The 1110000-nt window shown below is 47.2% G+C and overlaps 7 protein-coding genes across 15 annotated transcripts in view; 4 read left to right on the top strand and 3 right to left on the bottom strand.

The window, feature by feature from the left end:
• The first annotated feature begins 211 nt into the window (after window positions 1-211).
• Window positions 212-36509, top strand: rabl2 (RAB, member of RAS oncogene family-like 2). 2 transcript variants are annotated; one of them, XM_068005262.1, is made up of 8 exons: window positions 212-2834; window positions 4973-5002; window positions 7087-7166; window positions 8299-8378; window positions 9745-9856; window positions 12090-12187; window positions 13381-13464; window positions 35484-36509. In XM_068005262.1, the coding sequence occupies exons 1-8, from the start codon at window positions 2728-2730 to the stop codon at window positions 35622-35624; spliced, it is 732 nt and encodes a 243-aa protein (XP_067861363.1). In that variant the 5' UTR covers window positions 212-2727; the 3' UTR covers window positions 35625-36509. The 2 variants fall into 2 exon arrangements, with proteins under 2 accessions (XP_067861363.1, XP_067861364.1); XM_068005263.1 differs by lacking the exon at window positions 35484-36509 and adding an exon at window positions 22417-26260 and having other exon boundaries at window positions 218-2834.
• Window positions 36510-165219: 128710 nt separating this feature from the next.
• On the top strand, window positions 165220-942572 carry shank3a (SH3 and multiple ankyrin repeat domains 3a). Of its 7 annotated transcripts, none has more exons than XR_010967116.1 (25): window positions 165220-165606; window positions 228935-228989; window positions 321302-321551; window positions 382584-382787; window positions 395541-395612; window positions 449655-449763; window positions 451896-452047; window positions 454354-454521; window positions 456110-456226; window positions 500267-500344; window positions 543449-543515; window positions 581574-581895; window positions 614397-614572; window positions 679247-679360; window positions 775681-775756; window positions 792231-792313; window positions 828172-828296; window positions 848949-849084; window positions 873524-873604; window positions 892447-892574; window positions 902385-902490; window positions 907118-909461; window positions 916589-916639; window positions 931512-931546; window positions 941245-941288. XR_010967116.1 is itself a non-coding variant. In XM_068005247.1 (25 exons), coding segments are annotated over exons 3-24 (4956 nt in total). In that variant the 5' UTR covers window positions 165220-165606; window positions 228935-228989; window positions 321302-321335; the 3' UTR covers window positions 931513-931546; window positions 941245-941292. The 7 variants fall into 7 exon arrangements, 6 of the variants coding, with proteins under 6 accessions (XP_067861348.1, XP_067861350.1, XP_067861349.1 ...); XM_068005247.1 differs by lacking the exon at window positions 916589-916639 and adding an exon at window positions 917056-917136 and having other exon boundaries at window positions 941245-941292; XM_068005249.1 differs by lacking the exon at window positions 916589-916639 and having other exon boundaries at window positions 941245-941350.
• Window positions 942573-990188: 47616 nt separating this feature from the next.
• arsa (arylsulfatase A) lies at window positions 990189-1000094 on the top strand. Its single transcript, XM_068005253.1, has 7 exons — window positions 990189-990472; window positions 992372-992831; window positions 994015-994184; window positions 995190-995314; window positions 996052-996179; window positions 997391-997493; window positions 998696-1000094. Exons 1-7 carry the CDS (start codon window positions 990240-990242, stop codon window positions 998992-998994), a joined length of 1518 nt encoding a protein of 505 aa, XP_067861354.1. The 5' UTR covers window positions 990189-990239; the 3' UTR covers window positions 998995-1000094.
• Window positions 1000095-1001717: 1623 nt separating this feature from the next.
• On the bottom strand, window positions 1001718-1025620 carry LOC137341800 (chymotrypsin-like elastase family member 2A). The gene is made up of 5 exons (XM_068005301.1): window positions 1025467-1025620; window positions 1015762-1015975; window positions 1008061-1008326; window positions 1002201-1002343; window positions 1001718-1002008 (listed from the first exon to the last, which is right to left on the bottom strand). Exons 1-5 carry the CDS (start codon window positions 1025618-1025620, stop codon window positions 1001718-1001720), a joined length of 1068 nt encoding a protein of 355 aa, XP_067861402.1.
• Window positions 1025621-1032078: 6458 nt separating this feature from the next.
• Window positions 1032079-1084681, bottom strand: zgc:77752 (uncharacterized protein LOC393862 homolog). Of its 2 annotated transcripts, XM_068005252.1 has the most exons (12): window positions 1084341-1084681; window positions 1082854-1082934; window positions 1081575-1081693; window positions 1076263-1076400; window positions 1072178-1072791; window positions 1071126-1071338; window positions 1066831-1066974; window positions 1062577-1062678; window positions 1061363-1061443; window positions 1060560-1060670; window positions 1058325-1058489; window positions 1032079-1032154 (listed from the first exon to the last, which is right to left on the bottom strand). In XM_068005252.1, exons 1-11 carry the CDS (start codon window positions 1084517-1084519, stop codon window positions 1058340-1058342), a joined length of 1932 nt encoding a protein of 643 aa, XP_067861353.1. In that variant the 5' UTR covers window positions 1084520-1084681; the 3' UTR covers window positions 1032079-1032154; window positions 1058325-1058339. The 2 variants fall into 2 exon arrangements, with proteins under 2 accessions (XP_067861353.1, XP_067861352.1); XM_068005251.1 differs by lacking the exon at window positions 1032079-1032154 and having other exon boundaries at window positions 1053146-1058489.
• Window positions 1084682-1106833: 22152 nt separating this feature from the next.
• LOC137341799 (basic proline-rich protein-like) lies at window positions 1106834-1109148 on the top strand. Its single transcript, XM_068005300.1, has 2 exons — window positions 1106834-1106918; window positions 1108247-1109148. The coding sequence occupies exons 1-2, from the start codon at window positions 1106834-1106836 to the stop codon at window positions 1109146-1109148; spliced, it is 987 nt and encodes a 328-aa protein (XP_067861401.1).
• Window positions 1109149-1109160: 12 nt separating this feature from the next.
• The window catches only part of impdh1b (IMP (inosine 5'-monophosphate) dehydrogenase 1b), a 33277-nt gene continuing 32437 nt past the window's right edge, over window positions 1109161-1110000 (bottom strand). Inside the window, 1 exon segment of the mRNA XM_068005299.1 lies at window positions 1109161-1109249. Within this exon segment, the coding sequence (XP_067861400.1) occupies window positions 1109161-1109249 (89 nt within the window).

The following is a 1110000-nucleotide window of genomic DNA, read 5'->3' as shown; positions in this document are numbered from 1 at the left end:
GGATAGGGAGCGAGGGATAGAGATATATATAGAGAGATAGAGATAGAGGGAGATAGTTAGAGAGAGGGGGATAAAGAGAGATAGAGAGAGGGGGACATTGAGAGGGGGATTGAGAGAGAGGGAGATAGAGATAGAGGTGATTAGAGAGAGATATATATAGAGGTTTAGAGGGAGATAGATAGAGATAGAGAGGGGGAGGTAGAGAGAGGGGGATAAAGAGGGATAGAGAGAGGGAGATAGAGGTGGACAGAGAGAGCGATAGAGGGATAGGGAGAGATAGGGATAGGGGGAGAGATAGATAGAGAGCGAGATGGAGAGAGAGAGATAGATAGAGGGAGGGATAGATGGAGAGGGAGTGATTGAGAGAGATAAAGCGAGGGAGAGAGAGAGAGGGATAGAGAGAGAAGGATAGAGGGAGTGAGAGAGAAGGATAGAGGGAGTGAGAGAGAGAGGGATATAGAGGGAGAGTTAGAAAGGGAGATATAGAGGGAGGGAGGGAGAGAGATAGATGGAGTGATAGAGGGATAAAGAGAGGGATAGAGGCAGAGAGAGGGAGGGAGAGATAGATAGGGAGCGGGAGAGATAGGCAGAGAGAGAGGGAGAGGAAGGGAGAGATAGAGAGGGAAGGGGAGATAGAGGAATAAAGAAAGGGAGAGATTGGGAGAGATTGAGGGGTAGTGACAGGGAGAGCGAGAGATAGATGGAGAGATACAGGGAGATAGTGAGATAAAGGGAGATAGAAAGCAATAAAGGGAGAGAAAGATAGAAATTAAGGGAGAGAGATAGTTAGGGAGGGATAAAGGGAGAGAGATAGAGAGATATACAAGGTGGGGAGATAGAGGGAGTGAAAAAGATACAGGGGGAGTGAAAAAGCTTACAGGTGCGATAGAGACACGTGGAGAGATAGAGGGAGAGATAGAGTGATACAGGGAGAGATAGAGATAAAGGGGGATAGAGGGAGAGATAGAGTGATACAGGGGAGAGATAGATGTACAGAGGGAGAGAGATGGCAGTATAGATATACGGGGGGAGAGGGAGAGGCATAGACAGAGGAGGGACAGCAATAGAGACAGGGGGAGCAGGTGAGACGACTGGACCTGGTACACGGGAAGAGACAGATCCCAATATAGATATAGAGGGGGAAGAGAGAGGGACTGCCTGGGCCTGACAACACGGGGAGCAAGATACACAGCCTGATATAAATATATGGGAGAGGGAGAGAGTCCGGGACAAAGCTTGATACACGGAGAGTGAGAGAGTCTAATACCGATAATGAGAAAAGGTGTTTTTTATATAAAGGAAGAGGGTCTGATTATATTCAGTGAGAAACCCAGAGACTGAAAGCGACAGAGGCTGGGAGACAGACAACAGAGAGAGGCTGAAACATATGTTTATATATGCAAGTAGGGAGACTAGGTAGAGACGCAGGGAAAGGGGGCGGTTATAGACAGGCAGATACAGCTGCAGAGAGAGGCTGAGACACAGGACACTGACCTGCTGTGCATTTTCTTTTTATTTATAGTTTTACTGGGATTGAGAGATTCCCGTATGAACAGGAAGCTAGACCTGTGGGACTGAGACGGGTAGGGAGATAAACAGAGACAGTGATAGATAGAGTGAGAGAGAGGCAGGAAGAGAGACAGACATACACAGAGATGGAACCAGTCAGACATAGGGAGAGCTAACAGCAATTAAGAGAGGCTGAAATATATAGAGGCAAAAAGAAAGACTGTGAGAGACAGATACACAAAATCAACAGCATTACACAGGAAGAAATATTGAGAGATAAAGAGCAGGAGCAGACTCAGAGAAATGTTGCTAACAGGGAGAAGAGGCAGAAACCCAGACACAGACTGCTGAGAAGCAGAGAATAGAACGGTGATAGAGATAGGGCCCTCAGAGAGAGTGACATGAGCCTGAGAGGGTATTGATTGAGAGCTAGTTATTGAGGGAGAGACTGAGACAAGGAGCAGAGCAGTGATAGAGCCAGTGGAGACACATACAGAGAAAAAGGCTGAGACATTGAGTGAGACAAGGAGTGAGGGAGACTCAACCTTAGAAAAGCAAAGAGACGGGGACCGAGGGAGAGAAACGAGGCTTGGATAAAGACAGAAATACCTGGGGAGGGACGGTTAGAGGGAGTGAGAGAATACACAGAAAATAGATTAGAAAAGGCAGGGACAGGCAGGCCAATAGAACTTAGTGTAAGAGACTGATAGAGGGGGAAGAGAGAGAGGGAATGGATCACAGATAGGGGAGTCTGAGATAAAGAGACTGAGTCAGGACATAGAGAGGGTCAAGAGGGGCAGAAAGAGTCAGGGGCCGGGGAAGATTTATCGAGCCTGATATTGTGAGAGAAATGGAGAGACGCATGGCGAGGACCTCAGCAATAAAGTAATTAGTATATTTTAGGAATAATACACTGGTGGTGAGTTTATACCGGGCAAAGAATGGGGAGCAGATTAGGTTTGTAAATATTACAGGAAAAGAGATGAGCAGCAAAGGGAGAGAGGAACTGAAGGAGAGGATGTAAGGGAAGAGAGTGAAGAATTAGCAGCAGTTGTGTGCAGATTAAATGGGCAGAGTCGGGTCAAGGCAGCAGTACTAGAGTGTGTGCCAAGCGCCTCTGGGAGGAGGAGGGGAGCTCGGAGAGCCAGCAATTTGTGACGCACTGACGGGAAACAGTCGAAGCCCATTGCCCGAGCCTGTGACCGGATCGACAGCAGTATGGCCACCGAGAGCAGCAGCCTGTCTGATCTGGACCAAGACAAGTACGACGGGGATGAGCAGGTCAAAATTATCTGTCTGGGAGACAGCGCCGTGGGGAAATCCAAGTGAGTAAAAGGGGGAAATGAAGTGAGGCGGATTACAACAAAAACCTGGGACCGTTTTCTCTTGCGGATTTGCTCCCCCCACCCTTTCCTCTCCCCAGGGGTCGAAGTGGGAGGGTGAGTACAAGGGGACTGGAACCTGGGAAGGTCTTGGCATGTGTGACACCATGTCACACTCTGGTGCGTGTGCCGCCGTGTCACGCTGTGGTCCGTGTCACGCTCTGGTGCGTGTGCCGCCGTGTCACGCTCTGGTGCGTGTGCCGCCGTGTCACGCTGTGGTCCGTGTGACGCCGTGTCACGCTCTGGTGCGTGTGCCGCCATGTCACGCTCAGGTCCGTGTGACACCGTGTCACGCTCTGGTGCATGTGCCGCCGTGTCACGCTCTGGTGCGTGTGACACCGTGTCACGCTCTGATACGTGTGACGTGGTGTCACGCTGTGGTCCGTGTGACACCGTGTCACGCTCTGGTGCGTGTGACGCCGTGTCACACTAAGCAAGCATTACACACCAGGGGAAGCCGATAAATTAAAAATAAGAACTGACAAAGTGACGGATCGAACTGTCCTGTAATGTCCTTGCAAGTCTCAAAATGTTTGACATGAAGGCTCAGTTCTACACAGGCTGGAGAGGGTGTCTCACTTACCTTGGGGAGGGACAGGTTGTTGCACAGTTGGAATTGATGATCTTGCTGGATGGGGAAGGGGGAGCAGGAGAAGAGAGGAAGGGGCCATAGGAGCAGGGGCCGCTGTATGGATGGCCTATGTCTTAGAACGAAGATGTCCAGGAGCTCCTGGCCCTTGGTGGGTGTTGGAGGGGAGGGTGGAGTGAGCTGGGGCAATCCTGGAGCTGCCCTGACCCAGCAGGATGATCCTGGAGTGATGGACGGTCTCGGCCGGAGAACGAGGCACGGTAATTTTTTTTTATTCGTTCATGGGATGTGGGCGTCGCTGGCACGGCCAGCATTAATACTCGATGTAATGGAGCTACGTCTGCCGATGTTTATCTAAACCACATGTGCACGAGCAGCTGGAGTTCACAGCCCTCTGTCATGAGGGAAGAAGGATGGGGAATGTTCTGGGGGAATGGCAGGGGTGGGAGATGGGGAGTAATTTGGAGTAATATCGGACCAGGGAGTTGAAGGTAGAGTGGGAGAAGAATTAAGGTCTTATCAAAGTTGAAGGAAGAGATAGGAGCAGGAGTTGGCCATTCGTCCCCTCGAGCCTGCTCAGCCATTTAATGAGATCATGGCTGATCTGATTTTTACCTCAACTCTACTTTCCCGCCCTTTCCCCATATCCTTTGACTCCCTTGCTGATCAAAAATTTGTCTAACTCAGCCTTGAATGTATTCAATGACTCAGCCTCCACAGCTTTTTGGGGTAAAGAATTCCAAAGATTCACGACCCTCTGGGAGAAGAAATTCCTCCTCATTTCCGTCTTAAATGGGCGACCCCTTATTCTGAGACTATGCCCCTTAGTTTTAGATTCCCCCATGAGGGGTAACATCCTCTCAGCATCTACCCTATTGAGTCCCCTCAGAATCTTGTATGTTTCAATAAGATCTCCTCTCATTCTTCGAAACTCCAGTGAGTATAGACCCAACCTGTTCAATCTTTTCTCATAAGACAACCCTCCCATACCCGGAATCAACCGAGTGAACCTTCTCTGAACTACCTCCAATGCGAGGAAGCAACAGTCGGGCTCACTCACTCTTCAAAGCCACTTCCCCCAGTGATGTCATCACTGTTCAAATTCGACGGGAACTCAGGCTAAAAATGAATGTTGCTGATCTTCGGGATTCCTGCCGGGCTGGGAGCTGCTCCCAAGGGGTGGCTCCCAGATGGCGAGAGTCCCTCTCTGTAAATGCTCTTTGTCAGGGGTCCCCAGTGAATGTGTTGTGGTTAATTCCTCCCCCCCCCCTCAGTGTCGCTAACAGACACAAGACCTCAGAGCAGCAAACCATGTGTGGGTCTAAAACAGGTCAGTTTGTTGATCTGTTGCAGGACCTCCCCTCCAGAGTGGGGTGAGAGGTCGGTACAGTGAGGAACTGCATGAACTGTGCTATTGATGATATGGGGGGACAGTCATCCCCTGGAGACCTGAAACCTGCACTAACGTGTTTTGGGTGATGTGTGTTTGCAGGTTGATGGAGAGGTTCCTGATGGACGGATAGTATCCTTTTTTAAAAATTCATTCTTGGGATGTGGGCGTCACTGGCGAGGCCGGCATTTATTGCCCATCCCTAATTGCCCTTGAGAAGGTGGTGGTGAGCCGCCTTCTTGAACCGCTGCAGTCCGTGTGGTGAAGGTTCTCCCACAGAGCTGTTAGGGAGGGAGTTCCAGGATTTTGACCCAGTGACTGAGCTCTGCACAGGGCAATGAGGTTACTGACCGAGGGACATGGGGCAAACCCCGATCGTCTGATGTCACCGGTTCCGATCGAGTGACGTCACCGGTTCCGATCGAGTGACGTCACAGGTTCCGATCGTGTGATGTCACGGGTTCCGATCGAGTGATGTCACCGGTTCCGATCGAGTGATGTCACGGGTTCCGATCGTGTGATGTCACAGGTTCCGATCTGTTTCGTTCCCTCACACTAACCAGATGAGGCGTGTTTTTATTTAATTTGCGTGCTCTCTCACTGAATCCTGAAGGGAGAAACACCCTATGATCAAAGTACCTTTGCTGTATATTGTGGGGGAAAATGTAAAAGTATTGCTTCATCCTAGAGCAGTGTTGTCCAATAGACATTAGTGTCTATCGCTGACTAGCCACAGGTGTTGCTATGGTGACACAGTTTTAGCCGCCTACACTAATTTTAGTGAAAACGCCCCACATACACTCACTCAATAGTTAAAATACTTCACATGTGGATATTTACTGAACAAACGTCTACCACCATTCAGTAACCAAGGAAATAAAGCACTCAATGATCAAACACTGTGCTGTTGGTCTCATCGTTTTACCAACAAATACAGGTTAAAGTTTCTATGCTTATGCTGTGAGAACGTGAGTATTGAGATCACAAGCTCAAGAACGGTAATTTATTACTCATTTTTTATTTACTTACTAATCATACAGGACCTGTAGTGTATTGGTTGTTACTGGACCAGAAATCCAGGGGCCTGGACTAATAATGCAGAGAACGTGAGTTTAAATCTCACCCTGATAGTTTGAGAATTTGAATTCAATTTTAAAAATCTGGAAATAAAGAGCTGGTCTCAGTAAAAGTGACCGTGAAGCTGTCGGATTGTCGTAAAAACCCAACTGGTTCAATAAGGTCCTTCAGGGAAGGAAACCTGCCGTCCTTACCCAGTCTGGGCCTATATGTGACTCCAGTCCCACATCAATGCGTTTGGCTCTTAACTTCCCTCTGAAGTGACCTAGTGAGTGAGCCCCTCAGTTGTATCAAAACCGTTACCACCACTTCAAGAAGGCCCACCACCAGCTTCTCAGGGGAATTAGGGACAGGCAATAAATACCAGCCTTGCCAGTGATGCCCACATCCAGAGAATTAATTTTAAAAAATAAATCCAACTAGCCACATCTGGATTCCCAATTAACCACGTGGCTAGTAGCTAATAGATTGGACAACACTTGCCCAGAGGATCTCCTGTGGTGATTCGCTCACAGGCTCTGTATGGTCTGAATCACCGTTGATGTGTAGCTGCTAGCCTGGCCTGTCCCTTTAAGGTCACTGCTCAGGTACCTGCTGTGGAGAGGCAAGGGTGGTCTAACAAGGCACGCCCAGGTACCTGCTGTGGGGGGGCAAGGGTGGTCTAACAAGGCACGCCCAGGTACCTGCTGTGGGGGGGCAAGGGTGGTCTAACAAGGCACGCCCAGGTACTTGTAGCCGTTCATGAACTCTTGAGGTCAATTAGGCCGTTTGTAACGTCAAAGGAACGCAGCATGAAATTCAAAATTGCTGGTAACACACAGCGGGTCAGGCAGTATCTGTGGAGGTAGGAAGGAAGGGTCAGTGATTCAGCTCGATGACCTTTCGATGCTGCCTGACCTGCTGAGTGTTTCCAGCATTTTCTGCTTCTATTTCAGATTTGCAGCAACTACAGTATTAAGCTTTTTGTTTCCAATGTGAAATTACTTTCTTTTTTTTTAAAGATTATTTTGCATCCATAACAAAAGTGTGACGTGGTGTATGCTGAACACACTAAATGCAAGACAGGTATATCATTTTATTTATTCCCCGGCATTGGGTTTTTTCTGTGTCAGTCTTTTATACCTTAACTCGGATTACAGCCGCCCCCAGCAGCTCTCCACGTACGCACTGACACTGTACAAGTACACCACCACTGTCAACAACAAGACCATTCTAGTGGGTAAGTGTTACCTTCTTCAGTTGTTCTTAGCCTTCACTGTGAATCGAAAGAAAGGGAGAGGGAGTCTCGTGTACAGAAAAATCTGCCACTAAAAGATGTGCTGGATTTGGTCAACTGGCCAAATTCTCAAGTCACCAACCTTTTCAGCCAAAGGATAGTCGGTAGAGCTGGGTCATTGAGGAGTGAAATCAGGAAGCACTTTCTCACACAAAGGGTAGTGGCAATCTGGAACTCTCTCCCTGAAAGGCTGTGGATGCTGGGGGTCAGTTGAAGTTGTCCAGATTGAGGTTGAGATTTTTGTTGGGTGAGGATATCGAGGGATATGGAGGAAGGCGGGTAAATGGAGTTGATGGAAAGATTAACCGTCATCGAATCGAATGGTGGAAAAGGAGAAAGACATGCATTTATATAGAGCCTTTCATGACCTCAGGACGTTCCTAAGCGCTTTACAGCCAATGAAATACTTTTGAAGTGTAGTCACTGTTGTAATGTAGGAAACACAGACAGTTTTCACACAGCGAGGTCCCACAAACAGCAATCAGATAAATGACCAGATAATCTGTTTGGTTGAGGGATAAATATTGACCAAGACACCGGGGAGAACTCCCCTGCTCTTCTTTGAGATAGTGCCGTGGGATCTTTTATGTCCCACCTGAGAGGAGCAGACGGGGTCTCAGTTTAATGTCTCATCTGAAAGACAGCACCTCTGACAGTGCAGCACACCCTCAGTACTGCACTGGAGTGTCAGTCTGGATTATGAGCTCATATCCCTGGAGTGGGACTTGAACTCACAACTTTCTGATTCAGAAGTGAGACTGAGACCCACTGAACCACGACTGGCACCTAAAGAGACAGAATGGCCAAACTGCTGTTCCTGTGGAAGGACATTTGATGCAAACAATTTCAGTGGGGTCGAGGCAATTAGATGTGCTTCTAGAGAGAGAGAAGGGATTGAGGGACTTTGGGGGAGCTTGGGAGGGATATGGTGAGAAGGAGGGTAGGTAAGGCTGAGGGATATCAAAATGAACTTGTTGGGCTGAATCCTCCTTTATTTTAGCATTCAGAATTTTAAAAAAGAATGACCTGAAATGGCAAGAGTTGAAGTTGAAACTGTGGCTGTTTCCTTTCACAGATTTCTGGGACACTGCCGGACAGGAGAGTTTTCAGAGTATGCACCCGTCCTATTACCACAAGGCACACGCCTGTATCATGGTGGGTGTTCACACGTTCTGCTTCAGTGTAAAAGGTCATTTCAAAAAACAGGATGTTTTGCTTTTAGTCAAAGTCTGACATGGTGAAACATGTCACCACGTTACTCTCCAAACCCACAGAGAACCCCACACAGCGAGAGAGTCTGTTTGCCTGATCTGAAGTAAACACTTGCTCTCTACAGGGACATAGAAAGCTTACAAAGCCCAGGGAGTTTAGGCACGGATTGGCGGAGCCAAAGCTTAGGGAGTCCCAAGTGTTCAGCTAGATAATAGTGTGCAGCCTACCAGCACAGAGTCCTGGCCACCCTCCCACCGCTCATCCAGCCAGGACCCACCGACGCATTGGTTTGCAGGGTTATGTGGAGCTGAGTGGGGGAGTATTTTAGTCCCCACCTACCACCTGTCAGTCACCAAGTATACCACACACCCACCTGCCCCAAATATCCAGTCTGCTACAGAGGTTGGCTGGGTTCAGTCCCGAGGAGATCCTACCTGGCTTTCACGAAATGGCTTCCCAGAGCCACTGACCCAATGCTCAGATTTTCTCAGGAGCTGGTCGACAGACATTAACTCTCAGCGAGGCAGCAGGACCTGTACAAGGCAGCCTGCAACAAGCCTGTCGCTTCGATGTTCTAAACACCCACATTCAGCGCTAAATGCCAGTTTTACTGCTCATCAGAGCTTTACTCTGTATCTAACCCGTGCTGTACCTGCCCTGGGAGTGTTTGATGGGACAGTGTAGAGTGAGCTTTACTCTATATCTAACCCATGCTGTACCTGTACCTGGGAGTGTTTGATGGGACAGTGTAGAGGGAGCTTTACTCTGTATCTAACCCATGCTGTACCTGTACCTGGGAGTGTTTGATGGGACAGTGTAGAGGGAGCTTTACTCTGTATCTAACCCGTGCTGTACCTGCCCTGGGAGTGTTTGATGGGACAGTGTAGAGGGAGCTTTACTCTGTATCTAACCCGTGCTGTACCTGCCCTGGGAGTGTTTGATGGGACAGTGTAGAGGGAGCTTTACTCTGTATCTAACCCTGTACCTGCCCTGGGATTGTTTGATGGGACAGTTTAGAGGGAGCTTTACTTAATATCTAACCCTGTACCTGCCCTGGGATTGTTCGATGGGACAGTTTAGAGGGAGCTTTACTTAATATCTAACCCTGTACCTGCCCTGGGATTGTTCGATGGGACAGTTTAGAGGGAGCTTTACTTAATATCTAACCCTGTACCTGCCCTGGGATTGTTTGATGGGACAGTTTAGAGGGAGCTTTACTTAATATCTAACCACTGCCAGCCAAGGCCCAGAGTTAACAGGACAGATACTGCTTTTTTGTTAAAAGAAAACTAATTTCCTTTTTAATTAGGTATTTGATGTCCAGAGGAAGATAACTTACAAAAACCTGAGTAGCTGGTACACGGAGCTGAGGGAGTCTCGGCCGGAGATCCCTTGTGTGGTCGTCGCTAACAAAATAGACGGTGAGTTCAAAGGTTATGCTTTTGGCAGAGTGCGACCGGAAGCCTGGTCCCCTTTTACCCGTAATCTCCAGCTGAAATTTGAACTGAGCGGTAAAGGAAATCACTGGTTAGGTGCTGATGGGGACGACCATTCAGCCAATCTTAATCTTCTCCATCCAGAGAGATCCCACAGTTCCCCCCCATCACAGTATCCAGCTGTTGCTTAAATGATTCCTGGGGTTTTCCTCCCCATTACTTTAAATGGAAGTCCATTCCATTGTTTCTGTGAAGAATTTCCTGAGCCTGTGCCCCCTTGTTTGGTCATGGTTTAATTTGAAGAAGTGTTTCTCATTTATCTTTCCTCTACCATCTACTGCCTTAAATCCCTCGTGTTGTAAGATTCCTTACATTTGTCAACCCCAAATGTAAGGAATCTTACAACACCAAGTTATAGTCCAACAATTTTATTTGAAATTCACAAGCTTTCGGAGATTATCCCCTTCGTCAGGTGAATGTTGTGGAAATTCACAATTCATTTCCACAACATTCACCTGAGGAAGGAGGAAGCCTCCAAAGCTTGTGAATTTGAAATAAAATTGTTGGACTATAACTTGGTGTTGTAAAATTGTTTACAATTGCCAACCCCAGTCCATCACCGGCATCTCCACATCATGGCTTAAATCCCTCGGTAAGACGCCCCCTCAGTTGCTTCTCCAGTATTTCCCCATAACTCAATCCTTTGACTCCAGGGTCACTGCAACATCTTCAGGCCATGGAGGCCTCCCTTGTGTCATGGCAACCAGCACTTGAGACAGAAGACTCTCCAAGTGCCAGCTTGGCTCAGTCAGTAGCACTGTCACCCCTGGGTCAGAAAGCTGTGGTTTCCAGCCCCGCTCCAGAGACTTGGGCCCATGATCTAAACTGACACTGAGGGAGTGCTGCATTGTCAGAAGCGCTGTCCTTTGGATAAGACATTACACCAAGACCCTATCTGCCTGTTCGGTGGCCCCGGGTGGATGCGTAAAGATCCCTATTGGAGGAAGAGCTTGGAGTTCTCCCGGTGTCCTGGGCCAACATTCCTCCCTCAACAAACATCACCAAAACTGGTCATTTGTCCACTTGTTTGTTGGATCTTGCTGTGCACAGGTTAGCTGCTGGCTTTTCCTACCGAGCAATAGTGCATGAAACCCAAAATCTTCATTGTATGTAAAGCACCTTTAGAAGTTTTGAAGAGGAATGAGAAAGAACGAGAAAATGCAGGTCTGTCCACTCTTTGCTCAAGAGTGGACCAGTTATCACGGTGTGCTCTTTATCAGATCTTCCAGTTACACTTTAAGCTTTCAGTAAAAAGCCCAGTTTATTATGACTCTATAACATTGTTATCCTGCTACCCAGGCCCTGCCCTTTCGAAAAGGTTTGTATAGAAACACTCACCTGTGCTCAGACCTACAGTCACTTGAGAAAGTGACCAATAGAAATGGACCTTTTCTGCTCGCCCTCCCCTGCCCTGATTGCTGACCTTTTCCCCTCCCTTAACTCAGGGTCACTGCCGACATCTGCCAGCTCCATGCCGGGCACTGACCCTCGACCCCCGACCCTGAAATAAAAACCTCCTTTCAGACTGAAAATCGTTCTTTTGCTCTTTCTTCGTCCTCCTCTCCCCCTGTCTCCCTCCCCACCCGTGTCCCTCCCCCCACCGGGTCCCTCCTCCTGTGTCCCATCCCCCCACCCCGTCCCAGGCTGTGCAGAGGAAAACTCCCTGCCCGTCCAGCCCAGCGAGGGCGGGAGGGTTTCAGCCTCTCATTTCTCCCTCTGAGGAAGTAGCTGACATCTGATCGCCTCCCCTGAGTAGACCCCCACTGGGTGACTTCCTCTGTGCCCACCGCGTCCCCCCTCCCGCTCCCCGCTTTCCGGAACAGCACAGCCTGCTGATCGTTGACAGTTTTGAGCTCTCCACTGTCTAGTTGTGTTTCACCTCGGTGATACGGTCATGCCAGGCTGAGGTCACTAGTGGCAGATTCAGGACCCTCCCTTCCAGCTGTGAGTCGAGCCTCACCTTACTGGTCCTGGGAGCCCCTCTTTGTTTCGCTGGGCAGGATTTATGGGTCCTGCTCTGTCTTGCTGGGGCTGTGACTGGTGGAATCAAGTGCCCAGTTGTTGGCCGTGCCTTGCCCAGGGGGAAAGGTGAGCTTGTAACAAGCACGGAGACTCGCCACACACCTGAGTGATCCTCTCTCTGCTCCCTGTCTTCCAGCCGATCTGAAAATCACACAGAAAAGCTTCAACTTCGCCAAGAAGCAAGGGCTGCCCTTTTATTTTGTGTCAGCGGCAGACGGGACCAATGTTGTGAAGGTAGGTGTTTGGGGGGGTTATGGGGGGAATCCATTGTTGTGTAAGTGAAGAGCTCTCGTACAGAGAGAGCCACTCTGTACACTCCCACCACAGAGAGAGCCGCACTGTACACTCCCACCACAGAGAGAGCCACACTGTACACTCCCACCACAGAGAGAGCCACTCTGTACACTCCCACCACAGAGAGAGCCGCACTGTACACTCCCACCACAGAGAGAGCCGCTCTGTACACTCCCACCACAGAGAGAGCCGCTCTGTACACTCCCACCACAGAGAGAGCCACTCTGTACACTCCCACCACAGAGAGAGCCGCACTGTACACTGCCACCACAGAGAGAGCCACTCTGTACACTCCCACCACAGAGAGAGCCACACTGTACACTCCCACCACAGAGAGAGCCGCACTGTACACTCCCACCACAGAGAGAGCCGCACTAATAACCCTCTGAGAAACATTCCTTCTCCTCTCCCCCACTCCCCTTTTTTTTTGCTTTGTACCAATCCTGGACTTATGCTCCCTCGTTACTGGTTTTCACCCCCAGCAAAAACTCTGTACCTGTAATATCATTCATATCCTGTCCCGCTCACCCATCACCCCAGTGCTCTCTGACCTAAATTGGTTCTCAGTCCCTCAACCCCTCAAATTTAAAATTCTCACCCTGTGGGTAAATCTCTCAGTGGCCTCACCTCTCTCTATTTCTGTAACCACCTCCAGCCCTACCACCCCCTTTGCCCCCAATCTCTCCACCTCTCCTCCCCCCTCCACCTCTCCTCCCCCCATCACCTCTCCTCCCCCCATCACCTCTCCTCCCCCCATCACCTCTCCTCCCCCCCTCCACCTCTCCTCCCCCCTCCACCTCTCCTCCCCCCTCCACCTCTCCTCCCCCCTCCACCTCTCCTCCCCCCCTCCACCTCTCCTCCCCCCCTCCACCTCTCCCCCTCCCCCTCTCCAACCCCCTCCCTCTCCCCTGCCCCTTTGACCAAGCTTTTGGCCCCCCCTCCTAATATCTCTTCCTTTGGTTTTGCGTCTCTGTAAGAAGAAGTGCCTTGCGATGTTTTTCTGTGTTAAAGGCACTATATAAATGCAAGTTCTTCCTTAAACGTGGAGACGGTTGTGGAGACAGTTGGACGCACCTGCTTCCTAAGTGATGGGCCATTCACCTATTTCTCTCTTTCCTGTCCTTTTTCTGCAGCTGTTTCGAGACACGATAAAGCTGGCAGTGTCGTACAAACAGAACAGCAGTGATTTCATGGACGAGGTGATGCGAGAGCTGGAGGTGAGTACTCACTCACTGCCTCACCAGCTGGGGAAAGGCCTGTTCACCGGGGGAACAGTGACTGCTCATTCCCCCTCCGCAATTCCCCCTCTGCAATTAGCCGGAGCAAAGCCAAGGCTTCGTGCCAGCTTCCCGAACATCTCTGCTCCCCTTCCGCAGGCGCTGGCTCTGGCTGGAGTACAGGGGTACAGGTTCGACAGGCCCCCTCACCCCCCAGTGCCTCAGTCATGGGGTGAATGTCGGCCAAGCTGTCTTCAGCTGACGCCCGATTTCCAATGGGAACCGCTGAGTAACGATCGGAAGTGGAAATAAAAAGAATCAAGCATTGCTGGAAATCTAAAATAAAGTACAGCTTAGTGAGCATCTGTGAGAGGGAGGAGGACAGGTTAACATGTGCGGAGTAGGCTCTTCATCACACCTGGATGATAGGGGAGTCCTTTAATGGAACTGAACAAAGAACAGGGGGGTGGGAGAGGAAGGCTTGTGGGTAGAATGGGTATTTGGAGAGAGGTGAGACTGGGGGTGACGGTGTTAAAAGGTGAAAGGAGGTGAAGAGAGTAAGATGGTGAGAAAGCACAGGGAGGAAAATGGAGGGGAGGGGGAACTGGGATTACTAGACACCTGGGAGGGGAGGAGACGAGAGTAGAGGGGAGGGGAGGGGAGGAGAGGAGAGTAGAGTAGAGGGGGAGTGGAGGAGAGTAGAGGGGAGTGGAGGGGAGGGGAGGAGAGTAGAGGGGAGGGGAGGAGAGTGGAGTAGAGTAGAGGAGAGTAGAGTGGAGGAGAGTAGAGTGGAGGAGAGTAGAGTGGAGGAGAGTAGAGTGGAGTGGAGTGGAGAGTAGAGTGGAGTGGAGAGTAGAGTGGAGAGTGGAGTGGAGGGGGGTGCAGAGTGGAGGGGGGTGCAGAGTGGAGGGGGGTGCAGAGTGGAGGGGGGTGCAGAGTGGAGGGGGGTGCAGAGTGGAGGGGGGTGCAGAGTGGAGGGGGGTGCAGAGTGGAGGGGGGTGCAGAGTGGAGGGGGGTGCAGAGTGGAGGGGGGTGCAGAGTGGAGGGGGGTGCAGAGTGGAGGGGGGTGCAGAGTGGAGGGGGGTGCAGAGTGGAGGGGGGTGCAGAGTGGAGGGGGGTGCAGAGTGGAGGGGGGTGCAGAGTGGAGGGGGGTGCAGAGTGGAGGGGGGTGCAGAGTGGAGGGGGGTGCAGAGTGGAGGGGGGTGCAGAGTGGAGGGGGGTGCAGAGTGGAGGGGGGTGCAGAGTGGAGGGGGGTGCAGAGTGGAGGGGGGTGCAGAGTGGAGGGGGGTGCAGAGTGGAGGGGGGTGCAGAGTGGAGGGGGGTGCAGAGTGGAGGGGGGTGCAGAGTGGAGGGGGGTGCAGAGTGGAGGGGGGTGCAGAGTGGAGGGGGGTGCAGAGTGGAGGGGGGTGCAGAGTGGAGGGGGGTGCAGAGTGGAGGGGGGTGCAGAGTGGAGGGGGGTGCAGAGTGGAGGGGGGTGCAGAGTGGAGGGGGGTGCAGAGTGGAGGGGGGTGCAGAGTGGAGGGGGGTGCAGAGTGGAGGGGGGTGCAGAGTGGAGGGGGGTGCAGAGTGGAGGGGGGTGCAGAGTGGAGGGGGGTGCAGAGTGGAGGGGGGTGCAGAGTGGAGGGGGGTGCAGAGTGGAGGGGGGTGCAGAGTGGAGGGGGGTGCAGAGTGGAGGGGGGTGCAGAGTGGAGGGGGGTGCAGAGTGGAGGGGGGTGCAGAGTGGAGGGGGGTGCAGAGTGGAGGGGGGTGCAGAGTGGAGGGGGGTGCAGAGTGGAGGGGGGTGCAGAGTGGAGGGGGGTGCAGAGTGGAGGGGGGTGCAGAGTGGAGGGGGGTGCAGAGTGGAGGGGGGTGCAGAGTGGAGGGGGGTGCAGAGTGGAGGGGGGTGCAGAGTGGAGGGGGGTGCAGAGTGGAGGGGGGTGCAGAGTGGAGGGGGGTGCAGAGTGGAGGGGGGTGCAGAGTGGAGGGGGGTGCAGAGTGGAGGGGGGTGCAGAGTGGAGGGGGGTGCAGAGTGGAGGGGGGTGCAGAGTGGAGGGGGGTGCAGAGTGGAGGGGGGTGCAGAGTGGAGGGGGGTGCAGAGTGGAGGGGGGTGCAGAGTGGAGGGGGGTGCAGAGTGGAGGGGGGTGCAGAGTGGAGGGGGGTGCAGAGTGGAGGGGGGTGCAGAGTGGAGGGGGGTGCAGAGTGGAGGGGGGTGCAGAGTGGAGGGGGGTGCAGAGTGGAGGGGGGTGCAGAGTGGAGGGGGGTGCAGAGTGGAGGGGGGTGCAGAGTGGAGGGGGGTGCAGAGTGGAGGGGGGTGCAGAGTGGAGGGGGGTGCAGAGTGGAGGGGGGTGCAGAGTGGAGGGGGGTGCAGAGTGGAGGGGGGTGCAGAGTGGAGGGGGGTGCAGAGTGGAGGGGGGTGCAGAGTGGAGGGGGGTGCAGAGTGGAGGGGGGTGCAGAGTGGAGGGGGGTGCAGAGTGGAGGGGGGTGCAGAGTGGAGGGGGGTGCAGAGTGGAGGGGGGTGCAGAGTGGAGGGGGGTGCAGAGTGGAGGGGGGTGCAGAGTGGAGGGGGGTGCAGAGTGGAGGGGGGTGCAGAGTGGAGGGGAGTGCAGAGTGGAGGGGAGTGCAGAGTGGAGGGGAGTGCAGAGTGGAGGGGAGTGCAGAGTGGAGGGGAGTGCAGAGTGGAGGGGAGTGCAGAGTGGAGGGGAGTGCAGAGTGGAGGGGAGTGCAGAGTGGAGGGGAGTGCAGAGTGGAGGGGAGTGCAGAGTGGAGGGGAGTGCAGAGTGGAGGGGAGTGCAGAGTGGAGGGGAGTGCAGAGTGGAGGGGAGTGCAGAGTGGAGGGGAGTGCAGAGTGGAGGGGAGTGCAGAGTGGAGGGGAGTGCAGAGTGGAGGGGAGTGCAGAGTGGAGGGGAGTGCAGAGTGGAGGGGAGTGCAGAGTGGAGGGGAGTGCAGAGTGGAGGGGAGTGCAGAGTGGAGGGGAGTGCAGAGTGGAGGGGAGTGCAGAGTGGAGGGGAGTGCAGAGTGGAGGGGAGTGCAGAGTGGAGGGGAGTGCAGAGTGGAGGGGAGTGCAGAGTGGAGGGGAGTGCAGAGTGGAGGGGAGTGCAGAGTGGAGGGGAGTGCAGAGTGGCGGAACCCAGTGCACTGACTGAGAACCCCTAGCTGTCAATGTACTGGCAAAGGGTGAACTGTCAGATACCCCGGGGACACCCAGTAGCCCCTACCTCTAAAGAATGGGAGAGAAAGCTAAGGTCTGAAGTGGCTCGTGTCCCTGTTCTGACCAGAGGGGAGAGTGGTCACTCTTCTTGAAACCTGCGTTGAGTAACAGTGTCAGAGGCCAAAGATGGAGAGGTATTATGTGGGAACTCTGGCTGACTTTCTCTAAGCCAAGGGCACCGAGGCCAGTGGTATCATCTCTACTGTTGCCCCAGCTAACTGGCACAGACCAGGGTCAACTCTGGGACCATCCCTGCCAGCTTGGCTCAGTATCACACCAGGAGTTGAATGAAGGCTTGAACTGGAGTCGGACAAATGATATCAAATCTGTGGTGATTCTTCCCGAGCCCCAAAGCTTTTGTGGCCCCCTCTAAATGGTATGATCCGCCTCCTACCCCCTCCTCTCCCTGGTGTGGTTTGACCCGAGTCTTGTTGGTATCTCTACATCCTGGGCCTTTAATGGTTCTGGGGCGATGGCGATCAGTTTTCTGGAGTGCACGGTATTCGCAGCGGAGGAGGGAGTGTGGGAGGGTTTAGTGCCAAGCCATGCTGACGGGTGGATCACCCAGTGAGATGCGAGTGGGGGACAGAGCTTGCTGCCTTTGGCCCATCGTGTTGGGGTCTGAGTCCTGCCCAGCTGCTAAATGTAAAGAAAGTTCCTATCTCCCAGTGCCTCGTCACTCCCTCCTGCCCCCCCCCCCCCCACACAGGTCACACTCTGTGGTCAGGGGGTGGGGGAGCTTTTCTGCAGCTGACGGCCACCCTCTCGTACCCCAGTCCACTCGCCATTTTTCATATACAGATCAAGAGAGTTATTCAACTATGGATGGCGGCACAGTGCAGCCTGATCCAATCACATTCTCACCTGGCATTCACAAACAAACGCTTCCCAGCAAAGCTCACCGGCTAGCGCTGGGGATCGGAAATCCTGGCGACTGACCCCTCCTCCCCCTCCACTCCCCCCCTCTCCCCCCCCCCCCCCCCCACTCAGGGCACTGAGGCCAAGTGTGGCAACAGTTGCTGCCCTGGCTGCGATCAGTGGACACAGCACAGGATGCCCTTTTTGCTCTGAAAGTTTGATGGAGGAAAGCGTGAAGTTTGAATTTACTAATCTCATTCACAAGGAGAGCGAATCTCATTCCCAGCTCGGTGAGGCACATAGCATGTGAAATTAACCTGCTCCCTGCAATTTCGGTTCCATCCCGTCTCCTATTCCAGCCGTGACAGGCCCTGCGTTGCTGGAGAAATTGTTAATTGGGTGGTTTCACACTGCGTAGGAGAGACTCATTGGTAAATGTGAGCCCGTTTGAAGGAGAATGTGTCCCTCCTGCCCTCCCCTGCATCCTCTGCCAATTCAAACACCTTTAAACAGGCCTATCTCCCTCTGCCTGTCTCTCTATCTGTTTATCTTTGTTTGTCTCTCTGTCCCTCTCTCTCTCTGTCCCTTTCTGTCTGTGTGTTTCACTCTCTCATATGTGCCTTTCTCTGGTTCTCTTTCTCAATTTCTTACGATCTGTTGCCCCCTGTGAGCCTTTGCCCCCTGTGAGCCTTTGCCCCCTGTGAGCCTTTGCCCCCTGTGAGCCTTTGCCCCTGTCTGCCTTTGCCCCCTGTCTGCCTTTGCCCCCTGTCTGCCTTTGCCCCCTGTCTGCCTTTGCCCCCGTCTCTCTCCCACCCACTCCCCATTGGTGCCAGTCTCTGGTTACCCACTGCTCTGGCATTTTCCATCACCATTTGGTTGCAGAACTAGTGCTCACCCAGTGGATGGCAGTGTTGTGCTGTAGTGCGAGGCCTTCTTTACCCAGCGTCCAGCTGCACAGCACAGGGAGGGGCTGTCTGAACAATCTGTGAATGCTGAGAGCCGTGGGCCGTGTGTGGTTAAACGCTGTGCCTTTCTCCAAGGTTCTCCCCACAGGCACCGGCCATTGTCCGATAGGTCATTCTCGACGTGGAAGGCATCTCAGCCAAGCCTGATCCAGCCACACTGAGAACTCCCCACGTATGTGCGGGGCAAGCACATATGTTTACTTACACGTTTATATGTGCACATGGGTATCTGTGTGTACACACGTATGTATGGGTACCTACATGTACACGTGTATATGTGCACGTGCGTGCCTATGTGTACACAGGCATGTAATATGTGCACAGACACACTCCCAGAATCACAATCACTGGAGCAAGATCCCTGGCTGAATTATTTTTTCCCTGCGACGACACCTTCCATCACTTTGCTGATGATTGAGAGTAGACTGATGGGGCGGTAATTGGCTGGATTGGATTTGTCCTGCTTTTTGTGAACAGGACATACCTGGGCAATTTTCCACATTGTTGGGTAGATGCCAGTGTTGTAGCTGTACTGGAACAGCTTGGCTAGAGGCGCGGCTAGTTCTGGAGCACAAGTCTTCAGCACTACAGCCGGGATGTTGTCAGGGCCCATAGCCTTTGCTGTATCCAGTGCACTCAGCCGTTTCTTGATATCACGTGGAGTGAATCGAATTGGCTGAAGACTGACTTCTGTGATGGTGGGGATATCGGGAGGAGGCCGAGATGGATCATCCACTCGGCACTTCTGGCTGAAGATGGTTGCAAACGCTTCAGCCTTGTCTTTTGCACTCATGTAGAGAAGATCAGTGTCGGGGCTGGAGGAGGTTACAGAGGATGTGTGGATCCCCGGGGGGGTGGGACAGGGAGCCAGTATGGACTCACAAGGAGGGCGACGGTTGAGAGGAACTGTACGTGGGACAGTAAACTGACAGTAAATCCACAGTAGCGGGAGTCTAGGAATGTGCTGGTGGGTTGCAGTTTGTGCTGGCTTAAAGCTAATACTTAGAGCTGGTCCCACGTGTTTGGACTCTGCATCTTTGTGTTAATACTGGAGCCCAGCAGTATTATAGCGCTCTCTCTCTGGCATGGAGTTAATAAGGAGGAGGGTGCCATAACATGTGTCACTTGGGTTCCGGGGGGTTTGGTGAGCATTGTGGTGCAACTACCATGGTGAGCATTGTGGTGCTACTACGATGGTGAGCATTGTGGTGCTACTACGATGGTGAGCATTGTGGTGCAACTACCATGGTGAGCATTGTGGTGCAACTACGATGGTGAGCATTGTGGTGCAACTACAATGGTGAGCATTGTGGTGCAACTACCATGGTGAGCATTGTGGTGCAACTACGATGGTGAGCATTGTGGTGCTACTACGATGGTGAGCATTGTGGTGGTACTACGATGGTGAGCATTGTGGTGCAACTACCATGGTGAGCATTGTGGTGCTACTACGATGGTGAACATTGTGGTGCAACTACCATGGTGAGCATTGTGGTGCTACTACCATGGTGAGCATTGTGGTGCTACTACGATGGTGAACATTGTGGTGCAACTACCATGGTGAGCATTGTGGTGCTACTACCATGGTGAGCATTGTGGTGCTACTACGATGGTGAGCATTGTGGTGCAACTACCATGGTGAGCATTGTGGTGCTACTATGATGGTGAGCATTGTGGTGCTACTATGATGGTGAGCATTGTGGTGCTACTATGATGGTGAGCATTGTGGTGCAACTACCATGGTGAGCATTGTGGTGCTACTACCATGGTGAGCATTGTGGTGCTACTACGATGGTGAGCATTGTGGTGCTTTTAGCCGCTCTCGATACCACCGTGAGCTGGGTTCTAGCCCTTCTCACCACCGTATAGATCAATGTGCAAATGATGGAACTTGTTTTCAGTCAGTTCCGAGAGCCACAATATCATTCCCGCTCCATTAAAAGACAATTTACTGACTCCAACCGCAAGAGACCTGCTGTTAAAAATTAATTAGTGGCAAGGCTTGGGTTTCATTTCATACTGCTCAAAGATTTGACTCTACTTAACATTAAATTGACTAAAATCTACACCTGCCGACAAACAACTCTTGTATTACTGAGCCTTAGGGGGTTTTCAGGGCGGGTCAGTTACAGCAGGAGCTGTTCAACATCTGAGCGGCCTCTGCCTCTCTAATTTGAGGCGTGTTATTCTCTTCTGTGTAACTATTCAGACTCCCTGTTTATTCAGGATAGGGGTTATTTACTGTATAACTGTACAGAGTCCCTGTTTATTCAGGGTAGGGGTTATTCACTGTATAACTGTACAGAGTCCCTGTTTATTCAGGGTAGGGGTTATTCACTGTATAACTGTACAGAGCCCCTGTTTATTCAGGGTAGGGGTTATTCACTGTGTAACTGTACAGAGTCCCTGTTTATTCAGGGTAGGGGTTATTCACTGTGTAACTGTACAGAGTCCCTGTTTATTCAGGGTAGGGGTTATTCACTGTGTAACTGTACAGAGTCCCTGTTTATTCAGGGTAAGGGTCACTCACTGTAACTGTACAGAGTCTCTGTTTATTCAGGGTAGGGGTTATTCACCATGTAGGATATAGAGATTTGTCCCAATGCTGTTCAGAGGGAAACATGGACTCCGAGCCACATTAGGAGTCATTAGTCAGGTGATCAGAAGCCTGGTCGAAGAAGTAAGTTTTGAAGGAGGAGAGAGAGGCAGAGAGGTTTATGAAGGGAATTTCAGAGCTTAGGGTTTAGTCAGCTGACGTCACAGCCACGTATGGTGGGGAAAAGGGAGTGGGGGGATGCACAAGAGTCCAGAGTCAAAGGAATAGAGTGTTCGGAGATGGTGTTATAGGGGATGGTGTTATAGGGGATGGTGTTATAGGGGATGGTGTTACAGGGGATGGTGTTATAGGGGATGGTGTTACAGGGGATGGTGTTATAGGGGATGGTGTTATAGGAGATGGTGTTACAGGGGATGGTGTTATAGGGGATGGTGTTATAGGGGATGGTGTTATAGGGGATGGTGTTATAGGGGATGGTGTTATAGGGGATGGTGTTACAGGGGATGGTGTTATAGGAGATGGTGTTATAGGGGATGGTGTTACAGGGGATGGTGTTACAGGGGATGGTGTTATAGGGGATGGTGTTATAGGGGATGGTGTTATAGGGGATGGTGTTATAGGGGATGGTGTTATAGGGGATGGTGTTATAGGGGATGGTGTTATAGGAGATGGTGTTATAGGGGATGGTGTTATAGGGGATGGTGTTATAGGGAATGGTGTTATAGGGGATGGTGTTATAGGGGATGGTGTTATAGGGGATGGTGTTATAGGGGATGGTGTTATAGGGGATGGTGTTATAGGGGATGGTGTTATAGGGCTGGAGGAGGTTACAGAGATGGGGAGGGCAGAGGACACGAAGGGATTTAAACACAAACATTAAAATTATAAATTTGATTTGTCAGGGGACTGGGAGCCAATGTAGGTGAGTGAGGACAGGGTTTATGGAGGGTGGAGTATGGGACCTTGGCCAGGAGAGCATGGAATGGTTCAGTCTGGATGGGACAAAGACATAGATGTAGCAGATTGGCTGAGGCAGGGGCAATATTACAGAGGTGGATGTAGACGGTCTTTGTGATGGGGTCAGACGCTCAGCTCAGGGTCATAGGTTGTCGAGGTTATGAACAGTCTGGTTCAGCTGGGGAGGGGGAGGGAATGGAATTGGTGGCAAAGTTCGAAGGTATGGGATGGGGGGGGGGTGAAGGTTATTGCATCCACCTTCCCAGTGTTTAACTGGAGGAAACTGTGGCTTATTGAAGATTGGATGTTGTATGAGCAGCGTGACCATATCGAGGTCGGCCAATGATGTACGTGTACCTAACACGCCAGGTGTTTATTATCCGACTTGCTCTCCTTGTTCTCCCCCCCCCCCCCCCCCCTCAAACCAGAATTTCGACCTGGAAGTGAAGGAGGACAACACTGCCAAGGATGACGACCAATCAAAAGACGAGAAATCCCAATCACCGTGACAATGTTTACAGAGGGGTGGAGCCTTGAAATAGGAGCAGGGACTCGGATGAACTCTGCTGTACAGGAAGACTCAGCTGTGACCTCTGACCTCTCAACTTAACTTTAACCCCCCCCCCCTGTACAGACTGAATAAGGAAGCTGCTTCGTGGCTTGTTTGATGTACGAGGGCCATGCTGGTTTGGATCGCAGGTTTGGGAGAGACTTTATTCACCCCTCCCGTCCCCTCTCCTGCCACTTGCTTGATCTGTTCACTTCTTTATAAATAGGGGAAGTGCAAAAAGGACAAGAATTGTTCAGCATTTTGGGGGCAGGGATACGATTGTGAACAATGCAATGTCTTGTACATAAATTTCAGAGCTAGGACGACAATTCTGCATATTTTCCCATCCTAGTGAGTGTGTAGCCCTGTTCCTCACACCCAGATCAGTGTGTCCCAATTGTGTATTGTTATAATGACCTTGGCCGTGCACTCGAAGAATTGATTGTGAATTGCCATCTGTCGTGTAGGCCCTCTCTGCAGGGCTTTTTATTTCTTTGTGGAGCTTCCCTCGCTCGTGCCCATGTTCACTCACTAAGCCTCGGTGCAGTGCAGGGCCATGTGGGTCCAGGATCTGTGAGACCACCCTGTGCAGGTGGGAAACACAAAGGGTTCTCCGGCTAACCAAGTGAGGAAGACCGTCACTGAGTGACACGGAGTGAGGTAGACCGTCACTGGGTGACACGGAGTGAGGAAGACCATCACTGGGTGACACGGAGTGAGGTAGACCATCACTGAGTGACACGGAGTGAGGAAGACCATCACTGGGTAACACGGAGTGAGGAAGACCGTCACTGGGTGACACGGAGTGAGGTAGACCATCACTGGGTGACACGGAGTGAGGAAGACCGTCACTGGGTGACACGGAGTGAGGTAGACCGTCACTGGGTGACACGGAGTGAGGAAGACCGTCACTGGGTGACACGGAGTGAGGAAGACCGTCACTGAGTGACACGGAGTGAGGTAGACCGTCACTGGGTGACACGGAGTGAGGAAGACCATCACTGGGTGACACGGAGTGAGGTAGACCATCACTGGGTGACACGGAGTGAGGAAGACCATCACTGGGTGACACGGAGTGAGGAAGACCGTCACTGGGTGACACGGAGTGAGGAAGACCGTCACTGAGTGACACGGAGTGAGGTAGACCGTCACTGGGTGACACGGAGTGAGGAAGACCATCACTGGGTGACACGGAGTGAGGAAGACCATCACTGAGTGACACGGAGTGAGGAAGACCATCACTGGGTGACACGGAGTGAGGAAGACCGTCACTGGGTGACACGGAGTGAGGAAGACCGTCACTGGGTGACACGGAGTGAGGAAGACCGTCACTGGGTGACACGGAGTGAGGAAGACCGTCACTGGGTGACACGGAGTGAGGTAGACCATCACTGGGTGACACGGAGTGAGGAAGACCATCACTGGGTGATACTGAGTGAGGAAGACCGTCACTGAGTGACACGGAGTGAGGAAGACCATCACTGGGTGATACTGAGTGAGGAAGACCGTCACTGAGTGACACGGAGTGAGGAAGACCGTCACTGGGTGACACGGAGTGAGGTAGACCATCACTGGGTGACACGGAGTGAGGAAGACCGTCACTGGGTGACACGGAGTGAGGTAGACCGTCACTGGGTGACACGGAGTGAGGAAGACCGTCACTGGGTGACACGGAGTGAGGAAGACCGTCACTGAGTGACACGGAGTGAGGTAGACCGTCACTGGGTGACACGGAGTGAGGAAGACCATCACTGGGTGACACGGAGTGAGGTAGACCATCACTGGGTGACACGGAGTGAGGAAGACCATCACTGGGTGACACGGAGTGAGGAAGACCGTCACTGGGTGACACGGAGTGAGGAAGACCGTCACTGAGTGACACGGAGTGAGGTAGACCGTCACTGGGTGACACGGAGTGAGGAAGACCATCACTGGGTGACACGGAGTGAGGAAGACCATCACTGAGTGACACGGAGTGAGGAAGACCATCACTGGGTGACACGGAGTGAGGAAGACCGTCACTGGGTGACACGGAGTGAGGAAGACCGTCACTGGGTGACACGGAGTGAGGAAGACCGTCACTGGGTGACACGGAGTGAGGAAGACCGTCACTGGGTGACACGGAGTGAGGTAGACCATCACTGGGTGACACGGAGTGAGGAAGACCATCACTGGGTGATACTGAGTGAGGAAGACCGTCACTGAGTGACACGGAGTGAGGAAGACCATCACTGGGTGATACTGAGTGAGGAAGACCGTCACTGAGTGACACGGAGTGAGGAAGACCGTCACTGGGTGATACTGAGTGAGGAAGACCATCACTGAGTGACACGGAGTGAGGAAGGCCGTCACTGAGTGACACGGAGTGAGGAAGACCGTCACTGGGTGATACTGAGTGAGGAAGACCATCACTGAGTGACACGGAGTGAGGAAGACCGTCACTGAGTGACACGGAGTGAGGTAGACCGTCACTGGGTGATACTGAGTGAGGTAGACCGTCACTGGGTGACACGGAGTGAGGAAGACCGTCACTGGGTGACACGGAGTGAGGAAGACCATCACTGGGTGACACGGAGTGAGGAAGACCGTCACTGAGTGACACGGAGTGAGGAAGACCGTCACTGAGTGACACGGAGTGAGGAAGACCGTCACTGGGTGACACGGAGTGAGGAAGACCATCACTGGGTGACACGGAGTGAGGAAGACCGTCACTGAGTGACACGGAGTGAGGAAGACCGTCACTGGGTGACACGGAGTGAGGAAGACCGTCACTGAGTGACACGGAGTGAGGAAGACCGTCACTGAGTGACACGGAGTGAGGTAGACCATCACTGGGTGACACGGAGTGAGGAAGACCGTCACTGGGTGACACGGAGTGAGGTAGACCGTCACTGGGTGACACGGAGTGAGGAAGACCGTCACTGGGTGACACGGAGTGAGGAAGACCGTCACTGAGTGACACGGAGTGAGGTAGACCGTCACTGGGTGACACGGAGTGAGGAAGACCGTCACTGGGTGACACGGAGTGAGGAAGACCGTCACTGGGTGACACGGAGTGAGGAAGACCGTCACTGGGTGACACGGAGTGAGGAAGACCGTCACTGGGTGACACGGAGTGAGGTAGACCGTCACTGGGTGACACGGAGTGAGGTAGACCGTCACTGGGTGATATTGAACCACTCAGGTCAGAAGGTCCCAGGCATTGATTTAGCTCATCTCTGCCAAGGCACCTGTCCAGGTGAGGTGTCCGGCCTCTATATCCTTGGACTATGAAGGGGAGAAGCAGCTGGCGTTCCTGCTCCCGATTACTGTTCAGTGTCTCCTGTTGGAAAGTCTGTGTGTGTGCGTCTGGATATCTGGTGAGGGCAGGATTAGCCTGGACTGACATCCTCTGTTCAGTGTGTAACCCGCCCACACTCCCTTTTTGGCCTCTTGGGCGTGGTACTGGGGGGGCGGGAGTCCTCGTCTGTGGAATCCGTACCCCAGCGAGAGTCAGCCGGCATCTTCACAAGGGCAGGGAAGGATCAAATAGCGGGTTCCACATTGTTCCTCTATTTATGTTTTTGTTTGATGGAGTTTGTATTGCTCATCTCTCCTTACTGTGAATCATCTCACTGTGGCATTAATTAAAAAATATCGATTGCTCCCTGGGGTTTATTCTGTGTGTAATCAAATCGTTTAGAAAGTGACGGCTCGTAGTGAGACCAAGCTGCTCGGCCCAGCGTCCATCTCGACGTGATCCCTGACCGCAGCTCGGCCCAGCGTCCATCTCGAGGTGATCCCTGACCGCAGCTCGGCCCAGCGTCCATCTCGAGATGATCCCTGACCGCAGCTCGGTCCAGGGTCCATCTTGAAATGATCCCTGACCACAGCTCAGTCCAGGGTCCATCTCGAAATGATCCCTGACCGCAGCTCGGCCCAGCGTCCATCTCGAGGTGATCCCTGACCGCTGCTCGGCCCAGCGTCCATCTCGAGGTGATCCCTGACCGCTGCTCGGCCCAGCGTCCATCTCGAAATGATCCCTGACCGCTGCTCGGCCCAGCGTCCATCTCGAAATGATCCCTGACCGCTGCTCGGCCCAGCGTCCATCTCGAAATGATCCCTGACCGCTGCTCGGCCCAGCGTCCATCTCGAAATGATCCCTGACCGCAACTCGGCCCAGCGTCCATCTCGAGGTGATCCCTGACCGCAGCTCGGCCCAGCGTCCATCTCGAAATGATCCCTGACCGCTGCTCGGCCCAGCGTCCATCTCGAAATGATCCCTGACCGCAACTCGGCCCAGCGTCCATCTCGAGGTGATCCCTGACCGCAGCTCGGCCCAGGGTCCATCTCGAGGTGATCCCTGACCACAGCTCGGCCCAGACAGCAGTGGGACTTGCTACAACTGACCTGCTCCCTTCCTCTAGCAAAGTGGAAAATCAGCAGGGGTCTCAATCCAGATAGTCCCACCTGGTCTGTGATGTTTCCTACAGTTGAATAGCCTACTGCACTCGCTGTCCAGGCTCACACCTGAACAATGGTCACTTGGGTGAGACGGTGGAGCCTCCCTGGAAGCTGCAAACTGTAATCCAGAAAAAGTCAGCACCTTCACGGGAGCAGAGAAGCAGCATTGTTTCAAGAGATCTTTTATCGTGCACTTCCTCCGACTGTCAGGCAGATCACAGACCAAGGGATTCAGACCCACCCTCAGGCTTCAATCATATCTTCAGTTGATGAGAGTGGAATGGCTGGTTTGCCTCTACATTGAAATTTGGGGAGGTGAAGAGGGACCGATGTTCTTTCCAAATGACCTGGTAAATGGTTTTAATGATTTATTTACGAGGTGACCTGGGTTTCAATCCAAGCCCAGGCAGGTCGAATGAAAGGCCCTTCTCTGCTTTTGGCTTTGAGTTCTATGTGAAATGATTTTGGACCCAATCTCAATCTAGTTTCCACTGGAGATCGATACACAACATGAAAGTGACCTTGATCCTACACTGAGCAGGAATTTCGTCCAGAGAATTTCACACTGGGGTGATAGGGAGCACTCTCCTCAGTGTGGATTGATGGGACAGTGTAGAGGGAGCTTTACTCTGTATCTAACCCTGTACCTGCCCTGGGAGTGTTTGATGGGACAGTGTAGAGGGAGCTTTACTCTGTATCTAACCCGTGCTGTACCTGCCCTGGGAGTGTTTGATGGGACAATATAGAGGGAATTTTAACCTGGCTGTAGCTGATGTCGGTGGGTTAGCAAAAGTAAAAATCTTCCATTTCCTGGTACAAGTGGCCTCTTTTAGCTGAGTGTAAAAATTCCCTCAAAAAAAGTTGCTGTTTCATAGTTCAGACCCTTCCTGATTAAGCTGCATCAACAGACCAGCGAGTGTAGGCACAACTGTCAAGGAGACCCTAAGATTAGGGACACGGCTCTCTATTCATGGTCTGATTAGCTTTGTCTTTCATTCCCGAAAGTGCATAGTTGAATGAATTAATCCAGTGTTCGAGGTTCACTCAGTTAGTCTTCAACCAGACAGCCGGGTAACCTGGCCTTCAGAAATCACACACCGGCAGTGGCTGGCGCAGACTCGATGGGCCGAATGGCCTCCTGTGTTGTAAATTTTCTATGATTCTATAAGCCTGGGTTTTCATTAATTAAAACTCACTTGTAAATGAATCCGTCCTGCATTGGTTTGAGTGGGCCCGTCCTGCATTTGGTTGAATGGGTCCGTCCTGCGTTTGGTGTGAGTGGACCCGTCCTGCGTTTGGTGTGAGTGGACCCGTCCTGCGTTTGGTGTGAGTGGACCCGTCCTGCGTTTGGTGTGAGTGGACCCGTCCTGCGTTTGGTGTGAGTGGACCCGTCCTGCGTTTGGTGTGAGTGGACCCGTCCTGCGTTTGGGGGTGGACCCGTCCTGCGTTTGGTGTGAGTGGACCCGTCCTGCGTTTGGTGTGAGTGGACCCGTCCTGTGTTTGGGGGTGGACCCGTCCTGCGTTTGGTGTGAGTGGACCCGTCCTGCGTTTGGTGTGAGTGGACCCGTCCTGCGTTTGGTGTGAGTGGACCCGTCCTGCGTTTGGTGTGAGTGGACCCGTCCTGCGTTTGGTGTGAGTGGACCCGTCCTGCGTTTGGTGTGAGTGGACCCGTCCTGCGTTTGGGGGTGGACTCGTCCTGTGTTTGGGGGCGGACCGGATATGCGTGTACCAGTGGGTTGCTGCGTTTTTACGAGTGGACTTGACTGTGTAGATGCTGATGGAGCCTTTCTGCATTCGCATTTTTGTACAGCTTTTCCTTAAAAGAAATACCCATTCCCTGCCCCCACTCCCCATCTGAGCCTCGCTCTCTGGTATTTGATTCAGACAAAGATCGCAGCTCTGACCCACTCTTTGACCTCATATCGATGCTCATGTGTAAATTATTTTTCTACTTAATATTGTTTCGAATGATTTCAGTCAGATGGTGCATCTTTGCCAGTGGCAATTGTGCCGAGTCAGTAAGTACCTTGCGTTGGGCAGTCTTCCAGAGAAATAAATCCCTGTTTAATGAAAGCTGCAGCTGAAATGTTGAGTGAATTTTCTGCATTTATTATTGAAATGAGAGGCTCTGCAAAGGAAAAGCATAAATTAGTCTGAACATCAACTGTTGTGTTTTGCTCAGGAAATTTCAAGAGGCCTATCAGTTCCACCCCCACTCTGCAACCCCCCCCCACCACCCCACCCCACTGCCTCCTAAAGCTGATTCTAAGGAAATGAAGCCATGAAACTAATTGGCTTCAGTCCTCCTTCAAATATCAGATCTACAGTAGATATTCTCTTGGATTCAGCATCAACAGTCACTCCCAGAAGTGGAACTCGCATTCCCTATGATCTGGGAACATGGGTACAGGAGGTGATTCAGCCCCTCGAGCCTGTTCTGCCATTCAGTTAGATCTTGGCTGATCCGTTTCTTAACTCCACCTACACGCCTTGCTTTCACATCCCTTAATCCCCTCACCTAACAAAAATCCATCAATCTCAGTTTGCAATTTTCAATTGACCCCCAGCCTCAACAGCTTTTTGGGTGGAGAGAGTTCCAGATTTCCACTCCCCTTTGTGTGAAGAAATGCTTCCTGACATCACCCCTGAACGGCCGAGCTCTAATGTGGGGAAATGGAAAATTATTCACTTTGGTAGGAAGAATAGAAAAACAGAATATTTTTTAAATGGTGAGAAACTATTAAATGTTGGTGTTTAGAGAGATTTGGGTGTCCTTGTACACAAGTACATAAAGTTAACACGCAGGTACAGCAAGCAATTAGGAAGGCAAATGGTATTTTGACCATTATTATGAGGGGTTTGGAGTACAAGAGTAAGGAAGCCTTACTGCAATTGTACAGGGCATTGATGAGACCACACCTGGAGTACCATGTATAATTTTGATCTCCTTATCTAAGGAAGGATATACTTGCCTTAGAGGCGGTGCAATGAAGGTTCACTAGATCGATTCCTGGGATGAGAGGGTTGTCCTAGGAGGAGAGATTTAGAGAATGGGCCTCTGTTCTCTGGAGTTTAGAAGAATGAGAGGTGATCTCATTGAAATATATAAGATTCTGAGGGGACTTGACAGGATAGATGCTGAGAGGCTGTTTCCGCTGGCTGGAGAGTCTAGAACTAGGGGACGTAAGGGGTCGGCCATTTAGGACTGAGATGAGAAATCTCTTCACTCAGAGGGTTGCGAATCTTTGGAATTCTCTACCCCAGAGGGCTGTGGATTTTTGGACTCTAGGGGAACCGAGGGATATGGGGTTCGGGCGGGAAAGTGGAGTTGAGGTCGAAAATCAGCCATGATCTGATTGAACGGCGGAGCAGGCTCGAGGGGCCGAATGGCCTACTCCTGCTCCTATTTCTTAAGTTAAGTTTATGCCCCCTTGTTCTAGACTCCCCCGCCAGAGGAAATAGTTTCTCTCTATCTACCCTATCAAATCATTTAACCATCTTAAACACCTCAATTAGATGACCCCTTAATCTGGGGAATTTGTTTAGCCAATATCTGTTAACCGTTGGTGTGACCAGTGGCTGTAACAGTAAGACCCCTATTGTGTACTGGATAGTGTGATGTTGCTTTTACCATCTTTGTTTAGCAGGCCGATTGAAACCATTCCAATGAGGCACGGCCAATCGCGGAGCAACAAACTGGTTTATTTTAGGTGAAATATGTCCATTCTCTTATCACTTTTCGTAAACTTCAAAATATTAAAGTACATGACTGATCCCACCATGGGCTAAACTCACTTATAAGTTAGCTGCCCCTATGCTAACTGGCACTTGTCTGAGAGAGTGAGACCTCTTTCCCCATCAGAATGTTCCAGAGAGAAACTGCCAACTGATGGAGTGACAAAGGCTGACCCTCTTTCTCGTCCTCTGTGTCAAGGATCTGCTTGCCGAGTCGTCAATCAAAGCTACCACTTTGAATGAGAACTCCCTCTCCCTTCGTGTGGAAGCTATGACAACTGCAGTGTTTAGCTAAGCCGTCTCCCTCTCCCTCTCCTTGAATGGAAACCATTCCTTCATAAAAGATGTGAACAGCTCCTAGAATGTGCTGGGTGACTCCCCGTTGTCTCAAAACTGATGTGGCAGGTGAGAGTACAGACCTTCGATGGATGATTAGTCTGGTATTCCAACTAACTGTCCTAAACAATGTCCCTAGATGATTTGTATGTTTGTAAATTAACCCTTTTGTAAGCTGAACCTAACTTTATATCAGTAACAATATAAATTAAACCAGAGTGTTAGGATACCAGTGCTTAGAGGGTTAAATTGTAAGGACAGGCTGGATTGTATTCTCGTAAGTTTAGAATGTAGGGTGACCTGATCCAGGAATTTGAAATGATTTAGGGTAGATACAGAGAAACTTTCCTCTGGTGGGGAATCCAGAAAATTCGAGCAAGGCCGTTTACAAGTGAAATCAGGAAGCACTTTTTCACACAAAGGGTAGTGGAAATCTGGAACTCTCTCCCCCAAGTGACTGTGGACGCTGGGGGTCAATTGAAATTCTCAAGACTGAGATCGATAGATTTTTACTAGGTCAGGGTATCGAGGGATATGGAGCAAAGACGGGAAAATGGAGTTGAGGCACAGATCAGCCATGATCTAATCGAGTGGTGGAAGAGGCTCAAGGGGCAGAATGGCCTCCTCCTGTTCCCATGAAAGAGAACTGTGGCTGATGTTAGAGAAACCTCTGGAAAAATTCCTCCCTGACTCAGTAAGGCAATCGAGCCAACTCAAAGACACCATGGTTTACCCAATGCTACATCACTGGATGAACTCAGCTTCCCCCTCCCCACCCTCTCACCATCTGTCCCAGTGCACACGGGACTGGATCCCCCTCCCCACCGTCTCACCATCTGTCCCAGTGCACACAGGACTGGATCCCCCTCCCCACCGTCTCATCATCTATCCCAGCACACGGGACTGGATCCCACTCCCCACCGTCTCACCATCTGTCCCAGTGCACACAGAACCGGATCCCCCTCCCCACCGTCTCACCATCTGTCCCAGCACACGGGACTGGATCCCCCTCCCCACCCTCTCACCATCTGTCCCAGCGCACGGGACTGGATCCCCCTCCCCACCGTCTCACCATCTGTCCCAGCACACGGGACTGGATCCCCCTCTCACCATCTGTCCCAGCACACGGGACTGGATCCCCCTCCCCACCGTCTTGCCATCTGTCCCAGCACACGGGACTGGATCCCCCTCCCCACCGTCTCACCATCTGTCCCAGCACACGGGACTGGATCCCCCTCCCCACCGTCTCACCATCTGTCCCAGCACACGGGACTGGATCCCTCTCCCCACCGTCTCACCATCTGTCCCAGCACACTGGACTGGATCCCCCTCCCCACCCTCTCACCATCTGTCCCAGCACACGGGACTGGATCCCTCTCCCCACCGTCTCACCATCTGTCCCAGCACACGGGACTGGATCCCCCTCCCCACCCTCTCACCATCTGTCCCAGCACACGGGACTGGATCCCCCTCCCCACCGTCTCACCATCTGTCCCAGCACACGGGACTGGATCCCACTCCCCACCGTCTCACCATCTGTCCCAGCGCACGGGACTGGATCCCCCTCCCCACCGTCTCTCCATCTGTCCCAGCACACGGGACTGGATCCCCCTCCCCACCGTCTCTCCATCTGTCCCAGCACACGGGACTGGATCCCACTCCCCACCCTCTCACCATCTGTCCCAGTGCACACGGGACTGGATCCCACTCCCCACCCTCTCACCATCTGTCCCAGTGCACACGGGACTGGATCCCACTCCCCACCCTCTCACCATCTGTCCCAGCACACACAGGACTGGATCCCCCTCCCCACCCTCTCACCATCTGTCCCAGCGCACGGGACTGGACAGGACCAGGAAAGACCATTTCTAACTGGACCACGCGGGGGGTCTCACTGTCAGGACCTCTACTTGATTCATTCCAACCCCTGTGGGAAGTAACTTGTCACAACGAAAAACGGCAAAAGATTAAACACTCTGAAATGTGACCTGGGCCTGAACTCAACCGAGTGACTCTCCCGGATCTCAGTCTGACAATACAAACTACATCAATGGTCATCGCCCAGTCCCTCACACAATACAAACTACATCAATGGTCACTGCCCAGTCCCTCACTCCGTACAAACTACATCAATGGTCATCGCCCAGTCCCTCACACAATACAAACTACATCAATGGTCATCGCCCAGTCCCTTACACAATACAAACTACATCAATGGTCACTGCCCAGTCCCTCACACAATACAAACTACATCAATGGTCATCGCCCAGTCCCTCACTCCGTACAAACTACATCAATGGTCATCGCCCAGTCCCTCACTCCGTACAAACTACATCAATGGTCATCGCCCAGTCCCTCACTCCGTACAAACTACATCAATGGTCATCGCCCAGTCCCTCACACAATACAAACTACATCAATGGTCATCGCCCAGTCCCTCACTCCGTACAAACTACATCAATGGTCATCGCCCAGTCCCTCACACAATACAAACTACATCAATGGTCACTGCCCAGTCCCTTACACAATACAAACTACATCAATGGTCACTGCCCAGTCCCTCACACAATACAAACTACATCAATGGTCATCGCCCAGTCCCTCACACAATACAAACTACATCAATGGTCATCGCCCAGTCCCTTACACAATACAAACTACATCAATGGTCACTGCCCAGTCCCTCACACAATACAAACTACATCAATGGTCATCGCCCAGTCCCTCACACAATACAAACTACATCAATGGTCATCGCCCAGTCCCTCACACAATACAAACTACATCAATGGTCATCGCCCAGTCCCTCACTCCGTACAAACTACATCAATGGTCATCGCCCAGTCCCACACAATACAAACTACATCAATGGTCATCGCCCAGTCCCTCACACAATACAAACTACATCAATGGTCACTGCCCAGTCCCTCACACAATACAAACTACATCAATGGTCATCGCCCAGTCCCTCACACAATACAAACTACATCAATGGTCATCGCCCAGTCCCTCACACAATACAAACTACATCAATGGTCATCGCCCAGTCCCTCACACAATACAAACTACATCAATGGTCATCGCCCAGTCCCTCACACAATACAAACTACATCAATGGTCACTGCCCAGTCCCTCACACAATACAAACTACATCAATGGTCATCGCCCAGTCCCTCACACAATACAAACTACATCAATGGTCATCGCCCAGTCCCTCACACAATACAAACTACATCAATGGTCATCGCCCAGTCCCTCACACAATACAAACTACATCAATGGTCATCGCCCAGTCCTTCACACAATACAAACTACATCAATGGTCACTGCCCAGTCCCTCACTCCGTACAAACTACATCAATGGTCATCGCCCAGTCCCTCACACAATACAAACTACATCAATGGTCATCGCCCAGTCCCTCACACAATACAAACTACATCAATGGTCACTGCCCAGTCCCTCACACAATACAAACTACATCAATGGTCATCGCCCAGTCCCTCACCATCCTTCAAGGCTCCCGGCCTATCCTGCTGTGCAGTTATTTCATTATTTGTACCTGTACTTTAACATATTGACCAGGAATCTTTTAACTGGATACACTTCCAGCTCCTTTTCAACAGGGGGTTTGTTGGTTTAGAACAAAATGTTTCACTGTTACAGAGTAAAATAGGTTTTTTGAAGTATTGTTTTAAGAAATGTAATGTCTGAATAATATTGATTCTTCTGCAACACTGGGTTCCCATTTCCTTTCCTCACCTGAAATGTTGGGATGTAGTTGAGGTTTAGTTGGGATGTAGTTGAGGTTTAGTTGGGGTTTAGTTGGGGTTTAGTTGGCATGAGGTTGGGGTTGAGTTGGGATTTAGTTGGGATGTAGTTGGGGTTTAGTTGGGATGAGGTTGTGATTTAGTTGGGATGTAGTTGAGGTTTAGTTGGGATGTAGTTGAGGTTTAGTTGGGATGTAGTTGAGGTTTAGTTGGGGTTTAGTTGGGATGAGGTTGGGGTTTAGTTGGGGTTGAGTTGGGATTTAGTTGGGATGTAGTTGAGGTTTAGTTGGGATGAGGTTGGGGTTTAGTTGGGGTTTAGTTGGGATGAGGTTGTGATTTAGTTGGGATGAGGTTGGGGTTGAGTTGGGGTTTAGTTGGGGTTTAGTTGGGGTTTAGTTGGGATGAGGTTGGGATGTAGTTGGGATGTAGTTGGGGTTTAGTTGGGATTTAGTTGGGGTTTAGTTGGGATGAGGTTGGGATTTAGTTGGGATGTAGTTGGGTTTTAGTTGGGATGTAGTTGGGGTTTAGTTGGGATGTAGTTGGGATTTAGTTGGGATTTAGTTGGGATGTAGTTGGGTTTTAGTTGGGACGCTGTAGGCTGCTCTCCTTTACCTCTCCTCTCCTGAAGGCAGGTGATGGCTCACTCTGACCATTGTTTTACAGCAACTATCCATCCCCCAGTACTTCAACAAACTGACCATTCTTCACGGTGTGAGGCTGGACGATGAGTGCCAGCTGCCTATTCGACTGTTTGGGGCATCACAGTCGAGTCCAATCTTGTCCTCAGCTGATGACCTTCTTTGAGCTGAAGACACTGGACATCAATCGGGAGCAGGAACCCTGGCTGATTTTACGCCTCCCCCTACCCCAGAATACTGAGGCCAAAGTAGAGCTGCTCCCAGCTGAGGCCAGCTAACTCGGAACAGGACTCAATACCTTACTGGGAATGAACTTACCAACTGGGCCAACGAGGGGAGTAAAGGGTTAATATCTAACCACTGAGCCCCCCCTCCCCCCACCCATAACCCCACCCACTCTGTGCTGTTACATCCACCACCTTGCCTGGGGCAAGTGCGCCAGCAAGACCGATGCTACAAGTCACCTTTAGCAGTGAGTGGGTTAAGAGGTGAATGTTTGCTTGGTTGAGATGTGGGGACAGGGCTCAGTGTGTTTACCTTGGGTGCATTCTGCTGTTAAGTCTGCCCTTGCTGAGATCTCACCATTGTGGGTTGGCCATTTTTTGTATAAAGATGTCTTCTAAATGCCAGGTTGGAATCTCAGTCTCCCGTATAAAAAAATCAACGAGAAAAGGCTATTTCCTGCTTTAAAATTCCATCCCTCTAGTTTCGAACACCCATTGCAGCATCGAGCTACACCCTGAATATCTGCAGTATCTCCTCTACTCCCCTGCCTGTCGGATTATTGTAAACATCTCTCTCTCTCTCTCTCTCTGAATAAAGACTTTCTTCCTGATATCTGTGTTAAATTCACTTTTCATGAATGTAAATTGATTTCCTCTCCTCCTACGCTCCTGCTTTCATTTGCTGTCATATTCTGTGTTACCATTTTCTATTCCGGTGATGTGGGCAGGATTTTTCTCGGAGGGTGTGGAGTTATCCAGACCTGAAAAACAGTCAAATAGGAATTTCACAATAAGGTTCAAGTAGAAACATTATTACTTCCATTAATCTAACAATTCAAATAAAGCAAATAAAAAGAAATAACAGTCTTGTTGGGACAAAAACTCTAAGCCTGCAGTCCAAGCTCTGGCCGATCAATAACTTTGCTACGATTCACTGTAATATCCCAGTGAACATTTAGAAGCCCAAACCCAACGAATGGCTTTTCACTGGTCCAATTGCGGAACTGACCATCTCTGGAAGAACATGTTGTTTCTGTGTTTCTATCGAGTGATCTGAGGCACGAACTTTCGAAAGTGGGTCCGACTTTAAGAAAAAGCTGAGACTGCGCTTATGGGAGTGGGTGTGTGAGTGTGGGTGTGTGCGGGTGTGTGTGTGGGTGTGTGTGGGGGTGGGTGTGGGTGTGTGGGGGTGGGTGTGTGTGCGTGTGTGGGTGTGTGGGTGTGTGCGGGTGGGGGTGGGTGTGTGCGGGTGTGTGTGTGGGTGTGGGTGTGTGCGGGTGTGTGCGTGTGTGGGTGTGTGCGTGTGGGGGTGTGTGTGCGTGTGCGTGTGTGTGTGTGTGTGCGTGTGTGGGTGTGTGTGGGGGTGTGTGTGTGTGTGGGTGTGTGTGCGGTTGTGTGTGGGTGTGTGTGCGGTTGTGTGTGTGCGGTTGTGGGTGTGTGTGTGTGTGCGGTTGTTTGTGTGGGGATGGGTGTGTGTGTGTGTGTGGGTGTGCATGTGTGGGTGTGCGTGTGTGGGTGTGTGTGCGGTTGTTTGTGGGTGTGTGCATGTGTGGGGGTGTGGGTGTGTGTGCGCGGGTGTGTGTGCGCGGGTGTGGGTGTGTGTGGGGGTGGGTGTTTGAGTGGGGAGTGTGTATGGGGTGTGTGTGTGGGTGTGTTGTGGGGGTGTCTGTGTGTGTGGGGGGATGTGTGGGTATATGTGTGGGTGTGTATGTGGGGGTGTTTGCAGGTGTGTGTATGTGTGTGTGTGTGCGGGTGTATGGGTATGTGTGTGTGTGCGGGTGTGTGTATGGGGGGGTTTGTGTGTGGGTGTGTGCGCGGGTGTGTGCAGTTGTGTGGGTGTCTGTGGGTGTGGGTGATTGTGTGTGTGTGGGGGTGTGTGTGCGGTTGTTTGTGTGTGTGGCGGTGTGTGTGATTGTGTGTGTGTGGGGGTTTGTGTGTGCGGTTGTGTGTGTGTGTGTGGAGGGTGTGTGTGTGTGGGTGCGGTTGTGTGTGTGTGTGGGTCTGTGTGCGGTTGTTTGTGTGTGGGTGTGCGGTTGTGTGTGTGTGTGGGTCTGTGTGCGGTTGTTTGTGTGTGTGTGTGTGTGTGCGGTTGTTTGTGTGCGGTTGCGTGTGTGTGGGTCTGTGTGCGGTTGTGTGTGTGTGTGTGTAACACTATTAGCATCACTGGACTGCTGTCCACAGTAACAGAGTTTGCTGACTCGGGTAAGTGGATGCTGTTGTACCTCCGCCTGTTAGAACCATCCTGAGCTCACACACTCCCCACAGACACTTGTTAATAAGCAATAAGAAAGATTCGACCTAATTACACACTGTGTCTGAGCTGAGGATCGGTGGGGTCCCTCTGCGGACTGAGCAGAGCAGCTGTCAGACCTGAATAGTGATTAAAATCCTGGGCTCGCTCCCCACTTATTGCCGCAGAGAGGATGTCTCACTGGCTGCATTGTGCAGGGAGACGCAGGGCTGTGGTGTGATGTCTGTATTGGTCGGCATTTGGGATTCTCACACTGTAGATTAGGTAATCTGCTAAAGAAATCTACATGTTAAACAGCTGCACAAATCAGTCCCTCCAACTCTCTGTCTTTCTGATTCTCTTTGTTTCTCTCTCTCTCTAGCTCTCTATCTCTATCTCTCTCTCTCTCTTTCCTCTCTATCTCTCCCTGTCTCTATCTCTGTCTCTGATGCTTTCTCTATCTTTCTGTTTCTCTCTATCTCTCTCTCTGTCGTTCTATCTCTGTTAAAACAACACAACCTGCATTTATATATCGCCTTTAACGTAGTAAAACGTCCCAAGGTGCTTCACAGGAGCGATTATCAAACAAAATTTGACACCGAGCCACAACAGGAGATATTAGGACAGGTGACCAAAAGTTTGGTCGCAGACGTAGGTTTTAAGTTTAATTTTAAAGGAGGAGAGAGGCGGAGAGGTTTAGGGAGGGAGTTCCAGAGCTTAGGGCCGTGGCAGCTGAAGACACGGCCGCCAAAGGTGGAGAGATTAAAATCGGGGATGCGCAAGAGGCCAGAATCGGAGGAATGCAGAGATTTCGGAGGGTTGTCGGGCTGGAGGAGGTTACAGAGATAGGGAGGGGCGAGGCCATGGAGGGATTTGAACACGAGGATGAGAATTTTAAATTTGAGGTGTTCCCGGACTGGGAGCCGATGTAGGTCAGTGAGCACAGGGGGTGATGGGTGAACGGGACTCGGTGTGAGTTAGGATACGGGGCCCGGGACTCAGGGAATTCACTCAACTGATGGAGTGAGTCTGAGTGACAGGGACTGAGGGAGTGAGTCCAAGTGACGGGGATTGAGGGAATGAATCTGAGTGACAGGGACTGTGGGTGTGAGTCTGAGTGACAGGGACTGTGGGAGTGAGTCTGAATGATGGGGACTGGGGGAGTGAGTCTTGAGTGACAGGGACTGAGGGAGTGAGTCTGAGTGATGGGGACTGGGGGAGCGAGTCTGAGTGACAGGGACTGAGGGAGTAAGTATGAGTTATAGGGACTGGGGGAGTGAGTCTGAGTGACAGGGAGTGAGTCTGAGTGACAGGGATCGAGGGAGTGAGTCTGAGTGACGGACAGGAGGAGTGAGTGAGTGACAGGGAGTGAGTCTGAGTGACAGGGATCGAGGGAGTGAGTCTGAGTGACAGGGATCGAGGGACTGAGTCTGAGTGACAGGGACTGAGGGAGTGAGTCTGACAGGGATCGAGGGAGTGAGTCTGAGTGACAGGGATCGAGGGACTAAGGGAATGAGTCTGAGTGACGGAGAGTTGTACTGAAGTAGAGAGTGAAGTTTTAGTTAAGAAGCTTCCTAAGGCAGTGTTTATCCAGGTGAGAGAGGATTAAGTACTTGTTATCTTTGGATCCAGTGTCGACTACAAAATGTTCAGGTCCTGTTGAATGTTTTACATTTCTATATCTTTCACAGTCGGTTTGTCCTGTTTAATTAGAGAATTTCCCTGTGGGTACAATATGTCAGTAATCCTCTCAATCATTCATTGAAGGATTAACAAGACCCTGGCTCTGACAATGACTATAAAGTGTTGTAAAACCTTCCCACTTTCACTTCCAGCTTTCAAGGACCATGAAAACTGGACCATGGAACAACAACTACAACAACCTGCATTTATATAGCGCCTTTAATGTAGTAAAACATCCCAAGGCACTTCACAGGAGCAATTATCAGACAATTTGACACTGAGCCAAATAAGGAGATATTAGGACAGGTGACCAAAAGCTTGGTCAAAGAGGTAGATTTTAAGGAGCGTCTTAAGGGTAGAGAGGCGGAGAGGTGGAGAGGTTCAGGGAGGGAATTCCAGAGCTTAGGACCTAGGCAGCTGAAGGCACGGCCGCCAATGGTGGGACAAAGGAAATCAGGGATCCCAACTGGGCCAATGCCTCGGATTTTATACTGGGAATTCAATGGGAAGAGTCAAAATGCCTGGATCTCTTCCATGCTCTTTATTTGGGCAAATGGAAATCTTGTGTCTTTCAATTCCTGGGAGAGAATGCTGCTTCTTGTCTCAAAATCCAACCGTCAGTTTGTACCAACCCCTTTTGATCAATGTGGGGGAATCCAGAATAAGAGAGGCACAATCTTCAAATTAGAGCCAGGCTGTTTAGGATTGAAATCAGGAAGCACTTTTTCACACAAAGAGCAGTGGGAATCTGGAACTCACCCCCCGGCCCCCGGCCCCCCGGCAAAAGGCTGTGGACACTGGGGGTTAAATGAAATTTTCAAGACTGAGAATGATAGATTTTTATTGGGTCAGGGTATCAAGGGATATGGAGCTAAGGGGGGTAAATGGGGTTGAGGTACAGATCAGCCATGATCTAATTGAATGGCGGAACAGGCTCGAGGGGTTGAATGGCCTCCTCCTGTTCCTCTGTTCCACTCTTCATAGTATCATTATATCATAGTAGCTACAGCACAGGAAGAGGCCATTCAGCCCATCGTGCCTGTGCTGGCTCTTTGAAAGAGCTATCCAATTAGTTAGATTCCCTTGCTCTTTCCCCATAGCCCTGTAAATTTTTTCCCTTCAAGTATTTATCCAATTCCCTTTTGAAAGTTATCATTGAATCTGCTTCCACCGCCCTTTCAGGGAGTGGTGAAATGGGCAGTTACAATTCACTGCTTAAAAAAATGTTTCCTCATGTCATCTCTGGCTCTTTTGCCGATCACTTTAAATCTGTGTCCACTGGTTACTGACCCTTCTGTCAAAACCGTTCATGATTTTGAACACCTCTATCAAATCTCCCCTCAACCTTCTCTGTTCGAAGGAGAACAATCCCAGCTTCTCCAGTCTCTCCACATAACTGAAGTCCCTCATCCCTGACACCATTCTAGTAAATCTCCTCTGCACCCTCTCTAAGGCCTTCACATCCTTCCTAAAGAGCGGTGACCAGGATTGGACACAATCCTCCAGCTGAGGCCTAACCAGTGATTTATAAAGGTTGAGCATAACTTCCTTGCTTTTGTACTATATGCCTCTATTAATAAAGCCCAGGATCCTGTATGGTTTTTAAACAGCCTTCTCAACTTGTCCTGTTACCTTCAAAGATTTATGTACATTCACCCCCGGGTCTTTCTGTTCCTGCACCCCCTTTAAAATTGGACCATTTAGTTTATTTTGCCTCTCCTCATTCTTCCTACCAAAATGTATCACTTCACACTTCTCTGCGTTAAATTTCATCTCCCATGTGTCTGCCCATTTCACCAGTCTGTCTCTGTCCTCTTGAAGTCTATCACTATCCTCCTCACTGTTCACTACACTTCCAAGTTTTGTGTCATCTGCAGATTTGGAAATTGTGCCCTGTACACCCAAATCCAAGTCATTAATATATATCAAGAAAAGCAGTGGTCCCAGCACCGACCCCTGGGGAACACCACTGTACACATCCCTCCAGTCCGAAAAACAACTGTCTACCACTACTCTCTGTTTCCTGTCACTTCGCCAATTCTGTATCCATGTTGCTACTGCCCCCTTTATTCCATGGGCTTCAATTTTGATGACAGGCCCATACTGCCTATTACCTTGAGCAGTGAGATGGGCCTGTAGCAATTCCTGTTGCTCATAGCCATTCCCCTCCTCCCAATTCTAAAGTTTCCACCTTCCGGAGCGGCCCCGGGGACAGAGAGGGCAACAAAGATGATTCCTGGTATCAGGAGTTTCCATTCTGGAGAAGTCGGGTTTGAGGAGATTTTGAGGTGACCTGATTGAAGTTTTCAGGGTTCCCTGATTGAGGAAGCTGATGTGGGCAGATTGTTCACTGTGTGGGAGTTAAATCCCAGCGGGTCACAAGGGGGAAAATGAGGGAAGGCAGAGGGACATTTATCACCCAAAGGGGAATCGACTTACATAATAACATGACATAGTGACACAATAATATTCTAGGCAGGAGATGATTGGTCCATCTAACCGTTGCTATGATCCTGGAGTGAACAGGCCAGTATCCCTTTCCCTAATATTAATTCAGCTTTAATTTTAAACTCTCTCTCCCAGTCCTTGAATCATACGCCCAGCAGAAGAACATTCTTAGATTCAAATTCTCCATCTGAAAATCTTAAAAGGCCCCCAGGGTTGGCCCCTCATCCTCCTTTTCTCCAGAGTCAAGTCCCAGGGTGGACAATTTTCATCATTATTCAGACATTAAGTTCAGTCTCAGCCTCATAAACTCCCCTACAATCCCACATTCCCTCCAATAATTCTATCCCCGCCCTGTAATAGAGACTAAAACTAAACATAGTACTCCTGAAGTCGCCTCACCCTTTCAGTGATAAGTCACACCCCTAGCCCATTCTCCTGACCATCTGCGGACAGTGACCTGACAGTTTTAATGAACTATGTACGAAAACCCCAAGATCTCGTTCCTGCTTCGTTACCTCAAACACATTGCCATTTAGTTTTTAATCCGCATTCTTGCTTCTTCTACCTAATCTCCATACTTCATGCTTACCTGAGTTGAAGTCCATCAACTGACAGTGTAAATGGGGTCAAGGGATAATTAGATGCATTTCTGTTGAGAGAAGGGATTGAGGGATACGGAGAGAAGGTGAGTAGGTGGGATTGAGGGATACGGAGAGAAGGTGAGTAGGTGGGGTTGAGGGATATGGGGAGAAGGTGTGTAGGTGGGATTGAGGGATATGGAGAGAAGGTGAGTAGGTGGGGTTGAGGAATATGGGGAGAAGGTGTGTAGGTGGGATTGAGGGATATGGGGAGAAGGTGGGTAGGTGGGATTGAGGGATATGGGGAGAAGGTGGGTAGGTGGGATTGAGGGATATGGAGAGAAGGTGTGTAGGTGGGATTGAGGGATATGGGGAGAAGGTGGGTAGGTGGGGTTGAGGGATATGGAGAGAAGGTGGGTAGGTGGGATTGAGGGATATGGAGAGAAGGTGAGTAGGTGGGGTTGAGGGATATGGAGAGAAGGTGGGTAGGTGGGATTGAGGGATATGGAGAGAAGGTGGGTAGGTGGGATTGAGGGATATGGGGAGAAGGTGGGTAGGTGGGATTGAGGGATATGGGGAGAAGGTGGGTAGGTGGGATTGAGGGATATGGAGAGAAGGTGTGTAGGTGGGATTGAGGGATATGGGGAGAAGGTGGGTAGGTGGGGTTGAGGGATATGGAGAGAAGGTGGGTAGGTGGGATTGAGGGATATGGAGAGAAGGTGGGTAGGTGGGATTGAGGGATATGGAGAGAAGGTGAGTAGGTGGGGTTGAGGGATATGGAGAGAAGGTGGGTAGGTGGGATTGAGGGATATGGAGAGAAGGTGGGTAGGTGGGATTGAGGGATATGGGGAGAAGGTGGGTAGGTGGGATTGAGGGATATGGTGAGAAGGTGTGTAGGTGGGATTGAGGGATATGGGGAGAAGGTGGGTAGGTGGGATTGAGGGATATGGAGAGAAGGTGTGTAGGTGGGATTGAGGGATATGGGGAGAAGGTGGGAAGGTGGGATTGAGGGATATGGAGAGAAGGTGTGTAGGTGGGATTGAGGGATATGGGGAGAAGGTGGGTAGGTGGGATTGAGGGATATGGAGAGAAGGTGGGTAGGGGGGATTGAGGGATATGGAGAGAAGGTGTGTAGGTGGGATTGAGGGATATGGGGAGAAGGTGGGTTGGTGGGATTGAGGGACATGGGGAGAAGATGTGTAGGTAGGATTGAGGGATATGGAGAGAAGGTGGGTAGGTGGGATTGAGGGATATGGAGAGAAGGTGGGTAGGTGGGAGTGAGGGATATGGAGAGAAGGTGGGTAGGTGGGAGTGCGGGATATGGAGAGAAGGTGGGTAGGTGGGATTGAGGGATATGGAGAGAAGATGACTAGGTGGGATTGAGGGATATGGAGAGAAGGTGGGTAGGTGGGATTGAGGGAGAGAAGGTGTGTAGGTGGGATTGGGGGATATGGGGAGAAGGTGGGTAGGTGGGATTGAGGGATATGGAGAGAAGGTGGGTAGGTGGGATTGAGGGATATGGAGAGAAGGTGTGTAGGTGGGATTGAGGGATATGGGGAGAAGGTGGGTTGGTGGGATTGAGGGACATGGGGAGAAGATGTGTAGGTAGGATTGAGGGATATGGAGAGAAGGTGGGTAGGTGGGATTGAGGGATATGGAGAGAAGGTGGGTAGGTGGGAGTGAGGGATATGGAGAGAAGGTGGGTAGGTGGGATTGAGGAATATGGAGAGAAGGTGGGTAGATGGGATTGAGGGATATGGAGAGAAGATGACTAGGTGGGATTGAGGGATATGGAGAGAAGGTGGGTAGGTGGGATTGAGGGATATGGAGAGAAGATGGGTAGGTGGGGTTAATCTGTGATAAAGGGGGTATGCTTGTTGGGCTAATGGCTTTTTTGACTTCCTACAAAAATGTTCTGTCCTCATAGACTTTGGTTTGCAAGTCGCTGGTTAATGAAATTGCCTGAGCCCATTCCCCACTAGATAGGATTCATTCAGCACAACCGGAACTGATAGACTTTCTAACCAAGGGTCTGTGGACCAGCACTATCGCTGCAGCCGACAGAACACTAAATGCATATCTTGCTCTTGGATACTGTTATTATATAAATAAACCACCCGAACCCCACGATTAGATTGCAGACAATATTCACAATACAGGCTGGGATTTAAGTAAGTTTTTTCTCCCATAGACCGTTAATAGCCTGTAAAGAACATTAATTACTGACTCTCCAACGGACTCCTCATTCCCTCTCCTGTTTTTTGATAAATCTTATCTGAAAGGTTTTTCCATCCCAAAAGATTCTGCTATTTTTTAAGTTTAATTGAATTGTCCTCTTCTGCTTCTGCTCATCTGCTGCTGACATTTCAAGTGAGTCCTTTCATTATTAAACAAGCCCAATGACCTTTTCAGGCTGCTGTTTTCAGGTTGTATTTGTGCGTTTGGAACTCTTTGTCCTTAACATTCACCGAAGGATTAATCACAACAGGTAGAGCGTTGGTTCTCAACCATTCAAATTAACTCTCTCTCCCTCGCTCTCTCTCTCTCTCCCTCTCTGTCTCTCTCCCTCTCTCTCTGTCTCCCTCCCTCGCTCTCTCTCTCTCTCCCTCTCTGTCTCTCTCCCTCTCTCTCTGTCTCCCTCCCTCTCTCTCTCTCCTTCTCTCTCTGTCTCTCTCCCTCTCTCTCCCTCCCTCTCTCCCTCTCTGTCTCTCTCTCTCCCCCTCCATCTCTCTCTCTCTCCCTCTCTCCATCTCTCTCTCTCTCTCTCTCCTTCTCTGTCTCTCTCCCTCCCTCTCACTCTCTCTCTCCGTCTCTCTCCCTCCCTCTCACTCTCTATCTCTCTCTCTCTCTCTCTCCTTCGTTGTCTCTCTCTTCTCTTGTCAAGAATTGTTTTAATACAGACCAACAAGATGGGATTATTTACCTGTGTTGGACCTTGGAAAGGTTGTGTCCAACATGTCCTCTTTCCTGTGGAGCATCTCTCCCCTGTTCACAGGAGGAACAGGCTATTAAATATCGCCAGGCCCCATCTTTAAAATTTGATTAGAAAGAACGGGCATTTCTCAAGCACCTTTCACACCCAGAGGACGTCCCAAAGCGTTTCACAGCCAATGAAGTTGTTTTTGAAGTGTAGTCTCTGTTGTAATGTAGGAAATGCAGCAGCCAATTTGCGCACAGCAAGATCCCACAAACAGCCATGTGATAAATGACCAGAAAATCTGTTTTTTAGTGATGTTCATTGAGGGTTGCAGTTTAATTTCTCATCCGAAAAATCAGCAAATGGATTTCAGGAATCTAATCGAGGGGTTCGGGGGGGTTGAAATATAGAATAACAGATACCCGGGAGTGAGTTACAGGCTGGAATCTAATCGAGGGGTTCGGGGGGTTTATATACAGAATAACAGATACCCGGGAGTGAGTTACAGGCTGGGATCTAATCGAGGGGTTCGGGTGGTTTATATATAGAATAACAGATACCCGGGAGTGAGTTACAGGCTGGAATCTAACCAAGGGGTTCGGGGGGTTTATATATAGAATAACAGATACCCGGGAGTGAGTTACAGACTGGGATCTAATCGAGGGGTTCGGGGGGGTTTGTATATAGAACAACAGATACCCGGGGGTGAGTTACAGGCTGGAATCTAATCGAGGGGTTCGGGGGGTTTATATATAGAATAACAGATACCTGGGAGTGAGTTACAGACTGGAATCTAATCGAGGGGTTCAGGGGGTGTATATATAGAATAACAGATCCCCAGGAGTGAGTTACAGACTGGAATCTAATCGAGAGGTTCAGGGGGTTTATATATAGAATAACAGATACCCAGGAGTGAGTTACAGACTGGGATCTAATCGAGGGGTTCGAGGGGTTTGTATATAGAATAACAGATACCCGGGAGTGAGTTACAGACTGGAATCTAATCGAGAGGTTCAGGGGGTTTATATATAGAATAACAGATACCCAGGAGTGAGTTACAGACTGGGATCTAATCGAGGGGTTCGAGGGGTTTGTATATAGAATAACAGATACCCGGGAGTGAGTTACAGACTGGAATCTAATCGAGGGGTTCGAGGGGTTTGTATATAGAATAACAGATACCCAGGAGTGAGTTACAGACTGGGATCTAATCGAGGGGTTCGAGGGGTTTGTATATAGAATAACAGATACCCGGGAGTGAGTTACAGACTGGAATCTAATCGAGGGGTTCGGGGGGTTTATATATAGAATAACAGATACCCGGGAGTGAGTTACAGGCTGGGATCAAGTCGAGGGGTTCAGGGAGTTTATATATAGAATAACAGATACCCGGGAGTGAGTTACAGACTTGGATCTAGTCGAGGGGTTCGAGGGGTTTGTATGTAGAATAACAGATACCCGGGAGTAAGTTACAGACTGGGATCTAATCGAGGGGTTCGGGGGGTATGTATATAGAATAACAGATACCCGGGAGTGAGTTACAGACTGGAATCTAATCAAGGGGTTCGGGGGGTTTATATACAGAATAACAGATACCCGGGAGTGAGTTACAGGCTGGGATCTAATCGAGGGGTTCAGGGGGTTTGTATATAGAATAACAGATACCCGGGCGTGAGTTACAGACTGGAATCTAATCGAGGGGTTCGGGGGGTTTATATATAGAATAACAGATACCCGGGAGTGAGTTACAGGCTGGGATCTAATCGAGGGGTTCGGGGGGTTTATATATAGAATAACAGATACCCGGGAGTGAGTTACAGACTGGGATCTAATCGAGGAGTTCGGGGGGTTTATATATAGAATAACAGATACCCGGGAGTGAGTTACAGACTGGGATCTAATCGAGGAGTTCGGGGGGTTTGTATATAGAATAACAGATACCCGGGAGTGAGTTACAGGCTGGGATCTAATCGAGGGGTTCGGGGGGTTTATATATAGAATAACAGATACCCGGGAGTGAGTTACAGACTGGGATCTAATCGAGGAGTTCGGGGGGTTTATATATAGAATAACAGATACCCGGGAGTGAGTTACAGACTGGGATCTAATCGGGGGGTTCATGGGGTTTATATATAGAATAACAGATACCCAGGAGTGAGTTACAGACTGGGATATAGTCGAGGGGTTCGAGGGGTTTGTATATAGAATAACAGATACCCGGGAGTGAGTTACAGACTGGAATCTAATCGAGGGGTTCGGGGGGTTTATATATAGAATAATAGATACCCGGGAGTGAGTTACAGACTGGGATATAGTCAAGGGGTTCAGGGGGTTGATATATAGAATAACAGATACCCAGGAATGAGTTACAGGCTGGGATCAAGTTGAGGGGTTCAGGGAGTTTATATATAGAATAACAGATACCCGGGAGTGAGTTACAGACTGGGATCTAGTCGAGGGGTTCGAGGGGTTTGTATGTAGAATAACAGATACCCGGGAGTGAGTTACAGACTGGGATCTAGTCGAGGGGTTCGGGGGGTATGTATATAGAATAACAGATACCCGGGAGTAAGTTACAGACTGGGATCTAATCGAGGGGTTCAGGGGGTTTATATATAGAATAACAGATCCCCAGGAGTGAGTTGCAGACTGGAATCTAATCGAGAGGTTCAGGGGGTTTATATATAGAATAACAGATCGCCAGGAGTGAGTTACAGACTGGAATCTAATCGAGAGGTTCAGGGGGTTTATATATAGAATAACAGATACCCAGGAGTGAGTTACAGACTGGGATCTAATCGAGGGGTTCGAGGGGTTTGTATATAGAATAACAGATACCCGGGAGTGAGTTACAGACTGGGATATAGTCGAGGGGTTCAGGGGGTTGATATATAGAATAACAGATACCCAGGAGTGAGTTACAGGCTTGGATCAATTCGAGGGGTTCAGGGAGTTTATATATAGAATAACAGATACCCGGGAGTAAGTTACAGACTGGGATCTAATCGAGGGGTTCGGGGGGTATGTATATAGAATAACAGATACCCGGGAGTGAGTTACAGACTGGGATCTAATCGAGGGGTTCGGGAGGTATGTATATAGAACAACAGATACCCGGGAGTGAGTTACACACTGGAATCTAATCGAGGGGTTCAGGGGGTTTATATATAGAATAACAGATACCCGGGCGTGAGTTACAGACTGGAATCTAATCGAGGGGTTCGGGGGGTTTATATATAGAATAACAGATACCCGGGAGTGAGTTACAGGCTGGGATCTAATCGAGGGGTTCGGGGGGTTCATATATAGAATAACAGATACCCGGGAGTGAGTTACAGACTGGGATCTAATCGAGGGGTTCTTGGGGTTTATATATAGAATAACAGATACCCGGGAGTGAGTTACAGACTGGAATCTAATCGAGCGGTTTGGGGGCTTTGTATATAGAATAACAGATACCCGGGCGTGAGTTACAGGCTGGGATCTAATCGAGGGTTTCATGGGGTTGAGATATAGAATAACAGATACCCGGGGGTGAGTTACAGGCTGGAATCTAATCGAGGGGTTCGGGGGGTTTACATATTGAATAACAGATACCCGGGAGTGAGTTACAGGCTGGGATCTAATCGAGGGTTTCATGGGGTTGAGATATAGAATAACAGATACCCGGGGGTGAGTTACAGGCTGGAATCTAATCGAGGGGTTCGGGGGGTTTCTATAGCGAATAACAGATACCCGGGAGTGAGTTACAGGCTGGGATCTAATCGAGGGGTTCGGGGGATTCAGATACAGAATAACGGATACCCGGGAGTGAGTTACAGGCTGGAATCTAATCGAGGGGTTCGGGGGGTTTGTATATCGAATAACAGATACCCGGGGGTGAGTTACATACTGGGATCTAATCGAGGGGTTCGGGAGGTTTATATATAGAACAACAGATCCCCAGGAGTGAGTTACAGACTGGAATCTAATCGAGGGGTTCGGGAGGTTTATATATAGAATAACAGATACCCAGGAGTGAGTTACAGGCTGGGATCTAATCGAGGGGTTCGAGGGGTTTGTATATAGAATAACAGATACCCGGGAGTGAGTTACAGACTGGGATCTAATCGAGGGGTTTGGGGGGTTTGTGTATAGAATAACAGATACCTGGGGGTGAGTTACAGACTGGGATCTAATCGAGGGGTTCAGGGGGTTTATATATAGAATAACAGATACCCAGGAGTGAGTTGCAGGCTGGAATCTAATCAAGGGGTTCGGGGGGTTTGTATATAGAATAACAGATACCCGGGGGTGAGTTACAGACTGGGATCTAATCGAGGGGATCGGGGGGTTTGTATATAGAATAACAGATACCCGGGAGTGAGTTACAGGCTGGGATCTAATCGAGGGATTTGGTGGCTTTTTATATGGAATAACAGATACCCGGGCGTGAGTTGCAGTCTGGAATCTCATCGAGCGGTTCGGGGGGTTGAGATATAGAATAACGGATACCCGGGAGTGAGTTACAGGCTGGAATCTAATCGAGGGGTTCGGGGGGTTTGTATATAGAATAACAGATACCCGGGGGTGAGTTACAGGCTGGAATCTAATCGAGGGGTTCGGGGGGTTTATATATAGAACAACAGATACCCGGGAGTGAGTTACAGGCTGGAATCTAATCGAGGGGTTCATGGGGTTGAGATACAGAATAACAGATACCCGGGGGTGAGTTACAGGCTGGGATCTAATCGAGGGGTTCGGGGGGTTTAGATATAGAATAACGGATACCCGGGGGTGAGTTACAGGCTGGAATCTAATCGAGGGGTTCGGGGGGTTTATATATAAAACAACAGATACCCGGGAGTGAGTTACAGGCTGGAATCTAATCGAGGGGTTCAATATATAGAATAACAGATCCCCAGGAGTGAGTTGCAGACTGGAATCTTATCGAGGGGATCGGGGGGTTTGTATATAGAATAACAGATACCCGGGAGTGAGTGACAGACTGGGATCTAATCGAGGGGATCGGGGGGTTTGTATATAGAATAACAGATACCCGGGAGTGAGTTACAGACTGGGATCTAATCGAGTGGTTCGGGGGGTTTGTATATAGAATAACAGATACCCGGGGGTGAGTTACAGGCTGGGATCTAATCGAGGGGATCGGGGGGTTTGTATGTAGAATAACAGATACCCGGGAGTGAGTTACAGACTGGGATATAGTCGAGGGGTTCGGGGGGTTTGTATATAGAATAACCGATACCCGGGAGTGAGTTACAGACTGGGATCTTATCGAGGGGTTCATGGGGGTTTATATATAGAATAACAGATACCCGGGAGTGAGTTACAGGCTGGGATCGAATCGAGGGGTTTGGGGGCTTTGGATATAGAATAACAGATACCCGGGCGTGAGTTACAGTCTGGAATCTCATCGAGCGGTTCGGGGGGTTTATATATAGAATAACAGATACCCGGGAGTGAGTTACAGGCTGGGATCTAATCGAGGGGTTCGGGGGGTTTGTATATAGAATAACAGATACCTGGGGGTGAGTTACAGACTGGGATCTAATCGAGGAGTTCGGGGGGTTTCGATATCGAATAACAGATACCCGGGAGTGAGTTACAGGCTGGGATCTAATCGAGGGGTTCAGGGGGTTTATATATAGAATAACAGATCCCCAGGAGTGAGTTGCAGACTGGAATCTAATCGAGAGGTTCAGGGGGTTTATATATAGAATAACAGATCGCCAGGAGTGAGTTACAGACTGGAATCTAATCGAGAGGTTCAGGGGGTTTATATATAGAATAACAGATACCCAGGAGTGAGTTACAGACTGGGATCTAATCGAGGGGTTCGAGGGGTTTGTATATAGAATAACAGATACCCGGGAGTGAGTTACAGACTGGGATATAGTCGAGGGGTTCAGGGGGTTGATATATAGAATAACAGATACCCAGGAGTGAGTTACAGGCTGGGATCAATTCGAGGGGTTCAGGGAGTTTATATATAGAATAACAGATACCCGGGAGTAAGTTACAGACTGGGATCTAATCGAGGGGTTCGGGGGGTATGTATATAGAATAACAGATACCCGGGAGTGAGTTACAGACTGGGATCTAATCGAGGGGTTCGGGAGGTATGTATATAGAACAACAGATACCCGGGAGTGAGTTACACACTGGAATCTAATCGAGGGGTTCAGGGGGTTTATATATAGAATAACAGATACCCGGGCGTGAGTTACAGACTGGAATCTAATCGAGGGGTTCGGGGGGTTTATATATAGAATAACAGATACCCGGGAGTGAGTTACAGGCTGGGATCTAATCGAGGGGTTCGGGGGGTTCATATATAGAATAACAGATACCCGGGAGTGAGTTACAGACTGGGATCTAATCGAGGGGTTCTTGGGGTTTATATATAGAATAACAGATACCCGGGAGTGAGTTACAGACTGGAATCTAATCGAGCGGTTTGGGGGCTTTGTATATAGAATAACAGATACCCGGGCGTGAGTTACAGGCTGGGATCTAATCGAGGGTTTCATGGGGTTGAGATATAGAATAACAGATACCCGGGGGTGAGTTACAGGCTGGAATCTAATCGAGGGGTTCGGGGGGTTTACATATTGAATAACAGATACCCGGGAGTGAGTTACAGGCTGGGATCTAATCGAGGGTTTCATGGGGTTGAGATATAGAATAACAGATACCCGGGGGTGAGTTACAGGCTGGAATCTAATCGAGGGGTTCGGGGGGTTTCTATAGCGAATAACAGATACCCGGGAGTGAGTTACAGGCTGGGATCTAATCGAGGGGTTCGGGGGATTCAGATACAGAATAACGGATACCCGGGAGTGAGTTACAGGCTGGAATCTAATCGAGGGGTTCGGGGGGTTTGTATATCGAATAACAGATACCCGGGGGTGAGTTACATACTGGGATCTAATCGAGGGGTTCGGGAGGTTTATATATAGAACAACAGATCCCCAGGAGTGAGTTACAGACTGGAATCTAATCGAGGGGTTCGGGAGGTTTATATATAGAATAACAGATACCCAGGAGTGAGTTACAGGCTGGGATCTAATCGAGGGGTTCGAGGGGTTTGTATATAGAATAACAGATACCCGGGAGTGAGTTACAGACTGGGATCTAATCGAGGGGTTTGGGGGGTTTGTGTATAGAATAACAGATACCTGGGGGTGAGTTACAGACTGGGATCTAATCGAGGGGTTCAGGGGGTTTATATATAGAATAACAGATACCCAGGAGTGAGTTGCAGGCTGGAATCTAATCAAGGGGTTCGGGGGGTTTGTATATAGAATAACAGATACCCGGGGGTGAGTTACAGACTGGGATCTAATCGAGGGGATCGGGGGGTTTGTATATAGAATAACAGATACCCGGGAGTGAGTTACAGGCTGGGATCTAATCGAGGGATTTGGTGGCTTTTTATATGGAATAACAGATACCCGGGCGTGAGTTGCAGTCTGGAATCTCATCGAGCGGTTCGGGGGGTTGAGATATAGAATAACGGATACCCGGGAGTGAGTTACAGGCTGGAATCTAATCGAGGGGTTCAATATATAGAATAACAGATCCCCAGGAGTGAGTTGCAGACTGGAATCTTATCGAGGGGATCGGGGGGTTTGTATATAGAATAACAGATACCCGGGAGTGAGTGACAGACTGGGATCTAATCGAGGGGATCGGGGGGTTTGTATATAGAATAACAGATACCCGGGAGTGAGTTACAGACTGGGATCTAATCGAGTGGTTCGGGGGGTTTGTGTATAGAATAACAGATACCCGGGGGTGAGTTACAGGCTGGGATCTAATCGAGGGGATCGGGGGGTTTGTATGTAGAATAACAGATACCCGGGAGTGAGTTACAGACTGGGATATAGTCGAGGGGTTCGGGGGGTTTGTATATAGAATAACCGATACCCGGGAGTGAGTTACAGACTGGGATCTTATCGAGGGGTTCATGGGGGTTTATATATAGAATAACAGATACCCGGGAGTGAGTTACAGGCTGGGATCTAATCGAGGGGTTTGGGGGCTTTGGATATAGAATAACAGATACCCGGGCGTGAGTTACAGTCTGGAATCTCATCGAGCGGTTCGGGGGGTTTATATATAGAATAACAGATACCCGGGAGTGAGTTACAGGCTGGGATCTAATCGAGGGGTTCGGGGGGTTTGTATATAGAATAACAGATACCTGGGGGTGAGTTACAGACTGGGATCTAATCGAGGAGTTCGGGGGGTTTCGATATCGAATAACAGATACCCGGGAGTGAGTTACAGGCTGGGATCTAATCGAGGGGTTCAGGGGGTTTATATATAGAATAACAGATACCCGGGAGTGAGTTACAGGCTGGAATCTAATCGAGGGGTTCGGGGGGTTTATATATAGAATAACAGATACCCGGGAGTGAGTTACAGACTGGGATATAGTCGAGGGGTTCGGGGGGTTTGTATATAGAATAACAGATACCCGGGAGTGAGTTACAGACTGGGATCTAATCGAGGGGTTCGGGGGGTTTATATATAGAATAACAGATACCCGGGAGTGAGTTACAGGCTGGGATCTAATCGAGGGGTTTGGGGGCTTTGTATATAGAATAACAGATACCCGGGCGTGAGATACAGTCTGGAATCTCATCGAGCGGTTCGGGGGGTTTATATATAGAAAAACAGATACCCGGGAGTGAGTTACAGGCTGGAATCTAATCGAGGGGTTCGGGGGGTTTGTATATAGAATAACAGATACCCGGGAGTGAGTTACAGACTGGAATCTAATCGAGGGGTTCGGGGGGTTTATATATAGAATAACGGATACCCGGGAGTGAGTTACAGGCTGGAATCTAATTGAGGGGTTCGGGGGGTTTGTATATAGAATAACAGATACCCGGGAGTGAGTTACAGACTGGGATATAGTCGAGGGGTTCGTATATAGAATAACAGATACCCGGGAGTGAGTTACAGACTGGGATCTAATCGAGGGGTTCATGGGGGTTTATATATCGAAAAACAGATACCCGGGAGTGAGTTACAGGCTGGGATCTAATCGAGGGGTTTGGGGGCTTTGTATATAGAATAACAGATACCCGGGCGTGAGTTACAGTCTGGAATCTCATCGAGCGGTTTGGGGGGTTTATATATCGAAAAACAGATACCCGGGAGTGAGTTACAGGCTGGGATCTAATCGAGGGGTTCGGGGGGTTTGTATATAGAATAATAGATACCCGGGGGTGAGTTACAGACTGGGATCTAATCGAGGAGTTCGGGGGGTTTCGATATCGAATAACGGATACCCGGGAGTGAGTTACAGGCTGGAATCTAATCGAGGGGTTCGGGGGGTTTATATATAGAATAACAGAAAACCGGGAGTGAGTTACAGGCTGGAATCTAATCGAGGGGTTCGGGGGGTTTGTATATAGAATAACAGATACCCGGGAGTGAGTTACAGACTGGAATCTAATCGAGGGGTTCGGGGGGTTTATATATAGAATAACAGATACCCGGGAGTGAGTTACAGGCTGGAATCTAATCGAGGGGTTCGGGGGGGTTTCTATATAGAATAACAGATACCCGGGAGTGAGTTACAGACTGGGATCTAATCGAGGGGTTCGGGGGGGTTTATATATGGAATATCAGATACCCGTGGGTGAGTTACAGACTGGGATCGAATCGAGGGGTTCGGGGGGGTTTGTTTCTAGAATAACAGATACCCTGGAGTCAGTTACAGACTGGAATCTAGTCGAGGGGTTCGGGGGGTTTATACATAGAATAACAGATACCCGGGGGTGAGTTTCAGACTGGGATCTGGTCGAGGGGTTCGGGGGGTTTGTATATCGAAGCCTTGTGCCGATGTGCTGAGGTTTCGATGTCACACTGGAAGGATGAATGTTCCCAGTCCCAGTGCGACCGGCCAGTGCTGAGGAACCTGATGGAAATGGGTCTGTCTGGCGGCTGGAGTTGATCTCGATGTTGCTGCAGTCTGTGTTGGACCTCTATGAGCAATATAAAAAGTGATTTAATAGGTTTGGAGAGTTTCCCTTGATATCGGTGTTTAATATTTCATTTTGAGTCGCGAAATGGCCACGACACAAAATGGACAACAACAACAACAACTTGCACCTTTAATGTGGTAAAACGTCCCAGGGTGCTTCACAGGAGAGATTATCAAACAAAATCTCACACCGAATCACTTAAGGAGATATAAGAAAAGGGACCAAAAAGCTTGGTCAAAGAGATAGGTTTCAAGGAACGTCTTAAAGGAGGGGAGAGATGTGGAGAGGTTTAGGGAGGGAATTCCAGAGCTTGGGGCCGAGGCAGCTGAAGGCACGGCCGCCAGTGGTGGAGCAATAAAAATCGGGGATGGGCAAGAGGCCAGAATTGGAGGAGCAGAGATCTCGGAGGGTTGTAGGGCTGGAGGAGGTTACAGAGATAGGGAGGGGTGAGGCCATGGAGCGATTTAAAAACAAGGATGAGAATTTTAAAATCGAGGCGTTCCCGGACTGGGAGCCGATGTCGGTCAGCGAGCACAGGGGGTGATGGGTGAACGGGACTTGGTGCGAGTTAGGATACGGGCAGCAGAGTTTTGGATGAGTTCAAGTTTATGGCGCGTGAAAGATGGGAGGCCGGCCAGGAGAGCATTGGAATAGTCGAGTTTAGAGGTAACAAAGGAATGGATGAGGGTTTCAGCAGCAGATGAGCTGAGGCAGGGGGCGGAGACGGGCAATGTTACGGAGGTGGAAGTAGGCGGTCTTGGTGACGGAGCGGATATGTGGCCGGAAGCTCATCTCAGGGTCAAATAGAACGTCAGGGTTGTGAACGGTCTGGTTCAGCCTCAGACAGTGACCAGGGAGAGGGATGGAGTTTGTGGCGAGGAATGAAGACAATAGCTTTTGTCTTCCCAATTCTTAGTTGGAGGAAATTTTTGCTCATCCAGTGCTGGATTTTGGATAAACAGTGTGACAAATGAGAGGCAGCGGAGGGGTCGAGGGAGGTGGTGGTGAGGTAGAGCTGGGGGTCGTTAGCGTACGTGTAGAACCCGATGTCGTGTTTTCGGACAATGTCGCTCAGAGGCAGCCTGTAGATGAGAAATATTACATTAGGGGATAGATTTTTACTTTGTGTGAAGTCAATGGTAATAAAATTCAGGAGCAATGTTAAACGAGCTGCTGACTTATTTTAACCCGTTTAACCTGTCGCACAAAGCCAGGATCGACCCCATACTGTTTCTCTGGAGGGAGATTGTGCAGCTGATAACACGTCGACTGGATTCATTTTAAATGGAAAATTGTCAATTCCAGCTTCTGCACATCCATCAATTGAAGATTGTGACAGCTGCTGTCAGATTTGGATCGCTCAAAGAGAAAACAAGGGCCAACTGCAACATATAAAACACCTTGATCTGCTTCTTGGGTTGTCCAAGCAGTTAATGATTAACCAACGGGAAGGCCTGAAAGGGAAGTTAAATGGAGGTGAACTGGAAACTAAATATCAGAGAAATAGAGCAACAGGGCGGGGAGGGGAGAGGGGGAAGGGGCCAGTCAGATGGAGCTGAGAGCCAGCAGATTGAGCTAAGGGCCACATTGTTGGGTAGATGCCAGTGTTGTAGCTGTACTGGAACAGCTTGGCTAGAGGTGTGGCTAGTTCTGGAGCACAAGTCTTCAGCACTACAGCTGGGATGTTGTCGGGGCCCAGGAGGTTTCCTTGCCCATGTTTGACCTGATGCCATGAGATTTCATGGCGTCCGGAGTCAATGTTGAGGACTCCCAGGGCCACTCCCTCCTGACTGTATATCACTGTACCGCCACCTCTGGTCGGTCTGTCCTGCCGGTGGGACAAGACATACCCAGGGATGGTGATGGAAGAGTCTGGGACATTGGCTGAAAGGTATGATTCTGTGAGTATGGCTATGTCAGGCTGTTGCTTGACTAGTCTGTGGGACAGCTCTCCCAATTTTGGCACAAGTCCCCAGATGTTAGTGAGGAGGACTTTGCAGGGTCGACTGGGCTTGGTTTGCCTTTGTCGTGTCTGGTGCCTAGTGGTCCGATGCCGGGTGGTCCGTCCGGTTTTATTCTTATTATGACTTTTTTTAGCGAGATTTTACAACTGAGTGACTTGCTAGGCCATTTCAGAGGGCGATTAAGAATCAACCACATTGCTGTGGGTCTGGAGTCACATATAGGCCAGACTGGGTAAGGACGGCAGGTTTCCTTCCCTAAAGGACATTAGTGAACCAGATGGGTTTTTACGACAATCCGGTAGTTTCATGGCCACCATTACTGATACTAGTATTTTAATTCCAGATTTTATTTAATTAACTGAATTTAAATTCCCCAGCTGCCGTGGCGGGATTTGAACTCATGACTCTGGATTATTAGTCCAGGCCTCTGGATCAAACCTCCAGGATTGCCTCCAGCCAGAGTTGGCAACGCTGTCTCTGTGTGGGGCTCAGTACCACAGTGGGTGAGTTATAGGAGGGCCTAAAATTACCTTTTAATTAGAAAAAGACACATGCTGAAGAAATTGTGGCGTAGACGGGGTAGGTTTGTTAGTGTCGACACACTTACAACAGCATCCCCTGATGGCCAGTGCTGATCCTGAGGCAAACAGAGCAGAAGGTTCCGGACTCGATCCCTGGTCTGTGCTGTGCTGTAGCTGATCACAGCTGGGGTGAATGACTGGACTCAATTTCACTGGGTTAGGGAGGGAAAGATATTGGTCAGGGTTCCCACTCCTGATCCCCGCCCAGTGACTCCTGGTGGCGTCTCAACACCTCGCTGGTACTTTTGACAAGTGCCCATTCTTCAGAACTCTGAACCAGGTGACCCCAGGTCTTGTGGGTTTAGGGTTAGAGATTAGAGTTAGGGTTAGGGGTTAGAATTAGGGGTTAGGGATTGGGGTTAGGGGTTAGGGTTAGGGGTTAGGGTTAGGTGGGGTTAGAGTTGGGGGTAGGGGTTAGGGTTAGGGATTAGAATTAGGGGTTAGGGATTGGGGTTAGGGTTAGGGGTTAGGGTTAGGGGTTAGGGGTTAGGGTTAGGGGTTAGGGGTTAGGGTTACCCCAAGGGCATGTTTCAGTCTGACAGTGTGAGGTGCAGGGAGCACATTGATTGTTTGAAGTGACGATAATGGCTATTTTATCAAATGGCACAGGCTCTGTCCCCTCTGCTATTAAAGCTGATGATCGATTGCTGACATTCAGAATGTGGCCAGCCTTTGCTCCTACACAATGGAATCCTTCCCTCGAATCTGATGTGAGGACGGAGTGAGAGCTTTGCTAATTATTCTCTGGTTGATAGGATTTGTTAGTCTATTAAAGTTCAGAATGAAGGCAGCCATGCATTGCTTGATACGGTCCACAGGTTAAGAGGTGCTGAGCCTGGCTCTGACATAGTTTGGTATTGATTGTACATACACTGCTGTTCAGACCCATCTCCATCACCCACAAGGTCTCGGTGAGGCTGCAAACTTGTAGGCTCGATCCAGTAGTTGCACTGAGTGAGTGCCTGTGCCCACACTGACCAAGAGGTCTGTGCTCACTTTGTGTTATTAGTCTGTTGCCTGACTCTAGACATGATGTGGAGATGCCGGTGATGGACTGGGGTGGACAAATGTAAGGAATCTTACAACACCAGGTTATAGTCCAACAAATTTATTTTAAAATCACAAGCTTTCGGAGATTATCTCCTTCGTCAGATGATTGAATGAAAAGGTTCTCAAATCACATATCTTATACGATGTTGGGACAGCATCACACCAATCAAAAGGTGTCGTTGTTATTCAAACAGGCCAGTCACGGAGAACAGCACGTCCCAGTACACTCGATATACATTGTGTCTTTTACACAGGCAGGCAGAAAGAAACTCAATATGGCAGAGAGAGAGAGAGAGAGAATTTTAAAAAACATATAAATTTTTTCCCCCTTTTTGCTGGTGGGGTTACGTGTAGCGTGACATGAACCCAAGATCCCGGTTGAGGCCGTCCTCATGGGTGCGGAACTTGGCTATCAACTTCTGCTCGACGATTTTGCGTTGTCGTGTGTCTCGAAAGCCGCCTTGGAGAACGCTTACCCGAAGATCGGTGGCTGAATGTCCTTGACTGCTAAAGTGTTCCCCGACTGGGAGGGAACCCTCCTGTTTGGCGATTGTTGCGCGGTGTCCGTTCATCCGTTGTCGCAGCGTCTGCATGGTCTCGCCAATGTACCATGCTCCGGGGCATCCTTTCCTGCAACGTATGAGGTAAACAACGTTGGCCGAGTCACAGGAGTATGAACCATGTACCTGGTGGGTGGTGTCCTCTCGTGTGATGGTGGTATCCGTGTCGATGATCTGGCATGTCTTGCAGAGGTTGCCGTGGCAGGGTTGTGTGGTGTCGTGGACGCTGTTCTCCTGAAAACTGGGTAACTTGCTGCGAACGATGGTTTGTTTGAGTGACTCTAGACAGTGAGAGATGTGAGTCTTTGTTCTTTTCTGTCACACTCAAGGTTCAAAATGTCGGCCAGTTGTGATAACCACAGTTACCCTCGTGGGCCAATGTAACCTGTGCTGAGAGACGGAGCCTCACTGAGGGCCATTTCCAGTCTGTGCTGAGTCAGGGCAGAGGTTGGGGTCCAGCAATTGGCCTCAATGGTGAGGGAGGGGGAATATCAGCTGACATTCTGGGTCCTGACTCCCGTTCGGCAAGTGCGCTGTTTGATATTAGGTGAAAGAACCTGCATTTACAGAGTGCCTTTCTCAGGACATCCCACAGCACTTCACAGCCAATGAGGTAATTTCTGAAGTGCAGTCACTGTTGTAATGTAGGAAACACAGCAGCCAAATTGCACACAGCAAGATCCCACAAACAGCAATGAGGTGATGACCAGATAACCCATTTTAATGATTTTGTTTGAGGGATAAATATTGGCCAGGACACTGGGGAGATCCCCCCTGCTCATCTTCAAAATAGTGCCATGGGATCTTTTACGCCCACCTGAGAGGGCAGACGGGGCCTCGGTTTAACATCTCATCTGAGAGTGCGGCACTCCCTCAGTACTGGCACTGGGAGTATCAGCCTGGATTATGGAGTCAAGTCTCTGGAGTGGGATTTGAACCCATGACTGTGAGGTGAGTGTGGAACCTCACCTCACAGTCATGGGTTCAAATCCCACTCCAGAGACTTGACTCCATAATCCACATCTGGAACCTAGTGATATTGAGTATTGAAGCCAGATGTGGTGTAAGAGCCAGAGGTGGCGGTATCGAGGGTCTGTACAGAAGTTTGAACACCTGAGTAACGAGAGGCGACTGAGGAAACTGGGAGCTCTCCTTCCCCCACACCTGGACACCCACCCAGTGACCCTTGCTGGAAAGTGTAGACCTCAGGGGAGGGGACGATCAATGTGACCGGCTCGGTGTGACAGGAAGGGGCCATTTGGATCAGCTGACACAGAAAGAATGGTGAGGTGGGTGAGGAACGGGGAGTGACCAATTCCACCAAACTCTGGCAAAGAGAAGTCTCGGGAGAGCAGTGGGAGTGAGGGAGTATCAGATCAAAGCCTTCCTGGGGATGTACTGTGAAAGGAAATTAGTCGCAGGAATTTAATGAACCCCCTCAGTGCAAAAGAAGAACCCTGCATGGCTGCAGTTAGCATTAAGTAACAGCTCCTGATGGAATTAATGAGAGATTCCTCACTGAACATGCAGACACTGCTGTGTGTTTCACTCCAGCTCCCTGCTTATTCTATCTCTTTGACATGTTGGTGTTTAATTTCACAGCTGATTGAGTTAAAATGGTTGTGTTATGCTGCGTAGAGCATTAGTGTCAGTGACTCTCGGCCTCATCATCCAGTGTGTGATTGAAACCCAGTTTCATCCAGTCGTGGGGGTGGGGGCGCAACACAGAATTTCTCGGTGGAGGCAATCAGATTCCAGCTGATCCACTGGTGAACTCCCCTGTTCCAGTATCAATAAGTGAATCATTGTGGACACCCATCTCCAGAAGATAAAGACAGCAGTGTTTGGCCACCATCAGGTCAGAGGGCAAGCTAACCTCCTATGAGGTCAACCTCCACTTCCCGGCCTGTAAGGTACCATTCCCCAAGAGCGAGAATCTCAGCGCTCCTTTATTCCCTGTTGAGTGACCACTTCAAGTGACTCTGCCTTGTGAAGTTATCCAAACTGGTCCATGATCCAGGTCCTCTTACCCAGAAACACCAAAACATCTCAGGATGTGGGCGTCGCTGGCGAGGCCGGCATTTATTGCCCATCCCTAATTGCCCTTGAGAAGGTGGTGGTGAGCCGCCTTCTTGAACCGCTGCAGTCCGTGTGGTGAAGGTTCTCCCACAGTGCTGTTAGGAAGGGAGTTCCAGGATTTTGACCCAGCGACGATGAAGGAACGGCGATATATTTCCAAGTCGGGATAGTGTGTGACTTGGAGGGGAACGTGCAGGTGGTGTTGTTCCCATGTGCCTGCTGCCCTTGTCCTTCCAGGTGGTAGAGGTTGCGGGTTTGGGAGGTGCTGTCAAAGAAGCCTGGGCGAGTTGCTGCAGTGCGTCCTGTGGATGGTACACACTGCAGCCACAGTGCACCGAAGGTAAACAGAGTGAATGTTTAGGGTGGTGGATGGGGTGCCAATCAAGCGGGCTGCTTTGTCCTGGATGGTTTCATGTTTCTTGAGTGTTGTTGGAGCTGCACTCATCCAGGCAAGTGGAGAGTATTCCATCACACTCCTGACTTGTGCCTTGTAGATGGTGGAAAGGCTTTGGAGAGTCAGGAGGTGAGTCACTCACCACAGAATACCCAGCCTCTGACCTGCTCTTGTAGCCACAGTATTTATGTGGCTGGTCCAGTTAAGTTTCTGGTCAATGGTGACCCCCAGGATGTTGATGGTGGGGGATTCAACTGATGGCTCAAGGGGAGATGGTTAGACTTTCTCTTGTTGGAGATAAGAACATAAGAAATAGGAGCAGGAGTAGGTCATACGGCCCCTCGAGCCTGCTCCACCATTCAATCGGATCATGGCTGATCTTCGACCTCAACTCCACTTTCCCGCCCGATCCCCATATCCCTCGGTTCCCCTAGAGATGGTCATTGCCTGGCACTTGTGTGGTGCGAATGCTTCTTGACCCTTATCAGCCCAAGCGGGCACGGACTGCTTCATTATCTGAGGAAATTTTAATGGAACTGAACACTGTGAAATGGGTTCCGCCAGGACCACTCGGCTCCAGACCTCATTACAGCCTTGGTCCAAACATGGACAAAAGAGCTGAATTCCAGAGGTGAGGTGAGAGTGACTGCCCTTGACATCAAGGCAGCATTTGACCGAGTGTGGCACCAAGGAGCCCTAGTAAAATTGAAGTCAATGGGAATCAGGGGGAAAACTCTCCAGTGGCTGGAGTCATACCTAGCACAAAGGAAGATGGTAGTGGTTGTTGGAGGCCAATCATCTCAGCCCAGGACATTGCTGCAGGAGTTCCTCAGGGCAGTGTCCTAGGCCCAACCATCTTCAGCTGCTTCATCAATGACCTTCCCTCCATCATAAGGTCAGAAATGGGGATGTTCGCTGATGACTGCACAGTGTTCAGTTCCATTCGCAACCCCTCAGATAATGAAGCAGTCCGAGCCTGCATGCAGCAAGACCTGGACAACATCCAGGCTTGGGCTCATAAGTGGCAAGTAACATTCGCGCCAGATAAGTGCCAGGCAATGACCATCTCCAACAAGAGAGAGTCTAACCACCTCCCCTTGACATTCAACGGCATTACCATCGCCGAATCCCCCACCATCAACATCCTGGGGGTCACCATTGACCAGAAACTTAACTGGACCAGCCATATAAATACTGTGGCTACGAGAGCAGGTCAGAGGCTGGGTATTCTGTGGCGAGTGACTCACCTCCTGACTCCCCAAAGCCTTTCCACCACCTACAAGGCACAAGTCAGGAGTGTGATGGAATACTCTCCACTTGCCTGGATGAGTGCAGCTCCAACAACACTCAAGAAGCTCGACACCATCCAAGATAAAGCAGCCCGCTTGATTGGCACCCCATCCACCACCCTAAACATTCACTCCCTTCACCACCGGCGCACTGTGGCTGCAGTGTGTACCATCCACAGGATGCACTGCAGCAACTCGCCAAGGCTTCTTCGACAGCACCTCCCAAACCCGCGACCTCTACAACCTAGAAGGACAAGAGCAGCAGGCGCATGGGAACAACACCACCTGCACGTTCCCCTCCAAGTCACACACCATCCCGACTTGGAAATATATCGCCGTTCCTTCATTGTCGCTGGGTCAAAATCCTGGAACTCCCTTCCTAACAGCACTGTGGGAGAACCGTCACCACACGGACTGCAGTGGTTCAAGAAGGCGGCTCACCACCACCTTCTCAAGGGCAATTAGGGATGGGCAATAAATGCCGGCCTCGCCAGCGACGCCCACATCCCGTGAACGAATAAAAAAAAAATCAGTGAACAGCTCCACTTCTGACCTTATGATGGAGGAAAGGTCATTGATGAAGCAGCTAAAAATAGTTGGGCCGAGGACACTGTCTCCAGTCTCCCTGTGCCGACCAGTTTTGTCTTTTAGCTTATACATTGTGACACTGAAACAAACACTAATATTACAGTAATAAATGTACTCGAACTTCAGGGACTGGTTTATCACTGGATATTAACCCTAAACAAACAATGAAGCCCCGATTTTAACCTAACCTGCCTGGTTCAGGCCGGATACCCATTTTATTCTCCATTGACTTTAGGTTAAAATCGGATCTTAATCTTAAATGTACTAAACTTCAGGGATAGATTTACTACTGGGTGATTAATACTGAACTACTGAATCAAACAGAGTTAAATGAACAGAAAATTAAACACATCTTTATCCCTTCCTTCTATTTTCTCTGATACATTCACGTGATCCTTAGAAGAGTCACCCTGTACACAAACACGGGCACACACAGAGAAAAACAAAAACACACACACACATACAGACACGCACATACACACACACAGAAACACAGACACATCACACACATACATACACACACACACACACACACACAAACACAGACACACACATACACACACACAAACACAGACACATCAGACACACACACACACAAACACAGACACACGCAAATACACACACAAATACACAACAGACTCAAATACACACAGACACACAAATACACACACAGACACAAATACACAACAGACAAACCATACACACAGAGTGTGTAACGGAAAAAACTGCATCAAACTGCTGCTGATTTTCCCATCAGTGTACAGGGAGCCCGGGAGTGATTGACAGTCTCTCAGTGTACAGGGAGCCCGGGAGTGATTGACAGTCACTCTGTGTACAGGGAGCCCGGGAGTGATTGACAGTCACTCTGTGTACAGGGAGCCCGGGAGTGATTGACAGTCTCTCTGTGTACAGGGAGCCCGGGAGTGATTGACAGTCACTCTGTGTACAGGGAGCCCGGGAGTGATTGACAGTCACTCTGTATACAGGGAGCCCGGGAGTGATTGACAGTCACTCTGTGTACAGGGAGCCCGGGAGTGATTGACAGTCACTTTGTGTACAGGGAGCCCGGGAGTGATTGACAGTCACTCTGTGTACAGGGAGCCCGGGAGTGATTGACAGTCACTCTGTGTTCAGGGAGCCCAGGAGTGATTGACAGTCTCTCAGTGTACAGGGAGCCCGGGAGTGATTGACAGTCTCTCAGTGTACAGGGAGCCCGGGAGTGATTGACAGTCTCTCTGTGTACAGGGAGCCCGGGAGTGATTGACAGTCTCTCTGTGTACAGGGAGCCCGGGAGTGATTGACAGTCTCTCTGTGTACAGGGAGCCCGGGAGTGATTGACAGTCTCTCTGTGTACAGGGACCCCGGGAGTGATTGACAGTCTCTCTGTGTACAGGGAGCCCGGGAGTGATTGACAGTCTCTCTGTGTGTACAGGGAGCCCGGGAGTGATTGACAGTCACTCTGTGTTCAGGGAGCCCGGGAGTGATTGACAGTCTCTCTGTGTGTACAGGGAGCCCGGGAGTGATTGACAGTCTCTCTGTGTACAGGGAGCCCGGGAGTGATTGACAGTCTCTCTGTGTACAGGGAGCCCGGGAGTGATTGACAGTCTCTCTGTGTACAGGGAGCCCGGGAGTGATTGACAGTCTCTCTGTGTACAGGGAGCCCGGGAGTGATTGACAGTCTCTCTGTGTACAGGGAGCCCGGGAGTGATTGACAGTCTCTCTGTGTACAGGGAGCCCGGGAGTGATTGACAGTCTCTCTGTGTACAGGGAGCCCGGGAGTGATTGACAGTCTCTCTGTGTACAGGGAGCCCGGGAGTGATTGACAATCTCTCTGTGTACAGGGAGCCCGGGAGTGATTGACAGTCACTCTGTGTACAGGGAGCCCGGGAGTGATTGACAGTCTCTCTGTGTACAGGGAGCCCGGGAGTGATTGACAATCTCTCTGTGTACAGGGAGCCCGGGAGTGATTGACAGTCTCTCTGTGTACAGGGAGCCCGGGAGTGATTGACAATCTCTCTGTGTACAGGGAGCCCGGGAGTGATTGACAGTCTCTCTGTGTACAGGGAGCCCGGGAGTGATTGACAATCTCTCTGTGTACAGGGAGCCCGGGAGTGATTGACAGTCTCTCTGTGTACAGGGAGCCCGGGAGTGATTGACAATCTCTCTGTGTACAGGGAGCCCGGGAGTGATTGACAATCTCTCTGTGTACAGGGAGCCCGGGAGTGATTGACAGTCTCTCTGTGTACAGGGAGCCCGGGAGTGATTGACAGTCACTCTGTGTACAGGGAGCCCGGGAGTGATTGACAATCTCTCTGACTGACTGACAGCAGCTATAGTATTAATCTGGCATTTATCCTAATCCTCCTTCAAATCGACTTCACGAGATCAGATTGCAAGCGTGTGGTCCACAGTGCTAGAATCAACGGCAACAAAACTACTCCTTGCAAAATCTTAATATTGATCTTTTTTTCCCTGAGGGAGCTCTTGACACATCTCTGTCTCCTGAACAAGCTGGTCTGTAACCAGCTGCTTTTAATCCTCTCCCCTGCTCTTTTCACGGTCCCAGTTCAGGCTTAGTCCAGTTCCACAGGCTGTCAGTGGTCCTCCCGTCCATCCCAGGAGTGGACAGATAGTGAGGGGGGGGAATCAGTGAGGCCGGTGTGGGGGTGGGGGAATCGGACATTCGGACCCTCAGCAGTGTGGTTGATCTCTAACTATCCCGTGGCTGCAGTGTGTACCATCCACAGGACACACTGCAGCAACTCGCCAAGGCTTCTTCGACAGCACCTCCCAAACCCGCGACCTCTACCACCTAGAAGGACAAGAGCAGCAGGAACATGGGAACAACACCACCTGCACGTTCCCCTCCAAGTCACACACCATCCCGACTTGGAAATATATCGCCGTTCCTTCATCGTCGCTGGGTCAAAATCCTGGAACTCCCTTCCTAACAGCACTGTGGGAGAACCTTCACCACACGGACTGCAGCGGTTCAAGAAGGCGGCTCACCACCACCTTCTCAAGGGCAATTAGGGATGGGCAATAAATGCCGGCCTCACCAGCGACGCCCACATCCCATGAACAAATTTTAAAAAAGCTCAATCGAAGTAGATTCTGTTTGGGACCCTCTCCCTGCTTAAATCCTCACACTCTAAATGCTAGGCTGTTGGCTGGATTTTCCTTCGCTATCCCACCCAAGATTGGGCCGTAAGACCCCCAAGGTCAATTTCTGTCCCTGCTTACCCCTTGCCAGGAAGCCCACTGATGCCCTCTCCCTGCCCTGCCACGTAAATGCCCGTGGAGGTCTGGGGGCTGAGGGTTGGGCCATTCCACTCTTTATTGCTGCTGTCTCTGGCAACTCAAGGGTCCTGCAAGAGAAGGTTGTGTGAGACTGATTTGTTAAGACCCTCTGTAGTTTTGGCTTGGAACTCTCCACAAAGACTCTTCCACAACAGAGTGCTTTTAATAAAGTCACAGGTTCAACAGTGAAACAGAGCGTTGAATAAAGGCCTGTAAACAAGCAATCTTCAATAGACCAAAAATAACAGATCGTAGGCCATTCAGCCCCTCGAGCCTGTTCCACCATTCAATTAGATCATGGCTGATATGTTTCTTAACTCCATTTACCCGCCTTGGTTCCCTGACCCTTAATACTCAATCTCAGTTTGACATTTTCAATTGACCCCCAGCCTCAACAGCTCTTTGGGGAGAGAGTTCCAGATTTCCACTCCCCTTTGTGCTTCCTGACATCACCCCTGAACGGCCAAGCTCTAATTTTAAGGTTCTGCCCCCTTGTTCTGGACTCCCCCCACCGGAGGAAGGAGTTTCTCTCTATCGACTCTTATCAAATCCTTTAATCATCTTAAACACCTCGATTAGATCACCCCTTAATCTTTTATATTCAAGGGTATACAGGCCTAGTCTGTGTAACCTGCCCTCAGAATTTAACCCTTTAGCCCCAGTATCATTCTGGTGAATCTGCGCTGCACCCCCTCCAAGGCCAATATCTCCTTCTTGAGGTGCGGTGCCCAGAACTGAACCCAGTCTCCAGATGTGTTCTGACCAGAGCTCTGAACAGCTGGAACATCACTTCCACCCCTTTATATTCCAGCCCCCTCGAGATAAAGGCCAACATTCTATTAGCCTTTTTAATTATTAATTCTATCTATCCAACAGCTTTTAGTGATTTCAGTACTTGGACCCCTAAATCTCTCGGCTCCTCCACAATTCCGAGCTTCTCACCATTTAGAAAATACTCTGATTTATCTTTCTTAGGTCCAAAGTCGATGACCTCACACTTTCCCAAATTGAACTCCATCTGCCACAGTTTTGCCCACTCAATTGATCTCTCAATGTCCCTTTGCAACTTTCTGCTCCCATCGACATTATTTACTGTGTCACCTAACTTAGTGACGTCAGCAACCTAGATCTACAGCCCTTTATTCCTTTATCCAAGTCAATTATAAATATAGTGAAAAGCTGAGGCCCAGTACAGATCCCTTGGGGACACCACTAGTCACATTCTGCCAATTTGAGTCTATTCCCATTATCCCTACTCTCTGTCTCCTACCTCCTAATCAATTCCCTCTCCAACCCAATAGGTTGCCTCCAATTCCATGCGCTCTCATTTTTGGCAACAGTCTCTTAAGTGGAACCTTCTGGAAGTCCATATAAATACTTTCCATCGACACTTCCTTATCTACCACGTTAGTTACCCCCTCAAAACATTCAACTAGATTTGTAAACATGACCTACCCTTTACAAATCCACGCTGGCTCGCTCTGATCAGCTCATATTTGTCCAAATGCTCAGTCACTCTGTCCCTAATGGATTCTAGTAACTTCCCCACAAGTGACATTAGACTAATCGGCCGATAGTTTCCTGGTTTATCTCTCTTACCCTTCTTAAACACTGGAGTAACATTGGCAATCATCCAATCCAAGGGGACAATTCCTGAATGGAGAGAGTTTTGGAAGATCATGACGAAAGCATGACAATTTCCTCCCGACTTCCTTTAATCCCCTGGGGTGAAAACCATCGGGTCCTGGAGATTTCTTCATCTTTAACCTCATTAGTTTCACCATCACCATTTTTTTACTTGTATTGAATCTGGTCAGTTCGTCCCCTGGATATAGTTTTAGTTTTCCTTGTATTTCCGATATTTTAACCTCATCCTCGACTGTGAAGACCGAAACAAAGTAACTATTTACTAAGTCTGCCATTTCCTGATTTGCAATTACAGTATCACCTGCGTCCGTCATTAAGGGGCCCACAATACTCTTCACCACCCTCATTCTCTTCATATATTTGTAAAAACCTTTCATGTTGTCCTTGATATCCTGTGAAATCTTTTCCCCGTATTCCCTTTCTGCAGCTCTTATCACTTTCTTTGTATCCCTTTGCTGTTCTTTATCTCTCTCCCAGTCTGTGGGATCTCTACTGTTCTTTGCCTTCGTATAAACTCTTTCTTTTAGTTTTATTCTGTCTCTCACTTCCCTTGTTGACCCAGATTGTTTAATTACACAAGTCGAGCTCTTGTCCTTTACGGGTATGTACAGGTCTTCTCTTCTACCAAATACTTTTCTGAACACTTCCCACTCTTCATCTGTACTTTTATCCGTTAATAGTTCTGCCCAGTCTGTGGTGGTCAATTTGTGCCTCAGCCTTACCTAAATTTAAACCCTTCTCCCTCTCAAAATCATTTTATGGTCACTGTTAGCTTGGTGTTCCCTTAGTGTTAGATTATTGACTAATTCAGGCTCATTACTCATTATTAAATCTAAGATGGCCTGTTTGGTTATTGGTTCAAGAACATATTGTTCCAGAAAACTGTCCCCAATACACTGAAGACCATAGGTTACTGATCTGGAGACACCAGTATTCTACTAACCTGGACCTACTAATCCTGCATGATCCTGGAGCTGCTCACCATTCCCTTTTTACACGCTGAGTTCCCAGGTGTGTGTGATCACTGCCCGGCCGTTACACGATTATACCAAGAGTGTTCAAAGCAACTCCATATAAGGCAAAACTAATGAGCAGGCTTATATGTATCTGCAGACCAGTTAATGAGATGTCTATCATTCTTTGCAGCATGTTATCACACGATACGTTCTTTCTGCAGCTGGTTGCTGTTGTACCGTGAGAATCTGTGGAGTCTCTGGGTCGGTCTTTAATTCTGCCGTATAATCCAGCGTTAATTCTACCTTTTAGCTCCATATTTCACCAGCAGTCCCCGGGGGAGTGACGCACAGTTCCATCCAACTCCTTCAGTGGAGGAAGTCGAGCCACTTGTGTCCTGCTCTTTCTCCATGCTGGCCCAGTGCACGTACTATTTTGGGCCCCAGTCTCGCTGAGGCTTATAAAAAAATCTTGGTAACACATTTGGGTATCTTCTGCCCCCTTTAAATCTCTGGCCCCACTTCAGGTAGTCCCACTGAAGCATCATCTGGATCCTCCTCTTCCTCATTGACGGGTTACCCTATGTGTGGCCTGGATTCCACCAGGAGCCTGCCCTACATCAGTGAGGAGCCCACACACAGGAGAATGGGGTGGGGTTTATTTCCCTGGATGTGGGCGTCACTGGCAAGACTGGCATTTATTGCCCGTCCCTAATTGCCCTTGAGAAGGTGGAGATATTTTTGCTCCCCCTTTCCTAGTTTACTTGCTTATTTCTCAATTAAATTATGTAAATAAAACAAAAAATGGTCTCCCCCAAATGCTCAAGGAGACTTGCTCTTCCTTTCCCCTCTCCTGAGCCCTCCCCTACTCCCGATGTCCTGTCCTCCCTCAACCAACACCATCAAGACAATCAACTGGCCATTCATCTCACAGTGCACTCCAAAAATACGGTACAGTAGTGTGGTGGTTATACGTGTAGTGGTGTACGGCACGGTGGTGTATGGTGTGATAGTGCAGTGTAGTGGTGTACGATATGGCGGTGTACGGTACAGTAGTGTAGTGGTGTAGTAGTGCAGTGTAATGGTGTACGGTATGATACGGTGGTGTAGTGTAGTGGCGTACGGTACGGTGCTGTATGCTGTGGTAGTGCAGTATAGTGGTGTAGTAGTGTACGGTACAGTGGTGTAGTGTAGTGGTGTATGGTACGGTGGTGTAGTGTAGTGGCGTACGGTACGGTGCTGTATGCTGTGGTAGTGCAGTATAGTGGTGTAGTGGTGTACGGTACAGTGGTGTAGTGTAGTGGTGTACGGTACAGTGGTGTAGTGTAGTGGTGTACGGTACAGTGGTGTAGTGGTGTACGGTACAGTGGTGTACGGTATGGTGATGTACGGTGTGGTGTAGTGGTGTACGGTACAGTAGTTAGTGGTGTAGTGTAGTGGTGTACGGTACAGTGGTGTACGGTATGGTGATGTACAGTGTAGTGTAGTGGTGTACGGTTCGGTGGTGTAGTGGTGTGGTGTAGTGGTGTACGGTACAGTAGTTAGTGGTGTAGTGTAGTGGCGTACGGTTCGGTGGTGTAATGGTTATGTTACTGGACTAATAATGCAGAGAATGTGAGTTCAAAACCTGTCATGGCAGTTTGAGAATTTGAATTCAGTTTAAGAAATCTGGGAATAAAAAGCCGGTCTCAGTAAAAGTGAGCATGAAGCTGTCGGATTGTCACAAACCTTACCCAGTCTGGGCCTATATGTGACTCCAGTCCCACACCCAACATGGTTGACTCTTAACTGCCCTCTGAAGTGGCCCAGCAAGTCCCACAGTTGTATCAAACTTAGGCAAACTAGGGATGGGCAATAAATACCGGCCTTGCCAGTGGCGCCCACATTCCGAGAATGAATGAGATAATGTGAGGTGTTTTGAAGATGTGGTCGGACGTTCTACAACTCTTCCTGTCTTTCTTTGATGAAGCTTGTTTGAGCTGTCAGGAGCCGGGTGTTGGCCATTCCTGGGATCTGAAGTCTAACTGGTTACTAAGTGACTGCTGCACCTATATTAATCGGTAGGTGATTAGGGAGTGATTAGAGAGACAGTGAGCCACAGACTGCCATTAAACAGCCTCCTACCATGGTTGTGATGATGTCATTCATCATGGTAATTGTGTGACATGCTTCACTTCCCAGCAAACTAATCCCTTGCTTCTCAAGGGATACGAGTCCCCAGAATAAACTGAATTAAAGCAACTACTGGACCACACAATTGGCTGCACTGTTACGATGGGGCAGAACTTGCACAGAGCAGTGAGGCACTGATCACCGCAGCTCCTGCCAATTAAATTAACGAATGTATTTACTGCGGGCTCTGTGGTGTTGACTTGCTTGGTTTTGAACTTTTAAAGAATTGTGCACAATTAACCCAGCCTCTGAGCAATGTAAGGTGATTCGCCAGGAACAGTCTGTGAGAATAGAAGACACGCCCACAAAATCTGTCAGCAAGAGAAGTCCCGCCCACAAGCGGGCAAGCAAAGTTCATTCCTTTAAAGTTAGTATTCTGGAAGTCATTGTAAACAAACATATTTTTAATTAAAAAGCAACAAAATAAATGCAGTCGGACCCAGGGGAGCGCAGTCCCACCCAGCTGGACGATGGAGGAGAGGTGTTGGAGGGGGATGGGGTGGTCGACCGTGTCAAAGGCTGCAGGCAGGTGGAGAGGGATGAGGAGGGAAAGTTTACCACGGTCACAGTCACAGAGGATGTCACTTGTGACTTTGATAAGGGCCGTTTCAGTCCTGTGGCAGGGACGGAATCCTGATTGGAGGGATTCAAACATGGAGATTTGGGAAAGACGGACATGGATTTGGGAGGTGACAAAACGATCAAGGACTTTGAAGAGGAAAGGGAGGTTGGAGACGGGGCGATAGTTGCAAGGACAGAGGGGTCGAGGGTGGTTCTCTTCAGGAGGGGGGTGATGGCAATAGTTTCGAAAGGGAGGGGGACAGTACCTGAGGCAAGGGAACCATTTAACCAATATTAGCTAACGTGGGGGCCAGGAAGGGAAGTTGGGCAGTTAGCAGTTCAGTGGGAATAGGGAGTACAGCGCAGGTTAAACGCAGAGTAAAACTCCCTCTACGCAATCCCATCAATCTGTCTCAGCCCTAATCTCGGATTGTCACAAGTCTGGCAGTTTCCAATTTCTCCCACCAGCCTCTTTGTACCAATTTAATGCCAATTATTGATGAATTACCGGCAGTTTGGGCCATGAGCCAATTCCCAATAGGAACCGAATCTCGGATAAATCAGTTCACCCATCCCTCTGCTTCACACCTCACTTTACACTGATGTCGAGCAGATACTTTGTTCTCCATTTAGTTCTCCCTTGGAGTCGGATCTGAGATCGGGACCCAGAAGTGAATGGATTTAGAAACTTGCAGTTCACAGTTTTTTGCCAAGGTTTGTCTCCTCCTCTCCTGAAGGTGTGGTAGGTTCTGGGTGGGGGCTTGTACCATGGGTGCCCTTCAGTACCCCATTCCTAGACAGTGAGTGTCAGTGGGCAATTGGACCGGGAGAGGCATCACGGCTGTGCTCAACTAACATCAGCACAAACTCTCTCTCTAGCAGGAGTCACTGGAGAGGTTGATCAGGAGTGGCTAATCGTTATTCCCCTCTTTAGCTCACGGTGCGGAGATCAATGATAGATTCCCTCCCCTACCACCACCCCAAAACCAACCAGGAATAGTTCCTGGGATCTTCCTGATCTGTCAGTTCACAGCTCACTATCGGGGGCGTCACCTATTGCAAGATGGTAAATCTCAAATCCCACATAGCCGATCGGAATCTCAGCCTGAGGATGTACATGTTATTTAAATTATACGCGTACTGTCCCATGGATTGCTCCATCAGTGCGACTGTAATTGGATTCTCACTTTAAATGATTGCAAAATCTAATTCCTGTCACCAGTCCGAAGGACATACATGAATTATTTCCAGCTTTGTCCGACTGTTGCAACCTGTCCGTGAACTTTGTCTTCTCATCCGAGGTGTCGCTATTTGTTTGTATCAGAGCGAGAGTCGAGAGTTTCTGAATTGTAACGTCAGCGGGAGAGAGAGAACAGGGAAAGGAGGCAGCACCAAACTCACCCCACCCCTTCACACTGTCAATCTCATCGCCTTCACACTGTCAATCTCATCGCCTCCCTCACTCCTCCTTACACCCTACAGCCTACACCGTACAGTCTACAGCCAATACCCTACACCCTACAGTCTATACCTTACAGTCTACAGTTTACACCTTATAATCTACAGGCTTTTAAAACCCAAGCTTAGCATCACCTAATCACCAAGTATTGATTTGCCTCATCTCCACTCCCTGCTCTTTTCCACATTGCTGGTGCCCTGTACTGTGGGCCCAGGCTCTGTACCTGGTGCCCTGTACTTTAGGCCCAGGCTCTGTACCTGGTGCCCTGTACTGTGGGCCCAGGCTCTGTACCTGGCGCCCTGTACTGTGGGCCCAGGCTCTGTACCTGGTGCCCTGTACTGTGGGCCCAGGCTCTGTACCTGGCGCCCTGTACTGTGGGCCCAGGCTCTGCACCTGCCGCCCTGTACTGTGGGCCCAGGCTCTGTACCTGCCGCCCTGTACTGTGGGCCCAGGCTCTGTACCTGGTGCCCTGTACTGTGGGCCGAGGCTCTATACCTGGCGCCCTGTACTGTGGGCCCAGGCTCTGTACCTGGCGCCCTGTACTGTGGGCCCAGGCTCTGTACCTGGTGCCCTGTACTGTGGGCCCAGGCTCTGTACCTGGTGCCCTGTACTGTGGGCCCAGGCTCTGTACCTGGCGCCCTGTACTGTGGGCCCAGGCTCTGTACCTGGCGCCCTGTACTGTGGGCCCAGGCTCTGTACCTGGAGCCCTGTACTGTGGGCCCAGGCTCTGTACCTGGCGCCCTGTACTGTGGGCCCAGGCTCTGTACCTGGCGCCCTGTACTGTGGGCCCAGGCTCTGTACCTGGCGCCCTGTACTGTGGGCCCAGGCTCTCTACCTGGCGCCCTGTACTGTGGGCCCAGGCTCTGTACCTGGCGCCCTGTACTGTGGGCCCAGGCTCTGTACCTGGAGCCCTGTACTGTGGGCCCAGGCTCTGTACCTGGAGCCCTGTACTGTGGGCCCAGGCTCTGTACCTGGCGCCCTGTACTGTGGGCCCAGGCTCTGTACCTGGAGCCCTGTACTGTGGGCCCAGGCTCTGTACCTGGCGCCCTGTACTTTAGGCCTTCATCCTTTGCCTAAGTTTCTCATTTAAAAAAACTTGATAGAGAAGCCACCAAGTAAACAGAATCGAACTACTCCCCTGTGGTGCTTGTGAGTGAGAAGTTCTGGAGAAAAATTGTGGCATCTGATTGGTGATGTTCCTTCCACCTCCAATCTCTGCTCCCTGCTCCAGTTATCGTCTCATTATTGACTGTACTACCAGTGTCAGTGCACCTCAGAACTCTCCTCTCTTGTTCCTCCTAAACTACAAACCCCCTCCCCACCCCGTCCTACACACTCTTGCTCTATCCTGCACCCTCACTGCGTTGGACTCAGGACCAAAGTTTGATTCTTGGAAGAGGTGGGAAAAAAAGAGAGGATTAAAAATAAGTGGAAAAAAAGCCCCCAAAAAGACCCAAGGCGTAACTTTGGGCCGTCGCACGCTCTTCCACACTATCGATGAGCTCAACGACAATTAGGGTTGGGTGATAAATGCTGGTGCCAGCGATGCCCACATCCCATGAATGAATAATAAAAAAATGAAACGACAGACACCTGATCCTCACATCGTGTTCTGTGGAGTACTGAACAGGTTGGGCGTTTGTGCACGGTCACAATGCCCTTGAGGTGTCAGAGGACTTAACTGAGACCCTCAGCTATTACTGAAAATCGTCGCTATTACTGAAACATGGCTGAAAGGGCAGGAACGGCAGCTGAACGTTCCTGGTTACAGAGTTTTCAGATCAGATAAAGAGGGGGATAAAAAAGGAGGGAGGGTCGTAATATTGGTTAAAGAAACAGTTACAGCTGTGAGGAGGGATGATATGTTAGAAGGACCATCAAATGAGTCCATATGGGTTGAACTGAAGATCAAAAAAGGGGCAATCACACTGCTGGGAGTGAACTATAGACCCCCAAACAGTCAGAGGGAGATAGATGGACAGGAAAATAGGCAAATTTCTGAGAAATGCAAAAACAATAGGGCAGTAATAGTAGGGGATCTCATCTACCCGAAAATTAATTGGGATACTATCAGTGTAAAAGATATAGAGGGCACAGATTTCTTAAATTGCATTCAGGCGAACTTTTTTAGCCAGTACATAGCAAGCCCAACAAGAGAGGGGGCAGTTCTGGATTTAGTTTTAGGGAATGATGCTGGGCGGATGGAAGGAGTATCAGTGGGAGAGCATTTTGGTGGTAGTGGTGGGAGTGATCATAATTTGGTTAGATTTAGCATGGAAAAGGACAAAGATAGAACAGGAGTAAAAGTTCTAAATTGGGGAAAGGCTAATTTTACTAAGCTAAAAAGTGATTTAGCAAAATTGGACTGGAAACAGCTACTTGAAGATAAATCAGTGTCAGAGCAGTGGGAGATAGTCAAGGGGGAGATAGTGAGAACATAAGAACATAAGAAATAAGAGCAGAAGTAGGCCATATGACCCCTCGAGCCTGCTCCGCCATTCAATGGCTGATCTTTGACCTCAACTCCACTTTCCTGCCCGAACCCCATTTCCCTTCATTCCCCTAGAGTCCAAAAATCTATCGATCCCAGCCTTGAATATACTCAACGACTGAGCATCCACAGCCCTCTGGGGTAGAGAATTCCAAAGATTCACAACCCTCTGAGTGAAGAAATTGCTCCTCATCTCAGTCTTAAATGGCCGACCCCTTATCCTGTGACTGTGCCCCCTTGTTCTAGACTCTCTGGCCAGGGGAAACAATCTCTCAGCATCTACCCTGTCAAGCCCTCTCAGAATCTTACATGTTGCAATGAGATCACCTCTCATTCTTCTAAACTCCAGAGAGTATAGGCCCATTCTACTCAATCTCTCCTCATAGGACAACCCTCTCATCCCAGGAATCAACCTAGTGAACCTTCGTTGTACTGCCTCCAAGGCAAGTATATCCTTCCTTAGATAAGGAGACCAAAACTGTATGCAGTACTCCAAGTGTAGTCTCACTAAAGCCCTGTACAACTGTAGTAAGATTTCCTTACTCTTGTACTCCAACCCCCTTGCAATAAAGGCCAATATGCCATTTGCCTTCCTAATTGCTTGCTGTACCTGCATGTTAACTTTTTGTGTTTCTTGTAGGAGGACACCCAAGTCTCTCTGGACACCAACACTTAATAGTTTCTCACCATTTAAAAAATATTCTGTTTTTCTATTCTTCCTACCAAAGTGAATAACCTCACATTTTCCACATTATACTCCATCTGCCACCTTCTTGCCCATTCACTTAACCTGTCTATATCACTTTGCAGAATTTTTATGTCCTCCTCACAGCTTAGGTGAGGGTTCAGAGCAAACATGTTCCCACAAAGAAAAAGGGCGGGACTCCCAAATCTACAGCCCCCGAATATCAAGGAGCACACAGGGTAAGATAAGGCAAAAAAGGGAAGCTTATGTCAGACACTGAGAGCTCAATACTGCAGAAAGCCTAGAGGGGTATAGAAAGTGCAGGGGTGAAATTAAGAAGGAAATTAGGAAAGCAAAGAGAGAGCATGAAAAAGTACTGGCAAGTAAAATTAAGGAAAACCCAAAAAGTTTTTATAAATACATAAAGAGCAAGAGGATAACTATGGAAACATTAGGGCCTATTAGAGACCAAAAAGGTAACCTATGTGTGGAGGTGGAGGATGTGGGTATGGTTCTTGATGAATACTTTGCGTCTGTCTTCACGAGAGAGGGGAACGATGCAGAGATTGTAGTTAAGGAGGAGGAGTGTGAAATATTGGATGGGATAAACATAGTGAGAGGGGAAATATTAAAAGGTTTAGCATTTTTGAAAGTAGATAAATCGCCAGGCCCGGATGAAATGTATCCCAGGCTGCTAAGAGAAGCAAGGGAGGAAATAGCGGAGGTTCTGACCATCATTTTCCAATCCTCTCAGGCTACAGGCGTGGTGCCGGAGGATTGGAGGACTGCTAACGTTCTACCGTTGTTTAAAATGGAGAAAGGGATAGACCGAGTAATTATAGGCCAGTCAGTCTAACCTTGATGGTGGGCAAATTAACGGAAAAAATTCTGAGGGACAGGATAAACCACCATTTAGAAAGGCACGGGTTAATCAAGGACAATCAGCAGATTTGTTAAGGGAAGGTCGTGTCTGACTAACTTGAATGAATATTTTGAGCAGGTAACAAGGAGGGTTGTTGAGGGTAACATGTTTGATGTAGTCTACATGGATTTTAGCCAGGCTTTTGACAAGGTCCCACATGGCAGACTGGTCAGAAAAGTAAAAGCCCATGGGATCCAAGGGAAAGTGGCAAATTGGATCCAAAATTGGCTCAGTGACAGGAAGCAAAGGGTAATGGTCGACGGGTGTTTTTGTGACTGGAAAGGCTGTTTCCAGTGGGGTTCCACAGGGTTCAGTACTGGGTCCCTTGCTTTTTGTGGTATATATTAATGATTTGGTGATTTGGACTTAAATGTAGGGGGCATGATCAAGAAGTTTGCAGATGATACAATAGTTGGCCGTGTGGTTGATAGTGAGGAGGAAAGCTGTAGACTGCAGGAAGATATCAATGGACTGGTCAGGTGGGCAGAAAAGTGGTAAATGGAATTCTGTCCGGAGAAGTGTGAGGTAATGCATTTGGGGAGGGCAAACAAGGCAAGAGAGTACACAATAAATGGGAGGATACTGAGAGGTGTAGAGGAACAGAGGGACCTTGGAGTGCATGTCCACAGATCCCTGAAAGTAGCAGGACAGGTAGATATGATGGTTAAGAAGGCATACGGGATACTTTCCTTCATTAGCTCAGGCATAGAATATAAGAGCAGGGAGGTTATGCTATAACTGTATAAAACTCTAGTTAGGCCACAGCTAGAGTACTGTGTACAGTTCTGGTCACCACATTAGAGGAAAGATGTGATTGTACTCAAGAGGGTGCAGAGGAGATTTACGAGGATGTTGCCAGGACTGGAGAATTTGAGCTATGAGGAAAGATTGGATAGGCTGGGGTTATTTTCTTTGGAACAAAGGAGGCCGAGGGGAGAATTAACTGAGGTGTATAAAATGATGAGGGGCCCAGATAGAGTGGATCGGGAGGACCTATTTCCCTCTGCAGAGAGGTCAAAAACCAGGGGGCAAAGATTTGAAGTAATTGGTGGAAGGATTAGAGGGGAGTTGAGGGGAAATTTTTTCACCCAGAGGGTGGTGGGGGTCTGGAACTCACTGCCTGGGAGGGTGGTAGAGGCAGAAACCCTCAACTCATTTGAAAAGTACCTGGATGTGCACCTGAAGTGCCGTAACCTACAGGGCTACGGACCAAGTGCTGGAAAGTAGGATTAGGCTGGATAGCTCTTATTTGGGTTGGCACGGACACAATGGGCCGAATGGCCTCCTCCTGTGCTGTAAGTTTCTATGATTTTATGATTCCTGAATCCCAAAAGTCTATTATGGTCACAAACATGCTCCCAAAAATATTGTTTGAAGTTTGCTCTCAAACCTCTATGGGGGGTTGGGTTTGGGATCAGTTTTAAGTCCTCCAGTGAACATTGTGCCCTTATTTACTGCAGCAAATGCCCATGACTCGATCTGGGTTGGGTATGGACCAAGGTAAGCAGGGCACTCACACTGTTACCATGGTGATAGCCCCCCACCGAAGACTGAGGTCATTAGGTCACACACCAATAACAACAACTTGCATTTATGAAGCTCCTTCAAGGGAGGAAAATTCACCCAGGAGCTTCACGGAAGCGATTATCAAACAAAAATTGACATCATAGCTGCGTAGTTACATCGAGTCTACAGCACAGAAACAGGCCATTCGGCCCATCTGGTCCATGCCGGTGTTTATGCTCCACATGAGCCTCCTCCCTCCCTACTTCATCTCACCCTATCAGCATATCCTTCTATTCGTTTCTCCCTCGTGTGTTTATCCAGCTTCCCCCTTAAATACACCGAACCACAAAAGGACAGGTGACCAAAAGCTTGGTCAAAGAGGTAGGTTGCAAGGAGTGTCTTAAAGGAGGAGAGAGAGGTGGAGAGACAGAGAGGTTTAGGGAGGGAATTCCCCAGCTTAGGACTCAAGACAGCTGAAGGCACGGCCTCCGGTGGTGGAGCGTTGAAAATTGGGGATGTACAAAAGGGCAGAATTGGACGAGTTCAGAGGTCTCGGAGGGTTGGAGGAGGTAACGGAGATAGAACCACAGAACCGCAGAAAAGATACAGCACAGAAGGGGCCATTCGGCCCATCGTGTCCGCGCCGGCTCAAAGAACAACCAGGTGCCCATTCTAATCCCACCTTCCAGCACCCGGTCCGTAGCCCTGCAGCTTACAGCACTTTAGGTGCAGGTCCAGGTACCTTTTAAAAGAGTTGAGGGTCCCTGCCTCTACCACCAATTCGAGCAGCGAATTCCATACACCCACCGCCCTCTGGATAAAAAAGTTTTCCTCATGTCCCCTCTAATCCTTCCGCCAATCAGCTTAAATCTATGTCCTCTAGTTCTTGAACTCTCCGCTAGGGGAGACAGGTACTTCCTGTCTACTCTATCTAGGCCCGTCATAATTTTGTACACCTCAATCAAGTCTCCCTTCAGCCTCCTCAGCTCCAAGGAAAACAACCCCAGCCTATCCAACCTCTCCTCGTAGCTGCAATTTTCAAGCCCTGGCAACATTCTTGTAAATCCTCTCTGCACTCTCTCCAGAGCAATTACGTGTGATGTGAACTTTAAATTCCGGTTGCCGAACCCGGAGCCAATGTCGGTCAGCGAGCGCAGGGGTGATGGGTGAACGGGACTTGGTGTGAGTTAGGATACGGGCAGCAGAGTTTTGGATGAGTTCAAACACTAATACATCAAGCCGGAACTTGCTCCATTTTGAAATCTTCTCCAGTGCTGCGCTCGGAGAGCGGCGCAGGCCACGCGCGCTCGGAGATCGGCTCAGGCCACCTGTGCTCGGAGATCAGCGCAGGCCACGCGCGCTCCGAGACCGGCTCAGGCCACGCGCGCTCCGAGACCGGCTCAGGCCACGCGCGCTCCGAGACCGGCTCAGGCCACGCGCGCTCCAAGACCGGCTCAGGCCACGCGCGCTCCGAGACCGGCTCAGGCCACGTGCGTGTGCATAGACTGTGGGAATGGAAGCCCCGCCCACAAGCAGGCAAGTAATACTCATTCATTTAAAATGACATTCGCTATGTTAGTCTAAATAAAAATTTAACATACCTTATTATTAAAAGGCAAGGAAATGATTTATAATGTACTGAAACATACAGAAATTAAAAGTTAAATAAAAATAACATTTTTGTTTCGTAATAACATTTTTTAATGATCAAAAAATATTAAAATAAGAATAATTAGACATTCCACATTTTGAAAAGTTAATTTTTTGTTATTTTGCAGGCATTATAAGTCACCGTGCTTTAAAAAGCAGTGCAGGGCCGATATTTTCAAGCACACCTTCTCGTGGTGTCGGTATCTTCGTTCCAGCTGGGCAGGTGGGGAAGTTGACGATTGTTTGGTGATTGTACCGATTGTAGTGTAGGTGGCCCTTTAATTTGTCAAAACGCCGATGAACCAATCGGAGCAAGTTTGTGATTTTGGGGTGTGCATTCGCCGGCAGTCGGAGAGGACGTCGTTGAGGAGCGGCGTCCCCACTGAGTAAGTTTTGCCCCATTATTTACTAAAAACAAGGCTGCAACTGTGGAGAGTCGCCAACTATCTCTATTATCCCATCATCATAGTGGCAGGTAAGTGATTGGAGCCACAAAATTAAACAATTAACCGTAACTTTTTAACTTCCTTGCTCGTTTTCTTCAGTTTTATCGATATTTAAAATAAAAACTGATTTTCTCCGAAATTACCCGGGTTTTTTGGGGTTCATTTTTTACAATTAAAAACGAAACATGGTATAAACCTGGGTTTTTAAATCAGCAAAACCCCTCCCCCCAACCCTGACTTTAATGACAATCTAACAACGCTCGGAGGAGAAATCTCGTCTGTGTCTCTTTAAAGATTCAAATAAAAAAAGAGAGAAAGAATGGGCAAGAAAGGAGAATGAAGCAAAGAGTGTCAAATATTTTATCTTTATTGAACATTGTATTAAATTTAATTGTGTGGTATAGTGTTAATATTCCAATAATAATTCCCCATCTGATGTTTGGGTAGATATATTGCTGTAATATTAGTGCTTGTTTCACAAAGTGTGATCTGGAAAATTTTTAAAAATTGGTGACCCAGGGAGATTGTCATTTCTCAGGATTTGCTGTGTTATTAATATGCTTATAAATAGGAAATTATAATCGCATCCATTTTATAACATCTATAATATATCTGTCAATAACATTTAGTAAACTCTGACAAACCTGGCATGCAAAGTTCTTCACCTTGAATCAGTGGGTGTGCATGAATGTAATAAATTCATTATCGGTTTACTGCCATCTGCAAATGTTTCATTCTACAAAAATCTTTGCATGTCTGAAGTCAATTCATATAAAAATTCCTTCATGTCTCCACAGTGGATACTTCCATATCCAAGGGGTGTCATAGAGTATGGGTGGAATTGAGGGTGTATGGGGTAGAGTATGAGGTGTGATTGAGGGTGTAAGGGATGGAGTATGGGTGGAATTGAGGGTGTAAGGGGTAGAGTATGAGGTGTGATTGAGGGTGTAAGGGATGGAGTATGGGTGGAATTGAGGGTGAAGGGGTAGAGTATGAGGTGTGATTGAGGGTGTAAGGGATGGAGTATGGGTGGAATTGAGGGTGAAGGGGTAGAGTATGAGGTGTGATTGAGGGTGTAAGGGATGGAGTATGGGTGGAATTGAGGGTGTATGGGGTAGAGTATGAGGTGTGATTGAGGGTGTAAGGGATGGAGTATGGGTGGAATTGAGGGTGAAGGGGTAGAGTATGAGGTGTGATTGAGGGTGTAAGGGATGGAGTATGGGTGGAATTGAGGGTGAAGGGGTAGAGTATGAGGTGTGATTGAGGGTGTAAGGGATGGAGTATGGGTGGAATTGAGGGTGAAGGGGTAGAGTATGAGGTGTGATTGAGGGTGTAAGGGATGGAGTATGGGTGGAATTGAGGGTGTATGGGGTAGAGTATGAGGTGTGATTGAGGGTGTAAGGGATGGAGTATGGGTGGAATTGAGGGTGAAGGGGTAGAGTATGAGGTGTGATTGAGGGTGTAAGGGATGGAGTATGGGTGGAATTGAGGGTGAAGGGGTAGAGTATGAGGTGTGATTGAGGGTGTAAGGGATGGAGTATGGGTGGAATTGAGGGTGAAGGGGTAGAGTATGAGGTGTGATTGAGGGTGTAAGGGATGGAGTATGGGTGGAATTGAGGGTGAAGGGGTAGAGTATGAGGTGTGATTGAGGGTGTAAGGGATGGAGTATGGGTGGAATTGAGGGTGAAGGGGTAGAGTATGAGGTGTGATTGAGGGTGTAAGGGATGGAGTATGGGTGGAATTGAGGGTGAAGGGGTAGAGTATGAGGTGTGATTGAAGGTGTAAGGGATGGGGTATGGGGTCAGATTGATGTTGTAAAAGGTATAGGCCCTGAATTTCCGCAGAGGTTCTCTGTTTGCACCAATTCTCTTGCGGTTGTACTGAGTCAGTAGGTCGTGGGTTTAAGCCCCAGTGTCAACACAAAATCCAGGCTGACATTTCAGTGAGGGAGCACTGCGCTGTCAGAGGTGCCGTCTTTCGGATGAGACGTTAGATCAGTCTGCCCTCTCAGGTGGACATAAAAGATTCCATGGCACTATTTCAAAGAAGAGCAGGGGAGTTCTCCCCGGTGTCCTGGTCAATATTTATTCCTCAACCAACATCAACTAAAACAGATCATCTGGTCATTTATCTATAGACCACCAATTAGTGGGAAGGATATGAGGAGCAAATTTGCAGAGAAATTACAGTGAGGTGCAAAAGCCATAGAGTAATGATAATGGGGGACTTCAACTATCCTAATATAGACTGGGTTAGTAATAGTGTAAGGGGCAAAGAGGGGGAGGAATTTTTGAAGTTTGTCCAGGAGCACTTTCTTGATCAGTAGGTTTCCGGCCCAATGAGGAAGGAGGCATTGCTGGATCTGGTTCTGGGGAATGAGGTGGAGCAAGTGTCAATGAGGGAGCATTTAGGGAACAGCGATCGTAGTATCATAACGTTTAGAATAGCTATGGAAAAGGACAAGGAGCAATCTACAGTAAAAATATTTAATTGGAGGAAGGCCAATTTCAGTGGGTTGAGAACGGATCTGGAATCAAAGATTGGCAGGTAAAATTGTAATGGAACAATGGGCGGCCTTTAAAGAGGAGAAGGTTCGGGTAGAGTCTCGGCACATTCCCACTGTTATAATTGGATAGCCAGGTAGTGAAGGATAGAATACTAGAACCTGGTCTTCAGTTGTTTCCAAACCTTTATTCACAGAGATTCCCCTCACACACACACCACGCCCTAGATAAGCTCTCCGAGAAAAAGGATACAGGAGAGTCCCCAATCAATACCCACCACCTGAATACAATTAACCCCAATTATTACAAATCATACAATTAACACCCACGAGGGGGAAAGGTAGGGCAACCAAAGCCAGAGCTCCCTGGATGACGAAAGAGATGGATAGAAATAGAGAGTAAGATGAAGCAGAAAAAGGGGGTGTACGAAAGATGTCAGGTTGATAAAACAAGTGAGAATCAGGCTGAATATAAAAAGTACAGAGGAGAAGTGAAAAAGGAAATAAGAGAGAAAAAGAGAGAGTATGAGAATGGCTGGTGGCTAACATAAAAGGGAATCCAAAAGTCTTCCCAAGGCATATAAATAGTTAATGGGTAGTAAGAGGAGGGGCGGGACCAATTAGGGATCAAAAAGGAGATCTACGCATGGAGGCAGAGGGCATGGCTGAGGTGCTAAAGGAGTACATTGCATCTGTCTTTACCAAGGAAGAAGATGCTGCCAGTCACAGTAAAAAGGGAGGTAGTTGAGATACTGGATGGGGTGAAAATTGATAAAGAGGAGGTACTAGAAAGGCGAGCTGTACTTAAAGTAGATAAGTCACCCGGTCCGGATGGGATGTATCGTAGGTTGCTGTGGGAAGTAAGGGTGGAAATTGCAGAGGTACTGGCCATAATCTTCCAAACATCCATAGATACGGGGGTGGTGCCAGAGGACTGGAGAATTGCAAATGTTACACCCTTGTTCAAAAAGGGGTGTAACGATAAACCCAGCAACTACAGGCCAATCAGTTTAACCTCAGTGGTGGGAAACTTTTAGAAACCATAATCTGGGATAGAATTAACAGTCACTTGGACAAGTGTGGATTGATTAGGGAAAGCTAACACGGATTTGTTAAAGGCAAGTTGTGTTTAACTAACTTGATAGAATTTTTTGATGAGATAACAGAGAGGGTTGATGAGGGCAATGCGGTTGATGTGGTGTATATGGACTTTCAAAAGGCGTTTGATAAAGTGCCGCCTAATAGGCTTGTCAGCAAAATTGAAGGCCATGGAATAAAGGGGGCAGTGGCAGCATGGATACGAAATTGGCTAAGTGACAGGAAACAGACAGTAGTGGTGAACGGTTGTTTTTCGGACTGGAGGGAGGTGTACAGTGGTGCTCCCCAGGGGTCGGTGCTGGGACCACTGCTTTTCTTGATATATATTAATGACTTGGACTTGGGTGCACAGGGCACAATTTCCAAATTTGCAGATGACACAAAACTTGAAAGCGTATTTAACAGTGAGGAAGATAGTGATAGACTTCAAGATGATATAGAGGATAAGAGGATATAGACAGGCTGGAGGAAAGGGCGGACACATGGCAGATGAAATTTAATGCAGAGAAGACCATAAGACCATAAGAGATAGGAGCAGGAGTAGGCCATTCGGCCCCTCGAGCCTGCTCCGCCATTCAATAAAGATCATGGCTGATCTGATTTTTACCTCAACTCTACTTTCCCGCTCTTTCCCCATATCTTTTGACTCCCTTGCTGATCAAAAATTTGTCTAACTCAGCCTTGAATGTATTCAATGACTCAGCCTCCACAGCTTTTTGGGGTAAAGAATTCCAAAGATTCACGACCCTCTGGGAGAAGAAATTCCTCCTCATTTCTGTTTTAAACGGGCAACCCCTTATTCTGAGACTATACCCCTTAGTTTTAGATTCCCCCATGAGGGGCAACATCCTCTCAGCATCTACCCTATCGAGTCCCCTCAGAATCTTGTATGTTTTAATAAGATCTCCTCTCATTCTTCTAAACTCCAACATGTATAAGAAGTGCGAAGTGATACATTTTGATAGGAAGAATGAGGAGAGGCAATATAAACTAAATGGTACAATTCTAATTCAGGAACAGAGAGACCTAGGGGTATATCTGCACAAATCTTTGAAGCTGGCAGGACAGGTTGAGAAAGTGGTTAAAAAAGCATATTTTGCTGGGATCCTGGGCTTTCTAAATAGAGACATAGAGTACAAAAGCAAGGAAGTTATGTTGAACCTTTATAAAACACTGGTTTATTGTGTTCAATTCTAGGCACTGCACTTTAGGAAGGATGTGAAGGCCTTCAGGAGGGTGCAGAAAAGATTTACTAGAATGGTGCCAGGGATGAGGGACTTTGGCTATGTGGAGAGACTGGAGAAGCTGGGATTGTTCTCCTTAGAACGGAGAAGGTTAAGGTGAGATTTGATAGAGGTGTTCAAAATCATGAAGTGTTCAGATATAGTAAATAAAGAGAAATTGTTTCCATTGGCAGAAGGGTCGAGAACCAGAGGACACAGATTTAAGGTGATTGACAAAACAACCAAAGGCGACATGAGGAAAAACATTTTTACGCAGCGAGTAGTTATGATCTGGAATGCACTGCCTGAAAGGAAGATGGAAGCAGATTCAATCGTGGCTTTCAAAAAGGAATTGAATAAATACTTGAAGGGAAAAAATTTGCAGGGCTACAGGGAAAGAGTGGGGTAATTGGACTAACTGGATTGTTCTTACAAAGAGCCAGCACGGGCTTCGTGGGCCGAATGGCCTCCTTCTGTGCTGCAACGATTCTATGATCCTATCTCATTGCTGTTTGTGGGGCCTTGCTGTGCACAAATTGGCAACTGCATTTCCTACATTAAAACAGTGATTACACTTCAAAAAAGTACTTCATTTGCTGTAAAGTGTCTTGGGCCATCTTGAGGTTGTGAAAGGCGCTATATAAATGCAAGACTTTCTTTTCTTTGTTTCAGGTGGAAGGGCCAGTGCAGATTTAAATCTCTAGCCAAAACTGAACTCAATTTGGATTTTTTTTCATTCATTCATGGGATGTGGGCATCACTGGCGAGGCCAGCATTTATTGCCCATCCCTAATTGCCCTTGACACGGTGGTGGTGAGCCATCTGCAGTCCGTGTGGTGAAAGTTCTCCCACAGTGCCGTTAGGAAGGGAGTTCCAGGATTTTGACCCAACGACGATGAAGGAACGGCGATATATTTCCAAGTTGGGATAGTGTGTGATTTGGAGGGGAACGTGCAGGTGATGTTGTTCTCATGTGCCTGCTGCCCTTGTCCTTCTAGGTGGGAGAGGTCGCGGGTTTGGAGGTGCTGTTGAAGAACATACGAACATACGAATTAAGAGCAGAAGTAGGCCATTCGGCCCGTCGAGCCTGCTCTGCCATTTGATAAGATCATGGCTGATCTGATTGCGACCTCAGCCCTACTTTCCTGTCTACCTACTATAACATTTGACTCCCTTGTTAATCAGGAATCGATCTAACTCAGCCTTAGAAATATTCAATGACCCTGCCTCCACCGCTCTCTGGGAAAGGGAGTTCCACAGAATCACGACCCTCTGCGAGAAAAAATTTCCCCTCATCTCCGTCGTAAATGGAAGACCCCTTATTATTAAACTGGCCCCTAGTTCTAGTCTCTCCGCAGGAGGAAACATCCTCTCAGCATCTACCCCTTCAAGACCCCTCAGGATCTGAAGAAGCCTTGGCGAGTTGCTGCAGCGCATCCTGTGGATGGTACACACTGTGCTGGTGGTGAAGGGAGTGAATGTTTAGGGTGGTGGATGGGGTGCCAATCAAGCGGGCTGCTTTGTCCTGGATGGTGTCGAGCTTCTTGAGTGTTGTTGAAGCTGCACTCATCCAGGCAAGTGGAGAGTATTCCATCACACTCCTGACTTGTGCCTTGTAGATGGTGGAAAGGCTTTGGGGAGTCAGGAGGTCAGAGGCTGGGTATTCTGCGGCGAGTGACTCACCTCCTGACTCCCCAAAGCCTTTCCACCATCTACAAGGCACAAGTCAGGAGTGTGATGGAATACTCTCCACTTGCCTGGATGAGTGCAGCTCCAACAACACTCAAGAAGCTCGACACCATCCAAGATAAAGCAGCCCGCTTGATTGGCACCCCATCCACCACCCTAAACATTCACTCCCTTTACCACCGGCGCACTGTGACTGCAGTGTGTACCATCCACAGGATGCACTGCAGCAACTCGCCAAGGCTTCTTCGACAGCACCTCCCAAACCCGCGACCTCTACAACCTAGAAGGACAAGGGCAGCAGGCGCATGGGAACAACACCACCTGCACGTTCCCCTCCAAGTCACACACCATCCCGACTTGGAAATATATCGCCGTTCCTTCATTGTCGCTGGGTCAAAATCCTGGAACTCCCTTCCTAACAGCACTGTGGGAGAACCGTCACCACACGGACTGCAGCGGTTCAAGAAGGCGGCTCACCACCACCTTCTCGAGGGCAATTAGGGATGGGCAATAAATGCCGGCCTTGCCAGCGACGCCCACATCCCGTGAACGAATAAAAAAAAAGGTGAGTCACTCACCACAGAATACCCAGCCTCTCACCTGCTCTTGTAGCCACAGTATTTATGTGGCTGGTCCAGTTAAGTTTCTGGTCAATGGTGACCCCCAGGATGTTGATGGTGGGGGATTCGGCGATGGTAATGCCGTTGAATGTCAAGGGGAGGTGGTTAGACACTCTCTTGTTGGAGATGGTCATTGCCTGGCACTTCTCTGGCGTGAATATTATTTGCCACTTATCAGTCCAAGCCTGGAAGTTGACCAGGTCTTGCTGCATGCGGGCATGGACTGCTTCATTATCTGAGGCGTTGCAAATGGAACTGAACACTGTGCAATCATCAGCGAACATCCCCATTTCTGATCTCATGATGGAGGGAAGGTCATTGATGAAGCAGCTGAAGATGGTTGGGCCTAGGACACTGCCCTGAGGAACTCCTGCAGCGAAGTCCTGAGGCAGAGATGATTGGCCTCCAACAACCACTACCATCTTCCTTTGTGCTAGGTATGACTCCAGCCACTGGAGAATTTTCCCCCTGATTCCCATTGACTTCAATTTTACTAGGGCTCCTTGGTGCCACACTCAGTCAAATGCTGCCTTGATGTCAAGGGCAGTCACTCTCACCTCACCTCTAGAATTCTGTTCTTTCATTTTTTAATGAGGTCTGGAGCTGAGTGGTCCTGGTGGAACCCAAACTGAGCATCGGTGAGCAGGTTATTGGTGAGTAAGTGCCGCTTGATAGCACTGTCGACGACACCTTCCATCACTTTGCTGATGATTGAGAGTAGACTGATGGGGCGGTAATTGGCCGGATTGGGTTTGTCCTGCTTTTTGTGGACAGGACTTACCTGGGCAATTTTCCACATTGTCGGGTAGATGCCAGTGTTGTAGCTGTACTGGAACAGTTTGGCTAGAGGCGCGGCTAGTTCTGGAGCACAAGTCTTCAGTACTACAGCCGGGATGTTGTCAGGGCCCATAGCCTTTGTTGTATCCAGTGCACTCAGCCGTTTCTTGATATCACGTGGAGTGAATTGAATTGGCTGAAGACTGGCTTCTGTGATGGTGGGGATATCGGGAGGAGGCCGAGATGGATCATCCACTCAGCACTTCTGGCTGAAGATGGTTGCAAATGTTTCAGCCTTGTCTTTTACACTCACGTGCTGGACTCCGCCATCATTGAGTAGGGGGATGTTTACAGAGCCTCCTCCTCCTGTTAGTTGTTTAATTGTCCACCACCATTCACGACTGGATGTGGCAGGACTGCAGAGCTTTGATCTGATTCGTTGGTTGTGGAATCGCCTAGCTCTGTCTACAGCATGTTGCTTCCGCTGTTTAGCATGCATGTAGTCCTGAGTTGTAGCTTCACCGGGTTGGCACCTCATTTTTAGGTATGCCTGGTGCTGCTCCTGGCATGCTCTTCTACACTCCTCATTGAACCAGGGTTGATCCCCTGGCTTGTTGGTAATGGTAGAGTGAGGAATATGCCGGGCCATGAGGTTACAGATTGTGCTGGAATACAATTCTGCTGCTGCTGATGACCCACAGCACCTGATGGATACCCAATTTTGAATCATATCCCATTTAGCACGGTGGTAGTGCCACACAACACGTTGGATGGTGTCCTCAGGGTTAAAACGGGACTTCGTCTCCACAAGGACTGTGCAATGGTCACTCCAACCAATACTGTCATAGACAGATGCATCTACGACAGGTAGATTGGTGAGGATGAGGTCAAGTAGTTTTTCCCCTCATGTTGGTTCGCTCACCACCTGCTGCAGGCCCAGTCTGGCAGCTATGTCCTTCAGGACTCGGCCAGCTCGGTCAGTAGTGGTGCTACCGAGCCACTCTTGGTGATGGACATTGAAGTCCCCCATCCAGAGTACATTCTGTGCCCTTGTTACCATCAGTGCTTCCTCCAAGTGGAGCTCAACACGGAGGAGGACTGATTCATCATCTGAGGGAGGGCAGTAGGTGGTAATCAGCAGGAGGTTTCCTTGTCCATGTTTGACCTGATGCCATGAGATTTCATGGGGTCCCAAGTCAATGTTGAGGACTGCCAGGGCCACTCCCTCCTGACTGTATATCACTGTACCGCCACCTCTGGTCAGTCAGGACATACCCAGGGATGTCCTGTCCCACCGGCAGGACATCCCTGGGTATGTCCTGCCGGTGGGACAGGACATACCCAGGGATGGTGATGGAAGAGTCTGGGACGTTGGCTGAAAGGTATGATTCTGTGAGTATGGCTATGTCAGGCTGTTGATTGACTAGTCTGTGGGACAGCTCTCCCAATTTTGGCACAAGTCGCCAGATGTTGGTGAGGAGGACTTTGCGGGGGTGACTGGGCTTGGTTTGGTTTGCCTTTGTCATGTCCAGTGGTCCGTCCGGTTTTATTCTTATTATGTCTTTTTGTAGCGGGATTGTACAACTGAGTGGCTTGCTAGGCCATTTCAGAGGGCAATTAGGAATCAAACACAGTGCTGTGGGTCTGGAGTTTCCTTCCCTAAAGGACATTCGTGAACCAGATGGGTTTTTACGACAATCCGGTAGTTTCATGGCCACCATTACTGATACTAGCTTTTTAATTCCAGATTTTTTAATGTTTAGCTGCATGGGGTAGGATTTGAACTCATGTTTCGGGATTTCTAGTGCAGTAACATCACTAGTACGCTACTGTACCCGTATTAAAATGAAGGAATCTCTATGGCTGGTGACTGCTGTGGGTTTCTTTCCCAGGACCTGCCAGGCTTGTGTTCAAGAAGCTCAGTTGCAGTTTTTTTCTGTGCATGAAAACGGTATTAAGAATCACCGTCATGGTCAATCACTCCTGGTCGTCACGTCCCATATTAATCTCCAACTCCAGTGGAATTTCCTGGTCAGGTGAGGGATTAGCGCTCACATACAAACCAGCAGCATTTCACACTCACAGTAAGCTTCTCCTGAGTCTATTTATTAAAACTGAAGCTTATTAACAGCTGATAACCCCTTTTGCCTTACAGTAAACAGAAGTATAGCTGGCAGTGAGAGTGAAATAGGATTACACAAGGACTGGGAATGAGAACTTTGAAAGGCAAGTTTAATACAGAGGATAGGACGCATTTTTTCCCCTTAATTTTATGTGCACATTAAGGTGAGGAGGCCAGTGTTTGGGAATGGGACACATTCCACTTCAGGAAAACAGTGTCAGCATCAAACACTCCCAGGGCAGGTACAGCACGGGTTAGACACAGAGTAAAGCTCCCTCTACACTGTCCCATCAAACACTCCCAGGGCAGGTACAGCACGGGTTAGATACAGAGTATAGCTCACTCTACACTGTCCCATCAAACACTCCCAGGGCAGGTACAGCACGGGTTAGATACAGAGTAAAGCTCCCTCTACACTGTCCCATCAGACACTCCCAGGGCAGGTACAGGGTTAGATACAGAGTAAAGCTCCCTCTACACTGTCCCATCAAACACTCCCAGGGCAGGTACAGGGTTAGATACAGAGTAAAGCTCCCTCTACACTGTCCCATCAAACGCTCCCAGGGCAGGTACAGCATGGGTTAGATACAGAGTGAAGCTCCCTCTACACTGTCCCATCAAACACTCCCAGGGCAGGTACAGCGCGGGTTAGATACAAATAAAGCTCCCTCTACACCGTCCCATCAAACGCTCCCAGGGCAGGTACAGCACGGGCTAGATACAGAGTAAAGCTCCCTCTACACTGTCCCATCAAACACTCCCAGGGCAGGTACAGCACGGGTTAGATACAGAGTAATGCACCCTCGACACTGTCCCATCAAATGCTCCCAGGGCAGGTACAGTACGGGTTAGATACAGAGTAAAGCTCCCTCTGCACTGTCCCATCAAACACTCCCAGGGCAGGTACAGCATGGGTTAGATACAGAGTAAAGCTCCCTCTACACTGTCCCATCAAACACTCCCAGGGCAGGTACAGCACGGGTTAGATACAGAGTAAAACTCCCTCTACACTGTCCCATCAAACACTCCCAGGGCAGGTACAGCACGGGTTAGATACAGAGTAAAGCTCCCTCTACACTGTCCCTCTTTCACTTGAACTCATGCATCCAGCAGACAGAGGAGATAGTCATCCCATCGGTCGGCAGGAATTGAACCCAAGTCTTGGAGATGAAAAGTCAGTGTCTGTCCCACCCAGCTCCCCCACAACTGCAGGCCGTCCTCTCCATCACAAGTTCCTGCACACATATCCCCCCCTCGCCCACTATCTTTATCCGGCTTGTCTGGTTCATTGGCTTCTAGTGTCTCAAACTCAAAAGGTCCCTATTGTGTTCAAATCCCTCCGTGCCTCACCCTACCTCATCTGAGCGACCTTCTCCAGCCAGATGCTGTACCTCAGCCCCTCTGACTCTGGTCTCATTGAACCCCCCTCCTCCCATTACCCCTTCTCTTCCCTACGGATGAGTGATGGTTCAGCCACTATAGCCGTGTCTAGCTCCTCTAAATCCTTCCATCTTGTCACTTCACTTCTTGGAATCAGAATCATCTTCAAAAGTCTTTCCTTTGATCGAGCTCCATCCCTAACATTTGGTGAGTCTTGCTGCACGTTACCTCGGCCCTCATAAGCATTCACAGATGTCTCTCTGTTCGTGTGGAGCACTGCATCAACATAAGTAATTCCCATTGTTGCACCAAATTGGCAGAGCTGGCTCCCAAAATCTCCTCCACATTCCCATATTTTCCTTTTATATCTACCTGAGAGGGCGGAGGGGACCAGGGTTCAGCATCTTACCAGAAAGACAGCCCCTCCACCAGCACTCCCTCAGTACCGCTCCTCCAACAGTGCAACGCTCCCTCACTACTGACCCTCCAACAGTGCAGCGCTCCCTCAGTACCGCTCCTCCAACAGTGCAACGCTCCCTCAGTACTGACCCTCCGACAGTGCAGCGCTCCCTCAGTACCGCTCCTCCAACAGTGCAACGCTCCCTCAGTACTGACCCTCCGACAGTGCAGCGCTCCCTCAGTACCGCTCCTCCAACAGTGCAACGCTCCCTCACTACTGACCCTCCGACAGTGCAGCACTCCCTCAGTACCGCTCCTCCAACATTGCAGTGCTCCCTCATTACTGACCCTCCGACAGTGCAGCGCTCCCTCAGTACTGACCCTCCGACAGTGCAGCGCTCCCTCAGTACTGACCCTCCAACAGTGCAGCACTCCCTCAGTACCGCTCCTCCCTCAGTACTGACCCTCCGACATTGCAGTGCTCCCTCAGTACTGACCCTCCGACAGTGCAGCGCTCCCTCAGTACTGACCCTCTGACAGTGCGGCGCTCCCTCAGTACTGACCCTTCGACAGTGCAGCACTCCCTCAGTACTGACCCTCCGACAGTGCGGCGCTCCCTCAGTACCGACCCTCCGACAGTGCAGCACTCCCTCAGTACTGACCCTCCGACAGTGTGGCGCTCCCTCAGTACCGACCCTCCGACAGTGCAGCACTCCCTCAGTACTGACCCTCCGACAGTGCGGCGCTCCCTCAGTACTGACCCTCCGACAGTGCAGCACTCCCTCAGTACTGACCCTCCGACAGTGCAGCACTCGCTCAGTACTGACCCTCCGACACTCGCTCAGTACTGCACTGGAGTTTTTACCTGGATTGTGGGCTCTGGAGTGGGGCTTGAACCCATGACCTCCTGACTCAGAGGTGAGAGTGTGACCTATTGAGCCAAACCTGACAAAAATAGACTCGGATCGGGAAAATGTATGTGCTGAGGAAGGGGGAGGGGGGTTTCTTGAAGTTTATTCAGGACCGTTTCTCAATCAATTAGTTGCTACTCCAACAAGGAAGGGACTGCTGGTTAACCTGATTCTATGAAATGAAACAGAACAAGTGGCCTTGGGAAAACAGTGGCTACAATCGAATTACATCACTGCAGGAACAGAAAAAGATAAAGAAAAGGGGACTTGACTGGAAGAAGCAAATTGCAGTGAGATAAAGGTGGGGTTGCTGTTAAGAGATGAAGAAGGGAACCTTGTAATGGAGACTGAGGGAATATGGGGCAAATCTCTGTCACCCCGGCCCCTGTCTCTCTGGGTTCCCCTCTGTGTCACTCTCTCTGACTGCGGCTGTGAGGTAAAGCACACTGTAAGAGACGGACCCTGCACAAATATGCAAAATGCATTGATAAAGAAAAACATGGCTAATGAGACTTGTAATGAGTTAAATTAGGAAAGTAATTAAAATCCAACAAAGCATGCAGGAGGTGTTTTAACTCAAACACAGAGCTGCCACTTCTCTCTGAGGCTGAAGGTAATGAGACTCCACTTTCAGAATACAAAGTAGAGCCTTGCACAATGGCACAAATCACACTTGGACTATTGAGAAGCAGCAATCCCTCGAGCACATTGATTCCAACTTTACTTTACGTTGGATTACATTGAATTATATAGAATTACATGGAATCAACCGGTCTATGCTGGTATTTATACTCCACACAAGCCTCCTCTCACTATAATTACCTCTCCCCACCCTGCTCCCATATCCCTCGATTCCTTTCTCCCTCATATATGCACCAAGCCTCCCATTAAATGCACCAATGGGATCTGCTTCAAGCACTCCATGTGGCAGCGAGTTCCACATTCTCACCACTCACTGTGTACAGAAATTTCTTCTAAATTCTGTATTTGATCCGTTAGTGACCATATTGATATTTAGGCCCCCTGGTTCTGGACTTCCCCACGAGTGGAAAGTTTCTTCACATCCACCCCATCGAACACCGTCATAATTTTAAAGACCTCGATCAGGTCTCCCCTTAACGTGCCCCCAGGGCACACCTGCTGCAGTTGGCGCAGGGCAGAGCATAGGTCACAAGATTCTGATGGTGAACCCTCCTTTAAATGGGGCCCCAATGCTGAGCATAAGAACATAAGAAATAGGAGCAGGAGTAGGCCATTCGGCCCCTCGAGCCTGCTCCGCCATTCAGTCAGATCACAGCTGATCTTCAATCTCAACTCCACTTTCCCATCCGATCCCCATATAAGAGTTTTCCTGAGATTCCCTCTTTAACACAGATCCTGATGGTGTGACTGCTTTTTAAGGGGGTCCTGCAGGTGGGACTCCCTCTATAAACGGGGTCCTGATGCTGCCCATGGGACTATGCAGGGGGGCTGGGGTGGGGGGGAGGGAAAGCAGCCAGAGTTTCTGCTCCTGATTTCTGTGTACTAACCCCTGCTGGGAAGATCACATATCAGGCAAGGGTCAACTTGGGCATTGCTGCGATGCCCATCAAGGTACAATATCCTGTCTGTCTGGGCTCACACGTGAAGAATGGTCAAGAGGGCCTGTCGGTGCCTGCGGTACCCGTACCCCAGTGAGAGTCAGTGTCTGTGGAACTGTACCCCAGTGAGAATCAGTGCCTGTGGAACTGTACCCCAGTGAGAGTCAGTCCCTGTGGAACTGTACCTCAGTGAGAGTCAGTGTCTGTGGGACTGTACCTCAGTGAGAGTCAGTGTCTGTGGGACTGTACCTCAGTAAAAGTCAGTGTCTGTGGGACTGTACCCCAGTGAGAGTCAGTGTCTATGGAACTGTACCCCAGTGAGAGTCAGTGTGTGTGGAACTGTACCCCAGTGAGAGTGAGTGCCTGTGGAACTGTACCTCAGTGAGAGTCAGTGTCTGTGGGACTGTACCTCAGTAAAAGTCAGTGTCTGTGGGACTGTACCCCAGTGAGAGTCAGTGTGTGTGGAACTGTACCCCAGTGAGAGTGAGTGCCTGTGGAACTGTACCCCAGTGAGAGTCAGTCCCTGTGGAATTGTACCCCAGTGAGAGTCAGTCCCTGTGGAACTGTACCCCAGTGAGAGTCAGTCCCTGTGGAATTGTACCCCAGTGAGAGTCAGTCCCTGTGGAACTGTACCCCAGTGAGAGTCAGTGTCTGTGGAACTGTACCCCAGTGAGAATCAGTGCCTGTGGTACCTGTACCCTAGTGAGAATCAGTGCCTGTGGTACCTGTACCCCAGTGACATTCAGTGTCTGTGGAATTGTACCCCAGTGAGAATCAGTGCCTGTGGAACTGTACCCCAGTGAGAGTCACTGTCTGTGGGACTGTACCCCAGTGAGAGTCAGTGTCTGTGGAACTGTACCCCAGTGAGAGTCAGTCCCTCTGGAACTGTACCCCAGTGAGAGTCAGTCCCTGTGGTACCTGCACCCCAGTGACATTCAGTGTGTGTGGAACTGTACCCCAGTGAGAATCAGTGCCTGTGGTACCTGCACCCCAGTGACATTCAGTGTGTGTGGAACTGTACCCCAGTGAGAATCAGTGCCTGTGGAACTGTACCCCAGTGAGAGTCACTGTCTGTGGGACTGTACCCCAGTGAGAGTCAGTCCCTGTGGAACTGTACCCCAGTGAGAGTCAGTCCCTGTGGAACAATACCCCAGAAAGAATCACGTCTTTGGAGAGAAAGGGGGAGAACTGTGAAAAAACGGGGTTCTCCTTTTTTAAAATTCGTTTATGGGATGTGGGCGTCGCTGGCAAGGCCAGCATTTATTGCCCATCCCTAATTGCCCTTGAGAAGCTGGTGGTGAGCCACCTTCTTGAACCGCTGCAGTCCGTGTGTTGAAGGTTCTCCCACAGTGCTGCTGGGAAGGGAGTTCCAGGATTTTGACCCAGCGACGATGGAGGAATGGCGATATATTTCCAAGTCGGGATGGTGTGTGACTTGGAGGGGAACGTGCAGGTGGTGTTGTTCCCATGTGCCTGCTGCTCTTGTCCTTCTAGGTGTTAGAGGTTGAGGGTTTGGGAGGTGCTGTCGAAGAAGCCTTGGTGAGTTGCTGCAGTGCATCCTGTGGATGGTCCACACTGCAGCCACAGTGCGCTGGTGGTGAAGGAAGTGAATGTTTAGGGTGGTGGATGGGGTGCCAATCAAGCGGGCTGCTTTGTCCTGGATGGTGTCGAGCTTCTTGAGTGTTGTCGGAGCTGCACTCATCCAGGCAAGTGGAGAGTATTCCATCACGCTCCTGTCTTGTGCCTTGTAGATGGTGGAAAGGCTTTGGGGAGTCATGAGGTGAGTCACTCGCCGCAGAATACCCAGCCTCTGACCTGCTTTTGTAGCCACCGTATTTATGTGGCTGGTCCAGTTAAGTTTCTGGTCAATGGTGACCCCCAGGATGTTGATGATGGGATATTTGGCAATGGTAATGCCGTTGAATGTCAAGGGGAGGTGGTTAGACTCTCTTGTTGGAGATGGTCATTGCCTGGCACTTGTCTGGCGCAAATGTTACTTGCCACTTATCAGCCCCAGCCTGGATGTTGTCCAGGTCTTGCTGCTTGCGGGCTCGGACTGCTTCATTATTTGAGGGGTTGCGAATGGAACTGAACACTGTGCAATCATCAGCGAACATCCCCATTTCTGACCTTATGATGGAGGGATGGTCATTGATGAAGCAACTGAAGATGGTTGGGCCTAGGACACTGCCCTGAGGAACTCCTGCAGCAATGTCCTGGGGCTGACATGATTGGCCTCCAACAACCACTACCATCTTCCTTTGTGCTAGGTATGACTCCAGCCACTGGAGAGTTTTTCCCCTGATTCCCATTGACTTCAATTTTACTCGGGCTCCTTGGTGCCACACTCAGTCAAATGCTGCCTTGATGTCAAGGGCAGTCACTCTCACCTCACCTCTGGAATTCAGCTCTTTTGTCCATGTTTGGACCAAGGCTGTATTGAGGTCTGGAGCCGAGTGGTCCTGACGGAATCCAAACTGAGCATCGGTGAGCAGGTTATCGGTGAGTAAGTGCCGCTTGATAGCACTGTCGACGACACCTTCCATCACTTTGCTGATGATTGAGAGTAGACTGATGGGGCGGTAATTGGCTGGATTGGATTTGTCCTGCTTTTTGTGGACAGGACATACCTGAGCAATTTTCCACATTGTTGGGTAGATGCCAGTGTTGTAGCTGTACTGGAACAGTTTGGCTAGAGGTGTGGCTAGTTCTGGAGCGCAAGTCTTCAGCACTCCAGTCGGGATGTTGTCAGGGCCCATAGCCTTTGCTGTATCCAGTGCACTCAGCCATTTTTTGATATCATGTGGAGTGTATCGAATTGGCTGAAGACTGGCTTCTGTGAAAGTGGGGATATCGGGAGGAGGCCGCGATGGATCATCCACTTGGCACTTCTGGCTGAAGATGGTTGCAGCCTTGTCTTTTGCATTCACATGCTGGACTCTGCCATCATTGAGGATGAGTATGTTTGCAGAGCCTCCTCCTCCCGTTAGTTGTTTTATTGTCAACCAGCATTCACGACTGGATGTGGCAGGACTGCAGAGCTTTGATCTGATCCGTTGGTTGTGGAATCGCTTAGCTTTGTCTATAGCATGTTGCTTCCACTGTTTAGCATGCATGTGGTCCTGAGTTGTAGCTTCACCAGATTGGCACCTCATTTTTAGGTACTCCTGGTGCTGCTCCTGACATGCTCTTCTACACTCCTCATTGGTGGCATTGTAAGCAGTGTAGATGAAAACATAAAATTACAAAGGGATTTTGATAGATTAGGTGAATGGGCAAAACTGTGGCAAATGGAATTCAATGTAGGCAAATGTGAGGTCATCCACTTTGGACCAAAAAAGGATAGAACAGGGTACTTTCTAAATGGTAAAAAGTTAAAAAACAGTGGATGTCCAAAGGGACTTAGGGGTTCAGGTACATAGATCATTGAAGTGTCATGAACAGGTGCAGAAAATAATCAATAAGGCTAATGGAATGCTGGTCTTTATATCTAGAGGACTGGAATACAAAGGGGCAGAAGTTATGCTGCAGCTATACAAAACCCTGGTTAGGCCGCACCTGGAGTACTGTGAGCAGTTCTGGGCACCGCACCTTCGGAAGGACATATTGGCCTTGGAGGGAGTGCAATGTAGGTTTACTAGAATGATACCCGGACTTCAAGGGTTAAGTTACGAGGAGAGATTACACATTTTGGGGTTGTAATCTCTCGAGTTTAGAAGGTTAAGGGGTGATCTGATCGAAGTTTATAAGATATTAAGGGGAACAGATAGGGTGGATAGAGAGAAACTATTTCCGCTGGTTGGGGATTCTAGGAGTAGGGGGCACAGTCTAAAAATTAGAGCCAGACCTTTCAGGAGCGAGATTAGAAAACATTTCTACACACAAAGGGTGGTAGAAGTTTGGAATTCTCTTCCGCAAACGGCAATTGATACTAGCTCAATTGCTAAATTTTAAATCTGAGATAGATAGCTTTTGCCAACCAAACGTATTAAGGGATATGGGCCAAAGGCAGGTATATGGAGTTAGATCACAGATCAGCCATGATCTTATCAAATGGCGGAGCAGGCACGAGGGGCTGAATGGCCTACTCCTGTTCCTATGTTCCTATGGGTGGGGTATGTTATACAGAATCATAGAATCAAAGAATCATAAGAATCATAGGCCAATCATGGCCCATCGAGTCCGTGCTGGCTCTATGCAAGAGCAATCCAGCTAGTCCCACACCCCCGCCCTATCCCCGTAGCTCTGCAATTTTTTTCCTTTCAAGTACTTATCCAGTTCCCTTTTGAAGGCCATGATTGAATCTGCCTCCACCACCCCCTCGGGCAGCGCATTCCAGATCCTAACCACTCACTGTGTAAAAAGATTTTTCCTCATGTCATCTTCGTTTCTTTTGCCAATCACCTTAAATCTATGCCCTCTGGTCCTTGACCCTTCCGCCAATGGGAACAGTTTCTCTCTATCTACTCTGTCTGGACCCTTCATAATTTTGAATACCTCATCAAATCTCCTCGCAACCTTCTCTGTTCTAAGGAGAACAACCCCAGCTTCTCCAGTCTATCCACGTAACTAAAGTCCCTCATCTCTGGAATCATTCTAGTAAATCTCTTCTGCACCCTTTCTAAAGCCTTCACAGCTTTCCAGATGTGGACGCAATACTCCAGTTGTGGCCGAACCAGTGTTTTATAAAGGTTCATCATGACTTCCATACTTTTGTACTCTATGCCTCTATTCATAAAGCCCAGGATCCCGTATGCTTTTTTAACCATTTTCTCAACCTGCCCTCCTACCTTCAATGATTTGTGCACATAAACCCCCAGATCTCTCTGTTTCTGTACCCCTTTTAGAGTTGCGCCCTCTAGTTTATATTGCTTCTCCTCGTTCTTCCTATCAAATGTATCACATCACATTTTTCTGCGTTAAATTTCATCTGCCATGTGTCCGCCCATTCCACCAGCCTGTCTATATCCTCTTGAAGTCTATCACTATCCTCCTCACTGTTCACTACCCTTCCAAGTTTTGTGTTATTTGCAAATTTTGAAATTGTGCCCTGTACACCCAAGTCCAAATCATTAATATATATTAAGAAAAGCAGTGGTCCCAGCATCAACCCCTGGGGAACACCACTGTACACCTCCCTCCAGTCCGAAAAACAACCGTTCACCACTACTCTCTGTTTCCTGTCCCTTAGCCAATTCTGTATCCATGTTGCTACTGCCCCCTTTATTCCATGGGCCACAATCTTGATGATGAGCCTACCGTGCGGCACTTTATCAAACGCCTTTTGAAAGTACTTATACACCACATCAACCGCATTGCCCTCATCTACCCTCTCTGTTACCTCATCAAAAAATTCGATCAGGTTAGTTAAACACGATTTGCCTTTAACAAATCCATGCTGGCTTTCTCTAATCAATCCACCCTCGTCCAAGTGACTGTTAATTCTGTCCCGGATTATCATTTCTAAAAGTTTCCCCACCACTAAGATTAAATTGATTGGCCTGTCGTTGCTGGGTTTATCCTTGCACCTTTTTTCGAACAAGGCTGTAACATTGCAACTCTCCAGTCGTCAGTAACCACCCCCGAATCTACGGATGAGGGTGGGGTGTGTTATACTGAGGGTGGGGTGTGTTATACGGAGGGTGGGGTGTTTTATACTGAGGGCGGGGTGTGTTATACTGAGGGTGGGGTGTGTTATGCTGAGGGTGGGCTGTGTTATGCTGAGGGTGGGGTGTGTTATGCTGAGGGTGGGGTGTGTTATACGGAGGGTGGGGTGTGTTATACGGAGGGTGGGGTGTTTTATACTGAGGGCGGGGTGTGTTATACTGAGGGTGGGGTGTGTTATGCTGAGGGTGGGCTGTGTTATGCTGAGGGTGGGGTGTGTTATGCTGAGGGTGGGGTGTGTTATACGGAGGGTGGGGTGTGTTATACGGAGGGTGGGGTGTGTTATACCGAGGGTGGGGTGTGTTATACAGAGGGTGGGGTGTGTTATACAGAGGGTGGGGTGTGTTATACCGAGGGTGGGGTGTGTTATACAGAGGGTGGGGTGTGTTATACAGAGGGTGGGGTGTGTTATACCGAGGGTGGGGTGTGTTATACAGAGGGTGGGGTGTGTTATATTGAGGGTGGGGTGTGTTATACAGAGGGTGGGGTGTGTTATACTGAGGGTTGGGTGTGTTATACTGAGGGTGGGGTGTGTTATGCTGAGGGTTGGGTGTGTTATGCTGAGGGTGGGGTGTGTTATACGGAGGGTGGGGTGTGTTATACTGAGGGTGGGGTGTGTTATGCTGAGGGTGGGGTGTGTTATACGGAGGGTGGGGTGTGTTATACTGAGGGTGGGGTGTGTTATACAGAGGGTGGGGTGTGTTATACTGAGGGTGGGGTGTGTTATACGGAGGGTGGGGTGTGTTATACTGAGGGTGAGGTGTGTTATAGAGAGGGTGGGGTGTGTTATACGGAGGGTGGGGTGTGTTATACAGAGGGTGGGGTGTGTTATACGGAGGGTGGGGTGTGTTATAGAGAGGGTGGGGTGTGTTATACTGAGGGTGGGGTGTGTTATACTGAGGGTGGGGTGTGTTATACGGAGGGTGAGGTGTGTTATACTGAGGGTGGGGTGTGTTATACTGAGGGTGGGGTGTGTTATACGGAGGGTGAGGTGTGTTATACTGAGGGTGGGGTGTGTTATACTGAGGGTGGGGTGTGTTATACTGAGGGTGGAGTGTGTTATACGGAGGGTGGGGTGTGTTATACTGAGGGTGGGGTGTGTTATACCGAGGGTGAGGTGTGTTATACTGAGGGTGGGGTGTGTTATACGGAGGGTGGGGTGTGTTATACCGAGGGTGGGGTGTGTTATACCGAGGGTGGGGTGTGTTATACCGAGGGTGGGGTGTGTTATACAGAGGGTGGGGTGTGTTATACTGAGGGTGGGGTGTGTTATACCGAGGGTGGGGTGTGTTATACCGAGGATGAGGCGTGTTATACCGAGGGTGGGGTGTGTTATACAGAGGGTGGGGTGTGTTATACCGAGGGTGGGGTGTGTTATACCGAGGGTGGGGTGTGTTATACTGAGGGTGGGTGTGTTATACTGAGGTGGGGGTGTGTTATACTGAGGGTGGGGTGTGTTATACTGAGGGTGGGGTGTGTTATACTGAGGTGGGGTGTGTTATACCGAGGGTGGGGTGTGTTATACCGAGGATGAGGTGTGTTATACCGAGGGTGGGTGTGTTATACCGAGGGTGGGGTGTGTTATACCGAGGGTGGGGTGTGTTATACTGAGGGTGGGTGTGTTATACTGAGGGTGGGTGTGTTATACCGAGGATGAGGTGTGTTATACCGAGGGTGGGGTGTGTTTAACCGAGGGTGGGGTGTGTTATACTGAGGGTGGGGTGTGTTATACTGAGGGTGGGGTGTGTTATACTGAGGGTGGGGTGTGTTATACTGAGGGTGGGTGTGTTATACCGAGGGTGGGGTGTGTTATACCGAGGGTGTGGTGTGTTATACCGAGGATGAGGTGTGTTATACCGAGGGTGGGGTGTGTTATACCGAGGGTGAGGTGTGTTATACCGAGGGTGGGGTGTGTTATACTGAGGGTGGGTGTGTTATACTGAGGTGGGGTGTGTTATACCGAGGGTGGGGTGTGTTATACCGAGGGTGGGGTGTGTTATACTGAGGGTGGGGTGTGTTATACCGAGGGTGGGGTGTGTTATACCGAAGGTGGGGTGTGTTATACCGAGGATGGGGTGTGTTATACCGAGGTGGGGTGTGTTATACTGAGGTGGGGTGTGTTATACTGAGGGTGGGGTGTGTTATACGGAGGGTGGGGTGTGTTATACCGAGGATGAGGTGTGTCATACCGAGGGTGGGTGTGTTATACTGAGGTGGGGTGTGTTATACCGAGGGTGGGGTGTGTTATACCGAGGGTGGGGTGTGTTATACCGAGGTGGGGTGTGTTATACCGAGGGTGGGGTGTGTTATACCGAGGGTGGGGTGTGTTATACCGAGGGTGGGGTGTGTTATACCGAGGGTGGGGTGTGTTATACAGAGGGTGGGGTGTGTTATACTGAGGTTGGGTGTGTTATACCGAGGGTGGGGTGTGTTATACCGAGGATGAGGTGTGTTATACCGAGGGTGGGGTGTGTTATACCGAGGGTGGGGTGTGTTATACCGAGGATGAGGTGTGTTATACCGAGGGTGGGGTGTGTTATACCGAGGGTGGGGTGTGTTATACAGAGGGTGGGGTGTGTTATACTGAGGGTGGGTGTGTTATACCGAGGGTGGGGTGTGTTATACCGAGGATGAGGTGTGTTATACCGAGGGTGGGGTGTGTTATACCGAGGGTGGGGTGTGTTATACAGAGGGTGGGGTGTGTTATACTGAGGGTGGGTGTGTTATACCGAGGGTGGGGTGTGTTATACCGAGGATGAGGTGTGTTATACCGAGGATGAGGTGTGTTATACCGAGGGTGGGGTGTGTTATACCGAGGGTGAGGTGTGTTATACCGAGGGTGGGGTGTGTTATACTGAGGGTGGGTGTGTTATACTGAGGGTGGGGTGTGTTATACCGAGGGTGGTGTGTGTTATATTGAGGGTGGGTGTGTTATACTGAGGGTGGGGTGTGTTATACTGAGGGTGGGTGTGTTATACTGAGGTGGGGTGTGTTATACTGAGGGTGGGGTGTGTTATACTGAGGGTGGGGTGTGTTATACTGAGGGTGGGGTGTGTTATACTGAGGGTGGGGTGTGTTATACTGAGAGTGGGGTGTGTTATACGGAGGGTAGGGTGTGTTATACTGAGGTGGGGTGTGTTATACTGAGGGTGGGTGTGTTATACTGAGGTGGGGTGTGTTATACTGAGGTGGGGTGTGTTATACTGAGGTGGGGTGTGTTATACTGAGGGTGGGTGTGTTATACTGAGGTGGGGTGTGTTATACCGAGGGTGGGGTGTGTTATACCGAGGGTGGGTGTGTATTACCGAGGGTGGGGTGTGTTATACCGAGGGTGGGGTGTGTTATACCGAGGATGAGGTGTGTTATACCGACGGTGGGTGTGTTATACCGAGGGTGGGTGTGTATTACCGAGGGTGGGGTGTGTTATACCGAGGGTGGGGTGTGTTATACCGAGGGTGGGGTGTGTTATACCGAGGGTGGGGTGTGTTATACCGAGGTGGGGTGTGTTATACCGAGGGTGGGGTGTGTTATACCGAGGGTGGGGTGTGTTATACCGAGGGTGGGGTGTGTTATACCGAGGGTGGGGTGTGTTATACTGAGGGTGGGTGTGTTATACCGAGGGTTGGTTGTGTTATACTGAGGGTGGGGTGTGTTATACCGAGGGTGGGTGTGTTATACCGAGGTGGGGTGTGTTATACTGAGGGTGGGGTGTGTTATACCGAGGATGAGGTGTGTTATACCGAGGGTGGGGTGTGTTATACCGAGGGTGGGGTGTGTTATACCGAGGATGAGGTGTGTTATACCGAGGGTGGGGTGTGTTATACCGAGGGTGGGGTGTGTTATACCGAGGGTGGGGTGTGTTATACCGAGGGTGGGGTGTGTTATACCGAGGGTGGGTGTGTTATACTGAGGGTGGGGTGTGTTATACCGAGGGTGGTGTGTGTTATATTGAGGGTGGGTGTGTTATACTGAGGGTGGGGTGTGTTATACCGAGGATGAGGTGTGTTATACCGAGGGTGGGGTGTGTTATACCGAGGATGAGGTGTGTTATACCGAGGGTGGGGTGTGTTATACCGAGGGTGAGGTGTGTTATACCGAGGGTGGGGTGTGTTATACCGAGGGTGGTGTGTGTTATATTGAGGGTGGGTGTGTTATACTGAGGGTGGGTGTGTTATACTGAGGGTGGGGTGTGTTATACCGAGGGTGGTGTGTGTTATATTGAGGGTGGGTGTGTTATACTGAGGGTGGGGTGTGTTATACTGAGGGTGGGTGTGTTATACTGAGGTGGGGTGTGTTTTTCTGAGGGTGGGGTGTGTTATACTGAGGGTGGGGTGTGTTATACTGAGGGTGGGGTGTGTTATACTGAGGGTGGGGTGTGTTATACTGAGGGTGGGGTGTGTTATACGGAGGGTAGGGTGTGTTATGCAGAGTATGTGGTGTGTTTTACTGAGAGTGGGGGTAAATTTGAGCCAGACTCACCCTGTGATGAATTGTGTTAACACTGATATCTGGATGAAGAGTGACAGTAACAGATGTTCGGTGTTGGAGCAGCTGTCTGACCAGGGAAGGGACACATCTGGAGTTACTGGAATAAAAAAACCCTTAAAAAAAGATAACACATTTAAAAGGGACAAGGATGCGCATACGTAGTTTGAAACGCCTGCTGGTTGAGGAGCTGGTTTGTTTATCCTGCCCGAGGGAGGGTCCATGTCTGAGCAGTGATCGAGTCTGAAGCTGGTCTGTCAGACGCAGCCTCAGCCTCCGGGTAAGTCAACATCCAGCAAATTGCAGACTAATAATACAATTAAAAACAAAGCTCCCCAGAGGCCACCTTTGAACTGCCTGTTACCATCTCAGGAGATTCTCCAGAATGAGCTGTTTCCTGGCCCAGCCCTGAGAATCGGCAGGGACCCACTCACCAGCCCTCCTGCTACTGCTCAGACACCAGTAATAAGACAGGATTTGCATTTATATGGCACCTTTCACATCCTTAAGACGCCCCAAAGCACTTTACAGCTAATGAAGCACTTTTGAAGTGTAGTCACTGTTGTAATGTAGGACACAGCAGCCAATTTGCACACAGCAAGATCCCACAAACAACAACCTGCTAATGACCAGATAAACTGTTATAGTGATATTAGTTGAGGGATAAATATTGGCCCAGACACTAGGGAAAACTTCACTATTCTTCTTTGAAATAGTGTCATGGGATCTTTTAAGTACATCTAAGCCTCAATTTATCATCTCATCAGAAAGATGGTACCTCCGACAGTGCAGCACTCCCCTAGTACAGCCCCCCAACAGTGCAGCGCTCCCTCAGTACTGACCCTCCGACAGTGCAGCACTCCCTCAGTACTGCTCCTCCGACAGTGCAGCACTCCCTCAGTACTGCCCCTCCGACAGTGCAGCACTCCCTCAGTACTGCCCCTCCGACAGTGCAGCACTCCCTCAGTACTGCCCCTCCGACAGTGCAGCACTCCCTCAGTACTGACCCTCCGACAGTGCAGCACTCCCTCAGTACTGACCCTCCGACAGTGCAGCACTCCCTCAGTACTGACCCTCCGACAGTGCAGCACTCCCTCAGTACTGCCCCTCCGACAGTGCAGCACTCCCTCAGTACTGACCCTCCGACAGTGCAGCACTCCCTCAGTACTGACCCTCCGACAGTGCGCTACTGGGAAAGTAAGCTGTGAGGAGGACAAAGATTCTGCAAAGGGATATAGACAGGATAAGTGAGTGGGCAAGAAGGTGGCAGATGGAGTATAATTTGGGGAAATGTGAGGTTATTCACTTTGGTAGGAAGAACAGAAAAACTGAATATTTTTTAAATGGTGAGAAATTATTAAATGTTGGTGTTCAGAGAGACTTGGGTGTTGCGCTCCCTCAGTACTGGCAATGGGAGTGTCGGCTTAGATTATGTGCAGGTTTGGGTGGTGTCTTTCCCCCTGTATCTCAGCAGGTAAAGCAAGCATGTACCATACAGAGCAGAAAGCCCGAGGTTTGATTCCTATGTTGAGTTAGTTAATCTCCTTCAGCGCATCACTCGGGATGTAACAGTTAGTTTCAATGGCCCTGGGCTGGGAAGCAGGTAAAGATCGCTCAGGATTCCTGCTCCAATTTGCTATCCTCCTTCTCCCACTGGACATGCATTGCCATAAGGCGAGGAGATCATCATGTTTGGCTTTGATGCCTTCCACGGTCCAATAGCGTTATGGAGGATATTGAAAAATAGCCCAGTGCTGATGGAACCCATTTCCCAGCAGGAGTCAACACCTTCAGAAGAAGAGGTCGGGAACCGCAGTATAGAGAGAGGATTGCTCCATTGTGGTGTGAATTATTCGAGCTGCTGTGAAACTCCGTAAATGAAGCACAACACGAATTCTAATCATCTCACAGGCATTTCAGATCTTGCAAACCAGGGATGGTGCAGGATGCTAGGATACAGCGAACACTGAGCATCAGAATTATTAGCAAGAGGGCATTTTTGATTAATCTCGACCCCACTTTTCCTCCCTATCCCTCAAGCTTACTTGCTTCCGTCTTCTCACCCAGTTACAGCACTGGTGTATATTCTCACACTGTTACAGCACTGGTGTATATTCTCACCCAGTTACAGCACTGGTGTATATTCTCACACTGTTACAGCACTGGTGCATATTCTCACCCTGTTATAGCACTGGTGTATATTCTCACCCAGTTACAGCACTGGCGTATATTCTCACACTGTTACAGCACTGGTGTATATTCTCACCCAGTTACAGCACTGGTGTGTATTCTCGCACTGTTACAGCACTGGTGTATATTCTCACACTGTTACAGCACTGGTGTATATTCTCACACTGTTACAGCAAAGGTGTATATTCTCACACTGTTACAGCACTGGTGCATATTCTCACCCAATTACAGCACTGGCGTATATTCTCACCCTGTTACAGCACCGGTGTATATTCTCACACTGTTACAGCACTAGTGTATATTCTCACCCTGTTACAGCACTGGCGTATATTCTCACCCTGTTACAGCACTGGTGTATATTCTCACACTGTTACAGCACTGGTGTATATTCTCACCCTGTTACAGCACTGGTGTATATTCTCACACTGTTACAGCACTAGTGTATATTCTCACCCTGTTACAGCACTGGTGTATGTTCTCACCCTGTTACAGCACTGGTGTATATTCTCACACTGTTACAGCACTGGTGTATATTCTCACACTGTTACAGCACTGGTGTATATTCTCACACTGTTACAGCACTGGTGTATATTCTCACACTGTTACAGCACTGGTGTATATTCTCACACTGTTACAGCACTGGTGTATATTCTCACACTGTTACAGCACTGGTGCATATTCTCACCCAATTACAGCACTGGCGTATATTCTCACCCTGTTACAGCACCGGTGTATATTCTCACACTGTTACAGCACTAGTGTATATTCTCACCCTGTTACAGCACTGGCGTATATTCTCACCCTGTTACAGCACTGGTGTATATTCTCACACTGTTACAGCACTGGTGTATATTCTCACCCTGTTACAGCACTGGTGTATATTCTCACACTGTTACAGCACTAGTGTATATTCTCACCCTGTTACAGCACTGGTGTATGTTCTCACCCTGTTACAGCACTGGTGTATATTCTCACACTGTTACAGCACTGGTGTATATTCTCACACTGTTACAGCACTGGTGTATATTCTCACACTGTTACAGCACTGGTGTATATTCTCACACTGTTACAGCACTGGTGTATATTCTCACACTGTTACAGCACTGGTGTATATTCTCACACTGTTACAGCACTGGTGTATATTCTCACACTGTTACAGCACTGGTGTATATTCTCACACTGTTATAGCAGTGGTGTATATTCTCACACTGTTACAGCACTGGTGTATATTCTCACACGGTTACAGCACTGGTGTATATTCCCACACTGTTACAGCACTGGTGTATATTCTCACCCAGTTACAGCACTGGTGTATATTCTCACACTGTTACAGCACTGGTGTATATTCTCACACTGTTACAGCACTGGTGTATATTCTCACACTGTTACAGCACTGGTGTATATTCTCACACCGTTACAGCACTTGCGTATATTCTCATAATGTTACAGCACTGGTGTATATTCTCACACCGTTACAGCACTGGTGTATATTCTCACGCCGTTACAGCACTGGTGTATATTCTCACACTGTTACAGCACTGGTGTATATTCTCACACTGTTACAGCACTGGTATATATTCTCACACTGTTACAGCACTGGTGTATATTCTCACACTGTTACAGCACTGGTGTATATTCCCACACTGTTAAAGCACTGGTGTATATTCTCACACTGTTACAGCAATGGTGTATATTCTCACACTGTTACTGCACTGGTGTATATTCTCACACTGTTACAGCACTGGTGTATATTCTCACACTGTTACAGCACTGGTGTATATTCTCACACTGTTACAGCACTGGTGTATATTCTCACCCAGTTACAGCACTGGTGTATATTCTCACACTGTTACAGCACTGGTGTATATTCTCACCCAGTTACAGCACTGGTGTGTATTCTCGCACTGTTACAGCACTGGTGTATATTCTCACACTGTTACAGCACTGGTGTATATTCTCACACTGTTACAGCAAAGGTGTATATTCTCACACTGTTACAGCACTGGTGTATATTCTCACACTGTTACAGCACTGGTGTATATTCTCACACTGTTACAGCACTGGCGTATATTCTCACACTGTTACAGCACTGGTGTATATTCTCACACTGTTACAGCACTGGTGTATATTCTCACACTGTTACAGCACTGGTGCATATTCTCACCCAATTACAGCACTGGTGTATATTCTCACACTGTTACAGCACTGGCGTATATTCTCACACTGTTACAGCACTGGTGTATATTCACACACTGTTACAGCACTGGTGTATATTCTCACCCTGTTACAGCACTGGCGTATATTCTCACCCTGTTACAGCACTGGTGTATATTCTCACACTGTTACAGCACTAGTGTATATTCTCACCCTGTTACAGCACTGGCGTATATTCTCACCCTGTTACAGCACTGGTGTATATTCTCACACTGTTACAGCACTGGTGTATATTCTCACCCTGTTACAGCACTGGTGTATATTCTCACACTGTTACAGCACTAGTGTATATTCTCACCCTGTTACAGCACTGGTGTATATTCTCACCCTGTTACAGCACTGGTGTATATTCTCACACTGTTACAGCACTGGTGTATATTCTCACCCAGTTACAGCACTGGTGTATATTCTCACACTGTTACAGCACTGGTGTATATTCTCACACTGTTACAGCACTGGTGTATATTCTCACTGTTACAGCACTGGTGTATATTCTCACACCGTTACGGCACTTGCATATATTCTCATAATGTTACAGCACTGGTGTATATTCTCACACCGTTACAGCACTGGTGTATATTCTCACGCCGTTACAGCACTGGTGTATATTCTCACACTGTTACAGCACTGGTGTATATTCTCACACTGTTACAGCACTGGTATATATTCTCACACTGTTACAGCACTGGTGTATATTCTCACACTGTTACAGCACTGGTGTATATTCCCACACTGTTAAAGCACTGGTGTATATTCTCACACTGTTACAGCAATGGTGTATATTCTCACACTGTTACAGCACTGGTGTATATTCTCACACTGTTACAGCACTGGTGTATATTCTCACACTGTTACAGCACTGGTGTATATTCTCACCCAGTTACAGCACTGGTGTATATTCTCACACTGTTACAGCACTGGTGTATATTCTCACCCAGTTACAGCACTGGTGTGTATTCTAGCACTGTTACAGCACTGGTGTATATTCTCACACTGTTACAGCACTGGTGTATATTCTCACACTGTTACAGCAAAGGTGTATATTCTCACACTGTTACAGCACTGGTGTATATTCTCACACTGTTACAGCACTGGTGTATATTCTCACACTGTTAAAGCACTGGCGTATATTCTCACACTGTTACAGCACTGGTGTATATTCTCACACTGTTACAGCACTGGTGTATATTCTCACACTGTTACAGCACTGGTGCATATTCTCACCCAATTACAGCACTGGTGTATATTCTCACACTGTTACAGCACTGGCGTATATTCTCATACTGTTACAGCACTGGTGTATATTCGCACACTGTTACAGCACTGGTGTATATTCTCACCCTGTTACAGCACTGGTGTATATTCTCACACTGTTACAGCACTAGTGTATATTCTCACCCTGTTACAGCACTGGCGTATATTCTCACCCTGTTACAGCACTGGTGTATATTCTCACACTGTTACAGCACTGGTGTATATTCTCACCCTGTTACAGCACTGGTGTATATTCTCACACTGTTACAGCACTAGTGTATATTCTCACCCTGTTACAGCACTGGTGTATATTCTCACCCTGTTACAGCACTGGTGTATATTCTCACCCAGTTACAGCACTGGTGTATATTCTCACACTGTTACAGCACTGGTGTATATTCTCACACTGTTACAGCACTGGTGTATATTCTCACACTGTTACAGCACTGGTGTATATTCTCACACTGTTACAGCACTGGTGTATATTCTCACACTGTTACAGCACTGGTGTATATTCTCACCCAGTTACAGCACTGGTGTATATTCTCACACTGTTATAGCAGTGGTGTATATTCTCACACTGTTACAGCACTGATGTATATTCTCACACGGTTACAGCACTGGTGTATATTCTCACACTGTTACAGCACTGGTGTATATTCTCACACTGTTACAGCACTGGTGTATATTCTCACACCGTTACAGCACTTGCGTATATTCTCATAATGTTACAGCACTGGTGTGTATTCTCACACTGTTCCAGCACTGTCTATTCTCACACTGTTACAACACTGTGTATATTCTCACTGTTACAGCACTGTCTATATTCTCACACTGTTACAGCACTGGTGTATATTCTCACACTGTTACAGCACTGTCTATATTCTCACACTGTTACAGCACTGGTGTATATTCTCATGCTGTTACAGCACTGGTGTATATTTTCGCACTGTTACAGGACTGTGTATTTTCTCACACTGTTTCAGTACTGGGTGTATTCTCACAATTACTGCACTGGTGTATTTTCTCACTTTTACAGTAGTGCGTATTTTCTCACTTTTACAGTGGTGTGTATTTCTCACACTGTTACAGTAGTGTGTATAATCTCACAATGTCATAGTACTGTGTATGTATATCCAGATGTATATCTGGGGCAATTCGTTTCCAGTGCAGGACAGTGACAATCGGTTTACGTATGTAGGACTCAATATTGGCAAAGAGTGGATTGGACAGTCTGCCATCTGTAAGGAATACTGTCACTGCATCTGTCTCTACCAAGGAAGAAGATGCTGCCAAAGTCACAGTTAAAGAGGAGGTAGTTGAGATACTGGAATGGCTAAAAATTGATAAAGAGGAGGTACTAGAAAGGCTGGTTGTACTTAAAGTAGATAAAGCACCCGGTCCGGATGGGATGCATCCTAGGTTGCTGAGGGGAGTAAGGGGGGGAAATTGCAGAGGTGCTGGACATAATCTTCCAAACATCCTTAGATACGGGGGTGGTGCCAGAGGACTGCAGAATTGCAAATGTTACACCCTTGTTCAAAAAGGATGTAAAGATAAACCCAGCAACGACAGGCCTTGTTAAAGGCAAATTGTGTTTAACTAACCTGATAGAGTTTTTTGATGAGGTAACAGAGTGTTGATGAGAGCAATGTGGTTGATGTGGTGTATATGGACTTTCAAAAGACGTTTGATAAAGTGCCGCATAATAGGTATGTCAGCAAAATTGAAGCCCATGGAAAAAAAAGGGCAGTGGCAGCATGGATCCGAAATTGGCTAAGTGACAGGAAACAGAGAGTAGTGGTGAACGGTTGTTTTTCGGACTGGAGGGAGGTGTACAGTGGTGTTCCCCAGGGGTCGGTGCTGGGACCACTGCTTTTCTTGATATATATTAATGACTTAGACTTGGGTGTACAGGGCACAATTTCAAAATTTGCAGAGGACACAAAACTTGGAAGTGTAGTGAACAGTGAGGAGGATAGTGATAGACTTCAAGAGGATATAGACAGGCTGGTAGAATGGGCGGACACATGGCAGATGAAATTTAACCCAGAGAAGCGCAAAGTGATACGTTTCGGTAGGAAGAATGAGGAGAGGTAATATAAACTAGAGGGGACAATTCTAAAGTGGTACAGGAACAAAGAGACTTGGGGATATATGTACACAAATCATTGAAGGTGGCAGGGCAGGTTGAGAAAGCGGTTAAAAAATCATACGGGATCCTTCCTGGGTTTTAGAAATAGAGGCATAGAGTACAAAAGCAAGGAAGTTATGATGAACCTTTATAAAACACTGGTTTGGCCTCAGCTGGAGGATTGTGTCCAATTCTAGCCGCCGCATTTTAGGAAGGATGTGAAGGCCTTAGAGAGGGTGCAGAAAAGATTTACTGGAATGGTGTCAGGGATGAGGGACTTCGGCTACGTGGAGAGACTGGAGAAGCTGGGATTGTTCTCCTTCGAGCAGAGAAGGTTGAGAGGGGATTTGATTGAAGTGTTCAAAATCATGAAGGGTTTAGAGAAAGTAAATAAAGAGAAACTGTTCCTATTGGCAGAAGGGTCAAGAACCAGAGGACACAGATTTAAGGTGATTGGCAAAAGAACCAAAGGCGACATGAGGAAAAACAATTTTACACAGCGAGTTGTTATGATCTGGAATGCACTGCCTGAAAGGACAGTGGAAGCAGATTCAATCGTGGCTTTCAAAAAGGAATTGGATAAATACTTGAAGGGAAAAAAAATCTGCAGGGCTACAGGGAAAGAGCGGGGGAGTGGGACTAACTGGATTGTTCTTACAAAGAATGGCCTCCTTCAGTGCTGTAACCATTCTATGATTTTATGATTCTAAAACGAAGTTTATGAAACTGCCAGGTATCAAAGCACAAAGTGTTGTATAATTGGCCCGTTACTGTGACCTGGAATTGGTGGTGTGGAGGGACCAGTCCGATCCAATGGATATTTGATACGTTCTCATTCTGTTGCTGTCTGTGTGTATCAGAGTGTTGTGAACCATGGCGTGTGTTTCAGTTCTGTTTACTAATCGAGCAGGGCCTTGCTGCTTCCTACCAATTCTTCCTCTTGTCCCTGTCATACGGCCCTCTCCCATATTATTCCTGTGTGCTGCTCACATTGTGCTTACTCAGCCAGGCCATGTCCAAGGCAATGAATGAGTGATTAAACAGCATTTCTCAACACACAACCGTACAGATACACACAACATATACACAGTGGAGATTCAAAAGAACATAACAAATAAGAGCAGGAGTAGGCCATACGGCCCCTCAGGCCTGCTCCGCCATTCAATAAGATCATGGCTGATTTTTAGCCTCAACTCCACTTTCCTGCCCGATCCCCATATCTTTTGATTCCCTTAAAGTCCAAAATTGTTTTGATCTCAGCCTTGAATATACTCAATGACTCAGCATCCACAGCCCTCTGGGTTAGAGAATTCCAAAGATTCACAACCCTCTGAGTGAAGAAATTCCTCCTCATATCAGTCCTCAAGGGCCAACCTATTATCCTCAGACTATGCCTCCTCGTTCTAGACTCTCCAGCCAGGGGAAACAGCCTCTCAGCATCTATCCTGTCAAGTCCTCTCAGAATCTTATATGTTTCAATAAGATCACCTCTCATTCTTCTAAATTCCAGAGAGTATAGGCCTATTGTACTCAATCTCTCCTCATAGGACAACCCTCTCATCCCAGGAATCAATCGAGTGAACCTTCGTTGCACCGCCTCCAAGGCAAATATATCCTTCCTTAGATAAGGAGACCAAAACTGTACACAGTACTCTAGGTGAGGTCTCACCAAAGCCCTGTACAAGTGCAGCAAAACTTCCTTACTCTTGTACTCCAACTCCCTTGCAATAAAGGCAACATACCATTTGCCTTCCTAATTGCTTGCTGTACCTGTATGTTAACTTTCTGTGTTTCATGTACAAGGACATCCAAATCCCTCGGAACACCAACTTTTAATAGTTTCTCACCATTTAAAAACATTCTGTTTTTCTATTCCTCCTGGCTCGAGGTGGCAGAGGAAGTCACCTGCACCACCAACATATCGCACCTGCATACAGTGCAGGAGGCGCTTCAATCACCTCAGTGGGTCAGCTGAATTGAGTACACTTACTCATTCCCCTACACTCCGTCTGCCACATCACCGCCCCCACCCCACATCTCCTTCTGCACTGCCAACACTACTCTATCATATCACTCCTCACACCCACTCAAAGCTCATCCTCATCTTACCTGTACTTACTCACCTCGCCAGTACTCATCCCGCCACTACCACTCAACCCAATCCTCATACAATCTCATGGCTCTATCTCATACTCACCCTCTCATGCATCTCTTTCTCGGTCAGCCACAGGGCATGCATCACATATGTGCAGTAGGAAGCGTAAGGCAAATGTGTCATGAACAAGGGTGTTTGAGGGTTTGTCATGGTTTTTACCTATATTTAATTTCTGATCAACTCACATAACATATTATATTGTCACCACTACTGCCACGTCTTTGCGAAATTTGTCTGGTTTGTGCAATAATGCCCTTTCCTGAGGATCACTATGAAGACCCACACCTGATGCCACCCATTGTGTCACTGCAGAGTGGGTGTAGGTGTATTTGCAGGGCTCTTTTGTGCAGACGACTGAGAGATGCCGGCGATGTCCCTTGTGGCACCCTGGAAGGATGCAGAGGAGAAGTTGTTGAGGGCAGTGGTGACTTTGACAGTGTCAGGCCTATAGTTTCCTGATTTCTCTCTCCCTTCTTTCTTGAATAGTGAGGTTACAGTTGCTACCTTCCAATCCGCTGGATCTGTTCTAGAATCTAGGGAATTTTGGAAGATCACAACCAATGCATCCACTATCTCTGCAGCCGCCTCTTTTAGAACCCTCGGATGAAGGCCATCACATCTCTGCAGCCTCACTCTTGTTAGACCCTTGGTTCCCCACTATTTCCAATATGTTTCTTGTGTCTTATACTGTGAAGACAGATACAAAATATTTGTTTAATGTCTCTGCCATTTCCTTATTCCCCATTATAATTTCTCCTGCCTGAGTCTCTGAGGGACCAACGTTTACTTTCGCTAATCTCTTCCTTTTTACATACTTGTAGAAGCTCTTACAATCTGGTTTTATATTTCTTGCTAGTTTACTCTCATTCTATTTTCTCCCTCTTCATCAATTTTTTGGTCGTCCTTTGCTGGTTTCTAAATCTCTCCCACTCCTCAGACTTACTACTCTTCTTGGCAAAATTATAAGCCTCTTCTTTTAATCTAATACTATCCTTAACTTCTTTAGTTAACCACGGATGGATAATTTTTCCGTGGGGTTTTTATTTCTCAATGGAATGTATGTTCATTGAGAATTATGAAATATTTCTTTAAATGTTCACCATTGCTTATCTACCATCATATCTTTTAATCTAATTTCTCAATCTGCCTTAGCCAACTCGCCCCTCATACCTATGTAATTGGCTTTGTTTAAATTTAAGACTCTAGTTTTGGTCTTAAGTACGTCACTCTCGAACTCAATGTGAAATTCTATCATATTATGATCACTCTTCCCCAGAGGATCCCTTACCATGAGATTACTAATTAACCCTGTCTCAATACACAAGACAAGATCTAAAATAGCCTGTTCCCTGGTTGGTTCCACGAAGTATTGTTCTAGGAAACTGTCTCAAAAACATTCCAAGAACTCGTTCTCGAAACTACTTTTGCCAGTTTGATTTGCCCAGAATATATGATGATTAAAGTCCCCCCACGATTATTGCATTACCTTTGTTACAAGCTCCTCTTATTTCTTGATTAACACTCTGTCCAACAGTAAAGCTACTGTTTAGGGGGCCTATAAACCACTCCCACCAGTGTTTTCTGCCCCTTGTTATTTCATATCTTCACCCAGACTGATTCTACTTTCTGATCTTTGGAGCCAAGATCCTTTCTCATCACTGTCCTTATCTCATCCTTTATTATCAGGACTAACCCCTCCCACCTTTTTCATTTTGTCTGTCTTTTCAAAAAGTCAAGTACCCTGGAATATTTAATTCCCAATCTTGGTCACCCTGCCACCATGTCTCTGTAATAGCTATCAGATCAAACCCATTTATCTCTATTTGTGTCACGAAATTGTCTATCTTGTTACAACTGCTTCGTGCATTCAGATAAAGCGCCTTTAATTTTAACTTTTCACTATTTTTCCCTGATGTGACCTCATTCGCTGATGCACTATTACCGTTAAACTCTGTGCCCCTTCCTGTCTCACTCTCTTTATCTTTACCCAAATCACTACACTGCTCTATGGCCTTGACTTTTCTCTTTAGATTTATAAATTTCCCCTCGCCTGACCCCTTCCCCCACTTTTTATTTTAAAGCCCTATCTACAGCCCTAGTTATTCGATTCTCCAGGATACCAGTCCCAGCCTGGTCTAAGTGGAGCCCATCCCAACGGAACAGCTCCCTCTTTCCCCAGTACTGATGCCAGTACCCCATGAATCGAACCCCCTGTCTCCCACACCACTCTTTGAGCCACACATTTAACTCTCTGATCTGTTTGTCCCTGTGCCAATTTGTGCGTGGCTCAGATAGTAATCCAGAGATTATTACCTTTGAGGTTCTGCTTATCAATTTGTACCTGAGCTCCTCAAACTCCCTCATTCCTGGTTCTATCTATGTCCTTGGTTCCTATGTGGACCATGACAACTGGATCCACCCCCGCATATATATTAGTCACTAATTTATACAAGGGAGATTCACTAATATATACAGAGCAGAGTCACTACCATATACACAGGAGGTTCACTAATATATGCACAGAGAGTCACTAATATATAAACTGAGATTCACTAATATATACACTGAGAGTCACTAATATATACACAGAGATTCACTAATATATACATTGGAGATTCACTAATATATACACTGATATTCACTAATATATACACTGAGAGTCACTAATATATACACTGAGATTCACTAATATATACATTGGAGAGTCACTAATAAATACACTGAGATTCACTAATATATACACTGGAGAGTCACTAATATATACACTGAGATTCACTAACATATACACTGAGATTCACTAATATATACACTGAGATTCACTAATATATACATGGGAGAGTCACTAATATATACACTGAGATTCACCAACATATACACTGGAGAGTCACTAACATATACACTGAGATTCACTAACATATACACAGAGAGTCACTAACATATACACTGAGATTCTCTAATATATACACAGAGAGTCACTAATATATACATGGGAGATTCACTAATATATACACTGAGATTCACTAACACATACACTGGAGAGTCACTAATATATACACTGGAGAGTCACTAATATATACATGGGAGAGTCACTAACATATACACTGAGATTCACTAACATATACACTGAGATTCACTAATTTATACATGGGAGTGTCACTAATATATACACTGAGATTCACTAACGTTTACACTGAGATTCACTAATATATACATGGGAGAGTCACTAATATATACACTGAGATTCACTAATATATACATGGGAGAGTCACTAATATATACACAGAGAGTCACTAATATATACACTAAGATTCAATAATATATACAGGGGAGATTCACTATTATATACACGGGAGATTCACTAATATATACACTAAGATTCAATAATATATACACTAAGATTCAATAATATATACAGGGGAGATTCACTATTATATACACGGGAGATTCACTAATATATACACTAACATTCAATAATATATACACTAAGATTCAATAATATATACAGGGGAGATTCACTATTATATACACGGGAGATTCACTAATATATACACTGAGATTCACTATTATATACACGGGAGATTCACTAATATATACACGGAGATTCACTAATATATACACTGAGATTCACTAATATATACACTGATATTCACCAATATATACACTGAGATTCACTAATGTATACACTGGAGAGTCAGTAATATATATATACTGAGATTCACTAATATATGCACGGGAGATTCACTAATATATACACGGGAGAGTCACGAATATATACACTGAGATTCACCAATATATACACTGAGATTCACTAATGTATACACTGGAGATTCACTAATGTATACACTAGGGATTCACTAATATATACACGGGAGATTCACTAATATATACACAGAGAGTCACTAATATATACACTGCGATTCACTAATGTATACACTGGAGATTCACTAATATACACTAAGATTCACTGATATATACACGGGAGATAAACTAATATATACACGGGAGATTCACTAATATATACACTGAGATTCACTAATATATACACTGGAGAGTCACTAATATATACACAGAGATTCACTAACGTTTACACTGAAATTCACTAATATATACACTACAGAGTTACTAATATATACACTGAGATTCACTAATATATACACTGGAGAGTTACTAATATATACACTGAGATTCACTAATATATACACTGAGATTCACTAATATATACACGGGAGATTCACTAATATATACACTAAGATTCACCAATATATACAGGGGAGATTCAGTATTATATACACGGGAGATTCACTAATATATACACTGAGATTCACTAATATATACATGGAGATTCACTAATATATTCACGGGAGAGTCACTAATATATACACTGAGATTCACTAATATAGACACTGAGGTTCACTAATGTATACACTGGAGAGTCACTAATATATACACTGAGATTTACTAATACATACAGAGATTCACTAATATATACACGGGAGGTTCACTAATATATACACAGAAATTCACTAATATATACGCTGAGATTCACTGATAAATACATGGGAGATTCACTAATATATACACTGAGATTCACTAACACATACACTGGAGAGTCACTAATATATACACTGAGATTTACTAATCCATACAGAGATTCACTAATATATACACGGGAGGTTCACTAATATATACACAGAAATTCACTAATATATACGCTGAGATTCACTGATAAATACACGGGAGGTTCACTAATATATACACAGAAATTCACTAATATATACACTGAGATTCACTGATAAATACATGGGAGATCCACTAATATATACACTGGGGAGTCACTAATATATACACGGGAGGTTCACTAATATATACACTGAGATTCACTAATATATACACAGGAGATTCACTGATATATACACTGAGATTCAATAATATATTCACGGGAGATTCACTAATATATTCACGGGAGATTCACTAATATATACACTGATATTCACTAATATAGACACTGAGGTTCACTAAAGTATACACTGGAGAGTCACTAATATATACACTGAGATTCACTAATATATACACGGGAGATTCACTAATATATACACTGAGATTCACTAATATATACACGGGATAATCACTAATATATACACTGATATTCACTAATATATACACTGAGATTCACTAATGTATACACTGGAGAGTCAGTAATATATACAGTGAGATTCACTAATATATACACTGAGATTCACTAATGTATACACTGGATATTCACTAATATATACACTGAGATTCACTAATGTATACACTGGAGAGTCAGTAATATATACACTGAGATTCACTAATATATACACTGAGATTCACTAATGTATACACTGGATATTCACTAATATATACACTGAGATTCACCAATATATACATGGGAGGTTCACTAATATATACACGGGAGATTCACTAATATACACACTGAGATTCACTAATATATACACGGGAGGTTCACTAATATATACACGGGAGATTCACTAATATATACACGGGAGATTCACTAATATAACACTGAGATTCACTAATATATACACTGAGATTCACTAATATATACTCAAGAGTTTGCATTATTTCTAACGTTGCTTCATCTAAGTATACACTTGATCTTGACACTCTGTGTTTGACACCAACAGAAGTTGACTAATTTTATAATTATTAGGACTGGACTCAGAGCAGGAGTGGGGAAAGGGGCAGGACTGTACGGAGCAGGAGTGGGGAAAGGGGCAGGACTGTATAGGGCAGGAGTGGGGAAAGGGGCAGGATTGTATGGGGTAGGAGTGGGGAAAGGGCAGGACTGTACGGGGCAGGAGTGGGGAAAGGGCAGGACTGTACGGGGCAGGAGTGGGGAAAGGGGCAGGACTGTATGGGGCAGGAGTGGGGAAAGGGGCAGGGCTGTACGGGGCAGGAGTGGGGAAAGGGGCAGGACTGTACGGGGCAGGAGTGAGGAAAGGGGCAGGGCTGTACGGGGCAGGAGTGGGGAAAGGGGCAGGACTGTACGGGGCAGGAGTGGGGAAAGGGGCAGGACTGTACGGGGCAGGAGTGGGGAAAGGTCAGGGCTGGGGGGTAAGGTGAATTGGGACAGGTGACAGAAGTAGATCAGGAGGTTGGATGGGGAGGGGGATTGGATGGAGCAGGGAATGGGATCACACATTGATTTTTGACAGTGATGAATATCCATCAAAAATATTAATACCTGATAATTACTCATGAATAACTAATGATTAAAACTAATAGCTAATGTCTGCATTACAAGACACAGCAGTAAAGAGATAAATGGATCCCTTTTAAAAACCAAACTTTTAGGAGTGCAATTCACAATTTAAATATTTCTAGAGAGCTTTCTCAGAAAACAAAGTGTCGGCTTTAAAACACCACAAGCGACGACCCCACATTACCCAGACAAGACTGCGGACCCCACCCTCGACAGAGCTGCACAGAGACTGCGTGAAGGAGCAGGCTGTCAGCACATACTGTTTATCAGTGGAAGGTGCCGGAAACTTGTCCAATCATGGATGTTGACTTTGTGAGTGCCCCAGAATTCACCGCAGCAAGAGAATTCTTGTCAGATGTGATCTTGAACTTTAGCACTGACATCCCATCGGGATTGTAGAATGGTTGTCACCAACTCTGGATGTCAAAAGATGAATTGGGTGGCCCTCGTTTGGACTCAAGGTCTCAACTTGAAGGGGCAAGAGTACTAACACCCATTAAAAAAAGACAAGTTAAATCAAGGGACTGCTAGCCAAAAGGTAACAGGCACAGATATCAAACCAGATTCAATCAGACGCTCACACGCTCGATCCCCAGGCTGATGATCTCAGCTGGGGGGGTTACAGTGACCTCCAGGTCAGGGAGGAGAAAATTCAGGGGATACCTACCTCTTATTACTGTCCAGTGACCCCTCGAGTGATGAGGTAAACACAGGTTTAGGTTCAACTGATGTTCCTCCCCTCGCTTGGTTGCCCTGCTGAACCTCACCCTCTAGGCTCACACATGGCCTTCTTGGGTGGGGTAATGGAGAGCGTCCGGTCCCTGTGGAACTGTACCCCAGTGAGAGTCAGTCCCTGTGGAACTGTACCCCGGTGAGAGTCAGTCCCTGTGGAACTGTACCCCAGTGAGAGTCAGTGCTTGTGGAACTGTACCCCAGTGAGAGTCAGTCCCTGTGGAACTGTACCCCAGTGAGAGTCAGTCCCTGTGGAACTGTACCCCGGTGAGAGTCAGTCCCTGTGGACCTGTACCCCAGTGAGAGTCAGTCCCTGTGGAACTGTACCCAGTGAGAGTCAGTGTCTGTGGAATTGTACCCCAGTGAGGGGCGCTAAATTGGGCCGTGTAGCGCCCGTTGTTTCAGCGCTACATGACCTCTCCGACATCCAAGATGGCATCTTGGATGCGCACGCACGTTTCCTGCGTGATATGCACCAGACGCCATCTTGGAATAGGAGTTTGCGCAGGCGCAGATAACGAACGCTGGAATCATGTAAAGTAGGGAGAAAATGGCTTCAATCAGTGTGCAATGCTGAATTAAAGTGATAGACACCATTTTGGGACTTAATGCTCAACTCAACGCACAGTCTTAACCCCAACCATCTGAATGTGTCTTAGAGTGCCTGGAGGACCCCCCACCGCTGCTATTTAAAGGGACCATGCAGGATTTACAGGTTAGTGGCTGGATTATTGCCTCTGGCTGTCGAGACATTTGTAACTGTTTTTGGAGGTCTCCCAGACTTCAATTCTAGGATACGGGGACATAGACTAACATTTAGAGCCAGGACATGCAGAAGCGAAGTTCGGAAATGCTTCTACACGCAAAGGGTGAGTGACATTTGGAACGTTCTTCTACAGGCGGCAGTTGATGCTAGCTCACTCATGAATGTTATATCTGAGATTGATAGATTTCTGTGAACCAAGCGTATTAAGGGATGTGGGGCTAAGGCGGGTATATGGAGTTAGGTCACAGGTCCACCATGATCTCATTGAATGGTGGAACAGGCTCAAGGGGCTAAATGCCACTGCCACTTCCTGCCTCCAGTTATGCGCCACCTTCTCCTGCAAGAAAGCGGGACCTGTGCCTGGGTGATGTGTCTGTCATGGTTGGATAGCTGCCAGTGTGTGTGGCCTGTGAGTTGTGGACGGGCAGTTTGAAACAGTGGTGATGCGTAAGGGTGAGAGGAAGCATCTGATTGGAAGAGTTGAGTACTGATGGAAAGATGTGGGTGATGGGGGGTGTAGCGCGTGGAGCAATGGATGCGGCTAGTGGAGCAGTTAGTAGGAGACGCCACTTGACAGTTGACCTCACTCACCTTGACCACTCATGTCAAAGCACTGAACTACTTCCTGCACTGTATCCATGTTCATGATGCTGTGCGCCTGGCATTGACTTCGTCCCCCGCTGCCTCCCACTGCCTTTTGAGTATATGTCTGGAGGGCCTCTTGCCCCCCCACCTCCCCGCGGGTATAGGATGTCCCTCCTTCTGTCCTCCTCTTGCACCCAATGTCTCCAATGCATCAGCAGAGAACCTTGGTGCATGCACTCTCGCAGGCCTGGCACCAACTCAGATCGACAGATTGGTGAGGTCTGGTGTGCAGATTGGAGGATGTGGGATTTAGTAGTGCACAACCTTTATTCAATGTTTTAACATAAGTCAGTGTGTAAACATACGGATGGGATCCGCATCTGTGTTTTACGTGTGCGATGTCTGATCTCTGTTCAGACTCCATGCAGACAGCAGACTGTTATTTTCATGAAATAACAGGTACCGGGCTACCTTTAAGAGATTTCTAAGAAATATCCTCCCTTTAAGAGATGGCGCTCCCTCTGGTGGTGGCAAGTGTGAATTGCATTGATTCCAGGACCAAGGGCTGGAAGGGAACGCCGATCGCAGGGAAGTGCTCCCTTGGGACCAAACTTGCGCCTTGCCTGCCCAGGGTCTGTCGGGGGCGGGGTGTTAGCGCATCGCGTTAACATCGCCCTAAACGGACCCTCAGCGAATTTTTCCCCCTTGATTTTTCCCCAATGATTTGGACTTGAATGTAGGGGGCATGATTAAGAAGTTTGCAGATGATACAAAAATTGGCCGTGTGGTTGATAGTGAGGAGGAAAGCTGTAGACTGCAGGAAGATATCAATGGACTGGTCAGGTGGGCAGAAAAGTGGCAAATGGAATTCAATCCAGAGAAGTGTGAGGTAATGCATTTGGGGAGGGCAAACAAGGCAAGGGAATACACAATAAATGGGAGGATACTGAGAAGTGTAGAGGAACAAAGGGACCTTGGAGTGCATGTCCACAGATCCCTGAAGGTAGCAGGACAGGTAGATAAGGTGGTTAAAAAGGCATATGGGATACTTTCCTTTATTAGCTGAGGAATAGAATATAAGAGCAGGGAGGTTATGCTAGAACTGTATAAAACACTAGTTAGGCCACAGCTTGAGTACTGTGTACAGTTCTGATCACCACATTACAGGAAAGATGTGATTGCACTAGAGAGGGTACAGAGGAGATTTACGAGGATGTTGCCAGGGCTGGAGAATTTTAGTTATGAGAAAAGATTGGATAGGCTGGGGTTGTTTTCTTTGAAACAGAGGAGGCTGAGGGGAGATTTAATTGAGGTGTATAAAGTTATGAGGGGCCTAGATAGAGTGGATAGGAAGGACCTATTTCCCTTCGCAGCGAGGTCAGTAACCAGGGGGCATAGATTTAAAGTGATTGGTAAAAGGATTAGAGAGGAGTTATGGGGAAATTTTTTCACCCAGAGGGTGGTGGGTGTCTGGAACTCACTGCCTGAAAGGGAGAGGCAGAAACCCTCAACTCATTTAAAAAGTACCTGGATGTGCACCTGAAGAGCCGTAACCTGCAGGGCTACGGACCAAGAAAGTGGGATTAAGCTGGATAGCTCTTTTTTGGTCGGCACGGACATGATAGGCCGAATGGCCTCCTTCTGTGTCGTAAATTTCTATGATTCTATAAAAAAAAAGCAATTTTGGATGGTCACATCTAAAGCTAACTCTCACACCCTTCCCATATTTAACAGGATGGAGAGGCTGTTTCCCATCCTGCAAGAGGTTAATGCATTCTGGGACAGATGTTCTTTACAATTAAAGTGTTCAACAAGTTACTGCCTAAAAGGAAGAGAAAAAGATCAGAATACATGAAGGAAAAGCAAGGGACAAGCAAGTATGAATCAGTGCCTCTGTTATCAGTTAATTTTAACTTGTCTCTGTGATTAATTAGTTCCTCTTACAAATAAGGTTGTGAAATGTGAAAAACTTTACATTAACAAGGGAGGGAACTTCAGGCCCAGAGCCTTCTTGCAGATTCACATGTGACTCCAGTTACCTCTGGATAACAATATTTGCCAGGAGAGTGTCCCACAGAGAGGAGAAGGGGAGTGAGGAGTCTCATCCACACTGTCTGGGAGAGAGAGTGAGAGAGTCCTACAGAGAGGAGAAGGGGAGTGAGGAGTCTACTGCACACTGTCTGAGAGAGAGAGAGAGAGAGTCCCACAGAGAGGAGCAGGGGAGTGAGGAGTCTCACCCACACTGTCTGAGAGAGAGAGAGAGAGGGTCCCAGAGAGAGGAGGAGGGGAGTGAGGAGTCTCGCGCACACTGTCTGAGAGAGAGTGTTCATTCTCAATGCATCAATGTTCAACTCCAAAGAAGAACAGTTTAATTTAGTCAGGATCCAGGATGTGGGGCAGTCAGGGAGGTTGAAAGCCCAGCAGTGTGCTTATTCTGATCTAATATTTCACAAAAATCATTCTCTCTCATCCTAATGACATGGGGGAATGTTGCTTTGCTTGGCTGTGGTGGATTTCTTGTTATATCAGATTTCCCAGTTTGGTTGTAAAAGGCATATCTCATCAAAGGAGTTTTCTGGTGAAAAATCCTTCTTGTACAAAGGGATAATCATCCCCTGCAAAACCTGGTCGTTTCCACAATCTTCAATTAGATTATTTTCCCTAAATCAAAACTAATCTTATTGATCAGGCTCCTCGCTGATATGAGACATTCATCGCCACACAAACATATGAACAATAAGAGACATGAAAAGACCCACTGGCCATCCAGCCTTTCCCGTACAGAAACTCCCCAACCAACCGGAAGCCATGTAATCTCCTGGGAGAGGTGATAAACCAGATAAAAACCCAGGCCAACTGGGGGAAAATCTGGAAAATTCCTCTCTGACTCCCTCCCCCTTCGGCGATCGAATCTGGACCAGGAGATCACTCTGGCCCTGATTAACAGTATGCGGTTCTTACTTCCTGTACAAGGTGATCTCTGCCCCAGCCAGAAACAGGTCCAGCTCTCTCTTGAAGGAATTCAGTGAATCAGCATCCCTGCACGAGCCGGCAGCCTGTTCCAGGGGCCCACTATTCTCTGGGGAAAGAACCACTTCCTGACATCTAATCTAGATCGGCCTTTATATAACGTGAGATTGTGACCTGAGCTCTTCCCCTGATCTATTCAGTTGAAATAATGTGCCCAAGCAAACAATCTAGACCCTCATTATTTTATAAACCGCAATCAAATCACCCTAAGTCTACGCTTCTCTAAAGTGTAGAATCCCAGCTCTTTTAGCCTATCTTGATAACTAAGATCCTTCAAACTGGGAATTAGTCTAGTCGCCCTCCTCTGCACCCTTTCCAAATCCTCAATATCACCCACCATGTGAGGAGACTAAAACTGGATACAGTATTCCAGCTGAGGCTTAACCTTTATTCTTCCTTCTTGGCTGATCGACACAAACTGAGTCTCGTCTTGTAGGAGGCAGCGTTGCTGGGCGAGGGATCCAATCGCAATGGAAATGGGGCCTCGGTGCTTCAACATCATCAGATAAGAAGATTTGGGTTTGTTTAGTGCCTTATCACACCTCTCCGATACACACGCACTCAACTACTCTTGAAGTGCACTGGCTGTTATTATGTAGGCAAAAGTGGCAGCCATTTTGTGCACAGCAAGATCCCACAAATAACAAGAAGATAAGCAACCTGTTAATCTGTGTGGTTTTTTTTTGTTGGTTTCAATGAGAGTGGAATAATGACACCAGGGAAATCCCCTACTTTTTGAATAATAAAATGGGTTCTTTTAACCACCTGAAACCAGCAAGGCACTGTTACATTCGGGCTTCTATCCTTAATACTTTTATGCAATGTTTACAGAAAAAAGGAATTCCACGAATAAGTTCTCCTGATCTGGAACCTGCACCCTAATACAGGCTGTGACCGGTTTTCCGTACCTGGGATTAACAATGAACCCCTAATCACGATTGGTCCACTACAAATTACATGGGATGCCCAGCACATCCTGAACTCTCTCACAACAGGTGGAAAATCCCACTTGGAAAAACAATGCCAACAGGCTACGACCAATTGGTCAGGTTTATTTACTGATAATTAATATACAGAATCTAACCTCGGTCTGTACCTGCCCTGGGAGTGTTTGATGGGACATTGTAGAGGGAGCTTTACTCTGTATCTAACCCTGCACCTGCCCTGGGAGTGTTCGATGGGACGGAGTAGAGGGAGCTTTCCTCTGTATCTAGCCCGTGCTGTACCTGCCCTGGGAGTGTTTGATGGGACAGTGTAGAGGGAGCTTTACTCTGTATCTAACCCTGTACCTGCCCTGGGAGTGTTCGATGGGACAGTGTAGAGGGAGCTTTACTCTGTATCTAACCCGTGCTGTACCTGCCCTGGGAGTGTTTGATGGGACAGTGTAGAGGGAGCTTTACTCTGTATCTAGCCCGTGCTGTACCTGCCCTGGGAGTGTTTGTTGGGACAGTGTAGAGGAAGCTTTACTCTGTATCTAAGCTCGGTTTGTAGAACTAACATCCTTCACCCTGATGAGTGACGATTAAAGAGATATTGTGAAGACTGATCCCTGCACTGTGCTGGTCACAGATATCCAATTAGATCCAGACCATTGATCCGTGGTCTTTGTTTTGTCTTATTGGGCCAATTTATCATCAAACTTACAACATCCTCCTTTATCCCAGAAGCTGTCACTTTTGTTACAATCAGTTTTGTTACCTCTCAGGTACAAACATTAAAAACGATTGAAGAGAGGTGGGAAGAGATTTTGGGATGCAGCGGAATATCCACTCGGAAACTGCTGGACGAAACTGGATGGAAAGCAGACAAAAAAAACTGGAAAAAGAAAATGGGAAGAGCCTAGGAATTGCTGTGTGCAATCCCAGCGGATGAAAGCTTCAGGGTAAATTCACTGATCCCACAGTGTGAGCGGGAAGTGTCCTCGAAAGGAGTGCAGGCAGGAGACTAGATACGACAGTGCTTGGTCCTATCTCTGACCCGTGCGCTCTCCCATCGTGGCTATCATTGGGAGCTCGGGATTGGTGAATTATCCTTTGATTTGACAGAGTGAATCATCTTCCCTAACGCAAGAGTTAGTGATTTCATCCGCTGGTTTCGCTGACAGGAATCTCTAGGTTAAGAACTTTCAGAGGTGTATCATAGAATCATAGAGTCATGCAGTACAAAAGGAAGCCATTCAGCCCATCGTGCCTGTGCCGGCTCTTTGAAAGAGCTATCCAATTAGCCCCATTCCCCTGCCCTTTCCCCTTGGCCCTCTAAACTATTCCCCTTCAAGTATTTATCCAATTCCCTTTTGAAAGTTATTATTGAATCTGCTTCCACCGCCCTTTCAGGCAGCGCATTCCAGATCATAACAACTCGCTGCGTAAAATAAATTCACCTCATCTCCCCCTTAGTTCTTTTGCTAATCACCTTAAATCTGTGTCCTCTGGTTATCGACCCTCCTGCCAGTGGAAACAATTTCTCCCTATTTACTCTATCAAAACCCCTCATGATTTTGATAATTTCCATCAAATTTCCCCTTAACCTTCTTGTTTTGGGATATATTTATAACAAAGTATTAAAAGAAAAAAATGAGGCCTTTTAAAGATAAGAGAGGTGAGGCAGTGGAGTAGAGGAAATGTAAATATTCTTTAATATCGGTTGCCGTTTTTTGGGGAAGGTATTTTCCCGTCTTGGTAGTTGGTCCAGAAGGAGATATGATCCAAACTCAAGGAAAACCCAAGATCAACATTGAAATGAACATTAAAAAGTGGAGTATTGGAACATTCATTGGAAAACAGGACCAGTTTTTTTTTTCATTTTGAAACTCAGGTCAAGGGTTAAAGCCCCAAGTAGCAGGACACAGAGTTGGAGAGAAACTGAGGGAAGTCGAAAACAGTGATCAGGTGATGCTGGGCTCGGGCTGTGAAATCCTGTAGGTTGTAATTCGAAGGGAGGGCTGAGGGAGGGGAGGAGTCCCACAGTTTGTGGGGAGACTGAGGGAGGGGAGGAGTCCCACAGTTTGTGGGGAGACTGAGGGAGGGGAGGAGTCCCACAGTTTGTGGGGAGACTGAGGGAGGGGAGGAGTCCCACAGTTTGTGGGGAGACTGAGGGAGGGGAGGAGTCCCACAGTTTGTGGGGAGACTGAGGGAGGGGAGGAGTCCCACAGTTTGTGGGGAAACTGAGGGAGGGGAGGAGTCCCACAGTTTGTGGGGAGACTGAGGGAGGGGAGGAGTCCCACAGTTTGTGGGGAGACTGAGGGAGGGGAGGAGTCCCACAGTTTGTGGGGAAACTGAGGGAGGGGAGGAGTCCCACAGTTTGTGGGGAGACTGAGGGAGGGGAGGAGTCCCACAGTTTTGAGATTCTGGGAAAGGATGCGTTAGGGTAGGGGTGTGGGCACCACTGGCAATGCCGGCATTTATTGCCCATCCCTAGTTGCCCTCAGAAGGTGGCGGTGGGCTTTCTTCTTGAACCACTGATAGGGGTTTGATATAACTGAGTGACTTGCTGGGCCACTACAGAGGGCAGTTAAGTGTTTCCTTCCCTAAAGGACATCAGTTAACCAGTTGGGTTTTTACGACAATCCGACAGCTTTGTGGTCACTTTTACTGATCCCAGCTTTTTATTTCCAGATTCTTTAAACAATTCAAATTCACAAACTACGGTGGTGGGATTTGAACTCATGTTCTCTGGATTATTAGTCCAGTAACATAATCCCCACAATACTGTTACCCCTAGTCTTGGGTGTAGATTTTAACTATCAGGCTCTCTCTCCCCTTTCAGATGCTCCTTAACCTCTTTGACCAAGCATTTGGTCACCTGTCCTAATATCCCCTCTTTGGCTCGGTGTCAATTTTTGTCTGATTACACTCCTGTGAAGCATTTTGGGATGTTTACTACATTAAAGGCGCTATATAAATGCAAGTAGTTGATCTTTTGAGGAGTGGGCCTGATTAGCATCAGGCTGGTGGCTGAGTGTGAATATCAGGTGTCCTGGGCTAGCTTGCTGACTCTGGACTGCCGCAATATCGGAAGAAGGTAGCTCGGGGGGGAGGGGTGCTCTCGGAGCAGCGGAGCCCCAGGCCGGTTTTGTGAAATTCGGAGGAGGGCTCCTGTCAGCTCCTCACCGGCTGGACTGCAGGCTGATACTGGGTGGAGCTTGGGGTGGCCCTTGGGGTGGCCCACACTCCGCCTGGTCCTCTCCTAAAATGGCAGTCGGGGTCCTATGTGCAATGTAGGATCCTGAAATGGGCCTACTGCCTGACTCAGAACATGGAAACATGACTATTAAGACTGGGCAAATACCATGAGATTCTCGTATGTACAGCACAGAAAGTGCAGCAATGAGTTCACAGGAAGTCCCTACCGTCCTCCATGCAGCATCCAATCGTTTCTTAAATAATTCCAGGGTGTGTGTCTCAACCACTTTCTACCCATGAGTCCATTCCAAGTGTCGGTCATTCTGTTTATGAAGAAGAACTTCCTGATATCGGTCCTAAAATCACCTTTTACTAGTATGAATCCATGACCTTGCCCTACTCCCACAATTTAGTTTACTGTAATTTTCCAGATTTGCACTTTCCATACCATTAACTATTTTACATATCTCTATCAGATAACCTCCCAGATTCCACTTTTCAAAGATGAAAAGTCCCAGTTTCTCCAGTCTTTCCTCATAACATTGACCCCTGTCACTAAAGATGAGCCTTGTGGCTCTTCTCTGTGATGCCTCTAGTGGTTGAATGTCTCTCCTGTGTCTCTGTGACCAGAACTGAATGCAGTACTCCAGGTGCTGTCTGACCAGAGCTCTATTCATGAGCACAGGGGGTTAAATTATGAGGCCAGGTTGCATAAACTTGGTTGGTATTCCCTTGAGTTTAGAAGATTGAGATGTGATATGATCAAGGTAATTAAAATGTTAAAAGGATTCAACAGGGTAGATACAGAGAAACTATTTTCTCTGGTGGGGGAATCCAGAATGAGGGGGCATAATCTTAAAATTCGGGCTAGGCCGTTCAGGAGTGAAATCAGGAAGCACTTTTTCACACAAAGGGGAGTGGAAATCTGGAACTCTCTCCCCCAGAAGGCTGTGGATGCTGGGGGTCAATTGGAGCTTTCAAGTCTGAGATCGACAGATTTTTGCTCGGTAAGGGCATCAAGGTGATGGAGCAAAGCCGGGTAAATAAAACTGAGATACAGATCGGCCATGATCTAATTGAATGGTGGAACAGGCTCGAGGGGCTGAATGGCCTCCTCCTGTTCCTATGACTTCCTCTGACTTGTACTCTACTGCTTTGGGTATGTAGTTGAACATTATATTGGTTTTGTTGATTGCTTTCCTGCGTTGGTTGGATTGTTGATTTGACTAAGGTTCCCAGGTTTCTGGAGTTGGCTGCAGCCAATGTTCTTCTCCAGCTCAATAGTGCTTGGATTCTGCTCTGGGTATTAATGTTAAGGAAAAAATAAATGTGAAGGAATGAGTGAGCAAGAAACATTCCAGACTTTACTTCTGTTTTTACCAATAATCTCAGTTTTACTCTGCGTTTGTATAAAAAGGGAACTTGCATTCCTGTTGCACCTTTTACTCCGTCTCGCCAAATCATTCACATTCAGTGGGGGTAATTTTAAGCTGACCCGCCCGGCGGGGAATAATGGGATGGGATCAGCCACCTGTTTACGCCCTGCTCCATTTTACTCTTCATTGACTTTAATGGAATGTAAAATTGGGCGGGTGTAAAACGGGAGCCTGATCCGATCCCCTCAGTGTCCCACCGGGCGGGTGTAAAACGGGAGCCTGATCCGATCCCCTCAGTGTCCCACCGGGCGGGTGTAAAACGGGAGCCTGATCCGATCCCCTCAGTGTCCCACCGGGCGGGTGTAAAACGGGAGCCTGATCCGATCCCCTCAGTGTCCCACCGGGCGGGTGTAAAACGGGCGCCTGATCCGATCCCCTCAGTGTCCCGCCGGGCGGGTTAGGTTAAAATGACCTAATTACTTTGAAGTACAATGTCATCAAATGCCATTTTAAGCACAGCATGCTCCCACCAAACAGGCAATGAGGTGAACAGCCAATTAAATGGGTGTAGAGAGAGCAAGGAAGAAGAGGGGAAAATGCTCAGTCATGACTTGTTAATGAACATTGCTTGTTCATGATGGTGAAAATCTTGGGAAAGAAGGAAGAACAGGGTGAAGGAAGGGAGTGAGGAAGGAAGGAGATAAGGAAGGATGGGAGTGAGGAAGGAAGGAGATAAGGAAGGGAGTGAGGAAGGAAGGAGATAAGGAAGGAAGGGAGTGAGGAAGGAAGGAGATAAGGAAGGATGGGAGTGAGGAAGGAAGGAGATAAGGAAGGGAGTGAGGAAGGAAGGAGATAAGGAAGGATGGGAGTGAGGAAGGAAGGAGATAAGGAAGGGAGTGAGGAAGGAAGGAGATAAGGAAGGAAGGGAGTGAGGAAGGAAGGAGATAAGGAAGGATGGGAGTGAGGAAGGAAGGAGATAAGGAAGGATGGGAGTGAGGAAGGAAGGAAATAAGGAAGGGAGTGAGGAAGGAAGGAGATAAGGAAGGAAGGGAGTGAGGAAGGAAGGAGATAAGGAAGGATGGGAGTGAGGAAGGAAGGAGATAAGGAAGGATGGGCGTGAGGAAGGAAGGAGATAAGGAAGGGAGTGAGGAAGGAAGGAGATAAGGAAGGAAGGGAGTGAGGAAGGAAGGAGATAAGGAAGGATGGGAGTGAGGAAGGAAGGAGATAAGGAAGGAAGGGAGTGAGGAAGGAAGGAGATAAGGAAGGATGGGAGTGAGGAAGGAAGGAGATAAGGAAGGATGGGAGTGAGGAAGGAAGGAGAAAAGGAAGGATGGGCGTGAGGAAGGAAGGAGATAAGGAAGGATGGGAGTGAGGAAGGAAGGAGATAAGGAAGGATGGGAGTGAGGAAGGAAGGAGATAAGGAAGGATGGGCGTGAGGAAGGAAGGAGATAAGGAAGGATGGGAGTGAGGAAGGAAGGAGATAAGGAAGGATGGGCGTGAGGAAGGAAGGAGATAAGGAAGGATGGGAGTGAGGAAGGAAGGAGATAAGGAAGGATGGGAGTGAGGAAGGAAGGAGATAAGGAAGGATGGGAGTGAGGAAGGAAGGAGAAAAGGAAGGATGGGCGTGAGGAAGGAAGGAGATAAGGAAGGATGGGAGTGAGGAAGGAAGGAGATAAGGAAGGATGGGCGTGAGGAAGGAAGGAGATAAGGAAGGGAGTGAGGAAGGAAGGAGATAAGGAAGGAAGGGAGTGAGGAAGGAAGGAGATAAGGAAGGATGGGAGTGAGGAAGGAAGGAGATAAGGAAGGATGGGAGTGAGGAAGGAAGGAGAAAAGGAAGGATTTTCATTTTTAATGTGCCTCTCACATCCTCAGATATCACAAACTATGGATTGCGGGTGAAGTCACTGTTAGGTTGGAAAGCATGACAGCCAATTTGAACACAACAAGATCCGTAAATGAGAAAGAAGGGCAGGATCAGGATAGCCAGAAAATCGGTCAGAGAGGGATTTAATAGGATGTGTGAATGAGGTGACGTCTGCCTCATTAACCCTCCTCCCATTGGCTACCCCAAGGACTGTCTGCCACTCCTGCAGAATCTTGTATTCATTTCCCAGAGCAGGCGTCCTATTTATCGCTCGATATAAATAACTGCAAAGTAACATCAAATTAAATAGAAAGTCAGATTAATTACCATTCAAAGTGTAATAAATCATAACCTGTCACTCATTCAGCACCGTTGATTAATTGTGATACATTACTTGAAAATCTGGCAGCGTAGAAGTCATTTTCCACAGACATTAAGGGCTAGAAACTCGTTGGCGCGCCCTGACCAGGAGGCCTGAAATTAGGCCTCGGGCCTCATTAATATTAATTGGGGCAAGCTGTCGTCTCCTGTCATGGCCCGTCTGCGCTCTCAGGTGAATGCAAAAAGATCCCACAGCATTATTTTGACGAAGGGCAGGAGAATTCTCCCTGGTGTCCTGGTCAATATTTATCCCTCAACCAACATCACAAGCACAATTGATTATCTGGTCATTATCACATTGCTGTTTGTGGGATCTTGCTGTGTGCAAATTGTCTGCTGTGTTTCCTACATTACAACAGTGACTACACTTCAAAAAGTATTTCATTGGCTGTAAAGCGCTTTGGGACGTCCTGAGGTTGTGAAAGGCGGGATATAGTTAGTTTCTTTCTTTTTGTGGATCCATTAAACGTTCCTGTTTTTTTGTGGTGAGGAATGTTGGTCACTGCAGGGGTGAAATTTATAATTCTGCTCTCCCGACCTAGTTTGTCACACGATGGGAATGTGTATTGGGAATTTGGGCCCTTGTCCTGCCTGAGTTCTCAGTCCGTGTGAACATCTGGCTGGGAAAGCCTTGTGCAGCGTGAATGAAACACACTGAACTCGGTGCCTGAATTCCCGATATGTGAAGAGCCAGCAATTCTTCCATAATCTTGGAAAGTTCTCAATACGACTGTTTTGGCATTAACCTACTTACAGCAAACATTGTCTCCGAATCTTAGTGTAACACAGTGTGTGACACCTTCAGGGTCTAAATAATGAGCTCTCTCTTCTCAGAATTTATCGTTCTCTAATCTTGGCAAGAATTACTCTTCTAGAATATGAACTGTTCCCTTTATCTGAAAGGTCCAATTCAGAGATTTAAAAAAATAATAGATAATGCTAGAAAGACAGACTTGTAGTTATATCGAAAGAAAACGTAATTTATCACATCTTATCACATCTCTCAGAAACAGCTCAAAGCACTTCAATGAATGAGTTTGCAATGCTGTGGTTGTTATATAAGCAAATGCAGGAGCCATTTTATGTACAGCAAGATCCCACAAACAGCAATGAGACGAATGAGCGTTTACACCGTTTTTCCAGGGTTTCCACGGATATCCCACCGAAGGTATGGTGGACTATCGGGAGAACCACCACAGAAATTCACCCCCCCCCATGTTAAAAACCCAAGCTTGGTGTCGCAATCATTACTTCTTGATTTACCTCCTCTTTTCTGTTACTCTTTCTACCTTTATTTGCATCCCTGCACGATGGGCCTCGGGCCTGCACCTGGACTTCTCAATAATAGAATCATAGAAAGTTACAGCACAGAAGGAGGCCATTCAGCCCATTGTGTCCTTGCAGGCTGAAAAAGAGTAACCCAGCTTACTCTCACTTTCCAGCACTTGGTCCGTAGCCCTGTGGGTTACGGCACTTCAGGTGCACATCCAGGTACTTTTTAAATGAGTTGAGGGTTTCTGCCTCTCCCACCCTCTCAGGCAGTGAGTTCCAGACCCCCACCACCCTCTGGGTAAAAACAATTCTCCTCAGCTCCCCTCTAATCCTTCTACCAATTACTTTAAATCTATGCCCCCTGATTATTGACCCCTCTGCTAAAGAAAATAGATCCTCCCTATCCACTTTATCTAGGCCCCTGATTATTCAATTAAATCGCCCCTCAGCCTCCTTTGTTCCAAAGAGGTAAAGGAGTTCCTTTTCAAAGGAATTCCTCGACTCAGCAATCCTTCTATTTGGTGGAAGTCCATTCCCCATATCGGAGGGAGGGAGGGTGCTGAGGGTTTAATTGCCGTGGCATAAAAATAGAGGGATTTCCATTGGGAAATCTATGTTCTCAATGCAAAACGGGACTTTGATCCGGGCTGAGTGAAACTAACAGCAGATAGCTCTTTCAAAGAGCCAGCACAGGCATGATGGGCCGAATGGCTCCACCGGTGCTGTACCTACTCTGATACTAGATACTATGAAGCCCTGGCTGAACCTCCAAAGTACCAATCTGCAGGCAAAGTCCCAGCAGATAAAATGGCCTCAGGCATAGTTCCAGCCACTCCCACCTCCACCTACACCGTGGCAGTGATTATTTGGGGCAGAATCTGGGGTAAATGGTGACTCTATTTACATCGGCAGATCAGTCTCCCGGAATGCCTTAAAGGGGGACTGGTGCTTTTTTTGGGAGGATAGTTCAGGTGCTGATTTTCTGTGGTGGATTTGATGCAGTAGCTTTTAAGGGAATCCATTTTTGATCTGTTACGGCCACAAATCTGCTCCGAACTTCGCACCGCCTTATTGTATGTGGATACTCACATGGCAAAGGATCCTTGGGTCAGGTACTGAGGATGGGCAGAACTCATGGAATCCTTTCCCAGCGAGGATCGGCACCTCCAGGACAGGAGAGGAGAAACTTGCGGGGAAAAATTCAGTCGCAAAGTCTACACTGGATCAGAAACAGTGAGAAGCTGACCTACACAGAGATTGTGACTGGGAGGTCAGTCAGTATTATCAGAGGCTGGAGCAGTACTGATATTCTGCCACCTGTTGCATTCTTAGGTTTTTAGTACTAGATATTTTCCTTGGGTTCGATGCCACAGACGACTCTTGCAAGTGAGCCCTGCATTCCTTATGATCTGGAGTGTGCCCTTACTGGCCAAGTATCCAGGTAGGTGTAGCGACCCCAGGGGTCAAATACCACGGTATTCTGGCTTGCAGGTTATATCAAGTGCCTTAATGTGGTTTCTCAATCTAGGTCAGCCAAAGAATTAGCAATGCAACAGACTGGTTTAAACTATAAACTCATACTTGTACTACATACAAACAGCAGATTTACAGTAATTACAGACTTTACTTTTCCTCTCCAAATATTGAAAGTCATAAAGGTGCTTCTCCTCCAGACTCCTTCCCTGATTGGTCCTACATGGCGGTTCGCTGACACAGAGGCCCTGGTTTGCTTTGATCCAGACTGACTGCTAACTGGGAGATGGTCGGCCTCAAATATACCAGTCAAAACTCTCTGAAGGTATATTGAGAAAAAAAAGGACATTAAAAAATGTATCTCTCAAAACTGCATCCGATGGTCAAGCATTCGCAGGATTCAAAATGTTGGGGAGAATTTCAACTCATGACCGACCATATTGCATCTGAAAAACAGGAGGCCAGCAGTGAAGAATTGTGGGAGTAGTCACCTTGAATGTTCCTTTGATATAACATTCAGGCAGGTCTATAAATGGGCGAGCAGCCTGCCCGCCTGAAACAGGCATAAGGTCGCTTAAATATGCAAATTGGGGCCCTTGGGCGGTTGTAGGAGCCCGATTGCTGAATTCAAGTACAAGTGGGCAGGGCTTGTGTCGGGCAGTCTCCACCCAGCTGTACCAGGCGGTGAGCGGCTTAACGACTGGTCCTTAAAGAGGACACTGGAGGCGGCTTGAAAAGCACCCAGGAGAAGTGGGAGTGCTCCTCCTGGACCCACAAACACACTCTGGGGCCTCTGCCAGCCTGTTTGCCCTCCCCCCCACCCCGGGATCGTTCCCCCCACCCCCCCGGGATCCTTCATCCCCCCCCCACCGGTATCCTTCCCCCCCCCCCCCCCCCTCACCAGACCCCACATGCTGGCCAATTACCCGTCCTCCCACAATCGGCGAGCCCGTAGCTCACCCTCGGCACTCAGTGGCGGTCCTGAGCCGAATGTGGTTTGGGCCTCATGCTGGCACGAGGTGGGCAGAGCGGGCCACAGCGCTGACTTGGGACTCGTTTCAGGCAGACATCAAATTTCTGGGCTGGTGTTTGCCCCGCACAACCGCGGCTGCCAATCAAATATCTACCTTAAAGGAGATCCACAGGACACTAGCTTTGAACTGAATGGCTTGACTCTCTAGCTGAGACAAAACTATCCTGTCCCACCTGAGGGCTACTGGGACCATCCAATTGTCACCTGTTTAGAGCAGCATTTCAGAAGGCACTGGGCCAGCCAATCAGCCATGGAATGACCAATTTCATCCACATTGATGATCCCACGGTCCGTCCATCTCGGCCCTGAGCTGATGGGTATTGATTGGGATTGGGTTGTTTTCTGTAACTGAATCTGTGTTTGTAGCCCCACAGATTCCGTGACCAGCCAGACAGCAGCCAATAACAGAATCCATCACAGGCAAAAATGGTTCATTTGTGTCAGGATGTCACCAACATCAGTCAGGTTATTTTATTTTTCCCACAAGGCCACCCTGCTGGCCGGCCTCTCTCAATCAGTTTGCCAACTTACTTTCCAATAGAGCTTGATTCTTCACAGAACTCAGTCTGACCCGGGGTCATTTCACGTCGAACCCTCGCAGGCAGGAGACTCTGATCCCCTCTTATAGAAAGTAGTCGCAGCTTCCTTTACGTCTTCAAAAGAAAGTTGGATTTTTCCATGGTTTTAAGTCCGGTTCAACCTTCAAATATTGGGATAAACGGGAATTAGTAGGAATGGTCCCTTTGATAACATGATTACTTTTGTGATCAGTGACATCTGGAAGGTTTTTAACATCTGTTCTCAATCATATTTTGTTTACTGACATCACAGAATTTTTCGGAAGACCCTCTCCAGTGTGCTCTTGACAGGTTTTGATATCTATTTTGGCAGACACACAAAGAAGCCCGAACTCTCTGAAGATTATCAGTCAAGGTGAGCAAAACCTTGTAAAAAATTCATTCTCCCCTAACAATTCTTTCTAAACCCTTTGAACCACTTCAGCAAGTGGACTGGTAAGAATTTAATTAAACACCCACACTCTCTCTCTCTCTGTCTCTCTCTCTGTCTCTGTCTCTCTCTCTCTTTGTCTCTGACTCTCTATCTCTCTCTTTGTCTCTGTCTCTCTTTCTCTGTCTCTTTGTCTGTCTCTCTCTCTCTTTGTCTCTGTCTCTCTTTCTCTGTCTCTTTGTCTCTCTCTTTCTTTGTCTCCGTCTCTCTCTCTGTCTCTATCTCTGTCTCTCTGTCTCTGTCTCTCTTTCTCTCTCTCTCTCACCTTCTGGCATTCTGATTCTCTGACACCCGCTGCTAGGTTACCCAGACTGCACCTTGCATGCTAAGTCCAGTTCTGGCCGCCAAGAAATGAGAGACTTTCAAGAGCTGGAGACGGTGAAGAGGAGAGTCATGAGACTGATCTTCAGGGTCAGGGGTCTGAGTTATGAGGAAATCATAGAAGCATGGAAAATAGGAGCAAGAGTAGGCCATTCGGCCCTTCGAGCCTGCTCCGCCATTCAAAATGATCATGGCTGATCATCTAACTCAGTACCCTGTTCCCGCTTTTTCCCCATATCCCTTGATCCCTTTAGCATTAAGAAATATATCTATCTCCTTCTTGAATATATTTAATGCCTTCTGTGGTAGAGAATTCCACAGGTTCACCACCCTCTGAGTGAAGAAATTTCTCCTCTGAAAGACTGAAGAGACTTGGGCTTTTCAACCGGGAATGGAGGCGTCTGAGAGGAGATCTTGTAGAGGGATACAAAATATAGAAAAAGTGAACCCAGAATATTACTTCAAATTAAACTGTGGAAGTAGAACTAGAGGACACAAACTAGTAAAAAGTAATTTATACATCCCCCACTCTCTTTGCTCCACCATTGGCGGCTGCGCCTTCAACCGTCTAGGCCCTATGCTCTGGAATTCCCTCCCTGAACCTCTCCGCCTTTCCGTCTCTCTTTACACATTTAAGACCTTCCTTAAAACCCATCTCTTTGAAGCTTTTGGTCACCTATCCTAATACGCAGCAGCCCTTTAACAGCGGCTGGTCCTAGATACCGCGCCCCTTCGCTTCCTGCGCTGTGCGTTGGGAGGGCTGCGATATTTCACGAATGAGCTGACTTGCCTCCATCATAGCCAAAAGAACAAACACCCACCGCCACATGATAGGACTATATTATCAGCCTCTATCGTCCTAGTGAATCTCTCGTGGCAATGCTCACATTTGGAGGTAACGTTAGTTTATAATGGGTTGTTATGTATTATCAAGGGCACTGAATAAATCAAATAGCGGTTTCATCAAACAGTGTCCTGGGACTTTTACTGTTGTTTTGGGGATCCAATTCCATAACTTTGTCCATTATTCCATCAAAAATGTATATCAGCAGCCTTGAAAATAATTGCTTGTTGGTTTGGTTCTGGATCAACCTTGGCTGGCTCATGGTCGATCCTCTACTCTTCCGCAGTGCTCTGTTTCCACTGGACAACCTCTAGCAACTGATACTCCGCCTCTTGAATGGCTGCTGCATCCACTCACTCTTTACAATTGTCTCCGACCTTGGACACCAGTTCGTTGATACTCAAAACTGACTTCACCCTGTTTACAAGTCAACTTCATCCCAGAACAGGACCTCAGAATTTAGCTTTGGGCTCTCTCATATCGTGTCCTCCCTGTCCTCTGATTCTGACCAGGATACGTCTCTCCTATTCTCTGCCATGTTTATATAGCCTGAAATTGCGTGCGCATTTTGGCCACCACTCCGGACCTGTGTTCATTACTCCTATCTCCCTCTCAGGCCCTTCTCTCCTGCCTCCTCCCATTCCTGTCACCCAGTTACAGAAATGGGTCTGGGGTCCATGAGCATTCAGGGAGGGGGAGGGTTATGGGTAATGCACTCCCTAATTTTTTTGGCCATGTGCGGAATGAATTTGGGTTTGTGCACTGATATAAAGGCTGTGTGTGCCACCGTAAAAAAATCATAACTTTGAATAGAACATCTTTTTAGAAAACATTATTCAGGGTAAATAACAAACAGAACAAATATACAAAATAATGGGATAATTGTAAAAGTGTAATGTTCTATTGGCTAATAAATTTATATAATTTATGAAATAGGTTTCTTAAGTTGCACTAGGATTGAGCAAACCAGTCTCGTTATGTTTTATTAAAAATTATCTGATGAGAACGATTCCAATCAGCTTTTTGTTGAATCAGCTTTAATGACTGATTCAAACAGAAATAAATCGTGTGCAATCAGAATTTTTAAATTGAGTCAGAAATACAAAATAGCTGTCAAATCAATCAGTGTGAATTTGGGGATAAGGAACAGTTTAATTAAAGCTCCCCCTGCCCCATTAAATCCTCAGCAGGGTTTAAAAAATATTGCATTCCAATTGTACGAGTTGCAGGTCTCATTAGTTCTGGCTGCCTCTGTGTAAGGCAGGGAGCAGTTTGGTCATGAAGAACCTGAACTGAGGGAGGCAACGGACAAAGATAAAAAGAGACAATCCTTGGGGCAACAGAGGGCTTTTGGACAGTGGTTGTATAAAACAATTTAAATCAACTTCATTGCTTCAATGTACCATTGTGATTGGAAAGTATATTTTAGCACAATTGTAGAAGGATCTTTAATAACAGTATTACACATGATCTGTCAGAATTACTTAAATTGTAAATATGAAATATGGAAACTGATAAACGATTATTACAATATGCCGGGTAATTTGGGTTCATTTGTAGTTTATTTCAGAAGCTAACGTCGAATAGGATGGTGACAAAAACTGTTAATTGCACTAATCGTAGACTCCCCCCCGACGTTATTTGCCTCCAATGCCTTAAATATGTTTGTCTTTAGACTAAAGTAACTGTTCTCCACAATTCGCACTAGAGGTGAAAAGCTTTAATTTAATCGAACGCATCTCCTCACTGAATCTTCACTGAATCCTCGTGTGCTGAAGTTTTCTGATTGGAAACTCAAATCAGTTATATCATGAAGGGATGGAAATGTATATGTATATATAAATAAATATATATAAACTTTTACACTATTTGTCAAATTAGTATGCATTTTTATATAATATATAGAAACCTTTACACGTTCTTTAATATATTTTATCCATATATACATTTATACTATTTGTCCAATGAATATATATATATATAAACTGTTACACTATCTGTGTGTGGAGACCGGTCTCCGAGCACACTGACCCACACCAGACGCCGAGATCCACAGGACAACACTCCTGTCCAACCGAACTTTAACTCCCGTCGTTGCTGCAAAGTGATTGGTAGCTGATGTCATCTCAGCAGCATTTCCACCAGAGAGCACAGGTCTGGTGCGAGGACGGAACGGTGACCCTGCACGGCACACAACAAACTGCTGCACGGCCGCGCACGCACACAGCTTAGAGGGAACAGTGGTTATGGCCTGTGTTAGTATTGAGGATGGGATCTGTAGGTGTGGATGCATTGGGAGAGAAATATGGGATTAGAGTGAGTGATTTGCTGGAAATGAGAGTGGGGGGTGGGGGTCCCAGGGTCTAGGAGCAGCAAAGGGTTTCTGCGAGCAGTGGGAGAGGTCTCAGGATCTGGGTTGTGGGAGTATTGGGGACAGGGTCCCAGGGACTGGGGAAAGGGACATTGAGTGGGGTGCATTGTCCTGCAGCATTTGGAGGGGGGGAATGTCTGGTAGCACAGAGGGGAGGGGGCCTAGGAAAATGTGGCCTCATCTCCCCCCCTACTCTGGCCCACTGATAGCCCATAGCCCAAGAAGCGACAGTAAGTCTGCAGCAGACAGTGGCCCTGGTATTACCAGGGAGGCAGGATGGCAGCAGTGGGGGCAACTGGGCGTGTGGGTAACCCGCCCAGTGAAATCGGTCCGTTCCCCACGCGATCGCAGGTAAATTGAAGGCACTTACCGTGGCTTCCGGGTTTCCCGTCCTCAACCTGCGCAGCGGGCGGACTGCGCACCCACATCACGGGTTTTCAGCTGGAGGAGCCCTATTTAAAGGGGCAGTCCTCCAATGCTGCTCCTGGAGCAAACACCCAAAATTACACAATGGAGCAGCCCAGGGGAAAGGCTGCTCCCAGATTTACCGATGCCTCACTCCAGGTCCTACTGGATGGGGTGAGGAAGAGGAGGGATATTTTCGACCCAGCGGACGGGACGAAGTGCCCTGCCTCTGCCACCAAGAAGGCCTGGCTCGAGGTGGCAGAGGAGGTCACCAGCAGCAGCAACATCTCCCACACCTGGATCCAGTGCAGGAAGCGCTTCAATTACCTAATTAGGTCAGCAAAAGTGAGTAACTTACTCATTCTCCTACACTCCGTCTTCCACATCACCGTCCCCACCCCAGAACTCCTTCTGCACTTCCAACACTACTCTATCACATCACTCCTCACACCCACTCAAACCTCATCCTCAACTTACCTGCACTTCCTCACCTCCCCATTACTCACCCCATCACTACCACTCAACCCAATCCTCATACAATGTCATGGCTCTGTCTCATACTCACCCTCTGATGCATCTCTTTCACGGTCAGCCTCACCCAAACCAATGCATTCAGCGGTTGGCCACGTCACCATCCCTCACTCACGCCTCTCTACTTTCTCCCCTTATAGGAGGAGAGCCCAGAATGCAGGGAGAGAGCGAAGACTGGAGGGGGTCCGCAACATCTGGTCGTCCTCACAGACGCGGAGTAGGAGGCTCTGGAACTGAGCCGCACCCTCGAGTGCCTGTCCGTCCGGGACACCGAGACAAACGTCTGGTGACAGAACTTTAACATTCAGCACTCACAATAGCAAATGATGTTAACATGCCTCGCCATCTTCAACACCTCAACATCTGTCATCATGCTTAATATTGCCTTCTGTTCTCTTACAGGGCCTTCAGCGACTGCCGTGACGGCGGAGGGCGATTCCTCAGAGGACCTGCCGGCCTCTGAGGGGGCACCGTCACATCTGAGCGAGCCATTCACCAGCGCAGATACTCACACCTCGGCAGGTCCCCGTCCTCAGTTAGTTGGGGTCGTACATGGTGAGTCACCACACACGTGAGCATGAGCAGACACTGGTGGCAGGGGCAGCTGTGGAGAGTCCGAGTCAGTGGGAGCACTCTTTTCCAGGCTCTGCTCAGCTGGACACAGATGCTGAACCCTGGGGGCCATCCTTTAAAACCAGAATGATCGAGGGGCAGCAGCGCATTTACGAGGTGCTGGAACAGGTGCCACGTGCACTCTCCACAATCGGGCAGAGGATGGAGGAGTCCAACTCCTGCATGAGTGGAATGGTGGCACAGGTACAGGAGGGAATCTCTGAGATAGTGTCACAGGGACGTGAGGGCATCTCTGAGATAGTGTCGTGGGTAAGTGCGGGAATGTCTGCGATGGAGGGAAGGCTAGCCTCCATGGAGCTTCAAGCACGGCTCACCATTGATTCCATTGAGGCCCTGACAACGGCCCTTCGGACTCAGGTGAGCAACATTCTGCCGCCTTAAACAGGCAGGCAGATACTCTGGTACTGGCCTTACAAGGCTTCACACATGTCCTCCAAACTGTCATCCAGCAGGGTGCTAGGAGTGATGTGGGCCTGACCCAGGAGAGGGATGATGGCAAAAGGGGACATGGAAGTGGGGACGCCACTCAAAGCGCCCCCACATCTCACCTGTTGCCCCCAACTCAGCCAGTACTCACAATGCTGCCTCCTCTCCGGGTGGCCGAGTCTGCCCCTGCACAGGTGCAGGTGGAGCAGTCTTTGGAGGGGCCCTCCCGGCCACCAAAACCAAGAAGGTGTAGGCCCAAAGCATCTAATCGGTCAACGCATGAACAAGAGCAACCTGCCACGACCTCTGCTGCAGCCACAGGGGATGCACCACGTTGGAGTACTCGTAAACGTAAGGCGAAGGTTTTGTGAGCACAAAGGGGATGCACAAGGGCGTTTGATGGTTTGTCACGTTTTTTATTTATAGAAACATAGAAATTAGGAGCAAGAGTAGGCCATTCAGCCCTTTGGGCCTGCTCCGCCATTCAAAATGATCATGGCTGATCATCTAACTCAGTATCCTGTTCCCGCTTTTTCCCCATATCCCTTGATCCCTTTAGCATTAAGAAATATATCTATCTCCTTCTTGAATACATCTAATGACTTGGCCTCCACTGCCTTCTGTGGTAGAGAATTCCACAGGTTCACCACCCTCTGAGTGAAGAAATTTCTCCTCATCTCGGTTCTAAATGGCATACCCCGTATCCTGAGACTGTGACCCCTGGTTCTGGACTCCCCAGCCATCGGGAACATCCTCCCTGCATCTAGTCTGTCTAGTCCTGTTAGAATTTTATATGTTTCGATGAGATCACCTCTCATTCTTCTAAACTCTAGTGAATATAGGCTTAGTCGACCTAATCTCTCCTCATATGTCAGTCCTGCCGTCCCAGAAATCAGTCTGGTAAACCTTCGTTGCACTCCCTCCATGGCAAGGACATGCTTCCTCAGATAAGGAGACCAAAACTGCACACAATACTCCAGATGTGGTCTCACCAAGGTCCTGTATAACTACAGTAAGACATCCCTGTTCCTGTACTCTATATTTGATTTTTGTTAATGGCACATTAAATATTATTATTGTCCCCACTACTGTCACTCTTGGCCATTCTTGACTGGCTTGTGTAATAAGTCCCTTTCATAAGGTTTACCATGAACACCTAAACTTGATGCCACCCATGGGGTCACCCTACAGTGGGTGTATGTGTAGTTGCACGACTATTTTGTGCAGGTGCCTGTGGTGCAGCACTGTGTTGTGGAGCTCCACGTGGCGGAGGTGGACATCGTGCCTGGCGAGGCTGGTGATGTTGTTCGTCCTCGGATGAAGTGATGAATGCAGTAATGGCGTTCGCCCCCATCCTGATGGTGTGAGTTTGAGGGGGTCCGCAAAGTAGGTAAATGCGTTTGCACAGCAGAGTTTAGGATATAAATTAAGAATTTTGAGTGGAAAGACAAAGGTGTTGCAGCCAAAACTTTGTCTGAAGTGACAGAGTGCCCTGCTGCAATCAATGAGGTTTTCCCCCCAACTGTCAAATAATCCTGTGCATCTCCCACTGGCTGCTGGCTGAAACACGTCTGCTCCAACAGGGAGTGTTTCCCACAGCACGGGAAACACGCTGAGGATCCTTCAAAATTGCACCCCTGCCAAAATCTCCACTCAATGAGGTCTGTCAAGTACCTCAAGTATTTGACTAACTATCTAAAGCAGCATCCCGCCAGCTTTAATTGCCGGTGAGAGTCCCCCATGCGGGAGCTGCGCGCACCGGGCTCCGAACCCGCTCCAGGATTCCGCCATTTTAGGAGACCCTCCCGCCCCCAACGCACCCGCTCGGCCATCTGAAAATCGGCCCCAGTGAGTCTGCAGCACACAGACAGTGAGACTGTAGCAGACAGACAGTGAGACTGTAGCAGACAGACAGTGAATATATAGCAGTGAGACTAGCAGACAGACAGTGAGATTGTAGCAAACAGTGAGACTGTAGCATAGAGAATGAGACTGTAGCAGACAGTGAGACTGTAGCACACAGAGAGTGAGTCTGCAGCACACAGACAGTGAGACTGTAGCAGATAGACTGTGAGACTGTAGCAAACAGACAGTGAATCTACATCAGGCAGTAAGACTGTAGCAGACAGACAGTGAGACTGCGGCAGACAGACAGCTTTGGGAGCTCCAACCTCTTGTTATGATCTGAACTTTCAGCTGCCAAATTTGAAGCATTTCCAAATCATTTGAATATTTAATTTGCTCTGTTTTCCATGTCTGAGCTCTGTGCTATGAAAGTAACAGATCCTTCAGCAGCACCTTGTACCAGAGGCAGCTCCAGGCTGTTAATGATATTGGCCTTTACTGAACTGGTGCAGCCTTCCCTGAGGGAGCAGAGTTCAATCTAATCTTCATTAGCCCTCCCTCTCCCTGTCTCTCTCTCTGTCTCCTTCCTGCTGCCAAGTCCACTGCCTCTCACTCTTTCAATCTTCAAGGGGCTGTCACTCATCAGCACTGAATGTGCTTTAAGTAGAGGTGCAGATAACTTCAATTCATCATCATTTACTATGATTGTTGGCCTGTTTGATAGGGTAGTTTAGTGATAACAACACCATAGTGAGTAAATTAAAAGATAATTGTTTTGTAGGAAACAAATGGAAGAAGAACTTTATGTTGTGTGAGGGATGGATGGATGTGAGGGGCTCATACATGGACATCACACTCTGAACTAGACATTCGCAACCTTGGCATCCTATTTGACTCTGAGATGAGCTTCCGACCACATATCAGCTCCATCACCAAGACGGCCTACTTCCACCTCCGTCGCATTGACAGTCTCCACCCCTGCCTCAGCTCATTGCTGCTGAAACCCACATTCAAGCTTTAGTTACCTGCAGACTCGACTATTCCAATGCTCTTCTGGCCGGTTTCCCATCTTCCACCCTCCATAAACTTGAGCTCATCCAAAAATCTGCTTCCCGTATCCAAACTTGCACCAAGTCCCGTTCACCCATCACCCCCTGTACTCGCTGACCTACATTGGCTCCCGGTCCGGGAACGCCTCGATTTTAAAACTCTCATCCTTGTTTTCAAATCCCTCCGTGGCCCTCGCCCCTCCCTATCTCTGTAACCTCCTCCAGTCCTACAACCCTCCGAGAATTCTCCATTCCTCCTACTCTGGCCTCTTTTGCATTCCTGATTTCCATCGCTCCACCATTGGCGGCCGAGCTTTTCAGCTGCATTGGACCAAAGCTCTGGAATTTCCTCCCTAAACCTCTCCGTCTCTCTCTCCTCCTTTAGCACGCTTCATAAAACCTACCTCTTTGACCAAGCTTTTGGTCACCTGTCCTAATATCTCCTTATGTGTCTCGGCGTTAACATTTGTTTGATAATAGCGCCTGTGAAGCGCCTTGGGACATTTTACTACGTTAAAGGCCCTATATAAATGCAAGTTGTCGTTGTTGAGACTCATCGCACGATCCCCTGCTCCAACTCATTCTTTCTCAGGACCTCAAAATTATGGATCTTCTCAGCTTCCTCAGTCTTCCCTCCAAAACCCAAACTTGGTGCAGCATCACCAATACTTCCTGCTATCGTTCCTCTTCTCTCCTTCCGTCTTCATCTTTGGTGGCAGACACTAAGCAGTAGTGAGAAAAGAGTAAGGTACGTTGGAGGATCTGGGTATTGGGGAGATCTTTGAAAGTAGGGTGGATGTAGCAAGGGGGAGGGGTTTAGGGAGAGAGATCGGCACAGTGGAGCCAAGATGGCTGAAGACTCATCCACTGAACATAGAGCAGGAATGAAAGGCCAGGGAATCAAATTGAAGATGTCACAGAATATCATCTGTGCGATCACAGGGTAATTTTACATCGGAACTAGCTCCCAATGCTAATAAAAGAAAGGAAGGAATCAAATTATTTTACAATTACCTTTCTATTAACTTCCACACAAAATTTTATCTGAGAATATTTAACAACTGAAACATATTAAAACAATGAAGGCTCATCAAAGTGAAGGATATTAGTGCGAAGGAAGATACAGAGTAAATCTCCCTCAACACTGTCCCATCAAACACTCCCAGGGCAGGTACAGGGTTAGATACAGAGTAAAGCTCCCTCTACACTGTCCCAACAAACACTCCCAGGGCAGGTACAGGGTTAGATACAGAGTGAAGCTCCCTCTACACTGTCCCATCAAACACTCCCAGGGTTAGATACAGAGTAAAGCTCCCTCTACACTGTCCCATCAAACACTCCCAGGGCATGGGTTAGATACAGAGTAAAGCTCCCTCTACACTGTCCCATCAAACACTCGCAGGGCAGGTACAGGGTTAGATACAGAGTAAAGCTCCCTCTACACTGTCCCATCAAACACTCCCAGTGCAGATACAGCACGGGTTAGATACAGAGTAAAGCTCCCTCTACACTGTCCCATCAAACACTCCCAGGGCATGTACAGTACGGGTTAGATACAGAGTAAAGCTCCCTCGACACTGTCCCATCAAACACTCCCAGGGCAGGTACAGCACGGGTTAGATACAGAGTAAAGCTCCCTCTGCACTGTCCCATCAAACACTCCCAGGGCATGTACAGTACGGGTTAGATACAGAGTAAAGCTCCCTCTACACTGTCCCATCAAACACTCCCAGGGCAGGTACAGCACGGGTTAGATATAGAGTAAAGCTCCCTCTACACTGTCTCATCAAATATTCCCAGGGCATGTACAGCACGGGTTAGATACAGAGTAAAGCTCCCTCTGCACTGTCCCATCAAACACTCCCAGGGCATGTACAGTACGGGTTAGATACAGAGTAAAGCTCCCTCTACACTGTCCCATCAAACACTCCCAGGGCAGGTACAGCACGGGTTAGATATAGAGTAAAGCCCCCTCTACACTGTCTCATCAAATATTCCCACTCTATCACACTGACTCCCTCACACACTGTCTCTCTTTCTCTCACACACACACTGTCCCTCGCACTCTGGGGAGTATTTTTTTTACTGAAATAACTCCTTGTCAGGTTGCTTTTGAAATCCGTGGCACTGGGGGCAAATAAATCGTGAGTTTGGTGATAAATTTGACAATTACAGTAACGAGAGGCAACTTCCCACCAGGGTCCAGGTGACATTGATGTGTGATGGCATCGCCGTTAGGGGAGGCTGTTGTCAGCTTCATCGACACAGAGAACATTGTGGTCGCACTGCCAACCTCAAATACCGTCCTTTCTGTATGAGCTCTTCTCAGTTAAGACATTGAGAAACCATAATAACCGAAACAGTGGATGATCCCCTGGATGTTTCCCGGGGTGTTGGTGGAGGGAGGGGTCCAGTCGGAGCGATGGGAAGGCACGGTCAGGCACTCTGGGTTTATTCCCAGTACTCTGCTGTGATAAACGGACTTCAGCTTTGCTTTTTGCAAGCAGAGTCAGCCCTGCAAAGTTTACAATTATATTCAGCTCCACTGTCTGCCAGGCGCGACTGACTGAGCGAAACATTGCACAGGTCAAGCCCAGACTCTGAGACGCTGCTCGGGGGTCATTCAACCGGAGAGGGAGCTTAAAACCACAACATGTAACACGGCACAGCAGAGCGGCATCCTTCCAACAAATACTGATGCTGGTTGACCATTTCCTTCACAAGAGTTTGCAGCACTCGAGTTCTCCAGGAAGCAGCTGGGATTTTCCGGGAAGACTCCCTGCAGATCTTCATTCAGGCAGGACAGTGCGAGGGGGCTTCGGAGAATGGACTGGCGTGAGTGAGAAGGGTCCCGGTAAGTCAGCCTAACTGCAGAGGGACAGGCTGGGAGTGGCCGCCTGAACCCCCGCCCCCCCCCCCAGCTCCTCTCACCGGGGCAGGGCAGTGAGATGCAACTGTGTGGTTGGCAGATTCGAAATCCCCAACTTTTCTGAAGTTGCCCCGTGGAGTGAGGGGTGGTTCTGAAGGGCGTGTGTTATTTAAAAACTCTTCACTCGCTGTCTGGTTGTTTTGCTGACTGTTAGTGACGGGATTGCTGTCTGTCCGGCGTTGTATCAAAACTGGACCAGGGCCCTGCTGAAGATCAAATGATGGGTGGTTCTTACTGAAAAGGGCGTCTCACCAGCAGGACCTCCTTTAAAGGGGGCGCATCGCCAGCAGGACCCACTTTAAAGGGGGCGTCTCGTCAGCAAGACCCCCTTTAAAGGGGGCGTCTCGCCAGCAGGACCCCCTTAAAGGGGACGTCTCGCCAGCAGGACCCCCTTTAAAGGGGGCGTCTCGCCAGCAGGACCCCCTTAAGGGCTGTTACCCTCCCATTTGGAATTCTACCCGGAACACACCTTTAAATCAATATCGATCAGTGTGTTTTTTTTATTAATTATAAGTGAAACCGCTGTTCAAACGCTACAAGGGTGCGATTTTGTAACCGAGGTAACTGGGCGGCTGATTGATGAAACGCCAATAACGAAAGTTGATGTTAAAATTAGGAAAGAGCAATAGGGGTCTGATCATTAACAAAGGGCCGAGGCCGGGAACAGCCGGCTGTCTGTCAGTAACTGTCCATGAGGCGATGGAGAGACCATACTTGGAGTATTGGGAGTAGGGAACAGATGTAAAGACATTGGGAAGGAATCAATAACGGGCAACAGGATGGAACTAGATCTTGACTGTATGAGATATGAAGGGAATCAATCTTCCCATTAGAGAAAGAGGGAATGTATTCCGCGGTTTTCTGGCAATTTTCTAGTACTTTTCCTCTCTTCAAGACAGGAAACGATATTGTGGGGGGAAGAGGGGCATTAGTGAAGGGAGTGTGGGGGGAAGAGGGGCATTAGTGAAGGGAGTGTGGGGGGAAGAGGGGCATTAGTGAAGGGAGTGTGGGGGGAAGAGGGGCATTAGTGAAGGGAGTGTGGGGGGAAGAGGGGCATTAGTGAAGGGAGTGTGGGGGGAAGAGGGGCATTAGTGAAGGGAGTGTGGGGGGAAGAGGGGCATTAGTGAAGGGAGTGTGGGGGGAAGAGGGGCATTAGTGAAGGGAGTGTGGGGGGAAGAGGGGCATTAGTGAAGGGAGTGTGGGGGGAAGAGGGGCATTAGTGAAGGGAGTGTGGGGGAAGAGGGGCATTAGTGAAGGGAGTGTGGGGGGAAGAGGGGCATTAGTGAAGGGAGTGTGGGGGAAGAGGGGCATTAGTGAAGGGAGTGTGAGGGGATTGGGAGGCATGATGGAATGAAACAAAATTGGTGAAATTGTGCAGGAGAATGCAGCTGGGCGAGCAGGATGGGCCAATAGGTGCCAGAGACAGTTGAATGTGGAGAAATATGAAGCAATACATTTCGGGTGAAAACGGAAAGGAAGGACTCCCTAAATGGTAAGATTATAAACAGAGAGGAGAGGCAGAGGGAATAGACTGGGTGGGATATTGAAGGGAATGGGGTATGATCAGGAGAGTGGGATTAGACTGGGTGGGATATCAAAGGGTGCGGGGAGTGAGGGGGAGAGTGGGATTAGACTGGGTGGGGTTTAGGAGTGTATGGGGAGTGAGAGGGAGATTGGGATTAGACAGGGTGGGGTTTAGAAGTGTATGGGGAGTGAGGGAGAGAGTGGGATTAGAGGGGGTGGGGTTTAGAAGTGTATGGGGAGTGAGGGAGAGAGTGGGATTAGACGGGGTGGGGTTTAGGAGTGTATGGGGAGTGAGGGGGAGAGTGGGATTAGACAGGGTGGGGTTTAGAAGTGTATGGGGAGTGAGGGGGAGAGTGGGATTAGACAGGGTGGGGTTTAGGAGTGTATGGGGAGTGAGGGGGAGAGTGGGATTAGACAGGGTGGGGTTTAGGAGTGTATGGGGAGTGAGGGGGAGAGTGGGATTAGACAGGGTGGGGTTTAGGAGTGTATGGGGAGTGAGGGGGAGAGTGGGATTAGACAGGGTGGGGTTTAGGAGTGTATGGGGAGTGAGGGGGAGAGTGGGATTAGACAGGGTGGGGTTTAGGAGTGTATGGGGAGTGAGGGGGAGAGTGGGATTAGACAGGGTGGGGTTTAGGAGTGTATGGGGAGTGAGGGGGAGAGTGGGATTAGACAGGGTGGGGTTTAGAAGTGTATGGTGAGGGGGAGAGTGGGATTAGACAGGGTGGGGTTTAGGAGTGTATGGGGAGTGAGGGGGAGAGTGGGATTAGACAGGGTGGGGTTTAGAAGTGTATGGGGAGTGAGGGGGAGAGTGGGATTAGACAGGGTGGGGTTTAGAAGTGTATGGGGAGTGAGGGGGAGAGTGGGATTAGACAGGGTGGGGTTTAGAAGTGTATGGGGAGTGAGGGGGAGAGTGGGATTAGACAGGGTGGGGTTTAGAAGTGTATGGGGAGTGAGGGAGAGAGTGGGATTAGACGGGGTGGGGTTTAGAAGTGTATGGGGAGTGAGGGGGAGAGTGGGATTAGACAGGGTGGGGTTTAGAAGTGTATGGGGAGTGAGGGGGAGAGTGGGATTAGACAGGGTGGGGTTTAGAAGTGTATGGGGAGTGAGGGAGAGAGTGGGATTAGACGGGGTGGGGTTTAGAAGTGTATGGGGAGTGAGGGGGAGAGTGGGATTAGACAGGGTGGGGTTTAGAAGTGTATGGGGAGTGAGAGGGAGATTGGGATTAGACGGGGTGGGGTTTAGAAGTGTATGGGGAGTGAGAGGGAGATTGGGATTAGACGGGGTGGGGTTTAGAAGTGTATGGGGAGTGAGGGGGAGAATGGGAATGGACCAGGTGGCTCATGGGGAGCAAAACATTGGCGTAGACTTTGAAGAGCGAACTGATCTGTTTCTGTACTGGAACATTCTATAGTTCGAGGTTAGAGTAGGGATTATGGGTCTGAGGGAGTGTAGGGAAGGAGTAACAGAGGGTGCGAGGACTTCAGACTGAACACACAGTGCTTGTACCCCTCTGTTCTTGGATCTGTAACCAGCAGTGTTTCCATTTTGCTGCTGTCTCTATCTGGGTCACAAGCAAAGAGCCATCATCCTCCAGGGAAAAGCTTCCTAAGGAGAGTATTAAGAGCAGATGTAAATCAGGTTGGACTAGGAACAAATGCAGGAAATAAATGAATGACCCTTAATTATCCCCAAATTCTGCTCCTGAGTGTGTGGCAGTAGCAGAATTGTTCAGCATTGGCAGTGGGCCAAGGTGCTGAATGTTGGTGCAGACAGACATCACTGTGTGTGAACAAGGCTGGGGAGTCCATCAAACATATTCAGAGATGCTTCAAATGAGGTTTTGTTCCAGCTCCAAACTGGCTTGGAGCTGTGCCTTTTAGTGTTCTGCATGGTCTCATTAATGGTCCTATATATCAAATATATTGGGAATGGGAGCCCATTGGGTGCCATCAGCTTGAAGAGGAGAGAGCTGGAATGTGTGAGAATTATCAAGAGAAGGCGAGAACGAGAGCATGAGAATGAGGGATAAAGTACATACTCAAGAGAAAGGACATGGGGAAGAGATAGGCCAATGAGAGAAGACAGGGAGAGAGGAAATGTGTGCAGGGAAGGAGAGGACAAAGGGGAGACATGGGGTGAGAGAGGGACAGGGAGAGCGTGTGGGACAGGGAGAGCGTGTGGGACAGGTTGAGAGTCTGAGGCGAATTTTTTTTTTACGTAGTGAGTTGTTATGATCTGGAATTCACTGCCTGAAAGGGAAGCAGATTCAATAGTAACTTTCAATTGGATATGTACTTGAAAAGGAAAACTTTGCAGGGCTATGGGGAAAGAGCAGGGGAGTAGGACTAATTGGATAGCTCTTTCAAAGAGCCAGCACAGGCACGATGGTTGAATGGCCTCCTTCTGTGCTGTAAGGTTTGATGATTCTACAATGACCATTGCACTTACAGAACAAGGTGCGAGTTGAGGTCTTCGCAATGCATTGTGAACATCAGGAATTGAAAAGAGTCAATACGAGGAGATTGAGGACCGACCTGCAGCTGGCACCTCCCCTTCTACTTCCCAGTCTCCCCACTGCCTCCCCAACGGAGGCTTGAGGTACCTCCCTCTCTGGCAGTTCTTCACCTCTGGGTGGGGGGACTTTCCACTTGAAGAAGATAAGCACTGAAGGGCCTCTACTTGCAACGCAACCCATGGGTGAGTAATATCCCTATCATGGGGCAGATAACGGGTGCAGGATAATGAGCCACTGCGTATTGCTACTTCCCTAGGCTGTGAGCGGAAGGGGAGGAAGGGGTTACTCCATATTGTGTGGTTCCTTGTGATCATTTCAAGTAAGTGGTCGAAAGTGTTCCTTACAAGGAGGGAAGGGCATTGGTTCAAGGTCAACTACCTACTCTTAGCTCGCCTACTGAGAACATTGATTTTCTTCTGTCAGTAGCTGTGTGGGGGTTTCTGGAGGTGACGCTCACTGCCATCTCCTTCACTGGGCCTAGGGCCATGCCTTTGGCTGACTCCTTCCTTCAGTGACAAATATCCACTGTTAATTGTATCATGTGATTTTTATCAATGAGTGTTAATTGTATTCAGGTGGAGTGTGTCAATTGGGGACTCTCGTATCCTTTTATATGAGAGCTTATCTAAGGTGTGGTGTGTGTGTAAGGGGGATCCCTGTGAATAAAGGCTTGGAAGCAACTGAAGACCAAGCTCCATTATTCTATCCTTCACCACTTGGCTATCCAATTTATAACATCCACTGGCTCATGTGGAGCATAAACACCAGCATGGACCTGTTGGGCCAAATGGCCTGTTTCTGTACTGTACATTCTATGTAATCCTATGAAATTATTTGGTTAAATCTCTACAGAAGAGTCCGAAAAGGATAAAAATAGATAATGAGGAGATACTTAAAAGATTGCTGCAGCAGTGTCAGATTTCCCTGTCCATCTACAGAGGGGAGCTTGAAGTAGTGGGCAATAGTACTGGGAGCTCACCCTCAGTATTAAAATTACACTGATTCAGGAAACTATGATAGAGTCAGAGTAGGGTCACACTGTGGGGCACAGGTTACAGTGACGAAACACTTCCTATATATATCGGCCATTCCTTCATTGTCACTGGGTCAAAATCCTGGCACTCCCCACCTAATTTAACAATGGGAGGCCTTCAAGATGGAGTTGGTTCGGGTACAGAATAGACACATCTGCATGAGGGGGAAAGGAAGGGCACCCAAAGCTAGAGCTCCCTGGATGACTAAAGATATAGAGATTAAAATGAAACAGAAACAGGAGGCTTATGACGAATGTAAGGTTCAGAATACAGTAGAGACCAGGCTGAATACAGAAAGTACAGAGAGGATCTAAAAAAGGGAATAAGAGGTGCAAAGAGAGAGTATGAGAATAAATTAGTGGCTAACATTAAAGGGAACCCAAAAGTCTTTTCTAAACATATAAATAGTAAAAAGGTTAGTCAAAGGAAATGAGGGACCAATTAGGGACAAAAAGGGAGATCTTCTTGTGGAGGCAGAGGGCATGGCTGAGGCACTAAATGAACACTTTGCATCCATCTTCACTAGAGAAGAGGATGCTCCCATTGTAGCAGTAAAGGAGGAGGTAGCGATATTGGATTTGATAAAAATAGATAAAGAGGAGGCACTTAAAAGATTGGCAGTATTCAAAGTAGAAAAGTCACCCGGTCCAGATGGGATGCATCTTCGGTTGCTGAGGGAAGTAAGGGTGGAAATTGTGGAGACTCTGGCCACAATCTTCCAATCCTCCTTAGATATGGGGAGTGGTGCCAGAGGACTGGAGAATTGCAAATGTTACACCCCTGTTCAAAAAAGGGGAGAGGGATAAACCCGGCAATTACAGGCCAGTCAGTCTAATGTCGGTGGTGGGGAAACTTTTAGACAATAATCTGGGACAAAATAAATTGGCACTTGGAAAAGTCTGGGCTAATAAATGAATGCCAGCATGGCTTTGTTAAAGGAAAATTGTGTTTGACTAACTTGATTAAGTTCTTTGATGAAGTAACGGAGAGAGTTGATGAGGGTACTGTGGTTGATGTGTATATGCATTTTCAAAAGGCATTTGATAAAGTACCACATAATAGACTTGTCAGCAAAATTAAAGCCCGTGGAATTAAAGGGACAGTGGCAGCCTGGATACAAAATTGGCTAAGGGACAGAAAGCCAAGAGAAGCGGTGAACGGTTGTTTTTCAGACTGGAGGGAAGTATACAGTGGTGTTCCCCAGGGATTAGTATTAGGACCACTGCTCTTTTTGATATATATTAATGACCTGGACTTCAAAGTTTGCAGATGACACAAAACTCGGAAATGTAGTAAACAATGTGGAGGATAGTAACAACTTCAGGAGGGCAGAGACAGACTGGTGAAATGGGCAGACACATGGGAGATGAAATTTAATGCAGAGAAGTGTGAAGTGATACATTTTGGAAGGAAGAATGAGGAGAGGCAATATAAACTAAATGGTCCAATTTTAAAGGGAGTGCAGGAACAGAGCGACCTGGGGCTGAATGTACACAAATCTTTGAAGGTGGCAGGACAAGTTGAGAAGGCTGTTAAAAAAGCATATGGGATCCTGGGCTTTATTAATAGAGGCATAGAGTACAAAAGCAAGGAAGTTACGCCAAACCTTTACAAATCACTGGTCAGGCCTCAGCTGGAGTATTGTGTTCAATTCTGGGCACAACACTTTAGGAAGGATGTCAAGGCCTAATAGAGGGTACAGAGGAGATTTACTAGAATGGTTCCATGGATGAGGGACTTCAGTTATGTGGAGAGACTGGAGAAGCTGGAGTTTTTCTCCTTACAACAGAGAAGGTTAAGGGAAGATTGGATAGAGGTGTTCAAGACCATGAATGGTTTTGATAGAGTAAATAAGGAGAAACTGTTTCCAGTGGCAGAAGATTCGATAACCAGAGGATACAGATTTAAGGTGATCGGCAAAAGAGCCAGAGGCAAGATGAGGAAACATTTTTTTACACAGCGAGTTGTGATGATCTGGAATTCACTGCCTGAAAGGGCGGTAGAAGCAGATTCAATAATAACTTTCAAAAGGGAATTGGATAAATACTTGAAGGGAAAAAATTTACAGGGCTCTGGGGAAAGAGGAGGGGAATGGGACTAAATGGATAGCTCTTTCAAAGAGCCAGCACAAGTAGGATGGGCTGAATGGCGTCCTCTTGTGCTGTACCTACTATGATAATAACAGCATCATGGGAGCACTTTCACTACACGGACTGCAGCGGTTCAAGAAGAACCACCACCTTCTCAAGGGCAACTAGAGATGGGCAATAAATGCCGGCCTTACCAACGCCGCCCATATCCCGAAGAATAAATATCAAAAAAGAACATCCCACAGAGGAATATCCATCAGAATGTCTCCTACTGTGATGGTGAGACATCTTCAGGTGAGATTTTCTGCTTCATATCAGGGACATTTTCCAGTCCTGGCCTGCGGAGAATTCGCCCTATTATTTCACCTCAGTACAATTGTTCCAGTTTGAACCACTGCTGTCCGGGCTGTGTGTTGCGGCATGTTGCTGGAGTCTTCAGTCTGACAGGCAGGCGCTGGGCGGCAGAGTGAAGAGAAGGGAGCTCTTGCTGTGAATTGGATGACAGCTCTCCCCGGGGCCCTCCCCCCGTTAATAGGGTTGCCAACCCTCCAGGATTGCCCTGGAGTCTCCAGGAAATAAAGATTAATCTTCTGGACATTGCTGTGAGCAAAAAAAACCCGGGGGATAAATCATAGCGGCTTTAAAAAAAATGGTGTGTTTTTTTGTTTTCTTTGAACACTTTCGTTTATTAGTTATAGAAATAATGAAGAGGGGAAAAGAGGCTGTTTGACCGGGCAGAGCGGTTGGAGGCCGGAGGTCACCTGATCAAACCTCCAAGAATACGTCCGTCCAGAGTTGGCAACCTTACCCGTCAAACACCATAGACTAAATAAAGCCAGCAAGCAATCTTGTCCTTTATTTTGTGGTCGCTATGGCAACGCGAGGATACAGAGAGAGAGAGAGAGAGAAACGAGGCCAGCCTTTGAGATTTATAAAAAAAACTCTTGTTCTTGTTTTTAGCCTTTTCAGATTGTGAGCTGCCATCGTCTGGCAGTCTGAGCCCATCAGTGTTTCCTGCTGTGTGATACCCATCCATTCAGCGCTCTGTGTAGAATGCAAAGCCCAAGGAGTCAGGCAGCGGCGGTGAAGTAAATATATCTGCAGATAATGTCAGGAGCCTTTTAAATTACTCCATGGCCGCTAAACATTACGCTGCATGGTATTAGTGGGCTGTATGAAATTAACAGAGGCTGATATTTAAAAGGGGTTACCCCACTGTTAAAAGGAATGGTGCACCAGTCCATTTAAGTGTGCTAATATCACACTGCATAATCTCTGGGTTTTTGGCACTTTAACAGGGTGAGTGTGGTGGTGCCCTGCACTGTGACCCATGGCCCTGTCCCTGGGGCCCTGCACTGTGACCCATGGCCCTGTCCCTGGGGCCCTGCACTGTGACCCATGGCCCTGTCCCTGGGGCCCTGCACTGTGACCCATGGCCCTGTCCCTGGGGCCCTGCACTGTGACCCATGGCCCTGTCCCTGGGGCCCTGCACTGTGACCCATGGCCCTGTCCCTGGGGCCCTGCACTGTGACCCTTGGCCCTGTCCCTGGGGCCCTGCACTGTGACCCTTGGCCCTGTCCCTGGGGCCCTGCACTGTGACCCTGAACTGTGAGAGAGAAAGAGAGTCAGAGAGAATGTGAGAAATGAAACAAGCAGCTTCGCAAAGCTGGCCATGTTCTTGGCCCGCAGCAGGCCCCAGTTGTCAAGCTCCCTGAGCTCATGCTGGTTAAGTTGGTTTTAAGTTGTGCCTGGAATGGGCCCTGTTCACACTGTCCCAGCACAGACCGAGCATTGTGTCGTGGTTCTGGCACCACTTCAGATCAGCCACTCCGAGTATTATCATTGGACAGTCAGCTGGTATCACTGATAAATATTCAATAACTTGCTTGCGAACCGTGCCTCTCTCACAACAAAGAGCAGCTTGTTTCTTTGTTGAATTCTTTCCCAGAGATTGCTGTCGTCCTCTCTACTGCTCAGCTCATAAGAAACTGTTGTCATCCGAGTACCTCACCCAAATGTCCATTCTTAATGTGTGAACTGACGCAGAGTATGTCAGCAGGATATTGAACTATGGGGGCCTCGCAGGGGAGCTCAATCTTTCCCTCATCCGATATCCACAAATGTTAGTGCTGAAGGTGCTGAGGCTCTCTCACTCTCTCTGTCACTCTCTCTGTCACTCACTCTCTCTCTGTCACTCACTCTGTCACTCACTCTCTCTCTGTCACTCACTCTGTCACCAGCCTGACTGAGATCAGATAGCTCAGCACAAACCAGGGATTGGACCTGAGACCTTCCTGGTCGATTAGCTCAGCTGTTCACTGCCTCAACCAGCTGAGCTATCAGGACAATATCATTCAATTGTAGTTTGTAATATTTTAATCTATAAGAAATAGTGAAATATAAGGACATGGCTTACACAAGCAAACATGGGGTGAAATTACTCAGAGTTGAATTGCAGATTGGAAGGCGCTTGTAAATTACAGGCTGCAGGTCATTGACAGACTGAAAGTGTGACAGTTGCAGAGAGAGTAACAGAGTGAGTGACAGAGTGAGTGACCGAGAGAGTGTGATGGAAAGAGAGAGGGTGTGACGGCGAGAGGGACAGGGAGAGAGAGAGAGAGAGAGTGCCAGAGGGAAACAGAGGGAATTACAAAGAGATAGAGAGAGAGAGAGCGCGACAGAGAGAAAGTGACAGAGAAAGAGAGTGACTGACAGAGAGACAGTCACTAGATTGGACACACAAGCTCTGCTGGGAGCCCAGTGTTTGCCCCACCCCTGACCCCGGGGTTATGACAGGATCCCTGTGGGGAGGGTGATGCCTTGTGATGCAGTGTTTTCATATATGGTGTGTGTGTGTGAAACCTGTGCTGCTGCCTTATCAATTGGACGGGGAATATTGACGGGTTAAAGGTTAACAGTCGTGCTGTTCTCGTTTACTGACCAACACTGAGGTGGTTTTCAGGAAAGGAGGGGTAACAGGAGGGGACCAAGGAGCCGACCATCCATTGGACGGGGCTTCATCAACCTGCGCTCACAGTGTGCTCGCAGGCAGTGCATGTTGGGAAATCGCAGGGTCACAGCCCGTGACGTCTGTGCGTTTCCCAAGATGCACCCTCTCGCGGGCGCCGCTCGCTGCAGGCAACGCTGGATGGTGGAGTCACTCGATCGTCACTTCACACGGACAGTGTTTCAGTGAAACCAGCTGTGTGTTTCCGATAAGGTGGATATTGAGTGAGAGCGTGCGATAGTGTCAGTGACAATCCTCTCTCACTCCTTTAGTGTTGATGCAGGATTTAATCTCTGCTTGACTCGGTTACTTTTCCAATTCATCCTTTGCTAAGCTGATAAAAGGGGAGGCTGTCCAATTGGTGTAGGATCTTTACCTGGCCTGTTACCAGTTTGGAGACCACATTTGTCATTGTCAAGCTTGTGTTCTCAAACAATACTAGGAGTATTTCTATTGATCCATCCTCCAGCAGAGGCCAAAAAAGTTAAAATGATCTTTTTTATGTACAGTAAACTTACTGTTACTCCCAGAAAGAGGAATGACTTCTTAGTGTGGATATTACAGCTGGTCTCATCACATCTCCTCACAGGTTGAGGGCTCTGAACTGGGCTCTACCTGGATCCGCTTGTGATAGGATAGTTGACACTCGTGTCTTGTACTTGCCATGAAGCTGTCCCACTGGAGAGGAACTAGACAATATATCCAGTCGGGTCAGGGTTCACGCAAGCTCCAATTCATGGCTTCCACTGCTTAAATTGGTAGAACTCAGAGAAGGGCCAATGCCCCAAAGTGCAGCACAAGAGGGAGGCAAGCAGGCGGGGGTCAATCAGCGGCTAGTGACCAGCTGATGCCGAGCTTGCGTTTCAAACGGCTTTTGATTGTAGGAAGACTGAGGGAGGTGAGAAGTTCCACACGTCTGAGAGGGAACGAGTTGGAGCAGGAGAGCGTGCGATGAGTCTAGATTTCAGCAGAGGGAGGAGGAAGAGTGGGTAGGACAGGGGATTTGGAGCTCAGGATGAACAAGAGAGGAGGGTTCAGAGGAACAAGAGGGCACATGCTCAAAATTAGAGCTGGGCCATTCAAATGTGAAATCAGGAAGCATTTTTTTCACACAAAGGGTAGTGGAAATCTAGGATTCTCTTCACCAAAAGGCTGTGGACGCTGGGGGTGAAATGAGATTGATAGATTTTTATTGGGTGAGGGTATCAAGGGATATGGAGCAAAGGAGGGTAAATGGAGTTGAGGTACAGATCAGCCATGATCTAATTGAATGATGGAACAAGCTCGAGGGGTTGAATGGCCTCTTCTTGTTCTGATGTAATGACAGCTAGTATGACCACCAGATAATGCATCTGTATAATAACAACATCTCTCTTGTGGGGGGGATATGTGGGGAGTTCCACTGAAGAGAGACGATCGACTATTGGATCACTGCAAGCTCACGAACAATGCAAAGTTCTCCGCTGGAGCTGCATTTGGGATCCCTCCATCTTCAGGACAGAAATTGCACCATCACCGAAATTACAGCACAGAAGGATCCCATTCGGCCATCGGCCCCGAGCCAATGAGCAGGAGAGGGCAGAAAGAAGATGGGGAGAAAAAAGGTCGGGCTTGGTAGAGGCTGTCATTTCATTATAAAGAACAAAACGCCAGCACAATCAATATTCATTTAGATGTTTTTCTGATGGAGCCATTAGCTGAGCCATAACCCATCAATCTGTGAAATTCACATCTCAACAGCCCAGTTCCACTGACTTCACCAGTGAGTTAAACAATCGATATAAGGCCAGCTTTTCAAATCGCAGTTAAACCCCTCAGAGTGTCTCACAACTATTTCAATTGACATCTCCTCAGAGCATCTTATTTACCTGTGATGTGAAATCGGTGCTGTTGCTCCAGTATTTTCCCCATCCCTCCTGAAGGTGCTGACTCATGCTGGGTTCACTCTCCCCATCCCTCCTGAAGGTGCTGACTCATGCTGGGTTCACTCTCCCCATCCCTCCTGAAGGTGCTGACTCATGCTGGGTTAACTATCCCCATCCCTCCTGAAGGTGCTGACTCATGCTGGGTTCACTCTCCCCATCCCCCCTGAAGGTGCTGACTCATGCTGGGTTCACTCTCCCCATCCCTCCTGAAGGTGCTGACTCATGCTGGGTTCACTCTCCCCATCCCTCCTGAAGGTGCTGACTCATGCTGGGTTCACTCTCCCCATCCCCCCTGAAGGTGCTGACTCATGCTGGGTTCACTCTCCCCACCCCCCCTGAAGGTGCTGACTCATGCTGGGTTCACTCTCCCCACCCCCCCTGAAGGTGCTGACTCATGCTGGGTTCACTCTCCCCATCCCTCCTGAAGGTGCTGACTCATGCTGGGTTCACTCTCCCCACCCCCCCTGAAGGTGCTGACTCATGCTGGGTTCACTCTCCCCATCCCTCCTGAAGGTGCTGACTCATGCTGGGTTCACTCTCCCCATCCCCCCTGAAGGTGCTGACTCATGCTGGGTTCACTCTCCCCATCCCTCCTGAAGGTGCTGACTCATGCTGGGTTCACTCTCCCCTCTAGGATGCAGGGAGGATGTTTCCCCTCACTGGGGGGTCCAGAACGAGGTGTCACAGTCTCAAGATACGGGGTAGGACATTTAAGGCTGAGATGAGGAGAAATTTCTTCACTCAGAGGGTGGTGAACCTGTGGAATTCTCTACCACAGAAGGCTGTGGAGGCCAAGTCACTGAATATATTTAAGAAGGAGATAGATAGATTTCTAGACACAAAAGACATCAAGGGGTATGGGGAGAGAGCGGGAATATGGTATTGAGATAGAGGATCAGCCATGATCATATTGAATGGCGGAGCAGGCTCAAAGGGCTGAATGGCCTACTCCTGCTCCTATTTTCTATGTTTCTCCTGAAGGGCTGAGGATATTACTGTATGTGTCGGGTTATAGGGGTCAGGATATTACAGTCTGAGCAGGGCTGTAATGGTCAGGATATTTCAATCCGAGCAGGGTTGTAGGGGTTGGCGGAGTATTGATGGGGGTTGGTGAGCCACCTTTCAGCCCCACCGTTTATTGGGGATGGGCACGGCACAGAAAGTGGAAGACTGAGAACTGAGGAAGGGAATAAAACACAAGTTAAAAAAGTATGGCCGGCCTCTCGGCCTCTGACAACCTGCTCTTTCCTTTCCTCAGACTGTGCTTCCTGTGGCCACTTCCCATCCACATTTTCTTTTTCTCTCCCAGATTTCCAAACAAGAGTCCGAGGGCCTGGCCAGTGCTTTGGCGGAGAAAGGGTTAACCCTTGTCTCCGAGGGACCTCTGAATGCTCCCGGCTCACTGGGGATCTGACCAGTTCTACAGGAGAGCTGGTTTCTTTCTATCCGAAGCACTGGGCTGATGTTACCCGTGGATTGTGAAGTCCGTGTAACCAGTAAACAATGTATTGTTATCTCGGAGCGTGCAGCTGCCAGGTATTCTACTCTGGGCCCACGCCGGCTTCCTGTGTCTTCACATGTCTCCATCCTGTGTTCCAGAGATTGGGAATCAGTGCATGCCTTAGCAAGGTGTTTCCTCCCTCACTGATTGATGTCACATCCTGACTTTTCTTTCCCTGCTGCGTTGGGCGATTTTACAGGGGAATAGTCGAGACAGTCAACGATCAGGCATCGAGAGAGTCTGTGTTGGAAGTCTATCTCTCTCTCGTTGTGACAGAGTTGCAGCTGGCAGGGTAGCACCAAACGGAGTACATGGACATTCTGAATAGAGAGGAGTGCGGACATCCTGTTGATTTGGAGTGAGTTCGGTCTCGCTGCCGCTGGAGTTGATTTTCACAAGGTGGGCTGCGTACTTGCGCAGAGTGAATTGCTGTCAGCCTGCCCCGTGAGCTTGGGGACCCTGTCGACAGTAAACGGAAACTATTGGTGCTTGGCAATCTCCAGCTCAGAGAACTTCCTCTGTGGCCGAGAGCCTAAGGTAAGCAAGAACTCCGGGACAGCTATCCTCTCGTACAAGATTGGCCATTTGATAAGGTTTCCGCAAGGAAGGCTGAAGCCCACCTGCAATGCCTGACTCACTCATTACTCTTGTCTTATGTGTTGGTCATGAATCTTTAGAGATCTATGCACTAGAATGTCCAGATCTCTTTCTTTCACCACTGGCTGTAGTTCTTGTCCCTGATGGGTGTACGTATGTTCAGCATTCACCCTGCCCACACGCAGAACACTGCATCTTTTTAAGTGAAACATCATTTGCCATTCAAGGGCCCAATCCTCCAGTGCATCAAAATCTGCCTGTAGTAGTCGAGCATCCTCTACGGTCCTCACTCTCGCACATATCTTGGTATCGTCCGCAAACTCGTAGATCAGCTGACCGTCTAACCAGCCTGAGAGTGGATGTAAAACTCCAACCTCTTCATCCTGCATCAAGGGGCAGGTTTCAGCATTTTGTGGCATGGTGGACTGGCTTATTGCCCCATAGAGAGGTATTCAGCCAAACTGAGTACCTATCTCCACTGGTGGGTGCCTGAGTAAGACATAGCAGCATCAGACAAATGGGCATCAGGATGCCAGTGCGGCCAATCTGTCCTTCAGATGAGACACTAAAGTCTTGGACTGTTTCAGTGGTTTGGGTGGATGTTAAAGATGTCATGTCATTACTTATAAAAGGGCAGGGAGTTCTCCTGGTATCCTGGCCAACATTCTACCTTCAACCAACATCAGCAAAAACAGATTACCCGGTCATTTTGCTGTTTGTAGGATCTAGCTGTGCGTAAAATGGCTGTTGAGTTTCCCTACATAACATCAGTCATCACACGTCAAAGTAATATCTTTATATCTCAAGTGCGTTGAGGTGTTTGTGAGAGAGACTCGATCAGGGCAAATGCTTAATGGGTCTTCACAGTGCCTTGAGGATCACAGTGAGGTGTAGAGCGGATTGGGGGGGAGGGAGAAAGAATCAGAACAGTTCCACACTAGGGTGTTCCCCCGGTAGTGAAGGAGTAGCCATCTTTCCACACTGCTGGAAAACCATGGGTACAAAGGGGAAATGAATCATTTCCTCTCCAGCGACAGCACAGAGCTCCAGATAGTCGAGCGTAAGAGGAGCAGAGGAGGGACTGGGTGGTGCAGGGTCAAACATTGTCCCTAACCTCTGGGACCTGAGATCATATACAGCACAGGCAGAGGCAATGAACAAATCCTCTCTCCCCTGACTGAGTGTCATCAAATCATCTGGTGGGGTGGGCTCTAAGCCAAAATACGCATAATTTATTGACAATTACAATTGGATAGGCTTCAGGATAGCTGGGATCGGATGTAGAATATTGTCACACTGATACAGAAGAGGTTGCTCCTCTCAGATTGAATTTGATGCTTATCGAGCTTCACTCTGTACCTGCCTTGGGAGTGTTTGATGGGATAGTGTAGAGGGAGCTTTACTCTGTATCTAACCCTGTACCTGCCCTGGGAGTGTTTGATGGGACAGTTTAGAGGGAGCTTTACTCTGTATCTAACCCGTGCTGTACCTGCCCTGGGTGTGTTTGGTGCTGACACTGGTGGCCTAGGCATCTCTCTTTGATGAGTACAAAATTCTCTGACTGATTTCTTCGTGTGGGATGTGGAGTGTCCTGTGGAGCCAGTACAATGAGGGAAATGACTTCCAAGATCTGAAGATTGTTTAAAGGATATTTTCAGTTCTTCAAATATCCTTGGATTTCTGTATTTTTGCCTGGCATATCTTCTGTCTCCGAGACTCCGAATACTGAGGTTAAGTGCTTCCCTTTGTGTTAGAGGAGTAGGAGATTATCACTTTCTGGAGAGAAAGAGATCAAACTGTCTAAACTGAATATGCACTGGACACTGACCTTTCACCTCCAGTATGGGTTCAAATCTAGCCCAGGCTGATAGGCAGGAGTCAGTTGTCTCACCTGTCCGTAAGAAAGAGTTTGCGACAGTCTGTATCCAGGTCCGGTCAACATAGACTCAAGTCGAGAAACTGCCCCAAATTCAGCACAAATCGGCACTAATGGTGTCAGTTTGACTTAAATTGGTTGCAGAAGCTCATGGGCTCAATCCCTCCATCCCAGGAATTGGCACTTAATCTAAGCTAACACTGCAGTGCAGTCTTGCAGGAGCAGTGCATTGTTGGATGTGACATTAAACCAAGACCGCATCTGCCTGTTCAGATGAAGAAGAGCAAGGGAGTTCGCCAGTCCAAAACCCCTCAGATTAACTCTTTGTAGGATCTGGCTGTGTTAAAATAGCTGCCACATTTGCCGACATAACAGCCGTCACTGCACTTCAAAGTAATTCAATGCAATTTGAAAAGAAAATGTTCTAAATGCTGTCAAAGATGCTTTTCTGGGACTGGGGCTCAGGCAAGTTGTGAGGGCAGAATAGAGAGAGCGTTCCGTGTTTCCAAGGTAGCGCCATGGAAACAGGGAAAAAAAGGTAGAAGCACGACACCCAGATCTCTCATTGCCGTAACTCTGACTGGTATTCAGCATAACTCCTTAACATTTCCATGGTAACTATGCAATGATTGCTAACAGCACACATTCCGAAGACGTTTGATGGTGCTAGTGGTATCAGTCTCTGACACCCCCTCCCCTCCCCCCCCCCCCCCCCCCCCACTGCCCCCCACAGTGCCAACGAGTCTCAGAGCCTGCGGTCTGAAGCAGGTAAGGAAGGAGTTAATATCAGAGGGAGAGAGTTCAACTCGTTCCCGATCATTGTCTGATTAAGGTGGGTGAGGATGAGCTTGCTGCTTCTGTAACGTAGCCCAGGGGCGAACAAGACAGCCTCCACACTACACCTAGAGTCCCTCCGCGATATCGGGACAGTACAATGACAACCTGAGGGGTCAGTATGGGTCAGTTATCGACAGAAAGGGTCAATGTGGGGCAGTGAGACGTCTGTACGTGGCCCTCGGAGGGTCTGTACGCGGCCCTCGGAGGGTCTGTACGCAGCACACAAAGGGTCTGTACGCAGCACTCGAAGGGTGTACACTGATCTCACTGGATCGTGATGGGAGCAGGGACCCTGGATGATCTTTTCTTCCCCCAGGTCAGGGGGCTGAGTCCGGTTGTTGCAGCCCAGATCTGGTTCTGGCTGAGATCTGATAACTGGCCTCAGATCGGGACGACCTGGAGAACGCTGGTGTTGGTTCAGTATCCCACTGGGAGATGGCTTCACCTACTGAACCTTTGGGGTGTCAGAGGCCTGTCTTTCTTAGTGCCTGAATGTGCCAGGACAGGAGAGTCCACATAAAGAAAAATATATCTATCTGTTTAATTCATCAATGTTAAACCATACCTATTCAGATAGAGACTGCAGTTGGACACATCTGCAGCACAAGGCTCAGGTCCATTAATGTCCTAAAGACCCGACCAGGATTGTCAAAACAGGAAGAGGAAACATTCTGATGTTAGAGGACTGGGAGTTCACTCAATGGGAATTGGCGCTGACTATTTCAGACTGGAAGCTCCTGTCACTGAACAAACTGAAGGGACTGGGAGCTGTTCTGTGTTGCACCTAGGACGATTCATGGCTTCTGTACACATGGGTCCTCTCTCTCTCTATTGGTGGTCTTTCTATACCAGGGTTCTCTCCTCACAGAGGGTCATTCTATACCACGGAGGACTCGATACAGGGGCTCCCTCTACGCAGTGGGCTCCCTCTACACAGTGGGCTCCCTCTACACAGTGTGTGCTTCCATGCAGACAGTTTCTCCATGTGTGGGCACTTTGTATAGGGGTCTCTATGCAGAGTCTCTCTATATAAGGGGGGAGGTCTGTCTGTACCGGGGGTCTCTCCAAAGAATATCTTGCTGTCCAGGGGGCAAGTCTACAGGGGGGGGGAATCTTTCTTTCTATACAGAGAGGGGGCTCTCCATACAGGGTGTTTCTCTATGTGGGTGTCACTGTGGGCAGTCTCTGTCTCTTTACAGGAGATCTCTCTATATGGGGGCATCTTTACACTGGGCTCTACACTGGGGTCCTTCTATACAGGGTATCTATACAAGTGGGGGGGGTGGAAAGAGTCTCTCAATAAGAGGGTCTCTCTATAAAATATATATACCTACCCCTCCTCCAGCTAGCAACCTGCATATTTTCCCAACCAGATTTCCTCCTCACACCGAAGACGCTAATTCTCCCTGGGGACGGGTTACACCGGCATAACTCTGTCTGGGTCACAGGTTCTTTCTGTGCTGACTCTCTGGGTCACGGGTTCTATGTGTGCTGACTCTCTCTGGGTCACGGGTTCTTTGTGAGCTGACTCTCTCTGAGTCATGGGTTCTGTGTGTGCTGACTCTCTCTCGGTCACGGGTTCTATGTGTGCTGACTCTCTCTGAGTCACGGGTTCTATGTGTGCTGACTCTCTCTGGGTCACGGGTTCTTTGTGTGCTGACTCTCTCTGGGTCACGGGTTCTATGTGTGCTGACTCTCTCTGGGTCACGGGTTCTATGTGTGCTGACTCTCTCTGAGTCACAGGTTCTATGTGTGCTGACTCTCTCTGAGTCACGGGTTCTATGTGTGCTGACTCTCTCTGGGTCACGGGTTCTTTGTGTGCTGACTCTCTCTGAGTCACGGGTTCTATGTGTGCTGACTCTCTCTGAGTCACGGGTTCTATGTGTGCTGACTCTCTCTGAGTCACGGGTTCTATGTGTGCTGACTCTCTCTGGGTCACGGGTTCTATGTGTGCTGACTCTCTCTGGGTCACGGGTTCTATGTGTGCTGACTCACTGGATCACAGATTCCACGTAAGAACATAAGAAATAGGAGCAGGAGTAGGCCATACAGCCCCTCGAGCCTGCTACGCCATTCAATAAGATCATGGCTGATCTTCGACCTCAACTCCACTTTCCCCCCCGATCCCCATATCCCTTGATTCCCTTAGACTCCAAAAATCTATCGATCTCAGCCTTGAATATAGTCAATGACTCAGCATCCACATCTGGGGTAGAGAATTCCAAAGATTCACAACCCTCTGAGTGAAGAAATTCCTCCTCATCTCAGTCTTAAATGGCCGACCCCTTATCCTGAGACTATGCCCCCTAGTTCTAGACTCTCTGGTCAGGGGAAACAGCCTCTCAGCATCTACCCTGTCAAGCCCCCTCAGAATCTTATATATTTCAATTAAATCACCTCTCATTCTTCTAAACTTCAGAGAGTATAGGCCCATTCTACTCAATCTCTCCTTATAGGATAACCCTCTCATCCCAGGAATCAATCTAGTGAACCTTTGTTGCACCTTCTCTAAGGTAAGTATATCCTTCCTTAGATAAGGAGACCAAAATTGTACGCAGTAGTCCAGGTGAGGTCTCACCAAAGCCCTGTACAATTGTAGCAAGACTTCCTTATTCTTGTACTCCAACCCTCTTGCAATAAAGGCCAACGTGCCATTTGCGGGTTCTATGTGTGCCGACTCTCTCTGAGTCACTGGTTCTGTGTGTGCCGACTCTCTGAGTCACGGGTTCTGTGTGTGCCGACTCTCTCTGGGTCACGGGTTCTATGTGTGCTGACTCTCTCTGGGTCACGGGTTCTATGTATGCTGACGCTCTCTGAATCACGGGTTCTGTGGGCGCTGACAGGGAACAATCCCTGCTCCCGAACCGATTGGCCTGAGGCCTGATCAATATCATTTTAACAAATCTGGCGAGCTGCTGCTATCTACAGTGATGCTGGCAGGGTCCTTCAGATAGGTCCTGTGGGGTGGGGGTAGGGCTGGGAAAGAGAGGAGGCGATCGGGATCTGGGGTGGGAGGGGGTTGGGGGGGAGGGATTGACAGAGGGCTGTGGAACCAGGAGGAGTGCTCCTGCTTACCCTCGTCTTTGGTGATTTCAAGCTCTCCCTTTTAGGACCGTTAGATTGGCCACGGTACAACTGGAAAAACTAGTTGGAGCTTGCGTGGGTGATCTCCGTCTAGTTCTTGTCCAATTTTGGAAAGTGGTCCAATTTCTAGCCCTGGGGGTAGAGTGTGAGTGTGCACATTGCACTCACCAGGCATTGGGACAGTGATTACACATTCTGTGTATGGAGAGTACATTTAACTCCCCCTCCCTTGCACTCACTGAGCTCAGGAAATTCTCCAAACCGCCTTCCCCCAATGATGTCATCAGCACTTAAAAGAAAAATATTCAAAATAACAAAGCCAGAAACAGACATGGGAATGAACAAATAACTGTAAGGATGATTTTCTTTGATATTTGGGAGGCGATAGGGTTGAGGTGAGCTCAGGCCTGGGTAGGGGATATTGTTCTCATTGTGCCCTGTGAGTTTATTTTAATCACAGCTCTTGTGAGTCAGGGAGAATCAGTTGTTAGTCATCCATTACTGTCGTATCCTGTTGAGTGGGGTTTGATGTACATACAGACAGCCTGTTCAGACTGCACACAAATCATTTGTGAGGAGATAGAGAGAGAAAGACAGAGGAGTCCAACCAGCTACCATGGGTCTCAGACCATGGCCAGCACTACCCAAACCCTCGTTGCACCTTCCCTGAATATTTACAGCTCTACAGGTATTCCATTCCATGGTTCATGTGTATTTATGTGTCTTTGCATTGTGGCTCTAAAGGTATTGGTAGACTGTGAGTCTGTACAGATGTTTGTGCGAGTGTGATAGTGCGTGTGTGTGAGAGTGTGCAAGTGAGTGAGTGTGTGTGTGCATTCCTGCTCTCAATTTCCTCCCCTCCTCTCCTGAATGTGCTGACAGACTTTGGGGTACAGGTCCCCTCCTCTCCTGAAAGTGCTGACTCACGTTGGGGTACGGGTTTTATAGATGCTGGCCGAACTCTGGTACTTCACACAGTGCCTGATCTTCATTGCAAGTCTTGCCTAACAATAATCGATCAATCTCAGTTTTGAAATTTTCAAACTGATCCCCAGCAACCACTGCTTTTTGGGGAGAAAGTTCTAGATTTCCATTACACTTTGTGTGAAAAAGTGCTGTTGATGTGAACACTTAAGGTGTTCCTATCAAATTAAAACTGAGGGAGGTGATCGATAGGTCCTTGCTGTTATATTGTAATGTAATACTGGGGAGGTGATCGATAGGTCCTTGCTGTTATATTGTAATGTAACACTGTAATACTGGGGAGGTGATCGATAGGTCCTGACTGTTGTATTGTAATGTAACACTGTAATACTGAGGGAGGTGATCGATAGGTCCTTGCTGTTATATTGTAATGTAATACTGGGGAGGTGATCGATAGGTCCTTGCTGTTATATTGTAATGTAATACTGGGGAGGTGATCGATAGGTCCTTGCTGTTATATTGTAATGTAATACTGGGGAGGTGATCGATAGGTCCTTGCTGTTATATTGTAATGTAATACTGTAATACCGGGGAGGTGATCGATAGGTCCTGACTGTTGTATTGTAATGTAACACTGTAATACTGTGGGAGGTGATCGATAGGTCCTTTCTGTTATATTGTAATGTAACACTGTAATACTGGGGAGGTGATCGATAGGTCCTTGCTGTTATATTGTAATGTAATACTGTAATACCGAGGAGGTGATCGATAGGTCCTGACTGTTGTATTGTAATGTAACACTGTAATACTGAGGGAGGTGATCGATAGGTCCTTGCTGTTATATTGTAATGTAATACTGAGGAGGTGATCGATAGGTCCTGACTGTTATATTGTAATGTAACACAGTAATACTGGGGAGGTGATCGACAGGTCCTAACTGTTATATTGTAATGTAACACCGTAATACTGAGGGAGATGATCGATAGGTCCTGAATGAGTGGGTTTTACACTGTAATATTAAAGGGGATTGACTGCCTGGTCCTCATTGCTTTATTATTAACATCACAGCCTCTTTACCAGTTATTTTGAGAAGAATTCCGTAACAGGTGGGTCCTGAAAGATCCTCACCATCAGAGGCTCGGGTTAGAGGCAGCCTCGTATAAGGTTCTTATCTGAACTAGTTTTCAGCTTTCACCCAAGATTGAATGAGTTTATTGAGGGGTAATTTGACGTCAATGGAAAGTAAATCGGGCGGCCGATCTGATTGTGTCAGTTTCCCACGGGGTGAGTGAGGTTAAAATTAACCCCAACTCTGTATACACTGAGCAGAAATGACCAGCGACTGCCACTAACAGTGCCATAGTCAAGTCCCTTCAAGCGAGGCCTCGTGGAATGCTGCCTTACTTTCACTATAGAAGGTGCACAGGGTGAGAGTATAGTTGAAGTGGCTCAAGTATTCCTTACAGTCCAGCCCTACGCCCCAGTGCCAGGAGAAATCCCCAAATATGCAGACTTCCGCTGGTGACCCTTGGCCTCAATGGATGGTACAATTAAGACAAGGAAGTGGACAGTGTGCAGCAACTAAAGGAAATCCCTCCATTCAGAGTTGAATGGCAAGACAGCAGATCGGGGAGGTGGCTTGATGGAACACCATGATGTCACCGGAGCAGAATGCGGTGATGTCACCAGAGGACCATGATGTCACTGGAAAAGAGCACTGTGATGTCACTGAAACACCATGATGTCACTGGAGCACCGTGATGTCACTGGAGCAGAACATCGTGATTACAAGGAGACAAAATGGATGTTCTTAGAAATGACAGATAGAGGCAGCCTAACAAGCACAGACGATCTGTCCCAACTAATATCCTTGAATAGATGAACAGTAATCTAAATGAAGGTGGGAGAAATCACTTCAATCCTGCCCTGTGCCCAAGGATGGTGGATTGCTTCCTGCGAACTAGTGAAGCTTGCGCCCCAGGAATCCCCAGCTGCTCACAAAAGCTCAAAAGGCAGCCAAAAAAAAGCACTAGAAACGGGGGTAACTGAGAGACCCCAACACAGCGGCTCTCTATCATTTAGAATTCTGGGGCAATTCAGAACATTCGTCCCCTTTAATTGATGATAATCTTCCATTCACTTTGACGTTCTATGGTTGCTGACTCTGTATCGAAGCTGGAAAAACAACCGAGCTTTAGGAGAAGGAGCTGGCTGGGGTTTGGGATTGAAACCACGAAGGAGGAGGAGGAGTCTGTGCACAGACCAAACTGGCAGTCACCACAATAACTGTGGTGAGGAGTCAGAACACTGCAGCAAGAGTACAGTGTGTATAGTACAGCGTGAGATGCACTCCTACAGGGCTTATGAATCATTCAACTCCTAGGCTCATTGTTGCTGCTGTCACAGGAAGCCCTGCTGCATTTAGATGGTTCCAAGAATCTTCTGGGGGTTAGACAGGGATCAAAGGCATTAGGGTGGAATATTTTAGAAACATAGTGAGATGGTAAAGGGTGGGCAGCAGAACTAAGTGTCTCATAGAGAGGGTAAAGCTCCCTCTACACTGTCCCATCAAACACTCCCAGGGCAGGTACAGCACGGGTTAGACACAGAGTAAAGTTCCCTCTACACTGTCCCATCAAACACTCCCAGGGCAGGTACAGCACGGATTAGATACAGAGTAAAGCTCCCTCTACACTGTCCCATCAAACACTCCAAGGGCAGGTACAGCACGGATTAGATACAGAGTAAAGCTCCCTCTACACTGTCCCATCAAACACTCCCAGGGCAGGTACAACACGGGTTAGATACAGAGTAAAGCTCCCTCTACACTAATGGGAAGCTAGATGAGAGAGTACATGAGAGAGAGAGAAAGGAATAGAAGGATATGCTGATAGGGTTAGATGAAGTAATCACCGGCATAGACCAGTTGGGCCGAATGGAAAATTAATTCAAGATATACCCAGATGTGTGGGGCTTTTTTGTTCAATTATTTCTCTACTCTCCTCAAGGCATTGACTTTCATTGGGGTGCAGTTCTGCACACTAGAATGGTACCTGGAATAAGGGACTTCAGTTATGTGGATAGACTGGAGAAGCTGGGGTTGTTCTCCTTAGAGCAAAGAAGGTTAAGGGAAGATTTGATAGAGGTGTTCAAAATCATGAAAGGTTTTGATAGAGTAGATAGAGAGAACCTTTCCACTGGCAGGAGGGCACAGATTTAAGATAATTGGCAAAAGAATCAGGGGGAGATGAAGAGAATTTTTTTTTACTCAGCAAGTTGTTATAATCTGGAATTCACTGCCTGAAAGGGTGGAGGATGCAGATTCAATAGTAACTTTCAAAAGGGAATTAGATATTTACTTGAAAAGGAAAAATTTGCAGGGCTATGGGGAAAGAGTAGGGGAATGGGACTAATTGGAAAGCTCTTTCAAAGATCCGGCACAGACACGATTACTGAATGGCCTCATTCTATGAAAATGTCCATTATTCATGTGTGAGCCCAAAAAAGTGAAGCTAGCTATTTGACCACGGGGGGCATCAGAGCTAAGCCCAATCACCGGTACCGTAAAATGAGGGTGCCTGGATAGTGATCTGGAGCATGAACCCGGAGCATTTTTTTCCCTCTCTCGAGCCCAGGGCTGAGATTATCATTTATTCCATCCGTCTGGCTTCGATCAACATGGCCCAGGGGTTGAAGCTGGGAGTTCGCTCCTCTGCATGGTGCAGGTTCCACGGCAGACACTGCCTCCAGGGACAGAGTCACTACAGGAAACAACAGCTAATTTGTTCTTTTTCAATATTCCCTCCTCGAAAAACCAGACTTACATTATATAAAAAACGAAAGAAATGGAACAGTATTGAGAAGGAAGTGAAGTTGGCTTTATTGCATTCCCTGATCACCTATGGTCCCCTGCTGTGATAAACTGTTTAAAACATCGATTGGTTTCCTATGTAAATTGGTGATTATGCACTGTGCAAAATTGCTGTAAAATATGGGCATGATTTAAAGATTTGGAATTAGTGAGTTGTATGATGGGATTGCTGTTAGAAAGCTCAGCTTTTACTGCACTTTTGGGAAACACAGTAGCAAATATCATGTCAGTGTGAGTCAACTGCAATATTAGCACAGGGCTGAAAAACTGGGAAATGAAACATTCAACTACACCTACAGTGTGTTGGGGAAATGGTCCCAAACTCATGTACTACAGAGTCAGCCCCCGATTGTAACTCGGACCGGGGATCGGGAGGCCCCAGGAGTTAAAATCAATATGTCCTGACGCTGACTCCCGCGGGAATGATGTCCGGCCAAGGCCCGTGCCTGAAACAGGTGTTAGCTCCTGTGCATATCCAAATAATGCCTGTTAGAGGTCCCCATTGCAAAATTGGATTACATTTGACTACGGTTGCTCCCCCGGCAACGCGAGCTGCCTCTCGGGCCGTGACCGGCTCCTGCGGCTCGCCGGCAATAAGTAAATCAGGCTGATGGACCAATTTCCCGTGGTCCTGCTGCCGGCCTCATTAGGTGCGTGTGTGCGTGCGCTGCACCGGGATTCGGGCATGATGCAAATTCTAGGCCACTGAGTTTAAAGTAATTAATTGTAATGCGACACGTACCTGTCTCTATAAGCAAAAAAAAAGGTTATATTTTAACACAGAACAGATGGAATAATTTGGGAAGTCTGTAACTCACTTGGTCAAGCAGCTCAGCCCTGCTTTGGGGCTGCTGTACTTGTGTGGTATTGCATTCACCCATCACCCCTGTGCTCACTAACCTACATTGGCTCCCCACTTCACCAATGCCTCGATTTTAAAATTCTCATCCTCATGTTGAAACCCCTCCATGGCCTCGCCCCTCCCTATCTCTGTAACCTCCCCCAGCCCTACAACCCTCCGGGATCTCTGCGCTCCTCCAATTCTTGCCTCCTGTGCACCCCCAATTTTAGCAGCCGTGCCTTCAGCTGCCTGGGCCCTGAGCTCTGGAATTCCCTCCCTAAACCTCTCCGCCTCTCTACCTCTCCCTCCTCCGTTAAGATGCTCCTTAAAACCTACTTCTTTGACCAAGCTTTTTGTCACCTGTCCTAATGTCTCCTTCTTTGGCTTGGTGTCATACTTTTGTCTGATAACGCTCCTGTGAAGTGCCTTGGGAGGTTTTACGATGTTAAAGGCGCTATATAAATGCAAATTGTTGTTGTTGAAGCTTGGCTCAGATGTACAGCATTTGTGGCACGTTCCTGCCTTGCTGAGATCTGAAGCTCTTCTTGGGCCTCATTCTTGGCAGTATATGTGAGTGGTTGAAGCCTGATGTAGGCCGGAGCTGCTTGTGAGCTCCAGGACCTCCAGACTGTAGGAGGAAGAAGTTTGAAGGATACGGTATGAGACGGAGCCAATAGATTTCATTTATTATCCTACTGGAGCAGTTAGTGTTATGTTGACTTCCCGCAGGAACAATCTTTCAAATGATGAAAAATAGAAACAATAAGTTTACACTCAGCTGAATTATAACTTATTGGCTGCCCTTACATCTCCTCCCAGGCAGGTTCAAAGAAGTCTGATTTTATAAGTCTATTAAACCTGAGGCTGTGCAGTTTTAGATGGGAGAAGCAGAATGTGAGAGATATAAATGGAGAATACTTTCCATCTGTAGTATGTTATCTATAGTATATTATTGTATATTATCTATGGTGTATTATCTGCAGTATATTATCTGTAGTTCTATGTACATTATCTGTAGTATATTATCTGTATAAAAGCCTGTACAGATGTCACATTTTGTTACCAATCCAAAGCATTTTTAAAATGAGTAATTCTCAAGTTGACAAACAGATTCCAATTTTCAACCAAACAACAATTAACCTCTAATTGACCTGAAGCTCTAATTACTTAACCATGGTTAATCTTTATGGCCTTAAAGGGACACAGCCCAAGTTAGCAGCAGAACAATACATGGTGCATCGCACGATTTAACACTCCAGTCCTGATAGAATATTCAACTTAAAATTAGCAATGCCACAGGAGATCAATATTACTGGTTGCTGTTTCTGCCGCATTACCAGGGTAAATGTCCCCTTGTTGAGTGCGCTATAATTTTCCCAGTTCAAAATCCGATGGGAAGGAGCATTTTCTTTTAAAGGTTGTGCAGAATGAATACGCGTACAAAAGCAAGAGGAGTATGCACATGGCTCATTTTCTTTCTCAAAATCTCCCTGGGAAACAGCCCTCCCCCCAAACCATCTGGTTCAAAATCAGATCTTTCCTCATTCTTCTCTTGGTTAATCTGTGGTGCACCTCTATCAACTGAAAAGGAAGTTACCATACAGGAAAATGGGGGAGAGGCAGAAAGAGAGAGAGACATAGTGACACAGTGAGAGCGAGAGAGATGGAGAGAGAGACACACAGTGAGAAAGAGACAATGAGAAAGAGAGACAGACATATAGTGAAAGAAAGATAGAGAGAGAGATACACAGGGAGAGACAGAGAGGAACACAGTGAGAAAGAGAAACATAGAGAGAGAAAAATGGAGAGAGACACAGTGAGAGAGAGATGGAGATGGAGAGAGAGAGAGAGAGAGAAAGAAAGCGATAAACAGAGATACACAAAGAAACAGAGCAAGCTAGACAGATGACGAGAGAGAGAATCATAGAATCTTACAGCACAGAAGAGAGGTGGTTTTAACATTGAACAATGGTATAAAATGGGTGATATCGAATTAACCACCCTGTCCGATTTTGCCATTCATTGACTTAAGGAAAATCGGGAGGGTGCAGAACGGGTGGGGTGCAGAACGGGTGGGGTGTAGAACGGGTGGGGTGTAGAACGGGTGGGGTGTAGAACGGGTGGGGTGTAGAACGGGTGGGGTGTAGAACGGGAGAGAGAAGAACGGGAGAGAGTAGAATGGGCGGGGTGAATAACGGGAGTGTTTATAATGGGTGGGGTGTGCAACGGGCGAGTGTACAACGGGCGAGTGTACAATGGTGGGGTGTATAACGGGAGAGCGTATAACGGGAGAGCGTATAACGGGAGAGCGTATAACGGGAGGGGTGCATAACGGGAGGGGTGTATAACGGCAGGGAGTATAACGGGAGGGAGTATAACGGGAGGGAGTATAACGGGAGAGGTGTATAACGGGAGGGGTGTATAACGGGAGGGGTGTATAACGGGAGAGAGTATAATGGGAGGGGTGTATAACGGGAGGGGTGTATAACAGGAGGGGTGTATAACGGGAGGGGTGTATAACGGGAGGGGTGTATAACGGGAGGGGTGTATAACGGGAGAGAGCATAACGGGAGAGAGCATAACGGGAGAGAGCATAACGGGAGAGAGCATAACGGGAGAGAGCATAACGGGAGAGAGCATAACGGGAGAGAGCATAACGGGAGAGAGCATAACGGGAGAGAGCATAACGGGAGAGAGCATAACGGGAGAGAGCATAACGGGAGAGAGCATAACGAGAGGGGTGTATAACGGGAGGGGTGTATAACGGGAGGGGTGTATAACGGGAGAGAGCATAACGGGAGAGAGCATAACGGGAGAGGTGCATAACGGGAGGGGTGTACAACGGGAGGGGTGTACAACGGGAGGGGTGTATAACGGGAGGGGTGCATAACGGGAGAGAGTATAACGGGAGAGTGTATAACGGGAGAGTGTATAACGGGAAAGAGCATAACGGGAGAGAGCATAACGGGAGAGAGCATAACGGGAGAGAGCATAACGGGAGAGAGCATAACGGGAGGGGTGTATAACGGGAGGGGTGTATAACGGGAGGGGTGTATAACGGGAGAGAGTATAACGGGAGAGAGTATAACGGGAGAGAGTATAACGGGAGGGGTGTAAAACGGAGGGGTGTATAACGGGAGAGTGTATAACGGGAGAGAGCATAACGGGAGAGAGCATAACGGGAGGGGTGCATAACGGGAGGGGTGTACAACAGGAGAGAGTATAACGGGAGGGGTGTACAACGGGAGGGGTGTATAACGGGAGGGGTGCATAACGGGAGAGAGAATAACGGGAGAGTGTATAACGGGAGAGTGTATAACGGGAAAGAGCATAACGGGAAAGAGCATAACGGGAGAGAGCATAACGGGAGAGAGCATAACGGGAGAGTGTATAACGGGAGGGGTGTATAACGGGAGGGGTGTATAACGGGAGGGGTGTATAACGGGAGAGAGTATAACGGGAGGGGTGTAAAACGGAGGGGTGTATAACGGGAGGGTGTATAACGGGAGAGGTGTATAACGGGAGAGAGCATAACGGGAGAGAGCATAACGGGAGAGAGCATAACGGGAGAGAGCATAACGGGAGAGAGCATAACGGGAGAGAGCATAACGGGAGAGTGTATAACGGGAGAGTGTATAACGGGAGGGGTGTATAACGGGAGGGGTGTATAACGGGAGAGAGCATAACGGGAGAGTGTATAACGGGAGAGTGCATAACGGGAGGGGTGTATAACGGGAGGGGTGTATAACGGGAGGGGTGTATAACGGGAGGGGTGTATAACGGGAGAGAGTATAACGGGAGAGAGTATAACGGGAGAGAGTATAACGGGAGAGAGTATAACGGGAGAGTGTATAACGGGAGGGGTGTATAACGGGAGGGGTGTATAACGGGAGAGAGCATAACGGGAGAGAGCATAACGGGAGAGAGCATAACGGGAGAGAGCATAACGGGAGAGAGCATAACGGGAGAGTGTATAACGGGAGAGTGTATAACGGGAGGGGTGTATAACGGGAGAGAGCATAACGGGAGGGGTGTATAACGGGAGGGGTGTATAACGGGAGGGGTGTATAACGGGAGAGAGTATAACGGGAGAGAGTATAACGGGAGAGAGTATAACGGGAGGGGTGTAAAACGGAGGGGTGTATAACGGGAGAGTGTATAACGGGAGAGAGCATAACGGGAGAGAGCATAACGGGAGGGGTGCATAACGGGAGGGGTGTACAACAGGAGAGAGTATAACGGGAGGGGTGTACAACGGGAGGGGTGTATAACGGGAGGGGTGCATAACGGGAGAGAGAATAACGGGAGAGTGTATAACGGGAGAGTGTATAACGGGAAAGAGCATAACGGGAAAGAGCATAACGGGAGAGAGCATAACGGGAGAGAGCATAACGGGAGAGTGTATAACGGGAGGGGTGTATAACGGGAGGGGTGTATAACGGGAGGGGTGTATAACGGGAGAGAGTATAACGGGAGGGGTGTAAAACGGAGGGGTGTATAACGGGAGGGTGTATAACGGGAGAGGTGTATAACGGGAGAGAGCATAACGGGAGAGAGCATAACGGGAGAGAGCATAACGGGAGAGAGCATAACGGGAGAGAGCATAACGGGAGAGAGCATAACGGGAGAGTGTATAACGGGAGAGTGTATAACGGGAGGGGTGTATAACGGGAGGGGTGTATAACGGGAGAGAGCATAACGGGAGAGTGTATAACGGGAGGGGTGTATAACGGGAGGGGTGTATAACGGGAGGGGTGTATAACGGGAGGGGTGTATAACGGGAGGGGTGTATAACGGGAGAGAGTATAACGGGAGAGAGTATAACGGGAGAGAGTATAACGGGAGAGAGTATAACGGGAGAGTGTATAACGGGAGGGGTGTATAACGGGAGGGGTGTATAACGGGAGAGAGCATAACGGGAGAGAGCATAACGGGAGAGAGCATAACGGGAGAGAGCATAACGGGAGAGAGCATAACGGGAGAGTGTATAACGGGAGAGTGTATAACGGGAGGGGTGTATAACGGGAGAGAGCATAACGGGAGAGAGCATAACGGGAGGGGTGTATAACGGGAGAGTGTATAACGGGAGAGTGTATAACGGGAGAGTGTATAACGGGAGAGAGTATAACGGGAGGGGTGTAAAACGGGAGGGGTGTAAAACGGGAGGGGTGTAAAACGGGAGGGGTGTATAACGGGAGAGAGTATAACGGGAGAGAGTATAACGGGAGAGAGTATAACGGGAGGGGTGTAAAACGGAGGGGTGCAAAACGGGAGAGAGTATAACGAGAGGGAAGTATAACGGGAGAGTGTATAACGGGAGGGGTGTAAAACGGGAGAGAGTATAACGGGAGGGGTGTATAACGGGAGAGAGTATAACGGGAGGGGTGTATAACGGGCGGGGTGTAAAACGGGAGAGAGTATAACGGGCGGGGTGTAAAACGGGAGAGAGTATAACGGGAGGGGTGTATAACGGGAGAGAGTATAACGGGAGAGAGTATAACGGGAGAGTGTATAACGGGAGAGTGTATAACGGGAGAGTGTATAACGGGAGAGAGTATAACGGGAGGGGAGTATAACGGGAGGGGAGTATAACGGGAGAGCGTATAACGGGAGAGGAGTATAACGGGAGGGGTGTATAACGGGAGAGGAGTATAACGGGAGGGGAGTATAACGGGAGGGGAGTATAACGGGAGGGGAGTATAACGGGAGGGGAGTATAACGGGAGAGAGTATAACGGGAGAGAGTATAACGGGAGGGGTGTAAAACGGAGGGGTGCAAAACGGGAGAGAGTATAACGAGAGGGAAGTATAACGGGAGAGTGTATAACGGGAGGGGTGTAAAACGGGAGAGAGTATAACGGGAGGGGTGTATAACGGGAGAGAGTATAACGGGAGAGAGTATAACGGGAGAGTGTATAACGGGAGAGTGTATAACGGGAGAGTGTATAACGGGAGAGAGTATAACGGGAGGGGAGTATAACGGGAGGGGAGTATAACGGGAGAGCGTATAACGGGAGAGGAGTATAACGGGAGGGGTGTATAACGGGAGAGGAGTATAACGGGAGGGGAGTATAACGGGAGGGGAGTATAACGGGAGGGGAGTATAACGGGAGGGGAGTATAACGGGAGAGAGTATAAGGGGAGAGAGTATAACGGGAGAGAGTATAAAACGGGAGAGAGTGTAACGGGAGAGAGTGTAACGGGAGGGAGTATAACGGGAGGGGTGTAAAACGGGACAGAGTATAACGGGAGGAGTGTAAAACGGGAGGGGTGTGTAACGGGAGGGGTGTATAACGGGAGGGGAGTATAACGGGAGGGGAGTATAACGGGAGAGAGTATAACGGGAGAGAGTATAACGGGAGGGGAGTATAACGGGAGGGGAGTATAACGGGAGGGGAGTATAATGGGAGGGGAGTATAACGGGAGAGTGTATAACGGGAGGGGAGTATAACGGGAGGGGAGTATAACGGGAGGGGAGTATAACGGGAGAGTGTATAACGGGAGGGAGTATAACGGGAGGGAGTATAACGGGAGAGTGTATAACGGGAGGGGAGTATAACGGGAGGGGAGTATAACGGGAGGGGAGTATAACGGGAGGGGAGTATAACGGGAGGGGAGTATAACGGGAGGAGAGTATAACGGGAGGGGAGTATAACGGGAGGGGAGTATAACGGGAGGGGAGTATAACGGGAGGGGAGTATGACGGGAGACTGTATAACGGGAGGGGAGTATAACGGGAGGGGAGTATAAAACGGGAGGGGAGTATAAAACGGGAGGGGAGTATAAAACGGGAGGGGAGTATAACGGGAGGGGAGTATAACGGGAGACTGTATAATGGGAGGGGAGTATGACGGGAGGGGAGTATGACGGGAGGGGAGTATGACGGGAGGGGAGTATGACGGGAGGGGAGTATGACGGGAGGGGAGTATGACGGGAGGGGAGTATGACGGGAGGGGAGTATGACGGGAGGGGAGTATGACGGGAGGGGAGTATGACGGGAGGGGAGTATAATGGGAGGGGAGTATAACGGGAGAGTGTATAACGGGAGAGTGTATAACGGGAGGGGAGTATAACGGGAGGGGAGTATAACGGGAGGGGAGTATAACGGGAGAGTGTATAACGGGAGGGAGTATAACGGGAGGGAGTATAACGGGAGAGTGTATAACGGGAGGGGAGTATAACGGGAGGGGAGTATAACGGGAGGGGAGTATAACGGGAGGGGAGTATAACGGGAGGGGAGTATAACGGGAGGGGAGTATAACGGGAGGGGAGTATGACGGGAGACTGTATAACGGGAGGGGAGTATAACGGGAGGGGAGTATAAAACGGGAGGGGAGTATAAAACGGGAGGGGAGTATAAAACGGGAGGGGAGTATAACGGGAGGGGAGTATAACGGGAGACTGTATAATGGGAGGGGAGTATGACGGGAGGGGAGTATGACGGGAGGGGAGTATGACGGGAGGGGAGTATGACGGGAGGGGAGTATGACGGGAGGGGAGTATGACGGGAGGGGAGTATGACGGGAGGGGAGTATGACGGGAGGGGAGTATAACGGGAGGGGAGTATGACGGGAGACTGTATAACGGGAGGGGAGTATAACGGGAGGGGAGTATAAAACGGGAGGGGAGTATAAAACGGGAGGGGACTATAACGGGAGGGGACTATAACGGGAGGGGTGTATAACGGCAGGGGTGTATAACGGCAGGGGTGTATAACGGGAGGGGAGTATAACGGGAGACTGTATAACGGGAGACTGTATAACGGGAGGGGAGTATAACGGGAGGGGAGTATAACGGGAGAGCGTATAACGGGAGACTGTATAACGGGAGGGGAGTATAACGGGAGGGGAGTATAACGGGAGAGCGTATAACGGGAGACTGTATAACGGGAGGGAGTATAACGGGAGAGCGTATAACGGGAGACTGTATAACGGGAGGGAGTATAACGGGAGAGCGTATAACGGGAGGGGAGTATAACGGGAGAGCGTATAACGGGAGAGCGTATAACGGGAGGGGAGTATAACGGGAGGGGAGTATAACGGGAGGGGAGTATGACGGGAGGGGTGTATGACGGGAGGGGTGTATGACGGGAGGGAGTATAACGGGAGGGGAGTATAACGGGAGAGCGTATAACGGGAGGGGAGTATAACGGGAGGGGAGTATAACGGGAGGGGAGTATAACGGGAGGGGAGTATAACGGGAGGGGTGTATAACGGGAGGGGTGTATGACGGGAGGGGTGTATGACGGGAGGGAGTATAACGGGAGGGGAGTATAACGGGAGGGGAGTATAACGGGAGGGGAGTATATAACGGGAGGGGAGTATAACGGGAGGGGTGTATAACGGGAGGGGTGCATAACGGGAGGGGAGTATAACGGGAGGGGCGTATAACGGGAGGGGCGTATAACGGGAGGGAGTATAACGGGAGGGGAGTATAACGGGAGACTGTTTAACGGGAGGGGAGTATAACGGGAGAGTGTATAACGGGAGGGGTGTGTAGTATAACGGGAGGGAGTATAACGGGAGGGGAGTATAACGGGAGGGGAGTATAACGGGAGAGCGTATAACGGGAGAGCGTATAACGGGAGACTGTATAACAGGAGGGAGTATAACGGGAGAGCGTATAACGGGAGGGGAGTATAACGGGAGGGGAGTATAACGGGAGACTGTATAACGGGAGGGAGTATAACGGGAGAGTGTATAACGGGAGGGGAGTATAACGGGAGGGGAGTATAACGGGAGGGGAGTATAACGGGAGAGCGTATAACGGGAGAGCGTATAACGGGAGGGAGTATAACGGGAGACTGTATAACGGGAGGGGAGTATAACAGGAGGGAGTATAACGGGAGAGCGTATAACGGGAGACTGTATAACGGGAGGGGAGTATAACGGGAGGGGAGTATAACGGGAGACTGTATAACGGGAGGGAGTATAACGGGAGAGTGTATAACGGGAGGGGTCTATAACGGGAGGGGTCTATAACGGGAGGGGAGTATAACGGGAGAGTGTATAACGGGAGGGGAGTATAACGGGAGGGGAGTATAACGGGAGGGGAGTATAACGGGAGAGCGTATAACGGGAGGGGTGTATAACGGGAGAGCGTATAACGGGAGAGCGTATAACGGGAGAGCGTATAACGGGAGACTGAAAACGGGAGGGAGTATAATGGGAGACTGTATAACGGGAGGGGAGTATAACGGGAGGGGAGTATAACGGGAGGGGAGTATAACGGGAGAGTGTATAACGGGAGGGGAGTATAACGGGAGGGGAGTATAACGGGAGGGGAGTATAACGGGAGGGGAGTATAACGGGAGAGTGTATAACGGGAGGGAGTATAACGGGAGGGAAGTATAACGGGAGGGGAGTATAACGGGAGGGGAGTATAACGGGAGGGGAGTATAACGGGAGAGCGTATAACGGGAGAGCGTATAACGGGAGGGAGTATAACGGGAGGGGAGTATAACGGGAGGGGAGTATAACGGGAGGGCGTATAACGGGAGGGGTGTTTCACGGGAGGGGTGTTTCACGGGAGACTGTTTAACGGGAGGGGAGTATAACGGGAGAGTGTATAACGGGAGACTGTATAACGGGAGGGAGTATAACGGGAGGGGTGTATAATGGGAGGGGTGTATAACGGGAGGGGTGTATAACGGGAGGGGTGTATAACGGGAGGGGTGTATAACGGGAGGGGTGTATGACGGGAGGGAGTATAACGGGAGACTGTATAACGGGAGGGAGTATAACGGGCGGGGTGTAAAACGGGAGAGAGTATAACGGGAGGGGTGTATAACAGGAGAGTGTATAACGGGAGAGAGTATAACGGGAGAGAGTATAACGGGAGAGTGTATAACGGGAGAGAGTATAACGGGAGAGTGTATAACGGGAGAGGAGTATAACGGGAGAGTGGATAACGGGAGGGGAGTATAACGGGAGGGGAGTATAACGGGAGAGAGTATAACGGGAGAGAGTAAAACGGGAGGGGAGTATAACGGGAGGGGAGGATAACGGGAGGGGAGTGTAACGGGAGGGGAGTGTAACGGGAGAGAGTATAACGGGAGGGGAGTATAACGGGAGAGAGTATAACGGGAGGGGAGTATAACGGGAGGGGAGTATAACGGGAGGGGAGTATAACGGGAGAGAGTATAACGGGAGGGGAGTATAACGGGAGGGGAGTATAACGGGAGGGGAGTATAACGGGAGAGAGTGTAACGGGAGGGAGTATAACGGGAGGGAGTATAACGGGAGAGTGTATAACGGGAGAGTGTATAACGGGAGAGCGTATAACGGGAGAGAGTATAACGGGAGGGGAGTATAACGGGAGGGGAGTATAACGGGAGGGGTGTATAACGGGAGGGGTGTATAACGGGAGGGGTGTATAACGGGAGAGAGTATAACGGGAGAGAGTATAACGGGAGAGAGTATAACGGGAGGGGAGTATAACGGGAGAGAGTATAACGGGAGGGGTGTATAACGGGAGAGAGTATAACGGGAGAGAGTATAACGGGAGAGAGTATAACGGGAGAGTGTATAACGGGAGGGGAGTATAACGGGAGGGGAGTATAACGGGAGGGGAGTATAACGGGAGGGGAGTATAACGGGAGGGTAGTATAACGGGAGAGAGTGTAACGGGAGGGAGTATAACGGGAGAGTGTATAACGGGAGGGGAGTATAACGGGAGGGGAGTATAACGGGAGGGGAGTATAACGGGAGGGGAGTATAACGGGAGAGTGTATGACGGGAGGGGAGTATAACGGGAGGGGAGTATAACGGGAGAGTGTATAACGGGAGAGTGTATAACGGGAGGGAGTATAACGGGAGAGTGTATAACGGGAGGGGAGTATAACGGGAGGGGAGTATAACGGGAGAGTGTATAACGGGAGGGGAGTATAACGGGAGGGGAGTATAACGGGAGGGGAGTATGACGGGAGACTGTATAACGGGAGGGGAGTATGACGGGAGACTGTATAACGGGAGGGGCGTATAACGGGAGGGGCGTATAACGGGAGGGGAGTATAACGGGAGGGGAGTATAACGGGAGGGGAGTATAAAACGGGAGGGGAGTATAAAACGGGAGGGGAGTATAACGGGAGACTGTATAACGGGAGGGGAGTATAACGGGAGAGCGTATAACGGGAGGGGAGTATAACGGGAGAGTGTATAACGGGAGGGGAGTATAACGGGAGGGGAGTATAACGGGAGGGGAGTATAACGGGAGGGGAGTATGACGGGAGACTGTATAACGGGAGGGGAGTATGACGGGAGACTGTATAACGGGAGGGGAGTATAACGGGAGAGTGTATAACGGGAGGGGAGTATAACGGGAGGGGAGTATAACGGGAGGGGAGTATAAAACGGGAGGGGAGTATAAAACGGGAGGGGAGTATAACGGGAGACTGTATAACGGGAGGGGAGTATAACGGGAGGGGAGTATAACGGGAGAGCGTATAACGGGAGAGCGTATAACGGGAGGGGAGTATAACGGGAGAGTGTATAACGGGAGAGTGTATAACGGGAGGGGAGTATAACGGGAGGGGAGTATAACGGGAGGGGAGTATAACGGGAGGGAGTATAACGGGAGGGAGTATAACGGGAGGGGTGTATAACGGGAGGGGTGTATAACGGGAGGGGTGTATAACGGGAGACTGTATAACGGGAGGGGACTATAACGGGAGGGGTGTATAACGGGAGGGGTGTATAACGGGAGGGGTGTATAACGGGAGGGGAGTATAACGGGAGAGCGTATAACGGGAGACTGTATAACGGGAGGGGAGTATAACGGGAGGGGAGTATAACGGGAGACTGTATAACGGGAGGGGAGTATAACGGGAGAGCGTATAACGGGAGACTGTATAACGGGAGGGAGTATAACGGGAGAGCGTATAACGGGAGAGCGTATAACGGGAGACTGTATAACGGGAGGGAGTATAACGGGAGAGCGTATAACGGGAGACTGTATAACGGGAGGGGAGTATAACGGGAGGGGAGTATAACGGGAGGGGAGTATGACGGGAGGGGAGTATGACGGGAGGGGAGTATGACGGGAGGGGAGTATGACGGGAGGGGAGTATGACGGGAGGGGTGTATGACGGGAGAGTGTATAACGGGAGGGGTGCATAGTATAACGGGAGGGGTGTATAACGGGAGGGAGTATAACGGGAGAGCGTATAACGGGAGGGGAGTATAACGGGAGGGGAGTATAACGGGAGAGGAGTATAACGGGAGGGGAGTATAACGGGAGGGGAGTATAACGGGAGAGCGTATAACGGGAGAGCGTATAACGGGAGGGGAGTATAACGGGAGGGGAGTATAACGGGAGGGGAGTATAACGGGAGGGAGTATAACGGGAGGGAGTATAACGGGAGAGCGTATAACGGGAGAGCGTATAACAGGAGGGAGTATAACGGGAGAGCGTATAACGGGAGGGGAGTATAACGGGAGGGGAGTATAACGGGAGGGGAGTATAACGGGAGGGGAGTATAACGGGAGACTGCATAACGGGAGGGGAGTATAACGGGAGAGTGTATAACGGGAGGGGTGTATAACGGGAGGGAGTATAACGGGAGGGGAGTATAACGGGAGAGCGGATAACGGGAGAGCGTATAACGGGAGAGTGTATAACGGGAGAGTGTATAACTGGAGGGGTGTATAACTGGAGGGGTGTATAACTGGAGGGGTGTATAACGGGAGGGGTGTATAACGGGAGGGGTGTATAACGGGAGGGGTGTATAACGGGAGGGGTGTACAACGGGAGAGGTGTAAAACGGGAGAGAGTATAACGGGGTAGAGTATAACGGGAGACTGTATAACGGGAGACTGTATAACGGGAGGGGAGTCTCACGGGAGACTGTATAACGGGAGGGAGTATAACGGGAGGGGAGTATAACGGGAGGGGAGTATAACGGGAGGGGAGTATGACGGGAGGGGAGTATGACGGGAGGGGAGTATAACGGGAGGGGAGTATGACGGGAGGGGTGTATGACGGGAGACTGTATAACGGGAGACTGTATAACGGGAGGGGAGGATAACGGGAGAGTGTATAACGGGAGGGGTGTATAGTATAACGGGAGGGGTGGAAACGGGAGGGGTGTATAACGGGAGGGAGTATAACTGGAGGGAGTATAACGGGAGAGCGTATAACGGGAGGGGAGTATAACGGGAGGGGAGTATAACGGGAGGGGAGTATAACGGGAGGGGAGTATAACGGGAGGGAGTATAACGGGAGAGTGTAAAACGGGAGGGGAGTTTTACGGGAGGGGAGTATAACGGGAGGGGAGTATAACGGGAGGGGAGTATAACGGGAGAGTGTATAACGGGAGGGGAGTATAACGGGAGGGGTGTATAACGGGAGGGGTGTATAACGGGAGGGGAGTATAACGGGAGAGCGTATAACGGGAGGGGAGTATAACGGGAGAGCGTATAACAGGAGAGCGTATAACGGGAGGGCGTATAACGGGAGGGAGTATAACGGGAGGGAGTATAACGGGAGAGCGTATAACGGGAGAGCGTATAACAGGAGGGAGTATAACGGGAGAGCGTATAACGGGAGACTGTATAACGGGAGAGCGTATAACAGGAGGGAGTATAACGGGAGGGGAGTATAACGGGAGAGTGTATAACGGGAGGGAGTATAACGGGAGGGAGTATAACGGGAGGGGAGTATAACGGGAGGGGAGTATGACGGGAGGGGAGTATGACGGGAGGGGTGTATGACGGGAGACTGTATAACGGGAGACTGTATAACGGGAGGGGAGGATAACGGGAGAGTGTATAACGGGAGGGGTGTATAACGGGAGGGAGTATAACGGGAGGGGAGTATAACGGGAGGGGAGTATAACGGGAGGGGAGTATAACGGGAGGGGAGTATAACGGGAGGGGAGTATAACGGGAGGGGAGTATAACGGGAGGGGAGTATAACGGGAGAGCGTATAACGGGAGACCGTATAACGGGAGGGGAGTATAACGGGAGGGGAGTATAACGGGAGGGGAGTATAACGGGAGAGCGTATAACGGGAGGGAGTATAACGGGAGGGAGTATAACGGGAGAGCGTATAACGGGAGAGCGTATAACAGGAGGGAGGAAAACTGGAGGGGAGTATAACGGGAGGGGAGTATAACGGGAGGGGAGTATAACGGGAGGGGAGTATGACGGGAGGGGAGTATAACGGGAGAGGAGTATAACGGGAGGGGAGTATAACGGGAGGGAGTATAACGGGAGGGAGTATAACGGGAGAGCGTATAACGGGAGAGCGTATAACAGGAGGGAGGAAAACTGGAGGGGAGTATAACGGGAGGGAGTATAACGGGAGGGGTGTATAACGGGAGGGAGTATAACGGGAGAGCGTATAACGGGAGGGGAGTATAACGGGAGGGGAGTATAACGGGAGAGGAGTATAACGGGAGGGGAGTATAACGGGAGGGGAGTATAACGGGAGGGGAGTATAACGGGAGAGCGTATAACGGGAGAGCGTATAACGGGAGGGGAGTATAACGGGAGGGGAGTATAACGGGAGACTGCATAACGGGAGGGGAGTATAACGGGAGAGTGTATAACGGGAGGGGTGTATAACGGGAGGGAGTATAACGGGAGGGGAGTATAACGGGAGAGCGGATAACGGGAGAGCGTATAACGGGAGAGCGTATAACGGGAGAGTGTATAACTGGAGGGGTGTATAACGGGAGGGGTGTATAACGGGAGGGGTGTATAACGGGAGGGGTGTATAACGGGAGGGGTGTATAACGGGAGGGGTGTATAACGGGAGGGGTGTACAACGGGAGAGGTGTAAAACGGGAGAGAGTATAACGGGGTAGAGTATAACGGGGTAGAGTATAACGGGGTAGAGTATAACGGGAGACTGTATAACGGGAGACTGTATAACGGGAGGGGAGTCTCACGGGAGACTGTATAACGGGAGGGAGTATAACGGGAGGGGAGTATAACGGGAGGGGAGTATAACGGGAGGGGAGTATGACGGGAGGGGAGTATGACGGGAGGGGAGTATAACGGGAGGGGAGTATGACGGGAGGGGTGTATGACGGGAGACTGTATAACGGGAGACTGTATAACGGGAGGGGAGGATAACGGGAGAGTGTATAACGGGAGGGGTGTATAGTATAACGGGAGGGGTGGAAACGGGAGGGGTGTATAACGGGAGGGAGTATAACGGGAGGGAGTATAACGGGAGAGCGTATAACGGGAGGGGAGTATAACGGGAGGGGAGTATAACGGGAGGGGAGTATAACGGGAGGGAGTATAACGGGAGAGTGTAAAACGGGAGGGGAGTTTTACGGGAGGGGAGTATAACGGGAGGGGAGTATAACGGGAGGGGAGTATAACGGGAGAGTGTATAACGGGAGGGGAGTATAACGGGAGGGGTGTATAACGGGAGGGGAGTATAACGGGAGAGCGTATAACGGGAGAGCGTATAACGGGAGACCGTATACCGGGAGGGGAGTATAACGGTAGAGCGTATAACAGGAGAGCGTATAACGGGAGGGCGTATAACGGGAGGGAGTATAACGGGAGGGAGTATAACGGGAGGGAGTATAACGGGAGGGAGTATAACGGGAGAGCGTATAACGGGAGAGCGTATAACAGGAGGGAGTATAACGGGAGAGCGTATAACGGGAGACTGTATAACGGGAGGGGAGTATAACGGGAGGGGAGTATAACGGGAGACTGTATAACGGGAGGGGAGTATAACGGGAGAGTGTATAACGGGAGGGAGTATAACGGGAGGGAGTATAACGGGAGGGGAGTATAACGGGAGGGGAGTATGACGGGAGGGGAGTATGACGGGAGGGGAGTATGACGGGAGGGGTGTATGACGGGAGACTGTATAACGGGAGACTGTATAACGGGAGGGGAGGATAACGGGAGAGTGTATAACGGGAGGGGTGTATAACGGGAGGGGTGTATAACGGGAGGGAGTATAACGGGAGGGAGTATAACGGGAGGGGAGTATAACGGGAGGGGAGTATAACGGGAGGGGAGTATAACGGGAGGGGAGTATAACGGGAGGGAGTATAACGGGAGGGGAGTATAACGGGAGGGGAGTATAACGGGAGGGGTGTATAACGGGAGGGGAGTATAACGGGAGAGCGTATAACGGGAGACCGTATAACGGGAGGGGAGTATAACGGGAGGGGAGTATAACGGGAGAGCGTATAACGGGAGACCGTATAACGGGAGGGGAGTACAACGGGAGGGGAGTATAACGGGAGAGCGTATAACGGGAGAGCGTATAACGGGAGAGCGTATAACGGGAGGGAGTATAACGGGAGGGAGTATAACGGGAGAGCGTATAACGGGAGAGCGTATAACAGGAGGGAGGAAAACTGGAGGGGAGTATAACGGGAGGGGAGTATAACGGGAGGGGAGTATAACGGGAGGGGAGTATAACGGGAGGGGAGTATAACGGGAGGGGTGTATAACGGGAGGGGTGTATAACGGGGTCGAGTATAACGGGAAGGGTGTAAAACGGGAAGGGTGTAAAACGGGAAGGGTGTAAAACGGGAAGGGTGTAAAACGGGAGAGAGTATAACGGGAGGGGTGTATAACGGGAGGGGTGTATAACGGGAGGGGTGTATAACGGGAGGGGAGTATAACGGGAGGGGTGTATAACGGGAGAGGAGTATAACGGGAGAGAGTATAACGGGAGGGGTGTATAACGGGAGGGGAGTATAACGGGAGGGGAGTATAACGGGAGAGAGTATAACGGGAGGGGTGTTTTACGGGAGGGGTGTATAACGGGAGGGGAGTATAACGGGAGAGAGTATAACGGGAGGGGAGTATAACGGGAGGGGAGTATGACGGGAGGGGTGTATGACGGGAGACTGTATAACGGGAGACTGTATAACGGGAGGGGAGGATAACGGGAGGGGAGGATAACGGGAGAGTGTATAACGGGAGGGGTGTATAACGGGAGGGGTGTATAACGGGAGGGGAGTATAACGGGAGGGGAGTATAACGGGAGGGGAGTATAACGGGAGGGAGTATAACGGGAGGGGAGTATAACGGGAGGGGAGTATAACGGGAGGGGAGTATAACGGGAGAGTGTATAACGGGAGGGGAGTATAACGGGAGGGGAGTATAACGGGAGGGGTGTATAACGGGAGGGGAGTATAACGGGAGAGCGTATAACGGGAGACCGTATAACGGGAGGGGAGTATAACGGGAGGGGAGTATAACGGGAGAGCGTATAACGGGAGAGCGTATAACGGGAGAGCGTATAACGGGAGGGAGTATAACGGGAGGGAGTATAACGGGAGAGCGTATAACGAGAGAGCGTATAACAGGAGGGAGGAAAACTGGAGGGGAGTATAACGGGAGGGGAGTATAACGGGAGGGGAGTATAACGGGAGGGGAGTATAACGGGAGGGGTGTATAACGGGAGGGGTGTATAACGGGAGAGAGTATAACGGGGTCGAGTATAACGGGAAGGGTGTAAAACGGGAAGGGTGTAAAACGGGAAGGGTGTAAAACGGGAAGGGTGTAAAACGGGAGAGAGTATAACGGGAGGGGTGTATAACGGGAGGGGTGTATAACGGGAGGGGAGTATAACGGGAGGGGTGTATAACGGGAGGGGAGTATAACGGGAGAGAGTATAACGGGAGAGAGTATAACGGGAGGGGTGTATAACGGGAGGGGAGTATAACGGGAGGGGAGTATAACGGGAGAGAGTATAACGGGAGGGGTGTATAACGGGAGGGGTGTATAACGGGAGGGGAGTATAACGGGAGAGAGTATAACGGGAGGGGAGTATAACGGGAGGGGAGTATAACGGGAGGGGAGTATAACGGGAGAGAGTATAACGGGAGAGAGTGTAACGGGAGGGGAGTATAACGGGAGGGTGTATAACGGGAGGGTGTATAACGGGAGAGTGTATAACGGGAGGGGAGTATAACGGGAGGGTGTATAACGGGAGGGGAGTATAACGGGAGGGTGTATAACGGGAGGGTGTATAACGGGAGAGTGTATAACGGGAGGGGAGTATATCGGGAGGGTGTATAACGGGAGAGTGTATAACGGGAGAGTGTATAACGGGAGAGTGTATAACGGGAGGGGAGTATAACGGGAGAGTGTATAACGGGAGAGAGTGTAACGGGAGGGGAGTATAACGGGAGGGGAGTATAACGGGAGGGGAGTATAACGGGAGAGAGTATAACGGGAGAGAGTGTAACGGGAGGGGAGTATAACGGGAGGGTGTATAACGGGAGGGTGTATAACGGGAGAGTGTATAACGGGAGGGGAGTATAACGGGAGGGTGTATAACGGGAGGGGAGTATAACGGGAGGGGAGTATAACGGGAGGGTGTATAACGGGAGGGTGTATAACGGGAGAGTGTATAACGGGAGGGGAGTATAACGGGAGGGTGTATAACGGGAGAGTGTATAACGGGAGAGTGTATAACGGGAGGGGAGTATAACGGGAGGGTGTATAACGGGAGGGGAGTATAACGGGAGGGGAGTATAACGGGAGGGTGTATAACGGGAGGGTGTATAACGGGAGAGTGTATAACGGGAGGGGAGTATAACGGGAGGGGAGTATAACGGGAGGGGAGTATAACGGGAGGGGAGTATAACGGGAGGGTGTATAACGGGAGGGGAGTATAACGGGAGGGGAGTATAACGGGAGGGGTGTATAACGGGAGAGAGTATAACGGGAGGGGAGTATAACGGGAGGGTGTATAACGGGAGGGGAGTATAACGGGAGGGGAGTATAACGGGAGGGGAGTATAACGGGAGAGAGTATAACGGGAGAGAGTGTAACGGGAGGGGAGTATAACGGGAGGGTGTATAACGGGAGGGTGTATAACGGGAGAGTGTATAACGGGAGGGGAGTATAACGGGAGGGTGTATAACGGGAGGGGAGTATAACGGGAGGGGAGTATAACGGGAGAGAGTATAACGGGAGAGAGTGTAACGGGAGGGGAGTATAACGGGAGGGTGTATAACGGGAGGGTGTATAACGGGAGAGTGTATAACGGGAGGGGAGTATAACGGGAGGGTGTATAACGGGAGGGGAGTATAACGGGAGGGGAGTATAACGGGAGGGTGTATAACGGGAGGGTGTATAACGGGAGAGTGTATAACGGGAGGGGAGTATAACGGGAGGGTGTATAACGGGAGAGTGTATAACGGGAGAGTGTATAACGGGAGGGGAGTATAACGGGAGGGTGTATAACGGGAGGGGAGTATAACGGGAGGGGAGTATAACGGGAGGGTGTATAACGGGAGGGTGTATAACGGGAGAGTGTATAACGGGAGGGGAGTATAACGGGAGGGTGTATAACGGGAGGGGAGTATAACGGGAGGGGAGTATAACGGGAGGGTGTATAACGGGAGGGTGTATAACGGGAGAGTGTATAACGGGAGGGGAGTATAACGGGAGGGTGTATAACGGGAGAGTGTATAACGGGAGAGTGTATAACGGGAGAGTGTATAACGGGAGGGTGTATAACGGGAGAGTGTATAACGGGAGGGGAGTATAACGGGAGGGTGTATAACGGGAGAGTGTATAACGGGAGAGTGTATAACGGGAGAGTGTATAACGGGAGGGGAGTATAACGGGAGAGAGTATAACGGGAGAGAGTGTAACGGGAGGGGAGTATAACGGGAGGGTGTATAACGGGAGGGTGTATAACGGGAGAGTGTATAACGGGAGGGGAGTATAACGGGAGGGTGTATAACGGGAGGGGAGTATAACGGGAGGGGAGTATAACGGGAGGGTGTATAACGGGAGGGTGTATAACGGGAGGGTGTATAACGGGAGAGTGTATAACGGGAGGGGAGTATAACGGGAGGGTGTATAACGGGAGAGTGTATAACGGGAGAGTGTATAACGGGAGGGGAGTATAACGGGAGAGTGTATAACGGGAGAGTGTGTAACGGGAGGGTGTATAACGGGAGGGGTGTTTAACGGGAGGGTGTATAACGGGAGGGTGTATAACGGAGGGGAGTATAACGGGAGAGAGTATAACGGGAGAGAGTATAACGGGAGAGCGTATAACGGGAGAGCGTATAACGGGAGGGGAGTATAACGGGAGAGCGTATAACGGGAGAGCGTATAACGGGAGAGCGTATAACGGGAGGGGAGTATAACGGGAGAGTGTATAACGGGAGGGGAGTATAACGGGAGGGAGTATAACGGGAGAGAGTATAACGGGAGGGAGTATAACGGGAGGGAGTATAACGGGAGGGGTGTATAACGGGAGGGGTGTATAACGGGAGACTGTATAACGGGAGGGGACTATAACGGGAGGGGTGTATAACGGGAGGGGAGTATAACGGGAGAGCGTATAACGGGAGACTGTATAACGGGAGGGAGTATAACGGGAGAGCGTATAACGGGAGAGCGTATAACGGGAGACTGTATAACGGGAGACTGTATAACGGGAGGGAGTATAACGGGAGAGCGTATAACGGGAGAGCGTATAACGGGAGAGCGTATAACGGGAGACTGTATAACGGGAGACTGTATAACGGGAGACTGTATAACGGGAGGGGAGTCTCACGGGAGACTGTATAACGGGAGGGGAGTATAACGGGAGGGGAGTATAACGGGAGGGGAGTATAACGGGAGGGGAGTATAACGGGAGGGGAGTATGACGGGAGGGGAGTATGACGGGAGGGGAGTATGACGGAAGGGGTGTATGACGGGAGACTGTATAACGGGAGACTGTATAACGGGAGGGGAGGATAACGGGAGAGTGTATAACGGGAGGGGTGTATCGTATAACGGGAGGGGTGTATAAAGGGAGGGGTGTATAACGGGAGGGGTGTATAACGGGAGGGGTGTATAACGGGAGACTGTATAACGGGAGGGGACTATAACGGGAGGGGTGTATAACGGGAGGGGAGTATAACGGGAGAGCGTATAACGGGAGACTGTATAACGGGAGGGAGTATAACGGGAGAGCGTATAACGGGAGACTGTATAACGGGAGACTGTATAACGGGAGACTGTATAACGGGAGGGAGTATAACGGGAGAGCGTATAACGGGAGACTGTATAACGGGAGACTGTATAACGGGAGACTGTATAACGGGAGGGGAGTCTCACGGGAGACTGTATAACGGGAGGGAGTATAACGGGAGAGCGTATAACGGGAGGGGAGTATAACGGGAGGGGAGTATGACGGGAGGGGAGTATGACGGGAGGGGAGTATGACGGGAGGGGAGTATGACGGGAGGGGAGTATGACGGAAGGGGTGTATGACGGGAGACTGTATAACGGGAGACTGTATAACGGGAGGGGAGGATAACGGGAGAGTGTATAACGGGAGGGGTGTATCGTATAACGGGAGGGGTGTATAAAGGGAGGGGTGTATAACGGGAGGGAGTATAACGGGAGGGAGTATAACGGGAGAGCGTATAACGGGAGGGGAGTATAACGGGAGAGTGTATAACGGGAGGGGAGTATAGCGGGAGGGGAGTATAACGGGAGGGGAGTATAACGGGAGAGTGTATAACGGGAGGGGAGTAAAACGGGAGGGGAGTATAACGGGAGGGGAGTATAACGGGAGGGGAGTATAACGGGAGGGGTGTATAACGGGAGGGGAGTATAACGGGAGAGTGTATAACGGGAGGGGAGTATAACGGGAGGGGAGTATAACGGGAGGGGTGTAGAACGGGAGAGCGTATAACGGGAGACTGTATAACGGGAGGGAGTATAACGGGAGGGAGTATAACGGGAGGGAGTATAACGGGAGAGCGTATAACGGGAGAGCGTATAACGGGAGAGCGTATAACAGGAGGGAGTATAACGGGAGAGCGTATAACGGGAGACTGTATAACGGGAGGGGAGTATAACGGGAGGGGAGTATAACGGGAGACTGTATAACGGGAGGGGAGTATAACGGGAGAGTGTATAACGGGAGGGGTGTATAACGGGAGGGAGTATAACGGGAGGGGAGTATAACGGGAGGGGAGTATAACGGGAGAGCGTATAACGGGAGACTGTATAACGGGAGACTGTATAACGGGAGGGGTGTATAACGGGAGAGTGTATAACGGGAGGGGAGTATAACGGGAGGGTGTATAACGGGAGAGTGTATAACGGGAGAGTGTATAACGGGAGAGTGTATAACGGGAGAGTGTATAACGGGAGGGGAGTATAACGGGAGAGTGTATAACGGGAGAGAGTGTAACGGGAGGGGAGTATAACGGGAGGGGAGTATAACGGGAGGGGAGTATAACGGGAGAGAGTATAACGGGAGAGAGTGTAACGGGAGGGGAGTATAACGGGAGGGTGTATAACGGGAGGGTGTATAACGGGAGAGTGTATAACGGGAGGGGAGTATAACGGGAGGGTGTATAACGGGAGGGGAGTATAACGGGAGGGGAGTATAACGGGAGGGTGTATAACGGGAGGGTGTATAACGGGAGAGTGTATAACGGGAGGGGAGTATAACGGGAGGGTGTATAACGGGAGAGTGTATAACGGGAGAGTGTATAACGGGAGGGGAGTATAACGGGAGGGTGTATAACGGGAGGGGAGTATAACGGGAGGGGAGTATAACGGGAGGGTGTATAACGGGAGGGTGTATAACGGGAGAGTGTATAACGGGAGGGGAGTATAACGGGAGGGTGTATAACGGGAGGGGAGTATAACGGGAGGGGAGTATAACGGGAGGGTGTATAACGGGAGGGGAGTATAACGGGAGGGGAGTATAACGGGAGGGGTGTATAACGGGAGAGAGTATAACGGGAGGGGAGTATAACGGGAGGGTGTATAACGGGAGGGGAGTATAACGGGAGGGGAGTATAACGGGAGGGGAGTATAACGGGAGAGAGTATAACGGGAGAGAGTGTAACGGGAGGGGAGTATAACGGGAGGGTGTATAACGGGAGGGTGTATAACGGGAGAGTGTATAACGGGAGGGGAGTATAACGGGAGGGTGTATAACGGGAGGGGAGTATAACGGGAGGGGAGTATAACGGGAGAGAGTATAACGGGAGAGAGTGTAACGGGAGGGGAGTATAACGGGAGGGTGTATAACGGGAGGGTGTATAACGGGAGAGTGTATAACGGGAGGGGAGTATAACGGGAGGGGAGTATAACGGGAGGGGAGTATAACGGGAGGGTGTATAACGGGAGGGTGTATAACGGGAGAGTGTATAACGGGAGGGGAGTATAACGGGAGGGTGTATAACGGGAGAGTGTATAACGGGAGAGTGTATAACGGGAGGGGAGTATAACGGGAGGGTGTATAACGGGAGGGGAGTATAACGGGAGGGGAGTATAACGGGAGGGTGTATAACGGGAGGGTGTATAACGGGAGAGTGTATAACGGGAGGGGAGTATAACGGGAGGGTGTATAACGGGAGGGGAGTATAACGGGAGGGGAGTATAATGGGAGGGTGTATAACGGGAGGGTGTATAACGGGAGAGTGTATAACGGGAGAGTGTATAACGGGAGAGTGTATAACGGGAGAGTGTATAACGGGAGGGGAGTATAACGGGAGAGAGTATAACGGGAGAGAGTGTAACGGGAGGGGAGTATAACGGGAGGGTGTATAACGGGAGGGTGTATAACGGGAGAGTGTATAACGGGAGGGGAGTATAACGGGAGGGTGTATAACGGGAGGGGAGTATAACGGGAGGGGAGTATAACGGGAGGGTGTATAACGGGAGGGTGTATAACGGGAGAGTGTATAACGGGAGGGGAGTATAACGGGAGGGGAGTATAACGGGAGAGCGTATAACGGGAGAGCGTATAACGGGAGAGCGTATAACGGGAGGGAGTATAACGGGAGGGAGTATAACGGGAGAGCGTATAACGAGAGAGCGTATAACAGGAGGGAGGAAAACTGGAGGGGAGTATAACGGGAGGGGAGTATAACGGGAGGGGAGTATAACGGGAGGGGAGTATAACGGGAGGGGTGTATAACGGGAGGGGTGTATAACGGGAGAGAGTATAACGGGGTCGAGTATAACGGGAAGGGTGTAAAACGGGAAGGGTGTAAAACGGGAAGGGTGTAAAACGGGAAGGGTGTAAAACGGGAGAGAGTATAACGGGAGGGGTGTATAACGGGAGGGGTGTATAACGGGAGGGGAGTATAACGGGAGGGGTGTATAACGGGAGGGGAGTATAACGGGAGAGAGTATAACGGGAGAGAGTATAACGGGAGGGGTGTATAACGGGAGGGGAGTATAACGGGAGGGGAGTATAACGGGAGAGAGTATAACGGGAGGGGTGTATAACGGGAGGGGTGTATAACGGGAGGGGAGTATAACGGGAGAGAGTATAACGGGAGGGGAGTATAACGGGAGGGGAGTATAACGGGAGGGGAGTATAACGGGAGAGAGTATAACGGGAGAGAGTGTAACGGGAGGGGAGTATAACGGGAGGGTGTATAACGGGAGGGTGTATAACGGGAGAGTGTATAACGGGAGGGGAGTATAACGGGAGGGTGTATAACGGGAGGGGAGTATAACGGGAGGGTGTATAACGGGAGGGTGTATAACGGGAGAGTGTATAACGGGAGGGGAGTATATCGGGAGGGTGTATAACGGGAGAGTGTATAACGGGAGAGTGTATAACGGGAGAGTGTATAACGGGAGGGGAGTATAACGGGAGAGTGTATAACGGGAGAGAGTGTAACGGGAGGGGAGTATAACGGGAGGGGAGTATAACGGGAGGGGAGTATAACGGGAGAGAGTATAACGGGAGAGAGTGTAACGGGAGGGGAGTATAACGGGAGGGTGTATAACGGGAGGGTGTATAACGGGAGAGTGTATAACGGGAGGGGAGTATAACGGGAGGGTGTATAACGGGAGGGGAGTATAACGGGAGGGGAGTATAACGGGAGGGTGTATAACGGGAGGGTGTATAACGGGAGAGTGTATAACGGGAGGGGAGTATAACGGGAGGGTGTATAACGGGAGAGTGTATAACGGGAGAGTGTATAACGGGAGGGGAGTATAACGGGAGGGTGTATAACGGGAGGGGAGTATAACGGGAGGGGAGTATAACGGGAGGGTGTATAACGGGAGGGTGTATAACGGGAGAGTGTATAACGGGAGGGGAGTATAACGGGAGGGGAGTATAACGGGAGGGGAGTATAACGGGAGGGGAGTATAACGGGAGGGTGTATAACGGGAGGGGAGTATAACGGGAGGGGAGTATAACGGGAGGGGTGTATAACGGGAGAGAGTATAACGGGAGGGGAGTATAACGGGAGGGTGTATAACGGGAGGGGAGTATAACGGGAGGGGAGTATAACGGGAGGGGAGTATAACGGGAGAGAGTATAACGGGAGAGAGTGTAACGGGAGGGGAGTATAACGGGAGGGTGTATAACGGGAGGGTGTATAACGGGAGAGTGTATAACGGGAGGGGAGTATAACGGGAGGGTGTATAACGGGAGGGGAGTATAACGGGAGGGGAGTATAACGGGAGAGAGTATAACGGGAGAGAGTGTAACGGGAGGGGAGTATAACGGGAGGGTGTATAACGGGAGGGTGTATAACGGGAGAGTGTATAACGGGAGGGGAGTATAACGGGAGGGTGTATAACGGGAGGGGAGTATAACGGGAGGGGAGTATAACGGGAGGGTGTATAACGGGAGGGTGTATAACGGGAGAGTGTATAACGGGAGGGGAGTATAACGGGAGGGTGTATAACGGGAGAGTGTATAACGGGAGAGTGTATAACGGGAGGGGAGTATAACGGGAGGGTGTATAACGGGAGGGGAGTATAACGGGAGGGGAGTATAACGGGAGGGTGTATAACGGGAGGGTGTATAACGGGAGAGTGTATAACGGGAGGGGAGTATAACGGGAGGGTGTATAACGGGAGGGGAGTATAACGGGAGGGGAGTATAACGGGAGGGTGTATAACGGGAGGGTGTATAACGGGAGAGTGTATAACGGGAGGGGAGTATAACGGGAGGGTGTATAACGGGAGAGTGTATAACGGGAGAGTGTATAACGGGAGAGTGTATAACGGGAGGGTGTATAACGGGAGAGTGTATAACGGGAGGGGAGTATAACGGGAGGGTGTATAACGGGAGAGTGTATAACGGGAGAGTGTATAACGGGAGAGTGTATAACGGGAGGGGAGTATAACGGGAGAGAGTATAACGGGAGAGAGTGTAACGGGAGGGGAGTATAACGGGAGGGTGTATAACGGGAGGGTGTATAACGGGAGAGTGTATAACGGGAGGGGAGTATAACGGGAGGGTGTATAACGGGAGGGGAGTATAACGGGAGGGGAGTATAACGGGAGGGTGTATAACGGGAGGGTGTATAACGGGAGGGTGTATAACGGGAGAGTGTATAACGGGAGGGGAGTATAACGGGAGGGTGTATAACGGGAGAGTGTATAACGGGAGAGTGTATAACGGGAGGGGAGTATAACGGGAGAGTGTATAACGGGAGAGTGTGTAACGGGAGGGTGTATAACGGGAGGGGTGTTTAACGGGAGGGTGTATAACGGGAGGGTGTATAACGGAGGGGAGTATAACGGGAGAGAGTATAACGGGAGAGAGTATAACGGGAGAGCGTATAACGGGAGAGCGTATAACGGGAGGGGAGTATAACGGGAGAGCGTATAACGGGAGAGCGTATAACGGGAGAGCGTATAACGGGAGGGGAGTATAACGGGAGAGTGTATAACGGGAGGGGAGTATAACGGGAGGGAGTATAACGGGAGAGAGTATAACGGGAGGGAGTATAACGGGAGGGAGTATAACGGGAGGGGTGTATAACGGGAGGGGTGTATAACGGGAGACTGTATAACGGGAGGGGACTATAACGGGAGGGGTGTATAACGGGAGGGGAGTATAACGGGAGAGCGTATAACGGGAGACTGTATAACGGGAGGGAGTATAACGGGAGAGCGTATAACGGGAGAGCGTATAACGGGAGACTGTATAACGGGAGACTGTATAACGGGAGGGAGTATAACGGGAGAGCGTATAACGGGAGAGCGTATAACGGGAGAGCGTATAACGGGAGACTGTATAACGGGAGACTGTATAACGGGAGACTGTATAACGGGAGGGGAGTCTCACGGGAGACTGTATAACGGGAGGGGAGTATAACGGGAGGGGAGTATAACGGGAGGGGAGTATAACGGGAGGGGAGTATAACGGGAGGGGAGTATGACGGGAGGGGAGTATGACGGGAGGGGAGTATGACGGAAGGGGTGTATGACGGGAGACTGTATAACGGGAGACTGTATAACGGGAGGGGAGGATAACGGGAGAGTGTATAACGGGAGGGGTGTATCGTATAACGGGAGGGGTGTATAAAGGGAGGGGTGTATAACGGGAGGGGTGTATAACGGGAGGGGTGTATAACGGGAGACTGTATAACGGGAGGGGACTATAACGGGAGGGGTGTATAACGGGAGGGGAGTATAACGGGAGAGCGTATAACGGGAGACTGTATAACGGGAGGGAGTATAACGGGAGAGCGTATAACGGGAGACTGTATAACGGGAGACTGTATAACGGGAGACTGTATAACGGGAGGGAGTATAACGGGAGAGCGTATAACGGGAGACTGTATAACGGGAGACTGTATAACGGGAGACTGTATAACGGGAGGGGAGTCTCACGGGAGACTGTATAACGGGAGGGAGTATAACGGGAGAGCGTATAACGGGAGGGGAGTATAACGGGAGGGGAGTATGACGGGAGGGGAGTATGACGGGAGGGGAGTATGACGGGAGGGGAGTATGACGGGAGGGGAGTATGACGGAAGGGGTGTATGACGGGAGACTGTATAACGGGAGACTGTATAACGGGAGGGGAGGATAACGGGAGAGTGTATAACGGGAGGGGTGTATCGTATAACGGGAGGGGTGTATAAAGGGAGGGGTGTATAACGGGAGGGAGTATAACGGGAGGGAGTATAACGGGAGAGCGTATAACGGGAGGGGAGTATAACGGGAGAGTGTATAACGGGAGGGGAGTATAGCGGGAGGGGAGTATAACGGGAGGGGAGTATAACGGGAGAGTGTATAACGGGAGGGGAGTAAAACGGGAGGGGAGTATAACGGGAGGGGAGTATAACGGGAGGGGAGTATAACGGGAGGGGTGTATAACGGGAGGGGAGTATAACGGGAGAGTGTATAACGGGAGGGGAGTATAACGGGAGGGGAGTATAACGGGAGGGGTGTAGAACGGGAGAGCGTATAACGGGAGACTGTATAACGGGAGGGAGTATAACGGGAGGGAGTATAACGGGAGGGAGTATAACGGGAGAGCGTATAACGGGAGAGCGTATAACGGGAGAGCGTATAACAGGAGGGAGTATAACGGGAGAGCGTATAACGGGAGACTGTATAACGGGAGGGGAGTATAACGGGAGGGGAGTATAACGGGAGACTGTATAACGGGAGGGGAGTATAACGGGAGAGTGTATAACGGGAGGGGTGTATAACGGGAGGGAGTATAACGGGAGGGGAGTATAACGGGAGGGGAGTATAACGGGAGAGCGTATAACGGGAGACTGTATAACGGGAGACTGTATAACGGGAGGGGTGTATAACGGGAGAGTGTATAACGGGAGGGGAGTATAACGGGAGGGTGTATAACGGGAGAGTGTATAACGGGAGAGTGTATAACGGGAGAGTGTATAACGGGAGAGTGTATAACGGGAGGGGAGTATAACGGGAGAGTGTATAACGGGAGAGAGTGTAACGGGAGGGGAGTATAACGGGAGGGGAGTATAACGGGAGGGGAGTATAACGGGAGAGAGTATAACGGGAGAGAGTGTAACGGGAGGGGAGTATAACGGGAGGGTGTATAACGGGAGGGTGTATAACGGGAGAGTGTATAACGGGAGGGGAGTATAACGGGAGGGTGTATAACGGGAGGGGAGTATAACGGGAGGGGAGTATAACGGGAGGGTGTATAACGGGAGGGTGTATAACGGGAGAGTGTATAACGGGAGGGGAGTATAACGGGAGGGTGTATAACGGGAGAGTGTATAACGGGAGAGTGTATAACGGGAGGGGAGTATAACGGGAGGGTGTATAACGGGAGGGGAGTATAACGGGAGGGGAGTATAACGGGAGGGTGTATAACGGGAGGGTGTATAACGGGAGAGTGTATAACGGGAGGGGAGTATAACGGGAGGGTGTATAACGGGAGGGGAGTATAACGGGAGGGGAGTATAACGGGAGGGTGTATAACGGGAGGGGAGTATAACGGGAGGGGAGTATAACGGGAGGGGTGTATAACGGGAGAGAGTATAACGGGAGGGGAGTATAACGGGAGGGTGTATAACGGGAGGGGAGTATAACGGGAGGGGAGTATAACGGGAGGGGAGTATAACGGGAGAGAGTATAACGGGAGAGAGTGTAACGGGAGGGGAGTATAACGGGAGGGTGTATAACGGGAGGGTGTATAACGGGAGAGTGTATAACGGGAGGGGAGTATAACGGGAGGGTGTATAACGGGAGGGGAGTATAACGGGAGGGGAGTATAACGGGAGAGAGTATAACGGGAGAGAGTGTAACGGGAGGGGAGTATAACGGGAGGGTGTATAACGGGAGGGTGTATAACGGGAGAGTGTATAACGGGAGGGGAGTATAACGGGAGGGGAGTATAACGGGAGGGGAGTATAACGGGAGGGTGTATAACGGGAGGGTGTATAACGGGAGAGTGTATAACGGGAGGGGAGTATAACGGGAGGGTGTATAACGGGAGAGTGTATAACGGGAGAGTGTATAACGGGAGGGGAGTATAACGGGAGGGTGTATAACGGGAGGGGAGTATAACGGGAGGGGAGTATAACGGGAGGGTGTATAACGGGAGGGTGTATAACGGGAGAGTGTATAACGGGAGGGGAGTATAACGGGAGGGTGTATAACGGGAGGGGAGTATAACGGGAGGGGAGTATAATGGGAGGGTGTATAACGGGAGGGTGTATAACGGGAGAGTGTATAACGGGAGAGTGTATAACGGGAGAGTGTATAACGGGAGAGTGTATAACGGGAGGGGAGTATAACGGGAGAGAGTATAACGGGAGAGAGTGTAACGGGAGGGGAGTATAACGGGAGGGTGTATAACGGGAGGGTGTATAACGGGAGAGTGTATAACGGGAGGGGAGTATAACGGGAGGGTGTATAACGGGAGGGGAGTATAACGGGAGGGGAGTATAACGGGAGGGTGTATAACGGGAGGGTGTATAACGGGAGAGTGTATAACGGGAGGGGAGTATAACGGGAGAGTGTATAACGGGAGAGTGTATAACGGGAGGGGAGTATAACGGGAGAGTGTATAACGGGAGAGTGTGTAACGGGAGGGTGTATAACGGGAGGGGTGTTTAACGGGAGGGTGTATAACGGGAGGGTGTATAACGGAGGGGAGTATAACGGAGGGGAGTATAACGGGAGAGAGTATAACGGGAGAGAGTATAACGGGAGAGAGTATAACGGGAGAGCGTATAACGGGAGAGCGTATAACGGGAGGGGAGTATAACGGGAGAGCGTATAACGGGAGAGCGTATAACGGGAGAGCGTATAACGGGAGGGGAGTATAACGGGAGAGTGTATAACGGGAGGGAGTATAACGGGAGGGAGTATAACGGGAGGGAGTATAACGGGAGGGAGTATAACGGGAGGGAGTATAACGGGAGGGAGTATAACGGGAGGGGTGTATAACGGGAGGGGTGTATAACGGGAGACTGTATAACGGGAGGGGACTATAACGGGAGGGGTGTATAACGGGAGGGGAGTATAACGGGAGAGCGTATAACGGGAGACTGTATAACGGGAGGGAGTATAACGGGAGAGCGTATAACGGGAGACTGTATAACGGGAGACTGTATAACGGGAGGGAGTATAACGGGAGAGCGTATAACGGGAGACTGTATAACGGGAGACTGTATAACGGGAGACTGTATAACGGGAGGGGAGTCTCACGGGAGACTGTATAACGGGAGGGGAGTATAACGGGAGGGGAGTATAACGGGAGGGGAGTATAACGGGAGGGGAGTATGACGGGAGGGGAGTATGACGGGAGGGGAGTATGACGGGAGGGGAGTATGACGGAAGGGGTGTATGACGGGAGACTGTATAACGGGAGACTGTATAACGGGAGGGGAGGATAACGGGAGAGTGTATAACGGGAGGGGTGTATCGTATAACGGGAGGGGTGTATAAAGGGAGGGGTGTATAACGGGAGGGGTGTATAACGGGAGGGGTGTATAACGGGAGACTGTATAACGGGAGGGGACTATAACGGGAGGGGTGTATAACGGGAGGGGAGTATAACGGGAGAGCGTATAACGGGAGACTGTATAACGGGAGGGAGTATAACGGGAGAGCGTATAACGGGAGACTGTATAACGGGAGACTGTATAACGGGAGACTGTATAACGGGAGGGAGTATAACGGGAGAGCGTATAACGGGAGACTGTATAACGGGAGACTGTGTAACGGGAGACTGTATAACGGGAGGGGAGTCTCACGGGAGACTGTATAACGGGAGGGAGTATAACGGGAGAGCGTATAACGGGAGGGGAGTATAACGGGAGGGGAGTATAACGGGAGGGGAGTATGACGGGAGGGGAGTATGACGGGAGGGGAGTATGACGGAAGGGGTGTATGACGGGAGACTGTATAACGGGAGACTGTATAACGGGAGGGGAGGATAACGGGAGAGTGTATAACGGGAGGGGTGTATCGTATAACGGGAGGGGTGTATAAAGGGAGGGGTGTATAACGGGAGGGAGTATAACGGGAGGGAGTATAACGGGAGAGCGTATAACGGGAGGGGAGTATAACGGGAGAGTGTATAACGGGAGGGGAGTATAACGGGAGGGGAGTATAACGGGAGGGGAGTATAACGGGAGAGTGTATAACGGGAGGGGAGTAAAACGGGAGGGGAGTATAACGGGAGGGGAGTATAACGGGAGGGGAGTATAACGGGAGGGGTGTATAACGGGAGGGGAGTATAACGGGAGAGTGTATAACGGGAGGGGAGTATAACGGGAGGGGAGTATAACGGGAGGGGTGTAGAACGGGAGAGCGTATAACGGGAGACTGTATAACGGGAGGGAGTATAACGGGAGGGAGTATAACGGGAGAGCGTATAACGGGAGAGCGTATAACGGGAGAGCGTATAACAGGAGGGAGTATAACGGGAGAGCGTATAACGGGAGACTGTATAACGGGAGGGGAGTATAATGGGAGGGGAGTATAACGGGAGACTGTATAACGGGAGGGGAGTATAACGGGAGAGTGTATAACGGGAGGGGTGTATAACGGGAGGGAGTATAACGGGAGGGAGTATAACGGGAGGGGAGTATAACGGGAGAGCGTATAACGGGAGACTGTATAACGGGAGGGGTGTATAACGGGAGAGGTGTAAAACGGGAGAGAGTATAACGGGGTAGAGTATAACGGGAAGGGTGTAAAACGGGAAGGGTGTAAAACGGGAAGGGTGTAAAACGGGAGGGGAGTATAACGGGAGAGAGTATAACGGGAGAGAGTATAACGGGAGAGAGTATAACGGGAGAGAGTATAACGGGAGCGGTGTATAACGGGAGGGGTGTATAACGGGAGGGGAGTATAACGGGTGAGAGTATAACGGGAGGGGAGTATAACGGGTGAGAGTATAACGGGAGGGGTGTTTAACGGGAGGGGTGTTTAACGGGAGGGTGTATAACGGAGGGGAGTATAACGGAGGGGAGTATAACGGGAGAGAGTATAACGGGAGCGGAGTATAACGGGAGCGGAGTATAACGGGAGAGAGTATAACGGGAGAGAGTATAACGGGAGGGTGTGTAACGGGAGGGGAGTATAACGGGAGAGAGTATAACGGGAGAGAGTATAACGGGAGGAGAGTATAACGGGAGGGGAGTATAACGGGAGGGGAGTATAACGGGAGAGAGTATAACGGGAGAGGTGTATAACGGGAGAGGTGTATAACGGGAGGGGTGTATAACGGGAGAGAGTATAACGGGAGGGGTGTATAACTGGAGGGGTGTATAACGGGAGGCGAGTATAACGGGAGGGGAGTATAACGGGAGGGGAGTATAACGGGAGAGTGTATAACGGGAGGGGAGTATAACGGGAGAGTGTATAACGGGAGGGGTGTATAACGGGAGGGGAGTATAACGGGAGAGTTTATAACGGGAGGGGAGTATAACGGGAGGGGAGTATAACGGGAGAGAGTATAACGGGAGAGAGTATAACGGGAGGGGAGTATAACGGGAGGGAGTATAACGGGAGGGGAGTATAACGGGAGAGAGTATAACGGGAGGGGAGTATAACGGGAGGGGAGTATAACGGGAGGGGAGTATAACGGGAGGGGAGTATAACGGGAGAGAGTATAACGGGAGGGGAGTATAACGGGAGAGTGTATAACGGGAGAGTGTATAACGGGAGGGGAGTATAACGGGAGGGGAGTATAACGGGAGGGGAGTATAACGGGAGGGGAGTATAACGGGAGAGTGTATAACGGGAGGGGAGTATAACGGGTGGGGAGTATAACGGGAGGGGAGTATAACGGGAGAGTTTATAACGGGGGGGGGGAGTATAACGGGAGGGGAGTATAACGGGAGGGGAGTATAACGGGAGAGTGTATAACGGGAGGGGAGTATAACGGGAGGGGAGTATAACGGGAGGGGAGTATAACGGGAGGGGAGTATAACGGGAGAGAGTATCACGGGAGGGGAGTATAACGGGAGAGTGTATAACGGGAGGGGAGTATAACGGGAGAGAGTATAACGGGAGGGGAGTATAACGGGAGGGGAGTATAACGGGAGAGTGTATAACGGGAGAGTGTATAACGGGAGAGAGTGTAACGGGAGGGGAGTATAACGGGAGGGGAGTATAACGGGAGAGGAGTATAACGGGAGAGTGTATAACGGGAGGGGAGTATAACGCGAGGGGAGTTTCACGGGTGGGGAGTATCACGGGAGGGGAGTATAACGGGAGAGTTTATAACGGGAGGGGAGTATAACGGGAGAGTGTATAACGGGAGAGAGTATAACGGGAGGGGAGTATAACGGGAGGGGAGTATAACGGGAGGGGAGTATAACGGGAGGGGAGTATAACGGGAGGGGAGTATAACGGGAGGGGAGTATAACGGGAGGGGAGTATAACGGGAGGGGAGTATAACGGGAGGGGAGTATAACGGGAGGGGAGTATAACGGGAGGGGAGTATAACGGGAGGGTGTATAACAGGCGGTTAATTCGATATCACCCATTTTACACCATTGTCCAATGTTAAAACTACCCTCAAGGAGCCCACTCGACCCATTGTGCCTTTGAAAGAGCTATCTGATTAGTCCCACTCCTCCACTCTTTCCCCGTAGCCCTGCAAATTTCTCCTTTTCAAGTATTTATCCAATTTCCTTTTGAAAGTTATTATTGAATCTACTTCCACCACCCTTTCAGGCAGCGCATTCCAGATCATAACAGTTCACTGCGTAAAAAAAAAAATCCTCTCATCTCCTTCAAGGTAAATCGTGTTTAACTAACCTCTTAGAATTTTTTGATGAGGTAACAGAGAGGGTAGATGAGGGCAATGCAGTTGATGTGGTGTATATGGACTTTCAAAAGGCGTTTGATAAAGTGCCGAATGGTCGGCTTTTTATCAAGATTGCGGCCCATGGAATAAAGGGGGCAGTAGCAACATGGATACAGAATTGGCTAAGGGATAGCAAACAGAGAGTAGTGGTGAACGGTTGTTTTTCAGACTGGAGGGATGTGTCTTGTGGTGTTCCCCAGGGGTCAGTGCTGGGACCACTGATTTTCTTGATGTATATTAATGACTTGGACTTGGGTGTAGAGGGCACAATTTCAAAATTTGCAGATGACACAAAACTTGGAAGGGTAGTAAACAGTGAGGAGGATAGAGATAGACTTCAAGAGGATATAGATAGGCTGGTGGAATGGGCGGACACATGGCAGATTAAATTTAACGCAGAAAAATGTGAAGTGATACATTTCAGTAGGAAGAACGAGGAGAGGCAAAATAAACTAAAGGGCACAATTCTAAAAGGGATACAGGAACAGAGAGATCTAGGGGTATATGTGCACAAATCGTTGAAGGTGGGAGGGCAGGTTGAGAAAGCATTTAAAAAAGCATACGGGATCCTGGGCTTTATAAATAGAGCATAGAGTACAAAAGCAAGGAAGTTGTGATGAACCTTTATAAAACACTGGTTCGGCCACAAGTGGAATATTGTGTCCAGTTCTGGGCACCGCACTTTAGGAAAGATGTGAAGGCCTTAGAGAGGGTGCAGAAGAGATTTATTGGAATGATTCCTCGGATGAGGGGCTTTAGATAGACTGGAGAAGCTGGGGTTGTTCTCCTTAGAACAGAGAAGGTTGCGAGGAGATTTGATAGAGGTATTTAAAATCATGAAAGGTCGAGACAGAGTAGATAGAGAGAAACTGTTCCCATTGGCAGAAGGGTCAAGAACCAGAGGGCATAGATTTAAGGTGATTGGCAAAAGAACCAAAGGTGACATGAGGAAAAACGTTTTTACACAGCGAGTGGTTAGGATCTGGAATGCGCTGCCCGAGGGGGTGGTGGAGGCAGATTCAATCATGGCCTTCAAAAGGGAACTGGATAAGTACTTGAAAGGAAAAAAATTGCAGGGCTACGGGGATAGGGTGGGGGAATAGGACTAGCTGGATTGCTCTTGCATGGAGCCGGCACAGACTCGATGGGCCGAATGGCCTCCTTCCGTGCTGTAACCTTTCTAGGATTCTATGGTTCCAGATGAAACCAACCATCTCAGAACCAGCATTACCTCTCGAGTGTATAATAGTGTGCAGGGCACAGTGTGAAGCAAGAGGAGACTGTTTATTAAGACACAAGAAAGGCTTTCATAGTGTTGAACACTTGACAGAATGGAATTGCCAAACAGACTGGGCATCATCCTACTGATTCAAATTGTCTCATCTGACATATTACGTACATCGACTCACTAATCCACAGAACACATCATATTCCAACTGTTTGGAAGACGCCTCCTTGTATTCAGTCATAAATTTATATCTTGGTTCAGTGCAGTCCGAGAGAGTGTGCTTCATGCGTACAGGGGTGTGCTTCACGCGTACAGGGGGGGGCTTCACTCGGTTGGTAGATGTTTTCACCTCTAAGCCAGAAGTTTGTGGGTTCAAACCTCCTTTCCAGAATCTGAACACTGTGGGGTAGAAATCCACTTTGGGCAGTGGCGCAAAATGTGCTGTATCTTACTCCCCATCCGATATTCAGGTCCACTGACTTCAACAGGACTGAGTATTAAGTGGGGCGTATAATATACAATACCACCCGTTCAGTGGTACTGCCCAAGATAAATTTCTACCCCATAATATAGACTATTCACTCCACTGCAGTACTGAGGGAGTTTCTGTACTGTTGGGGGTGACATCCTTTGGATGAGATTTTGAACTGAAGTTTTGTCCCTCTGTTCAAAGCAGTAATGGGGAAAGGGTGGGGTTGGTATTTGGGAAAGGTGAGATCAAATGGGCTGAAGGGCCTTCTACATCTGATCCGAATCTTTTGAACAAGTATTTAGTGTTTGGTATGATTTGGCTCAATGGTAGCACTCTCACCTCTGAGTCTAGAAGGTCATGGGCTCAAGCCCCACTCTAGAGACTTGAGCTCATAATCCAGACTGACATTTCAGTGCAGTACTGAGGGAGTACTGCACTGTCAGAGGAGCCGTCTTTCAGATGAGACATTAAACCGAGGCCCTGTCTCCTCTTCAGCTGGATGTTAAAGATCCCACGTCTGCTATTTCGAAGAAGAGTCGGGGTGACCTGGCCAATATTTATCCCTCAACCACCACCACCAAAAACAGATTATCTGGCCGTTATCTCATTGCTGTTTGTGGGATCTTGCTATGCGCAAATTGGCTGCTGCAATTCCCTACATTACAACGGTGACTACACTTCAGAAGTACTTCATTGGTTGTGAGATGCTCTGGGATGTTCTGAGGTTGTGAAAGTTGCTATATAAATTCAAGTCCTTTTTCTTTTATGATCTGTGGAGAAAGGGAGATGCAGTGTGGGATGTGAAAAGGAGAATGTATGAGGCTTGAGGGAAACATTGCTACCTGTTACTGAATAGAGAGAGTTATTTAACTGTGCTGATTTTTTAAATGGAGAACCTGAGGTGAAGGGTTAAGGCCCGCAGTGCAGATCACCACCAAGGCTGGAAGGAGTAGGAGAGAAGACCGGGTAATCAGGGAGTGGTGAACAGTTCATGTCAAGCTTTGGTTTTGAACCCCTGTAGATTGTAGGACGAAGGGAAGGCTGAGGGAGGTGAGGAGTGTGAGGTCCTGGGAACGAATGAGTCAGAGTAGGAGATGGTGTGATGGGTTTTGAATTTTAATACTGTGAGGAGTAGGAGGATAGGGAATTTTTAAAATTCATTCTCGGGATGTGGACATCGATGGCAACGACAGCATTTATTGCCATCCCTACTTACCCTGAGAAGGTGGTGGTGGGCCTTCTTCTCATCTGTGTGATGAAGGTGCCTCTATACAACTCTCAGATCTCTTTCCACTATTCTCATTCTTTGTAGCGGTTTTGACACAACAGAGTGTCTTGCTTGGCCATTTCAGCGGGCAGTTAAGAGTCAACTAAGTTGGTGTGGGACCAGGTAAGGACGGCAGGTTTCCTTCCCTAGGGAGAGAGAGGGGGGGAACAAGAAACAAGGAAAAAAATGAGAACAGTGAATAGAGAGAGAGCTGTGAGTTGTAAAGGGGCTGCTAACAGGCTTAGGGTCAAGTGGAGTATGGTAGTGTGATGGTTATGGTACTGGATTAGTAACCCTGCGGCCACGAGTTCAAATCTCACACTAGCAAGTTGTGAAATAAATTCAAGAAATCTGGCAATTTGTGGGCCTGTCAAAGCTGTTGGATTTTACCTAAAATCCAACTGGTTCACTAATGTTGTTCAGGTGAAGGACACCTGTCACCCTTCCCAGGTCTGACCTACATGTGACTTGAGGGTTAATGGCACAGATTCCAAGGGGAGTCATTTTCAACTTCACTTCCTGGGCAGTAACTTCGTGGGGCAGTTTCCCCAATCAGGCCTGAGTTAAAATGCCATCGGGGTCCGATTGACACCAGTGAGACCCCGATTAGCATATTTAAAGAAGGACCCCCCTCCCCCAGCGGGTGCCTTTGCTGCCTGCTCAGAAGGGTAGCTTAAAATCGGGTAAAATCGGGCACCATGGGATCCGGGCCTCTTTCCGGTTGTATGTCAGACAGGGCATTTTAACTGTCCAACTGCCTGGTTTCTCCCAGGTGGTTAGGGTTAAATTTCACTCCCTCCTCCCCTGGTCTTGGAAGCAGAATGTGCACTCACGTCACCAGAGCCCTCAGTGTGCTGAGAGGGACCAAGGTGCTCAAAATCTACTTTGCAAATTAACTTGCTGATTACCACCTGCAGATTTCGGGTGCTTACAACTAATGAATCTGCCCAGGATGCAGGATAACGAGACTGGAGGGAAAAGTCTGGGGGATAATAATGCAGGAGTTGCAAACACTGCAATCTGGAATCACTCTCCGCACAGGATAAGATGTTTCAGACTGAAAAACAGAGAGCTGCCGCACTTTATGTCATAAACAAAACCCAGAAATGAAACTATTACGATCAGATTTCTTCCTCTCTAAGTTTACTGCCATTCTGTATCACATTCAGTTTCCGTGACCTGAGCACTCGGTGCAAGTGACCTGCCCCGGGGAACTTTATTTCCCTCCAGTTTCCCCTCATACTCCTCTGCAAATCCCAACCAATGTGGGGGGAGCATTTCCATGATGTACAGACTGATTCCTGCTTCTGGCTCTTTTACTGTGCGTAACGATGAATATTCTGGAGTCTGTTCAATTCCTTTTGTCGGAATCAGGCCACTGTTTATACAGAAGTTTCAATTAAATGGGTGAGTAGAGACCATGATAGAGTGATATTAACAAACACACCTCTGAGTCCAACAAGGAAAGTCGGGGCCTCTGCTGCTTGGGCTCTCACAACACTCCCCACAATGGGCAAGCAGCTGACCTGTGGCATTTAATGAGGCGCAGCAGTTAAAATCTGCCTGACCACCGACTCAAACTCCATCCCGGAATGCCATCCACTCCCGCAGGGAGTTAAAATCGGCCCGTCTGCCCTCTCAGGTGGACGTAAAATATCCCACAACACTATTTTGTTGAAGAGCAGAGGAGTTCACCCTAGTGCCCTCGGTATTTATCCCTCAACCAACACCTAAAACAGATGATCTGGTCGTTATCACATTGCCGTTTGTGGGAGTTACGTTACAGCAGTGACTACACTTCAAAAGTATTTCATTGGCTGTGAAGCGCTTTGGGACATCCTGAGGTCATGAAAGGCGCTATATAAATGCAAGTCTTTCTTTCTTTCCTGTGCTAAGTAATGTAGCCCAGTGTCACTGATTTTGGGGGTTTGAGGGATGTCGTTGTCTGTGTTTGTTCTGTATTAATATTGTACTTTTAAAAACTTGGAGGAAAGACCATGGCCCAAGGTAAATCAGCAAGTGCTGGTTAAATGACGCCCAGGTTGGGCTTTAGTAGCTCGTTGATAGTCGGAGGAAGGGAAGGCTGAGGGAAGGGGAGGAGCTCCCCAGTCTTGGGGTTCTTGGACTGAGTCAGAGTAGGAGATGGTGCGATGAGTCTTGAATTCAACAAGTGAGGATGTGGGGAGGAGGGGTGGGTAGGACGGGGGATTTGAAGCTCAGGAGGAACAAGAGAGGAGAGTTCAGTTGGCCCAGATTAGAATCGATAAAATAGAGACAAGAACGGGCTTTGCAAGGTGTAAGGGTGCTGATAACACCATTGCTGTCACACCAGGTCAGTGGCTGGACTCGGCAGTGGTTGAGGTCACAAAGGTCCTGCAACATAACAGTGACACTGAGTAATCTCTACATTTTTTGCAATGACCTGATGCTAGAGACGCCACCAGGGAAAGGATCTCCAGCTGTCTGGCGTTGCCTGAAGCCTCATTAAAAGCCATTTAATTAAACCAAGAAAGTAAGCATTTGATACTCAGCCCTGGAAAATTCCATCATATCTCCCCTGCACCTCCCAGCTTTCAGCCATCTCATACCCCACAGTATGGAACTCAGTCCCTAAATCCTTCTGCCAACCTTTCACTCCTCCTTCAACAGTCTTCTCCAAATCTCTTCCTCATCCCTACCTTTGGTTACCTCTCCTGATTTCTTCTACTGCAGCTCACTTTTGTTCTGGTTTTAACTCCCACCGCCTGGCAGAAACCAAGCAGGGGGAAGTAGTTATAATGGAGCTGGGGACTTACACACTCTATTCCCATCTGGCTGGCTCTAATTTCAAGTTGCAGGTGGCAAGGACACCTGCCCCAAGCTGGAGGGGTCTCTTTTAAATATGCAGGTTGGGCTCCGATGACGTTCCCCCCTCCATAAACTTGAGCTCATTCAAAACTTTGCTGCCCGTATCCTAACTCGCACCAAGTCCCGTTCACCCATCACCCCTGTGCTTGCTGACCTGCATTGGTTCCCGGTCCGGCAACGCCCTAAGTTCTGGAATTCCCTCCCTAAATCTCTCTGCCTCTCTACCTCTCTCTCCTCCTTTAAGACGCTCCTTAAAATCTGCCTCTTTGACCAAGCTTTTGGTCACCTGTCCTAATATCTCCTCATGTGGCTCGGTGTCAAATTTTGTTTGATAATCACTCCTGTGAAACACCCTGGGAAGTTTTACTACGTTAAAGGCGCTATATAAATGCAAGTTGTTGTTGATGTTGTTGAGGCCTGAGCGGGGAGCAGGAGGTTTCCCCACCAGGCCAAACCTGCCGGGAACAGGAGCCAGGGCCAGAAGAAGATCAGTTTTTATTAACGTTTTTACAGGTTTTCTTTGTGGGCCTAGAGAAGCAAAATTGTTCCTCCAGGTCCCACAAGGAAACCTTGGGCCTTCCCTGCCCCGGGCTCACCCCATCCCCCAGACCAAGAGTCCCCTCTTGGAATACTTACCGTATGTGGATTTTAATGCCGGGCAGCCACTTCACACTGACCTCCCGTTCCTTTTGGCTGTGAAGTCTGCAACCAGTCGGTTAATGAGACCTGGTCTTTAAAATGGGCTGTGCTGCTCGCTTTGCCGCATTCCCGCCCGAAGTTAAAATCGAGCCCCCTGTTTTGCCTCTTTGAAGCACCTTGGGACATATTACCAGGTTCAAGTCACCTGTCGAATCCTCATCAATCAAGGTGGCAGCTGAAATGCTGCGACTGGCCTCTGGGCTGGGCGGGGGTGGGGGGAGCAGCCAGGATTCTCACTCCTGATTGCTGTCCAGTGAATCCATTCAGCAGAGGTACACCTGTGGATCGTAGGCGAGGTCAAGGGTCATGAGAAGATCAAAACGCTTGGACCGAGGAAAGGCCACTCGGCCCATCAGTCCGCCACCTTCCTCCGTTCATGCAGGACTTCCTCAGCCATGGCTCCGCGAAGATCTCCACCCTCTTCCCGACCCACGTGTCAATCGGACACCTTAAGTCAGATCTCGAACTTGCTGCCTAACGTCTGGGTCCGGCTCTTTTTGCTAAGGGTGTCGGTCGGCCCAGGTTTACTATTAGTTCATTGGTAATCTGCCCCACATAAGGGAGGTGAGAACAGGGCTTGGAAGTGCTGCCCTTCACCATCGAGCTTCTTGCCGACATTCGCTTTCTAGGCTCCACACAAAGATTGTCTGATGTATGGTAGCATGGAGAGGGGATGTGGAGCCTGTACCCTGGCTGGAGTCAGCCGTCTGGTCAGTGGCGGGGAAGGGGGTGGGGGTAGTGAGGCCAAACTGGGGGAAGCAGAAAAACAAAACTGAGAACGTTATCAGCTTGGCATCTGATGTACAAATGGTCATTGTATTGTGGCCCTGAGCGAAGTGGGTGTTTCTCTGATAGCTGTGTCAGGTGCAGACACAGTTCTTAAGCGTACACCGGCCCGTAAATCAGCCTGTGTGCCTTTCAGAGGTAACAAGCACAAGTGTGTTCAGTACCTGTGACAGGCACTTGTTTCCACAGGACTGACCTCCCCGACAAGAGCTCTGCCCTACTTTACTTTGGCTGAACACTTGCTAGAAATGTCTCCTGTCAGTCAGGGGTGAAGGGCGATGGAGTTATTCACCCTGTACGGGGCTAATGGGCCCAGGCCCAGCGTATGATTGGAGGGTCTCCATCTGGTGAGTAATGGCTCCGCCATGGATTAATAATTAATGGAGAACTTGAAGCCAGCTACTTCGTGAAGGATATTTACTGAGACTCGGGGCTTGAGAGCAGGGACTCCTCACTGTACGAGGACTGGCAGTGTAGACTGGTGATGGTGGAGAGCTGTCTCAGCTTCCTAGAACTGATACACTTTCCGACCTGCTATCACGTGTAGAGGTACTGTAAACATTGATAGTAACTCCCTGCTCTCCCCTCCAGTGATAAGGAGTGACGTGTGTGTTTGTACACGTGTGTGTGTGTTGGTCTCGGTAACTTAGATCAGTGCACAGTGTGTGTGAGTTGGTATCTGACCCGCGCGTGCTTATTTCAATTGCAAAATGTGCTAAAACCTGCTGTCTAGATACACCCAGGAAAAATAGCCACATGGCTGAGGTACAAGGGGACCCTCAGTCGTGTAATCTCAAACCCAGTAAGACTCAGAATCCTCACGAGAGGAAGGGAGAAATCTGGGAGGGGAGGAGGGAGCAACCCATTGGGAAGCGATTAGCATTTTGAAAGTGAGGTCCAATATTTTCTGCTGTACGAGTTCCCAATAATTTTTAGTGTGTGGGTATTGCCATTGCCAAGGGAAGGAGGGACAGAGCCGGACTCACTGAATCACAGTGATTGAGATGGATTGTATACAGAGAACCAGTAACCAGCTGAACTCACATCCTGTCTCACACAGAGAAGGGAGGTGGCTTTCAAAGGCACGCAGCCCGAGTAGACCCAGGAGGCCTCTCCAGGTCTGGTGTTGATGTCAGTAATTGTGTTGGGCACCGTCTCTGTGCCAGGATGGGAGGCGCTGGCACTGCGATATCGCATTTTAATAGATGCGAAGGGCGTTCACTACACAGCAATGTTTGGAATTGGAGTATGTTGAAGGGATGTTATTGATCAGTGTCCCTCTTACAGGAAGTCACATCAGGAGAACTTTTTCACACACTATCTGAAAAAAGGAGACCCTTAAGCTGACATCACTGAAATTTCCAAATTTATGTACAAGTATCTCTCTGAGGGACTGAGAGACTCCAGTCAGTGTACAGAAATCTCCCTGAGGGGATGAGAGATAGTGGCCAGTATACAGATATCTCCCTGAGGGGGTGGGAGATACCAGGCAGTGTATAGAAATCTCCCTGAGGGGATGAGAGACACCAGTCAGTGTACAGATATCTCCCTGAGGGACAGGGGACTGAGAGACACCAGTCAATATACAGATTTCTCCCTGAGGGACTGAGAGACACCAGTCAGTGTCCAGATTTCTTCCCGGGGGAATAAGAGATACCAGTCAGTGTACCGATGTCTCCCTGAGGAAGAGGGGACTGAGAGACACCAGTCAGCATTCAGACAGCTCTCTGTGGAAGAGGAGACTTAGAGACGCCAGTTGGTGCACAGATATATCCCTGAGGGACTGAGAGACACCAAGGAGAACAAGTGAGATTCCAATGTGACTCCCACTTAAAGCTTCCTGAAGGAGAGACTTTTTTAAAAAAATCATTCTTGGAATTTGGGCTACACTGGCAAGGCTGGTGTTTTATTGCCCATCCCTAGTTGCCCTGAGAAGGTGGTGGTGGGCCTTCTTCTTGAACCACTGGTAGCGGGTTTGATACAACTGAGTCGCTTTCTTGGCCACTTCAGAGTCAACCGTGTCTGTGTGGGACTGGAGTCACCTATAGGCCAGACTGGGTAAGGATGGCAGGTTTCCTTCCCTAAAGGACGTTAGTGAACCAGATGGGCTTTTATGACAATCTGACAGTTTTATGGTCACTTTTACTGATGTCAGCGTTTTTGTTTCTTGGTTTATTCAAATTCTAACTGCCGTGGTGGGATTTGAACTCACGTTCCCTGGTTTATTGGTCTAGGCCTCTGGATTACCAGTCCAGTACACAACCATTATACCGTAGTAAGACACAATGGCCAGTGTACAGGAAGCTCCCATTACCGTTTTCAGCTTTGTGACTCAATATAGAATCCACCATTTAATCATCTCCAATACCTGGGGTTGACTTACCCTCGGGGAGCAGCTGGCTGTAATGCTGTTACTCAGATGGGTATCTAGTGTCAGCTTGGATACAAATGGGAGGAAGTTTGACCTCGGTATAAACGTCACAGGGTGTCAGTGGTTGAGTTTCAGCTCAGCGTGTGCTTTATTATGAGGAGCAGGAGCACGACTCGAAGCGGGGGATGTAATTGTCTGAGGCCAAGTTAGTCCGTAACTGAAATACCCGTCACAGGAAGAACATTGATGCCCCGGAGGGGGTGTAAAATGGAGCATCCAATAGGACTCCAAGTCATGGGGATCAAGTTACATGCAAAGGTTAATGCAGTTTGGTTTGAGGCCATTTAGGAATGAGGCTTTGAAGAGGCTTAATAGGAGCTGTCAAAATGATAAAGGGGTTTGATAAACCATTTCCAGGTAAATTGTTCACTATGAAAGGTTCAAACACTGAGAGGCATCATTGAAACAATTGGAGTAAATGGAAAACTATGAAACACAAAAAGGTAATAGGCATGAGTGATACATTTAGAGATGCCCCACATAAACTGAGGGGACCTTACATACAGTGCAGGACTCTCCAAATTTAGTCTATGGAATTAGTTAGCAAAAAGGAAACTGACAATTCAATGTGTTTCTTCAGAGAGAAGGGATTGACGGATATGGGGAGACGGTGGGGAGAGATATGAGCAGAACGTGAGTAGGTGGGGACGAGGGATTTGATGAGAGGTGGGGGTAGGTGGTGTTGAGGGATATGGGGAGAAGATGGGCAGCTCTTTGAAAGAACTATCCAATCAGTCCCACTCCCCTGCTCTTTCCCCATAGCCCTGTAAATTTTTTCCCTACAAGTATTTATCCAATTCCCTTTTGAAAGTTATCATTGAATCTGCTTCCACCGCCCTTTCAGGCAGTGCATTCCAGATCATCACAACTCGCTGTGTAAAATAATATTTCCTCATGTCGCCTCTGGTTCTTTTGCCAATCACCTTAAATCTGTGTCCTCTGGTTACCGACCTTTCTGCCCATGGAAACAGTTTTTGCTTATTTACTCCATCAAAGCCGTTCATGATTTTGAACACCTCTATCAAGTCTGCTCTTAACCTTCTCTGCTGTAAGGAGGACAACCCCAGCTTCTCCAGTCTCTTCACATAACTGAAGTCCCTCATACCTCAACCTTCCTAAAGTGTGGTGCCCAGAATCTTTTTTTTATTCGTTCATGGGATGTGGGCGTCGCTGGCGAGGCCGGCATTTATTGCCCATCCCTAATTGCCCTTGAGAAGGTGGTGGTGAGCCGCCTTCTTGAACCGCTGCAGTCCATGTGGTGAAGGTTCTCCCACAGTGCTGTTAGGAAGGGAATTCCAGGATATTGACCCAGCGACAATGAAGGAATGGTGATATATTTCAAAGTCGGGATGGTGTGTGACGTGGAGGGGAACGTGCAAGTGGTGTTGTTCCCATGTTCCTGCTGCCCTTGTCCTTCTAGGGTAGAGGTCGCGGGTTTGGGAGGTGCTGTCGAAGAAGCCTTGGCGAGTTGCCGCAGTGCATCCTGTGGATGGTACACACTGCAGCCTCAGTACGCCGGTGGTGAAGGGAGTGAATGTTTAGGGTGGTGGATGCTTTGTCCTGGATGGTGTCGAGCTTCTTGAGTGTTGTTCGAGCTGCACACATCCAGGCAAGTGGAGAGTATTCCATCACACTCCTGACTTGTGCCTTGTAGATGGTGGAAAGGCTATGGGAGCCAGGAGGTGAGTCACTCGCTGCAGAATACCCAGCCTCTGACCTGCTCTTGTAGCCACAGTATTTATGTGGCTGGTCCAGTTAAGGTTCTGGTCAATGGTGACCCCCAGGATGTTGACTGTGGGAGATTCGGCGATGGTAATGCCGTTGAATGTCAAGGGGAGGTGGTTAGACTCTCTCTTGTTGGAGATGGTCATTGCCTGGCACTTGTCTGGATGTTGTCCAGGTCTTGCTGCATGCGGGCACGGACTGCTTCATTATCTGAGGGGTTGCGAATGGAACTGAACACTGTGCAATCATCAGCGAACATCCCCATTTCTGACCTTATGATGGAGGGAAGGTCACTGATGAAGCAGCTGAAGATGGTTGGGCCTTGGACACTGCCCTGAGGAACTCCTGTAGCAATGTCCTGGGGCTGAGATGATTGGCCTCCAACAACCACTACCATCTTCCTTTGTGCTAGGTATGACTCCAGCCACTGGAGAGTTTTCCCCCGGATTCCCATTGACTTCAATTTTACTAGGGCTCCTTGCTGCCACACTCAGTCAAATGCTGCCTTGATGTCAAGGGCAGTCACTCTCACCTCACCTCTGGAATTCAGCTCTTTTGTCCATGTTTGGACCAAGGCTGTAATGAGGTCTGGAGCCGAGTGGTCCTGGCGGAACCCAAACTGAGCATTGGTAATCAGCAGGAGGTTTCCTTGCCCATGTTTGACCTGATGCCATGAGATTTCATGGCGTCCGGAGTCAATGTTGAGGACTCCCAGGGCCACTCCCTCCTGACTGTATATCACTGTACCGCCACTCTGGTGGGTCTGTCCTGCCGGTGGGACAGGACATACCCAGGGATGGTGATGGAAGAGTCTGGGACGTTGGCTGAAAGGTATGATTCTGTGAGTATGGCTATGTCAGGCTGTCGCTTGACTAGTCTGTGGGACAGCTCTCCCAATTTTGGCACAAGTCCCCAGATGTTAGTGAGGAGGACTTTGCAGGGTCGACTGGGCTTGGTTTGCCTTTGTTGTGTCTCGTGCCTAGCGGTCTGATGCCGGGTGGTCCGTCCGGTTTTGTTCTTATTATGACTTTTTTTTTAAGCTAGATTGAACAACTGAGTGGCTTGCTAGGCCATTTCAGAGGGCAATTAGGAATCAACCACATTGCTGTGGGTCTGGAGTCACATATAGGCCAGACCGGGTAAGGATGGCAGGTTTCCTTCCCTGAAGGACATTCGTGAACCAGATGGGTTTTTACGACAATCTGGTAGTTTCATGGCCACCATTACTAAGACTAGTTTTTTTTTAAATTCCAGATTTTATTTAATTAATTGAATTTAAATTCCCCAACTGCGGGATTTGAACTCATGACACCATACTCCAGCTGAAGCCTAACCAGTGTTTTTACAAAGTGTTTGCCTCTATTTTTAAAGCCAATGATGCTGTATGCTTTTTTAACTGACATCTCAACTTTTCCTGCCACCTTCAAAGATTTGTGTACCAACACCCCCAGGTCTCTGTGATCCTGCACTCCGTTTAAAATTGTACCATTTAGTTTATATTGCCTCTCCTCATTTTTCTAACCAAAATGTATTACTTCGCACTTCTCTGTGTTAAATTTCATCTGCCTTGTGTCTGCCCATTTCACCAGTCTGTCTATGCTCTCCTAAAGTCTGTTACTATCCTCCACATTGTTTACTACATTTTCGAGTTTCGTGTCATCTGCAAACTTTGAAATTAAACCCTTTATACCCTAGTCCCAGTCATTAATATATATCAGAAAGAGCAACGGTCCTCATACTGACCCTGGGGAATACCACTGTACACTTCCCTCCAGTCTGAAAAATAACAGTTCACCACTACTCTCTGCTTTCTGACCCTTAGCCAATTTTGTAGCCAGGCTGCCACTGTCCCTTTAATTCTATGGGCTTTAATTTTGCTAACAAGTCTATTATGTGGTACTTTATCAAACGCCTTTTGAAAGTCCATATACACAACATCAACCACAGTACCCTCATCAACCCTCTCCGTTACTTCATCAAAGAACTCAATCAAGTTAGTCAAACACAATTTTCCTTTAACAAATCTGTGCTGACTTTCATTTATTAGCGCAGACTTTTCCACGTACCAATTAATTTTGTCCCGGATTATTATCTCTAGAAGTTTCCCCACCACTGACATTAGGCTGACTGGCCTGTACTTGCCGGGTTTATCCCTCTCCCATTTTTTGAACATCGGTGTAACATTTGCAATTCTCCAACCCTCTGGCACCACTCCCATATTGAAGGATGATTGGAAGATTGTGGCCAGAGCCTCCACAATTTTCACCCTTCTCTCAGTAACCTAGGACGCATCCCATCCGGTCCAGGTGACTTTTTTACTCTGAGTACTGCCAATCTTTTAAGTACCTCCTCTTTATCTATTTTTATCCTATCCAATATTGCTACTACCTCTTTCCTTACTGCTACATTGGCAGCATCCTCCTCTCTAGTGAAGACCGATGTGAAGTATTCATTTAATACCTCAGCCATACCCTCTACCTCCACAAAAAGATCTCCTTTTTGGTCCCTAATCGGCCCCACCCTTCCTTTGACTTCCTTTTTACTATTTATAAAAGACTTTTGGATTCCCTTTTATGTTAGCTGCTAATCTATTCTCATACTCTCCCTTTGCCCCTCTTGTTTCCTTTTTTAGATCTCCTCTGTGCTTTCTGTATTCAGCTTGGTTCTCTACTATATTATGAATCTTACATTTGTCATAAGCCTCCTTTTTCTGTTTCATTTTAATCTATATCTTTAGTCATCCAGGGAGCTCCAGCTTTGGATGCCCTTCCTTTCCCCCTCATGGAAATGAGTCTATTCTGTACCATCTCCTCCTTGAAGGCCTCCCATTGTTCAATTACTGTTTTTCCTAACAATTTCTGATTCCAATCCACCAGGGCAAGATCCCTTATTTACTCACTGAAATTAGCCTTCTCCAGTTAAATATTTTTATGCTTGATTGTTCCTTGTGTTTTTCCATAACTATTATAAACCTGATGATATTATGATCACTGTTCTTCAAATGCTCCCCCACTGAAACATGCTCCACTTGCCCCACTCCATCTCCCAGAACTAGATCCAGCACTGCTTCCTTCCTCATTGGGCTGGAAACACACTGATCAAGAAAGTTCTCTTGTGTACATTTCAGGAATTCCTCCCCCTCTTTGCCCTTTACACTGTTACTATCCCAGTTTATATTGGGATAATTGAAGTCCCCCATTATCACTACTCAATAGTTCCTGCATCTTTCTGTTATTTGCCTGCAACTCTATGACCTTCCCACTATTTGGTTGCCTATTGTAAACACCCACAACGTAATAACTCTTCTATCGTTCCTTAATTCTAACCAAATAGATTCTGTCTTTGACCCCTCAACTACATCATCCCTTTCCAGTGTCATAATAGTTTCTTTGATCAATAATGCCACCCCCCCTCCTTTCTTTCCTTCCCTATCTTTCCTGAATACCTTGTAGTCAGGAATATTACGTTCCCAATCCTCCCCTTCTTTGAGCCAGGTCTCTGTTATTGCCACTATATCATGGACCCATGTGGCGACTAGTGCCTGCAGCTCACCAGCCTTATTTACCACATTCCATGCATTTATGCACACGCACTCTAAACTCATCTTAGACTGCCTCGCATTTGCTCCCTGTCTGAACCCTCTTGTTTCTGAACTATTCTTTACTCTGGTGGTATTTGCCTCTCCCAATCCCAATCTTTATTCTGGTGCTATTTGCCTCTCCCAATCCTCTGTGAACCTTGTTTCTCCTCTCTAATGTTTCATTCTGCCAAATTAGTTTAAACCTTCCCCCACAGCGCTAGTTAACCTCCCCGCAAGAACACTGGTCCCAGCTCTGCTGAGGTGCAACCCATCCATCTTGAACAGATCCCTCCTGCCCCAGAACATAAGAAGTTAGGAAGCTGAACCAACCTATTCTTTGCTGAGATCTATGTATAGGACTTGGTCAGACCATTTCCATGCTGCAGCTTAGGGTATTGAACAGAAATTCCATAGAATACAAGGGGCCATCAACAATGGGGCAGAAAGAATGGGGGAATATTTTGGAGCTTTTCTTGAATCTCTTAGGGGACCACAGAGTGTTTATGTGGAAGTTTACCTCCAAAATGTACATGGGCTGTGGGAGGAGATTGAATGGGTGGGTAGCATCCATGATAGGGGAGAGTGTACATGGGCTGTGGGAGGAAATTAAATGGGTGGGTAGAGTCCATGATAGGGGAGAGTGTACATGGGCTGTGGGAGGAGATTGAATGGGTGGGTAGCATCCATGATAGGGGAGAGTGTACATGGGCTGTGGGAGGAGATTAAATGGGTGGGTAGAGTCCATGATAGGGGAGAGTGTACATGGGCTGTGGGAGGAGATTAAATGGGTGGGTAGAGTCCATGGACTGTGGGAGGAGGTTAAATGGGTGGGTAGAGTCCATGGGCTGTGGGAGGAGGTTAAATGGGTGGGTAGAGTCCATGGGCTGTGGGAGGAGGTTAAATGGGTGGGTAGAGTCCATGGGCTGTGGGAGGAGGTTAAATGGGTGGGTAGAGTCCATGGGCTGTGGGAGGAGGTTAAATGGGTGGGTAGAGTCCATGGGCTGTGGGAGGAGATTAAATGGGTGGGGTATCGTCAGAAAGATGAAAAATGAAATGAGTAACAAATGTACAATTTGTGATGGGACTTTCCTTAGAGCTCCATCCCTGTAACATCACTGGAAGTGCAGAGAAAACCTTGTTTTCGGGTTTCAGCGAAGTTAAGGCGATGGAGTGGGAGCATCTTCGAGGAAGTTCCTGACCCTGGTTACATATTTCTGGTAGACCTCCTTCCACTGAGCCCTTCATGTTGAATAACAATAAAAGGATCACAACTCCAAGTAGTGAGCTAACCCTTGATAAATGCCTTTTTTATTAAACAGTGTTTCTTTTCTTTTTAACTTTCTTAGCGCTGCAGGAGGCTTGTTCCAATCTGAACTATCTTTTGGAAGATTCAAATTGACGGTTTCTTCTCACAGATTTTCAAACTCACCATCAGATTCAAACAGAGCTGCTGATTTTGTTCTGTGGCGAAGAGTTAGCGGGACTACCTGGATTTTGAATATCTGGACCACTCAAATTTAAAACTGGATCAATCACATAACATTGTTTAAATTTGAATTATTTCTATCTCCAGCCTCTAACCAATGAAAATTGCAGCATTATATTGAAATAAGCTTGGTACAAGGGTTCGGACTGCAGCTGTATTTATTTTAAACTGTTTGTGTTTTGTGACTGGATTTAAACGAACAGCCACCAAACCAAAACTAGCTAGAAAAGGAATGGTCTGTTACAGCGGCAACAAAATCCACATTTACTGCACGGGGTGACAATGTACTCAGTCACATCTTTAAGGGTGAAGTAGTCACTTCAGTTACATCAGAACAGATCACCCCTCAATCTCCTATACTCAATTACAATTAACTCAGTGGTTCCCATGGCTCATATTGTCTCCTAATTCTGGTTCAACACAAAGACCTTCTCCACACTCATCCCAATGATTCCCTTCAGCAAGTGAAGAATATGGATCATTTATTTTCCCAATGAGGACAAGCTTCCTAGCTCAGTGATTTAGGACATGATAGAGCTCGACTCTTTCACCTTCTTTGAACCTTTCCACTGCTTCTTTTTGAAAGTAAGGCTAGCTTTGAATGTGTGTGTTGGTGATCAGAACTTCTTTCATGCACCTTATATAAAAGGAACCTCTGAGCACTTGACAAGGAGTGGAAAAGGGGGTTGTTGAAGAAAAGGCAAGAACAATTAGGTTGTAGAGCATAGGCAGTCAAAGTGAAGGGTTGATTTGACTGGAGCTGACTGTCATTGTGATTCCTTTACATAATTTAACCTCTCAATTATCTTTTAATTTCTAGGTTAAGGGACATCTGACCAAGAAGATCAATTTAACTTGTCACATGCTGTTGTAAGGTAAGAGCACAAGAGATTGATTCATTGGTTCTCTTGAGCCTGAGGTCGAGTTGACTGGTGACATGGGTCAAAGACTGGGACTAGCTGGGTTGAGTGATTGAATTTGATCTGCCTCCCACTTGATCAATGCTTGATTTCAGTTGATGTTCTGAAGGAGTTGGGGAGTCAGGACATTGGCGAAAACCTGTGAGCAGGGTAGGAATAGTGCATGCTGTGAGGAAGAGGGGCAGAAATAACTCATAAAATGGGGTTGGAGGAAACGTATCCCCAAATGCCTTCATACAAGGGATTTAAGGAGTGGCAGGATGTACATTTTATATATTTGCTGATTCCTGATTTCACCACAGTTCAGATGCTGATGGGTTCCAGCTCAGGGGCTGAAGCATTAGAGTCAACTGTATTCTGCCAAGCTTATGGTTTGATGTCTAGTTACAAAGAGCAATCAAAAAGGTTAATGGAATGTTGGTCTTTATCTCAAGGGGACTGGAATACAAAGGGGAGGAAGTTATGCTTCAGTTGTACAGAGCCTTGATTAAACCCCATCTGGATTACAGCATGCAGTTCTGGGCATCGCATCTCAGGAAGGATATACTGGCCTTGGAGGGGTTGCAGCGCAGATTCACCAGAATTATATCAGGGCTTAGAGAGTTAAGTTATGAGAACAAGTTGCATAAACTTGGCTTGTATTCCCTTGAGTATAGAAGATTGAGGGGTGATCTGATCGAGGTGTAAAAAGGATTCGATAGGATAGATACAGATAAACTATTTGCTCTGTTGGGGGAATCAAGAACAAAGGGAAATAATCTTTAAATGAGAGAGAGGCCATTCAGGAAGCACTTTTTCACACAGTAGAAATCTGGAACTCTCTCCCCAAAAGGCTGGGACAATTGGAGCTTTCAAAACTGAGATTGATATATTTTTATTAGGCAAGGGCATCGAGGGAAATGGAGAAAAGGTGGGAAAATAGAGTTGAGGTGCAGGTCAGCCATGATCTAACTGAATGGTGGGGCAGGCCCAAGGGGCTGAATGGCCTCTTCCTGTTCCTATATTCCGAGGCCTGGTGCAACCTATTTGTCTCTGTTCCATCAAACTGAAACAGGAACAGGAGTGGAGCTGGGTGAAAGGCCCTATTGGCAATTTTTCCTCTATGCCAATGGTCCTGTTGGATACAGTATGCTGGAGCTCCGAGTCTCCCATGAACACTGTAAGCACTGAGATTCTCAAACTGTGGAATGAATGGAGCAGACACAAACTTTTTCAAACAGCTCCTAGCAATAAACTGGTGTAATGTTTTAACGCACAGACCTTGAGTTAATGATGTTTCACCCATTTAAGGTCCAACTGAAACCTCTTCCTAAATTTCTAGGGTTTAACCTTTAAAGGAAGAGATGTAATTTGTGGAAGGAAGGGAGAGGTAATGTGATCTGAGACAGACAAAACCGGTGTCTGGGACGGTGGTGGGGGGTCCTGATATAAATACATTGAGTGGCACAGAGAGTAAAGAAGGCCCAAGACTGCCCTGGGGGGAGAGGGAGAGTCCCCCACATCATGCAAACACCCCAAGTGGGTATGTGTTGCTATTAATGTCAGGATTGTTGGTTATCTGGCTATGATTCAGCGGGGGTAAAATTCACCTTTGGGCGTTGGCGCAAAAGGAGCGATAGCGAGTTGGCTGCCCTTTACACGGGCTTCCAAGTAGCCTGAATTCTGTTTTTCATACGATGGAGCAAATAACCATTTCAGTTCATACAAAAAATTTTAAAACTAAACTTGGGAGAGTACAGTGTTCCTGATTCAGGAGATGTAACCAGCCAGGTTGGAAAAATAACACTAGTGGAGTGCTGCCTAAAAGTTAGGCGGAGTGCAAAAGGGGCAGCTGATTCGCTATTGCCTGCTCCGTGCTACTGCTCACGACAGATTTCAAACCCAGCATATCTGCACCTGAGAAGGTCGGGTTAAAGAACAGTAGCACCAACTTCTGGTACCATGAATGATTTATGTACTGTGAATGATTATGTACTTTGCATTACCAGGAGAAACACTCAACCTGATGTGTTAAATTGACTCTGTCTGAGCTGAGCATGGGGCTGGCTCGTGCTGCTGTCAATTTAGGAATATTTGCATGCTTTGCAGCAGTGAGGGGAAGATTTCCTCTGTGTCCGACGCTCTTAAGAAACCGGTTTACTATTTTGCTACAGTTACTTCATGAAGGATATTTCCTCCCACCCCCAAATGACCAAAGTTAAAGATACCTTGAATCTGAGCCTAGGATGATAAAACATCTCCACTATGATCGTACTGCTTGATTACATTGGACTTTATTTATATAGAATGTTAACACACCTCAGAATTATCTGAGTGCCTTAGATACAATGAAGTACTTTTAGGTGCAGTGATTGTTATGTAGGTGAATTTGGCAGCCAACTTGCACACAGCGAGATCCCATAAACAGTCATTAGATGACTGTGTTTTTGATGGTGTTGGGTGAGGGAGGAATGTTGGCCAGGACATCAAAGATTCTCCGCTGTTCTTCAACTCGTGCCATGGGACCTCTCACATCCACCTGAAGAGGTAGACAGGCCTCAGTTTACATCTCATTCAAAAGATGGAACCTCCAACAGTGCGGCACTCTATTAGAGTGTCAGCCTGGATGATGTGCTCAAGTCCTGGAGTGGAGCTTGATCCTTCAATCTTTTGACTCAGAGAGGAGTGTGCTACTTACTGAGCCAAGCTGATACTTAAATAAAAGCAAAACTTCTGGAAAGACACAGCAGGCCTATCGAGATTTATATACGGCCCCTTCTTTACGACTTGGATTCGCTGCTTTCATTTTCGATTTCCCACAGTTCACGGAATTCCCAAATATCACTGGGTAAAACTTCCTACTGATAACAGAAACTTCCTGTTGATGCCTCTTGTATTATTTCATCACCTCAGCTTTATAAAATGACTGCCCTGCTGTGAGTTGCTGTATATTTATTCTTTAGCTGGTGATGAGTCATCGGAAAAAGAGAGCAAGGAGCGATCGCAGCAAGAATGACTTCATACAAACATACGAAAATGACGGACAAGGAAAGACCAGTTAGTCCATCGGGCCTGTCCCATTCAGTCTGGTTGCAATTAAGCATCACGACTCCTAATGCTTCCCACCCACTCAGCAGCAGCAGCCGTGTCATCTCCTCGGAGAGGCAACAACAGGACAAAAACCCTAGGCCAATTCAGGGAAAAGGAATTCGGGGAATTCCTCTCTGACCCCCGAATGCGACCAGGAGACAACAGTGACTGTGACTTCTATTTTTCCATAATTAACCATAGAATCATAGAAAGGTTTCAGCATGGAAAGAGGCCACTCGGCCCATTGAGTCCACGCCAGCTCTCTGCAAGAGCAATCCAGCTAGTCCCACTTCCCCACCCTTTCTCTACAGCCCTGCAAATTTTTTCCTTTCAAGTACTTATCCAATTCCCTTTTGAAGGCCATGATTGAATCTGCCTCCACCACCCCCTCAGGCAGCGCATTCCAGATCATAACCACTCGCTGTGTAAAAAAGTTTTTCCTCGTGTCACCTTTGATTCTTTTGCCAATCACCTTAAATCCATGCCCTCTGGTCCTTGACCCTTCTGCCAATGGGAACAGTTTCTCTCTATCTACTTTGTCTGGACTCTTCATGATTTTGAATACCTCTATCAAATCTCCTCGCAACCATCTCTGTTCCAAGGAGAACAACCCCAGCTTCTCCAGGCTATCCATGTAACTAAAGTCCCTCATCTCTGGAATCATTCTAGTAAATCTCTTCTGCACCCTCTCTAAGGTGCAGTGCCCAGAACTGGACACAATACTCCAGTTGTGGCAGAACCAGTGTTTTATAAAGGTTCATCATGAATTCCATACTTTTGTACTCTATGCCTCTATTTATAAAGCCCAGGATCCCGTATGCTTTTTTAACCACTTTTCCAACCTGCCCTGCCACCTTCAACGATTTATGCACATAAACCCTCAGGTCTCTCTGTTCCTGTACCCCTTTTAGAATGGTGCCCTCTAGTTTATATCGCCTCTCCTCATTCTTCCTACCGAAATGTATCACCTTGCATTTTTCTGCGTTATAAAGCAGAATGGCTGTCATAATGCAAGGCCTTCTGGGCACACTGGGCTTTCTAAACTTTTACTTGAGCAAATCACAGAAGTAACATTTTTGAGACACTTGCATCACACTTCAGTTGTCACACTTCAGTTGTCACACTTCAGTTGTCGCACATCATTTGTCACACATGCAAATTTCTGCATCACACTTTTAAAAAAAAAGCTGCCAAACATTTACTGCTGGATTCTTCTGACATCTTGGATTTACAAGCAGCTGCCTGTCTACAATTACCCTCTAATTTACCTCAGAATGTACATAACAGGAATTAGCCTCTAATTGACCGTGAGGTGTGCTTATTCATATCAATTCGACCTTGTGGCCTTAAGAGGAGAGGGAAAGTTATGTACAGAAGCACCTTAGCAGCAGAATAATACATTGGAAGTAACATTGTATAATGCTCCTCTCTTTGTAAAGCACCGCATCATCCAACTTACCGTGAACAACACCTCAGGAGATCACTAATCAGGACAAAAAGCACTAGAGGTATATACACAACACTGGAGAATTACCAAACTATTGCTTATTAAGGCCTCATCAGCATTTTAAATGGCTCTGCAACACTATTGAAAGAAAGACTTGCATTTATATAGCACCTTTCATAACCTCAGGATGTCCCAAAGTGCTTTGCAGCCAATGAAGTATTTTTAAAGTCGTTGTTGTAATGTAGGTGTTGCGATTGCTGGTGCATTCTGATTGGCTCCTCAACCATGTATTAGTTGTAATGCATCTGACCTCTCAGTGCACAAAGTTTGTCCAGACTGTCGTTAAAAACAAAGGACCACCCTCCCCGAGAGAGAGTCCATTCTCAATCCAATCTTCAAAAATTTATTATTGAGTTCTAGAAGTCAAAGTTCAACAAAAGCTACTGCAACGATTATCTTCTGTCTTAATGGGATACAGTATTTATTAAATACACTGGAGATACCTTTGGACAATAACAATGTTGGGAAGCTGTCCAATTGGAACACATTGGATCTTTTCTATGGTGTCAGAGGGGGATGTCAATGGACCCTTTGATTATTGGACTACTTTCTGCTCTCAATTCACCTGGATACTGATTCCTGCTTCATTCCATTCTCTCCCTTATTCATATCACCCTTGTTGGTGTCCTGTGCTGTGGGCCTTGACCCTTGCCCTGGAGTTTTCCATAAGAGGGAAATGCACACACCTATTAACTGTCATGGAGTTCTAGCCCCCGGAGAGATGATCACCTTAGTTGCATAAGAGGAGTTGGGTGTCCATCGTGACAATGACTTAAAGGAAACCTCTTGACACGAACATGCTCTGTTAATTGTGGAAGTTTTGGTGTCTGAGGATTTGAAGTTCACTCGATGTTTTTGTGAGCGGAAGCCTTTCATCTTTCTCATAGTTCAATGGCACGGTTTTGCTTAGCGATGCGTGGCGGATGGTTTCTTTGTGTATCATACAGCAAATGATAGAAACAGAAAATCTCAAGGCCAGGACAGTCTTCAGGCCCAACTCGCGCTGTGCTTACCAGTTGTAACCAGTAATGTGTTTGGAAACCCGTGAAGACTAAATGTTGATGCCACCTCTTAAAAGAGCAGTGAGGGCGTGTCCCAGTGCCACTGATCCATTAACTGTGGAGTCAAAGGCTCAGTACAGATAATAGCGAGGTTGACCCAGGTAACTGTCCACTTGGATGAACCACCACCACCACAAGGGGACTCCAATGCCATCTTTATGTGTTGGACCAAGTTATTTCTTCCTGTACCTTCAACACAAAAATTTAACTCTGTGCAGTAAGGGACTGGGTGTAGAATCTCATACCATGCCCGATCGCTCATCATATCTAAGGTGTCTTGGGGATAGAATATAAAAACAGGGAGGTATTGCTGCAGTTATATAAGGTATTGGTGAGACCGCACCTGGAATACTGCATACAGTTTTGGTGTCCATACTTAAGAAAAGACATACTTGCTCTCGAGGCAGTACAAAGAAGGTTCACTCGGTTAATCCCGGGGATGAGGGGGTGGACATATGAGGAGAGGTTGAGTAGATTGGGACTCTACTCATTGGAGTTCAGAAGAATGAGAGGCGATCTTATTGAAACATATAAGATTGTGAAGGGGCTTGATCGGGTGGATGCGGTAAGGATGTTCCCAAGGATGGGTGAAACTAGAACTAAGGGGCATAATCTTAGAATAAGGGGCTGCTCTTTCAAAACTGAGATGAGGAGAAACTTCTTCACTCAGAGGGTGGTAGGTCTGTGGAATTTGCTGCCCCAGGAAGCTGTGGAAGCTACATCATTAAATAAATTTAAAACAGAAATAGACAGTTTCCTAGAAGTAAAGGGAATTCGGGGTTACGGGGAGCGGGCAGGAAATTGGACATGAATTTAGATTTGAGGTTAGGATCAGATCAGCCATGATCTTATTGAATGGCGGAGCAGGCTCGAGGGGCCGATTGGCCCACTCCTGCTCCTATTTCTTATGTTCTTATAATGCCTGTATTTTTGTTTTAAGGTGGTATTTTGTATTATTGCTCATGGGGATAGAGTTTCTGCAACCCTGGATGATATTACAAAGCTTATGTAAGCTTTCAAGATTGAGATCGATAGATTTTTGCTCGGTAAGGGCATCAAGGGATATGGAGCAAAGGCAGGTAAATGGGGTTTAAATAGACTTGTGATCTAAAAACATGTATGAACAGGCTGGAGGGGCTGAATGGCCGACTCCTGTTCCTTTGTAAATGAGAATAGAAATCACACATGTATTTTATGAATGGGAAATCGTTTGACAAATCCATTAGAGTTTTTTGAGGGTGTAACTTGCAGGGTCGATAAGGGGGAACCAGTGGATGTGATAAATTTGGATTTTCAAAAGGGATTCGATAAGGTGCCACACAAGAAGTTGTTACACAAGGTAAGGGTCCATGGGGTTGTGTGTAATATATTAGCATGGATTGAGGATTGGTTAACAGATAGAAAAGTTTTGGTCTCCTTACATAAGGAAGGATATACTTGCCTTGGAGGCAGTGCAACGAAGGCTCACTAGATTGATTCCTGGGATGAGAGGGTCATCCTATGATGAGAGATTGAATAAAATGGGCCTAAATTCTCCGGAGTTTAGAAGAATGAGAGGTGATCTCATTGAAACGTATAAAATTCTTAGAGGGTTTGACAGGGTAAATGCTGAGAGATTGTTTCCCCGGCTGGAGAATTAAGAACTAGGGGGCATAGTCTCAGGATAACGGGTCGGCCATTTAGGACCAAGATAAGAAGAAATTTCTTCACTCAGAGGATTGTGAATCTTTGGAATTCTCTACCCCAGAGAGCTGTGGATGCTCAGTCATTGAGTATATATAAGATTGAGATAGACAGATTTTTGGACACTAAGGGATTCAAGGGATATGGGGATAGGTTGGGAAAGTGGAGTTGAGATAGAAGATCAGCCCTGATCTGATTGAATGGGGGAGCAGGCTTGAGGGGCTGTATGGCCTATTCCTGCTCCTATTTCTTATGCTCTTATACAGGGAATGTGAATTGCTCAAAATCTCTCCACATGTGTGAAATTATTTCAGCAACCATAAGGACTGTTAAAGTCATTGATTCCAGAATGGGTGGGCCAAGGGAGGGCTGAAATCTGTGAATGGAGAAGGTTGGGGAGAGTTCTGTCTGTTATTGGGCAAGGGGTCCAGAGTTCAAGGTTCACCTCTGTCTTGGAGGGGTGGTCTCGGGGTCTGGATTAGTCCTCCTTCCTATTACTAGGGATCGTGCTGGGGGAAGGGCATTGTTGGAATCTTAGTTCAGGACTATTTGAATGCAGGGGACCACAAGATTGCAAGATGGGTTTGGAGAAACAACAGCCCTCAACCTTCCAAAACCCCATTCCGCAGTCTCCAATTACAGCTTTAACATCCATCAGAGTAGGCAGACGGGGCCTCGGTTTAACGCCTTTTCTGAAAGACGGCATCTCCAACGATGCAGCACTCCCTCAGTACTGCACTGAAGTGTCAGCCTGGAATCTGTGCTCAGGTCTCAGGTATGGAGCTTGAAACCATGACCTTCCAATTGAGAGGTCAAACTGAGTCAAGGCTGAAGCTGATTTTGGGGTTCGGGTTGAGTCTGAATGGAGCTGGGATATTTGACTTTGAATTCAGTCCTGTCTGGGATTGATAGGAGTTGTGTACAAACCTCATGTATGTGTAATGGTGTCGCTGTTCACATTGTAAGCCCAAAGGTGCCCTGAGAAGCAACAGTTACCAACTGCTCATGGTTTACCTGGACACCTCGTCACCAGCAGAGCCGTTGACACCTGAAGCCAGCCTGTGCCAAGGACTCACTGGCAGTAACAGGACTGAACATAAAAGGCTCTCAGCTCCCTGATGGTGCTTGTTGGATATAATAAGCCATGGTGCACTGATTACATTTGCCTGACCAGTCTTGACCCTGTGCTGTGTGATAAAGTGTTGCTCTCTCTTGTGACTCTGAAGCTTAACACAGTTATTACCAGGACTAGCGTCCCTTTCACTCATTCTGTCTCTGACTGAAACCAAAAAGATACCCGGGAGTGAGTTACAGGCTGGAATCTAATCGAGGGGTTCGGGGGGTTTATATATAGAATAACAGATACCCAGGAGTGAGTTACAGTCTGGAAACTAATCGAGGGGATTGGGTGGTTTATATATAGAATAACGGATACCCAGGAGTGAGTTACAGGCTGTAAAGTTCTCTGGGACATCTTCCTGATCCTAAGGAGTGCTGTATAAATGCAAGTTGTTGTGATCTTTGTGTATGCATGCCAGCACATATCTGTTTATTTGCGTACACTGATCTCTATGACTGCTCACATGCATGTGTTTGTTTTTGTGTGTGCTTGTGCATTTGTGCATTTATGTGTGTCACTGCATGTTTGTGTGTTTGTGCACACATGTGCCTCCGTGTATGTGTGTCTCTATATGTGTGTGTATTTGAGTGTCTGTGTGTATGTGTGTGTATTCCTCTGTGTGTGTGTGCATCTCTGTGTCTGTGTGTGTTTGTGTGTCTGTCTGTGTGTGTATGTTTGTATGTGTGTCTCTGTATGTGTGTGTATATGTGTGCATGCGTGTCTGTGTGTTTCTCTGTATCTGTGTGAGTCTGTATATGTGTCTGTGTGTATGCGTGACTGTGTGTGTATGTGAGACTGTGTTTGTATGTGAATCTGTGTGTGTGAGTCTGAGAGTGAGTCTGCCTGTGTGTATGTGAGTCTGTGTGTGTGTGTGTGAGTCTCCATGTGTCTGTATGTGTGAGTCTGTGTGTGCCTGTGTGTGTGTCGGTGTGTCTGTGCGTGTGAGTGTGAGAGTGAGTCTGTATGTGTGAGTCTGTGTGTGCCTGTGTGTGTGTCGGTGTGTCTGTGCGTGTGAGTGTGAGAGTGAGTCTGTATGTGTGAGTCTGTATGTGTGAGTCTGTATGTGTGAGTCTGTGTGTGTGAGTCTGTGTGTGTGAGTCTGTGTGTGTGAGTCTGTGTGTGAGTCTGTGTGTGAGTCTGTGTGTGAGTCTGTGTGTGAGTCTGTGTGTGTATGTGAGTCTGTGTGTGTATGTGAGTCTGTGTGTGAGTCTGAGAGTGAGTGTGTGTGTGTACGTGAGTCGGTATGTATGTCTGTATGTGTGTCTGAGTGTGTGGTGTGTCTGTGTGTGTATCTGTGAGTCTGTGTGTGTGTGTCTGTGTGTGTGTGTCTGTGTGTGTGTGTCTGTGTGTGTGTGTCTGTGTGTGTGTGTCTGTGTGTATGTCTGTGTGTCTGTATGTGAGTCTGTATGTGTGTCTGTATGTGTGTCTGAGTGTGTGTATGTATGTATGTGTTTGTGTCTGTGTGTGTGTATCTGTGTCTATGTCTGTGTGTGTGTATCTGTGTCTCTGTGTGGATGTCTGTGTCTATGTGTGTGTGTGTGTGTGTCTGTCTGTGTCTGTGTGTCTGTCTGTGTGTCTGTCTGTGTGTGTATATGTGTGTGTGTAGTTTATTGCCCAGTCTCTCTCTAGCTGTGCAATTATTTGAGTTTTGTGGTGCTGGTTGTGTCCTTTTTTTGCATCGACTGGTCCAAGCAATTAGCATCACCCCAGCCTCATCAAACGGACAATGGGAGAGAACGGCTCAAAACTTAAGAAGACACACAGGCTACATTTGAAATGAAGACTGTCTAATTAACAAGGGAACCCATCTGACTGCAATGGTTTGAGCTGCTAATTGGACGTTATCGAGTCAAATTTCTGCTGAACCAGACCTAGGGATGAGGTGCTTTTAATTGGGGAGCTATTGAATTTGTTATCAGGTGCTGTTCACCCAACAATGATCCAGTCAGTTCAGCGGAGCAGCTAGATGGAAGTGTCTTCAAGCTGAAAGATTAGACTGTTAAGGGTGTAGTGAAGAAGCTGTTACTGAGCTAATAGATCAGAGTTTGCAGGGCAGCTAATCTCGGGGAGCAGATGCTTGTCATCTGACAGATTCGATCGCTGCTTTATGAAATAGTCTCAGATATATCTCACCAGTTAATAAGTACACTGCCCAGAAGCTCCCAGATTCCATCACTGGTCTGTGATAAGCTGGCTGATCTCAGCCAAGGCAGCAGCTGCAGCATTACAATTGGTCTCAGTGCCCTGGGCTGGGGACAAACAAATAAGCAAGGGATCCCGCTCATGATTTCCATGCAAAGACCTCTCTGAGAAGGGTGCACATTCAAGAAAGGAGGGAGAGAGAATACTGATGCCAGTTACTCTGACAGTCATCACGAAAATGCTGGAATCCATTATTAAGGAAGTGGTAACAGAGCACTTAGAAAATCAGAATATGATTAGGTAGAGTCAACATGGTTTTATGAAAGGGAAATCGTGTTTAACAAATTTATTCAAGTCCTTTCAGAATGTTATCTCAGGTTAGATAAAGAGGAACCAGTGGATGTAGTATATTTGGATTTCCATAAGGCATTTTATTCACATAAAAGGTTGTTACGCAAGATAAGGGCTCATGGGGTTGGGGGTAATATACTAGCATGGATAGAGGATTGGTTAACGGGCAGAAAACCGAGAGTAGGAATAAACGGGTCATTTTCAGGTCAGCAGGCTGTAACTAGTGGGGTGCCGCAAGGATCAGTGCTTGGGCCTCAGCTATTTACAATCTATATTAATGACTTAGACGAAGGGACCGAGTGTAATGTATCCAAGTTTGCTGATGATACAAAGGTAGGTGGGAAAGTAAGCTGTGAGGACAAAAAGATTCTGCATAGGGATATAGACAGGTTAGGTGAATGGGCAAGAAGGTGGCAGATGGAGCATAATGTGGGGAAAAAGAGGTTATTCATTTTGGTAGGAAGAATAGAAAAGCAGAATTTTTTTAATTGGTGAGAAACTATTAAATGTTGGTGTTCAGAGAGATTTGGGTGTCCTCGCACAAGAAACACAGAAAGTTAGCATGCAGGTACAGCAAGCAATTAGGAAGGCAAATAGCACGTTGACCTTTATTGCAAGGGGGTTGCAGTACAAGAGTAAGGAGGTCTTATTACGATTGTACATGGCTTTGGTAAGACCACACCTGGAGTACTGTGTACAGTTTTGGTCTCCTTATCTAAGGAAGGATACACTTGCCTTGGAGGTAGTGCAACGGAGCTTCACTAGATTGATTCCTGGGATGAGAGGGTTGTCCTATGAGGAGAGAATGGGTAGAATGGGCCTATACTCTCTGGAGTTTAGAAGAATGAGAGGTGATCTCATTGAAATGTATAAGATTCTTAGAGGACTTGACAGGGTAGATGCTGAGAGGCTGTTTCCTCTGGCTGGAGAGCCTAGAACTAGGGGAACTAGTCTCAGGATAAGAGGTCAGCCATTTAGGAATGAGATGAGGAGGAATTTCTTCACTCAGAGGGTTGTGAATCTTTGGAATTCTCTACCCCACGGGGCTGTGGATGCTGAGTTGTTGAATATGTTCAAGACTGGGATAGTTAGATTTTTGGACTCTAGGGGAATCAAGGGATATGGGGATCGAACGGGAAAGTGGAGTTAAGACCAAAGATCAGCCACGATCTTATTGAATGGCGGAGCAGGCTCGAGGGGCCGTATGGCCTACTCCTGCTCCTGTTTCTTATGTTCTTATGTTCACACAGATATTAGGATTGGGCTCCGCTCTGTGTCCCCTACAGTAGAGTAAGCTTCTTATTAGAGCTGGACCATTCAGGAATTCCTTGTCAATATTGGCTGGGTATCCCTAGGAGTGTGTCAATATTTGATACCGGTCCCTGGGAGCGTGTCAATATTTGCTGGGGATTCCCTGGGACTGTGTCCATATTTGCTGGGGGTCCCTGGGAGTGTGTCCATATTTGCTGGGGGTCCCTGGGACTGTGTCCATATTTGCTGGGGGTCCCTGGGAGTGTGTCCATATTTGCTGGGGGTTTCTGGGACTGTGTCCATATTTGCTGGGGGTCTCAGGGACTGTGTCCATATTTGCTGGGGGTCCCTGGGAGTATGTCCTTTTTTGCACTCAGTTGTCTGAGGACCAGCCAGTGGGGGGAGTGGTTATCCTAGGGGTCAAGATAGTTTCATGTTGGCATTGCTGGAGGTGGGCGATTGGAACTGTATCAGTCCTCCATCCAATACCCGATAGGTTTGCCATACACCAGGGCACCGATGATTGGACAGCCAGACTGACTTCATAATGGGATCTGGAAAGAAAGGCCTGCCATTGTGGTTGGCCACCCTCCCACTGGGTGGAGTTTGGGGCAGCATAACAACAGTCCGGTACTCCAAAAAGTGTAAGAATGCTTTGAGAACTTCTGGCTCTGAGTCGCTGTGTGAGTACACAGGGGGTTAAATTGGACAAGGCCAGTAATTGGGCGCGGGTACCCCGATCCACCACTAACCCCGAACGTGCTTCCTGTGCAGGCAGGACGAGACATTCGTCCAGCCTGAGGACTTACCTTCAAGCAGCGTTGAAAACCAGGCCTGACACCACGATTCGAGGAAATGCGCACTTTTCACTAGCAGGGGGAGCCACAATCTCTTAAAGGGTGGATGTCTCTTAAAATCTCTTAAAGGTAGCCGGTACCTGTTATTTCCTGAAAATAACAGTCTGCTGTCTGCATGGAGTCTGAACGGAGATCAGACATCGCACACGTAAAACACAGGTGCAGGTCTCATCGCTATGTTCAGAAACTGATGAGTTACGTTAAAACATTGAATAAAGGTTGCTCACTACTAAATCACACAGCCTCCAATCTGCATGCCAGACCTCACCAATCTGCCAATCCTGAGTTTGTACCAGGCCTGCGAGAGTGAATGCACCAAGGTTCTCTGCTGATGCACTACAGGTCTTGGTGCAAGAGGTGGCGCATAACTGGAGGCAGCAAGTGGCAGTGGCTTTTAGCCCCTTGAGCCTGTTCCACCATTCAGTGAGGTCATGGAGGACCTGTGACCTAACTCCATGTACCCGCCTTAGCCCCATATCCCTTAATACAGAAGGAGGGACATCCTATATCCGCAGGGGAGCAAGGGGCCCTTCAGACATATGCTCAAAAGGCAGTGGGAGGCAGTAATGGACAAAGTCAATGCCAGGCGCACAGCACCACGAACATGGATGCAGTGCAGGAAGTAGTTCAGTGCTTTGACACGAGTGGTCAAGGTGAGTGAGGTCAGCTGTTAAGTGGTGTCTCCTACCAACTGCACCACGCACTACATCCCCCATCACCCACATACCAACAAACTCTTTCCATCAGTACTCAACTCTTCCAATCAGATGCTTCCTCTCACCCTCACACATTACCAATGTTGCAAGCCCACCCACAACTCACAGGTCTCACACACACTGGCAGCTATTCAACCATGACAGGCACATCACCGAGATACACGTCCCGCTTTCTTGCAGGAGAAGGTGGCGCATAACTGGAGGCAGCAAGTGGCAGTGGCATTTAGCCCCTTGAGCCTGTTCCACCATTCAGTGAGATCATGGTGGACCTGTGACCTAACTCCATATACCCGCCTGAGCCCCATATCCCTTAATACCCTTGGTTCACAGAAATCTATCAATCTCAGATTTAGAATTCTCAATTGAGCTAGCATCAGCTGCCGTTTGCAGAAGAACGTTCCAAACGTCTCCCACCCTTTGCATGTAGAAGCGTTTCCTAACTTCACTCCTGCATGTCCTGGCTCTAAATGTTAGGCTATGTTCCCTAGTCCTAGTATTCAAGTATAGGAGGCCTCCAAAAACAGTTACGAATGCATCAGCAGCCAGAAGCAATAATCCAGCAACTAACCTGTAAATCCTGCAAGGTCCATTTAAATAGCGCTGGTGGGGGTCCTCCAGGCACTCTAAGATATGTTCAGATGGTCGCGGATAAGACTGTGCATTGAGTAGTTTGTTAAGTCCCAAAATGGCGTCTATCACTTTAAATCAGCGTTGCACACCGATTGTATCCATTTTCTCCTTACTTTACATGCTGCCGGCATTCGGTATTTGCGCCTGCGCTAATACCTATACCAAGATGGCGTCAGGCACACGTCACGCTAGAAACGTGCGTGCGCAGCCAAGACACCATCTTAGCACATCAAGAGGCCGCGTAACGCCGAAACAACGGGCGCTACACGGCCCAATTTCTAGCCCAAAGAGCTTACCTCACTTCTAGCACATGCTGACGATGAGGGTCACTGTTTAAGGGATTATTTGGTGGCAAGTTACCAGAGGAGATGCCTTTTGGGACTAATTCTTATTCATTTAGAATTTCCATTGTTTGAGAAAGATGTTTGAGTGCAATGATGGCTCTTTGATTGCACACATGGACACATCAGGGAATTGAAAATCAGATACTTAATCTTGGCGATGGACATCTTAATTATTTCCTTCTTACGTTGCTGGGATCATGGGAGATTTGAAAAATCAGCTGGCTTGTTTTAGGGAAACAAGAAGAAACTCTGAGTATTCAACTTATTTCTCTACTGATGTTAATCCATGATGTGGAGATGCCGGTGATGGACTGGGGTTGACAATTGTAAACAATTTTACAACAACAAGTTATAGTCCAACAATTTTATTTGAAATTCACAAGCTTTCGGAGGCTTCCTCCTTCCTCAGGTGAATGTGGAAATGAAATCCTCGAACCTTTCGCATTTATAAATCACAGAACAATACCTGGTGATTACAGATAGTCTTTCCAACTGCCCGATGCCAAGGCAATCACAGTGTGCAGACAGAGAGGTGTTACCTACAGGGCCTCCGAATATACAAACGACCATGCAGACGCTGCGACAACGGATGAACGGACACCGCGCAAAAATCGCCAGACAGGAGGGTTCCCTCCCTGTCGGGGAACACTTCAGCAGTCAAGGACATTCAGCCACCGGCCTTCGGGTAAGCATACTTCAAGACGGCCTTCGAGACACACGACAACGCAAAATCGTCGAGCAGAAATTGATAGCCAAGTTCCGCACCCATGAGGACGGCCTCAACCGGGATCTTGGGTTCATGTCACGCTACACGTAACCCCACCAGCGAACAAAAGTTATCTGTTTTTAATATAACGGGTCATTTGCTGTCTTTCTCTTCCTTCCGGATGTTTCTATGTTTCTGCCTCTCTCTCCTGTTTTTTTTGGTTGTTTGTATATTCGGAGGCCCTGTAGGTAACACCTCTCTGTCTGCACACTGTGATTGCCTTGGCAACGGGCAGTTGGAAAGACTATCTGTAATCACCAGGCATTGTTCTGTGATTTATAAATGCGAAGGGTTCGAGGATTTCATTTCCACATTCACCTGAGGAAGGAGGAAGCCTCCGAAAGCTTGTGAATTTCAAATAAAATTGTTGGACTATAACTTGGTGTTGTAAAATTGTTTACAGATGTTAATCCAGCGCCCTCACACTCTCACTCAGTAAGCCCTCTCCCCCAGCGCCCTGTATTACTGACTGTATCTCTACAGATGTTAATCCCTCTCCCTCGCACTGTCACTCAGTAACCCCTCCCCCCCCGGCGCCCTGTGTTACTGACTGTATCTCTACTGATGTTAATCCCTGTCCTTCACACTGTCACTCAGTAACCCCTCTCCCCCCGGCGCCCTGTGTTACTGACTGTATCTCTACTGATGTTAATCCCTCTCCCTCACACTGTCACTCAGTAACCCCTCTCCCCCAGCGTCTTGTGTTACTGACTGTATCTCTACTGATGTTAATCCCTCTCCCTCACACTGTCACTCAGTAACCCCTCTCCCCCCAGCGTCCTGTGTTACTGACTGTATCTCTACTGATGTTAATCCCTCTCCCTCACACTGTCGGGCTCAGACTTTCCTCCTTCCGTCCTCATGTTTCAGATTTCTATATTTTTAAAAATGGCAGGGATGTGTAGATCGTGTAAAAGGATGTTAACGAGGGGAATGTTGATATTTTGCTATTTCTGTCCCAATCACACAGCATTCATCTCTCTCTCGAGTGCTTCTAACTCTCAATGAGCGAAGCGTTAGGGGCGACTCGCTACTTCTATGCAGTGCATTCTTGCTGAGATGAGCTTTTAGTATCCATGGTAACCAAAAGCCACACCTTAAAAGGCAGAAACGCAGTCAAGCTCTGGTGTTATTACATGAGCTAAACCCATAGTCAATCCCTCCAGAGCAGCCCTTGTAAATCATCGTCGCCATCATGTCACTCCAACTCTAAGGTGGGACTATCCAGTTGCAACATCCCAGATGTTGCCCCCATAAGAAGGCAGTGGTGCTCTTCTTCTTCTTGAACCACCGCAGTCCGTGTGGCTCCCACCATGCTCTAATGTTCTGGAGATTCACCAGGCAGCAGGGCCTCCTCCCTCAGACCTCCATCAGAGGCTCATTCTTCAAATATGTGGATAGACGATGAGTTTTGGCAGATTTTTGAGGTGGGGAGGGGAGGGAGCCTCACAGCCATGCTCGTCATGTCCTCACCTGATGGCCATACGCATGGACACTTTCCGATCAGAAGCGGAAATTCTAGCCAATGTTTTATCCTCCCTCCTTAGCTTTGCGGGGGGGTGCGGGGGACAGAGATCACCAGTACCACCCCAACTGACATCAGGCTCATTGCGGTCTTTTCATTTGAGGGATGAAGGTCTAGATATAAAGCTGGACATAAATATGTTTGAGTGTAGCAAGCTTGGGAGGAACAGGTGACTTTAGCCCGATGGTTTGAAAAGCTTTTCACCACTGGGGGTTTTCCTCATTTCATGTCCGGGTCTGTTGTAGACTCGTGGATAGAGATTGATTGCCGCGATTAGTTAACAACTCCGTTATTGAGGTAACATGCGACTACCAGGATGGTAGAAGGCGAACCAGATGGACCTTGTTCAGCTACAAGCTACAAGCTAATGACACGCAGTTTCCCACGCTGTTTCTGGGCAGCAATTCACCGCAAGTGTATTACAAATCAGAGTTAAACAAACCTGACCTCCAATAATGAGTGTGACTCCCCTCCCACCAGCAAACAGAAGCCCACCACCCTGGTGAGCCGGGCCATGTCAGGGAAGCTCACTTTTGTATCCAAGTCAAATAGCCTTTAACAGAACCTGAGGAGGTTCAAAGATCGTGGAATGAACCATCAGATGTTATATTTCCTTATAAAACTTTATAGAACACAGATAAAAGTGGGCAATGAAAATTAATTTGTTTCACATGATCTGTAATGTGTTTTGTTTTCAAAATAAAGTGTCTGCCTGGTAAAAGAAAAGGGAATATTATTTATACAGCACCTTATGACATCTTCCAGGAACATCTTGAAGTGTTTCACATACTGTGAGTTTAGGTGTCTGCTTTGGCTCAGTGCTCTTGCCTCTGAGTCAGAAGGTCGTGGGTTCAAGTCCCACTCCAGAGACTTCAGCACAAAATCTAGACTGACACTCCAGTGCAGTAATGAGGGAGTGCTGCACTGTTGGAGGTGCCGTCTTTTGGATGAGATGTTAAACCCAGGCTCCATCTGCCCTCTCAAGTGGACGTAAAAGATCCCATGGCCCTATTTCGAAGAAGAGCAGGGGCATTGTCCCTGGTGTCCTGACCAATATTTAACCCTCAACAAACACCTAATACAGGTTATCTGGTTATTATCACGTTGTTGTTTGGGGTTCTTGCTGTGTGCAAAATGGCTGCCATGTTTCCTCACATTCCAACAGTGATTACACTTCAAAAATACTTAATTGGCTGTAAAGCTCTTTGGGACGTCCTGAGGTCATGAAAGGAGCTATATAAATACAAGTCTTTCTTTCCTTTTTCTTTATGGGCTCACACTCTTCCTCTTCCCTTGCATTCTCACTGCGATGGAATCAAGCCCCATCACACTGTTTCCTTCTCTAACTCATTCTTTCCCAGCGTTTGAAGGATGTGCAACTCCTCACCTCCCTCAGTGTCTCTTTCCTCTTACAATCTACAAGGTTTTAAAACCCAAGCTTGATGTCCTCCTAACCACCTCATCTTCTCTCCTATTCTTTACAACTTGGGTACGACCTGGACCCTGGACCCTAGCCTTTCACCTGAGTTTCTCACTTATGAGAAAAATCTACTTTTCTAGTGGATGGTTTAACAACCTTTTTATTGTGGGACTCCCTGTGTAGTTTTGAGGTTCCTGGTGCTCCCCAATATTCCACACTGGGTTTCTCAGTCCTGCAGAAGCTTGGAAACAAGTGCATGTGCTGTTTGAAGGTCGAGGTTGCTGACGTTGCTTTCTGGCTGCTCGAGAAAGTCCCATTTGGGCCGAAGGGCAGGAATTGATGGCGAGCTATCCTCTAGTGCAGTCCATGCTTTTCAACAAAGGCTCTGCTGTCTCCAGAGAAACTGGCAGATTCCACCTCTTACCAAAAATGATAACAAATTGTATTTATATAGCTCCTTTAATATAGTAAAACATCCCAAAGCACTTCACAGGTGCGTAATCAGACACAAAATTGACACTGACCCAAAGATGGAGATATTCAGAGGAGTGGCTAAAAGCTTGGTCAAAGATGTAGGCTTTAAGGAGAGTCAAAGGAGGAGAGAGAGGTAGAGAGGTGAAGAGATTTAGGGAGGGAATTCCAGAGTTTAGGGCCCAGACAACTGAAGGCACGGCCTCCAATGGTGGAGTGAAGGAAGTGTGGGATGCACAAGAAGGCAAAATTGAAGGAGCGCAGCGATCTCGGAAGGTTGTGGGGCTGGAAGAGGTTACAGAGATAGGGAGGGGCAAGGCCATGGAGGGATTTGAACACATGATGAGAATTTTAAAATCGAGGCGTTGGCGGACCGGGAGCCAATGTAGGTCAGCGAACTCAGGGGTGAACATAGGAACAGGAGTAGGCCATTCAGCCCCTTGAACCTGTTCCACCATTCAATGAGATGTATCCTAACTCCATCCACCCGCCTTGGCTCCATATCTCTTAAAACCCTTGGCTAGCAAAAATCTATCGATCTCAGATTTAAAATTATTAATTGAGCCAGCATCTACTGCTTTTTGTGGGAGAGAATTCCACACTTCTAACAACCTTTGTGTGAAGAAATGCTTCCTAACTTCTCTCTTGAATGGCCTGCCTCTGGTTTTAAGGTTATGTCCCCTTGTCCTAGAATCCCCCACCAGCGGAAAAAGTTTCTCTGTATCTACCCTATCAATTCCTTTCAAAATCCTAAAAACCTCAATCAGATCACCCTTACCCTTCTGTATTCCAGAAAATAGGTGAAGGGCGAATGGGACATGGTGCTAGTTAGGATACGGGCAGCAGAGTTTTGGATGAGCTGAAGTTTATGGAGGGTGGAAGATGGGAGGCCGGCCAGGAGAACAGTAGAATAGTCGAGTCTGGAGGCAACGAAAACACGGTTGATGGTTTCAGCAGCAGATGGGTTGAGGCATGGACGGAGATGGGCGATTTTACGGAGGTGGAAGCAACAACAACAATCAGCAGTCGGTGAGCAATCACTTGCCAAAGGGTACTGCACACGGTGTAATATGTGTTTAGATGGCGTGGCACGTCCTGGGCTGGTATGAACGTGATATTCTGGGAGATCTCGGCAGAACTCAGCTTTTCAATACAATTGAAAAGCAAAGAAGTTAGTTAAACTTGTATAGAACCTTGGTTAGACCACACTTGGAGTATTGTGCATGGTTCTGGTCTCCATATTATAGAAAAGATATAGAGGCATTGGAGAGGGTGCAAAAAAGATTCACAAGGATGATACCAGAACTGAGAGGATATACTTATCAGGAAAGGCTGAACAGGCTGGGGCTCTTTTCTCTAGAAAAGAGAAGGCTGAGGGGTGACCTGATAGAGGTCTTTAAGATAATGACAGGGTTTGATAAGACAGACATAGAGAAAATGTTTCCACTTGTGGGGGAATCCAAAACTAGAGGTCATAAATCTAAAATAGTCGCTAATAAATACAATTCAGGAGAAACTTCTTATGCAAAGAGTGGTGAGAATGTGGAACTCGCTACCACAAGGAGTAGTTGAGGCAAGTAACATAGATACATTTAAGGGGAAGCTAGATAAGCATATTAGAGAGAAAGGAATAGTAGGGTACCCTGATAGGGTTAGATGAAGTAGGGAGGGAGGAGGCTCATGTGGAGCATAAAAGCCAGCATAGACCAGTTGGGCCGAATGGCCTGTTTCTGTGCTGTAGTTTCGATGTAACTCTTGGAAGCAATTTCTGTGTCATCAGTTTCTCTGTGTGTTCAGAACAAGCTGCTTCTACTTCTCTCATTACTGAAACATTCCCTCCCTGGTCTGATCCCGAAACACCGGAAAAACACTTTCAATATAAATACTAAAATAGACTTTAAAAACATTATCCTTTTGTCCCTTTAAATTTGGGCTTCCGGCAGCTTTAACTCTTGATGACGATGGGGTTGAGGGATATGGTGAGAAGGTGATTGATCTGAGGAAAATGGGTGGGTTTGTTAGGTCTAAAGGCCTTCCTGTTGCTGACAGGTCTTCTGTTACAGTTTATATAAAGAATCCAGAACAAGCGGGCACAGTCTTAAAATTAGAGCTGGGCCAGTCGGGAGGGAAATCACAAAGCACTTTTTTCACACAAAGGATATGGAAATCTGGAACTCTCTCCCCCAAAAGGCTGTGAATGCTGGGGGTCAATTGGAGCTTTCAAGACTAAGATCGCTAGATTTTTGTTGGGTAAGGGTATCAAGGGATATGAAGCAAAGGCACGTAAATGGGGTTGAGGTACAGATCAACCATGATCTAATTGAATAGCAGAACAGGCTCGATGGGCTGAATGGCCTCCTCCTGTTCCTATGACATTGAATCCTGCTCTGGGCTAGAGATGATTTTACTCTCCTATGACACTTCTGGGTGATTTGTGCCGTGTTTGATTTTGAAAGAATCTGGGTGGTCTTTCGAATGTTTTGACATGGTACCACTCAGAGCTGCAGACTGGGTCAGGAGATTTACACCAATTTACTGCCCTGCAGAATTGTGCACACGTTATTCGAGCTCCCTGTTATTTCAACGAAGAATCTCTGCATGTCGACCCAGGTCCCAGTTGTGTCTTATTTCGATTGAACGCTGGGCTCCCAGCCAGTGCCTTAGGCAGTTTAGGAGTGGAATCTGGAAGCACTTTTTCACACAAAGGGCAGAGGAAATCTGGAAATCTCTCCCCCAAAAGGCTGTGGATGCTGGGGGTCAATTGAAAAAGATGATAGATTTTTGTTAGGTAAGGGTATCAAAGATTATGAAGCAAAGGCAGGTAAATTGAATTGAGGTACAGATCAGCCATGATCTAATTGAATGGCGGAACAGGCTCGAGGGCCTGAATGGCTTATTCGTGTTTTTATGTTTCTATATATGTTTCTCTAGCCTTTCCTCATAACTAAAGCATCTCATCCCTGGTATCATCTCAGCAAATCTCTGCACCCCCATCATGTCCTTGATATCCTTTCTAAAGTAATGCTCCCAAAACTGGACACCATATTCTAACTGTGACCTAACTGATGATTCGTACAAAGCCACTTTGCTTTTGTACCCTATACCTTTTATTTTTTTTAGAATACCTAGGATCCCATATACTTTTTTAGCAGCTTTATCAATTTGTCCTTCCACTTTTAAAGATTTGTGTATCTGACCACCTAAGTCTCCACTCTTCTCTACTCCTTTTAAAGTTTTACCATTTAGTGTACGTTTCCTCCCCTTATTCATAGAAACATAAAAACATAGAAAATAGGAGCAGGAGTAGGCCATTTGACCCTTCGAGCCTGCTCCGCCATTCAATATGATCGTGGCTGATCCTCTATCTCAATACCATATTCCCGCTCTCTCCCCATACCCCTTGATGCCTTTTGTGTCTAGAAATCTATCTAGCTCCTTCTTAAATATATTCAGTGACTTGGCCTCCACAGCCTTCTGTGGTAGAGAATTCCACAGATTCACCACCCTCTGAGTGAGGAAATTTCTCCTCATCTCAGTCTTAAATGCCCTACCCCATATTTTGAGACTGTGACCCCTCGTTCTAGATCCCCCAGCCAGGGGAAACATCCTCCCTGCATTAAGTGTGTCGAGCCCTGTCATAATTTTATACGTTTCAATGAGATCCCCTCTATTCTTCTAAACTCTAGTGAATACAGGCCTAGTCGACCCAATCTCTCCTCATACGACAGTCCTGCCATCCCAGGAATCAGTCCGGTGAATCTTCGCTGCACTCCCTCTATGGCAAGTATAGCCTTTCTTAGGTAAGGAGACCAAAGCTGCACACAGTACTCCAGGTGTGGTCTCACCAAGGCCCTGTATAACTGCAGTAAGACATCCTTGCTCCTGTACTCAAATCCTCTTGCAATGAAGGACAAAATCCATTTGCCTTCCTAACTGCTTGCTGTACCTCCATCCTCCCAACATGTTTCACCTCACATTTCTCCCCATCAAATTTCACCTGACATCTCTCTGCCCAACCTACTAACCTGTCTCTGTCCTCCTGAAGTCACTTACAGTCCTCTTCACAGTTAACCGCACTCCCTCTTTTTTATTTTTTTGATAATGTGCCCCCTATACTCAAGTCCAGATCATTTCTTTATATCTGTATTGAGCATTGCAGTGGTTCCAACACTCAGCCCTGGACCACACTATTGTTAAAGGAGGCCTTTCCTTAATCAACTTCCTATCCGTGGAGTGACACTACCATTAATACCATGTGCCTTAATTTTAGCAAAAGCCTCTGATGTGGCACCTTAACAAATGCCTTTCTTGAGTAAGAAGGGAGATGGTGACAAAACAAGAAGTGGTGAGAGATCAGGAGTTACGGGTGGTGGAATCAGATCGGGAGTCAGTAGGAGGTGGAGTCAGATCGGGAATCAGGAGGAGGTGGAGTCAGATCGGCAGTCAGTAGGAGGTGGAGTCTGATCGGGAGTCAGGAGGAGGTGGAGTCAGATCGGGAATCAGGAGGAGGTGGAGTCAGATCGGGAGTCAGTAGGAGGTGGAGTCAGATCGGGAGTCAGTAGGAGGTGGAGTCAGATCGGGAATCAGTAGGAGGTGGAGTCAGATCGGGAGTCAGTAGGAGGTGGAGTCAGATCGGGAGTCAGGAGGAGGTGGAGTCGGATCGGGAGTCAGGAGGAGGTGGAGTCGGATCGGGAGTCAGGAGGAGGTGGAGTCGGACCGGGAGTCAGGAGGAGGTGGAGTCAGACCGGGAGTCAGGAAGAGGTGGAGTCGGATCGGGAGTCAGGAGGAGGTGGAGTCTGATCGGGAGTCAGGAGGAGGTGGAGTCTGATCGGGAGTCAGGAGGAGGTGGAGTCTGATCGGGAGTCAGGAGGAGGTGGAGTCGGATCGGGAGTCAGGAGGAGGTGGAGTCGGATCGGGAGTCAGGAGGAGGTGGAGTCGGATCGGGAGTCAGGAGGAGGTGGAGTCGGACCGGGAGTCAGGAAGAATCAGATCGGGAGTCAGGAGGAGTCGGATCGGGAGTCAGATCAGCAACATTCTATGACCCGATGCTAAATGTTTGGGTTACGTGAGGTTTTGAAGCTAAATCCTGAAAGTCTGCACTATCTGAACAATTCACATTTGATGGACATAATCCGTGTTGCGTGTTACAGATCACAGAAAGTGGTGAGAGATCAGGAGATATGGGTGGTGGTGATAGATAGGAAGTCAGTAGGAACTAACTCCTGATTTCTCACCGTTGCTAACCTGCTCGCACCCAGAAATTATTCTAGTTCTTTATAAACGGTTAATCTATACACCATTAATTGTATTTGCTGAGACACTCTCTGAATCTGAAATAGTCTGTGGGCAAAAACACAATTCTTCACCTTGAGGCCTTTGTTTCCTTTTATACTCAAGGCTTCTAGTTGTGTAATCACAGTTTAAGTGTAAATAATTTCCCTCTAGCTGCTTAAATATTTGTCTAATTTTAAAGGGTAAAGCACCACGGGAGTCCATTGGTGTCCAGGGCGTCTGAACATTCGAATATTCCCTGGGAGATTTCACAACGGGAATTCTCTTTCCTCTCGGCATACGCCCAAACAAGACAGCCTCAAAAAACCTGACAACTCAAAAAAACAACCCAAATTCAAAAAGCCCTGAACACAGAGAGCTATGACTCGGGTCCACGACCTGATGGTGATAGAATAGATTAAATCCCACTATACTGGTGATTTTGGATTACATATCACAATTTATTCCACTTTTTCCATGGAAACTAAAAGCCAAAGACCTTGCCCATAACATGTGAAGACAAATATTTACACTGAGAGGGCAGTGGGACATGAGCTTCTTATAACTCAAGCTACACGATATTCCATCACTTCCACTGCAGGGAGAAACTGAGGGACACAATGAGTGGCTGATATAGAAACTTAGGAAGGGGACAAGAGCACTGAAGAGGTGAAGTATATTCCTGGGGAGAAGGGAGGGGGGGGTGTCTGCAAGTATGGACACCTGCTGTCCCATGCCAGACACTTTGATTTTTGATACTTTGGGGGTAATTTTAACTTAACTCGTCTGGCGGGAAACCCATGCGGGGCATTAAACCAGATTTGCGCCTGATCTCATCAGTTTCCCGACGGGCAGGTTAAGTCAGAATTGCCACCTTCGTTGGTACATTTTCTAGCATTTTGGAGTCTTACTGTAACTCTGCCTTTGAAGACAAAAATAACTTATTCTGGAAGGGGTGCAGATAATTAAACTATTTAAATAAAGTGCTTAGGACAAATTTGCATTGATTCTTGTACCATCAGCAGTTGATACACTGGGGCTGTAACACAGCAGGCTCTTGGTCTAATTGGCATTGGGCCAAGGGATTCACACACCGAAACTCGATGCTTCCTAAAGCCCATTTCAATAGATTCACTGCTATTCATTAATGCTGATTAAATCACCGCTCTACAAGAAGAACATAGCTGAACTGGCATTTCTTCACACAAAGGGTAGTGGAAATCTGGAACTCTCTCCCACAAAAAAATTGTAGATGCTAAGAGTATTGGAGCTTCCAAGACTGAGATTGATCGATTTTCGTTAGATAAAGTTATTAGGGATATGGAGCTAAGGCGGGTAAATGGAGTTGAGGTACAGATCAGCCATCATCTAATTGAATGGCGAGACAAGCTCGAGACGCTGAATGAGGTCCTCCTGTTCCAGTGTTCCAGATGGTAAAGAATGGGATTCAGAATAAGGATACCATTCCTTGTTCTATTCTTTAGCAGGGACTTTAGAGCGTCTCTGGATTTTACAGCTGAATTTGATGCGGTTGCTCACTGGGGACAGTGGTCAATCACTGGGGACAGAGGTCTAGTAAGGGGTCGAATGAACGAGATGGTGAGCAGCGCATCACCCACACCAGTGGCTGGCGGAATGATGCTAATCTCCTCATCCCCCAATGATGTATCGATGGCTGCTCCATTATTACCCAGGTACCACAGGTCAGTGCGCTGCTCCAATTGCCTCCCGATCATGTGAGTGGCCCAGCTGAAAGCCAGCAGACACTCAGACTGTGCAGAGGGATTATTCAGCTCAAGGAGTGGCATCAGGAATCAGCAGTACAGGGTTTCCCTGCAGAGAATCCCCTTGGAGAAGGAGCAGTCCCCTTCTTTTGATTCCCTTGTATGCGCAAGCCCTGCCGTGAATCAACAACTACTTGCATTTATATACTGCCTTTAAAGTAGTTGAATGTCCCAAGCCACATAGGACTCAGCGTTCTTTCAACCCCACTATTTACAGGAAGATGCAATACTGCTTGCAATGGAATTCTGCAAACCGCTCTTTTTGAAGAGCGTCGGCTAAGAATTCTTTGAGGAGAAACGGAGCTGACACCCGTCAATGGGAACCATGATTCTCCGAGCTGCAGCAGTTCATGGAGAAACCCATTAATGCTTTTATTGTGGGCGCTAACTGCCTTCCACTTAGAACGGTAAAAGGCACTGCCACAGACGCTGGCTGTTTACGGAGCAGATGTTCTCAGCTCAATGCAGCTGTACAGTGTCACTATCTTCATTCGTGGCTGTTTAATTCGGGACAGTGAGCAGTCACTTCCTGTTAGGTCAGTATCTTATGGCTTTCAGACCTAATTTTGTTTATAACAGTAGAATCTATTCTGCCAGGTCTCTGTTTCCATCCAGCTATTTACCCACCTGACTGTGTGTGTTTTTTATATGTAAGAGCTGACTAATGTTTCCTCTTGACTCCCATCAAGTCCCATTCCCAGAGGTGGTCAGGAGCACTTCAGTATGTCAGCTAACTAGCTGTTCCTCGTGTGTGAGTCTAGACTGAGTGTTGGCAATGTATTTGAATGTAGAGGAGGGGGTCCTCATGGCCAGTCCTATCCTCATCTGCTGTCCTCACTGACACTTCCAGCAGGAACCAGTAGACTGAGTGCCAAACGTGACTCTTAAATACCAGTTCAATTACATTCACACTTAACATGTAACCATGTCCAATCCTGCCCCTGACAGGAAGGTAGGATCTTGGCTAATGACCATCTTTGAAGAGGAATTTACGACTGAGGTTCCTTAATTAGCTGCGATTCGTTGTTTTTCCCCTCTCCTAAGAGGTGAGGAGAAGGAAGGATGGGGATACAGGGACAAGTCCAGTAAGAAGTGGGCTGAGTATGTATGGGCCTGATGACCCCTTCCCATCCTGAGTAAGGAACATAGCAAATCCCATCCCCGATCAAATATCTATCTAGCTCCTTTTTGAAGGAGTTAGTCATCTCAACCCTTGGTGCTTTTGCTGACATAGTGTGAATTGAGATATTTATGCGCAGACCAGTATTAGCAGGAGGGAGCTAAGGGACAGTATTGTCTGTTTTAATCTTTGCCCCTTGCATGTGCAAAATAATCCACAATCTGTGTTGAGTTATCTGATCTGAGCCGAGATGGGGTTGAGCCTCTACAGTTACCCTCAACACTCCTGAGTTAAGAAGAATCCGCCATGGTTCTTGCTCCTGCATACTATCCAGTGAAAAGTGTACTTGTATGGAAATTGGGTGAGGACAGGATTGGGCATCTAGTAGTTGAGAAGCTCGCCAATACTCACAGCCAAGCCAATCACGATGATATGATATCACGAGAAATGTAGCAAAGTAACAGATGCTGATTGGCACTGTAATTTTTGGATGCTGAATAGTCGGTGGTTCTTGTATCGAGATGAAGCACTTTCTCAGCGTCTGACAGAAGTGAGTGAGACAGTGATACTGTTCTGTGTTTGAACCCAAAGATGACAGCTGACAAAAGGGGATCCACTTAGCATCAGGTTGTGTCACTGAGATACCCACACACCTGTTGTTCTTTAACATGAGTTGGGCTTGTGTAGCTGGGGTTCTTGGTCATATTGGTGAGGGATGCACAATGTTTGTTTTAATATTGAGACATCTAGTTGAAGGCCCATGGCCTGTGGTACAGGACACTAACAAGGATGAATAGAGTAGGAGAGCAGATCAGAATAATGGTTCAACAGCACCAAGCTTGGGTTTGAAAAGCCTGCAGATTGTAATTTGAAGGGAGAGTGAGGGAGTTGAGGAGATCCACAGTTTTGAGATCCTGGGAAAGAATGAGTTGGAGTGGGAGATGGTGCGATGAGTCTTGAACTCTACACAATGAGGATGAAGGGAGGAGGAAGAGTGTGTAGGACGGGAGATTTGGAGCAGAGGAAGAGAGGAAAGTTCACTGACCATAGCGCATCGATTAAAATATCACAGCAGAGTATTTAAATTTATAGGCCCAGAAATTGGATCACACCCTGTCCCACTGTTCCATTTAACACACACTATAACCCCTCGATCTCTCTCCTGATCACACCCTGTCCCACTGTCCCATTTAACACACACTATAACCCCTCGATCTCTCTCCTGATCACACCCTGTCCCACTGTCCCATTTAACACACACTATAACCCCTCGATCTCTCTCCTGATCACACCCTGTCCCACTGTCCCATTTAACACACACTATAACCCCTCGATCTCTCTCCTGATCACACCCTGTCCCACTGTCCCATTTAACACACACTATAACCCCTCGATCTCTCTCCTGATCACACTGTTCCATTTGACACACACTGCCTCTTTTGTCTGTTTGCTGCCACACCATTTAATGTCTAGGGCTGTGATTAATGTTTCCAGTCTGTCTGACTCTTTGAGACTCTGTGTACAGTGAGCATGTTCATGCAATGCATTGATTTCATTGGAGAATCCCAGTAGTGGTAAATGATCCATTTTGGAGATAAATTTGCAAGTCTCTTTCCCAAACCCATTGATCAGTCCCTCAGCAATGTAGACAATCTCTGATTGTACAGTTGATTAGATCTTTGGATGTGCCTGTCTGCATTTCTCTACCTGAGTGTAGCTGCAATGATATCTTGGTCTACTGGCACATCTGTTTTGGTCTTTCCCAATGGCTGAGTGAGTTTATCTGGTGAGTAGCTGAGTTGTACAGAACAGAATGGTTCTGGCAAAAGAACCAGAGGAGAGATGAGCAAAAATATATTTTATGCAGCGAGTTGTGATGATCTGGAATGCACTGCCTGAAAGGGCGGTGGAAGCAGATTCAATAATAACTTTCAAAAGGGAATTGGATATAAACTTGGAAAGGAAAAAGGTGCAGTGCTATGGAGAAAGGGCAGGGGAGTGGGATTAATTGGATAGCTCTTTCAAAGGCCTTCTTCTGTGATGTATGATACCATGTTTAATCCGGGCTGTGTGCTGATCTAAGCTGGGAAGCAGTCCAGAGATTACACCCTTGGGTTAGGGAGGGGGAAAACCCTCCCAGCTTCCTGCTCCTGATCACTACCCAGCGGAAAATGTGCGAGTACGTTAGGTGAGGACAGAAGTAACTGGGCTATGATGCCTCTCACTGTCTAATAACCAATGCTCGTAGTCTAGGCTCACACATGAAAAACAAGGATGGGTGGTTCCTGTGGTAACAAAGATCCCCGCATGAGCCAGTACCTTCAGGGGAGAAGGAAGGAATGGGAATGGGGGAAGATGAGGAGGCACATGACACTTGGGCAGCATTCTGAATTTCAGTTCTTTCAATTAGATTTATTCAGAATGTTAGCCACAAATAGAAAGAATGAAATAAAGAATTTGCATTTATATAGTGCCTTTCACCACGTCAGGATGTCACAAAGTGCTTTACAGCCAATGAAGTACCTTTGAAGTGTAGTCACTGTTGTAATGTAGGAAATGTGGCAGCCAATTTGCGCACAGCAAGGTCCCACAAACAGCAATGTGATAATGACCAGATAATCTGTTTTAGTGATGTTGGTTGAGGGATAAATATTGGCCAGGTCACCACCTGCTCTTCTTCGAAATAGTGTCATGGGATCTTTTACACCCACCTGAGAGGGCAGACGGGGCCTCGATTTATCGCTCCTCTAAAAGACAGCACCTCCAACAGTGCAGCACTCCCTCAGCATTACACCTCCGACAATGCAGCACTCCCTCAGAATTGCCCCTCCGACAGTGCAGTGCTCCCTCAGCATTGCCCCTCCAACAGCGCCTTGCTCCGTCAGTACTGCCCCTCCGACAGTGCAGCGCTCCCTCAGTACTGCCCCTCCGACAGTGCAGCGCTCCGTCAGTACTGACCCTCCGACAGTGCAGCGCTCCGTCAGTACTGACCCTCCGACAGTGCAGCGCTCCCTCAGTACTGACCCTCCGACAGTGCAGAGCTCCGTCAGTACTGACCCTCCGACAGTGCAGCGCTCCCTCAGGAGTGCCCCTCCGACAGTGCAGTGCTCCATCAGTACTGACCCTCCGACAGTGCAGCGCTCCCTCAGTACTGCCCCTCCGACAGTTCGATGTTCCCTCAATAGTGAACCAGTTGAGTTTTTTTACGACAATCTGACAGCTTCATGATCACTTTTACTGATACAGCTTTTTATTTCCACATTTATTTTTGAACTGAATTCAAATTCTCAAACTACCATGGTAGTGTTTGAACTCACATTCTTTGGACTATTAATCCAGTAATTCTGAACCAATCGTTTTAACCAGCATCAATAATGACGGGCGTTGGGAATGCTTGTAATGTAATATTTACACTGATTGCTGTGTTTCGTCCTGGCTAATGTAATTCAAGGCATCTGATCTGTTTCTAACAGGCCCCAGCAATAGGCCAACAGTGCACAGTCTGCATACAGTATCAACAAGTCTGTGTATGTTTGTGTGTGTGTCTGTCTGTGTGTCTGTGTATCTGCCTGTGTTATGTGCTTAAGTCTAAGCCTCCATGTGTGTGCAGATGTGTATGTGTATGTGTTTGTGTGTGTGCATGACAGATTGTGTGTGTTATATCTACATCTCCCTGTGTACTTGTGCATACCTGTGTTTGAATATCTGTGCAGTGCGTGCATCTGTCTGTGTACACATACTAACTGTTAAAGGGAACATTGTAATCCTGAATATCAGACACAGATCCCTGACTCTGCCTCAATCAAATGACCCACTCAACTGTATCTAAATGTGACAGGTCCTGGTAACCTTTTACAACAACTCGACTATTTAAGAATTTTGCCATTAGACTGAAGCATTGATGCAGCAGCAACTCCCCCGAGACTCTCCCGTGGAAAGACTGCAGCCAAAACACAGGTCATTGCCTTTTCTGCCTTGCTACAGTTACCCGCGGCAAATCTGTGCCCAATACCACTCTCCCTGGCACCTCATCGAATCATAGAAAGCTACGGCACAGAAGGAGGCCATTCGGCCCATGGTGTCCATGCCAGCCGAAAAAGAGCACGAGTGTGTGCGAAAGTATGTGTGAGTGTGCGCAAGTGTGTGAAAGTACGTGAGTGTGTGTGCATGAGAGTGTGTGTGAAAGTATGTGTGCGTGTGCAAGTGTGTGAAAGTATGAGTGTGTATGTGTGATTGTGTGTGTGTGAAATTATGTGTATGTGTGAGTATGTGTGTATGAAAGTGTGTGTTTAATCGTGAGTGTGTGCACAAGCGTGTGAGTGTGTGTGATAGTATGTGTGAGTGTGTGTGTGTATGTGTGTGCGAGAGAGTGTGTGAAAGTATGGGTGTGTGTGTGAGAGTGTGTGTATGAAAGTATGTGTGAGTGTGCCTGAGAGTGTGTGTACAGGTGTGTGAGTTTGAGATTGTATGTGAGTGTGTGTGTGCGTGTGCGAGTGTTTGAAAGTGTGTGTGTGTGTGAAAGTATGTGTGAGTGTGTGCGCATGAGAGTGTTTGTGAAAGTGTGTGCGAGTGTGTGAAAGTATGTGTGAGTGTGAGCTGCGTTTGTGTGAAATGAGGACACGATGTGATGAGCTCTTTACCATCAAGGCTCACTGTGAGGAAGGACCCCTTGGTTGAAATACCGAGGGCAGGGCAGTGACCGGGCTGGCGTCGCTCCCCAGCGGGAGTCAGAGGGGGAGAGAACTGGTGGGAAAAAAATATAAATACATTGAAAATCCTGAGTTCCTGATTCAGCATGGGAATGTGGCAGAGCAGGGAGAGCTCCATATTCCGTCACTTCTGTCTTCATTAGAGAGCTTTTCCCTGCAGGTTTCTCCCCCTCCCCTTCCCCCTCCCCCTGCCCAGAATCCAGTAGGGACACTTCCAGCAGACTTCACTCACTTATACTTCAATGGAAAATCGTCTGAGCTTCCCTATCAACTCATCTGCCTTTTTAATTAGTGTGATAGGGAAACCATTTCTCTCTCTCTCTCTCTCTCGACATCGATAAAAAGCATTCACACTGAATTCTCTGTTTAATCTTTTCCAATTGAGTAATTAGAGGCTTTGGAATACAAATCTGTGCAAGAAAATCAATGTTTGACAAAGTGCTTTTGTGATAATTACTGAAGATTTTTTATGTATTGCTCTTGAGGGTGATACAGTATGTTATAGGAAGGAGTCCACAAACATTGGGGTGGAAATTCTTCCAGACTTGGGGCTGTGCTGACCCAGAGGCCCGAAATTAGGCCTCGGGCCTCTACACGTAGGGAGGAGGGGCTGGAGCAGGCAATGGGGGGAGGGAGGGTGTGATCGTGACAGCTTTGGAGTCCGAGGACCCTCCTGCTCTTCCTGGCTCCACAGGAAGATTTTTTCTAACAGTTGCCTGTGGTTGGTGGCCGTGCGGGCTGCTGCAGAATCCTGAGTGGGGCAGGCCTAAAGCCTACAGAGGGGTCCATCAACAGGCCCCTAATTAACAAGTGCAAGGGGCAGAACGCCTGAAAAAAAGCCTACACCAATATAGCAGCGCTCGTAATGCATTCATTGATTGGGCGCAGGGACTTTGAGCCCCCAAATTGATCCTTTTCACCTGCTTCAAACTGTGATCTTTGGACCTATGGCTCCCAAGGCTCTTCACTACTGCGGTTTTCCTCACCTCATGTCTGTTGTAGACTCATTGATAGAGAGTGATTGCTATGTTTAGTCAACAACTCCATTATCGTTGTTTTATGCGACTACCAGGATTGTAGAAGGTGAACTAGATGGACCTTAGTCTTTTATCGTCTGACAATTCCTATGTTCCAATGAAGGACCAGTCAATGTGCTTTTTTTTGGTGGTGTTGGTTAAGGGAGCAATGTTAACCCCAGGACACCGGGAGAACTCCCTGCTCTTCTTCCAATAGTGCCACAGGATCTTTGACATCCACCTGAAACACTGGAACAAACAGAGGGGGCCTCGGCTTAATATCCCATCTGAAAGATGGCACCTCCTACAATGCAGCACATAGGGCCATTCAGCCCCTCGAGACTGTTCTGTCATTTAATTAGATCATGCCTGATCTCTATCTCAACTCTATTTGCCCTTCTTGATAAATGCACGCATATGCAAAGATCAGTGCCTTAATGGCATGTATTGGTTACATTGGTGGTACAGATACCCAATGGAGCCATCTGAGGGGTTCGGGGGTAGATGGGGGGGTGGCGGGTGTGGGTGGGGCTGTGAATCACCATTCATCCGGGGATGCAATTGAGTGTTCATTCCAGGCTGAGATTGAGGAAAGGGGAATCGGACGGGGCGCATAACGGGTGGCCAATCGACTACCACCAGTTTTATACCCCCCCACCCCCAGAGTCGAATTTTACCCTCCAGCAGTCAAGTGGTCAAGTTGTTCCTCTCCCTATCAATTGAGAATGGCTCACTGAGGATGTCAGCTCCCCTGAAACGTCATTAGCTCAGACTACAGAGCTGGTTAAATTCAGACCTCACTAAGAATCTCAGTGACAGTCCCTTCGTCATTTGGCTGCATTCTTTTTAGGATAATTTGAAAACCCCTCTGCAAAGATTCCTTCCCACTGTTTTGTAGATGCCTCTTGGATGTACTTTGGCTCAAAATAAATCAAATCCGGAACTAAAATTAAAAACACAATAGTTGGTCAAAACAGAATCTGCCGTATTTGGACCTGTGTAATATCAGCTATGGATCGTTCGGGACAATTATACAGCTGCTTTTCTTTCCATCTCTAGTTTCTCTCTCAATTCATTGCTTACATTAGTGACCATTGTTTTACGGAAGAATAGAACATTATTCCAGTTTTTGTCACTGTAAGTCAGTGTTGGGCGCTCCCAGGTTAGATACAGAGTAAATCTCCCTCTACACTGTTCCATCAAACACTCCCAGGGCAGGTACAGCACAGGTTAGATACAGAGTAAAGCTCCCTCGACACTGTTCCATCAAACACTCCCAGGGCAGGTACAGCACGGGTTAGATACAGAGTAAAGCTGCCTCTACACTGTCCCATCAAACATTTCTTTTCATTACCTTTTCTCCATTTGCTCCCTCTCTGTCCCAATCGATAAGTGAATAATTAAAATCTCCAGAACAATAATTTTGTCTCCTTCATCTCTGCAATATGATGTATGTCCTCTTCCATTTCTTTCCCACAATTTGGAGTTCTGTAATGCACCGTTAATAATGTAACATGCCCTTTTTAATCTTTGAGCTCCAACCATACTGACTCCGTCCGTATCCCTTCCTGGTCTGTATCAACCCTACACCATCTATTCCTTCGTTTCCACACCACCTCCTTTCTTATCTTTTCTATCCCTCCTAAATATAATGGGTCAGAATTTGCTGTCAAAATAACAGTGAGGTTAAAGGTGCTCACCATTCTTTCTGCACAAATGGTACAGCAACTTCAGGCGAGGGGCAGATGTGCGGTTAAACGCGGATATCCAAAAGTTACTGTCCGAGTTGCGCCACTCTGCCATTAGCTTCTTAAAACGGCATCTCGCTGTCTGCCTCACCATTGAAATGCATTGAATGGAGTGAAGTTGCTGTATTTGTGTGGTAGATACGAACTAAACTTGCTCCAGAAAGGTAAGTTTTTTTTTTATTCATTCATGGGATGTGGGCGTCGCTGGCAAGGCCAGCATTTATTGCCCATCCCTAATTGCCCTTGAGAAGGTGGTGGTGAGCCGCCTTCTTGAACCGCTGCAGTCCGTGTGGTGAAGGTTCTCCCACAGTGTTGTTAGGTAGGGAGTTCCAGGATTTTGACCCAACGATGATGAAGGAACGGCGATATATTTCCAAGTCAGGATGGTGTGTGACTTGGAGGGGAACGTGCAGGTGGTGTTGTTCCCATGTGCCTGCTGCCCTTGTCCTTCCAGGTGGTAGAGGTTGCGGATTTGGGAGGTGCTGTCGAAGACGCCTTGGCGAGTTGCTGCAGTGCATCCTGTGGATGGCACACACTGCAGCCACGGTGCACTGATGGTGAAGGGAGTGAATGTTTAGGGTGGTGGATGGGGTGCCAATCAAGCGGGCTGCTTTGTCCTGGATGGTGTCGAGCTTCTTGAGTATTGTTGGAGCTGCACTCATTTAGGCAAGTGGAGAGTATTCCATCACACTCCTGACTTGGGCCTTGTAGATGGTGGAAAGGCTTTGGGGAGTCAGGAGGTGAGTCACTCGCCGCAGAATACCCTGCTTCTGACCTGCCCTTGTAGCCACAGTATCTATGTGGTTGGTCCAGTTGAGTTTCTGGTCAATGGTGACCCCCAGGATGTAGATGGTGGGGGATTCGGTAATGGTAATGCCGTTGAATGTCAAGAGGAGGTGGTTAGACTCTCTCTTGTTGGAGATGGTCATTGCCTGGCACTTATCTGGCGCGAATGTTACTTGCCACTTATGAGCCCAAGCCTGGATGTTGTCCAGGTCTTGCTGCATGCAGGCACGGACTGCTTCATTATCTGAGGGGTTGCGAATGGAACTGAACACTGTGCAATCATCAGCGAACATCCCCATTTCTGACCTTATGATGGAGGGAAGGTCATTGATGAAGCAGCTGAAGATGGTTGGGCCTTGGACACTGCCCTGAGGAACTCCTGCAGCAGTGTCCTGGGGCTGAGATGATTGGCCTCCAACAACCACTACCATCTTCCTTTGTGCTAGGTATGACTTCAGCCACTGGAGAGTTTTCCCTCTGATTCCCATTGACTTCAATTTTACTTGGGCTCCTTGGTGCCACACTCGGTCAAATGCTGCCTTGATGTTGTCATTTCAAGTCTAAGTACCCTTTTAATGTGATAAGTGTTAATTACTGACAGTCAACCTCTCTGGCGCTGAAAATTAACTATTAGAAATGTGGAGTCTCATTTCTTCAGGTTTTAATTGTTGTTGGAGATTTTCCTTTCTGTTTCTTTTCTTCCCTCTTAATCCAATCTTTCTTTCCCTCCCTTTATTTCTCTTTCTGTATGCTCAATCTAACTGACACTTCCTTCTCAGTCCTTGTGCTGTTTATTTCTCAATCCTTCAATCTGATTGGTTGAGGAGATACACAGTTGCTTGTCCCGTTCACTCAGGTCCCAGATGTCCGATTGCCCTCACTGCGATGTTATCAGCTCGCACTTTCAGCAACTTGCCACGCAAAGAATTAAAAAACCGAAACGTGTAAGGGCAGATCTAACTAACAGCAGACACTGTTAGGTGCCCTGTCACAGCAAATTGTGGTCCAGAATATCCCGATATGGTTATTTTTACATCGAGTGTGACTCCTCACATGGAGCAAGGGGTCAGAGGTCGGCACTGGAGTGTTGGAATCCTGTCTCTGACTCGCGCTCCCTTCTAGCATGGCTGCTCACCGGGACTGTGACTCATCGCCGGGACCGAGGCTCGTAACCGGGAGTGTGGCTTCTCACCGGAAGCATGACTCATTGCCGGGAGCGGGACTCATCGCCGGGACCGAGGCTCGTAACCGGGAGCGTGACTCATCGCCGGGAGCGTGACTCATCGCCGGGACCGAGGCTCGTAACCGGGAGCGTGACTCATCGCCGGGAGCGTGACTCATCGCCGGGAGCGAGGCTCCTCACCGGGAGCGTGACTCATTGCCGGGAGCGAGGATGCTCATCAGGGGCGTGGCTCATCGTCGGAACCGAGGCTCATCACCGGGAGCAGGGCTCCTCACTGGGAGCTTGACTCATCACCGGGAGCGAGGATGCTCATCAGGGGCGTGGCTCATCACTGGGAGGGTGGCTCCTCACCGGGAGGGTGGTTCCTCACCATGAGTGTAACTCGTCGCCGGGAGCGAGGCTCCTCACCAGGAGTGAGACTCCTCACCGGGAGCATGACTCATCGCTGGGAGCAAGGCTCTTCGCCGGGATCATGACTCATCACCGGGAGTGAGGATCCTCACCGGGAGGGTGGTTCCTCACTGGGAGTGTGACTTATCGCCGGGAGTGAGGCTCCTCACCGGGATCGTGACCCCTCGCCGGGAGGATGGCTCCTCACCGGGAGCATGACTCATCACCGGGAGTGAGGCTCCTCACCAGGATCGTGACCCCTTGCCGGGAGGATGGCTCCTCACCGGGATCGTGACCCCTCGCCGGGAGGATGGCTCCTCACCGGGATCGTGACCCCTCGCAGGGAGGATGGCTCCTCACCGGGATCATGACCCCTCGCCGGGAAAGTGGCTCCTCGCTGGGAGCATGACTCATCGCCGGGACGGTGGCTTCTCGCCAGGAGCTTGACCCATCGCCGGGAGCAGGGCTCCTCACCGGGAGCTTGACTCATCGCCGGGAGGGTGGCTTCTCGCCGGGAGCTTGACCCATCGCCGGGAGCAGGGCTCCTCACCGGGAGCTTGACTCATCGCCGGGAGGGTGGCTTCTCGCCGGGAGCTTGACCCATCGCCGGGAGCAGGGCTCCTCACCGGGAGCTTGACTCATCGCCGGGAGGTTGACTTATCGCCGGGAGAGAGGGGTCGAAGAGGTTACCCTGTGCTGGCTTTTGCAGCATTGCGGCTCCCTCTGTTGGATGTTGTGAGTGCAACTGTAGGAGCGAGGCGAGCTGGTGCAGGTTAGGGAACTGGAAATCTGGGAGATTTGATTCTCGGCCAGATGGCCCTGTTGGCTGTGACTAACTTCTTGTCATCGGCTCCACTTTATGTTTAAATGTCACTAAGAGCTTCTGGTGCATGAGTAACAATTATTTGATGAACATTACTCAACAACATATATCTATATATAGTGCCTGTCACAGAACTGTACAATCCATCATCTGGGATTACGTATCCAGGGATTCACTCTGGCTTGAAATAGATGCCAAACGAGCACAATGGGAAATGACCACAATTTCCTTTCTTGTCCTGTGCAATTGGTAATGCAAATTGTATCTATAACACATGCTGAACACCTGTATGTAGCTCAGAGCTTCAAATTGAATGTAGTGAAGAGGATGATCTGCAATAGGAGTCTCTTAGCAAACCGTACACCACTTAATTTTGAATGGTTGAATTTATAGTATGTATAAACCGAGATGGATTTGAGATACTGGGTCTACTACACTGGAACAGAACCCTGAGAATCAGTGGCCTCAAAGTCCTCCCGACTCGGTGCTCTGTCGTCACCACCCCTACCCGAAGAGAATTGGGTTGCAGTGGTCCTGGTAGGGTCGCCAACTCTGGTTGCAAGTATTCCTGGAGGTTTGATCACATGATCTCCAACTTCCAACTATCCCGGCCAGTCAAACAGCCTTTTTCCCCCCATCTGCAATATTTTTACAACTAATATACAAAAGTGTTCAAAGAAAATGAAAAAAAAGCACACAACTTTTTGAATGGCCCAATGATATTTTTCCTGGGTTACTCGCAGCAGTGCTCAGAAAATTAATCTTTAAAAGAGCAGGGAGTTTGTCCGTGTCCTGGCCATTATTTAGTTGGGATTGAGGGATATGGTGAGAAGGTGGGTGGGTGGGGTTGAGGGATATGGTGAGGAGGTGGGTGTGGTTGAGGGATTATGGTGAGGAGTTGGGTGGATGGGGTTGAGGGATATGGTGAGGAGTTGGGTGGGTGGGGTTGAGGGATATGGTGAGGAATTGGGTGGGTGGGGTTGAGGGATATGGTGAGGAGTTGGGTGGGTGGGGTTGAGGGATATGGTGAGGAGTTGGGTGGATGGGGTTGAGGGATATGGTGAGGAGTTGGGTGGGTGGGGTTGAGGGATATGGTGAGGAATTGGGTGGGTGGGGTTGAGGGATATGGTGAGGAGTTGGGTGGGTGGGGTTGAGGGATATGATGAGGAGTTGGGTGGGTGGGGTTGAGGGATATGGTGAGGAATTGGGTGGGTGGGGTTGAGGGATATGGTGAGGAGTTGGGTGGGTGGGGTTGAGGGATATGGTGAGGAGATGGGTGGGTGGGTTGAGGGATATGGTGAGGAGTGGGGTTGAGGGATATGATGAGGAGTTGGGTGAGTGGGGTTGAGGGATATGATGAGGAGTTGGGTGAGTGGGGTTGAGGGATATGATGAGGATTTGGGTGAGTGGGGTTGAGGGATATGGTGAGAAGGTGGGGTTGAGGGATATGGTGAGGAGTTGGGTGGGTGGGGTTGAGGGATATGGTGAGGAGTTGGGTGGGTGGGGTTGAGGGATATGGTGAGAAGGTGGGTGGGTGGGGTTGAGGGATATGGTGAGGAGTTGGGTGGGTGGGGTTGAGGGATATGGTGAGGAGTTGGGTGGGTGGGGTTGAGGGATATGGTGAGGAGTTGGGTGGGTGGGGTTGAGGGATATGGTGAGGAGTTGGGTGGGTGGGTTGAGGGATATGGTGAGGAGTGGGGTTGAGGGATATGATGAGGAGTTGGGTGAGTGGGGTTGAGGAATTTGATGTGGAGTTGGGTGGGTGGGGTTGAGGGATATGTTGAGCATTTGGGTGAGTGGGGTTGAGGGATATGGTGAGGAGTTGGGTGAGTGGGGTTGAGAGATATGGTGAGGAGTTGGGTGGGTGGGTTGAGGGATATGGTGAGGAGTGGGGTGGGTGGGGTTGAGGGATATGGTGAGGAGTTGGGTGGGTGGGGTTGAGGGATATGGTGAGCAGTTGGGTGGGTGGGGTTGAGGGATATGGTGAGGAGTTGGGTGGGTGGGGTTGTGGGATATGGTGAGGAGTTGGGTGGGTGGGGTTGAGGGATATGGTGAGGAGTTGGGTGGGTGGGGTTGAGGGATTATGGTGAGGAGTTGGGTGGGTGGGGTTGAGGGATATGGTGAGGAGTTGGGTGGGTGGGGTTGAGGGATATGGTGAGGAGTTGGGTGGGTGGCGTTGAGGGATATGGTGAGGAGTTGGGTGGGTGGGGTTGAGAGATATGGTGAGGAGTTGGGTGGGTGGCGTTGAGGGATATGGTGAGGAGTTGGGTGGGTGGGGTTGAGGGATGTGGTGAAGAGTTGGGTGGGTGGGGTTGAGGGATATGGTGAGGAGTTGGGTGGGTGGGGTTGAGGGATATGGTGAGGAGTTGGGTGGGTGGGGTTGAGGGATATGGTGAGGAGTTGGGTGGGTGAGGTTGAGGGATATGGTGAGGAGTTGGCTGGGTGGGGTTGAGGGATATGTTGAGGAGTTGGGTGGGTGGGGTTGAGGGATATGGTGAGGAGTTGGGTGGGTGGCATTGAGGGATATGGTGAGGAGTTGGGTGGGTGGGGTTGAGGGATATGGTGAGGAGTTGGGTGGGTGGGGTTGAGGGATATGGTGAGGAGTTGGGTGGGTGGGGTTGAGGGATATGGTGAGGAGTTGGGTGGGTGGGGTTGAGGGATATTGTAAGGAGTTGGGTGGGTGGGGTTGAGGGATATGGTGAGGAGTTGGGTGGGTGGGTTTGAGGGATATGGTGAGGAGTTGGGTAGGTGGGGTTGAGGGATTATGGTGAGGAGTTGGGTGGGTGGGGTTGAGGGATATGGTGAGGAGTTGGGTGGGTGAGGTTGAGGGATATGGTGAGGAGTTGGCTGGGTGGGGTTGAGGGATATGGTGAGGAGTTGGGTGGGTGGGGTTGAGGGATATGGTGAGGAGTTGGGTGGGTGGGGTTGAGGGATATGGTGAGGAGTTGGGTGGGTGGGGTTGAGGGATATGGTGAGGAGTTGGGTGGGTGGGGTTGAGGGATATGGTGAGGAGTTGGGTGGGTGGGGTTGAGGGATATGGTGAGGAGTTGGGTGGGTGGGGTTGAGGGATATGGTGAGGAGTTGGGTGGGTGGGGTTGAGGGATATGGTGAGGAGTTGGGTGGGTGGGGTTGAGGGATATGGTGAGGAGTTGGGTGGGTGGGGTTGAGGGATATGGTGAGGAGTTGGGTGGGTGGGGTTGAGGGATATGGTGAGGAGTTGGGTGGGTGGGGTTGAGGGATATGGTGAGGAGTTGGGTGGGTGAAGTCACATTGACCCTAAACTGGTTGGGTCGTATCTCCCCCTTGAACAGGCGGGATTCTAATTTGCTGGTACAATTCTTCAACATCTGTATCATTGCCACAGGCCCCTCCAGTCTTTGATCTGTACTGCAGTTGTGCAGCTTGAGGCTGAAGTATGACACAGCAGTGGCCAATTCTTTTCATTGGTGGGTCCCTCAGCATAACCAATTTGGCCATGAGTCCTAAATGCACCATTAATTCACAAAATCTCCCTCCCTCAACAGTCGAACGTAAGGAAATACATGGAGTCATTTTGTGAGGATCTATTCCTGACTCAGAGTCTCACTGAGGGTGAGCAAGGAGAATTGGGTTATTGTGTTGCAGCCCAACTCCACTGCCATGCTCACCACTAAAGAGGCTCTGCGCTGGCAGCAGGTCTTCACACAATTGCCCTCAAAGACTGATGAGGACCTTCCTGAGCGAAGAAAATGTATGTGGGATGAGAAGCTTGCAGCAACGAAAGAAAGGACTTGCATTTATATTGCCCTTTTCGTGTACTTAGGACATGCATACGTGTTTCACAGCCAATGAATTACTTTTGAAGTGTAGTCACTGTTATCCTGTAGGCAAATATGGCAGCCAATTTGCGCACAGCATGGTCCCACAAACAGCAATGAGATGAATGACCAGTTAATCTGTTTTTTTTTGGTGGTGTTGGGTTCAGGGATAAATGTTGACAAGACAATGGGGGAACGCCTTTCTCTTCTTCAAGTAGTGCCATGGGATCTGTTCCGTCCAATGTGCGAGGGCAGCTGTAGTCTCAATTTGGTATCTAATCCAAAAGATGGCACCTCTGACAATGTAGCACTGCCTCAGTATGAACTAGACTATGTGCCCAAGTCCCCGGAATGAGGCTGGAACCCACGACCTTCTGACTAAGAGGAGAGAGTGCCACCAACTGAGCCAAGCCTGACACAAAGCAGCTGAAGGTGGAATGGGTCCGGTGGGAAAACGCTACATGCAAGGACAAAGCTGGGACCTGGTAGAACGATGACGATGGATAAACAGATGCAGAGGCCCGAGCATGTTGGCGAGGTGTTCCGGTGTTGGTAGCAGCGTGACTCTGACGATTAATTGACATTGCTCAATGTAGATGATGAAAGTCCACTCTAATTATAACTAAATTTTGGACACCGTATCCAGTCCAAAACATCATTGGAAATTTCCGAAACAGATTTAGTTACATGTTGATTTTGAATCGCAGAGATTAGCACTGGCCGTGCAGAGTAGTCTTTATTCATTGCTTTCATTTTGTTTATAAGTCCCAGGGCACAAACACAATATCCACCAGCTCAACTTCAATCAATAATTTACAAGGGTGAAAGTCGGGGCTGCTGATTGGCAAATGGACGGGTACAATTTATATCAATTTACAGCAGTGGAAAGTCCCATCAAACGCAACAATACACAGCCTGCCGCTCCCATCAAACGCAGCAATACACAGCCTGCCGCTCCCATCAAACGCAGCAATACACAGCCTGCCGCTCCCATTAAATGCAGCAATACACAGCCTGCCGCTCCCATTAAACGCAACAATACACAGCCTGCCGCTCCCACCAAACGCAGCAATACACAGCCTGCCGCTCCCATCAAATGCAGCAATACACAGCCTGCCGCTCCCATCAAACGCAGCAATACACAGCCTGCCGCTCCCACCAAACGCAGCAGTACACAGCCTGCCGCTCCCATCAAACGCAGCAATACACAGCCTGCTGCTCCCATCAAACGCAGCAGTACACAGCCTGCCGCTCCCATCAAACGCAGCAATACACAGCCTGCCGCTCCCACCAAACGCAGCAGTACACAGCCTGCCGCTCCCATCAAACGCAGCAATACACAGCCTGCCGCTCCCATCAAACGCAGCAATACACAGCCTGCTGCTCCCATCAAACGCAGCAGTACACAGCCTGCCGCTCCCATCAAACACACAATACTGGCCTGTTGCTCCCATCAAATGCAGCAATACGCAGCCTGATGCTGGAGAACGATCAGATAGGCCACTCTCACCGACAGTACGGCAGCATCCACCAAGGTTAGGTTGCTGCTGCCTAATATGTTAGAGTTCCACATGGAGGAGTGCTACTAATCACAGGGAGATTATTGCTGCCCATGAGGGGGCACAGAATCGATTACCAAAGATGATTCTGAGTTTTAGCAATTTCAATTATGAGGAGAGGTTAAGATGTTGGCTTTGTTTTTTTTTCTTGTACTGGCATTGGGTGGGCTCTCATATTGGCACTGGGTGGGCTACCATACTGGCACCAGGTGGACTACTGTACTGGCACCAGGTGGGCCACCGTACTGGCACTGGGTGGGCTACCGTACTGGCACCGGGTGGGCTACTGTATTTGCACTGGGTGGGTTACTGTACTGGCACTGGGTGGGCTACTGTACTGGCACTGGGTGGGCTACTGTACTGGCACCGGGTGGGCTACCGTACTGGCACCAAGTGGGCTACCGTACTGGCACCGGGTGGGCTACTGTACTGGCACCGGGTGGGCTACTGTACTGGCACCGGGTGGGCTACTGTACTGGCACCGGGTGGGCTACTGTACTGGCACTGGCTGGGTTCTTGTACTGGTATTGGGTAGGCTCTTGTACTGGCTTTGGGTGGGCTCTTGTACTGGCACTGGGTGAGCTACTGTACTGGCACCAGGTGGGCTCTTGTACTGACATTGGGTGGGCTCTTGTACTGGGACTACATGAACTCTTGTACTGGTATCGGGGTGTGCTCTTATGCTGGCACTGGTTGAAGTACGTTTGACAGTTCTAAGATTTGTTCCCAGCACAAACTAGCCATAGTTAGACACAATACTGCACTCAATGGACAGAAAAGACACAAGGGCAACTGGTGCACTAGGGGGGTGCTCTTCTGCAGTTGGATCGAGGTGTATTGTCAGGGTGCTAAAGAGGGGTATTTACTCCATATCTAACCTGGGAGTGTCCCTATGTAGGATTAATGCCCCCTTTATTTGGCCAGGCTTACTGGCCTCCAAGCCCATTTAGGGTTGGGCTTAGTGATGGGCACTGTAGTGAGCCTATCACATCTTTCTCCAAGTACCAAGCGTTAGAAACTAGAACAATGTGCGTTGAACAGCGGGTCGAGAGCAGCGAGAAGAGAAACTGAACCTTGCCGTTTCGGTGGTGAACCAGAAGGGCGGAGCTGGGTTGAGATAGACCTGTTCTCGATGTTCATTTCTAACATTGATGTCCTGAGTCCTGTTAGATAATCATGACCATTGTGTAAAACAACAGCAATCACTAGATCTGAAGCAAGACGTGAGTGTGTGCTTACCTTTTAACTGGTATGTACTGTCACCATTCACCCTATCCGAGCTTGGACATCAGATCCACTAAATGGTTGGGCAACTGAAAGAAAAAAGATGTTTGTGTAAACATTTGTGCTCAATGTACATCTAGTAAAACACGGGGAGCCCATCAAAATATTTACCCACTTAGGAAAGGAATTACTTCAACTTATTTGATTTTTTTCAAAATGAAATATTTACCTTGCAGTTTCCACCCCCGCCATACCAGCATAGCTCACTGAATTTAACACAGAAATAGCAGAATGCATTATATAGCGTCCTGAGGAGCTATTAGTTTCAACGCTCAATGTGAAACTGGACTGAAGAAGGTGAGAAAGCATAGAATTAGACAAGGCCATTCGGCCCACTGAGCCCATTCCTGCCACAGCCCATCTACACGCTACCATATCATGGACTCTACCCACCCATTTAATCTCCACCCACAGCCCATGTACACTGAACACTATCATGGACTCTACCCACCCATTTAATCTCCTACCACAGCCCATGTACACTCTACCCACTCATTTAATCTCCTTCCACAGCCCATGTAAACTCTACTCTAAACTATAGCATGAAATAGTGACAAATCCCCAGGAACCGGTGGTTTCCATCCCAGGGTTTTAAAGGAAGTAGGTGAGCAGATTGCAAATGCCCTAACTATAATCTTTCAAAGTTCTCTAGATTCAGGAACCGTCCCTCTAGATTGGAAAATTGCACATGTCACTCTGCTTTTTAAGAAAGGAGAGGAAGGGAAACCAGGGAATTATAGACCAGTTAGCCTAACATCTGTTGTGGGGAAAATGCTGGAGTCCATAATTAAGGATAGGGTGACTGAACACCTCGAAAATTTTCAGTTAATCAGAGAGGGCCAGAATCGATTTGTGAAAGGTAGGTCGTGCCTGACAAACCTGATTGAATTTTTTGAAGAGGTGACTTTTTTTATTCGTTCATGGGATGTGGGCGTCACTGGCGAGGCCGGCATTTATTGCCTATCCCTAATTGCCCTTGAGAAGGTGGTGGTGAGCCGCCTTCTTGAACCGTTGCAGTCCGTGTGGTGAAGGTTCTCCCACAGTGCTGTTAGGAAGGGAGTTCCAGGATTTTGACCCAGCGACAATGAAGGAACGGCGATATATTTCCAAGTCGGGATGGTGAGTGACTTGGAGGGGAACGTGCAGGTGGTGTTGTTCCCATGTACCTACTGCTCTTGTCCTTCTAGGTTGTAGAGGTCGCGGGTTTGGGAGGTGCTGTTGAAGAAGCCTTGGCGAGTTGCTGCAGTGCATCCTGTGGATGGTACACACTGCAGCCAGAGTGCACCGGTGGTGAAGGGAGTGAATGTTTAGGGTGGTGGATGGGGTGCCAATCACGCGGGCTGCTTTGTCCTGGATGGTGTCGAGCTTCTTGAGTGTTGTTGGAGCTGCACTCATCCAAGCAAGTGGAGAGTATTCCATCACACTGCTGACTTGTGCCTTGTAGATGGTGGAAAGGCTTTGGGGAGTCAGGAGGTGAGGCACTTGCCGCAGAATACCCAGCCTCTGACCTGCTCTTGTAGCCACAGTATTTATATGGCTGGTCCAGTTATGTTTCTGGTCAATGGTGACCCCCAACATGTTGATGGTGGGGGATTCGGCCATGGTAATGCCGTTGAATGTCAAGGGGAGGTGGTTAGACTCTCTCTTGTTGGAGATGGTCATTGCCTGGCACTTGTCTGGCGCGAATGTTACTTGCTACTTATGAGCCCAAGCCTGGATATTGTCCAGGTTTTGCTGCATGCGGGCTCGGACTGCTTCATTATTTGAGGGGTTGCGAATGGAACTGAACACTGTGCAATCATCAGCAAACATCCCCATTTCTGACCTTATGATGGAGGGAAGGTCATTGATGAAGCAGCTGAAGATGGTTGGGCCTAGGACACTGCCCTGAGGAACTCCTGAAGCAATGCCCTGGGGCTGAGATGATTGGCCTAAGTAGTGGACAGGGGAATGTCAATGGATGTTATTTATATGGACTTCCAGAAGGCATTTGATAAAGTCCCACATATCAAACTAAGATAGAAGCCCAAGAAATCGATGGAAAAGTACGGACTTGGTTAGGAAGTTGGCTGAGCGACAGAGTGTAGGGATAATGGGTAGGTACTCACATTGGCAGGATGTGACTAGTGGAGTCCTGCAGGGATCTGTCTTGGGGCCTCAATTATCACAATATTTATTAACGACTTAGATGAAGGCATAGAAAGTCTCATATCTGAGTTTGCTGATGACATAAAGATTGGTGGCATTATAAGCAGTGTAGATGAAAACATAAAATTAAAAAAGGATATTGATAGATTAGGTGAATGGGCAAAACTGTAGCAAATGGAATTCAATGTAGGCAAATGTGAGGTCATCCACTTTGGACCAAAAAAGGATAGAACAGGGTACTTTCTAAATGGTAAAAAGTTAAAAACAGTGGATGTCCAAAGGGACTTAGGGGTTCAGGTACATAGATCATTGAAGTGTCATGAACAGGTGCAGAAAATAATCAAGAAGGCAAATGGAATGCTAGCCTTTATATCTAGAGGACTAGAGTAAGGGGGCAGAAGTTATGCTGCAGCAATACAAAACCCTGGTTAGACCGCACCTGGAGTACTGTGAGCAGTTCTGGGCACCTCACCTTCGGAAGGACATATTGGCCTTGGAGGGAGTGCAGCGTAGGTTTACTAGAATGATACCCGGACTTCAAGGGTTAAGTTACGAGGAGAGATTACACAAATTGGGGTTGTATTCTCCAGAGTTTCGAAGGTTAAGGGGTGATCTGATCGAAGTTTATAAGATATTAAGGGGAACAGATAGGGTGGATAGAGAGAAACTATTTCCGTTGGTTGGGGATTCTAGGAGTAGGGGGCACAGTCCAAAAATTAGAGCCAGACCTTTCAGGAGTGAGATTAGAAAACACTTCTACACACATGCTAGCTCAATTGCTAATTTTAAATCTGAGATAGATAGCTTTTTGGCAACCAAAGGTATTAAGGGATATGGGCCAAAGGCAGGTATATGCAGTTCGATCGCAGATCAGCCATGATCTTATCAAATGGCGGAGCGGGCTCGAGGGGCTGAATGGCCTACTCCTGTTCCTATGTTCCTATCATGAACCACCCATTTAATCTCCTGCCACAGCCCACCTACACTCTACCCATCTATTTAAGCTTCTACCACAGCCCATGTACACTCTACCCTATCATGCAAAAACAATGGGGCGGAAATAGTAGGGGATTTCAACTACCCCAATATTAACTGGGATACAATCAGTGCAAAACATATAGAGGGCACAGAATTCTTCAATTACATTCAGGAGAACTTTTTTAACTAGTACGTAGCAAGCCCAACAAAGTTGGTGGGGCGGGGGGGGGGGGGCGGGCGTAGTCCTGGATTTAGTTTTAGGGAATGAAGCTGGGCAGATGGAAGGGGTATCAATGGGAGAGCATTTTGGTGGTAGAGATCATAATTCAGTTAGGTTTAGCATTGTTATGGAAAAGGACAGAGATAGAACAGTGGACTGGAAACAGCTACTTGAAGGTGAATCAGTGTCAGAGCAGTGGAAGGCATTCAAAGGGGAGATTCAAGGGGTTCAGAGTAAACATGTTCCCACAAAGAAAAAGGGTGGGATTCCCAAATCTAGAGCACCCTGGATGACAAGGAGCATACAGGGTAAGATAAAGCAAAAAAGGGAAGTTTATGTCAGAATCCGAGAACTCAATACTGCAGAAAGCCTAGAGGAGTACAGAAAGTGCATGAAATTAAAAAGGAAATTGGGAAAGCAAAGAGAGGGCATGAAAAAATACTGGCAAAAAAAATTAAGGAAAACCCAAAAATGTTTTATAAATACATAAAGAGCAAAAGGATAATTATGGAAAGAGTAGGGCCTATTGAAGACCAAAAAGGTAACCTATGTGTGGAGGTGGAGGATGTGGCTATGGTTCTTAATGAATACTTTGCGTCTGTCTTCACAAAAGAGGGGGACGATGCAGAGATTGTAGTTAAGGAGGAGGAGTGTGAAATATTGGATGGGATAAACATGGTGAGAGAAGAAGCATTAAGGGTTTAGCATCTTTGAAAGTAGATAAATCACCAGGCCCGGATGAAATGTATCCCAGACTACTAAGAGAAGCAAGGGAGGAAATAGCGGAGGTTCTGACCATCATTTTCCAATCTTCCCTGGATACAGGCGTGGTGCCGGAGGATTAGAGGACTGCTAATGTTGTACCGTTGTTTAAAAAGGGAGAAAGAGATAGACCGAGTAATTATAGGCCAGTCAGTCTAATCTCGATGGTGGGCAAATTATTGGAATCAATTCTGAGGGACGGCATAAATGGTCATTTAGAAAGAGATGGGTTAATCAAGGACAGTCAGCATGGATTTGTTAAGGGAAGATTGTGTCTGACTAACTTGAATGAATTTTTTGAGCAGGTAACAAGGAGAGTCGATGAGGGTAACATGTTTGATGTAGTGTACATGGATTTTAGCAAGGCTTTTGACAAGGTCCCACATGGCAGACTGGTCAAAAAAGTAAAAGCTCATGGGATCCAAGGGAAAGTGGCAAGTTGGATCCAAAATTGGCTCAGTGACAGGAAGCAAAGGGTAATGGTTGACGGGTGTTTTTGCGACTGGAAGGCTGTTTCCAGTGGGGTCCCGCAAGGCTCAGTACCAGGTCCCTTGCTTTTTGTGGTATGTATTAATGATTTGGACTTGAATGTGGGGAGCTTGATCAAGAAGTTTGCAGATGATACAAAAATTGGCTGTGTGGTTGATAGTGAGGAGGAAAGCTGTAGACTGCAGGAAGATATCAATGGACTGGTCAGATGGGCAGAAAAGTGGCAAATGGAATTCAATTCAGAGAAGTGTGAGGTAATGCATTTGGGGAGGACAAACAAGGCAAGGGAATACACAATAAATGGGAGGATACTGAGAGATGTAGAGGAACAAAGGGACCTTGGAGTGCATGTCCACAGATCCCTGAAGGTAACAGGACAGGTAGATAAGGTGGTTAAAAAGGCATACGGGATACTTTCCTTTATTAGCCTAGGCATAGAATATAAGAGCAGGGAGGCTATGCTGGAACTGTATAAAACATTGGTTCGGCCACAATTAGAGTACTGCGTACAGTTCTAGTCACCACATTATAGGAAAGATGTGATTGCACTGGAGAGGGTGCAGAGGAGACTTATGAGGATGTTGCCAGGAGTGAAGAATTTTAGCTATGAGGAAAGTTTGGATAGGCTGGGGTTGTTTTCTTTGGAACAAAGGAGGCTGAGAGGCGATCTAATTGAGGTATGTAAAATTATGAGGGGCCTAGATAGAATGGATAGGGAGGACCTATTTCCCTTAGCAGAGGGGTCAGTAACCAGGAGGCATAGATTTAAAGTAATTGGCAGAAGGATTAGAGGGGAGCTGAGGAGAATTTTTTTACCCAGAGGGTAGGGGGTCTAGAACTCACTGCCTGAAAGGGTGGTAGAGGCAGAAACCCTCAACTCATTTAAAAAGTACTTAGATGTGCACTTGAAGTGCCGTAACCTACAGGGCTACGGACCAACTGCTGGAAAATGGGATTAAACTGGATAGCTCTTTTTCGGCCAGCACGGACACGACGGGCCAAATGGCCTCCTTCTGTGCCATAAATTTCTATGATTCTATGACTCTTCCCACCCAAGTAATCTCCTTCCACAGCCCAAATACACTCTATCCTATCATGTATTCTACCCACCCATTTAAGCTCCTGCCACAGCCCATGTACATTCTACCCTTTCATGGACCCTACGCACGCATTTAATCTCCCACAGAACATGTACACTCTTGATCCTATCATGGACTCGACCCACCCATTAAATGTTCTTTCGCAGCAACTGCACACTTTACCCAATCTTGGACTTGACTCACCCATTTAATCTCCTTTCACAGCCCCTATACGCTCTTCCCACCCGTGGGCTCTACCCACCCATTTAATCTCCTCTCACAAGCCATGTACATTTTATCCTACTGTACTGAACCTGCCATGGGAATGATTGTTCGGACAGTGTAGAGGGAGCTGTACTCTGTATCTAACCTGTGCTGTACCTGCCCTGGGAGTGTTTGATGGGACAGTGTAGAGGGAGCTTTACTCTGTATCTAACCCGTGCTGTACCTGCCCTGGGAGTGTTTGATGGGACAGTGTAGAGGGAGCTTTACTCTATATCTAACCCGTGCTGTACCTGCCCTGTGTACAGACTGTGGGTGGTTGAGAGCAGTAGCTAATAACCAGCTAAAGTCTAAGCTAAGCATGATGACAAGGTTGCTAACACTGCCACAGTGGAATTTTTTTTGTATGGACTGTTTGAAAGCATGTTGCAGTTGTTAGCGCTGAGCGTACAGTCTGGAAACAATTCCAACTGCCAATCGTTCATATTGATTTCTGTGAAATACGAGCTGTGTTTGAATCTGCATTCGTATATCCAGACATCAAACTTTAGATGGGTCTTCGAGAGACCTCAGCATCTGGTATCCTCAGTTACAGACTGACTAGGGGGCTGCTGTGTCTGAGTATAATGCAATCCCAACTCACAAGGGTCTCCTGGTCAGGAGCCACCCTTCACACGATGGCTAGTTCAAGCACTGGGCTATGGGAAACCTCTGACTTGCCCAGTAAGACACCTCGAAATCATAACGGGAGGAAAAACATTCGATAAGGCCTATTATTGGCCGGAGGTAGCGCGATCCACTATTAACCCGTGCACGATGGCCCCTACGCAGGCAGCACGTGAATTTCGAGCTGCCTGCTACTTACCATGATAGCTTTTATCATGCTAGAGCAAGGAAGCCGGAAATGGGGCGTCATCGGCAGCCTGCACCTCTTAAAGTTGCAGGTGCACATTTTAAATAGGACATGCACATTCCACTAGGAGGAGGAAAAGATGGCCAGAAGGATGGCAGGACCGGCGCAAGAGCGGGCCCAACGCTTCTCTGATGATGCACTGGAGGCCCTGGTGGAGGGGGTGGATGAAAGAAGGGCCAACATGTACCCGCAGGCGTGGCAGGAAACCCTCCAGACTGCAGCTCCGCAGGCATTGGGAGGCTGTGACCTAGGAAGTTGACGCCAGGAGCACTGCACCACGCCGAAAGAAGTTCAATGATTTGACATGAGTGGTCAAGGTGAGTGAATGCAAGTGTCATGTGGCACATCCTACCAACTGTACCACTGCTCCACACATCACACCCCCCGTCACCCACCTACCAACAAACACTGCCCATCCATACGCAATGCTGCACTTGGCATGCTGCATCTCACCCGCACATAGTACCACACTTGCAGGCCACACAACCACCACTTATAGCTCACACACACTGGCAGCTATTCGATCATGACAGGCACATCACCCAGTCACCTTGCAGTGTACTCACTGACACACTGCCCTCTTTCTTGCAGGAGAAGGTGGCGCATAACAGCCGGCAGCAGGAAAGACCTGAGGGAGGACGGGCACGTCTACACGTCCTCACCCCCTTGGAGGAGACTGTGCTTCAGATCATTGGCTGGGCCGTCGCTGCAGCCGCGATCACATGCCACGCTGGAGGTCCCGATGAAGGGGGTCTCTGCATATCTCCTTCTCGTTTCCCACATCTCCCTCCTCCCATAACCTTTTCTAACTCACGTGCTGCAGATGCTATCGGCACGCATGTCTTCCTTGCTCCTCTCCCTACTCCACAACTCAACCTGTTTCCCTTTGTCATTGCAGATACCCAAAAACACGTGGGGTGGGGGGGGGGGAGCACTGAAGACATTGCCGCTCGATCTGACACTCGCATCCACCAGCTCAGAGACTGACACTGCGTGTCATTTAGAGGCTAGTTTAGAGGAGGGATCTGCACGTGGTGAGTCACTGAGCACAAGTGCGCAGGAGCCCGGGCGGGGGTGGGGGAACGGATACCCCAGTTGCCAGCTCGCCGGAGGGCGAAGTCGCTCACTAGTTCTGCTTCAGAGGAGTCAGATGAGGACTTCGATGGGCTAGGCTACAGAGGACGGCTGATGGGCATACACCACCAAATGCTTGGGGCACTGGAAAGCCTGCCAGAAAGCCTGCGCACAATGAGAAGGGGCATGGAGGAGTCCAGCTCTAACTTGGCACAGGGCTTTGCGCAGAGCTTGGAGCCCATCCTTTTCAACATGGAATGGGTGGTCATCTCCATCAGCACACCTGTGGAACCCACCATGACGCAGCGCCTAATGGCCGATGTCACAGCTTCCACTGCAGCACAGACTGCAAACTACGGTTGCAGCTCAGACAGCTGCAATGGAAGTTCAGACAGCTGCAATGGAAGTTCAGACTGCTGCAATGGAAGTTCAGACAGCTACAATGGAAGTTCAGACAGCTGCAATGGAAGTTCAGACTGCTGCAGTGGAAGTTCAGACAGCTGCAATGGAAGTTCAGACAGCTGCAGTGGAAGTTCAGACTGCTGCAGTGGAAGTTCAGACAGCTGCAATGGAAGTTCAGACTGCTGCAATGGAAGTTCAGACAGCTGCAGTGGAAGTTCAGACTGCTGCAGTGGAAGTTCAGACTGCTGCAGTGGAAGTTCAGACTGCTGCAATGGAAGTTCAGACAGCTGCAGTGGAAGTTCAGACTGCTACTATCGTGGCTGTGGGGACCACTGTGGAACGGGGCTTCCAGGGCATCACAGCACTCCAGCAATCCGTTCCCCAGCTATCACCAGGATTGCTGAGGCACCGCCCTGGGAGAGTGGCAGTGGCGCCACGGCAGTCAGACCTGCTGACCTCTCTCAGGACAACAGCATTCCTGCTCCCACCCCTGCCACTCCGCCGGTGCCCTTGTTGTTGCCTGTCGGCCAGCCAGGCCAGACTGCTGCAGCCCATGCTGAGATGGTGCAGTCTGAAGCCGGGGCCTTCCGGCCCAGAGCTTCTCGAGGTCATCTTCCAAGGCCATCTGCACGCTCCTCCATTGAAGGCCAGCAGCCTCCACCACCCATGCTCCAGCCACTGGGGATGCTCCTCGTAGGAGCACTAAGATTGGTAAAGGCACACGGACAACAGGCACTAAGGGGATTCACAGGGGTGAATAGTTCTGTTTCCATAAATTGATTTGTTAATTGATAAATGTGACTTTGAATTTGCATTGGATGGTGGTTTTTATTTGTGCGATGAGCTGAGAGGGAAAACAACGTGTGATCAGATGGAGGGCGATTTGATGGTCATATGGGAGTGGACAGGTGGGGAGTGTAGGACTGTTGGTGAGTTGGGGGATGTAGTCGACATTATTGATAGTGGGCACGGTTCGGGCAAGCATGCAGAGCCCTTGCAGACAAGGCGTGTGTTCCCTGTTTTACCTTTGCGTCTTCCTCCACTTCCTCCTTCGGCTCTTCCCCTCCTCCTCCTCAGCCTCTTCCTCCTCCTTCTCCTCAGCCTCTTCCTCCTCAGCCTCCACCTCTGGCTCAGGATCTTCTCCGATCATCGGTGGCAAGGGCTGGTCCCTCATGATGGCGAGGTTGTGCAGCATGCAGCAGACCACCACGAATCTTCCCACCCATTCAGTGGAGTACTAGAGGGCTACTGCAGAACGGTCCAGGCAGCGGAAGCGTTGTTTCAGGAGGCCTATGATGCGCTCCACGACGTTACGTGTGGCAGCATGGCTCTCATTATAGGCCTGCTGTGCATCTGTGCATGGGTTCCTGACCGGAGTCATGAGCCACGGCGTGAGGGGCTAGCCCTTGTCGCCCAGTAGCCAGCCTTTGACTTGCCGAGCTGGGTGAAAGATAGCTAGCTCGTTGGATTGCCGCATAACAAAGGCGTCATGACTGCTCCCAGGGTAGTGGGCATCGACCGCCATGATTTGATGCGTGTGGTCGCACACCAGCTGCACGTTGAGGGAGTGGAAGCCCTTTCGGTTGACGAAGACGGCTGAATTGATATGCGGGGCACGCAGGGCAGTGTGCATGCAGTCAATGGTACCCTGCACCATAGGGAAGCCAGCAATGCGAGCGAATCCCCATGCTTGCTCATTCTGCTTGTCTCTGTCAAGAGGGAAGGTGATGAACCTGTTCCTCATCTCGTACAGTGCGTCTGTGACCTCCCTTATGCAGCAGTGCCCTGCATACTCCGAGATGTTGCACATGTCACCAGCAGAGGTCTGAAATGATCCTGAGCCGTAGAAGTTCAGCACCATGGTTACCTTCACAGCCTCAGGCAATGTTATCCTTGCCCTGCTCTGAGGCCACAGTTGTGGCCACACCAGTTGACAGATCTCCGTCACAGTCGGATGCAATGCTCCTCACCCATGTTGAGGTAAGAGAATTGGTCCTGGAAGGGCCTCATTGGATACGGCTTCCTCCTCCTCCGTCTCCTCGCAGCTTGATCTGGTGTGCATGGCCTCTCTGCATGCTCCCAGTCATGCTCAATGCCCAGCGGGAGCCCTAGCGGACCACCCATGGTTGCCAGGAATGTTGTTCAACCACGGTTGTAACTTTCCGAACCGTAATCCAGCAACTGACCTGCACACCTGCATGGTCCCTTTAAATAGCGCTGGTGGGGGGGTCCTCCACGCCGTCTAAGACATGCTCAGGTGAGCATGGTTACGACCGTGCGTTGAGTTGAGCGTTAAGTCCCAAAATGTGTCTATTACTTTAAATCAGTGTTGCACACTGATTGTATGCATTTTATCCCTACTTTACATGCTTGCGGCGTTCGGTATTTGCGCAAGCGCTATCTCCTATATCAAGATGGCGTCCGCGCACGTCACGCTGGAAACGCTTGGCACTTCGGGAGGCCGCGTAGCCCAATTTCTAGCCCAATATTCTTTACAAGCAAATGACAGAGTTTGGAGCAAGAAGGGTACACAGGGAGGCACGCTTCACCCAAAGAGGGATCAAGTTTGGGAATAAGTTCCCAGGGAAGGACACTGAAGCGGAGAGTGTAAAAGGTGTCAAGATAGCAATGTTAATTGTATGATTTATATCAATGAACGTTAATTGTATTCAGGTGGTGGGTATCAATTGGGGACTCTCTTGTATCCTTTTTATAGGAGAGCTTATCTGGGGCGTGGTGTGTGTATGTAAGAGGAATCTCTATGAATAAAGGAAACATCTAAAGACCAGGCTGTAGTATTCTATCCTTCACCACATGGCTATCCATTTATAACAAGCAATATTATGAGAAGGTGGGGTTGAGGGATATGGCGAGAAGGTGGGTAGGTGGGGTTGAGGGATATGGGGAAAAGGTGGGTCGTTGGGGTTGAAGGATATGGGGAGAAGATGGGTCGGTGGGGTTGAGGGATAAGGGGAGAAGGTGGGGTTGAGGGATATGGAGAAGATGGGTTGGTGGGGTTGAAGGATATGGGGAGAAGATGGGTCGGTGGGGTTGAGGGATAAGGTGGGGTTGAGGGATATGGAGAAGATGGGTTGGTGGGGTTGAAGGATATGGGGAGAAGATGGGTCGGTGGGGTTGAGGGATAAGGGGAGAAGGTGGGGTTGAGGGATATGGAGAAGATGGGTCGGTGGGGTTGAGGGATAAGGGGAGAAGGTGGGGTTGAGGGATATGGAGAAGATGGGTCGGTGGGGTTGAGGGATAAGGGGAGAAGGTGGGGTTGAGGGATATGGAGAAGATGGGTTGGTGGGGTTGAAGGATATGGGGCAAGGAAGGTAAAAGGGATTGAGGAATACGGTGAAGTGGGTAGGTGGGGTTGAAAGAGATGGGAAGAAGGTAGGTTGGCGGGGTTGAGGGATATAGGGAGGTGGGTAGGTGGGGTAGAGGGATACAGGTAGGTGGGGTAGAGGGATATGGGGAGGTGGGAAGGTAGGGTTTAGGGATATGGGGAAGTGGGGCTGAGGGAAATGGGTAGGTGGGGTTGATTTATCAAAAAGGAGCCGGCTTGTTGGGTCTCGATGGCCTATTGCTGACCCTCGATTCTTACACTGTTGTAGCTGCCACTAACATCTAATTGTGAGAAGTGTCCTTGTTACTGTTGTCTCCGGCTGCATCCTGATACGTGGCCCAGGTTACAAATTGAATGCAAGCAGAAAATGAAAAGGGACAGTTGCTTGAACAAGAAAGAAATGAGAGGCAAAAATGTATGTTGGCTGTTGGGTAGAGTGTGATGAGAGAAGATAAATATAGACTAAGATATGGCGGAGCAGGTTGTGTATCTGGACTGCAATATGTGGGAGTTCATGGACATTGAGAATGTCCCGAGTGAACACATCTGCAGTAGATGTCTCCATCTCAGATCTCTCCGACTCAGAGTCATTTAGTTGAAGTGCGAGTTGGAGACACTCCGACACATAAGGGAGGTGGAGGAGTATCTGGACTGTTTGCTCCAGACCTCGGTCACACCTTGTAGAGAGGGACAGGATCAGAACGGGGTTGATGGTGACCGATAGTGTGCAGAGTAAACAGAACCCAAGTGAGATAGAGAACAAAGATCTGCAGAAATTGATCCTATCCAATAGGTACAATGTACTTGCTACCTGTGAGGATAAGGATAAAGACTGTCAGAAGGACAGCCAGAATGCTGACCATGGCACCCTGGAGCAGGAGGCATTCCAAAGGGAGGAGGAGGAAGAGAAGTGTGATGTGGTAGTCGTAGGGGATTCAACAATTCGGGGGACAGATAGCATCTTTTGTAAGCAGGATGGAGAGTCCCACATGGTATGTTGCCTACCTGATGCCAGGGTGAGGGACATCTCGAACTGGCTTGAAAGGATATTGGAGAGGGAGGGGGAGGATCCAGTCGTTGTGGACCATGTTGGGACCAACAACATAGGAAACAGTAGACAAGAGGTCCTGTTCAGAGAGTACCAGGAGCTAAGAGCTAAATTAATAAACAGAACCTCAAGGGTTATAATCTCTATTACTACCTGAGCCACGTGCAAATTGTCGTAGGGATAAGTAGATTAGGGAGGTGAACACGTAGCTGAAGGAGTGGTGTGGGAAAGAGGGGTTCCATTTTATGGGACACTGGCACCAGAACTGGGATAGGAAGGAACTGTACCGTTGGGAAGGGCTCCACCCAAACTGGACTTGGACCAGGGTCCTGGCGGAAAGCATAAATAGGACAGTCACAAAGACTTTAAACTGGTAAATGGGGGGGAGGGCTCAGGTAGAAAAGGTAGTATAAATAATAATTCTAAAACAAACGAAGAGGAAGAGAGAACAGTAATAGTCAGAAATTATGCTTTAGGCACTACAGGTAAAGGGAAAACTAAAAGATGTAAAGTAATTAAATCAGGAGAGAGAAATAAGAAATGTGTGAGAAAAATAACATTAGAGCTGAAGGATAGGTTAGGGTGTGTAGCCCTAATAAGCATTCTTTATGCAAACATACAGAGTAGAAGGAACAAACTGAATGAATTGCAGGCGCAAATTCAACTTAGAGGGTACGACATGGTCGCCATTACTGAGACATGGCTACAAGACGGTCAGGACTGGGAACTGAATATACCAGGTTACAAGGTCTAAAGGAAGGATAGGGAAACTGGTAGAGGGGGAGGAGTAGCCTTAGTGATTAAGGATGAAATTACTTCAATGACAAGAAAGGATATGAGAGGTGAGCAGGCAGTGGAGACTTTATAGGTAGAATTAAGAAATAGAAAAAGATTTAAGACTGTAATGCGAGTTGTGTATAGGCCCCCTGGTAGCAGCTGTGAAGTGGCAGAATGTATAAATGCAGAGATTAGACAAGTATGTAGCAAAGGCAGAGTGGTCTTAATGGGGGATTTTAACTTTCAAATAGATTGGGATAAGCAGACGAGCTCATGTCAGAAAGGTAGCAAATTTCTTGAGTGTGTTCAGGACAGCTTTCTGCAAAAAAAATCCTAGAACCAACAAGGGGGCTGGGCCATATTAGATTTAATGAGTAATGAGCCAGATTTAGTTAACAGCCCAACGGTGCGTGAACATTTATCTAATAGTGATCGTAATATGATCAAGTTCAACGTTTTGTATGAAAGGGAGAAACCCATATCAGCTGCTAGATTCTAAATTTAGGTAAGGCCAACTTCAACGGGATGAGACAAAGACTGTCCACAGTAAACCGGGGCAAATCTGTTAATGGGTAAAACGACAGATGATCAGTGAGAGGTTTTCAAAAAAGAATTTACCGTGATACAGAACCAGTTTATATCCCTAAAGGGCAAGAGCTCTACTTGCCAAAAACAAGAACAGCCATGGATGACAAAAGAGGTAAGGGACAACTTAAAACTAAAAGAAAAAACATACAAAAATGCAAAAAGTAGCACAGATCCTGGCGACTGGGAGAGATACAAAGAACAGCAAAAGGTGACAAAACAAATAGTTAGAGCTACAAAAAGGGAGTATGAAAAGAAACTTACAAGGGATATCAAAATCAACACAAAAAATGTTTACAATTATATTAGGAAACAAAGGGTGGTCAAGAGCAATGTGGGCCCCTTAAAAACTGATAATGGTGATATTGTAAGTGAAAACAAGGAAATGGCGGACATGTTAAATAATTACTTTGCATCAGTATTTACAGTAGAGGAAGAGGATAGCATGCCAGACACCCCAAGGAAACTAATTTTGAATCAGGGACGGGGACTCGCCATAATTAACGTAAGTAAATTAACAGTAATGAAGAAAACAATGGCACTAAAGAATGACAAATCCCCAGGACCAGATGGTTTCCATCCCGGGGTTTTAAAGGAATAGGTGAGAACATAATCTTCCAAAGTTCTCTTGATTCAGGAACTGTTCCTTTAGATTGGAAAATTGCACATGTCACTCCGCTATTTAAGAAAGGCGAGAGAGGGAAACCAGGGAATTATAGACTAGTTAGTCTAACATCTGTTGTCGGGAAATTACTGGAGTCTATAATTAAGGATAGAGTGACTGAACACCTTGAAAATTTTCAGCTGATCAGAGAGAGCCAACATGGATTTGTAAAGTGTAGGTCATGCCTGATGAATTTGATTTTTTGAAGAGGTGTTCAAAGTAGTGGACAGGGGAATGTCTATGGACATTGTTTATATGGACTTCCAGAAGGCATTCGATAAAGTCCCTCATAAGAGACTCTTAGCTAAAGTTGAAGCTCATGGAATTGAGGGCAAATTATTGACCTGTTAGGAAATTGGCTGAGGAGACAGAGTGGAGATAATGGGCAGGTACTCAAATTGGCAGAATGTGACTAGTGGTGTCCCATAGGAATCTGATTCACTATATTCATTAATGATTTAGATGACAGGATAGAGAGCCACATCTCCAAGTTTGCTGATGACACATGGATAGGCAGCGTTGTAAGCAGTGTAGATAGAAGCATCAAATTACACAGAGATATTAATAGATTAAATGAATGGGCAAAACTGTGGCAAATGGATTTCAATGTAGGCAAGTGTGAGGTCACCCACTTTAGACCTGGATCAGAGTACTTTCTAAATGGTGAAAAGCTCAAAACAGTGGAGGTCCAAAGAAACTTAGGGGTCCATGTACATAGATCATTAAAATGTCAGGTACAAAAAATAATCAAAAAGGCTAATGGAATGCTGGCCTTTATATCTAGAGGACCAGAATATGAGGGGGTAGAAGTTATGCTGCAGCTACACAAAGGCCTCGTTAGACCACACCTGGAGCGCTGTGTTCAGTTCTGGGCCCCGCACCTAGGAAGGATATATCGGCCTTGAGGGGAGTGCAGCATAGATTTACTAGCGTGATACCTGGACTCCAAGGGTTAAATTGTGAGGCGAGATTACACAAACTGGGGTTGTATTCCCTGGAATTTAGAAGATTAAGGGGTGATTTGATCAAAGTTTTCAAGATATTTAGGAGAACTGATAGGGTAGATAGAGAGAAACTATTTCCACTGGTTGGGGAGTTTAGGACTAGGAGACTTAGCCTAAAAATTAGAGCCAGGACTTTCAGGAGTGAAGTTAGGAAACATTTCTACACGCAAAGGGTGGTAGAAGTTTGGAACTTCCTTCCGCAAACGGCAGTTGATGCTAGCTCAATTGTTAATTTTAAATCTGAGATTGATAGATTTTTGTTAACCAAAGGTATTAAGGGATATGGGGCTAAGGCGGGTATATGGAGTTAGGTCACAGGTCAGCTATGATCTCAATGAATGGCGTAATAGGCTTGAGGGGCTAAATGGCCTACTCCTGTTCCTATGTTCCAATGTCAAGATGCAGGATCTATATTAACAAGGATCCAGATGCAGTAGAGATTAGAAGGAACTTTCCACGCACAGTATGCAGATATGGAGTTAATGCTGATTCATCCAACTCATTACAAAGAGTTGGATGAATTTCCCGTGTGTTTCAGTGCGGTGGTTCTGGCTTTGTAGAGGGTACAGAGCAGGGAATCTTAGACTGTCTCCGGGATAAGGTACCTCAGCAACGGGAAGCGGCCGCGACAGCTGGGATACTCACTGTGAGAAAAGGGAGATTGGAGGGGGAAGACCTTATTGAAATGACTGTAGAGGTAAAAGATAAAATGAATCCCTAATAAATGAACACAACCACAGACTGTGTAGGGGATGATACAGAGTTCAGCTTGGAAGAGGGAAGATGAACAGACAGTTTAGATTTAACTTTACACAGAGAGTGAGGAATGTGTGGAATGTGTGGCTCAGAGTGACAGTGGAGGGGGCTAGTGTCGGCAAGTTCAAGAGGGAGCCAGATTGATTTTTAGTGAAGGGATGTAAGAGATAGGGTAGCCGATTATCCGGTTGTCATGGTTACTCAAGCTGAAGTGGAATGGGCGATTAGGTAACCGAAAATCGTACGGAGATCTGGCACTCCGGATCTTTGCCAATTTTCTGACCCCGAATGTTCCGGCCCACTCCTGTGAGAAAGCAGGCCAAATTGTTTGATCCGGCAATAAAGCAAACAAGGGGAGGCCATATTTATCTGGAGCAGGCGATATATGTTGTCGGTCCTGGTATTTCCTGGATAATACAGGTACAAGGTGTCACTACTGGTTATAAACGGTATCACCGTCTCTCACTCTCAGTGTCAGTCAGTGAGGGGATGTGTTATAAACAGTATCACTGTCTCTCACTCTCAGTGTCAGTCAGTGAGGGGATGTGTTATAAACAGTATCACCGTCTCTCACTCTCAGTGTCAGTCAGTGGTCTCACACTGTTCCTTTCTGTCTGGTTTAAAGGCCTCGAAGCCTGTGCATGACAATAAGTGGTGGGTTTTCCCTGGTATAATCGGTGTGGTAGATTTATGTAATTGGAGGCATGGAGCTGTGCATTACCTCTTACATTGTGCTGAATGCTTTTATTCTCAATGATGTGATGGTTCTCTGTGAAAGATTTGCCAATAAGACTTGCTCAGAGCTCTCAGAGATAGGAACCTGCTCTGTGACTCCTCACATGACTTTAGTTTGAAGCTGTTCAGGGACCAGTGAGCAGCTTTTGAAGAAAGCTCACCTAACAAGCATTTCCAGACCTGTTTTTCTGCTGATGGTTTCCTCACAAGAGTAACTCATGGATTTTTCATTGTTTGCTTCCTCCTCCCATGGAAAATTTCCTCAGCTCCTCTTCGAAAGGATTTGCTCGTTCTGGGGTAGAGTATCACCCAGTAGTGATCAGCGGATAGTGATCAGGAACCACACAGTAGGGACCACCCGGTAGTGATCAGGGACAACCGGATAGTGATCACCGGATAGTGATCAGGTGCCACTGGATAATGATCAGGTGCCACTGGATAGTGATCAGGTGCCACCGGATAGTGACCACCAGATAGTGATCAGGGACACTGTTCAGGGATCAGTGGATAGTAATCAATGGATAGTGAACAAGGGGATCACCGGAGAGCGATCAGGGGATTGCTCGATAGTGAACAGTGGGATTACTGGATAGTGATTAGGAGTCACTGGATGGTGATCAGGGGATCACTGGATAGTGAACAGGGATCACTGGATAGTGAACAGGGGGATCTCTGGATAGTGAACAGGGGGATTACTGGATAGTGAACAGGGGATCACTGGATAGTGATCAAAGGGATTACTGGATAATGATCGGAGATCACCAGATAGTGAACAGGAGGTTCACCGGATAGTGATCTTTTTCGGTTCATTCTTTGGGTCTCTTTAGGTGAGGTCTCTGTCTCGCGGTCAGGGAATCTGCAACCCTTATTCTCAGGGTCTCTGCATCTCTCTCTCTCTGTGCCATTGCTTTTTCTGCAGGTTGCTGACCAACTTTTTGCAAATACAGATTCTGATGGACAATCCAAGTGACTGGGGAGCGCCTACCAGCAACAGTGAACGTTTTGTTGCCGCCTCCAGCACAGCTCCAGTCGAGACTGTGAAGTGGAAATGGGTCACAACTAATGCAGGCACTAGGACCCCAGGGAATTCTCTCCTGGCAGGTCCAATTCAAGGCATCCTATTGTGCTTCACAATCCTGCTACCAATCCGGTCTCCCCTCAGATAACGGGAATTGTGTGTGGTCTCCATGGTTATGAGGAATGTGAGGAGGTGGTGGGTAGGTTGGATGAGTTATCAAATGGGAGAGAATGAAAAATCAAAGCTGGTTAGAGTCAGCACAGGTTCTCCAAACGGACCTTTGAATCCACACAGCTGCCAGCAGGGGGTCATGTCCCTAGGGGCGAGCAGATAGGGCACAAACTCACAGTGATGGGAGGAGTGAAGTGCAACACAGCAAGGAGGAATCTGTAGTGCACAGAATTCTGTACATCAGTCACATACAGGACGGAATCCAATCGAGGGGCTCGGGGGGTTTATATATAGAATAACGGATACCCGGGAGTGAGTTACAGGCAGGAATCTAATCGAGGGGTTTGGATGGTTTATATATAGTATAACGGATATCTGGGAATGTGTTACATCCTAGAATCTAATTGAGGGGTTTGGGAGGTTTATGTACAGAGTAACGGATACCTGGGTGTGAGTTACTGGCTGGAATCTAATTGAGGGGTTTGGGTGGTTTATATATAGAACAACAGATATTCAGGAGTGAGTTACAGGCTGGAATCTAATCGCGAGGTTCAGGGTGGTTTATATATATAATAACAGATATTCAGGAGTGAGTTACAGGCTGGAATCTGATCAAACGGTTCGGATGATTTATCAATAGAATAACAGATACCGAGAGTGAGTTACAGGCTGGGATATAATTGAGGGGTTTGGGGGGTTTATATATAGAATAACAGATACCCGGGAGTGAGTTACAGGCTGGAATCTAATCGAGGGGTTCGGGGGGTTTATATATAGAATAACAGATACCCGGGAGTGAGTTACAGGCTGGAATCTAATCGAGGGGTTCGGATAATTTATAAATAGAATAACAGATACCCGGGAGTGAGTTACAGGCTGGAATCTAATCGAGGGGTTCGGGGGGTTTGTATATAGAATAACAGATACCCGGGAGTGAGTTACAGACTGGAATCTAATCGAGGGGTTCGGATGATTTATAAATAGAATAACAGATACTCGGGAGTGGGTTACTGGGTGGAATCTAATCGAGGGGTTTGGGTGGTTTATATATGGAGTAACAGATACCTGGGATTGAGTCACAGCCTGGAATCTAATCGAGGGGTTATGGTGGCTGAAAGGTATTGGGACGTGAATACATCCCTTCTTGGATCCTTTTAATCTGATAAATCGAGGAAAGGCACCGAGGGTATGTGCAGAGAAAGACTGCACTGTATGTCATCTCGCCAACCTGAACATTGAGCCAATGCTGTGGGAATTAGAAGTGGAGGGTCGAAGGCCTTGAGATAAGACCATTGGAAGAGAGTTCAATAGCTTGACACAACCTTCACTGCTATTCAAGGACGTAACAAAGCTTTGAAACCGACTGCAAAACCAAGAGATGTTTCTTCCCAAAAAAGTATGTGAGTATTATAGTACAGTATGAGCAAAATGAAAACACAGAGAGCGTGTCAGGGAAAATGAATGAGTGTCCTACTGAGTAGTGTATTCACACTGTCACTGGGTGATAATTTGCGGCAAGGTTGTCAATTAAACAGTGAATGGCAGTAAACCCATTTAAAGGCCATGTTGCGTGCTCTTGGGAAATTCCGGCATGTCTGAGATTTTACTGAACAAAATCCTGAGTTATTGATTATCTGATGTGCCAATGTCCCTTTTGGGGTTCAAGCGTGTATGGTAAAGGGCACAGACTGAACCAGAGTGTTTAAAAATGATCTTGGGCACTGCTAAAATCTCGAGAAGGTGTCTTCACATTCATTACTGCAGTTAGATCCCTTTACTGTGTGATTAATGGGGTCATTGTGGCTCTCTTGAGGGGAGGGGGATTTGTGAAGGTCTCAGTGTTTTTGTTAGTGGAGCATTACTTAGTGATCCCATTGATGGAGGATTCATTAGGAGTCTCATTATGCGATTTTAAATGTCTCAATGGAGGATTATTGGGGATTCCATCAATTGGGCCTCATTAGTGGAATTGTTTTGAGGGTCCCTAATTTAGTCTCATTGGTTTTATTAATGGGAGATTAAATAATGAGGGATTATTTGCGGTCTCAATGGTGGATTAGTGGGGAATTTCATTCATGTTGTCTCAGTCCTCTCATTAATGGGGAATCAACGCTCCCAGTAATGGGTAATGGGTGAGGATTGTGGTTATTGGTAGGATTAGTAAGATCTTTGTTAATTGATGGACAATGTGGCCTCAAAGTCATTTGTGGGGTCTTAATAGTGATGGGTGAGGGGGCATGAGACCACCTCATAATCACAGCTGATTGAGGGATAAATGTAAGGAATCTTACAACACCAGATTATAGTCCAACAGTTTTATTTTAAAATCACAAGCTTTCGGAGATTATCCCCTTCGTCACCTGACGAAGGAGATAATCTCCAAAAGCTTGTGATTTTAAAATAAAACTGTTGGACTATAACCTGGTGTTGTAAGATTCCTTACATTTGTCCACCCCAGTCCATCACCGGCATCTCCACATCATGGTTGAGGGATATGGAGAGGAGGTGGGTAGGTGGGGTTGAGGGGTACGGAGAGAAGGTGGGATTGAGGGGTATGGAGAGAAGGTGGGATTGAGGGGTATGGAGAGAAGGTGGGATTGAGGGGTATGGAGAGAAGGTGGGATTGAGGGGTATGGAGAGAAGGTGGGGTTGAGGGGTACGGAGAGAAGGTGGGATTGAGGGGTATGGAGAGAAGGTGGGATTGAGGGGTATGGAGAGAAGGTGGGATTGAGGGGTATGGAGAGAAGGTGGGATTGAGGGGTATGGAGAGAAGGTGGGATTGAGGGGTATGGAGAGAAGGTGGGGTTGAAGGATATGGTAAGCTCTATCAAAAAGATGGACTAGTTCAGCTTACTGGAAGTTCCTGTTCCTAACAACACTCACTGATTGATATTCATTGCCCCTCTGCTCTTTCTGGGTGCTGCTGTACAGGTAAATAGCATTTCTAAGTGGTCATTATCAATGATTCCCAGCCATGAACAAATCATGTTTGACAAATCTATTAGAGTATTTTGAAGGTGTAACTAGCAGGATAGATAAGGGGGAATCAGTGGATGTAGTATATTTGGAGTTTCAAAAGGCATTCAATAAGTTGCCACACAAGAGGTTGTTGAACAATATTAGGGCTCATGGGATTGGCAATAATATATTAGCATGGATTGAGGATTAGTTAACGGACAGAAAACAGAGAGTAGGAATAAACGGGACATTTTCAGGTTGGCAGGCTGTAATTAGTGGGGTGCCGCAAGGATCAGTGCTTGGGCCTCAGCTACTTACAGTATATATTAATGACTTAGATGAAGGGACCAAATGCAATGTATCCAAGTTTGCTGATGATACAAAGCCAGGTGGGAAACTAAGTTGTGAGGAGGATGCATAGAGGCTACAAAGGGATATAGACAGGTTAAGTGAGTGGGCAAGAAGGTGGCAGATGGAGTGTAATGTGAGGAAATGTGAAATTATCCACTTTGGTAGGAAGAATAGAAAAGCAGAATATTTTTTAAAAGGTGGTATTCAAAGGGACCTGTGTGTCTTTGTACACGAATCATAGAAAATTAACATGCAGGTACAGCAAGCAATTAGGAAGGCAAATGGTAAGTTAGCCTTTATTGCAAGGGGGTTGGAGTATAAGGCTAAGGAAGTCTTGCTATATAGGGCTTTGGTAAGACCATACCTGGAGTACTGCGTACAGTTTTGGTCTCCTTATCTAAGGAAGGATATACTTGCCTTAGAGGCCGTGCAATGAAGGTTCACTAGATTGACTACTGGGATGAGTGAGTTGTCCTATGAAGAGAGATTGAGTAGAATGGGCCTATATTCTCTGGAGTTTAGAAGAATGAAATGTATAAAATTCTAAGAGGGCATGACAGGGTAGATGCTGAAAAGCTGTTTCCTCTGGTGGGAAAGTCGAGAACTAAGAATCATAGTTGCAGGATAAGGGGTCAGCCATTTAGGACTGAGATGAGGAATATTTTCTTCACTCAGAGGGTTGTGAATCTTTGGGCTATATTGCTACAGGCATCAAAAGAGGCATCCAGCTGGGTGTAAGTGGAGTCAGCAGCATTTAGTGAAGAGTAAACTGGCGCCAACAGGAACTTTCCTCCCCCGGAGTGACTATGGACAACGCTGCCAATCTACGTCACAATGACTAAAGACACCAGCTTAGGGGTTAGTGGTTCAGGTTAGAAACCGCCTGTTTTTAAATTATTATTGACAACGTGATAGCAGAGACCTCTATCGACAACACCATTGTCACTAGACACGTCATTTAAAAAGATGTACCTTTTTTGGTGGCGGCCTGCACCGACCGGTGCCTTTAAGGCCTGCCAGTTGGCCGCTAGTAGACCAGGTTTTCTTGACAGCAGCCTCTTTTGATGCCTGTACCAATATGGCGGGTCTCCAGCTCAGAATGCGCACGCCCCCCACCATAATGGATGCTTTAGCTGCCCGTTTCACACCCGTCATCGAATCTCTGCCCACAGTTCTTTAAAACCAGGCCTGCAGGTGGATAAGATCAGGTTGGATTTAAACCTGGGATCCAATTTGAAAGGATACTGTCTAATTCATTTGGCCAACCATCTTAGAAATGAATTGCCCCAAAAGTACGTGACAGAGACTTCTTGATGCTGAAACATTAAAGCCTGCATTTGTTCAACGTGTCACAGGAAGAACAAAAATAAATACAAATTCCTTTTGCGCCACTCCAGGTAGATAAAATGAGCATGAATTCTTGAACATAATGTAATATTAACGATCGGTGAATACAGATGAGAGTCTATATTGTACCAAATTCCCTGGAGAATTCAGACTTAATCAAATGCAAAGAGCAAGGTTTTTGCAATGCAGTATACCAGGTTTGTGGGAAAACGATTATGTTCAATGCTTATCAGAACCTACACCTGCTCATCTGATCCATTACTGGACTCAGGAGGTTCAGCAGAGAATGTGAGTTGCGCCAAAAGAAGTCCCCTGACAGGTAATGGTGTCAACTCCAGCCTCACACAGGGACCCCAGATCTCAGCAGAGAAGAGAATGTGAAGTAGGATATCCTTCGAAGACAGTCAGGACAATGGAAATATCCCCATAATGGTTAAACTCTCAATAGAGTGAAGGAATGGGCAATCCTGAGGTACAGATCTAGGATTACAGGTACATAGACCAAGGGGTAGAGCACACAGACCAAGGCATAGAGGCACAAAGATCTAGGGGTATGGGTACACCTATCTAGGGGTACAGACACACAGATATGTATACTTGTATCTCTAGATCTGTGTGCGTTTACCCATAGTTCTATGTATCTGTACCCCTAGATCTGTATATCTGTGCCAGAACGGTTCTTATCTGGAATGGTGATCGATTAATCTATGAAAAGTCTGGCCCAATTAAGCCCATCCCTCCAGTGCCCTGACTCTCCCATCGAAACCCATCCCTCTAGTACCCTAACTATCCCATCAAAGCCCGTCCCTCTAGTGTCCTGACTCTCCCATTGAAGCCCATTCCTCCAGTGCCCTAACTTTCCCATCACAGCTCATCCTTCTGGTACCCTAAATCTCCCATCAAAGCCCATTCCTCTAGCACCCTAACTTTCCCATCAAAGCTCATCCCCCGAGTACATTAAGGTTCTAACTGAAACCCATCCTTGCCTCAACAGGTTTTGTCATTCGTATTGATCTATTGAATTGCTGAAGGAAAATAAAACAATGACATTGAACATTTCAATTGTAACTAAATTATATAATAATGTAGGATCGAAGCGATAGTATCGTATGACTTTATCTGGTAATTGGCATCCAACACATTCACTGGGTGTCAGTCTGTAACCGAGTCCCCATTCACTGGGTGTCAGTCTGTAACCCAGAGTGTAGAAGAGCATGCCAGGAGCAGCACTAGGTGTACCTAAAAATTAGGTGCCAACCTGGTGAAGCTACAACTCAGGACTACATGCATGCTAAACAGCGGAAGCAACATGCTATAAATAGAGCTAAGGGATTCCACAACCAACGGATCAGATCAAAGCTCTGCAGTCCTGCCACATTGTGAATAGTGGTGGACAATTAAACAACTAACGGGAGGAGGAGGCTCTGTAAACATCCCCATCCTCAATGATGGCAGAGTCCAGCACGTGAGTGCAAAAGACAAGGCTGAAGCGTTTGCAACCATCTTCAGCCAGAAGTGCCAAGTGGATGATCCTTCTCGGCCTCCTCCCAATATCCCCAACATCACAGAAGCCAGTCTTCAGCCACTTCGATTCACTCCACGTGATATCAAGAAACGGCTGAGTGCACTGGATACAGCAAAGGCTATGGGCCCCGACAACATCCTGGCTGTAGTGCTGAAGACTTGTGCACCAGAACTAGCTGCGCCTCTAGCCAAGCTGTTCCAGTACAGCTACAACACTGGCAACTACCCAACAATGTGGAATATTGCCCAGGTATGTCCTATCCACAAAAAGCAGGACAAATCCAATCTGGCCAATTATCGCCCCATCAGTCTACTCTCAATCATCAGCAAAGTGATGGAAGGTGTCGTTGACAGTGCTATCAAGCGGCACTTACCAATAACCAGCTCACCGATGCTCAGATTGGTTTCCGCCAGGACCACTCGGCTCCTGAACTCATTACAGCCTTGGTCCAAACATGGACAAAAGAGCTGAATTCCAGAGGTGAGGTGAGAGTGACTGCCCTTGCCATCAAGGCAGCATTTGACCGAGTGTGGCACCAAGGAGCTCTAGTAAAATTGAAGTCAATGGAAATCAGGGGGAAAACTCTCCAGTGGCTGGAGTCACAGCTAGCATAAAGGAAGATGGTAGTGGTTGTTGGAGGCCAATCTCCTCAGCCCCAGGACATTGCTGCAGGAGTTCCTCAGGGCAGTGTCCTAGGCCCAACCATCTTCAGCTGCTTCATCAATGACCTTCCCTCCATCATAAGGTCAGAAATGGGGATGTTCGCTAATGATTGCACAGTGTTCAGTTCCATTCGCTACCCCTCAAATAATAAAGCAGTCCGAGCCCACATGCAGCAAGACCTGGACAACATCCAGGCTTGGGCTCATAAGTGCCAAGTAACATTCGCGCCAGACAAGTGCCAGGCAATGACCATCTCCAACAAGAGAGAGTCTAACCACCTCCCCTTGACATTCAACGGCATTACCATCGCTGAATCTCCCACCATCAACATCCAGGGGGTCACCATTGACCAGAAACTTAACTGGACCAGCCATATAAATACTGTGGCTACAAGAGCAGGTCAGAGGCTGGGTATTCTACAGCAAGTGACTCACCTCCTGACTCCCCAAAGCCTTTCTACCATCTACCAGGCACAAGTCAGGAGTGTGATGGAATACTCTCCACTTGCCTGGATGAGTGCAGCTCCAACAACACTCAAGATGCTCGACACCATCCAGGACAAAGCAGCCCGCTTGATTGGCACCCCATCCACCACCCTAAACATTCACTCCCTTCACCACCGGTGCACTGTGGCTGCAGTGTGTACCATCCACAGGATGCACTGCAGCAACTCGCCAAGGCTTCTTCGACAGCACCTCCCAAACCCTCAACCTCTAACACCTAGAAGGACAAGGGCAGCAGGCACATGGGAACAACACCACCTGCACGTTCCCCTCCAAGTCACACACCATCCTGACTTGGAAATATATCGCCGTTCCTTCATCGTCACTGGCTCAAAATCCTGGAACTCCCTTCCTAACAGCACTGTGGGAAAACCTTCACCACACGGACTGCAGCGGTTCAAGAAGGCGGCTCACCACCACCTTCTCAAGGGCAATTAGGGATGGGCAATAAATGCCGGCCTCGCCAGCGACGCCCACATCCCATGAACGAATAAAAAAAAATTGACTGGGTGTCAGTCTGTAACCCAGTCCCCATTCACTGGGTGTCAGTCTGTAACCCAGTCCCCATTCACTGGGTGTCAGTCTGTAACCCAGTCCCCATTCACTGGGTGTCAGTCTGTAACCCAGTCCCCATTCACTGGGTGTCAGTCTGTAACTCAGTCCCCATTCACTGGGTGTCAGTCTGTAACCCAGTCCCCATTCACAGGGTGTCAGTCTGTAACTCAGTCCCCATTCACTGGATGTCAGTCTGTAACCCAGTCCCCATTCACTGGGTGTCAGTCTATAATGAATTTCCATTCATTGGGAGTCAGTCTCCATTCATAGAAACATAGAATCATAGAAATTTACAGCACAGCAGGAGGCCATTTGGCCCATCGTGTCTGTGCCAGCCGAGAGCTATCCAGCCTAACCTCACTTTCCAGCTCTTGGTTTGTAGCCTTGTAGGTCACGGCCCTTCATGTGCATGTCCAAGTAGTTTTTAAATGCGATGAGGGTTTCTGCCTCTACCACCCTTTTCAGGCAGTGAGTTCCAGACCCCCACCACCCTCTGGGTGAAAAAATTTCTCCTCAAGTCCCCTCTAGTCCTTCTACCATTTACTTTAAATCTATGTCCCCTGGTTATTGACTTCTCTGCTAAGGAAAATAGGTCCTCCTATCCACTCTATCTCGGCCCCTCATAATTTTATACACTTCAATTAAATCGCCCCTCAGCCTCCTCTGTTCCAAAGAAAACAACCCCAGCCTTTCCAAACTTTCCTCATAGCTAAAATTCTCCAACACCCTCGTAAAGCTCCTCTGTACCCTCTCTAGTGCAGTCACATCTTTCTTGTAATGTGGTGACCAGAACTGTACACAGTACTCTTGCTGTGGCCTAACTAGTGTTTTATACAGTTCTAGCATAACCTCCCTGCTCTTATATTCTATGCCTTGGCTAATGAAGGAAAGTATCCCGTATGCCTTCTTAACTGCCTTATCTACCTGACCTGCTACCTTCAGGGATCTGTGAACATGCACTCCAAGATTCCTCTACACTTCTCAGTATCCTCCCATTTATTGTGTACTCCCTTGTCTTGTTTGCCCTCCCCAAATGCATTACCTCAGACTTCTCCAGAATGAATTCCATTTGCCATTTTTCTGCCCACCTGACCAGTCCATTGATATCTTCCTGCAGTCTACAGCTTTCCTCCTCACTATCAACCACACGGCCAATTTTTGTATCATCTGCAAACTTCTTAATCATGCCCCCTACATTTAAGTCTAAATCATTAAAATATACCACTAAAAGCAGAGGACCTAGTACTGAGCCCTGCGGAACCCCACTGGAAACATCCTTCCAGTCACAAAAGCAACCCTTGACCATTACCCTTTGCTTTCTGCCACTAAGTCAATTTTGGATCCAACTAACCACTTTCCCTTGGATCCCATGGGCTTTTACTTTTTTGACTAGTCTGCCATGTGGGACCTTGTCAAAAGTCTTGCTTAAATCCATACAGACTACATCAAATGCGCTACCCTCATCGACCCTCCTTGTTACCTGCTCAAAATATTCAATCAAGTTAGTCAGGCACAACCATCCCTTAACAAATCCATGCTGATTGCCCTTGATTAATCCATGCCTTTCTAAATGACGATTAATACTGTCGCTCAAAATTTTTTGCAATAATTTGCACACCACCGAGGTTCGGCTGATGGGCCTATAATTGCTTGGTCTATCTCTTTTTAAACAACGGTAGAACGTTAGCAGTCCTCCAGTCATCCGGCACCACGCCTGTAGCCAGAGAGGATTGGAAAATGATGGTCAGAGCCGCTGCTATTTCCTCCCCTGCTTCTCTTAACTACCTGGGATACATTTAATCCAGGCCTGGCGATTTATCTATTTTCAAAGATGCCGTTGAGCCAATTTTGGATCCAACTTGCCACTTTCCCTTGAATCCCATGGTCTTTTACTTTTCTGACCAGTCTGCCAAGTGGGGCCTTGTCAAAAGCCTTGCTAAAATCCATGTAGACTGCATCAAACGCGCAAGCCTCATCGACCCTCCTTGTTGCCTCCTCAAAAAATTCCATTCATACGGTGTCAGTCTGTAACCCAGCCCCCATTCACTGGGTGTCAGTCTGTAACCCAGTCCCCATTCACTGGGTGTCAGTCTGTAACCCAGTCCCCATTCACTGGGTGTCAGTCTGTAACCCAGTCCCCATTCACAGGGTGTCAGTCTGTAACTCAGTCCCCATTCACTGGGTGTCAGTCTGTAACTCAGTCCCCATTCACTGGGTGTCAGTCTGTAACCCAGTCCCCATTCACTGGGTGTCCGTCTGTAACCCAGTCCCCATTCACTGGGTGTCAGTCTGTAACCCAGTCCCCATTCACTGGGTGTCAGTCTGTAACCCAGTCCCCATTCACTGGGTGTCAGTCTGTAACCCAGTCCCCATTCACTGGGTGTCAGTCTGTAACCCAGTCCCCATTCACTGGGTGTCAGTCTGTAACCCAGTCCCCATTCACTGGGTGTCAGTCTGTAACCCAGTCCCCATTCACTGGGTGTCAGTCTGTAACCCAGTCCCCATTCACAGGGTGTCAGTCTGTAACCCAGTCCCCATTCACAGGGTGTCAGTCTGTAACCCAGTCCCCATTCACTGGGTGTCAGTCTGTAACCCAGTCCCCATTCACTGCATTGTGTGGTAACAGAATGCCCTACACAGTGTCCCTGTAACAGAGTCACCCAGAATCCTTTATACAAACATTGTCCCTTTAAGGAAATCACCCAGCATTCCTTACACAAACAGTATCCCTTTGTGGAATGACTTATGCAAACAGGCCACTGTGGAGAACTTAACATATAGAAAGCTATTCTTGAAGAAAAGGAATCAGAACTGACGGTAAAGTGCATTGAGAAAGTGCAATTATGCAGGGGTTAATGCCAGGCACTTTGAGGCTGGGGATATTTTTCACTGTCAATTTCAGGCTTCTGTGGACTTTATTGACAGCAGTTAGCAGCCTGATTAAAATTGGAAGCAGCAGGGTCCAAAATTGAAAGAGATCAGCATCCCCGACTGCTTAGCGGGTAAACACACCACCCAGTGTGACAGTGAGCCATGCCAGTCAGCGAGGTCCCAGACTCCAGCCCTGCTCCGCACCAAGTTGGTAATCCCGAACCCTGCCGTAAATCACGTGCGTTTGAATGTTGTTATCTGGGCAGGATGGGATGGGGTGACAATGAATAGCATGACAGTGCATGGACTCCCAGGTGGAGGGGTACTACCTATGCATGGTATTGGCGGGTGGCCTGTGTCCGAGGAATCAGACAGGAGTTAGAGTTCAAGACTGGTATGCAGAGAAGAGGAGGAAATTGAGTGATGGGAGCGTGAGAAAAATGACCAGAGGAGATAGCCCTCACTGAATTACAAAACAGATAATTTAGGGTAGACGTTAGGATTTCTCACTCCTGGGCTTTTAGCGTCACGCTCCTCGGGGACATGTCATTAATCCAGGTGCTGAAGTTAGCAGGTCCCACAAAATCCTTCCTCCCTGAATATTCCGTGAGCCCAGTGACTCAGTGCCTGAACTTGGAAATCTGGGTATTCGGTTTTGAAAGGAGTGACGTTAACACACTGACTGCATAAGGTAGACTAGGAACACTGCAATGTGACTGAGCAGCGAGCATTGTACTTGCCACGTTCTTTCTGGGCTGTTTTCCCGAGATTAGGACCAATCAAGTAAGCAAGCCTATATATGCGGGTATGCAGCTTTATAGTTATGTTACTGGACTAATAATCCAGAGAACGTGAGTTCAAATCCCACCAGGACAGTTTGAGAATTTGAATTCAGTTTAAAAAGTCTAGAAATAAAAAGCTGGTATCAGTAAAAGTGACCACGAAGCTGTCGGATTGTCGTGAAAATCCAACTGGTTCACTAAGGACCTTTAGGGAAGGAAACCTGCTGTCCTTACCCGGTCTGGGGTATATGTGACTCCAGTCCCACACCATTGTGATTGACTTTTAACTGCCCTCCAAAGTGACCTAGCGAGCCACTCAGTTGTATTAAACCACTACAAAGAACAATATTGTAGGAGCACCTTCACCAAACGGACTGATGTTAATCCAGCTCCCTCACACTGTCATCAGTAACCCTTCCCCCTAGCGTCCTGTGTTACTGACTGTATCTCAACTGATGTTAATCCAGCTTCCTCACACTGTCACTCAGTAACCCCTTCTCCTGGAGAGACTAGAACCAGAGGGCATCATCGCAGGATAAGGGGCGGCCATTTAAGACTGAGATGAGGAGGAATTTCTTTGCTTAGAGGGTTGTGACTCTTTGGAATTCTCTACCCCAGAGGGCTGTGGATGCTCAGTCGCTGAGTATATTCAAGACTGAGATAGGTAGATTTTTGGACTCTAGGGGATCGGGCAGGAAAGTGGAGTTGAGGTTGAAGATCAGCCATGACCTTATTGAAAGGAGGAGCAGGCTCGAGGGTCCGTATGGCCTACTCCTGCTCCTATTTCTTATGTTCTTACATTCCCCCAATGTCCTGTGTTACCAACTGTATCTCTACTGATGTTAATCCAGCTCCCTCGCACTCACTAACCCCACAACCTGTCGCTCAGTAACTCCTCCCCAAGTGTGTAACATTGAATGTAAGTTCTGGATTACAGCCCGGGTGGAAGGTTTGTTCAGGCAGAGTAAACAGTAAGTGGGATATATCGGGTCAAGTGGTATGTGGCTCTGGGTGAATGCGGCGCCAGCAGACTAGTGCGAAGGCACAGGGCCGAACACTGCTGTAGGTTAGCTGTGGTATGACTAGTGAATCAGACATAGTGCAAGGAGCATGTGTTGATTGGCTATTTGTAGCACAGACGTTCCCCTTTCCTCAGTCAGTGAAGTCTTCCATTGGCTCAGTGGTAAATGCACTCCCCAGTCAATATATGTAGGAATTCCTCAGTCACTCTGGGTAGGAATCTCTCGTTCACTCTGGGTAGGAGTCCCTCGTTCACTCTGTGCAGGAAACCTTCGGTCACTCTGTGCAGGAAACCTTCGGTCACTCTGTGCAGGAAACCTTCGGTCACTCTGTGCAGGAATCCCTCGGTCACTCTGTGCAGGAATCCCTCGGTCACTCTGTGCAGGAAACCCTCGGTCACTCTGTGTCAATCTCTTGGTCACTCTGCAGAGGAGTCCCCCTGGTCACTCTGCGGAAGATTTGCTTAGTGTCAGAATCCCTCGGTCGCTCTGCGTGGGAATCCCTCGGGCGCTCTGTGTGGGAATCCCTCGGTCGCTCTGCGTGGGAATCCCTCGGGTACTCTGTGTGGGAATCCCTCGATCGCTCTGTGTGGGAATCCCTCGGTCGCTCTGCGTGGGAATCCCTTGGGTGCTCTGTGTGGGAATCCCTCGGTCGCTCTGTGTGGGAATCCCTCGGTCGCTCTGTGGGAATCCCTCCGTTGCTCTGTGGGAATCCCTCGGTTGCTCTGCGTGGGAATCCCTCAGTCTGTCCATGTACAGTTTGTACTAACAATCATCCCAAACACTTTTTCGAAGTCATCGCTCGATGCCATTCTCACCCTGAATGTGTGAATTGTAAAGAACACTCCCCAGCACTGGGTATAAGGCAATAATTTTGTATCGGCCTTTCACTGATGTCTCTCGAACTACCCGACACTTCATTCGCGATTTATGAAGTGACCTGAAGCATTTAGTTGAATTACTGCCTTGTAACTCAATGCTGGTGGCTACATAATTGCTTTCAGATTAAGGAGATGCCTTGTTCAACTTTCTCACTGAAATAGCTTACTCCCCTCACTCTCGCGCTTTGAAGGAACCCGTTCTGCTCCCTAAATGGTGTTGTACTATCCCACAGACCAGCGGGTCCCAGCCTCCTGTAGGTGTGGTTGTAGGTATCAGCCATGGCTCTGATTCAGAAGATCGTCGGTTCAAATCCCACTCCAGAGACTTGAGCACATAATCTAGGCTGACACTTCAGTGCAGTACCGAGGGAGTGTTGCACTATTGGAAGTTCCACCTTTTGGATAAGGCGTTAAGCTGAGGCCCCGGTGGATGTAAAAGATCCCATGTTAAATTTTGAAGAAGAGCAGGGGAGTTCTCCCCGGTGTCCTGGTCAATATTTATCCCTTGTCCAACATCACTAGAAACATTATCTGGTCATTATCACATTGCTGTTTGTGGGATCTTGCTTTGCCCAAGTTGGCTGCCACGTTTCCTACATTACAACAGTGACTACACTTCAAAAAGTACTTAATTGGCTGTAAAGTGCTTTAAGACATCTTTAGGCTGTGAAAGGCGCAGTATAAATGCAAGTCTTTCTTTCTTTCCACCCTTGGCCTGTGCTGAGCTCGCTGGAATATCAATTGGCGTTAGAATCAGCTTCCTTGTGCCTGAAGCAGGGAGGGGCGAAACCATCCAGGGTTCCCGCCTGCTCCTGATACCTGTCGCTCAACCCACTGTTGGAAAGAGTGGACATTGGATCAGGACACGACCCGGCCTGGCTGCGATGACTCCCAGGAGTGAACAGCCTGCCGATACACATCGCCTGAGCTCACAGGTTAAGAATGGTCTCTTCGATGAGGTGTCATGGGGAGGCTGACGCCTGTTGGACTACAGCCTCGCAGTACTCAGCACCTTCAGGGGATAGGGGGAAATAGGTGGAGGGGTGAAGACCTTAGGTACAGTGCATGGTGGGACCTTACAGATCAAGGAGCTGTGCCATCCTCTGACAGATGGGGAGGTGTGTCTGTTGGTATGTATCTCTCTCTCTCTGTCCTTGTGTATATCTCTCCCTATCTCTCTGTTGCTGCCTCTCTCCATCTTTGTGTTGCTGTGTATCTCACTCTATCTCTCTATGTTGTTGTCTCTCTCTCTCTGTTCCTGTGTATCTCAGTTGCTGTGTACTCTTTTTTATTCATTCAATGTGGGCATTGTTGGCAAGGCCACCATTTATTGCCCATCCCTAATTGCCCTTGAGAAGGTGGTGGTGAGCCGCCTTCTTGAACCGCTGCAGTCCGTGTGGTGAAGGTGCTCCCACAGTGCTGTTAGGTAGGGAGTTCCAGGATTTTGACCCAGTGACGATGAAGAAACGGAGATATATTTCCAAGTCAAGATGGTATGTGACTTGGAGGGGAACGTGCAGGTGGTGGTGTTCCCATGTGCCTGCTGCCCTTGTCCTTCTAGGTGGTAGAGGTCGCGGGTTTGGGAGGTGCTGTCGAAGAAGCCTTGACGAGTTGTTGCAGTGCATCCTGTGGATGGTACACACTGCAGCCACGGTGCGCCGGTGGTGGAGGGAGTGAATGTTTAAGGGAGTGGATGGGGTGCCAATCAAGCGGGCTGCTTTGTCCTGGATGGTGTCGAGCTTCTTGAGTGTTGTTGGAGCTGCACTCATCCAGGCAAGTGGAGAGTATTCCATCACACTCCTGACTTATGCCTTGTAGATGGTAGAAAGGCTTTGGGGAGTCAGGAGGTGAGTCACTCGCCGCAGAACACCCAGCCTCTGACCTGCTGTTGTAGCCACAGTATTTATGCGCCTGGTCCAGTTAAGTTGCTGGCCAATGGTAACCCCCAGGGTGTTGATGGTGGGGGATTCGACGATGGTAATGCTGTTGAACGTCAAGGGGAGGTGGTGAGACTCTCTCTTTCAAAAGGCGTTTGATAAAGTGACGCATGGTAGGCCTATCATCAAGATTGCGGCCCATGGAATAAAGGGGGCAGTAGCAACATGGATACTGAATTGGCTAAGGGACAGGAAACAGAGAGTAGTGGTGAACGGTTGTTTTTCGGACTGGAGGGAGGTGTATAGTGGTGTTCCCCAGCGGTCAGTGCTGGGACCACTGATTTTCTTGATATATATTAATGACTTGGACTTGGGTGTACAGGGCACAATTTCAAACTTTGCAGATGACACAAAACATGGAAGGGTAGTAAACAGTGAGGAGGATAGTGATAGACTTAAAGAGGACATAGACAGGCTGGTGGAATGGGTGGACACGCGGCAGATGAAATTTAACATAGAAAAATGCAAAGTGATACATTTCGGTAGGAAGAATGAGGAGAGGCAATATAAACTAGAGGGCACAACTCTAAAAGGGGTACAGGATCAGAGAGATCTGGGGGTTTATGTGCACAAATTGTTGAAGGTGGCAGGGCAGGTTGAGAAAGTGGTTAAAAAAGCATACGGGATCCTGGGCTTTATAAATAGAGGCATAGAGTACAAAAGTATGGAAGTCATGATGAACATTAATAAAACACTGGTTCAACCACAACTGGAGTATTGTGTCCAGTTCTGGGCACTGCACTTTAGGAAAGATGTGAAGGCCTTAGAGAGGGTGGAGAAGAGATTTACTAGAATGATTCCAGGGATGAGAGACTTTAGTTATGTGGATAGACTGGAGAAATAGGAAAGGATCTAAGACTATAGTGGGATGTGTATATAGGAGCCCTGGCAGCAGCTCTGAAGTGCTAGATTGTATAAATGCAGAGATTAGACAAGCGTGTAAGAAAGGCATAGTGGTCTTAATGGGAGACTTTAACCTTCACATAGATTGGGAAAAGCAGACTAGCAACTGTCAGAAAGGTAGTGAATTTCTTGAGTGTGTCCGGGATAGTTTTCTGCAGCAGTATGTCCGAGAGGCAACAAGGGGGCAAGCCATACTAGATTTAGTAATGAGTAATGAACCAGATTTAGTTAACAGCTTAACTGAGCGTGAACATCTATCCAATAGTGATCATAACATGATCGAGTTCAATGTAGTGTTTGAAAGGGAAAAAAGTGAATCAGCTGCTAAGATTCTAGATTTGGGCAAGGCCGACTTCAATGGGATGAGACAGAGACTGTCCACAGTAAACTGGGCAAATCTGTTAATGGGTAAAACGACTGATGATCAGTGGGAAATGTTTAAAGAAACATTTAACGTGATACAGAATCGGTTTATACCCCTGAGGAGCAAGAACTCCACTTGCCAAAAAAAACAGCCATGGACAACTAAAGAGGTAAGGGACAGTATAAGACATAAGGAAAGGGCAAACAAAAAGGCAAAAAATGGCACAGATCCTGCGAATGGGAAAGATACAAAGATCAACAAAGGGTCACAAAACAGATAGTAAGGGCTACAAAAAAAGAGTATGAAAAGAAACTCACAAGGGATATCAAAACCAATACGAAGAACTTTTATAGTTATATTAGGAAAAAGAGGGTGGTCAGGAGCAGTGTTGGCCCCGTAAAAACTGAAAGTGGGGATATTGTCATTGACAATGGGGAAATGGCGGACATGTTGAACGATTACTTTGCGTCAGGATTTACAATAGAAAAAGAGGATAGCATGCCGGAAATCCCAAGAAAACTTATATTGAATCGGGGACAGGGACTCGATAAAATTAACATAAGTAAAGCAACAGTAATGAAGAAAATAATAGCACTAAAGAGTGACAAATCCCCAGGACCAGATGGTTTCCATCCCAGGGTTTTAAAGGAAGTAGGTGAGCACATTGCGGATGCCCTAACTATAATCTTTCAAAGTTCTCCAGATTCAGGAACTGTCCCTCTAGATTGGAAAATTGCACATGTCACTCCGCTTTTTAAGAAAGGAGAGAGAGGGAAACCAGGGAATTATAGACCAGTTAGCCTAACATCTGTTGTGGGGAAAATGCTGGAGTCCATAATTAAGGATAGGGTGACTGAACACCTCGAAAATTTTCAGTTAATCAGAGAGGGCCAGAATCGATTTGTGAAAGGTAGGTCGTGCCTGACAAACCTGATTGAATTTTAATTTTTTTTAAAATTCGTTCACGGGATGTGGGCGTCGCTGGCGAGGTCAGCATTTATTGCCCATCCCTAATTGCCCTCGAGAAGGTGGTGGTGAGCTGCCTTCTTGAACCGCTGCAGTCCGTGTGGTGACGGTTCTCCCACAGTGCTGTTAGGAGAGGTGACTAAAGTAGTGGACAGGGGAATGTCAATGGATGTTATTTATATGGACTTCCAGAAGGCATTTGATAAGGTCCCACATAAGAGACTGTTAGCTAAGATAGAAGCCCATGGAATCGAGGGAAAAGTACGGACTTGGTTAGGAAGTTGGCTGAGCGAAAGGCGACAGAGAGTAGGGATAATGGAAAGGTACTCACATTGGCAGGATGTGACTAGTGGAGTCCCACAGGGATCTGTCTTGGGTACTCAATTATTCACAATATTTATTAACGACTTAGATGAAGGCATAGAAAGTCTCATATCTAAGGTCGCCGATGACACAAAGATTGGTGGCATTGTAAGCAGTGTAGATGAAAACATAAAATTACAAAGCGATATTGATAGATTAGGTGAATGGGCAAAACTGTGGCAAATGGAATTCAATGTAGACAAATGTGAGGTCATCCACTTTGGATCAAAAAAGGATAGAACAGGGTACTTTCTAAATGGTAAAAAGTTAAAAACAGCAGATGTCCAAAGGGACTTAGGGGTTCAGGTACATAGATCATTGAAGTGTCATGAACAGGACCAGAAAATAATCAAGAAGGCAAATGGAATGTTGGCCTTTATATCCAGAGGACTAGAGTACAAGGGGGCAGAAGTTATGCTGCAGCTATACAAAACCCTGGTTAGACCGCACCTGGAGTACTGTGAGCAGTTCTGGGCACCGCACCTTCGGAAGGACATATTGGTCTTGGAGGGAGTGCAGCATAGGTTTACTAGAATGATACCCAGACTTCAAGGGTTAAGTTATGAGGACAGATTACACAAATTGGGGTTGTATTCTCTAGAGTTTAGAAGGTTAAGGGGTGATCTGATCGAAGTTTATAAGATATTAAGGGGAACAGATAGGGTGGATAGAGAGAAACTATTTCCGCTGGTTGGGGATTTTAGGAGTAGGGGGCACAGTCTAAAAATTGGAGCCAGACCTTTCAGGAGCGAGATTAGAAAACATTTCTACACACAAAGGGTGGTAGAAGTTTGGAACTCTCTTCCGTAAACGGCAATTGATACTAGCTCAATTGCTAAATTTAAATGTGAGATAGATAGCTTTTTGGCAACCAAAGGTATTAAGGGATATGGGCCAAAGGCAGGTAAATGGAGTTAGATCACAGATCAGCCATGATCTTATCAAATGGCGGAGCAGGCACGAGGGGCTGAATGGCCTACTCCTGTTCCTATGTTCCTATCTTCCTAAGCTGGGGTTGTTCGCCTTGGAATAGACGGTTGTGAGGAGATTTGGGAGAGGTATTCAAAATCATGAAGGGTCTAGACAGAGTGGATAGAGAGAAACTGTTTCCATTGGCAGAAGAGTCAGAACCAGAGGACACAGATTTAAGGTGATTGGCAAAAGAACCAAAGGTGACATGAGGAAAAGCTTTTTTACATCGCGAGTGGTTAGCTTCTGAATACACTGCCCAAGGGGGTGGTGGAGGCAGATTCAATCATGGCCTTCAAAAGGGAACTGGATAAGTACTTGGAAGGCAAAAATTTGCAGGGCTAGAGATAGGACGGGGGAGTGGGATTAGCTGGATTGCTCTTGCATAGAGTCGGCGCGGACTTGATGGGCCGAATGTCCTCCTTCCGTGCTGTAACCTTTCTATGATTCTTTGTTGGAGATGGTCATTGCCTGGCACTTGTCTGGCGTGAATGTTTCTTGCCACTTATCAGCCCATGTATCTCTGTTCCTGCGTATCTCTCTCTCTCTCTCTTCCTGAGTATCTCTCTCTCTCTTCCCAAGTATCTCTCTCTCTCTCCCTCTCTCTTCCTGCGTATCTCTCTGTCTTGCTGCGTACCTCTCTCTCTCTTCCTGTATGACTGATGAAGCTGTCTCTCCAGCTCTCTATAAGTATCTCATTGCTTCTAGTATAATTCAGCCCATGAAAGGAAGATGAGATCTGTTCAATTTTATAGCAATAAAAATAATTTGTTCAAAGATTCTGTTCTGAGACTTATTCTACTTATACAATAGGTGAAATTTTGCACTTGCTAAGTGAGAAATGTCAGTAATCCAGAATGGAACATTCTTCTATCAGACACTCCCAGGTCAGGTGCAGCACAGGTTAGATACAGAGTAGAGTTCCCACCTACACACCCAAATAAACCCACCCTACCTACACTCACCACCCAACTACACCTATCCAATTACGCCCACTCACCCACCTACACCCACCCCACCTCATTCACCCATCTAAGCCCACCCACCTACACGCACCCACACCCCACCTACACCTACCCAACCGACAACAACCCCACCTACAATCCAATTCCCTTCTGTCTGTGATGTGGAGTGATGTTCATGCGATGCTCATCTGCCTAGTCGACTGCTGGTATCAGATCAAATGGCTATCCTTCATCCTGATAGATCTTGTGATGTGAACTGCAAGCTACACTTTGATGTACTGAGCGCAGCTGTTTCTTGTTCTTTGTGTTGTGAGCAATTAGTGGATATAATTGCCCCATTTAAAGTGGAACAATTACCCCAAAACTTAGAAATGAAGGTGGGCATTCAGGGGGGTCAAGAGCAGCTGGCATCACGAATCTGGTGTGTTCCATCTCTGTAACTAATATTGCATAACTGCATGCAACAGACAGCAATCGATTATTCAGCTTCATGTGTGTGTGTGTCGGGGGAATAAAATTGAAGAAATGCTACAGCTAGATCAAAATAAAATATTTGTTTTTTTTATGTGGAAAACTGCATCTATCTCCAAGCATGTTCCTGCTTCAGCAGTAACCAGATCTGGTAACCATGTATTATTAAAGAATTAAAGCTTTGCAGTCTCCATTGTGTGTATGTGTGTAAATACGTGAGTGTGTGTGTATGCATATATATATATATATATTTGTGCGCATGTGCGTATATATAGAATCATAGAAGTTTACAACATGGAAACAGGCCCTTCGGCCCAACATGTCCATGTCACCCAGTTTATACCACTAAGCTAGTCCCAATTGCCTGCACTTGGCCCATATCCCTCTATACCCATCTTACCCATGTAACTGTCCAAATGCTTTTTAAAAGACAAAATTGTACCCGCCTCTACTACTGCCTCTGGCAGCTCGTTCCAGACACTCACCACCCTTTGAGTGAAAAAATTGCCCCTCTGGACCCTTTTGTATCTCTCCCCTCTCACCTTAAATCTATGCCCCCTCGTTATAGACTCCCCTACCTTTGGGAAAAGATTTTGACTATCTACCTTATCTATGCCCCTCATTATTTTATAGACTTCTATAAGATCATCCCTAAACCTCCTACTCTCCAGGGAAAAAAGTCTCAGTCTATCCAACCTCTCCCTATAAGTCAAACCATCAAGTCCCGGTAGCATCCGAGTAAATCTTTTCTGCACTCTTTCTAGTTTAATAATATCCTTTCTATAATAGGGTGACCAGAACTGTACACAGTATTCCAAGTGTGGCCGTACTAATGTCTTGTACAACTTCAACAAGACATCCCAACTCCTGTATTCAATGTTCTGACCAATGAAACCAAGCATGCTGAATGCCTTCTTCACCACCCTATCCACCTGTGACTCCACTTTCAAGGAGCTATGAACCTGTACTCCTAGATCTCTTTGTTCTATAACTCTCCCCAACGCCCTACCATTAACGGAGTAGGTCCTGGCCCGATTCGATCTACCAAAATGCATCACCTCACATTTATCTAAATTAAACTCCATCTGCCATTCATCGGCCCACTGGCCCAATTTATCAAGATCCCATTGCAATCCTAGATAACCTTCTTCACTGTCCACAATGCCACCAATCTTGGTGTCATCTGCAAACTTACTAACCATGCCTCCTAAATTCTCATCCAAATCATTAATATAAATAACAAATAACAGTGGACCCAGCACCGATCCCTGAGGCTCACCGCTGGTCACAGGCCTCCAGTCCGAAAAACAACCCTCCACAACCACCCTCTGTCTTCTGTCGTCAGTCCAATTTTGTATCCAATTGGCTACCTCACCTTGGATCCCGTGAGATTTAACCTTATGTAACAACCTACCATGTGGTACCTTGTCAAAGGCTTTGCTAAAGTCCATGTAGACCACGTCCACTGCACAGCCCTCATCTATCTTCTTGGTTACCCCTTCAAAAAACTCAATCAAATTCGTGAGACATGATTTTCCTCTCACAAAACCATGCTGACTGTTCCTAATCAGTCCCTGCCTCTCCAAATGCCTGTAGATCCTGTCTCTCAGAATACCCTCTAACAATTTACCCACTACAGATGTCAGGCTCACCGGTCTGTAGTTCCCAGGCTTTTCCCTGCCGCCCCTCTTAAACAAAGGCACAATATTTGCTACCCTCCAATCTTTAGGCACCTCACCTGTAGCTGTCGATGATTCAAATATCTCTGCTAGGGGACCCGCAATTTCCTCCCTAACCTCCCATAACGTCCTGGGATACATTTCATCAGGTCCCGGAGATTTATCTACCTTGATGCGCGTTAAGACTTCCAGCACCTCCCTCTCTGTAATATGTACACTCCTCAAGACATCACTATTTATTTCCCCAAGTTCCCTAACATCCATGCCTTTCTCAATCGTAAATACCGATGTGAAATATTCATTTAGGATCTCACCCATCTCTTGTGGTTCCACACATAGATGACCTTGTTGATCCTTAAGAGGCCCTACTCTCTCCCTAGTTACTCTTTTGCCCTTTATATATTTGTAGAAGCTCTTTGGATTCTCCTTTGCCTTATCTGCCAAAGCAATCTCATGTCCCCTTTTTGCCCTCCTGATTTCTCTCTTAACTCTACTCCGGCAATCTCTATACTCTTCAAGGGATCCACTTGATCCCAGCTGCCTATGCATGTCATATGCCTGCTTCTTCTTTTTGACTAGGGCCTCAATCTCCCGAGTCATCCAAGGTTCCCTACTTCTACCAGCCTTGCCCTTCACTTTATAAGGAATGTGCTTACCCTGCACCCTGGTTAACACAATTTTGAAAGTCTCCCACTTACCAGACTTCCCTTTGCCTGCCAACAGACTCTCCCAATCAACTTCTGAAAGTTCCTGTCTAATACCATCAAATGTATGTGTGAATATATATATGTGTGTGCATGCATATATATATTTGTGTCTGTGTATATGTGTGTGTGAATATATATATATATGTTATCTATGTATTTAAAAATTCTAATCCTTGTTTTCAAATCCCTCCATGGCCTCGCCCCTCCCTATCTCTGTAACCTCCTCCAGGCCTGCAACCCTCCGAGATCTCGGCGCTCCTCTAAATCTGGCCTCTTGCGCATCCCTAATTTTAATCACTCCACCACTGGGGGCTGTGCCTTCAGCTGCCTAGGCCCCAGGCTCCCTCCCTAAACCTCTCCGCCTCTCTACCTTTCTCTCCTCTTTTAAGATGCTCCTTAAAACCTGCCTCTTCTACCCTGTCCTAACATCTTATGTGGCTCGGTGTCAAATTTTGTTTGATAACGCTCCTGTGAAGCACCTTGGGACCTTTTATTACGTTAAAGGCGCTATATAAATGCAAGTTGTTGTCATGTAAATATACATATATGTGTATGTGCATATGTGTGTGTGTGTGTGAATATATATATATGTGCATATATTTGTGTGCATGTGTACATATACACAAACACACAGAGGGTTTATGTTGTGTGTATGGACTTTCACAAAGCCTTTGATAAAGTACCACATAACAGACATCATAGGCCTCAGCTTTTTTTTAATTTGTTCATGGGATGTGGGCGTCGCTGGCGAGGCCGGCATTTATTGCCCATCCCTAATTGCCCTTGAGAAGGTGGTGGTGAGCCGCCTTCTTGAACCGCTGCAGTCTGTGTGGTGAAGGTTCTCCCACAGTGCTGTTAGGAAGGGAGTTCCAGGATTTTGACCCAGCGACGATGAAGGAACGGCGATATATTTCCAAGTCGGGATGGTGTGTGACTTGGAGGGGAACGTGCAGGTGGTGTTGTTCCCATGTGCCTGCTGCTCTTGTCCTTCTAGGTGGTAGAGGTCGTGGGTTTGGGAGATGCTGTCGAAGAAGCCTTGGTGAGTTGCTGCAGTGCATCCTGTGGATGGTACACACTGCAGCCACTGTGCGCCGGTGGTGAAGGGAGTGAATGTTTAGGGTGGTGGATGGGGTGCCAATCAAGCGGGCTGCTTTATCTTGGATGGTGTCGAGCTTCTTGAGTGTTGTTGGAGCTGCACTCATCCAAGCAAGTGGAGAGCATTCCATCACACTCCTGACTTGTGCCTTGTAGATGGTGGAAAGGCTTTGGGGAGTCAGGAGGTGAGTCACTCGCCGCAGAATACCCAGCCTCTGACCTGCTCTCGTAGCCACAGTATTTATATGGCTGGTCCAGTTAAGTTTCTGGTCAATGGTGACCCCCAGGATGTTGATAGTGGGGGATTCGGCGATGGTAATGCCATTGAATGTCAAGGGGAGGTGGTTAGACTCTCTCTTGTTGGAGATGGTCATTGCCTGGCACTTATCTGGCGCGAATGTTACTTGCCACTTATGAACCCAAGCCTGGATGTTGTCCAGGTCTTGCTGCATGTGGGCTCGGACTGCTTCATTATTTGAGGGGTTGCGAATGGAACTGAACACTGTGCAATCATCAGCGAACATCCCCATTTCTGACCTTATGATGGAGGGAAGGTCATTGATGAAGCAGCTGAAGATGGTTGGGCCTAGGACACTGCCCTGAGCAACTCCTGCAGCAATGTCCTGGGGCAAAGATGATTGGCCTCCAACAACCACTACCATCTTCCTTTGTGCTCGGTATGACTCCAGCCACTGGAGAGTTTTCCCCCTGATTCCCATTGACTTCAATTTTACTAGGGCTCCTTGGTGCCACACTCGGTCAAATGCTGCCTTGATGTCAAGTGCAGTCACTCTCACCTCACCTCTGGAATTCAGCTCTTTTGTCCATGTTTGGACCAAGGCTGTAATGAGGTCTGGAGCCGAGTGGTCCTGGCGGAACCCAAACTGAGCATCGGTGAGCAGGTTATTGGTGAGTAAGTGCCGCTTGATAGCACTGTCAACGACACCTTCCATCACTTTGCTGATGATTGAGAGTAGACTGATGTGGCGGTAATTGGCCGGATTGGATTTGTCCTGCTTTTTGTGGACAGGACATACCTGTGTAATTTTCCACATTGTCGGGTACATGCCAGTGTTGTAGCTGTACTTGAACAGTTTGGCTGGAGGTGCCGCTAGTTTTGGAGCACAAGACTTCAGCACTACGGCTGGGATGTTGTCGGGGCCCATAGCCTTTGCTGTATCCAGTGCACTCAGCCGTTTCTTGATATCACGTGGAGTGAATCGAATTGGCTGATGACTGGCTTCTGTGATGGTGGGGATATCGGAATATCCAATTCTGGCCAGCACACTTTAGGAAAAATGTCAAGATCTTGGAGAGGGGGCAGAGGAGATTTAGTAGAATGGTGCCAGGGATGAGGGACTTCAATTATGTGGAGAGACTGGAGAAACTGTGATTGTTCTCCTTAGATCAGGGAAGGTTAAGGAGAGATTTAATAGAGGTGTTCAAAATCATGAAGTGTTTTGATAGAGTAAATGAGGAGGAACTATTTCCAGTGGCAGAAGGGTCAGAAAACAGAGGACACAGATTTAAAGTTATTGGCAAAAGAGCCAGAGGTGAGATGAGGAGAAATCTTTTTACGCAGCAAGTTGTTATGATCTGGAATGCACTGGCTGAAAAAGTGGTGGAAGCAGATCCTATAGTAACTTTCAAAAGAAAATTGGATAAATACTTGGAGCATACAAAATTGCAGGGCTATGGGGAAAGAGCAGGGGAGTGGGACTAATTGGCTAGCTCTTTCAAAGAGCCAACACAGGCATGATGGGTCGAATGGCCTCATTCTGTGCTGTAATATTCTATGATTCTATGTGTGTGTATATGTATGTGTGCGTGTTTTTGTGTGTGTATATGTGTGAGTATATATGTGTGCGTGAATGTGTATGTGAGTGTGTATATATAAGTGCATGAATGAGTGTGCGCATGTGTATGTATATGTGTATGTGTATATATATATGTGTGTGCTTGAGTGTGTATGGGAGTGTGCGTGTATGTACAACAACAACTTGCATTTATATAGCACCTTTAACATGGTAAAACATCCCAAGGCTTTTCACAGGAGTGATTATCAAATAAGATTTGACATCGAGCCACATAAGGAGATATTAGGACAGGTGACCAAAATCTTGGTTAAAGAGGTAGGTTTTAAGAAGCGTCTTAAAGGAGAAGAGAGGTAGCGAGGTTGAGGGAATTCCAGAGCTTAGGGCCTAGGCAGCTGAAAGCATGACCGCCAATGGTGGACCGAAGAAAATTGGGGACACACAAAAGGCAAGAATTGGAGGAGCACAGAGATCTCGCAGGGTTGTCGGGCTGGAGGAGGTTACAGAGATAGGGAGGGGTGAGGCCATGGAGGGATTTGAAAACAAGGATGAGAATTTTTAAATCAAGGCGTTGCTGGACCGGGAGCCAATGTAGGTCAGTGAGCACAGGGGTGATGAGTGAACGGGACTTGGTGCGAGTTAGGATACGGGCAGCAGAGTTTTGGATGAGCTCAAGTTTACAGGAGGGTGGAAGATGGGAGGCCGGCCAGGGGAGCATTGGAATAGTCAAGTCTAAAGGTAACAAAAGCATGGATGAGCGTTTCAGCAGCAGATGAGCTGAGGCAGGGGTGGTGATGGCCGATGTTTCGGAGGTGGAGGTAGGCTGTATTGGTGGTGGAGAGAATATGGGGGAAAAGCTGGATAAGGCCTGTTTTTGGGCAGGGGTAGCGTGATCCGCTATTACCTCGTGCCCAATGGCCCCTGCGCAGGCAGGCGAGAGTTTTGTCAGGCCTGAGGACTTACCTGCAATCTGCATTGGAAATCAGCGTTGACACGAAGATTCCATGCCATTCGCAATTTCCACCCGCAGGGGGAGCCCCAATCTCTTAAAGGCAGGCTGTCTGTTAGAAATCTCTTAAAGGTAGCTGGTACATGTTATTTCCTGAAAATAACAGTCTGCTGTCTGCATGGTGTCTGAATGGAGATCAGACATCGCACATGCAATACACAGATGCAGGTCCCGTCCCTATGTTTACACACTGATGAGTCATGATAAAACATTGAATAAAGGTTGTACACCACTAAATCTCACATCCTTCAATCTGCATGCCAGACCTCACCAATCTGCCGATCTGAGTTTGTACAAGGCCTGCGAGAGTGTGTGCACCAAGGTTCTCTACTGATGCACTACAGGTCTTGCAAGAGGTGGACAGAAGGAGGGACATCCTATATTGAGGCGGGGGGGGGGGGGCAAGAGGCCCTCCAGACTTATACCCAAAAGGCAGTGGGAGACGAAGTCAATGCCAGGCACACAGCATCATGAACATGGATGCAGTGCAGGAAGTAGTTCAGTGCTTTGACATGAGTGGTCAAGGTGAGTGAGGTCAACTGTTAAGCGGAGTCTCCTACTAACTGTACCACTAGCCGCATCCATTGCTCCACACACTACACCCCCCATTACCCACATACCAACAAAGTCTTTCCATCAGTACTCAACTCTTCCAATCAGATGCTTCCTCTCACCCTTATACATTACCACTGTTGCATGGATTGAAAATTTGTAAACAGACAGGAAACAGAGTAAGAATTAATGGGTCTTTTTCGGGGTGTCAGGTGGTGACTAGTGGGGTACCGCAGGGATCAGTGCTTGGGCCCCAGATAGTCACAATATATATCAATGATTTGGAGAAGGGAACCAAATGTAATATTTCCAAGTTTGCTGACAACACAAAACTAAGTGGGATCGTGAGTTGTGAGGAGGATGCAAAGAGGCTTCAAGGCGATTTAGACAAGTTGAGTGAGTGGGCAAATACATGGCAGATGCAGTATAATGTGGATAAATGTGAAGTTATCCACTTCGGAAGGAAAAACAGAAAGGTAGTGTATTATTTAAATGGTGATAGATTGGGAAATATTGATGTACAAAGGGACCTGGGTGTCCTTGTACACCAGTCACCGAAAGCAAACATGCAGATGCAGCAAGCAGTTAGGAAGGCAAATGGTATGTTAACCTTTATTGCAAGAGGAATTGAGTACAGAAGCAAGGATGTCTTACTGCAGTTATACAGGGCCTTGGTGAGACCACACCTGGAGTATTATGTGCAGTTTTGGTCTCCTTACCTAAGGGAGTGCAGCGAAGGTTCACCAGACTGATTCATGGGATGGCAGGACTGTCGTATGAGGAGAGATTGAGGTCTGTACTCACTAGAGTTTAGAAGAATGAGGGGGGATCTCATTGAAACGTATAAAATTCTGACAGGGCTAGACAGACTGGATGCAGGGAGGATGTTTCCCCTGGCTGGGGTGTCTAGAACGAAGGTCACGGTCTCAGGATACGAGGTAGGACATTTAGGACTGAGATAAAGAGAAATGTCTTCACTCAGAGGGTGGTGAACCTGTGGAATTCTCTACCACAGAAGGCTGTGGAGGCCAAGTCACTGAATATATTTAAGAAGGAGCTAGATAGATTTCTAGACATAAAAGGCATCAAGGGATATGGGGAGAGAGCGGGAATATGGTATTGAGATAGAGGATCAGCCATGATCATATTGAATGGTGAAGCAGGCTTGAAGAGCCGAATGGCCTACTCCTGCTTCTATTTTCTATGTTTCAAGCCGCCCACCCACAACTCGCAGGCCACACACACTGGCAGCTATTCAACCATGACAGGCACATCACCCAGACACACATCCCGCTTTCTTGTAGGAGAAGGTGGCGAATATCAGGAGGCAGCAGGTGGCAGTGGCATTTAGCCCCTTGAGCCTGTTCCGCCATTCAATGTGACCTAACTCCATATCCCTTAATACCCTTGGTTCACAGAAATTTATCAATCTCAGATTTAGAATTAACAATTCAGCGAGTCTCAACTGCCATTTGCAGAAGAGCGTTCCAAACTTCTCCCACCCTTTGCGTGTAGAAGCATCTCCTAACTTCACTCCTGCGTGTCCTGGCTCCAAATGTAAGGCTATGTCCCCATGTCCTAGTATTCAAGTATAGGAGACCTCCAAACACAAATGTCTCGGCAGCCAGATGCAATAATCCAGCCACTAACCTGTAAATCCTGCATGGTCCCTTTAAATAGCACTGGTGGAGGTCCTCCAGGCACTCTAAGACACGTTCAGATGGTCGGGGTTAAGACTGTGTGTTGAGTTGAGTGTTAAGTCCCAAAATGGTGTCTATCACTTTAAATCAGCGTTGCACACTGATTGTATCAATTTTCTCCTTACTTTACATGCTTCCAACGTTTGTTATCTGTGCCGATGCAGCCAAGACACCATCTTGGCACTTCGGGAGGCCACGTAGCGCCGAAACAAGCTACATGGCCCAATTTAGCGCCCTTGGTGTCGGAAGCTTGCTCAGGGTCAATTGTAAGTGTGAGTATGTGTATGTGAGTGTGTATATATAAGTGTGTGTGAGTATGTGTATGCATATGTGTGTATTTGTATGTATATATGTGTGAGTATATATATATGTGCGTGCAAGTGTGTTTGTGTATGTAAGTGTATGTGGGTGGCTGGGTGAGTGAGTTAGTGTAAGTGTGAATATGTGTAAGTGTGCATGTATGTATGTATGTGTGTGAGTGAGTGTGTGTGCGCGGGTTTCCAAAAGGTTTGACTGTTTTTTCTCTCTCTCTGTCTCCCCCCAGTGATGTGATGTCGATGGTTTGAAGTGCACGGAGCATGCCTCTCAGTCCGACAGCCAGGAAACATGAGGAGGAGCAGCAGCAGAACACTTGCAACTGCAGCGAGGGTGAAGAGGAGGAGAGTTTCAGCAGAGAGGACACCATCTACCACACCATCAGGACAAGTACAGCAGCCAGAGCCGACCACCAAATGGACAACCCCGCGCCCAGCACTGTAGTCATTCGCATTGGGGTACCTGACCTGGAGCAGACGGTCAGTATGTGCGATTTTGATGTGTAATTTCCACTGAAATTGACAGATGCAGTTACCTTCTCCGGCGAAGGGGTGGGTCTCACTGCACTTGTCACATAAAGTAGCGTTCAGGTTGCTGTGCGTGCATTGAACTGGAAGCCGGAGTTTAACCCTTGGCTTGCTGGATTGTCTTGTAACAGCGTACATAATTAATGTGTGTGCGTGTGTAACACACCTGTATTGTGCCCAGAGAGTGTAAGGTCTAAGAAAGGGTGTCTTGGTATTGGGAATAATCCATTTTTTGTGTGTGGGGGGTAGGGGTGTAATGCATCGTTTTGGAAAAGAGTCACTCAGCAATTTTCCTGCAATATTGGAGTTCCCGACAGTTTCCTGTTACTGGATCGTCGGCTGAGGGAGTTGATTTTTTTTCTCTCTTTACTAAACTGTGTGTTAACTAGTGCGCTGTGTCGCTTCGAGTTTGTAATTCCCTGGTTGGGCAGCCAGGTTACACGTGACGTGACATCAGTGGGAGAATGTTACAACCCCTCCTGATGTGAGCAAGGCCAGTAGAGTACTGGCATGGGGTTGCCAGGGAGATATGTATATCTACAGGTATACAAAAATTTTATTTAAAACACACAGCTGTGGTCGTCATGTTGCAGTGAGCTCCATTTCATTCTGTTACAGTTGAGTGCTTCATTCTGTGAATTAACCATTGTTCAGATTTTACTGAGGACTGAACAGCAGAGACCAGTACCATGATTCCCCACATGCCACTTGTCAGTTATTTATTTATCCTCTCTCCCCATTTTACCCGAGTTCTGACAGGGGAGGGTTAGACTGTGGGGTCTAATGGTGCCTTTCACAAGCGATGAGAGCTATCTGTTTTTCCCAATTATCTGGTTTTGCGATCCAGCTGAAACTCTCCTCCATGGTTTTGTTACTCCAGATTCGACTATTCCAATGCTCTCCTGGCCAGCCTCCCATCTTTGCCCTCCATAATCTTGAATTCAAAAACTCTGCTGTCCATATCCTAACTCACGCCGAGTCCCATTCGCCCATCACCTGCGCGCTCGCTGACCTACATTGGTTCCCGGTCCAGCAATGCTCCGATTTTAAAATTCTCATCCTCGTGTTCAAATCCCTCCATGGCCTCACCCCTTCTTATCTCTGTAACCTTCTCCAACTCTCCGAGAACTCTGCATTCCAACAATTCTGGCCTCGTGTTTCTCCCACTCCCTTCGCCCCACCATTGGCAATTGTGTCTTCAGCCGACTCGGCCCTAGGCTCTGGAATTCCCTCCCTAAGCCTCTCTGCCTCACTCTCCTCCTCTAATATGCTCCATAGAACCTACCTCTTTGACAAAGCTTTTAGTGGATGTCCTAATGTGTGATATGAGTGTACGGATGGTGAAATTCCATTGTCGGTAATTTTTTACCAAATTAGTGCCTCTGGTACAATGGGGCTTTGTGTAGAGGGAGCTTTACTCTGTGTCTAACCTGCACTGCGAGTGTTGGATGGGATAGTGTAGAGGAGCTTTTCTCTGTATCTAACCCATGCTGTATCTGCCCTGGGAGTGTTTGACAGGTCTGTGTAGAGGAGCTTTATTCTGTATCTAACCCATACTGTACCTGCCCTGGGAGTGTTTAATGAGACTGTGTAGGGTCAGCACTGATGATGTCACAGCAGCACATTCTGGCTTTTCTCTCTGATACCTCACCGAGGCGGCCATTCTTCCACGGGGAATGTCGACAACTTTGAAGGCATCACTGCCAAGCAAATCGTGTCCTCACATGATATCCAGGGTCACTGCAGAGTCAGCCAAGTGCAGGTATCAGAACATGAGATGTCTTTTTTTTTAAATGTCCTTGGGCAACATTGGCATGTTTGTATTTAATCCTAGTTGCCCTAAGGGGCATGAAAACTCAACCATATCATGTGGGTCTGCAGTTTAGTTTTATGACAATCTCACAGTTTTTATGGTCATTACAAGATTTATTGAATTGAATTTTACAACTTGCCATGATGTGATTTGAACTCCTAGTCCAGGACCATAACCACTAGGCTTCCATGCTCTTCCACCCTGTACTTCACTTACACTCTGAGCCACGAGGGGGAGCTGCTCGTTTATATGGTTAATTCAGTATTGCTGTGACATCATCGATGCTGACTCATAGGTATCCATGGAGATCCCTCATGCATTGTAGTGGATTAATTTATTTAAACAAAAAGAATTCTGAGCTGAGATTGTCTCAGTTTGTCAGCTTCCCCCGTGGGTGGGAATGGAGATTTTAATGGAGCATTACTATAGGAGGGTCCCTCTTCCTCAGTTCAGGATGTATGAAGCTGGGAGCCACGCAGTCAGTGTTGGTCCTCCTAGTCAGACTGTTTGCATTCGGAAGGGGTATGACCCTGCCCTGCTCCCTCCATGAAGGGGCCTCAATTTAACATCCTAAGAAGCGCCTTGGGATGTTTTACTGCGTTAAAGGTGCTACATAAATGCAAGTTGTTGTTGTCATCTCATCCGAAGAACGGCACCTCCGACAGTGCAACACTCCCTCAGTACTGCACTAGGAGGGTCGGCCTAGATGAAGTGTTTAAAGACGCTGAGCGGGGCTTTTTGGCCCAGAAGGAAAGAGTGCTACCAGCTGAGCCAAGCAGACACTGGCATGATGGAGTCAGCGAGCCGGATCATGAGATCTAGTATGGTGTGAAAAGCAGTTCAATGACACATTATGGGAACTGCAGTCAGACATAGTAGCACCCTCCATTTGGGTGAGTACTTTTATTAAATATGACTAGTGTTTAAAGACTGCAGTAAAATAAAAATTAAAATATAAATAAAGATGACAGGTTTATTTAGTGGATGCAGACTGCACTGTAACTAATACACAAAGGCTGGGAGAATCTTTTCAGTTTGAAAATTTCGCTGCTCAAAGTTCAAAGTGGACTAGTAACTCTCCCGTGTTTGGGAATCTTGAGTAAGATTCCCATCTCTTTACTAGTGATTTTCAGCTTCCCCATTCCTCTCATTCGTTGCTTTAAGCGAGCTCTCAAGGCCCACTTCAGGACCCGAGTGTATAATCTAGACTGACACTCCAATGCTGCATTGCTAGAGGTGCTGGGGTTCAAATGAGTGTGAAATCTGGGCCCTGTCTGCCTGTTCTGGTGGATGTTAAAGATCCCCTGGCACCATTCAAAGAGCAGGCAAGCTCTCCCCATATCCTGGTCAACATTCCTCCATCCAACAACACCAGAGATGGCACTGTGTGGGTATAGTGTACATTACAGGCAGGGTGTAGAGGGAGATGGCACTGTGTGAGTATAGTGTACATTACAGGGAGGGTGTAGAGGGAGATGGCACTGTGTGGGTATAGTGTACATTACAGGCAGGGTGTAGAGGGAGATGGCACTGTGTGGGTATAGTGTACATTACAGGCAGGGTGTAGAGGGAGATGGCACTGTGTGGGTATAGTGTACATTACAGGCAGGGTGTAGAGGGAGATGGCACTGTGTGGGTATAGTGTACATTACAGGGAGGGTGTAGGGGGCACATGGCACTGAGTGGGTATAGTGTACATTACAGGGAGGGTGTAGGGGGGACATGGCACTGAGTGGGTATAGTGTACATTACAGGGAGGGTGTAGGGGGGACATGGCACTGAGTGGGTATAGTGTACATTACAGGGAGGGTGTAGGGGGGACATGGTACTGTGTGAGTATAGTGTACATTATAGGGAGGGTGTAGGGGGGACATGGCACTGAGTGGGTAAAGAGTCTATCAGCAGCTGTGCTGAGTTAGCTGTTCTCAGAAAAGCCAGCATTTCAAGTACTACAATATGCCAAATTGCTTCTGGAGAGATGAGAATCAGCCAGGGATATTTGTTCTGATGCCTATGCAGAGAATCCTGCTCTAAAGCTAATGTCAGGTGAGGACGGACTAACTGACTCTCAGTCTCTCCTAACTCATACTATATGGCCACTGATGGCGAATGTGAAACCATAAACCAATGAAAGGGGCGATGGGGAAAATTGGAAATGGAGAACACATTGATCTGAAGACATGCATGCTGCAGCGTTGGTGGAACAGGACGAAGGCCTGCGCTGAGCTGTTACACTGAAACCCACCTGTAGACTAATGCTGTCTGGCTTGTATCGGCTCCAGATACCAGCAAGTTATTCTTCTGAACGATAATCTTTATTTAGAAAAATGGATATCCGGGAGTGAGGCTGGAATCTAATCGAGGGGTTCGGTGGGTTGATGAGGGGAGGGGCCCAAATCATATGATTCAACTTGTGACATGTTCACATTGGCCCACCCACTATTTCCATTTCTTCTCCTGACTCTTGCTGGGGTACTGGCCTCACAGGAGTCAGGCACCTTTGGTTTCTCTTCAAATGTCCATTCTTCATGTGCGAGCCTCGATACTGAGAGGACTAATCATCCGCTGTGGGGGGGGCATCCCAGCACAGCCCCATCCTGTCCTCACCCTGATCTCAATGTGCACACTTTCCAGCAGGAGGTCATGGATGGACATCAGAAGTGGGAACCCTGGCTGATTTTCCCCTCCCTAGCCTGGGAGTACTTTGATCTATTTCAGGGTACATGTGAAACTGCGTCATAGCAAGAGATAAATGGAAGGAAAAGGACTTCACCACCAGACTACTCGAGGTCAGGTTTAGGGCACTTGACAAGCTCCATGCAAGTTCTCTATAAACCTCATGGGTTCCATGTACTGTGATGAGCTTCTGTTGTAGGTTGGAAGCAAGGAAAACCCTGAGGGATATGGCTAAATTCACTGAAAACTAAAATCAAGAATATTAACTTATTTAAATCCCCTGTCACCCACAAACTCAGAAAAATATATTCTCCTGCCCATTTCCAAGCAGTTGGTAATTGAATTCCCGACCCTTTCAGTAGGGAGATGCAACTGTCTCAAACTTCACATCACTGTCAAAAACTACTCCGGTGAGAAAGAAACTGCCCACGAGGGGTCGCCCTGCGACTTGAACTCAACCTTGTACTCTGCTGCTCGCTCCAAAAGGTCAAAGGCTTCTTCTAAATGTCACTCACACGATACATCACTTGTCCAGTGTCACACATCAAGTAACCAGCCAGACTCACAACACAAGACCATCCGTCTATGTGGCCCTGGTTGGAACAATGTAATGTGCAATAGTCAACAACTGGAGGGGGATGGTATCTACCATAAGCATTAGGGACTGCCAAGCCAGATACAGCATAGGTTAGGTACAGAGTAAAGCTCCCTCTACAGTGTCCCATCAGTCACTCCCAGGGCAGGTACAGCACGGGTTAGATACAGAGAAAAGCTCCCTCTACGCTGTCCCATCAAACATTCCCAGGCAGGTACAATAGGGGTTAGATACAGAGTAAAGCTCCCGCATTTTGCTACAATTACGTGGTTTAATCCCAACAATGTGAGGTTTTCCAATTCTCACACCTGCCATCCTTGTGGCCTCTCTGAGTGAGGTCACTAACTTTGTGGCAAAATAGGGTCAGTTTTATTCATTGGGTTTACACTAGTCTGAACTGCTCTGAAACCGCCCAGATACATGTCCGCAGTGGACATAAGAAATGGAATCTATAGCCCAGGATCTTGTAATATCCACAGCCAGTGACCCAAGCTACCAGTGCATTCATAAACTCACCCCTTGAAAGTCAATCGCCAGAGGAGACTTTCTGAGCTGGACTCAGACTGAGGGAGAACTCACAGCTCTACCTATTTATTAAAAAAAAATGATTGATTCACTTGGGGGAGAGCTTCCTAGGCACTTGGTCACTCTCGCATTGGTTTGGGGGGAGGGGGAAATGTGTATAGTGCGAAGGCAGGGAATCACCTCATAACATCACTGTGACCGATTGACTGTCAGTAAAAGCATTAAGGGGGCTGCAGGTTCAACAAGTACGCACTGGTTCTGGGCATAGCCCCCCACCTCAGCCTGCACCCACTCAGAAAATGACTGCTAGTGTGTAAGCTTGGCTCAGTCGGTAGCACTCTCCCTTCTGAGTCAGAAGGTTCTGGGTTCAGAATCCACTCCAGAGACGAGCATGTAATCTTCACTGAAACTCCAGTGCAGTACTAAGGGAGTGCTGCGCTGTCAGAGGTGCTGTTCCCTGGATGAGATATGAAACCGAGCCCCATCTGCCTCTTCAAGTGCTTCGGTTGGATGTTCAAGATCCTGCGTCACTATTGGAACAGGCGCGAGTTCTCCCAGTGACCTGGACAACATTCCTCCCTTAGACAACACCTTGAAAAACTAATTGGTCATTCACCTCATTCCTATTTGTAGGATCTTACTCTGCACACTGGCTGCCACATTGCCTACGTAACAACAGTCACTGCACTGCAAAGTAGTTCATTGTTTGTGAAACCCTTTGAGATGTGTCTGACAGGTGTGATGAGGGCTCGAAGACAAGCTTTTCTTGCTATTGATTTTCTTTGGAGAACAAAGTGAATGATTAGATTTCATTATCACGCGGGAACATCCATCTTTTTTGATGGGGTCCTGTTGTGGATCTGGGGTCATACCATGATCTTGAGGGGGAGGGGGTGCTGGGTGAAGAGGTACACTTTGTGTTTACCTCAACGTAGAATTTAATTCTGCAACAAGACGAACAGCACACAGAGTGCGATGCCACAGGGTATTGCAGTAGAGTCAGCCTCTGCTCTGTGACATTACTTCTGTGAAATGTCAAAGCTTGGTTAATCTTTACCCATTCACCTCAGCAAAAAAATCAATGGGCCTTAGGAGACAGATAGATAGATGATATTTACTAAAGCTGGTTAGAACATTCCAGACCAACGATGAGATTTGGTAAGATAAATATTTGCAGTAAGCAGTAGGTGAAAGGGAACGATTCACTCCCATCTTGTACTATACGGCCCATGTGTATCTCAGTGTTAGGTCCTGTACATGTACAGTACACAGCAGGTAAAAGGGAACGATTCACAGAACTGATCCCTGTTCTCAAGGTGTGATCTGACCAGAACACTGTACAGTCTGAGCAGGACATCCTCTGTCTCTGCTCTTTTGGGTTTGTAGTTTAACATTCTGTACATTCTGCTTGGCTGACTGATGCTCCGCACTGGTTGGACGTGTTGAGAATTGATTCTGCTAAAGCTCCGGAATCACTTTCAACTTCACACGTGGCATTTTCAGCTCCATTTATAGAGTACCATGCATCTCCCATTTTTTTTCTTCCTAAATGCAGTAATTTGTACTCTTGCAATCTTTCTCTCATTACTTTACTGTTAACCCTCAATTATTTTTCTTTAATGCTGTCATAATTCTGTGTCCAGTTGAGTGTTATTGGTTTACAAAATACAGGGGTGCTTTTTCCTACTTTATATATGGTTGGGGTCTATTCTCCATTATACATACGGACGGTGCAAGTCCCTTCTATACAAGGGGTGCAATTCCCTACCTTTTGTACAATGGTAAACAATTTTACAACACCAAGTTATAGTACAATGGTGTGCTATTCCCTCCTGGACCTGCAGTGGGTGCTATTACCTACTTTATGTACGAGAATGTTCTATTTCCTCCTGTAATATAGGGGGTGCTATTCCCTACAATATATACAGAGGATATGTAATTAATTAGAAATTATTCAGTAAATAATGGCCTCGCTCAGAGTGGAACAACTACACAAAGACCTATTCCTGAGGTGAAGGACTGTATCCACCCTCTCTGGCCACCGTCTGAGGCTGAACCAGACTGTTCGCAACTTCGGCTTTGACCCTGAGCTGAGCTTCTGACCCCATATCCTCTCCATTACCAAGGCCACCTACTTCCACCTCCGTTATATCACTTGTCTCAGCCCATCTGCTGCTGAAACCCTCATCCATGCTTTTGTTACCTCCAGACTTGACTATTCCAATGCTCTCCTGGCTGGCCTCCCATCTTCCACCCTCCATGAATTTCAGCTCATCCAAAACTCTGCTGCCCGTATCGTAACTCGCACCAAGTCTCGTTCATCCATCACCCCTGTGCTCGCTGACTTGCATTTGCTCCTTACATTGGTCCAGCAATACCTTAAATTTAAAATTCTCATTCTAGTGTTTAAATCCCTCTATAGCCTCACCCCTCCCTTTTTCTGTAACCTCCTCCAGCCCGACACCTTCTGAGATCTTGCATTCCTCCAATTCTGGCCTCTTGTGCATCCCCGATTTCCTTCCACCACTGGCAGCCGTGCCTTCAGCTGTGTAGGCCCTAAGCTCAGGAATTCCCTCTCTAAACTTCTCCGCCTCTCTCTCTCCTCCTTTAAGACACTCCTTAAAACCTACTTCTTTGCCCAAGCTGTTGGTCACCCGTCCTGATATCTCCTTATGTGGCATGGTGTCAAATTATGACTGATAACATTCCTATGAAGCGCCTTGGGACGTTTTACTATGTTAACGGCGCTAAACAAGTGCAAGTTGTTGTTGAAGGGAGGTGTCTCGCCTCAACATTGAGGCGCGGCTGATAAAACCACTTTTTTGTTGCAGTTATTTGCTCCCTAGGGTATCCCATAAAATTCCACCTGGGTTGTCTCCCCTGTTGGCACAGTAGGTGAATGCACTGCCAGGTGTAATACAATTCCCTGTTTAATCCCAGGTCCATTCTGAGTTAGCTGATTTGAGCCAGGAGGCCAATTTGGGCAAGGTGATTGACGTCAGCACCCATTTTTCTAAGGAGTTGCGGGGGTGGGGGTAAACAAAATCAGCCTGAAGTCCTGCTCCTGATCACTATCCATCGACCTCTGTTGGAAAGTCCATTCTTTGTCGATGTCACGTGGGAGCAGAATTGGCTGCAGTGCCCTCCGTGGCCAAATAGCTGGCCGTCGCTCAAACATTAAGTACAGGCACTTTGGGCGAAGTACTGGAGACGTGCAGGTGTCTGTGGAACCGCAGCCCAGCGAGAGTCTGTACTGTTAGGAGGCGGGGTCTAAACTGGGGACAAAGTTCAGGTTGGCGGCAGGTGATGAAAGGCGGGCGGATGCGGGGTGGGGGGTGCACATACGGGGTTACATGGACTTTCCCGCCAGCAGTCAACATGGCCAATCAGGAATCTCCCATAGCCTTTTGAGGTGCCCTTGAGCCAATTGTGTTTCATTACCCTGTGACTAAATCTAAAAACATGAGCTGCCAGGTGTCAGGAACCAGGGCCAGCATGATTGAAGACAGATATTAGGAAAACAAGGAGTTTGAACGAGCCTCACAACTGTTGCATCATGACTGCAGGTTCTCTGGGTATAAAAATAGCTTTGAATCGATTAGCAAAGCCTATATTTTTGTCTGGCGAATCGCGGAGTGAATAAAACCTGTATTACTGCCTGAATACTAATGAGAGGGAGGTGGTGGAAAACTGGTAAATGGCCACATATTCGACCAGCTGTTTTCTGGGACTTCTTTAGTAGGCTGTGAAATTCATTAGCATCTGTTACCATAAAATATGAGGGCTTCAGCTGAATAATGCAGCGCAGCGTCAATTAAAGAGAGCGAGGATTTAGCATGAGGTTTCATCTCTCAGACTTTAATCCAGACATGGAATAACGAAGAGCTTGGTGAGGTAATGTGAGGCTTTGGAGTATTCAAGGTTTTTGAGGTAGACCTGGGTAAGACGTGTCCCTGGGTTACACACTGTCTCTCTGTGGGATTCATTGATGACTTTAGGCCAAGGATTGTATTAGTCCATTCAGACTTCCTAAATTCTGAGATTGTGACTCTGTTCAGAATTTGGCGTATGTTGCTAAATCAAGGATTTCCCCCTACCCACCCCCTTCCCCTCCCTAGCAGTGGCACTGCCCAGTGTGGTCCTGAGACTTACAGCTAGGAAGAGTCCAGGTTCCAGGCCTGGTCTGTGCCAAGTTGGCTGCTCTCAGCTTGGGCCAGCTGTAGGTGCATCATAATTGGTTGGAGGATTGGGGGGGAATCAATCAGGGTTCTTGCTCCCGCGCTATTGAGTACTGAGAGAGGGTGTCGGGCGAGGTCGGGATTAAGTGCGACTGTGATGCTCTGGGTGGTTGAACAGTTTAGTGACACTCACTGTCTAGGCTTGCTCATAAATAATGGTCAGTTGACCACTGCTAGGTCTAGTGAGGCCTCAAACTGAGAGTGGATTGGAGGTGGGGCTTTTAACATTTGCTGTGCTCCACATGCCTGTCTAATGAGGACCTAGATCAGGGTTGGAGCCTCAAAACTTACCCTTTAGGAATTCACAGAGGTACAAGTATCAGTAATTTATAACTGGAGTTTGGAATTCTGAATGTAGAAAATCTGATGTAGCAACTGTCATTATCTTCTTCATCGTAACATTATCCATGTAGGTGTGGCTTAACATGCATGGTCCAATAGTACATGCCCCTGCCCACAGTGCCAACACTGCCTTGGGCAGATTCCTCCTTATCATCCTCAACCTCACATAAGAACAGGAATAGGCCATTCCAGCCCTCAAGCCTGTACCACCATTCAATTAGATCATGACTAATCTGTACTACAACAGCATTTACCCGCCTTTGAACATAAGAAATAGGAGCAGGGGTAGGCCATACGGCCCCTTGAGCCTGCTCCACCATTCAATCAGGTCATGACTGATCTTTGACTTCAACTCCATTTTCTGCCTGATCCCCATATTCCTTGATTCCCCTAGAGTCCAAAAATCTATCTATCTCAGTCTTGAATATACTCAACGACTCAGCATCCACAGGCCTTTGGGGTAGAGAATTCCAAAGATTCACAACCCTCTGAGTGAAGAAATTCCTCCTCATCTCAGTCTTAAATGGCTGACCCCTTACCCTGTGACTATTCTCCCTAGTTCTAGACTCTCCAGCCAGAGGAAACAACCTCTCAGCATCTTTGCTGCATATCCTTTTGTACCCCTCTCTGTCATGTTCAACGATTTCTTTGCTCCTCCATCACCTCCCCTCAGTGGTTCCACTCTTACCTGTTCCAATGCACATTTCCTACAATGGTTTCTCCTCCCAAGCCCTACACCGTCATCTCGGGAATTCCCCGTGATTCCATTGTTGGCCGCCTCATTTTCCTTGATTACATGCTGCCCTGCAACGACATCTTCTGTACAACTTTCAGTGAACCATAGAAGTTTACAGCAAAGAAAGAAGCCATTCGGCCCATTGTGATTGTTCTGGCTCTTCGTTGGGACAATGCAAAACTAATCCCACTGCCCATTGCTCAATCCCCATCTCTGCTTCAAATTTCCTCTTAAAAGATGCAATGTTCTCTGCCAAAACCACTCCATGTGACAAAGCACTTCGTGCTCCAGCAACCATCTGCACTAGATACTGCACAGCACTGCCGAATGTCACGCAGGAATAGAGTGGAATATTTTTGCACATTCTTTGTCTGTGTCTCTAGGGGGTGAAAATGGTCTTTGATAGTGCAAAAACGGGCGATAACGAATCGGCCACCCACTTTACATTCCACATGATTTCTTTGCCATTGAAGTCAATGGGGTGTAAAGCAGGCTAATGGCTATCGCCTGTTCTGCTCTATTGTCAAAAAACAATTTCATCCCCTGTCTTGGTTGATATCTTTCATTTACTCTCTCATGCTCTTTCTTTCTTTGTCTCTGTCTGTATCTCTTGCTCTCCCTCTGCTTTTGTCTACCTCTCTGCATCTGTCTCGCTGCCTCTCTTTTCCTCTATTTCTCCCTGTCTCTCATTCCTTACTTCTGCTTGTGTGTGTCTCTTTCTCTTGTTCTTTCACTCTATCAATTTATTTTTTACTATTACTATTTCTCTCTTTCTCTTTCTGTCTCTCCCACTCTCTCAGTATTTGGTGTGTCTCTCTTTATTTCATTGACCATCTCTGATGGCTTTGATCTCGATTCTTTTTCTGCAGTATCACAAGGTGGAATCCGAAGGTTCTTTGTTGAGTTTGGCCCTTTCACAGGAGCTGCTGCTGCAGAGGCATTGATAAAACATGCGGGAGCCTGTCAGGCTGCCAATTTCTCCAGCAACTGATAGATTCAAAACCCTGGGGTGCTCCTCCATCTAAAATCATTATTCTGATTATCAGAGAATCTGTGAGTTTGTGATCCTAGTGATCAGCTGCATGTCTGACACTCCACAGACCTGCAGCTGATCACAGGGGCCTCTTCCTAAAGATGGCTTCTGAGCATTGGGACCTACCTTTAAAAATATGGTCAACGCATAAGTGGAATTTACAGGGATGGGCACAAAGCGAGATGAGCAAATACTGCAAGAGTATGTCCTGTGCTGCTGGGGTGAGGGGGGTGGGGGGCAGAGACAATGTTGTGTTGGGCGACACCAGGATTGGGTTGGGTTGAAAAGTGGAGATGTGAGTATAGATGAATATTCCAGAATTTTATTCAGTTACCTTTAGGGATCAGGAAATATTTACTTAGGCGATTAAATGGGTAGGTAGAGTCCATGTTAGCGTAGAGTGTACATGGGCCGTGGGAGAAGGTTGAATGAGTGATAAGTTGGAGTGTACATGAAATTTGTCAATACAAAGGAGCTTTAATAGAGATACCAGGCCTAGAAATTCTAGACTGTAAAGATAGATGGAAATGTGGCTGACTTGGATTTCCATCTTAGGCCTCGCTCAAACCCTATCTCAAATTGTAGGGATAGGGTCATTTGAATACTTGGGACAGGCAACCCGTCCTATAGAGGCGCCATGACACTGCCCCAAGGTTGGTGGGGGGGGTCGGGTTTCCCCAGGCCTTGACTGAGCCAAAGGTTGCAGCAAATATTTTGGTTATTCCCCATAGGGATTGTTTGTCCAACCATTATTGCAAGGGGGTTGGAGTACAAGAGTAAGGAAATATTACTATAGTTGTACAGGGCTTTTGTGAGACCTCATCTGGAGTACTGCATACAGTTTTAGTCTCCTTATCGAAGGAAGCATATACTTGGCTTGGAGGCGGTGCAACAAAAGTTCACTAGATTAATTCCTGGGATGAGAGCGTTGTCCTTTGAAGAGAGGTTAAGTAGAATGGGCCTATACTCACTGGAGTTTAGAAGAATGAGAGGTGATCTCGTTGAAACATATAAGATTATGAGGGGGCTTTTTTTTTATTCGTTCATGGGATGTGGGCGTCGCTGGCAAGGCCAGTATTTATTGCCCATCCCTAATTGCCCTTGAGAAGGTGGTGGTGAGCCGCCTTCTTGAACCGCTGCAGTCTGAGTGGTGAAGGTTCTCCCACAGTGCTGTTAGGTAGAGAGTTCCAGGATTTTGACCCAGCGATGATGAAGGAACGGTGATATATTTCCAAGGGATGGTGTGTGACTTGGAGGGGAACATGCAGGTGGTGTTGTTCCCATGTGCCTGCTGCCCTTGTCCTTCTAGGTGGTAGTGGTCGCGGGTTTGGGAGGTGCTGTCGAAGAAGCCTTGGCGAGTTGCTGCAGTGCATCCTGTGGCTGGTACACACTGCAGCCACAGTGCGCTGTTGGTGAAGGGAGTGAATGTTTAGGGTGGTGGATGGGGTGCCAGGGTAAATGCTGAGAGATTGTTGCCCCTGGCTAGAGAGTCTAGAACTATGGGGCATAGTCGCAGGATAAGGGGGCGGCCATTCAAGACTGAGGTGAGGAGGAATTTCTTCACGCAGAAGGTTGTGAATCTTTGGAATTCTGTACCCCAGAGGGCTGTGGATGCTGTCATTGAATAGATTCAAGGCTGAGATGGATGGATTTTTGGACTCTAGGAGAATCAAGGGGTATGGGGATCGGGCGGGAAAGTGGAGTTGAAGATCAGCCATGATCTGATTGAACGGCGGAACAGGTTCGAGGGGCCGTATGGCCTACTTCTGCTCCTATTTCGTATGTTCATTCAAAGGGAATTGATTCCTCTGGGATCTAGTTCATTTTTGGCCTTTTAAAGGCCCACAACGGAACCCAATCCTGCCCTCAGAAGGTGAGGGAGCTGCTGGATGTGTCCCCAGAATGTCCAATAGCCCAAATGTCCCAGAATGGATAGCAAGCTGGCTACAAAACAGAGAGTAGGGATTAAAGGTAGCTACTCAGACTGGCTTAAGGTGGGAAGTGGTGTTCCACAGGGATCGGTGCTGGAACCACTGTTGTTCACCATTTACATAAACAATCTGGACTTGGGAATCAGAAGTACAATTTCAAAATTTGAGGACGACACCAAATTGAGGGGTATAGTTAATACTGAGGAGGACTGCTTCCAAATACAGGAAGACATTAATAAACTTGCAGAATGGGCGTGTAATTGGCAAATGAATTTCAATTTAGATAAGTGTGAGATATTACATTTTGGTAGGAAGAATAAGGGGGCCACATACTGCTTGGATAATAAGAATCTAAATGGGGTAGTGGGATCTGGGGATACAGATGCACAAATCACTAAAAGTAGCGACACAGGTTAATATGGCTGTAAAAAAAGCAAACCAAGCACTGGGGTTCATTTCTAGAGGAATAGAATTAAAAAACAGAGAAGTTATGTTAAATTTGTATAGAACCTTGGTTAAACCACACTTGGAGTACTGTGAAGAGTTCTGGTCTCCATATTATAAAAAGGATAAAAAGGCATTGGAGAAGGTGCAAAAAAAGATTTACTAGGATAATACCAGAACTGAGAGGTTATACCTATCACGAAAGAATGAGCAGGCTGGGGTTCTTTTTTCAAGAAAAGAGAAGACTGAGGGGTGACCTGATAGAGGTCTTTAAGATTATGAAAGGGTTTGATCGGGTAGACGTGGAGAAGATGTTTCCACTTACGGGGGAGACCAGAACTAGGGGCCATAAACGACGAGCAACTTAAAAACTTGAAAAGGACACTCATTAATGGATTATGTCCACGAGTGTATTTTAATAGTCACTAATAAATCCAATAGGGAATTCAGGAGAAACTTCTTTACCCAGAGAGTGGAACTCACTACCACAAGGAGTAGTTGAGGTGACTAACATAGATGCATTTAAGTGGAAGCCAGATAAACACATGAGGGAAAAAGGATAGAAGGATATGCTGATCGGGTTAGATGAAGTAAGCTCATGTGGGGCATAAACACCAGCACGGACCTGTTGGGCCGAATGGCCTGTTTCTGTGCTGTACATTCTATGTAATTCTATATAGTAAATACCCTAAAATGCTTCTGGTACATAAGTGGGTTGAAGATGCACCTGCCTTTCCCCCCTGAGTTGGAATTTGCGGGGTATGTCAGATGGTTCTGAGTTCTGCCCAAATTTCGATCTTGTTGCCTCAACTACTGAATTCTATCTCTCCCCAAGGTCCAGATTTCTAGGCTTTCATCTTTAAAAGGGGTTGAGATGGTGAGACTCCCTCTTTAAAAAGGATCCTAATGGTGAGACTCCCTCTTTAAAAGTGGTCTTGATGATGCAACTCCCTCTTTAAAAAAGGTCCTGATGGTGAGATGCACTCTTTAAAAGGAGTCCTGATGATTTGACTCCTTCTGTAATAGAGATCCTGATGTTAGCCCCCTCTTTGGATCTCAAACATGCTGAACATTACGAATTAATAGGCCTCTGCTGAAGACTGCAGATAATTTGATGTTTGTGCCTGGTTCACTTTCACTGCAGTCAGACAGGGAGCTTTGGTGCAAGAGACGAGCCTCAGAAAGCCCAGCACCTAATTGGAAAGAAAGTAGTGAAGCCTTTGAACATTTTATAGTCATTTTATAATTCCTCACTTTGAATAAAACAACAATGTGATTATATTAAGCAATCAAATGTTGATTTAGAGTAAAAAATCTGGAGGATGAGCAGAAGGCGGGATTAATACTCCACAAACCAGGCTAATCGGGTAACTAAGTGAATGAGTTGCAAGTGGGTGTGGTCACTTAAATGAAAGAAAGGATTGTATTTCAACCGTCCGTTATCATTGCCTCAAATCTTCAAAATCACTTTGAAGTGACTGTTGTTATGGAGACCAACATGACAGCCATTTTGCATACTGCAAGAACCCACAACACCAATAAGATGAAGGCTGGTTAATCTATCCTTTGGTGGTGGCTGAGGTAGAAATGCTGGCCAGGACACTGGGTGAACTCCCTGCTTTTCCAATAGTCAATAAAGCATTTAAATTAATGAGGCAAGGGGAGTCGGGTCGGGAAGGGGGGTGGGAATCAAAATGTTAAACTAACTTGGTGGGGGGACAGTGGAAATTCAAACTTTTACAGAAGTTACAGAAGATGGTAAATTAACAGAAACCGGGGACCAATAGGGTAGGGGAGCTGAAATGGGGAAACAGTCAACTAGGCAAATTGTCTCTCTGAAGGATAAACTCACTGATCCCACCCTCCCAGTGAAGACCTGTGTTTGGAGAGTGTGGGGTGAATTGGTGCTGCAGCGTTGTCACCCTGTAAGCGACCCACACTCCCTTTGGGTGTGGCTCCTCACGGGAGGGTGTGGGATCAGTGAACTTATTGCCCGTTCTTTCATTGTCACTGGGTCAAAATCCTGGCACTCCCTACATGTAAAGTAGAGGAACTAGAAGCACAAATCCAGCTGGGGGATCTGGTGAGACCAGATTAGAGAATTGGAGAAACCTGCATTTGTTAAAGGCAAGTCATGTTTAATTGAGTTTTTTGAAGAATTGACCACTTAGATAGATGAAGAGAAAGTAATAGCTGTAATGTGTATGGATTTTCAGATGGCTTTCGGTTAGGGGTCTCAATAGAGGCTTGTTAGAAAAATTCAGGCATATGGTATAAGAGGAAATGTCGCAGCTTGGAGAGAAAGCGGGTTGATGGACAGGAAGGAAAGGGTTTGGGTTAATGGGAGTTGTTGGATTGGGGAAGGGTTGGAAATGGTGTACCCTGGGGGTTCTTTGTATATAGACCTCCTGACTGAGTTAACAGAGGAAGGTGTATATGAGCAGATCAGAGGGGCCTGTGGAGGAATAATGCGGTAAATACGAGAGACTTTAATGTACACATAGACTGGGGCAGATATAGCAGCAGAGTCGGAATGGGAATCGATTTACTGAATGCATTAAGGATAGTTTCCTACAGATACCGGTTTACAATTATGGAGCAGATGACACTCGATTTAGTTTGCTAGAAAGGGAGCCTTTTGGGAATAGTGACTGTGATATGGTTGAGTTGACTACAACAGCAACAATAACTTGCACGTAGTAAAACATCCCAAGGCATTTCACAGGATCGTAATCAGACAAAAATGAACACCAAGCCAAATAAGGAGATATTAGGATGGATGAATAAAAGCTTGATCAGAGGTAAGTTTTAAGGAGCATTTTAAGGTGGAGAGGCAAAGAGTTTTAGAGAGGGAATTCCAGAGCTTAGAGCCTAGGCACCTGAAGGCACAGCCTCCAATGGTAGAGCGATGAAAATTAGGGATGCACAAGAGGCCAGAATTGGAAGAACTCAGAGATGACGGAGGGTTGTAGTGCTGAAGGAGGTTACAGAGATAGGGAAGGGTGAGGCCACGGAGGGATCTGAACATTAGGGTGAGAATTTTAAATTCGAGGCGTTGCTGGACCGGGAGCCAATGTAGGTCAGTGAGCGTAGGAGTGATGGGTGAATAGGACTTGGTGCGAGTTAGGATACGGGCAGCAGAGTTTTGGATGAGCTCAAGTTTACAGAGGGTGAAAGGTGGGAGGCCAGCCAGGAGAGCATTGCAATAGTCAAGTCCGGAAGTAACAAAAGCATGGATGAAAGTTTCAGCAGCAGATGAACTGAGGCAGGGGTGGAGGCGATGGGAGAAAAGAGGCTCACAAACCAAGAGATTTAGGCTGGTTGTGAAGGGATGAGGAAGGAATTGGCTGGAATAAAGTGGGAGAAAATTATGTTTTGAGATCAAGGGTAATAGGAAAGAAAGGTTTTATATTTAAATCAGAGAAGAAAATTATTGGTAAGGAAACATGTGGGCCTATTAAAGTCAGATTTAGGTCTGTCAGCTGCAGTAGAGGATAAGGACGTGGCAGATTACAAAATTAATTCTTTACTTCAGTGGACAAGACAAGTCTGATTGCAGAGTTACAGGGAAGACTAGAGAATAGTACAGGGGAGAGGCTTACTGGGATTGTATAAACAAAAAACATTTATAATGGATAAAATAGGATTATCATCTCCAGGCCCAGATGGTTTCCACCAAGTTGAGGAAATTGGGGCTGCATTAGTCTTCCAAATATAATCCGCCAGGTTCACCAATTTGGGGTGAATACTGGAGAAATGGTAGGGAGCAAACATCAAAAAGGATCAAATCGAGTAATGGCAAGTCAGTGAGTTTGTCAGTGTTTGGAACCTTTTATTATTCTCAGGATGTGGGTGTCGCTGGCAAGGTTGGCATTTATTGCCCATCCTGAGTTGCCCTTGAACCGCTGCAGTCCATGTGGTGAAGGTGCTCCCACAGTGCTGTTAGGTAGGGAGTGCCAGGATTTTGACCCAGTGACAATGAAAGAACGGGCGATAAATGTCCAAGTCGGGACGGTGTATAACTTGGGGAATTTGGAGGTGATGGTGTTCCCATGCTCCTGCTGCCCTTGTCCTTCCTGCTGGGATACATCAACATGGACAGAGTAAATGAACACTTGGAAATGTATAAGCTGATTAGGGAGAGTCAGCATGGTCTTGTGACAGTTGGTCATAATTAATGAATCTTTGCCCAGTGTTGATAGAGGAAGATCAATGGATGTCCTAAACGTGGATTTTCAGAAGTTATTTGATCAGGTTCTACATAAGAGATTGCTAACTAAAAATGTACTGTGTGGAATTGGAGATAGAAAATTAGTTGGGAAGTAGGAGAGTGTTGGGATAAAAGGATAAAAGCAACAATCTCGGATTAGTAGGCAATGACAAGTGGTGTCCACAGGATTCAGTGTTGATGCCTCAGCTAATTGTCCATGGCCTTGTCCATGGTTGGTTGACTATAAGTTTTTCTTATGTCCAAGATGGCAACGAAGTTGGGACAGATACTTCAGAAACATGCTTCACGAAGCCACCTAGTGGCCAGAGCTTGCAAAGACATTGAGACATGATGGATGGGGGAATTGCATGGATGTGGTGTACATGGACTTCCAGAAAGCCTTTGATAAGGTGCCACACAGGAGACTATTGGAGAAGATTAAGGAGTATAGAATTTGGGGCAGGGTAGCAAATTGGATTAGAAACTGATTAGCAGGGAGGAAACAGAGAGTAGGAATTAAGGGCAGTTTCTCAGCGTGATTGGAAGTGGATTGCGGTGTCTCAGAGGGTCCTGTTCTGGGACCACTTCTGCTCACTGTGAACATTACTGATTTGGATTTAGGGCTAGAGGGATTGGGGTGTTCAAATTTGCAGATGATAAAATAGGCAGAGTAAATAATTCTGAGGACCAAAGGAAGCTCCAATGGTATATAGATAAGATGGTGGAATGGGCAAAAAGTGACTGATGGAATTCAATGTCAGTAAATGTAAGGTAGTACCTTTAAATAAAAGTAAAATTCTACTCTGAATGGGGGAAGGTTGAGTGATGTGGAAGAGCAGAGGGATTTAGGGGTTCAGATTTACAGGACATTAAAAGCAGCAGCTCAAGTGGATCAGGCTATAAAAAAGCTAATGGAATCCTGTATTTTATGGCAAGAGGTGTAGAATGTAAAAGTCAAGATGTAATGGTGATTCTATATAAAACCTTGGTAAGACCACAGTGTGCAGTTTTGGTCTCCATACTATAGTAAGGAGGTTGAGGCAATGCAGAGGGTACAGCACAAATTCACTAGGATGCTGCCTGGTGTGAGGAAATACAAATACAAGAAAAGACTTGAAGAATCAGGGCTGTTTTTGTTAGAACAGGGGAGATTACAGGATGATTTGATGGAAGTCTTTAAAATGATGAAGGATTGTAACAGAGTAGATAGAAACAAACTATTTCCAGTGGTTGAGGGGTCTAGAATTAGGGGACAAAGATATAAGATTAAATGTAAGAAATTTAGGACAGAGAGCAGAAGAAATATTTTTACACAAAGGGTTACTGATTGAAAAAGAGGCCATATCAATATTTAAGAACAGATTAGTAGGTGTTTCAAGGAAAGGGGAATAAAGGGATATGGGAACAGGGTGGGCACATGGGATTGGAATACTGCTCATGTGGAGGATAAACACCAACGTGGTCTGGTTGGGCAACGGTCTGTTTCCGTGTTGTAATTTTTATGACTGTTGACAAAGCAAAATTGAATGGGAAATGTTGATGTAGCAATTTACAATAGTGAATGGTGACAGAAGAGTGACAAGAGGAAGTAAGATTTGTGCAGAGAAAGCATGCGCCTTATGCAAGATTTTTAATTATCTATATGTGCATGTATAAAATATAAAAAGTATATGTGTATGTATATAATATATATTAAAACTTTTATGTCTGCATCTACTTTCTGTGCCAACTTTTTCCATTATAAATTCCCATCCACATTTATAATGGAAATTGCCCATGTAAACTTGTCACACTGGAATTACATCCTCCTGCCTGTAGTGGCACTGTGGACTCCCTTCAGTTTTGTGTCTCCCAGCAACTCAGCCTGTTCTGCAGGAGGAAGTCCTGTCCCCTTCCAACTCTACTTATCCTTCTCCCAAACTGCTGTACCTTTTGCTTTTTAACTATAAATAATAACATCAAAGTAAGGACTAAATTATGTCTGCACGCCTTGGTCCAATTATTAAACAATTTGCAGAACAATGGCAGATGCCGTTTAACACAAGAACCTGAGGTAAGAATGGTAGATTGGAGTATAATTGAAATGGGGAAGTGCTGTGGATGTAGGTGAATAAAGGGAGTTAGGGCTCCAAGTACAGAGTCATTAGTTAGCTCCTAGGATCAAATCGATTAGGATCAAATTGAGGTGTTTAAAATAATGAAGGGATTTGGCAAGAGAAACAGGGAACGACTCTTCCCACTTGTAGTGAATCCAGAACAAGGGGACAATCTTATAATTGGAGCTAAGCTAGGTAAAAATGAATGTAGGAAAAACATCTTCATACAAATGGCTGTGAGAATGTGGAACGCACTGTCTCAGACCACAGCCAGTGGGAGTGTTTAAAAGAGAGAAAACACAGCAGGAGCGAATTACAGGATGGAATCGAATCCAGGCAATATCACAGGAGTGTGTTTAGGAACAAGAGGCCATTAGGTCCTTCAAACTCATCCCTGATCAGTCTTAGCCGCACAAACCCACCTTCTCCCCATATCCTTTAAACCCAACCTTCTCTCCATACTCATCAAACCACCATATTCCTCCACCCCACCAACTCACGGCCCTTTTAGTGGGGCTGTATCCACCTGGGAAGTCTTGTTTAACTTTTATTCAGTTGATTGCAATTATGTAAAAATCCCATTGAAATACTGAAAGCATTAGTTGAAGGTGTGAAGTTGTCAAACATTTCATTTAGATCAGGGGTGTTAAACATACGGTCGGTGGGCTGCATCCGGCCCACAGATTTCCTCTTAGAGGCAGACTGGCGATCGGGACATTTTCCCGAGTGTCCCTGAAACCTTGACAGCTGAATTCGGAGCGCTCTTACCTTCTAAAGCCGGTCTTTCCCGGAGCTCTGAGGCCATATTCTCGGGCTCCTCGCTTCTTGCCGCGCGCTGTCAACAGTTGGCTTCACTCCCCTCCCGCCCACCGCGCGTGCTCGCTGCTCCCCCAATCACAGCATCACTTTTTCCCGCTCCCTCCGGCCGCTCGTGCTTTTACCGTTGGGGTTTGAGCGCGCAGCTCGCGCCCGTCCTTCACCCACTCTGCAGGTGGGGCGGCGGCGGCGGCGGCGTCGTCGTCGTTTTTTGCTCTGTAGTTTAAACACCGTTTTAAATGAGATATATCTAATGATAAAGCAAACGGTGGATCAGCGAAATGGAGGAGAGGGAGTTCCAGCAGAGAGAGGCCCAGCTACACCCAGCATTAAAAGGAGCAAAGCACGAAAGCTGCAAAAAAAGAAAGTGCTGAGAAAAAGATCAGAAGCTGGTTGAGTGAAGCAGACTGGGACAAGGAGGCTGTGACAGCGAGCTTCCTCTCTGAGACCAAATTCAGGGACCACTTACACTGAGACTATACAATGGGAATCAGAGTACCTCAGTATGGGGAATGGTTCTGGTGGTAAAACCTGCGCCAGTGAAGGTGCAAGGCTGAAGTTATGATGGTGGAATCAGATGACGACTGGTGGGGGCCTGCTGATGTGTTATTATCAGAAGCCCACGATTGGATGTAACCAGTGCAACACCTGGACTCGCTTGGTTTTCTGCCAAAATCCCACAGTCTAATGTCCATGATATTTTTTTTCTGTGAGAAATGTAGAGCTATGAAAGAAGGGAGTAAATCGGGCCCAGGTCGGAAAGAAGGTACCTTAAATGAATAATTCACGATGCTCTTTTGTGACTGGTGTGCATGAGGAAAAAGAACATAGAAAATAGAAGCAGGAGTAGGCCATTCGGCCCTTCGAGCCTGCTCTGCCATTCACTATGATCATGGCTGATCTCTATCTCATTACCATATTCCCGCTCTCTCTCCATGCCCCTTGATGCCTTTGTGTCTAGAAATCTATCTATCTCCTTCTTAAATATATTCAGTGACTTGGCCTCCACAGCCTTCTTTGGTAGCTCAGTCTCAGGCCCATTCTGACTTTATGCCCTTTCTGCTAGGACTCATTCTCTCATATTCAACACACATTTCAGGGTGGTATGATAGAAATGTTTAAAATGATGAAAGATGGATGGGGTAGATAGAAGCAGGCTGTTTCCAATGGTTGACTGATCAAGACGAGGAGCCATAGATATGAGATCAAGAGAAACTTCTTTACACAGAGGTTTGAGGTGGAATTCACTTCAAGGGTTAGTGGTTGGGACACAAAGTTCTGTAGTGACAAGTGGTCGTCATGTTTTTAATCCAAGACAGGCCTCAGCCCAGTCATTTGCTCCAAATGTTGATGTAATGGTTCAAGCTAAGAGGTGCCAGGTATTGGGAGCAGCAGTAGCAGTAAATAAAACCTAGATGTATGTAAGTACCAATATAGTTTATCTTCATCTATTTCTATTTTAATAGCTTTTGCTGAATGTGGCCAACGGTAAGTGCCAGGATATCGGAAAAGGCCCACCATAGACAATGAGTTTGACATGCCTGATTTACATGAAGGTAGCTCCCCTTCAAGAAGCAGGGCATTCCTGTAGAATGCAGTGCAAGGATCTGAAATGTTCACAGTGCCCCAAGCTGCAGTGAGCTGCTACAATAGTGCCACCCAGTGGGACTGAGTTTCATATGGCTCTCGGGATGAGGCGACCCTTCAGATAACCAGGTGCTGGCATTTTCCCTCCTACATCCTTTGAACAATGACCGTCAGCCGGCTCTGTATTGGCGACTAGAGTTGAGAATCAATATTTTGTTTTAAACTTCAGATCTGCCTCAAAAAATCCCTTTTTCTTTCATATTATCTCTCTCCTGCTCCTGAAGGGTGCTGATGTGTGAGCCAGGACAGTGAGCGTCGACAAGCTGTTCGACCGTGAGGGGAACATCTTAGCTAAACCCAATCCACACATGCACACTTCTTAGCAGAAGTCATTGGATGATGATTCAGAGCAGGAACCCTGGATCATTTTTTAAAAATTCTATAACCCAGGGGCACTGAGGCCAATTGCAGCACCTCGTAAGAGAACTGCTAACTCAGCACAGACCAAGCATGGAACATGTGGCCTTCCTGGTCTGAATGGCTCAGTACCGCACCGGGCAGTGGAGATACTCTCTCAGCCTCTGGGGGGAACATTTTTACTAATGATCCACATTTAATTATTTACTAGCTCTCTGATTTCAAACAAAGTTATAAGGCATGAACCCCACTGATTAAAACTTGGAGCAGTAGGGTCAGCATTTGGAGCCTGAAGCCCATTGACGAGATTTTCTCTTTCCTTTGAACAGAGTCAGGTAAAGGAGCTGCTAGTTTGATAGTGACATCTCACAGTAGCAAAGGGGCTTCCAGTTACATCATATCCAGAACATTCCTGTAATGAGGAATTCAGTTTGTAGTCAAGTTTCTTCTCTAGTTGAGGGCAGTTCTATTCCTCTTCCAAATCCCCCCCCCCCCCCAAAAAAAAATTAGTAGTTCTGGAATGATAGGCTAGATTGTACATGGGCTGTGGAATGAGATTAAATGGGTGGGTAGAGTCCATGTTTGGGTAGATTGTACATGGGCTGTGGAAGGAGAGTAAATGGGTGGGTAGGGTCCATGTTTGGGTAGACTGAATATGAACTGTGGAAATGGCAGGGTTGATTGCCTTTTGTTCTTTCACCCTCTTATATTCCTGAGATCCCACAATAAATTTGAATTAAATTGATAATATGATTCAGAGATGCCATAGGATGGCTGGTATGAGGAATGGAGGACTATCACTGGTACGAACATACGAATTAAGAGCAGGAATAGGCCATTCGGCCCCTCGAGCCTGCTCTGCCAATTGATGAGATCATGGCTGATTTGATTGTGACCTCAACCCTACTTTCCCATCTACCTGCGATAACCTTTGACTCCCTTGTTAATCAGGAATCTATCTAACTCAGCCTTAAAAATATTCAATGACCCACCTCTCTCTGGGGAAGGAAGTTCCACAGACTCACGACCCTCCGAGAGAAAAAAATTCTCCTCATCTCCATCTTAAGTTGAGGCCCCAGCACTGATCCCTGTGGTACTCCACTCGTTACATCTTGCCAACCTGAAAATGACCCATTTATGCCTACTCTCTGTTTCCTGTTAGCTGACCAATCCTTTATCCATGCTAATATGTTACCCCCTCCACCATGAGCTCTTATTTTGTTAAGTAGCCTTTGATGTGGCACCTTGTCAGATGCCTTCTGGAAATCCAAGTACACCACATCCACAGGATCCTCTTTATCCACGGTAGTGGGGAGGTCACTCTTTTGATGATGGGGTTAAGGCTGACTGATTCCAAAATTCTTCCAAAATTCCATAGACTCTGGAACAGTTCCTACAGATTGGAGGGTGGCAAATGTAATCCCACTATTTAAAAAAGGAGGGAGAGAAAAAACAGGGAATTACAGACCAGTTAGCCTAACATCAGTAGTGGGGAAAATGCTAGAGTCTATCATAAAGGATGTGATAATAGAATACTTGGAAGGCATTAACGGGATTGGACAAAGTCAGCATGGGCTTATGAAAGGGAAATCATGCTTAACAAATCTTCTGGAGTTTTTTGAGGATGTAACTAGTAGAATAGGTAGGGGAGAACCAGTGGATGTGGTGTACTTGGATTTTGAGAAGGCTTTTGATAAGGTCGCACACAAGAGGATAGTGTGCAAAATTAAAGCACATGGGATTGGGGGGAATATACTGGCATGGATTGAGAATTGGTGTTGACAGACAGGAAACAGAGAGTAGGAATAAACGGGTCTTTTTCCGGGTGGCAGGCAGTGACTAGTGGGGTACCGCAGGGATCAGTGCTTGGGCCCCAGCTATTCACAATATATATCAATGATTTGGATGAGGGAACTGAATGTAACATTTCCAAGTTTTCAGATGACACTAGGTTGGGCTGGAATGTGAGCTGTGGGGAGGATGCAAAGAGGCTGCAATGTGATTTAGACAAGTTGGGTGAGTGGGCAAGAGCATGGCAGATGCAGTATAACGTGGATAAATGTGAGGTTATCCACTTTGGTTGTAAAAACAGAAAGACAGATTATTATCTGAATGGTGATAGATTGGGAAAAGGGGAAGTGCAACGAGACCTGGGTGTCCTTGTACACCAGTCGTTGAAAGTGAGCATTCAGGTGCAGCAAGCAGTTAGGAAGGCAAATAGTATGTTGGCGTTCATTGCAAGAGGATTTGAATACAGGAACAGGGATGTCTTATTGCAGTTGTAAAGGGCCTTGGTGAGACCACATCTGGAGTATTGTGTGCAGTTTTGGTCTCCTTATCTGAGGAAGGATGTCCTTGCCATGGAGGGAGTGCAACAAAGGTTTACCTGACTGATTCCTAGGATGGCAGGGCTGACGCATGAGGAGAGATTGAGTCGACTAGGCCTATATTCACTAGAGTTTAGAAGAATGAGAGGTGATTTCATCGAAATATATAAAATTCTAACAGGACTAGACAGACTAGATGCAGGCAGAATGTTCCTGATGGATGGGGAATCCATAACCAAGGGTCACAGTCTCAAGATACGGGGTATACCATTTAGAACCGAGATGAGGAGAAATGTCTTCACTCAGAGGGTGGTGAACCTGTGGAATTCTCTACCACAGAAGGCAGTGGAGGCCAAGTCATTAGATGTATTCAAGAAGGAGATATATTTCTTAATGCTAAAGGGATCAAGGGATATGGGGAAAAAGCGGGAACAGGGTACTGAGTTAGACGATCAGCCATGATCATTTTGAATGGTGGAGCAGGCCCGAAGGGCCGAATGGCCTACTCTTGCTCATATTTTCTATGATTCTATGATGGGGCAGATTAGAGGGAGTTTTACTCTGTGTCTAACCTGCGCTGTACCAGTCCTCATAGTGTTTGGTGGAACAGTGTAGAGGGAGCTTTACCCTGTATCTAAAACATGCTGTACTTAACCTGCATGATTTAAATAGAGCAGTGTAGAGGGAGTTTTACTCTGCATATAATCCAAGCAGTACTTGAGCTGGAAGTGCCTGATGGTAGTTGTGATCTCAACACCAATCAGTGGTGTGTCAATGTGGCAATTAAGCAATTGGTTAGATAGTGGTGAGTGAGTATGCAAGGTGGAGTTTGTAAGTGAGCCGTGAGCAGCTATACATAACATTGTTTCTAACTATAACAAATCCAGTTGTTTTTTGCTGATAATTTGATGGTGGAGTATCAGGAACCTGAACAGCAATAAGACACAGTGGAAACTGGGCATGATAGTGCGCTGAGTCAAGGTGGGAAAGTCAGCCAGTGTTCAAACCCTGATTGCTGTTCAGTTCGAGTGTGGACATTGGGTGAGGTTAGGATCAGATGTGATTTCCTCCTCCACACCCCCCCCCCCCCCCCGCACTGGAGTATCCTCCTGAAATTCACACATGAAGAATGGGCAGTTGGACGAGGCAGGGATGGGGCCCTATGGAAGCTGTACCCCAGTGACAGTCAGCACCTTCAGGAGAAGAAGGGGTGATAAACTGGCATCAAAAGAAACAATAAACTGCAACTAATTATTATTTTTTTAACTGCAGTGTTGTTCTGTAACAGCTGGGTGTTGTGACTGTGTTACAATCAGACGAAGGGAAATGGAACAAGGCTGAGCTAACACTCACATTCTAAAAAAAAATTACTGTTAATGGCAGCCGGCAATTGTGTCCCTAAAGGAATCTTTGCAGCTCAGCAATTAAGGCTCATGAATATGACTGGTATTATTCCCCATGGCAATTATAATTAGGAGACTCACAATTAGAGCTGCAGGTACAGTCTTTATTAGCATTCATAGTCAACACCACAAACATTTTAACCCTTTCCTTACTCCTACCCTCCCCACCGCCGCCCCCCCCACCTCACCCGAGTATTTCTGGAAGGTGGTGACTCTCATTGGGGTACAAGTTCCATGGCCCCCGGTGCCTTGTCCAAGTGGCTGCTCTTCACCCGTGAACCTAGGCTAGGTGAGAGCCGGCAGAATTATCAACCGTAGTGGGCCTCACAGCCAAGCCTGGTCCCATTCTCATCAGCTGTGCACAGTCAGTGTATGGCGATCAGGAGCAGGTCTCCCCACCACCTCCGAAAACACATTAAAGCCACTTGTTGTGCCATAGCTATTGCATTGGTTAGGGTCACATAACTCCATGCAGAGGGGGAATTGAACCTGGTACCTTACTGGTCGGTATTGCTCATTTCCCTGTTCAAATTCCCAGAGTTCAGCTTCTACCTCACTCTGGTTTAAGTTTTTCCATTATTCATTCTTGGGATGTCAGCGTCGCTGGCAAGGCTGGCATTTATTGCCCATTGCTAGTTGCCCTTGAGAAGGTGGGCCTTCTTGAACCTCTGAGTAGTGGTTTGATACAACTGAATGGCTCTTTAGGCCACTTCAGAGGGCAGTTAAGAGTCAACTACATTGGTGTGGGACTGGAGTCACATACAGCCAGACCGGACAAAGATGGCAGGTTTCCCTCACTAAAGGACATGAGTGAACCACTTGGGTTTTTACAATAAAATGACAGCTTCACGGTCACTTTTACTGATACAAATTTTTTAAAATTGGATTCTAATTCTCAAACTGCCATAGTGAAATTTGAATTCCCATTCTCTGGATTACTAGTCCAGTAACATTACCACTACTCTACCAGAGCGAGCCTTTGGCTTAGTAGTATCATTCTCATCTCTGATTCAAAGGGTGCAGAGTTCAAACCCCACTCCAGACAGTCCTGGGGAGTGGAGACCGGAGCTCCGGCTCTGAATTGTGGGTTGACACCCAGTGGGATACTCACATCTGGTGGGTGTTGGTGGACCCCCCTCGTCGTATGGGTTGAGGGAGCCCATAAAACCCTCCTGCACTATAGGACTAAACAGCCTATCGGCCGTATAAAGATGTTTACGGCCGTGGAAAGAGCATTGATGTCATGGCCTGTCAGACTGTTAATCAGTCTGTGAATCCTTCCACTTCTTCACACTGTTCTCCAAGGGAAGAGTGTGAAGATACAAAAACAATGACAAAAACTGCTGTACCCCAGTGATGTCCTATGTGACTGCAACTGTGACAGTCTAGCCTCCTTGCCCTCTTCATTGATTTTGAGAAGGTCAGTCACCCCTCTTCATAGCCATCATGTTTCCTGCAATGGCTTTTGCTGTCACTGGTGCAAAGCCATCACAGTTGGGCTCACAGTTCCATCCTTGGCCCTGTCCTTTTCCTCATGTACGTGATGCTGCTCTGCAACATCATTCAAAAGGTCAACTTCCATTCCCTTTCTGACCTGCTCTCTCAGGCTGAACCACAGCCATGCTCAATCCTGATCTGAGCTTCAAGCCCTACTTCCAGTCAGTTGCCAACATCATCTAGTTTCATCTCTGTACCATTGCCCACCACTGTCCCCGCCTCACCCTCACTGTGGCTGAAGTCCTCTGCACCTCTGCCACCTCAAGGCATCATTTCTCCAACGTTCTCTTCGCCAGCCTCCAGAGCCCCACCCTAAATGAACTCTAGATGTCTGATGGTTGTAACCCACCCTATACTAAGTGGTGCATCCCCTTATCCTTGCTAGCCGCCCTTTTTTCCCCCATCCCCACTGCATCAATCTTGAAGTCTTCATTCATTTGGGACAGTTCCATGGGGGCTGGCTGCCTCCATACTTTGCCCAGCTGGCCACTCATCATGTGTGAACCTAGAAGTGAGTATCATCAGACTATTCTACCAGAGGAGGCATGCAGCTATGCTAGATCCTGTCCTCATCCCAAGGTCCAAACATGTGTACCTTCCACCAGGTGCTAGAAGCAGGAACCAATGGCTGATGTAGCTCAGGGCAATGAAGCCAATTGTGGTATCTCAGCTGCTGCCACCATTGACAATAGAATTTGAAACTGAAATGTTTCTAATCCATGTGTGCCTCAGCTACTCGCTAGATAAACACACTGAAGATAGAGAGAGCCGAAGAAGCAAATTTTTAATGGAATCATCCTGTGCGGTTTGTCTCACTCCTCACTCATCCTCCAGAGAATGTGTGCTCCTGGAGATAGTACTAATATGTTTGGTGTGTCATGAGACTGACTCACCAAGCCCTTGGTTCATTTGCTGAAAAATGTTTCACTCTGACTTTCTCCTCTCACACTATCCCTAATGGCTGACAGTGTGATACAGTGCCGTTTCACCCTCTGGGACCTGGGACCAAATCCAGCCACAGAAAGAGGGGATGAAAGATTTCTTTTTCTTCTGGCTGTAAGGGTCTAATGTGAAATTAATTTCAAAGATCTTCAACCTAGTCCTAGCAGACACAAAATTGGCAGTTTTAGTCTGAAAGGTAAAAGGATGGCTGATCAAGGTATGTTATGGGTTAGATACAGAGTAAAGCTCCCTCTACACTGTCCCATCAAACACTCCCAGGTAAGAAACCAACCTGGCTGACTACTGGCAGATGTGATTTGACTACCAGAAGCAGTACTGCCTTTCCTCTCTGTAACCAAATCCTTCCAATTCATTAGGGGCATCCTGGAGGGCAAGGAGAATCCCAAACTCTTCTCCACCTCCTCTGGCCTCTCTGCTTTCATCTATCCTTGTATCTTATATGAGACAGAAGCTGAGGCCAGCTGCCTTTGCCTCCTTTCCTCACCCTACACCAATCCTGCTCTTTCCATGTCAGCTGCCCCCCTTCACAACCTGTGCAGCTTCTTCCCCCTATCGCTCCCAGGCTTAATAGGACATTTCTTCCTTGAAGTCCTGGCCTCTTCCAACCCACTTACTGACCACCCATGTCCCCTTCTTAGCCCCATTCTTGTCAACATGGTCAACCTCTCCCCAACCCCAAGCATTCTTCATTGCCCTTTGTAAACCAATCTCAATGATCCCTTCTTAAGAAGCCAATGCTACTGTCCTATTCTAAAATACCCTTTTTCTCCAAGGACCCTTAATACATCAGTACCATCCAACCATGCAGACTCCTGCCTCAACACTCCTTGTTCCGATCCTTACAGTCTGCTTTGTGATACACCAAAAACACCGCGATCACCATAGTGAACGACACCAGTGACGACATCCTATGTGATGGTACTGTGGGTAGCTGACCCTCATCCTCCTCAGCTTCCCTGACACCATTGACACTACTGAGCATTCCATTCTCTTCCACTGCCTTTCTGCTGTGGGACTGGTCCCCTGTGGTTTCGCTCCAGCCTGTGCTGTTGTAGTAAAGAAATCTCCTTTAATGGGTTCTCCTCCCATGTCCAATGGTCAACTCTGATTTGCTGAGGGATTCATCCTTGGTCTCCTATTTGTTATCTACCTGCTACTCCTTGGCGCCACATTGACAACACTGAAGGAACTTTGTTCACATCTGTTCAACACCTGCCGGCCTCTGGCTTAAACTTCATCAACATCCCTGGATGCTCATTGAGGCTGAACGCGGCATTCTATTCAACACTTAGTTAAGCTTCAAACACCCCAGTTGGTCCATGATTGCCTTTATCCACTTCTGGAGTATTGCCTGATTACACACCTGCCTCACCCCCTGTCACCTGCCTCACTCCCTATCATCCATCTCACCTCCTATCACCCCCAATCTGCTGAAACGCAAGGGCCCCACCCCGATCGCTAATCAGTGACCACTGCTCCAAATTGGAACACAGCACTGGGCTTGGCTGAGATGCTCCCCGAGGGCGCATACCCTCCTGACACTCACTGCCTAGCCTTCTGCATGGAAAAGGGGCTAACTTTGGTTGGTGAGGTATTGGAGGAGGGTGTCTGGTGCCCTTGGAATCAATCGCTAACCTGAGTCAGGAGAAGAGGGTGGAAAAGGTGACTGAAGCCCTTTTCATATGTTCATTGTTCACCGGGACTCCTGTTGAGGCTACACCAGTTTGACATTAACAAAGCCTCTGAATTTGTGTTTGTTTTCACTTCTGATTTACTTGCTGCGTAGACTCACAGAAGTAGTCTTGCAGTCTCAAAGGAATGATATCTGACCTTCATCTTCAAACCCTATCAAAGCCCTGGTTAGACCCCACCTGGAGTACTGTGTTCAGTTCTGGGCACTGCACCTTAGGAAGGATATATTGGCCTTGGAGGGAGTGCAGCGTAATTTACTAGAATGATACCTGGACTCCAAGGGTTAAATTGCGAGGAGAGATTACACAAACTGGGGCTGTATTCCCTGGAATTTAGAAGATTAAAGGGTGATTTGATTGAAGTTTTCAAGATATTAAGGGGAACTGATAGGGTAGATAGATAGAAACTATTTCTGCTGTTTGGGGAGTCTAGGATGAGGGGACATAGCCTAAAAATTAGAGTTAGAACTTTCAGGAGTGAAGTTAAGAAACATTTTTACACGCAGAGGGTGGTAGAAGTTTGGAACTCTCTTCCGCAAACGGCAGTTGATGCTAGTTCAATTGTTAATTTTAAATCTGAGCTTGATAGATTTTTGTTAACCAAAGGTATTAAGGGATATGGGGCTAAGGTGGGTATGTGGAGTTAGGTCACAGATCAGCCATGATCTCATTGAATGGCGTAACAGGCTTGAGGGGTTAAATGGCCTACTCTTGTTCCTATGTTCCTATCACAATGCACTGCAGCAAAGTACCGAGAGATACTTCAAAACCACTCCAACCTCCATGGTTTTATTTTCTTGACTTCAATCAAGTAGACTCAAGATTGGAGCTGCATTTTCATCGCTGGGAGGCACAGTGATAACAGTTGGACTGCATAGTTACAGATTGTGCAGGATCAGCCTAAGCGACTATGGGTATGTGCTATAAACAGTATCACTGTTTCTCACTCTCAGTGTCAGACAGTGAGGGGATGTGCCATAAAGAGTATCACCGTCTTCCCCCAAAAGCCTGCGGATGCGGGTCAATTGAAATTTTCAAGACTGAAATTGGTAGATTTTTGTTAGGTAAGGGTATGAAGCAATATAAGGTTGACCACATCATCCTCCTCCAATTCCTCTCCTCCCTTCTCCAGCTGGGTGGGACTGCCCTCGCCTGGTTCCATTCCTACCAAGTCATAGCCAGAGAATCATCTGCAATGGCTTCTCCTCCCGCTCCCACACCGTTACTTCTGAAGTCCCCCAAGGATCTATCCTTGGCCTCCTCCTATTCCTCATTTGCATGCAGCCCCTCGGCGACATCATCCGAAAACACAACGTCAGGTTCCACATGTGCTCTGAAGACACTCATCTCGACCGCACCACCACATCTCTCGACCCCTCCACTGCTTTGATTTGTCATGCTGATTTTCTGAGATCCAGTATTGGATAAGCAGAAATTTCCTCCAATTAAATATTGGGAAGCCTGAAGCCATTGTCTTCAGTCCCTGCCACAAACGCTGTTCCCTAGCTATCAACTCCATCCCTTTCCCTAGCCACTGTCTGAGGCTGAACTAGACCATTTACAACCTTGGCATCCTATTTGGCCCTGAGCTGAGCTTCCAACCCCATATCCTCTCTATCACCAAGACCGCCTACTTCCACCTCCATAACATCACCCGTCTCCGCCCCTGCCTCAGCTTATCTGCTGCTGAAACCCTCATCCATTCCTTTGTTACCTCTAGACTCAACTATTCCAATGCTCTCCTTCAGTGGAATCCATACACTCCATCATGCGCTCATCCAAAAATCTGCTGCCCTTATCCTAACTTGCACCAAGTCCCATTCATGCCAAGGCAGCTGAGGAATTTAAATTCAATTAATTAAAATAAAATCTGGAATTTAAAAAAACTAGTATCAGTAATGGTGGCCGTGAAAATACCGGATTGTTGTAAAAACCCATCTGGTTCACTAATGTCCTTTAGGGAAGGAAACCTGCTGGCCTTCCCCGGTCTGGCCTATATGTGACTCCAGACCCACAGCAATGTGGTTGATTCTTAATTGTCCTCTGAAATGGCCGAGCAAGCCACTCAGTTGTAAAATCTCGCTAAAAAAAGTCATAATAAGAATAAAACCAGAAGGACCACCTGGCATCGGACCACTAGGCACCAGACACGACAAAGGCAAACCAAGCCCAGTTGACCTTGCAAAGTCCTCTTCACTAACATCTGGGGACTTGGGCCAAAATTGGGAGAGCTGTCCCACAGACTAGTCAAGCAACAGCCTGATATAGCCATACTCACAGAATCATACCTTTCAGCCAACATCCCAGAATCTCCCATCACCATCCCTGGGTATGTCCTGTCCCACCAGCAGGACAGACCGACCAGAGGTGGCGGTACAGTGATATACAGTCAGGAGGGAGTGGCCCTGGGAGTCCTCAACATTGACTCCGGATGCCATGAAATCTCATGGCATCAGGTCAAACATGGGCAAGGAAACCTCCTGCTGATTACCACCTACCGTCCTCCGTCAGCTGATGAATCAGTCCTCCTCCATGTTGAGCACCACTTGGAGGAAGCACTGAAGGTAGCAAGCGCACAGAATGTACTCTGGGTAGGGGACTTCAATGTCCATCACCAAGAGTGGCTTGGTAGCACCACTACTGACCGAGCTGGCCGAGTCCTGAAGGACATAGCTGCCAGACTGGGCCTGCGGCAGGTGGTGAGCGAACCAACGCGCGAGGGCGAAACCTGCTTGACCTCGTCCTCACCAATCTACCTGTCGCAGATGCATCTGTCCATGACGGTATTGGTAGGAGTGACCGCCGTACAGTCCACATGGAGACGAAGTCCCGTCTTCGCACTGAGGACACCTTCCAACGTGTTCTGCGGCACTGTCACCATGCTAAATGGGATAGATTCAGAACAGATCTAGCAGCTCAAAACTGGGCATCCATGTGGGCCATCAGCAGCAGCAGAATTGTATTCCAGCACAATCTGTAATCTCATGGCCCGGCATATTCCTCACTCTACCATTACCAACAAGCCAGGGGATCAACCCTAGTTCAATGAGGAGTGTAGAAGAGCACACCAGGAGCAGCACCAGGCGTACCTAAAAATGAGGTGCCAACCTGGTGAAGCTACAACTCAGGACTATATGCATGCTGAACAACGGAAGCAACATGCTATAGACAGAGCTAAGCGATTCCACAACCAACGGACCAGATCAAAGCTCTGCAGTCCTGCCACATCCAGTCGTGAATGGTGGTGGACAATTAAACAACTAACGGGAGGAGGAGGCTCTGTAAACATCCCCACCCTCAATGATGGCGGAGTCCAGCACGTGAGTGCAAAAGACAAGGCCTCCTCCTGATATCCCCACCATCACAGAAGCCAGTCTTCAGCCAATTCGATTCACTCCACGTGATATCAAGAATCAGCTGAGTTCACTGGATACAGCAAAGGCATTGGGCCCCGACAACATCCTAGCTGTAGTGCTGAAGACTTATTTCTCCAGAGCTAGCCGCACCTTCAGCCAAACTGGTCCAGTACAGCTACATCTACCCGACAATGTGGAAATTGCCCAGGTATTTCCTGTCCACAAAAAGCAGGACAAATCCAATCCGGCCAATTACTGCCCCATCAGTCTACTCTCAATCATCAGCAAAGCGATGAAAGGTGTCGTCGACAGTGCTATCAAGCTGCACTTACTCACCAAAAACCTGCTCACCAATGCTCAGTTTGGGTTCCGCCAGGACCACTCGGCTCCAGACCTCATAACAGCCTTCGTCCAAACATGGACAAAAGAGCTGAATTTCAGAGGTGAGGTGAGAGTGACTGCCCTTGACATCAAGGCAGCATTTGACCGAGTGTGGCACCAAGGAGCCCTAGTAAAATTGAAGTCAATGGGAATCAGGGGGAAAACTCTCCAATGGCTGGAGTCATACCTAGCACAAAGGAAGATAGTAGTGGTTGTTGGAGGCCAATCATCTCAGCCCCAGGACATTGCTGAAGGAGTTCCTCAAGGCAGTGTCCTAAGCCCAAACATCTTCAGCTGCTCATCAATGACCTTCCCTCCATCATAAGGTCAGAAATGGGGATGTTCGCTGATGATTGCACAGTGTTCAGTTCCATTCGCAACTCCTCAGATAATGAAGCAGTCCATGCCCGCATGCAGCAAGACCTGGACAACATCCAGGCTTGGGCAGATAAGTGGCAAGTCACATTCGCGCCAGACAAGTGCCAGGCAATGACCATCTCCAACAAGAGAGAGTCTAACCACATTCAACAGCATTACCATCGCCGAATCCCCCACCATCAACATCCTGGGGGTCACCATTGACCAGAAACTTAACTGGACCAGCCATACAAATACTGTGGCTATTAGAGCAGGTCAGTGGCTGGGCATTCTGTGGTGAGTGACTCACCTCCTGACTCCCCAAAGCCTTTCCACCATCGACAAGGCACAAGTCAGGAGTGTGATGGAATACTCTCCACTTGCCTGGATGAGTGCAGCTCCAACAACACTCAAGAAGCTCACCACCATTCAGGACGAAGCAGCCCGCTTGATTGGCATCCCATCCACCACCCTAAACATTCACTCCCTTCACCACCGGCACACTGTGGCTGCAGTGTGTACCATCCACAGGATGCACTGCAGCAACTCGCCAAGGTTTCTTCGACAGCACCTCCCAAACCCACGACTTCTATCACCTAGAAGGTCAAAGGCAGCAGGCACATGGGAAAACACCGCCTGCACGTTCCCCTCACACCTTCCCGACTTGGAAATATATCGCCGTTCCTTCATCGCCGCTGGGTCAATATCCTGGAACTCTCTTCCTAACAGCACTGTGGGAGAACCTTCACTACACGGACTGCAGCGGTTCAAGAAGGCGGCTCACCACCACCTTCTCAAGGGCAATTAGGGATGGGCAATAAATGCTGGCCTTGCCAGCGACGCCCACATCCCATGAACGAATTTTTAAAAAATGTCGCTTTCAACCATCATCCCTGTGCTTGCTGACCTAAATTGGCTCCCGGTCAGGCAACGCCTTGATTTTAAAACTCTCATCCTTGTTTTCAATTCCCTCCATGGCCTCATCCCTCCCTATCACTGTAATCTCCTACCACCCTCTGAGATATCCGCCCTCCTTCAATTCTGGCCCCTTGTGCATTCCCAATTTTCATCGCTGCACCATTGGCGGCTTGACTTCAGCTGCCTCGGCCTTAAGCCCTGGAATTCCCTCTCTAAACCTCTTCACCTCTCTACCTCACTCTCCTCCTTTAAGATGCTCCTTAAAACCTACCTCTTTGACCAAGCTTTTGGTCACCTGCCCTAATATCTCCTTATGTGGCTTGGTGTCAAATTTGTTTGATAACGCTTCTGTGAAGCAACTTAGGACGTTTTACTACGATGAAGGCGTATATGAATGCAAGTTGTTGTTGAAGTGGAGCAAAGATGGGTAAATGGAGGTGAGGTACAGATCAACGATGATTGGATTGAATGGCGGAACACCCTCGAGGGGCTGAATGGCCTACACCTGATCCTATGTAATTGGAATGTTTTTTGTGAAGAGTTGGAAGCTGTGATGGAGGCACTTACTGAGGAAATGCGATGTCTACCCGGAAGTTCATTCCACATGTTGATCATTTTTTGTGTGAAGAACATCCTGACATCTGTTCTAAATTTGCCCTCTATGAACCTGTGGTCTCTTTTTCTGCTGTCACTGATTCACTTGAAGTTGTGATCTGGGTCTACTTTTTCCATATCGTTTATTTATCTTTATGGTCTTCCTGTCTTTGTCGCCTCCTTTTGAGGTTGAAGATCCCAAGTTTCTCCAGTCTTTCCTCACAGCTCAGACCCCTGACACGAGGGATGGGCCCTTGATTTTTCTTTGAACTGCTTCCAAGGCTTGTATCTTGGTGACCAGGACTAGACGCAGTACATAGGGTGCGACAGAGCCCTGGACAGTTTAAGCGTATCTCCCTCTGACTTGTGGACCTGTGGAACAGGTTGCCGGCTCGTGCGGTGAATTCTAATTCACTGTAAACCTTCAAGAAAGAGATGGACCTGTTTCTGGCTGGAGCAGAGGTCACCTTGTACAGGAAGTAAGTACCGCATACTGTTAATCAGGGCCAGAGTGATCTCCTGGTCCAGTTTCGATCGCCGAAGTGGAGGGGTCAGAGAAGAATTTTCCAGTTTTTCCCCTAATTGGCCTGGGTTTTTATCTTTTTTTGCCTCTCCCAGGAGATTACTTGGCTTTCGGTTGGTTGGGGATTATGATGCATAAGGCATCACATCTGTACAGGACAGACTTGATGGACCCGAGTGGGTCTTTTCATGTCTGTCATTTTCAAATGTCCATATGTAATCTATTGTTTTGGTTATATAATTCACTGTTCCATTTGCAGTCCAGCATTGAGTGGACATGTTAAGCACTAACTCTATGAATACATCTAGATCACTTTCAACTTCATCTTTATCTGGTTCAGAACCATTCACGGGTATCTCGCCCCAATTTTAACTTGGGACGCGAGTGCAACATGGGGGTGGGGGGCGGTGGCGGTGGGGTGAACGGCAAGCTCCCATAGCTATGCCAGTGAGAGACCTGAGCCATTTTAACCCCCGGGTCTTGTTGCCATATAGCAGGAAGGCCTCAGGCCCAAACCCAGCAGTAATGATGAGGTCTTCTTGTGGGATTTTGCATGGCATGGGATCTGAGGTGAAGGAGTTGGGGGAGAGATGGAGGGAGGTTTGGAGGCGATTGCGATTGGTTGAGGGGGAGGACCACCATTTCCTTGTGGGGCCCGGAGGAGCACTCTAGCTCCTGGCCCACAAGGGAAAAAAAAACAAAGTAATTCCGACTTACCTGAGCCACTTCTGGACCTGATCCTGCCGAGCGGCTGTGAGCTAAAATTGCATTGTAGGACCCTGACGTTTGCATATTGATGAGACCTTCGCCTGCCTGTGGTGAGCAGCTTCTATGCCGCCCGAAACACGGGAGTTAATTTGGCCCCGGGTGGGAATGCAGCGCCAATGGTGAGGGATGTACTCTGCCTCTATTTTAACCCTCGTACACCCCGTTCTTGTCAGGCACGGGGGCCTCTCTAGATTTTCTTCCTATGTGCAGAATTTTACCTTTATCCGCATTGAATTTCATCTGCTACGAATATATGATTAACTTTGTTAGTCTTGGGCTGCTTCTTCAGATTCAGAATCCTGGCTCATTCCCTCTTCTCTAACCCAGAGGTAAGGAATCTTACAACACCAGGTTATAGTCCAATAGTTTTATTTGAAAATCACAAGCTTTCGGAGGCTTTCTCCTTACGAAGGAGAAAGCCTCCGAAAGCTTGTGATTTTCAAATAAAACTGTTGGACTACAACCTGGTGTTGTAAGATTCCTTACATTTGTCCACCCCAGTCCATCACCGGCATCTCCACATCCTAACCCAGAGGAACTGAGGCCAATTGCATTGTTTATATTGCCTGAGATTAGCTAACAGTACAAACTGGGGATGGAATGGGACACTTCTCATTTCTTTGACTGAGCTGCTTGCTGGGTAAACTCATTGAGCCATCAACGAAGGAGCCCAAGTTCCATTATTATTTAAAAAAAAATAAACATACCCAGGAGGTAATTAGAGGCCGTGATATAACCTGAGCACAGAAGCCATCTTAACTGATCTCCCCACCCCCCTCTTTGCCCTCCCATGCTCTCCTTGGTGTGAGTTGCAGCTTTGTAACTCCCTCCCAGGTATTTTATATTTTATATCTGAAATGTATGCATCATTTAAATATAAGTGTACACTACTCAGGTATGTCTGTATGTATTCAGTGCAATACTTACTTCTAACACCTTGTTACTTATGTATGTCTGCGGTACCTGGAGGGCCAGCTCAGCTGAGAGCTGTTTCAGGCTGGATAGTTATGCCTGTGCTCCCTCCCTGTTTGGTTTTCTTTTAATGAAAACATTCAGTGCATTCACCAGTCTTTGAAAGAACTGTTTTTATAAAGAAGGTAGGTTTGCAAACCTCTACATAGAAATGCGGTAAAATGGTCAGACAGAAATGAAGATCAAGAGGTTTAAAGACTGGGGGAAGATGTAACAGTGGAAAGGGCCATCTGGGAGATGTCTACACTGTTCGCTGTAAGGGGGCTTGGCTAACTCAACATGATGTGGGACAACCCCATCCTTTCACCCTTCCTCTCACCTACCATCCCCATCTCTCTCTTTTAATCCTCTCTCTCTCTTTCTCCCTCTTTCTCTTATTTCTCCCTCACTTTCTCTCTTCTTTCTTTTTCTTTCTCTCTTTCTCTCTCTCTCTCTCTCTTTCTCTCTGTCTTTTTTTCTTTTTCTTTCTTTCTTGTCTCTCTCTCTTTCATCAATTCTACTATGGTCAAGGGTGCGCTTAATTTTCCTCTTCATAAACAGGACAGTCATCCTCCTCCCTGAAATCTCACGATGTTGACCTTGAAGCATTAACTTCCTAAGTCATTTTTGTGGCACTGTAGCTGGCCTGCCACAACCACAGAATAGATAATTGCAGCCAGTACACCTGCAGTTTCCCAATCCACACTTGCAGCATGCAAGTTACCTCTCCATGGGGAAGAACTTGGACAATCTACCCTCAAGTCTCATCCAGTGGCAGTTGGTGACCTTCTTGACAGGTGAAGCACAGCTATACATGCCTAACCAAGCCAGCATGTTACCATGGCAAAAGGCCCTTCCTGTGGAATCCCACCACCAACCTTATTAGAAAGGGAGAGAGCGAGGGATGGAGCAAGGTAGAGGACGATTGAGGGAGGGAGGGAGGGAGAGCGAGCAAAACTCCCCAGCAGCTTGGGAGCTGCTCTCTACCCTTAACTCTCCTCATACTTGGAGAGAAAGAATCTTATTCCACGTCAGTGACTGGATAGAGAAGAGAGGAAAGGAGAGGAGAGGGGGAGCCGTGCACTGATCCCTCAGCCTCTTCCTCCCTCCAGTGTGGAACTGGGATGTGAGCAGCGTGTCCCAGCTGGAATGCAGTACATTCACAGTCTGTGCATGGATCACGGATTGCTGGCAACTCTTACTTGTAGGTTAGTCTGTTGGCAGAGACTAAGTGTAGCTTTGCAGTGAGGCCGTCCTTGGGCACGTAGCTGGTGTTACCGCTAATCCGATAATCGCGAATCTGCTCGGGGCCCCTGACTGGCTCAGGAATGTGTGCAATTACACGGTCCTAATGGCACCTTTGCCACAGCGCGTGCACATGCCTCAATTGACGAGCCACCTCTGTACTCATCGCGCCATCTCTTAGTGAACTCATTCTTTCGAAGGTCCTCAAAACTGTGGAAATCTTCACCTCCCTCAGCCTTCCCTTCCTTCTGTAATCTACAAGCTTTCAAAACCCAGACTTGGCGTCACCTAATCACTGTTTGCTGGCCTACTTCATCTTGTCTTCTACACTTTTGAAGAATGAAGGTGTCCAGCACTATACCTTCATGTAGGTTTCCCAATAACAAAGAAAGAACGTGATAGATCTGGGAAGGTTACTGCATGAAATCATTTAAACTCTGCTGCCCTAAATCTTCAGTTGATGGCAAAGGTGGTGACAGAATAAATAACAAAGACATGTCTCAATGCCAAAGAAAGGAGATCCAGCAGCTACCAGCTTACCCATAGAAGGAAGGATAAAAAGAAACAAAGCTTTGGGGAGTGAAATGTTTTTCTACATTGGAAATGGTTGGAGCATTGAGTTGAGTATTTATATTTTTTCTAAGAGTAGAAGAGAAACAATAAATTGAGAAATAGCATTTAGCTGACGCTAAGCTTGTGTTTTAAAAGACTTTAGATTGCAGAAGAGAGCAGATGAAGGGAGCTTAGTTATTTAGTATATTAATTAATTAGTTTATTTGGTAATGCTTCCCTATATCATCATTAAAAAGCATGCTGAAGACTAGCATTTCAGATTAAGCCGCTGTTACTGTCCCAACTTGTTCTTTACAAAGATGTCCTCAATATATGATGACATTTTGACAGGTAGGAACATCCAATCTCTTTGAGAAGCTGGTTTTTGTACGGTGTGTTTGGTGAGCTGCTGAACGGAGAGCTATGTCCCATGACTGGAACATGAACAACCAGAAAAGGCAAGTTTACCGTGATTGCTGCTAATGGAACGTTGTTGGTGCAGCGTCTGCTGCATGTCCCGCGATAAGAATGGTCCCTGTGCTCTCTGGCGATGAGCTTACCCTCTCAATGGTCATCTCCCAATCTGCAAGATGATTGGTGACCAAGTTTGTGCAGGTAGACATAGGCAGAACTGGATAATGAGTGGACAGAAAAGGGCAAGTTCACCAATCCTGCAGTACCGGTGGGCAGCTACGCACAAGGGAAGCTACAGGGCAGAGAATCAGTGCTCATGAGTTATAGCCCTATCTCTAAACCTTGCTCCCTTCGAGCGCAGCTCCCCACTGGATTGTTGAATTTAGCCGATGGTTATCTTCACCACTGAAAAGACAGGCCTTAATTGTCATGAAAGATTGACCATGCTGAAGTCCACTCACATTTTGCTGTATAAATGTTGCAGAGTACTTTTGATTAAGAATATTTGGCTTCTTGGTTTAATGATCATGTGTACTCTGCAGTCGGGCAAAGGTGGCAAGAAAGGCTGATCTCTCTTTATATCACAGCTCAGAAAAACACTTCACCCACAATGAATTGCTATCGAGTGCAGCCATTTTCTTCACAGCAATATCCTTCAAACAGAATGAGTGGTTAATCTGTTTTTGGTGGTGTTGGCTGAGGGAGGAATGCTGGCCAGGATACTGGGAGAACTCCCTGCTCCTCTTCAAATAGTGCCATGCGATTTTTAAAATCTATGTGAACCAATGGAGCAGGTAGATTTGGCTTAATGTCTGATCTGAAGAACAGCTCCAATAATGCACTCCCTCAGTACTGCACTGGAGTGCCAGTCTAGATTATGAACTCAAGATCTGAAGTGGGACACACACCCATAACCTTCTGACTCAGAGGTAAGAGTTCTACCACTGAGTTAAGCTGACACTCTCGTCATTAGAATCTGTTATTAGGGACAGAGTGACTGACACTTGGACAAATATGAACTGATCAGAGAGAGCCAGCATGGGTTTGTAAAGGGTATGTCATGTCTAACTAACCTAGTTGAATTTTTTGAGGTGGTCACTAATATGGTCGATAAGGGAGTGCCTATGGAAGTTATTTATAGGGACTTCCAAAAGGCATTCAATAGGGTTCCAGACAAAAGACTGTAAGGAAAAATGGAAGCTCATGGAATTGGAGGAACCTTTTGACATGGGTAGTGAATTGGTCAGGAGGTAGGAGACAGAGAGTAGGGATAATGGGTATGTACTTCAATTGGCAGGATATGACTAGTGGTGTCACTTAGGGATTTGTACTGGGGCCTCAGCTTTTCACTAAGGAATAGAGAGCCTTATATCCAAGTTTGCTGACAATAACTGAGTTAGATGGCACAGTAAGTAATGTAGATGGGAGCGGAAAGTTGCAAAGGAATATTGATAAAATGAGTGGGCAAAACTGTGGCCGATGGAGTTCAATGCGGGAAATTGAGGTCATCCACTTTGGACCTAAAAGATAGATCAGAGTATTTCTAAATGACGAGAAGCTAGGAAGTGTGGAGGAGCAGAGAAATTTAGGGGTTCATGTACAGAAATCACTAAAAACTACTGGACAGCTTCAAAAAATAATTTAAAAGGCTAACGGAATGTTAGCCTTCATCTTAAGTGGGCTGGAATACAAAGGGGTTTAAGTTATGCTAGAGTTGTATAAAGCTCTGGTTAGACCGCATCTGGAGAGCTGCATACAGTTCTGGGTTCAGTTCAGTCCAGCTCCCTCTTGAAGGCATACAGAGAGTCAACACCCACCACACCAGCCAGCAATGCATTCCAGAGGCTCACTACTCTCTGGGAAAAGAAGAACTGCCTAACATCCAGTCTATTCCTACTCTTACATAGTTTAAATTTACATTTTTTAATGGTAAGGAGAGATGTCGAAAGAGCGAGGGGTTTAGGAAGAGAAGTTTAGAATACAGAAAGATGGTGGATGAAGTCACAGCTAACAACAGCTCTGCTGTACCTAGTCAGGGAAGAAATTAGAGTGCACAAGGGACTATCTAATGGGCCAATAAATCATCGTTTTGACTGTTGTGAGTCTTGATGGAACAGCTGCCATCCTTGAAGGGGGATCTTGTCCTGGATCTTCCTCCAAGTGATCATCATCATTACTTAGCAGCAAAACTCTTTGAAAGTGAGCCAGAAACACATCACTGGAGGTCACTCACAATCCTCTGCTGCGGAGTGCAAAGTGAAACCATATCAGTAACCTGTACCCGTCATTTAGTGACATCGGAGACATGAAATATGATTTCATTGTGAGAATATGACTGAGCTACTAAGCAGATCTCTCTCTCTCTTTGTGCCTATCTCTCTCTTTACATGCTCTGTCTGTTTTTCTCTGATTGGCTCGTTCTCTTCCTGTATGTGCTGTCGCTGACTTTCACTGTTAGTTTCTCTCTTCTCACTCTCTAAGTTCTTCCTTCCTTTCTGTATGTGTGTGCTCTCTTTCTCTCTCTCTCTTACTCACTCACTATGTGCTTCTCCCAATTTGCATATGTTCTCCCTCTAAATGTGCTCTCTCTTCCCTATCTCTCTCTGTATGTGTTCTGCCTCTCACTGTTGTCCCTCTAGCGCTTTGTGCGTACGATCTGTTTTTTCCCCTCTTTCCCGGTCCCTCCGGCTCCACTTGTGTGCTTTATTGGTCTCTCCCACTGAGTGTTCCGTCTGTCTTTCTCACTTTGTGTGTGCTTTGTCTGTCTCTCCTCCCACACACACCCCACAACAAATAGTGGGCCAGTTTATGACATCCACATGCTAAGGATGCAGTGTGATGTCTATCCCCATTTAGAGTCTGTATAACAGGAGGACTCTGTCTGAGAACATAAGAACATAAGAAATAGGAGCAGGTGTAGGCCATACCGCCTCTTGAACCTGCTCCGCCATTCAGTAAGATCATGGCTGATCTTTGACCTCAACTCCACTTTCCCGCCCGTTCCCCATATCCCTCGATTCCCCTAGAGTCCAAAAATCTATCTATTTCAGCCTTGAATTTACTCAACGACTAAGCATCCACAGCCCTCTGGGGTAGAGTCTAAAGGGGAGGTTCATCGCTGGTGGCATTGAATTCACTGGAATTGTTAACAGCCATTTCCTCTTGAGAAGACCGCCATGAATATCCGAGACGATAAGTTCAGAGCGATAGAAGTGGCAATATAGGCAGTGATCAGTAGAGGGTCCATTTGCCAATGTGCCAGCCCTTCATCAAAAAGCTGAGTGGTAGTGTCTTGGTGACTTTAGCAGTGGGTCAGTCTTTGCGAATGCGTTTGTCTTTGGCACTTTCATGTTCTCGGTAATTAAGTTAGTCCAAATGAATGGGAAAGTTAAACTCAAACATTTCCCTCTGCTACTTCTCGTTGACATAAGAAGCAAATACATTGGGAACGCACATCTGCACCTTATGTTTATATTTCAGAAGTGAAGGCAAAGGCCCAAGGCCTATAAGGTTGAAAAGAATAGGAGAGAGAAGACATGGTAAATCAACAAGCAGCAGTTAACTGACACCAAATTTGGATATTTGAGAGCCTTTAGATTGGAGGGGCAAGGGAAGACCGAGGGAAATGAAGAACTCAGTTGTTTTGGGGTTCTGGGAAAGAATGAGTTAGAGTAAGGGATGCTGCAATGAGTCTTGCATTCAACACTAAGGAGGTAGGGAGGAGGAAGAGCATGTAAAGAGGTAGGGAGGAGGAAGAGCATGTAAGGACATAGGGAGGAGGAAGAGCATGTAAGGACATAGGGAGGAGGAAGAGCATGTAAGGACATAGGGAGGAGGAAGAGCATATAAGATGGGATATTTGGAGCTAAGGAGCAAAAGGTAAAAGTTCAGCAGAGCACTGAACATAAGATAAAGGAATCGATTGTGGTGGAGAAAGAGGATGGAAATGTGTGAGAGGAGAGAAGGTTTGACTATTTTAAAATTTGCAGATGACACCAAATTGGGGGGTGTAGTTAATACAAAGGAAGAATGCGTCAAAATGCAAGAGTACCATAAAAGACCATAAGAGATAGGAGCAGGAGTAGGCCATTCGGCCCCTCAAGCCTGCTCCGCCATTTAATGAGATCATGGCTGATCTGATTTTTACCTCAACTCCACTTTCCTGCCTTTTCCCCATATCCTTTGAATCCCTTGCTGATCAAAAATTTGTCTAAATTTGTACATTAGTAAACTTGCAGAATGGGCCTGTAATTGGCAAATGAATTTCAACATAGACAAGTGTGAGGTGGCATAGATGCATTTAAGGCGAAGCAAGATAAGCACATGAGGGAGAAAGGAACAGAAGGGTATCCTGATAGGGTTAGATGAAGTAGGGAGGGAGGAGGCTCATGTGGAGCAAAAATGCCTACAAAGACCAGTTGGGCCAAAAGGCCTTTTTCAGTGCTGTAGTTTCGATGTAACTTGATGTATTTCTTCTTTCCTGCCCAAGATTACGTGAGAGGGGCTGGATGTGCTTCCCCGAGACTGCGACCAACTGCTGAGGGGCTAATTCTCTTTGCCTTGCCACATGGTAGGGAAGGTGGGAGTCATCTATGATTCAGGTAGTCTTGCCTGAAATGTGGAAGAAGTGGGCTTGATAGACCATGTCTTTTTCTTGTTCCAAGATTTTTTACCTTCTTATGTCTTTCTGGGCTCAATTAAATAGTGACGGTCACACAATACCCTATATTTGCAGATAATTCATTTAAAACAGAACATGGGTGGAAAGTGCCTTTGTCCATTTTCTGCTTGTACCTGACTATTGACTCATGTTGACTATTCTTGGTAGCATTTGGTAGGACCCATGCTCCTGCTGCCCTCTCTGAGGTAGTTGCAGTTGGAGGCACCAATACCATGAGAGGCTCTTTCAATGTCACAGACATGGTTGGATTAAAGCCTCCAACCCTCATTACCTCCCTCCTCACATCAGCAGATATGTCCACTCCTGCATCACTAGGCTGCAATATTCTGTGCATCCTGTCCTCCTGAGGTACTTCACCACCTAAATGTTAAACTATAGGATAGGAACTTAACTCATCTAATGCTCCATGGGACATAACGATTCCTGCACTTCTGGGACTGAGAGGGTGGGCTTTGTTCATTGTGGAGGACAATAAGCCAGAGCTGCATAATGGAGATGTGCTGATGTATTTTTGGAGTTTTTCTTGATTTGTTTTGGGATAAGGGAGTATTTATATAGAACTTTCCATCAGGAGATTAAATGGATGGAGTAGGGTAAAGTATACATGGGCTGTGGAAGGAGTTTAAATGGGTGAGTAGAGTTCATGATTGTGTAGACTGTATATGGACTGTGGAAGGAGATTAAATGGGTGAGGTGGAGTTCATAATAGGGTAGAGTATTCATGGGCTGTATATGTAGTGGCTCTGGTCCTGGAATAGCAACCCAGAGGTCATCAGTACAAATCCAACCAGGGCAACTAGTGAAACTGAATTCTATAAATCTGGTAATTTATGGGTTGGCACCAGAAAAGTGACCATGGAAAGCTGCCGGGTTGTTGTTAAAACCCAATTGGTTCACTAATGCTCTTCAGGGAAGGGGACCTGCTACCCCTTCCTCGGTCTGGCCTACAAGTGATTCCAGTCCCACACTGCGCGGTTAACTGTGAAGAGCCCTAGAAAAACACTCAATTGTGACCAAGAACTCTGACCAATTATGGATGGGCAGTAAATGCAGCATTGCGAGCATTACCCACATCCTGAGAACAAATGAAAAAATTCACAGGCTGGGTGTGGGGTGGCGGGGGGGACGGTTGCACAGTTTCCCAATTGCTTTTCTGCCGTGAATTATACTTCTTTTTGAAGTAGGAAGACCAAAACTGCACCCATGCTTCAGAACTGATCACACCAAATAAATTCACACTGAATAAAGTCTACCTTGGTAGCTGATTTCTGAGACAACAGGTAGCAGTCAATAAGATTGAGTGGAAGCAATAATATTCCATATTAGAAGCCTCTGCAGATGTTGTTTGCTATCTTTTTTTGTTTAAAAGTCAATTAATGATCTGAGGGAGTTGCTCCTGACATTGCAGCTCACAGTTAGGAGTGAGTAAACCATAAAGGCCTCAAGGAGTTGGTGTGGAATTGTTTTCCAATTTCACATTGCTTAATAAAATATTTTCTGAGCTGTCATGTTGTATTGTTGATGCCTTATAAATTGGATTATTATTTCTGCTTATGCAACTCCTCGGCCCCACCAATGATATATTTCTTAAAATTATTTGTTTGATTTCAGTACACAGCGGGACTCTAGTTATCCTTCAGCACCCATGGCATTGTCAAAAGTGAAGTGACTGTAATGGATTCCTTTTTATCAATTCAAACTTTGATTAAACCCAATACCAGTGCAAATCTCAATTATGTAAAGCAATTGTGAAGTGTCTGGCTCCAACCAGTCAGATTTACAATGCAACATTGTCAGTCTTCATATTCGCCCAGTGAGGAATGCTCTTCATTCTGTTTTTCCCTTTGTCTGCAGTTGTAGTTAATCATTCCATGGAAGATAGATAAATTCTGTGCAGAGAGCTATTCTGAAAATCAGACTTTTGATTTCTTCAGCCCAAGGCCTTCAGACAGAGATCTGAGATGTATCTTTGAGGAAGATCTTGAATTGTCACTTACTTCTTGGTAATCCAGCTCCAAGGTCTCCAGGGGACCTGAGAAATGAAGTCCATTAACTCGCCATATTTGGGTGAAATCAAGAGTTATTAGGCTCTGAGGAAAGGAGATTGATGGTCTACCATTGTAATTTTTCAATCTTGGAAATGGGCCTCAAAGTTCAATCCTTTGAGCTTTTGGTCCCATTGAAGGGGAGTGCAGTGCAGTGCTCCAACACCACAGGTACCATCCCCTTTGAATGGAAGCCCAACACTCCACCATCAGAGTAACTCCCCTCCCTCCCCGCCCCCAGTGGGAGTGTAGAGGTCTACCACAGAGCTACTGGCCCCTTTAAAGGGGAGTGGGATGTACCACTGGAGTTACTGGCCTCTCTGGGAGTGTAGCGCTCTATCACTAGAGTTACTGGCCTCTCTGGGTGTTGAACAATGAAAACATCAACAACTTGCATTCAACATAAATAAAACGTCCCTGTGGCGAGAACAGACCAAATGATAGTAAAAGAATGAAGAGAGATGACTGAATGTACCTTCAAAAAGACAGGTATTTGGGAAGCTCTTAAAGGGCAGGGAAGGAATTAACAAGGTGAGAAGGCGAGGGATGCAGAGGAGGCTAGAGACATGGGTCTGCAGGCCACAGGCTGGTGTGTAAATAGTGGAGATAAGGTTGTGGAGGTATAGTGGACAAATCCCTGGAAACAAGGTCAAGGATTTTGAATTTTGTGCGTTGGAATACAGGGAGTTAATGGAGGTGAGGACAGGGATGAAGGGTCAAGATGCAGGCAGAAGAGTTTTGGACGAATCGGAGCTTGTGTTCGATCCATCTCGGGAGGCTGGTGAGGGAGCATTGAGAAGTCAAGATTTCAGACAACGTAAGCATGGATAAGGGCTTCAGAGGCAGGGGAGGAGAGGTCGGGATGGATGCAGACAATGTTGCAGAGGTGGAAATATACAGATAGGATATGGAGTACGAAGTTAAGCTGAGGATCAAACAAGACTCTAAGTCTGCACACTGTCTGGTTCAGCTTGAGTGAGCAGTGAGGAAAGGGGGTAGAGTTTTGGGGAAAGGTGTGGACTTTTTACCAGGAGCTGATTAAGAACATATGAAAGGACCGGGCAAGAAAAGGCATTCAACTCACCAATTCCGCTCCATCTACCAAGCCCCTTCCTGATCATTCCATCATGGAACTTCATCCACCACCTCCTTTTGATCCACTATCAGTTCCTTCCCTGATCTCCCCCAATAAAAGAATGAAGCGATGCTGTTAATATCTCTCCACCCCCCCAGTCCCCTTCTCATCAGATATCAATCTAGCTCCTTTTTGAAGGTAACAATTAACAACAAATCAACTTCCTCTGTTTGGAAGTTCAGAGCCCTATCCTCAGATACTAGTTCCTCTGATTGGGTGTTCAGTGCTCTATCCTGAGATACCAGTACTTCTGATTGGGAATTCAGTGGTCTACCCCTAAAGACACCGGTTCCTGTGATAGGAAAATAGGAACAGGAGGAGGCCATTCAGCCTCACCAGCCTGTTCAGTGAGCTCAGGGCTGATCTGTATCCTAACTCCATTTACCCGCTTTGACTCCATATCCCTTAATACCCTTGGCTAGCAAAAATCTATCGATCTCAAATTTAAAATTATTAATTGAGCTAGCATCTACTGCTTTTTGTGGGAGAGACTTCACACCACCCTTTGTGTGAAGAAGTGTTTCCTAACTTCTCTCCTGAATGGCCTGGCTCTGATTTTAAGGTTATGTTCCCTTGTCCTTGACACCACCGCCGCCCCCCCCCCCCCCCAACCCAACCAGCGGGAAAAGTTTCTCTCTATCTACCCTATTAATTCCTATCAAAACCCCTACAATCTCTCCTCATAATTTAACTTTTGGAGCCCTGGTTACATTCTGGTGAATCTGCGCTGCACTCCTTCCAAGGCCAATATATCCTTTCTGAGGTGCGGTGCCCGGAACTGTACACAGTACTCCATGTCTAACCAGAGCTTTATACGGCTGTAGTAAAACATTCTCCCCATTATATTCTAGCCCTCTAGATATAAACGCTAACATTCCATTAGCCTTTTTGGTTATATTTTGTACCTAACCACTGCATTTTATTGAACTGTGTACATGGACCACTAAATCTCTTTGGACATCCACTGTTTCCAGCTTTTCACCATTTAAAAAAATACCTGGATCGATCCGTTTTTGGTCCAAAATGGATGACCTCACACTTATCTGCATTGAAATCCATCTCCACAGTTTTAACCAATCACTTCATCTATCAATGTGTCTGCAATTTTATGCTCCAGTCTACACTACTTACTATGCTACCTTTCTTCATGTCATCGACAAACTTGGATATACGCCTCTCTATTGTGTTATCTAAGTCATTAATAAATGTAGTGAATAGTTGAGGCCCCAGCACAGATCCTTGTGGGACACCGCTAGCCACTTCCTAACCAGGTCAATAATTTGCCTTCAATTCCATGAGCTTTAATCTTAGCTAACAGTTTCTTATGTGGAACCTTATTGAATGCCTTCTGGAAGTCCATATTGTAGTCAATTTTGACTCTCTGCTCAATGTTCGTGACTGACACCATAATAGTTAATAGCCATATGACTTTATTTAGCACAAGCAAGAATCAATACATTACAGTATTTAAGCAATCGTTTATAAAGTATAATTGAGAATTATATTACCCTGTTGTCCTTTGGATAGAAACCACATCCTCATTCCCCGTTCCTTCATGCACGTACTCTTATTCTCGCTTACCTGCCTGGTACTTACTTTTTTGTCCTCAACATTTAACAAAGGCTCAGATTCCCCCAGTTATACCCCAAAAAATGGAACTGCGGCAAAATACATCCAATCAGGAAGAATGAGAGGTGACCTCATTGAAACGTATAAGATTCTGAGAGGGCTTGACAGGGTAGATGCTGAGAGATTGTTTCCCCTGGCTAGAGAGTCTAGAACTAGGGGGCATCGTCTCAAGGTAAGGGGTCGGCCATATAGGACTGAGATGAGGAGGAATTTCTTCACTCAGAGGGTCATGAATATTTGGAGTATAGTTTTACATGTTATTTGTGCCTGATTTATATTTCTCCTCAAAAGATTTATGACTATATCTACATCACTGACTCACAGCAAACACTCTCTGAACATGTTGAATTGGAAAAAAAGTGCATGAATAAATGAAAAGGCATTGCGTTTCAAAAGTGTTGCAATCCCCATCAAAGGATTCAACAGAGAACAATTCTTTTGCGCGTCCATTACCCATTTAACTGCATCCAGTAGATTCTCTGCTCACCCTTGCTGCACAATGGCTTGTGGAGCTTAACCATAGAATGGGAAAGGGGATTTGTTTGCTTTTTAATTTGCGACTGCTGTGTTTGAGTTTTACGTGATGTGCGATTACAGATAGTACAAGCAGTTGAGTGAGGATAGCACTGTTTGTACACAGTGATAGCCCTGGGATTGATGAATAATTTATCCGCATTTCACTGCTTGACTTTCATGTAGGAAGAGAATGAATTCAAATAAGATTGAAAGCTCTGAAATATTAACCTCACAACAGTCCTGGTCTAAGCATTATTATTGGATGTGCACTGCCCTTTAACCCTGCTCGTTGGTTGATACTAGAATTACAGATCCTCCCCTCCCCCACTACACACACAAAAGGAGGCTATTATATGAACAGGTGAGTCTCCTCCTTGCTCAGGCGAGTGGCTGGGAGGGTTCTGTGCAACACCCATTGATGGTCACGTGCTCTGGCCAAGAGTGGTCTGTACCTGGAAGCAACCAGCTTGCTATTTATTGTCAAAAAAGGCTTGATCTACTCGAGGTCTATCATCACTGCCTTTCCAAGGCCAAGTTCTCTTACTAGTCTAAGATCATCCTGGAGAGCAGGATGAGATTTAAACTCCTCTTCACAACAAATTGTCTCCATCTTCCATTGTACCCTCCATCCTCACCTCTGACACCAAATACAGGCAACTCACAGATTTTTCCAAGTACAAAATTGAGGGCATCAGCTCTGCTGCCTCTGTCTCTTCCAACCACGCTTCCTTCTTCACTCCCCCTCAGCTCCCTTCTTTCTCCATACTCTCTCCTCCAGTTCCCCCGCCAGCATCACTAGACTTATGGAACCTCCATATCCTAGAAGGTCTAGGTCAGCAGGCGCATGGGAACACCTTCAATTTCAAGTTTCCCCTCCAAGTCATACACCATCCTGACTTGGACATCGCAGTTTCTCCATTGTCGCTGGGTCCAAATGTTGGAACTCCCTACCTAAAAGCACTGTGAGAGTACATGCACCACACAGACTGCAGCAGTTCAAGAAGGCCCACCACCACCTTCTCAAGGGCAGGGATGGACAATAAATGCCAGCCTTGCCAGTGATGTCCACATCCTGAGAATGAATATAAAAAAATTATCTAGTTCATGAAACCCATCACTTATTCCCCTGATGCCCGTTCATTCCAGCTGCATTCAACCTCTCTTCTCAGTCCCATGATTATCATCATACTATCCCTATGCTCTGCTCAGTCCCTACATCTTTCAAAACCAATGTTGTCCCTCCTTTTTAAAAAAAAAACCTACCCTCAGCCCCTCCAACCTTTCCAACCTTCCCTTTCTTTACAAACAACAACAACTTGCATTTATATAGCACCTTTAACCTAGTAATACGTCACAAGATGCTTCACAGGAGCGATTATTAAACAAAATTTGACACCGAGCCACATAAGGAGATATTCGGACAGCTTGGTCAACGAAGTAGGTTTTAAGGAATGTCTGATAGTCCCTTGATAGGATAGGATAGGATAGACACAGGTCCCAGATGCCCTGTAGAGAGCACCATGCCATTTGTTCTGTCCCGTTGATAGAATTTTGCCGTGCAAAACCCCATAGAAAGTCTATGAGCAAGTGCAAGTATAACGAACGGTGCCACTCACAGCAAAATCCAGCCCACGATCTTCCGACTCAGAGGCTAGAGTGCTACCACTGAGCCACAGCTGACACTTAAGCATATCCCCTACATGCTCCAAATTTTTTGGGTATGGATAATGCCCAATCATTCCACCCCCCCCCCCAACCCTGTAAGGTGCAATGAGAATAATGAGGGTAAATTATTTACCCTAAAATTGACAACGCTGCCCCTTTAAACTGGTCTATCTGCCATTACTTAAATTGTGAGGGCACAGAGAGAGTATGACCAAGGGAAGATATTCAGTGTGTCACTGTACGGGTGCTGCCAAGCTGAAACTGCCCCACACACCTTGTTCCCACCAGTCCTGCTAGATGTTTCTGTCCAGGCAACTCTGGTCGGATATATTCTGGGAGAGTTCATTGTAAAGTGAGACAGCACTGACTCTACAATAACTCCCTAATTCACAGCACCATTACACCAATAAGATGGTGGAGAGAGGGCAAGTGCGTTGCCTTGACATTTCAAACATCGGCCGGACTAAAGAGGCTCCAGGAATGTGTGAAGCCAACAAGCAACTGATAACGAGAAATCTGATTAAATATTCATTTTGACAATTCCTGATGATTTTTCTCCCGGGTTGCTCGCAGCGGTGTCTGGGAGATTAATCTGTAATTCCTGGAGTCTCCAGGACTATCCGGGAGGTTTGGCAACCCTAGGGATGATGCAGAGCCTGCAGGACCCTGCTTGTGTAGGGACAGGACGGTACAAATGAGCTGGGTAGTTCAGTGCTTTGCTGCCCTCCAGTGTATCAGTTGGAGAAGCAGGTTGTGAGTTTGTATATAGCCAGCAATACTCAGCTGCTCAGACTCCGGATTGCACAGCTGCAGGACTCAACATGGCGTGTGGCATGAGCGCGCTCATTCTGTGCCACGAGTGTGCTGCACACCATATTGGTTGGGGCATCCCGCATAAGGCCCATTGCTTATGCAAATGGAGGCCTAATGCCTGTTTCAGGCCCCTTTGTAAAACTGGTTTACGACTGAGTGCACCGTGTGTACTGTGGTCAGTTTTCTCCGGCACACAGTAACCAAACCAGGTGTCCTTAAAGGAACTACTGGAGGCTGCCACTCAAAAGGTGAGTTTCAAGTTTTTTTTACTTTTCTTATTATGGAACCATAGGTCCAAAATCACCTGTTCCTCTCAAGTATGCTACACTTACAACATGTCATGTCTCAAATTACTCACATACTGTATCCCAAAACGTTATTCTTTGAAAAAAATCTATTTAATTTGCATTTGAGTGAACCAATTCTAACTGATTCCATCGTCTCCCTGGGGAGCCTGTTCCATAGATTGACCACTCGCTCATTGAAATAATGGCCTCGATATTAACCCTCCCCATGACAGGCGGGAGAGGGTCATCAGGGAAGGGGGTTAAAAATGTTAAAACGAGGAATGTGTCCCCAACCCGCCGTGTACTCACTGTTGCCGTTTACACCCCAGTGGGTTTCGTGGCATGTGTGTGTCCCGCCCTCAAGGGGAGGGACACTTCATTAACATATTTAGATCAGGCTCCTACAATGTAATTGGAGCCTGTTTTAAATTTAATAGTTGCCGCGCAGGTTTCCCAGGGCCCGGGAAACCCAGCAATAACAGGGAGACGGAAGCTGCTGGCTCAAGAAGCTAAGTGGCTTTTACAGCGCTCCTTGTGGGCCAGGAGGAGCAGGAGTGCTCCCCCAGGCTCTCAAGGAAGCCTTCGGCCTCCCCTCTGCTGATCGCAGCCTCTCTTTCCCCCCGTCGTGAACACCGACCTCCCCCCACCCCCGACTCTTGCTCTCTCCCTCCCATGATGGCCTCTTTTCCCCCCAGCCCTGATCTCTCGCGCCCTCTCTCCCACGATGGCCCCTCTCCCCCTCGAGCTCCTATCGCTCGCACTCTCCCTCCCGTGATGGCCTCTCTTTTCCCGCACCCCCTCCCCCACCAAGCCCTGATCATTCAGCAGGACCTCTGCGCCCCCAGCCTTGGTGGGTTTACCCCGCGCCCTCCCTGCCTCCCAGTAAATATCAGGGCAGATTAATTCTGGATATACCCCCCTTCAAGTTCTACTGTTCTGGACAAAGTGAAATAGCTTGTCATGGTCTACATTATCATGTCCCTTTTGAATCCTAAAGACAGCATTCATATCATTCTGATTGTTCTCTTCTGTACCCTTTCAATAACTGCAATATCCTTTCTGTACTAAGGTGCCCTGAACTATACACAGTATTCTAAGTGCGGTCTCACCAATGATTTATAAAGTAGCAGAATTACCTCACTATTTCGGTTCAATATTGACTTTTTAATATATTTCAACATCTGATTTTCTTTACTCACTACCACCAAGCATTGTTGCAATAGCTTCAATTTATTGTCTATCAGGGCCCTCAGATCGCTTGCATTTTCCTTCCACATTATTTTCTTTCCATTTAAGTAATAGTCTCTTCCTGGATTTTTTGTCACCATTTGAAGCACTTTGCATTTCTCTACATTGAATTCCATCTGCCACCTGTCTGTCCAATTCCCAAGCTCCATCCTGTTCAGCTTTGGAGTCTACCACCTTCATTAGCTTTGTATCATCTGCAAATTTAGCCACTGTGCTTGTGAATCATAGTTCCAGATCATTTATGAAGATATTAAACAAAAGAGATTCAAAAACAGACCCCTTTGTGACCCCACTGGTAACATTCTCCCAGATTGAAGACAATTCCTGTACTACTCCCCTCTGGGTCCTGTTGGTCAACCAATTACATATCCATTGTAAAATATTTCCACTGATTCCTGCTTTCTTTATTTTCAGTACCAGCCTTTCCAGAGGAACTGTGTCAAAGGCCTTACTGAAATCCAAGTAACCACATCCACTGCCTTACCCCTACCAAACTTCTTTATCACAGCCTCAAAGAAACCAGTCAAATAGATTGACAAGACCAATTTAACAAAGCGTGTCACTTTTATGTGTCTGCTTCAGGTATACAGCTTCCTTCTGAAAATCTCACTCTCGGAATCTGTTTCATGTTGATGGGCACTGGTTCTATCAGGTGAGGGATGAACTGAATCATCTTTGCTACACTACAGCATTCCTCTCTCACATTAAAACCCCAAAATTAAACATAGTCCCAAAAGAAAATTCTAAAAAGGAACAGGAAAAAGCCATCAGGCTCAACTCTATCTCTCTTTGATTAATCCTTACCCCACCTACCCATCTTCTCACCATATCCCTCAACCCTACCTTCTCACCATATCCCTCAATCTAACCATAAGACCATAAGAGATAGGAGCAGGAGAAGGCCATTCGGCCCCTCGAGCCTGCTCCGCCATTTAATGAGATCATGGCTGATCTGATTTTTACCTCAACTCCACTTTCCCGCCCTTTCCCCATATCCTTTGACTCCCTTGCTAACCGCCCCACCTCACCATATCCTTCAGTCCCACCTACCCACCTTCTCACCATATTCCTCAATCCCACCTACTTACCTTCTTTCCACATCCCTCAATCCCTTCACCTTTCAGAAACACACCTAATTCTCTCTTGACCCCCTTTACACTGTCTGCTACAATGTCCTTCCCAGGGATCTTATTCCACAACTCGATTCCCCTTAGAGTGATAAAGTTACCCCTCAATTCCCCTCTTACTCCTAACTCCCTCATTTTTTCCTTGTGTCCACCTGGATTTGAGTCCTTCGCCACAGGAAGTAAAGTGCCTGGATCAATTCCCTTCAGAATCTTGAAAACTGCCATTAGATGGCCAAATGGCTCAACAAGTTTACTGAGTCACACAGTCCAGGAAGGTCCTAAATTGGACCCCTGTCCTGTGCTGAATTAGCGGACCACAGCGCAACGGATAAGGGCATGACAATTGGCCTCAGAGTCTCTAGATCAGAAAGTTGAAAATTGGACAAAGTTCCTATTTCTGATCGCAATCCAGTGGATCCTGCTGGAAGGTTGTGTGTGCGTGAGAATTGGTTGGTGCCTGGTTCGGGGTTGGCTGCAGTGTCAGTCATGGTCTAGTATCTTGCCAACATTCACTATCAAAGCTCACGTGAAGAATGGCCAGTTGGATAACATACAGGAAAAACTCCCACTTTCCCCTTTTCTCTTGCCAGCAGGCTGCCATTCTCTTTTCAGCCCACTGAACGGAAAGTGAGAGGGAAATCCAATTTTTCTGCTTCTGACTTAGGACCTTCTTACTAGCCCTCCAGTGGGCTCAAGAGATCACATTGGTAATTCACAATTTAGTGCAAGGTGGCACCAATTTTGTACTTTGAGCCCATGCCCACTGGGAATTAGACAGACTGCCCCAAACTAATAACATGCAGTACAATTAGAAAGAATAGAGAGAAGAACCCTTTACCCTATGAATATCTGGGTCCCAGACCTCCTCAGAGTTGCAGCATTCGCTTCTACATCAATGGTGGCCCGAGTGTGGAGTACCATACGCCTGTCACCAATGCCGTATTGGCAGTGTACAAAAGCCATTGGTGAAATTACACCGGGACTGAAGGGCAAGTCCAAGCTTTCCCACAGCTTCATACACGCTCCAGCGACCCTTGTACAATGTGTTTATACTCTGCCTCACAAGCTTCTCTTGAAAAGTTAATGGGATTTGGTTAGCCATGAAATATGTTTGATTTACTGCTGCAGTCCCTGACAGCTTTTTATTTTGTGCTTGTCATGTTTTATTGTAACACTGATACCTGCTCATTTTACCATATTATTTAAATGGAGGCTCCTTATCAGCCCTGGCAGAAGGGCAACAGTGAAGGAGGATTGTACCAAAAGCGTGCACCATCCGAAAACTTCAAATACTAAGGGACTGGATAATGCAATGGGTCAGACACTGGTCATTCACGTTTGGGGACTGGGTTAATACTACACCAGACAAAAAGAACTGGGGGTGTTTGATGGGACAGTGTAGAGGGAGCTTTACTCTGTATCTAACCTGTGCTGTACCTGCCCTGGGAGTGTTTGATGGGACAATGTAGAGGGAGCTTTACTCTGTATCTAACCTGTGCTGTACCTGCCCTGGGAGTGTTTGATGGGATTGTGTAGAGGGAGATTTACTCTGTATCTCTGTATCTATAACATACACAGTGCTGTATCTCTATTTATAATATACCCACGGTGCTGTATCCCTGTATTCTTGGTAATAATTTTCCAAAATTCTCTGGACTCGGCAAAGGTCCCGGCAGATTGGAAAACTGCTAATGTAACACCCTTATTTAAAAAGGGTAGTAGGCAGAAGGTTGGAAATTATAGACTAGTTAGCCTAACATCTGTGGTGGGTAAAATTTTGGAGTCGATTATTAAGGAGACAGTAGCGGAACATTTGGATAAACATAATTTAATAGGACAAAGTCAGCATGGCTTTACGAAGGGGAAGTCATGTCTGACAAATTTGCTTGAGTTCTTTGAGGACATAACGTGCAGGGTGGATAAAGGGGAACCAGTGGACGTAGTGTATTTAGACTTCCAGAAGGCATTCGACAAGGTGCCACATAAAAGATTATTGCTCAAGATAAAGAATCACTGGATTGGGGGTAATATTCTGGCATGGGTGGAGGATTGGTTATCTAACAGGAAGCAGAGAGTTGGGATAAATGGTTCATTCTCGGACTGGCAACCAGTAGCCAGTGGTGTTCCGCAGGGGTCGGTGCTGGGTCCCCAACTCTTTACAATCTATTTTAACGATTTGGAGGAGGGGACCGAGTGTAACATATCAAAGTTTGCAGATGATACAAAGATGGGAGGGAAAGTGGAGAGTGAGGAGGACATAAAAAACCTACAAGGGGATATAGACAGGCTGGGTGAGTGGGCGGAGATTTGGCAGATGCAATACAATATTGGAAAATGTGAGGTTATGCACTTTGGCAGGAAAAATCAGAGAGCAAGTTATTATCTTAATGGCAAGAAACTGGAAGGTACTGCAGTACAAAGGGATCTGGGGGTCCTAGTGCAAGAAAATCAAAAAGTTAGTATGCAGGTGCAGCAGGTGATCAAGAAGGCCAACGGAATGTTGGCTTTTATTGCTAGGGGGATAGAATATAAAAACAGGGAGGTATTGCTGCAGTTATATAAAGTATTGGTGAGACCGCACCTGGAATACTGCATACAGTTTTGGTGTCCATACTTAAGAAAAGACATACTTGCTCTCGAGGCAGTACAAAGAAGGTTCACTCAGTTAATCCTGGGGATGAGGGGGCGGACATATGAGGAGAGGTTGAGTAGATTGGGACTCTACTCATTGGAGTTCAGAAGAATGAGAGGCGATCTTATTGAAACATATAAGATTGTGAAGGGGCTTGATCGGGTGGATGCGGTAAGGATGTTCCCAAGGATGGGTGAAACTAGAACTAGGGGGCATAATCTTAGAATAAGGGGCTGCTCTTTCAAAACTGAGATGAGGAGAAACTTCTTCACTCAGAGGGTGGTAGGTCTGTGGAATTTGCTGCCCCAGGAAGCTGTGGAAGCTACATCATTAAATAAATTTAAAACAGAAATAGACAGTTTCCTAGAAGTAAAGGGAATTAGGGGTCACGGGGAGCGGGCTGGAAATTGGACATGAATTTAGATTTGAGGTTAGGATCAGATCAGCCATGATCTTATTGAATGGCGGAGCAGGCTCGAGGGGCTGATTGGCCTACTCCTGCTCCTATTTCTTATGTTCTTATTTATAATATACACATGGTGCTGTATCTCTGTATTTATAATATACACACAGTGCTGTATCTCTGTATTTATAATATATACATGGTGCTGTATCTCTGTATTTATAATATATACATGGTGCTGTATCCCTGTATTTACAATATACACACGGTGCTGTATCTCTGTATTTATAATATACACACGGTACTGTATCCCTGTATTTACAATATACACACAGTGCTGTATCTCTGTATTTACAATATACACACGGTGCTGTATCTCTGTATTTACAATATACACACGGTGCTGTATCCCTGTATTTATAATATACACACGGTGCTGTATCCCTGTATTTACAATATACACACGGTGCTGTATCCCATATTTATAATATACACACTATATCCTTGCATTTATAATACAGACACTGCTGTATCTCTGTATTTATAATATTCATGGTGCTGTGTCCCTGTATTTATAATACACACATTATGCTGTATCTCTGTATTTATAATATACACATATCATTGTATCACTGTGATTTTAATATAAACAACAGCGCTATATTCCAGTGTATGAAATTGAAAGGCCTGTTTGAAGTTTGATGTAGAGAGCTAAGGCCACGTACAGCCAGAGTCCGATTCGCTAATATGCTGTGTTTTAAGCCAATACATTTAAATTGCTCGTGTTGACAGTTGATTTTACATTCAGTGAATTTACAAGGGTGCATGTGCTGATGGCGCTATGGGTAAAGACAATCTTCTGTGTGTCACTGAGTCATTCACAGCAGAGGTCCCCAGGTTGCAGTGCTGGCCTGTGATGAATTCAATAATGCTCGGACATTACAATTGGTCTTAGTGATCCTGGACTAGGAAGGGTAAAAATAAGCCAGGATTCCCCCTACTGATTGCTATTCAATGATACCAGCAAGAGAAAGCCCTTGTATGAATGTGTGCTTGTGTGCTGCGTGAATGTGCATGTGCGTTTGTGCTTGGGTGTGCATGCACCTGTAGCCCTGTTTGTGCACATGCATGTGTGTTTTTGTGTATGCATGTGCATGTCTGTTCATGCATGTGTGTGTAGTGAGGATTGGATTGAGCTCAGCTAGACTAGCTTTCCCACACTCACTGTCTGGAATCATGAGGAATGGTGAGCTGCTGGAGGGCGGCTGGCCCCCATTGGGTGGGGGTACTGTTCCTTGGGGGGGATGGTGGGGAGATGAGGACAAAATTGGGGAGTGGTTTGAGTGGAGAAAGTCGATAGGAAGTGAACTGCTCCATTAATCCTTCGCACCTTCTGTTTTACAGAAATGTATGAGGTTCAACCTTGATGCCCCCGTGAGGGTGTCTAAGCAACGGATTCTGTGCACACTCAACCAGACACTGAAGGATGTACTAAACTATGGGCTCTTTCAACCAGCATACAATGGGAGGGTGGGGAAGTTTCTGGACGAGGAACGTTTGCTCCGAGAATATCCAACGTCCCCCGACACCCCCGTACCATACCTGGAGGTATTTGGTTTAATCTGTATCTGCGAGATTGTGGAACTGTTTTTTGTTTCTGTCATCACTCATTCAGAATGCAGGAAAGAAAGAAAGACCTGCATTTCTATAGGGCCTTTCACGACCTCAGGACATCCCAAAGCGCTTCACAGCCAATTAAGTACGTTTCAAATGCAGTCACTGTTGTAATGTAGGAAACGCAGCAACCAATTTACGCACAGCAAGGTCCTACAAACAGCGATAAGATACATGACCAGATAATTTGTTTAGAGATATTAGTTGAGGGATAAATATTGGCCAGGACACCGTGGAGAACACCCCTCCTTGTCTTCAAAATAGTGCCATGGCATCTTTTACGTCCACCTGAGAGGGCAGACGGGGCCTCAGTTTAATGTCTCATCTGAAAGACGGCACCTCCAACAGTGCAGCACTCCCTCCGTACTGCACTGGAGTGTCAGCCTAGATCATGTGCTCAAGTCTCTGGAGTGGGACTTGAACCCACAACCCTCTGACTCAGAGGTGAGAGTGCTACCACTGAGAAAGGGCTGACAAACAATTCCTGCACGTGAAGGGATCCACTATCCATGCTGGTGTGTGTAACCAGGACCTGATTTTTTTCATGCTGTGGGAGTCTGTAAGGTGCTTGTGGAGCGAGAGGGTATGGCAATCATTATTGTGGAGGAGGAGCAACGATCCATTCAGAATGTTTAACATGGGGGTGCAGTGTTTCTGGCTCCAGTGCAGGCTCTGCCCTTTGTTCCCAACGCCCCCCCCCCTCCCCCCGCCCCCGGCATTCTACAGCATAGGAGGAGGTTCAGCCTTGGTCCCTTGCCCTTTCCCCACATCCTTTCCATATGTCTATCTAAGAACTCACATTTTCTTCCACTCTCTCCTTCTCTTTCTCCCTCCTCTCACCCTCTCTTCATCCCAACCCCTTCACCTCCCCACCTCTGCAGTGGTAGAGGTTTGGAAGGTGCTGTCTAAGAAGCCTTGGCGAGTTGCTGCAGTGCATCCTGTAGGTGGTACACACTGCAGCCACGGTGCGCCAATGGTGAAGGGAGTGAATGTTTAGGGTGGTGGATGGAGTGCCAATCAAGCGGGCTGCTTTGTCCTGGATGGTGTCGAGCTTCTTGAGTGTTGTTGGAGCTGCACTCATCCAGGCAAGTGGAGAGTATTCCATCACACTCCTGACTTGTACCTTATAGATGGTGAAAAGGCTCTGGGGAGTGAGGAGGTGAGTCACTCACCAGAGAATACACAGCCTCTGACCTGCTTGTAGCCACAGTATTTATGTGGTTGGTCCAGTTAAGTTTCTGGTCAATGGTGACCCCCAGGATATTGATGGTGGAGGATTCGGTGATGGTAATGCCGTTGATTGTCAAGGGGAGGTGTTTACATTCTCTCTTGTTGGACATAGTCATTGCCTGGCATTTGTCTGGCGTGAATGTTACTTGCCACTTATGAGCCCAAGCCTGGATGTTGTCCAGGTCTTGCTGCATGCAGGCACGGACTGCTTCATTATCTGAGGGGTTGCGAATGGAACTGAACACTGTGCAATCATCAGCGAACATCCCCATTTCTGACCTCACGATGGAGGGAAGGTCATTGATGAAGCAGCTGAAGATGGTTGGGCCAAGGACACTGCCCTGAGGAACTCCTGCAGCAATGTCCTGGGGCTGAGATGATTGGCCTCCAACAACCACTACCATCTTCCTTTGTGCTAGGTATGACTCCAGCCACTGGAGAGTTTTCCCCCGATTCCCATTGACTTCAATTTTACTAGGGCTCCTTGATGCCACACTCGGTCAAATTGTTGCCTTGATGTCAAGGGCAGTCACTCTCACCTCACCTCTGAAATTCAGCTCTTTTGTCCACGTTTGGACGAAGGCTGTAATGAGGTCTGGAGCCGAGTGGTCCTGGCGGAACCCAATCTGAGCACCGGCGAGCAGGTTATTGGTGAGTAAATGCCGCTTGATAGCACAGTCGACGACACCTTCCATCACTTTGCTGATGATTGAGAGTAGACTGATGGAGCGGTAATTGGCCGGATTGGATTTGTCCTGCTTTTTGTGGACGGGACAAACCGGGGCAATTTTCCACGTTGTTTGATAGATGCCAGTATTGTAGCTGTACTGGAACAGTTTGGCTGGAGGCCCGGCTAGTTCTGGAGCACAAGTCTTCAGCACAATAGCCGGGATGTTGTCGGGGCCCGTAGCCTTTGTTGTATCCAGTGCACTCAGCCGTTTCTTGATACCACGTGGAGTGAATTGAATTGCTGAAGACTGGCTTCTGTGATGGTGGGGATATCGGGAGGAGGCCAAGATGGATCATCTACTAGGCACTTCTGGCTGAAGATGGTTGCAAATGCTTCAGCCTTGTCTTTTACACTCACTGTCCTTTCCACCATCCTCCTTGCACTCTCCCTCTGCCTCACCTTCCAGAGTTGAAAGGACAATATCCGACCTGGACTCCATCAAAGAGAAGAGACCTCCGCTCCCTTCTGTTTGCTGGCTTTGAATCCAAGTACTAGAGGGTGGAAAGACAGAGGGGTAGAATTTTGTACAAGCTGCGCCCACTTATTGGGCATAAAATGGGTGCAAAACATACTTTAGCAGTGATGGCCTGCACCCGATTTGCGCAGGCGTTGGCCCTGCTGCTAAATTCCTGTGGCCTATTTTTTAGATGTCCTAGGCAGACACCTAAAACGGGCATTCGGCCCCTTGAATATGTAACAGGCTTAGCGCTTGTTGGAGGACCCTCTTTCAAATTGAGTCAGCGATGAGTGGGGCAGGCGTCATGCCTTCCTCGCTCAGGATTCTTCAAAGATAGGTTTTTAAAAAAAATGTTCCTGTGGAGCCAGGAAAAGCAAGATTGCTCCCCCAACTCCACAGGCATTCTAATCGCTCCCCCCTCCCCCGGCATACTTCTCCAACCCTCCTCCTGAGACTTACCCGAGGGCCGCTGCCAGCAACACACGTCCGCAGCTCGTCGGTCTAATTTAAATGAGGTCTGAAGCCCAGTTACAATCGGGCCTCAGGCCTACCTGTACCGGTATAGAACGGCACTATCCAATTTCTACCCCAGAGGGGATGAAATCCGTCTTGGGCAGTCTCCGAAACGGGCGATAGCGAATTGGCAGCTTGTTTAACACTATGCCTGATGTTCTTCACGGAAAACAGAATCGGGCGGAGGGAAAAACAGGTAAAACGGGCGGCCAATTCGCAATTGCCTGTTTTGCACTAAAGCCCAAAACCAATTTCACCCTCAGTGTCTGATCTACTCCTCCACCCAGTTCCCCATCAGAGAGGAGACTTTCCTCTCGTCTGCCTGGGCTGAAGTGCATCCCAGGTCCCAGAAGTGAATACATTGTCTGGCCCACTGCCCCACTTTCAAATAAAGAGGATGTTCTCTGCTGTGGGTTCGGCTGTGTTCTGCTCACAGTTAAACATAGAAACATAGAAATTGGGAGCAGGAGTAGGCCATTCTGCCCTTCAAGCCTGCTCTGCTGTTCAGTATGATCATGGCTGATCCTCTATCTCAATACCATATTCTTGATCTCTCCCCATACCCCTTGATTCCTTCTGTGTCTAGAAATCTATCTATCTCCTTAACTATATTCAATGACTTGGCCTCCACAGCCTTCTGTGGTAGAGAATTCCACAGGTTCACCATCCTCTGAGTGAAGAAATTTCTCCTCATCTCAGTCCTAAATGTCCGACCCCGTATCCTGAGATTGTGACCCCTCGTGCTGGACCCCCCAGCCAGGGGAAACATCCTCCCTGCATCAAGTCTGTCTAGCCCTGTCAGAATTTTATACATTTGAATGAGATAAGTTAGAACTTAGATTCAGTTAGCATCATAGAATGCACAAAAGGAGGCCATTTGGCCCATCGAGTCCGCGCCGGCTCTCTGTAAGAGCAATCCAGCTAGTCCCACTCCCCTATCCCCGTAGTCCTGCAAATTTTTTCTCTTCAATTCCTTATCCAATTCCCTTTTGAAAGTCACGATTGAATCTGCCTCCACCACCCCCTCGGGCAATGCAGATCATAACCACTCATGGTGCCTTTGGTTCTTTTGCCAATCACCTTAAATCTGTGTCCTCTGGTTCTTGACCCTTCTGCCAATTGGAACAGTTTCTCTCCATCTATTCTGTCTAGACCCTTCTTGATTTTGAATACCTCTATCAAATCTCCTCTCAACCTTCTCTGCTCTAAGGAGAACAATCCCAGCTTCTCCAGTCTATCCACATAACTGAAGTCCCTCTTCCCTGGAATCATTATTTTAAATCTCTTCTGCACCCTCTCTAAGGCCTACACATCTTTCCTAAAGTGCGTTGCCCAGAACTGGACACAGTATTCCAGCTGTGGCCGAACCATTATTTTTTAAAGATTCATGATGACATCCTTGCTTTTGTACTCTATGCCTCTATTCATAAAGCCCAGGATCCCGTGTGCTTTTTAAACTGCTTTCTCAAGCTGCCCTGCCATCTTCAAAGATTTGTGCACATATACCCCCAGATCTCTCCATTCCTGCACCCCTTTTAGAATTGTACCCTTTAGGTTATATTGCCTCTTCTCGCTTTTCCTACCGAAATGTATCACTTCACACTTTTCTGCACTAAATTTCATCTGCCACATATCCGCCCATTTCACCTATGTCCTCTTGAAGTCTATCACTATCCTCCTCACTGTTCACTACCTTTCCAAGTTTTGTGTCATCTGCAAATTTTGAAATTGTGCCCTGTACACCCAAATCCAAGTCATTAATATACATCAAGAAAAGCAATGGTCCTAGTACCAACCACTGGGGAACACCACTGTATACCACCCTCCAGTCCGAGAAACAACTGTCCGCCACTGCTCTCTGTTTCCTGTTACTTAGTCAATTTCGTATCCATGCTGCTACTGCCCCTTTTATTCCATGGGCTTCAACTTTGATGACAAGTCTATTATGCGGCACTTAATCAAACACCACATCAACTGTATTGCCCTCATCGACCCTCTCTGTTACCTCATCAAAAAACTCTATCAAGTTAGTTAAACACGATTTGCCTTTAACAAACCCATGTTGGCTTTCCTTAATTAATCCACACTTGTCCAAGTGACTGTTAATTCTGTCCAGGATTATCAGTTCTAAAAGTTTTCCCACTACCGAGGTTAAACTGACTGGCCTGTAGTTGCTGGGTTTATCCTTACACCCTTTCTTGAACAAGGGTGTAACATTTGCAGTTCTCCAGTCCTCACCCCCGTATCTACAGTTGTTTGGAAGATTATGGCCAGTACCTCTGCAATTTCCACTCTTCCTTCGCTCAGCAACCTAGGATGCATCCCATCTGGACCAGGTGACTTATCTACTTTAAATACAGCTAGCCTTTCTAGTACCTCCTCTTTATCAGTTTTTAGCCCATCCAGTATCTTAACTACCTCTCCTTTTACTGTGACTTTGGCAGCATCTTCTTCCTTGGTAAAGCCAGATGCAATATATTCATTTCGTACCTCAGCCATGCCATCTGCCTCCAAGCATTCATCTCCTTTTTAGTCCCTAATCGCCCTCCCCCCTCCTCTTACTACCCGTTTAGTGTTTACATGCCGATAGAAAACTTTTGGATTCCCTTTTATGTTGGCCACCAGACTATTCTCATACTCTCTCTTTGCCCCTCTTATTTCCTTTTTCACTTTCAGTTGGCAGGGATTGGTGCAGAAATGGGAATCAGGCTTCAGTGAGCTTCAGTAGGAAGTGTCTATGTTGTCACTGCACCAACAATTACTACCTTTGTCTCAATTATTTTGTGACAATGAGTTTATTAAATGTTTTGTCATGAGATGTCACTTATCTCGGCAGGAAACAATATTCAGCGAAGCCAAGCCTGTATGGTGTGCAATTAAAACATGCCTCATTTGTTTAGCCCTTGTGTTAATTTGCTACAGAGACAAGATAATAACTAATACAGCAAGGAACTTATGGTTTCCCAGGCCTTTACTCAGAGTTATTACTGTGGTAGATTATTTCTGGATGATCTATGTAATTATTCATGAATTTTCACTGTAAACTGTACAGAAAAAAAAAAGATTTTTGGGAAAAATGCATTAGGCCCAACAAGCCTGCCCTTTTTTGATAGATCTCAACCCCACCTACCCACCTTTTCACCCTATCCCTCAACACCACCCACCCACGATATCCCTAAATCCCATCAACCCACCTTCTCACCATATCCCTGAATTCCACCTACCCACCTTCTCACCATATTCCTCAACCCCCATTCTGTCATGGAGACATTAATTGTTATTCTGGGCTAGCTATGGTCTCTGATGATCTGCTACTTCAGAGGTCCTCTGTGATCTTGTTATCAGTCCTTGAATCTTCTGCTCTCCAATCGTACTTGACACTTGTTGATTCTTTGCTAGCGTCCCTCGTTCTATTTTACAGTCCAACTTGAACCATTTGTTCATTTCTCTCAGCATTTTAAAAACCTTGGGTTATGAATCTTTTGTCCTGAAATTTAGTATTTCTCTACTAAAACAGGACTTGCATTAATATAGCATCTTTTATGACCTCAGGATGTCCCAAAGCGCTTTACACCCAATGAAGTATTTTTGAAGTGTAGTCACTGTTGTAATGTAGAGAAATGTAAACAATCTTACAACACCAAGTTATAGTCCAACAATTTTATTTGAAAATCACAAGCTTTCGGAGGCTTCCTCCTTCGTCAGCTGAATGTCAGGAAATCCTTGAACCTTTCGCATTTATATGCAGAGAACAATACCTGGTGATTACAGATAATCATTCCAACTGTCCGTTCCAACTGACGAAGGAGGAAACCTCCGAAAGCTTGTGATTTTCAAATAAAATTGTTGGACTACAACTTGGTGTTGTAAGATTGTTTACATTTGTCAACCCCAGTCCATCACCGGCATCTCCACGTAATGTAGAGAAACACGGCAGCCTATTTGTGCACAGCGAGGTCCTACAAACAACAAGGAGGTAATGAGCAGATAATCTGTTTTTTAGTGATGTTGGTTGAGGGATAACTATTGGCCAGGACTCTTCGAAATAGTGCCATGGGATCTTTTATGTCCACCTGAGAGGGTAGCCGGGGCCTCAGTTTAACGTCTTATCTGAAAGACTTCACCTCCGACAGTGCAGCACTCCCTCAGTACTGCACTGAAGTGTCACCCTAGATTATGTGCTCAAGTCTTTGAAGTGGAACTTGATCCCAAGATCTTCTGACTCAGAGGCAAGAGCGCTATCACTGAACCACAGCTGACACCTTTCTCATCTGAAGTAAGCATGTGAAAAAGGAGGGTACCCAGTCGGAAATTGGTTCATTTTTTCCCCCACCTATGTACTATGGGAGGGTGAGGAGGTGCTTGTTGGAAAAATACCCACAATCCTTTGTTGCTGTCGGTGGGAGAAGAAAAAAAAATCAAAGATTACCCATAATCCTTTGTCACTCAGATAATTAATTTTGTAATGGAGCAAGTACCAACTGACCCTTATCCTTTCACCTGATTCTCACATCCACTCCCTCCATTTAAATATTTTTAGAAATACATGGGAAAATGGATATGTAGCAGGGTGGGTTGGGCGGGGCAGTGTAGGGCGTGAGGGGGCAGGTTTCAATGTGGTAACAATCAAACATGACATGCATCTGGTAATTATAGGAGTTGACAGTATAGAAGGGGGCCTTTCGGCCTATCTTGTCTGTACCAGTTCTTTTCTAAAGCAATCAAAGCTAATCCCACTGCCCCAGAGCTGAACTGTTATGAAAGTATCTTTATCCAGTAGGGGAGCCCTGCAAATAACTCTGAGCCAGGGAGTGAACAAAAATCAGGCAGGGCTCCAAATCCTGGTCACCATTCAGCATCTCCTGCTGGAAATTGCGAGTGTGTTGAGACGCCAGGGGTGAACAGCATTGTCTTTGGCAGCGATATCCTCCACTGTTGAATAGCCTGCTGACATTTCTGGCATAGACTCAGATATGAAGAATGGCCAGCATTGTCAGAGGGCTCCCATAAGATCGTACCTTCAGCAAGAAAGGACGAGGGTAAAAACATTGGTGGGAGTGGTGTGGGAGAAAGGTTGTAGTTAGCATGCTGCGAATCAATTAAAAGGAAAATTCTCACTTAATATGGAATCTAATTGGATGGAAATGGAAGGGTTAATCCTTTCTGCAGGATAGATCTCAGATTCAAGGACTGATGACGAGAGCACAGAGGACCTCTGAAGTAGCAGACCAGTACAGATCATAGCTAGCCCAGAATGACAATTAATGTCTCTATGACCCTATATAGTTGGGGCCCTGATCTTAGTCCCTTTTAATCCATGTATCTTGTCAGATGTCATCCTGTTAAGTCAATCCTTCCCAGGCATGTTTCTCCGTTTCTCATTCATTTGATTTGTATCAAGCGGGTCCACCCTGCTTTCTACTTTCTCTACACTCCACTTCCTTTTCTTCCCTTACTTGTCGAATCGCATTGATTAAGTTTGCAGAATGCACTGTAACAGTAGCTCAGTCTAGCTCCACAGTATCTGCTTTTTCAATGGTAATTCAATAAGAACATAAGAAATAGGAACAGGAGTTGGCCTTCTGGCCCCTCGAGCCTGCTCCACCATTCAGTAAGATCATGGGTGATCTTCTACCTCATCTCCACTTTCCCACCCTATCCCCATCAAACAAAATTTCCATGAAAACTATTATTGGTATAAAGGTACAATTAGACATACAGTAACATGGTGGATATGTTACTGAACTAATAATCCAGAGAATGTGAGTTCAAATTCCACCATGCCAGATTGAGAATTTGGATTCAGTTTAAAAAGATACCAGCAGCCACTCAGTTGTATCATAGGGATGGGCAATAAATGAAGGCCTTGCCAGTGACGCCCACATCCTGAAAATGAACTTTAAAAAAATTAGTGTGGAGAGACATAGAAAGGGATTAGGAATACTCATAAACACAGTGTGCAGACAATGTGTTGAAGCAATTAAAAAGCTAAAAGAATGCTGGGCTCCCAAACCAGCACAGTGGAGTATAAGCCGACAGAGCTTATACTTTTTCTAATTAATTCTCGGGGTGTGGGCGGCGCTGCATTAGTAGAGATTTCAGTACTAGGCAACCTCAGAGGGTAGTTCAGAGTCAACCACGTTGGTGTTGGGACTGGAGTCACATGTAGGCCAGACTGGATAAGGACGGAAGGTTTCCTTCCCTAAAGGACATTAGTGAACCAGTTGGGTTTTTAAGACAATCCAACAGCTTTGTGATCACTTGTACTGATACCAGCTTTTTATTTCCATATTTTCTAAATGGAATTCAAATTCTAAAACTCAAGTTCTCTGGATTACTAGTCCAGTAACATAACCACTACACTACCGTACCGAGGCTATGCAATGTATTGGGCGGACCTCACTTGGATACTGTATGCAGTTCTGGTCACTAGGCTTCAAAAAAGAACGTATACACATTATAGAGGGTGCAGAGAAAAACAAGAATGATCCCAGATGTAAGAGGAATGAGTTATGAGGGAAGGTCAGTGAGACTCAAACTGTACAGTCAGAGAAAAGGTGTTTAAAGGGGAAACTTCATTAAGCACTTTTGCCTCGGAGTTGGAAGGCTATGGGTTCAAATCCCACTCTAGGTCATAAGCACGCAATCTGGGCCAGCACATCAGTGCAGTACTGAGGCAATGCTGCATCTTTTGGATGAGACATTAAATCAAGGCCCCGTCTGCCTGTTCAGGTGGAAGTAAAAGATCCCAAGCAGGGAGTTCTCCCGTTGTCCTGGCCAACGTCCCTCTCTCAACCAACACCACCAAAATCAAATTAACTGGTCATTCATCTCATTTGCTGTTTGTCAAACTTTGCTGTGTGCCAATTGATTACCGCATTTGTCTACATAATAACACTTTAAAAGCAATTCATCGGCCGTGACATACTTTGGTATGTCCTGAGGATGTAATAAGGCATTCTATAAATACAAGTCTTTCTTTCAAAGTACTAAATGTGTAGATAAAGTGAACCCAGAATATCCTTTCACAGTCACTCAGTAGAATGAGGAGCAAAGAGTGAAGAGTGTGCAGAATAATCTGCTAGGTAAGATAGTTGAGTGTTACATCAGAGAAGTTTAAGATGCATTCGGATGCTGGTTGGGTGAATCTAATGCTGGGCTAGGTGAGTCCATTGTTGGACTGGATGAAGTGGATGTTAGGCTGGGTGATCCTAGGATCTTAAAACAAGTGGCTGCAAAGATAGTAGATGCATTGGTATTAATTTTCCAAAATTGCCTAGATTCTGGACTGGAAAATAGCAAATGTAACTCCTCTATTCAAGAAAGGAGGGAGACAGAAAGCAGGAAACTACAGGCCAGTTAACTTAACATCTGTCATAGAGAAAATGCTAGAATCTATTATTAAGGAAGTTATAGCAGGGCAATTAGAAAATCTCAATGCAATCAGGCAAAGTCAACACGGCTTTGTGAAAGTGTTTGACTAATTTATTAGAGTTCTTTGAGGAAGTAACAAGCAATGCAGATAAAGGGGATCCTGTGGATGTGGTGTACTTGGATTTCCAGAAGGCTTTTGACAAGGAACCACATCAAAGGCTACTACACAAAATAAGAGCTCATGGTATAGGGGGTAACATATTAGCATGGATAAAGGATTGGTTAGCTAACAGGAAACTGAGAGTAGGGATAGGTGGGTCATTTTCAGGTTGGCAAGATGTAATAAGTGGAGTGCCACAGGGATCAGTGCTTGGGCCTCAACTATTTACAATCTACACCAATGACTTGGATGAAGGGACCGAATGTATGGTTGCTAAATTTGCTGATGACACAAAGGTAGGTAGGAAAGTAAGTTGTGAAGAGGACATAAGGAGTACACAAAGGGATATGGATAGGTTAAGTGAGTGGGCAAAAATTTGACAGATAGACTTTAATGTGGGACAATCTGAACTTGTCCACTTTGGCAGGAGGAATAGAAAAGCAGTATATTATTTAAATGGAGAGAAATTGCAGAACTCTGAGGTACAGAGGCATCTGGGTGTCCTAGTACGTGAATCACAAAAAGTTGGTATGCAGGTACAGCAAGTGATTAGGCAGGCAAATGGAATGTTGTCATTTATTGTAAGGGGAATGGAGTATAAAAGTAGAGATGTTTTGCTACAGTTGTACAGGGCATTGGTGAGACCACATCTAGAATACTGTGTGCAGTTTTGGTTCCTTATTTAAGAAAGGACATAATTGCTTTAGAGGCGGTTCAGAGAAGGTTCACTCGACTGATTCCTGGGATGAGAGGGTTATCTTATGAGGAAAGGTGTTGGACAAGTTGGGCCTGTATACACTGTAGTTTAGAAGAATGAGAGGTGATCTTATTGAAACATATAAGTTCCTGAGGGGACTAGAAGGGGTAGATGCTGAGGGGATGTTTCCCCTTGTGGGAGAGACTAGAACTAGGGGCCACAGTTTAAAAATAAGGGGTCTCCCATTTAAGACTGAGATGAGGAGAAATTTTTTCTCTGAGGGTCGTGAGTCTGTGGAACACCCTTCGTCAGAGAGCGGTGGAGGCAGGGTCATTGAATATTTTTAAGGCTGAGTTAGATAGATTCCTGATTAACAAGGGAGTCAAAGGTTATAGTAGGTAGGCGGGAAAGTAGAGTTGAGGTCACAATCAGATGAGCCATGATCTTATCAAATAGCAGAGCATGAGGGGCCGAATGACCTACTCCTGCTCTTAATTTGTATGTTCGTGTGTCGGGCCGGGTGGGTCGGATGTCGGGCCGGGTGGGTCGGATGTCGGGCCGGGTGGGTCGGATGTCGGGCCGGGTGGGTCGGATGTCGGGCCGGGTGGGTCGGATGTCGGGCCGGGTGGGTCGGATGTCGGGCCGGATTGGCCGGATGTCGGGCCGGGTGGGTCGGATGTCGGGCGGTCGGATGTCGGGCCGGGTGGGTCGGATGTCGGGCCGGGTTGGCCGGATGTCGGGCCGGGTGGGTCGGATGTCGGGCGGTCGGATGTCGGGCCGGGTGGGTCGGATGTCGGGCCGGGTGAGGCGGGTGTCGGGCCGGGTGAGGCGGGTGTCGGGCCGGGTGGGTCGGATGTCGGGCCGGGTGGGTCGGATGTCGGGCCGGGTGGGTCGGGTGTCGGGCCGGGTGGGTCGGGTGTCGGGCCGGGTGAGGCGGGTGTCGGGCCGGGTGAGGCGGGTGTCGGGCCGGGTGAGGCGGGTGGTGGGTCGGGTGTCGGGCCGGGTGGGTCGGGTGTCGGGCCGGGTGGGTCGGGTGTCGGGCCGGGTGGGGCGGGTGTCGGGCCGGGTGAGTTAGGTACTGGGTCAGACTGGTTTGGATGAGTTAGATTTCCTTTGCTTCCAATATGTTTGGTGTTCTGTTGGTGATTGCAGTTCCCATTTTAAGATATTGTTTTTTAATGGAAAAATGCCAAGGAAGGGAGAGAATAATTTTAGCAGATTTTAAAACTAAAAGTCTTACTCATCGAACAACAGCTATCTTGTCAGTTCTATTTTATCACCCAGTACATAGTGATCAAAGAGGAGATCTTCACCTTCTTTGTAGGGCTCAAGTTGAACCCACATCCCAGGAATGAAAGACTAGTCTCTGACCCACGCAGTGTCCATCAGAGAGCAAACCTTCATTTTCTTCATATGGGTTGGATTTGAATTCAGGTCCCAGGGTGAAAGGTCAATGTTTTATTCACTGCACCACCAGCTCTCCATCACTTACTGGTCGAACTTTCTCTTGTCTCTTCTCTTTGCAGTTCCGGTATAAGAAGCGAGTGTACAGCCAGAGTCATGTGGAAGAGAAACAGCTGGCCAAGCTCCATACAAAGGTAAGTGCTTCCTAAGTTCAGTGATGGACACGAGATTGTTTTGAGTATCAAGCGACTTGAGGGATTTGCAATATGTGTTGCCATCATTGGCTGCAGTGGAGCTCGACCAACCGTGATGGTAGTCAAGGACATTGCACCTGGAGGCAGTCTTCATTCTGCATTTCTCCAATCAAGAAGGATATGCTGATCGGGTTACATCAAATCTACAGCACAGGAACTGGCCATTTGGCCCAACTGGTCTATGCAGACGTATATGCTCCACACGAGCATCCTCCCTCCCTGCTTCATCTAACTCCATCAGTATGCCCTTCTATTCCTTTGTCCCTCAAGAGCTTATCTAGCTTCTCTTTAAATGCATCTATGTTATCTGCCTCAACTACTCCTTGTAGTAGCATGTTCCACATTCTCACCACTCTCTGGGTAAAGAGGTTTCTCTAGAATTCCCTATTAGATTTATTAGCAACTATTTTATATTTATGACCTCTAGTTTTGGAATGTTTTCTCTACATCTACCCTATTAAACCCTATCATTATCTTAAAGACCTCTATCAGGTCACCCCTCAGCCTTCTCTTTTTTAGAGAAGAGAGTCCCAGCCTGTTCAACCTTTTCTGATAAGGATATCCTCTCAGTTCTAGTCTCATCCTTGTGAATTTTTTTTGCACCCTCTCCAATGCCTCTATATCCTTTCTATAATAAGGGGGCCAGAACTGTACACAATACTCCAAGTGTGTTCTAACCAAGGTTCGATACAAGTTTAACAGAACTTCTTTGCTCTTCAATTCTATCCCTCTAGAAATGAACCCTAGTTCTTGATTTGCCTTTTTTATGGTCTTATTAACCTGCGCCGCTACATTTAGTGATTTGTGTATCTGTACCCCTAGATCCCTTTGCTCCTCTATCCCATTTAGACTCTTATTATCCAAGCAATATGTGGCCTCCTTATTCTTCCTATCAAAATGCACCACCTTACAGTTATCTATATTGAAATTCATTTGCCAATTACATGCCTATTCTGCAAGTTTATTAATGTCCTCTTGTGTTAGATGAAGAGGGAAGGGTGGAGGCTCGTGTAGAGCATAAACGCCAGCATAGACCAATTGGGCCAAATGACCTGTTTCTGTGCTGTAGACGCAATGTAAGATTGTTGGTATTTGTCTGCCTTCCAACTCCAATGTTAGATTCACAGAGAGTGGTCTGATCACATACGAAGATCGGTACCCTTTATGTGGGATTGTTCCTTCCTCGGCATCAGTATCGGGCATTGTACAGCAAAGCCAGAAGCTCCCAGTTTTTGTACTTCCAAAGAGTCATTGCACCACAGTGTAAACACTAGAGAGGCAGCTGGAGGGTAATTGGGGAATATCGACCCAACTTCTTTTTTTTATCATTCGTTCTCGGGATGTGGACATCCCTAGTTACCCTGAGATGGTGGTGGTGAATCATCTTCTTAAGTGGTTCCTGCTACTAATTTCCCAGCCAGCAGGAGCAATCTTTCATTATTCTCAAAACCTTTTATAATTTTAAAAACCGTGATTAGATTTCAATTTAACTGTCTCTGTTTTAAAGAAAAAAACAATTTTTCAAGTTTTTATTCTTCACGGTATTCTATTCTAGTAAATCTTCACTCCATCCTTTCCATGACTCTAATATCTTACTATCGGATGCCCAGGATTGTATGAAGTGCTCAAAATGTTGCCTAACTGACATCTTGTACAGGTTCATAGGAACATTGGAATTGCTAAACGATAAAAGACCAAGGTCCATCCAGTTCACCTTCTACCATCCTGGTAGTCACATGATATAATGATAATGGAGTCGTTGACTAATTATAGCAATCAATCTCTGTCAATGAGCCTACAACAAACCCAGACATGAGGCGAGGAAAACCCCCAGTGGTGGAGAGCTTTGGCAACTTTAGGTCCAATTTCATCTGTTCCTCCCAAGCATTTACACTTACTCTATATTATGTCTCAAATTACCCATATACTGTATCCCAAAATATTATTATGAGAAATCTATCTAATTTTCATTTGAATGAATCAATGCTATTTACTTCCACCATCTCCCTAGAGAACCTGGTCTATAGATTTACCACTCGTTCACTGAAATAATGTTTCCACTGATTAGTGGCCCCGATGTTTACCGGAGATGGGGAGGGTGCAGGTGAGGCCGCAAATGGTCAATGAACCCGGCAAAGCCAGGGACGCAGAGGTATTGCCAATCTTAACAGCAGGACCTCATTAACATTTTGTAGGTCCGTCTCCCGTCCGGCAGCCTGGCCAGCGGGCAGGAGGGAACACCAGCGGCAGGGGATGGTCCCAGGCAATCAGGAGGGGGGAAGGTTGGCAATCGGCTGGGGGAGGGGAGGTCGGCAATCGGGGCTAGATGGGGGAAAGTTGACAATCAGGACTGGAGGTGGGGGAGGCCTATGATCGGGCGGGGGGAAGGCCTGCGCTGGGGGGTGGGGGAAGGCCTGCGATCGGGGGTGGTGGTTGACGATTGGGGCTGAGGGAGGCCAAAGGCTTCCGTGAGAGGCCTGAGGGACCACTCCTCCCCTTCCTGGCCCACAAGGAGTGCTGAAAGAGGGACTTACCTTGGGAGCCAGAAGCTCCTGCCTGGGTTTCACTGCCGAGTTTTCCGACCACTGGGAAACCTGTGCAGCAGCAGTTAATGTTCATTGTTCTTTCCTGGTAAATTGTTTCCTATATTACAACAGTGTCTACACTTCAAAAGTACTTAATTGGATGTAAAGCGGTTTGGGACATCCTGAGGTCACGAAAGGCGCTGTATAAATGCAATTTCTTTCTTTTGGTAACTTATTCAACAATTCGATTGACCTTTCAGTGATATAGTTTCCCCAACTTCCCTTCTTACCCCTAGCACCCTAATTTTTATCTTATGCACGCCGAGATTTCAACCACTCACTACAATTTGCCGGAACAATTTTCTCAATCCCCTTCAGAATCTGAAAACTTCAGGTAGATGTGGTTGATGGATATGGTGAGAAGGTGAGTAGGTGGGATTCAGCGATATGTTGAGAAGGTGGGTTGGTGGGGTTGATGGATATGGTGAGAAGGTGGGATTGATGGATATGGTGAGAAGGTGGGTTTGATGGATATGGTGAGATTGATGGATATGGTGAGCAAGTGGGGAGGTAGGGCTGAGATCTGTCAAAAAGGCATGGGTTTGTTTTGATGGATGGTCTCTTCCTGTTTGTAAATATTCTTACTTTCTGATAGAAAACTGACTCAAATAGCCACAACAGTGGGACAGCTAAAGTTTCCAGTTAGTGTTCCAGGGGTGTCATACAATGCAGTGCAGTTAGTCAATGGTAGTGCTATTGATTAACTGTGAAGTTATTGGGGAGCTCAGAGAGGCAGGTACTGAGAAGGTATCTTCAAATTTACTTCAAATCTGTGGCACCAAGACAAGGTAGGGAGGTTCATACCAGTGCTGTTCACACGAGTGATGGCATGGACTGTCAGTGGCAGGAATGGTGACAAAATCCCTGGCATCAGTTAAGGAGCAGTTGGATGCCATGATGGGAGAGCTTTTGGTTGGAGGAACTAGAATGGATCCGATTTATCGAATGTTGGTTGAATCTAGTGACTTTGAACTCTTTCCCATCTGGGGGAGTTTCTGCCATCTCCAGGGGGAGCTCGGTGTTTGCTCTGTGTATTGAAGTGAGAGGTTAAATGAGTCCTTCTTCTTGCTGGACCGACCACAGACCAGCATTGGAAAGAGCCCGGTTTGTACCATCCCAATCTTTGGAGTGATAGAGGGGTAGGCATGAGGCGGCTTGGGGCAGGCTAATTTAATATGGTTGATTTGCATGGGGTCATCACAGTTGGTTACCCAGAACCAGGTATCTTTTGACATCCAATGAATTTTCGAATATGGTTGTCCTCGGAAAGCTAGCAGCAGGTGGATGAGGGCAAGGAACTGGCAGAGTGTGCTGGCGAAGCCTTGTGTCAGTAGTGGTTATGAGTGACTGGTCTGATCTGATCTGAATGCACTACATTGACTATTCCCCCTCCCCGCCCTGTCCCTGATGGGTTGACAATCAAAGCTCCAAGTTTTACTCTCAACAGGATTGGAACAAAATCTGCAAATTTTTTTTTGACTCGCATGTGTAGAAGTTCAGCAAGGTTCTCTAACTCCCTGTCATCCTCTAATCAGACTGAAATATTAAATCATTGCCGATTCACAGATAATCACTGCTTGTAGATCACTGACTTGTAAATCCTGTGTATTTTGATAGTTGTAAGGGAAATTCAATTACTGACTTTCTGACCGATCTGTCAAAGTGCAGACACACTAATAACCCAGTCTGGAAAAGCACGGACACCCAAGGTCTGACAGCATCTGTGAGGAGAATGATGTTAGCCACGAACCATATGAAAGCTTTAGTGTTGTGCTTTGTACAACAGGAGCAGAGAGAGGAAAACGGATGCATGTTTTATCAAAGCAGATTTGGTAGTGAATAGCTGAGGGATCAGATTTCCTAGCTGGCAGCTGATCATGTGGATGAAAAGTCCCTTTGTTTTGCCTAGACAATGCCTCAGTCAGTGGGTAGATGGAACCAGCACATTGTGGCCTTTGTAGGGAGTGTCTCTAAAGTGCTGATGTAAGCTCAGAGTGTGTAGTATTTTCCTCGGGGAGACTGAGACTGAGGCACACACAAGCTGTACAGACCAGATGGGACTGAATCACTCCCTCAAGTTGCTGGCCTTCTGAGCTCCATATAGAATGAACTCTAACTCTTCCAAAACTCCGCTGTCCCACATCTCGTTCCTAATAATAAGTCTCACTCTCTTGCCACCCCTTCCAATGCATCCTGTACCGCCAGCTAATTGATTTCAAGATCTTTGCCTTTGTTCATGAATCCTTCCGTACTCTTGCTTCTCCCTGCCATTGCAACCTCCTCCAGCCCTTCATCCCAATTCACGACCTCCATTCTTCTCACCCAGGGATACTTTGTGTCCCCTCCCCTCATGGCTACCATAGAAACATATAAAATAGGAGCAGGAGTAGGCCATTCGGCCCTCCGAACCTGCTCCGCCATTCAATCTATCTCCATACCATATTCCCGTTCTCTCTCCATACCCCTTGATGCCTTTTGTGTCTAGAAATCTATCTAACTCCTTCTTAAATATATTCAGTGACTTGGCCTCCACAGCCTTCTGTGGTAGAGAATTCCACAGGTTCACCACCCTCTGAGTGAAGAAATTTCTCCTCATCTCAGTCCTAAATATCATACCCCATACCCTGAGTCTGTGACCTCTCATTCTGGACCCCCCAGCCAGGGGAAACATCCTCCCTGCATCCAGTCTTTCTAGCCCAAAGCGGTCAGATCCTTCAATTGTCACACTCCTGACAAACTCTCACCCTAAACCCCCACCACCTCGTTAACCCTTTCCCAATGTTGAAAATCCGTCTCAAAACCTTGCTCTGTAATGAGTCACTTGCCTTAACTGTTCTCCTAATTTCTAACCAGTGTCCATTCCCCACCTCCTATGAAGATCCTTGGGATGTAAAAGCTACTATGGAAATATAAGTTGCTGTGTACTGTACCTGTGCAGGAGTTGACACTTAGACACATACGAGTTGTACAGTACCAGATGGGAGCGAATCGTTCCCTTTTAACCTGTGTGTACCGTACATTTATAAGAGCAAACACTGAGACACACATGAGCTGTACAGTACCAGACGGGAGTGAATCGTTTCTTTGTACCTGCTGTGCACAGTACATGTACAGGAGCTGACAGTGAGACACACACATGCCGTACAGTACCAGACGGGAGTGAATCGTTCCCTTTTACCTGCTGTGTACTGTACCCATTCAGGAGCTGATACTCTGACATACACGAGCTTTACAGGATCAGACAGGAGTTAATCGTCCCCTTTTACCCTCTGTATACTGTACATGTACAAGAGCTGATAGTGAGACACACACGAGCCGTACAATATCAGATGGGAGTGAATTGTTCCCTTTTATCCGCTGTGTACTGTAAATATACAGGAGCTGATAATGAGACTCACACGAGCTGTACAGTACTAGTGGTGAGTGAATTCTTCTCTTTTACCTGTCGTGTACTGTACATGTACAAGAGCTGACATTGAGACACACACAAGCCGTACAGTACAGACAAGAGTGAATTGTTTCCTTTTACCCAGTGTCTACTGTACATGTTACAGGAGCTGACACTGAGATACACACAGGCAGTACAGTAGTAGATGGGAGTGAATCGTTCCCTCTTACCCGCTGTGTACTGTCCGTGTATAGCAGCAGACACTGAGACACACGCAGGCCATACAGTATCAGACGGGAATGGATTGTTTCTTTTTACCCGCATTGTACTGTGTATGAACAGGAGTATTAAAGGGTGGGGTTATCACTTTTTAGGTCTGGTGTCTTTGTGAAACATTGTGCAGGACCCAGGTCCTTAGTGCAGGAGACTGACAAAGTTGAAAGGAATAAAAAAAGATGAGACAAATCTGGAAGCAGCTGACACCAAGCTTGGGCTTTAAAAACATGAAAACTGTAGCACCTCAAGCCTAACCAAGCTGTGATCAGCTAACTCTACATAGGCTGGAGATGGATCCTGGGACCTCCTGGTCTTAAGGTCTCAGTTCCACAGATTGGTTTCTGGTTAGGGTGGGTGGGCAGTGGAGGTGTGCCTATAGTGGAGTTTCTGCCCACTTGCCCCATGCAAATTAGGTGTCTTCCTACTTACCTCGCAATTGTCAGTGTCAGCATCACCATCCCAAGGCCATGGGGAGGGTTGAGGGATAATAATCCTGTTTGGGGAGGATCTTCAGTAGAGTGGGACTGCCATCTGCTCCCCTGCGCAACCACCACCCCCCCCCCACCATATCCACCCTGATCCTGACTAATTTTCCTGCGTCAGAGTTCATTCAATACGCACAGGAGTGGGGATTGTTCCCAGCGAGATTCGCACCATTATGAGGGAGCCCACCCAGTGTGAGCGAAGAAACTCCAGCGTTTCTGCAGAATCAGAAGAGGAGCCGTAGGGACCTTAAAAGGACAGAAGCACCCCAAGGTTCAGAAGGAAGGATGCTCAGCCGAGACCAAGTCGGGACGGTGAGATCACAGTCAGCGTCACTGCCTGAATTTCCCAACTTGGGGCTGGATTACAGAGAATTCCCACACCCCCTGATCTCTTCTCTGACGTTGGAGGGAGTGTATAGGTTCGGCGACACTTCCAGCATTAGTGAAGTGATTTTCACATTTTATTGGCTGAATTATGAGTTCTGAAAAGGTTACAAGAGGAGAAATTTTCCTTTCCTTTATCATCGGAGTGTATGTTTAATGTATCGTCTTTGTCCTGAAGCTCATGGTATCAGCCGTGGCTCAGTGGTTTCACTCCCGCCTTTGAGTTAGAAGGTTATGGATTCAAGCCCCACTCAAGAGACTTGAGGACATAATCCAGGCTGACGCTTCAGTACAGTACTGAGGGAGTGCTGCATTGTCGGAGGTGCCGTCTTTCAGATGAGATGTTAAACCGAGGTCCCGTCTATGCTCTCAGGTGGATGTAAAAGATCCCATGGCACTATTTTGAAGAAGCGCAGGGGAGTTCTTCCTGGTGCCCTGGCAAATATTTATCCCTCAACCAACATCATTAAAACAGATTATCTGGTCATTATCACATTGCTGTTTGTGGGGCTTTGCTGTGCACTAGTTGGCTGTCGCGTTTCCTACGTTACAACAGTGCCTACACTTCAAAAAAGTACCTCATTGGCTGTAAAGCGCTTTGGGATGTCCTGAGGTCACGAAAGGTGCTATATAAATGCAAATTTTTTCTTCTTTCATCACCACAGTGCCCTGCCTTTGTGCTTGTCTGTGTCAGATTGGTACCAGGTTGTAATAACTTATTCAAATGTCTGAGATTTGGGTATAAGAGATATGAATATAAATAGAAGCTGAAATTCACAATGTGAGATTTCTGACTAAAGACACAATCACTGGAGATTTCAGACTGAAGAATAATCTCTGCACTGGCATCATGCCCATTCATCAGAGTCGCGGCCACAGTTCAGCCATTTGTTAGATTATAATGATCTTTCCATCAGGGAACGGAACTGTCTTGACATCATTAGCTTAGCAACAGGGAATGACCTGTTATGATATAATTAACTTGGTATCACCGAATCACGGCCTTGAATTTCCTGCGTATTTGTGCCCAGAGACACGTGCAACCGGGGTGCAAATCAATGATAGGGCCTAAAAGATCGCGGAATGCTGAGCATGAATGAGTTCTGAGCGTGAGTACATTACGCCCAAATCGCCTCAATCTTTCACGATCATCCGTCGATCACTCCGCCTGAATGAATCTCTGCCCAGAAACCAGGCCATGCCTCCAAATTAGTTTGCTGCCTACAACAGCAGCAACTTGCATTTATATAGCACCTTTAATGTAGTAAAATGTCCCAAGGTGCTTCACAGGAGTGTTATTAAACACAATTTGACACCAAGTCACGTAAGGAGATATTAGGACAGGTGACCAAAAGCTTGGTCAAAGAGGTAGGTTTTAAGGAACGTCTTAAAGGAGGAGTGAGAGGTAGAAAGGCGGAGAGGTTTAGGAAGGGAATTCCAGAGCTTAGGGCCTAGGCAGCTGAAGGCACGTCCGCCAATGGTGGAATGATTAAAATTGGAGGATGCGCAAGAGGTAAGAATTGGAGGAACGCAGAGACCTCAGAGGATTGTAGGGCTGGAGGAGGTTACAGAGATAGGGAGGGGCGAGGCCATGGAGTGATTTGAACACAAGGATAAAAATTTTAAAATTGAGGCGTTCCCGGACCAGGAGCCAATGTAGGTCAGTGAGCATAGGAGTGATGGGAGAATGGGACTTGGTGCGAGTTAGGATACGGGCAGCAGAGTTTTGGATGAGTTCAAGTTTATGGAGGGTGGAAGATGGGAGTCCAGCCAGGAGTGCATTGGTATAATCAAATCTAGAGGTAACAAAGGCATGGATGAGGGTTCCAGCAGCAGATGAGCTGAGGCGGGGCGGAGACAGGCCATGTTACAGAGGTGGAAGTAGGCGGTCTTGGTGATGGAGCGGATATGTGGTCGGAAGATCATCTCATGGTCAAATAGGACGCCAGGGTTGCGAACAGTCTGGTTCAGCCTCAGATAGTAGCCCGGAGAGGGATGGAGTCGGTGGCTAAGGACCGGAGTTTGTGGCAGAGACCAAAGACAATGGCTTCGGTCTTCCCAATATTTAGTTGGAGGATTTTTTGCTCATCCAGGACTGGATGTCAAACAAGCAGTGTGACAAATGAGAGACAGTGGAGGAGTCGAGAGGGAGGTGGTGGTGAGGTAGAGATGGGTGTCGTCAGCGTACATGTGGAATCTGACGTTGTGTTTTCGGATGATGTCGCCGAGGGGCAGCATTTAGATGGGAAATAGGAGGGGGCCAAGGATAGATCCTTGGGGTCTCCAGAGGTAATGGTGTGGGAGCGGGACGCGAAGCCATTGCAGCTGATTCTCTGGCTACAACTGGATAGATAAGAATGGAACCAGGCGAGCGCAGTCCCACCCAGCTGGACAATGGAGGAGAGGCGTTGGAGGAGGATGGTGTGGTCAACAATGTCAAAGGCTGCAGGCAGGTCGAGAAGGATGAGGAGGGATAGTTTACCATGGTTACAGTCACATAGGATGTCATTTGTGACTTTGATATGGGCTGTTTCAGTACTGTGGCAGGGGCAGAAACCTCATTGGAGTGATTCAAATATGAAGTTGCGGAAAAGGTGGGTACAGATTTGGGAGGTGACAACATGTTCAAAGACTTTGGAGAGAAATGGGAGATTGGAGATGGGGTGATAGTTTGCAAGGATGGAGGACTCCAAGGGTGTTTTTTTTGAAGAGGGGGGTAATGATGGTAGATTTGAAGGGGAGGGGGACAGTACCTGGGGAGAGGGAACCGATAATAATATCAGCTAACATGGGGGTCAGGAAAGAAAGTTGGGTGGTCAGCAATTTGGTGGGAATAGGGTCAAGATGCAGGAAGTGGGTCTCAGGGTCAAGATGAGCTCGGGGAGGGCATGAGGGGAGAAAGGAGAGAAACTAGAGAAAGATGTGAGTTCGGGGTAGGGCAGGGGGGAATCTTAGGGGAACTTTGGCTTGGTGGGCTAGGTGAAAGGAGGGAAGTGGCAGAGACAGCTGAACGGATGGTCTGAATCTTAGTGACAAAGAAGTCCATGAGCTCCTCGCACTTTTCGATGATCCTGGAATAGTGAGCAGTTTTGGCAGAGGAGAGCAGGTCCCAAAAGTGCTTTGTGATCCAGCCAGATCTGGCTATGAATGGCTAAACCAGTTGCCCTCCATAAACGTTCAAGTCTGCGTCCCTTGGACTTAAGGGAGTGCAGATGAGGGCCGTATCAGGGGGAATGACCAGCGTGAGAGAGTAATGGTTTTAATGGAGATAAGGGCATCAAAGGTGGAGATGAGGGTGTGATTGAGCAGATCGATAGCTGCAGAAATGTGGTGGTGAATGGAGGGCATAGGCCCTAACCTCTGGAATTGTCTCCCTAAACTTCTCTGCCTCTCTACCTCTCTCTGCTCCTTTAAGACGCTCCTTAAAACCCACCTCTTTGACCAAGCTTTTGGTCACCTCTCCTAATATCTCCTTACGTGGCTTGGTGTCAAATTTTGTTTGATAATATTCCTTGGGATGTTTTACTACGTTAAAGGCATCGTATAAATGCAAGTTGTTGTTGTTGTTGTTGTTGTTCAGAGGCTCTCTTCAAATTATGACCAGATTTTCAGGCACTGCAAGGAACTGTCATTTTTCTGGCATTTTATTGCAATTTTTTGAGCCTCCTTTGTTTAATTTATCCTCACTTAGACCTGCTCTGTATTTTCTGTTTCTTTGAATGGATTTATATGACATCAGTATTAGTCACATTGAAAATTGAAAAGCTTCTACAATTGCAGATTGTTAAACATGCTGTGCCTGATGTGCGTGAATGATGGTTGAATGAATTGAAAATTTAATTTTCATACTTGAAGAAGAGAAATATACGGTGTCAGTTCGGCGCTTTTCTTCGGCCCCGATTGTTTATGCTGATCTACGCCCATTTTACGTTTGGGAGTATTCTAATGCAATTCACAGGAAGTTTGAGCGTAACTTGGTGCCGGCAAAATGGCCGTGGGATTGGGAGCATTTTTGGGCCTAACTTCTGGGTTGCGGCCATAGAGGAAATTCCAGGCCCACTGCTTGCTGATTGATTTCCTCTTGTCTTCATCGTATGCACGAGGGAAGCTTGTGCCTTCACCTTTAATAAATGGGTCAATTACCTTAATGACATCATCAGCTTAGTAACAAGGAAAGGCCGATTATGACATTGACTTAGAAACAAGATATGACCTGGAATTGGACACAATACTCCAGCTGGGGCCTAACTAGTGTTTTATAAAGGTTTAGCATAATTTCCTTGCTTTTGTACTCTATGCCTTTATTTATAAAGCCAATGATTCTGTATGCATTTTTAACAGCCTTCTCAACTTGTCCTGCCAACTTCAAAGATTTGTGTACATACACCCACAGGCTCCTGCACCCCTTTAAAATTGTACCATTTAGTTTATATTTCCTCTCCTCATTCTTCCTGCCAAAATGTAGCACTTCACACTTCTCTGCGTTAAATTTCATCTGCCATGTGTTTGCCCATTTCACCAGTCTGTCGATGTCCTCCTGAAGTCTGTTTCTATCCTCATTTTTTTTACTATGTTTCCGAGTTCCGTGTCATCTACAAACTTTGAAATTATGCCTTGTATACCCAAGTCCAGGTCATTAATATATATTAAAAAGAGCAGTGGTCCTAATACTGACCCCTGGGGAACAGTACTGTATACTTCCCTGCAGTCTGAAAAACAACCATTCACCCCTACTCTCTGCTTTTTGTTCCTTAGCTAATTTCGGAACCACGCTGCCACTGTCCCTTTAATCCCCTGGGCTTCAGATTGGGAAAAGGGGAGGTGGAATGAGACCTGGGTATCATTGTACACCAGTTGCTGAAAGCAAGCATTCAGGTGCAGCAAGCAGTTAGGAAGGCGAATGGTATGTTGGCCTTCATTGCAAGAGGATTTGAGTACAAGAGCAGGGATGTCTTACTGCAGTTATACAGGGCCTTGGTGAGACCACATCTGGAGTATTGTGTGCAGTTTTGGTCTCCTTATCTGAAGAAGGATGTCCTTGCCATGCAAGGACATCCTTCTTCAGATAAGGGAGTGCAACAAAGGTTTACCAGACTGATTCCTGGGATGGCAAGACTGACGTATGAGGAGAGATTGGGTCGACTAGGCCTATATTCACTAGAGTTTAGAAGAATGAGAGGTGATCTCATCGAAACATATCAAATTCTAACAGGACTAGACAGACTAGATGCAGGGAGGATGTTCCCGATGGCTGGGGAGTCCAGAACCAGGGGTCACAGTCTCAGGATACGGGTTATGCCATTTAGAACCGAGATGAGGAGAAATTTCTTCCCTCAGAGGGTGGTGAACCTGTGGAATTCTCTACCACAGAAGGCAGTGGAGGCCAAGTCATTAGATGTATTCAAGAAGGAGATAGATATATTTCTTAATGCTAAAGGGATCAAGGGATATGGGGAAAAAGCAGGAACAGGGAACTGAGTTAGACGATCAGCCATGATCATTTTGAATGGCGGAGCAGGCCCGAAGGGCCTACTCTTGCTCCTATTTTCTATGTTTCTATGTTTCAATTTTGCTAACAAGTCTATTATGTGGGACTTTATCAAACACCTTTTGAAAGTCCATGTACACAACATCAACTGCACTACCCTCATCAACCCTCTCTGTTACTTCATCAAAGAACTCAATCAAGTTAGCCAAACACAATTGGCCTTTAATAAATCTGTGCTGGCTTTCATTTATAAACCCATATTTTTCCATGTGCCAATTAATTTTGTCCTGGATTATTGTCTCTAAAATTTTCCCATCACTGATGTTCGGCTGATTGGCCTGTAGTTGTTGGGTTTATCCCTTTCCCCTTTTTTGAACAGGGGTGTAACATTTGCAATCCTCCAGTCCTCTAGCACCACTCCCATATCTGGTGAGGATTGGAAGATTGTGGTCTGGGACACGGCAATTTCCACCCTTACTTCTCTCAGCAACTGAGGATGCATCCCATCTGGACCAGTTTACTTTTCTACTTTGAGTACTTTTAAGTACCTCCTCTTTATCTATTTTTATCCTATCCAATAGCTCTACTACCTCCTCCTTTACTGGGACATTGGCAGAATCCTGTTCTTTCATGAAGACATTTGCAAAATATTCATTTAGTACCTCAGCCATGCTCTCTGCCTCCATAAGAAGATCTCCTTTTTGGTCCCTAATCAGTCCCAGCCTTCATCTGACTACCCTTTTATATTTAGAAACATAGAAAATAGGAGCAGGAGTAGACCATTCGGCCCTTTGAGCCTGCTCCGCCATTCAATATGATCATGGCTAATCCTCTATCTGTTTTATATGTTTATAAAAGCCTTTTGGGTTCCCTTTTATGTTAGCCGCTAATCTATTCTCATATTCTCTCTTTGCTCCTCTTATTTCCTTTTTCAGTTCTCTGTAGTTTCTGCATTCGGCTTGGTACTCTACTGTATTATGAACCTGACATTTGTCATAAGCCTCCTTTTTCTGCTTCATTTTAATCCCTATATCTTTATTCATTTAGGAAGCTCTAGCTTTGGATGCTCTTCCTTTCCCCCTCATGGGAATGTGTCTAGTCTGTACCTGAACTTTCTCCTCTTTGAAGTCGTCCCATTGCTCAATTACTGTTTTGCCTGCCAATCTTTGATTCCAGTCCACTTGGGCCTGATCCCTTTTCAATTAACTAAAATCAGCCCTCCTCCAGTTAAGTATTTTCATGTTTGAATGTTCTTTATCCTTTTCCATAACTACTCTAAACCTGATGATATTATGATCACTGTTCCCCACATGCTCCCACTGAAACATGCTCCACTTGCCCCACCTTATTCCCCAGAACTAGATCCAGCACTACTTCCTTCCTCATTGGGCTGGAAACACACTGTTCCAGAAAGTTCTCTTGTACACATTTCAGGATTTCCTCCCTTTCTTTGCCCTTTACACTGTTACTATCCCAGTCTATATTAGAATAATTGAAGTCCCCCATTATCACTACTCTCTAGTTCTTGCATCTTTCTGTAATTTGCCTGCAAATTTACTCCTCTATCTCTTTCCCACTATTTGGTTGCCTATAATATACACCCAGTAGCATAATATCTCCTCTATTGTTCCTTAATTCTAACCAAATAGATTCTGTCTTTGACCCCTCAACTACATCATCCCTTTCCAATGCTGTAATAGTCTTTGATCAATACTGCCACCCTCTCCCTCCTTTTTTTCCTTTTCTATCTTTGCTGAATACCTTGTAGCCAGGAATATTAGGTTCCCAATCCTCCCCTTCTTTGAGCCTGGTCTCTGTTATTGCCACTATATCATAATCCCAATTGGCAACTTGTGCCTGCAGCTCACCAACCTTATTTACCAAGCTCCATGCATTTATGCACATCCAAACCCATCTTAGACTACCTCACATTTACCCCCTGACTGATCTCTTCTCTTTCTGAACTATTTTTACTCTAGTACTATATGTCTCTCCCAGTCCTCTGTGCACCATGTTTCTCTTCTCTAATGCTTCATCCTGGTGCCCCTCCCCTGCCAAATTAGTTTAAACCCTCCCCCACTAATTAACCTCCCCGCAAGGACATTGGTCCTAGCCCTGTTGAGGTCCAACCTGCCCATCTTGTACAGATCCCTCCTGCCCCAGAACTGGTCCCAATGGCCAGGAATCTGAAACCCTCCCTCCTGCACCATTTCTCCAGCCACACATTAACCTGTCTTATCCTACTGTACCTATACTCACTAGTGCGTGGCACTGGGAGTAATCCAGAGATTAGTACCTTTTGAGCTCCTGCTTTTTAACTTCCTCCCTAGCTCCTGAAACTTTGACTGCAGGACCTCAACCCATTTCCTCCCTATGTCATTGGTTCCCTCATGGACTACGACTACCAGCTGTTAACCTATCCCCTCGAAAGAGTTATGGAATAAGATCCCTGCGAAGGACATTGAAGCGGATAGTGTAAATGGGGTCAAGAGAATTACATGTGTTTTTGGAGTGTGAAAGGATTGAGGGCCTAATGGCCTTTTCCTGTACTAAACATTCTTCAGTTGTAAGAACCCACTTACTGCTGATATATTTGAATATATTTTGACTGAGTGCAGGGTAGGATTGCCAACTCTAGTGGTATGTATTTCTTCCCGACCAGTCAAACAGCCTTTTATACAATCTCCAATACTTTTATGACTAATAAACAAAAGTGTTCAAAGAAAATGAAGAAAAACAACATTTTTTTTAATGTCCCGATGATTTTTCTCCTGGGTTGCTCGCAGTAGTGATGAGATTAATTCCTGGAGATTCCAGGACAATCTAGATTCTAGAATGGTCCCAGTGGATTGGAAGGTAGCAAATGTAACCCCGCTATTCAAGAAAGAGGGGAGAGAGAAAACAGGGAACTAGAGGCCAGTTAGCCTGACATCAGTCGTCGGGAAAATTCTGGAATCCATTATTAAGGATGTAATAACGGGGCACTTAGAAAATCACAATATGATTAGGCAAAGTCAACGTGGTTTGATGAAAGAGAAATTGTGTTTGACAAATCTATTAGAGTCTTTTGAGGATGTAACTAGCAGGGAAGATAAAGGGGAACCAGTGGATGTAGTATATTTGGATTTTCAAAAGGCATTCGATAAGGTGCCACATAAAAGGTTGTAAACAATTTTACAACACCAAGTTATAGTCCAGCAATTTTATTTTAAATTCACAAGCTTTCGGAGGCTTCCTCCTTCGTCGTTACACAAGATAAGGGCTAACGGGGTTTGGGGTAATATATTAGCATGGATAGAGAATTGTTTGACGGACAGAAAACAGAGAGTAGGAATAAATGGGTCATTTTCAGGTTGGCAGGCTGTAACTAGTGGAGTGCTGCAAGGATCAGTGCTGGGGCCTCAGCTATTTACAATCTATATTAATAACTTAGATGAAGGGACCAAGTGTAATGTATCCAAGTTTGCTGACGATACAAAGCTAGGTAGGAAAGTAAGCAGTGAGGAGGACACAAAGGGCCCGATATTACCATGGCGGTGGGGGGGCGATTGGGCGCGTGGGTAACGCGCTCGGTGAAATCAGTCTGCCCCGCGCGCAATCGCAGGCTGATTGGATTCACTTACCTCTTGTTCCGGGTTCCCCGCTGCTGAGCTGCGCGGCGGGCGGACTGCGCATGCGCAGTAAGGTCTGTCAGCTGGAGGAGCTCTATTTAAAGGAGCAGTCCTCCACTGACTGATGCTGCAAGAAATAGGAAAAATTACAGCAAGGAGCAGCCCAGGGGGAAGGCTGCTCCCAGGTTTAATGATGCCTCTCTCCAGGTATCATTGGATGGGGTGAGGAGGAGGGGGAGGACAGAGATCTTCCCCCTGGCGGGTGGGAGGAAGCGGCCTGCCTCTGCCACCAAGAAGGCCTGGCTCGAGGTGGCAGAGGAGGTCACCTGCACCACCAACACATAGCGCACCTGCATACAGTGCAGGAGGCGCTGCAATGACCTAAGTAGGTCAGCCAAAGTGAGTACACTTACTCATTCCCCTACACTCAGTCTGCCACATCATCGCCCCCACCCCACATCTCCTTCTGCACTGCCAACACTACTCTATCACATCACCCCTCACACCCACTCAAACCTCATCCTCATCTTACCTGCACTTACTCACCTCGCCAGTACTCATCCCGCCACTACCACTCAACCCAATCCTCATACAATCTCATGGCTCTATCTCATACTCACCCTCTCATGCATCTCTTTCACGGTCAGCCTCACTCAACCTGCCACTACCTGTGCTGCAGCCACAGGGCATGCATCACATATGTGCATTATGTGGAGATGCCGGTGATGGACTGGGGTTGACAATTGTAAACAATTTTACAACACCAAGTTATAGTCCAGCAATTTTATTTTAAATTCACAAGCTTTCGGAGACTTCCTCCTTCCTCAGGTAAATGTTCAGGATCTCCTTGAATGCGTAGGCTTCAAGGAGATCCTGAACATTTACCTGAGGAAGGAGGAAGTCTCCGAAAGCTTGTGAATTTAAAATAAAATTGCTGGACTATAACTTGGTGTTGTAAAATTGTTTACAATATGTGCATTAGGCAGCGTAAGGCAAACGTGTCGTGAGCATGAAGGGGATGCACAAAGGTGTTTGAGGGTTTGTCATGGTTTTTACTTATATTTAATTTCTGAGCAACTCACATTACATATTATATTGACACCACTACTGCCACGTCTTTGCGAATCTTGTCTGGTTTGTGCAATAATGCCCTTTCCTGAGGATCACAATGAAGACCCACACCTGATGCCACCCATTGTGTCACTGCAGAGTGGGTGTAGGTGTATTTGCAGGGCTCTTTTGTGCAGACGACTGAGAGACATCGGCGATGTCCCTTGTGGCACCCTGGAAGGATGTGGAGGAGAAGTTGTTGAGGGCAGTGGTGACTTTGACAGCGACAGGTAAGAAGATGGTGCTCGGGCCAGCCGGGAGCAGCTCGGCATGAAGGAGGCTGCAGATGTCCACGACTACATGTCGAGTGACTCTGAGCCTCCGTGTGCACTGCTGCTCAGAGAGGTCCAGGAAGCTGAGCCTCGGTCTGTGGACCCTGTGGCGAGGTAGTGCCCTCTGCGACGCATCTCTCTCTGCGGTTGCCCTCCCTCCTGCTGTGCAGGTGGTTGTGTCACAGCACTGTGTTGTGGGGCTCCACGTGTCAGAGGTGGACGGTGTGGCCGACGAGGCTGGTGATGCTGTTCACCTTCCGAGGAGGTCATGACTGCAGCTACGGCGGCCCCCATCCGGAAGATGTACATCTGAGGGGGTCCGCAAGGTAAGTACATGTGTCTGGACACCGGGGTAAGTGTGCAAGTTGGTGAATTTTGTTGTTAGGAGGAGGGTGGTGGAGCCCAAACTTTGTCCAAAGTGACAGAGTGGCCTCCTGCAATGAGTGAGGGTCTCCTCCCGCCCCCCACCTGTCAAATGGACCTTTGCAGCTGCCACAGGCTGATGGCTGCAACACATCCATTTGAACTGGGAGTGTTTCCCCCAGTACGGGAAACAGTCCCAGTCGTTTGTAAAATCCCAACCCTCCTAAAATATCACGTTAATCAGGCCTGTAAACGACCTGAAATACCAAAATAAATACCTTAAGTGGCACCCCGCCGGCTTTAATTGCCGGTGGGAGTCCCACAAGCGGGGGCTGCGCGTGCATGTCAGCGTATTAGTGGGGAACCCGGAAATGGGGCGGGTTAGAGCCGGGCTCCCGACCCGTCCCGGGAATCCCCGATTTTCGTTGCCCCCCTGCCAGGAACGCACCCGATCGTGGGTGCTAAAATAGAGCCCAAAGATTCTGCAAAGGGATATAGACAGGTTAAGTGAGTGGGCAAGAAGGTGGCTGATGGAGTATAATGTGGGGAAATGTGAGGTTATTCACTTTGGTAGGAAGAATAGAAAAGCAGAATATTTTTTAAATGGTCAGAAACTATTAATGTTCATGTTCAGAGAGACTTAGGTGTCCTTGTACACGAAACAAGGAAAGTTAACATGCAGGTACAATTAGGAAGGTAAATGGTATGTTGGCCTTTATTGCAAGGGAGTTGGAGTACAAGAGTAAGGAAGTCTTGCTACAGTTGTACAGGGCTTTGGTGAGACCTCACCTGGAGTACTGTGTACAGTTTTGGTCTCCTTATCTAAGGAAGGATATACTTGCCTTAAAGGCGGTGTAACGAAGGTTCACGAGATTAATTCCTGGGATGAGAGGGTTGTCTTACGAGGAGAGATTGAGTAAAATGGGCCTATATTCTCTGGAGTTTAGAAGAATGACAGGTGAACTCATTGAAACGTGTAAAATTCTTAGAGGGCTTGTCAAGGTAGATGCTGAGAGGCTGTTTCCCCTGGCTGGAGAGTCTGGAACTAGGGGGCATAGTCTCAGGATAAGGGGTCAGCCTTTCAAGAATGAGATGAGGAGAAATTTCTTCATTCAGAGGGTGGTGAATCTTTGGAATTCTCTACCCCAGAGGGCTGTGGATGCTGAGTCGTTGAGTATAGTCAAGGCTGAGATCGATAGATTTTTGGACTCTAAGGGAATCAAAAGATATGAGGATAGGTTGGGAAAGTGGAGTTGAGGTCGAAGCTCCGCCTGAATGGCAGAGCAGGCTTGAGGGGCCTACTCCTGCTCCTATTTCTTATGTTCTTATGTTCAATCCTGGAGAGTTGGCAACCCTAGTCTAGGACTAGAGTCAAGTGAGACACACATGGGACTTGGTAAGGTGACTTTAATGGATCTTGAATTACTACTAATCCTTGGCCTTCCATTGCCACGATCTAATGGGCTTTGTCCAATTACTGCAGATTCTCCCATAAACTATGAAGCTTGGTTGTTTTATGTGCATGTATTACTTTGCTTATATTTGGGGGGAGAAGGAGAGTAAACTGAGGAATTTAATTGTACTCTTAAGTGGAATTGTTTTGCTCACTGTTTCCATGGTAACTGGTCAGCTGGAGTATTGTGTTCAATTCTGGGCACCACACTTTAGGAAGGATGTCAAGGCCTTGGAGAGAGTGCAGAAGAGATTTACTGGAATTTTTTTTTTATTCGTTCATGGGATGTGGGCGTCGCTGGCGAGGCCAGAATTTATTGCCCATCCCTAATTGCCCTTGAGAAGATGGTGGTGAGCCGCCTTCCTGAACCGCTGCAGTCCGTCTGGGTTAGGAAGGGAGTTCCAGGATTTTGACCCAGCGATGATGAAGGAACGGCGATATATTTCCAAGTCGGGATGGTGTGTGACTTGGAGGGGAACATGCAGGTGGTGTTGTTCACATGTACCTGCTGCTCTTGTCCTTCTAGGTGGTAGAGGTCGCGGGTTTGGGAGGTGCTGTCGAAGAAGCCTTGGCGAGTTGCTGCAGTGCATCCTGTGGATGGTACACACTACAGCCACTGTCCACCGGTGGTGAAGGGAGTGAATGTTTAGGGTGGTGGATGGGGTACCAATCATGCGGGCTGCTTTGTCCTGGATGGTATCGAGCTTCTTGAGTGTTGTTGGAGCTGCACTCATCCAGGCAAGTGGAGAGTATTCCATCACACTCCTGACTTGTGCCTTGTAGATGGTGGAAAGGCTTTGGGGAGTCAGGAGGTGAGTCACTCGCCGCAGAATACCCAGCCTCTGACCTGCTCTCGTAGCCACAGTATTTATATTGCTGGTCCAGTTAACTTTCTGGTCAATGGTGACCCCCAGGATGTTAATGGTGGGGGATTCGGCGATGGTAATGCCGTTGAATGTCAAGGGGAGGTGGTTAGACACTCTCTTGTTGGCGATGGTCATTGACTGGCACTTGTCTGGCGTGAATGTTACTTGGCACTTATGAGCCCAAGCCTGGATGTTGTCCAGGTATTGCTGCATGCGGGCTTGGACTGCTTCATTATTTGAGGGGTTGCGAATGTAACTGAACACTGTGCAATCTTCAGCGAACATCCCCACTTCTGACCTTATGATGGAGGGAAGGTCATTGATGAAGCAGCTGAAGATGGTTGGGCCTAGGACACTGCCCTGAGGAACTGCAGCAATGTCCTAGGGCTGAGATGATTGGCCTCCAACAACCACTACCATTTCCTTTGTGCTAGGTATGACTCCAGCCACTGGAGAGTTTTCCCCCTGATTCCCATTGACTTCAATTTTACTAGGGCTCATTGGTACCACACTCAGTCAAATGCTGCCTTGATGTCAAGTGCAGTCACTCTCACCTCACCTCTGGAATACAGCTCTTTTGTACATATTTGGAACAAGGCTGTAATGAGGTCTGGAGCCAAGTGGTCCCGACGGAACCCAAACTGAGCATCGGTGAGCAGGTTATTGGTGAGTAAGTGCCGCTTGATAGCACTGTCGACAACACCTTCCATCACTTTGCTGATGATTGAGAGTAGACTCGTGGCGGTAATTGACCGGATTGGATTTGTCGTGCTTTTTGTGGACAGGACATACCTGGGCAATTTTCCACATTGTCGGGTAAATGTCAGTGTTGTAGCTGTACTGGAACAGCTTGGCTAGAGGCTCAGCTAGTTCTGGAGCACAAGTCTGCAGCACTACAGCCGGGATGTTGTCAGGGCCCATCGCCTTTGCTGTATCCAGTGTACTCAGCCTTTTCTTGATATCACGTGGAGTGAATCGAATTGACTGAAGACTGGCTTCTGTGATGGTGGGAATATCGGGAGGAGGCTGAGATGGATCATCCTGTTAGTTGTTTAATTGTCCACCACCATTCACGACTAGATGTGGCAGGACTGCAGAGCTTTGATCTGATCCGTTGCTTGTGGAATCGCTTAGCTCTGTCTATAGCATGTTGCTTCCGCTGTTTAGCATGCATGTAGTCCTGTGTTGTAGCTTCACCAGGTTGGCACCTCATTTTTAGGTATGCCTGGTGCTGCTCCTGGCATGCTCTTCTACACTCCTCATTGAACCAGGGTTGATCCCCTGGCTTGTTGGTAATGGTAGAGTGAGGAATATGCCGGGCCATGAGGTTACAGATTGTGCTGGAATACAATTCTGCTGCTGCTGATGGCCCACATGGATGCCCAGTTTTGAGTTGCTAGAACTGTTCTGAATCTATCTCATTTAGCACGGTGGTAGTGCCACACAACACGTTGGATGGTATCCTCAGTGCGACGATGGGACTTCGTCTCCACGAGGACTTTTCGGTGGTCACTCCTACCAATACTGTTATAGACAGATGCATTTGCGACAGTTAGATTGGAGAGGACGAGGTCAAGTAAGTTTTTTCCTCGTGTTGGTTCGCTCACCACCTGCCGCGGGCCCAGTCTGGCAGCTGTGTCCTTCAGGACTCGGCCAGCTCAGTCAGTGGTGGTGCTACCGAGCCACACTTGGTGATGGACATTGAAGTCCCCCACCCAGAGTACATTCTGTGCCCTTGCTACCCTCAGTGCTTCCTCCAAGTGGTGCTCAACATGGAGGAGGACTGATTCATCAGCTGAGGGAAGGCGGTAGGTGGTCATCAGCAGGAGGTTTCCTTGCCCATGTTTGACGTGATGCCATGAGATTTCATGGGGTCCGGAGTCAATGTTGAGGACTCCCAGGGCCACTCCCTCCTGACTGTATATCACTTTACCGCCACCTCTGGTGGGTCTGTCCTGCCGGTGGGACAGGACATACCCAGGGATGGTGATGGAAGAGTCTGGGACGTTGGCTGAAAGGTATGATTCTGTGAGTATGGCTATGTCAGGCTGTTGCGTGACTAGTCTGTGGGACAGCTCTCCCAATTTTGCCACAAGTCCCCAGATGTTAGTGAGGAGGACTTTGCAGGGTCGACTGGGCTTGGTTTACCTTTGTCGTATCCGGTGACTTGTGGTCTGATGCCAGGCAGTCCGTCCGGTTTTATTCTTACTATGACTTTTTTTAAGCGAGATTTTACAACTGAGTGGCTTGCTAGGCATTTCAGAGGGCGATTAAGAATCAACCACATTGCTGTGGGTCTGAGTCACATATAGGCCAGACCGGGTAAGGACGGCGGGTTTCCTTCCCTAAAGGGCATTAGTGAACCAGATGGGTTTTTATGACAATCCGGTAGTATCATGGCCACCATTACTGATACTAGTATTTTAATTCCAGATTTTTTTATTTTAATTAATTGAATTTAAATTTCCCCAGCTGCCGTGGCGGGATTTGAACTCATGACTCCGGATTACTAATCCAGGCCTCTAACATAACCACTATACTACTGTACCCAGTGTATCGTGCCAGGGATCAGGGACTTCAGTTATGTGGAGAGACTGGAGAAGCTGGAGTTGTTCTCCTTCGAACAGAGAAGGTTAAGGGGAGATTTAATAGAGGTGTTCAAAACCATGAACGGCTTTGACAGAGTAAATAAGGAGAAACTCTTTGCGGTGATGGGTCGGTAACCAGAGGACACAGATTTAAGGTGATTGGCAAAACAGCCAGAGGTGATTTGAGGGAACATTTTTTTATGCAGCGAGTTGTTATGGTCTGTAATGCACTGCCTGAAAGGTGGTGGAAGCAGATTCAAAAGTAACTTTGAAAAGGGAATTGGATAAATACTTGAACGGAAAAAAATTATTGGGTTATAGGGAAAGAACAGGGCAGTCGGACTAATTGGATAGCTCTGTCAAAGAGCTGGCACAGGCACAATGGGCCGAATGAACTCCACCTGTGCTGTACCTACTATGATACTATGAACTGAACACCATTCTCTGCAGGTTTGGTAGTTTATGATGAAAGCAAAGTAATTGCTGATGAAAGCTTTGCAAACAAACAAATCAGAACATTTATCCTTTCTGGCAATCCAACACTTACATCAAGGAACTACCTGAACCCTATGCAGTCAATTCTAGATAATATGAGCATCAATTCCCACTGGACCAAACCCCTTCCCACTCACTCACTGCATCGAATCCCAATGGACCAAACCTCGTCCCATTCACTCTCACTGTATAGAATCCCACTGGATCAAACCCCTTCCCATTCACTCCCATTGTATGGAATCCCAATGGACCAAACCCCTTTCCATTTAGTCTCATTGAGTCCAATAATTTGAAGGAGCTGGATTAACATCAGTAGAGATACAGTTAGTAACACAGGGTGCTGGGGGGAGGGGTTACTGTGTGACAGTGTTAAGGAGTTGGATTAACATCAGTTGAGATTCAGTATGTAATACAGACCACCGGGGCAAGGGCTATTGTGTGACAGTGAGAGAGAGAGAGCCGGATTAACATCAGTAGAAATACAGTCAGTAACACAGGGCACTGGGGATGGGTTACTGAGTGACAGTGCAAGGGAGCTGGATTAACATAAATGGAGATACAGCAAGTGAGTTGCGGGAGGGAATTGGATTAATATGAGTAGAAATACAGTCAGTAATATAGGGTGGTTACTGGGGGAAAAAATGGGAGAAAAGACCAGCAACCCAAAATATTCTAAAAGAAAGCCATTCAGAATAAGTGCCTTTAAAAGTGGACTTTTGGCCAAACGCCAAGCTTCATTACACCGTCATTCATAGAACGTTACTGACTAATAGTTAATAATCCAACTTGACAGACAGCCAACTCTTTACAGACGTGCTGTGATGGGCATGTTATGAAAAATAGACAGCAAGTGCCATTAACATGAAATGTGCATTAACCTTTAAAGGGTGACTGAGATTTGCACTGAGAGCGTACTGCCTCTTACACATGTTGAAATGGATACTCCAGACTCAGCTTGTTAGTCAGTGCAGCTCCGACCCAAAAAGAAGAGTTGAGTGTTTCTGCAATAGACAGACTAAGAGTCGCAACAAATTGAGCATAACTTTAATCCAGTATTTGGATAAAAGAAGGGGGGGTCATGATCCAGGTCTTTAACCCACTGAGAGGAACGGCTAGTATAGGTATGAGTAGGGTATTTGACACAGACTGTGAGCCCAGAACTAGAGGGCAAAGGTTTACCATGAACAAGTTAGACTGCCCATGATGACTGGCTTCTCTTCCCCCACCAGTGGATGTGGAACAGGTTCCCAGTGAAAACAGCTCAGACTGCGGGCTCGATTTTAACTTGGGGCAGGATCAGTATATGCGGGGGGCTGGGGCAAGTGATAAACTCACATGCTGAGACCCAGAGAGATTTTAACTCCCAGGCCTCATTTCCATATCCAGGCTCTGATGCCTGCCGAACCGGGCAGGAATCACTTCCTGGTCGGAGGGTGGGAGTGGGAATTCATCAGAACGCTATCACTGGGGACCCAAGCGATCAGTCCCCGGCAATCAGGTAAATCTCGGGGAGAGGAATTCCAATCGGGGGAGGCAAGGGAGGCCCAAGATTTCCTTGTGGGGCCTGGAGGAGCACTCCTGCTCCCTCTAGCCCACCAGAAAATAGAAGAAAATAAAAACTGACGTTACTGGGCCTCTTCTGGCCCTGGCTCCTGTTCCTGGCACCTGTTACTGACAGGTTTGGCCTGACGGGGAAGCCACCACTGCTCCCCGCTCAGGCCTCAGGTTAAAACAGCAGATCGGGCCTCCATGATGTCATGGGAGCCCAATCTGCGTATTTAGAGATCTTTGGTGAGAGGAGCAGGAGGAGAGAGATCAAAACTCGTGTCATTTTAATAGTGAGCTTGGTGTCACACAGTGACATGTTGGAAGGTTAGAGTGATAACGTTAGAATTCAGGCTTAGCTGGTTAAGCATAGAATTTCATCAAATCCCAGCAAAGAAACAAGCCATTCGCCCCAACTGATCTATGCCGGAGTTTATAATCCACATGAGCCTCCTCTCACTATAATTACCTCTCACCACGCTGCTCCCATATTCCTCTATTCCCTTCTCCCTCATGTATGCATCAAGCCTCCCCTTAAATGCATTAGTGCTATCTGCCTCAGCCGCTCCATGTGGCAGCGAGTTCCACATTTTCACCACTCACTGTGTATCGGAATTCCTCCTAAATTCTTTGTTCTGGACTCACCAACAAGTGGAAACAGATTCTCCACATCCAACCTATCGGACCCCTTTATCATGTCTCCTCTTAGTCTTCTCTTTTCCAGAGAAAAGAGTCCCAGTCTGCTGAATCTTTCCTGAACATTGCATCCTCCAGTCAATAGTTGAGCCATTTGGATAGGAAGAATCCATTTCCTGGTCTGTATTGAGTTAGCTGATTTCAACTGAGAGTGGTTGAAGGGAGTTGGGGGAGCTGATCGCTTGAATTATTCTGATGAGGCCTGAGCACGAATCTACTTCAGTCCTTGGACCTCTCTGTCCCTGCCGCGCCGCTGGAACTGTGCCGAAACGAACGTAGGCCCCACTGTTTAGGTTCACACATGGAAGAATTGCCACTTGAGAGTCAGTGCCTTCAGGAGAGATGGGGCAAAAATATGCCACACTGGCTGATATTTGCCCCCGTGCTGAGACTATTCCATCTAGGGACTCGATAAAAGTATCAGGGACTGTGAGGAAGAGGGAAGCATGGAAAAAACACCCGTAATTTCAGAAGCGAGTGCTCAGTTACCCATGTACTATGAGGCGAGTTCTCAACGTGGGCATCATTGCGCTTATATCTCAGTACTTACTTCCGACGTACTCTGCTGCCATTCGATGCTCAGTTCTTGGAGTTCCCAGCTGTATATTGTGCATTTATAGCCATCCATACCTTTTACAGCTCAGCAGGCTCATACGATCTCCCTCTAATAATGCAAGTGCATCAGAGTTTTACTGAGATAAGTACAGCTTCCCTCTTGTGATCATATAGACTGTGGTTGGCTAGTAGAGAGATTCACTGGGACACCTGACCTCTTGTTTGGTGCCCGAGTAAGCAAATAAGCTGACAGAACAAGGCTCGTTTTGACAGTTATGTGTGTGTTGGTGCTGCTGATGGCTGTTCGGAGAGTGACTGGATTGAGGCTGGGATGTGGAGGGAGTGGGGGGGGCGGTGGGGGGAGCTTGATTGTGTGATGGGCAAGTGTGGAAAAGACTGTCAATGATCGGAAAGAGATAGAGACATTTGTGACTGAAGTCCCACTGAGCCTGGAGTGTTTTAAACTAAAGGCTGTTCGGATGAAAGCAGCATGTGTGTGCCCAGCTCTCCGTGAATGTGGAGAAGCCTGCTGTGAGGATGGGATCCGTACTGGGCAGGAAGGTAACTCCAGAGGAGAAAGAGCAATGGATGCAAAAGCAGCGTGTGGCCAAGATTAATAGTAAGGTACCCTGCATTCTGTGCAAGTGAATAACTGATAATTCTAACCCCAACGCAGGTTGGCTGGGACGTGGGAGAGCCTGGAACTCGGCCAAGCCTGATCTTATGCGCAGACCGTTTTATCATTTACAGGGGGTATCTTTCTCAGTAATCCATGTTTTTCAGTCAGATTGACCCTGATTATATTTATCTGGCACAAGAGATTGAGAGGGCAGGACGATGATTTATTATCAGTTAGCAGGGCCTCTCTTTTCAGTGTCTCAGTGCCTTGCTCTTAGGGGTTTGAGGATGGAGGGGAGTCGATTCAAACCTCGATTGAAAGGGATGCTCACTAAACACATGTGCTTCTCTGTCCCTGCATTGGAACAGAATGTGAGATAGAAAACCCCTCAGTTTATGATTAGCTTTTCAGAAAAAAAGGAAAATAAATGTCTGTGACCGTTAGGTTGTGGGACTCTGGGATTGCGGGACTGTGGGACTCCAGGATTGTGGAATTGTGGTTCTTGGACTGTGATAGTGTGGGATTTTGGGATAGTAGGACTCAAACTGTGAGAATGTGGGACGGTGGGTCTGATATCACAAAATTCTTCATAAAAAGAGTGTAGAATAAACTTCCCAATAGAGTAGTGGAGGCAAAAACCTTGGAATAATTTAAGAAAGAATGGAAGAGCTGTTAGCATCTCTTTGGTTGGATTAAGGAAGATGAGCTGAATGGCTTTCCTCAACTATAATTATCTTGTGATCTTTTAGAACTTGTATAAAATGTTCGTAAGGCTGTAGTTGGAGTACCGTGTACAGTTTGGGCCATCTGTTTTAGGAAGTAAAAGCAATGAAAAGGTACAGTGTATATTCACTGGAATGGTACCAGGGCTGTGGGGTTACTGTTATGAAAACAGACTTGAGAAGTTAGGAGCTAAGAAGGTTAAGAGATCTTCATGAGGTCAACAGTGAGCGATTCTTTCCACTGGTTAGTGAGAGTACAAGAATTAACTGGGAGGTTAGAAAACATTTCTTTACAGGGCGATAAAATATGGAATTCTATGCAAAAACTGTTGTATGTATTCCTCCCCATTCTCTTTATCAATCCTTATACTCTATCTCTGCTCATTCGATCTATCTTTCCCCACACTATTCCTCCCCATTCTCTCTCTCCACTCTCTCTACCTCTCCGCAATCTCTATTTCTCCTCACTCTCACTATCTCTCCCCACTCTCATCTTTCCTCTACACTCTCTCTGCCTCTTCTTGCTCTTTCTTTATCTCTGCTTGCACTCCCTTTATCTCTTCCCACTCTCTTTCTCCCTTCCTGCTGTTTCATTATCTCTCCTCAACTTCTAGGGGGTGAAATTGGCCTTCACCAGCAGTGCCAAACAAGCTCATGGCGAATCGGCAGCCCTTTTTACACCGCACCCAATTTTCTTTCCCGTTGACTTCAATCGAATTCGCTATTAGCCCGCTTCACGCTGCTGGCGTAGCCCAATGTCACCCCTTTTATCTCTCCCCCCCTCTCTTTATCTCTCTCCCTTCTCCTCCGTGACTTAATGTCTCTTTATGTTGCTCGGTGTCAATTTTTATCTGATACCACTCCTGTGAAGCACCTTGAGATGTTTTACTATGTTAAAGGTGCTATATAAATGCAAGTTGTTGTTATTGTGATGGTCGTTAAGGGATTCTGCACACCTCTGATCCATTCCCTCATGCACTTCCACACACACAACCAATGTGACATCATAAGTGGCACTCATTGTACACGGACCTAAAATTGGCCAGAACTCAGTAGCCTAAACCTTCAGGACCTTCCATAGGAAAAAGATAGAGAAAATAATTGCTGTGAGGCACATATTGGCACACTGCTGTACGGTGTTGCCTCATATCGGCACAATATTGGCACACTGACCCACAATGTTGGTACACTGAAGCACATATTGGCACACTGCTGTACAGTGTTGGCACACATTGGCATAATATTGGCACACTGATGCAATGTTGGTACACTGCTGTATATTGGCACACTGAAACACATATTGGCACACATTGGCACAATATTGGCACATTGATGCACAATGTTGGCACACATTGGCACACTCAAGCACAATACTGGCACACTGATATACTGTGTTGGCATACTGATCTATAGTTTAGGCACAGTGACATACGTTCTCGATTAAGTTGAAGCTGAAGGTTGAAGTGCATTAATGGGACAGTGAATTTGGGAGGTTCAGACACATTGGTCCAGATATTAATGAGGTGGGGAGGGTGCGGGGGAGCACGGCAGCATGGGGAAAACCAGGCAAGCGGGAACATGGAGACCCTGCTGATCTTAACGGCAGGGCTTCATTTAAATAACCTGCTGCAGACTCCCGCTCGATAACCGGCCAAATTGACAGCCCGGCCGGAGGGCGGGAGTGAGAGCGGGAGCAGCAGGAGGCCACAGCCAGGGGATCCGTGGGGACAGACTGGCCACTGATGATACCATCAGACCCGATCTGCATATTTAAAATAGGACCACGCTTCCTTCCTGCGGGTGTCCTGCAAAAGAGCAGGTTAATATGGGGACACACAGGAAGGAAGCAGGGTCGGAGTAGGGTATGTGGCTCCTGTTATTTTAAGTACCCCCAGCCTGGTTTCCGCCAGGTGAGGGCAGTTAAAATTGGGCCCATTATTTAATATAGTGCAGCAATGAGGTTGGTGACTGAGGTGCATTAATTGAATGAAAACTGAAATCTGAACAGCCAGTTTGGTTTAAAAAAAAAGAATATCTTTCACTGGTGTTCTTACTTGGGAAGGCAAGTGGAATATAATATGGGAGAGCACACGAGTAAATGGGCAAAACTATGGTAGATGGAGTTTAATGTGAGGAAGTGTGAGGTTATCCATTTTGGATCTGAGAAAGACAAATCAGAATATTTTCCTAATGACAAGAGACTAAGAAGTGTGGAGGAGCAAAGAGATTGGGTGTCCAGGTACACAAATGACCAAAAACTAGAGCACAGGTAGAAAAAGTAATCAAAAAGGCTAATGGAATGTTAGCCTTTATCACAAGGGGCTGGAATACAAAAATGAGGAAGTGTTGCTTTGGTCAGACCTCATTTGATTTTGGGAAAAATATATTGGCCTTGGAGGGGGTACAGCATAGATTCACCAGATTTATGAGGACAAGTTGCATAAATTTGACCTGTATTCCTTTGAGTTTAGAAGGTTGAGGGGTGATCCAATCGAGGTGTATAAAAAGAAAAAGGGATTTGACAGGATAGATACAGAGAAACTATTCCCTCGGGTGGGGGAAATCCAAAACAAGGGGGCATAACCTTAAAATTAGAGCTGGGCCATTTAGAAGTGAAATCAGGAAGTAATTTTTCACACAAAGAGTAGTGGAAATCTGGAACTCTCTTCCCCAAAAATCTGTGGATTCTGGATCAAATGAAATTTTCAAGACTGAGATTGATAGATTTTTGTTAGGTAAGGGTATTGAGGGATATGGAATATAGCTGGGTAAACGGAGTTGAGGTACAGAACAGCCATGGTCTAATTGTGGAGATGCCGGTGATGGACTGGGGTGGACAAATGTAAGGAGTCGCACACCACCAGGTTATAGTCCAACAGCTTTATTTGAAATCACAAGCTTTCGGAGCTTTGCTCCTTCGTCACCTGCTGTTGGACTATAACCTGGTGTTGTGCGACTCCTTACAATGGTCTAATTGAATGGTGGAACAGGCTCAAGGGGCTGAATGGCCTACTCCTGTTCCTATGTTTTTACAGCAAGTGCCTGAGACACATTGACTATTGTACACTAAGGTTGAAGGCTGAGATACAATGTTGCGGCAATGAAATTGGTGTCACTGTTGTGGCAATAGGCTGGCAATAAAGGGCAGTATTGCAGAAGAGAACTTGAAGTTCAAGAAAACTGTTGAGGTTGGGGAGGTGTGGGATTTGAGGCAAATTGTTGGGCCAGTGAAGTTAATGGTGCAAGAATATTGTTGGGACAATGAAGCATATGACTGGATAGTTTTGCCAGTATTGGTCCTTGAGAAACACTTTTGGACCAATCAGATTTGGTGATTGCAGTACACTGTTGAGACAGGGAGCTTGACAAAGTGGTACATGACAGGAAAGTGAGATTGACGTTAACAATTGGGACACAGGTGGTCGGGTTCCAGATGTCTACAATGATCCGTATGTTTTCTTAGGATTTGCCCAGTGTTTCCACTGTTTGTAATGTGCTTTACATTCAGAAGATGTAATCAAAAGCTTCCTTTATGACTCAGTGGATAAATTCTGTACCCACTGTGGTACCAGGTAAAAGCCTCAGGATCAATCCCTGGTCAATGGTGAGGTAGCTGCTCTTAGCCAGGATGACGATAGGGGTACTGCTATTGGCTTCGGAGTTTTTGCGAAGGGGCAAAACTGCCCAATGTTTCCACTCCTCATCACTATCCACTGAGTCCGGCTGGAAAATGTGAACAAACTTTATTTTAGCAGCGCCTCAACCTGCGGAACAGGGGGAAACAGAGAGACACAAACACTATGTGGGGAGGAGGTGAGAAGGAGAGAGAAAGAAGGCTTTGAGGGCGGGGGGGGGGGGGTGAGGCGTGAGAGAATCATTGGGACTCAGGTGAGTGGCTGCAGAGAAAGAGAGACTAACCCTACTTGGGTAGGAGGGAGAAGGAAAGACACTGTTGAACGGGAAAGGGAAGACAGTCTGAGATATGATGTTATGGAGGGTGGAGAGAGAGAGAGACTGCTGAGAATAGAAGACCTAGTTGAACAGAGGGGGATGGGACTATGGGGGAGACTTTCGTGAGGCCTGAGAACTTACCTGCAATCTGCGTTGGAAATCAGCGTTGACATGAGGAGTCAATGCAACTTGCACGTCCCACCAGCAGGGGAAGCCCCAATCTCTTAAAGCAGGCTGTCTGTTAAAAAACTCTTAAAGGTCGCTGGTATCTGTTATTTGCCGAAAATAACATTCTGCTGTCTGCATGGAGTCTGAATGAAGATCAGACATCGCACATGCAATACACAGATGCAGCTCCCGTCCCTATGTTTAGAAACTGATGAGTTATGTTAAAACATTGAATAAAGGTTGCGCACTACTAAATCCCACATCCTTCAATCTGCATGCCAGATCTCAGCAATCTGCCGATCTGAGTTTGTACCAGGCCTGCGAGAGTGCGTGCATTAAGGTTCCCTGCTGATGCAGTAGAGGCCTTGGTGCAAGAGGTGGACAGAAGGAGGGACATCCTATATCCGCAGGGATGGGGGTGGGGGGAGGGGGGCAAGAGGCCCTCCAGACATATACCCAAAAGGCAGTGGGAAGTAGCGGGGAACAAAGTCAATGCCAGGCGCACAACATCATGAACATGGATGCAGTGCAGGAAGAAGTTCAATGCTTTCACATGAGTGGTCAAGGTGAGTGAGGTCAACTGTCAAGTGGAGTCTCCTATCATCTACACCACTAGCCGCATCCATTGCTCCACGCGCTACACCCCCCATCACCCACATACCAACAAACTCTTTCCATCAGTACTCAACTCTTCCAATCAGATGCTTCCTCTCCCCCTTGCACATTACCACTATTACCAGCCGCCCACCCACAACTCACAGGCCACACACAATGGCAGCTAGTCAACTATGACAGGCACATTAATAAAGACACATGTCCCACTTTCTTGCAGGAGAAGGTGTCGCATATCAGGAGGCAGCAAGTGGCAGTGGCATTTAGCCCCTTGAGCCTGTTCCGCCATTCAATGAGCGCATGGTGGACCTGTGACCTAACTCCATATACCCGCCTTAGCCCCATATCCCTTAATACCCTTGGTTCACAGAAATCTATCAATCTCGGATTTAGAATTCACAATTCAGCTAGCATCAACTGCTGTTTGCAGAAGAGCGTTCCAAACTTCCCCCCCACCCCCCCCCCCCTTTGCGTTTAGAAGCGTTTCCTAACTTCACTCCTGCTCGTCCTGGCTCTAAATATTAGGCTATGTCCCCTAGTCCTAGTATTCAAGTATAGGAGACCTCCAAAAACAGTTACAAATGTCTTGGCAGCCAGAAGCAATAATCCTGCATGGTCCCTTCGAATAGCGCTGGTGGGGGTCCTCCAGGCACTCTAAGACATGTTCACATGGTCGGGGATAAGACTGTGTGTTGAGTTGAGTGTTAAGTCCCAAAATGGTGTCTATCACTTTAATCAGCGTTGTACACTGATTGTATCCATTTTCTTCCAACTTTACATGCTTCCAGCGTTCAGTATTTGCGCATGCGCTAGCTCCTACACCAAGATGGTGTCCAGCGCACGTCACGTTGGAAACGTGCGTCCGCAGCCAAGACGCCATCTTGGATGTTGGAGAGGCCATGTAGCGCCGAAACAACGGGAGTTAGATGGCCCAATTTAGCACCCTAAGTCTCTGACTCCACTTTTGGGATTAGGCGGGCCTGTATTATACACAGCATCTTTCAACTCAGAGTCACCAATAAATTGGGAGATTTGCCAGCACAAAATATAATCAGCAATAACCCCCTACTATATTATTTCAGAAGCAACACACTGTACATTTGTTTTGGTTGAATTTCCAATCACTTTTACTCAGTATCAGCACTAAAACAAGTGAAGTGACTTCTAAAACGCCCTATAGATTTCATCCTTAGGCTTCAAATGTAATTATCTTGACTTTCAAATGAGTAATTATGAAAACGTCCATTTATCTCTTTTGTCAGACAGTCCTAGGGCATTTAAAGGGAATGATTTTTGATTTGTTGCATTGGCTTGTGAGGGCCAAAAGAATTCAATAGAGTTGTCATATGTGCGGGTGTGTGCGCATACATATATGCATGTCCATGTTATATACATGTATGCATGTATATATGTGTGTATATACATGTATGTGAGTGTGTGTGTGTGTGAACGTGTAAGTGTGTTGAATTGTTGAGAATACAATTTCTGTATCCCTGACCCCATGGTCACCTCTGGTGTGTCCCCAGGCTCGATCCTTGGCCCCTCAAACTCCTCTTTGCCACTGCCCACTTTGTGATATCGTCCATAAGCATGGGGTCAGATTCCGCCTGTCTGCTGATGACACTCACTTCTACCTTTCTGCCACCACCTTTGATTTGTGGGCTGTGGCTGTACTTTCCGACTGTCATCAAGTCTTGGATCAACTCACCCGTTCTTACAGCTCATTGCTAACAATCTTAACCAATTCCTGTTTGTCTACACCGTCCCATCGAACACTCCTCGGGCAAGTACAGCACAGGTTAGATTTAGGTCAAACAAACAGCTTTGCTGCCTCATCAGAACAGCAGCTCACTACAGCCCTAGTGCAGCATTTCGGTTTCCATGGCAGCTGTTTAGTGCTGAATTAGAAGCCAGTGCGTGTGCTGGGTACCCGTACCATTTTACTTGTAATCCTTACAGCTTGCTGAGAGAGGAGACTTTCATTTTAAGGAGAGTGGGATTGTTTAAACAGTGGTAATCAGTAATATTTGTCTCATTCCTCCTCCTTCAGTCATTTGCCAACTGCTACACTGTCCAATGAACCAGGGCGGGAAGGGGAGGCAGGGGGAATAGATCTCCATCTCTTGTTAGGTTCCAACATTGGGACACATTTCAGCCAGGTTTCGAGTAGAATTAACCTCTAGGAACAAAGGAACATGGGAATTGCTAGATGAAAAAAGACCAAGGGCCATTTAGTTTGCCTTCTACCATCTGGGCAGTCTCATGATACAACGATAATAGAGTTATTGATTAATCATAACAATTAATCTTTATCAATTAGTCTACAACAGACCCAGACATGAAGCAAGGAAAACCCCCAATGGTGGAGAATTTTGGGAACTGTGGGTCCAAAGTCCCTTATTCCTCCCAAGCATGCTACACTCACCACATGTCATGTTTCAAATTACTCATCTAACCAAATATTCTAGCTCAGAGTAAAAGCAGTGTGAATCAAACCTGGACACTGGCATTGATTGAGGGGCAGATGGGCATCCTGCATTTCCATTGTCTCCAGATGCCAAATGGAGTGTTGGTGAAGTAGATATATAGAAGACATAAAATTCATGTCAGCCATTTGCAATGTGGGCAGGCTATACTGACATCATTAATCCATGGTAGCAGTCTTGCTTCTGAGTCAGAATGTCGTGGGTTCAAACCACACTCCAGAACTTGAGCATTTATCTCGGCTGACACTTCAGTACTGACACAGTGCTCCATTCTTGAAGATACTGTCCTTTGAACAAGACATTCAATTGAGGCTCATCTCTGACTCTTTCAGGTGGATATAAAAGATTCCATGGTGCTATTTGAAGAGAAGGGGAGTTCTCCATGTACTGGCAATCGCTTATCCCTCAACCAACACCTAAAACAGATTCATCACTTATTCATCTCATTTTACAGTTTGTGGGACATTCTTGTGTGTAATTTGACTGCCGTGTTTGCCTACTAAACAACAGTGAAGGGTTTTGGGACGTCCTGAGGATGTGAAAGGCGCTTTATAAATGCAAACTTTCTTTTATCAGGAAAACCATATTCTGCCAAGCTGTGCTGATTCTCCCTGCTGGATCATCTGAGGTTGAGTTGTTGGAATCCTGCATGACATAGAGAGAGAAATTGCATTCATACAGTGTCTTTGTACATCTCTCCGAGGCATCTGAAAGAGCTTCACGTGTAACTAATTTCTTTGCAATGCAGTCCCTGTTATGTAAGAGAACCTGGGACTCGTTGTGTACATGGAAAGATCCCGCAAACTGCAATGAGATGACTGACTGGATAATCTATTTTTGCCATGTTGGTGAGGGAGAACTCCCTGCACTTCTTCACATTGAAGCAATCCAGCTCTAGAGGGAAGAGGAGGTGGGTGAGCACAGAGTTGTGTGAGCAGAGGTATGAGAAACAGCTAAGAAATGCTTAGTGTAATGAAATGGAAAGTGAAATGAATGAGTCCACTCAGTTAGCCTCAGCACCCTAGGCTAGGAAGAGGAAAGTCAGTCAGGGTTCCTGTTCCTGATCAATGACGCCTGCTTAAAAAGTGGATCTGTGTGGATATTGCTTGAGGACAGAACTAGGCTCACTTGTGATGTCTCCCATAGTTGAATACCCCACTGACACTTTGGCCCCGATATTTGCGGGGAGGGAGCTGGGAAGCTGTTAGCGGCCGGGAAAGCTGGAAATACTGGGACAGCGGAAGCCCTGCCGAATTTAATGGAGCCAAGAGATTGCAGGGGAGATAGAGATTGCGGGTGGGAGATATAGTGAGGAGGAAAGCAGATCACGGCAGGTTTGCTTTAGGGGCTGGGGGGAAGCACTCCAGCTCCTCCTGGCTCTAAAGCAATGCTGGAAAAGTACTTACCTGTTGGATGTGGCACCTCTTGCCTCCCTTTTGCTGCTGGGTTTCCTGAGCCCTGGAAAACCCAGCCCGCAGCCATTAAATTTAAATGGCTGTCAAAATCTGAGGAACGCAGCCTCATTAACATATTAAAATCACTGACCCACCTCTCGGAGGGTTACATGGACGCCCCCAAACCTGCCGCAGTTAAACCAGAAGTAAGCGCATTCGTGGCAGGTTCGGGTTGGGTTTCGCATTTTTACCAATTTAATCCCCTCCCACCGACCCTCTCCCGCTCATCGTGTGGTGGGGCCGGGGTCGGGGGGGTTTAAAATTCCCCCCTTTATCTGGTTCACAGATAAAGAAAGGTCAAAATCCTGGAACCCCCCTACCTAACAGCACCGTGGGAGCACCTTCACCACACAGACTGCAGCGGTTCAAGAAGAAGGCCCGCCACCACCTTCTCAAGGGCAACTAGGAATGGGCAATAAATGCCGGCCTTGCCAGCAACGCCCACATCCTGAGAATGAATTAAAAAAACTAAGCAGTTGCCTGAGAGAGTACAAAAAAGATTTACAAAGATGTCAACAGAATTGAGAGGATGCAACTATCAGGAAAAATTAAGCAGACTGGGACTCTTTTCTCTGGAAAAGAGAAGAATAAGAGGAGACCTGATAGAGGTTTTTAAAATTATGACGGTGTTCAATAGGGTGGATGTGAAGAAACTGTTTTCACTTGTGTGTGAGTCCAGAACAAGGGGAATAAAAATAAGATAGCCACCAACAGATGAAATAAAGAATTTAGAAGAAATTTCTTTATACAGTGAGTGGTGAGAATATGAAACTTGCTGCCACACGGAGTGCTTGAAGCAGATACCATTGGTGCATTTAATGGGAGGCTTGCTGCATATATGAGGGAGAAAGGAATAGAGGGATATGGGACCAGGGTGGGGAGAGGTAATTATAGTGAGAGGAGGCTTGTGTGGAGTATAAATACCAGCATAGACCGGTTGGATCAAATGGCCTGTTCTGAGCTGTAAATTCTGTGTAATTCAGAGGCACTGGAGCATGGCCAGTGTACAGGGAACCATAACGCAGCGAGAGCCATCACCTTGAGAGTCGGAGCGCGAAATGTAGTGTTGGCAAAAGCAATCTGTTCATTTTGATAACATGCATGTTCCACCTTGGGGTAGAATGTATTTACATGGCTTCTTGCATTGGTGTGGAACCAGCTTGGCTGGAATGTAAATCTCCTGGGTGACCTAACTTGCAAAATATGTGAGTTCCCAGCTCATAAAATCCTAGAGAGCTGGAACGTGCCCCAAATCCTCACTCTACTGCACATTCGTGAGATGACAAGGCTTGCTTAGAATCCCTTTACTTGGAAGTATTGATTCTAGGATTCCCTCTAACTGGAACGCAAGGTGTTGAAAACAGTCTAGTGGAAAATGCTGAAAGGAAATAGAAGCATTGTAGGCCTTTATCCCAGTGGTCTGAGTCATAGGTTGTGGATTCAAATCCCACTAGGGATTGGAGCACATAACGTACTCTGACACTTCAGTGCAGTACTGAAGGAGTGGCTGTCTTTCAGTTGAGACATTAAACCAAAGAACTGCCTGCTTGCTCATGTCTGGATGTAAAGATCCCATGACACTATTCGAAATAGAGCAGGGAGTCCTCTGAGTGTCCTGGCCAACATTCCTCCCTCAACCAACACCATTGAAAATAGATTAAGAAAGAAAGAACTTAAGTTTATCTAAAAGCTGCTGTACATCTTTGCTATATAGAGCTCTATAAAAAGCAGTCACATATATGCCACCAGAGACTGTGGGGGTGATTTCAACCCTGGTGGAAATCAGGCGGATAGGAAGTTAAAATGCTGCCAGCTACTTACCTGCCCTGGAGCCCTCAGGATCTGACTGTCCGTGATTTTAACCTTCTTTCCCGAGCAGGCGGCAAGGACACCTGCCCAAAGCTGCGGGGGCTCTTTCTTTACAAATGCATATTGGACCCTAATGGCGTCATCGGGATCTGCTATGGCTTTCCCACCAGGTCATTTTAGCTATGAGGAAAGATTGGATAGGCTGGGGTTGTTCTCTTTGGAACAGAGGAGGCTGAGGGGTGATTTAATTGAGGTGTACAAAATTATGAGGAGCCTAGATAGTGTGGATAGGGAGGACCTATTTCCCTTAGCAGAGAGGTCAATAACCAGGGGGCATAGATTTAAAGTGATTGGTGGAAGGATTAGAGGGGAGCTGAGGAGAAATGTTTTCACCCAGAGGGTGGTGGGAGTCTGGAACTCACTGCCTGAAAGGGTGATAGAGGCAGAAACCCTCAACTCATTTAAAAAGTACCTGGATGTGCATCTGAAGTGCCGTGACCTACAAGGCTATGGACCAAGTGCTGGAAAGTGGGATTAGGCTGTTTGGCTTATTTTTGGCCAGCGCAGACATGATGGGCCAAATGGCTTCTGTCTGTGCCATAAATTTTCTGTGATTCTGTGAACCTAGGACAGATGATCAGTCCTAGAAGAGACCGATAAAGATGTGTTTTTTTTGTCCGTTGTGGGGCCAGGAGTGCTCCTCTGGCCACCACAAAAGAAGGCTTAGGCCTCCCCTGCCCCAGATACCCCTGCCCCCCACCATTTCTGAACAGGGGACCCCTTTCTACCTCGTGTTGGAAGGTGGCCCCCAGGCCACACGATTTTCCACCACTTCCCGTTCGTAACGGGAGTAAGGCAGTGAGAACTCAGGAGGTAGAGCACTGTACAGACATGGTCATGTCTAGATATTTTACTTCCTAACTAATCTTTATGGAGTGAAGACGTCCTCTCCTTGCTATTGTAAATGGCTCTGAAATTCTATGGGGGTTCTCCCAGCCTCCTGCCGTTCCCCCTGGAGGTTTCACCAGTCTCTCGCCGGACCTACAGCAGGAGACCAAGAGGTGAGTGAGGTTGGAGATTAGAAAAAAAAATTTCCCCCACAGGATAGTGGGGGTAGAACGGACTCCTCGAGAAGGGAGTGGATTTAATATCAATTGACGCCTTTAAAAGGGGCCGGATCGATACTTGTTGGGAAAGGAATTGAGGGATGGAAATATAATTGAGGTTGGGTGAAGAACTTGATTTTTCTCAAAGTAGGGGATCAATCGTGGTGGTGGTTGGGGAAAGAGTAATTGTAGACAGACTCTGGATGGACCAGAATTGATGGGCCAAATTGCCTATTATCATTTTGAATTTTCTTCTGGTTTTACACATTACAAATAGTGAACTGGGACATCTCCCATCGTGGCAACTAATTGAATTGTGTCAATGCTACTTGTCAGGCGAGTGACTATGAAATCATCAGTAGATGGTAGACTGGAATCTCTACACTGTTGACAAAAGAATCTTTCTCTCTTTGAGAAATACTCTTCTCCAAAATGGTACACAATGCCAAATCTTGCATGCGGAAGGTTGCCAACTTGCGCTGGAAAATAGAGCAATTCTGACATTATCTGTGCTGCAGCCATGCTGAAGGACATCATGCCAGTGATGGCCAGTGACATTGTTACAAGTTTCAGATACAGTGGTGCTGGTCACTCCTGTTAGCGGTCCAAGTGTCACAACGTTCAGGAGTGTGCCCGTACTGCCCAACATCTATCTATATGATAATGTGACTTGAGGGTGTAACAGTAGGACCTCCTTGTGATCTGAACTGGATATCGTGTCTTTTGCACTTCTCTAATCTTTTCAAAGATGGACTGAAACATCAGATGAGAAAAGGCCAGATTCTAATCATTAACCTCCTTTAGTTCGCAAATAGCAAGTGAGCATACAGAGGAGCAGTCAAAGCAAATTTCACTTGCTCAATTTCAAGTCAATTTCACTTCTGCATAAGAACATAAGAAATAGGAGAAGGAGTAGGCCATACGGCCCCTCGAGCCTGCCCCACCATTCAATAAGATCATGGTTGATCTTCTACCTCAAGTCCACTTTCCCGCCCTATCTCCATATCCCTTGATTCCGTTAGTGTCCTAAAATCTATTGATCTCAGTTTTGAATATACTCAACGACTGAGAATCCAGAGACCTCTGGGGTGGAGAATTCCAAAGATTCACAACCCTTTGAGTGAAGAAATTTTTCCTCATCTCAGTCCTAAATGGCCGACCCCTTATCTTGATACTATGTGACCCCTAGTTCTAGAATCTCCTCGAAATAGTCTACCCAGGGGGCCTTGGCATCCAACATTCAATCAGATTCAACGTATTCTCCTTATTTAAAGGGTCGATGAAGGATGATCGATCTGAAACGTTAACTCTTTCTTTCTCGACAGATGCTGCCTAACTTGCTGAGTATTTCCAGCATTTTATGTTTTTATTCCTGATTTAACTATGTTTTGCCCACAATTTAATTGACATCAGTAATATATGATGGGGTGGGGATGTAGTTTGATTGACAACGTCATTGAGCACTGAGCTTTGAAGATTTTTTTTTATATTCGTTCATGGGATGTGGGCGTTGCTGGCAAGTCCAGCATTTATTGCCCATCCCTAATTACCCTTGAGAAGGTGGTGGTGATGAGCCACCTTCTTGAACAACTGAGTGGCTTGCTAGGCCATTTCAGAGGGCAATTAAGAATCAAAGACATTGCTGTGGGTCTGGAGTCACATATAGGCCAGACCGGGTAAGGACGACAGGTTTCCTTCCCTAAAGGGCATTAGTGAACCAGATGGGTTTTTACGACAATCTGGTAGTTTCATGGCCACCATTACTGATACTAGTTTTAGATCAACACTTTTGGCCAAATGTTGGTGCTCTGGGCAGACTTCCTGTGCAAGGTTATAGTGATTGATCCTCACTATGCCTCAGAACAACACTGACTATAGAGTCACATGACACACCATTGATATATCTTGGCTGCGAGCAGGGTGAAACTTGGCAGGGAGTAGTTATTGATACAAATGAACATAAAGTCCGGAGTGAGCAAAACGCATTTGGCCCATTAATCCTGCTCAATTCAGGGTCTGGATATACTCATTTTATTGTGGACACTTTTCCCCTCCCCTCCACCTATTAATCCTCTACTTTAAGGGGCACTAAATTCCTTTGCTAGTTTCTATGTTAATATTCTCTCTCATCCTCAATTCCATTATGTTTTTGGGTTTTTTCTTTATTTTTCTTGGATTCCGCATACCAGCAATCCCTCCCCAGTAAGCGAGCCCTTGCTCCCTATGGCCCGGAGTGCACCCTGACTTGCCCAATATCTGGGCATTTGCATTGAACTCAGGCGTCGAACACAAAACCCTCATTACAGTATTTCGGCTTCCTTGTTATACCACTTGCCCTTGTGTGATCTTCCTTCATTTTGGGAGGGTGTAGAGTAAATATTTTTATACCCTGGCTTAGGCTATAAACTGCCAACCAGATTTATTAACCACTAAATGGATACATGTACTAAAGTAATGATGCAGTGTAGATTTATAGTAATTACCAAATTAACTATCCCTCCTCCTAAGCTAGAAAAATAACAAACAGTCATGTCTGTTGTACTAAAGTGCAACTACACGAGGCCAGACACAGGGTCCTTGAATAGCATCCTCTATGTGCCAGTTTATTACTGGACTCTCTTTGACCTATCAATCTCTCTGATAGCTTTAGGTGGACTAGTCAGCTTTAACAAGCCAGGCTGAGAAATTCAAAAAAAAAGGTAAAGGAAATTTTTTAATGCATCTCTTACAATCCAAAAGAGCTGCTGATCAAATATATTTACAAATAAGTTGCACAGGATGCTTGTATTTGAATTGATTGGCTTGAACCCCTCCCTCAGATCGTCACCAGACACAGGCCTCAATAATCTGTGATCCTGCTGGACCACTGTAACAGCGGCGGAGATCGACGTCCCTGTCACTGGTCAGTTGCGCGTCAGACGAAATCAGAGTTCCTGGAGTCAGGCAATTGGAATAACCTAGGTGGGTGCCCATGCCTATATCCACACAGCTGGGGTGCCTGTTAGTTGGCGTTAGGGAGGACATTGTGGCATTTGCCGGTGCCAGTAGGTCCAGCCGAAAAAGAATGTAGTAGTCAGTGATTGGCCTTTTCGCCAGAAGACTATTTTCCTTGCAGCAGGTGGTGCTGGTCACTCCCATAAGTGGTCTGAGTGTTTTAATGTTTAGGAGTGTGCCCATACTTACAATATTACAGCAGCTCAGCACTTCAGGACCACCATCGGCCCTCCGACCAGGAAATACCGGCACAGGTACAACGGGGTGGTAACCCAGCGTAAACAAGTCTGACCCCAATTTCTAACCCTGTTAGTTCCCACACGCCCCAATAACACCCCCACTGAGGTTTAAGGCCTGAGGAAATTTGGGGCCATAATGCCTGTGTTCTAGACCTGTTGCATCAATATAAATGGGGCCATTTTTTGTGACTGAACCTGTTTTTTTTAGCTCCATAATGACCGTGACAGAAAGAAAGAAGCCAATTGCATGAGATATAAACCCTTCACTTTTGCCACAGCTCCTTCTCAACCAATATCGATCCAGCCCCTTTTCAAAGGCTCCAACTGGACTCAAAACCACTGCTTTCTCTGGGAGTCTATCCAATTGTTAATCTCCAACCTTATTTGAAGCTCGTGAACTCTGTACCAGTGCCCTGTAGTCCTGCACTCATTCTAAAAGTTAAATAGCTTGCGTACGTCAAAGAGTGGGTTGTTTGTGGTAGCAATGACCTTTGTGCTGTTTTCTCATTCAGTGCATTCTTATGTCCTTCTCCTTTTTTTGTCTTCCTCTTATTCTCACACATTGTGAGAAACAGTACAGGATGAATAATGTCTCCGTTCACACGGTAACAATGCCCAAGGACTGAATGGAAAGGGCAGCTGTTGTTGAGGGCAGTGTAAATATGTTTTTGGTGTTGATTTGGTTGTGTGTTGTATAATGTCCTGAGGGGAGGGGGTACTTAGCTCATTAAAGGTGGGCATAGAGTGCGCCAGACTTCTTAAAATGAATGATGCTGGGAAGTCCTAACTAACAGCAAATTGGGCTAGCTGGCAAACTCCTCTACCATCAGATCTCCTGCCAGCACTTTTGGTGAGATACCAGGTGTGTGACTGAAGCCCAAGGAACAGTAACCCACGGAGGGCGTGGACACTTTCAGGAGAGGAGGGGCATAATAATGAACCAGGCAGCGCAGGGGTGCAGCGGCATCTCCCAGCACACTGTTTGGCCCATGACTACTGGACCAGCAGGTATCTATGATGTTGGGGCATGGGTTAGGCATTTTCCCTCATCTCTTCCCTCATGTATGGCAGTGGCAGATTTATAGGGGAAAGGAAGCATGACCCACGGAACATGGCAGAGCTCCCTCCCCCGTCTGGGTGCGATAGGGGAGCCCCCCTTCTTTGGATGCGATAGGGGAGCCCCTCCCCCATACCCCCAATCTGGGTGCTGCATAGGACCCCCTTATTATTTCTCTAACTTGTGCTGCGACTGATCCAGGAGTGCTCGGTGCTGTAATGGTTAATGACTGGAATGAACTGACCAGGACTAAACACTGGCATCCCTCACCTTTACACTTTTTAATATTATTTGGCCTCCGACTGCTACAGTCATGTTAATAGCTTGAGCGAGGATTGGCGCCACTGTCAGAACTGGCTGGCTCAGCTGACTCTTTTTATGAATCAATCCCGCGGGATCCTCTTGCATTGCGGAGGGCTTGGTGAAAGGCTGACAAGGCAGCTGGTTAATTAATTTTGTGTTTTCAATGATTTATGTGCAAGAGCTCTTCTCTTGATCCTGTCCCCCTCTTGTACTTTTGACAAATTTAAATATTAATCATCGTCTGTAATCAGCTTTTTCGCTTTGTTTTGGAAACTTGAAGGCACTGAGGCATTAAGTCCTGATGGCAGGTTTTGAAAACCAGTAGATAGTAGCTGGAAGACAAGACTGAGGGAGGACAGGAGATCCACAGTTTGAGGTCCTGCGAAAGAATGAGTTAGATTAGGAGATGGGTTTTGATATCAAACACTGAGGATGTAGGAGGGAGGGAGCATGTGTAGGACATTGTACATTGAGCTTAAGAAGAGCAACAGTAGGAAATTCAGGTCAGCCATTGATTTAAAAAAAACCCAGAAAGACCAAGATCCTATTTAGGAGTGTGAGAGAACGGGATAGAGAAACCTCCAGATACTAGAGTATAAGAGGGGTTAGAGGGACCTTCCAAGATCTGGGAGTGTGAGAGGGGTGAAGTTCCAAATTATCCTATCTCTGCCTGTGGGACTCTCTCTCTCCATCCCAGACAGTGTCATCACCTGTATTTCTCTTCGAGGTTGGTGGTGATTTTGTGATCCTGTCCTTGCTCTCCTTGTTTCCAGCTGTGTTAGGTCATCCATTATGCAACAAGAAAAGCAAAACTTCTCTATCAATGGTGCTACTTCCTGCTGCTCACATCAGGACAGGTATCTGTCTCCCAGACTTGCACAAGTCTATCTTTCCTAGGTGCCCACATCTGGTAGTTTTCATAATTAATGGATTGACATTGATATAGAAATAGAGAAATAGATCGGTTAATTTTCCTTCACCTTCCACCTAGTGAGCCCTGAACCCCCTCCCATGTATCTGTGGGTTCAGGTCCTTATTGTGGCGCTGACGCAGGAACACCCCTTAGAAATGACTTGTATCCAAACTGAAAGAAAATAACTTGCCTTTATATAGCACCTTTCATGATCTCGGGACATCCCAAAGCTCTTCACAGCCAATTAAGTACTTTTTGAAGTGTAATTACTGTTGTAATGTAGAGAAACATGGCACCCAATTTGGGCACAGCAAGACCATACTAACTGCAATGAGAGAAATAACCAGATAATCTATTTTAGTCATGTTGGTTGATAAATATTGGCCAGGACACTGGGGAGATCCCATGGCCCTGCTCTTCTTAAAATAGTGCCATGGGATCTTTAATATCCACCTGAGAGAGCAGACGGCGCCACAGTTTAACATCTCATCCGACAGTGCAGCACTCCCTCAGTACTGCACTAAGTTGTCAGCCTGGATTATGTGCTCAAGTCTCTTGAGTGGGGCTTGAACCCACAACCTTCTAACTCAGAGGCGAGAGTGTTACCAACTGTGCCATGGCTGACAAGTGGTGCAGGAAACTGTAACACAGCATCAGCCATAACGTCTCCAGCCCTGGTATACATCCTAGCTGCCTGCCTCTTCTGTGTTTCCCCACTCAGAGGGGGCTGGACATGAGCACTAATGCCAACGTCCTACTGTGCCGAGGCTTTTACCGAGCAGGGACCCAGGAAAATTTGGCGGGAGGCACGCTGAAGCCAATCCTATCTCTTCGCCATTGATTAACATGATCCCATTCGTTCCAGGCAAAAGTGCTCCATCTCCCTCTTGAGGAAAGCCCCAGAAGTGCATGTGAAGTGCAAAGGGGACAGAGACCATGGTGTAAATTTTAACCCTCAAGAATATGGGAGGTTAAAAATCATAGCTTTTTGGAGCGGGACCGCATCCCGGCTCCAACTTGCCCACTTCTGGGTTTAACTCAGGCAGGTTTGTATGCGTGTGCACATCAGACACCAGGAAGTCCTGCCCCCACTTAAAGCCAGCAGGCTGATACTTAAAAGGGCAATATGCCTCATTGAGACACTTGAGGTACTTAAATTCATTTTAATGTTCCAATACTCAAAATATTAACGTTACTTTGGGTTTCAAAATATTAACGTTACCTTTGGGTTTCCCATCGCTTCCGATTCACATCAGGTGACAGCAGGCGGGAAGGGCCGGATCCATGAGGTGAGTGCCTTTATTGCACTGCTAGTGATCCTGGAGGAGCGGGAGTGCTTCATCCAGGCTCAACAAGCTCACCTGGTTGACAGGACCCCTGTGATCGGCCACCTCCCCCTTGGTGGACCCCCACCTACCTCCGACTCTTCACTTGATGTTCAGCAATCTCCGATCTTCAAGTCCCAGCCCATCCATTCTTCTTCCTGGCCCATCCAATCTCCTTCCTGCCCCCCCCCCCACTCCGATCATCTTCCCGGCCCATCTAATTTCCTCCCATGCCCATCCAATCTCTTCCCTGGCCACTCGATCTCCTCCCAGTCCCCTCGATCTTCTTCCCGGCCCCTCGATCTTCTTCCCGGCCCTCCGATCTCCTCCCCGACCCACGATCCCTCCCTCCGTCCCTCTCTCCCTCCGACTGCTACCGCAGGCTTGTCAATCAGGCTGGCTGTCGGGTGCAAAATCAGGAAGTAAAACCAACTGGCCTCGTGATTGTGACCTGCCAACTTACCTTCTGGGTTTCACACCCGAAAATCTTCCCTCCCGCTCCCTTCCTGGCTGGAAGTGAAAATTCTGCCCCATGCATCACAGGTCTCCAACCCTTTTTCCTCTGCTTCGTGCCTAGTAACTAAGCATACTCTGGGTGTAAAGCAGAGGGAAATTGGGGCCAGAGTATTTAAGTTCCAGTTTACAATCAATGGGACATTATGATACTGCTTGGATACTGCGTAGTTCTGGTCGCTAGGCAACAAGAGTGATGTGTAAGTGCGGGAAAGAATGCAGAGAGTGATTCCAGATGTGAGGTGGATGGGCTATTAGGGAAGGGCAAAAATGTCCAATCTCCACAGCCTGGAGAGAAGAGGATTGAGGGGGAACCTGGTTGAAGAATATAAATTATTAAAATAATAGAGGGTGGATGAACCAGAGCTAGGCATATAAACTAGAAAAAAATAAATGGATCAGTTTTCAGAAGGAATATCCTTAAACAAAAAGGAGGAAATGTCTGTGATAATCTGCTGGGCCATGGATGGGGGAGGGGGTGAGAGAAACATTCGTCAGGGCCAGTTAGGATAGAGTTAGAAGCTAGTCTGGGACAGTGGGGGAACAAATGAGGGGCGCGTCAATGAGAGAATTAGGTAGGGTACTAGGGGGATGGACTTCGATGGGACAGTTACTGTACTAAAGGGATGGGCTTCGATGATAGAGTTAGGGTAGTAGAGGCATGGGCTGATGAGAGAATTAGGGTACTAGAGGTTGGGCTTCGATGGGAGAGTCAGTGTGCCAGAGGGCTAGGCTTTGATAGGAAAATCAGTGCTGTGGATCCCAGGCCCGTGCCCCCTTATAATAATAATTGGCACAACACCTCAAAATCTCTAACATACCATCAGCTAGTGTGCTGTAAAAGTTTTGAGACTTGTACACCACACCTCAGGCGTCACATTGTCATGTATGTAAATATCAGACTGTCATGTATGCAAGTGTCACACTGTCACATTTGTAAGTGTCACATTATCACGTATGTAAGTGTCACACTTAACAAAAACAAGACAGCCGGTCATTTCCTGCTGATTTCAGAGAAGCTTCCCCAGCAACTGAACATATCCTCTAGTTGACCTCAAGAGTAACTATTTACAAGAAATAGACTTGTGGGTTTAAAAAGACAGGCCAGATTACACCAGCATGCCAGCCGACTTAACAGCAAAATAATGCATTACGTGTTACATGATATAATACTCCTGCCCTCCTCCCGCAACTCCATGTTTGAGTCCCTCCAATCAGGTTTCCGCCCCTGCCACAGTACTGAAATGGCCTTATCAAAGTCACAAATGACATCCTATGTGACTGTGACGATGGTAAACCATCCCTCTTCATCCTTCTCGACCTGTGTGCAGCCTTTGACACGGTTGACCACACCATCCTCCTCCAACGCCTGTCCTCCATCATCCAGCTGGGTGGGACTGCGCTCCCCTGGTTCCATTCCTATCTATCCAGTCGTAGCCAGAGAATCTCCTGAAATGGCTTCTCTTCCAGCTCCCGCACCGTTACCTCTGTAGTCCCCCAAGGATCTATCCTTGGGGGACTACAGAGGTCCCATCGAAGTCCATCCCCCTAGTACCCTACCTATTTCTCATCTACATGCTGCCCCTCGGCGACATCATCTGAAAATACGTCAGATTCCACATGTACACTGACGACACCCAGCCCTACATCACAACCACCCCTCTCGACCCCTGCACTGTCTCTCATTTGTTATATTGCTTGTCTGACATTCAGTACTGGATGAGCAAAAATTTCCTCCAACTAAATTTTGGGAAGACCGAAGCCATTGTCTTTGGTCCCAGTCGCAAACTCCGTTCCCTAGCCACTGACTCCATCTCTCTCCCTGGCCACTATCCGAGGCTGAACCAGACCGTTCGCAACCTTGGCGTCCTATTTGACCCTGAGATGAGCTTCCGACCATATATCCACTCCATCACCAAGATCGCCTACTTCCACCTGCGTAACATTGCCCGTCTCCGCCCCTGCCTCAGCTCATCTGCTGCTGAAAGCCTCATCCATGCTTTTGTTACCTCCAGACTCGACTATTCCAATGCTCTCCTGGCTGGCCTCCCATCTTCCACCCTCCATAAACTTAAGCTCATCCAAAACTCTGCTGCCCGTATCCTAACTCGCACCAAGTCCCATTCTCCCATCGCCCCTGTGCTCACTGACCTACATTGGCTCCTGGTCCGGGAACGCCTCGATTTTAAAATTCTCATCCTTGTTTTTAAATCCCTCCATGGCTTTACCCCTCCCTATCTCTATAACCTCCTCCAGCCCTACAACCCTCTGAGATCTCGGCGCTCCTCCAATTCTTGCCTCTTGCGCATCCCTGATTTTAATCGCTCCACCATTGGCGGCCGTGCCTTCAGCTGCCTAGGCCCTAAGCTCTGGAATTCCCTCTCTAAACCTCTACACCTCTCTACCTCTCTCTACTCCTTTAAAACGCTCCTTATAACCTACCTCTTTGACCAAGCTTTTGGTCACCTGTCCTAATATCTCCTTACGTGGCTCGTTGTCAAATTTTGTTTGATAACGCTCCTGTGAAGTGCCTTGCAAGTTGTTGTTGTTGTTAAACCGGACACATTAGACTCTAATTTACTCTGAGCAGTTTGTTGAAGCACTCACTGACAGTCGAAAAAGAAATTCAACATGTTGGACTACCCTAATTAAAACCTGATAGAGCTCTTGAGGAGGTAATAGATAAAGTGGATGGGGCAATGCAGTGGATATCAAAATATTAAATATTCTACCTCCCAGTGCCTTCTATACTTCCTTCATAAATAGGTAAATGCTAATGTTAAAATAATGCTGAATGTAGGCTATAACGTTCTGAACAAAATTAATACAAATTATAATAGCTTTCATAGCTTGAGGACACGGATTGAATTAAAGCAGGCTTATCTACAATCTGTTCATTGGGCTAGAAAGTGAGTGTTTATAATAAGGATCAAAAATCCAAAACCTGAGAGAAGATTAAATTAATTTGTATCTTCCTTCTTTACTAAACATCTCTGCATCAGCACCTCACAGTGTGAAGGAGTGCTGCTAATATATATAGCATGTCGAAATTCTGCAATTCTGGTTCAGATCGGTCTTGAATGATGGTAGAGTCCTTCCAGGCATTCTTCCTTTAAGTTCTCCTTTTCTCTGCTTTTCTTGTTTTTTATGTTTTCTCTCAGACTTTCAACTGCCCCCAAGTGCTCACAGCACAACACGAAATAAACAAGCAATGCAACAAAATCAAGTGCAGGGTTTAACTTGTTACAGGAACCCAAGCCTAGAAATTAGATTGTGCCCGAATCGCATGCTGCATGCGCCCAATGATGCCGGTGGCAGGATCGCGGCAAATTGCTCCGCCAGCCTCATTAGAATAGTACCGCCGAGCTGCAGCCACCAGTTGCAGCCCCAGAGGCAGCTCACCGGTCAAGGGGGTGGGGGGGAAGCTAATTTGGCCAGCTAGGTCGCCATTCAGGGGTGATGTGAGGAAGCACTTCTTCACACAAAGGGAGTGGAAATCTGTAACACTCTGCTCCAAAAAGCTGATGAGGCTGGGGGTCAACTGAAAATTTCAAATTTGAGATTGATTGATTTTTGTTAGGCGGGGGTATTAAAGGGTATGGAACCAAGACGTGTAAATGAAGTTAAGATACAGATCAGCCAAGACCTAATTGAATGGCAGAACAGGCTCGTGGGGCATAATGGCCTACGCCTGCTCCTATGTTCCTATGCATTGCATATCTGAGCGAACTGATGGCAGCATGCTGCACTCAGCTGCAAACCAGTTTCACAAAGGGGCCTGAAACAGGTGTTAGGCCCCCGATTTGCATAAGTAATGGAGGCCTACTGAGCAGCCCAATACAATATGGCGGGCAGCACACTTCTGGCACAGGATAAGCCATATTGGATTTGATAGCCATAAAGGACCTGATTGGCTGTAAAGAGCCCCGAGGTTGCGAAAGGCGCAGCATAAATGCACATTCTTCCTTCCAAAGACACAACACGTTGTGTGTTTCAAACAAACCTGATCGATCTCAGACATACACAGAATATTCACATGCTGCCTACTGTATTGGACCCGTTGGCACCCATTTTATGCCTGTAAAATGGGCATAGCACGATTGAATTCTAAGTCCCAGTATTGGGACTATTTGACTGCGGGGAGCATAACAGATAAGCCAATCCTGATCTCACCCAATGCACACTTTGCAATTGGAAGTCCCTGGCTGATCTTCTGCTCTTGAACCAAGTATTAATGAGGCCTATTGCCACTAGCACTACTCAAACGCACTATTTGAAGACGAGCAGGTATTGTCCTGGTGCCCTGTCAACATTCCTCCCTAGGTCAACACCAACAGATTAACTGGCTATTCATTTCATTGCTGCTTGTGAGATTTCAACGTTCGCAAAATGGCTACCATGTTTACCTGCATTGTGAACCTCAAATTAATTTATTGTTTTTATAAAGGACGTTGAAATATTTCTGAGGTGCTGTACACAACAACTTGTATTTATATATTAAATTTAAATGTATATATTTAAATTATTTCTATATATAAAAAAATTATTTCTTTATTTATATTTATATACTTGGTCAAAGAGAAAGATTTTAAGGACCATCTGAAAGGAGGAGAGGTGGAGAGGCGGAAAGGTTTAGGGAGGGAATTTCAGAGCCTAGGGCTTAGACAGCTGAAGGCACGGCCGCCAGTGATGGGGCAAAGGAAATCGAGGATGCACAAGAGGTCAGAGTTGGAGGCGTGCAGAGTTCTTGGAGGGTTGTAGGTCTGGAGGAGCTTACAGGGATAAGGAAGGGCGAAGCCATGGAGGGATTTAAACATGAGGATGAGAATTTTAAAATCGAGGCTTTGCTGGACTGGGAGCCATTGTAGGTCTGATGTTGGGTGAACGGGACTTGGTGCGAGTTAGGATACAGGCAGCAGAGTTTTGGATTAGATCAAGTTTATGGAGGGTGGAAGATGGGAGGTCGGCTAGAAGAGCATTGGGATGGTCAAGTCTGCTGGTAACAAATGCAGGTTCTATCTTTACTAATGTCCCTCAAAGATCAGCAATCTCAGCAGAGACCAGGCATCACATCTGGGATCTTGCTGAGCTCACCTGCTGACCAGGTAAACTCTCGGTATATTTCCCAAGATTTAACCGACGTCTCGATGGATTTTCTTTGATTCTGACAATTGAATTGAAACTGTGACAAATAGCTTGGGCTTATGCATCGATTTCATTCTGCGAAAGTGGGATGAGACCCCAGGTCCACAGGCGTTAAGCAGCTCAGGAGATTTCCCCATTGCTCTTCCTCGCATTAAATTGGAGAGAGGCTGTGAATAATCCTGCTTGTGGATTATAAACTGCTCTTGAAAAGCTGGAGTGTGAGAACGAGGGGCTTATGTGCACAGAATTGTGTGTCGATAAAATGGGATTGACTCAGAAAGTGCAGAGAGAATGGAAATGCTTCAGCTCCTCATGACCCACTGCACACAGCAGATACTCAGCCTATCCAGCTTTGTTTTTGAGTTTTGAGCTGATCAAAGGGAAGAATGTTGGAAATCAAATACTATTCCATCTCAGGCATCCAGTGTCAACATCAAACACTGCCAGAACAGGTACAGCATGGGTTACGCGCAGAGTAAAGCTCCCTCAATACTGTCCCATCAAACATTCCCAGGGCACGTACAGCATGGGTTAGATACAGAGTAAAGATCCCTGCTTCAAAAATGTGCCTCATCCCATTTTTCCATTTCCTCTATCAGCCATCCTGTGTGCTTTCTAAGCGAGATTGACAATTTTGTCACAATTGTCCTTTAGCATCATAGAGCTTGCCAATACTGAATTTACATTGGGTCTTTACAGCCCAGAGATAGACCAATTGGGCTTCTAGCCTCGCCACCAAAGGAGGAAGGGTCATCTTATCAGTCTTGGATCGATTACAACTAATGGGTTGAATTTCCACAGGGGATTCTCCCCATCATTTGCTGTAACTTTGGCAGATCCGCTAAAACCCCCAGGAATTAAATAGAGTAGATCCCAGAGGTAAAATGCCGGTGTCTGATGCGCAGTTCATTTATAACTGCATTACACTACAAAAGCAACTGGTTGTTGTTTTCATACCTTCACACTCTTCCCTTGGAGAGTAGTGAAAAGTAGTGGAAGGATTCAACTCTCCTTCCATTGCCATGACCATCTTGATACCAGCCTATTGTGGGTGGGGGGGGGGGGGGTTAGTCCTATATGGCAGGAGGGCTTTATGGGCTCCCACAATCCATACGATATAGGGTGGAGGGCCAACCACACCCACCATATGTGAGAATCCCGCTGGATGTCAACCCAGAATTCAGAGACAGAGCTTTGGTCTCCACTCGGCGAGACTGTCTGGAGCTGGGTTCAAACCCTGCACCTTCTGACTTAGAGGAGGGAATGCTATCACTATATCAAAGGCTTGCTCTGGAAACAATAGGTGCATGACAGGTGTATATCAATACATGATGAAAAATTCCAATTCCAAGTAATAGCTGGCAATGTCCACATCTATAACAGTTGTCTCCTCTGCTTGACCAGGTTAGTTAGGGTTGGCAAGCATTTTGATCATGGGGCCGAATCACGTCCTCACCCGACATACATACATGGAAAGTGACCTGAAGTGGGAACATTAGCTGATTCTCCTCCTGACCCCATCTCTAGCCCAGGGGTACTGAGGGAGAAATAGGAGAAATGATTTTTCGTATCCAAAAAAAAACAAATGCAGTGCATGGTGGGGTATTGAAGGCTCCAGGATTGATCCTCAGCCTGTCTGGAGCTCCTTAGATCTTTATCCAATCCCCCAGTTTGTAACCATTTCTCTCTCACCCATGTCCTTCCCAACTTGCTTTGCCTCTCAGTCTCCAAACACATTGAATTCCAAATCCATGTCCTTGTTTACGAGTTCCCATATGGCCTTGTCCTACCTAACCTCTGCAACCTCCTTAGCCCTGCAATGTACCTGTGGCTAACCTCTGCTTATCTGATCTGGCCTCCTTTGCATTCAATCCTCCCTCCAAGGCTTCAATGGGGAGGGAGTTTGTGATGTAAAGGAGGCCAGAAGCCATTGTGACCCCACAATCTCAGACTCCCTCTCTGAAAACATCCCCCTCATTGCCTCTCCCCCCACCTTTGAAAGACTCCTCAAAGCCTGCCTCTTTGACGATACCTGTGGCCACTTCCTCTAACTCTTCTCTTCCAGCTCCAGGCACATGTTCACCTCTGTGGACTGCCATAGGATGTTTATGATGTTAAGAGTGAGATAGAAATTCAAGATGATATTCTCTTTCTTGTTTCTTCTTGATTTCTTTTCTCCTCCTCCTTTGTGGCTGAGTTCATCAGCTCTGCTTCTGGCCAGGGATTGGTGCCAGGTTGGGGGAACAGCATTGCTTGGAGACTATTGCAGTACCGCTCTCCTGAAGCTGGATTCAGCAACATTAAAACACCTCAGATTACCTGTTTGCTTCCAGTTTCTCTGAGTGATATTAAACATCTGTTATTATTCCTTCTCAGTTTTCTTTCCTATTTTGTCTTCTTTTCTAGGCGAATCTTAAGAAGTTCATGGAATACATCCAGTACTACCATGCTGAGAAGATCAGTAAAATGTTGGAGAAAGGATTGGACCCTAACTTCCATGATCCAGACACCGGAGGTGAGGCAGTTCCATCACCCCCATAGGGTTCTGGCCAAGTGCCAGCAATTTCTGTATTTATTTATTGGTTGAAAGAAAATGTAGCTGCAAACCTGAACAAGGAGATTAAAAGTGAGGGTTTCCGTGAGACAGAGCTTTCAGGAGTTAAAGATTTATACAGTATTAAACAATGATTTGTCTCTTTACCCAAACTTTAGATTTTGACTCTTCTTCTCGCATTTTTCTTCATTCTCTTCTCTTTATCTTTCTCTTCATTTTCTGCCTCTCTATCCTCTTCCTCTTTCAATATTCTCGTTGTTCTTTTCTCTACATCTTCTGCCTCCTTCTCTTTCCTTCTCCTATCCTCTTCACGCCATCATTCTCATCCTCTCTCTGTCATCTCTCCATCCTCTTCTGCTTCCTCTACTGTTCCTCATCTTCTTCATCCATTTCTCTCTATCCTCTTCATTCTCTTCTTTTATCTCTGTAAGGTATCATCATTGGCTCAGTGGTAACACTGTCACTTCTGAGTCAGAATGTTGTGGGTTCAAGCCCCACTCCAGACCCTAGAGCCCATAACCTCGGCTGATACTTCAGTGCAGTACTGAGGGAGTGTTGTACTGTCGGGGGTCTTTGGATAAAGCGATAAACAAAATGTCTGCCCTCTCAGGTGGATGTAAAAGATCCCATGGCACTATTCAAAGAGCATGGGAGTTCTCCCCGGTGTCTGAGCCAATATTTATCCCTCAACCAGTATCACTAAAATGGATTATCTGGTCATTATCTCATTGTTGTTTGTGGGACCTTGCTACGCGCAAATTGTCTGCTGTGTTTCCTACATTACAACAGTGACTACACTTCAAAAGTACTTCATTGGATGTGAAGTGTTTTGAGACGTTCTGAGGTTGTGAAGGCACTATATAAATGCATGGTAGTCTGTAGACATGAATTTATTATTTTTATTAGCTGACCCATCCTGCGTATGCTTGGGAGGGAGATGGTTAATGTCTCAACATTAACACCTGTGCCATCTTTTGGCATAAAGACACCGAAATATATATAATACAGAAGCACTTACAATGAACTAGTTGCTCAACTTCAGTTCAGTTTGTTTGTGAAGTTGAGCTCCATGAGGTTGACCGAGGAAGTGTCGCCTATTTGTTTAATTCCATCGAGAAATCTATGAAAATCTGTTTCATTCACAATCTTGCAGCTTATAAGACTCTAAGAAATATAGATTTAAAGAGGATATTTTAATCCCAATGGACTGATTCTATCTTCATGATCTCTAGTTGTTATACTTGAGATATTTCTCTAAGTTAAAGGTGCTATATAAATGCAAGTTGCTTTTGTAGGTATTTGTACTATCATTCATTTGTTGTTTCTTACTGCTTCTGTGTAACATTTTGTTTCTAAATAAATCTGGCTATTAGTTATAGCCTGAATGTAATGGTTTGGCAGTATGTTATTTATTGCCTCTTTGGAGTAGAGAATGTTATGGGCATCCCAAATAATCTCCAGTGTGTTCTATGGTGATTAAACAGTAATTGTTAGTCCTTTGGTCCCCACATGTCCCACTCATGGCATTCATAGGATGCAGGTTTTGGTTCAAAAAAGAGTCATGCTTATGGAAATTGCTCACTGCCATGTGCACAAGTTAAAAATGTTAGGAGAAAGCCTGAAATGTAACAATAAGAATCACAAGAAAGCATGGAACAGAAAAAGGACATACAGTCCATGACTACACCACCTATCTACATTTTACCCTATCATAGCGTCTACTGAACCATTTAATCTCATCCCGCAGCCCATGTACACTCTACCGTATCATAGACTCTTTCCACCCATTTAAACTCATCCCACAGCCCACGTACACTCTACCCATTCATAAGAGTCTACTGAGCCATTTAAACTCTTCTCACAGCCCATGTACACTCTACCCTATTGTAGAATCTACCTACCCACTTAATCTCCTGAGGGAAAGTTCTGAGAGGTTTATAGTTGTACCAGAGTTAAATTGAGGACTACTCCGGGCCATCAATTTAATGTTACACTCTACATTACTTACCTTAATGCATCGCCTTCTTTGACTTGATTTTGAAGAATATCTGTTATCAATCTAAATCACACGTTCCCTGTCACTTTTCTGTCAGAATGTCCACTGACGTTGGCTGCACAGCTGGAGAGCACATCTGAGATCATCAAGTTGCTGAAAAACGGGGGAGCTCATTTGGATTTCAGGACCCGGGACGGATTAACAGCTTTACACAAGGCTGTGCGATATCGGAACCATACTGCACTAATAGTGAGTACACAACTCCACACTGCACTGATAGTGACCACATGATTCCACACTGCAAGGTTAGTGAGCACATGATTATAAACTGCACTGACAGTGTGTACATAATTCCACACTAATGAGCACATGACTCTATACTGCAATACTGGTGAGTACATGATAGTGCACTAATAGTGAAGTACTCGATTCCACACCGCACTGAGTGCACAAGTTCACACTCCGTAATGCTAATGATGAGCGCAAGGTCCCAATATTGCTTCTCCCCTCCACACTTTGCTAGATCACTGCCGCTGAGGACCTGGGCATCAGGCTCAGAGCCTGACATCCAAGCCTGAAAATCCACTTAGAAGTGCAATAAAAAAAGAGTTACCTGTTAGCCTTTCTTCGCTGTGCTGCCTGGACCCTTCAACCCCTCCAATCCTGGGAGGAGATCCAGGTGCAATGCCCCCTCTTGCCTCATTGCCTATGGCAGGCGCAGGCCCTGCTCTAATGCATGGGGAGTCCTAAGGCAACGTAAAGGACGTAGAGACCCCAAATAATGGGAGAGTGTAGAGGGAGCTTTATTCTGTATCTAACCTGTGCTGTACCTGCCCTAGGAATGTTTGATGGGATAGCGTAGAGGGGGCTTTACACTGTATCAAACCCATGCTTTAGTGGGTTTACTAAAAGGAGAATTTATTGAATTGAATGCACATCACTGGGAGCTTGATGGACTGGAGTGGAATTGGGACATTGTTTTATAAATATCTGTTGAATTATATTCCATTTCCAGTATAGTGATGGGTTCACTGAAGCACAGTGACATGGTTAAGTGACTCTACTCATCAAGGGAGGACAGCCGGTGGGGGAAGGGGGGAGGGTGAACCATGAGTGGAGATGTGGATGAATTTGTTCCAGAAGAATTGACCCAATCAGCATACACTCACAACAGTAAACGGTCAATATTGTCGCATTTGTTAGTGCTGGTGGAAAAGTTTGCCATGGTATAAAATGGATTTTGAACAAAATTAGACAACAGAGGAAAATTTAGTGCAGCATTCGGGGACGCTACTAGGTGAGGAGAGGAATAAATCTTCCAGGATTCCTGCTCCTGATCACTATCCAGTGATCCCTGGGATAGAGAGAGTGGAAATCAACCAGGGTGCCTGCTTCTGATCACTGTCCAGTGACCTCAGGGTTAGAGAGAGGGGAAATCAGCCAGGGTTGCTGCTCCTGATTGCATCACCTGACCCCTGGGTTAGAGAGAGGGGAAATCAGCCAGCGTTCCTGCTCCTGATCACATCACCTGACCCCTGAGTAAGAAAGAGGAGAAATCAGCCAGCGTTCTTGCTTCTGATCGCTGCCCAGTGACCCCTGCTGGAAGGTTTGTGATTATCAGGTGAGAAACGTATCGAGGCTTGGCCGCGATGCTCTTCAGGACCAAATAGCCTGTCGACTTGTACTGTCTAGGCTCACAAGTAAAGAATGGCCCCCTAAGGACGATACCAAAGTGTGACCCGGACTGGTGAAACCATACGCTAAGATCTGTCTGACACTGCATTGTTCCTTCACTATTATTGAGGTTACATGTGTGTTATGTAAGTTTGGCTCAGTAGTAGCACTCTCATCTCTGAGTCAGAAGGTCATGGATTCAATCCCTTCTCCAGGACTTGAGGCCATAATCTAGGCTGACACTTCAGTCAGTCCTGAGGGAGTGCTGCACTGGTGGAGGTGCTGTCTTTCAGATGAGACGATGAACTCTCAAATGGAAGTAAAAGATCCCATGGCACTATCTGTACCTCAATTCCACTAACCTGCCTTTGCTCCATATCACTTGATACCCTTCCATAATAAAAATCTATTGATCTCAATCTTGAAACTTTCAATTGACCCAGGATCCACAGCCTTTTGGTGGAGAGAGTTCCAGATTTCCACTACCCTTTGTGTGAAAAAATAATTCCTGATTTCACTCCTGAATGGCCTGGTTCTAATTTTAAGACTGTGCCCCCTGGTTCTGGATTCAGAAGGAGGAAACTGTTTCTCAATATCTACTCTATCGAAATCCTGGGATCTTGTTGTGTGCAAATTGGCTGCCATGTTTATTACATTACAACAGTAACTACTCTGTGCGACTGTGTATCCTACAGTAACCACACTATGTGACTGTACATCCTACAGTAACTGTACTGTGTGACTGTAAATCCTATAGTAACCACTCTGTGTGACTGTACATCCTATAATAACCACTCGGTGTGACTGTATATCCTGCAATAGCAACTCTGTGTGACTGTACATCCTATAATAACCATCTTGTGCTTGTCTCTTGTATACAGACCTTGTTGGATTTGGGCGCTTCTCCGGATTACAAGGACAGCCGTGGGTTAACGCCTTTGTACCACAGTTCGATGGTGGGAGGAGACCCTTATTGCTGTGAACTGATTCTGCATGACCATGCCAACGTGGGCTGCATGGATGAGAATGGCTGGCAGGAGATCCATCAGGTAAAATTACCTACTGCCAAATGGCTGGCAGAAGACAGTATGTACCGACCATCTCATTTGAAGGGGGCGCCATTGTATGTACGGGTGGTGAGGTAATAGCTCGGAGTGGTAGAATACAGCCCGCCCATCCCCCCATGATTACTCACAGCAGGAGTCCTCTGACTCTGCTGGAGTTGGGGTGGGGGGGTGATGGGGATAGGGAGGGGACATTCATGATTTTTGTAAGTAAGAACTTACCTCCCTCTCCAGCTGAGCACGTCAGGCAGAGCGCTCCAGAAGGGACCTGACCTTACCCGTGTTTGTTGGTTCAAGTTATTACCAAAGCCCTAATGACCTCCAACACACCAGTGTTCCTTGGAGGGCTTTGCACCCAAAAACGGAGGGAGGTCTGGGCGGTCACTGCCTTCAGTCCAAACATAACAGCCAGAAGGCTTTAGGCCCCAATGACCTTCTTGAGGGGAGATGTGAGGAGGTTGTTAGCAGCTCCTTCTTAGACCTACCAATCTGAAGTTCTGGGCTCAACCTTCAAATCCCACATTCAGGAAGATGAGGCGGAGGTGTGTTGACGATACTTCAGATTCATTAGCATTCATCTTGAATGGCTGCATCCTTTCCAAGCTAAAGCATAAAGGAGGATGAGACTGACAAAGGGGGCAGAAACTTGGCATTGCAGGTCTCCGTTGCTTTTCCCTTTGCTTTGTCCCCACAAAATTTTCTGGGACGCAAAGCAGAGGAAAATTGACCCAATATCTCCATAGATTCTAGATCCCAGTGACATCTCACAACGGCTTCTTTGCCTGATTTTTATCGATTACAAGAAAAGGCTTTTAGCCTTTTTGACTTTTAGCCTCTTCACCACCACTAATGTCGTCTAGGGAAGGAAACCTGTCGTCCCGCTCGCTCATCACCCCTGTGCTCGCTGGCGTACAATGGCTCCCGGGCCGGGAACGCCTCGATTTTAAAATTCTCATCCTTGTTTTCAAATCCCTCCATGGCCTCTCCCCTCCCTATCTCTGTAACCTCCTCTAGCCCTACAACCCTCTGAGATCTCTGTGTTTCTCCAATTCTGACCGCTTGCGCATCCCCGATTTTAATCGCTACACCCATTGGCAGCCGTGCCTTCAGTTTTGGAGGCTCTAAGCTCTGGAATTACCCCCCTGAACTCCTCCGCCTCTCTACCTCTCTCTCCTCCTTTAAGATACTCCTTAAAACCTACCTCTTCGACCAAGTCATTTCCCTAATAGCTCCCTCTTTGGCTCGGTGTCAATTTTTGTCTGATAATCGCTCCTGTGAAGCGCCGTGGGGCACTTTACTATATTAAAAGCGCTATATAGATGCAAGTTGTTGTTGTTGTTGTTGTTGTTGTCCGTGCCTGGTTTGGCCTATATGTGACTCCAGTCCCACAGCAACATGATTGACTCTTAATTGCCCTCTGAAGTGGCCCAGCAAACCACTCAGTTTTTGAGGACAACTAAGGATGGGCAATGAATGACAGCTTTGCCTGCGACACCCACAGACTGAGAATGAATAATAACAAAGTATCAGTGTTGCGATGCCGCAGCTAACACCGTCTCTCATTCTGTCTCAGGCCTGTCGGTACGGACACGTGCAACATCTGGAACACCTGCTGTTTTACGGAGCAGACATGAGCACCCAGAATGCCTCAGGAAACACCGCTCTGCACATCTGTGCACTCTACAACCAGGTCAGTGGGAGGGAGAGGAAGGAGGTTGAGATGGGCAGGGGGAGAGGCTGAGTGGAGACATGGAGGGGGAGGTGATTGGAGACGGGCAGGGTGAGGGGGGGGTATGTGGCGGCATGTAGGTGGCGGGAGGTGAGTGGGGGCAGGAAGTGTGAGGGGGTTAGGGGGAGAGTGGAGGTGGGGCGGGGGCTGGAGGGTTGGTGGCCTCAGGCACCCAGGGAGATGTTGTGCAGTGGCACTTTTATATTGTAGGTGACAGCTTGTGACCGGAACCTGTGTCGACTGCTGCAAGGCCAGGAGCACGGAGTTATACTGCTGACAGCACACTGCTCTTTGGACAAATGTCCAAATTGGAAGAGATTTTGCTTCCACCAAAAAAAAACTTATAAAGATACTTTCTAGGGCACCCCTGAGTTTGTAAATGTAATCTCCTGTTGACACACACGGACAGAAGCTCTGGATTTTGATCTCTGGTTTGTGCTCCTGGGCTGGGAAGGGGAATAATCAGCCAGGATTCTCACCCAGAGATGCCTACTGAAAAGTGAATGTGTGGATGTCAGGTGGGACTAGGAATGCACTGGGGTGCAATGTCCTCACGATCAATTGGCCTTGCTGACACTAAGGCCCAGGAATCTCCTCCCAGTGTGGTGTTCCGGCAGGGTGCAACTCCTTGTAGGCAGGGAAGGGTTCCAGTCGATTCCCGCCGCCAAGAGGGTACTTGCTGCAACAATACCGGTAGAGGAGGCTGGGCAGTAGCGCCCCGAATATTGGAAACACTGTCCCACTGGATGCCTCAACAGAGACTAGGGTCTTCAGCAGGCAAGCACTTGAGGGCAGAACGGAGGGACAGGAGGCCGCACCAAGGCCCTCTCCTTCCATGAGACACCACTTCCTGGGGCCCATCAGCACCTTCCTCATGGCGGCTTGGGAAGCGGTGGTAACTTGGGCAGACGGGAGGGAAATCCGCTGAGGACCCAGGCCCTGCACTTCCCCCTCCCACAACTGCCATTTAAACATGATGATCCCAGCGGGAGGCAAGGGGATGAAAGTGCATCCCTCTCCACCGCTGCCTCAGGAGCGATCGTGGAGGAGAATCTGGGTTGGCACGTGGGCGCGATACTGCAGTGCCAGTGGAACTGTAGCTCAGCAAGGATCCACGCCTTTGGGGAAAGAGGCGGAGAATTTGGAGTATTTGTCAAGCTTTTAGGTGCTTCCCGTGACTCTGCGTTCATTGATAGCATCAACTGCCTTTTTTTAACTTTATTCAACATCAGTAATGCGCATAAATACTCAGAATTTACTGTTGGTGGACACGCTTGGGTTATATGCTTGTCAGGGTGAAACTGCATGTTTGGTGACACCAGACATGTACTGATGGTCATTCGTAATTTAGAAACTCATTTTCTATCCATCATTCATTCATCTGTGTCAAAACCTCCACTCTGGGCTGGACAGTTTGAAGGAGAGAGAAGAAATTTGCAGAATGTTTGTTTATGATTTCAGCGGCTGAAGTACAGAGCCAGAAAGTTCCGGGTTCGATCTGTGCTGTGGGCACTGATTCCAACGGGGAGGGTGGGAGTGTAGTGGTATGGGTATTACAACTGTCTTCAGTGCCCCTGGGTTAGGAAGGGGGAAAATTAGCCTGTGTGCCTGCTCCTTATGGCCAGGCAGTGACGACTACTGGAAAGCATGGGGACATCGAATCAGGACAGGATTGGACTGGGCTGCAGTGCCCTCCATAGTTGAATATCTCACTGGCACTCTTTATGCCAGCTCACACAGGGTGTCAACGCTGATGGAACCCGCGCCCCTGCATGAGTCAGCGGGCTGAAAACTGGGGTCAACGATGCAGAAATTGAAGAGAAAACTAGCGCCCAGCATCGTTTTGAGCTCCCAAACAGATTTTCATTTGTTCTTAATATCCAGGAGAGAGGCATTCGTATTCCTGCACTGATCTTCACTGTCAGTCAAGGACGCTGTTTGAGATAAGGGTGAGCATCAGGGAGTTATTGATTGAAATTGGTTGTGGAGTCCCAGGTGACAGGCTGTTCAGAGTGGCAGTCTGCTCTCTGATAGCATCTGACAGGCAGTCTCGAGCCCCAGTTTAGATAAGGCTGCTTCTTTGGTTCAATTCGAAATGGACCCTGTTGCCCTGTTTCACGCTGTGATTTTCTATGCTGATTGCTGAATCGCTGCAGTGATTATCAATATATACGTGACAGCCTCTAGAAAAATGAGATTGTCCTTGACTTGCAACTGATACAGAATCGCAAAGCACAATAGTTTAATAGAGAGCAGTTAAATTCTAACAGGACAAGAAGGCCTTTGTTAAAATTGTGTTTTTTTTTTAAACCTCTTATTCTCATTGCAACGTTCCTGACTCTATTTTATCAATTCTACGCTGGTCAGTGCTCCTTTAAAGTATCTTCTCTTATTCCTATTAAGCTCCAATTCCCCCGTCCTACACGCTCTTCCTCCTCCCTGTGTTAATATCTGTGAACTCTTCTCCAATTCATTCTTTCCCAGGATGTCCCAGCAGTTGTGGAACTCTTCAGCTCCCTCAGTCTCCCCTTCAAACTATGATTCACAGGGGCTTTTAAAATCCAACATTGTGTCACCTAAAGAATCACAGTGTCACCGAATCAATAATATTTAAATTTTAGCAGAGGATTTACACAAAGCACTTAACTGATAGTTCAGAGAGTGGAATTGAATGGCCAGTGAACCCCAGAGGGTGTCATTGCATGCCTCAGAAACAGAGAACTCTTTTTAAAATTTATTTCAGCTACTGTTTCTATCCCGTACCCTCACGGGTTCCTCCTTGTCTTCGAAAGGCATCAGAATAACATTACAGTGGACCTTTGAGGCTTTAATTTGCAAAAGAATTCATTGCAACAACAACTTGCATTTAGATAGCTCCTTTAACGTAGGAAAGCATCCCAAGACTGGCATTTATTGCCCATCCTTCGTGGTCCTCATACAACTGAGTGGCTTGCTAAGCCCTACAGAGGGCAGTTAAGAGTCAACTACATTGCTGTGGGATTGGAGTCACATATAGGCCAGACCAGGTAAGGACAACAAAAACAAGTTGCATTTATATAGCGTCTTTAAAATAGTGAAATGTCCCATGGCGATCTTGGTTATGGAGAGGATATGGGGTTGGAAGCTCAGCTCATGGTCAAATAGGACACCAAGGTTGTGAACAGTCTGGTTCAGCCTCAGACAATGAATGGAATCATAGAATCATGGAATGGTTACAGCACAGAAGGAGACCATATGGCCTGTCGAGCCCATGCTGGCTCTCTGCAAGAGCAATCCAGCCAGTCCCACTCCCCTGCCCTTTCCCTGTAGCCCTGCAATTTTTTTCCTTTCAAGTACCTATCCAATTCCCTTTTGAAAGCCATGATTGAATCTGCCTCCACCACAGGCAGTGCATTCCAGATCATAACCACTTGCTGCGTAAAAAAGCTTTTCCTCATATCACCTTTTGGTTCTTTGCCAATCACCTTAAATCTATGTCCTCTGGTTCTTGACCCTTCCACCAATGGGAAGAGTTTCTCTCTATCTACTCTGTCTAGACCACTCATGATTTTATACACCTCTATCAAATCTCCTCTCAACCTTCTCTGCTCTAAGGAGAACAATCCCAGCTTCTCCAGTCTATCCACGTAACTGAAGTCCCTCATACCTGGAACCACTTCAGTAAATCTTTTCTGCACCCACTTCAAGGCCTTTACATCCTTCCTAAAGTGTGGTGCTCAGAATTGAACACAATACTCCAGTTGTTGCCGAACCAGTGTTTTACAAATGTTCATCATAACCTCCTTGCTTTTGTACTCCATGCCTCTATTTACAAAACCCAGGATCCCGTATGCTTTTTTAACCACTTTCTCAACTTGCCCTGACATCTTCAACGACATGTGTACATATACTCCCAGGTCTCTCTGTTCCTGCACCCCCTTTAGAATTGTACCCTTTGGTTTAAATTGCCTCTACTCGTTCTTCCTACCAAAATGTATCACTTCACACTTCTCTGTGTTAAATTTCATCTGCCATGTGTCCGTCCATTCCATCAGCCTGTCTATATCCTCTTGAAGTCTATCACTATCCTTCTCACTGTTCACTACACTTCAAAGTTTTGTGTCATCTTCAAATTTGGAAATTGTGCCCTGTACACCCAAGTCCAAGTCATTAATATATATCATGGAGTGGGATGGAATCGGTGGCTATGGAATGGAGTTTGTGGCAGGGGCCAAAGACAATGGCTTTGGTGTTCCCAATATTTAATTGGAGGAAACTTCTGTTCATCCAATATTGGATGTCAGACAAACAACGTAGGGGGACAAATACAGTGGAGAGGTCGAGAGAGGTGGTGGTGAGGTAGTGCTGGGTGTTATCAGATGATGTCTGAGGGGCAGCATGTAGATGTAAAGGAGCTGGAGGGGACTTTCAATTATGTATTACCCACAGTTTGGAAAGGACTTTCAATGATGTGTTACCCACATTTTGGAGGGACTTTCAATGGAGTGATGAGTCCACAAGCAGGTTAGCTTTCCATTCAGAGTGGACTATGCACTGCATTCGTTCTTATTTCATCCTTTCAGTGGCTGTGTGACTTCACAAGGTCTCTTACTGTTTTTTTTTATTGGTTTTGCACTCATGGCCTACTAGTGAGTGATTGAGGCTTGTCATTTACAATGCTCCTGATGACAGTAATCAGGACCTTCACGGTTTTGGGTCTTGAACACTTTGGAGGTGCCGAACGTAATTTGGATACCAAAAACCAACAGCAAGATAAATTATCGTGCTAAATCCAGAATCTGCTAGTTTCTCCTAGAATAATGAGGTGCCAGAAGTAATTGGCTTCTTAAACTCCTTTTATTTAATCATTCTTTTAAACCAATACCAGGTGCAGCAGAATATAATTGGTGGCTTTTAGAAGAATATTAACTGGGAGCTCATTAATGTGCCATTAAAACCTGGCTGCTCAGCAGGGGTTTGGTTCTAGTGAAGATGAATCAGACTTTGTACAGGAGCCTTACAAGTCTTCTCAGTCAAAGACTGTCTAGTCAGTTAAAGTAACCTCAGAAAACTTGGAGTAAATATGTCATGAAAAATATACACATCAAAGCCCACGGAGAAGACGACAAATTATTGATGGAAGTTAATATTCTGGCCTGCTCTCCAGGATGAATAATTTAATTACTCAAGCTGTTAATAACATCAACTCTGACATGTTTCTATATGGGCTGGGAAGGTGCACACTGTTTCTCACCTGCTGCTCTGTCCCTCTCGCTACTTCTGTTCCTGTTTCCCTCTTCCCTTCAGTTGCACATCTATTGCTTTCATTTTGACGATACTGCAGGCAGTTCCCATGTCCAGGCCCCACGCTCCTGGTTTTACAGTTTGGAGTAGGGAGAGCATCTCCGAACGCACACCCGATTCTGCATGGAAACGCACAGAGCGACAAGGCAAAGGGCAGGCTACCACAGATTGCAGATTGAAGAGGGCTAACTTATCCCCACTAGTTGCTTAGTTGATCGTCCTTCAGTGGTTTGCATTGTAGAGCAGAGCTTTATAGAATCACAGAATCATAGAAAACTTATGACACAGAAGTAGGACATTCAGCCCATCATGTCTGCGCCGGCCGAAAATGAGCCACCCAGCCTAATCCCACTTTCCAGCACTTGGCCTGTAGCCCTGTAGGTTATGGCACTTCAAGTGCACATCCAAGTACTTTTTAAATGTGATGAGGATTTCTGCCTCTACCATCCTTTCAGGCAATGAGTTCCAGACCCCCCACCACCCCCTGGGTGAAAACATTTTTCCTCAGCACCCCTCTAATCCTTCTACAAATTACTTTAAATCTATGCCCTGGTTATTGACCTCTCTGCTAAGGAAAATAGGTCCTTCCTGTCCACTCTATCTAGGCTCCTCATTATTTTATACACCTCAATTAAATCTTCCCTCGGCCTCCTCTGTTCCAAAGAAAATAACCCCAGCCTATCCAATCTTTCCTCATAGCTAATATTCTTCAGTCCTGGCAACATCCTCGTAAATCTCCTCTGTACTCTCACTAGTGCAATTACATCCTTCCTGTAATGTGGTGACCAGAATTGTATGCAGTACTCAAACTGTGGCCTAACAAATGTATTAGACTAGCATATCCAAGTACTTTTTAAATGTGATGAGGGTTTCTGCTTCTACCACCCTTTATACTAGCATAACATCCCTGCTCTTATAGTCTATGCCTCGGCTAATAAAGGAAAGTATCCCGTATGCCTTCTTAACCACCTTATCTACCTGTCCTGCTACCTTCAGGGATCTGTGGACATGCGCTCCAAGGTCCCTCACTTCCTCTACACCTCTCAGTATCCTCCCATTTATTGTGTATTCCCTTGCCTTGTTTGCCCTCCCCAAATGTATTACCTCACACTTCTCTGGATTGAATTCCATTTGTCCCTTTTCTGCCCACCTGACCAGTCCATTGATATCTTCCTGTAGTCTACAGCTTTCCTCCTCACCATCAACCACATTTTTGCATCATCTGCAAACTTCTTAATCATGCCCCCGACATTTAAGTCCAAATCATTAATTTATACCACAAAAAGCAAAGGACCTAGTACTGAGCCCTGCGGAACCCCACTGGACACAGCCTTCCAGTCACAAAAACACCCGTCGACCATTACCCTTTGCGTCCTGCCACTGAGCGAATTTTGGATCCAACTTGCACTTTCCCTTGGATCCCATGGGCTTGTACTTTTTTGACCAGTCTGCCATGTGGCATCTTGTCAAAAGCCTTGCTAAAATCCATGTAGACGACATCAAACCCACTACACACTTTACCTTGTATCTAACCCGTGAGGTACCTGCCCTAGGAGTGTTTGATGAGACAGTATAGAGGAAGCTTTACTCTGTATCTAACCCGTGCTATATCTGCCCATCAAACACTCCCAGGCCAGGTACAGAGTAAAGCTTGCCTCATTCATTCTGAACTGTGCCCTTATTGCTTTCCATTTTACAAACCAGCCATTGCTTTGGATTCAGGATTGGGATTGACTGAGTGCCAGGTCAGGAGCAGATCTTATAACTTAAATCCTCTGGGCATCTGTATCCAGATTCTCAAACTCATCTCCACCTAGCACCTTTAGAGAGGAGACTTTCATCCCGTCAGTCTGGTCTGGATTAAAGTCCAGGTATCCTGAGGTGAAGAATAGTGAGCAGGCTCACTCCTGTACCCCGTCGCTTGAGCTCACATCTGATATTCTATTGTTAAGATGTCCGCACGTCACTCTATTACTAATTCCTGCCTACAGACCTCCTGTGACACAGATCGATCACCAGTCTGCTCTGTAAAGACGGGAAGCAGACTGCAGCGTGATGGATGAGACTGGAATCTTCCTTCATTAATTCTGTCCTGCGTAGTCAGCACTATCCTCCTTGGGTCTTTTGAGAAGATGTAGATTTATTTTCACCTCCAAGCTTCCTTTGGATACGGTGTTAAACCAAGGCCCAGTCTGGCTCTTCTGGTAGCTCCAATTGATGCGAAAGATCCGGTAGCATTATTTGATGAAGAGCAGAATGTCCTCACCTGCATTGCTTCCTTAACCAACCTCACTAATCACAGATGTGCTTTCTCCCCTTTGTCTGTTGAGGACACTGTCTCTTACTGGGGTCCGATCTCCGCACAAGTTAACCGCCCTCCGGTACCTCATCCAAAGTGTCCGCAGCCCAGGTCGCTGACTAGGAGTGAGCTCCCAGGCTGATTTTGTTCCCATGGAATCATAATCCCAACATGAGCCAGTGGATTCAGGAGAGGAAGGGCAGATCTGGGGACGGAGGGGTGGGGAATACTTTAGTATCAGTAGTATCAGTGAGAAAGGTGTATGGCGGACATTAACTTCATCCTCCTCATCCTTGATTTCCCTCTTTCCCTTCGCCCCGGCCTATCGCTGTCCTCCTCCTTGTTTGACATTAGATTTGGTATAGCAGCAAAAAGTTGGCAAAGCCAGCTTCAGACACCTGGTTCGTCCTCTCCAAGAAGTGCGATCCAGTCTGCTCAACACCACATAAATAAGGGCCATTCAGGCCCAAAAGGTGATGCAGAGGAATGTGACCATCCCTGGTGTTAGAGGATAGAGCTATGAACAACGACTGGATAAACCAGAACTCTTTCACTTGGAGGTGCGTGGGACATTTAACAGGACAGAGAGAGTGAACCCAGAACAATAGTGTTAGACACTATTGTCAGACCAGGTCAGCACGACAAGAAGGTACAGGGGCACGGTGGGATTAGGCCAGATGTCAAATACACAGGGTTACCAACAGCTGGAAAGAATCGGCAAGAAGGGTTGCTGGGGCCAGGAGATCAGACTAATTTAAGATGCATCTGGATGCAATAAGGGGGAGAAGGCAGGGCTGGAAGAATGAGTTCAAATGGGGCACAGGGACCTTCTTCATCTGAACCTGTCTTAAGGCGACATAACGACCCTTTCACTGTTCTGGGGAGGATGGGGGTCCCTATTCATTCAACAATCAGGTTTCTCAACCAGCAGGCACGTTTTAATAACAAAAATCCTTCAGATCATATTGCACTTCATTGTTGTCTCAGAACAGCTCTTAAAACTTGCATTAATGAGATTGCTTCCGATGTGACATGCATTGAGCTGCAACAGCTCGATGATGTGATTGAGGGATTTACATTTATAATCTACTTGTTTCAATATAATTCTAGTAAAATACATGGGAGAGGGGTGGAATCATATCAGAGAATGTGGAAAATGTACAGATACTTACACACACTCTCAAACACACACACAGTCACACACTTTTTTTCTCTCTCTCTCTCTCTCACACACACACATATATATAGATTCACACACACTCTCTCTCACTCACACGCACTCTCTCTCTGACACGCACACGCACACATACACACACACACACACCTGATGGATCCCACACACACTGAGCCCCTTCAGTTGCCAATGCCCACGTATAGTTCTTTAATAATGTGTGTCACAGGGTCACGTTATCGGTCAGGATGAAGACGTCCCTTCAGCCCATTTGATCTCTTCCTTCCACTCCACCAACCCAATCATCTCCCCATCACAGCCTCCGGCTATTTCTTAAATGAGTCCAGTTGCAGACCTCAACCACTCTCAAAGAGGCCAAAGGCAACCTCATTCCAGCTGGTGATCAGCCTCTGCAAAGAAACACTCCCTGACATCTTTTTGATTTAATTCATTCTCTGGATGTGGATCTGGATAGGCATTTATTGCCTATCCTAAGTTGCCCTGAGAAGGTGGCCACTTCAGAGAGCAGTTGTCAACCATGTTGAGTCGCATATAGGCCAGATTGGGTAAGGACGGCAGGTTTCTTTTCCTAAAGTACTTAGTGAACCAGTTGGGTTTTTACGACAAGCTAACAGCTTCATGGTCACTTTTACTGATACCAGCTTCTTATTTCCAGATTTTTTTAGACTGACTTCAAATTCTCAAACTCTTCCCTGAGCCTGTCTGCACTCCTCTCCTGCAGCACTGGGTATGTGACAGCATTATTCCTGCTTTACTATTCATGACCTTGAGGAGCCCTTGAGACACCTCCTCTCCCCCAGCTGAAACAAGGAAAGGGTCTTTTTATATTTAGCTCTAGTGGATGAATTGAAGAGTGAGAAAAGCTGCTGTCAGAATTAATACAGAGACAGGATGAGATTTAAAAACTGGCCCATTTGCCCTCTTACGCACACTTTCTCACAAACACACACGCACTCTCTCACAAACACACACGCACACTCTCTCACAAACACACATGCACACTCTCTCACACGCACACTCTCTCACAAACACACACGCACACTCTCTCACACGCACACTCTCTCTCACGCACACTCTCTCTCAAACACACACATGCACACACATACACACAGACTCACACTCTCTCTCAAAAACACATATGCGCACACATAGGAACAGGAGTAAGCCATTTAGCCCCTCGAGCCTGTTCCACCATTCAGTTAGATCATGGGTGATCTGTATCTTGATTCCTTCTACCCGCCTTGGTTCTGTACGCTTAATACCCTTGCCTAACAAAAATCTATCAATCTCAGTTTTGAAATTTTCAATTGACCCCCAGTCTCAACAGCTTTTTGGGGAGAGAGTTCCAGATTTCCACCACGCTTTGTGTGAATAAGTATTTCCTGACATCACCCCTGAATGGCCTATCTCTAATTTTAAGCTTATACCCCTTGTTCTGGACTTGCCCACCAGAGGAAATAGTTTCTCTTTAACTACCCTGTCAACTCCTTTAATCACACACACACTTTCTCTCACTAACACACACACACGTACACACAGTGGTCAAACAGATAGTAAACACCAAGGGGAGAATGAGCTGGGAGTGGGAGCAGACTCTTTCTAACTGGGAGATGCCAACATCATCTGCACCAGGCCTACTGCTTTGGAGCAGTCTCCAGCTGGAGAGAGATTCTTCTCTCTGAACTAGGCCCATCTCCTCCCTGGGCACAGAGTGCAAGTAGAGTGGCAGGGACAGGAAGGAGAGTCTTCCTGGGCTGACATACAATAAGGTTGCCAACCCTGGTTGGGCGTATTCCTGGAAATTTCATCACATGACGACCTCCCTTCAATCTCCCCACCCAGTCAAACAGCCTTTATTCCCATCTCCAATATTTTTAGAACTTTAATAAACAAAATTGTTCAAAGATTTAAGGTGACTGGCAAAAGAGCCAGAGACGACTACTATGAAAATGGGAAAAAAACATCAATTTTGTAAAGCCCCTATGATGTTTCTCCCAGGGTTTTTACAGCAGTGTCCAGGAGGCTAATCTTTAATTCTTGGAGACTCCAGGACAATCCTGGAGAGTTGACAACTCTACACACACATGCCCTCCATTCCTTTCAGTAACAAATAACGGTTTCCCAACGGTTTGGCTGCTTGTGTACACGTTTCAAATTGCTTTCTACATCCCTGCTTCTGTGGAGCTGCTTTTTATGGATTAGCAGTATATTCTTTTTATGCATTCTCATGATGTGGACATCACTGGTCATCCCTATCATTATTGCCCATCCCTGAGAAGGTGGTGGTGGATCTTCTTCTTGATACAGCTGAGGGACTTTCTCAGCCTCTTCAGAGGGCAGTTAAGAGTCAACCATGATGGTGTTGGATTGGAGTTACATATATGCCAGACTGGTAAGGATGACAGGTTTCCTTCCCTAAAGGACATTAGTGAACCAGTTGGGTTTTTACAACGATCTGACAGCTTCATCATCACTTCTACTGATAGCAGCTTTTTATTTCCAGATTTTTTAAACTGACTTCAAATTCTCAAACTGCCATGATGGGATGTGAACTCCAGTCCTGTGGATTATTAGTCCAGTAACATAACCACTATATCATGGGACCCATCTTCCCTAAACTTTCCCTCCCAGCCCTGAGCCTGTGCCCTCCTCTTCTGCAGCCGTGGAGTATATTCTCTGAATTATTAGTCCAGGCCCATGGATCACTAGTCCAGTAACATAACCATTACAATACCGGACCCCGTCTATAAAAGTGCCTCTTTGATCTTGCTGAGTCTTCAGGCAGTCCACTTTTTCCTCACAGGTTCACCTACATACATTTCGAAGAGTCTAATGGTTTCTTTTTCCATGATGGGTGAGATGTCACCTTAACTCATGAACCAATTTGTTAAAAAAATTCAGTCCAGGCAAGATTCTCTGCTTATGCCAGTGTTGTACCGTGATTCGTATATAATCTGAGGTGAGTTCGCACTCACCTTTGTATCTGACAGAAGTGGTTCTCTCACACAATGAAGCATGAACTCAGTCTAAAACTCTCATTACAATCAAATAGTGTGTGACAGAATCCCTGGCAGGTCAATAGTGTGCGATGGAATCAGTGACGGATCAATACTGTGTGATGGAATCAGTGACAGGTCAATAGTGTGCGATGGAATCAGTGACAGATAAATGTGTGCGATGGAAACGGTGACAGATCAATAGTGATTAATGGAATCAGTGACAACAATAGTGTGCGATGGTTGGATGGTTAATTGTATCATGTGATTTTTATCAATTAGTGTTAATTGTATTCAGGTGGAGTGTGTCAATTGGGGACTCTTGTATCCTTTTTAAATGAGAGCTTATCTAGGGTGTGGTGGGTGTGTAAGGGGAATCTCGAATAAAGGCTTGGAAGCAACTGAAGACCAGGCTCTAGTATTCTATCCTTCACCACCGAGCTATCTAATTTATAACATGATAGCAAAGAACGGTTGCCTAAAGGTGGAGGTTGGAAACTACGATTTTTTTGGGACATAAAAAAGAAAAACTTGAAAGCCTAGTGGCCATTTTGGAAAATGGAAGAAAGCAAGTTTCAATCGTCGAGGTACAATTTCCCTCCGATGTTCTCGGAGTTTGAACCGTATGACCAGAGAAAGAATGAGATTTGATATGTGGACACTGGTTACTACTCTACCAAAGAGAAAGCAAGGCATGGCCTTGGCGTTGTCCCTTCCTGAACGAAGTAAAATCAGAAGTAAGGTATTTTCTGAGATGAATGCAGATCTTTTGGATAATGATGAAGGTTTTATGTTTTTAATAGAACGTCTGCATCAAACCTACAAGAAAGATGACCTGTTAAGTGCCCATGAGGCCTGGTCAGCATTTGATAGATTTCGGAAAACGGACAGTCATTCAGTGGAGGAGTATATCATGGACTTTAACAAATTGTACAAAAGGTTGATAGAGTTCAAATTGGGAATCCCTGTATCGGTAATAGCGTTTAAATTAATAGATTGTGCTAAGGTGTCTCATATGGACAGGCAATTGGTCCTAACTGGTTTTCAGTTCTCGGAAAAGGAGACTCAAATGTCTGCTGCCTTAAAAAAAAATCCTGGGGAAACAGTCATTCCCTTCAGCCTTCATGGAACAAATGAGGCCTTCTGCTGTGACACAAAGAATAGAAGATTCGATGGTTACCAGTTTTCGAAATGTTCCAGATACTAAACGCAGGCGTCAGACTAGGTTTCAAAATTTTCAAGAGACTGGACGCAGGCATCAATATGACGGAAGGATTAAAGACAGCCAGATTGGTAATGGAAGCAGGTACAGCAAATCCAGTTATATCAACAGAAGACAAAATTGGGACAGTAATAACGGGCAAATGAATACCTGGAGGTCACTCAAGAGAGTGGTAATTCCATGTAAGATAGCTGGAATAAGCTATTTTATAAGTATGGATGTAGTCTCTAGCGAGATATCTATGCTTTTGGGAAAACCTTCCATGAAAAAGACAAAAATGAAACTTGACGTGGAACACGATGAGGCAATCATTTTTGGGAAATCAGTCGATTTGCAGTTTACTGTTAGGGAATTATTGTATCCTCTTAATAAAACCTGATGTTTCTCATCAGCGTGTTAGGCAAGTATTAATGGCATCAGGCGATAAGGATAAGAGAGAGAAAAAAAACATTGTCTTAAAGTTACATAGACAATTTGCCCACCCTACTTGTCAACGTTTAAAAATCCTGCTAAAAGATGCAGGTGTAGTTGATGAGGAATCTGTAAGAAGTATAGACGGACGCCCCCATGTTCTATTGTAAGTGTTCTGTTAGCACGTGACTTTAACGAGGTAGTTGCCATAGATCTAAAGGTATGGGACAAACACAGAAATGTTTTCATCTTACATTTTTTGACCTAGCTACGAGATTTAGTATTTCTACACTAATATATAGTAAGGAGAAGAAGGTTATTCTAGTTAAAATTATGGGAAAATGGATAGGGACTGGACTTGGGACACCAGCAAAGTTTTTGACCGATAATGGAGGTGAATTTGCTAACGCGGAGTTCAGAAATACGTGTGAGACTATGAATATAATTGTCATGAATACAGCAGTTGAGAGGCCTTTTAGCAGTGCTCTTTGTGAACGGAATCATGCTGTGATTGATAGCATGGTGCATAAAATTTTGGTTAATCGCACAGAGTGTAAATTGTCAACTGCCCTAGCATGGGCAGTTCATGCAAAGAATTCTCTTCAGATATTTGGAGGATGTAGTCCTTACCAACTAGTCTCTGGGTGCAATCCCAAATTACCTTCTGTTCTTTGTGATAATCCTCCTGCTCTAAAAGGTACTACAATTAGTGCCATTTTTTCTGAGCATTTAAATGCTTTGTATGTAGGGAGACTGGCTTTTATCAAGGCTGAGGTATCAGAGAAAATTCGTAGAGCTCTGAGGCATCGTATTAGACCATCTGAGACAGAGTTCAATTTAGGAGATTTGGTATACTATAAAAGAGAGGATCATAGGGAATGGAAAGGCCCTGGTAAGGTAATAGGTCATGATGGTAAGATAGTACTTGTCCAACATGGCAATCAAATTGTTACGGTTCATTCCTCACGATTAATTGGAATTGAAATCTCGGACTCTGAGCAGTTGATAGAAGTAGACGACGCACCTTGTGCCTCAGATGTTCATAATTTTTTTGATGAGGTTCCTGAGGAATGGACTGAGGTAGATCAAGGACTGGACAGTGGTAATGTCAGGGATCAAGAAACACATGACAGAGTTATCACATCCACAGAACAATTACCCAGGTACACGGGTGACATATGTTCCAGAAGGAACTAATGAATGGAGGGATGCAACCATTTTGGGAGGTGCAGGCAAAGCTACTGGTAGGTTTAAATTTTGGTTGAATGCTCAGGATGATGGCCAACAAGCAAGGTCCATGGACTGGCAGAATGGGGTAAAAGAATGGAGAGTACGAAAACGAAGTACAAGTAGTGATAGGGAGTCTGGAAGTGAATCTCATGTCAGAAAACGATCGCGAACTAGAGATGAAAGAGGGAGATCTCGCAGTGGTAGTCTCTACAGACATAGAAGTGGAAGTAGAAGACGTAGCTTGACTAGGTCAGTCAATGAAACAAAAACCACAGAACAGTCACGTAACAGAGCTAGAAGCAGAAGTCCTCATGATCGTGAAGTTTTGGTGGCTGCCAATAAACTTGAGGATAAACGAGTAAGAGAGGCAAAATAAAGGGAGCTAGATAGTTGGAAAGAATTTGAAGTTTATTCTGAAGTAACAGATTAGAGTCAACCAGCTTTGTTGCATAGATGGGTTTGTACTGAAAAAGTCCTTGCAGATGAGACTTATAAGGCTAAAGCGAGGTTGGTAGCTAAGGATTTTGAAGAGAAACTGGGTGATCCAGATGTTTGAGTGGATTCTCCCACTGCTGGAAAGGTAATGTTAAAAATCTTCTTGGCTCCTTTGGCAACATTTTCATGGGAGTGTAGGTCAATTGACATAAAAGCGAGAAGTGTTTCTGAAACCGCCTAAAGAAGCAGCAGATGCGGAAGAAAAACTATGGAAACTAAACAAATGCGTCTATGGCCTGAACGACGCTTCCAGGATATGGTATTTTTCAGTGAGATCTGTTTTGCTGAAAATAGGCTGTGTTCAACTAAAAGATGATCCCGCAATGTTTTATTGGTATTATAAAAGAAAACTTTCAGGCATCTTCATGATGTATGTTGATGATTTCTTATGGGAAGGTACTGTGGAATTTGAGAAATTCGTTATTAATAAGATTAGAGTAGAATTTAATATTGGGTGTCAGGCCTGTGGGGCTTTTAAATATATTGGTTTAGATATTAAGCAGAGTGGGCCTGGCATAACTTTAAATCAACAAACCTATTTAGAGAGTATTACTCTCATCCCAATGAATCGCACTAGGTCATCACAGAAAGGTGATGTTATATCTAAAGAAGAGACAAAACAATTATGAAACTTGGTTGGTCAGTTGAACTGGTTGTGGACTCAGACTAGGCCAGATGCTAGTTTTGATGTGTTGGAGTTAAGTACTTCAATGAAACACCCCATAGCAGAGAATGTTTTAAGGGCAAGTAAATCATTACGAAAATTAAATAGATAAATGCGTACTTAAGTTCTCATCCTTAGGTGACCCAAAGAAAGTGAAGCTAGTTATCTTTAGCGATGCTTCACATGCTAATCTTCCTGATGGGTATTCTAGTGCAGCTGGTTTCATAGTGTTTCTTATGGGTGAGAATGGGAAATGTTGTCCTTTAGATTGGGAAACTAAGAAAATAGAAAGGGTTGTTAAAAGTACTCTGGCTGCTGAAACACTGGCTCTTGTAGACGTAGTGGATATGGGATTCTATTTGGCAAATATTTTGAGTGACATCGAAGATAGTATACCCACTGAATGTTATGTAGACAATCATTCGTTGTTGGATAATGTACACGCTACGAAAAATGTGAGTGAGAAAAGATTACGGATTGACCTTGTTGGCTTGAAACAAGTGCTGGAGAGAAAGGAAATCTCTAAAATTAAATGGGTGGATTCAAGCCATCAACTGTCGGATTGTTTTACTAAAAGAAATACATGTACGAAGAAATGATTAGGGATCCTGGAAAAGGGTCACCTCACAATGTAATGATTTGAACAGTATAAGTTGTACAGTGTATGGAAGTTTCTGTTTTTTGAAATTTATGTTTGTATTATATATATAAAGTTTAATTTTTTATTTAAAGAGAGAGAAGGCAATCTTTTAATTGTATCATGTGATTTATATCAATTAGTGTTAATTGTATTCAGGTGGAGTGTGTCAATTGGGGACTCTCTTGTATCCTTTTCATATGAGAGCTTATCTAAGGTGTGGTGTATGTGTAAGGGAATCTCTGTGAGTAAAGGCTTGGAAGCAACTGAAGACCAAGCTCCAGTATTCTATTCTTCACCACTTGGCTATCCAATTTATAACAATGGAATCAGTGACAGATCAATAGTATGTGGCTCATCTGTGCTTATCTCTGTTGTCGTTGTGCAGGTTGGAAAGAGAATTTTAGCTGTGATTCGGCGACCCCAAGCTTTACCCCATCTTTAGGAGGAAGGGAAAATGACGGAAGTGGAGTATTCCATCGTTTTAATGCCTTGGGAAGAATGAGTTAGAGTAGGGCCTTGAAAGCCTGTCGGAAATGAGGATGGGCTGGAAGCCCACTTTGCAGTGCAATTTGTAAACCTCCTTACACGGAGGATAGCAGCAATAGATCTGTGCTGGCGTTGGTGGAACTGTGCATCGGTGGAACTGTACCTCAGTCACAGCATGTAGGAGAGGAGAGGGGGAAAGTGGAGGAAAGGAAAACTGACATCCCCAACAAAAAGGAGAATAGATACCCAGGTGAAAGGTCGAGTGTTCAGGCAGACACGGCAGGGCCCCGTGCCCAGCTGTTATATGTGACATTAGAGTACTGTAATTAATCACACAGCAAATTAAGACTGCCTCAATATTGTGCTACAGTAGAACAATGTTTATATTTTGATTAGCTCCACTGGAGTTAATTACTGCATCACACTGCACTGCATCACATGGTATAACGTTATATATCGAAGCTCCCCACATTTGTTTATCCTTCTGCCATTATCCAGAACATAGAAAATCTCAGTCATCGTTCTCAGCTCATTAATAGTTAAGGAATAACAATAATTTTTTATCAATATGAAGGGTTGCTTTATAATTCACCAAAAGTTGACTTTGGACAATTTCTACCACTCTCTCTATCTCTTTGTTTTTTTTCTCTGTGTCTGTCTCAATTTCTCTCTGTCTTAAGCACTCTCTCCTTTTCTTTGCTTCTCTGCCTCTCCATTCTCTATCTGCTCCAATCTCTTGATATTTATCTCTGTCCATCTCTGTCTCTGTTCCTCTCTGTCTGTTAGTCTTACTCTTTCTCTGCCTATCCCTCTCTTCATCTTTCTCTCCCCACTAAACTTGCAAGGAAAACAAAAGTGGACTGTAAAAGCTTCAACAAATATGTAAAAAGAAAAAGATTAGTGAAGACAAATGTCGGTCCCTTACAGTCAGAAATGGGAGAATTTATAATGGGGAACAGGGAAATACTTTGGTTCTGTCTTCATGCAAGAGGACACAAATAACTTCCCAGAAACGGAACCAAGGGACTAGTGAGAAGGAGGAATTAAAATAAATTAGTATGAGTAAAAAAAAATAGTGCTGGAGAAATTAATGGAACTGAAAGCCGATAAATCTATGGGTTGAATTGAGAAATAGGAAAGGATCTAAGACTATAGTGGGAGTTGTATTTAGGACCCCTGGCAGCAGCTCTGAAGTGCTAGATTGTATAAATGCAGAGATTAGACAAGCGTGTAAGAAAGGCATAGTGGTTTTAATGGGGGACTTTAACCTTCACATAGATTGGGAAAAGCAGACCAGCAACTGTCAGAAAGGTAGTGAATTTCTTGAGTGTGTCTGGGATAGTTTTCTGCAGCAGTATGTCCGAGAGGCAACAAGGGGGCAAGCCATTTAAAGATTTAATAATGAGTAATGAACCAGATTTAGTTAACAGCTTAACTGTGCGTGAACATCTATCCAATAGTGATCATAATATGATCGAGTTCAATGTAGTGTTTGAAAGGGTAAAAAGTGAATCAGCTGCAAAGATTCCAGACTTGGGCAAGGCCGACTTCAATGGGATGAGACAGAGACTGTCCACAGTAAACTGGGCAAATCTGTTAATGGGTAAAACGACTGATGATCAGTGGGAAATGTTTAAAGAAACATTTAACGTGATACAGAATCGGTTTATACCCCTGAGGGGCAAGAACTCTACTTGCCAAAAAAAACAGCCATGGACAACTAAAGAGGTAAGGGACAGTATAAGATATAAGGAAAGGGCATACAAAAAGGCAAAAAAAGGCACAGATCCTGGCGAATGGGAAAGATACAAAGATCAACAAAGGGTCACAAAACAGATAGTAAGAGCTACAAAAAGAGAGTATGAAAAGAAACTCACAAGGGATATCAAAACCAATACGAAGAACTTTTACAGTTATATTAGGAAAAAGAGGGTGGCCCCTTAAAAACTGAAAGTGGGGATATTGTCATTGACAATGGGGAAATGGCGGACATGTTGAACAATTACTTTGCGTCAGTATTTACAGTAGAAAAAGAGGATAGCATGCCGGAAATCCCAAGCAAACTAATATTGAATCGGGGACAGGGACTCGATAAAATTAACATAAGTAAAGCAACAGTAATGAAGAAAATAATAGCACTAAAGAGTGACAAATCCCCAGGACCAGATGGTTTTCATCCCAGGCTTTTAAAGGAAGTAGGTGAGCACATTGCGGATGCCCTAACTATAATCTTTCAAAGTTCTCTAGATTCAGGAACTGTCCCTCTAGATTGGAAAATTGCACATGTCACTCCGCTTTTTAAGAAAAGAGAGAGAGAGAAACCAGGGAATTATAGACCAGTTAGCCTAACATCTGTTGTGGGGAAAATGCTGGAGTCTATAATTAAGGATAGGGTGACTGAACACCTCGAGAATTTTTAGTTAATCAGAGAGAGCCAGCATGGATTTGTGAAAGGTTGGTCGTGCCTGACAAACCTGATTGAATTTTTTGAAGAGGTGACTAAAGTAGTGGACAGGGGAATGTCAATGGATGTTATTTATATGGACTTCCAGAAGGCATTTGATAAGGTCCCACATAAGAGACTGTTAGCTAAGATAGAAGTTCATGGAATCGAGGGAAAAATACGGACTTGGTTAGGAAGTTGGCTGAGCGAAAGGCGACAGAGAGTAGGGATAATGGGTATCCCAACACTGGACAAACAGGGGGCTCTAGGGGGGGGAGGAGCTTAATACGATTAAAATCACTAAGGAATTGGTACTCAGTAAATTAATGGGACTCAAGGCGGATAAATCCCCTGGACCTGATGGCTTACATCCTAGGGTCTAGAGGGAAGTGGCAGTAGGGATTGTGGATGCTTTGGTAATAATTTTCCAAAATTCTCTGGACTCGACAAAGGTCCCGGCAGATTGGAAAACTGCGAATGTAACACCCTTATTTAAAAAGGGTAGTAGGCAGAAGGCTGGAAATTATAGACCAGTTAGCCTAACATCTGTGGTGGGTAAAATTTTGGAGTCTATTATTAAGGAGACAGTAGCAGAACATTTGGATAAACATAATTTAATAGGACAAAGTCAGCATGGCTTTACGAAGGGGAAGTCATGTCTGACAAATTTGCTTGAGGTCTTTGAGGACATAACGTACAGGGTGGATAAAGGGGAACCAGTGGACGTAATGTATTTAGATTTCCAGAAGGCATTCGACAAGGTGCCACATAAAAGATTATTGCTCAAGATAAAGAATCACTGGATTGGGGGTAATATTCTGGCATGGGTGGAGGATTGGTTATCTAACAGGAAGCAGAGAGTTGGGATAAATGGTTCATTCTCGGACTGGCAACCAGTAGCCAGTGGTGTTCCGCAGGGGTCGGTGCTGGGTCCCCAACTCTTTACAATCTATATTAACGATTTGGAGGAGGGGACCGAGTGTAACATATCAATGTTTGCAGATGATACAAAGATGGGAGGGAAAGTGGAGAGTGAGGAGGACATAAAAAACCTACAGGGGGATATAGACAGGCTGGGTGAGTGGGCGGAGATTTGGCAGATGCAATACAATATTGGAAAATGTGAGGTTATGCACTTTGGCAGGAAAAATCAGAGAGCAAGTTATTACCTTAATGGCGAGAAACTGGAAAGTACTGCAGTACAAAGGAATCTGGGGGTCCGAGTGCAAGAAAATCAAAAAGTTAGTATGCAGGTGCAGCAGGTGATCAAGAAGGCCAACGGAATGTTGGCTTTTATTGCTCGGGGGATAGAATATAAAAACAGGGAGGTATTGCTGCAGTTATATAAGGTATTGGTGAGACCGCACCTGGAATACTGCATACAGTTTTGGTGTCCATACTTAAGAAAAGACATACTTGCTCTCGAGGCAGTACAAAGAAGGTTCACTTGGTTAATCCCGGGGATGAGGGGGCGGACATATGAGGAGAGGTTGAGTAGATTGGGACTCTACTCATTGGAGTTCAGAAGAATGAGAGGCGATCTTATTGAAACATGTAAGATTGTGAAGGGGCTTGATCGGGTGGATGCGGTAAGGATGTTCCCAAGGATGGGTGAAACTAGAACTAGGGGGCATAATCTTAGAATAAGGGGCTGCTCTTTCAGAACTGAGATGAGGAGAAACTTCTTCACTCAGAGGGTAGTAGGTCTGTGGAATTTGCTGCCCCAGGAAGCTGTGGAAGCTACATCACTAAATAAATTTAAAACAGAAATCGACAGTTTCTGAGAAGTAAAGGGAATTAGGGGTCACGGGGAGCGGGCAGGAAATTGGACATGAATTTAGATTTGAGGTTAGGATCAGATCAGCCATGATCTTATTGAATGGCGGAGCAGGCTCGAGGGGCGGATTGGCCCAATCCTGCTCCTATTTCTTATGTTCTTATGGTAGGTACTCACATTGGCAGGATGTGACTAGTGGTGTCCCGCAGGGGCCTCAATTATTCACAATATTTATTAACGACTTAGATGAAGGCATAGAAAGTTTCATATCTAAGTTTGTCGATGACACAAAGATTGGTGGCATTCTAAGCAGTGTAGATGAAAACATAAAATTACAAAGCAATATTGATAGATTAAGTGAATGGGCTAAACTGTGGCAAATGGAATTCAATGTATACAAATGTGAGGTCATCCACTTTGGATCAAAAAAGGATAGAACAGGGTACTTTCTAAATGGTAAAAAGTTAAAAACAGTCCAAAGGGATTTAGCGGTTCAGGTACATAGATTATTGAAGTATCATGAACAGGTGCAGAAAATAATCAAGAAGGCAAATGGAATGCTGGCCTTTATATCTAGAGGACTAGAGTACAAGGGGGCAGAAGTTATGCTGCAGCTAGACAAAACCCTGGTTAGACCGCACCTGGAGTACTGTGAGCAGTTCTGGGCACCGCACCTTCGGAAGGACATATTGGCCTTGTAGGGAATGCAGCGTAGGTTTACTGGAATGATACCCGGACTTCAAGGGTTAAGTTACGAGGAGAGATTACACAAATTGGGGTTGTATTCTCTGGAGTTTAGAAGGTTAAGGGGTGATCTGATCGAAGTTTATAAGATATTAAGGGGAACAGATAGGGTGGATAGAGAGAAACTATTTCCGCTGATTAAGGATTTTAGGAGTAGGGGGCACAATCTAAAAATTAGAGCCAGACCTTTCAGGAGCGAGATTAGAAAACGTTTCTACACACAAAGGGTAGTAGAAGTTTGGAACTCTCTTCTGCAAACGGCAATTGATACTAGCTCAATTGCTAAATTTAAATCTGAGATAGCTGGCTTTTTGGCAATCTAAGGTATTAAGGGATATGGGCCAATGGCAGGTATATGGAGTTAGATCACGGATCAACCATGATCTTATCAAATGGCGGAGCAGGCACGAGGGGCTGAATGGCCTACTCCTGTTCCTATATTCCAATGTTCCTAAATCTCCAGGACCTGATAATCTGCATCCCAGAATACTAAAAGAGGTAGCCATGGAAATAGTGGATGCATTCGTTGTCACCTTCCAAAATTCGATAGATTATCAAACAGTTCCTGCAGATTGGAGGGTGGCAAATGTAACCCCACTATTTAAAAAAGAAGGGAGAGAGAAAACAGGGAACTACAGGCCGGTTAGCCTAACATCAGTAGCAGGGGAAAATGCGAGAGTCTTTTTTTTTATTCGTTCATGGGATGTGGGCGTCGCTGGTGAGGCTGGCATTTATTGCCCATCCCTAATTGCCCTTGAGAAGGTGGTGGTGTGCCGCCTTATTGAACCGCTGCAGTCCGTCTGGTGAAGGTTCTCCCACAGTGCTGTTATGAAGGGAGTTCCAGGATTTTGACCCAGCGACGATAAAGGAACGGCGATATATTTCCAAGTCGGGATGGTGTGTGACTTGGAGGGGAACGTGCAGGTGGTGTTGTTCCCATGTTCCTGCTGCCCTTGTCCTTTTAGGTGGTAGAGGTCACGGGTTTGGGAGGTGCTGTCGAAGAAGCCTTGGCAAGTTGCTGCAGTGCATCCTGTGGATGGTGCACACTGCAGCCACAGTGCGCCGGTGGTGAAGGGAGTGAATATTTAGGGTGGTGGATGGGGTGCCAATCAAGCAGGTTGTTTTGTCCTGGATGGTGTCGAGCTTCTTGAGTGTTGTTGGAGCTGCACTCATCCAGGCAAGTGGAGAGTATTCCATCACACTCCTGACTTGTGCCTTGTAGATGGTAGAAAGGCTTTGGGGAGTCAGGAGGTGAGTCACTCGCCGCAGAATAGCCAGCCTCTGACCTGCTGTTGTAGCCACAGTATTTATGTGGCTGGTCCAGTTAAGTTTTTGGTCAATGGTGACCCCCAGGATGTTGATGGCGGGGGATTTGGCGATGGTAATGCGTTGAATGTCAAGGGGAGGTGGTTAGACTCTCTTGTTGGAGATGGTCATTGCCTGGCACTTATCTGGCGCAAATGTTACTTGCCACTTATCAGCCCAAGCCTGGATTTTGTCCAGGTATTGCTGCATGCGGGCACGGACTACTTCATTATCTGAGGGGTTGCGAATGCAACTGAACACTGTGCAATCATCAGCGAACATCCCCATTTCTGACCTTATGATGGAGGGAAGGTCATTGATGAAGCAGCTGAAGATGGTTGGGCCTAGGACACTGCCCTGAGGAACTCCTGCAGCAATGTCCTGGGGCTGAGATGATTGGCCTCCAACAACCACGACCATCTTTTGTGTTGGGTATGACTCCAGCCACTGGAGAGTTTTCCCCCTGATTCCCATTGACTTCAATTTTACTAGGGCTCCCTGGTGCCACACTCGGTCAAATGCTGCCTTGATGTCAAGAGCAGTCACTCTCACCTCACCTCTGGAATTCAGCTCTTTTCTCCATGTTTGTAATGAGGTCTGGAGCCGAGCGGTCCTGGCGGTACCCAAACTGAGCATCGGCGAGCAGGTTATTAGTAAGTGTCGCTTGATAGCACTGTCGACGACACCTTCCATCACTTTGCTGATGATTGAGAGTAGGCTGATGGGGCGGTAATTGGCCGGATTGGATTTGTCCTTCTTTTTGTGGACAGGACATACCTGGGCAATTTTCCACATTGTCAGGCAAATGCCAGTGTTGCAGCTGTACTGGAACAGTTTGGCTGGAGGCGCGGCAGTTTCTTGAGCGCAAGACTTCAGCACTACAGTCGGGGCGCATTGCCTTTGTTGTATCCAGTGCACTTGGCCGTTTCTTGATATCACGTGGAGTGAATCAAACTGCCTGAAGATTGGCTTCTATGATGGTGGGGATATCAGGTGGAGGCCGAGATGTATCATCCACTCGGCACTTCTGGTTGAAGATGGTTGCAAACACTTCAGCCTTGTCTTTTGCACTCACATGCTGGACTCCTCCATCATTGAGGATGGGGATGTTTACAGAGCCTCCTCCTCCCGTTAGTTGTTTAATTGTCTACCACCATTCACGGCTGGATGTGGCAGGACTGCAGAGCTTTGATCTGGTCCGTTGGTTGTGGAATCGCTTCGCTCTGTCTATAGCATGTTGCTTCCGCTGTTTAGCATGCATGTAGTCCTTTCTTTTGGCTTCATCAGTTTGGCACCTCATTTTTAGGTACGTCTGGTGCTGCTCCTGGCATGCTCTTCTCCACTCCTCATTGAACCAGGGTTGATCCCCTGGCTTGTTGGTAATGGTAAAGTGAGGAATATGCCGGGCCATGAGGTTACAGATTGTGCTGGAATACAATTCTGCTGCTGCTGATGGCCCACAGCACCTCATGGATGCCCAGTTTTGAGCTGCTAGATTTGTTCTGAATCTATCCCATTTATCACGATGGTAGTGCCACACAACACGTTGGATGGTGTCCTCAGTGTGAAGACAGGACTTTGTCTCCACAAGGACTGTGTGGTGGTCACTTCTACCAATACTGTCATTGACAGATGTATCTGCAACAGGTAGATTGGTAAGGACGAGGTCAAGTAGGTTTTTCCCTCATGTTGGTTCGCTCACCACCTGCCGCAGGCCCAGTCTGACAGCTATGTCCTTCAGGACTCAGCCAGCTCGGTCAGTAGTGCTGCTACCGAGCCACTCTTGATGATGGACATTGAAGTCCCCCACCCAGAGTACATTCTGTGCCCTTGCTACCCTCAGTGCTTCCTCCAAGTGGTGCTCAACATGGAGTAGGACTGATTCATCAGCTGAGGGAGGGTGGTAGGTGGTAATCAGCAGGAGGTTTCCTTGCCCATGTTTGACCTGATGCCATGAGATTTCATGGTGCCTGGAGTCAATGTTGAGGACTCCAAGGGCCACTCCTTCCTGACTGTATATCACTGTATCGCCACCTTTGGTGGGTCTGTCCTGCCTGTGGGACAGGACATACCCAGGGATGGTAATGGAAGAATCTGGGACGTTGGCTGAAAGGTATGATTCTGTGAGTATGGCTATGTCAGGCTGTTGCTTGACTAATCTGTGGGACAGTGCAGTCTAATACACACACAGTCTAACCTCACACTGTGACAAACACATAGACAATCTAACCTCACATTGTGACTAACACACAGGCAATCTAACATCATACTGTGAATAACACACACACAATCTAATCTCACACCGTGAATAACACACAGACAGTCTAACCTCACACTGTGAATAATACACAATCTAACCTCACACTGAATAAAACATACACAATCTAACTTCACACTGTGAATAATACACAATCTAACTTCACACTGTGAATAACACACACACAATCTAATCTCACACCGTCTAACCTCACACTGTGAATAATACACACACAATCTAACCTCACACTGTGAATAACACACACACAATCTAACTTCACACTGTGAATAAGACACAGACAATCTAACCTCACAATGAATAACACACAGACAATCTAACCTCACATTGAATAATACACACACAATCTAACCTCACACTGTGAATAACACACACACAATCTAACACTGTCAATGACACGCAGATACTGTAACCTCACCTACCCATCTTTTCACCATCTCCCTCAACCCTACATACCCACCTTTAATCCAAATACCTCAACTCCAAACACCCACATTTTCACTAAAATCCTCGTGAATGACCAGTCAACCTATTTTTTGGTGGAGTTGGTTGAGGGAGGAATGTTGGCAAGGACACTGGGAGAATTGTCTATTCTTCCTCAAACATTGCCATGGGATATTTTCTATCCACTTGACCAGTCAGAGAGGACCTTGATTTAGCGTCTCATCCAAAAGTCGCCACCTCCAACAATGCAGCACCCCCTCAGTATTGCAGTGGCGTCTCAGCCTGGATTATGTGCTTAAGAACTGGAGTGAGGCTTGAACCCACAACCTTCTGACTGAGAGAAGAGAGTGCTATCACTGAGCCAAGGCTGACATTGTTGATTAACGCACCTTAATGAAACCCAGAGGGGTGAATCAGGCACTGGTGCCTGGGATTCTTCTCACTTGGCTTCAGATAATCCTGTACCCAATTCCCTAATGGGTAGCGTGGTCATGTCTGGATTACTAGTGGGAAGATGACCAGTGCTCTGTTCTGGTAAACTCCAACGGTCCAACTCTTGTGCGTACAGTTTGGGGCCCTAGCTACATGGGGTGTGCCCGTGTAGGCTAAGTGTCTGCAGTCTGTATCGGGCAAACAGAAACTCTACCTTTATCTGTTTTTTTAATTCATTCTCAGGATGTGGGAGTCGTTGGCAAGGCCAGCATTTATTGCCCATCCCTAGTTGCCCTTGAGATGGTGGTGCTGGTGGGCCTTTTTGAAGTCCATATGGTGAAGCTGCTCCCAGAATGCTGTTAGGAAGGGAGTTCCAGGATTTTGACCCAGCGACAATGAAGGAACGGCCGATATATGTCCAAGTCAGGATGGCATGTGACTTGGAGGTAATGGTGTTCCCCTGCACCTTCTGCCCTTTGAGGCTCTTAAGCATGTTGAAGGGTTTCCACACGTGTCAAACACCTGACTGACTAAAAACAAAAGCCCTGATTTGAGCTCGGGACATTAGTGTGGAGGCCGGTGTGAGCGGGAAGCTTGATTGGCCGTGCTAGCATGAGACCGAGAAAATTTAACTCCTGGGCCTTATTTGCATCCTGGAGCCGAGTCTCCCCCCCAAACGTAGCACTAGCTGGCCAGCGGGCGAGAGCGGGATTTCGGGCGGTAGGAGGTCGCCACTGGGGACCCGAACAAACGGTCCCTGGCATTACCACCTACCACCCTCCCTCATCGGGCAGGGGAATCGCAGCTCGGAAAGGGAGAAGGAGCCAATGGTTTCCTTGTGGAACTAGGTACATACGAACATACGAATTAAAAGCTCCGCCATTTGATAAGATCATGGCTGATCTGATTGTGACCTCAACCCTACTTTCCCGTCTACCTACTATAACCGTTGATTCCCTTCTTAATCAGACCATAAGACCATAAGAGATAGGAGCTGGAGAAGGCCATTCGGCCCCTCGAGCCTGCTCCACCATTTAATGAGATCATGGCTGATCTGATTTTTACCTCAACTCCACTTTCCCACCCTTTCCCCATATCCTTTGACTCCCTTGCTAATCAAAAATTTGCCTAACTCAGCCTTGAATGTATTCAGTGACTCAGCCTTTTGGGGTAAAGAATTCCAAAGATTCATGACCCTCTGGGAGAAGAAATTCCTCCTCATTTCCATCTTAAACGGGCGACCCCTTATTCTGAGACTATGCCCCCTAGTTTTAGATGCCCTCATGAGGAGTAACATCCTCTCAGCATCTACCCTATCGAGTCCGCTCAGAATCTTGTATGTTTCAATAAGATCTCCTCTCATTCTTCTAAACTCCAATGAGTATAGACCCAAACTATAGAACCATAGAAAAGATCCAGCACAGAAGGGGGCCATTCAGCCCATCGTGTCCGCGCCAGCTCGAAGAACAACCAGGTGCCCATTCTGATCCCACCTTCCAGCACCCGGTCCGTAGCCCTGCAGCTTACAGCACTTTAGGTGCAGGTCCAGGTACTTTTTAAAAGAGTTGAGGGTCCCTGCCTCTACTACCAATTTGGGCAGCGAATTCCATACACCCACCACCCTGTGGGTAAAAAAGTTTTTCCTCATGTCCCCTCTAATCCTTCCGCCAATCAGCTTAGATCCATGTCCTCTAGTTCTTGAACTCTCCGTTAGGGGAAACAGGTACTTCCTGTCTACTCTATCTGGGCTCCTCATAATTTTGTACACCTGTTCAATCTTTCCTCATAAGACAACCCTTCCATACCCGGAATCAACCTAGTGAACCTTCTCTGAACTGCCTCCAATGCAAGTATCAGAAATCTATCTAACTCAGCCTTAAAAATATTCAGTGACCCTGCCTCCACCACTCTCTGGGGAAGGGAGTTCCACAGACTCACAACCCTCTGAGAGAAAAAAAGTCTCCTCATCTCAGTCTTAAATGGGAGACCCCTTATTTTTAAACTGTGGCCCCTAGTTCTAGTCTCTCCCACAAGGGGAAACATCCTCTCAGCATCTACCCTTTCAAGTCCTCTCAGGATCTTATATGTTTCAATAAGATCACCTCTCATTCTTCTAAACTCCAGTGTTTACAGGCCCAACTTGTCCAACCTTTCCTCATACGACAACCCCCTCATCCCAGGAATCAATTGAGTGAACCTTCTCCGAACCACCTCTAAAGGAATTGTGTCCTTTCTTAAATAAGGAGACCAAAACTGCACACAGTACTCTAGATGTGTTCTCACCAATGCCCTGTACAACTGTAGCAAAACATCTCTACTTTTATATTCCATTCCCCTTGCAATAAATGACAATATTCCATTTGTCTTTCTAATCACTTGCTGTACCTGCATACTAACTTTTTGTGATTCATCTACAAGGACACCCAGATCCCTCTGTACCTCATAGTTCTGCAATCTCTCTCCATTTAAATAGCATACAGCTTTTCTATTCCTCCTGCCAAAGTGGACAAATTCACATTTTCTCACATTATACTCCATCTGCCAAATTTTTGTCCACTCACTTAACCTATCTATATCCCTTTGCGGACTCCTTATGTGCTCTTCACAACTTACTTTCCTACCTACCTTTGTGTCATCAGCAAATTTAGCAACCATACATTCGGTCCCTTCATCCAAGTCATTGATAAAGATTGTAAATAGTTGAGGCCCCAGCACTGATCCCTGTGGCACTCCACTCGTTACATCTTGCCAACCTGAAAATGACCCATTTATGCCTACTCTCTGTTCTCTGCTCTTTGTTCTCTAACCAATCCCTTATCCATGCTAATATGCTACCCCCTACACCATAAGTTCTTATTTTGTGTAGTAGCCTTTGATGTGGCTCCTTGTTAAAAGCCTTCTGGAAATCCAAGTACACCACATCCACGGGATCCCCTTTATTCACGTTGCTTGTTACTTCCTCAAAGAACTCTAATAAATTAGTCAAACACGATTTCCCTTTTACAAAGCCGTGTTGACTCTGCCTGATTGCATTGAGATTTTCTAATTGCCCTGCTATAACCTCCTTAATAATAGATTCTAGCGTTTTCCCTATGACAGATGTCAAGCTAACTGGCCTGTAGTTTCTTGCTTTCTGTCTCCCTCCTTTCTTGAATAGAGGAGTTACATTCACTATTTTCCAATCTGATGGGACCCTTCCAGAATCTAGGGAATTTTGGAAAATTAATACCAATGCATCTACTATCTCTGCAGTCACTTCTTTTAAAATCCTAGGATGAAGTCCGTCAGGACCTGGGGACTTGTCAGCTTTTAGTTCCAATATTTTTTCCGAACCCTTTCTCTGGTGATTGTAGATTTTTCACCTCATGATTCACAATTATTTCTGGCACGTTATTCGTACCTTCTACAGTGAAGATGGACACAAGATATCTGTTCAATTCATCCGCCATTTCCTTGTTCTCCATTATTAATTCCCCAGATTCACTCTCTAAAGGACCAATGTTCACTTTATTTACTCTTTTCCTTTTAAATATCTGTCGAAACTCTTACTATCTGTTTTTATATTTCTAGCTAGTTTTCTCTCGTACTCTAATTTCTCCCTTCTTATTATTCTTTTAGTCATTCTTTGCTGTTTTTTATATTCTGTCCAATTTTTGCGGAATTGTATGCTTTTTCTTTCAATTTAATACTATCTTTAACTTCCTTAGTTAGCCACGAATGGTACGTCCTTCCCCTAGAATTTTTCTTTCTCACTTGAATGTATCTTTACTGGACCGCTCCTGCTCCTCCTGTCCCACAAAGAAACCATAAAAGAAATCCAAAAAAATAAACTTAACTGGGGCTTTTCTGGCCACAATCCTACCTGCTGCCAGGTGTCACTGCTTGTTACACTGGGCGACACAGTTAAAATTGCGTCAGAGTCCAAATTATGTCATCGGACTCCGATATTTAAATATTGATATGGCCCCCGCATGCCTGCAGCTGACATATTCCCCGTGCCCGGATCGGTGGAATTAAAATGGCCATGAATGCATTGGGAACACAGCTGGAAAAGTGAAGTTTGAACACGTCTTAGAAAAAAGTTCTTCACTCAAAGGGCGACAAATGTTTGGAATGACATGTCAGAGAATGTGATGCTGAAACTGTACAGTGCTCTGGTCAGACTGCACCTTGAATGTTGTATTTAGTGCAGGTCACCGAGACATAAGGTGGATATTCAATCTATGGAGGCAGTTCAGAGAGGAGCCACAAGGCTAATTCCTGGCATCAAGGGAATTTAATTCTGTGGAAAGACTCGAGAAACTTGGGTTCTTAAGCCTTGAAAGGAGGTCGCTCAGAGGTAGTCTTGCAGAGATATATAAGATAGTAAACATGATATAGAGTATATGTAGCATGCTTGGGAGGAACAGGTGACTTTGGCCTATGGTTCCCAAAGCTCTCCATCACTGGGGGTTTCCTCGCCTCATGTCTGGGTCTGTTGTGCATTAATTGATAGAGATTGATTGTCATCATTAGTCAACAACTCAATTATCGTTGTATCATGTGACTACTGGGTGGGTAGAAGGTGAACTAGATGGACCTTGGTCTTTTTTTGACTAGCAATTCCTATGTTCCTATGTAAACAGTATGGAAAAGGTCAATTCAGAACTTTACTTCAAATAATATCTTGACTTGAGGACAAGGACCAGACCAGTAAAAGATAAATTTAGGACTGTAGTTAGGAAATTCTTCTTTACACAAAGAGCGATCAACATGTGAAATAGAATCATTTAAGTAAATGTTGGATGCTGTGATGGGAGTGCTGTGAGGTATTTCTCGATGAACGAGCTGGGATGGGCTAAACGGCCTGCCTCATCCGTATTTATCTTGTGAGGAGAGTGGAGTTAAAGATAATGGGAGAGTTCAAAATGCAATTGAATGCTAGACTGTATGAGTTGGAGTAGATACGCAAGAAGGCTGCTTTCAGTCTGCATCTGAGGAGCAGTTTCAAAGCTTGAAATGCAACATCAGAGAAGGGACAAAGAATTAGCGGTAACTGAAGCAACACTTTTTAAAATAGCGTTTAGAAGTAGGTGGCAGCTAAAATGGCTAAAGACCTTTTAAACAAACAGCCTTGCTGCCAGCGAGCACATTAATTACTATTTACTGACCTTCGAGAATAATTTGGCTTATTACAGGAAATGAAAATGTATTTTCATAATCTCAGCTGTTAGTTCCCCAGCTTTATAATTAGGAAGGAGAGTATTTGATAAATGATATCATATAAATGCATGTCAGTGTTTAGTTTACCTTATTAGAAGATTTATATATGTTGCTGAATGCAATCTTTGGAGAACACCAGCTGTAGATTGTTATAAATTAGCCAGAAAAGACTGGAGGCATGAAATGGAAAGGAACCGTATTGCAAATAAGATGGCGTCCACTTCATGCTGCTCATAGGTTGAGTGCAGGGGCTGTGTGGCACTTCAACTTGTCTGCTATTATTGGGAGTGCATATTGTCAGTTGGTATCATAGCCATAGGTTTGAAGACCTCGGTGTTAGAGCTGATGATTCTAGTAATGGAGCTACTTTGATGATGGAGCTCCTCAAGGAATCGAGCAGCTCAATGAGGATGTACCTGGATCATTGCAACCATGGATGGAGCTCTCTAGTACAGGATCGGTTGGATGGAGCTCCTTATCCACGGTGCCAGCTGACACAGCTTTCCATGGTAGATGGCGAACCTCAATTATGATGGTAGTGGAAGGACCCCTGCGATGTTGGAGTTGATGGATAGAGCTTCTCAATGACAGAGAATGATCAATAATCACACCCAGAGAGAATGATCAATAACCACACCCAGAGAGAATGATCAATAACCACACCCAGAGAGAATGATCAATAACCACACCCAGAGAGAATGATCAATAACCACACCCAGAGAGAATGATCAATAACCACACCCAGAGAGAATGATCAATAACCACACCCAGAGAGAATGATCAATAACCACACTCAGAGAGAATGATCAATAACCACACCCAGAGAGAATGATCAATAATCACACCCAGAGAGAATGATCAATAATCAAATCCACAGTAATCAAAGGGTAATTATATCTATTGGATGGTCTTCACTTACTGGTTCTGCTCCTTCCCCTCTGAGTGAGGTGCAAACTGTTGCAGTTACTCTGTGCTGAAAACTGCTTACAGAAATTTATACACGAGCATTGTCCCAACCACAGACTAATTGATGTACAAATTCCAGATTCATGTCTCATTTCTTTTTAGAATAATGGCACATCTTATAGCCTCCAGTCCACATTTGCTTATGGTTGTTCCTAAATATTAGCTGAAAGCTCTCTCATAGTCAGGTCTGGAGATGTCGGAGTTCTTTTCATATGGATTCAGAATAACCTACCTCCTGGATACTCCGATCAATGCTATTTTACCAAATGAAATGAGACAGCTGATTGTACTTTCTTTTGGAAACGCTGGTCGTGCATTTGAGATCATCTGATTGGCCATGTGCTGTAGGGCTGTGGATTAGTGGAAAGTAACATATTTTGGTTTATGGGTGATGCAATGCGCCAGACACTGCACTGAGGTAATGAGGGTTTTCTGTCTCATGGGGGTTTCTTTGCCACTCTGAGCCCGACATTCTTTCCCCTGTTTAAATCCAGCCCAGACACTTGGGACAAAGGTCTCCTCTCTAATCGTTGACTGGACAGCGCAGTGGGTTTGACACTTTCCTATTGCTTCTGAGATCTGGGCATGACTTTTACTTGGGGCCGGGAACTCAGTAGATTTTCGCGTGGGAAACCTGGAAGTGAAGTGAATGCGTCAACATTTGTGATTGTAACCCAACTGAAGGTAATTATCTTTGCTTCTGGGTTTCCCACGCGCCAGCCAGCCAGATTGACAGGCTGGCTGTCTTTTGGGAGGGAAAGAAACCAGGAATCGGAGAGGAGGGAGAGAGAGAGAGATCGTGGGCTGTGGAGGATATCGGGGAGGTGGGGCTTTAGAGAAGATCACGGGCAGGGAGGTGATCGGGTTGGAGATCAGAGATCAGATGAAGATTCAGAGGTGGGGGGGGGTCTTGGCAATCGGGGTGTCTCAGCCGACCGCTGGGGTCCAATTGCGGCAGGTGAGCATGTTGGGCCTGGGAGAAACACTCCTGCTCCTTCTGGGCTCACAAGCAGTGCAATAAAGGCACTCACCTCATGGATCGGCCCTTCTCGCCTCCTTTCACCTGACGTGATTCAGAAGCCATGGGAAACCCATGCAGGTGAGGTTAAATTAGTTTCAGCCTTAGAATCAACAAAACGTTAAGCACCTCAACTATTTCAATGAGGTAAATTGCCCCTTTAACAATCTGTCTGCCAGCATTAAGTGGGGACGGGACTTCCGGGTTTCGGATGCGCCGCACATCCAAACGTGCCTGGGTTAAATCTGGAAGTGGGCACATCAGAGCCGGGTTTCAGTCACACTTCAAAAAGCTATTATTTTAATCTACTACCCGCTTCCAGCCCACCCGTTCGGTGGGATTAAAATTATGCCCCTATTCTCGATTCCAGCCTGGACTGGAAGTGATGAGGGTCTCATCTCTATCTGGGTGGTGCAGGGGTTTATGCAATAGCGTTTACCTCTGAAACTTGAGTTCAATCCAGTTGAGACAGAACTGATGAGCTTCTCTTTGATTGGGACTGGGTGGTGCAGTGGGTCAGACATTGACCTTTCACTTCTGGGACCAAAATTCAAATACAGACCCGACAGAGGGAATGAAGATGTCATTTTGCAGATTGTTTTAAAATGAATTAAGTTTTAGAAGAGAGTAGAAGGGGTTATCCAAATAAACTGGACTTTGCCATTTTTAGATTCCACACTGATTGGGCAGTTAAAGAGGCAGTGCAGGAAATAAAATGTGACATTAGATGCAGTAAAGAGCGCAGTCTTCGGAAGAAAGGAATGTGGCATGTCTTGAGCGGCAGTTCTGCCTCACGCCTGGCCCGTACAGTCGCTGACTTGAGAGCACTTAACCCTCCACACTCTGCTGAGCAGCATTTTATCCACAGCCCCATCCCTCTGCCCCGCCTCTGATCCAATCGCCGTTATTCCTCAACTTTGACGTGTGGCTGTACGGAATGAAAAATGTGCAGCTTTTAAAAACCCTCGATATGTTGTATGTTTACAGTGTGCTTAGAAGTGGCAAACAAAAAAGGATGAGATGGAAACAACTGAGGGAGCTGAAAGTCACATGGGCGAACTCCAGTGCATTTGCAATGCAGTGCATCCCACAGACATCGTGTCTTGTGACAACCCTTGTGCCCTGAAATTTATGCCAAGTGTGGGTTGGTTTCATGAAAAAAAGATTATGTAACGTTTCCATGGTTTTCTTTTTCAGCAATGCTTGTGTGAGTACAGACAGCCTGTGTTAGTAATGTAGTGTGACAGTATTTTATCTGGGGAAGGAGCCTGACTGGTTTTGGAGGCCTGGGGTAACAGGTATGACTGTCCTGCATTCTCCTCTTCTGTGTGTGTGTGTGTGTGTGTGTGCGTGCGTGCGCGCACGCTCATGGGTGTGCATGGGTTGGCTCTCAATTGAAGTATATCTTAGTGTTTTTATCTCTATATATAGAATCTAGGTTTGGTGAGATTGGCCTACATTGTACCATCAAGAGTGGAATCTTATTAAATATTCAAATTCTAACATTTAAGTAAATATTTTTTCAACTGAAAGCTCAAAAATGAAGCCATCGTAGACAATTCTTGATGAGGATTGACACTCCATAGATTGGTAAACGGGGGGGCCTGGATTGTGTACCTCTCGCCTGCGTATTGTCTGTCTTATAGGTAGCCTCTCAATGTCTAACTGCAAGAGATGACCTTCTGCCAGGCTTTCCTTGGAGGTGACCTCAGGGCACTGGCCCATTGGGCAGGCCAGTGAAACAGACGCTTCTGTGTGCGTGTGTGTTTTTGGGGAGGGGTGTGGGGAGAGAATGCAGTTGTCTGTAGAAATTTTTGTTGAAAAAGGAAGGGACATGTCAAGCAATACCTCAGTGTTGCTGCTATCTACACCCAGCTCAAAAGTTTTCTATGGACACTGGATAACATCAAGCCAGCCCAAAAATGTAATTGGCACTTTGAGGGTTGATTGACAATGCTCTCAATGGTGCCTTCTGTTGAAACAGAAGTTTAAGTGGCCATTTTGAGTAGGGAAGTGCCAATGTTTGGGCCTGTAATGTATTCAGAATACTTGGATAATGAGAAAGCATGTATCAAGTCCAATGATCATAAATGTGCAACAACATAATGGTTTCAAGCTTTACACAGTGCCGGAGCCTGATGACCAACAACAACAACTTGCATTTATATAGCGCCTTTAACGTAGCAAACGTCCCAGGGCGCTTCACAGGAGTGTTATCAAACAAAATTTGACACCAAGCCACATAAGGAGATATTAGGTCAGGTGACCAAAAGCTTGGTTTTAAGGAGCATCTTGAAGGAGGAGAGAAAGGTGGAGAGGTTTAGGGAGGGAATTCCAGAGCTAGGCAGCTGAAGGCATGGCCGCCAATGGTGGAGCGATTAAAACCGGGGATGCGCAAGAGGCAAGAATTGGAGGAGTGCAGAGATCTTGGAGGGTTGTAAGGCTGGAGGAGGTTACAGAGATAGGGAGGAGCAAGACCGTAAAAGGATTTGAAAACAAGGATGAGAATTTTAAAATTGAGAAAATGTAGGTCAGCGAGCACAGGGGTGCTGGATTGATAATGTATCATGATACAGCACAGAAGGAGGCCATTCAGCCCATTGTGCCTGTGCCTGCTCTTTGGTAGAGCTATCCAATTAGCCTCACTCCCCTGCTCTTTCCCCACAGCCCTGTAAATTTTTTCCTTCAAGTATCCAATTCCCTTTTGAAAGTTACTATTGAATCTGCTTCCACCACTCTCTCAGGCAGTGCATTCCAGATCATAACAACTCACTGTGTAATGTTTTTACTTGGGTATGGCTGGTGGCTATCTTTAGGGAGCTTCTGATTTGCATCCTAATAGAGACAGCAGCTTTCTGCTTAGGGACTGCTTGTACAGCCATTTTGATTGAAGTGAAAGCTTTGTCTTCAAGACATTGGCTGGACAGCCATCTTGATAGGGGCAACAATTTTCTGTTTGGGTGTGGTTTCAGCCCAGTGGGGTCAATTGGCCTCTGAGCCCCAGGGTTGTAATTTATAAGGTTTGGCATTGGGCTTGTGGGGATCTTGAGAAGATGAGAAGACATTTTGTTTCTTTTTTAATTAATTCTCAGGTGTGAGCATCGCTGGCAAGGCCGGCATTTATTGCCTATCCAAAGTTGCCCTTGAGAAGGTGGTGATGAGCTGCCTTCTTGAACCGCTACAGAACGTGTGGTGAAGGTGATCCCACAATGCTATTAGATAGGAAATTCTAGGATTTTGACATAGCGACGATGAAGGAATGGCGATATATAGCCAAGTCGGGATGGTGTATGACTTGGAGCGGAATTTGGAGGTGATGGTGTTCCCATGTACGTGCTACCCTTGTCCTTATAGGTGATGGAGGTTGCAGCTTTGGGTGGTGTTGCCGAAGAAGCCCTGGCAAGTTGCTGCAGTGCGTTCTGTAGATAGTACACACTGCATCCACAGTACACTGGGGGTGAGGTATTGGAGGGGACATCTGTTAAAGAGCATTGTAAAAAAAAAAAGATTAAAAGGCTAAAGAGAAATTTTTCTTCTAGACTCATGCAAGTATTAAACATACAGAAAAAATGTCTGAATTTGAATGAGAATTTATTCAGCCATTTTAAGATGAAAATCAGGCAGCGAACTGAAGGCAACCTGAAATCCCCACTAGTTGGTCCCAGTCTGTCTCAGAGATTTTGGCTGGAAAATCCGGGGAACAGTGCATCTCGAAGAAAGTGATGTATCCCTGTATTTATAATGTACACACGGTGTTGTATCCTGGTATTTATAATATACACACGGTGCTGTATCCCTGTATTGATAATATACACACCGTGCTATATCCCTTTTTTTTATTCGTTCATGGGATGTGGCCGTCGCTTGCAAGGCCAGCATTTATTGCCCATCCCTAATTGCCCTTGAGAAGGTGGTGGTGAGCCGCCTTCTTGAGCCACTGCAGTCCGTGTGGTGAAGGTTCTCCCACAGTGCAGTTAGGTAGGGAGTTCCAGGATTTTGACCCAGCGACGATGAAGGAACGGCGATATAATTCCAAGTCGGGATGGTGTGTGACTTGGAGGGGAACGTGCAGGTGGTGGTGTTCCCATGTGCCTGCTGCCCTTGTCCTTCTAGGTGGTAGAGGTCGTGGATTTGGGAGGTGCTGTCGAAGAAGCCTTGGCGAGTTGCTGCAGCGCATCCTGTGGATGGTACACACTGCAGTCACGGTGTGTTGGTGGTGAAGGGAGTGAATGTTTAGGATGGTGGATGGGGTGCCAAGCAAGCGGGCTGCTTTGTCCTGGATGATGTCGAGCTTCTTGAGTCTTGTTGGAGCTGCATTCATCCAGGCAAGTGGAGAGTATTCCCTCACACTCCTGACTTGTGCCTTGTAGATGGTGGAAAGGCTTTGGGGAGTCAGGAGGTGAGTCACTCACCGCAGAATAGCCAGCCTCTGACCTGCTCTTCTGGCCACAGTATTTATGTGGCTGGTCCAGTTAAGTTTTTGGTCAATGGTGACCCCCAGGATGTTGATGGCGGGGGATTTGGCGATGGTAATGCGTTGAATGTCAAGGGGAGGTGGTTAGACTCTCTTGTTGGAGATGGTCATTGCCTGGCACTTGTCTGGCGCAAATGTTACTTGCCACTTATCAGCCCAAGCCTGGATTTTGTCCAGGTATTGCTGCATGCGGGCACGGACTGCTTCATTATCTGAGGGGTTGCGAATGCAACTGAACACTGTGCAATCATCAGCAAACATCCCCATTTCTGACCTTATGATGGAGGGAAGGTCATTGATGAAGCAGCTGAAGATGGTTGGGCTGAGGACACTGCCCTGAGGAACTCCTGCAGCAATATCCTGGGGCTGAGATGATTGGCCTCCAACAACCACTACCATCTTCCTTTGTGCCAGGTATGACTCCAGCCACAGGAGAGTTTTCCCCCTGATTCCCATTGACTTCAATTTTACTAGGGCTCCTTGGTGCCACACTCGGTCAAATGCTGCCTTGATGTCAAGGGCAGTCACTCTCACCTCACCTCTGGAATTCAGCTCTTTTGTCCATGTTTGGACCAAGGCTGTAATGAGGTCAGGAGCCGAGTGGTCCTGGCGAAACCCAAACTGAGCATCCGTGAGCAGGTTATTGGTGAGTGCCGTTTGATTGCACTATCGATGACACCTGTATTTATAATATACAAACTGTGCTGTATCCCAGTTTTTATAATATACAGACAGTGTTGTATCCCTGTATTTATAATATACACACTGCTATATCCCAGTTTTTATAACATACATGCGATGCTATTTCCCTGCATTTACAATATACACATGGTCCTGTACCCCTATATTTATAATATACAGAGTGCTGCATCCCTGCATTAATAATATATGCACGGTGCTGTATCCCTGTATTTATTATACACAAGGTGCTGTATCTCTGTATTTATAATATAAACACTTTGGTGTAACCTTGTATTTATAATATATACACATTGCTGTATCCCTGTATTTATAATATATACACGGTGCTGTATTTCTGTATTTATAATATACACACGGTGCTGTATCCTGTATTTATAATATTCACACTATGCTGTATCCCTGTATTTATAATAGACACACAGCTGTATCCCTGTATTTATGATACACATGCAGTGCAATATCCCTGCATTTACAATATACATACTGATGTATACCAGTATTTATAATATACTGTAGGAATAAACGGGTCTTTTTCCAGGTGGCAGGCAGTGACTAGTGGGGTACTGCAAGGATCAGTGCTTGGGCCCCAGCTATTCACAATATATATCAATGATTTGGATGAGGGAACTAAATGTAACATTTCCAAGTTTGCAGACGACACAAAGCTGGGGTGGAATGTGAGCTATGAGGAGGATGCACAGAGGCTCCAATGTGATTTAGACAAGTTGGGTGAGTGGGCAAGAACATTGGCAGATGCAGTATAACGTGGATAAATGTGAGGTTATCCACTTTGGTTGTAAAAACAGAAAGGCAGATTATTATCTGAATGGTGATAGATTGGGAAAAGGGGAGGTGCAATGAGACCTGGGTATCCTTGTACACCAGTCGCTGAAAGTGAGCATTCAGGTGCAGCAAGCAGTTAGGAAGGCAAATGGTACGTTGGCCTTCATTGCAAGAGGATTTGAGTACAGGAGCAGGGATGTCTTACTGCAGTTATACAGGGCCTTGGTGAGACCACAGCTGGAGTATTGTGTGCAGTTTTGGTCTCCTTATCTGAGGAAGGATGTCCTTGCCATGGAGGGAGTGCAACGAAGGTTCATCAGACTGATTCCTGGGATGGCAGGACTGACGTATGAGGAGAGATTGGGTTGACTAGGCCTATATTCACGAGAGTTTAGAAGAATGAGAGGTGATCTCATTGAAACATATCAAATTCTAACAGGACTAGACAGACTAGATGCAGGGAGGATGTTCCCGATTGCTGGGGAGTCCAGAACCAGGGGTCACAGTCTCAGGATACGGGGTATGCCATTTAGAACCGAGATGAGGAGAAATTTCTTCACTCAGAGGGTGGTGAACCTGTGGAATTCTCTACCACAGAAGGCAGTGGAGGCCAAGTCATTAGATGTATTCAAGAAGGAGATAGATATATTTCTTAATGCTAAATGGATCAAGAGATATGGGGAAAAAGCGGGAACAGGGTACTGAGTTAGACGATCAGTCATGATCCTTTTGAATGGCGGAGCAGGCTCGAAGGGGCGGATGGCCTCCTCTTGCTCCTATTTTCTATGTTTCTACGTATCCCAGTATTTATAATATACACACTGTGCTGTATCCCTGTATTTATAATTTACAAGGTACTGTGTCACTGTATATATAATATACACACGGTTCTGTATCTCTGTATTTATAATATGCACACTGCTGTATCCCTGTATTTATAATATGTACACGGTGCTGTATAGAATCATAGAAAGGTTACAGCATGGAAGGAGGCCATTCAGCCCATCGAGTCCGTGCCAGCTCTATGCAAGTGCAATCCAGCTAGTCCCACTCTCCCGCCTTATCCCCGTCGCCCTGCAAATTTTTTTCTTTCAATACTTATCCAGTTCCCTTTTGAAAGCCATGATTGAATCTGCCTTCATCACTCCCTCTGGCAGTGCATCCCAGATCCTATCCACTCGCTGTGTGAAAAAGATCCTCCTCAAGTCACCTTCGGTTCTTTTGCAAATCACCTAAAATCTGTGTCCTCTGGTTCTTGACCCTTCCGCCAATGGGAACAGTTTCACTCTATCCACTCTGTCTAGATCCATTATTGTAAACAATTTTACAACACCAAGTTATAGTCCAGCAATTTTATTTTAAATTCACAAGCTTTCGGAGGCTACCTCCTTCCTCAGGTGAAACATCGTTCACCTGAGGAAGGAGGTAGCCTCCGAAAGCTTGTGAATTTAAAATAAAATTGCTGGACTATAACTTGGTGTTGTAAAATTGTTTACAATTGTCAACCCCAGTCCATCACCGGCATCTCCACATCATAGATCCATTATGATTTTGAATACCTCTATCAAATCTCCTCTCAACTGTCTCTATTCCAAGGAGAACAACCCCATCTTCTCCAGTCTATCCACGTAACTGGAATCATTCTAGTAAACCTCTTCTGCACCCTCTCTAAGGCCTTCACATCATTCCTAAAGTGCGGTGCCCAGAACTGGACACAATATTCCAGTTGTGGCCGAACCAGTGTTTTATAAAGGTTCATCACGACTTCCTTGCTTTTGTACTCTATGCCTCTATTTATAGAGCCCAGGATCCCATATGCTTTTTTAACCGCTTTCTCAACCTGCCCTACCACCTTGAATGATTTGTTTACATATACCCCCAGATCTCTCTGTTCCTGTACCCCTTTTAGAATTGTACCCTTTAGTTTATATTGCCTCTTCTCATTATTCCGACCGAAATGTATTACTTCGCATTTTTCAGCGTTAAATTTCATCTGCCACGTTTCTGCCCATGGCACCAGCCTATCTCTATCCTCTTGAAGTCTATCACTATCCTCCTCACTGTTCACTACACTGCCAAGTTTTGTTTTATCTGCAAATTTTGTAATTGTGCCCTCTACACCCAAGTCCAAGTCATTAATATATATCAAGATAAGCAGTGGTCCTAATACTGACCCCTGGGGAACACCACTGTACACCTCCCTCCAATCCAAAAAACAACCATTCACCACTACTCTCTGTTTCCTGTTACTTATTGTAAACAATTTTACAACACCAAGTTATAGTCCAGCAATTTTATTTTAAATTCACAAGCTTTCGGAGGCTACCTCCTTCCTCAGGTGAACGATGTGAACGATATTTCCACATCGTTCACCTGAGGAAGGAGGTAGCCTCCGAAAGCTTGTGAATTTAAAATAAAATTGCTGGACTATAACTTGGTGTTGTAAAATTGTTTACAATTGTCAACCCCAGTCCATCACCGGCATCTCCACATCCTGTTACTTAGCCAATTTTGTATCCATGCTGCTACTGCCCCTTTTATTCCATGGGCTTCAATCTTGATGACAAGCCTATTCTGCGTCACTTTATCAAATGCCTTTTGAAAGTCGATATACACCACATCAACTTCATTTCCCTCATCTACCCTCTCTATTACCTCATCAAAAAACTCTATCAGGTTAGTTAATCATGATTTGCCTTTAACAAATCCATGCTGGCTTTCCCTAATCAATCCACACTCGTCCAAGTGACTGCTAATTCTGTCCCGGATTATGGTTCTAAAAGTTTCCGCACCACCGAGGTTAAACTGACTGGCCTTTAGTTGCTGGGTTTATCTTTACACCCTTTTTTGAACAAGGGTGTAACATTTGTAATTCTCCAGTCGTCTGGCACCACCCCCCGTATCTAAGGATGTTTGGAAGATTATGGCCAGTACCTCTGCAATTTCCACCCTTCCTTCCCTCAGCAACCTCGGATGCATCCCATCTGGACTGGGTGACTTCTCTACTTTAAGTACAGCTAGCCTTTCTAGTACCTCCTCTTTATCAATTTTTAGCCCATCCAGTATCTCAACTACATCTTCTTTTACCGAGACTCTGGTAGCATCTTCTTCCTTGGTAAAGACAGATGCAAAGTACTCGTTTAGTACCTTGACCTCTTTCTCCATGAGTAGATCTTTTTGGTCCCTAATCGGCCCCACCCCTCCTCACTACCCGTTTACTGTTCACACACCTGTAGAAGACTTTTGGATTCCCTTTTATGTTTGCCAGTCTATTCTCATACTCTCTCTTTGCCCCTCTTATTTCCTTTTTCACTTCCCCTCTGAACTTTTTATATTCAGCCTGGTTCTCACTTGTGTTATCAATCTGACATCTGTCATACGCCCCTTTTTTCTACTTCATCTTACTCTCTATCCCTTTTGTCAACCAGGGAACTCTGGCTTTAGTTGTCCTACCTTTCTCCGTCGTGGGAATGTACCTAGACTGTACCCAAACCATCTCCTCCTTAAAGGCCGCCCATTGTTCAGTTACAATTTTGCCTGCCAATCTTTGATTCCAATTTACCCGGGCCAGATCTGTTCTCATCCCATTGAAATTGGCCCTCCGCCAATTGAGTATTTTTACTTTAGAGTGGTCCGTGTCTTTTTCATTGCTATTCTAAACTTTATGATACTATGATCGCTGCTCCCTAAATGCTCTCCCACTGACACTTGTTCCACTTGGCCCACCTTATTCCCTGGAACCAAGTCCAGCAATGCCTCCTTTCTCGTTGGGCCAGAAACGTACTGGTCAAGAAAGTTCTCCTGAATGCACTTCAAAAATTCTTCTCCTGCTTTGCCCCTTATATTATTACTATCCCGGTCTTTATTTGGATAGTTGAAGTCCCCCGTTCTCACTACTCTATGGCTGTATCCCTGTATTTATAGTATACATACAGTGCTGTATTCCTGTATTTATAATATACACACGATGCTGTATCCCTGTACTTATAATATATACATGGTGCTGTATCCCTGTATTTACAATATACACACGGTGCTGTATCCCTGTACTTATAATATACACATGGTGCTGTATCCCTGTATTTACAATATACACACGGTGCTGTATCCTTGTATTTATAATATACATATGGTGCTGTAGTCCTGTATTTATAATATACACATGGTGCTGTATCCCTGTACTTATAGTATACACATGGTGCTGTATTCCTGTATTGATAATATACACATGGTGCTGTCACCCTGTATTTAAAGTATACACACGGTGCTGTATCTTTTTATTTACAATACATACATGATGCTGTATCCCACTGTATTTATAATATTTACATGGTGCTGCACCTCTTTATAATATATACACAGTACCGTATCCCACTGTGATTATAATATATATACATTACCTACCCTCAGAGTTCAGCATATATAAATGGTGCTATATCCTTATATTTATAATCTGTGCGTGGCCTTGTGAGATATATTTTTGAAGGATATGAAACTGACCTCCTCCTTCCTTTCCAGGAGAGTTGTGCAAGGGTCCTTCTATTCCGAGGAGCGAACAAAGAAGTTAAGAATTACAACAGCCAGTCTGCATTCCAGGTAGGGATGTGTCAGCTGCGCAATGCTCAATTACTGCATCCTACTGTGGCCAAGGGGTGTGACTCTCAGATTCTATTTTAATATATGAGTTTATTCCAACTTTACTCCACCGTGTATATATTTTCTGTATAATGGAATACAGGGTGGCAATAATTTTTATAGCTCAATATTCTCTGTGTGAGTCGATACAGGAATTTAAGACTTGTTATGGCTTCATTATATCTGTTCCAGCCGATACAGGAGTGTAATATTCCTTATAGCTCGATATTCTCTGTATAATACTCTGTGGGAGAGTAATAATAACAGCAGCTCGATATTCTCTGTGTAATATGCTGTGGGTGAATAATAATTACTGCAGCTCTATATTCTCTGTGTAATATGCTGTGGGAGAGTAATAATTACTGCAGCTTTATATTCTCTGTGTAATATGCTGTGGGAGAGTAATAATTACTGCAGCTTTATATTCTCTGTGTAATACGCTGTAGAAGAAATACAGGAGTTTAATACTTATTCCAGCTCAATGTTCGCTCTGCAATGTGGTACAGGAGTGTAATCTATTAGAAAGAAGGAACTTATGTTTACATTGCATCTTTCACGTTCTCAGGACATCCCAAAGCATTTCACAATTCATAAATTACATTTGAAGTTGCTGTTGTTTTATAGGCAACGCAGCAGTTTGCAAGGTCCCGTAAACAATGAGATAAATGATCAGTTCATCTGTTTTTGACGTGTTGGCCAAGATAATATGTTGGAGTGGAGCTTGAACCCACAATTTCTAATTCAGAGATGAGAGTGCTACAACTGAGCTAAGCTGATGACAATATACCTCACTGTTCGCTGCGTAATACGATACAGGCATGTAATACCATATTACATGGAGACTTGACATTCTCCATGTAATATTGTACAGCAGTGTAATTATTATTACAGCTTGATATTCTGTGTGTAATATGGTACAAGAGTATCATCCTTATTCCAGCTCAATATCCTGTGAGTAATACAATACAGGAGTGTAATCCTTATTATGACTCATTGTTCTTTATCTAACACAGTATGGGAGTGTAATGTTGATTACAGCTCAATAATCTCTACACGGATATTCTCTGTAATATGGTGCAAGAGTGTAATGCTTATTACACCTGGGTATTCTCTGTGTAATGCAGTGTAGGAGTGTAACATTTATTACAGGTTGATATTTTGAATGTAATATAGGACAGGAGTATAATGCTTACTGCAACTCAATATGGGTACGGTAGCATAGTGGTTATGTTACTGGACTAGTAATCCAGAGGCCTGGACTAATAATCTGGAGTCATGAGTTCAAATCTGGAATTAAAATACTAGTATCAGTAATGGTGGCCATGAAACTACCGGATTGTCGTAAAAGCCCATCTGGTTCACCAATGTCCTTTAGGGAAGGAAACCTGACGTCCTTACCCGGTCTGGCCTATATGTGACTCCAGACCCACAGCAATGTGGTTGACTCTTAATTGCCTTCTGAAATGGCCTAGCAAACCACTCAGTTGTACAATCTCGCTTAAAAAAAAGTCATAATGAGAATAAAACCAGAAGGACCACTAGGCACCGGTCACGACAAAGGCAAACCAAGCCCAGTCGACCCTGCAAAGTCCTCCTCACTAACATCTGGGGACTTGTGCCAAAATTGGGAGAGCTGTCCCACAGACTAGTCAAGCAACAGCCTGACATAGCCATACTCACAGAATCATACCTTTCAGCCAACGTCCCAGACTCTTCCATCACCATCCCTGGGTATGTCCTGTCCCACTGGCAGGACAGGCCCACCAGAGGTGGTGGTACAGTGATATACAGTCAGGAGGGAGTGGTCCTGGGAGTCCTCAACATTGACTTTGCACCCCATGAAATCTCATGGCATCAGGCCAAACATGGGCAAGGAAACCTCCTGCTGATTACCACCTACCGCCCTCCCTCAGCTGATGAATCAGTCCTCCTTCATGTTGAACACCACTTGGAGGAAGCACTGAGGGTAGCAAGGGCACAGAATGTACTCTGGGTGGGGAACTTCAACGTCCATCACCAAAAGTGGCTCGGTAGCACCACTAATGACCAAGCTGGCTGAGTCCTGAAGGACATAGCTGCCAGACTGGGCCTGCGGCAGGTGGTGAGCGAACCAACATGAGGGAGAAACCTACTTGACTTCGTCTTCACCAATCTACCTGTCGCAAATGCATCTGTCCATGACAGTATTGGTAGGAGTGACCACTGCAAAGTTCTCGTGGAGTCTTCGCACTGAGGACACCATCCAACATGTTGTGTGGCACTACCACCATGCTAAATCGGATAGATTCAGAACAAATCTAGCAGCTCAAAACTGGGCATCCATGAGGTGCTGTGGGCCATCAGCAGCAGCAGAATTGTATTCCAGCACAATCTGTAAACTCGTGGCCCGGCATATTCCTCACTCTACCATTACCAACAAGCCAGGGGATCAACCTTGGTTCAATGAGGAATGTAGAAGAGCATGCAGGAGCAGTACCAGACTTACCTAAAAATGAGGTGCCAACCTCAAGACTACATGCATGCTAAACAGCGGAAGCAACATGAAAAAGACAGAGCTAAGCGATTCCACAACCAACGGATCAGATCAAAGCTCTGTAGTCCAGCCACATCCAGTCGTGAATGGTGGTGGACAATTAAACAATTAACGGGAGGAATAGGCTCTGCAAACATCCCATCCTCAATGATGGCGGAGTCCAGCACGTGAGTGCAAAAGACAAGGCTGAAGCGTTTGCAACCATCTTCGGCCAGAAGTGCCGAGTGGATGATCCATCTCGGCGTCCTCCCGATATCCCCACCATCAGAGAAGCCAGTCTTCAACCAATTTGATTCACTCCACATGATATCAAGAAACGGCTGAGTTCACTGGATACAGCAAAGGCTATGGGCCCCGACAACATCCCAGCTGTAGTGCTGAAGACTTGTGCTCCAGAACTAGCTGCGCCTCTAGCCAAGCTGTTCCAGTACAGCTACAACACTGGCATCTACCCGACAATGTGGAAAATTGCCCAGGTATGTCCTGTCCACAAAAAGCAGGACAAATCCAATCCGGCCAATTACCGCCCCATCAGTCTACTCTCAATTATCAGCAAAGTGATGGAAGGTGTCGTCGACAGTGCTATCAAGCTGCACTTACTCACCAATAACCTGCTCACCAATGCTCAGTTTGGGTTCCGTCAGGACCACTCAGCTCCAGACCTCAATACAGCCTTGGTCCAAACATGGACAAGAGGGCTGAATTCCAGAGGTGAGGTGAGAGTGACTGCCCTTGACATCAAGGCAGCATTTGACCGAGTGTGGCACCAAGGAGCCCGAGTAAAATTGAAGTCAATGGGAATCAGGGGGAAAACTCTCCAGTGGCTGGAGTCATACCTAGCACAAAGGAAGATGGTAGTTGTTGTTGGAGGCTAATCATCTCAGCCCCAGGGCATTGCTGCAGGTGTTCCTCAGGGCAGTGTCCTAGGCCCAACCATCTTCAGCTGCTTCATCAAATATCTTCCCTCCATTGTGAGATCAGAAATGGGGATGTTCGCTGATGATTGCACAGTGTTCAGTTCCATTCGCAACCCCTCAAATAATGAAGCAGTCCGAGCCCGCATGCAGCAAGACCTGGACAACATCTGGGCTTCGGCCGATAAGTGGCAAGTAATATTCGCGCCAGACAAGTGCCAGGCAATGACCATCTCTAACAAGAGAGAGTCTAACCACCTCCCCTTGACATTCAATGGCATTACCATCGCCAAATCCCCCACCATCAACATCCTGGGGGTCACCATTGACCAGAAACTTAACTGGACCAGCCACATAAATACTGTGGCTACAAGAGCAGGTCAGAGGCTGGGTATTCTGCGGCGAGCGACTCACCTCCTGACTCCCCAAAGCCTTTCCACCATCTACAAGGCACAAGTCAGTAGTGTGATGGAATACTGTCCACTTGCTTGGATGAATGCAGCTCCAACAAGACTCAAGAAGCTCGACATCATCCAGGACAAAGCAGCCCGCTTGATTGGCACTCCATCCACCACCCTAAACATTCACTCCCTTCACCACCGGCGGACAGTGGCTGCAGTGTGTACCATCCACAGGATGCACTGCAGCAACTCGCCAAGGCTTCTTCGACAGCACCTCCCAAACCCGCGACCTTTACCACCTAGAAGGACAAAGGCAGCAGGTGCATGGGAACAACACCACCTGCACGTTCCCCTCCAAGTCACACACCATCCCGACTTGGAACTATATCGCCGTTCCTTCATTGTCGCTGGATTAAATCCTGGAACTCCCTACCTAACAGCACTGTGGGAGAACCTTCACCACACGGACTGCAGCGGTTCAAGAAGGCGGCTCACCACCACCTTCTCGAGGGCAATTAGGGATGGGCAATAAATTGGCTTGCCATAGACGCCCACATCCCATGAACGAAATTTTTAAAAAATAGCCTCTGTATAATATGCTGCAGCAGTACAATGCTAGTTACAACTCAAATTTCTCTGTGCAATATAGAACAGGTTACAGCGTAATATTTTCTGTAGAATGTGTACAGAAGTGTAATTCTTATTTTGGTTTGACATCCTCCGTGCAATAATGTATTAGAGTGTAATCACTATCACAGCTCAACCTTTTCTGTATAGTACAGTACAGGGGTATAATGCTATTGAAGTGCAATATTTTCTGTGTAATAGGATACAGGAGTGTAATGCTTCTTCTGTCTCAGCATCCTCTGTTTAATATCATACAGGAATGTAATGAATATCACAGCTCAATATTCCCTCAGTAATAGAGTGCATGGATGCAGAAAATATCCAAAGAAAAGATAGAAATCATCTATAACAAGTCCCTGAGTGCTGTTGGAGTGGATTGGAAATTAATGGAATGGTTTAGATCAACAGTTGGGGTGAAACAAGAATGCAAACTGTCGCCTGATTTATTTAATCTAGTACTGGAAGCAGTAATGAATCTTGCACGAAAAGATGATATTGGAGGAGTCTCCTTATGTGGCATGATTTTAAACAAACAATCACAGATTTATGATGACATTAACCTTATGGCAACATCTAAAACAGATTTGCAGAAACTAACTGATGAGGTGTACGTGGAGAGTACAAAATTTGGATTACAGATTAACATAAAGAAGACAAAGGTTGTATCATTTGGGAAGCTTAGGAAGATGAACACATTACAGTTGGAGGGGATACAGTTGAACAGGTGGAAAAGTTTGTATAGCTCGGTAGGTTATGTCAGAGAATGGGAGTTGTGAAGAAGACGTCAGAAGAAGGGTTGGGCTTGCTTCTGCTGCTTTTGGAAGATTAATCAGGATATGGAAGGCTAAAGATATTTCGGTAAAAACAATGAAGTGATGGTTATCTCCATATCATTATACGGATCTGTGTGCTGGAACACAAGAAAAGTTGACAAGAAGAAAATACTAACAGTAGAGATGAGTTGGTTGAGAGGAATACTGGGAGTATCCAGGATGCAAAGAATCAAGAATGATATAATAAGAACATGGCTGGATAAGAAACAACGCTTATACAGAAGATCCAAGAAAGATGACTCTGAGGGTTTGGGCACATTTCAAAGGTGGGAACAGCTAGAATACCTTTTATGGCCCTGCTTACAGAGGTACATGGAACAAGAAGATGAGGAAGGCCATGGAAGCGCTGGATAGACAATGTCAAGAGTGCCTTGTCACAGAAAAGGATACAGATGACTGAAGTGGCCAGACAAGTTCAGAACCAGCAATAAGGGAGTGAATTCATTGGACCCCATCATCACTGCTCAGTATTAGTAGTTATAGGGTGCAGGAGTGAAATACTTATGACAGCTCGATATCCTCTGTGAATTGCGACACTAGAATATAATTCTTATCACACCTTGATATTCTCACTGTATTTCTGTGTAAATACTTCCTGATCCTAAAAAAGAATCAAGCAAAACTCAGCAATATTAATCTATTCTCACATCTTTAACTATTCAAACCAACTGAGCTCCATAAACAAAATTCGACCCTCAAACCCCACCCCCCCAACCATTCTCCACCGGCTATACATCTCATCCCAGTAACTCAGTAGCCATTGAGTCTCAGGAAGAATTTAACTAACTCAGTCATTAAATATCCAATAAACATCTTGTAGAGCTGGCACAATCAGCCAGTTATGTACATAATCAGTACTAGAAATCATAGAAACCTAGAAAGGTTACAGCATGGAAGGAGGCCATTTGGCCCATCGAGTCTCCGCCGGCTCTATGGAAGAGCAATCCAGCTAATCCCACTCCCCTGCCCTTTCCCCGTAGCCCTGCAATTTTTTTCCTTTGAAGTACTTACCCAGTTCTCTTTTGAAGGCCATGATTGAATCTGGCTCCACCATCCCCTCGGGCAGAGTGTTACTGAGACAATGAACGCTGTAAAACAGTCAGTCAGTGCTGGGACAGTCAGTTCTGTTACACACACAGTCAGTGCTGGGACACACAATCAGTATTGGGACAGTCCCAGGGCAGGTACAGCATGCGTTAGTTACAGAGTAAAGTTCCCCCACATTGTCCCATGTAACAATCCCAGGGCAGGCAAGTACAGTGTGGGTTAGATACAGAGTAAAGCAACCTCTTCTCATATCCCTCAACCCCACCCACCCACCTCCTCACCATATCTCTCAACCCCACCTACCCATCTTGTCACCATAGCCGTCAATCATTTCTCCCTCCAGAAGCACATTTAATTGTTTCTTGACTCATTTAACTGCTTCATTGTCCTTCTTTGGTAATTTATTCTCTAACTCGATTCCCTTTTGAGTGATAAAGTTCCCTTGGCCCTCCCTTCTTACTGCTAACTCCTTCATTTTTTTAACCTTGTGTCCCCCTGGGATTTGAACCATCACTGCAGGGGATAATTTCTTGGACCAACTTTGTCAGTTTCCTTCAGAATCTTGAAAGCTTCCATCACATCACTTTGAAGTCTTCTGTCTTGCAAAGGAAATCGATTTTGTTATTGTTCAGTTGGCCACAGTGCACCTTAAGCCCCAGCTGGGACCGCCTGGCCACAGAGCAGTTAGCAACAGAGACTTATGCTAGCTTCCCGTCAGCCTGCAAACATTGCAACTGCTTAATAATGAAGACAAACTGTTACGTAATCAGTTATTTTGCATTCACAGTTAATTTACACTAAAAACATCACATTAATACTTACAGTTAGTGTCAGAAACAGAGCAGGGGGAGGGGACTGACACTTAATTCTGACTAGATTGAGCTTCTCTTATACTTGTCTGTCTCTCTGGTTTAATGTGGCAATTTCTGCTGCAAATTAACTGTGACTTTGCAAGCAGTTTTATTTAGTAAAAGCATCTGCATGACTACAAACTTTTCAGGCTGCTTCTCCTGGCTGTGATTCATGTCTGAGCAGCACACTAGAAGAGGTTTAAAGTTTTCAATTAAACGAAAAAGGCCCAATCAGTAGCTGCGGCCCTAAAGCAGAGTTTACTGTCACTGTGTGAAATGGAACAGGCAACGACAGAGAGCTGCAGCACTGTTCTGTTCAGAGATGGATCTCAGCATGTTGTTTGTTGGAGTGCCTGCATTGTTCAGACTGTTGTGATGCTGGGGGAGGGTTTCACATTGTCCTCAATGATGGAATTGAGGTCCTGCATTGCCCTGGGGATGGTCCCAGGGGAACCCGAGTGAAGCATTTTTATCTAAGATGTAATATAGTGTTAGCTTCTGTCTTACTTTCACTGTATGTAAGTAGTGAAAAACAGCTTTGCTCACAGAAATATCCCCTAGTTTATGTTGACACAGTGGTTGCAATTTGTCATTTTGTCTTAGCCTGGTGTTCGAGGGAGAGGTCAAGCGACTCAATTCAAATACAAACATCGTGTTTGATTGGTTCAACTATATGTTTTAGATAGAGAGCTGTTTTGAAGTTTAATAGTTCCTTACATTTGTTTGATCCCGGTCATTTTCCGAAAAGTATTTCTCAGTCTGTGTAGTTGAAAGTTTGTCTGGAGGCTTCGGAGGAAGGTAGTCAGACCAAATAGCTTCTATGGATGAGGAAAGACAAAGAACCAGCACGTAAGAACAGGTAATAATTTAGTGCAGCAGTCATGACTATTTCCTTTTTCCGACTTACTCAAGAATATAGTTGAGCCTAACAACTACTGTAAAATCTATATGTCATTGCTAATATTTATTTGCTCTTTTACTGTTTAATGTATCTGTTTGCCAGTTAAAGGCTAAGTCACAGCCTGGTGTAGTTTACTCTGCCACCTCTTGAAGACAAGGAGGATAAGTGATCAACCCAAACGAGCAAAATAAAGTGGGGAGTTCTCAGTTCAACTGCTGGGCAAACTACAAATGTAGCCAGATATCTGGGTGAGAAAATACACTCTCTAGAACATAGGGAGCAAAGGTTCATCTGCAGGAGGGGTCTGAATTGATGAATCCAAAAAAAAGTCCAGAGATAAAAAAAAATCAATGAGTTGGCAACTAGAGGATATCAATTTAAGATCATCACCAGAAGAACGTAGGGAGCGGGTAAGAGAAATTCTTACGGAGAGAGTTGTTGGGATAGAACCCAGCAAGGGTTAAACAAGGAAGAGCCAACCCTGCGACAGTTGAAGTAGAGAACGCCAATCCGGCGAGGGTTAAAATAGAGACTGCCAACCCAACGGGCATTAATCTAAAGAGTACCAACCCAGCAAGGGTTAAAGAAGAGAGCACTTATGCAGTGACGGTGATACTAGAAAACGCTAACATAACTAGGGTTAAACTAGAGAGCACTGACCCAGCGAAGGTTAAACTAGAGAGCAATGACACAGCGAGAGTTAAATTAGAGAGCACCAACCCAGCAAGGGTTAAACTAGAGAGCACTCATGCAGTGAGGGTGATACTAGAAAACGCTAACATAACTAGGGTTAAACTAGAGAGCACTGACCCAGCGAAGGTTAAACTAGAGAGCAATGACACAGCGAGAGTTAAATTAGAAAGCACCAACCCAGCAAGGGTTAAACTAGAGAGCACTCATGCAGTGAGGGTGATACTAGAGAACGCTAACACAACTAGTGTTAAAATGGAGAGCACCGACCCAGCGAGGGTTAATCTAGGCAACAGTAACCTAACGAGGCTTAATCTAGGCAACAGTAACCTAACGAGGCTTAAACTAGACAACAGTAACCTAACGAGGCTTAAACTAGACAACAGTAACCTAGCGAGGGTTCAACTAGAGAACACCAATGCAGCAAGGGTTAAACTAGACAGCAGTAACCTAGCGAGGGTTAAACTAGAGAGCACCAACCCAGCAAGGGTTAAACTAGACAGCAGTAACCTAGCGAGGGTTAAACTAGAGAGCACCAACCCAGCAAGGGTTAAACTAGACAGCAGTAACCTAGCGAGGGTTAAACTAGAGAGCACCAACCCAGCAAGGGTTAAACTAGAGAGCACTAACTCAGTGAGGGCTAATCATAGAATCATAAAAAGTTATGGCACAGAAGGAGGCCATTCTGCCCGTCGTGTCCGTGCCAGCCGAAAAAGAGCTATCCAGCATAATCCCACTTTCCAGAACTTGGTCCGTAGCCCTGTAGGTTATGGCACTTCAAGCGCACAACCAAATAATTTTTAAATGAGTTGAGGGTTTCTGCCTCTACCACCCTTTCAGGCAGTGAGTTCCAGACCCTCAACACCCACTGGGTGAAAAAATTTCTCCTCAGCTCCCGTCTAATTCTTCTACCAATTACTTTAAATCTATGTACCCTGGTCAGTGACCCCTCTGCTAAGGGAAATAGGTCCTCCCCATCCACTCTATCTAGTCCCATCATAATTTTATATACCTCAATTAAATCTCCCCTCAGCCTCCTTTGTTCCGAAGAAAACAACCCCAGCCTATCCAACCTTTTCTCATAGCTAAAATTCTCCAGCCCTGGCAACATCCTCGTAAATCTCCTTTGTACCCTCTCTAGTGCAATCACACCTTTCCTAGGTGACCAGAACTGTACGCAGTACTCAAGCTGTGGCCTAACCAATGTTTTATACAGTTCTAGCATAACCTCCCTGCTCTTATATTCTATGCTTCGGCTAATAAAGGAAAGTATCCCGTATGCCTTTTTAACCTGGACAATCTGGACAACAGTAACCTTGCGGCACTAAACTAGAATGCACTAACATAGCAAGAGTTAAACAAGGGAATGCCAACCCAGCGAGGGTTAAACTGAAGAACACTAACCTATCTAGGGTTAAACTAGAGAATGCCAATCCAGCGAGGGTTAAAGTAGAGTATACCAACTCAACGAGCGTAAAACTGAGTGCATTAAGCCAGCGAGGGTTAAACTAGACAACTATAGCCTAGCGAGGGTTAAACTAGAGAACGCCAAACCAGCAAGCACGATACTAGAGAGTACTAACCCAGTGAGGATTGAGATAGGTGCTCACCCTGTGAGGGTTAAGCTAGAAAGCTTACACTAGAGCGGGCTAACCCAGCAAGGTTTAAAATAGAGAACATCAACCCAACAAGGAATAAACATGGGTGTGTCAACTCTACGACAGTTAAAGTAGAGAATGCCAATCCTGTGAAGGTTAAACAAAAGAGTGCCATCCCAGCAAGGGTTAAATGTGAGAGCACCAACCCAGGGAGGGTTAACCTAAAGAATGCTAACTCCACAATGGTTAAACTAAATGACACTAACTCAGTGAAAGTTAAATTAAAGAGCACAAATCCAGTAATGGTTAAACTAGACAGCACCAACCCAGCGAAGAATAAACTAGACAGCACCAACCCAGCAAAGGTTAAACTAAGGTTGTAGTGGAGAGCTGTATCCCAGAGAGGGTAACAGTGGAGAGCTGTATCCCAGAGAGGGTAACAGTGGAGAGCTGTATCCCAGAGAGGGTAACAGTGGAGAGCTGTATCCCAGAGAGGGTAACAATATTTATGAAATGCAAGTGATTGAAAAATACCAATTGTGCATTGTGAGCATATGCTCTGATTGGCCAGTCATGATCTGTATAGCAATGATGAGTTTGCACAGGGCCCCTCATTGTTGTCACGGAAACCATGAATTGCAATAAATGTTCATTGTGTTCCACCTCCTCTCATTCTTCACAATGGCAGTAATACATTAAAACATTTATCTGTTTTAAAAAAAAATTATGGTCTCCAACTAAAACCTTTTTGTCATTTTTCTCAATGAGCATTTGATCCTTGTTTTGCATTTCACTCTCTGTGCAGTGCTGGCTTCATGGGCAAGACCCCAGATAATTCTGCAGCCGTTGCCAAATCAGCTGACTGTAAGCAAGGGTCTTCTGGAGAGGCAGGGTTCATCCTACTGTTCAGTTTTGCACTGTGTCTGATGACAGCGGCTGATTCTGGAACTTTACCATCCGCAGGGTTGAGTGACTGTTGACAATTTGCCAGCATTTCCTCACTTTGAAAGTAAGTGAAGAAAATCCCAGACATTCCCAAGAAAGACACCTCACTGTGTGGGTAGTGCAACACCGTGCTGTACCTGCCCTGAGAGCGTTTGATAGGACAGTGTAGAGGGAGCTTTACTCTGTATCTAGACCGTGCTACACCTGCCCTGGGAGTGTTTGATGGGACAGTGTAGAGTAAGCTTTACTCTGTATCTAATCTGGGAGTGTTGGAGATTGACATGGGATGTCTGAAATGTAATGCATCCCATTCCCCAGCATGAACAACCCTCCACCTCGACAAATTGAAAAATTCACACAGAAAGTTTGAAAACATAAATACTGTTGCAAAGTGTTTGCTCTTGTCATCTCACCATGATCAGAAACACCGATCCAGCTGTCCTATTTATTTCACTTCATTCTTCCATCATTTAACATAGCCGATGGACTGCTCCCATGCCTGTGTAGATGCCACCCTGAAGCTAGCCTTCAGAGTAGCTGCAAAGGATCCTGGGCCTCCCCCCTCCCCTACCTCACTGAAACCAGCCTCCAAGGAAGGTTTGTGAGACCTGCAGCTCTCCTATTTAAATACTCCTCCAAAGGTTAATGCACCAGACTCTGCTCATTCTCCCAGCTCCCACCTCTTAATTTGAGCCAGAGGCCAAATTATTCCCTGTGGTGAAGGGTTCAAATCCCTCGGAATGATGTCAAAAATCAGCAAGTTAGAAACAAGAAAAGGAGGCTGGAGGGAGGTGGGAACTTTTTCACCGAAAGGGGAATCAAATTGGGGAAGCAGTTGCCAAGGGAAGGACATTGGAGCGGACGGTGTAAAAAGATGTGTGTCTGGAGAGAGGAGGGACTGCAGAATTATGGGGAGAAGATGGGGAGGTTGAGATCTGTAGGACTGGCTTGTGGAGTCCAGTGACCTTTACCTGCCCCTCAAACTTCTTATTTCATTTTGAACTTCCTTTCGCAAGCAGGTTACATTGGGGATTCTCAAAGGTCAGAAGACAGATTGAAGGGTCTGATACATCAATAACCTGCCACCAACATCCATAAAAATACCTTAATAGCATACAATGTTATGCAGAGAATGCAGATTAGGTTTGACTGATGAAGGCTCATTACCTCCAGACTGCTGCAGTGCGTGTCCTAATTCACTGAGAGGTGCTGGGCTCTGACTGATTGGGAACTGCATCCTGGGATAGATTCACATCACTTTCTCATCATGTTCAAATCTACTTAAAAAAAATAATTGACAATCCTGTAGGAACAAAGAAGAGAGGTTGGTATTTATACAGCATCTCACCACAGTCTCTCTCAAATAACCACACTTCACGAATAATGAATTTCTCTGAAGGAGAGTGGCTGTTGATATACAAGCAAACACGGCAACCATTATGCACACTGTAAGGTCCCAGAAACAGCCATGAGGAGAATAACCAGTTAATCTCTTTGGTTGAGGGAGGAATGTTGGCCAGGGCACCAGGAGAACTCCCTGCCAAGGTCTGCGCAGGACATGGTTGAGTATCATAGGGCGCAAGGATGAGAAAAGTCAACAATCAGTGATTAAGCGACAGCACTTAGTCTGTAGGAAGACTGAGGGATTTAAAGGGTTCCCCAATTTTCAGGTCCTGAAAAAGAGTGAGTTACATTCCAAAGCTTCAATGCAAACAGGCCAAATTCACAGATGACACCAAGGGAACAATTTTAAGCCTACCTGCCTGGTGGAAACCAGGTGAGTGAGCAGTTAAAATCACTTAGGTTACTTCCCATCCTGAAACCGCCAGGAGCTGATCGATTGCGATTTTAATCTCCACTGAGTAGGCAGCAAGGACACTCGCCCAAAGCTGGTGGAGTCCTTTATATCATATGCATGTTGGGTCCTGATGATGTCATTGGGACCCGATTGCAGTTTTTACAAGGCGGCCTGAATGGGAAGCGGGAGAGAGTTTCCTAACTGACCTAACCCAGCGGCGAAGAAGACCAAGGCCAGAAGAGGCCCAAACAGGTAAGTTTTTTTGCTTTCCTTGTGGTGCCAAATGGAGCAGGAGTGCTCCTCTGGGCCCCAAAGGAAAGCTCAAGTGTACCCTGTGGCAAATTCACCCCTCCCCACGATCGCGGACCCTCATGGGTCGGCCTGGCAGCCGATCCTGCCACTTACTTGCTGTCAGCAAGCAGCCTCCGGACGATATGATTTTCTGCCGCTTCCCACCCGGAACAATTGAGAAGTCGGCCAGCAGGATTTAAATGAGGCCCTGGAGTTAAAAAACACCAGGCCTCATCTCTGGAGCAGTGGGTGAGTTTTTAACCAGCTCTGAGAGTTAAAACCATGGCCCAAACCTGAAGGGGTAGATAAAGATTTACAAAGTAAGATTGATTAAATATGTTGGGGTTTGACCAGTGACAGATGAAATTTAATACAGATACACAATTATAATGGGCAGCACGTAGGGAACGATGGCTGATTCCATGAATGGCGTTATAATAGCTAAGGCAGAGCTAAAATTATAGGGAATAGCAGCCTCTGTGTGTATTAGAGAGTTGTAAACAATTTTACAACACCAAGTTATAGTCCAGCAATTTTATTTTAAATTCACAAGCTTTCGGAGATTTTCTCCTTCCTCAGGCAAATGTTTCAAGAGCTCCTTGAAGCCTACGCATTTATACATATAGAACAATACATGGTGTTTACAGACTGCCCCTGCAACTGCCCGTTGCCAAGGCAATCACCGTGTTCAGACAGAGAGGTGTCACCTGCAGAACCCCCGAATACACATTCAACAAAAAAACAAACAGGGAAAAAAAAAACAGAGAAAAAAAAACAGAGAGAGGCAGAAACATCCGGAAGGCAGAGAGAGCCAGCAAATGACCCATTATATTAAAAACAGATAACATTTGTTCGCTGGTGGGGTAACGTGTAGCGTGACATGAACCCAAGATCCCGGTTGAGGCCGTCCTCATGGGTGCGGAACTTGGCTATCAATTTCTGCTCGACGATTTTGCGTTGTCGTGTGTCTCGAAGGCCGCCTTGGAGTACGCTTACCCGAAGGTCGGTGGATGAATGTCCATGACTGCTGAAGTGTTCCCCGACTGGGAGGGAACCCTCCTGTTTGGCGATTGTTGCGCGGTGTCCGTTCATCCGTTGTCGCAGCGTCTGCATGGTCTCGCCAATGTACCATGCTCTGGGGCATCCTTTCCTGCAACGTATGAGGTAGACAACGTTGGCCGAGTCACAGGAGTATGAACCATGCACCTGGTGGGTGGTGTCCTCTCGTGTGATGGTGGTATCTGTGTCGATGATCTGGCATGTCTTGCAGAGGTTACCGTGGCAGGGTTGTGTGGCGTCGTGGACGCTGTTCTCTTGAAAGCTAGGTAGTTTGCTGCGAACGATGGTCTGTTTGAGGTTGGGTGGCTGTTTAAAGGCGAGTACCTCCACTACTCGCCTTTAAACAGCCACCCAACCTCAAACAGACCATCGTTCGCAGCAAACTACCTAGCTTTCAAGAGAACAGCGTCCACGACGCCACACAACCCTGCCACGGTAACCTCTGCAAGACATGCCAGATTATCGACACAGATACCACCATCACACGAGAGGACACCACCCACCAGGTGCATGGTTCATACTCCTGTGACTCGGCCAACGTTGTCTACCTCATACGTTGCAGGAAAGGATGCCCCAGAGCATGGTACATTGGCGAGACCATGCAGACGCTGCGACAACGGATGAACGGACACCGCGCAACAATCGCCAAACAGGAGGGTTCCCTCCCAGTCGGGGAACACTTCAGCAGTCATGGACATTCATCCACCGACCTTCGGGTAAGCGTACTCCAAGGCGGCCTTCGAGACACACGACAACGCAAAATCGTCGAGCAGAAATTGATAGCCAAGTTCCGCACCCATGAGGACGGCCTCAACCGGGATCTTGGGTTCATGTCACGCTACACGTTACCCCACCAGCGAACAAATGTTATCTGTTTTTAATATAATGGGTCATTTGCTGGCTCTCTCTGCCTTCCGGATGTTTCTGCCTCTCTCTGTTTTTTTTTCTCTGTTTTTTTTTTCCCTGTTTGTTTTTTTGTTGAATGTGTATTCGGGGGTTCTGCAGGTGACACCTCTCTGTCTGAACACGGTGATTGCCTTGGCAACGGGCAGTTGCAGGGGCAGTCTGTAAACACCATGTATTGTTCTATATGTATAAATGCGTAGGCTTCAAGGAGCTCTTGAAACATTTGCCTGAGGAAGGAGAAAATCTCCGAAAGCTTGTGAATTTAAAATAAAATTGCTGGACTATAACTTGGTGTTGTAAAATTGTTTACAATTGTCAACCCCAGTCCATCACCGGCATCTCCACATCATGTATTAGAGAGAGTAGCAGCCTCTGTGTGTATTAGAGAGAGTAGCAGCCTCTGTGTGTATTAGAGAGAGTAGCAGCCTCTGTGTGTATTAGAGAGAGTAGCAGCCTCTGTGTGCATTAGAGAGTAGCAGCCTCTGTGTGTATTAGAGAGAGTAGCAGCCTCTGTGTGTGATAAAGAGAGTAGCAGCCTCTGTGTGTATTAGAGAGAGTAGCAGCCTCTGTGTGTATTAGAGAGAGTAGCAGCCTCTGTGTGTATTAGAGAGAGTAGCAGCCTCTGTGTGTATTAGAGAGAGTAGCAGCCTCTGTGTGTGATAAAGAGAGTAGCAGCCTCTGTGTATTTAGAGAGAGTAGCAGCCTCTGTGTATTTAGAGAGAGTCGCAGCCTCTGTATATATTATTGGGATTGCAGCCCCTGTGTATATTTTGGGGAATAATAGCTCGGTAGGTTCATAGGCTCAGCAGTTAACAGTTAACATTCAGCACTTAAAGTGTCAGCCTTGCCTCAGTGGTAGCACTCTTGCTTCTGAGTCAGAGGGTTGTGGGTTTAAGCCCCATTCCAGAGACTTGAGCACGTAATCCAGGCTGACACTCCAGTGCAGTACCGAGGAAGTGCTGTGCTGTCGGAGGTGCCATCTTTCAGCTGAGACGTTGGACCAAGGCCCTGTCTGCTTTGTCAGGTAGATGTAAACGATTCCATGGCACTATTCGAAGAAGGGTAGGGGAGTTCTTCCCGGTGTCCTGACCAACATTTATTCCCCAACCAATACCTAAAACGGTTTATCTGGTCTCTTATCTCATTGCTGTTTGTGGGGCCTTGCTCTGCGCAAATTGGCTGCCGCATTTCCCTATGTTACAACAGTGACTGCATTTTAAAAGTACTTCATTAGCTGTGAAGCACTTTGGGATGTCCCGAGGTCGTGAAAGGCACTGTATAAAAGAAGCTTCTTTCTTTCTTCTGTAACATGTCCAGTCATTGTCAATCAAAAATGCTGAAACAAAAGAGCCAAAACAGTATCATAGAATGGTTACAGCACAGAAGGAGGCCATTCGGCCCATCAAGCCTGTGCCGGCTCTCTGCAAGAGCAATCCAGCCAGTCTCACTCCCCCGCTCTTTCCCTGTAGCCCTGCAAATTTTTTCCCTTCAAGTACTTGTCCAATTCCCTTTGAAAGCTATGATTGAATCTGCCTCCACCACCCCCTCAAGGCAGTGCATTCCAGATCATAACCACTTGCTCTGTAAAAAAAAAAGTTTTTCCTCATGTCGTCCTTGGTCCTTTTGCCAGTCACCTTAAATCTATGTCCTCAGATTCTTGACCCTTCCACCAATGGGAACAGTTTCTCTCTATCTACTCTATCTAGACCTCTCATGATTTTGAATACCTCTATCAAATCTCCTCTCAACCTTCTCTGTTCCAAGGAGAACAATCCCAGCTTCTCCAATCTATCCACGTAACTGAAGTCCTTCATTCCTGGAACCATTCTAGTAAATCTTTTCTGCACCCTGTCTAAGACCTTCACATCCTTCCTAAAGTGTGGTGCCCAGAACTAGACACAATACTCCAGTTGTGGCCGAACCAGTGTTTTATAAAGGTTCATCATAACATCCTTGCTTTTGTAACGTATAATACAGTAGAATGTACTAAACCTAGAGCTACGGGTCCTGATACTTACTCTGGGCCGTGAAGAGAGCTGGGGGGAGGATTTCCGGAAGGGAAACCCGGAAGTTCAGCTTTCCTGGACGTCCTGATGATTTTTTTAGCAGGTTTCCTGTCCGACAGGCAGTATGATTGACAGATTGGCTGCCTGTTTGGATGGGAAAGGAGCCAGGGAGCGGATGCCAGGTAAGTGGGACATTGGGAGGGGTTTGGGGGAGTTGGGGTCAGACATCGGGAGGAGGGTCAGTCATTAGAGGGGGTTGATCATTGGGGGTGGGTGGGTTGGAGATCGTTGGGGGGGGGGGGGTCAGAGACCATTGGGTCGTTGGAGATTGTGGCGGGTGGGGTCGGACATGTGGGGGGCGGTCAGCTGATTGCATGTGTGGGAGCATGGCAGGTAAGTTTGTTGGGCCTGTAGGAAACACTCCCGCTCCTTCTGGCCCACAAAGCAGTGCAATAAAGGCACCTAACTGTTGATCTGGGCCTTCTCGCCACCTCTTATGTGGCCTGAAGATGAAGTCACGGGAATCCCGACCCCAGGAGCTAAAAATAAAAAACCTATTAAAATGGAGGCACACAGCCTCCTTAAAAGATTTTACTGACCAACCTGCCTCCTGAGAGTGGATTGGTCGCCTGCCCCTCGACCCGCCTCCGTTAAAACCGGAAGTGGGCAGGTTGGTGTCGGGTTTTACATTTTGACAATTTTCTACCTTCCCACCCGTCTTTCGGGGTTAAAATGACCCCCATGGCATCAGGAAAGATTGGAAAACCTTTGGATTTTCAGCCTTCGATGGATGTGGCTGAGAGGGGATGTCATAGAGGTGCATGAGATAGGTAACACATAGTTGAGAGAGTCAGCATAGTAAGGTAGACATGCATCAGGCTGCTGAGGCCTCACAACTGGCCTTTGCCAATTCACTTAAGTGTGCCATCATATGGTGAGAAATAGGAAATGGTGCTGAGGCCTGAATTCCTGGGGTTGGGGGTGAGTGTTTTGAGGGTTTCTGCATGGCGGAAATGGGGTGGTAGCATCCCGAACAATGCGGGCTCATTCCTGTTGTTGCTGTGGCCTTGGCCATTTTGTCAGATTCCTTGGAGCAAGCACACAGCTAGTTTAGGTATTTAAATCAGTGTCCTATTTTAGGACTCAAATGGGCAAAGTGTGCCTGCCGAAGAGGAACGCAAATTTAATTTTGTGGGATGGGGAGGAGCAAGAATGCTCCTCCAGGCTGCACAAAGATAACCGAGGCCGCTGCTGTACCGGGACCTCCCTCCTGCCCATGAGAACAGATCCTCCCCCTCGACCTACCTGTTCCCGGACCAGGCCACCCATTATTGGGGCAGCCTGGAGCCAGCAGGCTGCCCCAGAGCACTCATTTTCTGTCTGTACTCTGCCGGCCCTCAAAATGGACCGGGCCTCCCATCAGCGCGTAGCTTGGTTCATTAAGGTTGGAACAATGAAATAAATGGACTGATCGCCCCTTTGGGCCATAGCGCAAGCACATCGGGTTTTGTCATTGTATCTTCCCTTGCAGAATAGTGTGAAGTAGTGGAAGGATTTGCAGGCTGATTAACAGTCTTACAGCCGTGACATAACCATCAGCCACAACCATCATTATACCAGCCGATAGGGTGCTTAGACACTTATGGTGGGAGGGTTTTCTGGGCTCCCACAACCCAACGATAAGGGAGATCCACCGACACCTACCGGACGTGAGTATCCCGCTGGATGTCAACCCTCATTCAGAGCCAGAGCTCTAGTCTCCACTCGCCGGGACTGTCTGGAGCTCTGGTCTCCATTCGCCGGGACTGTCTGGAGTGGGGTTTGAACCCTGCACCTTCTGACTCAGAGGCAGGAATGCTATCACTAGGTCAAAGGCTAGCTCCTAGCACATTGGTACGGCAGCCATACAGAGTACCCTGTAGAACCCTGGGTATGCATGTGCATTTGGAAAGCGGGTGAAGAGTTTCCAGAATGTTGGGGGCATGTTTCCTCTTTGAGGTGGCACCAAGCTCATATAGTGAATTGGTGTTGGCAATATTGTAAAAGTAAGCAAACTGAGACCAGATCCAGCTTGGCAACCCTTTGGGCCCAGCAAACGTCTTCCCCAGCTGCCCTGTTCAGATGTGATACTGCATTCACCCTTTCAGCCACCTCTCTCTCGGCAGCTCCTCATGAGATGGTGCGCCTCTGCTCCCTTCTGTGATGGACCTCCTGCAGCAGAACCGCTGAGGTTGCATTCTCGAGCACTGCAGTTGGTCTTTTTTGAGTAAGGAATCTAATCAAGAGGTTCGGGTGGTTTATATATAGAATAATGGATACCCAGGAGTGAATTACAGGCTGGAATCTAATCCAGGGTTCAGGGTTTACTCCCCTGCTCCTCTGTAGGATCCTCTCGCTGGTGACTGTACTGTGGGCAATGGGAGCATCCAGCAGCTCATCTATCTGACTATTCTTTGTATTTGATTGAAGAAAGCAAGTGTTGGCGAAGGTCATTGCCGATTGCCAGGGGTGGGGGGAGTCGGGTTATCAGAGCTTTGTCCCATCCTCACTGATGTAACTTCGCAGTTCCAACTGGGGTCACCCAATTATCATAAGCACCCAATTTCTTCTCTCTGTCCCAGGGATATTGAAGCGGATTGTATCGTCTTTACCACTTCCTCGGGCCAGCTCCCTCGAAAGGGTATGGGAATTCTTCAGGATTCTCACAGAAAAGGGGCGCACTGCAACAACAGCGATGTGGAACCATTCGCTGGGGCACTGGAGAAATCTCTCAATTTCCCCTACATCTGGCCTCGGCAAAGTTGAGCTCCAGCAGTGCAGCCCAGTGATGGGTTGGGGGATGTAAGACCTTCCCAGTACAGCTCAATGCCCAGACTAGGCAGTGCATCAACCAACTGAGAAATCGGAGTGCTGATGTTTGACCACTTGCTGATGCTGCTAAATTGAGAGAGGCATTCCATCGACAAATATGACTTTCCTGCTGACTCACTACGCCTCTGATCAGATGAATCTTGCCAGCTCCTGTCCCCGCCTACATGTGCTGCATGATGTTCCAAGAAAAGGAAAAGAAATTACAGCTGAATTGATTTGCTCCATCGGCTTTCGCATTCCCTGATGCTAAATATAGCTAGGCAGGCAACAATCAATCGCAGTTGACACAAGGCTAATACACTCCCAGGGAACAGATCACTGATTGTCATGGACAGAAGAGAGCTTTTAACAAAAGATAGTGACCCATAGGACAGATACCCCACTCGATCCAACTCAAGTCAGAGTTCAAAGTTCAAACTTCATCAAAAACTTGAGCATTCAAGGGTGTTATATTTAGCTGTGTGTATTATAGGGAATAACAACCCTGTATATATTATAGGAAATTAGCAGGCCCTGTATATATTATAAGGAATAGCAGCTCCTCTGTATATTTCAGGGAATCACAGCCTGTGTATATATTATAGAGAATAGCAGCACCAGTGTATATTATAAAGATCAGCAGCCCCTGTGTATATTATAAAGATCAGCAGCCCATGTGTATATTATAAAGATCAGCAGCCCCTGTGCATATTATAAAGATTAGCAGCCCCTGTTTATATTATAGCGACTAGAAGCCCCTGTGTATATTGTTGAGACTAGCGGCCCCTGTGTATATTGTTGAGACTAGCGGCCCCTGTGTATATTGTTGAGACTAGCGGCCCCTGTGTATATTGTTGAGACTAGCGGCCCCTGTGTATATTATAGAGACCAGCGGCCCCTGTGTATATTATAGAGACTAGCAGCCCCTGTGTATATTATAGCGACTAGAAGCCCCTGTGTATATTGTTGAGACTAGCGGCCCCTGTGTATATTGTTGAGACTAGCGGCCCCTGTGTATATTGTTGAGACTAGCGGCCCCTGTGTATATTGTTGAGACTAGCGGCCCCTGTGTATATTATAGAGACCAGCGGCCCCTGTGTATATTGTTGAGACCAGCGGCCCCTGTGTATATTGTTGAGAATACTGTCTTCACCAGAGAAGAGGGTGCTTCCATTGTAGCAGTAAAGGAAAAGATAGCAGCGATATTGGATAGGATAAAAATAGATAAAGAGGAAGTACTTAAAAGATTGGTAGTACTCAAAGTAGAAAAGTCACCCAGTCCAGATGGGATGCGTCCGAGGTTACTGAGGGAATTAAGGGTAGAAATTGGGTAGGCTCTGGTCACAATCTCCCAATCCTCCTTAGATATGGGGATGGTGCCGGAGGACTGGAGGATTGCAAATGTTATACCCTGTTCAAAAATGGGGAGAGGGATAAACCCAACAATTATAGGCCAGTCAGTCTAACGTCAGTGGTGGGGAAACTTTTAGACAATAATCCTGGACAAAATAAATTGGCACTTGGAAACATATGGGCTAATAAATGAAAGTCAGCGTGGATTTGTTAAGGAATTGGAAGGCAAATGGTATTTTGGCCTTAATTGCAAGGGCGTTGGAGTACAAGAGTAAGGAAGTCTTGCTGCAATTGTACAGGGCTTTAGTGAGACCACACCTGGAGTACCGTGTACAGTTTTGGTCTCCTCACCTAAGGAAGGATATACTTGCTTTAGAGACAGTGCAACAAAGGTTCACTAGATTAATTCCTGGGATGAGAGGGTTGTTCTTTGATGAGAGATTGAGTAGAATGAGCCTATACTCTCGGGAGTTTAGAAGAATGAGAGGTGATCTCATTGAAACATATAAGATTCTGAGAGGGCTTGACAGGGTAGATGCTGAGATTGTTTCCCCAGGCTGGAGAGTCTAGAATTAGGGGGCATAGTCTCAGGATAAGGGGTCGGCCATTTAGGACTGAGGTGAGGAGACATTTCCTCACTCAAAGGGTTGTGAATCTTTGGAATTCTCTACTCCAGAGGGCTAAGGATGCTCATTCGTTGAGTACATTCAAGGTTGAGAGTGATAGATTTTAGGACTCTAAAGGAATCAAGGGATATGGAGATTGGGCAGGAAAATGGAGTTGAGGTCGAAGATCAGCATGATCTGATTGAATGGCGGAGCAGGCTTGAAGGGCCGTATGGCCTACTCCTGCTCCTATTTCTTATGTTCTTCTGTTCTTATGTTAAAGGAAAATCATGCTTGACTAACTTGATTGAGTTCTTTGATGAAGTAAGGGAGAGGGTTGATGAGGGTAGTGTAGTTGATGTGTATATGGACTTTCAAAAGGGATTTGATAAAGTACCACATAATAGACTTGTGAGCAAAATTAAAGTCCATGGGATTAAAGGGACAGTGGCAGCCTAGATACAAAATTGGCTAAGGGACAAAAAGAAGACAGTAGTGGTGAATGGTTGTTTTTCAGACTGGAGGGAAGTATACAGTGGTGTTCCTCAGGGGTCAGTATTGGGACCACTGCTCTTTTTGATATATATTAATGACCTGGACTTGGATATAGAGGGTATAATTTCAAAGTTTGTAGATGACATGAAACTCAGAAATGTAGTAAACAATTTGGAGGATAGTAACAGACTTCAGGAGGACATAAACAGACTGGTGAAATGGGAAGACACAAGGCAGATGAAATTTAATGCAGAGAAGTGTGAAGTGATATATTTTAGTAGGAAGAATGAGGAGAGGCAATATAAACTAAATTATGCAATTTTAAAGAGGGTGCAGGAACAGAGAGACCTGGGGGTGCACGTACATAAATCTTTGTAGGCGGCAGGATAAGTTGAGAAGGCTGTTGAAAAAGCATAAGGGATCCTGGGCCTAATTAATAGAGGCATAGAGTCCAAAAGCAATGAAGTTATGCTAAGCCTTTATAAAACTATGGTCAGGCCTCAGCTGGAGTATTGTGTTCAATTCTGGGTACCACTCTTTTGGAAGGATGTCAAGACCTTAGAGAGGGTGCAGAACAGATTTACTAGAATGGTTCCAGAGATGAGGGACTTTAGTTATGTGGAGAAGCTGGGGTTATTCTTCTTAGAGCAGAGAATGTTAAGTGGAGATTTGATGGAGGTGTTCAAAATCATTAACGATTTTGGCAGCATAAATAAGGAGAAGCTGTTTCCAGTGGCAGAAGGGTCAGTAACCAGAGGACACAGATTTAAGGTGATCGGCAAAAGAGCCAGAGGCGACATGAGGAAACATTTTTTTACACAGCAAGTTGTAGTGATCTGGACTGCATTGCCTGAAGGGGTGGTGGAAGCAGATTCAATCGTAACTTTCAAAAAAGAATTAGATAAATACTTGAAGAGAAAAAATTTACAGGGCTGTGGTGAAAGAGCAGGGGAATTGGACTAATTGGATAGCTCTTCCAAAGAGCCGTCACAGGCACGATGGGTCAAATGGCCGACTCCTGTACTGTACCTACTATGATGATACTGTTATGATATCAGCCCGTGTTTATTATAGAGAATAGCAGCCCCTGTGTGTGTTATAGGGAATAGCAGCCCCTGTGTATATTATAGAGAATAGCAGCCCCTGCGTGTATTATGGAGAATAGCTGCCCCTGTGTATTATAGGGAATAGCAGCCCCTGTGTATTATAGAGAATAGCAGCCCCTGTGTATTATAGGGAATAGCAGCCCCTGTGTATATTATAGGGAATAGCAGCCCCTGTGTATTATAGGGAATAGCAGCCCCTGTGTATATTATAGGGAATAGCAGCCCCTGTGTGTATTATAGAGAATAGCAGCCCCTGTGTGTATTATAGGGAATAGCAGCCCCTGTGTGTATTATAGGGAATAGCAGCCCCTGTGTGTATTATAGGGAATAGCAGCCCCTGTGTGTATTATAGGGAATAGCAGCCCCTGTGTGTATTATAGAGAATAGTAACCCCTGTGTATATCAAAGTATCACAGTATGATGCAGCATAGAAGGAGACTATTCAGCCCACCATGCCTGTGCTGGCTCTTAGGTAGAGCTATCTAATTAGTCCCACTTACCTGCCCTTTCTTTGTAGCCCTATAAATTATCCAATTGCCTTTTGAAAGTTGTTATTGAATCTACTTCCACCACCTTTTCTGGCAGTGCATTCCAGATCATCACAACTCACAGCTTAAAGAAATGTTCCCTCATGTTGCCTCTGGTTCTTTTGCCAATCACCTTAAATCTGTGTCCTCTGGTTACCGACTCTTCTGCTACTGGAAACAGTTTCTTCTTATTTAGTCTATCAAAATCATTCATGATTTTTAATTCCTCCATTAAATTTCCTCTTAACCTTCTCTGCTCGAAAGAGAACAATCCCAGCTTCTCCAGTCTCTCCACATAACTATAGTCCCTCATCCCTGGCACCATACTTCTCTTCTGCACCCTCTCTAAGGCCTTGACATCCTTCCTAAGAAAGTGCCCAGAATTGAACACAATACTCCAGCTGAGGCCTAACCAGTGTTTTATAAAGATTTAGCATAATTTCATTGCTTTTGTACTCTATGCCTCTATTAATAAAGCCCAGGATTCTGTATGTTTTTTTTACAGCCTTCTCAACTTGTCCTGCCACCTTCAAAGATTTGTGTACATACACCCCCAGGTCTCTCTGTTCCTGCACCCTCTTTAAAATTGTGCTATTTAGTTTATATTGCCTCTCCTCATTCTACCAAAATGCATCACTTCACACTTCCCTGCATTAAATTTCATCTGCCATGTGTCTGCCCATTTTACCAAACTGTCTATGCCCTCCTGAAGTCTGTTACTATCCTCCACATTGTTTACTACATTTCCGAGTTTCGTGTCATCTAAACTTTGAAATTATACCCTCTATACCCAAGTCCAGGTCATTAATATATATCAAAAAGAGCAGTGGTCCTAATACTGACCCCTGGGGAACACCACTGTACACTTCACTCCAGTCTGAAAAACAACTGTTCACCACTACTGTCTTCTTTCTGTCTCTTAGCCAATTTTGTATCCAAGCTGCCTCTGTCCCTTTAATCCCATGGGCTTTAATTTTGCTCACAAGTCTGTGATACTTTATAAAATACCTTTAGGGAATAGCAGACCCAGTGGATATTGTAGGGAATAGCATCCCCTGTGTATATTATAGGGAATACATTTTCCAATGTATGTTATAGTGTGTGTGCACAATAACCAGAATAATGGGGGTCGTTCTCTCTACCTGTGACATTAGTGTAGGAGGTAGAGCATCTGCATCTGGGCCTGTTGCTCCTGTGCTCTCTCTGTTGCTGGAACAGTTTTCCAAGTCAGAACAGAAGTCCATGCAGGCATTGCATCACAGTCCTGTATCAGACAGAAACTAACCCAGTTCTGGGAGATCTCTGCAATAAGCTGTCCTCTACATTACACAGATGACAAATTGAAAGCCAGGCATTTAGATTAACAATCCGATATTGAGCCTGGTGATCTAGTCTGGTCTTTAGAGAGGGGTCTGCTCGTTGTAAACATAAGTATACATGTTTTATGAGGCTTTATATAGCTCTGTAATGCACGTTTATGGCTGAAATGATTCGCTTGTAGATGCAGAAGCTGGTCTGAGTGCAGATTCCCATATGGACTCCTTGTAGAATTTCAATGACTAGTATAATGGAGATTGTATAGGAAAGTTGCACAGCACAGATTGTGAGTCTATAATTGTTATAAATCTCTTGGATATTTTTAGGCGCTTGTGTCAGCAGTAGTTTGCGAAGCATGTAGCTCAGAATATTGAAACTTCCTCAATGATAAATCACTGTTTCATGTATATGTGTGCGTGGTTGGCCAAGATTGCAATGACAGTCTACCCTTCATAGAACGAGTAATACAGACAGAGAAAGAAATGGGAATAAAGCCAGAGAGTGACACACACACACACACACACACACACACACACTCTCTCTCTCTCTCTCACAAATTGCAAGAAAATGAGAGAATGACAGAGAGCGTGACACACACACAGAACTGGGAAGAAAACCAGAAAGAGAAACACATCCACACAAACACAGAGAGACAGATTAAAAATAAAAAACAGCTAGAGAGAGAAAAAGAAAGGGGACACACACACACACACACACACACACACAAATACAGAGACAGTGGGAAATGGGAAGAAAGTGCTTATGAGATTGAAATGGGAAGAAAGTCAGAGAGACAAATAGAGGCAACAACAGGCCAGAGAGACAAAGAAAGAATGGAAAATCACAAAGTGAACCAGCTGGGGAGAGAGAAGGAGCTATTTAGACAAATAAACAGACAGATGTTTACAAGATTGGTTTTGATGAAGACAGCCTTTCAGGCATTTGATCTCAGCCTATCAGAATACCAAGCCTTGAGTTTACTATACCAACCCACGAACTCACTATACTAACCCAATAATTCACTATACCAACCCATAAACTCACTATACCAAGCCATGAACATTTTAAAACTTTCATTCTTGGGATGTGGGCGTTGCTAGCGAGGCCAGCATTTATTTGCCATTCCCAGTTGCCATTGAGAAGGTGGTGGTGAGCCGCCTTCTTGAACCGCTGCAGTCCGTGTGGTGCAGGTGCTCCCACAGTGCTGTTAGGTAGGGAGTCCCAGGATTTTGACCCAGCGATGATGAAGGAACAGCGATATATGTCCAAGTCAGGATGGTGTGACTTAGAGGGGAAATTCCCATGCACCTGCTGTCCTTGTCCTTCTAGGTGGTAGAGGTTTGGGAGTTGTACAGTACTCACTATACCAATCCATGAACTTACTGTACCAACCCAGGAACTCACTATGCCAACCCACAAACTCACTATGCCAACTCATGAAATCACTATACCAACCCACATGCTCACAATGCCAACCCATGAACTCCCAGAATCATACAGGAACTCACTATACCAACCCATGAATGCACTATACCAACCCATGAGCTTGCTAAGCCAACCCACGAACTGACTGTACCAAACCACAAGCTCCAACGCAATTTTCTGAGGTTTGAGTTACTAAGGTTTTTTTTGCAAGATTCCTGCCTCCATATGGGAGACCACCTTGGGGAAGGAGGAAAACCGCTACATGGGACACTCGCACCAGTACTGGGTAAAGAGGGAGCTGTTCCGTTGGGATGGGCTCCTCTTAAACCGGGCTGGGACCAGTCTCCTGGTGAATCGAGTAACTAGGGCTGTAGATAGAACTTTAAACTAAAAACCGGGGGGGGGGGGGGGGGGATGGGGGGGGAGGCGGGGGAAGGGAAGGGAGGGGGAGGGGTCAGATGAGGGGAAAAGAGAAAAGTCAAGGCAACAGAGCAGTGTAGTGATTTGGTTAAAGATAAGCAGACTGTGGCAGGAAAGGACAGAGAATTTAACCGTAAAAGCAGGGGAAAATGGTAAAAATGGTAAAATTAAGAGCTCTGTATCTGAATGCATTCGTAACAAAATAGACAAATTAGAGGTACAAATAGCGATAAATGGGCTTGATCTAATTGCCATTACAGAGACATGGGGCTCAATTTTGAAATGGTGGCGGGTTGGCAGCGGGAGGATGAAGGTGCGCGTGGCAAACCCAAATTAAAAAAACAACTTACCTTTTCTGACATGATCGCAATGTAATTGATGGTGATTAAAGTTGTTTCCAGTTTTCGTGCCCGGCAGCCAGCCTCATTGACAGGCTGGCTGCCGACAGGAACTGCAACGCTGAGGTGGGGGGAGAGAAAGAGAGCGAACGAGATGTCGTCCGATGCTGGAACAGGGAGTGGAGGGTGCTGAAGATCGGGGGGGGAAGGGGCAGAGGGGGAGATCGGCGGGGGGAGAGGGGTAGAATGGAGAGGGACATCAGGGGGGAAGAGGGGAACATCAGAGAGGGAGACATTGGGGACTGAGAGGGACATCAGAGAGGGAGACATCGAATATCGGAGCAGGGTGCAAAGGTAGGTTTATTTGGTTTTTTAACTTTGTGCAATGGTTTTTTATTTAATTTATTTTGTTTATTTTTGCCTGATCCGGCCCTGGTTTCACCAGGCGTGAATCAGGAGCTGTGGGAAAGCTGCCCAGGTAAGTTTAAAATCGTTTCAACTATATACTATGTCAGAAATAAAGTCCCTCAATGAGGTACATTTGGTTCTTTAACTATCACCCCGCCAGCTTTAATGGCGGTGGGACTTCCGGATTCAGGAAGCGGGCACACACAGATGCGTCTGTGGGGAACCTGCAAGTTGGCGGGTTGGAGCCGGCTTCGGAACCCGCTCGGGATTTTCGCATCCCCGCCCCCAATGCACCCGCAATTTGATTTTAAAATTGAGCCCATGGTTGCAAGGTGACAAAGGTTAGGAACTAAATATGCCATGGTACTTGATGTTGCGAAAAGACAGGCAGAATGGAAAAGGATGGGGGGGCGGGTAGCCCTGATAATAAAGGATGACATAAGAACAGTGGTGAGAAAGGATCTTCGCTCAGGAGATCAGGAAATAGAATCAGTATGGGTGGAACTAAGAAATAACAAGAGGCAGAAAACACTGGTGGGAATAGTTTATAGGCCCCCTAACAGTAGCTATACTGTTGGACATAGTATTAATCAAGAAATAATAGGAGCTTGTAACAAAGGTAATGCAATAATCATGGGGGACTTTAATCTTCATATATTCTGGGCAAATCAAATTGGTAAAGACAGTCTGGAGGACGACTTCATGGAATGTATTCGAGACAGTTTCCTAGAACAATACGTCATGGAACCAACCAGGGAACAGGCTATTTTAGGCCTTGTATTGTGTAATGAGACAGGGTTAATTAGTAATCTCACAGTAAAGGATCCTCTGGGGAAGAGTGATCATAATATGATAGAATTTCACATTGAGTTTGAGAGTGAAGTACTTAAGACCAAAACTAGAGTCTTAAACTTAAATAAAGCCAATTACATAGGTATGAGGGGCGAGTTGGCTAAGGTAGAGTGGGAAATTTGATTAAAAGGTATGACAGTAGATAAGCAATGGCAAACATTTAAATAAATATTTCAATATTCTCAGCGAATATACATTCCATTGAGAAATAAAAACTCCACCAGAAAAGTGATTCATCCGTGGCTAACTAAAGAAATTAAGGTTAGTAAATGATTAAAAAAAGAGATCTATAATGTTGCCAAGAAGAATAGTAAGCCTGAGGATTGGGAGAGTTTTAGCAATCAGCAAAGGATGACCAAAAAATTGATAAAAAGGGAGAAAATAGAATATGAAAGTAAACTAGCAAGAAATATAAAAACAGATTGTAAGAGCTTCTACAAGAATGTAAAAAGGAAGAGAGTAGCAAAGGTAAACGTTGGTCTCTTAGAGGCTGAGACAGGAGGAATTATAATAGGGAATCAGGAAATGGCAGAGACATTAAACAGATATTTTGTATCTGTTTTCAGAGTATAAGACACAAAAAGCATACCAGAAATAGTGGGGCTAATGAGAGGGAGGAACATAAAGTAATTAATATCTGTAGAGAAAAAGTACTGGAGAAACTAATGGGACTAAAAGCCAATAAATCCTCTGGACCTGATGGCCTACATCTGACAGTTCTAAAAGAGGTGGCTGCAGAGATAGTGGATGCATTGGTTCTGATTTTCCAAAATTCCCTAGATTCTAGAATGGTCCCGGCGGATTCGAAGTTGGCAAATGTAACTACGCTATTCAAGAAAGGAGGGAGAGAGAAAACAGGGAACTAGAGGCCAGTTAGCCTGACATCAGTCATTGGGAAAATGCTGGAATCCATTATTAAGGAAGTGGTAACAGGGCACTTAGAAAATCATAATATGATTAGGCAGAGTCAACACAGTTTTATGAAAGGGAAATCGTGTTTGACAAATTTACTAGAGTTTTTTGAGGATGTAACTAGCAGGGTAGATAAGGGGGGACCAGTGGAAGTAGTATATTTGGATTTTCAAAAGGCATTCGATAAGGTACCACATAAAAGGTTGTTGCGCAAGATAAAGGCTCATGGGGTTTGGGGTAATACATTAGCATGGATAGAGGATTAGTTAACAGACAGAAAACAGAGAGTAGGGATAAACGGGTCATTTTCAGGTTGGCAGGCTGTAACTAGTGGAGTACCTCAAGGATCAGTGCTTGGGCCTCAGTTATTTACAATCTATATTAATGACTTGGATGAAGGAACCAAGTATAATGTATCCAAGTTTGCTGACGATACAAAGCTAAGTGGAAAAATAAGCTGTGAGGAGGACACAAAACGTCTGCAAAGGGATATAGGCAGGTTAGGGGAGTGGGCAAGAAGGTGGCAGATGGAGTATAATTTGGGGAAATGTGAGGTTATTCACTTTGGTAGGAAGAATAGAAAAACAGAATATTTTTTAAATAGTGAGACACTATTAAATGTTGGTGTTGAGAGAGATTTGGGTTTCCTCGTACAAGAAACACAAAAAGTTAGCATGCAGGTACAGCAAGCAATAAGGAAGGCAAATGGCATGTTGGCCTTTATTGCAAGGGGATTGGAGTACAAGAGTCAGGAAGTCTTATTACAATTGTACAGGGCCTTGGTGAGACCTCACCTGGAGTACTGTGCACAGTTTTGGTCTCCTTATCTAAGGACAGATATACTTCCTTTAGAGACGGTACGACAAAGGTTCACTGGATTGATTCTTGGGATGAGCGGGTTGTCCTATAAGGAGAGATTGAGTAGAATGGGTCTATATTCCCTGGAGTTTAGAAGAATGAGAGGTGATCTCATTGAAATATGCAAGATTCTGCAGGGGCTTGACAGGGTATATGCTGAGAGGTTGTTTCCCATGGCTGGGTGTCTAGAACCAGAGGGCATGGTCTCAGGATAAGGGCTCGGCCATTTAAGACTGAGATGAGGAGGAATGACCAGGTGTCAGCCTTGGACTGTGGTTAGCACCCTTGCCTCTGAGTCAGAAAGTTCAAGCCCCACTTCAGAGACTTGAGTACATAATCTAGGCTGACACTTTAGTGCAGTACTGAGGGAGCACTGCACTGTTGGAGGTGACGTCTTTCAGATGAGACATTAAACTGAGGCCTGGCCTACCCTCTCAAGTGGCCTTAAAAGATCCCATGTCACTATTCAAAGATGAGATGGGGACTTTTCCCAGTGTCCTGGCCAATATTTATCTCTCAACCAACACCACCAAAAACAGATTATGTGTTCATTTATCTCATTGCTGTTTGTGGGATCTTGCTGTGCACAAATTGGCTGCTGCGTTTCCTACATTACAACAGTGACTGCACTTCAAAAGTAGTTCATTGGCTGTAAAGCAATTTGGGACATCCTGAGGTTGTGAAAGGCATTCTATAAATTCAAGTTCTTTCTTTGACATATTTGACTAGACACTGCTAACTTGGATGGAAAGCCATCCTTCCACAGCTCAAACATAGCTCCTGTATATGATATCTGGCTTGTGCGATTCTGCCATTATGGTCTTTTGCTCTGGCTCAGATTTCCTCGTAGAGAGGACTAAACTGACAACCCTGTGATCTGGGAGTTCCCTTCCAAACATTTCCCAAGGAAAAAAATAACTTTTTTTTAACCTTTTTGAAAGTGGCGACCTGCAGCCATCCCCTTTTAATATCAAGCATTTGTTGAGTTGCAGGTTGTCTAACAGCTCACCATCTCAAAAGGTGATCAAGATTTTCTCTGGACAAGTTTCTCAGAAGAGCATGATGTCCAAGACGAAATTAGTTAAAGGATAGGGAAAAGGGGACTGTAAGAGTTGTATTGTCAGACCGAGGACTGGTCTCTCACTCAATACCGCTCTTCCCCAAATTTTTGTCATTTACTTCAATTTAAAAACAATTCTTGGGATCTGGGTGATGCTGGCAAGGGCACTTTAATTATCTGTCCCTAGTTGACTTCTTTTTCTGATTTTTTTTTTACAAGAAGTAGCTTACTGAACCACTTCACAGTTAACCATGGGTAGGTCAGACCAGGTAAAGGTAGCAGGTTTCCTTTCCTGATGGATATTAGTGAACCAGTTGGATTTCTACAACAATCCGGCAGCTTCCATAGTCACTTTCTGGTACCAGTCCACAAATTACCAGATTTTCAATTCCACAACTTGCCATGATTTGGATTTGAAGTCATGACCATTAAGTTGCTAGTCCAGACCTATAACCACTACACTATTGTACCCTTCAACGTAAATGATCTGGATTATGCCTGACAGGGACGTAGCCACTGGAGAGGGGGAGTGACAGAGGAGATGTGGGTTTTGTCACTATTTCCTCCCACTTCAGATACCACAATTGCCCTTTTTGTCCCCCTCAGCCTCTTTACACATGGTTACATCTGGTGTGTAACTCCTCATCTGCTACAGTTCAATTGTTAGCACTGTCCCCTTTGAGTCAGATTATGGGTTCAAGCTCCGTTCCAACACTCAAGCACAGAATCTGACACTTCAGTATGGTACTGAGGGAATGATGCATTGTCGGAGGTGTCGTCATACAGTTGGAGTGTTAAGACACAGCACTGTCTGCCTGTCCCACTGGTTCAGGTGTTAAAGATTCCATAGCACTATTTGAAGAAGAGCAGGAAGTTCTCCCGATGTCCTGGATAACATTCCTTCCTCAACCAACACAAATGAACTGGCTATTGATCTCACTACTGTTAGTGGAATCTTGTTGTGCACATGTTACTCATTTGCCTGCAAAAGCAACAGGTGCAGCTTTTCAAAATAATTCAAAGAACCTGAAGCATTCTGGGTCTGATAAGGCGTCCTGTTAACATCACAGATCCATTGTACAATTTTAGCTTAACTTTTTTTATTCATTCATGGGATGTGGGCGTAACTGGCAAAGCCAGCATTTATTGCCCATCCCTAGTTGCCCTTGAGAAGGTGGTGGTGAGCTGCCTTTTTGAACCGCTGCAATCTGTGTGGTGAAGGTTCTCCCACAGTGCTGTTAGGAAGGGAGTTCCAGGATTTTGACCCAGCGACGATGAAGAAACGGCGATATATTTCCAAGTCAGGATGGTGTGTGACTTGGAGGGGAACGTGCAGGTGGTGTTGTTCCCATGCGCCTCCTGCCCTTGTCCTTCTAGGTGGTAGAGGTCGCGGGTTTGGGAGTTGCTTTTGAAGAAGCCTTGGCGAGTTGCTGCAGTACATCTTGTAGATGGTACACACTGCAGCCACAGTGCGCCGGTAGTGAAGGGAATGAATGTTCAAGGTGGTGGATGGGGTGCCAATCAAGCGGGCTGCTTTGTCCTGGATGGTGTCGAGCTTCTTGAGTGTTGTTGGAGCTGCACTCATCCAGGCAAGTGAAGAGTATTCCATCACACCCCTGACTTGTGCCTTGTAGATGGTGGAAAGGCTTTGGGGAGTCAGGAGGTGAGTCACTCGCCGCAGAACACCCAGCCTCTGACCTGCTCTTGTAGCCACAGTATTTATGTGGCCTACTGCTATGGAAATAGAGTCTGGATTTGCCAAAGGGAGTGGACTGCACAATGCTCCACATCTATTTTAGTGCTGACCCTCACTGTCAGAACTGGGTTTATTGGGATAGTTTTTCCATGTCCTTATCATGTTTTGAGATTTTTGTCTGTCTTCCCAAGAAGACATTTTTGAATTGATTCAGTTCACATCGAGTTAATTACCAGGAAAACACAAGTTTTTCAGGATGCTGATTTTGACCTTTATCTGTTGGGGATGTGCGGGGTTATACCCATAATGTTGGATTGGTTTCATTCATTGAGCACAGCAAAAGTTCTAGCTAATCCTTATTCAAAGTGAGTAGTCTCAATTGGCACCTCAGTGAGCCAATCCCAGACAGGGAGTGATGGGAGAGGGGCTGAGGTTAATGTTTTGATTTCCTCTCTCTCTGGGTAGAGAAATAGGAGGCGGTTTAGAAAGCTTCTGAACACAGGCAGGTATTTAGGGAGAGAACTCAGGAGGGCAAGGGGCAGTAGAAGAACAGCCATCAACAATGGAATGGAGAGAGCAAGGGAAAAGGATTAGAAGAGCAACAGCTACATGCGGGATGTACTGCCGAAAGAGATCAGTAAGGCCATAAAGAGTTTTGAAAGAGACAGCAAGGATCTTAAAACCAATTCACTGGAGCACCGGGAAACAGTGGAGCTTGGAGTGGCTGGTTGGTGATGGGGCTAGGTGACTGTGTGGTTGAAGATGTGGACTCTGGAGTTTTGAATGAGTTGTCTGAATGGTGGACACTGATTCATATGCACAAAACTGACAGTCAGTCTATTCACTTCTAATCAGCTCAGATTTCTACTCACTGGCTTTCTCACCAGGTAGCTTATTCTTGACTCTCCCTGTCTGTCTGGTTGCACAGTTTCATCATTACTGAGCTGCGTCATCTGAGTACATACAACTATTATTTTATCTGCAGTTTCCCGAAGGCCTCACTTTGTCCCTCAATCTTTCTCAGCAGTCTCTCCCTCTTCATATCTCTCTATCTGTTTGTCTCTTTATCCGTCTCTATGGGCTCAATTTTGAAATGGTGGCAGGTTGGCAGCGGGGGGGTTGAAGGTCCGCGTGGCAAACCCGAATAAACAAAAACTTACCGTTTCCGACACAATCACATCGTAATTGATGGTGATTAACGTGCTCTCCAGTTTTCACGCCTGGCAGCCAGCCTGATTGACGGGCTGGCTGCCGACAGGAGCTGCAACGCGAGTGCGGGGGGAAAGAGAGAGAGTGAGACACCATCTGGCGCTGGAACGGAAGATCGGGTGAGGGGGGGAAGAGAGTGGAAGATCGTGGGGGGAGCGGGGAGAGTGGAAGATCGGGAGGGGAGATCGGGGTGGGGGGAGAGTCGAAGATCGGGGGTGAGTGGCGGATCGGGGTGAGTGGCGGATCGGGGTGGGGGGAGAGTGGCGGATCGGGGTGGGGGGAGAGTGGCGGATCGGGGTGGGGGGAGAGTGGCGGATCGGGGTGGGGGGAGAGTGGCGGATCGGGGTGGGGGGAGAGTGGCGGATCGGGGTGGGGGGAGAGTGGCGGATCGGGGTGGGGGGAGAGTGGCGGATCGGGGTGGGGGGAGAGTGGCGGATCGGGGTGGGGGGAGAGTGGCGGATCGGGGTGGGGGGAGCGGAAGTTCGAGGGGGGGAGCGCGGAAGATCGGGGAGATGGGGGAGATTGGGGTGACATTGGGGGGGGTGAAGAAGGGGAGATCAGGGGGGTGAAGAGGGGGAGACCAGGGGGACATCGGGGGGGGGCGTGAAGAAGGGGAGATCGGGGGGACATCGGGGGGGGTGAAGAGGGGGAGATCGGAGAGGGAGACATCGGACATCGAAGCAGGGTGGAAAGGTAGGTTGATTTTGTGTTTTGACTTCGTGCAGTGGTTTTTTATTTAATTTATTTTGTTTCTTTTTGCCTGATCTGGCCCTTCACGCCTGGTGGAACCGGGCGTGAATCAGAAACCTTGGGAAAGCTGCCCAGGTAAGTTAAAAATCGTTCTAACTATGTAATATGTCACAAGTAAAGTGCCTTATGTATGTCAATGAGGTACATTTGGTTCTTTAACTATCACCCTGCTGGCTTTAATTGCTGGCAGGACTTCCGGAGTCGGGATGCCCACACGCACACAGGTGCGTCCTTGGGGAACTCCGAAGTCAGCGGGTTGGAGCCGGGCTCCGAACCTGAACGCGATTTCCCCGATTTTCGGAGCCTCCCCACTCCCAAATCACCCGCGATTTCCCGGGAAAATCGAGCCCTATGTTTGTCTTCATGGCCAAGAATTTCCTTGGAGCTGCTTGTGTTGCACTGCTGTAACTTCTCTGGAAATGTGGTGGAAACTTTGCTTAAATGGAGTTTCTGCCATACATCCAGCAAAGTTACAGCGGCGGAGAGGGAGCAACTCCAAGGAAATTCCCTGCCTATGTCTCTATCTATCCTTCTATCTGTCTGTCTCCATCTATCTCGCTCTGTCTATGCTTCTACCTCTATCTCTCTCTCTCTATTGCTCTCTGTCTGTGTCTCTATCTATATTTCTATCTCTATCTCTCTGTCTGTCTATGTCTCTATCTTCATCTCTGTGTCTCTGTCCCTGTCTGTCTGTGGCTTTATCTGTCTCTCTCTAACTGTTTCTCATGGCTGTTTCTGACTCCAAACAGAATTCCATCAGTGACTCTTTCAGTTCACCAAACTCACATGTCTGCAAGATCCTTCAATTTTATAAGATTGTAACAAACATTTTCCCATTCTCTTGCATGAAGGAAAAACTCTTCAGAATGGTAAATATTGTTCCAGGCCGGCAAGAGTTCTGAAATTTCTCTATTACTCTAGATTTTCTATTTGTTAATTATCCACCATTCACCCTATAAATGTGTAAATTAGCAGTTTAATCTCGGATCATGATAGGGAGTGTTGCGACCTTTAAGGCTGCACTTTTCTCTGCAACACCACTTATAGCTAGTTTACAACTCACCATCTTTACTTAAACTTCTTCCAGTTCTGCACTGGTTTTCCAGTCAGGAAAGGTACCCTTTCACACGGCAATAATCCCTGCCCAGCCATTTTGATCGGTGTCCATGTCTTGTACTCAGCTTCAATCAGCAGCTTTAGCATTTCAGACACCATGTGATAGTCCACAGCATAACCGTTGGATTCTTTATTGCTGAGGTCTTTATCTGAATAAAGTTTCACAAAACACACAACCTAAAAATGTCGCCCAGGACTTTCTGCCAGAGTTATGATGGCTCCCTACCATAATTCGAGTGGATGTGGCTGCTCTATCACATCACTCCAGAGATTTCCTGCCAGAAGTGATGGGGGAAACGAGAATACATATGCTCAAATATGGGCAGGTGTATTCTAAGGGGATGCAAATCATGGGCTTCTTGTCATTTGTGCCCTAGCAATGATAGCCAATCGGAACACCTGTTCGTTCCTGGTGTCCAGCGTTGCCATGGTGTGTGTGGTCCAGAACTGACTCGAAAGTGAAGTAGAGGGAGACTACTTGCTCCAGGGGTCTCTGCTTTGTTCTGGTCTCAAGTCAGACTGTGACTCCGTATTCAAGCTACATTTATGTTATAAGCACAGCGTGGTTGTGAAGTGAAAGCGGTTCACACCAGCACTATAGTTGTAGTATAAATAAATAAGTGTACCCTTAATCTCTTGAGGGAACGTTCTGACTCCCTCTCCCCAATAATAGTCAAATAAAACTTCACGATAATTAATTAATTATATGGATATATTTAGAATCATAAAAATCATAGAATCATAGGTTACAGCACGGAAGGAGGCCATTCGGCCCATCGAGTCCACGCCAGCTCTATGCAAGAGCTATCCAGCTAGTCCTACTTCCCCGGCCTTTCCCCGGAGCCCTGCAAATTCTTTCCTTTCAAGTACTTATCCAGTTCTCTTTCAAAGTCCATGATTGAATCTGCCTCCACTGGCCCTTCAGCCATTTTTCAAGCTTGACAATTGGACTCCACAGATAACACTTCTATGGTGCCATATTGTGTGCGTTAGTTTATTGACCATCTCTGTCCAAGGGGATCCCTATAATCTGCAATCCCCTTCATTTCTTTTCCTTCAACTATAGGCTTCAAAGATTTTTGGAGAGAATTCTGTGCTCAATGGTTTTCATTTTGAGGGTCCACTCACTGGTCAAGCACTTCTCCATTGAAGCACAGACTAAAGCTCCCTCTACCCTGCCCCAGCAATGAGCCTCAGGGAACCACTTTCTAGATGAACGCCCCACCAAGGATTCTCAGAAGAGCACCTCTACTTCACCAGTGTGACATTTCTCCACTCCTCACACCAGCCATCTCTGAGTGAAGTTGCCAACTCAGTGCTGAATTAAGAGTAGTCCGGTGCCCACTCAGATTTGGGTAAACTCATCTCATGTAGAACCCTTACAGTCAACAGACAGAAGAGTTTTTTGTAAAATCAATGAGTCAATGTGCAGAGGAATGCATCTTCCATCTCAAGGAGCGGGGTCTTGCATGAAATGAATATTGCAGTCTCACTGCAGTTCTTAATGGGCCGCACGGTAGTGCACCAAAAATGATGGGCAATGACCAATCACCCCGATCATGCCGTCGCTGTGGCCCACTGCACCCTGACGCCTACCGCTGGATGGCCAGATCGTCCCCCGGAAACAGGCGGTAGCACCATTTAAAATGCAAATAGGGGTCCTGTGGCTGCCATTTTTGGACTGAACTGGTCAGAGTGAGCACTGTGCAAGCTCCGACCAGTATAGGTGGCGGTCGGGCCAAAGAGAATCCCAAAGGTAAGTTGCTCTTTATTTTTGTGGGTCGGGAGGAGCAGGAAGTCTCCTGCCTTCCTGCCTGCTCATCCTGCGCTAATTGGCATTAAGCTGCCAGTCTCACTCAGAGTGCACATGAAGAAAGCTGTTTTCGAGAATAGACATTCCAGTGGTGCAATCACCAGGTTTGCATGAAGATGCAGTAGATATGACCAGTGCTCCACCTGACCAGGGAGTGTTTGACGGGACAGTGTAGAGGGAGCTTTACTCTGTATCTAACCTGTGCTGTATCTGTCCTGGGAGTGTTTGATGGGACAGTGTAGAGGGAGCTTTACTCTGTTTCTAACCTGTGCTGTATCTGCCCTGGGAGTGTTTGATGGGACAGTGTAGAGGGACCGTTAATCTGTATCTAACCCTAATTTGGGCTTGTCTATAGTTGATTTTGTGTGCCTGAGTTGGGAAAGTGTTTCCACTCATAGTGCTAACAACCATCTGCCTCAAGACAAAAAAAAAATCACAAAATAAATAATACATTTTAAAATCTTTTTTTAATCACACGTTGTAGCTGCTTCAAGATGACAATTTGATGGGAGTTTGTGCCATTCCAGCAGGTGTCATGCAGGCTGGGGTTGGTCAGCTTGCCCCCATCCATCTGGCACAGTTCAATCTCTTCAAGTTGTTTTTCTAAAAAAAACAACACACACACATTCAAACAGGAGCGATCAAATCTCACAGTAATCTGATTTAACCTAGAATCTAAATGATTGGATGTGACCTCAGACAGGAGATTATTACAGTGCTCAAATAGATGCGAGCAGCAATTTAATTCCATCGCAGTGCTCCTGCTCAGTGGGCTGAGGAGATCAGAATTTGAACTTGTGCTGCAGTTCATTTGGAATATCTCCTTAAACCCTCAGAGTTCAGGCTCAGCACAGGTCACCATAAACCACCCACACTCCTCCAATTGCTTTTTTTCTCTCCGATTTCCTCCCCTCTCCTCCCTCAGACTCTCTCTTGTTTCCACTATGATTTCACAGATTCTGGACTAGGTCTGTGACCTCATACAAGCAGGTTTGATGGCTGAGTTTCCCTCACTATTCAGAGATGGAAAGGCCAATTGTAGGAGCCCCACTGCTGCTTCAGCCAGAAAGAGGCTGGGGATCCTACATGGGATTTGTCCTGGAAGTGCAGCTCTCTGTTGGGAGCACGGGTTTGCCCCTATGGTGTAAGGTTCAGGTAAGGTTCATGAGGTTCAGGCTACTGTCCCAGCCCCAGGTGTGGCCCACATCTGCCATTTGGAAGCCTGGTCCTTGTCAGTGTATTAGTTGCCACCACTGCCAACTGATTGACAGGGTTGTAGGGATCTCCCGATGTTGGGAGTCCATGCCTCACCCAGCCGCACCACTTCTTATGTTGCTGTCCTTGTAAGGAATGGGCAGAGGCTTCCCCCCTTACTGGGCTGAGTGGGAGTTACCTCACAGGGTCAGAACCTGCAATATATGGGTCCTAGCCTAAATTCCCAACCCCTTTATTTCCAAAACAGAATCCCATTCAATAGATGGAGAAGGGTCATGACAAGAGGATGGAAGGGACTCTCTTCCATGAAAATTCAGGCAGCGAGGCCTACTGCCACCTCAATGCACCAACCAGACTGTCACTGGATGTTCCTCCCTCATCTGCAGCGTGTAAATGATGGTGGGTAGAGTCAAGTCCTGGGGCCCCAGGGGGATTTTCCTCCTATCCGCCCCACCTGCCGCCTCTTCCAGGGACCATCATACGGAAGGTGGGGGAGAAAGCCCCAAGTGTTATAAACTGGATAGCCCAGTGGTGAGGGATATTATACTAGAGCCTGGTCTTAAATTGCTTTTAAGCCTTTATTCACAGAGTTCCTCAAAACAACACATCCCACACCCCAGATCTGCACTCTTATAAATGGATACAAGAGCGTTCCCAATTGATATGCACCACCTGAATACAATTAACACTAATTGGTTACATGGATACAGTTAACACAGAGAAGCAGAGGTGAAGGCACACAGTTCACCCAAAGAAGGGAGAGGGCCTTGTAGCAGCCTCCTCTCTCTCCAGTCAGACCCTGAGACTTAACTGCTGATGGGGTCTTCAGTGGAGCACCATCAGAGGTTCCTCACTTGCAGTGGGGGGTTGCCTATTGATGGTAGGAATCCTACCAGGAGCCTGCCATGCATATGGAATGAGTCCCAACCAGGAGAATGGATTGGGGTTGGGATGGCTACAGGGGTGTGGGCAGAAATCTCTTCAAAGAGAAGAATCCCCCCCAGTATCTCCCTCTCTCTTTTCATCTCCCTCTTTGTCTCTTCTCACTCTTTCATCACATGGTTAGGGAAAGAGAAGAAAGCATCTTCTGACAGCTCAAAGCCCTTCATGTCTTGAAATATACCAAATCAAAATCTGGTTTTAATTGTTCCTATCTCTGATCTGGGCAGTGAGCGGGAAGGAAGGCAGTCAGCAAGAATTTCAGAAAGTAGAGTTCGTTTCAAGAAATAAGATAGAGAAAAGATGGATTTGGTAGAAAAAACAATAAAGTTAACCTAAAAATGTATAAAAATAGGGCAGAGAGTCGGATTCAGAAAAGTCTCAAAGTGTTTTACGTACAAGGAATTACTTGTATTGGATCGCCTGGGTGCAACTGATAAAGGAAAATCGGGTGGGCGATTGCATGCCTGTAAAGGAGTCCACTCAGATTTGCTGTCTATTTAAGATAATTCCTGTTATTGATCAACCTTTGTGACATCAGTCCTAAACTTGTCTTTTCCCAGTTTGTACCTATGTCCACTTGTCATGGTTTAACTTGAAATAGTGGGGTCGAAATTGGACCTCGTTCCACCTGTAATGCCTGCTTTAGGCCCCCTCTGCTACATTAGAAATTTCAAAGCGGAGCAGGAGTCAGGCCTGCTTCACTCAGGATTCTAAAGTTTTTAAAAACAAAAATCACTGCTGTGGAGCCGGGGGAAATATCCCCCCCGACTCCACAGTACTTGCGATCGGCTCCCCTCCCTCCCTCCCGGGACTTACCATAGGGCTGCTGCCGGTAAAATGGGCGAGCTGCCTGTCGAGGCCTTGGGCCTCATTGATATCATTTAGGTGAGCTGCTGGCGCCTCCACAGCGACATGCCTAGAGCTGAATCACTGAAATTGCTAATGAAATTGGAGTAAAGGCTGTTTATCTGCTCTGTGTTGAGGGGCTGCTGACTTAGCAGCTCCTTCCAAGACAAGGGAAATAGGCTAGTCCTGGAGGCTTTGCTCGGAAAAGCCATAAGGCCTCTTCCTCGTGTCTGAGGATTGAGTTATGTAGATAAGTCAAAAACCTCTAACTCTCAAAAGGCCTCGGACCTCCCGGTCGGGGTGCGTAGTATCTGCGCACCAATGATTATGTGCCCGAAAACAGGCCATAACCTTTTTCTAGATGGGTGACTCAGTAACTTATGTACCTCTATAAGTACTCCTCTCATTTCCCTCCTTTCTGAGAGTTAGAGGTTTTTGACTTATCTACATAACTCAGTCCTCAGACGCGAGGAAGAGGCCTTATGGCTTTTCCAAGCACAGCCTCCAGGACTAGCCGATTTCCCTTGTCTTGGAAGGAGCTGCTAAGTCAGCAGCCCCTCAGCACAGAGCGGATAAACAGCCTTTACTCCAATTTCATTAGCAATTTCAGTGATTCAGCGCAAGGCATGTTGCTGTTCCTCTCCTGGCAGGGCCTCTCTGTTATTAATCACTTGTATTGCAGTCTGTGTGAGAAAGTACTCACCCCTTCACTTTATTTACCTTGGGTCTTAAAATTGCCCTGGCATTTTAAAACATTTGCTATCGATGTATATATTCCACAATACAAGGCACCTGAAAGTGAGAGTAACATGATGGAGCAATCTGGATAACCCTTGTTATCGGTGCAGTCATCCAGTGTTAACAGCACCTTCCCTTGGGCTTCCAAAAGGCACAGTCATTAACTCTTCCCATTCAGTTGCAAGGGTACGGTAGCATAGTGGTTATGTTACTGGGCTAGTAATCCAGAGGCCTGGACTAAAATCCAGAGTCATGAGTTCAAATCCTGCCATGGCAGCTGGCGAATTTAAATTCAATTAATTAATTAAATTCAATTAATTAAATAAAAATCTGGAATTAAAATACTAGTATCAGTAATAATGGCCATGAAACTACCGGATTGTCGTAAAAACCCATCTGGTTCACTAATGTCCTTTAGGGAAGGAAGCCTGCTGCCCTTACCCGGTCTGGCCTATATGTGACTCCAGACCCACAGCAATGTGGTTGATTCTTAATTGCCCTAGCAAGTCACTCAGTTGTCAAGAAGGTGGCTCACCACCACCTTCTCGAGGGCAATTAGGGATGGGCAATAAATGCCGGCCTTGCCAGCGACGCCCACATCCCGTGAACGAATAAAAAAAAAACATGAGTTACCCCAGCCCCCGAGTAGTTGTGCGGCAGCCCAGTCCAGGGTGTATATCCATGTTGTCTCTAGGCCTGACTCAAGAACAAATGGAGTGGTTTGGTGCTGAGCCAACAGGAAACAAGACTTCTTATTGTCAAATGAAAAGCGGGGTCATTGAGTAAAAGCTGCTGTGTCCTCTCTTTACTTCAGGTTGCCATTATAGCTGGGAACTTTGAACTGGCCGAAATTATCAAGAACCACAAGGAAGCCGATGTTGGTGAGTTTGAGTCTTAATTCTATGAATTTAAGTAACTGAATTTAAAAGGGGAAGGAGCCTCACCATCAGGACCCCTTTTAAAGAGTCATGACATCAGGAACGATGGAGAACCTCAGGCAAATCTAACACAGAACGATGGAGACCCTCACAAATCAATCACAGAACAATGGAGACAATAACAGAATGGGGGGCAGGTGGTAGAGGAGGGGTCGTCAGTCACACACATAGTGATAGAGCCACATTATCGAGGGGCCAGTCAGTTAAACAGTAACAGAGTCGCACTATCAAGTGGTTAGTCAGTCACATATTTTCAGGGCTGCACAATCGAGGGGTCAGTCAGTCAATCAGTGGGACACACCGCGACTGGGAGATAGTTGCTGGGATCTTCTTAGTCTGCTTTGCTCTGTATCACACCAACAGTGACTTCAAACGTGGGGCCATCATGGTACCCAGCTTTTAAAATTTTGTACACTTGCTTTAATTAATAAAAATCAATTCAGATCAGATTAATGCGTGAGCTGATTCAATTAGAGTCCCTGCAGGCAAAGACATCCTAATGGAATGAATCGTATTTAACCAGCGGTTACTGCTCAACAAAGTGACAGGGTACTTCACTGTTAATTAGATTACACGATGATGGGGTAGGGCAGGGAACCTTTAAAATATGTCTGTTGTGCTCTTCAAAGTGAGAGATTTGTAGTGGCATTTCAAACAACTTCCCACATTTTGTCACTCAGTGTCAGCATCAAACAGGTACAGCATGGGTTAGATACAGAGTAAAGATCCCTCTACACTGTCCCATCAAACACTCCCAGAGCAGGTACAGCACAGATTAGACACAGAGTAAAGCTCCCTCTATTTCCATAAGACCATAAGAGATAGGAGCAGGATTAGGCCATTCGGCCCCTCGAGCCTGCTCCGCCATTCAATGAGATCATGGCTGATCTGATTTTTACCTCAACTCCACTTTCCCACCCTTTCCCCAGATCCTTTGACTCCCTTGCTGATCAAAAATTTGTCTAACTCAGCCTTGAACGTATTCAATGACTCAGCCTCCACAGCTTTTTGGGGTAAAGAATTCCAAAGATTCACAACCCTCTGGGAGAAGAAATTCCTCCTCATTTCCATCTTAAACGGGCGACCCCTTATTCTGAGACTATGCCCCCTAGTTTTAGATTCCCCCATGAGGGGTAACATCCTCTCAGCATCTACCCTATTGAGTCCCCTCAGAATCTTGTATGTTTCAATTAGATCTCCTCTCATTCTTCTAAACTCCAATGAGTATAGACCCAATCTGTCCAATCTTTCCTCATCCCATTCAGCACTAAATGTGAACTGTGTATCTGTGACAAACTCATTTGATCAGTACATTAAAAAATCCTCCCCTCAAAGACACACTTTCCACAGTCCATTACACTCTACCCTATCATGGACTCTACCCACGCATTTAAACTCCTTCCACAACTTGTGTACGCTCAACCCCAACATAGAGTCTGTCACCCATTTAATGCAGCCCATGTGCATTCTACCCTATCATGGACTCTACCCGTTTATGAACATACAACAATCAACAACAACAACTTGCATTTATATAGCGCTTTTAATGTAATAATAAGTCCCAAGATGCTTCACAGGAGCGATTTTGGAACAAAATTTGACACCGAGCCATCTAAGGAAATATTAGGACAGATGACCAAAAGCTTGGTCAAAGAGGTAGGTTTTATGGAGTGTATTAAAGGAGGAGAGAGAGGTAGAGAGACGGAGAAGTTTAGGGAAGGAATTCCAGAGCGTTGGATCTAGGCAGCTGAAGGTCATGCGAATAAAATCGGGGATGCGCAAGACGCCAGTATTGGACTGGTGCAGAGATCTCAGAGGTTTGTAAGGCTACGGATGGTTACAGAGATAGTGAGAGGCGAGGCCATGGAGGGATTTGAAAACAAGGATGAGAATTTTAAAATCGAGCCAATGTAGGTCAGCGAGCACAGGGGTGATGGGTGAGCGGGACTTGGTGCGAGTTAGGATACGGGCAGCAGTGTTTGGATGAGCTCAAGGTGAAAGGCCAGCCAGGAGAACATTGGACTAGTTGAGTCTAGAGGTAAAAAAGACATGGATGAGGGTTTTAGTAAATAAGCTGACTGGCTGAGGCAGACACGGATGATGTTACGGAGGTGGAAGTAGGCGGTCTTGGTGACGGAGAGGATATGGGGTCGGAAGCTCATCTCAGGGTAAAATAGGATGCCAAGGTTGCAAACAGTCTGGTTCAGCCTCAGACAGTGGCCGGGGGAGGGATGGAGTTGATGGCTAGGGAGCGGAGTTTGTGGCGGGGACCGAAGACAATGGCTTCGGTCTTCCCAATATAGAACAATGACGGACAGGAAAAGACCCTTTGGTCCATTCAGTCTGTCCCACACAATTGTGATGCCTTGTGCATCAAAATATATACACTCCCCACCCCACCGGAACTATGAGATCTCCTGGGAGCAATGAGAAACCAGATAAAAACCCAGGCCAATTTGGGAAAACAAAATCTGGGAAATTCCTCTCCCACCCTCTTAGGCGATCGAAACTTGTCCAGGAGATCACTCTGGCCCTGATAATGCTATGCATTACATTACCTACCTCTCGTAGGAGGTGATCTCCGCCCCAGCCAGAAACAGGTCCAGCCCTCGCTTGAAGGAATTCAGCAAATTAGCATCTACCGCATGAACCGGCAGTCTTTTCCAGAGGCTCACTATTCTCTGGGAAAAAGACCACCTCCTGACATCTAACCTAGATTTGGCCTTACAGAAATTAAAATTTTGACCCTGCTCCTCCCTAACCTATTTAGTTGGAACAAACTGTCTACTCGAACACAATCTATTCCCTTCATCATCTTATAAACCTCAATCAAATCATCCTAAGTCTACGCTTCTCTAAAGTGTAGAGTCCCAGCTCTTTTAGCCTATCTTAATAACTAAGATGCTTCAAACTGGGAATTAGCCTAGTCGCCCTCCTCTGCACCCTTTCCAAATGAGGAGAACAAAACTGGAGACAGTATTCTAACTGAGGCCTGACCAAGGTCTTCTAGAAGGCGAAAATAGTGGACTATTCCTTCCACAACCATGTACACTCTCCCGTATCATGGACTCCACTCACACATTTAATCTCTTTCCACAGCCCATGTACACTCTACCCAATCATGGGCTGTACCCACCAAATAATCTCCTTCCGCAACCAATATACGTTCTAGCCTTTCATGGACTCTACCCACCCATTTAATCTGTTGAGGGAAAATTCTGTGGAAATACTCCCTGATTCCAAAGGAAATCCTGCAAAGCTTCACAATATTTATCCATCATAACTATTTATCCCTGACCATCAGCCTTCCACAGGTGACCTCTGCCCACACTCCACCAGTCACTGTATCCATATACAGAAACCTAAAAAAGACCCAAACATTAACCAGCAGCTTCAAAACAGCTAACAAATAAAAATCAGCCCTGAATCTAGGTGTATGACATGTAATTACACTGAAAATGCTGTGTGACATGGGCTGGCCCCAACATATGCTGCAGGTGTCCCCAACGTTCCATCACTAGTCGCAGGTGTCCCCAACATTCCATCACTAGCTGCAGATATATCCAACAACCTGTCACTTGTTCAGTGGAAGATATGTTGCTACTGTCCATTACTAAACCTTGTTAAATTGTTGTAAAATTGTTTATACAGTTGTCACAGACTGTTAAACCCAAGCCTCATGTAATCTAATCATAATTTGCTAATTTTCCTCCTCTTCTCACCCATTCTTTTGACCTCCATGATGTCTTTGACCTTTTACTTCCTTTCTCAATGTTTAAAAATTGGCCCCATTCCCAGCCCGCCATGCCTGTGCTGTAATCACTGTCAGAAATCTACAAACTACATGCCTCTTTGGCAGACTTGTGTACAAAGTAATGGGAAAGCTACTACCAGAATTAGCACCAGCATCAGAGGGTGGAGAGAAGAGAAAGTCTATGATCATTTGTCTTGTAATTGTAGATATAATGGCAGCTCTCCAGCTTGCCCTTCATCACTCACGATCAGATGCAGGGAGATGGTAGTCCCAAGGTTCTCCTGCTGATTCACTCATTCCTCTAATTGATTTCATCTTTAGAACAGAGACATGTGGTTCCATTAAACTTTGAAAGCAATGCAGGCTGAATGTAATTAAATATAGCTTCGCTTTGATTGCAGTGCAATTATTTAAGAAAACACTCAACCAAATTTCAAATGAGCAACTCTACTTTTTCCAATTTACTTTACTTTAGTGAATTTAGTTGCTATTGCGCCAAAGGATATTAATGCTGGGGAATGGAACACTTTCCATTTCAGCATCAGTTACTCCCAGGTACAGTACATATTAGAATCAGAGTAAAGCTCCCTCTACACTGTCCCATCAAACACTCCCAGGGCAGTTACAGCACAGGTTAGATACAGAGTAAAACTCCCGCTACACTGTCCCATCAAGTACTGTGAGTGCTTGTTGGGAAAGAAAGAAGAAAGGGAGAATCTACGTTTATATCTCACCTTTCATAATCTCAGGTCGTCCCAAAACGCTTCACTGCCAGTGAAGTGCTTTTTTGAAGTGCCACTGTTGTAATGTAAGGGGAGCTTGACTCTGTATTTAATCCATGCTGCCAGCTGGTAGTCTGGCAGTGTTTCTGTGAAAGTTGGGGAGTTGGATGGGATACAGTGTCTCTGTGAAAGTTGGGGAGTTGGATGGGGTACAGTGTCTCTGCGAAAGGGTGGAGATTTGGATGGGATACAGTGTCTCTGTGAAAGGGTGGGGAGTTGAATAGGGTACAGTGTCTCTGTGAAAGGGTGGGGAGTTGTATGGGGTACAGTGTCTCTGTGAAAGAGTGGGGAGTTGGATGGGATACAGTGTCTCTGTGAACTGGATCTGGAGGGGCTAGAGTGTCTCTGAACTGGAGCGATGGGAGTTTGATGTGGGAGAGTGAGTGTTGAGTTAATCTTTGGGGAAGTGAAGGTCTAGTTGATCTGTTGAATACCTTTTTTATTAGATTAAAAATATATTAATTGTGAAGTATAAAAGGTACTTAGGATTAACCAGAATGGTTCATTTTTCATGTAAAAGTTCAAATTTTCCCAGGGAACCTTGCCCCAGACCCACCAATTCTGTGCCTTCAACACTTAGGTATCCTTTTCAAGTTCTCATGTCTTTGTATTTTTATTCCTCCAATACCATTACAGGAATGTTGTGTACACCAATCCTTGAGGTCCAAAGCCTGTGTAACTACCTCTCTTCACATATCAGGGCTGTTCTTGAGTTGCCAGTTTTTTTGAAGCAGTTGTTCAGTTTTTCTTAGTTGGCATGTATGTACTTGGAATTTTTTAAAAACATGGCACAGTGAGGCCTCCAAATATTTTGTTCTTCATCCACAGCTCTCATTGATCCCTGATAAGATTTCCAGAGCTGTTAGTGAAAGATGAATCAATGCATTGGTTGGTAAACGATGGCCTAATGTATTGGTTAGTTAAGAATGGTTCAGCGTATTGCTTGAGGAAGGATGGGTTGGCAATTTGAAAGATGAAGGATAGGTTAGTGTGTTGGTTAGTTAAGAATGGGTCGGTTTGTTGGTTGGTGAAGGATGGGTCAGCAGTTTGAGTGACGAAGGATAGGTTAGTATATTAGTTAGTGAAGGTTGGGTCAGCATATTGGTTGGTGAAGAATGGGTTGACATATTGGTTGGTGAAGAATGGGTCGGCATATTGGTTAATGAAGGATGGGGTGGCATATTGTTTGATGAAGGATGGGTCAGCGAATTGGTTGATGAAGGATGGATTGGTATATTGGTTAATAAAGGATGGGTCAGCATATTGGTTAACGAAGGGTGGGTCATCATATTGATTGGTGAAGAATGGGTCGGTGAATTGGTCGAGGAAGGATGGGTCAGCGTATTGGTTGATGAAGGATGGGTCAGCATATTGGCTGATGGAGGATGGGTCAGCATATTGGCTGATGGAGGATGGGTCGGCATATTGTTTGATGAAGGATGGCTTGGCGTATTGTTTGATGAAGGATGGCTTGGCGTATTGTTTGATGAAGGATGGCTTGGCGTATTGTTTGATGAAGGATGGCTTGGCGTATTGTTTGATGAAGGATGGCTTGGCGTATTGTTTGATGAAGGATGGCTTGGCGTATTGTTTGATGAAGGATGGCTTGGCGTATTGTTTGATGAAGGATGGCTTGGCGTATTGTTTGATGAAGGATGGCTTGGCGTATTGTTTGATGAAGGATGGCTTGGCGTATTGTTTGGCGGTTGGTTACTGAGTATTATTTTAGCCAGAAGAATACAGGAAGTGATGTTAAATTTGCATAAATTGTTGATTAGGCCACAGTTGGATTATGGCAGGCAGTTTTGGAACACTGTTTTGGGCAGGATATTAGAGCCATGAAAAAATTGTCTTTACTGAATGGCAAACCTGCTAAAGAGAGCGTAGACTGATGATTATCATTCTAAAGGGGTAAGTTTGAAGATATGTTTTTACGTAGCGGGTTATTATAGCATAGAATGTTTTACCACTAGCGTCTACTGAGGCAGAGCCTATGGCTCCAAATTTTCTTGGGGTCTGGGGTGGAGTTCTGATGTCAAAGTTCCGGAAAGGACTGGCCTGGCGGGGGTGGAAACTCAGGCAGACCTGGAAACACTTGGTCATTCTTGGAATTCCCACTGGGGCTGGGCATAAGATCCAACTGCTGCGTTGATGGCCTGACATCAGGAAGGAGGTGGAGCTGGCAGGATGTCATCACCACAAGAATTCCTGCTACTCCCACCTCCTTTCCCCGGTGACCCAAATGACAGCAAGATACTGGCATCTGGGTCACTAGAGCGGCAGAAGTGGGGCACCTGCAGGATTTATTTAAGCCGAATGATCCCGCCTGACCCTGGAAACCCCTGAGGGGTCAGGAGTTCAGATCACTGGTGGATCAGTCCTGTAACATCATTTAAAAGGGAATTGGATAAAGATTTAGAAAAACAGGATACAACAGAAGGCAATGAAATGGGATTAGAGTAGACGGCTCCCGTTGAAGAGTTGGCCCTGGGACAGTCACAATGGGCTGAACGCTCTCCTCCTATGCTGTAATTTCAGGATTCCAGGAATGGGTTTATAATTTATTTATTGAACGACACTCTTTGAATAAAGGAATTGTTGAAATTTATTAGATTGTCTCTGATGTGTGGTTGCTGCTAGAATCATTGATGAGGAACAAGTAGAAAGAGAGCCAACCTCACAGTATCAGAATGTGAGCGTGCACACGACGAATAAAATGGAGCATCTCATGTCATAGCACGAGGGTCTCTGCCTAACCGACTGGAGCAGCTATTCCTCAAAGCCTTGTCCTGTATCTATGTACCACCCTATGCTTTACTTTTGGATTATCTACTGAATGCAGTTGCATTGCATTTATTTTCGAGAGAAAAGGAATAAAGACGACGGGAATTTCCTCGTGGGTACTTCCGATCGGCTGTCGTAACTTCTGCAGGAGATTGGTGGTCACCCCTTTTGCGCAGTGTTTAGGTTTCTGTCGAAGTTATGATGGAAATCGGGAAAATCCAAAGAGTTTCCCAACGAGAAATGCACAGACCTAGAATGGGAGAGAAACAGATATACAGACAAATAGATGGGTTGGAATAGAAAGGATAGGAAATTATGCTTTGGTCCAAACCCATCTGGAATACTGAGTCCAGTTTTGGGCAGCAAACCTCAAGAAACATATATTGGTGCAGATTCACCAGAATTGTACCAGGGCTTAAAGGGTTGAATTATGAGGACAGGTTGCATAAACTTGGTTTGAATGGCCTTGAGTTTAGATGGTTGAGGGGTAATCTAGTTGAGGTCTTTAAAACGATAGAGTGATTTGATGGTAGATACTGAGAAACTATTTACTCTGGTGGGGGAATTCAGAACAAGAGTAATAATAGTAATGTGTAGTATTACATAGAATTACATGGAATTATATAAAATGTACAGCACAGAAAATAGACCATTCAGCCCAACAGGTCCATGTCGGTGTTTAGAACATAAGAACATAAGAAATTGGAGCAGGAGTAGGCCAATCGGCCCCTCGAGCCTGCTCCGCCGTTCAATAAGATCATGGCTGATCTGATCCCAACCACAAATCTAAAGAACACAAGAAGTCGGAGCAGGACCCGGCCACATAGCCCCTGGGCCCTCTCCGCCACCCACAGGGCATTGACCGATCCGAACTCAGCTTCATGTCCAATTTCCTGCCCGCTCCCCATAACCCCTAATTCCCTTTACTTCTAGGAAACTGTCTATTTCTGTTTTAAATTTATCTAATGATGTAGCTTCCACAGCTTCCTGGGGCAGCAAATTCCACAGACCTACCACCCTCTGAGTGAAGAAGTTTCTCCTCATCTCAGTTTTGAAAGAGCAGCCCCTTATTCTAAGATTATGCCCCCTAGTTCTAGTTTCACCCATCTTTGGGAACATCCTTACTGCATCCACCCGATCAAGACCCTTCACAATCTTATATGTTTCAATAAGATCGCCTCTCATTCTTCTGAACTCCAATGAGTAGAGTCCCAATCAACTCAACCTCTCCTCATATGTCCGCCCCCTCATCCCCGGGATTAACCGAGTGAACCTTCTTTGTACTGCCTCGAGAGCAAGTATGTCTTTTCTTAAGTATGGAGACCAAAACTGTATGCAGTATTCCAGGTGCGGTCTCACCAATACCTTATATAACTGCAGCAATACCTCCTTGTTTTTATATTCTATCCCCCTAGCAATAAAAGCCAACATTCCGTTGGCTTTCTTGATCACCTGCTGCACCTGCATACCAACTTTTTGATTTTCTTGCACTAGGACCCCCAGATCCCTTTGTACTGCAGTACTTTCCAGTCTCTCGCCATTAAGAAAATAACTTGCTCTCTGATTTTTCCTGCCAAAGTGCATAACCTCACATTTTCCAATATTATATTGCATCTGCCAAATCTCCGCCCACTCACCCAGCCTGTCTATATCCCCTTGCAGGTTTTTTATGTCCTCCTCACTCTCTACTTTCCCTCCCATCTTTGTATCATCTGCAAATTTTGATATGTTGCACTCGGTCCCCTCCTCCAAATCGTTAATATAGATTGTAAAGAGTTGGGGACCCAGCACCGACCCCTGTGGAACACCACTGGTTACTGGTTGCCAGTCCGAAAATGAACCATTTATCCCAACTCTCTGCTTCCTGATCGATAACCAATCCTCCACCCATGCCAGAATATTACCCCCAATCCCGTGATTTTTTATCTTAAGTAATAATCTTTTATGTGGCACCTTGTCGAATGCCTTCTGGAAGTCTAAATACACTATGTCCACTGGTTCCCCTTTATCCACCCTATACGTTATATCCTCGAAGAACTCAAGCAAATTTGTCAGACATGACTTCCCCTTCATAAAGCCATGCTGACTTTGTCCTATTAAATTATGCTTATCTAAATGTTCCGTTACTGTCTCCTTAATAATAGACTCCAAAATTTTACCCACCACAGATGTTAAGCTAACTGGCCTATAATTTCCAGCCTTCTGCCTACTACCCTTTTTAAATAACGGTGTTACATTAGCAGTTTTCCAATCTGCCGGGACCTCTCCTGAGTCCAGGGAATTTTGGAAAACTATCACCAAAGCATCCACAATCCCTACTGCCACTTCCCTCAAGACCCTAGGATGGAAGCCATCAGGTCCAGGGGATTTATCCGCCTTGAGTCCCATTATTTTACTGAGTACCATCTCCTGAGTGATTTTAATCGTATTTAGCTCCTCCCCCCCGAGAGTCCCCTGTTTGTCCAGTGTTGGGATATTCTTAGTGTCCTCTACTGTAAAGACTGAAACAAAATATTTGTTCAGCATTTTTGCCATCTCCATGTTTCCCACCATTAATTTCCCGGTCTCATCCTCTAAGGGACCTATGTTTGCCTTAGCCACCCTTTTTCTTTTTATATAACTATAGAAACTCTTGCTATCTGTTTTTATATTTTTTGCTAATTTCTTTTCATAATCTAACTTCCCTTTCTTAATCAATCCTTTAGTTACTTTTTGCTGTCTTTTGAAGAATTCCCAATCTTCTATCCTCCCACTAAGTTTGGCTACCTTATATGTCCTTGTTTTTAGTCGGATACTATCCTTGATTTCTTTACTTAGCCACGGATGGCTGTCATTTCTTTTACACCCTTTTTTCCTCAGTGGAATATATTTATTTTGAAAGTTGTAAAATAACTCCCTAAATGAACACCACTGCTCATGTACCGTCTTACCCTTTAATCTATTTTCCCAGTCCACTTTAATCAATTCCGCTCTCATACCATCATAGTCTCCTTTATTCAAGCTCAGTACGCTTGTTTGAGAATCAACCTTCTCACCCTCTAATTGGATATGGAATTCAACCATGTTGTGGTCGCTCGTTCCAAGGGGATCCTTAACTAGGACATTATTAATTAATCCTGACTCATTACACAGGACCAGGTCCAAGGTTGCCTGCCCCCTTGTAGGATCAGTTACATACTGCTCAAGAAATCCATCCCTGATGCACTCAATGAACTCGTCCTCAAGGCTGCTCTGCCCAATTTGATTTGTCCAGTTAATATGATAATTAAAATCCCCCATAATTATGGCTGTTCCCTTATTACATGCCCCGACTATCTCCTGATTAATACTTCTTCCAGCAGAGTTGCAACTATTAGGAGGCCTATATACTACGCCCACTAATGTTTTTTTTCCCTTATTATTCCTTATCTCCACCCAAACTGTTTCATTATCTTGATGCTTTGTCCCAATATCATTTCTCTGTATTACAGTGATTCCTTCCTTTATTAACATAGCCACCCCACCTCCCCTTCCTTCCTGCCTGTCCTTCCTGATTGTTAAATACCCTGGCATATTTAATTCCCAGTCGTTGTCACCCTGCAGCCATGTTTCTGTAATGGCCACAAGATCATACCCATACGTAGTTATTTGTGCCGTTAACTCGTCCATTTTATTACGAATGCTACGTGCATTCAGATAAAGAACTTTCAAATCTGTTTTGTGACGCTTAGTTCCTGCTTTTTCCTTTTTTAACACTTTACCTATTACTCCATACCTTCTGTCCCTTCCTGTTACGCTTTCCTCTCTCTCCCTGCTCAGGTTCCCAACCCCCTGCCACTTTAGTTTAAACCCTCCCCAACAGCACTAGCAAACACTCCTCCTAGGACAGCGGTCCCGGCCCTGCCCAGGTGCAGACCATCCGGTTTGTACTGGTCCCACCTCCCCCAGAACCGTTTCCAGTGTCCCAGGAATTTGAATCCCTCCCCCTTGCACCATTCCTCTAGCCACGTATTCATTTGAAATATCCTCCTATTTCTACTCTGACTAGCACGTGGCACTGGCAGCAATCCTGAGATTACTACCTTTGAGGTCCTATTTTTTAATTTACCTCCTAACTCCCTATATTCTGCTTTTAGGACCTCATCCCCTTTTTTACCTATATCGTTGGTGCCTATGTGCACCACGACAGCTGGCTGTTCGCCCTCCCCCTCCAAAATGTTCTGTAGCCGCTCCGAGACATCCTTGATCCTTGCACCAGGGAGGCAACACACCATCCTGGAGTCTCGGTTGCGGCCACAGAAACGCCTGTCTATTCCCCTTACAATTGAGTCCCCTATCACTATAGCTCTGCCACTCTTTTTCCTCCCAGCCTGTGCAGCAGAGCTACCCGTGGTGCCAGGAAGTTGGCTGCTGCTGCCTTCCCCTGATAAGTCATCCCCCCCAACAGCATCCAAAGTGGCATATCTGTTTGAGAGGGGGATGGCCACAGGGGACCCCTGCACTACCTGCCTGCATCTCTTACTCTTCCTGGTGGTCACCCATTCACTTCCTGCCTGTATACCCTTTACCTGCGGTGTGACCAACTCGCTAAACGTGCTATCCACGAGTTTCTCTGCATCGCGGATGCTCCACAGTGAGTCCACCCGCAGCTCCAGCTCCGAGATACGATCGGTCAGTAGCTGCAGGTGGACACACTTCCCGCACACATGGTCGGCAGGGACACTGGTAGTGTCCATGACTTCCCACATCTTGCAGGAGGAGCATATCACGGGTGCGAGGTCTGCTGCCATGACTTGCCTTAACTTAGTTACCCCTTTTAAATTACGTTGAAATTAGAAAATGTTAACTATACTAGGGACCTAGGTTCAGTGAAAAAAAAACACTATCTGCTATAAAACCTGCAGATCTTCCCTTTCTTATTAATTTACTTACAGTAAAATGGTAGAAATACTCACCTGAACCTACTCACCAATCAGCTGCCTCCCCTGTGCCGCGTCACTTTCTGACTGGTGACGTCACCCCGAACTCTGCCGCTGGTCTCAGAGTTTCGCTCTCAGAGTAAGCTCTGGTCTCGCTCTCTCCGCGCTGTTTATATCCCCGCTCTGGTCTCGCTCTCTCCCGCCGCTCACCGACTGGACTCTCGCTCTCTCCGCGCTGTTTATATCCCCGCTCTGGTCTCGCTCTCTCCCCCGCTCACCGACTGGACTCTCGCTCTCTCCGCGCTGTTTATATCCCCGCTCTGGTCTCGCTCTCTCCGCGCTGTTTATATCTCCGCTCTGGTCTCGCTCTCTCCCGCCGCTCACCGACTGGACTCTTGCTCTCTCCGCGCTGTTTATATCCCCGCTCTGGTCTCGCTCTCTCCCGCCGCTCACCGACTGGACTCTCGCTCTCTCCGCGCTGTTTATATCTCCGCTCTGGTCTCGCTCTCTCCCCCGCTCACCGACTGGACTCTCGCTCTCTCCGCGCTGTTTATATCCCCGCTCTGGTCTCGCTCTCTCCGCGCTGTTTATATCTCCGCTCTGGTCTCGCTCTCTCCCCCGCTCACCGACTGGACTCTCGCTCTCTCCGCGCTGTTTATATCCCCGCTCTGGTCTCGCTCTCTCCGCGCTGTTTATATCTCCGCTCTGGTCTCGCTCTCTCCCGCCGCTCACCGACTGGACTCTCGCTCTCTCCGCGCTGTTTATATCCCCGCTCTGGTCTCGCTCTCTCCCGCCACTCACCGACTGGACTCTCGCTCTCTCCGCGCTGTTTATATCCCCGCTCTGGTCTCGCTCTCTCCCGCCGCTCACCGACTGGACTCTCGCTCTCTCCGCGCTGTTTATATCCCCGCTCTGGTCTCGCTCTCTCCGCGCTGTTTATATCCCCGCTCTGGTCTCGCTCTCTCCCGCCGCTCACCGACTGAACTCCCGCTCTCTCCGCGCTGTTTATATCTCCGCTCTGGTCTCGCTCTCTCCCGCCGCTCACCGACTCTACATGAGCCTCCTCCCACCCCTCTTCATTTAATCCCATCCACTCTATTACCAATGAATGTTGTGTGATATCACTAATGAATGCTGTGTGATATTAGTAATGTATGTTGTGTGATATTAGTAATGAATGCTGTGTGATGTTGGTAATGAATGCTGTGTGATATTAGTATTGAATGCTGTGTGATATTAGTAATGAATGCTGTGTGATATTAGTAATGAATGCTGTGTGATATTAGTATTGAATGTTGTGTGATATTAGTAATGAATTCTGTGTGATATTAGTAAAGAATGCTGTGATATTATTAATGAATGTTGTGTGATATTAGTAATGAATGCAGTGTGACAATAATGAATGTTGAGTGATATTAGTAATGCATGCTGTGTGATGTTAGTAATGAATACTGTGTGAATGCTTTGTGAAATTAGTAATGGTTGCTGTGTGATATTAGTAATGAATGTTGTATGTTATTAGTAATAAAAGCTTTATCATATTAGTAATGTCTGCTGTGTGATATTAGTAATGAATATTGTGTAATTTTATTAATGAATGCTGTGTGATTTTGGTAATAAATGTCATGTGATATTGGTAATGTGTAATAATAACGAATGCTGTGTGATTTTGGTAATGAATGTTGTGTGAGAATAATGAATGCTGTTTGATATCAGTATTGAATTTTGTGTGATATTAGTAATGAATGCTGTGTGATGTTAATAATGAATGCTGTTTGATATCAGTATTGAATGTTGTGTGATATTAGTAATGAATGCCATGCGATGTTGGTAATGAATGCTGTGTGATATTAGTAATGATGCTGTGTGATATTAGTAATGTCTGCTGTGTGATATTAGTAATGCATGTTGTGTAATATAAGTATTCATGCTGTGTGATATTAGTCATGATTGTTGTGTGATATTAGTAATGACTGCTATGTGATATTAATACTTATTGCTGAGTGATATTAGTAATGATGCTGTCTGATATTAATAATGACTGCTGTGTGATATTAGTAATTCATGTTGTGTGACTTTATTAATGAATGCTATGTGATATTAGTAATGAATGTTGAGTAATATTGGTAATGATGCTGTGTGATATTAGTAATGAATGTTGAGTAATATTGGTAATTATGCTGTGTGATATTAGTAATGAATGTTGAGTAATATTGGTAATGATGCTGTGTGATATTAGTAATGAATATTGTGTGATATCAATAATGACTGCTGTGTGACGTTAATGATGAATGTTGTGTGATATTGGTAATGAATGTTGTTTGATATCAGTAATGACTGCTGTGTGACATTAATGATGAATGCTTTGTGATATTAGTAATGAACACAATGTGATATTAGTAATGAATGGTGTGATATTGATAACGTGGTAATAATGAATGCTGTTTGTTATAATTAATGCATGTTGTATGATAACAGTAATGAATACTGGATGATATTAATAATGAATGCTGTGTAATATTAATAATGACTTCTATGTGATATTAGTAATGAATGTTGTCGGATATTACTAATGAATGCTGTGTGATATTAGTAATGAATGCTGTGTGATATTAGTAATGAATGCTCTGTGTTATTAGTAATGTATGTTGTATGATATTAGTAATTCCGTGTGATATTAGTAATGAATGCTCTGTGATATTGGTAATGAATGTTGTGTGATATTAGTAATGATTGCTGTGTGATATTAGTAATGAATGCTGTGTGATATTAGTAATGAATGCTGTGTGATATTAGTAATGAATGTTGAGTAATATTGGTAATGATGCTGTGTGATATTAGTAATGAATGTTGTGTGACTTTGATAATGAATGCTGTGTGATATTAGAAATAAATACTTTCTGATATTAGTAATGATTGGTCTGTGGTATTGGTATTGAATGTTGTGTGATAATGGTAATATTTTGCAATAATAATAAATGCTGTGTGATATTATTAATGAATGTTGTATGATATTGGTAATGAATGCTATGTGATATTAGTAATGAATGCTTTGTGATATTAGTAATGAACACAATGTGATATTAGTAATGAATGCTGTGTGATATTGGTAACGTGTGGTAATAATGAATGCTGTTTGTTATAATTAATGCATGTACTATGATAACAGTAATGAATACTGGGTGATATTAATTATGAATGCCATGTAATATTAGTAATGACCTCTATGTGATATTAGTAATGAACATTGTCTAATATTAGTAATGAATGCTGTGTGATATTAGTAATGAATGCTCTGTGATATTAGTAATGAATGCTCTGTGATATTAGTAATGAATGTTGTGTGATATTAGTAATGATGCTGTGTGATATTAGTAATGAATGCTCTCTGATATTAGTAATGAATGTTGTATGATATTAAAATGAATGCTGTATGATATTAGTAATTAATGCTGTGTGATATTATTAATGAATGCTGTGTGATATTGGTAACGTATGGTAATAATGAATGCTGTTTGTTATAATTAATGCACGTTGTATGATAACAGTAATGAATACTGGGTGATATTAATAATGAATGCCGTGTAATTTTAGTAATGACTTCTATGTTATGTTAGTAATGAACGTTGTCTGATATTAGTAATGAATGTTGTGTGATATTAGTAATGAATGTTATGTGATATTAGTAATGATGCTGTGTGATATTAGTAATGATGCTCTGTGACATTAGTAATGAATGCTCTGTGATATTAGTAATGAATGTTGTATGATATTATAATGAATGCTGTATGATATTAGTAATGAATGCTATGTTATATTAGTAATGAATGCTGTGTGATATTAGTAATGAATGTTGTATATTAGTAATGAATGCTGTGTGATATTAGTAATTAATGCTGTGTGATATTAATAATGAATGCTGTGTGATATTAGTAATGAATGTTGTGTGACTTTATTAATGAATGCTATGTGATATTAGTAATGAATGTTGAGAAATATTGGTAATGATGCTGTGTGATATTAGTAATGAATGTTGTGTGACTTTGATAATGAATGCTGTGTGATATTAGAAATAAATACTTTCTGATATTAGTAATGATTGCTGTGTGGTATTGGTATTGAATGTTAGGAACATAGGTATTGAATGTTGTGTGATAATGGTAATATTTTGCAATAATAATAAATGCTGTGTGATATTATTAATGAATGTTGTGTCATATTGGTAATGAATGTTGTTTGATATCAGTAATGACTGCTGTATGACATTAATGATAAATGCTGTGTGATATTAGTAATGAATGCCCCGTATATTAGTAATGAATGCTGTATGATATTAGTCATCAACACAGTGCGATATTAATAATCATAGAATGAACCATAGAATGGTTACAGCATAGAAGGAGGCCATGCGGCCCATCGAGTCCGTGCCAGCTCTTTGTAATGAATACTGTGTGATATTATAATGGTGCTGTCTGGTATTAGTAATGAATGCTATCTGATATTAATAATGAATGCTACCTGATATTAGTAATGAATGTTGTGTGGTATTAATAATGTTTGATAATTATTATGATGCTATGTGATATTAGTAATAAATTTATGATATTAGTCAACAACACAGTGATATTAATAATGACTGCTGTGTGATATTAATATTGAATGTTATGTGATATTAGTAATGAATGCTGTGTGATATTAATAATGAATGCTGTGTGATATTAATAATGAATGCTGTGTGATATTAGTAATGGATGCTCTGTGATATTAATAATGAATGCTGTGTGATACTAGTAAAGAATTTTGTGTGATATTAATAATGAATATTGTGTGATGGGCTTCCGACCACATATCCGCTCCGTCACAAAGACCACCTACTTCAACCTCCATAACATTGCCGTCACCGCACCTGCCTCTGTTCATCTGCTGCTGAAACCCTCGTCCATGCCTTTATTACCTCCAGACTCGACTATTCCAATGTTCTCCTACCGCCCTCCCATCTTCCACCCTCCATAAACTTTCGCTCATCCAAAACCCTGCTGCTCGTATCCTAACTTGCACCAAGTCCCGTTCTCCCATCACCCTGCACTCGCTGACCTACATTGGCTCCCGGTCCTGGAACGCCTCGATTTTAAAATTCTCATCCTTGTTTTCAAATCCCTCCATGGCCTCTCCCCTCCCTATTGCTGTACCCTCCTCCAGCCCTACAACCCTCCGCGATCTCTGTGCTCCTCCAATTCTTGCCTTTTGCGCATCCCCGATTTTAATTGCTCCACCATTGGCGGCTGTGCCCTCAGCTGCCTAGGTCCTAAGCTCTGGAATTCTCTCCCTAAACCTCTCCGCCTCTCTACCTCTCCTCCTTTAAGACACTCCTTAAAACCTCACTTGTCCTAATATCTCCTTATGTGGCTTGGTATGAAATTTTGGTTGATAATCGCTCCTGTGAAGCTCCTTGGGATGTTTTACTACCTTAAAGGCGCTATATTAAATGCAAGTTGTTGTTGTGCGATGTTAGTCATCAATGCTGTGTAATATTAATAATGAAAACTGGGTGGGTTCTATAATTGGCAGACGATCCATAGCTCCAGGCAGTGAAGATGAAAATCTACTCTTGTGAGTGTGTGTGTATGTGTATGTAGAGAGTGTGTTTGTATGTGTATGTAGAGAGAGTGTGTGTATGTGAATGTAGAGTGTGTGTGTGTGCATGTGTATGAGAGTGTGTGTGTTTGTATGTGTGCCCATGTGTATGAGAGTGCGTGTGTCCATGTGTATGAGAGTGCGTGTGTCCATGTGTATGAGAGTGTGTGTATGAGAGTGTATGTTTGCATGTGTATGAGTGTGTGTGTGTATATGAGAGTGAGTGTATGAGAGTGTGAATATGTGTGCATCTGTATGATAATGTGTGTGCATGTGTATGGTTGTGAGTGTGCATGTGTATGAGAGTGTGTGTGCATGACTGTGTGTGTGAGTGTATGTATGTGCATGTGTGTGTGAGTAGTTTGGTAAGGAATATCAAGTGTGTTTGATGGAGTTCATTAGTATAGTGCACTAAAGACATTTGTGAAAGAAAGTCAGCACATTGAAGCCTAGGAGAGGACAGAGCTGCTGTGACTCAAGGTGTATGTGTATAGCTAACATTAGTTTTTCAAACATCTTCTCCAGACCCTCCAGGTGTTTTTTTTTACTGGGGTACACAGGCATTGACAACCCCACCAGAACCGTATTCCAGTGGCTATTCATCATGTGTGAGCCTAAACATTGATGCCAGCAATTTTCTCGGTGGGGGGTGGGGGGTGGCGGGTGTCCTTCTAATTGGAGGCATATGTTGCTCCACAGGATAGAGAAATAAAACCCGGATTAATACTTTCAGATAGGCGAAGGCAGCAGGACAAGATAGATTGAAAGCCCTGACTTATCCCACATCATTGGAGCTCTTCCCTCTAACATCAGGGATCAGCCTGTTGCACTGCTCTGCAGTTAAGGTGTTGTAGTCCAGCCCAGCTGGAGATACCATTTTTCTGTCGCTGACAGATTGTGTGCAAGCAATTTGTATTTGAAAACTGCTGCGCAAGTGACAGTCATTCTCTAAAGCAGATGTGACTCAATCAGCCCCCTCTCAACCCCTCCAGTGGAATAGTCCTCCTACCCCCAAAGGAAACAGCTCACATTTCACAATTCATTCACTCTAATTTACTGTCCTGAGGCTTGTCAACGACTCATTCATTCTTAAAGGTGTTTAACAAGTGTGGTAATCTCCTGTTCACTGCAGAAACGATTAAATTATTCCTTTTCATCTTATAAATGCATTCATAATAAATCACATGGAATTAATATTTAATTTCTACACTTAGGTACAGGGACAGAAAGAAGTTTCGAGCCTTTGTTGAAAGTTCTTTTATGTTAGTGCAAAGAGGAAATATTCAGAGACAATCAACTGCTCATTACTCTACTTCTTTATGTCTTTAGTCAGTGATATAACAACCATAAAGTTTAACTCACAGGTACTTTAAATTACAGAGTCTTCATGGAGGCTCATTTACTTCCGAAGTAAATTCTTTGATAGTGTTCTATTAAGGTGTCAGCCTTGACTCAGTGGGTAGCACTCTTGCCTCTGAGTCAGAAGGTCATGGGTTCAAGCCCCATTCCAGGGACTTCAGCACGTAATCTGGGCCGATACTCCAGTGCAGTACTGAGGGAGTGCTGCACTGTTGGAGGTGCTGTCTTTTGGATGAGACATTAAACCAAGTCTGCCCTCTCAGGTAGACGTAAAAGATCCCATGGCCTATTTTGAAGAAGAAGAGGGGAGTTCTCCCCGGTGTCCTGGCCAATATTTATCCCTCAACCAACATCAGTACAACAGATTATCTGGTCATTATCTCATTGCTGTTTGTGGGATCTGCTGCCTTTCCTACATTACAACAGTGACTACGCTTCGAAAAGTACTTCATTTGCTGTAAAACGCTTATGAAATCCTGAGGTCATGAAAGGCGCAATATCAATGCAAGTCTTTCTTTCTCTTTCTTTCCTCAGCAGAACTTTCTTTGAATGGCAGAGGTGTGATAGAATCATAGAAAGGTTACAGCACAGAAGGAGGCCATTCGGACCATCGAGTCCGCGCCGGCGCTATGCACGAGCAATCCAGCTAGTCCCACTCCCCCCGCCCTATCCCCGTAGCCCTGCACATTTTTTTGTTTCAAATACTTATCCAGTTCCCTTTTGAAAGCCATGATCTGCCTCCACCACCCCCCCTGGCAGTGCATTCCAGATCCCAATCACCCGTGGGGTAAAAAACTTTTTCCTCATGTCACCTTTGGTTCTTTTGCCAATCACCTTAAATCGATGCCCTCTGGTTCTTGCCCCTTCTGCCAATGGGAACAGTTGCTCTTTATCTACTCTGTCTAGACCCTTCATGATTTTGAATACCTCCATCAAATCTCCTCGCAACCTTCTATGTTCCGAGGAGAACAATCCCAGCTTCTCCACTCTATCCATGTAATTTAAGTCCCTCATCTCTGGAATCATTTTAGTAAATTTCCTCTGCACCCTCTCTAAGGCCTTCACATCCTTCCTAAAATGCGGTGCCCAGAACTGGACATAATACTCCAGTTGTGGTCGAACCAGTATTTTATAAAGGTTCATCATGACTTCCTTGCTTTTGTACTCTATGCCTCTATTTATAAAGCCCAGGACCCCGTATGCTTTTTTAATCGCTTTCTCAACCTGCCCTGCCACCTTCAATGATTTGTGCACATATACCCCCAGATCCCTCTGTTCATCCGTCCCTTTTAGAATTGTGCCCTCTAGTTTATATTGCCTCATTTTTCCTACCGAAATGCATCACCTCGCATTTTTCCGCCTTAAATTTCATCTGCCACCTGTCCGCCCATGCCACCAGCATGTCTATATCCTCTTGAAGTCTGTCACTATCCTCCTCACTGTTCACTACCCTTCCAAGTTTTGTGTCATCTGCAAATTTTGAAATTGTGCCCTGTACTCTCAAGTCCAAGTCATTAATATATATCAAGAAAAGCAGTGGTCCCAGCACCGACCCCTGGGGAACCCCACTGCACACCTCCCTCCAGTCCGAAAAACAACCGTTCACCACTACTTTCTGTTTCCTGTCATTTAGCCAATTCTGTACCCATGTTGCTATTGCCCTCTTTATTCTATGGGCCGCAATCTTAATAGCAAGCCTACCATGTGGCACTTTATCGAACGCTTTTTGAAAATCCATATACATCACATCAACTGCATTGCCCTCTTCTATCCTCTTTGTTACCTCATCAAAAAACTCTAGCAAGTTGGTTAAACACGATTTGCCTTTAACAAATCCGTGCTGGCTTCCCCTAATAATCCACACTCATCCAAGTGACTGTTAATTCTGTCCCGGATTATCGTTTCCAAAAGTTTCTCGATCACCGAGATTAAACTGACTGTCCTATAGTTGCTGGGTTTATCTTTACACCTTTTTTTGAACAAGGGTGTAACATTTGCAATTCTCTAGTCCTCTGGCACCACCCCCGTTTCTAAGGATGTCTAGAAGATTATGGACGGTACCTTCGCAATTTCCCCCCTTACTTCCCTCAGCATCCTGGGAGTTGACTCGGCTGATCGAGTTGATTAGTCCTTCAAGTGTTGGTTCTAAACCAATGCCTAATGTCCTGTGGCTCTGTGCACCAACTTGGCTCAGTTGGTCAATTGCTCTCTGGGTCAAAAGACCATGAGTTCAAGTGACACACTACCGTGTGAAGCAATAATCTAGCCTGATAGTCTAGTGCAGTACTGATGGAGTACTGTATTGTCTGAGGTGCCGCCCTTCGGATGAGATATTCAACTGCGGCCCCATCTACCTGTTCCTGTAGTTCAGGTGATACAGAGGGACGGTGCGGTGTGATACTGAATGATAGAGAGGGTTAGTGCATGCTGTACCGAATGATACAAAGGGACAGTGCATGCAGTACTGAGTGAAACAGAGGGATAGTGCGTGCAGTACTGAGTGACAGCGAGGTGCAGTACTAATTGATACGGAGTGACAGCATGATACAGTTTTGAGTGATACAGAGGGAGAGTGTGGTGAGGTACTGAGTGACAACGTGGTGCAATATTAATTGATACAGAGTGACACTGAGTGACAGTGTGGTGCAGTACTGAGTGATACAAAAGGACAGTGCATGTAGTATTGAGTGATACAGAGGAACAGTGCATGCAGTACTCAGTGATACAGAGTGCCTCAGGGGGATAGTGTGGTGCTGTACTAATTGATACAGAGTGACAGCGTGGTGTAGTACTGTGCGATACAGAGAGACAGTGCGGTATAATACTGAGCCCTACAAACCATTCTGTCCCTGCTTTGATCTGGAATTGGAACCGAGAGACCATGCTGTGTTCTTGCTTCTGATCACTATTGAATGAGCCCTGCTGGAAGGTGGTGGTCATCGGGTGAGATGGGGAGGTTGTGTTTAGCTGTGGGTCCACCCCTCAATCACGTCAAATACCCTGCCCACACTCACTATCTGGGCTTTCACATGAAGAGTGACCACTTGGCTGAGTAATTTGAAAACAGCCAGCACCAGGAAGTCAGCTCGGCACATGCTCAGTGAAGTATCTCACAGACTATGACATGTGCTGATTGAGATTCCTGTACCAGGACCCAACCCCCGCTCTTTGGCTCCAGGCACTCGAACTGTGAGCAGATGTCGGCTAATTACTGTTTACCTAGTACTTCTGTGGAATTTTTGCTTGAACACCACTCAGTGCCACTCAACCTTTATTTTCTCGAGCTAATTACTGTGTTCCAAAAAAAGCCGCAATCTCAATCCACTACAATCAGCCTCACTCACTCAGTTTCACTGTTAAGCCTCATTCCAGAAAAACGAACCCTGTCCAATCAAACCACTCCCAGGGCAGGTACAGCACGGGTTAGATACAGAGTAAATCTCCATCTACACTGTCCCATCAAACACTCCCAGGGCAGGTACAGCACAGGTTAGATACAGAGTAAAGCTCCCTCTACACTGTCCCATCAAACACTCCCAGGGCAGGTACAGCACGGGTTAGATACAGAGTAAAGCTCCCTCTACACTGCCCCATCAAACACTCCCAGGGCAGATACAGCGCAGGTTAGATACATAAGAACATAACAAATAGGAGCAGGAGTAGGCCATATGGCCCCTCGAATCTGCTCCGCCATTCAATCAGATCATGACTGATCTTTGACCTCAACTCCACTTTCCCGCCCGATCCCCATATCCCTTGATTCCCCTAGAGTCCAAAAATCTATCCATCTCAGCCTTGAATATACTCAATGATTCAGCATCCACAGCCCTCTGTGGTAGAGAATTCCAAAGATTCACAACCCTCTGTGTGAAGAAATTCCTCCTCATCTCAGTCTTGAATGGCCGCCCCCTTATCCTGCGACTATTCTAGACTCTAGCGAGGGGAAACAATCTCTCAGCATCTACCCTGTCAAGCCCCCTACTAATCTTACATGTTTCAATGTGATCACCTCTCATTCTTTTAAACTCCAGAGAGAATAGGTCCATTCTACTCAACCTCTCCTCATTGGACAATCCTCCCATCCCAGGAATTAATCTAGTGAACCTTCGTTGTACTGCCTCCAAGGCAAGTATATCCTTAGATAAGGAGACCAAAACTGTACACAGTACTCCAATGGGGTCTCACTAAAGCCCTGTACAACTGTTGTAAGACTTCCTTACTCTTGTACTCCAACCCCCTTGCAATAAAGGCCAACATGCTATTTGCTTTCCTAATTGCCTGCTGACCCTGCATACTAACTTCTTGTATTTCTTGTAGGAGGACACCAGTCTCTCTGAACACCAACATTTAATAGTTTCTCACTATTTAAAAAATATTCTGTTTTTCTATTCTTCCTACCAAAGTGAATAACCTCACATTTCCCCACATTATACTCCATCTGCCATCTTCTTGTCCACAGAGTTAAACTCCATCTACACTGTCCCATCAAACACTCCCAGGGCAGGTACAGCATGGGTTAGATACAGAGTTAAGCTCCCTCTACACTGTCCCACCAAACACTGCCAGGGCAGATATAGCAGGATTAGATGGGTAGGATGATCAGCTGTTCTTAGTTCCTTTGAGCACAGTAGTAGAAAAATCAGACCAGGTTTCTGCTCTTGATTCCTATCCAATAATCCATGCTGGCAGTCCATGGATGCCTGTTGGGTGAGGGTCAGTCCATGCTCTGGTCTTGTGTCCTTTGCAGTTCAACATGCTGCTGACATGTTTACTCAAGGCTCCCATGTGGAGAAGCCATGGAAGGATGCTGGCCTCTCTGGGATTCTCCAGGACAGAGCAGTCCGCTCAATTGGTCACCCTGCTACTGGACTCATAAGAAATAGGAACAGGAGTAGGTCATACGGCCCCTTGAACCTGCTTCGCCATTCAATAAGATTATGGCTGATCTTCTACCTCAAGTCCATTTTCCCGCCTTATCCCCACATCCCTTGATTCTGTAGAGTCCAAAAATCTATCGCTCTCAGTCTTGAATATACTCAACGACTGAGCATCCACAGCGCTCTGGGACAGAGAATGCCAAAGATTCACAACCCTCTGAGTGATGACATTTTTCCTCATCTTGGTCCTAAATGGCTGACCCCTTATCTTAAGACTATGACCCCTAATTCTAGACTCCAGCCAAGGGAAACAGCCTCTCAGCATCTACCCTGTCACCTCAATGAGAGGTGATCTCATTGAATCTTATACGTTTCAATGAGACCACCTCTCATTCTTCCAAACTCCAGAGAATATAGGCCCATTCTACACAATCTCTCCTCCTAGGACAACCCTCTCATCCCAGGAATCAATTTAGTGATCCTTTGTTGCACCCCCTCTAAGGCAAGTATATCCTCCCTTAGGTAAGGAGACCAAAACTGTACACAGTACTCCAGGTGTGGTCTCACCAGAGCCCTATATAAGACCTCCTTACTCTTATATTCCAACCCTCTTGCAATAGAGGCTAACATACTATTTACTTCTTAGTTGCTTGCTGTACCTGCATGTTAACTTTTTGTGATTCGTGTACAAGGACACGCAAATCCCTCTGATTACCAACATTTCTTGGTCTCTCACCTTTTAAAAAAAATTCTACTTTTCTATTCTTCCTACAAAAGTGGAAAATGTCACTTTTCCCCAGATTATACTCCATCTGCCACCTTCTCGCTCATTCACTTAACGTGTCTATATCCCTTTGCAGACTCTTTATGTCCTCCTCACAGCAAAGTCCCATCTAGCTTTGTATTGTCAGCAAACTTGGATACATTACACTCAGTCCCTTCATCTAAGTCTCAATACCCACCTCCTCCACAAGCGGCACACCCTGGCTTCAGTATGTACCATCTACAGGATACACTGCAGCAACTCAGTGAGGTTATTTCAACAGCAACTCCCTCCCCTGCAACCTCTGCCACTGAGTAGGACAAGAGCAGCAATATCATAGGAACACCATCACCTCAAAATTCCCCCTCCAAGTCACTGACTTGGACATACAGTGTATCTCCATTCTTTCATCGTCACTAGGTCAATATCCTCAAATTCCCTACCTAACCACCTTTTGGGAGTACCATCACCACAAGGACTGCAGCAGTTCAACGAGAAGGCCCATCACCACCTTCTCAGGACAATTAGGGATGGGCAATAAATGAGAGCCTTGCCAGTGTCACCCACATATCAAGAACCACAAAAAAAACCTATTCCAGCATGAGTCAGGGCCTTCAGGAGAAGAGAGGAGAAAACCAGGGAGAAGAAGAGGTTATTGTTGATTGGGTTAACTCTCGGCCTGTGTCCTCAGATCGCAGGAACTGATGACAGTGATCATTCCCCCTTGGATCATAACGAGTAATTTTCATATCGAAAATATGTAGTCTATCACTTCCCCCTCCCTCATTAAAACATGATTATCGCTGGGAGTGTTGGGTAAACTTTAATTTGCTCCTAATTATTATTGTCTGAGATGAGTTTTGATTAGACAGGGGCCTCAAGTTTTAACAAAACAAATTAGTTTCTGGATCTGAATGGCTTGTAGCTCTTCAAGCGGAGAATTATTCTCCGGGGTCTAATTGTGGAAAAGGATGTTCCGTGTATTTCACACACAAACATGAAAATTGTTTGGAATTGAATATTCATTTACATCCAACATGATCATCCGTATTTCATTGATCAAGTGTCCAGGCCAATATTTATCCTTCAACCAACATCAATAAAAAACAGATTATCAGATCTTCATATCTTTGCTATTTGTGGAACCTTGCTGTGTGAAATTGGCTGCCTCGTTTCCTCCATTACAACAGTGACTACACTTCAAAAGTGCTTCATTGGCTATAAAGCGTTTTGGGATGTCCTGATGTCATGAAAGGTGCTATATAAATGTAAATTATTTCAATCCCAGTAGCCACTACCCAATTACTCAGTATCTGCTTCTCCATTATACACGTACCCAGATCAGATATTAAACTGAGACCCCGTCTGCCCTCAGATGGACGTGCAAGATCCCATGACACTATGCCAAGAAGAGTAGCAGAGTTATTACCCTGTGAGTGTTTGATGGGACAGTGTAGAGGGAGCTTTACTCTGTATCTCAGCCATGCTGCACCTGCCCTGGGAGTGTTTGATGGGACAGTTTAGAGGTGCTTCACCTTGTATCTAACCCTTGCTGTACTTGCCCTGGGAGTGTTTGATGGGACAGTGTAGAGGGAGTTTTACTCTGTATCTAACCCGTGCTGTTCCTGCCCTGGGAGTGTTTGATGGGACAGTGTAAAGGGAGCTTTACTCTGTATCTAACCCGTGCTGTACCTGTCTTGGGAGTGTTTGATGGGACAGTGTAGGGGAGCTTTACTCTATATCTAAAGCATGCTGTACCCAACCTGGGAGTGTTTGATGGGACAGTGTAGGGGAGCTTTACTCTATATCTAAAGCATGCTGTACCCAACCTGGGAGTGTTTGATGGGTAACCACGCACTGCAACAGTGGGGCAAACACCAAAGTATCAGTGAGCGGATGGGCAAAAATAGAAACAAATTGAAATTCAGCTCAGTGGAGGGTACTATTTAAAGCTATTTAAAGCTTGTTTCTCATTCAAGTGAGAGATATTATTGTTGGGGTATAGAGTATGGTATGTAGTGTCAGCACCACACATACAGAGGCACATGATGTGGAGATGCCGGTGATGGACTGGGGTTGACAATTGTAAACAATTTTACAACACCAAGTTATAGTCCAACGATTTTTATTTGAAATCTACAAGCTTTCGGAGGCTTCCTCCTTCCTCAGGTAAATGTGAGGCACAGACATAGAAACACAGACGTAGGCACCCCACCTAGACATAGGGCACGATTTTACCATTGAAAAACAGGTGAGGTAGGGGCGGGGGCGGCATTCAAAATCACAACCATTTCAGACCCGCCCCCAATCTGCCTCCAACCCGCCCACTTCCGGTTTTCATTAGGGCGGGACGAGAGGCCAGCGAAACAACCTGCTCCGAGGAGGCGGGTTGGTGATTAAAACCTTTCAAGGAGGCTGCGGGCCTCCATTTTTGTAGTTTCCAATTTCAACCCCTTCATGCCACATGAAAGGTGACGAGAAGGCCCGAAACTAACAGGTTTGTGCCTTTCTGGCACAGGTTGTGGGCCCGGAGGGGCAGGAGTGCTTCCCCAGGCCCAACAAGCCTATCTGCACCGTACCCCCCCAAACGATCGCGGACACCCCCCTCCCCCGACCACCGATGCCCCCCCCAACGATCTTGGACCCCCGTGATGACCCCCCGATCCCGAAACCGCCCCCCCCCCCCCCGTTAACTGACTCCCTCCCCCTCCCCCCATGACTGACTTCACCCACTGTGCCCCCGTGCCAACCCATGCTCCATGCCTACCCATGCCCCCCGTGCCCACCCATGCCCCCTCCCACCCCCCACAATCTATACAATCAAAGACTTACCTGAACACGTACCTTTCCACGTCCTCTCCCAGGCTGGTCTCCCGTCCGACTTAGACCAGCCTGTCAATCAGACCAAAAAATAAATAAAAGCCGTCCTTACGTCAAAATCGTAAGGATGTCCGGGAAACCCATACTTCCGTGTTTCCCATCCACAATTTGACCCCCGACCCCCTTCCTGGCTCAGGATCAAAATCATGCCCATAGATACAGAGACACACACGCTCATAGACACAGATGCACAAAACACACAGTCAAAGACACACACATATATACACACAGTGACCCAGGCAAGCACAGAAAGTGCAGTAGTCTGTAGTATTATAGTGTAATCATAGAATGATACAGCACAGAAGTATGTCATTTGGCCCATTGTGCCTGTGTAGGCTCTTTGAAAGAGCTATCCAATTAGTCCCACTCCTCCGCTTTGTCCCCATAGTCCTGCAAATTTCTCCTTTTCAAGTAATTATCCAATTCCTTTTTGAAAGTCATTATTAAATCTGCTTCCACCACCCTTTCAGGCAGTGCATTCCAGATCATTACAACTCACTGTGTAAAATCATTGTCCTCAGATAGTGCAGGCAGAGAGGGACTGGGTGATCGCCAGACAGACAAGGAGGACCAGGCAGGTAGTGCAGGAGTCCCCTGAGTGCATCTCACTCTCTAACCAGTATTCAGTTCTGAATAGTAGCGAGGGAGAGGGTACCTCTATGGAGTGCAGCCAGAGCCAAGTCCACAGCACCATGGATGGCTCAGCTGTACAGGGGAGCAATAGTGATAGGGGAATCTATAGTTAGGGGAGCAGACAGGCATTTCTGTGGACGTAGACATGATTCCAGGATGGTATGTTGCCTCCCTCGTGCCAGGGTCAAGGATGTCACTGAGCGGCTGCAGAACATTCTGGGGGGGAGGGTGAACATCAAGTGGTCGTGGTCCATATCGGTACCAACGACATAGGTAGGAAGAGGGATGAGGTCCTGCAGGCAGAGTTTAAGGAGTTAGGAAAGAGATTAAGAAGTAGGACCTCAAAGGTAGTAATCTCCGGATTACCCCCGGCGCCTTGCGGTAGGAGTATAGAAATAGGAGGATAGAGCAGATGAATGTGTGGCTGGAGAGATGGTGCAGGAGGGAGGGCTTTGGATTTCTGGGGCATTGGGACCAGTTCTGGGGAAGGTGAGACCAGACGGGTTGCACCTCAATGGAGCTGGGACCAATGTCCTTGCAAGGAGATCCTCTAGTGCTGTGGTGGGGGGGGTTAAACTAATTTGGCAGGGGGATGGGCACCAGGATGTAGCATTGGAAAGGAGAAACAAGGGCACAAAGGATCGGGGGAGAAAGATAGCACTAGAGCGAGTAATAGTACAGTAATAGGTGGGATAAAATAGAAGGCCCCTCTTATTTCCTTTTTCAGCTCTCCTCTGCACTTTCTGTTTTCTGCTTGATTCTCGACTATATAATGAACCTAACATTTACTATAAGCCTCTGTAATCTGAGATCATAAGGAGCATGCATTTCAGTAATGTTGTGCCAGCAACACATTTTCTGATCTTGCTTTGCCAAACACTACCCTATGATGATCAGTATTCGGCCTGTAGCCCTGATGCAGTTGAGAGCTGCCCTGCTGTTGGCAAAGCCACCACGAGAGGTCCTCAGTTAGATGCGTTACACCGCCCTCTCCTGGCAGAAGGTGATAGCTCTTGGTCTCTCCCCACATTGTGCAGCTTTTGGGCATAGAGTTTCCGCTTTGGACACAATCAAGAAATTGCGCCCAAAATGTGCTTGAAATTGCACTGGTTAGGTTATGCTTCAAGTTTCCCCTAAAATGCATTTGCATAATCACAAAAGTAAAATATTCCATGACCCAGTGTAATCGGGCAGAGTAATAGAACGTAATTTTTTTTCTTTCCATTAAAAAATATTCCTTGATGTATTTAAGAGTGCTAACCTAGTGAACTTTTATTAATGCAGGTGAAAATGGGCTTATCACCAAAAATAAACAATTTTAATAACAGTGTCCAGTACTCCACCTGTGAATAACCTGTTAAAATCACTGAAAATGACAAAGAAACTATACTGAACCATATAATAGTTTCATTGGTGTACACTAGTCAGTTTCTTAGTAAATTAAATATTTTCTGATTTGAAGAAACTTTTAAAACACGCCCACTAGTGCCTGTGCATTGAAGAAAATGAGCGCAATTTGAAGAGCTTCCCGAACCAGCAGAATCGTCAAAATCTCGCATTTTCAAGCTGGTCGCTTAGCCAGTTTTGTGGGCAGGTCCTGATCCGGGTGAATTGAATTTTGAACCAGCGTAAAACATGAGTGTAAGTGGTTTCGGGCCTAACTCACCTACGTTTTAAATTCCCCAATCTTTTGCGCTGGTTCGGCCGATTTCGCCCAGATTGTGCTGGAATCTGGGCACAAAACTAGCAGAAACAAGTGGAAACCTCCCCCCTATATTTCTCTAAATATATATAGATAGATAATTTTCACTTTTATGCACCATGTCAGAATGTTTTACACATTGAATCACTTTGAAGTGCAGTGACTGTTATTTTGTAGGTAAACACAGCAGCCAATCTGCACTCAGTGACATCGCACAAACAGTGATGAGTTGTATAACCAGATAATCTGTTTTTTGATGGTGTTGGTTGAGGGAGGAATATTGGCCCAAGATACCGGAAAAACTCCCTGCTCTTCTTCCAATAGTGGCCGTGGGATCTTTAGCATCCACCTAAGAGGGCAGATGGGGCTTCGGTTTAATGTCTCACCTGAAGGACGGCACCTCCGACAGTGCATTACAGCACCAGGAGTGTTGGCCTGGGTTATTTGTTCTGGAGTGGGACTTCAACCCATAACTGTCCAACTCAGAGGTAAGAGTGCAACCACAGAGCTGATGCGAGCTGGGCCCCTAAATTGCAAGTGCTAAACCTTTTTTAAGCACCTCCCCTGTAATGAGTATCACTGAGTATTTTAAGTATTATAATCCACAGATGTAACTAAAATATAATTGAGTGATTATCCCATGAGTTAGAGCACTGGGTTATGAGTGAAAGAGGTGACCTTACAGAGGTACATGGGATAGTAAATGGTGTGGAAATGGAACACTATATCAAATTCAACCTGGCTAGTAGGACAAGGGGGGATGGTAAATTTAGGACTGATGTCAGAACATTCTTCTTCACTCAAAGAGTGATCAATATTTGAAGTGGACTTTGAACAGGACGGTGGGGGGTAAAAGGTCTGGAGGCCTTTACTGGATGTCTGAGCTGGGATGGGGTGAATGGGCTTTCTCGTCCACAATCTTGAGCAGGCTCACTTCACCAAAACGAAGAGAAAAGAAACCTCAACTCCAATCCCCACCGTACAAACGCCGACTGATCACTGCCTTAATGTCACTTCCAGTATTCTGTGTATATCATCCCTGTGTGATACACTGTAATTAGAGAGATATACTGCCCTCGTGTGATAGGGTTCCATTCCTGTCTATCCAGTTGTAACCAGAGAATCACCTGCAATGGCTTCTCTTCTCGCTCCCGCACCGTTACCTCTGGAGTCCCCCAAGGATCTATCCTCGGCCCCCTCTTATTTCTCATCTACACGTTGCCCCTCAGCGACATCATCTGAAAACATGCGTCAGGTTCCACATGTACGCTGATGACACCCAGCTCTACCTCACAGCCACCTCCCTCAACCTCTCCACTGTCTCTAATTTGTCAGACTGCTTGTCCGACATCCAGTATTGGATGAGCAGAAATTTCCTCCAATTAAATATTGGGAAGCCTGAAGCCATTATCTTCGGTCCCCACCACAAACTCCATTCCCTCGCCATCTACTCCCCTTAAACAGGGGCAGGAATGGCAGCTCAACGTTCCTGGTTACAGGGTTTTCAGACGAGATAGAGAGGGGGATAAAAAAGGAGGGAGGTTGGCAATATTGGTTAAAGAAACAATTGCAGCTGTGAGGAGGGATGATATGTTAGAAGGATCATCAATTGAGGCCATATGGGTTGAGCTAAAGATCAAAAAAGGTGCTTGGAGTGTATTATAGACCCCCAAACAGCCAGAGGGAGATAGAAGAGCAAATATGTAGGCAAATTTCTGAGAAATGCAAAAACAATAGGGCAGTAATAGTAGGGGATCTCTTCTACCCAAAAATTAATTGGGATACTATCAGTGTAAAAGATATAGAGGGCACAGATTTCTTAAATTGCATTCAGGCGAACTTTTTTAGCCAGTACATAGCAAGCCCAACAAGAGAGGGGGCAGTTCTGGATTTAGTTTTAGGGAATGATGCTGGGCAGATGGAAGGAGTATCAGTGGGAGAGCATTTTGGTGGTAGTGGTGGTAGTGATCATAATTTGGTTAGATTTAGCATGGAAAAGGACAAAGATAGAACAGGAGTAAAAGTTCTAAATTGGGGAAAGACCAATTTTATTAAACTGATAAGTGATTTAGCAAAAGTGGACTGGAAACAGCTACTTGAAGGTAAATCAGTGTCAGAGCAGTGGGAGATATTCAAGGGGGAGATTCAAGGGATTCAGAGTAAAAATGTTCCCAAAAAGAAAAAGGGTGGGATTCCCAAATCTAGAGCCCCCTGGATGACAAGGGGCATACAGGGTAAGATGAAGCAAAAAGGGAAGGTTATGTCAGACACTGAGAGCTCAATACTGCAGAAAGCCTAGAGGGGTATAGAACGTGCAGGGGTGAAATTAAAAAGGAAATTAGGAAAGCAAAGAGAGAGCATGAAAAAGTACTGGCAAGTAAAATTAAGGAAAACCCCAAAATGTTTTATAAATACATAAAGAGCAAGAGGATAACTATGGAAAGAGTAGGGCCTATTAGAGACCAAAACGGTAACCTATGTGTGGAGGCGGAAGATGTGGGTATGGTTCTTAATGAATACTTTGCATCTGTCTTCACAAAAGAGGGGGACGGTGCAGAGATTGTAGTTAAGGAGGAGGAGTGTGAAATATTGGATGGAATAAACATAGTGAGAGAGGAGTATTAAGGGTTTAGCACCTTTGAAAGGAGATAAATTGCCAGGCCCAGATAAAATGTATCCCAGACTACTAAGAGAAGCAAGGGAGGAAATAGCGGAGGCTCTGACCATCATTTTCCAATCTTCCCTGGATACAGGCATGGTGCCGGAGGATTAGAGGACCGTTGTTTAAAAATGGAGAAAAGGATAGACCTAATAATTACAGGCCAGTCAGTCTAACCTTGGTGGTGGGCAAATTATTGGAATCAATTCTGAGGGACAGTATAAACCGTCATTTAGAAAGCCACAGATTAATCAAGGACAGTCAGCATGGATTTGTTACGGGCTGGTTGTACCTGATTAACTTGATTGAATTTTTTGAGGATGTAACAAGGAGGATCGATGAGGGTAGTGTGTTTGATGTAGTCTACATGGAAGTTAGCAAGGCTTTTGACAAGGTCCAACATGGCAGACTGATCAATAAAGTAAAAGCCCATGGGATCCAAGGGAAATTGGCAAATTGGATCCGAAATTGGCTCAGTGGCAGGAATCAAAGGATGATGGTCGATAGGTGTTTTTGTGACCGGAAGGCTGTTTCCAGTGGGGTGCCGCAAGGCTCAGTACTAGGTCCCTTGCTTTTTGATGATTTAGACTTAAATGTAGGGGGCATGATTGAGAAGTTTGCAGATGATGCAAAAATTGGCCATGTGGTTGACAGTGAGGAGGTAGACTGTAGGAAGATATCAATGGACTAGTCAGGTGGGCAGAAATATGTCAAATGGAATTCAATCCAGAGAAGTGTAAGGTTATGCATTTGGGGAGATCAAACAAGGCAAGGTAATACACAATAAATGGGAGGATATTGAGAGGTGTAGAGGAAGAGAGGGACCTTGGAGTGCATGTCCACAGATTCCTGAAGGTAGCAGGACAGGTAGATAAGGTGGTTAAGAAGGCATACTTGATACTTTCCTTTATTAGCCAAGGCATAGAATATAAGAGCAGGGAGGTTATGCCAGAACTTTATAAAACACTAGTTAGGCCTCTGCTTGAGTACTGCGTACAGTTCTGATCACCACATTACAGGAAAGATGTGATTGCATTCGAGAGGGTACAAGAGGAGATTTACGAGGATGTTGCCAGGACTGGAGAATTTTAGCAATGAGGAAAGATTGGATAGGCTGGGGTTGTTTTCTTTGGAACAGAGGAAGCTGAGGGGAGATTTAATTGAGGTGTATGAAATTATGAGGGGCCTAGATAGAGTGGATAGGAAGGACCTATTTCTCTTAGCAGAGAGGTCAATAACCAGGGGACATAGATTTAAAGTAATTGGTAGAAGGATTAGAGGGGAGCTGAGGAAAATTTTTTTCAATCAGAGGGTGGTGGGTGTCTGGAACTCACTGCCTGAAAGGGTGGTAGAGGCAGAAGTACTTGGATATGCACTTGAAGTGCCAAAACCTACAAGGCTATGGACCAAGTGCTGGAAAGTCAGATTAGGTTGGGTAGCTATTTTTTGACCAGCACAGACAGTATGGGCTGAATGGCCACATTCTGTGCCTTAAATTTTTCTATGTTTCTATCCCTCTCCCTGGCCACTGTCTGAGGCTGAATCAGACTGTTTGCAACTTTGGCCCTATTTGACCCTGAGCTGAGCTTCCGACCCCATATCCTCTCCATCAGCAAGACCATCTACTTTCACCTCCATAACATCGCCCGTCTCCGCCCCTACCTCAGCTGATCTGCTGCTGAAACCCTCATCCATGCTTTTGTTACCTCTAGACTCGACTAGTCCAATGCTCACCTGGCCGGCTTCCCACCATGCACCCTCCGTAAACTTGGGCTCATCCAAAACTCTACTGCCCATATCCTAACTTGTTCACCCATTACCCCTGTGCTCACTGACCTACATTGGCTCCCAGTCCGGCAACGCCTCGATTTTAAAACTCTCATCCTTGTTTTCAAATCCCTCCATGGCTTCGTCCCTCCCTATCTATGTAACCTCCTGCAACTCCCTGAGATCTCTGTGCTCCTCCAATTCTGGCCTCTTGTGCATACCCGATTTTCTTCGCTCCACCGGTCAGTACCTTCAGCTGCCTAGGCTGTAAGCTCTAGAATTATCTCCCTAAACCTCTCCGCCCCTCTACCTCGCTCTCCTCCTTTAAGATGCTCCTTAAAACCTACCTCTTTGATCAAGCTTTTGGTCACCTATCCTAATATCTCCATATGTGGCTTGGGGTCAAATTTTGTGAGATAACCGCTCCTTTGAGGCACCTTGGGACGTTTTACTACGTTAATGGTGCTTTATCAATTGCACGTTGTTGTTGTTGTTGTTGTTGTTGTTGTGCTGTGTGATTACAGAGATATACTGCCCTCATGATATACATTGTAATTACAGAGATATACTGCCCTCATGTGATATACACCATGATTGCAGAGATATACTGCCCTCATGATATACATTGAAATTACAGAGATATACTGCCCTCATGTGATATATACTGTGATTACAGAGATATACTGCCCTCGTGATATACATTGTAATTACAGAGATGTACTGCCCTCATGTGATATATATCTTGTGATATACACTATATATACAGAGAAATACTGCCCCTGTGCGATATACACCGTAATTACATAGATCTACTGCCCTTATGTGATAGCCACTGTAATTAGAGATATGCTGCCCTCATGTGATATACCTTGTAATTATAGAGATATACTGCCCTAGTAGAATATTCACTATAATTACAGAGATATACTGCCCTCGTGTGATATACACTGTATTTACAGATATATACTGCCTTTGTGTGATATACACTGTAATTACAGAGATATACTGCCCTCATGCGATATACACTGTATTTACAGAGATATACGGCCCTCGTGTGATATACACTGTAATTACTAACATAGACTGCCCCCTTGTGATACACACTGTAATTACAGAGATATACTGCCCCATTGTGATATACACTGTATTTATAGAAATATGCTGCCCTTATGTGATATTCACAGTAAATACAGGAATATACTGCCCTTGTATGATATACATTGTAATTACAGAGATATACTGCCCCCATGCGATATACACTGTATTTACCGAGATATACTGCCCCGTGTGATATACACTGCAATTACAGAGATAAACCACACCCCATGTGGTACACTGTAATTACAGAGATATACTGCCCTCGTGTGATATATACTGTAATCACAGAGATATACTGCCCTTGTGCGATATGCTCTGTAATTACAGAGATATATTGCCCTTGTGTGATATACACTGCAATTACAGAGGTAAACCACACCCCATGTGATACACTGTAATTACAGAGATATACTGCCCTCGTGTGATATACACTGTAATCACTGAGATATACTGCCCTTGTGCGATATGCGCTGTAACTACAGAGATATATTGCCCTCGTGTGGTATGCACTGTAATCACAGAGATATATTGTCCTCGTGTGATATGCTCTGTAATTACAGAGATATACTGCCCTCGTGCGATATATACTGTAATCACAGAGATATATTGCCCTCGTGTGATAGACACTGTAATCACAGAGATATACTGCTCTTGTGCGATATGCACTGTAACTACAGAGATATATTGCCCTCGTGTGGTATACACTGTAATCACAGAGATATACTGCCCTTGTGCGATATGCGCTGCAATTACAGAGATATGCTGTCCTCGTGTGATATACACTGTAATCACAGAGATATATTGCCCTCGTGTGATATGCTCTGTAATTACAGAGATAAACTGCCCTCGTGCGATATACACTGTAATTACAGAGATATATTGCCCTCGTGTGATATACACTGTAATTACAGAGTTATACTGCCCCCCACCCCCCGTGTGATATCACTGAATGGTTACATAACAGAAGGAGGCCATTCGGCCCATCGAGCCCATACCAGCTCTTTGTAAGAGCAATCCAGTTAGTCCCATCACTCTGCTCTTTCCCTGTAGCCCTGCAAATTTTTTCCCTTCAAGTAGTTATCCAATTCCTTGTTGAAAGCCACAATTAAATCTGCTTCCACCACCCTTTCAGGCAGTGCATTCCAGATCGTAAGTACTCACTGCATAAAAAAGTTTTCCCTCATGTCGCCTTTGGTTCTTTTGCCAATCACCTTAAATCTGAGACCTCTGGTTCTAGACCGTTCCGCCAATGAGAGCAGTTTCTCTTTTTTTTACTATATCTAAACTTTTTATCTAAATATACGCTGCAATTACAGACATAAACTGCCTCCATGTTATATACACTGAAATTAAATAGATATGCTGCCCTCGTGTGATATACACTGTAATTACAGAGATATACTGACCTTGTGTGATATACACTGTAATTACAGCGATACACTGTCCTCGTGTGATATACACTGTAATTACAGAGATATGCTGACCTTGTGTGATATACACTGTAATTACAGCGATACACTGTCCTCGTGTGATATACACTGTAATTACAGAGATATGCTGACCTTGTGTGATATACACTGTAATTACAGCGATACACTGTCCTCGTGTGATATACACTGTAATTACAGAGATATACTGACCTTGTGTGATATACACTGTAATTACAGCGATACACTGTCCTCGTGTGATATACACTGTAATTACAGTGATATACTGACCTCGTGATATACACTGTAATTACAGCAATATACTTACCTCGTGATATACACTGTAATTACAGCTATAAACCACACCCTGTATGATACACTGTAATTGCAGACATATACTGCCCTCGTGAAAAAAATTGAAATTTTCTAACAGTGTTACGTGCACTCTTAACAATTTAACAGCAACAACACAATGAGCAGCAGTGGTTAGTGCTCTCGTGGACATGCTAAGATCATAAATTGGAAGGGGAGCACGCTTCACTCAGACTAGGTATAAATGGAGTGAAGGCAATAATACACAGAACAAGGACTGGGCTAAGACATGGTGCCAAGTTTACACAAATGCCTTGTGGGTTAATGCATTACATTGATGGCACTGAGCCACAAGGACCAGGAGCGTTTCTTGCCTTGATCCTGTGACCCGCGCTACAAGTTGTGCGTGTGTGGCTATTGGTGAGGATAGTTTCAGGCCTGGGCTTGATGCCCACCTTGGTCAAATAACTTGTGACACTCACTGTTGTAAGCTCACAAACAAAGAATGGCCACTTGGGCAAGGAAATTCTGGAATCCTGCCTCAGAAGCCACAAGAGAGAGGGGTGTTGGGTGGTGGGGGGGGGATGCGAAGGAGGTGCCATTTTTGAGTGTTTTGGAGTCCTGTTCAACTCAGAGCGAGACAGTGAGCATTAACATACTTGTACATTTCAGTGCCTTTCAGAGAGACCCCGAGCTATACCAACAGGAGACGAGCTGGAGGCAGTGCTCTCTCATCCCCATGCACGCTACTGCGATCGACCAGTGACAACAATATTAACAATCTCCCGGGCCGCACCTCTCACTCGCCAGTTCCATCCCTCAGGAGCCTACCACCGCAGCTACTGGCGCACATGCAGGAGGGTGCCGAGGGGAATCAGCAGAGCGCAGCAAGCTCGCGGAGCTCGCACAGCCGGTCGCCCTCGCTGCAGTGCGTCCAAGAGGAGATTGAGGCCAACACTCCCATCCTCAGGAGGCAGACTAAAGCCAGGCTCAGGTAAGATGGTTCAAACTGCTTCTGTCCTCGAGGGGGGCAAAAAAAATCCCGTGTCATCAGAAAATGGTGTTGAAAATGGAGTTTACCTAAAAAAAATAATTGGACTGGTATCAAGCCCAATGGCACTAATTGGACAATTGTATGCCAAAGAGCAATCAAGACATCCTGTTGGTACAGAATTGGTACATCGGAACACTACACCAAGTTAAACCATGATCGTAGGACAAGGGGGCAGGGGGTCATACTCGTAAAAGGCCCAATTAGAACTGATGGTGCACAGAGAGAGTGATTAACACCTGGAATGGACCCTCATAGCATTTCAGAGATAGTTTATGCTGCGATGGATGAGCGGGAATGGGCCAAATGGCCTTTCTCATCCACATAGAATCTTACAGAACAGAAAGAGGCCATTCGCCCTTCCTTCCTTCCTCCCTCCCTCTTTCCCTCCCTCTCTCCCTCCTTCTCTCCTTCCGTAAACGGGCTCGAGGTGCCATATTTTTTTTTATTCGTTCATGGGATGTGGCTGTCGCTGGCAAGGCCGGCATTTTTTGCCCATCCCTAATTACCCTTGAGAAGGTGGTGGTGAGCCGCCTTCTTGAACCGCTGCAGTCCCTGTGGTGACGGTTCTCCCACATTGCTGTTAGGGAGGGAGTTCCAGGATTTTGACCCAGCTCCTGTTATGGCCTACTCCTGTTCCTATTTCTTATGTTCTTATCTTATGGGAATTAAGGGATATGGGGATTGGGCGAGAAAGTGGAGTTGAGGTCAAAGATCAGGCGTGATCTGATTGAATGGCGGAGCAGGCTCGAGGGGCCGTATGGCCTACTCCTGCACCTATTTCTTATGTTCTTATGTTCTCTCTCCCTGTCCAAATCGCCCTCTGATTATTCAGTCCCATTCATTGTGTACTTGTGACCCACGTTCATTGGCCTATGTGCAGTACATTAGATTTCAAAGTATTAAACTCAATTTGCCATTTTCTGCCCAGTTGCGTAACTGATCCAAATTCCTTTGCAATTTTTTAACAACATCCCCAGTATGGAAGAATCATTTTCAACTATCAGGTTCTTGGGTAAAGGTAATAACAGTAAATTAGGGAGAAGAGAATATAAATTTAAAATGGAAAGATACATGTTGCAGCTTAAATTTCTGTATCGGAAATGGTCTTTTAAACCTTTCTCAAGGCCTTTAAAGACTAGCTCACTTGCCCAACAATCATTGACGCCCCTTACTCAATATCAGTAATCATAGAGTTATTCAACCAAGTGCAGCGTTTGTTAGTCTCATTCCTTCATCAGTTCCCTCCCCGTGTAGTCCGTGTGCCACAGTATCCTCTTCCCAATAAACCTCCGCAGTGGGCCAAAGCTCGAGCTGCTTGTCCTGGGGCGACCAGCTGTCTGGATAATTTTCTAACAGCCTGGAGAGGGTGTGCATTCGAGGGAGCAAGGGGAACTTGGCATGCTTACGATAGCAGCTTGTACCTTTGTGGTAGCTCTCCTGTCAGAGGACAGGTCGAGACAGATTGTTTGAGAAGATTAGCTGCTTGAGGCCCACGGCACTTACACTTGCGAGGAAATGGGATTTAAAGCTTTGTACCTGGTTAACGGTCCCAAGACTGTAAGAAGTAAGAGAATGGAGGTGCAAGAACGACACACCATTCTCCCCTCCTCCAATTCCTGTCCTCACATGAAGCCCCTGCTTGTTGCTGGGGTAGGATTCAGTGCAATTAGTTCTATAGCATCTCCCTCATCCAGCCATGCTTCATGTGAGTGCCTATCCAGCAGGATATTCAGCCACGAAGGGCCTCACACCTGACCCCAATCCTGTTTTCACCCCACATTCACGGAGAGTTTCTGGCAGGGGCCACTGGACAGCAAACATCAGCAGAAGCTTTGGCCAATTTCTTCCCCGGCTTCGCCCAGTGCTACTGGGGCCGTTTGTTGCGTTGACAAAAAGCAAGTTAAAAACAATTAAATTGCTAACCGGTAATGACTTTGTAGCCATGAGTCTGTGCTGTTCAACCTGGCAGCTGGATGTAATAATTTGTTCTTACCTGTGGCCTTGTGGAATTGACAGGCTACTGTGTCTACTCTGTGACTCTGACTCTATCTCCTCTCCATTTCACTCTCTCTGTCTCTTTTTCTCTCTGTCTCTTTCCTCTCTCTTTTTTTCTCTCACTGTTATGGATAGAGTCAGTGCTGGGACAGTCAGTCCTGTTACACACACAGTCGGTGCTGGGACAGTCAGTCCTGTTACACACACAGTCCGTGCCGGGACAGTCAGTCCTGTTACATACTCATCTACCCACCTTCTCCCAATATCCCCAACCTCACCCACCCACCTTCGCAGCATATCCCTCAACCTCCCTTATCCACCTCACCATATCCCTTAACCCCACCTACCATTAAATACAAGAAGACGTTAATAAACTTGCAGAATAGGCATGTAAATGGTAAATGAATTTCAATATAGGTAAGTGTGAGGTGGTGCATTTTGGCAGGAGGAATAAGGGGGCCACATTCTCCTTGGAAAATAAGAGTCTAAATGGGGTAGAGGAGCAAAGGGATCTAGGCATACACATTCACAAATCATAAAAGTAGCAACGCAAGACCATAAAAAATGCAAACAGCGCACTGGGCTTCATTTCTAGAGGGATAAATTGAAAAGCAGGGAAGTTATGTTAAACTTATAGAACCTTGGTTAGACCATACTTAGAGTAGCGTGTACAGTTCTGGTCTCCATATTACAAAAAAGATATAGAGGCAATAGAGAAGGTGCAAAAATGATTTACAAGGATGGCATAGGTTATAACTATCAGGCTGAACAAGCTGGGGCTTTTTTCTCTAGAAAAGAGAAGACTGAGGGATGACCTAATAGAGGTCTTTAAAACTATGAAGGGGTTTGATAGGGTAGACGTAGTGAAGATGTTCCCACTTGTGGGGGAGTCCAAAACTAGGGAGCATAAATGTAAGATAATCACTAATTAATCCAATAGGGAATTCAGGAAAAACTTCTTTACTCAGAGAGTGGTGAGAATGTGGAACTCGCTACCACGTGGAATAGTTGAGGCGAATGGCATAGATGCCTTTAAGGGGAAGCTAGATAAGTACATGAGTGAGATAGGAATAGAAGGATATGCAGATAGGGTTAGATGAAGTAGGGAGGAGGCTTGTGTGGAGCATTAACACCAGCATGGACTAGTTGGGCCGAATGGCCTGTTTCTGTGCTGTAAATTCTACATTCTCGCCATATCCCACAACCCCACCTATCCACCTTCTCACTATTTCCCTCAGCTCCTCACCCACCTTCTCATCATATTCCCCAATCCCAACTTCTTACTATATCACTCAACCCCACCTTCCCACCTTTTCCTCATATTCCTCAACCCCATCTCCCCACCTTCTCCACACATGCCTCAACTCCACCTACCTACCTTCTCACCCTATCCCTCAACTGCACCTACCCACCATATCCCTCAATTCCACCTACCCACCTTCTCACCATATCCCTCAACCACACCTTCCCATCTTCTCATCATAACCCTCAATCCCTCCTACCCATCCTCTCACCATATCCATTAATCCCTCGTCCTGAAACATATTCAACTGCCCCTTGACTCATTTACAATGTCTGCTTCAATAACCTTCTCTGGGAACTTATTCCCCAAAATTCCCCTTTGGGTGCAGAAGTTCCCCAGACTTCCATTTTCACAATATCGGTCTGGGTGTAGAAGGTCCTTCAACCCATTTGATTTCATCCGTCCCGAATATCAATTTCTATAGCGCCTTTCACAACCTCAAGTACCAAAGAGCTTTACAGCCAATGAAGTACTTTTAAAATGCAGTCACTGTTGTAATGTAGGAAATATGGTAGCCAATTTGCGTGCAGTAAGTTCCCACAAACAGCAGTGAGATAAATGACCAGATCATCTGTTTTAGTTGGTTGGAGGATAAATGTTGGCCAGGACACCGGAGTGAATTCCCCTGCTCTTCTTTGAATACTGCTGTGGGATCTTTTGCGTCCATTCAAGAGGGGAGATGGGGGCCTTGGTTTGCACTGGAATGTCAGCTTGGTTTGTGGGCTCAAATCGTACAGTAGAGCTTTAGCCCACAACCTTCTGACTCAGAGGTGAGAGTGTTACCATTGAGCCAAGGCTAATACCCAAAATACTTCTGTCCTAAACTTGCCCTTCAAGACCCTGCCCTGTACCCTCTTGTCATACTGCACTGGGATATCTGACAATATTGTTCCAAGTTTACTTCCTCCATCCCAGTAAGTGTCTTGCACACTTCTCTATGGTCCCTCTGAGATGTCTCTTTTTGAGGGTGGGGACCTCTAACTTATCCTCAGAGCTTTTCCCTCAAACATCAGCGATCAGCCTCACTGCTTCTAACCTCCAAATTCTTCACTTCAGTCTATAGAACTCGATTAGAGGGTGTGGGGGAAGGATAATTCTCCATTGTTAATAGGAAGAGTGGGGTGCATCCCCAGTCTGAGGGGTTGTGGCTGACCGTTGGAGTTAGTTCACAATGACAGAGACATTTAAAGTCTCGTACTTCAGTTCCTTGTAGCATGGAAATCCGCTGATGCTGCTGCTAAGTGACTTCATCGTCGCTGGGTCAAAATCCTGGAACTCCCTACCTAATAGCACTGTGGGAGAACCTTCACCACACGGACTGCAGTGGTTCAAGAAGGCTCACCACCACCTTCTCAAGGGCAACTGGGATGGGCAATAAATGCTGGCTTTGCCAGTGACGCCCACATCCCATGAACGAATAAAAAAAAACTTCCTGGTGAAACCCATTCTTCACGCCCTTCCCCTTAGATAAGAGACAGAACCCTCCCTCTAATAGTAAATTCAATAGATGAAATCATCCTGATATGTCCACTCGTAGGGGTCTCTCCACTGCTTCAGGAAGACGTATCCCCTTAAGTGCGGGAGCTCACGATACATGCAGCAGGATTCCCATCGTCAAGGAGCAGATTTTACAGATCCTAGAACACTCCTCCCTGGCATAGTCAAATGATAAATTGTCACTGTGCCTAATACCAAATCAGAAACAGACGTCTCCTGTTTGATTTCAGTGACGCAGGGACCAGCTCGCCCAGTGTCGTTCACAAGTTGCCGCCTGTCCTTTCTCCCTTGGTGCGTGAATTCTCCATTGTAACCAGTTTACCTACATTGACTCTGTTGGTTTCCATCAATAATCTTACAACATTTGATCAGAATGTAAAATCAACTCATCGCAGAGAAGCTTCCCCATCCCGAGCATGTGTTCAAACCTGTCAGTGTTTTAAATACAAAACCAATTCACACCGAGCTTCACCCCTCCCCCAGTCCTAGCTGGATACGGCCATTTTGTGAGCATTGGGCTTGTCATTTGTTTGAGCTAGGTTGATCAGGATACTCTCTTCCTTCTCTCTCACCCTCTTCGCACAAAGTTACTGGGTAGAGCAGTAGGTTAGACATTGGCCTTTCACCTCGAGTAGCTAATATTAGCTCCAGCCCAGATTGATGGGATGAAAGTTTCCTCTATCTGCTGATTGTAAAGGTCTCACATAATCTAAGTTTCAATCTAATCACAATCTAGCCTCTCAAAACTGCTGCTAATTCAATAGAGGGTTGTCAAGTGAAACAATGGCCGGGAATATTCCCTCGCAGCTGCTTTCACTCTTATTTCACCAAAAGTGCAGTGCAAGCCCTAATGTAGTTATGGCAGAAAAACAGGAGCAGCTCCGAGGAAATTCCACACCTATGGGGAGTCACAGGGAACACTCTTCTGAGATTAGCGTTGGGTCACATTGTTGGAGCACTGAAGAGGGAGCTTTACTCTGTATCTAAACCATGCTGTACCTGCCCTGGGAGTGTTTGATGGGACAGTGTAGAGGGAGCTTTACTCTGTATCTAACCCGTGCTGTACCAGCCCTGGGAGTGTTTGATGGGACAGTGTAGGGGGAGCTTCACTCTGTATCTAGCCCATGCTGTACCTGCCCTGAGAGTGTTTGATGGGACAGTGTAGAGGGAGCTTTACTCTGTGTCTAACCCGTGCTGTACCTGACGTGGAAGTGTTTGATCGGACAGTGTGGAGGGAGCTTTAGAATCATAGAAAGGTTACAGCAACGACGAAGGCCATTCGGCCCATTGAATCCATGCCGACTCTTTGCAAGAGCGATCCAGGTAGTCCCATTCCCCCGCCATACCCCATAGCCCTGCAAATTTTTTCCTTTCAAGTAATAATCCAATTCCCTTTTGAATCTGCCTCCACACCCCCTCTAGTCCAGATCCTAACCACTCATCGTTTAAAAACTTTTTCCTCATGTCACCTTTGTTTCGTTTGCCAATCACCTTAAATCTATGCCCTCGGGTTCTTGACCCTTCCACCAATGGGAACAGTTTCTATCTATCTACCCTGTCTAGACCCTGTATGTAGCCTATGCTATAATGCCTTGGGAATGTTTGATCGGATAGTGTGGAGGGAGCTTTACTGTGTATCTAACCTTTGCTGTACCTGCCCTGGGAGTGTTTGATGGGACAGTGTAGAGGGAGCTTTACTGTGTATCTAACCTTTGCTGTACCTGCCCTGGGAGTGTTTGATGGGACAGTGTGGAGAGAGCTTTACTCTGTATCTAACTCGTGCTGTACCTGCCCTGGGAGTGTTTGATGGGACAGTTTGGAGGGAGCTTTACTCTGGATCTAACCCGTGCTGTACCTGCCCTGGGAGTGTTTGATCGGACAGCGCAGAGGGAGCTTTCCTCTGGATTTATCCCCTGCTGTGCCTGCCATGGGAATATTTGATTGTAAGATTCCTCTATAAACATGGTGCCTGATGATGAGGCCCCTTCTATAAACGAGCTCCCTGACGATGAGGTCCCCTCTAAAATCTGGGTCCCTAATGTTGTGGCCCTCTCTATAAACGAGGTCTCTGATGATGAGGCCCCCTATATAAACAGGGTCCCTGACGATGAGGCTTTTCTTTAAAAGTAGTCTCATGAATGAGACTCCCTGTTTGATGCTGAGCTTGTGTCGGTTTGTGTAGGAGGTTTCCTCACCCCCGCACAAGGCCCCTCGGGCTCTCTGGAAAATCCTTTCAATCTTATTGCTATACTTCTGTGTTCTGGGCAAGAAAACTCAATTATCCAATCGCTCAGCCCTTCAGCCAAATGGATGCTATTTATAGTTCACTGCATCGATCAGTCGGCTCTGATTTACAGCCGTTGTACAGGTTGATGGTACCTTCCTGCGGTCTCCTTTCACAGCTCCATCAACTCAAGGCCAGTTGTTGGAAATTGGGAGGTGCTCCCAGAATAAATAAGCAGGAGTTGGATCAGACCATTAAGAACTCAGAGTGGGGACCATTTTTCCCCTCCACAATTTTCTTCTCTCCTGAAGTTGCCAACTGCTTCCTAAGGTAGAGTTCCACAAGCACCGGTAGGTAGTCCAAGTGGCCATTCTTCACCCGATCCTTTCTTTGACCAGTTATGGAAACATAGGAACAGGAGGAGGCCATTCAGCACTTTGAGTCTGTTCCACCATTCTATTAGATCATGGCTGATCTGCATCTCAACTCCATTTACCCACCTTAGCTCCATATCCCTTGATATTCTTATCTAACAAAAATCTATTGCTCTTAGTTTTGAAAATTGACCCCCAGCATCCACAGTCTTTTAGGGGAGAGACTTGTGATTTCCACTACCCTTTGTGTGACAAAGGCTATGAGAGATTGGGTAGTGGGTACAATTATTCAAACTTGGGATTGGCCGACGGAAGGCAAAGAGTTTTTATAGCCCCGTCAGTTCCTGGGTTCTTACTATTCAGGCATACACTTTCCAGCAGGGCTTAATGGAGAATAATCAGAAGCCGGACACTTAGGTAATTCTTTTCGTCGCCTCCACACTGATCTTCAAGTTCGACACTGACAACTGTTAAATTCCATCGAGTTGTCCCTGTGTTTGTTCACATACCTCCAGAGGTCAAATGAATTGGGGAGAGTAAGTGCCATTGTTGCCTCTTTGGGCTAAACAGCCTTTTCATGCCCAATGCTTTCCTATGATCAGGACCCCTGGAAGCCTGGCACATCTCAAGACCGGTTTCTGTGGCAGACAGCCAGGGGCTCAGAGAGGGCACTTTCCCACCAAGCTACTTGGGCACCAGGGGTGGGGGAGGACGGGAACTCCAGAATTAGCCCAGAGTCCCTATAAACATGGCAATAGTGTAGAACACACAAAATCAAGTTGAGTGTGCAATAACTGGCAATCTAGCCTCTCAAAACTGCTGCTAATTCAATAGAGGGTTGTCAAGTGAAACAATGGCCGGGAATATTCCCTCGCAGCTGCTTTCACTCTTATTTCACCAAAAGTGCAGTGCAAGCCCTAATGCAGTTTTGGCAGAAAAACAGGAGCAGCTCCGAGGAAATTCTACACCTATGGGGAGTCACAGGGAACACTCTTCTGAGATTAACGTTGGGTCACATTGTTGGAGCACTGAAGAGGGAGCTTTACTCTGTATCTAACCCGTGCTGTACCTGCCCTGGGAATGTTTGATGGGACAGTGTAGAGGGAGCTTTACTCTGTATCTAACCCGTGCTGTACCTGCCCTGGGAATGTTTGATGGGACAATGTAGAGGGAGCTTTACTCTGTATCTAACTCGTGCTGTACCTGCCCTGGGAGTGTTTGATGGGACAGTGTAGAGGGAGCTTTACTCTGTATCTAACTCGTGCTGTACCTGCCTGGGAGTGTTTGATGGGACAGTGTAGGGGGAGCTTTACTCTGTATCTAACCCGTGCTGTACCAGCCCTGGGAGCATTTGATGGGACAGTGTAGGGGGAGCTTTGCTCTGTGTCTAACCCGTGCTGTACCAGCCCTGGGAGTGTTTGATGGGACAGTGTAGGGGAGCTTCACTCTGTGTCTAACCCGTGCTGTACCTGCCTGGGAGTGTTTGATGGGACAGTGTAGGGGGAGATTCACTCTGTATCTAACCCGTGCTGTACCTGCCCTGAGAGTATTTGATGGGACAGTGTGGAGGGAGCTTTAGAATCATAGAAAGGTTACAGCAACGACGAAGGCCATTCGGCCCATCGAATCCATGCCGACTCTTTGCAAGAGCGATCCAGGTAGTCCCACTCCCCCGCCCTATCCCCGTAGCCCTGCAAATTTTTTGGTAGTGAGAACATAATGGCGGATCTTAGACCACCGATGGATCTCTTCACAAAGAAGTGGCCTCCACAATTATCAACAACAATCACAACAACTTGCATTTATATAGCGCCTTTAACGTAGTAAAATGTCACAGGAGCGATTATCGAACAAAATTTGACACCGAGCCGCATAAGGAGATATTAGGACAGGTGACCAAAAGCTTGGTCAAAGATGTAGGTTTTAAGGAGCATCTTAAAAGAGAGTGTGGTAGAGAGGCAGAGAGGTTTAGGGAGGGAATTCCAGAGCTTAGGGTCCAGGCAGCTGAAGGCACGTCAGCCAATGGCAGAGAGATTAAAATCGGGGATGTGCAAGAGGCAAGAATTGGAGGAGTGCAGAGATCTCGGAGAATTGTAGGGCTGGAGAACGTTACAGAGATAGGGAGGGGTGCGGTCATGGAGAGAGTTGAAAGAAAGGATGAGAATTTTAAAATTGAGGAGTTCCCGGCCCGGGAGCCAATGTAGGTCAGTGAGCACAGAGGTAATGGGTGAACATGGCTTGGTGCGAGTTAGGATGCGGGCAGCAGAGTTTTAGATAAGCTCAAGTTTATGGAGGGTGGAAGATGGGAGACCAGCCAAGAGAGCATTGGAATAGTCAAGTCTAGAGATAACAAAGGCACGTATGAGCGTGTCAGCAGCAGATGAGCTGAGGCAGGGGTGGAGACAGGCAATGTTACAGAGGTGGAAGTAGGCGGTCTTGGTGATGGAGCGGATATGTGGTCGGAAGCTCATCTCAGGGTCAAATAGGACACCAAGGTTGTGAACGGTCTGGTTCAGCCTCAGATAGTGGCCAGGGAGAGGGAAAGAGTCGATGGCTAGGGAATGAAGTTCGTGGCGGGGACCAAAGACAATGGCTTCAGTCTTCCCAATATTTAGTTCGAGGAAATTTTTTCACATCCAGTACTGGATGTCGGACAAGCAGTGTGACAAATGAGAGACAGTGGAAGGGCCGAGGGAGGTGATGGTGAGGTAGAGCTGGGTGTTGTCAGCGTATATGTGGAACTTGACGTGATTTTGGATGAACATGGTGCCAAGGTGGCAGCATGTAGATGAGAAATAGGAGGGGGCCAACCCTTAGGGGACTCCAGAATTAACGGTGCGGGAGCGAGAAGAGAAGCCATTGCAGGTGATTCTCTGACTATGACTGGATAGATAAGAATAGAACCAGGTGAGCGAAGTCCCACCCAGCTGGACGACGGATTGGGATGTGTGGAAACTCGTTCATTATCCTTGGGTTGTTTTATGTTTCTTCTTTCCTATAGTCTGGTTGCGGTGGCTGGGATTCTCTCTCCGTTTGGCTTTTGCTCACCAACTGTGGCCGGAGTATCTGTTGTACCTCTGCTTGCTGACTGTACTGGTCACACAAAAGATCTGCAGATGCAATTAGCTGGAACCAAGCGCAGAATGAGTATCAGGGACAGCACGGGGTAAAAAAATAGAAGGGGACAGATTCCACAGCCATTGAATTGCAGAATGCCTTAAGGTTCCTTAAGGGTTTTGGTATTGTTAATAAGAATCACCATGCATTCTGAGATCTCTGCAGTTGCTGGCAAAGGGGAATACTCCCTTACTCAATTGAATGGTATCATGCGTTGGCTTGGAGGCTGACAGAAATAGAAGCCGAGAAACAGCAAGGCCTCCACGCCTGATGCAACCTGTCAGTCCTTTTGCTCTCTCTTCAGTTCACCTGTTCTTTGCCTCCAGTGAAAGGACTGACAGGTGAGAGAGCCAACTGCTATCCCTGTTAAGCAATCATCCTTTCAGAAAGAAAAGTATTGGGCCAGTCCCTCGCCAACAGATGTCGTGTTCATTCTCATTAATGTGTCTTATCTGGGTCATGTTTTGGAAGTAGAACCAGGAGCAATATTTAACTCCTGAAGGAGTTTGGTGAGAAATTTAAATTACATATTTCAACAGCATTATAAACTAGGTTTTTTTTTAGTGGAGTTCTTCCCATTTATCCTGTACTGAGGGAAGGATTTGGGCACATTTGGTCCTATGAGGATTAAAGGCTTCACCCACACAAAGGGGATTTTCAAGATGGCCATCATTTATGTCAGAAGAGAGAGTGAGGGGCAGCTCCTGGTGTTTTGTGAGTAAGGAAGATGATTTAAAATGCACAACAGCAACGGATCACTGTAAAAGAAAAGATGTATAAAATCAAGATTATAGAACAAAATCACTCTCGCAGCTGTCTTACTAATCGAGTACATGCAGGAGGCACTGAGATGTAGAGGGTACACACTGGGGAACAGTGAGAGATAGAGGGGTGCACTAGGGAACAGTGAGAGATAGAGGGGACACACTGGGGAACAGTGAGATATGCTTCTCAGCATACCTCTCAACCCTGTCATCCCATCTTCTCACCATATCCCTCAACCCTGTCATCCTATCTTCTCACCATATCCCTCAACCCCGGCTTCCTGCCTTCTCACCGTATCCCTCAACCCCGGCTTCCTGCCTTCTCACCATACCCCTCAACCCCGGCTCCCCGCCCTCTCATCATATCCCTTAATCCCACTTGTTACCTTTTCACCATATCCATCAACTCCACCTACCCACCTTCTCACCATATCCCTCAATTCCTTCTTTCTGCATAAACCAATTTAATTGTCTCGGACCCACTGATATTGCCCACTTCAGTGACCTGCTTTACCAGGTAACTCGATTCCCCTTTGGGTGCTAAAGTTCCCCTGCCTTCGCTTCTTACCCCTAACTCCCTTAGTATTACCTTGTGCCCCCTGGGATTTGAACCCTTCATCACAGGTGAACAATTTGTCCGGGTCAACTTTGTCAGTTCCCTTCAGAATTTTGAAATGCTGGTCAGCAAATCTGCCAAGTTTGCAGTTTGTTTCAGTATTCAGGTCATTTAATGTAGATAATTAAAACAGGAGGTCCAAGGACTGATCCTGTTTAGGATCCTACTGGGAAGTGCCCCTCAGTGTCACAATGAAATTCCTCAAAATAGAGAGCAGTGTAGTGTCAGATTATGGGGAGGTGTTGAGTCAAGTCCTGCAGGGACCGATGATTGGATCCCTGTTGCTTCTAATCTACGTGAAATGACCTAAATCCTGAAATTAACTGTAAACTTGACAGATTTGCTGACAGCACTAAAGCAGGGAGAGAGAGGAGGCAGCACAAGACAGAGATGGTAAATTAATCGTAACTCTGGGAAATGTAAAATAACGCTCATGACTTGTGGATCAGAAGCACACAGTGATTAGAGTAGAATAGACACAGTGAGACTTAGATGGACCAGTTGACATGCCACTGTCAATATCTGGACAATATGAAGAAGCAATTTAAAAAATCTAATGTAAATACTAATATGAGATACACAGCCAGAATAATCGTGTAAAGGCCAATTTGACAAATCGTGTTAATGGCTCGCAGCTTGTGCGCTGGGAGTGCGTCATTATTTTAAACGGAAGAAAATTGGGTAGGTTCTTATATTGGGCTCGTGCTCCAACCCGCCCAATTGTCCGATATTTGCTATGCGCAGGCGATCCAGTGCCCCCAGGTGAAGACCCAGAAAGATCTCCCCTACTGTGTGAAATTCGTTTGTCCAAAGATGCAGAGGGTGCGGGGAGGAGAAGGCTCACTTCTAATCCCCTGCCTCAGCTCCATGTCTCTTGGCTGGTGCTTGGTAGACAGAGGAAGATTAATGTGTGATATGTTGCTGGTGGGCCATTTGTAGATGGGTGTTCTATATCTTCGTCTTGCTCCTCCTCATCTTCTCTATCAGTTAGTCCTGAGGGAGGAGAAGATAGGTTAGATCGGGTGGCGCAGGAACCTCTTGAAATTGCAGTACAAACAGTAACTGAGGGTTTATAACCGCCATCACCAGCCCTCTCAGCTGTCAGCTTCCTCACCATTTTCAGCAGCTCCAACCTCCTCCCTGGGCTGAATTTCGAACCCAACATTCTACCCATCACTAAGACCATCTGCTTCCACCTCTACAACACTGCCCATCTCCTCCATCACTGAAACCATACTTTATCATTTCTAGACTCCAGGCCTCTTGGGTGAGGTACCTGAGGGCTGCCAATGCCTGTGGAACTGTACCCAGGCAAGGGGTCAGCGTCTTCAGGAGGGAGAGGGCCCCAGAGGTCAAAAACTGAAGTGTTGATGTTATTTCAGTGAAATCATTAGCGTGTTATGCAAATTAGATCAGATTTGCATATCTAAATTCAGTTAATTACAAAATAAATCTTGTCTGTGAATCATGAGGAATGTGTAGTTGGGAATGCTATATAAATAAATTAACCAATTCACACCATGTTGATATATGCTAATTAGATTAATTAGTATTACACCGAGTTACATGAAAATTACAGCACAGAAACAGGCCATTCGGCCCAACTGGTCTATACCGGCATTTATGCTCACACGAGCCTCCTCCCTCCCTACTTCATCTAATCCTATCAGGATACCCTTCTATTCCTTTCTCCCTCATGTGCTTATCTAGCTTCCCCTTAAATGCATCTATGCTATTTGCCTCAACTACTCCTTGTGGTAGTGTGTTCCACCTTCTAACCACTCTTTGGGTGAAGAAGTTTCTCCTGCATTCCCTATTGGATTTATTAGCAACTATCTTATATTTATGACCTCTAGTTTTGGACTCCCCCACAAGTGGAAACATTTTCTCTACATCTACCCTATCAAACCCTATCATTATCTTAAAGACCTCTATCAGGTCACCCCTCAGCCTTCTCTTTTCTAGAGAAAAGAGCCCCAGCCTGTTCAGCCTTTCCCGATAAGGACATCCTCCCAGTTCTGGTATCATCCTTGTGAATCTTTTTTGCACCCTCTCCAATGCCTTTATATCCTTTTTGTAATATGGAGACCAGAACTGTGCATAATACTCCAAATGTAGTCTAACCAAGGCTCTGTACGTTTGACATAACTTCTTTGCTTTCCAATTCTATCCCTTTAGAAATGAACCCTAGTATTTGATTTGCCTTTTTATGGCCTTATTAACCTGCGTCACTACTTTTAGTGATTTGTGTATCTGTACCCCTAGATCCCTTTGCTCCTCTATCCTATTTAGACTCTTATTATCCAAGCAGTATGTGGCCTCCTTATTCTTCCTACCAAAATGCATCACCTCACACTTATCTATATTGAAATTCATTTGCCAATTACATGCCCATTCTGCAAGTTTATTAATGTCCTCTTGCATTTTGAAGCATTCTTCCTTTGTATTAACTACACCCCCCAATTTGGTGTCATCCGCAAATTTTGAAATTGTACTTCCGATTCCTGAATCCAAATCGTTAATATAAATTGTGAACAACAACGGTCCCAGCACTGATCCCTGTGGAACACCACTTCCTGCCTTTTGCCAGTCTGAGTAGCCACCCTTAACCCCTATTCTCTGTTTTCTGTTTTGTAGTCAACTGGCTAGCCATTCTGCTAACTGTCCTCTGACTCCACATGCCATGAGTCTACAATGCAGTACCTTATCGAAGGCCTTTTGAAAATCCAAATATATTACATCTACTGCATTTCCGTTGTCTACTCTTTCTGTTACTTCTTCAAAGAATTCAGTAAGGTTGATCAAGCATGACTTTCCCTTCTGAAATCCATGCTGACTATTCTTTATTATATTTTTATTCTCTAGATGTCTTTCTATTACATCTTTGAATAAAGATTCAATTATCTTTCCTACCACCAACGTTAAGCTAACTGGTCTATAGTTCCCTGGACTTATTCTATCTTCCCTTTTAAATATAAGAATAACATTAGTTGTCCGCCAGTCCTCTGGCACTATTTCCTTTTCTAGTGAATTTTTATACATGTGTAATAGTGCCTCTGCTATCTCCTTCCTAACTTCTTTTAATATTCACGGATGCAATCCATCCTGACTAGGGGTCTTATCCTCCCTAAGTTTGATTAGTTTATCAATTATCTCCCCCCTTTCTATCCTAAATATTTTAATATCTTTTTTGGTCTCTTCTTCTAATGTCCTGCCCATCCTGTTAGTGTCCCTGATAAATATGGAGGCAAAGCGTCCATTCAATATTTCTGCCATTTCGCTATTGTTACCTGTGAGTTTATCATATGCTTTCCTTAGTGGCCCTATCCCTATTCTGATTATTCTTTTGTTATTTATGTGTATGTAGAATGCTATTTATTTTTATATTCCTTGATAACTTAATTTCCTAGTTTCTCTTTGCTTTACTAATTTTTTTTTACTTCTTTCCTAACCTCTTCGTATTCCCTTTTGTCATCCTCCTTTACTGTCTGTGTACTTAGTGTATGCCTCTTTCTTTCATTTCAATTTTGCCCTTATCTCTTTATTCATCCATGATGTTTCATTGTTGGCTAGTTTGTTCTTGCTTTTCAGAGGAATATATTTCTCTTGAACTCTATTGATCACCGTTTTAAATATTTCCCACTGCTGTTCTTTTTCTTTGTCTGTTAGCATTTTTTTCCAATTTACCTTCCCTAGTTCCATTTTCATCCCCTCAAAATTAGCTTTTTTCCAATCTATTACTTTGGTCTTTGTCTTACTTATGCCTTTCTCAATCATTATTTTAAACCTTATTGTGTTATGATCGCTATTGCATAGATGTTCCCCTACGTTTACTTCTCTTCTCTGAGTTGGTTCATTTCCCATTACTAGATCCAGCAGTGATTCCTCTCTTGTTGGGCTTCTCACATACTGGGTAAGAAAGGAGTCATGTACACGCTATAAAAACTCCATTCCCTTTTCTCCTTTCCCTACCTCTTCGTGACAGTTTATTCAGGGGTAGTTGAAATCTCCCATGATTATTATTCAATGTTTTTTACTCATTTCATAGATTTGTCTACATATTTCATCCTCCACTTCCCTTCCACTATTAGGTGGTCTGTAGAATATCCCTATTAACATGATCGATCTCTTCTTATCCTTTGTCTCAATCCATATGGGTTCTGTTTCTATCTTAATGTTACTTATGTCCCTTTTTTCTATTGCCATTATGGTGTCTCTAATTAGTCCAGCTACCCCCACCCTCCTTCTTCCTTCCCTATCCTCTCTAACTATATTATATCCTGCAATATTTAACTGCCAGTTTTGTTCCTTATGTAACCATGTTTCAGTTATCCCTACCACATCTGGCTCCTCACTATGAATTATTGCCTCCAGTTCCCCCATTTTGTTTTGGATGCTGTGTGCTTGCTGTACAGGCAATTTAATTTGTTTTTAGTAATTGTTCCCCTCTTTGTTTTTAACAGTCATTTTGTACGTATATTCTGTAACTGTATTCGTTCCCTGACCGTTTATGTTACCCTTATTCCTTAACTTGGTCTGACCTTTACTTTAATTTCCTATTTCTTTTTTCTTCAGACTTATGTTATCGTCCCCAGATCCCTCGCCCCATCTTACTAGTTTAAATTCCTCTTCACAGCCCTATTTGTCCTTTCCCATTGGTCCCATTCCAGTTGGAGACCGTCCCAACTCCTTCCTGTTCCAGTACTGGTGCCAGTGTCCCATAAAATGGAACCCCTCCTTTTTACACCATTCTTTCAGCCATGCATTCACCTTCCTGATCCCTATACTAATTAGCAGGTGGCTCGGGTAGTAATCCTGAGATTACCACCCGTGAGGTCCTTTTTAATTTAGTTCCTAGATTCTGATATTCCCCTAGCAGGACCTCCTCCTTATTCTTCCCTATGTCATTGGTCCCAATATGGACCACGACAACTGGATCTTCCCCCTCCCTTTCCAAGTTCCTCTCCAAGTTCCTCTCCAGTTGCTCCAGATATCCTTTACCCTCGCACCAGGTGGGCAACACATCCTTTTAGATGGTCAGTCGCGACTGCAGAGGATGCTTTCTATCCCTCCAATTATCAAATCCCCCATGACTTCTATTCTGCTCCTAGCACCCCCCCCCCCTGCCCACCTTGGACTGCCTCCTGTTCTACGGTGCCATGGTTAGCATTCTGGCTGACCAGCCTGCAGCCTGCATCCTTATCCTCATAGGTAGCAAGTACATTATACGTGTTGGATAGGACCAGTGTCTGCAGGACCTCCTTCTCTACCTCCCCTTACCTTGCTGAGCTATCCATAGAAAAACATAGAAAATAGGAGCAAGAGTAGGCCATTTAGCCCTTCGGGCCTGCTCCGCCATTCAAAATGATCATGGCTGATCATCTAACTCAGTACCCTGTTCCCGCTTTTTCCCCATATCCCTTGATCCCTTTAGCATTAAGATATATATCTATCTCCTTCTTGAATACATCTAATGACTTGACCTCCACTGCCTTCTGTGGTAGAGAATTCCACAGGTTCACCACCCTCTGAGTGAAGAAATTTCTTCTCATCTCGGTTCTAAATGGCATACCCCATATCCTGAGACTGTGACCCCTGGTTCTAGACTCCCCATCCATCGGGAACATCCTCCCTGCATCTAGTCTGTCTAGTCCTGTTAGAATTTTATATGTTTCGATGAGATCACCTCTCATTCTTCCGAACTCTAGTGAATATAGGCCTAGTCGACCCAATCTCTCCTCATACGGTCAGTCCTGCCATCCCAGGAATCAGTCTGGTAAACCTTCGTTGCACTCCCTCCATGGCAAGGACATCCTTCCTCAGATAAGGAGACCAAAACTGCATACAATACTCCAGCTGTGGTCTCACAAGGCCCTGTATAACTGCAGTAAGACATCCCTGCTCCTGTACTCAAATCCTCTTGCAATGAAGGCCAACATACCATTCGCCTTCCTAACTGCTTGCTGCAGCTGGATGCTCGCTTTCAGCGACTGGTGTACAAGGACACCCAGGTCTCATTGCACCTCCCCTTTTCCCAATCTATCACCATTCAGATAATAATCTGCCTTTCTGTTTTTACAATCAAAGTGGATAACCTCACATTTATCCACGTTATACTGCATCTGCTATGCTCTTGCCCACTCACCCAACTTGTCTAAATCACATTGGAGCCTCTTTGCATCCTCCTCACAGCTCACATTCCACCCCAGCTTTGTGTCGTCTGCAAACTTGGAAATGTTACATTTAGTTCCCTCATCCAAATCATTGATGTATATATTGTGACTAGCTGGGGCCCAAGCACTGATCCCTGCGGTACCCCACTAGTCACTGCCTGCCACCCGGAAAAAGACCCGTTTATTCCTACTCTCTGTTTCCCGTCTGTCAACCAATTCTCAATCCATGCCAGTATATTCCCCCCAATCCCTCGGAGTGCCTTTAACTCGCACTCCAGCTCAAGGACTCTGCCTACAGTCACTCTCCAGCTCAGAGACATTTCCTGCAGATGTGGCAATCCGGGACAGTCTCGCTGTACACAGACTCCCACGTACCAAAGACCTGACACACAACCTGTACAGTCATTTCTAGTTTTTATTTATTTATTGGTATTGATCTAATTCTAGAACTAGTGGAAACACTTAAGGTCTGTGCTGACTATGACATCACCTTTTGAGATTTTTCCCTGGGTTTGTTTGCTCTGGTTTCCTGCTCTTTTTAACAGTTTGGTTAGCTTTAAGGCTTTTTAACTAACACACTAACCACTAAAAACACTAACCACCACTAAAAACACAAACCACTAAACACAATATCCACTTACCAATAAATTAAAAACTTACACTGACTTACCCTCAGTGCTCCTCTGTGACGTCTCCTTTTTGACTTTTTTAAAAATAATTTTTGTTTGCATTTTCATAACAGAAAGTCCCATTTCATCAATGGTCACTCACCCATTCCATTAGTGGTAGTAAATCACTCCGTGATGCAAGGAGATGGAGCAGCCTTTATGTAGATCCCAATGAATGGTGAATCTTCTTTAGCATTACCTCCAATCTCATCCAGCAGTGTCCTGAGGTGATTGCCAGTCCTCCACTCAACCCTCTCCATCTAACTACTTCTATCTAATTCTTACAATCTCTCTCCAACTTGATTTTGTCGACCCTTTGCTGCCTACCTTCAGCTCTTTGTCCAATTTTTCTCCCATCTCCCGCTCTAACTCATTCTTTCCCAGGACCCCAAAACTGTGGGGCTCCTCACATCTCTCAGTCCTTCCTTCCTCCTGCAATCTACAGATTATTAATACTCAAACTTGGCATCACTGTACCATCGCATCCTCATTTACCTCCTCTCTCTTCAGCTTTGTTACTACCCTGCACCAGCCTTTCACCGAACTTTCTCAATGGAAAAACATTTCATCCAGGGATGTGAATCAGTGACTCCGCACACAATCCTTATGATAGGCACATATAGAGAGTAACATTCTCTGCATTTCGCTCTTTCTTTAAAAGGAGTACTGATGGTGAGGCTCGCTCTTGAAAGTGGGTCCTGATGGTGAGAATTCCTCTTTAAAAAGACCTTGATGGTGAGAATTCCTCTTTAAAAAGATCTTGATAGTGAGAATTCCTCTTTAAAAGGATCTTGATGGTGAGAATTCCTCTTTAAAAGGGGTCTCAATGTTTAATCCCCATTTTTGAAAGGGCTACTGTTGTGAACTCACTCTTTAAAGGGGGCCTTGATGGCAAGACTGCTACCTTAAAAGAGGCCCTGATAGTGACATTCCCTGATTAAAAGGTGGAGTGGGCTGTCCGTGACTAGATAAGTGTGAGGTGATGCATTTTGGCAGGAGGGATAAGGAGGCCAATTACTCCTTGGAAAATAAGAACTTGGGTAGACCACTTAGAGTACTGTGCACAGTTCTGGTCTCCATGTTACAAAGAGGACATAGAAGCACTGGAGAAAGTGCAAAAAAGATTTTACATGGATGATACCAGAGCTGAGAGGGTACAACTATCAGGAAAGGCTGAACAGACTGGGGCACTTTTCTCTAGAAAAGAGAAGACTGAGAGGTGACCTGATAGAGGCCTTTAAAATCATGAAGGGGTTCGATAGGGTAGGAGTAGAGAAGATATTTCCATTTGTGGGGGTGTCCAAAACTAGAGGATAGTCACTAATAAACCCAATAAGGAACTCAGGAGAAACTTCTTTACTCAGAGAGTGGTGAGAATGTGGAACTTGCTACCACAAGGAGTAGTTGAGGCAACTAGCATAGATGCATTTAAGGGAAAGCTAGATAAGTACATGAGGGAGAAATGAAAACAAGGATATGTTGATAGGATGAGATAAAGTAAGGTAGGAGGAGGCTCGTGCAGAGCATAAACACTGGCATAGACCAGTTGGGCCAAATGGCCTGTTTCTGTGATGTAAAATTCTATGTAATTCTATGATCGATAGGCAACATGCCCCCACAGGAATGCTGAATTTTTCATTGCCCATGTTAAATGACAGATCTTCCCTACTTAGTAAACTCAAGGCTGGATACCTGTCAGACTTGTCCTCTGCTCCGTAAAGTCAGCCTTTGGTTGTGAAACACATTCAGGCCTCACCACAACTAACCCATGCTATACCTGACCTGGGTGAGGGTGTTTTACTCTGTATCTAACCTGTCCTGTCCTCTCCTGCCCTGGCAGAGTTTGATGGGACACTGTAGAGGGAGCTTTATTCTGTTTTTAACCTGTACTGCCCCTGCCTGGGAGTGTTTGATGGGGCAGTGTAGAGGGAGCTTTATTCTGTATCTAACCCGTGCTGTACCTGCCCTGGGAGTGTTTGATGGGACAGTGTAAAGGGAGCTTTACTCTGTATCTAACCCATGCTGTACCTGCCCTGGGACTGCTTTGTAGCTCAGTCTGGAGGGAGCTGTTTATGAAGTGCGTGATGTCAATCACTGACAAAGCTCAGACATGAAGAACGATAAACTGGATGAAGTTCTGGACCTCTTCCAGAATGCATGGAATTGGAGCACAACCTGAAAGAAAGGGAACAGAACAGAGAAAATGCTGGAAATACACAGCAAGTCCATCAGTAACTAAAGAGAGAGGGCAAAGTTCAAGTTCAGGGCCTGTAGTATGATCAGAAGTAAAGATCATTCTGAACAAAACCTATCACCTGGTTACATCTCAAAGCTCTTCCCATACAATGAATTACGTTTGAAGTGCAGCCAATTTTATGTAGACTAATCCAGCAGCCATTTTGCACACAGCAAGGTCCCACAAACAGCTAATGAGATAAATGAGCAATTATTCGGTTTTCAGTTTTATTGATTGAGGGATGAATGTTGGCCACATCCCCGAGGAACCCCCTGCTCTTCTTCAGATAGTGGCCATGGGATCTTTGACACCCACCTGAGAGGTCGGATAGGGCCTCAGTTTAACATCTCATTCAAAAGACGGCACCTCCAACAGTGTAGCACTCCCTCGGTAATGCACTGAAGTGTCAGCCTGGATTATGGGCTCAAGTTGTGGAGTGGGGCTTAAACCCACAACGTTCTAACTCAGAGAGGGGAATGCTACCACTGAGCCAAGCTGATGGGAGAGAGTAGAAAGAAACATATCAATTTATAATGTTTTACTTGTGGCTGCTCTTACAGTTCAATGCCCTCAAATAGTCAAAAGATAAATTCTCCTTCACAGCCGAGCTCAAAGGCTTGTTCAGTAATTAGACACAAATTCGGTTCCACTCAGCCCGATTCTTCCAGGAGCTTCGTCCTTTTCCACTAAGGAATTATAGTTTGCTGTACCTGTCTTCTGAAAACTGTATTAAATTATACACAGACTTTCCTGATGGATCATTTTATAAAGGTACTTCTCATTGTGGGACAGATCTGAAAGGTCCAAGGTGTGATTCCCATTCTGTGCTGAGTTAGCTGATCTGAGCCGAGCCACTGATTCAGCTCACTGGGTCAGGGAAGGGAAAAAGCAGCCAGGGTTCTTGCTCTTGATCGCTACTTGGTGGCCCTGGCTGGATAGTGTTTGTGTGTGCATATATATATGCATGGGTCCGTGTTTGTGCGTCTCTATGTGTGTTTGTAAGTCTGTGTGTGTATGTGCGTGTGTGTATTCATGACCGAAGTTCAGGTGATTACAGGATATAAACTAATTGACCTATATTGACCCCCGGTCTAACAGCGCCTTGAATTTAAGATTTTCATCCTTGTGTTCAGATCCCTCGCTCCCCTATCTACCGGGACTTGATGGTTTGACTTATAGGGAGAGGTTAGATAGACTGGGACTTTTTTCCCTGGAGAGTAGGAGGTTAAGGGGTGATCTTATAGAAGTCTATAAAATAATGAGGGGCATAGATAAGGTAGATAGTCAAAATCTTTTCCCAAAGGTAGGGGAGTCTATAACGAGGGGACATAGATTTAAGGTGAGAGGGGAGAGATACAAAAGGGTCCAGAGGGGCAATTTTTTCACTCAAAGGGTGGTGAGTGTCTGGAACGAGCTGCCAGAGGCAGTAGTAGAGGCGGGTACAATTTTGTCTTTTAAAAAGCATTTGGACAGTTACATGGGTAAGATGGGTATAGAGGGATATGGGCCAAGTGCAGGCAATTGGGACTAGCTTAGTGGTATAAACTGGGCGACATGGACATGTTGGGCCGAAGGGCCTGTTTCCATGTTGTAACTTCTAGAATTCTATGATTCTATGATCTCTGTAACCTCCTCCAGCCCTAAAACCCTCTGAGAACTCTGCTTTCCTTCAACTCTGTCCTATTGCGCATCTTCGATTTCAGTCGCCGCACCATTGGTGGCCGTGTCTTCAGCTGACTAGGCCCTCAGCTCAGTAATTCCCTCCCTAAGCCTCTCCACTTCTCCACCTTTCTTTCCTGCTTTAAAATCCTCCTTAAAACCCATCCCTTTGACCAAGCCTTGAGCCATTCCTCCTAATGTCTCCTTCAGGGTAATTTTTTGTCCGATTACACTTCTGTGAAGCACCCCTGCACATTTTTCACCGTTAATGTCACTATATAAATGGAAGTTGTTGTTGGGCTGATCTGTGGTGCCGCACCCCATGGTTGAAAAGCCTGCTGACATTCACTGTCTGGGGTCCTACAGGAGAATGGAAACTTGAGCAAGGCATCTGAGGGCAACTGGTAGCCAGTATGAGTCAGCAACTTCAGGAGAAGGGGTGGGGGGGGGAAACTGGAGGGAGGAGAAATGAAATGATATTCGTCTGAAAGAGACTTCATCATCATTTCCACAACATTGTCTGTTTATGCAATTAAAAATATTAATTTATGTTGCTGCTTTTTTCATCTTGGATTTAATCATCGAGGCTCATTTGCATTTCCTCGCAGTTATCTGCTACTTCTTTCATCTGGGATAACTGTTAGGCTGCTGCTGGGTTTGTGAAGTGGAGCTGAAAGTGGAGATCAGGGTGTCTGAGAGAGATGTGAGAGTTTTCATCATATTTTATGCCAGTAATTTACAGCTGGAGAATGTTGTTTGGCTTAGAGGGCCGAGCACATGGATTTGTATTTTTGATTTCTGCAGGATTGAGGCACTTTAGTTATGTGGAGAGACTAAAGAAGCTGGGATTGTTCTCCTTACAGCAGAGAAGTTGAAGGGGAGATTTAATAAAGGTGTTCAATATTATGATGGGCTTTGATATATTGAATAGGGAGAAACTGTTTCCACTGGCAGGAGGGTCGGTAACCAGAGGACACAGATTTAAGGTAATTGGCAAAAGAACCAGAGGGGAGATGAGGAGAATTTTTTTACGCAGCGAGTTGTTATGATCTGGAATGCGCTGCCTGAAAGCAGATTTGATAATGACTTTCAAAAGGGAATTGGATAAATACTTGAAAAGGAAATATTTGCAAGGCTATGGGGAAAGAGCAGGGAAGTGGGACTAATTGGATATCTCTTTCAAAGAGCCGGCACAGGCACGATGGGCCAAATGGTCCCCTTCTGATTCGATGATTGACTTCAGAGGATGAAATGAGCCTGAAACTGACGAGGCTGGAGAATAACAGTGTCAATTAAAGGGACCCTGTCATCATCTTCGATGGTAGCATTGACCCGTGCTGTGGAGACAGCTCAGGCACGATTCATCCCCCGGTGACTTATCCGAGCAGCCCACTCTTCAATATCAGCCTAGACAGTGAGTCTCCGCAGGCTGTTTGACCATGAAGAACATTACAGTGAGCCAATCATATCCTCACCAGGTGCCCCCACACATGCACCTTCCACCGGGGTAATTGGCTCATTCTTCTTTCCCTCTGTAAATCAGGCCAATTGTAACTTCCCTGTGATTGCCACAGACCAGAGATTGGAAGTGAGACCTTCATGGATTGTCTGGTTCTGGTTCACCCATTGAGCATGCTAACTGTAGAACTTTGCTTCATTAAAAGCTTTCTAATTTATCTAGAGATTCAAAGATGAAGTGGCAGAAATGAGGAGCTACTCAAGTTTAATCGCTGGTTTCTCTTGAACTCAGCTCTGTGTGAATATATATCAGCTGGTTGTTAAGAGGATGCATTGATGGGATGTGTGTGTATGAGTGAATCTGTGTGTGTGTGCTGCTTATTATGAGGAGGATTGCGGTGATGGGGTGTGTGTGTGTGTGTGTGTGTGTGTGCTGGTTCTTAGTAAAGGGGGCAGTGATCACGTTCTGTTGGACTATGTTATTTGAAGGCAATTGCCTGCTACCTAACTTTGAATTCAGATGTGTGATTTCATATATTCCATCTCGTTCATACTTCCATACAAGCCTATTGTTACTTTCTTTGGGTCTTTTTACCTTTTTTTTACTCTAGATAATTTTAGCCTCTGTGTCTCATAGCATGGTTGTAGTTAAGCCCTCACTCTCTAAATCCTGAAGTGTGTTTGTACTTGCCCTAATAGCCAGGTAATTTTGATAGCACGTGAAAGATAATGAACAGAAAGCCTTTCTTTAGACTGCGTTAGCCATCAGTTCCATGCCATGCCTTCACAGAATGGTCCTTCTCCTCAAGAAGTAGCACAATGACACCACACTAGATCTTCTTTAAGGCTTTACTTGCCACATAAATTTATTGAACAGTAAAGGAACAAGTAAATAAATAACAGAAACGTAACATATATTTTACAGCAGCTGTTAAACTTTGCTAGCTCCTCGTATAGTAATTGACAAACAGCTCACAACTCTCCGCTAAACAAATTGGAATCAATCTTCTTACATTGTGAGTCTTTTTTTTTCTCATTCTCATGTACTACCTTCCTTAGCTAATATCTTTAGAAGTCCCAGATGGGCTGTCCTCAAAGATTCCAGCTAAAATACCTCAGGTTGAACAGTGCAGGCTAATAAATACCCCAGAACTGGTACTGGGCTCCTTCACTTAAAATAACTGCCCACTAAACTTAAAATGAGCAAAAGGCCAGGAGAATGTGGAGTTTCACCTTAAATAGAGTAACTGAGGCATAAGCATGCAATTTTCACATTTCTTTTACAGTAATTTGAGTTTAATTTGCTTCATTTTAGCTGATCAGCACAAGGCACTCCTTAAACTTATTTACTTGGTACATTAACTGGGGCCTAGTTTGAAGCAGTAATAGGTTAATTAATTGGTTACTTAACAGTGTGATTAGCTGCTCTCTGGCTTTTTTATTTCTTGTAGCAGTTGGGCCATTGTGTAAGTTCAGACAGTCTAATTTGAGTTTAAAAGAGTTTAATCTTGAGCTGCAAGAAGCCAGTGGAGTGCAAAAGGCCAGGAGAGTGTGGAGTTTAACCTCAGGTGGAGTTCAGCTTGAGATGCAGTGAGCTTAAAATTATACTTGAAAGGTTAAACCACTAAGTTACGTTTGCTTTTATTACATTTTTAAGTTTTTTAAAAGATGAGTTTAATATGGGGAGGGACAGCTAAAGTTTGTGATGTGCAGTACCTGTGCAATGTGGGAGGTCCTGGATGTTTTGTGTGTCTGAGATGACCGCACATGCAACAAATATCGTCCCCCCCCCCCCCCCCCCCCCGCCACCCTGGACTGATGGCACTCAAGCTCAAGGTTTCTGAGCTTGAGAAGCAGCTGAGGACATGTTGAGGAGGCTGAAGGATTCTTGGATTGTACATTCCAGGAGGCAGTCGCCCTAAAAATTGGAGTAAGTTAGTATGGAAGGAAAGTGGAGAAGGAAGAGTAGATTGGAAGCAGTGCAGGGATCTCCTGAGAGTGCAGAATGGACAAATGGGTAGTTCGCTACTGAATACCTGCAACATCTGTTTCTGATTTCTGGTTGGGGCGGAGATTGCCTCATACAAGTGGTAGGTACCTTGTAACGATGATCAGGCCAGAGAGATCTCCTGGACTAGTTTCGATCGCTAAAGGAGGTTGTAGAGGAATTTTCCATTTTTATCCCCGCTAATTGGCCTAGGTTTTTATCTGGTTTTTCGTCTCTCTCAGGATATCACATTACTTTTGAGTGGAGTGGGGAGTGTATATGTTGAGATACACAAGACATTGCAGTTGTTGGAAGAGGCTGGATGGACCAATGGATCTTTATCTGTCCGTCATTGTTCGTATGTTCGTATGACAGTGACTACAGCTCAGGAAAGGACAACAACGAGCAAGAGCATAACACTGTGGAACAAGTGGTTGTGAAACAGGGGAGACTGAAGTATGGAAATGCAGTAGTAATAGGGAACTCCAGGAGAATAAACAGGCACTTTTGCAGTTGTAACCAAGGGTCCCAAATGGTGCGTTGTCTCCCAGGTGCCAGGGTAAGGAATAGGGACGAAATTAGGACCGTGCAACCTGTGTAATTGAATGGGGCGGCGCGCCTGTCAGGGACCCCGAGCGGATCCAGTGAAAGGACACCTCCACGGTGGTGATAGCTGATCCCTGATCATTTTGTCAACTATTTTTATATTACCTAGAAGATAAACTTCATTTACATAGCGCCTTTCATAACCTCAGGGCACGCCAAAGTGATTTACAGCCAATGAAGTACTTTTTGAAGTGTAGGAAACGTGGCAGCGAATTGGCGCACAGCAAGGTCTCAAAACACAGCAATGTGATAAATGGCCAGATAATGTTTTAGTGATGTTGGTCGGTGAATAACTATTGGCCAGGACACTGGGGAGAACTCCCCTGCTCTTTTTCAAAATAGTGCCATGGGATCTTTTACACCCACCTGAGAGGGCAGACAGGTTTCGGTTTAATGTCTCATCTGAAAGATGATGCCTCCAACAGTGCAGCACTCCCTCAGTACTGCACTGCAGTGTCAGTCTAGATTATGTGCTCAAGTCACTGGAGTGGGAATTGAACCCACAACCTTCTGACTCAGAGCCGAGAGTGCTACCATTGAATTACGGCTGTCACCTATACCCATAAAACATATCACAAATGCGCCTTTTCATGATCGTATGTGGAGGAGCGGGTCTATTTGGATAGCACTTTCAAACAGCTGACACAGGCACGATGGGCCAAATGGCCTCACTCGGTGCTGTATGATTCTATGAAATATGAAAGAACAACACGCAGTAGTATGGGGTGATTTTGCCCATTGCAGAGCAGATTGAAATAAAGACAAAGCATTTGGTCAAAATTTAGAATACATCCATGACTAAGGAAAGAGGCATGGATTGATTAAGTTCTGGGAAGTGAAGTGGGACAAATAACAATGTGTGAGTGGGAGAACAGTTGGGAAATAGCGATTGCAACATAGTTAGATTCAATTTTAAAATAGAAAAGGATAATGAAGAGTCAAAGATAAGGCTGGAAAAAAGGCAAAGTTCAGAGAGATAAAAGGAGACCTGATCCAATTAACTGGGCAGAAAAAAGTAAATGGATCATCGTTGGGAAATCTTCAAATATGAGAGTACAAAATAAATATATTCCTACACTGCAAAGTGGGGGTGGATCAAAGAATAGAGATCACTGGATAGAGAGATTAAAACTAATCTGAAACTTAAAAGGGAGGCATATGATAAAGTCAGGGCTAACAATTTGAAAAATAATCATAAAGAATATTGAAAGTGTAGTGAGGAAAATAGAGATTACAAGAGCTAAAAAGGCAAAGGTCACTGCGTGGCAATTTAATTACCCCGCCAGCATCAGGTAACTCAAATTAGACCGGGAATCGAAGGTGGGACCTCCCTGGTCTGTACATCTCTGAACGACATCACGTGGAGCTCTGAACTCCCACATTTAGAATACAAGAATTGTTAGAGACAGGAAAACGCCATTAAACCCAATATGCCAATCAAATGTCAACACATCTCAACCCCACTTGCTTACCTTCCCACCATATCCCTCAACCCTGCCTTCTCACCATATCCCCCAACCCCACCGATTCACTTTCTCACCATATCCCTCAACCCCACCTACTCACCACCTCACCATATCCCTCAACCCCACCTACTCACTTTCTCCCCATATCCTTCAACCCTACCCCTCAGTACCTTCTCTCCCCAGAAACACATTTAATTATCTCTTGACTTCATTTATACTGTCCGTTTCAATGTCCTTCCCTGGGAAGTTATTGCACAACTTGATTCCCCTTTGGGTGAAAATTTAGGTGATTTGCCGTCTTACTCCTGATTCCATTATTTCTAACTTGTCTCCCCTGGGATTTGAACCCTTCACCGCACTGAACTATTTGCCTTGATAGATTGTGCCGGGGGAATTCCAGCCATTTTTCCCCTCCTTGGACCAGAGGTGCAGGAGGTAACAGCGTAACAGCGATGGTCTCTTGCCGCCCTGGCTAAGATCAGTCAATTTAGTGCAGATCAGCCATCAAACCTGGGACCTTCCTGCTGTGTCTAGCTCAGCATCACACAGAAGAATGCATTCATTTTCTGAGATGTAAGCCTTCGGAATCTTTCAAATACGTCATCTTGCAGTCTCCTCGTTTCCAAAGAAAACCAGTCCAAATTCCTTAACATTTTCTCATCATCTTAACTATTGACACCCAGAATCATTTTGTCGCTCCCTTTTGTACCCCCTCAGGGGCAATAATATCCTCCTTCTGATGAGGTGCCTCGAATTGTCCTCTCTACTCCAGGCAGGGTCTGATCAGTACTTTAGACATCCACATGTTAAAAGTGTTCTGTATATCACATCTTAGTGAGGGAGTTTCTATACTGACTGTGTCAGCCGACGTGCTTTGTAAATTCTGCCTTGTATTCCACTGAGGCGGTCACAGTCCAGATGGTGCTTGTTTGCTCATTTGCAAGCAACAAAACAGACTCCGGCAAATGGTGCCGCATGCCAGGTCTGACTGTTTACATTGGAGAATGCTGTATGGCTGTAATTTTACACTGGCCCTCAGCACCTATGGATCAGGGGAAATCAGCTGGGGTTCCCAGTCCTGATTATTGTGCCATGACCTCTACTGTGGATGTCAGGTGAAAACAGGATTGGGCTCCACATGATATCCCTCACAGTGGAATAGCATGTTTTTTTTTTATATTCACACCCAGGATATGGGTGTCACTGCCAAGGCCGGCATTTATTGTCCATCCCTGGTTGCCCTTGAGAAGGTGGTGGTGAGCATTCTACTTGAACCGCTGCAGTCCGTGTGGTGAAGGTTCTCCCACAGTGTTGTTAGGTAGGGAGTTCCAGGATTTTGACAATGAAGGAACGGTGATATATGTCCAAGATGGTGTGTAGCTTGGACCCTCTACCCCTTTTGAAAGGGGAATCTCACCATTTAGACCCCTTTTAAAGAGTGGAACTTCCTATGAGGACCCCTTTGAAGAAAGAGTATCGCCCCATCAGGACACCTTCCAAAGTGTGAATTTCACCATCAGAGTCCCTTTTAGAGATAATGTCATCGTCAGGAACCCTTTTAAAGAGAGACTCGTAATGTTAGGACCCCTTTTAAACAGAGAGTCGCACTGTTAGGACCCCTTTTAAAGAGAGAATGACACTGTTAGGACCCCTTTTAAAGAGTGTAGCTTGGAGGGGACCTTGGAGGTGATGGTGTTCCCATACACCTGTTGCTCTTGTCCTTCTAGGTGGTGGAGGTCACGGGTTTAGGAGGTGCTGTCAAAGAAGCCTTGGCGAGTTGCTGCAGTGTATCCAGTAGATAGTACACACTGCAGCCACAGTGCATCGGTGGTGGAGGGAGTAAATGTTTACCTAGTGGATGAGGCTAGACTTTCTCATTGGTGTTATTTTAATGCTGGCCTTAACCTGTAATAATGCCAATCAAAAAATCTAGGCTTTGCAGACTGGTCTAACACATAAAGTGTGGTCATCTGACTTAGGGACCAATGGAACCCTGACCCAGGAATATTCAGCATCTTCAGGAGGGAAGGGGAGAAAGTATGGGAAAAAATATTTTTTGGATGCATTTAGTAGCTATACTTTTGCTAAAAAAAAAATGCCACAAGGACATGAAGAGTGTTATATGTCAGTCTTCTCAACAGGGACCTTACGCTTGTCATTGTTATCCAGTGCGAGCTGTGTTATTAGCTGTCAGACCTTGCACAGTCACCAAAATATTTTTGATTTTCAAACTGAAGTGAAGAGGTCTTCTCCTATAAGAAAACTAGAGAAACTTTGACATTGTACTCAAAGGACAGACCTAATAAGTTAGAATCTCACCATCAGGACCCTCTACCCCTTTTGAAAGGGGAATCTCACCATTTAGACCCCTTTTAAAGAGTGGAACTTCCTATGAGGACCCCTTTGAAGAAAGAGTATCGCCCCATCAGGACACCTTCCAAAGTGTGAATTTCACCATCAGAGTCCCTTTTAGAGATAATGTCATCGTCAGGAACCCTTTTAAAGAGAGACTCGTAATGTTAGGACCCCTTTTAAACAGAGAGTCGCACTGTTAGGACCCCTTTTAAAGAGAGAATGACACTGTTAGGACCCCTTTTAAAGAGTTACACCATCAAAGATCCCTTTTGAAGAGGAGTCCAACCATCAGGATGACTTTTTAAAAGTTTTGCCATTTTACCCGTGTCCTGAATCTATTAACTGTTGCTCCGATGTGGTTGTAAGATTGCAAAGGGGGAGGGGGGAGAGAGGGGAGGGGGGATGGGAGGGGAGGGGAAGTTGAGGGGGAAGAGGGTGGATGGGGAAGGTGAAGGGGGGAGGTGAATGGGAGGGGAGGGAGAGGTGAAGGGGAGGGGAGGGGAGGGAGAGGTGAAGGGGAGGGGAGGGGAGGGAGAGAAGAAGGGGAGGGGAGGGAGAGAAGGAGAGGGGATGGGAGAGAAGGGGGAGAGGGGATGGGAGGGAATGGGGAGAGATGGGAGGGGGGAGGGGAGAGATGGGAGGGGGGAGGGGAGAGGGGATGGGGAGAGATGGGAGGGGAGAGGGCATGGGGAGAGAGGGGAGGGGAAGGGATGGGGAGAGGGGATGGGACAGGAGAGAGGAGTGAAGTGGGGTTGGGACAGGAGAGGGGAGAGGAGTGGGAGTGGGGTTGGACAGGGATGGGAGGGGAGAGGAGTGGGGTTGGGACAGGAGAGAGGAGGGGGCGGGAGGGGGGAGGAGAGGAGTGGGATTGGGACAGGAGAGGGGACGGGAGAGGAGTGGGAGTGGGGTTGGGACAGGAGAGGGGACAGGAGAGGAGTGGGAGTGGGGTTGGGACAGGAGAGGGGACGGGAGAGGAGTGAGAGTGGGATTGGGACAGGAGAGGAGACGGGAGGGGAGTGGGGTTGGGACAGGGACAGGAGAGGGGATGGGAGAGGAGTGGGAGTGGGGTTGGACAGGGAGGGGAGAGGAGTGGGAGTGGGAGTGGGGTTGGGACTGGAGGGGAGGGGAGAGGAGTGGAGTGGGGTTGGGACAGGGAGGGGAGTGGAGTGGGAGTGGGGTTGGACAGGGAGGGGAGAGGAGTAGGAGTGGGGTTGGACAGGGAGGGGAGAGGAGTGGAAGTGGGGTTGGGACGGGAGGGGAGGGGAGAGGAGTGGAGTGGGGTTGGGACAGGGAGAGGAGTGGGAGTGGGGTTGGGACGGGAGGGGAGGGGAGAGGAGTGGAGTGGGGTTGGGACAGGGAGAGGAGTGGGAGTGGGGTTGGACAGGGAGGGGAGAGGAGTGGGGTTGGGACAGGGACGGGGGAGGGGGGGACACATGTCTCTGGTAAGTAAATGTCTGTTGCCGGGGCTCCTGCCATTTGTGACAGTGCGGAGCAGGGGCGGCGCCAGTGAACCGATAGGCGGGTCCAGGGGCTGGGCCAGCGAACCGGCCGGCCCGGAGTGAGTGGAAAGCGGGCCGGGGCCGGGCCGAGTGGGGCGGGGCCTGGGAGCCGGAGGCGGAGCGTTAGTTCCCATCCAGCCCGGGAGTGAGCAGAGCCGGGGCTCGTAGTTAGCGCTGGAATGTGAGGAGCTCCGGCCGGGGGAGGATGGAGCAGCCCCGGCCGCGGCCAGCGACACCACAGCCCGCCTCAGACTAGCGATGACACCGGACCCGGCGTCCGGCTTCCGTTCGGTGTCCGAGCGCTCCGGCCGGGAGAGGCCGAGTTGAGTGAGCCGCTGCCCCCCCCCCTCCCCCGGACAGGTCGCGAAGGATGTGGGAAGGGTCGGCCCCCGGCCCCGGCCCCGGGCCCGGAAGAACCACTGTCACCTATGTTTTTGTTTACAGCCCGAGCACCGTGAGCGCTGAGCCCAACCCGACTCCACCGGCCGCCGCCGCCGTGCACAGAGGACCCAAGCGCAAGCTCTACAGTGCGGTCCCGGGACGGACCTTCATCGTGGTGAAGCCCTACCAGCCCCAGGGAGAGGGCGAGATCCCGCTGCACCGGGGGGAGCGAGTCAAAGGTCAGTACAGTCCTCACTCCCTCTCACTCTGTCACTCTGCCTCTCACTCACTGTCTCTCTCACTCTCTCACTCACTCTGTCTCACTCTCTCACTCACTGTCTCTCTCACTCTCTCACTCACTGTCTCTCTCACTCTGTCTGTCTTTCACTCACTCACTCTGTCTCTCTCACTCTCACTCACTCTGTCTCTCTCACTCTCAGTCTTTCTCACACTCTCTCACTCACTCTGTCTCTCTCACTCATTCACTCTGTCTCTCTCTCACTTTGTCTCTGTCTCTGTGTCTGTCACTCTCACTCTGTCTCTGTCTGTCACTCTGTCTATCTCAATCTCAGTCACTCTGTCTCTCACTCTCACACACTGTCTCTCTCACGCTCTCTCACTCTGTCTATGGTGCTGAATGCTCTCAGTTTGTCACACTCTTTCACTCTGTCCATGGTGCTGAACACTCAATCTCACTCTCTCACTCTGTATCTTTCACCCTCTCTCACTATCTCTCACTCACTCTCTCACTCTGTCCATGGTGCCGAACACTCAATCTCACTCTCTCACCCTGTCCATGGCGCTGAACTCTCTCTCTCCCTCACGTTCTGTCTCTCACACTCTCTCACTCTATCACTCTGTCCATGGTGCTGAACCCTCAATCTCACTGTCACTCTCACTATGTCACTCTCATTCTCTGTCTGTCCTTGGTGCTGAACCCTCAATCTCGCTATGCCTCACTCTGTCACTCACCCAATCACGCTCACTCTATCACTGCCCTTTCCATGATACTGGACCCTCTATCTCTCCCCTCTCATTGGACTGAACTATATCTATCTCTCACTCTACCTGTCCCCTCTCCATGGTGCTGAACTAATTTTTATATCTCTCACCGTATGTCCTGCTCAGTGGTGCTGAAACTATATCTCGCTCTCACTCTATCTGTACCTTCTCCGTGGTACTGAACTGTATCTATCTTTCTATCCATCTCTCTCTCCCCTCCCTCCATCTGTCCCCTCTCCATGCTGCAGAACTCTCTATCTCTCACTCTGCCTCTCCCTTCTACATGCTGCTGAGCCCTCCCTGAGACTCAGTGCACCCTCATCCAGCTGTAAATTCTCTCGATTGCACAAAAAACACAATTACAGAATCAGATTCAATTCACTTTATAACTTGCCAGCTCCAATCTTTGGCCAAAATGTATTTATCAGTTCTTCATTTCTGCATCCTCCTTAAATGTCACATGCAGAGGTTCACTCTCATGGCAAAGATAAATTTGCTGTTTTTTCTCCTCCCTCTTTTCTATATTCTCCCCACCCATCCTATGTATCCCTTAATTTCATAGCGATTGGGAGCAGGGTTCGAGGTTCCCACTGCTCTATTCTGCTGTGTTCCTTTCCCTCTGTGTGTGTGTGTGTGTATTTGGTGTAAAGAGTGAGAGGCCAGCCATGCGTGAGCTGTTCTCAGACCCAGGGCTCTGCCACTCACAGTGTTTCATTCATTCTGGCTGCAGCAATGGGCTTGACAGGAGCTGCCTCACCTCAGCGCCCAGGCGCCGCTTTCTAATTGATGGCTCCAGCTGAAAGAGGCTGAGAGGCGGCTGTTCTTTTCCCAGCTCTCTGGGTTGGAGTGTTTTGTTCGTTTGTCAGTCAGTCAGGTTAAGCAAGCGGCAGGAACAAAAACTTTTAATTTTCTTCAGCATTGTGGCTTTCAGCTTGTTTGTGCTCGTTGGTTTAAGCTTGTTCATTTATTGACATCATTAACATTCTCTGTGTGTCTGCTTCTAGTTGCTTAACTCCTTCCTCTGCTGTAGAAAAGCAATGGTCTCAACCTACCTCTTGCAGTTGTATAACATCAGAGTGCATTCAATTAACCCTTTGCAATTGTCTAGAATATAGGGGATTCATCCAACCTTTTGAAGTTGTATTGTTTTTATGGGATCTTTGCCCAAACCTCACAGTGTGAGAGGGTTTCAACCGACCACTCACAGTTGTGTATTATGTGAGAGGGTCTTATGTTAACCCCTCACAATGTGTAGGGGGCAGAGTCTTGGCTGACTGCTCACACTTGTACAGCGCACAAGGAGTCACAGCCAACCACTCACAGTTTTCTCACACGAGTGCCTTAGATTAGTGTATGGAGAGGGTCTCACACTATGTAACTATGAAGGATTGGCTGAGACTATACACTATACAAGTGGATACATTCACATGTGATACAACAGCAAGGATTGAACTAAGAGCTCTCACACACTACAACTGTGAGAGGTCAGCTAAGATCCTTCTTTATGCATTATACAACTGTGGAGAGTTAGTCTATGACCCTCTCACACCTTATACAACTGCTAGGGAATGTCTGAGACCCTCTTAGACACCACAGAACTGCATTGGATCGTCTGAAACACTTTCATACACCATAGAACTATGGGGACCAACTGAGATCCTCCCTACTAACAGGCAAACTTTCTATTAAGAGTCACCAGGAAAACAAAACTTAATTATTGCCATCCCAGTTTTTCTGCTTCCCTCCATCTCATCCCATTTCCTTCCTGCTCTAATGCCTTCCTTCTCTCGGTTCCTCACTTCCTCCCACATTACCTCCCAAAATCTCTGTCTTTCACTTGCTGCTGTCTGTCTGTCTCATGCTCTTGCTTGCTGTCTGTCTGTCTCTCTTTCTCCCCCTCTCTTTCTGCCTTTCTCTCCGTCTGACTGTTCTCTCTGTTTCTATCCATCTCTCTTTCTCTGTAATACTCTCTCTAATTCTCTGTTGTCAGTCAAACTCGTACTCTCTGTTCCTCTATCTGTTTAGATCTCTGTCAGTCTCTGTCTCTCTCTCTCAGTCTGGTGGCAATCTTCTCCTAACTAGCCCCCATGAGCAAGCCTAGACTGTGAGATGTGGTGGGCTGTTTGACCATGCAGGGCATCGCAGCCGAGTTCCATTCTCACTTAACTTCCAAGCATGCACTCTAACTCAGCAGGGAATGGAAACCCTAGCTGATGTCTCCCCCTCCCTAGTCCAGTGAAAGAAAAGAAAGACTTGGATTTACAACCTCAGGACATCCTAAAGTGCTTTACAGCCAATGAAGTACTTTTGAAGTGTAGTCGCTGTTGTAATGTAGGAAACGAGGCAGCCAATTTGTGCACAGCAAGATCCCACAAACAGCAATGAGATAATAACCAGATAATCTGTTTTTAGTGATGTTGGTTGAGGGACAAATGTTGGCCAGTGGTGCTATGGCAACTTACACCATCTCGGGAGTGCATAGGCCCAATGCATGTCAGATACTCAGCACAGACCACCAGAGTTTAGAACTAGGATTGTGCAGGCTAGAATCTAATCGCAGGATTCAGGGGGTTTATACATAGAATTACAGATACCCAGAAGTGAGTTACAGGCTGGAATTGAATCAAGGGGTTTGGGTGGCTTATATATAGAATTACAGATACCCAGGAGTGAATTACAGGCTAGGATCTAATCGAGGGGTTCAGGGGGTTTATATATAGAATAACTGATACCCGGAGTGAGTTACAGGCTGGAATCTAATCGAGGGGTTCAGGGGGTTTATATATAGAATAACAGATACCCGGGAGTGAGTTACAGGCTCAAATCTAATCGAGGGGTTCAGGGGGTTTCTATATAGAATAACAGGCACCCAGGAGTGAGTTACAGGCTGGAATCTAATCGAGGGGTTCGGGTGGTTTATATAATGGATACCCTGGAGTGGCTGACCTCAGAAGGTCCCCAATTATCGTGCTACAGAGCCAGCACGGGCAGGAGGGTGTTATTACAGCATGGCACGTATATATAGGTGGTATTGCTGTGTGGATGAAACCATAATTTGCACTTATTTAGCACCTTTACCATAGAAGAACATCCCAATGCACTTTACAAAAGTATTTTCAGAAAAATATAGACTGAGTTAAAGAAGAAAATATTAGGAGAGGTGGCCAAAAGCTTGGTAAAAGAGATGGGTTATTAGGAGGAGAGGGAGGTGGAGAGGTTTAGGGACAGAATTCTATAGCATGGGGCCTTGGCGGCTAAAGTCATGGCCACCAATGGTGGGGCAAATAAGAGGGGAGATGCACAAAAGGCAAAAAATCAAAAGAATGGAGAGTTCGAGCGAAGTTGTAGGGCTGGAGGAGGTTTCAGAAATAGGGAGGGGCATGGCCATGAAAGGATTTAAAGACAAGAATTTTAAATTTAAGTCATTGGGGACTAGGAACCAGTGTAGGTCAACACAGGAATTTATAATGCCATCAATTGATACATGAATTGAGTTCAGATGTCAGATTTGTGATATGTTTTAGTTTGAATTTTACAAAGTGCACAGTGTATTGGAATATTAGTTTCTGCCTTGGCTCACTGGTAGCGCTCTCACCTCTGAGTCAGAAGGTCATGGGTTCAAGTCCATCTTCAGAGACTTGAGCACATAGTGCAGGCTGACACTAGTACTGAGGGAGTGCCGCACTGTCGCAGGGACCGTTTCTCGGAAGAGACGGCAAAACCGAGGTTCCATCTGCCCTCAGGTGAACATAAAACATCGCATGGCACTATTCGAAGAAGAGCAGGAGAATTCTCCCCGGTGTCCTGGCTAATATTTACCCTTCAACCAACATCACTAAAACAGATTATCTGGCCATTATCTCATTGATGTTTGTGGGATCTTGCTGTGTACAAATTGGCTGCCACATTTCCCTACATTACAGCAATGACTACACTTCAAAAGTACTCTATTGGCTGTAAAGCACTTTGGGATGTCCTGAGGTTGTGAAAGGCACTGTATAAATGCAAGTCCTTTCTTTCTATGTGTACTGTGAATTACAAGCTACACTCTACAAGTGGTATATTATAAATTGAACTTTAGAATGTTTATATATTGCAATATAGTTTCTGTTGCTTTGTTATATATAACCAAAATATCCTGTAGATTATAGTATGTAATACGATGGAGATTGCAGAGTGTACTCGATGTATAGATCCTTATAGTTCATATGATTTCACATATTGCATTAAAATTCAAAGCATGCATACTTCACTTATATATAGTGCAATAGGTGTAGGATGATGGACTGAATAGAATCTGTAAAAGGACTGCCTGTCCCAGCACTGCCTGTATATAAAAGGACCAACTGTGCCAACACTAACTGTGTGTATAAAAGAACTCACTGTGTGTGTAACAGGACTGAACTGTGTGTGTAACAGGACTGAACTGTGTGTGTAACAGGACTGAACTGTGTGTGTAACACGACTGACTCTCCCAGGACAGACTGTCCCAGTGCTGACTGTGTATGTAACAAGACTGACTGTCCCAGCTCTGACTGTGTGTGTAACAGGGCTGAGTGTCCCAGTACTGACTATGTGTATAACAACACTAACGGTCCCAGCACTGACTGTGTATTTCAGGACTGACTGTCCCAACACTGACTATATAAAAGGACTGACTGTGCCAACACTGACAGTGTATGTAAAAGGACTGGCTATCCCAGCATTAACTGTGTGTATAACAACACTGACTGTCCCAGCACTGATTGTGTGAAACAGAACTGACAGTCCCAGCACTGACTGTGTGCGTTTCAGGACTGACTGTCCCAGTACTGACTGTGTGTATAACAGGACTGTGTCCCAGCACTGACTGTGTGTGTAAAATAGGACTGACTGTCCCAGCACTGACTGTGTGTGTTTCAGGACTGACTGTTCCAGTACTGACCGTGTGTATAACAAAACTGACTGTCCCAGCACTGACTGTGTGTATAACAGAACTGTGTGTCCCAGCACTGACTGTGTGTATAACAGGACTGAGTGTCCCAGCACTGACTGTGTGTATAACAGGACTGAGTGTCCCAGCACTGACTGTGTGTATAACAGGACTGAGTGTCCCAGCACTGACTGTGTGTATAACAGAACTGTGTGTCCCAGCACTGACTGTGTGTATAACAGGACTGAGTGTCCCAGCACTGACTGTGTGTATAACAGGACTGAGTGTCCCAGCACTGACTGTGTGTATAACAGGACTGAGTGTCCCAGCACTGACTGTGTGTATAACAGGACTGAGTGTCCCAGCACTGACTGTGTGTATAACAGGACTGAGTGTCCCAGCACTGACTGTGTGAACAGGACTGACTGTCTCAGCACTGACTGTGTGTATAACAGGACTGACTGTCCCAGCACTGACTGTGTGAACAGGACTGACTGTCCCAGCACTGACTGTGTGAACAGGACTGACTGTCCCAGCACTGACTGTGTGTTTCAGGACTGACTGTCCCAGCACTGACTGTGTGTATAACAGGACTGAGTGTCCCAGCACTGACTGTGTGAACAGGACTGACTGTCTCAGCACTGACTGTGTGTATAACAGGACTGACTGTCCCAGCACTGACTGTGTGAACAGGACTGACTGTCTCAGCACTGACTGTGTGAACAGGACTGACTGTCCCAGCACTGACTGTGTGTTTCAGGACTGACTGTCCCAGCACTGACGTGTGTATAACAGGACTGACTGTCCCAGCACTGACTGTGTGTATAACAGGACTGACTGTCCCAGCACTGACTGTGTGTTTCAGGACTGACTGTCCCAGCACTGACGTGTGTATAACAGGACTGACTGTCCCAGCACTGACTGTGTGTATAACAGGACTGACTGTCCCAGCACTGACTGTGTGTTTCAGGACTGACTGTCCCAGCACTGACGTGTGTATAACAGGACTGACTGTCCCAGCACTGACTGTGTGTATAACAGGACTGACTGTCCCAGCACTGACTGTGTGTGTAATAGGACTGATGGTCCTCTCGGGTCCTGGCAGCTGCACGGGTCTCTGACTAGACCAAGGGGTTCAGGTTGTTCTGTGCTGGCCCCAGCGCCTCCTGACACACAGTTGGTCGAAATCCCAAAGTAAACTTGTCGGATTCACAAAGGCCTGCAGCTGGGGAGGCCGTTTCCCAGATCGCGACCACAGTGAATCCAGTGATTTCTTTGTCGCTGGCTGCGCAGAGTTTGCATACAGGAAGTCAGTGGCCCTTGAGGCAATGCAGAAGGAGCTTCAGGGCTGCAAATAAAATTGGGGCAGTGTTGGTGCGAGTGGGGGTCCACCACCTGTTGCCATTAATCTTGTGCTCTACAGACAAGAAGCCAGTTCACTGTACTGAAAGGGGCTCCTCCTGTGCTGCTAAAAATCTTGATTTCTCATCCAATTTACGATGAATTTTTATTGCATCAATTTCATTAGCAGCTTGGCAATTCAGGGGGGAGTCATACACACACTGAGACACACACTCTTACTCACGCACACACACACTCATGCACACACAAACACACACACAGGTAGTGGTTATGTTACTGGACCAATAATACAGAGAACGTGAGTTCAAATCTCTCCATGGCATTTTAAAACTTGAATTCCATTTTTAAAAGAGCAATAAAATCTGGAAATAAAAAGCTGGCACCAGTTAAAGTGGCCATGAAACTGTTGGATTGCCATAATACCCCAACTGGTTCACTAATGTTCTTAAGAGAAGGAAACCTGCCGTCCTTACCCGATCTGGCCTATATGTGACTCCAGTCCCAAAGCAATGTGATTGGCTTGCAACTGCCCTCTGAAATGGTCTAGCAAGCCACACAGTCGTATCAAACTGCTATTGCAAATTAAGAAGAAGGCCCACCACCACCTTCTCAGGGCACCAAGGGATGGACAATGAATGGCCTTGCCAGTGAAGCCGACCTTACCAGACACACACACAGACTCCTGCAGATTAACAATAATTTGAAACATAAACCCTTAGATCTACAGTCTTCCCTCCTCCTCATGCATGCCTGCAGTAGTCGAGCAGACCCTCTTGTCTTTCCCTCAGTTAATTTTTCTACAGCTTTCTCAATGTGCAGGTTGGCACAAAGTCAGATCTGGGAATTCTTCACGAGAATGAAATCTCAGCTTGTTGGTGTGGCCCAATCAGGTGGGTCTCTCTCTCTCTCTCTCAGCCCCAGATGTTTAGGGGCCCTGATAACCCTCAATATAGTTCAGGGTGTAGCAGGTGGGGCTGTAGTTTGATGGTGGGTATCCAGTATTATTAGCCACAGAGGCTTGAGGCCGTCTAAGCCCCTGAGATGTTTAGAATGACTATGTGCCACAGTGGAATCCTTTCTATGAACTCTGCGCAGGACTCAATGCCCCAGAATTTATGGTAATAAGGTGGCCTCCCTCTAATGAGATTGGAGCGCTTCAGTAACCGCATCCCCCCACCCCCCCACCCCGGACACATCTGGAATGGGCGCTGAAGGGGGGGTCCTATGTAAAAAGTATTTTTTTCTCCAGCAAGGCCCTCACCTTCCAGCAGCTTACCTCCTCCTTCAGTGGAATTTGGCCTCAAAGGCCACTTATTCATTCTCAGTATGTGGACATCGCTGGCAAGGCCCAACCCTAGAGCACACTTAAGAGTCGACTACATTAATGTGGGACTAGAATCAAATATAGGCCAGACTGGGTAAGGACGGCAGGTTTCCTTCCCATTAGTGAACCAGTGGGTTTTTATGACAATCTGACAGCTTCATGGTCACACTTACTGATCCCAGCTCTTTATTTCCAGGTTTTTTTTGAACGTAATTTAAATTCTCAAACTGTCATGGTGGCATTTGAACTTGGGTTCTCTGGGTCCAGGCACCTGGATTACTAGTACAGTAACATAACCACTACAATACCGAACCTGTTGTCTTTCCTCCCCTCCCTCACGCCCAAAAAAGCTGCAAGTAAAGGACTAGCAAAACTCAGGAATGTTGGAGCAGGTTGGGGCTTGAAAATGAGTAGACCACTTACCCACCTTCTCACCAAATCCCTCAATCCCACCTACCCACATTCTCACCAAATCGCTCAAGTCCACATACCCACCATATTCCTCAACTCTACCTACCCAGCTTTTTACCATATCCCTCAACCTCACCTACCCGCCGTATTCCTCAATCCCACCTACCCACCTTCTTACCTCAACCCCACCTACCCACCTTCTCACCATATCCCTCAATCATCAGCAAAGTGATGGCAGGTACCGTTGACTGTGCTATCAAACGGCACATACCAATAACCTGCTCACCGATACTCAGTTTGGGTTGCACCAGGACCACTCGGCTCCAGACCTCATTACAGCCTTGGTTCAAACATGGACAAAAGAGCTGAATTCCAGAGGTGAGGTGAGAATAACTGCCCTTGACATCAAGGCAGCAGTTGACCGAGTGTGGCACCAAGGAGCCTGAGTAAAATTGAAGTCAATGGGGATCGGGGGAAAACTCTCCAGTGGCTGGAGTCATACCTAGCACAAAGGAAGATGGTAGCGGTTGTTGGAGGCCAATCATCTCAGCCCCAGGATATTGCTGCAGGAGTTCCTCAGGGCAGTGTCCTAGGCCCAACCATCTTCAGCTGCTTCATCAATGACCTTCCTTCCATCATAAGGTCAGAAATGGGGATGTTCGCTGATGATTGCACAGTATTCAGTTCCCCTCAGATAATGAAACAGTCCGTGCCCGCATGCAGCAAGACCTGGACAACATCCCGGCTTAGGCTGATAAGTGGCAAGTAACATTCACGCCAGACAAGTGCCAGGCAATGACCATGTCCAACAAGGAGGTATTGCTGCAGTTATATAAGGTATTGGTGAGACCGCACCTGGAATACTGCATACAGTTTTGGTCTCCATACTTAAGAAAAGACATACTTGCTCTCGAGGCAGTACAAAGAAGGTTCACTCGGTTAATCCCGGGGATGAGGGGGCGGACATATGAGGAGAGGTTGAGTAGATTGGGACTCTACTCATTGGAGTTCAGAAGAATGAGAGGCGATCTTATTGAAACATATAAGATTGTGAAGGGTCTTGATCGGGTGGATGCAGTAAGGATGTTCCCAAAGATGGGTGAAACTAGAACTAGGGGGCATAATCTTAGAATAAGGGGCTGCTCTTTCAAAACTGAGATGAGGAGAAACTTCTTCACTCAGAGGGTGGTAGGTCTGTGGAATTTGCTGCCCCAGGAAGCTGTGGAAGCTACATCATTAGATAAATTTAAAACAGAAATAGACAGTTTCCTAGAAGTAAAGGGAATTAGGGGTTATGGGGAGCGGGCAGGAAATTGGACATGAAGCTGAGTTCGGATCGGTCAATGCCCTGTGGGTGGCGGAGATGGCCCAGGGGCTATGTGGCCGGGTCCTGCTCCGACTTCTTGTGTTCTTTAGATTTGTGGTTGGGATCAGATCAGCCATGATCTTATTGAATGGCGGAGCAGGCTCGAGGGGCCGATTGGCCTACTCCTGCTCCAATTTCTTATGTTCTTATGTTCTTATGTTCTTAAGAGAGAATCTAACCACCTCCCCTTGACATTCAATGGCACTACCATCGCCGAATCCCCCACCATCAACATCCTGAGGGTCATCATTGACGAGAAACTTAACTGGACCAGCCACATAAATACTGTGGCTACAAGAGCAGGTCAGAGGCAGGGTATTCTGTGGCAAGTGACTCAACTCCTGACTCCCCAAAGCCTTTCCACCATCTACAAGGTACAAGTCAGGAGTGTGATGGAATACTCTCCACTTGCCTGGATGAGTGCAGCTCCAACAACACTCAAGAAGCTCGACACCATCCAGGACAAAGCAGCCCGCTTGATTGGCACCCCATCCACCACCCTAAACATTCACTCCCTCCACCACTGGCGCACCATGGCTGCAGTATGTACCATCCACAGGATGCACTTCTTTGACAGCACCTCCCAAACCCGCGACCTCTACCACCTAGAAGGACAAGGGCAGCAGGCACATGGGAACAACACCACCTGCACGTTCCCCTCCAAGTCACACACCATCCCGACTTGGAAATATATCGCCGTTCCTTCATCGTCGCTGGGTCAAAATCCTGGGACTCCCTTCCTAACATCACTGTGGGAGAACCGTCACCACACGGACTGCAGCGGTTCAAGAAGGCGGCTCACCACCACCTTCTCAAGGGCAATTAGGGATCGGCAATAAATGCCGGCCTCGCCAGCAACGCCCATATCCCATGAACGAATAAAAAAAAACACCTATCCTTCTCACCATCTCCCTCAATCCCTTCTCCTTCTAGGTACACATCTAAATGGGTGGGCACAAAGCTGATCCTGGCAATGATCCAGCTGAATCTCACTGGGTCGTAAAATCCACCCCACACTCTCTCTTTTTATTACTTGCTTAGTTATTTTATACCTAACCACACAATTGTATTCTCCATCTACTTGCCCACCCAGTTAGTACCCCAGACACAGATTGGGCAGTACTTAATCTTCTGCAGGTTAAATATTTAGAACAGTTGCAGGTCCATATCTCAGACAGCTGTCTTGCTCACTTTTAATTAACCTTTCGAATTATCTCAGCCATGAACATTGATTCATTTATATACTTACTGAATGATTCATCGGCCCAAGGTACAATATATTTTAAACGAGTAGATTGCATGTCTACAGCAGCACTGACTTTGTGTTTATAGCAACCAGAACTGATTGTCCCGGCATTAGCAGAGTGGGATATATCAGAGAGTGTTACTTTGAAAGTATGGGATCCATCAGAGAGTTGTAGTGAGGGTGTGAGATATATCACAGAGTGTTAATTTGAGGGTGTGGGGTATTTCACAGTATTACAGTGAGGGTGTGGGATATATCTGAGCGTTACGGTGTGGGGTATATCGGAGAATTACAGTGTGAGGTATATCAGTATTACAGTCAGGGGTGTGGGGTATATCAGAGAGTTACAGTGTGTGGTTTATGACAATGTTACAGAGGGATGAGGGATCTATCAGAGAGTGTTACAGTGAGGGCTGTGAGTTATATCATGGTTAATTGAATTGTTAGGCTTCAGTGTGACGGTAGGGATCTCCTCTGTGAGATGTATTTAGAATTCACCACCTGTGTCCTGATCTCTGACGCTGGCTCTTGCTGTTAATGATGGATGAAGTGGCCACTTGCCAGACATCACTGACTTTAATGGAATTCCTTATATTTAGTTGGCTGCATAAATTTGTCCTATTTTAGAGTTGCATTCTCTGCAAATTTGGGATTAACTGCAGTGGGCACTCTTCAGTGAGAGATTCCCTTCCCTTCAAACTGCAGCATTGAAGTAAAGCTACTATATCGAGGCTCTTTATGTAACCTGATGGATACAGTCTCTGCCAAGTCAGTCAAACAGACTGCAAGGTCCCAGATCAACTCATGTTTCTGCTGATCTCAGCCAGGGCACTAGTCCAGGGCAGTAGAGTTAGTCTCAGTGTCCCTTGATTGGGAAGGGGGGAGAAAAATCAGTCAGGGGTCCCACTCCTGATCACTGATCAGTAACCTCCCATTTGCTCCTCATCCACACATCGTGTATGGCCGTAGGGACAGGACGGCTATGCTTTGACAACCCCTGCGATCAAATAATCTTACGATGCTCACAAACTGAAGCTGAGACTTGAAGAATGTCTGCTTTGATATGCTTATAGAAGCTGAAAGTCAAAGTGCACCCCATCAGGACAGATAGGAGAGAAGGAGACTAACAAGAACGAAAAGTACTATTCATGGTTTGCATCACACCAGAAAAAATACCACCACCGCAACAGCACCAAAATCACCACACAGCGCTGTGTGAGGTGGTGCAAACATGGGACAATCAGATCAGGATTAGAGGGCATAGTTACAGAACTCACACCCTCAAATTAGAGATTCAAAAAGCCCCTAATCCCTCCAAAAGGATAGCAGGTGTGGAACAGACTCCCAAAGATTCAGAGTCAATTGGCACCTATAAAAGAAGCTGGATTAATATCTATTGAGAAGCGGGAACTGTGGGTTAGAGAGATACCGGTGGGAATGCTTATCGGAGTGGGGTCATGAGTAAATGACTATTCGCAAAGTCAGATATCAGCGGGGGTGCTGGTTGGGTGGTCTGTGATCGAACAATCAAATGTAGACTCAGGATGGAGTAGGACTGATTCCTCAGTCAGGACTTTCTGATGTTTTTATTCCATTAAAAGTAATATTTCACATTTTTTACATTGCCACTTGCCTATAAATCTTATTCAAATTTGAATTTCTTGCCTAAGCAGTTGTAGAAACAGAATCTATTTTGAAGTGTAGCATATAATTTATTTTCAGCTCTTAGCTCTGTCCATGACTTACAATGTCCTCATGAAGGATGTAAATGCTGGGGAATTGATATTCAATGTCAACATCAAACACTCCCAGGGCAGGTACAGCACAGGTTAGATATAGAGTAAAGCTCACTCTACACTGTCCCATCAAACACTCCCAGGGCAGGTACAGCACAGGTTAGATATAGAGTAAAGCTCACTCTACACTGTCCCATCAAACACTCCCAGGGCAGGTACAGCACGGGTTAGATATAGAGTAAAGCTCCCTCTACACTGTCCCATCAAACACTCCAAGGGCAGGTACGGCATGGGTTAGATACAGAGTAAAGCTCCCTCTACACTGTCCCATCAAACACTCCCAGGGCAGGTACAGGACGGGTTAAATACAGAGTAAAGCTCACTCTGCATTGTCGCATCAGGATACCTTAACTCTAGCCTCAGGAGAGGATCCTTATGAAATCAAAGTGATATTTTCTAGTTCCCTCACAAATCTGTGGCCCCTCCGATTGAGTGTCAATTTAAGGGCTGAAAGTCTATGTACAGCAGGGGTGTCAAACCGGGATCACTGTCAGTGCGCCTGATTTTGTATCCCTGGGTTTTCCAATGGGGATGCATTGGTGGCGCATGAGGTTTGCGTTGCTTCACGACGAAGTCTCATTACAGCTCTCATGTGGGCTGTGTCCTGGCTCTGCCAAGAATTCCAACGAGTCTCGCCCTTGGAGTCTGGCCAGCTCTGTGCGCCTTTGAAAGTTGGAGAAAAGCTGACTCCTGCAGGCACACTACAACTGGAAGCAGCTTTAAAACTGTCCATACTGACCTTTTGATGAGATTAGTCCTCATTTTCTTTTGGTTTTGGCTTCTTAGCATTGCACCAGTGCATTTATTTAGTTTCACCCCTACCATTCGGAGCACATTGCTTGATATCTGCTGATCTGCCTATTCCCTTCCCACCCGCGCCGCCCCCCCCCCCCCCCCCCGCCTCTGGATGCGAGCAGCCCTCTGCCTCATCCCAACACGAAACATAGCAGAAAATGCCCAATCTAAAATTGGGCCATCAACAGCAGCCACTTTAAAAGCTGCCCCCAGCACGCTTCTGCTCCCGCCCAGGAAATCGGGACCTCTACACTGCCATTGTGAGACTCACATCGCGCTGAGAGCGCACCAGCTGCATTTAAATCAGGGGATGGCAGAAAATCCTTCTGCACTGGCAGTGGAAAATGTGCCAGAAGTGGAAATTCAACCCCCTAGCGTTTAGAAGGTTGGGGAGTGATCTAATTGAGCTATTTAAAATGATATAGCGATTTAATAGGATAGATGCAGAGAAAATATTTCCTCTGGTGGGTTTATCCAGAAAAAGAGGGCATAACCTTAAAATTCAAGCCTAGGAGTGAAATCAGGAAGCACTTTTTCACACAAAGGGTAGTGTAAATCTGAAACTCTCTCTCCCCCAAAGGACTGTGGACACTGCGGGTCAATTGAAATTTTCAAGACTGAAATTGATAGATTTTTGTTAGGTAAGGGTATCAAGGGATATGGTGCAAATGGGGTTGAGATACAGATCAGCCATGATCTAATGGAATGACAGAACAGACTCGAGGGGCTGAATGGCCTACTCCTGTTCCTATATTCCTGGTGTCCATTGTTGCTGAATTAAGGGCAGTTTGTGCTGTTCTCCCATGCCACCAGGCAAGAGATAGCAGGTGGCCCAAAATAGGAACCTTACAGGTGGAGGGAGTAGAGTGTGATTAAATCAGTCTGGTTTGGTTTTGAACCCTGGCCCTGAGCTGAAAAGTCAGTTTTCCAAAAGATCCGAGAGCTGCCAGAGTCCTTCAGATTTGATTTTCAGATGTCCATTCATTCAAAGGCATCCTGGTATTGTTCATTTATTGCTGTTTGTGAGACGCTGTGGAAAACAGCTCATACATTTTCAATATAAAGCACTGAACTTTAAAAATATTTCAAGGGGTGAAATTTAATGCAGAGAAGTGCGAAATGATACATTTTGGCAGGAAGAACGAGAAGAGGCAATGTAAACTAAATGGTACAATTCTAAAGGGGGTGCAGAAACAGAGCGACCTGGGGGTATATGTGCACAAATCTTTGAAGGTGGCAGGATAGGTTGAGAAAGCAGTTAAAAAAGCATACTGGATTCTGGGCTTTATTAATAGAGGTATAGGGTACAAAAGCAAGGAAGTTATGATGAATCTTTATAAAACACTGGTTCAGCCACAGCTGGAGTATTGTGTCCAATTCTTTTTTTTTATTTGTTCATGGGATGTGGGCATCACTGGCAAAGCCAGCATTTATTGCCCATCCCTAATTGTCCTCTGGGCACTGCACTTTAGGAAGGATGTGAAGGAGTTAGAGAGGGTGCAGAAAATATTTACTAGAATGGTTCTAAGGATGAGGGACTTCAGTTACATGGATAGACTCGAGAAGCTGGGGTTGTTATGAGGGGATGTTTCCCCTTGTGGGAGAGACTAGAACTAGGGGCCACAGTTTAAAAATAAGGGGTCTCCCATTTAAGACGGAGATGAAGAGAATTTGTTTCTCTGAGGGTCGTGAGTCTGTGGAACTCCCTTCCCCAGAGAGCGGTGGAGGCAGAGTCATTGAATATTTTTAAGGCTGAGTTAGATAGATTCCTGATTAACAAGGGAGTCAAAGATTATAGTAGGTAGACAGGAAAGCAGGGTTGAGGTCACAATCAGATGAGCCATGATCTTATCAAATGGCAGAGCAGGCTCGAGGGGCCGAATGGCCTACTCCTGCTCTTAATTCGTATGTTCGTATGTTGTTCTCCTTAGAGCAGAGAAGGTTGAGAGGGGATTTGATAGAAGTGTTCAAAATCATGGCAAGTTTACATAAAGTAAATAAAGAGAAACTGTTCCCATTGGTGAAAGGGTTGCGAACCAGAGAACACAGGTTTAAGGTGATTGGCAAAAGAATCAAAGACGACATGAGGAAAAACTTATTTACACAGCGAGTGGTTATGATCTGGAATGCACTGCCTGAAAGGATGGTGGAAGCAGATTCAATCAAGTCTTTCAAAAAGGAATTGGATAAATATTTGAAGGGAAAAAATTTGCAGGGCTATGGGGAAAGAGCGGGGTAATGGGACTAACTGAATTGTTCTTACAAAGAATCGGCACAGGTTTGATGGACCGAATGGCCTCCTGCTGTGCTGTAACGATGCTATGATTCTAAGTATTTTGAGCACTTTAAATGTGGTAATTCTATATAAATGCATGTGTTCATGTATTATTATTTGTTGCATTCCAGTTTAAGATGCCACTCATCTTTGTACGATTCTGTTTTTGTGTGGGCTAACCATAAACTTCTAAAACCTAAACTTCATTTTAAATATAATCTAATGATGTGGAGAAGTTAGTTATTGAGATCACATGATGTGGAGGAGTTAGTTATTGATGTTTGATAAGAAACATATGAAACATATGAAATAGGAGCAGGAGTAGGCCGTATGGCCCCTCGAGCCTGCTCCGCCATTCAGTAAGATCATGGCTGATCTTCGATCTCAACTCCACTTTCCCGCCCAATCCCCGTATCCCTTGATTCCCTTAGAATCCAAATATCTATCGATCTCAGTCTTGAATATACTCAACGACTGAGCATCCACAGTCCTCTGGGTTAGAGAATTCCAAATATTCACGAACTCTGAGTGAAGAAATTCTTTCTCGTCTCAGTCTTAAATGTCCGACCCCATATCCTGAGACTGTACCCCCTAGATCTAGACTCTCCAGCCAGGGGAAACATCCTCTCAGCATCTACCCTGTCAAGCCCTCTCAGAATCTTATATGTTTCAATGAGATCACCTCTCATTCATTTAATCTGCAGAGAGTATAGGCCCATTATAAGAAACATACGTTGATGAAGTGGAGGAGTTAGTATTGGTGTTTGATGAGATGGAGGAATGAGGAATTGGTGTTTGATGTGGAGGAGTGAGATATTGGTGTTTGATGATGTGGAGGAGTGAGGTATCGATGTTTGATGATGTGGAGGAGTGAGGTATTGGTGTTTGATGATGTGGAGGAGTGAGGTATTGGTGTTTGATGATGTGGAGGAGTGAGGTATTGGTGTTTGATGATGTGGAGGAGTGAGGTATCGATGTTTGATGATGTGGAGGAGTGAGGTATTGGTGTTTGATGATGTGGAGGAGTGAGATATTGGTGTTTGATGATGTGGAGGAGTGAGGTATTGGTGTTTGATGATGTGGAGGAGTGAGGTATCGATGTTTGATGATGTGGAGGAGTGAGGTATTGGTGTTTGATGATGTGGAGGAGTGAGGTATCGATGTTTGATGATGTGGAGGAGTGAGGTATTGGTGTTTGATGATGTGGAGGAGTGAGGTATCGATGTTTGATGATGTGGAGGAGTGAGGTATTGGTGTTTGATGATGTGGAGGAGTGAGATATTGGTGTTTGATGATGTGGAGGAGTGAGGTATTGGTGTTTGATGATGTGGAGGAGTGAGGTATCGATGTTTGATGATGTGGAGGAGTGAGGTGTTGGTGTTTGATGATGTGGAGGAGTGAGGTATTAGTGTTTGATGTAGAGGAGTGAGATATTGGTGTTTGATGATGTGGAGGAGTGAGATATTGGTGTTTGATGATGTGGAGGAGTGAGGTATTGGTGTTTGATGATGTGGAGGAGTGAGATATTGGTGTTTGATGATGTGGAGGAGTGAGGTATTGGTGTTTGATGATGTGGAGGAGTGAGATATTGGTGTTTGATGATGTGGAGGAGTGAGGTATTGGTGTTTGATGATATAGAGGAGTGAGGTATTGGTGTTTGATGATGTGGAGGAGTTAATGGGATTCTATCCAATGGGAGTGAATGCAAAGGGGTTTGGTTCACTGGGATTCTATCTAATGGAAGTGAATGGGAAGAGGTTTGGGTCATTGGGATTTTATCAATGGGAGTGAACTCAAAGGGGCTTATTGGGATTTTAGTCTATTTTCAGCTGTGTAAAACTGCTGTAACAAGTCAGAGAACTGTTAGGTCAGATCTAGTGTATGATTAGAATAAAGAATTTCTTGGCTCACTTTCTGCGATGGCCTTGCTTAGCAGACGGCGATAAGACATTGCAAGACCTGTCCCATTTCTTGGTGAAACTCCTCTACTCGTAATACATCTAATGTCCTGTCTGGGCACAACAGATCACAATTTGATTTCTCAGAGGAATTTGTACTGTTCCAGGTAGAGTGGCAAATAGAACTTCATAGCCTTAATGTGACATCATGTTTATTCAGAAGAGTCAACGTTTATTCTGCAGGACAACGGGTAGTCAATGTATCACTGTACAGAGTTACTGCTTATTCAGCAGGGCAAGGGTTAGCTACCGTGTAACTGTACAGAGTTACTGTTTATTCAACTGAACAACAGTTAGTCAACATGTAACTGTATCGAGTTACTGTTCATTCAGCAGGGTAATGGTTACTCACTGTAAGGGTTACTCACAGTATATCCTTACTTACCTAAGGAAGGATACACTTGCCTTAGAGAGGGTGCAACGAAGGTTCACTAAATCGATTCCAGGGATGAGAGGGTTGTCCGATGAGGAGAGATTGAGTAGAATGGGCCTATACTCTCTGGAGTTTAGAAGAATGAGAAGTGATCTCATTGAAACATATAAGATTCTGAGATGACTTGACAGGGTAGGTTCTGAGGGGCTATTTCCCCTGGCTGGAGAGTCTAGAATTAGGGGGCACAGTCGCAGGATAATAGGTTGGCAATTTAGGACTGAGATGAGGAGAAATTTCTTCACTCAGAGGGTTGTGAATCTTTGGAATTCTCAACCCCAGAGGGCTGTGGATGCTGAGTTGATGAGTATATTCAAGGCTGAGATTGATAGATTTTTGGAATCAAGGGATACGGGGATCGGGTGGGAAAGTGGAGTTGAGGTTGAAGATCAGCCGTAATCTGATTGAATGGCGGAGCAGGCTCGAGGGGCCGTGTAGCCTACTCCTGCTCCTATTTCTTATGTAACTGTACAGGGTTATTGTTTATTCAGGGCGTGGGTCACTCACTGTGTAACTGTACAGAGTCACTGTTTATTCAGGGTAACGGTCACTCACTGTGTAACTGCACAGAATCACTGTTTGTTCAGGGTAAGGGTCACTCACTGTGTAACTGTTTAGATGTGGAGATGCCGGTGATGGACTGGGGTTGACAATTGTAAACAATTTTACAACACCAAGTTATAGTCCAGCAATTTTATTTTAAATTCACAAGCTTTCGGAGATTTCCGAACGAGGAAGGAGGAAATCTCCGAAAGCTTGTGAATTTAAAATAAAATTGCTGGACTATAACTTGGTGTTGTAAAATTGTTTATAACTGTTTAGAGTTATTGTTTATTCAACAGGGTAAGGGTTACTCACTGTTAATTCAGCAGGATAAGGGTTATTCACTGTGTTACTGTACAGAGTTATTGTTTATTAAGCAGGGTAAGGGTTACTCACTGTAACTGTTTATTTAGCAGGGTAAGGGTTATTCACTGGGTAACTGTATAGAGTTATTGTTTACTCACTGTGTAACTGTATAGAATCATTGTTTATTCAGTAGGGGAAGGGTCACTCACTGTTTAACTGTACAGGGTCACTGTTTAATCAGCAAGGTAAGGGTTGCTCACTGTTATACTTGTTATTACATATTACATTTAAGGATGCCTATTTAAGATTTTTAAATCAATTTCAGAAAAAATATTTGTAGGTCAGTACTTCGTTGAGGTATTTTTGGGCCAGATCCCCAGTGTGTGAAGAATAATGGAACAGACCAACTCAAAGAGGGAGACACAAAAAAAGAGAAAATACTGGAAACATACAGCTGGTCTGCCAGCATCTGTTAAAGAAAGAATTCTGTGTATGTGCCTTGGTCAGAACCCTGCAATTAGTTTGTGCGGTGCCTCTCCTGGGAATGTTTGATGAGACAATGTAGAGGGAGTTTTACTCTGTATCTAACCTGTGCTGTGCCTGTCCTAGGCTGTTCGATGGGACAACGTAGAGGGAGTTTTAGTCTGTATTTAAGCTGTGCTGTACATGTTCTAAAGTGTTTGATGGGACAGTGTAGAGTGGTGAGTCGGATGTTGGGCTTGGTGACTGGTAGGCCGGACCAGACCATTGGTCCAGTATTGGAGACCAGACTAAGTGAGTTAGTGTATAAGAGGAAGAAGCCAAATTGACTAAGCAGCTCTTCTCTCATCCTTGATGTTTCCTTCTGTCCTTCTCCACACACAGTGCACATGGAAGCCCTTTTAATGCAACATCAGGACCCTGAGCAACGGTAGCACTATTTGGTGGTTGTACAGTAGGGAGGGTACCATGACATTTTGAGCATTGACACCACAGAACTTGGCATTGTAATATAAAGAGCTCAGTGAAGTGAAGACAATCTGAAGGCTGAGCTCAAGTACACCAGCAGCCTCCAACAGCTTGCTTGTTACAGACGTTTCCGTTGCAGGCAAATACAATTGTCGAAATACTGGGCTATCTCATTTTCCCAACAGGTCAATGAAGCTAATTGTAATACAAGTGTGAGACTGACACCTCCTGGTATCTGGGCTGCAACCGAGCTCCTCCTCAAAGGCACTGATGGAGGCTTCTATTGATCTGACTGTCAGTCCCTTTGTATCTGAGGACAGTGAGTGCAACGGGCACTGTATAAATGACACTAACTCCAAACAAATCCAGATGACTGCTAATTATTAAATCATTATGGCCCGCTTCACTTTTCTCAGTGTTCCTTATTGTTTAAAATTCCTTTCCTTTTTTAGCTCAAACTTTGAGCTTATTTTTTTGCATTTTGTACTTATTCAACACATCAAAAAACTGAGATATAGAGTAAAGTTCCCTCTACACTGTCCCATCAAACACTCCCAGGGAAGGAAGAGCATGGGTTAGATACAGAGTAAAGCTCCCTCTACACTGTCCCATCAAACACTCCCAGGGCAGGTACAGCACGGGTTAGATACAGAGTAAAGCTCCCCCTATGCTGTCCCATCAAACACTCCCAGGGCAGGTATGGCACGGGTACAACTCTTGACCCCTCCTCTGCCTCTGATTTGTTATGCTGCTTGTCATCAGTCCCCGCCACAAACTCCGTTCCCTAACCACCGACTCCATCCCTCTCCCTGGCCAAAGTCTGAGGCTGAACCAGATCATTTGCAACCTTGGCATCCTATCTGACCCTGAGCTGAGCTTCCAACCCCATATCTTCTCTATCACTAAGACCACCTACATCCACCTCTGTAACATTGCCAATCTCCACCCCTACCTCAGCTCATCTGCTGCTGAAGCCCTCATCCATGCATTTGTTACCTTTAGACTTGACTATTCCAATGCTCTCCTGGCCAGCCCCCCGCCTTGCACCCTCCGTAATCTTGAGCTCATCCAAAACTCTGCTGCCCATGGCCTAACTCACATCAAGTCCCGTCCACCCATCACCCCCGTGCTCGCTGATCTGCATTGGCTCCCGGTCCGGGAACGCCTTGATTTTAAAATTCTCATCCTTGTGTTCAAATCCCTCCATAGCCTCGCCCCTCCCTATGTCTGTAACCTCCAGCCCTACAACCCTCCGAGATCTCTGTGCTCTTCCAATTCTGGCCTCTTGCATACCACCGATTTTGATCACTCCAACATTGGCTGCTTAGACCCTAAGCTCTGGAATTCCCTCCCTTATCTCTCCACCTCTCTCCCTCTCTCTCCTCCTTTAGGACTCTCCTTAAAACGTACCTCTTTGATTAAGCTTTTGGTCACCTGTCCTAATATCCTAATGTGGCTCGGTGTCAAATTTTGTTTGATAATCGCTTCTGTGAAGCGCCTTGCGATGCTGTTAGATACAGAGTAAAACTCCCGCTACGCTGACCCATCAAACACTCCCAGGACAGGTACAGCACAGGTTAGACACAGAGTAAAGCTCCCTCTACAATCTTACAGGAGCACTCTGTGTGATATAAGATGCTGGCGCTGTGTGCTGTTCAGTGCCATACTTGAATCCAAGGTACTCGTGGTCTGTGTGGCTCAATGTAAGGGAAGGAAGAAAGAAAGATTTCATTTATATAGCACCTTTCGCAAGCTCAGAAGGCCCCAAAGCACATTACAGCCAATGGAATACTTTTGAAGTGTAGGCACTGTTGTAATATGGGGAAACGCGGCAGCCAATTTGTGCAAACAGCAATGTGATAATGTCCAAATCATCTGTTTCAGTGATGTTGGTTGAAGAATAGATATTGGCCAGGACACTGGGAGAACTCCCCTGCTCTTTGTCGAATAGGGCTATGGAATCTCTTACATCTACCTGAGAGGGCAGACGGGACCTCGGCTTAACCTCTCATCCGAAAGATGATACCTCCGACAGTGTATCACTCCCTCAGTACTACACTGAAGTGTCAGTCAAGATTTTGTGCTCAAGTCTCTGGAGTGGAACTTGAACCCATGTCCTTCTGACTCAGAGGCGAGAATGCTACCAACTGAGCCAAGGCTGACACCTGGCAGTTTGTATACCAGCTGAGTTACTGGGGCAAGGGAAGCACTGGTAACTTATCTAAACACTTGAGCTACCCTGATTGCTGGTTTGATGATGAATGTTCTATTATGAATCTATTATTTAGGACGTAGTAACAGAGCACTTAGAAAATCATAATATGACTAGGCAGAATCAGCATGGTTTTATGAAAGGGAAATCGTGTTTGACAAACCTATTCGAGTTTTTTGAGGGTGTAACTAGCAGGGTAGATAAGGGGGAACCAGTGGATGTAGTATATTTGGATTTTTAAAAGGGATTCGATAAGGTGCCACACAAGAAGTTGTTACACAAGAATAGGGCTCATGGGATTGGGAGTAATATAGTAGAATGGATTGAGGATTAGTTAACGGACAGAAAACAGAGAGCAGGAATAAACGGGTCATTTTCAGGTTGGCAGGTTGTAACTAGTGGGGTGCCGCAAGGATCAGTGCTTGGGCCTCAGCTATTTACAATCTATGTAATGACTCAGATGTAGGGACTAAGTCTTACGTATCCAACTTTTCTGACGATACAAAGCTAGGTGGGAAAGTAAGCTGTGAGGAGGACACAAAGAGGTTGCAAAGGGATATGGACAGATTAAGTGAGTGAGCAAGAAGGTGGCAGATGGAGTATAATTTGGGGAAATGTGAGATCATCCACTTTGGTAGGAAGAATAGAAAAGTAGAATATTTTTTAACAGGTGTGAGATGAAGAAATGTTGGTATTAAGAGGGATTTGGGTGTCCTTATACATGGATCACAAGAAGTTAACATGCAGGTACTGCAAGCAATTAGGAAGGCAAATGATGTGTTAGCCTTTATTGCAAGGGGTTGGAGTATAAGAGTGAGGAGGTCTTGCTGCAATTATATAGGGCTCTGGTGAGACCACACCTGGAGTACTGTGTACAGTTTTGGTCTCCTTAACTAAGGAAGGATACATTTGCCTTAGAGGGGGTGCAACGAAGGTTCACTAGATTGATTCCTGGGATGAGAGGGATGTCCTATGATGAGAGCTTGAGTAGAATGGGCCTATATTCTCTGGAGTTTAGAAGAATGAGAGGTGATCTCATTGAAATGTATAAATTTCTTAGAGGGTTTGACAGGGTCGATGCTGAGAGGCTGTTTCCCCTGGCTGGAGAGTCTAGAACTAGGGGGCATAGTCTCAGGATAAGGGGTCGGCCATTTAGGACCGAGATGAGGAAAAATTTCTTCACTCAAAGAGTAGTAAATCTTTGGAATTCTCTGTCCCAGAGCGCTGAGGATGCTGAATCATTGAGTATATATCAAGACTGAGATCGATAGATTTTTGAACACTAAGTGAAACAAGGGATATGGGGATAAGGTGGGAAAATGGAGTTGAGGTCGAAGATCAGCCCTGGTCTTACTGAATGGCGGAGCAGGCTCGAGGGGCCGTGTGACCTACTCCTGCTCCTATATCTTATGTTCTTATGTTCCTCCTCCCACTGTAGTGCCCCCAAAGTAATCGGAGTGATAATACTGAGCGTTTTAAAGTTTTGATCATTTTGTGTCATGGTCCTTCTGGGTGAAGGGAGGCACCCATGAAGTAAGTCTCCCCAATGTCGGCATTGCAGCTGCGAGATCACATCGCAGGGAGGGGCCCTCCTGCCCAATTTGCTTTTAATTACTTGCGAGCAATAAAATCAGGATCTTCAAAATGAATATCCTCTTTTGTTCTAACTGAGAAACTGAAGTCCAGGGGTCTAGGCCCAGAGTGCAGGACACCACCATGGGTGGAAAGAGGAGAGCAGAGGGAGAATTCAGGGAACGCTAATTAGGTTTAAAAGCCAATAGAGGGAGGGAAGAGTTAGTCAAGTGAGCACTTCCACAGTTTGGAGGCCCTGGGAAAGAATGAGTTGGAATCGGAGAAAGTGTGGTAGAATGGAAATGATGAGTGCGCGGAATCTTGATTCCGACACAGTGTGAACGTGGGAATCATTGCTCATCTTGTCTAACATTCCTTGGAACGGTGTGGACATCTAGTACGTTATAGTCAGGGCTTTGCGGAGGTACGTACCTCAGGTTGACAGTGGCAGGACGTGGGACCAAGCCGTTCCATTCGATTTGATGTGGGTGCTTTACTATAAACACATTTACAAGCAGATGGGCACATTAACAGTAAAAGATGTAATCACACAGATAGCATCAGATCGGACTCCGAGAGCAGCTTTCGCAAGATTCATACAAGGACACACAAGGACAGGTACAGGCTTGATTAACATCCAGGGACCTGGAGATCAGATTATATTTTTAATTGTCTTTTCATAAGACTGTTCCAGCAGACTTTCCCGGTGGCTGAATGGGTGAATACAGGGCCCAGTGTGGTACTGAGTGGGTGAATACACGGCCCAATGTGGTACTGAGTGGGTGAATACACGGCCCAGTATGGTACTGAGTGGGTGAATGCATGGCCCATTGTGGTACTGAGCGGGTGAATACACGGCCTAGTGTGGTACTGAGCGGGTGAATACATGGCCCAATGTGGTAATAAGCGGGTGAATACATGGCCCAGTGTGGTATTGAGTGGGTGAATACACAGCCAGGTGTGGTACTGAGCGGGTGAATACACGGCCCAGTGTGGTAGTGAGCGGGTGAATACACGGCCCAGTGAGGTACTGAGTGGGTGAATACACGGCCCAGTGTGGTTCTACGTGGGTGAATACACGGCCCAGTGTGGTACTGAGTGGGTGAATACAAGGTCCAGTGTGGTACTGAGCGGGTGAATACACGGCCCAGTGTGGTTCTGCATGGGTGAATACACGGCCCAGTGTGGTACTGAGTGGGTGAATACACAGCCCAGTGTGGTACTGAGTGGGTGAATACACAGCCCAGTGTGGTACTGAGCGGGTGAATACACAGCCCAGTGTGGGACTGAGCGGGTGAATACACGGCCCGGTGTGGTAGTGAGTGGGTGAATACACGGTCCAGTGTGGGACTGAGCGGGTGAATACACGGCCCAGTGTGGCCCTGAGTGTGTGAATACATGGCCCAGTGTGGTACTGAGCGGGTGAATACACAGCCCAGTGTGGTACTGAGCGGGTGAATACACAGCCCAGCGTGGGACTGAGCGGGTGAATACACGGCCCAGTGTGGTAGTGAGTGGGTGAATACACGGCCCAGTGTGGTACTGAGTGGGTGAATACACGGCCCAGTGTGGTACTGAGTGGGTGAATACACGGCCCAGTGTGGTACTGAGTGGGTGAATACACGGCCCAGTGTGGTACTGAGTGGGTGAATACACAGCCCATTGTGGAACTGAGCGGGTGAATACACAGCCCAGTGTGGGACTGAGCGGGTGAATACACGGCCCAGTGTGGTAGTGAGTGGGTGAATACACGGCCCAGTGTGGTACTGAGCGGGTGAATACACAGCCCAGTGTGGGACTGAGCGGGTGAATACACGGCCCGGTGTGGTAGTGAGTGGGTGAATACACAGTCCAGTGTGGGACTGAGCGGGTGAATACACAGCCCAGTGTGGGACTGAGCGGGTGAATACACGGCCCAGTGTGGTAGTGAGTGGGTGAATACACGGCCCAGTGTGGTACTGAGTGGGTGAATACAAGGCCCAGTGTGGTACTGAGTGGGTGAATACACGGCCCAGTGTGGTACTGAGTGGGTGAATACACAGCCCAGTGTGGAACTGAGTGGGTGAATACACGACCCAGTGTGGGACTGAGTGGGTGAATACACGGCCCAGTGTGGTAGTGAGTGTGTGAATACACGGCCCAGTGTGGTACTGAGCGGGTGAATACACAGCCCAGTGTGGGACTGAGCGGGTGAATACACGGCCCAGTGTGGTAGTGAGTGGGTGAATACACGGCCCAGTGTGGTACTGAGTGGGTGAATACACAGCCCAGTGTGGTACTGAGTGGGTGAATACACAGCCCAGTGTGGAACTGAGCGGGTGAATACACGGCCCAGTGTGGGACTGAGTGGGTGAATACACGGCCCAATGTGGTAGTGAGTGGGTGAATACACAGCCCAGTGCGGTACTGAGCGGGTGAATACACGGCCCAGTGTGGCCCTGAGTGTGTGAATACATGGCCCAGTGTGGTACTGAGCGGGTGAATACACAGCCCAGTGTGGTACTGAGCGGGTGAATACATGGCCCAGTGTGGTACTGAGCGGGTGAATACACGGCCCAGTGTGGTACTGAGCGGGTGAATACACGGCCCAGTGTGGTACTGAGCGGGTGAATACACGGCCCAGTGTGGTACTGAGCGGGTGAATACACGGCCCAGTGTGGTACTGAGAGGGTGAATACACGGCCCAGTGTGGTAGTGAGCGGGTGAATACACGGCCCAGTGTGGTACTGAGCGGGTGAATACACGGCCCAGTGTGGTACTGAGTGGGTGAATACACAGCCCAGTGTGGTACTGAGCGGGTGAATACACGGCCCAGTGTGATACTGAGTGGGTGAATACACAGCCCAGTGTGGTAGTGAGTGGGTGAATGGCCAGCCCAGTGTGGTCCTGAGCGGATGAATACACGGCCCAGTGTGGTACTGAGCGGGTGAATACACGGCCCAGTGTGGTAGTGAGCGGGTGAATACACGGCCCAGTGTGGTACTGAGCGGGTGAATACACGGCCCAGTGTGGTACTGAGCGGGTGAATACACGGCCCAGTGTGGTACTGAGCGGGTGAATACACGGCCCAGTGTGGTACTGAGTGGGTGAATACACGGCCCAGTGTGGTACTGAGCGGGTGAATACACGGCCCAGTGTGGTAGTGAGCGGGTGAATACACGTCCCAGTGTGGTACTGAGCGGGTGAATACACGGCCCAGTGTGGCAGTGAGCGGGTGAATACACGGCCCAGTGTGGGACTGAGTGGGTGAATACACGGCCCAGTGTGGTAGTGAGTGTGTGAATACACAGCCCAGTGTGGAACTGAGTGGGTGAATACACGACCCAGTGTGGGACTGAGTGGGTGAATACACGGCCCAGTGTGGTAGTGAGTGTGTGAATACACGGCCCAGTGTGATACTGAGCGGGTGAATACACAGCCCAGTGTGGGACTGAGCGGGTGAATACACGGCCCAGTGTGGTAGTGAGTGGGTGAATACACGGCCCAGTGTGGTACTGAGTGGGTGAATACACAGCCCAGTGTGGAACTGAGCGGGTGAATACACGGCCCAGTGTGGGACTGAGTGGGTGAATACACGGCCCAATGTGGTAGTGAGTGGGTGAATACACAGCCCAGTGCGGTACTGAGCGGGTGAATACACGGCCCAGTGTGGTACTGAGCGGGTGAATACACGGCCCAGTGTGGTACTGAGTGGGTGAATACACAGCCCAGTGTGGTACTGAGCGGGTGAATACACGGCCCAGTGTGATACTGAGTGGGTGAATACACAGCCCAGTGTGGTAGTGAGTGGGTGAATGGCCAGCCCAGTGTGGTCCTGAGCGGATGAATACACGGCCCAGTGTGGTACTGAGCGGGTGAATACACGGCCCAGTGTGGTACTGAGCGGGTGAATACACGGCCCAGTGTGGTAGTGAGCGGGTGAATACACGGCCCAGTGTGGTACTGAGCGGGTGAATACACGGCCCAGTGTGGTACTGAGCGGGTGAATACACGGCCCAGTGTGGTACTGAGCGGGTGAATACACGGCCCAGTGTGGTACTGAGCGGGTGAATACACGGCCCAGTGTGGTACTGAGCGGGTGAATACACGGCCCAGTGTGGTACTGAGAGGGTGAATACACGGCCCAGTGTGGTAGTGAGCGGGTGAATACACGGCCCAGTGTGGTACTGAGCGGGTGAATACACGGCCCAGTGTGGTACTGAGTGGGTGAATACACAGCCCAGTGTGGTACTGAGCGGGTGAATACACGGCCCAGTGTGATACTGAGTGGGTGAATACACAGCCCAGTGTGGTAGTGAGTGGGTGAATGGCCAGCCCAGTGTGGTCCTGAGCGGATGAATACACGGCCCAGTGTGGTACTGAGCGGGTGAATACACGGCCCAGTGTGGTACTGAGCGGGTGAATACACGGCCCAGTGTGGTAGTGAGCGGGTGAATACACGGCCCAGTGTGGTACTGAGCGGGTGAATACACGGCCCAGTGTGGTACTGAGCGGGTGAATACACGGCCCAGTGTGGTACTGAGCGGGTGAATACACGGCCCAGTGTGGTACTGAGTGGGTGAATACACGGCCCAGTGTGGTACTGAGCGGGTGAATACACGGCCCAGTGTGGTAGTGAGCGGGTGAATACACGTCCCAGTGTGGTACTGAGCGGGTGAATACACGGCCCAGTGTGGCAGTGAGCGGGTGAATACACGGCCCAGTGTGGTACTGAGCGGGTGAATACACGGCCCAGTGTGGTAGTGAGCGGGTGAATACACGTCCCAGTGTGGTAGTGAGCGGGTGAATACACGGCCCAGTGTGGTACTGAACGGGTGAATACACGGTCCAGTGTGGTACTGAGCGGGTGAATACACAGCCCAGTGTGGTACTGAGCGGGTGAATACTCGGCCCAGTGTGGTACTGAGCGGGTGAATACACGGACCAGTGTGGTACTGAGAGGGTGAATACACGGCCCAGTGTGGTAGTGAGCGGGTGAATACACGGCCCAGTGTGGTACTGAGCGGGTGAATACACGGCCCAGTGTGGTACTGAGTGGGTGAATACACAGCCCAGTGTGGTACTGAGCGGGTGAATACACGGCCCAGTGTGATACTGAGTGGGTGAATACACGGCCCAGTGTGGTACTGAGTGGGTGAATACACAGCCCAGTGTGGTACTGAGCGGGTGAATACACGGCCCAGTGTGATACTGAGTGGGTGAATACACAGCCCAGTGTGGTAGTGAGTGGGTGAATGGCCAGCCCAGTGTGGTCCTGAGTCACAAACACCAGCGGGGGCCTAGGTTCAATCCCTGGTCTGTACTGATCAGGAACGTTTTAGGGAAGTGCAGTGATTGATCACAGTATCTCCAGGATATGAAAGGAAATAATTGAACAATGTCCATGCCCCAGATCAAAATCCAGCAGCTCCTCTCGGAACTGCTTATACCCTACCTAGAGCAGGCTCCTGCTGGGTGCTTATCCCCACCAAGGCAGTCTCCAGCAGCTCCTGCATTGCTAAGTTGGTAAGACACCTCTCTGAAAATATTACAATAATTTATTTTCTTTTAAATTTGGCATTTGGGGTGCATATTTCATTGAAAAATCAAAAATACCTGCAGTTCCTGTTGTGCCTGTAGATGTCTCTGTGATAGGGCTTTTCAATATTAAAGGTGCCACTGCTGCCTGTCACACCTGTGTGGCACAATAGCTGCTATTTTATCGTGAGAGTCAAGTCATCTGGCCACCAGGTTCCCAGAATTGCTCAAAACATTTACTGAATATCTTTTTCAACAGCCATTTTTTCCCTCAGTAATTGAAAATTTTAATGTCCAAAACAAGGGTTTAAACAAAATTTTAAAATTCAAAAAAATACATATTTCACAATAAGATAATGAATTGTCTTTTGTGCCTTTTAGTGCCTTCATTAAAATTGAAGTCACCACTTCAAAAGTGCATTGGCTGTAAATCGTTTTGGGACGTTTTGAGGTCATGAAATGTGCTACATAGCTGCAAGTCTTTCTTTCTTTCCTTCCTTCCTTCCCATCCCATCCCCATGTCTTTCCATTCCCCTCCCCTTTCCCTATCCTACCCTCTCCATTCCCCTCCCCTCTCCTTTCCCCATCCCCTTTCCCCTGTCTTAATACATTCCAAGAACTCTTCCTGCACCTGAGGAGCGCTGTCTAAATGAAACTGTTTGTTGCCCCACCACATATAAACTCATTAATAGCTTTTAATCCTCAAATCAGGGGCTGGGACAAAATTCTGTCCTGAAATCATATTGATCGTAAAATCCATTCCTTCCCTACCTGCTAGGCTTGTTCAATCGATGCTGGGTCAAGCACAGTGTCATTCAGTAAAACCTCAATCATTGCTGGGTCACTGCAATGTGAAGTCAGCTAAATGTGCAGAATGCACATCTTCTCACCCTCTCTCACCCTCTCTCTCCCTCTCTCTGTCTCTATCTCTCCCTCTGTCTCTCTCTCAGTCTATGTCGCTCTCTCTCTCTCTCTGTCTCTATCTCTGTCTCTCTTAGTCTATGTCCCTGCCTCTCAGTCTATGTCTCTGTCTATCTCGCTCTGTCTGTCTGTCTGTCTGTCTCGCTCTGTCTTTCGGTCTATGTCTCTCTGTCCGTCTGTGTCTCTCTCTGTCTCTGTCTCTCTCTCTCTGAATCTGTCTATGTCTCTCTGTCTGTCTGTTTATGTCTCTCTCTCTCTCTCCATCTCAATCTATGTCTCTCTCTCCATCTGTCTGTCTCTCTGTTTTATTTTGATCATCCAGTGTGTGAAGCATGTGAAAACAACTGGCTTGTAACTCTGCAAATTCCACTAAATTTTCTTATCTAATACAAAATGTAAATCAAAAATCAATTTACCAATTATGGAGCTCAACGTTAGATAAACTGGATTTGTAATTAAATATTACGGCTGTTTAAAGTTGATTTAACTGATCCAAATTCTTAGTTGTGTGTGCAATATCCATTATCTGATACACAGTCAAACCGCTCGATAAAACGTCTCCCCTCTAAACACACTGACCATCCCTCGATAAAACCCCTCCCCTCTCCTCCCGAACATGCTGACCAACCCTCGATAAAACCCCTCCCCTCTCCTCCCGAACATACTGACCAACCGCAGATAACAATCCCTCCCAGTGGAAGATTGCAGTAGCCATAGCAACAGCAGGAACGAAAATGCGCACTGAAATTAGCGGGGAATGACTTACCACCCCATTTCTGCCAGGCTGGAGGCCTCAAGATCTAACCCCCCGAAGTTGATATAAATTAAGACAAATTTAGCAAGAGGCCAAACAGCCCATCATGTCTGTGGCAGTGTTAGCTCACCCCTCACTCGCCCTAACCGACATGTCGGTCTCTCATCTCCCTGTTTGCTCTCCGAGTTTACCACTTCTGAGACCCACCTCCTGCCCCCTTGATCCAATCCACAACCAATGCCTGACCACTCAACTACCTTTTCTGACCCCAATGCTCACTAGGGCAGGATTGGGTGCTAAATATACCTGGATACAAGATGTTCAGGAATGATAGGGAGGGAAAGAAAGGAGGGAGGTTGGCAGTATTGAGAATATTGCAGTACTGGAGAGAGAGGGTGTCCTGGAGGGGTCAAGGACAGAATCTATTTGGTTAGAGTTAAGAGATAAAAGAGGTGCCATTACACTACTGGGTGAATTCTATAAGCCACCAGCTAGTGGGATGGAGATAGAGGAGCAAATTTGCAAGGAAATTACAGAGAGCTGCAAAAGCTATAGAGTAGTGATAACTGGGGACTTCAACTATCCTAATATAGACTGGGATAACAACAATTATAAAAGGGGCAAAGAGGGAGAGGAATTTTTGAAATATGTTCAGGGTAACTTTCTTAACCAGTATGTTTCCGGCCCAACGAGGAAGGAGGCATTGCTGGACTTGGTTCCAGGGAATGAGGTGGGCCAAGTGGAGCAAGTGTCAGTGGGAGAGCATTTAGGGAGCAGCGATCATAGTATCATAAAGTTTAGAATAGCAATGGAAAAAGACACGGACCACTCTAAAGTAAAAATACTCAATTGGAGGAGGGCCAATTTCAATGGGATGAGAACAGATCTGGCCCGGGTAAATTGGAATCAAAGATTGGCAGGCAAAACTGTAATTGAACATTGGGCGGCCTTTAAGGTTCGGGTACAGTCTAGGCACATTCCCATAAGGCAGAAAGGTAAGGCAACTAAAGCCAGATCCCTGAATGACAAAAGAGACACTGAGTAAGATGGAACAGAAAAAAGGGACATATGGCAGATGTCAGGTTGATAATACAAGTGAGAACCAGGCAGAATATAGAAAGTTCAGAAGGGAAGTGAAAAAGGAAATAAGAGGGGCAAAGAGAGAGTATGAGAATAGACTGGCGACCAACATAAAAGGGAATCCAAAAGTCTTCTACAGGCATGTAAACAGTAAAAGGGTAGTAAGAGGAGGGGTGGGGCCGTTTAGGGACCATAAAGGAGATCTACTCATGGAGGCAGAGGGGATGGCCGAGGTACTAAATGAGTACTTTGCATCCGTCTTTACCAAGGAAGAAGATGCCGCCAGAGTCTCGGTAAAGGAAGATATAGTTGAGATACTAGATAGGCTAAAAATTGATAAAGAAGGCGAATTTGAAAGGCGAGCTGAACTTAAAATAGATAAGTCACCTGGTCCGAATGGGATGCATCCTAGGTTGTTGAGGGAATTAATGGTGGAAATTGCAGAAGTACTGGCCATAATCTTCCAAACATCCGTAGATACGGGGATGGTGCTAGAGGACTGGAGAATTGAACCCTTGTTCAAAAAGGGATGTAAGGATAAACCCAGCAACTATAGGCCAGTCAGTTTAACCTCAGTTGTGGGGAAACTTTTAAAAATGATAATCCGGGTCAGAATTAACAGTCACTTGGACGAGTGTGGATTGATTGGGGAAAGCCAGCACGGATTTGTTAAAGGCAAATCATGTTTAACTAACCTGATAGAGTTTTTTGGTGAGTTAACAGAGAGGGTAGATGAGGGCAATGCAGTTGATGTGGTGTATAAGGACTTTCAAAAGGCGTTTGCCGCATGGTAGGCTTATCATCAAGATTGCGGCCCATGGTATAAAGGGGGCGGTAGCAACATGGATACAGAATTGGCTAAGGGACAGGAAACAGAGTAGTGGTGAACGGTTGTTTTGTTTTTCGGACTGGAGGGAGGTGTACAGTGGTGTTCCCCAGGGGTCAGTGCTGGGACCACTGATTTTCTTGATATATATTAATGACTTGGACTTGGGAGTACAGGGCACAATTTCAAAACTTGCGGATGACACAAAACTTGGAAGTGTAGTGAACAGTGAGGAGGATAGTGATAGACTTCAAGAGGACATAGACAGGCTGGTGGCATGGGCGGACACGTGGCAGATGAAATTTAATGCAAAGTGATACATTTCAGTAAGAAGAATGAGGAGAGGCAATATAACCTAGAGGGCACAACTCTAAATGAGGTACAGGAACAGAGAGATCTGAGGGTTTATGTGCACAAATCATTGAAGGTGGCAGGATACGTTGAGAAAGCGGTTAAAAAAGCATACGGGATCCTGGGCTTTATAAATAGAGGCATTGAGTACAATAGTATGGAAGTCATGATGAACCTTTATAAAATACTGGTTCGACCACAACTGGAGTATTGTGTCCAGTTCTGGGCACTGCACTTCAGGAAAGATGTGAAGGCCTTAGAGAACGTGCAGAAGAGATTTACTAGAATGATTCCAGGGATGAGGGACTTTAGTTATGTGGATAGACTGGAGAAGCTGGGGTTGTTCTCCTTGGAACAGGGAAGGTTGCAAGGAGATTTGATGGAGGTATTCAAAATCACGAAGGGTCCAGACAGAGAGAAACTGTTCCCATTGGCGAAAGGATCAAGAACCAGAGGACATAGATTTAAGGTGATTGGCAAAAAAATCAAAGGTGATATGAGGAAAAACTTTTTTACACAGCGAGTGGTTAGGATCTGGAATGCACTACCCGAGGGGGCGGTGGAGGCATAGAAACATGGAAACATAGAAACATAGAAAATCCCAGCAGGAGTAAGCCATTCAGTCCTTCGAGCCTGCTCCGCCATTCAGTATGATCATGGCTGATCCTCTATCTCAATACCATATTCCCGCTCTCTCCCCATACCCCTTGATACCTTTTGTGTCTAGAAATCTATCTAACTTCTTCTTAAATATATTCAGTGAATTGACCTCCCAGCCTTCCATGGCAGAGAATTCCACAGGTTCATCACTCTCTGAGTGAAGAAATTTCTTCTCATCTCAGTCCTAGATGTCCTACCCCATATCCTGAGACTGTGACCCCTCATTCTGGACCTCCCAGCCAGGGCAAACATCCTCCCTATCTAGCCCTGTCAGAATTTTATATGTTTCAATGAGATCCCCTCTCATTCTTCTAAATTCGCGTGAATACAAGCCTAGTCAACCCAATCTCTCTTCATATGACAGTCCTGCCATTTCAGGAATCAGTCTGGTGAATCTTCGCTGCACTCCCTCTATGGCAAGTATATCCTTTCTTGGGTAAGAAGACTAAAACTGCACACAGTACTCCAGGTGTGGTCTCAACAAGGCCCTCTATAACTGCAGTAAGACAGCCCTGCTCCCATACTCAAATCCTCTTGCAATGAAGGCCAACATACCATTTGCCTTCCTAACTGCTTGCTGCACCTGCATGTTTGCTTTCAGTGACTGGTATACAAGGACACCCAGATCTCTTTGTAAATCAACATTCCCCAATCTATCACCATTTAAATAATACTCTGCCTTTCTGTTTTTCCTTCTGAAGTGGATAACTTCACATTTATCCACATTATACCGCATCTGCTATGTATTTGCCCACTCACTCAACTTGTCTAAATCGCCTTGAAGCCTCTTTGCATCCTCCTCACAACTCACGATCCCACCTAGTTTTGTGTTGTCAGTAAACTTGAAAATATTACATTTGGTTCCATCATCCAAATCATTGATATATATTGTGAGTAGCTGGGGCCCAGGCACTAATCCCTGCAGTACCCCACGAGTCACTGCCTGCCACCCTGAAAAAGACCCATTTATTCCTACTCTCTGTTTCCTGTCTGTTAACCAATTTCCAATCCATGCCAGTATATTACCACCAATCCCATGTGCTTTAATTTTGCACACTAACCTCTTATGTGGTACTTTATCAAAGACCTTCTGAAAATCCAATAAACCACATCCACTGGTTCTCCCTTATCTATTCTACCAGTTACATTCTCAAAAAACTCTGGAAGTTTTTTCAAACATAATTTCCCTTTCATAAATCCATGTTGACTTTGTCTAATCCCGTTGATATTTTCTAAATGTCCTGTTATCACGTCCTTTATAATAGACTCTAGCATTTTCCCTACTACTGATGTTAGGCTAACCGGCCAGTAGTTCCCTGTTTTCTCTCTCCCTCCTTTTTTAAATAGTGGGGTTACATTTGCCACCCTCCAATCTGCAGGAACTGTTCCATAATCTATAGAATTTTGGAAGATGATCACCAATGCATCCACTATTTCCATGGCTACCTCTTTTAGTACTCTGGGATGCAGATTATCAGGCCCTGGAGATTTATCGGCTTTCAGTCCCATTAATTTCTCCAGCACTTTTTTTTTCTAATACTAATTTCCTTTAATTTCTCCTTCTCACTAGTCCCTTGGTTCCCTAGCATTTCTGGGAAGTTATTTGTGTCCTCTTCCGTGAAGACAGAACCAAAGTATTTGTTTAATTGCTCTGCCATTTCCCTGTTCCCCATTATAAATTCTCCCGTTTTTGATTGTAAGGGATCTACATTTGTCTTCACTAATCTTTTTCTTTTTACATACTTGTAGAAGCTTTTACAGTCCACTTTTATGTTCCTTGCAAGTTTACTCTCATACTCTATTTTTCCCCTCTTAATCAATCCTTTTTTGCTGAATTGTCTCTTGGTCCTTTTTTGCTGAATTCAGTCATGGCTTTCAAAAGGGAATTGGATAAGTACTTGAAAGGAAATAATTTGCAAGGCTACCGGGACTAGCTGCATTGTTCTTGCATAGAGCCGCCGCGGACTCAATGGGCCAAATGGCCTCCTTCCATGCTGTAACCTTTCTAATATTGTTGATGGCTCCCTCTGGGTTTCCTCTCAAAGTGGCCATCATCAGCCCTCGGTCAAAAAACCTTGACCCGTCCATCCCCTGTAGCTGCCATCCAATATGCAACCTCCCCTTCTTGTCCAAGGAATCTTACAACACCAGGTTATAGTCCAACAGTTTTATTTGCCTTCACCTGACGAAGGAGAAAGCCTCCGAAAGCTTGTGATTTTCAAATAAAACTGTTGGACTATAACCTGGTGTTGTAAGATTCCTTACATTTGTCAAACCCAGTCCATCACCGGCATCTCCACATCATGGCTTCTTGTCCAAGGTCCTTGAACATATCAATGGCTCCCAGCTGTGTGCTCAACCCTCCTACAAACCCCTGTTTCAGTCCTTTCAATCCAGTTGCTGACCTGTCCACAGCACAGAGACCACCCTTGTCAGAGCCTCCGCCATATCCTCTGTGACCGTAACCATGGCAATTTAACCTCCTTGACCTCGCTGCAGCATTTGGCATGATCGATCACACCATCCTCCATTCCTCAGAGAGTTCTGCTCCAACATGTCCCAATGCAGCCAGCTCATCTCCAGCAATTACTTCTCCTCCGGCTCATCCATGGTCACCTCCAGAGTGCCCCAAGGATGCACCTTTAACCCCTTTCCTTATCTACATTGCTACTTTGGTGGCATCACCATAGACATGCAGATGACTGATAACGCCCAGCACTACATCTCCATCACCATGCTTGCCCCAGGATCATTTCTGTGCTGTCGGTCTGCCTGTCTGTAACGAATTTCCTTCAATTGAATGTAGGCAACCTGAAGCGTTTGTTATTAGCCCTGTCGCTTCCTCATCCCTGGCAGCCCATTCAGACTGGACCAGGTGATGGTTACCCGGAGGAATATAATCTGAGTATCACTCAGCCTCAGCTTGAGCCACAGGTTGATACTTTAGAAATTTAGTAACAAGCAGAAAGTTGATTTTTTTAATGGAGAAACAAAGGCACAAAAAGCAATCAAAAAGGCTAATGGAATGTTGGCCTTTATCTGAAAGGGACTGGAATACAGAGGGGAGAAAGTGATGCTTCAGTTGTATAGAGCCTTGGTCAGTTCAATTTTCAGCACCGCACCTCAGGAAGGATATATTGGCTTTGGAGGGGGTACAGTACAGATTGATCAGAATGATACCAGGGCTTAAAAGAGTCAAATTATGAGGACAGGTTGCATAAACTTGGTTTGTATTTCCTTGAGTTTAGAAGATTGAGGGGTGATCTAATTGAGGTGTTTTAAATGATAAAGGGATTTAAAAGGGTAGATACAGAGAAACTATTTCCTTTGGTGGGGGAATCCAGAACAAGGGGACATAATCTTAAAATTAGAGCTAGGCCATTTGGGAGTGAAATCAGGAAGCATTTTTTCACACAAAGAGTAGTGGAAAACTGGAACTCTCTTCCCCCCCAAAAGGCTGTGGATGCTAGGGGTCAATTGAAAATTTCATGAGTGAGATCAGTCGATTTTTTATTAGGTAGGGGAATCAAGGACATGGAACAAAGGCAGGTAAATGGAGTTGAGGTATATATCAGCCATGAACTAATTGAATGGTGGAACAGACTCGAGGGGCTGAATGACCTCCTCCTGTTCTTATATTTCTCTGTTCCTAAACCCAGGTGAAGGAACAAGGCCCCCAGGGCAGAACACCAGCAAGGGTGAAAGAGCAGGAGGGAAGACAAAAGTGTGTCAGGAAATGGTAACTGGGTGACACCAAGCTTGGGTTTCAAAGCCTGTAGAATGTAGGGGGGAGGGAAGAATGAGGGAAATGAGGAATTCTATAGTTCGACAGTTTTGATGTCCTGGGATAGAATGGGTTAGCGCCAGATACTGTCTTGGTTTCAGAATTACTTGCTGACAGCTGTTTGAAGTATCACAGGTTTAACTTTTCACACTGGGTCGCCAACAGTTTAAACTGTATTAAAACAGGAGAAACCAAAATAAGGTTCATAGAGGGCAACAGAGGGCTGGCACAGAGTTAAACAGGGCAACAGAGGGCTGGCACAGAGTTACACAGGGCAACAGAGGGCTGGTACTGAGTTACACAGGGCAACAGAGGGCTGGAACAGAGTTATACAGGGCAACAGAGGGCTGGCACTGAGTTACACAGGGCAACAGAGGGCTGGTACTGAGTTACACAGGGCAACAGAGGGCTGGTACTGAGTTATACAGGGCAACAGAGGGCTGGTACTGAGTTACACAGGGCAACAGAGGGCTGGAACAGAGTTATACAGGGCAACAGAGGGCTGGCACTGAGTTACACAGGGCAACAGAGGGCTGGTACTGAGTTACACAGGACAACAGAGGGCTGGTACTGAGTTACAGAGGGCTGGTACTGAGTTATACAGGGCAACAGAGGGCTGGTACTGAGTTACACAGGGCAATAGAGGGCTGGCACAGAGTTATACAGGGCAACAGAGGGCTGGCACTGAGTTATACAGGGCAACAGAGGGCTGGTACTGAGTTACACAGGACAACAGAGGGCTGGCACAGAGTTACACAGGACAACAGAGGGCTGGTACTGAGTTACACAGGGCAACGGAGGGCTGGCACTGACATACAGGGCAACAGAAGACTGACGCTGCGTTATACAGGGCAACAGAGGGCTGGCACTGAGTCACACGGCAATGGAGGGCTGGCACTGTGTTATACAGGGCAATGGAGGGCTGGCGCTGTGTTACACAGGGCAACAGATGGCTGGCACTGAGTTACACAGAGCAAGAGGGCTTGTACTGAGTTATACAGAGCAGCCGAGGGCTGGCACTGAGTTACTCAGAGCAACAGCGGGCTGGCACTGAGTTATACAGGGCAACGGAGGGTTGGCATTTAGTTACACAGGGCAACAGAAGACTGACGCTGCAATATACAGGGCAACAGAGGGCTTGCACTGAGTTACACAGGGCAACAGAGGGTTGGCACTGTGTTATACAGGGCAATGGAAGGCTGGCACTGCATTGCACAGGGCAACAGATGGCTGGCACTGAGTTACACAGGGCAAGAGAGCTGGCACTGAGTTACACAGAGTAGCCGAGGGCTGGCACTGAGTTACACAGGGCAATAGAGGGCTGGCACTGAGTTACACAGAGCAACAGATGGCTGGCACTGGGTTATACAGAGCAAGAGGGCTGGCACTGAGCTACAGAGGGCTATAAAAGATCCCACGGCACTATTTCGAAGAAGTGCTGGGGATTTCTCCCGCTGTCCTGGCCAATATTTATCCCTCAACCAACATGACTGAAACAGATTATCTGGCTATTTATTGCATTGCTGTTTGTGGGATCTTGCTGTGCGCAAATTGTCTGCCTGTTTCCTACATTACAATAGTGACTACGCTTCAAAAACACTTAATTGGCTGAGAAGCACTTTGGGACATTCTGAAGTAAAAATGATATACAAATGCAAGTTGTTTCTTTATCTCCTGTTTTACGATGCCTGTGTTTACAATTTTGTTTTTCAATCCCAGATGCTATTGGCTAGTCTATCTTTATTCACTTCTCAAACTTTCAGTGAAAATGTTGGTGACTTTCTTTTTAAGTAAAAGGCACACTTAGAACATTTTGTGAACAGTAAGATTGAACTGATGAGCAAGACTTGAGCTTTGATGCGATCATTGCTTTGGCAATGCACCTTGTTTCAGATGCTCAGCATCCAGTATAATAACCCCTCTACCTCACAGAGGAACAACATTCTCTCCATTTGCTCCACAGTCTCTCTGTTCTTCTCTTTTCTTTGTTTGGTCTTTGAAGAGAGAAATAATGAATGCTAACGAGGTATAGCAAAAGGCCATGAGGTTCAACCAGCTGCTGTGTTTTCATAGATCTCACCCCTCACCTACCTTCTCTACATGGTAAATGTAATGATCCGACACACTGACATCCCTTCATAATCTTGAAACCTTCAGTTAGGTCACTGGGTTAGAAGGTAGTAAGTTCAAGCCTCACTCCAGGATTTGAGCACATAATCTAGGCTGACACTCTAATCTGGCACTTTAGTTACGCTCTTTCTACTCATTTACAGAACTGCATGAGCTGTATTTTTTGAAACTGTGCATTTCCAACTCCAAACAAAAGCTTTTCTCAAAATTTGTCGTCCTTTTTCCTGAAAGCAGAGATACGTTTCCATGAGGCGGCAATATGGGGACTTCAGTTGGCCTCGGCATCATTGGGTTGGGTTGGGGGGAGTCAGCCAGGGTCCCTGTTCCTAATTGCTTTCAGGTGACCCCCTGCTGGAAAATATATGTAGGTAAATGTGATACACCGGGCGATGACAGTAGAGGAACTCAGCTGTGATGCCCCCCATAATTGAATATCTTCCAACATTCAGCATTTGGCATAAAAAGTAATCTTTTAGGCAGGTTATTGTGAGGCTACCATACTGCCTGCCTTTGCTGGATTTGAACCCTGAGGTCTTAGAGGTGAAAGGACAGCATAACAAACCAATATATTGTTCGGTCCTGGAGTTGGTCCATACTGCAGTTCATAGAATCATATAGCACAAAAGGAGATCATTCGGCCCATCGTGCCTGTGCTGGCTCTTTGACGAGCTAACCAATTAGTCACATTCCCCATGTCTTTCCTCATAGCCCTGCAGATTTCTCCTTTTCAAGTATATATCCAATTCCCTTTTGAAAGTTACTACTGAATCTGCTTCCACCATCCTTTCAGGCAGTACATTCCAGATCCTAACAACTCGCTGCCTAGTTCAAAAAGACTGAGTGATGTGTTGCATTTAATGAAATGTATCATTGTTGGCAAAGAAGCCTTCTGGCTCTAATACAGACCAGGAACAGGATTTGTAGGACGTTCTTGTCCTTTTGCATCCGATGCATAAATTGCTGGACAGAGGAATCCCAGTGTGTGGGTGTTGCAACATCCCCGGATATATTTACAGTGCATCAGTATCCTGTAGCTAACAGGCATATTAATGAATGAGCCAAATCATTAGCTACAGCTCTTCCCTTCAATATTGAGCAGCGTCAGCAAAGGAGGATCATTCCATCATTTCCTGCAAAGACCTCAGTGTTTAATACTCACTGTACTGCCATTTTTATTCTCTATGGCAATGACTATCTATCAGCATTTTGGCGTATAAATCGAAACATATTATTCCAGTCCTTGATTGACAGAATGACTTCAAAAGGCCATGCACCCAATTGTAATCTTTATCACCAGAATACCATACCAATGAATAGTAGCAGAACATTGCCAGGTTGGTTTAATCTTACTGACTGGATTGACACTGCCTGAACACTGTTCATAAGCATTTTCAGCAGTGTCAATCTGTCAGAATTCAATTTGAATTCAGGTTCTCCTTTCTTCTGTTGGGAAATCATTGAGCTGTGAGCGTTGCTGCAAGGCTGGCATTTATTGCCCAGATCTAGTTGCCCTGGCTTGCTAGGCCACCTCAGAGGATAGTTAAGTTGGTGTGGGACTGGAATCACATGTAGGCCAGACCAGATAAGGACGGGAGGTTTCCTTCCCCAGAGCAGGATGCCAGCAACATCGAAAGTAGCCCAAGAGGTCAATCAAGAAGTAGTGGTTAGGTACTGGGCACCAAGCTTGGGGTTTTAAAAGCTTGTAGATTGTAGGAGTAAGGGAAAACCACGAGGAGGTGAGGAGTTCCACAGCTTTAGGGTCCTGTTTAGGAATGAGTTGGGGTAGGGCATGGCATATGGGCCTCGATTTCATGGGGTGCACTCCTACAGATGACAGCCCCTCCAGGACCCAGCCCAAACTTCTGCCATTGAACTGTAGATGGTGAGTGTAAGAAGGTCGATCGAATGAGTTGGTGTAGGTGACCGTGCATTGAGTCTTGAATTCACACAGTAGGTTTGCAAGGAGGAAGAAACTGCATGTTTGTAGCTTGGAGGAACACGAGGGGTTGTTCAGGGGAGCATTGACCGTAGTCGTGTGGCTAAAACAGAGCGGTGTCAATGGAGAAAGAGAGAAGTTGGAGATGAGAGCTATCGAGTGACAAGTGTTTTGCTGTATCCTGTCCAATGGTGTGAGAGATGTGCTGGAGGAATCTCCCCAGATACGGGAGCAATGTCTTGGACAGACTTCAGCTTTGTATAGTTAAGAACTTTTGAAGGGAAAAGAAGAACTTGGTGCAAGACGAGATATAACACTGTGTAGCACCATGAGATGACTTTGCTGCCCTGAAACAATCTGGGTTTAGGGCTGCCTTCCTTTTCTTTTGGTTAGTGTTGGATCAGGAAAACGCCAGAGCGCTGAAGTGACAGTTGGCAAGATTTGCAGAGGAACTCTCAACATGCTTTTCTGATGTTCCTCTGACTGCTAATTCATAGAATTACACAGAATCCACAGCACAGAAACAGATCATTTGGCACAACTGGTCTATGCCAGTGCTTATACTCCACACAAGCCTCCTCCCACTCTAATTACCTCTCTTACCCAGCAAGACTGTTAACCCCCTTTAAAATAATCGGGTTAACTCCTGCCTTGAAATAGTGGACAAAGGAACAGCAGGACCGCATGCTCATCCTCCAATATCTGCAAGTCATTTCCAGTCTCTGGTTACATCACCTTTACCTCAAATTAATCAAAGGAGGTTAAACTACTGTCTCACAGCAGCTAGTGAGGAGCTAGAATTGTGACATGCAGAGTCCTGCGTGGATGTGCTGTTCCAACCCTTTTGGTCAGAGCGGGACCTCATCAACCAGAGGGAAGAATCATTTAGAAACGAGGACGCAGATAATAATAAACAGTTGACTTTTACAAATGTGGAATTTCTTTTTAAACTTGAGTTGAAATTGTCCCAAAATTCATGGTTAGCGGAGCGTGGAAGGAACAAGAGAGGGAAATTCAGAGGGGCACTGAGCGTAGCAGGATTAATAAAAAAAAGACACAAAGGTTGAAGTCAAGAGAGAAGATGGAGACAAGAGGTGTGCAAGGGTCACTTACCAAATGACATATTAGTTACCATTGACTATAAATGCAATTGAACATTCTGCACTGATGAGACCAGTTAATTGGAGTGCTGCATTCCTAACCCACACACTATGAGCTCCATTACTTAGCTGTCTCTTGCTGGAACTCATTTGGCTCAGCTTCCCCTCCTCCCCACTGGCCTTGGTTGCTTAAATTCTTCTGCCCCTTACTGACCTTGGTTGATTAGTTCCCCTATTCCTCACTGACCTCGGTTAGGCCCTCTTCTTCATTGACCTCCATTGCCTACATTCTCTGGTTCCTCACTGGCCTTGGTTGGCCCTCCTCTTCACTGCCCTTGGTTAGCTCTGTTCCTCACTGTCCTCAATCCCGCTATCCCAGGAATCAGTCTGGTGAAACTTTGTTGCACTCCCTCTATGGCAAGTATATCCTTTCTTAGGTAAGGAGACCAAAATTGTATACAATACTCCAGGTGCGGTCTCACCAAGGCCGTATATAATTGCAGTACGACATCTTTACTCCTGTACTCAAATCCTCTTGTAATAAAGGCCAACATACCATTTGCCCTCCTAATTGCTTGCTACACCTGCATGTTAGCTTTCAGTGACTCATGTAGAAGGACACCCAGGTCCCTTTGAACATCAACATTTCCCAATCTCTCACCATTTAAAAAATACTCTGCATTTCTGTTTTTTCTACCAAAGTTTATAACTTCTCATTTTTCCACATTATATTCCATCTGCCTAAGTTCTTACCCACTCACTTAGCCTATCTGTATTCCCTTGAAGCCTCTTGGCATCCTCCTCACAACTCACATTCCCATCTAGTTTTGTGTCATCAGCAAACTTGGAAATATTACATTTGGTCCCCTCATCCAAATCATTGATATAGATTGTGAATAGCTGGGCCGATCCCTGCTGTACCCCACTAGTCACAGTCTGCCAACCTCAAAAAGACCTGATTATTCCTACTCTCTGTTTCCTGTCTGTTAACCAATTCTCAATCCATACCAGTATATTACCCCCAATTCCATGTGCTCTAACTTTGTTCACCAACCTGTGTGGGACCTTATCAAAGGCTTTCTGAAAATCCAAATACCCCACATCCACTGGTTCCCCCTTATCTATTCTACCAGTTACATTCTCAAAGAACTCCAATAGGTTTGTCAAACATGATTTCCCTTTCATAAATCCATGTTGATTCTGCCAAATCCTATTATTATTTTCTAAGTGTCCTGTTATCACATCCTTTATAATAGATTGCGTCTCTCAGAAACAGCTCAAAGAATTACTCTGAAATGCAATAACCGTTATGTAGGTAAACACTGCAGCCACCTTGCCCACAGCAAGGTCCCACAAAAAGCAACAAGTTGAATGACCAGTTAATTTGCTTTTCATGGTTGAGGGAGTAATACTACCCAGGGCTTTGAATAGTGCCATGGGATCCTTAACATCCATTTAAAGCACCAGAATAGGTAAGTGAGGGTTAAGTTTATAGTGCCTTCTGATGGAGAGAACCTCTGACAATGTAGCAGTCCCTCTGCACTTTTTCAGTAGAGTGCCAACTGGGCCAAGCTAGCATCCCAGCTCATCTCACACTCACATCCAGAACTACATGTATAGCATTTGTAGCATAACAAAGAGGAAATAGTGAAAGGAAAACATAAATCCAATGACTATGTGTGAGGGCGAGAATCCTGAATCTTGCTTTCAACAACATTTGATCATTAAACAGTCTTGTCTCCTCTTTGCTGTTGTAAGCTCATTAAATGTTCCTGTGAAATAGGATTAGGGTTTGAGAATGTCAGTGCTGTGGAGCCTCCCCTTAGTTGCCTGAGATTTGGTTTCTTCCTCTTAAAGCTTACGGGTCATGTTAACTGAATCTGATGCACGATCTGAAGCAACAGGGCTGTACTATCATCCTGTAATTGGCTGTCCTGCTTGTGGTAGATCAAGACTAACCATTTAAAAATGCAGTGTGCTTTTCAAAGGACTAGAGACAGAATTTAACAGGCCCAAACCATGGTTGGATGCAGTGCTGTTCTGATGAGTCACTGATAACAGCTAAAACATTATCTTCAATCACAATCAGTTAAAAAAAGCCTGGAAATAAAACAATAAGGCGCTAAAAGTGACCATGAAGCTGCCGGACTGTCGTAAAAGCCCAACTGATTCACTAATGTCCTTTAGGGAAGGAAACCTGTCGTCCTTACCCAGTCTGGGGTATATGTGACTACAGACCCACACCAACGTGGTTGACTCTTAACTACCCTCTGTTAGCCACTTCGTTATATCAAACTGTTTTCAGGTTAACTAAGGATGGGCAATAAATGCCGGCCTTTGCAGTGATGCCCACATCATGAGAATGAGTTTTTTAAAATCCCAATTTATATCTCCTGAGTTGGGTCTTGATTTATTGCTTAGCTGTTAGGAAGGGGAGAATGGGAACAAAATTATCTGTGGAGGGCATTAGGTTAGGGTTGAATCATGGACTTGTGCGGATAGATAAATATTCTAGAGTTTTGCTTGATTCCCTTTGGGATCAGAGTATACAAAATTTTTCCTCATGAGATTAAATGGGTGAGTAGAGTCCATGATAAGGTAGGGTGCACATGGGCTGTGGAAGGAGATTAAATGGGTGGATAGAGTTCACAATGGGGGAGAGTGTACACAGGCTGTGGAAGGCGTGGCTTTGGTTGGCTGAAAATGGTTCTGTAATGCATTGATATTTGTCTGATCGGGTTGTGCACCATTGATTGTCATTGTTCTGAGATTTTTATTATTATTGAGAAATCCTGGTGAAGGTTGAAGGCCCAGAGTCAGGACAGTGCCAAGGATGAAAAAAATAAGAGAGAAGATGAGAGAACCTATTAGGTGACACCAAGCTTGGGTTTTAAAAGCCAGTAGAGGAAGCCTGAGGGAGATAGCAAATTCCATAGTTTTGAGGCCCTGCAAATAATGAGTTGGAGTGCGAGATGGTGGAATTAGTCATGGTTTCAACACAGTGAGGGTGAAGGATTTGGAGCTTAGGAGGAACAAGAGAGGAAAAGTCAGAGGAGCACCTAGTACAGTTGTATATAGGTAAAATAGGGAGACGTAAGAAATATTGACCAGAGAGAGAGGCTGCAGAGAATTGGTTCAGAATCTTGTGAAGACATCGGAGAGACAAACCAACTTTACCAAAGCTTCTTCTCTGTGACCTGTGGCAGAATATTTTGTGGTGCATCGCGTCTCAGCAAGGAGCAGATGAGACATTAGCTTAACCGAGACTGCCTGGTTGAGGTGACAAGCAGCCCCAGGCAGGAAGCTAGCGGCATCTCGTAATGAAGCAAAAGCAGCGGTTAGCCACAGGCGTTCATTATTATTTGTGCGACACGTTTCCAGAAGCTAAGGCACATTAATGGAGGCTTCCTACACTGAATAATATTTGATAGCTGGATTAAAACCACCAGTGCAGTGCAGGCTAAGCTAAAGCAGGGCTGTGCCTTGTATAATTGTGAGAACAGTTAGGCTTCCCATTAGCTGCCTATGGTACAAGCTATCTGTCTGATACAACCAACCGGGTTAAAAAGTAGTGAGTACTGATGGTGAAGGACAAAGCTGTCGGTGCAGAGGTACAATCACAGAGGACAATCACCCAGACAGTACTCCCAACGAAGTGGTGCTTTGGTGCGCTGGAGCTCCCCAGTTGTAAAGGGGTCTGAAATTCCGAGTTTGCTCAGATGATGATGAAAGGTGTGTTGACTATATCTTTTTTCAAGGAATCTGCATGATTAAATCTATAAGTGCAGTAAATCCCACCCTTATTTTAACTTATGATACCTAAAGAATTTAGAAATGCATCTGCTTACAATCTGGATATATATAAAAAATTCTCCAGACTGGATGTTGTTTCAGCTTCTCACCTGTGGAATTTTTGAATTTTGTCTCTTGATAGCGAGGAGATTTAATTTTATGTGAAACCCCACCACCACCCACCCCCCCACAAAGAATTTCCTTTTGAAGTCTGATAGTCATGTTTTATTCACAATCGTGAAAACAGTAACAGATTGAATTGTGTTGTAGCCCTGAGAGTGCTCGAGATGTCACCTGCACCAAAAGGCATGTTTTGCCGGGCACGGTACAGTTGGTGGTGAGATGGCTTCTTTGAAGAGGAATGTGACGGCAATGTGCTTCATCATTGACAATATAGTGATGGATCTAAACATGATGTGAAGCTGGAGAGGTATCAAGCATGGCAAGCTGCTTGCCCTGATTTGCTTAATGAGGCGCCCACAACACCCCCTCCCCAGGTTAGTAATGAGCCCGACAGACCAGACAGTTCAAAGTTCCCTCCCTGGTCTGTGCTGAGTTTGCTGATCTCACTTCGGGCCTCTGGGTCTCTGTGCCCCTGAGCAGTAGAAGAGGAAAATCAGTCAGTGTTCCTCACTCCTGATTGTTATCCTGCTGGAAAGTGCATGTGTTTATGGTGGGTGAGGACAGGATCAGGCTCAGTTATGCTACCTTCCTTGGTCTATTAGCTTGCTGACACTCACATGCTTAGGCTGACAAATGATGAATGGACGCTTAGTGAGACATTGGAGTTGTCATCACGGCAAAAGAAGTCAACACCTCTAAGAAAGGAGAGAGGAGAACTAGGAATATTATTTTTTCTAACGGTACCCACTCAGACTTTTGCATGATAAATTATTACATAGAATTTACAGCCATTCAGCCCAATTTGTGTGTGCTCGTGTTTATGCCCCACACAGGCCTCCTGCTACCTTACTTCTTCTAATCCTATCTGCATGGCCTTCTATTCCTTTCTCCCTCGTTTACTTATCTAGCTTCCTCTTAAAGGCACCTATACTATTCGCCTCAACTACTCAGTGGCAGTTAACAATCAGTCAACTGTAAATGGGTCCCTGACTAGGTGTTAATTATTGTGGCTGGAAGTTGATTGGCCATTTGTAACCAGTGAGTTTCTGAAGGGTTTATATTAGAGAGATATCTACAAAAGCATAGAGCTTGGTGCGGGTTGGGTGAATCTGCTAAATGGAGTGGCTTGTTAAACACAGTGAGGACGAGAATTTGGTGAGAATGGGAATTCGGTGCGGGGGGAAGGAGGTACTAAGTAATTTAAACCCAGAGGCAACAGTAAATAAGTAAATATATAAATCAGTAATTAATTAGATTTAAGGGGATAAAATTAAAATTAACTAAGTAGAGGATACCAACATCAAAGGGATCTGAATTGCATTGAATAAAAATCTGGTATATATAAATAATTAATAAATAGGAGCAAGGGGATACTAAACTAAATATATATATATATATATATATATACACACATATATATATAAAACATAAGTAGATAGACTTTTAAGCCAAATGATGGGACAGCTGAGACCCGTTGCCTACAATTCCTGTGCCATGTGGGATCTCCAGGATGCTTCCTGTGTCCTGGATAACCACGTGTGAAGGAAGTGCCTCTGGTTGCTCGAACTCGAGCTCAGGGTTTCTGAGCTTGAGCAGTTGGAGTCACTGCAGGGGATGCGGGAGGCTGAGAATTTCCTGGAGCACACGTTCCTAGAGGTGGTCATCCACAGCTACAGAGAGTTCAGGAGGATAGTAACTGGATGGCCATTCAGCGGGGTAGGAGGAGACAGGCAGTGCAGGAATCCTCCGGGAGCGTGGAGCTCACTAACTGATTTTCAGTGCTGAATACTGGTGAGGGTGACGACACCTCGGGAGAGAGCAGTCTAGAGCACATCCATGGCACCGTGGAGCAAATGACTGTTCCTATACTCACTAGCATGTGGAACTGGGAGTAATCCGAAGATTACTACCTTTGAGGTCCTGCTCTTTAACTTCCTCCCTAGGTCCTGAAACTTTCTTTGTAGGACCTCAATCCTTTTCCTCCCTTTGTCATTGGTTCCAACATAGACCATGACTTCTGGCTGTTCCCCTTCACCCCGCAAAATGCTCTGCACCCGTTTAGTGCTGTCCTTCACCCAGGCACCAAGGAAGCAACACACCATGCAAAACTCACATCGGTGGTTGCAGAAATATCTGTCTATCCCCCTGACCATCGAATCCCCTATAACCACTGCATTCCTACCCTTCGCTGTCGTGAGTTTCGCATGGTGTGTTGCCTCCTTGGTGCCTGGGTGAAGGACAGCACTAAACGGGTGCAGAGCATTTTGCGGGGTGAAGGGGAACAGCCAGAAGTCATGATCTATGTTGGAACCAATGACAAAGGGAGGAAAAGGATTGAGGTCCTACAAAGAAAGTTTTAGGACCTAGGGAGGAAGTTAAAGAGCAGGACCTCAAAGGTAGTAATCTTCGGATTACTCCCAGTTCCACATGCTAGTGAGTATAGGAACAGTACCATAGGACAGATTAATGTGTGGCTGGAGAAATGATGGACGAGGGAGGGCTTCAGATTCCTGGGGCGTTGGGACCAATTCTGGGACAGGAGGGACCTGTTCAAGATGGATGGGTTTCACCTCAATAGGACTGGGATCAATGTCCTCACATGGAGGTTAATGAGCTCTGGGGGAGGGTTTAAACTAATTTGGCAGAGGGTGGGACACCAGGATGAAGCATTAGTGAGGAGAAACAAGGTGAACAGAGGACTGGGAGAGACAAACAGCATTAGAAGGGATCAGTATTGCGGGAAATGCGAGGCAGACTAAAATGGGTTTAGGGTGCATGTCCGTAAATGCACAGAGCGTGGTAAATAAGGTTGGTGAGCTGCAGGCACAAGTACTCACATGGGATTATGATATAGTGGCAATAGCGGAGATCTAGCTCAAACAAGGGGAGGAATGGGCATTTAATATTCCTGGCTACAATGTATTCAGGAAAGATAGGGAAGGAAACAAAGAAGGGGGTGGCAGTATTGATCAAAGATACTGTTACAGCACTAGAATGGGATGGTGTACTTGAGGGTGGAAAGACAGAGACTATTTGGTTAGAATTAAGGATCAATATAGGCCACCAAATAGTGTGAACTTTAGAGCAGTGATAATGGGGGACTTCAATTATCGTAATCTAGACTGGGAAAATAACAGTGTAAAGGGCAAAGAATGGGAGTTATTCCTGAAATGTGTACAAGAGAACTTTCTTGATCAGTACATTTTCAGCCCAACAAGGAAAGAAGCAGTGCTAGGTCTAGTTCTGGGGAATGAAGTGGAGCATTTTTCAGTGGGGGAGCATTTAGGAAACAGTGATCACAATATCATCAGGTTTAGAGTAGTTATGGAAAAGGACAAGGAAAAATAAAATGTGAAAATACTTAACTGGAGGAGGGGTAATTTCAAAGAGTTGGAAAGGGATCTGGTCCAGGTGGATTGGAATCAAAGATTGGCAGGTAAAACAGTAAATGAGCAATGGGAGGCCTTCAAAGAGATGATAGTTCAGGGACAGACTAAACACATTCCCACAAAGGGGAAAGGAAGGACATCCAAAGCTAGAGCTCCCTGGATGACTAAAAATGTAGAGATTAAAATGAAACAGAAAAAGGAGGCTTATGATAAATATCAGGTTCATAATTCCTTCGAAAACCAGGCTGAATACAGGAAGTACAGGGGAGAACTGAAAAAGGAAATAAGAGGGGCAAAGAGAGAATATGAGAATAGATTAGCGCGTAATATTAAAGGGAACCCAAAAGTCTTTTATAAACATATAAATAGTAAAAGCATAGTCAAAAGAAAGGTAGGGCTGATTAGGGACCAAAAAGGAGATCTTCTTGTGGAGGCAGAGGGCATGGCTGAGGTGCTAAATGAGTACTTTGATTCTGTCTTCAGTAAAGAAGAGGATGCTGCCAATGCCACAGTAAAGGAGAAGGTAGTGGTGATATTGGATAGGATAAAAGTAGAAAAAGAGGAGGTACTAAAAAGTTTGACAGCGTTCAAAGTAGAAAAGTCACCCGGTCTAGATGGGATGAATCTCAAGTTGCTGAGGGAAGTAAGGGCAATAATTGCAGAGGCATTGGCTACAATCTTCCAATCCTCCTTAGATATGGGAGCAATGATTGCAATTACACCCCTGTTCAGAAAAGGGGAGAGGGATAAACCCGGCAACTACAGGCCGGTCAGCCTAACGTCGATTGTGGGGAAACTTTTAGAGACATTAATCCGGGACTAAGTTAATTACCACTTAGAAAAATATAATTAATAAATGAAAGCCAGCACAGATTTGATAACGGCTAATCATGTTTGACTAACTTGATTGAGTTCTTTGATGAAGTAATGGAGACGGTTGATGAGGGTAGTGTGGTTGATGTTGTGTATATGGACTTTGAAAAGGCATTTGATAAAGTGCCACATAATAGACTTGTTAGCAAAATTGAAGCCCATGGGATTAAAGGGGCAGTGGCAGCATGGATACGAAATTGGCTAAGGGACAGAAACTGTTTCCAGTGGCAGGAGGGTCGGTAACCAGAGGACACAGGTTTAAGGTAATTGGCAAAAGAACCAGAGGGAAGATGAGGGGAAGAAAATGTTACGCAGCGAGTTGTTATGATCTGGAATACACTGCCTGAAAGGGCGGTGGAAGCAGATTCAATAATAACCTTCAAAAGGGAATTGGATAAATACTTGAAGTGGAAAAATTTGCATGGCTACGGGGAAAGAGCAGGGGAGTGGGACTAATTGGATAGCTCTTTCAAAGAGCCGGCACAGGCATGATGGGCCGAATGGCCTCATTCTGTGCTGTATCACATTATGATTCTATGTTATAGCAAGTTCCACATTCTAACCAATCTATGCGTAAAGAAGTTTCTCCTGAATTCTTTATTGGATTTACTAGTGACTATCTTATATTTATGACCTCTAGTTTTGGATCTATAGACCAATATATTTTTGTTCCTAATTGTTCAGTTATTTTTGAGGAAGAGGCTTGGGTTTATTCCAACCTTCTCCTCTGTTTATCCACTGTCACTGACTCTCACCATCCCCTTCTCCTCTATCTATCCCCTGTCACTGACTCTCACCATTCCCTTCTCCTCTATCTATCCCCTGTCACTGACTCTCACCATCCCCTTCTCCTCTATCTATCCCCTGTCACTGACTCTCACCATTCCCTTCTCCTCTATCTATCCTCTGTCACTGACCCTCACCATCCCCTTCTCCTCTGTCTATCCCCTGTCACTGACTCTCACCATTCCCTTCTCCTCTGTTTATCCCCTGTCACTGACTCTCACCATCCCCTTCTCCTCTGTCTATCCTCTGTCACTGACTCTCACCATTCCCTTCTCCTCTGTTTATCCCCTGTCACTGACTCTCACCATCCCCTTCTCCTCTGTCTATCCCCTGTCACTGACTCTCACCATCCCCTTCTCCTCTGTCTATCCTCTGTCACTGACTCTCACCATCCCCTTCTCCTCTGTCTATCCCCTGTCACTGACTCTCACCATCGCCTTCTCCTCTGTCTATCCTCTGTCACTGACTCTCACCAATTCCTTCTCTATCCTCTGTCACTGACTCTCATCAATTCCTTCTCCTCTATCCTCTGTCACTGACTCTCACCATCCCCTTCTCTATCTCTCCTCTGTCACTGACTTTCAAATTCCCCTTCTCCTCTATCGCTCCTCTGTCACTGACTCTCACCAATTCCTTCTCTATCCTCTGTCACTGACTCTCATCAATTCCTTCTCCTCTATCCTCTGTCACTGACTCTCACCAATTCCTTCTCTATCATCTGTCACTGACTCTCATCAATTCCTTCTCCTCTATCCTCTGTCACTGACTCTCATCAATTCCTTCTCCTCTATCCTCTGTCACTGACTCTCATCAATTCCTTCTCCTCTATCCTCTGTCACTGACTCTCATCAATTCCTTCTCCTCTATCCTCTGTCACTGACTCTCACCAATTCCTTCTCTATCATCTGTCACTGACTCTCATCAATTCCTTCTCCTCTATCCTCTGTCACTGACTCTCATCAATTCCTTCTCCTCTATCCTCTGTCACTGACTCTCACCATCCCCTTCTCCTGAATCGATCCTCTGTCACTGACCCTCACCAGGGTGCTGGACTGGAGAATTGCAAAAATCAATGAGTTAAAAGGGTATCTGGCTCGAATAAATTAGGTGGAACAGTTAGCACGCAGGTTGATAGATTAACTGTGAAAAATCTTCAAATCTATCTGGTATGTAGAGTGCAAAATAAATATCTTATTTTAAGATGAAAAGGAGATGCCTCAAAGAATAGAGTGTCATGGGTAAATAGAGAGAGTAAAGCTAAACTGAAACTTAAAAAGGAGAAATATGATAAAGTTAGGGATAACAATACTAAAGAAAATCATAATGGATATCTAAAGTGTAGCGGGGAGGGGAACAGGGAGACTTTCATGGATGAAAGGGAATATGCAGAATGACTAGCAAATAATATAAAAGGAAAAGTAAGTGCCTTTATAAGCATATAAAAAGTAAAGGAATATTAAAGAGAGGGTGGGAGCGCTCAGGGTTGAAGGAGGGAGTCTAATTGTAGAGAATGAAGGTATGGGATAAATATTAAATAAATATTTTGCATCAGTTTTTTAAAATGATTTTGGAAGTGAGAATATAGATGTACCAGAGAGGGATGTGAAACAATTGTTAGAGGTAACTGGAGAAAAGGAATTAATTCTGAAAAAATGAGTGGAACTCAAGATGAATCAGTCACTAGGCCCTGAGGGCTGAACCATCAGCTGTTGACAGAAGTCAGAGAGGAAACAGCAGACGCTCTGGTCACAATTACAGTGTGACAAGTTTACATTGGCAGTTTCCATTATAAATGTGGACACAGGAATTTATAATGGCAAAGTTGACAGGAAGTGCATACAGACGTAAATTTTTAATATATAGATGGTTTATTATTGGCTGCTGTTTTCCATTCCCATTGACAGAATCACACAATTCAAAACTGCACATTCTCCCGATTTGTTAGTTGGTCATCAATGACAATTTTTGGAGCCTAAGGCCCCATGTTGGCCCTATTAAATGGCCTGTATCATATACAAGAGGCGTACTCGTGGGCCAAATGCGCACCAACTCAGTTCCATTTTAATCGTAGACCTCGGCAGGCCTCCTTCTCAATATGCCTGTGAGATATTGGCGGAGCTGGGCTTCAGTGCTCTTCCCTCCCTCTCCTGCTGCTGTTCAGCGTGAGATAGGAAGGAACTAGAGTTGTCCGGAGGTAATTGAAGCAATTGCTTTAGTCTCGATATTTGTGTCACTTTAGTCACAATCATTGAGCTGAATCTTTTAAAACTGGGATTGGATTGATATGGTGGTAAGCTATGAGTGACTTTAGGTGGGAACTAAATATTCCAAGGTACTTGACTTTTTGAAAAGACAGACAAAATGAAAAAAGGGGGGGGTGGTGGGATAGCCCTGATAACAAAGGATGAAATAAAGAGAGTGATGAGAAAGGATCTTGGCTCAGAAGATCAGGAAGTAGAATCAGTATGGGTGGAGATAAGAAATAACAAGGGGCAGAAAACACTGGTGGGAGTGGTTTATAGGCCCCCTAAACAGTAGTTATACTGTTGGACAGAGTATTAATCAAGAAATAAGAGAAGCTTGTAACAAAGGTAATGCAATAATCATGGGGAACTTTAATCTTCATATAGACTGGACAAATCAAATTGGCAAAAGTAATTTCGAGGACGAGTTCATGGAATGTAGTCGAGACAGTTTCATACAACAATACATCATGGAACCAACCAGGAAACAGGCTATTTTAGATCTTGTCTTGTGTAATGAGACAGGGTTAATTAGTAATCTCGTAGTAAAGGATCCTCTGGAGAAGAGTGATCATAATATGATAGAATTTCACATTGAGTTCGAGAGTGATGTACTTAAGTCCGAAACTAAAGTCTTAAACTTAAACAAAGCCAATTACATAGGTATGAGGAGAGAGTTGGCGAAGGTTGATTGGGAAATTAGGTTAAAAGTTATGATGGTAGATAAGCAATGGCAAACATTTAAAGAAATATTTCATAATTCTCAACGAATATACATTCTATTGAGGAATAAAAACTCCATGGGAAAAGTGATCCATCCGTGGCTAACTAATCAAGTTAAGAATAGTATTAGATTAAAAGAAGAGGCTTATAATGTTGCCAAGAAGAATAGTAAGCCTGAGGACTGGGAGACTTCTAGAAACCGGCAAAGGATGTCCAAAAAATTGGAAAAGAGGGAGTAAATAGAATATGAGAGTAAACTAGCAAGAAATATAAAAACAGATTGTAAGAGCTTCTACAAGTATGTAAAAAGGAAGAGAGTAGCAAAAGTAAACGTGGATCCCTTAGAGGCTGAGACAGGAGAAATTATAATGGGGAATAAGGAAATGGCAGAGACTAGAAACAAATATTTTATATCTGTCTTCACAGTAGAAGACACAAAAAACATACCGGAAATAGTGGGGAACCAAGGGTCTAACAAGAGTGAGGAACTTAAAGTAACCAATATTAATAAAGAAAAAGTACTGGAGAAATTAATGGGTCTAAAAGACTAAAATCTCTTCGAGCTGATGGCCTACATCCTAGGGTTCTAAAAGAGGTGACTGCAGAGATAGTGTGTGTATGGTTGTGATCTTCCAAAATTCTCTAGATTCTAGGATGGTCCCAGTGGATTGGAAGGTAGCAAATGTAACCCCACTATTCAAGAAAGGAGGGAGAGAGAAAACAGGGAACTACAGGCCAGTTAGCCTAACATCAATCGTCGGGAAAATGCTGGAATCCATTCTAAGTGCCCACTTTATAGGGCACTTAGAAAATCAAAATATGATTAGGCAGAGTCAACATGGTTTTATGAAAGAGAAATCGTGTTTGACAAATCTGCTGAAGTTTTTTGAGGATGTAACTAGCAGGGTAGATAAAGGAGAACCAGTGGATGTAGTATATTTGGATTTTCAAAAGGCATTCGATGAGGTGCCACACAAAAGATTGTTACACAACATAAGGGCTCATGGGTTTGGGGGTAATATATTAGCATGGATAGAGGATTGGTTAACGGACAGAAAACAGAGAGTAGGAATAAACGGGTCATTTTCAGGTTGGCAGGCTGTAACTAGTGGGGTGCCACAAGGATCGGTGCTTAGGCCTCAGCTATTTACAATCTATATTAATGACTTAGATGAAGGGACCGAGTGCAATGTATCCAAGTTTGCTGATGATACAAAGCAAGGTGGGAAAGTAATCTGTGAGGAGGACACAAAGGGTCTGCAAAGGGATAGACAGGTTAAGTGAGTGGGCAAGAAGGTGGCAGATGGAGCATAATGTGGGGAAATGTGAGGTTATTCACTTTAGTTGGAAGAATAGAAAAACAGAATATTTTTTAGATGGTGAGAAACTATTGAATGTTGGTAATCAGAAAGATTTGAGTGTCCTCATACACGAAACACAGAAAGTTAACATGCAGGTACAGCAAGCAATTAGGAAGGCAAATGGTATATTGGCCTTTATTGCAAGGGGATTGGACTATAAGGTAAGGAGGTCTTGCTGCAATTATATAGGACTCTGGTGAGACCACACCTGGAGTACTGTGTACAGTTTTGGTCTCCTCACCTAAGGACGGATATACTTGCCTTAGAGAGGGTGCAATGAAGGTTCACTAGATTGATTCGTGGGATGAGAGGGTTGTCCTATGAGGAGAGATTGAGTAAAATGGGCCTATACTCTCTGGAGTTTAGAAGAATGAGAAGTGATCTCATTGAAACATATAAGATCCTGAGAGGGCTAGACAGGGTAGATGCTGAGAGGCTGTTTCCCCTGGCTGGAGAGTCTAGAACTAGGGGGCATAGTCTCAGGATAAGGGGTCGGACATTTAAGACTGAGATGAGGAGGAATTTCTTCACTCGGAGGGTTGTGAATCTTTGGAGTTCTCTACTCCAGAGGGCTGTGGATGCTCAGTCGTTGAATCATAGCAAATTTATGGCACAGATGGAGGCCATTCGGCCCATCGTGTCCGCGCTGGCCGAAAATGATCCACCCAGCCTAATCCCACTTTATAGAATCATAGAAAATTTACGGCACAGAAGGAGGCCATTGAATATATTCAAGGCTGAGACAGATAGATTTTTGAACTCTAAAGGAATCAAGGGATATGGGGATCTGGCAGGAAAGTGGAGTTGAGGTCGAAGATCAGTCATGATCTTATTGAATGGCGGAGCAGGCTCGAGGAGCCGTATGGTCTAATCTTGCTCCTATTTCTTATGTTCCTATCTTATATTTGAGCAGATTGTGAACTATGGGGTGCAAATTATGAATGAAGCTGTGTTTATATAAATGTTTGCTGCATGGGTACGAAAATCCTCCCTGTGCTATTTCAATCCAAACGATTAACTGTATTTGAAATATGCCAGTTTCTAGCCTTATATTTTTCGGGGACTGGGTGGGCGAGTCGAGGATCTTTAAACTGGGGAGAAGAGTATGCAAGATCTTGAAACTGGGATGTTCAATTCATATTCACCGCTGGCCCATCTTAAAACGCCGACAGACCCACAACCAAGATGATTGCGGTGTCACAATGCTACGCTGTCAGTAAAACGTTCAGGAAGCTGATTTCGTTGGAAAAGAAACTTTGTTGTGAACTGGTTGAAGTTTTCAGGATTCCGAAGGGAACTGGCAAAGTTGATCCGAGCAAATTGTTCCCTGTGTTGAAGTTTTCAAATCCCAGGGGCCACAAAATAAAAATGAGGGAGTTAGGACGTAAGAAGGGAAATCAGGGGGAGCTTTATCACCCAAAGGGAAATTGAGTTATGGAGTAAGTTACCAAGGAGCAAATGCAGATTCTGTTCCCATTCCCAATTTCTAAGCTCTTAATTCCTCTCTCGGAAGTTGATCCCAAGTCCACGAACAAACTGATTTGCAACTGATTAGAGCAATTTGCACTTAAGTTCATGGTGACTCTTAGAGTTGACGCCAATTTGAGCACAGTAAGATCCCACAAACAGCAAACGAGGGACTGACCAGATGATCTGTTTTGGTGCTTTTAGTTGAAGGTGGAATATTGATCAGGACACTGGAAGAACTCGCTGTTCTACTTCACATAGCACCATGGGATCTTTTACATGCACCTCAGTTTATCTCATCCAAAAGCACCTCTGACATTGCAGCCCTCCCTCAGAACTGTTGTCAGCCTACATTATGCTATCGTGGGGCTTGAACCCACAACCTCTGACTCAGAGTGCTACAAACTAAGCCAAGCTGTCCTTCTGGATATTAAAAAGGCCCTGTAGCAGTTTCTAGGACCCTGTAGCTGTTGATAGGACAGCAAGAGGCTATTCAGCCCACAGTTCCTTTTCCGGCTGTTTGAAAGAAGTATCCAATTAGACCCACTCCCCTGCTCTTTCCCCATAGCCCTGAAAATTATTCCTTTTCAATTATATATCCAATTCCCTTTTTAAAGTTACTATTGAATCTACTTAGGGTGGTACATTCCAGATCATAACAACTCTGCGTAAAAAAAATTCCTCCCCCCACCACCCTTGGTTCTTTTGCAAATGATCTTAAATCTGTGTTCTCTGGTTACTGACCCTCCTGCCAGTGGGAAAAGTTTCTCCTTATTTACTCTATCAAAACCATAATTTTGAACACCTCAATTAAATCTCCCCATAACCTTCTCTGCTCTAAGGAGAACAATCCCAGCTTCTCCAGTCTCTCCACATAACTGAAGTCCCTCATGCCTGGTACAATTCTAGTAAATCTTCTCTGCCCCCTCTCTAAGACTTTGACATCCATCCCAGAATTGGACACAATACTCCAGCTGAGGCCTATCCAGTGATGTTTAAAAGTTTAGCATAACTTCCTTGCTTTTGTACTCTATGCCTCCATTTATAATGCCCAGGATCCAGTATAGTTTTTACCAGTGCTGTTTAATTGTTGCTAGGGCCCTGTACATTGTATTTGGGCCTTGTAGTTGTTGCTAGGGCCCTGTACATTGTATTTGGGCCTTGTAGTTGTTGCTAGGGCCCTGTACATTGTATTTGGGCCTTGTAGTTGTTGCTAGGGCCCTGTACATTGTATTTGGGCCTTGTAGTTGTTGCTAGGGCCCCGTAGCTTTTGCTAAGTCATTTGGATTGTACTCGTGCCCTATTTTTTCAGCAGTATCAGTAAATGTTTCTAGATTCTGTAGTTGTACTTGACTCCTATAACTTTACTTGTATATAAGCTTGAGGGGAGATCTAATCGAGGTGTTTAAAGTGATAATGGGATTCAATAGGGTAGATACAGAGAAACTATTTTCTCTGGTGGGACAACCTAGAACAAGAGGGCATAATCTTAAAATTAGAGCTCAGCCAGTTAGGAAGGAAATCAGGAAGCACTTTTTCACACAAAGGGTAGCAGAAATCTGGAAAACTCCCCAAAAAGCTGTGGATACTAGGTCAAATGAAACTTTCAAGACTGAGATTGGTTTTTGTTTGGTAAGGGATATGAAACAAAAGCAGGAAAATGGAGTTGAGGTGCAGACCAACCTTGATCTAATTGAATGCTAGAACAGGCCCAAGAGGCTGAATGGCCCACTCCTGTTCCTAATGTATTTTGGCCCTGTAGTTGTTTCTAGGACCTGCACTGATATCTTGGCCCCTGGAGCTGTTGCTAAGGCCCTCTAGAGAGATCCTGAGCCCCAAAGTCATTGGTATGGCCCAATAGATAGTACGTTGGCTCTGTAGTGGTTCCTCAGCTGCTATAGCAGATGTTGCCAGGGCCTGCAGCATATTTCAAGCTCAGATCTGCCCTTCCCTTTCTCTCTCACTGTTGCATCCTTTGCCAGTCTTTGAACGAATCAGTACTTTGAATGATCCTCTTCAATAATGGACTGACCAGAGAGCATTAATAGTCTTATTGATTCAGACGTCTGAGACGTTTAGTGAAAGTTAGAAAGGATTGTGCAGCAAATCCCACAGATATCTCTTTAAATCACGTCTAAAAATACACATTTACCAGGTAATTATTGCTAACACGGAGCTGAGTGCGACAGAATCGATGCTGCTTTACAATTTTAAACAGTTCTCATATTCTTGCAGCAGAATGCCTCGTTGCAGCATTCCAATGTTAGGCTGAGCTTCACCCCTGCCCATGGAAGGTGACTGATGCTTGCCATCGCTTCCCATGCAGTTTTCTTTGGTGTCAGTTTTTTGTTGGTTCAAAGACAGCGACGAGTCAAGGATGAAATAACTTGTTTGTTTCACGAACAGTACGGTAGTGTAGTAGTTATGTTATTGGGTTAATCAACCAGAGAGTGAGAGTTCAAATCCCACCATGGCATTTTGAGAATTAGAATTCAGTTTTAAAAACTGGGAAATAAAAAACTGGTATCCGTAAGAGTGACCATGAAGCTGTTGGATTGTCGTAAAATCCCAACTGGTTCACTCATGTCCTTTAGCGAGGGAAACCTGCTGCCCTTACCCGGTCTGGTCTGTATGTGACTCCAGTCCCACACCAACATGATTAACCCTTAACTGCACTCTAAACAGCCTAGCAAGCCCCTCAGTTGTATCAAACTGCTACATGCAACGGTTCAAGAAGAAGGGCCATCACCACCTCCTCAGGGCAACTAGGGATGTGCAATTAATGCTGGCCTGGCCAGCGATGCCCATATCGTAAGAATGAATAAATAAAAAATCCTAAAAGATTAACTATTCATCGCTCTTTGTTACTCTGCTTTGCACAAGATGCCTACATCACAAGATAGGCATCAATCATTGCCATTGTGAGCCTCCAATGCCAGTGTAGGTACCTGGATGAGGTTGGCACTTCCTACAGTGGCAGGGGATGGAAAGACCAGTGGGCAGGTCCATGGTATATGGTAGCCGCTGTCTTCCGGGTGGGATTACTGTGGAACACACTGTCTGCCCACTCTCGTGATCAAAGGACATGGCTAGTATGTATCGAACCACATACAGTGGTTCAAGAAGGTGGCCCACCATCACCTTTGCAGGGCAACTTGCCAGTGACGCCCACATCCTAAGAATGAATATCAGTAGTCTTCTTGTTTTACCCAGTTTCTTCTCTCCTCTGCTGATGGGGCAGCCTCTGGCTGGACTACGTCTCCACCAGTATCTCAACAGAGTGGCCTTTCTTGAAGTGTGAGCACAGACGTTGAGTGTCAACAGACTGTTGTTCATGGAGGACATATCAGCCAATCCTAAGGCTGCCCTCAAAAGACATGTAGACACACGTAACGTCCAGCAGGAGTCACTGCACAGTGGCAGAAGCTGCTTTTCCCATGACTGCTTCCCCTCGACTGACCCAGCACAAGGAGCTGGTCTCATACATGCATCAACTAGTCGAGCTATCAGCAGGGCCCTTTAAAACATCTTGTTTATTTAATGTCTGTGGTTGTACAACAATAAACAACAGCAAATCGTGTTTAACAGAGGGTAGATGAGGGCAATGCAGTTGATGTGATGTATATGGACTTTCAAAAGGCGTTTGATAAAGTGCCACATAATAGGCTTGTCATCAAGATTGAAGCCCATGGAATAAAAGGGGCAGTACCAGCATGGATACAGAATTGGCTAAGTAACAGGAAATAGAGAGTAGTGGTGAACGGTTGTTTTTCGGGCTGGAGGGAGGTGTACAGTGGTGTTCCCCAGGGGTCGGTACTGGGACCACTGCTTTTCTTGATATATATTAATGACTTGGACTTGGGTGTACAGGGCACAATTACTAAATTTGCAGATGACACAAAACTTGAAAGGGTAGTAAACAGTGAGGAGGATAGTGATAGACTTCAAAAGGATATAGGCAGGCTGGTGGCATGGGCGGACACGTGGCAGATGAAATTTAACGCAGAAAAATGCGAGGTGATACATTTCGGTAGAAAGAATGAGGAGGGGCAATATAAACTAAAGGGCACAATTCTAAAAGGGGTACAGGAACAGAGAGATCTGGGGGTATATGTGCACAAATCATTGAAGGTGGCAGGGCAGGTTGAGAAAGCTGTTAAGAAAGCATACGGGATCCTGGGCTTTATAAATAGAGGCCTAGTGTACAAAAGCAAGGAAGTCATGATGAACCTTCATAAAATACTGGTTCGGCCACAACTGGAGTATTGTGTCCAGTTCTGAGCACCGCACTTCAGGAAAGATACAAAGGCCTTAGAGAGGATGCAGAAGAGATTTGCTAGAATGATTCCAGGGATGAAGGACTTTAGTTAGGTGGATAGACTGGAGAAGCTGGGTTGTTCTCCTTAGAACAGAGAAGGTTGAGAGGAGATTTGATAGAGGTATTCAAAATTATGAAGGGTCTAGACAGAGTAGATAGAGAGAAACTGTTCCCATTGGCGGAAGGATCAGGAAGTAGAGGACATAGATTTAAGGTGATTGGCAAAAGAACCAAAGGTGATATGAGGAAAAACTTTTTTACACAGCGAGTGGTTAGGATCTGGAATGCACTGCCCGAGGGGGTGTTGAAGGCAGATTCAATCTTGTCTTTCAAAAGGGAACTGGTTAAGTACTTGAAAGGAAAAAATGTGCAGGGCTACGAGGATAGGGCGGGGGAGTGGGACTAGCTGGATTGCTCTTGCATAGAGCCAGCGTGGACTCAATGGGCCGAATGGCCTCCTTCCGTGCTGTAACCTTTCTATGATTCTATGAACGGCAGTCTCACCATGTCTGTGCCTGTGCTTTGATTTTCTCTTTCTTTTCCCCTCCGTTGATTTTTTAAAAAATATGTTTCAGCTAAAAATGTTGATGAGATTGTCAGGGGCTGCCCACCTGGGGAAAGAGAAGGTACTGAACCCATCAGTGTACGGGAGCTGGATTAGCATCAGTAAAGATTCTATCAGTAGCACAGGACACCGGGGGGAGGTGTTACTGAGTGACCGTGTGAGGGAGCTGGATTAACATCAGTAGAGCTAGTCAGTAACACAGGCGCTGGGGGGAGGTGTTACTGAGTGACTATGTGAGGGAGCATTCTAAATGGCAGCCAGCTGGCTGAGATGCAAGAGGAAGAGGGACACCAGCTGGTTGGGCTGAATGAGTTTATTTTCTTGCAGCTAAAATGAAAAGGCTTTGCAATTCCCAATCTCTCCATATGTACCCAGGTTGAAGCCTGCTTTACATCTCTCACTACTTATTGCTATATACTACAGATCTAGCATTCACAATCTGCATTGTTATATTCCCAAATGTAATATTGGTTATTGAGTTAACCTCAGTCACTTGGTCCTGTGTGTGCATGTGTGTCTGTACGTGTGTATCAGCATATGTGTGTGTGTTGGTCTCAGTGACCTAGGACAATGCTGTGTGTGTGTGTGTGTGTGTGTCTCAATGACTTGTCGTACACTGATGACACCCAGCTCTACCTCACCACCACCTCTCTCAACCCCCTCCACTGTCTCTGATTTGTCACACTGCTTGTCTGACATCCAGTACTGTTTGAACAAAAATTTCCTCCAACTAAATATTGGGAAGACCGAAGCCATTGTCTTTGATCCTCGCCACAAACTCCGTTCCCTAGCCACCGACTCCATCCCTCTCCCTGGCCACTGTCTGAGGCTGAACCAGACCATTCACAACCTTAGTGTCCTATTTGACCCTGCGATGAGCTTCCGACCACATATCCGCTCCATCATTAAGCCACTTACTTCCACCTCCGTAACATCGCCCATATCCGCCCCTGCTTCAGCTCATTGCTGCTGTAACCTTCATCCATGTCTTTGTTACCTCTAGACCCAACTATTCCAATGCTCTCCTGACTGGCCTCCCATCTTGCACCCTCCATCAACTTGAGCTCATCCAAAACTCTGCTGCCCATATCCTAACTTGCACCATCCCGTTCTCCCATCACCCTCTGTGCTCACTGACCTGCAGTGGCTCCCGGTCCTGGAACGCCTCGATTTAAAAATTCTCACCCTTCTTTTCAAATCCCTCTATAGCTGCGCCCCTCCCTATCTCTGTAACCTCCTCCAGCCCTTTAACCCACCGAGATCTCTGCCCTCCTCCAATTTTTGCCTCTTGCCCATCCCCGATTTTAATCAATCCACCATTGGCTGCCGTGCCTTCAGCTGCCTAGGCCCTAAGCTCTGGAATTCCCTCCCTAAACCTCTCCACCTCTCTACCTCTCTCTCCTCCTTTAAGACGCTCCTTAAAACCTACCCCTTTGACCAAGCTTTTGGCCACCTGTGGCTTGGTATCAAATTTTGTTTGATAACGGTCCTGTGAAGCGCCTTGGAACATTTTACTATGTTAAAGGTGCTGTATAAATGCAAGTTGCTGTTGTGTGTGTGTGTGTGTGTGTGTGTGTGTGTAAATGTTGCTGTCCGTGACCCGGGACAGTGCTCTGTGTGTGTGTGTGTGTGTGTGTGTGTGTGTGTGAATGTTGCTTGGTTCAGTGTGCTGCACAGTGACCGTGCATTGACTCCATTTTAGACTTTTTCCAGTTTGAGGTAGCTCTAATGCTAACGTACCACCTCTCTCTTGCAGTGCTGAGCATCGGCGAGGGAGGGTTCTGGGAAGGGACAGTGAAAGGTCGGACTGGCTGGTTTGCTGCAGAATGTGTGGAGGAGGTGCAGATGAGACAGTACAACACGCGGCAAGGTAAGGATGGCTTCTCTGAGTCACGGTGATTGATGTAAATGGGCAAGTGCCAAACTATTGCGTACCGCGACGGGTTAATGGTTTTATAAATGAGGGTTTATTATGGTTGTGTTGACCCTCCCCCTGAGGAGTGTCTCTGCTCCATCCGTCGGGGGCTGTGACCTGCAGACCTTCCCACCCCTTGGCACTGTGTAGGTTAGTTTGGTCCGTTTGGAGACGGGCAGCTGCCGCAGCCACTGTGCGGGTTTCAGCTGAACCTAACCCACGGGGCTATTGGCTAATGGAGGTCCGGGCAGCAGAGAGGGGGGGGCAGGCAGTCGCTTCCTTTATCCCTGGCAGTGTCAGGACATTGAAGGACACAACTGAAGGAAATAAAATTCCACGTGATAACCAATTATATTTAAGGAATTCTTGACTGCATTCACATGTGTGCACGGTGTTGCTAGTGAATTCACCAATGGTGCAAATTCACCATCAACCCTCTGCCAGTTGAACCTCCACTAGTTTCGCAGCCCCCACCCACCGGTACATCATCCTCAAAATCCGTGCCTTCATCTTACTCCCTCCATGGCCTGGCCTAGTTCTATCTCTGCAGCCCCTTGTCCCAGTGCACACGCTCTATTCTACAATAGTGCGTGTCTCCATCACCCCCCTGGAGAGTTCCTTTGGTGGCGCTGCCTTCAGTCATCATGCGCCTTGCAGTCCTAAGCCCCTCCGTCCTTGCTATATCTCTCCCCTCCTTTGAGAGTCTCCCCCCCCCCGCCCCAACTACCATCCTATCAATTGTACCTTCAGTCACCTCCCCGGCAGCTCTCCCAGGTCCTATTGCCCCGTGAAGTATCCCCTCCTCTCCCAGCCGGTTCACTATAAAAAGGCACTATTGAAGGGTAGTCGCTGCTGTTATCTGTTTTAGTGTAACGTGCAAGAGTTGGGAACTTAGGAAATTAACCAGCAGCCAAACATGATGACAAAGCCCCTTTAATCCTCGATCCCAAACACATTATTCCTTGGAGATATAGTTTGATTTTTTTTTTGAATGGACCTAAGCTTCGAGCCCAGTGACCGAGGCTTTCTACGGGTGAAAGGATAATAGAGAGGATAGTGATCTCGCACCTCATCATCTATGATCATGTGACTTAACACAATGGGACCATAATGGGAAATGTTCTTTTGATTTTCTCCCTTTCTCTCCTAAAGACACTGACTCTAGTACTATCCCAGTGGCCGAAATATCCTTCTTTACCCCACCCAACAGGCCATTCCTCATACGTGAGCCTAAACACTGAACCAGCTATTCAACCACATGTGCCATCATAGCCAAACCAATCCTGACCTCAGTTACCATCCACATGAACATATGCATTTTCCAAAAGGGTTCCCCAGCCTTGAAAGGAGGAACATGAGAGGGGATCTAGTAGAGCTGATACGATAAACAGTATAAAAAAGTAAGTCACAAGGATTGATTTAGGGCAAACCATGACACCGTGTGAGAGAGAGTCCCAAAGACAGGAGAAGGGGAGAGTGGAACCTCATCCAAACTGTCCGTGAGAGAGACCCAAAGGCAGAAGTGGATAATGAGGCTGTGCAGATCAGTTTGCTGGGGCAGTGTGAGGCTGTGTAGATCAGTGTGCTGGGGCTGTGTGAGGCTGTGTGGATCAGTGTACTGGGGCTGTGTAGATCACTGTGCTGGGGCTGTGTGAGACTGTGTGGATCAGTGTGCTGGGGCTGTGTAGATCAGTGTGCTGGGGCTGTGTGAGACTGTGTGGATCAGTGTGCTGGGGCTGTGTAGATCAGTGTGCTGGGGCTGTGTAGATCAGTGTGCTGGGGCTGTGTGAGACTGTGTAGATCAGTGTGCTGGGGCTGTGTGAGGTTGTGTGGATCAGTGTGCTGGGGCTGTGTGAGGCTGTGTGGATCAGTGTACTGGGGCTGTGTAGATCAGTGTGCTGGGGCTGTGTGAGGCTGTGTGGATCAGTGTACTGGGGCTGTGTAGATCAGTGTGCTGGGGCTGTGTGAGACTGTGTGGATCAGTGTGCTGGGGCTGTGTGAGGTTGTGTGGATCAGTGTACTGGGGCTGTGTGAGGTTGTGTGGATCAGTGTACTGGGGCTGTGTGAGGCTGTGTGGATCAGTGCACTGGGGCTGTGTGAGACGGTGTGGATCAGTGTGCTGGGGCTGTGTGAGGTTGTGTGGATCAGTGTACTGGGGCTGTGTGAGGTTGTGTGGATCAGTGTACTGGGGCTGTGTAGATCAGTGTGCTGGGGCTGTGTGAGACTGTGTGGATCAGTGTGCTGGGGCTGTGTAGATCAGTGTGCTGGGGCTGTGTGAGACTGTGTGGATCAGTGTGCTGGGGCTGTGTAGATCAGTGTGCTGGGGCTGTGTAGATCAGTGTGCTGGGGCTGTGTGAGACTGTGTGGATCAGTGTACTGGGGCTGTGTAGATCAGTGTGCTGGGGCTGTGTGAGACTGTGTGGATCAGTGTGCTGGGGCTGTGTAGATCAGTGTGCTGGGGCTGTGTGAGACTGTGTGGATCAGTGTGCTGGGGCTGTGTGAGGCTGTGTGGATCAGTGTACTGGGGCTGTGTGAGGTTGTGTGGATCAGTGTACTGGGGCTGTGTGAGGTTGTGTGGATCAGTGCACTGGGGCTGTGTGAGGTTGTGTGGATCAGTGTACTGGGGCTGTGTGAGGTTGTGTGGATCAGTGTACTGGGGCTGTGTGAGGTTGTGTGGATCAGTGCACTGGGGCTGTGTGAGGTTGTGTGGATCAGTGCACTGGGGCTGTGTGAGGCTGTGTGGATCAGTGCACTGGGGCTGTGTGAGGTTGTGTGGATCAGTGTACTGGGGCTGTGTGAGGCTGTGTGGATCAGTGCACTGGGGCTGTGTGAGGCTGTGTGGATCAGTGCACTGGGGCTGTGTGAGGTTGTGTGGATCAGTGTACTGGGGCTGTGTGAGGTTGTGTGGATCAGTGTACTGGGGCTGTGTGAGGCTGTGTGGATCAGTGCACTGGGGCTGTGTGAGACGGTGTGGATCAGTGTGCTGGGGCTGTGTGAGGTTGTGTGGATCAGTGTACTGGGGCTGTGTGAGGTTGTGTGGATCAGTGCACTGGGGCTGTGTGAGGTTGTGTGGATCAGTGTACTGGGGCTGTGTGAGGTTGTGTGGATCAGTGCACTGGGGCTGTGTGAGGTTGTGTGGATCAGTGTACTGGGGCTGTGTGAGGCTGTGCTTCTGGTATATGTGGATGTTTCTGGATTGATACAGAACATTGTGGTCAGCTGCAACAGGTCCTGTGTTCCATGTATATGGAGAGCTGGGTAACTCTGGAATGACCTCTGACGGAGGATTCAGTGATACAGTGGACCCTAAACTTGCCATTTATCATTCGGACCTTTGGTCAAATTCAGACAGAGGGGCCAAGGGTCTCCTCTCTCTGATGGGGAACTGGATAGTAGGATGGGTTCGACATTGTCCTTTAACCTCTAATGGGACCTGGGTTAAAATCCAGCCCAGAGAGACAGAGTGAAGGTGTCTTCCTTTTGGCTCTTAAGTATGTGACATGAAATGATTCTGAGACAATTTCAACTAAATGCACAACAGGCATGGGCCCCTTGAAATGTGCTGGCTATTAATGTGCCACTATTGTTTGGGGAATCGAATCCTTCTCATACCATTTGCACAGTGCTCAGAAACTCTTAAATAATTTAATTATCAAATAATGTAGCTTTTAATCCATTATTACTCAAACAGGCATTGTTTGAATTGTCGCTTTAAAGTGCCAGACGTTTCCTCAGAGAGGTGCTCTGCTCTGTGTGGGTCAGAGGCTTGCATGTTACTTAGCTTTCTATTTCAACTGCAAACTCCACACATCAATCTGCAACCATTCAAGTCATTTAGAGAGATTTATAAACAGTCTGTGGCCTGAGGAATCCCCAGCGCAATGACATTCGGCGACTAATATACATTTCAAAATATGAATTACAGAATTGTATTCACACGCTGGGATTAATGGCATTTCCTGTGTCCCTCCAGTACCTCACCTTCTTCATCTGAACTGAGTCTTTAACCAGTTGACTGAAGATGTAATTATTCTTCATTTTTCCTTTGCTTTTCTTCCCATTTGTTATTTCTGCATGTCCTACCTGCTACTCCTCCCTTTGTCTGTCTGTGTGCTCCTCTCTCTGTCTAGCTGTACATCTCTTCTCTCTGTCTGTGTGCTCTTCCCTCTGTTTGTATATCTCCACTCTCTGTGTGCCTGTGTGTCTCCTTCTCCCTCTGTCCGTCGGTCTGCTTCCCTCTATCTGTCAGCGTATCTCCTCCTTTCATCTATTTGTTCCTTCTCCCTTCATCTGCTTCACCTTTAATCTGCCCGTCTGTCACCTTGGCCCATCTATTTGCATCTCTCTCTCAGTCTGACTGCATTTCCTCCCTCTGTATCACTGCACATCTGTACTTACAATCTAGATAGATGTCTGCACCTCCTCCTCAGTCAGTCTGCCTCCTCTCTTGATTTGTCTTCACATCCTCTCTCAGTCTTGTCTACATCTCTTCCCTCCATCTGTCTAAATCTCCTCCCTCCATCTATCTAAATCTCCTCCCGCCATCTATCTAAATCTCCTCCTTCCATCTGTCTGAATCTCCTCCCTCCACCTGTCTACATCTTCTCCCTCCGTTTGTCTGCACCTCCTCCTTCAGGTTTGTCTGCACTCCCTTCGGTTTGTCTGCAGCCGCTCCCTCAAAATTTTTTGCATCTCCTCTCTCATTGTGCCTGTCACTGCAACCCTCATCTGTCAGCATTGCTGCTATCGCTATGTCTGTGCACATACCGCTATGGGGCCCTGATGCTCCCTTGCATTGTGAAACCTATTCTTGTAGAGCTATCATGGCCAGCCATTGATCAGCGCGCTCCACCGGCTAGACAGCAGGGAAATTGCTTCAGTCAGTATTGGACCCAGTGGGCACACTGAGGACAGACCAGGGGAGGACTGAGGGAGGTTGATCAGGCCGTACTGGACCCAGCAAACCTCTTAACTCTAGGCCCTCTTGGGCCAAATGTTTCTCTGATACATGGTCAGACTGTGGACAGTCTCAAAGATTTCAAACAGAACCTGAGAGGACACATCCAAGCAACCTGCTCAGTACAGTTATTCATGGTAGCCATGTCCATTGATCAAGAGAGTGGGCAGACAGTGCATTCTGCAGTAATCCCATCTGGAAGACAGCTGCTACCATATACTGTAGACTTGCCCACTGGTCTTTCCATTCCCTGCCACTGTAGGAAGTGCCAACCTCATCTAGGCACCTACACTGGCATTGGGAGCTCATGTGGTCAATGGCAATGATTGATGCCCATCTTGTGACGTAGGCATTCTGTGCAGAGCAGCGCAACAAAGAGCAACAAATAGTTAATCTGTTTAGGACTTTTTAAATCTCCCCATCAAAAGTCCCTGCTTGCTTTCAAAGGTCCCCTTCAAATCCGTTCTCGCTGACCGTACTTTTGTCTCCCTTCCCTCAACTTCGATTCCTCCTGATGATTGTCAACCTTTTTTCTTCCCAGTATGCTTTGAGATGTCTTTTTTTCTCATTCATTCTCGGGATGTGGGCGTCACTGGCAAGGCTGGCATTTATTACTCATCCCTAATTACCTTGAGAGGGTGGTGCTGGGCCTTCTCCTTGAACCACTGCAAGAAGTTTTAACACAACTGAGTGGCTTGCCATGCCACTTCAGAGGGCAGTTAAGAGTCAACCATGTTGGGTGTGGGACTGGAGTCACATATAGGCCAGACCAGGTAAGGACGGCAGGTTTCCTTCCCTAAAGGACATTAGTGAACCAGATGGGTTTTTACAACAATCCAACAGCTTTATGGTCACTTTTACTGATACCAGCTTTTTATTTTCCAATTTCTTAAACTGAATTCAAATTCTCAAACTGCCATGGTGGGATTTGATCGCCTGTTTAGGATTGTTTATGAGAATACTTTTTCTGAGAGGTCCAACAAGGCATTCTACACATGCAGGTCTTTTTTTTATTGGAATCTGATCTGGTTCCCATTTTACCGTGTTCGCCCCATTAACACCATGACTTGACTCGGAGACCAGTGAACGCACCATAACTCCACGTGCACGGTTGCTGGAATTGCATTCATTGTTTTTCTATTACAGCAGTGAACTTCCCTGTACAGACTAACTTGCCCTGCAGACAGAATAAAATGGTGGAACTGGTGGCCGACGTTTGGTCCCTCTGTCTCTGGCACCGTTGGTGTCTGTTCATTTAGTCTCTGTCTCTCTCTGATACTGTTGGTGTCCGTTCATTTAGTCTCTCTATTTCTGTTGCTGTTGGTGTCTGTTAGTCTATCTCTGTGACTCTTAGGGCTCGATTTTAGGAGCGTGTTTCCGGCGGGTTACCAGCGGGGTGGCCCCGAAAATCCCGATCTCCGGTCACGTGACCGGATCGCGACGAAATCCCGGCCACTTCCGGGTACCGCGCTGACGTGCGGGGCTGCGCGCGCAAGCCCCGCTGGTGGGAATCCCGCAGGCAATTAAAGCCAGCGGGGTTCCACTTGAGAGTACTTAAGTTGCTCGTTGTGGTCAGTTAATGAGCTGAAGCAGCTGTCAAAAGAGGAAGTGTGGGATTTTAGGTTCAAGGCAGTGAGTTTCCCACACTGGGGGAAACAGTCTCCCTCCAACCAGGCGTGTTGCAGCCAGCAGCCTGTGGCAGGTGCCAAGGTGCGCTCCACGGGGGAGAGCCCTCACCCACGCAGGAGGCCACCGCGTCACATAGGGCAACCCCTGCCCTCCACCACCCCCCGCCAAGCCAGAGGACAGACCGACACGAAACCGCAGCCCCAGTCCGAGGAACCACACACCTACCCTGCACAACCCCTCAGACCAACACCTGCCAGTTGGGTGGTGTGTGGACACCCTCGGAGGACGAAGAGCATGACCAGCACCAGCAGCCTCGCAGTCCACGCCGTCCGCCGCAGAGACGTGGATCCCCCCAACACGGTGTTGTTGCACGCCCACCTGCACAGCAGGAGGGAGGGCTACCGCAGAGAGAGACGCGTCGCAGAGGGCACTACCCTCGCCACAAGGTCCACAGACCGAGGCGCAGCTCCCCGGACCTCTCCGAGCAGCAGTGCACAGGGAGGCGCAGATTCGCTCGACATGTAGTCGTGGAGATCTGCAGCCTCTTTCATGCCGAGCTGCTCTTGGCTGGCCCCAGCACCAACTGCTTACCTGTCGCTGGCAAAGTCACCACTGCCCTCCACACCTTCTCCTCCGCATCCTTCCAGGGTGCAGCCGGCTACACCGCCGATGTCTCTCAGTCGTCTGCGCAGACGAGCCCTGCAAATACACCTGCACCTACTCTGCAGTAACACGATGGGTGGCATCAGTGGTGGGTCCTCATAGTGATACCCAGGAGCGGGCATTATTGGACACAACGGACAGGATTCGCGGAGACATGGCAGTGGTGATGTCAATATAATGTGTGCTGTTTGTTGCTCTGAAATTCAATATGACAAACCCTCAGACACCCTTGTGCACCCCCTTCATGCTGATGAGACGTTTGCCTTACGCTGCCTACTGCACATATGTGATGCATGCCCTGTGGCTGCAGCACAGGTGGTGGCAGGTTGAGTGAGGCTGGCCGTGAGGGAGATGCAGGAGAGGGTGAGTATGGGATGGAGCCATGAGATTGTATGAGGATTGGGTTGCGTGTTAGTGGCAGGATGAGTACTGGCGAGGTGAGTAGGTGGAGGTAAGATGAGGATGGGGTGTGAGTGGGTATGAAGGGTGATGTGACAGAATAGTGTTGGCGGTGCCGAAGGAGATTTGGGGTGGGGACAGTGTTGTGGCAGACGGAGTGTAGGGGAAAGACTTCGTGTTCTCACTGTGGCGGACCTACTGCGGTCATTGCAGCGCCTCCTGCACTGTATGCAGGTGGGCCATATGTTGGTGGCGCAGGTGACCCCCTCTGCCACCTCGAGCCAGGCCTTCTTGGTGGCAGAGGCAGGCCGCTTCCTCCCGCCCGCCGGGGGGAAGATCTGTGTCCTCCCCCTCCTCCTCACCCCATCTGATGATACCTGGGGTGAGGCATCATTAAACTGGGAGCAGCCTTCCCCCTGGGCTGCTCCATGCTGCAATTTGTCCCATTGGTTGCAGCATCTGTCAGTGGAGGACTGCCCCTTTAACTAGAGAGCCTCCAGCTGACAGATCGTACTGCGCATGCGCAGCCCGACCGACGCGCAGGCCAGCGCCGTGGACCCCGGAGGAGCAGGTAATTGATTCCTATTAGTGTGTTGCCTGCTACGATCGCGTGGGCAACCCACTAATTTCGCCGTTCGCGTTTTCGACGCTCCCGGAGAACCACCCGCTGGGAACCCGCAGGCCTGCTAAATTCGAGCCCTTAGTGTCAGTTCATTTAATCCCTCGGTCTCTGTTGCTGTTGGTGGCTGTTCATTTAGTATCTCTCTCTCTCTGCCATTGTTGGTGTCTGTTTATTTAGTCTCTCTCTTGACCATCGGCAGCGAGGGGCGGGGGGTTGGGGGGGGTGTGGTATTGGCATGGATGCTGGTTTAATATCCCAACCAGCAGTTTCTCAGATGGGGGTGGTTGGAGGTGAATGAGAGTTTGTGATCCTATGCCAGAATTTCTGCTCTGTGGTGGGGAGGAGAAGGTTTGTTGTCCTAACCTCGAATTTCTGCAACGTGTTTGTGGCCGTATGCTGTGGGAATGCATTTAGCCTTATGGTCATTTTTTGCTCAGTAGGTGGGTTTTGATTTTATTTTTTTGCTCATTGAGTGAGGGCCACATTTATTCATCTACCGGGGGTTGTAGAAAGTGATGCAGTGGTGGTGCTGTGGGGAGAGATTTCTTTTCGTTGGTTGCAATTCTTACTAGTTGATCTCCCATGGCATTGCAACTCTTCACAAGGGAGATATTTGAACTAAGACAGGGAAACCAGAGGTAAAGGGACTAAATGAATAGATACCAACAGCAACAGAGAAAAAGACTAAATGAACAAACACCAACTGTGGCAGAGGTAGAGAGACTAAATGAACCAAGGGAGGGGAGGGGTAAGAAAAAGGGAGAGGATGAGAACACTGAATGCAGACTGAATGAGGGGGAGAGGAAGGGTAGGGAAGAGAGAGGCTGCGAGGAAAAGGAATGGGGAGGGGAGAGAGGGCGGATTGAGGGTAAGGTCAGGAGAAGGGTGGGGTCAGGGAGAAATGAGGGGAGAGGAGGATGGTAAGGGAGAGGAGAGAGGGAAAATGAAAGAGATGGGGAGTAATTGAGAGGGAGCGGGAGGAGGGGTGAGGGAAAGAAGAAGGTGAGATGGAGGAGAGAAGCGATTTCATGATCAGTGCAATATAAGTAACATTCACTTTTTGAACTTCCTAATAGCACCTGCACTAAAATTAGCATTAAAAGATGAAAACCCGAACGGATGTCCCTGGCAGTTGTATTCCGCTGAATATGGGAAATGTGGTGGATTCAATCAAAGTGTCTGTCAACCACTGCTGAGGGAAGACTCAGCTGAGGAAAAAGGAGGACCTTTAGGAACTCTGGTGTGGCAAATAGATTTATTAGGGCAAGTATGACGGAGAAGGAGAAAACTAGAGAAAGGGATGAAGTATTTACTGGAAGCGGGGTGGGAAGAAACACAATCCAAATAGTTGTGGAAGGCTGAGCTTGTAATAAATATCAATGGAAAGCCTATTGCAACAGATGGAGAGAGAGAAAGACAGAAAAAGAAGGGAAGGGATAGAGCACACAAAGGCAAATAATAGATGAGAATTGGAAACATTTGGAGTTCTATAATTTTAAATAGCCAGGCAAGCTCTTATAAAATGTTACGATTCTTCCAAGTAACTTGACTGCAGAATATTCCAATATTTCAGATTTTGTCATCATTCTTCAAAATATAAGCTTGTGCACACACTCAACATTGATTTAGGATGTTAACAATTGATTATTTTCAGTTTATTTAATTTAATTGAGTGATGGCTAGAAGAGTGAATAGAGACCCAACACTAACAACTCTCAGCCAGACGTTTGCCTGAGAGAACTGAGACCTGCTGCAATCCCAGAGCTTTTCTTGATATCTGTCAATCACAGGTTTAAAGTGTCCAATCAACTTCTGCGTAAATCTTGTCTCCATTTCACTGGCGAGTTTGAGAAGCCATGGCAAACCCGTTCAGATAAGGTAAAATTTGTTTCAGGTTCAGAATCCACTAAAAATTAAGTACCTCAACTGTTTAAATTACCTACATTACCCCTTTAACAAGCTAGCCGCCAGCATTAATTGGGGATGGGACTTCCGGGTTTCGGCTGCCTGCGCGCATCCAAATGATTCCTGGGTTAAACCTGGGTGTGTTGGATTCAGGAAGCAGTCCCACTGAAGAAATCCACAATTTTTACTACCCACTCACCCCCAGCCCACCCGTCTTGGGGGTTAAAATTACTCCCTCTGTCTCTGCCACTATTGGCGTTTGTTCGTTTCGTCTCTCTATCTCTGCCACTGTTGCTGTCTGTTCATTTAGTCTCTCTGTGGGGAATTTTAATCTCCAAGAACAGGTGGGTTGGGAGGTGAAAATAGCAGGTTTTTCAATCGCGACTGCAACCCGGCTCAAACGCGCCCACTTCTGGGTTTAATGTGGGCGCATTTGGATCCGTGCACTGGACCGAGTCACAGAGGTCGGGTCCCCAATTAGTGCCAGCGGGCAGGTCGTAAACGGGGCAGTTAACGTTGTTGAGAGAGTTGAAGTAGGTTTTTTTTGATTGAGTCTGACAGAAAATCAAATTTAACATCTCCAGCACTGGTTTCCTGGGGCTTCTGAATCTCTTCAGTGAAACAAATGGAGGCGAGATTCAGCCGCAGTTAATTTGGGTTTTTAAACATGTGATTGCCCCATCTGAATTAAAGGTTAGTTATTGCAGCTGGTCTCTCAGTTCTCCCAGGCAAACGTTTGGCTGAGAGTTCTTGTGTTGAGACAGTTTTAGCAAAACGTTGGATCTTTTCAAACTAACAAGATCAGGATGGGGGCGCCATGGATGTATTCAAGAGGCGGAGATGCCGGTGATGGACTGGGGTTGACAATTGTAAACAATTTTACAACACCAAGTTATAGTCCAGCAATTTTATTTTAAATTCACAAGCTTTCGGAGGCTTCCTCCTTCCTCAGGTAAATGTTCAGGAGCTCCTTGAAGCCTACGCATTTATACATGTAGAACAATACATGGTGTTTACAGAATGCCCCTGCAACTGCCCGTTGCCAAGGCAATCACCGTGTTCAGACAGAGAGGTGTCACCTGCAGAACCCCCGAATACACATTCAACAAAAAAAACAAACAGGAAAAAAAAACAGAGAGAGGCAGAAACATCCGGAAGGCAGAGAAAGCCAGCAAATGACCCATTATATTAAAAACAGATAACATTTGTTCGCTGGTGGGGTAACGTGTAGCGTGACATAAACCCAAGATCCCGGTTGAGGCCGTCCTCATGGGTGCGGAACTTGGCTATCAATTTCTGCTCGACGATTTTGCGTTGTCGTGTGTCTCGAAGGCCGCCTTGGAGTACGCTTACCCGAAGGTCGGTGGATGAATGTCCATGACTGCTGAAGTGTTCCCCGACTGGGAGGGAACCCTCCTGTTTGGCGATTGTTGCGCGGTGTCCGTTCATCCGTTGTCGCAGCGTCTGCATGGTCTCGCCAATGTACCATGCTCTGGGGCATCCTTTCCTGCAACGTATGAGGTCGACAACGTTGGCCGAGTCACAGGAGTATGAACCATGCACCTGGTGGGTGGTGTCCTCTCGTGTGATGGTGGTATCTGTGTCGATGATCTGGCATGTCTTGCAGAGGTTACCGTGGCAGGGTTGTGTGGTGTCGTGGACGCTGTTCTCTTGAAAGCTAGGTAATTTGCTGCGAACGATGGTCTGTTTGAGGTTGGGTGGCTGTTTAAAGGCGAGTAGTGGAGGTGTGGGGATGGCCATAGCGAGGTGTTTGTCCTCATTGATGACATGTTGAAGGCTGCGGAGAACATGGCGTAGTTTCTCCGCTCCGGGGAAGTGCTGGACGACAAAGGGTACTCTGTTGGTTGCGTCCCGTGTTAGTCTCCTGAGGAGGTCTATGCGATTTTTTGCTGTGGCCCGTCGGAACTGTCGATCGATGAGTCGAGCGTCATATCCCGTTCTTACGAGGGCGTCTTTCAGCGTCTGTAGGTGTCCATCGCGTTCCTCCTCGTCTGAGCAGACCCTGTGTATTCGCAGGGCCTGTCCATAGGGGATGGCCTCTTTGACGTGGTTAGGGTGGAAGCTGGAAAAGTGGAGCATCGTGAGGTTGTCCGTGGGCTTGCGGTAGAGTGAGGTGCTGAGGTGCCCGTCTTTGATGGAGATTCGTGTGTCCAAGAAAGAAACTGATTCTGAGGAGTAGTCCATGGTGAGCTTGATGGTGGGATGGAACTTGTTGATGTTATCGTGTAGTCTCTTTAGTGATTCCTTGCCGTGGGTCCATAGAAAGAAAATGTCGTCGGTGTATCTGGTGTATAGTGTTGGTTGGAGGTCTTGTGCAGTGAAGAAGTCCTGCTCGAACTTGTGCATGAAAATGTTGGCGTATTGGGGTGCGAATTTGGTCCCCATGGCTGTTCCGTGTGTTTGGGTAAAGAACTGGTTATCGAAGGTGAAGACATTGTGATCCAGGATGAAGCGGATGAGTTGTAGGATGGCTTCCGGAGATTGGCTGTTGTTGGTGTTGAGTATTGATGCTGTCGCAGCGATGCCGTCATCGTGGGGGATACTGGTGTATAGTGCCGAGACGTCCATCGTGGTGAGAAGTGTTCCTGGTTCAACTGGTCCGTGGGTACTGAGTTTTTGTAGGAAGTCTGTAGTGTCGCGACAGAAGCTGGGGGTTCCCTGTACGATGGGTTTCAGGATGCCCTCGATGTATCCAGAGAGGACATCTGAGGAGGAAGAAAATGACCATCCACGGCAGCCACCTCATGCTGTGTTGAGATCTGCAGGGGCACAAGAGAGAGGTGCACAACAAAGATCAGGAGAACAGCAGAGAGGGGAGCTGAGTGGAGAACAGCTGAGAGAGGAGCAACAAAGGCGCCGAGGTCACAGGCGGCACTACCCATGTGAGAGGGTATACAGACAGAGGCTGAGCTTCCTGGACCTCTCTGAGGAGCAGTGCCTACACTTGCTCCGATTGAGTTGGCAGGTGATCGCGGACATCTGCAGCCTCATTGAGGAAGAGCCTGCTGGACCTGGTAGCCACGAAGTGCCTGTCGCAGCAAAAATCACCACTGCTCTCAATTTCTTTGCCTCTGGATCCTTCCAGGGCACCTCCGGAGACATCTCCAGGATGTGTCAGTCTTCTGCACATAAGTATATTCCCTGGCAGCTGTCATGATGCGTTTATATTGCACCAGTCCAACATTCCAGACCTCTTCCAAACAGGACACAGACTTAAGGGCTGGCTTGTTAGAGACAAGGGATACCCCCTGCAAATTTGGCTCATGACACCTGTGAGGAACCCCACCAATGAGGCACAAAAGTGCTACAAACAGAGCCACATGATCACCAGGTGCACCATTGAACAAGCCATCGGCATGTTGAAGATGCACTTCAGGAACCTGGATAGGTCTGGAGGCGCCCTTCAGTACTCGCCAGCAAGGGTCTCCAGAATCATTGTGTGCTGCGTCCTGCACAATACAGCACAGCAGAGAGGTTTAGAGTTGGAGGAGGATGAAGGTGCTCATCAATCATCCTCTGATAGCGACAGCATTGAAGAAGAGGAAGAGGAAGACAAGGAGGACTATGAAAATGGGGCACCCATCGCCAGACCAGCCACGCACATTGCTGCCTGGGATGCTAGGGATGCCCTCATCACTCACAGATTCTCTTAGTGGCAGAAACGAGATATTGAGATATTCAGGCTAGATGCCACAGCAACCACCAGCACCAATCCACCCCCCCATCATTGCACAAAACAGTCCTTCAACCAAGCATATACCCATTGATCATCCACCCAATGGGTCCCATCATGTATTGGCATTCATCATGAAGCAAATGAAAGAGTGACTTAACACTTGGAATGCAATAGTGGCCAAGGCGTGGAAGTGGTGCAAATCAATAAATTTTATGTGTCAGTATTAAAAAAATGAAACTTCACAACATAACATTTCTTCAAGCACCCATGTGCTTACCCTCGGTGAACTATAATTTCTTGAACTTACGCTTCCTACCGCTTCTATGTGGTGCATCCCCTGTGGCTTCTACAAAGGTAGAGGCAGGCTGCTCAGATTCCTGTCCTGACTGCTGAGATGCTTTTGGCCTACAACCTCAGGGTTCTGGAGGCCGTGAGGACCTTGCCAAAGAATGCTCCACCTGCAGTTGTAGAGGGGCAGACTCGGCCATCTGTAGACGAGGCAGCATGATGAGTACTGGTTTGGAGGGGGGGGGGGCAACGGGTGAGACATGATTTGAGTGGAGTTCCCACTTCCATGTCCCCTTTCATCATCAACCCTCTCCTGGGCCAGCATCACATCACTCCTACCTGGAGAACAGTTAGGTGCACATTAGTGACGCGTTGTAAGGCCACGGATAAGGTATCTATCATCCTGTTTAAGGTGGCAGACATGCTACCTTAAACATGATGATACGGGAGACATGCTACGGGAATTAGGGGTTACGGGGAGCAGGCAGGAAATTGGACATGATTTTAGATTTGAGGTTAGGACCAGATCAGCCATGATCTTATTGAATGGCGGAGCTGGCTCGAGGGGCCGATTGGCCTACTCCTGCTCCTATTTCTTATGTTCTTATGTTCTTATGCTGGTTTCCAAAGTCTGTATGGCCGTGGTCATGGCCTGCATAGACTCATTTGAGGGCCATGCTTGAAGCTCCATGCAGGCGGCCACCCTCTTCATGGCAGACATTCTCACAATTACCTGCAACAACAATCCACTCATGTTGGAGTTGGACTCCTCCATCCTCTCCGCTATTGTGGAGAGTGTGCCTGACACGTTTTCCAGAACCTCGCAAAGTTGCAGCTGTACCTCAATCATTCTCATTCTCAACGATGGCCCCCGGGGTTCAGCATCTCTGTCCAGCTGAGCAGAGCTTGGAGGGGAGTGGACTCTCCACTGCTGTCCCTGCCACCAGTGTCTGTTCATGCGCACTTGTGAGTTGTGAATCGCCAGGTGACAACCCAACTAACTGGCTAACAGGACCCACTGAAGTGCTAGTATCTGCGCTGGTGCATGGCCGTATGTATATCCTCAGGTGCATCCTCAGAAGGAATGAGGTTCTCTGAGGAATCAATGTCATGCATCGCCACACATTCTTCTTATCACTGAAGGCACTGGAAGACAAAAAAAAGCGATATGAATTAGTCATGGCAAAGTAACAATCTTGGCAGCCACCATTCTCAGGTTTCTCATAGTTCAGAAATAAAGTCATCATGTATTTGAAAGATCTTTAATTCTTTCACCAGGCATCTGCGGGTTCCCAGTCTCTCCACCTCTGATGGAGAGGGATGCAGATGTGCCACCTATCTCCGTGGCCTCCTCCTCTGCATTGGTCAGCTGGACTAGTTGTGGAGGGCCTCCTCCAATCCTCATCCTCTCCCTTGCGTTTTGCTCTCTCTTCTCCTACAAGCAGCGAAAGAACGGACCTGCGGAGTGACTGAAGGTCACATATTCACCCATTGGATTGCATAAGGATTGGGGTGAGTGGCAGCGGTGGATAGATACATAGGGAGATGAGGAAGTGCATTGAAAGTGAAGGATGGGTGCTGCTGAACCTTAAGTGGGTGTGAGGAGTGATATGATGGAGTAGGCTTGGCAAGGCAGAGTGAGGGAGGAGTGTTCTAGACCACAGGATGTAGGTGAATCAGCAGCTGTACTCACTTTTCCTGACCTGGTTAGGTCATTAAACCGCTTCCTGCACTACAGCCAAGACCTGGGCACCATACCCCTGCTTCTCACCTCCAGCCATGCCTTCTTGGTGGCAGAACCAGGTTTCTTCCTCCCTTCGCTGGGTAAATTGTTTCCCTCCTGCTCCTCATTGCACCAGCAGTACTTCAAGAGAATCATCTGTGAACCTGGGTGCTGGCCTTGATTTCTTTGAATCTATAGCTTAATTTCCTCCTTTCTCCTCAAATACATTTGTGCATTGGCCCTTTAAATAATGGACTTCAGATCATGTCCTGCGGGTGCGGATTCCGTCCGCTATGCAGCTTGAAGACATGAAACCCGGAAGCAAAAATAATTGGCTTCAGTTAAGTTGTGATCGCAGATTCCGACACGCTCACTTCACTTCCGTGTTTCCCATGTGAAAATTTACCCCTCCCCCCAACCACTCTCTTCCCGGCTCCAGGAAAAAAACATGCCCTCTGTCTCTGATGCTGTTGGTGTCTGTTCATTTAGTCTCTATCTCTGGTACCCTTGGTGTCTGTTCATTTAGTCTCTCTATCTCTGATACTCTTGGTGTCTGTTCATTTAGTCTCTCTATCCCTGGTACACTTGGTGTCTGTTCATTTAGTCTCTCTATCTCTGATACTCTTGGTGTCTGTTCATTTAGTCTCTCTATCTCTGATACTCTTGGTGTCTGTTCATTTAGTCTCTCTATCCCTGGTACACTTGGTGTCTGTTCATTTAGTCTCTCTATCTCTGGTACACTTGGGGCTCGATTTACGCACCCCCGAGCGGGTGCGTTCGTGGCGGGGGGGCTGCGAAAATCGGAAAGCCGGCGGGGTGCCACTTAAAGTCATCATTAAGGTATTTCAGGTCGTTTAGAGACCTGATTAACATGACATTTTAGGAGGACTGGGATTTTGCAAACAACTGGGACTGTTTCCCGTACTGGGGGAAACACTCCCAGTTCAAATGGAAGTGTTGCAGCCATCAGCCTGTGGCAGCTGCAAAGGTCCATTTGACAGGTTGGGGGGAAGACCCTCACTCATTGCAGGAGGCCACTCTGTCATTTTGGACAAAGTTTGGCCTCCACCACCCTCCTCCTAACAAGAAAACTCACCAACTTGCACACTTACCCTGGTGTCCAGACACATGTACCTACCTTGCGGACCCCCTCAAATGTACATCTTCTGGATGGGGGCCGCCGTAGCTGCAGTCATGACCTCCTCGGAGGACGAACAGCATCACCAGCCTCACCGGCCACGCCGTCCACCTCTGACACGTGGTGCTCCACAACACAGTGCTGTGACACATCCACCTGCACAGCAGGAGGGAGGGCAACCGCAGAGAGAGATGCGTCGCAGAAGGCACTACCCTCGCCACAGGGTCTATAGACTGAGGCTCAGCTTCCTGGACCTCTCTGAGCAGCAGTGCACACGGAGGCTCAGAGTCACTCGATATGTAGTCGTGGACGTCTGCAGCCTCCTTCATGCTGAGCTGCTCCCGGCTGGCCCGAGCACCATCATCTTACCTGTCGCTGTCAAAGTCACTACTGCCCTCAACAACTTCTCCTCTGCATCCTTCCAGGGTGCCACCGGGGACATCGCTGACGTCTCTCAGTCGTCTGCACAAAAGAGCCCTGCAAATACACCTACACCCACTCTGCAGTGACACAATGGGTGGCATCAGTTGTGGGTCTTCATTGTGATCCTCAGGAAAGGGCATTATTGCACAAACCAGACAAGATTCGCAAAGATGTGGCAGTAGTGGTGACAATATAATATGTTATGTGAGTTGATCAGAAATTAAATATAGGTAAAAACCATGACAAACCCTCAAACACCCTTGTGCATCCCCTTCATGCCCACGACACGTTTGCCTTACGCTGCCTACTGCACATATGTGATGCATGCCCTGTGGCTGCAGCACAGGTAGTGGCAGGTTGAGTGAGGCTGACCGTGAAAGAGATGCATGAGAGGGTGAGTATGAGATAGAGCCATGAGATTGTATGAGGATTGGGTTGAGTGGTAGTGGCGGGATGAGTACTGGCGAGGTGAGTAAGTGCAGGTAAGATGAGGATGAGCTTTGAGTGGGTGTGAGGAGTGATATGATAGAGTAGTGTTGGCAGTGCAGAAGGAGATGTGGGGTGGGGGCGGTGATGTGGCAGACGGAGTGTAGGGGAATGAGTAAGTGTACTCACTTCGGCTGACCTACTTAGGTCATTGAAGTGCCTCCTGCACTGTATGCAGGTGCGCGATATGTTAGTGGTGCAGGTGACTTGCTCTGCCACCTCGAGCCAGGCCTTGGTGGCAGAGGCAGGCCGCTTCCTCCCGCTGTCCTCCCCCTCCTCCTCACCCCATCCAATAATACCTGGAGTGAGGCATCATTAAACCTGGGAGCATCCTTCCCCCTGGGCTGCTCCATGCTGTAATTTTACCTATTTCCTGCAGCATCAGTCAGTGGTGGACTGACCCTTTAAATAGGGCTCCTCCAGCTGACAGCCTATGCTGCGCATGCACAGTTCGCCCGCTGCGCAGTTTTCCAGCGTGAAACCCGGAAGCACAGGTAAGTGGCTCCAATCAAGCTGCAGTCGCGTGCGGAGCACCCCGATTTCACTGGGCGTGTTACCCACGCGCCCAGTCGACCCCCCGCTGCAAACCCGCCGCCCTCCTAATATCGGGCCTATGGTGTCTGTTCATTTCGTCCCTCTATCTCTGATACTCTTGGTGTCTGTTCATTTAGTCTCTTTGCCTCTGAAGGTCCTTTGCCCCCAGGTGCAGGGAACAAAAGCGTCCTGTGACGTGGTGCTCCCTAGCCTGTTGGTATGTACACCACCTCATTTATTTTCCAGTGCTGTCTCTGAAGAGAGGATTGTTGAATAAATGGCATTTATGTTAATAAGAAAACAGTAAATTGTGGTACTCTGAGCGGGTGCTGAACCGCTGATGCTGAATCATCCTTTATCCATGGTGAGTTATTACCTGAGGACTGCTGCAGGGACTCCCTGTGAAGTTTATAAATATGACATACCAGTAATAGTCCTGCGGGGGCGAATAACATAAAATGCTGCTGAGCCAAGACTGGGAATCCCGGCTTTTCTACATCAGATAGAATGCCAGTGAAAAGGAGACAGGGCAACAGAAAGGGGGTATACAGCAGGAACAGGGTATTAGTGCAGTCAAAATAGAAAACATATGCAGCTTAAATGAAATAGGGCATTTGTGCAACAGAAACAAGGCATTTGTGAAACAGAAACGTGACATTAGTGCAACAGAAATGGGGCATTAGTGGAACAGAAACTGGGCATTAGTGTAATATAAATGGGACATTGGTGTAATAGAAACAAGGCATTAGAAACTGGGCATTAGTGTAATATAAACTGGGTATTAGTGCAATATAAATGGGGTATTAGTGCAATATAAATGGGGTATTAGTGCAATAGAAACGGGACATCAGTGTAATAGAAACAGGGCCTTGGTGTAATAGAAACAGGGCATTCCTGTAATAGAAACATGGCATTAGTGCAAGAGAAACATGGAATAAGTGCAAGAAAAACAGGGCATTAGTGCAATAGAAACATGGCATTGGTGTAATAGAAACAGGGCATTAGTGTAATAGAAACAGGGCATTAGTGTAATAGAAACAGGGCATTAGAAACTGGGCAATAGAGTAATATGAACGGGGTATTAGTGCAATATAAACAGGGTATTAGTGTAATAGAAACAGGACATTAGTGTAATACAAACAGGGCATTAGTGTAATATAAATGGGGCATTGGTGTAATAGAAACAAGGCATTAGTGCAAGAGAAATACGGTATTTGTGCAATAGAAACTGTGCATTAGTGTAATATAAATGGGGTATTAGTGCAATATAAACAGGGTATTAGTGCAGTATAAACAGGGCATTAATGTAATAGAAACAGGACATTAGTGTAATAGAAACGGGGCATTGGTGTAATAGAAACGGGGCATTTGTGTAATAGAAACAAGGCATTCGTGCAAGAGAAATACGGTATTCGTGCAATAGAAACAGGGCATTAGCTTAATAGAAATGGGGTATTAGTGTAATAGAAACATGGCATTAGTGTAATAGAAACAGGGCATTGGTGTGATAGAAACATGGCATTAGTGTAATACAAACAGGGCACTGATGTGATACAAACAAGGTATTGGTGTAATACAAACAGGGCATTAGTGTAATAGAAACGTGGTATTAGTGCAAGAGAAATACGACTTTCGTGCAATAGAAACAGAGCATTAGCTCAGTAGAAATGGGGAATTATTGCAACATAATAGGGCATTCTTGCAAAAGAAACAGGGTATAAGTGCAACAGAAACACAGCATTCGTGTAATAGAAATGGAGCATTCGTGCAATAGAAACAGGGCCTGCATGCAACAGAAATAACATTAGTGTAACAGAAATAGGACTTTTGTTGCAAATGAAATGGCATTAGTGCAATAGAAACATAGCATTATTGTAATAAAAACAGAGCTTTGGTGCAACAGGAATGGGGCATTAGTGCAAGAGGAATAAGGATTCATGTCACAAAAACCAGCATTGGTGAAACAGAAAGAGGGATTGTCTCTGTAAAAGTTTTGACATTGACTGCTCTGCACATTCTCATCAATCACTCTCAGGGTAGGTACAGCGCAGGTTAGATACAGAGAGGGCGAAACGAGAGAGATGAGGAGAGGAAAAGACTCGAAAGCAGTGAGGAGGAGGAGAAGAGACGTTAGGATTACAGAGTGAAGTATCGTGGAAATGAAGTGGAGAGGTCAGTTGTCCTCATTTTCACGACACTTTAGTTAAATGGGAGATTTATAAAATTTTCCAAGCTGATCACTCAAGAGCTTTTGGAAACTAAATCTTGACTCCAGCTATGAAGCAGATACTTATACACCAGCTGGGACATCTTCTGGTGCACAGCTGTTCAAATCACTTCAAGGCATTTCTTTGTAACAATTTAACCCTGTATCTTCTATATTTCTCAATCAATCCTCCTCTGTACTATATCATTGGTGAGGTTTTACTTACTTTATCAGATATGGTTATTCCCCATTGAGATAGGTAGTAAGAGCAGGAAGTGCCCTGAACTGAATTGAGTTAGGGGTAATGCTGTACCTGCCCTGGGTGCTTCTGATGGGACAATGTAGAGCAAGCTTTACTCTGTATCTAACCCGTGCTATAAGACCATAAGAGATAGGAGTAGGAGTAGGCCATTCGGCCCCTCGAGCCTGCTCCGCCATTCAATGAGATCATGGCTGATCTGATTTTTACCTCAACTCCACTTTCCCGCCCTTTCCCCACATCCTTTGACTCCCTTGCTGATCAGAAATTTGTCCAACTCAGCCTTGAATGTATTCAATGACTCAGCCTCCACAGCTTTTTGGGGTAAAGAATTCCAAAGAATCACGACCCTCTGGGAGAAGAAATTCCTCCTAATTTCTGTCTTAAACGGGCGACCCCTTATTCTGAGACTATGCCCCCTAGTTTTAGATTCCCCCATGAGGGGTAACATCCTCTCAGCATCTACCCTATCGAGTCCCCTCAGAATCTTGTATGTTTCAATAAGTTCTCCTCTCATTCTTCTAAACTCCAATGAGTATAGAATCATAGAAGTTACAACATGGAAACAGGCCCTTCGGCCCAACATGTCCATGTCGCCCAGTTTATACCACTAAGCTAGTCCCAATTGCCTGCACTTGGCCCATATCCCTCTATACCCATCTTACCCATGTAACTGTCCAAATGCTTTTTAAAAGACAAAATTGTACCCGCCTCTACTACTGCCTCTGGCAGCTCGTTCAATCTTTCCTCATAAGACAACCCTTCCATACCTGGAATCAACCTAGTGAACCTTCTCTGAACTGCCTCCAATACAAGTATGTCCTTCCTTAAATAAGGGCACCAGAGCTGTACTCCAGGTGTGGTCTCACCAGCACCCTGTACAGTTGTAGCAAGACTTCCCTGCTTTTATATTCCATCCCCCTAGAAATAAAGGCCAATATTCCGTTTGCCTTCCGGATTACCTGCTGCACCTGTATGTTTACATTTTGTGTTTCATGTACGAGGACACCCAGATCCCTCTGTACAGCAGCATTTTGTAGTATTTCTCCATTCAAGTAATATTTTGCTTTTTTATTTTTCCTCCCAAAGTGGATGACTTCACATTTTCCCACATTATATTCCATCTGCCAAATTTTTGCCCATTCACTTAACCTGTCAATATCCCTTTGCAGACACTTTGTGCTGTACCTGGCCTGGGACTGTTTGGTGGGAGAGTGTAGAGGGAGCTTTACTCTGTTTCTAACCCGTGCTGTACCTGCCCTGGGAGTGTTTGATGGGACAGTGAAGAGTGAACTTTACTCTGTATCTAACCCGTGCTGTACCTGCCCTGGGAGTGTTTGATGGGACAGTGTAGAGGAAGCTTTAGTCTGTATTTAACCTGTGCTGTACCTGCCCTGGGAGTGTTTGATGGGACAGTGTAGAGGGAGCTTTACTCTGTATCTAACCCGTGCTGAACCTGCCGTGGGAGTGTTTTGATGGGACAGCGTAGAGGGAGCTTTACTCTGTATCTAACCTGTGCTGAACCTGCCCTGGGAGTGTTTGATGGGACAGCGTAGAGGGAGCTTTACTCTGTATCTAACCCGTGCTGTACCTGCCCTGGGAGTGTTTGATGGGACAGTGTAGAGGGAGCTTTACTCTGTATCTAACCCGTGCTGAACCTGCCCTGGGAGTGTTTGATGGGACAGCGTAGAGGGAGCTTTACTCTGTATCTAACCTGTGCTGTACCTGCCCTGGGAGTGTTTGATGGGACAGTGTAGAGGGAGCTTTACTCTGTATCGAACCGGGCTGTACCTGCCCTGGGAGTGTTTGATGGGACAGTGTAGAGGGAGCTTTACTCTGTATCTAACCTGTGCTGTGTTTGCTGCTACCACTTGGTGCTTGAGCTAAAAGTGTTCCATTACCCTGTATTCAATTCACTCATCTTTACCAACATTAAATTCTCACACAAAAAAAGTTGAAAAATGATGGAATTGAAGCAGAATTGTCAGAGAGCAGCCTCCGGGCCCATTCTCTGGGCATCCGCTGAAGGATTTTACCTACAGTAACGTGAGCTTTGAGTGTGTGTGCAAACAGATCGATGAGATGTTCAAAGGTCTTTGAGGAGCTGACTCTTAATAGATTGCGGTGGTTACTGAAGCTGGTGTGGTTATAAAGGGCTCTGGAGTGTTCCCTTGTGACTGATCTTCCCTCTCACTTACACTGTGCTGAGAAGCAGTCCATACCAAATGGCCCAGGAGGGGGCCTGTGAGATAACCTACAATGATTTTGTAAGCACTCCTGACTGAACAGGTACCCAACCCAGATCCTTAGCAATGGATTGGCAAGTTGGAAAAGTGGGGCTTGGCTGGAGGATCGGTCGGACTATATCATTGAGGGGAAGGTGCTAGTTGTGGCTCAATGGTAGTACTCTCGCCTCTGTGTCAAAAGTTTGTGGGTTCAAGCTCCACTCCAGGGAGTTGAGCACATAATCTAGGCTAACACTGCAGTGCAGTACTGAGAGAGTGCTACACTATGAAAGGTGCCGTCTTTCAGATGAGACGTAAACCGAGGCCCCATCTGCCCTCTCAGGTGGATGTAAAAGATCCCATGGCACTACTTGAAGAAGTGCAGAGGAGTTCTCCCCCGTGTCCTGGCCAACCTTTATCCCTCAACCAACATCATTAAAACAGATGATCTGGCCATTTATTTCATAGCTGTTTGTGGGATCTTGCTGTGCACAAATTGGATGTTGCCTTTCCCTACATTACAACAGTGACTACACTTCAAAAGTATTTCATTGGCTGTGACTGCTTTGAGATGTCCTGAGGTCATGAAAGGTGCTATATAAATGCGAGTTTTTGCTCTGTCAGGGTGCATTATTAATGCCTGCACCTTGCCTAATTTATTATGATAAGGCCCGAGGACGGATTTAGTTCGGTTCTCGGGCCTCTCCATTCAGACACACCACCGCTGCACATCGCTGAAACAGCACAGCGATTTTGGCCATTAACGTGTTTAGGGGCTGTTGTTTTGGGTGGTAGCCTGTTTTTTTTAGGTGCGGTTTGGCCTATGCTGAATGAGTCTTTATACCAGTCAGGACTGTGTGAGCACTTTCCCACTTCAAGTTGTATTTATTCCTTCAAAGCTGCCAGTGTCTTTACTGAACACAGGAATAACTGCTGGCATCTCAAGTAAATACTGAGTCCAAAGGGGACTTCAGTACTGACAGCAGCGGTTAAACCCTGATTGACAGAAAGACAGTTTAGCCAGTGAGTCAAAACATCAACTCTTACTTCCTAAGTCAGTAACCAATCTAATCTTTTGTCTCACAGCTCAATAAAGTACCTAAGCCTGAAACAGCAAGTCAGATATCTATGATGGCTTATTGTAGGGGAGGGGGAATTAATGTTGTATTTGGCGGCTACCCTGCTGATAGACGCAAAAATAATCACCTAAACAAGCCAAGAGTTTGTTATTGCCAAATATCAATAGCTATCAGGTGCGTTCATTGTGGGATGTAGCAGTTCAAGTCCTACTGTGTCTATAGTCTGTCAGTCCAATTAACGTGGCTTTGCTGACACAGCCTTGCCTGGCTGATTTGGGCGTGCCAGGGTTGTCTCAACCTATCACTCAAAATCCTCTGTCCTATTTGGAATCCAAATCTTGCTTCTCCCCGGTCACTCAGGCTGTTCCTCCTCACTCAGGCTGCAACATGTAGCAGTCGGCGGTGAGAACCTCTGCTTGTCCCCTTGCAAAGGAGGGGATCTCGAGGAATCTGTTCAACACTAAAGAGCAGAGGACACTGAGCGGGAACCAGCAAAGTTTAAAAGGGGAGGGGAAAAGATATTTTTTTAAAGAGAAAAGGACTTGCATTTATTTAGCACATTTTCATGACCTCAGGATATTCTAAAGTGTTTTACAGCCAATGAGGTACTTTTGAAGTGTAGTCACTGTTGTAAAAGGATTCGCAGCAGCCAATTTGCGCACAGCAAGCTCCCACAAACAGCAATGTGATAATGACCAAATAATCTGCTTTAGTGATGTTGGTTGAGGGATAAAAATTGGCCCAGGACACCTGGGAATAGTCCCCTGTTCTTATTCGAATAGTACCATAGGATCTCTTACATACACCCAAGAGGGCAGAGGGAGCCTTGGTTCAATATCTCATCCGAAAGACAACACCTTCATTAGTGCAGCACTCCCTCAGTACTGCACTGGAGTGCAAGCCTACTGATTTATATTTACAGTTTACTTTTTGCAATCTTCTCCCCTCCTATCTTAAAGGCGCACTCGGGTATGGTCCCATGGGCAATGGCTTGGTACCTCAAATAAGCAGCCATTCTTCATGCATATGCCTAGAATGCGCAGCTATTTAACTGCAGGAAGCATCACAGTTGAACTTGCTTCTCTCCTCACCTGATGATCATACGCTTGCACTTTCCAGCAGGAGTCACTGGATCGATCAGGAGTGGGAAACCTGGTTGATTATTTCCCTGCTTTACCAAAGAGGGACTGAGGTTAGTCGTAATATCCTTCTTACTACCCCGAGTGAGACTCAGCGTGGACCAGGGGTGGAACCGGGGTTGGGTGGGGGGGGGGGTTCTTCTGGTCATGTGATGCATTTACCCAATGAGCTTTGTCAAAATTCTGATCCAGCAATCTGTTCTGGATTCATCACAGCTCAACTGCATTTGTGCATTACACACCATTGGCATGTGTCCCCATTAGTTTCAGTCAATATTAGTTCCTGTTTACTACCTCACATGCTGTGAAAGCATCCTTCATTCTTGCCAAAGGTCTCCATATGTTGTCATATTTACTATCCTGCAAACTTGCTACTCCAATCTGTCACTCCAACAACAGGTGAGAGTGGGAGCAGAGCCGGAGAAATGTCAGCTCCTCATTCATGCTGTTCCTTCTCTGCTAATGAGACCAAAACCTGCCACAAGTTGGGGAGAGAAAGATATTCTTTTACATTGGGTAGCACAGCAACTGTGCAAAGACTTACCATGGAGAGAGTCTTATTTTCATTCGGGAATTCCTCAGTGTGTCAGGTGTACTCAGTAAATAACCAGCAGCTGTCCATACCTCTTAGTCAGCCTTCAATCAAAGGCATTTTTTTTAATCAGAAGGTGCGTTTGGATGAAGATCATTTGGCCAGTTTGATGTCTTTCCAGATAGTCAGTGCTACTGTCTCCTCATTACAGCTTGAATATGCACCTGATGGTGGACAGGGCTTCAGTTTAACAGTGCATCAGAAAGACAGTCCCTCTGTGCCATGTAGCACTCCCTCAGTATTATACTGGACTGTCAACCTAGTTTATGTGTGTAGGTTCTGGAGCAGGGCTTGAACCCACGACCTTCTGACCCAGAGGCAAAAGTGATTCAGCAAGCTGTCTTTTGGTTGTGGTCTAATCAGAAATTTTGCTTCAGCCTCCGGTGTTGGGTTCGAACTTAGAGCTGGAGGGATGAAGACTTATTGGGGGCGGGGTGGGGAGCACGTTGGTGAGGGAGGGTTCTTGTTTGGCACCAGCTCTGCTGATAGCTGTTTAATCCTAACAAAGATCAAAGAGCTTCCAACCCATTTGAAGTGTGATCCCTACAGTAGGCCCCTGCTGTGATGCACCCCACTCTTCCAGAATCTTCTCTCGTAAATCAGAGAGTACTTACACAGGAGCCAGCGCGTCTCAGCCTGAGACGTAGCTGTTTGTCTGCTTAGATCGGTGGTTACCGAGTTAAGAAAGGTGAGAGAGAGAAACCAGGAAAGTTAGTCTAACGTCTGTTGTGGGGAAGTTATTGGAATCTGTAATTAAGGACAGAGTGACTGAGCACTTAGAGAAATTTGACCTGTTTAGAGAGAGTTAACATGGATTTGTAACGGGTAGGTCATGTCTAACGCACCTAATTGAATTTTTTGAGTAGTAGAGGAGCAGTTGACAGGGGACTGTCTATGGATGCAATTTATGTGGACTTCCAGAAAGCATTTGATAAGGTTACACATAATTGCATAGAATTACATAGAATGTACAGCACAGAAACAGGCCATTCGGCCCAACAGGGCCATGCCAGTGTTTATGCTCCACAAGAGTTTCCTCCCTCCCTACTTCATCTAACCCTATCAGCATGACCTTCTATTCCTTTCTCCCCCATGTGTTTATCAAGCTTCCCCTTAAATGCATCAGTGGGAAGCTGTGCCTGTTGGCTATGAACTCAAAAGGTCAGCCCTTTGGTATCTATTGTGTCCATCTCTCTGTTTTGCGTTGAACAAGATTCAAGTCAGATCAGAAATTAGACCTATTCCTCACGTCCCACACCCTCTGCCCGAAGTGGATGAGGAAGAGACTCCCAGCAAAAACAGCTGAGAGAATTATCTCTTCAATAAGGAGTTGGATAGATAACCGACTGGAATGCGATAAGAGGGATAGTGATAGACCGAGATGATCCAATATTCCGTTGGAACGTGGTTCCTGTGTTGATGGTGCTAGGGGGAGGGGAGAGGGAGAAATATTAGGGGTGATTTTAAACCCCAAGAACGGGTGGGTTAGGGGCGGGCGGGAGTTGAAAATAGTTGTTTTTTTGGATTGCAACCGCAAAATTTTGGGACTTTGCATTCCCAGTGGGAAGCCTGTACTTTTACGCGCCGACGTTAAACCCGGAAATAAAGCCGGGTTGCGGTCGCGGCCCAAAAAACTCCCACCCGCCCCCAACCCACCCGTTCTTGGGGTTTAAAATCATCCCCACTGTATGTAGAGGGCAGCAGGCTAGAGTTCAATTGTTGAGCTGTGAGGATTCTTTGATTACTTTTGGGAATCAAGCACTATTCAAAAAGAACTTACCCGAATTTTAAATGCGGTAGGATATTTTGTTCCCTGAAACGCTTTTTTGTTGCTACCATGGATAGCGGGTTGGTGTGGTGTGTCTCATTGCAGTCAGTGAGACCTGCTACCCGGTATACCGAGAGCGGCCACCCGGTATACTGAGAGCGGCCACCCGGTATACTGAGAGCGGCCACCCGGTATACCGAGAGCAGCTACCCGGTATACCGAAAGCGGCCACCCGGTATACCGAGAGCAACCAACCGGTATACCGAGATCAAGCACCCGGTATACCGAGAGCGGCCACCCAATATACCGAGAGCGGCCACCCGGTATACCGAGAGCAGCCACCTGGTACACCAAGAGCGGCCACCTGGTATACCGAGAGCGGCCACCCGATATACTGAGAGCAACTACCCGGTATACCGAGAGCAGCCACCCGGTATACCGAGAGCGGCCACCTGTTTTACCAAGAGCAACCACCCGGTATACCAAGAGCAGCTACCCGATATACCAAGACCAACTACCTGATAAACTGAGAACAGCAAGCCGGTAAACCGTCACAAACCATCACAAGTACTAGTCCCAGTCACATACCATACAGCACACACCTCGCAAAGACTCATGATAATCTAATGACTGAGTTCAATAATTAAACTGGATCAATTAATGAATGAATCCAATAATTAAACTGGATCAATTAATGAATCAGTCCAATAATTAAACTGGATCAATTAATGAATCAGTCCAATAATTAAACTGGATCAATTAATGAATGAATCCAATCATTAAAATGGATCAATTAATGAATCAGTCCAATCATTAGACTGAATAATTTATTAAGTGAGTTCAATAATTAAGTTGGATTAATTCATAAGCAAATCTAATCATTAAACTGGTTCAATAAATGGGTGAGTTCAATCTTTAAACTGGTTGAATTGTTGAATGAATCTAATCATTAATTTTAGTTAATTAATGTGTGTGTCCAGTGATTAAACTGTATCAATTAATGGGTGTGTCTAATCATTAAACTGGATGTATTCATGATCAATTATTATGGGTCAATTATTGAGTGAGTCCAATCATCAAATAGGGTCAATTATTGAAGGAATCCAATCAGTAACTGGGTCAATTCCTGACTGACTCCTCATTAAACTGGACCAATTGTTGATTTAACTGAATCATTAAACTGGATCAGTTCTTGAATGAATCTAATCTCATTAAACTGGGTTAATTAATGGGAAAGTCCAATCATTAAAACTGGATCACTTATAAGCGAGTCCAATCATTAAACTGGGTCAATTATTGAATGAATTCAATCATGAAACTGGGCCATTTATTGATCCAGTCCAATCATTAAAATATGGGTCAGTTAATGGCTGAGATTAGTCGTTTAACAGGGTCATATATTGAGGGAGTCCAATCTTTAACCTTGGTCAATGAATGAGCAAGTCCGATTGTTAAAACCTTGAGAACCTACGAATGACTTTGCCACAACTCCTTCCTGAGAATTATTTCAGAACAAATCCCAGGAAGCCTTTTCCCCTCCCTCTCCAACACTGATGCTCCACTGTACCATTGGAATACAATTCCTCAGTCATTTCACATCTGCTATTTGGAGCTGTCTCCCTAAACCTCCTTGCCTTGCTATTTCTCTCTCTTCTGTCAAGAGTTTTTTAAAAACTGATCTTTTTAAATGTGTGTTTGGTTCCCTTCCTCTGCCCATAATCTTTCTTGCTTGCTGTTGAGAGCCCTCCTCCCTTCTAAAGCTGTCTGAGGCATTCGCCCATGTGAGGGGTGCTATGAAATCCGAGATGTTGCCTTGACAGCCATGTTACGCTGATGGATTAACAATCCTTTCAACTCCAACCAGCCATCAATCACTTGGCTTGTTATTTTTGCCTGTATGCCAAGTTTACAAGCTCCAGCCTTGGACAACGTGCATTCAGGATAGCGTGTAATAATAGAGATGGAAGGGATCTATATCACAAGTCCATGCAGAGAGAGCTCCTTCTAACACCGATGAAAGAAATAGAATTTCGATTACAGACAATGCAGGGGCTGGGATACTTAGAGCCTAAAGTCCCAACTGAAAGCTGGCAGCTATCCCTAATTTAACATTTTTAACACAACATACCTGCTTTTTTGGGGACATTTGTACTCATTGGATTGAGGGGCATTTATGCTGGGAATGGAATGCTTCCCACATCAGGCAGCCAGGGTATATACCTAGCACTCAGAGGTCGGATATGGCTCTGGTTGGATACAGGGTAAAGCTATCTCTATACTGCCCCATCAAACATTCCCAGGGCAGGAACACCACAGATTAGATACAGAGGGTCTGTATCTAACCTGTGCTGTGCCTGTCCTGTGAGTGTTTGATGGGGCAGTGTAGAGGGAGCTTTACTCTGTATCTAACCCGTGTTGTCCCTGCCTTGGGAGTGTTTGATGGGACACTGTAGAGGAAACTTTCAGACGAGAAGCCCAGTTACTGATATCATTGAGCTGCAGACTTAAGGAAGAACCGAGACGGCTGTAGGTTGAAGTTTGAGGCGGCCATTTGGAACGATTTGCCTGCCGCGTGACTCACCATCATTTAAAAATAACCCATTTGGCATGGAGCCCAGCAGTGTTTTGCAAACAGCATGCTAACCTTGACTGTTTAGTGGGATGGCCTCACTCACTGCTGCTAATGCCCCTCATTAATCAAACACACTCACATACCCCAATGTTCAGCTGCAGTGAGTCTGATTTAAATACAAGGTGCAGGAAGTGGTGTCTCACAGCTCCTCTCAGTGCTGTTCCACCCTCACAGTTTGCTCCTGGGATTCAGACATGTGCTCAACACATGCGCTGTAGAGAATCTAATACCGGAAACTTCAGGAGCCACATTTGGTATTATTATTGGAAGTCCATACATCTTGTTCTCTCCCTAGCTCTATCTTTCAATCTCTCTTCCTTCTGTGTCTCCTTTTATTTCCCACTCTTTCTTTCCCTCTCTGTTACTGTCCCTCTCTCTCTTTCTATCTATGATGTGGAGATGCCGGTGATGGATGGGGTTGACAATTGTAAACAATTTTACAACACCAAGTTATAGTCCAACAAATTTATTTTAAATTCCACAAGCTTTCGGAGGCTTCCTCCTTCCACACCATTCACCTGAGGAAGGAGGAAGCCTCCGAAAGCTTGTGGAATTTAAAATAAATTTGTTGGACTATAACTTGGTGTTGTAAAATTGTTTACAACTTTCTATCTATGAAGAAGGTTGCCAACTCTGGTTGGACGTATTTCTGCAGGTTTGATCACGTGACATTTGATCACGGATGTTTGCAAATGTTTTTTGCATTTACCTTATAAAGGTAGTTGAATATGTTTGCACATAATAGTATTTTTAGAAAATAAATTACAAGAATAGTTAAAGGAAACCCATTTTGTGTAAAACACTTTATGTATTCTGTTTTTTTGTAACCATCTTTTCTATTGCAAAGTCACGATTTCATAAAATCATAGAATCTTACAGCACAGAAGGAGGCCATTCAGCCCATTGTCCCATTCCCCTGCCCTTTCCCCATAGCCCTGCAAATTTGTACGGTGCACCCACATTTTTAGGCTTGTATTATTGGAAAGCTTAGAAGTTGTGTCAGTCCAAGTCATTTTCCTAAATTTAAAAGAAATGAGTTATGTACTCGATTTTATAGCAGTTTATGTAGCAAAAAAAATCATAATTTGTCCAGTTTTATCTCCTATGCACTCTGATTCATTTTGTACATGTTGATATTTTTAGTTATTGAAATACAAAGGTGTCATGTCGACTGAATTTTATTTCAAATTGAAGTTTATTTAAGCTAAACAAATACTTGTTGAAGATTCCTAGTGTTATCAAATGCTTTAAATGGAAAGTAAAATCGAGTAATGCCATCCATTGGTTAGGTATGTATGTTTTGTATTCTATTTGTACAACACATCTTCGTTAAGAAATATAGTTTGAAGTTAATTCTGTTTTTAAAATGTGTTTAAACAAGTTCTTTATTTGTGGGTTAACATATTTTGTGAATCCATCTCATCCTTGTCCGGTTAAACTTGGCAACCTCATTCATGCCGTTTGCCCAGTATTGATCGCTCTGCACCGCTGACAGTAGCCTTTCCTGAGTTCTCCTTCACGACATGGTGACAGGAAGGGTTTGGCACGGGAACATGAAGCAGGTCAAGCGAGATGTCCCGTGCGTCCAAACCGCAAACTCTACCTCCGTATTTTTGCCCGGGTTGCTAGTAGTAGTGCCCAGGAGATCAATCGTCAATTTTGGAGACACCCCGACAACTCAGGAGGGTTAGCAACCCTTTCTGTTAATCTCGTTCTCTGTATTTTTCTCCCTTTCTGCTTCTCTCCCTCTGTCTCTTTCTACGTCTCTCCCTTTCTGTAATCTCTCTGTTTCTGTTCCTCTTTTGTCTTTCTGAGATGTTAAACCGAGGCCACATCTGCCCTCTCAGGTGGACATAAAAGATTCCATGGCACTATTTTGAAGACGAGCAGAGGAGTTCTCCCCGGTGTCCTGGTCAATATTTATCCCTTAACCAACATCACTAAATCATCATCATCACATTGCTGTTTGTGGGAGCTGGCTGTGCGCAAATTGGCTGCTACATTTCCTACATTACAACCATGACTACGCTTCAAAAAAGTACTTCATTGGCTGTAAAGCTTTGGGACATCCTAAAATCATGAAAAACACTATATAAATGCAAGACTTGCTTTTTTTATATTCTCCCCACCTCTCTCTGCCTCACTTTCTTAAAAATACGAATAGTACAAACAGTTGTTCAAGAACAAATGAAAGGGAAAAGCGTAGAGCAGCGGAAAGAAAGTGTACTTTAGGCACTACAGATAAAGTGAAAACTAGAAGGCGTAAGGCGATTAACCCAGCATCAAAGCTGAAGGTCAGGCTAGGGTGTGTGGCCCAACTAAGAGTTCTATATACAAATGCACGGAGTATAAGGAATAAATTAATTGAGCTACAGGTTCAAATTCAAATTGGAGGGTATGACATGATAGCTATTACTGGGAACTAAATATACTGGGTTATAAGGTCTACAGGAGCGATAGGGAAATGGAAGAGGGGGAGGAGTAGCCTTGGTGATTAGAGATGAAATCACTTCAATGATAAAGGAGGATACAACGAGATAAAGCAGCCAACAGAGACCTTATGGGTTGAATTGAGAAATAGGAAAGGATCTAAGACTATAGTGGGAGTTGTATTTAGGACCCCTGGCAGCAGCTCTGAAGTGCTAGATTGTATAAATGCAGAGATTAGACAAGCGTGAAAGAAAGGCATAGTGGTCTTAATGGGGGACTTAAATCTTCACATAGATTGGGAAAAGCAGACTAGCAACTGTCAGAAAGGTAGTGAATTTCTTGAGTGTGTCCAGGATAGTTTTCGACAGCAGTATGTCCTAGAGGCAACAAGGGGGCAAGCCATACTACATTTAGTAATGAGTAATGAACCAGATTTAGTTAACAGCTTAACTGTGCGTGAACATCTATCCAATAGCAATCATAACATGATCGAGTTCAATGTAGTGTTTGAAAGGGAAAAAAGTGAATCAGCTGCTAAGATTCTAGACTTGGGTAAGGCTGACTTCAATGGGGTGAGACAGAGACTGTCCACAGTAAACTGGGCAAATCTGTTAATGGGTAAAACGACTGATGATCAGTGGGAAATGTTTAAAGAAACATTTAACGTGATACAGAATCGGTTTATACCCCTGAGGGGCAAGAACTCTACTTGCCAAAAAAAAAGCCATGGACAACTAAAGAGGTAAGGGACAGTATAAGACATAAGGAAAGGGCATACAAAAAGGCAAAAAATGGCACAGATCCTGGCGAATGGGAAAGATACAAAGATCAACAAAGGGTCACAAAACAGATAGTAAGAGCCACAAAAAGAGAGTATGAAAAGAAACTTGCAAGGGATAGCAAAACCAATACGAAGAACTTTTATAGTTACATTTGGAAAAAGAGGATGGTCAGGAGCAGTGTTGGCCCCTTAAAAACTGAAAGTGGGGATATTGTCATTGACAATGGGGAAATGGCGGACATGTTGAACAATTACTTTGCATCAGTATTTACAGTAGAAAAAGAGGATAGCATGCCGGAAATCCCAAGAACACTAATATTGAATCGGGGACAGGGACTCAATAAAATTAATATAAGTAAAGCAACAGTAATGAAGAAAATAATTGCCCTAAAGAGTAACAAATCCCCAGGACCAGATGATTTCCATCCCAGGGTTTTAAAGGAAGTAGGTGAGCACGTTGCAGATGCCCTAACTATAATCTTTCAAAGTTCTCTAGATTCAGGAACTGTCCCTCTGGATTGGAAAATTGCACATGTCACTCCGCTTTTTAAGAAAGGAGAGAGAGGGAAACCAGGGAATTATAGACCAGTTAGCTTAACATCTGTTGTGGGGAAAATGCTGGAGTCTATAATTAAGGATAGGGTGACTGAACACCTCGAGAATTTTCAGTTAATCAGAGAGAGCCAGCATGGATTTGTGAAAGGTAGGTCGTACCTGACAAGCCTGATTGAATTTTTTGAAGAGATGACTAAAGTAGTGGACAGGGGAATGTCAATGGATGTTATTTATATGGACTTCCAGAAGGCATTTGACAAGGTCCCACATAAAAGACTGTTAGCTAAGATAGAAGCCCATGGAATCGAGGGAAAAGTACGGACTTGGTTAGGAAGTTGGCTGAGCGAAAGGCGACAGAGAGTAGGGATAATGGGTAGGTACTCACATTGGCAGGATGTGACTAGTGGAGTCCCACAGGGATCTGCCTTGGGGCCTCAATTATTCACAATATTTATTAGCGACTTAGATGAAGGCATAGAAAGTCTCATATCTAAGTTTGCCGATGATACAAAGATTGGTGGCATTGTAAGCAGTGTAGATGAAAACATAAAATTACAAAGGGATATTGATAGATTAGGTGAATGGGCAAAACTGTGGCAAATGGAATTCATTGTAGGCAAATGTGAGGTCATCCACTTTGGATCAAAAAAGGATAGAACAGGGTACTTTCTAAATGCTAAAAAGTTAAAAACAGTGGATGTCCAAAGGGACTTAGGGGTACAGGTACATAGATCATTTGAAGTGTCATGAACAGGTGCAGAAAATAATCAGTAAGGCTGATGGAATGCTGGTCTTTATATCTAGAGGACTGGAGTACAAGGGGGCAGAAGTTATGCTGCAGCAATACAAAACCCTGGTTAGACCGCACCTGGAGTACTGTGAGCAGTTCTGGGCACCGCACCTTCGGAAGGACATATTGGCCTTGTAGGGAGTGCAGCGTAGGTTTACTAGAATGATACCCGGACTTCAAGGGTTAAGTTACGAGGAGAGATTACACAAATTGGGGTTGTATTCTCTGGAATTTCGAAGGTTATGGGGTGATCTGATCAAAGTTTATAAGATATTAAGGGGAACAGATAGGGTGGATAGAGAGAAACTATTTCCGCTGGTTGGGGATTCTCGGAGTAGGGGGCAGAGTCTAAAAATTAGAGCCAGCCCTTTCAGGAGCGAGATTAGAAAACATTTCTGCACAAAAAGGGTGGTAGAAGTTTGGAACTCTCTTCCGCAAATGGCAATTGATACTAGCTCAATTGCTAAATTTAAATGTGAGATAGATAGCTTTTTGGCAACCAAAGGTATTAAGGGATATGGGCCAAAAGCAGGTATATGGAGTTAGGTCACAGATCAGCCATGATCTTATCAAATGGCGGAGTGGGCACAAGGGGCTGAATGGCCTACTCCTGTTCCTATGTTCCTATCTCTTTGTCTCTGTCCCTCACCATCTCTCTCTCTCTTGCTGTCTATGTCTCAGTCTCTTGCTTTGTCTCAATCTCTCTGTCTCTCTGTTCCTTTGTACTTCTGACCCTTCTCTAGTTTTATCTGGCCTTTTCTCTTTCCTTCTCACCTTCTGTGTATCTCTTTCTGTCTTGCACTCTATCTCTGTTTGTCACTCTCCCTTTATCCCTGTTTCTCCCCCTCTCTGTTTCCCCCCACTTCCTCACAATTGCCCTATGTCTCTCTCTCTCTCCTCCTCTGATCCTCTCCACCTTTCTCCTTCTCTCCTCTGTTAATTAAATTAAACAGTTACCTGTTGGAGCAGGAACATTATATTAGAGTATACATGGGCTATGGAAGGAGATTGAAAAGGTGGGTAGAGTCCATGATAGGCTATTACATGGAATTACATAGAATTACATAGAATGTACAGCACAGAAACAGGCCCAACAGGTCCATGCCAATGTTTATGCTGCACACGAGCCACCTCCCACCCTTCTTCATCTAACTCCATCAACATATCCTTCTATTCCTTTCGCCCTCATCTGTTTATCCAGCTTCCTCTTAAATTCATCTTTGCTAGTCGCTTCAACCACTCCTTGTGGTAGCGAGTTCTAAATTCTAACCACTCTCTGGGTAAAGATGTTTCTCCTGAATTCCCTATTGGATTTATTAGTGACTATCTTATATTTATGGCCCCTAAATACAGTCTGTAGAGTGTAAACAGGCTGTGGAAGGAGATTAAATGGGTGGGTAGGGTCCATGATAAAGTTGAGTGTACATTGGCTGTGGAAGGAGATTAATTGGGTGGGTAGAAGCCTTGATAGGGTTGTGTGTATATGGGTTGTGGAAGGAGATTAAATGGGTGGGACAGTCTATAATAGCGTAAAAAGAAAGACTTTCACGACCACAGGTCATCCCAAAGTGCTTTACAGCCAATGAAGTACTTTTGAAGTGTAGTCACTGTTGTAATAGAAGGAACGTGGCAGCCAATTTGCGCACAGCAAGATCCCACAAACAGCAATGTGATAATGACCAGAAAATTTGTTGGTTGAGGGATAAATATTGGCCACGACACCGGGGAGAATTCCTCTGCTCTTCTTCAAAATAGTGCTACGGGATCTTTTACATCCAACCGAAGGGGGGCAGACGGGGCCTCGGTTTAACATCTCATCCGAAGAACGGCACCTCTGACAGTACAGCACTCCCTCAGTACTGCACTGAAGTGTCAGCCTAGATTTTGTGCTCAAGTATCTGGAGTGGAAATTGAATGTACAACCTTCTGACTCAGAGGCAAGGGTGCTACCCACTGAGCCAAGGCTGACATCTTGAGTGTGATAGGGTAGAGTGTACACAGGCTGTCGAAGGAGATTAAATGGGTGGGTAGAGCCTATGGTAGGATAGAGTATACAGGGGCTGTGGGAGGAAATTAAACTCCTGGTAGCGCTGCCTCTATGTACAATTCAGAATAGGGAGTACATTACCCCTTTTACCTTTGCTAACACTGCCCTCTGTGTACAATCCAGAATAAGGAGAACATTACCTGGATGTTAGTTCATCTTGGCCAGGCCTGTAGTCGGGGTGCTACAATTGGCCTCAGTGTCCTGGGTTAGGCAGGGAAACCAGGTTCCTGCTCCTGATCGCTAGCCAGGGACCCATCCTAGAAAGTCTGAGCTTGTGGATCTCAGATGAAAACAAGGTCATGCTCAACTGAATTGCACCCCATGATCAAATTTCCTGGCGACTCACACTGTGTGAGCTCTCCCTGAAGAATGGCCACCTTGGGTAAGGTCCTGGGGAGTGGGCAACACCCATCAGCCCATACCCCAGTGAGAGTCAGCGCCTACAGGAGCGGAGAACTGTGGGGGAAAGAGGAAGAAAATTGAGATGGTGTCTCAGCTGCAGTTAGCTGGAAGCACGATTTGTGTGTGGTGAATATTGTTATCAGACATTCATTAATTTTATAAAGATCGAGGACAGTGAGACAACTCCCCCTGTTCTGTATTAAGAAACATAAACCCTTTGTTCATCCCTCATCTGTTAAATCACTCTTCCTGTAAAACATGATTCAGCTCTTCATCTAGAATTCAGCCACAAACAGTGAGATGGATACAGTGTGAGGAAGACAAATGGAGTGAGAGAGAGAGAGAAACACAAAGTGGCAGAGAAAGTGACATACAGAATAAGAGAGAGTGAGTGAGACAGAGCGAGACAGAGGGAAGGGGAGACAGAGAAATAAGGAATGGCAGAGAAAGGAGGAGACTGAGCGAGAGATAGAGGGAGAGAGGGATAACAAGAGAGAAAGTGGTAGGCAGAGAGGGGAGACATAGAGATATAGAGTAAGACAGACTGTGAAATGGAAAGGCCAGGCAGTATCTGTGGAGAGAGAAACAGAGTTAACGTTTCAGGTCGATGACCTTTCATCAGAACTGGAAGAAGTGAAGATTTAACAGTTTTTAAGCAAGTACAGAGCCAAGGGAAAGGGGAAGGGGAGGAAGGGGAGGGGAGAAAAGAACAAAAGGGAAGGTCTGTGATAGGGGGAGGGCAGGAGTGATTAAATAACAAAAGGGATGATGGTGCAAGGCAAAGGTAGTGGGACAAGTAAAGAAACAAAAGATGGGTCTAGAGGAGCTGTAAATGGCAACAGCAGAACCATTACCAGCACCTGCTGTCTGAAAAAATGGGAGCAGTGGTTCTGATCTTTTTTCTTTATTCGTTCATGGGATGTGGGCGTCGCTGGCGAGGCCGGCATTTATTGCCCATCCCTAATTGCCCTTGAGAAGGTGGTGGTGAGCCACCTTCTTGAACCGTCGCAGTCCGTGTGGTGAAGGTTCTCCCACAGTGCTGTTAGGAAGGGAGTTCCAGGATTTTGATCCAGCGACGATGAAGGAACGGCGATATATTTCCAAGTCGGGATGGTGTGTGACTTGGAAGAGAACGTGCAGGTGGTGTTGTTCCCATGTGCCTGCTGCTCTTTTCCTTCTAGGTGGTAGAGGTCGCGGGTTTGGGAGGTGCTGTCGAAGAAGCCTTGGCGAGTTGCTGCAATGCATCCTGTGGATGGTACACACTGCAGCCACTGTGTGCCGGTGGTGAAGGGAGTGAATGTTTAGGGTGGTGGATGGGGTGCCAATCAAGCGGGCTGCTTTATCTTGGATGGTGTCGAGCTTCTTGAGTATTGGAGCTGCACTCATCCAAGCAAGTGGAGAGTATTCCATCACACTGCTGACTTGTGCCTTGTAGATGGTGGAAAGGATTTGGGGAGTCAGGAGGTGAGTCACTCGCCGCAGAATACCCAGCCTCTGACCTGCTCTCGTAGCCACAGTATTTATATGGCTGGTCCAGTTAAGTTTCTGGTCAATTATCTGAAATTATTGAAACCAATGTTGAGTCCGGAAGGTTGTAAAGTGCATGATCAAAAGATGAGATGCTGTTCCTTGAGCTTCAGTTGAGCTTCATTGGAACAGTGCAGGTAATGGTTCTAGTACTTCCAGCATTTTCTGTTTTTATTTCAGATTTCCAACATCCGCAATATTTTGCTTTTGTTTTAGTGAAATGGAAAGAGTGAGAGGGACACAGAGAAAGACAGGGAAAGAGAGAGATCAAGATACAAAGAGATATGCAGAGAGATCAGGGGATCGGGCGGGAAAGTGGAGTTGAGGTTGAAGATCAGCCATGATCCGATTGAATGGCGGAGCAGGCTCGAGGGGCCGTATGGCCTACTCCTGCTCCTATTTCTTATGGTGTTATGTTCTTATGAGATACAGAGCGAGAGGTGGAGAGAGACATGCAGAATGAGAGAAACTGGTACAGAGTGAAAGAGAGATGGACCAACAAAAATAGAGTAAGCAAGAGATACATTAAAAGAAAGACAGATACAGACAGAGTGAGAGAGACAGAGATATAGAAGGATAGAGAAACACAGACAGAGGAAAAGAGTGAGAGAGACAGAGTGGAAAAGAAAGTGATGCAGAGGGAGAGAAAGATATGTTTGGAGAGAAAGCTAGGGAGTAGAGTGGCCAACTCTGGTTGAACTTATTCCTGGAGGTTTCATCCCATGACCTGCTGCCTCCCACTACACCCCCATCATTGGTCACCCAACATGTCCATCCTTGCAACACACGGCCTTCCCATACAAAGTGTAAAGTGAACAAGCTCTTTGTTACTTGATTGAATGATTCTTGACTCAAACAGCCCATTTTACCATCTCCAATATTTTTACAACTAATAAATGAAACTGCTCAAAAAAAATGAAAACAACATACAATTTTTTTAACACCCCTATGATTTTCTTCCTGGGTTGTTCACAGCAGTGTCCTGGAGATTCATCTTTAATTCCTGGAGACTCCAGGACACTCCTATAGGCTTGGCAACTAGGGAGTGAGAGAGAGAGATGGGGAGATAGAGATAAAGACTGAGAGAGATAGACAGAGAAATATAGTGAGAGATGCAGAGAGAGAGAACTCTGAAAAGAGACACCATTTCCCCATCTCTGACTTGTTGACTTTATTGATATTCACTTGCTTTACAGCAAAATTACTGAAGCAACACTAACTTTTTAAAGAGAGAATTTAAAATGTTCTTTGCTCCTCAGTCTCTTCATTGCCCTACATTGTGTGGAGCAGGTACATATCCATGAGCTCTGCTGGGACTGACTGACTGCATTCCTATTAACTGAGAGTTTGTCTAATTAGATTACCAAATCCTTTCAACAGTTTTTTAATGAAAGGGCCAGGGGAAGGTCACCAGGGCCATGGATCATTATATATATGGGGTGGGGTGGTGGGGGGGGGAGGCGACACTGTCATGTTTTGCTTCCTCCTGTTGAGGTTAAGAGTGTGGTTGGCAGGATTCCTTGATTTTATTGAGAGTTCTTGCTCATTTAGCTGAGGGATGTTAGTGCCGGCCACATTTGGATAGTACTGGTGAGCTGCAGGCACCAGTCATAGGGGCAGGGGGTGGGGGGCAGTGAATCGGCCACCAACGATACTTCAACAGCGCCTCCCTAGCCTACCACTGAGTAGGACAAGAGTAGCAATGCTGTGGGAACACCATCTTATCCAAGCTCTTCTCCAACCATACACCATCCTGATTTGGACATGTATCGCCGCTTCTTTATTATTGCTGCGTCAATACCCTAGAATTCTCTACCTAACCCCATTGTGGGAGCAACATCACCCAAGGACTGCAGTGGTTCAAGGAGAAGGCCCACCATCCCCCTGTCAGGGCAACTGAGGATGGGCAATAAATGCGGCCTTGCTAGCAATGCCCACATCCCGAGAGCAAAAAGAACAAAAACGTAGAGGGAACTGTACTCTGCATCTGACCTGTGCTGTACCTGCCCTGGGAGTGTTTGATGGGGCAGTGTAGGTGGAGATTTAGACTTGGATAGTAACAGTGTAGAGGGCAAAGAGGGGGAGGAATTCTTGAAATGTATACAAGAGAACTTTCATGATCAGTGTGTTTCCAGCCCAATGAGGAAGGAAGCAGTGCTGGATCTAGTTCTGGGAGATGAAGTGGGGGCAAGTGGAGCATGTTTCAGTGAAGGAGCATTTGAGGAACAGTGATCATAATATCATTAGGTTTAGAGTAGCTATGGAAAAATACTTAACTGGAGGAGGGCTAATTTCACTGAGGTAGAAAGGGATCTTGCCCCGGTGGATTGGAATCAAACATTGGTAGGCAAAACAGTAATTGAACAATGGGCGGCCTTCAAAGAGGAGGTGGTTCGGGTACAGAGTATATACATTCCCACGAGGGGGAAAGGAAGGGCAGCCAAAGCTAGAGCTCCCTGGATAACTAAAGATATATAGATTAAAATGGAACAGAGAAAGGAGGCTTATGACAAGTGTACGGTTCATAATACAGTAGAGACCAGGCTAAATACAGAAAGTACAGAGGAGATCTAAAAAAGAGAAGAGGGGCAAAGAGAGAGTGAGACTAGATTAGTGGCTAAAAGGGAACCCCAAAGTCATTTATAAACATATAAATAGTAAAAGGGTAGTCAAAGGAAGGGTGGGGCCAATTAGGGACAAAAAAAGAGATCTACTTGTGGAGGCAGAGGGCATGGCTGAGGTACTAAATGAATACTTCGCATCGGTCTTCACTAGAGAAGAGAATGCTGCCAATGTAGCAATAAAGGAGGAGGTAGGAGCAATATTGGATCGGATAAAATTTTAGAAAGAGGAGGTACTTAAAAGGTTGACAGTGCTCAAAGTAGAAACATCACCCGGTCCAGATGGATCCTAGGTTACTGAGGGAAGTAAGGGTAGAAATTGCAGAGACTCTGGCCACAAACTTCCAATCGTCCTTAGACATGGGGACAGTGCCAGAGGACTGGAGGATTACAAATGTTACACCCCTGTTCAAAAAAGGGGAGAGGAATAAACCCGGCAATTACAGACCAGTCAGCTTAACATCGGTGGTGGAAACTTTTAGAGACAATAATCCGGGACAAAGTTAATTGGCACTTGGAAAAGTATGGACTGATAAATGAAAGTCAGCACCAATTTGTTAAAAGAAAATTGTGTTTGACTAACTTGATTGAGTTCTTTGATGAAGTAACGGAGAGGGTTGATGAGGGTAGTGTGGTTGATGTTGTGTATATGGACTTTCAAAAGCATTTGATAAAGTACCACTTAATGGACTTGTAAGCAAAATTAAAGCCCATGGGATTAAAGGGACAGTGGCAGTGAGGATGCAAAATTGGCTAAGGGACAGAAAGTAGAGAGTAGTGGTGAATGGTTGTTTTTCAGATTGGAGGGAAGTATACAGTGGTGTTCCCCAGGGGTTGTCACTAGGACCATTGCTATTTTTGATAAATGTTAACGACTTGGACTTGTGTATACAGAGTATAATTTCAAAGTTTGCAGATGACACGAAACTCGGAAATGTAGTAAACAACGTGAAGGATAGTAACAGACTTCAGAGGGCATGAACAGACTGGTGAAATGGGCAAGCACATGGCAAATGAAATTTAATGCAGAGAAGCATAAAGTGATACATTTTGGTAGGAAGAATGAGGAGAGGCAATGTAAACTAAGTGGTACAATTTTAAAGGGGGTACCAGAAAGAGAGACCCGGGGGTGTACACAAATCTTTGAAGGTGGCAGGACAAGTTGAGAAGGCTGTTAAAAAAGCATATGGGATCCTGGGCTTTATTAATAGAGGCATAGAGTACAAAAGCAAGGAAGTTATGCTGAACCTTTATAAAACACTGGTCAGGCTTCAACTGGAGTATTGTGTTCAATTCTAGGCACTACACTTTAGGAAGGATGTCAAGACCTTAGAGAGGGTGCAGAAGAGATTTACTAGAATCATTCCAGGGATGAGGGACTTCAGTTATGTGGAGAAGCTGGGATTGTTCTCCTTAGAGCAGAGAAGGTTAAGAGGAAATTTGATAGATGTGTTCAAAATCATGAATAGTTTTGATAGAGTAAATAAGGAGAAACTGTTTCCAGTGGCAGAAGGGTCGGTAACCAGAGGACACAGGTTTTAGCTGATCGGCAAAAGACTCGGAGGCAACATGGGGAACCATTTTTTTATGCAGCAAATTGTTATGATTTGGAATGTGCTGCCTGAAAGAGTGGTGGAAGCAGATTCAATAGTAACTTTCAAAAGGGACTTAGATAAATACTTGCAAGGAAAAAATCTACAGGGCTAAGGGGAAAAGAGCAGGGGAGTGGGACTGATTGGAAAACTCTTTCAAAGAGCCGGCACAGGCATGATGGGCCGAATGGCTTCCTTCTGAGCTATAACGTACGATGATATTATGATTCTCTAATTTACTCTGTACCAACCCTGTGCTGTACCTGCCCTGGGAGTGTTTGATGGCACAATGTGGAGGGAACTTTACTCTATTTAACCTGTGCTGTACTTGCCCTGGGAGTATTTGAGGTTGCCAGTGGTTGCCTGAGATTGAAAATGTTCCATTCCCCAGCACCTAGACAAGTGCAAAATTCATGACAATAAGTGAGAAAGAGAGGATCTCCACTGCTGTTGCTCTTCTTCCGGGTACTGAAGACTCCGGCAATCAGCTGAAGCCTCTTGTCAGATCATTGAACGTTGATCATGACTCTCAGCCGCTCCAGCAATGCATCTGATGCATCAGTTTCATTCAATTCAATTATCTGTCCTTCAACTGACAGGAATCTAAGGAAAACATGACTTCCTGTCAAAGCGCATTCTCTGTAAGTTGGTGACAGCAAAGGGCATCGCAAGAGTGGCACCAGCTGTGGCACTCAACATTTACCATCTGCAGGAGCACGCAGAACCCACTCAAGGGCATGGCATTCCTGGCTGCCAAGGGAGAAACAGTCACTGAAAAAAAGCACCAGAGCTGCGACTGTCTTGAGCTATATTTAGACTCTGGGACAGAGGGAGTGAGGGAGGCGCTGAGTCAGTGATAGTGAGATGTCCTTATTTTCCATTCATCCTGAACCAAAATTTTGTTTAATTTAGGGAGCAGAAGACTGATTTTAATTTCTCGAAGTTGCTGTACAGATGGCGGGTCTGCCACGCGCAGTTTCTGGAAACTGACTGAAATTAAATGCTTGTGACAATTGTTGCTTGTGTGTCAGGCAGTTGGTCAAGTTACGTTATAAATAGCTGTGGTTTGCATTGAATTTGTGCTCCCTGTGTAATGTGCACCGGTCATTGCATTTTCTCTCTTTACGATTGGGACTGGGATTGGGACTGGGACTGGGACTGGGACGAGGATTGGGATTGGGACTGGGACTGAGGTTGGGACTGGGATGAGGATTGGGATTGGGACTGGGACTGAGGTTGGGACTGGGACGAGGATTGGGATTGGGACTCGGGCTGCGACTGGACTGGGATTGCGACCGAGCAGTGTGTGAGGCCAGGGGTTATAATCTGTGGCTGGGATTGGGATTGGGATTGAGATTGGGGTTGGCTTTGAGATTGGGATTAATATTGGGATTGGGATTGAGATAGTAATTGTGCAGTACAAGAGTCCAGGGTTTATAAACTGTGGCTGGGATTGGGATTTGTCTTTCTCACATAAAAGAACTGGATTAAAGTGAAGAGTTGCAACATAAACTGGAAGGACACAGGCTACAGCCCAGGATTGCTAATCTTGTCATGTCACTGCAGGGGAGGAGAGACCGGGTGCCCAGTGAAGTCCTGATATACATGGAAAGAGTAATCACAGGAAATTAACATTGCCTCATCCCATCTCCCGCACTCCCAAGGGACTTGATGTGGCCCGTTTCAAAGCAGAGGCCTGGGGAGGGGTCATCCCATTGGATGACAGATGATCATGGACTGAGGAGAGGCAAGAAAGGGGCAATGGGAGAGAAAATTCTATACACATGTGTTATGAAAATCTCATGTATGTGTACTCTTCCTGTCCGTAATATCACACTTCCTGTTGTCATTTTTTGTCACACTTTTATGTCAACGTTTAACATTGAAATTCATTATGCAAGCATTTATAATTGGGTTTTACTATTTAAACAGTTATGTATGAAGCAATTAGATGTGTTTCCGCATAGAGTTTGGATTGAGGGATGTAGAAAGAAGGTGAGGAAGTGGGGTTGAGGGATATGGAAAGAAGGTGGATTGGTGAGGTTAAGGAATATAGGGAAAAGTTCGGTAAATAGGCTTGAAGGATATGGTGAGAAAGCGGGGTTGAGGGATGGTGAGATGGCAAGGAAATGGGGTTGAGGGATACGGTGAGAAGGTGGGGAAGTGGGGTTGAAGGATATGGGAAGAAGGTGGATAGATAAGGTTGAGGGATTTGGGGAAAAGGTGGGTCAAGGGTTATGGAATGAGGTGGTAGTTGATGTTGAGGAATATGTTGAGAAGATGGGGAAGTGGGATTGAGGGATCTGATGAGAAGGTTGGTAGGTGGAGTTGAGGGACTTTACTTCAATCGTAAGGAAAATTGGGGTGTAAAATTGGCTCCCACCCGATATCACCTATTTTACACTATCTCCAAAACTTAAAACTATCCCCAGAGCTTGCTGCTCCCTCGCTTATTTGCTGGATGTATTCAAGGAGCTCCTACTTTGAGAGCCTGGTTTGGACAGTCTGAGCCCACATTTGACACGATGTTAAACTCACAAAGACAAATAGCCACAAGCCCTTACTTATGCAATGATTGACGGAGACAAGGATCACACAGAACAATTCCTCATCTCCCTCAGTCTTCTCCTCCTAGAATCTGTTAGCCTTTAAAAACCAAGCTTGGGATCTCCTATTCACCTGATATTCCTCATCTTCCCAACCCTTGATGGTATCCGGCAACATGGGTCTCGGCCCTTCCCCATTTAATAAAACCATTCTTCGCTACCCTGCCGTGTAAGGAACCTCCAGGAGGGGATGCAATCCCATACAATATCCTTCAGTAATTCCCTCCTGAGCTACATTGCTCTCAGACTCAGCCGCTCCATAGAAAACACCCCCTCCCGATGTCCCACTTTGTTTCAGCTGTTCGTTTCTTGGAAATTCTCTGACACATAACTCCATGTGACCCAGCACCAAGATAAAATACAGAAATGCTTGTGTGTGTGTTTTTGTGTGTGTGTGTTTTTTTTATTCGTTCATGGGATGTGGGCGTCGCTGGCAAGGCCAGCATTTATTGCCCATCCCTAATTGCCCTTGAGAAGGTGGTGGTGAGCCGCCTTCTTGAACCGCTGCAGTCCGAGTGGTGAAGGTTCTCTCACAGTGCTGTTAGGAAGGGAGTTCCAAGATTTTGACCCAGCGACGATGAAGGAATGGTGATATATTTCCAAGTCAGGATGGTGTGTGACTTGGAGGGGAACGTGCAGGTAGTGTTGTTCCCATGTGCCTGCTGCCCTTGTCCTTCTAGGTGGTAGTGGTCGCGGGTTTGGGAGGTGTTGTCGAAGAAGCCTTGGTGAGTTGCTGCAGTGCATCCTATGGATGGTACACGCTGCAGCCACGGTGCGCCAGTGATGAAGAGAGTGAATGTTTAGGGTGGTGGATGGGGTGCCAATCAAGCAGGCTGCTTTGTCCTGGATGGTGTCGAGCTTCTTGAGTGTTGTTGGAGCTGCACTCATTCAGGCAAGTGGAGAGTATTCCATCACACTCCTGACTTGGGCCTTGTAGATGGTGGAAAGGCTTTGGGGAGTCAGGAGGTGAGTCACTCGCCACAGAATACCCAGCCTCTGACCTGCTCTTGTAGCCACAGTATTTATGTGGCTGGTCCAGTTAAGTTTCTGGTCAATAGTGACCCCCAGGATGTTGATGGTGGGGGATTCGGCGATGGTAATGCCATTGAATGTCAAGGGGAGGTGATTAGACTCTCTCTTGTTGGAGATGGTCATTGCCTGGCACTTATCTGGCGCGAATATTACTTGCCACTTATCAGCCCAAGCCTGGATGTTGTCCAGGTCTTGCTGCATGCGGGCACGGACTGCTTCATTATCTGAGGGGTTGCGAATGGAACTGAACACTGTGCAATCATCAGCGAATATCCCCATTTCTGACCTTATGGTGGAGGGAAGGTCATTGATGAAGCAGCTGAAGATGGTTGGGCCTAGGACATTGCCCTGAGGAACTCCTGCAGCAATGTCCTGGGGCTGAGATGATTGGCCTCCAACAACCACTACCATCTTCCTTTGTGCTAGGTATGACTCCAGCCACTGGAGAGTTTTCCCCCTGATTCCCATTGACTTCAATTTTACTAGGGCTCCTTGGTGTGTGTGTGTGCGTGTGTGTGTGTGTAGTGCGCATGCGTCAATCAATCTGTGTGTCTCTATCAATGTACCATTCTGTGTTTGTTTCACTCTGTGTGTGTGTCTATATCTATTTGTGTGTGTCTCTTTATCTCTATCTATGAGTCTCTCCCTCTGTCTCTTTCACTCCCACCCTGTCCTTCTATCTATCCATCTTTGTCTCTCTATTTGTGTGTATATGTCTCTCTCTGTCTCTATTGCTCTACCTCTCTCTGTGTCTCTCCGCCTATCCATCTTTCTCATGCTCTCTTTCTATCCATGTGCCTCTCTTTGTTTTCTCTCCATCTTTTTTTTATTCTTAGAGTTGCCTATATCCTTAGGTACCCTGAGGGCATTAAGAGTTAACCACGTAGTGTGGGACTGGAGTCACACGTGGGCCAAACTAGGGGTGACAGGTTCCTTTCCCTGAAAGACATTGGTGACCCAGTTGGTTTTTACAACAATCCGGCAGCTTTACTGGTCATTTTTCTGATGCCAACCCATAAATTACCAGATTTATTGAGTGCATAACCTCTGGGTTACTCACCCAGTTCCATAAGCAGTTGGCATCTGTACTGTACCATACCTGTGAATGTATATTTCTGTGTGTGTGTCTGTCTGTGTCTGTGTCTCTTTCTATCTGTGTGCCTATCTGTGTATCTCTCCCACTGTCTTTCCATCTTTCTCTTGTTCTCGCTTTCTCTCTCTATCTATGTGTGTCTCTCTCTGTGGTCCAAGTGGTCATTCTTCATATGAGACAATGAATATTAGCAAACTATTCAATCTTGGTGGGCATCACAGCTGACTCAGGCTCTGTCCTCGCCAGGTATCCATACTCTTGTACTTGCAACAGGGGTCACTGGGTGGTGATCAGAAGGGAGATCGAACTGAGGCAGACTGCTTGTGTGGCTCAGTTTGACAAACGGCAGTGCAGCCGCCTACTGATCTATCGGGGGAGAGTGGGGTCTCATTAAAATACACTAATATTCGCAGATGAACGTCATTGCTCCAGAATCATTCTATGGATACTTTGTAAGAGGACATGGGCCATATAAAACACTGGTTCGACCACAACTGGAATATCGTGTCCAACTCTGGGCACCACACTTTAGGAAAGATGTGAAGACCTTAGAGAGGATGCAGAAAAGAGTTCCTAGAATGATTCCATGGATGAGGGACTTTAGTTATGTGGATAGACTGGCAAAGCTGGGGTTGTTCTCCTTGGAACAGAGAAGATTGAGAGGAGAGTTGATAGAGGTATTTAAAATCATGAAGGGTCTGGACAGAGTAGATAGAGAAACTGTTCCCATTGGCAAAAGGGTCAAGAACCAGAGGACACAGATTTAAGGTGATTGGTAAAAGAACCAAAGGTGACATGAGGCAAAACTTTTTTACACAGTGAGTATTTAGGATCTGGAATGCACTGCTCGAGGGAGTGGTGGAGGCAGATTCAATGATGGCCTTCAAAAGGGAACTGGATAAGTACTTGAAAGAAAACAATTTGCAGGGCTACAGGGATAGGGCGGGGGAGTAGGATTAGTTGGATTGCTTTTGCATAGAGCCGGCCCAGACACGATGGGCCGAATAGCCTCCTTCCGTGCCATAACCTTTCTATGATTCTAAGTGTATTGAAACGGCCTCAACTGAGTTTCAGTCACGGTCTTTCTGCAATTCGCTAGTTGGCACGTTCACTTTCTGTTAAGAGTCTGACAAGAACTGTCACAACAACTGCGCAGGATGGCTGGTCAGCAAAGGCTTCTTGTCACTGCAGCTCAGACTGAATGCTGGTGGTTGAAAATGTGAACAATGCTGCCCCCTGCTGTCCAACAGCATCTTTTTTCTTTCTAAACTTAAAAGATTTATTTTTGCTTTCCTCAGGTGCTGAGAATTAAAACATTTTCCGTTTCAGAGACCCAGTTTTGACATCAAGCCTTCCTAGTATGGCTTAGATACAGAGTAAAGCTCCCTCTACACTGTCCCGTCAAACACTCCCAGGGCAGGTACATCACGGGTTAGATACAGAGTAAAGCTCCCTCTACACTGTCCCATCAAACACTCCCAGGGCAGGTACAGCACGGGTTAGATACAGAGTAAAGCTCCCTCCACACTGTCCCATCAAACACTCCCAGGGCAGGTACAGCACGGGTTAGATACAGAGTAAAGCTCCCTCTACCCTGTCCCATCAATAACTCCCAGGGCAGGTACAGCACGGGTTAGATACAGAGTAAAGCTCCATCTACACTGTCCCATCAAACACTGCGTCTTCAGAAGAGTATGGGATTAAATTAATGCGAGCGGGGCATTGGCTTTAACAAATGTGAATATAAACTGGGCATGTCTGCAAGCACTGACAGAATATGAAATTGGAATCTGTGTGGGAAGGGAAATGAACCAAACCCTGACAGTGCAGTCGATTGGAACGGAAAAGATTTAAAGGGGGATTGCATGAAGAATTCTCAAACAGTTCTGTTGCATTTCCTTCAGTGGAGATAGACAGTGTGCATGTTGGCTAATGAAATATCTGTCACACTTAGTTTCTGATCTGTCCAAAATAGCCCACTTTGGAGGCAGAGGCTCATTCCTCTTGCACAGGGGCTCAGTCTGAGGTGTCAGATGCAGAGTAATCACTGTTGAGTGTGTCTGACCCATGCAGCACTTGAGCCGCTTCTTTGTCTCTTCATCCCTCCTGGCATGTAGATACTGATACACTGCACAGACACTGGGTGCTGATGCACTGCAGACACTGGATGTTGATCCACTGCCCAACATTGGGTGCTGATCCACTGCACAGACACTGGATGATGATGCACTGCAGACACTGGGTGTTGATCCACTGCCCAACACTGGGTACTGATCCACTGCACAGACACTGGGTGTTGATCCACTGCACAACACTGGGTGCTGATCCACTGCACAGACACTGGGAGCTGATCCACTGCACAGACACTGGGTGCTGATCCACTGCACATACACTGGGTGCTGATCCACTGCACATACACTGGGTGCTGATCCACTGCACTTACACTGGTTGCTGATCCACTGCACAACACTGGGTGCTGATCCATTGCACAGACACTGGGAGCTGATCCACTGCACGGACACTGGGAGCTGATCCACTGCACAGACACTGGGTGCTGAGCCACTGCACGGACACTGGGTGCTGATCCACTGCACAGACACTGGGTGCTGATCCACTGCACAGACACTGGGAGCTGATCCACTGCACAGACACTGGGTGCTGATCCACTGCACATACACTGGGTGCTGATCCACTGCACATACACTGGGTGCTGATCCACTGCACTTACACTGGTTGCTGATCCACTGCACAACACTGGGTGCTGATCCACTGCACAGACACTGGGAGCTGATCCACTGCACTGACACTGGGTGCTGATCCACTGCACTTACACTGGTTGCTGATCCACTGCACAACACTGGGAGCTGATCCACTGCACAGACACTGGGTGCTGATCCACTGCACAGACACTGGGTGCTGATCCACTGCACAACACTGGGTGCTGATACACTGCACGGACACTGGGTGCTGATCCACTGCACGGTCACTGGGTGCTGATCCACTGCACGGACACTGGGTGCTGATCCACTGCACGGACACTGGGTGCTGATCCACTGCACAACACTGGTTGCTGATCCGCTGCACAGACCCCTGGGTGCTGATCCACTGCACAGACACTGGGTGCTGAGCCACTGCACGGACACTGGGTGCTGATCCACTGCACAGACACTGGGTGCTGATCCACTGCACAGACACTGGGAGCTGATCCACTGCACAGACACTGGGTGCTGATCCACTGCACATACACTGGGTGCTGATCCACTGCACATACACTGGGTGCTGATCCACTGCACTTACACTGGTTGCTGATCCACTGCACAACACTGGGTGCTGATCCACTGCACAGACACTGGGAGCTGATCCACTGCACGGACACTGGGTGCTGATCCACTGCACTTACACTGGTTGCTGATCCACTGCACAACACTGGGTGCTGATCCACTGCACAGACACTGGGTGCTGATCCACTGCACAGACACTGGGTGCTGATCCACTGCACAACACTGGGTGCTGATCCACTGCACGGACACTGGGTGCTGATCCACTGCACGGTCACTGGGTGCTGATCCACTGCACGGACACTGGGTGCTGATCCACTGCACGGACACTGGGTGCTGATCCACTGCACAACACTGGTTGCTGATCCACAGCACAGACCCCTGGGTGCTGATCCACTGCACAGACACCTGGGTGCTGATCCACTGCACAGACACCTGGGTGCTGATCCACTGCACAGACACCTGGGTACTGATCCACTGCACAGACACTGGTTGCTGATCCACTGCACAACACTGGTTGCTGATCCACTGCACAGACCCCTGGGTGCTGATCCACTGCACAGACACCTAGGTGCTGATCCACTGCACAGACACCGGGCACCGATCCACTGCACGACACTGGGCGCCGATCCACTGCACGACACTGGGCACCGATCCACTGCACAACACTGGGTGCCAATCCACTGCACAACACCGGATGCTGATCTATTACACAGACATTGGGCACCGATCCACTGCACAACACTGGGTGCTGATCCACTGCACAACACTGGGTGCTGATCCACTGCACAGACACTGGGTGTTGATCCACTGCACAACACTGGGTGCTGATCCACTGCACAGACACTGGGTGCTGATCCACTGCACATACATTGGGTGCTGATCCACTGCACGGACACTGGCTGCTGATCCACTACATGACACTGGGCGATGATCCACTGCATAGATACTGGGCGCTGATCCACTGCACAGACACTGGGCACTGATCCACTGCGCAGACACTGGGCACTGATCCACTGCGCAGTGACTGGGCACTGATCCACTGCGCAGACACAGGGTGCTGATCCACTGCACGACACTGGGTGCTGATCCACTGCACAGACACTGGGCACTGATCCACTGCGCAGACACAGGGTGCTGATCCACTGCACAGACACTGGGTGCTGATCCACTGCACAGACACTGGGTGTTCATCCACTGCACAACACTGGGTTCTGATCCACTGCACGACACTGGTTGCTGATTCACTGCACAACACTGGTTGCTGATCCACTGCACAGACCACTGGGTGCTGATCCACTGCACAGACACCTAGGTGCTGATCCACTGCACAGACACCGGGCACCGATCCACTGCACGACACTGGGCGCCGATCCACTGCACGACACTGGGCACCGATCCACTGCACAACACTGGGTGCCAATCCACTGCACAACACCGGATGCTGATCTATTACACGGACATTGGGCACCGATCCACTGCACAACACTGGGTGCTGATCCACTGCACAACACTGGGTGCTGATCCACTGCACAGACACTGGGTGTTGATCCACTGCACAACACTGGGTGCTGATCCACTGCACAGACACTGGGAGCTGATCCACTGCACAGACACTGGGTGCTGATCCACTGCACATACACTGGGTGCTGATCCACTGCACTTACACTGGGTGCTGATCCACTGCACAACACTGGGTGCTGATCCACTGCACAGACACTGGGAGCTGATCCACTGCACGGACACTGGGTGCTGAGCCACTGCACGGACACTGGGTGCTGATCCACTGCACAGACACTGGGTGCTGATCCACTGCACATACACTGGGTGCTGATCCACTGCACATACACTGGGTGCTGATCCACTGCACTTACACTGGTTGCTGATCCACTGCACAACACTGGGTGCTGATCCACTGCACAGACACTGGGAGCTGATCCACTGCACGGACACTGGGTGCTGATCCACTGCACTTACACTGGTTGCTGATCCACTGCACAACACTGGGTGCTGATCCACTGCACAGACACTGGGTGCTGATCCACTGCACAGACACTGGGTGCTGATCCACTGCACAGACACTGGGTGCTGATCCACTGCACAACACTGGGTGCTGATCCACTGTACGGACACTGGGTGCTGATCCACTGCACGGTCACTGGGTGCTGATCCACTGCACGGACACTGGGTGCTGATCCACTGCACAACACTGGTTGCTGATCCACAGCACAGACCCCTGGGTGCTGATCCACTGCACAGACACCTGGGTGCTGATCCACTGCACAGACACCTGGGTGCTGATCCACTGCACAGACACCTGGGTACTGATCCACTGCACAGACACTGGTTGCTGATCCACTGCACAACACTGGTTGCTGATCCACTGCACAGACCCCTGGGTGCTGATCCACTGCACAGACACCTAGGTGCTGATCCACTGCACAGACACCGGGCACCGATCCACTGCACAACACTGGGCGCCGATCCACTGCACGACACTGGGCACCGATCCACTGCACAACACTGGGTGCCAATCCACTGCACAACACCAGATGCTGATCTATTACACAGACATTGGGCACCGATCCACTGCACAACACTGGGTGCTGATCCACTGCACAACACTGGGTGCTGATCCACTGCACAGACACTGGGTGTTGATCCACTGCACAACACTGGGTGCTGATCCACTGCACAGACACTGGGTGCTGATCCACTGCACATACATTGGGTGCTGATCCACTGCACGGACACTGGCTGCTGATCCACTGCATGACACTGGGCGATGATCCACTGCATAGATACTGGGCGCTGATCCACTGCACAGACACTGGGCACTGATCCACTGCGCAGACACAGGGTGCTGATCCACTGCACGACACTGGGTGCTGATCCACTGCACAGACACTGGGCACTGATCCACTGCGCAGACACAGGGTGCTGATCCACTGCACGACACTGGGTGCTGATCCACTGCACAGACACTGGGTGCTGATCCACTGCACAGACACTGGGTGTTCATCCACTGCACAACACTGGGTTCTGATCCACTGCACGACACTGGTTGCTGATCCACTGCACAACACTGGTTGCTGATCCACTGCACAGACCCCTGGCTGCTGATCCACTGCACAGACACCTAGGTGCTGATCCACTGCACAGACACCGGGCACCGATCCACTGCACGACACTGGGCGCCGATCCACTGCACGACACTGGGCACCGATCCACTGCACAACACTGGGTGCCAATGCACTGCACAACACCGGATGCTGATCTATTACACAGACATTGGGCACCGATCCACTGCACAACACTGGGTGCTGATCCACTGCACAACACTGGGTGCTGATCCACTGCACAGACACTGGGTGTTGATCCACTGCACAACACTGGGTGCTGATCCACTGCACAGACATTGGGTGTTGATCCACTGCACAACACTGGGTGCTGATCCACTGAACAGACACTGGGTGCTGATCCACTGCACATACATTGGGTGCTGATCCACTGCACGGACACTGGCTGCTGATCCACTGCATGACACTGGGCGATGATCCACTGCATAGATACTGGGCGCTGATCCACTGCACAGACACTGGGCACTGATCCACTGCGCAGACACTAGGCACTGATCCACTGCGCAGACACTGGGCACTGATCCACTGCGCAGACACAGGGTGCTGATCCACTGCACGACACTGGGTGCTGATCCACTGCACAGACACTGGGTGCTGGTCCACTGCACAGACACTGGGTGTTCATCCACTGCACAACACTGGGTTCTGATCCACTGCACGACACTGGGTGCTGATCCACTGCACGACACTGGGCGCTGATCGACTGCACGACACTGGGTGCTGATCCACTGCAAAGACACTGGGTGCTGATCCACTGCACAACACTAGGTGCTGATTCATTGCACTGACACTGGGTGCTGATCCACTGCATCGACACTGGGTGCTGATTCATTGCACAGACACCGGGCACCGATCCACTGCACGACACTGGGCGCCGATCCACTGCACGACACTGGGCACCGATCCACTGCACAACACTGGGTGCCAATCCACTGCACAACACCGGATGCTGATCTATTACACAGACATTGGGCACCGATCCACTGCACAACACTGGGTGCTGATCCACTGCACAACACTGGGTGCTGATCCACTGCACAGACACTGGGTGTTGATCCACTGCACAACACTGGGTGCTGATCCACTGCACAGACACTGGGTGTTGATCCACTGCACAACACTGGGTGCTGATCCACTGCACAGACACTGGGTGCTGATCCACTGCACATACATTGGGTGCTGATCCACTGCACGGACACTGGCTGCTGATCCACTGCATGACACTGGGCGATGATCCACTGCATAGATACTGGGCGCTGATCCACTGCGCAGACACTGGGCACTGATCCACTGCGCAGACACAGGGTGCTGATCCACTGCACGACACTGGGTGCTGATCCACTGCACAGACACTGGGTGCTGATCCACTGCACAGACACTGGGTGTTCATCCACTGCACAACACTGGGTTCTGATCCACTGCACGACACTGGGTGCTGATCCACTGCACGACACTGGGCGCTGATCGACTGCACGACACTGGGTGCTGATCCACTGCAAAGACACTGGGTGCTGATCCACTGCACAACACTAGGTGCTGATTCATTGCACTGACACTGGGTGCTGATCCACTGCATCGACACTGGGTGCTGATTCATTGCACTGACACTGGGTGCTGATTCATTGCACTGACACTGGGTGCTGATCCACTGCATGACACTGGGTGCTGATCCACTGCACAGACACTGGGTGCTGATCCACTGCACAACACTGGGTGCTGATCCACTGCACAGCACTGGGTGCTGATCCACTGCACAGCACTGGGTGCTGATCCAATGCACAGCACTGGGTGCTGATCCACTGCACAACACTAGATGCTGATCCACTGCAGGAGACTGGGCGCTGATCCACTGCACATACACTGGGTGCTGATCCACTGCACCGACACTGGGTGCTGATCCACTGCACGGACACTGGGTGCTGATCCACTGCACAGACACTGGGAGCTGATCCACTGCACGGACACTGGGTGCTGATCCACTGCACTTACAGTGGTTGCTGATCCACTGCACAACACTGGGTGCTGATCCACTGCACAGACACTGGGTGCTGATCTACTGCACAGACACTGGGTGCTGATCCACTGCACAACACTGGGTGCTGATCCACTGCACAACACTGGGTGCTGATCCACTGCACGGACACTGGGTGCTGATCCACTGCACGGACACTGAGTGCTGATCCACTGCACGGACACTGGGTGCTGATCCACTGCACCGACACTGGGTGCTGATCCACTGCACAACACTGGTTGCTGATCCACAGCACAGACCCCTGGGTGCTGATCCACTGCACAGACACCTGGGTGCTGATCCACTGCACAGACACTGGTTGCTGATCCACTGCACAACACTGGTTGCTGATCCACTGCACAGACCCCTGGCTGCTGATCCACTGCACAGACACCTAGGTGCTGATCCACTGCACAGACACCGGGCACCGATCCACTGCACGACACTGGGCGCCGATCCACTGCACGACACTGGGCGCCGATCCACTGCACGACACTGGGCGCTGATCCACTGCACAGACACTGGGCACCGATCCACTGCACGACACTGGACGCTGATCCACTGCACAACACTGGGCACCGATCCACTGCACAACACTGGGTGCTGATCCACTGCACAGACACTGGGTGCTGATCCACTGCACAGACACTGGGTGTTGATCCACTGCACAACACTGGGTGCTGATCCACTGCACAGTCACTGGGTGTTGATCCACTGCACAACACTGGGTGCTGATCCACTGCACAGACACTGGGCACCGATCCACTGCACAACACTGGGTGCTGATCCACTGCACAGACACTGGGTGTTGATCCACTGCACAACACTGGGTGCTGATCCACTGCACAGACACTGGGTGCTGATCCACTGCACATACATTGGGTGCTGATCCACTGCACGGACACTGGCTGCTGATCCACTGCACAGACACTGGGTGCTGATCCACTGCATGACACTGAGCACTGATCCACTGCATAGATACTGGGTGCTGATCCACTGCACAGACACTGGGCACTGATCCACTGCGCAGACACTGGGCACTGATCCACTGTGCAGACACTGGGCACTGATCCACTGCGCAGATACAGGGTGCTGATCCACTGCACAACACTGGGTGCTGATCCACTGCACAGACACTGGGTGCTGATCCACTGCACAGACACTGGGTGCTGATCCACTGCACAGACACTGGGTGTTCATCCACTGCACAACACTGGGTTCTGATCCACTGCACGACACTGGGTGCTGATCCACTGCACGACACTGGGCGCTGATCGACTGCACGACACTGGGTGCTGATCCACTGCAAAGACACTGGGTGCTGATCCACTGCACAACACTAGGTGCTGATTCATTGCACTGACGCTGGGTGCTGATCCACTGCGTCGACACTGGGTGCTGATTCATTGCACTGACACTGGGTGCTGATTCATTGCACTGACACTGGGTGCTGATCCACTGCATGACACTGGGTGCTGATCCACTGCACAGACACTGAGTGCTGATCCACTGCACAGCACTGGATGCTGATCCACTGCACAGCACTGGGTGCTGATCCACTGCACAGCACTGGGTGCTGATCCACTGCACAACACTAGATGCTGATCCTCTGCAGGAGACTGGGCACTGATCCACTGCGCAGACACTGGGCGCTGATCCACTGTGCAGACACTGGGTGCTGATCCAATGCACAGCACTGGGTGCTGATCCACTGCACAACACTAGATGCTGATCCACTGCAGGAGACTGGGCGCTGATCCACTGCACATACACTGGGTGCTGATCCACTGCACCGACACTGGGTGCTGATCCACTGCACGGACACTGGGTGCTGATCCACTGCACAGACACTGGGAGCTGATCCACTGCACGGACACTGGGTGCTGATCCACTGCACTTACAGTGGTTGCTGATCCACTGCACAACACTGGGTGCTGATCCACTGCACAGACACTGGGTGCTGATCTACTGCACAGACACTGGGTGCTGATCCACTGCACAACACTGGGTGCTGATCCACTGCACAACACTGGGTGCTGATCCACTGCACGGACACTGGGTGCTGATCCACTGCACGGACACTGGCTGCTGATCCACTGCACAGACACTGGGTGCTGATCCACTGCATGACACTGGGCGCTGATCCACTGCACAGACACTGGGCACTGATCCACTGCGCAGACACTGGGTGCTGATCCACTGCATGACACTGGGTGCTGATCCACTGCACAGACACTGAGTGCTGATCCACTGCACAGCACTGGGTGCTGATCCACTGCACAGCACTGGGTGCTGATCCACTGCACAGCACTGGGTGCTGATCCACTGCACAACACTAGATGCTGATCCTCTGCAGGAGACTGGGCACTGATCCACTGCACAGACACTGTGTGCTGATCCACTGCACCGACACTGGGTGCTGATCCACTGCACAGACACTGGGTGTTGATCCACTGCACAACACTGGGTGCTGATCCACTGCACAGACACTGGGCACCGATCCACTGCACAACACTGGGTGCTGATCCACTGCATGACACTGGGCGCTGACCACTGCACAGACACTGGGCACTGATCCACTGCGCAGACACTGGGCGCTGATCCACTGTGCAGACACTGGGTGCTGATCCAATGCACAGCACTGGGTGCTGATCCACTGCACAACACTAGATGCTGATCCACTGCAGGAGACTGGGCGCTGATCCACTGCACATACACTGGGTGCTGATCCACTGCACCGACACTGGGTGCTGATCCACTGCACGGACACTGGGTGCTGATCCACTGCACAGACACTGGGAGCTGATCCACTGCACGGACACTGGGTGCTGATCCACTGCACTTACAGTGGTTGCTGATCCACTGCACAACACTGGGTGCTGATCCACTGCACAGACACTGGGTGCTGATCTACTGCACAGACACTGGGTGCTGATCCACTGCACAACACTGGGTGCTGATCCACTGCACAACACTGGGTGCTGATCCACTGCACGGACACTGGGTGCTGATCCACTGCACGGACACTGAGTGCTGATCCACTGCACGGACACTGGGTGCTGATCCACTGCACCGACACTGGGTGCTGATCCACTGCACAACACTGGTTGCTGATCCACAGCACAGACCCCTGGGTGCTGATCCACTGCACAGACACCTGGGTGCTGATCCACTGCACAGACACTGGTTGCTGATCCACTGCACAACACTGGTTGCTGATCCACTGCACAGACCCCTGGCTGCTGATCCACTGCACAGACACCTAGGTGCTGATCCACTGCACAGACACCGGGCACCGATCCACTGCACGACACTGGGCGCCGATCCACTGCACGACACTGGGCGCTGATCCACTGCACAGACACTGGGCACCGATCCACTGCACGACACTGGACGCTGATCCACTGCACAACACTGGGCACCGATCCACTGCACAACACTGGGTGCTGATCCACTGCACAGACACTGGGTGCTGATCCACTGCACAGACACTGGGTGTTGATCCACTGCACAACACTGGGTGCTGATCCACTGCACAGTCACTGGGTGTTGATCCACTGCACAACACTGGGTGCTGATCCACTGCACAGACACTGGGCACCGATCCACTGCACAACACTGGGTGCTGATCCACTGCACAGACACTGGGTGTTGATCCACTGCACAACACTGAGTGCTGATCCACTGCACAGACACTGGGTGCTGATCCACTGCACATACATTGGGTGCTGATCCACTGCACGGACACTGGCTGCTGATCCACTGCACAGACACTGGGTGCTGATCCACTGCATGACACTGAGCACTGATCCACTGCATAGATACTGGGTGCTGATCCACTGCACAGACACTGGGCACTGATCCACTGCGCAGACACTGGGCACTGATCCACTGTGCAGACACTGGGCACTGATCCACTGCGCAGATACAGGGTGCTGATCCACTGCACGACACTGGGTGCTGATCCACTGCACAGACACTGGGTGCTGATCCACTGCACAGACACTGGGTGCTGATCCACTGCACAGACACTGGGTGTTCATCCACTGCACAACACTGGGTTCTGATCCACTGCACGACACTGGGTGCTGATCCACTGCACGACACTGGGCGCTGATCGACTGCACGACACTGGGTGCTGATCCACTGCAAAGACACTGGGTGCTGATCCACTGCACAACACTAGGTGCTGATTCATTGCACTGACGCTGGGTGCTGATCCACTGCGTCGACACTGGGTGCTGATTCATTGCACTGACACTGGGTGCTGATTCATTGCACTGACACTGGGTGCTGATCCACTGCATGACACTGGGTGCTGATCCACTGCACAGACACTGAGTGCTGATCCACTGCACAGCACTGGGTGCTGATCCACTGCACAGCACTGGGTGCTGATCCACTGCACAGCACTGGGTGCTGATCCACTGCACAACACTAGATGCTGATCCTCTGCAGGAGACTGGGCACTGATCCACTGCACAGACACTGTGTGCTGATCCACTGCACCGACACTGGGTGCTGATCCACTGCACAGACACTGGGTGTTGATCCACTGCACAACACTGGGTGCTGATCCACTGCACAGACACTGGGGACCGATCCAGTGCACAACACTGGGTGCTGATCCACTGCACAGACGCTGGTTGTTGATCCACTGCACAACACTGGGTGCTGATCCACTGCACAGACACAGGGTGCTGATCCACTGCAAGACACTGGGTGCTGATCCACTGCACAGACACTGGGTGCTGATCCACTGCACAGACACTGGGTGTTCATCCACTGCACAACACTGGGTTCTGATCCACTGCACGACACTGGGTGCTGATCCACTGCACGACACTGGGCGCTGATCGACTGCACGACACTGGGTGCTGATCCACTGCAAAGACACTGGGTGCTGATCCACTGCACAACACTAGGTGCTGATTCATTGCACTGACACTGGGTGCTGATCCACTGCATCGACACTGGGTGCTTATTCATTGCACTGACACTGGGTGCTGATTCATTGCACTGACACTGGGTGCTGATCCACTGCATGACACTGGGTGCTGGTCCACTGCACAGACACTGGGTGCTGATCCACTGCACAACACTGGGTGCTGATCCACTGCACAGCACTGGGTGCTGATCCACTGCACAGCACTGGGTGCTGATCCAATGCACAGCACTGGGTGCTGATCCACTGCACAACACTAGATGCTGATCCACTGCAGGAGACTGGGCGCTGATCCACTGCACATACACTGGGTGCTGATCCACTGCACCGACACTGGGTGCTGATCCACTGCACGGACACTGGGTGCTGATCCACTGCACAGACACTGGGAGCTGATCCACTGCACGGACACTGGGTGCTGATCCACTGCACTTACAGTGGTTGCTGATCCACTGCACAACACTGGGTGCTGATCCACTGCACAGACACTGGGTGCTGATCTACTGCACAGACACTGGGTGCTGATCCACTGCACAACACTGGGTGCTGATCCACTGCACAACACTGGGTGCTGATCCACTGCACGGACACTGGGTGCTGATCCACTGCACGGACACTGGGTGCTGATCCACTGCACGGACACTGAGTGCTGATCCACTGCACGGACACTGGGTGCTGATCCACTGCACCGACACTGGGTGCTGATCCACTGCACAACACTGGTTGCTGATCCACAGCACAGACCCCTGGGTGCTGATCCACTGCACAGACACCTGGGTGCTGATCCACTGCACAGACACTGGTTGCTGATCCACTGCACAACACTGGTTGCTGATCCACTGCACAGACCCCTGGCTGCTGATCCACTGCACAGACACCTAGGTGCTGATCCACTTCACGGACACCGGGCACCGATCCACTGCACGACACTGGGTGCTGATCCACTGCACAACACTGGGCACCGATCCACTGCACAACACTGGGTGCTGATCCACTGCACAGACACTGGGTGCTGATCCACTGCACAGACACTGGGTGTTGATCCACTGCACAACACTGGGTGCTGATCCACTGCACAGTCACTGGGTGTTGATCCACTGCACAACACTGGGTGCTGATCCACTGCACAGACACTGGGCACCGATCCACTACACAACACTCGGTGCTGATCCACTGCACAGACACTGGGTGTTGATCCACTGCACAACACTGGGTGCTGATCCACTGCACAGACACTGGGTGCTGATCCACTGCACATACATTGGGTGCTGATCCACTGCACGGACACTGGCTGCTGATCCACTGCACAGACACTGGGTGCTGATCCACTGCATGACACTGAGCACTGATCCACTGCATAGATACTGGGTGCTGATCCACTGCACAGACACTGGGCACTGATCCACTGCGCAGACACTGGGCACTGATCCACTGTGCAGACACTGGGCACTGATCCACTGCACGACACTGGGTGCTGATCCACTGCACGACACTGGGCGCTGATCGACTGCACGACACTGGGTGCTGATCCACTGCAAAGACACTGGGTGCTGATCCACTGCACAACACTAGGTGCTGATTCATTGCACTGACGCTGGGTGCTGATCCACTGCGTCGACACTGGGTGCTGATTCATTGCACTGACACTGGGTGCTGATTCATTGCACTGACACTGGGTGCTGATCCACTGCATGACACTGGGTGCTGATCCACTGCACAGACACTGAGTGCTGATCCACTGCACAGCACTGGGTGCTGATCCACTGCACAGCACTGGGTGCTGATCCACTGCACAGCACTGGGTGCTGATCCACTGCACAACACTAGATGCTGATCCTCTGCAGGAGACTGGGCACTGATCCACTGCACAGACACTGTGTGCTGATCCACTGCACCGACACTGGGTGCTGATCCACTGCACAGACACTGGGTGTTGATCCACTGCACAACACTGGGTGCTGATCCACTGCACAGACACTGGGCACCGATCCACTGCACAACACTGGGTGCTGATCCACTGCACAGACGCTGGTTGTTGATCCACTGCACAACACTGGGTGCTGATCCACTGCACAGACACTGGGTGCTGATCCACTGCACAGACACTGGGTGCTGATCCACTGCACAGACACTGGGCACCGATCCACTGCACAACACTGGGTGCTGATCCACTGCACAGACACTGGGTGTTGATCCACTGCACAACACTGGGTGCTGATCCACTGCACAGACACTGGGTGCTGATCCACTGCACATACATTGGGTGCTGATCCACTGCACGGACACTGGCTGCTGATCCACTGCACAGACACTGGGTGCTGATCCACTGCATGACACTGAGCACTGATCCACTGCATAGATACTGGGTGCTGATCCACTGCACAGACACTGGGCACTGATCCACTGCGCAGACACTGGGCACTGATCCACTGTGCAGACACTGGGCACTGATCCACTGCGCAGATACAGGGTGCTGATCCACTGCACGACACTGGGTGCTGATCTACTGCACAGACACTGGGTGCTGATCCACTGCACAGACACTGGGTGCTGATCCACTGCACAGACACTGGGTGTTCATCCACTGCACAACACTGGGTTCTGATCCACTGCACGACACTGGGTGCTGATCCACTGCACGACACTGGGCGCTGATCGACTGCACGACACTGGGTGCTGATCCACTGCAAAGACACTGGGTGCTGATCCACTGCACAACACTAGGTGCTGATTCATTGCACTGACGCTGGGTGCTGATCCACTGCGTCGACACTGGGTGCTGATTCATTGCACTGACACTGGGTGCTGATTCATTGCACTGACACTGGGTGCTGATCCACTGCATGACACTGGGTGCTGATCCACTGCACAGACACTGAGTGCTGATCCACTGCACAGCACTGGGTGCTGATCCACTGCACAGCACTGGGTGCTGATCCACTGCACAGCACTGGGTGCTGATCCACTGCACAACACTAGATGCTGATCCTCTGCAGGAGACTGGGCACTGATCCACTGCACAGACACTGTGTGCTGATCCACTGCACCGACACTGGGTGCTGATCCACTGCACAGACACTGGGTGTTGATCCACTGCACAACACTGGGTGCTGATCCACTGCACAGACACTGGGCACCGATCCACTGCACAACACTGGGTGCTGATCCACTGCACAGACGCTGGTTGTTGATCCACTGCACAACACTGGGTGCTGATCCACTGCACAGACACTGGGTGCTGATCCACTGCACAGACACTGGGTCCTGATCCACTGCACGGACACTGGCTGCTGATCCACTGCACAGACACTGGGTGCTGATCCACTGCATGACACTGGGCGCTGATCCACTGCACAGACACTGGGCACTGATCCACTGCGCAGACACTGGGCGCTGATCCACTGTGCAGACACTGGGTGCTGATCCAATGCACAGCACTGGGTGCTGATCCACTGCACAACACTAGATGCTGATCCACTGCAGGAGACTGGGCGCTGATCCACTGCACATACACTGGGTGCTGATCCACTGCACCGACACTGGGTGCTGATCCACTGCACGGACACTGGGTGCTGATCCACTGCACAGACACTGGGAGCTGATCCACTGCACGGACACTGGGTGCTGATCCACTGCACTTACAGTGGTTGCTGATCCACTGCACAACACTGGGTGCTGATCCACTGCACAGACACTGGGTGCTGATCTACTGCACAGACACTGGGTGCTGATCCACTGCACAACACTGGGTGCTGATCCACTGCACAACACTGGGTGCTGATCCACTGCACGGACACTGGGTGCTGATCCACTGCACGGACACTGAGTGCTGATCCACTGCACGGACACTGGGTGCTGATCCACAGCACAGACCCCTGGGTGCTGATCCACTGCACAGACACCTGGGTGCTGATCCACTGCACAGACACTGGTTGCTGATCCACTGCACAACACTGGTTGCTGATCCACTGCACAGACCCCTGGCTGCTGATCCACTGCACAGACACCTAGGTGCTGATCCACTGCACAGACACCGGGCACCGATCCACTGCACAACACTGGGCGCCGATCCACTGCACGACACTGGGCGCTGATCCACTGCACAGACACTGGGCACCGATCCACTGCACGACACTGGACGCTGATCCACTGCACAACACTGGGCACCGATCCACTGCACAACACTGGGTGCTGATCCACTGCACAGACACTGGGTGCTGATCCACTGCACAGACACTGGGTGTTGATCCACTGCACAACACTGGGTGCTGATCCACTGCACAGTCACTGGGTGTTGATCCACTGCACAACACTGGGTGCTGATCCACTGCACAGACACTGGGCACCGATCCACTGCACAACACTGGGTGCTGATCCACTGCACAGACACTGGGTGTTGATCCACTGCACAACACTGGGTGCTGATCCACTGCACAGACACTGGGTGCTGATCCACTGCACATACATTGGGTGCTGATCCACTGCACGGACACTGGCTGCTGATCCACTGCACAGACACTGGGTGCTGATCCACTGCATGACACTGAGCACTGATCCACTGCATAGATACTGGGTGCTGATCCACTGCACAGACACTGGGCACTGATCCACTGCGCAGACACTGGGCACTGATCCACTGTGCAGACACTGGGCACTGATCCACTGCGCAGATACAGGGTGCTGATCCACTGCACGACACTGGGTGCTGATCCACTGCACAGACACTGGGTGCGGATCCACTGCACAGACACTGGGTGCTGATCCACTGCACAGACACTGGGTGTTCATCCACTGCACAACACTGGGTTCTGATCCACTGCACGACATTGGGTGCTGATCCACTGCACGACACTGGGCGCTGATCGACTGCACGACACTGGGTGCTGATCCACTGCAAAGACACTGGGTGCTGATCCACTGCACAACACTAGGTGCTGATTCATTGCACTGACGCTGGGTGCTGATCCACTGCGTCGACACTGGGTGCTGATTCATTGCACTGACACTGGGTGCTGATTCATTGCACTGACACTGGGTGCTGATCCACTGCATGACACTGGGTGCTGATCCGCTGCACAGACACTGAGTGCTGATCCACTGCACAGCACTGGGTGCTGATCCACTGCACGACACTGGGTGCTGATCCACTGCACAGACACTGGGTGTTCATCCACTGCACAACACTGGGTTCTGATCCACTGCACGACACAGGGCGCTGATCCACTGCACGACACTGGGCGCTGATCGGCTGCACGACACTGGGTGCTGATCCACTGCAAAGACACTGGGTGCTGATCCACTGCACTGACACTGGGTGTTGATCCACTGCACAGACACTGGGTGCTGATCCACTGCACAACACTGGGTGCTGATCCACTGCACAGCACTTGGTGCTGATCCACTGCACAGCACTGGGTGCTGATCCACTGCACAACACTAGATGCTGATCCACTGCAGGAGACTGCGTGCTGATCCACTGCACAGACACTGGGTGCTGATGCACTGCACATCACTGGGTGCTGATTCATTGCACGACACTGGGTGCTGATCCACTGCACAGACACTGGGTGCTGATCCACTGCACAGACCCTGGGTGTTCATCCACTGCACAACACTGGGTTCTGATCCACTGCATGACACTGGGCGCTGATCGACTGCACGACACTGGGTGCTGATCCACTGCAAAGACACTGGGTGCTGATCCACTGCATCGACACTGGGTGCTGATTCATTGCACTGACACTGCTGATGCACTGCATGACACTGGGTGCTGATCCACTGCACAGACACTGGGTGCTGATCCACTGCACAGCACTGGGTGCTGATCCACTGCACAGCACTGGGTGCTGATCCACTGCACAGCACTGGGCGCTGATCCACTGCACAGCACTGGGTGCTGATCCACTGCACAACACTAGATGCTGATCCACTGCAGGAGACTGGGTGCTGATCCACTGCACAGACACTGGGTGCTGATCCACTGCACCGACACTGGGTGCTGATCCACTGCACAACACTGGGTGCTGATCCACTGCACAGACACTGGGTGCTGATCCACTGCACAGACACTGGGTGTTGATCCACTGCACAACACTGGGTGCTAATCCACTGCACAGTCACTGGGTGTTGATCCACTGCACAACACTGGGTGCTGATCCACTGCACAGACACTGGGTGTTGATCCACTGCACAACACTGGGTGCTGATCCACTGCACAGACACTGGGTGCTGATCCACTGCACATACATTGGGTGCTGATCCACTGCACAGACACTGGGTGCTGATCCACTGCACATACATTGGGTGCTGATCCACTGCACAGACACTGGGTGTTGATCCACTGCACAGACACTGGGTGCTGATCCACTGCACAGACACTGGGTGCTGATCCACTGCACAGACACTGGGTGTTGATCCACTGCACAACACTGGGTGCTGATCCACTGCACAATCACTGGGTGTTGATCCACTGCACAACACTGGGTGCTGATCCACTGCACAGACACTGGGCACCGATCCACTGCACAACACTGGGTGCTGATCCACTGCACGGACACCGGCTGCTGATCCACTGCACAGACACTGGGCGCTGATCCACTGCATGACACTGGGCGCTGATCCACTGCATAGATACTGGGTTCTGATCCACTGCGCAGACACTGGGCACTGATCCACTGCGCAGACACTGGGCACTGATCCACTGCGCAGACACTGGGCACTGATCCACTGCGCAGACACTGGGCACTGATCCACTGCGCAGACACAGGGTGCTGATCCACTGCACGACACTGGGTGCTGATCCACTGCACAGACACTGGGTGCTGATGCACTGCACAGACACTGGGTGCTGATCCACTGCACGGACACTGGCTGCTGATCCACTGCACAGACACTGGGTGCTGATCCACTGCATGACACTGGGTGCTGATCCACTGCACAGACGCTGGTTGTTGATCCAATGCACAACACTGGGTGCTGATCCACTGCACAGACGCTGGTTGTTGATCCACTGCACAGACACTGGGTGCTGATCCACTGCACAACACTGGGTGCTGATCCACTGCACAGCACTGGGTGCTGATCCACTGCACAGCACTGGGTGCTGATCCACTGCACAACACTAGATGCTGATCCACTGCAGGAGACTGGGTGCTGATCCACTGCACAGACACTGGGTGCTGATCCACTGCACAGACACTGGGTGCTGATCCACTGCACGGACACTGGGTGCTGACCCACTGCACAGACACTGGGTGCTGATCCACTGCATGACACTGGGTGCTGATCCACTGCACGGACACTAGCTGCTGATCCACTGCACAGACACTGGGTGCTGATCCACTGCACAGACACTGGGTGCTGATCCACTGCACGGACACTGCTGCTGATCCACTGCACAGACACTGGGTGCTGATCCACTGCATGACACTGGGCGCTGATCCACTGCATAGACACTGGGCGCTGATCCACTGCACAGACACTGGGCACTGATCCACTGCGCAGACACTGGGCGCTGATCCACTGCGCAGACACTGGGCACTGATCCACTGCGCAGACACTGGGTGCTGATCCACTGCACGACACTGGGTGCTGATCCACTGCACAGACACTGGGTGCTGATCCACTGCACAGACACTGGGTGTTCATCCACTGCACAACACTGGGTTCTGATCCACTGCACGACACTGGGCGCTGATCCACTGCACGACACTGGGCGCTGATCGACTGCACGACACTGGGTGCTGATCCACTGCACAGGCACTGGGTGCTGATTCATTGCACTGACACTGGGTGCTGATCCACTGCATCGACACTGGGTGCTGATTCATTGCACTGGCACTGGGTGCTTATTCATTGCACTGACACTAGTTGTTGATCCACTGCACAAACACTGGGTGCTGATCCACTGCACAACACTCGGTGCTGATCCACTGCACAGCACTGGGTGCTGATCCACTGCACAGCACTGGGTGCTGATCCACTGCACAGCACTGGGTGCTGATCCACTGCACAGCACTGGGTGCTGATCCACTGCACAACACTAGATGCTGATCCACTGCAGGAGACTGGGTGCTGATCCACTGCACAGACACTGGGTGCTGATGCACTGCACATCACTGGGTGCTGATTCATTGCACTAAAGCTGGGTGCTGATCCACTGCACCGACACTGGGTGCTGATCCACTGCACCGACACTGGGTGCTGATCCACTGCAACGAAACAGGGTGCTGATCCACTGCACCGACAATGGGTGCTGATTCATTGCACTGACACTGGGTGCTGATTCATTGCACTGACACTGGGTGCTGATCCATTGTACCGACACTGGGTGCTGATCCATTGCACCGAAGCTGGGTGCTGATCCATTGCACCGATGCTGGGTGCTGATCCACTGCACCAACAGTGGGTGCTGATCCACTGCACCGACACTGGGTGCTGATCCATTGCACTGACACTGAGTTCTGATCCATTGCACTGACGCTGGGTGCTGATCCACTGCACCGACACTGGGTGCTGTTTCATTGCACTGACAGGGGCAAAGTATGAGTAAATTTGCGCAGCTTCATTCCAGTGCAGTGCCTTGCTAGATTGCAGCTGGGTCACAGAATCATCGCTAGAGTGTTTTGGCAGGCTATTCAACCACAAAGGCATGATAGCCAAGTGCGATTCAGTGCTCACTTGATGTCTACAGTACATGCTCACGTGCACACACGTGCATATACGCTCGTACACACACATATACAAAAATACACAAACACACATACATGCAAACATGCATATACCCATACACACAAACACATGCATATACACACTCATATGTAAACACACATGTGTATACACACACCCATGCATATACACCTACATGTATATACACAAAAACACACACATATACACATACACAGACATGCACACAGTAACGCACATACATAGCAACATACAACAACACATACATACACCAGTCCATACAAACAAACACATACAAGAAGACACACACACATACGCAAAAAAGATATACACACATACACCAACACACACAATATAGCTGAATGTAGATGTTGTGGGACTGTTTCCTGCACACATCTATCTCTGGTTTGCATTCTGTTAAATCAGTGAGGCAGCCACATTCTTTGTGACAAAGACTATATGACTCACCCCTTGAATCAAGTTGAGAGAATAAAACGAGGTTGAACTTGCTCTGAACCCACTGCTTTTGACACTGATCAACCTGTCCCTCAGGTATAGTTATTTAGTGACCTGATAAAATTAATCCCTCAATGCACCTGTGGGGTGAGAATTCCTTCAGTTACTGTGTGCAGCAGCTTTGAGAGTGTTTGAGATTTCATCTGTTATTATGGGCTTTCTGTTACTAGAGCATTCTACTTTCAGAGCATGTTCACAATTCACTAAAAATTACACGCAGGGAAAATCACCAACACATTCACATTATCAACAAACATATCATCCTACACAATACGTTTCCCCACTGAAATTCCAAACATCATGGAATCTCTGATGTATGCTTCTGATATAGTGAAATTCTTCCAGGATAACCTCCTGATATAGTGAAATTCTTCCAGGATAACCTCCTGATATAGTGAAATTCTTCCAGGATAACCTCCTGATATAGTGAAATTCTTCCAGGATAACCTCCTGATATAGTGAAATTCTTCTAGGATAACCTCCTGATATAGTGAAATTCCAATAGGATAACCTCCTGATATCGTGAAATTCCGATGGGATAACCTCCTGATAGAGTGAAATTCCAATAGGATAACCTCCTGATATCATGAAATTCCAAGAGGATAACCTCCTGATATAGTGAAATTCCGATGGGATCACCTCCTGATATCGTGAAATTCCGATGGGATCACCTCCTGATATCGTGAAATTCCGATAGGATAACCTCCTGATATCGTGAAATTCCGATAGGATAACTTATTTTACAAATGTTGCTCCGATTCAAATAAAAGGGGAAGAACTTCTGAGCTCTCGTTGTATTCAATGCTGCTTCAAAATAATTGTCTGTTTATCTCTGTGCCTGTTTTCTCTGCCAGTGCTGCTCTTTGGTTTGCTTTCCTTTATTTTTTTCTCTATCTGTATCTGTCTCTGTGTCACTCTGCTGCATGTCTCCACTTTTTCCGTTTCACAATTTTCTCTGTTCCTCTTTTTGATTATGCGGTCTTTTTTTTTGTTTCTCTGTGCTCATTGTGCTGTCTATTTTCTCTGACTATGCTTCATTGTAGTGTCTGTTTTCTCTGTTTCTGTTTGGTTCACTGTGCTGCCTGTTTACTCATTTTCTATTTGTCTGTGCTGCCTGCTTCCTCTGTGTGTATTCCTTTTGTTTCACTCTGCTCTCTGTTATCTCAGTCTCTGTGTTTCACTGTGCTCTCTGTTTCCTCAATCTCTGTGTTTCACTGTGTTCTCTGTTTCCGCAGTCTCTGTGTTTCACTGTGCTCTCTGTTATCTCAGTCTCTGTGTTTCACTGTGCTCTCTGTTATCTCAGTCCATGTGTTTCACCGTGTTGTCTGTTATCTCAGTCTCTGTGTTTCACTGTGCTCTCTGTTATCTCAGTCTCTGTGTTTCACTCTGCTCTCTGTTATCTCAGTCTCTGTGTTTCACTCTGCTCTCTGTTATCTCAGTCTCTGTGTTTCACTATGCTCTCTGTTATCTCAGTCTCTGTGTTTCACTGTGCTCTCTGTTATCTCAGTCTCTGTGTTTCACTGTGCTCTCTGTTATCTCAGTCTCTGTGTTTCACTGTGCTCTCTGTTATCTCAGTCTCTGTGTTTCACTGTGCTCTCTGTTATCTCAGTCTCTGTGTTTCACTGTGCTCTCTGTTATCCCAGTCTCTGTGTTTCACTGTGCTCTCTGTTTCCTCAGTCTCTGTGTTTCACTGTGCTGTCTGTTATCTCAGTCTCTGTGTTTCACTGTGCTCTCTGTTATCTCAGTCTCTGTGTTTCACTGTGCTCTCTGTTATCTCATTCTCTGTGTTTCACTGTGTTCTCTCTTATCCCAGTCTCTGTGTTTCACTGTGCTCTCTGTTATCTCAGTCTCTCTGTTTCACTGTGCTCTCTGTTATCTCAGTCTCTGTTTCACTGTGCTCTCTGTTTACTCAGTCTCTGTGTTTCACTGTGTTCTCTGTTATCTCAGTCTCTGTGTTTCACGATGCTCTCTGTTATCTCAGTCTCTGTGTTTCACTCTGCTCTCTGTTATCTCAGTCTCTGTGTTTCACTGTGTTCTCTGTTATCTCAGTCTCTGTGTTTCACTGTGCTCTCTGTTATTTCAGTCTCTGTTTCACTGTGCTCTCTGTTATCTCAGTCTCTGCGTTTCACTGTGCTCTCTCTTATCCCAGTCTCTGTGTTTCACTGTGCTCTCTGTTTCCTCAGTCTCTGTGTTTCACTGTGCTGTCTGTTATCTCAGTCTCTGTGTTTCACTGTGCTCTCTGTTATCTCAGTCTCTGTGTTTCACTGTGTTCTCTGTTATCTCAGTCTCTGTGTTTCACTGTGCTCTCTGTTATCTCAGTCTCTGTGTTTCACTGTGTTCTCTGTTATCTCAGTCTCTGTGTTTCACTGTGTTGTCTGTTATTTCAGTCTCTGTGTTTCACTGTGCTCTCTGTTATCTCAGTCTCTGTGTTTCACTGTGCTCTCTGTTATCTCAGTCTCTGTGTTTCACTGTGTTCTCTGTTATCTCAGTCTCTGTGTTTCACTGTGTTCTCTGTTATTTCAGTCTCTGTGTTTCACTGTGCTCTCTGTTATCTCAGTCTCTGTGTTTCACTGTGCTCTCTGTTATCTCAGTCTCTGTGTTTCACTGTGTTCTCTGTTATCTCAGTCTCTCTGTTTCACTGTGTTCTCTGTTATCTCAGTCTCTGTGTTTCACTGTGCTCTCTGTTATTTCAGTCTCTGTTTCACTGTGCTCTCTGTTATCTCAGTCTCTGCGTTTCACTGTGCTCTCTCTTATCCCAGTCTCTGTGTTTCACTGTGCTCTCTGTTTCCTCAGTCTCTGTGTTTCACTGTGCTGTCTGTTATCTCAGTCTCTGTGTTTCACTGTGCTCTCTGTTATCTCAGTCTCTGTGTTTCACTGTGTTCTCTGTTATCTCAGTCTCTGTGTTTCACTGTGCTCTCTGTTATCTCAGTCTCTGTGTTTCACTGTGTTCTCTGTTATCTCAGTCTCTGTGTTTCACTGTGTTGTCTGTTATTTCAGTCTCTGTGTTTCACTGTGCTCTCTGTTATCTCAGTCTCTGTGTTTCACTGTGCTCTCTGTTATCTCAGTCTCTGTGTTTCACTGTGTTCTCTGTTATCTCAGTCTCTGTGTTTCACTGTGTTCTCTGTTATTTCAGTCTCTGTGTTTCACTGTGCTCTCTGTTATCTCAGTCTCTGTGTTTCACTGTGCTCTCTGTTATCTCAGTCTCTGTGTTTCACTGTGTTCTCTGTTATCTCAGTCTCTCTGTTTCACTGTGTTCTCTGTTATCTCAGTCTCTGTGTTTCACTGTGCTGTCTGTTATCTCAGTCTCTGTGTTTCACTCTGCTCTCTGTTATCTCAGTCTCTGTGTTTCACTGTGTTCTCTGTTATCTCAGTCTCTGTGTTTCACTGTGTTTTCTGTTATCTCAGTCTCTGTGTTTTACTGTGCTCTCTGTTATCTCAGTCTCTGTGTTTCACTGTGTTCTCTGTTATCTCAGTCTCTGTGTTTCACTGTGTTCTCTGTTATCTCAGTCACTGTGTTTCACTGTGTTCTCTGTTATCTCAGTCTCTGTGTTTCACTGTGCTCTCTGTATTCTCAGTCTCTGTGTTTCACCGTGTTGTCTGTTATTTCAGTCTCTGTGTTTCACTGTGCTCTCTGTTATCTCAGTCTCTGTGTTTCACTGTGTTCTCTGTTATCTCAGTCTCTGTGTTTCACTGTGTTCTCTGTTATTTCAGTCTCTGTGTTTCACTGTGCTCTCTGTTATCTCAGTCTCTGTGTTTCACTGTACTCTCTGTTATCTCAGTCTCTGTGTTTCACTGTGTTCTCTGTTATCTCAGTCTCTGTGTTTCACTGTGTTCTCTGTTATCTCAGTCTCTGTGTTTCACTGTGTTCTCTGTTATCTCAGTCTCTCTGTTTCACTGTGTTCTCTGTTATCTCAGTCTCTGTGTTTCACTGTGTTCTCTGTTATCTCAGTCTCTGTGTTTCACTGTGTTCTCTCTTATCCCAGTCTCTGTGTTTCACTGTGTTCTCTGTTATCTCAGTCTCTGTGTTTCACTGTGTTCTCTGTTATCTCAGTCTCTGTGTTTCACTGTGTTCTCTGTTATCTCAGTCTCTGTGTTTCACTGTGTTCTCTCTTATCCCAGTCTCTGTGTTTCACTGTGTTCTCTGTTATCTCAGTCTCTCTGTTTCACTGTGTTCTCTGTTATCTCAGTCTCTGTGTTTCACTCTGCTCTCTGTTATCTCAGTCTCTGTGTTTCACTCTGCTCTCTGTTATCTCAGTCTCTGTGTTTCACTGTGCTCTCTGTTATCTCAGTCTCTCTGTTTCACTGTGCTCTCTGTTATCTCAGTCTCTGTGTTTCACTGTGCTCTCTGTTATCCCAGTCTCTGTGTTTCACTGTGCTCTCTGTTATCTCAGTCTCTCTGTTTCACTGTGCTCTCTGTTATCTCAGTCTCTGTTTCACTGTGCTCTCTGTTTACTCAGTCTCTGTGTTTCACTGTGTTCTCTGTTATCTCAGTCTCTGTGTTTCACGATGCTCTCTGTTATCTCAGTCTCTGTGTTTCACTCTGCTCTCTGTTATCTCAGTCTCTGTGTTTCACTGTGTTCTCTGTTATCTCAGTCTCTGTGTTTCACTGTGCTCTCTGTTATTTCAGTCTCTGTTTCACTGTGCTCTCTGTTATCTCAGTCTCTGCGTTTCACTGTGCTCTCTCTTATCCCAGTCTCTGTGTTTCACTGTGCTCTCTGTTTCCTCAGTCTCTGTGTTTCACTGTGCTGTCTGTTATCTCAGTCTCTGTGTTTCACTGTGCTCTCTGTTATCTCAGTCTCTGTGTTTCACCGTGTTGTCTGTTATTTCAGTCTCTGTGTTTCACTGTGCTCTCTGTTATCTCAGTCTCTGTGTTTCACTGTGTTCTCTGTTATCTCAGTCTCTGTGATTCACTGTGTTGTCTGTTATTTCAGTCTCTGTGTTTCACGATGCTCTCTGTTATCTCAGTCTCTGTGTTTCACTCTGCTCTCTGTTATCTCAGTCTCTGTGTTTCACTGTGTTCTCTGTTATCTCAGTCTCTGTGTTTCACTGTGCTCTCTGTTATTTCAGTCTCTGTTTCACTGTGCTCTCTGTTATCTGAGTCTCTGCGTTTCACTGTGCTCTCTCTTATCCCAGTTTCTGTGTTTCACTGTGCTCTCTGTTTCCTCAGTCTCTGTGTTTCACTGTGCTGTCTGTTATCTCAGTCTCTGTGTTTCACTGTGCTCTCTGTTATCTCAGTCTCTGTGTTTCACCGTGTTGTCTGTTATTTCAGTCTCTGTGTTTCACTGTGCTCTCTGTTATCTCAGTCTCTGTGTTTCACTGTGTTCTCTGTTATCTCAGTCTCTGTGTTTCACTGTGTTGTCTGTTATTTCAGTCTCTGTGTTTCACTGTGCTCTCTGTTATCTCAGTCTCTGTGTTTCACTGTGCTCTCTGTTATCTCAGTCTCTGTGTTTCACTGTGTTCTCTGTTATCTCAGTCTCTGTGTTTCACTGTGTTCTCTGTTATCTCAGTCTCTGTGTTTCACTGTGTTCTCTGTTATCTCAGTCTCTGTGTTTCACTGTGCTCTCTGTTATCTCAGTCTCTGTGTTTCACCGTGTTGTCTGTTATTTCAGTCTCTGTGTTTCACTGTGCTCTCTGTTATCTCAGTCTCTGTGTTTCACTGTGTTCTCTGTTATCTCAGTCTCTGTGTTTCACTGTGTTCTCTGTTATCTCAGTCTCTGTGTTTCACTGTGCTCTCTGTTATCTCAGTCTCTGTGTTTCACTGTGCTCTCTGTTATCTCAGTCTCTGTGTTTCACTGTGTTCTCTGTTATCTCAGTCTCTGTGTTTCACTGTGTTCTCTGTTATCTCAGTCTCTGTGTTTCACTGTGTTCTCTGTTATCTCAGTCTCTCTGTTTCACTGTGTTCTCTGTTATCTCAGTCTCTGTGTTTCACTGTGTTCTCTGTTATCTCAGTCTCTGTGTTTCACTGTGTTCTCTCTTATCCCAGTCTCTGTGTTTCACTGTGTTCTCTGTTATCTCAGTCTCTGTGTTTCACTGTGTTCTCTGTTATCTCAGTCTCTGTGTTTCACTGTGTTCTCTGTTATCTCAGTCTCTGTGTTTCACTGTGTTCTCTCTTATCCCAGTCTCTGTGTTTCACTGTGTTCTCTGTTATCTCAGTCTCTCTGTTTCACTGTGTTCTCTGTTATCTCAGTCTCTGTGTTTCACTCTGCTCTCTGTTATCTCAGTCTCTGTGTTTCACTCTGCTCTCTGTTATCTCAGTCTCTGTGTTTCACTGTGCTCTCTGTTATCTCAGTCTCTCTGTTTCACTGTGCTCTCTGTTATCTCAGTCTCTGTGTTTCACTGTGCTCTCTGTTATCCCAGTCTCTGTGTTTCACTGTGCTCTCTGTTATCTCAGTCTCTCTGTTTCACTGTGCTCTCTGTTATCTCAGTCTCTGTGTTTCACTGTGTTCTCTCTTATCCCAGTCTCTGTGTTTCACTGTGCTCTCTGTTATCTCAGTCTCTCTGTTTCACTGTGCTCTCTGTTATCTCAGTCTCTGTTTCACTGTGCTCTCTGTTTACTCAGTCTCTGTGTTTCACTGTGTTCTCTGTTATCTCAGTCTCTGTGTTTCACGATGCTCTCTGTTATCTCAGTCTCTGTGTTTCACTCTGCTCTCTGTTATCTCAGTCTCTGTGTTTCACTGTGTTCTCTGTTATCTCAGTCTCTGTGTTTCACTGTGCTCTCTGTTATTTCAGTCTCTGTTTCACTGTGCTCTCTGTTATCTCAGTCTCTGCGTTTCACTGTGCTCTCTCTTATCCCAGTCTCTGTGTTTCACTGTGCTCTCTGTTTCCTCAGTCTCTGTGTTTCACTGTGCTGTCTGTTATCTCAGTCTCTGTGTTTCACTGTGCTCTCTGTTATCTCAGTCTCTGTGTTTCACCGTGTTGTCTGTTATTTCAGTCTCTGTGTTTCACTGTGCTCTCTGTTATCTCAGTCTCTGTGTTTCACTGTGTTCTCTGTTATCTCAGTCTCTGTGATTCACTGTGTTGTCTGTTATTTCAGTCTCTGTGTTTCACGATGCTCTCTGTTATCTCAGTCTCTGTGTTTCACTCTGCTCTCTGTTATCTCAGTCTCTGTGTTTCACTGTGTTCTCTGTTATCTCAGTCTCTGTGTTTCACTGTGCTCTCTGTTATTTCAGTCTCTGTTTCACTGTGCTCTCTGTTATCTCAGTCTCTGCGTTTCACTGTGCTCTCTCTTATCCCAGTCTCTGTGTTTCACTGTGCTCTCTGTTTCCTCAGTCTCTGTGTTTCACTGTGCTGTCTGTTATCTCAGTCTCTGTGTTGCACTGTGCTCTCTGTTATCTCAGTCTCTGTGTTTCACCGTGTTGCCTGTTATTTCAGTCTCTGTGTTTCACTGTGCTCTCTGTTATCTCAGTCTCTGTGTTTCACTGTGTTCTCTGTTATCTCAGTCTCTGTGTTTCACTGTGTTGTCTGTTATTTCAGTCTCTGTGTTTCACTGTGCTCTCTGTTATCTCAGTCTCTGTGTTTCACTGTGCTCTCTGTTATCTCAGTCTCTGTGTTTCACTGTGTTCTCTGTTATCTCAGTCTCTGTGTTTCACTGTGTTCTCTGTTATTTCAGTCTCTGTGTTTCACTGTGCTCTCTGTTATCTCAGTCTCTGTGTTTCACTGTGCTCTCTGTTATCTCAGTCTCTGTGTTTCACTGTGTTCTCTGTTATCTCAGTCTCTCTGTTTCACTGTGTTCTCTGTTATCTCAGTCTCTGTGTTTCACTGTGCTGTCTGTTATCTCAGTCTCTGTGTTTCACTCTGCTCTCTGTTATCTCAGTCTCTGTGTTTCACTGTGCTCTCTGTTATCTCAGTCTCTGTGTTTCACTGTGTTCTCTGTTATCTCAGTCTCTGTGTTTCACTGTGTTGTCTGTTATTTCAGTCTCTGTGTTTCACTGTGCTCTCAGTTATCTCAGTCTCTGTGTTTCACTGTGTTCTCTCTTATCCCAGTCTCTGTGTTTCACTGTGCTCTCTGTTATCTCAGTCTCTCTGTTTCACTGTGCTCTCTGTTATTTCAGTCTCTGTTTCACTGTGCTCTCTGTTATCTCAGTCTCTGCGTTTCACTGTGCTCTCTCTTATCCCAGTCTCTGTGTTTCACTGTGCTCTCTGTTTCCTCAGTCTCTGCGTTTCACTGTGCTGTCTGTTATCTCAGTCTCTGTGTTTCACTGTGCTCTCTGTTATCTCAGTCTCTGTGTTTCACCGTGTTGTCTGTTAATTCAGTCTCTGTGTTTCACTGTGCTCTCTGTTATCTCAGTCTCTGTGTTTCACTGTGTTCTCTGTTATCTCAGTCTCTGTGTTTCACTGTGTTCTCTGTTATTTCAGTCTCTGTGTTTCACTGTGTTCTCTGTTATCTCAGTCTCTGTGTTTCACTGTCTTCTCTGTTATCTCAGTCTCTGTGTTTCACTGTGTTCTCTGTTATCTCAGTCTCTGTGTTTCACTGTGTTCTCTGTTATCTCAGTCTCTGTGTTTTACTGTGCTCTCTGTTATCTCAGTCTCTGTGTTTCACTGTGCTCTCTGTTATCTCAGTCTCTGTGTTTCACTGTGTTCTCTGTTATCTCAGTCTCTGTGTTTCACTGTGTTCTCTGTTATCTCAGTCTCTGTGTTTCACTGTGCTCTCTGTTATCTCAGTCTCTGTGTTTCACCGTGTTGTCTGTTATTTCAGTCTCTGTGTTTCACTGTGCTCTCTGTTATCTCAGTCTCTGTGTTTCACTGTGTTCTCTGTTATCTCAGTCTCTGTGTTTCACTGTGTTCTCTGTTATTTCAGTCTCTGTGTTTCACTGTGCTCTCTGTTATCTCAGTCTCTGTGTTTCACTGTGCTCTCTGTTATCTCAGTCTCTGTGTTTCACTGTGTTCTCTGTTATCTCAGTCTCTCTGTTTCACTGTGTTCTCTGTTATCTCAGTCTCTGTGTTTCACTGTGTTCTCTGTTATCTCAGTCTCTCTGTTTCACTGTGTTCTCTGTTATCTCAGTCTCTGTGTTTCACTGTGTTCTCTGTTATCTCAGTCTCTGTGTTTCACTGTGTTCTCTCTTATCCCAGTCTCTGTGTTTCACTGTGTTCTCTGTTATCTCAGTCTCTGTGTTTCACTGTGTTCTCTGTTATCTCAGTCTCTGTGTTTCACTGTGTTCTCTGTTATCTCAGTCTCTGTGTTTCACTGTGTTCTCTCTTATCCCAGTCTCTGTGTTTCACTGTGTTCTCTGTTATCTCAGTCTCTCTGTTTCACTGTGTTCTCTGTTATCTCAGTCTCTGTGTTTCACTCTGCTCTCTGTTATCTCAGTCTCTGTGTTTCACTCTGCTCTCTTTTATCTCAGTCTCTGTGTTTCACTGTGCTCTCTGTTATCTCAGTCTCTCTGTTTCACTGTGCTCTCTGTTATCTCAGTCTCTGTGTTTCACTGTGCTCTCTGTTATCCCAGTCTCTGTGTTTCACTGTGCTCTCTGTTATCTCAGTCTCTCTGTTTCACTCTGCTCTCTGTTATCTCAGTCTCTGTGTTTCACTGTGCTCTCTGTTATCTCAGTCTCTGTGTTTCACTGTGTTGTCTGTTATCTGAGTCTCTGTGTTTCACTGTGTTGTCTGTTATTTCAGTCTCTGTGTTTCACTGTACTCTCAGTTATCTCAGTCTCTGTGTTTCACTGTGTTCTCTCTTATCCCAGTCTCTGTGTTTCACTGTGCTCTCTGTTATCTCAGTCTCTCTGTTTCACTGTGCTCTCTGTTATTTCAGTCTCTGTTTCACTGTGCTCTCCGTTATCTCAGTCTCTGCGTTTCACTGTGCTCTCTCTTATCCCAGTCTCTGTGTTTCACTGTGCTCTCTGTTTCCTCAGTCTCTGCGTTTCACTGTGCTGTCTGTTATCTCAGTCTCTGTGTTTCACTGTGCTCTCTGTTATCTCAGTCTCTGTGTTTCACCGTGTTGTCTGTTAATTCAGTCTCTGTGTTTCACTGTGCTCTCTGTTATCTCAGTCTCTGTGTTTCACTGTGTTCTCTGTTATCTCAGTCTCTGTGTTTCACTGAGTTCTCTGTTATTTCAGCCTCTGTGTTTCACTGTGTTCTCTGTTATCTCAGTCTCTGTGTTTCACTGTGTTCTCTGTTATCTCAGTCTCTGTGTTTCACTGTGTTCTCTGTTATCTCAGTCTCTGTGTTTCACTGTGTTCTCTGTTATCTCAGTCTCTGTGTTTTACTGTGCTCTCTGTTATCTCAGTCTCTGTGTTTCACTGTGTTCTCTGTTATCTCAGTCTCTGTGTTTCACTGTGTTCTCTGTTATCTCAGTCTCTGTGTTTCACTGTGCTCTCTGTTATCTCAGTCTCTGTGTTTCACCGTGTTGTCTGTTATTTCAGTCTCTGTGTTTCACTGTGCTCTCTGTTATCTCAGTCTCTGTGTTTCACTGTGCTCTCTGTTATCTCAGTCTCTCTGTTTCACTGTGTTCTCTGTTATTTCAGTCTCTGTGTTTCACTGTGCTCTCTGTTATCTCAGTCTCTGTGTTTCACTGTGCTCTCTGTTATCTCAGTCTCTGTGTTTCACTGTGTTCTCTGTTATCTCAGTCTCTGTGTTTCACTGTGTTCTCTGTTATCTCAGTCTCTGTGTTTCACTGTGTTCTCTGTTATCTCAGTCTCTCTGTTTCACTGTGTTCTCTGTTATCTCAGTCTCTGTGTTTCACTGCGTTCTCTGTTATCTCAGTCTCTGTGTTTCACTGTGTTCTCTCTTATCCCAGTCTCTGTGTTTCACTGTGTTCTCTGTTATCTCAGTCTCTGTGTTTCACTGTGTTCTCTGTTATCTCAGTCTCTGTGTTTCACTGTGTTCTCTGTTATCTCAGTCTCTGTGTTTCACTGTGTTCTCTCTTATCCCAGTCTCTGTGTTTCACTGTGTTCTCTGTTATCTCAGTCTCTCTGTTTCACTGTGTTCTCTGTTATCTCAGTCTCTGTGTTTCACTCTGCTCTCTGTTATCTCAGTCTCTGTGTTTCACTGTGTTCTCTGTTATCTCAGTCTCTGTGTTTCACTGTGTTCTCTCTTATCCCAGTCTCTGTGTTTCACTGTGTTCTCTGTTATCTCAGTCTCTGTGTTTCACTGTGTTCTCTGTTATCCCAGTCTCTGTGTTTCACTGTGCTCTCTGTTATCTCAGTCTCTCTGTTTCACTGTGCTCTCTGTTATCTCAGTCTCTGTGTTTCACTGTGTTCTCTCTTATCCCAGTCTCTGTGTTTCACTGTGCTCTCTGTTATCTCAGTCTCTCTGTTTCACTGTGCTCTCTGTTATCTCAGTCTCTGTTTCACTGTGGCTCTCTGTTTACTCAGTCTCTGTGTTTCACTGTGTTCTCTGTTATCTCAGTCTCTGTGTTTCACGATGCTCTCTGTTATCTCAGTCTCTGTGTTTCACTCTGCTCTCTGTTTCCTCAGTCTCTGTGTTTCACTGTGCTGTCTGTTATCTCAGTCTCTGTGTTTCACTGTGCTCTCTGTTATCTCAGTCTCTGTGTTTCACCGTGTTGTCTGTTATTTCCGTCTCTGTGTTTCACTGTGCTCTCTGTTATCTCAGTCTCTGTGATTCACTGTGTTGTCTGTTATTTCAGTCTCTGTGTTTCACGATGCTCTCTGTTATCTCAGTCTCTGTGTTTCACTCTGCTCTCTGTTATCTCAGTCTCTGTGTTTCACTGTGTTCTCTGTTATCTCAGTCTCTGTGTTTCACTGTGCTCTCTGTTATTTCAGTCTCTGTGTTTCACGATGCTCTCTGTTATCTCAGTCTCTGTGTTTCACTCTGCTCTCTGTTATCTCAGTCTCTGTGTTTCACTGTGTTCTCTGTTATCTCAGTCTCTGTGTTTCACTGTGTTGTCTGTTATTTCAGTCTCTGTGTTTCACGATGCTCTCTGTTATCTCAGTCTCTGTGTTTCACTCTGCTCTCTGTTATCTCAGTCTCTGTGTTTCACTGTGTTCTCTGTTATCTCAGTCTCTGTGTTTCACTGTGCTCTCTGTTATTTCAGTCTCTGTTTCACTGTGCTCTCTGTTATCTCAGTCTCTGCGTTTCACTGTGCTCTCTCTTATCCCAGTCTCTGTGTTTCACTGTGCTCTCTGTTTCCTCAGTCTCTGTGTTTCACTGTGCTGTCTGTTATCTCAGTCTCTGTGTTTCACTGTGCTCTCTGTTATCTCAGTCTCTGTGTTTCACCGTGTTGTCTGTTATTTCAGTCTCTGTGTTTCACTGTGCTCTCTGTTATCTCAGTCTCTGTGTTTCACTGTGTTCTCTGTTATCTCAGTCTCTGTGTTTCACTGTGTTGTCTGTTATTTCAGTCTCTGTGTTTCACTGTGCTCTCTGTTATCTCAGTCTCTGTGTTTCACTGTGCTCTCTGTTATCTCAGTCTCTGTGTTTCACTGTGTTCTCTGTTATCTCAGTCTCTGTGTTTCACTGTGTTCTCTGTTATTTCAGTCTCTGTGTTTCACTGTGCTCTCTGTTATCTCAGTCTCTGTGTTTCACTGTGCTCTCTGTTATCTCAGTCTCTGTGTTTCACTGTGTTCTCTGTTATCTCAGTCTCTCTGTTTCACTGTGTTCTCTGTTATCTCAGTCTCTGTGTTTCACTGTGCTGTCTGTTATCTCAGTCTCTGTGTTTCACTCTGCTCTCTGTTATCTCAGTCTCTGTGTTTCACTGTGCTCTCTGTTATCTCAGTCTCTGTGTTTCACTGTGTTCTCTGTTATCTCAGTCTCTGTGTTTCACTGTGTTGTCTGTTATTTCAGTCTCTGTGTTTCACTGTGCTCTCAGTTATCTCAGTCTCTGTGTTTCACTGTGTTCTCTCTTATCCCAGTCTCTGTGTTTCACTGTGCTCTCTGTTATCTCAGTCTCTCTGTTTCACTGTGCTCTCTGTTATTTCAGTCTCTGTTTCACTGTGCTCTCTGTTATCTCAGTCTCTGCGTTTCACTGTGCTCTCTCTTATCCCAGTCTCTGTGTTTCACTGTGCTCTCTGTTTCCTCAGTCATAGCGTTTCACTGTGCTGTCTGTTATCTCAGTCTCTGTGTTTCACTGTGCTCTCTGTTATCTCAGTCTCTGTGTTTCACCGTGTTGTCTGTTAATTCAGTCTCTGTGTTTCACTGTGCTCTCTGTTATCTCAGTCTCTGTGTTTCACTGTGTTCTCTGTTATCTCAGTCTCTGTGTTTTACTGTGCTCTCTGTTATCTCAGTCTCTGTGTTTCACTGTGTTCTCTGTTATCTCAGTCTCTGTGTTTCACTGTGTTCTCTGTTATCTCAGTCTCTGTGTTTCACTGTGCTCTCTGTTATCTCAGTCTCTGTGTTTCACCGTGTTGTCTGTTATTTCAGTCTCTGTGTTTCACTGTGCTCTCTGTTATCTCAGTCTCTGTGTTTCACTGTGTTCTCTGTTATCTCAGTCTCTGTGTTTCACTGTGTTCTCTGTTATTTCAGTCTCTGTGTTTCACTGTGCTCTCTGTTATCTCAGTCTCTGTGTTTCACTGTGCTCTCTGTTATCTCAGTCTCTGTGTTTCACTGTGTTCTCTGTTATCTCAGTCTCTGTGTTTCACTGTGTTCTCTGTTATCTCAGTCTCTGTGTTTCACTGTGTTCTCTGTTATCTCAGTCTCTCTGTTTCACTGTGTTCTCTGTTATCTCAGTCTCTGTGTTTCACTGTGTTCTCTGTTATCTCAGTCTCTGTGTTTCACTGTGTTCTCTCTTATCCCAGTCTCTGTGTTTCACTGTGTTCTCTGTTATCTCAGTCTCTGTGTTTCACTGTGTTCTCTGTTATCTCAGTCTCTGTGTTTCACTGTGTTCTCTGTTATCTCAGTCTCTGTGTTTCACTGTGTTCTCTCTTATCCCAGTCTCTGTGTTTCACTGTGTTCTCTGTTATCTCAGTCTCTCTGTTTCACTGTGTTCTCTGTTATCTCAGTCTCTGTGTTTCACTCTGCTCTCTGTTATCTCAGTCTCTGTGTTTCACTCTGCTCTCTGTTATCTCAGTCTCTGTGTTTCACTGTGCTCTCTGTTATCTCAGTCTCTCTGTTTCACTGTGCTCTCTGCTTTCTCAGTCTCTGTGTTTCACTGTGCTCTCTGTTATCCCAGTCTCTGTGTTTCACTGTGCTCTCTGTTATCTCAGTCTCTCTGTTTCACTGTGCTCTCTGTTATCTCAGTCTCTGTGTTTCACTGTGTTCTCTCTTATCCCAGTCTCTGTGTTTCACTGTGCTCTCTGTTATCTCAGTCTCTCTGTTTCACTGTGCTCTCTGTTATCTCAGTCTCTGTTTCACTGTGCTCTCTGTTTACTCAGTCTCTGTGTTTCACTGTGTTCTCTGTTATCTCAGTCTCTGTGTTTCACGATGCTCTCTGTTATCTCAGTCTCTGTGTTTCACTCTGCTCTCTGTTATCTCAGTCTCTGTGTTTCACTGTGTTCTCTGTTATCTCAGTCTCTGTGTATCACTGTGCTCTCTGTTATTTCAGTCTCTGTTTCACTGTGCTCTCTGTTATCTCAGTCTCTGCGTTTCACTGTGCTCTCTCTTATCCCAGTCTCTGTGTTTCACTGTGCTCTCTGTTTGCTCAGTCTCTGTGTTTCACTGTGCTCTCTGTTATCTCAGTCTCTGTGTTTCACCGTGTTGTCTGTTATTTCAGTCTCTGTGTTTCACTGTGCTCTCTGTTATCTCAGTCTCTGTGTTTCACTGTGTTCTCTGTTATCTCAGTCTCTGTGATTCACTGTGTTGTCTGTTATTTCAGTCTCTGTGTTTCACTGTGCTCTCTGTTATATCAGTCTCTGTGTTTCACTGTGCTCTCTGTTATCTCAGTCTCTGTGTTTCACTGTGTTCTCTGTTATCTCAGTCTCTGTGTTTCACTGTGTTCTCTGTTATTTCAGTCTCTGTGTTTCACTGTGCTCTCTGTTATCTCAGTCTCTGTGTTTCACTGTGCTCTCTGTTATCTCAGTCTCTGTGTTTCACTGTGTTCTCTGTTATCTCAGTCTCTCTGTTTCACTGTGTTCTCTGTTATCTCAGTCTCTGTGTTTCACTGTGTTCTCTGTTATCTCAGTCTCTCTGTTTCACTGTGTTCTCTGTTATCTCAGTCTCTGTGTTTCACTGTGTTCTCTGTTATCTCAGTCTTTGTGTTTCACTGTGTTCTCTCTTATCCCAGTCTCTGTGTTTCACTGTGTTCTCTGTTATCTCAGTCTCTGTGTTTCACTGTGTTCTCTGTTATCTCAGTCTCTGTGTTTCACTGTGTTCTCTGTTATCTCAGTCTCTGTGTTTCACTGTGTTCTCTCTTATCCCAGTCTCTGTGTTTCACTGTGTTCTCTGTTATCTCAGTCTCTCTGTTTCACTGTGTTCTCTGTTATCTCAGTCTCTGTGTTTCACTCTGCTCTCTGTTATCTCAGTCTCTGTGTTTCACTCTGCTCTCTGTTATCTCAGTCTCTGTGTTTCACTGTGCTCTCTGTTATCTCAGTCTCTCTGTTTCACTGTGCTCTCTGTTATCTCAGTCTCTGTGTTTCACTGTGCTCTCTGTTATCCCAGTCTCTGTGTTTCACTGTGCTCTCTGTTATCTCAGTCTCTCTGTTTCACTCTGCTCTCTGTTATCTCTGTCTTTGTGTTTCACTGTGCTCTCTGTTATCTCAGTCTCTGTGTTTCACTGTGTTGTCTGTTATCTCAGTCTCTGTGTTTCACTGTGTTGTCTGTTATTTCAGTCTCTGTGTTTCACTGTACTCTCAGTTATCTCAGTCTCTGTGTTTCACTGTGTTCTCTCTTATCCCAGTCTCTGTGTTTCACTGTGCTCTCTGTTATCTCAGTCTCTCTGTTTCACTGTGTTCTCTGTTATTTCAGTCTCTGTGTTTCACTGTGTTCTCTGTTATCTCAGTCTCTGTGTTTCACTGTCTTCTCTGTTATCTCAGTCTCTGTGTTTCACTGTGCTCTCTGTTATCTCAGTCTCTGTGTTTCACCGTGTTGTCTGTTATTTCAGTCTCTGTGTTTCACTGTGCTCTCTGTTATCTCAGTCTCTGTGTTTCACTGTGTTCTGTTATCTCAGTCTCTGTGTTTCACTGTGTTCTCTGTTATTTCAGTCTCTGTGTTTCACTGTGCTCTCTGTTATCTCAGTCTCTGTGTTTCACTGTGCTCTCTGTTATCTCAGTCTCTGTGTTTCACTGTGTTCTCTGTTATCTCAGTCTCTGTGTTTCACTGTGTTCTCTGTTATCTCAGTCTCTGTGTTTCACTGTGTTCTCTGTTATCTCAGTCTCTCTGTTTCACTGTGTTCTCTGTTATCTCAGTCTCTGTGTTTCACTGTGTTCTCTGTTATCTCAGTCTCTGTGTTTCACTGTGTTCTCTCTTATCCCAGTCTCTGTGTTTCACTGTGTTCTCTGTTATCTCAGTCTCTGTGTTTCACTGTGTTCTCTGTTATCTCAGTCTCTGTGTTTCACTGTGTTCTCTGTTATCTCAGTCTCTGTGTTTCACTGTGTTCTCTCTTATCCCAGTCTCTGTGTTTCACTGTGTTCTCTGTTATCTCAGTCTCTCTGTTTCACTGTGTTCTCTGTTATCTCAGTCTCTGTGTTTCACTCTGCTCTCTGTTATCTCAGTCTCTGTGTTTCACTCTGCTCTCTGTTATCTCAGTCTCTGTGTTTCACTGTGCTCTCTGTTATCTCAGTCTCTCTGTTTCACTGTGCTCTCTGTTATCTCAGTCTCTGTGTTTCACTGTGCTCTCTGTTATCCCAGTCTCTCTGTTTCACTGTGCTCTCTGTTATCTCAGTCTCTCTGTTTCACTGTGCTCTCTGTTATCTCAGTCTCTGTGTTTCACTGTGCTCTCTGTTATCTCAGTCTCTGTGTTTCACCGTGTTGTCTGTTATTTCAGTCTCTGTGTTTCACTGTGCTCTCTGTTATCTCAGTCTCTGTGTTTCACTGTGTTCTCTGTTATCTCAGTCTCTGTGTTTCACTGTGTTGTCTGTTATTTCAGTCTCTGTGTTTCACTGTGCTCTCTGTTATCTCAGTCTCTGTGTTTCACTGTGCTCTCTGTTATCTCAGTCTCTGTGTTTCACTGTGCTCTCTGTTATCCCAGTCTCTGTGTTTCACTGTGCTGTCTGTTTCCTCAGTCTCTGTGTTTCACTGTGCTGTCTGTTATCTCAGTCTCTGTGTTTCACTCTGCTTTCTGTTATCTCAGTCTCTGTGTTTCACTGTGTTCTCTGTTATCTCAGTCTCTGTGTTTCACTGTGTTCTCTGTTATCTCAGTCTCTGTGTTTCACTGTGCTCTCTGTTATCTCAGTCTCTGTGTTTCACTCTGCTCTCTGTTATCTCAGTCTCTGTGTTTCACTGTGTTCTCTGTTATCTCAGTCTCTGTGTTTCACTGTGTTCTCTGTTATCTCAGTCTCTGTGTTTCACTGTGTTCTCTGTTATCTCAGTCTCTCTGTTTCACTGTGTTCTCTGTTATCTCAGTCTCTGTGTTTCACTGTGTTCTCTGTTATCTCAGTCTCTGTGTTTCACTGTGTTCTCTCTTATCCCAGTCTCTGTGTTTCACTGTGTTCTCTGTTATCTCAGTCTCTGTGTTTCACTGTGTTCTCTGTTATCTCAGTCTCTGTGTTTCACTGTGTTCTCTGTTATCTCAGTCTCTGTGTTTCACTGTGTTCTCTCTTATCCCAGCCTCTGTGTTTCACTGTGTTCTCTGTTATCTCAGTCTCTCTGTTTCACTGTGTTTTCTGTTATCTCAGTCTCTGTGTTTCACTGTGTTCTCTCTTATCCCAGTCTCTGTGTTTCACTGTGCTCTCTGTTATCACAGTCTCTCTGTTTCACTGTGCTCTCTGTTATCTCAGTCTCTGTTTCACTGTGTTCTCTGTTATCTCAGTCTCTGTGTTTCACTGTGTTCTCTGTTATCTCAGTCTCTGTGTTTCACTGTGTTCTCTCTTATCCCAGTCTCTGTGTTTCACTGTGTTCTCTGTTATCTCAGTCTCTGTGTTTCACTGTGTTCTCTGTTATCTCAGTCTCTGTGTTTCACTGTGTTCTCTGTTATCTCAGTCTCTGTGTATCACTGTGCTCTCTGTTATTTCAGTCTCTGTTTCACTGTGCTCTCTGTTATCTCAGTCTCTGCGTTTCACTGTGCTCTCTCTTATCCCAGTCTCTGTGTTTCACTGTGCTCTCTGTTTGCTCAGTCTCTGTGTTTCACTGTGCTGTCTGTTATCTCAGTCTCTGTGTTTCACTGTGCTCTCTGTTATCTCAGTCTCTGTGTTTCACCGTGTTGTCTGTTATTTCAGTCTCTGTGTTTCACTGTGCTCTCTGTTATCTCAGTCTCTGTGTTTCACTGTGTTCTCTGTTATCTCAGTCTCTGTGATTCACTGTGTTGTCTGTTATTTCAGTCTCTGTGTTTCACTGTGCTCTCTGTTATCTCAGTCTCTGTGTTTCACTGTGCTCTCTGTTATCTCAGTCTCTGTGTTTCACTGTGTTCTCTGTTATCTCAGTCTCTGTGTTTCACTGTGTTCTCTGTTATTTCAGTCTCTGTGTTTCACTGTGCTCTCTGTTATCTCAGTCTCTGTGTTTCACTGTGCTCTCTGTTATCTCAGTCTCTGTGTTTCACTGTGTTCTCTGTTATCTCAGTCTCTCTGTTTCACTGTGTTCTCTGTTATCTCAGTCTCTGTGTTTCACTGTGTTCTCTGTTATCTCAGTCTCTCTGTTTCACTGTGTTCTCTGTTATCTCAGTCTCTGTGTTTCACTGTGTTCTCTCTTATCCCAGTCTCTGTGTTTCACTGTGTTCTCTGTTGTCTCAGTCTCTGTGTTTCACTGTGTTCTCTGTTATCTCAGTCTCTGTGTTTCACTGTGTTCTCTGTTATCTCAGTCTCTGTGTTTCACTGTGTTCTCTCTTATCCTAGTCTCTGTGTTTCACTGTGTTCTCTGTTATCTCAGTCTCTGTGTTTCACTGTGTTCTCTGTTATCTCAGTCTCTGTGTTTCACTGTGTTCTCTGTTATCTCAGTCTCTGTGTTTCACTGTGTTCTCTCTTATCCTAGTCTCTGTGTTTCACTGTGTTCTCTGTTATCTCAGTCTCTCTGTTTCACTGTGTTCTCTGTTATCTCAGTCTCTGTGTTTCACTCTGCTCTCTGTTATCTCAGTCTCTGTGTTTCACTCTGCTCTCTGTTATCTCAGTCTCTGTGTTTCACTGTGCTCTCTGTTATCTCAGTCTCTCTGTTTCACTGTGCTCTCTGTTATCTCAGTCTCTGTGTTTCACTGTGCTCTCTGTTATCTCAGTCTCTCTGTTTCACTCTGCTCTCTGTTATCTCTGTCTTTGTGTTTCACTGTGCTCTCTGTTATCTCAGTCTCTGTGTTTCACTGTGTTGTCTGTTATCTCAGTCTCTGTGTTTCACTGTGTTGTCTGTTATTTCAGTCTCTGTGTTTCACTGTACTCTCAGTTATCTCAGTCTCTGTGTTTCACTGTGTTCTCTCTTATCCCAGTCTCTGTGTTTCACTGTGCTCTCTGTTATCTCAGTCTCTCTGTTTCACTGTGTTCTCTGTTATTTCAGTCTCTGTGTTTCACTGTGTTCTCTGTTATCTCAGTCTCTGTGTTTCACTGTCTTCTCTGTTATCTCAGTCTCTGTGTTTCACTTTGTTCTCTGTTATCTCAGTCTCTGTGTTTCACTGTGTTCTCTGTTATCTCAGTCTCTGTGTTTTACTGTGCTCTCTGTTATCTCAGTCTCTGTGTTTCACTGTGCTCTCTGTTATCTCAGTCTCTGTATTTCACTGTGTTCTCTGTTATCTCAGTCTCTGTGTTTCACTGTGTTCTCTGTTATCTCAGTCTCTGTGTTTCACTGTGCTCTCTGTTATCTCAGTCTCTGTGTTTCACCGTGTTGTCTGTTATTTCAGTCTCTGTGTTTCACTGTGCTCTCTGTTATCTCAGTCTCTGTGTTTCACTGTGTTCTCTGTTATCTCAGTCTCTGTGTTTCACTGTGTTCTCTGTTATTTCAGTCTCTGTGTTTCACTGTGCTCTCTGTTATCTCAGTCTCTGTGTTTCACTGTGCTCTCTGTTATCTCAGTCTCTGTGTTTCACTGTGTTCTCTGTTATCTCAGTCTCTGTGTTTCACTGTGTTCTCTGTTATCTCAGTCTCTGTGTTTCACTGTGTTCTCTGTTATCTCAGTCTCTCTGTTTCACTGTGTTCTCTGTTATCTCAGTCTCTGTGTTTCACTGTGTTCTCTGTTATCTCAGTCTCTGTGTTTCACTGTGTTCTCTCTTATCCCAGTCTCTGTGTTTCACTGTGTTCTCTGTTATCTCAGTCTCTGTGTTTCACTGTGTTCTCTGTTATCTCAGTCTCTGTGTTTCACTGTGTTCTCTGTTATCTCAGTCTCTGTGTTTCACTGTGTTCTCTCTTATCCCAGTCTCTGTGTTTCACTGTGTTCTCTGTTATCTCAGTCTCTCTGTTTCACTGTGTTCTCTGTTATCTCAGTCTCTGTGTTTCACTCTGCTCTCTGTTATCTCAGTCTCTGTGTTTCACTCTGCTCTCTGTTATCTCAGTCTCTGTGTTTCACTGTGCTCTCTGTTATCTCAGTCTCTCTGTTTCACTGTGCTCTCTGTTATCTCAGTCTCTGTGTTTCACTGTGCTCTCTGTTATCCCAGTCTCTCTGTTTCACTGTGCTCTCTGTTATCTCAGTCTCTCTGTTTCACTGTGCTCTCTGTTATCTCAGTCTCTGTGTTTCACTGTGCTCTCTGTTATCTCAGTCTCTGTGTTTCACCGTGTTGTCTGTTATTTCAGTCTCTGTGTTTCACTGTGCTCTCTGTTATCTCAGTCTCTGTGTTTCACTGTGCTCTCTGTTATCCCAGTCTCTGTGTTTCACTGTGCTCTCTGTTATCTCAGTCTCTCTGTTTCACTCTGCTCTCTGTTATCTCTGTCTTTGTGTTTCACTGTGCTCTCTGTTATCTCAGTCTCTGTGTTTCACTGTGTTGTCTGTTATCTCAGTCTCTGTGTTTCACTGTGTTGTCTGTTATTTCAGTCTCTGTGTTTCACTGTACTCTCAGTTATCTCAGTCTCTGTGTTTCACTGTGTTCTCTCTTATCCCAGTCTCTGTGTTTCACTGTGCTCTCTGTTATCTCAGTCTCTCTGTTTCACTGTGTTCTCTGTTATTTCAGTCTCTGTGTTTCACTGTGTTCTCTGTTATCTCAGTCTCTGTGTTTCACTGTCTTCTCTGTTATCTCAGTCTCTGTGTTTCACTTTGTTCTCTGTTATCTCAGTCTCTGTGTTTCACTGTGTTCTCTGTTATCTCAGTCTCTGTGTTTTACTGTGCTCTCTGTTATCTCAGTCTCTGTGTTTCACTGTGCTCTCTGTTATCTCAGTCTCTGTGTTTCACTGTGTTCTCTGTTATCTCAGTCTCTGTGTTTCACTGTGTTCTCTGTTATCTCAGTCTCTGTGTTTCACTGTGCTCTCTGTTATCTCAGTCTCTGTGTTTCACCGTGTTGTCTGTTATTTCAGTCTCTGTGTTTCACTGTGCTCTCTGTTATCTCAGTCTCTGTGTTTCACTGTGTTCTCTGTTATCTCAGTCTCTGTGTTTCACTGTGTTCTCTGTTATTTCAGTCTCTGTGTTTCACTGTGCTCTCTGTTATCTCAGTCTCTGTGTTTCACTGTGCTCTCTGTTATCTCAGTCTCTGTGTTTCACTGTGTTCTCTGTTATCTCAGTCTCTGTGTTTCACTGTGTTCTCTGTTATCTCAGTCTCTGTGTTTCACTGTGTTCTCTGTTATCTCAGTCTCTCTGTTTCACTGTGTTCTCTGTTATCTCAGTCTCTGTGTTTCACTGTGTTCTCTGTTATCTCAGTCTCTGTGTTTCACTGTGTTCTCTCTTATCCCAGTCTCTGTGTTTCACTGTGTTCTCTGTTATCTCAGTCTCTGTGTTTCACTGTGTTCTCTGTTATCTCAGTCTCTGTGTTTCACTGTGTTCTCTGTTATCTCAGTCTCTGTGTTTCACTGTGTTCTCTCTTATCCCAGTCTCTGTGTTTCACTGTGTTCTCTGTTATCTCAGTCTCTCTGTTTCACTGTGTTCTCTGTTATCTCAGTCTCTGTGTTTCACTCTGCTCTCTGTTATCTCAGTCTCTGTGTTTCACTCTGCTCTCTGTTATCTCAGTCTCTGTGTTTCACTGTGCTCTCTGTTATCTCAGTCTCTCTGTTTCACTGTGCTCTCTGTTATCTCAGTCTCTGTGTTTCACTGTGCTCTCTGTTATCCCAGTCTCTCTGTTTCACTGTGCTCTCTGTTATCTCAGTCTCTCTGTTTCACTGTGCTCTCTGTTATCTCAGTCTCTGTGTTTCACTGTGCTCTCTGTTATCTCAGTCTCTGTGTTTCACCGTGTTGTCTGTTATTTCAGTCTCTGTGTTTCACTGTGCTCTCTGTTATCTCAGTCTCTGTGTTTCACTGTGTTCTCTGTTATCTCAGTCTCTGTGTTTCACTGTGTTGTCTGTTATTTCAGTCTCTGTGTTTCACTGTGCTCTCTGTTATCTCAGTCTCTGTGTTTCACTGTGCTCTCTGTTATCTCAGTCTCTGTGTTTCACTGTGCTCTCTGTTATCCCAGTCTCTGTGTTTCACTGTGCTGTCTGTTTCCTCAGTCTCTGTGTTTCACTGTGCTGTCTGTTATCTCAGTCTCTGTGTTTCACTCTGCTCTCTGTTATCTCAGTCTCTGTGTTTCACTGTGTTCTCTGTTATCTCAGTCTCTGTGTTTCACTGTGTTCTCTGTTATCTCAGTCTCTGTGTTTCACTGTGCTCTCTGTTATCTCAGTCTCTGTGTTTCACCGTGTTGTCTGTTATTTCAGTCTCTGTGTTTCACCGTGCTCTCTGTTATCTCAGTCTCTGTGTTTCACTGTGTTCTCTGTTATCTCAGTCTCTGTGTTTCACTGTGTTCTCTGTTATTTCAGTCTCTGTGTTTCACTGTGCTCTCTGTTATCTCAGTCTCTGTGTTTAACTGTGCTCTCTGTTATCTCAGTCTCTGTGTTTCACTGTGTTCTCTGTTATCTCAGTCTCTGTGTTTCACTGTGTTCTCTGATATCTCAGTCTCTGTGTTTCACTGTGTTCTCTGTTATCTCAGTCTCTCTGTTTCACTGTGTTCTCTGTTATCTCAGTCTCTGTGTTTCACTGTGTTCTCTGTTATCTCAGTCTCTGTGTTTCACTGTGTTCTCTCTTATCCCAGTCTCCGTGTTTCACTGTGTTCTCTGTTATCTCAGTCTCTGTGTTTCACTGTGTTCTCTGTTATCTCAGTCTCTGTGTTTCACTGTGTTCTCTGTTATCTCAGTCTCTGTGTTTCACTCTGCTCTCTGTTATCTCAGTCTCTGTGTTTCACTCTGCTCTCTGTTATCTCAGTCTCTGTGTTTCACTGTGCTCTCTGTTATCTCAGTCTCTCTGTTTCACTGTGCTCTCTGTTATCTCAGTCTCTGTGTTTCACTGTGCTCTCTGTTATCCCAGTCTCTGTGTTTCACTGTGCTCTCTGTTATCTCAGTCTCTCTGTTTCACTGTGCTCCCTGTTATCTCAGTCTCTGTGTTTCACTGTGCTCTCTGTTATCTCAGTCTCTGTGTTTCACCGTGTTGTCTGTTATTTCAGTCTCTGTGTTTCACTGTGCTCTCTGTTATCTCAGTCTCTGTGTTTCACTGTGTTCTCTGTTATCTCAGTCTCTGTGTTTCACTGTGTTGTCTGTTATTTCAGTCTCTGTGTTTCACTGTGCTCTCTGTTATCTCAGTCTCTGTGTTTCACTGTGCTCTCTGTTATCTCAGTCTCTGTGTTTCACTGTGCTCTCTGTTTTCCCAGTCTCTGTGTTTCACTGTGCTGTCTGTTTCCTCAGTCTCTGTGTTTCACTGTGCTGTCTGTTATCTCAGTCTCTGTGTTTCACTCTGCTCTCTGTTATCTCAGTCTCTGTGTTTCACTGTGTTCTCTGTTATCTCAGTCTCTGTGTTTCACTGTGTTGTCTGTTATTTCAGTCTCTGTGTTTCACTGTGCTCTCTGTTATCTCAGTCTCTGTGTTTCACTGTGTTCTCTCTTATCCCAGTCTCTGTGTTTCACTGTGCTCTCTGTTATCTCAGTCTCTGTTTCACTGTGCTCTCTGTTTACTCAGTCTCTGTGTTTCACTGTGTTCACTGTTATCTCAGTCTCTGTGTTTCACGGTGCTCTCTGTTATCTCGGTCTCTGTGTTTCACTCTGCTCTCTGTTATCTCAGTCTCTGTGTTTCACTGTGTTCTCTGTTATCTCAGTCTCTGTGTTTCACTGTGTTCTCTGTTATCTCAGTCTCTCTGTTTCACTGTGTTCTCTGTTATCTCAGTCTCTGTGTTTCACTATGTTCTCTGTTATCTCAGTCTCTGTGTTTCACTGTGCTGTCTGTTATCTCAGTCTCTGTGTTTCACTCTGCTCTCTGTTATCTCAGTCTCTGTGTTTCACTGTGCTCTCTGTTATCTCAGTCTCTGTGTTTCACTGTGTTCTCTGTTATCTCAGTCTCTGTGTTTCACTGTGTTGTCTGTTATTTCAGTCTCTGTGTTTCACTGTGCTCTCAGTTATCTCAGTCTCTCTGTTTCACTGTGTTCTCTCTTATCCCGGTCTCTGTGTTTCACTGTGCTCTCTGTTATCTCAGTCTCTCTGTTTCACTGTGCTCTCTGTTATTTCAGTCTCTGTTTCACTGTGCTCTCTGTTATCTCAGTCTCTGCGTTTCACTGTGCTCTCTCTTATCCCAGTCTCTGTGTTTCACTGTGCTGTCTGTTTCCTCAGTCTCTGCGTTTCACTGTGCTGTCTGTTATCTCAGTCTCTGTGTTTCACTGTGCTCTCTGTTATCTCAGTCTCTGTGTTTCACCGTGTTGTCTGTTAATTCAGTCTCTGTGTTTCACTGTGCTCTCTGTTATCTCAGTCTCTGTGTTTCACTGTGTTCTCTGTTATCTCAGTCTCTGTGTTTCACTGTGTTCTCTGTTATTTCAGTCTCTGTGTTTCACTGTGCTCTCTGTTATCTCAGTCTCTGTGTTTCACTGTGTTCTCTGTTATCTCAGTCTCTGTGTTTCACTGTGTTCTCTGTTATCTCAGTCTCTGTGTTTCACTGTGCTCTCTGTTATCTCAGTCTCTGTGTTTCACTGTGCTCTCTGTTATCTCAGTCTCTGTGTTTCACTGTGTTCTCTGTTATCTCAGTCTCTGTGTTTCACTGTGCTCTCTGTTATCTCAGTCTCTGTGTTTCACTCTGCTTTCTGTTATCTCAGTCTCTGTGTTTCACTGTGTTCTCTGTTATCTCAGTCTCCGTCTTTCACTGTGCTCTCTGTTATCTCAGTCTCTGTGTTTCACTGTGCTCTCTGTTATTTCAGTCTCTGTGTTTCACTGTGCTGTCTGTTATCTCAGTCTCTGTGTTTCACTGTGCTCTCTGTTATTTCAGTCTCTGTTTCACTGTGATCTCTGTTATCTCAGTCTCTGCGTTTCACTGTGCTCTCTCTTATCCCAGTCTCTGTGTTTCACTGTGCTCTCTGTTTCCTCAGTCTCTGTGTTTCACTGTGTTCTCTGTTATCTCAGTCTCTGTGTTTCACTGTGTTCTCTGTTATCTCAGTCTCTGTGATTCATTGTGCTCTCTGTTATCTCAGTCTCTGTGTTTCACTGTGTTCTCTATTATCCCAGTCTCTGTGTTTCACTCTGCTCTCTGTTTCCTCAGTCTCTGTGTTTCACTGTGTTCTCTGTTATCCCAGTCTCTGTGTTTCACTGTGTTCTCTGTTATCCCAGTCTCTGTGTTTCACTATGCTCTCTGTTATCTCAGTCTCTGTGATTCATTGTGCTCTCTGTTATCTCAGTCTCTGTGTTTCACTCTGCTCTCTGTTATCTCAGTGTCTGTGATTCATTGTGCTCTCTGTTATCTCAGTCTCTCTGTTTCACTGTGCTGTCTCTTTGTTTCTCTTTGTTTGTTCCCTGTCCCTTTTCCAATTTAAATCTTCAACATTTTTTCAGAAACACGTGAAGACCGGACAAAGCGACTCTTCAGGCATTACACAGTTGGATCCTACGATAACTTTTCATCTCACAGGTAGGAGACCTCATTTCCTTTATCAGGAGATATTTTGTACTGGGCAGAGTAAAGGGATAGTATTGTTGGGTTTCAGTGCAGGCCAAACCGATGCAATGACCATGAGCTCCCTCTGCTAGCTGTGCGGGTCCTGTAGGACATGGGCATGGGACAGGTACAACCCATTACCTACAGAATATGCAAATGAAATTGATCTTTGCCACTAGCACCATATGGGCTCGTAGCAAATTTTCTTTACCAAACATAAAACGGGCACAGTGTAAGACAGTCTGCCAATTTACGATGAGCCATATCATGTTACTGGCGAAGACCGATTTCGCCCCCTATAAGGAATTGGTTGTAATCTTCCAAAATTCACTAGATTCTGGAAAGTTCCTAGTGGATTGGAAAACCGCAAATATAACGCCCGTATTCAAGAAAGAAGGGAGACAGAAAGCAGGTAACTATAGACCAGTTAGCCTAACATCTGTCATTGGGAAAATGCTAGAATTGATTATTAAGGAAGTGTAGCAGGATATCTAGAGGACTAGAGTACAAGGGGGCAGAAGTTTTGCTGCAGCTATACAAAACCCTGGTTAGACCGCACCTGGAGTACTGTGAGCAGTTCTGGGCACCGCACCTTCGGAAGGACATATTGGCCTTTGAGGGAGTGCAGCGTAGGTTTACTAGAATGATACCCGGACTTCAAGGGTTAAGTTACGAGGAGAGATTACACAAATTGGGGTTGTATTCTCTGGAGTTTAGAAGGTTAAGGAGTGATCTGATCGAAGTTTATAAGATATTAAGGGGAACAGATAGGGTGGATAGAGAGAAACTATTTCCGCTGGTTGGGGATTTTAAGAGTAGGAGGCACAGTCTAAAAATTAGAGCCAGACCTTTCAGGAGCAAGATTAGAAAACATTTCTACACACAAAGGGTGGTAGAAGTTTGGAACTTTCTTCCGCAAATGGCAATTGATACTAGCTCAATTGCTAAATTTAAATGTGAGATAGATAGCTTTTTGGCAACCAAAGGTATTAAGGGATATGGGCCAAAGGTGGGTATATGGAGCTCGATCACAGATCAGCCATGATCTTATCAAATGGCGGAGAAGGCACGAGGGGCTGAATGGCCTACTCATGTTCCTATGTTACTATGACATTTAGAGACTCAAAATAGACTCATGGAGAGTCAACATGGTTTTATGAAAGGGAAATCATGTTTGACAAATTTATTAGAGTTCTTTGAGGAAGTAACGAGCAGGGTGGATCAAGGGACACCAGTAGATGTAGTGTATTTGGATTTCCAAAAGGCATTTGATAAAGTGCCACATAAAAGGTTACTGCACAAGATAAGAGCTCATGGTGTTGGGGGTAATGTATTAGCATGGATAGAGGACTGGCTAACTAACAGAAAACAGAGAGTCGGGATAAAGGGGTCATTTTCAGGATGGCAATCTGAAACTAGTGGGATGCCGCAGGGATCAGTGTTGGGGCCTCAACTATAAATATCAATGACTTGGATGAAGGAACAGAGTGTCTTGTGGCCAAATTTGCTGATGATACAAAAGTAGGTGGAAAAGCAAGATCTGAGGAAGACAAAGTGTCTGCAAAGGGATATTGACAGGTTCAGCGAGTGGGCAAAAATTTGGCAGATGGAGTATAATGTGGGAAAATGTGAAGTCATCCACTTTGGGAGGAAGAATAAAAAAGAAAAATATTATATAAACGGAGAAAGACTACAGAATGCTGCGGTACAGAGGGATTTAGGTGTCCTTGTACATGAAACACAAAAAGTTAGCATACAGATGCAGCAGGTAATTGGGAAGGCAAATGGAATATTTGCCCTTATTTCAAGGGGGATGGAGTATAAAAGCAGGGAAGTCTTGCTACAAGTGTATAGGGTGCTGGTGAGACCACACCTAGAGTACTGCTTACAGTTCTAGTGCCCTTATTTAAGGAACCATATACTTGCATTGGAGGCAGTTCAGAGAAGGTTCACTCGGTTGATTCCAGGTGTGGAAGGGTTTTCTTATGAGGAAAGATTGAGCAGGTTGGGCCTATATTCACTGGAGTTTAGAAGAATGAGAGGAGATCTTATTGAAACGTATAAGATTCTGAGGGAGCTTGACAGGGTAAATGCTGAGAGGATGTTTCCCCTCATAGGGGAATCTGGAACTCGGGGGTATAGACTCAGAATAAGGGGTCACCCGTTTAAGTCGGAGATGAGGAGAAATTTCTTCTCTCAGAGAGTTGTGAACCTTTGGAATTCTTTGCCCCAAAGAGCGGTGGAGGCTAAGTCATTGAATATATTGAAGGCTGAGTTAGACAAATTTTTGATCAGCAAGGGAGTCAAAGGATATGGGGAAAAGGCGGGAAAGTGGAGTTGAGGTAAAAATCAGATCAGCCATGATCTCATTGAATGGCGGAGCAGGCAGGAAGGGCCAAATGGCCTACTCCTGCTCCTATCTCTTATGCTCTTATGTTCTTACCTCTGTCAAAGGCAACTCACATACATGGCTGGTGTGAAATATTGAAATGGCCCAATGGCCAACTAAGTTCGTACACTTCTGAGTTCAAGTTGAGGTGCAATGTTGGCACGGGGTACAAGGAGTTTTACTCCGTATCAAACCCGTGATGTACCTGCCCTGGGAGTGTTTGATGGGACAGTGTAGAGGCAGCTTTACTCTGTATCAAACCCGTGATGTACCTGCCCTGGGAGTGTTTGATGGGACAGTGCAGAGGGAGCTTTACTCTGTATCTAACCTGTGCTATACCTGCCCTGGGAGTGTTTGATGGGACAGCGCAGAGAGAGCTTTATTCTGTATCTAACCCATGCTGTAGCTGCCCTGAGTATTTGATGGGACAATGTAGAGGGAACTTTACTCTGTATTTAACCCATGCTGTATCTGCCCTGGAGTGTTTGATGGGGCAGTGCAGAGCTATCTTTACTCTATGTCTAACCTGTACTGTATCTGTCATAGAATCATAGAAAGGTTTTAGCACAGAAGGAGGCCATTCGGCTCATCGAGTCCATGCCGGCTCCATGCAGGAGCAATCCAGCTAGTCCCACCCCCCCGCCATTTCCCTGTAGCCCTGCAAATTTTTTCCTTTCAAGTACTTATCCAGTTCCCTTTTGAAGGCCATGATTGAATCTGTCTCCACCACCCCCTCGGGCAGTGCATTCCAGATCCTAACCACTCGCTGTGTAAAAAAGTTTTTCCTCATGACACCTTTGGTTCTTTTGCCAATCGCGTTAAATCTATGTCCTCTGGTCCTTTACCCTTCCGCCAATGGAAACAGTTTCTCTCCATCTACTCTGTCTAGACTCTTCATGATTTTGAACACCTCTATCAAATCTCCTCTCAACCTTCTCTGTTCCATGGAGAACAACCCCAGCTTCTCCAGTCTATCCACGTAACTAAAGTCTCTCATCCCTGGAATCATTCTAATAAATCTTTTCTGCACCCTCTCTAAGGCCTTCACATCTTTGCTGAAGTGCGGTGCCCAGAACTGAACACAATACTCCAATTGTGGCCGAACCAGTGTTTTATAAAGGTTCATCATGACTTCCATACTTTTGTACTCTATGCCTCTATTTATAAAGACCAGGATCCCGTATGCTTTTTAACTGATTTCTCAACCTGCCTTGCCACCTTCAATGATTTGTGCACATATACCCCCAGATCTCTCTGTTCCTGTACCCCTTTTACAGTGCCCTCTAGTTTATATTACTTCTCCTCGTTCTTCCTACCGAAAAGTATCATTTCGCATTTTTCTGCGTTAAATTTCATCTGCCACATGTTCACCCATTCCACCAGCCTGTCTATATCCTCTTGAAGTCTATCACTATCCTCCTCACTGTTTACTACCCTTTCAAGTTTTGTGTCATCTGCAAATTTTGAAATTGTGCCCTGTTTACCCAAGTCCAAATCATTAATATATATCAAGAAAAGCAGTGGTCCCAGCACCGACCCCTGGGGAACACCACTGTACACCTCCCTCCAGTCCGAAAAACAACTGTTCACCACTACTCTCTGTTTCCTTTCCCTTAGCCAATTCTGTATCCATGTTGCTACTACCCCCTTTATTCCATGGGCCGGAATCTTGATGATAAGCCTACCATATGGCACTTTATCAAATGCCTTTTGAAAGTCCTTATACACCACATCAACTGCATTGCCCTCATCTACCCTCTCTGTTACCTCATCAAAAAAATCAGGTTAGTTAAACACAATTTGCCTTTAACAAATCCGTGCTGGCTTTCCCTAATCAATCCACCCTCGTCCAGTGACTGTTAATTCTGTCCCGGATTATCGTTTCTAAAAGTTTCCCCACCACTGAGGTTAAACTGAGTGACCTATAGTTGCTGGGTTTACCCTTACACCCTTTTTTGAACAAGGGTGTAACATTTGCAATTCTCCAGTCCTCTGGCACCACCCCTGAATCTACAGATGTTTGGAAGATTATGGCCAGTACCTCCGCAATTTCCACCCTTACTTCCCTCAGCAACCTAGGATACATCCCCTCGGGACCGGGCAACTTATCTACTTTAAGTACGTCCAGCCTTTCTAGTACCTCTTCTTTATCAATTTTTAACTGTCCTGGAAGTGTTTGATGGGACTGTGTAGAGGGAGCGTTACTCTGTGTATAACCCGTGCTGTAACTGCCCTGGAAGAAGGTGGATAGATGAGGTTGAGGGTTACTGTGAGAAGGTGGGTAGATAGGATTGAGATATATGGGAGAAGGTGGGTAGGTGGGGTTGAGATTTCTGTCTGTGTCGCTAAGCTACTGTGAATAAACTCACTGATTCAACAGGCAAGGCTTCCATTTCCTTGTTTGCCTCCAAGAGCAGAAGCAGCAGGCCACGTACCAGTCACAGTGCAGTGCGAGACGGTTAAAATATTCTTGTCAAAACACTCGCATTTCACAGCTCTGCTCCTCAAAGGCAGAAATTTTGTGATCACGCTTACCTCAGCAATTTTTCAGCTGTAAGAAAATAGGCTAAAGAATTTTATCTTAACTGCTGGATTGCAGGGACCTCTAACAAATGTAACCATTGGTAACGGAGTTGTGTTGTGCAAAATGTGCCAACGTTCAAAGGCCAAATGAGCACAACTACCTCCTGTTCCGCTAAACCGTGCCCAAACGGTCAATGGTTTGAACCCCGTCTGTGCTAGGTTAGGTGATCTCGGCCAAAGCAATGGTAAGGACTGCAATTGGCCTCACGATCCCTGGGTTAGGGAGGAGTCAAATCAGCCAGGGTGCCTGATCCTGGTCACTAGTCAGTGATCCCTGCCTGAAAGGCATCTATGTGGATGTTGGTTGAGGACAAGATCAGGCTTGGCTTTGATGCCCTGCATGGTAAAATAGTCTGTCGACACTCCCTGTCAAGGCTCACACGTGAAAAAAGGCCATGAGCTTCCGGAGAGCTGCCAGCACATGTGGAACCTGTACCCCAGCAAGTGTCAGTGCTTCCAGGGGAGGTGGCAGAAAATTAATAAACTAAAATAGTCCCAATTTTATCAGTGTCAAAAGTGGACCGCGATGGTCGATATGGGGTAGGCACTCTTGCACTGGCAGCTGAAAGAATGGCTTGGGCCCAATCTTGCGACGGGATTCAGTCCTCCTAATCTCAAAAGGCTATAGACACAGGAAAAGTTTGCTGGGCCTGCAACATAAGAACATAAAGAAATAGGAGCAGGAGTAGGCCATATGGCCCCTTGAGCCTGCTCCACCATTCAATAAGATTGTGGCTGATCTTCAACCTCAACTCCACTTTCCCCCCGATCCCCATATCCCTTGATTCCCCTAGAGTCCAAAAATCTATCTATCTCAGCCTTGAGTATATGCAACGACTGAGCATCCACAGCCCTCTCGGGTAGAGAATTCCAAAGATTCACAATCCTGCTCATCTGGGAGTGCAAAATCCAACGGGGCAATAGCTCTTAAAGGACTGCAGCTTGCTGTTAAAGGGAAATTGGTGCTGGTGTCAGCCTTGGCTCGGTGGTAGCATACTCGCCACTGAGTCAGAAGGTGGTCAGAACGGCCCCACTCCAGGAGTTGAGCACATAATCCAGGCTGACACTTCACTGCAGTATTGAGGGAGTGCTGCATTGTCAGAGGTGCCGTCTTTCACATGAGACGTTAAACAGTCTGCCTTCTCAAGTGGATGTAAGAGATCCCATGGCATTATTCAAAGAAGAGCAGGGGAGTTTTCCCCGGTGTTCTGGCCAATATTTATCAACCAACATCATTAAAACAGATTATCTGGTCAAGTATCTCATTGCTGTTTGCACAAATTGGCTGCTGCATTTCCTACATTACAACAGTGACTACACTTCAAAAAGTACTTCATTGGCTGTGAAGTGTTTTGGGACATCCTGAGGTCATAAAGGGTGCTATATAAATGCAAGTTCTTTCTTCACATATATAGGTATATACCCTTTAGTTGTTAAAACTACTGCCCATACCCATTGAAAGTGGGTAACACGGTCCTGGTAGACCTGCTATTCCTACTTCCTCCATAGGACGGTGCTGTTTTATCTAAAAACAATTGGCCAGCCTTTCTCACTGCACTTGGGTGTAAAGGATTGCCTGGATACAACACGTGGATTAAGAAAAACAAATTAAATTGCCTGAACAGCAATGTGCACAGCATCCGAAACAAAGCAGGGGGAACTGGAGGCAATAATCTGTAGTGAGGAGCCAGATGTAGTAGGGATAACTGAAAAATGGCTACATAAAGATCAGGATGGCAGTTAAATATTGCAGGTTGTAACATATTTAGAAAGTATAGGGAAGGAAGAAGGGGGGGGTGGGGTAGCTGGACTAATTAGGGATAACATGAAGGCAGTAGAAAAAAGAGACATAACTAACATTAAAATAGAAACAGAATCCATATGGATTGAGATAAAGGATAAGAAAGGACCGATCACATTAATATGGGTATACTACAGATCACCTAATAGTGGAAGGGAAGTGGAGGAAAAAATATGTAAGCAAATCTATGAAAAGAGTAAAAGACCAAGAATAATAGCCAAGGGATATTTCAACTACCCCCAAATAAACGGCAGGAAGAGGTAGGGAAAGGGGAAAAGGGAATGGAGTTTTTACAATGCTTATAGGACTCCTTTCTTACCCAGTTAGTAAGAAGCCCAACCAGAGAGGAATCACTGAGAATGGAACTACGAAAGATAAACTGGAAAAAAATACTGACGGACAAAGAGATAGAACAGCAGTGGATAATATTTAAAACGGTGATCAAGACAGTCCAGGAGAAATATATACCGCTTAAAAAGCAAGAACAAACTAACCAATAATGAAACACCATGATGAATAAAGAGATAAGGGCAAAATTGAAACTAAAGGAAGAGGCATACTCCAAACCAATAAAGGAGAGATGACAAAAGGGAATACGAAGAGGTTAGGAAAGAAGCCAAAAAACAATTAGGAAGGCAAAGAGGAACTACGAGATTAAATTATCAAGGAATGTAAAAAGAAATAGTAAAGTATTTCACAGGCACATAAATAACAAAAGGAAAATCAGGATAGGAATAGGGCCACTAAGGGATGCACAAGATAAACTCTCAGGTAACGATAGCAAAATGGCAGAAATATTGAATAATTACTTTGCCTCAGTATTTACCAGGGAGACTAACAGAGTGGACATGACATGAGAGAAAGAGATCAAAAAAGATATCACAACATTTAAGATAGAAAGAGGGGGGATAATTAATAAACTAGTCATACTTAGAGAGGATAAAACCCCCAGTTCAGATGGATTGCATCCATGCATATTAAAAGAAGCTAGGGAAGAGATAGCAGAGGCACTATTATATATTTATAAAAATTCATTAGAAAAGAGTATAGTGCCAGAGGACTGGTAGACATTAATGTTATTCTTAGATTTAAAAGGGGAGATAGAACAAGTTCAGGAAACTATAAATGAGTTAGTTTAACATCGGTGGTAGGTAAGATAATGGAATCTTTACTCAAAGATGTAATAGAAAAACATAGAAACTGAAAATATAATAAAGAATAGTCAGCATGGATTTCAAAAGGGAAAGTCATGCTTGACTAACCTTAATGAATTCTTTAAAGAAGTAACAGAAAGAGTAGACAAGGGTAATGTAGTAGATGTAACATACTTGGATTTTCAAAAGGCCCTCAATAAGGGACTGCATAGTAGAGAATGTGGAGTCAGGGGACAGGAAGCAGAATGGATAGCACGCTGGCTACAAAACAGACTGGCAGAAGGTGGGAAGTGGTAGTCCACAGGGATCAATGCTGGGTCCACTATTGTTCACCATTTACATCAATGATTTTGACTCGGAAATCAAAAGTACAATTTCAAAATTGGGGGGTATAGTTAATACTGATGAAGGCTGCAACAAAATACAAGAAGACGTTAATAAACTTGCAGAATGGGCATGTAAATGTCAAATTAATTTCAATATAGATAATTGTGAGGTGGTGCAATTTGGTAGGAGGACACATACTCCTTGGGAAATAAAAGTCTAAATGGGGTAGAGAAGCAATGGGATCTAGGGATACAAAGTCACAAATCATTAAAAGTAGCAATGCAGGTTAACAAGGCCATAAAAATGCAAACAAAGCACTGAGGTTCATTTCTAGAGGAATAGAATTGAAAGGCGGAGAGGTTATGCTAAACTTGTATGGAACCTTGGTTAGACCACACAGAGTACTGTGCATAGTTCTGGTCTCCATTTAACAAAAAGGATATAGAGATAATGGAGAAGGTGCAAAAAAGATTTCCATGGATGATACAAGAACTAAAGTTAGAATTATCAGGAAAGACTGAACAGGCTGGGGCTCTTTTCTCTAGAAAAGTGAAAGCTGAAGGGTGACCTAATGGAGGTCTTTAAAATTATGAAGGGGTTTGATTGGGTAGACATAGAGAAGGTGTTTCCACTTGTGGGGGAGTCCAAAATTATAGCTCATAAATATAAGATAATCACTAATAAACCCAATAAGGAATTCAGGAGAAACTTCTTTACCCAGAGAGTAGTTAGAATGTGGAACTTGCTATCATATGGAGTAGTTGAAGCAAATAGCATAGATGCATTTAAGAGGCAGCTAGATAAGTACATGAGGGAGAAAGGAACAGAAGGATATGCCTGATAGGGTCAGACGAAGTAGGTTGGGATGAGGCTCGTGTGGAGCATAAACACCAGCATAGATCAGTTGGGCCGAATGGCTTGTTTCTGTGCTGTAAATTCTCTAATTCTATGTAAATGCCATTTGCCAATTAGCGCATCTAAATCTTTTTGCTTTTAGTTGCACTCCTCTACTGTCTTAACCCTTTTACAGATTTTGGAAACATCTGCAAACTTACTAATCATACACCCAACACCACTATCCAGGTCATTGATAAAGACAGTGAATAGTTGGTGGCCTAGGACCAACCCCTGGGGGAATACCACTAGTAACATAACTCCAGGCAGAACTACATCCGTTAACTTCAACATTTTGACTGCGGGATTGGAGCCAATTCCTAATCCAGCGTAGCAAATTCCTACTAATACCACAAGATTCTATCTTGTGAAGTAACATAGTGTGAGAAACCTTATCAAAGGGGAGGAAGTGATGCTTCAGTTGTACAGAGCCTTGGTCAGACCCCATCTGGAGTACTGCGTTCAGTTTTGGGCACGAACCTCAGGAAGGACATTGGCCTTGGAGGGATACAGTGCAGATTCACAGAATGATACCAGGGCTGAAAGGGTTAAGTGATGAGGGCAGGTTGCATAAACATAGTTTGTATTCCCTTGAGTTTAGGATGTTGAGGGGTGATCCAATTGAGGTCTTTAAAATGATTAAGGGAATCGATAGAGTAGAGAGAGAGAAACTATTTCCTCTGGTGGGGGAATCCAGAACAAGAAGGCATAATCTTAAAATTCGAGCTCAGCCGTTCAGGGAGTATAATCAGGAAGCACATTTTCACAGAAAGGGTAGAGGAAATCCAGAACTCAGTCCCCTGAAAGTTGTTCCTATGTTCCTCTCCCTCCTCCGTTTACTCTCTGTCCCTCTTCCCCCTCTCTACCTCCTCATTTCCCTCTTCAAACCTTTCCTCAATGATCATGCTTCCTCTTCTCCCCCCTCTTTCCTCAATTGTGCAACATGCTAAGAGATGTTTAGATGATTGGTAGACAGTGTTCTCAATGGTGTGGCAAATTGACTCTCCGTTGAGTTAGGCTAAATTGAAGATTACCAGAAAGGGAATGGGCTGAGAGTAGGCTATTTAGTGTCTGTGCATGACCTCCTGCCTCCCTTCCCCCACTTGGGCTCTTTCAGAATTAATTACATTTCCACGGCAACACTCGCTGGCCCACTTTGACTAAATACCTGAAAACATGAGTCACAGCTGCGATAGTGCAAAAAGACCAAAAAAAGAGGGAAGAATGGGAGGATAAAAGTCCTACTGGCCCAGTGTGATGTCCTGGTCAGCGTTTTATCTTTATCTAGAACATTCTCAGTCTGAGGCTGAACCAGACTGTTCGTAACCTTGGTGTCCTATTTGACCCTGAGATGAGCTTCCGACCACATATCCACTCCATTACCAAGACCGCCTACTTCCACCTCCGTAACATCGTCCGTCTCCGCCCCTGCTTCAGCTCATCTGTTGCTGAATTCCTCATCCATGCCTTTGTTACCTCTAGACTTGACTATTCCAATGCTCTCCTGGCCGGCCTCCCATCTTCCACCTTCCATAAACTTGAGCTCATCCAAAACTCTGCTGCCCATATCCTAACTCACACCAAGTCCCGTTCTCCCATCACCCCTGTGCTCGGTGACCTACATTTGCTCCAGGCCCGGGAACACCTTGATTTTAAAATTCTCATCCTTGTTTTCAATCCCTCCATGGCCTCGTATTCCATGAATGGTGTTGAAATAGCTGAGGATGAGGCTGAAAAAGACCATAGAGCCTCTCCCTATCTCTGCAATCTCCTCCAGCCCTACAACCTTCTGAGATCTCTGCGCTCCTCCAATTCTTGCCTCTTGCGCATGCCCGACATTAATCAATCCACCATTGGCGGCCGTGTCTTCAGCTGCCTAGACCATAAGCTCTGGAATTCCCTCCCTAAACCTCTCCACCTCTCTACCTCTCCTCTTTTAAGGTGATCCTTAAAACCTACCTCTTTTACCAAGCTTTTGGTCACCTGTCCTAATATCTCCTTATATGGCTCAGTGTCAAATTTTGTTTTGATAATCGCTCCTTTGAAGCGCCTTGGGACGTTTTACTATATTGAAGGCCTTGTATAAATGCAAGTTGTTGTTGAGATAAATTGAAGAATCAAGGACTCACTCAGATTGAAGTTAGTTGAACATGCAAATTGGAACTTAGCTGAAGCCGGTTACCCTGACAACAGAGGTTGAAAGAGCCAGGGGCTTGGAGTTCTATTGAAGCCTTTTCTTTTATTTTAAAATGGTTTGTTGTGTCTACTAAGGCTCCATGGTCTTTTTCAGCCTCATCCATAGCTATTTCAACACCATTCATGGAGTAACGAGTGTCACCCATTTTTCCTTCCTATGTGTAGCACTTTACAAGTCTCTGCATTAAATTCCATTCGCCATTGTTCTGCCCGCTTAGGTATTTTGTCCAATTCATTCTGTAATTTCTGAGCTGTCACCCTTTGTCACTCCCAGTTTGGTATCATCTGCAAATCTGACCACTCTGCATTGAGTTTCTAAATAAAAGTCATTGGTGTAAGTTAAAAACAGTACCAATCCAAGTATTGAACCCTGAGGGTCCCAACTCACTACTTTACCCCACTCTGGCATAACTCCAATAATAAGTACTCGTTGTTTCTGACCCTTTAACCAGTTTCTTATTCATTCCCAGGGTTTGCCCTGAATCCTACTGGCTTTGGATTTAGTTGATAGTCTTTTGCGTGGTTGAGGTACACTGTCTCATGGGGTTCACTACCATCCACTTGGATTGTCACTTTCTCAAAGAAGTCTAATGGGTTGGTCAGACAGGACCTTCCCCTTCTGAATCCATGCAGACTGCTGGAAACTAGGTTATTGTACAGGTAATCCTCAATCTTAAACTTGATCATCAATTCCATCATTTTACATGGAATGAAAGTAAGACTAATGGGTCTGTACTTGTCTGTGTCTGTTTTGTCCCCCTTTTTGAATATGGGCACCACATCATTCCTGTTTCCAATCTCCTGGTACCTTGCCAGTGTCCAATGACTCCCTTATGATGATTGTCGGTGCCTCGCGAATCTCTCGCCTAGTCTCTCTCACTCTGGGATATCCCTGGGGATTATTTGTTTTGAGCCTGATTAGCCTGTCTAGAATTCCATCTCTGTTGTAACAAAGTCATTGATTTCCTTGTTCGGCGAAAACATGTTGCTCATATCTTCCCTTGTGAATACTTGAAGGAAGTCATCGTTCAGAATATTTGGTACCTTGTGCTCGTCCTCAGTTTCAAGCTTATTTGCATCTTTTATGGCTTTCATCTCTTCTCTGACAGCCCTCTTGCTGTTGTGCTGCTGAAAGGTTATTTTACTGATTATCATCTACTCCCCACGGGTGTTCCTTTTCACCTTAGTTCCTCTCCACATCACCCCTTTAACCTTAACTTCTAACGAGCTCTCCCTTTAAATCTACTACTGCTCGTGCTGCTCTTCAAGAAAAGCTCTGGAGTTATTGATCTGATTTTCTTACCAGCTCCCCTAGTACCTGATAGCTGAAGGTTCTCCATGTTCCACAGGCCTTGGAAAATCGAGCTCTCTACTTAATAGTTTCCTGGTCAAGCTGAAGCTCTTGTTTTAGCCGCAGGGTTACGAGAGTCCTGGAGTGGAGCTGTCCCAGTGAACACTAAATATTTATACACAAAAAAAACATTCACAGCTCCCAACACAGCCTGCGGTCCTCTTGGTGTATTTCTGTCAGTGTTCACTGACACATAATCATACACACAGTCACATACACACCCTCACACACGGTCATATACACACCCTCACTCACACATGGACATATACACATCCTCACACACAGACATATACATACCCTCACACGCAGTCACATACACACCCTCACAAACGGTCATATACACACCCTCACACACAGACATATACATACCCTCACTCACAGTCACATACACACCCTCACACACAGTCACATACACACTCACACAGTCACATACACATCCTCACACACAATCATATACACACCCTCATACACAACCATATACACATCTTTACTCAGAGTCACATACTTACCCTCCCACACAGTCACATACACACCCTCACACACTACACACCCTCACACATCGTCACGTACACACCCTCACAAACAGTCACATACACACCCTCACACACAGTCATATACACACCCTCACACAGTCATATACACACCCTCACCCACAGTCACATACACTCCCTCACACACAGCCTTATAGACACCTTTACACACAGCCATGTACACACTCTCACACACAGTCACATGCACACCGTCACACAGTCAAATACACACCCTCACACATAGTCATATACACACTCTCATCCACAATCATATACACATCCTCACATACAGTCACATACACACTCTAACACACTACATACCCTCACCCACGGTCACATACACACCCTCACACAGAGCCATATACACACCCTCATACACGGTCACATACACATCCTCACACAGTCGTATACACAACCTTTCACACTGTCACATATACATAGTCACATACACACAGTCACCTACATACCCTCACACACTGTCACATACAGGCCTTCAAACACTGTCACATACACACCCTCACACACAGTCATTTACACACCTTCACAAAGCCATATACACACCCTCACACAGTCGTATACACACCCTCACACACAGTCACATACACACCCTCACACACAGTCACATACACACCCTCACACACAGTCACATACACACCCTCACACACTTTCATATAAACAGTCTCACACTAACCCACATTCAAACCCTAGCGCACAGTCCCATACACATCCTCACACAGTCATATATACACCCGAACACTCATTCATATGCACCCTCTCACACACACTCATATTCACACCCTCGCACATGGTCACATACACACCCTCACACACAGTTACATACACACCCTTACACTGTAACACTCACTAATATATCTCTCACTGTAGCACTCTCTGATATCACCACACCCCTCACTGTAACACTCATTAATATACCCACATGCCTCACTGCAAAGCTCTTTGATATACCCAAAACCCCTCACTTTAACATAACATACAGCATTTCTCAGAAAAGGCCAATTAATTAAAAGTGTTTACTTTTATAATATCAATATCTATTTTTGTTAAAAGAAAAAAACAGCTTGCATTTATATAGCGCCTTTCATTGAAATAGAATCATAGAATTGTAGGAAATTTTACGGCGCAGAAGGAGGCCATTCGGCCCATTGTGTCCACGCCGGCTGAGAAACAAGCCATCCAGCCTAACCCCACTTTCCCGCATTTGGCTCATAGCCCTGCAGGTCACGGCTCTTCAGGCGCACATCCAGGTATTTTTTAAATGAGTTGAGGGTTTCTGCCTCTACCACCCTCTCAGGCAGTGAGTTCCAGACCCCCCCCACCCTCTGGGTGAAATTTTTTTTCCCCATTTCTGCTCTAAACCTTCTACCAATCACTTTAATTCTATGCCCCCTGGTTATTGACCCCCTCCACTAAGGGAAATAGATCTTTCCTATCCACTCTATCTAGGCTCCTCATAATTTTGTACACCTCAACCAAATCACCCCTCAGCCTCCTCTGTTCCAAGGAAAACAACCCCAGCCTATCCAATCTGTCATCATAGCTAAAATTCTCCAGTCCTGGCAACATCCTCATAAATCTCCTCTGCACCCTCTCTGTAGTGTGGTGACCAGAAGTGTGCGCAGTACTCAAGCTGTGGCCTAACTAGTGTTTCATACAGTTCTAGCATAACATCCCTGCTTTTATATTCCATGCCTCAGCTAATAAAGGAAAGCATTCCATATGCCTTCTTAACCACCTTATCTACCTGTCCTACTACCTTCAGGGATCTGTGGACATGCACTCCAAGGTCCCTCACTTCCTCTACACCTCTCAGTATCTTCCCTTCATGACCTCAAGACGTCCCAAAGCGCTTTACGGCCAATGAAGTACTTTTGAAGTGTAGTCACTGTTGTAATGTAGGAAACGCGGCAGCCAATTTGTGCACAGCAAGATCCCACAAACAGCAATGAAACAATAAGCTGGGGTTGAAGGATAAATATTGGCTAGGACAATGGGAGGATTCCCACGCTCTTCTTCGAACAGTGCTGTGGGATCTTTTACGTCCCCCTTAGAGGGCAGACAGGGTCTTGGTTTAACGTCTCATCTGAAAGACGGCACCTCCAACAATGCAGCACTCCCTCAGTACTGCACAGAAGTGCCAGTCTAGATTATGTGCTCAAATCTCTGGATTGGGTCTTGAACCCACAATCTTCTAAATCAGAGACGAGAGTGCTATCAACAGAGACAAGGTTGAGACTTGTTCATAATTTTTAATATAAAACTAATGTTCAAAATAATGACAATTATATGCTATTTAGTAATTCATCAGGAATCAGTTAACATTTGTTATCTGTCACATTGTTGCTTGTGAAGTAAGGAAACGGAATTAATTAATCATATGACTGCTGGTAGGCTTCATGAGTGCTGTTTATTGGGGTAGGCCGCTTGCTTATTCATTGCGTGGTGTTGGAAGGGAATATATCTGTTCCTTTGAGAAGTACGATTGATTTGTTTATTTTCTGCCTCAATTCTGAACCACCAATTACTGGGCCACAACGGTTTGTGAAGCGAATCTCAGCAGGCTGGCTTATGGGTAGATTGTGTGTGTGATGTCTAGCGAATTCTCTGCTGCTGGCTCGCTAATTGTTCACACTCGTACTAGTGCTTGCCGCAGATGAGAACCAGCTATTTTTTTTGTCTCTAGCAGTGTGTGTATGTGAGTGACTCCTGGATCCTGTAGGAAGTTCCCTTGCATGTGATTAACAAGCAGCTGGCTTGTGTTAGAGACGTCAGACTGGAACGTTAGATCAGCACTTGCTCGATTTCTTTTTTTTCTCGTGCATTATGCAACAGGCTATGTGGGGGGGAGGAGGAAAGAGGAGGTTGGGGTGGGGTTTGTGTGGTGGAAGGGGAATGAGAAATGCATGTTGCTGGAGTGACTGAAGGGTGTGAGAGAGAGTGTGTGTGTGTATGTGTGTGTGTGGGTGTGTGTGTGTGCGTGTGTATGTGTGTGTGTGTGTGCCTTCGACAGCAAGCAACCCAGCTTTATTTTATCAACTCCAACCTCTGTGCAGAAGGGAGAAAAACACATACACACATACATACACACATACATACACACATATATACAATCAAGACTTTGCTGCTGCTGCTGAATGCTGGTGATCACCTTTTGAAGATGGTTGTGAAAAGTAACCCAGCGCCCCTCTTGTCTTTCTCTCATAGTGATTATGTCATCGAGGAGAAGACAGCGCTGCTTCAGAAGAAGGAGAACGAGGGATATGGCTTTGTCCTCCGAGGAGCTAAAGGTGGGATTTGCTGCATTCCTGATTCCCTTTTTTTCCTTTGTGAAACACCCAGGCACATACCGAGCTGGAGTTATAATGGATACAACAAGGCTGATCGGGAATTTGTTTTTGCCTTGAGAATTTTCCACACTGCCCTGTCGTCCCCTTGCGAATCCATTCCAGTTTAACAGCTTGTGTCAGTGTTGCTAGCCTAGTCTCTGCATCTTCAATCTTTGTCATACTTGCAACATGATCAGGAACCATTGTTATAGCCGAGTGTTGTACAGATGGGAAGGGTGAATGCGTGCTTCACCATGGACAATGTTCTATTCATCTTGCTCCTCATTATTGCAGGCAGCAGGACTGCAGCTAGACAGAGACATTAGAATGTTCAAATGCAGCTGTCTTAAAACCTGACTGTTGTGCCAAACACTGGTTTAAAAATATGGTTGAGACTTTTCTCTGTTTTGCAAATATTTCAGGGAGAACCGTGGAACTGTTGGGGAAGGGGAGGTTTATTAGACAGAGCGCTGAATCCCAGTTAAAAGCAGCTTCACGCCTGAGGCACAGAAGGCTTTCTCCCTAGTGCAGTTTTCCCAACAGGCTAGGAGTGTAACATGTCTAAAAATATAGTCGGGATGTGCCTGTGTAATCACTTGGCAGCAAACTACACTTCACTTTGTGTGAGCACGCAGGTGTGTGAGTGTGCACATGCTTGTGTATTTGTGCACACATGTGTTTGTATGTGTGCGTGCGTGTGTATGACTACACATCTCCACACATGTATGTCAGTCTGTCTCCACATATGCATGTGTCCGGCTATTAATGCACAAGAAAACGATACTCCAGTCACAGTATGTACAATACTGACATTCTCAGACACATGAATGGCATGAATCCCATTCTATAAATCGGTACTATCATTCATAATGCTATTGCACAAAACAAAATTAACTGTCCGTTCTTCCACTCTATGCAATGGGATTCACCGTCCATCCCTCTATTGTCTATAACAGGATATGATGTCTGTCCCTCTATTGTCTATAACGGGATTCACCGTTTGTCCCTCTATTGTCTATAACGGGATTCACCGTCTGTCCCTGTATTGTATATAACAGGGTATGATGTCTGTCCCTCTATTGTCTATAACGGGATTCACCGTCTGTCCCTCTATTGTCTATAACGGGATTCACTGTCTGTCCCTCTATTGTCTATAACAGGATTCACCGTCTGTCCCTCTATTGTCTATAACGGGATTCACCGTTTGTCCCTCTATTGTCTATAACGGGATTCACCGTTTGTCCCTCGATTGTCTATAACGGGATTCACCGTCTGTCCCTGTATTGTATATAACAGGGTATGATGTCTGTCCCTCTATTGTCTATAACGGGATTCACCGTCTGTCCCTCTATTGTCTATAACGGGATTCACCGTTTGTCCCTCTATTGTCTATAACGGGATTCACCGTTTGTCCCTCTATTGTCTATAACGGGATTCACCGTCTGTCCCTCTATTGTATATAACAGGGTATGATGTCTGTCCCTCTATTGTCTATAACGGGATTCACCGTCTGTCCCTCTATTGTCTATAACGGGATTCACCGTCTGTCCCTCTATTGTCTATAACGGGATTCACCGTCTGTCCCTCTATTGTCTATAACGGGATTCACCGTCTGTCCCTCTAATGTATATAACGGGATTCACCGTCTGTCCCTCTATTGTCTATAACGGGATTCACCGTCTGTCCCTCTATTGTCTATAACGGGATTCACTGTCTGTCCCTCTATTGTCTATAACGGGATTCACCGTCTGTCCCTCTATTGTCTATAACGGGATTCACCGTCTGTCCCTCTATTGTCTATAACGAGATTCACCGTCTGTCCCTCTAATGTATATAACGGGATTCACCGTCTGTCCCTCTATTGTCTATAACGGGATTCACCGTCTGTCCCTCTATTGTCTATAACGGGATTCACCGTCTGTCCCTCTATTGTATATAACAGTATATGATGTTTGTCCCTCGATTGTCTATAACGGGATTCACCGTCTGTCCCTCTATTGTATATAACAGGATATGATGTCTGTCCCTCTATTGTCTATAACGGGATTCACCGTCAGTCCCTCTATTGTCTATAACGGGATTCACCGTCTGTCCCTCTATTGTCCATAACGGGATTCACCGTCAGTCCCTCTATTGTCTATAACGGGATTCACCGTCTGTCCCTCTATTGTCTATAACAGGATATGATGTCTGTCCCACTATTATATATAACAGGATTCAACGTCAATCCCTGTATTGTATATAACGGGATACGATGTCCATCCCTGTATTGTACATAATGGCATTCACGTCCATCCATCTATTGTATATGACGGGATTTGATGTCTGTCCCTCTACTGTATACAACATGATTCACTGTCCCTCTATTGTATATAGCAGAACTCACCCTCCGTCCCTCTATTATATACCGGGACTCAATGGCCGTCCCTGTATTGTTTATAATGGGATTCACTATCAATCCCTCCATTATATGTAATAGGATTGACTGTCAGTCCCTGTATTGTATATAACAGGATTCACTGGCCGTCACTGTACTGTATATAACGGGATTAACCATATACCTCAACCTCACCTACCCACCTTCTCTCCATGTCCCTCAAACCCACCTAATGGCTGTCTAACTCCCTCCATTATCTTCACATGTATCAATGGTGGCATTACTGTTGAATCCAATCTTTTCCTTGCCCAACGACCATGCATGCATGCATAATTTCCAGGAGGGGGGCACTATATAGCAATTTGGACCCAAACTTTCCCCTTTTAGCCCAGGAAAGCGGCTGAAATTATCTAACTCCGTACAGACTGAGGGTCAAACCTGGAAATTTCTCAGGTGTCAGCTGTGGCTCAGTGGTAGCACTATCGCCTCTGAGTAAGAAGGTTGTGGGTTCAAGCCTCACTTCAGAGACTTGGTACATAATCTAGACTGACGTTCCAGTACAGTACTGCAGGAGGTGACATCTTTCAGATAAGACCTTTGCCCTCTCAGGTGGACGTAAAAGATCCCATGGCAGTATTTCAAAGATGAGCAGGGGACTTCTCCCTAGTATCCTGGCCAATATTTACTCCTTAGCTGAAAAACATAATTATAACAGATTATCTCGTCCTTATACCATTGCTGTTTGTGGGACCTTGCTGTGCGCAAATTTGCTGCTGCGTTTCCTACATTACAACAGTGACTACACTTCAAAAGTACTTCATTAGCTGTGAAGCGCTGTGGGACAGCATGAGGTCATGAAAGGCACGACATAAATGCAAGTCCTTTCCTTTCTGATCTTAGAGTTCAGCTACTCACTGCCTTAACCAGCTAAACCACGGGGAGAGCTTGTGTGATGTTTTTGTGACTTCTCTGGGCCTGCAGCCACAGACTAACAACACGAGCTGAGCAATCAACACCAAAAAAGGTAAAATAACTGCAAAACTTCAGGCAGAGGCTGAGCTCACAGTGAAATTCAAGCATTAATCAGACTCGCAGATCCTCAGCCTGACCCTCAGCCAAATCACTTGATTGGCACTGACCTAGATTCACTCAGCTCTTCTTTCGATTTCAGCTGAGAAAATTATTCTTAGGAACAAGTACACAGCTTACAACTACTCCTCGATTAGAGGCCCAGACTCACCGGGAAAGCTAACACTCTCATCTGGTGATAGGCAAGAGATTATTTTTTCTTTCGGAATGGCTGATATTAGATGAGAAAGTATGTGACTGAAGTTCAGGCTCACCACCTCCACCTTGGTGAGAATGTTATCAGAGCTTTTCAGTGTTTTTATCGACATAGAATGAAATAGAACAAGCGAAGAGAGAGTTGGATAGGGCCCTGGGACTGACGTTAGACTCGGCACATTCAGTATTCAGGCGATGTGGAGATGCAATTAAAAAGCTAGTAGAATGCTGTGCTCCATAACAACAATTAGTCGATAGGAGTTATACTGAAACTATTAAGTGGTGGGAACGAGACTGATCCCAGGTGTAAAGGGATAAGCTGAGAAGGAAGGTTAGAGAAGCGCAAACACTACAGCAGAGAAAAGATGATTGAGGGGCATCAGATGATGGGATACAAAATATTAAATGAGATGGATAAAAGGCACCCAGGTTATCACTGCAGGGTCAGTCAGGCCAGTACAAACTGTGCAGATACATTGGCATCAGAGAAAAGAAAGTTCAAAACAGATCTATCCATAATAGAGTTGGACATAGGAGGGGGTGGTTCAACAAAAACCGGGCTCCATGAGTGGCATACCTTGTTGGACTGGGTGAGTGTGATGATGGATTGGGTGAGTGTGATGTCGGACTGGGTGATTCGGATGTTGGACTGGGGGAGTCAGATGTCGGACTCGGTGAGTGAGATGTCGGACTGGGTGAGGTGGATGTCGGACTGGGTGAGTGTGTTGTTGGACTGGTTGAGCGCCATGTCGGACTGAGTGAGTGCGATGTCGGACTGGGTGAGTGCGATGTCGGACTGGGTGAGTGCGATGTCGGACTGGGAGAGTGCGATGTCGGACCGGGTGAGTGTGATGTCGGACTGCGTGAGTGCGATGTCGGACAGGGTGAGTCGGATGTCGGACTGGGTGAGTGCGATATCGGACTGAGTGAGGTGGATGTCGGATTGGGTGAGTGTGATGTCGGACCAGGTGAGTGTGATGTCGGACTGGGTGAGGTGGATGTCGGACTGGGTGAGGTGGATGTCGGACTGGGTGAGGTGGATGTCGGACTGGGTGAGTCGAATGTCGGACTGGGTGAGTGGGATGTCGGACTGGGTGAGTGCGATGTCGGACTGGGTGAGTCGGATGTCGGACTGTGTGAGGTGGATGTCGGACTGGGTGAGTTGGATGTCGGACTGGGTGAGGTGGATGTCGGACTGGGTGAGCGCGATGTCGGACGGGGTGAGTCGGATGTCGGACTGGGTGAGTGCGATGTCGGACTGGGTGAGTGCGAAGTCGGACTGGGTGAGTGCGATGTCTGACAGGGTGAGTCGGATGTCGGACTGGGTGAGTGCGATGTCGGACTTGGTGAGGTGGATGTCAGACTAGGTGAGTGCGATTACGGACTGGGTGAGTCAGATGTCGGACTGGGTGAGTGCGATGTCGGACTGGGTGAGTGCGATGTCGGACTGGGGGAGTCAGATGTTGGACTGCGTGAGTGCGATGTCGGACTGGGTGAGTGCAATGTCGGACTGGGTGCGTCGGATGTCGGACTGGGTGAGGTGGATGTCGGACTGGGTGAGTCAGATGTCGGACTGGGTGAGTGGGATGTCGGACGGGGGAAGTCAATGTTGGACCGGGTGAGTGTGATGTCGGACTGGGAGAGTGCGATGTCGGACAGGGTGAGTCGGATGTCGGACTGGGTGAGTGCGATGTCGGACTGGGTGAGGTGGATGTCGGACTGGGTGAGTGCGATGTCGGACTGGGTGAGTCGGATGTCGGACTGGGTGAGTGCGATGTCGGACTGGGTGAGGTGGATGTCGGACTGGGTGAGTCGGATGTCGGACCGGGTGAGTGCGATGTCGGACTGGGTGAGGTGGATGTCGGACTGGGTGAGTGCGATGTCGGACTGGGTGAGTCGGATGTCGGACTGGGTGAGTGCGATGTCGGACTGGGTGAGTGCGATGTCGGACTGGGTGAGTGCGATGTCGGACTGGGTGAGTCGGATGTCGGACTGGGTGAGTGCGATTACGGACTGGGTGTGTCGGATGTCGGACTGGGTGAGTGTGATGTCGGACTGGGTGAGTCGGATGTCGGACTGGGTGAGTGCGATTACGAACTGGGTGAGTGCGATGCCGGACTGGGTGAGTGTGATGTCGGACAGGGTGAGTGCGAAGTCGGACTGGGTGAGGTGGATGTCGGCCTGGGTGAGTGGGATGTCGGACTGGCTGAGGTGGATGTCGGACTCGGGGAGTGCGATGTCAGACTGGGTGAGGTGGATGTCGGACTGGGTGAGGTCGGATGTCGGACTGGGAGAGTGCGATGTCGGACAGGGTGAGTCGGATGTCGGTTTGGGTGAGTGCGATGTCGGACTGGGTGAGTCAGATGTCGGACTGGGTGAGTCGGATGTCGGACTGGGTGAGTGCGATGTCGGACTGGGTGAGTGCGATGTCGGACTGGGTGAGGTGGATGTCGGACTGGGTGAGTGCGATGTCGGACTGGGTGAGGTGGATGTCGGACTGGGTGAGTGCGATGTCGGACTGGGTGAGTGCGATGTCAGACTGGGTGAGTCGGATGTCGGACTGGGTGAGTGCGATTACGGACTGGGTGTGTCGGATGTCGGACTGGGTGAGTGTGATGTCGGACTGGGTGAGTCGGATGTCGGACTGGGTGAGTGCGATGCCGGACTGGGTGAGTGTGATGTCGGACTGGGTGAGTGCGAAGTCGGACTGGGTGAGGTGGATGTCGGCCTGGGTGAGTGGGATGTCGGACTGGCTGAGGTGGATGTCGGACTCGGGGAGTGCGATGTCAGACTGGGTGAGGTGGATTTCGGCCTGGGTGAGTGCGATGTCGGACTGGCTGCATCGGATGTCGGACTGGGTGAGTGGGATGTCGGACTGGGAGAGTGCGATGTCGGACTGGCTGCATCGGATGTCGGACTGGGTGAGTGGGATGTCGGACTGGGAGAGTGCGATGTCGGACAGGGTGAGTCGGATGTCGGCCTGGGTGAGTGGGATGTCGGACTGGGTGAGTGTGATGTCGGACTGGGAGAGTGCGATGTCGGACAGGGTGAGTGCGATGTCGGACTGGGTGAGGTGGATGTCGGACTGGGTGAGTGCGATGTCGGACTGGGTGAGGTGGATGTCGGACTGGGTGAGGTGGATGTTGGACTGGGTGAGTCGGATGTCGGACTGGGAGAGTGCGATGTCGGACTGGCTGCATCGGATGTCGGACTGGGTGAGTGGGATGTGGAACTGGGAGAGTGCGATGTCGGACAGGGTGAGTCGGATGTCGGACGGGTGCGTCGGGTGTCGGACTGGGTGAGGTGGATGTCGGACTGGGTGAGTCAGATGTCGGACTGGGTGAGTCGGATGTCGGACTGGGTGAGGTGGATGTCGGACTGGGTGAGGTGGATGTCGGACTGGGTGAGTGCGATGTCTGACTGGGTGAGTGCGATGTCGGACTGGGTGAGTGCGAAGTCGGACTGGGTGAGTGCGATGTCGGACTGAGGGAGTGCGATGTCGGACTGGGTGAGTGCGATGTCGGACTGGGTGAGTCGGATGTCGGACTGGGTGAATGCGATGTCGGACTGGGTGAGTGCGATGTTGGACTGGGTGAGGCGGATGTCGGACTGGGTGAGTGCGATGTCGGACTGGGGGAGAGCGATGTCGGACTGGGTGAGAGCGAAGTCGGACTGGGTGAGTGCGATGTCTGACTGGGTGAGTGCGATGTCGGACTGGGTGAGTGCGATGTCTGACTGGGTGTGTGTGATGTTGGACTGGTGAATGAGAAGTCGGACTGGGTGAGGTGGATGTCGGACTGCGTGAGTGCGATGTCGGAATGGGTGAGTCGGATGTCGGACTGCGTGAGTGCGATGTCGGAATGGGTGAGTCGGATGTCGGACTGGGTGAGTGCGATGTCGGACTGGGTGAGTCGGATGTCGGACTGGGTGAGTGCGATGTCGGACTGGGTGAGTCGGATGTCGGACTGGGTGAGTGCGATGTCGGACTGGGTGAGTGCGATGTCGGACTGGGTGAGGTGGATGTCGGACTGGGTGAGTGCAATGTCGGACTGGGTGAGTGCGATGTCGGACTGAGTGAGTGCGATGTCGGACTGAGGGAGTCAGATGTTGGACTGGGGTGTCGGATGTCGGACTGGGTGAATGCGATGTCGGACTGGGTGAGTGCGATGTTGGACTGGGTGAGGTGGATGTCGGACTGGGTGAGTGCGATGTCGGACTGGGTGAGGCGGATGTTGGAATGGCTGAGTGCGATGTCGGACTGGGTGAGTGCGATGTCGGACTGGGTGAGGAGGATGTCGGACTGGGTGAGTGCGATGTCGGACTGGGTAAGTCGGATGTCGAACTGGGTGAGTGCGATGTCAGACTGGGTGAGTGCGATGTCGGACTGGGTGAGGTGGATGTCGGACTGGGTGAGGTGGATGTCGGACTGGGTGAGGTGGATGTCGGACTGGGTGAGTCGGATGTCGGACTGGGTGAGGTGGATGTCGGACTGGATGAGTCGGATGTCGGACTGGGGGAGTGCGATGTCGGACTGGGAGCGTTGGATGTCGGACTGGGTGAGTGCGATGTCGGACTGGATGAGTGCGATGTCGGACTGGGTGAGGTGGATGTTGGAATGGGTGAGAGCGATGTCGGACTGGGTGATTCGGATGTCGGACTGGGTGAGGTGGATGTCGGACTGGGTGAGTGCGATCTCGGACTGGGCGAGTGCGATGTCAGACTGGGTGAGTCGGATGTCTTACTGGGCGAGTGCGATGTCGGACTGGGTGAGTGAGATGTCGGACTGGGTGAGAGTGCTGTCGGACTGGGTGAGTGTGATGTCGGACTGGGTGAGTGCGATGTCTGACTGGGTGTGTGTGATGTTGGACTGGTGAGTGCGAAGTCGGACTGGGTGAGGTGGATGTCGGACTGGGTGAGGTGGATGTCGGACTGGGTGAGTGCGATGTCGGACTGGGTGAGTGCGATGTCGGACTGAGGGAGTGCGATGTCGGACTGGGTGAGTGCGATGTCGGACTGGGTGAGTCGGATGTCGGACTGGGTGAATGCGATGTCGGACTGGGTGAGTGCGATGTCGGACTGGGTGAGGCGGATGTCGGAATGGGTGAGTGCGATGTCGGACTGGGTGAGTGCGATTACGGACTGGGTGTGTCGGATGTCGGACTGGGTGAGTGTGATGTCGGACTGGGTGAGTCGGATGTCGGACTGGGTGAGTGCGATTACGGACTGGGTGAGTGCGATGCCGGACTGGGTGAGTGTGATGTCGGACTGGGTGAGTGCGAAGTCGGACTGGGTGAGGTGGATGTCGGCCTGGGTGAGTGGGATGTCGGACTGGCTGAGGTGGATGTCGGACTCGGGGAGTGCGATGTCAGACTGGGTGAGGTGGATGTCGGACTGGGTGAGGTCGGATGTCGGACTGGGAGAGTGCGATGTCGGACAGGGTGAGTCGGATGTCGGTTTGGGTGAGTGCGATGTCGGACTGGGTGAGTGCGATGTCGGACTGGGTGAGTCAGATGTCGGACTGGGTGAGTCGGATGTCGGACTGGGTGAGTGCGATATCGGACTGGGTGAGGTGGATGTCGGACTGGGTGAGTGCGATGTCGGACTGGGTGAGTGCGATGTCAGACTGGGTGAGTCGGATGTCGGACTGGGTGAGTGCGATGTCGGACTGGGTGAGGTGGATGTCGGACTGGGTGAGTGCGATGTCGGACTGGGTGAGGTGGATGTCGGACTGGGTGAGTGCGATGTCGGACTGGGTGAGTGCGATGTCAGACTGGGTGAGTCGGATGTCGGACTGGGTGAGTGCGATTACGGACTGGGTGTGTCGGATGTCGGACTGGGTGAGTGTGATGTCGGACTGGGTGAGTCGGACGTCGGACTGGGTGAGTGCGATTACGGACTGGGTGAGTGCGATGCCGGACTGGGTGAGTGTGATGTCGGACTGGGTGAGTGCGAAGTCGGACTGGGTGAGGTGGATGTCGGCCTGGGTGAGTGGGATGTCGGACTGGCTGAGGTGGATGTCGGACTCGGGGAGTGCGATGTCAGACTGGGTGAGGTGGATGTCGGCCTGGGTGAGTGCGATGTCGGACTGGCTGCATCGGATGTCGGACTGGGTGAGTGGGATGTCGGACTGGGAGAGTGCGATGTCGGACTGGCTGCATCGGATGTCGGACTGGGTGAGTGGGATGTCGGACTGGGAGAGTGCGATGTCGGACAGGGTGAGTCGGATGTCGGCCTGGGTGAGTGGGATGTTGGACTGGGTGAGTGTGATGTCGGACTGGGAGAGTGCGATGTCGGACAGGGTGAGTGCGATGTCGGACTGGGTGAGGTGGATGTCGGACTGGGTGAGTGCGATGTCGGACTGGGTGAGGTGGATGTCGGACTGGGTGAGGTGGATGTTGGACTGGGTGAGTCGGATGTCGGACTGGGAGAGTGCGATGTCGGACTGGCTGCATCGGATGTCGGACTGGGTGAGTGGGATGTCGGACTGGGAGAGTGCGATGTCGGACAGGGTGAGTCGGATGTCGGACTGGGTGCGTCGGGTGTCGGACTGGGTGAGGTGGATGTCGGACTGGGTGAGTCAGATGTCGGACTGGGTGAGTCGGATGTCGGACTGGGTGAGGTGGATGTCGGACTGGGTGAGGTGGATGTCGGACTGGGTGAGTGCGATGTCTGACTGGGTGAGTCGGATGTCGGACTGGGTGAGTGCGATTACGGACTGGGTGTGTCGGATGTCGGACTGGGTGAGTGTGATGTCGGACTGGGTGAGTCGGATGTCGGACTGGGTGAGTGCGATTACGGACTGGGTGAGTGCGATGCCGGACTGGGTGAGTGTGATGTCGGACTGGGTGAGTGCGAAGTCGGACTGGGTGAGGTGGATGTCGGCCTGGGTGAGTGGGATGTCGGACTGGCTGAGGTGGATGTCGGACTCGGGGAGTGCGATGTCAGACTGGGTGAGGTGGATGTCGGACTGGGTGAGGTCGGATGTCGGACTGGGAGAGTGCGATGTCGGACAGGGTGAGTCGGATGTCGGTTTGGGTGAGTGCGATGTCGGACTGGGTGAGTCAGATGTCGGACTGGGTGAGTCGGATGTCGGACTGGGTGAGTGCGATGTCGGACTGGGTGAGTGCGATGTCGGACTGGGTGAGGTGGATGTCGGACTGGGTGAGTGCGATATCGGACTGGGTGAGTGCGATGTCGGACTGGGTGAGGTGGATGTCGGACTGGGTGAGTGCGATGTCGGACTGGGTGAGTGCGATGTCAGACTGGGTGAGTCGGATGTCGGACTGGGTGAGTGCGATTACGGACTGGGTGTGTCGGATGTCGGACTGGGTGAGTGTGATGTCGGACTGGGTGAGTCGGATGTCGGACTGGGTGAGTGCGATTACGGACTGGGTGAGTGCGATGCCGGACTGGGTGAGTGTGATGTCGGACTGGGTGAGTGCGAAGTCGGACTGGGTGAGGTGGATGTCGGCCTGGGTGAGTGGGATATCGGACTGGCTGAGGTGGATGTCGGACTCGGGGAGTGCGATGTCAGACTGGGTGAGGTGGATGTCGGCCTGGGTGAGTGCGATGTCGGACTGGCTGCATCGGATGTCGGACTGGGTGAGTGGGATGTCGGACTGGGAGAGTGCGATGTCGGACTGGCTGCATCGGATGTCGGACTGGGTGAGTGGGATGTCGGACTGGGAGAGTGCGATGTCGGACAGGGTGAGTCGGATGTCGGCCTGGGTGAGTGGGATGTCGGACTGGGTGAGTGTGATGTCGGACTGGGAGAGTGCGATGTCGGACAGGGTGAGTGCGATGTCGGACTGGGTGAGGTGGATGTCGGACTGGGTGAGTGCGATGTCGGACTGGGTGAGGTGGATGTCGGACTGGGTGAGGTGGATGTTGGACTGGGTGAGTCGGATGTCGGACTGGGAGAGTGCGATGTCGGACTGGCTGCATCGGATGTCGGACTGGGTGAGTGGGATGTCGGACTGGGAGAGTGCGATGTCGGACAGGGTGAGTCGGATGTCGGACTGGGTGCGTCGGGTGTCGGACTGGGTGAGGTGGATGTCGGACTGGGTGAGTCAGATGTCGGACTGGGTGAGTCGGATGTCGGACTGGGTGAGGTGGATGTCGGACTGGGTGAGGTGGATGTCGGACTGGGTGAGTGCGATGTCTGACTGGGTGAGTGCGATGTCGGACTGGGTGAGTGCGAAGTCGGACTGGGTGAGTGCGATGTCGGACTGAGGGAGTGCGATGTCGGACTGGGTGAGTGCGATGTCGGACTGGGTGAGTCGGATGTCGGACTGGGTGAATGCGATGTCGGACTGGGTGAGTGCGATGTTGGACTGGGTGAGGCGGATGTCGGACTGGGTGAGTGCGATGTCGGACTGGGTGAGAGAGATGTCGGACTGGGTGAGAGCGAAGTCGGTCTGGGTGAGTGCGATGTCTGACTGGGTGAGTGCGATGTCGGACTGGGTGAGTGCGATGTCTGACTGGGTGTGTGTGATGTTGGACTGGTGAATGAGAAGTCGGACTGGGTGAGGTGGATGTCGGACTGCGTGAGTGCGATGTCGGAATGGGTGAGTCGGATGTCGGACTGCGTGAGTGCGATGTCGGAATGGGTGAGTCGGATGTCGGACTGGGTGAGTGCGATGTCGGACTGGGTGAGTCGGATGTCGGACTGGGTGAGTGCGATGTCGGACTGGGTGAGTCGGATGTCGGACTGGGTGAGTGCGATGTCGGACTGGGTGAGTGCGATGTCGGACTGGGTGAGGTGGATGTCGGACTGGGTGAGTGCGATGTCGGACTGGGTGAGGTGGATGTCGGACTGGGTGAGTGCAATGTCGGACTGGGTGAGTGCGATGTCGGACTGAGTGAGTGCGATGTCGGACTGAGGGAGTCAGATGTTGGACTGGGGTGTCGGATGTCGGACTGGGTGAATGCGATGTCGGACTGGGTGAGTGCGATGTTGGACTGGGTGAGGTGGATGTCGGACTGGGTGAGTGCGATGTCGGACTGGGTGAGGCGGATGTTGGAATGGCTGAGTGCGATGTCGGACTGGGTGAGTGCGATGTCGGACTGGGTGAGGAGGATGTCGGACTGGGTGAGTGCGATGTCGGACTGGGTAAGTCGGATGTCGAACTGGGTGAGTGCGATGTCAGACTGGGTGAGTGCGATGTCGGACTGGGTGAGGTGGATGTCGGACTGGGTGAGGTGGATGTCGGACTGGGTGAGGTGGATGTCGGACTGGGTGAGTCGGATGTCGGACTGGGTGAGGTGGATGTCGGACTGGATGAGTCGGATGTCGGACTGGGGGAGTGCGATGTCGGACTGGGAGCGTTGGATGTCGGACTGGGTGAGTGCGATGTCGGACTGGATGAGTGCGATGTCGGACTGGGTGAGGTGGATGTTGGAATGGGTGAGAGCGATGTCGGACTGGGTGATTCGGATGTCGGACTGGGTGAGGTGGATGTCGGACTGGGTGAGTGCGATTTCGGACTGGGCGAGTGCGATGTCGGACTGGGTGAGTCGGATGTCTTACTGGGCGAGTGCGATGTCGGACTGGGTGAGTGAGATGTCGTCTGGGTGAGAGTGCTGTCGGACTGGGTGAGTGTGATGTCGGACTGGGTGAGTGCGATGTCTGACTGGGTGTGTGTGATGTTGGACTGGTGAGTGCGAAGTCGGACTGGGTGAGGTGGATGTCGGACTGGGTGAGGTGGATGTCGGACTGGGTGAGTGCGATGTCGGACTGGGTGAGTGCGATGTCGGACTGAGGGAGTGCGATGTCGGACTGGGTGAGTGCGATGTCGGACTGGGTGAGTCGGATGTCGGACTGGGTGAATGCGATGTCGGACTGGGTGAGTGCGATGTCGGACTGGGTGAGGCGGATGTCGGAATGGGTGAGTGCGATGTCGGACTGGGTGAGTGCGATTACGGACTGGGTGTGTCGGATGTCGGACTGGGTGAGTGTGATGTCGGACTGGGTGAGTCGGATGTCGGACTGGGTGAGTGCGATTACGGACTGGGTGAGTGCGATGCCGGACTGGGTGAGTGTGATGTCGGACTGGGTGAGTGCGAAGTCGGACTGGGTGAGGTGGATGTCGGCCTGGGTGAGTGGGATGTCGGACTGGCTGAGGTGGATGTCGGACTCGGGGAGTGCGATGTCAGACTGGGTGAGGTGGATGTCGGACTGGGTGAGGTCGGATGTCGGACTGGGAGAGTGCGATGTCGGACAGGGTGAGTCGGATGTCGGTTTGGGTGAGTGCGATGTCGGACTGGGTGAGTGCGATGTCGGACTGGGTGAGTCAGATGTCGGACTGGGTGAGTCGGATGTCGGACTGGGTGAGTGCGATGTCGGACTGGGTGAGTGCGATGTCGGACTGGGTGAGGTGGATGTCGGACTGGGTGAGTGCGATGTCGGACTGGGTGAGGTGGATGTCGGACTGGGTGAGTGCGATGTCGGACTGGGTGAGTGCGATGTCAGACTGGGTGAGTCGGATGTCGGACTGGGTGAGTGCGATTACGGACTGGGTGTGTCGGATGTCGGACTGGGTGAGTGTGATGTCGGACTGGGTGAGTCGGATGTCGGACTGGGTGAGTGCGATTACGGACTGGGTGAGTGCGATGCCGGACTGGGTGAGTGTGATGTCGGACTGGGTGAGTGCGAAGTCGGACTGGGTGAGGTGGATGTCGGCCTGGGTGAGTGGGATGTCGGACTGGCTGAGGTGGATGTCGGACTCGGGGAGTGCGATGTCAGACTGGGTGAGGTGGATGTCGGCCTGGGTGAGTGCGATGTCGGACTGGCTGCATCGGATGTCGGACTGGGTGAGTGGGATGTCGGACTGGGAGAGTGCGATGTCGGACTGGCTGCATCGGATGTCGGACTGGGTGAGTGGGATGTCGGACTGGGAGAGTGCGATGTCGGACAGGGTGAGTCGGATGTCGGCCTGGGTGAGTGGGATGTTGGACTGGGTGAGTGTGATGTCGGACTGGGAGAGTGCGATGTCGGACAGGGTGAGTGCGATGTCGGACTGGGTGAGGTGGATGTCGGACTGGGTGAGTGCGATGTCGGACTGGGTGAGGTGGATGTCGGACTGGGTGAGGTGGATGTTGGACTGGGTGAGTCGGATGTCGGACTGGGAGAGTGCGATGTCGGACTGGCTGCATCGGATGTCGGACTGGGTGAGTGGGATGTCGGACTGGGAGAGTGCGATGTCGGACAGGGTGAGTCGGATGTCGGACTGGGTGCGTCGGGTGTCGGACTGGGTGAGGTGGATGTCGGACTGGGTGAGTCAGATGTCGGACTGGGTGAGTCGGATGTCGGACTGGGTGAGGTGGATGTCGGACTGGGTGAGGTGGATGTCGGACTGGGTGAGTGCGATGTCTGACTGGGTGAGTGCGATGTCGGACTGGGTGAGTGCGAAGTCGGACTGGGTGAGTGCGATGTCGGACTGAGGGAGTGCGATGTCGGACTGGGTGAGTGCGATGTCGGACTGGGTGAGTCGGATGTCGGACTGGGTGAATGCGATGTCGGACTGGGTGAGTGCGATGTCGGACTGGGTGAGGCGGATGTCGGACTGGGTGAGTGCGATGTCGGACTGGCTGAGAGCGATGTCGGACTGGGTGAGAGCGAAGTCGGACTGGGTGAGTGCGATGTCTGACTGGGTGAGTGCGATGTCGGACTGGGTGAGTGCGATGTCTGACTGGGTGTGTGTGATGTTGGACTGGTGAATGAGAAGTCGGACTGGGTGAGGTGGATGTCGGACTGCGTGAGTGCGATGTCGGAATGGGTGAGTCGGATGTCGGACTGCGTGAGTGCGATGTCGGAATGGGTGAGTCGGATGTCGGACTGGGTGAGTGCGATGTCGGACTGGGTGAGTCGGATGTCGGACTGGGTGAGTGCGATGTCGGACTGGGTGAGTGCGATGTCGGACTGGGTGAGGTGGATGTCGGACTGGGTGAGTGCAATGTCGGACTGGGTGAGTGCGATGTCGGACTGAGTGAGTGCGATGTCGGACTGAGGGAGTCAGATGTTGGACTGGGGTGTCGGATGTCGGACTGGGTAAATGCGATGTCGGACTGGGTGAGTGCGATGTTGGACTGGGTGAGGTGGATGTCGGACTGGGTGAGTGCGATGTCGGACTGGGTGAGGCGGATGTTGGAATGGCTGAGTGCGATGTCGGACTGGGTGAGTGCGATGTCGGACTGGGTGAGGAGGATGTCGGACTGGGTGAGTGCGATGTCGGACTGGGTAAGTCGGATGTCGAACTGGGTGAGTGCGATGTCAGACTGGGTGAGTGCGATGTCGGACTGGGTGAGGTGGATGTCGGACTGGGTGAGGTGGATGTCGGACTGGGTGAGTCGGATGTCGGACTGGGGGAGTGCGATGTCGGACTGGGAGCGTTGGATGTCGGACTGGGTGAGTGCGATGTCGGACTGGATGAGTGCGATGTCGGACTGGGTGAGGTGGATGTTGGACTGGGTGAGAGCGATGTCGGACTGGGTGATTCGGATGTCGGACTGGGTGAGGTGGATGTCGGACTGGGTGAGTGCGATCTCGGACTGGGCGAGTGCGATGTCGGACTGGGTGAGTCGGATGTCTTACTGGGCGAGTGCGATGTCGGACTGGGTGAGTGAGATGTCGGACTGGGTGAGAGTGCTGTCGGACTGGGTGAGTGTGATGTCGGACTGGGTGAGTGCGATGTCTGACTGGGTGTGTGTGATGTTGGACTGGTGAGTGCGAAGTCGGACTGGGTGAGGTGGATGTCGGACTGGGTGAGGTGGATGTCGGACTGGGTGAGTGCGATGTCGGACTGGGTGAGTGCGATGTCGGACTGAGGGAGTGCGATGTCGGACTGGGTGAGTGCGATGTTGGACTGGGTGAGTCGGATGTCGGACTGGGTGAATGCGATGTCGGACTGGGTGAGTGCGATGTCGGACTGGGTGAGGCGGATGTCGGAATGGGTGAGTGCGATGTCGGACTGGGTGAGTGCGATGTCGGACTGGGTGAGAGCGATGTCGGACTGGGTGAGAGCGAAGTCGGACTGGGTGAGTGCGATGTCTGACTGGGTGAGTGCGATGTCGGACTGGGTGAGAGCGATGTCGGACTGGGTGAGAGCGAAGTCGGACTGGGTGAGTGCGATGTCTGACTGGGTGAGTGCGATGTCGGACTGGGTGAGTGCGATGTCTGACTGGGTGTGTGTGATGTTGGACTGGTGAGTGAGAAGTCGGACTGGGTGAGGTGGATGTCGGACTGCGTGAGTGCGCTGTCGGAATGGGTGAGTCGGATGTCGGACTGGGTGAGGTGGATGTCGGACTGGGTGAGGGCGATGCCGGACTGGGTGAGTCGGATGTCGGACTGGGTGAGTGCGATGTCGGACTGGGTGAGTGTGATGTCGGACTGGGTGAGTGCGATGTCTGACTGGGTGAGTGTGATGTCGGACTGGGTGAGTGCAATGTCTGACTGGGTGAGGTGGATGTCGGACTGGGTGAGTGCGATGTCGGACTGGGTGAGTCGGATGTCGGACTGGGTGAGGTGGATGTCGGACTGGGTGAGTGCGATGTCGGACTGGGTGAGTCGGATGTCGGACTGGGTGAGTCGGATGTCGGACTGAGTGAGTCGGATGTCGGACTGAATGAGGTGGATTTCGGACTGGGTGATTGCAATGTCGGACTGGGTGAGTGCAATGTCGGACTGGGTGAGTGCGATGTCTGATGTGGTGAGTGCGATGTTGGACTGGGTGAGAGTGCTGTCGGACTGGGTGAGGTGGATGTCGGACTGGGTGAGGCGGATGTCGGACTGGCTGAGTGCGATGTCGGACTGGGTGAGTGCGATGTCGGACTGGGTGAGTCGGATGTCGGACTGGGTGAGTGCGATGTCGGACTGGGTGAGGTGGATGTCGGACTGAATGAGGTGGATTTCGGACTGGGTGAGTGCGATGTTGGACTGGGTGAGTCGGATGTCGGACTGGGTGAGGTGGATGTCGGACTGGGTGAGTGCGATGTCGGACGGGGGGAGTCCGATGTTGGGCTGGGGTGTTGGATGTCGGACTGGGTGAGTGCGATGTCTGACTGGGTGAGTGCGATGTCTGACTGGGTGAGTGCGATGTCGGACTGGGTGAGAGCGATGTCGAACTGGGTGAGGTGGATGTCGGACTGTGTGAGGTGGATGTCGGACTGGGTGAGTGCGATGTCGGACTGGGTGAGTCGGATGTCGGACTGGGTGAGGTGGATGTCGGACTGGGTGAGGTGGATGTCGGACTGGGTGAGGTGGATGTCGGACGGGGGGAGTCGGATGTCGGACTGGGTGAGTGCGATGTCTGACTGGGTGAGTGCGATGTCGGACGGGGGGAGTCCGATGTTGGGCTGGGGTGTTGGATGTCGGACTGGGTGAGTGCGATGTCTGACTGGGTGAGTGCGATGTCTGACTGGGTGAGTGCGATGTCGGACTGGGTGAGAGCGATGTCGGACTGGGTGAGTCGGATGTCGGACTGGGTGAGGTGGATGTCGCACTGGATGAGTGCGATGTCGGACTGGGTGAGTGCGATGCCGGACTGGCTGAGTGCGATGTCGGACTGGGTGAGGCGGATGTCGGACTGGTTGAGTGCGATGTCGGACTGGGTGAGGCGGATGTCGGACAGGGTGAGTGCGATGTCGGACTGGGTGAGGTGGATGTCGGACAGGGTGAGTGCGATGTCGGACTGGGTGAGGTGGATGTCGGACAGGGTGAGTCGGATGTCGGACTGGGTGAGTGCGATGTCGGACTGGGTGAGGTGGATGTCGGACTGGGTGAGTGCGATGTCGGGCTGGGTGAGAGCGATGACGAACTGGGTGAGTCGGATGTCGGACTGGGTGAGGTGGATGTCGGACTGGGTGAGTGCGATTTGGGACTGGGTGAGTGCGATGTGGGACTGGGGGAGGTGGATGTCAGACGAGGTGAGGTGGCTTTCGGACTGGGTGAGTGCGATGTCTGACTGGGTGAGTGCGATGTCTGACTGGGTGAGTGCGATGTCGGACTGGGTGAGAGCGATGTCGAACTGGGTGAGGTGGATGTCGGACTGTGTGAGGTGGATGTCGGACTGGGTGAGTGCGATGTCGGACTGGGTGAGTCGGATGTCGGACTGGGTGAGGTGGATGTCGCACTGGATGAGTGCGATGTCGGACTGGGTGATTGCGATGCCGGACTGGGTGAGGCGGATGTCGGACTGGGTGAGTGCGATGTCGGACTGGGTGAGTGCGATGTCGGACTGGGTGAGGTGGATGTCGGACTGGGTGAGGGCGATGCCGGACTGGGTGAGTCGGATGTCGGACTGGGTGAGTGCGATGTCGGACTGGGTGAGGTGCATGTCGGACTGGGTGAGTGTGATGTCGGACTGGGTGAGTGCGATGTCTGACTGGGTGAGTGTGATGTCGGACTGGGTGAGTGCGATGTCTGACTGGGTGAGGTGGATGTCGGACTGGGTGAGTCGGATGTCGGACTGGGTGAGTGCGATGTCGGACTGGGTGAGTGCGATGTCGGACTGGGTGAGTCGGATGTCGGACTGGGTGAGTCGGATGTCGGACTGAGTGAGTCGGATGTCGGACTGAATGAGGTGGATTTCGGACTGGGTGAGTGCAATGTCGGACTGGGTGAGTGCGATGTCTGATGTGGTGAGTGCGATGTTGGACTGGGTGAGAGTGCTGTCGGACTGGGTGAGGTGGATGTCGGACTGGGTGAGTCGGATGTCGGACTGAGTGAGGTGGATGTCGGACTGGGTGAGTGCGATGTCGGACTGGGTGAGTGCGATGTCGGACTGGGTGAGGTGGATGTCGGACTGAATGAGGTGGATTTCGGACTGGGTGAGTGCAATGTCGGACTGGGTGAGTGCGATGTCTGACGTGGTGAGTGCGATGTCGGACTGGGTGAGTCGGATGTCGGACTGGGTGAGGTGGATGTCGGACTGGGTGAGGTGGATGTCGGACTGGGTGAGTGCGATGTCTGACGTGGTGAGTGCGATGTTGGACTGGGTGAGTCGGATGTCGGACTGGGTGAGGTGGATGTCGGACTGGGTGAGGTAGATGTCGGACTGAGTGAGGTGGATGTCGGACTGGCTGAGTGCGATGTCGGACTGGTTGAGTGCGATGTCGGACTGGGTGAGGTGGATGTCGGACTGAATGAGGTGGATTTCGGACTGGGTGAGTGCAATGTCGGACTGGGTGAGTGCGATGTCTGACGTGGTGAGTGCGATGTCGGACTGGGTGAGTCGGATGTCGGACTGGGTGAGGTGGATGTCGGACTGGGTGAGGTGGATGTCGGACTGGGTGAGTGCGATGTCTGACGTGGTGAGTGCGATGTCGGACTGGGTGAGTCGGATGTCGGACTGGGTGAGGTGGATGTCGGACTGGGTGAGGTGGATGTCGACTGGGTGAGTGCGATGTCTGACGTGGTGAGTGCGATGTTGGACTGGGTGAGTCGGATGTCGGACTGGGTGAGTCGGATGTCGGACTGGGTGAGGTGGATGTCGGACTGGGTGAGGTGGATGTCGGACTGGGTGAGGTGGATGTCGGACTGGGTGAGTGTGATGTCGGACTGGGTGAGTGCGATGTCGGACGGGGGAAGTCGGATGTCGGACTGGGTGAGGTGGATGTCGGACTGGGTGAGTGCGATGTCGGACTGGGTGAGTGCGATGTCGGACTGGGTGAGGCGGATGTCGGACTGGTTGAGTGCGATGTCGGACTGGGTGAGGTGGATGTCGGACAGGGTGAGTCGGATGTCGGACTGGGTAAGTGCGATGTCGGACTGGTTGAGTGCGATGTCGGACTGGGTGAGGTGGATGTCGGACTGGGTGAGTGCGATGTCGGGCTGGGTGAGAGCGATGACGAACTGGGTGAGTCGGATGTCGGACTGGGTGAGGTGGATGTCGGACTGGGTGAGTGCGATTTGGGACTGGGTGAGTGCGATGTGGGACTGGGGGAGGTGGATGTCAGACTAGGTGAGGTGGCTTTCGGACTGGGTGAGTGCGATGTCGGACTGGGTGAGTGCGATGTCGGACTGGGTGAGTGCAATTACGGACTGGATGAGTCGGATGTCGGACTGGGTGAGAGCGATGACGGACTGGGTGAGGCAGATGTCGGACTGGCTAAGTGCGATGTCGGACTGGGTGAGGTGGATGTCGGACAGGGTGATTGCGATGTCGGACTGGGTGAGTGCGATGTCGGACTGGGTGAGGCAGATGTCGGACTGGCTAGGTGCGATGTCGGACTGGGTGAGGTGGATGTCGGACTGGGTGAGGCGGATGTCGGACTGGGCGAGTGCGATGTCGGACTGGGTGAGTCAGATGACGGACTGGGTGAGGTGGATGTCAGACTGGGTGCGTGCGATTTCGGACTGGGTGAGGTGGATGTCGGACTGGGTGATTCAGGTGTCGGACTGGGTGAGTGCGATGTCGGACTGGGTGAGTGCGATGTCGGACTGGGTGAGTGCGATGTCGGACTGGACGAGTCGGATGTCGGACTGGGTGAGTGCGATGTCGGACTGGGTGAGTGCGATGTCGTACTGGGTGAGTGCGATGTCGGACTGGGTGAGTGAGATGTCGGACTGGGTGAGTGCGATGTCGGACTGGGTGAGTCGGATGTCGGACTGGGTGAGGTGGATGTCGGACTGTGTGAGGTGGATGTCGGACTGGGTGAGGTGGATGTCGGACTGTGTGAGTCGGATGTCGGACTGGGCGAGTGCGATGTCGTACTGGGTGAGTGTGATGTCGGACTGGGTGAGTGTGATGTCGGACTGGGTGAGTGCGATGTCGGACTGGGTGAGTGCGATGTCGGACTGGGTGAGTGCGATGTCGGACTGGGTGAGGTGGATGTCGGACTGGGTGAGTGCGATGTCGGACTGGCTGAGTGCGATGTCGGACTGGGTGAGGTGGATGTCGGACTGGGTGAGTGTGATGTCGGACTGAGTGAGGTGGATGTCGGACTAGGTGAGGTGGATGTCGGACTGGGTGAGTGCGATGTCGGACTGAGTGAGGTGGATGTCGGACTAGGTGAGGTGGATGTCGGACTGGGTGAGGTGGATGTCGGACTGGGTGAGTCGGATGTCGGACTGGGTGAGGTGGATGTCGGACTGGGTGAGTGCGATGTCGGACTGGGTGAGTCGGATGTCGGACTGGGTGAGGTGGATGTCGGACTGGATGAGTGCGATGTCGAACTGGGTGAGTCGGATGTCGGACTGGGTGAGGCGGATGTCGGACTGGCTGAGTGCGATGTCGGACTGGGTGAGGCGGATGTCGGACTGGGTGAGTGCGATGTCGGACTGCGTGAGTGCGATGTCGGACAGGGTGAGTCGGATGTCGGACTGGGTGAGTGCGATATCGGACTGAGTGAGGTGGATGTCGGATTGGGTGAGTGTGATGTCGGACCGGGTGAGTGTGATGTCGGACTGGGTGAGGTGGATGTCGGACTGGGTGAGGTGGATGTCGGACTGGGTGAGTCGAATGTCGGACTGGGTGAGTGGGATGTCGGACTGGGTGAGTGCGATGTCGGACTGGGTGAGGTGGATGTCGGACAGGGTGAGTCGGATGTCGGACTGGGTAAGTGCGATGTCGGACTGGGTGAGGTGGATGTCGGACAGGGTGAGTCGGATGTCGGACTGGGTGAGTGCGATGTCGGGCTGGGTGAGAGCGATGACGAACTGGGTGAGGTGGATGTCGGACTGGGTGAGTGCGATTTGGGACTGGGTGAGTGCGATGTGGGACTGGGGGAGGTGGATGTCAGACTAGGTGAGGTGGCTTTCGGACTGGGTGAGTGCGATGTCGGACTGGGTGAGTGCGATGTCGGACTGGGTGAGTGCAATTACGGACTGGATGAGTCGGATGTCGGACTGGGTGAGAGCGATGACGGACTGGGTGAGGCAGATGTCGGACTGGCTAAGTGCGATGTCGGACTGGGTGAGGTGGATGTCGGACAGGGTGATTGCGATGTCGGACTGGGTGAGTGCGATGTCGGACTGGGTGAGGCAGATGTCGGACTGGCTAGGTGCGATGTCGGACTGGGTGAGGTGGATGTCGGACTGGGTGAGGCGGATGTCGGACTGGGCGAGTGCGATGTCGGACTGGGTGAGTCAGATGACGGACTGGGTGAGGTGGATGTCAGACTGGGTGCGTGCGATTTCGGACTGGGTGAGGTGGATGTCGGACTGGGTGATTCAGGTGTCGGACTGGGTGAGTGCGATGTCGGACTGGGTGAGTGCGATGTCGGACTGGGTGAGTGCGATGTCGGACTGGGTGAGTGCAATTACGGACTGGACGAGTCGGATGTCGGACTGGGTGAGTGCGATGTCGGACTGGGTGAGTGCGATGTCGTACTGGGTGAGTGCGATGTCGGACTGGGTGAGTGTGATGTCGGACTGGGTGAGTGCGATGTCGGACTGGGTGAGTCGGATGTCGGACTGTGTGAGGTGGATGTCGGACTGTGTGAGGTGGATGTCGGACTGGGTGAGGTGGATGTCGGACTGTGTGAGTCGGATGTCGGACTGGGCGAGTGCGATGTCGTACTGGGTGAGTGTGATGTCGGACTGGGTGAGTGTGATGTCGGACTGGGTGAGTGCGATGTCGGACTGGGTGAGTGCGATGTCGGACTGGGTGAGTGCGATGTCGGACTGGGTGAGGTGGATGTCGGACTGAGTGAGGTGGATGTCGGACTGGGTGAGTGCGATGTCGGACTGAGTGAGGTGGATGTCGGACTAGGTGAGGTGGATGTCGGACTGGGTGAGGTGGATGTCGGACTGGGTGAGTCGGATGTCGGACTGGGTGAGGTGGATGTCGGACTGGGTGAGTGCGATGTCGGACTGGGTGAGTCGGATGTCGGACTGGGTGAGGTGGATGTCGGACTGGATGAGTGCGATGTCGGACTGGGTGAGTGCGATGCCGGACTGGCTGAGTGCGATGTCGGACTGGGTGAGGCGGATGTCGGACTGGGTGAGGCGGATGTCGGACTGGCTGAGTTCGATGTCGGACTGGGTGAGTGCGATGTCGAACTGGGTGAGTCGGATGTCGGACTGGGTGAGGCGGATGTCGGACTGGCTGAGTGCGATGTCGGACTGGATGAGTGCGATGTCTGACTGGGTGAGTGCGATGTCAGACTGGGAGAGTGCGATGTCGGACTGGGTGAGGTGGATGTCGGATTGGGTGAGTCGGATGTCGGACTGGATGAGGTGGATGTCGGACTGGGTGAGTGCGATGTCGGACTGGATGAGGTGGATGTCGGACAGGGTGAGTCGGATGTCGGACTGGCTGAGTGCGATGTCGGACTGGGTGAGGCGGATGTCGGACTGGGTGAGTGCGATGTCGGACTGGGTGAGGTGGATGTCGGACAGGGTGAGTTGGATGTCGGACTGGCTGAGTGCGATGTCGGACTGGGTGAGGCGGATGTCGGACTGGGTGAGTGCGATGTCAGACTGGATGAGGTGGATGTCGGACTGGGTGAGTGCGATGTGGGACTGGGTGAGGTGGATGTCGGACTGGATGAGTGCGATGTCGGACTGGGTGAGTGCGATGTCGGACTGGGTGAGGTCGGATGTCGGACTGGGTGAGGTCGGATGTCGGACTGGGTGAGTGCGATGCCGGACTGGGTGAGTCGGATGTCGGACTGGGTGAGAGCGATGTCGGACTGGGTGAGGTGGATGTCGGACTGGGTGAGGTCGGATGTCGGACTGGGTGAGTGCGATGTCGGACTGAGTGAGTCGGATGTCGGACTGGGTGAGTGCGATGTCGGACTGGGTGAGTGCGATGTCGGACTGGGTGAGGTGGATGTCGGACAGGGTGAGTCGGATGTCGGACTGGCTGAGTGCGATGTCGGACTGGGTGAGGTGGATGTCGGACTGGGTGAGTGCGATGTCGGACTGGATGAGGTGGATGTCGGACTGGGTGAGTGCGATGTCGGACTGGATGAGTGCGATGTCGGACTGGGTGAGTGCGATGTCGGACTGGGTGAGGTCGGATGTCGGACTGGGTGAGGTCGGATGTCGGACTGGGTGAGTGCGATGTCGGACTGGGTGAGGTCGGATGTCGGACTGGGTGAGGTCGGATGTCGGACTGGGTGAGGTCGGATGTCGGACTGGGTGAGTCGGATTTCGGACTGGGTGAGTCGGATGTCGGACTGGGTGAGTCGGATGTCGGACTGGGTGAGTGCGATGTCGGACTGGGTGAGTCGGATGTCGGACTGGGTGAGTGCGATGTCGGACTGGGTGAGTGCGATGTCGGAGTGGGTGAGTCGGATGTCGGACTGGGTGCGTGCGATGTCGGACTGGGTGAGTGCGATGTCGGACTGGGTGAGTGCGATGTCGGACTGGGTGAGAGCGATGTCGGACTGGGTGAGGTCGGATGTCGGACTCGGTGAGTGCGATGCCGGACTGGGTGAGTCGGATGTCAGACTGGGTGAGTCGGATGTCGGACTGGGTGAGTCGGATGTCGGACTGGGTGAGTCGGATGTCGGACTGGGTGAGTGCGATGTCGGACTGGATGAGTCGGATGTCGGACAGGGTGAGTCGGATGTCGGACTGGCTGAGTGCGATGTCGGACTGGGTGAGGTGGATGTCGGACAGGGTGAGTCGGATGTCGGACTGGCTGAGTGCGATGTCGGACTGGGTGAGGCGGATGTCGGACTGGGTGAGTGCGATGTCGGACTGGATGAGGTGGATGTCGGACTGGGTGAGTGCGATGTCGGACTGGATGAATGCGATGTCGGACTGGGTGAGTGCGATGTCGGACTGGGTGAGTCGGATGTCGGACTGGGTGAGAGCGATGTCGGACTGGGTGAGGTCGGATGTCGGACTGGGTGAGTGCGATGCCGGACTGGGTGAGTCGGATGTCGGACTGGGTGAGTCGGATGTCGGACTGGGTGAGTCGGATGTCGGACTGGGTGAGTGCGATGCCGGACTGGGTGAGTCGGATGTCGGACTGGGTGAGAGCGATGTTGGACTGGGTGGGGTGGATGTCGGACTGGGTGAGTCGGATGTCGGACTGGGTGAGTGCGATGTCGGACTGGGTGAGTCGGATGTCGGACTGGGTGAGTGCTATGTCGGACTGGGTGAGTCGGATGTCGGACTGGGTGAGTGCGATGTCGGACTGGGTGAGGTGGATGTCGGACAGGGTGAGTCGGATGTCGGACTGGCTGAGTGCGATGTCGGACTGGGTGAGGCGGATGTCGGACTGGGTGAGTGCGATGTCGGACTGGATGAATGCGATGTCGGACTGGGTGAGTGCGATGTCGGACTGGGTGAGTCGGATGTCGGACTGGGTGAGAGCGATGTCGGACTGGGTGAGGTCGGATGTCGGACTGGGTGAGTGCGATGCCGGACTGGGTGAGTCGGATGTCGGACTGGGTGAGTCGGATGTCGGACTGGGTGAGTCGGATGTCGGACTGGGTGAGTGCGATGCCGGACTGCGTGAGTCGGATGTCGGACTGGGTGAGTCGGATGTCGGACTGGGTGAGTCGGATGTCGGACTGGGTGAGTGCGATGTCGGACTGGGTGAGTGCGATGTCGGACTGGGTGAGTCGGATGTCGGACTGGGTGAGTGCTATGTCGGACTGGGTGAGTCGGATGTCGGACTGGGTGAGTGCGATGTCGGACTGGGTGAGTGCGATGTCGGACTGGGTGAGTGCGATGTCGGACTGGGTGAGTGCGATGTCGGACTGGGTGAGTGCGATGTCGGACCAGGTGCATCGGATGTCAGACCGGGTGAGTCGGACGTCGGACTGGGTGGGGTGGATGTCGGACTGGGTGGGGTGGATATCGGACTGGGTGAGTGCGATGTCGGACTGGGGGAGTCGGATGTCGGACTGGGTGAGTCGGATGCTGGACTGGGTGAGTCGGATGTCGGACTGGGTGAGTCGGATTTCGGACTGGGTGATTGCAATGTCAGACTGGGTGAGTGCGACGTCGGACTGGGTGAGTCGGATGTCGGACTGGGTGAGTGCGATGTCGGTCTGGGTGAGTGTGATGTCGGACTGGGTGAGTGTGATGTCGGACTGGGTGAGTCGGATGTCGGACTGGGTGAGTCGGAGGTCGGACTGGGTGAGTCGGACGTCTGGCTGGGTGAGTCGGACTTCGGGCTGGGTCAGTCGGACGTCGGGCTGGGTGAGTCGGACGTCTGGCTGGGTGAGACAGTCGTCGGGCTGGGTGAGTCGGACGTCGGGCTGGGTCAGTCGGACTTCGGTCTGGGTCAGTCGGACGTCGGGCTGGGTGAGTCGGACGGCGGGCTGGGTGAGTCGGACTGCGGGCTGCGTGAGTCGGACGTCGGGCTGGGTGAGTCGGACGTCGGGCTGGCTGAGTCGGACGTCGGGCTGGGTGAGTAGGACGGCGGGCTGGGTGAGTCGGACGGCGGGCTGGGTTAGTCGGACGGCGGGCTGGGTTAGTCGGACGGCGGTCTGGGTGAGTCGGACGGCGGGCTGGGTGAGTCAAACGTCGTGCTGAGTGATTCGGATGGATGATGGGGTGAGTAATTCGATGAGTTAACCATCCTCAGTTGGCATTTGTACCTGGCAGATTAGATGCCGGCTGTTAAGCGATGATGTCATTTGCATTTCTGAACAAGACACCAGCCTAGCAAAAACTGGGGTTTGAAATTCCTCGGTCTGTTATTACCAGCTCCTGGTTAAATTGGGCTTTGGCTGAGATAGTTCCCCCCATGAACAAATACGCAGCCAGCAGTTACTGAAGAAAGGATAAGATACCAGGGGTTAGGTGGCACCCATACTCTACGTCATTTACAAAAAAGGGCACACAATAGTTTGATGCCAGTGTTTCAACCAGTGAGCTAGAAATGAAAATTGGGCCGGCCCATATGGAGTTTTTTTTTATTCGTTCACGGGATTTGGGCGTCGCTGGCTAGGCCAGCATTTATTGCCCATCCCTAATTGCCCTCGAGAAGGTGCTGGTGAGCCGCCTTCTTGAACCGCTGCAGTCCGTGTGGTGACGGTTCTCCCACAGTGCTGTTAGGAAGGGAGTTCCAGGATTTTGACCCAGCGACAATGAAGGAACGGCGATATATTTCCAAGTCGGGATGGTGTGTGACTTGGAGGGGAACGTGCAGGTGGTGTTGTTCCCATGCGCCTGCTGCTCTTGTCTTTCTAGGTGGTAGAGGTCGCGGGTTTGGGAGGTGCTGTCGAAGAAGCCTTAGCGAGTTGCTGCAGTGCATCCTGTGGATGGTGCACACTGCAGCCACAGTGCGCCGGTGGTAAAGGGAGTGAATGTTTAGGGTGGTGGATGGGGTGCCAATCAAGCGGGCTGCTTTATCTTGGATGGTGTCGAGCTTCTTGAGTGTTGTTGGAGCTGCACTCATCCAGGCAAGTGGAGAGTATTCCATCACACTCCTGACTTGTGCCTTGTAGATGGTGGAAAGGCTTTGGGGAGTCAGGAGGTGAGTCACTCGCCGCAGAATACCCAGCCTCTGACCTGCTCTCGTAGCCACAGTATTTATATGGCTGGTCCAGTTAAGTTTCTGGTCAATGGTGACCCCCAGGATGTTGATGGTGGGGGATTCGGCGATGGTAATGCCATTGAATGTCAAGGGGAGGTGGTTAGACTCTCTCTTGTTGGAAATGGTCATTGCCTGGCACTTATCTGGCGCGAATGTTACTTGCCACTTATGAGCCCAAGCCTGGATGTTGTCCAGGTCTTGCTGCATGCGGGCTCGGACTGCTTCATTATCTGAGGGGTTGCGAATGGAACTGAACACTGTGCAGTCTTCAGCGAACATCCCCATTTCTGACCTTATGATGGAGGGAAGGTCATTGATGAAGCAGCTGAAGATGGTTGGGCCTAGGACACTGCCCTGAGGAACTCCTGCAGCAATGTCCTAGGGCTGAGATGATTGGCCTCCAACAACCACTATCATCTTCCTTTGTACTAGGTATGACTCCAGCCACTGGAGAGTTTTCCCCCTGATTCCCATGGACTTCAATTTTACTAGGGCTCCTTGGTGCCACACTCGGTCAAATGCTGCCTTGATGTCAAGGGCAGTCACTCTCACCTCACCTCTGGAATTCAGCTCTTTTGTCCATGTTTGGACCAAGGCTGTAATGAGGTCTGGAGCCGAGTGGTCCTGGCGGAGCCCAAACTGAGCATCGGTGAGCAGGTTATTGGTGAGTAAGTGCCGCTTGATAGCACTGTCGACGACACCTTCCATCACTTTGCTGATGATTGAGAGTAGACTGATGGGGCGGTAATTGGCCGGATTGGATTTGTCCTGCTTTTTGTGGACAGGACATACCTGGGCAATTTTCCACATTGTCGGGTAGATGCCAGTGTTGTAGCTGTACTGGAACAGCTTGGCTAGAGGCGCAGCTAGTTCTGGAGCACAAGTCTTCAGCACTACAGCTGGGATGTTGTCGGGGCCCATAGCCTTTGCTGTATCCAGTGCACTCAGCCATTTCTTGATATCACGTGGAGTGAATCGAATTGGCCGAAGACTGGCTTCCGTGATGGTGGGGATATCGGGAGGAGGCTGAGATGGATCATCCACTCGGCACTTCTGGCTGAAGATGGTTGCAAACGCTTCAGCCTTGTCTTTTGCACTCACGTGCTGGACTCCGCCATCATTGAGAATGGGGATGTTTGCAGAGCCTCCTCCTCCCGTTAGTTGTTTAATTGTCCACCACCATTCACGACTGGATGTGGCAGGACTGCAGAGCTTTGATCTGATCCGTTGGTTGTGGAATCGCTTAGCTCTGTCTATAGCATGTTGCTTCCGCTGTTTAGCATGCATGTCGTCCTGAGTTGTAGCTTCACCAGGTTGGCACCTCATTTTTAGGTACGCCTGGTGCTGCTCCTGGCATGCTCTTCTACACTCCTCATTGAACCAGGGTTGATCCCCTGGCTTGTTGGTAATGGTAGAGTGAGGAATATGCCGGGCCATGAGGTTACAGATTGTGCTGGAATACAATTCTGCTGCTGCTGATGGCCCACAGCACCTCATGGATGCCCAGTTTTGAGCTGCTAGATCTGTTCTGAATCTATCCCATTTAGCACGGTGGTAGTGCCACACAACACGTTGGATGGTGTCCTCAGTGCGAAGACGGGACTTCATCTCCACGAGGACTGTGCGGTGGTCACTCCTACCAATACTGTCATGGACAGATGCATTTGCGACAGGTAGATTGGTGAGGACGAGGTCAAGTAAGTTTTTCCCTCGTGTTGGTTCGCTCACCACCTGCCGCAGGCCCAGTCTAGCAGCTATGTCCTTCAGGACTCGGCCAGCTCGGTCAGTAGTGGTGCTGCCGAGCCACTCTTGGTGATGGACATTGAAGTCCCCCACCCAGAGTACATTTTGTGCCCTTGCTACCCTCAGTGCTTCCTCCAAGTGGTGCTCAACATGGAGGAGGACTGATTCATCAGCTGAGGGAGGACGGTCGGTGGTAATCAGCAGGAGGTTTCCTTGCCCATGTTTGACCTGATACCATGAGATTTCATGGGGTCCAGAGTCAATGTTGAGGACTCCCAGGGCCACTCCCTCCTGACTGTATATCACTGTACCACCACCTCTGGTGGGTCTGTCCTGTCGGTGGGACAGGACATACCCAGGGATGGTGATGGAAGAGTCTGGGACGTTGGCTGAAAGATATGATTCTGTGAGTATGGCTATGTCAGGCTGTTGCTTGACTAGCCTGTGGGACAGCTCTCCCAATTTTGGCACAAGTCCCCAGATGTTAGTAAGGAGGACCTTGCAGGGTCGACTGGGCTTGGTGTTTTGCCGTTGTCGTGTCCGGTGCCTAGTGGTCCGTCCGGTTTTATTCTTATTATGACTTTTCGTAGCGAGATTTTACAACTGAGTGGCTTGCTAGGCCATTTCAGAGGGCAATTAAGAATCAACCACACTGCTGTGGGTCTGGAGTCACATATAGGCCAGACCGGGTAAGGACGGCAGGTTTCCTTCCCTCAAGGACATTAGTGAACCAGATGGGTTTTTACGACAATCCGGTAGTTTCATGGCCATCATTACTGATACTGGTATTTTAATTCCAGATTTTTTTTTATTTAATTAATTGAATTTAATTAATTAATTGAATTTAAATTCGCCAGCTGCCGTGGCGGGATTTGAACTCATGACTCTGGATTTTAGTCCAGGCCTCTGGATTACTAGCCCAGTAACATAACCACTATGCTACCGTACCCATTTTGAATGCCCTCATGTGCACTCTGTCTCTTTGGGACAGAGCAGACATTGAGGAGTGATTTTGAGGGCGAAGCATCCCCCTTCCCAGAATTTCTAACGCCCACAGCTGTCGATTTCTGAGGTCGTAGCTCATTTCCGTTCACCACTATTCGGGAACGTTTTTTCTCTTCCACTCGGCCTGTCATTGGCCTTCCCTCGTAACCCTGAACATAGGCCCTTGTCAGGATCCACCGAACGGAGCCAGTGGGACCTGAGGCTCATGAGGTAAAGGGCTGACCATTCCCTGAAGTAGCATGACAGGTTGCTATGCTAACTTCGCCATCAAAGGCGACTGCTGGGAATAAGATGGTTCGACTCAGTCCGCAACACACATGTAACAATGAGACCCGGACTTGTACGTCAGAGTTAATCAACGACCACTCTTTAGTCACGCCATCCATCTCTGAGAAAACGTTCCCACGAACCGGGCACCAAAGATCGGAATTGAAGTCAGGAAGCAACACCTTTTCTGGATTGGAGGTGGCCATAGTGTCGTTCTTGGTTAACTTGGCTATATCACATCAGTGACAATCCAACGGAACTCTCTTATGCTTGAAATGAAGTCACACGGTGTGGTCACGGACCATTGATGCTACAGACACCTAGGGGGAGAGTTTCCGCTCATTTACACTAGTTATATCAGTGCAAATCAGGCAGAATCAGCCGAACTGGTGCAAAAGATCGAGGAATTTTATACATTAGTGAGTTACGCCCAAAACCACTTATGCTCGTGTCTTCCAAGATCTTTTCCGCTAGTTTAAGACTCAATTCGTCCAGATCAGGCCCCGACCACAAAACTGGCCCTGCCCCCAGCTCGACATCGCAAGATGCCGCCGATTGTGCTGGTTCGGGAAGCTCTTCAAATTGCGCTCATTTTCTTAGATGCACAGACACTAGTGGGCATGTTTTAAAAGTTTTTTCACATCAAAAAATATTTAATTTACTAAAAAACTGACTCGTGTACACCAATTAAATTATTAAATGGTTCAGTATAGTTTTTTGAAGTCATTTTCAGTGGTTTTAAATCAGGTTACTCACAGGTGGAGGACTGGACACTCTCACTAAAAATGCTTATTTTTGGTGATAAACTCATTTTCAGCTATATTAATAATACTGCACCAAGCTATCACTCTTAAATACATCAAGGAATACTTTTTAATGCAAAGAAAAACGTTCCGTTACGTTGCACTAGTTCATGGAAGATTTTACCTTTGTGATTATGCAAATGAATTTTATCAGAAACCTGAACTGTAGCCTACCCAGCGCAATTTCAAGCATATTTTGGGTGCAATTTCCCGATTGCACCCAAAGTGGAAACTCTACGCCCGCTGTCTAAGCTTGCTTGTTGTTTGTTCATGTTTCCTGAGCTGAATGCTCGCCAAAAAGCCATTTAGAACCAGCCTGAGAGGGCTATCGCACTCTTATACCTTTAAAAGGTGGCTTTGCTGTAAAGGTCACTATATTTCAAGCACTTTTGTTGCTTTTACGCTCTGTCCAGCTGTCACTATGGTAACACCTTGTGCTTTTTGTTGTACCCTTAAACAGTATGTGTGACATCAAAGAAGCCTGAGCGAGGCGTTCCCACTGTCATTAATCAGAGCTGATAGGTTCAACTCGAGAATGACAATCATTTTGCTTGTAGTGTAATCTGTTAAATGAGTTTGCAATCTCCATCAGTCTTCGTGATCAGCTTTCTTGCTGCCCGTCAGCTTGCCTTGGTTGGTATCCCTGTTGTCTGTAGGGAGTTTTCCCAATGTTCTGGCCAACCTTTATCCTTCAACCAACACCACCAAAAACATATTAACCGGTCCTTTATCCCAATTGATGTTTGTCGGATTTTGCTGTGCACAATTTGACTGCCATCTTTGCCTGCAAAACAACAGTGATTACAGTTCAAAACCAATTCATTTGCCTTGGAACATGCGCAGAAGCCAAAAGATGCTCTGAATAAGCCTGTCTCTCCCACTGTCTGTAAAAGAAAATTTAAAACAGGAGTATTACTGTTGGTGCGGGTGGTGTGATAGGGTAGCGTGGGTGGGGGGAGTGTTGCCTGTGAGGACTTAAGGGGGACTTGAGTTGGGAGGATTAGGTGGGGGGAATTGGTGTTGGGAGCATTGGGGAAGGCTCGAATGTGGAGTAGTGTTAACTTGGTGCCACATGAAAGCAAGCATTGGAGAAAAAAGTGGCTAGAGTGGCATCGCTGATTCGAAGTGAGCAAGATGTTGGGAGCTATCACATTGGATGTTGTTGTCATAGCTTCACACTCTTCCCTTGGAAAATAGTGTGAAGTATGGAAGGATTCACACGCTAATTAACAGTCTGACAGGCCGCAGCATGAACAGTCCCTCCATGGGCATAACCATCTTTATACCAGCCGATAGGGTGGTTAGTCCTATAGAGATTTTTGGACTCTATGGGGATATGGGGATCGAGCAGGAAAGTGGAGTTGAGGCCAAAGATCAGCCATGATCTTATTAAATGGCGTAGCAGGTGCGAGGGGCCATATGGCCTACTCCTGCTCCTATTTCTTATGTTCTTATAAAGTGGGAGGGTTTTCTGGGCTCCCACAACCCATACAATGAGGCCACCAACACCCACCGGACACAAGAGTCAATCCAGAATTCAGAGCCAGAGCTCCGGTCTTCATTTTCCGGGACTGTCTGGAGTCGGGTTTGAACCCTGTGCCTTCTCATTCAGAGAAGGGAATGCTATCACAGAGCCAAAGGCTCGATCCGTGTCACTGGTGAAGAGAGAAATGTCAGGAGGAGCCATTGGTAGGATATGGGGTCGAAGTGAGTGGCTGGTGACAGGGGCACAGGGGGACTGGCTGTGGGTGAGGTCTGCAAATGGAGCAGGGGAAGGGTAGAAACTTTGCTATGCACAGAAGAAGGAGAAAGATCAGGTGCGGGAATTGAGATGTGTCCAAAGCTGAGGTGTTTTGTAATTTTTCTGTTCTTGGAATGTAGGCAACACTGGGAAGGCAGTATTTATTGCCCATCCCTAGATATCCTGAGGGCATTAAGAGTGAACCACCTAGTTTGGGACTGGAGTCACATGTAGGCCAGACCAAGCAGGGGTGGCAAGTTCCCTTCCCAGAAGGATATTAGCGAACCAGTTGGGATTTTACGACAATTCAGCAGTGTTAATGGACATCTTTCTGCTAGCAGCCCATAAATTACCAGATCTATTGAGCTCATGAACCTAAATGTTGCTAGTCCATTACTATGACCATTAGATCTTTTATGGTGCATTGACAACTGGGAAGCGATTTAGTGGTGGCCAGCAAAAGAGATATAAAGACTGCTTAAAAGTCTCCTACTCTTTCCCATCAAAGTCTCCTGCTGTAATCCATCACAGTCTCCTATTCTAACCCATCGCGGTTTCCTGCTCCAACCCATCACTGTGTCCTACCCTTTCCCATCACAGACTTCTGCTCTAACCCATCGCAGTCTCCTGCTCTAACCCATCGCAGTCTCCTGCTCTAACCCATCGCAGTCTCCTGCTCTAACCCATCGCAGTCTCCTGCTCTAACCCATCGCAGTCTCCTGCTCTAACCCATCGCAGTCTCCTGCTCTAACCCATCGCAGTCTCCTGCTCTAACCCATCGCAGTCTCCTGCTCTAACCCATCGCAGTCTCCTGCTCTAACCCATCGCAGTCTCCTGCTCTAATCCATCACAGTGTTCTGCTCTAACCCATCGCAGTCTCCTGCTCTAACCCATCGCAGTCTCCTGCTCTAACCCATCGCAGTCTCCTGCTCTAACCCATCGCAGTCTCCTGCTCTAACCCATCGCAGTCTCCTGCTCTAACCCATCGCAGTCTCCTGCTCTAACCGATCACAGTCTCCTGCTCTAATCCATCGCAGTCTCCTGCTCTAACACATCGCAGTGTTCTGCTCTAAACCATCACAGTCTCCTGCTCTAATCCATCGCAGTCTCCTGCTCTAACCCATCGCAGTCTCCGGCTCTAACCCATCGCAGTCTCCTGCTCTAACCCATCGCAGTCTCCTGCTCTAACCCATCGCAGTCTCCTGTTCTAACACATCGCAGTGTTCTGCTCTAATCCATCGCAGTCTCCTGCTCTAACCTATCGCAGTCTCCTGCTCTAATCCATCGCAGTCACCTGCTCTAACCCATCGCAGCCTCCTGCTCTAACCCATCGCAGACTCCGGCTCTAACACATCGCAGTGTTCTGCTCTAATCCATCGCAGTCTCCTGCTCTAACCTATCGCAATCTCCTGCTCTAACCTATCGCAATCTCCTGCTCTAATCCATCGCAGTCACCTGCTCTAACCCATCGCAGTCACCTGCTCTAACCCATCGCAGTCTCCTGCTCTAACCCATCTCAGTCTCCTGCTCTAATCCATCGCAGTCTCCTGCTCTAACACATCGCAGTGTTCTGCTCTAACCCATCGCAGTCTTCTGCTCTAACCCATCGCAGTCTCCTACTCTAATCCATCGCAGTCGCCTGCTCTAACCCATCGCAGTCTCCTGCTCTAATCCATCGCAGTCTCCTGCTCTAACCCATCGCAGTCTCCTACTGTAACCCATGGTAATCACTCATAAACTCTCATCATATCCTCTCCTTTCATTCTTCTGATGATTTTAAATTGATTACTTCACTTTATCCACTCACCGACCACTGGAAAATGTGATTTATGTTTGTTTTGCATGCAGTTTTCCTCTCACTGGTTAAATCCTTCCAAACTTACAACTGGCGTTACACCAATGAGCTGACCTCGAAAAATTAAGTGTAAAGGGCGTATTTCTATATCAGCCAATAATCATCTATCAATAATCAAAACAAGAACAACTTGCATTGATATAGCACCTTTAACATAGAAAAATATCCTAAGATGCTTCAAAATAAAAGATGCCAAGGAAATTCTAGCTTTTAGAAGCACTCAATACAAGAGAGTGAGAGAGAGGATGAGAGTAAGTGCGAGTGATTTACTTCCCTGAGACGCTGTTCTCTTTTCCCACAGCGGAAACTCCAATTGAAGAATTCACCCCCACACCGGCGTTCCCAGCTCTGCAATACCTGGAATCGGTGGACGTAGAGGGAGTGGCATGGAAAGCTGGGCTCAGGACGGGTGACTTCCTGATTGAGGTAAACGTGGAGTTCTTGAATTAAAGGGAAATGTTCATTGAAAACAAGTCTTTGGCAAACTTCAATTCTATCTGGGGAAGAAGAGGAGTTTTGGGAGCTGTAGCTAAAAAGGTTTTGAAGATTCTGAAGAGAACTGACAAAGTTGATCCAGGCAAATTGTTCCCAAATCCCAAGGGCACAAAGGAAGTAATGAGGGAGTTAGGGGTAAGAAGGGAGGACAGGAGGAACTTTATCACCCAAAGGGGAACTGAGTTGTGGAATAAGTTCCCAAGGATGTGAACAGTATAAATAAGGTGCATGGGTGGCCGGCTCTCCAAATGTAACGTGCTTCCACCCTACCCCCCGCCCCAGCCTGACATACAATTTAATCAGATTTATTACCAAAAATCTGAGGAGCGAGCCTTTAGCTTAGTGGTAGCATTCCCATCTCTAGGACAGAAGGTGAAAGGTTCAAGCCCCACTCCAGTTAGTCCCGGCGAGTAGAGACTAGAATATGGTCTTGAAATGCTGGGTTGACATCCAATGCGGGACCCACGTACGGACGGAGTGACCACTGGCTCAGTGGTAGCATTCTTACCCTTGAGTCAGAAGGGTTGGGTTCAGGCCTCACTCCATACTGCCCTGGCAAGCAGAAACCAGAACGCTGGCTAAGAATACTGGCTTGACGTACAGTGAGGTATTTGCATTCGATAGGTGTGGGTGACAATGTCAACAGACGGTTGGATGGTGCCACTGCTAGTCTGAAACGTGGTTTGGTGTCCTGCTAGCCTAGGTTGTTGGTTTAGTGTCCTGCTAGTCTGGAGCATTGGGCTGGTGTGACTGTTAGTCTGGAACATGATCTGCTGTCCTGCTAGTCAGGAGTGTTGGCCTGATGCCTGGTCAGCCTGGGGTGTTGGTTGGATGTCCTGTTAGCTTGGAGGGTTGGACTGGTGTCTTTCTATCCTGGAGTGTTGGGCTGGTGATTTTCTATCCTGTAGTGTTGGGCTGGTGTCTTTCTATCTGGAGTGTTCTCATAGAAAGTCACAGTGCAGACGGAGGCCATTCGGCCCATCGTGTCCGTGCCAGCCGAAAGGGAGCTATCCAACTTAATGCCACTTTCCAGCACTTGGTCCGGAGCGCTGTAGGTTATGTCACTTCAAGTGCACATCCAAGTACTTATTAAATCAGTTGAGGGTTTCTGCCTCTACCACACTTTCAGGCAGTGAGTTTGAGACCTCCACCACCCTCCAGGTGAAAAAGTTTCTCCTCAACTAATGTAATCCTTCTACCAATTACTTTATAAATCTTATTGCCCCCTGGTCACTGACCCCTCTGCTAAGAAAATAGGTCCTCCCTATCCACTCTATCTAGTCCCATCATAATTTTATACACCTCAATTAAATCTCCCCTCAGCCTCCTTTGTTCCAAAGAAAACAACCCCAGCCTATCCAATCTTTTCTCATAACCAAAATTCTCCAGCCCTGGCAACATACTCGTAAATCTCCTCTGCACCCTCCCTAGTGCAATCACATCTTTCCTCTAATGTGGTGACCAGAACTGTAAGCAGTACTCAAGCTGTGGCCTAACCAATGTTTTATACATTTTCAGCATAACTTCCCTGTATGCCTCGGCTAATAAAGGAAAGTATCCCGAATGCCTTTTTAACCACCTTATCTACCTGTCCTGCTACCATCAGGCATCTGTGGACATGCACTACAAGGTCCCTTTGTTCCTCTACACCTCTCAGTATCCTCCCAATTATTGTGTACTCCCTTGCCTTGTTTGCCCTCCCCAAATGCATTACCTCACACTTCTCTGGATTGAATTCCATTTGTCACTTTTCTGCCCACCCGACCAGTCCATTCATATCTTCCTGCAGTCTACAGCTTTCCTCCTCTCTACCAACCACATGGCCAATTTTTGTATCATCTGCAAACTTCTTGATCAAGCCCGCTACAGTCAAGTCCAAATCATTAATATATACCACAAAAAGCAAGGGACCTAGGACTGAGCCTTATGGGACCCCACTGGAAACAGCCTTCCAGGAGCAGCACCAGGGAACCTAAAAATGAGGTGCCAACCTGGCGAAGCTACAACACAGGACTACATGCATGCTAAACAGCAGAAGCAACATGCTATAGACAGAGCTAAGCGATTCCATAACCAACGGATCAGATCAAAGCTCTGCAGTCCTGCCACATCCAGTCGTGAATGGTGGTGGACAATTAAACAACTAACCGGAAGGGTCCATCACCATCCCCATCCTCAATGATGGCAGAGTCCAGCACGTGAGTGCAAAAGACAAGGCTGAAGCGTTTGCAACCATCTTCAGCCAGAAGTACCGAGTGGATGATCCATCTCAGCCTCCTTCCGATATCCCCACCATCACAGAAGCCAATCTTCAGCCAATTCGATTCACTCTACGTAATATCAAGAAACGGCTGAGTGCACTGGATATAGCAAAGGCTATGGGCCCCGACAACATCCCGACTGTAGTGCTGAAGACTTGTGCTCCAGAACTAGCCACGCCTCTAGCGAAATTGTTCCAGTACAGCTACAATACTGGCATCTACCTGACAATGTGGAAAATTGCCCAGGTATGCCCTGTCTAGAAAAAGCAGGACAAATCCAATCCGGCCAATTACCGCCCCATCAATCTACTCTCAATCATCAGCAAAGTGATGGAAGGTGTCATCGACAGTGCTATCAAGTGGCACTTACTCACCAATAACCTGCTCACCAATGCTCAGTTTGGGTTCCACCAGGACCACTCGGCTCCAGACCTCATTACAGCCTTGGTCCAAACATGGACAAAAGAGCTGAATTCCAGAGGTGAGGTGAGAGTGACTGCCCTTGACATCAAGGCAGCACTTGACCGAGTGTGGCACCAAGGAGCCCTAGTAAAATTGAAGTCAATGGGAATCAGGGGGAAAACTCTCCAGTGGCTGGAGTCATACCTAGCACAAAGGAAGATGATAGTGGTTGTTGGAGGCCAATCATCTCAGCCCCAGGACATTGCTGCAGGAGTTCCTCAGGGCAGTGTCCTAGGCCCAACCATCTTCAGCTGCTTCATCAATGACTTTCCCTCCATCATAAGGTCAGAAATGGGGATGTTCTCTGATGATTGCACAATGTTCAGTTCCATTCATATCGCCTCAGATAATGAAACAGTACGTGCCCGCATGCAGCAAGACCTGGACAACATCCAGGCTTGGGCTAATAAGTGGCAAGTAACATTCGTGCCAGACAAGTGCCAGGCAATGACCATCTTCAACAAGAGAGAGTCTAACCACCTCCCCTTGACATTCAACGGCATTACCATTGCCGAATCCCCCACCATCAACATCCTGGGGGTCATCATTGACCAGAAACTTAACTGGACCAGCCACATAAATACTGTGGCTACAAGAGCAGGTCAGAGGCTGGGTATTCTGTGGCGAGTGACTCACCTCCTGACTCCCCAAAGCCTTTCCACCATCTACAAGGTACAAGTCAGGAGTGTGATGGAATACTCCACTTGCCTGGATGAGTGCATCTCCAACAACACTCAAGGAGCTCGACACTATCCAGGACAAAGCAGCCCGCTTGATTGGCACCCCATCCACCACCCTAAACATTCACTCCCTTCACCACCAGCGCACCGTTGCTGCAGTATGTACCATCTACAGGATGTACTGCAGCAACTCGCCAAGGCTTCTTCGACAGCACCTCCCAAACCCGCGACCTCTACCACCTAAAAGGACAAGGGCAGCAGGCACATGGGAACAACACCACCTGCACGTTCCCCTCCAAGTCACACACCATCCCAACTTGGAAATATATCACCATTCCTTCTCAAGGGCAATTAGGGATGGGCAATAAATGCTGGCCTTGCCAGCGACACCCACATCCCATGAACGAATAAAAAAAAAGTCGCAAAAACACCCATCAACCCTTTGCTTCCTGCCTCTGAGCCAATTTTGGATCCAATTAGCCACTTTCCCTTGGATCCCATGGGATTTTACTTTTTTGACCAGTCTGCCATGTGGGACCTTGTCAAAAGCCTTGCGAAAATCCATGTAGACTACATCAAACGCGTTACCCTCAACGACCCTCCTTGTTAGCTGCTCAAAAAATTCTATCAAGTTAGTCAGACACGACCTTCCCTTAACAAATCCATGCTGACTCTCCTAGATTAACCCATGCCTTTCTAAATGCCGATTTATGCTGTCCCTCAGAATCAATTCCAATAATTTGCCCACCACCGAGGTTAGACTGACTGGCCTATAATTACTCGGCCTATAATTTCTCCCTTTTTCAACAACGGTACAATGTTAGCAGTCCTTCAATCCTCCGGCACCACGCCTGTAGCCAGGGAGGATTGGAAAATGATGGTCAGAACCTCCGTTATTTCCTCCCTTGCTTCTCTTAGCAGCCTGGGATACATTTCATCCGGGCCTGGCGATTTATCAACTTTCAAAGATGCTAATCCCCTTAATACTTCCTCTCTCACTATGTTTATCCCATCCGATATTTCACACTCCTCCTCCTTAACTACAATCTCTGCATCGTCCCCCTCTTCTGTGAAGACAGACGCAAAGTATTCATAAAGAACCATACCCACATCTTCCGCCTCCACACATAGGTTACCTTATAAGAAAAGCCTTACAATTTCCTTACTTATCCTCTTGCTCTTTATGTATTTATAAAACATTTTTGGGTTTTCCTTAATTTTACTTGCCAGTATTTTTCATGCCCTCTCTTTGCTTTCCTAATTTCCTTTTTAATTTCACCCCTGCACTTTCTATATGCCTCTAGGCTTTCTGCAGTATTGAGCTCATGACATAAGATTCCCTTTTTTGCCTTATCTTACCCTTGGTGTTTGGGCTGATGTCTTTCTATCCTGGAATGTTGGCCTGGTGGATTTCTACCCTAGAGAGTTGGGCTGGAGCCTTTATATGCTGTTGTATTGGGCTGGAATCTTTCTATCCTGCAGTGTTGGGCTGGAATCTTTCTATCCCGGAGTGTTGGGCTGTTGTCTTTCCGTCCTGAGTATTGGGCTGGTGTCTTTCTATCCTTCAGTGTTGGGCTGGTATCTTTCTATCCCGGAGTGTTGGGCTGTTCTCTTTCCATCCTGAGTGTTGGGCTGGATCTTTATATGCTCGAGTTTTCTGCTTGTATGTTCCCATCCCTGCGTGTTCGCCTGGTGTCTTCCTATACTGTAGTATGGGACTGTTGGGCTGATGTCTTTCTATCCTGGAGAGTTGGACTGGTGTCTTTCTATCCCGGAGTGTTGAGCTGTTGTCTTTCTATCCTGGAGAGCTGGGCTGGTATCTTTCTAACCTGGAGAGTTGGATTGGAGTCTTTCTATCCCGGCGTGTTGGGCTGTTGTCTTTCTATCCTGGAGAGCTGGGCTGGTGTCTTTCTATCCTGGAGTGTTGAGCTGTTGTCTTTCTATCCTGGAGAGCTGGGCTGTTGTCTTTCTATCCTGGAGAGCTGGGCTGGTGTCTTTCCATCCTGGAGAGCTGAGCTGGTGTCTTTCTATCCTGGAGTGTTGGGCTGTTGTCTTTCTATCCTGGAGAGCTGGGCTGGTGTCTTTCCATCCTGGAGAGCTGGGCTGGTGTCTTTCTATCCTGGAGTGTTGAGCTGCTGGCCTGTTGGACTGGTGTTTTTTTTTTATTCGTTCATGGGATGTGGGCGTCACTAGCGAGGCCAGCATTTATTGCCCATTCCTAATTGCCCTTGAGAAGGTGCTGGTGAGCCGCCTTCTTGAACCGCTGCAGTCCGTGTGGTGAAGGTTCTCCCACAGTGCTGTTAGGAATGGAGTTCCAGGATTTTGACCCAGCGACGATGAAGGAATGGCGATATATTTCCAAGTCGGGATGGTGTGTGACTTGGAGGGGAACGTGCAGGTGGTGTTGTTCCCATGTGCCTGCTGCCCTTGTCCTTCTAGGTGGTAGAGGTCGCGGGTTTGGGAGGTGCTGTCGAAGAAGCCTTGGTGAGTTGCTGCAGTGCATCCTATGGATGGTACACACTGCAGCCACACTGAGTGAATGTTTAGGGTGGTGGATGGGGTGCCAGTCAAGCGGGCTGCTTTGTCCTGGATGGTGTCGAGCTCCTTGAGTGTTGTTGGAGCTGCACTCATTCAGGCAAGTGAAGAGTGTTCCATCACACTCCTCACTTGCGCCTTGTAGATGGTGGAAAGGCTTTGGGGAGTCAGGAGGTGAGTCACTCGCCACAGAATACCCAGCCTCTGACCTGCTCTTGTAGTCACTGTATTTATGTGGCTGGTCCAGTTAAGTTTCTGGTCAATGGTGACCCCCAGGATGTTGATGGCGGGGGATTCGGCAATGGTAATGCCGTTGAATGTCAAGGGGAAGTGTTTAGTCTCTCTCTTGTTGAAGATGGTCATTGCCTGGTACTTGTCTGGTGTGACTGCTCCTTGCCACTTATCAGCCCAAGCCTGGATGTTGTCCAGGTCTTGCTGCATGCGGGCACGGACTGCTTCATTATCTGAAGGGTTGCGAATGGAACTGAACACTGTGCAATCATCAGTGAACATCCCCATTTCTGACCTTTTGATGGAGGGAAGCTCATTGATGAAGCAGCTGAAGATGGTTGGGCCTAGGACACTGCCCTGAGGAACTCCTGCAGCAATGTCCTGGGGCTGAGATGATTGGCCTCCAACAACCACTATCATCTTCCTTTGTGCTAGGTATGACTCCAGCCACTGGAGAGTTTTCCCCCTGATTCCCATTGACTTCAGTTTTACTTGGGCTCCTTGGTGCCACACTCGGTCAAGTGCCGCCTTGATGTCAAGGGCAGTCACTCTCACCTCACCTCTGGAATTCAGCTCTTTTGTCCATGTTTGGACCAAGGCTGTAATGAGGTCTGGAGCCGAGTGGTCCTGGCGGAACCCAAACTGAGCATTGGTGAGCAGGTTATTGGTGAGTAAGTGCCCCCTGATAACACTGTTGACGACACTTTCCATCACCTTGCTGATGATTGAGAGTAGACTGATGGGGCGGTAATTGGCCGGATTGGATTTGTCCTGCTTTTTGTGGACAGGACATACCTGGGCAATTTTCCACATTGTCGGGTAGATGCCAGTGTTGTAGCTGTACTGGAACAGTTTGTGTCCTGTTAGCCTGTGTGTTCGGTCAGTGTTCTGTTAGCCTGGAGTATTCGACTGGTGTCCTATTAACCTGGAATGTTGGGCTGGTGTCTTTATATCCTGGAGTGTTGGGCTGGTGTCTTTATATCCTGGAGTGTTGGGCTGGTGTCTTTATATCCTGGAGTGTTGGGCTGGTGTCTTTCTATTCTGTAGTATTGAGATAGTGTCTTTATATCTCAGTGTGTTGGGCTGGTGACCAGAATTGTTTGCAGTGGCCAAACTAGTGCTTTATTTAGATCCAGCATAACCTCTCTGCTCTTATATTCAATGCTTCAGCTAATGAAGGAAAGTATCCCGTATGTCTTCTTAACCATCTTATCCACCTGTCCTGCTACCTTCAGGGATCTGTGAACATGCACTCCAAGGTTCCTTTATTCCTCTACACTTCTTAGTATCCTGCCATTTATTGTGAATTCCCTTGCCTTGTTTGCCTTCCCCAAATGCATTACCTCACATTTCTCTGGATTGAATTCCATTTGCCACTTTTCTGCCCACCTGACCAGTCCATTGATACTTCCTGCAGTCTGCAGCTTTCCTCCTCACTGTCAACCACATGGCCAATTTTTGTATCATCTGCAACTTCTTAATCATGCCCCCTACATTTAAATCCAAATCATTAATATATAGCACAAAAAGCAAGGGTCCAAGTACTCAGCCCTGCAGAACCCCGCTGGACATTGCCTTCCAGTCATAACAACACCTGTCGACCATTACCCTTTGCTTCCTGCAACTGAGCTAATTTTGGATCCAACTTGCCACTTTTCCTTGGATCCATGGGCTTTTACTTTTTTGACCAGTCTGTCATGTGGAACCTTGTCAAAAGCCTTGTTAAAATCCATGTAGACTACATCAAACTTCCTCTCTGAACTTTCTATATTCTGCCTAGTTCTCACTTGTGTTAACAACCTGACATCTGATCTATGCCCCTTTTTCTGCTTCATCTTACTCTCTATTTATTTTGTCATCCAGGGAGCTCTGGCTTTAATTGCCCTACCTTTCTCCCTCGTGGGATTGTACCTGAACTGTACCTGAACCATCTCGTCCTTAAAGGCCGCCTATTATTCAATTACAGCTTTGCCTATCAATCTTTGATTCCAAATTGCCCGGGACAGATCAGTTCTCATCCCACTGAAATTGGCCCTCCTCCAATTGAGAATTTTTATTTTGGAGTGGTCCACGTACTTTTCCATAGCTATTTTAAACCTTATGATACTATGATTGCTGTCCCTAAATGTTCCCCAACTTGCTGCACTTGGCCCACCTCATTCCCCAGGACTAAGTCCAGCAATGCCTCCTTCCTCATTGGGCCCGAAACCTACAGGTCAAGAAAGTTCTTCTGAACACACTTCAAAAATTCTTGCCTTTGCCCTTTCCACTATTACCATCTCAGTCTATATTAGGATAGCTGAAGTCCCCCATTATCACTACTCTACTTGGTGTGGAGATGCCGGTGATGGACTGGGGTTGACAATTGTAAACAATTTTACAACACCAAGTTATAGTCCAGCAATTTTATTTTAAATTCACAAGCTTTCGGAGGCTACCTCCTTCCTCAGGTGAACGATGTGGTCTCGTCACATATATCTCTGTGTCTTCCCCTAATTATCTTTCTTCCGTTTCTGTGATCTCCTATGCTTGCTCTCTCCACCTTTGTCTCTTAAGTTCTACACTAAGTCCTGCTTGCCCCTCCATCCTTGCTGATCTACATTGGCTACATTCCACATCGTTCACCTGAGGAAGGAGGTAGCCTCCGAAAGCTTGTGAATTTAAAATAAAATTGCTGGACTATAACTTGGTGTTGTAAAATTGTTTACAATACTCTACTTGGAACAGAGAAGGTTGGAAGGAGATTTGATAGAGGTGTTCAAAATCATTAAGGGTCTAGACAGAGTAGATAGAGAGAAACTGTTCTCATTGGCAGAAGGGTCAAGAACCAGAGGGCATAGATTTCAGGTGATTGGCAAAAGAACCAAATATGACATGAGGAAAAACTTTTTTACACAGCGAGTGGTTAGGATCTGGAATGCACTGCCCGAGGGGGTGGTGGGGGCAAATTCAATCATGGCCTTCTAAAGGGAACTGGATAAGTACTTGAAAGGAAAAAATTTGCAGGACTACGGGGAAAGGGCGGGGGAGTAGGACTAGCTGGATTGCTCTTCCATAGAAGATGGGCTGAATGGCCTCCTTCCATGTTGTAACCTTTCTATGATTCTAAGAGGGCATAATCTGAAAATACGAGCCGGGCCATTCAGAAGTGAAATCAGGAGGCAATTCTTCACACAAAAGGCTTTGGATGCTGGGGGGTCAATTGAAATTTGTAAGACTGAAATTGATAGATTTTTGGTGGGTAAGGGTATAAAGGGATATGGAGCAAAGGTGGGTAAATAGAGTTGAGATACAAATCAGCCAGGATCTAATTGAATGGTAGAGCAGGCTGAAGAGGCTGGATAGCCTATTCCTGTTCCTGTGTTCCTATATATTGCACCAGAAAGGCTGTGGATTTTTGCCCCCCCCCCTCAAATCTATCATGGTCTCGTCACATATATCTCTGTGTCTTCCCCTAATTATCTTTCTTCCGTTTCTGTGATCTCCTATGCTTGCTCTCTCCACCTTTGTCTCTTAAGTTCTACACTAAGTCCTGCTTGCCCCTCCATCCTTGCTGATCTACATTGGCTCCCTGTCCTCCCATCACTCGAAGTTTGAAATCCTCATCTTCAAATCTCATCATAGCCTTACCCTATCTCTGTAACCCCCTCCAGCCTCGTAACCCCTTTCACACCTTTTGATCCTCTGCCTCTAGCCTTTTGTGTTTCCCACACCCTTTGTCCCAATCTTGATAGCAGACCTTCAACCACCTCATCCCCACTCTCTGGATCTCCCTCCCTAAACCCCTCTGCCTCTCTGTTTTTCTCCACCTTTAAAAACCTTCTCAAAACCCATCTTTATGACCAAGATTTCAGTCACACCTTCCTCTAATGCCTGTTCCTCTGTTTGGTTGAATTTGTGAGGCACCTTGGGAAGTTTTACATTATACATGTTTTTTTTAATTTGTTCTCGGGATGTGGGTGACATTGGCAAGACCCCATTTATTGGCCATCCCCAGTTGCCCTGAGAACCGCTGCAGTCCTTGTGGTGATGGTGCTCCCGCAATGGTGTTAGGTAGGGAATTACAGGATATTGATCCAACAGCAAAGAAGGACTGTCGCTATATGTCCAAGTCAGGGTGGTGTGTGACTTGGACGGAAACTTGGAGGTGATGGTGTTCCCACAACATTGCTGCTCTTGTCCTTCTCTGTGGTAGAGGCCACAGGGGAGGTGCTACTGAAGTAACCTTGGAGTGTTGCTCCAGTGCATCCTGTAGATCGTACATACTGCATCCTGTAGATCGTACACACAGTGCGCATGAAGCTGCAAGGCCATAGTGAGCCCTGTAATACTACAAGACCATAGTGAGGCCTGTATGATGCTACAAGGCCATAGTGAGGCCTGTATGTTGCTACAAGGCCATAGTGAGGCCTGTATGTTGCTACAAAGCCATAATGAGGCCTGTATGATGCTACAAGGCCATAGTGAGGCCTGTATGATGCTACAAGGCCATAGTAAGGCCCAAATGATGCTAAAAGGCCATAATGAGGCCTGTATTATGCTACAAGACCATAGTGAGGCCTATATGATGCTACAAGGCCATAGTGAGGCCTGTATGTTGCTACAAGACCATAGTGAAGCCTGTATGATGCTACGAGGCCATAATGAGGCCTGTATGATGCTACAAGGCCATAGTGAGGCCTGTATGATGCTACAAGGCCATAGTAAGGCCTGTATGATGCTACAAGGCCATAGTGAGGCCTGTATGATGCTACAAGGCCATAGTGAGGCCTGTATGATGCTACAAGGCCAAAGTGAGGCCTGTATGTTGCTACAAGGCCATAGTGAGGCCTGGATGTTGCTACAAGGCCATAATGAGGCCTGTATGATGCTACAAGGCCATAGAGAGGCCTGTATGATGCTACAAGGCCATAGCGAGACCTGTATGATGCTACAAGGCCATAGTGAGGCCTGTATGTTGCTACAAGACCATGGTGAGGCCTGTATGTTGCTAAAAGGCCATAGTGAAGCCTGTATGATGCTACGAGGCCATAATGAGGCCTGTATGATGCTACAAGGCCATAGTGAGGCCTGTATGATGCTACAAGGCCATAGTAAGGCCTGTATGATGCTACAAGGCCATAGTGAGGCCTGTATGATGCTACAAGGCCATAGTGAGGCCTGTATGATGCTACAAGGCCAAAGTGAGGCCTGTATGTTGCTACAAGGCCATAGTGAGGCCTGGATGTTGCTACAAGGCCATAATGAGGCCTGTATGATGCTACAAGGCCATAGTGAGGCCTGTATGATGCTACAAGGCCATAGTGAGACCTGTATGATGCTACAAGGCCATAATGAGGCCTGTATGATGCTACAAGGCCATAGTGAGGCCTGTATGATGCTACAAGGCCAAAGTGAGGCCTGTATGTTGCTACAAGGCCATAGTGAGGCCTGGATGTTGCTACAAGGCCATAATGAGGCCTGTATGATGCTACAAGGCCATAGTGAGGCCTGTATGATGCTACAAGGCCATAGTGAGGCCTGTATGATGCTACAAGGCCATAGTGAGACCTGTATGATGCTACAAGGCCATAGTTTCTTTTTAATTCATTCATGGGATGTGTGCATCGCTGGCGAGGTCAGCATTTATTGCCCATCCCTAATTGCCCTTGAAAAGGTGGTGGTGAGCTGCCTTCTTTGAACCGCTGCAGTCCGTATGGTGAAGGTTCTCCCACAGTGTTGTTAGGAGGGGAGTTCCAGGATTTTGACCCAGCTACAATGAAGGAACGGCGATATATTTCCAAGTCAGGATGATGTGTGAGGCCTGTATGTTGCTACAAGACCATAGTGAGGCCTATATGTTCCTACAAGGCCATAGTGAGACCTGTGTGACGCTACCAGGCCATAGTGAAGCCTGTATGTGCTAATGTTTAACGCTACCAGGCTATCGTAAGCCCTGTATGAAGCTGGAAGGCCATAGTAAGGCCTGTATGTTTCTACACAGTCATAGTGAGATCTGTATGATGTTACAAGGCCATAGTGAGGCCTGTATGTTGCTACCTGGCTATAGTGAGGCCTGAATGATGTTACACGGTCATAGTGAAACCTGTATAATAGTGCATTATGATAGGGATTCCTGTTATAATAGTACTGGCTACAGAGATAGTGGATGCATTGGTTGTAATCTTCCAGAATTCACTAGATTCTGGAAAGGTCCCAGCGGATTGGAAAACCACAAACGTAACACCCCTATTCAAGAAGGGAGTGAGACAGAAAGCAAGTAACTATAGACCAGTTAGCCTAACATCGGTCATTGGGAAAATGCTAGAATCCATTATTATGGAAGTAGTAGCAGGACATTTGGAGACTCATAATACAATCAAGGAGGGTCAACATGGTTTTATGAAGGGGAAAGCATGTCTGACAAATTTATTCGAGTTCTTTGAGGAAATAACGGGCAGGGTGGATAAAGGGGAACCAATGGATGCAGTACATTTGGATTTCCAAAAGGCATTCGATAAGGTGCCACATAAAAGGTTACTGCACAAGATAAGAGCTCATGGTATTGGGGGTAATATACTGGCATGGATAGAGGATTGGCTAACTAACAGAAAACAAAGAGTCGGGATAAAGGGGCCATTTTCAAAATGGCAATCTGTAACTAGTGGGGTGCCGCAGGGATCAGTGCTGGGGCCTCAACTATTTACAATATATATCAATGACTTGGAAGAAGGAACAGAGTGTCTTGTGGCCAAATTTGCTGATGATACAAAGATAGGTGGAAAAGCAAGTTGTGACGAGGACACAAAGTTTCTGCAAAGGGATATTGACAGGTTAAGCAAATGGGCAAAAATTTGGCAGATGGAATATAATGTGGGAAAATGTGAAGTCATCCACTTTGGGAGGAAAAATAAAAAAGCAAAATATTATTTGAATGGAGAAATACTACAAAATGCTGCGGTACAGAGGGATCTGGGTGTTCTCATACATGAAATGCAAGAAGTCAACATACAGGTGCAGCAGGTAATCCGGAAGGCAAAGGGAATATTGGCCTTTATTTCTAGGGGGATGGAGTATAAAAGCAGAGAAGTCACGCCACAAATGTACAGGGTGCTGGTGAGGCCATACCTGGAGTACTGCGTACAGTTCTGGTGCCCTTATTTAAGGAAGGACATACTTGCATTGGAGGCAGTTCAAAGAAGGTTCACTAGGTTGATTCCGGGTATGGAAGGGTTGTTTTATGAGGAAAGATTGAACAGGTTGGGTCTATACTCATTGGAGTTTCGAAGAATGAGAGGAGATCTTATTGAAACATACAAGATTCTGAGGGGACTCGATAGGGTAGATGCTGAGAGGATGTTACCCCTCATGGGGGAATCTAAAACTAGGGGGCATAGTCTCAGAATAAGAGGTCACCCGTTTAAGACGGAAATGAGGAGGAATTTCTTCTCCCAGAGGGTCGTGAATCTTTGGAATTCTTTACCCCAAAAAGCTATGGAGGCTGAGTCATTGAATACATTCAAGGCTGAGTTAGACAAATTTTTGATCAGCAAGGGAGTCAAAGGATATCAGGAAAAGGCGGAAAATGGAGTTGAGGTAAAAATCAGATCAGCCATGATCTTATTAAATGGTGGAGCAGGCTTGAATGGCCAAATCGCCTACTCCTGCTCCTATCTCTTTTGGTCTCTTATGATCTTATGATCCTCTACAATCCTGTAAGGCCATAATGAGACCTACATCAAATGAAATTTTGAGTGTGGATGTCAAGTGAGAATAAGATTGGGCTGGGCAGGGTGGTGATGTTGCATATGGTTGAATAGCCGACCATCATTCACTACGGTGGTTCACACATGATATCTGCTCACTGGGGTGGGATATTAGGGGGAAGTCGGCACTCGTGGAGATGTATCCTAGCAGGAGTCAAGGCCATCAGGAGAGGAGATGAAAATTCCAGTAAAAATGGCAGCCATATCAGGCCTGTTGCAAGGTTCCAGTAAGATAGCTCAATCAGGCCTGGTACCAGTTTCCACTTCAGCTCAGGGTAGGGTTACCAACTCAGGTTGGACATATTCCTGGAGGTGTCATCGCATGACCTTCTGCCTCCAACCACCTCGCCCCCACACTCCCGCCATTGGTCACCCAACACGCCCATACTTGAAGTGCACCAACTTCCCACGGCCAATCAGAAAGCGAATAGACTCTTCGTTACCCGATTGGATAATTCTTGACTGTCAGTCAAACATCCTTTCTTCCCATGTCCAAAATTTTTATAACTAATAAACAAAAGTGTTCCAAGAAATTTTATTTTAAAACACAATTTTTAATGCCCCTATCATTTTTCTCCTGGGTTTGTTCGCAGCGGTGTCTTGGAGGTTAATCTTTAATTCCTGGAGACTCCAGGATTATCCTGGAGGGTTGGCAACCCTAGCTCAGGATAAGAAAGCTGTATCGGGCCTAGTGCATGGTTCCAGCTCAGGGTAAGATAGTCCTGTATATCACACTTTGTTCCAATGTTTTTCTGTCATTTCCTTGGACACACAGAACTAGAAGCAGAAAAGAGAGCAGCAGGAACTGGCAGTGCTTTTGCTGGCTCTAACACAGGGTAATTGCTGCTGTATGTTTGGCTGGAAGCCATTCACTGTCAGACTGAAATGTTTGCAGTGGTGAATTAGAATGATCATTAAGTAAAACATAGAGTGTCAGTGCCTGCATTGCTTCAGTATGTCAAGAGGCTGGGTTGGCTGATTCAGTCAGTTTCATCCTGAGTTCTCAAAGTCACGTGATAACACAACCCACTCAGTCACAATTATTGTGAATTTCACTACCTGTCACAAGCCGGTAGGTATAGTCATAGAATAGAAACTTGGCACATGTCTGTACAGCTGATGTGTGTGTTAGTGTGTGCATCTTACTGTGTGTGTGTTAGTGTGCTTGTGTGTTAGTTTGAGTGTGTTAGTGTGTGTGCTTGTGTGTTAGTGTGTGCTTCTGTGTTTGTTTGTGTGTGTGCTTGTGTGTTAGTGTGTGTGTGTGTGCTTGTGTGTTAGTGTGTGGGTGTTATGTGACAGTAGGAGCCTCCTGGGTCTGAGGTGGCCCTTGTCTCATGGCCAACTAACTGCTCAGTTGGACCTGCCACAGGATGCAGCCCTTATGCTGCATCCTGTGGCAGCCTGGCCTTGTGCAGGCATCAGAGGGAGGGGCTGGTCTGGACAACACATCATCTCTGCCTCGTCTTGCTTTACCACTGGTACTGGGTACATCTCAGCATAGCTACTGATCAGCAGGTGCCAATGAAATCAGTGAGGCCCCGCCTGTAATTGGTTGCCAAGTTTGCTGAAGCTGGAAGCAACAGTCTTCAATCTAGCGCGCCGCACCCATTGGCAGCAGTCTGAGTCCATGGAAGAATAATGTAGGAACAGTGGTAAGCCATTCAGCCCCTCAAGTCTGTTCCACCATTCAGTAAGATCATGGTCGATCTGTACCTTAACTCCACTTACTGCCTTTGCTCCATATCCCGAGATCCCCTTACCCAACAAAAATCTTATCGATCTCAGTCTTACAAATTTCAATTGACTCCCAGCATCCACAGCCTTCTGGGGGGAAAGAGTTCCAGATTTCCACTACCCTTTGTGTGCAAAAGTGCTTCCTGATTTCACTCCTAAATGGCCCAGCTCTAGCTGTGCCCCTTATTCTGGATTCCCCTACCAGAGTAAATAGAATATCTTAATCATTTTAATTATCTCTATTAAATCATCCCTCAAACTTCTAAACTCAAGGGAATTCAAGCCATGGTTATGCAACCTATCCTCGGAATTTAACCCTTCAAGTCCTGGTATAATTCTGGTGAATCAGCACTGTACCCCCTCCAAGGCTAATGTATCCTTCCTGAGGTGCAGTCATCCAGATGAGGTCTGAACAAGGCTCTGTACTACTGAAGCATCACTTCCTCACTTTTGTAATCCAGCCTCCTTGAGATAAAGGCCAACATTCCGTTAGCTGTTTCGCTAACTTTTTGTACCTGTGCATGAACTTTGAGTCATTTGTGCACCTAGACACCCAAATCTCTCTGCTCCTCCACAGTTCTTATTCTCTCCCCATTAAGAAAAAATTCTGATTTGTCTTTCTCAGATCCAAATTGGATAATAACCTCACACTTCCCCACATTCAACTCCATCTGTCACAGTTTTGCCCACTAACTATCTGTCACTGTCCCTTTGTAACTTGTTCCCATCTACACAACTAACTGTGCCTCCTAACTTAGTGTCATCTGCAAAGTTTGACATACAACTCTCCATTCCTTCATCCAAGTCATTGATATACTCGGTGAAAAGCTGAGACCCCGATACATATCACTGGGGAACACCACTTGTCACATCCCACAAATCAGGGAACGAGCCCTTTATCCCTACTCTCTGTCCCCTATCTTCCAACCAAGTTACCTCCAATTTTCTGCACTCTCATTTTTGCTAGTAATCTCTTGTGCAGAATCTTATCAAATGCCTTCTGGAAGTCCATATAGAGAACATCCATAGACACTCCTCTATCCACCACGCTTGTGACCTCCTCAAAAAATTCAACTAGATTTGTCAGACATGACGTACCCTTCAGAAATCCATGCTCACTCTCTTTGATCAACTGATACCTGTCCAAGTGCTCAGTCACTCTGTCCCTGATGATAGATACCAGTAATTTCCCCACAATTGATGTTAAACTAACAGGTGTGTAATTTCCTAGTTTATTTCCCACCACCTCCCTGCCTAAATAATGGAGTGACTTTTGCAATTTTCCAATCCAAAGGCACAATTCTTGAATCTAGAGAGCTTGGGAAAAGTATGACTAATGCATCTGCAATTTCCTCACCTATTTCTTTTAATATAAGAATGTAAGTGAGAAGCAGGAGTTGGCCATACGGCCCTTTGAGCCTGTTACGCCATTCAATAAGATCATGGCTTCTACCTCAACTTCACTTTCCCTCCCTATCCCCATATCGCTTGATTCTCTTCGTATCCTGGGGTGGAAACCATCAGGCCCTGGTCTATCTTTAAAAAATTATATTAAATCCATTAAGTTCCTACCCTTGATGCATTTTTATGTTCCCTTGTGCCACTGGTATTTTGTCCTCATCCTCCGCTGTGAAAACAGATACAAAGTATTAATTTAACAAGTTGGCAATTGAAACCGATGGTTTCATCAAGGCATTCACTGCGGAAAACTCTCCAGTGGCTGGAGTCATACCTAGCACAAAGGGAGATGGCAGTGATTGTTGGAGGCCAATCATTTCAGCCCCAGGGCATTGCTGCAGGAGTTCTGCAGGGCAGTGTCCTAGGCCCAACCATCTTCAGCTGTTTTATCAATGACCTTCCCTCCATCATAAGGTCAGAAATGGGGATGTTCGCTGATGATTGCACAGTGTTCAGTTCCTTTCACAACCCCTCAGATAATGAAGGAGTCCATGCCCGCAAGCAGCAAGATCTGGACAACATCCAGGCTTGGGCTGATAAGTGGCAAGTAACATTCGCGCCAGACATGTGCCAAGCAATGACCATCTCCAACAAGAGAGAGTCTAACCACCTCCCCTTGACATTCAACGGCATTACCATCACCGACTCCCCCGCCATCAACATCCTGGGGGTCACCATTGACCAGAAACTTAACTGAACCAGCCACATAAATACTGCGGCTACAAGAGCAGGTCAGAGGCTGGGTATTCTGTGGCGAGTGACTCACCTCCTGACTCCCCAAAGCCTTTCCACCATCTACAAGGCACAAGACAGGAGCGTGATGGAATACTCTCCACTTGCCTGGATGAGTGCAGCTCCAACAACACACAAGAAGCTTGACACCATCCAGGACAAAGCAGCCCGCTTGATTGGCACCCCAACCACCACCCTAAACATTCACTCCCTTCACCACCGGCTCACCGTGGCTGCAGTGTGTAGCATCAATAGGATGAACTGCAGCTACTCACCAAGGCTTCTTCAACAGCACCTCAACCTGCGACCCCTACCACCTAGAAGTACAAGGGCAGCAGGCACATGGGAACAACACCACCTGCACGTTCCCCTCCAAGTCACTCACCATCCTGATTTGGAAATATATCGCCGTCCCTTCATCGTCGCTGGGTCAAAATCCTGGAACTCCCTTCCTAACAGCACTCTGGGAGAACCTTCACCACACGGACTGCAGCGGTTCAAGAAGGCGGCTCACCAGCACCTTCTCAAGGGCAATTAGGGATGGGCAATAAATGCTGGCCTTGCTAGCGACGCCCACATCCCATGAACGAATAAAAAAAAACCCCTATAACTGCCACACCTTCATGCAGTGTAGCAAAATCATTCTCCGATGTACTGCACATGTTGCTGGTGGACCTCTCCACCTGAGGCCCCATCCGTAACAGACTGTCCCCTTTACCTTCAACGTTTAATGCTCTGTGAGCACATTCTTCTAAATACAAGGCCCGCGAGCCTTCGATTCCCAAGCTCTTCAGACAAGAGGCGACAATAGTCGACTCTCCATATTCAAAGTCTGCTTCCTCATGTTACTGTCCCAGCTGCTCCTGCTCACCCATTCTCTTTGTGCTTCACCCAGTGCACTCCTCTCTGCCTCACCCTCTAACTCTTCCACAGAAGGAGTCTTAGCAGGGTTTCCTGATATGGTTCACTGTCAGAAGATTTGGGATACGATAGGACGAGAAGATGAAAAAGATATCATCACAAATCCACAGCTGTCAAACACACTCCTACTTCCCATCTCATACGCTCTCTATGGCCTCGGTTTGGAGCAGGTCCTTGTAGGGGTGAGATGCCAGAGTCTTGGGGGAGACCACTTCTCATCGCAGCCGTCTACCATGCTACCGTCTCCACAGTGTTGATAAGCAATTCAAGCATCTCAACCCAATGTGTGATGGAGGCCATTGGAAGTGACACATCTGCTTAGAACAGTGGATTCTTGGAAGGTGGGGCTGGCTCCTGTTATCATGCTAGCCCTGGTAACATTATTCGGCTTGTCCCTGCGCTGAGTGGCCATTCGTAGCCATTCTTTTTTATGACCCTTGGTGCTTGAGTCGTTGGGTGCCATAAAGACCTCCCTCCTCCTCCCTCCAGCAAAACTTCCACAGCTGTGAAAGGGGACCCGGAGCTCCAGCCCTCCCTTACACCAGACAGACATTTATTTCAACAGAAATTGTTTCTGTGCACCAAAACTGATGATGGAGCTGCAGTGGACCTTTAAATAGTGCAGCAACACATCTATAAGCTGCCATCGAAAGGGCAGCTTCCAATGTGAGCAAGTTGCTGACGTGTATTTAACCTGTGCTGTACCTGCCCTGAGAGTGTTTGATGGGACAGTGTAGAGGAAGCTTTACCCTGTATCTAACCCGTGCTGTTCCTGCCCTGGGAGTGTTTGATGGGACAGTGTAGAGGGAGCTTTACTCTGTATCTAACCCGTGCTGTTCCTGTCCTGGGAGTGTTTGATGGGACAGTGTAGAGGGAGCTTTACTCTGTATCTAACCTGTGCTGTTCCTGTCCTGGGAGTGTTTGATGGGACAGTGTGGAGGGAGCTTTACTCTGTTTCTAACTCTGCTGTACCTGCCCTGGGAGTGTTTGATATTGAATTTTTGTGTAAGTTAACAGGTTTTTGACCAAACTGAATGTTTCAAAATGTGTGAGGAGACGACACCTGAACAAAGAAAGTTTATAAAATACACCCTGTTGTTTCCTGATGTCTGGTGACTATTGGGCATCTCACACTCCCCCCCCCAATTCCCTGAATCGCTTCTCTCTCCACAAGCATATCCAATTCCGTTGACTCCATTTACACATTCTGCTTCAATGGCGTGAATTTTTACCTTTACTGCCAGGCAGAAAATAAGCGGTAGCAGAACAGTTGCCTGTTTTACATCCTGCCCAATGGAAGTCGATGCAAACGTAAACCATGTAGGGTGTAAAACGGGTGACCGGTTCCCTACCACCTGTATTCCACCCAGCGGTAAAGGTGGAAGCTTTACTCTTTACTCTGTGCCTCCCCGGGAACTCATCTACTTTGGTTGAACACAGTTACCCCGACAACCCTCTTAACTCCTAACGACTTCATTTCTTAATATAAAAACAGGAAGTGCTAGTAATGTGGCAGACCCATCAACATTTGAAAGAATTCTCGTCATCAGTCGACTGTCGTCGGAGCTTAACGTTTTGGGTCATATGAACTCTACACAAGACACGTGAACTCGTCTTGTCTCCTTTCAGGTGCTGACAGACCTGACGGGTGGTTCCAGCACTTTTTGGGGGGTTTTCTTTCAGCTGTTTTCCTTTGTATCTCCCTAATCCTTGACTTGCGTCCCTGGTGTTTGACCCTTTTATCCCCAACGAGCCGTTTTACCAGACACGCATTGCCTGGTGTGCAAAGGGTCACGGTCTGAATGCATTTGTCTTCCTTCGCAGGTCAATAACAACAACGTGGTGAAGGTTGGACACAAGCAGGTGGTCTCCATGATCCGACTGGGAGGGAATAAGCTGCTGATGAAGGTGGTGACAGTTAGCCGAAAGCCTGAACTGGAGGACGGAATGAGGAAAAAAGGTCAGGATATAGTTAACGGTAATGGAAGAATACTGTCGGAGTTAACCCTTTCACTGATCAACTGAATGGCAGACAGTTTGGGTAATGGTACTGGTTGCAGAGAAGCTACTGATAATTATTTGAGGTTGGGTGTGCATCCTAATTCCCCACAAAGAGAATTCCTAATTACACTGCCATTGGGTGCAAAAGACTCAAGCCAGGTGGGCAGATATTCATCTGCTGTAGGAGAAGGAAAGGTCTATTTGGAACTGAGTCTAACCCCCCTCCCCCCGCCCCAGTCAGTTACAGAGCTTTCCTATCTTTCTCCCCCCTAGTCAGTCAGAGAATGAGACTATGCCCCTTCCCCTCAATCACTTAGGGAGCTCGTCAGCAGCCCCCCTCACCTTTGTCAGTTTTGGGAGCTAGTCAAAGACCCCTCCTCAATAGGTTAGGAAGTTAGTCAAAACCTCCTCTCCCCAATAGGTTTGGGAATGAGTCAAATCCCTACTCCCCAACAACTCAGGCAGTGAGTTGAAGCACCTTTCCCTCAAGTCAGTTAGCGGACTCCTCAAAGATGCTATTGCTTGATAAGCTAGGGAGCGAATTAAGCTCTCCTCCCCTCAGTAGATTGGGAGCTAATCAAAGCTCTCTATCTGTCAGCCATTTTGTTAGCTGAAGCCCCCTTCCCTTCAATGAGTTTGGGAGAGAGTTGAAGCCCCCTCCCCTAAGTCAGTTGGAGAATGATTTAAAGTTAGTTGTAGAATTATTTGAAGCCTCCTCTCAGTTAATTGGAGAATGATTTAGAGCCTCCTCCCCTCAATCAGTTAGCGAGTGAGTTGACCTCCCTTGCTCCTAATGTCCAACTTTAGACCAAGATTGACAGAGCACTCCTGATTTCATAAATTGTTCTTGTGTTTTTCCAAAGGAAGACATTAAATGTTGGGATTCTCTAAAAGGAAAGAGGGAGGGAATAAAACAGAAGTAATATACTGAACCAAGAATCTCTGCTATTCAGTACAATGACAACCTGAGTGGACACTTATCAAACTGAGAGCATGTGACACGGTGAAAGGGTTAAAACCTCTACATGGAAACTGCCTCTCACTGAGCCTGTTTTATGAAACTCACTCTCACCAGAAGGACAATCCATAATTCTATGCCCATCCACTCCTGGGGTGACTCAACTGCTGATTCAGTAAGTAGCTTAACCATACAGACCAAGAAGGTCCCAGGTTCTGAGCTCTGGTATGTGCTGAGTTAGCTGATGTCAGCAGGGATGGTGGCAGGGTTCCCCAACTGTCATTTACACCCCTGGGCTAGAGGAGAAAAAGTTGACTCCTGATCAAGCGCTCCCATTTGGAAGTGTGCATGTGTGGACAAAAGACGAGGACAGAATCAGGCTCAGCTGCAATACCCATTGCAGTTAAACAGCCTGCTAAAACTCACTGTCTGGGTTCACACCAGAAGAATGGTCAAAGGGACGAACACGTCATGGACCAGCAGGGAGTCAACACCTTCCAGCGAGAAGGTGGGGAGGGATGAAAATTGAGGGAATAAGGAAAGAGCAAAAGACGCCATGTGAAATGTAGTTTCCAGGTTGATGGGATGTGTTGATATTTGTGTGAGAATGCAGCATGCCGTGGATGCATACTCAAGTGAATTATTGTTGAATTTGTTATTTATCTGTTTGGCAAAATGTGTTTAAGTTTAACTAATGAACGTTGATATAATAAGGCAACATACAAAATTGGAAATGTCTTTTGGTGGTTCTATTGATGTAGTTGTCCCTTTGCAATGAATTGGGTTGTAGATTGGGTTTGAAGACTGATCTTTTTGTGGGCCCTTGGTTGAACTTGTGCTTCTTATGCCAGTTTAGTGCCAATTTGCACTGACTATGGTTCTGTGAACTCACATGCACTGAGAGCTGGGTTAAGAGAACCCAAACTCATTTCACGTCGGCACTTTGATGCATTGTACAGTAGCAGTTGCTGAGGTCGGGCGGGAGGTTGTATGAGTAGATCCACAGAGTACAAGACAAGGAGAGCACACTGACACTCTGTAGAGCACTGGAGAGACTACTCCTGGGAGTATTAGGGGAAATTCAGTGAGGCTGCACTCCAGCAGTGGGAGAATTGGGGCTGTAGAGTTATAGCCCTGTCTCCGACCCATGCTCCACCCAGCGAGCCTCGTCGAAATCACTAAAAGTAGCAACACAGATTAATAAGGCCATAAAAAAAACAAAGCACTGGGGTTCATTTCCAGAGGAATAGAATTGAAAAGCAGAGAAGTCATATTAAACTTATATAGAACCATGGTTGGACCACACTTGGAGTACTGTGCACAGTTCTGGTCTCCATATTACAAAAAGGATATAGAGGCACTGGAGAAGGTTTACAAGGATGGTACCAGAAACTGAGAGGTTATATCTATCAGGAAAGATTGAACAGGCAGGGGCTCTTTTCTCTAGAAAGGAAAAGACTGAGGGGTGATCTGAAGGAGATCTTTAAGATTTTGAAAGGGATTAATAGGGTAGGTGCAGAGAAGATGTTTCCACTGGGGGAGACCAAAACTCGGGGCCATAAGTATAAGATAGTCTCTAATAAATCCAATAGGGAATTCAGGAGAAACTTCTTTGCCCAGAGAGTGGTTAGAATGTGGAACTCACTACCTCAAGGAGTAGTTGAGGCGAATAGCGTAGATGCATTTAAGGGGAAGCTAGATAAATATATGAGGGAGAAAGGAATAGAAGGTTATGCTGATAGTTAGATGAAGAGGGGTGGAAGGAGGCTTCATGTGGAGCATAAACCAGTTGGGCCAAATGGCCTATTTCTCTGCTGTACATTCTATGTAAATCTCTGTACCCTCTCGTGTCCAGTTTTGTTCAGCACTCTTGAGAAAAGGAACATTGGAAGTGATTTACAGGAGGAAAATAACTGTGCAGGCTCTTTAGCCAATGAGTTAGGATGAGAGGTCAAATTGTCCTCACTAGAAAAAAGTAGGTTAAAGGTGGGGAAGGGGTTCATGATCCAAGACATTAAAAATGCTAAAGGGAATTGGTGTTGTTTTTACTTCATTCTTGGGATGTGGGCATCGCTGGCAAAGCCAGAATTTATTGCCCATCCCTAGTTGCCCTTGAGAAGGTGGTGGTGGGCATTTTTCTTGAACCGCTGCAGTCGATGTGGTGAAGGTTCTCCCACAGTGCTGTTAGGTAGGGAGATCCAAGATTTGATCCAGCGACGTTGAAGGAACCAAGTCAGGATGGTTTGTGGCTTGGAGGGGAACTTGGATGTGGTGTTGTTCCCATGCACCTGCTGCCCTTGTCCTTCTAGGTGGTGGAGGTCACGGGCTTGGGAGATGCTGCCGACGAAGCCTTGGCGAGCTGATGCAGTGCATCCTGTAGGTAGTACATGCAAAGGTCTTTGTGTGAACAGGAAGGGAACTGAGGAACTTGACTGCAAGATGGAGTAGGAACCAATCACACCTGTAGAACTGTTAAACTAGTGGAATAGTCTACTGTAGCCTAAGACTGTTGAATATTGAACAAATTGTGAACAGATTTGTCTGGAGCAGGGAGCCGAGGGAGACAATTGCTGCCATATTAGGAAGGAGATGAAATGGCCTCATCTGCAGACCTGTACAGTGCTTGTGTTGGTGGGGGGAGTCGCCTAGGGGATTATATTTGAACAGTTAAATGTTAAGAACTCTTGGAAAGATTTGCGCTCTCACTCTCGGGTCCGATGGGTTTCAATTTACGACTGAATTAAACCGTCTAGCCCGAGGTAAATTATTCACACTTCAGTCCCTTAACGAGTGGGAATAAGCTGCTTAAACTATGAAAAACAGATCATTTGTCGCTCTGGTAAAGGTTAAAAAATGGCAGAAGACCATGTTTTCGGTGAAATGGAACTTTTAAAATGTTGGTTTATACTGTACAAAAAAAAATGAAGCATGCATTTCTTTGGCACCAAAACTATGTTAACGACAACAGAGGACCATCGAGAGGCCACTGGGCCATCACTGTCAGGAGAGTTAATAAATTTGTGCAAAAAAAAAGTGCCCCAAACTGCAAACGGCTGTCGCAAACGAGATAATGAACTAAAAAAACAAAAAAGGGTTGCGAGGCTAACCAGCAACACACTAGGAAACGCAAACCAACTGCACAGGACAGCAGGGCACCTAGCAAAATATCTCCCTTGAACCGAGAAACCGCTAGTTCAACCGTTCAACCAGCAAGGCACCGATGAGACCACCTCCACGCCAGAGCCCGTCACCAAATCTGGTAAGTCATGTAAATAATGTCTGCTGTCTGTTTTAGTTAGAAATAAATAAATACTAACAACATAGCCCTATAAATTAGTCTTCTCTAACATGCATGCTAGCAATGATTCCATAGGGTCTTGTACATCCTTAGACGTAACCTCCCAAATCCATAATCGTTTGCTGTGCCTGCAGTAAGTTCCTTGACAAGTGGCACTTCGATGCTCTCCTGATTGCTCAGTGGGTTAACGCACCACCCAGTGTGGTACTGAGCCATACAGGCCAGGCAGGTCCCAGGTTCGACCCTTGGTCTGTGCTGAGTTAGCTGATCTCAGCCAGGGGCAGCAAGGGGGGTTGGGGGGGCACTACGATTGGCCTTCGTGTCCCTGGGCTAGGGAGGGATAAAAAACAAAAATCAGCCAGAGTTCCTGCTCCTGATCGATATCCAGTGACTCCTACTGGGAAGCACGCGTGTGTTTGGAAGTCGGGGTGAGGGCTGGATCGGGCTCGGCTGTGACGTCTCTCTCGGTCAAATTGCCAACCGAAGCTCGCTGCCTAGACTCGCATCTGGAAAATGGCTCGGTGGGCAAGGTGCCGGAGGGATGCCAGTGTCCGTCGGACCCTTCCCAGCAGGAGTCACTGCTTTCAGGAGAGGAGAGGGAAAGCCAATTGGAGAAGCGTCAGTGGTACTCTGTCGTCTGCAACAGTCTGATTGTAAAAACAAAATCTCAACTTGCTACGTAACCCCAGAACCAACATTAAAGGCAACCTCTTATGTCTCCACAGATGAATCACTCACATCAACCAGCACTGAGTCACTCGAAGGACTCATCAATATTTTCAAAGATGACGAAGGTTCTGAGGAAGATGATGTCAAGTTCGACCAGGGGGAAAGCGTCACAACCCCACAAGACCCGGGATCCGAACTCCACGCCTGTGACTGTGCTCTGGAATGGCAGGAGGACCTGGCACAGGACCTGACTCCTGTGGCCGGAGCTTCCAAAGGACCTCTCCTGGATTGTGCCATACAAGCCGGAGGGTCCACCATGGAAGACCAAGGGACACATCAGCCACGGCTGACAGGTGCTAGCCCTGAAACATCCCCAGCACACACCCAACAGATGTTGGAACAGACCGTTCACCTCCTTCATGAGGCAGTGCAGAACTTCCACGCCACTGTGCAGTCCGGATACACCCAGATGCACAGTGACATGACAAGATCGCATACTATCATGCAGTTTGGTTGGGCGCAGTTCACAGAGCAGGTTGGCTGTCTGGTCAGCCTACTCAGGACCCTGGTGCAAGACCACCAGGCCTCCACCCCTCAGCTCCGGGACGTTGCTGTTCAGAGCTCTCTTAAGTCCCCTGAAGGCCAGTCTGCAGGGGTCGTGGTGCCAGCAGCCAGCTCTCCTGTGGCTGATGTACTGCCAAATACACAGTGCAACCCAGTGGGGGATCACTTGAATGACGGGTCCTCCCAAAGCTCAGTCACCTGTCCCTCTGTAAATAGAACACATGTACATAGTTTTAATATATAACCATGTAAATAATTCAACTGCATTGACACAATTTGGGTTTTGCCATTGTTAAGTTTGCACATCTTTTACATAAGTCAACGAGACTACCTCAACACTACCAATTGAAAAGAAGTGCTCTGTCATTTTGTTTTACTTTGTATGTTCATCTACACAGCTACTTAGTGAAGACACCTACACTGTTATGTTGGAACAGTCAACAAATGTTATTTCATTATCTGTATTGTTCATCTAACCATTTGACTAAACAGTTTCTATTTCATCACCTCTTTGTCCAGTGTCTTCTTTCCTCCTCCATGCCAGTATATCAGAACATGCTGGCTTTGATCCTTCCAAGTGTGTATCATAACTATATTTTCCCATCCCTGGTAACATCCTAGTGAATCTACATTGTACACTCTCTATGGCTTTAAACATTCTTTCTATAATTGGGCACCCAAAACTGCTCACAGTATCCTAACTGTGGCCTAACTATTGCTTTGCACAACTTTATCTTTACTCTTCTACTCCATATGTGATTTAACGGCTCATTCATCTACGACAGGCAGTACTCCCTCAGTACCGCACTGGAATACCAATCTAGATTATCTGCTCAAGTCCTGGAGTGGGGCATGAACCCACAAATTTGCCCTTATATTTTCTATTCAGTTGTATCCCAAGGTGTAGATCTCACAGTTTCTGGATTATTCTTGTACGTCCGTTGTTATTTTATCTTGTGGGTCTTCTGAGACCAGCTTTCATCAATGTCTTCACACTCAAGGTGGCTTGGACCTTCACATCCAAAAAAGTAAAACTTATTTGTTGTGAAACAAGAGTAAATAATAATAGTATCCACCTCACAATGAATTACTATTTGAAGTGCAGTGACTGTTCTTATGTAGACAAATATGGCAGCCATTTTGAACCAGCAATGTTCCACAAACAGTAATGAGATGAATGATTGGTTAATCTGTTTTGGGAGGTGTTGGCTGAAGGAGGAATGGTCAGGACACCAGGAGAACTCTCTGCTCTTCTTCAATCAGTGTCACTAGATCTTTAATCGGAGAACCATGGAAGTTTACAGCACATAAGGAAGCCATTTGGTCCATCGTGTCTGTGCTGGCTCTTTGATAGAACAATCCAAAGCTAATCCTACTCATAGCCTTGTATCTTCCTCTGCTTCTAATATTTATCCACTTTTCCCTTAAAATATGCAGTGGTGTCTGCCTCACCCATTCCTTTCCAAGCTCCAACAAACCTTTGCATAAAGAAATGTATCCTTGTCTTTCTTCCCTCTTAGTGACAAATTTAAATTGATGACCCCTTGTCACTGACTCCCTAGCTAGAGGAAATAGTCATTCCCTATTCACTCCATCAAAACTCTTCATAATATTAAAACCCCTTCATAATTTTAAAAACCTTTATTAAATCTCCTCTTAGCCTTCTCTGCTACATTGGAAATAGTCCCAGTATCTCAAAGTCTTTCCTCATAATTATAGTTTCCCATCCCTGGCAGCATCCTGGTGAATCTACATTGTACGCTCTCTGTGGCTTTAATGTCCTTTCTATACTGCACACAGTACTCTAACTGTGGCCTAGCCATTGCTTTGTACAACTTTATCTTTACTCTTATAGTCATACGCGGTTTAACAGCTCATCCACCTACCTCCCTCAGTACTGCACTGGAACACCAACTTAGATTACGTGCTCAAGTCGTAGATTGGGGCTTGAATAAACAAATTTGTCCTTTTTCTTCAGTTTGACTTTCTGCAGAAGGTAACATCTCCAACCAAACGAGCAGGTGGATAACCTACTCCAGTTCCTTCCTGCACCATTATTGCCACTCTTCCTCCTTTCTTATCTGTTCTGTCCTTCCTCAAAATATTATAACTTGATATGTTTATTTTCCACTCCTGCCCAGTTTGCAGCCAAGTTTCTGTTGGTGCTGTTATATCTATATCTTCCTGTGACATAATTGCTTCTAATTACCCCCAGTTTATTCCCCACACTCTAAGCATTGCAATACATGAACTTTATCTATTTTTGTTCATATTTAACACTACTTTTTGTTCATTTTATTTTGTCCAAGCAACAACTCGTTCCTTTATCTTACATCTGCCACACTCACTGACCACAAAACTTTACTTCCTGTTGTCACATTGTTGTGTCAACTTTTCACTATTATAAATTCCTGTGTCCAAATTTATAATGGAAACTGTCTATGTAAATATGTCACATTGTAATTACACCCTTCCCCAGTGGTGGCGCTGTAGCGTCTCAGTTTCGCTTCTCCCAGCTCGTTTGTTTCAGCCCACTCTACTTCTCAAATTGCTGTAAATTTTGCTGTGTAACTAAATAATATCAAATCAACATATATAAAAATAGGGACAGAGTGTAAGTCTTCAAAATGGAGAATGAATTATGTCGTCAGGTCCTGCTCCAATTATCCCCACCTAATCCTATTTCGCCTAAGAACTACACTTGGTCTTGACTGCCATGAGTAACCCCATGGAAGATTGATAAGTAATACAATAAACTCTGTCTGTCTGACACACGTAAGATCTTACATTCTGTCTGATGCAAATTTCTGTGTCACACTTGGAAAAGAAGCAGAAAGAAACAAAGACAGCCATTCAGAATCTACTAATGTTTCAGGAAAAGAAAGTATTGGAGCCACAGGGCTGGATTTTGCTGAGTCTGCCCCTGAGGTGTCAGTGCGGGACATCCACTCACTGCCCCATCTCCCTCATGACTCTGGCCCCGTTTCCTTCTTGGGTCTCAATTAAAGGGTGGGTTCCCAGCAGGAGCCCCGGCCCTAAAAGGGAACCCGCCACTATCTAGGGAGGAAGATACAGCAGTGCTGCAGCATCTGAAGAGTTGTAGCCCAACATAAAGGGGGCACAAGGTCCAGAAGATCGGACGGCAACCTCTCGGACCGAGCTGAGGTCTAACTAAGGTGAGGTTTGGGGCCTGAGAGAAAGACAAGGTGTCCACGACTGGGCTCTCTCCCTCCAAAAGGGGCATCAACAGGCTTTCCATCCTTGCCCCAGGAATTACTGCCACCTGAATCCAGGTGGTCCCTTGGGGGGTGGGCAGGCCCTGCCTTCCTTTTACTGGTGTTGGCAGCTGGCAGACTTCGTGGCTGGGTTAGGGGAGGAAAATAGAGGTTGGGGGCAGGAACATGGGGGTAGGTCTCACCCCTCCCCAATTTCCCTGGGTTTTCCACCGCTATATCACTGGGTCACAATGTCTACACGCTGTCAATTGGCCTTCTCACAAACAAAGCTAAGGTTCCAATCTCCAGTCTGATTAGCAAGTAACCTTTAAATGAACTCACCCAGTGTTCACTTAACATCTATTAGACTTTATAGCCTTAAAAGGGATATAGATATCTGTACTTTAACAGCAGAATAATATATTATGTTTCACATTGTACAAAGTTCTTGGATTTATAAAGTAGAAAATCCATTGATTTACTGTGCATCGAGTGTGTATTTCCTACCCATCACACTTCAATTGTCACACTGCAAATTTCTGCATCCCACTAAAGAAACAAAGGCAAAGTATTCTCCCAACAATTGAAAAATAAATTGACACAAGAGCCAGAATGTCCGTCACCCCTGACTGACCTTAGCAATCACACACAAAAACAGAGAACGTAAACCTGGGTGATGACCTCTAGGCTGAAAAGCTATTAAACTCTGAAACATCCAATGTTTACTTAACAGCAGTGATATTCTGTGGCTTAAAGAGACAGAGAAGAATAACATATTGTGCATTACAAGGTACAACCCTCCTGTATCATCTTATTAACTGTGGGAAATGCCACAGGATATATATTTATAATATATATTAAAAATCTTATCTGCGTATACTTCCTGTATCAGCTTTTCCCCTTTAGAAATTGCTCTGTCCATATACTGGAAACTACCTATGTAAACTTGTCACACCGTAATTACACTCTCTCACCGCTGGTGGTGCTGTGATTCGGTAAGTTTGTGCCTCCCAGCTCCTCTGCCTGATGTTGAGACACTCCATGTGTTCCAACCAGTTCCATTACTCTGCTTCCTAAATTGCCATAAGTTTTATTATTTAACTATAAATAATATCAGAGCAATTTTTTATGACAATAAGGACAGAGTATATTAAAAAGTCTTGTATATAGCAAGCTTCTGTCACACTTTGTTACAGATGCAAAACCATCTTAGAACAATAGAGAAAGAAAGCCAAGGCCTGGAGCCTGAAATCCACAAGCAATTTACTGACCTGTAATTCACTCCAGCAATTTACCTTTACCTGTATTCCCACAGTCTCTACCTGAGTAATGGCCTTAAAGGGACAGGCACAGATCAGCAGCTAAAAAAAAAATCACAACCCTGCGCCCCAGACTGTATATGAGCGGTGCCATGGGAGGTCATTTAGTTTGTGATAAATATTTACATATGTAAAAAGCTCAGCTCGAGCTATACCAGTGGTTCAGTTGAGTAAGTCAGTGCGAAAGTCAATCAGGGTCATCAGGCGAGAGGGGATGACAAGAAAAATATTTACTGAATCATTTCACTTTAAACAATTTCAGTTATTGAAACATTTCAGTGAAATGTACGGTACGATTTGTAAAATATTTTCTTCCCTGCAGTTCTCCCCCCCGCCAGAAGATATTGGTTCTTTGCCAGGTTTCAGTTGAATGGGAACCGATACCAGGCCCCAGTGGCCATTCTTTATGGGGTTCGGAGGAAAACTCTCCATTGGCTGGTGTCATACCTGGCAAAAAGGAAGATAGTTGTGGTTGTTGGAGGCCAATCATCTCAGCCCCAGGACATTGCTGCAGGAGTTCCTCAGGGCAGCGTCCTAGGCCCAAACATCTTCAGCTGCTTCATCAATGACCTTACCTCCATCATAAGGTCAGAAGTGAGGCTGTTTGCTGATGATTGCACAGTGTTCAGTTCCATTCGCAATTCCTCAGATAATGAAGCAGTCCGTGCCCGCATGCAGCAAGACCTGGACAACATCCAGGCTTGGGCTGATAAGTGGCAAGTAACATTCGCGCCAGACAAGTACCAGGCAATTACCATCTCCAGCAAGAGAGAGTTTAACCACCTCCCCTTGACGTTCAATGGCGTTACCATCGCCGAATCCCCCACCATCAACATCCTGGGGGTCACCATTGACCAGAAACTAAACTGGAGCAGCCACATAAATACTGCGGCGAGTGACTCACCTCCTGACTCCCCACCACCTACAAGGCACAAGTCAGGAGTATGATGGAATAGACCCCACTTGCCTGGATGGGTGCAGCTGCAACAACACTCAAGAAGCTCGACACCATATAGAAAAGAGCATCTCATTTACTGGCTTAAACATCCACTCCCTCCAACCCCAGCGCACCATGGCTACAGTGTGTACCATCTACAAGATGCACTGCAGCAACTCGCCAAGGCTTCTTCGGCAGCACCTCCCAAACCCACGACCTCCACCACGGAGAAGGACAAAGGTAGCAGGCGCATGGGAACAACACCACCTGCACGTTCCCCTCCAAGTAACACACCATCCCAACTTGGACATATATCGCCATTCCTTCATGGTCGCTGGGTCAAAATCCTTTATGGAACTCCCAACCTAACAGCACTTTGGAAGTATCCTCAGCACATGGACTGCAGTGGTTCGAGAAGGCTCACCATCATCATCTCAAGGGCAACTAGCGACAGGCAATAAATGCTGCCTTGCCAATGACGCCTTACCTGGGCTGGCCTACTTGTCACTCCAGCTGCACACTACATGGCTGACTGTTCATGCCCTCTGAAGTGGCCTAGTAAACGATAACTGCGAAAGACGTCCCACCAACATCTTCTCAGGGTGACTATGAGATCAAATGTGAGAGATTCAGAACAGAGGGCAAGAGAAACTTTTTCACACAGAGAGTTGCGAGGTTGTGGAATTCACTTCCAGGGTTAGTGGTTGAGGCAGAAACTATGTCAACATTCAAGATTAGATTGGAGAATTGGATGACAGAAAAGGGGCTGAAGGGGTGTGGGAACAGGGCGGGTAAATGTGATTGGGACTATTTGCTCGTGTGGAAAGTAAATACCAACACGGACTGGTTGTTCCATGTTGTAACTTCTTTGTATTTCTATATTTCTGCATAGGGGTGGGCAATAAATTCGAGCCTCGCGAGCATTGCCCACACCCCGAGAACAAATATAAAAACAACTCAATACCACACTAGCATTTTCCACTGAGCCCTTGAGATACTAAAAGTTGTTAAATTTTACTTTCTGTGGACTGCACATAGTGAAGGACATAGATTGATGCAACACACTTGTACAGACCTTCACCCAATGTACCAGTTTAAGTATAACGTCCTAGAGCCCAGAGCTATTACAGTCACTTTGTCATTAAATTTCTTTAAATACCATCTCTCTCCCACCTGAAACTAATTTGCCTGATGGCGACTTCACTAATTAAAGTATCTGACCTCCGCTGTTATTTTTAGTGACCTAATAAAGTTTGTCTCTGCTGGGCATCGAGGCCTGGCTGCCCGGCACTGCTTCCTGAACGTCAGGCATTCCGTGCAGGGCTTGAATCCAGGGATCAGAGGGGAGGCTGAAAATCAGTGTGATTGAATAAAATGCTCACAGTATTGTGAGTCACTGTCTCCAGGAGAGCAGCAGAGAGAATCAGAAACAACAAAACACGTACGCAGGCCACCTACACACCCACTCACTCACACACCCACACACAGACGCACAGGAACACACAACAAGATCCCTGCCCCCTCCACACTGAAATCCCTTACATCAAACACATGCATACTCTCTATATCACACACACTGAAACCCCATACATCAAACACATGCATACTCTCTATATCACACACACTGAAACCCCATACATCAAATACATGCATACTCTCTATATCACACGCACTGAAACCCCATACATCAAATACATGCATACTCTCTATATCACACACACTGAAACCCCATACATCAAATACATGCATACTCTCTATATCACACACACTGAAACCCCATACATCAAATACATGCATACTCTCTATATCACACACACTGAAACCCCATATATCAAACACATGCATACTCTCTATATCACACACACTGAAACCCCATACACTCAAATACATGCATACTCTCTATATCACACGCACTGAAACCCCATACATCAAACACATGCATACTCTCTATATCACACACACTGAAACCCCATACATCAAATACATGCATACTCTCTATATCACACACACTGAAACCCCATACATCAAACACATGCATACTCTCTATATCACACACACTGAAACCCCATACATCAAACACATGCATACTCTCTATATCACACACACTGAAACCCCATACATCAAACACATGCATACTCTCTATATCACACGCACTGAAACCCCATACATCAAACACATGCATACTCTCTATATCACACACACTGAAACCCCATACATCAAATACATGCATACTCTCTATATCACACACACTGAAACCCCATATATCAAACACATGCATACTCTCTATATCACACACACTGAAACCCCATACATCAAATACATGCATACTCTCTATATCACACACACTGAAACCCCATATATCAAACACATGCATACTCTCTATATCACACACACTGAAACCCCATATATCAAACACATGCATACTCTCTATATCACACACACTGAAACCCCATACACTCAAATACATGCATACTCTCTATATCACACGCACTGAAACCCCATACATCAAACACATGCATACTCTCTATATCACACACACTGAAACCCCATACATCAAATACATGCATACTCTCTATATCACACACACTGAAACCCCATACATCAAACACATGCATACTCTCTATATCACACACACTGAAACCCCATACATCAAATACATGCATACTCTCTATATCACACGCACTGAAACCCCATACATCAAATACATGCATACTCTCTATATCACACACACTGAAACCCCATACATCAAATACATGCATACTCTCTATATCACACACACTGAAACCCCATACATCAAACACATGCATACTCTCTATATCACACACACTGAAACCCCATACATCAAACACATGCATACTCTCTATATCACACACACTGAAACCCCATACATCAAATACATGCATACTCTCTATATCACACACACTGAAACCCCATACATCAAATACATGCATACTCTCTATATCACACGCACTGAAACCCCATACACTCAAACACATGCATACTCTCTATATCACACACACTGAAACCCCATACATCAAATACATGCATACTCTCTATATCACACACACTGAAACCCCATACATCAAATACATGCATACTCTCTATATCACACACACTGAAACCCCATACATCAAATACATGCATACTCTCTATATCACACACACTGAAACCCCATACATCAAATACATGCATACTCTCTATATCACACACACTGAAACCCCATATATCAAACACATGCATACTCTCTATATCACACACACTGAAACCCCATACACTCAAACACATGCATACTCTCTATATCACACACACTGAAACCCCATATATCAAACACATGCATACTCTCTATATCACACACACTGAAACCCCATACACTCAAACACATGCATACTCTCTATATCACACACACTGAAACCCCATACATCAAACACATGCATACTCTCTATATCACACGCACTGAAACCCCATACATCAAACACATGCATACTCTCTATATCACACGCACTGAAACCCCATACATCAAACACATGCATACTCTCTATATCACACACACTGAAACCCCATACATCAAATACATGCATACTCTCTATATCACACACACTGAAACCCCATACATCAAATACATGCATACTCTCTATATCACACGCACTGAAACCCCATACACTCAAACACATGCATACTCTCTATATCACACACACTGAAACCCCATACACTCAAATACATGCATACTCTCTATATCACACACACTGAAACCCCATACACTCAAACACATGCATACTCTCTATATCACACGCACTGAAACCCCATACACTCAAACACATGCATACTCTCTATGCTTCATACATTCTCTCATGCACATTGAAGAATATTTTCCCTTGGTGAGGTTTTCAGGCGGTCAATGGGAGGCCCGGTCCATTTTTGAGGGCTGTGCGTCATTAACATATGGCCGGCAGGCTACAGTGGGGGAGACCGAGCGGCCCAGGGCAGACCACAATCCAGCAAACCTCCGGCCCTAGAAAAAGATAGGCTGATTTAAGCACCTAAATTAGCGATGCGTCCGCCTCAGGCGACCGCACAGGCCAGCTATTCCAAGGACCCCATAAAAATGGTGGTGGCCACAGCGGTGACATTAAGTTCTTCCCCATGATTTTCAGAGCACTTCTGACAGATGGGAGCCCTCTCCGAGGCCCAGAAATTGGTCCTCAGGCCTTATTAACATTTTATGCGCGAGCTGCCGATGCCTGTCGGGCCGCTTGCCTCACCGGCAGTGGTCCTTAGGTAAGTCCCAGGAGGAGGGGTTGGAGCGGGCTATGGTGGGGGAGTGGTGATCAGGATGACTGTGGAGTCGGGGGAAACCTCCTGCTCCTTCTGGCTCCACAGGAAAGATATTTTTAAAATTTTATTTAAAATAAACTTACCTGTTGTTGGCGACCGCAGGGGCCGCTGAAGAATTCAGAGCAGGACAGGCCCGGTGCCTGCTCCGCTCATGGGAAACAAATTTCCCAGACTGGTCCTTCAACGGTTGACAGGCTCCTAATTAACACATGCCCAGCACCTGTTTTAGGCAGACGCCTGGGACGCCTACAAAATGGACCCAACAAATTTAGCGGCATACGTACGTAAAGTAGGGGGAAAAGCATGTCTGATCATGCTGTAAGGACATGAATCCCCTCATATGGCACTTCGAGAGCCGAGGGACTCTGAGATACAAAATCTGAGCCAGGGGAAGAAATCAAACAACAGGGCGTACAGACCATGAGGACTGAAGTCCGACAAGGATCATCTTTAATTTCTAGTGGGCTGTTGGGGAGACACAAAATCCCTATTAGAAGGGAGTTGAACCTGAGGGTCTTTAAGAATCAACATCAGCAAAATGGGATTGTAGCCCTCCAGCAGGTTAATGGATAGTGCAGCACTTAACCATTGACAGTTCCCATAGCAACCAGTGGTTCCATTTAACTATCTGAGTATGAAATATTCTCCACTGTCCTTATTCTCTTTTCTGTTCAAACTTCTTATCTAATCTCTTTTTTTCTTCCCCTGTCAATTTTTTTGTCTCACATTCTCTGTCCCGGAGGCGCTGACATTTGCTGAAACATTGAAGCAGCGGGACTGAGCAGCACTGCCGACGGGCGGGTCTCCCTCACTCACTTGCTGGCAGCAGCATTATGTTTCCCCTTTTCTAGAGAGCCGCGCTGACTGATGGGACAACCTCCCTGAGCCATGGATTGAACTGAAAACACAGGAACATAGGAATTGCTAGACGAAGAAAGACTACGGTCCATCTAGTTCGCCTTCTACCATCCTGGTATTCGCATAATACATCGATAATGGAGTTGTTGACTAATCACAGCAATCAATCTCCATCAATGAGTCTACAACAGACCCAGACATGAGGCGAGGAAACTCCCAGTGGTGAAAAGCTTTGTGAACCATAGGTCCAAAGTCACCTGTTCTTCCCAAACGCTCTACACTCACAACATGTCACATCTCAAATTCAGTGTTATTTTCTGTTGGTCAGGAAGTTCTGGAAATCAGCTCACTGAGATCCACAATGAATAGGAACCTGATCTCAACTATCAGCTGTCAACTTCTACGTTTATTCAAATGTTTCTATTACAATTATATACTTCCATTTATATCACATCTCTCAGAAACATCTCAGAACACTTCACATAGTGAAGTGACTTAGAGCCAGGCCATTCAGGAGTGAAATCAGGAAGCACTTTTTCACACGAAGGGTAGTGGAAATCTGGAACTCTCTCCCCCAAAGGCTGTGGACGCTGGGGGTCAATTGAAATTTTCAAGACTGAGATCGATAGATTTTTGTTAGGTCAGGGTGTCAAGGGATATGGAGCAAAGGCGGGAAAATGGAGTTGAGGCACAGATCAGTCATGATCTCATTGAATGGCAAAACTGGCTCGAGGGACTGAATGGCCTCCTCCTGTTCCTGTATTCCAATGACTGTTGTGCAAGATTCCCCCAAGTAGCAATGGGATGAATAACTGGTTAATCTATTTTTGGTGTATTGGCCAAAGGCCAATTGTTGGCCATCCCCTCCAGGAGTACTCCCTGCTACTCTTGGGGTAGATCATTATTGTCCACCTGACCGACCAGATGGGAACTGGGTTTACTGTTTCATCCTGACAGCAGCACTCCCTCGGTCACTGACCTACAGTATTAGTTTATACACTGAAGTCTTACAGTGGGACTTCAGACCATAACCTTCTAGCTCCAAGGTGAGAGTGTGGCCAACTGGGCCAAAGCTACATCTGGGCAAGTATTATTAAATGTCAGTCGATCACGTACGGTGTTGTAGACGGAGTCAAGACCAAGTGTAGTCCACAGGTGAAGTGAGGTTAGAGGGCGGGGGACAATTGGACTAGGGCATGCAGAGGTCATTCAGTCCCCACTTTGATGTCATATATTCTGTCTTTATATTATGTAGATTCCTGTGTCCACATTTATTAATGGAAATTGCCTATTGAAACTTGTCGCATTGTAATTACAACCTGCCACTAATAGTGGTGCTAAATTGCCTCCACTGGCAAGTGCTTGAAATTACAGCATGGACATAAGAATTTACATAATGGAAAAAGTCAACAGGAAGTGCCCACAGACATAAGATTTTTAATATATTATAGATACATTTTCAATTTTGAAGTGCTTAATTCTATAATAAATTTCAGAGTATAACACAAAGAAAAACTAAATAACTTAAGGATATCAAGGCTTTTCTCTTACATTTTTGCCCGTAACAAATTAGTGATATTCCTGCCAACTCCCCCAAATTTCTATACTCACTGTGTATAGAACAGTCAGTACCGTAGTAGTGAATAAACAGGCAGTGGTGTTCACTCACTGTTTCCACCTTTTGATAACAGATCTGAGTAATGCCAGTGGTGGGCAACAAGTGGTGTGAAAGACCAACGTGAAAAGGGGACTGTTGAAGGAGAGGAATCAGCACAAGGGTAGGAAACAGGCACAGGGTCAACATCAACCCTGGCAACACAGTGAACTCCCTCTGTTGACCCTGTGTCAGTGCCTATGTATTGAAGGGACCATTTTTCACATGAGCCCAGGAAGGGAGTGTTGGTGATCTGAGACTTGGGAGCATCACAGCCGAGTTCAATCCTGTCCTTTCCCAACATACACATACAGGCACACTATAACCCTTTGTGTGACACATTCCTTCTCCCCTCCACCTTTATGACTCCAGTACTAACCCAGTGTTTCTGCTCCTGTTATCAATTTGCTGATTATGTAGAAATAATTTGTCATTATTTACCCCTCAAGCTCTTTCATCATTTTGAGCCTAAGTTCTCAGCCGAGGCTCAGTGGGAGGCACTCTCACCTCTGAGTCAGAAGGTCATAGATTCAAGTCCCACTCCAGAGATTTGAGCACATAATCCAGGCTGACAACTCCAGCGCAGTACTGAGGGAGTGCTGCACTGTCGGAGGTGCTGTTGCATGGATGTAAAAGATCCCATGGCACTATTCGAAGAAAAGCAGGGGAGTATCTATCCCTCAACCAACTACTAAAACAGATGATCTGGTCATTACCTCAATGCTGTTTGTAGGAGCTTGTTGTGTGCAAATTGGCTGCGGTGTTTCCTACTTTAATACAGCAGTGACTACATGTGATAAGTACTTCATTAGCTGTAAAGCGCTTTAGGACACTGTATTGCTACAACTACCAGTCCCTCTGAATGGGAGTCCAGTGCTCTTCCAAAAGACCTTTTTTTTTTATTCGTTCATGGGATGTGGGCATCGCTGACAAGGCCGGCATTTATTGCCCATCTCTGATTGCCCTTGAGAAGGTGGTGGTGAGCCGCCTTCTTGAACCGCTGCAGTCCGTGTGATGAAGGTTCTCCCACAGTGCTGTTAGGAAAGGAGTTCCAGGATTTTGACCCAGCGACGATGAAGGAACGGCGATATAGTTCCAAGTCGGGATGGTGTGTGACTTGGAGGGGAACATGCAGGTGGTGTTGTTCCCATGTGCCTGCTGCCCTTGTCCTTCTAGGTGGTAGAGGTCGTGGGTTTGGGAGGTGCTGTTGAAGAAGCCTTGGTGAGTTGCTGCAGTGCATCCTGTGGATAGTACACATCGCAGCCACTGTGCGCCGGTGGTGAAGGGACTGAATGTTTAGGGTGCCAATCAAGCGGGCTACTTTGTCCTAATGGGCCATTAGCACTCCAGACCTTTGAATGGGAGCACACCATTCTACAACTAGTTCCAGGGAAAGAAAAGAAGGGCTTGCAATTTATATAACACCTTACCATATCTCTCAGAAATGAATTACTTTTGGAAGTGCAGTCATTGTTATTAAGTAGGCAAATTTGGCAGCCATTTTGTGCGCAGCAAGATCCCACAAATAGCAAATGATATGAATGACTAGTTAATTCATTTTTTGGTGGTGTTTGTTGAAGGAGAAATGTTGGCCAGCACACTGGGAGAACTTCCTACCCTTCTTCAAATGGTACCATGGGATCTTTTCCTGGCAATCCTTCGATAATCGAGTGAGATTGTTTCTCAGTTTTAAGATTAGCCACATCTTTGTCGAGCATTTAGGTGGCTTTGTAAACCAATCCTGGAGCGACATATTTTACCACAAAGCTGTCATATGAAAGACAACCCTCTGACAAGATGGTATAGTCACACGATGTCGTCTCTACCTCTCTCTTCTTTGGCAATCCTAGCTTGTTCAAACTGCTTAACTTCTTGCCTGCATACTGATCGCCACAGTTGGCAGTCTTTGATGGTCTCCTCCCATGTATTGATGCTGATACCACATTTCTTCAGGTTGGATTTTAAACTATCTTTATATCTCTTTTTCTGGCCTCCACGGGATCTATAACATCCATCTGAATCACCGATACATGCAGACAGGGCCTTGGCTTCATGCCTTGTTTGAAAGGTTGCACCTCTGACAACGCAGCACTCCCTCAGTGCCGCACTGGAGTGTCAGCGTAGAGTATGTGCTGGGTAAGAGGGACTTCACAATTGTCTGAGGGTGCGAATGGCCCGCTTGTTACAGAACACGCCTGAGTTTCATTTCATTGAACTCAATACAACATAGAGCAGGCGGGTTCTGTAAAGGGCGGGTAATGCACTCTGTTAGATTATCACCCAGGAAGTCAAAATGAACATCTACCCCACTGATTCACCACTAGGGTTGCCAACCCTCCTGGATTGTCCTGGAGTCTCCTGGAATTAAAGATTGATCTCCCAGACGCTGCTGTGGGTAACCCAGGAGAAAAATCATAGAGGCATCAAAAACATTTGTGTGGTTTCTTTTCATTTTCTTTGAACATTTTCTTTAGTAAAGTTATAAAAATATTGGAGATGGGGAAAAAGGCTGTTTGACTGACAGTCAAGAATCATCCAATTGGGTAATGACAAGTATGTTCGCCTTCCAGCAGCAAGGCGTGCCTTGTGATGATTGAGGATGATTGGGTGACCAATGGCATAAGCATTGGGGCGGGGCGGTTGGAGGCGGGAGTCATATGATGAAACCTCCCTGAATGCATCCAACCAGAGATGGTAACCCTATTCATCACTCTGTGGGTAGCGTCTTCAAAAGTGACAAAGAACTACTGAAGTAAGCTGTTTTACATAGCAGCAAAAGCTGCCAAAATAGTAATGAGAGACATATTTCTTATGTTCTTATGTTCCTTAAATTTAAGAAAACCCCTTAAATGTTGCCCAGATAATTCCAGATATCACAAATAGTAAGTACACCTTTGGAACTATAGAATTACATCAAATTTACAGCACAGAAACAGGCCACTCAGTGTTTATGCTGCACACGAGCCTCCTCCCACTGCATTTACTTTATCTAACCCTATCAACATATCCTTTGATTCCTTTCTCCCTCATGTTCTCATCTAGCTTCCCCTTAAATGCATCTGTGCTATTCGCCTCAACCACTCCATGTTGCAGATTCTCACCACTTTGGATAAAGATCAATCAAGAATCAATCACTGAGTAATGTCTAGACTGGATTTTCACATTTCCAGGACAATAGCACATTGAGGTAAATAGTGCATGGGCGCTTCTGTGGTGGAGCAGACCACCTGCTTATTATAGAACCAAACCCTTCTTCCCCACCATTTGCAAAGCTAAGTGGAGATTTAACAGTGGTTTTTCAAATGATAAAGAGTTTTGATAGGCTGAATAAGGAAAGGTGATTTCCTCTGGTTGGTGAGTTAGTGACGGGTTCATCAATTTGAAATTTTAAGGAGAAATTTCAGCCGTGGCTCTGTGGTAGCACTCTTGCCTCTCAGTCAGAAGGTCGTGGGTTCAAATCCTGCCTCAGAGACTCGAGTACATAATCTAGGCTGACACTCCCAGTGTAGTACTGAGGGAGTGCTGCACTGTCAGAGGTGCCGTCCTTCGGTTGGTGCATTAAACCGAGCCTCCGTCTGCTCTCTCAGATGGACGTAACAGATCCTACGGCACTATTCGAAGAAGAGGAGGGGAGTTCTCCTGGTGTCCTGGCCAATATTTATCCTTAAACCAACATCACTAAAACAGATTATCTGGTCATTTATCTTATTGGTGTTTGTGGGATCTTGCGTTGAGAAAATTGGCTGTTTTCTACATTGCACTTCAGAAGTACTTCAGTGGTTGCAAAGCATTTTGGGATGTCCTGAGGTTGTGAAAGGCGCTATATAAATGCAAGTTCTTTCTTGTTTTCTTTCTTTATCAGAGAGAGTTGTTTGAGCATGGAATACTCTGTCACAGGGAGTGCTTGAAGCAGAGACTATTGTATCATTTATGGGAAAATTGGATAAATATCCAAAGCAGTAGCAGATACAGGACTGGGAGGCAGGGGCATTAATTTTGGATTGCTCTAGCAAAGAGCCAGCATGGACACATTGGGCCAAATAGCCTCCTTCTGCGCTGTAAACTTCTATGGTTCTAAAGGATGCTCTGCATCATGTGGCGTGCCAAAAAGAAATGTTTTCAACTCATTTCCCACAAAGCCCTGAAAACAGATCCCAATCTGAGTGAAGAAATTTCTCCTAATTTCTCTCCTCACTCTCTGAGTGACAATTTTCAATTGATGGCCTCTCACCACTGACACAAAATAATCTTTCCCCACGCCCTGTCAATTTAAGGGATGACAATAGTGGTTTCTTGATATCAGGATTGCTCACACCGATGACCTGTTCCACTTGAGCACAGTATACTGCATGGAAAGTAGTATCTCTCCCACATGATGCAGCTCTGCATTGCATAGAGGAGACTGATGGTGGCCAAGGCCCTCAGTTACAAGTGATAGAAAGCCTAACATTGTGCCCAGGAAGGCAAGTTTCAGGCACCCAGGATCAGCACCAAATGCTCCTGGGTCAAGACAGCACAGGTTAGTTACAGAGTAAAGCTCACTCTACACTACCCCATCAAACACTCCCAGGGCAGGTACAACACAGGTTAGATACAGAGTAAAGTTCCCACTGCATCATCCCATCAAATACTCTAAGGGCTGATACAGCACATGTTAGATACAGAGTAAAATTCCCTCTACTCTGCCCATCAAGCAGATATGGCCTCAGATTTAATGTCTCACCTGGTGGACAGCACCTCCCATAATGCAGCACTCCCTCAGTACTGCACTGGAGTGTCAGCCGAGATTCTGTGCTCAGATCCTGGAGGAAGGTTTGAAACCACGCCCTTCGGACTCGGAGGGGAGAGTGCTACCAACTGAGCCAAACTTACACCTGTTGAAACTAATCCGAAACTTCTCAAAACTAAAACCACTCTTACCTGTAATCCAACTGACTCAGAAATACATAAAGAAACCACAGGACTTAATTCCAATGTATTTAATTATATATATATATATATATATATATGTGTGTGTGTATATAAATCTGTATGTGTATGTATTTAGTTGTATATGTGTGTGTATGTATATATATATAGATATATATATATGTGTGTGTACATATATATGTATATAAATGGATTTGTGTGTATATATAAATGTATATGTATGCATACATATATATGCATATTTGTGTATGCATATTTGTGTATATATATGTATCTACAAGCTCTAAATTTCCAGCACAGTAATACTGAGGTGTCAACATGTTTATTCACTGGGAGCCTGGTTAATTGTTAACGAGGTTGAACTTTGGGCCTAATCTCTGCCTCACTTCAAAGCGACAAGGTTACACTTCGCATGGCACGGTTTACAGAAAGGGGCAAAAGGGGTGGTACAGAGACTGAGGGGTGGAGGAAAGTGAGGGAGATAAGGAAGGGGAAAGAAAAGGAAGAGAGAACGAGGAAGAGGGAGTGAAGACACGAGCATGGGATGGAAAGGAGGAGCAGATGGAGTGAGATAGAGCACGGAGGATAGAAGGACAAGGGTCAGAGGGCAGTCGGTGTTTTACGCTTCCCGTGCAGCTGGCAGTGTTAAACCTGATGTGTGCCACTTTTGAAGCTCTTTCAATCTGCCTACTCACCTCAGAAGGAACATCGACAAGCTGTTTGTGATGAAGCGACCGTTTGGGTTGGACTGTTTACACACCATTTAAAATTCAGAGCTGAAATCATTTTTCTGTGTGCTGATATGGTCGTTCTCAGACCCAGCTCTCAGGGATGTTCTGAGTGCCTCTCACAGACAGTAAACTGAGTCCTAGTACAGGCCAGATCGACATCTCACACTCCTGTGGTTTTAATCTTTGCTACATCGTTCAAAGCCCATTTGCTTTGTTTTATATATAAAAGAAAGAACTTATTTACGAATGGATACGGCCTTTCCCTGACCGGAGAACTTTCATTCACACTTCGTACTTGTCACAGGGTCTCTGAAGCACGGCTATAGAGCGAGGGAAGGTGGGAGGAGGAGGAGGAGGGGGAGGAGGAAGGGGTTGCCTGCTGGCCTTGTTTCCATGGTATTCCCTGTTGAACATTTGAATGCCGTATTGTTCGTATGCAAGCCAGAGCCTGGAAATATCTCGGAACACCTGAGACTGAGACAGAGGACTGCATTCCTTTACGGTCCTGAGTTGGATGTTTTAAGAGGAGAAGCATCTAAAAAAATATATATATTTTCCCGAAATCTGTTTGTGTGTGAGGTGAAGGGTGGCTTAAAATAATTTTACTGCTCTCTCGCTGAGAGCCTAGACTGACACTGCCACGTTCTGGGGATGAATTAGAACTCTTTAGAAAACATGCAGGCAACACCCAGCGGAGAATTTGTGTGGTGCGCTGCACATCCCAGAACCCGCTAGGCCTGAGCTTCCTCCTCGAGGGATAGTATGAAGAAGTTTGCCTCCACGCGCAGTCTCAACAAGATCCTCCAGCAGTGTGATGATTCCTGTCAGGATTACGACGAGATTCAGGCAGTGGAGAAAAAATGGCACTTGCACATCGGAGGTGCCAGAAAGGTCCTGGGCAGAAAGTCAAACCTCTCGTCTCTTTTTATTTCAGCCCCGCCACCCCCGAAGAGAGCGCCAAGTACCACACTGACCCTCCGCTCCAAATCCATGACTGCGGAACTCGAGGAGCTAGGTAAGATATCACTCATTTATTAACACAGTGTACTTTCTGATTGATAAATCAACTGATTAGCAATCCACTCCATGCGGTATTGTATGGCTCGTGTGTGTCTCAGTGTCAGCTCCTGTACACGTACAGTACACAGTAAGTGAAAGGGAACGATTCACTTCCGTCTGGTACTGTACGGCTCGTGTGTGTCTCAGTGTCAGCTCCTGTACATGTACAGTACATAGTAAGTGAAAGGGAACGATTCATTCCCGTCTGGTACTGTACCGCCCGTGTGTGTCTCAGTGTCAGCTCCTGTACATGTACAGTACACAGTAGGCGAAAGGGAACGATTCACTCCCGTCTGGTACTGTACAGCCCATGTGTGTCTCAGTGTCAGCTCCTGTACATGTACAGTACACAGTAGGTGAAAGGGAACGATTCACTCCCGTCTGGTACTGTACGGCCTGTGTGTGTCTCAGTGTCAGCTCCTGTACATTTATTTATTTGATGTCAGGAGGTGGGTGTCGCTGGCAAGGCTGATATTTATCGCCCAGCCCTAGTTGCCCTAAGAAGGATGTGTTGGGCCTTCTTCTTGAACCGTCGCAATTCTTGTGGGATGGCACTGCCATGAATTTTAGTGAGTGTTTTTACAACTGACTGACTTGTGAGTCAAAAAGCATCAAGGCTCAGCCAGTTAGTGTGAGCCTGCAGTCAGCTGAAGGCCAGACTGAGTAACAGTGAAAGGCCCTCTTCCCTACGGTGCAAATTGGGTGAGAAGAAATGATTACTCTTGTCTCATACTTTACTGCTCATGGTGCCTCCGCACCAGTTTCTGTACCTATACACACTGGGTAATTGGGAATGATTCACTCCCCCCGATACCATGTGTCTTGTGTGTCTCAATGTCAGTTCCAATACACAAGAACATATGACAAGCTAAAGAAAAGAGAAGGCCAAACAGCCCACGAAAACCTGTCCCTCTAATACCCTAACTTCCTATCAAAGCCTATCCCTCTAATACTCAACTTTCCCATCGAGCCCCGTCCCTCTAGTACTGTAACTCTTCCATCAAAGCCTATCCGCCTAGTACCCTAACTCTCCCATCGAGCCCTATCCCTCTCTTCCCCAAACTCTCCCATCAATGCCCGACCCTTTAATACCTGAACTCTCCCATCAAAGTCTTTCTCTCTAGTACCCTAACACTCCCATCGAAGTCCATCCCTCTAATACCCCAACACTCCCATCAAAGCCAGCCCCTCTATTACCCCTAATACTCCCATCAAGGTCCTTCCCTCTAGTACCCTAACACTCCCACTGAAGCCCATCCCTCTAATACCCTAACACTCCCATCATAGTCTGTCCCTCTAATACCCTAACTCTCCCATCGAAGCCCATATCTCCAGTACCCTAACACTCCCATCGAAGCCCTACCCTCTAATACCCTAACACTCCCCTCATAGCCTATCCCTATGGTACCTTAACTCTCCCATCGAAGACCCTCTCTCTAAGACCCTGGTGTTTTTGTCTCTACCCTCCCACTTGGCAGATTATTTCAAACATCTTTCACTCTGAGTAAAGTTGTTCTTCCTGATATCAGTTATACATTTCTGTTTCACAAATTTCCATTTTCTTGCTCTGGTCCCACTGGCCTTACTTTGGGGTGCCCCTTTTCGATGACATGTGTCCCTTCCCAGAGGCCACTCCCCCCACTAACCACAATCTCTCTACACTGTACAGTCTGAGCTTCTTTAAACTTTGCTTACAGCCCATCCCCTTTATACTGGGATCAGTCTCATTCCTCTCTCTGCACCTGTTACAGTCCCTGTAGATGTTTCTTACAGTGATCTCTTGGGAGGAACTTCATTTAACATCTTGTGTTCTACTGCTTTGGCTACAAATCCCAACATTCTATTTTCTTTGTGTGTCTCAGTGTTAGCTCCTGTCCATGCACAGTACACACAGTATAAAGGGAACCATTCACTCCTGACCTGTACTGTACGGCCCATGTGAGCATTGATCCCATGGGTAGGGATCCCCGAACCAACAAATACCCAACTCAGAGACTTGTGAGACCTACTCATGATTAATCAAGGATTGAAAGCCTTTCAGTGGAGAATGTTAGTTGTACACGGGTGCAGTACAAGGAAATTAATTTCATTATTTATATCTATTAATGTTTGAATCCAAGTTCTTGCAATCACAGAGGTAGCTTCAGAACTTGCTGCTTTTGCAGCTGGAAGTTTATTTTTCCTCTCTCCGGATGACTGGGTCTGCCATTTTGAAAATCCTGTTAGCTATGATCACGGTTATTGGCAGGGGAGCTGTACCATTTGCTGCATTGGTTAAGACAATGTGGCACTGAGCCATACAGTGCAAAAGGTCCTGGGTCCCCGGGTCTGTCCTGAGGTCACTGATCTCAGCTGGGGTGGGGGTAGGGCCGCAACAATTGACCTCAGCACCCTGGATTAGAGAGGGGAAAAGGGAGCCCAGGGTTCCTGCTCCTGATTGTTATCCAGCACCAGGTTTCTGGCCAATGAGTGTTCATGGACATCGGCTGAGGACAGAATCAGATCACATTGTGATGCCCGTGGGGTTGAATAGCTCACTGTCTCAGCTCACACACAAATAATCATAAACCAGTGAGGGTCAACAGCTTTGCAAGAGGAGGGAGCTGACGAGGAAGAGTTCCAAACGACAGCCCTGTGCAGCCCCAGTAACGGTAATGCTTGACAGGTGCTTTGTGCCTCACTAATGTTTTATCAATCATTCTGTTCTGACGTTTAACCCATGCCCCCACACGAGGAACATAGAGTGTGCTGCAACTGCACCTCAATGGTCCCTATCAATCCAGAAACATTGGCACAGGATACCAGGAGCAAAGCCCCACACAGCCAATCAATGTCTCCCACAGCCCTGCACTGTCTCCCACAGCCCCGCACTGTCTCCCACAGCCCCGCACTGTCTCCCACAGCCCCGCGCTGTCTCCCACAGTCCCGCACTGTCTCCCACAGTCCCGCGCTGTCTCAACAGTCCCGCGCTGTCTCCCACAGCCCCGCACTGTCTCCCACAGTTCGCGCTGTCTCCCACAGCCCCGCGCTGTCTCCCACAGCCCCGCGCTGTCTCCCACAGTCCCGCGCTGTCTCCCACAGTTCGCGCTGTCTCCCACAGTCCGCCCTGTCTCCCACAGTCCCGCGCTGTCTCCCACAGTCCGCGCTGTCTCCCACAGTCCCGCGCTGTCTCCCACAGTCCCGCGCTGTCTCCCACAGTTCGCGCTGTCTCCCACAGCCCCGCGCTGTCTCCCACAGCCCCGCGCTGTCTCCCACAGCCCCGCGCTGTCTCCCACAGCCCCGCGCTGTCTCCCACAGTTCGCACTGTTTCCCACAGTCCCGCGCTGTCTCCCACAGTCCCGCGCTGTCTCCCACAGTCCCGCGCTGTCTCCCACAGTTCGCGCTGTCTCCCACAGCCCCGCGCTGTCTCCCACAGTCCCGCGCTGTCTCCCACAGTCCCGCGCTGTCTCCCACAGTTCGCGCTGTCTCCCACAGTCCCGCGCTGTCTCCCACAGTTCGCACTGTCTCCCACAGCCCCGCGCTGTCTCCCACAGTTCGCACTGTTTCCCACAGTCCCGCGCTGTCTCCCACAGTCCCGCGCTGTCTCCCACAGTCCCGCGCTGTCTCCCACAGCCCCGCGCTGTCTCCCACAGTTCGCGCTGTCTCCCACAGCCCCGCGCTGTCTCCCACAGTCCCGCGCTGTCTCCCACAGTTCGCGCTGTCTCCCACAGTCCCGCGCTGTCTCCCACAGTTCGCACTGTCTCCCACAGCCCCGCGCTGTCTCCCACAGCCCCGCGCTGTCTCCCACAGTTCGCGCTGTCTCCCACAGCCCCGCGCTGTCTCCCACAGCCCCGCGCTGTCTCCCACAGTCCCGCGCTGTCTCCCACAGCCCCGCGCTGTCTCCCACAGCCCCGCGCTGTCTCCCACAGCCCCGCGCTGTCTCCCACAGTTCGCACTGTTTCCCACAGTCCCGCGCTGTCTCCCACAGTCCCGCGCTGTCTCCCACAGCCCCGCGCTGTCTCCCACACTTCGCACTGTCTCCCACAGCCCCGCGCTGTCTCCCACAGTCCCGCGCTGTCTCCCACAGTTCGCGCTGTCTCCCACAGTCCCGCGCTGTCTCCCACAGTTCGCACTGTCTCCCACAGCCCCGCGCTGTCTCCCACAGCCCCGCGCTGTCTCCCACAGCCCCGCGCTGTCTCCCACAGCCCCGCGCTGTCTCCCACAGTTCTGCACTGTTTCCCATAGCCCCGCACTCTCTCCCACAGCCCCGCACTGTCTCCCATAGTCCCGCACTGTCTCCCACAGCCCCGCACTGTCTCTCACAGCCCCGCACTGTTTCCCACAGCCCCGCGCTGTCTCCCACAGCCCCGCGCTGTCTCCAACCGCCCCGCGCTGTCTCCCACCGCCCCACGCTGTCTCCCACAGCCCCGCACTGTTTCACACAGCCCTGCACTGTCTTCCATGGCCCCGCGCTGTCTCCCACAGTTCGCACTGTTTCCCACAGTCCCGCGCTGTCTCCCACAGTCCCGCGCTGTCTCCCACAGCCCCGCGCTGTCTCCCACACTTCGCACTGTCTCCCACAGCCCCGCGCTGTCTCCCACAGTCCCGCGCTGTCTCCCACAGTTCGCGCTGTCTCCCACAGTCCCGCGCTGTCTCCCACAGTTCGCACTGTCTCCCACAGCCCCGCGCTGTCTCCCACAGCCCCGCGCTGTCTCCCACAGCCCCGCGCTGTCTCCCACAGCCCCGCACTGTTTCCCACAGCCCCGCACTGTCTCCCACAGCCCCGCACTGTCTCCCACAGCCCCGCACTGTCTCCCGTAGTCCCGCATTGTCTCCCACAGCTCTGCACTGTCTCCCACAGTTCTGCACTGTCTCCCACAGCCCCGTACTGTTTCACACAGCCCTGCACTGTCTTCCATGGCCCCGCACTGTTTCCCACAGCCCCGCACTGTTTCCCACAGTTCTGCACTGTCTCCCACCGCCCCGCGCTGTCTCCCACAGCCCCGCGCTGTCTCCCACAGCCCCGCGCTGTCTCCCACAGCCCCGCACTGTTTCACACAGCCCTGCACCGTCTTCCATGGCCCCGCACTGTTTCCCACAGTTCTGCACTGTTTCCCACAGCCCCGCACTGTTTCCCACAGCCCTGCACTGTTTCCCACAGTTCTGCACTGTCTCCCACAGCCCCGCACTGTCTCCCACAGCCCCGCACTGTCTCCCACAGCCCCGCACTGTCTCCCGTAGTCCCGCATTGTCTCCCACAGCTCTGCACTGTCTCCCACAGTTCTGCACTGTCTCCCACAGCCCCGTACTGTTTCACACAGCCCTGCACTGTCTTCCAAGGCCCTGCACTGTTTCCCACAGCCCCGCACTGTTTCCCACAGCCCTGCACTGTTTCCCACAGCCCCGCACTGTCTCCCACAGCCCCGCACTGTCTCCCACAGCCCCGCACTGTCTCCCGTAGTCCCGCATTGTCTCCCACAGCTCTGCACTGTCTCCCACAGTTCTGCACTGTCTCCCACAGTTCTGCACTGTCTCCCACAGCCCCGTACTGTTTCACACAGCCCTGCACTGTCTTCCATGGCCCCGCACTGTTTCCCACAGCCCCGCACTGTTTCCCACAGTTCTGCACTGTCTCCCACCGCCCCGCGCTGTCTCCCACGGCCCCGCGCTGTCTCCCACGGCCCCGCGCTGTCTCCCACGGCCCCGCGCTGTCTCCCACGGCCCCGCGCTGTTTCACACAGCCCTGCACTGTCTTCCATGGCCCCGCACTGTTTCCCACAGCCCTGCACTGTTTCCCACAGCCCCGCGCTGTTTCCCACAGCCCCGCACTGTCTTCCACAGCACCACACTGTTTCCCACAGCTCCACACTGTTTCCCACAGCCCCGCACTGTCTCCCACAGCCCCGCACTGTTTCACACAGCCCTGCACTGTCTTCCATGGCCCCGCACTGTTTCCCACAGCCCCGCACTGTCTCCCACATCCCCGCACTGTCTCCCACAGCCCCGCGCTGTCTCCAACCGCCCCGCGCTGTCTCCCACAGCCCCGCACTGTTTCACACAGCCCTGCACTGTCTTCCATGGCCCCGCACTGTTTCCCACAGTTCTGCACTGTTTCCCACAGCCCCGCACTGTTTCCCACAGTTCTGCACTGTCTCCCACAGTCCCGCACTGTCTCCCACAGCCCCGCACTGTCTCCCACAGCCCCGCACTGTCTCCCGTAGTCCCGCATTGTCTCCCACAGCTCTGCACTGTCTCCCACAGTTCTGCACTGTTTCCCACAGCCCCGTACTGTTTCACACAGCCCTGCACTGTCTTCCATGGCCCCGCACTGTTTCCCACAGCCCCGCACTGTTTCCCACAGTTCTGCACTGTCTCCCACCGCCCCGCGCTGTCTCCCACCGCCCCGCGCTGTCTCCCACCCCCCAGCGCTGTCTCCCACAGCCCCGCGCTGTCTCCCACAGCCCCGCACTGTTTCACACAGCCCTGCACTGTCTTCCATGGCCCCGCACTGTTTCCCACAGTTCTGCACTGTTTCCCACAGCCCCGCACTGTTTCCCACAGCCCCGCACTGTTTCCCACAGTTCTGCACTGTCTCCCACAGCCCCGCACTGTTTCCCACAGTTCTGCACTGTCTCCCACAGCCCCGCACTGTCTCCCACAGCCCCGCACTGTCTCCCGTTGTCCCGCATTGTCTCCCACAGCTCTGCACTGTCTCCCACAGTTCTGCACTGTCTCCCACAGCCCCGCACTGTTTCACACAGCCCTGCACTGTCTTCCATGGCCCCGCACTGTTTCCCACAGTTCTGCACTGTTTCCCACAGCCCCGCACTGTTTCCCACAGCCCCGCACTGTTTCCCACAGTTCTGCACTGTCTCCCACAGCCCCGCACTGTTTCCCACAGTTCTGCACTGTCTCCCACAGCCCCGCACTGTCTCCCACAGCCCCGTACTGTTTCACACAGCCCTGCACTGTCTTCCATGGCCCCGCACTGTTTCCCACAGCCCCGCACTGTTTCCCACAGTTCTGCACTGTCTCCCACCGCCCCGCGCTGTCTCCCACCGCCCCGCGCTGTCTCCCACAGCCCCGCGCTGTCTCCCACAGCCCCGCGCTGTCTCCCACAGCCCCGCACTGTCTCCCACAGCCCCGCTCTGTTTCACACAGCCCTGCACTGTCTTCCATGGCCCCGCACTGTTTCCCACAGCCCTGCACTGTTTCCCACAGCCCCGCGCTGTTTCCCACAGCCCCGCACTGTCTTCCACAGCACCACACTGTTTCCCACAGCTCCACACTGTTTCCCACAGCCCCGCACTGTCTCCCACAGCCCCGCACTGTCTCCCACAGCCCCGCACTGTTTCACACAGCCCTGCACTGTCTTCCATGGCCCCGCACTGTTTCCCACAGCCCCGCACTGTCTCCCACAGCCCCGCACTGTTTCCCACAGCCCCACACTGTCTCCCGTAGTCCCGCACTGTCTCCCACAGCTCTGCACTGTCTCCCACAGTTCTGCACTGTCTCCCACAGCCCCGCACTGTTTCCCACAGCCCCACACTGTCTCCCGTAGTCCCGCACTGTCTCCCGTAGTCCCGCACTGTCTCCCACAGCTCTGCACTATCTCCCACAGTTCTGCACTGTCTCCCACAGCCCCGTACTGTCTCCCACAGCCCCGCACTGTCTTCCACAGCCCCGCACTGTTTCACACAGCCCCGCACTGTTTCACACAGCCCTGCACTGTCTTCCATGGCCCCTCACTGTCTCCCACAGTTCTGCACTGTCTCCCACAGCCCCGCACTGTCTCCCACAGCCCCGCACTGTCTCCCGTAGTCCCGCATTGTCTCCCACAGCTCTGCACTGTCTCCCACAGTTCTGCACTGTCTCCCACAGCCCCGTACTGTTTCACACAGCCCTGCACTGCCTCATACAGCTTCACGCTGTCTCGCGCAGCACTGCACATCCCCGCAGTGCCTCATGGCTCAGGTGTGACGCCGCCCAGAGTCAAATAGGCGTCTGACACTTAATGTCTAGTTCTGACACTTGGGTGAGGTTCCGGGGACAGTTGGTCTTTGTGGGATTGTAACCTCCTGAACAACAGATCATGATGGGGTGGATTAGGTGGAAGAAGGTACAGGTACAAAAGAAGTTGATCTCGTTCAATCATTACCCACTAGAGGCAGTGAGTAACTGGCCACATGGACCAGAAGCTCCCAGGTTCTACACCCTGACTCTGCTGCCGTCAATCTCAGGGGAGGGGGGGGGGGAATCTGACCAGCATCCCTGCTCCTGGTTGCCATCCAGCAACCCCCCTGCTGCAAAGTGCGTGTGTGCAGGCTGGTCCATGATGCTTTCTGTGGTCGAATAGTCCGCTGCCACTCGCTGCCAAGGGCCATACAGGAAGAATGGCTGCTTGGGTGCTGGGGGTTGGCCGGCTCCCTTGGAGAGTCGGCACCTTTGGGGTGGCGGGGGTGGGGGAGGATAGCAGCAAAGAAAAATGCTGGGGTGTCGTAAGCCAGAGGCTCAGCATCAACAAAGATACACTTCGTGATTCATTCACTCCATCAACTGATGGTTTACAGAAATTACCAAAGTAACAGTGACTCATTGAGGCAAGAATTTTGACTGGCAGTGAAACAAATGATTAAATTGTGCTATTTTCAGGGTAGAGTGTTAGGCATTGGGCAGAATGAGGTATTAGTCAGGCACCCTGCTCCTGAATAAATCATGTACATGAGACACATTGAATAGGATCGTGTTCAATGGTTTCATATCCTCACACGAGGTACATTATGTGTATATATAGGATGTTGAATTACAGTGGAGGTGGCGTTGGTGACGGAACTGCAACACAATCAAGTGTTTCAGAGGAATTCATTGAGCGAGCTTGAGTACAAGACAAGGTGTGAGACTCTGGGCTCCTTCTGCAGACCACAACTCATTGAAAACACCCTGCTGTTTCAGTGAATATTGTAGAGAATAGCAGCCCCTGTGTACATTATAGGGAATAGCAGCCCCTGTGTGTATTATAAGGAATAAATGTAAGGAATCTTACAACACCAGGTTATAGTCCAACAATTTTATTTTAAAATCACAAGCTTTCGGATCTCCAACGATCTCCATCTTCTCACCTCCCCAACGATCTCCAACTTCTCACCTCCCCAACGATCTCCATCTTCTCACCTCCCCAACGATCTCCATCTTCTCACCTCCCCAACAATCTCCATCTTCTCACCTCCCCAACGATCTCCAACTTCTCACCTTCCCAACAATCTCCATCTTCTCACCTCCCCAACGATCTCCAACTTCTCACCTTCCCAACAATCTCCATCTTCTCACCTCCCCAACGATCTCCAACTTCTCACCTTCCCAACAATCTCCATCTTCTCACCTCCCCAACGATCTCCAACTTCTCACCTTCCCAACAATCTCCATCTTCTCACCTCCCCAACGATCTCCAACTTCTCACCTTCCCAACAATCTCCATCTTCTCACCTCTCCAACGATTTCCATCTTCTCACCTCTCCAACGATCTCCAACTTCTCACCTCCCCAACGATCTCCAACTTCTCACTTCTCCAACGATCCCTGACAGCTCACTACTCAACCCCCCCCCCCCCAGTCCTCCCATCCAACCACCAAAGATCCTGATTTCTTCCTGACCCCCCCATCCAACCCCCAATGATCCCGATCTCTCCCCGACCTCCCTCATAAACCCCGAAGACTCTGATTTCTCCCCGGCTGCTTTCCTGCCCAACAGGCAGCCAGCCGAGCGCAAAACCCGGAAGTAACATTTTTATCCTTCAATTAGGTTGCGATCACAGATTCCAACCCGCCAACTTTACTTCCAGGTTTCATGTCCGATAAACTTCCCCCCCGCTCTCTTCCCGGTTCCAAGTTAAAATTCAGGCCAGGATCTCCGGGGCTGAATCTCTGAGGCGATAGGGTCTCGGGCTGAGTCTCTGAGGTGATAGAGACTCAGGGGCTGAGTCTCGAAGGTGATAGGGTCTCAGGCTGAGTCTCTGAGGTGATAGGGTCTCAGGGGCTGAGTCTCTGAGGCGATAGGGTCTCAGGGGCTGAGTCTCTGAGGTGATAGGGTCTCAGGGGCTGAGTCTCTGAGGTGGGATAGGGTCTCGGGCTGAGTCTCTGAGGTGATAGAGACTCAGGGGCTGAGTCTCGAAGGTGATAGGGTCTCAGGCTGAGTCTCTGAGGTGATAGGGTCTCAGGGGCTGAGTCTCTGAGGCGATAGGGTCTCAGGGGCTGAGTCTCTGAGGTGATAGGGTCTCAGGGGCTGAGTCTCTGAGGTGGGATAGGGTCTCGGGGGCTGAGTCTCTGAGGCGATAGAATCTCCGGGGTTGAGTCTCTGAGGTGGGATAGGGTCTCGGGGGCTGAGTCTCTGAGGCGATAGAATCTCCGGGGTTGAGTCTCCGAGGTGGGATAGGGTCTCCTGGGCTGAGTCTCTGAGGCGATAGAATCTCCGGGGTTGAGTCTCTGAGGTGGGATAGGGTCTCCAGGGCTGAGTCTCTGAAGCGATAGAATCTCCGGGGTTGAGTCTCTGAGGTGATAGGGTCTCAGGGGCTGAGTCTCTGAGGTGATAGGGTCTCAGGGGCTGAATCTCTGAGGTGATAGGGTCTCAGGGGCTGAGTCTCTGAGGTGATAGGGTCTCAGGGGCTGAGTCTCTGAGGCAATAGAATCTCCGGGGATGAGTCTCTGAGGTGATAGGGTCTCAGGGACTGAGTCTCTGAGGTGGGATAGGGTCTCAGGGGCTGAGTCTCTGAGGTGATAGGGTCTCAGGGGCTGAGTCTCTGAGGCAATAGAATCTCCGGGGATGAGTCTCTGAGGTGATAGGGTCTCAGGGGCTGAGACTCTGAGGTGATAGGGTCTCAGGGGCTGAGTCTCTGAGGCAATAGAATCTCCGGGGATGAGTCTCTGAGGTGATAGGGTCTCAGGGGCTGAGACTCTGAGGTGATAGGGTCTCAGGGGCTGAGTCTCTGATGTGATAGGGTCTCAGGGGCTGAGTCTCTGAGGCGATAGGGCCTCAGGGGCTGAGTCTCTGAGGTGATAGGGTCTCAGGGACTGAGTCTCTGAGGCGATAGGGTCTCAGGGGCTGAGTCTCTGAGGCGATAGAATCTCCGGGGATGAGTCTCTGAGGTGATAGGGTCTCAGGGGCTGAGTCTCTGAGGTGATAGGGTCTCAGGGGCTGAGTCTCTGAGGTGATAGGGTCTCAGGGACTGAGTCTCTGAGGTGATAGGGTCTCAGGGGCTGAGTCTCTGAGGTGGGATAGGGTCTCAGGGGCTGAGTCTCTGAGGCGATAGAATCTCCGGGGTTGAGTCTCTGAGGTGGGATAGGGTCTCAGGGACTGAGTCTCTGAGGTGATAGGGTCTCAGGGGCTGAGTCTCTGAGGTGGGATAGGGTCTCAGGGACTGAGTCTCTGAGGTGATAGGGTCTCGGGGGCTGAGTCTCTGAGGCGATAGAATCTCCGGGGTTGAGTCTCTGAGGTGGGATAGGGTCTCCTGGGCTGAGTCTCTGAGGCGATAGAATCTCCGGGGTTGAGTCTCTGAGGTGATAGGGTCTCAGGGGCTGAGTCTCTGAGGTGATAGGGTCTCAGGGGCTGAGTCTCTGAGGTGATAGGGTCTCAGGGGCTGAGTCTCTGAGGTGATAGGGTCTCAGGGGCTGAGTCTCTGAGGCAATAGAATCTCCGGGGATGAGTCTCTGAGGTGATAGGGTCTCAGGGACTGAGTCTCTGAGGTGGGATAGGGTCTCAGGGGCTGAGTCTCTGAGGTGATAGGGTCTCAGGGGCTGAGTCTCTGAGGCAATAGAATCTCCGGGGATGAGTCTCTGAGGTGATAGGGTCTCAGGGGCTGAGACTCTGAGGTGATAGGGTCTCAGGGGCTGAGTCTCTGAGGCAATAGAATCTCCGGGGATGAGTCTCTGAGGTGATAGGGTCTCAGGGGCTGAGACTCTGAGGTGATAGGGTCTCAGGGGCTGAGTCTCTGATGTGATAGGGTCTCAGGGGCTGAGTCTCTGAGGCGATAGGGCCTCAGGGGCTGAGTCTCTGAGGCGATAGGGTCTCAGGGGCTGAGTCTCTGAGGCGATAGGGTCTCAGGGGCTGAGTCTCTGAGGCGATAGAATCTCCGGGGATGAGTCTCTGAGGTGATAGGGTCTCAGGGGCTGAGTCTCTGAGGTGATAGGGTCTCAGGGGCTGAGTCTCTGAGGTGATAGGGTCTCAGGGACTGAGTCTCTGAGGTGATAGGGTCTCAGGGGCTGAGTCTCTGAGGTGATAGGGTCTCAGGGACTGAGTCTCTGAGGTGATAGGGTCTCAGGGGCTGAGTCTCTGAGGTGGGATAGGGTCTCAGGGACTGAGTCTCTGAGGTGATAGGGTCTCAGGGGCTGAGTCTCTGAGGTGGGATAGGGTCTCAGGGGCTGAGTCTCTGAGGCGATAGAATCTCCAGGGCTGAGTCTCTGAGGCGATAGAATCTCCGGGGATGAGTCTCTGAAGTGAGATAGGCTCTCATGAATTAGCTTAAAGTTAAAACAAAATTTATCTGAATGGTGTATAGTTGTGCCTGTTTGGATGCTTTAAACTTGCTGACAGTTGGGTCCATCCAGACATCAACTCAAGTCACAGCAAATACTGCAGCAAACCAACAAGGTCGCAAAGAGTGGAGGAGATGATGAGGTCGGAGCTGGAAGTTGTGTTTAGATAACACCAAACTTGGGTCAGTGAGAGTTGCATAGTTTTGATGACCCGGAAAAGAATGGGTTGAAGTGTGGCAGTCAAATAACGTGTCTTTTTGTCCCGGGAACAATAAAATGTGAGTGTTTCAGTCTGATCATGACTAACTCAATCTTACACTAGATTCCTCAAAGTTTCTTTTTGCGGTTTCCTGGCATGTTCCTCAGCAAAAATGTATGGGGCGCGTACGATCTGAACTCTTACCATGAGGAGCTGATTATTTTTATAAGGCCCTTGTCTCTGTGGCACAGCAAGAAATTCTTTAGTGTTTTATTTCACTGATATGACATAAGTAAACTGAAAGATACTGCATCATGTGACTGAAAGTACCATATTACAAGTTCTCTTTTTGTTTCTTGTCCTGCATTGTTGACACAGTTCTCTGTCCAGGGTGTGTTGTCTCTTTAACTGAATGTTCAGTGTTTTTGTATGGATTACTAACCCTTTCCTCAGAATTCAGTCTTGTGAACATTGCCATACATTCCTCCATTCCATCCTAACGCTCCGATTCTTTTCTTTCCAAGCCTCTGTACGCAGGAGGAAAACGGGTAAGTCGTTCTCTTAAAACCTGACAACAAACGCCATTTTGTTTTCCGTGGTGTTTTGTGTGTTGGCGCTGTGTTGAGCAGACATGCTTCTGTTGAGTGGTAAGCTTGGAAAGTTTTAAGAGAACAGTCATCACCCCCCTCCCCCACCACATGAACTCAGGGAGATGGGGGGAGATTTCCCCTGCGCAGTGTGAAGTGAAAATTATAAACGTGCTTTACAATTTTGTCACAAACACAGCCACGGTAAGGAGATTAAATAGGTGGGGAATGTATATGGGCTATGGAAGGAGATTAAATGGGTGGGTACAGTCCATGATGGGGTAGAGTGTATATGGGCTGTGTATGAAGGGAGTTTGATGGGCCCAAAAGAAGGAGGTAACAATGGAGATCTTGATACTTCCCAATATGATATGAAATGCAGAGCGTGATGCCTCTAGTCTGTTTGCTGTCAGTGAAACAGCACATCAGTACTTGTAGTTCAGTGCTTGTGACTCCACAATCTAGGTCCAGTCCACAGGGACTCACAGAACATTCCTGGAGCAGGTTTTGTGACACATTTCCTGTGGATGAATGTGTGTTTGAAGGGCTAAGTAATTCAGTACAATTTTATCCATGCCTTTGCAAAATGTCCCCAATAACTCCTGACCTTTGCTGAATCTACACACAGCGTAGTGCCAATTAAACCGGTCAATTGTAGCCACAGCATCATTTTCAAGAGGGCAAAGCCAGTAACACTCACAGAGTGGTTCTCATGTTTCCAACAAATGAAAGCCTTAAAGTAATATAACTACAAGTGCTTTGCCTGTCTTGCAGTGAGTTAATCTGTCCCATAAATGGAAAGACTCTTTCCCACGTTGGTGATGTCTTCCAATTTGGACCTCAGCCCTTCACCTGAGGTCTTGAAGTATGGGCCTTAGCTTATGTCCTGCGCTGTGAGGCCTTGGCCCATTACCTGGCATCCTGCACTATAGAGCATCTGCCCATTACCTGGTGTCCTGCACTAATGGGTCTCAGCCCTTCACTAAGTGTCCTGCATTATGGAGCCTCGGTCCTTCACCTGGTGTCTTACATAAGGAGACCTTATTCTTTCAACTGGGTTTTAATGCAACCAAATGGGGGAATGTTTCTGGGAAGCAAACAGGAAATTAGATAAATATCCACATTTTTTTTGTTTTGGTAGTGTTGGTCAGTGAGAAATATTCACCAGGACATTAGTGTCACTGGATCTTTTACATCCACCAGAACAGCTGGTTTTGTGTCTCATCCAAAGAATGCACTGGAGTGTCAGCCTAGATTATGGGGGTGAATTTTCATGGCTAATCTCCCACTTGTCTATCAAAACTTCAGCAATAGAGCCGCAGAAACCCAGAACAACGGGGTTTACTGAGAATGCTACCAATTGAGCCAACTCACACTTAGAGTGAAGCAACAGGCAGAAAGGGGAAAAAGGGATTGGGAGTGAAGACAGGGGTCTCGATGAGGCTATTGAAAGCAGAGAGGAAAGTGGTATGGTGGAGAAACAGGACAGGGAGAACTGGGGGGAATAAAGAACCAGGGAGGTGGGGGGGTGGTGGGGAGCAGGGAGAACCAGCTTAGCAGGGGACAGGGAGGCTGGGGGGCAGGGAGAACTGAGGGGTAGGGACAACTGCCTTGGAAGAGGAAGAAGGGAGAAAGCTGGCAACGAAAAAGAGAAGCTGATTAAGGGAGGTGAAGAACGTTGGGAGAGAGAGAGGGAGTAGGAGGAGAGAAAGGGAATTGGAAGCCTTAGAGAACTGAATCAGAACAGAGCAGATTGTACTGAGCTCATTAAGAGGGTTTCTGAGAACTTTGTAAAGATGTTAATCTGTAATGGCACACGGTACAAGTCAGTGTACAGCTGGTTATGGTGTTGATAAGGAGAATAATTCTACATTTATTTAAACAGTGAAATGGATGAGTAGTTTTTGCTGTCTGTGTTTTAGTTTCTTTGGAGCACAGGCTCATCATGCCCAGTTACTGAGCTTGTGCACAGCGGTGGGGCAATGCCCAGTCACTGAGCTTGTACACAGCGGTGTGGCACTGCCCAGTTACTGAGCTTGTACACAGCGGTGGGGCAATGCCCAGTTACTGAGCTTGTACACAGCGGTGTGGCACTGCCCAGTCACTGAGCTTGTACACAGCGGTGTGGCACTGCCCAGTTACTGAGCTTGTACACAGCGGTGGGGCAATGCCCAGTTACTGAGCTTGTACACAGCAGTGGGGCACTGTCCAGTTACTGAGCTTGTACACAGCAGTGGGGCACTGTCCAGTTACTGAGCTTGTACACAGCAGTGGGGCACTGTCCAGTTACTGAGCTTGTACACAGCGGTGGGGCACTGTCCAGTTACTGAGCTTGTACACAGCGGTGGGGCAATGCCCAGTTACTGAGCTTGTACACAGCGGTGGGGCAATGCCCAGTTACTGAGCTTGTACACAGCGGTGGGGCACTGTCCAGTTACTGAGCTTGTACACAGCGGTGGGGCACTGTCCAGTTACTGAGCTTGTACACAGCAGTGGGGCAATGCCCAGTTACTGAGCTTGTACACAGCGGTGGGGCAATGCCCAGTTACTGAGCTTGTACACAGCGGTGGGGCACTGTCCAGTTACTGAGCTTGTACACAGCAGTGGGGCACTGTCCAGTTACTGAGCTTGTACACAGCGGTGGGGCACTGCGATCATGTTCTGTGTACACTTTGTCTGACCTCTCTCTCGAAGACCAGAGGCACTGCCCAGTAGATTACCTCTCATTCTTCTAAACTCCAGAGAGTATAGGCCCATTCTACTCAATCTCTCCTCATGGGACAACCCTCTCATCCCAGGAATTAATCTAGTTCGACATCAGGTCTATGCTGAGTTAGCTGGTCCCCAGTGGAGGTCCTGGTAATGGTGCTCTAAATGTCTATGGTGCCGCTGAGTTAGGGAGAGGGAAAATCAACTCTCCTTCCTGCTGCAACGTGTGTATAGAACACTGAGTGAGGGCAGGACTGGGGTCCACTGTGTTGCCTTTATGGTCAAATACTTCACTGACACTCAATGTCTAGGCTTACATAGTCGTTTGTTATTTAGTAAGTTAATTAATTAGTTAATTGGTTAGAGTCTTCTGTGCCTAGTGACACACGAGGCAACCCACTTCTTTTTGGGGGAGAGAATCTGAAACTCCCTCCCCCAAAAGGCTGTGGATGCTGGGACATTTGGAGCTTTCAAGTCTGAGATCGATAGATTTTTGTTGGGTAAGAGTATCAAAGGATATGGAGCTAAGGTGGGTAAATGGAGTTGAGGTACAGATCAACTATGATCTAATTGAATAGCGGACGGGGCTCAAGGGCCTCTTCCTGTTCCTATGTTACTGGAGGGATAAAGATAAATTAACACAACCACAAATTGTGCAGCAGGCTGCAACTCTGAAGAGGGAAGGTGAGCAGACAGTGTAGATTTAACTACTTCAGAATGAGGGATGTGTGGGACAGACTTTCCAGGGACACAGTTAAGGGGGAAATTCAAAATGTCAGCAAATTCAAGAGGGAGCTGGATAGACTTTTTTTGGCAAAAGAAGTGATTGAGGGGTATAAGGGGGAGAAAGTGAGGCAGGGGGATTTACTGAAGCCTGGGACTGGCCAGATGGACACCAATGGTCTTTTTCATTTCTATGTTACTAAGGAGTTGGAAAAGAGTTTAGTTGCAATGTGACTGGAGATTATAGGAACAGGAGCAGGCTGAAATGATCGGTTACTCCAGAGGAGAAATTATGCTGTTGGGCTGCAGGAGTCTGCAGCTCAGGGCCAAATAGTGGAGATGTGACAACGAGACTGTTTGATGGGACATTGTAGAGGGAGCTTTACTCTGTATCTAACCTGTGCTGTACCTGCCCTGGGAGTGTTTGATGGGACAGTGTAGAGGGAGCTTTATTCTGTATCTAACCCGTGCTGTACCTGCCCTGGGAGCATTTGATGGGACAGTGTAGGGAAGAACAGTCCTTGTTTTAGTGAGTCATTGCAGTTTTACGTAGAGTGGTTTACATCAGTCTAAATGCCTGACATGTGCTGCTTGAATCCAATCAGCACATTATCACTGTGATAAACAGCTTTAATTAGCAGCATTAATTAGTGGGTTTAATAGAGTGGAGGCACTTGTTCCTTGCCAGCTGAGTATCACATTCAAAGCACAAAACTTTCACGAATAAGCAGGTTATATCCACACGTAGCATCAAAGCTTCTTGTTTGCGTAACTTAAACACTGGGAGCTGATGTCACGAGGCTGCACAATCAGGTCTCCACATTACACGACATAAGTCAGCAAGCCAGCAAAGCAGAGCAGAGCTGAGCACCTAGTAAGGTGTCTGGTTGAAAGAGGGTGGTGTAGTCAGCCCAGAGTATTTCATCCAGAGAAAGCTTCTGTATGTCAGATTTGTATTGAGATAGCAGAGAAGGAGGCCATTAGGCCCATCTTGCCTGTGCTGGCTCTCTGAAAGAGCTATCCACTTACTCTCATTCTCCTGCCCTTTCCCCAGACCCTTTTACATTTTTCTGTTTCAAATATTTATCCCTTCCCTTTTAAAAGTTATTCTGGATTCTGCTTCCCCCACGGTTTCTGGTCAGGCATTTCATGTCCTAACAACCCTCTGCACAAAAACATTTCTTCTAACCTCTCCCTTTGTTATTTTGGTGATGATCTTAAATTTATGCCCTCTAGTTACCAACTCACTGACCAGTGGAAATAATTCTTCCCGATTTACGTCATCGAAAGAAAGAAAAAATAATTCCCATTTCTGTAGCACCTTTCTCGACCTCAGGACGTCCCAAAGCGCTTTGCAGCCAATTAAGTACTTTTAAAGCGTAATCACTGTTATAATGTAGGAAACGCGGCAGCCAATTTGCACACAGCAAGATCCCACAAACAGTGAGGTAATGACCAGATAACCTGTTTTAGGTGTTGGTTGAGGTATAAATATTGACCAGGACACCAGGAGAACTCCCCTGCTCTTCTTCGAACAATGCCATGGGATCTTTTATGTCCACTTGAGAGGACAAACTCTCGGATTACTATCTCATTTAAAAGACAGCACCTCCCTCAGTACTGCACTGAACTGCCAACCTAGATTATGTGCTCAAGTCTCTGGAGTGGGACTTGAACCCACGACTCAGGACATTATATCAAAGAAGAGAGGATGTCATACCCTGTTCTTTCAAATATAATATCCTGTCTTCTTTAATGTAATATACCATGTGATATAATATCCTGTCCTTTCTGATACAATATCCTCTCTTCTCTGATGCAATATCCTGTCCTTTCTGATACAATATCCTCTCTTCTCTGATGCAATATCCTGTCCTTTCTGATACAATATCCTCTCCTCTGATGCAATATCCTGTCCTTTCTGATACAGTATCCTGTCATCTCTGATACAATATCCTGTCCTTTCTGATGCAATATCCTCTCTTCTCTGATGCAGTATCCTGTCCTGATACAATATCCTCTCTTCTCTGATGTAATATCCTGTCCTTTCTGATGCAATATTTTAATTTTGTTTCAGAAAAATTGGATGAGATCCTTGCAGCGGCCGATCGCTCAGTCAGGACGGAGAACGTGGCGGCAGACTCCCGAGCTGCGACGGTCAAACAGCGACCTACGAGCAGGCGCATCACGCCAGCGGAGATCAGTGTGAGAAACCCATTCACGTTTGACACTGTATTGAGTTCTGAGCTTCAGTATTCCGAGAACGAGGAAGCTACTGGCTGCAGGGAATCATAGCGTGAATTCAGCCTCCCACGCTCCCAGCAGATCAAAACGACAGTGTTGAAGCGCTGTCTCCGACCCTCGCCCCCTTCGAGCATGAATCCCCCCCGGGAATGTGGCATCAGTGAGAGCGATGGGGTGACCACAGGTCCGGCTTCGAACGGGGTAATCCGGATTTGTGAGCGTGCCAGCCGGGAAACAGTCCTGCATTTGCAAAATCTACCCAACCACGCAAGGGTGCACATGATCCATGCCAACTTCCATTCATGCATCCTTGAAAGGATGGCTTTCAGCCAGCCTAACAGAGCCCTGTTTCGTGCATCCACACTGCCTTTTCCAGATATCCCATTCCTATCCTGTTTTGACTGGGCAGAATGTCCTTGCCCCAGAGAGAATATTGAAAATCCATTGGTGCAGAGAGTGTCCAAAGTAATACTTCTCGGTAGCTGTGTTGAGCCACAGACCCTGGTTGAGTTTTGGTGGGATAATAGGCATCAGGCCAGGGATGGATATGTGTGGGGGAAGGAGAAGGGACTGGAAGAGACGAAATCCATTGTAACTGAGCTCAACAATGCCCAAACTGAAGAGCTCGTTTCCAGTTCATTCCAAAAATTATATTTCCAACACATTGATGGCAGAGAACAGAAAAAAAAAAATTCCCTTAGAATGGATATCAATGGGATCATGAGACAATTGGATGTGTTTCTGGAGCGAGATGGGATTGAAGGATATGGTGAGAAGGTGGGTAGATGGTATTGAGGGATAGGGAGAGCAAGTGGATAGGTAGGGTTGAGGGCAGTGTCTGGATACAGTTTCTATCCTGTCTCAGTCCCGGGGGCAGTGTCTGGGTACAGTCTCTATCCTGTCTCAGTCCCGGGGGCAGTGTCTGGGCACAGGCTCTATCCTGTCTCAGTCCCGGATGCAGTGTCTGGGTACAGGCTCTATCCTGCCTCAGTCCCGGGGGCAGTGTCTGGGTACAGTCTCTATCCTGTCTCAGTCCCAGGGGCAGTGTCTGGGTACAGACTCTATCCTGTCTCAGTCCCGGAGGCAGTGTCTGGGTACAGACTCTATCCTGTCTCAGTCCCAGGGGCAGTGTCTGGGTACAGTCTCTATCCTGTCTCAGCCCCGGGGACGGTTCCTGGGTACAGACTCTATCCTGTCTCAGTCCTGGGGACAGTGTCTGGGTACAGTCTCTATCCTGTCTCAGTCCCAGGGGCAGTGTCTGGGTACAGACTCTATCCTCTCTCAGCCCCTGGGACAGTGCCTGGCTACAGGCTGTATCCTGTCTCAGTCCCAGGGGCAGTGCCTGGGTACAGGCTCTATCCTGTCTCAGTCCCGGGGGCAGTGTCTGGGCACAGGCTCTATCCTGTCTCAGTCCCGGGGGCAGTGTCTGGGCACAGGCTCTATCCTGTCTCAGTCCCGGGGGCAGTGTCTGGGCACAGGCTCTATCCTGTCTCAGTCCCGGGGACAGTGTCTGGGCACAGGCTCTATCCTGTCTCAGTCCCGGGGGCAGTGTCAGGGCACAGGCTCTATCCTGTCTCAGTCCCGGGGGCAGTGTCTGGGTATACAGGCTCTATCCTGTCTCAGTCCCGGGGGCAGTGCCTGGGCACAGGCTCTATCCTGTCTCAGTCCCGGATGCAGTGTCTGGGCACAGGCTCTATCCTGTCTCAGTCCCGGATGCAGTGTCTGGGCACAGGCTCTGTCCTGTCTCAGTCCCGGATGCAGTGTCTGGGCACAGGCTCTATCCTGTCTCAGTCCCGGATGCAGTGTCTGGGCACAGGCTCTATCCTGTCTCAGTCCCGGGGGCAGTGTCTGGGTATACAGGCTCTCCCATGAGCTTCACAATGGTTAGCCCATTAAGGTTGTCCATAGCTGAGCCATACAGAGCAGGAAGGTCCGGTCCCAGTATCGATCCCCGTCTCTCCTGAGTTAGCCAGTTTCAATTGGGGAGCCCTTGGAGAACTGTAGTTAGCCTCAGCACCGCTAGATCAGAATGGGGAAATTGGTCGGGATTCCCGCTCCTGATTGGTATTCAATGGCCCTAGCAGAAAAATAATGTGTGTGGGTGTCAGGTGAGGACAGGATCGAGCTCGGCTGCATTCCCCCAACAGTCGAATAGCCCGCCAACACTCACTGACCAGGTCACACATGAACTGTGCCCACTGGCACCCACAGAGTTGTACCCCAGCATCAGTCAGTTGGGTCAGGATAGTAGGGGGAAAACTGGAAGAAAGCAGAATAAATTTTTAAAAAGTCCCTCCCTCCTTGAGAAAAAGGCTCTGTGCAGTGACAGACTCACCCTATTCGTGAAGCAATCCATTCCAAGATGAATCTAAGTACCTGCTGCAGGGTTTGAGTGGTGACGTGTCCCTTGACCACAGCAGCTGCTGTCTGACAAGTGTTTTTTGATAATCCATCTGCCGATTTTCTGCTTGGTGCCTGGGCCCTTCTTGTAAATGTAACCTCTGATTAAGGTGATTGGAGACCCTGAGTGTTTGAACAAACAATCGCACACTTGGGATTATGCCTTGATGAACACATTTACAGTTAGGTCTAACCCTCATCCCCTCCCCCGTTATTCCACCACCACTCCTACTCCCTCCCCATCCTTCTCCAGTTTTAACCTGGGAGAATTAGCCCTGCATTTTATAGTAGTAAAAAAAAACCTCACGCTGCCTTGAGGGTTGTTGCACATGCAGCCTTTTTAAGAACTTGTTCTTGGGATGTGGGCGTCGCTGGCGAGGCCGGCATTTATTGCCCATCCCTAGCTGCCCCTTGAGAAGGTGGTGGTGGGCCGCTGCCTTCTTGAACCGCTGCAGTCCGTGTGGTGAAGGTTCTCCCACCAGGAGTTCCAGGATTTTGACCCAGCAACAATGAAGGAACAGCCAATATATGTCCAAGTCGGGATGGTGTGTGGCTTGGAGGTGATGGTGCTCCTATGTACCTGCTGCCTTTATCTTTCTGGGTGGTGGAGGTCAGGGGTTTGGGAGGTGCTGCCGAAGAAGCCTTGGCAAGTTGCTGCAGTGCATCCTGTAGATAGTTCTGGACACCGCACCTCATGAAGGATATATTGGCCTTGGAAGAGGTGCAGTACAGATTCACCAGAATGATACTGGGGCTAAAAGGGTTAAATTATCAGGATAGGTTGCACAGACTAGCCTTGTATTCCCTTGAGTATAGAAGATTAAGGGGTGAACTAAATGACATTTTAAGATGATTAAAGGATTTGATAGGGTAGTTAGCGAGAATCTATTTCCTCTGGTTGGGGAGTCCAGAACAAGAGGGCATAACCTTAAAATTAGAGCCAGGCCATTCAGGGGTGATGTCAGGAAGCACTTCACACAAAGGGGAGTGGAAATCTGGAACTCTCTCCCCCAAAAAGCTGTTGAGGCTGGGGGTCAATTGAAAATTTCAAAACTGAGATTGATAGATTTCTGTTAGGAAAGGATACCAAGGGATATGGACCAAAGGCAGATAAATGGAGTTAAGATACAGATCAGCCATGATCTAATAGAACAGCGGAACAGGCTCGAGGGGTTGAATGGCCTCCTCCTGTTCCTAGTACACACTGCAGCCACAATGGGCCAGTGGTGGAGGGAATGGCTGTTTAAGCCTGTCTGAAGGTGTTTGAATGATGAATTTAAATAGCTTTCTAATTTATGCTTCCTCATTTTCCATTGATGTGGTTATTTGAATTTCTATTAATCAGGAATAATTTGTTCGACACACAAAACAAGCTGTTACTTTTTGCCCTTAATTACTGGCTGAAAGGATGGAACTTCTCTCTAATGCTGATCTCCATGGTCTACTGGGTAAAGGCATTGCTCAGCTCGAACTGAGCCACGCAGCCCCAGCCACAAGGTCCCTGGTTCGATCCCTGATCTGTGACGAGTGACCGATTTCGGGCAGAATGGCGGCGGGGGGGGGCTACAACTGGCCTCAGTAACCCAGGGAACAGTGGGAGAAAAATCAGCTCTTGGTGCTTATTCAGAGAACACCTCTCGCCCTCCCCCTCCCCCTCCCCACTGATGGAAGGCCTAGCATATGTGGAGGATGGCCTTAACACTGATGCCCTCTGTGGTTGAATAGTCCCTGTCTAGTGTCAAACTAATGGCCAACTGGTGAGGCACTGGATGCCTGAAAACATTATGGAACATCTCCCAGTAAGAGCCAGCGCCTCAGAAAATTTGGGGGAATGGAATGTGGACATTTTTTTAAGAAAACTGCTTTAATGGGATACTGCAGGAAACCATTCCATAAGATGTTTAACTAAAGCTCCCTGAGTGTGCAAGAGTCTGTTATCAGAGCTTATCTGTGGTTCATTGAACTTTAGAAAGAAAGAAAGACCTGGCATTTATATGGTGCCTTTTACGACCTCAGGTTGTCCCAAAACGCTTTACAGCCAATGAAATACTTTTGAAATGTAGTAACTGTTATAATATAGTGAAACCCAGCAGCCAATTTACGCACAGCAAGATCCCACAAACAGCAATGAAATAAATGGCCAGATAAACTGCTTTAATGATGTTGGTTGGAGGATAAATGTTGGCCAGGACACCGGGGAGAACTTTCCTGCTCTTCTTCGAATAGTGCCATGGGATCTTTTACATCCACCTGAGAGGGCAGACGGGGCATTGGTTTATCAACTTATCTGAAAGACAGTACCTCTGACAGTGCAGCAATCCCTCAGTACTGCATTGGGGGTGTCGGCCTAGATTTTGTGCCCAAGTCTCTGGAGTGGGACTTGAACCTATGACTTCTGACTCTGAAGCTAGTCTGCATCATGGACTGAATTAGCTCAGGTAAGCTCACCCTCCTAGGCTAGCTCAAGTGGACTTTTTAAAAATTTCATCCTCATAACGTGGAAAAAGGAAATAAGAGGGGCAAAGAGAGAGTATGAGAACAGACTGGCAGCTAACATAAAAGGGAATCCAAAAGTCTTCTATAGGCATATAAATAGCAAACAGGTGGTAAGAGGAAGGTTGGGGCTGATTAGGGACCAAAAAGGAGACCTACTCATAGAGGCAGAGGGCATGGCCGAGATATTAGATGAGTACTTTGCATCTGTCTTTACCAAGGAAGAAGATGCTGCCAAAGTCACAGTAAAAGAGGAGATGGTTGAGATACTGGATGGGCTAAAAATTGATAAAGAGGTGGTACTAGAAAGGCCGGCTGCACTTAAAGTAGATATGTAACCAGGTCCGGATGGAATGCATCTTAGATTGCTGAGGGAAGTAAGGGTGGAAATTGCAGAGGTACTGGCCATAATCTTCCAATCATCCTTAGATACAGGGGTGGTGCCAGAGGACTGGAGAATTGCAAATGTTACACCCTTGTTCAAAAAAGGCTGGAAGGATAAACCCAGCAACTACAGGCCAGACAGTTTAACCTCGGTAATGGGGAAACTTTTAGAAACGATAATCCGGGACAAAATTAACAGTCACTTGGATAAGTGTGGATTAATTAAGGAAAGCCAATTAAAGACAAATCATGTTTAACTAACTTGATTGAGTTTTTCGATGAGGTAACTGAGAGGGTTGATGAAGGCAGTGCAGTTGATGTGTATATGGACTTCCAAAAGGGATTTGATAAGGTGCCACATAATAGGCTTGTCAGCAAAGTTGAAGCCCATGGAATAAGGTGAGGTGAGAGAGACTGCCCTTGACATCAAGGCAGCATTTGACCGAGTGTGGCAACAAGGAGCCCTAGTAAAATTGAAGTCAATGGGAATCAGGGGAAAACTCTCCAGTAGCTGGAGTCATACCTAGCACAAAAATGGTTGTGGTTGTTGGAGGCCAATCATGTCAGCCCGAGGACATTGCTGCAGGGGTTCATCAGGGCAGTGTCCTAGGCCCAACCATCTTCAGCTGCTTCATCAATGACCTTGCCTCCATCATAAGGTCAGAAATGGGGATGTTTGCTGACGATTGCATTCGCAACCCCTTTTGAATTTTTGAAGAGGTGACTAAAGTAGTGAACAGGGGAATGTCAATGGATGTTATTTAAATGGACTTCCAGAAGGCAATTGATAAAGTCCCACATAAGAGACTCTTAGCTAAGATAGAAGCCCATGGAATTGAGGGAAAAGTATGGACTTGGTTCGGAAGTTGGCTGAGCGAAAGGCAACAGAGAGTAGGGATAATGGGTAGGTACTCACATTGGCAGGATGTGACTAGTGGAGTCCCGCAGGGATCTGTCTTGGAGCCTCAATTATTCACAATATTTATTAACGACTTAGATGAAGGCATAGAAAGTCTCATATCTAAGTTTGCCAATGACACAAAGATTGGTGGCATTGTAAGCAGTGTAGATGAAAACATAAAATTAAAAAGCAATATTGATAGATTAGGTGAATGGGCAAAACTGTGGCAAATGGAATTCAATGTAGGCAAATGTGAGGTCATCCACTTTGGACCAAAAAAGGATAGAACAGGGTACTTTCTAAATGGTAAAAAGTTAAAAACAGTGGATGTCCAAAGGGACTTAGGGGTTCAGGTACATAGATCATTGAAGTGTCATGAACAGGTGCAGAAAATAATCAATAAGGCTAATGTAATGCTGGCCTTTATATCCAGAGGACTAGAGGACAAGGGGCAGAGGTTATGCTGCAGCTATACAAAACCCTGGTTAGACCGCACCTGGAGTACTGTGAGCAGTTCTGGGCACCACATCTTCGGAAGAACATATTGGCCTTGGAGGGAGTGCAGCGTAGGTTTACTAGAATGATACCCGGACTTCAAAGTTACGAGGAGAGATTACACAAATTGGGGTTGTATTCTCTAGAGTTTAGAAGGTTAAGGGGTGATCTGATCAAAGTTTATAAGATATTAAGGGGAACAGATAGGGTGGATAGAGAGAAACTATTTCCGCTGGTTGGGGATTCTAGGAGTAGGGGGCACAGTCTAAAAATTAGAGCCAGACCTTTCAGGAGTGAGATTAGAAAACACTTCTACATACAAAGGGTGGTAGAAGTTTGGAACTCTCTTCAGCAAACGGCAATTGATACTAGCTCAATTGCTAATTTTAAATCTGAGATAAATAGCTTTTTGCCAACCAAAGGTATTAAGGGATATGGGCCAAAGGCAGGTATATAGAGTTAGATCACAGATCAGCCATGATCTTATCAAATGGCGGAGCGGGCTCGAGGGGCTGAATGGCCTACTCCTGTTCCTATGTTCCCTCAGATAACGAAGCAGTCCGTGCCCGCATGCAGCAAGACCTGGACAACATCCAGGCTTGGGCCGATAAGTGGCAAGTAACATTCACGCCAGGCAAGTGCCAGGCAATGACCATCTCCAACAAGAGAGAATCTAACCACCTCCCCTTGACATTCAATGGCATTATCATCGCTGAATCCCCCACCATCAACATCCTGGGAGTCACCATTGACCAGAAACTCAACTGGACCAGCCACATAAATACAGTGGCTACAAGGGCAGGTCAGAGGCTGGGTATTCTGCGGCGAGTGACTCACCTCCTGACTCCCCAACGCCTTTCCACCATCTACAAGGTACAAGTCAGGAGTGTGATTGCATACTGTCCACTTGCCTGGATGAGTGCAGCTCCAACAACACTCAAGAAGCTCGACACCATCCAGGACAAAGCAGCCTGCTTGATTGGCACCCCATCATCCACCACCCTAAACATTCACTCCCTTCATCACAGGCGCACCGTGGCTGCAGTATGTACCATCTACAGGATGCACTGCAGCAACTCGCCAAGGCTTCTTCGACAGCACCTCCCAAACCCGCGACCTCTACCACCTAGAAGGACAAGGGCAGCAGGCACATGGGAACAACACCACCTGCACGTTCCCCTCCAAGTCACACACCATTCTGACTTGGAAATATATCGCCGTTCCTTCGTCGTCGCTGGGTCAAAATCCTGGAACTCCCTTCCTAACAGCACTGTGGGAGCACCTTCACCACACGGACTGTAGCGGTTCAAGAAGGCGGCTCACCACCACCTTCTCAAGGGCAATTAGGGATGGGCAATAAATGCTGGCCTTGCCAGCGACGCCCGCATCCCATGAATGAATAAAAATAAATAAATAAAAGGGGCAGTGGCAGCATGGATACGAAATTGGCTAAGTGACAGGAAGCAGAGAGTAGTGGTGAACGGTTGTTTTTCGGACTGGAGGGAGGTGTACCGTCGTGTTCCCCAGGGGTCGGTACTAGGACCACTGCTTTTCTTCATATATATTAATGACTTGGACTTGGGTGTACAGGCACAATTTCAAAATTTGCAGATGACACAAAGTGGGGTTGGAAGTGTAGTGAACAGTGAGGAGGACAGTGATAGACTTCAAGAGGACATAGACAGGCTGGTGGAATGGACGGACACGTGGCAGCTGAAATTTAACGCAGAGAAGTGCGAAGTGATACATTTTGGTAGGAAGAACGAGGGGAGGCAATATAAACTAAAATGTACAATTCTAAAGGGGATGCAGGAACAGAGAGACCTGGGGGTATACGTGCACAGGTCATTGAAGGTGGCAGGGCAGGTTGAGAAAATGGTTAAAAAAGCATACGGGATCCTGGGCTTTATAAATAGAGGCATAGAGTACGAATGCAAGAAGGTTATGATGAACCTTTATAAAACACTGGTTCAGCCACAACTGGAGAATTGTGTCCAGTTCTGGGCACCGTACCTTAGGATGGATGTGAAGGCCTTAGAGAGGGTGCAGAAAGATTTACCATCATGATTCCAGGGATGAGCGACTTCAGTTACATGGATCGACTGGAGAAGCTGGGGTTGTTCTCCTTGGAGCAGAGAAGGTTGAGAGGAGATTTGATAAAGGTGTACAAAATCATGAGAGGTCTAGACAGAGTAGATAGAGAGAAACTGTTCCCATTGGCGGAAGGGTCAAGAACCAGAGGACACAGATTTAAGGTGATTGGCAAAAGAACCATAGATAACATGAGGAAAAACTTTTTTACACAGCGATTGGTTATGATCTGGAATGCGCTGCCTGAATGGGTAGAGGAGGCAGATTCAATTGTGGCTTTCAAAAGGAATTGGATAAGTACTTGAAGGGAAAAAATTTGCAGGGCTGTGGGGAAAGGGCGGGATAGTGGGATTAGCTGGATTGCTCTTGCAAAGAGCCAGCACGGGCTCAACAGGCCAAATGGCCTCCTTCTGTGCTGTAACCATTCTATGATTCTATGTGGACGTCTCTGGCAAGGCCAGCATTTATTGCCCATCCCTAGTTGCCCAATATCCTTTGTAGCGGGTTTGATGCAACTGAGTGATTTGTTAGACTACTTCAGAGGGCAGTTAAGAGTCAGCTGATGTGGGACTAGAGTCACATATAGGCCAGATCGGGTAAGGACAGCAGATTTCCTTCCCAAAGGACATTCGTGAACCAGTTGGGTATTTACGACAATCCAACAGCTTCATGGTCGCTTTTAATGATACCAGCTTTTTATGTCCCGATTCCCTAAACTGAATTCAAATTCTCAAACTGATACGGTGGGATTTGTACTCGCGTTCTCTGGAGTACTAGTCCAGGCCTCTGGATTACTAATCCTGTAACACCTGTCCTAATGTCTCCTTCTTAGCTTCAGTGTCAGTCTTGTCTGATAATGCTCCTGTGAAGCGCCTTGGGATGTTTTACTACATTAAAGGAGCTATATAAATGCAAGTTGTTGTAACTCAGCTGTTGTTGAGTTTGATATAATCCAATTCCGATGTTCACTGTCTCCTGTAATATTGGTCCATTTTCTTTTCTTTCAGTCACTATTTGAGCGTCAAGGAATGTCCGCAAAGTCATCGCCTCCATCTGTAGCAGAGAAACCACACCTCCCGATGCCTAGGCAAATGTCGAGGACGAAATCCATAGGTAAGGTTACCATGGTAACATGTAGGGTTTGTGGCTTCATTTGAACCTTTCTCCCCAGCGGTTCAAATGGGTTAATTCACCCTCTGGTGTGGGAATGGCCAATGCAGGAAATTAAAGTCCCAAGATTCGGTCCCCTCCACCAGGGCAGTAGTAGGGGTACTACAGTTGGTCTCAGCACCCCTGGGCAAGGGAGGGGGAAAAGTCAGCCACTGTCCATTGAACCTCTACTAAAAAGTACACATATGTAGATGGGGACTCGGCCACGATGCCTTCTGCGGTAGAATAGCCCATCGCACTCACTGCCTAGACTCGCATGTGACTCATCAGGGGCAAGTGGGAACAGAGAGGAAGGGGAGGAAAGTAGAGCAGATAATCTGACAGCGCTGTTCAGACAGATCTCACTCCTGTTTTATCTTACCTCCTCATATATCATTTACTCTGAGTCCTATGCACTTCTTTTTAACCCTGACTTGTAATATTTTCCATTGACATTTGAGATTTATTCTTTTTCTCTCAGTTTTCTCTCCCCATCTCTCCTGGGGAGACCTTTTCCCAGGTGCCATCTGCTCCCTCGCACCTGACCATCCTTCACGTGAGCCTGGACAGCGAGAGTCGGTAGCCTGTTCAACCATGGAAGTCATCGCCGCCCGGACCCCATCCTGTCCTCACTCGGCATCCAGACATGGATTTTCCAGCAGAAATCACTCACTCGTGATCAAGAGCGGGCGCTCTGGCTGATTCTTCCTTCCTGAACTCACCTCTAGCAGCCCTACACTGGGATCATGTAACGCAGCACATGCCTGGGTCAGATCCCAGGTCACAGTTATTTGCTGTCTCTAAATCCCTGAATGGCTTTCCAATCCACAGAAATTCTGCCTTCCCAACTATCACAGTGTCATAGAATTATAGAATGGTTACAGCACAGAAGGAGGCCATTCGGCCTTTCCAGCCCATGCTGGCTCTCTGCAAGAGCAATCCAGCTAGTCCCACTCCCCTGCCCTTTCCCTGTAGCCCTGCAAATTTTTTCCCTTCAAGTACTTATCCAATTCCCTTTTGAAAGCCATGATTGAATCTGCCTCCACCACCCTTTCAGGCAGCGCATTCCAGATCCTAACCACTCGCTGTGTAAAAAAGTTTTTCCTCATGTCGCCTTTGGTTCTTTTGCCAATCACCTTAAATCTATGTCCTCTGGATCTTGATGCTTCCGCCAATGGGAACAGTTTCTCTCTATCTACTCTGTCTAGACCCTTCATGATTTTGAATACTCTATCAAATCTCCTCTCAACTGTCTCTGCTCTAAGGAGAACAACCCCAGCTTCTCCAGTCTATCCACGTAACTGAAGTCCCTCATCCCTGGAACCATTCTGGTAAATCTTTTCTGCACCCACCCTCTGTGCCTTCACATCTTTCCTAAAGTGTGGTGCCCAGAATTGGACACAATACTCCAGTTGTGGCCAAACCAGTGATTTTATAAAGGTTCACCATAACTTCCTTGCTTTTATACCCTATGCCTCTATTTATAAAGCCCAGGATCCCGGATGTTTTTTTAACAGCCTTCTCATCTTGTCCTGCCACCTTCAATGATTTGATTATGTACACTCCCAAGTCTCTCTGTTCCTCCACCCCCTTTAAAATTGTACCATTTAGTTTATATTGCCTCTCCTCATTCTTCCGACCAAAATTATTCACTTCACACTTCATCTGCCATGTGCCTGTCCATTTCATCAGTCTGCCTATGTCTTCCTGTCTAAGTCTATGCCTAAGTCTGTTACTATCCTTCTCACTGAATATTACATTTTCGAGTTTCGTGCTATCTGCAAACTTTGAAATTATACCCTGCATACCCGAGTCCAGGTCATTAATATACATCAAAAATAGCAGTGGTCCTAATACCGACCCCTGGGGGACACCACTGTATACTTCCCTCCGGTCTGAAAAACAACCGTTCACCACTACTCTCTGCTTTCTGTCCCTTCGCCAATTTCGTATCCACGCTGCCACTGTCCTTTTAATCTCATGGGCTTCAATTTTGCTCACAAGACGAATATATGGTACTTTATCAAACGCCTTTTGATAGTCCACATACACAACATCAACCGCACTACCCTCATCAACCCTCTCTGTTACTTCATCAAAGAATTCAATCAAGTTAGTCAAACATGATTTGCCTTTAACAAATCCATGCTGGCATTCATTTATTAAGCCATATTTTTCCAAGTGTCAATTAATTTTGTCCTGGATTAATGAGAGGTGTAACATTTGCAATCCTCCAGTCCTCTGGCACCACTCCCATATCTAAGGAGGATTGGAAGATTTTGGCCAGAGTCTCCGCAATTTCCACCCTTACTTCCCTCAGTAACCGAGGATGCATCCCATCCGGACCGGGTGACTTTTCTACTTTGAACGCTGCCAACCTTTTTAGTACCTCCTCTTTATCTATTTTTATCCTCTCCAATTTCTCTGCTATCTCAACCTTTACTGTGACATTGGCAGCATCCTCTTCTTTAGTGAAGACAGATGCTAAGTACTCATTTAGTACCTCAGCCATGCCCTCTGCCTCCACAAGAAGATCTCCTTTTTGGTCCCTAATCGGCCCTATCCTACTTTTGACTGCTTTTTTACTATTTATATGTTTATAAAATACTTTTAGGTTCCCCTTTATGTTATCCGCTAATCTATTCTCATTCACTCTCTATGCCTCTCTTATTTCATTTTTCAGTTCTCCCTTGTACTTCATCTTGGCTCTCGACTGAATTATGAACCCAACATTTATAATAAGCCTCCTGTTTCTGTTTCATTTTAATCTATATCTTTAGTCATCCAGGGAGCTCTAGCTTTGGATGCCCTTCCTTTCCCCCTCATGGCAACATGTCTAGTCTCTACCCAAACTATCCCCTCTTTGAAGGCCTCCCATTGCTCATTTACTGTTTTACCTGACAATCTTTACTTCCAATCCACCTGGGCCAGATCTCTTTTCAACTCACTGAAATTAGCCCTCCTCCAGTTGAGTATTTTCACGCTTGAATGTTCTTTATCTTTTTCCATAGCTAGTCTAAACCTAATGAAATTATGATCACTGTTCCCCAAATGCTCTCCCACTGAAACATGCTCCACTTGCCCCACCTCATTCCCCAGAACTAGATCCAGCACTGCTTCCTTCCTCATTGGGCAAGAAACATACTGATCAAGAAAGTTCTCTTGTACACATTTCAGGAATTCCTCCCCCTCTTTGCCCTTTACACTTTTTTTCCCAGTCTATATTAGGATAATCAAAGTCCCCCATTATCACTATTGTATAGTTCTTGCATCTTTCTGTAATTTGCCTGCAAATTTGCTCCTCTATCTCTTTCCCACTATTTGGTGGCCTATAATATACACCCAGCAGCGTAATAGCTCCTCTATTATTCCTTAATTCTAACCAAATACGTTCTGTCTTTGAACCCTCAAGTGCATTATCCCATTCTAGTGCTGTAACAGTATCTTTGATCAATCCTGCCACCCACCCCGCTCCTTTTTTTCCTTCCCTATCTGTCCTGAATACATTGTAGCCAGGAATATTAAATGCCCAATCCTCCCCTTATTTGAGTCAAATCTCCGTTATTGCCACTATATCATAGTCCCATGTGACTACTTGTGCCTGCAGCTCACCAATCTCATCTACCACGCTCCATGCATTTAGGTACATGTACTCTAAACCCATCTTAGTCTGCCTTGCTTTTCCCCTCGTTTGATCCTCCTATTTCTGAACTACTCTTTATTCTAAATGTTTATCTCTCCCAGTCCTCTGTGCACCTTGTATCTCCTCTCTAATGTTTCATTTTGGTGCCCCTCCCCCTTTCAGAAGGATAGTTAGAAATAGACACAGATAGAGAGATACAAAGACATAGATAGAGGCACAGATAGAGAGATACAAAGACATAGATAGAGGCACAGATAGAGAGATACAGACCGATAACTGGAAACAGAGATAGATACAGAGAAATAGAGAGCACAATACAGACAGAAACAGATAGTGAGATAATAGAGCATAACAGAAATAGACACAGATAGAAAGATACAGAGAGATAGAGACAGGCACAGATAAAGAGAACAAAGCCATAGATGGAGGTACACAGAGATAGATGGAGAAAGAGAGAAATAGAGACAGATACAATAGAAATAAAGACAGAGGGAGAGAGATAAAAATAGATAGAGAAAGATAGTGACAGAGAGATATCTAGAAAGATAGGGAGGTTGTGGGTTCAAGTCCCAGTCCAGAACTCAAGCAGTAATCCAGGCTGACACTCCAGCGCAGTGCTGAGGGAGTGATGCACCGTTGTAAGTGCCGTCCTTCATCTGCCTATTGCTGTGATTCAGGGGGGTGTCAAAGACTCTGTGGCACAAGTGGAAGAAGAGCAGGAAGTTCTCCCAGTGTCCTGGGGCCAGCTTTCCTCCCTCACCAAAAGATCAATGACTAGACACGCTATCGTTGCTGGTTGTGGGATCTTGTTGTGCACAAAAATGGCTGCCTGATTTGCGTACATAGCGAAGTTCACTGTACTTTCTAAGTAATTCATTGTCTGCCTAAGATGTTGTTAATCCTACAAGGTATATGTAAATTACGAGGTACTTTTATCATGTATTGCAGGAGCCTCTGAGGATGATAAACTCTCAGTCTCAGCCATGGAGGGAAGGTTTTTACGCAGCACGTCCATGCAAGACACTCTTCGGGAAGGACTGGGCATACCCCCACCTCCTCAGATAGCCCCTCCCCCACCGCCTTCCCCATACCTTTTAGATACGGGCCCTCCCCCTCCATTCTCCCCACCCCCTCCCCCAGGGCGAACTTATGACAATGTGCGGTCCAGCTTTAAGCCCAACACAGAAGCGAAAATTCATGGGGGGCAGCAGGTCGTGACGACGGCGGAAGTCTATGAGCCCAGTCGGACTTCTGTGCCTCCAGTAGAGAGGCAGAAAAGGGCCAGGTCAATGATAATCCTGCAGGATTCGTCCTACTATCCCGTAGAACCAACAGACATCCCGTGGCCCAGCCCCTCGCCAACCCCTCAAGAGAAAAGCAAACGGAAGGCAAAGATGGTCGACAACCCATATGCAAATGTGGGCCAGTTCAATGTGGGCCTTTTTGCACCAACGAAGCCACTTCGAAAGAAAAGCCCTCTGGTCAAGCAGTTCCAGGTTGAAGACGCGATAGAGAGAGCATCAGCAGCTGGCTCCTCTGTGGCTGGCAAGGAGTTATTAGCCAGGAGGATAGCTCAGCACACCGGCAAAGAGTATGAGCAGCAGCAGAGGGGGGGAACCAGCAAAGCGCAGGAAGATGGGCAGGATCTGGCCAGCCCCTTTGCTGTCGCCATTGCAGGGGCAGTACGGGACCGAGAGAAAAGGTTGGAAGAGAAGAGGAAATCAACAGTCTTCCTTTCCGTAGGTGCCATTGAAAGCGACACAGCACCCAACATCCCAGCCCTGCAACAGTCCAGGTCAGTCGACGAGCGACTACTGAGTAGCAGCGACAGGTCACTCCGATCACCAGTCCCTTCACCTGTCCCCTCCTCAAGGCCACCAGCAAGCACGTCTGTGACTTTTATACATCCCCTCACAGGGAAGCCGCTGGACCCCAACTCACCACTGGCACTTGCGCTGGCCGCAAGGCAGCGGGCACTAGTCGCCGAAACGCAGCATCATAGAGCGGCTGGAAGCAATGAAACTGTAAAAGCCCAGGAGAGAAGTACCCCTCTGTACATGGAGAGCCACAGCAAAGAGGCAAAGAAAACAGAAGCCGAGAGTCTCACGTCTCCTCCCTTCTCGCCAGAGGCCAAAGTAGGTTACAGTCCAACATCTGGGGGGCCAGTAACTGCAAAACACCAGTGGGGAACTCCTACCACGCTGAGGAAAGAAGTAGAAACTAGACCAGCGCAGAAAGAGGAGGTGGAGAGAGAAGAGGAGAGAGTGGAAGAGAAAAAAAGTATGCTTATCAATATAGTGGATACATCACAGCAGAAAACAGCAGGTCTACTGATGGTACATGCAACGAGCAATGGGCAAGAGTCAGAACTTCAAGATACTCCAACAACTGCCTTGAAGCCATCACCACCACAGCCTCAACCATCCCCTACCGAGACCCAAGCTTCTCAGCCACCCAGTGCTGTTTCTGAGCCTCCACCTACTGAAACACCTGGGAAAACCCAAACTCAAGGAAGCTCTGATGAAGATGTGGAGCCATTTGCTGTTTCACTCCCTCCACTGCTGTCCTCAAGCGATGAGGAAACCAGAGAAGAACTTGCAAAAATTGGGCTTGTGCCACCTCCTGATGAATTCGCAAATGGCATCTTCATCCAAGCCCAGGCTGAGAAAATTGCCTGCCATCCCAGTGGACCTCCAACTGCAGCACCTTCAACTACTGGCGTTTCACCCTCAGGGAAGCCTTCAGATGCCCCACCTTCAGAAGCAAGCGTCGACTCGGGTGTAGAAGAAATAGACACAAGAAGCAGTAGCGACCATCACTTGGAAACCACGAGCACGATTTCAACCGTCTCTAGCATGTCAACATTGTCGTCAGAGAGCGGAGAGCCCTTGGACACCTACACGTCATTCGCTGATGGACAGACCTTCGTACTCGAGAAGCCTCCAGTGCCTCCAAAGCCAAAGCTAAAGTCCCAACTCAACAAAGGGCCAGTCACATTCAGGGACCCTCTCTTGAAGCAGACCTCAGACAGTGAGCTTGTTGCCCAACACCAGCCGTCCGCGCTGCCCCCCGGCGTAGGGCGGTCTCGCTACCTCATACAGAGAAAGTCCAAGTTGTGGGGGGATCCCATTGAGCCCAGGCCCATTCAGATGGTCGAGGGCAGCAAACCCACTGTAATAAGCGAGCTGAGCTCCAGGCTGCAGCAATTGTCTAAGGATACTCATTCACTCGGGGACGAGCCCTCAGCAGCATCACTAGAAGTAGGAAAGAGGTCACCTGTTGTCACTGCACGGTAAGGCTGAATTACCAATCTCCCAGTGTAGAAGTGCTGGTGTTTTCTCAATGGCCAAAAACATGATCATTTTTCTCAGTACCAACTCCAAAGTTTATTTGTAAAAATAAATTGCTTTCCTTACACACCGATTGATTTCAAATATTCCATAGTTAATGAAGATAATTGTTTTCTGGCATGAGGACCATTTCTGATTCATTTAAATCAGCCAATGATGGGTTTCAGTTAATGGAGCTAGAACAATAAATGATACAATTTCACTCCCTGCCCCCAGGCTATCCTAACTGACAAGTTTCAAAGGTTTTCAAACTGATACTTGCAAAGAAATCATAGCAATGATACTTGCAATGATGGGACATTGGGTACCTTCTCCCACGTGGCAGAGTTCCCACTGTTGTGTTGTGTTGTTATATTATGTTGTGTTGTGTTATGTACTCAGGACAAGAAAAGGCCTTCGGACCCATATGCACAAATCTCACTTCTAACTGAACTCGTCCCCATATTCCCTCCCCTCGCCGCCCCCCCCCCCCCCACCTTCTTTCCCTCCTCACCTCACCTCCTTCAGTGGTAAAAAAACAGAGACCCCATAGCCAATTAAGGAACCTCTGTCAAAACCTTCTCTCCAACCATTCATTGGCGATCAGGCCCCAATCTGTTGATTATTACCCAAAATTTACCTTCCTTTTGCCATGATCTCGGAGTTTCCAGAAATGTGTCTAACGAGAAAAGTAAAACTTCTGCACATCCAACCTCCCTCAATTTAAGTTGGTGGCCCCAGTTCTATCCGGCCCAATCATCTCAAACAATCTATCCACCCGTATATTATCTGTGCCTTTAATAACTTTAAAGACCTGAATCAGATCTGCTCTCAGTCTACACCGCTCCAGCAAATTCAAAGCCAAGGCACGATGCTGATCATCATAGCTCAATGCATGTAGGCCAGGGATCATCCTCATTGTCCTTCTCTGTACCTTCTCTAATGCCACAATGTCCTTCTTAAGGTGAGGGGACCAAAATGGTATACAGTAGTGTAGATGAAGTCTCACCAAGGCCTTATATAAACCTATTACTGTGGCCCGAGTTTTATACGGAGCATTTTGGGCAGTACCGCCCAGGACCCTGTTTGCTTTGGCTGCAGCCATCTGACATTGAGTTTGAACCTTTAGAGAGCAATCAATAACCTCTCCCTTCCCGCCACCTTTAATCTACGCCCACCCATGTTATACTCTATCCCTGAATTCCCCTCAACTAGGTGCATAACTTAACTACACTGAAGGGCATTTTGGGCCCACTGCCCGAATCTATCCAGATCCAGTTGTAATCTATTCCCTTCTAATGTCTTGACTCCACTGCATAATTTCATATCATCCACGAATTTAATAACCATTCTATCTATGCCCTGCTGCAGATTATCAATAAAGGAGAGGACCCAGCGAAGAAACCTGGGGCACCTCACTGACCATCAGGAAGCAGCCCCATTTTAAAACATCATTTGCTGGTGGTCCTTTAGCCAATTTAAAATTCATCCCGCAATAATTCCACCCCCACCACCACCACTGTGGGACTTAATTTTAGCACACAGTCCCTCATGGGGCACTTAATCTAAAGACTTGGAAATCCAAGTAGTTATCATCTACTGGATCTCCCTGATCTACTGTTCTAATAACGTCTTCAAATATCAGATCAGGTTTGTCAATCATTACCTCTGCTTTCTGAAGCTGTGCTGTATCCCCTATCAAGCTTGGGTGCATTAGTCACAGTCTATAATTACCTAGTTGTGAGTAATCCTTTTTTAACTAAGAGTATCACATGCTCCTTCCCCCAGTCATCTGGTGCTTCCCAGGTTCTCGGTGAAAGATTGAAAATATTTACCAGGGTTTCACCAACAACCTCAGCCATTTGTTTCAGTTCCCTGAGACAAACCAAGTCTGGCTTTGCTGCTATCTCCACCTTGAGCCCCTTTAATTGACCCTGCACCATTTCCTTTGAGATGTGCAAGCAGCCCTTCTGCGTGTTAGTTTTATACACAGTACGATTTCAACCACATTGCTGTGGAGAAACGCCCAGTTGGGGACAGCTGAAGAGTATGCTATCAATCCCACTCCAGGACTGGAACACATGACCTAGGCTGGTGACTCCAGTGTACTGAGTGCTGCATTTTTTTTTGCTCATGTGATGTGGACGTCGCTGGCAAGGCCAGCATTCATTGCCCATCCTTAATTGCCCTTAAAAGGTTTCAGCCTTCAGACGGGATGTTAAACCAAAGCCCAATCTCTCCATCCATGTCAACATTGAAGATCCCATGGCACTGTTCAAAGAACATGCAATTATCCAAGTGTGGAGGAGGGCTAGGCGGGATTCTCTATGTCAGGAGTTCCTGCAACCCACACCATGAGTGGGAGCTGGGGTATGGTCAAACAAGACTTATCTCCCCAGCCACAGGCAGTTATGGGGGCCACCTGGGAGTCCAGGCCATGATCATAGCTTAGATCTTAGAACAAAAAGACCTTTTTTTTTTTCTTTACTGCATCTCACTGTTGGTTTCGGTAGTGACTCGGGTGGGAGAATCAGAGGCCTCTCCGTTATTGGGTGGGAGAATCAGAGGCCTCTCCGTTATTGGGTGGGAGAATCAGAGGCCTCTCCGTTATTGGGTGGGAGAATCAGAGGCCTCTCTGTTATTGGGTGGGACAATCAGAGGACTCACTGTTATTGGGTGGGACAATCAGCAAAGAAAGAATGTGCAGAATGGCTCAGGAATAACAAGAGAGGAATGTTTTGAGGAAAGTGCACCATAGTGATATTGATAAGATAGAGAAACAAAAGAGGTTGAGATGGAGTGAAAGAGGTTGGAGGCTAGGATGAGAGCGGAATCACCTATTAGACGGCAAGCTTTTTTTGTTGGTATTCCACCATAAGCAGCATCACACCTGAGCCCAATGCTTTGCTCAATCAATGTCCATACTTTCCGGCAGGGGACACTGGATAATGACTGGTAGTGGCAACTCTGGTCGATATTCCCCCCTCTAGTTTAGGCAAATTGTAGCACTCCCTATCTCAACCCACTGAGATCAGAACTGAGGATTGAATCTGGGATCTTGCTGGTATGGATGATCTAATTGAATGGTGAAAGAGGCTTAAAGAGCTGAATGGCCTACTTCCACATTGGTCGGAACATTTGGAAACTGATTCATGTAGGGGCCGTTGATGCATTAAAGATGTAAGAGTGAAGTTGAGGGTGAGGTGAGTATTTTGGCCCGTACACTCTGGTACCATTTGCCTTGTCAGATTGATAATAGGAACCAAAACTAAGGATAGTGTAATCAAAAGCTCAGTGACTAAGTAGCCAACGGGTGTGGAGATTTCAGCTGGCCATTATGTGTTAGCAAGATAGTGGGGAAATGTCTTGTGTTTATTGTTGTAAGTAGAATTCTAAAATACTCTAGAAGAATGAATTCATGATTTAGCAAGTACACAGCCATCATCACACATCGTCATAGGTCACATGGAACTTTTCACTATAACAACGTAAGGAAATTGTTTTAAAGTAACATTTTCCCCTATTCATTATTTTCAAGGACAGGCTGACACACGGACCACTGTGTATTCCTAATGTTTCAGCCCTGTCACCATGACTCCATTTCATGCCTGTGTTACAACAAGCCCAGATGCTATAAAACTCAACAAGTTACCAGCAAAATAAACAGGATTTCCAGCTCTATCCCTGTGGGCATAAGTTTAATTATTTACACTAGATCAGATCACAGTATGCCAGGGAATTTTTACAACACTGCTCATGCTTGTGAGCGCTTCATTGAGCCAGCACTGTACAGAGCCCTGTTGAACCATAACCAATGCCTTTTGGAGCTTAGCTCGCTTTGAAAGCTCATAAGTAGAGCTTGCTCACATATAGCCTTTAAAGTAGGCTTAAGGACGTGCAGGTGCAGTTTGCAACCATTCTTCACAGACGCACACTAGTAATTCCAGTTCACTGGAAGTACTCAACTCATCTTGAATGGAGAAAGTGCTGCAGTAAATCCTAATGTGATGATTGTGAACAGTGCTCAGTGTAATACATTGGCTTAAATGGTTGCAGCTGATGGCAGTACATAATATCTCTTCCACACTGGGGTCCACCGTCTCCCTGTGACACTGGGGTCCACCGTCTCCCTGTGACACTGGGGTCCACCGTCTCCCTGTGACACTGGGTCCACCGTCTCCCTGTGACACTGGGTCCACCGTCTCCCTGTGACACTGGGGTCCACCGTCTCCCTGTGACACTGGGGTCCACCGTCTCCCTGTGACACTGGGGTCCACCATTTCCCTTTGATTGGGATTGGATGTGAAGTTGTGTCTCTACATATAAATCAAAGGATGGACAGAACTTAGTGTTAGATCTGATCGTATATCCAGTTGACAGTTCGTTCAGATTAAAATGACCAAGTGTCCCAGCTGAGGAAACTGTCAATACAATAAAGATTGTTACAAATCTGACATATTTTGCAGCAATTCTTTACGCCAATCATGGGTACTGGTCACCCGTCAATCCCTCTTGCAAATAGGTAATATTCATGACTGTGATTTATGGCATTCTATTCAACCAATGTGAGCATGACATTGAGCCCACTCCTGTCCTCGCCTGAGGTCCACACACAGCACTTCTAGCAGCAGGAGCTTGATAGTAATCTGAAGCGGGAATCCTGGCCAATTCCTCCCTCCTTTGCCCAGGAAACAGTTTCCTTTTATCGGGGAATCTGGGTTAAGGACTGCAAACCACCAAGGTTGATACTGTTGGAGAAAGGACAAGATAAATCATGAAATAATGGATACATAACATCAAGCTTGGGTTCTTAAAAGCCTGTAGACTGTAGGAGGAAGGGAACATAGGAAGATAGGAACAGGAGTAGGCCATTTAGCCCCTCGAGCCTGTTCCACCATTCAATGAGATCATGGCTGATCTGTGACCGAACTCCATATACCCGCCTTAGCCCCATGTCTCTTAATATCTTTGGCTATCAAAAATCTATCAATCTCAGGTTTAAAATTAACAATTGAGCTAATATCAACTGCTGTTTGCAGAAGAGAGTTCCAAACTTCTACCACCCTTTGTGTGTAGAAGTGTTTCCTAACTTCGCTCCTGGAAGTCTTGGCTCTAATTTTTAGGCTATGTCCCCTAGTCTTAGACTCCCCAACCAGTGGAAATAATTTCTCTCTATCTACCCGATCAGTTCCCCTTAATATCTTGAAAAAGGAAGGTTGCGGGAGGTGAGGAGCTCCACAGGGTGAGGGTTGAAGAGTAAATTGGAGTTGGAGACAGTGCAATGAGTCTTGGTTTCAACACAGTGAGGTTGCAGAGAGGAGGGATAATGTGTAGGATGGCACATTTAGTATATTTTGTCATATATTTACAAAGCTTATACTATAGACATCTAAGAGCAGAAATCATTACAGCAAAAGCCTCGAAAAATGCATTTTGATAGGAAGATTGAGGAGAGGCAATATAAACTAAAAGGTACCATTTTAAAGGGGGTGCAGGAACAGAGAGACCTGGGGGTTCATATACACAAATCTTTGAAGGTGGCAGGACAAGTTGAGAAGGCTGTTTAAAAAGCATACAGTTTCCTTGGCTTTATAAATAGAGGCATAGAGTACAAAAGCAAGGAAGTTACGCTAAACCTTTATAAATTACTGGTTAGGCCCCAGCTGGAATATTGTGTCCAATTCTGGGCACCAGACGTTAGGAAGGATGTCGAGGCCTTAGAGAGGGTGCAGGGGAGATTTACTAGAATGGTACCAGGGATGAGGGACTTCAGTTATGTGGAGAGACTGGAGAAGCTGAGATTGTTCTCCTTCGAACAGATAAGGTTAAGGGGAGATTAAATAGAGGTGTTCAAAATTAAAATACACTGGCGGATAGGCTGGTAACCAGAGGATACAGATTTAAGATAATTAGCAAAAAAGCCAGAGGGGAGATGAAGAGAATTTTTTTTATGCAGCGAGTTGTTATAATGTGGAATGCGCTGTCTGAAAAGATGGTGGAAGCAGATTCAATAGTAACTTTCAAAAGAGAATTGGGTAAATACTTGAAAAGGAAAAATTTGCAAGGCTACGGTAAAAGAGCTGGGGAGTGGTACTAATTGGATAGCTCTTTCAAAGAGCTGGCACAGGCACAAAGGGCTGAATGGCCTCCTTCTGTGCTGTAGGATTCTATGTGAATATCTTTAGCTATTTCACTTGCAGTAATGGTCCCTGGTATGTCTGCCTAATGAAACTGTCATGTATAATGAGTGTTGTCAAACAGTAGAGTTCTTTTTTTAGACTGGGGTGTTCTGAACAGTGTTCATGTGCATTTGGCCATTGAATTTGAAACCTAGCTAATAGCATCTAAGCATTTTTCTGTGGGTGGGTATCATGCTCTGGACAGTATTAGTTGAGTTAATGGGTATAAAACCCAGAGCACATCGCTAGCCCCAAATAAATCGCGGATTGACACTGTATCCACAATTTCAGAGAGGTCCTAAGGGATGGAGATGGAATGTTGGACGGTATCCTTCAGAAAGTTGGATGGTATACAGTGGTGGTAATGCTCATTGCAAACCATTCCGACCTGCAAGTACTTCACACTGTCACTGATGCTAATGCGGCTGTAGCTTGTCAGAGGGAGCTCTGCATTTTGTGCATCAGACCCGCTTTATACCCAACTTGGGGCTACTTCATACAGTCGTGGAGCATGTTTCCATCTCACCCCTCACCGTTGAGCACGTAAGCAAAACATAAACTGGAGTAAAACAAATAAACGAAATGACTTTGGATGACATTAGCGCTCGAGTACTCAACTGATCCGTCCCAAATCCTGTCGTCTGCTGTTTTAACCCGCGCGTATATATATCTTTGTTTATTTTGTGCCTTGGTTAAAGGAGCATAGAGAGGAACTTGGTACGAGCTCAGCATTCAGTTTAGTATTGCTCTTTCAGAAAGATATTCACTAGAGTCTGGTGTTATTTAAGATGAGCTCCCAAACATTGTATGTTATCTATCATACTTTAAAATGCTGTTCTCGTCATTAAGATGCTGCTTGTTTGTGGTGTGACTCCTAGAAAATGCAATGAAGACCCTTTCTATTCCTACAGATTTGAATTGCAGACTGAAGACAGCAAACCTTAGGTTTTTAGCTCCTAGGGGTAACACTTACTCTTCTTTTGGTTTTTGCATCTTTCCATGCTAGGCCCCTGTCCCTTCCCTTACCCTGTACTGTATAACATTATGTTGTTGCCCATGTTAACCCCTTTTAGTTACAATCTGAGTTCCTGTTACTTTGTGTCTATGCCTGGGCAAGACTGGGAGAAGAAGGGGTTTCGCCTTCAAGTTAACGTGGTTGGCCAGTGTTGAGTGAGGAAGGGAGAGTCCTTTACACCAGCTGGAGATGGAGCCAGTATCTGACCAGAGCGTTTGATGAACGCTGGTGTACAGCTTCCAGGAGTGGTCTGATTTAAGTTAGCCACTCACGGAGAGGACATAGGCAAAGGAGGTCACTGGTAGGATATTATCAATAAACCACTGCCCACTCTTCACCATGTGTCTTGTGTTTACCCCACAGTCCAATAAATGCATCAGCTCGCTGTGCACAACTTCTCTTGCTGGTACCACCAGCATTGTCCAATGGACATGATCCAAAATGGTAAGACCTTCAAGGTGACCTCAACATGGTTTGAATTCTCTTTGACATTCCAAAGGTTTGAAGGTAAAACTTGCAGGACTCAATCTGATTTAGCATTCTGGTTTGATTTCAGCTGCTCTGTGTGCACGCAGGGTTAGTGCCTGCAGAGAGAAACACTGACCCACTCACACACCTATTACCCACACAGAACTAACCTGTAACTGAGTGAAGGTCCCTCCACCAGTTCACTGTATCTGACGGCTCAGAATAAAGTTGTGTGTTACCCAGATTGCTCTTCTGTTCTATATTCCCCTACATTTTTCTCTTCTCTATAGGAACGTAGAAATGTGGAGAAGCGGAAAAGTCTATCTCTCCAATTCATCCAAGTATAGCAAAGGATGAGAAAAAGCCATTCGGCCCATCAAATTTGTCCCTCTAGTACCCCAACTTTCCTGTCAAAGTTCATCCCTCTAGTACCCTCATTCTCCCAGTCTCTGTAGCTTCTCTCTCACCAATCTCTCTGTCTGTCTCCAGCTTCGGTCTGTCTCTCTCTCTCTCTGCCTCTCATGCCCGTCTCTGTCTCACTCTGTCTCTCATGTCCATCTCTCCACCCGCCTCTGCCTATTTCTCTCAGTCAGTCTCTTTTTACTCACCTCTCGCTGCCTGCCTCTCTCAGTTTCTCTGCGCATCTCTCTCTGCCTATTTCTATGTCTCTCGCTTTCTGCCCATGTTTCTGCCCATCTCTCTCTACCCGCCTCTCTCTCCACTCATCTCTGCCTGTTTCTCTTTTTCCGTCTCTCTGCCCATCTTTCTGCCTGTTTCTCTCTTTGCCTGCCCCTCCCTTTTTCTTTCTCTCTGCCGGTCCCCTCCTCTCTCTCTCTCCCTGCCTGTCTGTTTCTCTTTGTGTAACTCTATGTGTCCTTTGCTATCTCTAACAATCTCCAGCTCTCTGTGGCTGTCTGTTTGCTGATTGAATCACTATTCCTGTTGTGTTGTGTTAGATGCTTTCTCCGTGAAATGCAACAAAAATGTCTTTAGAAAGAGTGATGTGTTTAGTTCAAGGCAGCCAGAACCTCCTGATACCCACACACTTGCTTCCATCCCTCATCTCCCCAGTGCCATTACAACCATCTCGCCCATGGGGTGATCCCCATCCCCCAGGGATGTCCTTACATATTTACAATCATCAGCAGAATCAAAGAGTTTTCATCTTGAGGTACAAAGGCCGCAAGCTAGTCATTTATTGAGATTCTGATGCTAATATTAAACATTGGCATATACTGATACAGAACAAGGATCTGCTGACTGTTTTTATCATGAGGCATTCATTTGGACGGTTGCCTGTTTTGCTCCCACTCTCAATCTTTATCTCCCTCATTTTCACTTTTTCTTTCTCTCAGATGCTCTCTCACTCTCTCAATTGTTTTTATCTCACTCTTTCTCTCTCTGATGCTCTCACTCTCAGATTCTTTCACTTTCTGATGCTCTCTCGCTCAGATTCTCTCACTCTCACTCAGATGCTCTCATTCTCATGCTCTCTCTCTCACTCTCACTCAAATGCTCTCATTCTCATGCTCTCTCTCACTCTCAGATGCTCATTCTCAGATGCTCTCACTCAGATTCTCTCACTCTCAGATGCTCTTTCTCTCTCTCTCAGATACTCCCTCTCATTCTCAGATGCTCACTCTCTTACTTAGATGCTCTCTCACTCAATCGGATTCTCTCTTACTCAGATTCCCTCTCACTCTCAAATGTAGTATTGTTTTTGCCTTTTTCACTCCCCTTTCTGTCTATCTTTCACTATCTCTCATTCTCGTGTTTTCTCTCATTGGCTCTTTTAATCTCACTATCTTGATCACTCGTTCTCTCTGTTACTCCCTCCTCCTCTTTCTCCCGACCTGTTTTTCAGTCTCTTATTCTCACTGTTTCGCTCTGACTTTCACCGCCTCACCCTCTCACACTATCTCTCTGTACATATATCTCTCCCTCCATATATCTGTGTCTCTTTATTGTACTCCCTCTTTCTTAGTCTCTCTTCATTGTGCTTCAGCTCCCTCACAATCTCTCCTTTTATCTCAGTTTCTCTCCATCTCACTCTCTCTCCATGTCTCTCCCTTTCAGCTTCTTTCCATCCCTCTCCTGCTCTTAATTTCCCAATCTCTGTCTCTCACAGTCTCTCCATATATCTCTCTCTTTCTTAGATTCTCTCCATTTCTCTGTCTGTCTGTCTCTCTCAATCTTTCTTCCTCTCTGTTTCTCTCCATCTCTGTCTCTCTCTCTCAATTACTATCTTTCACAGTCTCTCTCCATCTCTCCCCCTCTCAATATCTCTCACAGTCTTTCTCCATGTTTCTCCCTTCCTCTCCTCCTCTCTCAATCTCTCACAGTTTCTCTCCATCCTGACCCATGATTGCTTTGATTTAGTGTTACTGTACAGTGCAGCTCCTTTGTAGACACAAGGTAACACGAACTCCGACATCTTCAGGTAACTCGCATGTCCCCATTACTGCCTCCTGCCTCTCAAGCTGGCTTCACTCATTCTCTGCCTTTCATTGTTCACACCTGTACAACATGTGGCCTCAACAGCCAGCCAACCTAATCTGTTAAGCTGTTTTGTGGATGTGGTGGTGTGTGAGGCCGGGCTTCACGATGGATCTGGAAATTCGGGAACAAAACAAAAATCAGAGCTCACAAACATTCAAAATACAGAGCTATCAGAACAAGTCACCCCTGTTTTCAGCTCGGGGACATATGGGGAGGAGAGGAAAGCCACATCTGCCATATCTCCACTCTGGTTCATAGCCCCGCCAGCCTGAGGCACCAGCCTTGGCCTCTCCTCACATTGTGTTGAAGTAGAGCAAGGCACGGCACTTCCTTGCCTTATGACCTTTCCTTTTTGGGGCTAATGAATGCTGTTAAACTACAAGACCCATGATGCTCTGCATGGAAATCTTGGACTCCCTCCATGCCAAACAGGCAAAGCATCATGCGACTTGTAGTCTTCACTACTAACGGTCTCTTGATTGGGATTTTCTGCAGATATGTAGTGACTAGCTCTCTCGTTGAATTAACACCTGAAAGCTGAATGGTTACTGAGATACTCTTGAAGCCTTTATATATCGATTGTTTATTAAAATAACACGATTGTGAAACAAATCTGAATAAAAAGAGACACCTTTCACATATGAAGATTCAGGAGTCAGTTTGTGCCACTTGCTCTGGTTGCTTAGGAATGTAGCTACAGGATCAAATAAAAGACTATTGGAGTCCATCTGGCCAGTCCCAGAGTTCAGTAAATCCCCCCACCCCACTCCCTCCTTGCATCTCTCAATCACTTCTTTCATCAAAAAATCTACCCAGCTCTCTCTTGAATGTGCCGACACTCTCACCGTCCACTGTCCCCCTGGACAGTCTGTCCCACTCGTTCCCCAGTCTCTAGGGTAGAACTTGACTTTGTGGAAATAAAATCGGGAGAGATGTAAAATGGGCTGCCAACTCACTATCACCCGTTTTACACTATCGCACAAAGTCAAGATCTACCCTTTTGCATGAAGTCATTAAATCTACACTGTCTGCCTACCTTCCCTCTGTGTCCCCATTACACAGTCTGTGGGGTCATATAATCTTTGCCCCTACAGTAACTTTAATAAAGTCTCTCCTGGACCTTCTTTTTCCCAGTCTAAGTATTTCCAGCTCCCTCCGCCTCTCCACACATCAATCTGGGAAGTTCTTCAAGTTTAAGGCACTACATAAATGCAAGTTGTTGTTGTTTATGTGTTCACACATCCACCCGAGTTCTTCCTTTCCTTAGTTAACTCTTATTGAACACAAGGAAAGAAAGAATGGGGAAACGTGACTTGGTCTATCAAGCACTTCCTCTTCCCCAGGCCACGTACAATGTTTCGCTTAATGGGCACAACCCAATTTATGAGACATTAAACTGAGGCCCGTCTAGTCAAATGGATGTTAAAGCTCTTATAGTGCTATTTGAAGAAGAGCAGGGAGTACGCCCAGTGTCCTGGTCAACATTTATCTCTCAACCAATACCACCAAAAACAGATTAACTGGATATTTGTCTCATTGCTGTTTGTGGGATGTTGCTGGCACAAAATGGCTGCCATGTTTGCCAACCTGAACCTTAGTGCAGAATTCCTCTCTCCACTCCCAAATTTTATCAACTCTGACGCGCAGATATCCATCCAACCTTGTATTCCACATGTATACATCATCTCAGCAGCTCAGGAATCACTGTGTTCCCTACAGTGTTCAATCATCTCTAGTTTTACTCATTCTTAAATCCTGTACTTGAACGGAGGTTTGTTTATCTTGCTCCATTTTTACAGGAGTTAACACCATTAATATGGAGTCTATTTCACATACTCACCACTGTGGGGAGAAATATGCAGGGTTACCTTTGAATATCCATACTTCAGCCCAATGTGTCACAGCTCAAATGAAGCCATCCGCTCTTCATACCCCTGAAAAGTCTTCAATTGAACCACGTCCACTCCTTAAGCAGCTCTTCATACCCCCAAAGAGTCTTCAATTAGAGCATGCTCACTTGACAATTAACTCTTCAAGCTCTTGATCCATGATTTCTTATTTAAACTCTTCTTGAATATTCCAGAACAGGTGGCTACAGTGAATACCTGAATAAAACTGTATGGCCCAGAAACCATTAATGTGACATTAGGCATGATATTTAATGAACTGTATGGCATGTTTGCTATTTAATGGGGGTGTTAACTCATTTATAGCCCAGATGTAAATTTCTAACGCAGTTACTTCTTTGCTAATGAATTTTGTTATTTATAATGAAACCAAATTGTTTTGTTAAAAAAGTGGGAGTTGTTAAAGTACAGGAGTCTCAGGTCAGATGAAAGATAATTAAAAGACATTGGCCAGGAAATTTTTCAAAGCTGCTGCACCTCGGCATTACTTCTGGGTCTGCTGGATAGCGGAATAAACCCTCTAAAGTAATACCCCACATTGCACAAGAGAAAGGGATTTGTTTGCACATTTTTGCCCCCTTTTCTCCCCAAGGTGCTGGAGTGACGTTCTACAGGCACCAACAGCCCTCCAGTACCTCACCTAAGGACCATTTTCAAGTGAGAGCCTCAACAATGAGTGTCAGCAGGATATTCAGCTGTGGGAAGCATCATAGCCGAGCCCCTGATCCTGTCCTCACTTGACATCTACAGACGCTGGGGTTTTTGGATAGTGATCAGGAGCAGCTGATTTTTCCCTCCCCATCCCTGAACACCGAGGTGAAACACTGCATTGGCTGAGATCAGTTAAATCAGCACAGACTGGGGATTGAAACTGAAACATTCCTGTTTTGTATGGTTTAGTGCCACACCATGTGGGGAATTTACCCACTAGGCCAACAATGAGCCCAGGCCACCACCAAAGTGGCTCTGGAACTAATCATGGAGGTGTGCACGAGCAGCCAAGAGATAACCCTCTCCTTGATTTCCCCCTTGGAGCACTGGCCCTTCCTAACCGACCCCTTCCACAACAGCATGGTTGAGACTCACAATTGAGCGGAAGGGGAATTGAAGATCTCACTCACACATGACATGGAGGCACATCCCACCAATCTATGCCCTGTGCCCCACACCACACCACACCACCTCACCCCATCAAAACACAGACTATTTCTTGAAGGAGAATGGAGCCTCCCATTTATAGCAAAGGCTTCTTTTTCACAGAGAAACCCAAGTCAAGGACCAAGTGCAGGACACCACCAAAGTTGGAAAAAAGTAAGAGAGAAGTAATGGTTAGTTGACGCCAAGCTTGGATTTTAAAACCCTTAGATTGCAGGAGAATGAAAGATTGAGCGAGGTGTAAAACCCAGAGGCTTTGGTTTCCTGATCTAAAGGATTTAGATGAAAAGATGATTTGTTGTTTGTTGATTGTGGTGAAAAGGAAGCTCTGTCTGGCCATCCCAGATGGGACTGAGCTTTGCCTCTGGCAGATCCTTTGAAGAGTGAATCTGATCTCCAAAATAATTAAAAAGATAACGATCGTGGACTTGGGACTGATGAAAAGCACTGCCTTTCATATGTGTTTGACTTCACTAAAGACTTTTACATAATTTTATACAAGACAAGATTGAGAGGGATGCTGTAGGAAATGAAAATTTTCCATAGGCGCAGTGTTGAGTGGAGTCTATATTGCATCCAATCCACCCCCTTTAAGTTTGTAACCGGATGCATGCCAGTAAATTTAGTGAACCCACAATCCAGGCGGAAAACCAGGCTCGAAGGGAGCAGGGGTCATAAATAGAGTGACAGCACTGCAGTGACGATTCTCTGAACATCGCTCCCAACCAGCATAGCTACTCCCAGGTCACAGATTCACCCGATAAAATGTTAAGTTCCGAGGAGAGTTTAAAGAAGTTGGATTGGTTTCTTTGGAAATGACACTTTGCGTTGGTCTAATGGCAGTTTCCAAATTCTGAACGGAATTGATAAAGTTGTTCCAGGCAAATTGTTCCCTATGGTGAATGGGTCAAATCCCAGAGGACACAGGTTAAAATGAGTGAGTTAGGAGTAAGGAAGGAAACGAGGGGGAACTTTATCATCCAAATAAGAATCGAGTTGTGGAATAAGTTACCAGGGAAGGACTTTAAAATGGACAGTGTAAATGGGGTTAGGAGATAGTTTCTGGAGAGAGAAAGGGTTGAGGGATATGGTGAGAGGGTGGGTAGGTGGGGTTGAGGGATATGGTGAGAATGTGAGGTTAAGGGATATGGTGAGAAGGTGGGTGGGTGGGGCTGAGAGAGATGGTGAGAAGGTGGGGTTGATGGATATGGTGAGAAGGTGGGGTTGATGGATATGGTGAGAAGGTGGGGTTGATGGATATGGTGAGAAGGTGGGGTTGATGGATATGGTGAAAAGGTGGGGTTGATGGATATGGTGAGAAGGTGGGGTTGATGGATATGGTGAGAAGGTGGGGTTGATGGATATGGTGAGAAGGTGGGGTTGATGGATATGGTGAGAAGGTGGAGTTGATGGATATGGTGAAAAGGTGGGGTTGATGGATATGGTGAGAAGGTGGAGTTGATGGATATGGTGAAAAGGTGGGGTTGATGGATATGGTGAGAAGGTGGGGTTGATGGATATGGTGAGAAGGTGGGGTTGATGGATATGGTGAGAAGGTGGGGTTGATGGATATGGTGAAAAGGTGGGTGGGTGGGGCTGAGAGAGATGGTGAGAAGGTGGGGTTGATGGATATGGTGAGAAGGTGGGGTTGATGGATATGGTGAGAAGGTGGGGTTGATGGATATGGTGAGAAGGTGGGGTTGATGGATATGGTGAGAAGGTGGGGTTGATGGATATGGTGAGAAGGTGGGGTTGATGGATATGGTGAGAAGGTGGGGTTGATGGATATGGTGAGAAGGTGGGGTTGATGGATATGGTGAGAAGGTGGAGTTGATGGATATGGTGAAAAGGTGGGGTTGATGGATATGGTGAAAAGGTGGAGTTGAGGGATAAGAACATAAGAAATATTAGCAGGAGTAGGCCGTATAGCCCCTCGAACCTGCTCCTCCATTCAATCAGATCATGGATGGTTGTCTACCTCAGCTCCACTTTCCTGCCCTATCCCCATATCCCTTGATTCTCTTAATACCCAAAAATCTATCGATCTCAACCTTGAATATACTCAATTTTACAACACCAAGTTATAGTCCAGCAATTTTATTTTAAATTCACAAGCTTTCGGAGATTTCCTCCTTCCTCAGGCAAACATTTGTCTGTTGTTTACAATTGTCAACCCCAGTCCATCACCGGCATCTCCACATCTTGAATATACTCAACAACTGAGCATCCACAGCCCTCTGGGGTAGAGTTAGCCAAAGATTCACAACCCTGAGTGAAGAAATTTTTCCTCATCTCGGTCCTAAATGGCCGACCTGTTATCTTGAGACTATGACCTCTAGTTCTAGACTCTCCAACCAGGGAAAAAGCCTCTCAGCATCTACTCTGTCAAGCCCCCTCAGAATCTTATATGTCTCAATGAGACCACCTCTAATTCTTCTAATCTCCAGAGAATATAGGCCCATTCAACTCAAGAATGGGCCTATAAATGGTGAGGAGGTGGGGTTGAGCAATAGGTTGAGAAGGTGGGGTTTAGAGATATAGTGAGAAGGTGGGGTTGAGGTATTATGGTGAGACGGTGGGGTTGAGGGATTATGGTGAGACGCTGGGGTTGAGCGGTTATGGTGAGACGCTGGGGTTGAGGGATTATGGTGTGACGGTGGGGTTGAGGGATTATGGTGAGAAGGTGGGGTTGAGGGATTATGGTGAGACGGTGGGGTTGAGGGATTATGGTGAGACGGTGGGGTTGAGCGGTTATGGTGAGACGATGGGGTTGAGGGATTATGGTGAGTCGCTGGGGTTGAGGGATTATGGTGAGACGCTGGGGTTGAGCGGTTATGGTGAGACGCTGGGGTTGAGGGAATATGGTGTGACGGTGGGGTTGAGGGATTATGGTGAGAAGGTGGGGTTGAGGGATTATGGTGAGACGGTGGGGTTGAGGGATTATGGTGAGACGGTGGGGTTGAGCGGTTATGGTGAGACGATGGGGTTGAGGGATTATGGTGAGTCGCTGGGGTTGAGGGATTTTGGTGAGACAGTGGCGTTGAGGGATTATGGTGAGACGGTGGGGTTGAGGGATTATGGTGAGACGGTGGGGTTGAGGGATTATGGTGAGAAGGTGGGGTTGAGGGATTATGGTGAGACGGTGGCGTTGAGGGATTATGGTGAGACGGTGGGGTTGAGGGATTATGGTGAGACGGTGGGGTTGAGGGATTATGGTGAGAAGGTGGGGTTGAGGGATATCTCTCAGACATTCTCTGTCACATGCTCTCTCTCTCTCTCTCTCACACACCCACATCCTTGCTCTCGCTCTCTTTCTCACACTCACTCATGCTTTCTCATGTGCACTCTCTATCTCTTGTTCTCTCCTATGTATGCTCTTTCTTGTGAAATCCTGAGTTTCTGATCATTTAGAGGGGCTGCTTTAGATACAGCAGCATGGGTATGCATAACGCTGGTTCACCTTCAGAGAGCTGGGAGCAATGGCGTCAGGGCCTCAGATCCCTAGTCAGTGATTGAATGGCATTGATATTTTACTGAATATTTTACTCTTAGTAAGTGAGAGCAGCTGGAATCTCTAATGGTGGAATGTTAGACACCCAATTAGAGAGGTCGGTATCTCGAGTTGTTGGCTTAGGCATGTTCTTTTTTTATCATTGGAGGAGTCCCACAGTTTGTGAGGAGACTGAGGGAGGGGAGGAGTCCCACAGTTTGTGAGGAGACTGAGGGAGGGGAGGAGACCCACAGTTTGTGAGGAGGCTGAGGGAGGTGAGGAGTCCCACAGTTTGTGAGGAGACTGAGGGAGGGGAGGAGTCCCACGGTTTGTGAGGAGGCTGAGGGAGGGGAGGAGTCCCACAGTTTGTGAGGAGGCTGAGGGAGGTGAGGAGTCCCACAGTTTGTGAGGAGACTGAGGGAGGGGAGGAGTCCCACGGTTTGTGAGGAGGCTGAGGGAGGTGAGGAGTCCCACAGTTTGTGAGGAGACTGAGGGAGGGGAGGAGTCCCACGGTTTGTGGGGAGACTGAGAGAGGTGAGGAGCCCCACAGTTTATGGGGAGACTGAGGGAGGGGAGTAGTCCCACAGTTTTGAGATCCTAGGAAAGTATGTTAATGTAGAAGAGGGTGTTTTGAATCTTGATTTCAACACAGTGAGGATGCTGGGAGAAGGGAGAGTGTGTGGGACGGGTTCTCTGAAGCTGAGGTGCAAAAGTGTAAAGTCTGCAGGAGCACTGGCCATATTAGCATTGATAAAATAGAGGAAGACAAAAATAAAGTTGTGGAAAAAGACAGAGGTTAGAGACTAGAGATGAGACAGCGATCACTTGTCAAGCAACCAGCTTTGTATTCTGTCCAACAGTGCAAGAATATGGGAGAGGACTCAACTCTCAGACAGACCTGGGCTTAATAGAGAGATAAGAGTTTGAGTGGAAAAGAAGTGTTTGGCATGAAGGGGGAACAGTTTCTTGGAGCAGCGGCAGGAATGGAAGAGATGTGGGCACCGCTTTGGGATCAAAGGTGATACCGAGGCCGAGAATGTTGATTGAAGTTGGACTAAAAGTGAAGGTGGGAACTATTGGTCAGACTAACAGCAGACACAAAGAAATAGTTTTTGAAGAATTGAAAGAAATAAGCTTGTAGGTAACAAAAACTGTAGATGCTGAAAATCGGAACTGAAAACCAAAAATGCTGATAACACTCAGCAGGTCAGGCAGCATCTGTGAAGAAAGGAAAAAGGTGGGGTTAACATTTCAGATCTATGAGCCTTTGTCAAGAGCGTTGTGATGAAGCGTCACATTAACATCACCTGCCTGACCTGCTGAGCGATTCCAGCTTTTTCTGTTTTTATTTAAGCTTGTAGGTAACCAGTGTCCTCTGGGAACTGGACGACAGTGTAAAACAGTGGACGACCCGTAACCTGGGCTTCTAACCTTCTGGCTAAAAAACAAGACTGCACTTGTCAAAACTTTGAATTTAATACAAAAGTTGGCCAAAGTCACGTAAAATGTTGGGTAGTCTTAGTTTAGATGGTTCTTAAAGGGCACGGTCTTCATGCATTGGGCACACTGTTTTCATTTGCTTACAAATGCAAGGTGTGATGATGTAACTATTGACATCACATCAAAACAAGGTGCATGAACTAGAAGAAACCAAAAATTGCAAATTTGATTAAGGTATTGAAGGCCTTCCAGCCTATTTCACCTCCATCCTTTCAGACTACCAACCCTACCATCTTCCCTTTCTGGCATTAACACCTGTCAAAACAGGCAGACAGGACCTCGGGTTTAAAGTCTCATCTGAAGGACGGCACCTCCAACAATGCAGCATTCCCTCAGTACTGCCCTGGAATGTTGGTCTAGAGGATGTGCTCAGGATATGGAGCTGGGCTTCAACCCACAACCTTCTTAATACAAGGCGATGCAACCTGGCATTTGCCCAGAACTTCCCCGTGAAGACAGTGGCCCTTTAAACTAGGCCAGAGGCCAGGGACAGAGCTACACGTGAACCAGGGAAGTTAGTGCAAGGTCACATCTGGGACTAGGTCAATTAAAGGAGTTAGTTGTTACTCCTGGCCACAGACAAACTGATCTGGGCCCAGACTGACTCATGGGCTCAGTGGTAAACCTAACAAGAATTGGGGACGAACGTGTTCAATGGGAAGAGAGACACTTAGTGACAAACAGAAGTACTGCTTCTCCACCTTGCATGCACAAATTGAGAAACCTCGCTAAATGCCTGCGCAGTTAGCGCAAGGCTGAAAAGAGCAAGAATAAAATCAGAAAGTACTTGTTAGGTGACTGTAAGCTCGGAGTGGCACTCTTGAATGGCAATGAGTCCCAGCTCGGTCAATAACCCACAACCAGGCAGGGTCCTGATTGGCAATGAGTCCCAGCTCGGCCAATAACCCACAACCAGGCAGGGTCCTGATTGGCAATGAGTCCCAGCTCGGCCAATAACCCACAACCAGGCAGTGTCCTGATTGGCAATGAGTCCCAGCTCGGCCAATAACCCACAACCAGGCAGGGTCCTGAATGGCAATGAGTCCCAGCTCGGTCAATAACCTGCAGCTGGGCTTAAAGACACGTGGAGCAGCAAGTCTGCCAGGGATCAGAGGTGAGGGTGGGGCTGGGTACAACTGACCCCCCCAAGTCATAAAACAGGTGCCAATGATGTACGCTCATCTCTGTTCATCTAACTCAAGGAGAATGAACTCAGTAAAACCCAGAGTAATAAAGACACTGACACAGTGATGCTGTCAGCCTCACACCCCACCACAGCCCATGGCATCATACTGACAATCATACTGACAATGGACCATCATAGAAAAGAATTAAACTGCAATGTAACGGCTATTGAAAAGGAATAACTGGTGATATTTTGAATTTGTATCTAATATTTAAAAATTGCACATCCTTACCTGGATCCTTATTTCCTTGATAATGTGTAACTATTGCATTTGTGTGTGAAATGGTTAGCATGGACCTCCCTGTATGGGATACACCATTCACTGAGAACATACCATGGCTTTGGCTGTTTAAGGATTTTGGCTGCTAATGTTTGCCTCATTTGCCAACTAGGAATTTTAAGATCAGATTAGACTTGTTTCGAAGTCACTTCAGATCTCAGCTGCTTTTCTTCTGAAATATTTTTGTTAACATGGAACATGGATAGGGCTACAGTACTCTGGGTTTGACTGCTATACCCAACACACTCAAACCTTATGTACCCTACACAATCTTGCCAGATGCCAGAGGCACGGGGAAAACAGTCTTGATTGAAACTCTTGATTGGCACAGTTGGCAGGACAACAATCAGCTTGAAGATTGGATGAAAAATACATACATTCCATTTATAATTAATTTTGGGAGCTAATAGAATATCTTCTTACAAAGACAAGTACCCCTTCTAGGCCATCCTTCCATAGAATACCCCATTACTGCACCATTATTCATCTCTACACCCGAATTCCCATTCAACGGACAGCTCGGACAATAGTCTGTGTGGTCAGCTGCATGAAATCAATTGGCTGCTTTCACTCTAGTTCCCGATAGGTGGGGATGCACAACATGTAACTGCCCTTTAGCTTGACACGGAATGGAAATGTCCCACTTGTGCAAGAGAGAATGCTGCTGAGAGGTCAGGGGCCAAAGCACATTGTTGGACTAAGCGCAACAGAACACGTGGTTCTCACGCATGAAGGAACAGAATTCCCTTGGGTTTCATTTATTGCCCTGCTTCCGAGCAAGCCTCCGAGCACAGAAACATATCCCAGGCAATTTATGTCTTAACTCCGTGTCCACTCCCACAGTTTCATGGAATCTTACAGCAGAGAAGGAGGCCATTCGGCCCATCATACCTGTGCCTACTCTTTGAAAGAGCTATCCAATTAGTTCAACTCCCCTGCTTTTCCCCGTAGCCTTGCAAATTTTTTCTTTTCAAGTATTTATCCAATTCCCTTTTGAAAGTTACTATTGAATCTGCTTCCACCGCCCTTTCAGGCAGTGATTTCCAGATCATAACAACTCGCTGCGTAAAAAACGTTCTCCTCATCTCCCCTCTCATTCTTTTGCCAAATATTTTAAATCTGTGTCCTCCGATTATCGGCCCTCCTGCCAGTGGAAACAGTTTCTCTCCATCTACTTTATCAAAACCTTCATGATTTTGAACACCTCTATCAAATCTCCCCTTAACCTTCTCTGCTCTAAGGAGAACAATCCCAGCTTCTCCAGTCTCTCCACATAACTGAAGTCCCTCATCCCTGGTATAACTCTAGTAAATCTCCTCTGCACCCTGTCCAAGGCCTTGACATCCTTCCTAAAGTCTGGTGCCCAGAATTGGACACAATACTCCAGCTGGGGCCTAAGCAGTGATTTATAAAGGTTTAGCGTAACTTCCTTGCTTCTGTACTCTATATCTCTATGAATAAAGCCCAGGATCCCATATGCTTTTTTAACAGCCTTCTCAACTTGTCCTGCCACCTTCATGTGAACCCCAGGTCTCTTTGTTCCTGCACCCCCTTTAAAATTGTTTCAGTTTCCCAGCTGTCCCATTTGTTCTTGACTCGATTTATCTTAATTACTTAAAATAGGTGGATGTTCTAGAACTTAGCACACTCAGTAACGCCACTGAGTTCTAGAATATGGCTTCCTGTGTGACAACACAGAGTACTGGAACCTGGTCCCTAACAATGACTCAAACTTCTAGAATCTGGTTCCCTTGGCAACAGAATTTCAAAATCTGGCACTCACGATAACACCCCAAAGTTGTAGGAACTGCTCTGCTTAATAACAGCACTAAAACCTGGCTCCCTCAGTAATGACTGCAAGTTCTAGAACCTGGCTTCTTCCTTGGTGGGGCGGAGTTCTAGGACCGTGTGCTGTACGCACCGCACCAGAATTTGGCATCTTTAGTCATCATTGGGATTCTAGAATCTTCTGCCCTTTGTAACTCGGAATTGTTCAGGAACGTGACATTCCAGATTATGAAGTAGGGTTCTAGAATCCTTTCTAGCTACTCGCTCTTTTGAATCTCCTTTCCCTCATACTGATTTGAGAGTCACAAGCCGCTGTTTAATGCACGTCCTTTTTGAGTCGTGCAACGGAGGGAAGAACAGGAGGGAGAGGGGAGAGGTGGGACTCAGACTCTGAAGGGACGCGAAGCAAGTCTATTATTGAAAGTGTTTACTGTTAGTGTTTGTAGTGGAAATGTCTGGTCATATTCATGGATTGATGCTAACATTTCTCTCTCATTGCCTCTTTTTTTTCCGCTCACTGTGCATGCGTTGTGGTGCTCTGTCTAGAATCACCTCGAGCCTCAGGAGGGTGAGCAAATTGTGTAAGTGCTCACAACCATTCACCACATCACACTCCCCCTCTTGGGTTTTGTTTTGTTTGGATTGTTTTAATTCCGCTGTCCTGTAGACCGTGAATGCTTCCCATGGTGACGGTGACGTGTCGGACTGTTCTCGCTGTGTGTGTGTGTGGATTTGTGTTTAATTTTTTTTCTTTTTATTTGAGCTATTTCTAACCCTTCCACGGCCTGTCCTCCATCAAGTCAGTCAGACGCCAGTCACACTCTCTGCTTAGATCACCAGCACGAAAGTGAACACAGATATATAAGAACAAATTCTCCATTTCAATGCCTGGAATCCACCTACCATTACTGATGACTCTGTTACTTGTATGTTCACAGAATGGGCCTAGGTATCGAGTACACCAGCACTCTGTCCCCTGGACTCTCGGGCCTGGGTATCGAGTACCCCAGCACTCTGTCCCCTGGACTATCAGGCCTGGGTATCGAGTACCCCAGCACTCTGTCCCCTGGACTCTCAGGCCTGGGTATCGAGTATCCCAGCACCCTGTCCCCTGGACTCTCGGGCCTGGGTATCGAGTACCCCAGCACCCTGTCCCCTGGACTCTCGGGCCTGGGTATCGAGTACCCCAGCACTCTGTCCCCTGGAATCTCAGACCTGGGTATCAAGTACCCCAGCACTCTGTCCCCTGGACTCTCGGGCCTGGGTATCGAGTACCCCAGCACCCTGTCCCCTGGACTCTCGGGCCTGGGTATCGAGTGCCCCAGCACTCTGTCCCCTGGACTCTCGGACCTGAGTATTGAGTACCCCAGCATTCTGTCCCCTGGACTCTCGGGCCTGGGTATCGAGTACCCCAGCACTCTGTCCCCTGGACTCTCGGACCTGAGTATTGAGTACCCCAGCATTCTGTCCCCTGGACTCTCGGGCCTGGGTATCGAGTACCCCAGCACTCTGTCCCCTAGACTCTCGGGCCTGGGTATCAAGTACCCCAGCACTCTGTCCCCTGGACTCTCGGGCCTGGGTATCGAGTACCCCAGCACTCTGTCCCCTGGACTCTCGGGCCTAGATTTCAATTCAGCACAAGTTGATGGGATAATAGTCACCTCTTACAGCCCCCTGCATGGGTTCTAAATTAATTAATTTTGAATTTAGCTTCAACCAAATTCATGCTCACCAACAAGAGGGAGTTTTACTCGGTACCCAACAATGAGGCAGTGTAGAGGGAGCTTTACTCTGTATCTAACCCGTGCTGTACTTGCCCTGGGAGTGTTTGATGGGACAGTGTAGAGGGAGCTTTACTCTGTATCTAACCTGTGCTGTACTTGCCCTGGGAGTGTTTGATGGGACAGTGTAGAGGGAGCTTTACTCTGTATCTAACCTGTGCTGTACCTGCCCTGGGAGTGTTTGATGGGACAAAATTGGATTTGATAAAATCTCCAATCTGTTGAAGAGACCCAGCGGTTTGATGGAGCCTGGAGGAGGCCATACCCTTTAGTTAATTCTTTGTTTGTTTGAAAGTGTCACTGGCATTCTGAGTCATTAACTCATTCCCTCCATCTCTCCACACCTGCCCTTAACCCAGAGGCAGTTAGATCTCTGCCACAAGCTTCTCTTCCCTGATTCAAACAAAATAATACTCCTGCCCCCTCTGTTATGTTGAATAGCATTAAAATTAATGAGTGTAATTACCTTTTCTTTGATTTGGGGATCATCTTCTGTGTGCAAACCAGCAGTGTGCCTGCAATTTTCAACATTGGGTGGCAGCGGGAAAGGTAGCCCCTCCCCCTCCCCCCACACATGCTCCGAGAATTACCCTTAATGGGTCAAAGGTTAATTCGTAATATCTCAAGCATGACGTAACACAGTCACACCTCTGCACATATATTGTTTAAAAAAATGAGTGTGATTTTAATCAGTGTCTGAACCGAGAAGAGTATTTGAGGTGCAAATTTTTCCCTCAAACCTTATTTGGGTTTTATGCAAGGTTATGGAACCAGTGCAACAAAACAAATAATAACCAGCTAAAAATAAATAAATGGGTGAGGGGACGTGCAGTGCCTCCTTTACGAATCCTCTGCTGCTGCCTCCTTTAAAGGGAATGAAAATTTGTATCTTTTAGCTCTGTCCCAGGTAATGCTGAGTGCTGAGTGTGAATTACTGGATGATGAGTGTGTTGTATTGTAGGAGATACTGAGTACTGGTGTTCAGTGTATTTAAAATAACCTGAAGGCGTGAAGTGGAAGAGGATGGACAGTGAGATGGGGCAGCACTACAGGCTGGCACAAAGTGCCGTGCCTTTGATTTCACGCTTGGACAATTTCTGATCTTGAGAGGAGATCATCGGGAAAGAGGGAGGGAAGCGCCAAGCCTGGACTGGCCACTGGGCAAGTCTTTACCAGGAAACATCCTTACCAACCGAACCATCCCGGGCTACCCTCACTCCTGTCCCTGTGAGGGAGCTCAGGAGTCAGTTATCCAACTTTTCCCTTGGGTGAGCATTTCCATATAGTGAGGGGAGAACCTAATGGAGTGTGGAAAAGATGACTAACATATATCCTAAACAAAGGTTCAACGGTGTTAGTTGCCTTTATCTATCTTGATTGCGTTTTAATCATATTTTTAAATGGTAAGGACCCCATACTCAGCCCCACCATACTCAATCCCCCAATACTCAGCCCCCCCAAAGCCCCACCATACTCAATCCCCCAATACTCAGCCCCCCCAAAGCCCCACCATACTCAATCCCCCAACACTCAGTCCCCCCAAAGCCCCACCATACTCAATCCCCCAACACTCAGCCCCCCCAAAGCCCCACCATACTCAATCCCCCAATACTCAGCCCCCCCAAAGCCCCACCATACTCAATCCCCCAACACTCAGCCCCCCCAAAGCCCCACCATACTCAATCCCCCAATACTCAGCCCCCCCAAAGCCCCACCATACTCAATCCCCCAACACTCAGCCCCCCCAAAGCCCCACCATACTCAATCCCCCAATACTCAGCCCCCCCAAAGCCCCACCATACTCAATCCCCCAATACTCAGCCCCCCCAAAGCCCCACCATACTCAATCCCCCAATACTCAGCCCCCCACACACAGTCCCCCCCAACATTCAGTCCCCCCAAAGCCCCACCATACTCAGTCCCCCCAACACTCAGTCCCCCCACACACAGTCCCCCCAACATTCAGTCCCCCCAACACTCAGTCCCCCCACACACAGTCCCCCCCAACACTCAGTCCCCCCAACACTCAGTCCCTCCCCAACACTCAGTAAGCCTCCCAACACTCAGTCAACCCTAAACTCTGTCACACCCACCCCCTCCACACTCGCCTGGCATCAACCTTTCGTCAGAAGAAAGAAAAAATTTAACAAAACATAATTTTTGACAGATCAAAAATACAGGCACGAGATCGCTTAGAACCGGTCTAGCGAGTCAGCTTCATGGGCTGAAGGAAATCGGGAATTTTGATCATGAAGAGGGGAGTTGAAGAGGACAAATAGAATGACAATCTGAATTACAAAGGATTAAGATGGATGAGGTGGAGGGAAGCAGGGATCTGGATGATTATAAAGGATGTGAGTGAGATGCCTTGCATGGATCCTAAGATTTGAATTTTTTTTTTCAATTGATAAACCTCAGGGAATGTTGAAGCCCCATAGTGCAGGACATCACTGAGGTTATAATTAGGAGGTGGTGACACCAAGTGTTGCTTTAAAAGCCTGTAGATTGTAGGAGATGGGGAAGGCTGAAGGAAGTAAAGAGTTCCACAGTTCTACGGACCTGGACAAGAGTGAGTTCGATGAGGAACGCATGTAGGATGGATAAAGGAAAGGTCAGAGGAGTAATAAACAACATTGGCAACAGCTCGCATTTAAATACAGATTTTTACATAGGGAAACTAAACACGGAGAAGGAGAATTCAGACACCAAGCAAGAATCGTAGGAGGAAATGGGGTGGTGACTAAGGTTGAGGTTGAACAGATCAGAGGAGCTTTTTGATGTTAGGGAGAGAGATAACAAGGTGGAGGGACGGTGGTGGTTAGAGGGCCTTTTACTGATAACAGAGTGGAGGTGTGGGGAGGAAGCACAGTGAACGAGGCTTAGACAACAGAATGCACAGGCTGGGTTAGGAACATAGGAAAAGGGACAAGAAAACTGGTCCATCCGCAGCCGTGGTGCAACCTTTGTGCTCCGTCAACTCATTCCCCCTCCTCCCCAATCACACAGTCTCATGAGAAAGGCAACAAAAAAAACGTTGGCCAATTTAAAGCAAAGAGACTCAGAAATTCCTCTCCAACTCCCAGAGGCAATCGAGCAAGCGTCAGGAGACCACGGTGACAGGTATCACTATGCTATTAACCCACCTATCTTCTATAACTCAAGAAATCTTCCACTTGCAGGAGCTCATCCAGTTCCCTTTTGAAACATTCGCAACAAATCTGCACTCACTGTACAAGCCACCATCTAGTTCCAGAGGTCGACAACTCTCTGTGAAACAAAGGGCTTCCTGGTGTCTAACCTAACTGTGTTTTCTTTTTTGCACTGATGTGTCCTAGTCCTCCACTCCCTAGCCAGCATAAACTTGGCTTGTATTCCCATGAGTTTAGAAAGTTGAGGGTGATTTAATCAGGGTCCTTAAAATGATAAAGGGATTCGATAGAATAGACATAGAGAAACTATTTCCTCTGGTCGGGGAATCCAGAACAAGGGGGCACAGGCTTAAAACTAGAGCTAGACCGTTCAGGAGCAGAATCAGCAAGCACACAAAGGATAGTGGAAATCTCAAACTCACTCCCCAAAAAGGCTATTGATGCTGGGACAATTGGAGCTTTCAAGACTTAGATCGATAGATTTTTGTTAGGTGACGGTATCGAGGGATATGGAGTTGACGTACAGATCAGCCATGATCTGATTGAATGACCGAATGAGCTCAAGGGGTTGAATGGCCTCCTTCTGTTCCTCTGTTCAAACAGATTCCTTTCATCATTTTAAAGACTTCACTCATATCCCCTGGAAGTCTGTGTTTCACCGGTGAATAAAACTCGGTTCCCTGAGCCTGTCTTGGTAATTAAGAACCCTGAGATTATTATTCTGGTGGTCCTCCTTTAGACCTTCTCTAGGGCTTCAATATCCCACACCATGTGAGCGAACCAAAACTGGGCAAAGTATTCTAGATACGCCATACCAAGGCCTTGAACAGGGTAAGTATTGTATTTCTAGTTTTGAATCTAACTATCCTAGCTATACACTCTAACACCCTATTTGTTTTTCCTATGGTGTTGTGACACTGGTCATGGACCTATAATGTTTCATGAAATTCGACCCCCAGGTCCCTGTCCTGCCCACAAGGTGTACACGTGCCTGGGATTACCGTGACCCAAATGCATCACACTGCATTTATCCCCATTGAAGAACACTTGCCACACACGGGCCTGTCCCCCAGTATATCAAGATCAGCCTGCGGTCTATTAATTTTTTCTACAGTCCTAACTCCTGCACACACCAGTGTGTCATCAGCAATCTTAAGGATCACACTTCCAACATTTTCATCCAGATCGGTGATGAAGGTGGAGAAGAGCTACAGGCCTGCCAAGGACTCTACTAGTGACCAGTCCTAACACAGAACTGCTACCTTTAATAACCACCCCTCTGCCTACGAGATCCGGAATAATTCACGGTCCAGCCGAAAATCTGCTCAGCAATCCCACTAGACACAAACTTACTGAATATCCACCTGTGCTCCCTGTATCGAAGGCTTTCTGAAAATCAACTTACACAATATCAACTGGGCAACCATCATCCACCAACTTTGTGGCCTCTCCTAAAAATTCGACCAAGTTTTGAGACTGGACCTCCATTTTCTAAAAGTCACCCTGGGATTCTCCAAGATTGGCTGCAGTCTCCAAGCGATCACACAGCACCAACAGATCAGATCAAAGCTCTGCAGTCCTGCCACATCCAGTCGTGAATGGTGGTGGACAATTAAACAACTAACGGGAGGAGGAGGCGCTGTAAACATCCCCATCCTCAATGATGGTGGAGTCCAGCACGTGAGTGCAAAAGACAAGGCTGAAGCGTTTGCAATCACCTTCAGCCAGAAGTGCCGAGTGGATGATCCATCTCAGCCTCATCCTGATATCCCCACCATCACAGATGCCAGTCTTCAGCCAATTCGATTCACTCCATGTGATATCAAGAAACGGCTGAGTGCACTGGATACAGCAAAGGCTATGGGCCCCGACAACATCCCGGCTGTAGTGCTGAAGACTTGTGCTCCAGAACTAGCCGCGCCTCTAGCCAAACTGTTCCAGTACAGCTACAACACTAGCATCTACCCAACAATGTGGAAAATTGCCCAGGTATGTCCTGTCCACAAAAAGCAGGACAAATCCAATCCGGCCAATTACCGCCCCATCAGTCTACTCTCAATCTTCAGCAAAGTGATGGAAGGTGTCGTCGACAGTGCTATCAAGCGGCACTTACTCACCAATAACCTGCTCACCGATGCTCAGTTTGGGTTCCGCCAGGACCACTCGGCTCCTGACCTCATTACAGCCTTGGTCCAAACATACACAAAAGAGCTGAATTCCAGAGGTGAGGTGAGAGTGACTGCCCTTGACATCAAGGCAGCATTTGACCGAGTGTGGCACCAAGGGGCTCTAGTAAAATTGAAGTCAATGGGAATCAGGTGGAAAACTCTCCAGTGGCTGGAGTCATACCTAGCACAATGGAAGATGGTAGTGGTTGTTGGAAGCCAATCATCTCAGCCCCAGGACATTGCTGCAGGAGTTCCTCAGGGCAGTGTCCTTGGCACAACCATTTTCAGCTGCTTCATCAATGACCTTCCCTCCATCATAAGGTCAGAAATGGGGATGTTCGCTGATGATTGCACAGTGTTCAGTTCCATTCGCAACCCCTCAGATAATGAAGCAGTCTGAGCCCGCATGCAACAAGACCTGGACAACATCCAGGCTTGGGCTGATAAGTGGCAAGTCACATTCGCACCAGACAATTGCCAGGCAATGACCATCTCCAACAAGATGCTGAATCTCCCACCATCAACATCCTGGGGGTCACCATTGACCAGAAACTTAACTGGACCAGCCATAAAAATATTGTGGCTACAAGAGCAGGTCAGAGGCTGGGTATTCTGCGGCGAGTGACTCACCTCCTGACTCCCCAAAACCTTTCCACAAGGCACAAGTCAGGAGTGTGATGGAATACTCTCCACTTGCCTGGATGAGTGCAGCTCCAACAACACTCAAGAAGCTCGACACCATCCAGGACAAAGCAGCCCGCTTGATTGGCACCCCATCCGCCACCCTAATCATTCACTCCCTTCACCACCGGCGCACTGTGGCTGCAGTGTGTACCGTCCACATGATGCACTGCAGCAACTCGCCAAGACTTCTTCGACAGCACCTCCCAAACCCGCGACCTCTACCACCTAGAAGGACAAGGGCAGCAGGCACATGGGAACACCACCTGCAAGTTCCCCTCCAAGTCACACACCATCCTGACTTGGAAATATATCGCCGTTCCTTCATCGTCGCTGGGTCAAAATCCTGGAACTCCCTTCCTAACAGCACTGTGGGAGAACCTTCACCACACGGACTGCAGCAGTTCAAGAAGGCAGCTCACCACCACCTTCTCAAGGGCAATTAGGGATGGGCAGTAAATGCTGGCCTTGCCAGCGATGCCCAAATCCCATGAACGAATTAAAAAAAATCTCTAAAATTCCTTGTAGCAACTTGCCTATAACTGACGTCAAACGAACTGGCCTATTATTCACAGGTTCTGACTTTCTGAATATAGCACCCACATGGATCTCCCTCTAGTCCATGGGAACGACCCCAGACATCAATAAACTGCTGAATATGTGAGTCAGCAGTTAGCATAACACAGCCCCATTTCTTTTAGTAGAGTGAATGCCAGCCGCCCCATCCTCCTTAAGAGTCCTAATCCTATCCAGGAGCAATTCTGCATCAATGGCAACAAATTCAGTTTTAGTGTCACCTCTATCTGGTACCCCAGCATCATCTTCAGCACTGAACACAGGTACAAAGCAACCATTCACTAGATCAATCATATCTTGGGATTCTACCCAAATATGTCCAGCACAATTTCAAAGGCCTTTTGCAGTCCTTGATTGCTCTCTGATTCCAAACATAACTGAAAAAACTTTTTGAGTTATCGGTACCATAACCTATACAACATCCTGGACAAGAAACCGTTGTAAGTAACAAGGTCTTGGTGGGATTAAATCATCGGAGTTAGGGTTAAGAAGGAGTTCATAAGCAGCAAGTAAACAAGTCCCACTGGGAGCACTGAAATTAGAGTAGGCTTATGACAGGACCGGCCCTTTCTCCCTTCCTCAGCAGCTCCATACCAACTCTCTGCATTCCCTTATTGGCCCCTAATAAAAGGAGTCTGCTGTTGAGTCACCGATCTGCACCAGATCTGAGCTCTATTATTGGGTTTTCCATTTGAACAATGGGTTAGAACATTGCCCACTCGCTTCTGGGATGGGGTTTAAATGGGGTCCAAACTAACAGGAGAAAAGGGCCTTTACTCTGTTACTAGTAAGGGTCCTGCTGGAATGAGTCTGTATCTAACCCGTGCTGAACCTGCTCTGGGATTGTTTGATGTGACAGTGTAGAGGGAGCTTTACTCTGTATCTAAACCGTGCTGAGCCTGCCCTGGGAATTTTTGACGGAACAGTGTAGACGGAGCTTTACTCTGTATCTAACCTGTGCTGTGCCTGCCCTGGGAGCGTTTGATGGGGACAGTGTAGAGGGAGCTTTACTCTGTATCTAACCCATGCTGAACCTGCCCTGGGAGTGTTTAACATTGACACCAGATACCTGAAATGATATAATAGCAGAGACCATCCTTCCCCTTGATCAACATCACCAAAAATTATGAATCATGTTAAAATACACAGATACCGTTTGATTCTATGTGAGATATGGATATTAAGATTCCATCACTGTGAATGCTGCTAATTTGATTTTAACGCATCAAAAGAATCAGAAAAATGCCATTCAACGCAATAGCCACCCACTTCTTCGTAGATCTTAGCCCCACTTACCCACCTTCTCTGCATCTCCCTCAATCCCATCTCCCTCCGGAAACCCATTTAATTGCCTCTTGACCCTACTTAGAAAGTCCGATTCAATACCGTTCCCTGCGGAGTTGCACCAGGAAGCTCTTGCATTCAATGCCCAAACTATGCTGAGTTGGATGGTACCAGTTGGCGGGGAAGGGGGATGTGGAAGAGATGCTGCAATTGGGCTGAGTGCCCCAGGCTATGAAGTCAGCAAAAAAAAGGTTTGCTGATCACTGTCTATTGGCTCCTGCTTGAGAATGTGTGTGTAGGGGTGTGAATGTTGGATCAAGATTGAATGGTGCTTGGCTGTGATCTCCCTCCATGGTCAAATGCCTGCAGTTACGGTCAAGAATGGAGAGGAGAGGCAATAGAGAAAGTTGAAGGGAGGAGGGGAAGGACTGAATTTAACTGCACCTCAGCAAGTGTTGTCTGTCAAGCGTGAAAATGCAGTGAAAGTTCCTTCATGCAGGACAATGCAAGTATGAAGGCAACTTCACGGTGTAGCCAGGTGCTGACACTGGAGCACATTGCCTTGGGTGAGTCACTGGGGTGAACCCCTGGACGCCTGACAACTCCTAATTCTCTGCTTTCTCTCTCTTTTTATCCACAGACTTTTCAGTAGTTTAGGAGAACTGAACACGATATCCCAGCGGAGCTATGGGGCGACATTCACCATCCGTCCTGGCTCCAGGCACCCCGTTACCCGACGGGCCCCGAGCCCCGGGAAGGCCGCCGTCGAAACAAGGACAGAAGCAGCCATTGGCTCACCAAGGCCCTCGCCACTCTCCACCCCGACGCAGACCCCCCCCACCATCCTCAAATCTTCCAGCCTCAACATCCCCCACGAGCCCAAGGAAGTGCGGTTTGTGGTGCGGAGCGCCAGTGCTCGCAGCCGCTCTCCGTCTCCCTCCAGCGCCCCCATGCATTCCTTGCTCCCCCCCAAGCCCTTCTGCCAGAAACCCATGGCGATGTGGAACAAGTACGATGTAGCGGACTGGCTCGACAGTCTGAACCTATCAGAACACAGAGAGAGCTTCTTACACAATGAGATAGAAGGCTCCCACCTACCCGCCTTGACAAAAGAAGACTATGTGGAACTTGGAGTCACAAGAGTGGGACATCGAATGAACATCGAACGGGCTTTGAAACATTTTATAGACAGCTAGCTCGACTGGTGGGGGAGAGGAGGGGATGGGTGGGGTCTCAACTGGTCTGGGTTTTTTTGGGGAGAGGGGGACTTTTTTTAAGAAAAAAATTACACTGCACTGAATGGTGGACAAGGGAAGAGCTAAATCTGAGTGGCGTTGCTATGGTAAATGTTGCATGAATATTATGGGATGTTGCTTGGTGTCGTTCCCACTGAAGCTCAACCAAGGTTCCAGTGAGAATCGCAAATTTTTTTTTTTGTTTCTTTTTTTCAGAAAAGATAAACGAGAAAAAAAATCGGCGAAGATTTCATTCAGTTGCCTTTGAATAATCGTTGCTTGGGAAGGGAATCTCTGGCCTTCTTCCTTGAGCCCACAGATTGCCACACAGGCTGAGAAAGGAGAACAGAGATTCCCTTCGGACTTTGGATGAGTTGTGTTATCATTAGGAGAATGTTTAAAAATAGCTACTATCAACCCCAGTCTTTTCTTAATTGTATAAATTTACTTCAAAGTCCCCTATTTTCTGAGGTTAAGGGAGGGGGTTAATGCTTAATCAAAGGGAAGAGAGCAAAATGGTGATGCTTCCCCTCCATGTGCTAGTTTGAGATATAGGGAAACATCCTCGGTCTATTCCATCAAAAGAATACTCATCTTTTTACCAATTATATATTTGAACAAAAATAATATAAAAAAAAGTTTTTATCTTATAATTTTACTAAAACTATACATATATACTATTATACGAAAATGTTAAATTGAATCTTCCAAACAAATGACTTGGTTAATGAGATTTCTCTCTCTTTTTTTCCCTCTTTCTCTCACCCACGGTTTTAATGAAGAACGCACCACAGTTTCAGGGCTGTAGGGATAATAAGTCAGAAACAAATAAACTAGTCGGACACTTTGGCGCATTTAACCCATCGTCTTCCATCCATGACAAGCTTGCTCAAAATGGGAATTTTTTTTGTTGTTGTGCAAACAGAAATAAGTAGGAACCCCTGGCGTGTACCATCATGACTGGCAGTCGGCTTTTGAAGTCGCCTGCAGCTAATCGTACTGTCCAAAAGCATTGCTACTCAGCGAGGTTTCCTTCCCTTGGGATTGTACTGTTAGACCTGTTCTTAGTTTCTCCTACAATGGTGGGTGGACAAACTAAAGACCAACGTGACCCTCTCACTGTGTATCTACCCTTTACTGAAATGTACTATACTTCAAAGGTCTTTTTTTTAAGGGTTACCAGTATATTGAGGGCTTGCTGTTCCAACAATATGTGCCAGCAGGGCACCAGGGTAACACACACTCACACAGACACGCACACACAGACACACACGCACGCTCACACAGACACATGCACAAACACAGTTTGACACATATGCACACATGCATACTGTTTCTCACACTCTCAGGCACACACACTCCCGCCACGACCTCACAAACATACACTCATACACACGTTACATGCATGCTGTCAACACACACCCTCTCATGTACACATGCACACTCATACATACATACACCCATTCTTACACACTCTCATACACTCTCTCGCACTCTGTCTCTCACTCTCACACACATACTCTCACTCTTGCACACTCTCACACTCTCCTTCTCTCTCACTCTGTCTTTATCACTCTCTCACACACCCATACTTGTTATCCCAGGTGTACTGGAGATTCGTTCTGTTATAATACTGCACTTTATCACATCACAGCACTGTGTTAAAATGGGCCGATTCTGAAAGGAGTTCTTTCTATTCTCCAAGGTTGCAGGTTAACCCTCCACAATTGCTGTTACATTCCCCTGTTGACAGTTTGTGGAAGTGATTTAAGATGAAATTGAAAAATTTTTGTTAAATTATAAAAAAACCCAAAAATATGATCATCGGTTTTATCAATCAGTAAATATAAAAAACAAGACGTATCAGAGTGCCCTCAATGTTGATATTCACATGCACTGGTGAGATCACCCAGGGCTCCACTTCATTCAGTCACTGACAGCACATTGAGTCTAAATAAACTCCACTTGCTGTCTCCCACTCACACCTTGCACTGGAAGACAGACCAAGAAACAGAAAATTAATCCCTTCCCTTCCCCCCAACCAATGATTAGAACTTAATTTAGAAAAAAACTGAAGGAGCCATTACATGGAATTAAATACACTCAAAGAAGAAAAATATCAAAGGATACGAGACAGGCAAATGGGATTCGAGGAGCGCAGATAGACAGGGACATTGGGCCCAAATGGCCTCTTCTGTGCTAAAATTTCAATGATTCTGTGATTTCCGCTTTAAAGGACTCTTTCTAATCCCATTACTGATAGAACTCTCTTTCCAGGGCTGTCATGCAGCCACCTGCAAGATCTCTACTGGAATAGGGAGTGAGATTGGACTAAAGGAAGCGAGACAGGAACTGGGTGGTCGAGTGAGTCAGTACTGATTACCTCTTGGACCTGGGTTTTAGTCAAGCTCAGACCGAGGGAACAAATGTATCTTCTGTCGGCTGTCTGTAATGTGTTTGGGCAGTTTCAATCCAGTTCAAATTGGTCATGGCCCCACAGCACAAAACTACATTTGATTCTTTACTAATTGGCACTAAACCCACAAAATGTGAGGAACATGTCACACTGTGCAGTAGGGGGTACTCTTTCTGAGGTTGGAGCTGAGATACATTGTTGAGGCAGTGTAGAGGGAGCTTTACTCTGTATCTATCCCGTCCTGTACCTGCCCTGGGATTGTTTGATGGGACAGTGCAGAGGGAGCTTTACTCTGTATCTAAACCATGCTGTACTTGCCCTGGGAGTGTTTGATGGGACAGTGTAGAGGGAGCTTTACTCTGTATCTAACCCATGCTGTACCTGCCCTGGGAGTGTTTGATGGGACAGTGTAGAGGGAGCTTTACTCTGTATCTAACCCATCCTGTACATGCCCTGGGAGTGTTTGATGGGACAGTGTAGAGGGAGCTTTACTCTGTATCTAACCCGTGCTGTACCTGCCCTGGGAGTGTTTGATGGGACAGTGTAGAGGGAGCTTTACTCTGTATCTAACCCGTGCTGTACCTGCCCTGGGAGTGTTTGATGGGACAGTGTAGAGGAAGCTTTACTCTGTATCTAACCCATGCTGTACCTGCCCTGGGAGTGTTCTTGAGGGGACACTGGATGCCTGAAATGCCCAAACCTTGAGGACCAGAAAATTTTGCACACAAAGAAATCTTTAAAACAAAAGGAAACGAGAAATGAAATTGCGTTTATTTATGGAATAGGGACCGTGCGTCAGAGAAGGAAGCGAGGAAGAAAATTATATTAAATTATATTATTGGAACAGAGGACCGAGAGTCAATTGAAATGGGAAGCGAGAGTTGAGACTATGTGGCTTGTCATATACTAGGATAGGAAACGGAGGTTTGATTGAAGTGAGACTTTACAGACTAGGAAGGCTCGACGGAGCCAACTCCATGCCACTCCACTCCCTGGGAGGAGCGGCACTCTGGGGGAATCACAGGCTCGCAATTTCCCAACTGCCTGCTCCCTACGAGTGCCTCTCCCCCCGGGAGCATGGGGGCATGGAGTGGGGTCCTCAGATTCAGCCCTGAGTTTGCTGATCTCAGCTGGCGTTGCATTCGGGGTCTGCAGTTTCCCTCAGGATCTGTGGGCTAAGGAGTGGAAAATAAATTCATCCAGAGCCCTCGATCCTGATCGCTACCCGTTGACCCGTTCCCCCGTCCCCTCCCCCACCTGCCAAATACAGGCATTGAGCTCGGGTGGGAGACGGCACTCACTGTCTACGCTCACACTTGGAGCACGGCCACTTGAGTAAAGCGCCTGAGGGCTGCCAGTGGCCATGGATGTTGAGCTGAACCCCGATAAGAAGCAATGCCCTCAGGACCGGATATTGGGAAAAAGATGGAAGCGAGAGTAGGTTCAATATTGAAGTAGGAGACTGAGAGTTGAGTAAAAGAATGAAGTGAGATATGAGTACACAAGAGACAGGCATGAAGTATGTCCAATGAAATCCACACCAGAACTGGAGTTTACTGGAGCGTACGATAGGGGTCAGGTTTGAGACCATAGTGGACCTCATAGTAGGAAGAAACAGCCTTCATCAACAGGGTGATAACATAAAGAAACAAGACTTAAAACTGCACAAGAAGTGACAAGCAAGCCTGTCATTTTTTCACAGATCAGCCACACCTTCTCCCCATATCCCTCAACCACACCTTCTCCCCATATCCCTCAACCCCACCTTCTCCCCTTATCCCTCAACCCCACCTACCCACCTTCTCCCCATATCCCTCAACCCCACCTTCTCCCCATATCCCTCAACCCCACCTACCCACCTTCTCCCCATATCCCTCAACCCCACCTTCTCCCCATATCCCTCAACTCCACCCACACACCTTCTCCCCATATCATTCAACCCCACCTGCACACCTTTCCCCATATCCCTTAACCCCACCTACACACCTTTCCCCATATCCCTCAACCCCACCTACACACCTTTTCCCCATATCCCTCAACCCCACCTACACACCTTTTCCCCATATCCCTTAACCCCGCCTACCCACCTTTTCCCCATATCCCTCAACCCCACCTACTCACCTTCTCCCCCATTCCTCAACCCCACCTTCTCCCCATATCCCTCAACCCCACCTACCCACCTTCTCCCTATATCCCTCAACCCCATCTCCCCACCTTCTCCCTATATCCCTCAACCCCATCTCCCCACCTTCTCCCCATATCCCTCAACCCCATCTCCCCACCTTCTCCCCATATACCTCAACCCCACCTCCCCACGTTCTCCCCATATACTTCAACTCCATCTCCCCACCTTCTCCCTATATCCCCCAAAGGCCCCCAATTATACTGCCCCCTTCAATGTCCCAGGGAATGTTCCTCAATTTGGTTACCCTTTGAGTGACAAAGGTCCCTCAGACTTACCTCCTTAACCGTAACTCCCTTATTTCTAAATCTCATCCCCTGGGATTTGAGCCCTTCACCACCGCGAACAATTTGCCTTGATCAGCTTTGTCAGATCCCTTAATAGCCGACTGGTCTTCATCTATTGTTGCATCCTACATTGTGGAGTGGGAGTTACTAATTATTACAGTCACTGTTAACATTGGTTTCCTGACTCAATTGACATTCACATGCTCGATGACGTGTTGTGAGGCCCCAATGTTTTGGACAGTGGGCTACCACTTATCAAAACTAAGCAGTGCTGCATGTGAAGTGTCAGTAATGAGGTTACTGCTGTGTATTCATAGCCCCCAATTCCCTCTTCCCCCAGTACAGTACATTTCTTAAAGGGTATTTATCATCTCTTGTATATTTTGCTGCGGAGACATGTAAGGGTAGATGTGTCAGTTAACTCCTGTGTAGCATCAGTGGGTTTTCTGACTCTGCAAATCCCGGTTAAAAAGACAGGCAGGGCTGCCATCTTTCACCCCACATGGGACGGGAACAGGGCATTTTTTTTCTTGAAAACCAGGGCCCACATACACAGACACAAGAGAGGGTCGCGTGCAAACTTGCATAATGGTAGTAATTGTAACTTTGAGGTTAACGGAAGGAAAATCAGGCAGGGTGTATAACGGGCAGCTAATTCGATATCGCCAAAGGTAAAATCACCCCGAGTCCGATCACACAACACGGGGTTTTAGCTCAACCGTCAAAATCAGGCATTTTACTGTCTGATTTTACGGTTAGAAAAATTATATCAGGGCATTGCCCCTCCCCCCAAACCCCTGGTAACTGCGGTAACCAGTTCAAAACCAACAGGTAGTCGCTCCGCAAAGAGATTCCTTTACCCCGATTTTAACCTATCCCGTCCGACAGGAATGGGGTTGGTTCGAGCCGGGCACTCGATGTACATCCAGCCTGATTTTACCCCCCATTGACTTTGAGAGAGGCGTAACAACAGGTCGATCCCGCCGGGCGAGTCAGGTTAAAATCGGGGCTCTGCTCTCTGGAGAATGTGTTTCCCACAGGAAATACATCCTGGGATCTCCTAAAACAGACTGGTTTCCATAGATTTGCACGTTGTTGGGATCTGGGATTTGTTTCTCCCAAGCTGACTTTTTGCAGCTCTGTTGCAAAGTGACCATTAACGTCACCTGTCTCTTTATGAAAAGTAAGAAATCAAAACAGCAGGTTCTGAGCTGAGTGGAGGCCTCGATCCTTGCTGTCTGTGACAGTCCCCTGTACCTAGGTCAACTTCATACTGTGAAAATTACACTCTAGTTCAAAACAACTGAAGGAATCTGGTAATATCTTGAAAAAAGCCTTTTCTTAAAACATCAGGGAGCCTCTGAGAGTTTGCGATGGGTTGAGGGGAGCTACCAATATATCGCAAGGAGGAGGGGATTTCTACAGGGCACTCCCCATTGTCTGTCATAACTTTGGAAGAAGAACCGCGGAAACTCTGGAAAAACAACTGTTCTTCTGCCAAAGTTACACCAAAGCGAACGGGGAGCCCCCGTAGAAATTCCCACCCATCAGCTGTACATTGTGTAAACACTTTTTCTACACAAAGGGTAGTGGAGATCTGGAACTCTCTCCCCTAAAAGGCTGTGGATGCTGGGGATCAATTTGAGCTTTCAAGACTGAGATCGATAGGTTTTTCTTAGGTAAGGGCAAAAGGGGATATGGAGCAAAAGCAGGTAAATGGAGTTGAGGTACAGATCTGCCATGATCTAATTGGATGGCGGAACAGGCTCGAGGGGCTGAATGGCCACCTCCTGTTCCTACGTCCCCACATAGTCCAATTATTTCAGAATCAGTTACAGTCTTTCTCTGGCTCGATTAACAAAATTAAAATCATAAACCTTTGGGTTTAGTTGAAATTGTTTTAAAAATCAAAGGGAATAACTTGCTAGTAATTAGTCATGAGAATCCTGCTGATGTGCTGTGAGACCAGTGAGAGAGATGAAGGGCTATAGCCATAGTCAATGATATCTCTTGGGTCTTACTCAAAACCAACAATAATCTCCTTTTATTGTCTAACACAGACTGGATTTAAAATCCACATCTTTATCAAACTTTTCAGAGCTGAAGCTCCGGTCTCCGGGACTGTCTGGAGTGGGGTTCGAACGCTGCACCTTCTGAGTCCAAGGCGGGAATTCTATAACTAGGCCAAAGGCTGGCTCCTGCAGCAGGGACAATCAGGATTGAGATCTATGGCTGATATTTCCCCTGCCTAGACCAAATGCTCTGAATCCAATTGTTGAACAGCTTACTGCGTCAATGAGTGAGATCAGCGAACTCAGAATAGACCTTAGATTGAACTTGGGACCTTGCTGGTCTCTATGGGTCGAGGCCACAGAGAGGTGCATTATCACACTGAGCCATCAGTGGAGCAAATGAGACATTTCGATAAAGATCTGATCTGTTGTGATGGGTGAGCGAAGGGCTTTGAAATTGTGTGGGGGGCCAAACTGTGTATCATCAGACATTAAGAAAGACACATTAGAAACTGCAGAAGGAACAGTAAGCCCCGAGATTCGATCCTGGTCAGTGCTGAGTTAGCTGATCTCATCCAGGCAGTAGGAAGGAGCGCTACAGTTGGCTTCAAATCCCAAGGCTGGGTGGGAACAAAAATATGGATCAGAAATATCGCTCATGCTTATGGAAGCCCATCCCCCTAGTCCCCAGCTCTCCAATTGATTACTCAAACTCCCCCATCAAAGGGTTAGTCCCATTGAAGCTCATCCATATGAACCGTAACATTCCTATCAATCCCATCCCTCTAGGACCCTATCTCTCCCAACAAAGCCAATCCCTCCAGGACCCTAACTCTCCCATCGAAACCCATCCCTCTAATACCCTATCTCTCCCATCGAAACCCATCCCTCTAGTACCCTATCTCTCCCATCGAAATCTATCCCTCTAGGACCCTATCTCTCCCAACAAAGCCCATCCCTCTAGTACCCTAACTCTCCCATCGAAACCCATCCCTCTAGTACCCTATCTCTCCCATCGAAACCCATCCCTCTAGGACCCGATCTCTCCCAACAAAGCCCATCCCTCTAGTACCCTAACTCTCCCATCGAAACCCATCCCTCCAGTACCCTAACTCTCAAATCGAAACCCATCCCTCTAGGACCCTATCTCTCCCATTGAAACCCATCCCTCCAGTACCCGAACTCCCACTGAATCCCATCCCTCCACTACCTTCACTGTCCCATCAAAGCCATTCTCTCTATGACCTGAACTCTCCCATCAAATTTGATCCTGCTAGTGGCCTAACTCTCCCATCGAACACCGTTTCTCTAATATCCTCACGTTCCCATTGAAGATCACCGAAATAGTATTTCAAATAACCAAACGAATCTCATCCCTTCAGTAACTTCACTGTCCCACCAAAGCTCGTCCCTTTAGTACCCTCACTGTCCCATCGTAACTCGTCCCTTTAGTACCCTCACTGTCCCATCGTAACTCGTCTCTTTAGTACCCTCACTGTCCCATCATAAGTCGTCTCTTTAGTAGCCTCACTGTCCCATCATAAGTCGTCCCTTTAGTATCCACACTGTTGCAACATTAGTTGTCCCTTTAGTACCCACCGTGACCCATCGTAACTCGACCCTTTCGTACCCTATCTGTCCCATCGTAACTCGCCCCTTTAGTACCCTCACTGTCCCATCGTAACTCGTCCCTTTAGTACCCTCACTGTCCCATCGTAACTCATCCCTTTCGTACCCTATCTGTCCCATCGTAACTCGTCCCTTTAGTACCCTCATTGTCCCATCGTAACTCATCCCTTTAGTACCCTCACTGTCCCATCGCAACTCGTCCCTTTAGTACCCTCACTGTCCCATCGCAACTCGTCCCTTTAGTACCCTCACTGTCCCATCGCAACTCGTCCCTTTAGTACCCTCATTGTCCCATCGTAACTCATCCCTTTAGTACCCTCACTGTCCCATCGCAACTCGTCCCTTTAGTACCCTCATTGTCCCATCGTAACTCGTCTCTTTAGTACCCTCACTGTCCCATCGCAACTCGTCCCTTTAGTACCCTCACTGTCCCGTCGTAACTCATCCCTTTAGTACCCTCACTGTCCCATCGTAACTCGTCCCTTTAGTACCCTCATTGTCCCATTGTAACTCGTCCCTTTACTACCCTCACTGTCCCATCGTAACTCGTCCCTTTAGTTCTCTGTCCCATCGTAACTCATCCCTTTAGTACTCTCATTGTCCCATCGTAACTCATCCCTTTAGTACCCTCTCTGTCCCATCGTAACTCATCTTTTTAGTACCCTCATTGTCCCATCGCAACTCGCCCCTTTAGTACCCTCATTGTCCCATCGTAACTCATCCCTTCAGTACCCTCACTGTCCCATCGTAACTCGTCCCTTTAGTACCCACATTGTCCCATCGTAACTCGTCCCTTTAGTACCCTCACTGTCCCATCGTAACTCGTCCCTTTAGTACCCTCATTGTCCCATTGTAACTCGTCCCTTTAGTACCCTCACTGTCCCATCGTAACTCGTCCCTTTAGTTCTCTCTCTGTCCCATCGTAACTCATCCCTTTAGTACTCTCATTGTCCCATCGTAACTCGTCCCTTTAGTACCCTCATTGTCCCGTCGTAACTCATCCCTTTAGTACCCTCATTGTCCCATCGTAACTCGCCCCTTTAGTACCCTCATTGTCCCATCGTAACTCATCCCTTCAGTACCCTCACTGTCCCATCGTAACTCGTCCCTTTAGTATCCTCATTGTCCCATTGTAACTCGTCCCTTTAGTACCCTCTCTGTCCCATCGTAACTCATCCTTTTAGTACCCTCATTGTCCCGTCGTAACTCGTCCCTTTAGTATCCTCATTGTCCCATTGTAACTCGTCCCTTTAGTACCCTCTCTGTCCCATCGTAACTCATCCTTTTAGTACCCTCACTGTCCCATCGTAACTCGTCCCTTTAGTACCCTCATTGTCCCATTATAACTCATCCCTTTAGTACCCTCATTGTCCCATCGTAACTCATCCCTTTAGTACCCTCACTATCCCATCGTAACTCGTCCCTTTAGTATCCGCACTGTCCCATCGTAACTCATCCCTTTAGTACCCTCACTGTCCCATCGTAACTCGTCCCTTTAGTACCCTCACTGTCCCATCGTAACTCGTCCCTTTAGTACCCTCACTGTCCCATCGTAACTCGTCCCTTTAGTATCCTCATTGTCCCATCGTAACTCATCCCTTTAGTACCCTCATTGTCCCATCATAACTTATCCCTTTAGTACCCTCCCTGTCCATTGTAACTCGTACCTTTAGTACTCTCACTGTCCCATCGTAACTCGTCTCTTTAGTAGCCTCACTGTCCCATCATAAGTTATCCCTTTAGTACCCTCCCTGTCCATTGTAACTCGTACCTTTAGTACTCTCACTGTTCCGTCGTAACTCATCCCTTTAGTACCCTCACTGTCCCATCGTAACTTGTCCCTTTAGTACCCTTATTGTCCCATCGTAACTCATCTCTTTAGTACCCTCACTGTCCTATCGTAAGTTGTCCCTTTAGTACCCTCACTGTCCCATTGTAAGTCGAGCCTTTAGTACCTTCTCTGACCCAACGTAACACGTCTCTTTAGTAGCCTCACTGTCCCATCATAAGTTGTCCCTTTAGTACCCTCCCTGTCCATTGTAACTCGTACCTTTAGTACCGTCCGTGTCCCATCGTAACGTGTCCCATCATAACTTGTCCCTTTAGTACCATCACTGTCCCATCGTAACTCGTCTCTTTAGTATCCACACTGTTGCATCATTAGTTGTCCCTTTAGTGCGCTCCATGACCCATCGTAACTCGTCTATTTAGTACCCTCACTGTCGCATCCTGACTCATCTATTTAGTACCCTCACTGTCCCATCGTACGTCATCCCTTTAGTACACTCACTGTCCCATTGTAAGTCGTCCCTTTAATACCCTCACTGTTCCATCGTAACTCGTCTCTTTAGTATCCTCACAGTCCCATTGTAACTCGTGCATTTATTACTTTCACTGTTCAATCGTAACTCGTCCCTTTAGTACCCTAACTGTCCCATCGTAAGTCGAGACTTTAGTACCTTCCCTGTCCCATTGTAACTCGTACCTTTAGTATTCTCACTGTTCCATCATAACCTATCCCTTTAGTACCCTCATTGTCCCATCGTAAGTCGTCCCATTAGCACCCTCACTGTCCAATCATAAGTCGCGCCTTTAGTATCCTCACTGTCCCATCGTAACTCGTGCCTTTATTACTCTCACTGTTCCATCGTAACTCATCCCTTTAGTACCCTATCTGTCCCATCATAACTCATCTCTTTACTACCCTCATTGGCCCATCGTAACTCATACCTTTAGTACCCTCTCTGTCCCATCATAACTCATCTCTTTACTACCCTCACTGGCCCATCGTAACTCATACCTTTAGTACCCTCACTGTCTCATTGTAAGTCGTCACTTTAGTACCCACATTGTCCCATCGAAAGTTGTCCCTTTGGTACCCTCACTATCCCATCGTAAGTCCTGCCTTTAGTACCCTCACTGTCCCATCGTAAGTCATCCCATTAGCACCCTCACTGTCCCATCGTAAGTCGGGCCTTTAATTCCCTCACTGTCTCATCGTAACTCGTCCCTTTCATACACTCACTGTCCGATCATAACTCCTCTCTGTAGTACCCTCACTGTCCCATCGTAACTCATGCCTTCATTACCCTCACTGTCCCATCGTAACTCATCCCTTTAGTACCCTCACTGTCCCATCGTAACTCATCCCTTTAGTACCCTCACTGGTCCATTGTAACTCGTCCCTTTAATACCCTGACTGTCCCATTGGAACTTGCCCCTTTAGTATCCTCACTGTCCCATCGAAACTCGCCCCTTTAGTATCCTCACAGTCCCATCGTAAGTCGTCCCTTTGGTACCCTTATTGATCGATCGCAACTAGTCCCTTTAATAACCTGACTGTCCTTTCGGAACTCTCCCCTTTAGTACCCTCACTGTCCCATCGTAAGTCCTGCCTTTAGTGGTTCACTGTCCCATCGTAACTCGTCCCCTTAGAACCCACATTGTCCCATCGTAACATCATCCCTTTACTATCCTCACTGTCCCATCGTAACTCGTCCCCTTAGTACCCACATTGTCCCATCGTAACATCATCCCTTTAGTACCCTCACTGTCCCATCGTAACATCGTCCCTTTACTATCCTCACTGTCCCATCGTAACTTGTCCCCTTAGTACCCACATTGTCCCATCGTAACATCGTCCCTTTAGTACCCTCACTGTCCCATCGTAACTTGTCCCTTCAGTACCCTCACTGTCCCATTGTAAGTCATGCCTTTAGTACCTTCACCGTTCCATCATAACTCGACCCCTTAGTACCCTCACTGTCCCATCGTAAGTCGTCCCTTTTGTACCCTCACTCTTCCATTATAACTCGTCCCTTTAGTACCCTCACTGTCCCATCGTAACTCATCTCTTTAATACCCTCAGTATTCCATCGTAACTTGTCCCTTTAGTACTCATATCTTTAGTACCCTCAAAGTTTGATCGTAACTCGTCCCTTTAATACCCTGACTGTCCCATCGGAACTTGTCTCTTTAGTACCCTCACGGTCCCATCGTAAGCTGTCCCTTTGGTACCCTCACTGTCCCATCGTAACTCGTCCCTTTGGTACCCTCACGGTCCCATCGTAAGCTGTCCCTTTGGTACCCTCACTGTCCCATCGTAACTCGTCCCTTTCGTACGCTCAGTGTTCCATCATAACTCGTCTCTTTAGTACCCTCACTATCCCATCATAGATCCTGCCTTTGGTATCCTCACTGTCCTATCATATCTCGTCCCTTTAGTACCCTCACTGTCCTATCATAATTCGTCCCTTTAGTACCCTCACGATCTCATCATAGGTCCTGCCTTTAGTACCCTCACTGTCCCATCGTAAGTCGTCTGTTTAGTACCCTCACTGTCCAATCGTAAGTCGTCCCTTTAGTACCCTCACTGTCCCATCGTAAGTCGTCCCTTTAGTACTCTCACTGTCCCATCGTAACTCATCCCTTTCGTACCCTTACCGTCCTATCGTAACTCGTCCCTTTAGTACCCTCACTGTCCTATCGTAACTCATCCCTTCAGTACCCTCACCGTCCTATCGTAACTCGTCCCTTTAGTACCCTCACTGTCCTATCGTAACTCATCCCTTCAGTACCCTTACCGTCCTATCGTAACTCGTCCCTTTAGTACCCTCACTGTCCTATCGTAACTCGTCCCTTTAGTACCCTCACTATCCCAACGTAAGTTGCCCCTCTAGTTCCCTCCGCCGTCCCATCGTAACTCATCCCTTTAGTACCTTCACTGTCGCATAATAAGTTGTGCCTTTAGTACCCTCACTACCTCATCATAACTCACCCCTTTAGTACCCTCACTGTTCCATCGTAGCTTATCCCGTTAGTACCATCGAAGCCCATCCCTCTTGTACCCTAACTCTCCAATCGAAACCCATTCCCCTAGTACACTGACTCTCCCATCGAAACCCATTCCCCTAGTACACTGACTCTCCCATCGAAACCCATTCCCCTAGTACACTGACTCTCCCATCGAAACCCATTCCCCTAGTACACTGACTCTCCCATCGAAGCCCATTCCCCTAGTACACTGACTCTCCCATCGAAACCCATTCCCCTAGTACACTGACTCTCCCATCGAAACCCATTCCCCTAGTACACTGACTCTCCCATCGAAGCCCATTCTCCTAGGACACAGACTCTCCCATCGAAGCCCATTCCCCTAGTACACGGACTCTCCCATCGAAGCCCATTCTCCTAGTACACTGACTCTCCCATCGAAGCCCATTCCCCTACGACACTGACTCTCCCATCGAAACCCATTCCCCTAGGACACTGACTCTCCCATCGAAGCCCATTCCCCTAGTACACTGACTCTCCCATCGAAACCCATTCCCCTAGGACACTGACTCTCCCATCGAAACCCATTCCCCTAGTACACTAACTCTCCAATCGAAACCCATTCCCCTAGTACACTGACTCTCCCATCGAAACCCATTCCCCTAGTACACTAACTCTCCAATCGAAACCCATTCCCCTAGTACACAGACTCTCCCATCGAAGCCCATTCCCCTAGTACACTGACTCTCCCATCGAAACCCATTCCCCTAGGACACTGACTCTCCCATCGAAACCCATTCCCCTAGTACACTAACTCTCCAATCGAAACCCATTCCCCTAGTACACTGACTCTCCCATCGAAACCCATTCCCCTAGTACACTGACTCTCCCATCGAAGCCCATTCCCCTAGTACACAGACTCTCCCATCGAAGCCCATTCCCCTAGGACACAGACTCTCCCATCGAAGCCCATTCCCCTAGTACACTGACTCTCCCATCGAAGCCCATTCCCCTAGTACACAGACTCTCCCATCGAAGCCCATTCCCCTAGTACACTGACTCTCCCATCGAAGCCCATTCCCCTAGTACACGGACTCTCCCATCGAAGCCCATTCCCCTAGTACACTGACTCTCCCATCGAAGCCCATTCCCCTAGTACACTGACTCTCCCATCGAAACCCATTCCCCTAGTACACTGACTCTCCCATCGAAACCCATTCCCCTAGTACACTGACTCTCCCATCGAAACCCATTCCCCTAGTACACTGACTCTCCCATCGAAGCCCATTCCCCTAGTACACGGACTCTCTCATCGAAGCCCATTCCCCTAGTACACTGACTCTCCCATCGAAGCCCATTCCCCTAGTACACGGACTCTCCCATCGAAGCCCATTCCCCTAGTACCCCAATTCTCTTCTCAGCCCATCCCTTTAGTTCAGGCTGACACATGAAGAATGGCCACTCAGGCACCCAGTACCTGTGGAACTGTAGTCCAGCAAAGGTTAGCGTCTCCAGAGAACATCAGCAGGGTGGGAAGTGAATAAAAGGACACCAGAAACTCCAGATGGCCGCTCAGCCCCACACGGGTCAGGCCGGGTTGGATTGGGTCAGATCGGGTCAGGTTAGGCCGGATTGGATCGGATCAGATCGGGGGTCGGGTCAGATTGGGGTTTGGGTCAGATCGGGGGTCGGGTCAGATTGGGATTTGGGTCAGATCGGGGATCGGGTCAGATTGGGGTTTGGGTCGGATCGGGGATCGGGTCAGATTGGGGTTTGGGTCGGATCGGGGATCGGGTCAGATTGGGATTTGGGTCAGATCGGGGGTCGGGTCAGATCGGGGATCGGGTCAGATTGGGGTTTGGGTCAGATCGGGGATCGGGTCAGATTGGGATTTGGGTCAGATCGGGGGTCGGGTCAGATCGGGGATCGGGTCAGATTGGGGTTTGGGTCGGATCGGGGATCGGGTCAGATTGGGGTTTGGGTCGGATCGGGGATCGGGTCAGATTGGGGTTTGGGTCGGATCGGGTCGGATCGGGTTGGATCAGGTCGGATCAGATCGGGTTGGATCGGCTCGGATTGGCTCCACTGTGCCTTTCTGTACAGTTTGTGCGATACACAATCCCACAATTAAATGTCACAATGCAAAACACATCAGCAATTTGAAATAATGAACACAGACATTTCTCAGTCTTATTGGTGGGAAAATCAGAGGCTAAATTTGTGCTGTCAGTGTGACTATATCAAGGAATTCAAATTGGATCAATTTGAGTATGAAAATTATGTGAATTAGAAAATAGACTGTTTGCTCATCCATCAACTGCACCTTACTGATCAAGGACATAGTTTATATGCAAAGCTCTGTCAAACCAAGAAAATCCAGTTTAACGGGCTGTTATGCAGCGTATAGAAGTGGGTTATAACTGGGATTTGTGCAATCCAATCGAGGGGTTCAGGGGGTTTATATATGGAATAACAGATACCCAGGAATGAGTTACAGTCTGGAATCTAATCGAGGGGTTCGGGGTGGTTTATATATAGAATAACAGATACCCGGGAGTGAGTTACAGACTGGAATCTAATCGAGGGGTTCGGGGGGTTTATATATAGAATAACAGATACCCGGGAGTGAGTTACAGACTGGAATCTAATCGAGGGGTTCGGGGGGTTTATATATAGAATAACAGATACCCGGGAGTGAGTTACAGACTGGAATCTAATCGAGGGGTTTGAGGGGTTATATATAGAATAACAGATACCCAGGAGTGAGTTACAGACTGGGATCTAATCGAGGGGTTCGGGGGTTTATATATAGAATAACAGATACCCGGGAGTGAGTTACAGACTGGGATCTAATCGAGGGGTTCGGGGGTTTATATATAGAATAACAGATACCCGGGAGTGAGTTACAGGCTGGAATCTAATCGAGGGGTTCGGGGGTTTATATACAGATTAACAAATACCCGGGAGTGGGTTACAGGCTGGAATCTGATCGAGGGGTCTGGATAACACACTCTGAACCCTGTGATTAGAATACTTCTTTAATATCAGTCCCACTGTCCGACCACATTATTTCAGTATTATCATGGGGAACACAGTTAGCTCACGGTTGATGTTTCCTAAGCGAGGATCTGCAGTCCGTGTACCCACGTCTGTGTGATCCTACTTTTTTTAAAGAACAATTCTTTGGCCATCAGTAACCATGCAGGTCAAAGGTCTCGGGGTTGGTTTGCCCGGGTTCATTGCTCAAGGTAGTCTGACCAGGAAGCAATCATCCACCATTTCTAGGGCAAGTGATTTCGCGCAGGTAAGATTGCCGAGAATGGCGGAGCAGCAGCGGAGGATAACATCCCACGAACGAGACCCCCAATGCCACCAATTTAATTTTAATCAGCTGCACGTTTTTAAGTCTTGTGTCAGCTGTCCTGTCAGGCAAACACTCCACTGACAGGCACCATTTCAAATCAAAACCCATATTAAAAGTGCCGGTGAGCAGAGCATTTGCTGACTGGAAGACCAGCTGTTGCAGTAACCACCTAGAAGGTCGTTTTAAAACACGGAACTGATTAAAAGTAAAAACGCGAGCAAGGGGAAGGACTGAGTGGAGTGATGGTGCTGTCAGGAGCCAGAACAGATCACTTGCCCAAACCACTACATGTCTCTTTGTACTAAGGTGATGCTCCACATTCTTTTGTAAGAATTATTATTTGAGAGATTCACAAAATAGAAGTATAAAGGGTTACTTTAATCTTCTTGTTGTGATACTTGCACCACAGAGAATCTATGTTTGTTATATAATGTAATAAATTTCTAAGTAAAAGTTTATCATCTTTTATCAGACTTCCTGTTTGTTTGAATTTGAAAAGAAAATGTTTTGCTCACTGAGAGGGACAGGAGAAGGGCCGAGTGTGGAACGGCTGATTACTAATTGAGCCCAATCACAAGGTACCAGGTTCCATTCCCTTTTGTGATTTTCAGCCCGAAAGAAAAATGTTTTATTCAGCAACCCCGATGGCTCAATGAGTAAAGGACTGCTCACTGTTCCATCCCCACTCTGTGCTGCTACCTGACCTCAGCCAGGACAGCACAGAGGGCTACAATTGGCCTTGGCGCCCTTAGGATAAAGTGGGGAGAAGTCAACTCGAGTTCCTGCTCCTCAGCACTGTCCAATGACTCCTGCTTGCATGTCTGAGCATTAGGCGAGGACAGGCCCGGGCTCAACTGTGATGCTCCCCACAGTCAAATACCCTGCCAACACTCACCGGGCTCATCTTGGCCAAGGTACCAGATGGGCGGCTGTGGAGCTGTACCCGGGTAAGAGTCAGCACTTTGGGCGAGGGGGGGAACAAAATAAAAAGGTGCCGGGTCAGATATTATCAGGCCAGATTTAGATTGTGCTCAGGATATTGGGGGTGAATTTGGTCCTGGGGGGAGATTTTACAAATCAATGGGAAAATAATGGGGCGGGTATAAATGGGATGAGTGTAAATGGGATGGGTGTAAAGGGGATGAGTGTAAATGGGACGGGTATAAATGGGATGAGTGTAAATGGGACAGGGTGTAAATGGGACGGGTGTAAAGGGGATGGGTGTAAATGGGATGGGTGTAAATGGGACGGGTACAAATGGGATGAGTGTAAATGGGACAGGGTGTAAATGGGACGGGTGTAAAGGGGATGGGTGTAAATGGGATGGGTGTAAATGCGATGAGTGTAAATGGGACACGGTGTAAATGGGAAGGGTGTAAATGGGATGAGTGTAAATGCGACAGGGTGTAAATGCGATGAGTGTAAATGGGGCGGGGTGTAAATGGGGCGGGGTGTAAATGGGGCGGGTGTAAATCGGACGGGGTGCAAATGGGGCGGGGTGCAAATGAGACGGGTGTAAATGGGGCGGGGTGTAAATGGGCGGGGTGTAAATGGGACGGGGTGTAAATGGGACGGGGTGTAAATGGGATGAGTGTAAATGGGACGGGGTGTAAATGGGACAGGGTGCAAATTGGATGAGTGTAAATGGGACGGGGTGTAAATGGGACAGGGTGCAAATTGGATGAGTGTAAATGGGACGGGGTGTAAATGGGACAGGGTGTAAATGGGACGGGGTGTAAATGGGGCACGGTGTAAATGGGACGTGGTGTAAATGGGACAGGTGTAAATGTGACGGGTGTAAATGGGGCGGGTGTGAATGGGGCGGGTGTAAATGGGGCAGGGTGTAAATGGGGCGGGGTGTAAATGGGGCGGGGTGTAAATGGGGCAGGGTGTAAATGGGATGGGGTGTAAATGGGATGGATGTAAATGGGATGGGGTGAAAATGGGATGGGGTGTAAATGGGATGGGGTGTAAATGGGGCGGAGTGTAAATGGGACATGTGTAAATGGGGCGGGTGTAAATGGGACGGGGTGTAAATGGGATGAGTGTAAATGGGGTGAAAATGGGATGGGGTGTAAATGGGATGGGGTGTAAATGGGGCGGAGTGTAAATGGGACATGTGTAAATGGGACATGTGTAAATGGGACGGGGTGTAAATGGGATGAGTGTAAATGGGACGGGGTGTAAATGGGGCAGGGTGTAAATGGGATGAGTGTAAATGGGACGGGTGTAAATGTGATGGGGTGTAAATGGGACGGGTGTAAATGGGATGGGTGTAAATGGGACAGGTGTAAATGGGACGGGGTGTAAATGGGGCAGGGTGTAAATGGGATGAGTGTAAATGGGACGGGGTGTAAATGGGGCAGGGTGTAAATGGGACGAGTGTAAATGGGATGGGGTGTAAATGGGATGGGTGTAAATGGGGTGGGGTGTAAATGGGACAGGGTGTAAATGGGATGAGTGTAAATGGGACAGGTGTAAATGGGATGAGTGTAAATGGGGTGGGGTGTAAATGGGACAGGTGTAAATGTGACGGTGTATAAATGGCATGTGTGTAAATGGGACGTCGTGTAAATGGGACAGGGTGTAAATGGGACGGGTGTAAATGTGACGAGTGTAAATCGGACGGGGTGCAAATGGGGCGGGGTGCAAATGGGACGGGTGTAAATGGGATGCGTGCAAATGGGATGTGTGCAAATGGGACGGGTGTAAATGGGACGGGGAGTAAATGGGATGCGTGTAAATGGGACGTGTGTAAATGGGACGTGTGTAAATAGGGCAGGGTGTAAATGGGGTGTGGTGTAAATGGGATGGGTGTAAATGGGGCAGGGTGTAAATGGGGCAGGGTGTAAATGGGATGGGGTGCAAATGTTATGGTTGTAAATGGGGCGGGGTGTAAATGGGGCAGGGTGTAAATGGGGTGTGGTGTAAATGGGGCGGAGTGTAAATGGGACATGTGTAAATGGGACATGTGTAAATGGGACGGGGTGTAAATGGGATGAGTGTAAATGGGACGGGGTGTAAATGGGGCAGGGTGTAAATGGGATGAGTGTAAATGGGACGGGTGTAAATGTGATGGGGTGTAAATGGGACGGGTGTAAATGGGATGGGTGTAAATGGGACAGGTGTAAATGGGACGGGGTGTAAATGGGGCAGGGTGTAAATGGGATGAGTGTAAATGGGACGGGGTGTAAATGGGGCAGGGTGTAAATGGGACGAGTGTAAATGGGATGGGGTGTAAATGGGATGGGTGTAAATGGGGTGGGGTGTAAATGGGACAGGGTGTAAATGGGATGAGTGTAAATGGGACAGGTGTAAATGGGATGAGTGTAAATGGGGTGGGGTGTAAATGGGACAGGTGTAAATGTGACGGTGTATAAATGGCATGTGTGTAAATGGGACGTCGTGTAAATGGGACGGGGTGTAAATGGGACGGGTGTAAATGTGACGAGTGTAAATCGGACGGGGTGCAAATGGGGCGGGGTGCAAATGGGACGGGTGTAAATGGGATGCGTGCAAATGGGATGTGTGCAAATGGGACGGGTGTAAATGGGACGGGGAGTAAATGGGATGCGTGTAAATGGGACGTGTGTAAATGGGACGTGTGTAAATAGGGCAGGGTGTAAATGGGGTGTGGTGTAAATGGGATGGGTGTAAATGGGGCAGGGTGTAAATGGGGCAGGGTGTAAATGGGATGGGGTGCAAATGTTATGGTTGTAAATGGGGCGGGGTGTAAATGGGGCAGGGTGTAAATGGGGTGTGGTGTAAATGGGATGGGTGTAAATGGGGCGGGGTGTAAATGGGGCAGGGTGTAAATGGGGTGTGGTGTAAATGGGATGGGTGTAAATGGGATGGGGTGCAAATGTTATGGTTGTAAATGGGGCGGGGTGTAAATGGGACGGGGTGTAAATGGGGCGGGGTGTAAATGGGACAGGTGTAAATGGGGTGGGGTGTAAATGGGATGAGTGTAAATGGGATGGGTGTAAATGGGACAGGTGTAAATGGGGTGGGGTGTAAATGGGATGAGTGTAAATGGGATGGGTGTAAATGGGACGGGGTGTAAATGGGGCGGGGTGTAAATGGGACAGGTGTAAATGGGACGGTGTATAAATGGGATGAGTGTAAATGGGATGGGTGTAAATGGGATGGGTGTAAATGGGGTGAGGTGTAAATGGGATGAGTGTAAATGGGATGGGTGTAAATGGGACGGGGTGTAAATGGGGCAGGGTGTAAATGGGACGGGTGTAAATGGGGTGGGGTGTAAATGGGATGAGTGTAAATGGGATGGGTGTAAATGGGACGGGGTGTAAATGGGGCAGGGTGTAAATGGGATGAGTGTAAATGGGACGGGGTGTAAATGGGACGGGGTGTAAATGGGGCAGGGTGTAAATGGGATGAGTGTAAATGGGACGAGTGTAAATGGTGTGGGTGTGAATGGGACAGGTGTAAATGGGATGGGGTGTAAATGGGATGGGGTGTAAATGGGGCAGGGTGTAAATGGGACGAGTGTAAATGGGACGGGGTGTAAATGGGACGAGTGTAAATGGGATGGGGTGTAAATGGGGCAGGGTGTAAATGGGACGAGTGTAAATGGGACGGTGTATAAATGGGATGAGTGTAAATGGGGCAGGGTGTAAATGGGACGGGGTGTAAATGGGACGAGTGTAAATGGGATGGGGTGTAAATGGGGCAGGGTGTAAATGGGACGAGTGTAAATGGGACGGTGTATAAATGGGATGAGTGTAAATGGGATGGGGTGTAAATGGGGCAGGGTGTAAATGGGACGGGGTGTAAATGGGATGGGGTGTAAATGGGACGGGGTGTAAATGGGGCAGGGTGTAAATGGGATGAGTGTAAATGGGATGGGGTGTAAATGGGGCAGGGTGTAAATGGGACGAGTGTAAATGGGACGGGGTGTAAATGGGACGGGGTGTAAATGGGGCAGGGGGTAAATGGGATGAGTGTAAATGGGACGGGGTGTAAATGGGGCAGGGTGTAAATGGGACGAGTGTAAATGGGACGGGGTGTAAATGGGACGGGGTGTAAATGGGATGGGGTGTAAATGGGATGGGTGTAAATGGGACGGGTGTAAATGGGATGAGTGTAAATGGGACGGGGTGTAAATGGGACGGGGTGTAAATGGGGCAGGGTGTAAATGGGATGAGTGTAAATGGGACGGGGTGTAAATGGGGCAGGGTGTAAATGGGACGAGTGTAAATGGGACGGGGTGTAAATGGGACGAGTGTAAATGGGATGGGGTGTAAATGGGATGGGTGTAAATGGGACGGGTGTAAATGGGATGAGTGTAAATGGGGCGGGTGTAAATGGGATGAGTGTAAATGGGGCGGGGTGTAAATGGGACGGGTGTAAATGTGACGAATGTAAATCGGACGGGGTGCAAATGGGGCGGGGTGCAAATGGGACGGGTGTAAATGGGACGTGTGTAAATGGGATGGGTGTAAATGGGATGGGTGTAAATGGGGCAGGGTGTAAATGGGATGGGGGTAAATGGGGTAGGGTGTAAATGGGGTAGGGTGTAAATGGGACGGGGGTAAATGGGGCACGGTGTAAATGGGACAGGTGTAAATGGGGTGTGGTGTAAATGGGATGGGTGTAAATGGGGCGGGGTGTAAATGGGACGGGGTGTAAATGGGTTGAGTGCAAATGGTACGGGGTGTAAATGGGGTAGGTGTGAATGGGGTGGGGTGTAAATGGGATGAGTTTAAATGGGGCAGGGTGTAAATGGGATGAGTGTAAATGGGACGGGGTGTAAATGGGATGAGTGTAAATGGGATTGGTGCAAATGGGATGGGGTGTAAATGGGGCAGGGTGTAAATGGGGTAGGGTGTAAATGGGATGGGGTGTAAATGGGACGGGGTGTAAATGGGATGAGTGCAAATGGGACGGGGTGTAAATGGGATGAGTGTAAATGGGACGGGTGTAAATGGGACGGGGTGTAAATGGGGCAGGGTGTAAATGGGATGAGTGCAAATGGGACGGGGTGTAAATGGGATGAGTGTAAATGGGACGGGTGTAAATGGGACGGGGTGTAAATGGGGCAGGGTGTAAATGGGATGAGTGTAAATGGGACGGGTGTAAATGGGGCAGGGTGTAAATGGGATGAGTGTAAATGGGGCGGGGTTTAAATGGGCAGGGTGTAAATGGGGTGGGGTGTAAATGGGACAGGGTGTAAATGGGATGAGTGTAAATGGGACGGGTGTAAATGGGATGAGTGGAAATGGGGTGGGGTGTAACTGGGACAGGTGTAAATGGGATGTGTATAAATGGGACGGGTGTAAATGTGACGAGTGTAAATCGGACGGGGTGCAATTGGTGCGGGGTGCAAATGGGACGGGTGTAAATGGGATGCGTGCAAATGGGATGTGTGCAAATGGGACGGGTGTAAATGGGACGGGGTGTAAATGGGATGCGTGTAAATGGGACGTGTGTAAATGGGACGTGTGTAAATGGGGCAGGGTGTAAATGGGGCAGGGTGTAAATGGGATGGGGTGCAAATTTTATGGTTGTAAATGGGGCGGGGTGTAATTGGGGCAGGGTGTAAATGGGATGGGGTAAATGGGGCAGGGTGTAAATGGGGTGTGGTGTAAATGGGGCAGGGTGTAAATGGGATGGTTGTAAATGGGGCAGGGTGTAAATGGGATGGTTGTAAATGGGGCGGGGTGTAAATGGGACAGGGCGTAAATGGGGCGGGTGTGAATGGGATGCGTGTAAATGGGACGTGTGTAAATGGGATGTGTGTAAATGGGGCAGGGTGTAAATGGGGCAGGGTGTAAATGGGATGGGGTGCAAATTTTATGGTTGTAAATGGGGCGGGGTGTAAATGGGGCAGGGTGTAAATGGGACCGGGTAAATGGGGCAGGGTGTAAATGGGGTGTGGTGTAAATGGGATGGGTGTAAATGGGATCGGTGTAAATGGGATGGATGTAAATGGGACGGGGTGTAAATGGGACGGGTGTAAATGGGATGGATGTAAATGGGACGGGGTGTAAATGGGACGGGTGTAAATGGGATGAGTGTAAATGGGATGAGTGTAAATGGGACGGGTGTAAATGGGATGAGTGTAAATGGGACGGGTGTAAATGGGATGAGTGTAAATGGGCAGGGTGTAAATGGGATGAGTGTAAATGGGGTGGGGTGTAAATGGGATGGGTGTAAATGGGATGGGTGTAAATGGGACGGGGTGTAAATGGGGCGGGTGTGAATGGGGTGGGTGTAAATGGGACCGGTGTAAATGGGACGAGTGTAAATGGGACGGGGTGTAAATGGGATGAGTGTAAATGGGACGGGGTGTAAATGGGATAGGTGTAAATGGGACGGGGTGTAAATGGGATGAGTGTAAATGGGACGGGGTGTAAATGGGACGGGGTGTAAATGGGATAGGTGTAAATGGGACGGGGTGTAAATGGGATGAGTGTAAATGGGACGGGGTGTAAATGGGACGGGGTGTAAATGGGATGAGTGTAAATGGGATGAGTGTAAATGGGACGGGTGTAAATGGGATGAGTGTAAATGGGACGGGGTGTAAATGGGACGGGTGTAAATGTGACGAGTGTAAATCGGACGGGGTGCAAATGGGGCGGGGTGTAAATGGGGTGTGGTGTAAATGGGGCACGGTGTAAATGGGACGGGGTGTAAATGGGGCGGGTGTGAATGGGACGGGTGTAAATGGGGCAGGGTGTAAATGGGATGAGTGTAAATGGGACGGGGTGTAAATGGGATGGGTGTAAATGGGACGGGTGTAAATGGGGCAGGGTGTAAATGGGATGAGTGTAAATGGGACAGGTGTAAATGGGACGGGGTGTAAATGGGATGAGTGTAAATGGGACGGGGTGTAAATGGGATGGGTGTAAATGGGATGAGTGTAAATGGGACGGGGTGTAAATGGGATGGGTGTAAATGGGACAGGTGTAAATGGGACGGGGTGTAAATGGGATGAGTGTAAATGGGACGGGGTGTAAATGGGGCAGGGTGTAAATGGGACGGGGTATAAATGGGACGGGGTGTAAATGGGGCAGGGTGTGAATAGGATGAGTGTAAATGGGACGGGGTGTAAATGGGACGGGGTGTAAATGGGGCAGGGTGTGAATAGGATGAGTGTAAATGAGACGGGGTGTAAATGGGGCAGGGTGTAAATAGGAGGAGTGTAAATGGGACGGGGTGTAAATGTGACGGGGTGTAAATGGGATGGGTGTAAATGCGATGAGTGTAAATGGGACGGGTGTAAATGGGACGGGTGAAAATGGGACTGGGGTAAATGGGGCACGGTGTAAATGGGGCAGGGTGTAAATGGGATGGGGTGCAAATGTTATGGTTGTAAATGGGACGGGTGTAAATGGGGCGGGGTGTAAATGGGATGGGTGTAAATGGGACGGGTGTAAATGTGATGGGGTGTAAATGGGATGAGTGTAAATGGGGCGGGGTGTAAATGGGACGGGGTGTAAATGGGATGGGTGTAAATGGGACAGGTGTAAATGGGATGAGTGTAAATGGGACGGGGTGTAAATGGGAAAGGCTGTAAATGGGACGGGGGTGAATGGGGCGGGTGTAAATGGGGCGGGTGTAAATAGGGTGGGGTGTAAATGGGACGGGTGTAACTGGGATGGGGTGTAAATGGGATGGGTGTAAATGGGATGAGTGTAAATGGGACAGGGTGTAAATGGGACGGGGTGTAAATGGGACGGGGTGTAAATGGGATGAGTGTAAATGGGACGGGGTGTAAATGGGGCAGGGTGTAAATGGGAGGAGTGTAAATGGGACGGGGTATAAATGGGACGGGGTGTAAATGGGGCAGGGTGTGAATAGGATGAGTGTAAATGGGACGGGGTGTAAATGGGACGGGGTGTAAATGGGGCAGGGTGTAAATAGGAGGAGTGTAAATGGGACGGGGTGTAAATGTGACGGGGTGTAAATGGGATGGGTGTAAATGCGATGAGTGTAAATGGGACGGGTGTAAATGGGGCAGGGTATAAATGGGGCGGGGTGTAAATGGGTGGGGTGTAAATGGGGCGGGGTTTAAATGGGACGGGTGTAAATGGGACGAGTGTCAATGGGACGGGGTGTAAATGGGATGTCGTGTAAATGGGACGGGGTGTAAATAGTACGGGTGTAAATGGGACGGGGTGTAAATGGGGCACGGTGTAAATGGGACAGGGTGTAAATGGGATGGGTGTAAATGGGATGGGTGTAAATGGGACAGGGTGTAAATGGGACAGGTTTAAATGGGACGGGGTGTAAATGGGACGGGGTGTAAATGGGGCAGGGTGTAAATGGGATGGGTGTAAATGGGATGGGTGTAAATGGGACAGGGTGTAAATGGGACAGGTTTAAATGGGACGGGGTGTAAATGGGATGAGTGTAAATGGGACGGGGTGTAAATGGGGCAGGGTGTGAATGGGATGAGTGTAAATGGGACGGGGTGTAAATGGGAGGAGTGTAAATGGGACGGGGTGTAAATGGGGCATGATGTAAATGGGACGGGTGTAAATGGGGTGGGGTGTAAATGGGACAGGGTGTAAATGGGCAGGGTGTAAATGGGACGAGTGTAAATGGGACGGGGTGTAAATGGGCAGGGTGTAAATGGGACGAGTGTAAATGGGACGGGGTGTAAATGGGATAGGTGTAAATGGGACGGGGTGTAAATGGGGCATGGTGTAAATGGGATGAGTGTAAATGGGATGAGTGTAAATGGGACAGGTGTAAATGGGACGGGGTGTAAATGGGATGAGTGTAAATGGGACGGGGTGTAAATGTGACGAGTGTAAATCGGACGGGGTGCAAATGGGGCGGGGTGTAAATGGGACGGGTGAAAATGGGACTGGGGTAAATGGGGCACGGTGTAAATGGGGCAGGGTGTAAATGGGATGGGGTGCAAATGTTATGGTTGTAAATGGGACGGGTGTAAATGGGGCGGGGTGTAAATGGGACAGGTGTAAATGGGATGGGTGTAAATGGGACAGGTGTAAATGGGATGAGTGTAAATGGGACGGGGTGTAAATGGGGCAGGGTGTAAATGGGACAGGTGTAAATGGGACGGGGTGTAAATGGGATGAGTGTAAATGGGACGAGTGTAAATGGGACGGGGTGTAAATGGGACGGGTGTAAATGGGACGGGGTGTAAATGGGGCAGGGTGTAAATGGGATGAGTGTAAATGGGACGGGTGTAAATGGGGCAGGGTGTAAATGGGATGAGTGTAAATGGGGCGGGGTTTAAATGGGCAGGGTGTAAATGGGGTGGGGTGTAAATGGGACAGGGTGTAAATGGGATGAGTGTAAATGGGACGGGTGTAAATGGGATGAGTGGAAATGGGGTGGGGTGTAACTGGGACAGGTGTAAATGGGATGTGTATAAATGGGACGGGTGTAAATGTGACGAGTGTAAATCGGACGGGGTGCAATTGGTGCGGGGTGCAAATGGGACGGGTGTAAATGGGATGCGTGCAAATGGGATGTGTGCAAATGGGACGGGTGTAAATGGGACGGGGTGTAAATGGGATGCGTGTAAATGGGACGTGTGTAAATGGGACGTGTGTAAATGGGGCAGGGTGTAAATGGGGCAGGGTGTAAATGGGATGGGGTGCAAATTTTATGGTTGTAAATGGGGCGGGGTGTAATTGGGGCAGGGTGTAAATGGGATGGGGTAAATGGGGCAGGGTGTAAATGGGGTGTGGTGTAAATGGGGCAGGGTGTAAATGGGATGGTTGTAAATGGGGCAGGGTGTAAATGGGATGGTTGTAAATGGGGCGGGGTGTAAATGGGACAGGGCGTAAATGGGGCGGGTGTGAATGGGATGCGTGTAAATGGGACGTGTGTAAATGGGATGTGTGTAAATGGGGCAGGGTGTAAATGGGGCAGGGTGTAAATGGGATGGGGTGCAAATTTTATGGTTGTAAATGGGGCGGGGTGTAAATGGGGCAGGGTGTAAATGGGACCGGGTAAATGGGGCAGGGTGTAAATGGGGTGTGGTGTAAATGGGATGGGTGTAAATGGGATCGGTGTAAATGGGATGGATGTAAATGGGACGGGGTGTAAATGGGACGGGTGTAAATGGGATGGATGTAAATGGGACGGGGTGTAAATGGGACGGGTGTAAATGGGATGAGTGTAAATGGGATGAGTGTAAATGGGACGGGTGTAAATGGGATGAGTGTAAATGGGACGGGTGTAAATGGGATGAGTGTAAATGGGCAGGGTGTAAATGGGATGAGTGTAAATGGGGTGGGGTGTAAATGGGATGGGTGTAAATGGGATGGGTGTAAATGGGACGGGGTGTAAATGGGGCGGGTGTGAATGGGGTGGGTGTAAATGGGACCGGTGTAAATGGGACGAGTGTAAATGGGACGGGGTGTAAATGGGATGAGTGTAAATGGGACGGGGTGTAAATGGGATAGGTGTAAATGGGACGGGGTGTAAATGGGATGAGTGTAAATGGGACGGGGTGTAAATGGGACGGGGTGTAAATGGGATAGGTGTAAATGGGACGGGGTGTAAATGGGATGAGTGTAAATGGGACGGGGTGTAAATGGGACGGGGTGTAAATGGGATGAGTGTAAATGGGATGAGTGTAAATGGGACGGGTGTAAATGGGATGAGTGTAAATGGGACGGGGTGTAAATGGGACGGGTGTAAATGTGACGAGTGTAAATCGGACGGGGTGCAAATGGGGCGGGGTGTAAATGGGGTGTGGTGTAAATGGGGCACGGTGTAAATGGGACGGGGTGTAAATGGGGCGGGTGTGAATGGGACGGGTGTAAATGGGGCAGGGTGTAAATGGGATGAGTGTAAATGGGACGGGGTGTAAATGGGATGGGTGTAAATGGGACGGGTGTAAATGGGGCAGGGTGTAAATGGGATGAGTGTAAATGGGACAGGTGTAAATGGGACGGGGTGTAAATGGGATGAGTGTAAATGGGACGGGGTGTAAATGGGATGGGTGTAAATGGGATGAGTGTAAATGGGACGGGGTGTAAATGGGATGGGTGTAAATGGGACAGGTGTAAATGGGACGGGGTGTAAATGGGATGAGTGTAAATGGGACGGGGTGTAAATGGGGCAGGGTGTAAATGGGACGGGGTATAAATGGGACGGGGTGTAAATGGGGCAGGGTGTGAATAGGATGAGTGTAAATGGGACGGGGTGTAAATGGGACGGGGTGTAAATGGGGCAGGGTGTGAATAGGATGAGTGTAAATGAGACGGGGTGTAAATGGGGCAGGGTGTAAATAGGAGGAGTGTAAATGGGACGGGGTGTAAATGTGACGGGGTGTAAATGGGATGGGTGTAAATGCGATGAGTGTAAATGGGACGGGTGTAAATGGGACGGGTGAAAATGGGACTGGGGTAAATGGGGCACGGTGTAAATGGGGCAGGGTGTAAATGGGATGGGGTGCAAATGTTATGGTTGTAAATGGGACGGGTGTAAATGGGGCGGGGTGTAAATGGGATGGGTGTAAATGGGACGGGTGTAAATGTGATGGGGTGTAAATGGGATGAGTGTAAATGGGGCGGGGTGTAAATGGGACGGGGTGTAAATGGGATGGGTGTAAATGGGACAGGTGTAAATGGGATGAGTGTAAATGGGACGGGGTGTAAATGGGAAAGGCTGTAAATGGGACGGGGGTGAATGGGGCGGGTGTAAATGGGGCGGGTGTAAATAGGGTGGGGTGTAAATGGGACGGGTGTAACTGGGATGGGGTGTAAATGGGATGGGTGTAAATGGGATGAGTGTAAATGGGACAGGGTGTAAATGGGACGGGGTGTAAATGGGACGGGGTGTAAATGGGATGAGTGTAAATGGGACGGGGTGTAAATGGGGCAGGGTGTAAATGGGACGGGGTATAAATGGGACGGGGTGTAAATGGGGCAGGGTGTGAATAGGATGAGTGTAAATGGGACGGGGTGTAAATGGGACGGGGTGTAAATGGGGCAGGGTGTAAATAGGAGGAGTGTAAATGGGACGGGGTGTAAATGTGACGGGGTGTAAATGGGATGGGTGTAAATGCGATGAGTGTAAATGGGACGGGTGTAAATGGGGCAGGGTATAAATGGGGCGGGGTGTAAATGGGTGGGGTGTAAATGGGGCGGGGTTTAAATGGGACGGGTGTAAATGGGACGAGTGTCAATGGGACGGGGTGTAAATGGGATGTCGTGTAAATGGGACGGGGTGTAAATAGTACGGGTGTAAATGGGACGGGGTGTAAATGGGGCACGGTGTAAATGGGACAGGGTGTAAATGGGATGGGTGTAAATGGGATGGGTGTAAATGGGACAGGGTGTAAATGGGACAGGTTTAAATGGGACGGGGTGTAAATGGGACGGGGTGTAAATGGGGCAGGGTGTAAATGGGATGGGTGTAAATGGGATGGGTGTAAATGGGACAGGGTGTAAATGGGACAGGTTTAAATGGGACGGGGTGTAAATGGGATGAGTGTAAATGGGACGGGGTGTAAATGGGGCAGGGTGTGAATGGGATGAGTGTAAATGGGACGGGGTGTAAATGGGAGGAGTGTAAATGGGACGGGGTGTAAATGGGGCATGATGTAAATGGGACGGGTGTAAATGGGGTGGGGTGTAAATGGGACAGGGTGTAAATGGGCAGGGTGTAAATGGGACGAGTGTAAATGGGACGGGGTGTAAATGGGCAGGGTGTAAATGGGACGAGTGTAAATGGGACGGGGTGTAAATGGGATAGGTGTAAATGGGACGGGGTGTAAATGGGGCATGGTGTAAATGGGATGAGTGTAAATGGGATGAGTGTAAATGGGACAGGTGTAAATGGGACGGGGTGTAAATGGGATGAGTGTAAATGGGACGGGGTGTAAATGTGACGAGTGTAAATCGGACGGGGTGCAAATGGGGCGGGGTGTAAATGGGACGGGTGAAAATGGGACTGGGGTAAATGGGGCACGGTGTAAATGGGGCAGGGTGTAAATGGGATGGGGTGCAAATGTTATGGTTGTAAATGGGACGGGTGTAAATGGGGCGGGGTGTAAATGGGACAGGTGTAAATGGGATGGGTGTAAATGGGACAGGTGTAAATGGGATGAGTGTAAATGGGACGGGGTGTAAATGGGGCAGGGTGTAAATGGGACAGGTGTAAATGGGACGGGGTGTAAATGGGATGAGTGTAAATGGGACGGCGTGTAAATGGGACGGGTGTAAATGTGACGAGTGTAAATCGGACGGGGTGCAAATGGGGCGGGGTGTAAATGGGGCAGGGTGTAAATGGGATGGGTGTAAATGGGGCGGGGTGTAAATGGGATGGGGTGCAAATGGGGCGGGGTGTAAATGGGACAGGTGTAAATGGGGCAGGGTGTAAATGGGACGGGTGTAAATGTGATGGGTGTAAATGGGACAGGTGTAAATGGGGCGGGGTGTAAATGGGACAGGGTGTAAATGGGATGGGTGTAAATGGGACAGGTGTAAATGGGACGGGGTGTAAATGGGGCAGGGTGTAAATGGGATGAGTGTAAATGGGACAGGTGTAAATGGGACAGGGTGTAAATGGGGCAGGTTGTAAATGGGAAAGGCTGTAAATGGGACGGGGGTGAATGGGACGGGTGTAAATGGGGCAGGTGTAAATAGGGTGGGGTGTAAATGGGACGGGTGTAACTGGGATGGGGTGCAAATGGGATGGGTGTCAATGTGGCAGGGTGTAAATGGGATGGGTGTAAATGGGACGGGGTGTAAATGGGACGGGTGTAAATGTGATGGGGTGTAAATGGGATGAGTGTAAATGGGACAGGGTGTAAATGGGATGGGTGTAAATGGGACGGGGTGTAAATGGGACGGGTGTAAATGTGATGGGTGTAAATGGGATGGGTGTAAATGGGACGGGGTATAAATGGGATGAGTGTAAATGGGACAGGTTTAAATGGGACGGGGTGTAAATGGGATGAGTGTAAATGGGACGGGGTGTAAATGGGGCAGGGTGTAAATGGGAGGAGTGTAAATGGGACGGGGTATAAATGGGACGGGGTGTAAATGGGGCAGGGTGTGAATAGGATGAGTGTAAATGGGACGGGGTGTAAATGGGACGGGGTGTAAATGGGACGGGTGCAAATGTGATGGGGTGTAAATGGGATGGGTGTAAATGGGATGAGTGTAAATGGGACGGGGTGTAAATGGGACAGGGTGTAAATGGGATGGGTGTAAATGGGACGGGGTATAAATGGGATGAGTGTAAATGGGACAGGTTTAAATGGGACGGGGTGTAAATGGGATGAGTGTAAATGGGACGGGGTGTAAATGGGGCAGGGTGTAAATGGGAGGAGTGTAAATGGGACGGGGTATAAATGGGACGGGGTGTAAATGGGGCAGGGTGTGAATAGGATGAGTGTAAATGGGACGGGGTGTAAATGGGACGGGGTGTAAATGGGGCAGGGTGTGAATAGGAGGAGTGTAAATGGGACGGGGTGTAAATGGGACGGGGTGTAAATGGGGCAGGGTGTAAATAGGAGGAGTGTAAATGGGACGGGGTGTAAATGTGACGGGGTGTAAATGGGATGGGTGTAAATGCGATGAGTGTAAATGGGACGGGTGTAAATGGGGCAGGGTGTAAATGGGGCGGGGTGTAAATGGGACAGGGTGTAAATGGGGCAGGGTGTAAATGGGTGGGGTGTAAATAGGGCGGGGTTTAAATGGGACGGGTGCAAATGGGACGTCGTGTAAATGGGACGGGGTGTAAATGGGGCGGGGTTTAAATGGGACGGGTGTAAATGGGACGAGTGTCAATGGGACGGGGTGTAAATGGGATGTCGTGTAAATGGGACGGGGTGTAAATAGTACGGGTGTAAATGGGACGGGGTGTAAATGGGGCACGGTGTAAATGGGACAGGATGTAAATGGGGCGGGGTGTAAATGGGGCAGGGTGTAAATGGGATGGGTGTAAATGGGATGGGTGTAAATGGGACAGGGTGTCAATGGGACAGGTTTAAATGGGACGGGGTGTAAATGGGATGAGTGTAAATGGGACGGGGTGTAAATGGGGCAGGGTGTGAATGGGATGAGTGTAAATGGGACGGGGTGTAAATGGGAGGAGTGTAAATGGGACGGGGTGTAAATGGGGCATGATGTAAATGGGACGGGTGTAAATGGGGTGGGGTGTAAATGGGACAGGGTGTAAATGGGCAGGGTGTAAATGGGACGAGTGTAAATGGGACGGGGTGTAAATGGGATAGGTGTAAATGGGACGGGGTGTAAATGGGGCATGGTGTAAATGGGATGAGTGTAAATGGGGTGGGGTGTAAATGGGATGAGTGTAAATGGGACAGGTGTAAATGGGACGGGGTGTAAATGGGATGAGTGTAAATGGGACGGGGTGTAAATGTGACGAGTGTAAATCGGACGGGGTGCAAATGGGGCGGGGTGTAAATGGGGCGGGGTGTAAATGGGACAGGTGTAAATGGGATGGGTGTAAATGCGACGGGTGTAAATGTGATGGGTGTAAATGGGACAGGTGTAAATGGGATGAGTGTAAATGGGGTGGGTGTAAATGGGATGGGTGTAAATGGGATGAGTGTAAATGGGACAGGTGTAAATGGGATGAGTGTAAATGGGATGAGTGTAAATGGGATGGGTGTAAATGGGACAGGTGTAAATGGGATGAGTGTAAATGGGACGGGGTGTAAATGGGATGAGTGTAAATGGGGTGGGTGTAAATGGGATGAGTGTAAATGGGACAGGTGTAAATGGGATGAGTGTAAATGGGACGGGGTGTAAATGGGACGGGTGTAAATGTGACGAGTGTAAATCGGACGGGGTGCAAATGGGGCGGGGTGTAAATGGGGCAGGGTGTAAATGGGATGGGTGTAAATGGGGCAGGGTGTAAATGGGGCAGGGTGTAAATGGGGCACGGTGTAAATGGGGCAGGATGTAAATGGGATGGGGTGCAAATGGGGCGGGGTGTAAATGGGACAGGTGTAAATGGGGCAGGGTGTAAATGGGACGGGTGTAAATGTGATGGGTGTAAATGGGACAGGTGTAAATGGGATGAGTGTAAATGGGACGGGGTGTAAATGGGGCAGGGTGTAAATGGGATGAGTGTAAATGGGACGGGGTGTAAATGGGATGAGTGTAAATGGGACGGGGTGTAAATGGGGCAGGGTGTAAATGGGATGAGTGTAAATGGGGCGGGGTGTAAATGGGATGGGTGTAAATGGGACGGGGTGTAAATGGGACGGGGTGTAAATGGGACGGGTGTAACTGGGATGGGGTGCAAATGGGATGGGTGTAAATGTGGCAGGGTGTAAATGGGATGGGTGTAAATGGGGCGGGGTGTAAATGGGATGGGTGTAAATGGGACGGGGTGTAAATGGGACGGGGTGTAAATGGGACGGGTGTAAATGAGATGGGGTGTAAATGGGATAGGTGTAAATGGGATGAGTGTAAATGGGACAGGGTGTAAATGGGATGGGTGTAAATGGGATGGGTGTAAATGGGACGGGGTATAAATGGGATGAGTGTAAATGGGACAGGTTTAAATGGGACGGGGTGTAAATGGGATGAGTGTAAATGGGACGGGGTGTAAATGGGGCAGGGTGTAAATGGGAGGAGTGTAAATGGGACGGGGTATAAATGGGACGGGGTGTAAATGGGGCAGGGTGTGAATAGGATGAGTGTAAATGGGACGGGGTGTAAATGGGGCAGGGTGTAAATAGGAGGAGTGTAAATGGGACGGGGTGTAAATGGGATGGGTGTAAATGCGATGAGTGTAAATGGGACGGGTGTAAATGGGACAGGGTGTAAATGGGGCGGGGTGTAAATGGGACAGGGTGTAAATGGGGCAGGGTGTAAATGGGTGGGGTGTAAATAGGGCGGGGTTTAAATGGGACGGGTGCAAATGGGACGTCGTGTAAATGGGACGGGGTGTAAATGGGGCGGGGTTTAAATGGGACGGGTGTAAATGGGACGAGTGTCAATGGGACGGGGTGTAAATGGGATGTCGTGTAAATGGGACGGGGTGTAAATAGTACGGGTGTAAATGGGACGGGGTGTAAATGGGGCACGGTGTAAATGGGACAGGGTGTAAATGGGGCAGGGTGTAAATGGGATGGGTGTAAATGGGACAGGTTTAAATGGGACGGGGTGTAAATGGGATGAGTGTAAATGGGACGGGGTGTCAATGGGGCAGGGTGTGAATGGGATGAGTGTAAATGGGACGAGGTGGAAATGGGAGGAGTGTAAATGGGACGGGGTGTAAATGGGGCATGATGTAAATGGGACGGGTGTAAATGGGGTGGGGTGTAAATGGGACAGGGTGTAAATGGGCAGGGTGTAAATGGGACGAGTGTAAATGGGACGGGGTGTAAATGGGATAGGTGTAAATGGGACGGGGTGTAAATGGGGCATGGTGTAAATGGGACGGGTGTAAATGGGGTGGGGTGTAAATGGGACAGGGTGTAAATGGGATGAGTGTAAATGGGATGAGTGTAAATGTGGCAGGGTGTAAATGGGATGGGTGTAAATGGGGCGGGGTGTAAATGGGATGGGTGTAAATGGGACGGGGTGTAAATGGGACGGGGTGTAAATGGGACGGGTGTAAATGAGATGGGGTGTAAATGGGATAGGTGTAAATGGGATGAGTGTAAATGGGATGGGTGTAAATGGGATGGGTGTAAATGGGATGAGTGTAAATGGGACGGGGTGTAAATGGGGCAGGGTGTAAATGGGATGAGTGTAAATGGGGCGGGGTGTAAATGGGATGGGTGTAAATGGGACGGGGTGTAAATGGGACGGGGTGTAAATGGGACGGGTGTAACTGGGATGGGGTGCAAATGGGATGGGTGTAAATGTGGCAGGGTGTAAATGGGATGGGTGTAAATGGGGCGGGGTGTAAATGGGATGGGTGTAAATGGGACGGGGTGTAAATGGGACGGGGTGTAAATGGGACGGGTGTAAATGAGATGGGGTGTAAATGGGATAGGTGTAAATGGGATGAGTGTAAATGGGACAGGGTGTAAATGGGATGGGTGTAAATGGGATGGGTGTAAATGGGACGGGGTATAAATGGGATGAGTGTAAATGGGACAGGTTTAAATGGGACGGGGTGTAAATGGGATGAGTGTAAATGGGACGGGGTGTAAATGGGGCAGGGTGTAAATGGGAGGAGTGTAAATGGGACGGGGTATAAATGGGACGGGGTGTAAATGGGGCAGGGTGTGAATAGGATGAGTGTAAATGGGACGGGGTGTAAATGGGGCAGGGTGTAAATAGGAGGAGTGTAAATGGGACGGGGTGTAAATGGGATGGGTGTAAATGCGATGAGTGTAAATGGGACGGGTGTAAATGGGACAGGGTGTAAATGGGGCGGGGTGTAAATGGGACAGGGTGTAAATGGGGCAGGGTGTAAATGGGTGGGGTGTAAATAGGGCGGGGTTTAAATGGGACGGGTGCAAATGGGACGTCGTGTAAATGGGACGGGGTGTAAATGGGGCGGGGTTTAAATGGGACGGGTGTAAATGGGACGAGTGTCAATGGGACGGGGTGTAAATGGGATGTCGTGTAAATGGGACGGGGTGTAAATAGTACGGGTGTAAATGGGACGGGGTGTAAATGGGGCACGGTGTAAATGGGACAGGGTGTAAATGGGGCAGGGTGTAAATGGGATGGGTGTAAATGGGACAGGTTTAAATGGGACGGGGTGTAAATGGGATGAGTGTAAATGGGACGGGGTGTCAATGGGGCAGGGTGTGAATGGGATGAGTGTAAATGGGACGAGGTGGAAATGGGAGGAGTGTAAATGGGACGGGGTGTAAATGGGGCATGATGTAAATGGGACGGGTGTAAATGGGGTGGGGTGTAAATGGGACAGGGTGTAAATGGGCAGGGTGTAAATGGGACGAGTGTAAATGGGACGGGGTGTAAATGGGATAGGTGTAAATGGGACGGGGTGTAAATGGGGCATGGTGTAAATGGGACGGGTGTAAATGGGGTGGGGTGTAAATGGGACAGGGTGTAAATGGGATGAGTGTAAATGGGATGAGTGTAAATGGGGCAGGTTGTAAATGGGATGAGTGTAAATGGGGCGGGGTGTAAATGGGCAGGGTGTAAATGGGATGAGTGTAAATGGGCAGGGTGTAAATGGGATGAGTGTAAATGGGACGGGTGTAAATGGGACGGGGTGTAAATGGGATGAGTGTAAATGGGACGGGGTGTAAATGGGACGGGTGTAAATGTGACGAGTGTAAATCGGACGGGGTGCAAATGGGGCGGGGTGTAAATGGGGCGGGGTGTAAATGGGATGGATGTAAATGGGGCAGGGGCACGGTGTAAATAGGGCAGGATGTAAATGGGGCAGGATGTAAATGGGATGGGGTGCAAATGGGGCGGGGTGTAAATGGGGCAGGGTGTAAGTGGGACGGGTGAAAATGGGACTGGGGTAAATGGGGCAGGGTGTAAATGGGACGGGTGTAAATGTGATGGGGTGTAAATGGGATGAGTGTAAATGGGGCGGGGTGTAAATGGGACAGGGTGTAAATGGGATGGGTGTAAATGGGAAAGGCTGTAAATGGGACGGGGGTGAATGGGACGGGTGTGAATGGGGCGGGTGTAAATGGGGCGGGTGTAAATAGGGTGGGGTGTAAATGGGACGGGTGTAAATGGGACGGGTGTAACTGGGATGGGGTGCAAATGGGATGGGTGTAAATGTGGCAGGGTGTAAATGGGGCGGGGTGTAAATGGGGCGGGGTGTAAATGGGACGGGGTGTAAATGAGACGGGGTGTAAATGGGACGGGGTGTAAATGTGATGGGGTGTAAATGGGACGGGGTGTAAATGGGACGGGGTGTAAATGGGATGGGTGTAAATGTGATGAGTGTAAATGGGACAGGGTGTAAATGGGATGGGTGTAAATGGGACAGGTTTAAATGGGACGGGGTGTAAATGGGATGAGTGTAAATGGGACGGGGTGTAAATGGGGCAGGGTGTAAATGGGAGGAGTGTAAATGGGACGGGGTGTAAATGGGACGGGGTATAAATGGGACGGGGTGTAAATGGGGCAGGGTGTGAATAGGATGAGTGTAAATGGGACGGGGTGTAAATGGGACGGGGTGTAAATGGGGCAGGGTGTGAATAGGATGAGTGTAAATGGGACGGGGTGTAAATGGGGCAGGGTGTAAATAGGAGGAGTGTAAATGGGACGGGGTGTAAATGGGACGGGTGTAAATGGGGCAGGGTGTAAATGGGACAGGGTGTAAATGGGTGGGGTGTAAATAGGGCGGGGTTTAAATGGGACGGGTGCAAATGGGACGTCGTGTAAATGGGACGGGGTGTAAATGGGGCGGGGTTTAAATGGGACGGGTGTAAATGGGACGAGTGTCAATGGGACGGGGTGTAAATGGGATGTGTAAATGGGACGGGGTGTAAATAGTACGGGTGTAAATGGGACGGGGTGTAAATGGGGCACGGTGTAAATGGGACAGGGTGTAAATGGGGCGGGGTGTAAATGGGGCAGGGTGTAAATGGGATGGGTGTAAATGGGATGGGTGTAAATGGGACAGGGTGTAAATGGGACAGGTTTAAATGGGACGGGGTGTAAATGGGATGAGTGTAAATGGGACGGGGTGTAAATGGGGCAGGGTGTGAATGGGATGAGTGTAAATGGGACGGGGTGTAAATGGGAGGAGTGTAAATGGGACGGGGTGTAAATGGGGCAGGGTGTGAATGGGATGAGTGTAAATGGGACGGGTGTAAATGGGGTGGGGTGTAAATGGGACAGGGTGTAAATGGGCAGGGTGTAAATGGGACGAGTGTAAATGGGACGGGGTGTAAATGGGATAGGTGTAAATGGGACGGGGTGTAAATGGGGCATGGTGTCAATGGGACGGGTGTAAATGGGGTGGGGTGTAAATGGGACAGGGTGTAAATGGGATGAGTGTAAATGGGATGAGTGTAAATGGGGCAGGGTGTAAATGGGATGAGTGTAAATGGGGCGGGGTGTAAATGGGCAGGGTGTAAATGGGATGAGTGTAAATGGGGTGGGGTGTAAATGGGATGAGTGTAAATGGGACTGGTGTAAATGGGACGGGGTGTAAATGGGATGAGTGTAAATCGGACGGGGTGCAAATGGGGCGGGGTGTCAATGGGGCGGGGTGTAAATGGGACGGGTGAAAATGGGACTGGGGTAAATGGGGCAGGTGTAAATGGGGCAGGGTGTAAATGGGATGGGTGTAAATGGGACGGGTGTAAATGTGATGGGGTGTAAATGGGATGAGTGTAAATGGGGCGGGGTGTAAATGGGGCAGGGTGTGAATAGGATGAGTGTAAATGGGACGGGGTGTAAATGGGGCAGGGTGTGAATAGGATGAGTGTAAATGGGACGGGGTGTAAATGGGACGGGGTGTAAATGGGGCAGGGTGTGAATAGGATGAGTGTAAATGGGACGGGGTGTAAATGGGACGGGGTGTAAATGGGACGAGTGTCAATGGGACGGGGAGTAATTGGGAAAGGCTGTAAATGGGATGAGTGTAAATGTGATGGGTGTAAATGAGACGGGGTGTAAATGGGATGTCGTGTAAATGGGACGGGGTGTAAATAGTACGGGTGTAAATGGGACGGGGTGTAAATGGGGCACGGTGTAAATGGGACGGGTGTAAATGGGACAGGGTGTAAATGGGATGAGTGTAAATGGGACGGGGTGTAAATGGGGCGGGGTTTAAATGGGATGGGTGTAAATGGGATGTCGTGTAAATGGGACGGGGTGTAAATAGTACGGGTGTAAATGGGACGGGGTGTAAATGGGGCACGGTGTAAATGGGACGGGTGTAAATGGGACAGGGTGTAAATGGGATGAGTGTAAATGGGACGGGGTGTAAATGGGGCAGGGTGTGAATGGGCTGAGTGTAAATGGGACGGGGTGTAAATGGGACGGGTGTAAATGGGACGGGGTGTAAATGGGACAGGGTGTAAATGGGATGAGTGTAAATGGGACGGGGAGTAATTGGGAAAGGCTGTAAATGGGATGAGTGTAAATGGGACGGGTGTAAATGGGATGAGTGTAAATGGGACGGGTGTAAATGGGACGTGATGTAAATGGGATGAGTGTAAATGGGACAGGTGTAAATTGGACGGGGTGTTAATGGGGCAGAGTGTAAATGGGACGGGTGTAAATGGGACGGGGTGTAAATGGGGCAGGGTGTAAATGGGATGGGGTGTTAATGGGGCAGAGTGTAAATGGGACAGGTGTAAATGGGACGGGGTGTTAATGGGGCAGAGTGTAAATGGGACGGGTGTAAATGGGACGGGGTGTCAATGGGATGAGTGTAAATGGTGCGGGTGTGAATGGGACAGGGTGAAAATTGGGTGGAGTGTAAATGGGACAGGGTGAAAATGGGGTGGGTGTAAATGGGACGGGTGTAAATGGGACGGGGTGTAAACGGGGCGAGTGTAAATGGGGCGGGGTGTAAATGGGACGGGGTGTAAATTGGGCGGGGTGTGAATGGGGCAGCCAATTCGCTATTGCCTGTTTTGCACGACTGTCAAAGACTGATTTCACCCTCCTCCAACCCCGGCTGGCGTTCCCGATCTGTAGACTGCGGGTCACATCCCAGCGACTCTGCAGGGTCTTTTGGTGCAATGGTTAAACATCCATATTAACTTCTTCTCTGAGCTACTTACCGATTAAAAGTTCTGAATTAAGAACTGCGTTAATGTGATATTGGCGTTAACGAGAACAGTTAACCAGTGCCCCAAATGATGCCCAGGAATATTTCCCCATGTGCTCCAGGGAATGGAGAGGAGAACGGGCAGCAAGTCGGAGGTGGAGGCTCTCTCCATTCACTGCTCCAATTCCGGAACGGCTGGTTAGTTTCTTGGGGAGAGGCTGTTGGAACGAGGCTGTGCAAAAAACAAGCAGAACGATGTGTTTTCAAATTTTTACCAAAAAAATCCCTGCCTTTATTTTCTTTTTTCTTAATTTACGCAGATTTGAATTGTAAATCTTGCTTCAGGCTTCACAGGAGCCTGTGCACTCTCACCCTGTCCCCCAGACACTCTCACCCTGTCCCCCACAGACACTCTCACCCTGTCCCCCAGACACTCTCACCCTGTGCCCCCCAGACACTCTCACCCTGTCCCCCACAGACACTCTCACCCTGTCCCCCACAGACACTCTCACCCTGTCCCCAGACACTCTCACCCTGTCCCCCAGACACTCTCACCCTGTCCCCCACAGACACTCTCACCCTGTCCCCCCACAGACACTCTCACCCTGTCCCCCACAGACACTCTCACCCTGTCCCCAGACACTCTCACCCTGTCCCCCAGACACTCTCACCCTGTCCCCCACAGACACTCTCACCCTGTCCCCCACAGACACTCTCACCCTGTCCCCCACAGACACTCTCACCCTGTCCCCCCACAGACACTCTCACCCTGTCCCCAGACACTCTCACCCTGTGCCCCCCAGACACTCTCACCCTGTCCCCCAGACACTCTCACCCTGTCCCCCACAGACACTCTCACCCTGTCCCCAGACACTCTCACCCTGTGCCCCCCAGACACTCTCACCCTGTCCCCCAGACACTCTCACCCTGTCCCCCACAGACACTCTCACCCTGTCCCCCAGACACTCTCACCCTGTCCCCCAGACACTCTCACCCTGTCCCCCACAGACACTCTCACCCTGTCCCCAGACACTCTCACCCTGTGCCCCCCAGACACTCTCACCCTGTCCCCCACAGACACTCTCACCCTGTCCCCAGACACTCTCACCCTGTCCCCCACAGACACTCTCACCCTGTCCCCCACAGACACTCTCACCCTGTCCCATGCACCCCATCCTCCTCCCTCGCAGTCTCCATGTCTCTCCCTCCCTGCACAACATCTTCTCAATGCCCCAGCCCCGTGCTCAGTGTCCACCTTTCTCTCATTCCACCTCAGTGAAGTGCCTTGGGACATTTGTTTTCTGCATAAATGCAAATTGCTCTTGTAGTTTGGAGAGGTTTTGAATTGGCCTGGGTGTTAGCGGCCTGTCAGACGCACAGAGGACCAAAAATAAAGACTTTTTTCAACTGTGCAATTTTTTCCCTGATTCTTACCCTTTTTTTTAAAAGATGTGAAATAAATGTTGAAAAAAATTTCCAGGAATTTTTTTTAAAATCTGAAAACTCAGAGCTCTAAAATAAAAACTTATGCAGTGTATGTTGTTTATTTGATATGACCCAAACTGCTCTTAAACACCCGACTATCTGTCTCCGCCACAAAACATGGACTGTTCCTCCTAAATCTGGAATGGATGGGAAAACATGGAATGGAGCCTCCACAAACTGGAATGGAGGAGAAACATAAAACATGGAACTGCAGCACAGGATCTGAGGCTCCATTGGTATCATAGGCTGACTGACTGTGGTACTTTTCAGGCCCTGTTGCATTATTATGTAATTAGCAAAATATGACGATAGCATCACGGTTTTGAATACCTTGGCGGATTTTACTTGCAGGGGTATTTTGGAAAACGGACTGGGAAATGTCTGACAATTTACAAGGAAATTATCCTCCCTCCCGCCCCCCGCAAGGACCATGATCTGGGAGTGCTGTGTTTAGAAGTGGGGTCACCAACACGGCCTATTCTGCAAACGCCCAGTAGTAGCCCAGTGTCAGAGGAGCGCAGGGTGCGTATGGGCATGGAGGGATTTGAGACGAGGGCACGGATATCATTCAGCCCGGAAGCCCCTGTGAGATTGTTTCCCCAGCTCTTCCTGGTTTTCCGATTATCAAAGTTGAACCTTGATATGACCGTGTCAAAATGAGTTGGGCTTTCAATTGGCTGAATGACCAGTTTTGGAGACAGTTTTTAGAAGTTGCTTTCATCTCCAAAATGGATGATGGGAGCCAGGAGGAATTTAAAAAACACAAACAGGAAAGGAAAATATTTTAATGTTCATTTGGAAATGGCTTTGGTCAGATTATACAGGAAAAAAATGTAAAATTAATTTACAAAAAATGGGGACGGACAATGGGAATGAAGAGGGAATGGGAGGGAAGTGAGGCCAGTACAAAGCAGATACCAACATGGAACCTCACTCACTCGGTACGAGCTTGGGTCGCAGAATGGGGCTCTGGTGTTCCAACCCTTTCTGTGATCCACACACCTATCTAAATATTAGCCCTTAAGTATTTAATTCTTCTCTAAAGTTGTGTCTTTGGGTGCTTGTTACTATTGCAGGGAAAAGGTAGTTCCGATATTTGAGTAGATTTATTACTGTAATATTAATGTTTGTTTCAGTGGTACAGTGTACAATCTTACAAAACTGTCTAGCTCAAGTGAACTGCCAGTTGCATGGATCGACCGCCGTCTAAGGGTTAAATCTATGAGCTACACCGAGTTGATTTCAGCCAGAACATCAGCTGAGACGCTGCAACTGGCTTCAGCAACCCAGGGCAACGGTCGGAGAGGAGAAACGGAAAATCGGCCTAACGGGTAATTTCTGGTCTTAATTTGTGAGCACATTCCACAGTTTGTGTTGAGCGAGCTGATCTCGGCCAGGACAGCAGCTGGAGGCATTGCAATTGGCTTCATAGAATCTTACAGCACTGGAGGAGACCATTCGGCCCCTCATGCCTGTGCCAGCTCTTTGAAAGAGCTATCCAATTTGTCCCACTCCCCTGCTTTTTCCCCATAGCCCTACAGATTTCTCTTTTTCAAGTATTTATCCAATTCTTTTTTGAAAGTTATTATTGAATCTGCTTCCACCGCCCTTTCAGGCAGTACATTCCTGATCATAAGAGCTCGCTGCGTAAAAAATATTTCTCTTCATCTCCTCCCTGGCCCTTTTGCCAGAATCCTGGTTTACAGAAGAGGGAAACAAACAGCTGGGAATTCCATTTTTAGTTGTTTTTAGTGAGAGCTGCTAGTAAAGGTGCTTGAGCGAACATCAAATGAGTCCAGGATTGGGCCTGGCTGTGATACTCTTGTGGTAAAAAAAACCTGCCTGCACTCACTGATGGCAATAAGGCGGACGATGGGGCAGTTGGGGTTACTGCTTGTAATGAAGCAGCGACAGGTGCCTCTGGAGAATGCCGCAAGAAGCACAGTGGGTAGCTGTGGGATTATCCAAGGGGGATTCATGCCTGGGACGGAGGCAGGAGGGTAGGAAGGGAGAGTAGTAGTGATGGACTAGGATAGGGATTTGGGGGTGTGGGGGAGTAGCCAAGAGGGGAGAAATGACAGGCAGCATGACTGGGTGACAGGAAGGGGAGGGGACTGGAGAGAAGGTCTCGAGAGGGGCCAAGAGAGAAACAAGAAAGGGGGATAGAAAGCCTTGAGTGAGAAGCAGCAGCTAAATGTGAATGGACACAGGGGGAATTCAGCTTACATAGACACGGTAGCAATTAGGAGAGACATATCCTGGTCGTAAGCAGAGGGCGGGGAGTAGAGAATATGAGAGAGTCCAAAATTAAAGTCCACAATCCTGTGATGGAATTAAGTTGATTTGTGGGCAGAGAGGAGTCAGCTTTATAAGTACATGGTGAGCACTGCATAGATTAATTAATCAACTGCTTTAAACTGTGCGGTACGAGTAAGTTATACAATCGAGGCATTAGTGCGGCAATCAGTTCCCCCCCCTCCATTTAGTAAAGCATGTGCCCACCAGGATTGGATCTCAGGCTGCATTACTATCCTCTATTGCAGTCACCGATTAGCCTACTCAGGTTAAATTTGATTTACCTGCGAACTGGCTAATTTACTTTATCTCAGGAAGTGACATTGAGATTTTAGCTCCTTATCTAGAGCTAAACATAAAAAACGATAAATATTTGAATTCTGAACTTAATAGGTAGAAAAGCAAAGGATAATCAAATATCTTTGATCCAATATTAAGTCTGTAATTTATACCTACATCACTACCTCTCAATCATTAAATAATTGAGAACATGACTTTTCTTTTATTCGTTCATGGGATGTGGGCGTCGCTGGCGAGGCCGGCATTTATTGCCTATCCCTAATTGCCCTTGAGAAGGTGGTGGTGAGCCGCCTTCTTGAACCGCTGCAGTCCGTGTGGTGAAGGTTCTCCCACAGTGCTGTTTGGAAGGGAGTTCCAGGATTTTGACCCAGTGACGATGAAGGAACGACGCTATATTTCCAAGTCAGGATGGTGTGTGACTTGGAGGGGAACGTGCAGGTGGTGTTGTTCCCATGTGCCTGCTGCCCTTGTCCTTCTAGGTGGTAGAGGTCGCTGGTTTGGGAGGTGCTGTCGAAGACTTCATAGGAACAAGTAATAAACTGTACCTCACTTAATATGACTAATTCAACAAAGCTTTTCTGAACAAGGGCAAGAGAATCCAAAATCATTTACAGTATTTCTGGAATACTGTAACTCAAAATGTTGGAGTTGGTCGAATTGTGGAGATCAGCCCAGCTGAAAGGAAGTCAAAATAGATTCTTTTTTTATTTAAAAGATTGTTGTAATTAATATTTTACTGAAGTTGCAGATTTTTTAAAGTTCTCTAATTACAGGTCCTGTACCTGAAGACTGAAGGAATTCATAAAAGGAGTGAAACCAATTCCTGGAACTTATAAACCAATTTTCCGTTTTTAGCTCCTGCTGTTGGATTTTATGGGGTCAATTTTCAATGTGCGGTCGAGTGTTAAACTGCCGCTGTGGATTGCCTGCCCGTTGTACAAACCCTCTCGTTCTCATTTGGTTCACCACACAAGGTAAATATCCCACTGTCTTTTTGAAATGATTTCAGGCCGTCCATGAACTGCAGATGTTTTTACATTAAGTCTTTTTCCAAAAGATATAGAGCCAATAATTAATTAACATACTCCAAACGCAGCAAAAAATGATGAACAAAGAACATATCATTCAGGAAGGAAAAGAGCAACTGCTGCCGATAGCCCGTCCCATCCAGACACTGGGTTATCTTTGCGCTCCTGAATGATCAGAGAGTTGGTGGCATCGCGATGGGTGTGGTCCAAGCCAGACCTAGCGATGGGCGGCTCAGGCAGGTTCACTTACATTTGTGCCCCTCGAACTCAAGAGAGCAAAGAGGGGACCTACCTGTACCAGGGGAATGACAGGGATGGTGGAAAGTGAAGGTTTTCCTGGTGATACAAACATTGAAAGTAGAGGTGAGGGAGTGATTGAGCAAATCAACACAGGAGTATTGTGAGAATGGTAGGCTAAAGACTAGGCAGCTGGGAGTCTAAAAGGTCACTTTATCTCATTCTTTCACCCAACATTACTCTTACTTCATCACACTCTATCTCCCTCACTCTCACAATCTCTCTCCCTCTCACAATCTCTATAAATCTCAATCACACATTCACTCCCTATCTCCATCACTCATTCTCTCTATCACTCACAGCATAACTCTTACTATCACTAACTCTCCATCATTGACTATCACTCTATAACTCTCTACTATTCTTACTTTATCACTCTACATTACTTTTGCTCTCTTATCACTCACTCTCTGTTTCTCCACCACTCTCTCATAGCTATCACTCTCCCTCCCTATTACTCATTATCTATCACTCACCATTTCTCTTTCCATTAATCTCATTCTATCACTCACTTTCTAGTGTATCGCTCTGTATCACTCTCACTCTATTTCTCACAATATTACTCTCACTGTAACACAGCTCTATCACTTTCACCCTCTTTATTACTATCATTCTCTCTCTTTATTACTATCGTTCTCCCTCTTTATTACTATCATTCTCCCTCTACTACTTTCATTCTATCACTCTAGCCCCCTCAATGTGTTAATGTCCTTCTCACACACGCTCTATTTTATTGACTCGTCCTCTATTACTATCTTTCCTCTATATTATTGTCTTTCTCTCTATTTCTTTCACTTTATTACTGTCCCCTTCTATTACTCTCCCACACTCTGTTAATCTCACTTTCTATTACTCTCTCACTCATTGATTCAATGTCTGTGTTACAATCACTTGCACTATAACTCTATCACACTATTACTGTTTCTCATCCTACTACAATCTCTCATTCACTTTCCCACTTTATTACTGTTTCTCACTCAATTTGTATTACTGTCTCTTTTGATTGCTCTCACTCCATTATTTCCTATTACTCTCCCTTTCCATTACTCTTCCTCACTATAGCTTAATGTTAATCTCTCACTCTATTTTATTGATTCTGTGCCTGTTATTATCTCTCCCTATTACTCTCTCTCTTCCTCCCTCCAATACTGTCACTCTGCATTACTCTCCCACTCTCCCCATTACTCCATCACTCTATTGTTCTCCCTATTATTCTCTCACTCTCCCTATTACTCGCCTTATTACATTGATTGGGTCTCTATGTTATGGTTACTTTCACTAACCCTTTAATCTTTCTATTTTATTGATTTGGCCTCTTATTATAATACTCACTCTTCCTATTCTTTATTACTCCCTCTCTCTGTTACTTCCTCAAGCTCCCTATTATTCCATCCCACTGTTTTATTGATTGAATCTCTGTTACTATCCCACTTTCTCTATTACTCCCTCACTCTCCCTTTTATTGAGTGGTCTAAGCCAGTATTTATGCTCCACACGAGCCTCCTCCCTCCCTACTTCATCTAATCCTATCAACATATCCTTCTATTCCTTTCTCCCTCATGCGCTTATCTAGCTTCCTTTATTACTCATTCCAATACTCTCCCTATTACTCCCACTCGCTTCATTACTCTCACAGTCTATTACTCTCAATCGCTATTACTCCCCCTCCCTGTTGTTCTCCCATTACTCCCCCTGTATTACTCCCTGTTCCTCCCCCTCTATTACTACCTGTTTCTCCCCCCCTCCTCTATTACTCTCTGTTCCCCCCTCCTCTATTACTCTCTGTTCCCCCCCTCCTCTATTACTCTCTGTTCCCCCCCCCTCCTCTATTACTCTCTGTTCCCCCCCCTCCTCTATTACTCTCTGTTCCCCCCCTCCTCTATTACTCTCTGTTCCCCCCCTCTATTATTCTCTGTTCCCCCCCCTCCTCTATTACTCTCTGTTCCCCCCCTCCTCTATTACTCTCTGTTCCCCCCCCTCCTCTATTACTCTCTGTTCCCCCCCCTCCTCTATTACTCTCTGTTCCCCCCCCTCCTCTATTACTCTCTGTTCCCCCCCCTCCTCTATTACTCTCTGTTCCCCCCCCCTCCTCTATTACTCTCTGTTCCCCCCCCTCCTCTATTACTCTCTGTTCCCCCCCCCTCCTCTATTACTCTCTGTTCCCCCCCTCCTCTATTACTCTCTGTTCCCCCCCCTCCTCTATTACTCTCTGTTCCCCCCCTCCTCTATTACTCTCTGTTCCCCCCCCTCCTCTATTACTCTCTGTTCCCCCCCCCTCCTCTATTACTCTCTGTTCCCCCCCCTCCTCTATTACTCTCTGTTTCTCCCCCCTCCTCTATTACTCTCTGTTTCTCCCCCCCCTCCTCTATTACTCTCTGTTCCCCCCCCCTCCTCTATTACTCTCTGTTCCCCCCCCCTCCTCTATTACTCTCTGTTCCCCCCCTCCTCTATTACTCTCTGTTCCCCCCCCTCCTCTATTACTCTCTGTTCCCCCCCCTCCTCTATTACTCTCTGTTTCTCCCCCCCCCACCCTCCTCCTCTATTACTCTCTGTTCCCCCCCCTCCTCTATTACTCTCTGTTCCCCCCCCTCCTCTATTACTCTCTGTTCCCCCCCCTCCTCTATTACTCCCTGTTCCCCTCCCTCTCTCTATTACTCCCTGTTACTCCTCCCTCTCTCTATTACTGACTGGGTTTGTGTTGCTGTATTTTCACCCCATGGCGCCGCTCTGCCCGCTGCTGCTGGCGGCCCTGAGCCTGGGCCTGGGCCTGGGTCTGGCCGCCGCCGCCAGCCCCGGGGTGGTGCTGCTCCTGGCCGATGACCTCGGGTACGGGGACCTGGGCTGCTTCGGGCACCCGAGCTCCCGGACACCGAACCTGGACCGGCTGGCGGCGGCGGGCCGGAGATTCAGCGACTTCTACAGCGCGGCCAGCGTCTGCAGCCCGTCCCGGTGAGCGGGGGCCCGGGGCCGGGGAGTGGGACAGGCCGGGGACTGGGGCCTGGGCCCGGGGAGCGGGACAGGCCGGGGACTGGGGTCTGGGCCCGGGGAGCGGGACAGGCCGGGGTCTGGGGCCTGGGCCCGGGGAGCGGGACAGGCCGGGGACTGGGGTCTGGGGCCGGGGAGCGGGACAGGCCGGGGCCTGGGGTCTGGGCCCGGGGAGCGGGACAGGCCGGGGACTGGGGTCTGGGGCCGGGGAGCGGGACAGGCCGGGGCCTGGGGTCTGGGCCCGGGGAGCGGGACAGGCCGGGGACTGGGGCCTGGGGCCGGGGAGCGGGACAGGCCGGGGTCTGGGGCCGGGGAGCGGGACAGGCCGGGGCCTGGGGTCTGGGCCCGGGGAGCGGGACAGGCCGGGGACTGGGGCCTGGGGCCGGGGAGCGGGACAGGCCGGGGTCTGGGGCCGGGGAGCGGGACAGGCCGGGGCCTGGGGTCTGGGGCCGGGGAGCGGGACAGGCCGGGGACTGGGGTCTGGGGCCGGGGAGTGGGGCCCGGGTCCGGGGAGCGGGCGGAGCGGAGCTCAGATCTGCCCGCGATCCGGAATAATCTGCACTGATTAAAATGCAGTTTTCTGCAATAATGTGAAAGATTTGCATTTCTATATCGCCTGTCACAACCTCAGGATGACCCAAAACACTTTACAGCCAATTAAATACTTTGGAAGTTTAGTCACTGTTGTAACTTGGGGAAACGCAGCAGCCAATTTGCGCACAGCAAGATCCCACAAACAGCAATGTGATAAATGACCAGATAATCCAGTTGAGGGATAAACGCTGGCCGGGATACCGGGAGAACTCCCCCCCCACGGTCGTCTTCGAGTCTATGGAATCGTTTACACCCACCCGAGAGGGCAGACGGGGCCTCGGTTTAACGTCTCATCTGAAAGGCGGCACCTCCGACAGTGCAGCACTCCCTCCGTACTACAGGGGAATGTAATGATCTGCAATGGTTAATGTGCAATAATCTATATCAGCATCTTTAGAGACTGCAGGAGAGCGAAAGAGGCAAATGAGAGTTTCAGATCTTTTGAGGACCAGGCTTAAGGGGCAGAGGGGATGGGCATGAAAAGGACTGGAGACAGGAGGAGGATTCTAGTATCTTCACTCTCTTCCCTTGGAGAACAGTGTGAAGATTCACAGGCTGATAGGCCATGACGTGAAGGCTCTTTCCATGACCGTAACCATCTTTAAACCGGCCCATAGGGTGTTTAGTCCTATAAAGCTGGAGGGTTTTCCGGCCTCCCACAACCCATACAATGAGGGGAGGAGGGCCACCCACACCCACAGGGGTCCCACTGGGTGTCAACCCAGAATTTAGAGCCGGAGCTCCGGTCTCCGCTCCCCGGGACCGTCTGGAGCTCCGGTCTCCGCTCCCCGGGACCGTCTGGAGCTCCGGTCTCCGCTCCCCGGGACCGTCTGGAGCTCCGGTCTCCGCTCCCCGGGACCGTCTGGAGCTCCGGTCTCCGCTCCCCGGGACCGTCTGGAGCTCCGGTCTCCGCTCCCCGGGACCGTCTGGAGCTCCGGTCTCCGCTCCCCGGGACTGTCTGGAGTGGAGTTTGAACCCTGCACCTTTCTGACTCCAAGGCAGGAATGCTGTCACTGAGCCAGAGGTTCGCTCCAAGAACCAGATGTTGAGGCATGACCAGACGCTCCTAGTGGATCAAAAATTGCCACTTAGCATCACTCAGTCACTGCTACTTAAACAACCTCCTTTCCTCTCTTACACTGTTCACTGTTACTGGTGACCTGCACTGTGGGTCTAAACCTGGGTTCTCAATATTTTAAAATAAGAGTCTAGTGTGGGTAATTATTTTTACATTGGTCAGTAATCTTCAAGTTTGCTTCTCCCTCTTAGGGCAGCTTTGCTCACAGGCCGTTACGCCACTCGATCGGGGGTTTACCCAGGAGTCTTCTACCCTGGGTCAAGGGGTGGGCTCCCTCTGAATGAAACCACCGTGGCGGAGCTCCTTAAAAGGCGAGGATACGTCACAGCGATGCTGGGCAAGTGGCACCTGGGCTACGGCCCCAACGGGAGCTACCTACCCATTCACCAGGGCTTCGATGAATTCTTGGGAGTCCCGTACTCCCACGACCAGGGGCCCTGTCAGAACCTGACGTGTTTCCCACCGGACACCAAGTGCTACGGAAAGTGCGACCAAGGTGTGGTCCTCTTGCCCCTGCTCAAGAATAACAAGATTATCCAGCAGCCGGTCGACTTTCCCTCGCTCACTCCGATGTACGATCGCTTTGCGAGAGACTTCATTCTGAGAGCAGCGAAGCAGCACAGGCCATTCCTCCTTTACTACGCCTCACACGTGAGTACAGCCTCTCGGTCCTTTCGTTTGCCAAAATTTCAATTGGGGCTGACCTACATTGGCTCCCGGAACATCAACACCTCAAAGTTAAAATTCTCCATTCGAGTTTAAATCCCACCGTGGCCTCGCCCCTCCTGTTTTCTGTAACCTCCCCCAGTCCTTCAACCCTCTGCGATCTCTGCCTTCCTCCGATTCTGGCCTCTTGTGCATCCCCCACTCCCTTCGCCCCACCATTGGCGGCCGTGCCTTCAGCCATCTAGGCCCTGAGCTCTGGAATTCCCTCCCTAAACCTCTCCGCCTCTCTCTCCTCCTTTAAAACCCTCCTTAAAATCTACCTCTTTCACCAAAGTCACTCGTGCTAAAGTCTCCTTCTTTGGCTTGGTGTCAGTTTTTGTCTGCTTACGTTCCTGTGAAGCACCTTGGGATGTTTTACTACATTAAAGACCCTATACGAACGCAAGTTGGTGATATTAAAAGTTTGGAATGAGGTCTGGGATGTCCATTTGGTTCGACACTGACCACTGGGGCCATGACACAACACTGTCCCTAATGTGGCACAAATTTATCATTCTCCATTGACGTACCCAGTGTGGAAATGGCACACCGCTGTGGTTAAGTGTTTCCTTCTGAGGTTGGGCTGAGGGATAATGATGGGTCAGTGTCGAGGGATATTTAGCGCAGGTGACCAGTGTTCTACCTGACGCTACGTGCACTAACATCCCGCACACGAGACCAAATTCAGAAATCCAAATCCTGCAGTAATTTGTACCTTTGAAGACACCAATCACGATAAAATTTTGACACATCTCTCCGTAACGCTCTGACAGGCTCCGCACCCCTCACTGTATTCTTTGATGTGTATCGTGCATCGCCCTCTCTAATAGCAGTACATGTCCCCCTCGAATAGAGGCACAGCGCCCTCTCCGATGGAGGCACAGCGCCCTCTCCGATGGAGGCACAGCGCCCTCTCCGATGGAGGCACAGCGCCCTCTCCGATGGAGACACAGCGCCCTCTGCCATGCCCATTGCTGTACAATTAGCAGGCGGAGAATCACGCCAAGCACCCAGCGACTTGCCGATAGGCTCTCCCGACGGGCGAGGCTCCTCACAGGGAGTGCGCACTGGTAATATTTACCACAGCGCCCGTGACTGCAATCCTAATGTTCTGTCCCTGTGTTTGCAGCACACCCACTATCCACAGTTTGCTAGTGTGGATTTCACAGGGAAGTCCAAGAGGGGCCCTGTGGGGGACGCACTGATGGAATTCGATGGTTCAGTGGGGGTGATAATGAAGGCTTTACAAGACGCCGGAGTGGAGAATAACACTCTAGTCTTCTTCACCAGTGACAACGGGTATGTTGCATTAGAGATACCGTGATATACGGATTCTGTTCGTTATCTGTGACTGAGATTTGTTCGGATATGAAAGTTTTAAAGGGTTCGAACCCTCACCTTCTGACTTAGAGGCAGGAATTCTACCACTCAGACAAAGGCTCACTCCATGTGTTAGAAATCCACCGATGTAAATTCCTCCCCCGCCCCCCACCTGGTGGGACAGTGTGGAGGGAGCTTCACTCTGTATCTAACCCGTGCTGTACCTGCCCTGGGAGTGTTTGATGGGACAGTGTAGAGGGAGCTTTACTCTGTATCTAACCCGTGCTGTACCTGCCCTGGGAGTGTTTGATGGGACAGTGTAGAGGGAGCTTTACTCTGTATCTAACCCTGTACCTGCCCTGGGAGTGTTTGATGGGACAGTGTAGAGGGAGCTTTACTCTGTATCTAACCCTGTACCTGCCCTGAACGTGTTTGATGGGACAGTGTGGAGGGAGCTTTACTCTGTATCTAACCCTGTACCTGCCCTGAACGTGTTTGATGGGACAGTGTAGAGGGAGCTTTACTCTGTATCTAACCCTGTACCTGCCCTGAACGTGTTTGATGGGACAGTGTGGAGGGAGCTTTACTCTGTATCTAACCCTGTACCTGCCCTGAACGTGTTTGATGGGACAGTGTGGAGGGAGCTTTACTCTGTATCTAACCCTGTACCTGCCCTGAACGTGTTTGATGGGACAGTGTAGAGGGAGCTTTACTCTGTATCTAACCCTGTACCTGCCCTGAACGTGTTTGATGGGACAGTGTGGAGGGAGCTTTACTCTGTATCTAACCCTGTACCTGCCCTGGGAGTGTTTGATGGGACAGTGTAGAGGGAGCTTTACTCTGTATCTAACCCGTGCTGTGTTTACCTGACAGCAACTGCAAAAACTGTGATAGCCCCGAGTTCCCCTGAACCGGGGCGTCCTATTTAATTAGTTATTGTAGCAGGTGAGACTCCATCTGTAACTGACTTTGTGTCGTGTTGAGCCCTGAGCTGATGCGGAGATCACGTGGTGGGAATGCGGGGCTGCTGAAGTGCGGCAAAGGCACCACATACGAAGGAGGAATGAGGGAGCCGGCAGTCGCCTCCTGGCCCGGCAAAATCGCACCAGGTTTGTGACCCTTAGCCGCCCGGTTGCTAAAATGTTTGTCGAGCTGCAAGCTGGAACGTGTAATTTTGCTGGTAAAAGCAGGCCAGAGCCCATTAAAATCACAGCCCAATCGGGATCCCACTCAACTGTTGAGTGGGCCGGTTGGCAAACCTTTGACCAAAGCACTGATACTCGGTCAGAGGCTGATCTGTACCTCAACCCCATTTACCCCACCTTGCTCCATAATCCTTGGTGCCCTCACCCAACAAAAATCTATTGATTTCAATTTCAATCGACCCCCAGCATCCACAGCCTCTCTTGGGGGAGAGAGTTCCAGATTTCCAACTCCCTTTTATGAAGAAATGCTTCCTGACATCACCCCGAACGGCCTGGCTCTAATTTTAAGGTTACGTCCCCTTGTTCTGGACTCCCCCCAACTAGAGGGAATAGTTTCTCTCTATCCACCCTATCAATTTGTTTTATTATTTTAAACACCTCGATCAGATCACCCCTTAATTTTATCTTCGGTTCTTTTGAAACATCTGTTTTTATTTATTTTCCCCGGCCGTGTTCCTCTACAAACAAACACACCTGCACTAAATCCCTTTCTGCTCACTTTGAGTGTAGATATTATCGAGATTGTTTTAAACGGGGAGGGTGGGAGTGTGTTGAACATTTCTACAGCAACAGCGCCGTCAGAAATGATACATTGCCCGTCACCTCTCAGATAATAACGGGTATTTTTGCTCTGTTTTCAGGTGTGACCCATGAGCTGGCCAGTACTTTGGACCTCTTACCAACAATTGCCAGTCTCTCGGGAGCTCAGCTCCCTCAAGTCCAACTAGACGGATATGACATGGGGGACGTCCTCTTCAATAATGGCAAGGTGTGGGTCCTCTCATCTCATATCTACCTCCCTCCCCCCACCTCCGTCCCCCCCACCTCTGTCCCCACCTCTCTCCCTACCTCCCCCCCACCTCCCTCCCCTCCTCCCTCCCTCCCCTACCTCCCTCCCCTACCTCCCTCCCCTACCTCCCTCCCCTACCTCCCTCCCCTACCTCCCTCCCCTACCTCCCTCCCCTACCTCCCTCCCCTACCTCCCTCCCCTACCTCCCTCCCCACCTCTCTCCCCATCTCCCTCCCTCCCCACCTCCCTCCCCTCCTACCTCCCTCCCCACCTCTCTCCCTCCCCACCTCTCTCCCTCCCCACCTCTCTCCCTCCCCTCCTCCGTCCCCACCTCCCTCCCCACCTCTCCCCACCTCCCTCTCTCCATCCTTCCCTCCCCCCTACCCCCTCCCTACCTCCCTCCCTCCCCCTACCCCCTCCCTACCCCCTCCCTCCCTCCCCACCTCCCTCCCCACCTCCCTCCCTCCCCTCCTCCCGCCCTACCTCCCTCTCTCCATCCCTCCCTCCCCCCTACCTCCCTCTCTCCCCCCACCTCCCTCTCTACCCCCCTCTCTACCTCCCTCCCCACCTCTCTCCCTTCCCCCTACCCCCCTCCCTACCTCTTGAGTATGGGGGGCACAATATCAACATTTGCAGATGGCAGAAAAATTAAGGAGTGTGATTAACTGAGCAGGACTGTGAGTGACTTCAGGAGGACAGAGACACGTCAGATGATATTTAATACAGAGAAATGGGAGGTGAAATATTTTGGGACGATGAATAAGGAGAGGAAATGTAAAGGCAGCTCTGACGGTGCCTTGTCTTTTTTTGCAAAGTATAGTGACAGCTTTCGTCGGCCCCATTACAGGACTTCATGCAAAAGGCCAAAGTGAACATGCCGGGGAGATCAACAGCTGGACGACGGAGCCGCCATTAAAGCACTGACTGCCATAGCTTCCCACGATCACCCACGTGGCAATGGCCAGTGGAGCTGCCTCTGCAGCTCTGGGTCATCAGGAAGACAATTACAGAGCTGTGCCAGCTGCTGCAGCCAGACCTGCAGCCAATCTCCAGCACAGAGGCAGCTCTGGCCCTGACGTTCAAAGGAACCGTGACCCACAACTTGGGGACTGAGTAAATGGGATTACTTCCCGTTTCTGGCTGGTGCCCTCTCTCGCCAACATCCTCTTGTGTCCATTCATGTTTTGCAGAGCAAGCGGGAGACCATGTTTTATTATCCGGTTGTCCCCAGCAAGAAGCTGGGAGTTTTCGCTGTTCGCTACAGGCAGTATAAGGCCCATTACTTCACCCAAGGTAAGGCAGCAGGTGACTGTGTCAGCACAGATTCACTTACCAGTCACTGTGTGTCAGAGAGTCAGAGGCTAACACAGGACTGGTTGTATGTGATACAAACTGGGGCAGTTGAATGTGCTCACCTGTGAGGGAGAGAGAGAGTGAGGGAGGGATTGAGAGAGAGTGAGTGAGTGAGAGGGAGAGTGAGAGTGAGGGAGTGAGAGAGACAGACAGTGTGAGGAAGTGAAAGAGTGAGACAGTGTGAGGGAGTGAGAGAGAGAGACACTGAGGGAATGAGAGAGAGAGAGACACTGAGGGAGTGAGAGAGAGAGAGAGAGAGAGAGGCACTGTGAGGGAGTGAGAGGGAGAGAGAGAAACACTGTAAGGGAGTGAGAGAGAGAGAAAGAGAGACACTGTGAGGGAGAGAGAGAGAGAGAAACACTGTGAGGGAGAGACACTGAGGGAGTGTGAGAGAAACACTGAGGGAGTGAGAGGAAGAGAGACTGTGAGGGAGTGAGTATGTGTGGCACACTGCAGGAGTGAGAGAGAGAGAGAAACACTGAGGGAATGAGAGAGGCACTGTGAGGGAGAGAGAGTGTGAGACCATGTGAGGGAGAGAGAGTGTGAGACCGTGTGAGGGAGAGAGAGTGTGAGACCGTGTGAGGGAGAGAGAGTGTGAGACCGTGTGAGGGAGAGAGAGTGTGAGACCCGGTGAGGGAGAGAGAGTGTGAGACCCGGTGAGGGAGAGAGAGTGTGAGACCGTGTGAGGGAGAGAGTGTGAGACCCTGTGAGGGAGAGAGAGTGTGAGACCCTGTGAGGGAGAGAGAGTGTGAGACCGTGTGAGGGAGAGAGAGTGTGAGACCGTGTGAGGGAGAGAGAGTGTGAGACCCTGTGAGGGAGAGAGAGTGTGAGACCGTGTGAGGGAGAGAGAGTGTGAGACCGTGTGAGGGAGAGAGAGTGTGAGACCGTGTGAGGGAGAGAGAGTGTGAGACCGTGTGAGGGAGAGAGAGTGTGAGACCGTGTGAGGGAGAGAGAGTGTGAGACCCGGTGAGGGAGAGAGAGGCTGCATGCTGTTTGTCCCTCTATAACCGTGTATGCGAGGGACATAGAGTGACACAGGCTGGCGTTAGTGTTTATAACGGGGTGGGACTGGCCTTCCAAGGCATCTATTTCAGTAACTGAAGGCAAGTTTTCACTGGTATTTTCATTCCTCCCCCTACCAGGCTCCACCCACAGTGACACCACCCCGGACCGTGACTGTCACTGGGACACCCTGCTCACTGCTCACAACCCTCCGCTGCTCTTTGATTTAGATGCAGATCCTTCCGAGAACTACCACCTCAGCAGCTCCGACATACCCAATTACAGCCAGATAATGGAGCAGATTGGCAACGAAAAGGTCAAGTTTGAGTTGGGAATGAAGTTTGGGGAGAGCCAAACGGAGAGGGGAGTTGACCCAGCTCTCGAACCCTGTGTGAAGCCCAGGTGCAGCCCGCGGCCCCAGTGCTGTTTTCAGACTTAGACTGGAAGCAGGAAGGAGGGCAAAATACAGCCTAACAAACGCTACCTAGAGACTGATGACCACTTCTCCTCAACCTTAAAGGACACGCTGACCTCATGCTGAGCCTCTCTGGGGAGGGGGGAGACGGGAGGGGAATGTCTCTCTCAGGGCAGCACTGGCAGAGTCCTGCCAAATGGCATCTGAGGTGCAGTCGGTGTGCAGTCTACAGGCTTTTAAAACCCAACGTTGGTGTCACCTAAACACTGCTTTGCCTCATCTTCCCTGTTTCTTCTAACCTTGATGTTCTTCTGCATTAACAAGAGCACTCCTGATTCTTTTTCAGTGGATGGAGGAGAAGATTATAGGAACAGGAGGAGGCCATTCAGCCCCTCGAGCCTGTTCTGTCATCCTATTAGATCATGGCTGATCTGTACCACAACTCCATTTACCCGCCTTTGCTCCATATCCTCCGATACCCTCACCCAACAAAAATCTATCAATTGCTGTCCTGAAAGCTCCAATTGGCCCCCAGCATCCACTGCCTTTTGGGGGGGGGAGAGTTCCAGATTTCCATCACCCTTTATGTGAAAAATTGCTTCCTGATTTCTCTCCTGAACGGCCTAGCTCTAATTTTAAGATTGTGCCCCCTTGTTCTGGATTCTCCCACCAGAGGGAATAGTTTCTCTCCATCTGCCCTGTCAAATCCTTTTTATCATTTTAAACTCAATTAGACATCCCTCCACCTTCTACAAACCAGAGGGTGTGATATTTTAGCACTGGATTGCCAGGAGAGTTTGTTAATGAGTTTGATGGCCTCTAAAAGGGAAACTGTTTGTAAAATTAACCGCCAGTGATTATATTGTTGTGATCAGCAAAGCTTCATATGTTTGAAGGGTGAATTAACCGCACTAATTAACGACAGTTACATGGGTAAGATGGGTATAGAGGGATATGGGCCAAGTGCAGGCAATTGGGACTAGCTTCGTGGTATAAACTGGGCGACATGGACATGTTGGGCCGAAGGGCCTGTTTCCATGTTGTAACTTCTATGATTCTATATGACTGATTGATTGTTTTGTACACTCGAGCTGTAATAATTAAATATCTGTCTCGTTGGAGAATTGGTTTACGAGTGGAAGAAACTGGCGGAATTCCCCCCCTCTCCGTATCTTGGAGTGATCCAAGAAGAAAGCACAGACTTCTTGGATATTGGGTGATTGGCCAAGCTTGGTGTCTCAGTGTCTCAGTCACTCCTGGCTGAAGGTCCGTTTCCCACCCCCGGAATCCCACCTGTTCCCAAGATTTCATCCTGAACTTATTGGGTTTGTCCATATCCCACATCTTCCCAGGTTTTCCTTCCCCACCCCCCCTATATTTCCTCAAGTCCTCTCTGCTCCCTCCTCGTCCTCCTCCTCGTCCTCCTCCTCCTCGTCCTCCCCCTCCTCCTCCTCTACTGAAGGCAGGACTGGGGTACGTTCCACAGGCCCCTCCACCTTCCTCTCCCATCGCCCCTCATTCAATGGCCAGCCTTGTCCATCGAATGGGAGAGAATCATACTGTAACCGAGTATTGTCTGTGCACTCAGCTGGTATGGACTGCCCCCCAACCAGAATGAACACAGATGTGGGAACAGGAGGAGGCCATTCAGCCCCTCGAGTCTGTTCCGCCAGTCAATTAGATCATGGCTAATCTGTATCTTAACTCCATTTACCCGCCTTGGTTCTGTGTCTCTTAATACTTTACCTAACAAAATATCAATCTCAGTTTTGAAATTTTCAATTGACCCCCAGTTTTTTGGGGGAGAGAGTTCCAGATTTCCACTCCCCTTTGTGTGAAGAAGTGCTTCCTGACATCACCCCTGAACGGCCTGGCTCTAATTTTAAGGTTATGCCCCCTTGTTCTGGACTCTCCCACCAGAGGAAATAGTTTCTATCGACCCTATCAACTCCTTTAATCATCTTAAACCCCTCAATCAGATCACCCCTCAATCTTCTATACTCGAGGGAATACAAGCCTAGTCTATGCAACCTGTCCTCGTAATTTAACCCTTTTAGCCCCGGTATCATTCTGGTGAATCTGCGCTGCACCCCCTCCAAGGCCAATATCTCCTTCCTGAGGTGCGGTGCCCAAAACTGAACCCAGTCTCCAGATGGGGTCTGACCAGAGCTCTGAACAGCTGGAACATCACTTCCACCCCTTTATATTCCAGCCCTCTTGAGATAAAGGCCAACATTCCATTAACCTTTCAATTATTTTTTGTACTTATCCACTGGCTTTTAGTGATTTCTGTACTTGGATCCATAAATCTCTCGGCTCCTCCACAGTTCCGAACTTCTCACCGTTTAGAAAATACTCTGATTTATCTTTCTTGGTCCAAAGTCGATGACCTCACACTTCCCCACATTGAACTCCATCTGCCACAGTTTTGCCCACTCAATTGATCTCTCAATGTCCCTTTGCAACTTTCTGCTCCCATCTACACTATTTACTGTGTCACCTATGTGGACACCATCATACACAGTGAATGAAACAAATGGAGAGATTTACAAGCGCCAATTAACCTCCCCTTGAGCTTGTCTCATGATCCATCAGTTTGAACAAATAACATGAGACCTGAACAAATAAATTGCACAGTTTCATTTCTTTAAAACTTTATTGACATAGAGGCTATCATCAAGGAAACCAGACAACAAAAGACATCTCTGTAGACCTGTTCATAGACTGTGTGCAGATCAGACGGGTGTCTAGATAAAGAGAGACACCAGACCGACCGCAGTGAGAAAGCCAGAAACTTGTGAACGGATGCCGCAGTTTTCCTTGTTTGATGGCGACGCCTTGCGAGCCCCGTCGGCCGCCATTTGCATTTGGCCAATCTTCGATGTCTTCCATTGGATCCATTCGATGTATTTGCGGACAGATGTGTAGATACCTGGGTGGTCCTTGACACCACAGCCCAAGCCCCAGTTGGTGATTCCGAGTTGATAGAATCTCCCTCCTCCGAGCACTTTACAGACCAGCGGGCCTCCGCTATCTGTCTGCAATAAAACAGAGGGAGAGTGATTGGAAGGCCAGTGTCTGTCCCACCCAACTCTTCCATTAGAGAGAGGACTATTCTCTCCATCTGGGCTGGATTTGAGCCCAGGTCCCAACGGTATAAGGCCTGTGTGAACCCCACCCAGTTTCCCCAAAACACTCACAAGTCTCGTTTCTATGTGTTCGGTGCATACCTGACATCTGTCCGGTCCAGCCCATTTAAATCCAGCACACAAGACTTGGTCAGATAGCGAGCCATTGTACCAGTCGCCTTGGTTACAGATAGCTGTCGGGATGATACTGACCTCTTGTTCCTGTAAAATATCCGTTCGTTTACCTAAGGCAAAGAAAACCAAGTAGTAAGGTCAGATCTTGTGTGTCGATTTCGTGGGTTTGAAACGAGGTCAGCCCGGGGATCTTTCCCAGCATGCTCTCCGCCTCACTCATCTACGAGTGGCTTTGGAAAGTCTTTTCCCGATGGATGTTCTCTGGCTCTCAGGATTGTTTACACCCGAAAACAACTTATCCCCCTCCCAGATTACAATCAAACCAACCCCAAGCTTTACCAACATCGAGCACAGCTGGAGAGTGTGTTCCTGCTTTAAATCTATAGATTGTGCAGTAAAACTTTCACACAACTTTATTGGGCTCTAGACAACAGCTGTAGCCATCATCAGAGAACAAACCCTCTTCAATCCCAATACCATGCCATTTAACACCGGTGAGAAGGAGATGGGAGGGTATCTACCCCCCAATCTGTCACTTAATTATTTCAGAATCTAACTTGTGCACAATGCAAATATCACACTGGTACAATCACACATACTTCTGACACTGGGGGTTCAGGCAGACCATTGAGCAGTGTAGAGGGAGTTTTACTCTGTATCTAACCCGTGCTGCACCTGCCCTGGGAGTGTTTGATGGGACAGTGCAGAGGGAGCTTTACTCTGTATCTAACCCGTGCTGTACCTGCCCTGGGAGTGTTTGATGGGACAGTGTAGAGGGAGCTTTACTCTGTATCTAACCCGTGCTGTACCTGCCCTGGGAGTGTTTGATGGGACAGTGTAGAGGGAGCTTTACTCTGTATCTAACCCGTGCTGTACCTGCCCTGGGAGTGTTTGATGGGACAGTGTAGAGGGAGCTTTACTCTGTATCTAACCCGTGCTGTTCCTGTCCTGGGAGTGTTTGATGGGACAGTGTAGAGGGAGCTTTACTCTGTATCTAACCCGTGCTGTTCCTGTCCTGGGAGTGTTTGATGGGACAGTGTAGAGGGAGCTTTACTCTGTATCTAACCCGTGCTGTACCTGCCCTGGGACTGTTTGATGGGACAGTGTAGAGGGAGCTTTACTCTGTATCTAACCCGTGCTGTTCCTGTCCTGGGAGTGTTTGATGGGACAGTGTAGAGGGAGCTTTACTCTGTATCTAACCCGTGCTGTACCTGCCCTGGGAGTGTTTGATGGGACAGTGTAGAGGGAGCTTTACTCTGTATCTAACCCGTGCTGTACCTGCCCTGAGAGTGTTTGATGGGACAGTGTAGAGGGAGCTTTACTCTGTATCTAACCCGTGCTGTACCTGCCCTGAGAGTGTTTGATGGGTCAGTGTAGAGGGCGGTTTATCCGGTATCTAAGTGTTGGGGGAGGAGGGCAGTGCGGACGTGTTTCACATTCGGTAAAATCAAAAACAATAAAATTAGTAAGTGACGTCATAGACCAGCAGGTAGGTGATTGGTTGGTGAGTATCACAGTTTTTTCTCTCTAAGTTAGGGCAGTGGGTTAAATTAACAGCTCAAATCAATAACTTAAAGTAGATAATTACTTAGTTAATAAAACTAAGAATAGCGAGTGATTAATATCTCGAATACAGTAAATAAATAAAACAAGGTTACAAAGGGATGGCCAGTTGGTGTCGTAACTGCAGCGTGTGGGAGTTGGTGGAGACCAGCGAGATCCCGAGCAACCACGTCTGCAGGAAGTGTCTGCAACTCGAGGAACTTCAGCTCAGGGTTGTTGAGCTGGAGTCCGAGCTGCAGACATTGCAATGCATCAGGGAGAGGGAGAGTTATCTGGACACCTTGATCTAGGAGGCAGTCACACCCCTTAGTTTAGGTAGTAGTTTAGATTCATTCAGTGGTCAGGGTCAGGAGGGTGTGACTGCGAGTCAGGCAGGTATGGGGACCCAGGATGTAGTAATGGAGGAGACTCAGCCTTTGACCTTGTCCAACAGGTACGAGGTATTTGCTACCTGTACGGATGAGAACAAGGACTGTAGGGAGGATGGGCAAACTGAGCACAGCACCGTGGTACAGGAGGCCATTCAAGTGGGGGGAGTAAAAAGGAATGTGATAGTGGTAGGGGATAGTATAGTCAGGGGGATAGACACCGCTCTCTGCAGCCGCGACCCAGAGTCCCGAAGGCTGTGTTGCCTGCCCGATGCCAGGGTTAAGGACATCTCCTCGTGGCTGGAGAAGAACTTGGAGCATGAGGGGGAGGACCCAATTCTCGTGGTCCACGTAGGGACCAACAACATAGGCAGAACTAAGAATGAGGTTCTGCTGAGACACTAAAATTAATAAGCAGAACCTCAAAGGTAATAATCTCTGGATTCCTACCTGAGCCACACGCAAATTGGCATTGGGTCAAACAGATCAGAGAGTTAAATGCGTGACTCAGAGTGATGTGGGAGACAGGGGTTTCGATTCACGGGGCACTGGCACCAGTACTGGGGAATAGAGGCAGCTGTTCCGTTGGGACGGGCTCCACTTAAACCGGGCTGGGACTGGTGTCCTGGTGAATCGAATGGATAGACTGGAAAAGCAGGGCTTGTTCTCCTTAAGGTAGAGAAGGTTGAGAGGAGATTTGATCGAGGTGTTCAAAATCATGGAGGGTCTGGACAAAGTAAATAAAGAAAAACTGTTCCCATTGGTGAAAAGGTCGCGAACCAGAGGACACAGGTTTTAGGTGATTGTAAAAGAACCAAAGGCGACATGAGGAAAATCTTTAACACAGCGAGTGATTGGGATCTGGAATGCACTGCTCGAGGGGATGGTGGAGGCAGATTCAATCATGGCCTTCAAAAGGGAATTAGATAGGTACCTGAAGGAGAAAAATTTGCAGGGCTACGGGGAAGAGCGGGGGAGTGGGACTGGCTGGATTGCTCTTGCAGAGAGCCGGTGCAGGCTCGATGGGCTGAATGGCCTCCTTCTGTGCCGTAACCATTCTATGATTCTATGACACAAAGAGTCTGCAAAGGGGTATAGACAGGTTAAGTGAGTGGGCAAGAAGGTGGCAGATGGAGTATAGTGTGGGGAAATGTGAGGTTATTCACTTTGGTAGGAAGAATAGAAAAACAATATTTTTTAAATGGTGAGAAACTATTAAATGTTGGTGTTCAGAGGGATTTGGGTGTGCTCAAACAAGAAACACAAAAAGTTAGTATGCATTTACAGCAAGCAATTAGGAAGGCAAATGCCATGTTGGCCTTTATTGCAAGCGGGTTGGAGTACAAGAGTAAGGAAGTCTGCAGTTGTACAGGGTTTTGGTGAGACCTCACTTGGAGTACTGTGTACAGTTTTGGTCTCCTTCCTTAAGGAAGGATATACTTGTCTTGGAGGCAGTACAACAAAAGTTCACTAGATTGATTCCTGGGATGAGAGGGTTGTCCTATGAGGAGAGATTGAGTAGAATGGGCCTATATTCTCTGGAGTTTAGAAGAATGAGAGGTGATCTAATTGAAACATAAAAGATTCTGAGGGGGCATGACAGGGTAAATGCTGAGAGGTTGTTTCCCCTAGCTGTAGAGTCTAGAACTAGGGGCATAGTCTCAGGATAAGGACGTTGGCCACTTAGGACTGAGATGAGGAGGATTTCTTTCACTCAGAGGATTGTGAATCTTCGGAATTCTCTACCCCTGCGGGCTGTGGAGGCTCAGTCGTTGAGTATATTCAAGACTGAGATCGATAGATTTTTGGACACTAAGGGAATCAAGGGATATGGGGATCGGGCGGGAAAGTGGAGTTGAGATCGAAGATCAGCCATGATCATATTTAATGGCAGAGCAGGCTCGAGGGGCCATATGGCCTACTCCTGCTCCTATTTCCTATGTTCTTATGTTCCAACCCGTGCTCTACCTGCCCTGGGAGTGTTTGATGGGACAGTGTAGAGGGAGCTTTACTCTGTATCTAACCCGTGCTGTACCTGCCCTGGGAGTGTTTGATGGGACAGTGTAGAGGGAGCTTTACTCTGTATCTAACCCGTGCTGTACCTGCCCTGGGAGTGTTTGATGGGACAGTGTAGAGGGAGCTTTACTCTGTATCTAACCCGTGCTGTACCTGCCCTGGGAGTGTTTGATGGGACAGTGTAGAGGGAGCTTTACTCTGTATCTAACCTGTGCTGTACCTGCCCTGGGAGTGTTTGATGGGACAGTGTAGAGGGAGCTTTACTCTGTATCTAGCCCTGTACCTGCCCTGGGAGTGTTTGATGGGACAGTGTAGAGGGAGCTTTACTCTGTATCTAACCTTGTACCTGTCCTGGGAGTGTTTGATGGGACAGTGTAGAGGGAGCTTTACTCTGTATCTAGCCCTGTACCTGCCCTGGGAGTGTTTGATGGGACAGTGTAGAGGGAGCTTTACTCTGTATCTAGCCCTGTACCTGCCCTGGGAGTGTTTGATGGGACAGTGTAGAGGGAGCTTTACTCTGTATCTAGCCCTGTACCTCCCCTGGGAGTGTTTGATGGGACAGTGTAGAGGGAGCTTTACTCTGTATCTAACCCTGTACCTGCCCTGGGAGTGTTTGATGGGACAGTGTAGAGGGAGCTTTACTCTGTATCTAGCCCTGTACCTGCCCTGGGAGTGTTTGATGGGACAGTGTAGAGGGAGCTTTACTCTGTATCTAGCCCTGTACCTCCCCTGGGAGTGTTTGATGGGACAGTGTAGAGGGAGCTTTACTCTGTATCTAACCCTGTACCTGCCCTGGGAGTGTTTGATGGGACAGTGTAGAGGGAGCTTTACTCTGTATCTAACCCTGTACCTGTCCTGGGAGTGTTTGATGGGACAGTGTAGAGGGAGCTTTACTCTGTATCTAGCCCTGTACCTGCCCTGGGAGTGTTTGATGGGACGGTGTAGAGGGAGCTTTACTCTGTATCTAACCCTGTCCCTGCCCTGGGAGTGTTTGATGGGACAGTGTAGAGGGAGCTTTACTCTGTATCTAACCTGAACCATTCCTGAGCTGGGTGTGTTTGAGGGGTAGTTTAGGAGGCGCTTTGCTCCACATCTAACCCACATTATAACTCAGTTGGAACAGCTCGAAGTGACTGGGCACGAGCAGTGGGGGATTATACTAACATCCCCTCCCCCTATCAGGTACCCAATGAACCTCGGTAAGGGATGGATGGGCAGTACAGCTCAGCACAGGAAAATACCACATGCTGTGTGGCCGGAATTGTCTCCACCTCACGGAACTGAATGTTAGATATAATGTAGCCACTCCCCGATCGCACAGCCAAATTAAATGGAATCATATCCCATCTTCAAACTGGGTTCTGCTTCGTTATTAACAAGTTGTTCGGAGTGTTCTGACGTTTGAGTTTTTTCTACTCTACACCAAAAGTTAGTTATCCCAAGCAAGACTTCTCGCTCTGTTTGGTTCACCTGCCCTGAAGCAATGAGTTGTCCGTGGCTGAGTCCGTCTCACCTCAGGGCTCAGCCTCTCGTTTCCCACCTCAATTTGGTGTGAAAGGGGGGCATTAAAAGTCAACAACACAGCGTGAGACTGGAGTGACATGTAGGCCAGACCAGAGCGGGCAGGAGGGGCAGGGTCCCTCCCCTTTGGTGCATTGGTGAACCAGTTGAGTTTTGAAGGCAGTTTCCATACTCATTTTTTCTAGTGCCTGTTCAGTTTACCTCGGTGGGATTTGATCTACTGGGTTGCTAGTCCAGTACCAGAACAAGTACATTACCATACCCACACCCATCTCTCAGGACCTTGAGCAAAGACCAAACACGGTTCTTTCCTTGTGCAGTTGGCAAGGAAGTGAGTGCTGCACAAACTGGTATCTTACCTTTTCCCTCAGCCATGCCCCATCCGGCAGTGACACATGGCTTGAGTTCAGCGATGTCGAGTCTCTGGTACTGAAGGCACACTGGCTGCACATAGTCGGTGAACACAATGGGGTCAGTGACCTTGATAAGGGCAATGTCATTAGACTCTGTGTCCGGATTGTAATTCTCGTGCTTGATGACCTCTGCAACTGGTCTGGCAAACGTGTCTTTGCTAAACCTCGAGAGCTGTTCTAATCCAAACACCAGCATAATTTTCTCGACGTTGCTTAAGGAGGATATAAGGAGATTTGTATTAATTAGAGGGACATATTTTGCCAAACTGAGGATAACTTGGACAGCTCCCTCACTCAATAACTCAACAGTGCTGAGCCCTAGAAGCTCCCATCGTTTGATTCTCAGTCTCTGCTAACTTAACTGATTCCAGTTAGGTTGGGGACATTACAGTTTGGGTCTCTGTGTTCCTGAGCTTGGGAGAGAGAGGATGGCAGAGGGGAGAATCAGCCTCTCGTTTGGTTCCTGGGGAGGGGACAAGAAAACTGGGTTAAAAAAGGTGGAGAGAGTAACCCGTACAATTGATGTACAGGACAACAGTCCAGCCTGCCGTGCTTTATCTTCCATTTGGCAAGATAGTACACAAGTGCACATTTTTGAAATGTGTTCAGGAGAACTTTCTTGACCAGTACGTTTCCGGCCCAACGAGGAAGGAGGCATTGCTGGATCTGGTTCTAGGGAATGAGACGGGCCAAGTGGAGCAAGTGTCAGTGGGAGAGCATTTAGGGAGCAGCGATCATAGTATCATAAGGTTTAGAATAGCAATGGAAAAGGACTCTGTCCACTCTAAAGTAAAAATACTCAATTGGAGGAGGGCCAATTTCAATGGGATGAGAACAGATCTGGCCCGGGTAAATTGGAATCAAAGATTGGCAGGCAAAACTGTAATTGAACAATGGGCGGGCCTTTAAAGAGGAGATGGTTCGGGTACAGTCTAGGCACATTCCCACCAGGGAGAAAGGTAGGGCAACTGAAGCCAGAGCTCCCTGGATGACAAAAGAGATAGAGAGTAAGATGAAGTGGAAAAAAGGGGCGTATGACAGATGTCAGGTTGATAACACAAGTGAGAACCAGGCTGAATATAGAAAGTTCATGGGGAAGTGAAAAAGGAAATAAGAGGGGCAAAGAGAGAGTATGAGAATAGACTGGCGGCCAACATAAAAGGGAATCCAGAAGTCTTCTACAGGCATGTTAAGAGTAAACGGGTAGTAAGAGGAGGGGTGGAGCCGATTAGTGACCATAAAGGAGATCTACTCATGGAGGCAGAGGGCATGGCCGAGGTACTAAATGAGTACTTTGCATCGGTCTTTACCAAGGAAGAAGATGCTGCCAGAGACTCGGTAAAGGAAGATATAGTTAAGATACTGGAGTGGCTAAAAATTGAGAAAGAAGAGGTACGAGAAAGGCTGGCTGTACTTAAAGTAGATAAGTCACCTGGTCCAGATGGGATGCACCCGAGGATACTGAGGGAAGTAAGGGGGGAAATTGCAGAGGTACTGTCCACAATCTTCCAAACATCTGTAGATATGGGGGTGGCGCCAGAGGACTGGAGAATTGCAAATGTTACACCCTTGTTCAAAAAAGGGTAAGGATAAACCCAGCAACTACAGGACAGTCAGTTTAACGTTGGTGATGGGGAAACTTTTGGAAACGATAATCTGGGATCGAATTAACAGTCACTTGGATGAGTGTGGATTGATTAGGGAAAGCCAGCGCGGATTTGTTAAAGGCAAATCGTGTTTAACCAACTTGATAGTTTTTTGATGAGGTAACAGAGAGGATAGATGAGAGCAATGCAGTTGATGTGATGTATATGGACTTTCAAAAAGCGTTTGATAAAACGCCACATGGCAGGTTTGCTATTAAGATTGCTGCCCATAGAATAAAGGGGGCAATAGCAACATGGATACAGAATTGGCTAAATGACAGGAAACAGAGAGTAGTGGTGAACGGTTGTTTTTCGGACTGGAGGGAGGTATACAGTGGTGTTCATAGAATCATAGAAGTTACAACATGGAAACAGGCCCTTCGGCCCAACATGTCCATGTCGCCCAGTTTATACCACTAAGCTAGTCCCAATTGCCTGCACTTGGCCCATATCCCTCGATACCCATCTTCCCCATGTAACTGTCCAAATGCTTTTTAAAAGACAAAATTGTACCCGCCTCTACTACTGCCTCTGGCAGCTCGTTCCAGACACTCACCACCCTTTGAGTGAAAAAATTGCCCCTCTGGATCCTTTTGTATCTCTCCCCTCTCACCTTAAATCTGTGCCCCCTCGTTATAGACTCCCCTACCTTTGGGAAAAGATTTTGACTATCGACCTTATCTATGCCCCTCATTATTTTATAGACTTCTATAAGATCACCCCTTAACCTCCTACTCTCCAGGGAAAAAAGTCCCAGTCTGTCTAACCTCTCCCTGTAAGTCAAACCATCAAGTCCCGGTAGCATCCTAGTAAATCTTTTCTGCACTCTTTCTAGTTTAATAATATCCTTTCTATAATAGGGTGACCAGAACTGTACACAGTACTCCAAGTGTGGCCTCACCAATGCCCTGTACAACTTCAACAAGACATCCCAACTCCTGCATTCAATGTTCTGACCAATGAAACCAAGCATGCTGAATGCCTTCTTCACCACCCTATCCACCTGTGACTCCACTTTCAAGGAGCTATGAACCTGTACTCCTAGATCTCTTTGTTCTATAACTCTCCCCAACGCCCTACCATTAACGGAGTAGGTCCTGGCCCGATTCGATCTACCAAAATGCATCACCTCACATTTATCTAAATTAAACTCCATCTGCCATTCATCGGCCCACTGGCCCAATTTATCAAGATCCCGTTGCAATCCTAGATAACCTTCTTCACTGTCCACAATGCCACCAATCTTGGTGTCATCTGCAAACTTACTAACCATGCCTCCTAAATTCTCATCCAAATCATTAATATAAATAACAAATAACAGCGGACCCAGCACCGATCCCTGAGGCACACCGCTGGACACAGGCATCCAGTTTGAAAAACAACCCTCGACAACCACCCTCTGTCTTCTGTCGTCAAGCCAATTTTGTATCCAATTGGCTACCTCACCTTGGATCCCATGAGATTTAACCTTATGTAACAACCTACCATGCGGTACCTTGTCAAATGCTTTGCTGAAGTCCATGTAGACCACGTCTACTGCACAGCCCTCATCTATCTTCTTGGTTACCCCTTCAAAAAACTCAATCAAATTCGTGAGACATGATTTTCCTCTCACAAAACCATGCTGACTGTTCCTAATTAGTCCCTGCCTCTCCAAATGCCTGTAGATCCTGTCCCTCAGAATACCCTCTAACAACTTACCCACTACAGATGTCAGGCTCACTGGTCTGTAGTTCCCAGGCTTTTCCCTGCCGCCCTTCTTAAACAAAGGCACAACATTTGCTACCCTCCAATCTTCAGGCACCTCACCTGTAGCGGTGGATGATTCAAATATCTCTGCTAGGGGACCCGCAATTTCCTCCCTAACCTCCCTTAACGTCCTGGGATACATTTCATCAGGTCCCGGAGATTTATCTACCTTGATGCGCGTTAAGACTTCCAGCACCTCCCTCTCTGTAATATGTACACTCCTCAAGACATCACTATTTATTTCCCCAAGTTCCCTAACATCCATGCCTTTCTCAACCGTAAATACCGATGTGAAATATTCGTTCAGGATCTCACCCATCTCTTGTGGTTCCGCACATAGATGACCTTGTTGATCCTTAAGGTGTTCCCCAGGGGTCGGTGCTGTGACCACGGCTTTTCTTGATATATATTAATGACTTGGACTTGGGTGTACAGGGCACAATTTCAAAATTTGCAGATGACACAAAACTTGGAAGGGTAGTGAACAGTGAGGAGGATAGTGATAGACTTCAAGAGGACATAGACACACTGGTGGCATGGGCGGAGAGGTGGCAGATGAAGTTTAACGCAGAAAAATGCGAGGTGATGCATTTCAGTAGGAAAAATGAGGAGAGGCAATATAAACTAGAGGACACAATTCTAAAAGGGATGGATGAACAGAGGGATCTAGGGGTATATGTGCACAAATTGATGAAGGTGGCAGGGCAGGTTGAGAAAGCGGTTAAAAAAGCATACAGAATCCTGGGCTTTATAAATGGAGGCATAGAGTACAAAAGCAAGGAAGTCATGATGAACCTTTATAAAACACTGGTTCGGCCACAACTGGAGTATTATGTCCAGTTCTGGGCACCGCACTTTAGGAAGGATGTGAAAGCCTTAGAGAGGGTGCAGAGGACATTTACTAGAATGATTCCAGGGATGAGGGACTTAAATTACGTGGATAGACTGGAGAAGCTGGGATTGTTCTCCTTGAAACAGAGAAGGTTGTGAGGAGATTTGATAGAGGTATTCAAAATCATGAAGGGTTTAGACAGAGTGGATAGAGAGAAACTGTTCCCATTGGCAGAAGGGTCAAGAACCAGAGGGCATAGATTTACAGTGATTGGCAAAAGAACCAAAGGTAACATGAGGAAAAACTTTTTTACACAGCGAGTGTTTAGGATCTGGAATGCGCTGCCTGAGGGGGTGGTGGAGGCAGATTCAATCATGGCCTTCAAAAGGGAACTGAATAAGTACTTGAAACGAAAAAATGTGCAGGGCTACAGGGATAGGGCGGGGGAGTGGGACTAGCTGGATTGCTCTTGCATAGAGCCAGCGTGGACTCGATGGGCCGAATGGCCTCCTTCCTTGCTGAAACCTTTCTATGATTCTATAAGTGGTCCACTGTAAATACTGAACCACTTCTTAAAGCAGGAGTATCCAAGCTTTTATTTTTACAAACCATGGGTCACACATGAAGGTTAAATCTGAACCCCCCTCCCATAATTGTCACACCCCTCGAGCTGCTGACACTAACCGATCTCAGTGCTCTGATTTCTGACTTATCCACCAGTGAGGCAACAGACCGTTCCAAACATCCCAGCCTACCAAGTCCAAACAGGACTTGACATCACTGCAACATACTGTTGTATTGTACATTGCCTTCCATTTACCTCCATCTGCCCATCTTTAGCCCATCCACTTAATGCCTTTATTTGTTTACTTATGTTTTGTCCAGTCAGGTTCTGACGCGCGTGGAGGCCAATCCCCAGGCTGGAGTCTCGAATCCCCGCTCCTGAGAAATCCGCATAGCTGGAATATCTACGTGGAGTGTGCACGGTCTCCCTGTCCCAGGGGAGAAGTCCCAGGTCTAAAGAGCTTTGGTGCAGGTTGGCAGGGACAAGGCTTTGGGACTTTCCGAGAGTGCACAGGCATAGTGCTGGAGAGTAGCCGGCACACAGCACAGGTGGCTTCCCAACGCTCATCCAGCATGGACCCCCTACCCATTAAGGCAGGGCTTGTAGACCTACCTAGAGCTGAGTGGGAAGTATCCCAACTCCTAGGTCCACTTAATTGATCCAGATTCCCTTGAATAGAACAATGTCCCTCCACCACGTAGTTTGATGTCATTAGCACAATATTACAAGGAGCGAGTTACACTGACACGAGTTGGGATGGGCTGATGTCCGTTACGCTTGTAAGGTTATTAGGTGCTCGAGTTTGTTTCTGGACTTCTCTCAGCCAAGGGGTTCTGTAGTTAGGCCTAGAACAGCTTAGGCAGGCTCACGGCCCGTACTGTTGCTGTGGCGATGGGAAGTCCAAGTCATGCATCCTTCGAACTGTTACTGGAAGCCATTGCCCCTTCAGCGTAACGGAAGAAGTCCTTTGTATTCTGGAGGCACGGGGCATCAGCAAGTGGCACAGTGCCATGTCCATAGACCAGTTCAAGGTCTGGCTTATGTGGAATTAGATGTGCTTTGTCCTTTAACCTTGCGGTGGCACCAGTGGTAACACACGATCCAACACAAAGGCAGCCTGCTGGCGCACTCCGGGGGGGAAGGAGACGAGGGTGGTGGGAGCCCATAAAACGCTCCCGCCGTATAGGACTAAACACCCTATGGGCTGGTATAAAGAAGGTCACTGCCATGGAAAGAGCCTTCACATCACGGAGTGCGAAGATACGAAAACAACGTGCAAACTGAGCTCACCTGAGTGGTGGAACAATGGGCGCCAATATTAGCAAGGGAGTCAGGAAGGGGGTTTCTGGACATGTGACGGTGTCGGTGTTGGGTGAGGACAGCATCTAGATGCTCACTTCCTCGGCTCATACCTGGAGTGAGGCATCCGAAGGGTGGGCTGGGGCTTATGGCAGCTCCATACTGCAGGGAGAGTCAGCACCCTCAGGGGAGGGGAGAGGAGAGGAGAAACCTGCAGAGAAATGAGGGAGGGAAAAGGCAGGTACAGGTACAAGACCTGTACAGGTGTGGGTCCTGGAGCAGGATACAGGTACAGGGCCTGTACAGGTGTGTGTACTGGGACAGGGTACAGGTACAAGGCCTGTACAGGTGTGTGTACTGGGACAGGGTACAGGTACAAGACCTGTACAGGTGTGGGTCCTGGGGGCAGGATACAGGTACAAGGCCTGTACAGCTGTGTGTACTGGGGCAGGGTACAGGTACAAGGCCTGTACAGGTGTGTGTACTGGGGTAGGGTACAGGTACAAGGCCTATACAGATGTGGGTCCTGGGGGCAGGGTACAGATACAAGACCTGTACAGGTGTGTGCACTGGGGCAGGGTACAGGTACAAGGCCTGTATAGGTGTGTGTACTGGGGCAGGGTACAGGTACAAGGCCTGTATAGGTGTGTGTACTGGGGCAGGGTACAGATACAAGACCTGTACAGGTGTGTGTACTGGGGCAGGGTACAGGTACAAGGCCTGTATAGGTGTGTGTACTGGGGCAGGGTACAGGTACAAGGCCTGTACAGCTGTGTGTACTGGGGCAGGGTACAGGTACAGGGCCTGTACAGGTGTGTGTACTGGGGCAGAGTACAGGTACAAGACCTGTACAGGTGTGGGTTCTGGAGCAGGTAACAGGTACAAGACCTGTACAGGTGTGTGTACTGGGGCAGGGTACAGGTACAAGGCCTGTACAGCTGTGTGTACTGGGGCAGGGTACATGTACAAGACCTGACAGGTGTGGGTCCTGGGGGAAGGATACAGGTACAAGACCTGACAGGTGTGTGTCCTGGGAGCAGGGTACAGGTACAAGGCCTGACAGGTGTGGGTCCTGGGAGCAGGATACAGGTACAAGGCCTGACAGGTGTGTGTCCTGGGAGCAGGGTACAGGTACAAGGCCTGTACAGGTGTGTGTCCTGGGAGCAGGATACAGGTACAAGGCCTGTACAGGTGTATGTCCTGGGAGCAGGGTACAGGTACAAGGCCTGTACAGGTGTGTGTCCTGGGAGCAGGGTACATGTACAAGACCTGTACAGGTGTGGGTCCTGGGAGCAGGGTACATGTACAAGACCTGTACAGGTGTGGGTCCTGGGGGCAGGGTACAGGTACAAGGCCTGTACAGGTGTGGGTCCTGGGAGCAGGGTACAGGTAATGGTAACCAGTAGCAGTCCCAAATTCGTTCACAGACCAGAGGCTGATGTAGGGGTTCAGTCTAGGGCTGGTTGGTGGGGATTGTACTGTCTGGTTACACAAGTCACTGAGTTAATTTGTAATTAGTATCACTGTAACTGATTAACCACAGATGGGCTCCTTACTTGGCTACTTTGGCCTTGAAGCAGTGAGCTGCCGTCAGCACCCAGTAGTTGTCGATGACGGATCCTCCGCAGGTGTGACTGTACGTCCCGTCCTTGGATGCGATCTGTACACTGACCAGCCACGGCCAAGCCCCAGGGTCCGCATCGTGACTCCCCAGAGTCTCCGAACTCAGGTCTTCTTCTTCTTCGTTCACCGCTGGTCGGCGGCTGCATTCTACAAAAGGGAAAGGACAACCTTATCTCAGAGGGAGCAGCTGCCGCCATCACGGAGGGCAGTTGGCCAAACACCTCCGCTCTCCACAGGCGGCAGGGACCTTCATCAACCAGCTGCTCACGGTGTCAGCCGTGGCTCAGTGGGCAGCACTTCTCTCCCCTGAATCAGCAGGTCGTGGGTTCAAGTCCCACTCCAGAGACTTGAGCTATAAAAAAAGCCGACACTCCCAGCGCAGTACTGAGGGAGTGCTGCACTGCCGGAGGTGCCATCTTTCGAATGAAACATTAAACCGAGGCCCTGTCTGCCCTCTCAGGTGGACATAAAAGATCCCACTATTTGAAGAAGAGCAGGGGAGTTTTCCCAAGTGTCCTGGAGAATATTTATCCCTGAACCAACATTATCACATTGTTGTTTTTGGGATCTTGCTGTGCAAATTGGCAGCCTGATTCCCTACATTACAACAGTGACTACACTTCAAAAGTATTTCATTGGCTGTAAATTGCTTTGAGATGTCCTGAGGTTGTGAAAGGTGCAGTGAGCAGTGACAGGTTTAAGTATAAGGAGCATCACAGCCAAGTCCAAACTAGTCCTCAGTTGACAGTCAGACATAACCACATTGCTGGGTCTCAGAGTGCAGCGATCAGGTCTCCACTGTTGCTGACGAGGAGTCTGTGGGTTGACTCTCCCCACATTGTGTCCCTGACAGACTATCGTGGGGTTGCCTTCAGCCAGACACCAGTACAGTACCCAGCCAGTCAGTGCTGTCATTGGGTCACGTTGCCTCCTTTTGCACAAGTACAGGTGCAAGACATCAGGTAAGGCGAGCACCAATGCAATGAGCTGTGACCCATCCTCTCGTCCCTCTGCATGTGGAGTGACTGATCTCCAATCTAACCTGCAAAGTACCTACAGGCTGAGTGGCAGGTTCCAGGATTGATGGCTCCACTCTACCCAATTTCACCCATGCCTTCTGCGGGAAGATGCCGAGGGCTGGGTGAGCATCTTTATGTTGGGTATGAAGGACAGAGTGGGCACCTCTCGGGTATGAAGGACAGGGTGGGCACCTCTCGGGTATGAAGGACAGGGTGGGCACCTCTCGGGTATGAAGGACAGGGTGGGCACCTCTCGGGTATGAAGGACAGGGTGGGCACCTCTCGGGTATGAAGGACAGGGTGGGCACCTCCCTGTTGGGAATGAAGGACAGGGTGGGCACCTCCCTGTTGGGAATGAAGGACAGGGTGGGCGCCTCCCTGTTGGGAATGAAGGACAGGTAGATGGAGACTGCTCACAGTTGCTCCCATGAACATCCTGGCCAAGGGTGGTGTTGGAGAAGACCTGTGATAGGCCACCTGATCCTTTCCTTTGTAGTGAGGCTGATGTGCAGCCTCTGGGAGCACCAGTAAAGGACGAAATCAGTGGTAAGAAGAATGTAACACCCTCAGTGGCGGCTACATCCCACTAAACTAGATAGAAGACCTTAAGAGTGAGCATCCAGAGAGCATGGGGAAATAATTAACTCACCCTGTCCGGCCTCCAACTGCAGTTCCTGCCCTCTTAATGTCCCACTCCACTACCTTACCTGGTCAATTACTTCAAGTGTTTACCACCCTTTGAGTAAAGAAAGATCTGTTTTGAATTTACCTTTCACTGATATCAATGTATCTCCACAGTTCGTACTGACCCTGCAATGGTATCCTTGGTTCCCCTTATCGATCTCATTTAATATTTTGTTTCCTTCAATCACGTCACCCCTGCAACACCTTATCTCCATCTGTAGAGTTTGAGTCTCTCTAAACTTCCCTCTCAGCTCATCCTTTACGCCTGAGATCAGTCTTGTTGCCCTGCTCTGTACCCCCTTCAAAGCGTCTACATCCATATTGGTACCAACGACATAGGTAAAAGAAAGGGATGAGGTCCTGCAAGGTGAATTTAAGGAGTTAGGAGATAAATTAAAAAGCAGGACCTCAGAGGTAGTGATCTCAGGATTACTACCAGTGCCACATGCTAGTGAGTATAGGAACAGGAGAATAGACAGGATGAATGCGTGGCTGCAGGGATGGTGTAGGAGGGAGGGATTTAGATTCCTGGGACAATGGGACCGGTTCTGGGGAAGGTGGGACCTGTACAAGCGGGACGGGTTACACCCGAGCAGGACCGGGACCGATGTCCTCGTGGGGGTGTTTGCTAGTGCTGTTGGGGAAGGTTTAAACTAGAATGGCAGGAGGATGGGAACCTGAGCAGGGAGACAGAGGAGGGGGAAACAAGGATTGAAACAAAAGACAGAAAGGGAAGAAGCAATAGTGGAAGGCAGAGAAAACAAGGGCGAAAAACAAATAGGGCCACAGTGCAAAATAAAACTAAGATGACTAGCAATCTTAAAAAGACAAGTCTAAAGGCATTGTGTCTTTATGCGCGGAGCATTCACAATAAGGTAGATGAATTAACAGCGCAGATAGATATTAACAGTTATGATATAGTTGTGATTACGGAGACTTGGCTGCAGGGTGACCAAGGATGGGAACTGAACATTCAGGGGTATTCAATATTTAGGAAGGACAGGAAAAAAGGGAAAGGAGGTGGGGTAGTGTTGTTAGTAAAGGAGGAAATCAATGCAATAGTGAGGAGGGATATTGGCTCGGAAAATCACGATGTGGAATCTGTATGGGTGGAGCTAAGAAACACCAAGGGGCAGAAAACGTTGGTGGGGGTTGTCCATAGGCCCCCAAACAGTAGTGGAGATGTAGGGGAGGGCATTAAACAGGAAATTAGAGACGCATGCAAGAAGGGTACAACTATAATCATGGGTGACTTTAATCTACATATAGATTGGTCAAACCAAATTAGCAATAATACTGTGGGGGAGGAATTCCTGGAGTGTGTACATGATGGTTTTCTAGACCAATACGTTGAGGAACCAACTAGAGAACAGGCGATCCGAGACTGGATATTGTGCAATGAGAAAGGATTAATTAACAATCTTGTTGTGCAGGGTCCCTAAGGGAAGAGCGACCATAACATGATAGAATTCCTCATTAAGATGGAGAGTGAAGTAGTTGAATCCGAAACTAGGGTCCTGAATCTAAATAAAGGAAATTACGAAAGTATGAGGTGCGAGTTGGCGATGATAGATTGGGGAACTTTACTAAAAGGGATGACGGTGGATAGGCAATGGCTAATATTTAAAGAACGTGTGCAGGAATTACAACAATTATTCATTCCTGTCTGGCGCAAAAATAAAACAGGGAAGGTGGCTCAACCGTGGCTTACAAAAGAAATTAGGGATAGTATTAGATCCAAAGAGGAGACATATAAAATTGCCAGAAAAAGCGGCAAGCCTGAGGATTGGGAGCAGTTCAGAATTCAGCAAAGGAGGACAAAGAGATTGATTAAGAGGGGAAAAATAGAGTATGAGAGTAAACTAGCAGGGAACATAAAAACTGACTGTAAAAGCTTCTATAAATATGTCAAGAGAAAAAGATTAGTGAAGACAAATGTAGGTCCCTTACAGTCAGAAATGGGGGAAATTATAATGGGGAACAAAGAAATGGCAGAACAATTAAACACATACTTTGGTTCTGCCTTCACAAAGGACACAAATAACCTGCCAGAAATGTTAGGGAACCAAGGGTCTAGTGAGATGGAGGAACTGAAGGAAACCAGTATTAGTAAAAAAATAGCGCTAGGGAAATTAATGGGGCTAAAGGCTGTCAGATCCCCAGGGCCTGATAATCTACATCCCAGAGTAATAAAGGAAGTGGCTCTGGAAATAATGGATGCATTGGTGATCATCTTCCAAAATTCTATAGACTCCGGAACAGTTCCCACAGATTGGAGGGTGGCAAATGTAACCCCACTATTTAAAAAAGGAGGTAGAGAAAAAACAGGGAATTACAGACCAGTTAGCCTAACATCAGTAGTGGGGAAAATGCTAAAGTCGATTATAAAAGATGTGATAACAGAACACTTGGAAGGCATTAACGGGATGTGGACAATGTCAGCATGGGTTTATGAAAGGGAAATCATGCTTAACAAATCTACTGTAGTTTTTTGAGGATGTAACTAGTAGAATAGGTAGGGGAGAACCAGTGGATGTGGTGTATTTGGATTTTCAGAAGGCTTTTGATAAGATCCCACACAAGAGGTTAGTGTACAAAATTAAAGCACATGGAATTGGGGGGAATATACTGGCATGGATTGAGAATTGGTGTTGACAGACAGGAAACAGAGAGTGGGAATAAACGGGTCTTTTTCCGGGTGGCAGGCAGTGACTAGTGGGGTACCGCAGGGATCAGTGCTTGGGCCCCAGCTATTCACAATATATATCAATGATTTGGATGAGGGAACGGAATGTAATATTTCCAAGTTTGCAGACGACACAAAGCTGGGGTGGAATGTGAGCTGTGAGGAGGATGCAAAAAGGCTCCAATGTGATTTAGACAAGTTGGGTGAGTGGGCAAGAACATGGCAGATGCATTATAACGTGGATAAATGTGAGGTTATCCACTTTGGTTGTAAAAACAGAAAGGCAGATTATTATCTGAATGGTGATAGATTGGGAAAAGGGGAGATGCAACGAGACCTGGGTGTCCTTGTACACCAGTCGCTGAAAGTGAGCACTCAGGTGTGGCAAGCAGTTAGGAAGGCAAATGGTATGTTGGCCTTCATTGCAAAAGGATTTGAGTACAGGAGCAGGGATGTCTTACTGCAGTTATACAGGGCCTTGGTGAGACCACATCTGGAGTATTGTGTGCAGTTTTGGTCTCCTTATCTGAGGAAGGGTGTCCTTGCCATGGAGGGAGTGCAACGAAGGTTTACCAGACTGATTCCTGGGATGGCAGGACTGACGAATGAGGAGAGATTGGGTCGACTAGGCCTATATTCACTAGAGTTTAGAAGAATGAGAGGTGATCTCATCGAAACATATAAAATTCTAACAGGACTAGACAGACTAGATGCAGGGAGGATGTTCCCGATGGCTGGGGAGTCCAGAACCAGGGGTCACAGTCTCAAGATACGGGGTATACCATTTAGAACCGAGATGAGGAGAAATGTCTTCACTCAGAGGGTGGTGAACCTGTGGAATTCTCTACCACAGAAGGCAGTGGAGGCCAAGTCATTAGATGTATTCAAGAAGGAGATAGATATATTTCTTAATGCTAAAGGGATCAAGGGATATGGGGAAAAAGCGGGAACCGGGTACTGAGTTAGACGATCAGCCATGATCATTTTGAATGGTGGAGCAGGCCCGAAGGGCCGAATGGCCTACTCTTGCTCTTATTTTCTATGTTTCTATGTTTCTACCTCTTTTGAAGTGTGATACCAAAACTTCACATAGTATCCAAATGAGATCTGCCCAGTAAAACTCAGCAGCTCTCCTGTTCTAAGTATCCCAGTATTCTAGTACAATAACTGTCCCATCGAAGCCCATCCCTCTCGTATAATAACTCTCCCATCGAAGCCCATCTCTCTAGAACAATAACTCTCCCATCGAAGCCCATCCCTCTCGTATAATAACTCTCCCATCGAAGCCCATCCCTCTCGTACAATAACTGTCCCATCGAAGCCCATCCCTCTCGTACAATAACTGTCCCATCGAAGCCAATTCTTCTCGTACAATAACTCTCCCATTAAAGCCCATCTCTCCAGTACCCTAACTCTCCCATTAAAGCCCATCTCTCCAGTACCCTAACTCTCCCATTAAAGCCCATCTCTCCAGTACCCTAACTCTCCCATTAAAGCCCATCTCTCCAGTACCCTAACTCTCCCATTAAAGCCCATCTCTCCAGTACCCTAACTCTCCCATTAAAGCCCATCTCTCCAGTACCCTAACTCTCCCATTAAAGCCCATCTCTCCAGTACCCTAACTCTCCCATTAAAGCCCATCTCTCCAGTACCCTAACTCTCCCATTAAAGCCCATCTCTCCAGTACCCTAACTCTCCCATTAAAGCCCATCTCTCCGGTACCCTAACTCTCCCAACCTAGCCTATCCCTCTAGAACCCTAACTCCCATCGAAGCCCATACACCTTGTACCTCCAGCCCATGGGATTAAAAGCAGAGAGTAGTGAACGGCTGTTTTTCAGACTGGAGGGAAGTATACAGTGGTGTTCCCCAGGGGTCAGTATTAGGACCACTGCTCTTTTTGATATATATTAGTGACCTGGACTTCGGTGTACAGGGCATAATTTCAAAGTTTGCAGATGACACAACACTTGGAAATGCAGTGAGAGAGGAGTATAGTAGCAGACATCAGGTGGATATAGACAGATTGGTGAAATGGGCAGACACATGGCAGATGAAATTTAATGCAACAAAGTGAAAAGTGATTCATTTTCATAGGAAGAATGAGGAGAGGCAATATAAACTAAATGGTACAATTTTAAAGGGGGTGCAGGAACAGAGAGACCTGGGGCTGAATGTACATAAATCTTTGAAGGTGGCAGGACACATTGAGAAAGCTGTTAAAAAGCATACGGGATCCTGGGCTTTTTAAATAAAGGCATAGAGTACAAAAGCTAAACCTTTATAAATCACTGGTTAGGTCTCAGCTGAAATATTGTGTTCAATTGTGGGCACCGCACTTTAGGAAGGATGTCAAGGCCTTAGAGAGGGTGCAGAGGAGATTTACTAGAACGGTACCAGGGATGAGGGACTTCAGTTATGTGGAGAGACTGGAGAAACTGGGTTTGTTCTCCTTAGAACAGAGAAGATTAAGGGGAGATTTAATAGAGGTGTTCAAGACCATGAAGGGTTTTGATAGAGTAAATAAGGAGAAACTGTTTCCAGTGGCAGGAGGGTCGGTAACCAGGGGACACAGATTTAAGGTGATCAGCAAAAGAACCAGAGGGGAGATGAGGAGAATTGATTTTACGCAGCGAGTTGTGATGATCTGGAATTCACTGCCTGAAAGGGCGGTGGAAGCAGATTCAATAATAACTTTCAAAAGGGAATTGGATAAATACTTGAAGGGGGGAAATGTACAGGGCTATGGGGAAAGAGCAGGGGAGTGGGACTAATTGGATAGCTCTTTCAAAGAGCCGGCACAGACACGATGGGCTGAATGGCCTCCTACTGTATCATTCTATGATTCTATGAACATAGCACCAGTATTAGAGCAGACACTGTAAACACTAACAGATCAGTTATATATCCATAGGCAGCACACTCTCAGAGTTAAACTTGTTACAACTCCTCACGGCCCAGACAGTTGCTCCTTCAGGAAGCATCTGCCCTGGTAAAGAATCAGAATTTTTGTTTGATCGGAGAAGAGTTTTAAAAAACAGACTCGGTGATCAGAAGCTTAGTCATTGCCATTTCACGACTGAGACTTGGCTTCATATCCAGCCCAGTGAGCACGGTGTCCTCTCTCTGTTGGGGGACGAGTTGGTACAATGGGACAGTCACCGTTAACCCACATCCCTGAGCTCGTTCAGTGCATACAGAGATGATGAAGGTCTCCGCTCCCTGGTAGCAGGAATAGTCCCAGAGAAATGGGTTTGTGTAGTCTCAGTTCAGCTGGTGTGGGAAATAAAAATCTCTTAACAGTGGGGCTGAGGTCTGTTTCTAACCCGTGCTGTACCTGCCCTGAGAGTGTTTGATGGGACAGTGTAGAGGGAGCTTTATTCTGTATCTAACCCGTGCTGTACCTGCCCTGAGAGTGTTTGATGGGACAGTGTAGAGGGAGCTTTACTCTGTTTCTAACCCGTGCTGTACCTGCCCTGAGAGTGTTTGATGGGACAGTGTAGAGGGAGCTTTACTCTGTTTCTAACCCTGTACCTGCCCTGGGAGTGTTTGATGGGACAGTGTAGAGGGGGCTTTACTCTGTATCTAACCCGTGCTGTACCTGCCCTGGGAGTGTTTGATGGGACAGTGTAGAGGGAGCTTTACTCTGTATCTAACCCGTGCTGTACCTGCCCTCGGAGTGCGTGGTGTAAATAACCATAAACCTTGGCCCCTGTATCTTTCAGTGCTACCAATTTGCACGACTTTCATGTTCACTTTGATCCAGTTGAGTTGTTCACCGTGGGAATTTTGAGAGATCCTTCGGGTGAAGGCCAGTGGAGAGAGTTTCAGGGGGTTCGTGTGTGGACAGGATGTCATAGAATGTTACAGCACAGAAGGAGGCCATTTGGCCCATCGTGCCCATGCCGGCTCTTTGAAAGAGCTATCCAATCAGTCCCACTCCCCTGCTCTTTCCCCGTTTCCCTGCACATTTTTCCCCTTCATGTATTTATCCAATTCCCTTTTGAAAGTTATTATTGAATCTGCTTCCACCGCCCTTTCAGGCAGCGCATTCCAGATCATCACAACTCGCTGCGTAAAATCAATTCTCCTCATCTCCCCTCTGGTTCTTTTGTCGATCACCTTAAATCTGTGTCCTCTGGTTACTGAATCTTCTGCCACTGGAAACAGTTTCTCCTTATTTGCTCTATCAAAACCCTTCATGATTTTGAACACCTCTATTAAATCTCCCCTTAATCTTCTCTGTTCTAAGTAGAACAACTCCAGCATCTCCAGTCTCTGCACATAACTGAAATCCCTCATCCCTGGAACCATTCTAGTAAATCTCCTCTGCACCCTCTCCAAGGCCTTGACATCCTTCCTAAAGTGCGGTGCCCAGAATTGGACACAGCACTCCAGCTGGGACCTAACTGATATCGGTCCTGAACTCCTTTGCCAGTTTGTCTCCTATGTCTTACAATCATGGTTTATCCTGAAACAATGCTGCCTTTCCTGTTCCAGCTAATATATCTATCCCTCTCCAACATCCCCATCTCATTCTCTTTTCAAGGCTGGAGAGTCCAAATTTTCCTCTCATATAAAAGGTATAAACCCAACCTGCCAACACAATCCAATTCATTGCACAAAAACCTCATTTACAATAAAGTCCAGAGTGGGACAAGTTCCCTCTCCAGCCCTGATCTCCAACAACGCTTCATTCAAACTTTCAAAGTCTTCAGTTAAAGTTTATTCTTAAAACATAAAGAATTCCCTATCCTAAAATTGCAATAATTTATTCTCAATACCCGTAGCCCCAGTGAGATACAGTGGGAACCCCGTTACAGAACAACAAACTCTGAATACAACATCTTGCCCCGTGGAGTGAGAGTCATTGAACACAGAGTCAGCTACACCTCTATCTTAGTGTTGAGTAAATAAGCAGTGCCTCTGCCTCTCCCGCTATGGCCTGGCGCCATGCCCAGTGTTTGATGCCGACACTGTGCGGTTGAAATGGTAAGTGTCCCATTCCCTCACACGGCCCCTCAATCTTGACCTGCACAGAAATCAAGAAATAAAAATAAAATCCACTGCAAAGTCCCTGACCAGTAAATCCCGATCCCGTCCCCCCTCTCCCCGCCCCCAGTATTACACTCTTCCTGCAGCCTCTTACCAGAGTCTACTTGCTCAGACACAGTGATGGTGCAGCACAAAGCCAGAATGAAGAGGTGGAAGATGGCAGGTTTCAATAATTGCATCCTTTCGATTTCTTACTGAAACTCAGAGGCCCACCCAACTGGGCTTTATCGCTGTGACTCACAGACAGGTATTGTCCACCTGGGCAAAGGACTTCCTCCCCAAGCTCATGGTTACATTCAGTGATGTCACAGCCGCCATTGTTACACCGGGTGACATCATAGGTAGCCATCGCTGCTGGGATGATGTCACAGCCCCAGACTGACGAATTATGTCATGCACAGAGATTACCGTATGGGTGAAAAGTGATGGGATAATGGCAGACTGGCTTCAAATCTAGCCTGGACTGGAGGAACGAAAGACTCCTCTCTCTGGTGGTCACATGGTTCCAATGAGTCTTCATCCAGCTGCTAATGAGCACAGGCCTACAGTATAAGCCTTCTCCAGCAGCACCTCCCAAACCTGCGACCTCCACCACCTAGAAGGACAAGGGCAGCAGATCCATGGGAACACCACCACCTCCAAGTTCCTCTCCAAGTCACACACCATCCTGACTTGGAAATATATCAGCTGCTGGGTCAAAATCCTGGAACTCACTCCCTAACAGCACTGTGGGAGAACCTTCACCACAGGGACTGCAGTGGTTCAAGAAGAAGGCGGCTCACCACCACCTTCTCAAGGGCAATGAGGGATGGGCAATAAATGCCGGCCTTCCAGTGACGCCCACATCCCGAGGATAAACTTTTTTAAAAGACCACAGGATGGAATATGTAGAATTGCCACAAAGGTGCTTTAGTGGGCTGACAGCAGGTGTTGGAAATTACTCTGCTGTGTGAATATCCCTTACCTTGATGACCGAAAAATTCACCAAAAAAAGTTTAAATTGTGGCAGATTTGGAGAGCCGGTGAGAGTGATCAGCAAGATGGGAAGATCACATCCATGATAACAGTTACCTGGTTCATGTTGGTTAATGGATCCCTAGTGGGCAAGAGCCAATGGCACAGGAGTGCGGCCTAGGTTGCTCAAGGTGTCAACCGTGGCTCAGTGGGTAACATTCTCAACTTCTGAGTCCAAAGGTCATGGGTTCAAATCCCACTCCAAAGACTTGAGCACAAAATCTAACATAACAATCCCAGTGCATTACTGAGGGAGTGCTGCACTGTTGGAGGTGCCATCTTTCAGATTAGATGTTAAACTGAGACCCTGTCTGCCCTCTCTGGTGGATGTAATAGATCCCATGGCACTATTTCAAAGAAGAGCAGGTGAGTTCTCCCCGGTGTCCTGGGCCAATATGCATCCCTCAATATTGGGATCTTGCTGTGCACAAATTGGCTGCCATGTCTCCTACATTACAACAGTGGCTACACTTCAAAATTACTTCATTGGTTGTAAAGCACTTTGGGGATGTCCTGAGGTCGTGAAAGGTGCTATATAAATGCAAGTCTTTCGTTACTTTTTAAGTTGGTGCTCTACTTGAGAGAGGCCACAGGATGCATCAGACAGCCCACTCCATATATCCAAATGTGAACAAGGACCATTTTTGTAAAATCCAGAGTTGGACAAATAGAATTTTCTGTCTGGCTTCTAATTACTGGACTGTCCGGTTCTAGGCAAGTAGTTACCCAACTAGCAGACAGTGCTCAAGGTGTCTCCACTGTTCGTAGCCCCTCACAGCGGGCCTGAGAATTCAACCACTATGTTGAGACTCAGAGCTCTGGGCCTGAATCACGAGGACCAACAAAGGCCCATCTCCAGGAACAGGTCAGCACAGGACTATCTGGAATCATCCATACAAATTATCTCCAGTAATATGGAGGGTATAGTAAGGCTAAACTCCAGACAAGCCAGGAATATCCCAGGTTCCATTCATGGGAATATTAGAAACAGGAGGAAGCCATTCAGCCCCTTGAACCTGCTGTACCATTCAATAAAATCATGACTTATCTATACTTCAACCCCATTTACCTGCCTTTGCTCCATATCTCCCGATACCCTTTTCAAAAATCTATCGATTTCAGTCTTGAAAGCTCCAATCGATCCACAGCCTTTTTGGGGGAAGAGAGTTCCAGATTTCCACTACTCTGTGTGAAGAAATGCTTCCTGATTTCACTCCTGAATGGCCCAACTCTAATTTCAAGATTATGCCCCCTTGTTCTAGATTCCACCAGAAGAAATAGTTTCTCTCGACCCTATCGAATCCTTCTGTCATTTTAAACCGATTGATTAGATCATCTCCCAGTCGTCTAGATTCAAGGGAATACTGGCCCACTTTATGTGACTCGGCCTCATAATTTAACCCTTTAAGCCCCGGTATCAGTCTGGTGAATCTGCGCTGCACCCCCTCCAAGGCCAATATCTCCTTCCTGAGGTGCGGTGCCCAGAACTGAACCCAGTCTCCAGATGTGTTCTGACCAGAGCTCTGAACAGCTGGAACATCACTTCCACCCCTTTATATTCCAGCCCCCTCGAGATAAAGGCCAACATTCCATTAGCCTTTTGATTACTTTTTGTTCCTGTGCCTTTAGTTGATTTGTGTACATGGACTCCTAAATCCTTTTCCTTCTCCACAGCTCCGAGTTTCTCACCATTTGGAAAATTTGTCTTTCTTGGATCCAAAGTGGAAGGCTTCTTGGCTAGAGCAGAGTTAGCTGATCTCAGGTGGAGTGTTGCTCAGTGATCGTAGGATAATCTCTGTCACTGGTACCGTGCCTGAGACGACCCTGCAGGACAGTGTGGCCAATTGGGAGGGTTCACACTGCTGCCCCAGTCGACTCAGAACACACCACTTGGGACATTATGGTCTGTACCGGGCAACACACTGAGACATCGGGAGAGTCTCCCTGGGACGAAGACGTTGTAAATGTGACCCTCAGTGTGCGGGGAGTTTATAGTTTGCAAATCAGTGCCTGTAATATTGGGCACATCTCACACATGGACTGTCCACATGGGGTGTCCATTCCAGCCAAAAGTATCAATCTGGTTAAAAGTTTACAGGCCACACGATATGGCCCAGAGGCATTAATATAGTCCTCTTCCCTCCTTTCTATCCCTTTTACCCTCTTCTTTCCTTTTCTCCCATTTGGCTGTATTTGAAGAGCAAGAGGCAGCAATGGAGATCGGGATATCCCAGCATTCTTATCAATAATGACGTTCCTCTATTGAAACTACAGCCAAAATGCTGAAGCTGTGTTTGGGGCTGGAGAGTGAGGATACTCTGTGACACGCTGCTAATTTACTCCGACTGCATTGACCCAACTCATCGACTTCATTTACCATAATACAAACCAATACTAAGGCTGGTTTCAGGAGTTACCGGATGTGGCTCAGGGCGTCGCCTCGAAGTCGAGAATATCAGAAGGTTCAAGTCCCCACTCCAGAGACTTGAGCACAAAATTAGGTTTGACAATTCAGTGCAGTACTGAGGGAGCGCTGCACTGTCGGAGGGTCAGTACTGAGGGAGCGCTGCACTGTCGGAGGGTCAGTACTGAGGGAGCCTGCACTGTCGGAGGGTCAGTACTGAGGGAGCGCTGCACTGTCGGAGGGTCAGTACTGAGGGAGCGCTGCACTGTCGGAGGGTCAGTACTGAGGGAGTGCTGCACTGTCGGAGGGTCAGTACTGAGGGAGCGCTGCACTGTCGGAGGGTCAGTACTGAGGGAGCCTGCACTGTCGGAGGGTCAGTACTGAGGGAGCGCTGCACTGTCGGAGGGTCAGTACTGAGGGAGCGCTGCACTGTCGGAGGGTCAGTACTGAGGGAGCGCTGCACTGTCGGAGGGTCAGTACTGAGGGAGCCTGCACTGTCGGAGGGTCAGTACTGAGGGAGCCTGCACTGTCGGAGGGTCAGTACTGAGGGAGCCTGCACTGTCGGAGGGTCAGTACTGAGGGAGTGCTGCACTGTCGGAGGGTCAGTACTGAGGGAGCCTGCACTGTCGGAGGGTCAGTACTGAGGGAGCGCTGCACTGTAGGAGGGTCAGTACTGAGGGAGCGCTGCACTGTCGGAGGGTCAGTACTGAGGGAGCCTGCACTGTCAGAGGGTCAGTACTGAGGGAGCGCTGCACTGTCGGAGGGTCAGGACTGAGGGAGCGCTGCACTGTCGGAGGGTCAGGACTGAGGGAGTCCTGCACTGAGGGAGCGCTGCACTGTCGGAGGGTCAGTACTGAGGGAATGCTGCACTGTCGGAGGGGCAGAACTGAGGGAGTGCTGCACTGAGGGAGCGCTGCACTGTTGGAGGGTCAGTACTGGGGGAGCGCTGCACTGTCGGAGGGGCAGTACTGAGGGAGTGCTGCACTGAGGGAGCGCCGCACTGTCGGAGGGTCAGTACTGAGGGAGCGCTGCACTGTCGGAGGGTCAGTACTGAGGGAGTGCTGCACTGTCGGAGGGTCAGTACTGAGGGAGTGCTGCACTGTTGGAGGGTCAGTACTGAGGGAGCGCTGCACTGTCGGAGGGGCAGTACTGAGGGAGTGCTGCACTAAGGGAGCGCCGCACTGTCGGAGGGTCAGTACTGAGGGAGCCTGCACTGTCGGAGGGTCAGTACTGAGGGAGCCTGCACTGTCGGAGGGGCAGAACTGAGGGAGTGCTGCACTGAGGGAGCGCTGCACTGTTGGAGGGTCAGTACTGGGGGAGCGCTGCACTGTCGGAGGGGCAGTACTGTGGGAGTGCTGCACTGAGGAAGCGCCGCACTGTCGGAGGGTCAGTACTGAGGGAGCGCTGCACTGTCGGAGGGTCAGTACTGAGGGAGTGCTGCACTGTCGGAGGGTCAGTACTGAGGGAGTGCTGCACTGTCGGAGGGTCAGTACTGAGGGAGCGCTGCACTGTCGGAGGGGCAGTACTGAGGGAGTTCTGCACTGAGGGAGCGCCGCACTGTCGGAGGGTCAGTACTGAGGGAGCCTGCACTGTCGGAGGGTCAGTACTGAGGGAGCCTGCACTGTCGGAGGGTCAGTACTGAGGGAGCGCTGCACTGTCGGAGGGTCAATACTGAGGGAGTGCTGCACTGTCGGAGGGTCAGTACTGAGGGAGCGCTGCACTGTCGGAGGGTCAGTACTGAGGGAGCGCTGCACTGTCGGAGGGTCAGTACTGAGGGAGTGCTGCACTGTCGGAGGGTCAGTACCGAGGGAGCGCTGCACTGTCGGAGGGTCAGTACTGAGGGAGTGCTGCACTGTCGGAGGGTCAGTACCGAGGGAGCGCTGCACTGTTGGAGGGTCAGTACCGAGGGAGCGCTGCACTGTTGGAGGTGCCACCTTTCGGATGAGTTGTTAAACTGAGGCCCCATCTGTCCTCTCATTGGATGTAAAAGATCCTATGGCACTATATTGAAGAAGAGCAAGGGAGTTCTCCCAGGTGTCCTGGGGCCAATATTTATCCCTTAACCAACATCACTAAAACAGATTATCTGGTCATTATCACACTACTGTGTGCAAATTGGCTGCTGCATTTCTTACATTTCAACAGTGACCACACTCCCGGGTATCTGTTATTCTGTATATAAACCCCCTGAACCCCTCGATTAGATTCCAGCCTGTAACTCACTCCCGGGTATCTGTTATTCTATATATAAACCCCCCGAACCCATCGATTAGATTCCAGCCTGTAACTCACTCCTGGGTATCTGTTATTCTATATATAAACCCCCCGAACCCATCGATCAGATCCCAGCCTGTAACTCACTCCCGAGTATCTGTTATTCTATATATAAACACCCCGAACCCCTCGATTAGATTCCAGTCTGTAACTCACTCCTGGGTATCTGTTATTCTATATATAAACCCCCCGAACCCATCGATTAGATTCCAGCCTGTAACTCACTCCTGGGTATCTGTTATTCTATATATAAACCCCCCGAACCCCTCGATTAGATTCCAGCCTGTAACTCTCCTTTCATCTAGAATTCTCAATTATATATTAGAGACCGTGAGAATATTGAAAAGTCAATTGTATTCATTCTAAAGTAACAGCCAAAAGTGTGATTTTTGATGGCTGTATTTTGTTGTTTATTGTATGGGTTGTGTTTAATCATTGACTGCGATTTTCTGCATTGATTAGTGGCCTGTCATTCACAAACCTGCTGATTGGCCAGAAGCAGGAAAGTGCGGCACACAGCAGTGTACTGATCAGATTGAGAGACCACGCGCTCTCCATCAGAGGGAAGAGCTCCGCGATAACTCTCCTCATCGAAATCTCAATCAGCACATGCTCGGTTTCTGTGGCGGGATCCTTAGTGTCATCTTCCTCATACTCTTCACTCACTCTCCTGGCATCATCTTCCTCATACTCTTCACTCACTCTCCTGGCATCATCTTCCTCATACTCTTCACTCACTCTCCTGGCATCATCTTCCTCATACTCTTCACTCACTCTCCTGGCATCATCTTCCTCATACTCTTCACTCACTCTCCTGGCATCATCTTCCTCATACTCTTCACTCACTCTCCTGGCATCATCTTCCTCATACTCTTCACTCACTCTCCTGGCATCATCTTCCTCATACTCTTCACTCACTCTCATACTCCTGATGTTGCCGCTGTTCTTCTCTTCACTCAGTCTCGTACTCTCCCGAACACCCACTCCCAGTTCCATGTTGCTCCTTCCCTTTTTTTAACCCACGCTGTGATGTCGCCTGACAGTGACGTCTCCTTCATTTCACTCCCTAATGGGCAGCAGCCAATGTGGGCACTGAGCCCGGGCACAAGACCTGTCCTCAAACAGTGACTCCGAATACAACGATCTTCTTCAAGTCTTCGTCTCCGAGCTTCTGTGGGCCCCACTGATCACCTGAAACAACAAGAGTTTAAGGCTTAATACCAACACTGGCTACAATTATACCCAAATTCCGACAGTGGGGTTACTGTTAGCAAATAGAGACAACACAACGAAAATACCTCCGTTCCATTCAGGGATTGGTGAACTATAAATTAACTCTTTCAGGCTGTGGAACTTCAGGGAAATCTGCGATCCCTGGTTCAGCCATTTTCAATTATCGCTATGAGCTCCTTACTATGTTATAAATCCCCCAAAGTGACAGCAAGAATGCCAGGCCCCTAATTTTCTCTCTCCTGCAGTTACTAATTTGATAATTAATTACCACAGGGCACATTTTCCCAATTCATGCTCCTTGGACAGTGCTCCAACAGTGCAAGAACATAACGGGAATTGGAGGTCAATGGGCCTGGAGCACGAGGCCACAGAGTTTATCTTTATATTTAAAACGTTAGACACCTTCACCAGGGACTGGATAGCCCAGTGGGTTAGCCCACTATCCTCTTATATCTGAGGCCTCAGTTTAAAATTAGTCCACACTGATTGGAATCTGAGGTTGTTTCAATCCAGTTCATTTCGGTCAAGACTCCACAGCATAAAATGGGCAGCGACCAGCACTAAGATCAGTCTCACTCTGAGAGCTCGCAAGGCTGGTGTGAGGAGTGAAAATCTCATCGTGCTGCAGGAGGAGGCACTTTTCTGAGGGGCTGGGGCGAAGATACATCAATGGGACAGTGCAGAGGGAGCGTTACTCTGTATCTAACCCTGTACCTGCCCTGGGAGTGTTTGATGGAACAGTGTAGAGGGAGCTTTACTCTGTATCTAACCCGTGCTGTTCCTGTCCTGGGAGTGTTTGATGGGACAGTGTAGAGGGAGCTTTACTCTGTATCTAACCCGTGCTGTTCCTGTCCTGGGAGTGTTTGATGGGACAGTGTAGAGGGAGCTTTACTCTGTATCTAACCCGTGCTGTACCTGCACACCACCAGAGAAAGAAAATGTTCAACCATCTGGGCTCAATTTGAACCTGGGTGAAAGGACAGTGTCTAACCCACAACAATTACTTATCGTTATTTCAGTCTTACACAACAAACTCTTACCTGTAGGCAATGCAGCTGCTGTCAGTAATGATGATGGAGAACAGCACCAGTCCAAGCAGTGTGCGAGGAGGTTCTGTTCATCCTTCGCTCCGATGTCCTAGTTCATTGTCTGAGTGAGTCACAGCAGTAAATCAGTTCATGGCTGGCAACCTTTGTGATATCGTCAACAACATCCAACCATCACAATGAGATGGCATAAGTCGTCATGTGTTACCGGGTATAACACTCCTGTATATTTAATATAGTAACACACCGTGTGTTACTGGGTATAGCACTCCTGTATATTTAATATAATAACCCACCATGTGTTACTGGGTATAACACTCCTGTATATATATATTATATAATAACACACCATGTGTTACTGGGTATAACACTCCTGTATATATATTATATAATAACACACCGAGTGTTACTGGGTATAACACTCCTGTATATATATTATATAATAACCCACCGTGTGTTACTGGGTATAACACTCCTGTATATATATTATATAATAACCCACCGTGTGTTACTGGGTATAACACTCCTGTATATATATTATATAATAACCCACCGTGTGTTACTGGGTATAACACTCCTGTATATATATTATATAATAACCCACCGTGTGTTACTGGGTATAACACTCCTGTATATATATTAAATAATAACACACCATGTGTTACTGGGTATAACACTCCTGTATATATTATATAACAACACACCGTGTGTTACTGGGTATAACACTCCTGTATATATATTATATAATAACACACCGTGTGTTACTGGGTATAACACTCCTGTATATATATTATATAATAACACACCGTGTGTTACTGGGTATAACACTCCTGTATATATATTATATAATAACCCACCATGTATTACTGGGGAAACACTCCTGTATATATATTATATAATAACTCACCGTGTGTTACTGGGCATAACACTCCTGTATATATATTATATAATAACTCACCGTGTGTTACTGGGTATAACACTCCTGTATATATATTATATAATAACTCACCGAGTGTTACTGGGTATAACACTCCTGTATATATATTATATAATAACACACCGTGCGTTACTGGGTATAACACTCCTGTATATATATTATATAATAATACAACGTGTGTTACTGGGTATAACACTCCTGTATATATATTATATAATAACACACCGTGTATTACTGGGGAAACACTCCTGTATATATATTATATAATAACTCACCGAGTGTTACTGGGTATAACACTCCTGTATATATATTATATAATAACCCAACATGTATTACTGGGGAAACACTCCTGTATATATATTATATAATAACTCACCGAGTGTTACTGGGTATAACACTCCTGTATATATATTATATAATAACCCACCATGTATTACTGGGGAAACACTCCTGTATATATATTATATAATAACCCACCGTGTGTTACTGGGTATAACACTCCTGTATATATATTATATAATAACTCACCGAGTGTTACTGGGTATAACACTCCTGTATATATATTATATAATAACCCAATGTGTGTTACTGGGCATAACACTCCTGTATATATATTATATAATAACCCACCGTGTGTTACTGGGTATAACACTCCTGTATATGTATTATATAATAACCCAATGTGTGTTACTGGGCATAACACTCCTGTATATATATTATATAATAACACACCGTGTGTTACTGGGTATAACACTCCTGTATATTTAATAGAATAACACACGTGTTTTACTGGGTATAACACTCCTGTGTATATATTACATAATAACACACCGTGTGTTACTGGGTATAACACTCCTGTATATATATTATATAATAACCCACCGTGTGTTACTGGGTATAACACTCCTGTATATATATTATATAATAACCCACCATGTATTACTGGGGAAACACTCCTGTATATATTATATACTAACACACCGTGTGTTACTGGGTATAACACTCCTGTATAAATATTATACAATAACACACCGTGCGTTACCGGGTATAACACTCCTGTATATATTATATAATAACACACCGTGTGTTACTGGGAATAACACTCCTGTATATATATTATATAATAACACACCCTGTGTTACTGGGTATAACACTCCTGTATATATATTATATAATAACCCACCGTGTGTTACCGGGTATAACACTCCTGTGTATATATTATATAATAACACACCGTGCGTTACCGGGTATAACACTCCTGTATATATATTATATAATAACCCACCGTGTGTTACTGGGTATAACACTCCTGTATATATTATATAATAACCCACCGTGTGATACCGGGTATAACACTCCTGTATATATATTATATAATAACACACCGTGCGTTACCGGGTATAACACTCCTGTATATATTATATAATAACTCACCGTGCGTTACCGGGTATAACACTCCTGTATATATTATATAATAACACACCGTGCGTTACTGGGTATAATGCTCCTATATATATATTATATAATAACACACCGTGTGTTACTGGGTATAACACTCGTTTATATATTTTATATAACACACCATGTGTTACTGGGTATAACGCTCCTGTATATATATTATATAATAACACACCGTGTGTTACTGGGTATAACACTCCTGTATATATTATATAATAACACACCATGTATTACTGGGTATAACACTCCTGTATATATATTATATAATAACACACCGTGCGTTACTGGGTATAACACTCCTGTATATATTATATAATAACACACCATGTATTACTGGGTATAACACTCCTGTATATATATTATATAATAACACACCGTGTGTTACTGGGTATAACACTCCTGTATATATTATATAATAACACACCGTGCGTTACTGGGTATAACACTCCTGTATATATTATATAATAACACACCATGTATTACTGGGTATAACACTCCTGTATATATATTATATAATAACACACCGTGTGTTACTGGGTATAACACTCCTGTATATATTATATAATAACACACCGTGCGTTACTGGGTATAACACTCCTGTATATATTATATAATAACACACCGTGTGTTACTGGGTATAACACTCCTGTATATATATTATATAACAACACACCGTGTGTTACTGGGTATAACACTCGTTTATATATATTATATAACACACCATGCGTTACCGGGTATAACACTCCTGTATATATTATATAATAACACACCGTGCGTTACCGGGTATGACACTCCTGTATATATTATATAATAGCACACCGTGCGTTACTGGGTATAACACTCCTGTATATATATTATATAATAACACACCGTGCGTTACCGGGTATAACACTCCTGTATATATAATATAATAACACACCGTGTGTTACTGGGTATAACACTCCTGTATATATATTATATAATAACACACCGTGTGTTACTGGGTATAACACTCCTGTATATATATTATATAATAACACACCGTGCGTTACCGGGTATAACACTCCTGTATATATAATATAATAACACACCGTGTGTTACTGGGTATAACACTCCTGTATATATATTATATAATAACACACCGTGTGTTACTGGGTATAACGCTCCTGTATATATATTATGTAATAACACACCGTGTGTTACCGGGTATAACACTCCTGTATATATATTATATAATAACCCACCGTGTGTTACTGGGTATAACACTCCAGTATATATTATATGATAACCCACCGTGTGTTACCGGGTATAACACTCCTGTGTATATATTATATAATAACACACCGTGCGTTACCGAGTATAACACTCCTGTATATATATTATATAATAACCCACCGTGTGTTACTGGGTATAACACTCCTGTATATATTATATAATAACCCACCATGTGATACCGGGTATAACACTCCTGTATATATATTATATAATAACACACCGTGCGTTACCGGGTATAACACTCCTGTATATATTATATAATAACCCACCGTGTGTTACCGGGTATAACACTCCTGTATATATATTATATAATAACACACCGTGCGTTACCGCGTATAACACTCCTGTATATATTATATAATAACCCACCGTGTGATACCGGGTATAACACTCCTGTATATATTATATAATAACTCACCGTGCGTTACCGGGTGTAACACTCCTGTATATATTATATAATAACACACCGTGCGTTACTGGGTATAACACTCCTGTATATATTATATAATAACACACCATGTGTTACTGGGTATAACACTCCTGTATATATATTATATAATAACACACCGTGTGTTACTGGGTACAACACTCCTGTATATACATTATATAATAACCCACCATGTGTTACTGCGGAAACACTCCTGTATATATTATATAATAACACGCCGTGCGTTACTGGGTATAACACTCCTGTATATATATTATATAATAACACACCGTGTGTTACTGGGTATAACGCTCCTATATATATATTATATAACAACACACCGTGTGTTACTGGGTATAACACTCGTTTATATATTTTATATAACACACCATGTGTTACTGGGTATAACGCTCCTGTATATATATTATATAATAACACACCGTGTGTTACTGGGTATGACACTCCTGTATATATTATATAATAACACACCGTGCGTTACTGGGTATAACACTCCTGTATATATTATATAATAACACACCATGTATTACTGGGTATAACACTCCTGTATATATATTATATAATAACACACCGTGTGTTACTGGGTATAACACTCCTGTATATATTATATAATAACACACCGTGCGTTACTGGGTATAACACTCCTGTATTTCTATTAGATAACAACACACCGTGTGTTACTGGGTATAACACTCGTTTATATATATTATATAACACACCATGCGTTACCGGGTATAACACTCCTGTATATATTATATAATAACACACCGTGCGTTACCGGGTATGACACTCCTGTATATATTATATAATAGCACACCGTGCGTTACTGGGTATAACACTCCTGTATATATATTATATAATAACACACCGTGCGTTACCGGGTATAACACTCCTGTATATATTATATAATAACACACCGTGCGTTACTGGGTATAACACTCCTGTATATATTATATAATAACACACCGTGTGTTACTGGGTATAACACTCATGTATATATATTATATAATAACACACCGTGCGTTACTGGGTATAACACTCCTGTATATATTATATAATAACACACCGTGCGTTACTGGGTATAACACTCCTGTATATATATTATATAATAACACACCGTGTGTTACTGGGTGTAACACTCCTGTATATATTATATAATAACACACCGTGTGTTACTGGGTATAACACTCCTGTATATATTATATAATAACACACCGTGTGTTACTGGGTATAACACTCCTGTATATATATTATATAATAACACACCGTGTGTTACTGGGTATAACACTCCTGTATATATTATATAATAACACACCGTGTGTTACTGGGTGTAACACTCCTGTATATATATTATTTAATAACACACCGTGTGTTAGTGGGTATAACACTCCTGTATATATATTATATAATAACTCACCGAGTGTTACTGGGTATAACACTCCTGTATATATATTATATAACAACACACCGTGTGTTACTGGGTATAACACTCCTGTATATATATTATATAATAACACACCATGCGTTACCGGGTATAACACTCCTGTATATATTATATAATAACACACCGTGCGTTACCGGGTATAACACTCCTGTATATATTATATAATAACACACCATGTGTTACTGGGTATAACACTCCTGTATATATATTATATAATAACACACCATGTGTTACTGGGTATAACACTCCTGTATATATATTATATAATAACACACCGTGCGTTACTGGGTATAACACTCCTGTATATATTATATAATAGCACACCATGCGTTACTGGGTATAACACTCCTGTATCTATATTATATAATAACACACCATGTGTTACTGGGTATAACACTCCTGTATATATATTATATAATAACACACCGTGCGTTACCGGGTATAACACTCCTCTATATATATTATATCATAACACACCGTGCGTTACCGGGTATAACACTCCTGTATATATATTATATAATAACACACCGTGCGTTACCGGGTATAACACTCCTGTATATATATTATATAACACACAGTGCGTTACCGGGTATAACACTCCTGTATATATATTATATAACACACTGTGTGTTACTGGGTGTAACACTCCTGTATGTATATTATATAATAACATGCCGTGTGTTACTGCGTATAACACTCCTGTATATATATTATATAAGAACACACCGTGTGTTACTGGGTATAACACTCCTGTATGTATATTATATAATAACACACTGTGTGTTACTGGGTATAACACTCCTGTATGTATATTATATAATAACACACTGTGTGTTACTGGGTATAACACTCCTGTATGTATATTATATAATAACACACCGTGTGTTACCGGGTATAACACTCCTGTATATATATTATATAATAATACAACGTGTGTTACTGGGTATAACACTCCTGTATATATTATATAATAACACACCGTGCGTTACTGGGTATAACACTCCTGCATATATTATATAATAACACACCGTGCGTTACTGGGTATAACACTCCTGTATATATTATATAATAACACACCGTGTGTTACTGGGTGTAACACTCCTGTATATATTATATAATAACACACCGTGCGTTACTGGGTATAACACTCCTGTATATATTATATAATAACACACCGTGCGTTACTGGGTATAACACTCCTGTATATATTATATAATAACACACCGTGTGTTACTGGCTGTAACACTCCTGTATATATATTATATAATAACACACCGTGTGTTACTGGGTATAACACTCCTGTATATATATTATATAATAACACACCGTGTGTTACTGGGTGTAACACTCCTGTATATATATTATATAATAACACACCGTGCGTTACTGGGTATAACACTCCTGTATATATTATATAATAACACACCGTGCGTTACTGGGTATACCACTCCTGTATATATTATATAATAACACACCGTGTGTTACCGGGTATAACACTCCTGTATATATATTATATAATAATACAACGTGTGTTACTGGGTATAACACTCCTGTATATATTATATAATAACACACCGTGCGTTACTGGGTATAACACTCCTGTATATATTATATAATAACACACCGTGCGTTACTGGGTATAAAACTCCTGTATATATTATATAATAACACACCGTGTGTTACTGGGTGTAACACTCCTGTATATATATTATATAATAACACACCGTGTGTTACTGGGTATAACACTCCTGTATATATTATATAATAACACACCGTGCGTTACTGGGTATAACACTCCTGTATATATTATATAATAACACACCGTGCGTTACTGGGTATAACACTCCTGTATATATTATATAATAACACACCGTGCGTTACTGGGTATAACACTCCTGTATATATTATATAATAACACACCATGCGTTACTGGGTATAACACTCCTGTATATATTATATAATAACACACCGTGTGTTACTGGGTGTAACACTCCTGTATATATATTATATAATAACACACCATGTGTTACTGGGTATAACGCTCCTGTATATATATTATATAACACACCGTGTGTTACTGGGTATAACGCTCCTGTATATATTATATAATAACACTCCTTTATATATTATATAATAATACAACGTGTGTTACTGGGCATAACACTCCTGTATATATTATATAATAACACACCGTGCGTTACTGGGTATAACACTCCTGTATATATTATATAATAACACACCATGTATTACTGGGTATAACACTCCTGTATATATATTATATAATAACACACCGTGTGTTACTGGGTATAACACTCCTGTATATATTATATAATAACACACCGTGCGTTACTGGGTATAACACTCCTGTATATATTATATAATAACACACCATGTATTACTGGGTATAACACTCCTGTATATATATTATATAATAACACACCGTGTGTTACTGGGTATAACACTCCTGTATATATTATATAATAACACACCGTGCGTTACTGGGTATAACACTCCTGTATATATTATATAATAACACACCGTGTGTTACTGGGTATAACACTCCTGTATATATATTATATAACAACACACCGTGTGTTACTGGGTATAACACTCGTTTATATATATTATATAACAAACCATGCGTTACCGGGTATAACACTCCTGTATATATTATATAATAACACACCGTGCGTTACCGGGTATGACACTCCTGTATATATTATATAATAGCACACCGTGCGTTACTGGGTATAACACTCCTGTATATATATTAAATAATAACACACCGTGCGTTACCGGGTATAACACTCCTGTATATATAATATAATAACACACCGTGTGTTACTGGGTATAACACTCCTGTATATATATTATATAATAACACACCGTGTGTTACTGGGTATAACACTCCTGTATATATATTATATAATAACACACCGTGCGTTACCGGGTATAACACTCCTGTATATATAATATAATAACACACCGTGTGTTACTGGGTATAACACTCCTGTATATATATTATATAATAACACACCGTGTGTTACTGGGTATAACGCTCCTGTATATATATTATGTAATAACACACCGTGTGTTACCGGGTATAACACTCCTGTATATATATTATATAATAACCCACCGTGTGTTACTGGGTATAACACTCCAGTATATATTATATGATAACCCACCGTGTGTTACCGGGTATAACACTCCTGTGTATATATTATATAATAACACATGGTGCGTTACCGGGTATAACACTCCTGTATATATATTATATAATAACCCACCGTGTGTTACTGGGTATAACACTCCTGTATATATTATATAATAACCCACCATGTGATACCGGGTATAACACTCCTGTATATATATTATATAATAACACACCGTGCGTTACCGGGTATAACACTCCTGTATATATTATATAATAACCCACCGTGTGTTACCGGGTATAACACTCCTGTATATATATTATATAATAACACACCGTGCGTTACCGCGTATAACACTCCTGTATATATTATATAATAACCCACCGTGTGATACCGGGTATAACACTCCTGTATATATTATATAATAACTCACCGTGCGTTACCGGGTATAACACTCCTGTATATATTATATAATAACACACCGTGCGTTACTGGGTATAACACTCCTGTATATATTATATAATAACACACCATGTGTTACTGGGTATAACACTCCTGTATATATATTATATAATAACACACCGTGTGTTACTGGGTACAACACTCCTGTATATACATTATATAATAACCCACCATGTGTTACTGCGGAAACACTCCTGTATATATTATATAATAACACGCCGTGCGTTACTGGGTATAACACTCCTGTATATATATTATATAATAACACACCGTGTGTTACTGGGTATAACGCTCCTATATATATATTATATAACAACACACCGTGTGTTACTGGGTATAACACTCGTTTATATATTTTATATAACACACCATGTGTTACTGGGTATAACGCTCCTGTATATATATTATATAATAACACACCGTGTGTTACTGGGTATAACACTCCTGTATATATTATATAATAACACACCGTGCGTTACTGGGTATAACACTCCTGTATATATTATATAATAACACACCATGTATTACTGGGTATAACACTCCTGTATATATATTATATAATAACACACCGTGTGTTACTGGGTATAACACTCCTGTATATATTATATAATAACACACCGTGCGTTACTGGGTATAACACTCCTGTATATATATTATATAACAACACACCGTGTGTTACTGGGTATAACACTCGTTTATATATATTATATAACACACCATGCGTTACCGGGTATAACACTCCTGTATATATTATATAATAACACACCGTGCGTTACCGGGTATGACACTCCTGTATATATTATATAATAGCACACCGTGCGTTACTGGGTATAACACTCCTGTATATATATTATATAATAACACACCGTGTGTTACTGGGTATAACACTCCTGTATATATTATATAATAACACACCGTGTGTTACTGGGTATAACACTCATGTATATATATTATATAATAACACACCGTGCGTTACTGGGTATAACACTCCTGTATATATTATATAATAACACACCGTGCGTTACTGGGTATAACACTCCTGTATATATATTATATAATAACACACCGTGTGTTACTGGGTGTAACACTCCTGTATATATTATATAATAACACACCGTGTGTTACTGGGTATAACACTCCTGTATATATTATATAATAACACACCGTGTGTTACTGGGTATAACACTCCTGTATATATATTATATAATAACACACCGTGTGTTACTGGGTATAACACTCCTGTATATATTATATAATAACACACCGTGTGTTACTGGGTGTAACACTCCTGTATATATATTATTTAATAACACACCGTGTGTTAGTGGGTATAACACTCCTGTATATATATTATATAATAACTCACCGAGTGTTACTGGGTATAACACTCCTGTATATATATTATATAACAACACACCGTGTGTTACTGGGTATAACACTCCTGTATATATATTATATAATAACACACCATGCGTTACCGGGTATAACACTCCTGTATATATTATATAATAACACACCGTGCGTTACCGGGTATAACACTCCTGTATATATTATATAATAACACACCATGTGTTACTGGGTATAACACTCCTGTATATATATTATATAATAACACACCATGTGTTACTGGGTATAACACTCCTGTATATATATTATATCATAACACACCGTGCGTTACCGGGTATAACACTCCTGTATATATATTATATAATAACACACCGTGCGTTACCGGGTATAACACTCCTGTATATATATTATATAACACACAGTGCGTTACCGGGTATAACACTCCTGTATATATATTATATAACACACTGTGTGTTACTGGGTGTAACACTCCTGTATGTATATTATATAATAACATGCCGTGTGTTACTGCGTATAACACTCCTGTATATATATTATATAAGAACACACCGGGTGTTACTGGGTATAACACTCCTGTATGTATATTATATAATAACACACTGTGTGTTACTGGGTATAACACTCCTGTATGTATATTATATAATAACACACTGTGTGTTACTGGGTATAACACTCCTGTATGTATATTATATAATAACACACCGTGTGTTACCGGGTATAACACTCCTGTATATATATTATATAATAATACAACGTGTGTTACTGGGTATAACACTCCTGTATATATTATATAATAACACACCGTGCGTTACTGGGTATAACACTCCTGCATATATTATATAATAACACACCGTGCGTTACTGGGTATAACACTCCTGTATATATTATATAATAACACACCGTGTGTTACTGGGTGTAACACTCCTGTATATATTATATAATAACACACCGTGCGTTACTGGGTATAACACTCCTGTATATATTATATAATAACACACCGTGCGTTACTGGGTATAACACTCCTGTATATATTATATAATAACACACCGTGTGTTACTGGCTGTAACACTCCTGTATATATATTATATAATAACACACCGTGTGTTACTGGGTATAACACTCCTGTATATATATTATATAATAACACACCGTGTGTTACTGGGTGTAACACTCCTGTATATATATTATATAATAACACACCGTGCGTTACTGGGTATAACACTCCTGTATATATTATATAATAACACACCGTGCGTTACTGGGTATACCACTCCTGTATATATTATATAATAACACACCGTGTGTTACCGGGTATAACACTCCTGTATATATATTATATAATAATACAACGTGTGTTACTGGGTATAACACTCCTGTATATATTATATAATAACACACCGTGCGTTACTGGGTATAACACTCCTGTATATATTATATAATAACACACCGTGCGTTACTGGGTATAAAACTCCTGTATATATTATATAATAACACACCGTGTGTTACTGGGTGTAACACTCCTGTATATATATTATATAATAACACACCGTGTGTTACTGGGTATAACACTCCTGTATATATTATATAATAACACACCGTGCGTTACTGGGTATAACACTCCTGTATATATTATATAATAACACACCGTGCGTTACTGGGTATAACACTCCTGTATATATTATATAATAACACACCGTGCGTTACTGGGTATAACACTCCTGTATATATTATATAATAACACACCATGCGTTACTGGGTATAACACTCCTGTATATATTATATAATAACACACCGTGTGTTACTGGGTGTAACACTCCTGTATATATATTATATAATAACACACCATGTGTTACTGGGTATAACGCTCCTGTATATATATTATATAACACACCGTGTGTTACTGGGTATAACGCTCCTGTATATATTATATAATAACACTCCTTTATATATTATATAATAATACAACGTGTGTTACTGGGCATAACACTCCTGTATATATTATATAATAACACACCGTGCGTTACTGGGTATAACACTCCTGTATATATTATATAATAACACACCATGTATTACTGGGTATAACACTCCTGTATATATATTATATAATAACACACCGTGTGTTACTGGGTATAACACTCCTGTATATATTATATAATAACACACCGTGCGTTACTGGGTATAACACTCCTGTATATATTATATAATAACACACCATGTATTACTGGGTATAACACTCCTGTATATATATTATATAATAACACACCGTGTGTTACTGGGTATAACACTCCTGTATATATTATATAATAACACACCGTGCGTTACTGGGTATAACACTCCTGTATATATTATATAATAACACACCGTGTGTTACTGGGTATAACACTCCTGTATATATATTATATAACAACACACCGTGTGTTACTGGGTATAACACTCGTTTATATATATTATATAACAAACCATGCGTTACCGGGTATAACACTCCTGTATATATTATATAATAACACACCGTGCGTTACCGGGTATGACACTCCTGTATATATTATATAATAGCACACCGTGCGTTACTGGGTATAACACTCCTGTATATATATTAAATAATAACACACCGTGCGTTACCGGGTATAACACTCCTGTATATATAATATAATAACACACCGTGTGTTACTGGGTATAACACTCCTGTATATATATTATATAATAACACACCGTGTGTTACTGGGTATAACACTCCTGTATATATATTATATAATAACACACCGTGCGTTACCGGGTATAACACTCCTGTATATATAATATAATAACACACCGTGTGTTACTGGGTATAACACTCCTGTATATATATTATATAATAACACACCGTGTGTTACTGGGTATAACGCTCCTGTATATATATTATGTAATAACACACCGTGTGTTACCGGGTATAACACTCCTGTATATATATTATATAATAACCCACCGTGTGTTACTGGGTATAACACTCCAGTATATATTATATGATAACCCACCGTGTGTTACCGGGTATAACACTCCTGTGTATATATTATATAATAACACATGGTGCGTTACCGGGTATAACACTCCTGTATATATATTATATAATAACCCACCGTGTGTTACTGGGTATAACACTCCTGTATATATTATATAATAACCCACCATGTGATACCGGGTATAACACTCCTGTATATATATTATATAATAACACACCGTGCGTTACCGGGTATAACACTCCTGTATATATTATATAATAACCCACCGTGTGTTACCGGGTATAACACTCCTGTATATATATTATATAATAACACACCGTGCGTTACCGCGTATAACACTCCTGTATATATTATATAATAACCCACCGTGTGATACCGGGTATAACACTCCTGTATATATTATATAATAACTCACCGTGCGTTACCGGGTATAACACTCCTGTATATATTATATAATAACACACCGTGCGTTACTGGGTATAACACTCCTGTATATATTATATAATAACACACCATGTGTTACTGGGTATAACACTCCTGTATATATATTATATAATAACACACCGTGTGTTACTGGGTACAACACTCCTGTATATACATTATATAATAACCCACCATGTGTTACTGCGGAAACACTCCTGTATATATTATATAATAACACGCCGTGCGTTACTGGGTATAACACTCCTGTATATATATTATATAATAACACACCGTGTGTTACTGGGTATAACGCTCCTATATATATATTATATAACAACACACCGTGTGTTACTGGGTATAACACTCGTTTATATATTTTATATAACACACCATGTGTTACTGGGTATAACGCTCCTGTATATATATTATATAATAACACACCGTGTGTTACTGGGTATAACACTCCTGTATATATTATATAATAACACACCGTGCGTTACTGGGTATAACACTCCTGTATATATTATATAATAACACACCATGTATTACTGGGTATAACACTCCTGTATATATATTATATAATAACACACCGTGTGTTACTGGGTATAACACTCCTGTATATATTATATAATAACACACCGTGCGTTACTGGGTATAACACTCCTGTATATATATTATATAACAACACACCGTGTGTTACTGGGTATAACACTCGTTTATATATATTATATAACACACCATGCGTTACCGGGTATAACACTCCTGTATATATTATATAATAACACACCGTGCGTTACCGGGTATGACACTCCTGTATATATTATATAATAGCACACCGTGCGTTACTGGGTATAACACTCCTGTATATATATTATATAATAACACACCGTGTGTTACTGGGTATAACACTCCTGTATATATTATATAATAACACACCGTGTGTTACTGGGTATAACACTGATGTATATATATTATATAATAACACACCGTGCGTTACTGGGTATAACACTCCTGTATATATTATATAATAACACACCGTGCGTTACTGGGTATAACACTCCTGTATATATATTATATAATAACACACCGTGTGTTACTGGGTGTAACACTCCTGTATATATTATATAATAACACACCGTGTGTTACTGGGTATAACACTCCTGTATATATTATATAATAACACACCGTGTGTTACTGGGTATAACACTCCTGTATATATATTATATAATAACACACCGTGTGTTACTGGGTATAACACTCCTGTATATATTATATAATAACACACCGTGTGTTACTGGGTGTAACACTCCTGTATATATATTATTTAATAACACACCGTGTGTTAGTGGGTATAACACTCCTGTATATATATTATATAATAACTCACCGAGTGTTACTGGGTATAACACTCCTGTATATATATTATATAACAACACACCGTGTGTTACTGGGTATAACACTCCTGTATATATATTATATAATAACACACCATGCGTTACCGGGTATAACACTCCTGTATATATTATATAATAACACACCGTGCGTTACCGGGTATAACACTCCTGTATATATTATATAATAACACACCATGTGTTACTGGGTATAACACTCCTGTATATATATTATATAATAACACACCATGTGTTACTGGGTATAACACTCCTGTATATATATTATATAATAACACACCGTGCGTTACTGGGTATAACACTCCTGTATATATTATATAATAGCACACCATGCGTTACTGGGTATAACACTCCTGTATCTATATTATATAATAACACACCATGTGTTACTGGGTATAACACTCCTGTATATATATTATATAATAACACACCGTGCGTTACCGGGTATAACACTCCTCTATATATATTATATCATAACACACCGTGCGTTACCGGGTATAACACTCCTGTATATATATTATATAATAACACACCGTGCGTTACCGGGTATAACACTCCTGTATATATATTATATAACACACAGTGCGTTACCGGGTATAACACTCCTGTATATATATTATATAACACACTGTGTGTTACTGGGTGTAACACTCCTGTATGTATATTATATAATAACATGCCGTGTGTTACTGCGTATAACACTCCTGTATATATATTATATAAGAACACACCGTGTGTTACTGGGTATAACACTCCTGTATGTATATTATATAATAACACACTGTGTGTTACTGGGTATAACACTCCTGTATGTATATTATATAATAACACACTGTGTGTTACTGGGTATAACACTCCTGTATGTGTATTATATAATAACACACCGTGTGTTACTGGGTATAACACTCCTGTATATATATTATATAATAACTCACTGTGTGTTACTGGGTATAACACTCCTGTATGTATATTATATAATAGCTCACCGTGTGTTACTGGGTGTAACACTCCTGTATATATATTATATAATAACTCACCGTGTGTTACTGGGTGTAGCACTCCTGTATATATATTATATAATAACACACCGTGTGTTACTGGGTATAACACTCCTGTATATATATTATATAATAACTCACCGTGTGTTACTGGGTATAACACTCCTGTATATATATTATATAATAACTCACCGTGTGTTACCGGGTATAACACTCCTGTATATATATTATATAATAACACACTGTGTGTTACTGGGTATAACACTCCTGTATATATATTATATAATAACACACCGAGTGTTACTGGGTATAACACTCCTGTATATATATTATATAATAACACACCCTGTGTTACTGGGTATAACACTCCTGTATATATATTATATAATAACACACCCTGTGTTACTGGGTATAACACTCCTGTATATATATTATATAATAACACACCGAGTGTTACTGGGTATAACACTCCTGTATATATATTATATAATAGCTCACCATGTGTTACTGGATATAACACTCCTGTACACAGATTTTACTGTACTTGCAAATTCATGTTTCAAGCCAAGCTTCTGTGCTTTAATAAATCCCTCTCCACTTAGAGGGGATTAAGTTTACAAGGTAATTGCACCTTATCGCTGTGTGAACTCGTCACTGAACACCTGTCTCTGCCCGAAATACCTGGTGCGGTTATAACATACTGTGAGCGGTGACTTTGGAATTCACAATAATGGTGACAGAAATTGGTTTAAGCTAATTGCCCGATTGAAAGGTTTAAGTGGGTGGGGGCCGATGGATGGGTTGTAATTGGCTTCAAAAATTAGCTGTTTTTAAAAAAAATTGAACTAACATCAAGCGGAGAAAGAGAAAAGGCTGGAAATTAGACCTCACTGTGACCGTTTTATGGGTGAAAAGTGGGGGCACAGATCTCCAGTTTAGGGGGCCCACCTTCCACACGCACAAACTACCACCCCCCCCTTCCCGTGCATCTTCTGCGTCCCCCCACCCCCCCAAAAAAACTTACCTGAGGGCCACTGCCCTCACTGCAAGTGGCTCGAATTGACCAAGGCTTCACCAGCAAACTGCGCGGGGCCTGCGGACGGCCATCGGCAATAAAATAAAGCCCGAGGATCAATATCGATCTGTGTGGGCCGACCTGTGTGGGCCGACCTGTGTGGGCCATCACGGATCATTCCCTCCACCCACTTCACACCAGCCGAGCGGCACTCATAAATTCCAACCCGAAATTTCTCTCAGCCGAATCTCTCTCTCTCACTACCTCTCTCTCTCTCTCTCTCTCACTACCTCTCTCTCTCTCTCTCTCACTACCTCTCTCTCTCACTACCTCTCTCTCTCTCTCTCTCACTACCTCTCTCTCTCTCTCTCTCACTACCACTTGGAGAAGCAAGGATTAATCAGGGATAGTCAACATGGCTTTGTCAAGGGAAGATCATGTCTGACTAATTTGATTGAATTTTTTGAGGGGGTGACTAGGCGTGTGGATGAGGGTAACGCAGTGGATGTGGTATACATGGATTTCAGTAAGGCCTTCGATAAAGTCCCCCACAGGAGACTGGTCAAGAAGGTACGAGCCCATGGATTCCAGGGTGCCTTGGCACTTTGGATACAAAACTGGCTTAGTGGCAGAAGGCAGAGGGTGATGGTCGAAGGTTGTTTTTGTGACTGGAAGCCTGTGGCCAGTGGGGTACCACAGGGATCGGTGCTGGGTCCCTTGCTGTTTGTGGTCTACATTAACGACTTGGATATGAATGTAAAAGGTATGATCAGTAAGTTCACTGATGATACAAAAATTGGTAGGGTGGTAAATAGCGAGGAGGATAGCCTCAGTCTGCAGGACGATATAGATGGGTTGGTCAGATGGGCGGAACAGTGGCAAATGGAATTTAACCCGGAAAAGTGCGAGGTGATGCACTTTGGAGGGACTAACAAGGCAAGGGAATACACAATGAATGGGAGGACCCTAGGCAAGACAGAGGGTCAGAGGGATCTTGGTGTGCAAGTTCACAGATCCCTGAAGGCGGCGGAACAGGTAGATAAGGTGGTAAAGAAGGCATATGGGATACTTGCCTTTATTAGCCGAGGCATAGAATACAAGAGCAAGGAGGTTATGATGGAGCTGTATAAAACACTGGTTAGGCCACAGCTGGAGTACTGTGTGCAGTTCTGGTCGCCACACTACAGGAAGGATGTGATCGCTTTGGAGAGGGTGCAGAGGAGATTCACCAGGATGTTACCAGGGCTGGAGCGCTTCAGCTATGAAGAGAGACTGGGAAGATTGGGTTTGTTTTCCTTGGAGCAGAGGAGGCTGAGGGGGGACATGATTGAGGTGTACAAAATTATGAGGGGCACAGATAGGATGGATACTAAGGAGCTTTTTCCCTTCGTTGAGGGTTCTATAACAAGGGGACATAGATTCAAGGTAAAAGGCGGGAGGTTTAGAGGGGATTTGAGAAAGAACTTTTTCACCCAGAGGGTGGTTGGAGTCTGGAACTCACTGCCTGAAAGGGTTGTGGAGGCAGGAACCCTCACAACATTCAAGAAGCATTTGGATGAGCACTTGAAATGCCATAGCATACAAGGCTACGGACCAAATGCTGGAATATGGGATTAGAGTAGACAGGGCTGATGGCCGGCGCGGACACGATGGGCCGAAGGGCCTCTATCCGTGCTGTATAACTCTATGACTCTATGACTCTCTCTCTCTCTCTCACTACCTCTCTCTCTCACTACCCCTCTCTCTCTCTCTCTCTCACTACCTCTCTCTCACTACCTCTCTCTCTCTCTCACTACCTCTCTCTCTCTCTCTCTCACTACCTCTCTCTCTCTCTCTCTCTCACTACCTCTCTCTCTCTCTCACTACCTCTCTCTCTCTCTCTCACTACCTCTCTCTCTCTCTCACTACCTCTCTCCCTCTCTCTCTCTCACTACCTCTCTCTCTCTCACTCTCACTACCTCTCTCTCTCTATTTCTCTCTCTCCCTCTCACTACCTCTCTCTCTCTCCCTCTCACTATCTCTCTCTCACTACCTCTCTCTCTCTATCTCTCTCTCTCCCTCTCTCACTCAGCTTAATACACTTTCTAACATTATAGAGCACCAAACAAATATTACAACAGGTGGATAATCGGAACAGTCTCATTTTTTCTCTCAGACACAGTGAGTGATTAAAAAAAACACTCAATATAAATTTTAACCTCATTAAGGTTTTGAAATTTGTCCTCGAGTTTTTAAAATTATTTGATGAAAATCTACAGAGCAAAAAGTGATGGAAGCTCAAGAGAAATATTTCATCAGGTCAGCTGATTGTGTTAAAGAATCTTCCCTCATCTCCCTGCTGACATCATGCAAATTAATTTTACAATCTGAGCTTTACTGTTTCTTGTTCAAACAGCACTTCCTGCAGCTTCCTTAAATGGCAGTGTCACTCACAATCTTTATCTGTCATTTCCTGCCCTTATCCCTGGCCTAACAATGACCCTTGGAATTAAATAAGATTCCCATTGCATCATCAGTAATATCACACACTAAACCAGAGTTATACAGGATAAAACGATTCATCACATTTATTTACATTTAAATAATATACAGAAGCAAAGATATTAGACATTTCCTATACAGTACAAGGCAGTGTCTTAAAAATACACAAATTTAGGAGGTCCATTTAAAGAAGTATTTGCTCTCTTGGTTCCTTCTTACAGTGTCTTGGGATGAAACAGTCACTTGCCATAAGAATGGTCTCACACCTTAACCCTCAGGTAGGAGACTTTACCTGAATACACCATCCCCACTGAGATTTCGAGCCTGAATAACCTTCAGGAATTCAGCAAGAGTTAAGGAACCACAAAACTGTCCTGATTTTTGTCCCCTTCATTTCTTTGAAGAAAGCACTTTCATTTTATGTGGAAATCATGACCCCTCTTGCCCCTCTTGTAATAAAGTGGCAACTCATTTTTCTTGTAGATTCAGAAGCAGCACTTTCACATATTACCATTTTAACATCATAATCACAACACGCCTCATACACTGCAAGATTGTGGAACTGAATGGATCCAGCAATGAAAATTTCACCAAACACTTGGCTAAGGATCACTCACTGTAACTGTACAGAGTCCCTGTTTATTCAGGGTGAGGGTCACTCACTAACTGTACAGAGTCCCTGTTTATTCAGGGTGAGGGTCACTCACTAACTGTACAGAGTCCCTGTTTATTCAGGGTGAGGGTCACTCACTATAACTGTACAGAGTCCCTGTTTATTCAGGGTAAGGGTCACTCACTAACTGTACAGAGTCCCTGTTTATTCAGGGTGAGGGTCACTCACTAACTGTACAGAGTCCCTGTTTATTCAGGGTGAGGGTCACTCACTGTGTAACTGTACAGAGTCCCTGTTTATTCAGGGTGAGGGTCACTCACTAACTGTACAGAGTCCCTGTTTATTCAGGGTGAGGGTCACTCACTATAACTGTACAGAGTCCCTGTTTATTCAGGGTAAGGGTCACTCACTAACTGTACAGAGTCCCTGTTTATTCAGGGTGAGGGTCACTCACTAACTGTACAGAGTCCCTGTTTATTCAGGGTGAGGGTCACTCACTAACTGTACAGAGTCCCTGTTTATTCAGGGTGAGGGTCACTCACTATAACTGTACAGAGTCCCTGTTTATTCAGGGTAAGGGTCACTCACTAACTGTACAGAGTCCCTGTTTATTCAGGGTGAGGGTCACTCACTAACTGTACAGAGTCCCTGTTTATTCAGGGTAAGGGTCACTCACTAACTGTACAGAGTCCCTGTTTATTCAGGGTAAGGGTCACTCACTGTAACTGTACAGAGTCCCTGTTTATTCAGGGTGAGGGTCACTCACTGTGTAACTGTACAGAGTCCCTGTTTATTCAGGGTAAGGGTCACTCACTGTGTAACTGTACAGAGTCACTGTTTATTCAGGGTAAGGGTCACTCACTGTAACTGTACAGAGTCCCTGTTTATTCAGGGTAAGGGTCACTCTCTGTGTAACTATTTATTCAGGGTAAGGGTCACTCTCTGTGTAACTATTTATTCAGGGTAAGGGTCACTCTCTGTGTAACTATTTATTCAGGGTAAGGGTCACTCTCTGTGTAACTATTTATTCAGGGTAAGGGTCACTCTCTGTGTAACTATTTATTCAGGGTAAGGGTCACTCTCTGTGTAACTATTTATTCAGGGTAAGGGTCACTCTCTGTGTAACTATTTATTCAGGGTAAGGGTTATTCACCTACGCTCGCCCGGTTCCATTCTTATCCCCCCCTGTGCTCACTGACCGACATTAGCTCTCGGCCCGGGAACATCACAATTTAAAACTTCTCATCCTTGTTTTCAAATCCCTCCATGGCCTCTCCCCTCCCTATCTCTGTAACCTCCTCCAGCCCTACAACCCTCCGAGATCTCTGCGCTCCTCCAATTCTTGCCTCTTGCGCATCCCCGATTTTAATCACTCCACCATTGGCGGCCGTGCCTTCAGCTGCCTGGGCCCTAGGCTCCCTCCCTAAACCTCTCCGCCTCTGTCTCCTCCTTTAAGACGCTCCTTAAAACCTACCTCTTTGACCAAGGTTTTTGTCACCTGTCCTAATATCTCCTTATGTGGCTCGGTGTCTGATTTACGCTCCTGTGAAGCGCCTTGGGATGTTTTACTCCGTTAAAGGCGATATATAAATGCAGGTTGTTGTGGTGGTGGAACTGTTTATTCAGCAGGATGAGGATTAACTGAACTGGTTTCACTTACTGTGGACGTGAGGCAGTGACAGATTTGTTTGACTTTATTCCTTTAAAATAACTTGATAAATTACAACTCAGGTAGAATTTATAACATGCCCTTGATGGCTCAGGTATGTCATTAAAGACTGCAGCAAATTCATATAAAAACTGGTAATGTAGCACTCTCACCGTTACCTCAGTAAAGGATGTCATCAGTATCCAGCACTCCCAGGGCAGGTACAGGGTTAGATACAGAGTAAAGCTCCCTCTACACTGTCCCATCAAACACTCCCAGGGCAGGTACAGCACGGGTTAGATACAGAGTAAAGCTCCCTCTACACTGTCCCATCAAACACTCCCAGGGCAGGTACAGCACGGGTTAGATACAGAGTAAAGCTCCCTCTACACTGTCCCATCAAACACTCCCAGGGCAGGTACAGGGTTAGATATAGAGTAAAGCTCCCTCTACACTGTCCCATCAAACACTCCCAGGGCAGGTACAGCACGGGTTAGATACAGAGTAAAGCTCCCTCTACACTGTCCCATCAAACACTCCCAGAGCAGGTACAGGGTTAGATACAGAGTAAAGCTCCCTCTACACTGTCCCATCAAACACTCCCAGGGCAGGTACAGCACGGGTTAGATACAGAGTAAAGCTCCCTCTACACTGTCCCATCAAACACTCCCAGGGCAGGTACAGGGTTAGATATAGAGTAAAGCTCCCTCTACACTGTCCCATCAAACACTCCCAGGGCAGGTACAGGGTTAGATATAGAGTAAAGCTCCCTCTACACTGTCCCATCAAACACTCCCAGGGCAGGTACAGGGTTAGATATAGAGTAAAGCTCCCTCTACACTGTCCCATCAAACACTCCCAGGGCAGGTACAGGGTTAGATACAGAGTAAAGCTCCCTCTACACTGTCCCATCAAACACTCCCAGGGCAGGTACAGGGTTAGATACAGAGCAAAGCTCCCTCTACACTGTCCCATCAAACACTCCCAGGGCAGGTACAGTACGGGTTAGATACAGAGTAAAGCTCCCTCCACACTGTCCCATCAAACACTCCCAGGGCAGGTACAGCACGGGTTAGATACAGAGTAAAGCTCCCTCCACACTGTCCCATCAAACACTCCCAGGGCAGGTACAGCACGGGTTAGATACAGAGTAAAGCTCCCTCCGCACTGTCCCATCAAACACTCCCAGGGCAGGTACAGCACGGATTAGATACAGAGTAAAGCTCCCTCTACACTGTCCCATCAAACACTCCCACGGCAGGTACAGCACGGATTAGATACAGAGTAAAGCTCCCTCTACACTGTCCCATCAAACACTCCCAGGGCATTACAGCACGGGTTAGATACAGAGTAAAGCTCCCTCTACACTGTCCCATCAAACACTCCCACGGCAGGTACAGCACGGGTTAGATACAGAGTAAAGCTCCCTCTACACTGTCCCATCAAACACTCCCAGGGCAGGTACAGCACGGGTTAGATACAGGGTAAAGCTCCCTCCACACTGTCCCATCAAACACTCCCAGGGCAGGTACAGCACGGGTTAGATACAGAGTAAAGCTCCCTCTACACTGTCCCATCAAACACTCCCACGGCAGGTACAGCACGGGTTAGATACAGAGTAAAGCTCCCTCCACACTGTCCCATCAAACACTCCCAGGGCAGGTACAGCACGGGTTAGATACAGAGTAAAGCTCCCTCTACACTGTCCCATCAAACACTCCCAGGGCATTACAGCACGGGTTAGATACAGAGTAAAGCTCCCTCTACACTGTCCCATCAAACACTCCCACGGCAGGTACAGCACGGGTTAGATACAGAGTAAAGCTCCCTCTACACTGTCCCATCAAACACTCCCAGGGCAGGTACAGCATGGGTTAGATACAGGGTAAAGCTCCCTCCACACTGTCCCATCAAACACTCCCAGGGCAGGTACAGCACGGGTTAGATACAGAGTAAAGCTCCCTCTACACTGTCCCATCAAACACTCCCACGGCAGGTACAGCACGGGTTAGATACAGAGTAAAGCTCCCTCTACACTGTCCCATCAAACACTCCCAGGGCAGGGACAGCACGGGTTAGATACAGAGTAAAGCTCCCTCTACACTGTCCCATCAAACACTCCCAGGGCAGGTACAGCATGGGTTAGATACAGCGTAAAGCTCCCTCTACACTGTCCCATCAAACGCTCCCAGGGCAGGTACAGGGTCAGATACAGAGTAAAGCTCCCTCTATACTGTCCCATCAAACACTCCCAGGGCAGGTACAGCACGGGTTAGATACAGAGTAAAGCTCCCTCTACAGTGTGATATTTCTCCAATTTTCATACCATCCAAGAACTCGCAGGCTGATTAACAGACGAGATCACTCCTTCTATGGCCATAACCATTCTTGTGTGGTGTTTAGTCCTATAAAGTAGGAGGGTTTTCTGGGCTCCCATAATCCATATGGTCAGGGGGGGACCACCCGCACCCACTGGACGTGAGTATCCCTCTGGATGTTGACCCAGAATTCAGAGCTGGATCTCCAGACTCTAGGACTGTCTGGAATGGGGTTCAAACTCTGCACCTTCTGATTCCAAGGCGGGAATACTATCAATGAACCAAAGGCTCGCCCCTTATGGGGGCAAGATTACGTTGCTAGTTTAGAGGGATGAACCCATAATGGCCAAAAGTCCTTCCTTATCTGAGCCTATCCTGGGCTATGTCCTGGGGTGGGGGGTGGGGGGCGGGGAGGGTCAGGGAAACATAGTGACCCCTCACTGAGTGTTGGCTGTGCTCCTTCTATAACCCCCTCCTCCACCACCTACAGATCATCCCTTTCAAAACCTGCCCCGGGAGGTTCACGGCCTCATTTCAGTGGACAACTATCTCTGGCTACTCTCTACCCACGTTCCCTCCCCGACCCCCACACACCCTACATACACCAAGCATCCCCACCATTTGGCAGCAAGTGGGAAGATTTATGGGGGTTTCAAACCGGAGAATTTTGTTTTCATTTGCTCTTCCCGTGCGAGGATATCTTCACCAATGTTGTTGTTTTCACCAGGCCTCTGGAGAAGAGAAAATGTGCCCGTTTTTCCCTGATGATCGATTTCAGTTTCTGCGACAAAGCAGCGAAATCCATCAGGTCCTCTTGGTCACTCTGTGACAATAAGGAAAAGTCAGTAACATCCCATGTTTACATTAATATAGGGGAAAGGTCAAGGGCTATAATGAAGGACACCAGGTGAAAGGTCAAGGACTATAATGAAGGACACCAGGTGAAAGGTCAAGGGCTATAATGAAGGACACCAGGTGAAAGGTCAAGGACTATAATGAAGGACACCAGGTGAAAGGTCAAGGTCTATAATGAAGGACACCAAGTGAAAGGTCAAGGTCTATAATGTAGGACACCAGGTGAAAGGTCAAGGTCTATAATGAAGGACACCAGGTGAAAGGTCAAGGTCCATAGTGCAGGGCACTACCATGGTCAAACAGTAGGAGAGAAAGCGAGATAAATCAAGAAGTAGTTTGATTGTGTCAAATTTGGATTTTAAAATCCTGCGGTTTGTAGGAGGAAGGGGCAAAGTAGGGGAGACGAGGAATTCCACAGTCCTGTGGACCTGGGCAAGAATGAGTTAGAGTAGGAGATTTTTTTTATTCGTTCATGGGATGTGGGCGTCGCTGGCGAGGCCGGCATTCGTTGCCCATCCCTAATTGCCCTTGAGAAGGTGGTGGTGAGCCGCCTTCTTGAACCGCTGCAGTCCGTGTGGTGAAGGTTATCCCACAGTGCTGTTAGGAAGGGAGTTCCAGGATTTTGACCCAGTGACGATGAAGGAACGGCGATATATTTCCAAGTCGGGATGGTGTGTGATTTGGAGGGGAACGTGCAGGTGGTGTTGTTCCCATGTGCCTGCTGCTCTTGTCCTTCTAGGTGGTAGAGGTCGTGGGTTTGGGAGGTGCTGTCGAAGAAGCCTTGGCGAGTTGCTGCAGTACATCCTGTGGATGGTACACACTGCAGCCACGGTGCGCCGGTGGTGAAGGGAGTGAATGTTTAGGGTGGTGGATGGGGTGCCAATCAAGCGGGCTGCTTCGTCCTGAATGGTGGTGAGCTTCTTGAGTGTTGTTGGAGCTGCACTCATCCAGGCAAGTGGAGAGTATTCCATCACACTCCTGACTTGTGCCTTGTAGATGGTGGAAAGGCTTTGGGGAGTCAGGAGGTGAGTCACTCACCACAGAATACCCAGCCTCTGACCTGCTCTCGTAGCCACAGTATTTATATGTCTGGTCCAGTTAAGTTCCTGGTCAATGGTGACCCCCAGGATGTTGATGGTGGGGGATTCGGCGATGGTAAAGCCGATAGTGTGTTAAAGCTTGATTTTAACACAATGAGGAGGCAGGGAGGAAGATCTGTTTGGGACGGGTTATTTGGAGCTTAGGAGGAACAAGCAGAATGTGTTTAAGGGAGACGGAGACTAAAGGTGAGGGAGGGAACGTCAGACAGACCAGCTATTCTACCATTCTTTGGAGGAGCGTGAGAGAAGAGACTCCCTAGTTATAAGAAAGAGCTTGTATATATATATATATATATAAAACACCTTTCACTACAATCACTGTTGTAATGTAGGAAACTCAGCAGCCAATTTGCACACAGCAAGATCCCACAAACAGCAACATGATAATCTGTTTTTAGTGATGTTGGTTGAGGGATAAATATTGGCCCCAGGACACCGGGGAGAACTCCCCTGCTCTTCTTTGAAATAGTGGCCAGGGGATCTTTTACGTCCACCTGAGAGGGCAGACGGGGCTTTGATTTAATGTCTCATCTGAAAGACGGCACCTCAGACAGTGCAGCACTCCCTCAGCCCTGTACTGGAGTATTAGCCTGGATTATGTACTCTAGTCTCTGGAGTGGGACTTGAACCCACCACCCTCTGACCCGGTAGGCGAGAGGCAAGAGTGCTACTTACTGAGCCAAGCTGATACCTTCACGGTGAACACTGTTTAAGTCTTGGATAAACTTGGGCTTTATAAGCTGTATGTGTGTGTGTGTGCGTGTGTGTGTGTGTGCGTGTGTGTGTGTGCGTGTGTGCACGCACGTGTATATGTGTGTAACTCTGTGTGCATGTGTATGCTGGATTGGAATGCAGCCCACAGAGGTGAAAGGTCAGAGTGCGCCCCACCATGTCCCCCAGTCCCTACCTGACCGGTGATGATCATCGAAGGTTCCTACCTGAGTCAGTGCTCGGATCAGACGCTGAATAATGAGATCTTCCAGTGCAGAGGGCAGGCCGGTGAGTTTACTGATACAATCCAAGATACAACAGATGGTCTCTTCCTGACACTGAGGGACGAAGGACAAAGGGTTGGGAAAACGTTGAGGATCACATTGTTGTGATGCAGGAACGGATGGTTCCCCAATTTCCCAGATCTGGGCATAGAAATGGACCAAGACGCTAAGGGCACAACCTCCGTCTGCGCCCCCCGGGCACCCCCATCAGAGGGGGTAGGATTGAGGGCGAGGTCTCACATGCCTCAGCCTACAGGGGACCCAGAGTCATACACTGAGGTACCGACCGGCCTGAGCCTCCAATCCCGGTGCGTGGCCCCACTGTGGGATGGGGTTTGGGGCACAGATTCCCAGGGCACTGCAGGGGGTTCACAGGAGGGACATTAACTCCCCCCAGCCGGCCACTTACTCTGCTGGTGAGGGGACCCCGACATAGGCTAAAGGCCCACTGCCTCCAACTCCATGATGTACCCACCTGCTCTCTTTCAAGTACACTCACATATACACACACACACTCACACAAACACATACACACACCTATGCACAGACACACACATATACATACAGGCACTAACATACACACATGCACACTCACACGTACATACACTCACACGTACATACACTCACACGTACATACACTAACATGTATACACAGACACTAACACATATACACAGACTCTGGGACTGTCTGACTCCGAGCACAGAAGGTTGGGGACATGACGTGTACTATTTAAAGGAGCACTCACCTTTTCCAGATCGCACAGACTCTGCCTAGCCACGGGCTTAGACAGGAGTGTTGCTACATCCTCCGAGCTCAGCACTGGCTCCTGCGGAGGGGGAATAAAGTGGGTCATTCACCAGTCGACCCAGGAAGAATCAATCCTGTTATTTCTCTCCCCGCCGCCCCCCACCACCGCCCTCCCTCGACCCTCAATTTTCTCCCCTCTCTCCCCGAGAGGTAGACTCCCGCTGGGTCTATAGCCCTGAGGCCTGCGTTAATTCACCAGAGTGACCGGTCTCCGTGTGTTGGGCCCGATTCTGTCCAGACTCCCAACTTGCCGACAGGAGATCGCAGACAGTGATCGGGAGCCGCGACCCTGGGCAGATCCCTCTCCTGCCGAGCCCGAGGCTCCTCCCACTGCTTCACACTGTTCACCAAGGGAAGAGAATCAAGGTACAAAACAATGGTGGCTTCGAAGGGAAGGATTCACATCCACTGTCCCAGGGCAGTAGTAGGATACAGTTGTCCAGTGGTTATGTTACAGGACTAACAATCCAGAGAATGTGAGTTCAAATCTCACCATGCCAGTTTGAGAATTTCAATTCAGTTTTTAATATCAAGTAATAAAATTCCAGTGTCAGTAAAAGTGAAGCTGTCGGATTGTCGTAAAAACCCAACCGGTTCACGAATATCCTTTTAGGGAAGGAAACCTGCCGTCCTTACCCGGTCTGGGCCTAAATATGAGTCCAGTTCCACACCAACGTGGTTGACTCTTGTCTGCCCTCTGAAGTGACCTAGTGAGACACTCAGTTGTATCAAACCCGCTACCAGCAGTTCAAGAAGGCTCAGCACCACCTTCTCAGGGCAGCTCAGGATGGGCAGTAAATGCCGGCCTCGCCAGCAACGCCCACATCTCAAGAATGAATGACACAAAAGTTGGGAGCTCGTTCTAGACCATCAATCTTAAAAATTGAGGACAAACGCATGATTTTTTTTTAGACAAGAGTATTAAGGTTTACGGAACCAAGGCGGGTAGATGGAGTTAAGATACAGATCAGCCATGATCTAATTAAATAGCGGAACAGGCTCGAGGGGCTGAATGGCCTCCTCCTGTTCCTATGATTTTGCCGTTGGCTGTGGGAGCCTGTGGCTGGGAACCAATGGAGAACAGATGGAGAGTGCAGTGCCTCAGTCCTCTTGTGTTTATGGCTCTTGTCTTTTTCAGACAGACTGATCGACCTTGAGGTGTTCCAGCCAACTCCACATCAGCGCGCTGAGAATCCTGGGATCTTCCTCTGCGGCCAGACGAGCCCAAGCTCCCTCATTCTCGTTTAGTTTCACCTTCAAGAGAAGGAGAAAGAATGGAGACTCGTTAAAGGTGAAAATACCAATCCATGTAGGAAAGGCCAGGGTTAGAGGGATAGAGGGATAGAGAGACAGAGTGAGAGAGTGTGAGAGAGAGAGAGAGACACACACACAGAGTGAGAGAGAGACAGAGTGAGAGAGAGACAGAGTGAGAGAGTGTGAGAGAGAGAGAGACACACACACAGAGTGAGAGAGAGACAGAGTGAGAGAGAGACAGAGTGAGAGAGTGTGAGAGAGAGAGAGAGACACACACAGAGTGAGAGAGAGACAGAGTGAGAGAGAGACAGAGTGAGAGAGAGACAGAGTGAGAGAGAGAGAAAGAGAGAGAGAGAGAGACAGTGAGAGAGAGAGAGACAGTGAGAGAGAGAGAGACAGTGAGAGAGGGAGACAGTGAGAGAGGGAGAGACAGTAAGAGAGAGAGAGTGAGAGAGACAGTGGGAGAGACAGAGAGAGAGAGTGAGAGAGGGACAAACAGAGATGGAGAGAGAGACAGAGTGAGAGACAGAGACAGAAAAAGAGAGAGATTGAGTGAGAGAGAGAGACAGACAGAGAGAGACAGACAGTGAGAGACAGAGACAGAGAGAGAGAGAGGGAGAGTGAGAGAGAAGGAGAGTGAGAGAGAGTGAGAGGGAGAGGGAGAGGGAGAATGAGAGGGAGAGTGAGAGGGAGAGGGAGAGGGAGAGTGACAGAGTGAGAGAGAGACAGAGGGTGAGAGAGACAGAGGGTGAGAGAGACAGAGGGTGAGAGAGACAGAGGGTGAGAGAGAGAGAGAGTGAGAGAGAGAGAGAGTGAGAGAGAGAGAGAGTGAGAGAGAGAGACAGTGAGAGAGAGAGACAGTGAGAGAGAGAGACAGTGAGAGAGAGAGAGACAGACAGACACTACAGAGACAAAGTGAGAGAGAGCGAGACAGAGAGACAGAAAGAGAGAGACAGAGAGACAGAGTAAGAGAGAGAGACAGAGAGAGACAGACAGATACAGAGAGAGACAGAGAGATAGAGAGACAGGCATACAGAAAGAGGAAGAAAGACAAACAGGGAGAGATAGACAGAGACAGAGAGGGACAGATAGAGAGACAGTCAGAGACAGAGAATGACAGAGAGACAGAGACAGTGAGAAAGAGACAGAGACAGAGAGAAGCAGAAAGAGAGATAGAGAGATACACACACAGAAAGAGGGAGTGATAAACAGACAGGAAGAGATAGAAACAGTGATGGAGACAGAGTGAGAGACAGAGAGCTGGGTAAACAGCTAGAGGGACAGAGAGATGGAGAAAGTGAGACAGACAGAGAGATAGAGACAGAAAACGAGAAACAGACAGAGAGAAAGAGAGAGTGAGAGGCAGTGACAGAGTGTGAGACAGAGAGAAACAGAGAGTGGGAGAGACCGTCAGACAGAGAGATAGAGAGAGTGAAAGAGGCAGTGAGAGAGAGAGAGAGAGAAAGTCTCTGGAGTGGGACTTGAACCCACAACATTAATAACTCAGGGGTGAGAGTGCGCTACCTGCTCAGTCTGGGCTGACAGCTGAGGAGTGAAGTCGCTCGGGGAATGTACAGGGTAGAGTGGGGTTAAGAACAGCCCCCTCCCACCCTTCCCTTCCCCTTCGGCAGGTTATAAAATGCCTGAATTGACAATAAGCCGATCATCCGAATGTCGCTCGTTTCCGTGGTTTCCAGTCGGTTTACTGTAATTGTTTGAGTGACCACCAGAGGGAGCTGCCCACTAGGAGAGGCCAACACAGGTCCCCGGGGAGAGTCCGCGGAGCCAGGAGCTGAGGGACGTCCATCGCACTGGTGTGCCGTCCGCTGCGTTAACACGGCTGGTAAACTATAGCGCCTCTGCTAAAATAGTGGACAAAGGAATGTTACACTAACAGGTTAAAGAAACTAAATGGGGTAGAGCAGCAAAGAGATCCAGGATTCAGGCACATAAATCCCTAAAAGTAGTGACGCACGTTGAGGAGAAAGAAAGAGCTTGGATTTTATAGAACGCCTTTCAATGACCTCAGGGGTGGGGGTCTGACCAGTGAACTGTGCAGTTTGATCACAACTTTTTTCCACTTGTGGGGAGTCCAAAATTCAAGGCCATAAATATAAGATAGTCACCGATAAATCCAATCGGGGATTCAGGAGATCTTTACCCAGAGAGTGGTGAGAATGTGGAACTCGCTCCCACAAGGAGTGGTGCAGGCGAATAGCAGAGATGGATTTAAGGGGAAACTAGATAAGTATATGAGGGAGAAAGGAATGGAAGGATGTGCTGATAGGGTGAGATGAAGTCGGGAGGGAGGAGGCTCGTGTGGAGCATTATCACCAGCACGGACCAGTTGGGCCGAATGGCCTGTTCCTGTACATTCTCTGTAGCTTCCTCTGACTTGTGCTCTCCTCTTTCTGTTACATGGCTCAACATCCTATTGGCCTTGTTGATCGCTGCTCAGTGCTGGTTGGTGCTGAGTGTCGAGACTACTGAGATCCCATTTTTCCTTCCTAGGTCCAGCACTTTACAAGTCTCTGCATTAAATTCCAATCCGCCATTGTTCTGCCCGCCTAGATATTTTATCTTTGATATTTCTCAGGCTGTCTCTTCCTCTTCCCTCTGTCAATTTGGCCAATTTGAATTCAGTTTTTGGAATCCCAGTGGTTTATATAAATTACACACAGTTGGGCTCCTAATACCAATCCCTGGGACACCCCACTCCCCACCCCCACCCCAATATTGATCCCCCAACACGTACAGCAGCTCCCCTCCCTTCAGTCACCTTCCTGTCCGTTCCCAAGATTCACCCTGAATCTCACAGCTTGGAGTTTAACTCGGAATCTTTCCCGATGAACTTTATCAAGTGCCTTTTAGAGGCCTCCAGCACCCCACATGGTGGAGCCTTCCACAGTCAAATAGGAGCTCACTCGAGAAGACTGAGGGGTGACCTAATAGAGGTCTTTAAGATTATGAAAAGGTTTGATAGAGTAGACGTAGAGAAGATGTTTCCTCTCGTGGGGGGAGACCAGAACTAGGGGCCATAAATATAAGAGAGTCACCGATAAATCCAATGGGGAATTCAGGAGAATCTTCTTTACCCAGAGAGTGGTGAGAATGTGGAACTCGCTAACACAAGGAGTAGTTACATCGAGTCTACAGCTCAGAAACAGGCCATTCGGCCCAACTGCTCCGTGCCAGTATTTATGCTCCACACGAGCCTCCTCCCTCCCTACTTCATCTCACCCTCTCTCTAAACCCTTCTATTCCTCTCTCCCTCACGTGTTTATCCAGCTTCCCCTTAAATGCATCTCTGCTAAGGACATCTAGACCAGTTGGGCCTGTTCCTGTGCTGTGAATTCTATTGTAAAGGAGTCGAGGAGGTTCGTCAGGCAGGAACTTTCCCTTCTCAATCCTGCTGTTTATTAGCTTATTATCATGCAGATAATCCCCAAAATTATCATATTCCCACGGTGATAACAGGACTGGAAGCACTGCTGTGGGAGTGACAGAGGATCCCCTCTGAACATCACTTTCACTGGAGGAGTATCCGTTCTCTACAGAGGGAGGGAGAATGAGTAAAGGGACACAAATGGCAGAATAGTTTGGGGAGTCGGTGGGCAGCACCTGGGAATCGCTAGACGATAAAAAGACCAAAGTCCATCTGGGTCACCTTCGACCGTCCAGGTAGTCACATCATACAACGATAGTGATTAATCACAGCGGAAAATCTCCATCAATGAGTCTACGACAGACCCAGACATGAGGCGAGAAAACTCCCAGTGGTGGAGAGCTTTGTGACCCATAGCTCCCCCCAAACACGCTACACTTACTAAAACCGATTATCACTAAAACCGATTATCCGGTCATTATCTCATTGCTGTTTGTGGGATCTTGCTGTGCGCAAATTGGCTGCTGCGTTTCCTACATTACAACAGTGACCACACTTCAAAAGTATTTCATTGGCTGTAAAGCATTTTGGGACGTCGAGCTTGTGAAAGGCGCGAAATAAATGCAGGTCCTTTTTACGTCATGTCACAAATTACTCAAATACCGTATCCCCAAAATATTACTGTCTGAACGAACTCTACCCAGTTTGCCTTTCACTGAACCGACAGTGTGAGGAGCCAGAGAACATCCAGTGAATCATTTCATCACCTGCCAGAGACGGACATTAGTCAACAGGTCGCTCTCCACTGGTGGTCCCTCTGACATCGCCATGGCAACCGTTTCCAGGGGAGACCCATGACCATCCGGTTTTTTGACTGGTTCTTTTACCGAGGGGCTTCCTTGGTCTTTGCCCTAAAGAATAAAAATAAGAATAAAACGACAGACACTGGACTTTGTGATTGGTTTAAGTCGCCATCTGTCAGCAGCTCCCTGACCTCACAGAGTTCCTCCTGCCCCCACCCCCTTCCCCACCCTCTCCCCTCCCCCACCCGCTCCCCTCCCCCACTCTGCCCACCCCCTCCCCACTTACCTCTCCCCTCCCCCACTGCCCACCCCCTCCCCCACACCACACTCCCTCCCCCACTGCCCACTCTGCCCACCCCCTCCCCCACCCTCTCCCCTCCCCCACTGCCACCACCCTCTCCCCTACTCTGCCCACCCCCTCCCCCACTGCCCCCACCCTCTCCCCCACTCCGCCCACCCCCTCCCCACTTACCTCTCCCCTCCCCCACTGCCCACCCCCTCCCCCACTGCCCCCACCCTCTCCCCCACTCCGCCCACCCCCTCCCCCACTGCCCCCACCCTCTCCCCCACTCCGCCCACCCCCCCCACTGCACCCACCCCCTCCCCACTTACCTCTCCCCTCCCCCACTGCCCCCTCCCACTTCCCCATCCCCTCCCCACACCTCCCATTCTCCTCCACACACCCCCCACCCTCCTCCCTCCCCTACTGCCCCTTCCCTCACAAACACTCCCACTCCCCATCCCCTCCCTACACCCACACCCCCCTCCACACACCCCCAACCTCCCCCACCCCTCTCCCCACACCCCTCCCCACCCCTCCCACCCTCCCCTTCCACTCCCGCAGCCCCTCCCCCACTGCTTTAGTGCTGTACTGAGGGAGTGCTGCTCTGTCGGAGGTGCCGTCTTTCAGAGGAGACGTTAAACCAAGGCCCCGTCTGCCCCCTCAGGTAGAAGTAAAATATCCCGCGACCACTGTTCAAAGAAGAGGTGGGGAGTTCTCCCCGGTGTCCAGGGGCCGATATTTATCCCTCAACCAACATCACTAAAGCAGCTGATCTGGTCATTTATTCATTGCTGTTTGTGGGATCTTGCTGTGCGCTGATTGGCCTCTGCGTTTCCCACATTACAACAGTGACTACACTTCAAGAATATTTCATTGGCTGTGAAGCGTTTTGGGAAATCCAGAGGTTGTGAAATGCGCGATAGAAATACAAATCTTTGTTTCTTTTTCATTATTGACCTTTAGTTAACATAGAAACATAGAAAATAGGAGCAAGAGTAGGCCATTCGGCCCTTCGGGCCTGCTCCACCATTCAAAATGATCATGGCTGATCATCTAACTCAGTACCCTGTTCCCGCTTTTTCCCCATATCCCTTGATCCCTTTAGCATTAAGAAATATATCTATCTCCTTCTTGAATACATCTAATGACTTGGCCTCCACTGCCTTCTGTGGTAGAGAATTCCACAGGTTCACCACCCTCTGAGTGAAGACATTTCTCCTCATCTCGGTTCTAAATGGAATACCCCGTATCCTGAGGCTGTGACCCCTGGTTCTAGACTCCCCAGCCATCAGGAACATCCTCCCTGCATCTAGTCTGTCTAGTCCTGTTAGAATTTTATATGTTTCGATGAGATCACCTCTCATTCTTCTAAACTCTAGTGAATATAGGCCTAGTCGACCCAATCTCTCCTCATTCGTCAGCCCTGTCATCCCAGGAATCAGTCTGGTAAACCTTCGTTGCACTCCCTCCATGGCAAGGACATCCTTCCTCAGATAAGGAGACCAAAACTGCACACAATACTCCAGCTGTGGTCTCACCAAGGCCCTGTATAACTGCAGTAAGACATCCCTGCTCCTGTACTCAAATCCTCTTGCAATGAAGGCCAACATACTATTCGCCTTCCTAACTGCTTGCTGCACCTGAATGCTCACTTTCAACGACTGGTGTACAAGGACACCCAGGTCTCATTGCACCTCCCCTTTTCCCAATCTATCACCATTCAGATAATAATCTGCCTTTCTGTTTTTACAACCAAAGTGGATAACCTCACATTTATCTACGTTATACTGCATCTGCCATGCTCTTGCCCACTCACCCAACTTGTCTAAATCACATTGGAGCCTCTTTGCATCCTCCATTAACCTGGAATCTATAAACTAAGGGACTCCCCCAGCATGTCAATGGATTGATCCAATGAGTAGCCGAGGCCCAGTTTGACCCTTGGTCTGTGCCGAGTTGGCTGATCAGAGATGGGGTGACAGTGAGGGAGGTACAGTGGAGCTCAGTATCATTAAGTGGGGGGGCGGGGGGTAGAGAAGCCACCCATTCGATACCCAGTGACCTCTGCTGTAAAGACCGGGCCCGTACGTGGACAGGTGGGGAAGGGGCAGCGAAACCCCCTTCCAGTCATTTCTACATCACCTTTCACCACCTCAGGACGTCCCAAAGCTCTTTACAGCCAATGAAATACCTTTTGAAGTGTAGTCACTGTTGTAATGTAGGGAACATGGCAGCCAATTTGCGCACAGCAAGATCCCACAAACAGCAATGTGATAACGACCTGATAATCTGTTTTAGCGATGTTGGTTGACGGATGGAGAACTGCCCTGCTCCTCTTTGACATCGTGCCGGCCAGCTGAGAGGGCAGACTGAGCCTCGGTTTAACGTCTCATCCGAAAGATGCCGGCCCCCATTGAGCAACTGTACCTCCACCAGGATTAAACAGCTTGAATCAAAGAGGAGTTGAGGTGACTGGCCAGAGGACCAGGGGAGGAGCAGGCCCAGTGTGAGTGACGCGGGAGGAGCAGGCCCAGTGTGAGTGACGCGGGAGGAGCAGGTCAAGTGTGAGTGACACGGGAGGAGCAGGCCCAGTGTGAGTGACGCGGGAGGAGCAGGCCCAGTGTGAGTGACGCGGGAGGAGCAGGTCAAGTGTGAGTGACACGGGAGGAGCAGGCCCAGTGTGAGTGACGCGGGAGGAGCAGGTCAAGTGTGAGTGACACGGGAGGAGCAGGCCCAGTGTGAGTGACGCGGGAGGAGCAGGCCCAGTGTGAGTGACGCGGGAGGAGCAGGCCCAGTGTGAGTGACGCGGGAGGAGCAGGTCCAGTGTGAGTGACGCGGGAGGAGCAGGTCCAGTGTGAGTGACGCGGGAGGAGCAGGCCCATTGTGAGTGACACGGGAGGAGCAGGTCCAGTGTGAGTGACGCGGGAGGAGCAGGCCCATTGTGAGTGACGCGGGAGGAGCAGGTCCAGTGTGAGTGACCCGGGAGGAGCAGGCCCAGTGTGAGTGACCCGGGAGGAGCAGGTCCAGTGTGAGTGACCCGGGAGGAGCAGGTCCAGTGAGAGTGACGTGGGAGGAGCAGGTCCAGTGTGAGTGATGGGGGAGGAGCAGGCCCAGTGTGAGTGATGGGGGAAGAGCAGGTCCAGTGTGAGTGATGGGGGAAGAGCAGGTCCAGTGTGAGTGATGGGGGAAGAGCAGGTCCAGTGTGAGTGACGTGGGAGGAGCAGGCCCAGTGTGAGTGATGGGGGAAGAGCAGGTCCAGTGTGAGTGACGCAGGAGGAGCAGGCCCAGTGTGAGTGACGCAGGAGGAGCAGGCCCAGTGTGAGTGACGCAGGAGGAGCAGGCCTAGTGTGAGTGACACAGGAGGAGCAGGCCCAGTGTGAGTGACGCAGGAGGAGCAGGCCCAGTGTGAGTGATGGGGGAGGAGCAGGCCCAGTGTGAGTGACGCGGGAGGAGCAGGCCCAGTGTGAGTGACGCGGGAGGAGCAGGCCTAGTGTGAGTGACGCAGGAGGAGCAGGCCCAGTGTGAGTGACGCGGGAGGAGCAGGCCCAGTGTGAGTGATGGGGGAGGAGCAGGTCCAGTGTGAGTGACGCGGGAGGAGCAGGCCCAGTGTGAGTGACGCAGGAGGAGCAGGTCCAGTGTGAGTGACCCGGGAGGAGCAGGCCCAGTGTGAGTGACCCGGGAGGAGCAGGCCCAGTGTGAGTGATGGGGGAGGAGCAGGTCCAGTGTGAGTGACGCGGGAGGAGCAGGTCCAGTGTGAGTGACGCGGGAGGAGCAGGCCCAGTGTGAGTGACGCAGGAGGAGCAGGTCCAGTGTGAGTGACCCGGGAGGAGCAGGCCCAGTGTGAGTGATGGGGGAGGAGCAGGTCCAGTGTGAGTGACGCGGGAGGAGCAGGCCCAGTGTGAGTGACGCGGGAGGAGCAGGCCCAGTGTGAGTGACGGGGGCTGACGTTGATCAGTCTATGGATGCCAGGCCATACCTTCCTGATGTTGGTGAGCAGAGAGTTTCGTGGCCTGGGGAGGATGAGTGCTGCTGTCTGGTCAGTCAGTGCCGGGCTCTTGTCTTCTACGAGGCTCCCCTTCCCTTCACAGCTGGCCACGTGTTTTACTAGATTGTTCCGCCCATTGCGGACAAACTCCGAAACTTCAGCTTGACTTTCACCAACTGACGAAGGCCGCTGATCGCTGCCATCCTTAAAGGAGAGTTTACCACGATGTTAGTCTCTCAATATATAAATGGGTTAGTGGGACTGGGAGCATTAAATTGTCCGCAGCTTGTCCCTGCTCTGTGCCAGTTTTAAACTGAACCTCCAGAAAACCAACTTATTTACCAGGTTGCTAAAACTGACCATTGTCACAATTAAAGGTCAGGAAGTGTCTTTAATAATAAACTCGTCCTTTTCCATTCCTCAGGAGAAACCCCTCACCCTCAGCTAGACACCATTTCCCATCCAACCAACATCCAGACCCCCACAGGTCCAAAGTGAGAAAAGGCCACTCGGCCCATCAACACCAATCCCCCCACAGCCCCTGTACACTCTCCCCTATCACAGACCCTCTCCCCACCCATTTAATCTCCCCCCACAGCCGCTGTACACTCTCCCCTATCACAGACTCTCCCCACCCATTTAATCCCCTCCCACAGCCCCTGTACACTCTCCCCTATCACAGACCCTCTCCCCACCCATTTAATCTCCCCCCACAGCCGCTGTACACTCTCCCCTATCACAGACCCTCTCCCCACCCATTTAATCTCCCCCCACAGCCCCTGTACACTCTCCCCTATCACAGACCCTCTCCCCACCCATTTAATCTCCCCCCACAGCCCCTGTACACTCTCCCCTATCACAGACTCTCCCCACCCATTTAATCCCCTCCCACAGCCCCTGTACACTCTCCCCTATCACAGTCCGCACCCGCCTGAACCCCTGGATTAGACCCCAGCCTGTAACTCAGTCTCCGTGTTGCCCAGTTTGGGTCCCTGATTACAGTCGGCCCCTGACAGTGACCAGTCCCGCCTGTCTCAGGTTACCTGTGTTTGACGTGGGCGTGCGATTCCGGTGAGGTTGGAGTCGCTGAGAGGCCTGGGCAATCTTTGTATTTCACTGGGTTGAGTGTCTACGCTCACAGCGGGCAAAGTCCCCGGTGCAGATGAGCAAGGCACCCCTCCCGGAGGCCTGAGCGCGTTGTCAGGGTCGTCTGGCTCCTGGTTTGCCTGGAGAAAGTCCAGCGAGGTGACGAAGGAAGCGATGGTGTCCCTGATGTGCCGCGTGATGGAGCGGTCGCTCACCTCCCTCCGTATCTCCATCTCCACCGCGTCGCAGTCCTGCCGCTCAGAAGCCGCCTGCAGAAGCCTCTTGCAGGCAAAGTCCACCATTTTGGGCACGTGCTTCAGCTGCCTCGCCTCGTAGCCATGCAGGAGGTGCCTCTGGCGATGGAGGTGCTGCCGCAGGGTGACAGGCTGGGCCCGGGGTCCCATGCCGGTGAAAACCGTCCTGTTAGAGTCCACCAACTGGGCAAAGTCAAAGACCACGTTGATCTGAGTGCGGGTCTGAATGGAAGAGGGTCGTTTGATGCGGACAAAGTGCACGGCCTCACTGGGACTGATCCGCGTGGCGTAAACCAGGTAACAGGCGATCAGGACTCCTGTCACAGAGCAAGGGGACGGACGGTCAGTCTCTTGTTTGGGTGGATTTATTTTGTGCTCAGTGAAGCGAGAGATAAAACAACAAAACACCAACTTGCATTTATATAGCACCTTTAACGGAGTAAAACGTCTGTAAGGCGCTTTGCAGGACTGTAATCAGAAACAATTTGACACCGAGTCACATAAGGAGATATTAGGACAGGTGACCAAAAGCTTGGTCAAAGAGGTGGGTTTTAAGGAACGTCTTAAAGGAGGAGAGAGAGGCGGAGAGGTGGAGAGGTTTAGGGAGGGAATTCCAGAGCTCAGGGCCCAGGCAGCTGAAGGCACGGCCGCCAATAGCGGGGCAATGAAATCGGGGATGAAGAACGAAACACTTTCCACCACCCAGTGTGTTCCTGCCTTTTCTCTTTACAGATGCTGAATGACCCAAAGTATTTCCGGACATTTCCTTCTCTTAGTTCGGCCCGGTGTTGAGTTAAGGGCAGTCGTGTGTTCACAAGAAAAGAGAAGGACCAATTGTCAACTATTGGTTCGAAACTGCTCCAAACTCAACATCCAGGCTTGGGCTGATAAGTGGCAAGTAACATTCACGCCAGACAAGTGCCAGGCAATGACCATCTCCAACAAGAGAGAGTCTGACCACCTCCCCTTGACATTCAACGGCATTACCATCGCCGAATCCCCCACCATCAACATCCTGGGGGTCACCATTGACCAGAAACTTAACTGAACCAGCCACATAAATACTGTGGCTACAAAAGCAGGTCAGAGGCTGGGTATTCTGCGGTGAGTAACTCACCTCCTGACTCCCTAAAGCCTTTCCACCATCTACAAGGCACAAGTCAGGAGTGTGATGGAATACTCTCCACTTGCCTGGATGAGTGCAGCTCCAACAACACTCAAGAAGCTCGACACCATCCAGGACAAAGCAGCCCGCTTGATTGGCATCCCATCCAACACCCTAAACATTCACTCCCTTCACCACTGGCGCACAGTGGCTGCAGTGTGTACCATCCACAGGATGCACTGCAGCAACTCGCCAAGGCTTCTTCGACAGCACCTCCCAAACCCGCGACCTCTACCACCTAGAAGGACAAGAGCAGCAGGCACATGGGAACACCGCCACCTGCACGTTCCCCTCCAAGTCACACACCATCCCGACTTGGAAATATATCGGCCGTTCCTTCATCGTCGCTGGGTCAAAATCCTGGAACTCCCTTCCTAACAGCACTGTGGGAGAACCTTCACCACACGGACTGCAGCGGTTCAAGAAGGCGGCTCACCACCACCTTCTCAAGGGCAATTAGGGATGGGCAATAAATGCCGGCCTCGCCAGCGACGCCCACATCCCATGAATGAATAAAAAAAATATAAACTACATCTACTGTACTCTCTATCTATCCAATCAGTCACTTCTTCAAAAGAACTCTATTTGTTAAACATTAACTTGTCTTTAACGAATTCGTGCTGACTGTCCTCATATTTCTAAATGCTCAGTAATTTTATCTTGAATTAAGATGTAATGGTGATTCTATATAAAACCTTGGTAAGACCACAGTGTGCAGTTTTGGTCTCCATACTATAGTAAGGAGGTTGAGGCAATGCAGAGGGTACAGCACAAATTCACTAGGATGCTGCCTGGTGTGAGGAAATACAAATACAAGAAAAGACTTGAAGAATCGGGGCTGTTTTTGTTAGAACAGGGGAGATTACAGGATGATTTGATGGAAGTCTTTAAAATGATGAAGGGTTGGGACAGAGTAGATAGAAACAGACTATTTCCAGTGGTTGAGGGGTCTAGAATTAGGGGACATAGATATAAGATTAAATGTAAGAAATTTAGGACAGAGAGCAGAAGAAACCTTTTTACACAGTATTGTGAGACTGTGGAAAATACTAGCAGAGTTAGTGATTGAAGCAGAGACCATATCAATATTTAAGAACAGGTTAAGACGGGTTTTTGAAGGAAAGGGGAATAAAGGGATATGGAAACGGGACGGGTACGTGGGATTGGGATACTGCTTATGTGGAGGATGAACACCAACGTGGACTGGTTGGGCCGAACGGCCTGTTTCCGTGTTGTGATTTCTCTGTAATTCTACGAATCGTGGGTTCTAAAATTTTGTCCAAAACTAAGATTAGACTAACTGGCCTATCGTGACCCAGTTCATGTTTCTCTCCCTTCTTGAACACGGGGCATGATTTTGACCCCGAGCGGGGAGGGGGGTCACATTGCGGACGGGAAACCCGGAAGCAGGGGTCTGAAATGGTTGTGATTTTGAATGTCCCCCCGTGCCCCCAACCCACCCGTTTTTTCGATGTTAAAATCATGCCCAGGGTGTTGCTTTGACCAGTCTCTATCCAACGACACAACTGAAAAATTGTGCCTGGAGCGTCTGCTGTCGCTGCTCTGATTTCTTTCACCAGCCCAGGGGGGGCAGCCCTCGGGGCCGAGTGTCAGATCCACCTCCAGTCCTGCTCATCTGTTCAGGCTGCACATGTGTTGGCACAAAGTGTTTGTACCAAAACCCCTCCAATCGGAGAGTACATCCTAAAGTTCAATCAGCTTTCACCTTCAGTACCCCATAGTGATAAAGTACAGTGGGAGCCCCATCGCCACACGGACTGCAGCGGTTCAAGAAGGATGCTCACCACCTGCTCAGGGCAACCAGGGATGGGCAGTAAATGCCGGCCTCGCCAACATCTGAGAGGAAGGAGAAAACGGGAGTGAACTCAAAGCAAATCTGTTGCCCCCCCGTTAAACGAGTGAGTCTGTAACTAGTTTTGATAATACACCACAGGTAACCAGTCTGCTCGATGGGTTACTTTGGTTTGAACTAATAGAACGAGTTTGGCCAGAGTGAGTACTTAGGAACAGGAGGAGGCCATTCAGCCCCTCGAGTCTGTTCCGCCATTCAATTAGACCATGGTTGATTTGTACCTCAACTCCATTTACCCCCCTTTGCTCCCTATCCCCCGATAATCTCACCCAACAAAAATCTATCGCTCTCAGTCTAGAATCATAGAAGTTTACAACATGGAAACAGGCCCTTCGGCCCAACATGTCCATGTTGCCCAGTTTATACCACTAAGCTAGTCCCAATTGCCTGCACTTGGCCCATATCCCTCTATACCCATCTTACCCATGTAACTGTCCAAATGCTTTTTAAAAGACAAAATTGTACCCGCCTCTACTACTGCCTCTGGCAGCTCGTTCCAGACACTCACCACCCTTTGAGTGAAAAAATTGCCCCTCTAGAAAGTTTCAAATGACCTCCAGCATCCACGGCCTTTTGGTTGTGAAATGGGAACAGTTTCTGACACAGGGTCCAGCTCAATCACTCCCTCTCAGGAGCTGTCCGACCTGCTGTGTGTGTATTCAGCCAAAGAGCCAAGTGCATCGAATGGCAGGATTGGGGCGCACGGTCGCGTGGGATATCCCGACACGGGGGAAGCGTGCGCTGACGGACCTGTTCTCCCGAGTCCCGCGTGGCAATGCACAGCCACCTTCCCCTCCTGCACGGCAAACGATGTCACCTTCACAGCGTCGAGCACACGGACCAGCGAGGAGACTCCGAAATCCGCCATCCCAAAGTTAAAGAAGTAGACTGTAAATGGAGAAAGAGGGTGGGAATTATGGGATGGCCAATGAACCTCCCGAGAACAAACAGAGGAGTCCAGCTGCTAATACAATCGTTTTGAGTATCCTTATAGCAGTCAGTTCACTGTGAAGTGTATGTCTGTAGCTCAGTGATACCACACCCACCTAAACTACAGCAGGTGCCCAGTGTGTCTCAGCCTCTGTCAGCACAGGCTCACACTCACACACTCAGGCACCAGCCTAATGCATTCACACACTTACACACTCACACACTCAGGTACCAGCCTAACGCATACACACACTTACACACTCACTCAGGCACCAGCCTAATGCATTCACACACTTACACACTCACACACTCAGGCACCAGCCTAACGCATTCACACACTTACACACTCACACACTCAGGCACCAGCCTAACGCATTCACACACTTACACACTCACACACTCAGGCACCAGCCTAACGCATTCACACACTTACACACACACACACTCAGGCACCAGCCTAACGCATACACACACTTACACACACACACACTCAGGCACCAGCCTAACGCATACACACACTTACACACTCACACACTCAGGCACCAGCCTAACGCATTCACACACTTACACACTCACACAAACTCACAGTTCACTGTTAACACACTCACACACTCACTTTCGTGCCCTCAACCAAGATCACCAAAAACGGATTAACTGATCATTTATCTCATTACTGCTTGTGGGATCTTGCTGTGCATCATAATCACATACATAACATCAAAGTAATGTGTCGGCAAAACACTTTGGGACGTTACTGACAGATTTAATAAGATTCCACATGGGGCACGTCTCTCTCTCTCTCTCTCTCTCTCTATTTCTTTCTTTTTCTCGTTGTCTCTTTCTCTATCTCTCTTTCTCATTCAAAAACTGAACAGCGCAATTCTAGATCAGCACTGCCTGTTGTCCTGATAGGATCCAGGTGCAGAGACAAGAAATGTGCACATTCTGAGTAATTTAATCTGGGCGGGCACCAGTCTGTTAAACCACTGAACTAACGCGATATTCCACACGCCCAATAAAAAAAAATAATAATTATCACAATCATTAATAAGTCACGAGCTTTGCTGTTTTGGTGATCAGCAAGTCTCCAGACACCAACCCGATCTCAGTTCCCATCTCCCAGACATTCAGGGAAGTGACAGCTGGTTTTGTGTACCCGATCCCTCAGACAAGGACATTTCCTGCTGAGCCAAGTGTAAATAGAAACTGAGATCTTTAATTACAGGCTGGCAGATTACACAGAGTCAGCCTGTAACTGGATCCTGCAGGACCTGATCAGTGAGGTGAGGGAGGAGAGAGAGAGAGAGAGAGACAGACAGAGAGCACAGGGGGAATCTTGCTATTTTTTTGTGTTCATCAAGGTAGATTTCTGCTGGGAACTAAACATTTCCCAAACAAGGCTCCCAGTGTCAGCATCAAACACTCCCAGGGCAGGTACAGGGTTAGATACAGAGTAAAGCTCCCTCTACACTGTTCCATCAAACACTCCCAGGGCAGGTACAGCACGGGTTAGATACAGAGTAAAGTTCCCTCTACACTGTTCCATCAAACACTCCCAGGGCAGGTACAGCACGGGTTAGATACAGAGTAAAGCTCCCTCTACACTGTCCCATCAAACACTCCCAGGGCAGGTACAGCACGGGTTAGATACAGAGTAAAGCTCCCTCTACACTGTCCCATCAAACACTCCCAGGGCAGGTACAGCACGGGTTAGATACAGAGTAAAGCTCCCTCTACACTGTCCCATCAAACACTCCCAGGGCAGGTACAGCACGGGTTAGATACAGAGTAAAGCTCCCTCTACACTGTCCCATCAAACACTCCCAGGGCAGGTACAGCACGGGTTAGATACAGAGTAAAGCTCCCTCTACACTGTCCCATCAAACACTCCCAGGGCAGGTACAGCACGGGTTAGATACAGAGTAAAGCTCCCTCTACACTGTCCCATCAAACACTCCCAGGGCAGGTACAGCACGGGTTAGATACAGAGTAAAGCTCCCTCTACACTGTCCCATCAAACACTCCCAGGGCAGGTACAGCACGGGTTAGATACAGAGTAAAGCTCCCTCTACACTGTTCCATCAAACACTCCCAGGGCAGGTACAGCACGGGTTAGATACAGAGTAAAGCTCCCTCTACACTGTCCCATCAAACACTCCCAGGGCAGGTACAGCACGGGTTAGATACAGAGTAAAGCTCCCTCTACACTGTCCCATCAAACACTCCCAGGGCAGGTACAGCACGGGTTAGATACAGAGTAAAGCTCCCTCTACACTGTTCCATCAAACACTCCCAGGTCAGGTACAGCATGGGTTAGATACAGAGTAAAGCTCCCTCTACACTGTCCCATCAAACACTCCCAGGGCAGGTACAGCACGGGTTAGATACAGAGTAAAGCTCCCTCTACACTGTCCCATCAAACACTCCCAGGGCAGGTACAGCACGGGTTAGATACAGAGTAAAGCTCCCTCTACACTGTCCCATCAAACACTCCCAGGGCAGGTACAGCACGGGTTAGATACAGAGTAAAGCTCCCTCTACACTGTCCCATCAAACACTCCCAGGGCAGGTACAGCACGGGTTAGATACAGAGTAAAGCTCCCTCTACACTGTCCCATCAAACACTCCCAGGGCAGGTACAGCACGGGTTAGATACAGAGTAAAGCTCCCTCTACACTGTCCCATCAAACACTCCCAGGGCAGGTACAGCACGGGTTAGATACAGAGTAAAGCTCCCTCTACACTGTCCCATCAAACACTCCCAGGGCAGGTACAGCACGGGTTAGATACAGAGTAAAGCTCCCTCTACACTGTCCCATCAAACACTCCCAGGGCAGGTACAGCACGGGTTAGATACAGAGTAAAGCTCCCTCTACACTGTCCCATCAAACACTCCCAGGGCAGGTACAGCACGGGTTAGATACAGAGTAAAGCTCCCTCTACACTGTTCCATCAAACACTCCCAGGGCAGGTACAGCACGGGTTAGATACAGAGTAAAGCTCCCTCTACACTGTCCCATCAAACACTCCCAGGGCAGGTACAGCACGGGTTAGATACAGAGTAAAGCTCCCTCTACACTGTCCCATCAAACACTCCCAGGGCAGGTACAGCACGGGTTAGATACAGAGTAAAGCTCCCTCTACACTGTTCCATCAAACACTCCCAGGTCAGGTACAGCATGGGTTAGATACAGAGTAAAGCTCCCTCTACACTGTCCCATCAAACACTCCCAGGGCAGGTACAGCACGGGTTAGATACAGAGTAAAGCTCCCTCTACACTGTCCCATCAAACACTCCCAGGGCAGGTACAGCACGGGTTAGATACAGAGTAAAGCTCCCTCTACACTGTCCCATCAAACACTCCCAGGGCAGGTACAGCACGGGTTAGATACAGAGTAAAGCTCCCTCTACACTGTCCCATCAAACACTCCCAGGGCAGGTACAGCACGGGTTAGATACAGAGTAAAGCTCCCTCTACACTGTCCCATCAAACACTCCCAGGGCAGGTACAGCACGGGTTAGATACAGAGTAAAGCTCCCTCTACACTGTCCCATCAAACACTCCCAGGGCAGGTACAGCACGGGTTAGAAACATCGGCCTAGAATTCGATGACGTTGTGCCCTTTTTACAGTGGGTCCAATATGGCGGGTGGTGTGCACACATTCTGTGCCAGAGGTGCCCCGCCCACCTCATTGGTAAAGGCATCAAAAGAGGCGTCCACGGCCCGCGCCTGGAACAGACATTAAGTACTTTGCAAATAAGGGGCCTAAAGCCTGTTTGATGCCTCCTTTACCAAATTGGGTTGCCTCTCAATGCAGCCAGTGCGGGCCTGCTGCGTTGAGGAAAACATGGTCTACTCATGGCCTAACAGACGGGGCCTTAAAGGGATCGCCACCAAATAGGTCAGCGTTTAAAACACACTCAATATTGGGTGGGCCTCGGGCCTACTTGTTTCGGTGCAGGGATCGTTCTCTGCCCCAGTATGTGCCCTGCCGGCCGATGCTCATCTCTGGGCCATCGTGCCTCAGTCCTACCCTCACCAGGTCACCCACAGCCAGACCAGTGGAACACATTCCCATTGAACCACAACAGCCAAACCAAAACTTCTGCCCGGGAGATCGTCAATTTAGTTCCAATTGCATTTCTGTAGCACCTTTCATGACCTCTGACATCTCAAGGTACAGCCAATTAATTACTGTTGTAGTGCAGGGAAATGCAGCAGCCAATTAGTGAACAACAGCGAGGTGAATGACCAGGTAATTGGTTTTTGGTGACTTTGGTTGAGGGATGAACATTGACCAGGACATTGGGACAACTTCTTTGCTTTTTTTTCAAAAAATCACCGTGGGATATTTTACATCCACCCGAGCAGCTGAACAGGGCCTCAGTTCAACATCTCATCCAAAAAACGGCACCTCCGACAGTGCTGCACTCCCCCAGTACTGCACTGGGAGTGTCAGCCTGGATTTTGTGCTCAAGTCTCTGGAGTAGGGACTATGAACCTATGACCTTCTGACTCAGAGGCGAGAGTGCTACCAACTGAGCCAAACTAACACTTATTTATGGACATTATTTGCACCAGGGTTGAAGCTGACAAGAGGTGTGTCGACACTGACCAAACTCATTTCACATCCGATCCCCAGAGGTGAATCTCTCACAAAGTTTCAAGTGAATCTGACATTCCCTGAGATAAATCCAATCCAAATTAATATTAAAGGGGGCATCCCTGTCGCCTAATATCTCTGCCAGGCTTTCTTTTCGTTATATACAAACGGGTAACAGGACAATATAATTTGCATGGGGTGGCAGGTTGCCACAGTTCCAGCCTCTCCATGTTAAAGTTAAACCAACTGGCCTGTTGTAGGGGACATGACAGCCCCAAAGTTATGAGACTGTGCTCCCAACGTGGAGTCTCGCTCGATGGGAGCACGGATCGGAGAGTCGGGGATCAGTTCAATTCGAGGTGATCTCAGTGTCTCAGCAAAGCAGGAAGGTTTCAGGGCTAATCATCCAGGCAACTACCCGTACTGATAAACATCATCCTTTTCTTTGTCTGTATCTGGGAGTTATTAAAAATATCATTACATTCTTCCAGGTGCGTAGGACGTGTGCCTGCGGGATGAAACTTACTGTCGTTCTCCATGAAGATCTCTGGTAAATATGAAAAGCCACTCCTGAACTCCAAGGGGTCTCCACAATGAGCATGCTCACCAGGTACCTGCAGGTTTATCACAGACTTGATGTTTAATCTGCAGGAAGAAAGGAAACACGTCCAGTGGAATTACACTTGTATTGAAAGACAAGCAGTCGATGGTGGGGAGCCGACAATTGGTCTCAGTGCCCTTTAGAGCAGGGAGCAGGTCAGAGGCTGGGTATTCTGTGGCGAGTGACTCACCTCCTGACTCCCCAAAGCCTCTCCACCATCTACAAGGCACAAGTCAGGAGTGTGATGGAATACTCTCCACTTGCCTGGATGAGTGCAGCTCCAACAACACTCAAGAAGCTCGACACCATCCAGGACAAAGCAGCCCGCTTGATTGGCACCCCATCCACCACCCTAAACATTCACTCCCTTCACCACCGGCGCACTGTGGCTGCAGTGTGTACCATCCACAGGATGCAACTCGCCAAGGCTTCTTCGACAGCACCTCCCAAACCCACGACCTCTACCACCTAGAAGGACAAGGGCAGCAGGCACATGGGAACAACACCACCTGCACGTTCCCCTCCAAGTCACACACCATCCCGACTTGGAAATATATCGCCGTTCCTTCATCGTCACTGGGTCAAAATCCTGGAACTCCCTTCCTAACAGCACTGTGGGAGAACCTTCACCACACGGACTGCAGCGGTTCAAGAAGGCGGCTCACCACCACCTTCTCAAGGGCAATTAGGGATGGGCAATAAATGCTGGCCTCGCCAGCAACGCCCACATCCCATGAACGAATAAAAAAAGAGAAAACTCAACAACAACACCACCAAAAACACCAACATCACCAACACAAACAATCTGATTAACCCCGTGCTGACCCTCTCTGATTAACCCCGTGCTGACCCTCTCTGATTAACCCCGTGCTGACTCCCTGTGATTAACCCTGTGCTGACCCTCTCTGATTAACCCCGTGCTGACTCCCTCTGATTAACCCTCTGCTGACCCTCTCTGATTAACCCCGTGCTGACCCTCTCTGATTAACCCCGTGCTGACCCTCTCTGATTAACCCCGTGCTGACCCTCTCTGATTAACCCCGTGCTGACCCTCTCTGATTAACCCCGTGCTGACTCCCTGTGAACGGATCCTGTGAAGACTCTATACCTCTCCTGAGCCCAGCATTAAAAGGGAGCTGTGGTCTGGGGCGAGTCTGCTGCAATGGGCTCCTCACTGGTCAGCTTCAGCCTGGTCTGCACCTACCCTTTGAATTGCTCGATGATGTTGAACTTCTTAATGATCTTGGTAGATGGTCTTGCCATGGCCACGATTTCATCAGTAACCCTGGAGAGAGAGAGAGAGAGAGAAGCACATCAACCATTGCTTGATTTTATTATTTTATTCTCGGGATGTGGGCGTCGCTGGCGAGGCCGGCATTTATTGCCCATCCCTAATTGCCCTTGAGAAGGTGGTGGTGAGCCGCCTTCTTGAACCGTTGCAGTCCGTGTGGTGACGGTTCTCCCACAGTGCTGTTAGGAAGGGAGTTCCAGGATTTTGACCCAGCGACGATGAAGGAACGGCGATATATTTCCAAGTCGGGATGGTGTGTGACTTGGAGGGGATCGTGCAGGTGGTGTTGTTCCCATGTGCCTGCTGCTCTTGTCCTTCTAGATGGTAGAGGTCGCGGGTTTGGGAGGTGCTGTCGAAGAAGCCTTGGCGAGTTGCTGCAGTGCGTCCTGTGGATGGTACACACTGCAATATAAACTAAATAGTACAATTTTAAAGGGGGTGCAGGAACAGGGAGATCTGGGGGTGTATTTACACAAATCTTTGAAGGTGGCAGGACAAGTTGAGAAGACTGTTAAAAAGCATATGGGATCCTGGGCTTTATTAATAGAGATATAGAGTACAAAAGCAAGGAAGTTATGCTGAACCTTTATAAAACACTGGTCAGGCCTCAACTGGAGTATTGTGTTCAATTCTGGGCACCAGACTTCAGGAAGGATGTCAAAGCCTTAGAGAGGGTGCAGAGGAGATTTACTAGAATGGTACCAGGGATGAGGGACTTCAGTTATGTGGAGAGACTGGAGAAGCTGGGGTTGTTCTCCTTAGAGCAGAGAAGGTTAAGGGGAGATTTGATAGAGGTATTTAAAATCATGAAGGGTTTTGACAGAGTAAATAAGGAGAAACTGTTTCCACTGGCAGGAGGGTCAGTAACCAGAGGACACAGATTTAAGGTAATTGGCAAAAGAACCAAAGGTGACATGAGGAAAAACTTTTTTACGCAGCGAGTTGTGATGATCTGGAATGCGCTGCCTGAAAGGGCGGTGGAAGCAGATTCAAAAGTAACTTGCAAATGGGAATTGGATAAATACTTGAAGGGAAAAATTTGCAGGGCTATGGGGAAAGAGGAGGGGGAGTGGGACTAATTGGATAGCTCTTTCAAAGAGCCGGCACAGGCACGATGGGCCGAATGGCCTCATTCCGTGCCGTATGATTCTATGAACACATTGACGAAGGACCCATACCTGGAATGTTAACCCTCTCCTTCCCTCCGCAGATGCTGCCTGTTTCCAGCACTCTTTCTGTTTCAGCATCTCTAGTTCTTTTTCTTCGCTATTTTTTCTTCCTGTGGGATCGTTTGCCCCAAACCGGGTTCCCCTTCTCCACCTGACTTCGCTTCTTACTCCCAACCCCCTCGTGGTTTGATTTGTGACCCCTGGGACACGCGCCCCTGTTCACTGACCTACCATGCGGAGAATACGCCCCGGATCGCTTGCTGCTGCAGGGTCCAGCCACACGGTCCCTCGTAGCGACATTCCTTCCCTCCGCACATCAGCGAGCAGATCAGATGGGGGGGCACGGCCTTGATGAGGTTCTCTCGAGCCTGGGAATAGGAGGGGCGGGGGATGGGGATTCGCAGGGTCATGCCAGGGGCGGGGGGGGCGGGGGGTGGGAAGAGAGGGGTTGAACAGTTCGAAACCAGAATAAGCAGGTCCCGGAGGAAGCTAAGAACCAAAGGGACAGACGGAGACGGCAGATCAGACCCTGGGAACCTCTGGCATATTTAGACACCAATAGTCCAAATAAACAAGTTTGGGATCGACTATCAGCCAAAGGGGAAAAGGGGGGAGAGGCAGAGAGGGAGCAAAGCACAAAAACAGAACAAAAGTTTAGGTTCATGTTTTACACTGATAAAGATGTATTTATTTCCTGTGTAAACGCACTCAAAAAGATAAAGGTTAACAGGCACATATTTAATTACAGGGTGAGCTTTCTCACACCCTCCTGCTTTTTGAGCGATCAGAGCCATTCGATTCCAACCTCAGGGCAATACTCATTGCTATAATTGCCTCTTTCTATGTTGTAAACTCCATGACTCTTTGATTCTATATAACACCTGCTTGATTATTATCAGGTGATAAACACCCACTCTTTAAAGAAGCCCATTGGTCAGGTAATCAGGCCGGTGCCCAGTGCTCCAAGGGGTCAGTGGGTCTCACTCTCACCTCTGAGTCAGAAGGTCGTGCGTTCAAGTCCCACTCCAGAGACTTGAGCACAGGATCCAGGCTGATACTCCCAGTGCAGTACCGAGGGAGTGCTGCACTGTCAGAGGTGCCGACTTTCAGATGAGACGTTAAACCGAGGCCCCATCTGCCCTCTCAGGTGGACGTAAAAGATCCCAAGGCCACTATTTTGAAGAAGAGCAGGGGAGTTCTCTCCGGTGTCCTGGCAAATATTTATCCCTCAATTAACATCACTAAAAACAGCTTCCCTGGTCATTTATCTCATTGCTAATTGTGGGATCTTGCTGTGCGCAAATTGGCTGCCGCGTTTCCTACATTACAACAGTGATGACACTTCAAAAACGTAACTCACTGGCTGTAAAGCGCTTCGGGACGTCCTGAGGTTGTGAAAGGAGCTCTAGAAATGCAAGTTCTTTTTTGCTTCTTTCTACAGCAATCAAACAACTCAGTAACACCACTGTCTGGGCTCACCCCATGAAGACTGATCGACTGGGGCGAGGTTCACTGGTGTGGATAACACCCCTGGAGCTGTACCCCAGCAAGAGGCTGGAGGAGGAGCGTGGGGGAAAATTTGGAGGGGGCAAAAATGAGGGTCCATATTGATCTCTAGTAATGAACGCTGATGAATAGACTGCAAGCTGGTCAGTCACCGAGGTTTAAGGAGAAACACAAAAGGAGGGTCCATCACCAGACAACCCTGTACGAGCTGACCATGTAACAAGGAATAGTTAAATTATTCAGTTTGATACCTAATGAAGGAGGAACACGAGACACAGAAAAACCTGACCAAGCGGATTGGTTTACGGCAGGGCTGCCCAATACATTGGCCACCAGTCACGTTTGGTGAATTGAGAATTCAGGTGTGGCAAATTGGAACTCTAGGTGTGGAAAATTTGGAATCCAGATGTGGAGAATTGATAATCCAGGTGTGGATAATTGGGAATCCAGGTGTGGCTAGTTACATTTCTGATTAGTACATAAAAAAAGGAGTATTTGACACCATCAATGGGCATGTGATCTCACTATTCATATTCGCACGCGTTTGCATGTGAACTTTAACCTTTCCGTGTTTTTGTTGGTAAAATGGTGAGATGAAAAGCAGAGTGTGCGAGTGTTTCTTAAATCGTTGGGAGTGTTTTACTTCCCTGGTCACTGAATGGTGGTAGATATTTGTTAAATAAATATCCCCGTGCAAAGTCTGTTTATCTGTATTGTGTTTACGGCGTTTTCTATTAAAATTAGTGCCTGTGGCTAACACACCTGTGGCTATTCAGTGATTTCTATTGGATGACACTGGATTTACACAATTAGAGACAAAGGTTTTCTTTGGCTCCGAGGAGGCACAGCCAGTTTGGGGAGATTCCCGACACTGTTAATATCCTCGATGTTTCCCATGTCTCCAGTCACAGGGGGCAGAATGAGAATTTGACAACACCAGCTGTGTAAGAAATTATAGATAAACATTGCCATCGATACAGGCCCTGCAAAAAAATCAATTAGTACCTTGTTGATTAATTCCTTCCCAGAAACACCCTGAGTAAATATCTGGTTAGTGCCAGGATTAAGGGTGATGGACAACATCAAATATTAAAAGTTCTGGAATGGCCAGGATGGTGGGATTCTCAAGGGAAAGGAACTGGACCTTGATGGATCAAATAGTACAGGAGGTGAGAGAGAGACCGGACCTCTGCTTGGTCCCTCTTTGGGAATCAGGGAGAAATTCTACAGAACCTTCCCACGGGAACGTTCCTCTAAACCACAACAATCGCTGCACTAAAAAGTAATTCATTGTATGGAATGTTCTGGGTGTCAGTCTGTAACTGAGTCCCCATTCACTGGGTGTCAGTCTGTAACCCAGTCCCCATTCACTGGTGGTCAGTCTGTAACCCAGTCCCCATTCACTGGGTGTCAGTCTGTAACCCAGTCCCCATTCACTGGTGGTCAGTCTGTAACCCAGTCCCCATTCACTGGGTGTCAGTCTGTAACTGAGTCCCCATTCACTGGGTGTCAGTCTGTAACCCAGTCCCCATTCACTGGGTGTCAGTCTGTAACCCAGTCCCCATTCACTGGGTGTCAGTCTGTAACTCAGTCCCCATTCACTGGGTGTCAGTCTGTAACCCAGTCCCCATTCACTGGGTGTCAGTCTGTAACCCAGTCCCCATTCACTGGGTGTCAGTCTGTAACTCAGTCCCCATTTACTGGGTGTCAGTCTGTAACCCAGTCCCCATTCACTGGGTGTCAGTCTGTAACCCAGTCCCCATTCACTGGGTGTCAGTCTGTAACCCAGTCCCCATTCACTGGTGGTCAGTCTGTAACCCAGTCCCCATTCACTGGGTGTCAGTCTGTAACTGGCCATTAGTCTTTTTTGTTAGTTAGAGTAGATGGGATGGGGGTCACTAGTTAGAGGAGGTGGGCTGGAAGTCAGTAGTTAGAGTACATGGGTTTGGGTCACTAGTTAGTTGGGCTGGGGGTCACCAATTAGAGTATGTGTGGCTGGAGGTCACTAATTCGGCCAGTGTTGTCCAATGCGTTAGAAAAATAGCCACATGTGGCGAATTGCATCTCTGATTAGCAAAGAAAAAATGAGTAAGAGGCAACGTCAATGGTCATGTGATCTCTAAACTTATATTCACACAGTGCATGCTTGTGAACTTTAATCTTTTGGTGCGTTTGTTGGTAAAATGGTGAGACGAAAAGCAGAGTGTGCGAGTGCTTTTTAATCGTTGGGAGTGTTTTACCTCCCTGGTTACTGAATGGCGGCAGATATTTGTTTAATAAATATACAGTAATGATTGGAAACAAAGATTGGCAGTTTTAACAGTAAATGAGCAATGGGAGGACTTCAAGGAGGAGAGAGTTCAGGTACAGACTAGACACAAGGGCGAGAGGGAGGGCATCCAAAGCCGGAGCTCCCTGGATGACTAAAGAAATTGAGATTAAAATGAGACACAAAAAAGGATATGATAAATGTCAGGCTCATAATTCAGTAGAGAATCAAGCCGAAGACAGAAAGTGCAGGGGAGACGTGAGAAAGGCAGTCAGAGGGGCAAAGAGAGAGTATGAGAAAAGATTAGCGCGTAACATAAAAGAGAATCCAAAAGTCTTTTATAAACATATAAATAGTAAAAGTGTAGTCAAAGGAAGGGTGGGGCCGATTAGGGACCAACAAGGAGATCTTCTTGTGGAGGCAGAGGGCAGGGCTGAGGTAGTGAATGAATATTTTCATAGAATCATAGAATGATGCAGCACAGAAGGAGACCATTCGGCCCATCGTTCCTGTGCTGGCTCTTTGAAAGAGCTACCAATTAGTCCCATTCCCCTGCTCTTTCCCCGTAGCCCTGAAATTTTTTTCCCTTCAACTATTTATCCAATTCCTTTTTGAAAGTTATTATTGAATCTGCTTCCACCGCCCTTTCAGGCAGTGCATTCCAGATCATCACAACTCGCTGCGTAAAAAAATGTTTCCTCATCTCCCCCTCTGGCTCTTTTGCCAATCACCTTAAATCTGTGCCCTCTGGTTACCGACCCTCCTGCCACTGGAAACAGTTTCTCCTTATTTACTCTCTCAAAACCATTCATGATTTTGAACACCTCTATCAAATCTCTTCTTAACCTTCCCTGTTCTAAGGAGAACAACCCCAGCTTCTCCAGTCTCTCCACATAACTGAAGTCCCTCATCCCTGGTACCATTCTAGTAAATCTCCTCTGCACCCTCTCTAAGGCCTTCACATCCTTCCTAAAGTGCGGTGACCAGGATTGGACACAATCCTCCAGCTGGGGCCTAACCAGTGTTTTATAAAGGTTTAGTGTAACTTCCTTGCTTTTGTACTCTATGCCTCTGTTAGTAAAGCCCAGGATTCTGTATGTTTTTTTAACAGCCTTCTCAAGTTGTCCTGCCACCTTCAAAGATTTATGTACATTCACCCCCAGGTCTCTCTGTTCCTGCACTCCCTTTAAAATTATACCATTTAGTTTATATTGCCTCTCCTCATTCTTCCTACCAAAATGCATCACTTCACACTTCTCTGCGTTAAATTTCATCTGCCATGTGTCTGCCCATTTCACCAGTCTGTCTCTGCCCTCCTGAAGTCTGATACTATCCTTCACGTTGTTTACCACATTTCCGAGTTTCGTGTCATCTGCAAACTTTGAAATTATACCTTCTATTCCTAAGTCCAGGTCATTAATATATATCAAAAAGAGCAATGGTCCTAATACTGACCCCTGGGGAACACCACTGTATACTACCCTCCAGTCTGAAAAACAACCGTTCACCACCACTCTCTGCTTTCTGTCCCTTGGCCAATTTTGTATCCTCACTGCCACTGTCCCTTTAATCCCATGGCTTTAATTTTGCTAACAAGTCTATTACGTGGAACTTTATCAAACGCCTTTTGAAAGTCCATATACACCACATCAACCACACTGCCCTCATCAACCCTCTCCGTTACTTCATCAAAGAACTCAATCAGGTTAGTCAAACACGATTTGCCTTTAACAAATCCGTGCTGACTTTCATTTATTAGCCCAGACTTTTCCAAGTGCTAATTTATTTTGTCTGGGATTATTGTCTCTAAAAGTTTCCCCACCACCGACATTAGACTGACTGGCCTGTAATTACCGGGTTTATCCCTCTCCCCTTTTTTGAACAGGGGTGTAACATTTGCAGTTCTCCAGTCCTCTGGCACCACTCCCATATCTAAGGACGATTGGAAGATTGTGTCCAGAGTCTCTGCAATTTCCACCCTTACTTCCCTCAGTAACCGAGGATGCATCCCATCCGGACCGGGTGACTTTTCTACTTTGAACGCTGCCAACCTTTTTAGTACCTCCTCTTTATCTATTTTTATCCTCTCCAATTTCTCTGCTATCTCAACCTTTACAGTGACATTGGCAGCATCCTCTTCTTTAGTGAAGACAGATGCTAAGTATTCATTTAGTACCTCAGCCATGCCCTCTGCCTCCACAAGAAGATCTTGTTTTTGGTCCCTAATCGGCCCCACCCTTCCTCTGACTTCCTTTTTACTATTTATATGTTTATAAAAGACTTTTGGATTCCCTTTTATGTTAGCCGCTAATCTATTCTCATATTCTCTCTTTGCTCCTCTTATTTCCTTTTTCAGTTCTCTGTAGTTTCTGCATTCGGCTTGGTACTCTACTGTATTATGAACCTGACATTTGTCATAAGCCTCCTTTTTCTGCTTCATTTTAATCCCTATATCTTTATTCATTTAGGAAGCTCTAGCTTTGGATGCTCTTCCTTTCCCCCTCATGGGAATGTGTCTAGTCTGTACCTGAACTTTCTCCTCTTTGAAATCCTCCCATTGCTCAATTACTGTTTTGCCTGCCAATCTTTGATTCCAGTCCACTTGGGCCTGATCCCTTTTCAATTAACTAAAATCAGCCCTCCTCCAGTTAAGTATTTTCATGTTTGAATGTTCTTTATCCTTTTCCATAACTACTCTAAACCTGATGATATTATGATCACTGTTCCCCACATGCTCCCACTGAAACATGCTCCACTTGCCCCACTGCCTGTATTCACTCGAGTTTAGAAGAATGAGGGGGGATCTCATTGAAACGTATAAAATTCTGACAGGGCTAGACAGACTGGATGCAGGGAGGATGTTTCCCCTGGCTGGGGGGTCCAGAACGAGGGGTCACAGTCTCAGGATACGGGGTAGGACATTTAAGACTGAGATGAGGAGAAATGTCTTCACTCAGAGGGTGGTGAACCTGTGGAATTCTCTACCACAGAAGGCTGTGGAGGCCAAGTCACTGAATATATTTAAGAAGGAGCTAGACAGATTTCTAGACACAAAAGGCATCAAGGGGTATGGGGAGAGAGCGGGAATATGGTATTGAGATAGAGGATCAGCCATGATCATATTGAATGGCGGAGCAGCTTGAAGGGCCGAATGGCCTACTCCTGCTCCTATTTTCTATGTTTCTATGTTTCATTCCCCAGAACTAGATCCAGCACTGCTTCCTTCCTCGATGGGCTGGAAACACACTGTTCCAGAAAGTTCTCTTGTACACATTTCAGGAATTCCACCGCCCCCCCCCCCCCCGCCTCTTTGCCCTTCACACCGTTACTATCCCAGTTAATATTAGGATAATTGAAATCCCCCATTATCACTACTCTCTAGTTCTCACATCTTTCTGCAATTTGCCTGAAACTTTGCTCCTCCAGCTCCTTCCCACTATTTGGTGGCCTGTAATATACACCCAGCAGTGTAATAACTCCTCTATTGTTCCTTAATTCTAACCAAATGGATTCTGTCTTTAACCCCTCAACTACATCATCCTTTCCAGTGCTGTAATAGTTTCTTATATAGTGCCACCACCCCCCTCCCATATTTCCTCTTTTTCCTTCCCTATCTTTCCTGAATACCTTGTAGCCAGGAATATTATGTTCCCAATCCTCCCCTTTTTGAGCCTGGTCTCTTTTCACAAAAGAAGAGGATTCTCCCAATGTCCCAGTAAAGGAGGAGGTAGGAGAGATATTGGAGAGGATAAAAATAGATAAAGAGGAGGCACTAAAAGGGCTCAAAGTAGAAATGGGATGGGAGGCCAGATACGATGCATCCTCGGTTACTGAGGGAAGTAAGGGTGGAAATTACGGAGGCTCTGGCCACAATCTCCCAATCCTCCTTAGATATGAGGGCAGAGGACTGGAGGACTGCAAATGTTACACTCCTGTTCAAAAAAGGGGAGAGGGATAAACCCAACAATTACAGGCCAGTCAGCCCAACGTCGGTGGGAGGGAAACTTTTGCAGACAATAATCCAGGACAAAATTAAATGTCACTTGGAAGAAGATGGGTTAATAAATGACAGCCAGCATGGATTTGTTAAAGTTCTTTGATGAAGTAACAGAGAGGGTTGATGAGGGCAGTGCAGTCGATGTTGTGTATATGGACTTTCAAAGGGCGTTTGATAAAGTACCACATAATTGTTAGCAAAATTGAAGACAATAGGATTAAAGGGACTGTGGCAGTGTTGAAACACAATTTTCTAAGAGACAGAAAGTAAAGAGTAGTGGTGAACGGCTGTTTTTCAGACTGGAGGGAAGTATTCAGTGGTGTTCCCCAGGGGTCAGTATTAGGAGCATTGCTCTTTTTGATATACATTAATGACCTGGACTTGGGTATAGAGGGCATAATTTCAAAGTTTGCAGATGGCACAAAACTTGGAAATGTAGTAAACAGTGAGGAGGATAGTAACAGACTTCAGGAGGATATAGACAGACTGGTGAAATGGGCAGACACACGGCAGAGAAGTGTGAAGTGATGCATTTTGGTAGGAAGAATGAGGAGAGGCAATATAAACTAAATGGTACAATTATAAAGGGAGTGCAGGAACAGAGAGACCTGGGGGTGAATGTACATAAATCTTTGAAGGTGGCAGGATAAGTTGAGAAGGCTGTTAAAAAAGCATACGGGATCCTGGGCTTTACTAACACAGGCATAGAGTACAAAAGCAAGGAAATTACGCTAAACCTTTATAAATCACTGGTTGGGACTCAGCTGGAGTATTGTGGTCAATTCGGGGCACCACACTTTAGGAAGGATGTGAAGGCCTCAGAGAGGGTTCGGAGGAGATTTACTAGAACGGTACCAGGGATGAGGGACTTCAGTTATGTGGAGAGACTGGAAAAACTGGGGTTGTTCTCCTTAGAACAGAGAAGGTTAAGGGAAGATTTGATAGAGGTGTTCAAAACCATGAAGGGTTTTGATAAAGTAGATAGGGTGAAAATGTTTCCATTGCCAGGAGGGTCGGGAACCTGAGGACACAGATTTAAGGTAATTGGCAAAAGAACCAGAGGGGAGATGAGGAGAATTTTTTTTACGCAGCGAGTTGTTATGATCTGGAATGCGCTGCCTGAAAAGGCGGTGGAAGCAGATTCAGGTGCATGGTTCATACTCCTGTGACTCGGCCAACGTTGTCTACCTCATACGTTGCAGGAAAGGATGCCCCAGAGCATGGTACATTGGCGAGACCATGCAGACACTGCGACAACGGATGAACGGACACCGCGCAACAATCGCCAAACAGGAGGGTTCCCTCCCAGTCGGGGAACACTTCAGCAGTCAAGGACATTCAGCCACCGACCTTCGGGTAAGCATACTCCAAGGCGGCCTTCGAGACACACGACAACGCAAAATCGTCGAGCAGAAATTGATAGCCAAGTTCCGCACCCATGAGGACGGCCTCAACCGGGATCTTGGGTTCATGTCACGCTACACGTTACCCCACCAGCGAACAAATGTTATCTGTTTTTAATATAACGGGTCAGTTGCTGTCTTTTCTATGTTTCTACCTCTCTATCTCTGTTTTTTTTTGTTTGTTGTTTTTTTGGTGATTTGTATATTCTGTGAGACCTGGCAGGTAACACCTGTCTGTCTGCACACTGATTGCCTTGGCAACGGGCAGTTGAAAAAACTGTCTGTAATCACCAAGCATTGTTCTGTGAATTATAAATGCGACTTCATTTCGAGGATTTCATTTCGACATCGTTCACCTGAGGAAGGAGGTAGCCTCCGAAAGCTTGTGAATTTAAAATAAAATTGCTGGACTATAACTTGGTGTTGTAAAATTGTTTACAACTTTCAAAAGGGAATTGGATAAATTCTTGAAGGGAAAAATTTGCAGGGCTCTGGGGAGAGAGCGGGGGAGTGGGACTAATTGGATAGCTCTTTCAAAGAGCCGGCACAGCATGATGGGCCGAATGGCCCTCTTGTGTGCTGCAATGTTCTATGATTCTATGTGAAGTACATTTACCTGGATTGTGTGTAAGGTGTTTTCTACTAAAATTAGTGCACGTGGATAAAACAGTGTCGCCATAGCATCACCTGTGGTTAGTCAGTGATTTCTATTCAACAACACTGGGTTAGATCAAGTGGGGCTAAAGTTACTAGTTACAGTAGGTGGGCTGGGACTTACTGTTTAGAGTACCTGGTGCTGGCATCACAAGTTAGGGTACGTGGGACTTGGGGTCACGAGTTAAGAGTTGGTGGGAATGAGAGTTACTAGTTAGAGTTGGTGGGATTGGGGATTACTAGTTAGAGTTGGTGGGATTGGGGATTACTAGTTAGAGTTGGTGGGGTTGGAGATTACTAGTTAGAGTTGGTGGGTTTGGGGTTAATAGTTAGAGTTGGTGGGGTTGGGGATTACTAGTTAGAGTTGGTGGGGTTTGGGGTTACTAGTTAGAGTTGGTGGAGTTGGGGATTACTAGTTAGAGTAAATGGAGCTAGAGTTAGGGTACAAGGGACTGGGGGTCTTGGGTTCGGGTTGACAGGGATGGTGAGAGATGGTTTAATTTCTCTGCCCCGTTTATAACAGTTTGCAGGTACAGTACTCGATAGTTTGAGTAGGAAGGATATCTTTAAATAAAGTGTCAGGAATGAAGAATGAATTGTTTAAAAACAGGAGAATGAAATCGGAATATTCACCCGCCAGGGTCAGACTGAGCCCGTACAATAAACAATCCCTCCTGTGGAGGCCAGTAATGGATAGAGAGGATCACACTCACCTGTTGGGGTTTGACAGCCTCCCCCCCGCGGGGTGCACAGCTCCCAGCTTCCTGATGTTTCAAAACACTCACATCTGTATAATCGAATTTCTGGCCTGGAGCAGCCAATCAGCCAGTGCCCTTCACAACTCACCTGTCCTCTTGCACCAGGAAGCACGTTGGCCGACACACCAGCATCAGGTGACCATGGTGCCCTCGGTCGACCAGATACTCACACCTCAATCTGTCTGTCAGCTTATCATCTCTGCAGGGTCCTAGTGCACCTCTGTCCCGAGATTCTGCTCTGCTTCACTTAAAGAATTCCACGTTCACCTGAGGAAGGAGGAAGCCTCCGAAAGCTTGTGGATTTTAAAATAAAATTGTTGGACTATAACTTGGTGTTGTAAAATTGTTTACAATCACTTAAAGAGCTTTACTGTGACAGGTGATATTGGCATTTGGCTTGCAAGCCAAATTTAAGTCTCGCTACCACTTGGCTGACACGGGGTTAGCCTGAACCACCCACCCTAATGGAGGCGATCTCCAGCCCCACTTTCACCCCCACTGGTCTCCCAAATCCCGGAAAACATTATCAAGGATTCCGAATCGCTGAGCGTGTAGATAATGAGAGTCCCAATCAAGGGAGTGAGGAAAATGAGAATGAGGAAAAGGGGAGTGGGTTAGGGGAGTGTGGATAATGGGAATTAGGATAATGGGAATTAGGATAATGGGAATGGAAATCATGGAATTGTGGAAAAAAGGAGTGTGGGAAATGGGAGTGAGGTTAATGGAAATGGGGAAAGTAGGAGTGAAAATAATCAGGGTTACATTTTACATCAGATTGACCCAGCAGATTTGTTTGTTGTATATTCTGTTAACAACAGGAAGTAGTGGAAGATCCACTGTAACTGGGACAGAGATCCGCTTTAACCAGGACTGGAAACTACTATAAGCAGGACACAAAACTACTATAACCAGGACAGAGATCTGCTATAACTGGACAGAGATCTACTTTAACCAGGACAGGAATCTACCATAACCAGGACACAAAACTACTATAACCAGGACTGGAAACTATTATAACCAGGACAGAAATTTACTGTAACCAGAACAGAGATCTAGTATAACCAGAAAACCAGGACAGGAAACTATTATATCGAGGTCAGGAAACTATTATAACCAGGACAGGAAACTACTATAACCAGGTCTGGAATCTACTATAACCAGGACAGGAAACTACTATAACCAGGACAGGGATACTCTCCCCAAAGTTTCCTTTCCTTCAGTTCTTTGCTTAGTGCCTCCCTGCAATGCCGGGGGTGCAGGGTTGGAGATGGAGGAGGGAGGGGAGGAGGGCCTAGAGGGGGGAGGGGGGCCTAGAGGGGGGTCTATCACGTGTGCCCCCACTGCTCCATGGCATCTTATTGGTCATTGCTCCACATCTGGCCGCATTCCTGGGACCACACTGGGAAATGAAACAGGAGCTCTCCGGTAGGGGTGCAGTTTGCCAATTCCGAGGCCAATGCATCAGGTGCTCGAGCTAAGACTCAAGTAATGTTCGTGCTCCTTGTCCTCACGGTTCATGCTTCATGATTTAGTCATCGTCAGTCATTAGACAAAGGGAATCACTTGGAAGAAAATTAAGTGTTGGGTCCACCTGCAGGTTTAGCAAAGCGTGTTTCCCCTTTAAGGAGCGATGACCTGACCTAATTGTAAGATAATGTGCCTAAGGATTAGCTTCAGCCAAAACACATGAGTCAGCGGAGGCACTGATCCGATGGACCGTACTTCTGACAGCGATGAATCTGCCGGACAAGTCAGATCATCATCAATAAATGAATATGGAGACACAACACCCTCCCCCAAACATACAGACACACAGACACAGACTCACAGACACACACACAGACTCACAGAGACAGACACACACACAGACTCACAGAGACAGACACACACACAGACTCACAGAGACAGACACACACACAGACTCACAGAGACAGACACACACACAGACTCACAGAGACAGACACACACACAGACTCACAGAGACAGACTTTCAACACAAACACAGACTCAGAGACAGACACACACACACACACAGACACACACACACACACAGACACACACATACACAGACTCAGAGACAGACACACACACACACAGACACACACACACACACACAACAGCTACTTGCATTTACATAGTACCTTTTAAGTAGTTAAACGTCTCAAGTCGCTTCACAGGAGCAATTATCAAACAAAATTTGACAGCAAGCCTCATAAGGAGATATTAGGACAGGTTGGCCAATGAGGTAGGTTTTAAAGAGGGTCCTCAAGGAAACATAGAAACATAGAAAATATGAGCAAGAGTAGGCCATTCGGCCCGTCTGACCTACTCCACCATTCAAAATGATCATGGTTGATCGTCTAACTCAGTACCCTGTTCCCGCTTTTTCCCCATATCCCTTGATCCCTTTAGCATTAAGAAATATATCTATCTCCTTCTTGAATACATCTAATGACTTGGCCTCCACTGCCTTCTGTGGTAGAGAATTCCACAGGTTCACCACCCTCTGAGTGAAGACATTTCTCCTCATCTCAGTTCTAAATGGTATACCCCGTATCCTGAGACTGTGACCCCTGGTTCTGGACTCCCCAGCCATCGGGAACATCCTCCCTGCATCTAGTCTGTCTAGTCCTGTTAGAATTTATATGTTTCGATGAGATCACCTCTCATTCTTCTAAACTGTAGTGAATATAGGCCTAGTCGACCCAATCTCTCCTCATACGTCAGCCCTGCCATCCCAGGAATCAGTCTGGTAAACCTTTGTTGCACTCCCTCCATGGCAAGGACATCCTTCCTCAGATAAGGAGACCAAAACTGCACACAATACTCCAGATGTGGTCTCACCAAGGCCCTGTATAACTGCAGTAAGACATCCCTGTTCCTGTACTCAAATCCTCTTGCAATGAAGGCCAACATACCATTCGCCTTCCGAACTGCTTGCTGCACCTGAATGCTCACTTTCAGCGACTGGTGTACAAGGACACCCAGGTCTCGTTGCACCTCCCCTTTTCCCAATCTATCACCATTCAGATAATAATCTGCCTTTCTGTTTTTACAACCAAAGTGGATAACCTCACATTTATCCACGTTATAATGCATCTGCCATGTTCTTGCCCACTCACCCAACTTGTCTAAATCACATTGGAGCCTCTTTGCATCCTCCTCACAGCTCACATTCCACCCCAGCTTTGTGTTGTCTGCAAACTTGGAAATATTACATTCCGTTCCCTCATCCAAATCATTGATATATATTATGAATAGCTGGGGCCCAAGCACTGATCCCTGCGGTACCCCACTAGTCACTGCCTGCCACCCCGAAAAAGACCCGTTTATTCCTACTCTCTGTTTCCTGTCTGTCAACCAATTCTCAATCCATGCCAGTATATTCCCCCCAATCCCATGTGCTTTAATTTTGCACACTAACCTCTGGTGTGGGACCTCATCAAAAGCCTTCTGAAAATCCAAGTACACCACATCCACTGGTTCTACTCTATCTATTCTACTAGTTACATCCTCAAAAAACTCCAGTAGATTTATTAAGCATGATTTCCCTTTCATAAACCCATGCTGACTTTGTCCAATCCCGTTAATGCCCTCCAAGTGTTCTGTTATCACATCCTTTATAATAGACTCTAGCATTTTCCCCACTACTGATGTTAGGCTAACTGGTCTGTAATTCCCTGTTTTTTCTCTCCCTCCTTTTTTAAATAGTGGGGTTACATTTGCCACCCTCCAATCTGTAGGAACTGTTCCGGAGGCTATAGAATTTTGGAAGATGACCACCAATGCATCCACTATTTCCAGGGCCACTTCCTTTATTACTCTGGGATGTAGATTATCAGGCCCTGGGGATTTGTCAGCCTTTAGCCCCATTAATTTCCCTAGCGCTATTTTTTTACTAATACTGGTTTCCTTCAGTTCCTCCCTCTCACTAGACCCTTGGTTCCCTAACATTTCTGGCAGGTTATTTGTGTCCTTTGTGAAGGCAGAACCAAAGTATGTGTTTAATTGTTCTGCCATTTCTTTGTTCCTCATTATAATTGTAAGGGACCTACATTTGTCTTCACTAATCTTTTTCTCTTGACATATTTATAGAAGCTTTTAAAGTCAGTTTTTATGTTCCCTGCTAGTTTACTCTCATACTCTATTTTCCCCCTCTTAATCAATCTCTATGTCCTCCTTTGCTGAATTCTGAATTGCTCCCAATCCTCAGGTTTGCCGCTTTTTCTGGCAATTTTATATGTCTCCTCTTTGGATCTAATACTATCCCTAATTTCTTTTGTAAGCCACGGTTGAGCCACCTTCCCTGTTTTATTTTTGCGCCAGACAGGAATGAATAATTGTTGTAATTCCTGCACACGTTCTTTAAATATTAACCATTGCCTATCCACCGTCATCCCTTTTAGTAAAGCTCCCCAATCTATCATAGCCAACTCGCACCTCATACTTTCGTAATTTCCTTTATTTAGATTCAGGACCCTAGTTTCGGATTCAACTACTTCACTCTCCATCTTAATGAGGAATTCTATCATGTTATGGTCGCTCTTCCCTAAGGGACCCCACACAAGATTGTTAATTAATCCTTTCTCATTGCACAATATCCAGTCGAGGATTGCCTGTTCTCTAGTTGGTTCCTCAATGTATTGGTCTAGAAAACCATCACGTACACACTGCAGGAATTCCTCCCCCACAGTATTATTGCTAATTTGGTTTGACCAATCTATATGTAGATTAAAGTCACCCATGATTATAGTTGTACCCTTCTTGCATGTGTCTCTAATTTCCTGTTTAATGCCCTCCCCTACATCTCCACTACTGTTTGGGAGCCTATAGACAACCCCCACCAACGTTTTCTGCCCCTTGGTGTTTCTTAGCTCCACCCATACAGATTCCACATCGTGATTTTCCGAGCCAATATCCTTCCTCACTATTGCATTGATTTCCTCCTTTACTAACAATGCTGCCCCACCTCCTTTCCCTTTTTGCCTGTCCTGCCTAAATATTGAATATCCCTGGATGTTCAGTTCCCATCCTTGGTCACCCTGCAGCCAAGTCTCCGTAATCACAACTATATCATAACCGTTAATATCTATCGGCGCTGTTAATTCATCTAACTTATTGTGAATGCTCCACGCATAAAGACACAATGCCTTTAGACTTGTCTTTTTAAGACTGCTAGTCATCTTAGTTTTATTTTGCACTGTGGCCCTATTTGTTTTTCGCCCTTGTTTTCTCTGCCTTCCACTATTGCTTCTTCCCTTTCTGTCTTTTGTTTCTATCCTTGTTCCCCCCTCCTCTGTCTCCCTGCTCAGGTTCCCATCCCCCTGCCATTCTAGTTTAAACCTTCCCCAACAGCACTAGCAAACATCCCCGCGAGGACATTGGTCCCGGTCCTGCTCGGGTGTAACCCGTCCCACTTGTACAGGTCCCACCTTCCCCAGAACCGGTCCCAATGTCCCAGGAATCTAAATCCCTCCCTCCTACACCATCCCTGCAGTCACGCATTCATCCTGTCTATTCTCCTGTTCCTCACTAGCACGTGGCACCGGTAGGAATCTTGAGATCACTACCTTTAAGGTCCTGCTTTTTAATTTATCTCCTAACTCCTTAAATTCACCTTGCAGGACCTCATCCCTTTCTTTACCTATGTCGTTGGTACCGATATGGACCACGACTACTGGCTGTTTACCCTCCCCCTCCAGAATGCCCTGCAGCCGCTCCGTGACATCCTTGACCCTAGCACCAGGGAGGCAACAAACCATCCTGGAGTCACGTTTGCGGCCACAGAAATGCCTATCTGTTCCCCTTACAATTGAGTCCCCTATCACTATAGTCCTGTCACTCTTCTTCCTCCCCTCCTGTGCAGCAGAGCCACCCGTGGTGCCCCGAACCTGGCTCTTGCTGCTGTCCCCTGATAAGCCATCTCCCCCAACAGTATCCAAAGCAGAAAATCTGTTTGAGAGGGAGATGGCCACAGGAGACTCCTGCTCTACCTGCCTAGTCCTTTTACTCTGCCTGGTGGTCACCCATTTCCTTTCTGCCTGTGTAATCTTTACCTGCGGTGTGACCACCTCACTGAATGTGCTATCCACGATAGTCTCAGCATCGCCTTTTACACCGTGCTCACCTCTCGGACTCTCCTCCCGCTCTCGGACTCTCCTTTTACACCGTGCTCACCTCTCGGATTCTCCTCCCGCTTCCAGAGCTTAGGGCCTAGTCAGCTGAAGAGTTATCTCAGGGTCAAATAGGATGTGAAAGTTGTGAACGGTCTGGTTCAGCCTCAGACAGTGGCCAGGGAGAGGGATGGAGTCGGTGGTCTAGGGAACGGAGTTTGTGGCGGGGCCGAAGACAATGACTTCAGTCTTCCCAATATTTAGTTGGAGGAAATTTTTGCTCATCCAGTACTGGATGTTGGACAAACAGTGAGACAAATGAGAGACAGTGGAGGGGTCGAGAGAGGTGGTGGTGAGGTAGAGTTGGGTGTCGTCAGCGTACATGTGGAACTTGGCGTTGTGTCTTCAGATGATGTCGCCGAGGGGCAGCATGTAGATGAGAATTAGGAGGGGGCCAAGGATAGACCCTTGGGGGACTCCAGAGGTAACGGTGAGAGGGCGGGAAGAGAAGCCATTGTAGGAGATGCATACACACACAGACTCAGAGTCAGGCAGACACACATACATAGACTCACAGAGACAGACAGACTCACTCACAAACACACACTCATATAGTCTCACATCCATACAAAACACTCATACACAAACACAAAATAGCAGAGTGGGGATCCTCGGTTCACACCGGGGTTCGCTGGGACCCCACGATAGAATCTGTAAAACCCGCTTCTTCTCCCTTGCACTTTTCAATCCTGTGCTGTGAACTTTGGCTCCTCGCCACGATTTCTCAACAGATATTGAATGACTTTTGTATAAATTACAGCTTTTAATGCAGCGGCTTCCGTTTGAACATGTTCACCTAATGGGTAATTAAACTGCTCGGAGGGACAATCGTCTTGTTTCTTTGTAGCCTGAGGCTTTGAAATGCCGAGCAGAGGGACATTTCTTGACGAGCTAGTTTGGCAGAGTTTATCGTGCTTCTGTGTCGATATCACAGTGTGACAGAAACAGTCCCACTTCATACCGCCAATCTCTTAATCACTCTGCACCGTGGAGAAGTCCCATAGCTAAGCATCCTCTTAAGACCCCCCTCAGTAACTAGAGGGCAGCCAGGAGGACCTTCCGATTTTAAGGATTGTGTCGTCCTGTGATGCCTCTCTCTACAGAGGATGAGGCAGCTAATGTAGTCACACTAATGTGTTGACATCTTGGGTTGGCAAAGTCAAAGTAGCATTGGGTATGTAATAGGCCACACCGATATTGGTGAGTTGAGTCATTCAACCTCCATATTCAAATCTTTAATTAGAAAAGATCGCACTCCATTTCACTGGTTAGGCCCCAGCTGGAGTATTGTGTCCAATTCTGGGAGAGACTGGAGAAGCTGGGGTTGTCCTCCTTAGAGCAGAGAAGGTTAAGGGGAGATTTAATAGAGGTGTTTAAGACCATGAAGGGTTTTGATAGAGTAAATAAGGAGAAACTGCTTCCAGTGGTAGAAGGGTCAGTAACCAGAGGACACAGATTTTAGATAATTGGCAAAAGAGCCTGGGGCGAGATGAGGAGAAATTTTATTTTACGCAGGGAGTTGTGATGATCTGGAATTCACTGTCTGAAAGGGCGGTGGAAGCAGATTCAATAATAACTTTCAAAGGGAATTAGGTAAATACTTGAAGGGGAAAATTTTGCAGGGCTATGGGGAAAGAGCAGGGGAGTGGGACTAATTGGATAGCTCTTTCAAAGAGCCAGTACAGGTATGATGGGCCCAATGGCCTCCTTCTGTGCTGTATCATTCTATGATTCTATTTCATTGATCTCCAGTTCCACTTAGGTTTCCATTTGGTTCAGTAGTTGCACTTATGCCTCTGAGTCAGAAGGTCATGGGTTCAAGCCCCACTCCAGAGACTTGAGCTCATAATCCAGGCTGACACTCCCAGTATAAGTTCCTTACCCTCCCTCTAACACAAGGAGGCCAATCTATCACCTGGGTTTTTGAGTACGTCACTCCAAATTTTGTATTACTAGTTGTACTGACTGTCCTGACACACTCTCAGATACCTTATCGCCTCCTCCAGATGTTGCCAGTTGAGATGGAGAAGTTATTTGGACAGGCAGTCACTAGGGGTGGATGGATAACCCACAGACTGCTGACTATTCTCCTTAAATGGAGGTAATTGGAGTCTCTTTCGGGGCTGAGCTGCACCTCGGTGAAAAGGAGAAATTTGCGGAGATACGGGGGGGGGGCAAAAATGAAAGCATTTATACAGCACCTTTCACAACCTCAGGACGACCCAAAGCTCTTCGCAGCCAATGAAGTACTTTGAAGTGTAATCACTGTTGTAATGTAGGAAAATGCAGCAGCCAATTTGTGCACAGTAAGATCCCACAAACAGCAATGTGATAACGATTAGATAATGTTTTTTTAATAATGTTGGTTGAGGGATAAATATTGGCCAGGACACCGGGGAGGACTCCCCTGCTCTTCTTTGAATAGTGCCATGGGATCTTTTACATCCACCTAAGACGGCTCCTCCAACAGTGCAGCTCTCCCTCAGTACTGTACCGGGAGTGTCAAACTAGATTTTGCGCTCCAGTCTCTGGAGCGGGGCTCGATCCCACAACCTTTGGACTAACAGACGAGAGTCAATGAGATCACCACTCATTCTTCTAAACTCGAGTTTATTGCAGGGGGTTGGAGTTTAAGAGTAAGGAGGTCTTGCTGCATTTATACAGGGCTCCGGCTCAGACCATACCTGGAGTTTTGGTCTCCTTACCCAAGGAAGGATATACTTGCTTTAGAGGCAGTGCAACGAAGGTTCATTAGATTGATTCCTGAGATGAGAAGGTTATCCTAGGAGGAGAGATTTAGAGAATGGGCCTCTGTTCTCTGGAGTTTAGAAGAATGAGAGGTGATCTCATTGAAACATATAAGATTCTGAGGGGGCTTGACTGGGTAGACGCTGAGAGGCTGTTTCCCCTGGCTGGAGAGTCTAGAACTAGGGGTCATAATCTCAAGGGGTCGGCCATTTAGGACTGAGATGAGGAGAAATTTCTCCACTCAGAGGGTTGTGAGTCTTTGGAATTCTCTACCCCAGAAGGCTGTGGATGCTCAGTCATTGAATATATTCAAGGCTGAGATTGATAGATTTTTGGACACTAAGGGAATCAAGGGATATGGGGATAGGGCTGTATGGCCGACTCCTGCTCCTATTTCTTATGTTCTTATGAGTTATACTCACTGAGCCACAGCTGACACGGAACGAGCAGGTGAGTGGGACTGAGTGGACAGCTCTTTCAAAGAGCCAGCACAGACATGATGGGCGGAATGGGTTCCTTCCATGTTGTATGATAATATCAGAGCTAAGTAGCCACTCTCTGGCAGAATCGATAATGCCATACCTCAGCCAGGCAGGACCCCAGTACACAGCTGGTGATTGATCAACCAGCCTGGCTCATTACTGCAACCGGAAAGGTAGACCAGTCACCAGGGGCTGGGACTCTGCCCACCTCCAGCTGACCCTGCAAGCCAACACTAATGGATAAGGTGGTTTGGGCTGGTCAGCCTTGGTTCTTGCTGACCTGCACCTAGGTTGTACATCTGTGTGGCATGTGTCTGTGAGGAGAGCTCCCGTATTAGGTGACCAGAGACTACCTTTAGGCTGAAGGTGGCAATGTGGCACCAGGTGAAGAGGATTGAAAAAAAGCAGAGCCATAGGCCAATAAATGCCACATTCTGCTTCCTCTTACATAGGTTAGATACAGAGTAAAGCTCCCTCTACACTGTCCCATCAAACACTCCCAGGACAGGTACAGCACGGGTTAGATACAGAGTAAAGCTCCCTCTACACTGTCCCATCAAACACTCCCAGGGCAGGTACAGCATGGGTTAGATACAGAGTAAAGCTCCCTCTACACTGTCCCATCAAACACTCCCAGGGCAGGTACAGCACGGGTTAGATACAGAGTAAAGCTCCCTCTACACTGTCCCATCAAACACTCCCAGGGCAGGTACAGCACGGGTTCGATACAGAGTAAAGCTCCCTCTACACTGTCCCCTCGAAGTTTCAGAGCCCCAAGCCTCAGAAGGGCGCCAACTACTGCAACATCCTTCCCACATCAACCATCTGTGGCGTCTCTGAGGGAGACTGTCAATTTAGAATTACAACAGAAGATGCTGAAAATACACAGCAGCGCCTGGAAAGAGAGACAGGTAATGACATTGGAGGTGTGTTACTTATCGGCTCTGCATTTCCTGCTTTTAGTTTCAGATTTCCATCGATTGTGCTCCCCATTTATAGTGTTGATTTAGCAGAGTTGTGCTGTTGACTGAAACTGTCGGAACACAGTCCCAGCCTCAGCGAACAGACGAAGGAGCCTCTCATCCCACAGGACCAGCTGGATTTACCGAAAGGCTTCTGACAAACAAGAAAAACAACTTCTCAAAACCAAACTCCATTTTTATTCCATTCCGTTCTGTCTCGGGTTTTTACAGGCATTGAATTGTGAAAAGATTTCTCACGACGTTTCGTCCAGTGTCTGATTCTGCCGAGCCTACTCTTGTGGTTAATGCACCAAAGGGATTTTGATTTTCCGCTGCGAGCCTGTAACCCTTGGGTGAGTGGGGGAGGAGTTTGAATGTGTTGGAACGGGAAAGAGAAGGCGACTTTCATTCACGGTCGTTCCATTTTGGAGGATTTTTCTACAGTTCGAAGGAAGAGAACTGGGACGTATCCCATGAGGTACAGGCTCAGGGCCACTCCGGGAGACATTCTCCCCATCCAAACCAAACCAAACCATGCCAGATGGTGAGAGCAGCACCAAGCAAGTGCCCACAACTCTCCCACTCTGTCCTTGACCCAGTCGGGCGAGACTTCAAGCACTCAACAGGATCAGAGGGTGAAAGTCCAGTGCACCCCGGGGTACAATAAACAATAGTCTGCTTCCCACCCCCTTCAAAGACCCCCTCACAACCCTCTCAGTTCCTCGGTACAACAGGGATAGTTAAAGAAAAAAAAATCAACTCAAATCCCCTCCGTTCATTGCAGCAACTCATTAACTGGAAGGTAGGAAACAGCGAGGACTCAACCATGTAAACCGGACTCCGCTCCTCCTCCTGTTAGCGACACTGGTGGGACTGAACGAGAATCGCGTCCCCTCAACATATATATTATTTATTCAACAAAAAAAAGCACAAATACTTCTGGTGACAAAAAAAAAACCGATGACTCAAGTCTGTTAACAAACCTCCTGAAATAAAATCTTGCTGTAAAAAGCTGGACCCCACACTCGTCTCCCTCCCACGGAAACACACCAGCCTGTCGCACCGACACCTCGTGTCCTCTCTTTGGGTGTTGCTGGGTTTTCTTCTCTCTCGTTGCTACATTCTTCACAGTTCCAAGTTACAAAAGTCCAAGAACAGAAAAAATTGAAGGGATTGTGTGCCCCAAGCCGGGAGGGGCTGAGCGGGGACATTGCCCCAGCGTGAGGGGGCGAGGGAGGGGGTCAGGGACGCCTGTGCGGTTTGATGGCCAGTGGTGAGGGGACATTGGGAGTCACGGCCCCACCGCCTTCTTCAGTAAAGCCGTTTCTCGTAACTGAAAAGAGAGAAAAATATATGTATAATATATATTTATAAACACAAGGGAATCCCTGGCACTATCTGCTCGTGCTATCACACGGGGAATGGTCATTCATCCATCAATCTCCCTTCTTCCACAGTCCACGCACGGCTTCCTCCCTAGGAATAAACTTCACTCTCCCATCAACTACCAAAAAAAAACTGGTCATTCAACTCATTGCTGTTTGTGGGATCTTGCTGTGTGCAACTTGGCTGCCCTGTCTGCCGACATAACGACGGTGACCGTGCTTGAAAAGTAATTTGAGGGCTGTGATCGGGTTTGGGACGTCCTGAGGACGTGAAAGGCATTGTATGGAAAACGTTTACAGGGCTAAAGGGGAAAGAGCAGGGGAGTGGGACTAATTGGAAAAGCTCTTTCAGCACAAGCACAATGGGTCTGTGCCCACTATGATACTATGCGCTATCGTACTGCGTTGAAACCTATTGGCTACGCTGAGAAGTTCATCATTCCGATCGATAATCCAGACCCCAAACCTATCGGCATTTGAGAGAGCACGGGAACGTCAAGGCAGGGGAGGTGTTAAGACACAGTGGCCTCTTCGGCTAACTCGTGCAGATCAGGGAGCCAAGACTGGGATTTGTGCGACACCACATGGAGTCACTTCTGGCACTTGCACCCCCTGCACTAAGTTTCGTCTGATGGAGATTGCAAGTCAAGAAAGCGAACCCCCAAATTCTGGACGTGCACTTCCAGCGGGTGAAGCTCCGAGCCGGAAGCTCGAATTTGGAAAGTCGTTAGCCACTGAACCATCGGGGAGAGAGGTTGTTCAGTAATGTTTGGTGCCTAATTTGCAAGCGCATCGCAGGAGACGCACAAAGGTGTGTTTTTAAATGGCAAACACGGCTAACTATTAATCAACATTTGGGTTTACTTACATGGCACAAATGTGTACCTGACATGTGAATGCATGAGTGAAGGAGAGAAAGAAAGATAAAAGTGTGGATAAAAGAGCCATCGAGGCAAAACACAGTTCTAGCTAAACATGTAACGGCGAGCTACAGAATACTAGGCTAACATAGCACATCCCCAGGGAATAGCAGCCCCCTTTCACTTTATAATCAAGGCCACTGGTTTTCAGGTTTCACAGGAAAGTGGAGAGTTGGGAATCCAATGCACAAACACCAGTAAAAATAATAATAATAATAATAATAATAAATGCCGGAATCCAAAGTAACAGAAGATTTGAACCTATTGAGTCCCCATAAACCAGTGACCTTGCCTCTCAGCTCTCTGCCACCAAGCCAAGGGACAGCTGCTTGGCCCCTTACATGCACTATAGGAGTCTCTAGAAGCACCGCCTCGGGGAGGTCATGAGCAATTATCAGCCCTTCCTCTCAATCTGCCGTCCTGGACTCAAAGGGGCACTCCCAGCCCCCGCCATCAACCCCATATTTATCCCTCAACCATCACTAAAGCAGGTTATCTGGTCGTTATCTCATTGCTGTTTGTGGGATCTTGCTGTGCACAAATTGGAAGCCGTATTTCCTACATTACAACAGTGACCACACTTGAAAAGTACTTAATTGGCTGTATAGCACTTCGGTCATGAAAGGTGTGATATAAATGCAAGTCTTTATTTCTCCCCCCCCCCCCCCCCCACCCAACCCCTTACTGACCCAGTTGGGGCGATTCAGTTCGCCTCAGCACCGGGGAAAAGAAGAACAGCCAGAGGTAGTGATCCACGGAGTCCCAGGAAACTGAAGCGACAACGTGGAGAACAGAGAGACGACAGGAGAGATCACGGTCCCCACCGCGGGACCCCCCCCACCGGACAGCGTCCCACCGCGGGACCCCCCCCACCGGACAGCGTCCCACCGCGGGACCCCCCCCCCACCGGACAGCGCTCCACCGCGGGACCCCTCCCACCGGACAGCGCTCCACCGCGGGACCCCTCCCACCGGACAGCGCTCCACCGCGGGACCCCCCCCACCGGACAGCGTCCCACCGCGGGAGCCCCCCCACCGGACAGCGTCCCACCGCGGGAGCCCCCCCACCGGACAGCGTCCCACCGCGGGAGCCCCCCCACCGGACAGCGTCCCACCGCGGGAGCCCCCCCCACCGGACAGCGTCCCACCGCGGGAGCCCCCCCACCGGACAGCGTCCCACCGCGGGACCCCTCCCACCGGACAGCGCTCCACCGCGGGACCCCTCCCACCGGACAGCGCTCCACCGCGGGACCCCTCCCACCGGACAGCGCTCCACCGCGGGACCCCTCCCACCGGGACAGCGCTCCACCGCGGGACCCCCTCCCACCGGACAGCGTCCCACGCGGGACCCCTCCCACCGGACAGCGCTCCACCGCGGGACCCCTCCCACCGGACAGCGCTCCACCGCGGGACCCCTCCCACCGGACAGCGTCCCACGCGGGACCCCCTCCCACCGGACAGCGCTCCACCGCGGGACCCCTCCCACCGGACAGCGTCCCACGCGGGACCCCTCCCACCGGACAGCGTCCCACGCGGGACCCCTCCCACCGGACAGCGCTCCACCGCGGGACCCCTCCCACCGGACAGCGTCCCACCGCGGGACCCCTCCCACCGGACAGCGTCCCACCGCGGGACCCCTCCCACCGGACAGCGTCCCACCGCGGGACCCCTCCCACCGGACAGCGTCCCACCGCGGGACCCCTCCCACCGGACAGCGTCCCACCGCGGGACCCCTCCCACCGGACAGCGCCCCACCGCATCAAGCAAGTTACACAGAGGTTAACCGATACGAGCCTCACTCTCTGGAGCAGACAAGCTCACACCGCTCCCGGTCCCCGCTGGCATCCTCATTGGGACCTTCACACTGGCAGCCCTGGTGCTCGCCTGTTACAGGCGGGAGTCTATTTATAATGTGCAGATCGGATTCTTACACCAGGTGCCGAGGTCTCACACCGGGAGCACGCACTGAATGTCGGGGTCTTACACCGGGAGTCGAGCGGCCCAACCAGCTGAGAAAACACGCAGAGGGGCGCTGGGGCACTGATTGTGAATTCACCTCCTACCCCTGGGGGGTAGACAGAGAGTGAGAGAGAGAGAGAGAGAGAGAGAGAGAGGGAGGGAGGAGGCAGAGAGAGAGAGGGAGGAGGCAGAGAGGGAGAGGGAGGAGGCAGAGAGGGAGAGGGAGGAGGCAGAGAGAGAGAGAGAGAGAGGAGGCAGAGAGAGAGAGAGGGAGGGAGGAGGCAGAGAGAGAGAGGAGGCAGAGAGAGAGAGAGGGAGGGAGGAGGCAGAGAGAGAGGAGGCAGAGAGAGAGAGAGAGAGAGAGGAGGCAGAGAGAGAGAGAGAGAGAGAGAGAGGAGGCAGAGAGAGAGAGAGAGAGAGGAGGCAGAGAGAGAGAGAAAGAGAGGAGGCAGAGAGAGAGAGAGAGAGAGGGAGAGGAGGCAGAGAGAGAGGAGGCAGAGAGAGAGAGGAGGCAGAGAGAGAGAGAGGCAGAGAGAGAGAGGCAGAGAGAGAGAGAGGCAGAGAGAGAGAGAGGCAGAGAGAGAGAGAGGCAGAGAGAGAGAGAGAGAGAGGCAGAGAGAGAGAGAGGAGGCAGAGAGAGAGAGAGGAGGCAGAGAGAGAGAGAGGAGGCAGAGAA

Source organism: Heptranchias perlo, chromosome 24, assembly GCF_035084215.1.
Source record: "Heptranchias perlo isolate sHepPer1 chromosome 24, sHepPer1.hap1, whole genome shotgun sequence".
Lineage (NCBI taxonomy): Eukaryota > Metazoa > Chordata > Chondrichthyes > Hexanchiformes > Hexanchidae > Heptranchias > Heptranchias perlo.
Note: the sequence above shows the minus strand (reverse complement) of the source record. Positions and strands in the feature narration are given on the sequence as shown.

Coding starts and splice junctions, on each gene's coding strand:
- LOC137341799 (XM_068005300.1), top strand. CDS start 1,106,834: ATGCGCTATCGTACTGCGTTGAAACCTATTGGCTACGCTGAGAAGTTC. Junction 1,106,919..1,108,246: donor TCCAGACCCCAAACCTATCG/GCATTTGAGAGA, acceptor CCCACCGGACAG/CGTCCCACCGCGGGACCCCC.
- rabl2 (XM_068005262.1), top strand. CDS start 2,728: ATGGCCACCGAGAGCAGCAGCCTGTCTGATCTGGACCAAGACAAGTAC. Junction 12,188..13,380: donor ACGGGACCAATGTTGTGAAG/GTAGGTGTTTGG, acceptor CTTTTTCTGCAG/CTGTTTCGAGACACGATAAA. Junction 13,465..35,483: donor AGGTGATGCGAGAGCTGGAG/GTGAGTACTCAC, acceptor ATTGTTTTACAG/CAACTATCCATCCCCCAGTA.
- LOC137341800 (XM_068005301.1), bottom strand. CDS start 1,025,620: ATGGCTACCTATGATGTCACCCGGTGTAACAATGGCGGCTGTGACATC. Junction 1,015,976..1,025,466: donor GGGTGGGCCTCTGAGTTTCA/GTAAGAAATCGA, acceptor TCCCTTTTGTAG/AATGCAGCCGCCGACCAGCG. Junction 1,008,327..1,015,761: donor TTCAAGGCCAAAGTAGCCAA/GTAAGGAGCCCA, acceptor ATCCTCCTTAAG/CAACGTCGAGAAAATTATGC.
- zgc:77752 (XM_068005252.1), bottom strand. CDS start 1,084,519: ATGACCCTGCGAATCCCCATCCCCCGCCCCTCCTATTCCCAGGCTCGA. Junction 1,062,679..1,066,830: donor CTAATGTCCGTCTCTGGCAG/GTGATGAAATGA, acceptor CTTCTCTTGAAG/GTGAAACTAAACGAGAATGA. Junction 1,061,444..1,062,576: donor GTTGGCTGGAACACCTCAAG/GTCGATCAGTCT, acceptor CCCCCTCCGCAG/GAGCCAGTGCTGAGCTCGGA.
- shank3a (XM_068005243.1), top strand. CDS start 321,336: ATGCCTCTCAGTCCGACAGCCAGGAAACATGAGGAGGAGCAGCAGCAG. Junction 395,613..449,654: donor TGGCCAAGCTCCATACAAAG/GTAAGTGCTTCC, acceptor CTTCTTTTCTAG/GCGAATCTTAAGAAGTTCAT. Junction 828,297..848,948: donor CGGGTGACTTCCTGATTGAG/GTAAACGTGGAG, acceptor CTTCCTTCGCAG/GTCAATAACAACAACGTGGT.
- arsa (XM_068005253.1), top strand. CDS start 990,240: ATGGCGCCGCTCTGCCCGCTGCTGCTGGCGGCCCTGAGCCTGGGCCTG. Junction 994,185..995,189: donor TTCTTCACCAGTGACAACGG/GTATGTTGCATT, acceptor TGTCGTGTTGAG/CCCTGAGCTGATGCGGAGAT. Junction 996,180..997,390: donor TCCTCTTCAATAATGGCAAG/GTGTGGGTCCTC, acceptor CATGTTTTGCAG/AGCAAGCGGGAGACCATGTT.